The sequence below is a fragment of the Hyla sarda genome, chromosome 5 (assembly GCF_029499605.1).
Source record: "Hyla sarda isolate aHylSar1 chromosome 5, aHylSar1.hap1, whole genome shotgun sequence".
Taxonomy (NCBI): domain Eukaryota; kingdom Metazoa; phylum Chordata; class Amphibia; order Anura; family Hylidae; genus Hyla; species Hyla sarda.
Window position 1 is genome coordinate 248933275 of NC_079193.1, and position 1153433 is coordinate 250086707.

Consider the following 1153433-nt stretch of genomic DNA (forward strand, 5'->3'; position numbering starts at 1 on the left):
CTGGGAGTTGTTGTTTTGCAACAGCTGGATGCTCCGTGTATGAAACTTCCTTATGAGACGTTTTTCTTTTTAATTGGGGAGGGGGACGTGTAAGGGTATGTATGTAGTGTTTTACTTTTTATTTTGTGTAGTGTAGTGTTTTTAGGGTACATTCACACATTCGGGGGTTCACGGTAAGTTTTCAGCTGGGGGTTTGAGCTGCGGCAGAAAATTTGCAGCAGCTCAAACTTGTAGAAGGAAACCCACTGTAAACCCGCCCGTGCAAAACAACAACTTAACACCTTTAATCAGTATTTCTCTTCTGTCCACGCCCATGGAGATTAGCTACAGTGACAAGGGTTGCAAACTGCTTGATAATGTTGCGCACTGTGGACAAAGGCAAATCTAGATCTCTGGAGATGGATTTGTAACCTTGAGATTGTTGATATTTTTCCACAATTTTGGTTCTCAAGTCCTTAGACAGTTCGCTTCTCTTTCTGTTGTCCATGCTTAGTGTGGCACACACAGACACACAATGCAAAGACTAAGTGAACTTTTCTCCTTTTTATCTGCTTCCAGGTGTGATTTTATATTGGGCACACCTGTTACTTGCCCCAGGTGAGTTTAAAGGCACATCACATGCTTGAAACAATCTTATTTTTCCACAATTTTGAAAGGGTGCCCATAATTTTGTCCAGCTCATTTTTGGAGTTTTGTGTGACACTGTCCAATTTGCTTTTTTCCCTCCCTTTTTTGGTTTAGTTCCAATACACACAAAGGGAATAAACATGTGTACAGCAAAACATGTATTACTGCAATCCTTTTCTGTAAGAAATACTTAATTTTATCGAAAAATGACAATTGGATAGGCTGAGCCCACTGTCATGTAAGAAGCCAGCTTCTTACATGACAGTGGGCTCAGCCTACCACTGGCCGGGACGGGACATCGCTGCGGCCAGTGATAGGCTGGCGGCTCTCAGACGTTCCAGTACAGCGTGAGGCCGACGTAGGTAAGTTAAAGTTTATTTTGTTTATCTTTTGCAGCCCGGGCATAGGGATACAGCGTACAGCAGTGGTCTCCAACCTGTGGATCTCCAGCTGTTACAAAACTACAACTCCCAGCATGCCAGGACAGCCGTTGGCTTTCCAGGCATGCTGGGAGTTGTAGTTTTGCAACATCTGGAGGTCCACAGTATACCAGCGCCCCGCAACAAAGAGGAGGAGGGCAGTGCTTGCAGGTGACATATGGGAGTAGTACCCCGCTGGGCTGATAATTAATTGGGGGGGGGGGGAGCAGAACAGCGCTGGTGGGTAGCATGATTTGGGGGGGGGGGTGAAAGAAATACTGTTGTATACCGTGGAACCGCCATAAGTTACAAAAATACCGTGATACACATATTTGGTCATACCGCCCAGCTCTAACTGTATCTATGTTGTTTTAAATGTGTCATGCACTTAGTACCTTATTCGCACTTTTCTTCTTTGTTCCGTTCCCTCATTCCCTGGTTTTACCTTCCCTGGTGGATATAAATAGAAAAAAGCAAAGGTGCTCCATAGTGGAGAATCACTGGTATAATCATAAACCAGGGGTGAGCTGCCACTTACTGCTACAAGTTGTGTACCTGCATACACAACAATGGATAACATTTGTATATGCATGATGTCCCGTCTTCAGCCTTCCTTGTAGGTAGATACGATCTAGAAGGATTTTCAAAATGGCACAGGAATACCTTGGTGCTGATCGGGATGAATGGAGCAGTAGTTGCAATACTTGAAACAAAGACTTTATTTGGACCAGGGTGCAACGTGTTTCGCTGCGCATGCGCAGCTTCTTAAGGCATGGCAGGTAGGGGAAACACTCTAGTATATATACCAGAGGGTATTAACCCATACAGCTTATGTTAACAATTAAACTCCCAGTAAACACTTAACAGTATTAATAGAAAAGTCTATATAAATACATTGCACATACACATATCGCCAAATGAACATACAATATATTGCACTGAATTAACATATCACAAATACAATTACACACAACATAAAAACGCTAGCCCTTGTTCAAATTATACAGTCTAGAAATTACATAAAAATTACATAAAAAATACAGAAGTACAAAAAATAACATTCCTAAAAATCAAAAACACAGAGAATAGTAATAACAATAACCTCATTGAACATTTACAATGGTTTCATTTAAACTGCGGAACCGACGTCAACTTGTGAATCCAAAAGGATTCACTGTTAATTTAGACGTTTGTATCGGTTCGGCACATCCACAGGAATGGATTTCAAAATAGTTTTAAGGAATCCATAGAATTATGATGGGTTACTGTAAAGTGTCTTGAAACACTAAGGCTCATGAAACTATGTTTGATGTTCCATCTGTGTTTATTAATACAGGATTGCACTGTCTGTACCCGTATTGACCCACGTATTGTAAATTGCAATCCCAAGATAACAAATAGATCGCATAATTAGTCTCACTGGTCAAGTTACCTTTCACTTCCTAGTTCTTTTTTGTCTGGGATGATGAAAAGCCTGATGTCGTCGTAATCAAAGTACAACAAAGACACAGATTTTTATACCACGGGGCACAACTAGGGACAGTCTGAACAGCAGCCTCAAGGGTGTTCTCTTTTTTCAACCTACTAGGTGCAATCATATTTTTGAGATTTTTCTGACACCTAAAGGTGACATTAGGTGTATGCGGTATCATATCTTTTAGTATAGGGTCACTTAAAATTATAAACCAATTTTTCTGTAGAATTTTTTTAAATATTCATAGCCTCCCTATTAGTTTGTTACAAAGTTAAATCTGAAACTATTGGTTTCTCCTTGGATATTTATTTTAATTTTATTGTGAATACTAGATCTCATTGTTTTTATTTTTTACTCTTTTATAAGCCTCTATCAAGATAGGGACAGATTTGTAAAAAAAAAAAAAAAAAAAGGTTATCCGAAATCTAAGGACAGCTGCCTGTGCATCAAAATTGCAATCAGAGGGGAAATTCTTGTGGATGTGCAGGTACTGCCTGTAGGGTACCCCCTTAGCCAACTGGGGTAATGTGCACTATTAGAAGCTATTGACGTTGATCTGCTTGAAAAAAGTCTTGGTTGCTATCTGCCCTGTAATGGTTTTAAAAGTTTCCAGATCCAAAAATTGTATAGAACTACTCGAATAGTGTTCTAAAATGAATAAAATGGCCTTTATCAAAACATGTAATTGTTCCTTGTCAAGGCTACAGTCTTCATACAGACAATCACGAATAGCAGCAACTCCTAAAGTGGTTTCAATATTGGAGTAGAGGGAGCACACGTCTAGCATCAAACAAGAAAAACATGAGGGTAAACTAATATCACTAATTTCCTGTATAAGTTGGGCAGAATCTCTCAAGTATGATTGTAATTGTAAAACATAAGGTTGTAAAAAAAAAAAAAAAAAAAAAAAAGGTCAATAAAGAGGAAAAGATCAGCAGTCATGGACCCAACACCTGAAATAACAGGACGGTCAGGGGGTTTATTAAGCTTTTATGTAACTTGGGTAAATAATAAAAAATTGGGTAAATTATCATTATTGATAGAAATATGTGCTCCCTCTTATCCAATAAGGACATATCCAATGCTTTTTTGATTAAAGTGCCATAAAGTTCAAAATATTCTACTGAGGGGTCATTTTTTAGGGCCACATAGTAATTAGTATCTAACAAAATCCGTATCACTTCAGTTATGTATGCAGTGCGATCAAGTAAGTCTACGCCACCCCCCTTGTCAGCAGGGCGGACTACAATAGAGGTATAATTTTGTAAGGTTTTAATTGCATTTCTCTCTAGGTGTGTTAAATTATCTTTTTCTTTTAAAGAAATTGATTTTTCACTAAGTCTATTAAACTTCTTTACAACTACTGTATAGAATGTTTCCAAATGGCAATCCCTATGGTGAATAGGGTAAAAGGAGGATGGTAGTTTAACTTCCACATGTCTAATCCCATTGTCAGCCAGATGTGTCACTAAAGGTACATACTCCTCATTACTAGGCACCAGAGAACCAGTATTTTTCATTCTTTCTATTATTGAAAAGTGCCGACTGAGGCTCTTTTCACACTACAAAATTACTCCGTTTTAAATATCCGTTTGAAATTCCGTCAGAAAAGGTTCAAAAAATGATGTTATACATCCATTACAAAATATCATTAAAGTCTATGGGATTGTTTTATTATCCGTAAAGATCCGTAATAGTCCGTTATGACTAATGGACGTTAGTTTTTTCGGAACATGTGACGGGTCTTGCACTAATTTTTATTCCGTTTCAAGTAACGGATATATAAACGTCCGTCATATTTTAACATTGAAGTCTATGGCGGACGGACGTTAGTAAATTTATCCGTAAATGTCCGTTATTGAAACGGACGTTCATTTTACTGAGCATGCTCAGTAAAGCCTTCTGGAGCCTGGTCACATGGTTTTGCTCACGCCCCCTCCCTCTCTCTACTTCCTTGATCCTGCAGGAGGCAGCAGCTGCATCAGCAGGATCCTACGTAATCTACGTACCCATTCCTAATTTGCTGAAATTTTATCACCCCACACTGAAGGTGAGTACATGTTTTGCTATATTTTTTCATTTTTTTTTTACTTTTTCAGTGTATTTGGGAATATGTGCTTGTAGCTGCCTGCATTTTTGTCCGCAGTTTGTATGGGTTAATGAATGTTTGGTAGTGAAGTTTGCATTATCGTTTTGGACCGTGTGGTGCCACTCTGTGCCATTTTTATGTCCGCCATGTGCTTGCATTTTTGCAGGACATGTGCATTTTTGCATGCAGTTTGTGTGTAGTATTGAATGCTTTGGGTAGGGAAGTTTGCATTATCGTTTTGGACCGTGTGGTGCCACTCTGCACCATTTTTATGTCCGCCATGTGCTTTCATTTTTGCAGGACGTGCATTCTTGCATGCAGTTTTGATGGGGGCTTGAATGATGTTGCTAGTAGTGTGCTGATTGTTTTTTGACCTTGTGGCGCAACTTTGCCTTTTGTGTGTATATATATATATATATATATATATATATATATATATTTGATTTATTCCCCCTTTTTTTTTTATTTATAGAAAAAAATGCCAAAGAAAAATGTGAAATCGAAACACGTTGAAAAAAATAAAAAAAATTCCTGATGACACCTCCTCAGAAGACGATTCAGAATCTGGTAGCAAGAAGTCCTCAAGCTCCAGTGTGAGTATTTTTAGATTTTTTGAAAAATTATATATCAATTTATTTGCATGTTTAATATTTCATTAAACATAATTTATTTTTTCTAGCATCATCATATTCCTTATCCGAAAAAACATAAAACTTCTAGGTGGTCATCTATGAAAAAGGTGAATTTTCTCTCCTTTTTGACTGTTTGTTTATCATGACAAATTCTTTATTTTTTACTATTTTTCTCTCCCTCACCCCCCCCCTGCCCCCCCCCCACCAGAAGCACAAAATTCCAAAAAGTTCTTCTTCAGAATCAGACTCTACACAAGAAAGTACCTCAAGTGTGAGTATTTTCCCATTTGAGTAATTTTTTTTTCCATGGTTTTACAGCATGAAAATGTTCCTGCACAGGAGATTTCTGCCCAGGAATCCGAGGAGAGTGTCCCTCAAGTGTCGGCCCCCCAGGACTCCCAGGATAGGCCTTCCAAAGAGCCCGAACCAGTATGTATAGTACCAATTTTTGCATTTTGTTGTACATCTTTTAAAACGTAGATTACATTTTTTTTTTAATATATATAGCGTCCCACGCCTCGGCTCACGCCCACAAGAGGCAGACCCAGTATTCGTGGCAGAGGACGTGGTCGCGTGAGTATTTTATAAATTGTGATTTCTTGCATAGTCAAATGAATAAAGTATAGTTTTTGAAAAACTAATCACATGAATCTTTATATTTTCAGGGTGGCGCTCGGCCTGGGCGGGCTGACGAAGGGCAGGGCGGGCCTCATGTGATCATAGATGACACCCTACTGATCGCAATGATCGCGGCTCGTCCAGCTCTTTGGGATAAGTCCGACCAGAATCACGCCAAGCATGAGTACTGCCGGGCTCTTTGGATGGAGATATACAGAGCAATCTGTAACACCTGGGAGGACCTGTTCACACATGAGCAATGGATTGTCGATAAATATTTTTTAAATTTTTTTCATTGTTTTTAGATGACTTTTATTGTTTTTATTAATAAACATATTTTCTTTCTAGGTGATGGAATAAAAAATCACTGGCACTCCATCAGGGCCTGGCACATGAGGGACTTAAAGGAGGAGAAACAAAGGCCCAGTGGTTCTGGGGCCTCCGACAAAACACCATATGTCCACCGCCCACTCCTCGGATTCCTGCAAAAATGCCATGAAATGCGGAAGTACGTCATATCTATTTTATTCTCCATTTGTAAATTTAAATATTTTGGAAAAATAGACTAATTATGTCTTTCAATCTTTCTCTTTCAGAACACAATCCAGTGTCAACATGGCTCCATTGCCACCACCTGGACCCCCCTCCCCCACCTCCCAACCCCTCCCTGGCCCATCCCCCGACACTGCTGATCAGGGGCAAGAAGCTTCTCCCCTACCAGCTTCCTCAGCGTCCCGACCAAGTCGCCAGAGGATAGAAGTATCCTTTGGAGATTTGGTCCGGCCTTTGGGGACTGGTAGGAAACAGCAAGTGATCCTGGACAATCTCATAAAGCTCACAAGTGAGAGCTTTATGAAATTGGATGATAGAGTGGAAGCCTTAAGGGAGGAGTTTTGCCAGTCACGGCAGGCGGGGGCAGGGCCGTCAACTGGTCCCCCTTCGGATATTCTACTCCATCTCCAGAGCCCGGCTCACTTGGTAGAGAAAATGCCCTTTGACAAGCAGTGTCAGTTCCGCAAGGAGTCAACAGACCTTGTGCTTAGACTGTGCTGCCCCACTCCAGACACTCCCGCCCCCCCCCCCCCCCCCCCAGAACTCCACCAAACCTCCCGACCCCCCCCCCACCTTATCACTCCCCATATTTACACATGTCCCCTACCCCAAGTTCACCAGGCCGTCACCGTTTCCGCCACCGTTTCCCAGCCCGTAACCGTTCCCCAGACCGTCACCGCTCCCGCCCCAGCCACCGCTCCCCTTCCCACCGCTACAGGACCCACACCCTGCCCCACTCCCTGGGAACTCCACAGCATTTGGGCCTTACATCCACACCCTCCAATAGATGGTCCAAATGCTGTCCCAGGGAGAACCCTCTTTTTCAACCCCATCCTTCATACCTCTTCCCAATTTTCCTCTGCCACCCAATATTCCCACCCCTGTCACTCCTTTTCAACAATATTCCTTTACCCATCAGCATTCCTATTCCCTGGAAACGCCCAGAGTCAACCCACAAGGTAGAGTTGACACCTTGCGGCCCCTGGAGGACCCTAGTTTCCAATACCCTTCCCAAGTCCTTCCCCAGCCCTCTTTCACAGACCTATGATTATCTACCTGTGACCTACCTACTTATGACAAGGCTGTGGGGATATTGTTTTGGCACTAAAGCCATGTTAAAAAAAAAAAAAAAAAATATATATATATATATATATATATATATATATATATAGTTAAATTATTATTTATTTTAAAAAAAAACATAATAAAAGTGTTTTTATTTTAAAAAGATTTATTGACTGTCTATTTTTTACCCAAATCAAGGTTTTGCTTTCACGATATTAAAGGTCTTTTACCAGACAGTGTTTCATTCACAATGTTGTGGTAGAAGGTACAACTCTACTATCTTGAAATCAAAATGGGGATAAGCACAATGCTAGCATGATGTTGGAGGGTGTACATTCTATGCTCCAGTGTAGACATGACACTGGGTCGTAGAATGTATACCTTCCAACATCATGCAATCAGTGTGTACAAACACAACATGATATAAGCACATTGCTAGCATGATGTTGGAGGGTGTACATTCTATGCCCCAGTGTAGACATGACACTGGGCCGTAGAATGTATACCTTCCAACATCATGCAAGCAATCAAACACACAATGATATATACATAAGCAAGATCTTTATTGCCCCAAAAAAATTAAGAATTCCAACAAAGTTCACAACATACGATCCTGCCAAGACACCATGCCAGCTTCTGTCAGGAAATACTGTGAAAAATCGTCTCTGAGACGCATGATGGCCTGGGTAGCTCTTCTGGATGTCTGCTGTAGTCCAGGCAGAGCCGATTCAACTTCTTCTGGATCACTGGGGAAAGGCTCCTTGGTTAGGATGAAGTTGTGTAGAACAACAGCTGCCTTCACAACCTGATCAACCACGTCTGGGTGCAATTGGATTGGCTGTGTGAAGATCCGCCATTTGCCAACAAAAATTCCAAAGGCACACTCCACATAGCGTCTTGCACGTGACAGTCTGTAATTGAAGATCTGCTTGTGTTGGTCTAGTCCTCGGCTGGAGTAGGGCTTCAGCAAGTTGCCACACATCTGGAAAGCCTCATAACCAATAAAAACAAAAGGCATTGGCGGTCCATCGGTCCCAGGAAAGGCCCTTGGTTCAGGAAGTCCCATCTTACCAGAGTAGATCCTCCTCCCCATGACAGAGTTCTTGAACACACGCGAGTCATGACCCAATGTCCACTGCTATGAATCTGTACTGCGCATCCGCAATGGCCATAAGTATAGTGGAGAAGAACTTCTTGTAGTTGAAGTACTCGGACCCCGTGTGTGCTGGCTTCTGGATCCTGATGTGCTTCCCATCGATTGCACCTACACAGTTTGGAAACTGTGATACTTCGTGGAACTTCTCTGCAGTTTGAAGCCAAAGTTCTGGAGAAGGTTGTGGGAGAAATACTTCTAGAAGGCAATCCCACAGGGCATTGCAGGTGGTCTGGACAATCCCAGAGATGGTGGAAATTCCCAGGCGAAACTGGAAGTGGAGCGACGAAAAACTCACCAGATGCCAGGAACCTTAAAAAAGATAATAAAAAGTGGGTTTAGTATTTTGTAGAACAGAATGAATGAAAAAAATTAAATAAAATATTAAATACCTGAGGGTTACCTTCTCAGGTGGGTGTCTTGCCGACGTATCCGTTCACTGATGCGTGCTAGAAGGTCATCGAATGTTGATACAGACATCCGTACGTAGCCTGCAAACTTGTCAGGGTGCTGCCGCAGCTCCACATACAAAGTGCTGTGAACCCCATGGGTCATCCGTGCCGCAGTGATGGGATGGATCCAATATCTTCAACGGCGTTGGCGGCGTCTTTCAGCATCTCGTATCCTTCTTCTCATTGGGAACGCCACAGCAGAACAGGGTAACTGTAGTAAAGGTAGGTGGGAAACATGTTGAAATTAAAATATGGTCTAGTCTGTACTCACCTCAGTGCTGAAATTCAGATTGCTAGAAGATCATTGAAGCACCCTTTTTATACCCTACCCTTTGAATAGGAGGCGTAGCTTCTATTGTGTCAAGGTGTGAACAGGTAGGAGAGTTCAAGAAAGGGTGAAAGGTTTTTACTAACGGACGTTAGATAGGAATGCTATAACGGATATTTACGGATAAACCTTTATCCGTTACAATAACGGAAGAATGGGAAAATATTTATCCGTCAGTTAATCCGTTCATAAACGTCCGTTAATACCGTATTTTTCGCCGTATAAGACGCACTTTTTCTTCCCCAAAACGTGGGGGGGAAAGTTGGTGCGTCTTATACGGCAAATATACGCCCGAGGCTGCTGCGGGCGAGAGCGGGAAGTCAGCGGTAAGTACAGAGGCTGCGGCGGTGTGGTACAGCGCTGACTACCCGCTCCCCACCCGCAGCAGCCTCATGACCGCCGGTGAATTTTTCACCTCACACCGGCTATGTTTATTGCCCTAGGACTGGAACTTACAGTTCCGGGCGCCGGGCAGGGGAATTACTAATAACTGTATACTAAAAACCAGGGTGCCTCCAGCTGTTCTGAAACTACTACTCCCAGCATGCCCGGACCGGCAAAGGCTGTCTGGGCTTGCTGGTAGTTGTAGTTTCACAACAGCTGGAGGCACCCTGGTTTGTAGTATACATGAATTCGTTTTTACCTACTCTGGCCGGCCCCCGCCTGCAGCCGCACACAGGAGCCGGCCCGGGCAGATAATCATAGGTTTTCCTATGCCGGACATCCCTATGTCCCGAAAAATCTTTTCGGGACATAAGGATGTCCGCGGGTCACTAACCATTCCCCGGCCGATGCGCGCCCTCCTCCGGTCCTCCTGCGGTCTTCCTGCGATCCTCCGCCTCTCTATGGTTGTACGCACCGGACGTCAGTGACGTCCCGTGCGTACAACCATAGAGGCGCCGGAGGAAGACGCGCACCGACCGGGGCTTGGTGAGTGACCGGCGGCGCGTAATCTTCAGTGTTCCAGTCACCGCTCCTCCGGTCCCGGCACCTACTGCTATGGTCCATAGCAGTAGATTGTGACACCGGGCCAGAGGAGCGGTGACCGGAACACTGTGGGGTAAGCAGTACAGACATACAGCCTCCAGCCGTACACTGTATATGGCTGGAAGCTGTATGTCTGTGGGGGGAGCTGCCTACCATTGTGGGGGAACTATACTGCCAACTATTGTGGGGGGGGGGAGCTGCCTACCATTATGGGGGAACTATACTGCCAACCATTGTGGGGGATCTATACTGCTAACCATTGTGGGGGAACTATACTGCCAACCATTGTGGGGGAACTATACTGCCAACCATTGTGGGGGAACTATACTGCCAACCATTGTGGAGGGGGGGGAGCTGCCTACCATTGTGGAGGGGGGGGGAGCTGCCAACCATTATGGGGGAACTATACTGCCAACCATTGTGGGGGAACTATACTGCCAACTATTGTGGGGGAGCTGCCAGTGCCTACCATTGTGGGGGAACTATACTGCCAACCATTGTGGGGGGGGAGGGGGGAGGAGCTGCCTACCATTGTGGGGGGAACTATACTGCCAACCATTGTGGGGGGGAGGGGGGAGGAGCTGCCTACCATTGTGGGGGAACTATACTGCCAACTATTGTGGGGGGAACTATACAGCCAACTATTGTGAGGGAACTATACTGATATAAAATATTTTACTACAGTATTTGGTTCAGAATCTTTTTTTTCTAGATTTTCCTCCTTTAAAATTGGGTGCGTCTTATATGCCGGAGCGTCTTATATGGTGAAAAATACGGGTAGGTTTAAAAATAGTAGCAACGGATATTTAAAAATGGAAAAACAGTCAATAGTGTGAAAGAAGCCTGAGTGTAAGCTTACACACACATTGGTTCAAGTCCAGGAATAACTGAAAGTCATTTGGACGGGCAGTTGGACAAAAAGACAATCCCTTTGGCAATAGATTAGTTTCACCACTGTCAGATAAAATATAACTAGATACATTTAAATGATTTTATTCTTTCTTTTTTATCTCCTGGGAATTCTGCAGGGAATACTGGATTTTTTTTCTGATTTTACATCTCCCTCCTCTACAACATCTGGATTTTCTTTTTCCTGACCTCTTGAGGTGGAAGAGACCGGGGGGGGGGGGGGGGGAGGGGGGAGGGGGGATAATGAGTTATCGGGTGGTGTTGGGCATTCACATGAGTGACTAATGGCATTCTGCTGGCAATGACATGTTGGCAATCTAAAAAAGAAATTGATTCTGGTGTCTGTAAATCTGAATGAGTGAACTGAGGAGCAGAAGGTGGCAATGATAGGGTAAGAGAATTATCATGTATTGTGAGAAATGAAGTGTCTGAATTTATCTGTATTACTAGTATCTATATGGATGGAAGACTGAGTCACAGGCAAAAAAGAAACAGGTGAAGTGGCTTGATCATGTGTCATCATTAATTTATTCACCAAGTGGTGGTAGCAGTGGACAAACCATATCAGGTGCAGGTTTTTCTAGAGGATTGTGAGGACTAAGATTGTACCACATTATTCCCTAGAGAGGGGTCAGCTTTATTTGTATGGTGATGTTCCATGGTTACTTGTGGAGATACTTGTGAAGGTACTTTGGATTTATCTATATTCAGTATATTACCTCTAGGAGTATGTAATCTCCGTATATTCCTGTATGTACCAAAGGTGGATTTCGTGATTCGGTGGAGTGCGTCCCTGGTCAGTGTGTCGTGAATACATAGGGGGAGCAATTTTCGCCACATCAGAATTTGTTCTATTTTTGGGTCTGGTAGAACTATTCACACCAGGTACTGGTGCGGATAGCTCAGAAGTCCGAATATCATTATTTGTTATATGATTATATATCTAATATAGACCCATCTAACTTGCGATACTCAGAATACTGAGAAAATCTAGACAATGAGTTTAAGTTCCCCAGCCTTTTGTTTAACTGTATTAGCCACAGATTTCCTTTTTAAAATCAATCTGCTCATGAGACCCCGCGAGCGTTGCCTCTGTACAATCATCCCATTCTTTGGTAAAAATAGGATCATCTGGGAAGGATGTTTCAAATGGCAATCTCAAGCCACTGATATCTGACATATATCTCTGTAGAAATAGTACATCTAAACTGTTGTAATTCAGTTTCACAGTAGTTTTCATAATCGTGGGAATAAATCCATCATCATTTTACAGTCACTATCAGTAAGGTTGTAAAGATCATAATTTCTGTTCGGGATAATCACCTGACCAGTAGAGCCTATAAGCTAGTGAACTAAATTAAAAGTGTAATAAAAAAAATATATATATAAAGGTGCTAGACACATAAAAATTAGATATACATGGCAAGGATTAGGTAGTGTGATATATTTAAAAAAAAATAGTTTTTGTTGGATCTGACGGGTATACTTTAATGAATTTCAACAATTCTTCCAGGAGCAGCACTTTCACATTCTGGAACTCGAACTGAAGCAGTGTCCGTGAAAATCTATAGAAAAAAGCAAAGGGGCTCCATAGTGGAGTATCACTGGTATAATGATAAACCAGGGGTGGGGGAGGTACCTGCATACACAACAATGGATAACGTTTGTATTGGCACGATGTACCATCTGCAGCCTTCCTGGTAGGTAGATATGATCTAGAAGGAGCTTCAAAGTGGCACATGAATACCTTGGCGCTGATCAGGATGAATGGAGCACTATCACGAATTCCACCTTTGGTACATACAGGAATATACGGAGATTACATACTCCTAGAGGTAATATACTGAAAATAGATAAATCCAAAGTACCTTCACAAGTATCTCCACAAGTAACCATGGGACATCACCATACAAATACAGCTGACCCCTCTCTAGGGAAATAATGTGGTACAATCTTTCAGTCCTCACAATCCTCTAGAAGAACCTGCACCTGATATGGTTTGTCCACTGCTACCACCACTTACCTTGGTGAATAAATTCATGATGACACATAATCAAGCCACTTCATCTGTTTCTACTTCGCCTGTATCTCAGTCTTCCATCCATATAGATACTAATAATACAGATAAATCAGATATTTCTTTAGACACTTCATTTCTCACAATACATCATAATTCACCTACCCTATCTTTGCCACCTTCTGCTCCTCAGTCCACTTATTCTGATTTACAGACACCAGAATCTATTTTTTTTTTTAGATTGCCAACATGTCATTGCCAGCAGAATGCCATTAGTCACTCATGTGAATGCCCAACACCACCCGATAACTCACTATTCCCCCCGTCTCTTCCCCCCTTTAAGAGGTCAGGAAAAGAAATGAAAATCCAGGTGTTGTAGAGGAGGGAGATGTAAATAAATAAAAAAAAACGTATTCTCTTGCCTGCAGAATTCCCAGGACAAAAAAAAATAAAATATAACTAGATAAATTAAATATTTTTATCTGATAATATAAGGGATTGTCTTTTTGCACAACTGCGCATCCGAATGACTTTGTCATTCCTGGACTTGAACCAATGTGTGTATAAGCTTACACTCAGTTGGCACTTTTCAATAATAGAAAGAATGAAAAATACTGGTTCTCTGGTGCCCAGTAATGAGGAGAATGTACCTTTAGTGACAAATCTGGCTGACAATGGGATTAGACATGTGGAAGTTAAACTCATAGGGATTGCCATTTGGATACATTCTATACAGTAGATGTAAAGGAGTTTAATGGACAGTGAAAAATCAATTTCTTAAAAAAAAAAAATAATAATAATAAGTTAACACATCTAGAGAGAAATGCAATTAAAACCTTACAAAATTATACCTCTATTAGGGTATGTTCACACTACGGAATTCCGTGGTGTGAATTTAACATTAGTGTGAATGGATCTCCGCGAGACCCGTTCACACTGTGGAATTTCAGCGGCAGACAATTCCGCCGCTGAAATTGTTCCGCGCAAAGAAAGAACAAGTTCATTCTTTGCGCGGAAGTCCGCGAGTACTGCATAGCCGTCAATGGTGATGGCGCAGTGCCGCAGGATTCTACCGCCGTTGGCTGCCAGGCTGAATCTCCGCTTGTGGAATTCTGCGAGCGGAGATTCCGTTCACACTCCGTAGTGTGAACATACCCTTATAGTCCACCCTGCTGACAAGGGCGGTGGCGTAGCCTTACTTGATCGCACTGCATACGTAACTGAAGCAATGCGCATTTTGTCAGATACTAATTACTATGTGGCCCTATAAAAATAACCCCTCAGTGGAATATTTTGAACTTTATTGCACTTTAATCAAAAAAGCATTGGATATGCCCTTACTGGATGAGAGGGAAAACCAGTTTCTATCTATTAAAAACTATAATATACCCAATTTTTTATGTACCCAAGTTACATAAAAGCTTAATAAACAGGTCGTCCTGATATTTCAGGTGTTGGGTCCATGACTTCTAATCTTTCCCACTTTATTGACCTTTTTTTTTTTTTTTTTTTTTACAACCTTATGTTTTACAATTACAATCGTACTTGAGAGATTCTGCCCAACTTATACAGGAAATTAGTGATATTAGTTTATCCTCATGTTTTTCTTTTTTGACACCAGACGTGTGCTCCCTCTACTCCAATATTGATACCACTTCAGGAGTTGCTGCTATTCGTGATTGTCTGTATGAAGACTGTAGCCTTGGCAAGGAACAATCAGATTTTTTGATAGGGGCCATTTTATTCATTTTAGAACACTATTTTTTCTTTAAATTAAGTATTATATAGACAGACCAAGGGCTGCGCCATGGGGACTCGTTTCGCCCAAGTTATGCAAATTTATTCATGGAGCGATTCACGTCTCAATACATGGCGCAGTCCCCATTTTTTAACATTTTTTTTTTTTTTGCTGATTTATAGATTTGCTTTTTCATATGGTGTGGCACTGAGGCTCAGGCAGAACAATTTGTAGAGGAATTAAATCATAACTCATGGGGTCTGCAGTTTACTATGCACTATTCGAGTAGTTCAATACAAATTTTGGATCTGTAAATTTTTAAAACCATTACAGGGCAGATAGCAGCCAAGACTTTTTTCAAGCAGGTTGACATCAATAGCTTCTTAAATGTTAATAGTGCACATTACCCCAGTTGGCTAAAGGGGGTACCCTACGGGCAGTACCTGTGCATCCGCAAGAATTTCACCTCCAATTGTGATTTTGATGCACAGGCAGCTGTCCTTAGGGACAGATTTGTAGAAAAAGGTTATCCGAAATCTATCTTGATAGATGCTTACAAAAGAGTAAAAAATAAAAACAATCAGATCTAGTAATCACAAAAAATGAAAAATACACAAGGAGAAACCAATAGATTCAGATTTAATTTTGTAACAAACTATAACAGCTAGGCTATGAATATCAAAACAATTCTACAGAAAAATTGGTTTATAATTTTAAGTGACCCTATGCTAAAAGATTTGATACCGCATACCCCTAATGTCACCTTTAGGTATCCAAAAAATCTCAAAAATATGATTGCACCTAGTAAGTTTAAAAAAGAGAACACCCTTGAGGCTGCTGATCAGACTGTCCTAGTTGTGCCCCGTGTTTAAAAAATCTGTGTCTTTGTTGTACTTTGATTAAGAAGACATCGGGTTTTCATCATTCCAGACAAAAAAGAACTAGGAAGTGAAAGGTAACTTGACCTGTGAGACTAATTATGCAATCTATTTGTTATCTTGTGATTACAATTTGCACAACGTGGGTAGCACCATACAGTTGTGATCCCGTATCCCGTGGGTGCGATCCTATATTAATAAACACAGATAGAACATCATAGTTTCATGAGCCATAGTGTCACAAGACACTATACAGTAACCCATCATAATTCTATGATTCCTTAAATGTTACTATTTTGGTATCCATTCCTGTGGATGTCCAACAGATACCAATGTCTAATTAACCGTGAATCCTTTTGGATTCACAAGTTGTTGACCTTGGTTCCGCACGGTTTAAATGAAACCATTGAAAATGTTTGCTGATGTACTATTGTTATTACTATTCTCTGTGTTTTTTCTTATTTTTAGGAATGTTATTATTTGTACTTCTGTATTTTTTTGAATGTGAACAAGGACTAGCGTTTTTGATGCGTTTTTATGTTGTGTGTAATTGTATTTGTGATCCGTTAATTCAGTGCAATATATTGTATGTTCTTTTGGCGATATGTGTATGTGCAATGTATTTATATAGACTTTTCTACTAAGGTTGTAAAGTGTTTACTTTTTTTTAAGACCGAATACGAGTACCGATACTTAAATTCTAGTACTCGCCGATACCAAGTACGAGTACTTTTATTTCAAAGGGAATCTGACAGCAGGGTGACGGTGTCTCTGGAGCTGTTTACCATGCTGATATGTGGGTCCTTGTTGTGTACAATGGAGGCGGCTGCTGTAATATGAGCCAAGATTTCTCTCTTCTCCATTGGACAGAGCAGGGAATTTGCATTGGCGGAGAGGACGATGATCACATGGTGAGCAGCAGTAGAAACCGGGTCACCTGCACTATCTACCCATAAATCCAAGTTAGTGCAGGTGACTCTGCTGTAAGATGGTCTGTAATAGTAGGTAGTATCCCACTGCAGACATTAGTAGCAGCCCCCCCTTGTAGACAGCAGCCCCCCCCCCATAGAATGCAGGCCCCTCTTTTAGACTGCAGGCCCCCCTTTTAGACTGCAGCCCCTCCTTGTAGACAGCGCCCCCCCCCCTTGTAGACAGTGGGCCCCGTTTAGACAGCAGCAGCAGGGCCCCCCTTTAGACAGCAGCAGCAGGGCCCCCCTTTAGACAGCAGCAGCAGGGCCCCCCTTTAGACAGCAGCAGCAGGGCCCCCCTTTAGACAGCAGCAGCAGGGCCCCCCTTTAGACAGCAGCAGCAGGGCCCCCCTTTAGACAGCAGCAGCAGGGCCCCCCTTTAGACAGCAGCAGCAGGGCCCCCCTTTAGACAGCAGCAGCAGGGCCCCCCTTTAGACAGCAGCAGCAGGGCCCCCCTTTAGACAGCAGCAGCAGGGCCCCCCTTTAGACAGCAGCAGCAGGGCCCCCCTTTAGGCAGCAGGGCCCCCCTTTAGACAGCAGCAGCAGGGCCCCCCTTTAGACATTGGTTGCAGCACACAGCTCACCTGCGGCTGTCCTCCGTCGTGTGCTACCGATCTGCTACCCCGTTCTTCCGTCCTCCCGGTCCGCATCATGGCGTCCTATGGAGGAGCATGTGACACATGCATCACTCCGCTTCCTCCGTAGTGTTACACCGGGCGCAGGGGAGGAGGCGGAGTGACGTGTGTGTCACATGCTCCTCCATGGATCACTATTAAGCAGACGGGAGGACCGGAGAACGGGGCAGCAGAGCGGCACCAGGTATCAGACATGGTATCGGGGACATTAAACGAGTCCCCGATACCATGTAAATGGCTAGTATCGTCCCCGATACCAGTATCGGTATTGGGACATCCCTAGTTAATACCCTTTGGTATATACTACAGGGTTTGCCCTACTTTCCTTGCCTGAAGAAGCTACGCATGCGCAGCGAAACGCGTTGCATCCTGGTCCAAATGAAGTCTTTGTTTCAAGTGCTCCATTCATCCCAATTAGCACAAAGGTATTCCTGTGCCACTTTGAAGCTCCTTCTAGATCTGGTGTATATAAGGATACTTACCACAGTAGGTAGGCATGTACCTGTGCCAGAAGAAGCGTCTCCATGACGTGAAACTCGTAGCCGTCTGTGGTATTCCCTCATGTCTGAGAGTGTCCCCTCTCCCTCCCCGCATGTGCTTTACTGTACATCTGCACGCATGCTTTGAATAAAACATTAAAACTGAACTTCACTACAATTGGGTGACTTATTTCTTTCTAATTGAAGTTAGACTACTTATTTAAACCTGGTCTGCACGCTCGAGGAGGTTCCTCCTGTGTATCCAGTGTATAGGGAGTTTAACCCTTTGGCTAGCGGAGCGCAGCAGTGCCATATTGCCTTTACTTCTACATCATTGTAAATAAGATGCAGTGAGTGTAATGATTAAATCTGTACAGGATCTACAAAGGTAATGCTTAAAGTGGTAACCTAATAATGACACTCTAGTGGATCACTAGGTGTCACATAGCTCATTATGACAGATAAGTATCAATACATATCATCACTGTGTGTGTGTGTGTGTGTGTGTATATATATATATATATATATATATATATATATATATATATATATATATACACACACACAAAGAAGCAGAAGCGGCACTCCAAAGTCACAACAAATCGTGGTTTATTCACTCATCTGTGAAAGCGACGTTTCGGCTTATCAATAATGCCTTTCTTATGCTATAAGGAAGCTGATTCAAGCCATACCACATATGTTAGATCCATATGCTGTACACTTTATCTCTATACGATAGAAAAAACAACATGCACCTTTATAACAAGTAACCAAAGTACAATCATGTGCTATATCAGATATACTGGTTTATGCAGTACAATACATAATAGGCACAGATACAATGTAGTATCCAGGAAACAATGCAATGTGATGCAATGAATATCATTGTTCATGAGAGGCAGAGCCTAATGCCCCAAGAGTGTAGTGCAGTGCACCAATAATATCAGAATATCCCCAAAGAGAAGAAGAGAGAGGGCACCCGTGCGTGTATTGACAATATACTCATCTGGTCACTGACTGGTCAGAAAATACTGTTCCAATGCGTTTCAAGCCCCCCCAGCTCATCAGGGGGCTGCATTATGGAAAAAAAGACAATCCAATAATGGCCGATATGGAACAGCATAGATGGAAACTTCTGCATGACCAATCAGATCGCTTCTTTCATTTTTCAGAGGCCTTTTCAAAAATGAAAAAGCAATCTGATTGGTTGCTATGGGCTTTGTGCAATGGAGGCGGGTCCAAGCATAGATGAAGGTATATGCGGGGTAGGCCGGGTCCTGCCTCCATTGCTCAAAGCTGGCTAATAACTGATCTATTTTGGAACCAGACCATGGATCTGGATAAGGGTGCATTCACACCATGTTTTACCCATCCACCAAGAGGAAGTGGCCTAATTTTGGATAGGACCCTAACACACTCATTCCCATCACCTCTGCTGGGCAAATAGCCTCTGACGTGCAGGATCCACTATCAAGTTTAAAAAAAACTGAAAAAACGAAAAATAGTTAGCACAACTACCTAATACATGGGTGCAAGCTTCTGTGGCAAATGCAAAGTATACAAAAAGATTGCATAACCACACTTGGTAAAAATGTGGAGGCTCTTAGCACACTTTTTGATTAAAACATGTCCCCCCATCCACCACGCGGAGGTGGCCTCACTTCGAATGGGACCCTAACACGCTCATTCCACTCGCCTCTGCTGGGCATATGACTGGGTGACATGCAGGATCCACTATGAATTGCTGATGAAATCTTCTCTTTGTATACTTTGTATTTGCCAAAGCAGCGTCCAACTGTGTATTAGGTAGTTGTGCTGGCAGTTTTCTTTTCTTTTCTTTAGCATTGATATTGCAACTGGTATGTTTTTTTTAAGTCAAATAAAGAGGAAATATAAAAAATAAAAATACTGCTTAGGGGTTAGCTGTGGTCACTTGCATATAAAGAATATTTTCTGATTATTTATTTAGTTTCACTTTTCTTGCCATGAATGTTGCTCCTATGTCGGTCTGTACAGTTTGGGAGATATCTAGACTGACTAATCCCCCATATACCTTCTCAGTTATGCCCTGTTGCCCTTGGTTATGACCATCATTCATGCTCAGTTCAACTGCATATTGATTGTTCTCTTTATTGTGTATGCAGGCATGTGGGAAAGTGAGTGTGCCGTTGCATAGCAACCACAGGGTCAGAGTTCAAAGAGAAACCAGGAACTGATCAGATCCATGTGGGAGCAGAACAGTACAGGATGTTACCCACTTCCTAAAAAAAAAAGCCAGAACATTTGTCTTCCTTTACCTACATGTATGTGCTACACAGCTGATTGTACTTAGCTTTGTGGGAAAACCCCCATTGGCGTAAGTTCACATTAGCTGATTTTGTTTCAAACTTGCAGCGTGTTTCCTGCTGCGAGTTGGAAAGGGTGCTGTCTCCGGCTCTCCGCATGCGGTCAGCAGCAGATTTTCGGCAGCAGAAAATCCACCACTGACCCCATTGTTGTCAAGTCAGTTACAAGGAATACCATCAAAAAAATCTGAACCACCTTTAATAAATGTCAAATAGCACATGTAAAACATTTGACAGAGTGATTGTAATGGTTCTTTTTTGTGGGGAAAACATGATGGATTTCTGCTTTCTTACCCTACTACACTAAGTAAGTCTTTCTTCATGCAGAGGATCTGATATACCAGTGGTCTCCAACCTGCGGACCTCCAGATGTTGAAAAACTACAACTCCCAGCATGCCCGGACAGCCAACGGCTGTCCGGGCATGCTGGAAGTTGTAGTTTTGCTACATCTGGAGGTCCGCAGGTTGGAGACCACTGTGATATACCGTATGTGTGCATTCAACATCTTGTTGCCACTCAAGTTAGACTGAGGCTGCATTTCACACACGCATGATTTTGAACAGATTGGGGGAGATTTATCAAAACCTGTCCATAGGAAAAGTTGACCAGTTGCCCATAGCAACCAATCAGATCGCTTCTTTCATTTTTCACAGGCCTCTGCAAAATGAAAGAAGTGATCTGATTGGTTGCTATGGGCAACTGGGCAACTTTTCCTATGGACAGGTTTTGATAAATCTCCCCCATTGTTACCAAATCCCCAGGAGCAGAACTAATACAGATAAAAAGTGACAGGGACCAATTTGAGAGAGAAGTTCTGTACAGTTCTGCAGAAAATGCTGGCACTATATAAATAAAGAATCTGCAAACATATCAATTAAAGATATTTGCACCTTTTTTTTTAATTTTTTTGTCTGTTTTGGACCAATTCCTTGTTTGGGCTAAAATATTGACCAAAATGAGCACCAAGGGGGAGATTTATCAAAACCTGTGCAGTGGAAAAGTTGCTGAGTTTCCCCTAGCAACCAATCAGATCGCTTCTTTCATTTTTAACAAGGCCTCTGCAAAGTGAAAGAAGCGATCTGATTGGTTGCTATGGGCAACTAAGCAACTTTTCCACTGCACAGGTTTTGATAAATCTCCTGTAGAGATGAGCGAATTTACAGTAAATTCGATTCGTCATGAACTTCTCGGCTCAGCAGTTGATGACTTTTCCTGCATAAATTATTTCAGCTTTCAGGTGCTCCCGTGGGCTGGAAAAGGTGGATACAGTCCTAGGAGACTCTTTCCTAGGAATGTATCCACCTTTTCCAGCCCACCGGAGCACCTGAAAGCTGAACTAATTTACGCAGGATAAGTCATCAACTACCGAGCCGAGAAGTTCGTGACGAATCTAATTTACTGTTCGCTCATCTCTAATCTCCTGCTAAATATTTACCAAAATTGGTGCAAACACAGACTTATTCTGCTGCGGTTTTCATTACTGTAGTTTATATTGTCAACAAGGGCAGCGGTGAATGTGGCCATAATCCGGTTTTAACGCTGCACCTTGAACATCATCAATAAGTGGCGTAAAATAGCAAAAGTATGTTAAAAAAGAAAAAGTATCCAAAATCGGCACGGTTTGGGTTTGTTTTTGTTTTAGATACATTTCTGAGACCACTTAGCAGCTTCATCCTGCCCCAAGCCTCTCTGCGTCTTCATCTCAGTTTATTCTGGGAGCCATCAGGAAATGATGTTGCGGTGCACAAGTCATATGCTGTCATTACTTTCCTCTTTCTTTAGAAGTGTAAAGATCCCCAACTTAAGAAGATGAAAACGATAGTCGGTCTGCTCTTCCTGTACACAGTTCAAAGTAAGGTCTTGTTTATTCATGATTTCATTACAATGTTATATGAACTATACAGTGTAGATTTGTGTCTAACTTTTGCGTTCTTGTTTTTCTAGCTATTCATCTTGAAGAAATAGTGGATACCACTTTAGTACTCAGAAGTACAATAACTTTGGACTGCAGCTATTCAGGCAATGCAACCGCTATACAGTTTCACTGGTCGAAGGTCAATGGAACGTTTGAAGAAACAATATGTACTAGGCATCAAAGTTATGGAAAATACATTTCAGAAAAGTACATGAGTAGACTGTCATTTGTAGTTGAAAATTCCGCATCAGATGTATCTATAATATTGAAAGAGACCTCAGAAGCAGATATTGGGATCTACATCTGTTATGTTGCCCTTTTTCCAACCGGAACAGTGAAAAAAGTAATAGCAGTGCAAGCAGGTAAGATTGTGTTTTTTAGTACCATATTTTGCCATGATACCTGCCTACAGTAATAGAGGACCCTGTGAGCACCTACACAATAGTAAATAACCAACATTACTTTTTCATGTCATGAATGTAAATGTTATTAACCTCTTAAGGATGTAGTCTCAAATGTACTTATATCCCATATCCAAGGGATCAAGGAATGGGTGTCTGGTCATGGGCCGCTGCGACTCCCCACGATCTTTTGCGCGATGCCTCAGCTGTCTTTGTGCACGCAGAGTGGGGGTCAACTCCCCCTCCATACGCCTTCAAAAAAGTGAGACTACCCCTTAAGGACTCTTTTTTTTTAAGCATTAATAACTGAGATGCTTTTACTTATCATACTGATTTTGAGAGTTTTTTTTTGTGACATATTCTACTTTGTTACTAGTAAATTTTCATCAATACTTGTATCATTTCTATGTGAAAAATTCCAAGAAAATGTAGCTTTTTGAAACTGCTTGTAAGGGAAATGGACAAGCCAAATAAATTATATATTAACCCCTGAAGGACCAGGCCATTTTACACCTTAGGACCAGAGCGTTTTTTGCACATCTGACCACTGTCACTTTAAGCATTAATAACTCTAAGATGCTTTTACCGAATATTCTGATTCTGAGATTGTATTTTCTTGACATATTCTACTTTATTTTGGTGGTAAATTTTCGGCGTTAGTTGCATCCCGGGACCAGAGACGCGGTGGGCGGAGCACCGAAGCTGACGTGCCGCTGGTAAATTACCATGCTAGCCAGCGCGCGTCCTCCTCCTCAATGCTCCGCTCCTATGGGCGCACGCACGGGATATCAGTGATGTCCCTGCGTGCGCTACCTCCCTGCGCTCCCTGCGTGTTTTTAAAGTTAATGCGGGACAGTGAGTGCATCCTTGTGTCCCGAAAAGATCTTTTGGGACACAAGGGATGTCATTAAAAATAATCTGGGGGAGAGGGGGCAATTTCCCCGTTAACCCCCTCCCCCCCCCCCATGGATCCGCCATTGGTCCTCATGTGTCAGATTGCTGCTCATCCAATGTTTAGTAAAGTTTCCATTCATGACATGGTAAGCCAAGTTTTGTAGGTTATATAGCCTGCCATGAATAACCACAGCATAATAGCAACATCAATGTTTTTCTGCTGTATATGTTTCCTTTTTGTATGGAACTTTTTGGGAAGGAAATAGATAGCATATCAATTTGTGACTAGATGTATCTACAGCACATGCACAAGACACCAATGGTTTAAGACAATTTCCTGTGTATTATAATTTACCTGTAAAGACCGCCGTGAGCATGTCTTACAGTATTAGGGTATGTTCACACAGGCGTAAAATGTCCACACCAATAACAGTACCGCTCGGAAATGCACCGTCACATAGACAGCAATGAATTTATTTGCTGCCAAAACATGTTCAATGTTTTTGCTGACGCCTGAATCAGGATTTCTGCATCAGAAACATCTGGCAAGGAAATTTTGCTGTGGGCACAGTGCAGCAGAATCCCACTGAAATCAATGGGACTCTGCTGCTAGGAAATTCTGCGGGGAAATCCTGCCGTGTGAACATACCCTTAGTCTCAGTAAGTTGTCACTGGTGATAAGATGTGGCACAGGTGAGAATAAATAGTGCAGTGCTGCAACAGTTGATTAACATTTTTGTTTTCCAATAAACTTGCACACCCTACCCTTGTGGTGCCCTAGGCAGATGCCTACCTCTACCACCTCTATTCACCTTTGAATAGGCCTATCAAAAAAAATATGCAGGACCTCTAATTCTCTGATTTCCATCAATTACCAGTTTCTGTCTTATTCCACATGGATAAGGCTGAAAACAAAGCCTTGGCATGTTCCAGCAAATCCTTATTTACACACGTAGTCCTCCCTAATAGCATTGTTAGACGACAGACGCTGCAGGAAAAATGTTATATAGGGCCATGTGCACAGTTTTAGGCAAAAACTTCTGATAGTTTGTTTTTGTGCCTTTTTTTATGTTTTTAAGTAGTTACTTGCATTTTTAAAATGTTCTTCTGACTTCAATGTCCGTTTTTTTTCCCCAAAGCAAATGCTATTATACAATTTGCAAACCAGCCATTTATTAGATGAAAAGGTTCCAGAAAAGTACAGCTGTAAAATGTTCTATGTGAATTACCAGCAGATTTCTCTTTTCCATTAAGTTCAATTATTTTTTTTTTCATTCTACTACTATTTTAGTTAGATTTTAATGTACAAAATGTAAAGAGTCCTGGGCTGTACCAGAATAGGAGAGTGCCATGTTCTTTTATACTGCACATCATAAGGAGTAGGATGCTACTTGTACACCACAAGACCCAGGAGCGCTGTATTGTTTTTCTACTATCTGAGCTTTTTCATACATGGGACTGAACTGGGTCATATAATGACTAGGAACAGGATAAAAGCATCTGCATTGTTTACATGGCATAGTGGCTGGAGGCAAACCTAAAGCATTACAGATAACATTTTATTCCTCCATTTGGAAGATGTCTAATGGAGTTGCTAATAATAAATGGTCAGTTCAAACACACACTGACACAAAAGGTTAAAAGGTTAAGAGAAAAACATGTTTGAAAGAAGAAAAAGTCAAGCTGTGCTGCAGCAGATAAAAGTCACTTAAAGGGTTACTCCACTGAAAATTTTTTTTTTAAATCAACTGGTGCCAGAAAGTTAAACAGATTTGTAAATTACTTCTATTAAAAAATCTTAACCCTTCTAGTACTTATCAGCTGCTCTATGTTCCAGAGGAAGTTCTTTTCTTTTTGAATTTCCTTACTGTCTGACCACAGTGCTCTCTGCTGACACCTCTGTCCATTTTAGGAAGTGTCCAGAGTAGGAGCAAATCTCCATAGCAAACCTCTCCTGCTCTGGACAGTTCCAAAAATGGACAGAGGTATAAGCAGAGAGCACTGTGGTCAGACAGAAATGAAGTTGAAAAAGAAAAGAACTTCCTGTGGAGCATATAGTAGCTGATAAGTACTGGAAGGATTAAGATTTTTAAATAGAAGTAATTTACAAATCTGTTTAACTTTCTGGCACCAGTTGATTAAAAAAAAAAAATGTTAACCAGGGGAGTACCCCTTTAACTATGATGCTTGTGGCAATAACAGCAGCTGGAGTGCGCTTACTTGCATATATAGAATGAGCCCACATTGTAAGACATTTAAAGCCCTGTTTTCATTTAAAACTATATGGGTTTTTTAAAATAGTAAAATATTTAGCATGCAGTAAACACACCAGGTGAAATGGGTGTCTGGGGGAACCCTATTGTCCCAATAGATGGCACTCCCTCAACAGACCCAGCTGATGGTATGGACTCCAACAGAGCAGTTTTTTTTTTTTTTTTCTTTTTTATGTTTTTAAACTGCCACTGCTTAATCCACAAATTGCATTAAAAGGTATAGGAAAAAAAATTGAGAGAGAACTTTGCTTCATTCACTCCAATGGAACTGAGCTTCAATACCACACACAACAGAGGACAGAGGAGGTGGTACAGTTTTTTTTGAAGAAATCACTTATGTTTTTCTAATCCCAGACAACCCCCTTCAACCTTATGGATCGACTTCTGGCTTTGGCTTGAAAACTGCCATGACAGTATTCTAAAGAAAAACCTGCCAAGGATAACTCCATGCAAAAGTATATGGAAAGTCCAGCTCACCCACTTGCTCCTGTGCTCAGATCCACACCCAGGCTCCGTGTGTCCAATGGCAAAAGAAAACGAAGTGAAGCAGCACTTGGAAAACAGCAGACTTTATTTTTCAAATCCTCTTAAAATAGTACAAGACTGTGGCACTTCCATGTTCTGAGGTTTCTTGATGCGTTTCGAGCGCATGCGCTCGAAATGCGTCAAGAAACCTCAGAACATGTGAAGTGCCACAGTTTTGGAAAACAGCAGACTTTATTTTTCAATTCCTCTTAAAATAGTACAAGACTGTAGCACTTCACATGTTCTGAGGTTTCTTGATGCGTTTTGAGTGCATGCGCTCGAAACGCGTCAAGAAACCTCAGAACATGTGAAGTGCCACAGTCTTGTACTATTTTAAGAGGATTTGAAAAATAAAGTCTGCTGTTTTCCAAGTGCTGCTTCACTTCGTTTTCTTTTGCCAAGGATAACTCCAGCCTGAATGCCTCAGATAGGGTGTGCCCCTTAAATTTTTGAGCAGTGGTATAGCATTTCCTACTATAAACATAGGATGAGGAGTTACTATAGGGTTACCTGAAAGGGGGACTTTGTATGGAAACTGCAGTTTTTTTTCTAATTTCACCCCACAAATATTTTTTGTTTTGCAGTACACTGTATGGTAAAATAAAAGGGGTCGCCACAAAGTACAATTGGTCATGCAAGTAATAAGCCCTTATATGGCTTTGTAGATAGAAAAATATTATGGGTCTTATAACACAAAAACTAATATTAAAGGAGTACTATTGTGCAGGACAACGTATTCTCCTATCTAGATCCCATCTCCTGCATGGAACCCCAGCTCTCCCCAGGGAATGGGGCATGTCAACCCCCGCACGAAGCGGCATCTGACATGTCCCCTCCATGTATCTCTATGGGAGAGCTGGAGATACAGGGTTTGGGTATCTCTGGCTCTCCCATGGAGATACATGGAGGGGGCATTTCAGCCGGCGCTTCGTGCGGGGGTCGACATTCTCCGCTCCTAGTCGTACCCCCTGCGATCAGACACTTATCCCCTATCGTTTAAATAATACACCTTTAACTGAGTTTTTTAAAGAGAAAATAATACAAAACAATAATTTTGTGTTTACTTTTTATACACATTACCCTTCATACAACAAATAAATAACTATAAAAGGTATTAAAATGAAATCTAACTGTTCCTTTTATTTATCCAAACCACTAACTCTCCTTCCTCACCACTTGCAGTAAATAACAACCAAACCTGTCATTCCTTCAACCTTCTTCCTTATAAAGAATTCTATACTCCTATGTAGCCCATCAGTGGTGTAGCTATAGAGGTCGCCATGGCGACTGGGCCCCCACGCTATATTTACAAAAAAAAAAAAAAACTTCTGCTCCCCGGGAGACCCCCTTCTCTGTTGGTGCTGAAGGGGGGCCTCATTTAGTCCGGTACCCCGGCCCCAAGTAAAGTCGGCTGGGGGAAGGGACACTGCCGCTTTAAGAGCAGCAGACGTCGGAAGCACGCACCTGACGTCACGGTCCCTGCCCCAGCTGCGCAGGAGGACGAGGACATCCCGCCACCGCCTAGAAATGCTGCATCCTCCCTGCAAGGTGAGGAGGTGGACGAGGCTGGAAAACAATGACTGAGGGTCAGAGGTGAGAGTGGCGGGGGTGGGTTTGCTGGCTAGAAGAGCATGGAGCAGTGTTTCCCAACCAGGGTGCCTTCAGCTGTGGCCAAACTACAACTCCCAGCGTGCCTGGATAGCCAAAGGCTGTCTGGGCATGCTGGGAGTTGTAGTTTGGCCACAGCTGGAGGCACCCTGTTTGGGAAACACTGGCGTGGAGTATGACAGGGGGGGGGGGGGGGGTTGGAAAAAGGAACAAGGAGCAGTACTGGGAGGGAAGCACGAATAAGCCCCCCTCTGACCTCCTTTTCCAATACACTGGGGTTAGAAAAGGAGCATGGAGAAGGGGAGGGTGTTGGAAAAAGTAGCATGGAGGAGGACAGGGGTTAGAAAAGGAGCATGAAGGAGGACGGGGTGGCGGGGGGGGGGGGGGAGTTTAGAAAAAGGGGCATGCAGTGCCGTTCATTTACAGCATGGCTATAAAGTTAGCGCAGTGACATCCTCTGACCTCAGAAGCCAGTGTTTTCCAACCATGGTGCCTCCAGCTGTTGTAAAACTACAACTCTCAGTGTGCCTGGACAGCCAAAAGCTGTCTGGGCATGCTTGGAGTTGTGGTTTTGCAACAGCTGGAGGTGCCATGGTTAGAAAACACTGGCTCACAGTAAATATCTTAAAGGAGTACTCCAGGATGCAAAAATTTTCATTCAGACTGCCGGCAGTAAAATAATAAATATATACACGCACCAGGGTAGCGGCCTTCGCCGCGATCCTTTTCCTGGTTACAACAGCAATCTGCCACTAACAAGCACCAACACAGGGACCTGCGAGTCACCGTGGGCACATGCAGTGTACTCTGAGACATTGTGTAACGGCAGATTGCTGCTGCAAGCAGGACATGGGGGAAAACAGCTGGAGGCACACTATAGGGTCAAGTCATTGATGGATCAGCAGAGTAACATACACTATTGATCTGTTACATGTGACCCAACCCTAAGGGTGCATTCATGTGTGCATTTGTTTGGTGCAGATTTGCTTCAGCAGATTTTGCTGATGTGTGTGCATGTATGATGTGTGTATGTATGATGTATGAATGTATGAATGATGTGTATGCATGTACTGTATGTATGATGTATGAATGTATGAATGATGTGTGTGTATGTACTGTATGTATGATGTATGAATGAAATCCTGTTCAGAGGAAAAGTTGCCGAGTTGCCCATAGCAACCAATCAGATCCCTTCTTTCATTTTGCAGAGACCTTGTTAAAAATTAAAGAAGCGATCTGATTGGTTGCTATGGGCAACTCAGCAACTTTTCCTCTGGACAGGTTTTGATAAATCTCCCCCGATGTGTGTGTATGTACTGTATGTATGATGTATGTATGAATGATGTGTGTGTATGAATGATAGATGTGTGTAAGCAAGATGTATATATGATGTGTGGAGATGTATTCTGTGGGGGGGGGGGTCTGGAGGCGGCGGGTGTATGTATATGTGTGTGGATGATGTGTGTGTATGTATGAATGATGTGTGTGTATGAAGGACAGATGTGTGTAAACAAGATGTATGTATGATGTGTGGAGATGTATTCTGTGGGGGGGATCTGGAGGCGGCGAGTGTATGTATGATATGTGTGTATGTACTGTATGTATGATATATGAATGATGTGTGTGTATGAATGATAGATGTGTGTTAACAAGATGTATGTATGATGTGTGGAGATGTATTCTGTGGGGGGGGGGGATCTGGAGGCGGCGGGTGTATGTTTGATATGTGTGTGTATGATGTGTGTGTATGTACTGTATGAATGATGTGTGTGTATGTACTGTATGTGGCAGTATTATATTCAGGGGTACAGTAGGAGGCAGTATTATATTCAGGGGTACAGTAGGTGGAAATATTATATTCAGGGGTACAGTAGGTGGCAATATTATATTCAGGGGTTACAGTGTGTGGCAGTATTATATTCAGGGGGTACAGTAAGTGACAGTATTATATTCAGGGGATACAGTGTGTGGCAGTATTATATTCAGAGGGTACAGAAGGTGGCAGTATTATATTTAGGGGTACAGTGTGTGGCAGTATTATATTCAGGGGGGTACAGTATGTGGCAGTATTATATTTAGGGGTACAGTGTGTGGCAGTATTATATTCAGGGGGGTACAGTATGTGGCAGTATTATATTCAGGGTACAGTGTGTGGCAGTATTATATTCAGAGGGTACAGTGTGTGGAAGTATTTTATTTAGGGGTACAGTGTGTGGCAGTATTATATGCAGGAGGTACAGTAGGGGATACAGTGTGTGGCAGGATTTTATTCAGGGGGTACAGTATTTAGCAGAATAATAATGATTACTGTCTTCATACAGAGGATGAGGATCTACTGACAAAGTGAGAACCAATGATGTTCGGGTGTCAGACTCTGCAGAGAAGATGGAGCTGGAAGACGTCCTGACGTCTGGACCAGATGAAGAAGAAAAGAAAAGACAACAGAGAAGATGTCACTCAGGTCACTGATATCATTGTGTTTTCTCCTGACTGTCCCATCAGAGCTGTAATCACTTGTAAGTTCTGCAGTGATGATGGGTGATGCTTTACCCTAAGCTGTGGCTCTACAGCTGTTGCAAAACTACAACTCCTATAATGCCTGAGGTACTCCAGACATGATGGGAGTTATAGCTTTATAACAGCTGGAGAGCAACTGGAACCAAGGTGATTGGTGGGGGTCCCAGTAGTTGGACTCCCTCCATAAATATGGGCTGCTTATTGTTCAATGTCTGTTTTGTCTGTCTGGCCCTGCCTGTTAGTCACTTCTATAGTTGTGTATACTCCTGACTGTGTCCCCTCAGTGCTGTAGTCACTGATTTCTTTGTGCGGCTGAGTAAGGGGTCGTCCGGGATTGGGGAAGCGGGTCGTCAGGTGGTAGGGGGGCCCAAGGCAATTTTTCGCACCGGGGCCCTGTGGTTTCTAGCTACGCCCCTGGCGCGCGCAATTAGTGATGTCATCGCATCAGCAGAGCAGGACGCTGGGACGCTGACTTCCTGCACGGCGCATGTGATGACGTCAACTGACGCGCGCATCCCTGCAAAGAAGGGTTGTTATAGGCTGCAGCAGGGAGATGTAAGTGCTGTAGCTGTGAAACTTAACTTAACTTGCCTAATAAGGGAGGAGCTGCTTATCACCAGGGGCTAACCTATCTTCTTAGGGGGTGTAATTGTTTAAATAAGAGCCCTACCTGCCGGGGGAAATATTTATCTGGGGGCCTGTACACCTATTGTGAACCCCTATCTATCATCAGGTAGGGCTGCCCAGTAGGTAGACAGGCCCCCAGATAGATATTACCCCCATCAGTGATGGGATCATATCTATCTGGGGCCTCTATACCTACTTGGGAACACTATCTGATGGGGATCATATCTATCTGGGGCCTGTATACCTACTGGGGAGCCCTACCTGATGGGGGTCATATCTATATGGAGGCCTGTGTACCTACTGGGGAGCCTTACCAGATGGGGATCATATCTATATGGAGGCCTGTGTACCTACTGGGGAGCCCTACCTGATGGGGGGTCATATCTATCTGGGGGCATGATGGGGGCATTATATGTGAGGGGCACATGATGGGGGCATTATATGTGATGGGCGCATGCGGCCCAGCCTCACCCAGCCTCTACCTTCAGTGGCCCCCAGATAGTTTGAGTTTGAGACCCCTGCAGTAAATATATATACTGGGTACCCCACAAAAAGTTTATTAGAACTGCTGAGCAGCTCTACTCAACTATTTCCTTGCCGAGCTGGTGCATAATGCTCAAAAAAAAGCAGCGATATACACATCACTGTTATACTGTATATACTTGCGGGGCATTAGATATATATGATGTATATGTATATCTACTGCTCAACATCAGCTGTGCTCGTAGCCGTACAGCAGCAGGCACAGCTCAGTCCCGATCTCTGCAGGGACAGTATACAGCACTGCACTATGCAGCACTGTATATTGTGTGGTGGCAGAGGTAGTAGTGATGCTATGTATCACTACGTCCCTCTGAGGATGATGAAACTATGGTGGTTTTGTTAAAAAAAAAAACAATCTCAGGATGCTGTGATTTGGGTCAGAGCAACAAAAAAAAAAAATCTTAAAATGCTAAGTGGTTTTGGCATTATGCGATTCCCTATGGACTCCCTGCTAACATCTTGCCACAGTGATTATCCTGCAGAAAAATGCTGTGGGGCAGTTTGGGTGTGTTTTACCCCACAAAAACCAAGTGGATCACTAGTAATTTGAGAAATGTTGACATCAGCGGTCTAATCCATTTTGGATTTACCGTATATTTTCAGATAAGTTCTATAATAAAATCTCCCCCTGTAGAGGTATTGGGTTTAATACTAAGCCGTCATTATGTTACTATATTACTTTTAAAGGGGTACTCCGCTGCTCAGCGTTTGGAACAAACTGTATCGAACCGGCGCCGGGAGCTCATGACGTCATAAACCCACCCCCTCATGATGTCACATTCTGCCCCCTCAATGTAAGTCTATGGGAGGGGGCGTGATGTTGTCACGCCCCCTCCCATAAACTTGCATTGAGGGAGCAGGGCATGACGCCATGAGGGGACGGTCTATGACGTCACAAGCTCCCAGCGCCAACTCCAGCGTTCGGTACAGTTTGTTCTAAATGCTGAGCAGCGGAGTACCCCTTTAAATTCAAGAAGGATAGAAGGGACAGATGGACCATGGTTGGGTAATACTGCGGGACACTATGAAGGCCTAAGGAGCTGCAGGAACACACAGGTTAATCACATAGGATTATACCAAATATAATACATGAAAAGTAAAAAAAAAATATATATATAATAAACTACAATGACACAAGGATATGTTTTATGGGGAATTTATTTTTTTTATTTTTTTATTTTATATATTTTTTTTTTATTTTTTTTTATTGCAGACAAGGTAAGGAAATGTATAGGGATGAGGGGGAGGTAGGAGCGGGGATTGAGGAGGGGGTGTGAATTGGGGAAGGGTAAGAACAGGGATGGTGGGGTGGGCAATGGAATACATTTTTTTTCTTCCAGTCTAGAATCCCAGAATTTTTTTTATCTTTTCCACTTTGGTCTCCGGCCATTCCAGCTCCATAGTTCTCTGATTATACAGAACGTGGACCTTCTGCTCTGGTTTTGAATCTGTGGCTGTAAAATGACAATAGTAATAAACCGATTAAATACATCTCAGCTGATAGATATTGTGCATTCTCCATCCCCATCCATCTCCCCATCATGTCCTCCAGCTGTACAACTCTACTGCTATGGTGTTTGCTTCTCTCCCCCCAGACTGGGTGTGTGGTTACTATGTACTATGAGAATTGTCTTATTCTTACCCGGCAGGAAAACCTCTACTTCCTCCAAGTCTCCTCCTTGCTCCTTTTTCCTATTTTCCCTTTTCATTCTAAAATGGTGAAATAGTAAAAGATTAGTGTAATAATAGGGTATAGAAGATGATGCAGAAGTGTAAGGAGGGGAGAAGATGGAGATCTCTGTTCTGTAAGGAGGGGAGAAGGTGGAGATCTCTGTTCTGTAAGGAGGGGAGAAGGTGGAGATCTCTGTTCTGTAAGGAGGGGAGAAGGTGGAGATCTCTGTTCTGTAAGGAGGGGAGAAGGTGGAGATCCCTGTTCTGTAAGTAGGGGAGAAGGTGGAGATCCCTGTTCTGTAAGGAGGGGAGAAGGTGGAGATCTCTGTTCTGTAGACCCTCTGCTGCTTCTACTACAGATGGGGAGGAAAGTGTTTGTAGGACAATATTGTGTCGTGTGTAGAACATTCACTTACTTTATATAATGGTACACGCCATATCCAATTCCCCCGGTGATAACCAACATCACAAGAACAACAGTAATGATAATTTTCACATTCACTGAAACTGCAGAAGAAAAAGAATCTGTATAAATGATCAGATTTTTAAGGGGAAATGGAGCATCTAGAAAACGATCATGGAAATAATAATGGTCTGTACCATTAGATATACATTACAGGGGGGGGGGGGGGGAGGGGGAACCAAAAGGACCAGGAATAAACCCGTCTTTCTGTGACATTGGTTCTGGATTGGTTCTAGGATTTCCCGCCGGGTCAGAGAAGGAAGAAGGAGGACATAGTGCGGAAGCCTGAGCGGAAAATACAGCGACCGCCATCTTCCCCGAACAGAAGAAGAGAAATAGAAGTATAAATTCTAAGACTTACGGACGCCCATCCTTCCTCTTCGCCTTTACTCTCTATCAAAGGGATTTTTCCCCTGATCGGCCTTTACAGGACATACACAGCATTGTGACATCACTTCTGTGTACAAACATGACATCATCACTCTTGTGTATTCAGATCCCCAGTATTATACATTGGAGAGATTAATGGAGCAAAATGCCCCAAACATGTTGCTTTTTAGTTTTTTTTTTTTTTATATAGAATTGAAAGGGAATTAGAATAAAATACAGAGTGATCCCATTATACGGGTTCATGTCAAATCATAACGAATGTCACCTCATCTCTGGGAAACAAGTTCTTCTGATCCCTCCATGTTTAGGACATATTAGAGTGTACAGATACACCCTGGTACTTAAGGACCAAGTATGCAGAATATGAAAAAAAGGAAGCAGATATTCGAGGCGCAACAATGTGCCGTTACCCTTAGCAACCAACTTGTTTGTAAGAGATAACGGTCTTGCTCACCTTTTGGTGTTGTACTTTGAGAACAGTTTAAGTGACTTTAAAGCAAGACACTCACTGCTAATGATGGGCAGCTGTAGAATCATTCAATCCCTTAAAGGGGTATTCCACCCCTTAACATCTTATCTTCTATCTTGGACCGCCACGATCTCCGGGCCGCCACAGTGAACTTACTGAACAAGGAAGCTTGGGGCCTCTGTGTTCATGACTAGTGATGAGCGGCATAGGCCACATTCGAATTAGCGATATTTCGCTAATATATGGATGAATATTCGTCATATATTTGCGAAATTCGCATATTCGTTATATTCACTTTTTAATGCGCATGTGCGAAAATTTATGCGCACATGCAAAAATATATGCACATATTTGCGAATATATTGATCCCTCCCTTCTTTAATGGTATAGCGAACTAATGGGCTAGTGCAGTGGTCTCCAACCTGTGGACCTCCAGATGTTGAAAAACTACAACTCCCAGGATGCCCGGACAGCCGTTGGCTGTCCGTGCATGCTGGAGTTGTAGTTTTGCAACATCTGGAGGTCCGCAGGTTGAAGACCACTGCACTAGTGCATTAACTCTGTGATTTTTTTGCCCATTGAAACCAGGGGCGGATCCAGAGTCGAGTCTCGGGAGGGGCACTATTAGAGTATTTTGTGTTGGCGGACAGAAAATAAGATTACGGAACTTACAATATTATTAAATGTATCATACAGTCCTAACCTTGTTTAAGACTCTTAGACCGTGCTCATATGTCAGAATAATAATCAAATATACCAATTGCCACAGAATGGGAAAGTGCTAAAGAGGTTTTTACCATTTTAAAACTACAGCTCCCAGTATGACCTAAGCAGTGGTAAGGGGATGCTGGGAGTTGTTGTTTCACCCATCATTACTGCAGAACGTACAAGTGACTCCAGCTCTGATAGGACACAGTAAGGAGAATACACAATGATATCAGTGATTACAGGTGACGTCTTCTCTATAGTCTTTCCTTATCTAATTCAGATGCTACATACCACCAGGACTTGTTCCAGCTAAATGTTCTCCCTGCAGAACTTGACGCCCAGATGGCTCCTCACTATGTCAGCCGATTCTGATCCTCTATATGAAAACAATAATTATTATAATACTGCTAAACACTGTATTGTTCTAATACAATACCGCCACACACCCTCTGAATATAATTCTGACACACGGTACCTCCTGAATTTACAACACACTGTACCCTCTGAATATAATACCGCCACACACCATACCCTCTGAATATAATACTACCACACACTGCACCCTCTGAATATAATACTACCACACACTGCACCCTCTGAATATAATACTACCACACACTGTGCCCTCTAAATATAATGCTACCACACACTGTGCCCTCTAAATATAATGCTACCACACACTGTGCCCTCTAAATATAATGCTATAACACACTGCGCTCTCTGAATATACTACAACACACTGCGCTCTCTGAATATACTACCATACACTGCACTCTCTGAATATAATACTATCACACACTGCACTCTCTGAAAATAATACTACCACACACCGTACCCTCTGTATATAATACTATCACACACTGCACTCTCTGAATATAATACTACCACACACCGTACCCTCTGTATATAATACTATCACACACTGCACTCTCTGAATATAATACTGCCACACACTGTACCCTCTGTATATAATACTACCACACACTGCACTCTCTGAATATAATACTACCACACACTGCACCCTCTGAATATAATACTACCACACACCGTACCCTCTGTATATAATACTATCACACACTGCACTCTCTGAATATAATACTACCACACACTGCACTCTCTGAATATAATGCTACCACATACTGCACTCTCTGAATATAATACTACCACACACCGTACCCTCTGTATATAATACTATCACACACTGCACTCTCTGAATATAATACTACCACACACCGTACCCTCTGTATATAATACTATCACACACTGCACTCTCTGAATATAATACTACCACACACCGTACCCTCTGTATATAATACTATCACACACTGCACTCTCTGAATATAATACTGCCACACACTGTACCCTCTGTATATAATACTACCACACACTGCACTCTCTGAATATAATACTACCACACACTGCACCCTCTGAATATAATACTACCACACACCGTACCCTCTGTATATAATACTATCACACACTGCACTCTCTGAATATAATACTACCACACACTGCACTCTCTGAATATAATGCTACCACATACTGCACTCTCTGAATATAATACTACCACACACCGTACCCTCTGTATATAATACTATCACACACTGCACTCTCTGAATATAATACTGCCACACACTGTACCCTCTGTATATAATACTACCACACACTGGACTCTCTGAATATAATACTATCACACACTGCCCTCTCTGAATATAATACTACCACACACTGCACTCTCTGAATATAATACTACAACACACCGTACCCTCTGTATATAATACTATCACACACTGCACTCTCTGAATAGAATACTACCACACACTGTACCCTCTAAATTTAATACTACCACACACACTGCACTCTCTGAATATAACTTGCTGTGCAGTGCACCCTCTGAATAAAATACCCAAATGTTTTGTGGCCCATAAAAAACGTACCACCCCAGAAATTCCTCATAATTTACAATATACTTCTGAAATACAAAACACTCTGTGCCTTCACATATAGTAATAATGCCCCATCGTGTGCCCCTACATATAATGATTATGACCCGTCCTATTCCCCCCACATAATAATAATGCCCTGTGCCCCTAACATATATTGCCCCCTGTGGTGTGCCCTTCACATATAATGCCCCCGTTCTTTGCCCTTCACATATAATGCCCCCATCATGCGCCCCTCACATATAATGCCCCCTGTGCTGTGCCCCTCACATATAATGCCCCCTGTGCTGTGCCCCTCACATATAATGCCCCCATCCTGTCCCCTCAGGGGGCATTATATGTTAAGAGCACTGACCCCTGTCATGTGTCTCTCACATATAATGCCCCCTGTGCTGTGCCCCTTACACATATTGTGCCCCTTACATATAATGCCCCCCTGTGGGGCTGGACTGGGGGCATTATATGTGTGGGGCACAGCACAGGTGGCATGATATGTGAGGGGCACAGCACAGAAGGCATTATTTCATATAATGCCCCCTATGCTGTGCTCCACACATATAATGCCACCTGTGCTGTGCCCCACACATATAATGCCCCGTGCTTTGCCCCACACATATAATGCCCCCTGTGCTGTGCTCCACACATAATGTCACCTGTGTTGTGCCCCACACATATAATGTCCCCTGTGCTGTGCTCCACACATATGCCACCTATGCTGTGCCCCACACATATAATGCCCCGTGCTTTGCCCCACTCATATAATGTCCCCTGTGCTGTGCCCCTCACATATAATGCCCCCTGTGCTGTGCCCATCATATATAATGCCCCCATCATGCACCCCTCATATATAATGCCCCCATCATGCGCCCCTCATATATAATTCCCCCATCATGCGCCCCTCATATATAATGCCCCCATCATGCGCCCTTCACATATAATGCCCCCGTCATGCGCCCCTCACATATAATGCCCCCTGTGCTGTGCCCCTCACAAATAATGCTCCTGTCATGTGCCCCAAACATAAAATGCCCCCTGTGCTGTGCCCCTCACAAATAATGCTCCTGTCAAAAAAGCGAATATTCATTCGTAATTGCGAATATATAGTGCCATATTCGCAATATTTGCGAATTCGCGAATATGTGATATTCACTATTAAAATTCGAATTGCGAATATTCACGAGCAACACTATTCATGATGTCATGCAGCGCCCCTTCCATTCAAGTCTATGGGAGGGGGCGTGACAGTGCTAGTACACGGCTGTCGCGCCCTCTATGATTGACATGAATGGAGGGGGCATGACAGCTGTGGTCACCTGCATCAGATTACAGGGTGCCGCGCAAAATTTCCGCTATGCAGTAAAAATGATGTTATTTGTATTCTGTGGGTCGGTACAATTATGGCGAGGCCCAATCTATATCGTTTTTTTTTTATCTTCTTTTAACTTTTCACAAAATCCTTTTTTATCCCTTTTTTGTGTTGCCATGTTCTGACAGCCATAACTTTTATATTTTCCGTCCAACGCCATTGTGTGAGGGATTATTTTGTGCGATACGAGCTGTACTATTTATTGGTACTATTTTTGCGATACATGTTACCCTGCGAACTGCTTTTTGTGTTTGTTGTTTTTTTTATTTTTTATTTTATTTATATTTTTTATTTATTGGGGTGATAATACAGGGCTTTTTTGGGAAAGGGACATTTTTTTTTTTTTTTTTACACCTATTATTTATTGATAAACCTTTTATTTTATACATAATGTTATAATATACTGTACATCTGTACTGCAGCACAGGATAACAGTCACTACAAGCCTATAGCTGGACCTCAGAGGCTTCCGTACTAGTGTGTCACCTCAGCAGTAGGAAGATTACAAGAGGAGGAGGTTTGGTACAGTGTGTCACCCTAGTAGTAATGAGATTACATGAGGAGGAGGTTTGTTACAGTGTGTCACCCAGTAGTAAGGAGATTACATGAGGAGGAGGTTTGTTACAGTGTGTCACCCCAGTAGTAAGGAGATTACATGAGGAGGAGAAGGTTTGTTACAGTGTGTCACCCTAGTAGTAAGGAGATTACATGAGGAGGAGGTTTGTTACAGTGTGTCACCCAGTAGTAAGGAGATAACATGAGGAGTAGGAGGTTTGTTACAGTGTGTCACCCCAGTAGTAAGGAGATTACACGAGGAGGAGTTTTGTGTCACCCCAGTAGTAAGGAGATTACATGAGGAGGAGGTTTTGTTGCAGTGTGTCACCCCAGTAGTGAGTTAATTATATAAGAAGGAGGTGTGTTACAGTGTGTCACCCTATTGGTAAGGTAATTACATGAGGTTTGTTACAGTGTGTCACCCCAGTAGTAAGGAGATTACATGAGGAGAAGGTTTGTTACAATGTGTCACCCAGTAGTAAGGTAATTACATGAGGAGGAGCTTTGTTACAGTGTATCACCCCAGTAGTAAGGAGATTACATGAGGAGGAGGTTTGTTACAATGTGTCACCCAGTAATAAGGTAATTACATGAGGAGGAGGTTTGTTACAGTGTGTCACCCCGGTAGTAAGGTGGGGCATATCAAAGGGCAGAGCCAATGGGAGGAATCAAGGGGTGGCAAAATTAGCTTTCGCCAATTCCCTATTAAGTGTCTGAACCCTGGGACCCCCCCCCCCCCCCCGTGATCACCTGCATGGCATTCCAGCTATCCCCAGGAACGGAGCTTGTCGACCCCCTCACGAAGCAGCTGCTGACACATCCCCTCTATGTATCTCCAAGGGAGAGTCGGAGATCCAGCATTCGGGTAACCCCAGCTTTCATATAGAGATACATGGAGGGGGACTTGTTGGCCGCAGCTTCATGTGGGGGCTGACACGCTCCTGGGGAGAGCCGGGCCCTGTGCAGGAGATTTCGGAAGGGGGTGGGGTCCTGCATGATTGTACTCCTTTAAAGGAGTACTCCACTGCACCAGTAGTCGGAATATTTTGTTCTAATCGCTGGGTGCGGGCTGCGGGGGTTGTGATGTCATGGCCATGGCCCTCATCACGCCCCCTCAATGCAAGTCTATGGGAGGGGGTGTGGTGGCAGCCAAGCCCCTCCCATAGATTTGCATTGAGGGGGCGTGGCATGATGTAACGACGGGTGTGGCCATGATGGCACAACTGGGTCTGTGGAATGCCCCTTTAAACAAATTCATCCATATTATTAACTAAAGTATAAGCAATGGCCTCATGCTGCTCAATACAATCTCTTTGAGAAGACCACGCAAAATTGCACCGAAAACTGGTCTTCTGGGGCAGTTGGTCTTCTAAAAGAAAATGGTCACTTTTCCTAATTTATGGTGGACTGAAAATGTATTTGCTGATATCTGGTCTGGATAAGGACAGGGGTGTAGCTATAGAGGGTGAAGAGGTAGCAGTCACACTGGGGGCCTTAAAGCACATCTGCCCCATAAGAGACCAGTATTATAATTGGCACATGGGGTCCTTTTGCAGATTTTGCATTGGGGCCCAGAAGTCACAAGTTACGCCTATGTAGCCCATGAAACACTGCAGATCTTAACCCTTTAAGGACCAGGCCCATTTTGGCCTTAAGGACCAGGCCAATTTTAATTTTGCATTAACATTTTTTCCTCCTCGCCTTCTAAAAATCATAACTCTTTTATATTTCCCTCCACAGACCCATATGAGGGCTTTTTTTTGCGTCACCAATTTCACTTTTTAATGACCGCTTATTTACCATAAAATGTACAACTCAAAAAATATTGTTTATGTGGGAAAATTTAAAAGAAAAATGCAATTTAGCAAATTTTGGAAGGTTTTGTTTTCACGGTGTACACTTTAATCGTATTGACCCACAGAATAAAGAAAACATGTCATTTTTACCATAAAGTGATACCCATGATATATGCTTTTCTATAATTGTACCGCTTAAAAAAATCTCAAACTATTTCAACAAAATTAGTATGTTTGAAAAATTGCCCTATTTTGACCACCTATAACTTTCTAATTTTTCCGTAAACAGGGCGGTATGAGGGCTCCTTTTTTGCGCCGTGATCTGTAGTGTTTATCGGTACCATGTTTGCTTAGGTTTTACGTTTTATAAATTTTTTGTAAAAAATTTTGGGAATACAATGTGACAAAAAAACTGGAATTTTGGATTTGTTATATTTTTTTACGTTTACGCCATTCACCATATGGGATGATTAACAATATATTTTAATAGTTCAGACTTTTATGCACACGGCAATACCAAATATGTTTATTAATTATTTTTAACGCTTTTTGGGGGGTAAAATGGGAAAAACTGATTTTTAAACATTTTTTTTACATTAATTTTGTTACACTTTAATAGTACCCATAGGGGACTATTTATAGCAACTATTTGATTGCTGCTACTGTTCAGTGCAATGCATAGGGCATAGCACTGATCAGTGTTATCGGCTATCTTCTGCTCTGGTCTGCTCGATCTCAGACCAGAGCAGAAGACCCCTGGAGACTGATAAAGGCAGGTTAGGGGACCTCTGTCCACCATTATGGATGATCGGATCCTCACAGTAGCGCTGCGGGCGATCCGATCATCCATTTAAAGTACCGCACTGCCGCAGATGCCATGATCTGTATTGATCACGGCATCCGAGGGTTGAATGGCGGACATCCGCGCAATCGTGGATGTCCGCCATTACTGGCGGGTCCCTGGCTGCTGATAGCAGCCGGGACCTGCCACGCATGGATGCATTACGGTCATGGCAGAGCGTAAATGTACGTCACTGTGCGTTAAGTACCACGGCACCATGACGTACATTTACATCCATTGTCGTTAAGGGGTTAAAGAGTACCTGTCATCAAACCATATTTTTTAAACTATCTCAGATTATATTCCCTAACTACTCCTAACACTCCTCCTGTCCTTAAAATTTTCTTTCCAAGCTTTAAAAAACTCTATCAGAACTTTCCCCTTTCTCACATTGTGTGAACTCCCAGCAGGAGAAAGTGGGCGTTCCTTAGCAGGCGCAACATCACATAAGCCTGCGAGAGCTGTGCCTTGCCATGCTCCGCATGCACTTCCTGAGTTTGGTCTCCTGTCAGGTCAGAAGGAGACCAAACTGACTGTTTGAATAGAACAAAGCCACCTAGCAGCTGTTTTTTTATAATCACATTTAAAACCTATGGAGGTCTTGTACTCTTAAAATAGTACAAGACTGTAGCACTTCACATGTTCTGAGGTTTCTTGATGCGTTTTGAGTGCATGCGCTCGAAACGCGTTAAGAAACCTCAGAACATGTGAAGTGCCACAGTCTTGTACTATTTTAAGAGGATTTGAAAAATAAAGTCTGCTGTTTTCCAAGTGCTGGATCACTTCGTTTTCTTTTGCCAAGGATAACTCCAGCCTGAATGCCTCAGATAGGGTGTGCCCCTTAAGTTTTTGAGCAGTGGTATAGCATTTTCTACTATAAACATAGGATGAGCAGTTACTATAGGGTTACCTGAAAGGGGGACTTTGTATGGAAACTGCATTTTTTTTTCTAATTTCACCCCACAAATATTTTTTGTTTTGCAGTATACTGTATGGTAAAATAAAAGGGGTCACCACAAAGTACAATTGGTCATGCAAGTAATAAGCCCTTATATGGCTTTGTAGATAGAAAAATATTATGGGTCTTATAACACAAAAACTAATATTAAAGGAGTACTATCGTGCAGGACAACGTATTCTCTATCTAGATCCCATCTCCTGCATGGAACCCCAGCTCTCCCCAGGGAATGGGGCATGTCAACCCCCGCACGAAGCGGCATCTGACATGTCCCCTCCATGTATCTCTATGGGAGAGCTGGAGATACAGGGTTTGGGTATCTCTGGCTCTCCCATAGAGATACATGGAGGGGGCATTTCAGCCGGCGCTTCGTGCGGGGGTCGACATTCTCCGCTCCTGGTCGTACCCCCTGCGATCAGACACTTAATTCCTTATCGTTTAAATAATACACCTTTAACTGAGTTTTTTACAGAGAAAATAATACAAAACAATAATTTTGTGTTTACTTTTTATACACATTACCCTTCATACAACAAATAAATAACTATAAAAGGTATTAAAATGAAATCTAACTGTTCCTTTTATTTATCCAAACCACTAACTCTCCTTCCTCACCACTTGCAGTAAATAACAACCAAACCTGTCATTCCTTCAACCTTCTTCCTTATAAAGAATTCTATACTCCTATGTAGCCCATCAGTAGTGTAGCTATAGATTTCGCAACGGTCGCCATGGAGACCGGGCCCCTTGCTATATTTACAAAAAAAAAAAAAAAAAAAACTCCCTGGCAGTTCTGCTCCCCGGGAGACCCCCTTCTCTGTTGGTGCTGAAGGGGGGCCTCATTTAGTTCGGTCCCCCGGCCCCAAGTAAAGTCGGCTGGGGGAAGGGACACTGCCGCTTTAAGAGCAGCAGACGTCGGAAGCACGCACCTGACGTCACGGTCCCTGCCCCAGCTGCGCAGGAGGACGAGGACATCCCGCCACCGCCTAGAAATGCTGCATCCTCCCTGCAAGGTGAGGAGGTGGACGAGGCTGGAAAACAATGACGGAGGGTCAGAGGTGAGAGTGGCAGGGGAGGGTTTGCTGGCTAGAAGAGCATGGAGCAGTGTTTCCCAACCAGGGTGCCTTCAGCTGTGGCCAAACTACAACTCCCAGCCAAAGGCTGTCTGGGCATGCTGGGAGTTGTAGTTTGGCCACAGATGGAGGCACCCTGTTTGGGAAACACTGGCATGGAGTATGACGGGGGGGGGGGGGGGTTGGAAAAAGGAACAAGGAGCAGGACAAGGGGGGGGGAGCATGAATAAGCCCCCCTCTGACCTCCTTTTCCAATACACTGGGGTTAGAAAAGGATAATGGAGAAGGGGAGGGTGTTGGAAAAAGTAGCATGGAGGAGGACAGGGGTTAGAAAAGGAGCACAAAGGAGGACGGGGGGTGCTTAGAAAAAGGGGCATGCAGTGCCGTTCATTTACAGCATGGCTATAAAGTTAGCGCAGGATCTCCTGCACTCACTTCATAGTAGTTGCGCATAGTGACATCCTCTGACCTCAGAAGCCAGTGTTTTCCAACCATGGTGCCTCCAGCAGTTGTAAAACTACAACTCTGTGTGCCTGGACAGCCAAAGGCTGTCTGGGCATGCTGGGAGTTGTAGTTTTACAACTGCTGGAGGCACCATGGTTGGAAAACACTGGCTCACAGTAAATATCTTAAAGGAGAACTCCAGGATGCAAAAATTTTCATTCAGACTGCCGGCAGTAAAATAATAAGTATACATACCTGCTGTCGCTCCCCAGGTGCCTCGAGGGGAGCGGCCTCCGCCGCGATCCTTTTCCTGGTTGCCGGTGGTTGGTGAGGCATACTGACACTCACCATCCGCAGCGAAGTCCTGCTTCGGCCGGTGATAGGCTGAGCGGCGGTGTGACTCACCGACCACCGGCAACCAGGAAAAGGATCGCGGTGGAGGCCGCTCCCCTGGTGCGTGCATATATTTATTATTTTACTGCCGGCAGTCTGAATGAAAATGTTTTCATCCTGGAGTACTCCTTTAAGTTAGAGAAAAAAAGTATATATTGTGGAAACCTCTCATCATAAATCATCCTTTACAGATTAACATTAGGGTAGGGTTACATGTCTGCGGATCCATCGATGTCTTGACTCTATTGAGTGCCTACTGCTGTTTCCCCCCTGTGTGCTGCTCACAACAGCAATCTGCCACTAACAAGCACCAACACAGGGACCTGCGAGTCACCGTGGGCACATGCAGTGTACTCTGAGACATTGTGTAACTGCAGATTGCTGCTGCAAGCAGGACATGGGGGAAAACGGCTGGAGGCACACTATAGGGTCAAGTCATTGATGGATCAGCAGAGTAACATACACTATTGATCTGTTAGATGTGACCCTACCCGAAGGGTGCGTTCACGTGTGCATTTGTTTGGTGCAGATTTGCTTCAGCAGATTTTGCTGATGTTTGTGCATGTATGATGTGTGTATGTACTGTATGTATTATATATGAATGATGTGTATGCATGTACTGTATGTATGATGTATGAATGATGTGTGTGTATGTACTGTATGTATGATGTATGAATGATGTGTGTATATGTACTGTATGTATGATATATGAATGATGTGTATGCATGTACTGTATGTATGATGTATGAATGATGTGTGTGTGTGTGTGTATGGACTGTATGTATGATGTATGAATGATGGGGGAGATTTATCAAAACCTGTCCAGAGGAAAGGTGGCTGAGTTGCCCATAGCAACCAATCAGATCCCTTTTTTCATTTTGCAGAGACCTTGTTAAAAATTAAAGAAGCGATCTGATTGGTTGCTATGGGCAACTCAGCAACTTTTCCTCTGGACAGGTTTTGATAAATCTCCCCCGATGTGTGTGTATGTATGATGTATGAATGATGTGTGTGTATGAAGGATAGATGTGTGTAAACAAATGTATGTATGATGTGTGGAGATGTATTCTGTAGGGGGGGGGGGGATCTGGAGGCGGCGGGTGTATGTATTATATGTGTGTGTATGTACTGTATGTATGATATATGAATGATGTGTGTATGTACTGTATGTGGCAGTATTATATTCAGGGGGTACAGTAGGATGCAGTATTATATTCAGGGGTACAGTAGGTGGAAGTATTATATTCAGGGGGTACAGTAGGTGGCAGTATTTTATGCAGGGGATACAGTGTGTGGAAGTATTATATTCAGGGGTAAAGTAGGTGGCAATATAATATTCAGGGGGTACTGTAGGAGGCAGTATTATATTCAGGGGTACAGTGTGTGGCAGTATTATATGCAGGGGATACAGTGTGTGGAAGTATTATATTCAGGGGTACAGTAGGTGGCAGTATTATATTCAGGGGGTACAGTAGGTGACAGTATTATATGCAGGGGATATAGTGTGTGGCAGTATCATATTCAGAGGGTACATTGTTTGAAAGTATTATATTTAGGGGTACAGTGCGTGGCAGTATTATATTCAGGGGGTACAGTAGGTGGCAGTATTATATTTAGGATTACAGTGTGTGGCAGTATTATATTCAGGGGGTACAGTAGGTGGCAGTAGTATATTTAGGGGTACAGTTTGTGGCAGTATTATATTTAGGGGTGCAGTGTGTGGCAGTATTATATTCAGGGGTACAGTAGGTGGCAGTAGTATATTCAGGGGATACAGTGTGTGGCAGTATTATATTTAGGGGTACAGTGTGTGGCAGTATTATATTTAGGGGTACAGTGTGTGGCAGTATTATATTCAGGGGGTACAATATGTGGTAGTATTATATTCAGGGTACAGTGTGTGGCAGTATTATATTCAGAGGGTACAGTGTGTGGAAGTATTTTATTTAGGGGTACAGTGTGTGGCAGGATTTTATTCAGGGGGTACAGTATTTAGCAGAATAATAATGATTACTGTCTTCATACAGAGGATGAGGATCTACTGACAAAGTGAGAACCAATGATGTCCGGGTGTCAGACTCTGCAGAGAAGATGAAGCTGGAAGACGTCCTGACGTCTGGACCAGATGAAGAAGAAAAGACAACAGAGAAGACGTCACTGATATCATTGTGTTTTCTCCTGACTGTCCCATCAGAGCTATTATCACTTGTAAGTTCTGCAGTGATGATGGGTGATGCTATACCCTAATCTGTGGCTCTCCAGCTGTTGCAAAACTACAACTCCTATAATGCCTGAGGTTCTCCAGACAAGATGGGAGTTATAGCTTTATAACAGCTGGAGAGCAATGGAACCAAGGTGATTGGTGGGGGTCCCAGTAGTTGGACTCCCTCCATAAATATGGGCTGCTTATTGTTCAATGTCTGTTTTGTCTGTCTGGCCCTGCCCGTTAGTCAGGAGTATACACAACAATATAAGTGACTGTGTCCCATCAGTGCTGTAGTCGCTGATTTCTTTGTGCGGCTTATTAAGGGGTCGTCCGGGATTGGGGAAGCGGGTCGTCAGGTGGTAGGGGGGGGGGGCCCAAGGCAATTTTTCGCATCGGGGCCCCGTGGTTTCTAGCTACGCTCCTGGCGCGCGCGATTGGTGATGTCATCGCATCAGCAGAGCAGGACGCCGGGACGCTGACTTCCTGCACGGCGCATGTGATGACGTCAACTGACGCGTGCATCCCTGCAAAGAAGGCTTGTTATAGGCTGCAGCAGGGAGATGTAAGTGCTGTAGCTGTGAAACATAAGCAGCTCCTCCCTTATTAGTCAAGTTAAGTTATCACCAAGGGCTAACCTATCTTCTTAGGGGGTGTAATTGTTTAAATAGGAGCCCTACCTGCCGGGGGAAATATCTATCTGGGGGCCTGTACACCTATTGTGAACCCCTATCTATCATCAGGTAGGGCTCCCCAGTAGGTAGACAGGCCCCCAGATAGATATTACCCCCATTAGTGATGGGATCATATCTATCTGGGGCCTCTGTACCTACTTGGGAGCCCTATCTGATGGGGATCATATCTATTTGGGGCCTGTATACCTACTGGGGAGCCCTACCTGATGGGGGTCATATCTATATGGAGGCCTGTGTACCTACTGGGGAGCTCTACCAGATGGGGGTCATATCTATATGGGGGCCTATGTACCTACTGGGGAGCCTTATCAGATGGGGATCATATCTATATGGGGGCCTGTGTACCTACTGGGGAGCCCTACCTGATGGGGGGTCATATCTATCTGGGGGCATGATGGGGGCATTATATGTGAGGGGCGCATGATGGGGGCATTATATGTGATGGGCGCATGCGGCCCAGCCTCACCCAGCCTCTACCTCCAGTGGTCCCCAGATAGTTTGAGTTTGAGACCCCTGCAGTACATATATATACACTGGGTACCCCACAAAAAGTTTATTAGAACTGCTGAGCAGCGCTACTCAACTATTTCCTTGCCGAGCTGGTGCATAATGCTAAAAAAAAAAAGCAGGGATATACACATCACTGTTATACTGTATATACTTGCGGGGCATTAGGTATATATGATGTATATGTATATCTACTGCTCAACATCAGCTGTGCTCGTAGCCGTACAGCAGCAGGCACAGCTCAGTCTCGATCTCTGCAGGTACAGTATATAGCACTGCACTATGCAGCACTGTATATTGTGTGGTGGCAGAGGTAGTAGTGATGCTATGTATCACTACGTCCCTCTGAGGATGATAAAACTGGTGGTTTTGTTAAAAAAAAAAAAAATAACATAGTCTCAGGATGCTGCGATTTGGGTCAGAGCAAAAAAAACAAAAACCTAAAAATGCTAAGTGGTTTTGGCATTATGCGATTCCCAATGGACTCCTTGCTAACCTCTTCCCACAGTGATTATCCTGCAAAAAACGCTGTGGGGCAGTTTGGGTGTTTTTTACCCGCCAAAAACCAAAAGTGGATAACTAGTAATTTGAGAGATGTTGACATTAGCGGTCTAAACCATTTGGGATTTACCGTATATTTTAAGATAAGTTCTATAATAAAATCTCCCCCTGTAGAGGTATTGGGTTTAATACTAAGCCGTCATTATGTTATTATATTACTATTAAAGGGGTACTCCGCTGCTCAGCGTTTGGAACAAACTGTATTGAACGCTGGAGCCGGCGCCGGAAGCTCATGATGTCATAAACCCACCCCCTCATGATGTCGGGGCGTGACGCCATGAGGGGACGGTCTACGACGTCACGAGCTCCCAGCGCCGACTCCAGCGTTCGGTACAGTTTGTTCTAAATGCTGAGCAGCAGAGTACCCCTTTAAATTCAAGAAGGATAGAAGGGACAGATGGACCATGGTTGGGTAATACTGCGGGGCAGTATGAAGGCCTAAGGAGCTGCAGGAACACACAGGTTAATCACATAGGATTATACCAAATATAATACATGAAAAGTAAAAAAAAAAATATATAATAAACTACAATGACACAATGATATGTTTTATGGGGAATTTATTTTTTTTATTTTTTTATTTTATATATTTTTTTTTATTTTTTTTATTGCAGACAAGGTAAGGAAATGTATAGGGATGAGGGGGAGGTAGGAGCGGGGATTGAGGACGGGGTGTGAATTGGGGAAGGGTAAGAACAGGGATGGTGGGGTGGGCAATGGAATACATTTTTTTTCTTCCAGTCTAGAATCCCAGAATTTTTTTTATCTTTTCCACTTTGGTCTCCGGCCATTCCAGCTCCATAGTTCTCTGATTATACAGAACGTGGACCTTCTGCTCTGGTTTTGAATCTGTGGCTGTAAAATGACAATAGTAATAAACCGATTAAATACATCTCAGCTGATAGATATTGTGCATTCTCCATCCCCATCCATCTCCCCATCATGTCCTCCAGCTGTACAACTCTACTGCTATGGTGTTTGCTTCTCTCCTTCCAGACTGGGTGTGTGGTTACTATGTACTATGAGAATTGTCTTATTCTTACCCGGCAGGAAAACCTCTACTTCCTCCAAGTCTCCTCCTTGCTCCTTTTTCCTATTTTCCCTTTTCATTCTAAAATGGTGAAATAGTAAAAGATTAGTGTAATAATAGGGTATAGAAGATGATGCAGAAGTGTAAGGAGGGGAGAAGGTGGAGATCTCTGTTCTGTAAGGAGGGGAGAAGGTGGAGATCTCTGTTCTGTAAGGAGGGGAGAAGGTGGAGATCTCTGTTCTGTAAGGAGGGGAGAAGGTGGAGATCTCTGTTCTGTAAGGAGGGGAGAAGGTGGAGATCCCTGTTCTGTAAGGAGGGGAGAAGGTGGAGATCTCTGTTCTGTAGACCCTCTGCTGCTTCTACTACAGATGGGGAGGAAAGTGTTTGTAGGACAATATTGTGTCGTGTGTAGAACATTCACTTACTTTATATAATGGTACACGCCATATCCAATTCCCCCGGTGATAACCAACATCACAAGAACAACAGTAATGATAATTTTCACATTCACTGAAACTGCAGAAGAAAAAGAATCTGTATAAATGATCAGATTTTTAAGGGGAAATGGAGCATCTAGAAAACGATCATGGAAATAATACTGGTCTGTACCATTAGATATACATTACAGGGGGGGGGGGGGGGGGAGGGGGAACCAAAAGGACCAGGAATAAACCCGTCTTTCTGTGACATTGGTTCTGGATTGGTTCTAGGATTTCCCGCCGGGTCAGAGAAGGAAGAAGGAGGACATAGTGCGGAAGCCTGAGCGGAAAATACAGCTACCGCCATCTTCCCCGAACAGAAGAAGAGAAATAGAAGTATAAATTCTAAGACTTACGGACGCCCATCCTTCCTCTTCGCCTTTACTCTCTATCAACGGGATTTTTCCCCTGATCGGCCTTTACAGGACATACACAGCATTGTGACATCACTTCTGTGTACAAACATGACATCATCACTCCTGTGTATTCAGATCCCCAGTATTATACATTGGAGAGATTAATGGAGCAAAATGCCCCAAACTTGTAGTGTTCTTTTTTTTTTTTTTTTTTTTTTTTTTATATAGAATTGAAAGGGAATTAGAATAAAATACAGAGTGATCCCATTATACGGGTTCATGTCAAATCATAACGAATGTCACCTCATCTCTGGGAAACAAGTTCTTCTGATCCCTCCATGTTTAGGACATATTAGAGCGTACAGATACACCCTGGTACTTAAGGACCAAGTATGCAGAATATGAAAAAAAGGAAGCAGATATTCGAGGCGCAACAATGTGCCGTTACCCTTAGCAACCAACTTGTTTGTAAGAGATAACGGTCTTGCTCACCTTTTGGTTTTGTACTTTGAGAACAGTTTAAGTGACTTTAAAGCAAGACACTCACTGCTAATGATGGGCAGCTGTAGAATCATTCAATCCCTTAAAGGGGTATTCCACCCCTTAACATCTTATCTTCTATCTTGGACCGCCACGATCTCCGGGCCGCCACAGTGAACTTACTGAACAAGGAAGCTTGGGGCCTCTGTGTTCATGACTAGTGATGAGCGGCATAGGCCACATTCGAATTAGCGATATTTCGCTAATATATGGATGAATATTCGTCATATATTTGCGAAATTCGCATATTCGTTATATTCACTTTTTAATGCGCATGTGCGAAAATTTATGCGCACATGCAAAAATATATGCACATATTTGCGAATATATTGATCCCTCCCTTCTTTAATGGTATAGCGAACTAATGGGCTAGTGCAGTGGTCTCCAACCTGTGGACCTCCAGATGTTGAAAAACTACAACTCCCAGGATGCCCGGACAGCCGTTGGCTGTCCGTGCATGCTGGAGTTGTAGTTTTGCAACATCTGGAGGTCCGCAGGTTGAAGACCACTGCACTAGTGCATTAACTCTGTGATTTTTTGCCCATTGAAACCAGGGGCGGATCCAGAGTCGAGTCTCGGGAGGGGTACTATTAGAGTATTTTGTGTTGGCGGACAGAAAATAAGATTACGGAACTTACAATATTATTAAATGTATCATACAGTCCTAACCTTGTTTAAGACTCTTAGACCGTGCTCATATGTCAGAATAATAATCAAATATACCAATTGCCACAGAATGGGAAAGTGCTAAAGAGGTTTTTACCATTTTAAAACTACAGCTTCCAGTATGACCTAAGCAGTGGTAAGGGGATGCTGGGAGTTGTTGTTTCACCCATCATTACTGCAGAACGTACAAGTGACTCCAGCTCTGATAGGACACAGTAAGGAGAATACACAATGATATCAGTGATTACAGGTGACGTCTTCTCTATAGTCTTTCCTTATCTAATTCAGATGCTACATACCACCAGGACTTGTTCCAGCTAAATGTTCTCCCTGCAGAACTTGACGCCCAGATGGCTCCTCACTATGTCAGCCGATTCTGATCCTCTATATGAAAACAATAATTATTATAATACTGCTAAACACTGTATTGTTCTAATACAATACCGCCACACACCCTCTGAATATAATTCTGACACACGGTACCTCCTGAATTTACAACACACTGTACCCTCTGAATATAATACCGCCATACACCATACCCTCTGAATATAATACTACCACACACTGCACCCTCTGAATATAATACTACCACACACTGCACCCTCTGAATATAATACTACCACACACTGTGCCCTCTAAATATAATGCTACCACACACTGTGCCCTCTAAATATAATGCTACCACACACTGTGCCCTCTAAATATAATGCTATAACACACTGCGCTCTCTGAATATACTACAACACACTGCGCTCTCTGAATATACTACCATACACTGCACTCTCTGAATATAATACTATCACACACTGCACTCTCTGAATATAATACTACCACACACCGTACCCTCTGTATATAATACTATCACACACTGCACTCTCTGAATATAATACTAACACACACCGTACCCTCTGTATATAATACTATCACACACTGCACTCTCTGAATATAATACTGCCACACACTGTACCCTCTGTATATAATACTACCACACACTGCACTCTCTGAATATAATACTACCACACACTGCACCCTCTGAATATAATACTACCACACACCGTACCCTCTGTATATAATACTATCACACACTGCACTCTCTGAATATAATACTACCACACACTGCACTCTCTGAATATAATGCTACCACATACTGCACTCTCTGAATATAATACTACCACACACCGTACCCTCTGTATATAATACTATCACACACTGCACTCTCTGAATATAATACTACCACACACCGTACCCTCTGTATATAATACTATCACACACTGCACTCTCTGAATATAATACTGCCACACACTGTACCCTCTGTATATAATACTACCACACACTGCACTCTCTGAATATAATACTATCACACACTGCCCTCTCTGAATATAATACTACCACACACTGCACTCTCTGAATATAATACTACAACACACCGTACCCTCTGTATATAATACTATCACACACTGCACTCTCTGAATAGAATACTACCACACACTGTACCCTCTAAATTTAATACTACCACACACACTGCACTCTCTGAATATAACTTGCTGTGCAGTGCACCCTCTGAATAAAATACCCAAATGTTTTGTGGCCCATAAAAAACGTACCACCCCAGAAATTCCTCATAATTTACAATATACTTCTGAAATACAAAACACTCTGTGCCTTCACATATAGTAATAATGCCCCATCGTGTGCCCCTACATATAATGATTATGACCCGTCCTATTCCCCCCACATAATAATAATGCCTGTGCCCCTAACATATATTGCCCCCTGTGGTGTGCCCTTCACATATAATGCCCCCGTTCTTTGCCCTTCACATATAATGCCCCCATCATGCGCCCCTCACATATAATGCCCCCTGTGCTGTGCCCCTCACATATAATGCCCCCTGTGCTGTGCCCCTCACATATAATGCCCCCTGTCATGTGTCTCTCACATATAATGCCCCCTGTGCTGTGCCCCTTACACATATTGTGCCCCTTACATATAATGCCCCCCTGTGGGGCTGGACTGGGGGCATTATATGTGTGGGGCACAGCACAGGTGGCATGATATGTGAGGGGCACAGCACAGAAGGCATTATTTCATATAATGCCCCCTATGCTGTGCTCCACACATATAATGCCACCTGTGCTGTGCCCCACACATATAATGCCCCGTGCTTTGCCCCACACATATAATGCCCCCTGTGCTGTGCTCCACACATAATGTCACCTGTGCTGTGCCCCACACATATAATGTCCCCTGTGCTGTGCTCCACACATATGCCACCTGTGCTTTGCCCCACACATATAATGTCCCCTGTGCTGTGCTCCACACATATGCCACCTATGCTGTGCCCCACACATATAATGCCCCGTGCTTTGCCCCACTCATATAATGTCCCCTGTGCTGTGCCCCTCACATATAATGCCCCCTGTGCTGTGCCCATCATATATAATGCCCCCATCATGCACCCCTCATATATAATGCCCCCATCATGCGCCCCTCATATATAATTCCTCCATCATGCGCTCCTCATATATAATGCCCCCATCATGCGCCCTTCACATATAATGCCCCCGTCATGCGCCCCTCACATATAATGCCCCCTGTGCTGTGCCCCTCACAAATAATGCTCCTGTCATGTGCCCCAAACATAAAATGCCCCCTGTGCTGTGCCCCTCACAAATAATGCTCCTGTCAAAAAAGCGAATATTCATTCGTAATTGCGAATATATAGTGCCCATATTCGCAATATTTGCGAATTCGCGAATATGTGATATTCACTATTAAAATTCGAATTGCGAATATTCACGAGCAACACTATTCATGATGTCATGCAGCGCCCCTTCCATTCAAGTCTATGGGAGGGGGCGTGACAGTGCTAGTACACGGCTGTCGCGCCCTCTATGATTGACATGAATGGGGGGCATGACAGCTGTGGTCGCCTGCATCAGATTACAGGGTGCCGCGTAAAATTTCCGCTATGCAGTAAAAATGATGTTATTTGTATTCTGTGGGTCGGTACAATTATGGCGAGGCCCAATCTATATCGTTTTTTTTTTATCTTCTTTTACCTTTTCACAAAATCCTTTTTTATCCCTTTTTTGTGTTGCCATGTTCTGACAGCCATAACTTTTATATTTTCCGTCCAACGCCATTGTGTGAGGGATTATTTTGTGCGATACGAGCTGTACTATTTATTGGTACTATTTTTGCGATACATGTTACCCTGCGAACTGCTTTTTGTGTTTGTTGTTTTTTTTATTTTTTATTTTATTTATATTTTTTATTTATTGGGGTGATAATACAGGGCTTTTTTGGGAAAGGGACATTTTTTTTTTTTTTTACACCTATTATTTATTGATAAACCTTTTATTTTATACATAATGTTATAATATGCTGTACATCTGTACTGCAGCACAGGATAACAGTCACTACAAGCCTATAGCTGGACCTCAGAGGCTTCCGTACTAGTGTGTCACCTCAGCAGTAGGAAGATTACAAGAGGAGGAGGTTTGGTACAGTGTGTCACCCTAGTAGTAAGGAGATTACATGAGGAGGAGGTTTGTTACAGTGTGTCACCCCAGTAGTAAGGAGATTACATGAGGAGGAGGAGGTTTGTTACAGTGTGTCACCCTAGTAGTAAGGAGATTACATGAGGAGGAGGTTTGTTACAGTGTGTCACCCAGTAGTAAGGAGATAACATGAGGAGTAGGAGGTTTGTTAGTGTGTCACCCCAGTAGTAAGGAGATTACACGAGGAGGAGTTTTTTTTTAAAGTGTGTCACCCCAGTAGTAAGGAGATTACATGAGGAGGAGGTTTTGTTGCAGTGTGTCACCCCAGTAGTGAGTTAATTATATAAGAAGGAGGTGTGTTACAGTGTGTCACCCTATTGGTAAGGTAATTACATGAGGTTTGTTACAGTGTGTCACCCCAGTAGTAAGGAGATTACATGAGGAGAAGGTTTGTTACAATGTGTCACCCAGTAGTAAGGTAATTACATGAGGAGGAGCTTTGTTACAGTGTATCACCCCAGTAGTAAGGAGATTACATGAGGAGGAGGTTTGTTACAATGTGTCACCCAGTAATAAGGTAATTACATGAGGAGGAGGTTTGTTACAGTGTGTCACCCCGGTAGTAAGGTGGGGCATATCAAAGGGCAGAGCCAATGGGAGGAATCAAGGGGTGGCAAAATTAGCTTTCGCCAATTCCCTATTAAGTGTCTGAACCCTGGGACCCCCCCCCCCCCCCCCGTGATCACCTGCATGGCATTCCAGCTATCCCCAGGAACGGAGCTTGTCGACCCCCTCACGAAGCAGCTGCTGACACATCCCCTCTATGTATCTCCAAGGGAGAGTCGGAGATCCAGCATTCGGGTAACCCCAGCTTTCATATAGAGATACATGGAGGGGGACTTGTTGGCCGCAGCTTCATGTGGGGGCTGACACGCTCCTGGGGAGAGCCGGGCCCTGTGCAGGAGATTTCGGAAGGGGGGTGGGGTCCTGCATGATTGTACTCCTTTAAAGGAGTACTCCACTGCACCAGTAGTCGGAATATTTTGTTCTAATCGCTGGGTGCGGGCTGCGGGGGTTGTGATGTCATGGCCATGGCCCTCATCACGCCCCCTCAATGCAAGTCTATGGGAGGGGGTGTGGTGGCAGCCAAGCCCCTCCCATAGATTTGCATTGAGGGGGCGTGGCATGATGTAACGACGGGTGTGGCCATGATGGCACAACTGGGTCTGTGGAATGCCCCTTTAAACAAATTCATCCATATTATTAACTAAAGTATAAGCAATGGCCTCATGCTGCTCAATACAATCTCTTTGAGAAGACCACGCAAAATTGCACCGAAAACTGGTCTTCTGGGGCAGTTGGTCTTCTAAAAGAAAATGGTCACTTTTCCTAATTTATGGTGGACTGAAAATGTATTTGCTGATATCTGGTCTGGATAAGGACAGGGGTGTAGCTATAGAGGGTGAAGAGGTAGCAGTCACACTGGGGGCCTTAAAGCACATCTGCCCCATAAGAGACCAGTATTATAATTGGCACATGGGGTCCTTTTGCAGATTTTGCATTGGGGCCCAGAAGTCACAAGTTACGCCTATGTAGCCCATGAAACACTGCAGATCTTAACCCTTTAAGGACCAGGCCCATTTTGGCCTTAAGGACCAGGCCAATTTTAATTTTGCATTAACATTTTTTCCTCCTCGCCTTCTAAAAATCATAACTCTTTTATATTTCCCTCCACAGACCCATATGAGGGCTTTTTTTTGCGTCACCAATTTCACTTTTTAATGACCGCTTATTTACCATAAAATGTACAACTCAAAAAATATTGTTTATGTGGGAAAATTTAAAAGAAAAATGCAATTTAGCAAATTTTGGAAGGTTTTGTTTTCACGGTGTACACTTTAATCGTATTGACCCACAGAATAAAGAAAACATGTCATTTTTACCATAAAGTGATACCCATGATATATGCTTTTCTATAATTGTACCGCTTAAAAAAATCTCAAACTATTTCAACAAAATTAGTATGTTTGAAAAATTGCCCTATTTTGACCACCTATAACTTTCTAATTTTTCCGTAAACAGGGCGGTATGAGGGCTCCTTTTTTGCGCCGTGATCTGTAGTGTTTATCGGTACCATGTTTGCTTAGGTTTTACGTTTTATAAATTTTTTGTAAAAAATTTTGGGAATACAATGTGACAAAAAAACTGGAATTTTGGATTTGTTATATTTTTTTACGTTTACGCCATTCACCATATGGGATGATTAACAATATATTTTAATAGTTCAGACTTTTATGCACACGGCAATACCAAATATGTTTATTAATTATTTTTAACGCTTTTTGGGGGGTAAAATGGGAAAAACTGATTTTTAAACATTTTTTTTACATTAATTTTGTTACACTTTAATAGTACCCATAGGGGACTATTTATAGCAACTATTTGATTGCTGCTACTGTTCAGTGCAATGCATAGGGCATAGCACTGATCAGTGTTATCGGCTATCTTCTGCTCTGGTCTGCTCGATCTCAGACCAGAGCAGAAGACCCCTGGAGACTGATAAAGGCAGGTTAGGGGACCTCTGTCCACCATTATGGATGATCGGATCCTCACAGTAGCGCTGCGGGCGATCCGATCATCCATTTAAAGTACCGCACTGCCGCAGATGCCATGATCTGTATTGATCACGGCATCCGAGGGTTGAATGGCGGACATCCGCGCAATCGTGGATGTCCGCCATTACTGGCGGGTCCCTGGCTGCTGATAGCAGCCGGGACCTGCCACGCATGGATGCATTACGGTCATGGCAGAGCGTAAATGTACGTCACTGTGCGTTAAGTACCACGGCACCATGACGTACATTTACATCCATTGTCGTTAAGGGGTTAAAGAGTACCTGTCATCAAACCATATTTTTTAAACTATCTCAGATTATATTCCCTAACTACTCCTAACACTCCTCCTGTCCTTAAAATTTTCTTTCCAAGCTTTAAAAAACTCTATCAGAACTTTCCCCTTTCTCACATTGTGTGAACTCCCAGCAGGAGAAAGTGGGCGTTCCTTAGCAGGCGCAACATCACATAAGCCTGCGAGAGCTGTGCCTTGCCATGCTCCGCATGCACTTCCTGAGTTTGGTCTCCTGTCAGGTCAGAAGGAGACCAAACTGACTGTTTGAATAGAACAGAGCCACCTAGCAGCTGTTTTTTTTAATCACATTAAAAACCTATGGAGGTCTTGTACTCTTAAAATAGTACAAGACTGTAGCACTTCACATGTTCTGAGGTTTCTTGATGCGTTTTGAGTGCATGCGCTCGAAACGCGTTAAGAAACCTCAGAACATGTGAAGTGCCACAGTCTTGTACTATTTTAAGAGGATTTGAAAAATAAAGTCTGCTGTTTTCCAAGTGCTGGATCACTTCGTTTTCTTTTGCCAAGGATAACTCCAGCCTGAATGCCTCAGATAGGGTGTGCCCCTTAAGTTTTTGAGCAGTGGTATAGCATTTTCTACTATAAACATAGGATGAGCAGTTACTATAGGGTTACCTGAAAGGGGGACTTTGTATGGAAACTGCATTTTTTTTTCTAATTTCACCCCACAAATATTTTTTGTTTTGCAGTACACTGTATGGTAAAATAAAAGGGGTCACCACAAAGTACAATTGGTCATGCAAGTAATAAGCCCTTATATGGCTTTGTAGATAGAAAAATATTATGGGTCTTATAACACAAAAACTAATATTAAAGGAGTACTATCGTGCAGGACAACGTATTCTCTATCTAGATCCCATCTCCTGCATGGAACCCCAGCTCTCCCCAGGGAATGGGGCATGTCAACCCCCGCACGAAGCGGCATCTGACATGTCCCCTCCATGTATCTCTATGGGAGAGCTGGAGATACAGGGTTTGGGTATCTCTGGCTCTCCCATAGAGATACATGGAGGGGGCATTTCAGCCGGCGCTTCGTGCGGGGGTCGACATTCTCCGCTCCTGGTCGTACCCCCTGCGATCAGACACTTAATTCCTTATCGTTTAAATAATACACCTTTAACTGAGTTTTTTACAGAGAAAATAATACAAAACAATAATTTTGTGTTTACTTTTTATACACATTACCCTTCATACAACAAATAAATAACTATAAAAGGTATTAAAATGAAATCTAACTGTTCCTTTTATTTATCCAAACCACTAACTCTCCTTCCTCACCACTTGCAGTAAATAACAACCAAACCTGTCATTCCTTCAACCTTCTTCCTTATAAAGAATTCTATACTCCTATGTAGCCCATCAGTAGTGTAGCTATAGATTTCGCAACGGTCGCCATGGAGACCGGGCCCCTTGCTATATTTACAAAAAAAAAAAAAAAAAAAACTTCCTGGCAGTTCTGCTCCCCGGGAGACCCCCTTCTCTGTTGGTGCTGAAGGGGGGCCTCATTTAGTTCGGTCCCCCGGCCCCAAGTAAAGTCGGCTGGGGGAAGGGACACTGCCGCTTTAAGAGCAGCAGACGTCGGAAGCACGCACCTGACGTCACGGTCCCTGCCCCAGCTGCGCAGGAGGACGAGGACATCCCGCCACCGCCTAGAAATGCTGCATCCTCCCTGCAAGGTGAGGAGGTGGACGAGGCTGGAAAACAATGACGGAGGGTCAGAGGTGAGAGTGGCAGGGGAGGGTTTGCTGGCTAGAAGAGCATGGAGCAGTGCTTCCCAACCAGGGTGCCTTCAGCTGTGGCCAAACTACAACTCCCAGCCAAAGGCTGTCTGGGCATGCTGGGAGTTGTAGTTTGGCCACAGATGGAGGCACCCTGTTTGGGAAACACTGGCATGGAGTATGACGGGGGGGGGGGGGGGGGGGGGGGTTGGAAAAAGGAACAAGGAGCAGGACAAGGGGGGGGGGGGAGCATGAATAAGCCCCCCTCTGACCTCCTTTTCCAATACACTGGGGTTAGAAAAGGATAATGGAGAAGGGGAGGGTGTTGGAAAAAGTAGCATGGAGGAGGACAGGGGTTAGAAAAGGAGCACAAAGGAGGACGGGGGGTGCTTAGAAAAAGGGGCATGCAGTGCCGTTCATTTACAGCATGGCTATAAAGTTAGCGCAGGATCTCCTGCACTCACTTCATAGTAGTTGCGCATAGTGACATCCTCTGACCTCAGAAGCCAGTGTTTTCCAACCATGGTGCCTCCAGCAGTTGTAAAACTACAACTCTCAGTGTGCCTGGACAGCCAAAGGCTGTCTGGGCATGCTGGGAGTTGTAGTTTTACAACTGCTGGAGGCACCATGGTTGGAAAACACTGGCTCACAGTAAATATCTTAAAGGAGAACTCCAGGATGCAAAAATTTTCATTCAGACTGCCGGCAGTAAAATAATAAGTATACATACCTGCTGTCTCTCCCCAGGTGCCTCGAGGGGAGCGGCCTCCGCCGCGATCCTTTTCCTGGTTGCCGGTGGTTGGTGAGGCATACTGACAATCACCATCGGCAGCGAAGTCCTGCTTCGGCCGGTGATAGGCTGAGCGGCGGTGTGACTCACCGACCACCGGCAACCAGGAAAAGGATCGCGGCGGAGGCCGCTCCCCTGGTGCGTGTATATATTTATTATTTTACTGCCGGCAGTCTGAATGAAAATGTTTTCATCCTGGAGTACTCCTTTAAGTTAGAGAAAAAAAGTATATATTGTGGAAACCTCTCATCATAAATCATCCTTTACAGATTAACATTAGGGTAGGGTTACATGTCTGCGGATCCATCGATGACTTGACTCTATTGAGTGCCTACTGCTGTTTCCCCCCTGTGTGCTGCTCACAACAGCAATCTGCCACTAACAAGCACCAACACAGGGACCTGCGAGTCACCGTGGGCACATGCAGTGTACTCTGAGACATTGTGTAACTGCAGATTGCTGCTGCAAGCAGGACATGGGGGAAAACGGCTGGAGGCACACTATAGGGTCAAGTCATTGATGGATCAGCAGAGTAACATACACTATTGATCTGTTACATGTGACCCTACCCGAAGGGTGCGTTCACGTGTGCATTTGTTTGGTGCAGATTTGCTTCAGCAGATTTTGCTGATGTTTGTGCATGTATGATGTGTGTATGTACTGTATGTATTATATATGAATGATGTGTATGCATGTACTGTATGTATGATGTATGAATGATGTGTGTGTATATGTACTGTATGTATGATATATGAATGATGTGTATGCATGTACTGTATGTATGATGTATGAATGATGTGTGTGTGTGTGTGTATGGACTGTATGTATGATGTATGAATGATGGGGGAGATTTATCAAAACCTGTCCAGAGGAAAGGTGGCTGAGTTGCCCATAGCAACCAATCAGATCCCTTTTTTCATTTTGCAGAGACCTTGTTAAAAATTAAAGAAGCGATCTGATTGGTTGCTATGGGCAACTCAGCAACTTTTCCTCTGGACAGGTTTTGATAAATCTCCCCCGATGTGTGTGTATGTATGATGTATGAATGATGTGTGTGTATGAAGGATAGATGTGTGTAAACAAATGTATGTATGATGTGTGGAGATGTATTCTGTAGGGGGGGGGATCTGGAGGCGGCGGGTGTATGTATTATATGTGTGTGTATGTACTGTATGTATGATATATGAATGATGTGTGTGTATGTACTGTATGTGGCAGTATTATATTCAGGGGGTACAGTAGGATGCAGTATTATATTCAGGGGTACAGTAGGTGGAAGTATTATATTCAGGGGGTACAGTAGGTGGCAGTATTTTATGCAGGGGATACAGTGTGTGGAAGTATTATATTCAGGGGTAAAGTAGGTGGCAATATAATATTCAGGGGGTACTGTAGGAGGCAGTATTATATTCAGGGGTACAGTGTGTGGCAGTATTATATGCAGGGGATACAGTGTGTGGAAGTATTATATTCAGGGGTACAGTAGGTGGCAGTATTATATTCAGGGGGTACAGTAGGTGACAGTATTATATGCAGGGGATATAGTGTGTGGCAGTATCATATTCAGAGGGTACATTGTTTGAAAGTATTATATTTAGGGGTACAGTGCGTGGCAGTATTATATTCAGGGGGTACAGTAGGTGGCAGTATTATATTTAGGATTACAGTGTGTGGCAGTATTATATTCAGGGGGTACAGTAGGTGGCAGTAGTATATTTAGGGGTACAGTTTGTGGCAGTATTATATTTAGGGGTGCAGTGTGTGGCAGTATTATATTCAGGGGTACAGTAGGTGGCAGTAGTATATTCAGGGGATACAGTGTGTGGCAGTATTATATTTAGGGGTACAGTGTGTGGCAGTATTATATTTAGGGGTACAGTGTGTGGCAGTATTATATTCAGGGGGTACAATATGTGGTAGTATTATATTCAGGGTACAGTGTGTGGCAGTATTATATTCAGAGGGTACAGTGTGTGGAAGTATTTTATTTAGGGGTACAGTGTGTGGCAGTATTATATGCAGGAGGTACAGTAGGGGATACAGTGTGTGGCAGGATTTTATTCAGGGGGTACAGTATTTAGCAGAATAATAATGATTACTGTCTTCATACAGAGGATGAGGATCTACTGACAAAGTGAGAACCAATGATGTCCGGGTGTCAGACTCTGCAGAGAAGATGAAGCTGGAAGACGTCCTGACGTCTGGACCAGATGAAGAAGAAAAGACAACAGAGAAGACGTCACTGATATCATTGTGTTTTCTCCTGACTGTCCCATCAGAGCTGTTATCACTTGTAAGTTCTGCAGTGATGATGGGTGATGCTATACCCTAATCTGTGGCTCTCCAGCTGTTGCAAAACTACAACTCCTATAATGCCTGAGGTTCTCCAGACAAGATGGGAGTTATAGCTTTATAACAGCTGGAGAGCAATGGAACCAAGGTGATTGGTGGGGGTCCCAGTAGTTGGACTCCCTCCATAAATATGGGCTGCTTATTGTTCAATGTCTGTTTTGTCTGTCTGGCCCTGCCCGTTAGTCAGGAGTATACACAACAATATAAGTGACTGTGTCCCATCAGTGCTGTAGTCGCTGATTTCTTTGTGCGGCTTATTAAGGGGTCGTCCGGGATTGGGGAAGCGGGTCGTCAGGTGGTAGGGGGGGGGGGCCCAAGGCAATTTTTCGCATCGGGGCCCCGTGGTTTCTAGCTACGCTCCTGGCGCGCGCGATTGGTGATGTCATCGCATCAGCAGAGCAGGACGCCGGGACGCTGACTTCCTGCACGGCGCATGTGATGACGTCAACTGACGCGTGCATCCCTGCAAAGAAGGCTTGTTATAGGCTGCAGCAGGGAGATGTAAGTGCTGTAGCTGTGAAACATAAGCAGCTCCTCCCTTATTAGTCAAGTTAAGTTATCACCAAGGGCTAACCTATCTTCTTAGGGGGTGTAATTGTTTAAATAGGAGCCCTACCTGCCGGGGGAAATATCTATCTGGGGGCCTGTACACCTATTGTGAACCCCTATCTATCATCAGGTAGGGCTCCCCAGTAGGTAGACAGGCCCCCAGATAGATATTACCCCCATCAGTGATGGGATCATATCTATCTGGGGCCTCTGTACCTACTTGGGAGCCCTATCTGATGGGGATCATATCTATTTGGGGCCTGTATACCTACTGGGGAGCCCTACCTGATGGGGGTCATATCTATATGGAGGCCTGTGTACCTACTGGGGAGCTCTACCAGATGGGGGTCATATCTATATGGGGGCCTATGTACCTACTGGGGAGCCTTATCAGATGGGGATCATATCTATATGGGGGCCTGTGTACCTACTGGGGAGCCCTACCTGATGGGGGGTCATATCTATCTGGGGGCATGATGGGGGCATTATATGTGAGGGGCGCATGATGGGGGCATTATATGTGATGGGCGCATGCGGCCCAGCCTCACCCAGCCTCTACCTCCAGTGGTCCCCAGATAGTTTGAGTTTGAGACCCCTGCAGTACATATATATACACTGGGTACCCCACAAAAAGTTTATTAGAACTGCTGAGCAGCGCTACTCAACTATTTCCTTGCCGAGCTGGTGCATAATGCTAAAAAAAAAGCAGGGATATACACATCACTGTTATACTGTATATACTTGCGGGGCATTAGGTATATATGATGTATATGTATATCTACTGCTCAACATCAGCTGTGCTCGTAGCCGTACAGCAGCAGGCACAGCTCAGTCCCGATCTCTGCAGGTACAGTATATAGCACTGCACTATGCAGCACTGTATATTGTGTGGTGGCAGAGGTAGTAGTGATGCTATGTATCACTACGTCCCTCTGAGGATGATAAAACTGGTGGTTTTGTTAAAAAAAAAAAAAATAACATAGTCTCAGGATGCTGCGATTTGGGTCAGACCAAAAAAAACAAAAACCTAAAAATGCTAAGTGGTTTTGGCATTATGCGATTCCCAATGGACTCCTTGCTAACATCTTCCCACAGTGATTATCCTGCAAAAAACGCTGTGGGGCAGTTTGGGTGTTTTTTACCCGCCAAAAACCTAAAGTGGATAACTAGTAATTTGAGAGATGTTGACATTAGCGGTCTAAACCATTTGGGATTTACCGTATATTTTAAGATAAGTTCTATAATAAAATCTCCCCCTGTAGAGGTATTGGGTTTAATACTAAGCCGTCATTATGTTATTATATTACTATTAAAGGGGTACTCCGCTGCTCAGCGTTTGGAACAAACTGTATTGAACGCTGGAGCCGGCGCCGGAAGCTCATGATGTCATAAACCCACCCCCTCATGATGTCGGGGCGTGACGCCATGAGGGGACGGTCTACGACGTCACGAGCTCCCAGCGCCGACTCCAGCGTTCGGTACAGTTTGTTCTAAATGCTGAGCAGCAGAGTACCCTTTTAAATTCAAGAAGGATAGAAGGGACAGATGGACCATGGTTGGGTAATACTGCGGGGCAGTATGAAGGCCTAAGGAGCTGCAGGAACACACAGGTTAATCACATAGGATTATACCAAATATAATACATGAAAAGTAAAAAAAAAAATATATAATAAACTACAATGACACAATGATATGTTTTATGGGGAATTTATTTTTTTTATTTTTTTATTTTATATATATTTTTTTTTTTTTTTTTTTTTTTTATTGCAGACAAGGTAAGGAAATGTATAGGGATGAGGGGGAGGTAGGAGCGGGGATTGAGGACGGGGTGTGAATTGGGGAAGGGTAAGAACAGGGATGGTGGGGTGGGCAATGGAATACATTTTTTTTCTTCCAGTCTAGAATCCCAGAATTTTTTTTATCTTTTCCACTTTGGTCTCCGGCCATTCCAGCTCCATAGTTCTCTGATTATACAGAACGTGGACCTTCTGCTCTGGTTTTGAATCTGTGGCTGTAAAATGACAATAGTAATAAACCGATTAAATACATCTCAGCTGATAGATATTGTGCATTCTCCATCCCCATCCATCTCCCCATCATGTCCTCCAGCTGTACAACTCTACTACTATGGTGTTTGCTTCTCTCCTTCCAGACTGGGTGTGTGGTTACTATGTACTATGAGAATTGTCTTATTCTTACCCGGCAGGAAAACCTCTACTTCCTCCAAGTCTCCTCCTTGCTCCTTTTTCCTATTTTCCCTTTTCATTCTAAAATAGTGAAATAGTAAAAGATTAGTGTAATAATAGGGTATAGAAGATGATGCAGAAGTGTAAGAAGGGGAGAAGGTGGAGATCTCTGTTCTGTAAGGAGGGGAGAAGGTGGAGATCTCTGTTCTGTAAGGAGGGGAGAAGGTGGAGATCTCTGTTCTGTAAGGAGGGGAGAAGGTGGAGATCCCTGTTCTGTAAGGAGGGGAGAAGGTGGAGATCTCTGTTCTGTAAGGAGGGGAGAAGGTGGAGATCCCTGTTCTGTAAGGAGGGGAGAAGGTGGAGATCTCTGTTCTGTAAGGAGGGGAGAAGGTGGAGATCTCTGTTCTGTAAGGAGGGGAGAAGGTGGAGATCTCTGTTCTGTAAGGAGGGGAGAAGGTGGAGATCTCTGTTCTGTAGACCCTCTGCTGCTTCTACTACAGATGGGGAGGAAAGTGTTTGTAGGACAATATTGTGTCGTGTGTAGAACATTCACTTACTTTATATAATGGTACACGCCATATCCAATCCCCCCGGTGATAACCAACATCACAAGAACAACAGTAATGATAATTTTCACATTCACTGAAACTGCAGAAGAAAAATAATCTGTATAAATGATCAGATTTTTAAGGGAAATGGAGCATCTTGAAAACGATCATGGAAATAATAATGGTCTGTACCATTAGATATACATTACAGGGGGGGGGGGGAACCAAAAGGACCAGAAATAAACCCATCTTTCTGTGACATTGGTTCTGGATTGGTTCTAGGATTTCCCGCCGGGTCAGAGAAGGAAGAAGGAGGACATAGTGCGGAAGCCTGAGCGGAAAATACAGCGACCGTCATCTTCCCCGAACAGAAGAAGAGAAATAGAAGTATAAATTCTAAGACTTACGGACGCCCATCCTTCCTCTTCGCCTTTACTCTCTATCAAAGGGATTTTTCCCCTGATCGGCCTTTACAGGACATACACAGCATTGTGACATCACTTCTGTGTACAAACATGACATCATCACTCTTGTGTATTCAGATCCCCAGTATTATACATTGGAGAGATTAATGGAGCAAAATGCCCCAAACATGTTGCTTTTTAGTTTTTTTTTTGTTTTTTTAGAATTGAAAGGGAATTAGAATAAAATACAGAGTGATCCCATTATACGGGTTCATGTCAAATCATAACGAATGTCACCTCATCTCTGGGAAACAAGTTCTTCTGATCCCTCCATGTTTAGGACATATTAGAGTGTACAGATACACCCTGGTACTTAAGGACCAAGTATGCAGAATATGAAAAAAAGGAAGCAGATATTCGAGGCGCAACAATGTGCCGTTACCCTTAGCAACCAACTTGTTTGTAAGAGATAACGGTCTTGCTCACCTTTTGGTTTTGTACTTTTAAGCAAGACTTTAAAGCAAGACACTCACTGCTAATGATGGGCAGCTGTAGAATCATTCAATCCCTTAAAGGGGTATTCCACCCCTTAACATCTTATCTTCTATCTTGGACCGCCACGATCTCCGGGCCGCCACAGTGAACTTACTGAACAAGGAAGCTTGGGGCCTCTGTGTTCATGACTAGTGATGAGCGGCATAGGCCATATTCGAATTAGCGATATTTCGCTAATATATGGATGAATATTCGTCATATATTTGTGAAATTCGCATATTCGTTATATTCACTTTTTAATGCGCATGTGCGAAAATTTATGCGCACATGCAAAAATATATGCACATATTCGCGAATATATTGAGCCCTCCCTTCTTTAATGGTATAGCGAACTAATGGGCTAGTGCAGTGGTCTCCAACCTGTGGACCTCCAGATGTTGAAAAACTACAACTCCCAGCATGCCCGGACAGCTGTTGGCTGTCCGTGCATGCTGGAGTTGTAGTTTTGCAATATCTGGAGGTCCGCAGGTTGGAGACCACTGCACTAGTGCATTAACTCTGTGATTTTTTGCCCATTGAAACCAATAGACCCATTGTGGTCTATGGCGATCTCACAGTATGTAAAACTTTAATATAAGCAGGAGGGTCTTTGCAGTACAGTGAATGGGAGACCCTCGTGGTGGTTCGAGTCCCACGGATGGAGTGTTACAGTGTTGTGGTTAAACTTTTCTTTCCTGGAAAAGCTGCTGAGTTGCCCATAGCAACTTTCATTTTGCAGAGGCCTTGTGAAAAATGAAAGAAGCGATCTGATTGGTTGCTATGGGCAACTCAGCAGCTTTTCCAGGAAAAGCTGTTGAGTTGCCCATGGCAACCTATCAGATCGCTTCTTTCATTTTTCACAAGGCCTCTGTAAAATGAAAGAAGCAATCTGATTGGTTTCTATGGGCAACTGGACAACTTTTCCTTTGCACAGGTTTTGATAAATCTCCCCCTATGGGGGAGAGCTATCAAAACCTGTCCAGAGGAAAAGATTCTAAATTGCCCATAGCAACCAATCAGATTGCTTCTTTCATTTTTAACAAAGCCTTTGAAAAATGAAAGAAGCAATCTGATTGGTTACTATGGGCAACTGGGCAACCTTTACTCTGCACAGGTATTGATAAATATCCCATGATGTTCCTTAACCTCCCATTCATTCATTCATACCCAGCCTTACACATAACATCCAGTTTCAATTAACCCCAATACCCATATTTGGTACACCATTAACCTAGTTCCCACAGTTCTAAGGCTTTCTTAATTACCAATTGACCTACATTTGTCAATCATGAGTAAAAAAGTTGACTCACAACACTGTATTACTCCGTCCCACCCCAGGACTTGAACCACTGCAGTCTCCCATCCACTGTACTGCCAAGACCATCCTGCTTATCTTACAGTTTTATATACCATGAGATCCCCATAGACCACAATGGGCCTATTGGTTTCACCAGGCGAAAAGTTACAGAGTTAATGCACTAGTGCAGCGGTCTCCAACCTGCGGACCTCCAGATGTTGCAAAACTACAACTCCCAGCATGCATGGACAGTCAACAGCTGTTGCTCAATATTCGCAAATATGCGCATATGCGAAGAGCAGAGAGGGATGCAGTGATCACTGTGATGTGTACTGTGAACAAAAAAAAAAGCAACCATTCATTCGTAATTGCGAATATATAGTGCCATATTCGCAATATTTGCAAATTCGCGAATATGAGATATTCACTATTAAAATTCGAATTGCGAATATTCACGAGCAACACTATTCATGACGTCATGCAGCGCCCCTTCCATTCAAGTCTATGGGAGGGGGCGTGACAATGCTAGTACACGGCTGTTGCGCCCTCTATGAGTGACATGAATGGAGGGGGCATGACAGCTGTGGTCGCCTGCATCAGATTACAGGGTGCCGCGCAAAATTTCCGCTATGCAGTAAAAATGATGTTATTTGTATTCTGTGGGTCGGTACAATTATGGCGAGGCCCAATCTATATCGTTTTTTTTTTATCTTCTTTTACCTTTTCACAAAATCCTTTTTATCCCTTTTTTGTGTTGCCATGTCTGACAGCCATAACTTTTATATTTTCCGTCCAACGCCATTGTGTGAGGGATTATTTTGTGCGATACGAGCTGTACTATTTATTGGTACTATTTTTGCGATACATGTTACCCTGCGAACTGCTTTTTGTGTTTGTTGTTTTTTTTATTTAATTTTTTTATTTATATTTTTTATTTATTAAGGTGATAATACAGGGCTTTTTTGGAAAAGGGACATTTCTTTTTATTTTACACCTATTATTTATTGCTGGACCTCAAAGGCTTCCGTACTAGTGTGTCACCTCAGCAGTAGGAAGATTACAAGAGGAGGAGGTTTGGTACAATGTGTCACCCTAGTAGTAAGGAGATTACATGAGGAGGAGGTTTGTTATAGTGTGTCACCCAGTAGTAAGGAGATTACATGAGGGGGAGGTTTGTTGCAGTTTGTCACCCTAGTAGTAAGGAGATTACACAAGGAGGAGTTTTTTTTTTTTTAAGTGTGTCACCCCAGTAGTAAGGAGATTACATGAGGAGGAGGTTTTGCTACAGTGTGTCACCCCAGTAGTGAGTTAATTATATAAGAAGGAGGTGTGTTACAGTATGTCACCCTATTGGTAAGGTAATTACATGAGGTTTGTTACAGTGTGTCACCCCAGTAGTAAGGAGATTACATGGGGAGGAGGTTTGTTACAGTGTGTCACCCCAGTAGTAAGGTGGGTTCATGAGGAGGAGGTTTGTTCCAGTGTGTCACCCCAGTAGTAAGGAGATTACATGAGGAGAAGGTTTGTTACAATGTGTCACCCAGTAGTAAGGTAATTACATGAGGAGGAGGAGGTTTGTTACAGTGTATCACCCCAGTTGTAAGGAGATTACATGAGGAGGAGGTTTGTTACAGTGTGTCACCCCAGTAGTAAGGAGATTACATGAGGAGGAGGTTTGTTACAGTGTGTCACCCCAGTAGTAAGGAGATTACATGAGGAGGAGGTTTGTTACAGTGTGTCAGCCAATGGGAGGAATCAAGGGGTGGCAAAATTAGCTTTCGCCAATTCCCTATTAAGTGTCTGAACCCCGGGACCCCCCCCCGTGATCACCTGCATGGCACCCCAGCTATCCCCAGGAACAGAGCTTGTCGACCTCCTCACGAAGCAGCTGCTGACATATCCCCTCTATGTATCTCCATGGGAGAGTCGGAGATCCGGCATTTGGGTAACCCCAGATTTCCTATAGAGATACATGGAGGGGACTTGTTGGCCGCAGCTTCATGTGGGGGTCGACACGCTCCTGGGGAGAGCCGGGCCCTGTGCAGGAGATTTCGGAGGTGGGGGGGTCCTGCATGATTGTACTCCTTTAAAGGAGTACTCCACTGCACCAGTAGTCGGAATATTTTGTTCTAATTGCTGGGTGCGGGCTGCGGGGGTTGTGATGTCATGGCCATGGCCCCTCATCACGCCACACCCTCTCAATGCAAGTCTATGGGAGGGGGTGTGGTGGCAGCAAAGCCCCTCCCATAGATTTGCATTGAGGGGGCGTGGCATGATGTAACGAGGGGTGTGGCCATGATGGCACAACTGGGTCTGTGGAGTGCCCCTTTACAAATACATCCATATTATTAACTAAAGTATAAGCAATGGCCTCATGCTGCTCAATACAATCTCTTTGAGAAGACCACGCAAAATTGCACCGAAAACTGGTCTTCTGGGGCAGTTGGTCTTCTAAAAGAAAATTGTCACTTTTCCTAATTTATGGTGGATTGAAAATGTATTTACTGATATCTGGTCTGGATAAGGACAGGGGTGTAGCTATAGAGGGTGAAGAGGTAGCAGTCACACTGGGGGCCTTAAAGCACATCTGCCCCATAAGAGACCAGTATTATAATTGGCACATGGGGTCCTTTTGCAGATTTTGCATTGCGGCCCAGAAGTCACAAGTTACGCCTATGTAGCCCATGCAACACTGCAGATCTTAACCCTTTAAGGACCAGGCCCATTTTGGCCTTAAGGACCAGGAAAATTTTATTTTTGCATTTACATTTTTTCCTCCTCGCCTTCTAAAAATCATAACTCTTTTATATTTCCATCCACAGACCCATATAAGGGCTTTTTTTGCGTCACCAATTTCACTTTTTAATAACATTGCTTATTTTACCATAAAATGTAGAGCGCAACTCAAAAAATATTGTTTATGTGGGAACATTTAAAAGAAAAACGCAATTTAGCAAATTTTGGAAGGTTTTGTTTTCACGGTGTACACTTTATGGTAAAAATGACATGTTTTCTTTATTCTGTGGGTCAATACGATTAAAGTGATACCCATGATATATGCTTTCTATAATTGTACTGCTTAAAAAACATCTCAAACTATTTCAACAAAATTAGTATGTTTGAAAAATTGCCCTATTTTGACCACCTATAACTTTCTAATTTTTCCGTAAACAGGGCGGTATGAGGGCTCCTTTTTTGCGCCGTGACCTGTAGTGTTTATCGGTACCATGTTTGCTTAGGTTTTACGTTTTATTAATTTTTTGTAAAAAATTTTGGGAATACAATGTGACAAAAAAACTGGAATTTTGGATTTGTTATATTTTTTTACATTTACGCCTTTCACCATATGGAATAATTAACAATATATTTTGATAGTTCAGACTTTTACGCAAACGGCAATAGCAAATATGGTAATGTTCTTTTTTTACGTTTATTTTTTTACACTTTAATAGTACCCATAGGGGACTATTTATAGCAACTATTTGATTGCTGATACTGTTCAGTGCTATGCATAGGGCTAGAGATGAACGAACTTACAGTAAATTCGATTTGTCACAAACTTCTTGGCTCGGCAGTTGATGACTTTTCCTGCATAGATTAGTTCAGCTTTCAGGTGCTACGGTGGGCTGGAAAAGGGGATACAGTCCTAGGAAAGAGTCTCCTAGGACTGTATCCACCTTTTCCAGCCCACGGGAGCACCTGAAAGCAGAACTAATTTATGCAAGTAAAGTCATCAACTGCCGAGCCGAGAAGTTCGTGACGAATCGAATTTACTGTAAGTTCGCTCATCTCTACATAGAGCATAGCACTGATCAGTGTTATCGGCTATCTTCTGCTCTGGTCTGCTCGATCTCAGACCAGAGCAGAAGACCCCTGGAGACTGATGGAGGCAGGTAAGGGGACCTCTGTCCACTATTATTGATGATCGGATCCCCACAGTAGCGCTGCTGGCGATCCGATCATCCCTTTTGAGTACCGCACTGCCGCAGATGCCATGATCTGTATTGATCACGGCATCCGAGGGTTAAATAGCGGACATCCGTGCGATTGTGGATTTCCGCCATTACTGGCGGGTCCCTGGCTGCTGATAGCAGCCGGGACCTGCCATGCATGGATCGGTGCTCGCGGTCATGGCAGAGTGCAAATGTACGTCACTGTGCGTTAAGTACCACGGCCCCATGACGTACATTTACATCCATTGTCGTTAAGGGGTTAAAGAGTACCTGTCATCAAACCATATTTTTTAAACTATCTCAGATTATATTCCCTAACTACTCCTAACACTCCTCCTGTCCTTAAAAAAAAAAATTTCCAAGCTTTAAAAAACTCAGAACTTTCCCCTTTCTCACATTGTGTGAACTTCCAGCAGGAGAAAGTGGGCGTTCCTTAGCAGGCGCAACATCACATAAGCCTGCGAGAGCTGTGCCTCGCCATGCCCCGCATGCACTTCCTGAGTTTGGTCTCCTGCCATGTCAGAAGGAGACCAAACTAACTGTTTGAATAGAACAGAGCCACCTAGTAGCTGTTTTTTTTAACCCCTTAAGGACCAAGGACGTATCGGTACGTCCTTGGTCCTGCTCTTCTGATATAACGCGGGGTTACACAGTAACCCCGCGTCATATCACGGCGGGCCCGGCGTCATAGTGAAGCCGGGACCCGCCTCTAATAGCGCGCAGCGCCGATCGCGGCGCCGCACGCTATTAACCCTTTAGCCGCGCGCTCAGAGCTGAGCCGCGCGGCTAAAAGTGAAAATGAAAGTTCCCGGCTAGCTCAGTTGGGCTGTTCGGGATAGCCGCGGCTAATCGTGGCATCCCGAACAGCTGACAGGACAGCAGGAGGGCCCCTTCCTGCCTCCTCGCTGTCCGATCGCCGAATGACTGCTCAGTGCCTGAGATCCAGGCATGAGCAGTCATGCGGCAGAATCGTTGATCACTGGTTTCTTATGAGAAACCAGTGATCAGCATAGGAGATCAGTGTGTGCAGTGTTATAGGTCCCTATGGGACCTATAACACTGCAAAAAAAAAGTGAAAAAAAAAAGTGAATAAAGATCATTTAACTCCTCCCCTATTAAAAGTTTGAAGCACCCCCCTTTTCCAATAAAAAAAAAAACAGTGTAAATAAAAATAAAATTAAACATATGTGGTATCACCGCGTGCGGAAATGTCCGAATTATAAAAATATATAATTAATTAAACCGCTCGGTCAATGGCGTGCGCGCAAAAAAATTCCAAAGTCCAAAATAGTGCATTTTTGGTCACTTTTTATATAATTTAAGTCCTATCCGATCAATAAGTCCTATCAATGCAAAAATGGTACCGTTAAAAACTTCAGATCACGGCGCAAAAAATGAGCCCTCATACCGCCCCATACACGGAAAAATAAAAAAGTTATGGGGGTCAGAAGATGACAATTTTAAACGTATTAATTTTCCTGCATGCAGTTATGATTTTTTCCAGAAGTCCGACAAAATCAAACCTATATAAGTAGGGTATCATTTTAATCATATGGACCTACAGAATAAATATCAGGGGTCATTTTTACCGAAAAATGTACTACGTAGAAACGGAAGCCCCCAAAAGTTACAAAACAGCGTTTTTTTTTTCAATTTTGTCGCACAATGATTTTTTTCCCGTTTCACCGTAGACTTTTGGGCAAAATGACTGACGTCATTACAAAGTAGAATTGGTGGCACAAAAAATAAGCCATCATATGGATTTTTAGGTGCAAAATTTAAAGAGTTATGATTTTTTAAAGGCAAGGAGCAAAAAACGAAAATGCAAAAACAGAAAAACCCCCGGTCCTTAAGTTGTTAATCGCATTAAAAACCTATAAAGGTTGAGAATTTTAACAGCAAGTAAATAGCAAAGAGTCTCATAATTACATAATAGAACAAAATATTAAAAGTTTAGTTTGGTGACAGGTACTCTTTAACCCCTTCCCAACCTATGACATACCGGTATGTCATGGATAGGGTGAGGGGAATATGACACAGGCCCGCAGGTCGGGTCTGCTTCATAACCAGCAGATCCCCACTGCCATCACTGCCAGTAATGACGGACATTGGAGCTGGCTCCAATGTTCCTCATTGAAATGGTTAAATGCTATGATCAATATCAATCACAGCATTTAAACATTAAATGCCGGTAATCCCAGGGGGCTAGGGGACCCATCTGCAGCTCTGCCATGTAAGCGCGGGCTTAAGATAGGTTGTCAGGGAAGAACAGGGACCTGTCTGTCCTTCCTGGTCCTTGGTGGATCAATGATTTCTTCACCCCTTAACAACGCAGGATGTAAATGTACGTCCTGGTGCGATGGTACTTAACGCACCAGGACATACATTTATGTCCTGTAAATGACCGGCGGGTCCTTGGCGGACATGAGCGATCGCGTTTATGTCCGCCATTAACCCCTCAGATGCCGTGACCAATACAGATAACGGCATCTGCGGCAGTGCGGTCAGAAAAATGGATGATCGGATCACCGGTAGGGCTGCTGCGGGGATCCGGTCATCCATAATGGCAGAAGGAGGTCCTCTCGTCTGCCTCCGTCCGTCCGTCTCCTGGGTTCTTCTGCTCTGGTCTCAGATTGAGCAGACTAGAGCAGAAGATCACCAATAACACTGATCAGTGCTATGCCCTATGCATAGCACTGAATAGTATTAGCAATCAAATTATTGCTATAGATAGTCCTCTATGGGGACATAAAAAGTGTAAAAAATAAAATAAAATACGTTAAAAAATTTGAAAAATCCCCTCCCCCAATAAAAATGTGTATTTACCCCCAAAAAAGTGTACAAAAAAAAATTAACAAACATATTTGGTATCACCACGTGCATAAATGTCCGAGCTATCAAAATATGTTAATGATCCTGAACGGTGAACAGCGTAAACATTATATAAAAAAAAAAAGTCCAAAAGATTTCTTGTCACATCATATTCCCCAAAAATTATTAAAAATGTATTAAAAGTTTTATATACGGGACCCCCGCAAGATATTCTTTGGATAGGGGATAAGATGTCTTAGGGCCCGAGTACCCCTTTAAGGATGCCTTTGGCAGTCCACAGCAATCGAGTGCTGAAAAGATAGGTGCAATAGCATTACACTGATCTATGTAAGCCTTCTATTGATGGCTTTTCATAGGCCCATAGGGGAGCCAAAAATATAGATATTTTTTTAAATATAAAAAATTCCTCCCCCTAATAAAAGTACAAATCATCCCCCTTTTCTCATGGTTCAAATAAAACACTGTAAAAAAATGATAAACATATTTGATATTGCTGCAAGGGTAATTGTCCGAACTTTTAAATTATGATGTTCCTGATGCTGAACAGTAAAAGGCGTGAACGCAAAAAAATTCTGAACGCCAAAGTTGCAGATTTTTGGTCACTTAATGTCCCAGAAAAAAATGTAATTCAAAATGATCATAAAGTCATAGATACGCAAAAGTACTGTTAAAAAACTTCAGCTCATGGCACTAAAAATAAACATTAAAATCGCTCCATAGGTGGCAAAATAAAAAAATAAAGTTATAGGGGTCAGAACATGGCGTTAAACAACCTTTTTTTTTTTTTTTAGGTTTTCGATTTTTTTTTTATCTTAAAACTAAACAAGAATTACCCATGTTTGGTATCATTGGAATCATGCTGACCCATAGAATAAAGATAGATTTACCATATTTTGAACCCTGAAAACATTATTGCCCCTCAAAATTGCGCAATTTCATATTTTTTTCAATTTTGCCTTACATATATATTTTTTTCTGGCTCCGTAATACATTATATGATCAAATAAAGTGTGCCAATTAGAAGTAAAACTTGTCCTACCAAAAAGAAGCCCTAATGCAACTTTGTCAGTAGAAAAATAAAAAAGTTATAGGTCTTAGAATATGGGGAGCAAAATAAAAAACGTGATCCAAAAATAAAAAATCACTGGGTCATGAAGGGGTTAAAGCAGAAGTAATGTAGAAGCTTCAAAAGAAACTATCTGTGCTTTGATTTCAGAATGTAAAATGGGTGGTTTTCAAAGTTTGCGGGTTTCTTTTTAGGATATTCACCATGTGGTAAAGCTGGCATGTTGTTTTTCTCCTTTAGGTCAGCATAGTTACAATAATGGACAGTTTTTATAGTTTTTGTTATGCTTTACTACTTTAAAAAATGTACTTAAAAAATGTTTAAAATTGCCATATTCTACCCCTATAAACTTTTACATTTTGTAACTAAAGAGGTACATGAAGGCTAATTTGTACACTGTAATCTGTAGTTATTGGTGTTAATCTTAGTTCTTGAGAATTTATTATTTTTCATCACTTTATTTCTGGGATGTGATGTGACCAAAAAGAACCCTACAGTTTGGCATTTGGTATGTTTTTAGTTTTTTGTTTATGGCATTCACCTGGAATCAGTAAGGTTGTACTGGTAATTGATTTAAAGGGGTACTCCACTGGCCAGGCTTCCAGCTGTGTTCGGAACTAATTTTCTGAACGCTATGCATGTGCTGCGGCGTTCAGCCACGCCCCCTTGTGGCATCAGACATGACATCACATGGGGGCGTGGTCGACCCCCGCAGCGCACGCGCAGCATTTGGAACTAAATGCTGTGGAGTACCCCTTTAATGATGATCTTGGGGAGGTGGTCACTGGGCATCAGGAGAAGGCAGAGCTACTGAATGGGTTCTTTAGTTCTGTATATACAAAAGAAGAGGGAGGAGCTGACGCAGGCCGGGCCAGTCCTGGTGAGACACCAAGGTTTCTCAAGTGGTACGGGACCTAACACTAAACCTATCTGGCTGGATAAATAAAGCCAGGAACCAAATTACGGCAGCCTTAGGTCCGACTTGCAGACTGCTCCCCAGTTACCTCCAGTGTGGGCTAAGCACACATACAATGGGAGGGGGGAGACAGGCTACAAGCCCCACCCTGGTTGGTTAATTTATAGCAGGCCTCACAGGTGAAACCCTAATGCTACCCAGTAAGATAAAAGGGTGCATTAGTATAAGCCTTAAACAAAAGAATACCGGCTTATAGTTACATGCAGGTGGTTGTAGCAGGAAACTCTAAACCCCAAGTGCAGTTGTCCACCTTTGCTGGGGTGAAGGTCCTGCACTTGTGATGCGTTGCTATGGGCGATCCCCAGCAAAAAATGCATACATTGGAGGCTGCCTGCAAACGGTCACAAGTACCACAGTGGCATCCTGACACCAGATAAATGTGTATGTGGATGCGTAATGCATGATTCACACTAAACAATTACATACACGTGGTCTGAGGTGATAGGAGGTGCTCAACCCAAAGTGCAGTTGTGCACCTACGTTGGAGTGGAGGACCTGCACTTGTGGACCACAGTATGGTTTCACTCCTGTGGTAAATGTAAACAATGACATTAGCTAACCCTCACAATTGATGTAAAATTGAGACATTAGCCAGTATATTCTTATATGAAAGACATACCTGAGGTTTCTCAAGTGGTACGGGACCTAACACTAAACCTACCTGGCCGGATAAATAAATCCAGGAACCAGGACTAATGACACCCAAGAGTTCTTAGGGAACTCAGTTCAGTAATTTTTGTACCCTGGTTCAATATATTTAGAAAATCTATGGTGCCTGGTATTGTGCCAAGGGACTGGCGCAAGACGAATGTGGTACCAATCTTCAAAAAGGGCTCTAGGTCTTCCCCAGGTAATTATAGACCAGTAAACTTAACATCCATTGTGGGAAAATTGTTTGAGGGGCTCATAAGGGACTACATACAGGAATACATAGGGAAGAATAGTAATATAATAGTCCTGGTAGGTAGAGACAGCTGATCGGCACTGCTCTATCCCTCTCTGTATAGGTGGGAAGTACTTCGCAAGGGGAACTGCGTGTGGAGGTGCTCAACTACTTAGAAATGCAGACTGTCCAACATCGTACAGGTAAAGAAAAAAGCGTAGTGGCACTCACCAGGTTCGTTACTTCATAGATTGCTTTATTCCATTAAAAGGTGCAGTGACATTGGCGGCATCACATCCAGCCGGACCGGGACGCCAGTGCGTTCGCTTGTTGGGTTACAATTGTTTCACGCTTGCGCGCTTCAACAGACCCTCCCTCTCACCGCTTCCCTCACCTGTATATCACTACCTACAACAGGTGACGTCAGAGGCGGGAGGGATTACAACAAGCATAAGTTTAAAACCAGTTACAAAAGAAACTAAATTTAAAACCAAAGTACAGTTACAAGAAAGTGCCCAAATCTATTCTATCATTAAGACCTACATTGTCCTGTTCCCGTGTTTTTAAAATCCAGCGGGCCTCTACTTCACGTAACTCTTTAACTATATTCACTCCTTTCCGCGGGGTTAACCGTTTAATCCCTGTGAATTTTAATACGTTTGTGTTTCCATCGTGGTCTTTATTCACATGCTCAATAAGGCGCAGGGACCCTTTACCTGAATTAACAGACCAAACGTGCTCTCTGAACCGAGTGTTCATGGCACGTATGGAACTTACCGCAAGTACATATGATTGCATAAACCACATGGCTAGTTCTGCAACACATGTACTCGGTTACCTCTTTGGTTACCCTGCCCACTGTCACATTTTTCCCGGATGAGAACTGAGGACACCATTTACATCTCTTACATTGAAAATTGCCTTTAACTGACATTTTCTTCAACCAATTTTCCGAACTCACTTCTTTAAACTTGCTGCTGACTAATTCATCTTTTAGATTCTTAGTTCTTTTAAACATCACTAGAGGTCTTTGTAATCTGACGGCTCCTAACTGCGGGTCTCTTTCGATCAAGCTCCAATTTTTTGGGATCGAACTTCTAATTAAATCAGAAAGGGGGCTATATTTAAATGAAAAACAGAACTTCTCACTAGTTTTATCAGTATTACCCCCTCTATAGTTTTTCTTCTTGCTACCTTTTAGCAGATCACTTCTGGTTACTTTTTTTGCTCTAAAGCGTCGCAGAGGACTTCCCTCGGTTATCCTCTTAGCGACAATCTCTGCATCAGCTCCTCAAAAGCCTCTGGGGAGCTGTTAATCCGTTTCAAACGCAACAATTGCCCATATGGAATAGCTTTTCTGGTGTGAACGGGGTGCTAGCTGTCAAAATGTAATATTGAATTGGTTGCAGTTTCTTTTCTATAACCTTTAGTAACCAATTGACAGTTTTCTACCACCACCTTCACATCCAAGAACTCAAGTTCAGTGTCACTACATTTAGATGTAAATCGCATATTCATGTCATTGCGATTTAGACATGTCACGAATCCTTCGAAGTCAGACTGTGTACCCTCCCACAGCACAAAAATGTCATCTACGAACCGTAGATAACATCGGATGTGTTTTAAATATTTGTTTTGTGTGGAGAATACAAATCTGTCCTCGAAATGAGCCAGGAACAAATTAGCGAATGTACGCGCTACTGGCGTGCCCATTGCTACTCCCCGTTTTTGTGCGAATCATTGCTCGCCAAATTTAAATACATTGTTCCCTAGAACAAATGTAAGTGCTTCACAGACAAAGTTGATATACTTATCACTCTTGTCTGTGTTCTCCAAGATTTTTCGGATGCACTGGGTTCCATCCCCCTGCGCTATACGAGTGTAAAGGGACTCCACGTCTATAGATGTTAACAGGATAGTATAATAGTATAAGTAATAGCCAGCATGAGTTTACCAAGGATAGAAGTTGTCAAACTAACCAAATTTGCTTTATGAAGATGTTAGTAGAAGCCTTGACAGAGGGGTGCTGTGGATATAGGGGGAGATTTATCAAACCTGTGCAAAGAAAAAGTTGCCCATAGCAACCAATGATATTTTCTTTCATTTTGCAGAAGCCTTGTTAAAAATGAAAGACGCAATTTGATTGGTTGCTATGGGCAACTGGACAACTTTTCCTCTGCACAGGTTTTGATAATTCTTTCTTATAGTGTTTTTGGATTTTGCAAAGGTGTTTGACACTGGCTTAAAGGGTTTCTCCGGCACTAAGACATCTTATCCCCTATCCAAAGTATAGGGGATAAGATGCCTGATGGCACGGGTCCCGCCGCTGGGGACCCCCGTGATCTTACACGCATCACCCCATTAGAATCAGTCCCCATTGAGGGGGCGGAGCGCGTCATCACACAGGGGCGGGGCCATGACATCACAATGCTCCGGCCCCCGTGATCACCAGTAATCAGACTGGAGCAAACGTGCTTCGGGGACTGATTGTAACAGGGTGCTGCATGCAAGATCATGGGGACCCCCGTGATCAGGCATCTTATCCCCTATCCTTTGGATAGCGGATAAGATGTCTTAGTGCCGGAGTACCCCTTTAAGGATCGTACCCAGAGAGTGGTGGTCAATGATTCGTACTCTGATTGGTCTCCAGTTATTAGTGGTGTACCCCAAGGTTCAGTACTGGGCCCGCTCTTGTTTAACTTATTTATTAATGACCTAGAGGATGGGATTAACAGCCCAATTTTTTATCTTTGCAGATGACATCAAGCTTTGTAGTATGGTACAGTCTATATAGGATGTGCATAAGTTACAAGATGACTTGGACACACTGAGTGTCTGGGCATCCACTTTGCAGGTGAGGTTCAATGTGGATAAATATAAAGTTATGCATCTGGGTACTAAAAACCTGCATGCGTCGTATGTCTTAGAGGGGTTAAACTGGGAGAGTCACTGGTAGAGAAGGATCTGGGTGTACTTGTAGATCATAGACAACAGAATAGCATGCAATGTCAGGCAGCTGCTTCTAAGGCCAGCAGGATATTGTCCTGTATCAAAATAGGCATATACTCAAGGGACAAGGACATAATACTACCCCTTTATATAGCATTGGTGCGGCCTCACCTGGAATTTACTATTTAGTTTTGGACACTGATTCATAAAAGGGACGTTATAAAGCAGAGACACGCAACTAAACTAATAAGAGGCATGGAACATCTTGGCTATGAGGAAAAATGTAAGGAATTAAATGTGTTTAGTCTTGAGAAGAAAAGTTTAGGAGGGAATGTGATAATCTTAAGTATATAAATGGCCCATGCAAAAAATATGTTACAGGTACAAAAAATATGTAAAAAAAAAAAAAAAATGTTCCAGTTAAACCCTTCAAAGAACAAGGGGGCACGCCGTTTGTTCGAAGAAAAAGATTTAGTCTACAGGGGTGACAAGTCTTCTTTACCCTAAGAAGTGTGAATTTATGGAACAGTCTAACTTAGGAACTGGTCACAGCAGGAGCAGTTGAAAGCTTCAAAACAGGGTTAAATACATTCCTAGAACAAAATAACATTAAAGCTTACGCAAAAAATATAGAATCCCTTCCCCTTCATTCACTCATACCCTTTCCCTTCACCCCCTTGTTTGAACTCGATGGACATATGTCTTTTTTCAACCGTACTAACTATGTAACTATATTATAACCCTTCACGAACTTTAAACATAAATGCATGTCCTGGTGCTCTGGTACGTAACACATTAGGATGTACATTTATGTCCTGAGTTTTGGTCCAGCTATAAAGCTAGTGCCGGAGCTGTGCTCACTTCTTCAACTGTAATTAAGGGCTGCTATCATCAGCCATGCACTCCTAGTCAATGACAGAGAAAAGCCAACTCATTTTTATCCATCATTAACCATCATTTTTACCGTAAAGTGCACTGCATAAAAAACGAAACCTCTAAACGTGTTAAATTAGGCCAAAATAGACTGTGTCCAAAAGGAATTAATAGTTAAATAGGCTATGTCATTTGAACATATTTTGCATAGATCAATAGCACAAATGAGTACAAGAAACTTTGATAACAGTAGACAGAAGTGTTTTTGTCTTATAAAATATAATACAAACCTCTACCCTCCCCCCCACCATAGACCATAGGGCTATGACGTAATGAGCTCCCGGCGCCGGCTCCAGCATTTGGAACAGTTTTTTCCAAACGCTGAGCAGCAGAGTACCCCTTTAAGGAGACCTCTTCAGTTGTGAAGGCAGGTACAGTATCTGATTCCAAAATAATGTGTTGTATAATGAGCACATTATGATGTCTTTCCAAAATGTTGAACTAGCCTTTGGTGTCAATTTTTACAAAAGCAAAAAATATTGTTTCGACTCGATATAGTAGGTGAGAACAATAAAACATATTATGCACCACTTTACCTCTGTTCCTTGGAAATGTATCTCAAAAGTTAAGCCTCATTAAAACATGTTGGAACTATCCTTTTGGGCTGGATTCTCACAGACTGTTTTGGTCTCTTTTTAACCAAAACCAAGAGTGAAACCGGGAACAAAGAAAAAACTATAGTGGAGAGATTTTTCCTGTTTTTGGAACCACTTCAGGTTTTGGCTAGAATACTGACCAAAATACAGAATAAATACATATAGAATAAAGGTGGTCACTGGTAGGTACTATATTACTTGGGTGGTTTTATTTCTTCATTCAAATACACTGTAAAATGGCTGCACAGCTAAAAGTAGATTTGCCTTTTATTTTTGTGCATTTTCTGATATATTTTTATTGCCTAAACCCTAGGACATTGTATGTTTGTGAAAATAATAGTAATTTCTTCAAAAAAAATCATAAGAACTGTAATATCTGGCATTAGCTCTAAATCATGTCACGGTAAGAAGCAATACATTTATAGGAACTGTTGTTCTTTTTTTTTAATGCAAAATATAGTTTAAGATAAAGTAGTTTGAACAGAATAATTGAATCCAGGTCTACAAAGAAATTGAATTTCTGAGGAAATTTATCAAGAATGATTTAGGAGGTGTGGTGTAAATTTTATGAGCTACGGAATTTCAAAAGCAAAAGGGATTGTTTAATTATAAAAATAAATACATTTCTATGTTAATTTTTCTGAGCTTCTAGTATTTGCTTGTAAATAGTTTTCTGTAAAAAGGGATTCATTTTTGCCGAGAGAGAATATTTTTTAATATTCAGCATTTTACTTGCACAGTATACGGCAACCTAAAGGGGCTGTATGAGATAGATCTGAGAGAGATCTGCATTTCTATGTTTTCTCAGAAACAGCGCCTCTTTTCTGTATAAGCTTTGTGTGGTATTACAGGTCATTTGAATGAGACTGATCTGCAAGAACATATTTTTATCAACTGAGGCAGGAGTGCAGTGAAAGGTAGCACCTGCTATAAAGCTGTAGGTTGATAGCACAGGATTGGCCACTGACAATAGGAGCTGGTCAAATTTCCCTGTACACTGGGTTTAGGAAACCACAGCACCCAAATCCAAATGTTGAATTATGCATATACTGTATATTTATTATTAATTGAAGTTTTGACATCAGCAGGTAGATGAATTTAGAAAGCCGAATTAGTCATAAATGCCACATATGATAGATAAACTTTGACAAACATTTAACCCTCTTGGGCCTTGCTTGAGCGGGATATGTGGGTAGCAATATAAATACTAGAATTTTCATAAGCTGTGTACACATCCAAATTTTTTTCCTTAAATAAAATATAAATACCAATATAATACAACTTTTACATATAAGACAAATAAACCAAATAGATACTATGTTAAAGGAGAACTCTGGGATGTACCAACTTATCTCCTATCTTAAGGATAGGGGATAAGTGTTAGATCGTGGGGTGTCTGACTGCTGGTCCGCCCCTGCCGCGATCCCCCGCATGGAGCCCCGACTCCTTTCATGAATCGAGCCTTTTTGACCACAGCACGAAGCTGCGGCCAACACACCCTCTTCATGCAGTTCTATGGCAGAGCTGGAGATTGCCAAAAGCAGTGCTCCGGCTCTCCTCTAAAGATGCATGGAGGGGGCATGACGGCCGCTACTTCGTGCGGTGGTCGACACGCCCCATTCATGCTGAGCACCGGGGCGCCAATCAGGAGATCACAGGGGGCCCCAGAGGTCGGACCCCCCCCCCCCGTGATCTAACACTTATCCCCCATCCTTAAAGGGGTATTCCAGGCCAAAACTTTTTTATACATCAACTGGCTCCAGAAAGTTAAACAGATTTGTAAATTTCTTCTATTAAAAAATCTTAATCCTTCCAATAGTTATTAGCTTCTGAAGTTGAGTTGTTGTTTTCTGTCTAACTGCTCAATGATGATGTCACGTCCCGGGAGCTGTGCAGTTCCTATGGGGATATTCTTGCACAGCTCCCAGGACGTGACATCATCATTGAGCAGTTAGACCGAAAACTTCAGAAGCTAATAACTATTGGAAGGATTAACAGCAACAGAAGAATGCAGCAGCACACTGCCAGCACAAGGATATAGGTGAAACATGAAAATGCAGTTAAAACATGGAGAGCTATACAGCTATGGTGTAATAGATGCAAATGTGAAACTATGAAATAGTGAGGCACTTAGCTCGCAAATTTGTCTCCGCCGGCGGTCATATTGGAAGGATTAAGATTTTTTTAATAGAAGTAATTTACAAATCTGTTTAACTTTCCGGAGCCCGTTGATATATAAAAAAAAGTTTTTGCCTGGAATGACCGCCGCTTCTAAAGTGAAAGTGAAACTATCCCGGCTAGTCAGTCGGGCTGTTCGGGACCGCCGCGGTGAAATCGCGGCATCCCGAACAGCTTCCAGGACACCGGGAGGGCCCTTACCTGCCTCCTCTGTGTCCGATCGACGAATGACTGCTCCGTGCCTGAGATCCAGGCAGGAGCAGTCAAGCGCCGATAACACTGATCACAGGCGTGTTAATACACGCCAGTGATCAGCATGAGAGATCAGTGTGTGCAGTGTTATAGGTCCCTATGGGACCTATAACACTGCAAAAAAAATGTAAAAAAAAAAAGTGTTAATAAAGGTCATTTAACCCCTTCCCTAATAAAAGTTTGAATCACCCCCTTTTCCCATAAAAAAAATAAAACAGTGTAAATAGAAAAAAATAATCATATGTTGTATCGCCGCGTGCGTAAATGTCCGAACTATAAAAATATATCATTAATTAAGCCACATGGTCAATGGTGTACGGGGAAAAAAAATTCCAAAGGCCAAAAAAGCGTATTTTTGGTCAGTTTTTATACCATTAAAAAATGAATAAAAAGTGATCAAAAAGTCCGATCAAGTACCTATAAAAACTTCAGATCACGGCGCAAAAAATTAGTCCTCATACTGCGCTGTACGTGGAAAATAAAAAAGTTATATGGGTCAGAAGATTACATTTTTAAATGTGTAAATGTTCCTGCATGTAGTTATGATTTTTTTCAGAAGTACAACAATATCAAACCTATATAAGTAGGGTATCATTTTAAACGTATGGACCTACAGACTGATGATAAGGTGTAATTTTTACCGAAATATGCACTGCGTAGAAACGGAAGCCCCCAAAAGTTACAAAATGGCGTTTTTTCTTCAATTTTGTCGCACAATGATTTTTTTCCCTGTTTTAACGTGAATTTTTGGGTAAAAGGACTAATGTCACTGCAAAGTAGAATTGGTGACGCAAAAATTAAGCCATAATATGGATTTTTAGGTGGAAAATTGAAAGGGTTATGATTTTTAAAATGTAACGAGGAAAAAGCGAAAGTGCAAAAACTGAAAAACCCTGAGTCCTTAAGGGGTTAAGCTAGGGGATAAGTTGTTACATTCCAGAGTTCTCCTTTAATATGATCATATCCGGCATAGTTATCTATGTTATATTGGCATCAGTCATCAGATAAAAAATTCTAATAGGGGAAGATTTATCAAACTTTATGGAAAGGCACAGTGGTACAGTTACCCATAGCAACCAATCAGATTCCAGTTTTTCTGTTTCAAAGGCCTATAAAAAAATATAAAAGAAATAACCAAAGTAAAAAACGCCATAACTGGGCCATCCATATGTCGTATTAAACAAATCCGCAAAGTGAATAAGAATAATACCAAGATACTGTATTGAAATCATGGAGGCTGAGCATAATAACCTTCTGTAATGGCACCATACTAAGAACACAGGCAAGTTAAATAGTAAGTGGGTGTAAGGCAAGGGGACGACATGAACTTGTGATATAATCACATCAATACAGCTGAGCTCTCAGCATATCGTAATCTCTGAGGCAGCCCACACCGATGCACTGACCCAGAGACCAGCGGAGGCTGTCAGAATCATCTGGACAAATAAAATCAGGAAAATAGAAGAGAAATTAATATCAGTATGGAAAAAAGAAAAGTAAACAAGAAGGAAAAATAGTAAATAGAAAATATACATGAATGGAGAGAATAGGGAGTAGAAAATGAGTGAATAAAGAGAGAACATGTAGAAAAAGGAGAATACATATGAATGAATGGAGAAAAAGAAAGAAGAGAACTTAGATAAGTAAAATAGAGATGAAATGGCTGCATTGTTGTCCCATATTAGCCAATGATTGGTTGAGCGGGAAAGTCCTGCTTCGAACTCTCATCTAAGAAACAAGCAGAAAAGACGATTGATAGGGAATTGAAAGGGGCCAATTGGGATCTGGGAAGGGACCAGGGGTTCCTGGCTTTCTTTTTCCTTCTACTTTTATATGGCCCCAGCAATATTTTTTTTTTTTTTTAAATGTCTGAGTACCCCTTTAAATGTTGTCATAGGGAAACTGAAATCCTAGTGTTTGTGTCTGAGAAATGAAAATTAGGTTGGGAGCCCCACTGGAGGTTATAACTAGTTTTAATGTTGACCATCTCTGGACACTGTCAGTACTATATAAGTAACAGAAATAAATAAGATAAGGAAGGTTTCAGTAACATGTAAAGGTGTCTAAATTCTGCTAAGAGTGGCTCAATTAAGATAACTGCCACCTTAACAATGGATATAACAGCAATTAATATGTCAATATCTGGTTGTAACTGGCAATTCTGTTTTTTTTTTAACTCTTTAACTTTGTGTGCATTCAAGTAGGGAAAATACACTTTTTAGAATCAATAATGCAATAAAAACAATTGGCCTGTCACTTAATCTACCCTAAAAGGTATCCCTATAGAAAAAGGGGTTAACACATTGGGGATTCTTTGAGAAAGAACCATAAATAAACAGCATTTTCTAGGATATGAATGTTTTTTTAACCAGATATTAGATGTGTATTTTTTTTAATGTTTTACCTAGATTTTCTTTCCTGAAACATGTGATTTTTTTTACTGATTCTATCTTCTGTTTGAAATTTTTGATCCTTTTTTAGGTCATTATATCTTGCCTGATCTACATTTGACTGGATTTAGAGATATGCTTTACAGTAAGCCCATGGACATAGACACAAAAGACTATTTACCTCTATTTGAGAGACTTGCAGACATGTTCTTTGACCTTTGCAGAGGTGGAGAGTAGGGGGATTTGGGGTCATCTGAGCTCTCACTAGGACTATTGTGAATAATCTGATCCCATCTTATCTATGTGCTGGTGTCAACTTTTACTATGCATGTAGACATCAGAAAAAATGAAAGTCGGCACTCACTACTTCTTCAGAGTATCTTCTTTTTATTAAATACTCACATATTAATACAGGAAGGGGCGAAACATAGAGGGGAGGGGGTACCACAAGGCGACAGCACTGTTTCGCACTCTTGCGTGCTTCAACTGAGGCCAGTTGAAGCATGCAAGAGTGCGAAACAGTGCTGCCGCCTTGTCGTACCCCCCTCCCCTCTATTTGTCATCCCATTCTGTAGGAATATGTGAATATTTAATAAAAACAAGATACTCTGAAGACGTGGTGAGTGCCGACTTTTATTTTTTCTGATGTCTATATGCAAAGTTTAAAGTCTTCAGTCAGAGCACCACAATATGCTTCTTACTTATATAGGCAGACTGTCCAGTGTTGACGCACAAAGAGTCCAAGTGTTATAGCAGTGCCGGACTTCATCTCTTTTTTGCTCAACTTTTACTATGCTCCTGTTTGTGATGATAATGTTGAAGGCACTAGATAGTAAAATAGAAAATTTGAAAAACCGCCACTGAGGTTTAACGTGTAAACTTGTTTCAAACAATAGATCCTTTTCTGTTGATAAATTGCCTTATATTAAAAGCAAACTGTAACGTTCCTGAAGCCTAATGGCGGTTGCCAAACTTCTAAAATCTTTTATTTCTCTGGTAAGTGTCAAGTAGACGGAGTCAAGTTTCTTAAATGTCATAGCCTGACACACCTCTTTGCTCACCCATACCTCCCTGTACATCTAACAAGGAGGGTCTGGGAGGTGGGGTAAGTGTGGAGGTGTGGCAGACTGTAGCACTTGAGCAGCGTGGCTCCACCACAAATTTTTTTTTTCAGTAAAAAAAAAGAGAGAAATATTGTTACAAAAAATGTTTGCTGTTGTATTATTTCTATATGCAAAAATGTCTTAATTTTATCATAATATATATTATTTATCATCATATATATTTATTTGGTTATTCCTTTACAGATGATTTTGGTCATATTGAGCCTTCATCACACCAGTCCTTTAAAGAAAACGCTAGCATTACTTTGAACTTCCTATACACCTTATTGGGAGATGTGAAGCAAGTGACTGTACAAAAATTTACAAGTGGGAAGATTGACTTAGTTGCATCCTGTGCACATGTAAGGAATGGAAGAACACGCCTGTCATATGGTTTTGATTTTATTCATCACAGCTTTGTGAACTGTTCAAACCTTCAAAATATTACTTTAATAATCCATAAAGCATGCGTCACCGATGATGGACTCTATCAGTGCCTTTTTTGGTCAGATGTCAAGACTCAAACCATCTCCAAAAGGGTGTACTTGCAGAAAAAGGGTAAGGGCAATTATTTTATTTTTTTTATACATTTTTAATCTTTGAGAACACTTAAATGGGTGCTGTCATTTGCAAAAACGTTTTCTGTAAAATAGATAATTACATTATACTGTATGTATATTTGTATTATTCAGTGATTTAAAATGTTTTTGTGGTGAAAAATGTTATCTTGTCTCTGCGGCTATTGCCTGTGTGTCTCTGTGCAGAGACATAATACAGGAAGTGTTGTCGGGACAAGCAGAGCTCTGTGTAGTGAAGGTAAGCAGGTCTCTGTACACTGAGGACAAGCAGGGCTCTGTGCATTGGAGACAAGCAGGGCTCTGTACACTGAGGACAAGCAGGGCTCTGTACACTGAGGACAAGCAGGGCTCTGTGCACTGAGGACAAGCAGGGCTCTGTACATTGAGGACAAGCAGGGCTGTGTGCACTGAGGACAAGCAGGGCTGTGTGCACTGAGGACAAGCAGGGCTCTGTACACTGAGGACAAGCAGGGCTCTGTGCAGTGAGGACAAGCAGAGCTCTGTGTAGTTAGGACAAGCAGGGCTTGCTGCACTGAGGACAAGCAGGGCTCGGTGCACTGAGGACAAGCAGGGCTCTGTACACTGAAGACAAGCAGGGCTCTGTGCACTGAGGACAAGCAGGGCTCTGTGCATTGAGGGTCTATGACACTCCCCCTGCTCTAACAGCAGGTTGATTGACAGGCCAGGGGCCAGCACAGAGCCCTACTTGTCTGCCACACTACCTGTACACACAGTAATGCAGCACACTCACAGAGGTGTCCGGCTAAAGCGCATGCCAGGAAAATGTAATAAAAAAAAACAACAAAAAAAAAACCAACAACACATTTAAACATAAATAATTTAAATGGGAGATGGGATATCTTTTTGATGATAGATTATATAACAGGACTTGCCTATTTCCCTTATTACATTACTTATAAAACTTTTTAAAACATTTTTTTTTAGTGGGTCTTCTTCTTTTTCTAAAACATGCTATTTTTGTCCATGGACTCTTCTGACATTGTAGCTGTTTCAGTTTTAATCCTTTTTTACAGAACCACTTTAGGTCTTCATGGTCACCCCTTGGGCCATGTCTCAAAGATGATTTCATTAAAAAATCCCTTAATATATGGAAGGATCTTCATGCTACTTATAACCAGATTTTTCCAATAAATAGATTGTAACATAGTGACATTCAGTTGCTGGGTTCTTTACTAGTCAGGATACAGAGGCGGACCCTGAGTCTAGTCTCGGGAGTATAATGCGGTGGTTGACACGCCCCCTCCATTAGACTTGCATTTAGGGGGCGTGGTGTGATGTCACAATGGGCATGGCTGTGATGTCACAATGGGCATGGCTGTGACGTTACAACCCCTGCAGCCCACACCCAGATTTTGGAACAGAATGGGGCAGTGGAGTACCCCTTTAAGTACACAGCATAGTTCCCCCACACTAGGTAGGCAGCATTGTTCCCCCACACTAGGTTGTCAGCATAGTTCCCCCCCACATTAGGTTGTCAGTATAGTTCCTCCACATTAGGTTGTCAGCATAGTTCCCCGCACATTAGGTTATCAGCATAGTTCCCCCACATTAGGTTGTCAGCATGGTTCCCCCACATTAGGTTGTCAGCAAAGTTCCCCCCACATTAGGTTGTCAGTATAGTTCCTCCACATTAGGTTGTCAGCATAGTTCCCCCCACATTAGGTTATCAGCATAGTTCCCCCACATTAGGTTGTCAGCATGGTTCCCCCACATTAGGTTGTCAGCAGAGTTCCTCCCCCACATTAGGTTGTCAGCATAGTTCCCCCCCACATTAGGTTGTCAGCATAGTTCCCCCCCACATTAGGTTGTCAGCATAGTTCCCCCCGCATTTGGTTGGCAATATAGTTACCCCATATTAGGTTGGCAGTATAGTTCCCCCCCTCCCCCACAGTAGGTTGGCAGTATAGTTACCCTCCACATTAGGTTGTAGTTCCCCCACATTAGGTTGGCAGTATAGATCCCCCACATTAGGTTGATAGTATAGTTCCCCCCACATTAGACTGGCAGTATAGTTCCCCCCACATTAAGTTGTCAGCATAGTTCCCCCACATTGGGTTGTCAGCATAGTTCCCCCCCACATTAGGTTGTCAGCATAGTTCCCCCTACATTAGGTTGTCAGCATAGTTCCCCCCACATTAGGTTGGCAGTATAGTTCCCCCCCCCCGCATTAAGTTGGCAGTATAGTTCCCCTCCGCATTAGGTTGGCAGTATAGTTCCCCCCACATTAGGTTGTAGTTTAGTTCCCCCACATTAGGTTGGCAGTATAGTTCCCCCACATTAGGTTGGCAGTATAGTTCCTCCCACAGTAGGTTGGTAGTATAGTTCTCCCACATTAGGTTGGCAGTATAGTTCCCCTACAGTAGGTTGGCCATATAGTTGCCCCCACATTAGGTTGGCAGTATAGTTCCCCCCACATTAGACTGGCAGTATAGTTCCCCCACATTAGGTTGTCAACATAGTTCCCCCAGATTAGGTTGTCAGCATAGTTACCCCTACATTAGGTTGTCAGCATAGTTCCCCCCTACATTAGGTTTGCAGTGTAGCTCCCCCAACATTAGGTTGGCAGTACAGTTCCTCCCCACATTAGGTTGGCAGTATAGTTCCCCCCACATTAGGCTGGCAGATTAGTTCCCCCCACATTAGGTTGTAGTTCTCCCACATTAGGTTGTCAGCATAGTTCCCCCACATTAGGTTGTCAGCATAGTTCCCCCCACATAAGGTTGGCAGTATAGTTCACCCCGACATAAGGTTGGCAGTATAGTTCCCCCTACATTAGGTTGGCAGCGTAGCTCCCCCAACATTAGGTTGGCAGTATAGTTCCCCCACATTAGGTTGGCAGTATTGTTCCTCCCACAGTAGGATGGCAGTATAGTTCCCCCACATTAGGTTGTAGTTCCCCCACATTAGGTTGGCATTATAGCCCCCTACAGTAGGTTGGCTGTATAGTTCCCCCCACAGTAGATTGGCAGCATAGTTCCCCCCACATTAGGTTGGCAGTATAGTTCCCCCCTACATTAGGTTGGCAGTGTAGCTCCCCCAACATTAGGTTGGCAGTACAGTTCCCCCCCACACTAGGTTGGCAGTATAGTTCCCCCCACATTAGGCTGGCAGTATTGTTCCCCCCACATTAGGTTGTAGTTCCCCCACATTAGGTTGTCAGCATAGTTCCCTCACATTAGGTTGTCAGCATAGTTCCCCCCACATTAGGTTGGCAGTATAGTTCCCCCCGACATAAGGTTGGCAGTATAGTTCCCCCTACATTAGGTTGGCAGCGTAGCTCCCCCAACATTAGGTTGGCAGTATAGTTCCCCCCACATTAGGTTGCAGTTCCCCCAAATTAGGTTGGCAGTATAGTTCCCCCACATTAGGTTGGCAGTATTGTTCCTCCCACAGTAGGATGGCAGTATAGTTCCCCCACATTAGGTTGTAGTTCCCCCACATTAGGTTGGCATTATAGCCCCCTACAGTAGGTTGGCTGTATAGTTCCCCCCACAGTAGGTTGGCAGCATAGTTCCCCCCACATTAGGTTGGCAGTATAGTTCCCCCCTACATTAGGTTGGCAGTGTAGTTCCCCCCTACATTAGGTTGGCAGTACAGTTCCCCCCCACACTAGGTTGGCAGTATAGTTCCCCCCACATTAGGCTGGCAGATTAGTTCCCCCCACATTAGGTTGTAGTTCCCCCACATTAGGTTGTTAGCATAGGTCCCCCACATTAGGTTGTCAGCATGGTTCCCCCCCACATAAGATTGGCAGTATAGTTCCCCCCTACATTAGGTTGGCAGTGTAGCTCCCCCAACATTAGGTTGGCAGTATAGTTCCCCCCACATTTGGTAGGCAGTGGCCCTCACAGACATACAGCCTTCAGCCATATACAGTGTATGGCTGGAGGCTGTGTGTCTTTGTACTGCCCCACTTCAGTGCTCCGACCACCGCTCCTCTGGTCATGATGTACGGTTATGGCCTATAGACCGGAGGAGATGGCGCTGGTTAACTTACCATGAGATGGCGCTGGATAACTTACCATACCAATTGCCCCTTTGTCCCCTCCCGGATCCACCACTGCCAGGATAATAGATGTTTTAAAAGTTAGTGAGCAGACGGATTTAAAAAAAAATAAAAAACACTTTGTTTGTCTCTATTGTTTTCTAAAGGCACTTTTCTTGTACCTTGATCTTGAGAATTATGAATGATCACTTTTTATGCCTGAACTTTAATAACAAGAATCTACAATACATTAGCCCACAAGATTTTAACAAAATGTCTATCTTTATTAAACTGTAACAACAGGTAGAAAAAAGCACCCATAAAATGACCCACCCTTAAAATACCCCCAACAAAAAGCCAAGCAGAACACCCCCGGGATGTATGAAAAGGGATCACAGTATTTGCCAATAGTACAAAAAATGTTCAGTATAAGTAAAACCAGCACGCGTGTTTCGGGCAATCCCTTTCTCAAGAGGCGCCTCTTGAGAAAGGGATTGCCCAAAATACATGTCGAGGTAGCGGGACAACATCTAGGGATCAGTCAGCATGTCACAATCAGGTAAAGTATTGGTTTAAGATAGTGTAATAGCGTGCTGGTTTTACTTATACTGAACATTTTTTGTACTATTGGCAAATATTTTAATCCCTTTTCCCTGTTCTGCTTGGCTTTTTGTTGGGGGTATTTTAAGGGTGGGTCATTTTATGGGTGTTTTTTTCTACCTGTTGTTACAGTTTAATAAAGATTGATATTTTGTTAAAAACTTGTGGGCTAATGTATTGTAGGTTCTTGTAGTGGATATCATTAGCCTTTTGGGCTTGTAGGTAATATATGAACTTTAATAACCCCTGTTTTATAATATCAGACTTTGAGTCTTATTTTATTTTTCCATTGGAACCTATTAAGTGCTGTAAATTCATCTCTGGTTATACACAGCTGAATGAAAATATATATGTTGAAATCTTTAGTTTATACAAAAGAACCGTCCAGTGTGTCGTATAGAATGGCTTTAAAAACACTTGAGAAAATGTAATAAAATAAAAAAATATGTTTCTATTGGAAAAACAGCTACAGGTTTTGTTTTATTGAATTTAACACATTGTTCTACAATGATAAAATATTGCCATTTTCAGTTCATTGTTATTTTTTTTGCTACTTGAAATAGTTTAGCAGCACTAATCAATATCTTACACTGCATAGTAATAAATCTGCAAGTACACTGAATAAACAGTGCTTACCCTTGTCCATGGATAAGCACTTGCATATTTTTTATTGGTTCCAAATGATAAGCTATCAGTCCAAGATGGGTCCATGATTTGCGGCAAAAGCTTTGTTGTATCCATTAAGATATGGATCATTTGATGGATATTTTATGTTTGGGTTTATCAGGGCTAATAATATCCAATGAATCTAAGTATAGCAGTTTTTATATATTCAAATATATCTGCTCAGACTTTATAGATATCTTCATGAGCACAAAGCTGGTTTTCAGTATTCATAAGACGCTGGCTCTTTGAGATTCCTGTCCAGTGAAAGCTGTTTTGGGTCTGTAATAAAATATATTTTTGTGTTGGCACTTTACTTATTAAACACTGTGTAGTCAAACGTATGTGAATCCTAATTTAGATATTCAATTTAGATGATTTAGCCACACCCATTACAAAAAGAGGTACAGAATGAGGCACACTATGGGCTTCATTTACTAAGAGTACCGGGTTTTTACTAGTGGGAAAAATTGTTTCAGACTTGCAGGATTCCTCTATATTTACTATTGGGAAAAGTCGGGAACATTTTCTGGCCAGCTTTTACCCACAGGATTTTCTGTGAACTCAATAGTAAATCGGTTGGATTGTGAAACCACGCCCCCTTTCCAACCGCCCGCGCCCCTTTGTGACAGACCACGCCCTTTTTTGCAGCTTTTCACAGTGCAATGTCGGGTTTGTTGGATTTTCCAGGCGCACACTGTCGCAGACTGGCGCAGTCATTTCTCAGACACTCTTTGCCAAAATAACCAGACAAAAACTGGTCGTTTTCAGCTTAGTAAATGAAACCCAATATTACTGGTGCTATAAGTAAGGCTGCCTTTAACCCCTTAACCCCTTCCCGACCTATGACATACCTGTACGTCATGGGTGGCAAGGTGTTCTCGACCCATGACATACAGGTACGTCATGGACATTACTGCCGCTACTCACGGCATCCCGCAGCGCCCGGAAAGATGGTGGCTATCACTGATAGCCAGCCATCTTACCGTGCGACCATGGGGGGTTTCATCCCCCACCCCCCCCAGCGATCGCTGCTATCAGCTGGTCAAATCTGACTAGCTGATAGCAGCGCGGTGTGTGAGTTCCGATCACGGGGATCGGGACACACACCGCTCTGCTAAGTGTCCCTGACCCGTCCCCCGGCGTCACTTACCCGTCGGAGCGGTGTCCCGAGCGGTCCCGGCGTCCTCCGTGCGGTCCCGGCGTCCTCCGTGCGGTCCCGGCTGCGCTGCGTCCCGGAGGTGAGTTTCCGGCAGCAGTGCGGCATCTTCATTGGCAGCAGTGAGATCGCCGTAAAGCGATCTCACTGCTGCCTCTGAGAGTTTCAAAACTGCAACTCCCAGCATGCCCAGACAGCCTTTGGCTTTCTGGGCATGCTGGGATTTGTAGTTTTGCAACATCTGGAGGTCCACAGTTTGGAGACCACTGTATAATGGTCTCCAATCTGTGCTCTTCCAGATGTTGCAAAAGTACAAATCTCAGCATGCTCAGTCTGTCCAGGCATGCTGGGAGTTGTAGTTCTCTAACATCTGGAAGAGCACAGATTGGAGACCATTATACAGTGGTCTCCAAACTGTGGACCTCCAGATGTTGCAAAACTACAACTCCCAGCATGCCCAGACTGCCCAAGCATGCTGGAAGTTGTAGTTCGGCAACATCTGATCCTTCAGATATTGCCGAACTACAACTTCCAGCATGCCTTGGCAGTCTGGGCATGCTGGGAGTTGTAGTTTTGCAACAACTGGAGGCACACTAGTTGGGAAACATTGTCCGTTTCCTACCTCAGTGCCTCCAGCTGTTGCAATTGTTGCAAAACTATAACTCCCAGCATGCACTGACAGACCATGCATGCTGGGAGTTGTAGTTTTGCAACAGCTGGAGGCACACTGGTTTGGAAACACTAAGTTTGGTTGCAAAACACTTGAAAGTTTATTACTTAACTTAGTGTTTCCAAACCAGTGTTCCTCCAGCTGTTGCAAAACTACAACTCCCAGCATGCACGGACAGCCAAAGGGCATGCTCGGAGTTTGCAACAGCTGGATGTTTGCCCCCTCCCCCCAATGTGAATGTACAGGGTACACTCACATGGGCGGAGGTTTTTTTTTTTTTTGCAATATATTTTTATTCAACATTTTCAGAATAACACAAAAACATATCAGAAATATCACGATCCCCATCTGGGAAAAACAACGGACCGCGATCCAACATACAATACAATAACTGTCTTAAATGGGCGGAGGTTTACAGTGAGTGCTGCAAGTTTGAGATGGCGCAAATTTTGCGCTGCAGCTCAAACTTCCAGCGGCAAACTTGCTGTGAACCTCTGCCCATGTGACTGTACCCTAAAAACACTACACTACACTGACACTAACCTAAAATAAAAAGTAAAAAACACTACATATACACATACCCCTACACAGCCCCCCTCCCCCCAAAAAATGAAAAACGTCTGGTACGCTACTGTTTCCAAAACGGAGCCTCCAGCTGTTGCAAAATAATAACTCCCAGTATTGCCGGACAGCCATTGACTGTCCAGGCATGCTGGGAGTTTTGCAACAGCTGGAGGCACCCTGTTAGGGGTATTCTACGCCAGTGATTCCCAATGTCCACCCCTATGCAAATCCCTAATTCAGGCCTCAAATGCGCATGGCGCTCTCTCACTTTGGAGCCCTGTCGTATTTCAGGGCAACGGTTTTGGGACACATATGGGGTATCGCCGTACTCGGGAGATATTGCCTTACAAATTTTGGGGGGCTTTTTCTTCTTTAACCCCTTATGAAAAGGTGAAGTTGGGGTCTACACCAGCATGTTAGTGTAAAAAAATTAATTTTTTACACTGACATGCTGGTGTTGCCCTATACTTTTCATTTTCACAAGAGGTAAAAGGGAAAAAAGACCCTCTAAATTTGTAACGCAATTTCTCCTGAGTACGGAGATACCCCATATGTGGGCGCAAAGTGCTCTGGGGGCGCACAACAAGGCCCAGAAGGGAGAGTGCACCATGTACATTTGAGGCGATTTGCACAGGGGTGGCTGATTGTTACAGCAGTTCTGACAAACGCAAAACAATAAATATCCACATGTGACCCCATTTTGGAAACTACACCCCTCACGGAATGTAATAAGGGGTGCAGTGAGCATTTACACCCCACTGGTGTATGACAGATTTTTGGAACAGTGGTCTGTGAAAATGAAAAATAAAATTTTTGATTTGCACAGTCCACTGTTTCAAATATCTGTCAAACGCCAGTGGGGTGTAAATGCTCACTGCACCCCTTATTAAATTCCATGAGGGGTATAGTTTCCAAAATGGGGTCACATGTGGGGGGGGGGGGGGGGGTCCACTGTTCTGGCACCATAGGGGCTTCCTAAATGGGACATGCCCCCCAAAAACCCTTTCAGAAAAACTCACTCTCCAAAATCCCATTGTCGCTCCTTCCCTTCTGAGCCCTCTACTGCGCCCGCCGAACACTTTACATACGCATATGAGGTATTTCCTTACTCAAGAGAAATTGGGTTACCAATTTTAGGGTGATTTCTCTCCTTTTACCCCTTGTAAAAATTCAAAAATTGGGTCTACAAGAAAACGCGAGTGTAAAAAATGAAGATTTTGAATTTTCTCCTTCACTTTGCTGCTATTCCTGTGAAACACCTAAAGGGTTAAAACACTTACTGAATGTCATTTTGAATACTTTGGGGGGTGCAGTTTTTATAATGGGGTCATTTATGGGGTATTTCTAATATGAAGATCCTTAAAATCCACTTCCAACCTGAACTGGGCCCTGAAAAATTACGATTTTGAAAATCTTGAGAAAAATTGGAAAATTGCTGCGGAACTTTGAAGCCCTCTGGTGTCTTCCAAAAGTAAAAACTTGTCAATTTTTTAATGCAATCACAAAGTAGACATATTGTATATGTGAATCAATATGTAATTTATTTGGAATATCCATTTTCCTTTCAAGCAGAGACTTTCAAAGTTAGAAAAATGCAAAATTTTCAAAATTTTCATGACATTTTTAGATTTTTTACCAAGAAAGGATACAAATATCAGTGAAATTTTACCGATAACATAAAGTAGAATATGTGACGAAAAAACAATCTCGGAATCAGAATGATAAGTAAAAGCATTCCAGAGTTATTAATGTTTAAAGTGACAGTGGTCAGATTTTCAAAAAATGCCCAGGTCATGAAGGTGAAAATGGGCTGGGTCATGAAGGGATTAAGGACCAAGGGCGTACAGGTACGCCCTTGGTCCTGCTCTCCTGATATAACGCATGGTTACACAGTAACCCCGCGTCATATCACGGCGGGCCCGGCGTCATAGTGAAGCCGGGACCCGCCTCTAGTAGCGTGCAGCGCCGATCGCGGCACCGCGCGCTATTAACCCTTTAGCCGCGCGCTCAGAGCTGAGCCACGCGGCTAAAAGCGAAACCTAAAGTGGCCGGCTAGCCCAGTCGGGCTGTTCGGGATAGCCGCGGCTAATAGCGGCATCCCGAACAGCTGGCAGGACAGCGGGAGGGCCCCTACCTGCCTCCTCGCTGTCCGATCACCGAATGACTGCTCAGTGCCTGAGATCCAGGCATGAGCAGTCATGCGGCAGAATCGTTGATCACTGGTTTCCTATGAGAAACCAGTGATCAATGATGAAGATCAGTGTGTGCAGTGTTATAGGTCCCTATGGGACCTATAACACTGCAAAAAAAAAGTGAAAAAAAAAGTGAATAAAGATCATTTAACTCCTCCCCTATTAAAAGTTTGAATCACCCCCCTTTTCCAATAAAAAAAAACATTGTAACAGTGTAAATAAAAATAAACATATATGGTATCACCGCATGCGTAAATGTCCGAATTATAAAAATATATCATTAATTAAACCGCTCGGGCAATGGCGTGCGCGCCAAAAAATTCCAAAGTCCAAAATAGTGCATTTTTGGTCACTTTTTAAATCTTTTAAATAAAAAGCGAACAATAAGTCCTTTCAATGCAAAAATGGTACCGTTAAAAACTTCAGATCACGGCGCAAAAAATGAGCCCTCATACCGCCCCATACACGGAAAAATAAAAAAGTTATAGGGGTCAGAAGATGACAATTTTAAACGTATTAATTTTCCTGCATGTAGTTATGATTTTTTCCAGAAGTCCGACAAAATCAAACCTATATAAGTAGGGTATCATTTTAATCATATGGACCTACAGAATAAAGATAAGGTGTCATTTTTACCGAAACATTTATTACGTAGAAACGGAAGCCCCCAAAATTACAAAACGGCTTTTTTTTTTTCAATTTTGTCGCACATTGATTTTTTTTCCCGTTTCTCCGTAGATTTTTGGGCAAAATGACTGATGTCATTACAAAGTAGAATTGGTGGTGCAAAAAATAAGCCATCATATGGATTTTTAGGTGCAAAATTGAAAGAGTTATGATTTTTTAAAGGCAAGGAGCAAAAAACAAAAATGCAAAAACGGAAAACCCCCCGGTCCTTAAGGGGTTAAAATGGGGCAAAAGAGGTTGGCTCAAGCAGCTTCCCATTGAGCCTGTTTTGTTACCCAGCCTGAACTAAAGGGTCCATACAGCTACATGCAGCACTACAGTCTTCCACCACCAGGGGGAGCTCTGCCTGTACTCAGCGGCTTTAGCCCTCTGTCATTTGTCTTCTGAATCTTGTCTAGCCTGAGGCAGTGCCCACACACAATAAGCCACTCAGTCTTCTGTTGTCTATCTCTATGATTGTTACACATGGTGACTGAGGTTCCCGTGTGTGAGTATAGACTGTATATGGATTAAGTTCACTGTATTTTTCCAGCACTACTATTGGTGAGAATACACAAATTATTTTGTGAGGCTTTGGCTACTAAACTACAGACTTGTAGCTGTATAATGATGCCCTTACATTAGGTAGCATATTGAGATTGCAGATCGGTTTTAAATTTGGCACTTTCATAGGATGCCACCTTTGTAGTCAACTGTGTTGTTATTATTAAGTTGAAGTGTCTAGGAGTAACAGCTTGTAACCTTTGCAGTCAACAGCTACTGGCATTCTGTCTCTTATCTCCGCTGCCAGGTCCTATTCTGTACCTTGCTCCCTGCTCCCAACTGCTGCAATTCTATTGTTTCTTTCTTTCCTGAAGCTTCACCTCTGGTACATGCTTTTGGTTTGGTTATTTGAAGAGATAATACATGCATACAATACATACAAAACCTGTCCTCCTCCTATCCCAGCTTACCGTATTTTTCGCTCCATAAGACGCACCTGACCATAAGACGCACCAAGTATTTAGAGGAGTAGAACAAGAAAAAAAATAGGGCCCAGTAATGAAGAGTGTTGTAAGTAGAAAATTGCTTCTACACAGTGAAGAAACACACCTGGCACCGCTCTAGGGTGATTGATAAGTTTGTAATGCTGTCAGTAGGTTAGGCGCTTGTTCGCATCAGCTGGTGTGTTAGTGGTGCTCACGCTAGCAGATACAGTAAGGCAATCATCCAAAATAGCAGTAAGGAACAAAGCGGATCACTCACCACAAATTCAATGCTGTGCACTTTATTTAGAGATGATGACAGTGGCTATACATAGACAGATGGAACGGCAGGGAAGTAGGTGTTGTGGAGCCTCTTCCGGAGCGACGGTGCCGTTTCACGCTCTCTGGGCGTTTCCTCAGGCCCGCAATTGACATCACAGGTAATGCCTCCTTCATACAGACCATGTATTTCATAGCAATCAATGTAATAACAGATAAAATTTGTCTAATACATATAGACTATATAAAAACAGGAGAGCCGAACCTGGAACTTTAAAGAAAAGCTGAGAACTCATTCCGTTTATTTAGACCTATTGCACCTGTACCATCTAGCTCCGCTATCCAGCGGGCATCCTTTTGCAGCAGTGTTCTATGTCTATCTCCTCCTTTTTCAATAGGATCTACCTTCTCCAGACCGGCAAATTTTATGTGTTTAAAATTCCCTTCATGGGCTTCTTTTATGTGTGTAATTAATCTGGGCACCCCTTTCCCGGTTATTACCGACCTTGCATGTTCTCTTATCTTTCAAATAACCTCCTCTTCGTTTTTCCTATATAGAAAAATCTGCAGGGACATGTCAGGCAATATATTACATAAGTGGCTTTACAGGTTATTAATTGTTTGATGTCTATTATTTATGGACCTAACCTGAAAGTGCACTCAATAAGGTTAAATTCACACATGGAGCAATGTCCATATTAAAAAATTCCCTGTGGTTTTCTGTCAGCCATTATGTTTTTTTTATTTTTTGGCTATGTTTTTTATGTAGTCCCCTATTGTTCTATTTCATTTAAATGTGATGATCGGTCTGTTCGCTGCTGTTTCTTTTATATCCTGATCTTGTTCCAAAATGTACCAGTTACGATGAATAATGTCTAAGAGTGTTTGATTCATTGGGGAGTTGCAAAAAGAGAAAACGAATTTCTCTTTTCTTTTTTTCTTTTTATTTTCCTGTTCTTATACATTAACTCACTCCTTGGTTTTTGTTCTGCTCTTTAAAAAGCTTTATTCACCACCTTCGTAGGGTACCCTCTAACATGAAACCTATTTTTTTATTCCTCTGACTACTGTAAAATCCATCTTTTTTTTAGTTTATTCGTTTTAGTCTGATAAATTGACTATATGGCATGCTATCTTTCATTTTTCTCGGGTGGGAGCTGGAGTAATGTAGTAGGGCATTTTTTTGCTATACCCTTCCTGAAACCTTTTGTTTGTAATTTCTCCATTCTCAATGAATATCTCAATGTCCAAAAATTCGAGGGACAAATTACCGTACAGGTGTGTAAATGTCATGTTCACTTGGTTGGCATCATTGAGAGATCCCACGAATTCATTAAATGTGTCCACAAAACGTTTGAATAATTTGATGTTCCTTATGTATGGGTTTTTGGTGGTGAGTACTACTTCTTTCTCCAGTACAGACAGAAACAGGTTGGCAAATGCACAGGAGACCGGAGTCCCCATTGCTGTACCCTGTCTCTGTCTGTACCAGATGCCCTTATATTGGAAAGCGTTATATTCCAGGATGAATCTTAAAGATTCATCTATAAAATCAATAAATTCTTCTGATTTTTCCTGTCCAGCCAATAACTCTTGGGTCGCCTGTACACCTGCATCATGTGGGACACATCTATAGAAAATGGCTTATGCTCTGTTGCATCACTTCCATACACTGAATGGCCAATGGAGATGACGTCAGAACAAGTACAATACAGTGAGCTAAATGTTCAGCCTAGTGAGAGTTTTCAAAGATACTGAAAACTTTGTCATGTCGTTTTGGGAATTCAGATATTTATTTTGCACCAATATTCCCTTTCTGGACTATGGTAGGGAAGTTACACTGATGACCACCTCCTCATTTGGATGGGTTAGATGGTCTTCTGTGCCACCACATGCAGAGTACATCAACAACAATCCATTCCGGCTGAGGTTCACCCATCAAGTGGAAGGATCACAAGTTTCATTGGAATGTCACACTGCAGTCAGCGTATCACCGGCCACAGCGATGTCCCGGTCATGTAAGGAGCCCAGGCAGCAGGGGGAAAACAGGGTCCTTACATGACAGTGTAATCCCCGGCCGGGGCGGAACATTGCTGTGGCCGGCGATACACTGACTGCAGTTTGATGTTACGAGCCTAAGAAGCGGGGAGCCGAGCAGCGCCGAAGGACCGGGATGCCAATATCAGCACAACGGGGGAACGTAGGAAGGTGAGTTAAAGTTTTTAGTTTTTTGGTTTTTTTTGCAGCCCGGACACAAGGGAAGGGAAAGGTTTTGCACTGCAATTCTCCTTTAAAAAGTAATTCTAAATCGCTCCCCACCCTGGTTTTGCAATATTGACCTCAGTTCACACACAAAAAAAGACATTGTTCAGCGGTTTTTACCCATTCTTTATTCTTTACTCCATTAAAAAACAATTTTTTCTAAATCAACTGATGCCAGAAAGTTAAACAAATTTGTGAATTACTTCTATTTAAAAATCGTAACCCTTCCAGTACTTAGCTGCTGTATGCTCCACAGAATGTTATTTTCTTTTTAAATTTCTTTTCTGCCTGATCATAGTTCTTTTCTGCTGACACCTCTGACTGTCTCAAGGACTGTCAAGAGCAGGATAGGTTTGCTATGGGGATTTGCTCCTGCTCTTGTCAGTTCCTGAGACAAACAGAGGTGTCAGTAGATAGCAATGTGGTCAGACAGAAAATAAATTTATAAAGAAAAGGACTTTCTGTGGAGTATACAGCAGCTGATAAATACCTGAAGGGTTAATATTTTTTTTAAATGGAAATAATTTACAAAACTGTTTAATGTTCTGTCACCAGTTAATAAAAATTTTTTTTTTACACCAGAGTACCCCTTTAACCCCTTAACCCCTTAAAGACCAAGGACGTACCGGTATGTCCTTGGTCCTGCTCCCGTGATATAACACGGGGTTACACGGTAACCCCGCATCATATCACGGCGGGCCTGGCATCATAGTGAAGCTGGGACCCGCTGCTAATAGCGCGCAATTAACCCTTTAGCCGCGCGCTCAAAGTGAAAGTAAAAGTAAAAACTGCCGGTTAGCTCAGTGGGCTGTTCGGGATAGCCGCGGCGAAATCGCGGCATCCCGAACAGCTTACAGGACAGCAGGAGGGTCCCTACCTGCCTCCTTGCTGTCCTATCGCCAAATGACTGCTCAGTGCCTGAGATCCAGGCATGAGCAGTCAAACGGCAGAATCATCGATCACTGGTTTCCTATGAGAAACCAGTGATCAATGATAAAGATCAGTGTGTGCAGTGTTATAGGTCCCTATGGGAGCTATAACACTGCAAAAAAAAGTGAAAAAAAAAGTGAATAAAGAGCATTTAACCCCTCCCCTATAAAAAGTTTGAATCACCCCCCTTTTCCCATAAAAAAAAACAGTGTAAATAAAAATAAAAATAAACATATATGGTATCACCGCGTGCGGAAATGTCCGAATTATAAAAAATATATAGTTAATTAAACCGCTCGGTCAATGGCGTACGCGCAAAAAAATTGATAAGTCCTATCAATGCAAAAATAGTACCGTTAAAAACTTCAGATCATGGCGCAAAAAATGAGCCCTCAAACCACCCCATACACGGAAAAATAAAAAAGTTATAGGGGTCAGAAGATGACAATTTTAAACGTATAAATTTTCCTGCATGTAGTTATGATTTTTTCCAGAAGTACGACAAAATCAAACCTATATAAGTAGGGTATCATTTTAATTGTATGGACCTACAGAATAAAGATAAGGTGTCACTTTTACCGAAAAATTTACTACGTAGAAACGGAAGCCCCCAAAATTTACAAAACAGCGGGTTTTTTTTTCAATTTTGTTGCACAATGATTTTTTTTCCATTTCACCGTAGATTTTTGGGCAAAATGACTGATGTCATTACAAAGTAGAATTGGTGGTGCAAATAATAAGCCATCATATGGATTTTTAGGTGCAAAATTGAAAGAGTTATGATTTTTTAAAGGCAAGGTGCAAAAATACGAAAATGCAAAAACGGAAAAAACCCCAGTCCTTAAGGGGTTAAGGACTCAGCCCATTTGGACCTTAAGGACTCAGACAATTTTATTTGTATGTTTTCGTTTTTTTCCTCCTCCCCTTCAAAAAATCATAACTCTTTTATATTTTCATCCACAGACTAGTATGAGGGCTTGTTTTTTGCGCGACCAGTTGTCCGTTGTAATGCCATCACTCACTTTATCATAAAATGTATGGTGCAATCAAAAAAATACTATTTGTGTGGGGAAATTAAAAAGAAAACCACAATTTTGCAAATTTTGGAAGGTTTTGTTTTCACGCCGTACAAGTTATGGTAAAAATGATGTGTTTTTTACTCTCTGGGTCAATACGATTAAAATGATACCCATGATTATACACTTTTCTATTACTGTTACGCTTAAAAAAAATCGCAAACTTTTTAACCAAATTAGTACGTTTAAAATCCCCCTATTTTGAAGACCTATAACTTTTTCATTTTTCCGTATAAGCGGTGGTATGAGGGCTCATTTTTTGCGCCATGATCTGTACTTTTTTATTAATACCATATTTGCTTATACAAAACTTTTATTATAAAAAGCAGCTATTTTGGACTTTTTTTTATTTTACGTTCACGCCGTTCACCGTACGGGATGATTTACATTTTATTTTAATATTTCTGATATTTACGCATGCGGCGATACCAAATATGTATATACACTTTTTGGGGGTAAAATAGGGAAAATGGGACAATTTACGTTTTTATTGGGGGAGGGGGTTTTTCACATTTTTTTTAACTAAATTTTTTTACTTTTTTTACTTTTATTTTTACACTTTAATAGTCTCCATAGGGGACTACTTAAAGCAAGCACTCGATTGCTAATCCTGTTCAGTGCTATGTATAGGACACAGCACTGATCAGGGTTATCGGTCATCTTCTGCTCCGGTCTGCGGGAAGGCAGATCAGAGCAGAAGACGCCGGGAAGGCAACGGAGGCAGGTGAGGGGACCTTCGTCTGCTGTGCAGGATAATTGGATCGCCGCGGCAGCGCTGCGGGCGATCCGATCATCCTGTTAAGTGACCGCGATGCTGCAGATGCTGTGATCGGTATTGATCACGGCATCTGAGGGGTTAATGGCGGACATCCTCGGGATCGCGGGTGTCCGCCATTACCGGCGGGTCCCTGGCTGCGATCCACAGCCGGGACCTGCCGCGCATGATGCCGGCATCGCTCCGATGCCCGCGGTTATGCTCAGGACGTAAATATACGTCCTGGTGTGTTAAGTACCACGTCACCAGGATGTACATTTACGTCCTGCTTCGTTAAGGGGTTAACATTTCTGACATAAAATTTCAGTAACATGTTGGTAGCCTCCCTGAAAGCATAGGCCATTAAAAAAGGTCACAGCAGACAAGGGGAGATTTGGCAAAAAAAACTTAGAGATCATGAAGTATTTTGGATGTACCAATTGGATACCACTACCCCGAATGGTTAAAATCTTAAGAGAGATTTAATGTTCTACTATTTATTCACTTTATCTTAGGGGTGGTGTGCTACCCAATTGTCTATGCTAATAGCAATAATTATAAAACCAATGCCTAGATCATAGGGTACGGGAAAAAAAACTGTTCAGCATTTATCTATCGTAAATATACTGTAAATATGCGAACATAGAAATTAAAGTATATAGGCCATATACTGTCTATGTATATATAGATGTATATATAAATGCAAAGCAGCTCATCACACCACCTTCTCAGGTTTCATGCCCAAAGATCAGCGTTAGCTCCAGTTACGAAGTCTCAGAAACTGATTGGGATTTATGCCAATCTCACCACAGCCAAGCCAGAACACCCTGCTCTGTACTGACGAGGGGCAAGCACCCCGAAACAGCTGTCTGCAGATGGGTCTTCTTTCCTTGCAGGGAGAATTCTGGCTTGGCATAAATCTCAATCAGTTTCTGAGACTTCGTAACTGGAGCAAGAGCTGATCTTAGGGCATGCTACTTGAGAAGGTGGTGTGATGAGTTGCTTTGTATATTCCTTTACCCAGAAAGCCCACGGAGTTCTAATGGCCTCTTTGAATCTTCGTTCACGTCGGAAGCGGTGCTCCTCCCTAAGGAGAATACTTATCCCTTTTAGCTAACATATACATCAAAAGTACATGTATGTAAATAGGATCTGTTATGTTGCAACATTTTAGCATGATATATAGTCTATAAAGGATCAGGGCTGCCATCAGAAATTTTGGGGCCCCTTACACAGCTTGTAGTCTGGGAAGCCCCCCGAACCCCGCTCACTGTGGCACATGCTAAATTTTATCTTGGTATCGGGTCTTAAAAACATAAAATAATATGGCAACTCCATATTAGTTCTAGAGTGACTAAATAATACCACCATACTGTAAGGAAATAAAAGCCACTATACACAGACCAGTATCACTAACACCACCACAATACAAGGGATGTATAATTCACACCATGACCACTACCATCACCACTGACTAACACTGCTTTATTGTTATTGAATAAAAAACAAATAAAATAAAATCCTTTTCAAAGGATTCTGACTGATTGACTGATTGTATGTAGTCATTCAATCAATCAGCAAGCAGTGTACAGTGGCGGGCCCCCAGTGGTCAGTGAGTGACAGACACAGTCACTCACTGACAAGCTAAAAAAAAAAAAAAAGGACAGAGCCGGCCGGGCCCCCCTGAAGCTCATGGCCCCTTACAGGAGTAGGGGTTTTACCCCCCTGATGGTGGCCCTGTAAAGGCAAATTCCTCTAAGATGTTAGGTTACAGTGCACACTATACATCAAATGCAGCTAGGAAGTGAGGTAGTTTGAGCGATCTCTGATAGTATATGTTTTATACTTCTAATGTTTTTTGCTAATTTTTATTGAGCGTTTGAGACCACAACATAATCGAATATATACCAAGTCTGGGTGTTGGCTTGTCACACTTCACCTGAGGCATGAGGTGTGTCTTTCCCTCCGATTATGAGCACCTATAAATACCTGGTCTCAGTTGTGCCATCCATGACAAAGTATGTCAGAAACGCATTTGGTCTGAACACAGTGCCAAGTGCTGTACTGCAAATTTTATGGAACAAACAATAAAGGCTAATGTTTCAAAACTCACATAGGGCTGGACATTTCCCTCATTCTTCAAGTCTTTTGAGGGCTGGAACCGAGCCCTGTCCATGCCGAGGAAAGAGAGAGAACCTGAGAGGTGAGCTGGTGTTTCGGTGCCGCAATGCATGCTTGTTTGTATACCTTCACAATAGTACTGCAGCATTGTCCCATTGAAGTGAATGGGGCAACACCACAATACCTTGTATCATCATAGCTAATAGTAACTTGCCATGGTCACTCCAAATAGCTGATCAATAGAGGTGCCAGGAATAAGACCCCCTCTTATGTAATATTCATAGCCAATCCACTTTAAATGTAAATCTGGAATTAAAAGAAATATACAAAATTAAAGATAAGCAAATATTTGCTGCTACCATATGCCATGTTCATTCCCATTTATTTATCTTAATATGTTTTACCTTTTTACATTTTAATTTTATGCAGATTATGAATGTACAAATTGAAAATCTCACTTTGCATAGAATCACTTAGCTACCGATTTAATCTTCAAATTCCACTGATTTCTTTTCTCTTAATATGCCTCATAGACAACACGCATAAAAGCAGTATAATAAAGTGCAACAAATACTAAAAGAGAAGAATAGAGGGCATAAAATTCCTTCACAGTTTGCTAATTTTTTTGTTGTCACATAATGGTATGTTTTGGATCAAAGCTTTATTTTCCATTTCTCATATGTAATCACTAATTTCCATGTTGAGAGATTAAGTGGAAATAATGACAGATTATTTTCAGATGCCATATATATAATGAATGTGACTAATGATAATTGCTTTATCAGGCTTTGTATGAAAGGTTAGAGCATTGAAAAAGGTTAGACACTTGAGAAATGTTAGACGTTTGATTAAAAGCAAAACCTACCATGACCTATTATCCTTCTCTTATCCTTCTATTATCCTATAAATTTATCAGATTGTTTATCAGCACCACATGGTAAAGTACAATCAGGGGTTAAGCTATAGAGGGTGCAGAGGCGTTAATAAACTCAGGCCAAGGTGCTTAATGTGTATCCCACACAAAAAAATAAAATATATATATATCTCAGTAATGTACACATGTACATATAATTTTTATGCATCAAGCGCCTGGGTCTCTCCATCCAATCATTGCAGGCTCCTCTGTAACCCCCTTCTTGCTTTTTTTGTATGCTGCAGTCTGATAGGACAGGAGTGAGCACAGAGGAGTGCTAGATAGGATTATGTCCTGGATGTTATGGGTTGTTTTTATAAGCCCTGATTTTATAAGCCATGTTTTCTATAAAAAGGAAATACAATTTTCCTAGGAAGTATATAAGAAAGGTTAATGTTTTGCCAAGATGTACAACATAGAAAAAGTTTTTGAATCTGACAATTAGCCCACAACTCCTCTTTCATGTAAGATGACACTATATTAGATAGGTTAGGGTCTTACAGATTTAGCATTTGGGCACAGAAACTTTAAGCTACATTCCTGCTACAAAGTAAATTATATACCGTATTTATCAGTGCTTAACACGCATTGTTTAGGCAAAACATTTTTGCCTAAAGTCTATCTGCGTGTTGTACGCCGATAAGCCGCTGCAGTTCAATGATTTAAAGTGGGCGTTTTAAATCAATGAACTGCAGCGGCTTTTGCGGGGCCAGAGACCTGCCATCGCTGCCCGCTTTTCTGCCCCTGCCTATCCTGGGGTCCAGAGACCGCCGCCACCACTGCCCCATTGCCTCCCCATCCCCTGTTTTATAATTACAGTACCTGTTCCTGGGGTCCGCGCTGCTTCTGGCTCCGGCGGTGTCCTGCGATGTTGCTATGCGTTTCGCTGTGCAATGACTATTGATGTCTTCAACGCAATGTCACAGTCAGTGGCCCGGCACACAGTGAAAGCTAAGGATGCCTCGGGAGCCAGAAGCAGCGTGGACCTCGGGAACAGGTTATTATACAACTGGGGATGGGGGAGGTAATGGGGCAGCGGCGGCAGCAGTCTCTGGATAGCCAGGTGGAGGGAAGCGGAGGCAGCAGCAGGACTCTAGACCCCAGGAAAGGCAAGGGGAGAGAAGCAGGCAGCGATGGCGGTCTCTGACCCTGCAAAAGCCGTGCTTCTGCGGGGTCAGAAACAGTCTAACAGGGTATACACATACACACACGCACTCTCATTTTACCAAGGATATTGGGGTGAAAAACTTTTTTTACCCCAATATCCTTGGAAAAATGAGGGTGCGTGGTATACCCCGATAAATACGGTAGGTAAATCCACTTTTCACTTTTAAAACTTTTCTTTATAAAATGATATGCTTATTCCCTTACTGTCTCCGTTAAAGGACAAATCAAATACCCATTAAATGAAATGTCTCTTTCTTTCCGATAAAGGATTGTCAACCTTAATTTTAATTCTTTTTGCGTTTTCGAATTTACTTCACATATTACTTTGCAATATACACTGGCAATTACACCAAATAACATAGGCTTAAATTGTTTTACTATTAATAAAGAAATAAATTAATCTGAGATGATTTTCGTGTATTTACTGGACTGTAAATAATAACAAACAAATTGTGAGTATCAAACTTAAAAACTGTTATACATTTTTTCCATCAATAAACAAGTTAACCATTTTTATTTTTTTCATGCTTACACCAACAGTCAAATATCAAACATGAGGTTAAAATATGAGTAAACTTGCATATTATTTATCCAATTGAGGCTGATGTTTTTGAGGCATGAGTTAGCATACCCCACTGTTTTATTGTGCATTGCTTCCATGCAAGAGGAAATTATGCTTCCTAACACCAGCAAAACATATTCAGGATTTAAGTAGAAAATAATCTGAAACTTTGACAATAGTATGTGGCCAAATTAAAAGCATATTTCAGGATTTTTTTTATTTGACGATTCAACAGGGGCTGTAAAGTTAGTTTTGTTATTATTATTATTATTTTTGCCCCAATGTTTATTTTTAACAGCATACAAAATTAGTGTTGTCTCAGGTTTTCCCAAGTTGCAGTGCAGCCCAAGATGTTACATCACTAGTCAGGTGATGATAGGGAGCGTGTCTGCTTCAATGGGTGGAGTGACCGCTGGGTGGGAGAGAGATCATTCTGCAGTGAACTGTAGTTTTGCAACCGCTGTAGGAACCCTGGTCAGAAAACACTGATCTGTTGCATGGAAAGGATCACAGGTGTGTTTCAATGGGTGGGGTGGCTGATTTAGGGAGGGAAAGAAACGACCTTACACTTACGGAACACCGCCATTTAACCCCAAGACAAGCACAGATCTTACCTAAGCATGTCCATTACTGTCTGGAAGGTAAGTACTAAAATTAGCTTATGGTGAATAACCCCTTTAATCCCCAGACATACATTTAGAGTACCTCCAATAAAATAAAATAAAAATAAAAAAAGCAACAAAAATTTGCAATGCTTTCAAATCCTTATGTAAATTGCCTAAGTAAAGCCTTTTCTCTGTGGATTAGTAAAAGTATCCAGAAGAAAAGGAATTATTGGTTTTCTGATCTGCTAAATAAGTGCATTAATATTGATCCATCTATAATCAAACTGCCTTTTTAACAGACAGTTACATATTATACCTTATCCATGTATATTCTTTAAAAAATAAATAACAAAAGAACTAGTGAATGGGTCTAATTAGTGAATTAAAATAAGCTTAGTGTCCAGCATGTAATTTAATAAGACTGAGGAATCACACGTTGGTATACCATGTGTTGGTGCCAGATGCAGACCTCAATGAATTTCCCTCTTATGTCCAGAACTGTGTTAAAGGGATATTCCAGGATTTTTTTTTATTTGACTATGTTACAGGGGCTGTAAAGTTAGAGTAGTTCATAATATAGTGTCTGTACCCGTGTGGGATGGTTTTCTCACAATTCTTATGTGATTTTCACTCCAATATTTATTTTTAACAGCATACAAAATGACTGTTGTCTCAGATATTTCCCAGGTTACAATGCGGCCGAGACCTGACTCACTAGTCAGGTGATGACAGGGAGCTTGTCTGCTTCAATGGGTGGAGCGATCGTTTGGTGGGAGAGAGATCAATCTGCAACTAATGCAACAGCTGTAGGCACCCTGATTGAAAACCACAGGTCTTTTGAATGGATGCAGCTCATTTATGTTTCAATGGGAGGGTTGGCTGATGTGTGGGAGGGAGGAAAATGGAATTGTGGCATTTGTAGTCAAAACAAGAAAAGTCAAACAGGAAATGCCAGTTCAAAAAAAGCTAGCCACAATGTTATGGTAATCTCACACCATAGCCATTTATCCCCAAGACAAGTGCAGATCCTTTCTAAGCATGTCCATTACTGCCTGCCAGGTATGTACTAAAATCACCTTATGGTGGAGAACCCCTTTAAGGATGTGGTAAACTGCAATTATTATACATTAGATTTTAAGAAATCCGTACTCCTAATTCCCCTTATTGGGAATTTAAAGGGGTTCTCCGGTGCTTAGACATCTTATCCCCTATCCAAAGGATAGGGGATAAGATGCCTGATCGCGGGAGTCCCGCCGCTGGGGACCCCCGTGATCTTGCATGCGTGTTCGCTCCAGGTCTGATTACCGGCGACCACAGGGCCGACGGCGTGTGACATCACGCCTCCGCCCCCCGTGTGACATCACGCTCTGCCCCTCAATGAAAGCCTATGGGAGGGGGCATGATTGCTGTCACGCCCCCTCCCATAGGCTTGCATTGAGGGGCAGAGCGTGACATCACACGGGGGCAGAGGCGTGACGTCACACGCCGTCGGCCCTGTGTTTTAATATATTTTTATAATCTTATATGGTACATGAACATTGATGGACTGTCACCGATTTAAACAAGTGATCATCCTATTTTCCAGTAAGAGTACCACCCAAGCCCATGGACTTTGCCTGATATTGCAGCTCAGCTCTATTCCTATGAATAGGAATAGGCTGCTATTGCAGACAAATCTCAAGGGCAATGTGTGTTTCTGTTTCTGCGAAATTACATATTTAAAATATTCTAATCTGGGACAACTGCTTTGAAATCACATTGATTACCAATTGCTAAAAAGGTCACTTTTTATATGTTTTGTCACCCATTCCTGTACTACTGTTTCTCAGTATTTTGTGTTTTTTTTAGGTACCACTTCATTTAGCATGTTGGCCTTAATATGTGGAGCATCTTCCCTTGTTATTGTTGTGATCTTCACGATAGCAGCTTTATGTCTTGTAAGGTGAGTGTTATGTATGCTTACTTGGGCAGCTAAAGCTCTTTCAGGTATGATATGTAAAATATATTTTGTCTCAAATTAAAAAAAAAACTATTTTTATCAATTTTATGTAGGTTTAGCTTTATTTAAGGAATCTTGAAATCTGCAGAACTTTAAATATTTTGTTGTTTTTTGAATCCATAGTCCCCTCATACTGGTTTTATATTTAACTATCCCATTCTCGATGGTTACTCGTTTCTGAATGCAAACTAAATTTTAATTACATGTATTATGGTCATTAGTGATGTCGCGAACATAAAATTTTCGGTTCGCGAATGGCGAACGCGAACTTCCGCAAATGTTCCGCAAACCGGGCGAACCGCCATTGACTTCAATGGGCAGGTGAATTTTAAAACCCACAGGGACTCTTTCTGGACACAATAGTGATTTAAAAGTTGTTTCTAGGGAACTAATACCTGGACTGTGGTGTGCTGGAGGGGGATCCATGGCAAAACTCCCATGGAAAATTACATAGTTGATGCAGAGTCTGGTTTTAATCCATAAAGGGCATAAATCACCTATTATTCCTAAAATTCTTTGGAATAACGTGCTTTAGCCCCTTTTAGGCAGCACACAGTTAGATCCCCCCTTTAGGCAGCACATAGATTCCCCCATATTAGGCAGCACATAGTTAGAGCCCCCTTTAGGCAGCACATAGATTCCCCCATATTAGGCAGCACATAGTTAGAGCCCCCTTTAGGCAGCACATAGTTAGATCCCCCCTTTAGGCAGCACATAGATTACCCCATATTAGGCAGCACATAGTTAGAGCCCCCCTTTAGGCAGCACATAGTGGGACTTGAACAAGGCTGACCCTCCACTTCCTAAGCCTGCAGCATGCTGAATGAGGGTAAAATGGCGTCCGTGCAAGAGGTAGGAGGGTCTGGAAGGGAGGGACTGCTGCTGATTGGCTGTAATGTGTCTGGTGACTCTTACTCACAGGGTCAAAGTTTACTGCAATGTTAAAGTATAGGGGGCGGATCGAACTTCACATATGTTCGCCCGGCGATGCGAACGCGAACATGCTAAATTCGCAGGGAACTGTTCGCCGGCGAACAATTCGCGACATCTCTAATGGTCATATGCTATGTTTGATTTTGCTTTAGGATAGAGAAATGGAAGGCACCCCATTAGACAATTGGTCCGTGGCAGATTCTTTTATTGAATCGGTGCAGACAACTTACAAATTTGGAATGCCAGACTGACAGAGACAGATATGATTGACAGCCATTTTGCACCATTCCAAGGCGCTTCGATGGACGAAATGGTGTGAAAAGGTTGTCAATCATACCTGTGAGTCAGGCGTTCCACATTTGTAAGTTGTCTGCACTGATTCAATAAAATAATCTGCCACGGATCGATTGTCTAACAGTGAGTCCCTTCCATTTCTCTCTCTAACGCTTTTAATTGGACTGTGTCTTTATGGGAATAGAGTAACTCTGTGATCGGGGGAGTGGATCCCATGCTGTAATGTACATTGCTAAGCTTACTCTGGGCTCTGCAGGCTTAAAGAGATATAATTGTGAGCAGTGCCGGCTGCTGTGTCTTTAAGATTGTTTGCTATGTTGGATTTGTAAAACTAAGAAAGCTTGCCAAGTTACTTTGTTAACTCTTTAGGAGATAAATTAAAGGACATAATAATTATTATGCCCCATCGGATGGCATACTACCTGGAGGGACATCTTCGACCTCCCATAAAGTTCTGAACACCTGTCTTTTGTTTAAAAACTTGTGTTCCAACTACTTAAATGTTATCTCCCACTCTTTTAGTCTGCAGGATTATCATCTTCAGCAGCAGCAGTTCAGTTCTTAGCAGTACCCCTTCCTTGGTTTGCCGGTTCTGTTTGTTTCCTTTCTGCTCACATCGAACCTTGCCAAGCCAATCCATCAGCAACCCCTTTCTCCTCTATACTGTTCAGTCCAATGCAATTTTATCAGCACTCTTGCATGGCATTGCAGAGTGGAGTAGGTTCTGTCCTGTGAGTGGCCAATGAAGTAAAGGAAAGGATGTCTAGGTGTGAATGCTGCTGGAAAACCCAGCCAAGAATGATAAATAGCTGTGCACTATGGAGGGGACTCTGAGGAGCTTCATAACAGCAGTGGGAGGATTAAAACCATAACCCATCATTTGAAAGTCCATTTGCTTTAATATTTTAAGGATGAAGGGTGTACAGGTACTCCCTTGCATCCTGGTGCTTAAAGGAGAACTACGGCATCATTTTTTTAAGTCCCCCTGTGCCCTGGCTGCAAAAATATAAAAAACAAACTTTAACTAACCTTCCTACCTTCCCTTGTTGCGGAGATATAATATAAACACAAAGGGGGACATTTATCATTAGGTGTCTATTGTAGACACAGATCTACCCCTTTACACTGCTTGTCTAAGTTACGTTCTTGCTCAAAATTTACAAAAGTTGGGCACGTCCTTACATACATTTTGTGCTAATATAGAAATGCCACCATACCATGCACTCCTTCTCTACCTCACACTTAACAGAGCTGTGGCATTTTCCCCGGTACACTCCTCACATAGCTAGAAGTGCTGGAGCAGCAGTGTGTGCCGAACAAAACTCTCCAAAATGGTAAAATCATAAATCTTTATAAAGTACACAGAATGTCTGGGTTTAAAAAATATGTAATTTTGCTGAACAATCTGTCCCCTTACCTCTATTTCAGTGTTTACCAACGAGAATGCCACCAAGTGTTGCAAACCTTGGCATGCTCGGAGTTGCAGTTTTGCAAAAGCTGGAGGCACCCTGGTAGGTAAACACTGTGTACATGTACCAGAACTGAGTGTGTGTGATTATGTACATGTAGCAGAAATGAGTGTGTGACATGTGTATGGAGCAGATCTGAATGTCTGATTATGTGTAAGCATGACCACGCACACACTCAACTCTGCTACATACACCTGATCACACACTCAGCTCTGCGGCATACACAATCACACACTCAGCTGTGCTGCATACACACAATCACACACTCAGCTCTGCTGCATGCACAATCACACACTCAGCTCTGCTGCATACACACAATCACACACTCAGCTGTGCTGCATACACAATCACACACTCAGCTGTGCTGCATACGCAATCACACACTCAGCTGTGCTGCAGACACAATCACACACTCAGCTCTGCTGCATTTACAATCACACACTCAGCTCTGCTGCATACATATGATCACACATATACATAGACCTAATAGGGCTCGTTCACATGGCCCTCTGCATCCGTTAATAAATGCCCTTTCTGCAATCCATATGATATTTGAACAGCTGTAAAATGATCCCATTGATGTCAATGGGATTTTTTTTACAATCCTTTATCACCCGTTTGCACACGTTTGCTTCCTGGTATGTTTTTCTTTGAAGGGAGAAAAGATGGAGCATGCAGTATTTTTTCTCCTGTCAAAAATAACGGAAAAAAACACATATTATAAATTTAACATTGAAGTCTATGGCAAACGGATGAACCTTTAATGTCATCAGTTTGCCCCCAGTTTATAATATCTGTTTCTGAACTGTTATTACTTCTGAGCATGATCAGAAGAGGTGACATCAGCAGACTCCTGCAGTGCTGAGGGACCACTACTATTCCCATCATGAAACAGACTCATTTCCATGATGGAAGTAGTAGTTCCCCCAGCTGGGGAGGCTACATTAGTGTTTGTACTACTACCCCCAGTCATGGAACAGAGTCTGTTCCATGTTAGTGGTAGTAGTACAGGGGATAAGGGATTGATCATACTGGGTCTCACTTCTGAGACCCGATGCAATCAGCAGTTATAAAGCAGGGTAGCAGGCGGAATGCTGTGCTCCCCTGTGATGTATTTACTACTGTGTAAACTTTAATTTTGAAATCCTCAGCCGGGAGCCCTGAATGGCCAGCACCGAGGAGCCATTCAGGGCTCCTGGTAGGGTTTTTAAACTACTACTTTGACCCCCCAAATGTAGGCCCCCATGCATATGTATAATAATTAATTGGCCCCAGTGTGTTTATAATAATTCATTGGCCCCAGTGTGTTTATAATAATTCATTGACCTTAGTGTGCTTATCCTTATCCACCCTCCCCCCCAGTGTCCTTATTTCCCATCCCACTGCCTGCTCCTCATCTTCTTGGAGCAGGGCAGCAGCGGGACATGTCGGGAACCGTCGGCGGTGAATGAATGGATGAAGCCGGCATGTTCTGCATGTAGGCTTCATTCACCATTATTATAAACACACTGGGGCCAATGAATTATTATAAACACACTGGGGCCAATTAATTATTATAAACACACTAGGGCCAATGAATTATTATAAATATGCATGGGGGCATACATTTGGTGGACAAAGTAGTAGTTTAAAAACCCCGCCGGGAGCCCTGAATGGCACCTTGGTGCCGGCCATTCAGGGCTTTCGGGCAGGGGATTTCAAAATGAAAATTTACACAGTAGTATATACATCACAGGGGAGAGCAGCATGCCGCCCACTCCTCTGCTTTAAAACATGGAACATACTCTGTTCCATGATGGGGGTAGTAGTACAAACGCTACTTCCATCATGAAAAGGAGTTTGTTCCGTGATGAGAGGAGTAGAAGTCTGGCTGCAGGAGTCTGCAGGCGGCTAGTACATGTGCTATATTTGTGTTAAAAAAGTCGGCAATGGGCAAAGTTTGACAGTGTAAACAAACCTTGCGCAGGTAATAAATTATTGTCCACTGTATTTTTCGCTCCATGGTGCACAAACAATAGACAACATCTGAAATGTTCCATCAAAAAAGACGCACACTGCTCAAAATATAAACATCAAAAAGGGGTCAAATAATTGATAAATGTCTCCCAAAGAGTAAGTCCTGCCAGTGTTAACAATGTGAAATGTGCAATCCCACTAGGGAGTTCCACCTCTCCCTTTTAGACATGTGACCACATGCAAAGAACTCATCTGCAAGGTATTCTGGTAATTATTATAGATATATAAGGATGCATGAACGCTGTATTAGCGTCAAGTCCAACAGCCAACACAGGTAAGTCACACGGTGCATGGGTCCAAACTCTTAGCAGAAATCAAGAAATTCAGGATAATCACCAAATAGCTTACTTTTCAACTACAAGGAAAGAAAGATGTCCAGCGCACGCACGTGTAAGAGGAGCTTCTTTATTCAGTTGCCATAGGATACATCAGGCACTCCGGTAACGTGACGCGTTTCGGCCCGCATGGCCTTAGCCATGACTAAGGCCCTGTGGGCCGAAACATGTCACGTTACCTGAGTGCCTGATGTATCCTATGGCAACTGAATAAAGAAGCTCCTCTTACACGTGCGTGCACTGGACATCTTTCTTTCCTTGTATGTACTCTGACTAGCCCTGGTCCTGTCCATGCGCACTATCCTGGGGTGAGCTGGATCTACTTGTATGCACCTACTTTTCAACTAGGATGAAAGTCTAGTACATATTAGTCCCCCTAGATAGATATAAACAATCGGATCTAGTCAAGGGATGACATGATTACGTAGGGAGACTGAATGTGTTATAAAGATTTTATTACTAAAATATGATGCAAAAATTATGTTACATGTAAATTCATGTGAACAGAAAGCCATAGGGGAAGAAAGAAAAAGACACATAGAAAGACACATAAAGAGACAAATAAAAATAGAATTGAAGTTGAAGACATAACACATGGGCCCTCATTTACTAAGAGTGGAGTGCCGGTTTGTGTTTTTGCAAGTCCTTTACTCCTTTTTTTTCTGATGCTATTTACTAATCTGTCGCCCAATTTCCCTTTCTTTCTGTTGCAGGTTTTTTTTCTGTTGCACAAAATGTATTCTGTTCCATGCTGGGGGTAGCAGGATTCACTCAGTTTTTAGGAATTTACCGACAGCTCTGAGCAGTCGGTTTTCTGTGAAGCAAAAGTGTTTCTGTGAAGTGTTTTTTCTCTTTTTGTCGGGAACACGCCCCTTTTGTTGGGAAAAACGCACTTTTTTTTCACTCTGAGTGATTTTGATTTTGTCGGGTTGTGCGCCAGATTCTGGTGCAAATTCGGACACAGACAGAATTCTGGCGCAAAATCCGACAAAAAGTGTCAGGATCCTGTTAGTAAATGAGGGCCATTGTGTGTAAAGGAACACACAGATAAAGATGAGAAAATGAATGCGTGAATAGTATATAAATAAATAAATAGAAGAATAGATGCATGAATAAATAATTAAATCATTACACACAAAGGTGAATTTGCTGGTGCAAGTGAGCTGAAAAATGATAAATATAGTGGTGTTAAGGGGGTGAATATACCATCATGATAAGTGAAACAATTAATCAGGAATAAGTCTTCCATGTTGTCATGAATAGGGGGTTTAGGTAGAATAAAACACACACACAGAAGAGATGGAAAAGGGGAAAGAGAAAAGGAAAATAGAGAAAACATTAACCCCAGATAGATGGTATAACAGAAAAATGTATATATGATATTCAACTTACCAGCCCAAAAAGCTTTTCGGATATATTCCTCCATGGGTCACTAATATCCTGGGCATAGTATGCTGCTCAAAAAATAAAGGGAACACCAAGATAACACATCCTAAATCTGAATGAATGAACTAATCGTATGAAATACTTTCCTCTTTACATAGACGAATGTGCTGACAACAAAATCACACAAAAATGTCAATGAAAATCAAATTTATCAACCCATGGAGGTCGGGATATGGAGTCACACTCAAAATCAAAGTGGAAAACCACACTACAAGCTGATCCAACTTTGATGTAATGTCCTTAAAACAAGTCAGAATGAGGCTCAGTATTGTGTGTGACCTCCAAGTGCCCGTATGACCTCCCTACAACACCTGGGCATACTCCTGATGAGGCGGTGGACAGTCTGTGGTGCAACGTGGCGTTGGTGGATGGAGTGAGACATGATGTCCCAGATGTGCTCAACTGGATTCAGGTCTGGGGAATGGGCGGGTCAGTCTATAGCATCAATGCCTTCCTCTTGCAGGAACTGCTGACACACTCCAGCCACTTGGAGGAACCCAAGGACCCAGGGCCAACCGCAACAGCATATGGTCTCACAAGGGGTCTGAGAATCTCCTCTTGGTACCTAATGGCAGTCAGGCTATCCTTTGCAAGCACATGGAGGGCTGTGCGGCCCCCCAAAGAAATGCCATCCCACAACATCACTGACCCACTGCCAAACCGGTCATGCTGAGACTGTTGCAGGCAGCAGAACGTTTTCCATGGCATCTCCAGACTCTGTCACGTCTGTTACATATGCTCACTGTGAATCTGCTTTAATCTGTGAAGAGCACAGGGTGCAAGTGGCGAATTTGCCAATCTTGGTGTTCTCTGGCAAATGCCAAACATCCTGCACGGTGTTGGGCTGTAAGCACAATCCCCACTTGTGGACGTCGGCCCTCATACCACCCTCATGGAGTCTGTTTCTGACCGTTTGAGTGGACACATGCACATTTGTGGCCTGCTGGAGGTCATATTTTGCAGGGCTCCGGCAGTACTCCTCCTGCTCCTCCTTGCACAAAGGTGGAGGTAGCGGTCCTGCTGCTGGGTTGTTTCCCTCCTATGGCCTCCTCCACATCTCCTAATGTACTAGCCTGTCTCCTGGTAGCGCCTCCATGCTCTGGACACTACGCTGACAGACATAGCAAACCTTGCCACAGCTCGCATTGATGTGCCATCCTGGATGAGCTGCACTACCTGAGCCACTTGTGTGGGTTGTAGACTCTGTCTCATGCTACCACTAGAATGAAAGCACCGCCAGCATTCAAAAGTGACCAAAACATCAGCCAGGAAGCATAGGAACTGAGAAGTGGTCTGTGGTCACCACCTGCAGAACCACTCCTTTATTGGGGTGTCTTGCTAATTGCCTATAATTTAAAACACCTGTTGTCTGTTCCATTTGCACAGCAGCATGTGAAATAGATTGTTAATCAATGTTTCTTCCCGAGTGGACAGTATGATTGCACAGAAGTGTGATTGACTTGGAGTTACGTTGTGTTGTTTAAAGGGGTACTCCGGTGGTTAAGATGTTTGGCTATATTTCATCTTTTTAATGTTCATGTTTTTTGCAATTGACATGTATTATATGTTTGTGTAGCATGTGTCTTTTTTTCTTACCTGTTTGTGGGCCAGGAAGTTCTGTAGTTCTGTGTTGGATCTCTGACTGTTGTCCACAGGTTAGGATTAGGCTGTGGACAAGATGTCAGAGCTTTTTTTTTCTCTGTTCTTTCAAAACTGCATGACAGAGATAGGCCACGCCCCCTCATCTCCCCTCCAGGTGGTCACAGGTGTGCATGAGAGCAAGAAGCTCCTACACATCTCCTCATCTCCCCTCCCCCATGCTTAGTCTTGTGAGGACGAAGGTCTGCACTGAAAGAAGACAGAGAAGATGTATGTGAAGGGATAACAAAGTGCACAGGCTGGGGATGTATAGACTGCAGGGGAATAAATCTCGGACTGGAGATGATTTCTATGTGTAAAGGAGGGGGTGGGGACTCCTGAATGACACATGCTGGGAGTTGTAGTCCCTGTTATGTGTGTGTATGCTAGTGTTTACAAACCAGTCTGCCTCCAGCTGTATCAAAACTACAACTCCCAGCATGCCTGGACAGACTTTAGGCATGCTAGGAGTTGTAGTTTTGCAACAGCTGGAGGCACACTGGTTGGGAAACACTGGTGTATGCCCTATAGAGGTGAGGTGAACTACAACCCCCAGGAGACTACAGAGGCAGCATGCTGGTGTTATCCCACAGACTGAAGACTCCTGAAGGACACATGCTGGGAGTTGTAGTCCCTATTGTGTGTGTATGACAGTGTATCCCAACCAAGGCTGATTATATTAGTGAGCTGTGTATAAGGGGGCCGACCCGGCAAAATAGTAGGGTGGTAAAGGGCGGAACAAACAAACAAAAAAAAAGGAGTCGTCCCAAACCAGCAAGGCATGTGGCATGCTGAGATCTGTAGTTTTCAGCACAGCAAGAAACAGGAAATGGAAGCAAAGATAGGAAAACATAGTGGATGATAAAAAGACAACAAAGAACGGAAATAGAGTAGGCTAAACAACAAGAATAGAAATGAAACAAAACAAATAGGGTTAGTGAAAAACACGTTGACCACCCCTTTAAGTGTTCCCTTTATTTTTTGGAGCAGTGTATATGACATCCGATATCTTCTGACTACTAGATATAAAAACACTTACCATAAACACCACAACAAACAAAAATATATAGTCCTACTAACCCTTGCTCTCACCCCTAGAATTCATCTATTTTACTCTATAACTCACCTAAGAAACCAGTAAAGAGGAGCTCCTCATCAACCTATCCGGAAATACAGACTTTAGGTTGAAGAGGTATCTGGCCTCAATCTGCAATAAGCTGTTGGAGACGAAACCTTCACAAATATCTGTTCTAACACTTTCCAAACCACAAATCCATAAGCCCCAGGGTCTTCCCTGGTGGTACCATAGAAAATGATCTGCAACTGAAGTCAGAGTCCTATCACGTCCAGTATCTCGTTGTCCAGGGAGATCGTGGCAAGTGTTTCTGTATTCTTTTTCGTAGCTGTTGACTTGTTTGTCTGACACAGACCTTATTACATGGACATACAATTGCATATATAGTATTTACTGTTTTGCAATTAATATAGCTCCTAACAGGATATTCCTTTCCGTCCGCTGGATTCACAAATATGCGTGTTGGACACATGTATTGGCAGACATTGCAGTTTCCACACAGAAAAGATCCTTGGTATTTTTGTCCCCTCTGTAATCTGTTGGCTGGCCTTTGGAAGTAGCTATGTGATAAAAGGTCTCTCAAATTGGGAGCCCTTCTGGATATGATTGCAGGTCTCATGGGTATCAGTTCCTGAATGTGGTTATCCATAGAGAAAATATTCCAGTGTCTCTGTAAGATGTTCTGAAGTATATCCCATTGGCTGTTATAAGTTGAGATAAATCGAAGTTCATCTGTTTGAGCTCGTTTTGTGGTCCCCCAGAAGTTCGGTTCCATTTTTAACTCTTGCCCATTAGGAGGCTCTGAATATTATTCTTCTTGAATATCCGCGTTCTTCAAACTGGTCCGAAAGTTCAGCTGATTGCTTTCGAAAGTCCTGTTCATTGCTACAATTTCTCCGTACTCTTGAGAATTGTCCTACAGGGATGCCCCGAAGCCTATGTCCTGGGTGAAATGGTGAGTAGTGCAAAAGGCTATTTGTAGCCATTTTATTTTTCCCGATAGAGGGTTGTCTCCACTCGACTCCCACTGCAGGATAGTTTCAAATCGAGAAATTCTACAGAGGAAGGTGAGATGGAACATGTCAAAACAATATTTGAGATCATTATGGTTGAGGAAGGAGATGAACTCAATACACTCCTCCCTCAAACCTTGCCAGAAAAACAAAATGTCATCAATAAAATGGTACCAATGTAAAACCTTCTGGAAAAGCCACGATGTGTACACATGTGTCTTCTCCCAATGCCCCAAAAAGAGGTGTGCATAGGAGGGGCATTACCAGAAATCTGCAAAAAAAAAAACTGTCGCTCAAAAACAAAATAATAATGGTGTAACACAAACCTAAGCAAATCAATCAGAAAGGAGTCAATTTTCCAGTGGAATGTCCTGAATGTCCAGAAAGTGCATGGTGGCCGTAATTCCATCTTCATGAGAAATATTAGAATACAGAGATTCCACATCGCAAGTTACAAGTAGGGTATTCTACGGTACAGTAAGATCTTCCAAATTTTGGATCAAGTGGATGGAGCCTCTGATATAGGAGGGTAAAGAGGTAACCAAGAATTGTAAAATGTAATGCAAAAAGTTACAAGCTTTTTCGCAGAGACTCATGATTCCCTATATAATCGAGCATCCGGGTGGGCACTGTAAATTTTTGTGGACCTTAGGCAACATATAAAAGTTAGCAATCCTTGGATTATTTACCTGCATGTATTTCTTCTTTTTCTTCGTAATAGCCCCATGCTCTGCGGCCGAATCCAATAGATGCAATATTTTTTTCTTAAAGACAGAAGTGGGATCAGAGGGAAGTCTGTAATTGTAGTTGGTGTTTGTAAGTTGTCTCTCTGCCTCCAACATGTATTGTTCAACTGGCCATAATACAAAATTGCCACCTACATCTGCCTCCTTAATAAGGAATTATTTTTTTCATTAGATCCCTAAGGGCTTTCTGCTCTTGGCCCGTTAAATTCTTTCCTGTAATTGTGTAAGGGGGCAGTTGTTTGATATTTTCCTTAACCATATTGAAAAATATGTGAATAGCAGGAAACAGAGATAGCGGATGAGTTGTTTTAGAAGGGAAATAACACGGAAGTCTATTCACAGCTTCACCCACCTTGTTCTGACCCTGATGAGGGTATCCATGTTTCTGAATCCTTATGAGGTCTGATCAATAATATATACTATTATAATATATTAGTGTTGGCTGCCAGTAAACATTCACCTCCATATCTGCTACTACTCAATGGCGTTGGTCACGTTCAGGGTAAAGCGATGAATGAGATTGTGCTTTTAATAACCTTTGTAATACTCCTTTATTAACAGTATTTAATAAAAGCAGAGTTTAATTTCAATTTGTGAAACATGATATAGAAGGTATTATTAACCCCTCAGGGTTGTTTGTTGGATGAAAAAGATACTGTTCATGATTCACAGCAGACTGTCTCATCTGTCGAGCATGGTGAAGATAACATTGAGTATATGTGACCGCCAATGGGACAGATTCCTTTGTCTTTATTGATGTTGTGACTGCTGACAAAAGCAGCAGGAAGGATTCTGAGGTTCAGATTCAACAACAATAACCAAACATCTAAGGCATACAGTGAAAGCGCCATAAGTAGGATGATGTGCAATAGCCAAGTTAATCACCTGATCTCAATCCAATCGAGGATGCATTTCACTTGCTAAAGGCAAAGCAAAGCTTAAAATGCTTCAAGAACAGGCAGGAGCTGGAGACAACTACAGTAAAAGCCTGACAGAGCATCACTAGGGAAACAAACTAAGCTTCTGGTAATTTCCCTAAAGTTCCACACTTCAAGCAGTCTTTGACTGCAAAGGATTTGTAATTATGTTCTACAAATGGCAATTTAAAGGATTGTGTTGGTTTGTCCAATTACATTAGTGCCAGTCAAATGCATGGGGGGAGGGGGGCATTGTCTAAAAAGAGTAGTAATTCCTATAAACTTATAATAAAGTTGAAATTTTAACTCCAATGTGCTGTGTAAGGCAGCAGTAATGACATTACCTTAGTCAATATTGAACTATTCACTGATTTTACGGACTGTATTAATCTACTGTATCCAAATTCAGATTTACCACTTTTTTATATCCCAATGAGGTGTGATATTCCAAGTAACAAACTCTCCTATGTAACGTAAAGCTCGTCTTAATCGGCATTGCAATTTAGTCATTTTAATTTCGTTTTCTTTTTATTATTATTAATTGTTCCTTAATTAGATTTTTCATCCATAATGGCAGTTCAAACCTTCCAAGCATTATGAGAGTAAGATAACCCCTTTTGTGAGGAGTACACTAACTAGACTTTAGATATGATATTACAGTAAAGAATAGCAGCTGTGCAGGGTCAGGGAGTCAAGAATAGACTTCAGTAGTCAAGGAGACAGCTTAAGCTCTTCATTGTGAGGACCCCGCAAACATCTCTCACTCTCCATATCTCAGCTTCCCAAACCTCTGTATGTGTGACATGGGTGGTAGAAGGTTACGTAACTGCAGTTTTGAGTGGAATTAAGTAGGAAGTAATATACAGTATGTATTTCAATTGATGAGTTGAAGTATCAGAAAAAAAAGCTTAAAGAGGCACTGTCATTGTGAAAAACTTTTGATATATTATAGATATACCGTAATCATAAGATGCCTTTCTACAATATAAATGTATTTAAAAAAATGAAAAATTCTCCAAGAATTTAAAACTAAAAATAGCCGCCACTAGGGGTTGTCTGTCTTTATCCAGACAGACTGGTCTTGATTTTGCTACATACTGGATACTGGCCGTAAAGCGTGCCGGTATCTAGTATAGGCGATCCCCACGGTATGAGATACAGTCTATGTGCGGGCACACACTGCCTGGGAACGAGCACAGGGAGCGCACACACACAGGCATTGTGCAGTAATCCCACAGTGTAAACCTTGTATCGCTATGAGGCACAGAGGAGTCTGCAGCCAAGCAATAGAGCTGAAACTTCCCTTGTGAAGCATAGAGCTCTGTATAGTTAGGATTAGCAGTAATTAGGTGACAAGGTAGACCTCCAGGGACTGCAGACATTGTCTCCCCTACTTAGGACACTGACACAGCTGCAGAACTACAACTCCCAGCATGCTGGGAGTTGTAGTTTTGCTAATGCTAGGAGAGATGTAACCATCTGCCTGCTCACATCTCCCCTAGCATTAGCAGAACTACAACTCCCAGCATGCCCTGACATTGAGGACAAGCTGGGAGTTGTAGTTTTGCTTATGCTAGGGGAGATGTGAGCAGACAGCATACAGAGGGAGGGGGCGGAGACCTGCACAGTGAGGCCACGCCCACTCCTTTGGAGAGCAATTCAAGCAAGTGAGCAACAATGAAAGTGTAATAAGAAAAAAAATAAAGGTGCTAGACACATAAAATTTAGATGCACATGGTCGGGATTAGGTACTGAGTAATATCTCCCTGTTTTTTTTTTGCACTATGACAGGTATGCTTAAGTTATTTATAAGTAACCTTATAACAAAGAACTTAAGGAACAGTTTTAACAGTTTTCTTTTGGTCAACTTTCTCTGTAAACTATAAGTTTCTGTGACCTTGCCTAGCCCACTATTAGAGTTTCTTGTCATCTTTTTCCAAAATAAACCTCTTGATGCGTGTACAAATACTTGCCTGTTCCATAAAATATTTAACAAACCATTAGTCTGAAGAAACAATTATACTGAATTAGAAGTGGTCATGAAGCATAAGAGACGCTGCCTTCTTCAGATATGTACTATGTGACCTTCAGCATTAAAAATAGAATATAGGAATATTCAGCAGCCAGTCATATGAACAAAATAAAACAGAACATGTTTGATAATCAAAGTACCTGCTTCTTGCCTCATGTCGGATACATTTGTGGCTATTTTATTGTTGAATTTATTTTGACAATTTTAATTCAACTTTTACCTTTGTGTCTAGTTTGTGGATGTCACATTACCTAAATCTTTCATCAGCTCGCCCCTCTCCCCTTTGTTTCAACATTCTCATTATAGGGTATTAAGTGTACTGTAGGATAGATAATAGGTAGTGAGTGCACAGCCTGTAGAACAGTGTTTAATGTTGTGTACCCTCGAAATAATTCAACCCACCGCCATTTATGTCTAAACCTTGGCAACAAAAGTGAGTACACCCTAAGTGGAAATGCCCAAAGTGTCAATATTTTGTGTAGCCACCATAATTTTTCAGCATTGCTTTAACCCTCTTGAGCATGGAGTTCACCGGAGCTTTACAGGTTACCACTGGAGTCCTCTCCCACTTCTCCATGACAACATCACAGGGCTGGTGACTGTTAGAGACCTTCTGTCCCCCACCTTCTGTTTGAGGATGCCCCGCAGATACTCAATAGTGTTTAGGTCTTGAGACTTGCTTGGCCAGTCCATCACCTTTACCCTCAGCTTCTATAGCAAGGCAGTACATGTCTTGGAGAAGTGTTTGGGGTTGGTATTGTCTTGGAATACTGCCCTGTGATCCAGTCTCCAATGAGAGGGGCACAGCGCAGAATACGAAGAACCCAAAATTTACAAAATTACTTTTCCCTCCCCTAATTTTGCCCCACAAATATTCTTTCTCTGCGTTCGCTGTAAATTTTGTGATGAAATTATTGATGTCATTACACAGTAAAATCGGTGGAACAAAAAATAAGCCCTCATATGAGGGCGAAAGTGGGAAAAAAAACGTGGTCCTTAAGGGGTTAAACACCCCTGAAAAATTTAATCTAGAATCTGATTGGTTCTTCTGGGAAACAGCTTTACTGCTCCCTTGCATAAGTTTAAAAAAAAATCTCTGTCACATAAGCAAAAACAGAGATGAAGTAGCTCCACCTCTATGTAATATTACATTCAATGTGCTTTCAAGTCCTTGCAATGTTAGGCCTCGACCTCCTGGCCCCAAGACGCATGCAAAAATAAGAAACATACCACAGCACCCCTTTCATGGTCTTAGAAAGCTCCATCTGGCTTTTATTGGTCGCCAAAAATATCGACGGTCGACAGAACCATACTACATTCATGAAGTAGTGGACGTGTTTTGAGTGCGATTGCACTTTTTATCACAGATGATGCCCCTGTCCAAGTGGTCTCCTTACATACTTACCTATAAATACCTAGGGGAGGGACATCATGATGTCATTATGGATGCAAAAGATTAAATGTGAAAACAGTTAAAAAAAAATTACATTATAATAATGAACTAATATGATGGTATAATCAAAAAAATAAAATATTTTAAATTGTATTACATTGACAAATGGAATCTACTAGTGGAATGGCTATGAAATTTTGAAAAATGTACAGAGGCATCCAATTTATTTCTGCGGTTGGCATTGTTCACATCACCGATATGCTCCACGGCTCTGACTTTTAATTTATGGGTTGAGCACCCTACATATTTTTTATTGTAGTCCGAGCGCTGGATGTAGACAAGGCTACTTGAACCATAGTTCAGGAATTGTTTGATAGGATGGTTCTAATTGTTTGAAGATCACTAAAAGTGTAATAATTTTTTAAATTTTTGCAAGTTTTACAAGGAGTTCTGCCACATCTATGAAAACCATTGCCGTGCAGCCATGTACATATAGATGGGGGATTGGAAAAGAAAGTAAGTCTTTTTAGTGTATTGGCTTTTTTTTTTTTTTTAGAATGGCACAGTCATTGCTTAGAATTTGTGACAATATCTACAAATGCTTATTTAGAATTTGATTGACCCTGTTGAAGTGTGGATTGTAGGTGAGGGCCACACCCGGTTTGTTTAAGGCCTTAGATTTTGTGGGTGTATGCAAGAGTAAGTTTTTTTTTTTACAAGTTTTTTTTGGCTACTATCCATATCCAATAATATATGAGGATAGCCCCTTTCACTGAGTCTATGTGTTAATTCACATGCTTGATTGGTGTAGGTATTTGGGTCACTACAATTATGTTTAAAGGGGTACTCCGGCGATGTTGTGTTTTTGCATTCCGTTTTGTATTATATTTGGCCTAACCTATATGCTGTGCGAGTCGTGTTGTTGCCATTTGTTTTCTGTGCAATTTTAACTTTTTTCCTCGGCGGAAGTATGGTATTTTCTTGGTAGTTGCGGAGCTCACGACCACTTTCATATCTCCGTTCGGCGCCCATCTTGCGTTCATGACATCACAGTTTTCCTCTCTGTGTTTCCTTCTGGCCGATCCCCTTCTTTGAATATTCATTGTGTTCTTCTTAGTTCCGCCTTCTTGGGTCGCGCCCTTCTCCGTTCCCAATCATATCATTGGCGGTTTCTTGGCCAATCATTCTTTTTGTTTGGGTCATGTGATTGCTGTGTGCTCTCCTCCTTTGGTGTTTCACTGTCATTGTGAGGTTTGGTTGCACTACAGCGCTGGTGCCGTATTTTAGTCAATTTGCGCATGCGTTTATTATGTGGCTGTCATATCAGTAATTTTCATAGTTGCCTTCAGCTGTTTATGCATCTGTTTTTTCAGTAGCGTGTTATCATTGCTATGTAGGGAAGCTTAGCATCAGGTGCCTTCGCCAGCATGTTAGGCTACACCAAAGGTCCCACACACTTGTACGCCGGCCGAAAAAAAAAAAGGACGGGGACATGCAAACCAGGAAGGAGAGGCGGAAACATATACAAAGTGAGGGAAGGCAAATAAGGAAAATAAACGCCCAACAGACGTCATCACCACACCCACCAAAGCCAAAAAACCACATGATGTCCCCGCAACAGCTCATGGGAAAATAAGTTTGCAGACCGGAAGTCGGGAAAAAAAAACAACCGAACGCGGAACGCGAACAGAAACACTTTGGACCCACGAACACAGCGCAACACGTCAGGCAACTATTTGGTGAGTAAGACATGGGGGAGAGTGGTGAATGGGTGGAAAAAAAAAACAGCGCCGGAGTACCCCTTTAAGTCGGATCATGTCTCCAATTGGGATGGCACGAATGGTGTGTTTGGGATAACTATTTGCCCTATCCGGCAGATAGTTATCCCAGAGATGCATTGTCGGGGAATGTCTACCACCACTTCATGTGGTGGTTAACAAAGCTCCATGCACAGAGTGGTGCCCGCTTAGTGCATGGGGAGAGTTAGCGCACCGGGCAGGAGATTGCGGGAGGTCCCAACGGTCGGAGCCCCATAATCAGACACTTATCCCGGAGTACCCCTTTGAGATGAATTGATTGAAATTTAAATAATTGACAAACAGTTGTACGGAAGACATGACTCCCTCCTCCATATCACTCACTCAACTTCTGTGTTCTTCCTTTCCTAGTAGGGTTATGCCTAATATGGTGTAGATGGTACTATCACTCAATTACTCTTGACTGCAGAAGGTAGAAGTATGTGTTTCTAAGATATGTAATTGTTGTAGAACAAGAAAAGTTTGTTGTTCTTTAAAACATATACTCCTATAGTCGGTAATGATGTCTAATGCAAGGGTACCTGCGTTACATGTTTTTTTTTTAGACAAGTTTATTACCCCTATGGCTCATTGGCCTAGTTTCTGGCTTTCCGTGTTTTCACTCATTTTTGTTTGTGTTCTTGGCCACCTCAAACAATATTTTCTCTTTTTGTTAGTTTTTTTTGAGATTTGCAATTGTATGTTTTTTTAACCGGATGCTACGGAGCTCTCTGATTCAGTGCTGTCTCCTTTATCTGTGTCTTGCTCTGATGAACTGAACGTGATTTTCGGTTTCTGATGGATGTTTTTTTTTTTAGTTGTAGAAATATATAGAAAAACAAGTGCCCTGTAAACCACCAGTTCAGGTGTGTGTTCAGTTTATTCTGTAACTAGTCTGATTTGACTGCTGTGGTAGAGGGAGCATGTATAAGCCAAAAACAGTTAACTCTATTACTAATAATTGATTCCTTTTATCAATGTAATACAATTTTAGATATTTTCTTTTTTTGTATTATGCCAGCATATTAGTTTTTTGTTAGTATGCTATTTTTTTTAACTGTTTTCACATTTAATCTTTTACACACATAATGATGTTATGCCGCCCCTCTCTTGGGTCTAAGTTTTTAAGAAGACCACATGGACAGGGGTGTCATCTGTCATAAAAAGTGCAAACACATTCGAAACACGTAAGCACTAAGGCTAAGTTTCCACTTGTTTTTCTTTTTTCTGGCAGTTTTTGGAATACTGCCACTGCAGTTTTTGAGCCAAAGTCAGAAGTGGATCCATAAGGGAGGAGAAGTGTAAGTCCTTCCTTTATATGTCCTATTCCTTTTGAATACATTTCTGGCTTTAGCTCAAAATCTGCAGTGGCAGTATTCCAAAAACTGCCAGAAAAAAAACTTAGCCTTATGGTGTGTTGTATCCTTTCAAAACAACCAAATAAAGCTAAAGTATTATGCCAAGTGCCAAGTAACTCAGTCAGTATAGATCTGGGCACCAAAGACTACACGAAGGTGAGCTGAATTTACTTCTCATTTATCTGAGCTGGTACTTAGACACATGGCACCAAGATTTAAAGGAGTTTTCCCTCAAAGCAAAGTTGGTAAAATCAGATATTTGCCACATGTGTAATGTAAAGGAGTAAAAATGTGCTACATTAGTCTACATCACTGTACTCCTCCATGGATCTTATCACTAGTGTTGAGCGGCATAGGCCATATTCGAATTCGCGAATATTCGCGAATATATGGACGAATATTCGTCATATATTCGCGAATATTCGCATATTCGTTATATTCTCGTTTTATTTTCGCATATGCGATAATTCGCGTATGCGAAAATTAACATATGTGAAAATTTGCATATACAAAAGTAACATACGTGAAAATTCGCATATGCGAAAATTAGCATATGCTAATTTTCGCATATGCGAATTTGTGCACGCCACTCTCACACAGTAGTATTACAGCCTTCTTTACACCACGGAAGTTGGAAGCAGAGAGGGATGATCACTGTGATGTGTACTGCGAAGAAAGAAAGAAAAAAAAAAAAAAAAAAGAAAAAAAAAAAACGAATATTCGTAATTACGAATATATAGCGCTATATTCGCGAAATTCGCGAATATGCGATATTCGCGAATAATATTCGAATTGCGAATATTCGCGAGCAACACTACTTATCACCTACTGGTTTCTTCTCTGAATTGGAGCTGTCGCGGTGTTAGTCTTTATGCTTTCCCACAATCCCTCTTGCTTGCATGCACTGTGCAGACCAGCTGCCAATACTTTCAGTACATACCTGGAGATTGCTGTTGAACTGAGCATGTGTGACTACCTTGGTGAAAGCCATAAATTAGTTGTAACCAAGGACAACAGTTATCAAACCAAACCAGGCATGTGGAGGATTGGTAAGTATATATCTCTCAAGCTGGACATTTTCAGAAATGCTTTTCATGCATTATATTTTTAATTGAACATAATGCATCTATATAGACCTACTAATGGTAATAAGTAATTCCCTGCTTAAACTTAATGCAAGTTGCCATGGCCTCCTGGTGTTTCTTAAAGGAAGGAGGAGGTGGGAAGAGATGCCATCAGTTACCATAGTGATTTTCCATACTTAGCAGGAAAAGAGTGCTACACTGAAAAGAGTTGAATGCATTCAATGTATACAATTCATAAAAAAAGAAAAAAAAAAAAAAGAAAAAAAAAAACGGCATTGCAGTGGTTGATTTTCCTAAGATTTTCCATACATAATGTTTCTAATCTTATCCTGTAATAGCATAATACATTATAACAGATTTTGATTTAGATTGTTTATGACATTTTTGTACTTTTAAATTTAGGAAAAAGAAAAACAAGAAAATCCAGGCAAAACAAGTAAATGTCAGCTTCAATTCAACATATCCTCAGGTAAAATGACTAGTAATCAATAGGATAATCAATATGGATACGGAGTGGAGAGAAGTAAGGCCTGAAGCCCATCACTGTCATCTTGAAATGTATTGGCTTCTTAAAAGAAAAGATATGTGTACGCTCCCATCGCAGATCCCCAAATACAGAGTTTTATTTCTTATTTTAAGATAGAGAAAGGAACGGACTGATTCGATTGTCTTCACCCACTGTCCTAAAATGATATATAACTTATTTGCTTTTTGGATTTGTGATAATGCACAAGTATAGCTGGTGTTTTCATAAACTTAGATTTAAAAAGGAATTACCTGATTTTTGGTTCTGTGAATGTAAGAAAGGGACAGCAAAGTTAGTCCAGTTACTAATATACTTCACATACCTGTTTTTGGTGGCTGGTATCAAATTATTTGTCTTTTTTCCTGAGAAGTTCATTTTTTGTAGCCTATGAAATCAGTGTTGTCTCAGACCTTTCCCAGCTTCCTGTGCTGCCCGAGACAATACATCACAAGTCAGGTGCTGCAAGGGGGGTTGGCTTCTTCATCTGTTGTGTGTGAAGCCAGCCCCCTGATGACATTACTGGCACATGTGTGTGCATTCATCGTCACACAGATCCACAGATTGTGGGTCAGGTGATGTCAGGAAAATAATGTGATCAAAGGGAGCATGGCTGTGCTGTAATGGGTGGGGAAAATTACATGTGGGAGGGAAATAAGTCCCCTCCCAACTTGAAATAAAGAATCTTGGGGATTGTAGTCTGAGGGAGGCCACAGAAACAAGCCAGCAACATGATCGGGGACACAGGACACGGCCATTTACCACAAGCACAGATCCTTGGAAAGCATATCCATTACGGTATGGCACTTAATTTCTAAAGTCAACTAATGTTGAATACCCCTTTCATTCAGACTTATATCCCTGTCCTCCCTTTGATTTCATGTCACTAAACCATAATTTTGGTTGTTCATGATATCTACTTTGTACATGACTGTTTCTTTACATAGCTTGGAAAATTCCAGAAAATGATCTAATAAAAAGAGGCTAACTGATTGGTGCAAAAAAATGTAAATAAATCAAAGAACAGCAACAAATGGCCTCCTTGTGAAGATGCTGAAGGAAATAGGTACAAAAATATATATAATTATAATAAATGATGTCATATATTGATGTGACCTCAAGGCTACTCAGCAAGTAAGAAGCCACTGTTCCAAAGACGCCATAAGAAATACAGGTTACAATTTATAACTGCACATGAGGGCAAATATTTTACAATGTGGAATAATGTCCTTTGATCTGATAAAACAAAAATGAAACTGTGTGGCCATGCAGACCATTGTCTTGTGTGTAGGAATATGAAGCATACTAGCAAACTAAAGAACATTATCCCAACTGTGAAGCACAGAGATGGCAGCATCATGTTATGGGGGTACTTTGCTGCAGATAGGACTTGTGTAGTTCACAAAATGAATGGCATTTTGAGGAAAATTATGTGAAGGGAAAGGTAGTGAAGTGGCCATCACAAAGGCCTGAGCTTAGTCTCAGATAAAATTTATAGACGGAACTGAAAAAAATTCTGGGAGCAAGAAGACCTACGAATTTGAGGTCTGTGTTCAGGTCCAGAGCACTCCAGATCAGGATTCATTTAAATAACTCTGCTTTATTCAGCTTTTTCAACTTAAAATAACTTTGGTTTATTCTGCGTTCCCTCAATATTGAATAGTCTACCTGTCCCAAGGCTAAAAACACCCCACAGCATAATGCTGCCACCACCATCCTTCAATATAGGGACGATATTGGGCAGGTAATTTGCACATGATGCTTAGAATTGAGGCCAAAAAGTTCAATCATGGTTTCATCAGACTAGGCAATCTGGTCTTTTTAGGTGATTTTTTTTCTTATACTTTTCAGGCAGGCTTTCATTTTTTCTTTTACTGTTTATCATTCTTACCAAGGCCCTTCTCCCTGATTACTTACTTCTCCAGCTCTGTGCCTTTACAATAATCAAAAGAAAAAGGAGGCACAGGAGCTAAATTTCCAGTGTCACTGAAAAGGCTCTGAATACTTGTGTCCATAAAATTCTATTGAATTTCAATGAAAAATTTAGTTTTTTGCACAAGGCCTAAAAATAACAAAATGTGAAAAAAGTGAAAGAATCTGGCAGGCTTTACAAGTAGATCACTGATATTATTGATCAGTACTATGTCAACAAATGACTGCTTTTAATAGTCCCCTTTAGGGAACTTAAAGGGGTTATCCACCATGAGGTGATTTTAGTACGTACCTGGCAGACAGTAATGGACATGCTTAGGAAGCATCTGCGCTTGTCTTGGGGCTAAATGGCTATGTCATGAGATTACCATAACACTGTGGCTAGCTTTTTGTGAACTTGTATTTCCTGTTTGACTTATGTGTTTTTGACTACAAATCCCACTATGCCATTTTCCTTCCTCTCGCACATCAGCCACCCCACCCATTGAAACAAAAGACCTGTGGTTTCCCACAAAGCGATCCCTCCACCCATTGAACCAGACAGGCTCCCTGTCATCAGCTGACTAGTGAGTCAGGTCTCGGCCGCATTGGAAGCTGGGAAAAACCTGACACAACAGTAATTTTGTATGCTGGTAAAAATAAATAGTGGGGTGAAAATCACAGAAGAATTGTGAGAAAACCGTCACACACAGGTACAGACACTATATTATGAACTAGACTAACTTCACAGCCCCTGTAGCATAGTAAAAAAAAAAAAAAATCCTGGAATTCCCCTTTAAAGAGAATCCTTCATAAGTGTCACCCACACTAACCTGTTGGTTCAGACTTGTAGTGCGGGTGACACTGATGAAAATAATACTTCCCATGGGTATATCCGTGGTCCCGTTCACCCTTTATCCCCCTCATTCAGACAGCAGGCTTGGTCAACAGGCTGCGATCCAGAAGCATGCTAATGTCTCCCGGGTGCTGCTTCCTCAAGCCTGCCTGTAGTCCGGTGGAATGAGGGAACAGCAGTGACCTCAGCGTGCTCCAGGAGCGTCTTCCGTGCACCAAGCCTGCCATCAAAGTAAGGAGAATAATGGCCAGCCCATGGTGAGTATTATTTTTATCAGTGTAACCCCTACTACAAGCCTGTACTAACAGGTTAGTGTGGATAATAGTGATAATAGATTATTTTTTTTATTTTATTTAAAGAATAAGATATGTTTTTAACCCCTTAAGGACCAGGCCATTTTACACCTTAGGACCGGAGCGTTTTTTGAACATCTGACCACTGTCACTTTAAACATTAATAACTCTGGAATGCTTTTACCTTTCATTCTGATTCCTAGATTGTTTTTTCGTGACATATTCTACTTTATGTTATTGGTAAAATTTTATCGATACTTGCATCGTTTCTTAGTGAAAAATTTCAAAATTTGCTGAAAAAATTGAAAATTTTGCATTTTTCTAAATTTGAAGCTCTCTGCTTGTAAGGAAAATGGATATTTCAAATAAAAAAAAAATTATTCACAAATACAATATGTCTACTTTATGTTTGCATCATAAAATTGACGTGTTTTTACTTTTGGAAGACACCAGAGGGCTTCAAAGTTCAGCAGCAATTTTCCAATTTTTCACAAAATTTTCAAACTCACTATTTTTCAGGGACCAGTTCAGGTTTGAAGTGGATTTGAAGGGTCTTCATATTAGAAATACCCCACAAATGACCCCATTATAATGACCCCAGTATTCAAAATGACATTCAGTCAGCGTTTTAACCCTTTAGGTGTTTCACAGGAATAGCAGCAAAGTGAAGGAGAAAATTCACCATCTTCATTTTTTACACTCGCATGTTATTGTAGACCCAACTTTTGAATTTTTACAAGGGGTAAAAAGAGAAAATTTATACGGATGTTTGTAGCCCAATTTCTCTCGAGTAAGCACATACCTCATATGTCTATGTAAAGTGTTCAGCGGGCGCAGTAGAGGGCTCAGAAGCGAAGGAGCGACAAGGGAATTTTGGAGAGTACGTTTTTGTGAAATGGTTTTTGGGGGGCATGTTGCATTTAGGAAGCCCCTATGGTACCAGAACAGCAAAAAATCCCCACATGGCATACCATTTTGGAAACTAGACCCCTTGGGGAACGTAACAAGTGGTAAAGTGAGCCTTAATACCCCACAGGGGTTTCACGACTTTTGCATATGTAAAAAAATATATATATATTTTCACTAAAATGTGTGTTTCCCCCCCAAATTTCACATTTTTGCCAGGGTTAATAGCAGAAAATACCCCCCAAAATTTGTAACCCCATCTCTTCTGAGTATGAAGGTACCTCATAAGTGGACCTGAAGTGCACTACGGGCGAACTACAATGCTCAGAAGAGAAGGAGTCATATTTGGCTTTTGGAGAGCAAATTTTGCTCGGGGGGCATGTCGCATTTAGGAAGCCCCTATGGTGCCAGGACAGCAAAATAACCCCCACATGGCATACCATTTTGGAAACTAGACCCCTTGAGGAACATAACAAGGGGTACAATGAGCATTTACCCCCCACTGGTGTCTGTCAGAACTTTGGAACAGTGGGCTGTACAAAATTTTTAATTTGCACAGCCCACTGTTCCAAACATCTGTCAGACACCAGTGGGGGGTAAATTCTCACTGCACCCCTCATTACATTCCGTGAGGGGTGTAGTTTCCGAAATGGGGTCACATGTGTTTTTTTTTTTTTTTTTTTGCGTTTGTCAAAACCGCTGTAACAATCAGCCACCCCTGTGCAAATCACCTCAAATGTACATGGTGCACTCTCCCTTCTGGGCCTTGTTGTGCGCCCCCAGAGAACTTTGCGCCCACTTATGGGGTATCTCCGTAGTCGGGAGAAATTGCATTACAAATTTTGGGGGGCGTTTTTCCCTTTTACCTCTTGTCAAAATGAACAGTATAGGGCAACACCAGCGTGTTAGTGTAAAAAAATTATTTTTTTTACACTAACATGCTGTTGTAGACCCCAACTTCACCTTTTCATAAGGGGTTAAAGGAGAAAAAGCCCCCCAAAATTTGTAACACAATTTCTCCAGAGTACGGCGATACCCCATATGTGACCCTATTATGCTGCCTTGAAATACGACAGGGCTCCAAAGTAAGAGCGCCATGCGTATTTGAGGCCTGAATTAGGGATTTGCATAGGGGTGGACATAGGGGTATTCTACGCCAGTGATTCCCAAACAGGGTGCCTCCAGCAATACTGGGAGTTGTTGTTTTGCAACAGCTGGAGGCTCCATTTTGGAAACAGTGGCGTACCGGACGTTTTTCATTTTTATTGGGAGGGGGGCTGTGTAGGGGTATGTGTATATGTAGTGTTTTTTACTTTTTATTTTATTTTGTGGTAGTGTAGTGTAGTGTTTTTAGGGTACAGTCACACGGGCTGGGGGATTACAGCGAGTTCCCGCTGCGAGTTTGAGCTGCCGCGCAAAATTTGCTGCATCGCAAACTTGCAGCCTGATACTCACTGCAAGCCCCCTGCCCTGCGGACTTCAAGGGGCCGGGCAGGACGGGAGGAAGTAACCGCCCCCCCCCTTGCGATTGGTTGGTTAGTTAACCGACGGATCGCAGGGGATCGGAGGAGGTGGCAGGCTTGCCACCTTGCTCCTAGTCTTCAGCATGGTCCTGGCTGTCTGTGACAGCCGGGATCATGCGAAATTACCGGGCGGTCGGGTCCCAGAGACCCGATCAGCCCGGTATCGCCGCAGATCGCAAGGGCGATTTCCCTTGCGATTTGCGGCGATCGCCGACATGGGGGGCCTACATGGCCCCCCTCGGCGTTTGCCCTGGATGCCTGCTGAAGGATTTCAGCAGGCATCCAGTTCCGATCTCTGCCCGGCGAGCGTCAGAGACCGGAAATACAACAGGACGTTCTCTAACGTCCTTGGGCATTAAAGCCCAGGTAGTGAGGACGTTAGAGAATGTCCTATGTCCTTCCCCAATAAAATGTAAATCGCCCCCTTTCCCCGTTTACAAAAAAATGGGGAAACTCCCCCCCAAACATACGTATATACATATATAAAAACACAGATCACAGCACAAAAAATTAGCCCTCATGCAGCCCCATATACAGAAAAATAAGCAATTTATAGGGGTCACAATAGTTATTTACTTATTTTCCTTTCTTCCTTTTTTTCTTCTTCTTTTATTAAGTAGCACAATAGAAAAGCATGTATTCATTTAATCGTATTGACCCACAGAATAAAGCAAACACGTCAGTTCTACCATAAAGTGAAAACTAAACCCCCCCAAAATTTGCTAAATTGCGGTTTTCTTTTTAATTCCCCCCCCCCACATACACACAAATAAAAAAAATTTGGACTCGTCCTAAATTTTTATGGTCAAATGAAAGGTGTCATTTCAAAGTACAAGAACAAAAACAAAAGAGTAATGTCTCCTAAAAAAAGAGAAGGAAAAAAAACATAACACAAAAATGAAAAGTGTCCTCAAGGGGTTAAGAATGAGTTTAGGCTACTAAATAGAATGTCAGAGAGTCCACACTTTTCTGCTTGATCTGAGCAAATGTTTTTCATGTGCTTTTTTTTCCCTAACACTTTTTTTTTTTTCTTCAGCTTCAACTAGACACTGGTGATGGAGAGCACGTGTATGCCAATTTTGTATCCAATACATCATTCTCAAGATCATGGACTTAGAAGTGGAGCCTATAAATTAGGATCATGTAATGGGAGGCAACAAGACAGCTATAAACAAAATTCCTACTTTATAGGAAGATGACTTATTATTGTATCTATGATTAGAAGGAATGTTTAAAATATTGGAAAAACATTTTTAGAGTTTGGGATTGTGATAAAAAATGAACCTATACTCTGTATACTCCAATACCTGTTTTAGCCCTCACTGCGCCCAGTGCTGCGGCCTTGGTTCTATCTTTTGGCTAGGTTTACTATATGCTTTTTTACCCATGTCACCACTGAAGCCAATCAGTGGGCTCAGTGGTATTTGGCTGCTTCAGTACAGTATGCTTATGTTTTGCATAAACAATGTAACCTAGGGGTGGGTGGGCATCTAGTTAGTAAACCATACATATGTTCAAAAGGTTTTGTGGTCTCCAAATGGTTCCTGATCATGCACTCCTTAATATTTATATTTCAACACCAAGAAGGAAATGTTGTGGAATTAGGTAAAACACAGGATCAGAGATATGTTTAAGGACACCTCCAGAGATGCAGTCCCACACTCTCATCACAGTTTGGCATGGAGAAATGGCGGTCAGGTTTCTATGGCAACTGTACAACACCCAGTGAGTTTGGTGCATTAGTAGACTCTTCCATGGAACTTCTTGGGCATTATACAGTACCTTGCCAACCCAACTGGCCAGTGTCAGCTTTGTCTCTCCACGCTGAACTGTGCAGAGCGCTTGGGACCTTGTCTCTAGGGTTATGCTTTAGCTATATGCAAATGCTGAAAAAATAAAAACAAGATACTAAAAACATCTCAATTTTTTCAGTAGATTATGATCGTAGCACAAAAATTCCAGCACATACACACCCTGGAATGTTATCAGTGAGGGAATTAATGGTTGTACGAGGAATGTTCTACCATGCTCAATGCTCTTGGATATGCGAATCATCACCACCTGCAGACTTGTCTCCCATCTAGCACATCTCGAGGAAGTTAAATGAAATGGAAGCTGGATATTTTCCTGCAACTTCCTCAAAGAACAACACGAAAGCTAGTCAGTGTGGGAAGCCGCAGAAACAAATTCTATCTACTTTGGTCGCTTTTAATGTGTTGTGCCTATACTCGCACAACACAGTCACGTGAGTGTGTTTTCCACATATTGTTAAAGCCCCCTCCTGATACCAGGATTCCACACAAGGGAGTGCTCCTCTGATTTTTGCTTGTATCTAGCACATCTGGGACGCCATTGGTCGGAAATCATGGAGCTGGCAGAGGTGAACCTTAATGATTTGCATTCCCAAGTGCAGCATTGCAGAACATTTCACAGACAACCATTTCTAACCTCATTGATAGCATGCTATGGTGTTGTAATGCATGCACTTCTGAATGAGGTGCTCATTCTCAGTACTGAGATGTTTTGTATATTTTGTTTCCTTTTTTTTAATCATTTGCATATCAATGTTTAGTAATGTACAGTAGCTTTGGCTTATTTTTTGGTTGACCAACAACCCCCAAACATGTGAAATGAACACTTAGGCTTGACATCATGTTTTGGTATGAATGTATTTGTGACCATCTGATTCCCACTTTGCTTCCACGTACTGTATGTACTGGGGCAAATATTAAAGATAAACCTGGCAGGTCCCTGGGCTTCTCCCTTCACCAAGGCTGTTAATCAGGCCAGTCTGGACGGGAGGGCATGGCAAGTTTGACTGTGAGATGCTGCATCCTCTCTACTGTAACTGGTCATGTCATACCCCATTTTTTTTTTAAGCTCTTTGCTGCATCCAACAGAGCTGAGGAAAACAGATTAGGAACTGCCCTCCTCACATGCAAGGTCCTGGGATCAACGAGTGTCCCTGGGGACTTGACTGTTTCTGTTTAACTTTTTTTCTCTTTGGATGTATTTTCTTTTGGAATATGCTCTATATGGAGGAGATTTATCATTGTTATCTTTAGAAAGTCATTTATTTTTCCTTTGGATTTCCTTATGTGCAACATATATATGATACTATGGTGGGGTTTGATAAATTTGGACAAACAACAATAAATCACTTCAGAACACCATTTTGCATGATTCCTCCTCAACTTTTTGAAAGTGCTCTCTAAAGCCAGTTATGCAAGTCAGGTCTGGACTGGTGTAGATTTGCAGTGTTTTGGAGGGCTTTGCGACTTTTTGTGCAACATTTGTACTTGAGAAATCCATTACTACTTCAAAGTGAAAACAGAAATTGACTTTAAATTGAATTTCTTACTGTGCAAAGTCACAAAAAAAAAAAAAGTGCTTTGGCGCACATGTGACATTTCATGCACCAAATATAAGCAAGAAAAAAAAGCTCTAAAAGACCGATAAATGTTCCCCTATATATCTACTTTATGTCTGCAGTCAAAAGTTTTTGTTAATTTATAAGCCACCTTGGAAGCTGGGTCACTTTGATACTTTTTTATATTTCATGTATGTCCTTTTTTAAATTTCATAATAATAATTACTACACATCCATCCTAAGTACTTTGTTTTCTCTTTTTTGGTTTTTAATATCATTGTATGTGCCGGGCATTGTTTAACTTTTCTGATTGGTTGATTTTACTTTATATGCATGACAACCCTTTATTTATGACAATATACATTCTATACCAAGGCAGGCTAATATATCACTGATGGCCTGGAGAAAGCTGACCAACCTCCTTTTTGGGCACTGATGGGCATTGTACTGGTTTTCATTTAAAGGGGTACTCCGCTGCCCTGTGTCGGAAGCTCTGCTCGCAGCGTCCGGAAGTTTATTATTCCGAACGCTGTGTGCGGGCTTCCGTGTTCAAGGCCGCCCCTCGTGACGCCACGCCCGCCCCCTCAGCGAAAGTCTATGGGAAGTGGGCGTGACGGCCATCGCGCCCCCTTCCCATAGACTTTCGCTGAGGGGGCAGGCGTTACGTCACGAGGGGCGGCCCTGAACACGGAAGCCCGCACACAGCGTTCGGAACAATAAACTTCCGGACGCTGCGAGCGGAGCTTCCGACACAGAGCAGCGGAGTACCCCTTTTAAGGGAATTCTTAAAACTCTTTGGAGAAGATAGCACGTTAAATTATATTTAACATACATGTGCCTTTAGGTGCTATATGGTGGTCACAATTTCTGTTCCATTGCAGCTTAATCTATTACTTTTCTGTTGTAAATTCTATGGGGGACATTTATCAATGTTTGCTTATGTATTCCTTTTTTTAGCAATTTTTTTTCTTACAAATTTTTTTTGCTTATGTGCAATTTATTTATCAACTGGTTTCCGCCTGTTGATACATTTCTTTCACGTAAGCAAATTTTTTTTTTGCTTTGGTAGAGGCTTTTTCTGCTCCATGTCTGAGCTGGAGTAAATTTAGTAGGTTTTTTCATGCAATGTGACTTTTTTGCGACTTTCGCACTTGATAAATCTCTGACCACTCCAAGTCAAAAATCCCTTTTTGCTTTGGTAAGCAAGTTTCCTTTTTTTTGCTTAGGGCACTGAACAATCAAAAAGTCACACAAAAAATAGAGCAGCCGCACTTACGACTTTTTTGTGACAATTTTAGGCAAAAAAAAAAAACTACTAAATGCTTTGATAAATGTCCCCCAATAATGATTTGTGCAATGAATGCTACTCATGGTTGGAGACCTACTTCCTATAACCTGCTTCTTTAAAGAAGTTCCTGAATCCTGAATAGTCTGGATCTTGCAAAGTTTTTTGCAAGATCCAGACTATTCACCTAAATTTCTCATGAGAAGCACCACTAGACAACTCAGTGGTATAGAGAGAGGACACATATAATGCAATAGGTTTAAGGGTTGATTTGTATGTTTTGGCTTGGCTAAGTTAGAGAAAAACAGACAGCAGGGTCCCAAGAACTAAACTGAATATAAAGGTAGATGGTACTGGTGACTCTTTTTATAAAACTTCTTACTAGGTCAAAAGGGGTTCAACCGTTCAGTAGATATTCATGTTGCAAATATGGTAATTTGGGGTAATGGAGGCGGCTTCGGCTATATGTTCAATACTTTGCCCCGCCCACTTCTGTGATAATTCCACCTCATTCTGACTAACTCTGCTCTCTCTATAAATTTTCATCCTGTCTTCTTCAGCATGTCTGTAAAGGGCGCAGAGTTATCAGCAGAAGGGGCAGAGTTATTGTCAATCATAACCTATGTTACACTGAGCGCTCCGGGTCCCCGCTCCTCCCCGGAGCGCTCACGGCGTTCTCCTGTTCGCAGCGCCCCGGTCAGACCCGCTGACCGGGTGCGCTGCGATAATGTCCCCAGCCGGGATGCGATTCGCGATGCGGGATGCGTCCGCTCGCGGTGCGCATCCCGACCCGCTTACCAGACTCGTTCCCCGTCTGTGCTGTCCCGGCGCGCGCGGCCCCGCTCCCTAGGGCGCGTGTGCGCCGGGTCTTTGCGATTTAAAGGGCCGGTGCACCACTGATTGGCGCATGGGTTTTAATTAGTGTCTTCACCTGTGCACTTCCCTATAATACCTCACTTCCCCTGCACTTCCTTGCCGGATCTTGTTGCCATTGTGCCAGTGAAAGCGTTCCTTGTGTGTTCCTAGCCTGTGTTCCAGACCTCTTGCCGTTGCTCCTGACTACGATCCTTGCTGCCTGCCCTGACCTTCTGCTATGTCCGACCCTGCTCTTGTCTAATCCCTTGTACTGCGCCTATCTCAGCAGTCAGAGAGGTTGAGCCGTTGCCGGTGGATGCGACCTGGTTGCTACCGCCGCTGCAAGTCCATCCCGCTTTGCGGCGGGTCTGGCGAATACCAGTAGCAACTTAGAACCGGTCCACCGACACGGTCCACGCCAATCCCTCTCTGACACAGAGGATCCACCTCCAGCCTGCCGAATCCTGACAACCTATACAGCCACCGCCTCTTTTGTACATTAAAAAAAATACAGTGTTCCCTCAAGTTACAATATTAATTGGTTCCAGGATGACCATTGTATGTTGAGACCATAACTCTATGGAAACCTGGTAATTGGTTTTGAAGCCACCAATATGTCATCCAAAAATAGCAAAAAGTGAAAAATAAGTTGATAACTAATATAGATAAAGCAAATCCTTACATATAAAAGTAAAATAGAGCTGCTGGATACAGTAAATCACTGTCTATGTAAAGGACAGAAGCTTCTTCAGGGTCCTGTTCAGTACACGCAATGTCCTAAAAACGTAACACTGAGTCGCCCTCACCTGTTGTCTAAAGGAGCAGCTAACTGTGGTATAGGTTAAGAGAAGTACAGAACATGTAGTATGACCCTGTACTGTAGGGAGGCGCTACCAGACAGGAATTCAGTTTATACACTTCAGTAATACAGGTGTTTTACCAGTGAATGCCCATTCTTATTGGTCAGATCTTTCAGCCATTGACACATTTCGCAGATCTGGACTGTCCGTAGCATTGTATGTTGAGTCTGTTTTCAAGTTACAATGGTCCAGAAAAGACCATTGTATGTGGAAACTATTGTATGTTGAGGCCATTGTAAGTTGATGGATCGCTGTACCATACTAGCAACAAGATGGATATCTACTGAATGGCTGCACAGATTTTCACCTGGTAAGAAGCATTAGAAACAGGGTCACCCACACTAAATATATTTACAGTAGTTCAGTATAGATGACCCTGCTGTGAGTTTTCCTTTGAGGAGCGAACTATTGTTTGGAAATTCCTAAAGTCTAAGCATTTAATATGATAAGTTCCACACTTGTATTAAGTAGCTTTACATGGTTGTTCGGACATTATTGATTTTTAAATTTGCTCTAGAGAAATAAAAGCTGAAACATTTGGTAAAACCGGTTTATGCATGAGATCCCTGGTGTGTATATTGTGCTCAGCTTTTGCTCCTTTCATTGATCTGTGTATGTAACTTTTGTACACATTTACATTATCTAACTTTACTCTTTAATATCCGTACATGACTTTTAAACTCCCAAAACACAATGACTATGTAAGGCAATGATAATAGACACGAGTCTGAGACCCAGAATCATCACATATTTAATCTGTCTGCAGTTCTGAGACTCATTAATGACATTCAGCTCATGAACATTTCTGACTATAAAAGATTACGAATTATAGCTCATAGGTCTCTTTCTTCTATGATGAAGAAGATGGTTCTTAGATTACTGCTTAGTTTTAATGAGTTCTGTGGTGGCATCTGGTATTGAAATGAGACAGAATGTGGGAAATATAAAACTCTCTCATTGCATTATTTGGCAAGTACTGATTGCTCCTGCTGTGTTAAAATCAGCTAATCCCTTTGTTCCAGATGTCTTCTTGATTTTTGCAAAAATCAAAACAATAAGAAATTACTTTGCATTCGTATTTTGCATGCCTGTGCATACATCTGCATTGGTTAATAAAGTTGGCGTTTTACATGACGTTATGCAGTATTTGTTTTTGTTTTTTATTTCCTGTTTTTGTATTTTATTTGCATATGCCTTCCTTTTTTTAAGTGGAATGTTTCATATTTATTCTGAATCTTTAATAATGAGAGCCATTTTTCCCCTGGTTATGTAGTAAAACAGTTAGGGTATGTTCACATTGAGTATTGTGAACGAAATCTCGGCTCGCAGAATTCAGGAAGTGGAGATTCCATCTGGCAGCCACCGCTAAAATAGTTCAGCGGTAGGACCATGCGGCCCTGCGCCATCACCATTGACGGTCCATGCAAAGAATGAACAGGTTCAGTGTTTGTGCTGATCAATTTCAGCAGGGGAATTTTCCGCGGTTAAAATTTTGCAGTGTTAATGGGTCTGCGGAAGACCCATTGACACAAAAGGTAATGTTCGCAGCACAAATTTACGACGCGCAATTCTGTGCGAGGAAATTCCGCTCAAATTACCCAGTGTGAATATATCCTTATTCAGATTCTATTTGGTAAAGTGTAATGGACGCTAATTACAACAGGGGAAAAAAAGGATTTAGTCAGCCACCAATTGTGCAAGTTCTCTCACTTAATAAGATGAGAGAGGCCTGTAATTTTCATCATAGGTAAACCTCAACTATGAGAGACATAATGAGAAAAAAATCCATAAAATCTAATTGTCTGATTTTTAAAGAATTTATTTGCAAATTATGGTGGAAACTAAGTATTTGGTCAATAACAAAAGTTCATCTCAATACTTTGTTATATACCCTTTGTTGGCAATGACAGAGGTTAAACATTTCCTGTAAGCCTTCACAAGGTTTTCACACACTATTACTGGTATTTTGGTCCATTCCTCCATGGATATATCCCCTAGAGCTGTGATGTTTATGGGCTGTCGCTAGGCAACACGGACTTTCAACTCCTGCCAAAGGTTTTCTATGGGGTTGAGATCATGAGACTGGCTAGGCCACTCCAGGACCTTGAAATGCTTCTTACGAAGCCACTCAATTATTGCCTGGGATCATTGTCATGCTGAAAGACCCAGCCATGTTTCATCTTCAATGCCTTTGCTGATGGAAGGAGATTTTCATTGAAAATTTCAGGATACATGGCCCCATTCATTCTTTACTTTACATGGATCATTCGTCCTGGTCCCTTAGCCGAAAAACAGCCCCAAACATGACGTTTCCACTCCCATGCTTCACAGTAGGTATGGTGTTCTTTGGAGGCAACTCAGCATTCTTACTCCTCCAAACACGACGAGTTGAGTTTAGACCAAAAAGTTCTATTTTGGTTTCATCTGACCATATGACATTCTCCCAATACTCTTCTGGATCATCCAAGTGCTCTCTAGCAAACTTCAGATGGGCCCGGACATGTATTGGCTTAAGCAGGGGAACACATCTGGCACTGCATGATTTGAGCCCCTGGCGGTGTAGTGTTTTACTGATGGTAGCCTTTGTTACATTGGTCCCAGCTCTCTGCAGGTCATTCGCTAGGTCTCCGTTCTGGGATTTTTGCTCACCGTTCCTGTGATCATTTTGACACCACAGGCTGAGATATTGCATGGAGCCCCAGATCGAGGGAGTATATCAGTGGTTTTGTATGTTTTACATTTTCTAATAATTGCTCCCACAGTTTGAATCTGCAACAGACAAGCTGCTTGGTGTGAAGAAATAGTCTTCCCAGGCCTACAATTTTGTTTCTGGTGTCCTTTGACATCTCTTTGGTCTTAGCCATAGTGGAGTTTGGAGTGTGACTGTTTGAGGTTGTGGACGGGTGTCTTTTATACTGATAACAAGTTCAAACAGGTGCCATTAATACAGGTGAGGAGAGAGGATACTCTTAAAGAAGAGGTTAAAGGTCTGTGAGAGCCAAGAGAACTTGCACAATTGGTGGCTGACAAAATACTTGTTTTTGTCCCACTGTATAATGATACATGTGGGAGATTTATCATTGCATTTTGAGCTGTTTTGTTGTCTATATTCGGCACAGTTTAGGTGCAGTGGTTATTTTTTTTCCCTACAACTTTTCAAATAGAAATTCTTCACAATGTTGTCTTGCAGTACACCATTTGGGGAAGATTTATCAAAACCTGTCCAGAGAAAAAGTGTCTGAGTTGCTTCAGATCGCTTCTTTCATTTTTGAAAAAGCCTCTGAAAAATAAAAGAAGCAATCTGATTGGTTGCTATGTGCAAATCAGGTGCTTTTCCTCTGGATAGATTTTGATAAATCTCCCCATTTATCCTTTTCACTATGCAGTGGTCACGTATTTATAGAGACTTTCGTAAAGAGTCGCAAATTATAGCGCAAAGAGGAACATCGGGGCACAAATCTACACCATCCAAAAGAAGGTGTGAGAAAAACCTTTAAACAAATAAAATATACAAAGTACTGGTAACGCATCAAATTTATCATTGTCCTTGTGACTTTTTGATAAATTTGTTGGATGCAAGTCAAAACCACCATCAAAAAAAGGGTGGAGAAAAACATCTGCACTAGGACATCCTTTGATAATTGTCAGCCCATATTCTTATATACTGTGTTCCAGACACAGTATATTTTCTTTACTCTAGTGCTAGTGATATTTTAGATGAGTTAAAGGAAAACTGTCACCCTGATCACCCGCACTAAACCCAATACACAGGGTTATACTGTGGGTGACCAGGAGTGCAACGAGGTGTCACTTACCAAATTCCATCCAGTGATATTGCCCGACAAAAGTCCCGTGCTCAATTCGGTTACCTGTGCGCAGGAGGCAGGGCCTCAATGGCTGTCCGCCCCCTGCTTCTTTCTGCCTCATGAAACACTCTACCTCTATTAGTATATTCAAATTCTGCACTGCGCTCTGAGGCAGGAGCGCAAGCGCAGTTAGTTTACATACTAGTGACGTGAATTACATGTCACGTAAGAGCTGCCCTCTGAGGTCGGAGCACATGCATTCTGGCACAGGAGCAGAGCGCTCTGGCAAGAAGAGGTCTCGCGTCACTAAGATGTGAGAGCTGTTTGTAAACTAACTGCACTTGTGCTCCTGTCTCAGAGTGCAAGCGTATTTAGAATTTGAATATACTAATAGAGGCAGATTGTTTCAGGATGCAGAAAGAAGCAGGGGGCGGGCAGCCATCGGGGCCCCGCCTCCTGCGCAGATAACCAATTTGAGCACGGGACTTTCGTCAGGCAATATCACAGGAGCTACTGGATGGAATTTGGTAAGTGACACCTTGTTGCACTCCTGGTAACTCACACTATAACTCTGAGCATTGGATTTAGTGTGGGTGATCAGGGGGACAGTTTTCCTTTAAAACCATGTTTCCATTTACAATGCATTTAAAATAAAAATGTAATTAAATTAATCTTAACTTGTTATATCCTACCATTTTGTGTCAGAAGTTCACGTACACAAAATCCCAATTTATTACTTAAAGGGGTTATCTAGAAAAAAAACTTTTTTTTTTTTTAATCAACTGGCTCCAGAAAGTTAAACAGATTTGTAAATTACTTCCATTAAAAAATCTTAATCCTTTCAGTACTTATGAGCTTCTGAAGTTAAGGTTGTTCTTTTCTGTCTAAGTGCTCTCTGATTACACATGTCTCGGGAACCGCCCAGTTTAGAAGCAAATTCCCATAGCAAACCTCTTCTAAACTGGGCGGTTCCCGAGACACGTGTCATCAGAGAGCACTTAGACAGAAAAGAACAACCTTAACTTCAGAAGCTCATAAGTACTGAAAGGATTAAGATTTTTTTAATAGAAGTAATTTACAAATCTGTTTAACTTTCTGGAACCAGTTGATATATATATAAAAAAGTTTTTTTCCTGGAATACCCCTTTAAATATGTTCCATTATCTAAACATGTTAAATTGGATGGAAACACTGGTGGTGTCCGCACTGACCAATGAACCTGTGCTTGAACTGTGAAATTTTAAGCCTAGATCTATCTGTTATAGAATATAATATATATCCCCCTTTGGAACCATGATGTCTAGGTTTTGCCATTTCTTCATTGCCCAGTGTATGGGATCTTGAAACATCTAAGTCACCTTCCTGTCATAAATAAAACCTGTGTAGTATTTTTCACTTAAACATGATTAAGAAGCCCCATAGACGTGTAATGCATATTCATAAAATGCAAACTAAAAGTCCGACAGGTGGGGACTCACTACTGGGACCCCCTTCCATTAAAATAAAGCAGGTCACTTGCGAATGGAATGTCAATGCGAATGCAGCGTGACAGTCATGTAAAATGGAAAAGAAGGAGAAAACTGGTCAACCATGACATCTCCAATATTTTAGCAAATCTCATGATATTTACTGTAGTCAGTAAGTATTGTTCTACACACTCAAACATTAATCTTCATATGAAAAGTCTTACCACTGTAAGGCAAACATGTATTAGAGATTAAGGAATGTATTGGGCATATCACACAGAAATCCACTGACTATTACCAGTACTATTGATATGGCATTTCTTATATGGATTAAACAAAATAACTAGAAAATCTCTTTTTTTACTTAGTGAAGCTGAACTCTTACTGACACACCTGCCATCAGCCATGTAGCCTTTATTGCTACTGATAACATTTTAACTTCTACTGTTCTAAAAATATGTTTGGTTTAGGGACATGATATGTCAGGCCTGACAGAATTGCCTGACAGAATTCCAAAAGGGGAATGATTATTGGTGTGTGCACAGTAGGGGCACCTGTGACCTGAGTTAGAGTTGATGGGTGTGTTAAGGTCTACAGTTCCTCAGTAAGCAAAGACAAGCAAAACATCTGCAGAAAGAAGTAGCTATGGTTGAAAGCCAAAGCTTGACATAAGGGACAGAAAAAAAACGAAAACAAAAAAAAACTTATTGAATTGCAGCCAAGAACACATTTTGTTGTAAATCTGTTTTTATAAACAAGTAAGCACTGATGTTACAATATGAAAATAAGCAATATTTGCTTTAGAAGAATTCTTACAATAGGATACATAAAATGGCATGAAAAAAGCAAAGGCTATTCAGCAGGTTATTATTAGAAGAAGAACCAAACCAATAACAATAAGGCAGCAATAAGGTGGTAATTACATTACTACTACTCCATGCTTCACTAGGAAATAAATGACCATTAAATATAATAATCGCAATGTATCTTGCATAACTAATAGATCAAGCCAGGTATGTACTTGCTGACGGTTTGTACAGATGCTGGTGCCCTTCAAATCACATTTAACTCTGCAGTAATATGAGTGGCTGAAGGTTTTTTTGTGCGCTTCTGTCCCTTGTGTCAAGATTAATTTTTTCGTCCAAACCCTATATATATATATATATATATATATATATATATATATATAATATATATATAATTTATTTTCATAACTGTTAATCTTAATATTTTTACATATTTTAGATGTCTTTATGAACAAAACCAGTATTTCTAATACCATATGTTAGATATTTCAGAGTACACCAGGGGAATAAGATGACATAACATGTATTTGTTTTTTTTGAAGCTATTATTATTGTTTTACTTTCTGTTGGGTTCAGATGTACAGGAGAGATTCTATCCATGTCTCTCCTGGCTCATACAATCTGCAGATCACTGCCAATAGGCTTGAATTAATAATGCTATTATAATGAGCTATTCCAGTTATTGCTCAATTGGTGAATTGACACATATTCCCATTTTTACACAATGCCCACAATGCTGTGCCTACAGGGCTCCTTGTAGGAAATTTAGATAAATGAACTGACACCTGCTCAAAGTGAAACAACTGTTACCAGAGCCTCTTCCTCCCATCTGCTAATAGCTGACATCCTGACTGCTCGGTAATAGATGGCGTGCTGTATATCGCTTCTTACTGTTACAGTCCTTTTTTGGCTTAATTTTTCTAAGCCCTCAAAAGCACTCAAGTGAAAGAATAACAAGGTCAGGGTGACATGAAAAATATATCACATGCCAACATTTCTTATCAGCTGTCAGATGGGACAGATCGTCATTCAGTAAATTGAAGAAAGATTTATGCAAAATGATTGTTAAATAATTTTGTTGCAGCCACATAACCAAAAATCTATACATACGTCTGAAAGAAGATCAAAAACAGTTGCCGAAAAAGTATTAAACCTGACAAGAAGGTAAGTCACTTTGTAATACCGTCACCTAGATACTGGGCTCTGTGCGCTTCTATTTTTTATGCTTTAGTTTCTATGCAGGAACAGTATTGTGCTTAGCTATCTATTAGATCCAGTGCATCAATTCTTTATTTCCAAGCTGTAAACAAAACCTCATGTTACCACAGACAGTTTCATTCTTAGTGTTTTATTCATACGGGAAATAACTTTGTGTATTGTTCTGCCATATTCTTTGTATTCACCACATGTTGTATCAACTGCTCTACCACTCATGGGTAATTCGTGGAAACGAAAGTTCTGCTTTGCTCTCTTGTACACATCATAACCCCCTTATTTGTAAAGGATGGGGCTCTGATGTGAAACATTTATAAGAGTCTTCAAGACCTTTCGAAAATGAAAGATGTTCATAACAGGTGAGATTAGTAGACAGTAACTGTGGGAGTTTAATGTGTTCCATACCTTGCTTTAGGCTTTGTGACTTTGCACTAAGCTCTATCCTTATGCCACACTGCATAGACCAGATGATCAATACAAGTTTGTGATGCTGTCCTTTAAAATTATTTTCTTTTGGCCAGATTTTACACTGCATTAAGCAGTGTCCATCCTAATCCATATAATGTAATTGCCATGTGTTGTACAGATTCATCGACCCTCCACATACTTGATGGAGGCCAGAAATGGGCCAATTTGGCCTCCATTCAGGACGTATGTAGCAGGGTCTGGTTAATGGAATAGCATGGAACTCTGCACTATTTTGCTGAAGACGTATTCTACACAAAATACCTTTTTTACTTTTATTTCACAATGGGACCTTATGTATAATGGGTACCACTAAGTGGTATAGGTCGGGGATTCCTTCAATTGTATGCATCTGACAGACACTGAGTGTGAAACCGCTCATAGACAAGACCAGAAATGTCTGCCTTTTTCTATCCTGTTCTAGTCAGTTATGAGACAGTATGGTTTAGCAAGTAATATATTTAAGTTTGTCAAATGCACATGCCTATAAGAAGACAGATTAAGGGAGAACCTGTCAGCCGCAATTCTCATTCTAAACTGCTTGCACTGTTAGATAGCTACCTTTCATATATCTGTCTGACGATAAAAACAAGCAATCTCCAGGTAGCAGAGCGGGATCAATGGAAGCGCTGAGACCAGATAAGAAGTTAAAAGGATTTATTTCCCATGATGCAACGCGTTTCACGGTCACCCGCTTCCTCAGGCATGCCTGAGGAAGCGGGTGACCGTGAAACGTGTTGCATTATGGGAAATAAATCCTTTTAACTTCTTATCTGGTCTCAGCGCTTCCATTGATCCCGCTCTGCTACCTGGAGATTGCTTGTTTTTATCGTGATTCTATTTCAGCGGGACGAAGCTGCAGAGACCCTTTGATGATACACCCTGTTCCATTGTTGTACTTGGTTGGAGTACAACTTCATGTGGTAAGCGCAATTCACACTTAGCGTAACCAACTCATCTTTGGTGTTACACTACGGAGCGCATCCGTTTGTGCTTTTTTTAATTTCATATATCTGTCTGGGCATCCATAACATAGAAATATGCTTTTATTCATTGATGTAATAAAGAGGTGTTCCCAAGCCCTTGAAGTGCTGAGGGTTGTAATGTGTCTTTGCTCCTCCTCTCCCCCCCCCATCACTGCTTGAGTGACAGTCAGCTGGAAGCCAAGTAGCTTCCAAATCTCAAACCTGCACACAATTTGAATGCAAGGTGCTGGTATGAGCTTTAGAAACAGGGCCCAACTTTCAGCTGACTGTCAATCAAGTAGGAATAGGGAGGGTAGAGGGAGCAAGGAGGTATTTCAGCCCTTAGCACTTCAAGGGCTTGTGAACTCCTCTTTGACCCTTGGCACAGCAAAAAGAAAAACAAACATATTTATATGTTATGAAAGCACAGACAGATAGTGAGGAGTGCATGTCATCTACCAGTAGACAGTACGTGCTCCATTCATTTCTATGGGAGCACCCATAATGCCCAGGTGCTGTACTTGGGACTTTTCGCACTCCTTAAGAAATGAATAGCGGCGACCCCCCAAGAACAGCTACTTACTTAAATGGGCACTGTCAGATTCAAAAACTTTTTCTATGTGGTACATCTTGGCAAAACATTAACTTTCCTAATTTACTTCATAAGAACATTTTTTGGAACATGGCTTTGTCTAAGCTTAAGCACCGGTATGGACAAAGCCCAGTAATGAGGGTGGGCAAGTACTCTGTGCTCTGTCTTATAGGTCTGAAGAGAGCATAGAGGAGTGCTACAAGAAAGGAGAGAGCACAGAGGAGTACTATCAGACAGGAGAGAGCACAGAGGAGTCCTATCAGACAGGAGAGAGCACAGAAAAGTCCTATCAGACAGGAGAGAGTACAGAGGAGTACTATCAGACAGGAGAGAGCACAGGGGAGTGCTATCTGATAGTACTCCTCTGTGCTCTCTCCTGTCTGATAGCACTCCTCTGTGATCTCTCCTGTCTGATAGTACTCCTCTGTGCTCTCTCCTGTCTGATAGCAACATATTTGAAGGGGTTATCCAGGAATAGAAAAACACAGCTAATTTCAAAAACACCCAAGCAGGAGACAGACGGGGAGTTGTTTTTGAAAGAAAGTAGCCCTGTTCTTCTAATCCTGAATAACCCCTTCAAGTTAATTTTGGCTGGAGTTCTTCTTTAATCTGTGATGTTAATCAATTACCTTTTAGGGTTACGACCCGTAGTCCAGCTTCATCTTGCTGGTCACATTGCTCAGTACCAACGATGAACTAATATGAGATACTCAGCAATATGGGAGCACAATATAAAGTGCACAAGAAGGTTGAGACTCATGCTTCAGCAGCCAGGGTGTAGATGTCAGCAATGCATCATGGGAATTGTAGTCTGTAACCCACAGTGGATGCTGTTGAAGCGCTGTCAACTTTTGCTGTACAGAAGAAGAGCACACAGGAAGCCACAGTGTGACAAAAAAAGGTGATTGTACATATTTAGGGTTAATGTTATTCTGCTGCTTTTTGTGTACTATCCCTGTATATTTTTGTCCAAAATCTGGAGTACCTCTTTAAGTTGGAAACAGATGGAGGATAGTGACTGTAGAGATATTCCTATCAGCCCAATCACGGCAATGTAAAAGTTTTACTGTATTTTACACTTTACTGAACAATGTGACAAAACACATTAAACAATTAGGTTCTTATTTGAGAAGATAAAATCAATATAAAATAAAAAGAGAAATAACTCAGACTTTGAGAAATCATTTCTATAACTTGATGTACTGTTCCAATAACCTGCTGACACATGGCAAACAATAAACCATGTACTGTAGCTGGTGGGGAAAAAAAGCAAATATCTGTAACGATAACACAAAACTCCTGAGACTCAAAGACAGACAAACAATAAAAAGTGAAAGCAGAAAAGGCTGCAAGAACAGAAGGCTGCGGTGCTCAATATAACCCCTGGAATTATGGGTTTGATGCTATTGTTCTGCACAAGTAAATGATGTTTTCTGGTTTTTATATTTGTGTGGCAGTGTGTATATCAAGGGGGTAGCTCATTATTTCCACATATACCTTTAACCTTAACTAGTGATAAAAACGGTCTCCATTCTCTCTTTCTCTCTGTATATATATATATATATATATATCAGTATAATCCACTTTATAGATATTCTTGTGAATACAAAGGATGTTCATGAGTTACGTGTTGTCCACAGAGATACATTTTACAACTAAGTGCTTGTAGGCCACATTTCTTTTTAAGGTAGATAACACGTAGAGTGCATGACTGGCATTGGATTCAGTCCTAGCATTTCAAAGCACATAGGCCTACTTGGTGTGTGGTGAGAAATATGTTTGTGCACTTGTAGGTTATGTATAATGGGGGTGGAGTATAAATCACATTTACAGCATGTAGGAGTTACTGTAAAAATAATGTATTTCTAAGTTTCCCCAACACTATTACCTCTCTCACGTGTGATTTCAATCTCTCTACAGGGGTCTAAGGTTTTGCTAGAGAAGATAAAGATCAGGGGCAGAAGGCATATGTTTTCCCCTTCCCCATGTGACCACATATTACCACTGCATAGTGACAATTAAATGTTTCACACAGTAGACCACCAATTATTACTCTCTGTGCCTTAAAGGGGTACTCCAGTGGAAACCTTTTTTTCTTTTAAATCAACTGTTAGTTAAACAGCTTTGTAAATTACTTCTATTAAAAAATCTTAATCCTTCCAGTACTTTTTAGTTGCTGAATACTACAGAAGAAATTATTTTCTTTTTGGAACACAGAGCTCTGTGCTGACATCATGACCACAGTGATCTCTGCTGACACCTCTGTCCATTTTAAGAACTGTCCAGAGTAGGGGAAAATCCCCATAGCAAACATATATGCTACTCTGGTCAGTTCCTAAAATGGACAAAGATGTCAGCAGAGAGTACTGTGCTCGTGATTCAGCAGAGAGTACTGTGTTCAGTAAAGAAAAGAATTTCCCCTGTAGTATTCAGCAGCTAATTAGTACTGGCAGGATTAAGATTTTTTTTAATATAAGTAATCTGTTTAACTTTCTGGCACCAGTTGATTTAAAAAAAAGAAAAGGTTTCCATCGGAGTACCCCTTTAAGGATACTGTGCTTAGTTGTTTTATTTTTAATTTTTATTTTTTTAACCTCCCAGACCTCAAGTTTAGCTTAATATATGCTCACTCTCTTCATTGTCCTATTCCCTTTGATGACTGGATTCCTCTTGGTTTAGTTCTAGGTTTGGCCAATAATCAACCCATGAAATAGGGCCCCTAATAGGGCCCCTAAACACATGAGAAGAGAGAAGTCTGCTCACAAGGAAGCTCTGAGTATTTACTCCCCCTCCCTTTATTATTCTTACTCTCCTCCAGCCCGAAATAACCCCCTTCCTGTGGAACCTATCTATATCCCTTAGTAATGAGCTGTGGTCCAGTGGAAATGGCAAGGAAATTTTCCTCACAGAAATCCTCTTTCTGCTTCATGGTAAAATAGAGAAAAAATTAAGTGGAATTAGTGTGGAAATCCAATTGACTTCATAGGATTTTACTCACAGATAAACATGTCCAGTCTTAGGACAGAATTCAGATCAGCATCAGAAGTTTTAGTGCAGAAATCCCAGAGTCTCCGTTATCTCAGTAAAATGAATGGGAGTCTGATTCCAGTGTGGGATTTACCACAGAATCTCACTATGCCCACCGGTTCCCAAGAAATCGGGTTTTTCCATTTTGGCTGACTGTCTCTACATAATGTAGCTGAATAGTTCAATCAGCTGCAAAGACTAATCTGCTTATGTTGATTTCTTTGTAGACAATATCATTCATTCTGGATCTAGCTTATGTCACTGTTCCTTCCGTGGACCTGTCATTTTGTAGTTAAAGGAATACTGTAGTGGAATAGGACTTATCCTCTGTACAGGGTAGTGTTAGTCCACAGGAATCGCTTTGCTGACCCCGCCGGAAGCCGCGGCAGACACGTCCCCTCCATGTATCTCTATGGGATACATGGAGGGGGCATGTCGGCCGCTGCATCATGTGGGAGACGGAACGCCCCCTTTCTGCGGACTGCCCAGGCCCTGTACAGGGGTTTGCGATCTCTAAATTATCCCCTATCCTTTGGATAGAGGATAAGTTATATTCCACTACAGTATTCCTTTAAAGGTAAAGTGTTAAAGTGTACAGTTAAAAATGTAACTGAACCCTTTAGAATAACCTGGATCTCTGCAATTATAACTAATAAAATGTGTTATGATTGTTGTAGGCAGGCAAACACAAACAATCCCAAAAAATAGCACACAAACAAATGTATTATACGTGTTTTTTGTTGAGTACATTAAAGCATACCTTTACAGTTTTAGGCACTTAAATATTCGACACCGGCATACCTTCACAAACATCCCTTTTACACCCCTCTCTGTCTCCATAGAATCCATCTTCTGTGCAAGAACCAGGATAATGTCATTTTATGGTGCTGGGTCTCCTGCTGAAGACAGAATTGGGAGCATCAGGGATTGGGACTGCTTTGCTGCCTTAGTGCCTGGGCGCCTTGTGATCATTAAAGGGGTACTCTGGTGAAAAACAATTTTTTTTTTATTAACTGGTGCCAGAAAGTTAAACAGATTTTGAAATTACTTAAAACATCTTAATCCTTTCAGTACTTATTAGCTGCTGAATACTACAGAGGAAATTCTTTTCTTTTTGGAACACAGAGCTCTCTGCTGACATCAAAAGCACAGTGCTCTCTGCTGACATCTCTTTCCATTTTAAGAACTTTCCAGAGTAGGATAAAATCCCCATAGCAAACATATGCTGCTCTAAAATGGACAGAGATGTCAGCAGAGAGCACTGTGCTCGTGATTCAGCAGAGAGCACTGTGTTCCAAAAAGAAAATAATTTCCTCTGTAGTATTCAGCAGCTAATAAGTACTGGAAGGATTAAAATTTTTTAATAGAAGTAATTTACAAATATGTTTAACTTTCTGCCACCAGTAGATTTAAAAATAAATAAATAAATAAATAAAAATTTCCACCATCATACCCATTTAACCCCTTAAGGACTCATGACGTACTGCTATGTCATGAGTCCGCTCCCTATCTATAACGCGGGGCCACGGTGTGGGCCTCTAACAACAGCCGGGACCCGTGGCTAATAGTGCGCGGCACTGATCGCAGTCCGGCGCGCTATTAACCCTTCAGATGCGGCGATCAAACTTGATTGCTGCGTCTGAAAACGAAAGTAAACCGTTCCCGGCAGCTCAGTCGGGCTGATCGGGACATCGCGATAAAATCGTGATGTTCCGATCAGCTGGGACGCAGGCGGAGATCTCACCTCTCTCCGCGGCGTCCGATCGTCGATTGATTGCTCCAAGCCTGAGCTACAGGCTTGAGCAATCGACCGCCTATCTGACTGATCCCTGAAAAGCTATGGCTTTGCAGGGATCAGCATAGGAGATCAGTGTGTGCAGTGTTATAGGTCCCTATGGGAGCTATAACACTGCAAAAAAAATGTGAAAAAAAAAAGTTAACAAAGGTCATTTAACCCCTTCCCTATGAAAAGTTTGAATCACCCCCCTTTTCCCATAAAAAAAAAAAATGGGTAAATAAAAATAAACATATGTGGTATCGCCGTGTGCGAAAATGTCCGAACTATAAAAATATATCATTAATTAAATCGCATGGTCAATGGCGTGTGCGCAGAAAAATTCCAAAGTCCAAAATAGTGTATTTTTGGTAACTTTTTATATCATGAAAAAATGAATAAAAAGCGATAAAAAAGTCCGATCAATACAAAAATGGTACCGATAAAAACTTCAGAACACGGCGCAAAAAATAAGTCCTCATACCAGACTGTACGTGGAAAAAAAAAAAAGTTATAGGAGTTATAAGACGAGAATTTTTAACATATAAATTTTCCTGCATGTAGTTATGATTTTTTTCCCGAAGTACGACAATATCCAACCTATACAAGTAGGGTATCATTTTAACCATATGGCCCTACAGAATAAAGATAAGGTGTTATTTTTACCGAAAAAAGCACTGCGTAGAAACGGAAATTGAAATTTTTTCTTCAATTTTGTCGCACAATGATTTTTTTTCCATTTTGCCGTGGATTTTTACATAAAATGACAGATGTCACTGCAAAGTAGAATTGGTGGTGCAAAAAAATAAGCCATAATATGGAATTTTATGTGCAAAATTGATAGCGTTATGATTTTTGGAAGGTGATGAGGAAAAAATGAAAATGCAAAAACGGAAAAACGCTGAGTCCTTAAGGGGTTAAGGAAACAATGGTTTGTAGTCCATGACATCCAGCTAAAGAGATTTTGAGTGATGCCCAACAAGACAATGACTCAAAGCACACAAGTAAATCAACTAAATAATGGTTGGAAAAAAGATTTACAATGAGGAATGGTCCAACATTATGCAAAATGTATTTGCAACAACAGGAGATGTTTGTTGAAGGTAACTCCTGATTTAAAGGTTATTACATTTAATGGGTAGACAAAAGGAGGAGGATATCCGGCTCCCAAGACTGGATAAAAATTATGACTTTATTGATGCATATTAAAATCCAAAGTAGAAAATGAAGTAGGCTAAAAGCACAAACGAAACGCACCTAGGTGCGTTTCGTTTGTGCTTTTAGCCTACTTCATTTTCTACTTTGGATTTTAATATGCATTAATAAAGTCATCATTTTTATCCAGTCTTGGGAGTCGGATATCCTCCTCCTTTTGTCTACCTGTTGCGCCTGGGAACACGGCCCCTGTCTTCACTCCGAAGCTTCCACTGGAGGGTGTGCTGAATGCTGAATATTACCACGATTTGGGTCTGCATGCTGCAAACGGTGAGCTGAACCTTATTATACCTACTTGGAACCTATTAATGGGTTACTCCGGTGGAAAACTTTTTTTCTTAAATGAACTGGTGCCAGAAAGTTAAACAGATTTGTAAATTACTTGTATTAAAAAATCATTATCCTTCCAGTACTTATTAGCAGCTGTATGTTACAAAGGAAATTCTTTGCTTTGTGAATTTCTTTTTTTTTTTTTTATCTTGTCCACAGTGCTCTCTGCTGACACCTCTGTCCGTGTCAGGAACTGTCCAGAGTAGCAAAGGTTTGCTATGAGGATTTTCTCCTGCTCTGGATAGTTCCTGATACAGGCATCAGGTCTCAGCAGAGAGAACTGTGAACAAGACAATAAAGAAATTCAAAAAGCATTCAGTTGCTAAAAAGTACTGGAAGGATAAATATTTTTTTAATAGAAGTAATTTACAAATCTTAAAAAAAGGAGATGTGCAGCTCACAAAAAATGAGTCTAGATGTATTTATGGTATAGTACTTGCACCAAAAAAGTACAAATAGGATTTAAAAAAGAACAAAAAATGTAAACCATCACCTCAAGACTAATATCAGATAAACCGATACATGATTATTTTATTCAAGAAAGAGGAACCGTGCTTCAAATTGATGATGATAACAGAATACATATATTAAAATATATCAAAAGGAATTCATATAAAGATTGTATTATACTATATATATATATATATATATATATATATATATATATATACATATACATATACAATCTTTATATGAATTCCTTTTGATATATTTTAATAAATGTATTCTGTTATTATCATCAATTTAAAGGGGTACTCCAGGGTTTACACATGTTATCCCCTATCCAAAGGATAGATGCCTGATCGCGGGAGTCCCGCCGCTGGGGACGCCCGCGATCATGCACGCGGCACCCCTAAGTAATCAGTCCCCGGAGAGTGTTCGCTCCGAGTCTGATTAAGGTCGACCGCAGGGCCGGAGGCGTATGACGTCACACCCCCGCCCCTGTGGGACGTCACGCTCTGCCCCTCAATGCAAGCCTACGGGAGGAGGCGTGATAGCTATCACGCCCCCTCCCGTAGGCTTGCATTGAGGGGCGGAGCGTGACGTCACACATAGCTATCACGCCCCCTCCCGTATGCTTACATTGAGGGGCGGAGCGTGACATCACACGGGGGCGGGGGCGTGACGTCACACGCCGCCGGCCCTGCGGTCGACCTTAATCAGACGGTGTTCGCTCCGGGGACTGATTACTAACGGGGTACCGCGTGCATGATCGCGGGCGTCCCAAACTGTGGGACTCCAGCGATCAGGCATCTTATCCCCTATCCTTTGGATAGGGGATAAGATGTGTAAGCACCGGAGTACCCCTTTTATGCACGGTTCCTCTTTCTTATATAAAATCATCATGTATCGGTTTATCTGAAATTAGTCTTGAGGTAATGGTGTAAATTTTTTGTTCTAATTTGCAAATCTGTTTAACTTTATGGCACCACTTGATTTTCCACCGGAGTATTCCTTTAAGCTCATGGGGACCAAGGGCATACGGGTATGCCCTGGAGCTTAAGGGCGGGCAGGCATAATTTAGCAGGCATCCCGTGACAATGCCTGGGGGGTCCTGAGACCCCCCCATGTCAGCGATCGCTGAAAGTCGCCGTTCAATTCAGATTGGTGATTTGCGGTGATTCCGGGCTGATCGAGTCTCTGGTGACCCGATAACCCAGAAAATAGGAATGATCGGAGTTGTCAGAGACAGCCTCAATCATCCTAAAGGATAGGAGCGAGGTGGCAGGGGTGCCACTTCCTCCTATCCCCTGCCATTGGTCGTTGGGGTTGGGGCCGGGGGAGTAAACTTAATTTCCCCCACTCTGCCCGGCCCTGGAAGCCAGGACAGAGCGGGGGAAGATGGTGGCAGGTACCTGCGGCAGGCGGGGACTGAGGAACGGCGAGTGGAGCAGGGGAGGACGGGCAGGCAAGTGGAGGCAGCTGCAGCATCAGAGGCAGCAGTGAAGATCGCTGTAAAGTGATCTTCACTGCTGCTTCTAGGAGTGTCACAACTACAACTCCCCTGTGCAGTGGTCTCCAAACTGTGTCCTTCAGATGTAGCAAAACTACAACTCTCAGCATGCCCAGACAGTCCAGGCATGCTGGGAGTTGTAGTTCTGTAACATCTGGCCCTTCAGATGTTGCAGAACTACAACTCCCAGCATGCCTGGACAGTCTCAGCATGCTGGGAGTTGTAGTTTTGCAACATCTGGAAGGGCACTGTTTGGAGACCACTATACAGTGTTGTATAGTACTGTAGCACTCCAGATGTCAATTCAAAGCATGCTGAGACTGTCCAGGCATGCCGGGAGTTGTAGTTCGGCAACATCTGGCCCTTCAGATGTTGCTGAACTACAACTCCCAGCATGCCTGGGCAGTCGGAGCTTCTTGGAGTTGAAGTTTTGCAACATCTGGAGGGCTACAGTTTGGAGACCACTACACAGTGGTCTCCAAACTGTTCTCCTCCAGTTGTTGCATAACTACAACTCCCAACGTGTCCTTCGGCTGTCTGGGCATGCTGTGAGTTATACTATTGCAACAACTGGAGGCACAGTGGTTGGGAAACACTGTCTGTTTCCTAACTCAGTGTTTCCCAACCCGTGTGTCTCCTGCGGTTGCAAAACTATAACTTCCAGCATGCACTGACAGACCATGCATGCTGGGAGTTGTAGTTTTGCAACAGCTGGAGGCACATGGGTTGGGAAACACTGAGTTAGGAAACAGACAGTGGTGCGGAAACACTGCGGTAGTCTGTTACCTAACTCAGTGTTTCCCAATCCCAACCAGTGTGCCTCTATCTGTGGCATAACTACAACTCCCAGCATGCATGGTCTGTCAGTGCATGCTGGGATTTGTAGTTTTGCCCCCCCCCCCCCCCACGTGAACGTACAGGGTACATTCACATGGGAGGGGGTTTACAGAAAGTTTCCCGCTTCAAGTTTGAGATGCAGCTAATTTTTCGGGAAACTCACTGTTAACCCCCGCCCATGTGAATGTACCCTAAAAACACTACACTACACTAACCCTAAATAAAGAGTAAAACACTAGATATACACTACACCCTTACACTGTGCCCACCCCCAATAAAAATAAAAACATCTTGTACGTCAGTTTTTCCAAAAAGGAGCCCCCAGCTGTTGCAAAATAACAACTACCAGTATTGCTGGACAGCCATTGACTGTCCAAGCATGTTGGGAGTTTTGCAACAGCTGGAGGCAGGGGGAAAACTCATGCACAGTGTTTTTGGTGGAGGAGGCAAGTGTAACACTTTTTTTTACACTAACATGCTGGTGTTGCCCCATACTTTTCATTTCCATAAGAGGTAAAAGGAAAAGAAGACCACCAAAATTTGTAACACAATTTCTCCCCAAGTACGGAAATACCCCATATGTGGGTGTAAAATGCTCTGTGGGTGCACAACAAGGCTCAGGAGTGAGAGCGCACTATGTACATTTGAGGCCTAAACTGGTGATTTGAACAAGCTTGGCTGCTGGTTACAGCGGTTCTGACATAAACGCTAAAAAATATATGTGACCCCATTTCGGAAACTACACCCCTCACGGAACAAACAAGGGTACAGTGAGCATTTACATGGCCCCTGACTTCTGTTCCAACCAAATACTCTCTCCATAATTCTATTGTCGCTCCTTCCCTTCTGAGCCCTCTAGTGCACCCACAGAGCACTTTACATCTACATATGAGATATTTCCTTACTCGAGAGAAATGGGGTTACAAATTTTGGGGGACATTTTCACCTACTACCCCTTGTAAAAAATGAAGAATTTGGGGAAACAGCAAAATTTATCAACGAAAATTTACCACTAACATAAAGTAGAAAATGCCACGAAAAAGTATCTTGGAATAAAATTCATAAGTACAAGCATCCCAGAGTTATTAATGCTTAAAGTGACAGTGGTCAGAATTGCAAAAAATGCTCTGGTCCTTAAGGTCAAAATGGGCTTGGTCCCCAAGGGGTCAAGGATTCACTTTTTCTCCCTGCACTGTGGATGTTTACTAAAATACTTAGTAAAATAAATGAACTGTGCAACTGTGCATTACTAGTTAGTATGTATCTATAATTGTGACTTAACCCCTTAAGGACCAGGGTTTTTTCCGTTTTTACACTTTTTTCCTCATCACCTTTTAAAAAATCATAACACTTTCAATTTTGCACCTACAGACTTATATAAGGGCTTGTTTTTTGCACCACCAATTGTACTTTGTAATGACATCAATCATTTCACCACAAAATTTATGGTGAACCAAGAAAAAAAAATGTGTGGGGCAACATTGGAAAAAAAAACACCATTTTGTAATTTTGGGGGGCTTCCGATTCTACCCAGTGCACTTTTCATAAAAATGACACCATATCTTTATTCTGTAGGTTCATACAGTTACAATGATACCCAATTTATATAGGTTTTCTTTATTTTACTACTTTAAAAAAATTATAACTACATGAACCAAAATTAGTATGTATAAAATTGTCCTCTTCTGACCCCTATAACTTTTTTATTTTTCTGCATATGGGGCGGTATGAGGGCTCATTCGTGATCGGAAGTGGATTGTCCCCAGCGATCTTGCTGCAGGGGTGTGATCCACCCCACTGGACCCCTAGGGAGCAGTTAAAAGGTGCCTGTAGACTCCGCTGTCAGCTTTGACAACAGTGATCTAAAGAGTTAAAAGCCGGCCATGGTGTTCGCCACATGTTGGCAATTAACGCAGGCCCTCAGCTACAAGAATCAGCTGGGGGCCGCCCGGTATGACGCGGGCTCGAGTCCGGAGTCCGCGCCATACTGCTTTAACGGCACAAGGACATGTATACACGTCTTTGGATGTTAACCAGTTAAATTTTTAAGTTAAATATTTAATTAACAGTTAATGTAGAAATATAGGTAATTCAAAAGGAAAAAGTGACATTTACTTGCAATTGTAAATTACTTAATTTTCCTACTCTTTGTCACCTATCTGTACAGTATACTGTATGTAGAACCTATTTTAAGATGTATACAAAGAAAAAATGTTGTAATCCGCTCACCATTCCACAATACAATCCAATAGTCCTGAACTGGCCAGGTGCACGGGGCATGATTGCCGCAATCACGGTGAAGAATAAAAAGAGGCAGCTCCCTTGGGGAGAAAACCAGCACTCCCATTTCAAGATGTACCCAATAAAAACCCAATGACAAACACAGGAAACTTTTGATGCAAAAGAAACCAAGCTGAAGTATTCAAAGCCTTTTATTCCAACATAGTAGGCATTACGGCATACAGACCAGGACTTCAAATAAAATAAAGAATTTAAGTAAACCAGTTTAGATTATCTTTAATGAAGTCTTTAATTTTACCTCCATTATAATAGGGCATTAATATAGCTCATTTAACATTTAATGATGATAAAGAGCTGACAAGAACAAGAGTTTCATGTGACAAGGATGAAGTCAACAAAATTGGGCTAAGTTTTGAATTCTTGAGAAGAAAGTTCCTTTCTTTTATGTGGAGTAATAATTAAAGGGGTACTCCGGCACTAGACATCTTATCCCCTATCCAAATAGCCATCATGCCCGCTCCCATAGACATGAATGGAGTTGGCGTAATGTGATGTCACAAACAGGGAAGCCCCAAACTTTTGTGTTCAGAATGCTGCGGTGCCAGTCCAGAAATCACAGGGGACCCAGTGGCGGGACCCCTCAGAAATCTAATGCCCTATCATTTAGATAAGGCATAAGATGTCTAGGGACGGAGTACCCTCTATTTTAAAATGTAGTCCTACCAGATGATAAAACTTTAAAATATTTTTCCTTATCTTATAGACTTTATCAAAAGACAACATCTCAAGTACTGTAAAAATGAGCCATGAAATACAACAGCTTAATCCTTGATATGAATACAGTGACCCCCCCGACCTACGACGGCCCTGACATACGATAATTTCAACATATGATGGCCTCTCAGAGGCCATCGCATGTTGAAGACAGCATCAACATGTGATGCTTTTGTATGTCGGGGCCATCGCATAAACAGCGCAGACTGCTTCAGCAGCCACGCCATTTAAGGTGCCCCGTGTGATCCGTTTATGATCACTCACCTGTCCCCTGCACTCTGGACCGTTCTCTTCAGGATCCCCTGCATCGCCATTGCTCTTCTTCGTCGTCATCACGTCGCCGCGCTCATCGTTCCAACATCCAATAGGAACGGCGTGCACAGCGACGTGATGACGGTGATGAAGAGCGATGATCCCAGCCAGCAGAGACGGTCCGGAGCGGCGGGGACACCCCGGGGATGCGGCAACAGCGATGGAGGGCGACATCCAGGGCAACGGTGATGGTCCGGAGCGGTGGGAACAGGCGAGTATAACTTCCTATACTTTTCCTTGCACGGATCCCACAACATACGATGGTTTTATCTAACGATGGTTCATTTGGAATTAATTACCATCGTATGTTGAGGGACCACTGTATATAGAAGATAGAATAATGCTGGCAATTACTAATAAACTATCAAAGGGCTTCTAGATAGCCACTGCTTTGAATGCAGCGGCCATCAAGCATGTGTGCTACTGCTCCATTCAATCTTTATAAGACACAGGTAGATTGTCCATTACAGGGTTATGAATGTAATACACAAAGCTGGTCAGCTATTTTACTTCCATACAGCTTATTTTTCTGGTCAACCTCTCCCTTAGCTGCATATAGATTTACCCATGCAGTTCCCTGCCTTCTTGTCTTGTCACTATTCAATGTGTGGCATTCTTATGTACGTTCCATAGTTTATTTAAAGGGTTAGACACATTAAATGTGAAAAGGGGCCCGGTCTGAAGGGGGCCCTTCGACTTTCTTAATTGTACCTAGCAGCATCCTTCTATCAGATTACATGTAAAGAATAAGGTTAATGTATTTCATAGCTCAGAAATACTTGTGGGTAGTTTGAAAATTATAAGAAGTATACTTTATGATAAGGGGCCCCGTTGACTATTTTTGTGCTGCCTACATGTATCAGTACATAAGCAGAAGGCACGCCTACTGTAAATTGAGGTAGCAACAAATGTGATAGCTCACATGCACTCTGATCTTCTCGCTCCTCTTCTTATAGTCTCCCTGCATTTCAATGAAGGACACCATGATACACAACTCTCTAAATGGAAATACCCTTTAAATCTGTTGTTAGCTCGGACATTGCAAACCATCTAATAGCCACCAAAAAGCAGTTTCAATATCAGATATCAAGCTGTCAGATTAAGTTATTCAATTCTAATTTTCTTCTCTGATTCGGCTTTACTTTCATCTTGGAAAAACGCTGTTTTCCTATAAAAATAATAAGTCATGCTCATGATAAAAATCTATTTTCTTGAGATACCATCACTGTGCATCCAGCTAATTATATCATCGAGGAATACAGAGAAGTTAACCCTTAAAGTGGGCAAAAATAACTAAATGGATGGAAAACTTAAAACCTAACATGCAAATCTTCAGGTCAGGAAATGTTATCCAGCTTCTAGCTCTTGGAATTGTTGTTACACTGATCTAAGTGGTATCTAGTGGAAACCAAGGAATGAAGCATTCTAAGTCTTTACCTGTAGTTTTGCATTTTGCTCTTACTTGTGACTTAGATGCAGTTTTTTTTACATATTCTATTTGTGTCTCTGAGAAATAGGGTGCGCAAATGTTTTTGTGTTTTCATCAATTTACCTGGACTCATACAGAGCAATATTCAGAGACATATGATAGGGATAGTGGGGGAGATTTATCAAAACCTTTTTAAAAATTAGACACAATCTGGTCACTATGGGCAATTGCTGCATTTTCCCCTGCACAGGTTTTGATAAATCTCCCCAAATATCAAGATTATTATTGTTTGCGTGGGATTCATTAATAGGTTAATTTTTACAGTTCATAAAAAAAAGCACTAAAGATCCATACACGTAGCTGATGCCTTACTATTTTAGCTGGACCATATATATATATATATATATTTTTTTTTTATGTGTCAAAAAAATTATGCTCTCAAATCTTTTATCCTGTTTTTATCCCGTTTTCTGTGTTAACATGTTGATTATTTAGTGTTTTGGTTCCCTACTTACTTTATACTTTTAGGTTACATAGTTGCATAGTCACAATATCAAATTTTACCATATGGTGTCCCTACTATTTTGTCAAAGATGAAGCAAAATAACTAGTGTGTTGGCATTTTTATTTTTTTTTGCTTCCGTTCAATTATTATATGCACCTCACCAGCATTAGTGTAAAATTGGATGGATTTGTTCGTAGCATGTATTTAAAGGAAGATGATGTGTGATAGTTTTTTCAGATACAGAGTGTCTGCTAAGGTCTATTTATTTATTGTTTTTACCACTTGTCTTTACCCATTTGTGTGTGTTGGAAAGTGATAATATTCTTAGGCTTGTACACATTTTAAATTTAAAGGAGTTGTCCTATTTTAGAAGCCAAATCTAATTTGGAGTTTATAGATCCTCAAACGTTTGCTCTAGGGCAGTGTTTCACAAGCACACTCCTTAAGTACCCCCAAACAGGTCATGTTTTTAGGAGGTGATATAATAGTGGCGATGCCTGATGCACTGACCACAATTATATCACCTGTGAAAGACTAACGAAATTCTGAAAATGTTACCTGTTGTGGGTACAAGAGGAACATTCTTGGGAAAATCTACTCTAGGGGGCCCAGTGATTACTGTACATTCATTGCAGACAGCTCATTGATTTTAAAGGGTACCATGTAATGCTAAATATTTCCATGTGATGGCACTTTAGGGGGAGTGAACACTTTCTTTAAAGGTTCCCTCACAGATCAGAACTGCTTTCTACAAGGAGAACAACTTATGATCAGCTTATTTCTGGTTGAGCCATCTAACGAAAAGTGATTGTGACATACAGATTTAACTATTTATAAATAGCAGCCTGAACAATGCTGTATACACTAAAAGAGATCCATATTGGGTAATGTATAAAGTGAATGTATCACGGCCATTACATTGTCAGATTTCAGCTTAAATGTAATGTCATTTTGATGTTGTTATATTACAGGTAGAGATGAGCGAACTTACAGTAAATTCGATTCGTCACAAACTTCTCGGCTTGGCAGTTGATGACTTTTCCTGCATAAATAAGTTCAGCTTTCAGGTGCTCCCGTGGGCTGGAAAAGATGGATACAGTCCTAGGAGACTCTTTCCTAGGACTGTATCCACCTTTTCCAGCCCACCGGAGCACCTGAAGGCTGAACTAATTTACGCAGGATAAGTCATCAACTGCCGAGCCGAGAAGTTTGTGACAAATCGAATTTACTGTAAATTCGCTCATCTCTAATTACAGGATATATGTCTTCAAATAAATCCCTATGTATAATAAAGTGTAATAGTAGATACCAGCTTTCTATTGTATCCTAACGATTTGCAGTTTAAAGAGCTCAGTATCTTTTCTTCAACAAATTCATTTGAATATCTTGCTCGGAATATCAATTTATTCAGATTTTCAGATCCTGATAATTGTGTTACTTTTAATCCCAACATGAGGAAGTTTAAAATGGCCTAAAATCCGAGTGAATAACACTGTAAATGAGATTGGCCAGAATTTAGTCACAATCTAATCACTACCCTACTGAGATAACTGGCTTCCACATTGACACCGACTTGTGATTCAATCATCTCTGTGAGGATATTGCATTTATACCAAAAGCTTATGTCTGAACTTCAAGGGAAAGTCTACAAAAAAAAAACTGAGTGTCACTAATATACTATATAGGGCAAAAGGTTTTTGAACACCTGACTGTCACACCTACATATGTATTCACCCTTTTTATGAATTCAGTTAAAGGGGTTGTCCAGCGAAAGAAACAACCTGTGTATGGTTTCAATAAGTGCAATAAAGCAACTTACTAATATGTTATTGGCCACACTGCACAGATCTTTTATTTTCAGCTGAGCGTTCTTGCTTGTAGATGTAACATCACATCACAGTCTCAGAAAGCAGTCTGCTCCCCTCCTGTCTTCTCGGGACTAGACCAATGATGTGAAGAGGGGTCATTATTATTGCCAAATACTTATTTTTACTGTCTAGGTGGCACCATGGGGCTTTATGACTTTGTTAGGGGTCCAAAGTTCGGAGAGATGCTGTCTGTGGGGCACTTTTTTTAGAGGATTTACAGTAATAGGGAAAAGTAGGGTAGCAACAGGCACAGAATTGGGGATAGCAGCAGAATGAGGTGTATGTAGATATTGGAAATAGGTAGGAAGTGTACTGGAAAAGAGAGAAGCCAAAGATGTCTGGGCTGGGAACACAAATTTTGATCGCAAGGTCTTAATGGTGGTCAGGGCCAGTTGGAAAGGATGGGAAAAGCAAATGACTGCCATCAGAGAAGTCACTAACTGGGAGTCATTGAGTTTACCAGTGATTTATTGTATTCACTAATATAATCTGCAGAGTCTCTGTGTAGATCTGATATCTTACCACTATATGGGCATTATATTGATTCTGAATAAAGTTGATTATTCTGTAATAGCATGGTAAGGTTATTGAGTATAGCGGTACAGTTTGTGATTGTATAGCAGTATCATTGATCATATTGGTTTTTGTATAGTTCATTTTGTTTAGTACGTGGATGTAATATTTGGTCCTGGTGGAGTGGTATTATTTTAATAAATATATACAGTGGGGAAAACAAAGTATTTGATACACTGCTGATTTTGCAGGTTTTCCTACTTACAAAGCATGTAGAGGTGTATAATTTGTATCATAGGTACTCTTCAACTGTGAGAGACGGAATCTCAAACAAAATTCCAGAAAATCACATTGTAGGATTAAAAAAAAATGATTTGCATTTTATTGCATGACATAAGTATTTGATACATCAGAAAAGCATAACTTAATATTTGGTATATTTAGAAACCTTTGTTTGCAAATACAGAGATCAAACATTTCCTGTAGTTCTTGCCCAAGTTTGCACAAACTGCAGTAGGGATTTTAGCCCACTCTTCCATAGAGACCTTCTCCAGATCCTTCGGGTTTCGGGGTTGTCACTGAGCAATATGGACTTACAGCCCCTTTCAAAAATGTTCTATTGGGTTCAGGTCAGGAGACTGGCTAGGCCACTCCAGGACCTTGAGATGCTTCTTACAGAGCCACTCCTTAGTTGCCCTGGCTGTGTATTTCGGGTCGTTGTCATGCTGGAAGACCCAACCACGACCCATCGTCAATGCTCTTACTGAGGGAAGGAGGTTGTTGGCCAAGATCTCGTGATACATGGCCCCATCCATCCTCCTCTTAATATGATGCAGTCATTCTGTCCCCTTTCCAGAAAAGAAGCCCAAAAGAATGATGTTTCCACCTCCAGGCTTCATAGTTGGGATGGTGTTCTTGGGGTTTTACCTATCCTTCTTGCTCGAAACATGGCGAGTGGAGTTTTGACCAAAAAACAATTTTTTTTTGTCTCATCAGACCACATGACCTTCTCCCATTCCTCCTCTGGATCATCCAGATGGTCGTTGACAAACTTCAGATGGGTCTGGACATGCGCTGACTTGAGCAGGGGGGTCCAGTTAATACAGGTAATGAGTGGAGAACAGGATGGCTTCTTAAAAAAAAAATAACAGGTCTGTGAGAGCCGAAATTCTGACTGCTTGGTAGGTGATCAAATACTTATGTCATGCAATAAAATGCTAATATATATTTTTTTTTAAATCATACAATGTGATTTTCTGGATTTTTGTTTTATATTCCGCCTTTCACAGTAGAAGAGTACCTATGATAAAAAAATACAGACCTTTACGGGCTTTGAAAGTAGGAAAACCTGCAAAATCGGCAGTGTATCAAATACTTGTTCTCCCCACTGTATGTATATTAATCATTTTATATGTGTGTATGGAGAGATATACTCTGGGTCTTGAGCCTTAGTTTGTTAGTGCTCTACTTTCTGTAGTGTCAGCATCTGTTGGATAGTAATAATAATAACAATCAGAATTATTTATCCTGGCTTCATGGTCAACTGAAAGTTTGCTTTGAAATACAATAAGAAAAAAACAAAACAAAAAAAACACCAGTCTGGATACGAGTGGAATCAGGTCATGCATTATTCCCAGGAGAGCACGGATGGCTTGGAACTGAGTGGGACAGTTTCTATGTGGGAATATTTCAAATCCCAAACATAAAGGGTTGGTCCCAGTCACAAGCTTCCTATAAAAAATAACTTATTATAGATCCATGCAAATTTAAAAAAAAACATATGGGGAGAAAAAGAAAAAAATTGAAACGTTTAGTTTTATTATTTTTATTCCCATGGGTATTTTTGCAAATGTTAAAGAATCTATAATAAAAAGTTATAGGAAACTGGTGACTGGGACCAACCCTCTTTGTTAGATTTCAAATACAATGTCTGGCTTAAAATAGGGCTCTATCTACCTTAGTATAATATAATAGAAAAAGACAAATAGAGAAATGGTGTGCAGATCATCAAAAGGATACCGATGGTGAAAAGGTGCAATGGTTGGCACCTTACCCAGCAGTGTTATGCTAAAAGCATAACGTCCCAGAATGCGAATAACATAAAACAGGTTTGTAGCCTACAGGTGTTCTGGAAGTTGATCACCGGTGATAGATCCACATGGAGCAGTACTATGTACCAAGAAAATGGGACATCTAACAGGGCGCTGAACCCTGGACTGTGAATGAACTTTAGAGCAGAAGAAGGAAGATTTTTGTCGAGTTCAGCGCCCTGTTAAATGTCCCATTTTCCTGGTACATAGTACTGCTCCATGTGTGCTCCATAGGAAAAGCTTTATGTTTATCTTGCAAACCAAATATAGACAAAACTGGTGGACCTGATAAATTCACTATTTAAGTTGGTGTAGCTAGATCCATAAGATATGATATTAGACTACTTTAACCAATGACAAAACACACCAAAAATCTGCACATCATTTGGAGAAGTGAAATAGCTCCAGCAAACTACTCCAAGGTTCCATTGTAATAAGTTATTCGAAGGTTCCAATTTGAATGCTCTCTTGGCCCCAAGTCTGTCTACAAACTGGTATTGACAGTAATTATAAGACCTTTAACAGAAAAAAGTGGAATAAAAAAAAACAATAAATAAATAAATAACTGAAAATACACTTAATCTTCTACAGGGATTTCTTAGTTTTCCATTTGGAATCCTCGATCTCTGCCATCATTGTAATTCATCTTTCGTGAGTGCCCAGGGTGAAGATGACTTGATGACCCAACTTTCAAATTCCAGTTTACATTGTCTCTGTAGTCAATAGCCTTCTGAATGTCACTAGAGGATGCACGAGCAGTAGATGGAGTCATAGCCACTAAACACCGACAAGGGCTGCTGGTACTTCTTGCACGGCTCAGAGGAGTAGCTGGAAAACGTCTGTGCACGAGACATCTTTGTTGTACTGAAACGGTTACCTAAAGTGATCAGAGTAGATAACATAGTTTACAAGACAATTTCTAAGCAAGCAAATCAATACATATGTTGTTATTCGTCAATTTATTTTCTTGTGTTGTCAGGACTACCAGGAATGCAACAGAGTAGCTGATATGACATTCTTGTGATATGACCTCTCGTTATCAGTAGAGATTCTATTAGTCAGACCCAACTGATCAGCTGGTTATTCCTTATGCTATAGGGTTATATGATAGGGGATACCTGGGATAACCCCTTGAATAGAATTACTTATAGATGTGTCTATCTTTTGCACCTAATAACTTTGTAAATTAATACAAGAGGTAGAGTGAATATTAGTGCATTTTGGAGTGACCCTGCCAGATCCATATTTACATAGCATGATTGTTTCAATTCAACATACTAACATACTAGGTGGATCCAATATACCCATTTATTATTAGCAAGCAGAGCATATTGTTCATTTTAATGAAATATAAAAAAGCTATTGAATATAGGAAGCAATTGTTTTCATTAAAGGGGTACTCCAGTGGAAAATATTTTTTTTAAATCAACTGGTGCCAGAAAGTGAAACGGATTTGTAAATTGCTTCTATTTAAAAATCTTAATTCTTTCAGTACTTATCAGCTGCAGTATGCTCCAAAGGAAGTTGTATAGTTTTTATTCAGTCTGACTACAGTTCTTCTCTGCTGAAACATCTCTCCTGTGTCAGGAAGTGTCCAGAGCAGGAGAGGTTTGCTATGGGGATTTAAAAGTACCCTGGACAGTTCCTGACAAGGACAGAGGTGTCAGCAGAGAGCAGACTGAAAAGCACAAGAGGTTACAGCATGAGCAGCTACAGAGTCCAGTGATGTGAAAGGGGGAGATGGTGTTACCACTCATTAATTTCTGTCAGAATGGGCTTCCTGCTGCTCTAATCTAATGAGTCATAAAGGCAATGAGCAGTAACACCAGCTCCTCCTTTCACATCATTGGTCTTGTCACATGCTGACAGGAGGGGGGGGGGGGGAAGGAAAGACAAACTGCTTTCAGAGCCTGTTATCTGACATCACAGCTTACAAGGGAGAGACCACTTGTAAAATGGAAGAGCTGTGTGCACTATGGCTAAAAACATATAAGCAAGTTGCTTTATTATACTTTTTGACACCATAGTTTTTTTTTCTTTTGCCAGTAAACCTCTTTAAAACATCTCATAATGACAATTTTCCTTTTTTAAGAACACATAGGTGTTGCGAACAACATAAAATCAGCCGTGTGTGTGTGTGTGTATATATATATATATATATATATATATATATACATATACATATACATACATATATGCTTAGTACTACTGTATATGTCTAAATTGATTTATGATGCCGTCTTCAATACCATCCTGTATTATACTTGCTACCATTCTATGCTTCTCAAATTTTATATAACATTAGTTAATCTTGAGTCTATGTTCATACATTGTAAAAATGAAAAGCAAAAGACTTCCGTATTAAAAAATGTTTTAAAATAACATCAGTAATTCTGTTTCAATCACAGAAGCATGTTTGGTCAGTGTGTGCCACTTTTCCTTAGACTTTCATTTTGTACATTATTAGATAAAAAATGCGGATCTATTTTATTCCTATATAATACATGTATTTTGCTGTTCATTTTACATGTGTTAACATACAGTAGCCTCACATTTGAAGGAAAATGAAGGGTTAAATAATAAAATTAATAACCTTGTTCCACTCAGACACTGCCTCAGCAATTCTAGACAAATCTAATACTTTGAAGAGGTTGGAAGTTTGCAAATTGTTTTTATATGGATTTAATAAAATTGGAAATTTCCCATTCAGTTAGGCACTTTCTGCTTTGTTTCACTGATTTCAAGTACTCTTCAGGACCTTAGGAGCACATATACAATATTATTGATTTATATTACAAGTTCAGCATGCTCACTGGAGGATGTCATTTATACAGCATAGAATTATAATAGCCAGATAATCTGCACGTAGCACCGAATATTTCCTAATTTTAAAGCCCTATGTGGGATAGATTGGTTGCTATTGCCTATAATACATTTATACACCTAATAATATGAATGCTATTTTATAAATATGATATGTTTTCTCAATATGTGGGAACAATGTAGCAAAAAATGGGCAATAGCAACTAAAAATAACATCTTCTTTGTGAAAGGCTGATACTCTGATCACTGTTTGGCAATTTTTTTTTTAAATCTGCCCACATGTTTTATGTAGCAGCAAAAAATATTATTCCTCTGCAACACATCTGTAACACAACAGTAAGTTTAAAAAAGCCAATATTTCAGCCAGGGGGTTTCAGATATATATTCTACTTTATTATTGTAGTATAAAATCCATATATCCAGCAACTAGAGGTAACATAAATGCTGGATCTGACGTGTTTTGGACACGTGGATCTTAGTCATAGATCTATGATGAATCTATGACTAAGGTCCGCGTGACAAAACGTGTCAGATCCAGTGTTCAAGTTACCTCTAGTTGCCTGATATGTGCATTATATACTACAATAATAAATCTGAAGTTACATCCGGAACCCCCTAGCTGGAAAATTGGCTTTTTGCAACTGGTGTTTGTTTGGCTTTACTCCAAGCTATCCATGCTGGACGTTGCATCAAGAATAAAAGGTGAGAGCTGGCTGTTGTGTGCAATTGTACATTCTTGAACTTGTACAACTGTGTAGGACTACACAGAGATTTTGGCTGACATTGGTCTCATGGCCAAAAACACTGCAGGGATTGTGCTGCACTGTAGATAAGACAACTGAATGGGTTTGTGTTGCGACCCACAAATGGCCCTAATGACACCCGAGAGTGGCACAAAATTAATCTCTTATGGATTTATTGCAACTTTCAGATTACAGTTGAGGCCAAAACTTATGGGTGGGTCACAACATATCCCAATGTAGTACAATCCTTGAAGAGTGATCTAATGATTTTGGCAATTTATTGCAACCAAATTAACTATGTAGCTCTAGCCTAATGGAAGTAAGCACCTGCACCAATAATTTAGCAACAGTTGGGCTGTCTAAACGGTATTTTATCAAGGGTCGTTAACTTGTAGATAGTTGATTGGCACTGATTACCGGCGACTACAGGGCGGGCGGCGAGTGACGTCACGCCTGCGCCGGCGTGTGACGTCACGCTCCGCCCCTCAATGCAAGCCTACAGGATAGCTATCACGCCCCCTCCCGTAGGCTTGCATTGCAGAGCATGACGTCACACGCTGTCGCAGGCATGATGTTACACGCCGCCCGCCCTGTAGTCGCGGGTAATCAGTCCCGGAGCGAACACGCTCCGGGGACTGATTACAAACGGGGTGCCGCGTGCATGATCCCGGGGGTCCCCAGCGGCGGGATTCCCGCGATCAGGCATCTTATCCCCTATCCTTTGGATAGGGGATAAGATGTTTAAGCACTGGAGAACCCCTTTAAGGGGTTAATGTAAATAAAAAAGCCAATAGATAAAAGTAAATATCCACAGCAGAAACAGATATGAACAGATTCCTTCAGGTTGGAACAGACTGTCCTGTGTCCTTTATAGAACACACTAGAATAAAGTTTCATCACAGCAGTACAAATAAATAGTAACCGTGTGATGTAAAAATAAATCAAATTCTCATAGACATAAGTAGTGATAGGCTGTGCACTTGAAATTATTGTTTTGATTAGCAGGATAGCGATGGAGCCCTAGGGAGAGATATTTGGTGTACAATATTCTTAGATAACAGCGGAATAAACTATATGGAACACTGAAGCACTGGAGCAGCTGTGCCTTTTAAACACCCCCATTTCCTAGTCTAATGCATACATCTGGGTCAAAGTGGCACAATCTCCAGAACTCACAGGTCTGACTGAGCAGAGTGAGTTGCTTGCGTGCTGAGTTATATTTTAGCTTATATGAGACTTAGGAACTAAACAACACTGACTCTGCCCTCCACATCCCAAATAAGCTTGTATGAGACTTAGGAACCAAACAACTCTGACTCTGCCCTCCACATCCCAAATTAGGGCTTACTGCCCGGGTTTAGATAGTAGACTGATAGACTGGAGTTGCCCAAGACTTTGTATCTCCTGTAATCCTCTTCTTTGCTAATGGGGTCCCTGGGCTCTCATGGATCTTCTCCCCACTGCAGACTTGCTTCTGACTTGCTGAATGACCTGCTCGGCGGGATCCTGTGAAGGGTGCTGTCGCTCTGAACAGATTTGTGCTGCAACTGGATTTTCTTAGGCCTGTCCTCATGTAGTATGGTACAGGTCCACAGCAGAGGTCTAGAGGTGACCTCCACTCTCTTCTCCAGCAGCAAGCCCTGAATGGCTGAGACAGGCATGGGATCCATTTAGCATCCTCCTGCACAGAGTTAACCTCTTAGGGCACAATAAAGCATAAAAGTGCATTCACAGTATATTACAAAATAAAATAAATTGTATATTTAAACCTGAGTAGTGGGCCTGGAGCAGACACAGTAGGTGACATCCACCTGACAGGTCAGGAAGACAGGTGTGTTCCACACCAGGACAACACAATATTAGTATTATTTCATGGTTGTACTTTCTGTTTGAGCAGTTGCTCATTACATTACTACAATTCCTATAAAATATTGCTTTCCAACAGCTCTTCATCACAGCCCTCCCATCCTGCCTACTTCCTTCCCACAGCACCCCTGCCAGGTCCCTGCCCAAAGCTGTTGCAGAACATCTTATTTCACAGCAGACTATGGCTCAATCAGTGAAGTTTCAGAAGAAGAAACACCCACATACATGTACACCACAAATTCATGAAAAAAGCATCGAGGGATTTTGAAAGGGTGAAAAAGCACCAAAAATTAGAAGGCCATGTAGGCATTTCATATTTCCCCCATTGACTCCCAGCTACATTTGGCCGCTGTGTTTTTGGCCCAAAAAAGCCATTAGGGGAGTATGGATTTTTCGTGCATTTTTGGACAAAAAACAAAACAAAAAAACTGTGTTCTTGTTTCCAGTTTTTCTGAACATAAGGGGATGTAAGTAATCTTCTATTAGAAAGCTTTGCTATGTTAAACTGTGGTGACCCACGGTGTATGGCGGGACCACTGGTGTAGCGGTGTAGGTGGTTGGGCAAGATGTTGTAAACCCCTAGGGTTCGTGACGCCAGAGTGGTTTTCGGGTACCGGAACCACACGAACGGTATCTCCGCTATTCCAATGGCTAGTTAGTGAAAGGAGAGTCCACAACCAGTTATGGTTTAACAGAGGGCTTACTGAGTTAAGACAGATGGAATTATCTTCACAGCTAGGCCAGATTCCCAGAGAGGTAGCCAGGAACCCAGAAGGACCTTGCCGCTTGCTGGGACCAATTAGACTTGTAATAGACTTTAGAGATTAACTATAGGCTGGACTTGACTATGGGTAGTGACAGCAGACATAGACTTTTGACTTACTGGAATGACTGTAGCTTTGTGGTCTTTCAGATGCTGGTCACTAGCACTGAGACATCTGTACTGGCTGGTTCTCAGTAAAGGAAGAGAGAGAATTATAATAGCCACGCCTTTATATAGTGGGGGGCTGAACCAAAGCCCTTTGGTCAAGCTGCGGGTCATAGGTTAATCTGGTGTTCTCTGGGTAATATCATGTGACAACATAACATAACATGTGACATTCCACAGGTCCTTTAGACATCTCACAGCACCTCAGGTCCTTCAGACTAGCTATAAATTAGGACACTGACTAGAATCCTATGACAATAAATGACACTTATAATAACAGCAGGGGAGACACTGCAGGAGAGCCCCCAGGTCACTGAAGGACTCAACCTGACAGGGCCTAAGTGTAGTGCAGGACCATGTCCCATACTGGGATATTACAAACCCCCCCCACTTAACATTAGCCTCCCTCGACGCAGGTTCTGTCAGAGTTTAGGGTCGAGCTGTCACGCCCCCTCCCATAGGCTTGCATTGAGGGGCGGAGCATGAAGTCACATGGGGGCGGAGGTGTGACGTCACGTGCCACCTGCCCCGTGGTCACCGGTAATCAGACCCAGAGCGAACATGCTCCGGGGACTGATTTTAACTGGGGTGCTGCGTGCAAGATCATGGGGGTCCCCAGCGGCGGGACCCCCGCGATCAGACATCTTATCCCCTATCCTTTGGATAGGGCAATAAGATGTCTTAGAGCCGGAGTACCCCTTTAACCCCTTAACGACCAAGAATGTATATTTACGTCCTTGGCCGGCTCCCGTGATATAACGCGGGGTCACGCGGTGATAAGATAGGGGATAAGATGTCTAAGCGCCGGAGTACCCTTTTAAAGTTTTTTCTGGTCGATCAAATCCCTCCTCTGAAAAGAGGAGGGGACCGCACTGCAGTGCTTATGCGCAGAGAACTGCAATGGATCTTTGATCTCCAGACTCTTCCGCCATTGGGCCTTAATGCTGAATTTGTGATACCAAACCATTAATTATGCCATTGTCCCAACATGCCTGCTGAATTCTGTAGATTGTCTACCTCTGTATGTGCAAGGTAATTTTTAATGCCGGTTGGACGGTCCCTGCATGCAAAACTCAACTTAAAATCCATAGTGGCGGGATGACCCCTCACCCTGAATATTTTATAATCTCTCTTTGTGTTTTCGTATTGGCCTTATGTACGCCGTCATTTAATTTTTATTTACTCTTATTTTTATTTTTTCTTAATTTCCCCACAGGTCCAGTGAATGTGCTATGTGAGAATTTGGACACATCTGATATTGGGATTGCTTTGTCCCACCCCCAATGAGTTGGTCCCTAGTTTGGTGTCTCCTACACGCTCCAGTCTTGGAAATGTGCTTTGAGATACCATAATAATCTCCCCTAGGATATCTATGATGTCTTAAAGTGGAGAATTTAAGACCAGAGGGGTTTCAGATTGCTGTGTCCTTTGTGCATATGTTCTGTTTGCATGTTTGGACCTTAAAGGGATGGCAAGTCCCTTATGATCTAATTGGGACCGCTGCCTCCCATATGTGCTGCCATTTATGCTGTAATTTTTTTTATCATTACATCAGTTCTGACATACATTCCCATCTCATATATGGCCCCCATTACTTCGCAACTCTTGTGCGCATGCGCATCTCATTACAGACATGCGCACTGCGAGATTTCAATCTAAGCGCCCATTCTCGATGTGCACTTGCGCATACTTGCTGCGTTTTCACTGGTGCCTTCCAGACCTGCGTGTCATCCCGGTCACTTCCTGTCGGCGGTTGATGCACACGGACCATGCCACCACTGCCGACATGTTTGTTTACAACTGCATGCAGTGCCCGCCCATACCCCCGCCTCTGTAAGTGATCTTTTAAAGATTTTTTTATCACTTTACACCTGCGCATATCACTATATATACACTGTAATTGTATATGATGTATGTAATTAGGTCCAGTGCCATTACTGCATTGATGTTCACTTTGATCACTGTTATACATATATGTTATGATGTATATGTAGATTTGTTTATTTGCATAATCAATTGATGACATCACTTCCTATGCCTTATAAAATGTATCTCTTGCACTATGTACTTTGCTTGAGAAAGGCTGCATTGTAGCAGCTGATACGTTGTCATGTGTTTCTGGATGGAATAAACGCTACCCACTTGAATCATTACTTTGGAGTGCCGCAGTTATCTTTGTGTGTTTGTGTCCAGCTATGGAGGCCTGTGGCCAGGGGTCCCTACTCTGACGTGCACCCAGCATCTATTCACATTCAGGAGAGCTGCTACCCTTTTTTTGCTTTAGGTCCTTTAGACTAGCTATAAATTAGGACACTGACTAGAATCCTATGACAATAAATGACACTCATAATAACAGCAGGGGAGACCCTGCAGGAGAGCCCCCAGGTCACTGAAGGACTCAACCTGACAGGGCCTAAGTGTAGTGCAGGACCATGTCCTGTACTGGGATATTACAAAACAATTACACTAATATGTAATTTTCTATCATTCTGGTTCTCCTTCTCCAATATCCTGTGTTGTTCCAGATCTGAAAGAATTACTTGTGACCTATAAGGTTTAATAGGGGACCTCTACTCATGGCAACATAACAGAAGCCTTACAGATAGGAGTCCAGGTATGACCGCTGCCCATCATTATGTAACACATAGAAAGGAAGCAGTTAACAGAAAGCCTGGTACAAATCCCTTGGACTTGGCAGACTTTATTTTCACTTAACAGATTGCTTACTTGCTTTGGATATTATCCCCCCCCCCCCTATCTCTCATCTGCTGTAGTAACATCTATGGGAAATGCAAACAGAACTCTCCAGGTCATCAATGAGATTTTTGTGCCAGTACAGTGGCTTACTGCAGGCAGCAAAACCATTCTTCTACAATATGAAGCAGATTTATTTCTAGGGCATCTCTTTTCATCATTTTAACAATTAACTCTGTAATCCTGTTAAATGACCCTTGGTGAACATTTCCGATGTAACACGTATAATCCATTTCTATCCGTGGATTTTAGAAATCTTTAATACCTATCAAATAATATCTTGACCAAAATAGCTTTATTTTAGATCTCTCTATAGTTTAGCTCTATCTATCTATCTATCTATCAATCAATCATCGTATTGTGTGACTACTGATATGTTGTCTGCTTGCACTATGGAATAAATCACTGTTCTTAATTTTCATTCAACCGTGGTGTCCTGAATCAATCCTTCTGCTATCTATCTACCTACCTACCTACCTACCTATCTATCTAGATACCTACCTATCTACCTACCTATCTATCTCATATCTATCTCATATCTATCTATATATATCTATCTATTTATCTATCATCTCAGTCAAACCATGTGCTTATATGCTGATAAATGCAAATGAGAGTGACTGCAGATGGTTACTATTGACTTATGTGCCCGATGCTAACTTGGCTATATTAATAGACATTGGGATGCTGGACAAGAAAGAATTGCTTATTCCAGGCAAAATAACAAAATTCAGTTAATGTTTCTTATCCTAAGTGGCAGATTGTTACTGAATGGAAAGGATACAAATATACAAATGATTGGAAACAGGAACTAAGGAAAATAAATTATAACAGTAGCCCCTAAATTATCATGGTAAAACCAGACTAATGTTTTTTTAAATGCTTTCATGACGCCTGATGAAGCGAAGGCCATTTGTAGGATATTTACAATTCTAGCAGTCTATTTCGAGAACATGGCACATATACAATGCTGTAAATATTGATTCAGTGATTCATAGGACAGTGGTTAAGTGTAATAAACATTGATAAACACATAGCAGAGTTCTTGTAACGTCACCAGTATTCACAGTGTATTGGTAAACATGGTCATTACCCCCACACAGTCCAAATCTCCCATATAATTATAGTCATTGCACAAATGCTGCATGAAGAGATCATTACATTTAGTCTGCCTGGCGGGAGCATTGAACTGGCCAGAAGAATACCAATGCAACCTAGTGCGATTTGTGGAATGCATTAAAATGAAATGCAATCAATATAGAGGAGATTGCACATTCTTTCTTTCTCTTGTAGATGGTGCAGAGTTTTTTATTTTGGTAAATGAAATGTTTCATACTGCACATTATAGAAAGTAATTTGGAATTATTTGTGGAGAAGATTAACCGCGCCACTATGTTATATCACCCGTTAGGTTCAAATTGTTCTTCTATTACCATTTGGTTCCAGTAGCATTTTGTTTTAGCTTGTGCTGATCAAAGACACTTTGTTAGATAATTCAAAGTGGTCTTAACTCTCTGGCAACCGTGTAAATAACTAAGCTATTGGTATCTTGGTATATGAGGCAATTGAGTTGACCACTCTAGCAGCTAGCAATTCTTAATGCAAAGGTAGGTGATATCACTAGTGTCAGATAGCTGGTACTTTCACATGTGATCAGGTCATTGAACTGTTAAGAATGAGGCCCCTTACCAGAATGGTTCAACTCAAACAGCCATGACCACAAGGATACAGCATCTCAACTATTTTTTAACATGAAGGATTGCAGTGATCACCAAACTATACACTGACTCTAAAAATTGCCACAATACCTCTGAATTATACCACTAAAATATCTGTTGTTAATTTAGGGTAAGTACATGGGCAGGGTTGGGGAGATAGGAAGTTAGGCTACATTCACATCATGATTTTGCCATACTGTTTTGAATCAGTTTTTGTTTTGCAAAACTTATCCCTCATAAACTGACAAAATGTTTGTATGCAATCGTATGCTAATTACAGTTTCCATTGACCATAATGTTATAAAAACCACATAAATTTTTTTTTTAGAACCGACACATAACCCTTTGTAAACAGAAAAAAATGTCAGAACCGTTCACAAAAACCCTGGTTAACTATGGTTTTGTGCACAGCAAAAAAAACACACAAAACCTTACAAAAACATACACAACCGGATACATCTTGTTAATAATGTTTGTGTACGGGAGGTCAATGTATGCAGTTTGCCATACGGTTGTGTATGGTTTTTAAATACCAAACCATATACAGCAACTGTACAGCAAAACCATGATGTGAATGGACCATTAAAGGGGTTCTCTGGGGAACCAAAACGTGTCTCCTATTCTGTGGATAGGGTATAACACAGTTATAAACCAGGCTGAACACAGTTGTAAACCAGGCGTTAGTGCACACAAACAATATTTTTATAACCCTAAAAGATTAATTGACATGCTCATTTTAGGCCAACTATTTTTTTTCTTTCTAGCCATTAAGAAAACAAGTGTTTTTCATGCAAAACAGACAATTTGTTGAGGCAGATTTTTCATGAAAAACTATTTTATTTACCGCTGAAAAACCCATAAACATTGTGTGAACATAAGGTTAGATGGAAGTTCAGTGGGAGAGATCATCGAAAACTGATGGTAAAATTGACTTTTTTGTCCAGAGCAACCAGTCACAGCTCACCTTTAATTTTAGCTTGTTAAGATATGAAAGCTGAGCTTTTATTGGTCACTATGGACAACAAAGAATGTTTTATTATTAGACCATTTTTGATTACCTCCACCTGTATCTAGAGTGTGCAGAAATGGTCAATCATAAATAACTTAATTTCAAAATTCATTCAGAGTTTACACTTTATTAACTATCAAGACCAGGGTTACAAAACTGCTTTGTTTTCATTGGAAACTAACTGATCAATGTGACTACAAAAGACATTACAAACATTTTAAGGGATATTCCCATCTCCATGATCAGTTTTTAAATTGTATCATTTTCAAACGTATCTCCTTTTCATCTTACTGCTTCTTTTCTCTGTTCCTTGTTTACTGCTGTTCTCAGGGTTACAGACCACCTCTTTGCTCTGGAAGCAATGGCCAGGCTGCTGATGTCACTCCCTCTATCTGCACATAGCAGGAAAGGGCAGAAATCCCATACATACATACTTACTCCCCTGCCACCTAATCTGCTGGGAACCTAATCTTTATGTAAACATCATCGCTGAAACTCCAGACACCTGAATTTTGCTGCTTGTGTTCAATGTTTACTATGTCAGTGAGTCAGGCAAATTGCTAGTAGCTTGCACACAACTAGCTAATCATCTGTGTCTGAAGTGTCAATCCCAGAACAAGTGCCCTCCCTGCTGAAAAAAGGAAGTGGACAGAGGCTTGGCTAGATGAAAGAGGAAGATGAGAAAACCATTTTTACCTCGTAAAGACACAGTTCTTTTGGGTCTTAATAATAATTATAATGTAATAATCACATAAAGTCACTCAAATGCTGTGGTTGTTGTTGTTTTTTTGGCCTTTGCCACCCCAGAGTAAATGTATGGCTCTGCACAGGAACAAGTTAAAGACGACAAAAGCAGCCATTTGACAAATCACATTTTAAGGACTGGTTCCATTCCTTTCCATATGACCTGCTAGGGCGACTGTAGCTGCATCCTTATCCTCCAGGTCATCTGTTTACTGTTTTACAAAAGATGGATCAATTGGTGAGTAAGCAGGTTTGTGAACAGGCAGGGAAAGCAAATCTACATGCTACTTAGAAATTACGGATATGTGAATAAGATATATTACTAAGTGTCATGTATTGTCATGTTATGTGTACTACTGATCTTCTATAGTAAAGACTATTTTGTAAACCCAATTTAATCCTTTTTTAAGTAAAATGTATCCTTGGGTTGCATTTATACAATCTTCCATTTTGGTTGTGTACATCTCTAGTTGTGAAGTCGTTGTAAACTGTCCAGACTACAATTGGAAATAATGATAATGTTATCTTTTAAATATTTAAGTAAAAATCCTAATGTGTTAAATGTTGCTCTTCAGTTCATGAAGATCCTTAGTTTGCCAAAGCAATAGTTTACTAATATTTCATATAATGGAGATTAAGAGTATCTGATGTCAGCTCTTAAAGCTTTTAGCCTTCATGTGCTACTTTAAGAAGGTTGCTTAGTGACACTTCTGGGCTTACAGCCAAGTATGTAACCTCAATTTATCACCAAGCAGGCGGTTGACAAAGCATGACTGCTTACTTGGAGGTTTGGGGTATAGGATACATTGTTTTATTTAACTTTTTTTTTTCTTGTAACCACATATGAATTATCTAATGTTTTTTACCCAAAAATTTTTTAAATACCAATGTTAAAGTTTACACTAATCTTTGTAATGTTACACTATGGCCCTCATTTATTATATTTGCATTTTTATGCCAGTCTAAGGCTAGGTTCACCTCAGTGCTCGGAGCTCTGTTTGCTGATTCCATTACTGTATTATGACAGTACTTATAAACTCCTGCATGTCAGTTTTTTCTCTCTGCTAAATTCATGCAAAATCACGGGCATATAACAAAACCCCTACAGACCCCATTCAAAGTAAATGGGACCTGTCGGCTTCCGTTGATGCCTGCTGTCACAACCTCAGTCCCAGACCCATTTTTAGCTGTTGCAATGGAGCTCGTAAGGAAGCTCCACAATGCTGATGTGAACCTAGACTAAGAAAAAATCTAGGAATCATTTAAAATGCCATTTTTCAGCATTGATTGAATCCTTAAATTGTGGTGCACGTGGGGATCGGGTGTTATCAAGGTAACATTTTTTTTTTTTTAAAACAGCAAAAGTTGCTTATTTCATTACAATTACAAAATGTTTGCATAATTAAGCAACTTTTCTCTGCTGCCCTTGCCAAATAGGTGGGGCTTATGTCAGAAAGGATGTGGTTATGCCAGAAGCAGGCATGGCCACCCCTGCTCAGCGAATTTAATACAGATTACACTTGCTTTGCTAGCAAGTGTAAACTGTAGTTAAAATCTCTTCCAGCTCTATGATTTCAGGATGGGCTCATAGGCAGCCTTCAATAGGTAGGGATTTATGTAGAGGCATGCACCTCTACGTAACTCCAGTGAGCCTGTGCACTGGCAGGGGATTCATTTTATAGGCATTGAAGGTTTGGTGTTCACGTTTTTGAATGAATGATTAACTTAAAAGCCATAAAGTAGTACAAATTATAGATCAGATTAAGAATTTTATTGTAGAGTTTTGTAATTCAATTAGGTATTTATGGGTAAGGTATGAGTAGTTTTGTCAAGGCTAGGAGGAAACAAAATAGCTTCCCCAATGTTTTCCTCTCTACCTTGGACTATATGTTATGTACTATTAAGATAGGGCTGTGCCTTCAATAGTATTACGCAGTAAGGCATAGGGAAGTGTCTACTATATAGATGTGTTCGACTTCATCCTTGTGAGGAGCCATATCTGAAGGAATGTATGGTATGTGTTAGGCTTCACAGCTGTGAGCAACCATAGCTGTGTTGGCACAGAATTTGTTTGACTTAAGCTCGGTGGGAAGCCATATTCAGAAAAGTGTGGGCCAAGCGGGACTGCAGTCCTATGAGGAGTCAAAGCTGGGTCAGCGTGGGCTCTGTGAAATGTCAGCCATAAGTGGGTGAGTAAATGGTTAGAGTAAAGGGACAGTTTGGCTGAACTGTGACCTGGAAAGTGGCCTTTAGTTCTATTCATTAAAGAAAAAAAACATTAGACTGGTGGGAATATGAAGGAGTGTTAGCCCAAAACGCTCTTGGAAGAAAGTCAAATGTATAAAGAATGTACCTGATCCTGTGTAAAAAGAAAATTTTAATTGGTGCTTGTTGCACTGCAAGTTAAGGTTAACATGTGTAAAGTTAAAGTGATCTAGGGAAGACTGCATTGACTTGTGTGAAGGTAAACTTAGTGTATTACTACTGTACTGTTGCCATTGCAAGTTAGGTGAGTTGAATCTTATTTACTAACAAGGACTTGAACTGAAACTATATAACTACTTGGTGGTCTGAGGCCATACTCCTGCTGGACAGAGAATTGCGTGATTGGCATGTTTGCATGCTAACATAAAAGAATAAATAGGAATACATTTTGTGAAAAGTACTGACCTACCAGTAATTATTATTATTAATTTTTATAACATCCTTGGTTCTTGGACACTTTACATTTAATAAAGAGTGTAAATATATGACACAAACTCAGATATAGTAAACATGAAACATAGTAAATATAGACAGATATAGAGGAAAAGAGAGCCATGCCTGTACAATCTACAAAGGGAGGAAAGAAAAATGGTAGGAGGACAGCTGGTCATCCATAAGAATATTAGTAGCCTTTTTCAGGTCAGAGACAGCACATCATAGGCTTGTAGAGATAGGTCTTCAGGTTGCTTATGAAGTTCTGATGGTAAATAAGAGGTAGATGTGTTGAAGCAGCATGTTCCAGTATATGGGGAAGCACAGGAGAAGTCTTGGAGATGGTTGTGTGAGGTGGGGGAAGAGCACAGGTGGAGGTGTAGAGAGGATCAAAGATTACATGAGAGGTGGTATTGGGAGATCAGATTAGAGATGCATGGGGGGGGGGGGGACAAATCGTGGATGGCCTTGTATATCATGGTAAACAATTCAAACTGAATTTGTAAGGAAACGGGCACAGGAGAGAAGCAGAGGAAAAGAGAGGTGATAGGTGGATTAGTCGGGCATCAGAATTGAGGATGGATTGAGGGGAGCAAGAGTGTTTGATTGAGGCCACGGAGGAGGATGTTGCAATAGTCCAAGAGGGAGATGATGAGGGCATGTACCAGTAGTTTAGTTGAGTCAAAGTTGGTGAAGGAGCGGATTTAAGAAATGTTTTTGAGGTGAAGGCAGCAGGCGGTGGTAATGGTCTGGATGCGTGGTTTCAAAGACAGCACGGAGTCAAATGTGTGGGACTGAGGAGAGAGTGGAACCACTGATTGTCATGGATAGGTCAGCTGAGAAGAGAGATGGGGGAAAATGATGAATTCCATTTTCTTCATGTTAAGTATGAGAAAGCAAGAGTAGAAGAAGGAAATAAAGAGAAGTGACGTCTGGACCAGAGAGATTGAATTGAGCATCATTGGCGTAGAAGTGGTACCTAAAACCTAAAGCCATGCAATGCAATTGTATAATCTGTCCCAGGCTCAGTGTGGATAGAGAAGAGTAGGGGCCCCAGGACTAAGCCTTTGGGGGACTCCAACACGGAGAAGGGGCAGGGAAGTCAGGCAGATGTGTATGAGGTTTGAATGGTTGTGTGGTGTTAAGAGTGCTGGACAGTGACAGGAGGGCAATATGATGGATGGAATTTGGTAAAGGGGTCCAGGGTTAGGAGAGATGTCACCAGTGGTAAGGAGAAGCAGGGACAGGGAGTGTGGTACTGGGGGGAGGTCAGTAACTTTGGTGCCTAGGGAGGAGATAATAATGGGCCAAATAAATCTTCTGGAATAGGAGAGTGTGAGAGAAAGGATGGTATGGTATAGTTCCCTTAGGTTGCCTTCCTTTTGGTATAAATTCTGCTGGACACTTAGAAGCCAGCACTTAGATGCAGGCCCGGCGCTTGCATTAGGCAGACCAAGCGGTCGCTTAAGGGCGCAAGGACCAGGGGGCGGAAAAATCAAGGACTTTTTTTTTAATGCTTTGTTGCGCCGCCCGCTGTGTTATTCGTGCCATGTGTCCAAAAGCACCCCCTCCTTCAGCTGCCACCCACCCCTATCCCGTAGCACCCCCGAACCCCCTGTCATCCAATGCGCCCGCTCCTGTCCTGTAGCACCCCCGAACCCTCCCCCCAATTTGATGCGCCCGCTCCTGTCCCGTAGCACCACTGTAACACACCCCCTCCCCGTCTGATGCGCCCGCTCCAATAGCGCTCCATTAAATCCTCACAGTTGCGGCGGCAGCCCGGGCCTGCTGAGAGAGTGTAATTGTTTTAATGATTTCCAGATAGGTTATACTGCAGATACCACAAATCCCTATCTGCCATCAATTTTGACTCACTTATTTCTGGGTATTTATTTTAATAGTCACCAATAAAAGTACATTTTTAGGGGTTATTCATTAGTGGTGTTTGTCCCCGTGTGTGTGTGTGAGGGTGGGGGGTGGGGTGTCAGTGTGTGCATGTGTGTGTGTGTGTGTGTGTGTGTGGGGGGGGGGCAGTGTGTGTGGGTGTGTGAGTCTGTGTGTGTGTGTGTGTGGGGGGGGGTAACTATGCTACCGTGCTGAACCTGCTACTTAATGTGGGGAAGCCAAATGTGGGGAACCTGCGACTTAATGTGGGGAACCTATTACTTAATGTGGGGAAGCCTAATGTGGGGAACCTGCGACTTAATATGGGGAAGCCTAATGTGGGGAACCTGCTACTTAATGGGGGGAAACCTAATGTGGGGAACCTGTGACCTTATGTGGGGAACCTGCTACTTGATGTGGTGAACCTGCTACCTAATGACCAAATGTGGGGATACCTAATGTGGGGAACCTGCAACCTTATGTGGAAAACCTGCTACTTAATGTGGGGAACCTGATACCTAATGACCCAATATGGGGAAACTGCTTCCTAATGTGGTGAAATTATACTAATTTGTGTGTGGAAACTGGGGTTGTGGGGCAGTAGCACCGTTATCATCCACCAGCAACACCACAATTCCCCCCCCCCTCCCGTAGTAATGGCAGCTTATGGGATATATGGGGTGCTGCTGCGGTTGTGGTATTGTATTTAGAGGACTCACTGTATGGCAAGGTTATATTCAGAGGGCGCAGTGTGTGGTAGTATTATATTCAGAGAGCAGAGTGTATAGTAGTATTGTATTTAGAGGGTAGGTGTGTGGCAGGTTATATTCAGAGGGTGCAGTGTGTGTTGGTATTATATTTAGAGGATACAGTATATTGACAGTATTATATTCAGAGTGTACGGTGTGTGGCAGATTTATATTCAGAGAGTACAGTGTGTGGCAGATTTATATTCAGGGGTACAGTATGTGGCGGATTTATATTCAGGGGTACAGTATGTGGCAGATTTATATTCAGGGGTACAGTATGTGGCAGATTAATATTCAGGGGTACAGTATGTGGCAGATTTATATTCAGAGGGTAAAGTGTGTGTGGAAGGTTTATATTCAAAGAGTGCAGTGTATAGTAGTATTATATTTAGTGTCTGTCAGGTTTATAATAATTATTGTTTTTATATAGAGGATGAGAATGCGCTGACATAGTGGGGAGCCATCTGGGCATCACATTCTGCAGAGAGAAGATTCAGCTGGAACAAGTCCTGGTGGTATCTACATCTGAATTAGATAAGGGAAGACTATAGAGAAGACGTCACCTGTTGTCAATGATATTATTGTGTATTCTCCTCACTATGTCCTATCAGAGCTGTAGTCACTTGTACGTTCTACAGTTATGATGAGTGAAACTACAACTCCCAGCATGACCTCACTGGAAAGGGCATGCTGGGAGTTGTAGATATGCAACAGCGGGCGGGTGGCATTTTTATGCCAGGGTTCCCCCAGCATTTGCTAAAAGACATCTCCCATCATTCAGTGTGGAGCATTAGGTGGGATTTTGTTGGAATAGGAGCAGGGCAATGGTGTGACCAAGGGCAGGAGTCTTGCTTCTTTTTTTTTTTTTTTTGTCCAGGTGCCGTGAGAGTTGTCAGCATTGTTATAAAATGATATTAAAAAATACAGAATTTTGTAGGAGCTTCTATGGCGGCTGTAGTTTTTCATTGTACTTCATTGGGGGGGGGGGGGGGGGGGGCAGCATTTTACTCTTGGACCCAGGCAGCACAATGCCTTTAGGCCAGCCCTGCTCAGGAGCAACGGAGCGTCACATAATTAAGGTACAAAATAAATAAAAGAAGACTAAGGAAGAAGTTTGGGAGGGGAGGCTGGGGAGAGCAAAAATACAAAGATGGGGTGCAGGGGGGGAAGCTACCGGAAGGTTGGGGGTTGAGGAGACTGAGGAGGGGGAGGTGTTGTATATGTATGATTGATAAGGGGGGGGGGGGCGCTGGGGATTGTTACAGAGTTATCACTGTGTTATCTTAGGTGTTACATAGGACTGCAGGTCACATTTACTACATTATCTGTACTCAGAGAGTTATCACTGTGTTATCTGTGGTGTTACATAGGACTGCAGGACACATCTACTACATTATCTGTAGTCAGAGAGTTATCACTGTGTTATCTGTGGTGTTACATAGGACTGCAGGACACATCTACTACATTATCTGTAGTCAGAGAGTTATCACTGTGTTATCTGTGGTGTTACATAGGACTGCAGGTAACATCTGCTACATTATCTGTACTCACGTGTGGGAGTTCTGGTGGCCGGGGGTGGGGGGTGGGGGTCGACTAGGGGGGGGGGGGGAAATGGAGTTTCGCTTGTGTTGGCAGAATTCCTTGCACCAGCCCTGCTTAGATGTTCCAGTGCAAATGGCACTTGGAGATGCAGTGCAAATTTATATGAAGTGGCTGCTATTGCTTAACTAAAAATGCCTAGGTGGGGCAGGCTGTGGCAGGTTAGCTGTCCAAAAACCCAAAGTGGCCTTGTACGACAGGTAAAAACTTCAGGTGCAGCCTGATTCTCGTCGACCTGTATGTAATGGTCCCAGATGAAAAATAGTTTAAATTTGTTAGGATCTACAACTTTTAGGGGGACATTTATCAATCTTTGCTTATGTATTTCTTTATTTAGTTATTTTTTTCTTACAATTTTTTTGCTTATGTGCAACTTAATTTATCAACTGGTTTCAGCCTGTTGATAAATTTCTTTCACATAAGCAATTTTTTTTTTTGCTTTGGTAGAGGCTTTTTCTTCCCCAAAAAAGCGTAGCTCCCACCATCCTTTTTTTTTTTGCTAGCCCGTTCCCCCCCCCCACTACGGCACTAGCCCATTCCCTCCTCGCCCCCCCAACCCTCATACCCCGTTCCCTCATTACACTTGCAGTTACTGCAGTGTCCGGCAGCGGACGTGCAGGGACAGCGGCGGCAACGAGGCGGCGGCGGTGATGTGCGGGAGGAGTGGCCTCCCAGCCAGTGGCCGGGGAGCCAATGCGCTTGCTCCCGCCTGTCTGATTGACAGACAGGGAGCGAGTGCAGCCTAACTGAAAAAGGACTGATTGCCACTCCAAAATCAGTCCTTTTTCAGTAGCCAGTTTTTAAATGTAAATTAAACCTTTTTAATGAAAAAAAAATAATAAAAGTATATTAGAGATATGTTGTAGTACATAAGTACTACAACATATCAAAAAATGAAGTTGGTGACAGTGCCCATTTAAGTCCTTGTACACCTTTTGTCTTTCAAAGCAAGCAGTTTTGCCAGTCTGCTTAGGACATCAAGATGCAGGTTTTGCAAGGCTGTCCGGAACATATTATGTAACGTACCTCTGTTTATTTCATATCATAAATATTATGTTCTCATTCATCAGCAACATGTCTAATAGATCCAATGTAGTCATTTTATAGAATGTTATTATGTAACAGTCATGGGTGAAGCTATGCTTATGTAATACCTTGGAAATTATATCAATTCTGCTTTACCATCTATAGGTTATAGCTGTGTTTGCTGCTTGCTGATGCTACAGTGCTCTTCTTCTATGTTTTCCTTTTTTTATTACCCTAGTTCATGCCGCTGTACTGCCGAAGGGCCTGTTCATTATTTTATGCTCTGAATCTCAATTGCTGCTCTTATATGAGTTTAAGTATTACACATCAAACATACTCATTGCAAGACAAGGAAAAGATCTCTGAAAGTTTAAAGAGGTATTTGAAGGCTTTTACTTTGGCCATATTGGGTTTTTACTTAATTTCCTTTGGGAAGTATGAGAAAGACTTTTATTGCCGTGGTACAGACGGGGTGAATAAATATATTGTTACCGCTGGAATGAACTAAGGTACTCTTATGATCCTTAGGGTATAAAGAAAAAAACAACAATTGGAAATAAGTTTAAAAAGAGTTTACGCAAAATGTATGCACTGTAGCTTTATACATTACCAAAGGATACATACAAAGCATTAGGTAAGTTTTCAGACCCTTTACTTATGTTAAGGCTTTGTGCTAAAATTAAGGGCCATAAAAAAAGAAATAAAATAAATCTAGTTCCTAGTTATCCCCTATCATTCTATACTCAGTACCCATTAAGGACAAGTTGAGAATAGAATTTCAGAACATTTTGCACATTAACCCCTTAAGGACTGAGCATTTTCCATTTTTGTACTTTCGTTTTTTTCCTCCTCACCGTTTAAAAATCATAACTCTTTCAATTTTGCACCTAAAAATCCATATGATAGCTTATTTTTTTGCATTACCAATTTTACTTTGTAATGAAATCATTCTTTTAACCCAAAAATCTATGGTGAAACCAAAAAAATAATAATAATTGTGCGACAAAATTGAAGAAAAAACACAATTTTGTAGATTTTGAGGGATTCTATTTCTACGCAGCAATTTTTTTTTTGGAAAAAAGGACACCTTCTCTTTATTCTGTAGGTCCATATGATTAAAATGATACCCTACTTATATAGGTTTAATTTTGTCTTACTTCTGGAAAAAAATCATAACTATATGCACGAAAATTAAAATGTTTAAAATTGTCATCTTCTGACCCTTATAACTTTTTTATTTTTCTGCGTACGGACGGTATGTCATTTTTTGTGCCGTGATCTGAAGTTTAAAGTGGTACCATTTTTGTGTTGATTGGACTATTTGATCACTTTTTATTCTTTTTTTTCATGATATAAAAAGTGACCAAAATACGCTATATTGGACTTTTGATTTTTTTTTTGCGCATACGCCATTGACCGCGCGGTTTAATTAATGATATATTTTTATAGTTTGGATGTTTATGCACGCAGCAATACCCCATATGTTTATTTTTATTATGGTTACATATTTTTTTATATGGAATCTGGGAAAAGGGGGGTGATTTAAACTTTTAATAAGGAAGGGGTTAATGGGTGTTTTTTTTTTAACTTCTAATTCAACTTTTTTTTTTTTTTTTTTTTTTACACCTTTAGTCCCCTTAGGGGACTTTTAGGAGGAATCATTAGATTCCTCACACAGATCAATGTGGTTTCATAGAACCACATTGATCTATGTGCTCTGCGATCGATTGATAAAGCCGGCATTCACAGCACAGCAGCCGGCATAGGACGTGAGGTAAACCCTCCAGCTACCTCAGCAGTGGATCAACATTGACAGTGGCGATCTAAAGGGTTAATAGCCAGCCACGACGGTCGCCGAATGTTGGTTATTAATGCCGGCCCCCAGCTACAGGAATCAGCTGGGGGCCGGCTGGTATGGCGCAGGCTCGAGTCGGGAGCCCGCGCCATACAACGATTGCCGTCTCAGGACGGGCCGGCTCATCCTTAGACGGCAACTGTTTAATTAAAAAGGAAAAAACTAAGTTTTACATAAAGTTTTGAGACTCTTTGCTATGCCACTTGATATTTAAAGAGTAAATACAGAGATATTCTTAATGGAAACCTGATCTAAAGTTCTCTGTGCCAAAGGATCACCTTTCAACAAGACAATAACTCTAAGAAAACAGAACAACACAGTAGGGTCCAGCCATTTTTGGAGATAACTGATGGTCTACTGTTAAAGCTCAAAAGGATCTGCAGAGAAGAATGGCAGAAATTGCTCAAATCCATATGTGCAAACGTTGTGGCATCAACTCCAAGAAGACTGGAGACTGTAATCTCTGCCTAAGGTTCTTCAACTAAGTGCTGAGTAAAAGATCTGAATACTTATCTTAAAGCAATATTTTGTACTTTTCAATAAATTAGGAACGATTTCTAACACTAGGGGGATTTATCATTGACATTTTATTGGCTGAAACGTGCAAAATTTTTGCACAGTTAGTTCTTATACCAATAATGTGTGCAATTTTAAAATATACAATGTTGGCAATGGTGACTGTGAAATGCAATCCCTTCTTCTTGACTATGCAGTGGATGAGATTTATTAACTGCATCTTTTTTTTTAAACTGCACAAAAATAATGTGCAAATGATCAAATAAAAATAAAAAATGCAAATTTGTACAACCTCTGCCTTACCTTAGAATTTGCTGTAGGATGTAAATTTTTCTCAGGTGATTTTTTATTTGTGCTAAATTTATCAAAGTCTGCGCACCGTTTTGCTGAATGTGGCGCAAATAAGCCAAAAACGCAGCAAAAAAACCCAAAACAAAACATGATAACATTAGTTGTTTTAAGGATCTAAAAGCGGCCAAGAAGTTGTATATGGCTATTTTCTGTCTAAAGGAAAGCTATTTTGCATATTGATCACCTTGTGGCAATGGTACCTGTCAAGGGGTAAGATATATTAAGCAGCAATGAATAGTCAGTTCTTAAATTCTAAGTGTTGGAAACATATCTGACTGACTCATAGATTCTACAAATCAGCAGTTCTTGTGGAGTTGTTACGCCGAGCGCTCCGGGTCCCCGCTCCTCCCCGGAGCGCTCGCTTCACTCTCGCTACTGCAGCGCTCCGGTCAGTTCCACTGACCCGGTGCGCTGCGATACCGTCTCCAGCCGGGATGCGATTCGCGATGCGGGTGGCGCCCGCTCGCGATGCGCATCCCGGCTCCCGTACCTGACTCGCTCTCCGTCTGTCCTGTCCCGGCGCGCGGCCCCGCTCCCTAGGGCGCGCGCGCGCCGGGTCTCTGCGATTTAAAGGGCCACTGCGCCGCTGATTGGCGCAGTGGTTCCAATTAGTGTGTTCACCTGTGCACTCCCTATTTATACCTCACTTCCCCTGCACTCCCTCGCCGGATCTTGTTGCCATTGTGCCAGTGAAAGCGTTTCCTTGTGTGTTCCTAGCCTGTGTTCCAGACCTCCTGCCGTTGCCCCTGACTACGATCCTTGCTGCCTGCCCCGACCTTCTGCTACGTCCGACCTTGCTTCTGTCTACTCCCTTGTACCGCGCCTATCTTCAGCAGCCAGAGAGGTTGAGCCGTTGCTAGTGGATACGACCTGGTCACTACCGCCGCAGCAAGACCATCCCGCTTTGCGGCGGGCTCTGGTGAAAACCAGTAGTGACTTAGAACCGGTCCACTAGCACGGTCCACGCCAATCCCTCTCTGGCACAGAGGATCCACCTCCTGCCAGCCGGCATCGTGACAGGAGTTAGTGCCAACCAAGAGTGATCAGAGGAAGGACAAAAGACGGACAAGCAACAGGATCATGAGTTCCCAAGACTCACTGATGCTTATGGGAAGCAAATTTTAGCCCAACTTGGAGCAGTCCACAGAAGTACTACTACAGCACAAATTGCTGAAAAAGTTAATGCTGTGGCTTATTTAAATGTAATATATGTTGTGGCAGTGCTCTGTTGCCCTTATAGGGCATGGTTTCCTGATAAATGGAAATAAGCATTCCCAGAATGAGCTTTCATGCATTTAAATAAAACCTCCTTTTGGGATAAACATTTACTAAGTGGCGCAGAACTTCTCTAACAGCAAACTTCTTCCTGTATTCATGTGTCTTGAAGCTATCTGACTTAAAGTCGGCAGCTTAGTGAAGGAGCAGCAGGTAGCTCATTTAAGGATAATCCAACAAGTGTTCATTAGGGTGGTGTCCTAATATCATGACCCTCCCAGATGAGCACCTTTCTTGATGTGACTGCTCAGACCTGTCACTTGACAGTCAGGATTAACCCTATGTGGTGCACTGTGCTTTTGTTTAAGATCACAGAGTGCAGCTGATTGCTGATTTATTTTATACTCTTTTTTTAGTCTCCACAGGGGACTATTTATTGCAATCTTTAGAGTAAAAATACTGATAAGTGCTATGAATAGGCATATCACTGATCAGTGTTATCTGCAATCTACTTCTCTGTTCTGCTAGAAGGCAGACCAGAGAAAAAGACAGAAGGAGCTGGCTGGGAGCTGGTAGGTGGAACACCAATGGCCATTTTTACTGATCGGGCCACCGTAGTGTCACCGCGGGCGGTCTGATCAGTCCTCTGCCCTCTAGAGGTTACTCTTATGGCTGATCTGTGTATAGATATATGTGAAACAAAGAAAGATAACCTAATACTCATGAAACATAGTATGCTTTTTGGAACCTCTGACTTCATTCAGTTTTTTACACGAAACACAGTATGCAATCCACAAGTAGTGACTTAGGATTGTAGACAAATGTTCATCAGACAAATGTACCTCTTGCTACAGCCTGATTCTTACAATGTTTCTATATGTCTATATGTCCCGTTCAGTTAATAATTGGCTGGTGTAAAAGGCCCTTAAGGCGCACACAGCTAAAGAATGCACTTCTGTAATTGCCTAAAATGTTCTACTATGCTTCATTGTTTTGTATAATTTAGTGTGAAAAAATGCTTAGGGATATTATATTACTCATGAATTAATAAAAAAATGAGTAAAATGTATTTTATTAACAAAAGTATACGATGTGAGTGAAGGTATGTTCGCACCTACCACCATTACGTTGTCATAGTTTTTTAAGATCACAAGACATAAAGTAAATTAAAATATATTTTTGAATATTTCAATGAGACTCCATTGTGAAAAATAAATAAATAAAAAAAAAGCATCAATCGTTCTTTGTTGTGGTAATGAACATTACTTATGGGGACAGAAAAACTCTGCATATGTTGTATGGATGTGATTGAACTGATGGAAAAGGAAGTTTTTTTAGCTTCCATCTACCTCTTGACTTAAAGAAACATTGGATAGAAAAAATTTGTCCCAAAGACAGCAATAATTAAAACAGATGTTTTTCAAGTTGATGATGGTAATGGGATGATGGTAAGAAAAACTAATGCAGTGGAAAGCAAAAGTTTTGCATCTATTTGTCTAGACAAACTATTTTTTGTTACATAGTTACATGGTTTATTTGGTAGAAAAAAAGACAAATGTCCATCAACTTCAACAGAGCAATTGAACTCAAAGACAACTGAGTTAGAACCCTCAATGCAATTGTCAACAGGCAGACTAAAGCAAATTACCTTAAAGGTGTTTTCCAGAGAGCAGACAAAGTATTAACTTTCCTCACTCCCCAATGTTCCATTTCCACATTGGTTTAACTTCCAAAATGGGGGAAGAAAGGGGTCCATTACTCTATCATTATCATTACATGTGGGAAAAAGCATTTCCCCCTGGCTGATCGTGATTTTGAGTACCCACTTCTCCATCTTGGTAGTTATACTGGGACTGAGACAGGACTAAGGTAGAAGTGAAGTGCCGGGGAGCAAGGAAAGGTTGTAGCTTTACTCTCTGAATAACCCCTTTAAATATGACAGATCGTGAGCTAATATATATTATAGTATTTTCCGGCATATAAGACGACTTTTTAACCTGGGAAAATGTTCCAAAAAGTTGGGGGTCGTCTTATACACCGGGTGCTGCAGTCAGCCGGGACTGCTGACTGCAGTACCTGCCCCATTGCCCCCCCCCCCAGATTAATTTCCCCTGTCACATTGGGGACATCCCTGTGTCCCAAAATGTCTTTTCGGGACACAAGGATGTCCCCGTTACCTTTCAGTGGCCCCGCGTTAACTTTAAAAAATCAGATGCCACCGGGAGGTAGCACACGCAGAGATGTCACTGACGTCCCATGCGTGCACCCATAGAAACAGCAGAGCGGAGCCGAGCAGCGAGGAAGCATGCATAGTAAATTACCAGCGGCATCTTATCTTTGGTCCTCTGGTCCCGGGACCCACTGCTATGGCCTATAGGCCATGGCAGTAGATCATGACCCCGGACTGGAGGAGCAGTGGTCGGGGCACTGAAGTGGGGCAGTACACAGACATACAGCCTCCAGTCATACACTGTATATGGCTCAAGACTGTATGTTTGTGGGACCCACTGCCTACCATATGTGGGGGGGGGAACTATACTGCCAACCTAATGTGGGGGAACTATACTGCAAACCTAATGTGGGGAAACTATGCTGACAACCTAATGTGGGGGGAACTATGCTGACAACCTAATGTGGGCGAACTATGCTGACAACCTAGTGTGGTGGAACTATGCTGACAACCTAATGTGGAGGAACTATGCTGACAACCTAATGTGGGGGGAACTATGCTCACAACCTAATGTGGGGGAACTATGCTGACAACCTAGTGTGGGGGAACTATGCTGACAACCTAATGTGGAGGAACTATGCTGACAACCTTATGTGGGGGAACTATGCTCACAAACTAGTGTGGGGGAACTATACTGCCAACCTAATGTGGGGGGAACTATACTGGCAACCTAGTGTGGGTAGTACCTATAGGGGTAGTCTTATACGGCGAGTATATCCTAAACTAATTTTAACTGTAAAAGTTGGGGGCTTTCTTATACGAAGTAAAATACGGTATGTTTTTTTTTTTTTTTTTTTTTTTGTCTATGGTTATAGGTTTATTACATATCTCCTCTGTTGGATGTGTCTACTGTGCTAAGGTCATCACTCATAAGTTCAGAACAAGTCTGATCCTTTTGGACTATCTTCAAACATATTCCTTGAATCTTCAAGATATCTGGAAACCTGGAGCTTGCTTTCAGTGATAAATCAACTGTTTTAAAATTGCTGAATATGTATTAAAGGGAACAGCAGAGTTTAAAAAAAAAAAAAAAAAGATGTGATTTAATAAAAGGATCTGATGAATTATGATTTGTGATGAAGCAAGTATATTATGTTCTAAACTGAGAATATGTTTATCTATATTTATATATATATTAAGTAATTTTACTCACAATGACCAATCAGAGCCCAGCTTTTACTTTACCAGAGCTTGTTAAGAAATGAAAGCTGAGCTGTGATTGGTTGTTATGGGCAGAATCTCTCCAGCTTTCCTCTCACACATTTTGATAAATCAGGGTCATTATGTTCTCATTCCATGTTATAAATATTTACACCGTTTCCCTGTCATTCAATTTTAATACATTTCAGATGTCAGAAACCCAATTAACATTCAGGTTCCATATCATTGCTGTCATTACTATGTGATTATGACTGTTCATTTAGTTCTGTAAATAGAAACATCATTTTTGTTTTATTTGTCTTCACCAGATTGACTCATACATTTTCTGAAGGTTTATTGGTGGCGGGACAATTATCTTAGGTAATACAGTTCTTGGCACAATCAACACCATGAATATTTTATGGTAAGAGTGTATATGCTAGTTAAGCAAAGAGTAATTCATATAATGGAGGACACAAATATTTTGTTACTTTTCTTCAGAGTTCATTACTAGTAAGCTTCTTAAGAAGGATTTTTAATTTTCTGTAAAGTTTGATTCTACAACTTTCTACTATGCTTCAAGGAGGAGAGGGGCTATTAAGGTGTTACTCCCATTTTTCAGGTGTACAAAAGTCGCACATTTTTGTGCTAGCACTATTTTGTATAAACATTTTTAAAATGCTGTCCTGGGTGGAATTTAGGAGGGGACATGACCTCCCATGGCACTGTGGATTTACCCCACAGGAACCAAAAAGAAGCAGAGAGTATCAGAGGGTGAGTGCCATCAAAGCAACAGCAGACCAGGATAGAGGCAGATGAGTTTTTTTTTTAAAGGGGTACTCTGCCCCTTGACCTCTTATGCTCTATCCAAAGGTCCTTTGGGACCCCCCGCGAGCTCCGTGCAGTACCCAATGTTCTGAAAATTTTGTTCATGAACATCATATTCAGAAAGCTTGGTGCAGGCGGCCGTGGTCGCGACATCACACCACGCCCCACCATGACATCACGTGACGCCCCCTCCATTCATGTCTATGGTAGGGGGCATGTTGTGATAACACGCGGCACCGACTCCATTCATGTCTATGGGAGGGTGCATGACATCACGACCATGGCAAGAAAACTTGTGTGCCTACAACAGCCTCTTTAACTTATAGCATATTGCTTGAACTGGAATACAGCTGTATAAACTTGTTGTACTGAGAGCAAGCATGTAGAACACAAGTTTTCAGCCTCTGTATGTAACCAACTCATGTAATTATTCACTCACAGTAACAGTACTTTCAAAATAGTGAGACATTGAAACAATGAAATTTGTAGACCTTTTCATTCCTACAGTAAATATTAATATTAACCTAAAACTGTGAGGTGCCTCAAGGGTATAGATACAAACTGTATTGTACAGATAAATGTATGTACATGTGTAGGGTATTACAATGGCACCCGCAAATGTTTATACTCTTAAAGTGTCTCTGTCTTTTCAGAAAGCTTTTGGCATGACTGTAAAGTAATCTGTGTTATGTTATATGAGTATTTTAAAATCCAAACAACATGACCTCGTGGATTCTTGATAAAATCTGATTTTGGCTTGACCTCTCTCAGGGTTTTTGTACTTTCGTTTTTTCCTCCTTATCTTTTAAAAATCATAACCCTTTCAATTTTGCACCTAAAATTCCATATTATGGCTTATATTTTACCAAAAAATCCACGACAAAATGGAAAAAAAATTCATTGTGCACCAAAATAAAAAAATAAAAAATAAAAAACATTTTGTTAATTTTGGGGGCTTCTGTTTCTGCGCAGTGCATTTTCTGGTAAAAATAACACATTTTCTTTATTCTGTAGGTCCATAGGATTAAAATTATACCCAACCTATATAGGTTTGATTTTGTCTTACTTCTGGAAAAAATCATAACTAATTGCACGAAAATGAATACGTTTAAAATTGTCATCTTCTGACCCCTATAACTTTTTTATTTTTCCATGTACGGGGTGGTATGAGGGCTCATTTTTTGTGCCGTGATATGAAGTATTTAGTGGTACCATTTTTGTATTGAGCAGACTTTTTGATTGCTTTTTATTAATTTATTCATGATATAAAAAGTGATCAGAAATACGCTATTTTGGACTTTGGAATTTTATTGCGCATAAGCCATTGACCGTGCGGTTTAATTAACGATATATATTTTTATAGTTCAGACATTTCCACACTTGGCAATACCACATGTTTATTTTTATTTAAACAGTTTTTTTTTTATGGGAAAAGGGGGGGGGGGTGATTCTTACTTTTATTACGGAAGGGGTTAAATTATCTTTATTAACTTTTTTTTTTTACACTTTTTTTTGAAGTGTTATAGCCCCCTCTAGTGGCTATAGCACTGCACACACTGATCTGCTACACAGATTATTGCCATGCATTACCAAGGCAATGATCAGTGTTATCAGCGGTCGATTGTTCAAGCCTGGATTTAAGGCTTGGAGTAATCAATCACCGATCGGATGCGATTTCACTGCAATGGTCCTGATCAGCCCGACTGAGCTGCTGGGAGTGTATTTTTGTTACATTAGACATTGGCGTCTAAAGGGTTAATAGTGCTTGGCACAATGATCGGTGCAGCACGCTATCAGCCCAGGGTCCTGGCTTTCATTAGCTGCCGGGACCGACCCATTATAGACTGGGTGCAGGGCGTACAGGTACGCCCTGCGTCCTTTAGAGGTTAATGCCCAAGCAATTTTTTTTCCATTGTCTTAACTTTTTTATTTTTACGTCGACAAAGCTACATGAGAGCTTGTTTTTGCAGGACAACTTGTACATTTTAATGCCAATTTGGACTACACATTACTTTTTAATCATTTTCTATTCTGTTTGTTGGGTGGAATAACCCCTTAAGGACTCCTTTTCACCTTAAGGACTCAAACATTTTTCATTTTTTACTCCTCACCTTCTAAAAATCATAACTCGTTCAATTTTACAATTACAGACCAACATAAGGTTTTTTTTTCGCGTCACCAATTTTACTTTATAATGATAACAATCAGCGGCAAAACAAAAAAAATATTTGTGGGGTGAAATGGAGAAAAAATACATAATTTTGCTACTTTTGTTTAGGTCTTCCGGATCTACGCAGTGCACTTTTCGGTATAAATGAAGGTCCCTATGCTCCTTTATGTAGGTTTTATTTATTTTACTACTTTAAAAAATGATAACTACATTCAACAAAATTATTATGTATAAAATTGCCATCTTCTGACCCCTATAACTTTTTTTCCACGTACAGGGCTATATGAGGGCTCATTTTTTTCTGTAGTTTGTATCACTACCATTTTTGTTTTGATGTGACTTTTGATTGCCTTTTATTAATATTTTTATGGTATATGAAGTGACCAAAAATGCACAATTTTGGACTTTGGTATTTTTTTTATGTGTACTCCATCGACCGTGCGGTTTAGCTAACCTTATATTATAATAGTTCGGACATTTACGCACGTGCCGGTACCACATATGATTTTTGTTTTATTGCATTATTTTATTAAAAAAATAAGAAAAAGGGGGTGATTCAAACTTTTATTAGGGGGGGGGGGGAGCTTGGAGCAGTAGATCACCAATCAGACAACAAGGAGGCAGTTGAGGACCCTCCTGTCGTCCAGTAAGCTGATAGGGACATCGCGATTCTGTCACGTAAGTCAAGACCAGCTCCGCTGAGCTGCCAGGATAGTTTTACTTTCACTTTAGATGCTGCGATCAATTTTAATTGCAGCATCTAAAAGGTTAGTGCCAGGCATCAGCCCGATCAGCGGTGCCTGGCATTAACCCTGGGTCCTGGCTGCTGATAGCATTTGGGACAAGCTTATAGGGGACATCGCGATTCTGTGGCGATAGTCCTGACCAGCTATGCTAAGCTGCCGGGATAGTTTTACTTTCACTTTAGATGCTTTGATCAACTTTGATTGTAGTGCCTAAAGGGTTAATGCCAGGCATCAGCCTGATCGACGGTGCCCGGCATTAACCCTGGGTCCTGGCTGCTCGGCTTGTGAGAACGCTTTAACCCAGTAATGGGACTCAGGACGTAAAGGTACGCCCTGAGTCCTTAAGTACCAGGACGTCAGGGCATACCTGTATGCCCTGCATCTTTTATTTATTTTTATTTTTTTTATTACCACCACATATTAAAAAAAATAATAATAATACAATATTTAATAAAAAAAATTTTAACCCTCCTCCCACCCATCCCCCACACCCTATCCCCCCTAGAGGAAGAAGAAGAAAAGAGAAAAAAATAAGAAAAAAAAAATTTACATTTTTTTTTTTACAAATTAACAAAAATTTTTTTACACAGTGATCAATTTGCGGGATAAATAATAAAATAATTTTATTGTTCAGGTTGTTATGGATGTGGAAATAACATATATATAAAAAAAAAAAATATATATATATATATATATATATATATATATATATAGTGGGCGCACCAGGTAAAAATTTGTATTAATGTGCATAAAGAAGCCAAGGAAAGATGGAAAAATCTCCAAAAGGCATCAAATTACAGATTAGACATTCTTTTAATATGTCAACAAAAGTTAGATTTTATTTCCATCATTCAGACTTTCAAAATAACGGAAAACAAAAAAATGGCGTCTGCAAAAGTTTGGGCACCCTGCAGAGTTAATATCTTGTACTGCCCCCTTTGGCAAGTATCAAAGCTTGTAAACGCTTTTTGTAGCCAGCCAAGAGACTTTCAATTATTGTTTGAGGTATCTTTGCCCATTCTTCCTTACAAAAGTCTTCCAGTTCTTTGAGATTTCTGGGCTGTCTGTCACGCACTGCTCTTTTAAGGTCTATCCATAGATTTTCAATTATATTGAGGTCAGGAGATTGTGAAGGTCATGGCAAAACCTTCAGTTTACGTCTCTTGATGTAGTCCCCCGTGGATTTCGAGGTGTGTTAAGAATCATTATCCATTTGTAGAAGCCATCCTCTCTTTAACTTCAGCTTTTTCACAGATGGCATCAAGTTAGCATCCAAAATTTGCTGAAATTTTATTGAATCCATTCATCCTTTTACTCGTGAGATGTTCCCTGTGCCACTGGCTGCAATTCAACCCCAAAGCATGATTGATCCACCCCATGCTTAACAGTTGGACAGAGGTTCTTTTCATTAAATTCTGTTCCCCTTCTTCTCCAAACATAGCTTTGCTCATTCCTGCCAAAAAGTTCAATTTTAACCTCATCGGTCCACAGAACTTGTTTCCAAAATGCATCAGGCTTGTCTATATGTTCATTTGCAAAGTTCAAACGCTGATTTATGTGGTGAGGATGTAGAAGAGGTTTTCTTCTGATGACTCTTCCATGAAGACCATATTTGTACAAGTATCTCTTTATAGTGGAATAGTGTACCACAACTCCAGTGTCTGCCAGATCTTTTTGGAGGATTGTGCAGTTAAATGTGGGTTTTGAATAGATTTTCACAGAATCCTGCAAACTTTTCTGTCTGATATTTTTCTTGTTCTTCCAGATTTTGCTTTAACTTCCACTGTTCCTGGTGACTGCCATTTCTTAATTACATTCCGAACAGAGGATATTGACATCTGAAAACGTTTTGCTATCTTCTTATAGCCATCTCCAGCTTTGTGAGGGTCAACTATTTTCAGTTTCAGATTTCTAGACAACTGCTTAGAAGAACCCATGGTGCTGATTGTTGGGGCAAGGTCAGATGAGTCTGGGCATTTAAAACCTTTGAGATTGACATCACCTGGTCTTCCCAGATGATGATTGAGAACAATCCATGACCTGCAGGTCTCAGCTTTGCAAAGGGGTCAGTGCATGCTATAAATACTGCAGGGTGCTCAAACTTTTGCAGACACCATTTTTTTGTTTTCTGTTATTTTGAAAGTGTAAATGATGGAAATAAAATCTAACTTTTGTTCACATATTATAAGAATATACAAGTGTGTGTGTATATATATATATTTATTTATTTATTTGGTTTTTCTTTTTATTTATTTATTTTATGTTTTATGTATAGAAAGGTAAATAAAGGGAAAACATATTTTCTTTTTGGGAGGGGGGGGGGGGGGGTTCATTTATTTTATGTTAATGTTTACCTTTCACTAGTCCCACAAGGGTACTGATAGCGATCACCAGATCACTGGTATGATACACTGCATTAGTTCTTGCTGCACAGCAGGGCTGGTTACAAAGGCAACCATGGCAGGCCTGGGGGCCTTCACAACATACCTGGCTACCATGGAAATATAAGAATAGGATCGGAGGACCCAGGGATCGCAGGGGCTGATGCCAAAGGTAAGTTGCATTCTCCACATGAACGAGTCATGATTTCATTGTAGCATGTGAAGGATTAAGCTGCCTGAAGCATAGTTATCTCCAAACCTGGTAATTACAGCAAGAGCCTGACTATCATATTGATGCCTAAGCTCTGCCCTTTTTTTCCCCCCTCATAGCACTGCTGTTTTCACTGCGGGCTAGAATAAGCACACAATAATGATCAATGTAATGAGATGTATCAGCGGTCATCAAGAGGTTAAAATTAATTTTAAAGTCATTTCCAGTATTAAACTAGGGCTCACATAGCACAACAAGGTAAGGGGTGAACAAAAGGAATTACAGTACAAAATTTCACAATAAAAAATTACCAGGTTAAAGGGCAGAGAATAAGCAAAGTAACAGCATCATAAATCCAGAGAGGTTAAGAGAAAATTAAATATGAAATATTGAATTCCTATAACTACAAATGAATTAAAAATCCATTACAAAAAGTTACAGTAAATGCTTTTGTTTAATGAAATGAGATCTAATAAACCTTTAATTCCTGTGCATTGCTAGGTCAATAACATTTGTTCAAACACTTTTCATTCTCTACCCAAATTCAGTGCTCATTGGGCCATGTTAGCCACCAGTTTGTAAATATAGGAAGAGGAGGGGCCCTATATGTGAAAGACAGCATAAAATCTAACCTAATACAAGTTAGTGAGGCCAACATAGAGTCAGTTTGGGTTACATTGCAGTTTGGTAATCATACAGTAACTTGTGTTGGTGTGAAATATTGACCACCTGGCCAAGTTAAAGAATTAGATGATCTACTAGTTGAAGAAATTGCTAAAATGACACTGAAAGGAGAAGTTATCATTATGGGAGACTTCAATCTTCCGGATATAAACTGGAAAACCAAAATAGCTAATTCTGCCAGGAGAACAGATATTCTTAATTCCCTACTGGGATTATATTTACAACAAGTGGCTGAGGAGCCACCCCGGGGGGAGGCAATTTTGGATTTGGTATTCACAAATGGGGATTTGGTATATGATGTTATTGTAGGCAAAAGCTTGGGATCTCGTGATCATCAGTCAGTGTGGTTCAATATAAGAACAGTGAAGGAGTCAAACCACACAAAAACAAAAGTTTTAGATTTTAGAAAAACAGACTTTTCAAAAATGAGATTAATCATAAATGAGTCCCTATCAGACTGGAACAGATTACATGGAGTCCAAGAGAAGTGGGACTACTTAAAAGATGCATTATTCAAGGCAACAGAAAATTGCATTAGACTTGTCAGTAAAAGCAGAAAAAGGTAGAGACCACTGTGGTACTCAGCTGAAGTGGCCAAAATCATAAAAAACAAAAAGCTAGCATTTAGTAATTATAAAACAACCCAGAGCAATGAAGAAATCTACAAAATTAGGCAGAAAGAGGCCAAGCAAGTTAAAAGAACTTCTAAAGCGCAGGCAGAAGAAAAATTAGCTCAGTCTGTGAAAAATGGAGATAAGACATTCTTCAGATATGTAAATGAAAAAAGTAAATTAAAACAAGGAATAACTATATTAAAAACAAAGGAAGGAAGGTATGTAGACAAGAATAAAGGGCTAGCGGGCTGCCTTAATGAATACTTCTTTTCAATTTTTAACAGAAGAAAAAGAAGGAAAAGGATATCAATTAGGGAGGAATACTAATGAATCATTTGATGCATGTGTCTTTACAGAGCAAGAGGTTCTATGTTTGCTGTCTAAAGTGAAGACAAATAATCACAGGGGCCTGATGGGGTACACCCAAAATTATTAAAAGAGCTTAGTGGTGTGTTAGCAAAACCGTTAACAGATTTATTTAGCCAATCACTGGTAACAGGAGTCGTCCAGGAAGATCGGAAATTAGCAAATGTCGTGGCCATTCACAAGAAAGGTAGTAGGGAGGAATCAAGCAACTATAGACCAGTAAGTCTGACATCAATAGTGGGGAAATTAATGGAAACCCTACTAAAGGATAAGATTGTGGAACATCTAAAATCCCATGTATTGCAAGATGAAAAACAACATGGGTTTAGTTCAGGGAGATCATGTCAAACAAATCTTATTGATTTTTTTTTACTGGGTGACTAAAATAATAGATGGCGGAGGGGCAGTAGACATCGCATATCTAGATTTTAGTAAGCCTTTTGACACTGTCCCACATAGAAGACTCATCAATAAACTACAGTCATTGAGCATGGACTCCCATATTGTTGAGTGGATTAGGCAGTGGCTGAGTGACAGACAACAGAGGGTTGTAGTCAATGGAGTATATTCAGAGCAAGGTCTTGTTACCAGTGGGGTACCTCAGGGATCTGTACTGGGACCAATTTTGTTTAATATCTTCATTAGTGATATCGCAAAAGGCCTCGATGGTAAGGTGTGTCTTTTTGCTGATGACACAAAGATATGTAACAGGGTTGATGTTCCTGGAGGGATACGCAAAATGGAAAAGGATTTAGGCAAACTAGAAGAATGGTCAGAACTCTGGCAACTGAAATTTAATGTGGAGAAGTGTAAGATAATGCACCTGGGCATAAAAACACTCGGGCAGAATATAGAATATGTGATACAGTTCTGACCTCAGTATCTGAGGAGAGGGATTTAGGAGTAATTATTTCAGAAGACTTAAAGGTAGGAAGACAATCTAATAGAGCAGCAGGAAATGCTAGCAGAATTCTTTGATGTATAGGGAAATGTATAAGCAGTAGAGAGAAGTTCTCATGCTGCTGTACAGAACACTGGTGAGACCTTACTTGGAATATTGTGCACAGTACTGGAGGCTGAATCTCCAAAAGGTTATAGATCCTCTAGAGAGAGTTCAGAGTAGAGCTACTAAACTAGTACATGGATTGCAGGATAAAATGTATAAGGAAAGGTTAAAGGACCTTAACATGTATAGCTTGAAAGAAAGAAGAGACAGAGGGGATATGATAGAGACTTTTAAATACATAAAGGGAATCAACACGGTAAAGGAGTAGAGCATACTTAAAAGAAGAAAAACTACCACAAGAGGACATACTTTTAAATCTTTACCCCTCTAATTTAAAACTAATATCAGGAATTATTACTTTACTAAGAGAGTAGTGGATGCATGGAATAGCCTTCCTGCAGAAGTGGTCGCTGCAAATACAGTGAATGAGTTTAAACACGCATGGGATAAGCTTAAGGCTATCCTTGATATATCCTTCAAGATAGGGCCAGGGACTATTGATAGGATTCAGATTATTGGGCAGACTAGATAGGCCAAATGGTTCTTATCTGGCGACACATTCTATGTTTCTATTTTAATTAAAGAGTACCTGTCATCATCTAAACTTTCCCTGATCCCCCTTCCCATCTGTCCCTTTCTCTAACTATGCCTATCCCTGTGTTTATTGAGGTTTAAAACGCTGTGGAAATACCTTTTTTTTATTCCTCTTCATTAGCTCAGGAGCACTGTCTTTCTGAGGGGTGGAAGGAGGCGGGTCCCGACAGGCATGATGTCACATGAAGCCTGGCCGGGACTCTGCTTCTGCCAGTCTTCCTGTATGCTGCTCTCCCTCTGCAGCAGTGTTTCCCAACCAGGGCACATCCAGCTGTTGCAAAACTACAACTCCCAGCATGCCCAGGCAGCCAACAGCTGTCCGGGCATGCTGGGAGTTGTAGTTTTGCAACAGCTGCAGGCACCCTGGTTGGGAAACACTGCTCTGCAGTGTGCATACAGACTAAGTACAGGGAAGGGACGGCAGCCTGTCTCTATCTCCTGTGTCTCTCTGCACTAAAAAGTCAATGCTGAGAACCAGGGGCGGTGGGAGCAATTACAGAGGCAGTAATTAAGATGAATGTCGGGGGGGGGGCACAGAGCAGGGGGTGCAGTGAGATAATACAATGTATAAGATAACGTGTGGTGAGGGGCAGGGAGAACACAGAGCAGGGGGGAGGGGGAGGTGACTGGCTGTTATATGAGAGGCATGTGCAGGCTTGTAGCTCACAGTACTGAACTTTCGGTGGAAGGACCAGAGCCCTTCAGCATTAGTCCTAAAAGCTGTACACTTACTATGAAAAGCATAGGATGCTGCTTGCAGACCAGGCATAGAAGAGTGACCCCCTAGTGGCCAAAAGTATAAAATGAAAAAACTGGTATAAATATTAATATTTTTTAATGAAGATATATTACAATATCTCTTCATTAATTATTATGAACAACATATTAAAAGTTTTTGTTGATGACAGGTACTCTTTAAAGTAAACAACTACAGTTAATTAAACCTTATAAAAAAAAACTGAACTTTAATAAATTAAACCATTTATAAATATAAGTTGCTTCTCTTTTGGGGGTTCTGTCTAAATCCTTATTCAAACTTTTTGTCTATTTCTGTTCTACTTTTGTGTTAACTGTTAATGGAAACCAAAAGAAAAGAGTCAGATGTTGATCAAGGCAAATTATGGAGAGAGAAATAGACTATATTTACATAGTTACATAAGGAGAGATTTGTCAAAACCTTTGTAAAGGTAGAGTGTTGCAGTTATCCATAGCAACCAATGAGATTGCGTCTTTCATTTTTCACAGGCCTCTTAAAAAATGAAAGAAGTAATCTGATTTGTTGCTCTGGGCAACTCCACCGCTCTTCCTCTGCATAGGTATTGATGAATCTCCCCCATAGTTCTTAAGGTTGAAAAAATGACCAGAATCCATCAAGGTCAACCTATAACCTTATTTTGTCTCTGCTGTGTTGATCCAGAAGAAGTAAAAAATAATGAGGCTGATGCCAATTACATTATACCATGGGAAAAAAATTCCTTTCCGACTCCAAATATTGCAATCAGACTAAATACCTGGATCAACGTTCTGTTCCTATAGACTATGCTATTGAAGGTCTAAGGGTCCTGTTTCACGTTAATGGTTAAAAAGGCTGATATTTTCCTTTGGAACTCTCACATGCAATAATCCAAAACAACGATCCAAAGAATCTCTGGATCATTTTTTTTTATTATGGAATTTGAGAGTTCAAGTGGAAATTGCATCCCTGCTGGAAGAAATTCATGAAAGCACTAGGTGAGCTGATTTACTGAATACTATGGTATTTTCCTGTGTAATAGGGCCAGCAATCGGCAAACAAACAAACGCTCCTTCGTGGTTCTGATCCATCACAAAATCATCGGCCATTGACCAGACATTCCAATTCCACCGAAACGCCACAACAAAAGCCAATCCAGGCTCTCTAAATGAGCACAGATCTATGAGATTAGCATTTATTTACTTTATGGGGTCTAGCCATCTAATAGGGCTCTAAAGGAAAAGTCTAAGAGGACATAATGAAGACCATAATCTATTTCTTGAACTCACTCTCTAAAGTTCATTTCCAAAATTTGGGGCCCCTGTTTACATTAATTAAAATGCAATAGAATTACACAGAGAGAAGCCATCTCTGGGCCAGAGGACATCAATCTTTCATGGTCTAATCTTTGGCCACAGCATTCCATTGAGTGGTACATCTCATTTATTGTCTACAACAGATCAGCAATACATTCATACTGGCAGCTGTTCCTGATACTGTATGTTATTCCTCCTTTCCACCCAATAAAGGTTGATAAGATGTCTTAAGGATAAGCCAACAATGTTTAGGTCCAAGAATTAGTTTTTTAAAGTGTGCTTTACAAAATGAGAGTTGATCACATGACTGCAGGGCCAATAGATTCTGTTTGCGTTAAAAAACTAAGAGATAAATAATAACGCATATAAACTGTATACACAAACAGTCACATACTTTTGATCAACACTACTATGTAAAGTTTTACTTCAGATCATAGTACAAGAAGAAAGATGAGGAGGCACTCACTTCTTTTGGTGCGGCAGGTTTCTATATTTGCAGGGCAAACTGAAGCGGAGCAGCATCAGCAGGTCCCGCTGATGCTGCTTCGCTTCAGTTTGCACTGCAAATAAAGAAAATTGCCACACCAAAAAAAAATGTGAGGGCCTCCTCATCTTTCTTCTTGTACTATGGACTATGCATGTTTCGCTCTGGAGGATGAAGCACCCCATTTGGTACAGTCAGGAACCTGCTTCCCTGCAGTGCTGTGTTTTGTGGCTGATTGCCAGAGCCTGCTAGAGATTGCCTACATCTGAGACATCAGTGCCGGTGTCTGTGTCTTTACCTGTTTATTTAAGATGTATTTGTGCTCAGGGCTTCCACTCGTGTTCGTGTCACAAACCTGTTACGTATCTGCATGGAAAACCTAAACCTAAAAAACAGTGGTTGAACTGTGCCCATAACCGCAGCTGAGGGCAGGCTTTTAGAGGACAGGCTTTTAGAGGGCAGGCTTTTAGAGGGCATACCCTATAATAAATTAATGAAAATGAAAATAATATAGGGAGGGTTGGGAGGGATCTGCAAAAATGTCACACATGCCCCGCTAGTGAGAGCAGGGGGAGTTATATACACCTGTCCCCACCCACAACCCCTATATGCCCCGCCTAGTAGTTTAGTGGTGGCTTACACTTGTGCTCAGGACTTTGTGTCACAAATGTTTTATGTATCTGCATAGAAAACATTAAACCTAAAAAACAGCAGTTGAACTGTGCTCATAACCTTGGCCGAGGGCAGGCCTTTAGAGGGCAAAAGACATAACCCAGTAGGTTAATTAATAGAATGCATAAACCTCATAAACAATGCCACACCCTAACTACACTGACCCTCACAACCCTAATTCAGATCTTATAACAGTAGAATCTACTAACTGGTTATGAACAAAGGCTCTACCTGGTAATGAATAGCTATGACCACTTTGAAGAATAAGCCAGCACTGACTCAAGACCAGGCTAGCATACTAGCTAAACATACTGACCTGTGTCATTAAGCCAAGGGAAACTGATAGCTGCCTGTCAGGCCTAACACTGCGCTATCCAATCCCTATTTTTTTAGAGGCTAAAAACACAAACTGTTAGCCAACTGAGCCACAAGTTACCTGACCCCATGACAAACCTTGACCATGATCTGCATATTTACCTGTAATCAGAACTAAGCTCGAGAAACTTACCTGAAGACTACCCGAACTGTACCGACAGCCATACCATAAATTACCCACCAACTCGACTCTGAAGAAATGGATTGTTGCGGGTAATCAATCCTTGCATAACCATCGTGCCTGCAGACAAGCCAAGACTATGCATAGACCATATGCCTACCTGTCTACCTGAGAGGTCTTATGTACCATCGATTACACTTGAATAACCCCTTCCTGGACACTAAACCCAACCTTAAACCTACGAACTACTGCCTCAAAACTGAACTCCTGGGGGATGTCCTGCCACGAGTGACAGATAACTTAATTTCCGCCGTGCCTGTAAACATGACAGTCTCTTGCATAACCCTCGTACTTGTAGGTCTATTCGAGAACCACCATGCCTGAAACTTCACCAGGTCTTTTTTGTAACCATAGTGCCTTTACGAGACAGGTCTTTTTGTATTCATCGTACCTGTAGATGTGATAGGTCTTTGCGTAACCCTTGTGCCTGTATGTGGGACAGGCCTGGCATAACCATCATTTTTTAGTTTTTTTTTTAATACCAACTATGTGTCATGAAACTTTAACTCAAAAAGCATGTCAGTAACAATAACTTTGCAGTGCATCCTACTTCAAGTATGGCAGGTATGAAGGGAATACGACCCCTATGTGCCATGATGTTGTTGCTCTGAAACCGTGTTAGTAACAACAACTGCACAGTGCATCCTCCTACAGACGTGTTAGGTATAAAGAGTATACAGCCACCTATTTGTCGTGATTTTGTTGCCCTGAAGACTTGTCAGTGACAACAACTACGCAGTGTATTCCCTTGCACACGTGATAGTTATGATGGGTATACCACCGTCTATGTGTCGTGATGTTGTGGCTCTGAAAGCGTGTTGGTAACAACAACTATGCAGTGTATCTCCTGCAGACATGGCAGGTATGATGGGTATACCATCACCTATGTGTCATGATTTTATTGTTCTGAAGATATGTCCGTAACAACAACTGCGCAGTGAATTCCCCTGCAGACGTGTTGCGTGTGATTTGTATACAACCACCTATGTGTGGTGATGTTGTCGCTCTGAAAACATGTCAGTAACAACTACTATGCAATGTATCCTCCTGCAGACATGGCAGGTATAATGGGTATACCACAGCCTATGTGTTGTGATGTTGTCACTCTGAAGACGTGTCAGTAACAACAACTGTGCAGTGCATCCCCCTGCAGACATGGCAGGTACAAAGTATATACAACCACCTATGTGTCCTGATGTTGTTGCTCTGAAAACGTGCCAGGAACAACTACTATGCAATGTATCCCCCTGCAGACATGGCAGGTACAATGGGTATACCACCGCCTATGTGTCGTGATGTTGTCGCTCTTAAGACATGTCAGTAACAGCAATTGCTCAGTGCATCTCCCTGTAGAGGTGGCAGGTACGAAGGATAAACAACCACCTATGTGTCGTGATGCTGTTGCTCTGAAAAACATGTCAGTAAGGACAACCACTCTTTGTATCGCCCTGCAGACGTGGCAGGTATGAAAGGGTATACAACCACCTATATATCGTGATATTATTGCTGTGCAGACATGTCATTAACAACAACTACGCAGTGCAACCCCCTGCAGACATAGCAGGTATGATTGGAAAACAACCACAGTGAGCGTAAAGAACTGTATAAATGCCCTGCGTAATATAAATACCCTGAGTGCCTGAACCAATACACAAGCACATGCGCAGCACAAAACACCAAGGGTACACGCGAAGTATGAATGTATGAACAACGAGAGTGTGTGAACCGTATGAATGCCATGAACGTGAATAGTAGTGATTCCATAAGTGTCTGACCATTATAATTACTAAGAGTGTGTGAACAATAAAGATACCACAATCGTGTGAACCGTATAGGTGCCATGAGCGTATGACAGTATGAGTGCCGTGAGTGTTTGATCAGTAATTGCCAAGAGCATAAGGACAGCATAAATGCCACAAGCATATGGACGGTGAAAAGCCATCAATGAATAAACAGTATGAATACTATGAGAATATGAAACCACATCATATCATAAGAATCGTGTAAACACTATACGTGTATGAACAATATAAATGCCATGAGCATAAACACAGCATCAATTCCACGAGCATATGATTACAAATGCCATGAGCATGTGAACAGTATAAATACTGTGGCTAATGAACAGTATAGAGTCCAATAGCATATGATAAGAATAAATGCCATGAGCGAATCATGGGCCAATGAAAAGTATAAACCACCACTAGCGTGTGAACAGTATGGCCACCAGCGAATGAACAGAATAAATATTATGAGTGTATAAACAGTCTTTTCATATTTAGAACACGTATGCATGTTCTAAATACCCTGAGCGTATGAATAGTATAAATGCCATAAACGTGTGAACAGCATAAATACTAAGAGCGTGGACAGTATAACTGCTATGAGAGTATAACCGTATACCTGCCCTGAGCATATGAATATTATAGTGCCATGAACCCACAAGCGTGTGAGGTATAAATGCCATGAGTATATGAATAATCTAAACACTATGATGAACAGTATAATGCCATGAGCGTATGTACAAAAAGAATGCCATGGGCGTATCAAATGTATCGCTGCCATGGTTGTGTCAACAGTGTAGATGTCTAGCGTGTATGAAGAGTATAAATGCCACTAGGGCATGGCAATAAATGCTATGACATAATACAGAAAAACTACAAAATATAAATATTATCACCTACACATTATGAAATCGCTAATATGTGTGCTTATTGTGAACTCAACATGTATACCCACTGAAATTGCTATGCAGATTACACATTACACATACTCACTGAGCACAACAGATGTGTAATTAATAATGCAAAGAACGTATGCATCCCAAATGCTATGAACATATACGCACTGCAGGCACTCTAATAAGTCTACAACAGGTTTATGCACAGTAAACACCCACCCACCACAACCCTTATATGCCCCACCTAATAATTTAGAGGTGGATTTCTCCAGCCCCTTGCACAAATACAGCCTGATAGGCTTACACTAAAGCAAGTTTTGTACCCGTATATGGGAGCTACTTTTTTTTTAATTAATGGTCTGCTCAGGTAAATGAACCAGAAAGATTGCCTTGATACACCCATATATCAACAATAGAGAAATGCTATATCAGACTTCATTAGCTTCACCTCTTCCTTCAGGTAATAGTAGAAGAATGTGTTTCCAGCTACTTCTATAGGATTTATAGTGTGTGACAATGATGGTGTAGACCGTGGATATTAACATCTTGGAAGTGATATTTGTATACAGAGTGCTGGGATATTTTTGTATGTGAATGAATATTTCAAATACCATATTATCTGTAAACAGAAGATCTTCTGCCAGCACAATGGTCATGATACTGCTGCAGAATAAGCAAAAGGAATAGAGATAAACTGATTTAGAGGGGATAATGTTGATAGTTCAGAGCAGCTAGAAAATAACTACTTGGAGCCATCTATTGCATGGCCTTTATAGTGACAACAATCATTACAATTTAGTTCATTCAGCAGAAATCTGTTGCCAAGCTGGCAGGATCACTTTATTTACTTGATGCAAAAGATCTTTAATGACACAAGCCCAGAAAACGGTCCCTGACTTTCCACTTAATTCAAAGAGATAATTGTCTCATCATGTGATGGGATTGTATGAGCGCTGCACCTCCGTCTGCCCAGATTGTCCTATACTTCAATTAACTTTAATAGCTTTAACGTGACAAGTAAATGCATAGATAACACGTCTTCTGCAATCTATGAATCCCTTCACTCCTTTCATTTTAAGGAACAGCTAGCTCTTATCCCTGGCAATGAAAAGTCTGGATGGATTTACTCTTCTAAGGTGCTAATCTTATTAAAGTGCATTGAGAGTACTATTATTCAAATGTATGGCCATGTCAACTACCCTGCTTCTCTGTTTATGTACTATAGTACATCAGAAAGGTAAGCAGTCACATTTAATAAATGCTGTCGGCAATTTTCAGGAAATTGGTACTAAAATATCAGCTAAACCAAACATGATGGAACATTTAGGGCTTAAACAAATGCACTAAGAAAAGTTTCAGGGACTTGTGTGTACTTAGAGTTTGACAATAAAATCAGGAAATATTACCACTGAAATACCATTAGCTAAGCTAGTATAAGAAAAATTGGAAAATTTGTCAATAATGTCTTAAAGGACTTTGAGTCAACACAAAGGGAAGTCTTACAAGAGTTAAGACAGCAACTTTTTAAGTGGAAAACATTTGAACATAGGAAGGTGTATAGTTCTTTTGAGTCTGACCACAGTGCTCTCTGCTGACACCTCTGTCAATGTCAGGAACTGTTCAGAGCAGGAGAGGTTTGCTATGGGGATTCGCTTCTACTCTTGACAGTTCCTAACACGACCAGAGGTGTCAGCAGAGAGCACTGTGGTCAGACAGAAAAGAACAACTCAACTTCCTGTGGATCATACAGCACCTGATAAGTACTGGAAGGATTAAGATGTTTTAATAGAAGTAATTTACAAATCTGTATACATTTTTGGAACCCGTTGATTTGAAAAAATATATAAACATTTTTTTCACCGGGGTACCCCTTTAAGCTATAATAGTATGCAGTGGTTTTGTTTGCAGCCTTTTAATTCTTAGGCAAACACTTTTTGTCCGAATTCGTGAACATTTCCGTTCGTTTAGAACTGGTCACGGTGCTCCTAAATTAATTTCCCACATTTAAGATGTACATAGCAATGACCCCTCCTGCTTAAAATTTGCTGCCTTGGAGAGAGTTGATCCATCTAAATACAGAGAGAGGTGCGTTGGATCGTTCACCTGGATGCAACTGGCAGTCTAGATTTGAACGACCGCAACAAATTGCTTTCATTCCTGACTTAGCATACCATATCCACAATTTCTGCGGTTACAAAAAGAATAAACAGCAAATTTTAAATATTTCAACAACAAGCTGAAGAATTAAAACAGCGCCTCATCGAACGACAATACCCTCTAACTGTCAGAGAAGATAGTCTGAATAAAGTACAAAAAATTGATAGATCTGAACTATTAAAAATGAAATCCAGACTTAGTACCAAACAAAAACGAATTGCTTCCATTCCTGACTTAAAACAAATAACATTCTTATTTTAAATAATTGGTGCCTTAGACACGACTGCAATATATACATTACCTGTATGTACCTTTTTTCTTGTATAGCGATCCTTTGTTTATGTGTTCCCATAACAACCTTGATGACGTGTTCAATGCCCGTAAGTTCAGTGCGTGCGTCCACGCCAATGTATCAAGTCGTGGATGCGCAGGTGAAGCGCAAAGCAGTGCTGTCAGGATACCCCCATCCTCTACACCCTGCCCACTGTGTGTCTGAATATGCATTGTATCATCTAATAAAGAGACCCCTGGATGGTGAGTGCTGACTACTGTTCTTCTTATATACGAACACCTACTGCTATTTATAGCACTGTGCACTACCGCAACCAGGGGAGGTGTGGATTTTTCTGGCTATCCATTCAGGGATTAGTGGGAAGACTAGTAGTGGAGCTGCCAGCGTAATCTCGTCTCATTGGACTTTACATTGCTGTTATTCTTACACATCTGAGCACCCACTAGAGAATTCGTTCAGTTACCCATATGGAAATGGAAAGCAATACTGCCAGTTCGGCTTCAGAAACGACACTACAAGCGGGCAGGGCAGAGGCAGGGGATTATTTCTTATCATGCAACACTATGGATCCACTCACCGTTCTTGGTGTAAGAGCCTTAGACCAAAAAATCATTTCCATTGCAGACAAGTAGTGTCGTCTTTTTTGGACGTAAACTCCCTCCAAGCATATGAAAGCAGCTCTAGAACCCTGAGAGGCCTCAGAATCTACAAATATCCATCCCAATTCACCGTTGACAATGTATTCATGTATGAATGGGAACAAGCCCACCGGGAACGTGCTGCAAGATTGACTAACATTGTTCTCCGCAAAAACCAAAAAGAATATGATAACATTGCAGTTGATGTATGCCGCACAAAAACAGAATATCGTACCAGAGTTAGTGAAACAACAGCGGCTGCGTTTTTCAAAAAACTTGAGAAGAAAATGACTGTGACTCAGGCTGAAATTAAGGAAAAAAAGAGAGAAAATTTGTTAGGGACAAATCGGACTATGACTCTCGCCAGGTTTTTACTTGGAATGCTAAAAAACCACCCATGAGACGCAACCGCAGAGGTCAAATATATAAAAAATTGAATAATTCAAGAAGATCATCGTTTGATCGATGGACGACGGACTCTGACACCACACAGTCGGATGAATCCACATATCGTGCAACATCGAATCCCACTCCATTCAACTCAGGTTCTGTCCCTTTAGGCAAAAAACTAGGAGGGGCCGAGGGAGGAAAAGAAGGCACGATAGCATTAAAGAGAAAAGGGGTGTCATGGAAGGACTAATCCCGTCATCAGAGACTGACCCCAATACAATCGATTTACCATCTACTATCACGAAGGACAATGTCATCAATATTACAGATGTCCCCCTATCTAAGGACTGTATCTCACTCCTATCGAAGGGCCTCAATTTCGGACTGTGCGAGGCCTTCGACTTCGCACAGTTTGAAATCGATATGTAATCAAACTCGTAAAATAAATTTACACAAAATATTCAGAAATACAGAAACGTCTGCTATTCGTGATCAACCTAAAGAAGGAGAGACCCCGGTTATTATAGGCCCATTGGGTTTTTCACCTATTAATGCCCTAAACTTGGAAGATAGGGAGTGTTTGGATTTATTGTGCAACCTATCAGAGGTAGAACCCATTTATCCTAGTGTTAGTGAGGTTGAGGTACTCTCGTATAAAGGCGGCAATCCATCCAAATTTTCTCCCCCTATCCAAGCGGGCAGCCCTTTAGATTTATTTAATAGAGCTGTCCGACAAGAGTTAGAAGCATTATTATACCCAAAACCAATTAATAACCTAACTGCTAGTGAGGAGAGAGCTCTTAGGTGGCTGGCCTCCAGATCAGACCTGAAGGTTTCAAGAGCCGACAAAGACGGCAGAACAGTTGTTATGACTGGACAATATTATTTAGAAGAAACCCAGCGCCTACTGGGAAACAGGACCACCTAAGAGCCACTGTCCTCGAACCCAACCCCTAAAACTTTAACATCTTTACGTTCATTTTTGAGATCTCAATGTGAGAAAGGTCTCTTTCACAATGTATTGCTGAAAAATTACTACCTAGTTGCCCAAAATTTGCTAAATGGTACTTCTTAGCAAAGGTCCACAAGTCACAGAGCCGACCCCAGGAAGACCTATTGTTGCGGGGGTATATGCTGTTCACCAGTGTATATGGTGGGAATGAATTCGATTTTCTAGATTTTAAATTAATAATTGAAAACAACTCATTAGTTACTATGCAAACCTATAGCCCGTAATTCATTACTCCACTATAATAGCTCCCACCCATTACACATAAAGAACAGCATACCATATTCACAATTTCTGCAGTTAAAAAGAATAAACAGCAAATTTGAGATATTTCAACAAGCTGAAGAATTAAAACAGCGCCACATCGAACGACAATACCCTCTAACTGTCAGAGAAGATAGTCTAAATAAAGTACAAAAAATTTATAGATCTGAACTATTAAAAACGAAATCCAGACTTAGTACCAAACAAAAACGAATTGCTTCCATTCCTGACTTAAAACAATATAACATTCTTATTTTAAATAATTGGTGCCTTAGACACGACTGCAATATATACATTACCTGTATGTACCTTTCTTCTTGTATAACGATCCTTTGTTTATGTGTTCCCATGACAACCTTGATGACGTGTTCCACGCCCTTAAGTTCAGTGCGTGCGTCCACGCCAACATATCGAATCATGGAAGCGCAGGTGAAGTGCGAAACAGTGCTGTCCTGATGCCCCCATCCTCTACACCCTGCCCGCTGTGTGTCTGAATATGCACCGTATCATCTAATAAAGAGACCCCTGGATGGTGAGTGATGGCTACTGTTCTTCTTCTTATATACGAACAGCTATAAACTGACCCTGATACTCACCTTTAGGGCAATTGCAGATAAGGTGGTTTCTTCACCTATTTGGAGTAATACAGTGGATATACGTATATATATATATATATATATATATATATATATATATCTTTCTAATCTATATATATATATATATATATATATATATATATATGTACCAAAAATGATTTGCAGCACTACTTGCCAATCCCATATAGATGTGTGTGGAAATTTTCTTTGTGGTCAGATATAACAGCATCTATAAAATAAAAATGACATTTAGAATAGATTTGTCCTGGTTAGTTGTTGATTCTGGGTTTTGTCCCGGAGTAGCACCTGGAATTCATAAATCTCTACTAGCCCTAATATGCACCATAATTGTTGCTGAGTTTCCTTCTGTTAGTTACATTTTACATTTTTCTTTGGTTTTATACTGAGCAGCTGGACCGGCAACTTGTAAGAGAACCTGTCAACATGATTTATCATCCTTTGATTGGAGACTACATAAAAATTACTGTCATGTCTTGCTTCTATTAATTATACAAATGCAGAATTTTACTGCTTATTTATATTTTCTTACCTGCAGCATACACTATTGAATTAATATTTGAACCACTGTGCTGCTGCATTAAAGTGTACCAATAAGGCTGGTTTAATAGTGTTAAGCAGTGTCTACTGGATGTGCATGTCCATGTTCCAAAATGTATAGTGTGAAGTATACATTTTTAAATGGATCCCGCCCAATGGACTAGCATGGGCAACTCTGCTAGGCAGATAAGGGGGGTAACGTAGTGATAATGACAAAAGCTTACTATATAGCCGAAGCCGCTAGACAATTAAGTAACAATGAAGGGTACAAAAAAAAAATACCAAAAATTGCCTTCTAAATTAAGGTCTTTTCTGAGGTGTTATTCTGAGAAAGGTGTCATTTCAGAAGAAACAGCACTAAAATTTCTCCCGACCACCCCACGTGCCCCCCAATGGTACTTTCTTCCTGACGGCCCCTCCCAGATGCCCTATTGTTTCTGAATGGGGTCCGTCACTGAGCCTCTTTCCAATCTCTTTGGATTGGTTCTTGCGCCCTTTGACCAGGGAAATTCTTTCCCTGGTAAAGGATACAGCAGATGTCAGCAGAGAGCACTCTGCTCGTGATATCAGCAGAGAGCTCTGTGTTCCAAAAAGAAAAGAATTTCCTTTGTAGTATTAAGCAACTAATAAGTACTGAAAGGATTAAGATTTTTTAATAGAAGTAATTGACAAATCTGTTTAACTTTCTGTTGATGTAAAAAATAAATAAATAAATAAATAAAGGTTTTCCACCGGAGTACCCCTTTACATAAAGCTGAAGCACAATATGCGGTGAGTGGCCTCTTGTTATTCTCTTTAAACATATTGGGGGACATTTATCAAAGCATGTGGGAGCGCACCCTAAAAGGTTTGCTTCACTGAAATTTCCCAAGAGCACAATAGCTTCAGTAATTCTTAAATGGAAAAAGTTTGGAACAACCAGAATTCTTCCAAGAGCTGGTCACCCCACCAAGCTAAGTAATTGGGAAAAGAGCCTTGGTAAGAGGTGCCCAGGAACCCATTCTGGTTAAGCTCCAAAGATTTTGTGCAGAAACTTCAAAAAGATCAACAACAAAAAAAAGGGCAATTCACTGTGTATTGAAGAAAAACTGTCACCCTGATCACCCAGGAACTGGGAGTGGTGGGGGAACATTCATATGCTAGTTCTGAGTATTTAGATATCTATGTGTAATGAGCATTGAAGTAATTATGTTATTAAGCCAATAAAAACAAAAATGAAGCCCAAAAAGATCCATCAACAGCAACTATCCTGGTTACTAGTTCTTCTCAAGCAGGAATGACGCACAAAAAATAAACAAATAAATAAATGTGTGTATATATATATATATATATATATATATATAGATAGATAGAGAGATAGATAGATAGATAGATATAGATATAGATATAGATATATGTATATATATATATATATATATATATATATATATATATATATTTTTTTTTTTTTTAAGAACAGGCTGTTCATGTGCATGTCTTTTATACCAGTGACATTTTACAGAAGTAAAGCTAATTTTATTGAATGTTTAACTTTTACAATTTTGAACTTGTATCTCTCTGTACATATTAGCTTTCCCTGCTTTTCACTGATTGAATTTATTTGTAACACTTATTGAATTTGTTATGCTTTTTTTAACAGAACACTGTGTTCCGAAACTTGTTTATCTTGTTTTTCTATCTAAGTTGCTAACGGCAACACATTTGCCTTTCTCTGCAGGCTGAAGTGCAGTTGTTATACTTTTAGCTTTTACAAATTCAGTTTATTTTGTCCTACATGAAAATGTGTTTTCTGCATCTGAATTGCCAGATTGGTTTGATTTTTTTAAACCTATTTTAACCTTTTAGTTAGGCTTTTTTTTATTTTTTTATTAAAGAGAACATGTTAGCTCCCTGATGGCATGTAAGCTGTCCCCTATACCAGACAGACGCAGGGCACTGTGTTTAGACTTTATAAACAGTATGTTTTCCCTGACGTCACACTTTAACGAATACTCCGGTGGAAAACTTTTTTTTTTTTAAATCAACTGGTGCCAGAAAGTTAAGTAGATTTGTAAATTTTCTTAAATCTGAAGGGATTTTTTAAATATGGGCAAACTATATGTTTTGTTTGTGAACATGCGGTTAAAATTTCTTCAATAGCCATGAATGATCTTAAACCCATTGCTATTCAACAGTTCATCAATTGCCAGTCCAAGAACACCTGAGAGGGGTGAATAGTACGTCTTATACTAATGCCTCGAATGTGTCAAAACATTTCAGAATGGTACACTCAGGTGACGTGTCTGAGTTTTATGATATTGAAATAGTCCAGCAATCAGAAAGAGGTGGTGACCGTATAAAATCTTTGCATAATAGAGAAGTTTTCTGGATTTACTCACTACACACATTTCAGCAATATGGTCTTAATTTAAGGTCTGATGTTATTTTGCATTACTAAATGTTTTTTTTTTTTTTCTTGTATTATATACGAAGGTTTTTTCGCAAGTAGAATTTGTATTGTTTGATTCTGTTCGAAAACTATATGTCATGTTTGATATCATGATTTGTAGTGGCGAGGTATTTGGGACTCGGAACTTATATATTTTTCCACCTCCCCACTACCCATCATGGATCTGATGAAGGATCACATGACCTGAAATGCGTCATGCTCAACGTTTCCTGAGTTTTATTCTACTGTCATTGTTGCCTGAGACGAATCCATGTCAATGTTTTAATCTGGAGGAAAATAAAGGTGAAGTTAATTTTAGCACTGGCTTTTGCTGTTCTATATCAGATTTGTAAATTATTACAGTACTTATTAGCTGCTGAATACTACAAAGCAAATTATTTTCTTTTTGGAACACAGAGCTCTCTGCTGACATCATGAGCACAGTGCTCTCTGCTGACATCTCTGTCCATTTTCAGAACTGTTCAGAGTAGGAGAAAATCCCCATAGCAAACATATACTGCTCTGGACAGTTCCTAAAATGGAAAATGTCAGCAGAGAGCACTGTGCTCATGATGTCAGCAGAGATCTCTGTGTTCCAAAAAGAAAATAATTTCCTCTGTAGTATTCAGCAGCTAATAAGTACTGGAAGGATTAAGATTTTTTTATAGAAGTAATTTACAAATCTGTTTAGCTTTCTTGCACCAGTTGATAAAAAAAAAAGTTTTACACCAGAGTACCTCTTTAAGTAAAAACAACTTTAATAATCAGTTCAGGCACCTTGCAAGTAGACTTGGAGACAGAGCTGAAGCAACATATACAAACACTGCCTATACCCTCCTCCAACCCACTCAAGCTTGATTGACACCCAGAATTCTGGGGCTTCATACAAAACCCACCACTCCCGATTTCAATTGAGGTATATTTTTAATATCTTTAGACCTTAGACCAGCCCGTAAATTTATTTAGACCCCTTACCCACACCCTTAAAGTAGTCAGATAACAGAACAGACCACTGAAGTAAAAAGACCCAAGATCAGATCCTTAAATTAATCAGACCGATAGACTACACAGTATTGCAGTTTTGTGCCGTTGTTTTACATTCTTCATCAACATATTTTCTTTTTTTGGAGGCTATTTTTGCCACAGAAAAAAATTTTACACAAAAAATTGCATGTGAAGGAGGCCTTGAAGGGGTACTCCAGTACATTAAAAGGTATTCCTTATTCATTGGATAGAGGATGAGTGTCTGATTGCAGAGGTTCTCTACACTGTGTGAATCACGGGGCCACATGGGCTACATAAATTATCTGTTCTCAGGTATTTCTGGCGCTCCCATAGACAAAGAATGGAACATGTGTCAACACATTACTCCGGGTGGGCCTAACTACTATATGGGGGCACAGAGATGGGTACAAAGTGGGCACTATTACAGTGTGGGACAATGCAGATGGAAAGTTTGTACAGAGTTGGGGAGGATTCTGGATTCAAGGAGCCTAAAATGTTTATAATTAACAATAAACAGAGCAGTCCTACTAGGCTAGGGGAAAAAAGGTTATAGAAATCAGAAGAATTGAAATAGGAGAGAAAAAAGGTTTGTGTCAAATATTGGACATTTATTTAAAATAACAATGATACTCTTAATGACTTAATGGTGATGTCCTTGGCAGGGCCCTTGCTTTGGACAACACACAATATAATACAAATGATATATAAAATGTAAAATACATAAAAACACAATTGCTAGCTAAAGTTGCACAAATGAGGTGGCTAGTAAGCACAGTGGGACAGTCTGGAAATTGCAAATGTCCTATTTGTTATAGGTGATGATTGGTGTGAATTGTAGTCTCAGTGAGGGTATTTAGTGCAAATAGCGCTGAAAGATTAAATCCACAGTGTTGGCTGTAGTTGCAGCGCTCGACAGCACTGGAGACTCCCAGTGCTGAGCCCACTCTCCATGTCTGCGCAGGGCTGTCTGTAGAATAGGCAGATGCGCGTGGTAGCGCTGAAGCTTCACCAAGTTTCACACAGTATCACGAAGTTACTCCTTCTATACCCCGACGGCACGGGGACAGGTTAAAGAAGGTGATAAAGGATAGGCACTAGGTACCTCTTACGGGCTCTTCAAATGCTCGGTGTTCTGCGTGTATCTGCGTTGGAAGTCCTCCGGGCTCTGCCTTCTATACCCCAGCGGCACGGGGAGAATAAGCAAGAAGGACAGAGCTCCAAGGCTGAATGGCGGTGCTAGCTGCGGCTAGTTAGTAATGCAAGTCTCAGACTCTGCTGGGGTAACCGAGTGTCATCCTCTGCTGGGGTAGCGGAGCGTCCCTGTTAAGTCCCATCTCTGTGCAGCGAAACAGTCTACGACCAGACGCGTTTCGGGGAGCCATGTCCCCTTTTTCAATGGTTAGGGTAAGAAGACTACGGCCAACACTGTGGATTTAATCTTTCAGCACTATTTGCGTTAAATACTCTCACTGAGACTACAATTCACACCAATCATACCCTATAACAAATAGGACATTTCCAGACTGTCCCACTGTGCTTACTATAGCACAGACCCCGTGTCCCAGCCACCTCATTTGTGCAACTTTAGCTAGCAATTGTGTTTTTATGTATTTTACATTTTTTACATCATTTGTATCATATCGTGTGTCGTCCAAAGCAAGGGCCCTGCCAAGGACATCACCATTAAGTCATCAAGAGTATCATTGTTAATTTAAATAAATGTCCAATATTTGACACAAACCTTTTTTTCTCTCCTATTTCAATTCTTCTGATAACCTTTTTTTCCCCCTAGCCTAGTAGGACTGCTCCGTTTATTGTTAATTATTAGTATCTATAAGCACATCGGGTGTGTGCAACGCAGTATCCTCGGCCTGGGTCCTCTTTTTAAGTATTTTATGTAGAGCTCCCATCTTTGCATCTTCCAATTAGCCTAAAATGTTTGCCTGGCAGACTCTGTAAAGACAATATACAGTATATATATAAGAAAAAATGCAGCAGCACTCCGTGGTGAATGAAAAAAAAAGGATTTAGGCTTTAATCATCAAGTGTAGTACACAACGTTTCGACCGTCTCACACGGTATATATATACATATATATATATATATATAGAAGTATATGGCACTCTCCTTGATGGTGCACAATGGGATTCCAATCTATTAGTAATTAGTAAAGAAAAACGTGGCACTCAATTGTTTGAGATTCTTGAGTATTTTATTAAAGCAATCCAATAATACAGAAATGATCTGACGTTTCGGTCCAAGTGAGGACCTTCCTCTGAAATTAGGATAACTGTGGAGGCAGGGAATGGTGGTAGAGTCAGCCTGGAGCCAGGAGTGGTGCAAATAGTAATGAGACAGAACACATTATTATTTGCAGCACTCCCCGACTTACAAACTCTGTAAAGACAAGTTGGCAAGGAGAAGTCAACATTTATCCTATTTATCTGCATTAGGGAGGCTGTGCTAAGCAGGGGAACCAGTGCTGTGTGCTTTTCCCCAGGGCCAGCCCCTGGCACGTCTCCTTACTTGCAGTTTTTTTCCTGTTCACAAACTGGGCCCTCATACAAGCCAACATAATGAAGCTGTGTGCGAGACTACAAATAGGACAGACAAGCTACTCAAAAGTCATGCTCACTGCTCTCTGGACCCTTTTGCAGGGCCATGTCAGTATTTTATTTTTTTAAAAGGGGTTCACATCCATATAATTAAAACAATTGGTCACATTATGTCTTGTCAATTGATTTGCTAAATTGCTCAGATCGATGAGGTACAGAGACAGAACAGATGTCACTTGAGCTTGGATGCTCTCTCTTTTACACAATGACCAAACAACATTTTACTGGCATCCCAGAGGCAACTGTATGTATCTCACAATTATATAAAAAAATATATATACCAATCACAACAATATGAACAAGCCCCTTGAAATTCTATAAAAATCATAGACAGTATTATCCAAAAGTTTACTTTTATGTTATGCACAAGAATGTAGCAAGGTCAGTTATTGAGGAATCAGTACAATACAAAAAGTTACTGTTTCTATCATTTTGCTAAAGTGACAATAAGATGGCATTGAAAGAATTCTAAATGGCATTTAGCAAATCTTATTAGGATGCACTGATTTTCCCAGCATGCACCTCCACCAAGCAGTCCAGCTCTGATCAATTTTGTAATTTACCATAGGTTATACTGCTTCCTCAGTGTACATGACAGGTTATTCACTGCTGAAATAAGTAGAACTTGCTTTGTCATGCTTTTTATTACAGTTATAACTATGACCAATATTCAATTTTACTAAACTTTTTTTTGGAAAATGTTGGCATAACAGCAAGCAAAGCAAGCAACTAAGATGAGATCTGTGTAATTCAATCACTGGGAAGGAAGCCATAATCTTAGTCAGCTTTCTTCACACTTTCTACAGCCAAATAATTGGTGTGACATTTCATTTCTCCTTATTGTGAATAATTCCCTGTGAGAAACTTCACTATTTACCAAAGCCCTTTCTAAGCAACAACAGTCATATGGCTTTTGTTTTATGTACCAAGTCAGATGTATCCTTAATGGTTTTAAATTGTACAGTGGGGATCAAAAGTTTGGGCACCCCAGGTAAAAATGTGTATTAATGTGCATAAAGAAGCCAAGGAAAGATGGAAAAATCTCCAAAAGGCATCAAATTACAGATTAGACATTCTTATAGTATGTAAAAAAAAGTTAGATTTTATTTACATCATTTACACTTTCAAAATAACAGAAAACAAAAAAATGGTGTCTGCAAAAGTTTGGGCACCCTGCAGAGTTAACATCTTGTACTGCCCCCTTTGGCAAGTATCACAGCTTGTAAACGCTTTTTGTAGCCAGCCAAGAGTCTTTCAATTCTTGTTTGAGGTATCTTTGCCCATTCTTCCTTACAAAAGTCTTCTAGTTCTTTGAGATTTCTGGGCTATCTTTCATGCACTGCTCTTTTAAGGTCTATCCATATAGTGTTGAGCGGCATAGGCCATATTCGAATTCGCGAATATTCGCGAATATATGTATGAATATTCGTCATATATTCGCGAATATTCGCATACTCGTTATATTCTCGTTTTATTTTCGCATATGCGAATATTCGCGTATGCGAAAATTTACATATGTGAATATTAGCATATACAAAATTAGCATATGCGAACATTCGCATATGCGAAAATTAACATATGCTAATTTTCGCATATGCGAAGTTTCGCACGCCAGTCTCACACAGTAGTATTAGATCCTTCTTTACACCACACAAGCTGGAAGCAGAGAGGGGTGATCACTGTGATGTGTACTGAAAAGAAAAAAAAAAAAAAAAAAAAACGAATATTCGTAATTACGAATATATAGCGCTATATTCGCGAAATTCGCGAATTCGCGAATATGCGATATTCGCGAATAATATTCGAATTGCGAATATTCGCGAGCAACACTATATCCATAGATTTTCAATTATGTTGAGGTCAGGAGATTGTGAAGGCCATGGCAAAACCTTCAGTTTACGCCTCTTGATGAAATCCTCCGTAGATTTCGAGGTGTGTTTAGGATCATTACCCATTTGTAGAAGCCATCCTCTCTTTAACTTCAGATTTTTCACAGATGGCATCAAGTTAGCATCCAAAATTAGCACAAATGTTATTGAATCAATTTTTCCTTCTACTCGTGAGATGTTCCCTGTGCCACTGTCAGCAATACAACCCCAAAGCATGATTGATCCACCCCCATGCTTAACAGTTGAACAGAGGTTATTTTCATTAAATTCTGTTCCCCTTCTTCTCCAAACGTACCTTTGCTCATTCTGGCCAAAAAGTTCAATTTTAACCTCATCGGTCCACAGAACTTGTTTCCAAAATGGATCAGGCTTGTCTATATGTTAATTTGCAAAGTTCAAATGCTGATTTTTGTGGTGAGGATGTAGAAGAGGTTTTCTTCTGATGATTCTTCCATGAAGACCATATTTGTACAAGTATCTGTTTATAGTAGAATAGTGTAACACAACTCCAGTGTCTGCCAGATCTTTCTGGAGGGATTGTGCAGTCAAATGTGGGTTTTGAATAGTTTTTCTCACAATCCTGCGAGCTGTTCTGTCTGATATTTTTCTTCGTCTTCCAGATCTTGCTTTAACTTCCACTGTTCCTGATGACTGCCATTTCTTATTACATTCTGAACAGAGGATATTGACATCTGAAAATGTTTAGCTATCTTCTTAAAACCTTCTTCAGCTTTGTGAGCATCAACTATTTTCAGTTTCAAATTTCTAGACAGCTGCTTAGAAGAAACCACCTTTGAGATTGACATCATCTGGTCTTCACACTGGCAGGTCTCAGCTTTGCAAAGGAGGCAGTGCATACTATAAATACTGCAGGGTGCCCAAACTTTTGCAGATGCCATTTTTTTTTTGTTTTCTGTTATGTTGAAAGTGTAAATGATGGAAATAAAATCTAACTTTTGTTGACATATTATAAGAATGTCTAATCTGTAATTTGATGCCTTTTGGAGATTTTTCCATCTTTCCTTGGCTTCTTTATGCACATTGATACAAATTTGTACCTGGGGTGCCCACACTTTTGATCCCCACTGTAAAATTGTGGCATCAATTTTCTTTATCAGTACACAATCTTATATTTTTTTTGTACTGAATATATTAATAAAATTTTTTAATGGAAAGTCTGTGGTCAGCTGTAAGCAGACTGACCAACAAGTGGAGGCTGACAAATCGTTTGGTGATTTGCCCACTTTCTCAAAGACTGACCGCTGACCATATACTCTCTGCCCAGAAGCATGCTTTAATCTAAGCATCAATAAAGATTCGACATTTTAACCAGGTGAATGCCACTTGCTTTTCTCTTGTATATTTTTTTCCTTTGATGTATGCTATGTACCTAAAGTCTGCACTCCGGATAACTTCTATAACTCCCTGCTGCTTCCACCTTATGACTATTATGCCTACTCTCTTTAAGTAAATCTGCTGCAAAGGTCCCTAGCCTGTTTGGGAAATTTGGCATCCGTGGAACAATTGTGTCGTACCTATGGGTTCTGTTTTTCAGGTATACCTCCATGTAGGGGTGGGGGATGAAAACTAATCAATAAAAGCAGATTATTAGTAGCAGTAGGTTTACAAAAAAAGTGTATTAACAGTTTATCACCCTATTTAGAGATCTTCAGAGCCAAAAAGTTATTAGAATTAGAATGAATTTTGGATGTATTAATATTAATATTTGATATGTCCAGGCGGGATGCACGTTCCCACAACAGGATGAGTATACCTGTCCAACGATCTTGTGGGTACTGGCCAGTGTACCCACGAGATTGCAGCAGGGTCTCAGCTGTAACACACAACCGGGAGACTGCCGGGACTGAAGTAAACTTTGGTCCTGGCAGTTTAGCCCTTACAGCCGCAGTTGGAAGCGACTGCTAGCTGTAAGGAGATTGATAGAGGGAGGGGGCTCCCTCTGTGTCTCTCCATGTGGCCATGCATCCAAATATGGCCAAAGCTGGGGTACTCCCTAACATGGGACAAGCAGCATAATAAAATGTGTAGTGGATTTCATTCATTTCAGAAGCTATTTTAAAAAAATGTATCCCACAAATGATGCATAAGGGGAAAAAAAAGCGATTTTAAATATTTTACATTGACTTATGCTAATACCATCAATACAAAAAGGCCTTAAAGAACTACTAACCTAATTGAATACTTTAGGGGGTGTATTTTTTTTTGCGCACCCAATTCTACTTTGCAGTGAAATTTGTAATTTTACCAAAATATCCACAGCGAAATGGAAAAAAAATTCATTGTGCAACAAAATTGAAGAAAAAATGCCATTTTGTAACTTTTGGGGGCTTCTGTTTCTATGAAGTGCATTTTTTGGTAAAAATTACACATTATTTTTATTCTGTAGGTTCATACGGTTAAAATGATACCCTACTTATATAGGTTTGATTTTGTATTACTTCTAAAAAAAATCATAACTACATGTAGGAAAATTTCTACGTTTATAATTGTCATCTTCTGACCCCTATAACTTTTTTATTTTTCCACATACTGGCCGGTATAAGGGTTCATTGTTTGCGCCATGATCTGAAGTTTTTATCGTTATAATTTTTATATTGATCGGAATTTTTGATCGCTTTTTATTCATTTTTTCATGATATAAAAAGTGACCCAAAAAATGCTATTTTGGACTTTGGAATTTTTTTGCACGTACGCCATTGACCGTGTGGTTTAATTAACAATATATTTTTATAGTTTGGACATTTCCGCATGTGGCAATTTCACATATGTTTATTTTTATTTACACAGGTTTTTTTTAAATGGGAAAAGGGGGGATTCTTTCTTTTCTTACGGAATGAGGTTAAATGATATTTATTAACTTTTTTTTACACCTTTTGTTTGCAGTGTTATAGGTGGCTATTTCACTACACATACCGATCTCATACACAGATCATTGCCGTGCATTGACACGGCAAAGATCAGTGTAATCGGCGGTCAATTGCTCAAGCCTGGATTTCAGGCTTGGAGCAATCAGACGCCGATCGGACACGACGGAGGCAGGTGAGGGGACCTCCGCTCGCGTTCTAGCTGATCAAGACATCACGATTTCACCGCGATGGTTCCAATCAGCCCGACTGAGCTTTACTTTAATTTTAGATGCGGCGATCAACTTTGAACGCCGCGTCTAAAGGTTTAAAAGCACGCGGCACAATGATCGGTGCCGCACGCTATTAGCCCAGGGTCCTGGCTGTCATTAGCCGCCGTGCGCAGAGCATACAGGTATTCCCTGCGTCCTCAAGAGGTTAAGTAAAATTTTAAATGTTAATTAAAAATAAATAAATGTTTTCAAAATTTAGTCTATGGTCTAGTTTTGCTTAGTAAGACAGTGAAAAGCAATATGTTGGACCCATGTCTCTTCAAAGACCCGATAAGTGGAAATCCGAAACTTAAAGTTTATTTGTAAAATAACAAAAACAATGCATTTCAGGGATGGAAACATGTTGTTTTTTGCTTTTACTTTAAGATCTGGATTACCCCTTATATGTTCTTCTGGGCTGAAGAGTAGCTCAGCGAGAAAGATCCAACCTATTACCATGCATTATTACATTGCCTTGCACTCTTTGTCATTTTAATGTTGTGTCATATTCTCTACTTATAATGCAATACCATGTGTTCATGACTACTGTTTTTGATCACATGGTATTTTAAAAATCTTCACCTCTGTTTCACTGTTGTGTGAATATTTTAGTTTGAAGGATTTGATTATTGTAAAAATTCAACCTAAAAAAAGCACACTAAGGGGCAGTTTTCAACTGAAACCCCAAGCATGTCTCTTTGCATTCTAGGATTTAAGTAAAAAAAAAAGAAAAAAGTAAGACCTTTATGTAAGCATCATGAAATGTTAATGTTTACAACCAAGTTGTAAATAAATTATTCACTGGGAAAAGTCCGCTTTTATTAACACTCAATAAAATGTGCTAACTTGTATCTAAACCAGGCTGTTATAGATACAGTATGCACATATATGAGCTGTTAATGTAAGCCATTTACTAAATGGAGTCAATAGTTTCATAGAAAATGGACACTATAAAGACACAATTTTTTAAACACTTGCAGACCAAAAGAAAGGATGTAATAGTTTCAAGAATGGCTATGATCATGTACATTTCATGGTTATAATCCTGTTCATATGAATCAAGTGTTTATCATAAAAAAATAACAACAAATATACATATTTTCATGTTATACTTTCAAAGTTTATATATATATATATATATATATATATATATATATATATATAAAAAATAATAGGACTCATTATGAATAGTAGTTACCATTAGGGAATGAGGCTAATGAATTATAATTTACCCTCCAGCCATGCTGCATGGTGGTGAGTAAAATCAGTGGACCATACCAGCCAGTTTGTCTAGAAGAAAAGCCATTTTTTGAGAATACCCTTTATAACATCCTAAAAGGGGATATGGATTGACGATATAAAGGCTAGACCACCCTTACAAGTATCTTACAGCCTATGAATATTTGCAGTGATATAGCCATAGAAGATTAAGCCACACATGGAATTGGATGTTGATGTTTTTCTTACAAAAAGTTATAATTTTTAAAAGTAGTTCAATAAAACCAAACCTATACAAATTTAGAATAGTTGTAATCATAAAGAGCCACAGATGTAATATAACTTGTCAATTTAACTGTAAAGTACAATATGTAAAAGAAAATCTCCCTCGACAAAAAAAGCTAATTTGCACCACAAATTACTATTATTATATATTTTGGGGTAAAATAAGTGATGTTACAAAGTACAATTAGTTCCGCATAAAACAAGCCATCATATTACCATGTAGGTGAAAAATGTAAGTTGTGGATTTTAAATGGCAAGAAGGAAAAAAACAAAACACAAACATAAAAATTGGCCCAGGTGGTATTAATCCCCTCCTGCTTGTGTATTAAGCCTTCTTAAGCATTTTTAGTGTTTGTATCAGTTGTAATGTTTTACAAAATTGTTATGCTTGATGTATTACTCTAATGTTTTCCTTTCTTTCTGTTTGATTATAATATATTGAGCCCCAGCACAAGGAAGAAGGCCAGGGCTTAATGAGTCACACTGCTGCTCAGCCAAAGGCTGGGCAACTTAGAGGTTAAGGTGGCCATACATTTTCACTAACTGTTGGCCGAAAGTTCTATTGGACAACAGTTATCTCTCCCAACCTCTACATACACATGAATGTTCAGCATGGCCAAATGTTCCTGTCATCTCTATGGGGAAGAAAGGGGAGAGGTAAGTGGCATTCTGACAGCTTTGGTGTTGTCTTATCCCTCCCAGAACAATGGAGCGGGGCATAAGAAATCCAACATGTCTCACCCTTCTCTCCACTGATATTATCTGACATTTACATTTTAGACAGTCATCTTTGGCCAACTTAAGTGTAAGGTGTGTAGACATCTTTAGTCTCATTCCCTTCCAACAGCTAGTTGGTTGGGATCCTGCAGGTAAGACTTCTATACTATATATCACACATCAATGGCCAACATATTTAATGCATATAATTCTATTTGAAATAATTTTAAAGTCAGTATTTTTTAGCACTTGAGGAGGTTGGGACTAGTGTGTAAAATTTAAGGTGCAAAAAACTTTTTAAAAAGCAAGGACATATTCTCTATGGAGCACACTGGATGATTTACTGTATTTAAAAAAAAATTGCATTAGGGTATCATCATTTTTGGCCTAATTTTAGAATCTACGATTGTTGTTAGGTGCATAAAGATAGCTAACTTTTTTCTCCCATTTATAAAGTAGAGTTTTGTCTTTCATTTTGCATATTTTCCATAGGTTTGTTCTTTGTTATTTTGGCTGTCTATTCTCATATTGTTATTTGATAATGTAATTCTAATCCACAGCCCATTTTACAGAAAATATCCTTTATTCTCTGTTTATTATGCAATATAACATTGACAAATTCACAACAGATGCAGACCGTAGAGTTACACTGCAGTTCCCTATGACTATACAGACCAAGATTCCACCAAGGTCATCATTCATAGGATTATTCATTATAAGAATAATTGGGCAATCATTGGCAGCTCAATTATTAATGATGAATGTTGTATCCATTTTTAGGCATCTCATTTTACTTCCAAGAAGTTGGCTCGCCAAGCAAAATCTGCTGTTTTGACACTAATGTTAATGTTTTTCTAGTCAGATTGAGAAATGAGTTCTACACTGAGCCATCTATTGACATCCACATTACTGTGTTACTGTAATCTACTTTGTCAGTTACCTTAAAAACATAACAGCATTGATACTGAAGATGTGTGAAGTACTGAAGTATGCCCCTGACATCAATAATTTAGACTGTTTTATGTGTGCAGGTAAAGTTTTCTTTGTTCATTTAATTGTACAGAATAAAAGCACATTGAGACTTGTTTATCCAATTTATGACTAACTTTATTGTATCTACCACGGAGTAGTCTGCAGTTTACTGAGAGATGATAATGGTGGGAATACGTTTTGCGAACATGGTGTACCATATAAATTATATTGGAACTGCCTTTGTTTATCTCTTCTTTGGACACATTTTTACAGTGTTGAGTAAGGTAAATTTTTGTTACTGGTTTTTAGATGATGCAAACCAAAGGTTTAAATGTAGTGGACATTTACTTTTTTTTTTTTTATTAACTTTGATGATCTTTACCAACAGAGGGTAAGGACAGAAAGTTTGGTTACTTGGATACATTTACAGAACTTCTGCGTAAAAACAGAGTGCATTTTAAAAGCCACTCTTATTTTAATTGTCTCAAGCTTTCTATGTATTAAAAAGGCAGACAGGCACTTAAATGACCACCGTATAACACTTCCGCTGCAGTAATTTGTGCCAGATTGCGTGAACAAGTGCCATGAGGTACATTTTCTAATTTATTTCAGCTTTTTTTTATGTGTGTGGATATTCTTTAAATGGGCTCAGAAAAGGGCTCCTAAGGGATTGGGACTTAACACAAAAAAAAAAAAAAAAAAATCTGACACAATCTTAGACTTCCTTGAGAGAGAGAGAGAGAGAGAGAGAGAGAGAGAGAGAGAGAGAGAGAGAGAGAGACTGAACTCTTACAATCACCTATTGTAAATTGGCTGATGCCATGTAATTTACTTTTAGGTAAGACTTTTCATGGTACTTCTTCCTTTGATGATAGTGAGGAGACTCTTATAAAGGGATCTCTACAGAACAGGAAGAGTCAGCTTAATATTAGGATAACTTATTATTAGGCAAGATTTGAGATTAGTTTATAATATAGATCATAAAACCAAAAAATGTAAACAATTGCCCAAAATTCCTAAAAAAAATATGTCTTGCATTAAAAACTTGATTGAAACAATAAGTTCATTTCTGATGGTGCAATCCCTTTAGGTAAAACACAAAGTACACTGGCTTCAAAAAAAAGGTTCAAATCTGTAGGAACCTATTAAATTCCCAAATTCTTAGATGCCCCAAATTCCAAATGATATGTTTTGCATAATTTTGCAGACAATTTGCAATAATCTGTATTTTCTTTTTATTTAAATCAAATCCTCAAATTTTTTAGGGATGCTCAAATATGATTTTAGACTGTAACTATACAATTAAATCAGACATTTATTTCCAATGGATTGCTAGTCATGTAAGCTTCCTTTTAAACAATGGTCCTATTGTTTACATAAAATCAGAACAATTCATTATAGATAAGTACCTGCATCCCTGGCTTGATGTCATCAGTTCTTGACCAAGAAACCAAGAAATCTGAAGAATCTCCCATCAGACATCCTAATGGCAGCAAATAAAATTGTTTTATGAATTGTTCAGACATTGCAGTTGTCTATACATTACTACTGGTTCTTTATATGAAGTTATAGGATTTGTAAAAATAAATTGATTCTTGTTATTACATATAATAGTTGCTTTTGGGTCTTTTTATATTTTATTCCCTCAGCATAGCTTATGAGCAAATTTTTTCTATTCATTATTGTAATATTCATGAAACATTCCTCAAACAAATGAAAGAAAATAAAAGATATTTTAAGTAATAGAAGATGTTTTTCAAAGTCAAGTAGGGTAACAAATTGTGCAATCAACAAAATTATCTGAATTAGCACCGTGTTGCTCCTCTTTGGGCATTTGTGATGGCATGAATTCTTTAAGGCATGAATTTCATTAATAATAAATATTAAACATCAAGCGAGTTTCTCGAAGACGGGTTGACAGATCACCTTTGCAGGATAAAGACTTGTCATGAAGCAGTTTTCTTTTCATTTCAACCTTAATTTTCAACTGGATTGAAATCTGTATGTCTTGAAGAAAAAGCTTAAAGCATACATGTTGTTTTACAAGATTTCTAATCACCTTGGTGACAAGGTGATTTTAGTGCTCTCACTGCTGTTATTGAGCCCCTGAGAGCCCCCTTCTATGATGCACAACTATTTCTCATTCTCTTTATGTTAGAGGGCAGGACCAGAGCTGGACGTTTGCGGTAGTACACACAGTTGTATTTCGTTTTAGTTGTCTGACCAATCAAAGCACAGCATCCACTTCTTAGAGAAGAAGGATTTTGCGTGGTATGGTATCCCTGTTTTCCAGTTCAAGCCTGCTTTGAAGCAAATAACAAAGCCTCAACTCCTTTTTACAGAGTGAACTTTAATTCCTGTTGCAAAAGATAACATGAGTCAGCTCTGTGTCGGTCACTGTTTTTTATGGCACAGTGTGGCATGTCAAGAGGTTTTAACCAAAACTATCTCCAATCCACATCAAGTCAGAGTTGGTGCCAAGTTACTAACAGTCATCATCGTCTATCTTATGCCCTGCCACAGGAAACTGTAATACCTGCAACAGTGAGTACAAGTCTTCTCAACCTGTGTAGACCCTTCAAGATAGAGATAAATTTTCATCAGACTGTGTATCCTTTAACCCGTTAACGACGCAGGATGTATATTTATGTCCTGCGCTGGCTCCTGTGATATAACGCATCATATCTGGTCGTTGTTGGTCGCCGAGACCCCCGACTAATACCGGATATCACCGATCGCGGTGATGCCCGGTTTTAACCCTTCAGACACGGAGACCAAAGTTGATCGCCGTGTCTGAAGTGAAGCCGAAACATTCCCGGCAGCTCAGTGGCGTTGTTTGGGACCGTCGCGTTGAAGTCAGGGCATCCTGAACAGCTTGCAGGACGCAAGAAGAATCCCTACCTTCCTTCTGCTCATCTGATTGCCGAATGACTGCTCCATGTGAAAATAAAGTGTTAATAAATGTGATTTAACCCCTTCCCTAATAAAAGTCTGAATCATTAATAAATATTGTTAATTAAATCACACGGTCAATGGCGTACACGTAAAAAAATTCCAAAGTCCAAAATAGCGTATTTTTGGTCACTTTTTACACCATAAAAAAATGAATAAATAGCTATAAAAAAGTACGATCAAAACAAAAATGATACAGATAAAAACTTCAGATCATGGTGCAAAAAATGAGCCCTAATACCGGCCAGTACGCAGAAAAAAAAAAATAATTATAGGTTTTAAACGTATACATTTTCCAGCATGTAGTTATGATTTTGACAAAATCAAATCTATATGAGTAGGGTATCATTTTAATCGCATGGACCTACAGAATAAAGAAAAGGTGTAATTTTTACCGACTGTGAAGTACTGCGTAGAAATGGAAGCCCCCAAAAGTTACAAAATGTTTTTTTTTCTATTTTGTAGCACAATGATTTTTTTTTGTTTGGCCACAGATTTTTGGGTAAAATGACTGATGTTATAACAAAGTAGAATTGGTGACACAAAAAAAAAGCCATCATATGGATTTTTAGGTGGAAAATTGTAAGGGTTAAGATTTTTAAAAGGTAAGGATGAAAAAATGAAAATGCAAAAACTGAAAAATGCTGAGTCCTTAAAGGGGTACTCCACTGGAAAACATTTTCTTTTAAATCAATTGGTGCAAGAAAGTTAAACAGATTTGTACATTTTTTCTATCAAAAATCTTAATCATTCCAGTTCTTTTATGATCATCAGCTGCTTTTATGATCCACAGGAAGTTCTTTTCTTTTTTAATTTCCTTTCTGCCTGACCACAGTGCTCTCTGCTGACACCTCTGTCCATTTAAGGAGCTGTCCAAAGTAGGAGCAAATCTCCATAGAAAATATATACTGCTCTGGACAGTTGCTGACATGGACAGAGGTGTCAGCAGAGAGCACTGTGGTCATAATAGCAGCTGATAAGTACTGGAATGATTAAGATGTTTTAATAGAAGTAATTTACAAATCTGTTGAACTTTCTGGCACCAGTTGATTAAAAAAAATATTTTCCAATGCAGTACCCCTTTAAGGGAGTTAACATTCATCAGCAACACTAAAGTAATTTTAGCATTACCAAAGCCTTTTCTTGTCAGTATTTCTGTTAGCAAAGCACCTAAAGGAAACAGTGACGAATTTTCATGCATCCACTCAAAGTAATATTACATTGCAACCCTGTCCTGTGAGGAATACATTGTCTGAATTGTGCACAGTAGACTTAAGTAAAGTTCAATCTGTGTCTGGAGCATTCCTTATGCACGCACCATCACTAATACCACCCCCCAAACACCTCATCTAAGTGTACCCCAGGGTCAAGGAATACCGCCTATTGTGCAGACTTTCAGTTATTTAAACTCGGAAGAGCTAACAGGGGGAGCATCAGAGTGAGCCACACATGACCACAGTAAAGACTTTCCCTGTGGGACTATTACCCTCAGCTGCCCTCAACTACCCCCATCTTCCTTCCGGGCACCTTGCTATACCATGATATCATAATGCTGGTGAAAGTGCACTAAACTGAACAGGCTAACATTGTGCTGGGGGATGATTTACAGTACACTACTATATATGGCATGTGGAGGGAGAATGAGTTACTGATGCATTGGCTTTACAAGGTGCTTTGTGAGCAGAAAGGAACTAAACAGCAAAAGCACACTAAGCTCTAAACAGTAGCTGCTGGTAATGATGACAAGGAAGGGAAGCAGTTATTTACCTTTCAGATACAGCAGGCATCATCTGGAGAAGGCAGACAAGCTCAGCTTGCATTCACACAGTCAAGACTTTCTCGTGGCAAAGCAAAAGCTAAGCTTCACCACCGATTCCAGTGTTTTGTCTTGGTGTGGACTGAGAAATGCGGAGGAGACAGAGTTGTGTGGAGGTGAGGAGAGACCCGGCAGTCAAATGCGTTCGCATCACGGGATGCAAACCACAGCGGCGCCGGTAGCAGAGACAGGGATGCGCTTGCAGTCAGCAAGTCTGACCACAGCACTGACTGTAACAGTGCCCCCCATAGGTCTCCCCCTCTTTTTGGGCCGCAGGAACCGATGAATTAGACCTTGGTCCAGTATGTTCTTTTTAGGTTCCCAAGATCTTTCTTCAGGCCTGAACCTCTACCAATCCACCAAGAAGAAGAATTTTCCTCTAACGATCTTGGTGGCCAAAATCTCTTTAACTTCAAAGATGTCAGAGGAACCAGAGAAAGGAATGGAAGAGACATCCCATTTAGAAAAACGATTAAAAATAACGGGTTTGAGGAGAGAGACGTGAAAAGAGTTCTGAATTTGTAGAGATGGAGGTATATGGAGTTTGTAAGATACAGGATTAATGTGTTGCATGACCCAATTTGTAGCTGGGAATCTTGAAATTAATATTCTTGCCGGATAACCAGATTTTGTCCCCAGGTGAAAAGATCGGAGGAGGTCTTCTCTTTTTGTCTGCCTGCAATTTCATGTGGGTGGATGCAAGAATTAAATAGCGCAGAGTTTCTTGCCAAATAGAAGAAAAGTCCTGTTACAGAATATTCACTGTAGATACTTCAGAAGGAACAGGTAGAGGAAGAGGAGGATGAGGGTGATGGCCGTAGACAATGTAGAACGGGGAAGTTTTAGTAGCTTCAGAGTCCCGGTGGTTATATGAAAACTCTGCTCAGGGAAGCAGGTTGGCCCAATTGTCTTGTCGAGCAGAAACAAAATGACGTAGATATTCTCCGAGAATTTGATTCACCCTCTCTACCTGACTGTTGGACTGGGGGTGGTATGCAGAAGAGAAGTCAAGCTTGATCTTGAGACAAAAGCAGAGAATTTGGAAACAAACTGAACCCCACGATCAGAGACAATGTGAGATGGTAGGCCATGCAAACAAAAGATATGTTAAAGGAATTGATCCGCCAGTTGTGGAGCAGAAGGAAGTCCAGGGAGGGACACAAATTGAGCCATCTTGGAAAAATGATCAACGACCACACAAATTACTGTTTTGTCCATAGCAATGTGAGACCAAGGGCACTCCGGGATAGGCAAAGGAAGTAAAAGACCCGCACGCTTGAGCAGAGGAGTCTTGTCACGGGCACAGATCGTACAGGAACGTACAAAATCAGTGACATCACGCTCCAGGTTCGGCCACCAGTAATGTAGGGTGATCACTTGAATGGACTTCCATACTCTAGCATGCCTGGCTAGTAAAGAATGATGACCCCAATACAACACTTTGCGTCTCTGATGAGGAGGCACAAAAGACTTCGCTGGAGGGACTTGCTGAAGAACAACAGGCACTACCGTAATCATGCATTCAGGAGGAACAATATGCCGAGGAGTAGAGTCCAGACCTTTTACGTCAGAAGCTCTAGAAAAAGCATCAGCTCTTACATTCTTGTCCGCAGGTCGAAAATGAATAAAGAAATTAAACTGGGAAAAGAAAAGAGACCATCTGGCCTGCTGGAAGTTCAGACGCTGTGCGAACTGAAGATATAAAAGATTTTTAAGGTCCATGTAGATACTGACAGGACGAGTTGATCCTTCCAATAAGTGACGCCACTCTACTAAGGCAAGATTAATGGCTAAGAGTTCCTGATCTCCAATAGAATAGTTTCTCTCAGCAGGCGAGAACGTCTTAGTAAAGAATCCACAAGTCACCATTTTACCTCTGTAGGACTTTTGAGTTAAGATGGTGCTGGCTCCTACTGAAGAGGTATCTACTTCAAGAAAGAACAGCTTTTCTGGGTGGGGTCTAGACTGAACAAGTGCAGATATGAAGGCACATTTCAAATGGGTAAAAGACTCTTCTGCTTCTGGGGACAAGGACCTGGGATTACTGTTTTTCTTGGTGAGAGCCACAATCGGAGGAATCAAGGAGGAGAAATGTGGAATGAACTGTCTATAAGAAGGTCGTGGCCAATTGAGTACCGAAGACAACTTGACTGGATACATCTGGAGGCCTTGGCTAGAGACAATGTAACCCAGGAACGGAAGACTGATCTTCTCAAAGAGGCATTTCTCGAGTTTGGCATAAAGATGATTATTCCGCAGGCAACGTAAGACCTGGCGCACATGCACCTCCAAGTTGGGAGAGAAGATCAAGATATCATCTAAATAGACCACGACACAAGTGTAAAGAAGGTCCCAAAAGATGTCATTAACAAAATTTTTGGAAGACAACCGGGGCGTTACAGAGTCCAAATGGCATAACTAAGTACTCAAAGTGCCCATCATGTGCATTAAAAGCCTTCTTCCATTCGTCTCCTTCTCGAATCCTGATTAAATTATATGCTCCTCGTAGATTCAATTTGGTGAAGACCTTGGCGAAGAGCTCAGAAATAAGAGGTAAAGGATACTGATTCTTGATGGTAATTTTATTGAGACCAAAGTAGTCAATGCAAGGGCGAAGAGAGCCATCCTTTTTCTCCATGAAAAAGAATCCAGCACTGGCAGGAGAGGAGGATTTCTGGATAAAACCCTTCTGGATATTTTCCTAATAATACTGAGACATGGCGGTGTCTTCCCCAGGGAGGTGTAGTACCAGGCAGAAGCTCAATAGGACAATCAGGGGGTCAATGTGGATGAAGACTTTTGGCCTGTTTCTTGCAAAAAAACATCAGCAAAGTCCTGATAAGGAGAGGGAAGACCGGGCAGAGAAGAAGGAGAAGGAAGAGAGTGCTTCAATTGCGGTGCCAACAGGCAGAGATTTTGACAACCTTGACCCCAGCGAGAGACTTCCCAAGTTTGCCAATTGAGAACCAATGTTTGAAGTTGCAATCAAGGTAAACCCAAGAGAATTGCAGAAGTACAAAAAGGAAGCACATAGAACATGATCTTCTCTTTGTGTAAAACTCCCACGTGCATCGTCACAGGATCCGTGTTGTATTGTACCGCAAGGTTCAAAATTTCACCATTGATGGAGGAGATGTATAGGGGTTTGATGAGCCGTATCACCAGAAGTCGATGCTTGTGGACAAGGGATGCATTGATTAAATTCCCTGCTGAACTAGAGTGCAAAAAAGCAGAGGCATGAAACGAAGTCCCGGAAGAGGTGAATATTTGGACCTGCATAGACAAATGAGGACAGGAGATATTCTCACCTAGGGACGCCTCTCCAACGGGCCCTAGGTGCATGCGTTCCCGGACAAGGAGGACGAAGAGGACAATCTTTTAGGAAATGTTCCGGATTGGCACAATAGAGGCAAAGATTTTCCTCACGTCGGTGAGACCTATCATGCTGTGACAGGTGAGCCCGGTCCACTTGCATAGCTTCTTCAGCAGGAGGTAAGGCAGGTGACAGAGGAGTCCGCTGGAACACCAGAGCCAGTCGAGGGAAACGACAAGTACGAGCAGGTTCACGCTCGAGATTGAAACATAGAGGCCCTCATTTACTTCGAAAATCGGGTTGTAAGTCTATCTTGCTTTCTTACCCGACTGCTTTTTTCCCCTGGTATTTATTATTATGTCGCATCTTGTTTGTCGCACGTGCGTTTTGTTGGTTTTGTTTTCCAACTCCTCTGAGCTGTCGGGAAAAAATCCACAACAATTCAACAAATTCGGGTTGGAAACCTTTATAAATACGTGGGAAAGCTCAGAAATGTCGGGTTACGCCCCTTTTTCGGGTTTGGGAGAATCCACATCGGGTCCGTCGGGAAAAAATGTTGCATCGTGTCGCAGACTGGCGCACCATGTCTGCGACATGGCGCAGACAAAGATGCGACAAAAAAACCTGACAAAAGAAGTCGGGTTTAGAATAGTAAATGAGGGCCAGAATGTGTTTGCAGATAATAACCATTTGGCCCATCTAGTCTGCCCAATAATCTGAATCCTATCAATAGTCCCTGGCCCTATCGTATATGAAGGATAGCCTTATGCTTATCCCATGCATGTTTAAACTCCTTCACTGTATTTGCAGCGACCACTTCTGCAGGAAGGCAATTTCATGCATCCACTACTCTCTCAGTAAAGTAATACTTCCTGATATTACTTTTAAACCTTTGCCCCTCTAATTTAAAACTATGTCCTCTTGTGCTATTTTTTCTTCTTTTAAGTATGCTATCCTCATTTACCGTGTTGATTCCCTTTAAGTATTTAAAAGTCTCTATCATATCCCCTCTGTCTCTTCTTTCTTCCAATCTATACATGTTAAGGTGCTTCAACCTTTCCTGGTGAGTTTTATCCTGCAATCCATGTACTAGTTTAGTAGCTCTTCTCTGAACTCTCTCTAGAGTATCTATTTCCTTTTGGAGATACGGCCTCCAGTACTGTGCACAGTACTCCAAGTGAGGCCTCACCAGTGTTCTGTACAGCGGCAAGAGAATCCAAGCATTCTGCTAGCGTTTCCTGCTGCTCTATTACATTGTCTTCCTACCTTTAAGTCTTCTGAAATAATTACTCCTAAATCCCTTTCGTCAGATACTGAGCTCAGGACTGTATCACATATTCTATATTCTGCCCAAGGGTTTTTACGCCCCAGGTGCATTATCTTGCACTTACCCACATTCAATTTCAGTTGCCAGAGTTCTGACTAGTTTTCCTAAATCCTTTTCCATTTGGCGTATCCCTCCAGGAACATCAACCCTGTTACATATCTTTGTGTCATCAGCAAAAAAGACATACCTTACCATCGAGACCTTTTGGGATATCACTAATGAAGATATTAAACAAAATTGGTCCCAGAACAGATCCCTGAGGTACCCCACTGGTAACAAGACCTTGCTCTGAATATTCTCCATTGACTACAACCCTCTGTTGTCTGTCATTCAGCCACTGCCTAATCCACTCAACAATATGGGAGTCAAAGTTCAATGACTGTAGTTTATTGATAAGTCTTCTATGTGGGACAGTGTCAAAAGCCATACTAAAATCTAGATATGTGATGTCTACTGCCCTTCCCTCATCTATTATTTTAGTCACCCAGTCAAAAGTGGGGTGAATTTCCTCTTGCCTCTCGGCGAAGCGCACATCAATACGAGTGGAAAGGAGAATGAGTTCACTCAAGGTAGAAGGAAGATCCCGTGCGGCCAAAGCATCTTTGGAAAGGCCGTTTTTAAAGGTGACACAAAGGGCTGCATTTTTTCAGCCAAGTTCAGTAGCCAGGGTGCAAAATTTGACCGCATACTCGTCAATAGAAGAATCCCCTTGATGGAGGTTCAGAAGTGCAGTTTCTGCAGAGGAAGACCGAGCAGGCTCTTCAAAGACACTACAGAATTCTGAGAGGAAAGCTTGCAGATTTATAGTCACTGGGTCGCTTCTGTCCCAGAGAGGAGTGGCCCAGGCCAGAGCCTTACCAGAGAGCAGACTTACCATGAAGGCCGACAGTTCGACACGAATCCCCTGCAAAATTTAGGGTCTCCTTCATACTTCGTTGACAGGGATAAATGAAGTTTGGGATCAACGGTTGCTGCAGACACTGGTGGAACCACTGGAGCACGTTGCGGCTGTTGTTGCTGCTGCTTGACATTGAGGAGCTGCTGCACTTGTTGTTCAATTTGCTGGGACTGCTGGGCCACAATAAAAATGAGGTCAGAAACATCCGGCATAGGCACCTCAGTGGGATCCATGGCCGGATCTTACTGTTACGGCTGTGGGGAGATGGATCCACTGACCTGTGAGGATGACGTTGTGGGCCGTACCAGGGAGCAGAGTCTAAGGTGCTGCTGATTTTCAGAAGATAGGGATGGACTTGCTGCGGCACGCAGCACCCAGGTCGCTACCCCTGATACGGCTCGTCCCCACAGGCAGCCAAGGTATAACATGGCACAAGGCTGGCGGAAATGATGCAAGGTCATGTAGCAAGAGGTCAGAAGGCAGGCGGCACAGGAGCAAGGTCAGGATACGTAGCAAGGGGTCAGATAGACGGCAAGGCAAGACACAAGTAAACACTTTCTCTTAGGCAATAAAGGCACAAAGACCCGGCAAGGATTAAAGGAAGTGCGGGGCTATATAGGGTCAAAAGAGACTAGCACCAATCAATGGTGCACTAGACCTTTAAATTTTAAAGAGGCGGCGCATGCGCCCAAGGAGGCGGGGACGCGCACGCCAGCAGACACGGAGAGCGGAGGAGACAGAGTGGCGAGGAGGTGAGGAGAGACCCGGCGGTCGCATGCGTTCGCATTGTGGGATGCGAACCACAGCGCCGCCGGAAGCAGAGACAGGGATGCGCTTGCGGTCAGCAAGTCTGACCGCAGCGCTGACTGTAACAAAATCACTTTTGTTGTTGGTGTGCTGTGATAAATTCTTTGCAAGTCCACCAAAACTAACAAAATAACTTCAAAACACTATCTCTGACTTTAAAAAGCACGTTTCTGGAGAAGCACTAAGATGGTTTATGTTTGAAGGTTTTTCTCAACCATTGTGTTGTAATTTTGCATATTTTTATATATTTTTTAAAGACAACTGATAAATTAATGACCAGCCTGTCTAGAGATGTCTTAAGAAATCAATTATATTCTAAGTTTTTTTTTTTTAAGTGCCAAAAATATGCAAATCCCCAAATTTACAAAAAACAACATCATGCAAATTAGACCAAAAAACAAGTTATAAAAGGCTCATAAATCTCCCCCTGTATAGCTAGCCTAAAATTACAAAAACTCTAGGGAAAACCCAATACACTGTTAGTATTCAGAAAGGACATGACTGCTATCTTTAAATACATTTTGAGGAGCTATAGTGGTGCATGAAATGCATTATTCTTTCTCATCTTCACTTTTTTCTTCATTTTAAAGACAATCCTATCTAAATAGTCAGTTCTATCTCTTGATTTAATCTATCCCTTGAGATTTTTAACAAGAAATAGAGAGTGCCCCCATGCTGTTCTGTGTTTTTCCCTATTTCTATTGTTACTGGAGAAATAGATATGACATCACTTGGGGAGGTTCATCTCTACTATCATGGAATTAATACATTTAAAAAGTGGAGCCAATTTTACCTAATTGAAACATGTAGTATATATTTGGGTGCTAGAAACATTATACACAGGTATCTTCCTTGTTTTACTTTATAGCCAGCATTCAATCACATCAATATTTTACACCAAAGAGTGGAATATGCCTTTAACCCCTCAGAGTTGCAGCAAAAATGTAACATTTTTTGCTATTGTCTACCCTTATCTTACAAAAGCCAAATCTATTTTATTTTCCTGTCAGCACAGTCATATGAGACCTTCATAACTATGAGGCAAACTATTCAGTTTACTATAAAACACACTAAGAAACTTTATTAGTTGTGATACAGTATGGAAAAATGAAAATAAAAGTCTAAAGAAATGTATTAGGTTTTGTTTGTATAGTGTTTATTATGTTATACGAGTTACATATCAGTATAGCAAGTTTAAATGTCTCTGAACGCTGGCTACCATGTATTACATCTATTTTATAAATCCCTATAAAAGCATTGTAATTTTATTACATCTTTTCATTCCCATAAATCATTTACAACTTTACTATACACAAAAAATAGTTAATGGAATAAAATAAGTGAAGCCTTATAAATGTCAAATACAGCATTAACTGTAAGAACCCGTAGGGTTAATCTGCACTGAGGTCTTTTGTTATTCTGGTTACTGTGCAAACACCCTGTTCTCTGGATGGTCAGCTGACCTCGTTGGCTTTTCACCTGCTTAGCTCCCTATTTAAACCCTTAGTATTCATCAGCCCTTGCCTGCCAAAGAACTCATGCTTGTAGCTAACGTTTGTACTTTATATTGTATTTCTGGCATATTTGACCCATTGGCTCCGCTCTCTGATTCCTCTCCTGTTTCTGCTATTTGGCTTTTTCTGTTATCTCTTGGTACTGACTCAGCTTGTGGACTGTGACATATTGTGTGTCTGTTAAGTTATATTAGTTAGTGTGTGTGATTGCAAACAGTGTCCCGACCTTCATCTGTATTGTAAGTTTATTTTGTTGACGTTTTACTCCCTGCACTTATGCAGGCAGGGACTGTCACCGTGGTTGTGGACCTGTCGCCTAGGGCGGGTACGCAAGTAAGCAGGGCAAGTGGAAGCGGGTGAGTTCAGAGCTTCACAATTCCTTGCCCATGCATGACATTAAACCCTTCTTTACCAGGCCCATTTTAGCCTTAAAACTATTTTGTAAGTTGAGTTGTTCTTTTCTGTCTGATCACAGTGCTCTCTGCTGTCACCTCTGTCCATGTCAGGTACTGTCCAGAGTGGGAGAAAATCCCCATAGCAAACCTTTCCGGCTCCAGACAGTTCCTCACATGGACAAAGGTGTCAGCAGAGAGCACTGTGGTCAGACTGAGAAGAAAACTCAACTTCCTCTGTAGTATATAGCAGCTGATAAGTACTGGAAGGATTAAGACTTTTTAATAGAAATCATTTACAAATCTGTTCAACTTTCTGGCATCAGTTAATATGAAAAAATTTCCACCAGAGTACCCCTTTAAGGATCGGATAGATTATAATTTTTGTCTTTTTAATTTTTCCTTCCTTTTAAGAGGCAGAACTCTTATTTTTCTATTCACAGATCACATGAGAACTTGTTTTTTTGCGTTAACAATTGTACTTTGTAATGACACCTTTCATTTTACCAGAAAATGTATGGTAAATTCTAAACTTATACTTCTTTGTTCTGCTGCATCCATTTCTGCCTTCTGATCTGCTAAAAAGGCTTTAAATGACTGTTAATAACATACATCCTCTCCTTAGTGATTTGGGGAGGGACCAGTAGCTCCATTCAGATTGGTCAGTACAGCCCTTTTCTGTCCATGAGCTCAGATCTTCAAAGTACTGTCTATAATCATTGCCTGTGAAAAAGTTTTACCTGTACCTGCAAGGTGGCAACTCTATTCCTTCCACAGCAAGACCTCCCTCTTCTGGGTCCTGCACCCCAAAGCTTCAGAAGAAAAGGTACACTCTGAATACGATTTTTTATACATCATATGACCATGAACTAGTGTTTGGAATAAAGGTGATGTTTAGACCATCCTAAGTGCAGGGGCATTCTCCTTTGAAATAAGGATTCTGTCTACCGATGACCAGCAGAACCTGCTTAGCACTTGAAACCAAGGGTAAGTGTTATGAACACTGCTTGTTTTTTAGAAACAATGAAACACCTTTGAACAAAACAAGCACCTGGTAACTATATTGCTTAAGAGTCATGGGGGATTGGTCACTGGGTAGTCTGGTGTGAAACATGATTGTCAGAGGAAGAATGGTTTTGGTGTGTGCAGGGATTTAACATATACATGTAATAAAGGCAGTCTCAAAGGTTCCAACCAGGAAGCAGCTACACTAAGCAGCATGCAGCGTAGGAAGGCTTGAAGACACTCAAGTACAGAGGGCAAGAGGAGATCAACAGTTCAATCCCATTCCATGAAATTGGGATACACTGCAATGAAAAATAGGTATGCTTAGTCTTTAACAGTTTTTTTTTTTTTTTTATTCATGAAGAGTATTTGTGGAGAGATGCCTTGTCTCTGATCTTAAGCCCTGCCCCCAGAGTAGTCCTCACCACTCATCGGCCCTACAGCACCATCTCCTTTAAAGGGTTAAAGAACGGGGAGGCAGGTAAGCAATGCTATTTGTTTCTACAGAATTTATAGGCCTTTTTTTTTTACACTACATTGAAATACTCCTTTAATAACATATTTTAAATGCATTACATGTTCTTAAGTAAAAATATTAATAGTCTAGATTTGTGAACGCAATAATATAATTGTTCATATACTTCTGTGACCGATTCCTTTACTTTATGGTATGTGACACAGAGAGGGGGCATTATTTATTCTAATGTCATTAATTGCACATACTGGACCTTTTTTTTTTTTAGATTGTTTTCTCCCCTGATATTTGCTGCCAGTCTACACTACTTTTATTAATGAAGCTGCCAACCTAACTTTTCAGTCTACAAGGAACAGATTAAACTTGCCGGCAGCACTGAACGGATGGAAAGGATTGATTATTAGATTTCAGTTCACATTATAATACTATTAAAAAGTAATTTATGCTTTATATGATTTAAATAAAATGTGAAAATAACACAAATAATTTACATTACTTATTAGGCTAGAATTCTACTGAGGTTTTTCATGCAAAAATGTTGCCGCACTGCATTTTTTCTGTGAAAAAACACTGTGGCCAGATGTTTGCTGCAAGTCAATAGTGAACTGCAAAATGCAAGATCCACTTGGCGTTTTTCATTTTGTTGTTTTATTAATCCTTTGGTTGTTTTTCAGCTCTTTTGGGCTCAGAGGCTGGTTTTCAAAAATGTTCTCAAATTCAGAGTATGGCTTTTTTTTGGGAAAATCTTGGCATTTTCCTCCCATAGAAGTCTATGGAGGTGAGAAAAACGCCAAGAAAAACACCATATGGGTTTTAACTTTGGCGTTTTTGCAGGTGTTTTTTATTCCTTTTTTGGACTTTTTTGGGGCCTTTTTTTTGCTAAATTTCGTAGGGTACCATTGAAAAAATAAAATAAGATACAGTAGTGATGGAAAAAATTGTATTTAATGAAATTTATATTTTTTAGAACAAAATTGTTATTAATTTTTAAACAGGGTCTGAAGAAGCGTTAATGCGCACGCGCAACAGCTGTCACCCAGTTTTACTCTGATTAGCTGAGTCCTTGGAAACGTCCGTGCACCGTGTCTGTTTTTGCACCTTAAAGAAATAAAGAATTATTAGCACAGTACCCCGGTGAGTGACGTCCCTGCTTTCTACACATGTTTTGGTATTTTAATTATGTGTTTAATAAAATGTGTGTTTTTACTTTTTTAACTATTTTTTTTTAGATTGTTTAGGTAGTACTACTATTCCCAGCATGGAACAGAATGTTCCATGATCGGAGTAGTAGTACCTGTACTAATAGACAGATCGCAGTGGGCGTCACTTCTGACACCGGCTGCCATCCTCTGGTATAAGCTATAGAAGCCGGTGGCCGGCCACACTTCTCCGCTCCATTGCCCGGCACTATACTCTGCTGTGATGTGAAATTCTTTTCACTTCACAGATTCATATTTCAAGAACTGCACAGAGTAGAAAAGTTTTGCTATGGGGATTTGCTTCTATTCTGGACAGTTCCTGACACAGGCGTCATCAGTGAGCACTTAGACAGAAAAGAACAACTCAACTTCAGCAACTCATAAGGACTGAAAGGATTATGATTTTTTAATAGATGTAATTTACAAATCTGTTTAACTTTCTGGAGCCAGTTGATCTATATATAAAAAGTTTTTTCCTTGATAACCCCTTTAACTGCAGGTACTACTGCTCCCAACATGGAGCTGTAGTACCTGCATTAATAGACAGATTGCAATGGGTGTCAGAAGTGACACCCGGCCAATCTGTCTATTAGTACAGATACTACTGCTCCCAGCATGGAGCAGAGTGTGCTCCATATTGGGAGCAGTATTACCTGCAGTAAGGGACAGATCACAGCAAGTTTCACTCTTGACCCCTGTTGCGATCCTCTTGATGTGAATTTTGTGACTCAGTTGTTTCTACAGGGCCGGGAGAACAGCTGATGCTGAGCAGTAGATATACATCGTATATCTACTTTCCACCAAGAAATTACAGTGAGCCTGCAATGTGTATACAGTATACATATTGCTGGCTCACTTAATCCCTTGCTGAGCTGTGCGCTATGTGCCAGCCTAGCAAGAAAATAGTTAACTTACACTGCTGGACAGTGTAGGCTAACCCTTTGGGCGGTACACACTATATACAGTTATCTATAGATAGCTGTATATAGTGTAAACAGAAGACAAAGAAGTACCCTTACCTCCCTCCAGTCCAGGTTGGGTCTCTGTAGCTCTGCCCCTGGTGATTACATCATTATGGGCGGAGCTACATACGGGAGCCAGGCTGATAAGGGTGTGAGGGTGTGACAGGGAGATTCCAGCTGTTGCTAAAGGCTGTCTGGGCATGCTGGGAGTTGTAGTTTTGCAACAATTGGAGGCTCCCTGTTTGGGAAGACATTACATTATGGTCGCTCTCCCCAATGGAAAGCGGCAAAAATGTCCTAACCAATCTTTTGTGTTTCTTTTTTCTTCTCATTTCAGATCAGTGTATGCAGAGGATTATGGCGGATTAGGAGGACTACTGCGGATGAGTTGGATTTTTTTTTCCTTTTAATAAAATGGCTAATGAGGGCTTTAGGGGAGTCTTTTTTTTAAATAAAATAATTTTTCCAATGTGTCGTGTTTTTCTTTTTTATTGAATTTTCACACTTAGTAGTGGAAGCCTTCTTGTAGACAGAATCCATTACTAAGCTGGGGCTTAACATTAGCCCCAAAAACAGCTAGTGCTAACCCCCAATTATTACCCCGATACCCACTGCCACAGGGGTGCCAGAAAGAGCCAGTATCAACAGGCCTGGAGTGTAAAAAATGGCGCTCCTGGGCCTAGGCGGTAACAGGCTGGCGTTATTTAGGCTGGGGAGGGGCCAGTAATAATGTTCCTCGCCCACCCTGGTAATGTCAGGCTGTTGCATATTGCAATGTCTTCCCAAACAGGGAGCCTCCAATTGTTGCAAAACTTCAACTCCCAGCTTTTGGCTGTCTGGACATGCTGGGAGTTGTAGTTTAGCAACAGCTGGAGTCTCCCTGTCTGGGAGGACACTGTCAGAAGGGTCTGTTCACATTATACAAAATGTAAAATGTGAACAGAGCCTCACACCCATGCCAGCCTGGCTCCCATATGTAGCTCCACCCCTAATGATGTTATCACTAGGGGGCAGAGCTACACGGACCCAACGGGGACAAGGAACGAGGGACGTAAGGGATTCTCCTCTTCTGTATACACTATATACAGCTTTCTATAGATAGCTGAATATAGTGTATACCGCTCAAAGGGGCTATAGGAGCAGGGAGTCCTGTCAGTCTGGTGACAGTATTCCAGGCTTCTGTATAGTATACACGGGTACACTATGCCCCACTGTATACTATATGGACGGGGGAGGTAAGTTGTGATGCTATACATCACTACTCACCTCCTTACACTCTGTGGACCGGGCACTCAGCATCCAACCCACAGAGTGGTAACTGAAGACAGTGAAAAAACTGCCACAGGGGGCGGAGCCTAGCCGCGGATAGAGATGGACGCGTGAGCTCTCGGCTCTCCCGTCTGACCAGGGAATCAGCACCCTAAACTCTCTTGTCTTACACGAAATATGGTCAAATACGGCAAGTCAGCTCCAGGAGATCCTGGGGATTCACCAAGACCCGGGAGGAGCCAGGCTGACATGGCAAAATTCTTCAAGAAGAAGGGAGGCCTCTCTCCCGCTCGCCTGCACAAGATGGCGCAGAACACGCTTCCACTAATAGACTCTGGAGATGAAGGTGAGCGAGAGAGCGAAACTGAAGAAGGGGCTCCGGCGCAGCTCACCCAGCAGTTTTTAAAATCTTTCATGAAGAAAGCCCTGACTCAGGCTATCAAGCCGGTCCTAACGGAGCTGGCGGAAATTAAGTCAGATGTCCAGGCCATTGGCTACCACACGGAAGCGCTGGAGTCTGCCTGCGCAGCGCTGTCTACCCACTCCTCTGCTATGATGGACCGGGCTACACTCGTGGAGTCCCATCTGAACTCGGTATATGCGCAAATTGAAGACCAAGAAAATCGCAGCCGGCGCAAGAACGTTCGTTTCAAAGGACTCCCAGAGTCTTGGGCAAATGAAGCGCTGCCCGGGATTGCCGCTGAAATCTTTGCGGGCTTACTGGGCACTGACCGAGCTTCTAAAGTAGTCATTGAAAGGATCCACAGGGCCCTTAGGCCGAAGCCTAAGCCCACCGAACCACCGAGGGATGTCATTTGTGGGCTGCTATCTTTTGTTGACACAGCGGAGATCCTTCGAGCAGCAAGAGAGCAAAGAGCCATCTGCTATGGAGATGCCCAAATTGCACTCTATCAAGATATAGCCCCCTCTACCTTGGCAAAAAGGCGTCTCCTGAAACCCTTTCTGGGAAAACTAAGAGAAAAAGGCCTAATGTATGCCTGGCCTTATCCTTTCGGCCTATCGGTCTCCTGTAACGGGCGCAGAATTACCATCAGAACCCCTGCAGATCTCGACAAGGCCTGGTCAGCTCTGGATCTTCCCCCGATGGAGGTCCCCTCCTGGCTCCCGATCTCAGACTTGGCCCCCCTCCCCCCGCTGCCGAAACTGGACGATTGGAGAATAGCCTCCCGCACGAAGCCTGGCAAGGCCAAGAAGGCCGCTGGTAAAGAAAATCCCCCGCAGCGCTGAAGTGAGGGGTGCTGAAGTTTTTCACTCTGCTGGAACCGGAGACTCAACAAGCTGACGGCTGTTTTATACCCTCACCTGATGCGACCAGGCGCTTCTGAGAGCCTAGGTATGACTTACTGCCCAGGCGGACTCTCCTGGAAGGAAGGTACTGTACGAAGTCCCTGTCCCCATCCTCCCTCTCCTCCCTGGCCTTAGTTATGGCCCGTCTTCGTCCCATCTTCTTGACCTCGCAGCAAACCCACGAACTTTCCCAAGCCCTCACCTCCTCCCTACAAGAACTGCAGTTCCCTGCACGCAACAGGATGGACACTCGGAGCCCGGGCTTACCCCATTGATTCTCCCTTAACCCTCACGGCCCTAGGGTCTCTCTCCCATATCTTCCAGCCTCAGCAATCGACAGTTGACACCTTGTTTTGTATCAGAACCTATTCACTCCTGGTCCCCTGGAAGATACAGGCTTCACTCACCTCCCCCTTCCCCCCCCCCTATCCAGTAGGAGGATTGCTGATCAGGACTGTTAGTTGCTGGCCCCCGGTCCACATGCAGGCCATTAAGCACTGAACTCATAAGACTCAGCCTTGAAACAACTATAATGTGGTGCTATTACTTGAAGGGTCTAGGGGGGACCACCTCAGGGGTCCTTTGTGGGTGCTGTAACGCGCCTGAGTTTTCTATCATTGCCTGCGGTGCACTTCCATGTACTCACCTCTTATATACCTGAAGCATCTCCCCCCCCCCTCCTTTTTCCCCTGCACTCCCTCTACCTCCACTCCTCCCCTTTCTTCACTTACCTCTCTTCAAGCAGCCTACTGTCCCACCGTCCCCTCCTCCCCCCTCCCCCCCCTCTATTCCACTCCCATATTCTTCCCTTCCTTTCCCCTTTTCTTCTCTCCCCTCCCCTCCCTCATCATGCCCCCTCTATGCCTCCCCATCCCCACCCCTGATTCTCCCTTTCTCCTCCTCCCTTTTCTGCCCTATTCCCCTGCCCTTTCTTCCCTTCCTCCCATCCCCCTTCCCATCCCCTGATTTCCCCGCATTTCCTCTATCCTTCCTTCAACTTCCCTTCCCTTTCTCTTCTCCCACTACTGTTTTTGCTAAACATTATTTACTCTCTCCCGCTTTTCCTTCCTTCCTCGACGGACCGCTATTATCCTGTTTGCAGGCCTGGGTTTGTCTCATCGTTCTGGCTTCTCTGCCGGACTAGGCCTGGTTGCTTATTGTTATGCTTGTTGATATGTGCTACTTGCTATGTTATTATCTAGGTTGATCTGTATACGTATATACTAGTAGGGTGCTGTACCCTGGTGCACTCAGACTAGGTTCTGTACTTTGTACACCCCCCCCCCCGCTCGAATTGGTACACTGTGAGAGTTACCCTTTATTGAGCTACTCACTAACCATCCTCCCGCCTATCCTTACCCCCCCTCCTTGATACACTCCCTATTCCCGCTTTAACCCTCTCACCGAATTTTCTTTCCGCACCCTATCTCCTTTTCTTTCCTTCCCCTCCCCCCCTCTACTGGTTTTCTAATTAGCTCTGCCAAAAGCCGGCTATGTCGGACGTGCATTTTGCCTCTTTTAATGTTAGAGGGCTCAATACCCCCGAAAAAAGACACCATGTGGTTGATCATCTCAAGAGTCTCGGAGTCTCTGTGGCTTTTCTACAAGAGACGCATTTTAAGAGAGATAAGATACCTAAAATGCCGATTAAACATTTTCCACATTGGTTTCACTCATGCCATGGCTCCTCGGCATCGAAGGGGGTTTCTATAGCCTTTAGCTCATCCCTACCGGTTGAAGTATTGAACCAATATGAAGATTCCGAAGGTAGGGCATTGTTTCTGCGTGTTCGCCTATTTAACTACACCTACACCCTGGCAAATATTTATGCCCCGAATCACGCCCAGGTGCCATGGCTCATCAATACACTCTCCGCCCTGAAAGCTTTCTCGGAGGGACCCATCATCCTGGGCGCAGACTTGAATGTTACCTTAAACCCCTGCCTAGACTCCACATCTATGCATGTCGGCGTTTCACAGAAACAAATTGCTAAACTTCACTCTAAACTTGCAGACTCCTGGCGGTTCCGGAACCCCTCCGTTCGAGATTACTCCTACTTCTCATCCTCGCACAAAACCTATCAGCGGATTGACTACATCCTAATTCACGCCTCCCTGCTACCACTGGTGAGTGATGCCCGTATTGGGGTGATTGCGATCTCAGATCACGCTCCTGTTTCTCTGTCTCTGTCCCTTTCCTCTCCCCCACCTCTGCTCCCACATGGAAGCTGAATGAATCTATACTAGAAAATCTCGCTGCTCTAGCTGACCTAACGTCCCACCTCAAGCTGTACTTTGACGCTAATTGCACACCTGACTCCCCCCCTCCCCCCCCCTCTAATCTGGGAAGCCCATAAAGCTTACATTAGAGGCATCTTCATTTCCTGGGGAACTAGGTTAAAGAAAGTTTACAGAGAAAAAACTGACCGCCTGCTAGCCGCTATCTCGGATCTTGAGAGGACACACAAGAGATCTCTGGTAGAGGCTACTTTAGTGGAACTTAAGGCACTTAGGGAGCAACTGCTTTCCCACTTGCACGATAGATCCTCCAAAGCTTACCTGCATCACCAGCAAAAAATATATTCACATGGAGACAAGGGAGGGAGGCTAATGTCTTCTCTCTTGAAAAAAAGGAGGGCCAAACAGAGAATACATCAGATTAAGGATGGGACTGGTAGGGCACTTACGGACACCTCCCACATAACTACAGCTTTCCATCAGTTCTACACAGACCTCTACAATCTTCCTTCACCCCAGATTTGCACCTCTCACCCAACCCTGCCCTCGGCCCAGGAGGCCTTTCTTGAAGACCTACAGCTTCCTCAACTAGACTCGTCCATGGCCTCTGCCCTACTCTCCCCGATTACGGAACTGGAGGTCACTAAAGTCATACAATCCTTCCCCCCCGGGAAAAGCCCGGGACCTGACGGTCTACCCCTTCGTTACTATACTAAATTCCTGGACTTACTGGTCCCTCATCTTACTAACTCTTTTAATCATCTACTGAAGGGAGGTACTCTACCTCGACAGGCCTTGGAGGCCTATGTGACCCTCATTGCCAAGGAGGGGAAAGACCCTACGGAGTGTGGAAGTTATAGGCCCATCTCCTTACTGAATTTTGATCTTAATGTATGGGCCAAACTTCTCCCACAGCGCCTCAAACCATTGCTGCCTCACCTGATAGCACCTGACCAATCTGGTTTTGTTCCGGGCAGGGAGGGTAAGACCAATACGATCAAGCTACTTTCATGTGTACACTACGCACACTCTTGTAACCGGCCCTTAGTCCTTCTCGGTGTAGACGCCGAGAAGGCCTTCGATAGAGTCAGCTGGCCTTACATGAAAGCAGTCCTCCTCAAGTTCGGTCTCCCTCCTGCTTTCATAGACGCAATATTTTCCCTGTGCTCGGACCCTTATGCCTCCATACGCATAAATGATTCATTGTCCCCTCCGTTCTCGATAGCGAATGGCACCCGGCAGGGATGTCCCTTATCCCCCTCCTTGTTCATCCTGGTGATGGAGACCTCCTCCAAAAAATCAGGCAGACACCAGAGATCAGGGGGTTTGAAACTCCGGAGGGGAGCTCAAGACACTAGCATTCGCTGACGACTTGCTCTTCCTTCTGCCGGACCCCTTAAACGGGCTTCCCTGTCTGGTGTCACTATTCTCAGAATTCAGCATTGTTTCAAATTTTAAAGTTAATGTTCACAAATCAGAACTTCTAAATGTTACGCTGCCCCCTCGAAGTATTGCCACTTTGCAAAATAACACCCCTTTCCCATGGGCCCGCTCCTCCTTAAAGTACTTGGGAGTTCATATAACACCATCTATTGCTCAACTTTATAAAGCTAATTTCAAACCACTCCTCACAGAGATCCAGCAGCTTTTGGCTGAATACGACAATCCCTTAATCTCATGGATAGGTAGACGCAATGTTTTGCAGACATACGTGGTTCCAAAAATAACATACAAGCTAAATATGCTGCCCATAGCACTTCCTACATCTTTCTTCCTCTCCCTACGCAGAGCGTTTTCACGCTATTTATGGAAGAACAAAAGACCCCGCCTGGCGAGATCCCTGCTAGCTAGGCCCACTGACAGAGGAGGTTTGGGAATGCCAGAGATCCATGATCACTATAGAGCCATACAGCTGAGAAGATGGATCTCCTGTCATAGGTCATCTCACTCCTCTCCCACTACGCAGCAATTTAGGGAGGCACTGTGGTCTCAATGGGCGTATGGCCCGGATTTCGTACATCATCTCTGGGTTCCTAAACGACGAGTGTTCTCACATTCCCACCCCCACCTTCTCTTCCTAGGTATCTTCACGGTCTGGGCTTCTCTAGCTTCTGTCCTGTCTCCTACGACCTCCCCTCTTCTACCTGCCTCTCTCATACCGGTGATTCTGGATCGCATGACCCCCACATACCGCTCTCTCTGGTCTAAATTGGAGGGTTTCACAATCAGCCAGATTTTCGACAACGGGAGGGTTCCGGATACGGGGGAAATCACCTCGCTGCTGCCAACGGTGAGGTTGTCTTTTCTCCAGGTGGCCCATCTCAGATCCTGTTTTGAGGTGTTCTGGAAGGGAGTGGCTCAGCTGAGAGCGTTGACTGCTTTTGAGACCGAATTAGTGTCACCGCCGAGAAGATGGTTTAAACTCTCGCACTCAAGGAAGTGGTGTGCCTCATGTGGCTCATCCCCAACCCCTGGCTACCTTTCTTCTTGGGCGAAGGAGTTGAATATAGTTCTCTCAGATAATGATGTAGAATACATCCTAAGGCACTCACAGGGGTTTTCTAGATGCATAAGATTGAGGGAAATGCACTTTAAACTTTTGTCCAGATGGTACAGGACTCTGGAATTCCTGCATGCGCATGGTCTGTCCCCTTGTAAATTGTGTTGGAGATGCAGCACGCATACTGGCAATCACACGCACATCTGGTGGACCTGCCCAGGCCTGACCCCTTTCTGGACGGAGATAGAATCAAAGATAAATGAGATACTTTCCACTAATCTTAAACTTCGGCCGGAGATGGTGCTGATTGGCAAACCTTCACCCTCTTATCAGTCCCACAAAACCAAACTTCTCTCACACCTCATATCCGCTGCTAAATCATTAATACCCTTAAAGTGGCTTACTCCCACACCGCCTACGATCCCTGAGTGGGAGTCGAAGGTCCACCAGATCTGCAATGCTCTCCCCCCCCCCCCCCAGGGGGTTTTCATGTGGCCGCCCACGATACCCCCCCCCTTCTTCACTTCTACCTTTTCTTTCCACCCCCCCTCCCTCTGGTCCCTCCCCCACTCCTTAACCCCCCTCCTTATCTTCCCCCCCTCTCCCACATCCCCAGACTGCGCTTCGGTGCAGACCCTTATCATAACTGTTAGATTATTTGTTTATACTGCTAGAAAATTTGTTCTCTTGTAACTTCCTTATGATAAGCTCTGTTATGTTTATGGATGTTTGTGTTGGAAAACCAATAAACATTTATTTGAGAAAAGAAAAGAATGCCACAGGGTAAAAATTTTGCTGTTTTCACACACCAGGAAAACACCAGAAAAAACTGACAAAACGCTAGAAAAAGCTGTCGTTTTTCTGGCAGTTTTTCCAGGCATTTTTGCCTGTGGTAAAAAACCTCAGTGGAATCATAGCCTTAGTCTTTTTTTAGCTAGCCTGACTAAGTATTAGAAAAAGGTATTGCAATGGCGTGTATAATAAAGAAGCACAATAGCAAAGACTAAAGTCTGCTATTATGCAGTTAGACTTTGACATTCAAAATAAGGAGCCTCCCCATGCTTTTTATGACCTTCACATGAATTACCCAACCCATAATTTGCAAAGACTGCAGTTTCATGGGGGAGGTTAGTTCTGTGCAGACTCTATGACATGACCCTATATTATATTTTTAAAAAAGTGAAAATTTAAACTGCACTTAAAAGGTCGACCCCCCCCACCCCCCCCCCCCCCCCCGCTTAACGGGGCTGCTCACCTTGGAGTGCTTTGCTTAGGGCACAACACCTTTTTGTGCTTTGACTAAAATTAAGCTACTGCTGCTGCCATCATTGGAGTAGAAAATATACAGTTTCAAAAATTAACAAGTTATTTAATGCAACTCCTTTGATGCACTTTGAGACCATGCCAGACTCTTCATTAGGATACTCATCATTATTAATAATGTGTTGTGTATTTAAATGGTATTTTTATGATGACTCCATTGCGTAACCTGAGTGACACACCCAGAAAATGGTACTATGAGGGTCTAGTCAAACGGGTAAAATTTCGCCACAAATGAGAAGCCCAATAGACTTCTATGTGAGAAGCCCAATAGACTTCTATGGGATTCCACACTTCTGAATTTACGCATGCAGAATCTCCGCACCAATTCCACACTAATTCCACACAAAATCCGCACAAGCCAGAAACCACCCAAGGTAGCTGAAGCGGAATTGGTGCAGAAATTCCGCCCGTATGAATAGACCCTAACAGTACCAGACCAAGTGTATGATGCTTTAGAAATGTGTCAGCTGTTTTGCTGTTTTTCTATGGATAAGTAAATTTGATTTTTAATCTTCTTTGTAGATACATGATTTTAAATTTATAGTGGTGCATTAGTATAATATACCATAAGGAGTGACAAACAGAAATACAAAAATACTCAAAGCAACAAAGTAGGAAGCATTTGTCCTCATATTCTGACCCCATATCCCAACCTCACATCTTGTCCTTATATCCCATCTTCATATCCGGTCATTATATCCCATCCTCATATCCCGACCCCATATCCCCCCTCATATACCAATCTCATATCCCATCCTCATATCCCATCCTGATATGTAGTCCTTATATCCCGACCTCATGTCCCATCCTTACATCCCGCCCTCATATGCCAAACTCAAATCCGACCTCTTATCCTGTCTTCATGTCCTGTCCTCATATCCCATCCTTATATGGGGCTGAGTTGTGATGAAGATACTGTAAGCCTAAAATAGAGAGGGGCATGGCTTTGTGGGAGTGGGTGGTGTATGCATTTTCTATGCTTCTTTTTATAAATTACTGCACAATTAGAAAATTTAGGCTGGTGGACCATGATCAATTTTGGGGAACATGTATTGAAAATAATACATTTCGGTAAAATTCTATTGGGTCATTCTTAAAGGGGTATTCCAGGAAAAAACTTTTTTTTATATCAATCAATATCTCGGGAAATGCCCAGTTTAGAAGCAAATCAACATAGCAAACCTCTTCTAAACTGGGCGTTTCCCGAGACAGGTGTCATCAGAGAGGACTTAGACAGAAAAGAACAACCTTAACTTCAGAAGGTCATAAGTACTGAAAGGATTAAGATTTTTTAATAGAAGTAATTTACAAATCTGTTTAACTTTTTGGAGCCAGTTGATATATATAAAAATGTTTTTTTTCCTGGAATACCCCTTTAATACTGATAACATTATAATATCTAGAATCAAATTTGCACATTTTGCTCATTGTAATGTCTTCAAAAAGTTTCACCAGTAAATGCTTATATCTGCTTTTCCAGTCACCTCAAAATGCTTTGAACAGTCTCAGACATAAAGGTCACTGCATAAGATGATTTCAATGAGCTCATACTTTACAAGAAGGTGACATGTTAATCTGGGTTGTTAGGTGCTGAATGCCATTTCATGTCTCAGCGATGACCTATGGTCATTCTTTTTTTTTATTTTTTATAACAAAATGGATAAAATAAACATTAAACTAAAATCTTAGGATATAATAAAATAACAGATATGATGAATAATATATACATGTATATATATATATATATATATATATATATATATATGTGTATATATATATATATATATATATATATATATATATATTACAGATGAGCGAATCAAAGTCAAATTGGTTACGAATTTTAGGAAATATTCTATTCGATTCACAACGAATGCGAATATCACTTTGATTCTATCACGCAAATTGCTTCATTAAACTCCTTTTTACAACGTTACAGGCTCCAGGGCATCTAAAATGGCAGATCCACATGTCAGTACATGGGGCAAGGGACGCTGGGAAGGCGGGAAGGCAAGCCGGGAAGAGAAGTTGGCGATATGACCCTGAATCGCATGCAGGATGCAGCCTATCAGCAGCCAGTCACCCCAGTGATGTCACAGCCCTATACAATCGGCAGCCATATTGTGGCCAGCCACATCATTCATTACACTGCAGAGACATAGGACGGACACTCTGTGTGTGTGTTACAGCAGAGAAGAGCGCATTCCAGCAGCATTTAATATCTTCCTAGTCATCAGCATTCTTGTTGACGGAGAGCATTGTTTTTTTTCACTGAAAAGGATTTTATTTTTATGGTAGCACTAGCAAACATACATGCTCAATAGAGATTTCAACATTGATCTTTTAATATTAGAGGTTGTAAAGCCCTCTTATGTACACATCCTGCCGCCTGATCCAGGCTGTGTGTTTCAGGAACTACTTGGCTTACTGATGCTGCTGGGCCTGTGCCTACATTTTTTGGATGTTAGCACCAGCTAACATACATCTTTTATACAGATTTAAATATTCACCTTTTGATGTTAGGGGTTATTAGGCCCCTTGTGTACTTCTGCTGCTGCCTGATCCAGGCTGTGTGTTTCAGCAACTATATGGTTTAGTGATGCATCTGGGCCTGTGCCTAAAATTTATTGATGTTAGCACTAGCTAACATACATCTTCTATATAGATTTCAACATTAACATTTTAATGTTATGGGTTGCGAAGCCCTCTTGTAAACTCATGCTGCTGTCTGCTCCAGGTTGTGTGTTTCAGGAACTACTGTGCTTAGTGATGTTGCTGGGCTTGGGCCTTAAATTCTTTGATGACAGCACAAGGTAACACCTCGTAAATATTTCAACATTGATCTTTCAATCTAAGGGGTTATGAAACCCTCTTGTGTACTGCTGATGCCTGCTCCTGACTGTGTGCTTCAGGAACTTCTTGACGTACTGATGCTGCTGGGCTTGGGCCTTAATTTTTGGATGTTAGCACTAGCTTACATACATGCTTCATTGAGATTTCAACATTGATCTTTCTGTTACGCCTAGCGCTCCGGGTCCCCGCTCCTCCCCGGAGCGCTCACGGCGTCTTTCTCCCTGCAGCGCCCCGGTCAGTTCCGCTGACCGGGAGCGCTGCACTGTTTTGGCCGTTGGGGATGCGATTCGCACAGCGGGACGCGCCCGCTCGCGAATCGCATCCCAGGTCACTTACCCGTCCCGGTCCCCTGCTGTCATGTGCTGGCGCGCGCGGCTCCGCTCTCTAGGGCGCGCGCGCGCCAGCTCTCTGAGACTTAAAGGGCCAGTGCACCAATGATTGGTGCCTGGCCCAATTAGCTTAATTGGCTCCCACCTGCTCCCTGCCTTTATCTAGTCTCCTCCCTTGCACTCCCTTGCCGGATCTTGTTGCCTTGTGCCAGTGAAAGCGTTTAGTGTGTCCAAAGCCTGTGTACCTGAACTTCTGCTACCCATCCTGACTACGAACCTTGCCGCCTGCCCCCGACCTTCTGCTACGTCTGACCTTGCTTCTGCCTACTCCCTTGTACCGCGCCTATCTTCAGCAGCCAGAGAGGTGAGCCGTTGCTAGTGGATACGACCTGGTCACTACCGCCGCAGCAAGACCATCCCGCTTTGCGGCGGGCTCTGGTGAAAACCAGTAGTGGCTTAGAACCGGTCCACTAGCACGGTCCACGCCAATCCCTCTCTGGCACAGAGGATCCACTACCTGGAAGCCGAATCGTGACAGTAGATCCGGCCATGGATCCCGCTGAGGTGCCGCTGCCAAGTCTCGCTGATCTTCCCACGGTGGTCGCTCAGCAATCGCAGCAGATTGCCCAACAAGGACAGCAGCTGTCGCAGTTGACCGCCATGTTACAGCAAATTCTGCCTCTGCTACAGCAGCAACCATCTCCTCCGCCAGCTCCTGCACCTCCTCCGCAGCGAGTGGCCGCTCCTAACCTCCGCTTGTCCCTGCCGGACAAATTTGATGGGGACTCCAGACTCTGCCGTGGATTTTTGTCTCAGTGTTCCCTGCATATGGAGATGTTGTCAGACTTGTTTCCTACTGAACGGTCTAAGGTGGCATTCGTAGTAAGTCTTCTTTCAGGAAAGGCCTTGTCTTGGGCCACACCGCTCTGGGACCGCAATGATCCTGCCACAGCCACAGTCCAGTCCTTCTTTGCTGAAGTCCGAAGTGTCTTTGAGGAACCTGCCCGAGCCTCTTCTGCTGAGACTGCCTTGCTGAACCTGGTCCAGGGTAATTCTTCCGTTGGCGAGTACGCCATACAATTCCGTACTTTTGCTTCTGAACTATCCTGGAATAATGAGGCTCTCTGCGCGACCTTTAAAAAAGGCCTATCCAGTCGCATCAAGGATGTGCTGGCCGCACGAGAGATTCCTGCCAACCTCCAAGAACTCATCCATTTGGCTACCCGCATTGACATGCGTTTTTCTGAGCGACACCAAGAGCTCCGCCAGGAAAAAGACTTAGATCTCTGGGCACCTCTCCCACAGCATCCTTTGCAGTCTTCGCCTGGGCCTCCCGCCGAGGAGGCCATGCAAGTGGATCGGTCTCGCCTGACCCAGGAAGAGAGGAATCGCCGTAGAGAAGAAAATCTCTGTCTGTACTGTGCCAGTACTGAGCATTTCTTGGTGGATTGCCCTATCCGTCCTCCACGCCTGGGAAACGCACGCACGCACCCAGCTCACGTGGGTGTGGCATCTTTTGCTTCTAAGTCTTCTTCTCCACGTCTCACGGTGCCCGTGCGGATTTCCTCTACAGCCAACTCCTCCATCTCAGCCGTGGCCTGCTTGGACTCTGGTGCCTCCGGGAATTTTATGTTGGAGTCCTTTGTTAATAGATTCAGCATCCCGGTGACCCGTCTCGTCAAACCGCTCTACATTTCCGCGGTCAACGGAGCCAGATTGGACTGCACCGTGCGTTACCGCACAGAACCCCTCCTGATGTCTATCGGACCCCACCACGAAAGGATTGAGTTCTTCATTCTCCCCAACTGTACCTCTGAGGTCCTCCTCGGTCTGCCTTGGCTCCGGCTTCATTCCCCCACCATTGATTGGACCACCGGGGAGATCAGGAACTGGGACTCTGCCTGCCACAGGAAGTGTCTCTCCCCCCCTCCCAGTCCCATCAGGCAAGCCTCTGTGCCTCCCCATGGCCCCCGTCCTGGTGTCACACTGCCCCGTGCCAGGCCTCGCCCTCTGCCCTCCCTCCCCATTCCCACTCCTGCTGTACTGCCTGCCGTTGAGGAAACCCTCCATTCTTTCCCGGTGTCCTCATCCCAGGGGAGGCAGTTACCGGACAAAGAGAAGGGGAGACCTAAGGGGGGGGGTACTGTTACGCCTAGCGCTCCGGGTCCCCGCTCCTCCCCGGAGCGCTCACGGCGTCTTTCTCCCTGCAGCGCCCCGGTCAGTTCCGCTGACCGGGAGCGCTGCACTGTTTTGGCCGTTGGGGATGCGATTCGCACAGCGGGACGCGCCCGCTCGCGAATCGCATCCCAGGTCACTTACCCGTCCCGGTCCCCTGCTGTCATGTGCTGGCGCGCGCGGCTCCGCTCTCTAGGGCGCGCGCGCGCCAGCTCTCTGAGACTTAAAGGGCCAGTGCACCAATGATTGGTGCCTGGCCCAATTAGCTTAATTGGCTCCCACCTGCTCCCTGCCTTTATCTAGTCTCCTCCCTTGCACTCCCTTGCCGGATCTTGTTGCCTTGTGCCAGTGAAAGCGTTTAGTGTGTCCAAAGCCTGTGTACCTGAACTTCTGCTACCCATCCTGACTACGAACCTTGCCGCCTGCCCCCGACCTTCTGCTACGTCTGACCTTGCTTCTGCCTACTCCCTTGTACCGCGCCTATCTTCAGCAGCCAGAGAGGTGAGCCGTTGCTAGTGGATACGACCTGGTCACTACCGCCGCAGCAAGACCATCCCGCTTTGCGGCGGGCTCTGGTGAAAACCAGTAGTGGCTTAGAACCGGTCCACTAGCACGGTCCACGCCAATCCCTCTCTGGCACAGAGGATCCACTACCTGGAAGCCGAATCGTGACACTTTCAATGTAAGGGGTTATGAAACCCTCTCGTGTACTGCTGATGCCTGCTCCTGACTGTGTGTTTCAGGAACTACTTGGGTTACTGATGCTGCTGGGCTTTTACCTTACATTTTTAGATGTTATCACTAGCTTACATACATTCTTCATTGAGATTTCAACATTGTTCTTTCAATGTAAGGGGTTATGAAACCCTCTTGTGTACTGCTGATGCCTGCTCCTGACTGTGTGTTTCAGGAACTACTTGGCTTACAGATGCTGCTGGGCTTGGGTCTTACATTTTTGGATTTTTGGATTTCAACATTTATCTTTCAATCTTAGGGGTTATGGAACCCTCTTGTGTACTCCTGCTGCTGACTGCACCTGTCTGTGTCATTCAACAACTACATGGTTTAGTGATGCTGCTGGGCTTGGGCCTTACATTTTTGGATGGTATCCTTGAGTTACTCTCCCAGCATTATTGCCATGTTGATACCAGACCAGTAATAAAAGGAATATTCCCAAGGACTAGCAGAAACAGGGAACTGTGGATAATTACCACAGGCTGTTGGAATTGACTGACAATCCCAGGTGGTAGATTTACCATTTTGAAGTTCCTCAGTTCCAGTAGGCTTTAAGTTGTTCTTTCTTTGTTGTGGTTCTTCAGTTGCAGAATTAAGTTGTATCATCTTTTCTGTTCCTCCAATGAGGTAATGTTACTGGAACACACAATACTCATATTGTCATCTAATGAAGGATCCTTTGCTTCAGAGAACATATCTATCATTTTATTATTTTGAATGTCAGGTAGTATTCTGACAATTTCTGATTATAAAGGAATTTTGTAATCTGGGACATATTTTTAAGTGCACGGTAGCACATTTTTCTGCCCTCATAAGTGCATACCACATACCTACATCTAAGTATTGTACTATTTTGTATCTGTTAATCTGTCAAGGGACTATATACTGTGAAAGGACAGCCAATAAGTACACACCTGCTGCTGTTCTAGACAAATACTGTTTTAAGCGAAGTGAAGCATATTGTACTCCACTCATTTACGCAATAAGTATATCAGGCAGAGTGGTGAAATTTGAATTACAAAATCCATAATATCAATTTCAAAATCTTAAATTTAAATTTAAAAATCATAAATTTCAATGGTCTCGTCATGCTGCTGCCAAATCCAGACTGTGCCATTCAGCCAATATACGGTTTACTGATGATGCTGGGCCTGGGAATAACATTTTTTGTTATGGTGGCACTAGCTACCCAAAATCTTCAGTTTAAATTTCAAACTTCGTCTTTTTTTCTCAGGGATTTTGAAGCCCTGGGGTCTCCTCATGCTTCAGCCAACTCCAGGCTGTGTCATTCAGGCAATATATGGTTTACTGATGCTGCTTGGCCTGGGCATAACATTTTTTGTTATAGTAACACTAGCTACCGAAAATCTTCAGTTTAAATTTCAAACTTCGTCTTCTTTTCTTAGGGATTGTGAAGCCCTGGCGTCTCCTTATGCTTCAGCCAACTCCAGGCTGTGCCATTCAGGCAATATATGGTCTCCTCCTACTGATGCCACCGACAGGCTCTGTCATTGTGCTGCCATGTGACATGTGACTCCTTGTTAGATTAGGTCCTTGGTACCCACACGTCGGGGCCTGAGGCACTAAAACTTGGGAGTTAAAAGTTCCATTTCAAAATCCTCAATTTCAAAATCTTATATTTCTATTTAAACGTCTTATATTTCAATGGTCTCCTCATGCTTTTGCCAACTCCGGGCTGTGTCATTCAGGCAATATATGGTTTACTGATGCTGCTGGGACTGGGTCTGGGAATAAAAATGTTGTTATGGTATTACTAGCTTCCCAAAATCTTCGGTTTAAATTTCAGAATTCATCTTGTAATCTTATGGATTGTGAAGGCCTAGTGTCTACTCATGCTTCTGCCAACTCCAGGCTGTGCCATTCAGGCAATATATGGTTTACTGATGCTGCTGGGACTGGGAATAAAAATGTTGCTATGGTAGCACTAGCTACCCAAAATCTTCGCTTTAAAATTCAAACTTCATCTTTTTTTCTTAGGGGTTGTGCCATTCAGGCAATATATGGTGTACTGATGCTGCTGGGACTGGGTCTGGGAATAAAAATTTTGTTATGGTAGCACTAGCTACCCAAAATCTTTGGTTTAAATTTCAGATATCATCTTGTAATCTTAGGGATTGTGAAGGCCTAGTGTCTACTCATGCTTCTGCCAACTCCTGGCTGTGCCATTCAGACACTATATGGTCTCCTCATACTTCAGCCAACTCCAGGCTGCGCCATTCAGGCAATATATGGTTTACTGATGCTGCTGGGACTGGGTCAGGGAATAAAAATGTTGCTATGGTAGCACTAGCTACCCAAAATCTTTGCTTTAAAATTCAAACTTCCTCTTTTTTTCTTAGCGGTTGTGAAGTATATCAGGCAGAGTGGTGAAATTTTAATTACAAAATCCATAATATTAATTTCAAAATCTTAAATTGAAATTTAAAAATCATAAATTTCAATGGTCTCGTCATGCTGCTGCCAAATCCAGGCTGTGTCATTCAGCCAATATACGGTTTACTGATGATGTTGGGCCTGGGAATAACATTTTTTGTTATGGTTGCACTAGCTACCCAAAATCTTCAGTTTAAATTTCAAACTTCGTCTTTTTTTCTCAGGGATTTTGAAGCCCTGGGGTCTCCTCATGCTGCTGCCAACTCCAGGCTGTGCCATTAAGGCAATATATGGTTTATTGATGCTGCTGAGACTGGGAATAAAAATGTTGTTATGGTAGCACTTGCTACCCAAAGTCTTCGGTTTAAAATTCAAACTTTGTCTTTTTTTCTTAGTAATTGGGAAGCCCTAGGGTCTCATGCTTCAGCCTACTCCAGGCTGTGCCATTCAGACACTATATGGTCTCCTCCTACTGATGCCACCTCCAGGCTCTGTCATTGTGCTGCCATGTGACTCCTTATTAGATTAAGTCCTTTGTACCCACATGCCGGGGCCCGGAATACTTGGGAGTTAAAAGTTCCATTTCAAAATCCTCAATTTCAATTTCAAAATCTTAGATTTCAATTTCAATGGTCTCCTCATGCTTTTGCCAACTTAAGGCTATGTAGTTCAGGCAATATATGGTTTACTGATACTGCTGGGCCTGAGTCTGGGAATAAACATTTGTTATGGTAGCACTAGCTACCCAAAATTTTTGGTTTAAATTTCAAAGTTCGTCTTTTTTTCTTAGGGATTGTGAAGCCCTGGTGTCTACTCATGCTGCTGCCAACTCCAGGCTGTGCCATTCAGGCAATATATCTTTTACTGATGCTGCTGGGAATAGGTCTGTGAATAAAAATGTTGCTATGGTAGCACTAGCTACCCAAAATCTTCGGTTTAAATTTCAGAATTCGTTTTGTAATCTTAGGGATTGTGAAGGCCTAGTGTCTACTCATGCTGCTGGCAACTCCTGGCTGTTCCATTCAGACGCACCTTATGTCTCCTTATGCTGCCAACACCTCCACACTGTGTCATTCAGCCACTATATGGTCTCCTCATGCTGCCAACACCTCCACGCTGTGTCACTCAGTCAATGTATGGTCTCCTCATGCTGCTAACACCTCCATGCTGTGTCATTTAGCCACTATATGGTCTCCTCATGCTTCAGCCTCATCCAAGCTGTGTCATCCAGCCACTATATGGTCTCCTCATGCTGCCAACACCTCCACACTGTGTCATTCAGCCACTATATGGTCTCCTTATGCTGCCAACACCTCTGCACTGTGTCATTCAGCCACTATATGGTCTCCTCATGCTGCCAACACCTCCACGCTGTGTCATTCAGCAGCTATATGGTCTTCTCATGCTTCAGCGTCATCCAAGCTGTGTCATTCAGCCACTATATGGTCTCCTCATGTTGCCAAAACCTCCACGCTGTGTCATTCAGCCACTATATGATCTACTCATGCTGCCAACACCTCCAGGCTGTGTCACTCAGCCACTATATTGTCTCCTCATGATGCCAACACCTCCATGCTGTGTCATTCAGACGCTATATGGTCTTCTCATGCTGCCAACACCTCCATGCTCTGTCATTTAGCCACTATATGGTCTCCTCATACTGCCAACACCTCAACACTGTGTCATTCAGCCACTATATGGTCTCCTCATGCTGCCAAAACCGCCACACTGTGTTATTCAGCAGCTATATGGTCTCCTCATGCTGCCAACACCTCCACATTGTGTCATTCAGCCACTATATGGTCTCCTCATACTGACGCCACCTCCAGGCTCCGTCGTTGTGCCGCTCTGCGGCAGTGATTCTAAAAGTGATGCTGGAAATCTGCATGTCATTCTGAATAACAGTATTATTTCACTACCCCAGCACACTCCATATGCATGTTAGAACACAGGAAAGGGTTCTATACCCCTATTGAGGCTCTCTGTAGGCCAGAAATAGACATTTTTAACCCCTTAAGGACCAGGCCATTTTATACCTTAAGGACCGGAGCGTTTTTTGCAATTCTGACCACTGTCACTTTAAACATTAATAACTCTGGAATGCTTTTACTTATCATTCTGATTCCGAGATAGTTTTTTCGTGACATATTCTACTTTAACTTAGTGGTAAAATTTTATCGTAACTTGCATCCTTTCTTGGTGAAAAATCCCAAAATTTGATGAAAAAAATGAAAATTTAGCATTTTTCTAACTTTGAAGCTCTCTGCTTGTAAGGAAAATGGATATTCAAAATATATATTTTTTGGGTTCACATATACAATATGTCTACTTTATGTTTGCATCATAAAATGTATGAGTTTTTACTTTTGGAAGACACCAGAGGGCTTCAAAATTCAGCAGCAATTTTGAAATTTTTCACAAAATTGAAGTGGATTTGAAGGGTCTTGATATTAGAAATACCCCATAAAAGACCCCATTATAAAAACTACACCCCCCAAAGTATTCAAAATGACATTCAGTAAGTGTATTAACCCTTTAGGTGTTTCACAGGAATAGCAGCAAAGTGAAGGAGAAAATTCTAAATCTTAATTTTTTACACTCGCATGTTCTTGTAGACCCAATTTTTGAATTTTTACAAGAGGTAAAAAGGAGAAAATTTTTACTTGTATTTGAAACCCAATTTCTCTCGAGTAAGCACATACCTCATATGTCTATGTTAATTGTTCAGCGGGCGCAGTAGAGGGCTCAGAAGGGAAGGAGCGACAAATGGTTTTTGGGGGGCATGCCGCATTTAGGAAGCCCCTATGGTGCCAGGACAGCAAAAAAAAAACACATGGCATACCATTTTGGAAACTAGACCCCTCAGGGAACGTAACAAGGGGTAAAGTGAACCTTAATACCCTACAGGTGATTCACGACTTTTGCATATGTAAAAAACATATATATATTTTTTACCTAAAATGCTTGGTTTCCCAAAAATTTTACATTTTTAAAAAGGGTAATAGCGGAAAATACCCCCCAAAATTTGAAGCCCAATTTCTCCCGATTCAGAAAACACCCCATATGGGGGTGAAAAGTGCTCTGCTGGCGCACTACAGGTCTCAGAAGAGAAGGAGTCACATTTGGCTTTTTGAAAGCAAATTTTGCTCTGGGGGCATGCCGCATTTAGGAAGCCCCTATGGTGCCAGAACAGCAAAAAAAACACATGGCATACCATTTTGGAAACTAGACCCCTCGGGGAACGTAACAAGGGGTAATGTGAACCTTAATACCCTACAGGTGTTTCACGACTTTTGCATATGTAAAAAAATATATATTTTTTTTACCTAAAATGCTTGTTTTCCCAAAAATTTTACATTTTTAAAAAGGGTAATAGCAGAAAATACCCCCCAAAATTTGTTAGGCAATTTCTCCCGAGTGCGGCGATACCCCATATGTGGCCCTAAACTGTTGCCTTGAAATACGACAGGGCTCCAAAGTGAGAGCGCCATGCGCATTTGAGGCCTATATTAGGGACTTGCATAGGGGTGGACATAGGGGTATTCTACGCCAGTGATTCCCAAACAGGGTGCCTCCAGCTGTTGTAAAACTCCCAGCATGCCTAGACAGTCAATGGCTATCTGGCAATACTGGGAGTAGTTGTTTTGCAACAGCTGGAGGCTCCGTTTTGGAAACAGTGGCGTACCAGACGTTTTTCATTTTTATTGGGGAGGGGGGCTGTGTAGGGGTATGTGTATATGTAGTGTTTTTTACTTTTTATTTTATTGTGTGTTAGTGTAGTGTAGTGTTTTTAGGGTACAGTCGCACGGGCGGGGGGTTCACAGTAGTTTCTCGCTGGCAGTTTGAGCTGCGGCAGAAATTTGCCGCACCTCAAACTTGCAGCCGGATACTTACTGTAATCCTCCGCCCATGTGAGTGTACCCTGTACGTTCACATTGGGGAGGGGGGAACATCCAGCTGTTGCAAAACTACAACTCCCAGCATGTACGGTCTATCAGTGCATGCTGGGAGTTGTAGTTTTGCAACAGCTGGAGGCACACTGGTTGCGAAACACCGAGTTTGGTAACAAACTCAGTGTTTTGCAACCAGTGTGCCTTCAGCTGTTGCAAAAGCTACAACCCCCAGCATGTACGGACAGCGGAAGGGCATGCTGGGTGTTGTAGTTATGCAACAGCTGGAGGCATACTACTTTGGCTGGGGATGCTGGGGATTGTAGTTATGCAACAGCTGGAGACACACTGGTTTGCTACTTAACTCAGTGTGCCTTCAGCTGTTGCAAAACTACAACTCTCAGCAGTCACCGACAGCCAACGGGCATGCTGGGAGTTGTAGTTATGCAACCACCAGATGCACCACTACAACTCCCAGCATGCACTTTAGCTGATTGTGCAAGCTGGGAGTTGTAGTTATATAACAGCTGAAGGTACACTTTTCCATAGAAAGAATGTGCCTCCAGCTGTTGCAAAACTACAATTCCCAGCGTGCCCATAAGGGAATGCTGGGAGTTGTGGTAGTCTGCCTCCTGCTGTTGCATAACTACAGCTCCCAGCATGCCCTTTTTGCATGCTGGGAGCTGTTGCTAAGCAACAGCAGGAGGCTGTCACTCACCTCCAACGATCCTCGCCGCACAGGTCAGTCCCTCGTCATCGCCGCCGCCACCGCTGCTCCTGGGGCCCCGATCCCAACATTCACACCGGGGATCGGGGTCCCCAGCACCCGGGGTGCAAGTCCCGCACCCGCTCACGTCCTCCGGAAGATGGGCGGAGCAGGGTTGCGGGAGTGACACCCGCAGCAGGCGCCCTGATTGGTCGGCCGGTAATCCGGCCGACGAATCAGGGCGAACGTGAGGTGGCAGCAGTGCCACCTCACCCCTGCTGGGTCTGGCTGTTCGGGGCCATCTCTGACGGCCCCGATCAGCCAGTAATTCCGGGTCATCGGGTCACTGGAGACCCGATTGACCCGGAATCCGCCGCAGATCGCTGGACTGAATTGTCTAGCGATCTGCGGCCATCGCCGACATGGGGGGTCATAATGACCCCCCTGGGCGATATGCCCCGATGCCTGCTGAACGATTTCAGCAGGCATCGGGCACCGGCTCCGCTCCAGATGACTGGTGACCATGTGACCCAGAAAATAAGAGGGATGGGGGGATCGGGAGTGCCACCCCTCCTATCCTTGCTATTGGTCGTCCGGAGCGACCATAGCAGACCGTGGGAGGGGGTTAAAGTTTGGTTCCCCCGCTTTGCCCACCTATCGGTGTCCGGGCAAAATGGGGGAACTGTCCAGGGACTGGTGCCGAAGGTCCCTTACCTGGATCCCGGATCCCGGAGCGCTATCCTCAATGCGGGGATCCCCCACGTACGGCGGCAGCAATTCATCCGGGTCCTGCCAGGTGAGTTGTTGCCTAGCAACATCCGGAGGGCCACAGTTTACAGTGGTCCCTAAACCGTGGCCCTCCAGATGTTGCAAAAACTACAACTCCCAGCATGCCCAGACAGCTGTTTGCCAACCATTGTGCCTCCAGCTGTTTCAAAACTACAACTCCCAGTATGCATGGTCTGTCAGTGCATGCTGGGAGTTGAATAAAGAGTAAAACACTACATATACACATGTACACTGCCCCCCCCCTACCACCCCTCTTCCCCAATAAAAATGAAAAACGTATTGTACGGCAGTGTTTCTAAGATGGAGCCTCCAGCTGTTGCAAAACAAAAACTCCCAGCATTTCTGGACAGCAATTGACTGTCCAAGCATGCTGGGAGTTTTACAACAGCTGGAGGCACCCTGTTTTGGAATCACTGGCATAGAATACCCCTATATCCACCCCTATGCAAGTTCCTAATTCAGGCCTTAAATGCGCATGGCTCTCTCTCACTTCAGAGCCCTGTCATATTTCAAGGCAACAGTTTAGGGCCACATATGGGGTATTTCCGTACTCGGGAGAAATTGCCTAACAAATTTTAGGGGGCTTTTTCATTTTCACAAGAGGTAAAAGGGAAAAACGCCCCCCAAAATTTGTAATGCAATTTCTCGCGAGTACGGAGATACCCCATATGTGGGCGCAAAGTGCTCTGGGGGCGCACAACAAGGCCCACAAGGGAGAGTGCGCCATGTACATTTGAGGTGATTTGCACAGGGGTGGCTGATTGTTACAGCGGTTCTGACAAACGCAAAAAAAAAAACACACCCACATGTGACCCCATTTTGGAAACTACACCCCTCATTGTAATAAGGGGTGCAGTGAGAATTTACACCCCACAGATGGATCTTTGAACATTTTGCACAGCCCACTGTTCCAAAGATCTGTCAGACACCAGTGGGGGGTAAATGCTCACTGTTCCCCTCATTACATTCTGTGAGGGGTCTAGTTTCCAAAATGGTATGCCATGTGTTTTTTCTTTTTTTTGCTGTCCTGGCACCATAGGGGCTTCCTAAATGTGACATGCCCCCCGAGCAAAATTTGCTCTCAAAAAATCAAATAGGACGCCTTCTCTTCTAAGCATTGTATTTCTCCTGCAGTGCCCTTCAGGTACACTTATGGGGTACTTCCATACTCAGAAGAGATGGGGTTACAAATTTTGAGGGCTCTTTTCTGCTATTAACCCTTGCAAAAATGTGAAATTTGGGGGGAAACCCACATTTTAGTGAATTTTTTATTTTTTTTTTACATATGCAAAAGTCGTGAAACACCTGTGGGGTATTAAGGATCACTTTATCCCTTGTTACGTTCCTCAAGGGGTCTAGTTTCCAAAATGGTATGCCATGTGTTTTTTTTGTTGTTTTCCTGGCACCATAGGGGCCTCCTAAATGCAACATGCCCCCCGAGCAAAATTTGCTCTCAGAAAGCCAAATATGACTCATTCTCTTCTGAGCATTGTCGTTTGTCCGCAATTCACTTCAGGTCCACTTATGGGGTACTTCCATACTCAGAAGAGATGGGGTTACTAATTTTGGGGGGTCTTTTCTGCTATTAACCGTTTAAAAAATTTGAAATTTGGGGGAAAACCAACATTTTAGGGAAAAAACAACCAAATTTTTTTTACATATCCAATAGTCGTGAAACACCTGTGGGGTATTAAGGCTCACTTAATTTCTTGTTATGTTCCTCAAGGGGTCTAGTTTCCAAAATGGTATGCCATGTGTTTTTTTTTTTTTGCTGTTCTGGCACCATAGGGGCTTCCTAAAGGCGACATGCCCCCCAAAAACCATTTCAGAAAAACGTACTCTCCAAAATCTCCTTGTCGCTCCTTCACTTTTGAGCCTTCTACTGTGCCCGCCGAACACTTTACATAGACATATGAGGTATGTGCTTACTCAAGAGAAATTGGGTTACACATACAAGTATACATTTTCTCCTTTTATCCCTTGTAAAAATTCAAAAATTGGGTCTACAAGAACATGCGAGTGTAAAAAATGAAGATTTTGAATTTTCTCCTTCACTTTGCTGCTTTTCCTGTGAAACACCTAAAAGGTTAAAACACTTACTGAATGTCATTTTGAATACTTTGGGGGTGCAGTTTTTTTAATGGTGTCATTTATGGGGTATTTCTAATATGAAGACCCTTCAAATCCACTTCAAACCTGAACTGGTCCCTGAAAAATTGCGAGTTTGAAAATTTTGTGATAAATTGGAAAATTGCTGCTGAACTTTGAAGCCCTCTGATGTCTTCCAAAAGTAAAAACTCATCAATTTTATGATGCAATCATAAAGTAGACATATTGTATATGTGAATCCGGAAAAAAAAATTGGAAATATCCATTTTCCTTACAAGCAGAGAGCTTCAAAGTTAGAAAAATGCTAAATTTTAATTTTTTTCCTCAAATTTGGGGATTTTTCACCAAGAAAGGATGCAAGTTACCACAAAAATTTACCACTATGTTAAAGTAGAATATGTCATGAAAAAAATAACTCAGAATCAGAATGATAAGTAAAAGCATTCCAGAGTTATTAATGTTTAAAGTTACAGTGGTCAGATTTGCAAAAAAGGGCTTCGTCCTAGAGGTGAAAATGGGCTGCGTCCTTAAGGGGTTAATGCTCAAAAGTTCACAGTGATTTATGTAAAGATATGTCGGAAGGGTCACATTTTAACATTTGCTGTATAGCTCAGCTTAGTATTTGCCCATATACTGAAGTTCTTTTATAATACCCTATTTTCCATGTTGTAGTCTACCCTCTTGGTTTTGTTCGAAATCACAACAAATCTGTTTCCAATTGAAAACTTTCAATTGGAATAATAATTTAAAACAAAGATTGTTGAAGCCTCTACAATTCCCAGTTGAGCAGGAGGTCACACATTAAAGGAGGAGAGTATATTTAAAAGAAGAAAAACTACCAACAAGAGGACATAATTTTACATTAGAATGGCAAATGTTTATGCAGTAATATCAGAGAGTAGTGGATGCATAAAATAGCCTACAGTGAAGAAGTTTAAAGGGGTTATCCAGTGGAATTAGGTAATTTCTTGTTGTTCCCAGGCTGCCTACAAAAAAAAAAAACACTTTAACTAACTTTCCGCCACTCCCTCATAGCTGCGATGTAAAGTGCTGCATCCATGGCAGGTGCCTCTGCTTTCCCCCGAGCCGCAGAGCATAGCGCATACTGCTAGGGAAACTGACAATGCTGCTGAGCTACAAGGGAGCTGCGGAAGGTGAGTTAAAGTGTTTATTATTTTTGTAGGCAGCCTTGGGACAAAAGGACGTTATCTAATTCTACTGGATTACCCCTTTAAGCATGCATGGGATAGGCATAAGGCTATCCTTCAAATAAGATAGGACCAGTTCTATTGACAGTATTTAGAATATTGGGAAGATTAGATGGGCCAAAAGGTTCTTATCTTCCGACTCATTCTATGTTTTTATGGAGGACCAAAGGCAGTTGCTCCTTTTGCCACTCTTACATTGTTTTTCTGTGTTCAAATAATCAGTATGCTCTCTCAGAACCCAGGGACAGGGATTGACCAAAACTGTCATCCCATTGTGCCTCAAAAACATTTTCTACCCTAGAAATGGATGGGAACTGCCTGGAGTAGTGTAAAGTTTAGGCACACTAACTATTGTTCTTTTCACTTGTAAATAGGTCGGCAGAGGATAAAAACAGGAAAGTCAATAATCATAAACAAGTGCAGTTGCTTTCAACAGCATGAATGATTCCAGAAAAAAATGTGACAAAACAAGTGGATTTTGTTCTTACTGGTAAAATGCATTTTCTCAAATCAATATGACTAAAAACAGGTAGAATACATTTAGGATTTTTTAAAACAACTTTAACATTTAAATGTGATCATGCTTCTGCATATGTATTATTATTAATGTTGTTATTATTATTATCTTGCTAATCTGATTTAGTGTTTAGGATTAAAGGGGTACTCTGCTGGAAAACATTATTATTTTTTTTTAAATCAACTGATGACAGAAAGTTAAACACATTGTCACATGTTGCTCTCCGGCCGCTGACTCCGGCCGTAAGCGCAGCGTCCCCGGCTCCCGGCGGGGCTGGGATTCGCATCGCGGAACGCACCTGCATGCGAATCCTGGCCCGTCCATTACCTCGTTCCGCTCCTGCTCCTTCCTCTCAGCCCCGGTGCGCGCGTCCCCATTCCTTAGGGCACGCACGCTGGGGCTTTGAAATTTAAAGGGCCCCATAATTAGTAAATGCACCTGCCCCTATGTTATAAGTTGTTTGCACCTCCCACACTTCCCTGCCGGATCTTCAGTGCTCATTGCCTAAGAGAAAGCATTCCTATTGCCTGTTTTGCCTACCCGTGTATCCAGACCTTTCTGCTATGTGTTTTGACTCCGAACCTTTGCCACCTGCCTAGACCTTCTGCTACGTTGACTACGCCTCTGTCTCATCCTCAGGTACCTTGCTTTGCCCAGTTACCTGTGTGGTCGACCCATATTTGGGGTAGCGACCTGGGTGTCGCCTGCCGCAGCAAATCCATCCTGCTTTGCGGCAGGCTCTCGTGAAGTACACCTTAAACTCTGCTCCCCGATACGGTCAGAGTCATCAGCCACACAGGTAGAAGATCCACATCCAGCTCCGTGACAGCCCGCATTCAGGGGCGTGACACAGATTTGTAAATTACATCTATTAAAACATCTTAATCCTTCTAGCACGTATAAGCTTCTGTATGCTCCACAGAAAGTTCTTTTCTTTTTGAATCTCCTTTCTGTCTGACCACAGTCAGACAGAAAGGAGATTTGGAACTGTCCAAAGAAGAATAGGTTTGCTATGGGGATTTGCTCCTGCTCTGGACAGTTCCTGACATGGACAGAGGTGTCAGCAGACACATACCTGTATCAATGTTGTATTGTAACCAAGGAAGGTGTCAGTGACCAGATGACTTGTGGGTGACCTATAAGACCTCTACAGGGTCTCCCCCATATATATATATATATATATATATATAAAATGTATTTGCTGCTGGCGCTTTTCCACAGACATAAAGGCAATACATTTTTAGATTTGTCTAAAACTACCTCTTTTTATATTTATTTTACTGCAGTTTTTTTACACTGTGTGAACCCAGCCATAATCTCATAATCAAATAGGAGAGAATGTAAGGAAAAAATATAAAGGTTTATTCTTAATGTTTTTATAAATGGTACACTTATAGTTCAAATAAATAACGAACTCCTGTATAGTACCAACAGAGTGGGGAGTGACTGTTAAAACATACCTTTTACTACTTTTAACAGTCACTCCCCACTCTGTTGGTACTATACAGGAGTTGTCATTTCTTTGTTGTCTCTGGGAGTTTGGGTTTGCTGCTAGACCCATTATTTCTGTTTTCAGCTTACAGTTCTTGTACACAAATACAGAAAAGTGGCCGGTTCTTGATGCATAAAGAAAAAAAAAAAAAAAAAAGATATACTATCATTTTTGTCCTTCGAATAGTTTATTCATTAGATCTCCAATGCATGACATATTCTATGCAAAGTTCCTTTTTAGTCAGTCAGACATTAGCAGAAGTTCTTAAATATGCACATGTCAATTCTGGTTGTTCTGGACAAAATCTCTCAGCTGTGAACGGAAAAAAATAAAAATTACTTTTTCCACCCATGTGAAAACGTAAATGTGTGTTCATTTGTCCATGGTATTTGTCTTGTTCTCCCTCATAAGACATTGTAGACAGAACATTATGTTTGAATCTCTTTTTAGAACATGTATTAGAGATGAGCGAATTTTTGAAAAATTTGATTTGGACGATTCGCCGAATTTTCCCCAAAAATGTAGTTCGGTCTGAATTTATTCACAGCAAATCGCTATTAAAAACATCTATTTCTGGGCTACAGAGAGCCTCAATAGGGGAGTAGAAAACTTTGCCTTGCCATAACACACATAGGGAGTGTGCTGTGTTAGTGAAATAATTCAGTATGACATGCAGATTACAGGCATCGCTATTAGAATCACTGCCACAGAGCGTCTGGATGTGGCACCAGGGTCGGGAAACCATATTGCGTCAAAATTGAAGAGATTAAAGAGATTTTTTTAATGTAATTTTTATTTTATTTTATTTGAATTTATTTGAACTCATTTTTGAGGACCCATTCTGGTGAGCATCGAGCTGGCGGTCCGCCGCGAGGTGAGCTACCACAGCCCCTGCCTCTCAGAGCCCACGCCCCCGACTGTCTTACACTGTGTGGAACTGCAAATGTTTAATTTAATCAGTTATGGTTCATTGTTTTCGCTCCAACCTGGTTCATTGGATTCTTGTGATAATTGCAGAGGTAATATATGACGATGACTAGAGAGGAGTGAATTTAAATATTAGATTTGTCCAATTTGATTCGCTCATCTCTATTGAGTAACAATTTGAGGGCCATTCCAGCTTCAACAGTGTATAATTGCTTCAGTGTATAATTTTCTGTACACAAAAAGCTCGTAATTGTATCTTAAAATCAAGCTGGTGGTCCGCAGCGAGCCCAGCTACCACCTGTCCCAGCCCCTGCCTCTCAGCGCATCCCCGTGCTCTGAGTGTCCACTGGAAAAGTGGGTGCATAAAGCTAGAAGTGGCTGCAGTGAAAAAGCTCGTACTTGGTCCTTTGCCAAATGAGCTACGACATGTTCCAGCCCCTGCCTCTTAGCAGCCCCCGACTGTGGAAGTGCCAATGTTTCATTTAAACAGTTATGGTTCATTGTTATTGCTCCAACCTGTTTCATTGGATTCTTGTGGTAATTCCACAGGTAATATATGAAGTCGGTGACCATAGGGCCTCAGTCTTGAAAAGATGACATCGATTTTTTTCAATGTAAGATTTTGATTAGACTCCCAAGTTTAACCCTTTAACGACCACAGCAGCAGCCGGGGACCCATGTCCCATTGATGTCCGCCATTAACCCCTCAGATGCCGTGATCAACACAGATCGCGGCATCTGCGGCAGTGCAGTACTTTGAATGGATGATCGGATCGCCCGCTGCAATCCAATCGTCCAGCATGGTGGCTGGAGGTCCTCTCACCTGGCTCTGGCCATCTCTCAGGGTCTTCTGCTCTGGTCTGAGATCGAGCAGACCAGAGCAGAAGCTCACCGATAATGCTGATCGGTGCTTTGTCCTATGCAGAGCACTGAACAGTAATAGCAATCAAATGATAGTCCCCTATGGGGACATAAAAAGTGTAAAAAAAAAGTTGAAAAATGTAAAAATAAAAAGTAAAAAAAAGTGAAAAATCCCCAATAAAAATTTTAATTGTCTGTTTTGCCCATGTTACCCCCAAAAAGCGTAATTTTTTTATAAACATATTTGGTATCGCCGCATGCATAAATGTCCGAAATATCAAAATATAATGTTAATGATGCCGTACGGTGAATGGCGCAAATGTAAAAAATAAAACAAGTCCAAAAAAAAAAACAAGTCCAAAAAAACAAGTCCAAAAAAAATGAATGGAAAATTATCTAAAAGTTTTATATATGCAACTGTGGTATCGATAAAAAGTACAGATGACGGTGCAAAAAATGAGCCCTCACACCTCCCTATATACGGAAAAATGAAAAAGTTATAGGTGATCAAAATAGGCCGATATTAGATTACTGTTACGCCTAGCGCTCCGGGCCCCCGCTCCTCCCCGGAGCGCTCACGGCGTCTTTCTCCCTGCAGCTCCCCGGTCAGTCCCGCTGACCGGGAGCGCTGCTCTGTCATGACCGTTGGGGATGCGATTCGCACAGCGGGACGCGCCCGCTCGCGAATCGCATCCCAGGTCACTTACCCGTTCCCGTCCCCTGCTGTCATGTGCTGGCGCGCGCGGCTCCGCTCTCTAGGGCGCGCGCGCCAGCTCCCTGAGACTTAAAGGGCCAGTGCACCAATGATTGGTGCCTGGCCCAATTAGCTTAATTGGCTTCCACCTGGTCCCTGACTATATCTATCCTCCTCCCATGCACTTCCTTGCCGGATCTTGTTGCCCTTGTGCCTAGTGAAAGCGTTTTGTGTGTTTAAAGCCTGTGTACCAGAACTTCTGCTATCTCCCCTGACTACGAACCTTGCCGCCTGCCCCCGACCTTCTGCTACGTCCGACTTTGCTTCTGCCTACTCCCTTGTACCTCGCCTATCTTCAGCAGTCAGAGAGGTGAGCCGTTGCTAGTGGATACGACCTGGTCACTACCGCCGCAGCAAGACCATCCCGCCTTGCGGCGGGCTCTGGTGAAAACCTGTAGTGGCTTAGAACCGGTCCACTAGCGCGGCCCTCGCCATCCCTCTCTGGCACAGAGGATCCACTACCTGCCAGCCGGCATCGTGACAGTAGATCCGGCCATGGATCCCGCTGAAGTTCCTCTGCCAGTTGTCGCTGACCTCCCTACGCTGGTCGCCCAGCAAGCTCGTCAGATCGCCCAACAAGATCACCAGCTGTCGTACTTGACCACCATGACACAGCAACTCCAGTCACAACTACAGCAAGTACAGTCACAGCTACAGCAGCAACAACCATCTCCTCCGCCAGCTCCTGCACCCCTTCCGCAGCGAGTGGCCACTCCTAGCCTCCGCCTGTCCTTGCCGGACAAATTTAATGGGGACTCTAAGTTTTGCCGTGGCTTTCTTTCGCAATGTTCCCTGCACTTGGAGATGATGTCGGACCAGTTTCCTACTGAAAGGTCTAAGGTGGCTTTCGTAGTCAGCCTTCTGTCTGGAAAAGCTCTGTCATGGGCCACACCGCTCTGGGACCGCAATGACCCCGTCACTGCCTCTGTACACTCCTTCTTCTCGGAAATTCGAAGTGTCTTTGAGGAACCTGCCCGAGCCTCTTCTGCTGAGACTGCCCTGCTGAACCTGGTCCAGGGTAATTCCTCCGTTGGCGAGTACGCCATACAATTCCGTACTCTTGCTTCTGAACTATCCTGGAATAATGAGGCTCTCTGCGCGACCTTTAAAAAAGGCCTATCCAGCAACATTAAAGATGTTCTGGCCGCACGAGAGACTCCTGCTAACCTGCATGAACTCATTCATCTAGCCACTCGCATTGACATGCGTTTTTCTGAGAGGCATCAAGAGCTCCGCCAGGAAAAAGACTTAGATCTCTGGACACCTCTCCCACAGTCTCCACTGCAATCTGCGCCTAGGCCTCCCGCCGAGGAGGCCATGCAAGTGGATCGGTCTCGCCTGACCCTGGAAGAGAGGAATCGCCGTAAGGAAGAGAATCTTTGTCTGTACTGTGCCAGTACTGAACATTTTTTGGTGGATTGCCCAATCCGTCCTCCACGTCTGGGAAACGCACGCTCGCACCCAGCTCTCGTGGGTGTGGCGTCTCTTGATGCTAAGTCGGCTTCTCCACGTCTCACGGTGCCTGTTCGGATTTCTACTTCAGCCAGCTCTCCCCTCTCAGCCGTGGCCTGCCTGGACTCTGGAGCTTCTGGGAATTTTATTCGGGAGTCCTTAGTGAATAAATTCCGCATTCCGGTGACCCGTCTTGTCAAGCCACTCCACATTTCCGCGGTCAACGGAGCCAGGTTGGATTGCACCGTGCGTTACCGCACGGAGCCCCTCCTAATGTGCATCGGACCTCATCACGAGGAAATTGTATTTTTTGTCCTTCCTAATTGCACTTCTGAAGTTCTCCTTGGACTACCCTGGCTTCAACACCATTCCCCAACCCTGGATTGGTCCACTGGGGAGATCAAGAGTTGGGGTCCCTCTTGTTCCAAGGACTGCCTTCAACCGGTTCCCAGTACTCCCTGCCGTGACCCTGTGGTTCCTCCTGTATCCGGTCCCCCTAAGGTCATTAAGGACTCTGCCTGCCACAGGAAATGCCTCTCCCCCCCTCCCAGTCCCATCAGGCAAGCCCCTGTGTCCCCTCATGGCCCTCGTCCTGGTGTCACACTGCCCCGTGCCAGGTCTCGCCCTCTGCCCTCTCTCCCCATTCCTACTCCTGCTGTTCTGCCTGCCGTTGAGGAATCCCTCCATCCTTTCCCGGTGTCCTCATCCCAGGGGAGGCAGTTACCGGATAAAGAGAAGGGGAGACCTAAGGGGGGGGGGGTACTGTTACGCCTAGCGCTCCGGGCCCCCGCTCCTCCCCGGAGCGCTCACGGCGTCTTTCTCCCTGCAGCTCCCCGGTCAGTCCCGCTGACCGGGAGCGCTGCTCTGTCATGGCCGTTGGGGATGCGATTCGCACAGCGGGACGCGCCCGCTTGCGAATCGCATCCCAGGTCACTTACCCGTTCCCGTCCCCTGCTGTCATGTGCTGGCGCGCGCGGCTCCGCTCTCTAGGGCGCGCGCGCGCCAGCTCCCTGAGACTTAAAGGGCCAGTGCACCAATGATTGGTGCCTGGCCCAATTAGCTTAATTGGCTTCCACCTGGTCCCTGACTATATCTATCCTCCTCCCATGCACTTCCTTGCCGGATCTTGTTGCCCTTGTGCCTAGTGAAAGCGTTTTGTGTGTTTAAAGCCTGTGTACCAGAACTTCTGCTATCTCCCCTGACTACGAACCTTGCCGCCTGCCCCCGACCTTCTGCTATGTCCGACTTTGCTTCTGCCTACTCCCTTGTACCTCGCCTATCTTCAGCAGTCAGAGAGGTGAGCCGTTGCTAGTGGATACGACCTGGTCACTACCGCCGCAGCAAGACCATCCCGCCTTGCGGCGGGCTCTGGTGAAAACCTGTAGTGGCTTAGAACCGGTCCACTAGCGCGGCCCTCGCCATCCCTCTCTGGCACAGAGGATCCACTACCTGCCAGCCGGCATCGTGACAATTACTGATTTTGTACAAAAAGTTTTAGGTTTTTTTAAGCGGTACAAAAATATAAAAGTATCTAGCCATGGGTAACATTTTAATCGTATTGACCCACAGAATAAAGAACACATGTCATTTTTACCATAAAGTATACAGTGTGAAAACAAAACCTCCAAAATGTGCAAAATTGTGGTTTTCATAAAAATTTCCTCCCTAAATTTTTTTTTAGGGGTTTGCCGTATGGTAAAATGAGAGGTTTCATTTCAAAATACAATTGGTCAAGCTGAAAAGCAAAAAACAAGCCCTTATATGGGTCTGTAGATGGAAATATAAAAGAGTTATGGATTTTAGAAGGCAAAGAGGAAAAAACAAAAACGCAAAAATAAAATTGGCCTGGTTTTTAAGGTGAAAATGGGCTTGGTCCTTAACGGGTTAATGTCCCGGGTGCTTGAAGCAATTACTTTAAGCTAATACTGTATAACCACAAAACCCAATATAAGAAGGAGTCACATGGTGGCACAATGACAGAGCCTATAGGTGGCCGCAGCCCAATGAGACCATGGGGCCTCACAATAGAAAATTAAAGATATTTAGTAAAATTTTAATTGAAGATTTTATATAGATTAAAATTTTAAAAGTTTAATTTAAGGTGCCAATAGCATGAGGAGACATGGTGGCACAATGACACAACTTGGAGGTGGCAATGTCAAGGATCGACCGAGAAGAGGCATTAAAATGTGAGTGACGGCTGCTGCATATGGCTGAGGGCCGGCACAAGAGATTCACACCGGACAGGCTGTTGGTGTAATATCTCCTTTCTCTCAGCATACTCACTAAGGAGCTGCCTCAAGGAGTTCTGATTTAATCCAGGAAGTACAGTTGGTTTTTACATTGTACAAAGAAGGAGGTTTAGCTTTGACATCAAAATTAGCATGTTACATTTTGATTGGTTGTTCGATTATTGTCCGTATATATTAGCATATCTTGTGTCCATTAATTTCTTCCTTGGCCAAAGTTCATTTAAGCAGCCCTCTCGCTCTAATACTGGAAAATTCCAGTTCTTTGCCCTTCTTATACAATCTGCATCTTCCTCAAATGTTTTAACTTCCAACATCTCATTTTGGGCCTTCTGGCGTTGTTCCAAAGTTACTTAGTCACGAGCTGTTTGCAAGCTCAGGAACATGGTGCATAGTTTGAGTAGGTAACATAGCTTTTTTCAGCATTAGAAATGACATATAAATATATAAGTATTAATAAATATATATATATATATATATATATATATATATATATATATATATATATATATTGATCGGCAGTCAGAATCATTTTAATCAACTTTACAGCAGCAGCATGAGGAGACCATAATGTGGCCCAATGACACAGCCTGGAATTGGTGGAAGCAAGAGGAGACCATATAGTGACAAACCGACCCAGCCTGGAGGTGGCAACAGCCTAACAAGACCATAGGGCCTTTCAATTGAAAAAATTAAAGACATATTTTAAAATTTAAATTGAAGATTTTCAATAGATTAACATAATTTTTATGTAATGTACCAGCAGCATGAGGAGACCACATGGCGGCAGAATGACACAGCCTGGAGGTGGCAGGAGCATAGGGAGACTATATAGTGGCAAATTGACCAAGCCTGAAGGTGGCAGCAGCAAGAGGAGACCATAGGGCCTCACAATTGAAAAGATTAAAGATATATTTTAAAATTTAAATAGAAGATTTTAAATAGATTAACATAAAAAAAAATTAAGAATGTTCCAGCAGCATGAAGAGACCACATGGCGGCAGAATGACACAGCCTGGAGGTGGCAGGAGCATAAGGAGACCATAATGTGGCAGAATGACCAAGCCTGGAGGTGGCAGCAGCAAGAGGAGACCATAGGGCCTCACAATTGAAAAGATTAAAGATATATTTTAAAATGTAAATTGAAGATTTTAAATAGATCAACATAAAAAATGTTATGTAATGTGCCAGCAGTATGAGGAGACCACATGGTGGCTCAATGACACAGCCTTAAGGTGGCACCAGCATGAGGAGACCAAAATGTGGCAGAATGATCAAGCCTGGAGATGGCAACAACAAGCGGAGACCATATGGTGACAGCCTGGAGGTGGAGGGAGCCTAAAGAGACCATAGCGCCTCACAATTAAAAAGATTAAAGATATTTTTTTTAAACTGCCACACCACAGAGCAGCTGATTTTCCCCCCAACAATCCGCACTGACTTACTGCTACTGCCATCTACTCCAGGGACCCTTGTTACACTACCTCCCGGGCAGGTAGGCTGCCACGAAGCAGGAGATCTACCCGGGCACGCTTGGCTCCAGATTTTCCACTGCTGCCATCATGCTGACTCCCAACCATGCTACCACCTTGGCTCAACTGCTGCCTCACGGGCAACCTGCCACCCTCTTCTCCTGATGATGATGAAGCCCCTTCTGCAACCGGCTCCCAAGTGAAATCAGCTTCATCATCATCGAGTTGTGTCTGCACGTCACTGATGTCCTCCTCAGGTTCCTCAACAGTGTATGCTTCAGGAGCCTAAACGCTCCTAACACCACCTACCATGCCACTCTCATCATCACTACTTGCCTGCCTAGCGAAGGAAGTGAGGGATATCTCCTCCACTTCTTGGCCGAGCAGTAGCTGCTGACTGTCCTCTAGTAGATCGTCCTGACTAAAAAGTGGAGCTGAACCCATAGCATAGGATACTTCTATGGGGGAGGGAACAGCATTGGCAATTGGAGGACAGGGACTGCTACCGGGCCATGCCAACTGAGGGTTATGTCTGAGGAACCCACCGACTGTTGAATGGGGGTGTCAGATGTCACTTGTCATGAAGTGGATGACCGAGTTAACCAGTCAATGACAGCAGATGGGTTGCTGGTCGAGACACGAATGCTAGCTGATACTAGGAGCTAAGGCCTCTCGCTGCATCTCCTGTTGCCACTCGCCCCTAGTCTGCTGCGACCTCTGCCTGCCTCTGATGAATTTAGGCCTCTACCACTCCTCTATGCACACCCTGGCACTTCTCTGCCTGACATACTTAGTGCGTATATAAGGGGAGGACAATACGCTTCACTACGCTTGAAACAGTATTTGTCTAGAACAGCAGCAGGTGTGTACTTTTTTCTGGCCTTTCACATTAACTAGGCGCTTAAGACTTTATCAAGAACAAAATGGTACACTACGTAGATGTACATACGTGGTATGCACTTATTAGAGATGAGTGAATCGAAGCGGACGAACCCAAATTCTTTACAAATTTCAGGAAATATTCGATTTGCAACTAATGCAAATATCGCCATGATTCTATCGCACGAATCGCTTCATTAAACTCCATTTTACAGCGTTCCAGGCTCCAGGGCATCAAAAATGGTGGATCCACATGTGAGTACATGGGGCAAGGGACGCTGGGAAGGTGGGAAGGTAAGTAGGAGGTATGACCCTGAATCACATGCAGGATGCAGCCTTTCAGCAGCCAGTCACCCCTGTGATGTCACAGCCCTATATAATCGGCAGCCATATTGCGGTCAGCCACTTCATTCATTACACTGCAGAGGCATAGGACGGACAGCCTGTGTGTGTGCGTTACAGCAGAGAAAAGCGCATTCCAGCAGCATGTAACATCCTCCTAGTCACATCAGCATTCTCGTTGATGGAGAGCATTGTTTTTTCCACTGAAAAGGATTTTTATTGCAGCTGCAGACATTAACCTCCCAGTCATTTTCTTCGACATAGTATTACAGAGAGGGGCAGATAGCTGTGTGTTGCCTCATACATTTCAACAAGCTGCATCAACTTCATAAACCTTAGCAGAGGAGGCTGGAATAATTTTTCAGCGCAATTCAGAGTCTTAGTTTCACAAAAAATCATCTACTGGTTATATTAGTTGGTATATCGTGTAATAACCAGCAGTCCATTCCTAATAGTCTGTCACAGAGTGCAATTTTGTGTTTATTATACAGCCTTTTTTGGCTGCAGCACTGTTGTGTACTGCTGGTGTTTTACAAAAATATATATTTTTTAAGGGTTCTGTAGCACATTTTTCTGCCCTCATCAGTGCATACCGCATCCGTACATCTAAGTAGTGCTCTATTTTGTACCTGTGAATCTGTTAAGAGCCTACATACTGTAAAAAGACAGCCAAAAATAATCACTGGCTGGTGATTTAAAAAAAAAAAAAATTACAGAGTTTTTAGGCGCATTGTAGCGCATTTTTCTGCCCTCATAAGTGCATACCGCATATGTACATCTAAGTAGAGTACTATTTTGTTCCTGTTAATCTGTCAAGGGCCTAGATACTGTGAAAGGACAACCAAAAGTGCACACCTGCTGCTGTTCTAGACTAATAATGTTTTAAGCCTATTGAAGCGTATTGTACTCCCCTCATATATGCACTAGACTTGTGCACTAGAAAAATTTTTGTTTAATTTTGTTTCGTTTTTTCGTTTTGGAAAAAAATTTCGGTTCGGCAATATTTTCGGTTTAGATTTTTCGGATACATTCGGTATTCGGTTATTCGTGTTGTTTTTTCGGATACATTCGGTATTCGGGTACATTTTTTTGTCTTTTTTGGGACTTTAGCGATCCTAATAAATAATGGAGATACCTTTTTTATTAAAATTTCGCAGGGTATCATAAAAAAATCATAATAAAAAAGATACAGTGGTGATGGAAAAAATTGTATCTAATGAAATGTATCTTTTTTATTATGAAATGTTTATTCATTTTTAAACAGGGATCAATTTATGTGAGCGGGTAAAGCACAAAAAATGGAGCCGACAATAATAAAAATGTAGTGTGTGCGTGTTTTTCACTTTTTTTTAAAACATTTTTTAGGTAGTACTACTACTCCCAGCATGGAACACACTCTTCCATGATGGGAGTAGTAGTTACCTGTACTAATTGACAGATCGCAGGGTCCCTTGCGATCCTATTGTATAATGTATAGATGCGGCGGCTGCTCTTCTATGGTCCCCTGCACTCACGTATATATACACATATTCATATTTCCCGCAGAGCTGTGATTGGCCAGATTGTTCCAGCCAATCACAGCTCTCTGTGAGAAATAGGAACATGTGTATACATACGGCTGTGCAGGGGACCATAGAAGAGCGGCCGCCGCATTCATACATTATACAGGAGGTTCGCAGCGGGTGTCAGGAGTGATACCCGCAGTGATCTTTCCTTTACTACAAGTACTACCACTCCCAACAAGGAGTACACTCTGCTCCATGCTGGGAGCTGTAGTACCTGCATTAATAGACAGATCGCAGCGGGTGTCAGAAGTTACACTCGCTGCCATATGTCTATTAATGCAGGTACTACAGCTCCCAGCATGGAGCAGAGTGTGCTCCATGTTGGGAGTATTAGTACCTGCAGTAAGGGACAGATCCCAGGGATGTCACTTCTCCTGACACCCGCTGCGATCCTCCTGATGTGAATGTCGGGATCAGCTGTTCTCAGGGCTACAGAGCCGGGAGAACAGCTGACGCTGAGCCGTAGGTATACATCGTATATCTACTGCCCAGCAAGAACTTACAGTGAACCTGCAATGTGTATATACAGTATACACATTGCTGGCTCACTTAACCCCTTGCTGAGCTGTGCGCAATGCGCAAGCCCAGCAAGGGAAGAGTTAACTTACACTGCTGGACAGTGTAGGCTAACCCTTTGGGCGGTATACACTTTATACAGCTATCTATAGATAGCTGTATACAGTGTATACAGAAGACGAAGTCCAGCTTACTTCCCTCGAGTCCCGGGCTGGGTTCGTGTAGCTCCGCCCCTAGTGATGGCGTCATTAGGGGCGGAGCTACAGAAGGGAACAAGGCTAGTTAATCTGAAGCTCTGTTCACATTGTACGTTTTGTATAATGTGAACAGACCCTTCTGGCAGTGTCTACCCAGACAGGGAGACTCCAGCTGTTGCTAAACTACAACTCCCAGCATGCCCAGAGAGCCAAAGGCTGTCTGGGCATGCTGGGAGTTGTAGTTTTGCACCAATTGGTTGCTCCCTGTTTGGGTAGACATTGCATCATGGGTGCTCTCCCCAGCGGACAGCGTCAAAAATGTCATAACCAATTTTTTGTGTTTTTTTTCTTCTCTTTTCAGATCCGTGTATGCAGAGGATTACTGCGGATTCGATGGATTACGGCGGATTATTTATTTTTTCCTTTAATAAAATGGTTAACGAGGGCTGTGGGGGAGTGTTTTTTTAAATAAAATAATTTTTCCAATGTGTTGTGTTTTTTTTTATTTTTATTGAATTTTCAGGGCTAGTAGCGGAAGCTGTCTTATTGACGGAATCCATTACTAGGCCAGGGCTTAGTGCTAGCCCCAAAAACAGCTAGCGCTAACCTCCAATTATTACCCCGGTACCCACCGCCACAGGGGTGCCGGGAAGAGCCGGTACCAACAGGCCCGGAGCGTCAAAAATGGCGCTCCTGGACCTAGGCGGTAACAAGCTGGCGTTATTTAGGCTGGGGAGGGCCAGTAACAATGGTCCTCGCCCACCCTGGTAACGTCAGGCTGTTGCTGTTTGGTTGGTATTGTGCTGAGAATGAAAATACGGGGAACCCTATGCGTTTTTTTTTTTATTTAAATAAAAATTAAAAAAAAAAAACGCATAGGGTTCCCCGTATTTTCATTCTCAGCACAATACCAACCAAACAGCAACAGCCTGACGTTACCAGGGTGGGCGAGGACCATTGTTACTGGCCATCCCCAGCCTAAATAACGCCAGCCTGTTACCGCCTAGGCCCAGGAGCGCCATTTTGACGCTCCGGGCCTGTTGGTACCGGCTCTTATAATGGGTCCGAATGCACGAAAACGGTAAAATTCGTTAATTTAGACATTCGTGCCGAACCGAATTGCACATGTCTAATATGCACTAAGTATGTCAGGCAGAGAAATGCCAGGACGTGCACAGAGGAGAGGCAGAGGCCTAAATCCTTTAGGCAGAGGTCGCAGCAGACTAGGGGCGAGTGGCCTGAGCTCCCGTTATCAGCTAGCGGTTGTGTCTTGATCAGCAACCCATCTGCCGTCGTTGATTGGTTAACACGGTCATCCACTTCATCACAAGTAACATCTGACACCCCCAGTCAACAGTCGATGGGTTGCTCAGACACAACCCTCAGTTGGCATGGCCCTGGAGCAGTCCCTGTCCTCCCATTGCCTCTGTCCTACAGTATGCTGTTCCCTCTCCTACAGAAGTATATTATGCTGTGGGTTCGGCTCCTCTATTCACTGAGGTCAGTCAGAAGCTACTGCCCAGCCAAGAAGTGGAGGAGACATCTGCCGCTTCCTCCGCTAGGTGGGCATGTAGTGAGGAGGAGAGTGACGTGGGAGGCGGTGTTGCCAGTGTTCAGGGTCCTGAATCAGACATTATTTAGGAACCTGAGGAGGACATCAGGGACGTGCAGACACTTGTTGATGATGATGAAGCCGATCACAATTGGGAGCCAGGTGCAGATGGGGCTTCATCATCATCAGGAGAAGAGAGTTGCAGGTTGCCCGTGAGGCAGTAGCTGAGCTAGCAAGGTGGTAGCATGGTTGGCAGTCAATGTGATGGCAGAAGTTGAAATCTGGAGCCAAATGTGCCCGGGGGAAACCGCCTGCTTTGTGGCAGCCTACCTTCCCGGGAGGTAGTGGAACAGGGGTTCCTGGAGACGTCGGCAGTAGCAGTCAATTAGTGCGGACTGTTGGTGGGAAAATCAGCTACTCGGCAGTGTGGCAGTTTTTCATCAAGCATCAGGAGGAGGTTCACATAGTCACATGCAAGATATGTCGGCAGCAGATGAAGTGTGGCCAGGTTCCCTATGTTGGCACCACGGCCCTGCATCAACATATGCTTCGCCACCATAAAGTGGCCTGGGAGAACTGTGGCTCCAATGTAGTGGTCCAGCCTGCTGCATCAACCAGTGGCACGGGGCTCCCTCTTTCCACAACCACAGCTGAAGGGTTCTATGTGTCATACCCTCCTTCTGTCGCTACAGATGCTCCTGCTTCTCCCACTTTTAGTCAACCATTCCACCAACAATCCATCCACGAAGCCATGTCCAAGAGACAACAGTAAGCGCCCACTCAACCAATGGCGCAGAAGCTGAATGTGCTTCTGTCTAAGTTGCTGGTGCTGCAGTCCCTCCCTTTTCAAGTGGTGGACTCTACACTTTTCAGAGAACTGTTGGCTTGTGCCCTCATTTCTTTGCAAAGAAGGCACCTGCCCTCCACAATTTTGTGCAAGAGAAAGTGGGCCATTCCTTGAGCCTGTCGGTGTGTACCAAAGTACACGGCAGCGCCAACGTCTGGAGCTGTAACTATGGTTAGGGACAATACATGTCATTTATGGCTCACTGGGTTAATGTGGTTCCTGAACAGCCACAACCCCAACTTGGACAGGTCATGCCGCTTCCTCCTCCACGCTGTCAGCCCGTTGGTCCTGTGACAGTGTGCGACTCTGCCTCCTCATCCTCCAACGTGTCCTCAGTCTCCACTGCCCGGACAAATCTCAGTGGTCCTTCAGCATACCATGTGTGCAGGGCAAAACGGTGTCACGCTGTTCTTCATATGGTTTGCCTTGGCAAAAAGAGTCAAACAGGGGTGGAACTGATAAAAGTAATTTGTAAAGAAATTGGTGCATGGCTTACTCCACAAAAACTGGAAATGTGACCCATGGTAACCGAAAACGGAAACAACATCTTGGCCGCGCTGTGACAAGGAAAGGTGAGCCATGCTCCCTGCATGGTACATGTGTTAAATCTGGTTGTCAAGCAGTTCCTGAAGTGTTCCCCATTTCCAAGACATCCTAACAATGGGAAGGAAACTTACTTTGCATGCACTTCAGCCACTCGTACACTGCAAAGCACACCCTCAGCTGCAGCATCAGAATGGTATCCCCCAACATAGTCTGATTTGCGATGTTGCCACACATTGGAATTCCACCCTCCATATTTTGGAGCGACTGTACGAACAGAGAAAAGCCATCACCGATTTCTTGACGATCCAAGTGGATAGGAGTACTCTCCTGTGTAACTTCAATGTGAACCAGTCGCAGCTCATACGTGACACCTGCCGTTTGCTCAGGACCTTCGAGGAAGCCACATTATACGTAAGTTACCAGGATTACGGAATGAACAACGTTGCGCCTATATCTAACGGCCACATGAGCCCTGTGAGGGCTGAACTGGAGGAGGAGGATGAGGGGCACAGTTGAGCACAGTTTAGGCTTCATGAGATTGGCGGTATTTCTAGTCATCTGACAGGAGAGGAGGAGCATGATCAACTAGAGGAGCTAGGTGGTTATGAGGAAGGCGAGACACAGGACCCAAACACACCGTGGCAGTATGCAATGGAGATGGAGACATCGAGTCCCTCAAAGTCACTTGCACAAAGGGCACGATGCATGCTCAGTTGCTTGCGTAGTGACTGCCGAATTGTCAACATTCGGCAGTGGGATGACTTCTGGCTCTCCACCTTATTGGACCCTCGCTACTGGCACAAAATGGGGGCCTTTTTTACACCCACTGAGAAGGAGGACAAACTGACCTAATACAATGAGATCCTACATAGTCAGTCATTGGCACCATTGTTCATCCACTAGCAAGTCTTACTCATGAGGCCCTCTGCGCTCACCTTCCACTGCCATGGCTGCTGGGGTGGCAGGAGCAGTACCAGCTCCATCAGCAGCAGCCTGAGTCTACAGTCGCTGATGAGTACCTTTCTTCACCCGCATAGTGAAGCAACTCATCAGCGGCAGGTAAACATGGAGCAGGACCTGAAGCAGCAGGTGGTGGCATACCTTGACATGGCCATGCCAACAAACCTTGAAGATCCGCTGGACTTCTGGGCAGCTGAACTTGATTTATGGCCGCAACTAGCAGAGTTTTCCCTGGAAAAGCTGTCCTGCTCGGCCAGTTGTGTGCCATCAGAGCGGGTGTTTAGTGCGGCGGGGGCCATAGTCACCCCAAGGAGAACTCGTCTGTCCACGAAAAATGTGGAGAGACTGACCTTTATGAAGATGAATCAGGCATGGATCAGCCAGAATTTCCACCCACCAATGCCAGATGCATCAGAGTAGATTGACCATGGTGCTACACCAACACTTCACATATATGTACAGTGCCAAACAGATTTAAGGCACTGCTCCCAAGTTACAAACATTCCAGCCACCTTCATCATCGGGTACTGGTATTGCCACCCACCGCATCACTCTGTCACCGGGTCACTTTCAGGACTCCTGATGCTGCTGCTGCCACCTCCAGGCTGTTTCATTCAGCCACTATGTTGTCTCCTCATGCTTCGGCCACCTGTGCCTACCTTTTTTTTAATGTTAGCACTAGCTAACATACATCTTCTATACAGATTTCAACATTGACATTTTAATGTTAGGGGTTGTGAAGCCCTCTTGTATACTCATGCTGCTGCCTGCTCCAGGCTGTGTGTTTCAGGAACTACAGTGATTAGTGATGTTGCTGGGCTTGGGCCTTAAATTCTTTGATGATAGCACAAGGTAACATACCTCTCTAATAGAGATGTCAACATTGATCTTTCAATCTTAGGGGTTATGAAACCCTCTTGAGTACTGCTGCTGCCTGCTCCTGACTGTGTCTTTCAGGAACTACTTGGCTTACTGATGCTGCTGGGCTTAGACCTTAAATTTTGGGATGTTAACACTAGCTTACATACATGCTTAATTGAGATTTCAACATTGATCTTTCAATCTTGGGGGTTATGAAACCCTCTTGTGTACTCCTGCTGCTGACTGCTCCTGTCTGTGTCATTCAGAAACTACATGGTTTAGTGATGCTGCTGGGCTTGGGCCTTGGTAGCACTAGGTACCATACATCTTCAATAGAAATTTTAAAATTCATCTTTTATTCTTAGAGATTGTGAGGCCCTATTGTCTCATCTGCTGCCAACTCCAAGCTGTGCCATTCAGACACTACATGGTCTCCTCATGCTTCAGCCAACTCCAGGCTGTGCCATTCAGCCACTAAATGGTCTTCTCCTATTGATGCCACCTAAAGGCTTTGTCATTTTGCTGCCATGTGACATGTGGCTTCTTGTTAGATTTGGTCCTTTGTACTCACATGCCGGGGCCCGGACACATAAACGTGGGACTTAAAAGTTCCATTTCAAAATCCTCAATTTCAATTTCAAAATCTTACATTTCTATTTAAAATTCTTATATTTCAATCATCTCCTCATGCTTTTGCCAACTCCAGGCTGTGTCATTCAGGCAATGTATATTTTACTGATGCTGCTGGGCCTGGGTCTGGAAATAAAATCTTTTGTTAATGTAGCACTAGCTACCCAAAATCTTCAGTTTAAATTTCAAACTTCGTCTTTTTTTTTTTTTTAGGGATTGTGAAGCCCTGGGGTCTGCTCATGGTTTAGCCAACTCCAGGCTGTGTCATTCAGCCAATATATGGTTTACTGATGCTGCTGGGCCTGGGTCTGTGAATAAAAACTTCTGTTATCTTAGCACTAGCTACCCAAAATCTTCGGTTTAAATTTCAGAATTAATTTTATAATCTTAGGGATTGTGAAGGCCTAGTGTCTACTCATGCTGCTGCCAACTCTTGGCTGTGCCATTCAGCCACTATATGGTCTCCTCATGCTGCCAACACCTCCACACTGTGTCATTCAGCCATTTTATGGTCTTCTAATGCTGCTAACACCTCCACACTGTCATTCAGCCACTATATGGTCTCCTCATGCTTCAGCCTCATCCAAGCTGTGTCATTCAGCCACTATATGGTCTCCTCATGCTTGATCCTCATCCTCACTGTGTCATTCAGCAACTATATGGTCTCCTCATGCTGCTAACACCTCCACGCTGTGTCATTCAGCCACTATATGGTCTCCTCATGCTGCCAACACCTCCACGCTGTGTCATTTAGTCACAATATGGTCTCCTCATGAGCCAACACCTCCACACTCATACTGATACCACCTCTAGGCTCTGTCATTGTGCCACTCTGCGGTAGTGATACTAAAAGCGATGCCGGTAATCTGCATGTCATTCTGAATAACAGTATTATTTTACTACCCCAGCACATTCCATATTCGTGTTAGAACACAGTAAAGTGTTCTACACCTCTATTGAGGCTCTCTGCAGGCCAGATATAGCCGTTTTCAATACAGATTCGCCGCAAATAAATTTGGATCGAAACAAATCTTTTTTTTAAAAATCGGCCGAATCGAATTTTTCAAAAGTTCGCTCATCTCTAGCACTTATGAGAGGAGTACAATACACTCGACTACACTTAAAACAGTATTTGTCAACAACAACAGCAGGTGTGCACTTGGCTGGCCTTTCACAGTAACTAGGCCCTTAGGACTATAACAGGAACAAAATGGTACACCACGTAGATGTACATACATGGTGTGCATTTTTGAGGGGAGTACAATACGCTCCACTACACTCAAAATAGTATTTGTCTAGTACAGCAGCAGGTATGTACTTTTGGCTGTCCTTTCACAGTAACTAGGCCCTTGAGACTTTAACAGGAACAAAATGGTACACCACCTATGTACACACAGGTTACACTTAATAGAGGACAATACGCTCCCCTATGCAACCTGTTTTAGGCACTAATAGCAGGTGATTATTGCTTCAAGTGCTCTGCTCACCCTAACTGGCTGGCTACTATTAGCTTTTCAGTTGTTGTACACACCAGTGCTGCAGCACGCAATCGCTGTGTACAACACCCAAAATTGCATTTTCTCTCTCAATCTCTCTCCCTTCCCTTTCAGTGCTTCTAGGCTGGATTTGGGCTTGAGGTGAATCACTGCTGTAAAAATGCTTTTCTGTGCAACACATACTGCTCTTTGTCCCCCTCTCTCTCTCTCTCTCTCTCTCTCCAATAGAATGCTGGAATGGCTGGCTGCAAGATAGCTGCCAATTACATAGGGCTGTGACATCACAGGGGGTGGCTGGCTGCTGATAGGCTGCATGCTGCAAGTGATTCAGGGTCATGCCACCTTTCTGTGTTCCCGCCTTCCCTGTATTCCTTGCCCCATGTCCTGACATGTGGTGCCGCCATCTTAGATGCCCTGGAGCTTGGACCGCACTAAATGGAGTTTAATGAAGCGATTTGTGAGATCGAATCGCGGCGATATTCTGATTCATGCAAAGCAAATGTTTCCTAAAATTCGTAACGCATTCAATATTCGTCAGATTCGATTCGCTCATCCCTAACATGTATATTTGACAGCTGCTTTGAGGAAAATATGCTTATGAACTTTTTGGGACATGAAACAGAATTTAACCAGGGCAATATCTGGATTGGGGGTTTATGTTCTACCTGCATTTTATTTGGTACTTGCTACATCATGAAATAATGGGCAATAAATAATGAAATAAAACCGGAAAGTAAATAGTGGTAATATAGCTGTTGATTAACCACTTTCCTGATTATACAGAAAGTATGCCCTATAGCCTTAACTTAACAGCAAAGCAAAATAGGAAGAGAAAAGTAATTATAAAGTAGTACTTGTAATTATATTTGTACAGCGCCAGACTTTCTAACTTCTAGCTTGCTTCTCTAAGGACTGGTTATCAGTGATTAAGAATCCCGAGCATTCCCACATTCCCTCATCTTCATTGGTTTTACTGGCTATTGGCTAACCTAGCAGGCATTATTAATACATTTGGTGATATTACAGACATTGCATTAATATATGGAGATGCTCAGTAAGCATCCTTGAGGAATGTTCAATAATGGGAAAAAGATTCACAAAGCCATGTTCTCACACAGCTATTGGGGCCATTTTACAGTTCAAACATGGCTCTAAACACAACTTTTAATTATTATTGTTAATCTAAACACAACTTTTAATTATTATTGTTATTAATAATATAATTATTATTATAAATAATATATAAGTACAAATGGACATTTTTTTTTAACATATATACATTTTACAACCATCATTTTTATGGCCCTTAAAGAAGCTGTCCAGCAAAAAAAAAAAAAAAATCCCCTATCTGTAGGAACCCCCACGATCTCCTGGCTCTGCTCAAGAAAATGACGTTTCGCACTGAGCACATCAACTGGTCTAAACACGTCCCTACTGTTCATCTCTATGGAAGAGGCGGACACACAGCATTCGTGTGCCTCTGGCCCCGTACGGAAGATCGCGTGGGGTCCCAGCAGTCCAATTCGCCATGATCAGACACTTATCCCCTATGCTGCAGAAAAGTGATAATTCTTTTTTTCACTGGACATCTTCTTTAAATTAAGTATAGAACCTTTTTTGGGGCACTTTACAGCCCAATACATGTCAGATTTTTGTTCCAAATAAAAATATATAGCTTTAGCTACAACCCAAAAAAGCCTAAATATCTGGTTGAAAAAATGTCTGCAGAATAGTGAAAGAATGGGAAAAATATCCCAAAAGCAAAAGAAAAAAAAAACACAAAAGAAAAAAAAAAAAAAACCTTAATTAATAATTTCTGGCATTTATTGGAACTGTAAAATTACGGTTCAAGAAATGGAGTATGAACATACCTTAATATATTTATTTTAGTTTATGTGCACAATTCTGTTGATCCTAGTTTGTGCGGATGCCATTGGTTTTGATGGGAAAAGTAGTGATACACTAGACATCTTGGCAGAACCTGATGAAATCTATTATAAAACAATGGGTTCCATAAGGTACCATTGTTGTGTAATGAAACGGCAGATTGTATTGGCTTCTGTTATGAATAGAAATGAGAATGCAGAGTCTAATAGAATTACCGCAAGAAAAAGCCTCCACATTAGTAAGGAACACAAAACATTTGGAAACTTTGTACATATAATTGATGCGTACTATCTGTATTATCTTTTGTTATACGTTATTCTAGAATATTCTCATGTTACAATGCCCATTTTTATATAATCAAACAAGTATTTCTTTGCAACACAAAATTGTATGGAAAGCTATTATAAATGTTTTCACCCAATAAAGAGAAACAGAAAGAATATAGAATCTTTACAAAATAGTTGTGACCTGATACAGACTTCTCAAACTTTCTTTATTTGTGCCGTAAAAGGTAAAACATAAGAAGGTAAGCTAGATAAATGATTTTTTAGCTAATGATAACTTCTGTATAAATCTGCTGCCCAAGCTGCAGCTCAACAACAATTCACCCCCTCATGATTTCAGTCATGGATGAAAAAACTAAAACAGTGGTCCATTAAAAAGTGTAAAAACTTCTCTGGAAATATGCAGCAGAGCTGAAATAGTACAGTTTTTAAAGCATAACTCTGATATTGGCCCAGCAGAAGGATACCACTTTACATTTCCTCTCAACCTGCGACTTGCATGCTGCTAAAGACATCAGGATAAGGGTTTGCTGGAAGTTTTTTTTACAATTCTATGTATATGGGACTTCCAACAAATCTGTTTCATGATCACTTTAGCCTCTGGCAAGTCTCAGGCTTTAATCCCTTAAGGGCCAATCCAGTTTTGAACTTTAACCCCTTAAGGACCAAGCCCATTTTGGCCTTAAGGACCAGAGCATTTTTTTAACATCTGACCACTGTCACTTTAAACATTAATAACTCTGGAATGCTTTTATCTATCATTCTGATTCCAATAATGTTTTTTCGTGACATATTCTACTTTAACATAGTGGTAAAATTTTGTGGTAACATGCATCCTTTCTTGGTGAAAAATCCCAAAATGTCATGAAAAAATTGAAAATTTTACATTTTTCAAACTTTGAAGCTCTCTGCTTGTAAGGAAAATGGATATTCCAATTTTTTTTATTATTCACATATACAATATGTCCACTTTATGTTTGCATAATAAAATTGATGAGTTTTTACTTTTGGAAGACATCAGAGAGCTTCATAGTTCCGCAGCAATTTTCCAATTTTTCAAAAAAATTTCAAACTCGCTTTTTTTCATGGACCCGTTCAGTTTTGAAGTGGATTTGAAGGGTCTTCATATTAGAAATACCCCACAAATGACCTCATTATAAAAACTGCACCCCCCCAAAGTATTCAAAATGACATTCAGTCAGTGCTTTAACCCTTTAGGTGTTTCACAGGAATAACACTAATACTTAACTTTTAATAATTTGCGCTAAAAATCTGGGGACTGCAACCCCGAGGCCAAAAAATCTATCTAAAAAGAAATTATATCTTACTATGAAGTGGCAATAGAGACCCAATAAAGGTCAAAGTCAGCTCATAGATGAACACAATATATTACTATCAACAGCCACAATCGGTCAATAATTGGAGTATAGACCACAATTCCTAAAATAAAGGAGGGGATATAGGTGGGGGTAGATGGGGAAAGGACCTAGGAAGGTAAAGGCCGATGGAGATGATGGGCCGCTACCTATCACTCTCCCTATAAATCCCCTACTCTATACCTAATCCTAGGCGGAGTAGACGCCCTGATAAGGGCGGCCCCGCACCGGAACCTAACCTGTTAAGTCACCTAGATGCCCTACAATAAGAACAATTAGGAAAAAACTCTCTGTCTCACTGGGGTGCCCTACATAGCTAGAGGGACAGGGATAGATGCCCCTATCTAGATATATTACCAGTCTGATAATGTGAGACTTCACCCTTGGGTGAAAAATATAGATTAGTTGTATCAATCTTATAACAGACTAGGTATAGTATTGGAAATTGTGATTTCCATAAAAAGTTGGATGCCCTGATGAACAAACAGCGATATCTCCAACTGAGACCCTATCTGACCCAAAAATCACACTCCTGCCTTCTCATTAGAGGAAACAGATTATGGTACTGGAAAAATAGTGTGAACAATACAAAAAAATATTGCACATTAACAAGGTGTTACTGGCAATCAAGATCAATTACAAACTGACAGGTACCGTCTGGGCCAGTAATAGATAAAACAGCTTAAAGGCCCAGATACCCAAATCACATAGGTCTCAAAAAACAGAAGATAAAGTCCATAAAGGAAACCCAATAAGTAGATGTAAATATATGGAGAATCACAATTGAATATAAATATAGGTCAAGGTTGTACTTATCCGATGTGGATGTTGATTAGAGATGTCCCAACGCGTTTCACGCCCCCCCCGTTCTTCAGGGGACAATTGGGGGCTATATACATAATCAAAGATGATGGCCGATAGAGGAGCAGTATAGATGGTAACTGCAGAAGGACCATCCTTGACCTATATTTATACAGAATAATGATAAGGTGTAATTTTTACCGAAATATGCACTGCGTAGAAACGGAAGCCCCCAAAAGTTACAAAATGGCATTTTTTCTTCGATTTTGTCGCACAATGATTTTTTTTTCCGTTTCGCCGTGCATTTTTGGGTAAAATGACTAATCTCACTGCAAAGTAGAATTGGCGACACAAAAAATAAGCCATAATATGGATTTTTAGATGGAAAATTGAAAGGGTTATGATTTTTAAAAGGTAAGGAGGAAAAAACGAAAGTGCAAAAACGGAAAAACCCTGAGTCCTTAAGGGGTTAATGTATGAGAATGGCAGAGCTTCCTAATGGTTTTTGTTTATAGTGGGACCAATGAGAGAGTATGAAAATATCTAAAGATTTTACACTTTAGATATTTATATAAAATATGTTGGCCAGCACTCAACATCCCTGCGGACAGTTTGGGGAATATCCTGTTGTAGCCTTGACTAATGTATTATGAGCAGGAGTCTAGTACCACCTGGTGAGATTCCTCTAGTTGGTTTCCAGATATTAAACAATCTCATGTGCAAGATGTCCAGATGTGTGGCCATTCTACTTCTATTAATTCTTTACCGGTCTGCTTTCTTCCTATGAACTTACGGCAAGAAATGAAAGGGCATGACTTATAAATTGTATCAATGCCAAAGATGTGGGGCCATGTTTGAATACAGATCAAAGAAAAGACTTAGGGCCATTTTAATTGGCAGCACTAAATGAGGGCCAATCTAGGTGATCGGTGCTCAATTACAGAGCCTTAACAAGGCTTGAATCAGTTGTGCATCAGTTGTGTCGTCATTATCTGCTGCACATTTCTTGTTTACACAGGGTGATGTGTGATTTTATTGGCTGCACAAACGATGTGATCAGCAGAGTTGTTTGTCAGCTGATTGCTGGCCTTTTTTAGGCTGGGTTCACATATGTCCGGTATAAGCGATCTCAGCCTAGATCACAATGCAACTGATTTCATAACTGATGGCAACGTGCATCAGTTGTGATCAGCTGTATGGCATTCGGCGTCCATTGTTTCTGGACGCCAGACAGGGGAATGTAACAAGCTGCGTTCCCCTGTCCAGTGCCATCCAATGTGTCCAACCATCCGGTGTCAAAATTGAGATGCTGGTTGATTGTGAACTGTCCCATTCAAATGAGGCATGCATGCCAGAGGGAAACTATGCCGGATGCAGGCCATATGTGAACCCAGCTTAAAGGGGTACTTCAGTGGAAAACTTTTTTTTAATCAACTGGTGCCAGAAAGTTAAACAGATTTGTAAATTATTTCTATAAAAAAATCTTAATCCTTCAAGTACTTATTAGCTGCTGAACACTACAGTGGAAATTCTTTTCTTTTTGGACCACAGTTCTCTCTGCTGACATCTTTGTCCATTTTAGCAACTGTACAGAGCAGCATATGTTTTCTATGGGGATTATCTACTACTCACCACCAATTCTACTTTGTAATGACATCAGTCATTTTACCCAAAAAATCTACAGCAAAATGGAAAAAAATCATTGTGCGACAAAATTTAAGAAAAAACACCATTTTGTAAATTTTGGGGGCTTCTGTTTCTACGCCGTACATTTTTCAGTAAAAATGACACTTTATCTTTATTCTGTAGGTCAATATGATAAAAATGATACCCTACTTATATAGGTTTGATTTTGTCGTACTTTTGGAAAAAATAATAACTACATGCACCAAAATTAATACATTTAAAATTGTCCTCTTCTGACCCCTATAACTTTTTTATTTTTCAGCATACGAGGTGGTATGAGGGATAATTTTTTGTGCCATGATCTGAAGTTTTTATCGGTACCATTTTTGTTTTGATCGGACCTTTTGATTTCTTTTAATTCCTTTTATTCCAACTGCTATTTTGGACTTTGGAATTTTTTTTGCATGTACGCCATTGACCGTGCGGTTTAATTTACAATATATTTTTATAGTTCGGACATTTACACATGCGGCAATACCACATATGTTTATTTTAATTATGTTTATATATTTTTTATATGGAATTTGGGAAAAGGGGGGTGATTTGCACTTTTATTAAGGAAGGGGTTAATATGTATGTTTTTAAACTTTTTTAAACTTTTTTTTACACTTTTAGTCCCCTTAGGGAACTTCTAGGAGGAATCATTTGATTCCCCATACAGATCAGTGTGATTACATACAATCCCATTGATCTGTGTGCTCTGTGCTCCATTGATAAAGCCTGGCCCTGCCCGGCTTTTTCATTCTAAGCACGGGAACCGGCATGAAAGGAGAGGTAAGCCCTCAGGCTACCTCAGTAGGGGAACCCCCCTCCCACGATCGCGCTGCGGGGGGTGATCCATCCCACTGGACCACCAGGGACTGGATACAGGCACCTTTAGATGTCGTTGTCAACTTTGACAGCGGCGATCTAAAGGGTTAATAACCGGCCGCGGTGATCGCCGCATGTCGGCTATTAACGCCGGCCCCCAGCTACAGGAATCAGTTGGGGGCCGGCCGGTATGATGCGGGCTCAAGTCAGGCGCTCGTGTCATACCCCGTTAATGGCCATTGGACGAGCATATACGTCCATGGTCGTTATCGGGTTAAAATGGACAGAGGTGTCAGCAGAGAGCATTGTGGTCATGATGTCAGCAGAGAGCTCTGTGTTCCAAAAAGAAAATAATTTCCTCTGTAGTATTCAGCAGCTAATAAGTACTGGAAGGATTAAGATTTTTTAAGAGTAGTAATTTACAAATATGTTTAACTTTAATTATGGCACCAGTTGATTAAAAAAAAAAGTTTGCCACCGGAGTACACCTTTACCACAACCTTACTATTGGGAATGAGCATTTCTTGTCAAAGGGTCTATAATTTGTAAATACCAGAAAAGTTCTGTACGGAGAAAGAAAAACTCTTTTGAAAATCAGAGAAAACGGTAATCCTGCTACCGATCAGGCCTGAAACAAATCCAATCACAGGCAGAAGAGTGCATTGCTATATATAAATTCATTTGGAAAGTCTTTAGAACATTTCATTTTTTCACATTTGGATGGGCTGAGACCTTGTGCTAAAAAAGCATGTTTTCCTCCATCGATTTGCACTCAATAGTGAGAATTTGAAAACAGAATTTTAAAAGTTTTTGCAAAATATATTAACCCCTTAACCCCTTAAGGACACATGACGTTCTCATACGTCTCCATTTCCGAGTCCTTAAGGACACATGACGTATTTTACCGCCCCCCCGCAACCATCTGGAGCGGAGTCGGTGCCCGATGCCTCCTGAAATCGTTCAGCAGGCATCGGGGCATATCGCCCAGGGGGGTCATGATGACCCCCCCATGTCGGCGATGGCCGCAGATCGCTGGACAATTCATTCCAGCGATCTGCGGTGGATTACGAGTCAATCGGGTCTCCAGTGACCCGGTGACCCGGAATTATTGGCTGATCGGGGCCGTCAGAGACGGCCCCGAACAGCCAGAGCCAGAAGGGGTGAGGTGGCACTGGTGCCACCTCACGATCGCCCTGATTCGTCGGCCGGATTACGCGCCGACCAATCAGGGCGCCTGCTGCGGGTGTCACTCCCGCAACCCGCTCCGCCCCTCTTCCGGAGGACGTGAGCGGGTGCGGGATGTGCACCCCGGGTGCTGGGGACCCCGATCCCCGGCGCCCCTGTTGGGATCGGGGCCCCAGGAGCAGCGGCGGCGGCGACGACGAGGGACTGACCTGTGCGGCGAGGATCGTTGGAGGTGAGTGACAGCCTCCTGCTGTTGCTTAGCAACAGCTCCCAGCATGCAAAAAGGGTATGCTGGGAGCTGTAGTTATGCAACAGCAGGAGGCAGACCACCACAACTCCCAGCATTCCCTTATGGGCATGCTGGGACTTGTAGTTTTGCAACAGCTGGAGGCACATTCTTTCTATGGAAAAGTGTACCTTCAGCTGTTGTGTAACTACAACTCCCAGCTTGCACAATCAGCTAAAGTGCATGCTGGGAGTTGTAGTGGTGCATCTGGTGGTTGCATAACTACAACTCCCAGCATGCCCGTTGGCTGTCGGTGACTGCTGAGAGTTGTAGTTTTGCAACAGCTGAAGGCACACTGAGTTAAGTAGCAAACCAGTGTGTCTCCAGCTGTTGCATAACTACAATCCCCAGCATCCCCAGCCAAAGTAGTATGCCTCCAGCTGTTGCATAACTACAAGACTCAGCATGCCCTTCCGCTGTCCGTACATGCTGGGGGTTGTAGCTTTTGCAACAGCTGAAGGCACACTGGTTGCAAAACACTGAGTTTGTTACCAAACTCGGTGTTTCACAACCAGTGTGCCTCCAGCTGTTGCAAAACTACAACTCCATGCATGCACTGATAGACCATACATGCTGGGAGTTGTAGTTTTGCAACAGCTGGATGTCCCCCCCCCCCCAATGTGAATGTACAGGGTACACTCACATGGGCGGAGGATTACAGTAAGTATCCGGCTGCAAGTTTGAGGTGCGGCAAAATTTCTGCCGCAGCTCAAACTTCCAGCGAGAAACTACTGTGAACCCCCGCCCATGTGACTGTACCCTAAAAACACTACACTACACTAACACACAATAAAATAAAAAGTAAAAAACACTACATATACACATACCCCTACACAGCCCCCCTCCCCAATAAAAATGAAAAACGTCTGGTGCGCCACTGTTTCCAAAACGGAGCCTCCAGCGGTTGCAAAACTACAACTCCCAGCATGCACTGATAGACCGTACATGCTGGGAGTTGTAGTTTTGCAACAGCTGGATGTCCCCCCCCCCCAATGTGAACGTACAGGGTACACTCACATGGGCGGAGGATTACAGTAAGTATCCGGCTGCAAGTTTGAGCTGCGTCAAATTTTCTGCCGCAGCTCAAACTGCCAGCGAGAAACTACTGTGAACCCCCGCCCGTGTGACTGTACCCTAAAAACACTACACTACACTAACACAAAATAAAATAAAAAGTAAAAAACACTACATATACACATACCCCTACACAGCCCCCCTCCCCTCCCCAATAAAAATGAAAAACGTCTGGTACGCCACTGTTTCCAAAACGGAGCCTCCAGCTGTTGCAAAACAACTACTCCCAGTATTGCCAGATAGCCGTTGACTGTCTAGGCATGCTGGGAGTTTTACAACAGCTGGAGGCACCCTGTTTGGGAATCACTGGCGTAGAATACCCCTATGTCCACCCCTATGCAAGTCCCTAATTTAGGCCTCAAATGCGCATGGCGCTCTCACTTTGGAGCCCTGTCGTATTTCAAGGCAACAGTTTAGGGTCACATATGGGGTATCGCCGTACTCGGGAGAAATTGCCTAACAAATTTTGGGGGGTATTTTCTGCTATTACCCTTTTTAAAAATGTAAAATTTTTGGGAAAACAAGCATTTTAGGTAAAAAAAATATATATTTTTTTACATATGCAAAAGTCGTGAAACACCTGTAGGGTATTAAGGTTCAAACTACCCCTTGTTACGTTCCCCGAGGGGTCTAGTTTCCAAAATGGTATGCCATGTGGTTTTTTTTTTGCTGTCCTGGCACCATAGGGGCTTCCTAAATGCGGCATGCCCCCAGAGCAAAATTCGCTTTCAAAAAGCCAAATGTGACTCCTTCTCTTCTGAGACCTGTAGTGCGCCAGCAGAGCACTTTTAACCCCCATATGGGGTGTTTTCTGAATTGGGAGAAATTGGGCTTAAATTTTGGGGGGTATTTTCCGCTATTACCCTTTTTAAAAATGTAAACATTTTGGGAAAACAAGCATTTTAGGTAAAAAAAATTTTTTTTTTTACATATGCAAAAGTCGTGAAACACCTGTAGGGCATTAAGGTTCACATTACCCCTTGTTACGTTCCCCGAGGGGTCTAGTTTCCAAAGTGGTATGCCATTTGTTTTTTTTTGCTGTTCTGGCACCATAGGGGCTTCCTAAATGCGGCATGCCCCCAGAGCAAAATTTCCTTCAAAAAAGCCAAATGTGACTCCTTCTCTTCTGAAACCTGTAGTGCGCCAGCAGAGCACTTTTCACCCCCATGCGAGGTGTTTTCTGTATCGGGAGAAATTGGGCTTCAAATTTTTTTCTGCTATTACCCTTTTTAAAAATGTAAAATTTTTGGGAAACCAAGCATTTTAGGTAAAAAATATATATATTTTTTTTACATATGCAAAAGTCGTGAATCACCTGTAGGGTATTAAGGTTCACTTTACCCCTTGTTACGTTCCCTGAGGGGTCTACTTTCCAAAATGGTATGCCATGTATTTTTTTTTTGCTGTCCTGGCACCATAGGGGCTTCCTAAATGCGGCATGCTCCCCAAAAACCATTTGTCGCTCCTTCCCTTCTGAGCGCTCTACTGCGCCCGCTGAAAAATTAACATAGACATATGAGGTATTTCCTTACTCGAGAGAAATTGGGTTTCAAATACAAGTAAACATTTTCTCCTTTTTACCCCTTGCAAAAATGCAAAAATTGGGTCTACAAGAACATGCGAGTGTAAAAAATGAAGATTTTGAATTTTCTCCTTCACTTTGCTGCTATTCCTGTGAAACACCTAAAGGGTTAACACACTTACTGAATGTCATTTTGAATACTTTGGGGGGTGTAGTTTTTATAATGGGGTCTTTTATGGGGTATTTCTAATATGAAGACCCTTCAAATCCACTTCAAATCTGAACTGGTCCATGAAAAATAGCAAGTTTGAAAATTTTGTGAAAAATTTCAAAATTGCTGCTGAACTTTGAAGCCCTCTGGTGTCTTCCAAAAGTAAAAACTCATAAATTTTATGATGCAAACATAAAGTAGACATATTGTATATGTGAACCCAAAAAAAATATATTTTGAATATCCATTTTCCTTACAAGCAGAGAGCTTCAAAGTTAGAAAAATGCAAAATTTTCATTTTTTTCATCAAATTTTGGGATTTTTCACCAAGAAAGGATGCAAGTTACCATCAAATTTTACCACTAAGTTAAAGTAGAATATGTCACAAAAAACAATCTCGGAATCAGAATGATAACTAAAAGCATTCCAGAGTTATTAATGTTTAAAGTGACAGTGGTCAGAATTGCAAAAAACGCTCCAGTCCTTAAGGTGTTAAATGTCCTGGTCCTTAAGGGGTTAAGGACCCAGCTATTTTACACCTTAGGACCCGGCCATTTTTTGCACATCTGATCACTGTCACTTTAAACATTAATAACTCTGGAATGCTTTTACTTATCAATCTGATTCCGAGATTGTTTTTTCGTGACATATTCTACTTTTACATAGTGAAAAATTTTGTGGTATCTTGCATCCTTTCTTGGTGAAAAATCCCAAAATTTTATGAAAAAATTGAAAATGTTGCATTTTTCTAACTTTGAAGCTTTTAAGGAAAATGGATATTCCAAACAATTTTTTTTTATTCACATTTCCAATATGTCCACTTTATGTTTGCATCATAAAATTTACGTGTTTTTACTTTTGGAAGACACCAGAGGGCTTCAAAGTTCAGCAGCAATTTTCCACAAAATTTCCAAACTCACAATTTTTCAGGGACAAGTTCAGGGACTAATTAAAAAAAATTACATTCAGTCAGCGTTTTAACCCTTTAGGTGTTTCACAGGAATAGCAGCAAAGTGAAGGAGAAAATTCACAATCTCCATTTTTTACACTCGCATGTTCTTGTAGACCCAATTTTTGAATTTTTACAAGGGGTAAAAGGAGAAAATTTTTACTTATATACTATTATAAGCACATACCTCATATGTCTATGTAAAGTGTTCGTTGGGCGCAGTAGAGGGCTCAGAAGCAAAGGAGCGACAAGGGGATTTTGGAGAGTATGTTTTTCTCAAATGGTTTTTGGGGGGCATGCTGCATTTAGGAAGCCCCTATGGTGCCAGAACAGCAAAAAAACCACATGGCATACCATTTTTGAAACTAGACCCCTCGAGGTACGTAACAAGGAATAAAGTGAGCCTTAATACCCCATAGGTGTTTCCCGACTTTTGCATACGTAAAAAAAAAAAAATAGCAGAATATACCCCCAAAATTCGTAACCCCATCTCTTCTGAATATGGAGGTACCCCATAAGTTGACCTGATGTGCACTACGGGCGAACTACAATGCTCAGAAGAGAAGGAGTCATATTTGGCTTTTTGAGAGCAAATTTTGCTCGGGGAGCATGTCGCATTTAGGAAGCCTCTATGGTGCCAGGACAGCAAAATAACCCCCATATGGCATACCATTTTGGAAACTAGACCGCAAGAGGAACGTAACAAGGCGTAAAGTGAGCATTTACCCCCCACTGGTGTCTGTCAGATCTTTGGAACAGTGGGCTGTACAAAATTTTTAATTTGCACAGCCCACTGTTCCAAAGATCTGTCATACACCAGTGGGGTGTACATTCTCACTGCACCCCTCATTACATTCCGTGAGGGGTGTAGTTTCCGAAATGGCGTCACATGTGTTTTTTTTTTTTTTTTTGCGTTTGTCAAAACCGCTGTAACAATCAGCCACCCCTGTGCAAATCACCTCAAATGTACATGGCGCACTCTCCCTTCTGGGCCTTGTTGTGTGCCCCCAGAGCACTTTGCGCCCACATATGGGGTATCTCCGTAGTCGGGAGAAATTGCATTACAAATTTTGGGAGGCTTTTTTCCCTTTTACCTCTTGTAAAAATGAAAAGTATAGGGCAACACCAGCATGTTAGTGTAAAAAATTTATTTACACGCTGGTGTAGACCCCAACTTCACCTTTTCATAAGGGGTGAAAGGAGAAAAAGCCCCCAAAATTTGTTAGGCAATTTCTCCCGAGTATGGCGATACCCCATATGTGACCCTAAACTATTGCCTTGAAATACGACAGGGCTTCGAAGTGAGAGCGCCATGTGCATTTGAGGCCTGAATTAGGGATTTGCAAAGGGGTGGACATAGGGGTATTCTACGCCAGTGATTCCCAAACAGGGTGCCTCCAACTGTTGCAAAACTACCAGCATGCTTGGACAGTCAACGGCTGTCCGGCAATACTGGGAGTTGTTGTTTTGCAACAGCTGGAGGCTCCATTTTGGAAAGAGTGGCGTACCAGACATTTTTCATTTTTATTGGGGAGGGGGGCTGTGTATATGTAGTGTTTTTAACTTTTTATTTTATTTTGTGTTAGTGTAGTGTAGTGTTTTTAGGGTACAGTCACACGGGCGGTGGATTACAGCGAGTTTCCCGCTGCGAGTTTGAGCTGCCGCGCAAAATTTGCTTCTTTGCAAACTTGCAGCCTGATACTTACTGTAAGCCCCCTGCCCATGTGAATGTACCTTGTACATTCACAGGGAGGGACCTCCAGCTGTTGCAAAACTACAACTTCCAGCATGCACAGTCTATCAGTGCATGCTGGTAGTTATAGTTTTGCAACAGCTGGAGGCACACGGGTTGGGAAACACTGAGTTAGGAAACAGACAATGTTTCCCAACCAGTGTGCCTCCAGTTGTTGCAAAGCCACAACTCCCAAACATTCTCAGGCATGCTGGAAGTAATAGTTCGGCAACATCTTTAGAGCCAGAAGTTGCCGAACTACAACTCCCAGTATGCTTGGAGTTGTAATTTTGCAGACCACTACAGTTTGCAGACCACTAATACAGTGGTTTCCAATCTGTGCCCTTCCAGATGTTGCAAAACTACAACTCCCAGTATGCCAAAACTGTCCAGGCATGCTGGGAGATGTAGTTCTGCAACATCTGAAGGGCCAGATGTTACAGAACTACAACTCCCAGCTTGCCTGGACAATAAGGGCATGCTGAGGATGTGTAGTTTTGCAACATCTGGAAGGGCACAGTGGTTCCAAAACTGTGGACCTCCAGAAGTTGCAAAACTGCAACTCCCAGCATGCCCAGACGTCAAGGGCTGTCTGGGCATGCTGGGAGTTGTAGTATACAGGGTCCCATTACAGCAATGCATGTCGCTTTACGGCGACGTGCATTGCTGTAAAGGGCCCGACCGTGGCTGAAGAGGAACTCACTTGTCGTCGCCGCCGCCACCGTCTTCATCGCCGGGATCCGGGTCTTTAGGGACGAGGTAAGTGCCGGGGCTGGTCCCCAGCACTCCCCCGCCCCCTGCCGCGTCCTCCGGTCTTCCTCTCGTCCTCTCCGGACTTCAAGGGGCCAGGCATGGCGGGAGGAAGTAACCACCCCCCCCTGCGATTGGTCGGCAGGCTTGCCACCTCGCTCCTAGCCTCCAGCATGGTCCTGGCTGTTTGTGACAGCCGGGATCATGCAAAATTACCGGGCGGTCGGGTCCCAGAGACCCGATCAGCCCGGTATCGCCGCAGATCTCAAGGGCGATTTCCCTCGCGATTTGCTACATGGCCCCCCTCGGCGTTTGCCCTGGATGCCTGCTGAAGCCTTTTAGCAGGCATCCGCTTCCGACCTCTGCCCGGCGCGGCAGGGACTGGAAAACGCCACGACGTACGGGGACGTCCTGGGTCCTTAAAGCCCAGGGTGCGGGGACGTCCCCGTACGTCCTGGGTCCTTAAGAGGTTAAAAATGAAAAACTACAATTTGAAATAGACTTATAAGGGTACTCTGGTGGAAAAAAATTTTTTTTTTTAATCAACTGGTGCCAGAAAGTTAAACATATTTGTAAGTGACTTCTATTTAAAAATCTTTACCCTTCTAGTACTTTTTAGTGACTGGAAATTATTTTCTTTTTGAATTTACTTTTTTGTCTTGTCCACAGTGCTCTCTGCTGACACTGCTATCCCTGTCAGGAACTTTCCAGAGCAGTATAGGTTTGCAATGGGGATTTTCTCTTGCTCTGGACAGTTCCTGATACAGGCATCAGGTATCAGCAGAGAGCACTGTGGACAAGACAAAAAAGAAATTCAAAGAATTTCCTTTGCACACCTTTTGATTAATCTCCCTAAATGTGTTGCATTTTTTATTTTGGGGGCTCTTCTATATGGTCTACCCAAATATACAAATTGTATAACGTTCCAATTTTGTTAATATTTGCACCATACATACACACCCTGCTGGCACAGGAGCAACCACCATCTTTTGCCACTGTACCACTGTTGTGCTAAATTTTAATAAACTTCTTAAAGCATTTTCAAGATGTCAATTGTTTCAATTAGCATGCCTTATTTGGGCCATAAAAGCCAAAATTTCCTCCAACGTAGCGACGGGATTGACAGGTGCTGGACACACAGACTAAAAGGATTTCAAGTTGAGGTCCCTTTAGTCTGTGTGTCCAGCGCCTCTCAATCCCGTCGCTACATTGGAGGAAATTTAGGCTTTTATGTTTGAGGTTGTACCTGGAGCGGCTGCAGGCACTCAAATTGCTACTATGTTCTATAGTGACACTTGGTGGAGTGTAACTCTATGTGGTAAGCACCACTTTTACTATACCAATCCTGGTCTTAAACGGTATCACACTACGGAGCGCTGTCTGTGTCTTCTTTTAGTTTAATTGAGCCTTGTAAGTTCCAGAGCTGTTAGATCTCTTAAGCACATTCCCTTTTAACTGCAAAATAATTAGCATTTTTAGACTTGCTCCGGGGTTAGTTTTACAAATATAAAATTACATGGCATGGTCACATTTTTTTCACAACATTAAATGAGAGCAAACTGTTTCCCTCTACATGATGGTAAAACTGATGCCAACAAATAAAATTATTTATGATATTATAATGTTCAGCAAATAAACAATGGCCCAAATTTATGAAAACAAACTAATTCATAGACTACTTTGACAAAGAATTCTCCAGAATTATCACAGTGGCTCTGACGGCTTCACAAATCTATTTATCGTATTTCTCGTCGTATAAGAATACACACCTATCGGGTCGGTGCCTGCGGCCATCAACGGCCGGGACCCGCGGCAAATACAGGACATCACCGATTGCGGTGATGCCCTGTATTAACCCTTCAAACGCGGCGATCAAAGTTGACTGCCGCGTCTGAAGCGAAAGTCACAGTAGCCCGGCTGCTCAGTCGGGCTCTTCGGGACCGCCGCGGTGAAATCGCGGCGTCCCGAACAGCTTACAGGACACTGGGAGGGACCTTGCCTGCCTCCTCGGTGTCTGCTCCGTGCCGGGATCCCCTGCATGGCGGCGCATTCCTTCGACGTCATCATGTCGTTGCGCATGCCGTCCCGTCATTCAATTGGAGCAGCGTGCGTAGCGACGTGATGACGGCGACGCGATGACGGCGACGGAGAGCGTGGATCACGGGGAAGAAGACGTCCGGAGCGTCAGGGACACGGCATGACGGGTCCGGAGCGGCGAGGACACGTGAGTACTACCTCCTATACCAGTGGTCTTCAACCTGCGGACCTCCAGATGTTGCAAAACTATAACTCCCAGCATGCCCGGACAGCCATTGGCTGTCCGGGCATGCTGGGAGTTGTAGTTTTGCAACATCTGGAGGTCCGCAGGTTGAAGATCACTGTTGGGTGCAGAATCTTTTTTTACTAGATTTTGCACCTTTAAAATTGGGTGCGTCTTATATGCCGGTGCGTCCTATAGGGCGAAAAATACGGTATGTGATAAACATAGGTTCCATAAAATGGTTCACATTAATAATTGTGTACTAGGCATACATCCAGTATAAAATGAGGCACATGTGGATCATTTAGATAAAGCACGCTAAGAATAGGAATTTAATCAGACACTTGTTACATGGCTTGTAAGAGCGAAAACAGAATTGTTGCATGCCATTAGGAGCAGAGATCCTACAAGTAAGCATTAAATTACGTTTGTCCACTTTATGAAAACCAGAATATCTTGTTTTAAAACATCAAAAGATCTCATCAGGGGCCACGGGATAAAAGCATGATATAAACAGATATTCTGATGATAGCAATTTGCATTGCAAAGTTCAGAAAGTCACCTCTGAATTGCCGAAGCTGCGTACACAGTGATTTGCCATCACTTACTAAAATAATAACAAAAATGTCAATTTTGAGAATCAGAGTTCCCATTGAGGTTTATGACAACTGATAAATTGCAAAGAAAGGGAGACTGGCAACCCAAAGAAAAAAAGCAATTTGAACGAGTCTTTCTCAGCATGAAATAACCTAAAAGCACAATGATATCTTTTTTTCCCAACCACTTGCCTTGTAAGCTGTAAATTTCCCCAACGCTATTTTGTCTGGTGATATGATGCCAGTACGCGCTCCGAGGAAGGGATATGGACTTGGACAATGTCATTGGTTCTGTCAAATTAGTCTGCAGCTGAAAGCAAAGCACAATAGAAATTATTTGTTACTTTTATATAAAATTAAATACAGGACTTTACCGGTTAATAACAACAAATAAACTAGGCAAACATATATCAGTATAACGTGTACGGCAGCAGATGTCATCCCTGAACATTTACTTACCAGGCCGGTTAAATAATAGTTTTTTCCCTCTCTTAGTAGAGGCTGATTTCTCAAAACCCTGTGCACAGTCATTACTATTCCATATTTTAAATGCAAATGAATATAATCCTTCATCTCTCTCGAGTCACAAGTCTTTAAGTAACAGAATCCGGAGACATTAAGTCAACTTTTGGTATATCTGAGGGATAGCCGTGTTCTATTTTGGAAAAGTGGCTTAAAAAGGCTTTAAAGGAAGAGTGCATAATTATCTGCTGACAGTTCTTATATAGTGGAATAACCAAGACAATAACAAGATGCAGAGCACAATATATAGCAAATAAACATATTATTCAGATTTTTAGTGCGAAAGGCAATGCTCCTGCTACTGCAGGCATATTTTATTTTAATACAAAGATATATAGCTGAGATATTGTTAACCAATGTTTAAAGGATTTTTACAGCACTGACAGGTTCCCTAATTGCTGCAGGGTCTAAGACCACTTCATCCTTTCATCCGCATTACAGAAGAATGTGCATGTTCTCATTCTCACGGAGGATTTCTTTTTGCGCCTTCTAACCAGGTGCAGGCATAATGCACTAGAGGTGGAACATGATTATTTTTAATAGATGGTAACCAAGGGAAGGACACGGGTTGCACCTTTTAGGAAAAGTTTAAGGAATGAATGGAGAGTGTACTTGGCTTCAGGTTTTCTTTCATGTTTTGTCTAAGCTTTATCAAAAAATCACTATATTTACAAACAACAAAATAGTCTTACATCTGAATATATGATAAATGTATGATCTGTGAAAGTTGGTTTGTAAATCCTGGATGTAGAAGCTTTTTATATGAAGTCTGTATGTCTTTGTCGGGTATATAGTGAAGAGTCGGCTTAAAGATATAAATATTTACACATACAGTGGTTCCTCGAGTTACGATGGCGCCAACATACATTTTTTTTTACATATGATGGCCTCTCAGAGGCCATCGTATGTTGAAGTAAGTATCGACATACGATACTTTTTTGCGGGGCCATCACTATGATTTTACCTACCGGTGCGGGCTGTGGGGTGCCTTGGTGCGGGTTGCCATGGTGCTGGGTGCCATTGTGAGGGTTGCCGGGGTGCCGTGCTGCGGGGTGCCGTTGCGCCGGAGTCCTCCACTTGATGCTGATTGGCCAATCCGCAGTCATGTGATGACGGCGGAAGTCGCCAGCCTGCGTCTATGCCACCATTTGAGGAGCGCCGCCCATGAGGAGAAGACGTGAGGAGCTGGTGAGTATGACTTAGTAGCTCACTCACGTGGCGGAGTTGTTAATCCCTCACCCCACGGCAGCGTTAATGCTGCTGCGGGGTGAGGGTTTAACGCTACCGCTGCCATGGGGTGAGGGGTTAACTTTACCCCTCACCCCATGGTAGTGTTAGCGTTAACCCCTCACCCCGCAGCAGCGTTATTGCTGCCGCAGGGTGAGGGGTTAATGCTACTGGTGCCATGGGGTGAGGGGTTAACTTAACCCCTCACCCAATGGCAGCGGCAGCGATAACCCCCTCTCCCCAGGACATAACAGCAGAGACCCCAGGCCTGGGCACAAGGCCCCCCAGGCCTGGGCAAAGGACCCCCAGGCCTGGGCAAAGGACCCCTAGGCCTGGGCAAAAGACCCCCAGGCCTGGGCAAAAGACCCCCAAGCCTGGGCAAAAGACTCCCAGGCCTGGGCACAAAGCCCCCCAGGCCTGGGACAAAAAACCCCAGGCCAGGGCACAAATCCCCCCCACCCCAGGCCTGGGCACAAATCCCCCCACCCCAGGCCTGGGCACAAATCCCCCTCACCTCAGGCCTAGGCACAAAGCCCACCACCATTTCATGGACTCAGGGACCAATTACCAGTTTTCCATAGAGATCAACATATGATGGTCTTGGAGCTCCAGAACCAATTACCAGTTTTCCATAGACATATGTACTCAACATATGATGGAGCCAATTACCATCATATGTTGAGGGACCACTGTATTATATTTAATATACATCAAATGTCTAGGTTGAATCTAGACAGGATGAAGCACAGTGCTTTGTGTAGAGAAAATATGATGGAGATTTATCAAAACCTGTGTAGAGTAAGAGTGGTGCAATTGCCCTTAGCAACCAATATGAAAGTAACAATTTGATTAGTTGCTATGGGCAACTGCACCACTCTTCCTCTACACAGATAAATCTCCCCCAATATTCTTAACCCCTTAAGGACGCAATTTTTTATTTTTACATTTTCATGTTTTCCTCCTGGCCTTCTAATAGTCAACACTTTCCACCTACACACCAATATGAGGACTTGTTTTTTGCTCCATTGTAATTTGTAATGACATCACTAATTTTATCACCAAATGTATGATGAAACATAAAATAAATTAAAAAATTAAAAAACGCACATTTTGCTATACACATGTTTATTCCCTTTGTGTGTATTGGAACTAAACCAAAAAGGGAGGAAAAAAAGGAAATTGGACATAAAGTCACACCAAACTCCAAAAATGGGCTGGACAAAATTATTGGCACCCTTAACTTAATATTTAGCTGCACATCCTTTGCAAAAAATAACTGAAATCAGTTGCTTCTTATAACCATCAATAAGCTTCTTACACCTCTTAGCCAGAATGTTGGACCACTCTTCCTTTGCAAGCTGCTCCAGGTCTCTCTTATTGGAAGGGCGCCTTTTCCCAGCAGCAATTTTAAGATCTCTCCACAGTTGTTCAATGGGATTTAGATCTGGACTCATTGCTGGTCACTTCAGAACTCTCCAGCACTTTGTTGCCATCCATTTCTGGATGCTTTTTGACGTATGTTTGGGGTCATAGTCCTGCTGGAAGAACCAAGATCTTGGACGCAAACCCAACTTTCTGACACTGGGCTGTACAGTGCGACCCAAAATCCGCTGGTAATCTTCAGATTTCATGATGCCTTGCACATATTCAAGGCACCCAGTGCCAGAGGCAGCATAACAACCCCAAAACATCATTGAACCTCCACCATATTTCACTGTAAGTACTGTGTTCTTTGTAGGCCTCATTCCGTTTTCGGTAAACAGTAGAATGATGTCTCATCTTGGTCTCATCTGTCCACAAGACGTTTTCCCAGAAGGATTTTGGCTTACTCAAGTTCATTTTGGCAAAATGTAGTCTTGTTTTTTTTTTATGTCTTTGTGTCAGCAGTGGGGTCCTCCTGGGTCTCCTGCCATAGCGTTTCATTTAATTTAAATGTCGACAGATAGTTTGCGCTGACACTGATGCTCCCTGAGCTTGCAGGACAGCTTGAATATCTTTTGGAACTTGCTTGGGGCTGCTTATCAACCATCCTGTTGACACCTTTCATCAATTTTTCTCTTCCGTTCACGCCCATAGAGATTACCTACAGTGCCATGGGTTGTAAACTTCTTGATAATGTTGCGCACTGTGGACAAAGGCAAATCTAGATCTCTGGAGATGGACTTGTAACCTTATGATTGTTGATATTTTTCCACAATTTCGGTTCTCAAGTCCTCAGACAGTTCTCTTCTCCTCTTTCTGTTGTCCATGCTTAGTGTGGCACACACAGACACACAATGCAAAGACTGAGTGACCGTCTCTCCTTTTTACCTGTTTTCAGGTGGGATTTTTATATTACCCACACCTATTACCTGCCCCAGGTGAGTTTAAAGGAGCATCACATGCTTGAAAAGATCTTATTTTTCCACAATTTTGAAAGGGTGCCAATAATTTTTTTCCAGCCCATTTTTGGAGTTTGGTGTGACATTATGTCCAAATTGCTTTTTTTCCTCCCTTTTTTGGTTTAGTTCCAATACACACAAAGGGAGTAAACATGTGTATAGCAAAACATGTGTTACTGCAATCCTTTTCTGGGAGAAATACTTCATTTTCTAGAAAAATTTCAGGGGTACAAACATTAACGCACATGACTGTATATGTCGATCATATACATGATTTAAAATATATTGACCAGGAGAAGTATACATGAAATATATTATCTAGTTATTAGAGTACTATTATAGAAACGCTAAAGAACAAAAAATGGCAAGTAAAACTTGATAGAAAACAAAAGAGCTGCCAATTCTAAAACAAAATTCTTTGGATAAATAAATCCAAGATAGCCTTGTGCCTTAAGGATTGGAAGAAAAGAACATGCTTAGAGAAGAATAAAAATATAGTGTCTCAAGGAGCTCAAATTAACACTGCACGCAATTTGGGGGTGAGTGCTAAAAAATCCACAGGTTTATTGTCACGATGCCGGCTGGCAGGTAGTGGATCCTCTGTGCCGGAGAGGGATTGGCGTGGACCGTGCTAGTGGATCGGTTCTAAGTCACTACTGGTTTTCACCAGAGCCCGCCGCAAAGCGGGATGGTCTTGCTGCGGCGGTAGTGACCAGGTCGTATCCACTAGCAACGGCTCACCTCTCTGGCTGCTGAAGATAGGCGCGGTACAAGGGAGTAGACAGAAGCAAGGTCGGACGTAGCAGAAGGTCGGGGCAGGCAGCAAGGATCGTAGTCAGGGGCAACGGCAGGAGGTCTGGAACACAGGCTAGGAACACACAAGGAAACGCTTTCACTGGCACAATGGCAACAAGATCCGGCAAGGAAGTGCAAGGGAAGTGAGGTGATATAGGGAAGTGCACAGGTGATCAGACTAATTGGAACCACTGCGCCAATCAGCGGCGCAGTGGCCCTTTAAATCGCAAAGACCCGGCGCTCGCGCGCCCTAAGGAGCGGGGCCGCGCGCGCCGGGACAGGACCGACGGAGAGCGAGTCAGGTACGGGAGCCGGGGTGCGCATCGCGAGCGGGCGCTACCCGCATCGCGAATCGCACCCCGGCTGGAGGCAGTATCGCAGCGCCCCGGGTCAGTGGATCTGACCGGAGCGCTGCAGTGAGGAGAGTGTAGCGAGCGCTCCGGGGAGGAGCGGGGACCCGCAGCGCTCGGCGTAACAGTACCCCCCCCCCTTGGGTCTCCCCCTCTTCTTAGAACCTGAGAACCTGAGGAGCAGACTTTTGTCTAGGATATTGTCCTCAGGTTCCCAGGATCTCTCTTCTGGACCACAACCCTCCCAATCCACTAAAAAAAAGGTTTTCCCTCTGACCTTTTTTGATGCCAGAACCTCTTTGACGGAGAAGATGTCCGAGGAGCCGGAAACAGGAGTGGGAGGAACAGATTTGGGAGAGAAACGGTTGATGATGAGTGGTTTATTGAGTGGCATTAGGAATACGAAGAGAAGGAGGAAGAAGAAGTTTGTAAGAGACAGGATTAATCTGGCACAAAATTTTGAAAGGACCAAGATAGCGTGGTCCCAACTTGTAGCTAGGGACACGGAAGCGGACATATTTAGCGGAGAGCCATACCTTGTCTCCAGGGGAAAAAATGGGAGGAGCTCTTCTTTTCTTATCCGCGAACTTCTTCATGCGTGATGAAGCCTGTAAGAGAGAATTTTGGGTCTCTCTCCATATGATGGAAAGGTCACGAGAAATTTCATCCACAGCGGGCAGACCAGAGGGCAAGGGGGTAGGGAGGGGGGGAAGAGGGTGACGGCCGTACACCACGAAAAATGGGGATTTGGAGGAAGATTCAGAGACTCTGAAGTTATACGAGAATTCGGCCCATGGATGGAGATCTGCCCAGTCATCCTGGCGGGAGGAAACAAAATGTCGTAAATAATCACCCAAGACCTGGTTAATTCTTTCTACTTGTCCATTGGATTGGGGATGATATGCAGAAGAAAAATTTAATTTAATCTTGAGTTGTTTACAGAGAGCCCTCCAGAATTTAGACACGAATTGGACGCCTCTATCCGAGACGATCTGCGTAGGCAACCCGTGAAGACGAAAAATGTGTACAAAAAATTGTTTAGCCAACTGAGGCGCAGAAGGAAGACCAGGAAGAGGGATGAAATGTGCCATTTTGGAGAATCGATCAACGACCACCCAAATAACAGTGTTGCCACGGGAAGGGGGTAAATCAGTAATAAAATCCATACCAATCAGAGACCAAGGCTGTTCGGGGACAGGCAGGGGATGAAGAAAACCAGCGGGCTTCTGGCGAGGAGTCTTATCCCGGGCACAGATAGTGCAGGCTCGCACAAAGTCCACAACATCCGTCTCCAGAGTCGGCCACCAATAGAAGCGGGAGATGAGTTGCACAGATTTCTTGATGCCCACATGACCTGCGAGATGGGAGGAGTGACCCCATTTGAGGATTCCGAGGCGTTGGCGTGGAGAAACAAAGGTCTTTCCTGGAGGAGTTTGCCTGATGGAGGCTGGAGAAGTGGAAATCAGGCAGTCAGGAGGAATGATGTGTTGCGGAGAGAGTTCAACTTCCGAAGCATCCGAGGAACGAGAGAGAGCATCGGCCCTAATGTTCTTATCGGCAGGCCGAAAGTGAATTTCAAAATTAAATCGGGCAAAGAACAGAGACCACCGGGCCTGGCGAGGATTCAGCCGTTGGGCAGACTGGAGGTAGGAGAGGTTCTTGTGATCGGTGTAAATAATAACTGGAAATCTTGATCCCTCCAGCAGATGCCTCCATTCCTCAAGTGCTAATTTGATGGCTAGAAGCTCTCGATCCCCGATGGAGTAGTTCCTCTCCGCCGGAGAGAAGGTCCTAGAAAAAAAAACCACAAGTGACAGCATGCCCGGAAGAATTTTTTTGTAGAAGAACAGCTCCAGCTCCCACTGAGGAGGCATCAACCTCCAATAGGAAGGGTTTGGAAGGGTCAGGTCTGGAGAGCACGGGAGCCGAAGAAAAGGCAGACTTGAGTCGTTTAAAGGCGTCTTCCGCTTGAGGAGGCCAAGACTTGGGATCGGCATTTTTTTTGGTTAAAGCCACGATAGGGGCCACAACGGTAGAAAAATGTGGAATAAATTGCCTGTAATAATTGGCGAACCCCAAAAAGCGTTGGATAGCACGGAGTCCGGAGGGGCGTGGCCAATCTAAGACGGCCGAGAGTTTGTCTGGATCCATTTGTAGTCCCTGGCCAGAGACCAAGTATCCTAGAAAAGGAAGAGATTGGCATTCAAACAGACATTTCTCAATTTTGGCATAGAGTTGATTGTCACGAAGTCTCTGAAGAACCATACGGACATGCTGGCGGTGTTCTTCTAGATTGGCAGAAAAAATCAGGATATCGTCCAGATATACAACAACACAGGAGTATAAAAGATCACGAAAAATTTCATTAACAAAGTCTTGGAAGACGGCAGGGGCGTTGCACAGGCCAAAGGGCATGACCAGATACTCAAAGTGTCCATCTCTGGTGTTAAATGCCGTTTTCCATTCATCCCCCTCTCTGATGCGGATGAGATTATAAGCACCTCTTAAGTCCAGTTTAGTAAAGATGTGGGCACCTTGGAGGCGATCAAAGAGTTCAGAGATGAGGGGTAGGGGGTAGCGGTTCTTAACCGTGATTTTATTAAGACCGCGGTAGTCAATGCAAGGACGTAGGGAGCCATCTTTTTTGGACACAAAGAAAAATCCGGCTCCGGCAGGAGAGGAGGATTTACGGATAAAGCCCTTTTTCAAATTTTCCTGGACGTATTCAGACATGGCAAGAGTCTCTGGGGCGGACAGAGGATAAATTCTGCCCCGGGGTGGAGTAGTGCCCGGGAGGAGGTCGATAGGACAATCATAAGGCCTGTGAGGAGGTAGAGTCTCAGCTTGTTTTTTGCAAAAAACATCCGCAAAGTCCATATAGGCCTTAGGGAGACCGGTTACTGGAGGAACCACAGAGTCACGGCAAGGGTTACTGGGAACCGGTTTTAGACAGTCCTTGGAACAAGAGGGCCCCCAACTCTTGATCTCCCCAGTGGACCAATCCAGGGTTGGGGAATGAAGTTGAAGCCAGGGAAGTCCAAGGAGAATTTCAGAAGTGCAATTGGGGAGGACCAAAAGTTCAATCCTCTCGTGATGAGATCCGATGCTCATTAGAAGGGGCTCCGTGCGGAAACGTATGGTACAGTCCAATCTTTCATTGTTTACACAATTGATGTAAAGGGGTCTGGCGAGACTGGTCACTGGGATGTTGAACCTGTTGACGAGAGAGGCCAAAATAAAATTTCCTGCAGATCCAGAGTCCAAGAAGGCCATAGTAGAGAAGGAGAAGGCAGAGGCAGACATCCGCACAGGCACAGTAAGACGTGGAGAAGCAGAGTAGACATCAAGGACTGTCTCACCTTTGTGCGGAGTCAGCGTACGTCTTTCCAGGCGGGGAGGACGGATAGGACAATCCCTCAGGAAGTGTTCGGTACTAGCACAGTACAGGCAGAGGTTCTCCATGCGGCGTCGTGTCCTCTCTTGAGGTGTCAGGCGAGACCGGTCGACCTGCATAGCCTCCACGGCGGGAGGCACAGGAACGGATTGCAGGGGACCAGAGGAGAGAAGAGCCGAGGAGAAGAAACGCCTCGTGCGAACAGAGTCCATATCTTGGCGGAGCTCCTGACGCCTTTCGGAAAAACGCATGTCAATGCGAGTGGCTAGGTGAATGAGTTCATGTAGATTAGCAGGGATTTCTCGTGCGGCCAGAACATCTTTAATGTTGCTGGATAGGCCTTTTTTAAAGGTCGCGCAGAGGGCCTCATTATTCCAGGATAATTCTGAAGCAAGAGTACGGAATTGTACGGCATACTCGCCAACGGAAGAATTACCCTGGACCAGGTTCAACAGGGCAGTCTCAGCAGAAGAGGCTCGGGCAGGTTCCTCAAAGACACTTCGGATTTCCGAGAAGAAGGAGTGTACAGAGGCAGTGACGGGGTCATTGCGGTCCCAGAGCGGTGTGGCCCAAGACAGGGCTTTTCCAGACAGAAGGCTGACTACGAAAGTCACCTTAGACCTTTCAGTGGGAAACTGGTCCGACATCATCTCCAGATGCAGGGAACATTGGGAAAGAAAGCCACGGCAAAACTTAGAGTCCCCATCAAATTTATCCGGCAAGGATAGGCGTAGGCCAGGAGCGGCCACTCGCTGCGGAGGAGGTGCAGGAGCTGGCGGAGGAGATGACTGCTGAAGCTGTGGTAGTAACTGCTGTAGCATGACGGTCAGTTGAGACAGCTGTTGGCCTTGTTGCGCTATCTGTTGTGACTGCTGGGCGACCACCGTGGTGAGGTCAGCGACAACTGGCAGAGGAACTTCAGCGGGATCCATGGCCGGATCTACTGTCACGATGCCGGCTGGCAGGTAGTGGATCCTCTGTGCCGGAGAGGGATTGGCGTGGACCGTGCTAGTGGATCGGTTCTAAGTCACTACTGGTTTTCACCAGAGCCCGCCGCAAAGCGGGATGGTCTTGCTGCGGCGGTAGTGACCAGGTCGTATCCACTAGCAACGGCTCACCTCTCTGGCTGCTGAAGATAGGCGCGGTACAAGGGAGTAGACAGAAGCAAGGTCGGACGTAGCAGAAGGTCGGGGCAGGCAGCAAGGATCGTAGTCAGGGGCAACGGCAGGAGGTCTGGAACACAGGCTAGGAACACACAAGGAAACGCTTTCACTGGCACAATGGCAACAAGATCCGGCAAGGAAGTGCAAGGGAAGTGAGGTGATATAGGGAAGTGCACAGGTGATCAGACTAATTGGAACCACTGCGCCAATCAGCGGCGCAGTGGCCCTTTAAATCGCAAAGACCCGGCGCGCGCGCGCCCTAAGGAGCGGGGCCGCGCGCGCCGGGACAGGACCGACGGAGAGCGAGTCAGGTACGGGAGCCGGGGTGCGCATCGCGAGCGGGCGCTACCCGCATCGCGAATCGCACCCCGGCTGGAGGCAGTATCGCAGCGCCCCGGGTCAGTGGATCTGACCGGAGCGCTGCAGTGAGGAGAGTGTAGCGAGCGCTCCGGGGAGGAGCGGGGACCCGGAGCGCTCGGCGTAACATTTATTAAGTCCACATAAGCGCGTTTTCGGAGGCAATCCTCCTTCCTCAGATAACAGACAAAACATGAGCTCACAAAATAAAATAAAAAATACACACACATACATTTGATGACCGGTGCCAGAGATCTTAACTCATAGTGACATATAGTGGGCGTGCTAGATATAACCATCAATAAGAAAAAGACACATAGGAATAAACATTAACAACATCATATCTCACCAATACGTGTAATCTGTGGAGTGGCTGGCTACACATCTTGCAGTCAGAGTGTGCCATGGTGCCATGGTGCGCTGCAAGCTCCTGGACGAGGGACACCAGAAATGACTTTCCGCCCAGTCAGGAGCTGCGTCACAAGCCGCAGCCTTGAAACGCAGCGCGGGACGCAGACCACTGAGGCCGCGATGTTCCAATCCAAAGAGTCTGTCATAATACATAGTACTGATGGATATACAATCTGAAATACACTAATGGGCTGAAAATAAAAATGAACTAACCTAATTATTATTTATTCATCCCTCTCATAATGAAAATAGAGTATCACAAATAAATATATTGGCATACTCTAAATAAATAGTAAAAAACTGATGTAAAAATGAATCATGTCTATTTGGAACATCAGCTGAGATATGTTCAATGGAAGTAATCAAAAAGACAGTAAAATCACAATTGAGATGGAGACTTGCGTGCCTGGACACGCTATGTAGGTCGTACCCTCTGAAGACATTATAACAGCGGTTATTGATTCTTGACCTTAAATTCTGAGAGGTGCGATCCACATACTGTAAGTGACCGGTGAATTCCAAACCGTAAATAACAAATGATGTACCACAATTTATAAAGTGCCTAATGTTAAACATTTCACCTGTAGTGTTACTTACAAAAGATTCACAACATTTACACCTGGTAATGTTGCATCAATAGGAACCGCACATCGTAGCTAGGGCTCTAGGACTAGATCTGCTAGGCTTTAATTGACTTGGAGCTATAATACTGTTAATATTTTTTTGCTCTAAATTACTATTTTTTGGGGGTAGCTTTTTCCCCATAAATGGGTCATTCAATAATATGGACCAATCTCGAATGAGTAGTTCTTGAATATTTCTATAAGAAGGATTAAAAGTAGTGACTAGAGACGAGCGAATCAAATCTTACGAACCCAAATTCATTACGAATTTCAGGAAAAATTCAATTCTGATCGAATACGAACTTCGCCACAATTCGATTGCACGAATCGCTTTATTAAACTCCATTTTCCTGCGTTCTAGGCTGTTTTAGACCTAAGATGGCGGCTCCACATGTCAGTACATGGGGCAAGGCACCATGGGAGGGCGGGAAGCTGACGCGGGAATCAAGGTAGGCGGGCTGACCCTGAATCACATGTGAGATACAGCCTATCAGTGTTCACTGACCCCTGTGATGTCACAGCCCTATATAATCGGCGGCCATCTTCCCTCTGGTCATTTCTTCTATGCACGAGATAGGGAAAGGAAGTGACTGCACGTCTGTGTGCTGATCGCATACAACGGTGTTCTACAGCATCCGACCGCTACGAGTAGCGGTGACATCAGCATTAGGGAAAGACACAGGGCACAGTGTTTCTGCTGTTCTGACCGAGAACGATTCTTGCAAAACCTCGTATTCTTGTTACTCAATATAGCAGGCAGAGAGGTGCTGCATAGCAGTCACCTGCGTCATAGATCTCACAGCTGTTTTACCTGTATGGAGCATCTAATCTCCTCTTTTTTCAGCCCAATTGAGTTTTTTCTGTTGCTCCACAAATCTGATTCTCACAATTGTGTGACAGAGTTCAATTTAGGGTTTAATCCCTGTAAAAAAAAAAAAAAATCTGTGGTGCTGCCCAGTTGGGTCCTGCTGCTGTTCAGAAATAAGTCATATTAGTGTGGACTTTAGTGCCTTTTTACCATTTTTCACCTGTTAATCTGTCTCTGTGCTAAATTCAGTGTTATACCACACGTTATACACCTGCTGGTGTATGAAAGAAAAAAAAAGATTTTTCTGCATATAAATATGCTTAACAGTGCCCTTATCATTGCAAAAGGCCTACATACAATCAAATAGTGTACCATATACTACCTTTTTTTCTGTCTCTGTGCTAAATTCAGTGCTATACCACACAGTATACACCTGCTGGTGTATGAAAAAAAAAAAAAGTTTTTTCTGCGTATAAATACGCTTAACAGTGCGCTCATCATTGCAAAGGACATACATAGAAACAAGTAGTGTACTATTTACTACCTGTTATTCTGTCTCTGTGCTAAATTCAGTGCTATTCCACACATTAGTATACACCTGCTGGTGTATTAAACAAAAAAAGTGTTTTTTCTGCGTACAAATACGCATACCAGTGCGCTCAACATTGCAAAGGGCATACATACAATAAAGGAGTGTACTATTTAGTAACTGTTATTCTGTCTAGGGCCTACATACTGTGAAAGGACAGCCGTAAGTAATCGCCTGCTGCTGTTCTAGACAAATACTGTTTAAAGAGTAGTGTGGCGTATTGTAATACCCTCATAAACGCACTAAGTATGTCAGGCAGGGAAGTGCCAGGACATGCACAGAGAAGGGGCAGAGGCCTACATACGTCAGGCAGAGTTGGCAGCAGACTTGGGGCAAGTGGCAGCAGGAGTCGCAGCAATAGGCCTGAGCTCCCGTTAACACCCAGCGGTCGTGTCGTCGAACCATCTCTCCTCGTCAATTGGTTTGCACACTCATCCCCATCATAACAAGCGACATGTGACAACCCCAGTCAAGAGTCGGTGGGTTCCTCAGACACAACCCTCAGTTGGCATGGCCCGGGAACAGTCCCTGTAATCCCATTGCCTTTGTCCTATGCTGTTCCCTCTCCCAAAGAAGTATCTCATGCTTTGGGTTCAGCTCCACTATTTAGTGAGGACAATGTAATAGAGGACAGTTAGCAGCTAATGGGCAGCCAAGAATGTGAGGAGACATGCGTCGCTTGCTCCGTAAGGTGGCCAAGTAGTGATGCGGAGCGTGACGTGGGAGGCGGTGTTGCAATTGTTCAGGGTCCTGAAGCAGACACTGTTGTGGAACCTGAGGAGGACATCAGTGACGTGCACACATCTTTTGATGATGATGAAGCCGATCGCAATTGGGAGCCGGGTGCAGAAGCCGGGGCTTCATCATCATCAGGAGAAGAGATTTGCTCTTTGTCTATGAGGCAGCAAGGCGGTAGCACGGTTGGCATCAGCGTGGTGGTGGCAGTAGTGGAAATTCAGGAGCCAAAAGTGCCAGGGAGAGACCACCTGCTTCGTGGCAAGCTACCATTCTGGGAGGTAGTGGAACAGGGGTTCCTGGAGACAGAGCCAATAGCAGTCAAATAGTGCGGACTGCGGGTGGGAAAATCAGCTACTCTGCAGTGTGGTTGTTCTTCATAAAGAATCTGGAGGACCTTAGCATAGCCACATGCAAAATCTGTCGGCAGAAAGTGAAGCGTGGCAAGGGTCCCAATCTCGGCACCACGGCCCTGCGTCAACACATGATTCGCCACCATAAAGCAGCCTGGGATAACCGTGGCTCTGATGTAGTGGTCCAGCCTGCTGCATAACCCAGTGGCCATCCGCTCCCTCCGTCACCCAGCCAAGGCTCCACCACCTCAGCCAAAGGGAGCATTGTGTCAAACCCTCCTTCTGGCGCTCCTGATTCTTCTGCTTTTAGTCAGCCATTCTGCCAACAATCGATAGGCTAAGCCATGTCCAAGAGACAACAGTATGCGCCCACTCATCCAACTGTGCAGAAGTTGAATGTGCTCCTGTCCAAGTTGCTGGTGTTGCAGTCCCTCCCTTTCCAACTGGTGGACTCTGCAGCTTTCAGGGAATTGATGGCTTGTGCCGAGCCCAGGTGGAGAGTCCCAAGCCGTCATTTCTTTGAGAAGAAGGCAGTACCAGCCCTGCATAAGTTTGTACAAGAGAAGGTGGGCCAGTCCTTGGGCCTGTCGGTGTGTTCAAAAGTGCACGGCAGCGCCAACTTGTGGAGCTGTAACTACGGGCAGGGACAATACATGTCTTTTACGGCCCACTGGGTAAATGTTGTTCCTGCACAGCCACAACAGCAACTTGGACAGGTCACACTGCTTCCTCCTCCACGCTCTCGCTCCCAGGCAGTTGTTCCTTTTAAGGTGTGCGCCTCCTCCTCCTCCCCCGTGTCCTCGGCCTCCACTGCACGTCCAAATCTCGGTGGCCCTTCATCGTACCATGTGTAGGGCACAGCGGTGTCAAGCCGTCCTTCACATGGTTTGCCTTGGCGAATGGAGTCACACAGGGGAGGAACTGCTAAAGTTCATTCGTGAAGAAATCCGAGTATGGCTTACTCCACGAAATCTGGAAATGGGAACCATGGTGACCGACAATGGGAAGAACATCGTGGCTGTGCTGCGACAAGGAAGTGTGAACCATTCGCCCTGCATGGCACACGTGTTGAATCTGGTTGTCAAGAAGTTCATCAAGTCTTCACCCCATTTGCAAGACATCCTGACAATGGCAAGGAAACTGTGCATGCACTTCAGCCACTCGTACACCGCCAAGCACACTTTGCTTGAGCTGCAGTGTCAGAACGGTATCCCACAACATAGTCTCATTTGTGACGTTGCCACACGTTGGAACTCCACCCTCCATAAGTTGGACAGACTATACGAACAAAGAAAAGCCATCACCGATTTTTTGATGATCCAAGCAGATAGGAGTATTCCCCTGTGTAACTTCAATGTGAAAGAGTGGCAGCTCATACGTGACACCTGCCGCTTGCTGAGGCCCTGTGAGGAAGCCACATTTTTTGTTAGTCACTCGAATTACGCCATAAACGACGTAATTCCACTCCTACATTTACTCCAAAAAATGACTGAAAACATGGCTGGTCACTGCAATGGAGACGTTGTGCCTACATCAGAAGGCTACATGAGTCCTGTGGGGGATGTACTGGAGGAGGATGATGAGGAGCAGAGCAGAGCACAGTTTTCGGTGGATGAGATGGCCGGTGTTTCTAGTCATTGGACAGGAGAGGAGGAGCAGGTGCAGCCAGAGGAGCTGGAGGGTTATTACGAGGGAGGCGAGACAGAGGACCCAGACACACCGTGGCAGTATGCAGTGGAGATGGAGGCAGGTAGTCCCAGCGAGTCACTGTCACAAATGGCACGATGCATGCTGAGTAGTGCGTAGTGACCCCCGAATTGTCAAAATTCGTCAGCGCGATGACTTCTGGATCTCCACCTTATTAGACCCTCGCTACCGGCCCAGAATGGGGGCCTTTTTTACACCCACTGAGAGGGAGGACAAACTGACCTACTACAGAGAGCTTCTACGTAGTCGGTTGGCCGATGCCTATCGGCCACATGGTCCATCCACTTGCAGGTCTGACTCGGGGGCCCTCTGCGCTCACCTTCCACTGCCACGGCTGCTGGGGAGGGGAGGGGTGGCAGGAGCAGTACCAGCTCAATCAGCAGCAGCCTGAGTCTACAGTCGCTGATGAGTAGCTTCCTTCAGCCGCATAGTGAAGCTACTCATCAGCAGCAGGTGGACATGGAGCAGGACCTGAACCAGCAGGTGGTGGCATACCTCGACATGACCGTGCCAACAACCGTTGAAGATCCGGGTTACTGATGCAGCAGAGGTGGGGCCTGGGTCTAGGAATTAAAAAAAAATAAATTGTGTGGTTCATTATTTTTGAGAAGAAAGTCTTTGGGTGGTCCACCGTCCTGCCTTATGGAGTCTTCTGAAATTTTGGATATGCTCTTGTTCTTACACAAAGGTATACATTTAAAAAAAAAATTATACAATTTTGTTGATTTTGGTGCGGATTGTGAAACCCTGTGTGTATTGGTGCATCAGCCAACTCCAGGCTGTGTCCTTCAGGCAATAAATGGGTTCCTGATGCCGCAGAGGTGGGGCCTGGGTCTGGGAATTTAAAATTTTTGAATAGCGGGTGCTACCTATGAGAAATCTTTGTCAAATATTTCTCATATTGTGTTGTTTTTTTGGGGGGATTGTGAAGCCCTGGTGTGTAGTGTACTCGTGCAACAGCCAACTCCACGCTATGCCATTCAGCCACTATATGGTGTCCTCATGCTGCCAACACCTCCACACTGTGCCATTCAGCCACTAGTTCGCTCATCTCTAGAAGTGACAAAACTTAAATAAAAATCATTACAAGTAAAGTCATTGCTAGTAGAGATGAGCAAATTTTTGAAAAATTTGATTTGGCCGATTCACCTAATGTTTCAAAAAATTTTGATTTGATCTAAATAAATTTGCCGCAAATTTTTATTAGTAATGTATTTTAATAATGTGTTTAATAAAGCGTGCGTGTGTTTCACCTGTTGTGATCTTTCTATAAATGCAGGTACTACAGCTCCTAGCATGGAGCAGACTGTGCTCCATATAGGGAGCAGTAGTACTAGCAGGTAAGGAAAAATCACAGTGGGTGTCACTCCTGACACCCGCTGTGATCATCCTTTATAATGTACAGATGCCGGCTGCTCTTCTCTTGTCCAACTGTAGTATGAGTATATGCCATATAGATACCTATTATTTATATTTCCCACAGAGATCTGTGATCGGTTGGAACCATCTGGCCAATCACAGCTCTCTGCAGGAAATATGAAAAAGTGATGTAAATTCTATTCACATCACTGGCCAGCCAGAGTATAGTGCAGAGATGCGAGCACCGGAGAATGCTGCTCCATCTCTGCAATAGGACAATCGCATCAGGTGTCAGGAGTGACATTCAATTTTTGGGAGCGGGCAGGGACCAGACAATTCAGCGCTCAATATTAAAAATGAATGAGGAGCGCATTTCATAATTTTTTTTTCTAGTTTTCGTTCTAGATCATAATTATTTTTTATTTTTTTTTAGCCCCATTTATTTTATTTTATTATTTCAGGCATTTAGATGTACTGTCATGAATAATTGCGAAGGTCAGAGATGAGCCAAGGACAGGGACATCATTAATAATAATTTGTGTGGGCAAAGTGTGGGTTTTATCTTTAAATAATTGCATTCTTTTTCGGTGAGTACACCTTCCATGTATGCCAATTCAACAATGTATCAAGGGTTTGGATCACTGTTCACTTTACTATTACTACCAAGACTTCCCCCCTCCCCCTTTGTCTGCTCCTTTAATAATAATAAATCCATTCTCTGTGAGGGATTTAAGGACCATTCTCTCTTTACTAGTTAAATTATCGAATGTATTACAATTAGAATTGACATTTCTGAATTCCGCAGCTACCATATTGAAAAAAGTATCTACATGAGGTCCTTTCGAATTAAGAGGGTAAAATAAGAAGCATGGTTTTAAGGTCATAGTAATGGGAGGTGGATTGATGGTTGCCGCAAATTCAGACCCAGTTTTGACATTTGGTAAACCATTGGCATCTTTTAGAGATGAGGGAACTTACAGTAAATTCGATTCGTCACGAACTTCTCGGCTCGGTAGTTGCTGACTTTAGCCTGCATAAATTAGTTCAGCTTTCAGGTGCTCCGGTGAGCTGGAAAAGGTGGATACGGTCTTAGGAAAGAGTCTCCTAGGTCTGTATCCACCTTTTCCAGCCCACCGGAGCACCTGAAAGCTGAACTAATTTATGCAGGCTAAAGTCAAGCCGAGAAGTTTGTGACGAATCGAATTTACTGTAAGTTCGCTCATCTCTAGCCTCTTTCATAGAAAAAAAAAATCTCCTTACTGTAAGATTTTGGTTACATTCGTTTAAATTGAGAAATAAAATGAACTCATCGATTTTTGAGCTTGGACAGAACGACAGCCCTTTGCCAAGGAATGCCTATTCTGCATCATTAAAGGAAAACTGTCACATATTTTCTCCCGCACTATCCACATGTACTGGTGGATAGTGCGGGAGACGCTGATTAAAACGAGCCCTACCTTGGTCTGATCCGCGCCGCCATTCGCCCGCAATTGTAGTTTTAATCTCTGTGTATATCCGGCTGTAACTGGCAAAAGCGGGGCTTCTGTGGGCCGCTCATGAATATTCATCCCTCCCTCTGGTTAGGAGCGGCGAAGAGAGGGAGAACAGGAGGGATGAATATTCATGAGCGGCGCGGACGTCAGTGTCAGTTAGCCCGCAGAAGCCCCGCCTTTGCCAGTTACAGCCGGATATACACAGAGATTAAAACTACAATTGCGGATGAACGGCGGCACGGATCAGACCAAGGTAGGGCTTGTTTTAATCAGCGTCTCCCGCACTATCACCAGTGGCACCAATACCAGTGGATAGTGCAGGAGAAAATATGTGACAGTTTTCCTTGAAGTGAATATTGGGACAGATTGAATATTTTTATAATTTTTTTTTTTTTTTGGTGAGGCGCCTCCCACCGCGCCCTCCTTGCCTTCCTTGTATGGTCTTCTCTTTGAGACTATTTGTCTCACAGGGAACAGACTGAAGTACTCTGTTATGCAGTTCTTCTGCAAAGGCTCTTTTGTGTGAAGAACTGTAGTTGGGGTAGGAGGATGTAGAGTTCTCCTTGCCGGAGTCAAGAAAGGAGGAAGATCTAAAAAAGAGACCAAGGAGGATTCTATAGAATGGTCAGCTGTCTCGATAGATGAAATATTGGACATGATGGGGAGGGTTGGATTGAGATGAGTGACATTTGTAGGAGCTGTGGGGGTATTGTATACAGTAATGAGTGAATCATCAAGATCCACGGAGGACAATCTATCCAAATGGATTAATATATCTACTTCAATAATAAAGGCCAAGGAGGCCAAGGAGGATAATGGATGAGATGAGATAGCTATCCCAACAGACTGCATATTATCAATAACAGTACCGGATGTAGAAACAATCATCTGTAGGGGGAATGCAGAAAAAATGGGTGAGGATGACAAATTGTTAGAAGTATGGATGCAATAGGTGGCACTGTGTGGTCATTGGTGTGTTTTGACTTAATGTTGGAAGGTGTGCCCATATTGCTAAGATTACTTCTATTAAAAGTTATTTTTTGTGGAGACAATTCTGGATCCAAAGAAGTATCATGGTAACTCCTATTTGGATAGTTTTTATTATTGTGGTGTGGTTTATCATAATGACATGGTGTAGTGTTATTTTTATGATGAGTAGTGAAATATATTCTCTCTTTTGTTCTGTTTTTCCAAATGGCACCACCAGAGGGGTCTAACTTCTGATTGGAGACAATAGGATGAGTAGTCACATTAAGGGGCTTGTGTGATTTATCTGTCAAGGGAATGTTTGTTTTAATTGGTTTCAACCAAAATGTTATGTTATCTGTATCGTAATCAAAGCGATCACGTTTTAATTTGCCACATTTCTTATCTAGGATCTCTTTTTCATATCCCTTTGTCCGCATCGTTAATAAACATTCACATTGTGTGAAGAGGAAAGGATGAGCACACCACATCATCTATTAAATATTGTGTTATGGCATATATATGGCAGTATATATGGAAGTGGGTGTTTATTGATGATATTACTGCAAATATATGTATCAGAATGAACTCTGAAGTGTACATGGAATATATTTCAATGGCTAATTGAGTCAAATGACCACCACTTGATTGAGCATGATTTTGACTTACTGAAGACAAAACTCAACACAGAAACTCACAAATAAGCAATAACTACAGGCGGATGCAGTAAAAATCTGGCAAAGCATCTTGAAGGGGTACTCCCGTGGAAAACTTTTTTTGATAATCAACTGGTGCCAGAAAATTAAACAGATTTATAAATAACTTCTATAAAAAAAATCTTAATCCTTACAGTTCTTTTTAGCTGCTGAATACTACAGAGGAAATGGTTTTCTTTTTGGAACACAGTGCCCTCTGCTGATATCATGACCACAGTTCTCTCTGCTGACATCTCTGTCCATTTAAGAACTGTCCAGAGTAGGAGAAAATCCCCATAGCAAACATATGCTGCTCTGGACAGTTCCTAAAATGGACAGAGATGTCAGCAGAGAGCACTGTGGTCATGATGTCAGCAGAGAGCTCTGTGTTCCAAAAAGAAAACAATTTCCTCTGTAGTATTCAGCGGCTAAAAAGTACTGGAAGGATTTATTAGTAGAAGTCATTTGCAAATCTGTTTAACTTTCTGGCACCAGTTGATAAAAAAAAAAAATGTAAACATAATTTAAACATAATTCTTATGTTTATAACTTTGAAATAAAATAATATTAATAGTAATAATAATAATTATAACAATTATATAGCTTCAAGTTTGTAAAAGAATGAGTGAACCGGCACTTGCACAACTGAAGTTCATAATTAAACGCTGACCACAGAGAACCTCGCCTGATCCTGATGTCCGGGGTGCATACTCTTATTGAAACAATCACAAGGTAATGAAAGGAAAAAAAGGAGACTGCACTCACCATCCAGTGATCATAATTTTACTTAAGTCAGTAAGGCATATACAGTACGTGCAGAACAGGCAGGAGAAAATTGGAGGCAGAGGTGATGATGGGACAGTCCTGTTTTGCACACTAAGCGTGCTTCCACTAGCCGACACCACACAATTATATAGCTTCAACAAATTCCTCAGCAATTTTCATGTTAGTTTGTCTAATTGCTTTTGAGCCCGTGATTTTTGGCCAGGGGGTTTTGGAGGGTTGGGTGCAACTTAAAATTACACAAGCCATTCACTGAGCAGTGTAGGGGCCTGGACACTATGTGGGAGTGCAAGCTCTGGAAGCTAGTCAATAGGTAACAAAGATTTTGGTTAGAAGATGAAGGTGTAAAACACCTTTCCAAAATAACTGAATGGGCCGCAATCCACAAACACCGCCAACTCTAGACTGCATTTTAAGACTCCTCAGAACTTTAAAAAACACAAGTAAAAAAAATCTTTACGCTATATTTTTTTCTCCTTGTGACGCATCACAAAATTAACTATAATCCTTAAGTTAATATCTATGTTGTATTATGTGATTAGGTGGTCAGTATACTGCAGTTTCTTTAAGGGAATATTGCTTCATTTGTGTTGACGCCAAAAACATGCTTATAGAAAAAGGGCAAAAAAACATTAAGTGCAGTAAAAGAACTAATTTACATAAGCAAACACAAGCAATAAAATCACGGCACAATGTTTTTCCTGATTTGGGGATTTTATTTTTTATTTCCAGAAAGTTTGTTTTTATGGAACAGTTTTTACAATCTTTTATAACAGAGAATAGAAGCATCTGGCATGCTGCATTAACAGCGCAGAATGTGTTCTAAACCCTATATTTGGCCTGAATTCACTCGATTTCTTTTTAGTGAAAAATGTTCCTGTTCATTTAATGCTTTTATATTTCTAAAACATTTGGGATAGATACTGCCTCACTAAGCACATAGACTATGAAGAAGACAAAAGCCAGAATAATTGGGTCATTTTAATACTAAAAAGACCATGGGTTTACTTTTTATGATGCATGACCCCAAAAAAATCTCCCAAAATGAAAGTAAGATAATGTTAAATTGTACTTTATTTTCCAGCTGCTTGAAGAGTTTTAAATGTTATCTCATTAAGCTTTAGAAACCCTTGAAGGTGTATTCCAGATTTATTTATTCCTTTATAGAATAGAAAATCATACAATCTTCTATTATACATGGATTTAAAATTCTGCTCACTTACCTTTTAAATACCAATGCAGTAGACTCTCTGCACTGTAGAATGTCATATTCCACAGATAAGTCCCATGTAATACATCAACTAAATTGGACTAAATATGATGTTGGATCCTTATAAACAGATCTCTTGACCACTAGACAGTTTAACCGCATGGCACTGGAGTAACTGTTTTATTGTTTTTTATCGCCATGTTCCAAGACCTATAGGGAGTTACATTTAAAATTTTTGGGTTAAATATATATAGAGATGAGCAAACTCTGGTCAAACCTTGCAAACTGGCAATGAACTAAGCTAGCGGATTTTGTATGCTTATAAAAACTAAAATTAAGCTGCATAAGTATATCCTTGGTTGTTGGCAGATGCCTGCAGGTGTTAAAATGCACATGGGATTATGGAAAAACGCAGTGGCTTTTTTCAATATTTAAATAATGATCCCTTTTTGGGAGTTGAAACAGAATTGGTGTCCCAAATGAGTGAAGAACAATTAGCTTTTGTATAAAAACTTAAATAATTAGCCTGTTTGGAAGTAGCAGCAGTAAAGGTGATGGCTGAATGGTCATAGTTTCCAACGTACAGCAGGAAGTGGCCAACTTGTGTACTGTAGTAACCAGGGTACAGCAGGGGGTGGTGGACTGGTGGAACTTGTAGTGGTCAGCCGACAGCACAAGTGGTGTTTGTAATGTCTATTCTGTGGCATCTGGCATAAGAGGCTTAAATTCTATTCTGAGCCATACCTGAGTGTTTCCATGTTGCTGCCAGACAATCTTTTTCATTTATGGTATGATGATGCTATTTGCTGTGCTGAACACTCTCTCTGATGCCACATTGGGGGGTTAAGAAGTGGTTTATAAAATTTTAAAAAAGAGGTTCAGGAAATGTTTCCAGACCTGGCTGGGATTAGCAGCAGGAAGAGTGATGGTGGACTTGTGGTGCTAGTAGTAGCCGGCATACAGTAGGAGGAGGTGAACTGGTAAGAGTTGTATTAGTCCTGATTACATAGAGGACTTAGATCCTGGCTATGCCTTGCTTTCTCTATACAGAACCTTCATCTGACTTCCTGCATCTGGTAACATAGTAAAGTAATTCCACACAGAAAGATACCATAAAGTGTTAGGTACACCACAACCTGACTGTGCCCCTCCTTTGGACTTCTGATGTCTGATCGTGGGGTCCTTGTTTCCCCATAGCATATTCACCATGTTGTCTTATTGTGCAGTGATCCCTCACCTTACAAGGGCTTCAACATACAAAATTTTCAACATACAATGGTCTTTTCTGGACCATTGTAACTTGAAACCAGACTTAACATACAATGCTACACAGTCAAGATTTGCAAAATGTGTCAATGGCTGGAAGAACCGACCAATCAGAATATACATTTCACTGGTAACACCCCCTGTATTCCTAAAGTGCATGCACAGACTGGCTGTCTGGAAGCGCCCCCTACAGTCCAGGGATGTACTACATGTTCTGTACTACTCTTTACCTGTGCCAGGGATAGCTTCTCCAGGTGGGGGCATCTCCATTCTACATTGTTTGTGTGTACTTTACAGGACCCTGAAGAAGCTCCTGTTCTCAGCATAGACAGTAATTTACTTACTTTTTTATGTAAGGACTTGCTTTATCTGTATTAGTTATCTAAATACTTTTCTTTAATCCTCCCTTTTTCCTATTTTTGGATGACATTTCAGAACCAATTACCAGATTTCCATAATGTTATAGTCTCACATACAATGGTTTCAACATACAATGGTCATCCTGGAACCGATTAATATTGTAACTTGAGGGACCACTGTATTTCAAAACACCTACCACCACCAGTCCCACTAGTGCTATGGTCGGCTGCATCCCCCTCCACCATCTCAGCAACACGCTTCAAAGGCTGACCATGACACAACTCCTCCTCATGGCAGATGGTCTAGGATGGACATTTTCACCATGCCATGTAACTGTAGACAATGAGGAATCCACTGACAGCTGGCTCACCATCATATTGTAAGTCTCTTCTTTCTCCTCCTGAGAAGACCTTGAATAAGCTAACAAGTCCACAATGGCCATACTATCCTTTGAAAGCACACAACCCCTGTAAGACATGGATTGCTACTACGGCCCCCATTTACCTGGCTGCTGCTGCTACCTGTACTAGTGAACTAGCAGCTGTGTTTTCTTTCGTTTATTGTAAAAGATGTTAAGGTTATTTTGATCTCTTTGGGACAAGTTTTTATTAACCAACTAGTCAACTTTAAAGGAAATCTGTCACCAGTATCACCTGCACTAAACCTATCACTACCGACAGCTAGTTCAGGTGACACTAATGAGAATGATACTTACCTTGTCCTGTTCTGTGGCAGGGTTCTTCTGTAATCTCCTGGACAGGCTTGGGGCACGGGCGGAGCTTAATGACGTAACTGCTGCTGTTCCCAGGACCCGGGACCCAGCAGAGAGGGTCTTGGGTGCTGGGAACAGCAGCCGTTACGTCATTAAGCTCTGCCTGTGCCCCAAGCAGGGTGCTGGAGCGAAGATACCAGAGAAGATTACAGGAGAACCCCGCCACAGAACGGGACAAAGTGAGTACTGTTGTCATCAGTGTCACCTGCACTACCTGTCGGTAGATTTCCTTAACCTCTCAATGCTTTGAACTGTGTTGTTATCTCACAACCAGGTAGAAATAATTTGTGTGCAGATAAACTCAGAAAATATATGCCAATAGTTGTTCATTGTACTCACTTTCAATCTTACAACCAGGTAGGTATTAGGGATTGACCGATTATCGGTATGGCCGATATTATTGGCCGATAATCACGTTTTTGGGCATTATCGGTATCGGCAATTACCTTGCCGATAAGTCGATAATGACCAGCCCCCACCGCACAGCGACCGCCCCCCCCCCCCCCCCAGACCCACCGCACTGCGACCGACCCCCCCGACCCGACGCACCTCGTCGCACCCCCCACCGCACCGCCCCCATTGCCTCCCCCATCCCCGGATTTATAATTACCTGTTCCCAGAGCCCGCGCCAGTTCTTGCTCCTGCTGCGTCCTGCGTTATGCTGTGCGCAATGACGAGTGATGTGACGTGCGCGACGTGATGTGACGTCACCGTCAGTGCGCACAGTGACAGTTCAGGAGGACGCCACCGGAGCCAGATGTGGAGTGGACCCCGGGAACAGGTAATTATAAAACTGGGGATGGGGGAGGCAATAGGGCCGGTGCGGTGCGGGGGGGGGGGGTCAGTCGCGGTGCGGCGGGTCGGGGGGGGGCAGTCGCGGGTGCGGCGGCGGTCGCGGTGCGGTGGTGGGGGGAGTGGTGGCGGTGATAGGTCTCAGGACCCCCGGACAGGCAGGGGGAGAGAAGCGGGTGGCGGCGGCGGCCTATGGCGCCGCATAAGCCACAGCAGTGCATTGATTTAAAGCGCCCGCTTTAAATCAATGATCTGCAGCGGTGTCGCGGGGGGATAAATAGCCGATAACTTATACTGGAATATCGGTATAAGTTATCGGCTATCGGCCCTAACCTCCACCGATTATCGTATCGGCCCTAAAAAAACGATATCGGTCGATCCCTAGTAGGTATACTGTGTGTGCAAAAAAAAAGACAATATAAATAAAGGCATTTAAATGGCTAAGGCCTGTTCAATGTACACACTTTTTATTGCGCTATTTGTTATCTTGCAACCAGTTAGGTATACTGTGTGTGCAATTAAACTAAGAGTATATACATGCAGGCGCTCATCCTATTTCAATGTACCCGCTTTAAACTGTTATCTTACAACCAGGTAGGTATACTACATGTGTAAATAATTTACAACAATCAAACACATGTAAAGCTACACACCCCGGGAGATAAAAATAATAACCACCTATATAAGGCAACATATTGTCACGATGCGGCTGGCAAGAGGTGGATCCTCTGTGCCAGAGAGGGATTGGCGTGGACCGTGCTAGTGGACCGGTTCTAAGTTACTACTGGTTTTCACCAGAGCCCGCCGCAAAGCGGGATGGTCTTGCAGCGGCGGTAGTAACCAGGTCGTATCCACTAGCAACGGCTCAACCTCTCTGACTGCTGAAGATAGGCGCGGTACAAGGGAGTAGGCAAGAGCAAGGTCGGACGTAGCAGAAGGTCGGGGCAGGCAGCAAGGATCGTAGTCAGGGGCAACGGCAGGAGGTCTGGAACACAGGCTAGGAACACACAAGGAAACGCTTTCACTGGCACGATGGCAACAAGATCCGGCGAGGGAGTGCAGGGGAAGTGAGGTATACATAGGGAGTGCACAGGTGAACACACTAATTAGAACAACTGCGCCAATCAGGGGCGCAGTGGCCCTTTAAATCGCAGAGACCCGGCGCGCGCGCCCTAGGGAGCGGGGCCGCGCGCGCCGGGACAGGACCGACGGAGAGCGAGTCAGGTACGGGAGCCGGGGTGCGCATCGCGAGCGGGCGCCACCCGCATCGCGAATCGCATCCCGGCAGGAGGCGGTATCGCAGCGCACCCGGTCAGTGGATCTGACCGGGGCGCTGCAGTAGCGAGGATGTTGCGAGCGCTCCGGGGAGGAGCGGGGACCCGGAGCGCTCGGCGTAACAGTACCCCCCCCCTTGGGTCTCCCCCTCTTCTTGGAGCCTGAGAACCTGAGGACCAGACTTTTGTCTAGGATATTGTCCTCAGGTTCCCAGGATCTCTCTTCAGGACCACAGCCCTCCCAATAAACCAAAAAAAAAGTTTTCCCTCTGACCTTCTTGGAGGCCAGTATCTCCTTTACGGAGAAGATGTCAGAGGAGCCGGAAACAGGAGTGGGAGAAACAAGTTTGGGAGAGAAACGGTTGATGATGAGTGGTTTAAGAAGAGAGACATGAAAGGCATTAGGAATACGAAGAGAAGGAGGAAGAAGAAGTTTGTAAGAGACAGGATTAATTTGGCACAAGATTTTGAAAGGACCAAGATAGCGTGGTCCCAATTTGTAGCTGGGGACACGGAAACGGACATATTTAGCGGAGAGCCATACCTTGTCTCCGGGAGAAATAATGGGGGGAGCTCTTCTTTTCTTATCGGCAAACTTTTTCATGCGAGATGAAGCCTGTAAGAGAGAATTTTGGGTCTCTTTCCATATGGTGGAAAGATCACGAGTTACTTCATCCACAGCGGGCAAACCAGAGGGCAAGGGAGTAGGGAGGGGGGGAAGAGGGTGACGGCCGTACACCACGAAAAATGGGGATTTGGAAGAAGATTCAGAGACTCTGAAGTTGTACGAGAATTCGGCCCATGGAAGAAGATCTGCCCAGTCATCCTGGCGGGAGGAAACAAAATGCCGTAAATAGTCACCCAGGACCTGATTAATTCTTTCTACTTGCCCATTGGATTGAGGATGAGAAGCAGAAGAGAAGTTTAATTTAATCTTGAGTTGTTTACAGAGAGCCCTCCAGAATTTTGACACGAATTGGACGCCTCTATCCGAGACGATCTGCGTGGGCAAACCGTCAAGACGAAAAATGTGTACAAAAAATTGTTTTGCCAACTGAGGCGCTGAAGGAAGACCAGGAAGAGGAATAAAATGTGCCATCTTGGAAAATCGATCAACGACCACCCAAACAACAGTGTTGCCACGGGATGGGGGTAAGTCTGTAATAAAGTCCATACCAATCAGAGACCAAGGCTGTTCGGGGACATGCAGAGGATGAAGAAGACCAGCGGGCTTCTGGCGAGGAGTCTTATCCCGGGCACAGATAGTGCAGGCCCGCACAAAATCAACAACATCCGTCTCCAGAGTCGGCCACCAATAGAAACGAGAGATGAGTTGCAAGGACTTTTTGATGCCCGCATGGCCAGCGAGATGGGAGGAGTGACCCCATTTGAGGATTCCGAGGCGTTGGCGTGGAGAAACGAAGGTCTTCCCTGGAGGAGTTTGCCTGATGGAGGCTGGAGAAGTGGAGATCAGGCAGTCAGGAGGAATGATGTGTTGCGGAGAGAGCTCTTCTTCCGAGGCATCCGAGGAACGAGAGAGAGCATCGGCCCTAATGTTCTTGTCGGCAGGGCGAAAATGAATTTCAAAATTAAAACGGGCAAAGAACAGAGACCACCTGGCCTGGCGAGGATTCAGCCGTTGGGCAGACTGGAGATAGGAGAGATTCTTGTGATCGGTGTAAATGATAACTGGAAATTTTGATCCCTCCAGCAGATGCCTCCATTCCTCCAGTGCTAATTTAATGGCCAGTAGCTCTCGATCCCCGATGGAGTAGTTCCTCTCCGCCGGAGAGAAGGTCCTAGAAAAAAAACCACAAGTAACAGCATGCCCGGAGGAACTTTTTTGTAGAAGGACCGCTCCAGCTCCCACTGAGGAGGCATCAACCTCCAATAGGAAGGGTTTAGATGGGTCAGGTCTGGAGAGCACGGGAGCAGAAGAAAAGGCAGACTTGAGCCGTTTAAATGCGTCTTCCGCTTGAGGAGGCCAGGACTTAGGATTGGCATTCTTCTTGGTTAAAGCCACGATAGGAGCCACAATAGTGGAAAAATGTGGAATAAATTGTCTGTAATAATTGGCGAACCCCAAAAAACGTTGGATAGCACGAAGTCCGGAGGGGCGTGGCCAATCTAAGACGGCAGAGAGTTTATCAGGATCCGTTTGTAGTCCCTGGCCAGAGACCAAGTATCCTAGGAAAGGAAGAGATTGACATTCAAACAGACATTTCTCCATTTTGGCATAAAGTTGATTGTCACGAAGTCTCTGAAGAACCATGCGGACATGCTGGCGGTGTTCTTCTAGGTTGGCAGAAAAAATCAGAATATCGTCCAGATACACAACAACACAGGAATATAAGAGATCATGAAAAATTTCATTAACAAAGTCTTGGAAGACGGCAGGGGCGTTGCACAGGCCAAAGGGCATGACCAGATACTCAAAGTGTCCATCTCTAGTGTTAAATGCAGTTTTCCATTCGTCCCCCTCCCTGATGCGGATGAGATTATAAGCACCTCTTAAGTCCAGTTTGGTAAAGATGTGGGCACCGGTTTAAGACAGTCCTTGAAGCAAGAGGTACCCCAGCTCTTGATCTCTCCTGTGGACCAATCAAGGGTTGGGGAATGGCGTTGAAGCCATGGTAGTCCAAGGAGAATTTCGGAAGTGCAATTGGAGAGGACCAAAAACTCAATTTTTTCGTGATGAGGTCCGATGCACATTAGGAGGGGCTCCGTGCGGTAACGTACGGTACAGTCCAATCTTTCATTGTTAACACAATTGATGTAGAGGGGTCTGGCGAGACTGGTCACCGGGATGTTGAACCTGTTGATGAGAGAGGCCAAAAAAAATTTCCTGCAGATCCGGAATCCAAGAAGGCCATAGTAGAGAAGGAGAAGGTAGAGGCAGATATCCGCACAGGCACAGTAAGGCGTGGAGAAGCAGAGTTGACATCAAGAACTGTGTCACCTTTGTGCGGAGTCAGCGTACGTCTTTCCAGGCGGGGAGGACGGATAGGACAATCCTTCAGGAAGTGTTCGGTACCGGCACAGTACAGGCAAAGATTCTCCATGCGGCGTCGTGTCCTCTCTTGAGGTGTCAAGCGAGACCGGTCAACTTGCATAGCCTCCACGGCGGGAGGCACAGGAACGGATTGCAGAGGACCAGAGGAGAGAGGAGCCGGGGAGAAAAAACGCCTTGTGCGAACAAAGTCCATATCCTGGCGGAGCTCCTGACGCCTTTCGGAAAAACGCATGTCAATGCGAGTGGCTAGATGAATGAGTTCATGCAGGTTAGCAGGAATTTCTCGTGCGGCCCGAACATCTTTAATGTTGCTGGATAGGCCTTTTTTAAAGGTCGCGCAGAGGGCCTCATTATTCCAGGATAGTTCAGAAGCAAGAGTACGGAATTGTATGGCGTACTCGCCAACGGAAGAATTACCCTGGACCAGGTTCAGCAGGGCAGTCTCAGCAGAAGAGGCTCGGGCAGGTTCCTCAAAGACACTTCGAATTTCCGAGAAGAAGGAGTGTACAGAGGCAGTGACGGGGTCATTGCGGTCCCAGAGCGGTGTGGCCCATGACAGAGCTTTCCCAGACAGAAGGCTGACTACGAAAGCCACCTTAGACCTTTCAGTAGGAAACTGGTCCGACATCATCTCCAAGTGCAGGGAACATTGTGAAAGAAAGCCACGGCAAAACTTAGAGTCCCCATCAAATTTATCCGGCAAGGATAGTCGTAGGCCGGAAGCGGCCACTCGCTGCGGAGGAGGTGCAGGAGCTGGGGGAGGAGATGATTGCTGAAGCTGTGGTAGTAGCTGCTGTAGCATCACGGTCAGTTGAGACAGCTGATGGCCTTGTTGCGCTATCTGTTGTGACTGCTGGGCGACCACCGTGGTGAGGTCGGCGACAACTGGCAGTGGAACTTCAGCGGGATCCATGGCCGGATCTACTGTCACGATGCGGCTGGCAAGAGGTGGATCCTCTGTGCCAGAGAGGGATTGGCGTGGACCGTGCTAGTGGACCGGTTCTAAGTTACTACTGGTTTTCACCAGAGCCCGCCGCAAAGCGGGATGGTCTTGCAGCGGCGGTAGTAACCAGATCGTATCCACTAGCAACGGCTCAACCTCTCTGACTGCTGAAGATAGGCGCGGTACAAGGGAGTAGGCAAGAGCAAGGTCGGACGTAGCAGAAGGTCGGGGCAGGCAGCAAGGATCGTAGTCAGGGGCAACGGCAGGAGGTCTGGAACACAGGCTAGGAACACACAAGGAAACGCTTTCACTGGCACGATGGCAACAAGATCCGGCGAGGGAGTGCAGGGGAAGTGAGGTATACATAGGGAGTGCACAGGTGAACACACTAATTAGAACAACTGCGCCAATCAGGGGCGCAGTGGCCCTTTAAATCGCAGAGACCCGGCGCGCGCGCGCCCTAGGGAGCGGGGCCGCGCGCGCCGGGACAGGACCGACGGAGAGCAAGTCAGGTACGGGAGCCGGGGTGCGCATCGCGAGCGGGCGCCACCCGCATCGCGAATCGCATCCCGGCTGGAGGCGGTATCGCAGCGCACCCGGTCAGTGGATCTGACCGGGGCGCTGCAGTAGCGAGGATGTTGCGAGCGCTCCGGGGAGGAGCGGGGACCCGGAGCGCTCGGCGTAACACATATGGTGGCTACCCCTGTATAGAAGGTAAAAAAACCAAAAGTGGTCTGGCCAAAATAATTCTCCCAAATATGTGTACAAAAAGCCTAAATATAGACTTCAATTGAATGATAATACCCAAGAAAATATTGAGCTATTCACAAAAGTAATAACTTGAAAAGTTTATTGGTACAACAGTGTAACATATAATAAAAACATATTTAAAATCAAGGAGGAATTCAAGTAACAGAAAGGCGGCAGCCTAGGACATGTATAAATCATGACCATAAGTGCAAAATGGATAAAGAAGGCAGTATGAATGAAAAAATGGTAATAGTATGAGCTGTGCCAATGCAAAAAGTCAAAATCTACCATGCAATAGCAGTTATATAGGAAAAATGGTCATAAAGGATTATGAATGGCTAAATTTGCTGAATATAAATAGAGAATTGCATGCCGTATGTAAACAGGGCATGGAAAGTGCTAGTGACCAATTGATTTAGTGAAACCCAGCAAAATGGAGATGGCAACAGCCCAAGAGAGATAATACTGACCACACTGCTGAAAGTACTCTAAATCCCAGGATGCCGCCACCCCAAGTGTGCACCCTATGTGTGCAAATAAAAAAAAAAATTATAAGGCACTTTAATTGGATAATGCCTGTTCAATTTGCACACTTATTATTGTGCTGTTATTTTACAACCAAGTAAATATACAGTGTGTGTGTTTAATATATATATACACGCAAAGATGCTATAGATGGCTAATGCGTCTTCAATGTACAAACCTTAAACTACCTTATCTTACAACCAGGAAGTTTTATTGAGTGTGCGATTAAACAAAGAAAATATATGTAAAGGTCCTTTAGATGGGTAATGTGTTTTCAATGCACACACTTTTTATTGTGCAAGTATCTTACAACCAGGTAGGTATTCTGTGTGTGATTTAACCAAGAATATAAACCTACAGGCACTATAGATGGCTATGCCTGTTCAATGTATACCCTTTGTACTGTGTTATCCTACATTCAGGTAAGTATTCTGTGTGTGCAATTAAACAAAGAAAATATACATAAAGGTGCTTTAGATGGCTAATGCCTGTTTAAAGTACACACTTATTAATGCGCTATCTTACAACTAGTACCAGTGTTCAATGAACACGCTTTAAACTGTGTTATCTTACAACCGGTAAGAAAACTGTGTAGGTTATTAAACCCTGAAAATATATGTAAAGGCGCTTTAAATGGCTATGCTGCATTCATGTTGCTTTAAATATGTATTGCTATCATACAGGTCAGCCCACAGATTTGTTCAGTTGTACAGATATTTGTATGTGATACTATTTATGACCTGGAACAATGCTGGCTGGGATTTGTAGTGCACAATGAGACTTCTGCAGGTAGGGACAGGAGGTCCCATAGATAATCCCACAGATCAAGGCTGTGCTCAATTGTATAGATTAGGGTTTGTGCTCAGCCTGCTGTGGAGGTTACAATATGAGGAGGCTTTTTGGCTTTTGCAGGCTTTCTTTGTCTTCAACTCATACTGTCTCTGTCTTTTCAGAATGCTTGCAGCAGCGCAGCAGTACATTACTTTAAAGATGTTGATGAGACCCTACCCCCTTGCTGTCTCCTTTTGTTCTGGGAGCTGATTGTCACATAAGCCAGAAAATCAGCTGGGGTCATCATGTCATATTTGCAAGGAGTGCTGGTCAACCTGCCATCATTTCATTGCACCAGTGCATTTCCTAGTTCACACAAGCTGTGGCCACCCCGAAATTCAGGTCGAATCCAGGTTTGTAGGGCTCAGCTCGCTCATCTCTAAACATAATGTATAAAAAAAATTGTACTCAGTGAAAGGAATAACAGAATATATTGAAATGTTATCTATTAATTTATTTTACTGCATTCATTGTGCTATATGAAGACATGTAACTTAAAACTGAAGACTTTTGTGTTTCCATATTCTGACACGCTTTTTTTTATTTTTACATCGATTGAGTGTTATGAGGACATTTTGTAGGATGAGCTGTCATTAGTATATGTTTGTGGTACTTATACCGTCTTGATCATTGACATTTTGATTAGTGTTTGTACCTTTGAATATAAGATTTTGATTAATATAAACAAAATGTTTTTGCAGTGCTACATTCAAAGCTCTATAACATTTTATTTTCTCCATCGACAGAGCTGTACGAAGACATGTTTTTTTGCAATACAAGCAGCAAATTTTCTTGGGGTTTGGACATGACTGTGATAGCTTTGCTTCTTTGGCAAGTTTCACATTTTTTCTCTCTCTCAATTTTTCTTTTCTTTTATAATTGCACTACTTTATAGTATTATATGTCTTTACAGACATGGCAATAACAAACTCCAGTATGTGGTTGCTCTACTGCTTCTATAATATTGTGTAGTAATTCAGTATTTCAGCATATTATGTGTGTCAGTTTAGTGGCTATACAAAATAAAGGGAGAAATAAGCAGATATACTAAAATGCAGTAAAATCTTAATCTTTATTTGCAAAAGATATACAAAAATACATGGATCCAAAAAAAAAAAATACAGTACAATTAAAGCAATTAAAATTGCTCTAACCAGAGCAACCCCCAAAAAAACATGAGGGATGGATATAACCAACCTCAAGAGCTCTGTGGGGGGGGCACATGCTGTCTGCCATTTGATCCCCTGTCTGGTATACTGCACTAGTTTGCATGTTTTACTTTTGAATTCATTGCTATATTTACGCTCTGTAGGATAGCAAGTTCATTCTGTGTATAAAGTATAGGGCAGCATTACTTTGCATTGATTTTATACTGTGTAATTTGATTCTCTACGCTAGGTATTGTTTTTTTCTGCCACATATATGGTTTACACATGAGGTTAGGGCTCTAGACAGACTGAGCAGTATTATCTGTCTATCATTTATATACATGTGCCCTCTTGAGCTTGGTTATGTCCTTCCCTCGTGTTTTTGTAGGAGGTTGCTCTAGTTAGACACACTTTCACACTGCTGGTATGCTCCGGCAAATTCGGATGTCAAATTACCTTTTTTTTTTTTGCAGTTTGCCGGCCGTAATTTTTAAGGAGCATACCAGCAAATAACGGGTCCCGATGGACCCCATTGAATTCTATTTTTGGAGTAAAAAAGGCAAAGAAAAAGACGGTGCAAGCACTAATTTTTCTCTGGCTTTTCGCAATCCTAAAATAATGGGCTTCTCACTGTTGGAGACAGCTGACAGTGTGAACGTAGACTTAGAGTAATTTTAATTATTTTTAAATTTAATGTGTCTTTTGTATATCTTTTGATAATAAAGATAAATATCTAATACAGAATATTGCTGTTATTGATAAGTGTGCACTGCATTTTAGTATGAACTCTGATATAGAGGTTGAGCCCCCGTGTTTTTGTGTTTGGTTAGTTTAATGCCTATGGCAAGGAAGTATAAAATATTGCAACCCACTGGCACTCTATCATGCCATCACAGTAAGAGAGGTGACAAGGGGAATGAGCATTGTCCAAAGTATCTAGGGGTGACAAAACTGGGATCAAACCTACGCTATATGGACAAAAGTATTGAAACACAACTACTGTTGTAAGATGCCCTGTACTTCCAAATCTGTTCATGAAATTTCTTCCCTCCTAGATCCCTTCTCATGATTTACTGTGAGTAGTAGTATTTAAAGTAAGACTGACTCAATAACCATGGCAACTTACCTAACCAGAAAGTGGAGACCACATTACATTACAGACTAGGGTCACTAAGTGCTGAGACACATAGTGCATAAAAGTTGTCAACACTCTCATGGCTTTAATAACTAAACCTCACATGACATTACAATCAGGAATTTGGAAGGATTCTCAATTGACAACTCAATTTTCTTCCTTTCAATTAGTCAAGTCCCAGAGCTGGTAAGGCCTGTAAGAGTTTTCCCTTTTAATTGCAAAGTAATTAGGATAATTTTTTAGACTTATTCTGGTATTTGCTTTCAAAATGCAAAATTATAAAGTAATTCCATATTAAATTTTTCGCAACAGTGAGTGATTCCATAACTTCTACCTTTACATAATCTTGAAAAACATGTATCATGAAGTAATGTTTGAGGAAGCTAGAAGGTTTAGCTATAAACCTCTTCCCCACCTGACATATTTAGATGTTTTGCTCATATATTGTTTTTCCTCCTTCTCTTTGAAACCTGTCAGGCTAGGTTACCACTTGTTTTATTTTTGCATAAACAACAATAACAAAAAACCCCACCTATTATGCACAGCGTTTTTTCCTTAAAAAGGTTGCGGACAGATGCTAATGTCAATAGGAAACAGCAAAATGCCATATCCACTTGCCTTTTTCCAGTTTGGTGTTTGTTTTCATCAATTTTTTGGGGCAATTTTGGGCCTGGCCTCATGTTGAGACTTTGGTGTTTTTTTTTGGGAAAATCTTGGTGTTTTTCTACCATAGAAGTCTATGGGAGTGAAAAAATACCCCCCCAAAAAATTAAAAAAAGCCATAAGGGTTTTACCATTGGCGTTTATTGCGGGCGGTTTTTATATATTTTTTTATGATACAAAAAAGGGATGGAGTTAGCTTTTTTTTATAATTTTTTTTTGGTTCACATAAAAAATTTCAAAAAAGATACAGTAGGGATGAAAAAATTAGCAGGGAATTAAATTTATATATTTTTAGAACAAAATTGTTATTAATTTTCAATCAGGGACCAATTTATGTGAGCGGGCAGGGACATAAAAATGTAGCTGGCAATATTAAAAATGGATAAAGGGGCCAGACATGTAATTGTAAATATAACATTTACAACATAGCCGTTTAGTCCAAGACAAGTGCAGATCCTTCCTAAGCATGTCTATTACTGTCTGCCAGGTATGTACTAAAATCACCTTATGGTGGATAACCTCTTTAATTTTGTGAAACTTTTTATTAATTATGTATTTTAATAATGTGTTTCATTTTTACTACTTTTCAACTTTATTTTCTTTATTTTCAATATTATTTAGGTACTACTACTATTCCCAGCATGGAACAGACATCACAGATTCATATTTGGCATTGAGAGTTGTGTTTGACCAGATAGTGCCGGTTAATTACAACTCTCAGCAGTATATATATATATATATATATATATATATATATATATATATATTGTGAAGATCATGTGAAGAGAACTTCAGATCACAGCACAGTACAGTGCCAGGCAGGGGACTAGAGAAATGTGGCCCATTTCTCCAGATTATAAAGGATGATCGCAACGGGTGTAAGGAGTGACACCCACTGTGATCTGTCTATTATTGCAGGTACTATAGCTCCCTGCATGGAGAAGAGTGAGCTCCATGTTGGGAGCAGTAGTATCTGCGGTAAGGGATAGATCACAGCTGGTGTCAGTCTTGACACCCGTTGCGATCGTCCGTTATATTCTTGAGATGTGAAGCGGATTTCTGCAGCTCTCCGCATCTTTGCTCTGTACTCCAGCGAGTGATGTGAATAGAAGTTCACATCACTGATTCATATATGATGCCCAGAGCGGTGATTGACTGGCACCATCTGGATAATCACAGCTCTGAACGGCAAATATGAATCAGTGATGTGAATTTCTATTCACATCACTGGCTGGCCCTGAGTTCATAGCAGATATGCGAAACTCTGCAGAGTTCCACTCCTCTTCTCAGGAATATAAAGGATGATCGCAACGGGTGTCAGGAGTGACACCTGGGGCGATCTGTGTTTAGTACAGGTACTACAGCTCCCAGCATGGAACAGTCTGTTCCATACTGGGAGTAGTAGTACCTAAATTGGGTCAAAAATAGAGAAAATAAAGTTAAAAAGTAGTAAAAATAAAACATACTTTATAAAACATTATTAAAATACATTACTTTTACATTGTCGGCTACATTTTCATGTCCCTTCCCTTTTACATAAATAGGTCCCCGATTAGAAATTTATGAAAATTTTGTTCAAAAAAATTACAATGTTTTCCATCCCTACTGCATAATTGTTTTTTTGATACCCAACCAAATTCTAAAAAAGCACCTGCAGGGAAAGTATAGGATAGTTAATTTAACCCTTAACTATCCCCATTTGTGAGGGTCAGGGATTTTGTTTAACCCCTTAACGACGCAGGACGTATATTTACGTCCTGCGCCGGCTCCCGCGATATGAAGCGGGATCGCGCCGCGATCCCGCATCATATCGCGTCGGTCCCGGCGCTAATCAACGGCCGGGACCCGCGGCTAATACCACACATCGCCGATCGCGGCGATGTGCGGTATTAACCCTTTAGAAGCGGCGGTCAAAGCTGACCGCCGCTTCTAAAGTGAAAGTGAAAGTGTCCCGGCTGCTCAGTCGGGCTGTTCGGGACCGCCGCGGTGAAATCGCGGCGTCCCGAACAGCTGATCGGACACCGGGAGGGCTCTTACCTGCCTCCCCGGTGTCCGATCGACGAATGACTGCTCCGTGCCTGAGATCCAGGCAGGAGCAGTCAAGTGCCGATAATGCTGATCACAGGCGTGTTAATGCACGCCAGTGATCAGCATTAGAGATCAGTGTGTGCAGTGTTATAGGTCCCTATGGGACCTATAACACTGCCAAAAAAATGTTAAAAAAAAAGTGTTAATAAAGGTCATTTAACCCCTTCCCTAATAAAAGTTTGAATCACCCCCCTTTTCCCATAACAAAAATAAAACAGTGTAAAAAAAATAAAAAATAAACATATGTGGTATCGCCGCGTGCGTAAATGTCCGAACTATAAAAATATATCATTAATTAAGCCGTACGGTCAATGGCGTACGCGCCAAAAAATTCCAAAGTCCAAAAAAGCGTATTTTGGTCACTTTTTATATCATTAAAAAATGAATAAAAAGTGATCAAAAAGTCCGATCAAAACAAAAATCATATCGATAAAAACTTCAGATCACGGCGCAAAAAATGAGTCCTCATACCACCCCATACGTGGAAAAATAAAAAAGTTATAGGGGTCAGAAGATGACATTTTTAAACGTATAAATTTTCCTGCATGTAGTTATGATTTTTTCCAGAAGTGCGACAAAATCAAACCTATATAAGTAGGGTATCATTTTAACCGTATGGACCTACAGAATAATGATAAGGTGTAATTTTTACCGAAATATGCACTGCGTAGAAACGAAAGCCCCCAAAATTTACAAAATGGCGTTTTTTTTTTCGATTTTGTCGCACAATGATTTTTTTTTCCGTTTCGCCGTGCATTTTTGGGTAAAATGACTAATGTCACTGCAAAGTAGAATTGGCGACACAAAAAATAAGCCATAATATGGATTTTTAGGTGGAAAATTGAAAGGGTTATGATTTTTAAAAGGTAAGGAGGAAAAAACCAAAGTGCAAAAACGGAAAAACCCTGAGTCCTTAAGGGGTTAAAGTCCCATGCAAATCAATGGGAAATGTATGTTCCCACATAACTTCCGTACGGCTGCAGATGTTTCAATACCTGGTACACATATTACGGGTCGGGATATAAGATTGGGATAGGGGGTCGGGATAGGCGGTCGAGATAGGAGGTTGAGATAGGAGGACGGGATAAGAGGTCGAGATAGGAGGTTGAGATAGGAGGTCGAGAAAGGAGGACGGAATAGGATGTTGAGATAGGAGGATGGGATAGGAGGATGGGATAGGAGGATGGGGTAGGAGGTCGGGATAGGAGGTCGGGATAGGAGGTCGGCATAGGAGGTCAAGATAGGAGGACAGGATAGGAGAACAGGATAGGAGGACAGGATAGGAGGTCGGGATAGGAGGTCAAGAAAGGAGGTCGGGATAGGAGGACCTGAAAGGAGGACGGGATAGGAGGACGGGATGGGAGGTCAGGATAGGAGGTCGGGATAGGAGGACGGGACATGAGGACGGGATATGAGGACGGGATATGAGGACAGGATATGGGGTTGGGATATGACAACAATATATGAGGATGAGATATGAAGTCAAAAGCTTCCCTGTTGATTTTCCTCCACAACAAGGACTAGGAAGGAAAAACCAGGCAATGCCGGGCACTCAGCTAGTACAACAATAAAAGTCAGGCAATTTTTTGTTTATTTTTATCAATAATCAACAACAATAATAATATTGTTTTTCTTAGTTTGAAAAACTGATAAAGGAGTGATATTTCAATTTTATTGAGATTTTTAAATATTTGCAATAATTATGTTTTATTTTTTTACACTCAAGGTTCAGTTACTCATTCATTTTAGTGCAATCCTGTGCTCTACTAGTAGTCTGTGCCAGGCTGTATTAGCAGATCTGTCACCAGCAACAGGAGCCTTCAAAAGGCCCTAGGCTACCATAACACCTGATTAGCAACCTTGACGGCATTGCCAGGTGCTGAATGGACAAGAATGGCATGTGTCGAACAATTGAATAGATGCAATAATTGCTATTAAGAGAGGGCAGTAAAATCTGATGTGATACACCTTCTCCATGGTGTTTACATGTAAAATATGATCATATTTTCTATGCATTGTGGACATCCCTAGTTTTTCCCAGTCTGCTGGAAGGGAGCATATGTTAAAGTGAGCTTAGTGATCTGTTCACATTGGTGTGGGGCTGTGTAGGGGTCATTGTTTCTGTGGTGCTGAGTCTGTGGGGTGGTGTGACTAAGAGCTAGGGGGCATGGTCTAGCAGCAGTGGGGTTGTTGGGCCACTGGGTTTTACTTCAAGGGGCACTAGTGTTGTGGCGATGGTGTTGCCACCCAGGGTCACAGTCAAGCCATTCCAGTTAGGGACCTTTTTTAATCAGGAGGCCACAAAGAGGCAAGGGGGCCTATACAGTTTGATCAAAAAGTATACTAACTTCCCGATGTTAGATATTGTGAAATTGTGCTGAGAAGAATTTGACCAACATATAACAAGTGGATGTGCGGCCATGTCTTTTTCTCTAAATTTGTGATAAATCCATTTTGTGTTGATGTGAACAAATTCGAAATACAAGGAAATGGTAAAGAAAACATCTAACATTTTTATTTTTTCTGCTGCACTATTACTGTTTGTCTTTGAGAGTTTGTTAATGAATGCTGTCTAGTGTTCCATTCCATAGATCAATAGAATGCAGTTTTCCCTCCAGAGCACAAAGTATCTGCCATGTTGAGAACAAATGTCAACATTCATTTGATACGTCATGTTGTGCTCCGGTAACATGTTCAGTTCCTGTTGGTTTGTGGAAGTAGACGTTGGACAACAAGCTGTTCTATCTATTGCACATGCAGCCGGTAACACTGCACTAATTAGGTAAATATTTCAGCAATCAACAAAAAACCCAGACTGAACCCAAGCATTAAATTGCTCATTATCTTCTAAACTGCAGAGGACTTTTCTCATTCCTTTCTTTTAACAGAATAACATATGGTATGTAAGATAAGTCATCCATAACAAATAAATACTGAGAATAATGTGCATTAACTTATCCTTTCATGGGTATTGATACAAAAGAAGATCAAGTGAGATTTATGTTGAGATCCTTCAGTTTACAATACTGTATAATTTTATTCTAAGGCTAAATTTGAAAAACAACATATCATTTTGAAGGCGATAACTCTATTGATAAGTAGTTTGTTGTTAAAGTTATACCTAAAGTGAAAAAAAATATATTTTATTAAGTAAAATACTCAAACTTCACAAATAAACTGCAATTAATGCTTTAGGGCAAATTTGTTATGTTTTTTAAAATATCATTTTTCACACTAGTCAGATATCTTACACAGATCATTTAGCATAGTGTAATAAAGAATCAAGAATAGCTGGGGTCGGGCCAGCCTTCCCTTCCTTCTAGTGCAGTAGTTCTCAACCTTTTTTGCAACTGTACCCCCAAAGAGTGAAAGTATATTATAATAAGTCATAAAAGTACTCAATTTCATAATGGCGTGTGCTTACCTTTCTAATGCGATACTTAATCCCCTTGTGCCATTATTCCCCCCTCCATCTTAATCCCCTTGTGCTCTTATTCCCCCCTCCGATCCCCCTGGGCCAATATATGAGACACATACAATAACACCCTTCCATACTGCCATGTTTCACTTAGTTTAACTTGCTTACCAGGCCAGAGTCTATCTCGTTCGGAAGGAGTCGGAGGGCCGAACTGACAGGTGACGTTCTTCTGCACTGTGTCGGCACCTCCGCGCAACGTCAAGGATGTCACACTTCAGGCTAGGAGGCCACTGCAGCTCACATAAAGCGGCCACGGTACAGTATAGTGAGCTGCCATGGCAACCGCTGTGTCTAAAACCTGCTCTGCGCTTACAAATACTGGCCAGTGCATGGCCGGTATTTGTCAATGAACTGCCGTACCCCCACATAACCCTCGGCGTACCCCTAGGGGTATGCATACCCCTGTTCTAGTGGAGGGTTTCTGAATATTTCTCAGGCTGGGTTTACACCACATTTTTGCCATACTGTTTTCAATCAGTTTTTCTAAAGAAAACCATATGGCAAAAAAAGGATGGAACCGTATGGGAAAAAGTAAACAGTATGCGTGTTTAAACCGTATACTGTTTTTAAAAGTGCATACGGTGGTTCCGTCCATTGTTAAATATGCATACCCCCTTTCATGGAAAGTATGACTGACACACGATAATGCCGTCTCACCTATCTAACAGAGTGGCAAGACTGTCAGAGTGAATACCAAGCCCTATATTTCTGGAACAGGGGGAGGGGTGGGATTTTGTGGTCTTTTATGGCCCAATAACAAGCTCAGCATTAATATCTGAAAAAATATTAATGCTGAGCTTGTTACCTAAGAACATACCTGCCTAGTTAGAGGGGCTTCCTAAGAATATACCTGCCTACTATGGGGGAGGGAGGCACTAACTGTGGACATACTTTTCTATTTGGAAAAACTGCATACCTGCCTACTAGGAGGAGGAAAACCACCTACATAGGGATGTCTTACCTAATAAGGGAACTATCTAACTATGGTGGGGAATATACATATCAAATGGGAGAACTACACGCCTACTGTGGAAGATATAACTCAACAAAAGAGAAACAGAACATGGCTGCTTATCCATAGTGATGAGCAGCAGGGGCCATATTCGAATTCACGATATTTCACGAATATATTGATGATTATTTGTCCTATGTTCGCAAAATTTGCATATTCGCTATGTTCATTCACCTTTTTTCCATGCGCAAGTTTGCATGTGAAAAAAACAAACAAAAAAACAAAACAAATATTCATCATTACGAATATATAGCACTATATTCTAAATACTCACAAAATCGCTAAGTGCCGATGTTCGCAATTAAAATTCGCATTGCGAATATTCGTGCTCAACACTACTTATCCAAAACAAGTACTAACTGCTTCTCAACATAATTTAAAAAACTAACAAGTTGGGGACAAGTCATGGCGGTTTGAGCCAATGAAGAAGAAAACGAAATAGGACAGCTTTGATCAGAGAAGAAGTCACCTGTGAGTCACTGGATGAAACTATAATTACTTATATGGTCTGCACTTATACAGAGTGTAGAGTTTGTATGTACCTCTTAATGGGCACTGTATAGGGGGAATACTGGGCTATGTACAGTGGTTTTATTTAGTAAAAGTATGGTGTATTAGTCAGTTGCTGTGTGTTGGTAATGTCACTTCCTAGTGTATTGCTGTTAATTGTCCCTTGTATTATTGGTAATATTGGTCTGTGCATAGTGTTTCATACCCAGCAACAGCTTGGTGATATTATCCAATCATTTTGTGATGGTAATGGTAGTGATCATAGTGTGGTGGTATTATTTTCCCCTTATATACTAGTATTAATGATAACATTGATATACTGGTTGGTTAATAACACTTTGATGGTAATATGTATGGTGATAGCTGCTCCTTGTTTACTGGTTTTATTGAATAATAACTTTATGACTGTTATTTAGCAGTATACAATATTACCATGTATAGATACTTAGACCGATATTAGAGATTTATATTGGTCTATATGAAACCTATGTGGTTTATCATATAATTAATGCCAGTAAAATTAGGTGCAGTATATAAATGATATTTATATCGTATTGAACCAAAATAATCCATTATTGAATAATAACTTTATGACTGTTCTTTAGCAGTATACAATATTACCATGTATAGATACTTGTCTTATGTTGTCTTGGAGATATATATGTATTATATGTATTATTTTTCTGTGTTATTTATTTAACACTAAGGCTACATAAACATTGTTTATGAATCATAAAACATGGTTATGTAGCCAATAAAAAATTTCCTAGGCACAATCCTTATAACATTCTACTGAGTTTTATATTTAATTTCACTTAAATGGAGGTCTGAAATAAATTTGGTCAACAAAAGGGCGCTACAAGGGCGCTACCATGTAGCATTACAACATAGGACCCCAGGGGGTCCAAAAGAATTATTCTCATCATATGTCTATAATAAATGAATAAACTTTATTTCAATTCAGTAAAATTGTATAAGGTGATTTCTAAATAAAGTATTAAAACTACAGTCCTTATTTGGTTTTGTCTCTTTATTATATCGAATATTGTGAAAGGGTGCAATCACTAGTACGACATTTGCTGCTACTTATTATATTTTAAGCTTTGGTATCCTCTATGGGTATACAATTTTATTAGAGATTTATATCGGTCTATATGAAACCTATGTGGTTTATCATATAATTAACTCCTTGGGGACGGAGCCCATTATAACCCTAAGGACGGGAGCATTTTTTGCAATTCTGACCACTGTCACTTTAAGCATTAATAACTCTAAGATGCTTTTACTTTTCATTCTGATTCCAAGATTGTTTTTTCATGACATATTCTACTTTATGTTAGTGGTAAATTTTTGTCGATACTTGCATCAATTCTTGGTGAAAAATTCAAAAATGTTATGAAAAAATTGAAAATGTTGCATTTTTCTAACTTTGAAGCTCTCTGCTTGAAAGGAAAACAGACATTCCAAATAAATTATATATTGATTCACAAATACAATACGTTTACTTTATGTTTGCATCATAAAGTTGACATGTTTTTACTTTTGGAAAACATCAGAGGGCTTCGAAGTTCAGAAGCAATTTTCCAATTTTTCACAACATTTTCAAAATCTGAATTTTTCAGGGGCCAGTTCAGTTTTGAAGTGGATTTGAAGGGCCTTCATATTAGAAATACCCCATAAATTACCCCAATATGAAAACTGCACCCCTCAAAGTATTCAAAATGACATTCAGCAAGTTTGTTAACCCTTTAGGTGTTTCACAGGAATAGCAGCAAAGTGAAGGAGAAAATTCAAAATCTTCATTTTTTACACTCGCATGTTCTTGTAGACCCAGTTTTTGAAATTTAACAAGGGGTAATAGGAGAAAAAGCCCTACACGTGTATGTGTAGTGTTTTACTTTTTATAATTTGTTAGTGTAGTGTAGTGTAGTGTTTTTAGGGTACATTCACACAGGCAAGGGTTCACAGTAAGGTTCCTTGAAGGAAACCCACTGTAAACCCATCCGTGTGAGTGTACCCTGTACATTCACATGGGGGGGGGGGCACCCCAAACCTTCAGCTGTGGCAAAATGACAACTCCCAGAATGCACTGACAGACCGTACATGCTGGGAGTTGTAGTATTACAACAGCTGTAGGCACACTGGTGGGGAACCACTGAGTTAGAAAACTGACTCTAGCTCAGTTATTCCAACCCGTGTGCCTCCAGCTGTTGCAAGACTACAACTTCCAGCATGTACGGTCTGTCAGTGCACTCTGGGAGTTGTAGTTTTGCAACAGCTGGAGGCACACGGGTGTGAATCACTGAGTTAGGAAACAAGACTCTAGCTCAGTGTTTCCCAACCAGTGTGCCTACAGCTGCTGCAAAACTACAATTCCCAGCACGGCCAGACAGTCAGGGATGCTGGGCGTGTAGTTCTGCAATATCTGGCCCTTCAGATGTTGCAGAACTACAACTCCCAGCATGCCTGGACAGTCTGGACATGCTGGGGAAGAACAGTTTGGAGACCGCTAAGTAGTGGCCTCCAAACTGTAGCCCTCCAGATGTTGCAAAACTACAACTCCAAGCATGCCCAGACTGTCCAGGCATGCTGGGAGTTGTAGTTCTGCAACATCTGAAGGGCCAGATTACAGAACTACACGCCCAGCATCCCTGACTGTCTGGCCGTGCTGGGAATTGTAGTTTTGCAACATCTGGAGGGCTACAGTTTGGAGACCACCATATAGTGGTCTCCAAACTGTGCCACTTCAGATGTTGCAAAACTACAACTCCCAGCATGCCCAGACAGTCAGTGCATGCTGAAAGTTGTAGCTTTGCAACATCTGGAGGACCACAGTTTAGAGACCACTACACAGTTGTAGTTTTGCAGCTTTTAGAAGGCCACAGTGAAGATAATTTAGCGCGATCTTCACTGCAGCCTTTTCCGCCGCACTTTCCGGCCACCGCTCCTGCTGCAGCCGCTGCTTCGTGGATGCCGCCGGTGCCGCCTCCGAAGGTCTGGATAAGCCGGGCCATGCTCCCCCCTCTCCGCCCATGTTCCCCCGCTCTGTACCGACTTCCAAACGGTGGCCAGAGCGGGGGAAATGAACTCTAAACCCCCGCCCCCCTCCTGCCATTGGTGGTCAACCTGCAACACTGCCACCTCGCTCCTATCCTTTAGGCTGGTCGGAGCTGGCTCTGACAGCTCCGATCAGTCTTATTTTCCGGGCGATAGGGTCACCAGTGACCAGATTTGAATTGACCTGCGATTTGCTGCGATAGCCGACATGGGGGGTCTCAGGACCCCCCTAGGCATTGCCACGGGATGCCTGCTGATATCAGCAGTCATCCCGGTCTGATCAACGCCCGGCGAGCGGCAGTGATCGGAAATGCCGAGGGTGTATGGATATGCCCTCCGTCCTTAAGTGACGGGACTCGAGGGTGTATGCATACGCCCTTCGTCCCCAAGGAGTTAATGGCAGTAAAATTAGGTGCAGTATATAAATGATATTTATATCGTATTGAACCAAAATAATCCATTAGCCTGTTGTGCACCACAAGCTGTGGATATGAGTGTGGCCACTGCCACAAACTCGGTTGTACATTCATTATCTATTTATTTTTGAAGGACTAGAGACCAAGGGAATTGATGCTAAAAAACTGAATCTGTCTACTTCTAAGTGTAGCTTTCTCAAGGAGGTCACTGACACCAATTTCATTTTATTTGATAATAACTTTGTGACTGTTATTTAGCGGTATACAGTATTATCATGTATAGATAATTGTCTTATGTTGTTTTGTTTTTGTCTTGGAGATATATATGTAAGACATACGTATTTTTTTTTAACCCAATGCTGTACATCTCATAGCCTGGGGCTATGATATTTGTAAAAGTAGCATTGTATTTTCTGTGTAATTTATTTAACCCTAAGGCTATGTTAACATTGGCTATGAATCATATAACATGGTTATATAGCCAATGAAAAATGTTGTAGGCACAATCCTAATAACTAGAGATGAGCAAACTTGTAAAAAATTCGATTCGTCCGATTCGCCGAATTTTCTGAAAAAGTTCGGTTCAGTCCGAATCTATATTAAAAACGGCTATTTCTGGCCTACAGAATATATATTTCATTAGGGGTGTAGAATAGTTTGCTTTGTTCGAACACGCATAGGAAGTGTGCTGGGGTAGTGAAATAATACTGTTATTCAGTATGAAATGCAAATTACAGGCATCACTATTAGAATCACTGTGGCAGAGCATCTGAATGTGGCAGCAGGGAGACCATATGGTGTCAATAGTGGCTGAATGGCAAAGCCTGAAGTTGGCGGCAGCATGAGTAGAACATATAGTGGCTGAATGGCACAGCCTGGGGTTTGTGGCAGCATGAAGAGACCATATAGTGTCTGATTGGCACAGCCTGGAGGTGGCTGAAGCATTAGGAGACAATATAGTGGCTGAATGGCACAGCCTGGAGGTGGGGAAGAATGAGGAGACCATATAGTGGCTGAATGGCACAGCCTCGAGGTGGTGAAGCATGAGGAGACCATACAGTGGCTGAATTGCACAGCCTGGAGGTGGCTGAAGCATGAGGAGACCATATAGTGGCTAAATGGCACAGCCTGGAGGTGGGGAAGAATGAGGAGACCATATAGTGGCTGAATGGCACAGCCTCGAGGTGGTGAAACATGAGGAGACCATACAGTGGCTGAATTGCACAGCCTGGAGGTGGCTGAAGCATGAGGAGACCATGTAGGGGCTGAATGGCACAGCCAGGAGGTGGCTGAAGCATGAGGAGACCATGTAGGGGCTGAATGGCACAGCCAGGAGGTGGCTGAAGCATGAGGAGACCATATAGTGGCTGAATGGCACAGCCTGGAGGTGGCTGAAGCATGGAGACCATATAGTGGCTGAATGAGACAGCCTGGAGGTGGCAGCAGCAGCATCAGGAGTCCTGAAAGTGACCCGGTGACAGAGTGGGGCGGTGGGTGGCAATAACAATACCCAGTGACGAAGGTGGGTGAAAGAAGGAGAACTTGGCAAAAGATGTGTGGCATCAGGTGGGTGAAAGGATCAAAATAGTAGCTGAGGCAGGTAGGCAGAAGAAAATGGTCTTTTTTGTCAAAGTATTGGTGTGCACAAGTAAGTATTGAGGATGTGCATTACGTAAAACTTAACTTTTCTTAGGATAAAATATATAGACCCCAATTTTTTTTAAATCTAACAAAAGGAAAGGTGTGCAAAAAACATTATGTGCCACCAAGGGAAGGGAACAATGTATGGTCCATTGTAACAGGTGTGGGTAAAAACTTCCCCTGTAAGGCCCTAGTCTCGCACTATTAATTTGCACTATGAAATCGGCTGTGCCTTACATTAGCCGTGGGTCCTGGCTGCCGTAGCAACCGGGACCCACCAGGTTTAACCCGTTCTCAGCTGGTGAGAACGGTTTAAACCCATTAAACTGGACCAGGGCATACAGGTATGCCCTGAGTCCTTAAGGATATGGGATGCAGGGTGTACACGTATGCCCTGTGTCCCCAAGAGGTTAAAGGGGTACTCCACTGAAAAACATTTTTTTTAATCAACTGGTGCCAGAAAGTTAAACAGATTTGTAAGTTACTTTTATTTAAAAATATGAATCCTTCCAGTACTTATCAGCTGCTGTATGTCTGACCACAGTGCTCTCTACTGACACCTCTGTCCATTTTAGGAACAGTCCAGAGTAGGAGCAAATCCCCATAGAAAACCTATCCTGCTCTGTACAGTTCCTAAAATGGACAGAGGTGTCAGCAGAGAGTACTGTGGTCAGACAGAAAGGAAATTCAAAAAAGAAAAGAACTTCTTGTGGATCATAACAACAGCTGATAAGTACTGGAAGGATTACATTTTTTTAATAGAAGCAATTTACAAATCTGTTTTACTGTCTGGCACCAGTTGATTTACATTTTTTTTCCCAGTGGAGCACCCCTTTAATGTTAATGAATTGATCTTGTTCTCCTACCATACAGGTAAAAACATGTTGTTTTAAGTTAGTATTTTTTTTTCTCATTTTACGCAATGACAGCGGAAAGGCAGTGGAACCTTAAAGGTACTATTATCATGGCATCTATGAGTCTTCTATTTTTCTCACATATCAAATGATCTCACTACATTTGTACTGGTGGAAAACAGATGAAATATAGGGAAACAGGAAGGGCGGTAACTGGGCCAGGGGAAATGGGGGTGGTGGAGGGAGGGGGAGGAACAGTAAAGAAAAGGGAAGCATGGGTGGAGAGGAAGGGGAGGGGGGAGAAAACAGATCATAAATAAGTAAAAACCACATACCTGAGCACCATCAGTCAACTCGTCCATGGTGAAGGCCTTTGTCCATCGCTACAGGAAAGCTAGTAGTGAGGTTGGAGAAGAGGTGTCATGGATAGAAAGGAGCCTAGGCTGTACGATAGAGAAGAGTTTCAGTGAAGGCAAACCATGGTCACCAGATCGCAGTATACCTATCAGTAGCACCAGAGGAGTCTGCCATCAGCTCCTCCATGCAATTGACGAAAATAACCTATTTATACCAGTCAGAGATTGTTGGAGGGCTGGCATCCTTCCAGCGTCTAGGTATCACAGTCCTAGCCGCCATCAAAATGAAGTGGGCCAAAGCTTTGAAAGGGGATTTCCTAGTCATCGGCAGAATTGACAGGAGGAGCACTTTCGGGTCATTGGAATTGGATACTCCAGCGATGGTTTGGATGCCTGACAATACGGTGGTCCAGAAAGGACTCAGGGAAGGGGAGGACCACCAAAAGTGGGACATGGTTCCTCGAGCTCGAGCCCCCCCCCCCCCCCCCCACACATCACCAACACAAATAAGAGACGTCGGGATACATTATGTGGACCACCTAGACATTATTTCATAGTTTGTCTCTTGTGCCCCATAGGAAATAGACAGTTTATGACACATCCGGAAGGCTGCAGACCAATCTGTCAGGGCAAAGGTTGTGCCCAGTTCCTCCTCCCAGGCCGTCACAAACTTTGGAGGGCTCTGTTCAGCCTTATCAAGAAGGAGGCCATAGACCAGACCTCCTAAGTGACCAGGGAGGAGGAAGTACACATCTCTTCAAAGGGAAGGAGGGGCCTGTCCAGTCTCAGGTCCCGGACCACGGTTGTCACAATGTGGCGGAGCTGCAAATATTGCATGTACTTGGTTGGCATGCGGAGGATGATCCAGCACCAGGTCTTTTTAAGGGTGAAGCAGGATACCAGCTAGTAGACCTCTGAGGGAGAGGGTCGGAGGATCTGTCATACCCATGAAAGAGGAACAGACATCTCCGGGGGGGGGGGGGGGGGGAGCACGGGCTTCGCAGGATAGGATCTTAGTGTTGATCAAGTATGCAGTTCCCTGGACACCCAAGGTAGGGTAGCATGGGCTGTAGGCAAGAGTGTTCCCAGGGGTAACCAAAGGAGAGATAGGACCTCAAATCTAGTACCAGAGAGTTCCACCCCAACCATAGTTTGGTGGAGCGGCCGTAAAAGAAGTCCAGAAACCTGGCCAGTGTATTTGCAATGTAGTAGGCCTTGCAGTCCGGGACCGCAAGCCTATCCATATGTTTCCGTCTAGTCAAGATCTTTCTGGAGATTCTCGATGGCCGCCCTGCCCAAACAAACGTTCTGATTAGCTTATTGAGTTTGCAAAAGTATGAGGGGAGGAATGGCTACAGGAACCATCAGAAAGAGGTACAACAGTCTGGGGAGTACATACATTTTGAGTATGTCGGCCCTACCCACCCAGGAAAATGTGCCAGCAGACCACTTTGATAGGTACTTCTCCAATGTCACCTTCGGGAGAAGAAAATTAAGAGAAAAGGCATCAAGTGTATCAGCTGGAACCTGAACACTTAGATACTTGATAGACCTCGGAGCCCAATGGAAGGGATGTTCCCGTTTAAGACAGGAGACGTTAGTAACATTCAAGGCCATGCTCTTTGTCATGTTAATTTTGTGGTTGCCAAAATGTGAGTAGAGTTGGAGGGTACAGGAGACTGCAGGCAGGGAAGTGTGGGGGGAGAGCAGTCTGTTGTATGTAGTCGGACAAGGAGATGTGTGGCAATGGGGTTGGAGGGGTGGGTCAGTGTTGATGGAGGGAGGTTGTAAAGGTCAGTGTAGTAGTGTTTGAATGTCTTCAAAATGTCAGAAGTAAGGAATGATTTCCCACCCCCCGGTTTGCTAATGGATGGGATGTACTGAGACATGCACTGGTCCACCAAAGCCCTGGCTAGGGACTTTCCTGGTCTGTTGCCCCACTCATAGAAGGTCTTGGAGCATCTCTGCCTGAACTGTTTGTACTTATCATTCAGGAGAGCACAGATATCGTGGCGCGTCTTAATGAGCTCTCTCAAAGTGGAGTGTTGTTGAGACCGTTTGTGCTGGGCTTCCAATACACTCAGCTTCTCAAGGAGTTTCCTCAATTTAGTCCCCTTTGCTTTTTTAAGGCGGGAGCCATGGCTAATCAGGGCCCCACGCAGTACGCACTTTAGGGCTTCCCACTGCACAGGTAGGGGGGTCAGGTCAGTCGCGTGGTCAGATTGAAAGTTGGCAATTGTAGTTTTCAAATCCGACAAGCAGAGTGCATTGAGGAGGATGGACTCATTAAGTCACCACGAGAGCTCTGGGGTGCTTAAGAAGGGGATCTTGATCGTGCAGTGGACCGGGACATGATCAGAAAGGAAGAGGTTCCCTATCTGTGAGGAAGAAAGACAGGGCAAGTAATGATGGGTCATAAACATGTAATCTAGTCTGCTGTAAGTTCCATGGGGGCTAGAGTAGTAGGTGTAGTCCCGATCCCCCAGAATGCTGGAGGCGCCACACATCACACAGCTGGAGGGAGTGTAGTTGGCGTCTAAGGTGGCTCAGCTGGCGGTAGGAAATAGCTGATTGCTGTGTGGACGCATCCAGCAAAGGCTGGAGGGGGAGGTTGAAGTCGCTAGTTAAAAGCACCATACCCTGGGAAAACCTGCTAGATCTTCTAGAGTGCAGATGAGGAAGGAGACCTGAGTACAGTTGGGGGTGTAAATAGTCGCCACTGTCACCACCTAGTCCAGAATCATGCCTCTCAAAAATAGAAATCGAGCCTCTCGGTCAGCTCGTACCTCTTGTACACAGAAGGGCAGAGATCTGTGAAAACCAAAAGATACCCCCTTCGAGCGAGAATCCAGATTGGGGCTATGGAACGAGGTGGGAAAGTAGTGGAACAGAAGCTAAGGGACAGTGAGTGGCATCGTCAACCTCCAGGGGTGGTGCCAGGAGGAAGCTCAACAATGTGGACCTTAAGCAATATTGCAATGTCTGATGCTTCCTCAGTCCCAGCCAGGTCTCGTGTGGATATGTACTGACGCCAAAAGAAGGCATTCAGCAGCAGCAGTCACCGAGGGTCGATAAACAGGGTTCCAAAAGGTCTTAGTCCTTCAGCAGGTAAGTCAGGGTTCAACCACTGTTGTATGCAAATTGTTTGAGTGTTTTCTAAGGGATGTTATTTTGGAGTTTCTTGATAAAAATAAATGTATGACTCCATATCAGCATGGCTTTATGAAGGATCGGTCCTGTCAAACTAACCTGATCAGCTTTTAGGAAGAGGTGAGCTCCAGACTGGACCTGGGGGAATCGCTGGATGTCTTATATCTGGATTTTTCCAAAGCATTTGATACGGTTCCACATAAAAGGTTGGTGCATAAAATGAGAAGGATTGGGCTGGGGGAGAATGTGTGTAAGTGGGTAAGTAACTGGCTCAGTGATAGGAAACAGGATGGTTATTAATGGTACTTATTCTGATTGGGTGACTATTATTAGTGGGGTGCCACAGGGGTCCGTCTTGGGTCCTGTTCTATTTAATATATTAATTAATGACCTTGTACAGGGGTTGAATAGTAAAGTAGCAATATTTGCAGATGATACTAAACTCTGTAAAGCGATAAACACTATAGAGGACAGTGCACTGTTACAAATGGATCTGGGTGGGTTGGAGGTTTGGGCTGGGAAGTGGCAGATGAGGCTCAACACTGATAAATGTAAGGTTATGCACATGGGGGAAAAAAATCCGGCCTGGGATTATGTATTAAATAGGAGAACACTTGGGACCACTGACGTGGAAAAGCACTTTGGAGTCTTAGTTAACAGTAAATTTAGCTGTAGTGACCAGTGTCGGGCAGCTGCTGCCAAGGCAAATAAAATCATGGGGTGCATCAATAGGGGCATAGATGCCCACGACAATGAAATAATTCTGCCGTTGTACAAATCACTAGTCAGACCACACATAGAACACTGTGTACAGTACTGTGCACCAGTGTATAATAAAGATATAGTGGAGCTAGAGAGGGTTCAAAGACGGGCAACCAGAGTACTACGCAGAATGGGAGGACTACAGTACCCAGAAAGATTATCAGAATTAGGGTTATTTAGATTAGAAAAAAGAAGGCTTAAGGGTGACCTAATAACTATGTATAAATATATCAGGGGATCGTATAGAGATCTCTCTCATTATCTTTTTTTTACCCAGGACTGTATCTATAACAAGGGGGCATCCTCTACGTCTAGAGGAAAGAAGGTTTCTACACCAGCACAGACTTTACTGTAAGAACAGTGAAACTGTGGAATTCTATGCCTGAGGTGGTGGTCATGGTGAACTCTGTAAAAGAGTTCAAAAAGGGGCTCGATGCATTTTTGGAGAATAATAACCTCACTGGTTATGTATAATAGATTTGTAGGGACAGAACGGTTATCCAGGGATTTATACTGACTGCCATATTTGGAGTGGGGAAGAAATTTTTACCTCCTAGTATGAGGGTTTTTTGCCTTCCTCTGGATCAACTCAGTAGGGACTCATCAGGGTTATAGGTTGAACTTGATGGACTTTGGTCTTTTTTCAACCTTATGAACTATGTTACTGTCACGATGCCGGCTGGCAGGTAGTGGATCCTCTGTGCCAGAGAGGGATTGGCGAGGACCGCGCTAGTGGACCGGTTCTAAGTCACTACTGGTTTTCACCAGAGCCCGCCGCAAAGCGGGATGGTCTTGCTGCGGCGGTAGTGACCAGGTCGTATCCACTAGCAACGGCTCACCTCTCTGACTGCTGATGATAGGCGAGGTACAAGGGAGTAGACAGAAGCAAGGTCGGACGTAGCAGAAGGTCGGGGGCAGGCGGCAAGGTTCGTAGTCAGGGTGGATAGCAGAAGTTCTGGTACACAGGCTTTAGACACACAAAACGCTTTCACTAGGCACAAGGGCAACAAGATCCGGCAAGGGAGTGCATGGGAGGAGGTTAGATATAGTCAGGGAGCAGATGGAAGCCAATTAAGCTAATTGGGCCAGGCACCAATCATTGGTGCACTGGCCCTTTAAGTCTCAGGGAGCTGGCGCGCGCGCGCCCTAGAGAGCGGAGCCGCGCGCGCCAGCACATGACAGCAGGGGACGGGAACGGGTAAGTGACCTGGGATGCGATTCGCGAGCGGGCGCGTCCCGCTGTGCGAATCGCATCCCCAACGGCCATGACAGTGCAGCGCTCCCGGTCAGCGGGACTGACCGGGGAGCTGCAGGGAGAAAGACGCCGTGAGCGCTCCGGGGAGGAGCGGGGACCCGGAGCGCTAGGCGTAACAGTTACTATGTTGAGGAAGTGGACCGACCTTGTCCTGTTGTCTCTTGTGCGACCGCTGGGAGGCTCTGGGTGCCGGCAAAGGAGCATAGGGATCATTCAGGAAAGCCAGCCAGTCCAGTAGCAAAAATGGGGGGAGGTTAAGAGCAGCAAGGAAGGGTGGTAAGTCTGCGTGAGCACGGATTCCACCGTGGCACCAGCTGTGACATGGAGGGCGAATGGGGAAACCCCATCTGTAAAACATGTTGTGGTCTTCAAGTAAGCTTAGGAGGGGTCTCAGTAACGCTCGCTGACGAAGAGTGCGCCTCGACAAGTCTGGATAGATTTGAAGAGTCGCCCTGTCGAAGTCAATGTCACCCCGCTGCCTCACTGACTGCATAATCTGTTCTTTCAGCATGTAGCAGTGGATTCGGCATATTACATCTCTCGAATGAGCAGGGTCAGAGCTTTGCGCTCTCAGAGCTCGATGAACTTGGTCAATTTCAATATGGGTGTCAGGGGGTTGGTTAAGGAGCATGTTAAAGATCCCTGTGACAGTAGATAGGAGGTCAGGGGTTCGGGTGGCCTCGGGGAGCCCGTGGATGCAGACATTATTCCGGTGACTACTGTTCTCAATATCATCTAAATGGTTCGCCAGTGCTTGATTCTTGGAGTCTTGTGAGCGTAGGGTCGCCTACATGTCTCTCATAGAGGCCAGGACCGTCACTTGGAAGTCTTCCAGAGCTATCACCCTCCCTTGGAGTTCAGATACGTTCTGTTTGACCAGTTGCAAGCCCTGTCTTCAGGCATACTTCAAGTCAGATGCTAAGGCAGACATGTCTGACTTGGTGGGTAGGAGGGCCAAGAGTGCCTGAAATTCTGGGTGACCCTTAAATAGGGCAACCGCTTGAGCAGGTGGTGGTAGTGAAGATGAGAGCATATCACTTCCGCGGTCGGGTGAGTTCTGAGTTCGAATAGATTGGTGTAAAAGCATAGGTTTCTGTTGCAACGGGCTAAGGGCCTCAATGCCCAGGCTTCTGGGGTTTGTGTGTGTAGCAGGGGCCAGGTTCTGAGAGGGAGAGGGCAGCTTCTTGACCTCCATCACCTCCAGACGGTCACTACACTGTGGCAGACAGTCCATGTCCTCAGTCATATCCCCCGTTACATGGTCTCCCTCAGAGTAAGACATTAGCTGGCTGTGGGAGGGGGAGCATGCCAAGCTTCTGAATATGGAGGGGATTCTCTGGGAGATGGAGGGAGCCCCTACTGAGAGACCCGCTGGAGAGGAGGGCATGTGGAATGGCTGTGGCTGTTGCAGGCCCAACACTACCCCTCACTACACGCACCTCCTGCCTCTCACGGCTCTGTGCGAACGGGGCAGGTTGTCTCTCCGGAGTAGCAGGGGGAGACTGCTCAAGTCGCTTACTACCAGCTTCTTCTGCACCACCCGGTGCTTCTTCAACCGAGTAGGTGAGGAGCATGGCAGGGGGGATCCGACAGCTTCCTTCACTGCGTGGGCAAGGTGAAGGGACACTCCCGTCGGTGGGTGACAAGGTAAGTCCAGCAGGGCCACCATGCGTCCGCTGAGTTGTGGAGCGGCAGCGCCGACCATGCTTCTTCTTGTAACTGGCAGGGATGGGGCGGGAGCTGATTAAGCTGGCGGCCCCCGCACAATCTTGGAGTGCCCTGGCATTGGGTCCGAGATACAGGGAGCCCCTGCAGGGGGGGCAAAATAGTTAGAAATAAGGACCACTGCAGACTGGGACATCTTCAGTGGTTTGCAGTTCCTCCACGACCTTCTGGATCCCATCTAGGCGACGATTATTCCCCAATAAATGGCTGTGGACACAGAGCTCAGGCAGTATGCGACTGTCTCCTCACATGGCTAGCCACGCCCCCCCCGTAAGGTTAGTATTTTATAGGGGTCAATGAATAGTTATGATATGGTAAAATTGGTTTAATCTGTGAATATTTGCTAAGGTGATAAGTAGATTTCCTATTTTAGATAGAAACTGGGCTGAAGGTTACAGGTTGTTGCCTACTGCTTGTAAAAGTAACACCTAGAGATGGGAAATAAAAATCAGTATGCTATGCTCACCTTGTTCTCAATCTTCCCTTACTGGGAGTACCTTAACTTGGCTTAAAAACCCCCTTTGTCTCTCTTATCAACTAGGATATGTAATGTTATGTGGGGTATTTACTAGCTGTGACACAGTATGAAACTATGTGAATAATAGAAAAAAAGACAAGGGACCAGAGACAGTGCTATATACTGTAGGGCAGTTATTTCAGGTGGATAACCATAATTACAGTAGATGGATGAATCTGCTCACCTTGGAGTATTGCACTCAGGCACAACACTGTGAAGCGCTTTAGATGGACAGATGTTGGGAGGCAACCGGCCATCGATACCGTTGTCACAACGGTGCGGGATACAGGTAAACAATCTGGATAAGCATGACCTGGTAGGGTTCCCCTTTTGCCATAAACAAAATCAACTTATGGCTTGCGGCGCATCACTGGAGGACACAATGGTGGTGAGAACAGTGTGTCTTTTATTAGGAAAGTATAAAAGACAGCTTCGTGGACAACGCGTTTCACGGAACTGAAGAAGAAGGAAGAGTCCTTAGAAACACGTTGTCCACAAAGCTGTCTTGTAAACTTACCTAATAAAAGACACACTGTCCTCACCACCATTTTGTCCTCGGGTGATGCGCCGCAAGCCATAAGTCACATTTTTTATGGAAAAAGGGGAACCTTGCCAGGTCATCCTTATCCAGAATGTCTACCTGTATGAAACAAGGAGCATATGCAAATTGAGTATCAGGAGTTCTAAAAATGATTGAAAGTAACATATGTAACAAAGTATGAAAGCCACAAATGATTGCCATTCTTAGTCTTTGTTTTAGTTGTGGTGTTTTCTTTCCCTTAATAATAGAATCACAGAACTTTTTACTATTGAACTCCAATGTTTGCTAATTATTATAAATAGCTTTTATAGCAATTTTCTGACTTCTGCAGACTACTTTAAACTGTTACCGGCAGTCTGCATTTGGCAAGAAATAGGCAGCCATAATATTGTTAAGTGCTACAGCTGCCAGCTCATTAGTATCAGATAGTGTTGTTACTGGAGAAGCATATTGGCTCTTACAGGTGTATTAGGATTTGTATGCATCACAGTACCAAAACCAAAATGCATGCAGTGGTGGCAGATATGAAAATGTTTTGTTAATAAGAGAGATCATTGAAAAATGACTATATTAGTTTTAGATGAATCAAAGGTAAAAGAAATCCAGAAAACCATGCATTGCAAGAGTACTATGCTATTTACAAGCAAAGCAAACCTGACATTAATGGGTACACCAGGGGACCACATTTGATTCTACTCCATTTATACAAAGGCAGAAGTGGTAAAGACTGGCCAAAGTGGGGAGTTAAAGCTCAAAACATTGTATATTGATCTGTTTCTCCATATATCCAGTCTGCCTTTTGCTTACAGTTCAGGACAGCTTTTCTGCATTAGTATGAATGATATTTACATAAATTAAATTTGGTTTCCTTAACCCCTTAAGGACTCAGGGTTTTTCCGTTTTTGCACTTTCGTTTTATCCTCCTTACCTTTTAAAAATCATAACCCTTTCAATTTTCCACCTAAAAATCCATATTATGGCTTATTTTTTGCATCACCAATTCTACTTTGCAGTGACATCAGTCATTTTACCCAAAAATTCACGACAAAACGGGAAACAAAATCATTGTGCGACAAAATCGAAGAAAAAACGCCATTTTGTAAATTTTGGGGGCTTCCGTTTCTACGCAGTGCATATTTCGGAAAAATGACACCTTATCATTATTCTGTAGGTCCATACGGCTAAAATGATACCCTACTTATATAGGTTTGATTTTGTCGTACTTCTGGAAAAAATCATAACTACATGCAGGAAAATTTATGCGTTTAAAAATGTCCTCTTCTGACCCCTATAACTTTTTTATTTTTCCACGTACAGGGCGGTATGAGGGGCCATTTTTTGCGCCGTGATCTGAAATTTTTATCGGTACAATTTTTGTCTTGATTGGACTTTTTGATCACTTTTTATTCATTTTTTAATGGTATAAAAAGTGACCAAAATACGCTTTTTTGGACTTTGGAATTTTTTTGTGCGTACACCATTGACCCTGCGGTTTAATTAATGATATATTTTTATAGTTCGGACATTTACGCACGCGGCGATACCACATATGTTTATTTTTATTTACACTGTTTTATTTTTTTATGGAAAAAGGGGGGTGATTCAAACTTTTATTAGGGAAGGGGTTAAATGACCTTTATTAACACTTTATTTTTTTTGCAGCATTATAGGTCCCATAGGGACCTATAACACTGCACACACTGATCTCTCATCCTGATCACAGGCGTGTATCTCTGTTGACACCTCTGTCCATGTCAGGAACTGTCCAGAGCAGGAGAGGTTTGCTATGGGGATTTGCTCCTGCTCTGGACAGTTCCTGACATGGACAGAGGTGTCAGCAAAGAGCATTATTGTCAGACAGAAAAGAACAACTCAACTTCCTCTGTAGTATACAGCAGCTGATAAGTACTCAAAGGATTTAGATGTTTTAATAGAAGTAATTTACAAATCTGTTTAACTTTCTGGCACCAGTTGATTTGAACTGGGTGCCCCTTTAATAGAGATGAGCAAATCTGCAGAAATCTGTTTAGGGTGGAGTTGCTCAAATTGGAAATAATTCACTATTCCACGTGCAGAGTGCAAATGTACTATTGTACTATCATCATTGCTTACCTCTGGGCAGCTGTTTACATTCACTGGGCATGGCCCTTTGTGCCTGCCCCAGTGGTTGTTAACTGGGTGGTGAGACATTCAATGCATGTATTGTCTTTCAGTGTACAGGAGCACAGATGACTGGAATCCCTCCTCCCATTCACCTTAATCAACCCCCCCCCCCCCCCCCAAAAAAAAAAGAAAAAAAAATGAGTTACCTATAATTCAGGAACCTGCATTAACTAGGTGATGCCATGTTGTCAGCATCAACCAGAATCTTTCAGCATCTTATGAAGTCAACACCACAAATAATTCAGGTCAGGCTGTTGTAAGGACAATAGGAAGAAGGAAACTGTACAGATGTGCCCTTCCATACCTTTCCTTGTGGCGCAACATAAGCATGATAAAAAAAAACTCAACGCATAATTTTACGATCATTTGGGATGTATATGCTATGTGTGGCCACCCCCAGTGGTTGTGATGTAAATTGCAGCTTGTTGAGGCTTTTACTAACATGTCAGAATATTGTATTACATTTGTATCATAAGAAATCGGAATCCTTAACATAAATCAAGAAAAGGTAAGAAAAGGACATAGCTTTATCTAATAAAGTGGCCCTGGCCAGTTTAGATAAAAAAATTACTTAACCCCTTAAGGACCAGGCCATTTTACACCTTAAGGACCGGAGCCTTTTTTGCAATTCTGACCACTGTCACTTTAAACATTAATAACTCTGGGATGCTTTTAGTTATCATTCTGATTCCGAGATAGTTTTTTTGTGACATATTCTACTTTAACTTAGTGGTAAAATTTTATGGTAACTTGCATCCTTTCTTGGTGAAAAATCCCAAAATTTGATGAAAAAAATGAAAATTTAGCATTTTTCTAACTTTGAAGCTCTCTGCTTGTAAGGAAAATGGATATTCAAAATATATATTTTTTTGGGTTCACATATACAATATGTCTACTTTATGTTTGCATCATAAAATTTATGAGTTTTTACTTTTGGAAGACACCAGAGGGCTTCAAAGTTCAGCAGCAATTTTCCGATTTTTCACAAAATTTTCAAACTCGCTATTTTTCAGGGACCAGTTCAGGTTTGAAGTGGATTTGAAGGGTCTTCATATTAGAAATACCCCATAAAAGACCCAATTTTAAAAACTACACCCCCCAAAGTATTCAAAATGACATTCAATAAGTGTTTTAACCCTTTATGTGTTTCACAGGAATAGCAGCAAAGTGAAGGAGAAAATTCAAAATCTTCATTTTTTACACTCGCATGTTCTTGTAGACCCAATTTTTGAATTTTTGCAAGGGGTAAAAAGGAGAAAATTTTTACTTGTATTTGAAACCCAATTTCTCTCGAGTAAGCACATACCTCATATGTCTATGTTAATTGTTCGGCGGGCGCAGTAGAGGGCTCAGAAGGGAAGGAGCGACAAATGGTTTTTGGGGGGCATGCCGCATTTAGGAAGCCCCTATGGTGCCAGGACAGCAAAAAAAAACACATGGCATACCATTTTGGAAACTAGACCCCTCAGGGAACGTAACAAGTGGTAAAGTGAACCTTAATACCCTACAGGTGATTCACGACTTTTGCATATGTAAAAAAAATATATATATTTTTTACCTAAAATGCTTGGTTTCCCAAAAAATGTACATTTTTAAAAAGGGTAATAGCAGAAAATACCCCCCAAAATTTGAAGCCCAATTTCTCCTGATACAGAAAACACGTCGCATGGGGGTGAAAAGTGCTCTGCTGGCGCACTACAGGTCTCAAAAGAGAAGGAGTCACATTTGGCTTTTTTGAAGGAAATTTTGCTCTGGGGGCATGCCGCATTTAGGAAGCCCCTATGGTGCCAGAACAGCAAAAAAAAAAACACATGGCATACCATTTTGGAAACTAAACCCCTCGGGGAACGTAACAAGGGGTAATGTGAACCTTAATGCCCTACAGGTGTTTCACGACTTTTGCATATGTAAAAAAATAAAAAAATTTTACCTAAAATGCTTGTTTTCCCAAATGTTTACATTTTTAAAAAGGGTAATAGCAGAAAAAAAACCCCAAAATTTGAAGCCCAATTTCTCCAGATTCAGAAAACACCCCATATGGGGGTGAAAAGTGCTCTGCTGGCGCACTACAGGTCTCAGAAGAGAAGGAGTCACATTTGGCTTTTTGAAAGCGAATTTTGCTCTGGGGGCATGCCGCATTTAGGAAGCCCCTATGGTGCCAGGACAGCAAAAAAAAACACATGGCATACCATTTTGGAAACTAGACCCCTCGGGGAATGTAACAAGGGGTAGTTTGAACCTTAATACCCTACAGGTGTTTCACGACACATGTAAAAAAATATATATATTTTTTAGCTAAAGTGCTTGTTTTCCCAAAAATTTAAAATTTTTAAAAAGCGTTATAGCAGAAAATACCCCCCAAAATTTGTTAGGGAATTTCTCCCGAGTACGGCGATACCCCATATGTGACCCTAAACTGTTGCCTTGAAATACGACAGGGCTCCAAAGTGAGAGCGCCATGCGCATTTGAGGCCTAAATTAGGGACTTGCATAGGGGTGGACATAGGGGTGTTATACGCCAGTGATTCCCAAACAGGGTGCCTCCAGCTGTTGTAAAACTCCCAGCATGCCTAGACAGTCAACGGCTATCTGGCAATACTGGGAGTAGTTATTTTGCAACAGCTGGAGGCTCCGTTTTGGAAACAGTGGCGTACCAGACGTTTTTCATTTTTATTGGGGAGGGGAGGGGGGCTGTGTAGGGGTATGTGTATATGTAGTATTTTTTACTTTTTATTTTATTTTGTGTTAGTGTAGTGTTTTTAGGGTACAGTCGCACGGGCGGGGGGTTCACAGTAGTTTCTCGCTGGCAGTTTGAGCTGCGGCAGAAATTTTGCCGCACCTCAAACTTGCAGCCGGATACTTACTGTAATCCTCCGCCCATGTGAGTGTACCCTGTACATTCACATTGGGGGGGGGGGGCATCCAGATGTTGCAAAACTACAACTCCCAGCATGTACGGTCTATCAGTGCATGCTGGGAGTTGTAGTTTTGCAACAGCTGGAGGCACACTGGTTGTGAAACACCGAGTTTGGTAACAAACTCAGTGTTTTGCAACCAGTGTGCCTTCAGCTGTTGCAAAAGCTACAACCCCCAGCATGTATGGACAGCGGAAGGGCATGCTGGGTCTTGTAGTTATGCAACAGCTGGAGGCATACTACTTTGGCTGGGGATGCTGGGGATTGTAGTTATGCAACAGCTGGAGACACACTGGTTTGCTACTTAACTCAGTGTGCCTTCAGCTGTTGCAAAACTACAACTCTCAGCAGTCACCGACAGCCAACGGGCATGGCTGGGAGTTGTAGTTATGCAACCACCAGATACACCACTACAACTCCCAGCATGCACTTTAGCTGATTGTGCAAGCTGGGAGTTGTAGTTACACAACAGCTGAAGGTACACTTTTCCATAGAAAGAATGTGCCTCCAGCTGTTGCAAAACTACAAGTCCCAGCATGCCCATGAGGGGATGCTGGGAGTTGTGGTGGTCTGCCTCCTGCTGTTGCATAACTACAGCTCCTCAGCATGCCCTTTTTGCATGCTGGGAGCTGTTGCTAAGCAACAGCAGGAGGCTGTCACTCACCTCCAACGATCCTCGCCGCACAGGTCAGTCCCTCGTCGTCTCCGCCGCCGCCGCTGCTCCTGGGGCCCCGATCCCAACAGGGGCGCCGGGGATCAGGGTCCCCAGCACCCGGGGTGCACGTCCCGCACCCGCTTACGTACTCCGGAAGAGGGGCAGAGCGGGTTGCGGGAGTGACACCCGCAGCAGGCGCCCTGATTGGTCGGCCGGTAATCCGGCCAACGAATCAGGGCGATCGTGAGGTGGCACCAGTGCCACCTCACCCCTGCTGGCTCTGGCTGTTCGGGGCCGTCTCTGACGGCCCCGATCAGCCAATAATTCCGGGTCACCGGGTCACTGGAGACCCGATTGACCCGGAATCTGCCGCAGATCGCTGGACTGAATTGTCCAGCGATCTGCGGCCATCGCCGACATGGGGGGTCATCATGACCCCCCTGGGCAATATGCCCCGATGCCTGCTGAACGATTTCAGCAGGCATCGGGCACCGGCTCCGCTCCAGATGGTTGCGGGGGGCCGGTAAAACACATAACGTTCTCATACGTCATGTGTCCTTAAGGACTCTGAAATGTAGACGTATGAGAACGTCATGTGTCCTTAAGGGGTTAAAGGGGTACTCCGCTCTAAACATCTTATTAGTTGTAAGATGTTAGATCGTGGGGTTCCCGCCACTGGAGATCCCGCCACTGGGGATCTCGCCACTGGGGATCTCGCCACTGGGGACCCCCCCGCAATCTCCAGGTCGGCAGTGGTGGCGTCCGGAACACGGAATCATGCAGCTTCCACATTTGTGATGTCACGGCATGCCCCCTCCATTCATGTCTATGGGAGGCGACGTGACATAGCCATCAGGCCTCCTTCCATACATGTGAATAGAGAGGGCGTGGTGGCTGGCATCGCCAGGGGTGTCACAGCAGAGATCACGGAGGTCCCCAGCGGTGGGGCCCCTACGATCTAACATCTTATCCCCTATGCTTTGGATAGGGAATAAGATGTTTACAGCGGAGTACCCCTTTAACTTCACTGTTTCTGTCATATTCTAAGACAATAAAATATCCATTAACAATTGCAGTCAATTCAATCACTATTTGCTTTTTAACGCAGGATGACTAAAGCTCCAGTAATTGCATTTTCTGAAACCTGAGTCATGGTTATTATTTCAGGCCTAAAGACATATTATGGAAAGACATGAAACAGTTTACATGACAGCTGGAAATATCACTGATGCAGTGATATATAGTGAATTGGGTAAAATCATTTCTAATACCTTAGACTTAGAAATGAAAACGTAAGCATGACTCATTTGGCCAAAATAATAGTTGTTAAAGCCTTGTATTTACCGTATTTTTCGCCGTATAAGACGCACTTTTTCTTCCCCAAAACTGGGGGAAAAAAGTCGGTGCGTCTTATACGGCGAATACACCCCTATTGCGCGCGGTCCCTGCGGCCATCAATGGCCGGGACCAGCGGCTAATACAGGACATCACCGATTGCGGTGATGCCCTGTATTAACCCTTCAGACGCGGCGATCAAAGCTGACAGCCGCGTCAAAAGGAAAAGTGACACTAACCCGTCTGTACAGTCGGGCTGTTCGGGACCGCCGCGATTTCACCGTGGCGGTCCCGAACAGCCCGACTGAATAGCCGGGTTAGTGCTTACAGGACACCGGGAGGGACCTTACCTGCCTCCTCGGTGCCTTCTCCATTCAAGGATCCCCTGTATGGCCGGCGCTCTCCTTCCTCGTCATCACGTCATCGCATACGTGCTCCGGCGTGCGTAACAACGTGATGGCGGCGACGGAGAGCAAGGATGCCGGCAGCACAGACGTTCTGGAGCGACGGGGACACGGCGACTGCAATGGAGCGACATCCAGGGCAGCGGTGACAGGTCCGGAGCGGCGGGGACACGTGAGTATTATCTCCTATGCAGTGGTCTTCAATCTGCGGACCTCCAGATTTTGCAAAACTAGTTTTGCAACATCTGAAGGTCCGCAGGTTGAAGACCACTATTGGGTTCCAAATCTTTATTCTTTTAGATTTTGCACCTATAAATTGGGTGCGTCTTATACGCCGGTGCATTCTATAGGACGAAAAATACGGTATATTCCAATGAAAAGATTTTCATTTACATTAATGCAGCTGTTAACATTGTAGAGTAGAGCTAAGATTTTTTTGTCAAGCTGCTCTTACTATTTCATGTTTGTGAAAAGTAAAGTCTATACATTTACTGAACTGTACTCGGCACGTTAATGTTATTGATAATTAATGGGGTCTGTGCTATGACAGTAGAGGGTAGTCATGGTCCCTGGACTTCCCAGTTTGGACAAGTGAATTATTACAAGTAATATGCTGAAATTCTAGCTGCAACTTTAATTTCAGACAAAGGAACGTCAATAGCACTTTGTTGAAACAATGGGATTCCTATCATAATATATATATATATATATATATATATATATATATATATATATATAGACAAAGAATAAGTCAGCCAGCACTTTAGTTCATTCCAAACTATTATATGGACCTGGCCTACAGGTGCACGCTACTAGGCTAGATATACAGCAACAGAAGAATTCAGCAGCACACTGCCAGCACAAGGATATAGATGAAACATGAATATGCAGTTAAAACATGGAGAGCTATACAGCTATGGTGTAATAGATGCAAATGTGAAACTATGAAATAGTGAGGCACTTAGCTCGCAAATTTGTCTCCGCCGGCGGTCAAATAGCTTGGACCGTCCCACCGCGATAAGGTGGCCTCATTGGGATGGACCCTACACTGTGAATATGCCTCTGTGTGAACAGTTCAGTAAGCATGGCAGGGTCTGGAACATCCAAGACACCTTATATACACACCTGATAGAGGTGGGTGGGGTGCAAGGCCAACATGGAGGTAGCCACTCCCCCATATGTGCAATACAGACAAAGAATAAGTCAGCCAGCACTTTAGTTGATACCAAACTATTATATGGACCTGGCCTACAGGTGCACGCTACTAGGCTAGATATACAGCAACAGAAGAATGCAGCAGCACACTGCCAGAACAAGGATATAGATGAAACATAAATATGCAGTTAAAACATGGAGAGCTATACAGCTATGGTGTAATAGATGCAAATGTGAAACTATGAAATAGTGAGGCACTTAGCTCGCAGATTTGTCTCCGCCGGCGGTCAAATTTGCGAGCTAAGTGCCTCACTATTTCATAGTTTCACATTTGCATCTATTACACCATAGCTGTATAGCTCTCCATGTTTTAACTGCATATTCATGTTTCATCTATATCATTGTGCTGGCAGTGTGCTGCTGCATTCTTCTGTTGCTGTATATCTAGCCTAGTAGCGTGCACCTGTAGGCCAGGTCCATATAATAGTTTGGTATCAACTAAAGTGCTGGCTGACTTATTCTTTGTCTGTATTGCACATACGGGGGAGTGGCTACCTCCATGTTGGCCTTGCACCCCACCCACCTCCCTCAGGTGTGTATATAAGGTGTCTTGGATGTTCCAGACCCTGTCATGCTTACTGAACTGTTCACACAGAGGCATATTCACAGTGTAGGGTCCGTCCCAATGAGGCCACCTTATCGCGGTGGGACGGTCCAAGCTATTTGACCGCCGGCGGAGACAAATTTGCGAGCTAAGTGCCTCACTATTTCATAGTTTCACATTTGCATCTATTACACCATAGCTGTATAGCTCTCCATGTTTTAACTGCATATTCATGTTTCATCTATATCCTTGTGCTGGCAGTGTGCTGCTGCATTCTTCTGTTGCTGTATATCTATCCTAGTAGCGTGCACCTGTAGGCCAGGTCCATATAATAGTTTGGAATGAACTAAAGTGCTGGCTGACTTATTCTTTGTCTGTATTGCACATACGGGGGAGTGGCTACCTCCATGTTGGCCTTGCACCCCACCCACCTCTATCAGGTGTGTATATAAGGTGTCTTGGATGTTCCAGACCCTGCCATGCTTACTGAACTGTTCACACAGAGGCATATTCACAGTGTAGGGTCCGTCCCAATGAGGCCACCTTATCGCGGTGGGACGGTTCAAGCTATTTGACCGCCGGCGGAGACAAATTTGCGAGCTAAGTGCCTCACTATTTCATAGTTTCACATTTGCATCTATTACACCATAGCTGTATGGCTCTCCATGTTTTAACTGCATATTCATGTTTCATCTATATCCTTGTGCTGGCAGTGTGCTGGTGCATTCTTCTGTTGCTGTATATATATATATATATATATATATATATATATATATATATATATTAGGCAATCTAAACAGTTCATGATGTTTTGGTCCTGGCACTAGACAGCATCAAAATTCAGTATGACATAGTCTGGAACTAAAAATTAATAGGTAGAGTAACTAGCAGTAAGTGCTAAAGAAGGGTCTACATTCTTTGTACACAAATGAACACCAAGTGAAGCTTCTTCACATGTCTACCTTTCCTCTAATCATCTTCTAAACTGTACAGGGTGGGCCATTTATATGGATACACCTTAATAAAATGGGAATGGTTGATGATCTTAACTTCCTGTTTGTGGCACATTAGTATATGTGAGGGGGGAAACTTTTTAAGATGGGTGGTGACCATGGCGGCCATTTTGAAGTCAGCCATTTTGAATCCAACTTTTGTTTTTTCAATAGGAAGAGGGTCATGTGACACATCAAACTTATTGGGAATTTCACAAGAAAAACAATGACGTGCTTGGTTTTAACGTAACGTTATTCTTTCATGAGTTATTTACAAGTTTCTGACCACTTATGAAATGTGTTTAATGTGCTGCCCATTGTGTTGGATTGCCAATGCAACCCTCTTCTCCCACTCTTCACACACTGATAGCAACACCACAGGAGAAATGCTAGCACAGGTTTCCAGTATCCGTAGTTTCAGGTGCTGCACATCTCGTATCTTTACAGCATAGACAATTGCCTTCAGATGACCCCAAAGATAAAAGTCTAAGGGGGTCAGATCGGGAGACCTTTGGGGCCATTCAACTGGCCCACGATGACCAATCCACTTTCCAGGAAACTGTTCGTCTAGAAATGCTCGGACCTGAGACCCATAATGTGGTGGTGCACCATCTTGCTGGAAAAACTCAGGGAACGTGCCAGCTTCAGTACATAAAGAGGGAAACACCTCATCATGTAGCAATTTTGCATATCCAGTGGCCTTGAGGTTTCCTTTGATGAAGAATGGCCCCACTATCTTTGTACCCCATATACCACACCATTCCATCAATTTTTGTGTTCCAACAGTCTTGGATGGATCTATCCAATGTGGGTTAGTGTCAGACCAATAGCGGTGGTTTTGTTTGTTAACTTCACCATTCATATAAAAGTTTGCCTCATCACTGAACAAAATCTTCTGCGTAAACTGAGGGTCCTGTTCCAATTTTAGTTTTGCCCATTCTGCAGCACCTGAAACTACGGATACTGAAAGCCTGTGCTAGCATTTCTCCTGCAGTGTTGCTATCAGTGTGTGAAGACTGGGAGAAGAGGGTTGCATTGACAATCCAACACAATGGGCAGCACATTGAACACATTTTATAAATGGTCAGAAACTTGTAAATAACTCATGAAAGAATAAAGTTACATTAAAACCAAGCACATCATTGTTTTTCTTGTGAAATTCCCAATAAGTTTGATGTGTCACAAGACCCTCTTCCTATTGAAAAAACAAAAGTTGGAATCAAAATGGCCGACTTCAAAATGGCCGCCATGGTCACCACCCATCTTGAAAAGTTTCCCCCCTCACATCTACTAATGTGCCACAAACAGGAAGTTAATATCACTAACCATTCCCATTTTATTAAGGTGTATCCACATAAATGGCCTACCCTGTATTTTCTGGTATAGACTTATTTTTTGTGTTCTTGTGTCATGTTTTTGCTGATGATTTGTTTGTGTATGGTGGGGGAGGGAAGCAATGGAAAGTTCCATACAGACCTCCATTTAACCTAAGGCCATCCCAAGGCATGGTGGCCTTGAAGTTTCCATTGAGGAGTAACCCAGCTTGACAGAATAGACTCATCATCAACATTTCAATAAGGATTTATGGAAACAGAATCTGTTTTGCTGAAGAATGATTACTGACTAATGCATGGCCTGTAGACATTTCAAAGATTGCTTATTTATCAGCAGTCTAAATTTAGAATTACTGTACTATTTTGCATTCAACATAAATCCTTATAGAGTGAAGTGTTGCTTTATTGTATAGACATTTCACATGCCAGTGAATTCATACACTGGAAATATGTAGTGCACGTATGAGAACTACAGGTGATTTATTGCTGGTTTACTGCCTGAAACAGAGATGGATTGCTACATACAAATTATTGGATAAACATTCTCACTTTGTATGTATCAAAGTAATAGAACCTGTCTTGAAATAATTATTTTATTGTTATTGGTACTTGAAAACATAGATGACAATCTAGTCAACAAGGAGTGTAAAACTCATACACCCCCCCCCCCCCTTATGTAAAATTCTGTTCATATATTGTTTTGAGAAAGTTTCTATTGGTATAGTATTATCGTCATGTTTGTGCTGTACTGGAGTGTGTTGTACTTTACTGTTATCTACCCTATTTAAATAGAGTTCTATGTTATGTACTGTAGCATTTGCAAATGTCACTAGATATCACTGCTGAAGTAAAAACTGTAGTTACCACAGGAATGTGTGGTAGAAGCCACATGCAGTGCCTAGAGTAGTGCTTAGATCTGTTTAGGAGTGGTTTTATCGCTAAGCGTAGTAGGTGTGTTTAGACGGTGGGGGGAAATCATGTTGTTGGTATACCTGATGAGGAACATGTGGAGATGGTCCATAGTGGGTCAACTAAGGTTCAATAGGTAAGAGATGTCATTGGAATATCACCAAGTAAGCTCTGGAGAACGTTACAGAGAACGTAACATGAGCTGACTGAGAATATCGTTGTCATTTTAGACTTGTGGGCTGGGATGGCCCAACTACGGGAAAGACAATGTGTTTAAGGTGGTCTGTTTCTGAAGCAGCATAAGCTATAATTTGGAGGCTTTCTGTAGAGTTTATAATATATTAGATATATTACCCTTGTGGGGAGCCAAGGAAGTTTGAGTTGTGTGAGACCTCAATCCTATACCCAGGCTATAACTGGGATTGCTAGAGGCTGTGTGCAATGAATTGTATTTAAAGTTAATGTTTATCTTTGTCAAGCTGTGGAGGTCTGTGTAAAAAGAATACTAAACTAAGATCTTTGTAGACCTGCCTAAAGTTAATCTGTTTAAATGTTTTTAAATAATGTTTAAGATAATGTTCAAGTGTTCTGTGTCCCCAGGAGTGTCCAAAGCCATCAAGTGTTAGTTGCACTCCCCCTGGATTGTACCACAAAATTCATTTGAGCTTCTAACTTAAGTATACTGTACCACTGTTGTCTGAAAAAAAAAAACTTTTGTTTTTTCTAAGGTCCAGATATTGATAGTAGAAAAAAATGAGAAAATAGAGTACAGATTCTTCTAAAAAAATTTAGCATATTGTGCTAAAGTTCATTATTTTCCATAATGTAATGATAAAAATGAAACTTTCATATATTTTAGATTCATTGCACACCAGCTGAAATATTTCAGGTCTTTTATTGTTTTAATACTGATGACTTTGGAATACAGCTCATGAAAACCCAAAATTCCTATCTCAAAAAATTAGCATATTTCATTCGACCAATAAAAGAAAAGTGTTTTTAATACAAAAAAAGTCAACCTTCAAATAAGTATGTTCAGTTATGCACTCAATACTTGGTCGGCAATTCTTTTGCAGAAATGACTGCTTCAATGCGGCGTGGCATGGAGGCAATCAGCCTGTGGCACTGCTGAGGTGTTATGGAGGCCCAGGATGCTTCAATAGCGGCCTTAAGCTCATCCAGAGTGTTGGATCTTCCGTCTCTCAACTTTCTCTTCACAATATCCCACAGATTCTCTATGGGGTTCAGGTCAGGAGAGTTGACAGGCCAATTGAGCACAGTAATACCATGGTCAGTAAACCATTTACCAGTGGTTTTGGCACTGTGAGCAGGTGCCAGGTCGTGCTGAAAAATGAAATCTTCATCTCTATAAAGCTTTTCAGCAGATGGAAGCATGAAGTGCTCCAAAATCTCCTGATAGCTAGCTGCATTGACCCTGCCCTTGAAAAAACACAGTGGACCAACACCAGCAGCTGACATGGCACCCCAGACCATCACTGACTGTGGGTACTTGACACTGGATTTCAGGCATTTTGGCACTTCCTTCTCCCCAGTCTTCCTCCAGTCTCTGGCACCTTGATTTCCGAATGACATGCAAAATTTGGACTTTGGACCACTGAGCAACAGTCCAGTGCTGCTTCTCTGTAGCCCAGGTCAGGTGCTTCTGCTGCTGTTTCTGGTTCAAAAGTGGCTTGACCTGGGGAATGCGGCACCTGTAGCCCATTTCCTGCACACGCCTGTGCACTGTGGCTCTGGATGTTTCTACTCCAGACTCAGTCCACTGCTTCCGCAGGTCCCCCAAGGTCTGGAATTGGTCCTTCTCCACAATCTTCCTCACGGTCCGGTCACCTCTTCTCGTTGTGGAGTGTTTTCTGCCACATTTTTTCCTTCCCACATACTTCCCACTGAGGTGCCTTGATACAGCACTCTGGGAACAGCCTATTTGTTCAGACATTTCTTTCTGTATCTTACCCTCTTGCTTGAGGGTGTCAATGATGGCCTTCTGGACAGCAGTCAGGTCGGCAGTCTTACCCATGATTGCGGTTTTGAGTAATGAACCAGGCTGGGAGTTTTTAAAAGCCTCAGGAATCTTTTTCAGGTGTTTAGAGTTAATTAGTTGATTCAGATGATTAGGTTAATAGCTTGTTTAGAGAGGCTTTTCATGATATGCTAACTTTTTGAGATAGGAATTTTGGGTTTTCATGAGCTGTATGCCAAAATCATCAGTATTAAAACAATAAAAGACCTGAAATATTTCAGTTGGTGTACAATGAATCTAAAATATATGAAAGTTTAATTTTTGTCATTACATTATGGAAAATAACTAACTTTAGCACAATATGCTAATTTTTTTTTTAGAAGAACCTACCTTTTTAGAAGCTATGAAGCTTTTCTGGGTGGCTTCTGTTATAAAAAAAATATTGACTATTCTATACAGGATCATAGTAAAAGGGTGGGAAGATGAGTCTTATGTTGAGATAAAATGAATAAATAAATACATAATAGCAATAATAATAGCTCTTAGCCATCCAAAGCTTATTTTGATTGTGGTACATAGCAGAAGCAAGTCTTAAGTATGAAAAGGTAAATGTATGTATCTGTGCATTGACTATTTAAACAAGCTTTGACAGTATACAGGATATTTTTATTATATATCTTTTGACTTTCCATGCTGACTAGTGAAAGCACTGCGGATGCTCTGAAATGAGAATCCTGAATAGCTTTATGTGTGATCTAAACTAATTGGCAGACCCAATGTCTTTGTGATTCAGTAAATTAACTTTGCTTTTACATTACGTAACAGAACATATTTTATATAATGGAACCAAAATCAAAACCTTTTGAGACAGGTTTTGTTTTGTTCCTGGCTGCCAAAAGGCGTGAGTTCACTGATCTGGCTTAATACATTCACAGATGTTTTAAAAGCCTGGCAAAGACTGAAATGCTGTAATGCCAATGCCAAAAAGCACATACAGCTTTCATAAACATATTGACATGTTTATCAAGACTCAAAAGGGAAAAACTGTAATGGAACAAGTCACCTCATATTTCTTTGGGACAAAATAATTGCAGAAATGAATTAAAAATGAAAGGTTAGAACAATAATACAGATTACTTTTGTGTACAAAACAAAAATGTAATGGTCTTTATCTGCATGCAATGGTTAGAGTTAAAGGAGAAGTCTGCCCCCAGACATCTTATCCCCGACCGTGGGGGTCGGGCTGCTGGGACCCCCGTCATCTTCGGCCTGGCACCCCGGATGCTAAACATTTATGTTTACACTGATTTTGGGCAGTTATGTCCTTGACATCTCGCCCCCTTCATGCCCCCTCCATTACTATTTGTTGGAGTGGGCATGACGAGGTGCTGGACAGGAGATCACAGGGGGGTCCAGCAGCCAAACCCCCATGATCAGACATCTTATTAATTATCCTTGGATTGGAGATAAGATATGTAGGGGCAGAGAACCCCCTTTAAGTATAGAACACAATATATAGGATTCTTCAAAGCTGAAGAGCAAATTAATCTGGACCACTGGAGGACATCATAATAAGAAAACATCTAAATTCTCAGTAATGAATGCACATTTTACATTAAATAAAAATGCCCATTTATTTCTGGAAATAGAACTGCTATAAGCAGCCTCAGTCTCTTCCAGCATATGGTCACTGTCATTTTAACCAACTTTGCATTAATCAATAGTGAATACTATATAAGAGACTTTGCAATGTGTAATACAAAAAAAAATGCTTATTCATCCTTTAATTGGGCTCCTTTTCTGCCCCTCCCCCTCTTAAACTTATGATTTACGCTGTAAAACAGCTCAAATCTATCCTGAGAGGAAATATGAGCTAGAAGATCACAGAGATTAGGCCCATAGAAGTCTACAGAAAAACGAGCAGGACGGGTGAGAAGTGGTTGGAAAGAGAAAGTGCCAAAAAAATAGACTACAGAGAAACTATATGAGTTTATAGTAAATATTTTAACACATATATTTTAGGACTTGATTTACAGCATAGACTGCTTAGTAATGTCTATAATGTCAGCTCTATAATGTCATCCATGCTGCTGCTACTTTGAGTATAGTGTAATGTGATCATTTGTGTGATACACTGCAATACTTCTGGTTTTCATTCATCAGCATAACACTAACAGTCAGCCTATTAAGCCATGTGTCTGTTGTGCTAAAATGGCAGACCTGGGAGCCTTTCATGACCATGATAACACGTTGGCACCCTGAAATAACATAATGAGGGGTCTGAGGGTCTGAGAAAGAAACACTTTTCCTCTGTCTAAGCATTTTAAGACTACAGTTGCTACTGTTGCAGCAGGAGCCTGGCTATGTGTATTATCTGGCTATGCCAGTTGCCACTGATCTCATGAGTACAGTGGTCAGAACCTATGAGATCAGTGTGACCTATATTTCTATTATAGCGTGCAAAGGAACCCTAACTCTTGACAGATATATGCATCATAGAACACCAAGGGGCTATATAATAATTGCTTTACAGGTTTTATAAACCTTTATTTATATACTGTATACCCATATATGCCCCAAATTGTAATGATTAGTATTCATTTATAATGATATGGTTTCCTCCTTGTGAAAAGGAATAGATTTTCACTTATATTAATAGTAGAAAACATGCTTAGTATTTAATTCCAGTAAGGATTAACTCTAATCCAATTGGATTGTGTTTAATAAATAATAGGGCACTCATGAATAATCAGACGGAGAATCATGGATAAATCTGTCCAATTAATTAACATTATGATTCATGGGAAGAAATTATTTCTAACACATTTACAGGTTTTTCATTTGTTTGCAGTCACAGCGGGTGATTTTTTTTTAGTGTTTACTGTTCGACAGGTCAAGGGATTTCATTGTATTGGTTTATTTCTTACTTGCCAAAACTCTTTGCTGTTGTATATCTAGGGACTGATGTAGAGACTTTATTTATGCAAATATTTGGTGTTGGTTTATTTAAAAACAACAATAACATGATGTAATATTTATATCTTATATCATTAAAATACATAAATGGTTTGTGTGTTTATAGTTGAAAATATTTGAAATAAAAAGGTTTATCTGAGATTTACCATTCATTTCAGTTACATGTGAAAGGAAACACAACTTAGAGAAAATATACATATAAGTTTTAAATATCCCAGCAATTTATCTTTAATCCCCTTTCCATCATATTTAATTGTACACTGCTGGCGATGAAAATATATATGAAGTATTCCTCTCCATGTATCACTAGAGATCAGCTTCCTTTTTTCTTTTTATAATCTATGTCTGGCTCTAAGGCAATTGGCTGCAGAAGTATTCCTCCCCCACAGCTGTGTGTGCTATAGGAAATCAGGAATATTAAACCTTTCACTTTGGCTAAGACATAGTTGTCTGTCAGAAAAAGGGAAGATATCCGAAGGAAATCAGCATCTGTGTTCATGGTGGCATAAATACTAGAGGAGAGACCTGACAGTTGTTATTATAGCCAAAAACTAGTAGTATCCATGTCCATACAGAGGTAGGTATCAATTAGTCAATACTATAGATGATGGATAAGGTCAGGAACTTACTTCTGCTGTGTGCATTAGCCCTCTACTACATTTTACTGTATTATGACTAGAGATGTCGCGAATTGTTCGCCGGCGAACAGTTCCCGGCGAACTTAGCATGTTCACGTTCGCATCGCCGGGCGAACATATGTGAAGTTCGATTCGCCCCCTATACTTTAACATTGCGGTAAACTTTGAACCTGTGAGTCAGCAGACACATTACAGCCAATCAGCAGCAGTCCCTCCCTTCCAGACCCTCCTACCTCCTGCACGGACACCATTTTACCTTCATTCGGCATGCTGCAGGCTTAGAAAGTGGAGGGACAGAGAAGCTGCTCCTGCAGTAATAGGGAAAGCGATAGCTAGGTTGCTACTAGGTGGAGTATTCAGGGTCCACTTTACTCCTAAAGCACTAGTCTAACATGTTCTTTAAGGACAGCACCCAAAAAAGCCCTTTTTAGGGCTCAAATATCAGTCTGTGTGTCTTGCAACAGCTGGAGGCACCCTGGTTGGGAGGGAACCGCTGGTTAAAAGGGGTACTCCAGTGTAAAACTTAAGCTCCTTCAAGCAACTAACTACAGTATTAAAAGGGCTATAAGTTCAGTCCGTGTGTTTTGCAACAGCTGGAGGCACCCTGGATGGGAGGGAACCGCTGGTCAAAAGGGGTACTCTGGTGTAAAACTTCATTTCCTTCAAGCAACTAACTACAGTAACTGCTGGAGGCACCGTGGTTGGGGACCTCTGCTTAAAAGGGGAACTCCGCTGGCAACCTTTTTTGCTCATTGTCTCACTAGTGCAAATCACATTTGGTGTGACAGTTGTTCAAATTTAAAAAAAATACCTTTTTTGGCTGTGAAATAAAACCAGTGCTGCCTAAAGGGGGGCTCTAACTATGTGCTGCCTAATATGGGGGAATCTATGTGCTGCCTAAAGGGGGGATTTAAATATGTGCTGCCTAAAGGGAGGCTCTAACTATGTGCTACCTAATATGGGGGAATCTATGTGCTGCCTAAAGGGAGGCTCTATGTGCTGCCTAAAGGGGGGCTCTAACTATGTGCTGCCTAATATGGGGGAATCTATGTGCTGCCTAAAGGGGGGATCTAACTATGTGCTGCCTAAAGGGGGCACCATGTGCTGCCTAAAGGAAGGCTTTACCTATGTGCTGCCTAAAGGGGGGCTCTAACTATGTGCTGCCTAATATGGGGGAATCTATGTGCTGCCTAAAGGGGGGATCTAACTATGTGCTGCCTAAAGGGGTGCTCTATGTGCTGCCTAAAGGGGGCTAAAGCACGTTATTCTAAAGAATTTAGGAATAATAGGTGATTTATGCCCTTTATGGATTAAAACCAGACTCTGCATCAACTATGTAATTTTCCATGGGAGTTTTGCCATAGATCCCCCTCCAGCACACCACAGTCCAGATATTAGTCCCCTTGAAACAACTTTTAAATCACTATTGTGGCCAGAAAGAGTCCCTGTGGGTTTTAAAATTCGTCTGCCCATTGAAGTCAATGGCAGTTCGCCCGGTTCACTGGTTCGCGAACATTTGCCGAAAATTTTATGTTCGCGACATCACTAATTATGACATCACTACATGATCAAGGCTCCTTTTACATATGTCCGGCATCCAGCACAGTTTCCCTCCGGAGTGCACCAGAGGGAAAATTATGCTAGAACTGATCCCATTCACTTGAATGGGACAGTTCACCATCATCCAGCATCTCAATTTTGACGCCGGACAGATGGACTCGCCAGAAGGCACCGGAGAGGGGAACACAGCTTGCTGCATTCCACTGTCAGGCGTCCAGGAACCATGGACGCCGGATGCCATACAACTGATGACAACTGATGCATGTTGTCATCAGTTGTGGCATTAGTTGCTTCAAAATCTAGGCTAGGTTAACCTATGCCGGATGCCGGACATAGGTGAACCCAGCCTTACTCATTGTTTTATGACATTATTGCATGCACTGCACACTGTACCTTTGCTTTGACACCGTATGACTTTTTGGAATCTTACATGACCATGTGCAGTATTCCAGTATTGTGACATCATAATGGGTGAGTATTATCTCTGTAGCAACGTATCATCCTTTTGTTATAATTGCACTGGACATATGGTTTCCCTGTTGCAACTTTATTAAGCTAAGTATTTTTTTTATTGTAGCATAGTTATATGAATTTGCAGTGTCCCACTACATGAGTTTCCAGTGTTCTATCTGAGTTGTAGGGCATGAAACTCCAATACAAACAACTCAAGGGTGATTTTATCTCCCTTAAAATCCTGTTCTTGCACTTAGTATTGCACTGCTTGCTATCTATACTTGCATATGTAAGTAAATAGCATGCATTCCTTGTACCTTGGTGACATCTCATGGAGTGCACTGCAGAAGAGAGGTAGTGAGAGCCTGTTACCAAGCCTTGGGTCACATTGACCTACTGTCAAGGAAATAGAACCAGATAGCCAGGTTGCCAGTCCTTTCTAATGGGGTTACTACAGCTAAGTGTTCAGTTAAATGTTTTAGTGTACTGGTCAGAAGGACAGAAGACAGTCTAGACAGCAAGGATCGAAGAATATAAGAGCATTGTGACAACCAGCACTCAAAAACTTCCTGAAAGGCCTGGTCAAATTAAGAGTGGCTAGTGAGGCTACAAAAAAGATCTACACCCCGCAGGTGGAAATGGTAGAAGTACAGAGAAACTACAACTAACAGGAATATTGCTTCTGGAGCCAACCTGCAATGCAGCCTGCTATACAGGGGACTTTGAGTGACTTTAACATTTTATCTGGCTGAGTAAATAGACTAGTAAATATAAGGAAATAAGGAGACCGCAAAATACTCTACAAGTTAGTAAACTAGGAGAACACTTGCACTGGTCAGGTATATCTATATACTATGTTAGAAGTCTACTACCATGATAAAATCTACATTGGGAAGAAAACTGTATTGCTGTATTGGAAGAAGTTGAAAGCAAAGAAGGAACTGTTATGGTTGTTAATCACATGTTGTCTGCAGTTATTTGACCTCTGTCCTCCACCTCTACACCTGGTAATTTTCCTGCATACTGCAGAAGAACTGCTACAAAAACCTTGTGCCTTGTGACAAAATCATTGAGAAAACTATGGGAAAGCTGTAGAACAGCAAAGCCCAGTCTTCCCAAGGATGCGTAATTCCCATAGTGCCCACCACTAATGGTGTCCTATCTGGCTGTTAGTCGATCCTGTCCGATCAAGTGTTGCAAATTATTTGTGCACAATGAGAAGATGGAACAAACTGTACATTGTGCACAATGAGATATGGAACAAACTGTAGACCAAGTGAAACGCTTTTCAACTTCTGAACTTGCTGGCTATAGTGGGGTTTTGCCCAATATCTAGCTTTTACTATACCTCTCTATTCTCCGTAATAATTCTGTAAGAGTCTTGTAGTGATATGCTATATATTCTGAAACCAAACAAAACATTCTCTTATGTTTTTCTTTTGTTACTTTAATAATGAGTGTCCCAATATGAATTTTCTTTAATGGGATGCCCATCCTTTTCTTACATTAAGTTGGTCAGGATAATTACTCTATGGTTTTAGGATCCCTTGTGTTTGAGAACCACATTCTAATTGTTATTTCCATCTTCTTAACAGCCTTTGCACTGTATTTTATTGTCTAAGTTATGAAAATCTATCACTACTGCTCTAGGGCCCGAATGTGACTAAAACAACAGCAAGGGTATGTTCACACATGGCAAATTTGTTTCTGTGTAGTCTCTGCTGCACGAACATGATGTTTTAAACCACTTTTGGAAATATGGGACAGTAGCACACATTTCTGCCACAAATCTCCCATGTGCGAAAACATCCTTGCAGTTCAAGTGAAAGGACTCACACCAGTGTTAATTTTTTCTGTATATATATAAAAAAAAAATATAATAATAATCCTATACACATGGATGGAATATGGCTCAGTTTATCCTTTACTGCATGGAGCCATAATCCAGCACCTTCATATTTCTATGGGGTCCTAAAGTACCTTCTTATATTTCCGATTTCATATTAAAAGTTAATAAAACATTTTACTGTCTGATTCAGTATAAAAGTTTATACTATAATTTATAGTGTTAAAACAGTACTTCAGTAAAACTAAAATATACAAGACAAGCTTAGTGCCAGCTTATGTTCTTATTTTTAACCAAAAAGCATTTCTGAGACATGAAAAAAGTGAAAAGCTAATTTAACAACTGCAAAAAGAAAAGTTAATATAATGATACAGATAAAATAGTTCTACTAATAAATAAGAAGTGTCTAAGGAAAAGATATGCCAATAACCATAACATATGTTCAATAAACCCTACAATGTTCTGCATGTTACCAGCACAGAATTCTGTATCCTTCTGGCTGACCTTTTTGTGTTCTTTTATAAGCTATCATCCATTCTTTATTATGATCTCACACTAATCAGCCATTACTTTAAGACCACAGAGAGGTAGATTGTATAACATTGTTATCTCTTGGCAAATGCACCTGTCAAAGTTTGGGATATATTAGGCAGGAAGTGAACTGACAATGTTTAAAGTTATAGCTTTGGAATCAGGGCAAGTGCACAGATCTGAGCAACTTTGACAAGGACCCATCTGGTTTGGTCCCACAGAAGAAATACTGTGGCAAAAATTGCTGAAAAAGTTCATGCTAGAGCAAAAGGTATCAACAAAGTTGTAGGTTTTGACTTGGCCTCAAAAATTCCCCAGATCTCAATCTGATCCAGCATGTGTTGGATGTGATAAAAGAAAAAAAAAAAAACAAGCCCAATCCATAAAGGCCCCACCTCCCAATTTCCATGACTTAAAGGATTTGCTTATAATATTTTTGTGCTAGATACACCAAAGCACCTGCAGAGGTCTTTTAAAAAATAAAAATAAATTACATTCTGTATTGGATGGCTCTGTCTCAGCAGCAAATAAAGATATTTCCAGCATATCGACCTGACAGAGGCCAGAAGGACACACTTTTTTTATCTCAACTGGGTGGTAGGGAGCCTATGGGTACATCTGCAGAATATGCCAGGAGCACCAGGGATCACTCTGGCTTATCAGGAAACAAGGTGTAGATAGACAAGGATCAGAAAATAACCAATCACAGACAGTTAGATAAATACATAAGGAGGGCAGACGCATATCAAAACCAAATCAAATCTAAAGCACGTAGATACCTTACATGCTAGTAATCTCTATTGGGGATAAAGCAAATAAAGCATGGAGGCGAAACTATGGGTGGAAGCGATACACTTCTTGCACCCCTAGAGACAATAAATTGTCGACACAGTTGGGTCACTCACGGCACCAAAGGTCCTGGCCCCCACATGTGATGGCTGCACTAGAAGTATCCTGCAAAGGTATAAATATACTGACCAGAGCTGAAAAAAGATCTAAAAATTATCCTGAGGTATTGGAAAATGCAATGTCTTTTTCCAAGCGGTCCAAAAACAACCTGGTGATTTAAGAAGTAATAGATTTTTACAAACCGTCAAAAAATTGTCACATTTTAGGGGAATAGCTTCCAAATACCACAAATAAAAACTGTTAAGCTTAAATTTGAAATGACTGTTACATTTGCAATGTTTGCCTGTGTGCAAAACTAACACAAAATGGCCCTTATTTACTAAGCTCAAACCAACTAGTGTCTGCGCCAATGTGCAACTGTGTGCGCCAGAAAATTCTGACAAATCCGACAATGCATTGTTAAAAGCAGAAAAGGGGTGTGGTCTGTCGCAAAGGAGCATGCTCTTCCACAAAAGGGGCATCGTTTGACAACCCAACCTATTAACTATTGAATTCACAGAAAATCCTGTGGCTGGAAATTTCCCAACTTGTAAATCTGTGAATACCTATGGTAAAAAGAGTGGAATCCTGCTAGTCGGAAACAACATTTCACACTAGTAAAAACCCAACACTGATAGTAAATAAGGGCCGTTATGTACTGCTATTTGCCAACAATCAATGTACCACAAAAAAACTGGCACACTTGATATCCAACAAAACAGATTTTGCTATTGATACTGCTATCTGTGTTTTTCACTGTCCCTCTCAGAGATCCTCTCCTAACAACTGCTATCGCTAAAATGGCTGAAGCTATGTAGATATGCTTTTATATTAGCTCTGATATCAATCTCCTAATTTGATAGGAGAGCTCTTTGCAAATCTTATGGGCTACCCTGAGATCATTTAAATGTTCCCCTTCCTGATGCTATTTTAGCAGAATTGGTTGTAAAGAGCCACCCAAGGATAGAGTTTGCGTCATACTGAACTTTTAGCAAAGTTCTGACTGAACCCGATGGATCTAGTTGACTCATCTCTATTTGTCAATTAGCTGTTGAATGGGAGTGGAAAACAATGTTTCTCTGTGTTATGGCCCTGTTTAGAGTATTTAAGAATGCACTAACCTACACCTACAGGAAGATAGATATTATAGCAAAAGCAATTGACATATAATTCCACGTTGAGCTCTGAGCATATTCTCATGTAGCCCTAACCAATTGAAAAACTGGACCTGAAACAAAAACATGGCAATGGAAACAACCTATAGGTAAAAAGTTTAGAGTAGGTTTTCTCTATAGGTGCTTACCCTAATGATGATGTATGCCACATAATACTATAATTCAGTATGGGAATGGACGGCCATCATTTTAAATGAAAAAAGTATTATTTCTGGTCTGTGAATTACACAATTACACTGAATTTATTTTTACGAGCAGAGCTTCACCACCAATACTAATAACTTTGCTAGCTTAGCATGTACTAGTGAGGTTAGTTAAAGGGGTACTCCACTGGAAAACATCTCCTTTTAAATCAACTGATGGCAGAAAGTTAAACAGATTTGTAAATAACTTCTATAAAAAAATCTTAATCCTTTCAGTACTTATCAGCTGCTATATGCTCCACAGGAAGTTCTTTTCTTTTTGAATTTCCTTTCTGTCTGACCACAGTGCTCTCTGCTGACACCTCTGTCCATTTTAGGAACTGTCCAGAGTAGGAGCAAATCCCCATAGCAAACCTCCCGGCTCGGGACAGTTCCTAAAATGGACAGTGGTGTCAGCAGAGAGCACTGTGGTCAGACAGGAAGGAAATTTAAAAAAAGAAAATAACTTCCTGTGGAGCATTTAGCAGCTGATAAGTACTGGAAGGATTAAGATTTTTTTAACAGAAGTATTTTACAAATTTGTATAACTTTCTGCCACCAGTTGATTTAAAAAGAAATGTTTTCCAGTGGAGTACCCCTTTAAGTATATCTGCTACCGTTCTTGTGCAATATATCAATTACTTTGAAATGTTTATACCTAAAAATTTCTTTGTATAAACATACACTTCCGATAATAAATTTCAAGACAAAACTAAAACTAGCATATCAGGAATATCTGGTACACATGGGGGGATTCCCACTGTGCTACCTGCAGTGGTTGGTACGACTGCAGAGAAATAATGTAAAAACTGAATTTTCTCATACTCAACTGATAAATCTATTCTGTAACCATGTCTACATGTCATTTCAGATATTAAGGTTTAAATCTGAAGTCTTGCCAAAGCCTTTATTAAAAATTTGAAAACAAGACTTGAATTTTTGACAATATAATATTGGAACAAAACAAAGGATTTTATATGCTGCAATCTATCCACTACAGTGCAAATAATACTGTTATTTTAACTATACAAAATATGCCAGCAAATGCAATATAAGTTTATCTATGTCTGTACATCAGTATTATCATTAGCCTATTGTATTTGTAAGTTTAGTGCCATGGTATATGATCAAAGCCACCAATAAATTCTACTTGTTTAACTGGCTGTGTTCCATTTTTGCAAGGGTACAGAGAAGCTCAGTGTTCACAAAGGAGTCCTCAAACACTGAACTTCGACAAAGACTTTGATTCACACTAAGGCCCACTAAGAGTTGAGTTGTAAAAATTAGGCTGGGTTCACATATGTCTGGCATCCAGCCTAGATCTTGACGCAACTGATTCCATAACTGATGACCACGTGCATCAGTTGGCATCAGTTGTATGTCATCCGTCATCCATTGTTTCTTGACGGCAGACAGGGGAATGCAGCAAGCTGCATTCCCCTGTCCGGTGCCCTCCGGCATGTCCAACCATCCGGCGTCAAAACTGAGACACTGGATGATTGTGAACTGTCCTATTCAAATAAATGGGATCAGTTCTAGCATCAGTTTCCCTCCGGTGCACGCCGGAAGGAAACTATGCCCGATGCCTGATATATGTGAACCCAGCTTAAGGAGGGCTAACAGATGAACATGCATTTGAATGTTCGGTATTTGCTTTATTATTATTATTTGTTATTGCATTATTATAAAATTGCTATTTGATATGAACAGGAGCTATCTGGTAACAGTAGGTCATCAGACACCTATGCCCTGAGCATCTGTCTGCAATTTAACTTAAAAAGGCATGGACCTGTTAAAACACGCGGGGGGGGGGGGGCATGTTTTTGTAGCAGCAAAGAGGCACTTCCCTGGATGCAGTGTGTTGATGTGCCTTATTGTTGTGCCTTTTTGATATATGCCCTTTTTAAAAACTGACTGTGAAATCCCGGTGTGGGCACTTTCCGAAGTGGTGGAAGTTTATTATTTGCACCTTTTGGCAAAAGCCACAAGCCACAAACTCATTCCATACCTTTTCATTGTGGCTGGAGTGCATACAATTTATAGTAAATTTGATGCACGGCAGACAAAATAAACTCAACAAATTCTGTCAGGAAAAACGGCATCGTAAAGGCAACATTAATAAATGTCCCCCAGGAACTTTGAGTTCATCTTCTTTGCTCTGTACTTGGATTTAAAGTAGTGAATCAGATAAATATTTTTGACTGAAACCAATAGAACTACAGTTACAAATAGGAAGTATCAGATCCAGATTGTAGTCAAGATAAAAGGAACAGTCACTAAGTCCATAGTCTAGTAAAGTCCAATCCTACAATGGGTCCACAGAGAAATGTCAAAACAGTCAAAAGTAGATGCAACAGTGACAGCGACTATGGCTTTTTTTTTATCATTATTAAAAAAAAAATCACTTTTGTTGAACATGATTATATTGCACAGCACTGAATATACTCACGGTTATGTTCTCCATATATTTAAGTATGTTATCTATCCTTATACCCATACGTATATTGCTTGCTTGCTGTCATGGTGGGCCCCAGTATGGTAATTGCGCCTTGGATAGGTCTATATATGTACATCATCTATATGCGCATGCATACTTTATCTGTTTATAGAATTATAGGAGGATAGTAGGTGGGTGTGTCACAGAAGGTCACACACATCGCCAGGTCATGTGGGCGTCTCACTGATCAGGTGATACGCACCGTTCGTCGGTGTGTGCGTTCCATTATGTTTATGCGCTTGCTATGCCATCATCACGTTCCATGCGCACACTTAGTATGTGGTGCGAAAGGGAAGTGACGTACACTCAGAGTCTGGAAGTGACTCCAGGCGTCTCACCACCGCCACCACATGCCATTACATGACTTCCATCTGCAAGGTATGTCTTATTAATTAGGGTACATAAACTCTGGAGCGCTATGTAGAAGCACAACACCCCTGAGGAAGTTGCCAGGTGGCAACGTAACACGTGGAGTCCTCTGTGGCCCAGTCCCTATCTTCACCACCACCACCATCCCTCAACTTACAATGGCCTCAACATACAACAATAGTTTCAACATACAATGGTCTTTTCTAGACCATTGTAACTTAAAATCAGACTAAACATACAATGCTACAGACAGTCCAGATCTGTGAAACGTGTCAATGGCTGGAAGAACCGACCAATCAGAATGGGCATTTTACTGGTAAAATCCCTGTATTACTGAAGTGCATGCACTGACTGGCTGTCTGGTAGTGCCTCCCTTCAGTACAGGGGGGTACTACATTTTCTTTACTACTCTTTACTGTTGCCACAGTAAGCTGCTCCTTTGGACACCAGGTAAGGATGGCTACATTTTACTTTTTTAGGTCATTGGGTGTACTGTACAGGACCTTGAAGAAGCTCCTGTCCTCTACATAGACAGTGATTTACAGCTTCCAGCAGATCTATCTTACTTTTACATGTAAGAATTTGCTTTATCTGTATAAGTTATCTACTTATTTTTCTTTAATCCTCAATTTTTCCTATTTCTGGATGACATTTTGGTGGCTTCAGAGCCAATTACCAGGTTGGCATAGAGTTAGGGTCTCAACATACAATGGACCATTATACAATGGTTGTCCTGGAACCGATTAATATTGTAACTTGAGGGACCACTGTATAGCAATCATAGCAGCTGTAATAGGGTGTAGGAATGTCCTTACTTTACAGTAAAGGTATTGTACACTGATGGATTTCACCTGTATGTATGTTCTCCTTTGTATAGAAGATCTCATGCAAGAAATTACCATTTACCCCTTAAATTGGTGCTCAACTGAAATTATCTGCTGTCACTACAGACCAATGTTCTATTGACACTGTGATAGGGGTCCTTCCTTGTCTCAAGGGCTGTAATCACACCTATTGAGGCGTGATTGACAGCGCAGGTTAGTTTGACAACATCACTTTATTGTCAGAAGCAGCATTGTGCTTGGGCATGCAGATCTGTAACCCTCTAGGCTCCTCTCACTTCTAGGCCACTGCACGTGTCCAGAAATAATGGCTCTTCCGGGTATACACAAGATTCCGGCAATGGAGCGATGATATGCCGTAACCAGATGGCAGTTAGAAGTCTATAGTAAAAAATGAAATTGTGTACATACAGCTTTCTCTAAATACGTATTATGTTAATGCTTTTCTCCATAGGTTTCTCAATGGAATGTCACAAATGCCTGATAAAATGCCCTTTACAAGACAACACAAAATAAAAATGTCTCTAAAAATGGTAAAACCACCATTAAATAAACATGTACATGCATTTTAATATACAAAAACACAGTATTACAGTGTAAGGGTTCATTGTAAAGGTGTCATGGAAGCCAACCAGGTCATGGAGTATATAACAGGAGCATACTTATCGGGATCTGCCATAATACACCAGGTGTACCATGCCGATGCACATTTAAATTTAGCTGTTTTTTTTTTAACCCTTACAAAGAAGTATATTGGTGACTGTTAGTTTTTAAAGAGGACCTGTGGCCCCGACATGTCGTTTTTTGCAAACACTCTGAAACATTTTTTCTTATAGCTCTGTGTTGTGCTGTTCCTTTGCAATACATAGAACTTTATGACTAAATAGCCAACTGGGTGTTACCAGCTGAAGCATGTCCCTGCAATGTCTGGCCCTGTCAGTATTGACTGGTCTCAGAAAGTGTAGGGAGACGCCCACAACTGGTAACACCCAGCTGACTATTTAGTCATATATTTTTATTATTTTATTGGGAAGAATGTACTGAAATAAGCATATCAGGAAAGGCCACAGGTACTACCCAACTGTGTATAATTCATAATGCAGCTCCAATCTGGAGCTCTAAAATAAACCTACATTGAAGCAATGAACAAGTTTAACATTCAAAATTCAAGTCTATTTTTGAAATATTGATAAGAATTGCACTATAGTATTATATTATACTTACTCTTGCTTTTTTCTCCAGTTCTAACATAAGCCTTTCATGTTGCTCTGCTATCGCCAGTGTTGCAGAATGGACTTTCTGATAGATCATCTCTCCTTCTCTTGTTTGAAATGTAAATAGCCCTTCACCCGTGTCACACATTCTATAAATGGAAAAATACATCTATATCAACAAATTGTGTTTAACAAAAAATAACAAGTCTTTCAATATATACAGTAAAATAACTGCATAAAATCATTGCGTTATTAAGAATATAAGATTTGTTTCACTTATTTAATGAATTTTACACGGATAAATTAATTGCAGATCAATTCCTTATTTCACTATATATATATATATATATTTTTGTTTATATCAGACTATTAACCATTTCCACATGTTTATCTGTATGAGTGTTAATAGGAGATTGTGTTAAGTGGTTAAGTGTGATCACAATTTAAATGATGAATACAGATTGCTGCAAAAATTTTAAAGGATGCTTTAATATTAACAAAAACTCATTGATTTTCTTGACATACATTGATAAACATCCAATGATTGTAAACATTATTGTTACTATCATCCTTTCATCTCTTATCATATGAAGACTTAAAGGGTCTACACACAGTAAAAAAAAAAATCTGTATGTCAATATTTCCTCTAGCTTATAAAACAAACAAACAAACAGTCTATTTGAAATACAGAATGGTTCCTCTTCCTGTTTGGGTGAATGTTAAAAGTATATCTTAAGAACAATGGATTAGTCTTATCTGGTATTCATTTTATTGATGCAGCCTAAATGCTAATCCTTTTCTTACGCCTACTGCCCACCTGAATGTAGCATTGGAACAGATGGGTAAAGGAGGTTGAGACAAAGTAAATGCTTCAGGGAAATACATACTAGAATTACTTGTGTCCTAATCTTTAGATTACACTAAGGCTATGCTCACACGGCAGAATTTTCTTATTGCATTTCCTAAATTTCCTCTACATCATATCCAAAAACCATGGCACACAAGTAATTTACAGCAAATTTCAAGAAAAATCTGAAGGTCCTGACAAGCAAGAGGAATTTACTTGTCAATTCTTGACACAGAAAATATTATTTGTCAGGATCTTTCATTTACATCAATTATACTTTGACTAAAAAGGTAGAGATGAGCGAACTTTTGAAAAATTCAATTCGGCCAATTCGCCAAATTTTTCGAAAAAATTTAGTTCGATCCGAATTTATTTGCGGTGAATCTATATTAAAAACTGCTATTTCTGGACTACAGAGAGCCTCAATAGGGGTGCAGACCACTTTACATTGTTCTAACACGCATGTGGAGTGTGCTGGGGTAGTGAAATAATACTGACATTCAGAATGACATACAGATTACAAGTATTGCTTTTAGAATCACTGCCATAGAGTGGCACAATGACAGAGCCTAGAGGTGGCATCAGTATGAGGAGACCACATAGTGGCTGAATGACACAGCGTGGAGGTGTTGGCAGCATAAGGAGACCATATAGTGGCTGAATGATGCAGTGTGGAGATGTTAGCAGCATGAGGAGACCACTGGTTGCTGAATGACACAGCTTTGAGATGGCTGCAGCATGAGTAGACACTAGGGCTTCACAATCCCTAAGATTAAAAGATGAATTTTGAAATTTTAATTTAAGATTTAGGGTAGCTAGTGCTACAATAAAAAATTTTAGGCCCAGGCTCAGATCCATCAATAAACCATATATTGGCTGAATGACACAGCCTGGAGTTGACTGAAGCATGAGGAGACCATATAGTGTCTGAATGACACAGCCTGGAGTTGGCAGCAGCATGAGTAGACACTAGGGCTTCACAATCCCTAAGATTAAAGATGAATTTTGAAATTTAAATTACAGATTTAGGGTAGCTAGTGCTACCATAAAAAAAATTTAGGCCCAGGCCCAGCAGCTTCAGTAAACCATACATTGGCTGAATGACACAGCCTGGAGTTGGCTGAAGCATGAGGAGACCATATAGTGTCTGAATGGCAGAGCCTGGAGTTGGCAGCAGAATGAGTAGACACTTGGGCTTCACAATCCCTGAGATTAAAAGATGAATTTTGAAATTTTAATTTAAGATTTAGGGAAGCTAGTGCTACCATAAAAAATGTTTAGGCCAATGCCCAGCAGCATCAGTAAACCATATATTGGCTGACTGACACAGCCTGGAGTTGGCTGAAGCATGAGGAGACCATATAGTGTCTGAATGGCACAGCCTGGAGTTGGCAGCAGCATGAGTAGACACTAGGGCTTCACAATCCCTGAGATTAAAAGATGATAACTGATATTTAAACCAAAGATTTTGGGTAGCTAGTGCTACCATAACAAAATTTCTATTCCCAGACCCAGTCCCAGCAGCATCAGTACACAATATATTGCCTGAATGGCACAGCCTGGAGTTGGCAGCAGCATGAGTAGACACTAGCACTTCACAATCCCTAAGGAAAAAAGATGAAGTTTGAATTTTAAACCAAAGATTTTGGGTAGCTAGTGCTACCATAACAACATTTTTATTCCCAGACCCAGGCCCAGCAGCATCAGTAAACCATATATTGCCTGAATGACACAGCCTGGAGTTGGCTGAAGCATGAGGAGACCATATAGTGTCTGAATGGCAGAGCCTGGAGTTGGCAGCAGCATGAGTAGACACTTGGGTTTCACAATCCCTGAGATTAAAAGATGAATTTTGAAATTTTAATTTAAGATTTAGGGAAGCTAGTGCTACCATAAAAAATGTTTAGGCCAATGCCCAGCAGCATCAGTAAACCATATATTGGCTGACTGACACAGCCTGGAGTTGGCTGAAGCATGAGGAGACCATATAGTGTCTGAATGGCACAGCCTGGAGTTGGCAGCAGCATGAGTAGACACTAGGGCTTCACAATCCCTGAGATTAAAAGATGATAACTGATATTTAAACCGAAGATTTTGGGTAGCTAGTGCTACCATAACAAAATTTCTATTCCCAGACCCAGTCCCAGCAGCATCAGTACACAATATATTGCCTGAATGGCACAGCCTGGAGTTGGCAGCAGCATGAGTAGACACTAGCACTTCACAATCCCTAAGGAAAAAAGATGAAGTTTGAATTTTAAACCAAAGATTTTGGGTAGCTAGTGCTACCATAACAACATTTTTATTCCCAGACCCAGGCCCAGCAGCATCAGTAAACCATATATTGCCTGAATGACACAGCCTGGAGTTGGCAGAAGCATGAGGAGACCATTGAAATTGAAGATTTTTAAATGGAACTTTAAACTTCCAAGTTTTAGTGTCCCGGGCCCTGGCGTGTGGGTACAAAAATCCAAATCTAACAAGGAATCACATGGCAGCACAATGACAGAGCCTGGAGGTGGCATCAATAGGAGGAGACCATGTAGTTGGTGAATGACACAGCCTGGAGTTTGTGGTAGCATGAGGAGACCATATAGTGTCTGAATGGCACAGCCTTGAGGTAGCTGAGGCATAAGGAGACAGATTAACAGATTAACAGGTACAAAATAGTACCTGACTTAGATGTAGGTATGTGGTATGAAATCATGAGGGCAGAAAAATGCACTACAGTACAGTTAAAAAAGTACTTGAGTACAACACCAGCCGGTGAGTACTTTTGCCTGGACTATCACAGTTAGAGATGAGCAAACTTACAGTAAATTCGATTCGTCACGAACTTCTCGGCTCGGCAGTTGATGGCTTATCCTGCATAAATTAGTTCAGCTTTCAGGTGCTCCGGTGGACTGGAAAAGGTGGATACAGTCCTAGGAAAGAGTCTCTTGGACTGTATCCACCTTTTCCAGCCCACGGGAGCACCTGAAAGCTGAACTCATTTATGCAGGAAAAGTCATCAACTGCCGAGCCGAGAAGTTCGTGACGAATCGAATTTACTGTAAGTTCGCTCATCTCTAATCACAGTATGTAGGCCCTTGACAGATTAACAGGTACAAAATAGTACACTACTTACATGTAGGTATGTGGTGTCAGGTATGCACTAATGAGGGCAGAAAAATGCGGTACAGTGCGCTGAAAAAAACATATTTTAGTAAAACACCAGACGGTGATTACTTTTGCCTGGACTTTCACAGTATGTAGGCCCACGACAGATTAACAGGTACAAAATAGTACACTATTTAGATGTACAAATGTGGTATGCACTCATGAGGGCCGAAAAATGTGGTACAGTATTGTTAAAAAAACTTATTTTAGTAAAACACGTACCTTTGCCACCTGCCTTGACCTCCTGATAAGTTTGACTACACATCTGCCTCATCCTCTAGTACCTCATCTTGCCCAGCTACCTGTGTGGTCGAGCCGCGACGGGGGTAGCGACCTGAGTGCCACCTGCCGCAGCAAGCCCATTCTGCCTTGCGGCGGGCTCTTGGTGAAGACCAGTGGCACCTTAGACTCCGCTCCCCGATACGGTCCAAGTCATCACCACACAGGTTAGTAGGCCCCACATCCAGCATCATAACGTCACGATACGGCCATGGATCCCGCTGGGGTTCCTCTGCCAGATAATCTGGATCTTGCTTCTATCATGGCGCTCCAGTCACAGCAGTTGGCCCAGCAGGCACAGCAGTTTAGTCAGTTTTCCGCCATGATGCAGCAATTGCTAACTGCTTACCAACAGCTGCAAAAGCCACAGCCTTCTCCTACTCCAGTGCTGACTCTGCTTGTCTCTTCCAGAGAAATATGAGATGGATCCCAAGTCCTGTCGTGGTTTGAACTTATGGCGGAACAGTTCCCTACGGAACTAGCAAAGGTGGCCTTCGTCATCAGTCTCCTAACTGGAAGGGCAACTTCGCTTTGGGACCGCAGTGATGCTCTCACAACCAATCTCCAGGTTTCCTGATGGAATTTCGGGATGTTTTTGAAGAACCAGCCCGAGCCTCCTTCACTGAGACAGCACTGTTTAGTCTTTCGCAGGGCAACTCCTCTGTGGGCGAGTACGACATTCAATTTCGTACCCTGGCATCTGAATTATCTTGAAACAATGAAGCTCTATGTGCCACTTTTAAGAGAGGACTTTCTAGCCATATCAAGGATGTCTTTGCCACCTGGGAATTGCTCACTACCCTGAATGAACTCATACAGTTGGCGTCTCGGATAGATTTCAGCTTCTCTGAACGACGTGAGGAACTTCGCCGAGACAGGGAGTCTGCAGGTCATGTGGCAGCATGACGTAATGCTGTCAGCTCCGGGCCTTCGGACCATCCCTCCGACCGCCTGATGAAGCTAGGGAAGAATCCTTGCTAGCTCTCCCCGGCTCTCCCCCCCCCCCCCCCGGCAAAAGAACCATCGCTAGCGGAAGCGTCCTTACCGGAGTCTAGGGCTGTCTTATGATCCGGATATGAAACGCTCGGGCACGGCCAAGCCAGCTCAGGCTCGTGGATGGGGGCCTGGCAGCTTCACGGTGAGTGGCTAGGTGAGCCCATGTGACTGGGACACACGTTATCTATCCCCGGAGCGTTCCCGGAAGATGCCGAGGCACGCTGAGGAACACTGGGGTGAAGAGCCAGGACTATGCCTGGCTGGAGGAACATTGGAGACGTGGCTGTTAAAAAGAACTGTAAGTGGACTCACCATAATCCGCGATATGGCTGGCACAATACTAACTGTCATGATGAGCGGGAGCAGTGCAGTGAAAGGGAACGTACTTAGTAATGGCCACATTGCATCTGAGTTGCGGTAATGCCCTGGTTGAGGGGAAGGGCTGGAGTCATGATGTGTGGCTTGTGGGGGCTTTGGGATGCTATGGGGCCTTCTCCTTGCAGGAGTGCTGGGTTGGGTTTGCTATTGAGATGCTGTGCCTTGTCAGACTTTGCTGTTCCGCTATCCCTCATGCGAATAAATGAGGGGGATCCAGATACAGTATATTTTGGACTATTTGCTCCTTCTCAGAGGCTGGAAAATGTGCTACATTATACTTTCTTATCTACCTGTTTCTCCCTCAGCAAAGTGAGAGGCGGTGACCTACACTCAAATTCTGACTTGGAGCAAAACACACCACTGAAATATTGCTAGCAACAAGTGGGGTGGGGTGGGGTGGGGTGGGGGGGAGTGATGCCCCATATAATACAAGAATGGATACATTTTTGAAGTCCCCACTTGATAATATTAAAACCAGGAATCAGAAACAAGCGGGACAAGAACAAGAATCGCATAACACCATGAGCGGATTGAGATTCGCTATACTACAGTCAGGGGAGGATGATTTAGAAAGTGAAAGAGGGAACCTAGACTCACATGTTCTGAATACAAGGCACTGGAGGATCTAACAACGCAGGTGGGAGCTTTAAGTGCAGAAGTCTCCTTTATAAGAGAGGATACTAATAAAATTAAGGACAGAATTAAGCAAATAGAAAAAGCGGTACCACGTATGGAGAATTTGCTGGGTGAGATGAGATAAGAACGGGAAGATATGAAAGAAGATAATAAATACCTTAAAGAAAAGGTGACAGATTTAGAGGATAGATCACAACGTAATAATGTACGGATTGTGGGGATTCTGGAGGGTGAAGAAGGGGAAAACCATATATTTTTTATTGAAAAATGGCTGAAGGAGGTTGCTGGGGACTTTCTGCTTACCAACTTATTTCATGTTGAGAGGGCCCACAGGATCCCCACGAAGAAGCCCGCTCCGGGACTTGCCCCAAGAACGCTTTTGGTTAAGTTACTATGTTCTCAGGACAGAGACAGCTTACTAAAGATCTCAAGAGAAAAGGGAGCAATATCATTTGGGAACTCTAAAGTGTATTTGTACCCGGATTTCTCAAGGGACACACAGCGTAGAAGAATGGCCTATAATCCTGTTAAAAAGAGACTGCATGCCGCCGGCATTCAATTTTCTCTATTGTTTCCAGCTAGGTTGAGGATAATATTTAAAGAAAGGGTGTATTTTTTTGTTTCAGATGAAGAGATTAGTAAATGGTGGGGAGCAGAAGATATATAGAAGGTGGTTGGGGGGTAAGTGGCATAGTGTAGTTTAGAGATTCGTGGGATTGGCATGAATCAGGAGGGGTGAGGAGTGGGGGTCGGGGGTGGGGTGGTTAAGGGGTGGGTAGGGGAAGGGGGGATGGGAAGGGTTGGGGAACTACCAGCTGGGATGCGCCCCATAGTTAGAGGGGGAGCCCATCGGTTACAAAAGAAAGAACTGGGAAATTTTTATGCTAATGGGTAATGGTAATAAAATTCTTATTTGGAATGTTAGAGGGTTAAAAAATAAGAGTAAACGGGTAGCAATATTTGATAGAATAAATAGACATCTTCCTGCAATTGTATGCCTTTTAGAGACCCACCTGACTAAGGAGTCTCTGACCATTCTGAGTAAGGGATGGGCAAAAGAAGTTTTCCACTCTACCTTCTCAAAATACTCATCAGGGGTGTCGGTTTTAATCCATAGGGCAATAAATATTCAAGTGCTAAACTCCCAAATTGATTATAGAGGTAGATTTGTATTTCTCTATGTCAAATGGGAGGGCAGGTTATCGATTTTAGCATTTACATATATTCTACCTCCTTTTTCAATAGAAGTGCTTCAGGTGCTAATGGATTTCCAAAAGGATAAAGAGTTCACTGACCTGTGGGTAATGGGTGACATGAATTGCGTCATGAATAAGGAGATGGATTGGCAGGGTAGAATTCTGGGAAATAACAATACCCTTTTGTATAATTGGTGTCAAGAGGTGGGATGGGAGGATGCTTGGCGAAGTCTATACCCGTATAAGAGGAAATTTTCCTGTTATAATGCCACTCACAAAACAGCTTCTAGAATTGACAAGTTTTGGTTAATAGTGCAGGCATAATATTTACTCATAAAATAGTGTACGAACCCTGGTGTATATCGGCTCATGCAATGTTAGTCTGTTATATAAAAAAAGGAGATGAAGAAACAAGAAGCAATAAGGAGTATGTATATAAATCCCCACTGGTTAAAAATTGAGGATGTAACAAAGGGGGTAAGCACTGAGATCAGAGAATTCTGGGAAATAAATAAAGAGACAGCAGATACCCTAGTAGTCTGGGATACATTAAAAGATTTTCTGAGGGGGCTACTCATTAGGAATATCGCTAGGTTTAAAAGGAAATGTAAGGAGAAGGGTATAATGGGAAAAATAGCTGTAGCCGAGTGTGTATATGAGAACAACCCTACTGAAGAGAATTGGGGTCAAGTAAAACAGGCGCAAGACATGTACAGTAAAATTGCCTTAGAAAAGGCCCAACATGCTATCTTCTTTAGGAAACAAAGACAATAAAGACACTTATTTGGGGATTATTAACCAGAAAGGGAAAAAAAACGATTGTAGGTATAAAAGACAAAGTAGGAAGGGAATGTACGAAACAGGAGGAAATAACAAATGTAGCAACTCAATTCTATCAGGACTTATATTCTAGGGAAAGCCATGTGTCAGATGGGGAAATTGATACATTTTTTGACAAGATAGGGCTTTCTCGTATTAATGAGGAAGAAAAGTATAAGATAGGGGAAAGGATTAGCGTTGCAGAAGTGGAATCTGCCCTGAAGTCGTTTTCACATAATTCTGCCCCGGGGTTGGACGGTCTGGTCTTTGAAGTGTATAAAAGTTTTAGCGATCTGCTATTGCCATACCTTTCAGAGGTTTATAATGAATCCTTGAGTAGGGGGAGTTATCCCCAACTATGGCTGAAGCCATTATTGTATTGGTTCCCAAGAAAGGAAGGGAAAGCGGTGTAATGGATGATTTTAGGCCAATTTCGCTCTTAAATAGAGACGAGAAAATATTAGCTAAAATATGGGCCAGGCGCTTGCAACAAGTGATTGATAAGTTAATAGGGAAGGAACAAAAAGGATTCATGCAGGGGAGAAATATTTACAATAACATCAGAAGGTGTTTGACAGGGTGGAGTGTGGCTTCCTCTTCAAGATAGTGGAACACATGAATCTTGTAGAATATTTTTAACAAGGGTTTGAGGTCCTTATACAAATTCCCTAAAGCCAAAATTAATATCAATAACATAATTTCCCGGGAGGTGGTGTCGCTAAAGAGAGGAACTAGGCTGCCCCCTGTCACCGCTCCTCTTCTCCCTTTTCATTGAACCACTAGCGCATCTGATTAGGGGCTCTAGGCTGTTTGATGGGTTTGGTGTTGAGGGAGAGGAGGAGAACATACTTCTTTACGCGGATGACGTGGTACTATTTGTAACAGACCCTAGAAGAAAATTATCTAGTATTATTGAGTTAATTAAGGATTTTGGTAAATATTCTGGCTTTCAGATTAACTGGAAGAAATCGGGGCTATTGATGTTGTCAGGAGACAGCCAGGGTTTTCAGGGAGAGATACATGTGTTGCAAGAAAATGAGGACCTAGATTATTTAGGAATCAAAATATCTAGAACTATAGAAGATTTTGTTCAGCTGAATATTGTTCCATTGAGACAAGTAAGAAATAAAATTCAAATATGGAAAAAACTGCGCATGAATATGGCTGAAAGGATTATTCTGTTAAAAATGATAATTTTTCCTATGGTCCTGCATGTGGTAAGAGCAGCACCTTTATGGTTAGGGGAACATCCCTTTAATAAAATACAGAGTGAGATTAATGGTTTTTTATGGGATGGGAAACAGACACGTATGAAACACACATTTTTGAGTCCTCCCTTGATTAGTGGAGGCTTTGGTATACCAAATATGCAATTGTATTATATAGCGGCACAAATTGAATACATGATTAAGGAAGATGACGTTTGAAAAGTCTTTTTTTCTAAACTGGGTAGTAAGGGAGGTAGCACAGTGGAGCTAATTGAAGGTGGAAGATGTATGCACACCGATTGGGGAAGAATTCCTATCTGTAATATGTTTAATAAAGTATGGAGATTTACGAGATGCTTATTAGGGATTATGGGGAGTATGCACTATACACTATTGTGGGGTAATGGATATTTTCCAGAAATGTTGAAACTGAAAGAGTGTGTAGACTGGGAAAAAAATGGGGTTATTAGAGTCAAAGACTTAGTGATAGAGAACACGTTAAAAGAGTGGAGAACACTTAACTGGGAATTTAATATTAATCAGAATAATTATTTTTCATACTTACAAATTAAAAGCGCATTTTAGAAGGAGAAAAATAATCCCAGATGGGTAATAAATAGACACGAGTTAATGGATCATATATTTGGGCTTTGCTCCTCTTCTATAAAGGTACTGGGTAATGTATATAAGGGATTGGTTAGATCTTCCCTGGAAAAATCTCCTCCAAAAATTAGGGATAAATGGAAGCAAGAGGTGGGTCAGATAGAAGGGGAAGAATGGAGGGAAGTGTTTAGCAATATTGCACACTCATCCTTTAATACGAATCATAAAATCTTAATGATAAAATTAATACATAGGATTCCGTATACACCTGGGTTTTTACATAGAATAGGAAAAAGAGTGGATTCAAAATGCCCAAAATGCTACTTGGAAGGAGCAGACTTGTCACACATGGTGTGGGGCTGCCCAAAACTGCACTCGTTTTGGATGGAGGTATATAAAATCGTAGAGATGAAACTGGGAATAAAGATAATGTTCAATATTAAAACTGCCATTCTAGGGATAGGATTAAGGGAGAAGGATAAGAACAGTGTCATAATTAAGGTCTTTGGAATGGCTAGAATAATCATGGTTTGCACCTGAGGGTCCATACTGCCATGAGTGGCAGAAAAAAATAGAACAAATGAGAAGATTTGAGGCTATCTATTATCGTGTGGAAAAAGATGGGTCGAAAAATTTAGATTGAGTGGAAGAAGTGGGGAGGCATCCTAGCTGGTAGTGGGGTGGGGTAGGGATCCCGGTGGGACGGCGATTATTGGGGAAAATGTTTATATGTGACTGTATTTTTGTAATTTTGATATCATGAAATAAAAAAAGGACAAAAAAACAAACAAACAAAAAAAAGACAAAAAAAAAAAAAGACGGAGTTTGCACGACCTCGGCGCTTTTCTCGTCTGCCACCCGTCTTCCAGCAATCGGTGGTCTCGCCTGACCCTGCAAGAAAGAACCTGCCGACGAGCTGAGAACCTCTGCCTATACTGCACCAGTGCAGATAATTTCCTCAGAGATTGTGCTCTGCGTCCACAGTCACAGGGAAACGCTCGCACCTAGAGTTTGTAGGAGAGGCCTCCCTAGGTGTGAATACCTCGTCTCCACAACGGTCCAGCTGTCTCTACACTCCAAAGAGACTATCTCAGTTCTGGCCTTCTTGGACTCTGGTTCTGCAGGGAACTTTATCGATGCCTCATGAGTGCATAGGTATCATCTGCCAGTAACACACCTTCTGAAGCCTTTGTACATCTCTTCGGTCAACAGAGAAAATCTGGACTGTACTATCATATTCAGAACCCTTGTCTATGCAAGTTGGAGTTCTGCATAAGGAAAAATTGTCCTTCTATGTACTTCCACATTGTACCTCCACTCTTCTACTAGGCCTTCCCTGGTTACAACTACATGCCCCGCATCTTGACTGGAAGAATGGAGAAGTACTTCATTGGGGAACTTACTGCTATAACAACTTTTTCCATACCTTTCTGTCCAAGTTGGTGTCTAATTCCACCCCTCCGCTCGGTCTGCCGTCTTTTCTTCAGGATTTTGCTGACGTCTTCAGCGAGAAACAAGCTGAAGTTTTACCTCCACATTGTCCTTACGATTGTCCTATCAACTTATTGCCTGGAACCACACCTCCTCGGGGAAGAATTTACCCCTTGTCTGTTCCAGAAACTCAGGCCATGTCTAACTATATATACAAGAAAATCTAAAAAAAGGTTTTATCAGAAAGTCATCCTCTCCTGCTGGAGCCAGATTCTTCTTCATGGAGAAAAAAGACAGATCCTTGCGACCTTGCATCGACTACCATAAAAAACTGCTATCCACTTCCATTGATCTCTGAGTTATTTGATCATCTACGTGGTGCTAGGATCTCCTCCAAACTCAACCTACGAGGGGCCTATAATTTGATTCACATCCGTGAAGGGGATGAATGGAAGACTGCCTTCAATACTCATGATGGACATTTTGAGTATCTTGTGATGCCATTCGGGCTTTGTAATACTCCAGCAGTCTTCCAGGAGTTCGTCACTGACATTTTTCATGACCTTCTATACTCATGTGTCATTTTCTACTTGGGCGACATACTCATCTATTCGCACAATGTCCAGTCTCATCGCCTTCATCTCCGCCAAGTATTACAGCGTCTCCGAGAAAATCATCTCTATGCTAAACTTGAGAAGTGTATATTGTCACCAGTCAAGGTCTTCAAATGGATCCCAACAAGTTGTCCGTAGTTCTGGATTGGCCACGCCCCACTGGTTTGAAAGCTATTCAGCGCTTCCTTGGCTTTTCTAATTACTATCCGCAGTTTATTCCTCACTATTCCACCTTGGTTGCTCCCATCGTTTCGCTTACCAAAAAGACTGCTAATCCTTGTGTCTGGAATCCAGAGGCTGAAGAAGCTTTCAAACAGTTAAAGTGCGCCTTCCCTTCTGCTCCTGTTTTATCTAGACCCGATCCCAGCAAGCCATTCACCTGAAGCTCCTAAAAGATTAACAGGCACAAAAAAGTACACCATTTAGATGTAGGTATGTGGTATGCACTTATGAGGGCAGAAAAATGCGGTACTATAGGTTTACAAAAACTTATTTTAGTAAAACACCAGCCGGTGATTACTTTTGCCTGGACTTTCATAGTATCTTGGCCCTTGACAGATTAACAAGTACAAAATAGTACACTACTTAATGTATGTATGCGGTATGCACTGATGAGGGCAGAAAAATGCCGTACAGTACGCTTAACAAAAACTTATTTTTGCACAAAACCAGCAGTACACAACAGTGCTGCAGCACAAACAACATGTGTATTAAACACAAAACGTCACTCTGTCAAAGACTATTAGGGATGGACTGCTGGGTATTATACCGTCTACAGACTAGTATAACGAGCAGATGATTTGTTGTGGAACAAAGGCACAGAATTGCGCTGAAAAATTATTCCTGCCTCCTCTGCTAAGGTTTATAAAGTTGAGGCAGCTTGTTGAAATGTATGAGGCAACGAACAGCTATCTGCCCCTCTCTGTCATATAATGCTGATGAAAGTAACTGGAAGGTTAATGGCTGCAGTAAAAATCCTTTTCAGTGAAAAAAAAACTGCTCTCTGTCTGCCAGAACGCTGATGTAACAAGGATGTGAAACACTGCTGGAATAAGCTTTTCTGCTGTAACACACACAGCGATGTCCGTCCTATCTCTATGCAGTGTAATGAATGATATGAAGGAAATGGCTGCCGAACACAGTATATAGGGCTGTGACATCACAGGGGTGACTAGCTGATAGGCTGCATCCTGCTTGTGATTTAGGGTTATCCCGCCTAGTTCCCTTCCCCCCTTGCCTTTCCGCCTTCCCAGCATTCCTTGCCCCATGTACTGACATGTGGATCCGCCATTTTAGATGCCCTAGTGCCTGGTCCACAGTAAATGGAGTTTAATGAAGTGATTCACACGATAGAATCATGGCGATATTCACATCCGTTGCAAATCAAATATTTCATGAAATTCGTAAGGAATTTTGGTTCCTCAGCTTCGATTCGCTCATCTCTAATTACAGGCAGAATTTCCACATGAAAATTCTTAGGCGGGGTTCACACAGAATTTCTGACCAGAGAAAATCTGTGTGGAAATCTCCCAGAACATTGAACAAGTTTAATGTTCTGGCATCATTTTTTGAGTGGATTTTTTAGCCTGAAAATCCTCCTAGAAAATTCTGCGTGTGCACTGTGCAGTGGAATCCCATTGCCAGCTGCACCAGAATTTCCGAGCAGAACTTCAAAACCAAATCCTGGATGGAAATTCCGTAGTGTGAACCCGGCCTTATTGGAATCTGCTGCAAATTACTTGTGTGCCATGGTTCTTGCATTAGAAGTAGAGTAAACTCAGTGAGAAAATTCTGCCCTGTGAACATAGCCATACAGGGTTATTTTGACAAACCATTCTTTGAGATTAATTTTAAAGGCCAAAAATTCCTGAAAGTTTAATGTTTTTTAACCTTCATTTTGCATTCGAGAAATTTTTGACTCTTTTTTTTCTTCTTCTTTTTTTAAAATAAATTTTATAAAGCAAAAGCTATAGCTCAAAAAGGGCCCATAACAATTTAGTATGAACATAGCCTAAAACAGAAAGAAAGGAGGAGGGCAGAGGAGGATAAGGCTAGGTTCAGATATATTGGCACTATTTCCCTCCAGCGTGCACCAAAGAGAAACTGATGCTAGGACTAAGGCTGGGTCCACACTACGTTTTGTCCCATACGGGAGCGCATACGGCAGGAGGGAGCTAAAACCTCGCGCTCCCGTATGTGACCGTATGCGCTCCCGTATGTCATTCACTTCAATGAGCCGACCGGAGTGAAACGTTCGGTCCGGTCGGCTCATTTTTGCGCCGTATGCGCTTTTACAACCGGACCTAAAACCGTGGTCAACCACGGCTTTAGGTCCGGTTGTAAAAGCGCATACGGCGCAAAAATGAGCCGACCGGACCGAACGTTTCACTCCGGTCGGCTCATTGAAGTGAATGACATACGGGAGCGCATACGGTCACATACGGGAGCGCGAGGTTTTAGCTCCCTCCTGCCGTATGCGCTCCCGTATGGGACAAAACGTAGTGTGGACCCAGCCTAATTCAATTCATTTGAATGGGACAGTTCACAATCATCCAGTGTCCAAATTTTGAGGCCGGATGGTTAGACACGCAGGAAGGCACCAGACAGGGGAAAAGAAGCTTGCTGCATCCCATTGTCTGGTGCCAGAAACAATGGATGCCAGTTGCCACACAACTGGTGACAACTGATGCACATTGTCATCAATTGCAGCATAAGTTGTGTCAAGATCTAGGCTCAGTTCCCCTATGCCGGATGCCGGACATGTGAACCCAGTCTTATTATTATTATTTTTTAAGGTTTTACTTTAACATGGATGTCTGTGAAATCTTCTGAATCATTCTGCCAAATAAAGAGTTGTATTTTATTAGCTAAAACCTTGAAGTAAGGTTATGATCACACAGCTGTTATGCTCTAACCCATTCAGGGTCGATTAGGCACTTTTGTTTGGTACCAAATGAACCTTGAATGGGTCAGAGCACAATAAGGGAAAGTAGGCAGGGTGGAAGGGCTGTGAGAAAAAGATGAGGGAAAGCAACACATTCTGGGAATTAAAGTACTGAGCAACTATTCAACCAGAAAATAGTGAGAGGACATGGTAAGAGAGAAAACTACAAGCCCACAAAACAATTGGATTTTTAGTGGTTTTAGGACAGGTAAGCAATGCTTTATGCATCTGCAGCATTTCTATGTTTTTTTAAAATTTTTTACCTGACATCAGTTCCCCTTTATTCCTAACCCCTGGAGAAAAAAAGAGCATAACTACAATGTGGCTTATCTATTGTTAATTAAAGGGGTACTCCGCCCCTAGACATCTTATCCCCTGTTTAAAGGATAGGGGATAGGATGTCTCATCGCGGGGGTCCCGCCGCTGGGGACCCCTACGATCTCTCCTGTAGAACCCCTGTTTCTCAGCTGCACAGAGTGAGGATCACTATGTGGCTGATGACAGGCGATGCAGAAAACGGAGTATCGTGATGTCATGGCTCCGCCCCCTCATGATGTCATTAGGGATGAGCGAATTGAATCTGACGAATCCAAATTTGTTGCGAATTTCAGGAAAAAATTTATTCACAACGAATGTAAATATCGCTGCAATTCGACTGCGTGAATCGCTTCATTAATCTCCATTTAGTGCGGTCCAGGGCATCTAAAATTGCAGATCCACATGGGAGGACATGGGGCAAGGAATCCTGGGAAGGCGGGAACAAGGGCAGGAGGGATGACCCTGAATCACATGCAGCATGCAGCCTATCAGCAGCCAGTCATCCCTGTGATGTTGCAGCCCTATATAATTGGCAGCCATCTTGCGGCCAGTCACTTCAGCCTTTTACTGCAGAGAGAAAGAAAGGGACAGACAGTGCTGTGTGTTGCACAAACAAGCAATTTTCCATCAGCGATTCACCTCCCAGTCACATCAGCGTTCTGTTGCCCAGAGAGAGGGACAGAGATCAGTGTTTGTTGCACAGAAAAGCATTTTTACAGAGAGATTCATCTCCCAATCACTACAGCGAGCAGTGTGTAGCACAGAACAGCAGCGATTCGCCTTAAGCCTAAATCCAGCCTAGAAACACTGATAGGAAAGGGAGTGAGATTGAGAGAGAAAGTACAATTTTGGGTGTAATACACAGCAACTGTGTGCTGCAGCACTGGTGTCTACCGCTGGTGTTGTACACAAATGCTTTTTTAAGTGTACTCGAGCGCATTGTGCTCCCCTCATAAGTGCATACCACATACATACATCTAAGTGGTGTACTATTTTGTTCCTGTTAAAGTCTAAAGGGCCTAGATACTGTGAAAGGCCAGCCAAAAGTACACACCTACTGGTGTTGTACACAAATACTGTTTTAAGCGCAGTGGAGCATATTGTACTCCCCTCATATACACACTAACCATGTCACACAGAGAAGTGCCAGGACGTGCACAGAGGAGTGGCAGAGGCCTAAATTCATATGGCAGGGGTCGCAGCAGACTAGGGGCGAGTGGCAGCAGGAGTCACAGCAAGAGGCCTGGGCTCCCGGTATCAGCTAGCGGTCGTGTCTCTACTAGCAACCCATCTTCTGTCATCGATTGGTTAACACGGTCATCCACTTCATAACAAGTGACATATGACACCCCCCAGTCAACAGTCCCTGTGTTCCTCAGACACAACCCTCAGTTGGCATGGCCCAGGAGCAGTCCCTGTCCTCCCATTGCCTCTGTCCTATGCTGTTCCCTCCTCCACAAAAGTATCTTGTGCTGTGGGTTCAGCTACCCTATTTAGTGAGGACAATCTAGAGGACAGTCAGCAGCCAACTGTTACTGCCCAGCCAAGAAGTGGAGGAGACATCCGCCGCTTCCTCTGAGAGGCAGGCAAGTAGTGATGAGGAGAGTGGCTTGGGAGGTGGTGTTGCGAGCATTATGGCTCCTGAAGCAGACACTGTTGAGGAACCTGAGGAGGACATCAGTGACATGCAGACACAACTTAATGATGATGAAGCCAATCGCACTTGGTAGCCGGGTGCAGAAGGGGCTTCATCATCATCAGGAGAAGAGGGTTGCAGGTGCCCATGAGGCAGCAGCTGAGCAAGCAAGGTGGTAGCATGGTTGGCAGTAAGCATGTGGCAGAAGTTTAAGTCTGGAGCCAAATCTTACCGGGGTAGATCACCTGCTTCGCGGCAGCCTACCTTCCCGGGAGGTAGTGAAACGGCCCTGCGTCAACATATGCAGCATCACCATAAAGTGGCCTGTGAGAACCGTGGCTCCGATGTGGTGCATCACTCAGTGACATGCCACTCCCTGTTTCCGCCAGCCAAGGCTCCACCACCTCAGCCGAGGGGAACCGTGTGTCATACCCATCTTCCGTCGCGCCAGATGCTCCTGCTCCTCCTACTTCGAGTCAGTCATTCTGCCAGTAATCCATCGGTGAAGCAATGTACAAGAGACAACAGTATGCACCCACTCATCCAACGGCACAGAAGCTGAATGTGCTCCTGTCCAAGTTGCTGGTGCTGCAGTCCCTCCCTTTTCAAGTGATGGACACTGCACCCTTCAGAGAACTAATGGCTTGTGCCGAGCCGAGGTGGAGAGTCCCAAGAGGTCATTTCTTTGCGAAGAAGGCAATACCAGCCCTGCACAGTTTTGTGAAACAGAAAGTGGGACACTCCTTGAGCCTGTCGATGTGTACCAAAGTGCATGGCAGCGCCAACGCGTGGAGCTGTAACTAATGTCAGGGATAATACATGTCCTTTATGGTCCACTGGGTGAATGTGGTTCCTGCACAGCCACAACAGCAGCTTGGACAGGTCATGCTGCTTCCTCCTCCATGCTCTCAGGCCGTTGGTCCTGTGACTTTGTGTGACTCCGCCTCCTCATCCTCCACCGTGTCCTCAGCCTCCTCTGCATGGACAAGTCTCAATGCCCCTCCAGCATGCCATGTGTGTAGGCCACGGCGGTGTCACGCTGTTCTTCACATGGTTTGCCTTGGCGAACGGAGTCACACAGGGGAGGAACTGTTCAAAGTCATTCATGAAGAAATCGAATCATGGCTTACTCCACGAAAAATGGAAATGGAACATCTTGTCTGCGCTGCGACAAGGGAGCCTGAGCCATGCGCCCTGCATGCCACATGTGTTCAATCTGGTTGTCAAAATGAAAAACGCCAAGTGGATCTGGTATTTTGCAATTCACTATTGACTTGCAGCTAACATCTGGCTGTGGCATTTTTTTTACAGAAAAAAACGCTGTGCGGCAAAATGGGCATTTTTTATTGACATTTTTGCATGAAAAACCTCAGTGGAATTCTAGCCTAAGGGTATGTTCACACAAGCGGTTTCTCGCAGCATATTTCGCTGCAGATCCACTGGTGAAGGCCCGCTCTATGCTGTCTTTACATGCGCCTGCACGTAAAGGCAATACGCCGCTACTAGCAGACACACTACGATGTGCGAGTCACAGTATACTCGCACATAGCAGGAGCTTTCTGCCTAGCTCAGAGCAGCGAGAGTGGTCGCGATGTGCGAGTACGCCGCGCACATCGCTGCAATGTGTCTGCTCATCGCGCCATATTGCCGCTACGAGCAGGCACATGTAAAAACAGCATAGAGCGGGCCTTCACCAGCCGATTCGTAGCATAAAATACGCCACGAAAAACCTTGTGTGAACGTACCCTTAGCGTATGTTCAGACGAGCGGATCACCAGCATATTTTACGATGCAGATCCGCCAGCGAAGGACACCCTGTAGATGTGGGTGCTCAGAGCGGCAATACGCCGCTACGAGCAGACACACTGCTGCAATGTGAGAGTCGCCGTGCATGCACGGTGTACGATTATACTGCGCATGCGCACGGCGAATCGCACATCGCAGTGTGTCTGCTTGTAGCGGCGGATTACCACTCCGAGCAGGCACCTGTAAAGGCAGCATACAGTGGTCCTTCAGCTGCGGATCCGCAGCGCAATATGCAGTGGATCCTCCACTGAAGGACCGCTGTATGCTACCTTTACAGATACCTGCTGGGAGCGGCAGCAATGCGCCGCTACGAGCAGACACACTGTGATGTGTGATTTGCATCGCGCAAGCACAGTATACTGGCTCATCACGCGGAGAGCAGGGGGAATGCCGCGATGTGTGTGAGTACACCACGCATGCACAGCGGCTTGCACATCGGTTCAGTGTGTCTGCCTGTAGCGGCATATTGCCTCTCCAAGCAGGCACCTGTAAAGGCAGCATACAGAGGTCCTTCAGCGGTTGATCCGCAGCATAATACGCGCTGGGGATCCGCTCATGTGAACGTACCCTTAAAGTGGAGCAATCAGCATTTTTTTCACATAAGCAAATAAGCAGCATGTGCCCTCAGGGCAGCGTTGATTGCCTCAAGTGCCCAGAGTTTCCATCCCCCAACAGCACACAGCACAGAGGCTGTAAATCAAAGAAAGGACAAGGAGGACAGCATTAGTAGGGGATGGAAATACTGAGCACTTAAGGTGAAGGTGCTTTGAATCACTATCTGGCACTGAAATTACTTGCTCTTTTCCATTTGCAGAAAACATGCCACTGCTATACAAACTGATCAAAAATAAACAAGTGAGCTGATCTGCCATTCAAAAGGTTGATATATCTGTGAATTATACTGTTTTGTTCGCCTGCCTTCAATTTTCCAGTAATATTTTGTTTCCCTTTTGAACATAGTAAATGCCTCCAGGCTAAAACATGCACTATTTCTGCAGTAAGCATAACACATTTTGGACAGTTGTTTTTATCTATAAACCTACAATACAGGCTGTGTTCTAACCGTAGTATATATTGAGGGGGATATAAATAAAAACTGGGAAAACAAAAATTGTCTGGTGGTGCCCATAGCAACCAACCACAGCACATGGTTTATTTGTTTTGTTTTTCACAGTTTTTATTGTTAACCTCAGTATGTTACACAAATAGTACATAAATATATATTACAAATATTTAGAGTACTACATATATTTCATGTATTGCATTTCTTACACAAAAGTTAGTATATTACCCATATTTTATTGTAGTATTATCCATATTTTATTGTACTTTATTAAGGTATTTTATGTATATATTAAGAGTATTTACAGTAGAACATGTCTTACAAAATACTTCTAGTAGCAAATATATAACCCATATATTACGGACATCCTTTTTAAAACGCATTATATTATGAATGCATATGTAGCAAAAATAACAAAAAGGGAAAAAAAGGAGGTAGAAAAATAACATATACATTGTACACAACATGAATGACATTGTCACGAACAGCGATCAAGGTTAGAGGCACAAATTATAGTATACAATACCTATTTGAAATGCAGTTGGAGAGGCAATGTGTGTCAAGGATTTACAATCCATAGAAAAACAAAAAATAGGTCACTAATAATATAGGAGACACAGTAGTAATACAAGGCAAAAAATTTCTGCTTGTGAAAAGGGAGGAAAATAATTTAAAGGGGTATTCCGGGCAAAAACATGTCTGATCGCGGGGGGCCGGCTGCTGAGAACCCCCGTGATCTCCCTGCAGCCCCCGCATTCTATGCGGGTACTGAATCTCCAGTTTTGGAAACCTCCAGGTTTCCGGGACTGTGGACGTGACGTCACGCCACGCCCCCTCCATTCATGTCTATTTCTGATGCGGGTGCTGCAGGGAGATCGTGGGGGGTCTCAGCAGCGGGGCCCCCGCGATCAGAAATCTTATCTCCTATCCTTTGGATAGGGGATAAAATGTTTTTGCCCGGAATACCCCTTTAAGTAGAAGGTTGTAATTACAAATGACTGGGGCAGGGGGAGGCCAACACAACCAAATCAGTGAATTAGGTAATAACTTTACATAAGTAAGGCTATGTTCACACTCAATTTTGTGATCCCTACATTTAGCCTTATTTTAAGCTGTGTTTTTTTGCATTAGGCTATCTTTCTGTAATACCACCTGCATAATGTAACATAAGAGGTGCTATGTGCCATTAGGTGACGCTACAGGCCTTAGACTGTCTGAAATCTATAATATTTAGTCATTATCTGTAGATAAAGATAATCCACCATTCTCTTCCATGTGGAAAAACTTTGTGGTCTACCACCAATTCATTTATTTCAATGGTTTTCCTGATCAAAAACAGCGGCACAGTTGTATTACACATTTGCCACAATTTTGGCTCAATGTGCACCAAAAAAATGTATTGGATTTCAGCTACATTAACTCTTGAAACATTTTTGGACCCTTTTTCTGGCTGGTCTGAAAAAGGTACCGTATATACTCGAGTATAAGCCGACCCGAGTATAAGCCGAGACCCCTAATTTCAGCCCAAAATCCCAGGAAAAGTTATTGACTTGAGTATAAGCCTAGGGTGGGAAATACATCATCCCCCCCTGTCATCATCCAGACCCGTCATTAACATCTTCATCATCATCACCGCCTTTCATCATCCAGACCCTCATCATCATCACCTGTCATCATCCCCTTGTCATCATCCCACACATCCCCCCTTCATCATCCCCTTGTCATCATCCCACACATCCCCCCTTCATCATCCCCTTGTCATCATCCCACACATCCCCCCTTCATCATCCCCTTGTCATCATCCCCACCCCCCTTCATCATCCCCTTGTCATCATCCCACCCCCCCCCCCCTTCATCATCCTCTTCTCATCATCCGCCCTCAGTGGTCTTCAACCTGCGGACCTCCAGAGGTTTCAAAACTACAACTCCCAGCAAGCCCGGGCAGCCATCGGCTGTCCGGGCTTGCTGGGAGTTGTAGTTTTGAAACCTCCGGAGGTCCGCAGGTTGAAGATCACTGCGGCCTTCAACATCATCCAGCCCCCTCTCACCCCCTTTAGTTCTGAGTACTCACCTCCGCTCGGCGCTGGTCCGGTCCTGCAGGGCTGTTCGGAGAGGAGGTGGTCCGGTGGGATAGTGGTTCCGGGCTGCCATCTTCACCGGGGGCGCCTCTTCTCCGCGCTTCCGGCCCGGAATAGAGGCGTTGCCTTGACAACGACGGAGAAGTACGTTGGCAATGAACGCACCTCTGCGTCATTGTCAAGGCAACGTGACTATTCTGAGGCCGGGCCCGAAGCGCTTAGAAGAGGCCTCCCCGGTGAAGATAGCAGCCCGGAACCACTATCGCACCGGACCACCTCCTCTCCGGACAGCCCTGCAGCACCGGACCAGAGCCGAGCGGAGGTGAGTACTGTACAGAACTAAAGGGGGGTGAGAGGGGGCTGGATGATGTCGAAGGCCTCAGTGGTCTTCAACCTGCGGACCTCCGGAGGTTTCAAAACTACAACTCCCAGCAAGCCCGGACAGCCGATGGCCACTGCGGGTGGAGAGTTCACTCGAGTATAAGCCGAGGGGGGTGTTTTCAGCACGAAAAATCGTGCTGAAAAACTCGGCTTATACTCGAGTATATACGGTATGTGGTCTTGGTAAAAGGGGGACATAGCTAAAAGGGATGTATGCTTTCCCAATTAATTTACTTGAAATGGGTGCAATTTCTAGCATAATTTCTGGTGCATGCTACACAAAAAAACAGAAACATAAATGAACATGCATTTTTCATCTGGACAAGGATGTACTCATCAACAGGTACCAAAATAATAAATACCACAAAGCTCCGACAATACAGTCAACATGTTGGATCCTCAGCAAATTTACCTCAATGTTTCTCATGTATTTGTGAATGATTATTCCATCAGTGTACACATTGTTCAATAACAAAGAACCAGAATTGATCAGTGTTATCGGCGGTCGATTGCTCAAGCCTGCATCTCAGGCTTGGAGCAATCAATCGCAGAAGGGACGCGCCGGAGGAAGGTAAGAGGACCTCCGCTCATGTCCCAGCTGATAGGGACACCGCATTTTCACTGCGGTTGTCCCGACCAGCCCCACTGAGCAGCTGGGCAGCTTTCACTTTCGTTTTAGACCCGGCGTTCAACTTTGAACGCCGCATCTAAAGGGTTAATAGCACGCAGCACCGCGATCGCTGCCGCGCGCTATTAGCCCCGGGTCCCGGCTTCAGAAACATGTCGGGACCACCCCGATATGATGCGGGGTCAACGCAGTTATTTTATGCCTATTTTTTTTTCTTTCATTTTACAATGTGTGAACCCAGCCTTAAAATTTTCTGCATTACAAGGAATTGGAGAACTCACAACAGATGATGCCAAATGTGTCACTTCCTCTCAGAATACATGAGTTATTGGGCAGACCCACACAATGTGCCAAGTAGCCCTTGTACCAGAGTGGAGTTTCAACTGGAATATTTGTTGTAGGAGGTTACAGACCATACTAGTCATTTGGTGGATAGGTAGATGCTGATATTGTTTCTGCCTGTGGTGATCCTGGATAGGCTACAACACTTTGGTTCATTAGTTTATGAAATGCATTTCAGGTTGGAGGGAGGGATTGGCTGACACCACTGGTATGAGTATTTGAGTCAGCCTTCTAAATAGTGGAGGTAAGGCAGAGCCAATCCAGTAAAGTCTATGGGCACTGTATTAAATCACCAGCTGAGCAACACCAGTGAAAGAGCTGCCTAAAATATAACTTTATTCCTAGATTTCTTTGAAAAATTTACAAAGCAAAAATATGTGTTTTTAGTGCTTGTATACTGGTTTTGGATAACAAGAAAAAGAGCTGCTAAGATAAAGTAGATCCAATTAGGAGTGCTATATTGTTCACACAAAAGCACATCCAAGATAGATATGAACGTTATAGTACGTTCTAAAAAATCCATTTCTGGTGACCAGTTCACCCAACGCGTTTCTGTCACCTTCTTCAGCGACGTTTAAGGGGAGTATTCAGAACATAAGGGGTAATCTCTAATATTAAGAGATTCGCAGTGTACAATAGTGCATATATCATGCATTCATCAAACAGTCACAATTTGCCATTTAATGTATATAGTACTGTCAGATGCGTTTGTATATAGTACTGTCAGATGCGCTCTTAATCAAGAAATGTGTTAAATGAAAATTAAACTGTATGGGTATATCTCATTTCATGAAGTCTTGTGCCAGCGGGGGTCTGCCCTGTAGAAAAAAATGGAACAAAAAGACAGACAGCGCTCCGTAGTGTGATACCGTTGTTGCACGAAAGTGACTATGGTGGACATCACACTTACCACAAAGGGTTGCACTCCACCAAGTGCAACAATGGATCAAGGTGTAGAAATCAAAGAAAATGAGGTGTCCGCAGCCACTCCACGTCTCGTAAGGTACAGATACAACAGGGGTGGAAACTCCAAGGTGTAGATGGGATACAGGGTGCTCGACAACCAGGTAGCTAGACCAAACATTTATTCACCCATAATGCAACACATTTCACAGCACAACTGCTTCATCAGACATCATGCCTGATGAAGCAGCTGTGCTGTGAAACGCAAAGCTGCCGAAGGAGTGATGTTAAAGTGGTGGACAGGAAAATGTCTTGGCACACAGAGTTTACGTAAAGGGAATATGCAGAATCAGCAAAACAGCTTATTTACTAAAAACAAAATAAAAAAAAACAGCACATTGTTTGTCTGCAGTCCTATTGAAGTGAATGGAGCCAAGTTGTAAAACCGCACACAACATAGAAACAGGTGTAATGCTGTTTTTGAAAAGAAATTAAAGGGTTACTACTACAGCCAGAAATAATTTATCCCCTATCCACAGGATAGAGGATAAGTAGCTGATTGTGGAGGTTCGACCACTGGGCCCCACACCACCCCCCCACCCCCCGCGATCTCCTGAACGGGACCCTGCCCCGCTAAGTCGACGGCACATGCTCTATCGAAATGAATAGAGCGTGTTCCATCTAGAGATAGACGATACACGCTCCGGACTGAGCGGGGCGGGGTCCTGTTCAGGAGAAAGTGGGCGCCCCGTTCAAAGGAACGGGAACAATTGTAATGTTTATTATATTTTTTTCATTCACAATTTTCTGCACAAGAGGTGAAATAATTTTAGGCGTACACCTGTTAAATCAGTGGTGAGTTACAAGCTCCTGTCATATGTCACTGTTGTATGCTTAGGATCGGGTTGTATGCATAGAATTTGGTAGAGCAATTTAAGTTGTTATACTTGTCTGCTCTAACCTAATTTCGGGAGAGATTGTACATCACGGATGTGCGTCGGCCTGTCTATCCTGGGGGACCGACGTATGACTCCGTACTCACCACATATGGTCTCTATTAAGTAGCCCATTGGTCAGGACTGACTTTGGACTATTATGGTCACTTACAGGTGTTGTGGTATTTTGGTTAATGCATGCCACATAATTATAGTCACAATCTAATAAGTTATTAATTTTAAAGCATATCAATAAAATGTATAAGTTTTAGCTATATCTATTATTAGGGTCCAAAAGGGCTGCAAAACTATTTTTGATTGACCTTAATGGTTATCTTGTTGATTCTGTTGTCTTGAGAGCGCACTGGTCAACATGCATAAACTTTATTCAGCAGCAAATGCATCTTGAAAGAGGAGGATGCCAACATACACTGGAGAGGACCAGGAGAATGCCAACAGAAAGAGAATGCCAACAGAAGGACATCGGTGAGAAATGAATCAATTGAACAAGGAGCAGCAGTGGAGAGTCCATGGAGGATAAATAACAATGACAGATAGACTAGTGCCAATATCCTCTACTTAGGATTTAATCACAATCTACTTCTGACTTTAAGGTATCTTTACTTTTTTAGTAAAACCCAATACTACATTAAAGGGGTACTCCGGTGCTTACACATCTTATCCCCTATCCAAAGGATAGGGGATAAGATGCCTGATCGCGGGAGTCCCACAGCTGGGGGCCCCCATGATCATGCATGCGGCACCCCGATTGTAATCAGTCCCCGGAGCGTGTTTGCTCTGGGTCTGATTACGGTCGACCGCTGGGTCGGCGGCGTGTGACGTCACGCCTCTGCCCCCGTGTGACGTCACGCTCCGCCCCTCAATGCAAGCCTACGGGAGGGGGCTTGATAGCTGTCACGCCCCCTCCCGTAGGCTTGCATTGAGGGGCGGAGCATGACGTCACATGGGGGCGGGAGCGTGATGTCACACGCCGCCGGCCCTGCGGTCGCCAGTAATCAGTCCCGGAGCGAACATGCTCCGTGGACTGATTACAAACGGGGTGCTGCGTGCATGATCACGGGCATCCCCAGCTGCGGGACTCCCGCGATCAGGCATCTTATCCCCTATCCTTTGGATAGGGGATAAGATGTGTAAGCACCGGAGTACCCCTTTAAGGTTTAGGGACAGGATTTCTATCTGAATTAGAAATGACAAACAAGTGATACTTATCTACCCGGTCCCCCATAGCTCCCATGCCATATACTTCAGACCCTGCAGTAAGCAGTAAGCAGCTAGGGTCTGGAATACTTTCTGAATGCATTGTATTCCAGGTAATAGATATAGATAAGCAAAAATACAGTATATAGAAATAATACATATAGATGTAATATAACAAATAGGTACAAATTATAGCATTTGAAAGGGGTTCTTCATGAGTACATATGGAGAATACAAGTAACAAAAGTAACAATATAAAATATGAATTTCTATTAACAATATGAAACGTTCCTAATTTCCTTCTATAAAATATTTATAACAGTGAATCACAAGAGATTACCTAATGGTCAAGGGTTGAATCTACAACTTATTTATGTCTTGTGAATAGATAAGGGGAGGATAATGCAAAGTAGACTTTTTTTTTACTTTCTGACATTTGTACTATGTTGAGGCTTCTGTTTTGTATGCAAGAGTAAACTTTTGATGACTCTATAATCCTTCAGCTCTTTCTTCATGCCAGATGTTTCATTTAAAATCCATATTGTAACGATGTCTGGCAGTTAAAATTGATGCAAAGATGTTACTTTTCTATGACAATGAACTGTCACTTAAAAATTCCTAAACTGCACTAACCTCATTAAGGCTGCATTCACACTTTGTTTTTACATTACAGGTGCCGGATCTGGCTGGGGGAGGGGCAAACCGGGCTCTCCCGTACCCCAGCCAGACCAGTGCTGAACTCCAATTACTTTAATAAGCCGACCGAAGTCAAACGGTGACTCCGGTATACTACGGTTATAGGTCCGGTAAGAAAACCGGATACGGGTCAAAAATGAGCTGACCGGAGTCACCGTTTGACTCCGGTCGGCTCATTAAAGTAAATGGAGTTCAGCGCTGGCTGGGGTACAGGAGAGCCCGGTTTTCCCCTCCCCAGCCAGATCCGGCACCCTCTGTTGCCTCCAAGAGTTCTCATTATTGTCATTTCACATATAACAATTGCACTGTAAGCAGCTTAAGATTTATTTAGGCCATTAAAGTAAAATAATATGACAATATTTTCCTCGGTATAAGCTCTATAGATAACAAAATAATAGTATATTACTCACAAAATAAAATAAAAAAATTCCCCGGAACAATACAAACCACTATTAAAACTTATTAGCCTCCTTTATCCCCACTCTGCAGCTTTGCACTCTTTACTATTCCTGTATTTCCCAATACATTGCAGTCTGGCCCTGCTCCCTAGTTACCAGAACTCTCTTCTTCTGTCTTCCTCCACTGACCTGCACAGAAAGTAATCCCTTACACACAGCCCCAGAGATCTCACTAATAATGTTCTTCTCCACTTTCCCCAACAATTTAAACTTTTTATTTACCATTTGTACTTCATATGCTTAACTCTACAAGACATTTCTATGAACTTATGTGCAGTACTAGTTCTCTCTTATTATGTGTAATGTCTACCAATGTATGCTACAAAAAGTGAACACAGAAATCGGCAGAACAAGGAAAAGCAGGGGTGATATTACTGGCATCAATGTAAGTGTCACGATGCCGGCTGGCAGGTAGTGGACCCTCTGTGCCAGAGAGGGATTGGCGTGGACCGTGCTAGTGGACCGGTTCTAAGCCACTACTGGTTTTCACCAGAGCCCGCCGCAAAGCGGGATGGTCTTGCTGCGGCGGTAGTGACCAGGTCGTATCCACTAGCAACGGCTCACCTCTCTGGCTGCTGAAGATAGACGCGGTACAAGGGAGTAGGCAGAAGCAAGGTCGGACGTAGCAGAAGGTCGGGGCAGGCAGCAAGGATCGTAGTCAGGGGCAACGGCAGAAGGTCTGGAACACAGGCTAGGAACACACAAGGAACGCTTTCACTGGCACAATGGCAACAAGATCCGGCAAGGGAGTGCAGGGGAAGTGAGGTGATATAGGAAATGCACAGGTGAACACACTAATTGGAACCACTGCGCCAATCAGCGGCGCAGTGGCCCTTTAAATCGCAGAGACCCGGCGCGCGCGCGCCCTAGGGAGCGGGGCCGCGCGCGCCGGGACAGAACAGACGGAGAGCGAGTCAGGTACGGGAGCCGGGGTGCGCATCGCGAGCGGGCGCTACCCGCATCGCGAATCGCATCCCGGCTGGCAGCGGAATCGCAGCGCCCCGGGTCAGAGGATGTGACCGGAGCGCTGCAGCGGGGAGAGTGAAGCGAGCGCTCCGGGGAGGAGCGGGAACCCGGAGCGCTCGGCGTAACAGTACCCCCCCCCTTGGGTCTCCCCCTCTTCTTAGAGCCTGAGAACCTGAGGAGCAGACTTTTGTCTAGGATGTTGTCCTCAGGTTCCCAGGATCTCTCTTCAGGACCACAACCCTCCCAGTCCACTAAAAAAAAAGTTTTCCCTCTGACCTTTTTGGAAGCTAAGATCTCTTTGACAGAGAAGATGTCCGAGGAGCCGGAAACAGGAGTGGGAGGAACAGATTTGGGAGAAAAACGGTTGAGGATGAGTGGTTTGAGAAGAGAGACGTGAAAGGCATTAGGGATACGAAGAGAAGGAGGAAGAAGAAGTTTATAAGAGACAGGATTAATTTGACATAAAATTTTGAAAGGACCAAGATAGCGTGGTCCCAACTTGTAGCTAGGGACACGGAAGCGGACATATTTAGCGGAGAGCCATACCTTGTCTCCAGGGGAAAAAACGGGAGGAGCTCTTCTTTTCTTATCCGCGAACTTCTTCATGCATGATGAAGCCTGTAGGAGAGAATTTTGGGTCTCTCTCCATATGATGGAAAGGTCACGAGAAATTTCATCCACAGCGGGCAGACCAGAGGGCAAGGGAGTAGGGAGGGGGGGAAGAGGGTGACGGCCGTACACCACGAAAAATGGGGATTTGGAGGAAGATTCAGAGACCCTGAAATTATACGAGAATTCGGCCCATGGGAGGAGATCTGCCCAGTCATCCTGGCGGGAGGAAACAAAATGTCGCAAATAATCACCCAAGATCTGGTTAATTCTTTCTACTTGTCCATTGGACTGGGGATGATATGCAGAAGAAAAATTTAATTTAATCTTGAGTTGTTTACAGAGAGCCCTCCAGAATTTAGACACGAATTGGACGCCTCTATCCGAGACAATCTGCGTAGGCAACCCGTGAAGACGAAAAATGTGTACAAAAAATTGTTTAGCCAACTGAGGCGCAGAAGGAAGACCAGGAAGAGGGATGAAATGTGCCATTTTGGAGAATCGATCAACGACCACCCAAATAACAGTGTTGCCACGGGAAGGGGGTAAATCAGTAATAAAATCCATACCAATCAGAGACCAAGGCTGTTCGGGGACAGGCAGAGGATGAAGAAAACCAGCGGGCTTCTGGCGAGGAGTCTTATCCCGGGCACAGATAGTGCAGGCTCGCACAAAGTCCACAACATCCGTCTCCAGAGTCGGCCACCAATAGAAGCGGGAGATGAGTTGCACAGATTTCTTGATGCCCGCATGACCTGCGAGATGGGAGGAGTGACCCCATTTGAGGATTCCGAGGCGTTGGCGTGGAGAAACAAAGGTCTTTCCTGGAGGAGTCTGCCTGATGGAGGCAGGAGAAGTGGAGATCAGGCAGTCAGGTGGAATGATGTGTTGCGGAGAGAGCTCAACTTCTGAGGCATCCGAGGAACGAGAGAGAGCATCGGCCCTAATGTTCTTATCGGCAGGACGAAAGTGAATCTCAAAATTAAATCGGGCAAAGAACAGAGACCACCGGGCCTGGCGAGGATTCAGCCGTTGGGCAGACTGGAGGTAGGAGAGGTTCTTGTGGTCGGTGTAGATAATAACAGGAAAACTTGATCCCTCCAGCAGATGCCTCCATTCCTCAAGTGCTAATTTAATGGCTAGAAGCTCTCGATCCCCGATGGAGTAGTTCCTCTCCGCTGGAGAGAAGGTCCTAGAGAAAAAACCACAAGTGACAGCATGCCCGGAAGAATTTTTTTGTAGAAGAACAGCTCCAGCTCCCACTGAGGAGGCATCAACCTCCAATAGGAAGGGTTTGGAAGGGTCAGGTCTGGAGAGGACGGGAGCCGAAGAAAAGGCAGACTTGAGTCGTTTAAAGGCGTCTTCTGCTTGAGGAGACCAGGACTTGGGATCAGCATTTTTTTTGGTTAAAGCCACGATAGGAGCCACAATGGTAGAAAAATGTGGAATAAATTGCCTGTAATAATTGGCGAACCCCAAAAAGCGTTGGATAGTACGGAGTCCGGAGGGGCGTGGCCAATCTAAGACGGCAGAGAGTTTGTCTGGATCCATCTGTAGTCCCTGGCCAGAGACCAAATATCCTAGAAAAGGAAGAGATTGGCATTCAAACAGACATTTCTCAATTTTGGCATAGAGTTGATTGTCACGAAGTCTCTGAAGAACCATACGGACATGCTGGCGGTGTTCTTCTAGATTGGCAGAAAAAATTAGGATATCGTCCAGATATACAACAACACAGGAGTATAACAAATCACGAAAAATTTCATTGACAAAGTCTTGGAAGACGGCAGGGGCGTTGCACAGACCAAAGGGCATGACCAGATACTCAAAGTGTCCATCTCTGGTGTTAAATGCCGTTTTCCACTCATCCCCCTCTCTGATGCGGATGAGGTTATAGGCGCCTCTTAAGTCCAATTTAGTAAAGATGCGGGCACCTTGGAGGCGATCAAAGAGTTCAGAGATGAGGGGTAAGGGGTAGCGGTTCTTAACCGTGATTTTATTAAGACCGCGGTAGTCAATGCAAGGACGTAGGGAGCCATCTTTTTTGGACACAAAGAAAAATCCGGCTCCGGCAGGAGAGGAGGATTTACGGATAAAGCCCTTTTTTAGATTCTCCTGGACGTATTCAGACATGGCAAGAGTCTCTGGGGCAGAGAGAGGATAAATTCTGCCCCGGGGTGGAGTAGTACCCGGGAGGAGGTCGATAGGACAATCATAAGGCCTGTGAGGAGGTAGAGTCTCAGCTTGTTTTTTGCAGAAAACATCCGCGAAGTCCATATAGGCCTTAGGGAGACCGGTTACTGGAGGAACCACAGAGTTACGGCAAGGGTTACTGGGAACCGGTTTTAGACAGTTCTTGGAACAAGAGGACCCCCAACTCTTGATCTCCCCAGTGGACCAATCCAGGATTGGGGAATGAAGTTGAAGCCAGGGAAGTCCAAGGAGAATTTCCGAGGTGCAATTGGGGAGGACCAAAAGTTCAATCCTCTCGTGATGAGATCCGATGCTCATAAGAAGGGGCTCCGTGCGGAAACGTATGGTACAGTCCAATCTTTCATTATTTACACAATTGATGTAGAGGGGTCTGGCGAGACTGGTCACCGGGATGTTGAACCTGTTGACGAGAGAGGCCAAAATAAAATTTCCTGCAGATCCAGAGTCCAAGAAGGCCACAGTAGAGAAGGAGAAGGCAGAGGCAGACATCCGCACAGGCACAGTAAGACGTGGAGAAGCAGAGTAGACATCAAGGACTGTCTCACCTTTGTGCGGAGTCAGGGTACGTCTTTCCAGGCGGGGAGGACGGATAGGACAATCCCTCAGGAAGTGTTCGGTACTAGCACAGTACAGGCAGAGGTTCTCCATACGGCGTCGTGTCCTCTCTTGAGGTGTCAGGCGAGACCGGTCGACCTGCATAGCCTCCACGGCGGGAGGCACAGGAACAGATTGCAGGGGACCAGAGGAGAGAGGAGCCGAGGAGAAGAAACGCCTCGTGCGAACAGAGTCCATATCTTGGCGGAGTTCCTGACGCCTTTCGGAAAAACGCATGTCAATGCGAGTGGCTAGGTGAATAAGTTCATGTAGATTAGCAGGAATTTCTCGTGCGGCCAGAACATCTTTAATGTTGCTGGATAGGCCTTTTTTGAAGGTCGCGCAGAGGGCCTCATTATTCCAGGACAATTCTGAAGCAAGAGTACGGAATTGTACGGCATACTCGCCAACGGAAGAATTACCCTGGACCAGGTTCAACAGGGCAGTCTCAGCAGAAGAGGCTCGGGCAGGTTCCTCAAAGACACTTCAGATTTCCGAGAAGAAGGAGTGTACAGAGGCAGTGACGGGGTCATTGCGGTCCCAGAGCGGTGTGGCCCATGACAGGGCTTTTCCGGACAGAAGACTGACTACGAAAGCCACCTTAGACCTTTCAGTGGGAAACAGGTCCGACATCATCTCCAGATGCAGGGAACATTGGGAAAGAAAGCCACGGCAAAACTTAGAGTCCCCATCAAATTTATCCGGCAAGGATAGGCGTAGCCCAGGAGCGGCCACTCGCTGCAGAGGAGGTGCAGGAGCTGGCGGAGGAGATGACTGCTGAAGCTGTGGTAGTAGCTGTTGTAGCATAACGGTCAGTTGAGACAGCTGTTGGCCTTGTTGCGCTATCTGTTGTGACTGCTGGGCGACCACCGTGGTGAGGTCAGCGACAACTGGCAGAGGAACTTCAGCGGGATCCATGGCCGGATCTACTGTCACGATGCCGGCTGGCAGGTAGTGGACCCTCTGTGCCAGAGAGGGATTGGCGTGGACCGTGCTAGTGGACCGGTTCTAAGCCACTACTGGTTTTCACCAGAGCCCGCCGCAAAGCGGGATGGTCTTGCTGCGGCGGTAGTGACCAGGTCGTATCCACTAGCAACGGCTCACCTCTCTGGCTGCTGAAGATAGACGCGGTACAAGGGAGTAGGCAGAAGCAAGGTCGGACGTAGCAGAAGGTCGGGGCAGGCAGCAAGGATCGTAGTCAGGGGCAACGGCAGAAGGTCTGGAACACAGGCTAGGAACACACAAGGAACGCTTTCACTGGCACAATGGCAACAAGATCCGGCAAGGGAGTGCAGGGGAAGTGAGGTGATATAGGAAGTGCACAGGTGAACACACTAATTGGAACCACTGCGCCAATCAGCGGCGCAGTGGCCCTTTAAATCGCAGAGACCCGGCGCGCGCGCGCCCTAGGGAGCGGGGCCGCGCGCGCCGGGACAGAACAGACGGAGAGCGAGTCAGGTACGGGAGCCGGGGTGCGCATCGCGAGCGGGCGCTACCCGCATCGCGAATCGCATCCCGGCTGGCAGCGGAATCGCAGCGCCCCGGGTCAGAGGATGTGACCGGAGCGCTGCAGCGGGGAGAGTGAAGCGAGCGCTCCGGGGAGGAGCGGGAACCCGGAGCGCTCGGCGTAACAGTAAGATATGTAACAGAATAATTTTTTTATCAATTGCTATAGATAAAATGTTTATTTCCCTTCATACTGTGGAAATAACCACATTTTTCATAGAATAACTCTTTAAGATGATTTGAAAATATATTTTAGATATAAGGTGAAAAAACAAAGATGCTAAAGTTTTTATTGTTTTTATTGCTCTTTTAGCGTATGTTCCCATCTGCATCTGTCTGGGGCCTTCTCAGTTAAACTGAAGTCATACCTATCAGGTAAATGGGTCTGATAGAGCCACATTGGCATACACTAACTTCCCTTGACACAATAAATATATTCATAGACATATTCATAGGGTTTAGCACTCTGAAAAATTAAAAAGGCCTTGGGGTCAAATTACCTTCCTAGCCAAACACTCTTCCATCCTATCACCAATTTTATCTACCGTGTTTCTCCGAAAATAAGCCCGGGTTTTATATTAATTTTAGTCCCAACAAACACACTAGGGCTTATTTTCAGGGTAGGGCTTATTTATTTATGGGGGGGCTGCAGGAGTGTGGAGGATGGGGGGCTGTAGCAGTGTGGAGGATGGGGGGCTGTAGCAGTGTGGAGGAAGGGGGGCTGCTACAGCCCCCCATCCTCCCACAGCCCCCCATCCTCCACACTGCTACAGCCCCCCATCCTCCACACTGCTACAGCCCCCCCATCCTCGGGTCGGGTCTGCGGGCATTACTGGCGGCCACGGTCCGGATCTGGACCGCGGTCCGCCAGTTGATTACCCCTGGCCTAGGTCTTATTTTTGGGGTAGGGCTTATATTGCAGCCCACCCTGATAATACTGCTAGGGCTTACTTTCGGGGTAGGGTTTATTTTCGGGGAAACACAGTAATATCTTCATCAAATCAGCCATACTAGGTTCATTTTCTCCAGAAACAATACTAGCAGCTGGTGAGTCCTAGATTGGAGATTACTGTTGTAATCTACAAGACAAGAATATTCAGAAAGTTACACAGCTTTCTAAATAGCTTACACACAACATGCATGTTATATTGCTGAGTGTAGGAGACAGACACTGCATAGAAAGAGCCCAAAAGGGTTTCTTTAGAAAAATAAAAAGGATAAAATTAAATAAGTAAATAAGCATAAAATGGCAGTGCAACTGTCATCACAGTAAATTTAGATTGGCCCCATTCAGCTGTTAGCTGGCCCATTTTTTTAAAACTCATGACAGCAGTTAACACACCGAGTCTGACTGTTCACTCTTCCACGTCTGTAGCTGCCATATAACACCACTATATATAGAATTAATGTTATCACCATACTGTTAACCAGGTAGCCAAGGTCAATATTACCTATAATACCACTTTACAACAGCAAAATAATACAACATGATCAAATATTACTGCCTCATGACTGAATAGTACCACCATAATGTCACAAAACAATGACTATTACTCTAAGACCAATATTACTTCCATAAAGAGGTCATACAGTGGCAAATACCAAGCACTCTGCAAGTTGTCTATCTACAGTTATCTATATATATATATAAAACTCAATGTGTGTGTGAGCATGTGTGTGTGTGTGTGTGTGTGTGTATGTGTTCCAGCATCACATCCAAACAGCTAAAGATATTAACATGGAACTTGGCACACATGTTACTTATATGTCAACAACAAACATAGGATAGGTTATTTAACCCTTACTCACCCCTATTTGCCAGGGTTGGGTTTTTGGTTTAAAGTCCCATACAAGTCTATGGGAAATATATGTTACTGCATAATTTCCAAACGGCTGGAGATATTTCGATAATACTTGGTCACATGTTACTTATATGTCCACTTAAAATATAGGATAGTTAATTTAACCCTTACCTACGCCCATTTATGAGGGTTGGGGTTTTTGTTTAAAGTCCAATGCAAATCAACGGGAAATGTATGTTCCCACATAACTTCCGTGCAGCTGGAGATATTTCGATAATACCTGGTACACATATTATTTATATGTTAAATAAAAAGATATGATAGTTAAATTAACCCTTACCTACACCCTTACATAAAAGATAGGTTTTTGTTTCAAGTCCCATGAGAGTATATGGGATTTCCTGTACCTTACTCCACAAGCTCCGCTCTGCATCTCCTGGGGAATGTGTCAATCCGGCTTGCAAGCCACACCCCATCTCACAAAGAGAGGAAGTCAGGATAGGAGGTCGAGATATGAGGATGGGATATGAGGTCGGGATGTGAGAACGGGATATGAGGTCAAGATAGGAGGATGGGATAGGAGGTCAGGATACGATGGGATAGGAGGTCGGGATAGGAGGTAGAGATATGAGGTCAGGATATGAGGACAGGATATGAGGTTGAGATAGGAGGACAGGATAGGAGGTAGGGATATGATGACAGGATATGAGGTCAGGATATGAGGTCGGGATATCAGGACGGGATATGAGGACGGAATATGAGGACGGGATAGGAGGACGACATAGGAGGACGAGATATGAGGACGGGATATGAGAACAAGATAGGAGGTCAGGATAGGATGTCGAGATATGAGGTTGAGATTGGGGGTGTAAGAAAAAATCGATTCACTCGATTATCGCGATTTTTCATTTGCGATACTGTATCGATTCAAAATATTTTTGAATCGATCCTTTTAGGGATATGGAATTCGTATATCCCCACGCCCGGGACCTGCAGTTCCGGGCACTGGGCAGGTGAATTTTTCTGGCTCGTGTAAGCAGGGCCGGACCTGACAAACGTGGCGGTGCTCTGGGTGTATGGAGCGGGCTCCCGACTCGTGCTCACTCTGTACTCTGCAGCCCCCGGCTGATTTCAGTAGCCGGGGGCCGCCGCTAATAGCCAGCATGCGGCGATCACCGCGGCTGGCTATTAACCCTTTAGATCGCCGCTGTCAAAGCTGACAGCGGCGTCTAAAGGGACCTGTAGTCCCTGGTGGGCTAGTGGGGTGGATCGCAACCCCCTGCCCCCCGCAGCACGATCGCAGGCAGGGGATCCACTGTGGAGGTAGACGGAGTGCTTACCTCTACTTCCTGCTGTCCCGTGGCTCTGTCATTGATAGAGCCTGGCTGGACTAGGCTCTATCAATGAATCACAGAGCAATGGAGTTCAATAGAACTCTATTCATCTGTCTGAGGAATCTAATGATTCCTCCTAAAAGTCTAATAAAGTGTATAAAAAAATGTTTTAATAAAAGTGTAAAAGACACACATTAACCCCTTCCATATTAAAAGTTCAAATCACCCCCTATTCCTATATAAAAACATGTAAACATAATAAAAATAAACATCTTTGGTATCGCTATGTATTGTTTTTGAGACAGAATCGGGAAATATCGCGATATATTGTCTCGTAAACAGAATCAGGATATATTGCGAAATATCGTATCGTCATACGTGTATCGCGATACGTATCGTATCGCCAAATTCTTGCCGATTCACACCCCTAGTTGAGATATGAGGTCAAGCAGCTTCTGTTACGTATGGGCAAGGAAGAGTGAGGCGCTGAACTCGCCCGCTCCCACTTGCCCTGCCTACTGCATACCAGCCCTAACAAACGGTCCACCACCATGGTAACAGTCCCTGCCTAAAACGTCAACAAAATAAACTTACAATACAGACAGAGGTCGGGAAACTGTATGGATAACATACACTAACAGAAATAATAACTAAACATACACACACAATAGCCCATATTTATCAATGAGCCTGAACCCATAATTGTCCTGTTTTCTCCATAGCAACCAATAACAGCTCACCTTTCACTTTACCAGAGCTCGTTAAGATATGAAAGTTGAGCTGTGATTGGTTTCTGTGGGAAAAACCAGACAATTAGGGTTTCATGGCGTGGCATGGCATCACAAATACGGAAGCTCCAAGCTTCCGTGTTCAGAAAGCAGCGGCGCCAGCTTGTAGATTGCAGGGTCCCAGCTTGTAGATCAGATGTCTTATTCCCTATCCTTTGATTACAGGATAAGATAAATCTGCGCAGAGTACCTCTTTAATGGCTATCTTGAGCATAGGCCATACTCACAGACTCAAAAAATCTATTAAAAAATTTACATCTATATAAACACAAATACATATTTGTGTAATTTCACTAAATGCAATGTGACTACTAATAAAAACTTGAAATATTTACTAATTTCCTATGAAAACTTCTTAGCAATGATTATATTAGCTGTACAATAGAAAAGAGGAATAAGTAAACAATTGTAAGGATTCCTCCTTGGGGATTAGCTCTGGGATCGTCCTGGACACTGCCACGGGACATGTTTCCACTCAATAAACCCGCAGACAACAGTTATTCATGCATGCCTGGCACCTTGCCAGCTTTATTTAGACAGGTTGCAGGTAAAACAAAACATAACTCAGGAACAAACCAAAGTCCTAGACCGTCTGGTCACTGACTACACATATCAGCATGCCCTGACTACTATCTGGTGAGCTACCCTCAGCCAGCATAAAACATGTGCTCCTGCAACCTGTTACTCACAGTTCACACCACTTCTTCACTTCTTGGACCGCTCACAGTTCGCTGTGTGTTTCCTCAACAGGGTCCGTGTGTCTCCCCCTACAGCGACATGCTGTTAACCAGGGAGAGCCCCAACTATTCTGTTTCTTTTCCTTTTAAACACACTTTCCCTTCCTGATACCTCATTAATCAGGCCACAGGTGGAGCATTCTGCAGAGATAGCAAGGGAAATACACCCTTTCCTTGCCACACTGCCACACATTGTACTATGGATGTTGAATACTATTAATTGGTCACAGTTCATTTTTAATCCTTCAAACATATCTGCAAGTATGTTCTATCGGCTATGTAACAAAAGCAGTGTGCAGCTGTCAACAGGATGGTAGGTGCTTGCTGTGGGAATTTTTATTCCTTGGTTCAATAACAGACATTATGCTTTAACAAGGCCCATTAAGTAATTGGCTCATTGGAACACGAAACATATGGATTTCCATATGACATGCACAGCCATAAGAAACATGTTTGTGTTAATACAGAAAAAAAACAAGCCACATATAGAATTGTCTGCTAGTGACATTCAAATGACTCATGTATTAGAAGGATGAACCAGAGGAAATAGTTTATTTTTTCACTATATAGGTTAATTGACTGCGACATCTCTCACCACCACCAAGCTGGCCTGTGGAAGAATGGCAGACAAATGAAAGATATTTGTCAGATGTACTGCCTGCAGCAAAGGTTGCACTTCAGCTTCAAATAACCCTGGCATCTGTGTATCTTCTATTGAGAAAATTAATATATCAACCTTGGGTCACATAAAAAAGGAGAGAATTTCCAAAGAACTGTGCCTCAGTATTTATTCCAAAGTCAGCAATCTTCATGGTTCAATAAACAGCACGGGTAATGCGTTCTCATCCATACAAATGGATTCTAGGGAGAGAAAGCCGTTTACAATGACATGTTTAATTATAGTATTCCAGAAGAAGAAAAGAAAAAGTAGGAATTTTTTTTTTTTCCTTTCTGATTATTTGTTTGTTATTATAGCCTCTTTGCCTCTGTGGAATGTATATACTTTGATATAATGCGCACATCCTTCAAAGAGCAACATCTGTCAGCACACAAAGTTGAAATGTGTGTAAGGAAATTGACTCCATGACTAGACTGCTGAATTAAAGTCTCAATGGACATAAAATATTGCGTGTTTGCCCTGCTTTTCTATAGATACAATTGAAATTCATATGAAGGTAGTTTTATATGTGCCCAATCTTATGGGCCCACTGGGGAATTTATATACTTAGATTTTTATAGTAGACACTCAAGATAATATTGTTTGTTGTTCGTAGGATTGTTATTCAGAAATACAAAGTGTTCAAAGGTAAAAGAACTGTATATTGCTTATTAAGCATATCTATTTCCAAAGGGAAAGTACCTGAACCTTGTGGGAGGGGAAAAGCAATGCAGTCCTTTCATTTTTGTTGCCTCTAATTGATTGCACTTGGCCTATGACTTTGAATATCTGTCTGGTAAAGCAGCCATAGAGCTTTTCCAGTCTCCTGAAGCCCCAGCAGTGAAAGGCTACTTGTCCTCTATGCACTCCTTACTGCAACAACAATGCCATGTCCTCTCCCTACCCTCGCACTAATGTATTTTCTCCCCTCTCACTCCCCGTCACAACCCCGTCCCCTTTCAATGCCCCCACACTAACCATTTTCTGCACCTGCCTGTCAGACAGTCAAAGGGGTACTCCGGTGAAAACCTTTTTTTCTTTTAAATCAACTGGTGGCAGAAAGTTAAACATATTTGTAAATTACTTCTATTAAAAAATCTTAATCCTTCCTGTACTTATTAGCTGCTGAATACTACAGAGGACATTCTTTTCTTTTTGGAATGCTCTCTGATGACATCACGACCACAGTTCTCTCTGCTGACGTTATTATAATAAAAATAATAATGCTTTAGTTATTGTTGTCCTTAGTGGGATTTGAACCCAAGTCCCCAGCACTGCAAGGCAGCAGTGCTAACCACTGCGCCACCATGCTTCCCTTAGCATACATCTGCTATGCATGGTTGCTAAAATGGACAGAGATGTAATTTACAAATATGTTTAACTTTCTGCCACCGTTGATTTAAAAGAAAAAAGGTTTTCACCGGAGTACCCCTTTAAATCAAACTATATAACATTGGTCCAGCAGCAGGATGTTTGAAACTCCAAGGCAATCTCTGAGTCAGAATTTTCTTGTGGAAGTTCACTTGGAATGTCTGACCGGAAATTCGGCTGCAGGAGAGTGCCGTTGAATTCAATGGGATTCTTCTGCGCAGTGCACACGGTGGAATTTCCGTGCCAGATGTTTCCAGCATGCAAATTCAGTTTTCTGTGTCCGCAGAAAGACTGTAGCTGTTCATTCTCTCTGCAGACTCAGCACGGAATGCATAACCGTCTCTGAGACACCCTCACTCTTCAGAATGTCCGCACAAAAATTTTCCGTGTTAGCATTCTGATGTGTGAACATAGCCTAAGAGTAACACCATCAGGAAATGTACCTGTGATGATAAAGTATGACTTACTCTCAGGCTGTGGAGATTGACAATATATAAGAACGTTTTTAAACTCTACTACAGTCAAGGAAGTTTATATAAATAAATTACAAGTTACTTAAATTTTACATGAAAAAACAATAAATTATACTGAATAGTTTGTTACAAAGCTAAATATATATCTGCTTAGCTCCTCCTGCTCTGCTGTATTTCTCTAATAGACTGTGTGTAACAGAATCACTTTAAAGGGGTACTCTGGCCCCAAGACATGCAGCACCCACCTGTTAGCACTGCTGGAAGCGCTGGAGGCTTTCAGTGTTATGCATCCCGACCACGGGGACGGAGTATCGTGACGTCACGACTCCGCCCCGTGTGACGTCATACCCCACCCCCTCAATGCAAGTCTATGACAGGGGGCCAAGGTGACCAACAATAGAATTGGAGCATTGACAACATAGAATGCTCTTTTGAAGGTTTAAGTTTCACCGTTTGAAGATACTATGCTTGCTTTACTATTTACCTTGAAGCAAACAATGATCAAGTTTATAGCATCATACATTCAGAAGGGATGACCGTCATTGCACACAGTGGATAAGGGTTCTATCATAAAGCTATTTTATAATAATATTTTTCATTGTGTATAAAATAGTTAAAATAATCTTTGTTTCTATTACTTGTATGTGGTCCCTCTGGGCACATAGGGGGAGATTTATCAGAACCTGTGCAGAGGAAAAGTTGACTAGTTGTCCATAGCAACAAATCAGATCACTTCTCTCACTTTTCAGAGGCCCTTTTAAAAATGAAAGAAGCGATCTGATTGGTTGCTATGGGCAACTCAGCAACCTTTCCTCTACACAGATTTTGATAAATCTCCTCCATAGTGTTGACCTTTTTCCACAGAACATTGCTGACTACATTTAAAAGGTCACTATTAAATTAAAACTCCTCCCTAAAGTATTTCTCTTTATCTAGTCTACTAAAATGTAATTGGCATTAATACTCCTTTAGGCTATGCGCGCACACAGATTTTGGGAAGTTTTTAGGGAGGTTAAATGGCTTCAATATAGCCGTTTTATTTCTTTTTAATAAAAAAGAAGCCCAAAATTCAGCATTTTTTTTTATTATTATCATCGAGTGAACTGTTAGTTCATTCAATGCTTTATTTTAAAGCTGTAACTGTTTTGGCCATAAAATAAGGTGTTGGGAACTTTTTTATTCAGCTGATTAAGCTCCCAACAGCATCTGTAAATGTCTTATTTCTAAAAGGACATCTTAAAATACATCCCAAAAAACTGCTATAAAAACTGTAAAAAAGATTTCAAAAAAAACAAAAAGAATCTGGAAGTTTTTGAAGTTTTCACAGGAGAAAGAGTAAAATACAGCAAATAGTTAAAAGATCCTTTCAAAGGGGCCGATTATTGGGCAAATAAGGGTTTGTGTAAATGGGCCAGCCATCAGCGGCTGATCTCATCTTTTGTGTGGTTATTCAAACCATCATCAGTTTCACATGGTCCTGTGTAAATAGGTAAGGTACAGTAGCCAATGATACAGTTAAAGGGCCGCATGAATGATCCAGCAATTGTGGGGAATGCAATTGATAGAGCCAATCAGGGCTTGTTGTTGTGTTCTGTCAACCTGTGTAAAGAGGCCTTAAAGGGGTACTCCGCTGGAAAACATTTTTATTTAAATCATCTGGTGCCAGAAAATTTTTAATTTTAATTTCCTTTCTGTCTGACCACAGTGTTCTCTGCTGACACCTCTGTCCATTTTAGGAACTGCCCAGTAGTGTTGAGCAGCATAGGCCATATTCGAATTCGCGATATTCCGCGAATATATGGACGAATATTCGTCATATATTCGCTAAATTCACATATTTGTAATATTCACGTTTTATTTTCGCATATGCAAAAATACGCGTATGCAAAAATTAGCATATGCGAAAATTAGCATATACAAAAAAAATTTGCATAAGCGAAAATTCTCATATGCGAAAATTCGTATATGCTAATTTACGCATATGCGAAAATTCGCACACCAGTCTCACACAGTAGTATTAAAGCCTTCTTTACACCACACAAGCTGGAAGCAGAAAGGGGTGATCACTGTGATGTGTACTGTGGGGAAAAAAAAAAAAAAGAATATTCGTAATTACGAATATATAGTGCTATATTTGCTAATATTCGCGAGCAACACTACTGCTCAGATTAGGAGCAAATCTCCATAGCAAACCTCTCCTGCTATGGACAGTTCCTAAAATGGACAGAGGTGTAAGCAGAGAACACTGTGATGAGACAGAAAGAAAATTCTAAAAGAAAACAACTCAGTTGATCAGTTGATTTAAAAAAACATTTTTGTCCAGTGGAATACCCCTTTAAGTCCTACACGTGGACGTGTTTTAGTAACAATCTGTTTAACATATAAAAAAGTTGACTGGGCGTTCATCTTCTGTACATGACAATATCTGCCTCTCTGTGTTGTGACTGCAGTAATATATAGATTAGAGTCCTGTTAAATGGGCACTGTCACCAACTTTATTTTTTGATATGTAGTAGTACTTATGTACTACAACATATCTCTAATATACTTTATTATTATTTTTTTTCATTAAAAAGGTTTAATTTACATTTAAAAACTGGCTACTGAAAAAGGACTGATTTTGGAGTGGCAATCAGTCCTTTTTCAGTTAGGCTGCACTCGCTCCCTGTCTGTCAATCAGACAGGCGGGAGCGAGAGCATTGGCTCCCCGGCCACTGGCTGGGAGGCCACTCCTCCCGCACATTGCCGCCGCCGCCTCGTTGCCGCCGCTGTCCCTGCACGCCCGCTGCCGGACTCTACAGTAACTGCAAGTATAATGAGGGAACAGGGTATGCGGGGTGGGGGTGGGGGGCGAAGAGGGAACGGGCTAGTGCCGTAGCGGTGGGGGGGGGGGGGGGAATGGGCTAGCAAAAAAAAAAAATTTGGAATGTGGGAGCTACCCTTTAAGTGGCACAATTTTAAGTCAATCAAGTATTTTAGGACAACTAGGAGGTGTTCAGGATTTTAAAGGCTGTGTATCCTATTCCAGGCATATCACTATATTTGAAGACAGCAATTCTGCTCATTGCCCATGAACAAGCCTAGCACCATAATAATAGCATGCTTTTTATATATATCTGAAACAGGTAAGGGATGCAGTTCAGATAGGATTTGTATCCTCACTGCATATATATTAAGGAATAAAGCTAGTTGTTTCAAATATGATGTCTACTTGTATGGCAAGTTCCTCAAAGAGTACTACTCACTCACTCAGCAGTTCTTAGCTGACCAGTGGGCTATATGGAGAAACAATCCATTCATTCAGAAACTTGCTCTGATAAAAGGCTGGACTAGACCATAACATGGGCTTTATGCAATTCTAAGAATCACACACTATCTATCGAGAAGATTCAGTATGACTCCGAAACAGTAGGAAGCTGTAGCCCTCCTCCAATGTAAAACCAACAGGTCTCACGTCTCACTGTTGCCACTGTGGCTCTGGTTAAGATATAACTACGTTAGTAGTGCTTCCAGGACATAAGTTATCTTACATAGATTACATCTATGTTGGAATTTAAAAATGGTGTTCAAAGATGGAATTTTTAAGTGAGGGAGGTGGTTTTAATAAATAAAAGTAGTTTTTTGCATTATTCCAAGGTCCAGAAGTTAGTGGATGATAAAACATTAAAAAACAGATTTTGTTTTAAATATACTCCATGATAAGTAGTATGTTCCTAAAGCTGTCAATATTGGCAAGAGGACCTCGGCCCTTCTAATAGCTGTCAATGGTGTAAATTTTATTCTTGTGTTAAATATTAGAGATGGGCAAATCGAAGCTGACGAAGGGGAATTTGTTTCGAATTTCATAAAAAATTTGAACGTATCCAAATTTCCTCGCGCTTCGTGGTAACGAATCGCTTCATTCACTATGTTTTGTGCGGGCCAGGGGCTAAAATGGCAGCTACACGTGTGAGGACATGGGGCAAGGAAGTCTGAGAAGGCGGGAAGGCAGGTAGGCGGGATCAACCTGAATCACATGGCAGCATGTAGCCTATCAGCAGTCAGCCAGCCCTCTGATGTCACAGCCCTATATATTTGGCAGCCATTTCCCGGATGTTTTACTAAGAGAGCAGAGGCTGTGTGTGTGCATTAATCACTGTTACTGACAATACAGATCTTTACAGAGTTGAATCCATTCAACTCAAGCCCGCATTCATTCTGGCTACAGAGGGAGAGAGCAGACACTGTGTGGTCGCTAATCAGCGTTACTGACAATACAGATCAGCACAGGGGAAATCCATTGTCCTTAAGCCCGCATCACTGCAGGCAAGTAGGGAGAGTTTAGAAGTCGTTTCATAGTCTGCCAATTGAGATCATCAAAGGAAGCACTCCCCATTCAAAGACTGCAAGCAACCATAGTGCAGGCAGGGAAAGTTCAGAGAGAGAGAGAGGGAATGCTTTTTTCTGTTGCAACTGTACTGGGGTGTTCTACATTTTTCTGGTTAAAGCTAATAGGGGGCAGTAAGTGTAAAAGCACTAAAAGACTTACACACTAGATTGTTACGCTTATTTCTGGTACATCCGTACTGGGGCATATTATTCTGGAAATTTTTTTTTAATATATACGCACTCCGCTGTTGTATGTGTAGTGGCCTGTTGGTGTAAAAGGATATTTATACACACACATCGAATGTTCCGCAAGTTTCTGTTGCAGCCATATAGGGGCATATTGCTCTATAAAAAGAAAAATATATACGAACACCACTGTTCTACATGTCAGGCAGAGAAGTGTATGTCAGGCAGAGAAGTGCCAGGCCATGCACAGAGAAGTGGTAGAGGCCTAAATTTATCAGGCGCAGGCAGAGGTTGCAACAGAGCAGGGGCACGTGGCAGCAGGAGTCACAGCGAGAGGCCTGAGCTCCCAATGTCAGCTAGCGGTTGTGTCTCGACCAGCAACCCAACAGCCATCATTGATTGGTTAACTCGATTGTGCACTTCATCCTAAGTGACATTCGACACCCCCAGTCAACAGTCAATGGGTTCCTCAGACTCATCCCTCAGTTGGCATGGTCCGGAAGCAGTCCCTGTCCTCCAACTGCCTCTGTCCTATGCTGTTTCCTCATGCAGAGAAGTATTGTATGCTATGGGCTCAGCTCCACTGTACAGTGAGGACGATCAACTAGAGAAAATATATTAATATATGTCACCTGTTCACACTTGGGCGGTTGTCCTGCGTTTTATAAGTGAGGGCTCCCAACTCACTGAAAATCCAAGTACAAAATGAAAAACGCCACCCACAACTTTGTTTTTTTATGAGTTGCTTTTAGTGAAAATTTTAAAATTCACAATAATTTAGACAAATTCTTTGCAAAAAAGGTAGATGTTACAAAATTTCAATTCACCCAAAGTGAACCTTCTACGGACGCGCTCGACACTCTCCAAGCTGTAGGAAGTCTTCACCCCATACCTGGGTTTCCTTCAGTGCATTGACCTTCCTCTCATGAATGGGAACAGACTGGAGCTTGCGTCGACACCTTACGACGTTTCGGAGACCACACCTCCTTTCACAAGTATCCCTAACTTGCCAAACATTTTGTTGAACAGAATCATAGGATCAGTGAATTGAGGTGGATGATAATTGAAGAAATACAAGGTACCACTGAAAGTGAAATAAAGAAGCGATTACTACAACGTGAAGTCTATTGGATCGAGACACTTAATTCATTGAGTCCAAATGGATGAATGAATCATGTAATTTTGGAGTATACCTGTGAGAGGTATGCTGTCCGTAGTTCCATCTATTTTCTTGATGTCAGCTTTTTAGTATGGGATTTTAATCCTATTATTCTCATTTGTAGAGATAAGGTCTTGCGAGATTGACATGCCTATGTAATGTGGTGATGGTGTGCACGTTAGGTATACTTGAGAAAGGAGGCGTGGTCTCCGAAACGTCGTAAGGTGTCAACGCAAGCTCCGCGCAGTGCATAGCAACGACGCAGGGAACACACACCGGAGGCCTGAAGCAGCGCGGACCTGACCCCGGCAACAGGTAATTATACAACTGGGGATGGGGGAGGCAATGGGGCAGCGGCGCCGGCAATGGGTGCCGCTGCCCCTTCTCTCCCCCTGGCTATCGGCGCCGCTGCCCCATTGCCGGTGCCGCTTCTCTCCCCCTGGCTATTGGCGCCGGCAATGGGGCGCCGGCACCAATAGTCAGGGGGAGAGAACGGGCAGCGGCGCAGATAGCCAGCGGGAGAGAAGCGGCGGCAACAGGGCTCTAGACCCCAGGAAACGCAGGGGGAGAGAAGCGGGCAGCGACGGCCTCTCTCCCCCTGCCTTTCCTGGGGGTGTATCGGGGTATACGCATGCACACACACGCACCCTCATTTTACCAAGGATATTTGGGTAAAAAAACTTTTTTTACCCAAATATCCTTGGTAAAATGAGGGTGCGTGTTATAGGCCGGTGCGTGGTATACCCCGATAAATACGGTAGTTAGATTTCAGAAAAATCTAAGCAAAAATAACATTGGATTTTTTTCCTTCTCCCATTCAGCAAGAAGGCAAGGTTGGGTAGGCAGGCTTGGTGTAATTTATTTTCTTTTTTTGTAATATTGAAGACAATGATATATTGTAATCTTTGGTATTTAAAATAAAGTATTGACTTGGCATGAAATCCAAATCACTTTTTGAAACTCAGTAGCTGGAGTGAAAACTTATTTTTAGGAAAAGATACCTAAAAAGGTGGTGGGATTGAGCTGTTTTGTCCTTTTTTTTTAGGTGAAAGGGGTAAGATTTCTCCTGTGGAGAAATCTTACCCCTTTCACCTAAAAAAAAAAGTGTTTAAGGGTAGGGTCACACATTGGGTATATGCAGCATATTTCACGATGTGCAAAATCTGCTGTACAGCAGGAAATACACTGTGTATTCTCCTTTGATCACATAGGGCTTCCCCGCAGCAGCCCTGTGTGCACAGTGAGGTTTGGAGGCAGGCCATGTGACTGTGATGCGCTGGGCCTCCAAACCTCACTACACACACAGGGCTGCCGTGGGGAAGTCCTGTGTGTCTGATCATAGGAAAAAATTTCCAACTGCACAATGGATTTTTGCACAGCATGAAATACACTGTGTATACGTAACGTGTGACCTTACCCTAAAAAGAAAAAAAAAAAAAAAAGAATAGACAATCCATACACTGTGATAGCATTCAGAGACAAACATTGTAGTTCAAAACATTGCACATTCTGACTGTCTGTCATCCTGAGGGCCACACCAGAAGGTCCCATAGGTCAAATGTTTTAGATTGATGACCTGAGTAATTAAGAATGATATGCAGTCTATGGTATAGACCCTTAAAGATGTTAGTGTTAATTTCCCTTTTTTCACCTGTTCTTTTTATCTTCAGTTTTATTATTTATAAAATTCAACTTAAAATAGCATTTAACTACTGTGTAAGGCGTAGTATCAAAATAAAATAAATTCATAGTAAAATATGCTCATTTAATCGTATTATCGCCACATATTCCAGATGAACCTCCAGTGAATTTTGAATCATTGGATAGAATTATGACAGGAAACAATTAGCCTGCCCACCAATCGATAGGAGAGCGAAACAAACCTGCCATGTGTCATTGAAAAGTAAAATATGATCAAAATAGGCACTTTCAATTTATGCACACATTTTAAGGAAGGAACACTTATCCTCTAATTCATGTCTCCTGTTTTGCCATGTAATCATACAGAGCTGGGGCACTAGCCAGGGATTTTGAGTAATGACACGGAAACGCGTACTCATTGGTTCATTTGCATTTCATTATCCGACATCCCTGTCTTCAGTAGAAGCAGTGGCCTGAATTAAGCGAGGATCCAAGATTGTCTGAACAGTGCTGCAATGTGCCATCCGCTAGGAAAAATTTTGTCCTAGAATTGATCATTTATAGCTAGACCTTAATGCAAAGATAATATTCTAAGGATACAAAACCAGGACTTAATCTGCATCTGAAATGGCCATGAGAAAAGATTTTAATTTGATTTTACAGTTTTTTTAATTCTTCATTGTGCTGAGTGCAATTAATAAACCGGAAAAAAGTATCCAATAATATTTTTCATCAAGACTTATAATACTGCATATCACTTTATGGCTAGGTTCAAATACCATAAAAGTTAAAGCAAAATACGGATGTAAAATCTGCATAAAAAAAGACGGACATGTTTTTTTTTGATAACTGTTTTTTTTTAAATTAGTTTAAAAAAAAGAAAATAACATTCACATTTTTGCATTTGTACAAAATCATAAGGAAAAAAATGAAAAGGAAATAGAAACAAAACATCAATATAGAAGGGATACAAAGGTGAAATAGTGATCTCAATAAATGTCTCTTAGGGTACCATCACATATGTGCAGCTATCCGACTCCGTTTCCCTCAGGTGATTTTATACAAACTGATTGTTAAACTGAGCCTATTCATTTGAATGGGACAATTCAGATTAATTCAGCATCTCAAATAAAAAGCCAAATCGCAGGAAACGCAGGACAGGGGAACACATCATGTATCTTGTTCCCCTGTCCAGCCTGCAGAAATGACTGGGTGCTGGACTATGCAACAACTAATGCACTTTGCCATCAGTTGTGGCCGATGATCTGGCTCAGTACTATCCAATGATTAAGAGGTTGTACCATTACTTTTGTGAATACTGACTAATTGGGGCACTTTCTATTGTCTTAAATGCAGCTGTATTGTGCTGGCTCAACTCCTGTGCCTCCTTCATACACGTACTTCAAATGCCAGGAAGGGGTTAAGTAAACAAATCTGATCTCACAAGCTAAATAGTTGTAATAACACTGCGAATGTGCTGATGACCATTTTCTCTCAGACCATTTACTGCCATCAGAAATGTTGGGGCCCCTTACACAGCTCAAGGCCTGGGCCCCCTTTATAGTTGGCGGTCACCCCTCTGTTAAAGGTAACCAATAGCAAAACATTTTATAGCTGTACATAAGTGTTTCTACCATGTTTCTATGTCTTGGAATGATAACTGTATTCTTGAGAAAACAAGCTTCATAAATGTCCTGCATTGTATGTATCAAGTAGTCCCCTGGGCGGTGCAGCGTTACTTTGTTCCCAGCCTCGACACGGTGGAATTCCAAGCCATACCCAAGTGCACCAGATCTCCTTTTTCATATATTCAATATTTTCCCACTGCTGTTTATAATACATTGGTCAAGTGCAGCCAACACATTATTTATTGTTTATAGGGCAATGCCTCTGTCTATTGAGAATAAATGGAGGGCTGATCCACTCCCTTTATTTTAAGGGACATTTTATCTCCATTCTGATAATTGGCGGGGTCCCAGCAATGAGACCGCCACAGATCACCTAGTTATTTAAAATTGTGGGAAAACCCCTTCAGGGTGTATTCACACGTGCGGCAGTATCCTGCACATATTTTATGCTGCATATGTAAACTAAATGCCTGTACACAGCTTGGAATCTGCAACATGAAATATGCACAGAGTACTGTACATGTGAATAGGACCTCCTACACTGATAAACTGACAACAACCACTATCATTACAACAACAGACCTTATAAGTTATTACAGTACATTTATATCCAGTGATACCCCTATATGCCTAAATACAGAGTACAGTCAGTAACTGTATGTTTGTATAGTGACAGCTAGTAGCAAGTGTTGTGTCTGGCCCACCAGCGGGCCCTCCTGGGGTCCAGGCCCCTTACTGGAGAACCAGTTGTACCCCTCTGATGGCGGCCTAGACTCCCAGACATTGTGGCATCTCTGGGCCTAACTTAGGGGGCAGGGGGAGCGACTGCGATTGTTGTTCAGAGAACAACAGGAAAAATGTTGGTGCATGACCCAAGGGGACAATTTTACCAAAGAGTGTGCACCAATTTAGTGAAAATACATATTGTGTGTCTGAAACACCGCCCATGGTGAATCTAACAGTATTGGTAAATCCCCCCACCCCCACTGTTGTGAGCTGGGCTTGCTTAGGGGTGGTGGTATAATTTACTGGAGTTTTTCTTTTAAGCTAACCATCTATGTTCTGAATAAAAATGATATATTTGATGTTCATTGCAGGAGAAAACAAATAAAGATCACCACAGTCCTAGAGCTGCTTTTATTTCAATGTTTACAATGTTTGGTATGGCAGTTTGACAATTCTAGATGTGGTTTGGCCTAACTTATTGATAAAGAAGAGGAATCAAGCAAACCAGTCTAAATAATAGAAATTACATTTTTCATTTAATTTATCAATTCATCTATTCATCAATATGTCCAAGTAAAGAAAAACAGATGTGTCTAGCTAAGCATTTTAATATTTTTTACATTTTATTCTCCATTAACTGGAATAGTTTATGAATTGTTTATGAAAGTTTCATTAATCAGAACTGCCATTGGGTTAGAGAAGATAATACTAAATAATAAGTCACAGAGTGACCGATTCCCTTTTCAGTAAACAAGGCATTTGCTTACCTTCCTGATTCAAAGGTAAACCAAGTGGAGTCTCTTCCATATCTTCTTAAAGAGCTAAGCGGCCACATAACCAACTTCACTTTTGCATTGTGAATATCCCACAGATAGATGTTTTCATGTGTGATCTGCATTGTGCATTCTCCATAGATGTCTAAATTTGGTGTTGGCATAAGATATACATTGAACCTTTCTAAATAAATTTAGAGAAAAAAGGAAGAAGTAAGTACTAATATGCATATAGGATTTTACATTTATTAAAACTGTACACAAAAAGATCAGAAGGAAAATTTGGTAGACTTATTTTTGCATATTAAGAAACCACATTTACATAAATTCTTCACACATATCTACTTGCAAGTGTATGACATTATGAGAAATAGCATTTAAATAATTGTGAAAGTAAACAAAAGGAAAATCCCATCCCAGTGCTGATAATTTGCTAAATAAAATATAAACCAGCATTTAGAGCACCTGATGGGCCATTATATAATGATCTGGCCCTGGACAGTAAATAGCACAGACACAGCTTGGCTGCTCTTTCTCTTTGCTAGGTCACATGAGGAGAAAAGTTTTTAGACCTAGCCAATTTCCTGTTCTGTTTGCTGCAAATGGACCATGATGAACATGGTTCCATGTGTTGTTTAGGACAGTTTCACCCAAGGCTATCCCAAGGTCAAAGCTGAGAGGGCATTCATCTCCAAAATCCTGTTTCTTGCTCCTTACAGCATGGCTATCACATTCATAATCAACTAGCTGAATTACTTGCATATGCCCTGCCTACTGCACATAACCATGAGTAAAGTCTTTCGAGTATCTGCACCAAGGTAACCAGTCTGTGGAGGCCCTTGACAGTAAAGAATTACCTTATTGGTAATGTAGTGTGCCAGTAAAGGTGTTCCAGCTGCTACCCACCACAGAGTTGTCGAGATGTTGAATGTATAAATGTTTGCTGGATGGAGAATCTTGCAAATGTATGTCTTTGGATTGTACTTAATTTATAGTATACACTGAGGTCTTACAGAGTGCTAAGGGTTAATTTATATTACATTTCTGGATCTAATGTACATAGCTAAATGGTAATTTGGTCACATGTTACCTCCTAACCAAAAATGGCAGGAGAAAGTCCCTAGTCCAACCTTCCTCTCCTTGGGAAATGGGAGAAACCAAACCTGTCAGTGAGTAGTCTGGCTCTGGGTTTAGCCAATGCCATGTGTTTCCCTTTGACCCATAGGGGGACCCACCAGGTTAGCAAAACCACCCAGTCATTTGTTACTATAGACTTTGCCTGAGTTACTACTACCCTCAAAGGGCCCTGGACCACTCCAACAATCCTGCTCATGTGCACCACAGATGTGCATGGATTGATAAATCCATGATCTTTTACTGGCAGGTCTTAACTTAAAAACGGTATGAAATGCTGGTCCTATTTAACCCCTTAAGGAATCAGCCCATTTTGGCCTTAAGGACTCAGACAATTTAATTTTTACGTTTTCATTTTTTCCTCCTCGCCTTCTAAAAATCATAACTCTTTTATATTTTCATCCACAGACTAGTATGAGGGCTTGTTTTTTGCGCGACCAGTTGTCTTTTGTAATGACATCACTCATTATATCATAAAATGTATGGCGCAACCAAAAAACACTATTTTTGTGGGGAAATTAAAACGAAAAACGCAATTTTGCTAATTTTGGAAGGTTTCGTTTTCACGCCGTACAATTTATGGTAAAAATGACATGTGTTCTTTATTCTGAGGGTCAATATGATTAAAATGATACACATTATTACAAACTTTTATATTATTGTTGCGCTTAAAAAAAAATCACAAACTTTTTAACCAAATTAGTACGTTTATAATCCCTTAATTTTGATGACCTCTAACTTTTTTATTTTTCCGTATAAGCGGCGGTATAGGGGCTCATTTTTTGCGCCATGATCTGTACTTTTTTTTGATAGCACATTTGCATATAAAAAACGTTGAATACATTTTTTTATAATTTTTTTTAAATAAAATGTATTAAAAAAGTAGGAATTTTGGACTTTTTTTTTTTTCATTCATGCCGTTCACCGAACGGGATCATTAACATTTTATTTTAATAGTTCCGACATTTACGCACGCGACGATACCAAATATGTCTATAAAACAAAAATTTTACGCTTTTTGGGGGTAAAATAGGAAAAAACGGACGTTTTACTTTTTTATTGGGGGAGGGGATTTTTCACTTTTTTTTTACTTTTACTTTTACATTTTTTTACATTTTTTTTTACACTTGAATAGTCCCCATAGGGGACTATTCATAGCAATACCATGATTACTAATACTGATCTGTTCTATGTATAGGACATAGAACAGATCAGTGTTTTCGGTGATCTTCTGCTCTGGTCTGCTCGATCACAGACCAGAGCAGGAGACGCCGGGAGCCGGACGGAGGAAGGAGAGGGGACCTCCGTGCGGCGTTATGAATGATCAGATCCCCGCAGCAGCGCTGCGGGCGATCCGATCATTCATTCAAATCGCGCACTGCCGCAGATGCCGGGATCTGTATTGATCCCAGCACCTGAGGGGTTAATGGCCGACGCCCGCGAGATCGCGGGCGTCGGCCATTGCCGGCGGGTCCTTGGCTGCGATCAGCAGCCGGGATCAGCCGCGCATGACACGGGCATCGCTCCGATGCCCGCGGTTATGCACAGGACGTAAATGTACGTCCTGGTGCATTAAGTACCACCTCACCAGGACGTACATTTACGTTCTGCGTCCTTAAGGGGTTAAAGGGGTACTTCCCTGGAAAATATTTTTTTTTTAAACAAATTCAACTGGTACCAGAAAGTTAAACAGATTTGTAAATTACTTCTATTTGAAAATCTTAATCCTTTCAGTACTTATCAGCTGTTGTATTGTACGTTCTTTTCTTTTTGAATTTCCTTTCTGTCTGACCACAGTGCTCTCTGCTGACACCACTGTCCATTTTAGGAACTGTCCGGAGCAGAATAGGTTTGCTATGGGGATTGGCTCCTACTCTGGACAGTTACTAAAATGGACAGAGGTGTCAGCAGAGAGCACTGTGGTCAGACTGAAAGGAAATTCAAAAAGAATAGAATTTCCTCTGGAACATACAGCAACTGGAAGGATTAAGATTTTTAAATAGAAGTATTTTACAAATCTGTTAAACTTTCTGGCACCAGTGGATAAAAAAAAAAATCCAATATGTAAAAAGGGCTGAATTTGCACTCACCGACCACGTAGTTCACTTTTTCACAGGACCTCCGTGCGGCAAGGAGGCAAAGATGAGAGCGCTCAGAGGTTAACAGCCGTTTTCGCATACAGCTGTGAGCTTTTTCCGACCTGAGGAAGGCCGGAAGAAGCACACAGCTGTGTGTGAAAACGGCTGTTAGGCTCTGAGCGCTCTCATCTTTAGTCTCCCTGCCGCACGGAGGTCCAGTGAAAAAGTGAACCACGTGGTTGGTGAGTGCAAGTTCACCCCTTTTTACATATTGGATTGCATTTCTATTTCTTTGACACTTAGCACCCCGCCAGTTCAATTATGATTGTCAGCTTCTGTCCCTGAACACGAAAAAGACTGTGCTATATAATAGTCCTACAGGTGTGCAATTCTTTGACTGTGCCCTCTGTTCTCCATTATATTTTGGATAAAAAAAAAAAAAAATGTTTCTCAGTAGAGTACCCCTTTAAACCCCCCCTCCCATCCAATGACAATTGTACTTGTTTGCCACTTTACTCTCATGGCCTTTAGCTGTCTTTTTTCCTACTCACCTATACTCCTAGGGTAAGCACATTCCTTTACCCTCTGTGTTCTACCCATTGCACGTGCAGTTTTTGGAGAGGTCTTTAGACCAGGTCCGTTCATGGAATCGAGTGGTGTCCCTGCGATCCAAGGCCCACACAATAATTTTCTCAGAGAGGGGACAGTCATCTCAGCAGTCTACAGCTTTGTTTCCTCAGTCTCTCATGACCCAGCAATTGCTCTTGTTTGCTGCAGTCTCTACTGCTCTGCACAGCTTCTTTTGTCTAGCACTAGTTTTAAACATACTGCTCAGGTGGGAGCCTTGCCCATTTATGCAAACATGGGGACTCTTCCACATATGGAGACTTACTCACTCATGCACAAATAAGCATGGTGAACAGCACCATGGAACACGATTGGAATTCCATGGTGCAAAGTAAATTACCTGCACAGAAACCACAACAAATAACGCATGGCAATTTCATGTTTACATATTTTATATACAAAGGGGCCTAATACATTGATAATTGTGGAACATCAAAGAATTCTACATACATAAATGTTAGTGTTTCCTAATTTCTGCAAAATAAGAAATTACACTTTTAGTTGATATTCCATATTATTGTGGGTTTTGTGCAATTATAATACTTTATGCCCAAAAAAGCAGAAGATTGATAATAATATGTCTTAACATTAATGGTTAATTATGTCCCAAAAGCTGCAATCTAATGATAATGAAACAGACACCAAAGGAAATGGCTTTTAGGAATTATTAGTGAGATCAATAGAAGCACATGAAAAATGTGACTGTTAAATGGCTTTAGGCTTGTCATTGGTTATATCATTCATTCAGCTGACAAGTCTGTTCCAAGTGCAGAAAAACCTACAAACACTATAAAATTAAATATTCAACAAGCTTCTATATACTGTAAGTCTGCAAAGCTGTGGGGTCTGAATTGCCAATAATACAAAATCTCAAAAATGTTTATACTGAAAAGAATTATGTCAGAATAAATTATTTATTTGTGTTATTTAGCATAATGTTAAATTTGCATAGTGTTAAATATTCATTCAATTAATGTAATCTTGTTATTAAACAATTATCTTTTGGTGTATAAAAAACTTTATATATAATTGTTTATTCAATTTATTTAGTTTAATCAATTTATATTGAGGATTTAAAAAAACAATGCAATTTTTGCATTTTTAGAGGAATAGAAAGAAAAAACAAATAAAACATACAGTCTTAAAGGTTTTATATGTTTAAAAAAAATTAAAATAGAAAAAAACATTTCAATTTAAGAATTTAAGGTTAAAACTTTAGGGCTAGAACCCTTTTATCTTAGCCACGGTAAGGCTAGGTTCACACTACAGAATCTCTGGGCAGAATTTCTGCCGGAGATTTAACCGGTGGCACTAGGAAAGCACGGACTGCATTGCCGTCCTCATAGATGGCAATGCATTTCTGGGTAGATCTTTTGGGAGATCTGCTCAGAAATGCATTGAAATCTATGGGGGCGGCAATACAGTCCGCACGGTCCTAGTGCCGCCGGCTTGGTCTCCGGCAGAAATTCTGCCCAGAAATTCCACAATGTGAACCCAGCCTAAGGGTCCATATCCATCGATCCCAATCACCTTATGGAGGCCAAAAGTGTCATGGGGGTTTTTATTAGGGGTTTCACAGTGGCTCCCATCATGACTTTGCGCTAGAGGTGTCCATTAGGGAGTCCTCCACTCCAACTTATACCTGGACTGGATGCTACATAAATGTGGTATGAAAAAATGTTTAAAGGTAGGATTAGGATTCTATTGTACTAAATATATGCTGAAAGTGCATATGTTGGGGAGCTTCCTTCACTTTCCCTCTATTTTTGCTGGATAAGGAAGCACAGTCCTCCATACTTTCCGACCAAATACATATTGAATTTCTATGTAAAATATAGGGTGATGGAAAGTGCTGGACACCAATTTTTTTCTGGTTTTTATGTGTTCATTTAATTAAGCTCCTCTCTTATACATTTATTTTATTTGCTACATGGAAAGAGAAGAAAACAAATATCTATTTTTGGTGGAGCAAAACAAGAACATAATCCAGAAAATAGAGAAAGCAGGCAAACTCACCGCATCTGGTACGTAACGTGACAGTCAGGAGGGACGGGGAGGAATCGAGAGGTGCTATGGAGCACCTCCCGATGCCTCCCCATCCCTCCTGACCATAGTGTTAACTGCCTGATGCAGTGAGTTTGCCTGCCTTCTCTATTTTCTGGATTATTGAGTTGCATATGTCTTTTCTAATGAGCGGAGCACCCCGTAGGCACTATTGATTTGTGGTCAGCGCTGAGTCCTACTATTTATGCCATGGACAGGTATAGGTATAGCCTAGCATGTAGTGCTCTCCTGTTTTTCTCCCTCTGCTACAGTTTGTTTTTGCTTATTGGATCTAAGAATATGTTTTTGGCCTGATAAAGCAGGTTCTTTTGACTTTTGTGGGGAAATTGATGTAGCTGTATTTTCAAGAGAGGTAAGAAAGCTAGCAGTTCTGGTTTATTTATGAGGGAAAGAGTGGTTTAACAGCTTATTCTCCTTGGCTGAAATACAACCAGAAAAGAGGGGAAAAACAAGCTTAGGTATGATGGAAGACCTCACAGTGACTTTGAAGATTATTCAGTTTTGTGCGATTAATGATTATTTCTTTCTTGCTACATTGTGTGAATGGCCACTATAGGCTGTAATATCTAATATATGGGTTTATTTAAAGAGTACCTGTCACCAAATAAAACTTTTAATATAGTGTTCCTTGTGTAATTATCAGACACTTTCCTGAGGGAATGAAATGGCGCCGTCGCTCCGGGCGGGCTCCTTACCACATTCTGCCCTGCCGTTACATCTGTTTATGTGTAGCCACCTTTGTATTCAAGAATAAAGAGCACAGCATTGGAAGTTGGTGAGTGATCTGTGTCTTTTCTTTTTCCTCTCTTACATGAACCCTTTCCCATTCACTTGCTTTTAAAATTATACACAAATATGTTTAAAATGCAATAGAAAAAATGGCCACTAGGTGGCTCTGTTCTGTTCCCAGCCACAATTAATACAGTGTGTTTGTTTTCCTCCCGACTTGGCAGGAGACCAAACTCAGGAAGTGCTTCTCTGCACTGAGCTTTATTGACAGCTGCACAGAGCCTCACTGAAAGCTGCAAAGAGCCTCATTGAAAGCTGCAAAGAGCATTACTGATACATGTATGGACCCTCACTGAAACGTGCACAGAGCTTGAGGTCTTCTATTCATCACAGTGCTGCAACCATGTGAGGGCGGAAGTGGTCCCCCAGCAGGCTTCAGTAATGTCATGCCATCTGAAAAACACCCACTTTCTCCTGCTGGGAGATTGCACTATGTGAGTAGGAATAAAGGTATGATACAGAGCTTTTTAAAGCTTGAATTTTTTTTTAAGGGTGGAAGGAGTGTTAAGAGTTGTTAGGGAACATAGCCTGAGTTAGTTGAAAAAAGTTTATTTGGTGACAGGTACTTTTTAACTTATCTGTAATGTAAGGACATTTTATTTCTAAGTAAAATATTGTGTGATTTATTATAAACCTTATTTTGAATCTATAAAGGTTTTTTTTTTCAAAATTCTGGAAAAAGTTGGTGTACAGTTCTTGTGAGTATTTAGGCATGTCATCACTGTAGCCGAGTAAAAAACAAAAGACAGGGAATACCCAAAAAGGAATGGAGGGGATATATCAGGTTTGGGCTTTTTAAGTTATTTCCCCCCCTTGAGCCAATCCTTTTCAGTACTTCCCATATAATATTTTGCTCAGTATTTTTAACCAAAAGCCGAAGTGGTACCAACACAGAGAAATGCTACATTGGTGCCACTCATGGCTTTGGTTAAAAATACTGATCAAAATAAAGTGTGAACATTAAATAAAAAATGTAATAATTTTTTATGAGGTTTGTTTCTTATGATTAATATTAAAAGAAACTAAATCTAGACATGAATAAGAAATCTAGATAGAAAAATAAACATATTTAGTCAATCTGAAAGGCATTCAGCATAAATTTTGTTACAAACATTTTGCATCTAAAAAGAAAAAAAATACAAAAGGCTGCCTCCGATTATCCCTTTTTATAAATTATGATTAGTAGAGATGGGCAAATTTTTCAAAAATTTGATTCTGCCGATTCAACGAATTTTCCCAAAAAATTTGGTACGATCCGAATATATTTGCAGCAAATAGCTATTTAAAACGGCTATTTCCTGGCTACAGAGAGCCTCAATAGGTGTGTAGACCATTTTGCCTTGCCGTTACATGCATAGGGAGTATGCTGTGGTAGTAAAATAATACTGTTATTCAGTATGTAGAAAGAAGGCTTGCAGCAAAGCTCTTTCCTTTAGAACATAGACTTTATTGAAGTAATTACATGACACACAGGAAAGGGAAGACGGTCGTGACGCGTTTCGGTCTGATCACCGGACCTCAGTCATACAAGTGGAAGTTTAAAATCCAGAGTCTTATAAGGAAGGGTGGAGATGACGGAACTCCCACACCTGTGGAGCTCCGGCATCTTAACCCTTTACATACAAAATATTAAATACCTTAAATGCATACAATAATAATAAATGACAATACTGGGGTATTGCTCGCTCGTCCAAGGCAATAATATAGAATGATAGTACTCTAAATAATCAAAACATGAGATACCTGGGATGGGTTGTAGGAGAGGACGCCTAGAAAACCGTATGAACTGGGGTAAATGTAAACAGGGTCATACATAGTAAATAAGTAAAATTGATGCACTCTAAATACAATAGAATGTATAATTCAAAATAAGATACACGCAGAATATACAGAATTGCATCAATACATATGTAAAGAGTATGAAACCAACTCAGAACATAAAACGACAGGAACCATACTTAATTAGTAATGAATGACTGTGTTCAGTCGTTTATTTAACCTGTGGAGGACACGGCTCCCCAGCTTCAAAATCCCAAAAATCTCTCGATCCAACAGTTTATGCTTGATGCTGCCCCCTCTAATAGGGGGGAGTGACATGTTCCCAACCCTGCAATATTAGGGTTGATAAATAACCTCCATGGCACAATGCCTGGAGATCATGGAGACGTGTCTGTTATTAAAGTTGGCTAAATCGGATAAGTGTTTCCGTATTCGTACCTTGAGGGGATTTGTTGTGCAGCCCACATACTGGAGTTGACATTCCTGGCAGGTGAGCACATAAACAACATATGCTGTGTTGCAATTGATGAACTGTTTGATTGTATATTGTTGGTTGTCAAAACAAGATTTGATTGTAGTAGAGCTTTTCATTACTCCGCAGCATATGCACCTATTGTGCCCACAGCGATATGAGCCCTGTTGTTTTAACCAGGTAGGTTTATTCCCCCTGTCTTCTACAAAGAGGCTAGGGGCCAATTTTTGTCCAATAGTTGGAGTCCTTCTAGAGCTACATCAGTAGCCATATCTGAGAGCCTCTTTGTATGTAACATCAGAGACAATGAGCCGGTGTACTTATGAATGATTCCACAAATGTCCCTGAACTCTTCACTGTAAGTAATGACAAATGTAATTGGTGAGACAGATTTATTACTAATTTTGCTAGAATTCTTTTAAGTAGCAATAAGATCTGACCGGGCTTTCTGAGGAGCAATCCTGATGCCCCTATCTATGTTCCACGGTGCAAACCACGGTTGTGTAACCGTGTAGAGGTTTGTTCAGACTCACATGGGAAATCGCTCTGGAGAGAGCAGTTCCTGCGGACACGTATCATTTCTCCCACTGGGAGATTATGGACCACATGTGGGGGGTGGCAAGATATTGGATGCAAAATTGCATTGACCGCAGTGCTTTATCTGTACGTACTTGTGTGTATTAAATGTTGGTCCTGATCACCCCCTATGTGTAGATCCAGAAAATGCCCTTCTACCCCTGTGTGTGTAACCATGAAGGACAGATTGCATGAGTTACTATTTAGGTAGTTGGTAAAGTCCGGTATGGCAACCACATCCGATCCCCATATAAATATGAGGTCATCTATGTAGCGGCCATATCAGAGGATGGAAGAGCAAAACAGGTTATGGGGTTTGAAAAGTGTCCCCTTTCCCACCAACACATAAATATGTTAGCAAGAGAGCGGGAAAATGTTGCCCCCATAGATGCTCCGGTTGTCTGCAAGAAAAAAAATCCTGGTTAAACATGAAAAAATTTTGGCTCAAAAGAAATAAAATAAAATATTCACAAAAACTGTTGGAATACCTTGCATAGGTGTTCAAGAACCAGGACAAAGCTTGTAATGTTAGATGATGGGATATTACAGAGTAGAGGGAAGATACATCTGCTGTTATCCAACTGTAGGAACTTTGCTAGTCAACTTTATCCACAATGTTGTGAATGTGCTTGGTATCCTTGAGGTACCCTGGCATCAAAAGGTATCCAAGGTTGAAGCATAGCATCTACCCAGGAGCAGATTCTTTCATTTAGGGAAGAAATCCCAGCCACGATTGGCCTCATGGGTGGAGGAAAGACCTACTTGTGAACTTTTCAGAGCGAGTGGAATATTGGAATAATAGGACTATCCAAGATCATATAGTCAGCTTGTTTTCTGTCCAAAACACCACTCCCTCACAAATCCACAAGCACCTGTAACTCCCGTTTGAATGACAGGGTGAAATCTCTGGACAAGGGCCTGTACGTATTGGCATCCTGTAGCATAATCATATTTAGATTACAGTACAGCTCCTTGTCCAGGATCACCACTGCTCCCCCCTTATCAGCCTGTCTTATTATAATATCAGGCATCTCACTCAGCTGTTTAAGTGCCCGTTGTTGTTTAAACGATAGGTTGTTTCTCTTTCTCTTGTTCAAGTTGCCTGACAGGTACTCTAATTCCTTCTCCACCGCATTCTGGAATTGATCTTATATAGGCATACAAGATGAAATGGGGTGAAAATCAGGATTGGCAGTGGAGAAGTCTGGAATATCAATAGAATGAGGTGGATCATAAAGCTCCTGTAAGTCGAACACGACCATCTACTCCTGGAATTTAATCGCAGACGCCGTGTCCGACACAGGAGCTCCATGTAGCTCCATATCATATTCGATATTATCAGAAACTGACACATTTGAGGCAAGATCTACATGCTGGGAATCATTTATCAAAAAATCTACTGAAATATCATCATTAGCTTAAGCACCCTGCTTTATTACATCAAAATGTTTTCTGATAGTGCTATTCCGAACAAATCGATTAACATCAAGCAGTGTCTTAAACAAATCAAAGTGGCAGGATGGGGAGAAAGATAGTCCCTTGGACATGACATCAAGTTGCTCACTTGAGAAAACCTTGGCTGACAAGTTAAACATGGGGACTTCTGCTACTTCTTGTTGAGCTGGGTGTTGCTTATGGTGGGGACAGTGTTTCCTCTCTGCCCGGCGTTTTTTGACCTCATGGCAGGTGGAGTAGCCCGAGGGCCGGTGGCTACTGGGGAAGCAGCAGCACTCGGTGCAGAGAGGAAGTGGTGTACAGGGGGGTCCCCAGAGTCCAAACCCAATTCTATAGAATCAACATCAGAGATAATGAAACTGACCTAGAGTAGATATGTTTTTATCCGTGTCTGGCCATTGGAAAACAGAGTCCGGTTTATAGTCCTGCAGATCCCGAACAAACTTACTCTGTTTCACCTCCGCTATAGACTCCTCCAATTTGGCAAGGTTTTCCATGATCTTTTCATCATACTCTGCGAATGAAGGGTGATTCTCGAACTGTAGGAGATTGTTCTGTAGGTCTGTGATTTCACTGCTGGCATGACAGAGTGCTTCCTCCTCATATGTTATGATTAGTTGCATGAACTTCATTGAGGACACTGCCAGCAGCTGATCCCAGTCCTTGCTAAATTGATCCGAAAAGATTGTGGTAAGGAACTTTCTCAGACAAAGGCCTTTACGTAGCATGTTATTTTCAGCATATTTTTTCAATGTAGAAACATCCAACCACGTCTTTGTTTCGTTGAGACTAATGTGTCCTCCAGTTTCCACAGCGCCCTGTGTGTCGGTATTTTTAGTTTTAAAAATGTGCAGCGTACCTTCAATTTGGGACGGGCGTTCTTTGACAAGTTGAAGGCATAGACTGGGAGCCATATTGTAGCATCCCTGACAGGATTACAGGAGCAACAGCAAGATCCAAAAGTTCATATATCAGGTGTGAGTAGTCAGCTCACCTTGCCGCCGGGCAGTGCGCGGAATGGTGTGGATGCACCCATAGATATTGTAGAAAGAAGACTTCCAATATGTAGAATTTATTGAAATAATTACATGACACATAGGACAGGGAACACAGTGGTGATGCGTTTCAGTCCGATCACCAGTCCTTAGTCATACAAGTGCAAGTTTAAAATACAAGAGTTTTATAAAGGAAGGGTGGAGATGATAGAACTCTCACACCTGTGGAGCTCTGGAATCTTAACCCTTTGAATGCAAAATCTAAAATACCTTAAATGTATACAATAATAATAAATGACAAGACTGGGGTATTGCTTGCTCGTCCAAGGCAATAATATAGACTGTTAGTCGTGTAAATAATCAAAACATGAGATACCTGGGACGGGTAGCAGGCGATGATACATAGAAAACCGCATGAACTGTGGTAAATGTAAACAGGAAGTAGAGAAATGGCGAGGTTCTCAAGGACTGTGGGTTGGTTTATGTAGGTGAAATGAATCTATGTATAGTGTGTGAGAATTAGTACATAGTATGTGGACAGAGGTGTCAGCAGAGAGCACTGTGGTCAGACTGAAAAGAACTATACAACTTCCTCTAGAGTATACAGCAGCTGATAAGTACTGAAAGGATTAAAAATTTTAAATAGAAGTAATTTAAAAATCTGTTCAGCTTTCTGGCACGGATGATTAAAAAAAAATGTTTTACACTGGAGTACCCCTTTAACCCCTTAAGGACGCAGGACGTAAATGTACGTCCTGGTGAGGTGGTACTTAACGCACCAGGACGTACATTTACGTCCTGTGCATAACCGCGGGCATCGGAGCGATGCCCGTGTCATGCGCGGCTGATCCCGGCTGCTGATCGCAGCCAGGGACCCGCCGGCAATGGCCGACGCCCGCGATCTCGCGGGCATCCGCCATTAACCCCTCAGGTGCCGGGATCAATACAGATCCCGGCATCTGCGGCAGTTCGCGATTTAAATGAACGATCGGATCGCCCGCAGCGCTGCTGCAGGGATCCGATCATTCAGAACGCCGGACGGAGGTCCCCTCTCCTTCCTCCGTCCGGCTCCCGGCGTCTCCTGCTCTGGTCTGTGATCGAGCAGACCAGAGCAGAAGATGACCGATAACACTGATCTGTTCTATGTCCTATACATAGAACAGATCAGTATTAGCAATCATGGTATTGCTATGAATAGTCCCCTATGGGGACTATTCAAGTGTAAAAAAAAATGTAAAAAAATGTAAAAGTAAAAGTAAAAAAAAGTGAAAAATCCCCTCCCCCAATAAAAAAGTAAAACGTCCGTTTTTTCCTATTTTACCCCCAAAAAGCGTAAAAAACATTTTTTATAGACATATTTGGTATCGCCGCGTGCGTAAATGTCCGAACTATTAAAATAAAATGTTAATGATCCCGTATGGTGAACGGCGTGAACGAAAAAAAAAAAGTCCAAAATTCCTACTTTTTAATACATTTTATTAAAAAAAAAACTATAAAAAATGTATTAAAAGTTTTTTATGTGCAAATGTGGTATCAAAAAAAAGTACAGATCATGGCGCAAAAAATGAGCCCCCATATCACCACTTATACGGAAAAATAAAAAGTTAGAGGTCATCAAAATAAAGGGATTATAAACGTACTAATTTGGTTAAAAAGTTTGTGATTTTTTTTAAGCGCAACAATAATATAAAAATATACAATAATGGGTATCATTTTAATCGTATTGACCCTCAGAATAAAGAACACATGTCATTTTTACCATAAATTGTACGGCGTGAAAACAAAACCTTCCAAAATTAGCAAAATTGCGTTTTTCGTTTTAATTTCCCCACAAAAATAGTGTTTTTTGGTTGCGCCATACATTTTATGATATAATGAGTGATGTCATTACAAAGGAAAACTGGTCTCGCAAAAATAAGCCCTCATACTAGTCTGTGGATGAAAATATAAAAGAGTTATGATTTTTAGAAGGCGAGGAGGAGAAAAGGAAAACGTAAAAATTAAATTGTCTGAGTCCTTAAGGCCAAAATGGGCTGAGTCCTTAAGGGGTTAAGAACTAAGGTAGTATCGTTGTTATAGATGTATAAGAAAGTGAAATATTCAACTGTATGAAATCAGCTTCTGCCGCCTGTTCTCTTAACAAAGCCTCTCCCAGGCCTGTGTCACCAAACTTTTCATAGGTCCAAAACGGTTTCAAACTTCCCCATGTGGCAACTTTCTCCCTCTTTCAAATACAAAACTGTGGTGCTCTGACCTCAATTAATGTTCCTGCTAAATTACAGTAGGCTTCCTCTCTCTCTACTGGTGTCAGTAGGTCTCACCAATGCTTGCCTCCAGATGTACTCATAATACTATCAAGTTGGAGGATTGTTTTGTTCAATCTCACTCTATTCCAGGAACCCCACTTCATTATCCCTCTTAATATCTCCAATCCCTGGCCTACAATCCTGGCTCTATGACCTAGGCCACTATTTAGCACTCCAGGGCAGAATACAGGGCAACCAAATATGATGGCCCTCCCTGCTCATGACAACCCTTCTTGCTAGTGACCACTCTCCTATCACAGACATGTGTGGAATATCTAATAAATTATATATTACTACTGCTAGCAGCCTTGGCTGATGGCTTTCCTTTAACCTGTACGTGCAAATAATAGTTAATATATTCTACTTGTAAAAGTGCATAATACCTCTAGTATGAAGTCATAATTTTTAAGACACATATATAAGGGCAACCTGAATGCAAGGGTATCTGTAACCATTTGCTTGGTAGTAAGATATTTATATAGGAAATGCTAGTTGTAGACAAAGTCATAATTCCTCTTATTTCTGTAGAACCAGAGCTCCACATAGCCATATTGTAGAGATTAATTGGTGTGACACCAGACGGTAAAACAAAAGTACATGGCCTGTATTTTATAATCTAGAATGATTTATTGTTTTGGGTCATAAAAGTACAAGCGGAAATTATTGAACTACTTTTAGTTCCCAAAAGTCATTGTACGGCAATGATGGATTTAGCCCATGATCATTTATTCACTGGGCACCTTGAGTTCACACATGTCTAAAAGTAGAATCTGGAGGCATGCTATTCGTGTAATCTGTTATAGGAGAAAAAAGTTTTTTTTCTGGCTCTTTTAACATATCATGGGTTTTATTGTATTATCTGTGCAGAATAAAAAATGTTAATAGGAACTAGAAACAAATAATGGTTAAATAATTGAGAATTTTTTTTACTTCACTACTTACAACCCAGATGTACATGCTAATATTATGGACATGTTGATGGTGGTGGATCTTCATTTATGTTACCTTATGTGATCTAACTGCTGCTTGGTAGGTACTAGAACAGCAGTATTATCTAGGATAACACTGAACCAGGAAAATGTAATGGGAAAGTCATAGAGGTGAACATGTATCATAATGATAATGTGTGCAGGTATGAAGGTAACTAGTAGATATGGGGGGGGGGGGGGGGGGGGATTGTCACCATAAATTCAGCCAGAAGTGCTCTGCAATTTTATAGTTTGTATGTTAAGGACTAATGTAATTCATTTATTAGCTGACAAATACAGTTAAAGAGACTAGGGAAGGATATATAACAATAGGATGGATTCTGTATAATGTTCAAGCATACATAACTACTGCTTTCGAGAATATCATTCCTTCCTTGGTGATCAGCATTTCCCTGCTGCCCTAAAACTCTCTTTAGGTACATCATTTGCAGCAGAACTCTCTTCTACCTCTTCTACTTTTCTAAACAGAAAATATTGTATATTTTCTTGGCATTCAAGGTATGTATCCTGGTAACTGGAGTTCCAATTGAACATATAGGAATTGTACTGTACAATGCCATTTGGACAAGGTGTGCCGCTAACTTATTAATTTATTAATAAATATTTTGTTTTCCAGTATATGGCATGTTGCAGTTCCAGCAGTCGATCTGAAAGACTCCTCTCATAAATACAAATACAGATTTTGGCATGGAGGGTGAGGTGCCATAAACTGGAACAAGGAAGCTGCCTGTATGATGGCTTGATGTCAGCATGAGAACTTTTTTCATTCCCAAATTTAAAATAGGAGAGAACCCCTTTCTGTGTAATATATTACTCTTCTAACACAAAAGAGTTGTCATATTAAATGGGGAACTCTGACCCTAAGACATCTTAACCCCTATCCAAAGGATATGTTTATTTTTATTTACACAGGTTTTTTTTTTTTTATGGAAAAGGGGGGGTGATTCTTACTTTTATTAGGGAAGGGGTTAAATGATCTTTATTAACTTTTTTTTCACATGTTTTTTTTTGATCGCCGCATCTAAAATGAAAATGAAAGCTTCCCGGCATCTCGGTCGGGCTGATCGGGACCGTCGCGTCCGATCTGTGCAATGATCTGTGTATGAGATCAGTATGTGCAGTGTAATAGTCACTGGGGGGGGGGGGGGGGGGGGGGGGAGGCTATAACACTGCAAAAAAAAAGGGTGAAAAAAAAGTTAAAGGGGTGTTCCAGGCAAAACCTTTTCTAATATATATCAACTGGCTCCGGAAAGTTAAATAGATTTGTAAATTACTTCTATTAATAAATCTTAATCCTTCCAATAGTTATTAGCTTCTGAAGTTTTCTGGGACATGAATCATCAGAGAGTAGTTAGACAGAAAACAACAACTCAACTTCAGAAGCTAATAATTATTGGAAGGATTAAGATTTTTAAATAGAAGTAATTTACAAATCTGTAAAAAGGAAAAGAATGTGTGCAGCTCACAAATCTACCATCCGAGGATATAGTTGGTTATATGCCGAAACCCCAAACGGACAGAAATAAATAATATGAAGAGAGAAAATATATAACCAATCCTTCTAGGATTTTTCCCCGAAGGGTACACAATGAATCCAAATATAGTATGGAGAAATTTCAATTGATATAAATTTTATTAAACATGTATAAAACAATTGATAAAATTGTATAAAATTAATCTAATCCTGGCACAGATATATAAAGGTGAGCAATCCACTGGGCCCTAGTGGTATTGATCACAAAAATGAAAAGACTTGATTCTAACAATCATATATGGTGGAAAAAATTATTAAAAAAAAAATATATGTGTAAAAAAAAAAATTATTAAAAAATATATACCGGTCTGGAAAAAGGGGATTGAGTCCTTTTCTGGTGCAGCTGATGAAATATCTTAGTGATGAATAAATGGACCAGTAGTGTATACACTTGTACAATTGATTTTATCAGTCTATTGACTAGTACAGGCTTACTGGTCTGTGTTAGATGCTGCTGTCACAGTGTGTCTCACTCGCTCCTGGCGCTTGTTGTTGTCTCCGTCCACCATACGCCGGCTGCTCTGGCACAGGGCTGTCACTCGTGCAAAGTTCGGATTATGCAGGGGTACGTTTGGCACAACGTCCCCAGTTGCCTCCGTGCTGCTCCTGTAGTGGTCTTGCAGGGCGGGCGCAGCGCTGGCGTCCCTCGTGGATGATGATGATGGAGAATATTTTTTTCTCAGGGCGGGTGGAGGATGGATATTTCCCAGCAGATTTAGGTTAGTAAGAAATCGTGGTATGAGTCCAGGTCGGACTACAGCTGCAGTGGTGGATATTTCCAATGTGTAGCAAGTCTCTGTGCCAGGTTCACACCAACGATGTGTAACAAGGTGCGGCAATTTAACCTAGACGCGTTTTAGGGTTCTTTTGCTGAATAGCATGACCCTTTCTTCAGTAGGAAAAATACAGAATATATTGAAGCTTCTCATATGGATCATTTATATATGGTGGTTCACATTTGGAGCTAATTTGTGAACAGAACAGAAATAATATCTGGCCTGGATTACACAACTGAGTCTAGTAACTATTAGTCCAAGTTCAGACTAAATGATAGCGTTTTTATTCACATATATATGTGTTATAAAGCAGGAGAGGAGTTAAACAGCAACATGAATCTTACTACTATAAACACAAGGATAACCTATAAAATCGCATCCAACTTATTGGATGCAGAAAAGAACTAATATCTTAACAATAAAACAATATTATCTATAAATACATATTACTTGAAGACATATTCATATAATGTTAAGATAAAATAAAGAACAATATAATTGAAAGTGCATAGAATGAAATAAAAAATAAAATAAAAATGATAAATAAATAAAATAAAAATAAATATAAATAAAAATAAATATGAAAATAAAAATAAAAATAAATATAAATAATAATACATAAAAATAAAATGAAAATGAAAATAATAATGACAATAAATAAAAATGAAAATAAAAATAATGATAATCATAATAAATATAAGTAATAATAATAATAATGGTAATGAAAATAAAAATTAAAATAAATAAAAATTAAAATAATGATAAATATAAAAATAAAAATAAATAATAATGATAAAAAAGTAAAAAATAAATAAAAATAAAAATAAAAAATACAAACAAAATACAATAAAAATAATAATAAAATTATTTTTAAAAACGGAATAGCAAAATGGACATTGTATATCATATTGGGGATGGAGATGACATTCTTGATGAGGTCGAGGGGGTTTGTATCATCTCCAGTGGGCACCTCCTATTGATTAAATAGAGGCGCACAATGGTAGAGGAGCAAACCCCCTCAAAGGAAACCGAATAGTTCCAGACTTGAATTGAGACCATTGGGTTCCAAAGTACCGAACTCAAATATCTTTTTACTTTCAGCTTTACACCCCCTATCATTACATTTCACTAAGTTTCACAAAAAAGATCCATCAAGTCTCACTTTCAAAGGTTTTCAAATTGTTAGGCCAAACTGGAGGGGTGGAAGTTATATGATCCAGATGTCAAAAGCTGAAAGTAAAAAGATATTTGAGTTCGGTACTTTGGAACCCAATGGTCTCAATTCAAGTCTGGAACTATTCAGTTTCCTTTGAGGGGGTTTGCTCCTCTACCATTGTGCGCCTCTATTTAATCAATAGGAGGCGCCCACTGGAGATGATACAAACCCCCTCGACCTCATCAAGAATGTCATCTCCATTCCCAATATGATATACAATGTCCATTTTGCTATTCCGTTAATAATTTCATTATTATTTTTATTGTATTTTGTTTGTATTTTTTATTTTTATTTTTATTTATTTTTTACTTTTTTATCATTATTATTTATTTTTATATTTATCATTATTTTCATTTTTATTTATTTTATTTTTTATTTTCATTACCATTATTATTATTACTTATATTTATTATGATTATCATTATTTTTATTTTCATTTTCATTTTTATTTATTGTCATTATTATTTTCATTTTCATTTTATTTTTATTTATTATTATTTATATTTATTTTTATTTTTATTTTCATATTTATTTTTATTTATATTTATTTTTATTTTTATTTTATTTTTATTTTTATTTTTATTTTATTTATTATTATTTATCATTTTTATTTTATTTTATTTTTTATTTCATTCTATGCACTTTCAATTATATTGTTCTTTATTTTATGTTAACATTATATGAATATGTCTTCAAGTAATATGTATTTATAGATAATATTGTTTTATTGTAAAGATATTAGTTCTTTTCTGCATCCAATAAGTTGGATGCGATTTTATAGGTTATCCTTGTGTTTATAGTAGTATTCATGTTGCTGTTTAACGCCTCTCCTGCATTATAACACATATATATGTGAATAAAAACGCTATCATTTAGTCTGAACTTGGACTAATAGTTACTAGACTCAGTTGTGTAATCCAGGCCAGATATTATTTCTGTTCTGTTCACAAATTAGCTCCAAATGTGAACCACCATATATAAATGATCCATATGAGAAGCTTCAATATATTCTGTATTTTTCCTACTGAAGAAAGGGTCATGCTATTCAGCAAAAGAACCCTAAAACGCGTCTAGGTTAAATTGCCGCACCTTGTTACACATCGTTGGTGTGAACCTGGCACAGAGACTTGCTACACATTGGAAATATCCACCACTGCAGCTGTAGTCCGACCTGGACTCATACCACGATTTCTTACTAACCTGAATCTGCTGGGAAATATCCATCCTCCACCCGCCCTGAGAAAAAAACATTCTTCATCATCATCCACCACGAGGGACACCAGCGCTGCGCCCGCCCTGCAATACCACCACAGGAGCAGCACGGAGGCCACTGAGGACGTTGTGCCAAACGTACCCCTGCATAATCCAAACTTTGCACGAGTGACAGCCCTGTGCCAGCGCAGCCGGCGTATGGTGGACGGAGACAACAACAAGCGCCAGGAGCGGGTGAGACACACTGTGACAGCAGCATCTAACACAGACCAGTAAGCCTGTACTAGTCAATAGACTGATAAAATCAATTGTACAAGTGTATACACTACTGGTCCATTTATTCATCACTAAGATATTTCATCAGCTGCACCAGAAAAGGACTCAATCCCCTTTTTCCAGACCGGTATATATTTTTTAATAATTTTTTTTTTTACACGCATATATATATATATATATATATATATTTTTTTTTTTTTTACTAATTTTTTCCACCATATATGATTGTTAGAATCAAGTCTTTTCATTTTTGTGATCAATACCACTTTTTATCAATTGTTTTATACATGTTTAATAAAATTTATATCAATTGAAATTTCTCCATACTATACTTGCATTCATTGTGTACCCTTCGGGGTAAAATCCTAGAAGGATTGGTTATATATTTTCTCTCTTCAAATAATTTACAAATCTGTTTAACTTTCCGGAGCCAGTTGATATATTAAAAAAAAGTTTTGGCCTGGAATACCCCTTTAACCCTTTAAGGACCTAGGGCGTATGGATACGCCCTGGCTTTCTGGTACTTAAGGACCCAGGACGTATCCATACGCCCGTGGGAATTTCAGTCCCTGCCGCGCGCCGGGCGGGGACCGGATCGGGATGCCTGCTGATATTGTTCAGCAGGCATCCCGTGCAAATGCCGAGGGGGGTCATCAGACCCCCCCCCCCCCGTGTCGGCGATCGTGGCAGATCGTTAGTGAATTCACACTAACGATCTGCCGGGATTCGGGTCATACGGGTCACGTGTGAGCCGATGACCCGGAGATACAAGGTGATCGGGGGTGTACAATACACCCCCTATCACCCACTGTATCTATGGGGAGGTGGCGATTTAGTCACCCTCCCAGGAGCGCTGCTATTGGCTGGACGATCGTCCATCCAATAGCAGCCGGCAGGGGAGGGGTTAACTGCATCTTCTTGCAGCTCTGCCCGTTAACTGAGTTCAGTCAGCGGGCAAAGATGCTCGAAGGTGCCAGGGACCCCCCCTCTGTGCGATCAGAGCCCCCTCAGGGAAGAAGATCTGCAGGGACAGAGCAGGGAAAGAATACACTCCAGAGCAAGGTAGGAGTGAGTGTAAAAAAAAGTAAAAAAAAAAGTAAAACTCCCTAATAGGTCCCCAAGGGTCCACCACAAATTTTTCAGTGTGATCCGGGCCCTATTAGGCGTTCAGGGTGCTGCATTTGCCCCCCCATTTTTATTTTGTCCACAATTTTTTTTCCTCCCTTATATAACGGTGTGTGATTTCTAATCACACACCGTTATATCTAATAGTTACACCAAGCACTCACTACATACATCCCCCCCCACACAGACACACCCTCCCCCCCGCCACCAAACCCCCCTGCCAAAAAAAAGGCGATGGCTCGCCAGGCATTTTCGGCAGGGGAGGCATACGCTTTTCTTGCCTCCGACTCCGAATCTGTCAGTGAGGACAAAGAAGATCCAACATTCCTGTGTTCTTCATCATCCTCCTCATCATCTAGTAATGATGACGAGCCCCCTGCACGGCGGCGGAGACGCCGCCAGGCAAGGCCACGCACCCCCCATGAAAGTGGCCCAGTGGCCGGCACTAGTACGAGTGACAATGCCACTCGTACTAGGAGTCCGACCCCCCAGGCGATTTTACCGGAGCCCCCTTCCGGTGAACCTGTCTGGAGACCCCCAGAAGGTTATCAGCCACGGGTTCTGGAGTTTGTTGGCAACTCCGGAATCCGGATTGACACGGCTGGGTTCACTGAATTTGACTATTTCAGTTATTTTTTTCAGTGACAGCCTGGTCAATCTAATGGTGGAGCAGACGAATCTGTATGCCAGGCAGTTCATCGCCCACCACCCTAATTCTTTTTTAGCCAGGTCCAATGAATGGTACGCCGTCAGTGCAGCCGAAATGAGGACATTTTGGAGCCTCGTGCTGCACATGGGCCTGGTCAAAAAGCCTAGCGTCAGGCAGTACTGGAGCGGGGACATCCTATACCAGACCCCGCTGTACAGTATGGCCATGGCACGGAAGCGGTTCGAGGCCATTCGGAAATGCCTTAATTATGCAGATAATGAGGCATGTCCACCCCGAGGTGATCCCGCCTATGACCGGCTTTACAAAGTGAGGCCGGTCATCGATCACTTTGGGGCCCAATTTTTGGAGGCCTACGTACCGCTTAGGGAGCTCTCTGTAGATTAGTCTCTTATCACTTTTAAGGGGAGACTCATATTCCGCCAGTATATTCCCTAGAAGTGGGCGCGGTATGGCGTGAAGCTTTATAAACTTTGTGAGAGTACCTCCGGGTATACTTACAAGCTTAGGGTGTATGAGGGACGAGATTCCCGTATTGAACCCCCAGATTGTTCCCCCACTCTGGGTGTTAGCGGGAAAATCGTTTGTGACCTTATGTACCCATTGCTGGATAAGGGTTACCACGTGTATGTGGACAACTTTTATACCAGCATCCCTCTCTTCACATCCCTCCCAGATCCACGTCCGCTTGTGGGACCGTGCGGAAGAATCAGAGAGACCTCCCTCTAAATTTTCTGCAGACACCTATGTCCAAGGGTGAGTCCCGTGCCCTTGCCCATGAAAACCTGTTGCTGGTCAGGTATAAGGATAAGAGGGATGTCCTTATGCTGACCACAATTCATGACAACGGCAGCTCACCTGTCCCTGTGCGAGGTACCACAACAACGGTCCTCAAGCCCGATTTTATTCTGGACTACAATCGGTATATGGGGGGAGTTGATCTTTCTGATCAAACCCTGAAGCCATATAACGCCATGCGGAAAACACGTGTATGGTACAAGAAAGTTGCCTTCTACTTGGTACAGGTTGCCATGTACAACTCTTTTGTACTGTACCAGAACGCTGGCAGCACAGGGACATTCCTCCAGTTCCAAGAAGAAGTCCTAAAGGCCATGATCTTTGCTGACCGGGAAAGAGCAGGCCGGAGTTCAGAAGGAACTGAAGTAATAGGTGCCAGGATCGTCCCAGGCCAACACTTTCCAGGTGAGATCCCCCACACTGGAAAGAAGCGACGAACCCAGAAAAAATGCAGAGTGTGCCACAGGAGGGGGATACGGAAGAATACCACCTATCAATGTGACACTTGCCCCAATCATCCGGGCCTCTGCATTAAAAACTGCTTCAGGGAGTATCACACTTCAATGCGGTACAAAATTTTCCCTTTTCATTTTAATTTTCCATAATTTGACCCCAATGTACCAAGTCCAGAGTACATTCCAAATTTTAACCCCATACAACCACTAAATTGCCCCAAAAAAAAATTCAGAAAAAAAAGAAATTAAGTAAAAATAAACTGATAAGACCTCTGGGGGTATTTAAAAAAAAAAAAAAAAACGGGTCCTGGGTCACTGAGTCACTATCATCGGGGACTTTTTATGTTGCCTGAAATGCGCATTTGAGGCAACAGGTTAGGGACGGCCACACACATCACATTCCCAGAATAATGATTCAGAGTATAGGGTTTGGGTTGGGCATATTCTTTAGTTTTGGCTATGCTCTGGGTCATCATTCTGGGAACATAACCTGTTTTATAATTTTTTGTCCCACTGTACCCCATTTTAGTAACTTACCCCATGTAACGTTTATTAATTACCCCATGTAATGCCCCTTGAGGGGGGGTCCCACTGTTCTGGCTCCACAGGCAGCGATTTCAAAGCTCAAGGCCCCTGACTGCACTCCTGTTCTTCTGTGACAAGTCCAGATATGAGGTATGTCCTTATGCCAAAGAAATGTATTTACAAATAAATTTTTTTTTTTTGCTGTTCTGGCACTAAATGCGACATGCCCCCCCCCATTTCAGCAAAATTTGCAAATGTGACTCCTTCTCTTCTGAGCATTGTAGTGCGCCCGCAGTGCACTTAACGTCCACACATGGGGCATTACCATACTCAGAAGATATGGGGTTACACATTTTGGGGGGCATTTTCTCCTATTACCCCTTCTAAAAATCAAAATTTTGGGGAAAAAACTGTATTTTAGTAAAAAAAAAAAAAAAAAAAATTAAAATAATTTACACATCCAAAGGCTCACTGTTACGTTCCTTGAGGGGTGTAGTTTCCAAAATAGTATGCCATGTGTTTTTCTTTTTTTTTTTTTGCTGTTCTGGCACCATAGGGGCTTCCTAAATGCGACATGCCCCCCAAAAAACATTTCTGCAAAATGTGCTTTCCAAAAGCCAAATGTGACTCCTCTTCTGAGCATTGTAGTGCGCTCACAGTGCACTTGACATCCACACATGGGGTATTACCATACTCAGAAGAGATCGGGTTGCAAATTTTGGGGGGCATTTTCTCCTTTTACCCCTTGTAAAAATGTAAAATTTAGGGGGAAAACCAGCATTTTTGTGAAAAATATATATTTTTTTCATTTACACATCCAACTTTAACGAAAAGTCGTCAAACACCTGTGGGGTGTTAAGGCTCACTGTACCCCTTGTTACGTTCCTTGAGGGGTGTAGTTTCCAAAATAGTAGGCCATGTTTTTTTCTTAACTGTTCTGGCACCATAGGGGCTTCCTAAATGCGACATGCCCTAGAAAAACCATTTCAGCAAAATGTGCTTTCCAAAAGCCAAATGTGACTCCTTCTCTTCTGAGCATTGTAGTGCGCCCGCAGTGCACTTGACGTACACACATGGGGTATTAACATACTCAGAAGAGATGGGGTTACAAATTTTGGGGGGCATTTTCTCCTATTACTCCTTGTAAAAATGTTAAATTTGGGGGAAAACTAGCATTTTAGTGAACAAAAAATGTATTAACACATCCAACTTTGACATAAAGTCGTGAAGCACCTGTGGGGTGTGAAGGCTCACTGTACCCCTTGTTACGTTCCTTGAGGGGTGTAGTTTCCAAAATAGTATGCCATGTGTTTTTTTTGTTGCTGTTCTGGAACCATAGGGGCTTCTTAAATGTGACATGCTATCCAAAAACCATTTCAGAAAAACACACTCTTCAAAATCCCATTGTCGCTCCTTCCCTTCTGAGCCCCCTACTGTGCCCACCGAACACTTGACATACACATATGAGGTATTTCCTTACTCGAGAGAAATTGGGTTACACATTTTAGGAAGATTTATCTCCTTTTACCTATTGTAAAAATTCAAAAACTGGGTTTCCAAGAACATGCGAATGTAAAAAATGAAGATTTTGAATTTTCTCCTTCACTTTGCTGCTATTCCTGTGAAACACCTAAAGGGTTAACACACTTACTGAATGTCATTTTGGATACTTTGAGGGGTCCAGTTTTTATAATTGGGTCATTTGTGGGGTAATTCTAATATGTAGGCCCTTTAAATCCACTTCAAAACTGAACTGGTCCCTGAAAAATTCCAATTTTGAAAATTTTGTGAAAAATTGGAAAATTGCTGCTGAGCTTTGAAGCCCTCTGATGTCTTCCAAAAGTAAAAACATGTCAACTTTATGATGCAAACATAAAGTAGACATATTGTGTATGTGGATAATTGTATAATTTATGTGGAATGTCTATTTTTCTTATACGCAGAGAGCTTCAAAGTAAAAAAAATGCAAAATTTTCAATTTTTTCATCAAATTTTGGAATTTTTCACCAAGAAATGAAACAAGTATCGACAACATTTTTCCACTAACATAAAGTAGAATATGTCACGAAAAAACAATCTCGGAATCAAAATGAAAGGTAAAAGCATCCCAGAGTTATTAATGCTTGAAATGACAGTGGTCAGATGTTAAAAAAATGGCCGGGTCCTTAAGGTATATTTGGGCTGGGTCCTTAAGGGGTTAATAAAGATCATTTAACCTCTTCCCTAATAAAAGTAAGAATCACCCCCTTTTCCCATTTAAAAAAAAAAAACTGTGTAAATAAAAATAAACATATGTGGTATTGTCTCGTGTGGAAATGTCCAAACTATAAAAATATATCATTAATTAAACTTCCAAAGTCCAAAATAGCGTATTTTGTCTAACTTTTTATATCATGAAAAAAATGAATAAAAAGCGATCAAAAAGTCAGTTCATTACAAATATCCTACCAATAAAAACTTCAGATCACAGCACAAAAAATGAGCCCTCATACTGGCCCGTATGTGGAAAAATAAAAAAATTAAGATGACAATTTTAAACGTATACATTTTCCTGCATGTAGTTATGATTTTTTTCAGAAGTACAACAAAATCAAATCTATATAAATTGGGTATCATTTTAACTGTATGGTTATACAGAATAAATTCTTTATACAGAATAAAATTAACGTGCAATTTTTACTGAAAAATGCACTGTGTAGAAACGAAAGCCCCCAAAAGATACAAAATTGCATTTTTTCTTCAATTTTGTAGCACACTGATTTTTTCTTTGTTTCGCTGTAGATTTTGGGGTAAAATTACTGATGTCATTACAAAGTAGAATTGGTGGCTCAAAAAATAAGCCATCATATGGATTTTTAGGTGCAAAATTTAAAGAATTATGATTTTTTAAAGGTAAGGAGGAGAAAATTAAAATGCAAAAATGGAAAAAACCTGTGTCCTTAAGGGGTTAAGGGGTTAAACTGAGCAATAAGGCCAAATTGGCTTAATAACTAAGGGTACTATGCAGTGCCACTAATGGCCCTGCAGACTAGGTTTATACATATTAGTGCTTTTATGAACATAACAATTATATCTATAAACTATTATTATAAGGCATAAGGTTTCAATATGTGATAAAGATTTTTTTTTTTTATTAAAAGGTTATTAACTGCACTTTGTTGTCTCGAGTGCTCACTAACATACCCTCACTAATATACCTGAGGTATAGTTAATATGTAATCTACCAGCTGCACTCAACATATACCATTACCATTTATGGTAACTCCTCGTAGAACCTACCAATTACTTCTACTGTTGTCTACTTATGTTTAGAAACTGCTCAATGAACACTTTTTATTTGTTATTTATATTAATTAATTTAGTTATAGATAATTTAGAGATAATTTTGTTCATGGAAAATTGGCAAAATAAGAAAGTATATTAAACGTAAAGGGTTTATACTGAATATACCCTTTGATAGTAGACATGCAAATGGGCTGCTCCATTGCCCATTTATTGCTAATAGGTTGGAGTGCTGAGGCGTCAGACCCCCCTTATCAATGGGAATTTCCATAAAACCACTATATTTTGAATTGTTTTGTTATCGAAGTATGTTACAATGCATTCATCACATATTCTTGACTTATAAGCCGATACTGACCAAATGAGAGGTTTTCCATGTTTGTACAGCATTGTAGGAGTGTTACATTGATACTGATATAAAATCAATTACTCACCATTCTGTTCTCTTTGCACCCCAGCAGCCAGCAGATCTGGTTCACCAAGGCTTATATCATTAAGTCTTGTTCCTAAACACTCCATGCATAGGGACTTGCACCACTCCTCTGCTTCCAGCTCTGGAAAGAATGACATATCAAATATAGGAGAAAATATTATATATAAAACTGTTTACAACATCAGTGTACTATGAGTATATGCCTACTTTGCCTCTTATATACAGATTTTTACAGGAACCACAGTTAAATAAAAATGCCTATTATGCATAACACCAGTGGCTATATTTAAACAATTATATTCACTTAAAGGGGTACTCCGCTGCTAGACTTCTTATCCTCTATCCAAAGGATTGGGGATAAGATGTCTGATCATGGGGGTCCTGCTGCTGGGGCCTGCACTAACTGTGTACCTGCACCAAATTTATTACATGGTGCAGGGCATGTGATAAATATGGTGCTGATCACATTTCTTACTTCAAGGAAATCTGTTTACAACTATGAAGACGTGGTTTCAGATGGCAGGAGGTGCTCAACCCAAAATTCAGATGTGCATTTATGCTGGGGGGGGGGGGGGGGGGGTAAATCCTGCACTTGCAGTCTAAAGGTATACAGGGCAGTTAAGGGGTATACAGAGGCAGTCTTGGGATATAAAGGAGATGTCTGGGGTATAAAGTAGCAGTCTAGAGGTATACAAAGGCAGCCTAGGGGCTACAGATGGAGCCTCAGGTATACAGGAGTTGTCTGGGGATATGTAGGGGTAAAAAAGGGCTGAAGGGGATGTCTGGGGGTATACAAGGGCATTCTAAGGGTTTATTGTGGCAGTCTATGGGTATACAGAGGATGTCAGGGAGTGGGGGGTATACAGAGGTGGTCTAGAGATGTATACATATGGATGTAGATGTACTCCATGAGGATAAACAGATTTATACTCATAGAGGACATCTACATCCAGCGCGTCTGGACAGGTGAGTGTTACTATACGCTGAACTTTGATACACACTGAGTGAACTTCCCAAATACGGCTATCACAGTGGAACTTATGTAAAGGGGGAGGCTGCCAATACTAATTTGCATCTTTAGTCACTATCCACTTCTATTTGTCAATCTGTTCGGATTTTATTACTACAAAGACTTTGTCCTTTTTTATTTCTGTTAGGTGGTCCATATGTTATTTATTCATAGTACTTATGTATATTCACAATTGTATGCACTAATTATTTTAAGGTGACCGGAGCAGTACACAAGGGCCCTGTGGGCCGCACGTCATTTTATTAATTGATTTATTTGAATACATATATTTTTTTATACTATTGTTTGCTAAATATTTAAATAAATATATGATATTTTAGGAGGTGCTTGTCAATGAATTAAAGTGACCATAAACAGATAAATAAATAAAAGTAATTCCAACTTTACAATTTAATTGAAAGCATCAGTAATTTATGCCTAGTAGAAGTATAAAAAAATGTAAGAAATTATACTTACCTACCCCAAGCCCCACAGCTGCCATGCCGCTAATTCCTGTCCCCCCGTCCCCCTCCCCTGTCACCCCTACTTCCTGGTTCCTTTTAAACCATTATCCCTGCAAGAAGTTCCCCGCTAAACCAATCACTGACTAAGGTGAGACACAGCTGGAGCCACTGATTTGCTAAGCTAAGTAGGGCAGTTCCTACAGGAATGACATGTCACCAGGAACCAGAGATGAGCAGGAACCAGGATCAGCAGTGCGGCCTCTTTAGTGGCTCAGGGTAGGTGAGTATTGCCTTTTTATTTATTTTACGTGACAAGGCTTATATTAAAAATGTTTACCCCCAGAAAACCCCTTAAAAATGTCTTAACCTATCAAATCATCAGGCTACAGATCTGTCCATCCCTATTTCTTACATGGCAACCTTGTCTGCTTAGATTTGCTTCTAGATATAAACCCAGTCCAAACACAAAAACATAAAATCAGTGCATGGAAGCTGATTTTTATGCAGTGCATAGTGAAAGTATTCGGCCCTCTTGAACTTTTCGACCTTTTGCCACATTTCAGGCTTCAAACATGAAGATATAAAACTGTAATTTTTTGTGAAGAATCAACAACAAGTGGGACAGAATCATGAAGTGGAACAAAATGTATTGGATATTTCAAACTTTTTTAACAAAAAAATACTGAAAAATTGGGCGTGCAAAATTATTCAGCCCTCTTAAGTTAATACTTTGTAGCGCCACCTTTTGCTGCAATTGCAGCTGTAAGTTGCTTGGGGTACGTCTCTATCAGTTTTGCACATCGAGAGGCTGAAATTTATGCCCATTCCTCCTTGCAAAACAGCTTGAGCTCAGTGAGGTTGGATGGAGAGCGTTTGTGAACAGCAGTTTTCAGTTCTTTCCACAGATTCTCGATTGGATTCAGGTCTGGACTTTGACTTGGCCATTCTAACACCTGGATATGTTTATTTGTGAACCATTCCATTGTAGATTTTGCTTCATGTTTTGTATCATTGTCTTGTTGGAAGACAAATCTCCGTCCCAGTCTCAGGTCTTTTGCAGACTCCATCAGGTTTTCTTCCAGAATGGTCATGTATTTGGCTCCATCCATCTTCCCATCAATTTTAACTATCTTCCCTGTCCCTGCTGAAGAAAAGCAGGCCCAAACCATGATACTGCCACCACCATGTTTGACAGTGGGGATGGCGTGTTCAGGGTGATGAGCTGTGTTGCTTTTACGCCAAACATAACGTTTTGCATTGTTGTCAAAAAGTTTGATTTTGGATTCATCTGACCAGAGCACCTTATTTCACATGTTTGGTGTGTCTCCCAGGTGGCTTGTGGCAAACTTTAAACAACACTTTTTATAGATATCTTAAAGAAATGGCTTTCTTCTTGCCACTCTTCCATAAAGGCCAGATTTGTGCAGTATACAACTGATAGTTGTCCTATGGACAGAGTCTCCCACCTCAGCTGTAGATCTCTGCAGTTCATCCAGAGAGATTATGGGCCTCTTTGCTGCATCTCCGATCAGTCTTCTCCTTGTAAGAGCTGAAATTTTAGAGGGACGGCCAGGTCTTCGTAGATTTGCAGTGGTCTCCTTCCATTTTAATATTATCGCTTGCACAGTGCTCCTTGGGATGTTTAAAGCTTGGGAAATCTTTTTGTATCCAAATCTGGCTTAAAACTTCTCCACAACAGTATCTCGGACCTGCCTGGTGTGTTCCTTGTTCTTCATAATGCTCTCTCCGCATTTATACGGAGACTTGATTACACACAGGTGGATTCTATTTATCATCATTAGTCATTTAGGTCAACATTGGATCATTCAGAGATCCTCACTGAAATTCTGGAGAAAGTTTGCTGCACTGAAAGTAAAGGGCTGAATAATTTTGCACGCCCAATTTTTCAGTTTTTATTTGTTAACAAAGTTTGAAATATCCAATAAATTTTGTTCCACTTCATGATTGGGTCCCACTTGTTGATTCTTCCCAAAAAATTACAGTTTTATATCTTTATGTTTGAAGCCTGAAATGTGGCAAAAGGTCGAAAAGTTCAAGGGGGCCGAATACTTTCACTATGCACTGTATTATGACATAAGCCCCTCACATTCAACATTGACTTCTGAGCACCCAAAACATCTACATTTTAATAGATTTTATTATACAGAGTGCAAAACCCTGATAAGTCTTCAGCTTTCAAAATGTGATTGATCTGTGAATGACACTAAATGACTCTTCATTAACTGTAAGCCAAAATAAAAAAATAAAAAAAACGCACACAACTGAAGCATAAAATACACAAACCCAAATTAAACATTTCACTAAATTAATGGACTGGTTCTGATTTGGCTTTGAGAATACAAGGCCCTCAGGAACAGGTTTGTGACAGCTTCTTTAATTGAAAGACTTGTTTGTGACTAGGAAGCATAACATTCTGTTCAATATTTTAACAAAATAAAATTAATCTGTTCTTGTAAACAGATGTATTTGGAGACTGCAGCCATTTCCATTTTAATATAAAGCCAGAGCTGTCTAATGTGATTAATGACATCATTTACAGATGCAAATACCGTATGAATGCCACTAAGTACCTACAGCACAAAACTTTGTTTTCCTAGTCAAAACTACCAGGAAATTACAGATTACAAACATGCACTTCTAGTTCCTATTTCTTTTCTATTCCAGTGCCAAAAGATTTAAATTATAACTTGATGTTGTAGATGGAGAACAGAATTAGTATACTGGTATAAGGTTGCTACATATTTTTTAAAGAGTACCCGTCATGATCTTATTACATTTTATAATCTTCCCAGTTCGCTGCCCCCATCATGATAACCCCCCACTGCCTTTATTATTATTATTATTATTATTATATTTTAGTTTTCTACCTTGATATTGCCCTGTTCTTTTTGCTCAGTCTCAGTCAGATTCACAGACTGGGAAGGGGCGTTCCCCAACAGACATGACATCATCTGAAGCCACACAGGGGAGAACTTCCTCCCTAACTCTGCTACACACAGCCCAGAACAGTTCAGGGTGTGCAGCATTGGGTGTGTCCCTTTTTGAGCACCTCCAGACTTCCAGAGGCAAAGCAGAGCAGGTGTTCCATCAGCCTTTCCCAGGAGTGTGGCTGCCTCCTGGGAAGGGTCTTCCTGCATGGAGCCCTGGGAGTCTCGGGCCTCCACTTCCCGTTCTTCCAGGCTGGCAGGGGGTGGAGAGCAAACAGTGACAGCCATTATTCTGGCAAGAGGGAGAAGATTTAGCAGAGTTTGCAGCAATGCAGGCTCTGCTCTCCAGGAGACAGGTGCCAGCCAGAGATCTGGTGGAAGGAAGGCGAGGAGGAAAAGTGTTGAGTTGTGGGCTCAAAGAGGACCCAAAGAGTCCAGCGCGACATACTGCTCCTGCATCGACGCTTGGTTTGCAGAGTAAAGCCAGTGCGGCAAGGAGCTGTGGATGGCCAGAGAGGATCTGGGTGTGGCTCAGAATCTGGTGAACATGGGGTCCAAAAAGAACAGTCCAGAACTAAAGAAGAGGATCACAGCGCTGAAAAGCGAGACTGTGAAGCTGGAGGAGGGGAGGGCAGAAATCCTGGAGGGGAGTGGTCTCTTCCGGGAGAAGCTGATGAATGTAGTCTCTCCCTTCTTCCAAGACCAGCACTCCGCTCCACCCATTTGGCCCAGGCGTTTTTAATTAGCAGGAAACTGCATAAGGGTTTCCTCCTACCATTCTCCCAGCCCTCTGGCAGTGGTAGGTTTCATACTGGTGTGGTTCTCTGTGGCGGCCGTTGTTTCTGTGATGCTTTGTCTGTGGGGTGGAGTGGCCCAGAGCCATGGGCTTGGTCAGCCAGTAGTGGGACTGCCTGGCCACTGGGTCGCTCCCCCCCATTGGGCATGGGGTCTCGGAGGCAGTGGTCGCCGCCGGGGGCTACGCCAGTGTCAGGTTAGGGACCCACTCTAACGAGGTGGCCTTGACGTGGCGAGTGGGCTTGTACTTTTTGATCAAAATGTATACTAGCAACCTGTTAGTTTTCGAAATTATGCTGAGAAGCAAGTAGATCAAATTACAAATGGTGGATGTGCGGCTGTGTTTCTCTTTATGTGTTGCATGAGGATGATGTATTGCCTTTCCCTACTCCCTGTGACACCCAGACCACCAAGACCCAGGACAGCTACATCGAGTCTGCTTAGGTGGCACTACCGCTAAGTGATAGCAAGAAGAATGATATGGAGAGTGAGGCTGGGGGATTGTTGAGGGCTATAGTGATGCAGGAGTCCCCAGCCCACCTCCAGAATTTTACATTCGGTGATGACCAGGGAGAGGATGTATTAATAAAGAGAAAAGCAAAAAAACAGAAGACCCAGGATACTGTGCATTATGGGTTCCATCCTTTCTAGAAGTCTGGGCCAGCTGCAAAGCTGGTTCAGGCTGCTGGGCCCCCCAGTCTGCCAGACCCCACTTTTATAATGGAACGGGGCCAGCATGGGGGGTATAGCAAGGCGTCAAAGATGGCTGCGGACGCAATAGATGTGAAGTCCACTTATCCTGTGGGCAGGGTAGGGCAGGATGGGCTCATGGTGGGCAGCTCTGGCTCTGCAGGACCGCCCCAGGGTGATAGGGGGCATGTCCGAGCACCAGAGGCAATTTATGCTGCCGTGTGCTCGGGGACAGTGCTCCGAGTGCTGTGGGCATTACCGACACTGCAGGGCACTCCCATGTGAGGGGGGGGGAGTGTCCGGGCGCCGGTGGCAGAGAGCGGTGGGTCCATGTGCTCGGGGGGGGGGGGGTTCCCCAAGTACTGTGTGTTCTGTGGGTGCTGCGGGGCACTCCTTTGTCAGGGCGGGGAGTGTCCGGGTGCCGGGATCAGAGCCCATGCGGCAATGCAAACGCTAGCATTGTGGCAGGAGCTAAGGTGCGCTCTGAGGGGCAGCCCCAGACTCGGGAAGTAACATTGCCCATAGAGTGAAGAGGGAAAATCATCAGCATCGACCCCAGCAGCAGTTAAGCCGGCACAAAAGATCATACTCAAACCGGCAGTACTATACTACAAGTCCCAGTCATCCCAGAATGTGTTATGCAAGATACTAAGGGTGTACTATTTAGTTTTCCCCCAAGTGGATTTAACTGTGAATTTTAAGATACTAAGGGTGCAAGATTGGAGTGGATGTGGGAGTGCCAGCGGGGTGAATGTTGGTGGGAGTAGTAGTGGTATGAATGGGAAGTCCGTTATGGATGGAGAAAAGGATAATGGGAGTAGTCGTGTGAATGGCGGCTCTGGGTCTGGTCCGGCTGATCCTCCCCCCCCCGGTAGTGACTGCTCTTAGGAGCTATGCCAATGTCGCTGCAGGGGGGGGGGTTTGGGGGGGTCTCCTGCTCTGTCCGGCTCTGCAGGCCAGTTGCAAAAGCGCCTCCTGGAGGCTCTGTGTAGGGGCGACAGGTCGATCCAGGTATAGGGAAGAGGTGAGGTTGATCTGTCTTTCTGGACAGAGAGGCATGGTTTGGGGGCGTTCCGAGAGCAGAATGGGTAGGTGGTCTGGTCCCTCCCGACAATCAGGCAGGACAATAATCATAGGAATGTGGTCCATCTGATTTGGAGGGGCGAGGATGCGTGCCCACCTCACGCTCAAGTGGTTGAGCTCCTCCTTCAGATGGAATTCAGGGCGAGTGACATCTCCCCTATGGTTCATCTGAGTTTGATGTGAGTTTCGTTCAGCCAGAGGGTCTTGAACTCTTCTGGTCAAACTACGAAGTGGCGAAGAATGAGCCAGTCTGGCAGGATTTTGCCGTAAAGGCAATTTCCTGTCAGAACTTGGTCAAGAAAATGACCATTTTGACCCGTTACGAGTCACTTTCTTGACCTGACTCAGATGGTATGGGGATGTGACGGACATGCCTAAGAAAAACTTGGATGAGCACGAGATCTGGTCTGGGGCCTGGACGTTTGACGTCAAACTCAAGCGTTCAGGGAGTACGGTTGCCCACATTCCGTCAGCTGCCTTCCTTGGATGTGATAGGATCCAGGTCTTCTACCAGGGGCAGCCTAAGGTCGGTCACAGGTGTGGCAGCCCCACCCATTTTAGCACAGCCTGTACTGTGCAGGTCTGCGCTTTGTGTGGTGGGGTGGCTCATCTGGCAGCATCCTGTAGGCAGATCCGGTGCCACCTGTGTGGTGTCCTTGGACACCCTTTTAGCAATTACCTAGCGCCATTGCCTGTACAGCGGCCACTCCGGCTGAGGAGAGCTGTGAAGTTGCCTCGGCTAGGGAGGGTACAGGCAGGGATGGGGGCACAACAGGGCTAGTGAGGAGGAAAAAGGGCCTCGCCAAACTAAGGCAGAAGGAAAATCATAAGAGAAGTAGGGAGCTGGAGAGTGCCCAGGTGATGGGGATAGCTCCGGCCCCTACTCCTGAAGCTGGCCCTGTAACCGCTGAAGCCCTGGAGGAGAATGTGCTGGATGAGGAGATCAGGATGCTTCACAGTGAGGAAGACAATTTAGCCGACCCTTCCGATTTTTCCCACTATGAAAGTGTGGATGAGGAGAGTGGGGAGAGGGCCAAAAAGAAAGACAAGGGCAAAAGAAAAGGGAGAAAGAAGAGGTCTTAGCCCTCTGTTCCTTGTACTACGGGCCTGGCCCAAAACGGAAGCCCCCCTCTGATTGACCTGTCAAACCGGTACCTCGTCCTCAATACCATCTCCTCCCCCTCCTTGGAGGGGGAAGGTGAGGGCGAGGTGCCTAGGGAGAAGGAGCCTCTGGGGGGAACTGGGCACTGTCCTGTCGAGGCACCTTCCTTGGAAGGCAGGGCTAGACCGGGGCCAGACGGAGACGAAAGGCAAGCAAAGGTAAAGGGTGTGGCCGTCTGATTTAATCACCCTGTATGGTGGCACTAACCCCATTGACGCTGGCATCTATTAATTGAGCCAGCATAAAGTCAGATACGGCATGATTTGCAGTCTTTGATTTTCTCGTCCATGTTGACGCCAACATTTTCTTTTTACAGGAGACCAGGTTGTCAGATCTAGCCTCTCTGGTTAAAGCCAGAAAAGAGTGGACACCCTACCACTGGTCTCTTGCGGCTGAGCCGTATGGTGGGGTGGCGGTGCTTTTTACCGCTCCTGTTGAATGCTGACGGGTTATTGAATTAGAAATGGGGAGGTGCCTGATCTTATATGTCTTCATGAAAGGGACAAGAGCTCCGGCTCATTAACATCTATGCCCCACAAACCAGGTTGGTCCATAAGGATCTCTTTATGAAGATTGAGCCCTTTCGATTTACGAGTCGGCAAGTGATTTTTGGAGGGGACTTCAATAATGTCATGAGGTCCCAAGATAGGAAAGGTTCCAATAATCAGCTGACTTATAACTGTGTGGCCCTCAATAATATAGTTAGGGAAGCTTGCCTAGAAGATGCCCAAATCCGGAGTTTCCCCTTTCATCGAGGTAGCTGCAGGTCTAGGTTTTATTTGAAGGAGGAAGCTGTCTCCTCTGCAGTGTCCGTGGTTGAGGTGGAGTTCTCTGATCACTGTATGATTTTGTTTTCCCTGAATGTTTCAGAGACCCCCCCCCCCCCCCGGATGGGTAAAGGTTGTTGGAAGCTGAATTTGTCCCTCCTGTAGGAAGCGGAGGTAAGACGGTCCTTTGAGGATTTTCTTCAGAGTCAGGTACCTTTACTGGACCTATGTAGTAGTAAGTCAGAGTGGTGGGAGATATTCAAGAAGCGGGTTGCAGGGTTCTTCCGCCAGCTCTCGAGCCTCAGGTCCCTGAATAGGTATCACATGAATCAGGGTCTGAGGAGGAAACTTGAACTTCTGAAGTCTTTGGTTTTTGAGAGGGATTAAGGGAGGTACCGCTCGCCCGACCCTTACAGAAACTGCAAGATGTCAGTGAGTAGTAAAGTCATTTCCAGACTGTTTGATAGTACAGGATCTTTGAATTGGTCCAGATCAAGGATCTTGGAGGTCATCAGATCTTTCTACTCGCAATTATTGGGAAGGAAGGATCTAGATCAGGATGTGATGTTGGGTTTCCTGGCTGAAGCTGTTCCTGAGCCAGTGGTAGACCCCTGTCTTGACGTTTTGGCAGATGGGATCAGGGAAGAGGAAGAGAGACTGGCGATCAAGTGGATTGCCCTAAGAAGTCACCAAGTCTAGATGGCTTAACATCCGAGTGGTACAGGACCTTTATTGAGTCTTTAGCTCCCCTCTTGACTGAGGTATTCAATGAGTGTCTCCCCTCGGGCACTCTGCTGAAGTCAATGAGGAGGTCAGCCCTGATTCTTCTGTCAAAGGGGAAAGATCCTAGCCGGATTGAGAATTAGAGGCCCCTAGCCCTTCTCAATATGAACAGGAAGCTTCTGGCCAAGATAGTGTTTAATCAGCTGGTGAAGTTTGCACCCCTGTTCCTTTCGGAGGCCCATCACTGCACTGTTCCAGTCCAAAGCACCTTAAGTGCTGTCCTTAGTGACAGAGAGGCAGTGGAGCGGAGTAGTGCAGGTATCTGGAATGGGTACTTGCTAATCTTGGATCAGGCCAAAGCATTTGATCAGGTGAACCACGAGTACCTCTGGTCCATCCTCCTGAGATATGGCTTACCGAGTACTTTTGTTAATTGGCTTAAGATCTTGTATGCAGGGACAGAGAGTTTCCCACTGGTGAATGGGTGGTCTGGCCACTCTTTTGAGTTGGGGTCCGGAGTCAGTCAGGGTTGTCCTTTGAGCCCGCTCTTATGTGTTCACAATCGGTCCCTTCCTTAGGAGGGTGAGTCGCGGACCATTGACAGTGTCACTCAGAGAGTGGTGGCGTATGTTGGCGATGTCGCTATTTTTGTCTCCTCGAGAGAGGAGGTCGATGTGGTGATGTCGGAGGTGGACTGCTACTCAGAGGCCTCCGGGTGTAAGATCAACTGGGATAAGTGTAAAAGTCTCTGGCTGGGAGGGGGAGATGCCATGTTTGATCTCCCAGACACCCTTCCAGGGCCTCAAGAGTCAGCAAAAGTCTTAGGCATCACATTTGTACAGGATGATTATCCCACCAAAAACTGGGATGGTAAGCTCCAGGATGCCACTCAGAGGGTAAACCTGTGGAAGGGTTGGTCTTTGATGCTCAGGGAAAGGGTACACCTGATCAAATTGCACCTGCTCCCCTTGTTTTTCTATCTGGGCAGCGTATGTATTTTGCCAGAGGCTTGTTACACTAGGATCTACAGCCTGTTTTTCCAGCTGTTATGGGGGAACAGGATAAACCTAGTTAAGAGAGAGGTTACATACCGCACGAGGAGACTAGGGGGTTTATCTATGGTAAACCCCTTGGTGTTCTTAACGAACACCTTCTTGAAAGCTAACATCTGGAAAGAGAGGGCTCCTCCGTGGGTAATCTCCTGCAGGGAATGGTTTCAGCCTTTCTTCCAGGAATGGGAGAGAGGAGGGCGAGTGAAGGACCTCCTTACGCCCATGGATATCATCCGGCTTACGCTACTCTGACTCTGAAGGCGGTATGTCAGGGGGGTTTGGGAGTGTGGGAGATCAGGACCCAGTCAAGACAGTTCCTTGACAAAGGGGTTCTGTTGACCCACTTCCAGGAGCCTCTGGTGCTCATGGACTGCCCAGGTCAGGATCTGAGGATCTGAGAGTGGGGTTGTACCTTTTAAACATGAAAAGGATCCCCCAGAAATTTTGGGACTTGGCCTGGCGCTGCTTTCAGGGGAAGCTATATGTAAGGGGCAACCTGAAATACAGGAACTCTGATGACAGGGGATGCCCCCAAGAAGAGTGCAGGGACACGCTGGAAAGCATGGAAATAAGTATTTTTTGTTTCAATGCAGATTATGTTCTAAAATAAGTGATGGCATTACAAATACAATTGGTGATGCAAAAACAAGCCGTTATATGGGTCTGTAGGTGCAAAATTGAAAGTGTTATGATTTTTAGAAAGGGAGCAGGAAAAAACGAAAGTGCAAAAACAAAAATTGGCCTGGTACTTAAATTCAAAATGGGCTTGGGCCCAAAGGAGTTAAATACACAGAATTTTAGAAAAGCTGGCCATCACCAGAACTAGTGAAGTAGAGACCGGACGTTCGGGAAACCATCAGTGGCGGCGGATGGGCCAGGTAAGTATACTACTTTGTTTTTTAAGCACAACCCAGGTGGAAAACACCCCTTTCCGGAAAACCTCTTTAAGTGTATTCAGCCACATTTACTGTATTATATGTGACTTTTTAAAAAGTAGCTAAATTTTTGTGCAACTTCATTCTACTCAACAGGTAGTATGAAAATCCACAAGAAAACAGTAAAGGCATGCATCAAACATTGCACAACAATATGATAACTTTTTAGAAACTGGCATAAGGGACAAACTGCAATCTTAAATATTGTAATGAAAAAGTCACAAATAATATTTTTTTTTTACCATTGTACTTTATCTTAGTGGTAATTTTTGGAGTATACATACTACTTTTTACCTCCATGTAACTGCAAGTCATGCAAAGGTGCATTCACACCACATTTTGTGTCTCCGAGGGCTGGAGCCGGTGGGAAAATTTCAAAACTGCCTGCTGCCCTAACCCTGCCAGACCTGTGCTGTACCCCTATTCAATTCAGTACCTGCCAAAATCCGAATATTGTCTGAAAATGACCCTACCAGAGTCAATATCTGACTCCGTTCATCTCAATGGATGAAATGAGCTATGGCATGGGTTTGACAGAGATACAGCAACTTGCTGTTTTGAAATTCTTTCACCAGATATGGCCCACTGAGTAATAGATAATCTGCCCCACTAAATAAATAAAAAAATTAAAAAAACTGCAAAAAAAAAAAAACATTAAAAAAGCACATACTGCTGCTTTTTAGGTACAGTTTCAACACAAACAGCTTTTTGTAGCAGTTTAGTGTCAGTTTTTCATAACATTTTTTGACCAAAAGCCAAAAGCGAATTCACAAGTAAAAGGAAATATTACATCTACTTTCAAGACTGGCTTTATGATTTAATAAACCAAAAGCAAAACACCTTCACCAATTCAAAATGCAACAAATTAAATAAATGTCACAACATTAAGTACATTTATCCATTTACTCTAAAAAATGACACTAAAGACATTTAAACAGATATGAAATACAGTAGATACATGAGGGCCTGTGATCGTAACATTTACCACTAATGGCCGGGATAAATTTAATGGCATTAACTTTGTTCTGACTGACAGATTTCCAGCACTTACAATAATAAATCATTTTTAGTAGTCTTCTATATAGTTCGGGAAGGGAACTACAACTGTGCTGCTGTTAATAATTCATTACCTAACAATTAATTAACATGAGCAATATTTAAAAGGAAATAAATAAGAATAAATGGTGTTTGACTGATATAGTGGAACAAAGCTTATTTCCTGCTTGTCATGTTACAATGACTGAGGATCATTTTAGATTTTTGTATTATTAATATTTAGTGGAAAATCAATCTAAACTCATACATCACTAAATGCATAATTGTATTTCTCCTGCGTGGACAACAACAGAGTATAAATTTAATTTCTGCAGTGCGATCTCTCCTTATAAATTCGATTTCGAGTAATACTTCATAATACAAATTAAACACAACAGCACAGCAGTGACTCACCATCATTTTACATAATTAAAAATATTTATCTTGCTATTCCTTTAATTATACATTTGTCTCTGCTGGAGTATAGCAATGGACTGTCTACTGTACACTAGAATACGTTCCCACAGTGCTGTCTGGGAGCATATTAAGAAGAATTCATTAAAAGGACATATTATCAAGCAGCTGATGTGCATTACCACTAAAGTAATACCCCATTCAGCAATATTTTAATGACCAGGGAAATTTATCATTCAGTTATGATTTAATGAACTGATTTTTTTTCTACCACTCTGTAGATTTTCTTTTTTATGTAACTGTACCTTTGGAGATACATGAAATTATCAGCTTTACGTTACCTGTACTGGATTCTACACAACAGTTTATATTTGTAATATTAATTTCTATTGCTTATATTGAGCTATCATATTCAGTAGTTTTGTACAAAACGTTTTATCATTTACCTTAATCCCAGCCTTAAAGGGGTATTCTGGGATTTTTTTTATTTATTTAACTTTGCTACAGGGGCTGTAAAGTTTGTGTAGTTCATAATATAGTGTCTGCACCTGTATTTGTTGGCTGGCCTCGCAATTCTTATGTGATCTTTGCCTCAAGTTTTATTTTTAACAGCATACAAAATTAGTGTCTCAGCTTTTCCCAGGTTGTAGAGTGGCCCAAGACATTACATCACTAGTCAGGTGTTCAAAGGGAGCCTGTCTGTTTCTGGGTGGAGCAACCGCTGGGTGGGGGCCGAGATCATACTGTGTCTCAGACATATGTTACCTTACCAGAATGCTTTTGGAGTGTGAAATGCTACCAGAGTACCCAGATGAAACCCACAAAATCTAAACAGTGTATGTAAAATGTAATATATTAATAGACTGGCCTAATAGACTACCCAAATTAGCATTTTATGTCTTCAACAATTACAAGGAAAACTGCTGCAAAGTGCATGTGCATTACAAGTGCTTATAAAGACAAGACAAACAGGAATGTGTTCAATAATAAACATGTGGATCAGAATATGTATACAATTATATAATAGTCTTTCACATGTATCAATGTTTTATTGAAAGAATGACCAGTTTTTATGTTCAAATAAGATTAGAAATATCCAATAAACAAGAGAAGACAAAGGCACTCACCCGTACAGTGAACTTCTTGCTTTATTTTCAATAGTCTATACAGACATAGGGCTGCGGCGTGCATCTATAGCAGGTGGAAGACGCCAGTGCGCACTGATTGGTGACAGCTGTTTCTTTCCTTCCTGAACTTCAACAGACCCAGGGTCTGTTGAAGTTCAGGAAGGAAAGAAACAGCTGTCACCAATCAGTGCGCACTGGCGTCTTCCACCTGCTATAGATGCACGCCGCAGCCCTATGTCTGTATAGACTATTGAAAATAAAGCAAGAAGTTCACTGTACGGGTGAGTGCCTTTGTCTTCTCTTGTTTATTGGATTTGCACACTATGTCTGGATTCTTCCACAAATGAACACCGCCGTACGTACAGTGTCCCGCTGCCCTGCCGCCACCATTTGCATGAACTGTGTCCGATCATTTTAGCTAGTCCAGCAGTGCCTACACCTACCTGTATCTCTATTTTGAAGATTAGAAATATGTCTACAAGTCAACAAACACTGACATGAAGTATAAGCTCTGTCAATATCAACCTGCTCTTGGAAGCTACTGGTTGGATTGATGATCTTACCGCTAGGGCTGCCTTTGGTTAGCTGACACCCTGTGTGGGATTCTACAAACCGCATAGAAGTAAAACAAAAAAGTTTTTTTCAGTGCTTTTAAAATTAAAAACTATCCATACCTATGTGTCAGAATGCTTAAAGACTAAAGGAGTTCCTCACAAGTTGAACATTTTAGTTTTCCCTCTGCCACCTATATCTACCTAATCTACCAAATGTAAATCATCTCTTGCCCACAGTATGATCTAAGGATCATTTCTCCTGCTTCTAAATATTATTTAATAATATCCGTTCCAAATTGTCTCCTTGTCACCTTTTTTTCCAGTGAATTTTTTTTTTCATATCAACTGGCTCCAGAAAGTTAAACAGATTTGTAAATTACTTCTATTAAAAAATCTTAATCCTACCAGTGCTTATCAGCTGCTGAAGTTGAGTTGTTCTGTCTGACAGCAGTGCTCTCTGCTGACACATCTGTCTGTCTCAGGAACCGTCCAGAGTAGGAGCAAATCCCCATAGCAAATGTCTCCTGCTCCATACAGTTCCTGAGACAGACAGAGGTGTCAGCAGAGAGCACTGTTGTTAGACAGAAAAGAACAACTCAACTTCAGCAGCCAATAAGTACTAGTAGGCTTAAGATTTTTTTATATAACTAATTTACAAATCTGCTTAACTTTCTGGTCAAAGTTGATTGCAGCATCTGTCTGTCAATAACATACATCAGCCCGATCGGCGATGTCCAGTATTAGCCGCACGTCCTGGTTGCTGATAGCAACCGGGACCTGCCGGGTATGGAGCTGAGCACGCTTCACATATGGGGAGCCAACCACAGGTGTAAATATACGTCCGTGGTCATTAAGGGGTTAATGAACTAACAGTATTTTGTAGTGACAAGCTTTCAGGAGGCCTCCCGAAAGCTTGTTACTACAAAATACTGTTAGTCCAAAAAAAAAAAGGTATTACAAGATTCTGCAATATTCTATGATTTTACAAATTAATTGAATGGATAGTTTATTGGGTAGATAATGGCGATGACAAATACCTAGCGGTGTTGCAGAAATTGCAAAGTTAGAAGTAGATTATAGATCTTCAAATGTAATTCTGCATTTACATGATTAAATATTGTGCAGAACCACTGAGGCCACCAATTGGCTTAAAGGGGTACTCCGGTGGAAAACAACGTTTTTTAAATCAAAGGTGCCAAACAGTTAAACAGATTTGTAAATTACTTCAGTTTCAAAATCTTAACCCTTATCAGCTGCTTAATGCTACAGAGGAAGTCGTATAGTTCTGTCTGATCACAGTGCTCTCTGCTAACATCTCTGTGTCAGGAACTGTCCAGAGCAGGAACAAATCCCCACAGCAAACCTCTCCAGCATTGGACAGTTCCTGACATGGACAGAGGTGTCAGCAGAGAGCACTGTGGTCACATTATTATTATTTTTTTCTAGGTTTGTACCATGTTTATATATTCTGGCCCCTCATTTACTGATGTTAGCACTTCACTCATTTGGCCTAGATGGTCTTTTTTTTTTTTTTTTTTTTTTTAGAAGGAGAATGCATAGGAGTATCGAACTATTTGTCCTAAATTGTCTGAGCCCACTACAAAAGGTGATCGGTACACTTTGTCTGTGGGGGAGTATGGTTCAAAGCTAAGGTAGCTTAGATTGGCAGCATGTTTGCTATTGGACTGATGGGTCACTACCCCTGTAGGTGCTGTGCTAAGGAATCAGAATTTGATGTCCAATGCTACACCTAAAAGAGCCAGGACCTACTCAAAAGAGATCACTATCACTGAGTGGCAAGGACTTATGTGGGGAGATTTATTAAATGCTGTATAGACGAAGAGTGGAACAGTTTTTTTTTTTTTTTTTCTTTGTTTTTCATTGTAAAAATAATGCACCCACAAAATCGTAGAGAAATTGCATCCGTATTTTAAACATTATTGGGAGATTTATCAAAGCCTGTCCAAAAGAAAAGTTGCTGAGTGGCCCATAGTTGCCAATCAGGTCGCTTCTTTCATATTTCACAGGCCTTTTCAAAAATGAGAAGCGATCTGATTGGTTGCTATGGGCAACTCAGCAACTTTTCTTTTGGACAGGTTTTGATAAATCTCCCTCTATGTCTAGGTGTTACTCAATAGGAAAGAGGTTGTTTTCAGGATATTTTGCAAACAATTTTTATTTAATTTTTTTACAATAAAATATGCTTGAAATACACTGTGTGAACCTTGTATAAGCCTGACAGTACACAATGTGCTGTAAAAGAGCAGGGCATACATTACTTTCCTTTTAATTTCAAAATCCTGCTTTTTTATTGCACAGTAATTGTTGTCAAAAAGCTGTGAATACAGAGTTTGGTGTGGTTTTTTTAACCCGTTCCGGGAGTTACATTTCCTTTCTTTCTGATCACACTGCTCTCTGCTGACACCTCTGTTCATTTTAGGAACTGTCCGGAGTAGGAGCAAATCCCCATAGCAAACCTCTCCTGCTCTGGACAATTCCTAAAATTTACAGAGGTGTCAGCAGAGAGCACTGTGGTCAGACAGAAAGGAAATTAAAAAAGAAAAGAATTCCCTGTGGAGCAAATAGCAGCTGATAAGTACTGGAAGGATTAAGCTTTTTAAATAGAAGTAATTTCCAAATCTGTTTAACTTTCTGGCACCAGTTGATTTAAAAAAAATGTTTTCCAGTGGAGTAATCCTTTAAGGATCGAGGGCATACCTGTACACCCTGGTCCCGTTACCTGAGTTGGAAACATGCTCATGAGCGGAGCACGCTTCAAATCCGGTAGGTCCCGGTTGCTTTGAGCAGCCAGGACTAACGGTTAATGCTGGCCATCGCAGATTGAGCAAATTCCCGGCATTAACCCTTTAGATGCTACACTCAAAGTTGATTGCAGCATCTAAAGTGTGAGGTTAACAGTGTGAGTTAGCTCAGGGCAGCTGATCAGGATATCCCGGCAAAATCATAGGTCCCGATCAGTGGACGACGAAAGGGCCCTTACCTGCCTCCTTGCCGTCTAATCGATGCTCCAAGGCTCTGGCCAGTGATGGCAGGCTAGAGCAGCAAAGCATCGATAAAACATTGATCAGTGCTATGCTATGACACATCATTGAACAGTGTATGCAAGCTACAGACTGCATGTTATAGCCCCCTATGGGGACAAAAAAAAGTGTAAAAAAAAAAGTTTATTCAAATGAATTAACCCCTTCCCTAATAAAAGTTTGAATCACCCCCCTTTTCTCATTTTTTTTAAAATTAAAATATTATAATTAGAAATAAGTGTAATCATATGTGGTATCGCCACATGTGTAAATGTCCAAACTATAAAAATATAATGTTAATTAAACCACACAGTCAATGGTGTTTACGTAAAAAAATACCAGGACCCGTGGCTAATACCGGAAATCAGGAAACACCAAACCCAGTGATGCCCAGCATTAACCCCTTAACCCCTATTAAAGTTGGACACGGCATCTAAAATAAAAATAAAATAGTCCCGGCAGCTCAGCGTAGCTGATCGGGACCACCACAGTAAAACCAGGGTGTCCCAATGAGCTTAGAGGATGGCAAAAGGGCCCTTACCTGCCTCCCTGCGATCTGATTGTTGCGCTGATCCTCCAATCAGCTATGGCAGGCTGGAGCAATGGAGTACCGATAACAATGATCTATGCTATGGCAATCAGAAGATTGCATGTTATGTTCCTCTATGGGGACTAAAATAATGTAAAATAAAAGTAAATAAATGTCAATTAACCCCTTCCCTAATAAAAGTTTGAATCACCCCCTTTTCCCATTTTATGAATAAAATAATGTATATAATCAAAAATAAATATAATCATATGTGGTATCGCTGCATGCGTAAATGTCCAAACTATAAAAATTATAATGTTAGTTAGACCATATGGTCAATGGCTTTGTCCAAAATTTTTTTTTTTTTTTTGTGTCTCTTTGTATACCTATAAAAAATTATAAAAAGTGATCAAAAAGTCCCATCAAAATGTTACTGATAAAACTACAGATCATGGCGCCAAAAAATTAGCCCTCACTCATCTTGGAATACAGAAAAATAAAAAAGTTATAGAGGTCAGAAGAGGACATTTTAAATGTACAAATTTTTGTGCAAAAAGTTATAATAGTTTTAACAGAAGTAAAACAAAATCAAGCCTATATAAGTTTTGTATCAATTTAATCGTATTGACCTACAACATAAAGTTAAGGTGTAATTTTTACCGACAAGTGCAATGCGTAGAATCGGAAGCCCACAAAATTACAAAATGGCGTTTTCCCCCAATTTGCCCCACAAATAGTTAAATAGTTAAACAGATTTGTAAATGACTCCTATTAAAAAATATTTACCCTTCCAGTACTTTTTAGCAGCTGTATGCTGCAGAGGAAATTCTTTTCTTTTTGAATTTCTTTTTCTGTCTTGTCCACAGTGCTCTCTGCTGACACCTGGTGCCAGGAACTGTCCGGAGCAAGAGAAAATCCCCCTTTCAAACCTATGCTGCTTTGGACAGTTCCTGACACGGACAGAGGGAGCACTGTGGACAAGACAAAAAATAAATTCAAAAATAAAAGAATTTCCTTGTTGCATACACCTGCTAAAAAGTACTGGAAGGGTAAAGATTTTCTATTATAAGTAATTTACAAATCTGTTTAACTTTCTGGTGCAAATAAATTTTTAAAAAATGTTTTCCACCGGAGTACCCCTTTACGGTCAAACTGGGCTGAGTCCTTTTTTTTTAATCAACTGGTGCTAGAAAGTTAAACAGATTTGTAAATCACTTCTATTAAAAAAAAATTATCCTTCCAGTACTTTTTAGGGGCTGTATACTAAAGAGAAATCCAAAAAAGAAATGCATTTCCTGTGATGTCCTGATCACAGTGCTCTCTGCCGTCCATTTTAGGAACTGGAGAAAATCCCCATAGCAAACATATGCTTCTCTGGAAAGTTCCTAAAATGGACAGCAGAGGCCAGCAGAGAGCACTGTGGTCAGGACATCACAGGAAATGCATTTCTTTTTGGATTTCTCTTTAGTATACAGCCCCTAAAAAGTACTGGAAGGATTAAAGGGGTATTCCAGGCCAAAACTTTTTTTTATATATCAACTGGCTCCGGAAAGTTAAACAGATTTGTAAATTACTTCTATTAAAAAATCTTAATCCTTCCAATAGTTATTAGCTTCTGAAGTTGAGTTGTTGTTTTCTGTCTAACTGCTCTAGACAGAAAACTTCAGAAGCTAATTACTATTGGAAGGATTAAGATTTTTTAATAGAAGTAATTTACAAATCTGTTTAACTTTCCGGAGCCAGTTGATTATATATATATATATATATATATATATATATATATATATATATATATATATATAGGTTTTGCCTGGAATAGCCCTTTAAATTTTTTTAATAGAAGTGATTTACAAATCTATACTGTAGCGTATAGATGAGTAGTTCGGCACTGCTAACTTCTGTACCTGAAGGCGGGTGGACACTAAGTCGCTGTAGCGGAGTGAGGATACGGTGGTGCTCAGACTCACGTAGAATATACCATCAGTGCATAAGGAAACAAAGAAAAGTTGGCACTCACCGGATTTCCAATTCAGCAGATTTTATTGCACATTACTCACAGCCGTAGTACAATTCTCGTGGAGACGACGGATGGTACAAGGGGGGTACCACAGAGAGGCGACACCTGTGTTTCGCACTTAGTAGTGCTTCAACGGGCCTACTGAAACAGTAGGCCCGTTGAAGCACTACTAAGTGCGAAACACAGGTGTCGCCTCTCTGTGGTACCCCCCTTGTACCATCCGTCGTCTCCCCGAGAATTATACTACGGCTGTGAGTAATGTGCAATAAAATCTACTGAATTGGAAATCCGGTGAGTGCCAAATTTTCTTTGTTTCCTTATGCATTGATGATTTACAAATCTGTTTAACTTTCTGGCACCAGTTGATTTAAAAAAAAAAAAAAGTTTTCCACGGTAGTACCCCTTTAAGGGGTAAAGCACATTCAAAAATTTTGCAAGCATGCCAGTTTTTTTTGAATTTGGTGTTACTTTTGCAGACATTTACCTTATTCACAAACACACACAAAATTGCCATTTTGTCTCGTACAGTAAATGTTGGAAAAAAGCTGAAAATAATTAATACAGAGTTGGGTGTCACTTTTACGCACAGTCAAATAAATTACAAAGTGTGCCAGCTTTTTTTATTTTTTATTTTTTTGCAGTAAACTAATTGTTGTCAAACATTCGTGGATAGGGGATTTGATGTCACTTTTACACACAATCAATTTAATCACGTGTGCCTTTCTGTCTATTACAGAACAGTAATTGTGGTCAAAAAGCTGCAAATACAGAGTTTGGTGTGACTTTGGCAAACAGTCAAATTAGTTGCAATCTCAATTTTTTTTTGTAGTCCAGTACTTAGTATCACGTTTGTGCAAATTCAATTGTGCCAGTTTTTTATTTGGTGATACAGTAATTCATATATATATATATATATATATATATATATATATATATATATATATATGTATATATATATATATATATATATATATATATATATATATATATATAAAAGTCACAGTCAAATTAAAGGAGTACTCCAGTTTAGAACCTTTTTGTGTCATCATCCTGATGGCATTGAGCCCCAACACCAAGAAGACCAGTTTCGGGGCTCAATGCATTACACTGCAAGTCAGCCTATTGCTGGCTGAGGTGGGACATCGCTGAGACAGGCAAATAGCTCATCAGCAGTGTGATGTGTCGACCACCGGCAAGCAGGAAGGAGGAGACAGAATCGAAGGACTGGAGCGGAGAGACCGGTCACTGAGGTAGTGGAGGTAGGTAAGTCTAGTTTGTAGTTTTATATGCTGGCAGCCGGGGGATGATGGTACAAAGCAGTTCTAAGCCAGAGTACTCCTTTAATTTGACTGTGTGCAAAAGTTACCCAAAATATTTATGGCTTTTTTATATGAATTAATGTACCACATAAAAAAATTGGCACAATTGAATTTGTAATGAATTTAAATGTACATAAAAGTGAGAGAAAAAAATCCTATTCAAGGCTTTAATAACAAGTACTGTACTATAAAAAAAAAAAAACTGTTGGGCTTGAATTTGCAATTAATTTGACTATTTGCAAAAGTTACACCAAACTCTGAATTCCCAGCATTGTGACAATAATTACTGTACTGTACCAGTCAAAAAGGCTTACTTAAAAGTGTAATTAAATTAAAAAAAACTAATTCTTCACTTTTGATTTAACTTTGACTTCAATTTTCCCCTCTTCAGACATAACTTCCAAAGTATTAACTCATTAGACATGATTAATGAATAATATAAAAGTGTCAATGAGCTACTTCACAGATGGAGCGTTTTACCACTATCTACAAAAGATTACATTTTTTATTGTACACAAAGTTATTCTGCTTAGACAATTCTATTTTATATACTTTAGGTAAAGATTTTGATTTTGCCTTATTAACTTATTTATGAATGATATTTTAGGAAATGTCAAATGGAAAAAAAAATCACAAAAACACACAAAAATTTTGAGGGGATGGGCTCCAGTTACAAAGACTCTGAACATGGAATTAATTATACAAAACAATAAAGGATTTCTTTGTCCAAAGTTAACACTCTTAGGGTGCGTTCACACGGAGTCAATGAAGAGTAATTCACGCTGAAAAATTTACCGACGTAAAAAAGATTTTTTTTTTCACACGAAATTCGCAGGAAATTCGCACGCAATTTGCGCGGAATTGCGCACGGACATGGGGGAGAAGAAGTGAAGGGTGTTTCAGCCATTTCCGTGCAAATTGTGCGCAAATTCCGCACAAATTGTGCGCAAATTGCCCGCAAATTGCGTGCAAATTCCGCACGAAAAGGATGTCGAGTGGAATTTATTTTTTACCATTGACTTCAATTGATTTCTGTTAGCGGATTCCGCTTGAAGAATGAACATGTTCTTTCTTCAAGCGGAACGGAATTCAGCGTCGGAATTCTGCTAGCAGAATTTCCGCAGTGTGAACAGGACAGCAGAAATAACATTAGAGTCAATGGGCAGAGGAGATGTCCATTAGTTTGTAGCGGAGAATCCAAGAGGAATTAGGTTAAATAGGTTGGAGGTTTAGACTGGGAAGTGGCAATGTAAGGTTATGCACATGGGGAGGAAAAATCCATGCTGGGAATATGTATTAAATGGTAAAACACTGGGAACAACTGACATGGAAGAGGTGTTTTAGTTAACAGTAAATTTACCTGTAGTGACCAGTGTCAGGCAGCTGCTGCCCCACAGAATACTGTGTACAGTACTGGGCACCAGTGTACAAGAAATATATAGTGGAGCTGGAGAGGGTTCAAAGACGGGCAACCAGGGTAACACGGGCAATGGGAGGACTACAGTACCAGGATAGACTATCAGATTTAGGGTTATTTAGTTTAGAAAAAAGAAAGCTCAGGGGCTACCTAATAACTATGTATAAATATATCAGGGACAACAAACACATTTCTCCCATGATCTATTTATACCCAGAACTGTATCTATAATAAGGGGCACCTCTACATCTAAAGGAAAGAAGGTTTCTACACCAACACAGATGGGGGTTCTTTACTGTAAGAGCAGTGAGACTATGGAACTCTCTCCTAGAGGAAGCGGTCATGGTGAACACAATAAAAGAGGTCAAAAGATGCATTTCTGAAAAGTAATAACATTACAGGTTATGGATAATACATTTTATAGGGACAGAACATTGATCCAGGGATTTATTCTGATGCCATATTTGGAGTCAGGAAGGATTTTTTTTCACTAGTATGCTGCAATTGGCATGAGGGTTTTTTGCCTTCTTCTGGATAATCACAGTAGGGACAAAATAAGGTTATAGGTTAAACTTGATGGACTTTTTTTCAACCTTAAAAACTTTAACTTTGACTCATGTTACTTCCTGAATGCTGGGTCTTTCCATCCAATCACTGCAGGCTGCTTTGTAACCTCCTCCTCCCTTTTTTTACAGGAGTGAACACAGATGAGTGCTAGTCCCACCCTTTCTTACTGACATTTGTCCATGCCTGTGCTTCAGCTTGGACAAAGATGATTATATTAAAATTTTTTTATAAGCCATGATTTCTATAAAAGGAAATAATAATTTCTTATGAAATATATTAGAAAAGGTTAATATTTTGCCAAGATGTACATCATATAAAAACTTCTTGAATATGACAGTGCTTATTTAGGCTCCGAGTAGTTAAAAAATCCAGGTAATACAATCACTTTAAGGCATGTTCTAAATTCGGTTCACATTATTGAGTAAATGTACAGAAATATCAGAGAAACAAGCAAAAAAAAAAAGACCCTCCAGAGTGTTGGATCACCAAGGAAACAATAGCAGTACATTCCATCTCAAATGTTATTCTTCACTATTGTCCTGATATTTCACTGGTAACAAAACAAAAATGAAAAATACTCACTCAACAGTTTGAGATGTTGGTGTAAAAGATATGAAAATATCCCTAATAAATGTGTTGTTTTACTTGAGAAATCCCAAGCTGTAATTTAACGAAGTGAATTGTTGAAAAATGATATTTATAATATTAATGATATTCATTAGAGATGAGCGAACTTACAGTAAATTTGATTCATCACAAACTTCTCGGCTCGGCAGTTGATGCCTTTTCCTGCATAAATTAGTTCAGCTTTCAGGTGCTCCGGTGGGCTGGAAAAGGTGGATACAGTCCTAGGAGAGAGTCTCCTAGGACTGTATCCACCTTTTCCAGCCCACCGGAGCACCTTAAAGCTGAACTAATTTATGCAGGAAAAGGCATCAACTGCCGAGCCGAGAAGTTCGTGAGGAATCAAATTTACTGTAAGTTCGGTCATCTCTAATATTCATTAATATTCCACTTTTACTATATGGACAGATGTGCAATATGCACGTGCATCTGTGAGGCTGAACTGGAGCATTGTAAAAAGAGGGGGTCGCTAAAACCTTAAAGGGCATCTATCACCTAAATTTTATTAGTCTACACCAAATACTGATACAGATTTAACAACCACCAACCAGAATGTGATGGAACACTAAATAGTTACTTTATCACGGCTCCGTACAGAGATGCCAGGCTTTGACAGAGCTGGCTTGCTATTCTATTGGTGCAGCTTGCTCCAAGCCAAAACTGTACTGTGTCAGTTGTCTATTTGGTGGCATCTATACATATTGGGGTTAATTTACTAAGAGTGGAGTGGAGTTTTCTTTGTGGGTTTTGATTTCCGACAGGTATTTCCCCAAGGTATTTACAGTACTAAGATTTCCCTACGTTTTGCACTTTTCCCTACGTTTTGTGTTTTGTTCTGATCTGTAGGGTTTTTCCCAGCTCAAATCCACCACACTTTCTGTGGAAACCTTAGTAAATGTGTTGGGATTTTTCAAAACTGTTGGGGACACACCTTTTTTCAGGGGTTTATTTGGTCGCAAATTGTGTCGCATGGAACGTGCAACACAATTCGGGCGTAAAACCCGACAAAAAAGAGTCAGGATCACGTTAGTAAATAAACCCCATTGTGTTTTCAAATTTTTTCATACAGTATATTCTAATTCTTCAAAAGTCTGTGTAAACAGCTTTTAACAGCATTTATAGATGTGCTTTACAGCAGCCACATAGACTATAGGGATGATCTAGGCATGCTCTGGAACCTGGGTAGAAGTCACTGTGCATAGGTCAGGGAGAGGTGATATGTGACCATCACTTATTGTAAATAGTGTGATCTAAATATTGTTTTTTTGGTGTCATGTTTCATTGAAATACTGCCTGCAATGATAATGAGGAGACTTCCTAAAAATGGCAATATTTCATTTAAAAAAGAGAATAGTGACATGCAAAGATAAAAAAAATAAAAATTCACTAATGGTTCTTAAAAATACATTTAAGATAATAAAATTTCAAAAACACCTCTCAGCTCTCTTCACATGGGTGTTATCAGTCGAGGTGTGTACCTGCCAAGTCTGACTTTGTCCAATGAGTGCTGTCAGCATAAGGAAGGGTTCACATTTAAAGGGGTACTCCGCCCCTAGACATCTTATCTCCTATCCAAAGGATAGGGGATAAGATGTCAGATCGCGGGGGTCCCGCTGCTGGGACAGCTGGCTGTCACGCCCCCTCCCATAGACTTGCATTGAGGGGCGGGGCATGACGTCACACGGGGGCAGAGTCGTGACGTCACGCTCTTCCGCTCGCGTGGTCGGGATCCAAAGCCTCCAGCGTTGCTGGAAGCCGTTGAGGTTGGTGCTGCAGCCGAGATCCCGGGGTCCCCAGCAGCGGGACCCCCACGATCTGACATCTTATCCCCTATCCTTTGGATAGGGGATAAGATGTCTAGGGGCGGAGTACCCCTTTAATTGCCCACAATTATCAAAATGTGTCTGTTTTTTTTTTGTCTGAGACATATAGCAACCAATCAAAGCTCTTTCATTTTACCAGAGCAGTTTGAGAAATGAAGGCTGTGCTATGATTGGTTGCTATCTAATTGAGACAAAAAACAGGCAAATGTATGCTGAGCAATAGTATAAATCAGGGCAATAGTATGTTGGTCAAAATCAGCATGTGTACATAAACGAAAGGGAGCCCTACAGCAAAGTCCCTCTGGACCAAAAGGTCTGGTTTTTATTTTCCATTGCATTTAAAGGGGTACTCCCCTGGACAACATTTTTTTTTTACATCAACTGGTGCCAGAAAGTTAAACAGATTTGTAAATGACTTCTATTTAAAAATCTTAATCCTTCCAGTACTTATCAGCTGCTGTATGCTGCGGAGGAAGTTCTTTTCTTTTTGAATTTCCTTTCTGTCTGACCACAGTGCTCTCTGCTTACACCTCTCTCCATTTTAGCAACTGTCCTAGTAGGAGCAAATCCCCATAACAAACCTATCCTGCTCTGGACTGTTCCTAAAGTTGACAGAGGTGTCAGCAGAGAGCACTGTGGTCAGACAGAAAGGAAATTCAAAAAGAAAATAATTTCCTGTGGAGCATATAGCAGCTGATAAGTACTGGAGGGATTAAGATATTTAAATAGAAGTAATTTACAAATCTGTATAACTTTCTGGCACCAGTTGATTAAAAATAATGTTTTCCAGAGGAGTACCACTTTACCCAGTAGTCAATATCTCCAACATTTTAAATGCAGATTCCAATGGAGAGGAGTGACTGAGGTTGACTGATAAATATGGTGTAGCTCTACCTACGGCTATGTTAGCACAGTAAAATTTAGTGGTGTGTTTTATTTTACACACACATAAAATGCACACATTATATAAAATGTGCCACTAAAATTTATACTGTGAACACCGACTAAGTTTTCACTTCAGTTCTAAGTTTAGACTGTTTCTTTTCTTACTTTAGATTAAGGCTAGGTTTCCCCTTGTTGTTTTTTTGACAAAAACGCCAATAAAAACGCCAAGCCCATACTGCCGCATGGATTTTTTTTGGTGAAAAAACGCTGCGGCCAGATGTTAGCTGCAAGTCAATAGTAAACTGCAAAATGCCAAATCCACTTGGCGTTTTTCAGTTTGCTGTTTTTTTTAATCCTTTGGCATTTTTGGGCTCCTTGGCAGTTTTTAAAAAATTACCTCTTGGTGAAATTTTGGCGTTTTTTCTGGAAACTCTGGGCGTTTTTCTCCCATAGAAGGCTATGGGAGTGAAAAAACGCCAGGAAAAACTCCATGTGGGTTTTAACTTTGGCGTTTTTTCAGGCTGTTTTTATTCTTTTTTGCACTTTAGCGATCCCCAAAAGTTGGAGATACCTTTTTTTACTAACATTTCGTAGGGTATCATTAAAAAAAAATTATAAGAAAGATATAGTAGTGATGGAAAAAATTGTATTTAATGAAATTTATATTTTTAGAACAAAATTTTAATTAATTTTTAAACAGGGAACAATTTATGTGGGCGGGTGGGGACCTAAAAATGTAGCCTACAATAATATAAATGTAGTGTGTGTGTGTTTTTAACTTTATTTTTCCATTTTTTAGGTAGTACTACTACTCCCAGCACACTGTTCCATGATGGGAGTAGTAGTAACTGTACTAATTGACAGATCGCCCCTTTGCGATCCTCTTGTATAATGTATAGATGCAGGTGGCTGCTCTTCCATGGTCTCCTGCACTGCCCTATATATACACCTATTCATATATCCCGCAGAGCTGTGATTGGTCAGATGGTTCCAGCCAATCACAACTCTGTGGTATATACGAATTTGTGTATATATACATCAGTACGGGGGCCATAGAAGAGCAGCCACATCTATACATTATACAGGAGGATCACAGCGGATGTCAGGAGTTACACTCGCTGCGATCTGTCCATTAATGCAGGTACTACAGCTCCCAGCAGAGTGTGCTCCATGTTGGGAGAAGTAGTACCTGCAGTAAGGGACAGATCACAGCGATGTCACTCCTCCTGACACCCGCTGAGATCTTCCTGATGTGACTGTCGGGATCAGCTGTTCTCAAGGCTACAGAGCCGAGAGAACAGCTGATGCTGAGCCGTAAATATACATCGTATATCTACTGCCCAGCAAGAAATTACAGTGAGCCTGCAATGTTTATACAGTATTCACATTTCTTGCTCACTTAACCCCTTGCTGAGCTATGCGCTATGCACAAGCCCGGCAAGGAAAGAGTTAACTTACACTGCTGGACAGTGTAGGTTAACCCTTTGGGTGGTATACAGTATATACAGCTATGTATAGATAGCTGTATATAGTGTATACAGAAGACGAAGAAGTCCCCTTACCTCCCTCCAGTCCCGCGGGTCCGTGTAGCTCCTCCCCCTAGTGATGACACCATTAGGGGCGGATCTACAGACAGGATCCAGGCTGGGCTCTGTTCACATTGTCCGTTTTGGATAATGTGAACAGACCCTTCTGCCAGTGTCAGCCAAAGGCTGTCTGGGCATGCTGGGAGTTGTAGTTTTGCACCAATTGGAGGCTCCCTGTTTGGGAAGACAATGCATTATGGGCGCTCTCCCCTGCGGAGAGCGCAAAAAATGTCCTAACCGATTTTTTGTGTTTTTTTTTCTTCTCCTTTCAGATCCGTGTATGCAGAGGATTACGGCGGATTCAATGGATTACAATGGATGAACTGGATTTTTTTTATTTTAATAAAATGGTTAACGAGGGCTGTGGGGGAGTGTTTTTTAAAATAAAATTTTTCCAATGTGTTGTGTTATTTTTTTTTTATTGAATTTTCAGGCTTAGCAGTGGAAGCCGCTCTTAATGACGGATTCCATTACTAAGCCAGGGCTAAGCGTTAGCCCCAAAAACAGCTAGCGCTTACCCCCAATTATCACCCCAATACTCACCACCACAGGGGTGCCAGGAAGAGCAGGTACCTAAAGGCCTGGAGTATCATATGGTAAAATGGTGCTCCTGGGCCTAGGCGGTAACAGGCTGACGTTATTTAGGCTGGGGAGGGCCAGTAACAATGGTCCTCACCCACCCTGGTAACGTCAGGCTGTTGCTGCTTGGTTGGTATTGTGCTGAGAATGAAAATACGGGGAACCCTATGCGTTTTTTTAAAATTATAAATAACTAAATAAAAAGACGCATAGGGTTCCCCGTATTTTCATTCTCAGCACAATACCAACCAAACAGCAACAGCCTGACATTACCAGGGTGGGCTAGGACCATTGTTACTGGCCCTCCCCAGCCTAAATAACGATAGCCTGTTACAGTCTAGGCCCAGAAGCGCCATTTTTGATGCTCCGGGCTCTTCCCGGCACCCCTTTGGCGGTGGGTACCGGGGTAATAATTGGGGGTTAGTGCTAGCTGTTTTTGGGGCTAAAGCTAAGCCCCAGCTTAGTAATGGATTCCGTCTATTAGACAGCCTCCATTACTAAGCCTGAGAATTCAATAAAAAAAACACAACACATTGGAAAAATTATTTTATTTAAAAAAAAAAACTCCCCCACAGACCTCGTGAACCATTTTATTAAAATTAAAAAAATCCAGTTTATCCATCCTAATCCATCGAATCCACCATAATCCTCTGCATACACGGATCTGAAACGAGAAGAAAAAAACACACAAAATATAGGTTAGTATATTTTTGTCACTGTCCGCTGGGTAGAGCGCCCATATTGCAATGTCTTCCCAAACAGGGAGCCTCCAATTGTTGCAAAATTACAACTCCCAGCATTCCCAGACAGCCAAAGGCTGTCTGGGCATGCTGGGAGTTGTAGTTTAGCAACAGCTGGAGTCTCCCTATCTGGTAAGACACTGCCAGAAGGGTCTGTTCACATTATACAAAATGGACAATGTGAACAGAGCCTTACAGAGCCTTACTAACCTGACTCTCGTCTGTAGCTCCGCCCCTAATGATGTCATAAATAGGGGTAGAGCTACACGATCCCGACGGGGACAGGGAGCGAGGAAGATAAGTGGACCTCCTGTTCTATATACACTATATACAGCTATCTGTAGATAGCTGTATATTCTGTATACCGCACAAAGGGGCTATAGGAGCAGGAAGTCCTGTCAGTCTGGTGACAGGATTCCCGGGTCCTGTATAGTATACACGGGTACACTATGCCCCCCTGTATACTATACGGCAGGGGGAGGTGAGTAGTGATTCTATACATCACTCCTCATCTCTTTTCACTCTGTGGACCAGGCGCTCAGCATCCAACCCACAGTTGGAGTGGTACCTGAGGCAGTGAGAAAACTGTCACAGGGTACAAATTTGGCTGTTTCCACACACCAGGGAAAATGCCAGAAAAAACCTGTGGCAGTTTTTCTACCGTTTTTTTTTAGGTGTGGAACCAAGTGGAAACCTAGCCTAAAACAGTTCACCATTTTGGTACATTTGTAGCAAAAGTGATCATAATTGAAGTCATGTTCCCATGTCAAATGAGATGCAGTTTCTGTTCTTTTTGATGCACTTTAGTAAATGTCTTATTTGCTGTTCGTCACAATTCTGGAACAATTGAAGTCAAAAGGCGCAATAGCCTTAATAAATCTAAGCCAGTGTGTTCTGACACTGTAGTGTAACCCTAGATCATATTGACGTACAGTATCCTCCATCCTAATCGCTTTTAACTTCTTTGAGAAAGGATCTTTTCTTTAAGTATGAAATGTAATAGATGGTACTGAGGGGACTGAATAACCATCAGAAATGGTCTCCATGGTGACCTTTTCTTAGATGCGCTGACAGAATCACATTTTAGCATAAAAATATTTTACTTGTATAACTACAACTGACACTATCTACAAACAACTACAGCCAACATCATGGTTATTTGTTTTTTTATCACCAATTCTTTATTTCTTAACAATTTATCATAATATGTACTATGAAAAAAATAAAGCTTATGATTCCAGCTGAGACGAACTTCATATTCATCCAGGGCTCAAGTCCTGCAGGAACGCAGCAGAAACACTGTTCCAGCAGGAATCCTGCAGAACCAACCCTTGAGTGGAAATCTTGGGAGAGTTTCAACAATTTTTTTCCTAGGACTTGACCCCTCTAATCATTCTATCTGCTTATGAACCATCTCTGGGTTTACATTGAAGCACTGCACAGAAATAATTGATCACTTACACATATAGACTGCCATTAGATCTCTTGGTTGCACTATATATACACATTACGTACATGGACCAGCCTGGCCTCTGTAGTATTTGACAATGCTTTGCAACGTTTTCAGTACACAGAAGTGAGATGCAAACCAAACACCTTGATGTTCTAAAATATCCAGTTTGGATTCCTTTACAGTTCCCATTTTCTGACAGTTGTGTGGACCTGCATATCTCACCAACACTACATTATTTATCCTCTTTACATTACCACCATTTTATCGATAACACCATATGAAATGCATATTACGTTTCTCTACAGTATTAAAGGGTACCTCTCATCAAATAAACTTTTGATATATTTTAGATTAATGAATGTTGAATAACTTTCCAATAGCATGTTAATGAAAAATATGCTTCTTTCTATTGTATTTTTCCCGATCAGTTCTGTCAGCAAGCATTTCTGACTCATGCTGGAGTCCTAAACACTCAGAGCTGCCAGCCTGCTTTGTTCACAGCCAAACAGGCTGTGAACAAAGCAGGCTGGCAGCTCTGAGTGTTCTCCTTTGTGAACAAAGCAGACTGGCAGCTCGTAGTGTTTAGGACTCCAGCATGAGTCTGAAATGCTTGCTGCCAGGACTGGTAGGGAGACCCCTAGTGGTCATTTCTTCAAAGTGGAAAATTAAATAGAAAGAAGCATATTTTTTAATAACATGCAATTGTAAAGTTATTCTGCATACATTAATCTATAATATATCAAAAGTTTTTTTGATGAGAGGTACCCTTTAAGGTATAAATGTCATAAATCACTCAACAGAAGAATTCATTGCAACATTTAATTTGTCCTTTGACCTCTCATTCAATACAAGAAAGGACAATTGAATAACTACTGTATAACTAAACAGACTGGAATTCATACATTAACATTCTTATGTTGCATAATATATGATATAATGGCAAATGTCTAAATGTTGCATGGTTCCACGATTTTTATGTAAATAAAATAATTTAATAATGCTTTACACTATTGTATTGAAACAAGCTTAGGTTCCTTGTACAGCAAATATAGTAGTAATTGCTTACCTGACTCACAGGCAAATGTCTTTGAAGTCTCATCATGAAAGATAATTGCTACCGCATGTTTCTTGGTCTCTCGAGGCAGTCGTGTTATAGTTTTGATGTTGTGTAGCTCTGTTACCTTGAACAAGAAAGACTTATGTTTGTTTTCCATAAAGTATAAACCCTTCCATGCTAATGGCTTTTGATAAAAATAATATAAAAGTATTATAACCTATTACACTTGTTTGTTACATTATTGCTTGACGATTTTAAGGCTAATTGTTGCCTTTTTATTTCTAATAACACCTAATTAAACATTTACTTTTAAAAGAAAGATCATTAAAGAGAATGTGTCATCGCATTTTAGGGCCCTAAAATACCACAATGCGGTGACACATAATATTAGTACTAAAGATATCCCTGATTAAACTCTCTGTTTCAGTAATACATTTATACAATAGTGTTTTCTGTATGGTAAATAATATTGAAGACTTATATTGGTGGTCCCAGTCTACTAAAGAGTGAGGTAGTCCAGGTTTGACTGATGTCCCACAAGCAGAGATAAATTAAGACAGTTCTGGTAGCATTTGGTGAATGCATATTGTGAAGCCAAGGCCAGTATAACTCGCTTCAGTGCACATGTTCTACAGTGGGGCAAAAAAGTATTTAGTCAGCCACCAACTGTGCACGTTCTCCCACTTAAAAAAGATGAGAGGTCTGTCATTTTCATCATAGGTTATACCTCAACTATGAGAGACAGAAAAAAAAATCCATAAAATCATATTTTCTGTTATATACCCTTTGTTGGCAGATGTCCTCTAGAGCAGTGATGTTTTGGGGCTGTCATTGGGCAACACAGACTTTCAACTCCCTCCAAAGATTTTCTATCGGGTTGAGATCTGGAGACTGGTTAGGCCACTCCAGCACCTTGAAATGCTTCTTACGAAGCCACTCCTTCGTTCCCTGGGCGGTGTGTTTGGGATCATTGACATGCTGAAAGACCCAGCCACGTTTCATCATCAATGCCCTTGCTTATGGTATGAGGTTTTCACTCAAAATCTCACTATACATGGCCCCATTCATTCTTTTTTATACACGGATCAGTTGTCCTAGTCCCTTAGCAGAAAAACAGCCCCAAAGCATGATGTTTCCACCCCCATGCTTCACAGTAGGTATGGTGTTCTTTGGATGCATTCTTTCTCCCCCAAACACTACAAGTTGAGTTTTTACCAAAAAGTTCTACTTTGGTTTCCTCTGACCATATGACATTCTCCCAATACTCTTCTAGATCATCCAAATGCTCTCTAGCAAACTTCAGACGGGCCCTGACGTGTACTCCGCCCCTAGACATCTTATCCCCTATCCAAAGGATCGCCCCCGGGATCGCCATTGCGGTACTGCGCTATCATTACTGCACAGAGCGAGTTCGCTCTGTGCGTGATGACGGGCGATACAGGGGACGGAGCAGCGTGATGTCATGGCTCCGCCCCTTGTGACATCACGGCCCGTCCCCTTAATTCAAGACTATGGCAGGGGGCGTGACGACCGCCATGCCCCCTGCCATAGACTTGTATTGAAAGGGGCGGACCGTGACGTCACAAGGGACGGGACCATCACGTAACGATGCTCCGGCCCCTGTATTGCCTGTCATTACGTGCAGAGCGAACTCGCGAATCCCGGTGATCCCTGTACGCCCTGAGCCCGGTCCCGGTGTGAAAAACGGGGTCACGCCGTGACCCCGCATCACACCGGGTCGGTCCCGGCTGCTAACGATGGCCGAGACCCTGGGCTAACAGCGTGCGGCACTGATCGTTGTGCCGCGTGCGGTTAACCCTTCAGATGCGGTGATCAAAGTTGATCGCCGCGTCTGAAAACGAAAGTAAACGCTTCCCGGCAGCTCAGTCGGGCTGATTGAGACATCGCGATAAAATCACGATGTTCCGATCAGCTGGGACACAGGCAGAGGTCTCCTTACCTCTCTCTGCAGCATCCGATCGGGGTTTGATTGCTCCAAGCCTGAGCTACAGGCTTGAGCAATCGAGCCCCTATCTCGCTGATCCGTGCAAAGCTATGGCTTTGCAGGGATCAGCATAAGAGATCAGTGTATGCAGTGCTATAGCTCCCTATGGGAGCTATAGCACTGCAAAAAAAAGGTCATTTAACCCCTTCCCTAATAAAAGTTTGAATCACCCCCCTTTTCCCATAAAAAAAACTGTGTAAATAAAAATAAAAATTAACATATGTGGTATCTCCGTGTGCATAAATGTCCGAACTATAAAATTATATCATTAATTAAACCGGATGGTCAATGTTGTACACGCAAAAAAATGTCAAAGTCCAAAATAGCGTATTTTTGGTAACTTTTTATATCATAAAAAAATGAATAAAAAGCGATCAAAAAGTCTGATCAACACAAAAATGGTACTGATAAAATCTTCAGAAGACGGCACAAACAATGAGCCCTCATAACAGCCCGTACGCGGAAAAATAAAAAGTTACAGGGGTCAGAAGATGACAATTTTAAACGTATACATTTTTCCTGCATGTAGTTATGATTTTTTTTAGAAGTGCGACAATATCCAACCTATATAAGTAGGGTATCATTTTAATCGTATAGACCTACTGAATAAAGATAAGGTGTAATTTTGACCAAAAATGCACTGCGTAGAAACGGAAGCCCCCAAAAGTTACAAAATGAATTTTTTTCTTCAATTTTGTCGCACAATGATTTTTTTACCATTTCGCCGTGGATTTTTTGGTAAAATGACTAATGTCACTGCAAAGTAGAATTGGTGGCGCAAAAAATAAGCCATCATATGGATTTTTAGGTGCAAAATTGAAAGCATTATGATTTTTAGAATGTGATGAGGAAAAAATGAAAATGCAAAATGGAAAAACGTTGAGTCCTTAAGGGGTTAAGCAGGGGGACATGTCTGGCACTGCATGATTTGAGTCTCTGGCGGTGTAGTGCATTACTGATGGTAGCCTTTGTTACTATGGACCCAGCTCTCTGCAGGTCATTCAATAGGTCCCCCCCCCCCCGTGTGGTTCTGGCATTATTGCTTGCCATTCTTGTGATAATTTTGACACTACTGGATGAGATCTTGTGTGGAGCCCCATATGGAGGAAGTTTATCAGTGTCCATTTTCTAATAATTGCTCCCACAGTTGACTTCTTCACACCAAGCTGCTTACCTATTGCAGATTCAGTCTTCTCAGCCTGGTGCAGGTCTACAATTTTGTTTCTGGTGTCCTTTGACAGCTCTTTGTTCTTGGCCATAGTGGAGTTTGGAGTGTGACTGTTTGAGGTTGTGATATAAGTTCAAACAGGTACCATTAATACAGGCAACGAGTGGAGGACAGAGAAGAATTTTAAAGAAGAAGTTACAGGTCTGTGAGAGACAGAAATCTTGATTGTTTGTAGGTGACCAAATACTTATTTTCCATCATAATTTTCAAATGAATTCTTTAAAAATCAGTGTGATCATGTGATTTTATGCATTTTTTTTTCTCATTCGGTCTCTCATAGTTGAGGTATACCAATAATGAAAATTACAGGCCTCTCCCATCTTTTTAAGTGGGAGAACTTTTTTGCCCCACTGCATATGTCACTTTACCTTGCTTTTTTTTTTTTTTATGTCCCAGCACCAAAGGCTGTCCTGCAGCACAGGTGTTGGGCCCACTGTCTACTGTATTTCAAATGTTCAAGCACTTTATCATATATTCTATGATGTTTCTCATCTACACTGTATTATATGTTATTTATGTGTGTTGTACCTTTAAAGGGGTACTCCGGTGAAAATTATTATTTTTTTTTTTTAAATCAACTGGTGCCAGAAAGTTAATCAGATTTGTAAACTGCTTCTATTAAAAATCTTAATCCTTCCTGAACTTATTAGCTGCTGAATACTACAGCAGAAATGATTTTCTTTTTGAAACAGAACTGTCTGCTGACATCATGAGCACAGTGCTCTCTGCTGACATCTCTGTCCATTTTAGGAACTGTCCAGAACAGCATATGTTTGCTATGGGGATTTCCTTTTACTCTGGACAGTTCGTAAAATGGACAGAGATGTCAGCAGAGAGCACTGTGCTCATGATGTCAGCAGAGAGCTCTGTGCTTCAAACGGAAAATAATTTCCACTGTAGTATGTAGTATTCAGCAGATAATAAGTACAGAAAGGATTAAGATTTTTTAATAGAAGTAATTTACAAATCTGTTTAACTTTCTGGCACCAGTTGATTTAAAAAAAATGTTTTTTTCATGAGATGCAGACTATGCAAAAACTTCTCTTATTAGTTATTCCAGTGACAAACAACATTTATATAGGATATGTTAATATTCCTAAACATCTACAGTATAATACATTTGTGGTGGTTTAGAAGCAGAAAAAAGTAATTAAAAGTATGAAATGATAGTTTAAAAATGCTTTTTTAAGCACGTGATATTCACAAATTTCTTAAATGGGCAATGTTGTTTCAACAACTTTGTGCATACTAAAAGCAAATGTAAGAAACATTTGGATTTTTTTTATCGGAGAAAAAAGTCTTCCTTTTTCTCTTATCTAGCGCCTTTCCTGCCCCCCCCCCCCCCCCCCCACACTATCTTTGATTTATGTTGTAAAACCTCTGAATTCTACCTTGTCTTTACATTGAGAGATTAAGTTACAGTCTACAATAAGGACAGTGAATGAAGAGAGCCAGAAGCAGAGACTGCAAAGAGAGAACACACGTTTAATGTGAACATTAAAGCACCAGTGCTTGTTTCACAGCTTAGAACACCAGTGCTTGATTCACAGCTTAGAACACCAGTGCATGATTCACAGCTTAGAACACCATTGCTTGATTCACAGCTTAGAACACCATTGTTTGATTCACAGCTTAGAACACCAGTGCTTGATTCACAGCTTAGAACACCAGTGATTGATTCAAAGCTTAGAACCAGTGCTTGATTCACAGCTTAGAACACCAGTGATTGATTCACAGCTTAGAACACCAGTGCTTGATTCACAGCTTAGAACAACAGTGCTTGATTCATAGCTTAGAACACCAGTGCTTGATTCACAGCTTAGAACACCAGTGCTTGATTCACAGCTTAGAACACCAGTGCTTGATTCACAGCTTAGAACACCAGTGCTTGATTCATAGCTTAGAACACCAGTGCTTGATTCACAGCTTAGAACACCAGTGCTTGATTCACAGCTTAGAACACCAGTGCTTGATTCACAGCTTAGAACACCAGTGCTTGATTCACAGCTTAGAACACCAGTGCTTGGTTCACAGCTTAGAACACCAGTGCTTGATTCACAGCTTAGAACACCAGTGCTTGATTCACAGCTTAGAACACCAGTGCTTGATTCACAGCTTAGAGCACCAGTGCTTGATTCACAGCTTTTCCAGTTTAGACTGATCTGTGCTGTTCGATAATGTCCTCTATGCTGCAGATGCTTCTTATTGTATAATATAAAAAGATATTGCATAGTTGTCTGTTATAAAAAAAAAAAAACTGTACATACCTTCCACACTACCCAGCTGTCTTCGATAATGCTGCTCCTGATATTCAGTGCTCTGTTTTTATAGATGCTGGGGCTCATAGGTCAATTGGCTGCAGTGTCCTGCCCACCAGGACACCACTGGTTGCATCCATGCTCTTCTTCCTGGTTCTGGGGCCCAATTAATAAAAGCACCACTCAGCCAGCCACTGGCTGAGGCAGACACCACTACAGCCAGTGGTTGGCTGAGACGCAATTGACATATTGGGCCTTAGCACCCTGAGGAGAGAGCACTCGAGACCAGTGTTATTGGAGGCAGTGGTAGAGGTATGCACAGGTTTATTTATTTATTTATTTATATAACAGCCTGGGTATTCAAATAAAAACAAAATATTATATAAACCTTCTGCCAGACAACCTCGTTAGGCTTCACTCAGGGACAGGTAAAAACTAGAGATGGAGCTAGCAGAACAGGAATCTGATTAAAAATGTCATGTACAAGTTACACTGCTAAAAATTTGCTCAAAATGTGCTTGTGTCCACTGCTCAAAAAAAATAAAGGGAACACTTAAACAACACAATGTAACTCCAAGTCAATCACATTTTTTATCAGATTCCTGTTCTTTAAATAGAGATTTTCCTAGCTTGTGACGGAAAATATAAGTTATATGAAGACAGGAGGCGAGTATCTTATGCATTAATCTTTCTTTATTAATGCCCATAGCAGAATATTCACTATTCAATTAAATGTAAATGAACAGAAAAAAACTTTAAAAACTACATATCCCAGCAGTCCTTGGGGCACAATAGCCACTCCTAATCCAGCAGCCCCTTTATAAGGACTGCCCCCACATATAACTTCCTCTTTCTTCATGCGACAACACCGCCGCACCGGAACTAGGGATGTCCCCCGGTTAGCACCTCAATCTTCCGACACCGCAGCCAGCCGGCCCGATGTCTTGGGAATCGGAGACCCACCGTGCCAACCACGTCTCAACGGGGACCCTAGGAAAGAAAAAATATCTTCGACCAACAGGTCAACCGGACACCGGACACCAACAGCGATCGGCCACCAGATCTGACTGCCGCACAGGAACCGGACTCATCTTCCGACCGGCCCTCCGGCTCACAGGACGCCACTTCGCTCCAACGGGAGCTGAAGAACTCCAATCTCTGGGAACAGATGTCGACCCAACGGGGATCAAGAAACCCGAACCTTAGTTCAAACATGTCAACCGCCAACCTGGCTCCAACACCTTCGTTCAGTAACCTTAGAATAGAACAAAAGACACGTAATAGGGTGGGCAGGGAGGGAAGATACTCGCCTCCTGTCTTCATATAACTTATATTTTCCGTCACAAGCTAGGAAAATCTCTATTTATATATCAGACAGGAGGCTCATATCTTATGCAAGTTCAAAGCTGATAATCTAGCAATGTAACATGCAACAATCTAATCTACAATTATCCTAATACAGACATGGAGACATGCTCCTCTGGTCTGAAATAGAAATGGCGAAAAGTGGTCTCGGAAGACCAATCGACCACCATTAATAAATCAGACAGGGAACCCCCTGAGGTGACCACCTTAGTAGCCATAGCACCCCTGGATGAATGAGCACCAAACAGGGATATGTCAATGCCCGCCATCTCCATGGCCGACCGCACCCAGCGCGCTAGGGTAGCGGAAGTAACCAGGAAATGTGGTTTAACATAAGAAACCAGAAGCTGGGAGAAATCCCTAGAGCGCAAATCAGCAGTTCGCGATTCGTATGCCTGCAGGCAACGGACAACGCATATCTGTGGATGTGCAGGGAAAAACGGGTAAAAAACCGATTGGATACCCGTCTTCGTCCTACGGACCACCGAGAACTTGACCTCCTGAGGCGAGAATTGCCGCCGAGAGATGTCCAATGCTCTCACGTCCAAGACACGCTTGATGGAAACCAAGCATAAAAGGACAGTCAATTTATACGAGAGCAGTTTCAAGGGAAGGGCGTTATTGTCTTCCCACGAAGTAAACATGGTAAGCAACCTGGAGACATCCCAGGTCGCCTGGTACCTAGGCCACGGAGGACGTTTAAATTTAATGCCGCGCAAAAGCCTACAGACTAGCGGATGTTTGCCGACCGGCAAAGAGTCCACTGGGCAATGATAAGCAGAAATAGCTGACCGGTACACATTGATGGAACTAAAGGATTTGCCAGACTCAAAAGAATCTGCCAAGTAGTTCACCACTATAGATACAGGAGCACATACGGGATCAACCTGCCGTCGATCACACCAACAAACCCAGAGTCTCCAGGCTGATCGATATGCCAATCTAGTCCCAGGGGCCCAGGCCAAGGCGAGGAGATCCCTAGCCGATCTTGAAAGGTCGCTATCCTCGTCTGGGACCCCGAAACCAACCACGCCAGGAGAGGTAGGTGACCCTCCACTACCATCGGGTGGAGCCCCTTGGACGGATTGGTGAGGAGCTGCGGGAAGTGTGGCAGCAGCCTGGGGTAATCCACGGCCATCCCCAGGAGGAGAGGGAACCATGGTTGCGTCGGCCACCAGGGTGTGATCAGGACAACCGTCGTCCTTAGGTTCGCAGAATGTAGGAGAACCCGGGAGATCATCGGGAGATCATTTCCCCCATTCCCCCAGGGAATGGGGGAAATGCATAATGTATTCCCTCCGGCCAAATTTGGCGAAGAGCGTCTACCGTAGACACTTCCGGATCCGGTCTCCAGCTGAAAAATTGTGGTAGCTGGTGATTGAGGCGAGAAGCGAAGAGGTCCACGTGTAATGGACTGCCTCAGTTGAAGGAAAATGGAACGATCCAACCGCCAATCCCTGGAATCTAGGAGATAACGGGAATTCCAATCGGCTACTGAATTGGAAACCCCCGGGATATACTCCGCTATCGGAATAATGTTGCGGGCTAGGCAGAAATGCCAAAATTCCTTCGCGAGATCCGCAAGGATTCTGGATTTGGTGCCCCCTAGGCGGTTGATGTACTGAACCGCCTCCACATTGTCCATGCGTAATAATACACAGCAATTGGACGTATGAGGTAGAAAACTCCTGACGGCAAAGAATGCCGCTAGAAGCTCTAAGGCATTGATATGTAGGGAAGCTTCTGTGACGGACCACGTCCCTCCTGTGGAATCTGTGCCACAACGAGCTCCCCAGCCCCGACGACTCGCGTCCGACTCTATGATGATATCTGGACTGGAGTTGAAAATGGCTCTGCCGTTCCACTCGACGGCATGACGAAGCCACCAGTGTAACTCTTCGGTGGCCGCCTGACAGAGAGGTACTCCGTCCGCATATCTGAGACCTTGTCGCAGGTGCATGATCTTGAGTCTCTGCAGGGCTCTGTAGTGCAATGGGGCTGGAAAAATAGCCTGGATGGAGGCTGCCAAAAGACCCACTAGGCGCGCTAGGACCCACAAGGATAAGCAACCTTTGCGGAGGACCGCCCTGATTTCTTTGCGGATCAGGGCTAGTTTTGATTTGGGAAGGCGAAGGACGGCTCGATTGGTGTCCACCAGAAAACCCAGAAATTCCATCTCCTGGGCCGGGATCAGAACCGACTTGTCTCGGTTGACTATAAATCCCAGGTCCTGCAATAGCGACAATGTCCACTCCATGTGAAGAGAGGCCAGTGTTTTGGAATGGGCCATGATAAGGAGGTCGTCCAGATAAATGATCAGACGTACCCCTCTGCTCCTCAACGACGCCACCACTGGTTTCATGAGTTTGGTGAAACACCATGGGGCGGACGATAGGCCGAACGGAAGGCAAGTAAACTGCCACATACGGTCTTTCCAGAGAAAACGGAGAAAAGGTTGGGACTCGGGATGGATAGGGACGGTGAGATAGGCGTCCTTCAAATCCACCTTCACAAGCCAATCTCCTGGCTGTAGGAGATCCCGGAGGAAAAGAATTCCTTCCATTTTGAAATGTCGATAGGTGACATGTTGGTTGAGATCTCGAAGGTTGATCACTGGCCGGTAACCACCCCCTTTTTTCTTCACTAAGAAAAGATTGCTCACAAAACCTGGGGAGGACCAGTCTACCTCTCGAATGGCGTGTTTGGCCAGGAGATCTCTTATCTCGTTGTCGATGAGAGCGACATTCTGGTTTGAAAACCTGATAGGGGCTGGAATCAAGCCCATGGTCAGCAAGGATTGGAGTTCTATGACGAACCCTGTTATCGTATTCAGGATCCACGCGTCTGCCGTAATCGCAGACCAGGCGTGGGTAAAATATCTCAGACGTCCCCCCATTGGAACAGGAGACTGTGGAATATAGAGAGTACTCACCGGTATGGGGTCTGGATCTGGGGTATCCACGTCCACCACGTCGGCGCCAGGGTCTGCCATGGGGTGGGAAAAATGGTGCCGGTTGTGCCACCGGCATGGTGTAGGAGGGAGGAGCCTATTGATATTGGAACTGAACAGATTGTCTGCTCTGTGGCCTGTATATTGAAGTACGGCCGGCAGATCGGCCTTTACCTCTGCCGGCCCTGGCAAAAATTTTATTGGTCCCTGCTTTTTTAAGGGACGTCTGGGCTTTATCTAAGCTAGTGAACAGCCCGACAAATTTGTTTATGTCCTTTATTAGACTATCGCCAAACAGCATCCACTCCGCCGTCGGACCAGGCTCGGTCTCGGCTAAATGAGATAATTGTGGGTCGAGGCGCATAAGGTTTGAGCGCCTCCTCTCAATCGAACAGGTAGTGTTAGCGCTTCCCGCCAGGCAAATAGCCCTCTGGGCCCATCCGTGGAGTTGACGTAGATCAACAGGTTGATCCGTCGCGGCCGCCTGCTCAGAGAGGTTTAAAATCTTTGTGAGGGGACCAATCAAGTCCAGAACACGTTCTTGTATTGTCCGAAACGAGTGTTCAATTCCCTTTTTGGGGGATTTGCCCGACTTCAGGAGATATTTAGAAAGGATCGGGTCCACTTCCGGTGTATTGACCACTTTATGTGGTATAAAGGGCCTGGGGCACTCTGCCCTTAATTTATTGCGGCTCGTTCTGTCCAAAGACTTACGTGCCCAAAATTCCACGTATTGTGATACGTGAGGGAGTGGGGTCCAGTCACCAGACCGCGGGTGGGAGATCGTCTAGGATGATTTTGTCCTGCGTAGCAGGGATTGCGTCTGTGTCAAACGCAGTGTCCCCAACATCCTCATCTATATTTACAGACTCATCATCGTCAGCTTCATCGGAATGAGCGGATGAATCCTCATCCGAAGAATCTACAAATGAGTTAGGTTTGGACCGTCGAGCGGACCTCTGCCTCTTCTCTTTTAACTCCCGAGGCCCAGGGGTCGATTTGAGTCTGAGGGATGTTGGGGTTGGCAGGTCGGGGTAGGAGCTGCCTGAAACATATTGTTATCTTCCCCTGTCGGGGAGTCGGATACCGCCAGAACATGCTTCCTTTTCTGGGAAGCTTTGCCTTTTTTGATCGGCGGTTCGCCACCCTGAGGTGGCGGGGCTGACATCATGGGGTGAGAGGCCTGAGACCCAGAAGGTATAATGGCAGAAGCTAGGGCTGCTTGCACTGACTTGTTAATTAGGTCTTGGATCTGGCCTGCAGTCATAAACTGTGCAGATTCCATAGGAAAACTATCCCCTCTAGGGGGACCAGATGTGGGCTCCTCAGCCATGATACAGATATCAGGGTACTAGAACTAAGGGTAATTAACAATTGTATGGCCAGGAAACAGAATAAATTCTGTTTCAGGGGAAAAAAGAGAGATTTTACACAGACCGTATGCTACAGGCTCCGTCCTCCACACCGCTAGCGCTGTACTGGCGCTGCGCTGTGAGGAGAGATCAGGAGCCCTAGTCCTCAGGGACGAAGTCTCACAAGACTAGGTCTCTCAGGGCTCCGATTGGAGGGCGCAGGAGCGCCCTCTGGTGACGAGAATCAGGCACGCCCCCTCTCCAAGCATCGGCCGTGAGGAGAGTGGAACGGCCCGCACCCCAGGACCCGCCCCCCCTTTGCCCGCGCGCGCGAACGAAAGAAAAGTGATGAAGGAAGGCGCAGTAATGGCGGCGCCAGGTAAAATGGCGACCGTCCAAGAAAAGGGGGGGGGGGGGGAAAGGGAAAAGGGGGAAAGAACCAGCGGAGTGTAAACAAATAGAAACCGAAACAACCGGTATGAAGAATAGGGTAGAAATAGCTAGCAAGCTATAGAAGAAGATATACTACTAAAGTAAGAGCAATATGAGAATACTATATAGTATAACAGCGTACTAGTCGCTATCTACGCTGAAAAGAGAAAATATACCAGTAATAAAACAAGCACTTATCTGTATGCTGCTATGAGCAGAAAGAAAGAGGAAGTTATATGTGGGGGCAGTCCTTATATAGGGGCTGCTGGATTAGGAGTGGCTATTGTGCCCCAAGGACTGCTGGGATATGTAGTTTTTAACATTTAATTGAATAGTGAATATTCTGCTATGGGCATTAATAAAGAAAGATTAATGCATAAGATATGAGCCTCCTGTCTGATATATAACTCCAAGTCAATCCCACTTCTGTGAAATCACACTGTCCACTCAGGAAGCAACACTGATTGACAATTTCACATGCTGTTGTGCAAATGGAACAGACAAGTGGAAATTATAGGCAATTAGCAAGACACCCCCAATAAAAGAGTGATTCTGCAGGTAGTGACCACAGACAACTTCTCAGTTCCTATGCTTCCTGGCTGATGTTTTGGTCCCTTTTGAATGCTGGCGGTGCTTTCACTCTAGTGGTAGCATAAGATGGAGTCTACAACCCACACAAGTGGCTCAGGTAGTGCAGCTCATCCAGGATGGCACATCATTGCGAGCTGTGGAAAGAAGGTTTGCTGTGTCTGCCAGTGTAGTGTCCAGAGCATGGAGGCTCTGCCAGGAGACAGGCCAGTACATCAGGAGATGTGGAGGAGGCCGTAGGAGGGCAACAACCCTGCAGCAGTACCGCTACCTCCGCCTTTGTACAAGGAGGAGCAGGAGGAGCACTGCCAAAGCCCTGCAAAATGACCTCCAGCAGGCCACAAATGTGCTTGTGTCCACTCAAACGGTCAGAAACAGACTCCATGAGGGTGGTTTGAGTGTCCAACGTCCACAGGTGGCTTACAGCTCAACACTGTGCAGGATATTTGGCATTTGCCAGAGAACATCAAAATTGGCAAATTCGCCACTGGCACCCTGTGCTCTTCTCAGATGAAAGCAGGTTCACACTGAGCACATGTGACAGACATGACAGAGTCTGGAGACCCCGTGGAGAACATTCTGCTGCCTGCATGTCCTCCAGTATGTCCGCTATGGCGGTGGGGCAGTAATGGTGTGGAATGGCATTTCTTTGGGGGGGCTGCACAGCCCTCCATGTGCTTGCCAGAAGCAGCCTGACTGCCATTAGGTGCCGAGATCCTCAGACCCCTTGTGAGACCTTATGCTGGTGCGGTTGGCCCTGGGTTCCTCCTAATGCAAGACAATGCTAGACCTCATGTGGCTGGAGTGTGTCAGCAGTTCCTGCAAGAGGAAGGCATTAATGCTATGGACTGGCCTGCCCATTCCCCAGACCTTAATACGATTGAGCACATCTGGGGCATCCTGTCTCGCTCCATCCACCAATGCCACATTGCCCCACAGACTGTCGAGGAGTTGGCATCATCAGGAGCATGCCAAGGCATTGTAGGGAGGTCATATGGGCACGTGGAGGCCACACACACTACTGAGTCTCATTTTGGCTTGTTTTAAGGACATTACATCAAAGTTGGATCAGCCTGTAGTGTGGTTTTCCACTTTGATTTTGAATGTGACTCCATATCCAGACCTCCATGGGTTGATAAATTTGATTTCCATAGATCATTTTTCTGTGATTTTGTTGTCAGCACATTCAACTACATAAAGACGAAAGTATTTCATATGATTAGGTCATTCAATCAGATCTAGGATGTGTTATGTTAGTGTTCCCTTTATTTGACTAGTGTATATAATGAGCAGAAATAGTGCTACACAACAACTGTTACGAAAAAGTTATCTCACACATTAGGAACACTTAAATGTAAAATTTTTTATAGTTTTGTTAAAAAAAATAACAATGTGCTAAAATATTACCTATGTTAATGTTTGTCATACAATGTTTTAAAAAATCCCATTGACCTATCGCAAAGTTTAGTTTTTAGCCTAGTTGGTGAACATTTAAAGCAACACCTCATTCTAATTATTATTCTGATATACTGCTATAATTTAAACATAACAATGGTTCTCTATGTTTTCGTCATGTGCATCTGTGCCTCTTTTAATACATGTCATGAATTTTGAAGAGTGACTTATACTGTAAATATGCCAATCAATTGTGCAGAATTCCATTATCTTTAATCACTTTAGTATAATAAGTGCAGTATAACAACTATGACTAACAAAATGAATTACCATCTGTATCCTTGGATATGAGCACAGTTCATCTCAAATACTAAATATTTATTAATGCAAACTATATTTCACGTGGTTTTTTTTTCTACATCTTCCTGTATTAAGAAATGTCAAACAAGTCATGTAATTACAGTTGAATAAGTAAAAGTAAACAATGTTCATAAGAAAGAAAGCGGATTGGCACTGCTATGCAATATCAACATACTTTTCAGCTACACATCTTAATTCCCAGCTCCACTATTATTCTTGTAGTGCTCAATCACAGAATCAAGTGTCCAATAATCAAGCTTTTATTCCAAAGTCAGGTCAGTATGCAGGCTGGCTAGCCTGCATACTGACCTGACTTTGGAATGAAAGCTTGAATACTGAATATATGTGAGTGCCATCTTTACCTTGGTATTATTATAAGTCAAATAAAAGTCAAAGTTAAGTCAAGTAAAAGTCAAATACGCTGCAAAATACAGCACAGGTGGCCCTACCCTAAAGGGATACAACCCTTTAACCCCTTAAGGACCACGGGTTTTTCCGTTTTTGCACTTTCGTTTTTTCCTCTTCACCTTTTAAAAATCATAACCCTTTCAATTTTGCACCTAAAAATCCATATGATGGCTTATTTTTTGCGCCACCAATTCTACTTTGCAGTGAGAGCAGTAATTGTACCCAAAAATCTACGACAAAATGTAAAAAAATTAATTGTGCAGCGAAATTGAAGAAAAAACGCCATTTTGTAATTTTTGGCGTCTTCTGTTTCTACGCAGTAAATTTTTCGGTAAAAATTACACCTTATCTTTATTCTGTAGGTCCAAACGATTAAAATGATACCCTACTTGGCAGTTAGCCCAGCTGCCCAGGCAACAATTACTAGGAGCGCCTTATTTCAGTGTCCCCCCCCCCCCCCCAACAAATTTGGACCTTTGTAATCAGCCATCCCAAATAAAAAATTCTGTGTTTAATAATAATGACTCGATGGCTGTAGGAGACAAGGAGGTAGCGTTGCCTTTGACAGAATCCTCTATGAGGCAGATGCTGTCAGAACTTCAGATCTCTTTCTCAGATATTTAGCAAAGTGCAGTGACAAGCATCCATTCTGAAATACAAATATTAGGCTCCCGTACCTCTCATGTTGAGGAGAAGCTGGATTAAGTAATTACAGCCCATAAAACTGTTGCTAATGAAGTGGGAAAGCTAAAAGCAGAATTAAATGTCTTAAAAACCAAACTGATTACTATGGAGGACCGCTCAAGGAGAAACAATCTCCGCCTGCATGGCATCCCAGAAACAATAAAAAATTGAGATCTGTATACTTACCTGACAGAATATTTTTCTATACTTTTGCCGCAATGTTCAAACTTGGATTTAACAATTGATAGAGCTCATAGAGTACCGAAGCCCAAAACAATTTCCCCATCGCAACCTAGAGACGTAATTATGTGGGTTGATTTTTTCCGAACTAAGGAAAAAATATTGGCAGCAGTGAGAAAATTACCCCAACTACCGTAAATTTTTTGCAAGATTCAAATTTTTCCAGATTTATCTGCAGCCACTTTGTCTAAAAGAAGGGACTTTATACAAGGAATTTGTTCTCTTCGAGCAAACAGCATTCTATATAAGTGGGAATTTCTTGTAAAAATAATTGTTTCCTTTAAAGAGAATAGATATGTGGCAGCTTCCCCTCAGGAATTGTTGACATTTTGCCAAGACTGAGGGCTACGGATTGATGATAGGCAGCTCCCCAAGCACAAAAAGAGTAATCAAACCAGCTATTACCAGACTGGGCTATTGTTAACCACGAAGGATAATATTTTGCATATCTATAGACGCATATATCCAATTTATGTTATATAAATTTATGCCGGTTTAGCCATTTAGAACCTGATGGAATTATCAGATCAATCCCCTTATTGGGTTCATAAGAAATGCACCCAACACCGCCTTATGACCTTGGCAGCCATATTAGTTTATAAAAATTTTTGGTGTCTATGTTTATCCTTTCTAACTTTTACCTAAGTAACTCTATAAACACAGACTTAGTCTTGGGAGAGTTAGTAAATCTTGTTTTTTTGCCTACGAAAAATAAATTCATTTTGGAAATACCCAGTCCAGTTGATATTGGAGCTTTAATATTTTGCAGCATAATTGTGATTTATCATTTAAATAAATGGTACTGAAATTCCTATCAATGAATATTAAATGCCTGAACTCCCCATATAAAATTTAAACAACACAATACAGATATCTGCTGTATACAAGAAATGCACTTGAACAATAAAGACCTACCTAGATTAATAAATAAATATTTTCCCTCATTATTTCCTCTCCTGCAGCACTCATGAAGGGTGGGGTCTCAATATTAATTAGAAATTCAGTAACTACAAATATCTTAAATACATGGGTAGACCCCGACGGCCTCTACGTTATAGTTCTCTGCATAATCAATAACCTACTATATACTATAGTGTCACTGTATAGCCCAAATATTAAACAGCACAAATTTCAAAAAATAAAATGACATGGCCAATTAAGAAAGGTTTCTTAGTTATTAACGGGGACTTTAATAAAGCACAATGGCCCACTATGAATTCTGCTAGCCCCTGTCATGAAAATGAGCCAACCCCATACGCCAAAACTTTACAATCTTGGCAACTATATGATCTTTGGAGAACCCAACACCAGGGTGAGAGAGATTTTACTTTTTTTTTTCTTTATCATGAAATGTGTTCTAGAATCAATTTTTTTTGGGTGAAAAAAAATGTCTACATTTAGTAGAAACAAGAGAAATCGGATCAATTTATTTTACTTTCTATAAAAGAGCAAGCACCATACTCACAAGATTCATTATGGAGACTAAATTCATTTATATTGCATCACCCTACTTATGTGCAACCTACTGCTGAAGCTATTACTAGAGATGAGCGAATCGAAGTTGACGAACCCGAATTTGTTACGAATTTCATGAAAAATTTGATTCGCAATGAATATGAATATCACCGCAATTCTATCGCACAAAACGCTTCATTAACCCGATAACGACCATGGACGAGTATAGACGTCCAGGTTGGCGGGCGTTCCCGCACCTGGACGTCTATACTCGTCCATTCTTCTCGTGGGTGCTGCCCAGTGCACCCACGAGATCGCGGAAGGGACTCGGCTGCATCACACAGCCGGGACCCTGCTGCACTGCCAGGACCAAAGTAAACTTCGGTCCCGGCAGTTTTAACCCTTACAGCCGCGGTCGGAAGTGACCGCAGGCTGTAAGAGTTATGACAGAGGAAGGGGGCTCCCTCTGTCTCCTCTGCAGCACCCCGCATCGCGATCGCGGGGTGCTGCGTGTAATACGCGGCTGGCCGGGGCCTGCCGCACTGCTGGGAGTGAAGTTCACTTCACTCCCGGCAGTGACCGCGCGCTGTAAGGAGTTCTGACAGAGGGAGGGGGCTCCCTCTGTCTCTCCTGCAGCACCCCGCTGCGCGATCGCGGGGTGCTGCTGCATACCTGGGCTGCCGGGGGTCCTACAAAGACCCCCAGGTCTGCCCTGGGTATTGCCTGCCAGTGAAATATGCTGCCTGCTAGTGAAAACTGGCAGGCAGCATATAACTGCAATGCTTTGGAATACTAAGTATTCCAAAGCATTAAAAAGTGTAAAAATAAATAAATAAATAAATAAAATAAAAGTGTAAAAATAAATAAAAATGTAATAAAAGTGTAAAAAAATATATATATATTAAAAATACATTTATTAAATGAATCTAATAAAAAAAAAAGCATAATGTGTAGGATCGCATTGGTGGACATCCGCAGCATGTAATATGCTGCTGATGTCCGCCACGTGATCCTACACATTATGCAGCAGTCACGGTAATAAGCTCGCTGCTGCGGCTGTGTAGCTTTGTGCGTCCACTCATAGCGGCGGATTTTCCGCCAGCAGTCATGAGCGGACACACTGAGCTACCCAGCCGCAGCAGTAATGGATATATTCGCCATGAGCGGGTGCTTATTCCCACAACATGGCGGATATATCCATCAGGAGCCTTAACTGTCACAGACAGACGCGTTATACTGCCAGCCAACCAGCCAATAATTTGTAGGGGTGCGGTATATAAATGGGGTCACTTGTGGGGGTGGGGGTACTGTTCTGCCCTGAAAGCCAAATGGCGCTCCTCTCCTTCTGAGTCCTACCACGCGGCCAAGGAACCATATATGGCCAAAGCGGGGGTATTTCCGAACATGGGACAAGCAGCTAAATAAAATATAGGGTGCATTTCTTTCAATATCAGAAGTGATGTACAAAAAATATGCCCCCCAAATGATGCACTTGTGAAAAATTGCAATTTTCGAATTTTTAACACTGACTTTGTAATAATTCCTGCCAAAAAACTATGGTGTTAAAATACTCACTGTACCCCCTAGCGAATACCTTGAGGGGTCTAGTTTTTAAAATGGGGTCATTTGGGGGGTTGTTCCTATGTTCTACTACCTTTTAATTTCTGCAAACCTTGCATAGCACATAAAAAAAGATGTACTTTTCAAATTTTCACAATTTTCAAAATTTCAAGTTAAATTGTTAGGGTTCTAACTAATTTAAAATGTTAATTAAAAACTAAAAAATGACGTCAAAATAAAGTAGACATCTGAAAGTATAAGTTTCATGAACTATTTGGTCAGTAAGTATAAATATATGCAACCAATTAGTGTTAAAATAGCAAAAAATCGTAATTTTTTGTAAAAATTTCATGATTTTTTGCATTGTAAAAAAAACTACAAATGATATCGGCTTACTTTTACTATGTACATGAAGGACAACTTGTGACAAAAAAACAATGTCAGAATTATCGTGATTGGCAAAATGTTACCAGAGTTATTCTCTAATAAAGACAGACATCCCCAATTTGAAAAAACAGGCCTGGTCTTTCAGGGGCGTACAGGTTTATTTGCATTGGTCCTTAAGGGGTTAAAACTCCATTTTACAGCGTTCCAGGCTATTGGGGACCTAAGATGGCGGATCCACATGTGAGTACATGGGGCAGGGGATTATGGGAGGGCGGGAAACAGCGGCGGGAATAAAGGTAGGCGGGCTGACCCTGAATCACATGTGAGATGCAGCCTATCAGTGTTCACTGACCTCTGTGATGTCACAGCCCCTATATAATCGGCGGCCATCTTGCCTCTCTTCATTTCATCTATGCACTCAGATGGAGAGGACGGGACTGTGTGTGTGTGAATAGCTCATACCACAGCGTTACACTGCAACTGCTAGTCACATCAGCATTAGGGAAAGGCAGGAGTGCAGAGTGCTGTGCTGTTACTCTGAGAAGGATCATTGATAGCTAAAACCTCCTATTCACGTTATTGAGCATTGCAGCAGAGAGGGGCAATAGCTGTCAGCTGCCTCATACAGATCTCCAAGCTGCCTGAACTTTGTGAAGCATATTATCTCCTCATTGTTCAGCCCAATTGAGTTTATTTTTATTTGCTCCACAAAACTTCTGCTGCTCAGAATTGTGTGACAGAGTGAGGGTTTAATTCCTGGATTTTTTTTTTGTGGTGCTGCACTGTTGGGTCCTGCTGCTGTTCATAAATACGTGATTGTTCAGTGGACTGTAGTGCATTTGCACCATTTTGTACCTGTTAATCTGTCAAGGGGCTGGCTACATACTGTGCAAGTCCAAAAAATACTATTCACCGGCTGTTTTTTTTTTTTAAACAGTTTTTTCTGCGTATAGTTACGCATATATAACTGCCCTCATCAGTGCATACCGTATAGGTACATCCAAGTATTGTACCATTTAGTACCTGTTAAGCTGTCAAGGTGCTCCATACCGTCAAAGTCCAAACAATAGTATCCACCGGCTGGTGTTTTACAAAATTATAGAGTGTTTTCTGCTAATAGTTAGGCATATTACTGCCCTCATCAGTGCATACCGCATAGGTGCATTCCAAGTATTGTACCATTTAGTACCTGTTAAGCTGTCAAGGTGCTCCATACCGTAAGTAATCACCTGCTGCTGTTCTAGACAAATACTGTTTAAAGAGTAGTGTAGCGTATTGTAAAACCCTAATAAACGCACTAAGTATGTCAGGCAGAGAAGTGCCAGGTCGTGCACAGAGGAGTGGCAGAGGCCTAAATACTTCAGGCAGAGTTGGCAGCAGACTAGGGGCGAGTGGCAGCAGGAGTCGCAGCGAGAGGCCTGAGCTCCCGTTATCAGCCAGAGGTCGTGTCTCCACCAGCAACCCATCTGCCGTCGTCGATTGGTTAACACGCTCATCCACATCATCACAAGTGACATCTGACACCCCCCAGTCAACAGTCGGTAGGTTCCTCAGACACAACCCTCAGTTGGCATGGCCCGTGAGCAGTCCGTGTCCTCCCATTGCCTTTGTCCTATGCTGTTCCCTCTCCTAAAGAAGTATCTTATGCTGTGGGTTCAGCTCCACTATTTACTGAGGACGATCCAATAGAGGACAGTCAGCAGCTACTGAACAGCCAAGAAGGGGAGGAGACATGCGCCGCTTGCTCCGCTAGGCGGCCAAGTAGTGATGCGGAGAGTGACGTGGGAGGCGGTGTTGCAAGTGTTCAGGGTCCTGAAGCAGACACTGTTGGGGAACCTGAGGAGGACATCAGTGACGTTCACACAACTGTTGATGATGATGAAGCCGATCGCAATTGGGAGCTGGGTGCAGAAGGGGCTTCAACATCATCAGGAGAAGAGAGTTGCAGGTTGCCTTTGAGGCAGCAAGGCGGTAGCACGGTTGGCAGTCAGCGTGGTGGCAGTAGTGGAAATTCAGGAGCCAAACGTGCCCGGGGAAGACCACCTGCTTCGCGGCAGCCTACCTTTCCGGGGGTGGTGGAACAGGGGTTCCTGGAGACGGCGCCAGTAGCAGTCAATTAGTGCGGACTGCGGGTGGGAAAATCAGCTACTTGGCAGTGTGGAAGTTTTTCATAAGGCATCTGGAGGAGGTTCACGTAGCCACATGCCAGATCTGTCAGCAGAAGGTAAAGCGTGGCCAGGGTCACAATGTCGGCACCACGGCCCTGCATCAACACATGCTTTGCCACCATAAAGCGGCCTGGGAGAACCGTGGCTCCGATGTAGTGGTCCAGCCTGCTGCATCACCCAGTGGCCATCCGCTCCCTCCTTCATCCAGCCAAGGCTCCACCACCTCAGCCGAAGGAAGCTGTGTGTCAAACCCTCCTTCTGTCGCTCCTGCTTCTCCCGCTTTTAGTCAGCCATTCTGCCAACAATGCATCGGTGAAGCCATGTCCAAGAGACAACAGTATGCGCCCATTCATCCAACGGCGCAGAAGTTGAATGTGCTCCTGTCCAAGTTGCTGGTGTTGCAGTCCCTCCCTTTTCAAGTGGTGGACTCTGCACCTTTCAGAGAATTGATGGCTTGTGTTGAGCCGAGGTGGAGAGTCCCAAGCCGTCATTTCTTTGCGAAGAAGGCCGTACCAGCCCTGCATAAGTTTGTACAAGAGAAGGTGGGCCAGTCCTTGAGCCTGTCGGTGTGTTCAAAAGTGCACGGCAGCGCTGACATGTGGAGCTGTAACTACGGTCAGGGAAAATACATGTCTTTTACGGCTCACTGGGTAAATGTGGTTCCTGCACAGCCACAACAGCAAATTGGACAGGTCACACCGCTTCTTCCTCCACGCTCTCGCTCCCAGGCAGTTGGTCCTGTTACAGTGTGCGACGCCGCCTCCTCATGCTCCACCGTGTCCTCGGCCTCCACTGCACGTCCAAATCTCAGTGGCCATTCATCGTACCATGTGTTTAGGGCACGGCGGAGTTAACCTGTTCTTCACATGGTTTGCCTTGGTGAACGGAGTCACACAGGGGAGGAACTACTAAAGTTAATTCGTAAAGAAATCCGAGTATGGCTTACTCCACGAAATCTGGAAATGGGAACCATGGTGACAGACAATGGGAAGAACATTGTGTCCGCACTGCGACAAGGAAGTGTAAAACATGCGCCCTGCATGGCACACGTGTTGAATCTAGTTGTCAAGCACTTCCTCAAGTCTTCAACCCATTTGCAAAACATCCTGAAAATGGCAAGGAAACTGTGCATGCACTTCAGCCACTCGTACACCGCCAAGCACACCTTCCTTGAGCTGCAGCGTCAGAACGGTATCCGCCAACATAATCTTATTTGTGACGTTGCCACACATTGGAATTCCACCCTCCATTTGTTGGACAGACTATACGAACAAAGAAAAGCCATCACTGATTTCTTGATGATCCAAGCAGATAGGAGTACTCCCCTGTGTAACTACAATGTGATCCAGTGGCAGCTCATACGTGACACGTGCCGTTTGCTGAGGCCCTTTGAGGAAGCCACATTATTTGTGAGTCGCCTGGATTACGCCATGAACGACGTGATTCCACTCCTACATTTCCTACAACAAATGATTGAAACCATGGCTGGTCACGGAAATGGAGACGTTGCGCCTACATCTCAAGGCTACATGAGCCCTGTGAGGGCTGAACTGGAGGAGGAGGATGATGAGGGGCAGAGCGGAGCACAGTTTAGGTTGGATGAGATGGCCGGTGTTTCTAGTCTTCTGACAGGAGTGGAGGAGCAGGAGCAGCCAGAGGAGCTGGAGGGTTATGAGGAAGTTGAGACAGAGGACCCAGACACACCGTGGCAGTATGCAGTGGAGATGGAGGCAGATAGTCCCTCCAAGTCACTGGCGCCAATGGCACAATGCATGCTCAGTTGCTTGCGTAGTGACCCAGGAATTTTCAAAATTCGTCAGCGGGATGACTTCTGGATCTCCACCTTATTAGACCCTCGCTACCGTCCCAAAATGGGGGCCTTTTTTACACCCACTGAGAGGGAGGACAAACTGACCTACTACAGAGAGATTCTATGTAGTCAGTTGGCTGATGCCTATCGGCCACATGGTCCATCCACTCCCAGGTCTGACTTGGGGGGCCCTCTGCGCTCACCTTCCACTGCCATGGCTGCTGGGGAGGGGAGGGGCCGGAGGAGCAGTACCGGCTCAATCAGCAGCAGCCTGAGTCTACAGTCGCTGATGAGTAGCTTTCTTCACCCGCATAGTGAAGCAACTCATCAGCAGCAGGTAGACATGGAGCAGGACCTGAACCAGCAGGTGGTGGCATACCTTGACATTGCCATGCCAACAACCATTGAAGATCCGCTGGACTTCTGGGCAGCCAAACTTGATTTATGGCCACAACTAGCAGAATATGCCCTGGAAAAGCTGTCCTGCCCGGCCAGTAGTGTGCCATCAGAGCGGGTGTTTAGTGCGGCCGGGCCATAGTCACCCCAAGGCGAACTCGTCTGTCCACTAAAAATGTGGAGAGACTGACGTTTGTCAAGATAAATCAGGGATGGATGAGCCAGAATTTCCAGCCACCAATGCCAGATACCTCAGAGTAGATTGACCAAGCTGCTACACCAACATTTCCCAATTATGGTTGGTTATGGAACCCTTTTTGGTACTGCGATTGCCTGCTCCTGGCTCATCCTCTGTCTTTAAGGAACTACTTGCCTTACTGATGCTTCTGGCCTTGGGCCTTTAATTATTGGATGTTTAGCAGTAGCTAAATACATGCTTAATGCAAATTTCAACATTCATCTTTAAATGTAAGAGGTTGGTTAGGAAACCCTCTTGGGTACTGCAATTGCCTGCTCCTGGCTCATCCTGTCTCTTTCAGGAACTACTTGCCTCACTGATGCTTCTGGCCTTGGGCCTTTAATTTTTGGATGTTTAGCAGTAGCTAAATATATGCTTAATGCAAATGTCAACATTGATCTTTAAATGTAAGGGGTTATGAAACCCTCTTGGGTACTGCGAATGCCTGCTCCATACTCATTCTGTGTCTTTCAGGAACTACTTGCCTCCCTGCCCTCAGGCCTTGGGCCTTCAATTTTTGGATGTTTAGCAGTAGCTAAATACATGCTTAGTGCAAATTTCAACATTGACTTTTAAATGTAAGGGGATGGTTATGAAATCCTCTTGGGTACTGCGAATTACTGCTCCTGACTCATTCTGTGTCTTTCGGGAACTACTTGCCTCCCTGATGCCTCAGGCCTTGGGCCTTGAATTTTTGGATGTTTTGCAGTAGCTAAATACATGCTTAATGCAAATTTCAACATTGATCTTTAAATGTAAGGGGTTGGTTATGAAACCCTCTTGGGTACTGCGAATGACTGCTTTTGACTCATTCTGTGTCTTTCAGGAAATAATTGCCTCCCTGATGCCTCAGGCCTTGGGCCTTACATTTTTGGAAGCTTAGCAGTAGCTAATACATGCTTAATGCTAATTTCAACAATGATCTTTAAATTGTCGGCGCTCTGCTAGGGCCTTCTCCTACCCCGCCGGGGCCGATCCGAGGACCTCACTAAACCATCCAATCGGTAGTAGAGACATGCGGTGTGTACAAAGGGCAGGGACTTAATGAACCCGAGCTTATGACCGGCGCTTAGTTGTGATTCTTCTTTCCTGGCAAATAAGTGCAATCCCTGATCCCTCTCGCAAAGGAGGTTCAGTGGGTTACCCGCACCTGTCGGTGAAAGATAGACACACGCTGGTCCGTTCAGTGTAGCACGCATGCAGCCCCGGACATCTGAGGGCATAACACACCTGTTATTGCTCGATCTCGCGAGTGATCGTGCAATGTAAGGGGCTATTAAAGCCTCTTGGGGACTGCTGATGCCTACTCCTGACTGTTCCTGTGTCTTTCAGGAAGTACTTGACTTCCTGATGCTTCTGGGCTTGGGCCTTTAATTTTAGGTACTGTATATTCAAAGAATGAACGAAGCACTGCCCAGATGCGTTGCATTTAAAATCTTCAGGCTTTATTTCAAAGGTCTTCCGAAGATAAATCAGGTCAGACTCGGACAGTACAGGAGAGCTGGAGGGTGGAATGGCGTGGGGGGATGGGCAACGGACCGTATCGAGCTGTGACGCGCTTCGTCAGGCCCCCTCGTCAGGGGGCCTGACGAAGCGCGTCACAGCGCGATACGTTCCGTTGCCCATCTCCCCATGCCATTCCACCCTCCAGCTCTCCAGCACTGTCTGTGTCCGACCTGATTTATCTTCGGAAGACCTTTGAAATAAAGCCTGAAGATTTTAAACGCAATGCATCTGGTGAGTGCTTTGTTCATTCTTTAAATATACAGTACTTTTGCAACTATATTTTCTATGTGAGCACCCCAGAATTGTTGCATATTACTATTGGACATTGGGACACTGCATCAGACACTAATACCTATCCAGTGGGCTAATTGACAGGTGATAGAGGGCGGTGCCTAGGACACTACATTTCTTCTTGATACACGTTTAATTTTAGGATTTTTGAAATACATACATACATGCTTAATTAAAATTTCAACATTTATGGTGCAATGTATGGGGTTTTTAAACACTCTTGGGTAGTGTTTTTTTCAAATTTTCTGATAATTATCACAGTAATAAACTTGAATTTTCCACAATAATAACCATTACACCATTGAACGATTGTTGCGTGTGATTTTTTAACTAAAATTTTCAAAAAAAATACACAGAGGGATGAACTCTGCTTCTTTATCTCATAAAAAATTATTTTATAGAAGAATGTCTTTTGGTGGTCCACCGTCCTGCATTATAGAGTCTTCTGGACTCTTGGATATGTGCTTGTTCTTAAACAAAGGTACAAAAACCAAAAATGGCCAGTCAGGGCTATGGAGACGTTGCGCCTACATCTTACGGGCACATAAGCCCTGTGGGTGCTTGTGAGACTAGGTCCTTTGTACCCACACGGCTGGTTCCGGGACACAAATTTTGATTCAAATTTCAAATAAAAAAAATCACACATTTCAATGGTCTCCTCATGCTGAAGCCAACTCCAGGCTGCGTCATTCTGGTAATATATAGAGAGCACTTGCTGTCCTAAATTTTCGTTAACATTTTTCATCAAAAATGCATCAGCCAACTCCAGCCTGTGTCATTTAGGCAATATATGGTTTACTGATGGCGCTGCTGAGACTGGGTCTGGGACTTTCAAATTTTCTCATAGGTAGCACCCGCTATCCATAAGTCTTCTTCATAAATTTCTACAATTGTTGTGTTGTTTTTGAGGGATTGTGAAGCCCTAGTGTGTACTCATGCATCAGCCAACTCCAGGGTGTGTCATTCATGCAACATATAGGTAGCACCCTCTGTCCTAAATATTCTTAAAATTATTTTAAAAATGGTTGTTTTTTCTTTGGGATTCTGAAGCCCTGGTGTGTACTCAATGCTGCTTCCTGCTACACTCTGTCAGCCCGTTGGTCCTGAGACAATGTGCTACTCCGCCTCCACATCCTCCTCTGTGTCTTAAGCCTCCACTGCCCGGAAAAGTCTCAGTGGCCCTTCCATGTGTGCAGGTCACGCTGTTCTTCACATGGTTTGCCTTGGCGAGAAGTCTTGGAAACAATGGCCGGTCAGGGCAATGGAGACGTTTCGCCTAAATCTCACGGCCACAAGAGCCCTGTGGGGGCTTGTTGGATTTGGTCCTTCGTACCCACACGCTGGGGTCCAGGACACGCAAAGGTTGTTTTAAATTTCAAATAAAAAAATGATGGCACTGCTGGGCCTGGGTCTGTTAATTTCAAATTTTCTCATGGGTAGCACCCGCTATCCAAAATCTTTTTCAAAAATTTCTAAAATTGTGGTGTTTTTTGAGGGGGATTGTGAAGCCCTGGTGTGAACTCGTGCATCAGCCAACTCCAGGCTGTTTCATTTAGGCAATATATGTGTTACTGATGCCGCTGTGGGCCTGGGTCTGTTAATTTAAAATTTTCTCATAGGTAGCAGCCGCTTTCCAAAATCTTTTTCAAAAATTTCTAAAATTGTGGGTTTTTTTTTTTGGGGGGGGGGGGGGGGGATTGTGAAGCCCTGGTGTGAATTCGTGCATCAGCCAACTCCAGACTGTGTCGTCCAGGCAATATATGGGTTGCTGATGCCGCTGTGGGGCCTGGGTCTGGTAATTTCAAATTTTCTCATAGGTAGCACCCGCTATCCAAAATCATCTGTTTAAATTTCTTAATTCATCTTTTAATCTTAGGGATTGTGAAGACCTAGTGCCTACTCATGCTGCTGGCAACTCTGGGCTGTGCCATTCATCCACTATATGGTCTCCTCATGCTGCCAACACCTCCATGCTGTGTCATTCAGCCACTATATGGTGTCCACATGCTTCAGCCTCATCCAAGCTGTGTCATTCAGCCACTATATGGTGTCCTCATGCTGACAACATGTACATGCTGTGTCATTCAGCCACTATATGGTGTCCTCATGCTGCCAACATGTCCATGCTGTGTCATTAAGCCACTATATTGTTTCCTCATGCTGACAACACCTCCATGCTGTGTCATTCAGCCACTATATGGTGTCCTCATGCTTCAGCTTCATCCAAGCTGTGTCATTCAGCCACTATATGGTCTCCTCATGCTGTCAACACCTTCACACTGTCATTCAGTCACTGTATGGTCTCCTGACACTGATGCCACCACCAGGCTCTGTCATTGTGCTGCTGTGCGGCAGTGATTCTAAAAGCGATGCCGGTAATCTGCATGTTATTCTGAATAACACCTGCCAACACCTCAACGCTGTGCCATTCAGCCACTAAATGGTCTCCTCATGCTGTCAACACCTCCACACTGTCATTCAGTCACTGTATGGTCTCCTGACACTGATGCCACCACCAGGCTCTGTCATTGTGCTGCTGTGCGGCAGTGATTCTAAAAGCGATGCCGGTAATCTGCATGTTATTGTGAATAACAGTATTATTTCACTAACCCAGCACACTCCATATGTGTTTTAGAACACAGCAAAGTGTTCTATACCCATATAGAGGCTGTATGTAGGCTAGAAATAGCCTTTTTTAATATAGATTTGCCGCGAAAAAATTTGGATCAAAACAAACTTTTCCGGAAAATTCGGCGAATTGGCCGAATCGAATTTTTGAAAGTTCGCTCATCTCTAGCTATTACCCAATATTTTTCCGACAATGATACCAAAGTCGTTTCAGATATTATGCTCTGGTGTGCTCAGAAAGCAACTATTAGGGGCCAATTTATCAAACAGGGCTCACATTTAAAAAAACAAAAAAAACAAGAGATACTAAATATTAAGACCAAATTAGCAATTCTCCATAGGCAAAATAAGTTCAGTTATGACTTAAAAAGAGCCCAAGAAATATCTAGTCTCATTGCCCAACTGCACCACCTACGTTCCTTTAAATCTGATCTTAAATTACAGCAACTTAAACTATCTCATTACTGGCACGGTAATAAACCAGGGGCTCATCACGCAAAACAATTAAACAGTCAATACTCTAAACCACGTATCACATACTTCTATAATTCATGCAGAGAGAAGGTTATTGATCCTAGAGGCATAACAAATGTATTTGCTAAATATTAGAAGGCCCTACATAACCTTAAAGAAGACTCTGAGATTCCTCAACCAGATTCGCTTTTTATTTCATCCTTTTTGGAAAAAGTAAATCTCCCACAACTTTCTTCTGACCAATTGGCTAAACTTTCTTTCCCTATCTCAGAAACAGAGGTAATGAAGGCAATTCAATCCTTAAAATCCCAGAAGTCCCTGGGACCAGATGGCCTCTCAAATGATTATTATAGGTTGCATGGCCAGTTTTAGTTCTATACTTGACCAGATTGTTTAATGAGGCAATAACATCTGCTCGATTCCCTTCTGAACTACTCAAAGCTCAGATTGTAACAATCCCTAAATTAGGGAAATCTATGGACGATGCAAGCAATTTTAGACCAATTGCTCTATTGAACACAGATCTTAAGCTGTACGCGTCCATCTTAGCCACTAGATTTAATAACATTCACCCTTCTCTTATAATGAATGACCAGGTCGGCTTCGTCAGGGGCAGACAAACGCTGGATGGTACCCGTAGATTTATCAATATCATATCTATTCTGGAGCGGCGTTGAGTGCCTTCTCTGCTCCTAGCACTGGACACGGAGAAGGCATTCGACCATGCCATTGGGGTTACTTGGAGGGAGTGCTACTCAAATTTGGTTTTGCTGGCCCATTTTTTAATGCAGTTAATGCCCTTTATAGTACACCATCACCAAGGGTATACCACTGGGGGATTATCGGAAGAATTTTTTATTTCTAATGGTACTAGTGTTATGATTCAGCTAGCTGGATGTGGATCCTCTGTGTCAGCGAGGGATTGGCGTGGACCGTGTCGGTGGACCGGTTCTAGGGTTGCTACCGGTTTTCACCAGAGCCCGCCGCAAAGCGGGACGGTCTTGCTGCGGCGGTAGCAACCAGGTCATATCCACCGGCAACGGCTCAACCTCGCTGACTGCTGAGAAGGTGTGGGACAGAAGACTAGGCAGAAGCAATGTCAGACGTAGCAGAAGGTCGGGGCAGGCGGCAAGGTTCGTAGTCAATAGTAATAGCAGGAGGTCAGGAACACAGTAATGGTAAACACAGTAGTAGCTTTCTCTAGGCACAAAGGCAACAAGATCCGGCAAGGAAGTGCAGGGGAAGTGAGGTTAAATGGACAGGGAGCAGGTGGAAGCTAATTAGACTGATTGGGCCAGGCACCAATCACTGGTGCACTGGCCCTTTAAATGTTAGAGAGCTGGCGCGCACGCGCCCTAGAGAGCGGAGCCGCGCACGCCAGAACATGACAGCCGGGGACCGGGACGGGTAAGTGGCTTGGGATGCGATTCACGAGCGGGCGCGTCCCGCTATGCGAATCGCATCCCCATCATAAATGTCAGTGCAGCGCTCCCGGTCAGCGGGGCCAACCGGGGCGCTGCATAGAGGAGAACGCCGTGAGCGCTCCGGGGAAGAGCAGGGACCCGGAGCGCTCGGCGTAACAACTAGGCAGGGCTGCCCCCTATCTCCATTAATTTTCACCCTTGTCATGGAACCTCTCGCCCAAATGATCAGATCTTCAGACTTGATTAACGGTCTACAGGTAGGGAACAAAGATCATAAAATAGGTCTTTTTGCAGACGATGTGATATTGTCTATTGCATCCCCTGAACAATCTTTAATAAAAATAATGGACATACTCCAAAAATCTTGTAAAGCTAGTTACTATAAAATTAACGCAGCAAAGTCACTAGTTTTGGGGCTAGCTATTCCACCAGATATGAAGGACAAATTACAAAAAGAGTTCCCTTTTAAATGGACAGGGGGACAAATGCCCTATTAGGGATTTTACTAACTGTTCCATCTGCTAATTTGGTGGCTCATAACTGTGATATATTAATCTCTTCCCTTAAACGAGATGCAGAAAGATATACGAAGCAGCCTCTCTCTTGGCTAGGCAGAATCTGTAATAAAAATGATACTCCTGCCTAAAATTTTATATTTCTTTCGAAACCTTCCAATTCAGCTACCACAATTAAGAATTCGTAGCTTACAAAGACTGTTGCTATAGTACATTTGGAAGGGAAAAAAACCCAGAGTATCATCTAAACTATTACCAGGCCGCCATACTGGACCAGACTCATAACTTGTGGATAGATGATAAGTTAAAACAGTGGGTTGATATTGAGACTGCTGAAAATTCTACAGGTTCATTTAAAAACATGTGTAATAAAATCAAGGGCAGTGCAGCTCAATCAATAAATAGCCTGAGGTTAACTGGTAAGGTCTGATTACCCCAAGACCAAGAAATATGTAGATAAATATAATGAAGAAATTATATGACCAGTCCTCAAGGATATTGAAAAGAGTGAAAAAGAGAAAGAATAGAAAGGAAGAAGCAAAAAGATGGAGATAAAAGATGTGGACAAATTGACAGATAGTAGATCACAAATAAAAGTATGGAAATTAAACTGATGCTGACTACAGTAATCCTATCTTGATTACAGTGATAATAAAAATACCTGCAAAATAAACTTAAACGATCATGTACATTTATTAAGTGAAAATAATAATAAAATAATATTAAAACACCTGGGCGGGACCCTTGCCCAGGTATTAGAGATATGCTTAAAAAAATTAACTTATAACATTTCTTGTAAATGATAGATTATAAAAATAATTGTTTATAAAATATTGTATATAAGATAGCAGCCAATGACCAAAGTCAATGTGATAGTTCTAGTCTATTTTAGCAGCCACAGTAGTTGGGATTGTTCATCTTATGAAGCCAATGTACTGTATTGGTAACAAAATGGATACAAAGTGTCCGTTAAATATAGCAGATGAGATGAGCGATACATTTATGCCTCCCACTTTACTTCAAAGAACGATCACAGTATAGGACATTCAGAGTGGTACCTTATTTGTAGTCTTCACCGTGTTGCACGGCAGCTGACTGTCTCCGGAGCGGCAGACTCCTGGAGACTGGGATGAATCAGCGCCCGCAGGGACTAAAACGAGGGCAACCACCAACCTGGCATAGGTGCAGGGGTTCCTCCGGGAAGGCGTATGTGAAGGCACGTTGGTCCCAAATGATGCGCTGTTGTTCTCTGTGATGTATAGAGCCGGCATCCAATATGAAGCAGTGGGTGAATGGAGTTATGTTGGGCACTATTCGCCCGTCGGCCTAAGGAGTAGCGATCGGCTGTGAGCCGGCGTCCTCGTGGCGTGAATAGCGCGCTATTCAGTAGTGGGCCACGAGTCTGGGTACTGCAGCGCTGGCAAGGTGGTATTGGCTGACTTGGTGGCTGATATAAACAAAAGATGGTTGTGGCAATACTTCAAGATTGAGGCTAAACGCGTCTCACCACAATTGTGGTATTCCTCAGTAGCCTTAATATATTAGAAGCTTTCTAATATATTAAGGCTACTGAGGAATACCACAATCTTTTGTTTATATCAGCCACCAAGTCAGCCAATACCGTCTTGCCAGCGCTGCAGTACCCAGACTCGTGGCCCACTACTGAATAGCGCGCTATTCACACCACGAGGACGCCGGCTCACAGCCGATCGCTACTCCTTAGGCTGACGGGCGAATAGTGCCCAGCATAACTCCATTCACCCACTGCTTCATATTGGATGCCAGCTCTATACATCACAGAGAACAACAGCGCATCATTTGGGACCAACGTACCTTCACATACGCCTTCCCGGAGGGACCCCTGCACCTATGCCAGGTTGGTGGTTGCCCTCGTTTTAGTCCGTGCGGGCGCTGATTCATCCCAGTCTCCAGGAGTCTGCCGCTCCGGAGACAGTCAGCTGCCGTGCAACATGGTGGAGACTACAAATAAGGTACCGCTCTGAATGTCCTAAATTGTAATCGTTCTTTGAAGTAAAGTGGGAGGCATAACTGTATCGCTCATCTCATCTGCTATATTTAACGGACACTTTGTATCCATTTTGTTACCAATACAGTACATTGGCTTCATGAGATGAACAATCCCAACTACTGTGGCCGCTAAAATAGACTAGAACTATCACATTGACTTTGGTCATTGGCTGCTATCTTATATACAATATTTTATAAACAATTATTTTTATAAGAAGGTTGGCAATCTATCATTTACAAGAAATTTTATAAGTTAATTTTTTTAAGCATATCTCTAATACCTGGGCAAGGGCCCTGCCCAGGTGTTTTAATATTATTTTATTATTATTTTCACTTAATAAATGTACATGATTGTTTAAGTTTATTTTGCAGGTATTTTTATTATCACTGTAATCAAGATAGAATTACTGTAGTCAGCATCAGTTTAATTTCCATACTTTTATTTGTGATCTACTATCTGTCAATTTGTCCACATCTTTTATGTCCATCTTTTTGCTTCTTCCTTTCTATTCTTTCTCTTTTTCACTCTTTTCAATATCCTTGAGGACTGGTCATATAATTTCTTCATTATATTTATCTACTCATTTAAAAACATACTTTGGACTAGTCATCTTTCCACTCTACATACTTCTTCTATTCAACTCCCTACAGTTAGAGCAGCAATACAAGTAAGATCTCTTCCAAAAGTAGCTCAACTGCTACTGCCACTATCTTTGGGAGACCTCCCACTTGATGTTATACAGAAACAAATCTCTGATATAAGTCTCCTAAGGTGGCAGGGTAGTGGTATCTTTAAACTCTCAGATATATCTGATTCTTCAGGTCTGTTATCCTTTTCCACTATTGTAGACAAGTATTATCTCCCAAACACTGAATTCTATAAGTACCTGCAATTCAGACACTATATAAATTCTATCAAACCATTTCGGAAGACTACATGTCCCTCCTATAATTCTTGTTTTTTTCCCCCCACATATATTGCAAAAGGGCATCTCACGAGGATACGCAGCACTTTCTCCCAGTTCTCACATCCTTCAATGTTGTCATAAATCGGAGAAAGATCTTGGAAGGACTTTCTCTCTGGCTCAGTGGGAAAGAGTGTATAGATTGACTACAGATATATTTCACTGTATCTCTCACTTAGAGATAGGGAGGAAACTGTTATATTGCTGGTATATTACTCCATATAAACTTTCACAGCTGCTCAAATCTGTGTTGGAGATGCAACCAGAAAGTAGGCACCCTCTTGCATATATGGTGGGAGTGCAAAGTCATTAAACCCCTATGGGATCAGATCTGTATATTGTTACGCACAATTACAAATGCACCATTTCAATGGGGACCAGAAACAGCTCTGTTGCACATGGGTATAGGAGATGAGGACATACCAATTAAATACATATTAGTGCACCTTTTGTCTGTAACAAAATAAAAAATAACAGCCAAGTGGAAAACGAAAGAACTCCCCAACGAAACCCACTCCAATTGTTTAATGAGAGATCAATTGCCATAGGAAATAACCGTGTAAATTACTTTAATCTTGCCTGGTGTAAATGGCTTATGTTTAAGTTCATAAAAGCAAACCCCGAACCAGTCTCGCTCCTGGAAGATAGGAAGAAACAAACCAGGAGAAAAGGCCTAAAATTCAAACCACTAAAAACTGGACAAGTGAACTGATTGATTAATTGATAAAACAAATGGCAATTTTTGATAAAGAATAGTTAGATTGTTAGATCCCGAGAGATTTTCCCTTTGTTGTTGTCTCCCCCTTTTTTTTCTTCTTCTTCTTTACTTTGCTTTTTTGTTGTGTTATTGTTGTGTTTTTTTCTCTTCCTTTATAATGTACAAAAGTTAATAACATTTTTGAAAAAAATAAAAAAATTATACCCTACTTAAATAGGTTTGATTTTGTCGTACTTCTGGAAAAAAATCATAAATTGCAGGAAAATGTATATGCTTAACCCCTTAAGGACAATGGACGTACTCATATGCCCCCGTTTTAGAGTCCTTAAGGACTGAGGACGTATGAGTATGTCCTGTCCATTCCCGGCCGCTAGCCGGAGGTGAGCCGGTGCCCGATACCTGCTGATATCAATTAGCAGGCATCGCGGCATATCGCCCAGGGGGGTCATGATGACCCCCCATGTCGGTGATGGCCGCAGATCGCTGAACAATTCAGCAAAAAGGGCATGCTGGGAGCTATAGTTATGCAACAGCAGGAGGCAGACCACCACAACTCCCAGCATTCCCTTATGGGCATGCTGGGACTTATAATTTTGCAACAGCTGGAGGCACTTTTTTTCTATGGAAAAGTGTACCTTCAGCTGTTGTATAACTACAACTCCCAGCTTGCACAATCAGCTAAAGTGCATGCTGGGCTTTGTAGTGGTGCATCTGCTGGTTGCATAACTACAACTCCCAGCATGCCGTTGGCTGTCGGTGACTGCTGAGAGTTGTAGTTTTGCAACAGCTAAAGGCACACTGGTTGTGAAACACTGAGTTAAGTAGCAAACCAGTGTGTCTCCAGCTGTTGCATAACTACAATCCCCAGCAAAGTAGTATGCCTCCAGCTGTTGTATAACTACAAGTCCCAGCATGCCCTTCAGCTGTCCGTACATGCTGGGGGTTGTAGCTTTTTCAACAGTTGAAGGCACACTGGTTGCAAAACACTGAGTTTGTTACCAAACTCGGTTTTTCACAACCAGTGTGCCTTAAGCTGTTGCAAAACTACAACTCCCAGCATGCACTGATACATGCTGGGAGTTGTAGTTTTGCAACAGCTGGATGTTTCTCTCTCTCCCCCCCCCCCCCAATGTGAATGTAGTGGGTACACTCACATGGGCAGAGGTTTACAGTAAGTATCCAGCTGCAAGTTTGAGCCGCAGCTCAAACTGCCAGCGAGAAACTACTGTGAACCCCCGCCCGTGTGACTGTACCCTAAAAACACTACACTACACTAACACACAATAAAATAAAAAGTAAAAAAACACTACATATACCCCTACACAGCCCCCCTCCCCTCCCCAATAAAAATGAAAAATGTCTGGTACGCCACTGTTTTCAAAACGGAGCCTCCAGCTGTTGCAAAACAACTACTCCCAGTATTGCCAGATAGCCACTGACTGTCCAGGCATGCTGGGAGTTTTACAACAGCTGGAGGCACCCTGTTTGGGAATCACTGGCGTAGAATACCCCTATGTCCACCCCTATGCAAATCCCTAATTTGGAGCCCTGTCGTATTTCAAGGCAACAGTTTAGGGTCACATTTGGGGTATCGCCGTACTCGGGAGAAATTGTGTTACAAATTTTGGGGGGGGGGGGTATTTTCTGCTATTACCCTTTTTAAAAATGTAAAATTTTTGGGAAACCAAGCATTTTAGGGGGTATTGGGGTATTAAGGTTCACAGTACCCCTTGTCACGTTCCACGAGGGGTCTAGTTTCCAAAATGGTATGCCGTGTGTTTTTTTTTTTTTTTTGCTGTTCAGGCACCATAGGGGCTTCCTAAATGCGGCATGACCCCAGCGTGAAATTTGCTTTCAGAAAGCCATGTGACTCCTTCTCTTCTGAGACCTGTAGTGCTCCAGCAGAGCACTTTTCACCCCCATATGTGATGTTTTCTGAATCGGGAGAAATTGGACTTCAAATTTTGGGGGATATTTTCTGCTATTACCCTTTTTAAAAATGTAAAATTTTTGGGGAACCAAGCATTTTAGGTAAAAAAATTTTTTTTTTTTTTTTTACATATGCAAAAGTCATGAATCACCTGTGGGGTATTAAGGTTCACTTTACCCCTTGTTATGTTTCCCAAGGGGTCTAGTTTATTTTTTTGCTGTTCTGGCACCATAGGGGCTTCCTAAAGGTGACATGCCCCCCAAAAACCATTTGTCGCTCCTTCCCTTCTGAGCCCTCTACTGCGCCCGCCGAACACTTTACATAGACATATGAGGTATGTCCTTACTCGAGAGAAATTGGGTTTCAAATACAAGTAAACATTTTCTTGGAACAGGACCCTCAGTTTACGCAGAAGATTTTGTTCAGTGATGAGGCAAACTTTTATGTGAATGGTGAAGTTAACAAACAAAACCACCACTATTGGTCTGACACTAAGCCACATTGGACAGATCCCTCCAAGACTGTTGGAACACAAAAATTGATGGTATGGTGTGGTACATGGGGTACAAAGATAGTGGGGCCATTCTTCATCAATGGAAACCTCAAGGCCACTGGATATGCAAAATTGCTATGTGTTGATGTGTTTCCCTCTTTATGCACTGAAGCTGGCACGTTCCCTGAGTTTTTCCAGCAAGATGGTGCACCACCACATTATGTGTGTCAGGTCCAAGCATTCCTAGATGAATAGTTTCCTGGAAAGTGGATTGGTCATCGTGGCCCACAAGGTCTCCCGATTTGACACCCTTAGACTTTTATCTTTGATGTCATCTGAAGGCAATTGTCTATGCTGTGAAGGTACGAGATTTGCAGCACCTGAAACTATGGATACTGGAAGTCTGTGCTAGCAATTCTCCTGGGATGTTTCTATCAGTGTGTGAAGAGTGGGAGAAGAGGGTTGCATTGACAATCCAACACAATGGGCAGCACATTGAGCACATTTTATAAGTGGTCAGAAACTTGTAAATAACTCATGAAAGAATAAAGTTACATTAAAACCAAGCACATCATTGTCTTTCTTGTGAAATTCCCAATAAGTTTGATGTGTCACATGACCCTCTTCCTATTGAAAAAACAAAAGCTGGATTCAAAATGGCCGACTTCAAAATGGCCCCCATGGTGACCACCCATCTTGAAAAGTTTCCCCCTTTACATATACTAATGTGCCACAAACAGGAAGTTAATATCACCAACCATTCCCATTTTATTAAGGTGTATCAGTATAAATATTGCATATCTCTGGTGGCTCAGGCATTACTACATTCATACTTTGCATGCAAGATGTGAAAGTGAAGGTTTGCATTTTTGATACAGCGGATGTTGGAAAAATCGTTGAGATAGCATCTTTTTTGCGATAACGCCGAGATTCTTCATAGATATATGTGTCATGATGAAAATGACATGAACACATCCGATGTGTGTCATTGATTTTTCTGTCCAATACTTTTTGGACCATCTCGTCTAAATTGTTTGAGTATTGTCCAGTTTGCATCAACCATATTTGAATGCGTTGTCGATCCCAAGGGAAACAATGTAGGATTACAATGGAATCCAGATTGTGCCACTTTGTTTCACTTTGGACAACACAACTTGGCAAGCTGTAAGTTGAAAAAATTTAAAAAGATATTCAGGTTTTCACAAAATATAAAAAGGCACCTATATGCCCCTTATACCTTCAAACACAGTTTTTTTTTGTAAAATATGTGTCAGCGTGTGTGGACAGGTAGTGGTAGTGTTGCATTTCTTCTACAAATCAGCACTGTACTTACCAAATTGGGAAGTGTGCATTCACACTCCGTTTTACATATAAAGGGACAGGATCCGGCAGTGGGATGCAAAAAAGGTTGCTCACGTATCACAGCTGGGCTTTCCCCCATTCGGTTTTTGAACTGGACTGAAAACCGTTGTATACTGAGGTTTGCAGTCAATCTGAAAACCAGATAGGACTTCAAAAAGAACAGACCGGAGTCACTGTTTGACTCCGGAAGGATGATTCAAAGGAATGAAAAGGGGCCCAGGTCCGGCTGGGATATGGACCCTGTGAATGCACCCTAGGCTATATTCCCAACACACTTATTTTTTTGTTTAGAAATTATTCCTGAAAACTGGACTAAACTGTATCAAAACGTATTTTAAATGATGTTCGGTTGCATACTTTTTTAGCAAAAAAAAAAAAGGAAACATTTTAAAATCTTCACTTCATTTGGTGTGCACTGCACATGTGCAAACACAAAAACCGTATTGTGCAAACCGGAGGGAATTGTACGCACATACGGTTCTCTACAGTTTGTATTGATTCCCATGTAGAAAAAAACCATACACTGTTTTAATATGGTTTTTCACCTGGACACAAACCCCTAGTAGGCTAGGGTTTTGGATACGGGTAAAAAAAAACATTAAAAAACGGACAAGACGCAAAAAGTACACAACCAGATGCATCGTTGGCCATATGGTTTTTAATGGAAAGTCAATGCATACGGTTTGAAATACGGTTCCATATGGTTTAATAGTAGAAAACTTATGCTGGAACAGTATGGCAAAAACAAGGTGTGAATGCAGCTGACCCTGGATGATTGACAACTGTCCCATTCTAATGAATGTGTTCATTTCCAGCATGATTTTACCAACAGGACACACTGGAGGAAAACTAGGCCTGATACCACACATACTGTATGTGAACCCAGGCTTAGAACAAAAGTGGCCCATGACTCCACAGGTCATGTGCAAAGAACTTCCTTGTGCATTGAACTGCCAAGTACAACCATCATTGTAAACAGTGTGGCCCATGATGGGAGGAATGGTAGCCTACGCAGTGCGGAGGGACACCTCTTGCATATTTAACAGCTCATGACCATTTTTAATACTCTTTGAACTACAAGTCCCATCATGGCCAAACTATGTCCATGATATGAGGTAACAGATTGCAGTGGATTGCACTCCTCAGACCCACAAGATCAACTGTTAGGAACTTTAATAGCTGGCACCATGGCTCTATCCAGAAAAACACAAAGACTACCAGCATGGAACATCCAGCTAACTCAGCAATGTCAATTCATCAACCTCAGATTGTCTGGAGCCTATTCTACAAGCCAAGCTCTCAGCAGGGATTCTGAAATACCATGCCATGATCCATACATGCATCTTGTATTTCGGAATGGACTGCAGGCAATCTCATCTCAAAAATTGTTTTCAAAATTGACGGAAACAAGATCTGCAAGGCAACATGTGGCATGCTAGTACTGTTTGAAAATGTGGATTTTAGCGTGGCTCAGAATTGTGTGACCCACTGCAATCTGCCCCCAGACCCTGTAGTGTAAAGGAAAATATGCTAATTGTGGAAGATTTAAAAAAAAAAAAAAAAAATTTAAAACTGTGCAAATTAAAAGTTCCCAGTTGGCCATAGCAAACAATCATTGCTTTTTTCATTTGGATGAGGCCTGGTTAAAATTGAAAGAAGCCATCTGATAGGTTGCTATGGGCAACTGGCCAACTTTTACTCTAGACATGTTTTTAGAAATCGACCACAGAGTCTGTACCTTATGGGAGTAGTATTGACATTTTCCATAAACATTAGCGGATATTTATCAAAACCTGTGTAGAGTAAGAGTGGTGCAGTTGCCCATAGCAACCAATCAGGCTGCTTGTTTAATTTTCAAAGAGGTCTGTGAAAAATGAAAGAAGCAATATGATTGGTTGCTATGGGCAACTGCACCACTCTTCCTCTACACTGGTTTGCAAAAATCTCCCCCATTATTACTTCCAGGGTAGGTGCATAAACCCTCAATGCTGCCTGTACTACAACTACAGCCATCATGGGACCAACTCTGGACCATGATGGGTGAAGTGGTATATTAGCAGGGGAAACAAGGAATGCCTCATTGCACATTCCCAGGGCAGTCCCGGAAAGCTGGGTAGCAATGTTGCCAAACAGTATTGGCTTATTTCCCAAACAAAGTCAGAACACAGTTAGTTGGGCAATAACACCCCCCCCCCCCCCCCCCCCCCGCATGCACAAAAAAAGTATATATGTGTATATATAGTAAGAAGGCACCCTTACATTATTGACATAACTACCTAGATGTGTGGGTTGGAAACATACGTTCAAAGAAATCATAATCCCAAAAATATTACGCAAAAACATATTAATTACCTGTAACAACACTTGAGACACTATAGGTACCCGGAAGGACAAGTCACAGAGTTATATGCTGAAATAAATACCAATACAACATAGATGCTGACATAATATATTTTATTTCTAGCTTTCTTTTATAAACACAACATAATGAAGACATTAAATACACCAGGACACACAGAATGGCATGCAAGAAATGTGGAGTCCAGGCAGGATAGAAAAATAAAAACCTGCTGCTGTCTTCCATTATTCAACTGCAACTTCTTCCAGGGTGCAAAGTCAGGCCAGGTGTTTGACAGCAAGGCTCTGACAATCCAACAAAGAAAAACGTCAAGTTAGGGCGGAACTAAGGCTAAAAATAAATATGTATGACGCCCCCTTACATCACATGACTATCACGGGATCACATGACAAATAGTGATCACATGACTAATGTCATGATGCCATGACGCCCATGAGCGTCAATAACGTCAGCTTGGGGCAGTCTGCAAAGGGAGAATACACAGCAGCCAAGTACACTTAGATCACATGACATCAGACAAATCATGTGACATGGTTGTGGCGTGATGATGCACTCACACACGTGACCAAAATAAACGTCATCAGGGGGCAGAAGAGAAAGCAGCACAGCCCACTAATTATACTGAAACTGTGAGGTCACGTCTCACAATGCAAAGAGAGATGGGAAAAAAGCAAGACCACAGTCATCAGAAGGATCTTCCGCTAAAAAGGAACTTCCGCCCAAAAAAGTATGCACACATATTTACACATTACTTAAACAGGACAGGCACTTTACTGTACTACAAAAAAATACTTTGCCCGGAATACCCCTTTAACTTTTTATCTTATTTTGTTTATTCAAGGGAAGCTGTAGAAAACCTATATACCATAAATACTCAAGTATAAGCCAACCCGAATATAAGCCGAGGCCCCTAATTTCACCCCAAAAACCCAGGAAAAGTTATTGACTCGACTATAAGCCTAGGGTGGGAAATACATCATCCCCCTATCATCATCCAGACCCCATCATCATCCAGATCCCCGTCATTAACACCCTCATCATCATCACCCTGTCATCATCCCCCCTTCATCATCACCGCCTGTCATCATCCCCCCCCTGTCATCATCCCACCCCCCCTTCATCATCACCGCCTGTCATCATCCCCTTATCATCCCACACACCCCCTTCATCATCCCCTTGTCATTATCCCACCCCCCCTTCATCATCCCCTTATCATCCCACACCCCCCCTTCATCATCCCCTTGTCATTATCCCACCCCCCCTTCATCATCCCCTTGTCATCATCCCACACCCCCTTCATCATCCCCTTGTCATCATCACACCCCCCTTCATCATCATCACATGTCATCACCGCTTGTCAATGTCTGATACAGTGGTGTTCAACCTGCGGACCTCCAGATATTTCAAAACTACAACTCCCAGCAAGCCCGGGCAGCCATCGGCTGTCCGGGCTTCATGGGAGTTGTAGTTTTGAAACATCTGGAGGTCCGCAGGTTGAAGACCACTGCGGCCTTCGACATCATCCAACCCCCCCCTCACCCCCTTTAGTTCTGCACTCACCTCCGCTCGGCGGGACATTAGGGTGCACTGGTCCGGGCCATCTGTGCTGCAGGGACCGTCCAGAGCGGAGGAATAGTCGTTCCGGGCTGTCCATCTTCACCGGGGGGCCTCTTCTCCGCGCTTCGGGCCCGGAATAGAGACATTGCCTTGACGACGATGCACATGGACGTTACTCATGAACGTCCCTGTGAGTCATCGTCAAGGCAACGTGACTATTCCAGGGCCGGGCCCGAAGCGCGGAGAAGAGGCCCCCCCCCCGGTGAAGATGGACAGCCCGGAACAACTATCCCTCCGCACTGGACTGTCCCGTTAGCACAGATGGCCCGGACCAGCGCACCCTAATGTCCCGCCAAGCGGAGGTGAGTACAGAACTAAAGGGGGTGAAAGGGGGGGCGGCTGGATGATGTCAAAGGCCGCAGTGGTCTTCAACCTGCGGACCTCCAGAGGTTTCAAAACTACAACTCCCAGCAAGCCTGGACAGCAGATGGCTGCCCGGGCTTGCTGGGAGTTGTAGTTTTGAAACCTCTGGAGGTCCGCAGGTTGAAGACCACTGAGGGCGGAGAGTTCACTCGAGTATAAGCCGAGGGGGGTGTTTTCAGCACGAAAAATCGTGCTGAAAAACTTGGCTTACACTCGAGTATATACGGTAAGAAGATTGCCAGTCACATTTATTTATGGAAAAAGGAGTTTCCATGTCTCAAATATGGCAATTGGTATAATTCCCTGGATCAAAAACCAATCTTAGGGTGCATTCACACCAGGGGCGGATCCAGAGTGGAGTCTTGGGAGGGGCACTATTAGAGTATTTTGTGTTGGCGGACAGAAAACAAGATGTTGCTCACGGAACTTACAATATTATTAAATGTATCATACAGTCCTAACCTTGTTTAAGACTCTTAGACCGTGCTCATATGTCAGAATAATTATCAAATATACCAATTGCCACAGAAAGGGAAAGTGCTAAAGAGGTTTTTACCATTTAAAACTACAGCTCCCAGTATGACCTAAGTAGTGGTGAGGGGATGCTGGGAGTTGTTGTTTCACCCATAATTACTGCAGAACTTACAAGTGACTACAGCTCTGATGGGACACACACAGGAGGATACAGAATGATATCAGTGACTACAGGTGACGTCTTCTCTATAGTGAGGAGAATACACAATGATATCAGTGACTACAGGTGACGTCTTCTCTATAGTGAGGAGGATACAGAATGATATCAGTGACTACAGGTGACATCTTCTCTATAGTGAGGAGAATACACAATGATATCAGTGCCTACAGGTGACGTCTTCTCTATAGTGAGGAGAATACACAATGATATCAGTGACTACAGGTGACGTCTTCTCTATAGTGAGGAGGATACAGAATGATATCAGTGACTACAGGTGACATCTTCTCTATAGTGAGGAGAATACAGAATGATATCAGTGACTACAGGTGACGTCTTCTCTATAGTCTTTCCTTATCTAATTCAGATGTAGATACCACCAGGAATTGTTCCAGCTATATTTTCTCTCAGCAGAACTTGACGCCCAGATGGTTTCTATGTCAGCGGATTCTGATCCTCTATATGAAATCAATAATTATTATAATACTGCCAAACACTGTATTCTTCTAATACAGTACCGCCACACACCCTCTGAATATAATTCTACACTGTACCTCCTGAATATACAACACACTGTACCCTCTGAATGTAATACCGCCACACACCGTACCCTCTGTATATAATACTATCACACACTGCACCCTCTGAATATAATACTACCACACACTGTGTTCTCTAAATTTAATGCTACCAAACACTGCACTCTCTGAATATAACTTGCTGTGCATTACACCTTCTGAATAAAATACCCAAATGTTTTGTGGCCCATAAAAAAACTACCACCCCAGAAATTCCTCATCATATACACTATACTTCTGAAATGCAGAACACTCTGTGCCTTCACATATAGTAATAATGCCCCATCTTGTGCCCCTACATATAATAATTATGACCCGTCTTGTCCCCCCCCACATAATAATAATGCCCTCTGTCCTGTGCCCCTAACATATATTGCCCCCTGTGCTGTGCCCTTCACATATAATGCCCCCGTTCTTTGCCCCTCACATATAATGCCCCCATCATGCGCCCCTCACATATAATGCCCCGTGCTGTGCCCTTCACATTTAATGCCCCTGTTCTTTGCCCCTCATATATAATGCCCCCATCATGCGCCCCTCAGGGGGCATTATATGTGAGGGGGACAGCACAGGGGGCATTTTATGTTTGGGGCACATGAAAGGAGCATTATTTGTGAGGGGCACAGCACAGGGGGCATTATATGTGAGGGGCACATGACGGGGGCATTATATGTGAGGGGCGCATGACAGGGGCATTATATGTGAAGGGCGCATGATGGGGGCATTATATATGAGGGGTGCATGATGGGGGCATTATATGTGAGGGGTACGTGATGGGGGCATTATATGTGAGGGGTGCATTATGGGGCATTATATGTGATGTGCACAGCACAGGGGGCATTATATGTGTGGGGCAAAGCACGGGGCATTATATGTGTGGGTCACAGCATAGGTGGCATTATATGTGTGGAGCACACCACAGGGGGCATTATATGAAATAATGCCTCCTGTGCTGTGCCCCTCACATATAATGCCCCCTGTGCTGTGCCCCACACATATAATTTATATGTGTGGGGCACAGCACAGGGGGCATTATATGTTAGGAGCACAGCACAGGGGGCATTATATGAAATAATGCCTCCTGTGCTGTGCCCCTCACATATAATGCCCCCTGTGCTGTGCCCCTCACATATAATGCCCCCTGTGCCCCACACATATAATTTATATGTGTGGGGCACAGCACAGGGGGCATTATATGTGTGGGGCATAGCACAGGGCATTATATGTGTGGGGCACAGCACAGGTGGCATTATATGTGTGGAGTACAGCACAGGGGGCATTATATGAAATAATGCCTCCTGTGCTGTGCCCCTCACATATAATGGCCCCTGCGCTGTGCCCCTCACATTTAATGCCCCCTGTGCTGTGTCCCACACATATAATTTATATGTGTGGGGCACAGCACAGGGGGCATTATATGTGTGGAGCACAGCACAGGGGGCATTATATGAAATATAATGCCCCCTGTGCTATGCCCCTCACATATAATGCCCCCTGTGCTGTGTCCCACACATATAAATTATATATGTGGGGCACAGGGGGCATTGTATGTGAGGGGCACAGCACAGGAGGCATTATATGTGAGGGGCATAGCACAGGGGGCATTATATGAAATAATGCCTCCTGTGCTGTGCCCCTCACATATAATGCCCCCTGTGCTATGCCCCTCACATATAATGCCCCCTGTGCTATGCCCCTCACATATAATGCCCCATGTGCTGTGCCCCAAACATATAAATTATATGTGTGGGACACAGCACAGGGTGCATTATATGTGAGGGGCACAGGGGGGGCTGCCATGTGCTCTTCCCATATAATGCCCCCTGTGCTTTTCCCTACACATTAAATATTACCTTTTTCCAAGTTTTTAAATCCCCCTCCCCCTCCTCCTGTATATAGTTTCCCCAAATCCCCTGGCCCCTGAGCATACTCTTCACTACTTACAGTATGCGGGCTGCGGGGACAGGATCTCCGGGCGCCGGCGCGATGATGTGACGTCATCGCGCCGGCCTCTAGTGGATCGCGTCCCCGCAGCTCACACACTGTGTAATCACAGCGTGTGAAAGTTCAGTGAATGGTGGAGCTGGAGCTTACAGCTTCGGCTCCACCATGCAAGGTGGTGGGGCGGGTGCTGCGTGCGGCAATCTCGGGGGGGGGGGGGGCAATTTCCCCGTTGCCCCCCCCCCGAATCCGCCACTGATTCACACCACGTTTTGAGACTATGGGAACCAGACCTGGCCCGCATCTCATTCATTTTAATGAGCTAGCCCGTATCAATGAGCCCGGCCCGTATCTCATACATTTCATCCATTTCCTGCTGCACCTCCATACATCAGCAGCCTGGAGCTACGTTTGCTCTGTGGCTGATGACAAGCAATACAGGGGATGGGATATTGTGACATAATGGCCACACCCCTTCAATGCAAGTCTATGGGAGGGGGTGTGGTGGCTGGCATGCTCCCTTCCATTGGCTTGCATTGAGGGGGCGAGGCGTGACGTCATGAGGGGTGGCACAGTGACGTCACAATACCCCGTCTCCTGTATCACCCGTCATCAGCCATGGTGCAAACATAGCTCCAGGCTGCTTATGTACGGAGGTGCAGCGGGAGAGATTGTGGAGGTCCCTAGCGGCGGGAGCCCCCGCGATCAGACATCTTATCTCTTATCATTTGGATAGGGGATAAGATGTCTAGGGGTGGAGTACCCCTTTGAGTACCACAGCCTATCCAGGCACATTTTCACGCTCGCCCTCACCTCCCAGGTCCTCTTTTGAGTGACAAACAGGACTTGGTACTGTACATCAGTCAAGAAGGGGCTAGAATGAGTGGGTGAGAAGGAGGCATGCATGGTTGTGGAACTTGAATAGCTAGGGTCCGTTTCCTCGATTCTTGGTTGAGAAATAAAAAAAAATGATTTTATAAGTTTGGCAACCAAAAATATGTACTTTTCATAACCTTTCTCTGTTTTTTATCACTGAGCCCAGTACTTACCCACCAACGCACATTTTCCCCAGCCCAAGCGGTCTTATTTTATATCCCAACCTTTTATGGAACTAATTATCAAATACTCATGCTGATATGGAGGTAAATACCGTATTTTTCACCCTATAGGACGCACCGGCATATAAGACACACCCAATTTTAAAGGTGCAAAATCTAGAAAAAAAAGATTCTCAGCCCAACAGTGATCTTCAACCTGCGGACCTCCAGATGTTGCAAAACTACAACTCCCAGCAGTTGGCTGTCCGGGCATGCTGGAAGTTGTAGTTTTGCAACATCTGGAGGTAATACTCATATAGGAGGTAATACTCACATGTCCCCGCCACTCCCCGTGGTGTCCCCGACGCTCCGGATGTCTTCTTCCCGGGAACCACGCTTTCCGTCGCTGTCATCACGTCGCTGTCATCACGTCGCTACGCACGCCGCTCCTATTGGATGACGGGACGGCGCGACGACGTGATGACATTGAAGGAGAGCGCCGGCCCTGCAGGGGATCCCGCCACGGAGCAGACACCGAGGAGGCAGGCAAGGTCCCTCCCGGTGTCCTGTAAGCTGTTCGGGATGCTGCAATTTCACCGCGGCGGTCCCGAACAGCCCAACTGAGCAGCCGGGTTAGTGTCACTTTCGCTTCAGATGCGGCGATCAAAGCTGACCGCCGCGTCTGAAGGATTAATACAGGGCATCACCGCGATCGGTGATGTCCTGTATTAGTCGCGGGTCCCGGCCGTTGATGACCGCAGGGACCGCCGCGATAGGTGTGTATTCGCCGTATAAGATGCACCAACTTCCCCCCCCCCCAGTTTTGGGGAAGAAAAAGTGCGTCTTATACGGCAAAAAATACGGTACTTATTTTCATTGAGATACTCCAGAATAGCATCTTTAAGAAACTGTCATTTTAACTGTTATAGAGGATAAGCTTACCTGCTTATAGCTTCTGGTCTTACTTTTTGACACAATTTTATTATGGGCACCACTATGTGCTCTTTCATATGTGCTCTAGTCCTTTGGAACAGTACTTGTCATGGTAGAATCTAAAAAAAAGAAACTGACTAGTATATATATTCTTTTGAATGCAAGTTTTATGCCTTCTGGACCTAATAATTTCATTATTTTATTATTTAAGCAAGCTTCTGCACTTCTTCTTGAGTTAATTTTATCCTTCTGCATTTCATCTAAAAAAAAAAGTGGAGAAAAAAGAATTCTCCTTTTAGGGATACTTTTATTCTTTTTGGCAATAACTTTCTCTGTCTCCAGTTTTCCTGTCTTTAACAATTTTTTAGTGTTTCTTCACTGCCTTCCTGTTTTAGTATTGGAAATGATTTCTTTATTTATTCACATTGGATTTCTCCTATGTCTCACTCTTTAATTCTCCAATAAAGTATGTAAGTCTTACAATAAATATTTAATATCCTTATAGAATATTTCATTTCATATCTGTACTGTTATTTTTTAAGACATTGTCTCTGCCAATGAGGTTAAGGGCATCTTAAGCTGATTAAACTTCACCTTTCTTAGGTTCTGTGCTTTTGTATCTTCTTAACCAGACCTCCTGCTAAAACTGATAAGAGGCAATTCATTATGTTATCGTGACCATTTCCAAAATCCCTCCCTCCATTCCACTTCTAGTCTCATTATTAAATTCCCATGTTTTACCTACAATATCCTGCCATCTAGCGACCTATTTATTTTGCCCAAGCACGGCTGCTCTGATTCAGGTGCAGCCCTTAAATACTGAAGAGCCAGTAGCCATCAAAGAAGTCAACCTAGTTTTCCGAGAATTCAAATACCTCCTTCCTGTTGAGCCCTTCCTAATCTACATCTGTGTCTCTGATGTGGCATATGATACAGTGATACATTAATAATTTGAGATCCTTGCCTTTAAACAAAAACCGTGACCCTCGCAAATGAGGATAGGTTAAGGTTAAATTACCTATCCTATATTTTAAGTGGACATATAAGTAACATGTGACCGAGTATTATCAAAATATATCCAGCTGTTTGGAAGTTATGCGGTAGACTTGTATGAGACTTTAAACAAAAACCCTGACCCTTGCAAATGGGGGTGGGTAAGGGTCAAATTATCTATCCTATGTTTGTTGTTGACATATAAGTAACATGTGCACCACGTTTCAGCTGTTTGGAAGTGATGCTGGAACATACAGACATACATACACATATACACACATCAAGTTTTATATATATACTAGCTGATTACCCGGCGTTGCCCGGTTTTTCCTTCCTAATCCTTGTTGGGAAGGAAAATAAACAAAGGAGGAAGCTTTTGACTTCATATCCTGTCCTCATATATTGTTGTCATATCCCAACCAACTATCCTGTCCTCCTATCCCAACCTCCTATCCCGACCTCCTATCCCGTCGTCCCATCCCATCGTCCTATCCCGTCCTCCTATCCCGTCCTCCTATTTCGACCTCCTATGCTGACCTCCTATCCCGTCCTCCTATCCCGACCTCCTATCTCGACCTTCTATCCAGACCTCCTATCCAGACCTCCAATCCATCTATCCCAACCTCCTATCTTGACCTCCTATCCTGACCTCCTATCCCAATCTCCTATCCCAATTTCCTATCCCGTCCTCCTATCCAGTCCATCTATCCCAACCTCATATCCAAACCTCCTATCCCGACCTCCTATCCTGACCTCCTATCCCGACCTCCTATCCCGACCTCCTATCCCGACCTCCTATCCCGTCCTCCTATCCCGTTCTCCTATCCCGACCTCCTATCTTGACCTCCTATCCCGACCCGTAATATGTGCACCAGTTATTGAAATATCTCCAGCAATACGGAAGTTATGTGGGAACATACATTTCCCATTGATTTGCATGGGACTTTAAACAAAAGCCCTGACCCTCACAAATGCGGGTAGTTAAGGGTTAAATTAACTATCCTATATCGACCTCCTATCCCGACCTCCCATCCCGACCTCCTATCCCGTTCTCCTATCCCGTCCTCCTATCCCGTCCTCCTATCCCGTCCCCCTATCTCAACCTCCTATCCCGACCTCCTATCCAGACCTCCTATCCCGACCTCCTATCCCGACCTCCTATCCTGTCCTCCTATCCAGTCCTCCTATCCAGTCCATCTAACAAAACCTACTATCCCATCCTCCTATCACGACCTCCTATCCCGACCTCCTATCCCATCCTCCTATCTTGACCTCCTATCACAACCTCCTATCCTATCCTCCTAACTCGACCTCCTATCTCGACCTCCTATCCCAACCTCCTATCCCGACCTCCTATCCTGACCTCCTATCCCATCCTCCTATCCAGTCCATATTTCCCGACCTCCTATCCCATCCTCCAATCCTGTCCTCCTATCGGGTCCTCCTATCCTGTCCTCATATCCCGTCCTCCTATCCCGTCCTCCTATCCCATCCTGCTATCCCGACCTCCTATCCCGACCTCCTATGTCGACCTCCTATCCCGACCCATAATATGTGTACCAGTTACTGAAATATCTCCAGCCGTACGGAAGTTATGTGGGAGCATACATTTCCCATTGATTTGCGTGGGACTTTAAACAAAAACCCCGACCCTCACAAATGGGGTTAGTTAAGGGTTAAATTAACTATCCTATATTTTAAGTGGACATATAAGTAGCATGTGATCAAGTATTATCAAAATATCTCCAGCCGTTTGGAAGTTATGCAGTAACATATATTTCCCATTGACTTGTATGGGACTTTAAACATAAACCCCACCTCTGGAAAATGGGGGTGAGTAAGGGTTAAATCACCTACCCTATGTTTGTTGTTGACATATAAGTAACATGTGTGCCAAGTTTCAAGTTGATATCTTTAGCCGTTTGGACGTGATGCTGGAACATACACACACACATACATATATACTAGCTGAGTACTGGTTTTTCCTTCCTCATCCTTGTTGGGGAGGAAAATCAACAAAGGAGGAAGCTTTTGACTTCATATCCCGTCCTCATATATTGTTGTCATATCCCGACCTCCTATCCCGTCCTCCTATCTCCACCTCATATCCCGACCTCCTAACTTGACCTCCTATCCCACCCTCCTATCCCCTCCTCCTATCTCGACCTCCTATCCTGGCCTCCTATCCCAACCTCCTATCCCGTCCTCATATCCCGACCTCCTATCTCGTCCTCCTATCTCCACCTCCTATCTCGACCGCCTATCCTGTCCTCTTATCCCGTCCTCATATCCCGACCTCCTAACTCAACCTCCTATCCCGACCTCCTATCCCGTCCTCCTATCTCGATCTCCTATCCCGTCCACCTATCCCGACCTCCTATCCCGACCTCCTATCCCGACCTCCTATCCCGTCCTCCTATCTCCCCCTCCTATCCCGTCCTCATATCCTGACCTCCTAACTCGACCTCCTATCCACCCTCCTATCCCGACCTCCTATCTCGACCTCCTATCTCGACCTCCTGTCCCGTCCTCATATCCCGTCCTCCTATCCCGTCCTCCTATCCCTATCCCGAACTCCTATTCTGACCGCCTATCCCATCCTCATATCCCAACCTCCTAACTCGACCTCCTACCCCGTAATATGTGCACCAGGTATTGAAATATCTCCAGCCGTACGGAAGTTATGTGAGAACATACATTTCCCATTGATTTTCATGGGACCTTAAACAAAAATCCCAACCCTCACAAATGGGGGTAGTTAAGGGTTAAATTAACTATCCTATATTTTAAGTGGACATATAAGTAACATGTGACCAAGTGTTATCAAAATATCTCCAGCCGTTTTGAAGTTATGCAGTAACATATATTTCCCATAGAGTTGTATGGGACTTTAAACATAAACCATGTCCCTGGCAAATGAGGGTGAGTAAGGGTTAAATTACCTATCCTATGTTTGTAGTTGACATATAAGTAACATGTGTGCCAAGTTTCATGTTAATATCTTTAGCCGTTTGGACGTTTTTGTGGAACATACACACATACACACACACACACATTGAGTTTTATATATATAGATGTAGATGGATGACATTATAGCAGCTAGTCTCAACCCACTATGTCATGTACAAACTAAAGATGGAGCCTGCAGAAGGGGAAACACACACATATATATGTATGTATATATGTTATGTAATAGCCAGAAATTTTTTATTTTTGATGTACTTATAAATGAAAGCTTTTCCTGAAAAGGTATCTGAAAGTTCAGGTGTAATTTAAATTTACTAATGTGCATTAAAATTCACATTCATGTGATTTTATTGTTATGATATGATGAATCACTGTTAACATTGTTGTTTTGTAGTACTGGGGTCACATAGTACAATCTAATCAGACATTTGGATTGTTATTGAATTGCTATGTACCATATGAGGCATGTGTAGATTTTATATCTTTATATATACATCTGAAGTTAACAAAGACATAAAAATAAATATGTATAAAATCTATGTACTGTAATTATTTCTAGAATATTCTAGTGAATATTGATAAAAGGTCAAGGTGAGGGATACATATTGCAGTGCTTCCCAGTGGATAGGCTATGACAGTAAAATTTATTTTGATATTTTTGAGTAAGCCTCTGCCCTTTTCCAATACCATAATATACATCATTAAGTTTATGAAATGAATATCAAGGGCCTTACATTTACAGTCAGGTTTAGATTTATAGAATCTGTAAATACTCTCATATTTTTAAACCACTTACATTTTTCATATCATAGTATAATATGTACTTTGTGCCAGAAAACACTAAAATGTCAACATTGTAAATTATTTTTCTTACACTGTAGCTCTTGAAACTTTCTGTTATTGAAAATGTCAAAAAATATCTGTAATGTAAGTCTACTTATATTTTAGGTTTAATAGAACTTTGAATGGAAGTATTTTGAAATATCATATTTATTGCATTCAGTAAAAAAATGTATCGTATGTATAGTATTTTAATTGGAATGCATAGTTGCTCATTTGATGCCTAATCCTAATATCAAACCTATAGACAATGATTTACATTGTTCTAAATTATATATCCATGGAACTGATTTTATATGCAAAGTATATTTATTAAAGTAAAAAAATATATATACATTTAAAATCTTAGCCTGGGTCCACACATCATAAAATGATGTACAGCCTGTTACGCCTAGCGCTCCGGGTCCCCGCTCCTCCCCGGAGCGCTCACGGCGTCTTTCTCCCTGCAGCGCCCCGGTCAGTCCCGCTGACCGGGAGCGCTGCACTGTTTTGGCCGTTGGGGATGCGATTCGCACAGCGGGACGCGCCCGCTCGCGAATCGCATCCCAGGTCACTTACCCGTCCCGGTCCCCTGCTGTCATGTGCTGGCGCGCGCGGCTCCGCTCTCTAGGGCGCGCGCGCGCCAGCTCTCTGAGACTTAAAGGGCCAGTGCACCAATGATTGGTGCCTGGCCCAATTAGCTTAATTGGCTCCCACCTGCTCCCTGCCTTTATCTAGTCTCCTCCCTTGCACTCCCTTGCCGGATCTTGTTGCCTTAGTGCCAGTGAAAGCGTTCCTTGTGTGTTCCTTGCCTGTGTTTCCAGACCTTCTGCCGTTGCCCCTGACTACGATCCTTGCTGCCTGCCCCGACCTTCTGCTACGTCCGACCTTGCTTCTGCCTACTCCCTTGTACCGCGCCTATCTTCAGCAGCCAGAGAGGTGAGCCGTTGCTAGTGGATACGACCTGGTCACTACCGCCGCAGCAAGACCATCCCGCTTTGCGGCGGGCTCTGGTGAAAACCAGTAGCCTCTTAGAACCGGTCCACTAGCACGGTCCACGCCAATCCCTCGCTGACACAGAGGATCCACTACCCTGAAGCCGAATCGTGACAGTAGATCCGGCCATGGATCCCGCTGAGGTGCCGCTGCCAAGTCTCGCTGATCTTCCCACGGTGGTCGCTCAGCAATCGCAGCAGATTGCCCAACAAGGACAGCAGCTGTCGCAGTTGACCGCCATGTTACAGCAAATTCTGCCTCTGCTACAGCAGCAACCATCTCCTCCGCCAGCTCCTGCACCTCCTCCGCAGCGAGTGGCCGCTCCTAACCTCCGCTTGTCCCTGCCGGACAAATTTGATGGGGACTCCAGACTCTGCCGTGGATTTTTGTCTCAGTGTTCCCTGCATATGGAGATGTTGTCAGACTTGTTTCCTACAGAACGGTCTAAGGTGGCGTTCGTAGTAAGTCTTCTTTCAGGAAAGGCCTTGTCTTGGGCCACACCGCTCTGGGACCGCAATGATCCTGCCACAGCCACAGTCCAGTCCTTCTTTGCTGAAATCCGAAGTGTCTTTGAGGAACCTGCCCGAGCCTCTTCTGCTGAGACTGCCTTGCTGAACCTGGTCCAGGGTAATTCTTCCGTTGGCGAGTACGCCATACAATTCCGTACTTTTGCTTCTGAACTATCCTGGAATAATGAGGCTCTCTGCGCGACCTTTAAAAAAGGCCTATCCAGTCGCATCAAGGATGTGCTGGCCGCACGAGAGATTCCTGCCAACCTCCAAGAACTCATCCATTTGGCTACCCGCATTGACATGCGTTTTTCTGAGCGACACCAAGAGCTCCGCCAGGAAAAAGACTTAGATCTCTGGGCACCTCTCCCACAGCATCCTTTGCAGTCTTCGCCTGGGCCTCCCGCCGAGGAGGCCATGCAAGTGGATCGGTCTCGCCTGACCCAGGAAGAGAGGAATCGCCGTAGAGAAGAAAATCTCTGTCTGTACTGTGCCAGTACTGAGCATTTCTTGGTGGATTGCCCTATCCGTCCTCCACGCCTGGGAAACGCACGCACGCACCCAGCTCACGTGGGTGTGGCATCTTTTGCTTCTAAGTCTTCTTCTCCACGTCTCACGGTGCCCGTGCGGATTTCCCCTACAGCCAACTCCTCCATCTCAGCCGTGGCCTGCTTGGACTCTGGTGCCTCCGGGAATTTTATGTTGGAGTCCTTTGTTAATAGATTCAGCATCCCGGTGACCCGTCTCGTCAAACCGCTCTACATTTCCGCGGTCAACGGAGCCAGATTGGACTGCACCGTGCGTTACCGCACAGAACCCCTCCTGATGTCTATCGGACCCCACCACGAAAGGATTGAGTTCTTCATTCTCCCCAACTGTACCTCTGAGGTCCTCCTCGGTCTGCCTTGGCTCCGGCTTCATTCCCCCACCATTGATTGGACCACCGGGGAGATCAGGAACTGGGACTCTGCCTGCCACAGGAAGTGCCTCTCCCCCCCTCCCAGTCCCATCAGGCAAGCCTCTGTGCCTCCCCATGGCCCCCGTCCTGGTGTCACACTGCCCCGTGCCAGGCCTCGCCCTCTGCCCTCCCTCCCCATTCCCACTCCTGCTGTACTGCCTGCCGTTGAGGAAACCCTCCATTCTTTCCCGGTGTCCTCATCCCAGGGGAGGCAGTTACCGGACAAAGAGAAGGGGAGACCTAAGGGGGGGGGGTACTGTTACGCCTAGCGCTCCGGGTCCCCGCTCCTCCCCGGAGCGCTCACGGCGTCTTTCTCCCTGCAGCGCCCCGGTCAGTCCCGCTGACCGGGAGCGCTGCACTGTTTTGGCCGTTGGGGATGCGATTCGCACAGCGGGACGCGCCCGCTCGCGAATCGCATCCCAGGTCACTTACCCGTCCCGGTCCCCTGCTGTCATGTGCTGGCGCGCGCGGCTCCGCTCTCTAGGGCGCGCGCGCGCCAGCTCTCTGAGACTTAAAGGGCCAGTGCACCAATGATTGGTGCCTGGCCCAATTAGCTTAATTGGCTCCCACCTGCTCCCTGCCTTTATCTAGTCTCCTCCCTTGCACTCCCTTGCCGGATCTTGTTGCCTTAGTGCCAGTGAAAGCGTTCCTTGTGTGTTCCTTGCCTGTGTTTCCAGACCTTCTGCCGTTGCCCCTGACTACGATCCTTGCTGCCTGCCCCGACCTTCTGCTACGTCCGACCTTGCTTCTGCCTACTCCCTTGTACCGCGCCTATCTTCAGCAGCCAGAGAGGTGAGCCGTTGCTAGTGGATACGACCTGGTCACTACCGCCGCAGCAAGACCATCCCGCTTTGCGGCGGGCTCTGGTGAAAACCAGTAGTGGCTTAGAACCGGTCCACTAGCACGGTCCACGCCAATCCCTCTCTGGCACAGAGGGTCCACTACCTGCCAGCCGGCATCGTGACACAGCCATACTTAAACAGCCATTTTTGACGACCTTGGAGATCAGTGATTGGACATATAGTCAGTTATATAACAGATGCCTTGCCTGTCAGGAATTGCATTGCATGTGTGACGCTTGGTGGTCATCCAAGGCCTTCTAAAGGCAAGCTATACCAGTAGAGTGCCAACTTTAAAATTCATAACAAAACACAAGTGGGGAAAAATAAACCCTATAAATAGACCTCAATCTTAAAGGAGTTATCCACCATAAGGTGACTTTAGTACTTACCTGGCAGGCAGTAATGGACATGCTTAGGAAGGATATGCGCTTGTCTTGGGGCTAAATGGCTATGTTGTGAGATTACCAGAACACTGTGACTAGCTTTCTCTGAACTTGTATTTCCTGTTTTCAGTTTTCTTGTTTGCCTACAAATCCCATGATACCATTTTCCTCCTTCCCACACATCAGCTACCCCACCCATTGAAACATAAATGAGCTGCAGACCTGTGGTTTTCAATCAGAGTGCCTCCAGCTGTTGCATTACTTGCAGATTGCTCTCTCCACCCATTGAAGCAGACAGGCTCCCTATCATCAGCTGACTAGTGAGTCAGGTCTTGGCCGCATTGCAAGCTGGGAAAACTCCGAGACAGCAGTCATTTTGTATGCTGATAAAAATAAATATTGGGAGGAAAATCACAGAAGAATTGTGAGAAAACCGTCACACACAGGTACAGACACTATATTATGAACTACACTAACTTTACAGCCCCTGTAGCATAGTCAAATAAAAAAATTCCAGGAATACCCATTTAAAACTTTACCTTTACTGTATTAGTTAAAAATATATGGGTCAAAAGTTAAATTACTAATATTACCAAAACGAAATCTCAGTTATTTATATATAGAGCAGTGTTAAAGGGGTATTCTAGGGAAAAACTTTTTATATACAGTACAGACCAAAAGTTTGGACACACCTTCTCATTCAGAGTTTTCTTTATTATCATGACTATGAAAATTGTAGATTCACATTGAAGGCATCAAAACTATGAATTAACACATGTGGAATTATATATATAGCAAAAAAGTGTGAAACAACTGAAAATATGTCATATTTTAGGTCCTTCAAAGTAGCCACCTTTTGCTCTGATTACTGCTTTGCACACTCTTGGAATTCCCTTGTTGAGATTCAAGAGGTAGTCACCTGAAATGGTTTTCACTACACAGGTGTGCTGGTGTGGAGGAGGAGGTGTGATGGTGTGGGGGTGCTTTGCTGGTGACATTGTTGGGGATTTATTCAAAATTGAAGGCATACTGAACCAGCATGGCCACCACAGCATCTTGCAGCGGCATGCTATTCCATCCGGTTTGCGTTTAGTTGGACCATCATTTATTTTTCAACAGGACAATGACCCCAAACACACCTCCAGGCTGTGTAAGGGCTATTTGACCAAGAAGGAGAGTGATGGGGTGCTGTGCCAGACGACCTGGCCTCCACAGTCACCGGATCTGAACCCAATCGAGATGGTTTGGGGTGAGCTGGACCACAGAGTGAAGGCGAAAAGGGCCAACAAGTGCTAAGCATCTGTGGGAACTCCTTCAAGACTGTTGGAAGACCATTTCAGGTGACTACCTCTTGAAGCTCATCAAGAGAATGCCAAGAGTGTGCAAAGCAGTAATCAAAGCAAAAGGTGGCTAGAACCTAGAATATGACATATTTTCACACTTTTTTGTTATGTATATAACTCCACATGTGTTAATTCATAGTTTTGATTAGTGTTGCTCGCGAATATTCGCAATGCAAATTTTATTCGCGAATATTGCATATTCGCGAATATATCACTATATATTCATAATTACGAATATTCGTTTTTTTTTTTTTATTATCACAGCACACATCACAGTGATTATCCCTCTCTGCTTCCAGCTTGTGTGGTGTAAAGAAGGCTCTAATACTACTGTGTGAGACTAGTGTGCGAATTTTCGCATATGCGAAAATTTGCATATGCGAATTTTCGTATATGCGAATTTTCGCTTATGCTAATTTTGTATATGCTAATTTTTGCATGTGTTAATTTTCGCATGCCCAAATATTTCGCATATGCGAAAATAAGACGAGAATATTACGAATATGCGAATATTCGCGAATATCTGACGAATATTCGTCCATATATTCGCGAATATTCGCGAATTCGAATATGGCCTATGCGGCTCAACACTAATGCTCTCTACTGACATCTCTTCTTGTCTCGGGAACTGCACAGAGTAGAAGAGGTTTGCTATGGGGATTTGCTTCTACTCTGGACAGTTTCAGAGACACGTGTCATCAGAGAGCACTTAGACAGAAAAGAACAACTCAACTTCAGCAGCTCATAAGTACTGAAAGGATTAATATTTTTTAATAGAAGTAATTTACAAATCTGTTTAACTTTCTGGAGCCAGTTGATATATAAAAATATTTTTTTTCCTGGAATTCCCCTTTATTGCTTTGAATTTGCTGTGCAAATTTAACATCCCAAATCAGGGATAGCACTGTCATTACTGTCACAGTACCAATATGTAACTAGGGGCAGCAGTCCTCCAGTTTATAGGGCATTTTGGCAACACTAAATTTTAAATACATCCTTTGTTATAATGTAATATAATAAGCATAAATTGTACATATGTCAAATTTATGAGCTCTTAATAAAAAATAAAATAATTTTATGGACTCTATTTAACATAACATGATGCTAAAAATGAGGCCCACACAAAAGGGTCAAGAACACATGCATTTTCAGCATAAAAGGTTTATTTATTTAAAAAATAATAATAAAATAAAATACATACAAATTGGGTATCAAGGTAATCATTACTGACCTGAAGCATCAAGATAAGATGTAAGTTTGAACACATGGTGAACAGCATTTTTTTAAATTTCATCTATTTCATCAATTTTTTCAGTTGCACAGCATTTTATAGAAAAAAAATGAAGGGAGTCATTACAAAGTAAGATTGGTCCCACAAAAAACAAGCCCTTATATGGGTAGATGAAAAATGTAAGAATTATGGCTTTTAAAATGCAAGGTGGAAAAAATAATAATGCAAAAATGAAAAATCGCCTGCGTCCCGAAGGGGTTGTATCTATTGTAGACATATGTATAAGGTACATGAAACTGCTGTTCATGTGTCACATTTAAGCAGGAATTATATTCAGTCGAAAACGTGCAATACTTATGCATAAGTTGCCAGGATATAGGTAGAATGACTCTTTTTTGATATTTTATAGTACAGTGGTCCCTCAAGTTACAATATTAATTGGTTCCAGGATGACCATTGTATGTTGAAACCATTGTATGTTGAGACCATAACTCTATGGAAACCTGGTAATTGGTTCTGAAGCCACCAAAATGTCATCCAAAAATAGGAAAAAGTGAGGATTAAAGAAAAATAAGTAGATAACTAATATAGATAAAGCAAATCCTTCCATATAAAAGTAAGAAAGAGCTGCTGGGAGCTGTAAATCACTGTCTATGTCAGTGTTTCCCAACTAGAGTGCCTCCAGCTGTTGCAAAACTACAACTCCCAGCATGCCCGGACAGCCAAAGGCTGTCCGGGCATGCTGGGAGTTGTAGTTTTGCAACAGCTAGAGGCACCCTGGTTGGGAAACACTGGTCTATGTAAAGGACAGGAGCTTCTTCAGGGTCCTGTGCAGTACATGCAATGTCCTAAAAATGTAAAATGGAGCCGCCCTCACCTGGTGTCTAAAGGAGCAGCTAACCCTGGAACAGGTAAAGAGTACAGAACATGTAATACCTCCCTGTACTGTAGGGGGTGCTACCAGACACCAGTCAGTGCATGCACTTCAGTAATACAGGGGTTTTACCAGTAAATGCCCATTCTAATTGGTCGGTTCTTCCGGCCATTGACAGGTATCACAGATCTGGACTGTCTGTAGCATTGTATGTTGAGTCTGGTTTCAAGTTACAATGGTCCAGAAAAGACCATTGTATGTTGAAACTATTGTATGTTGAGGCCATTGTAAGTTGAGGGATCACTGTACATAAAGCAGGTCAAGGAGTGTTGTTATTATTTAATCACACTAGAAACTTATGTCAAGTGAACTTGATTTATTTCTATCTTATAAAGCAGCCATATGAGGAATGGATTCTTACAGTGACTCAAGGGTCACATACATTTTAAAGTCTGATGAACAATTTAGTAACAATTTGTTCTCATTGATCCCACAAGACTGACACAATGGCAGATCTGAATGAATCATTATTGAGATTTTAGATGAAACTATATTAACTGTAAAAAAAAAATGAAATATAAAAAAAAATGTAATTTAGGAGAACAAGCTTAACAGGCACTTTATAATTTGAAAATAGTTACCTTAATGGTTTTTTGTTTTTTGTGTTTTAATAATATAGATAAGTAAATATTAAAGGGGTATTCCAGGCAAAAACTTTTTTTTATATATCAACTGGCTCCGGAAAGCTAAATAGATTTGTAAATTACTTCTATTAAAAAATCTTAATCCTTCCAATAGTTATTAGCTTCTGAAGTTTTCTGTCTAACTGCTCATTGATGATGTCACATCCCGGGAGCTGTGCATGATGGGAGAATATCCCCATAGGAGCTGCACAGCTCCCGGGACGTGAGTCATCAGAGAGCAGTTAGACAGAAAACAACAACTCAACTTCAGAAGCTAATAACTATTGGAAGGATTAAGATTTGTTAATCGAAGTCATTTACAAATCTGTTTAACTTTCCGGAGCCAGTTGATATATAAAAAAAAAGTTTTGGCCTGGAATACCCCTTTAATTCTCATGTAAAATGTAACAAAGCTGTTAAAATTTAAAAAACTTACATTTAATAATATAAAAGGGAAAATATTAATACAATCAGGACTAAAAAAGATGTGTCTCTCATCGTTAAATAAATCAGATTTAGGGTACATTCACACATGCAGGATCTGCTGTATGTTTTCCTTGCATATTTTGTGCAGCTGATTTTGCTCCCGTTAACTTCAATGGGCAGCAAAATCAGCTGCACAAAATATACAGCAGCTCCAGTACATGTAAACGTACCCTAAGGGTATGTTCACTTGTGCATTTATTTGCTGCAGATCTGCTGCAAATTTTCTGCGGCAGATTTTACTGCCCATTGAATTCAATGGATAGCAAAATGTGCTACAGCAGATCTGCAGCCAAAAAAATGCATGAGTAAATGTACTCTAAATCAAGATTAAAATAATCAAGGTTAAATAAAGGGCCAGTGCCCTTCTGTGCCAATGCGAGCCACCAAATTGGCCGACATAATTGTTGACTGGTTAAGTGCAGAGACTGAAAAATACCTGTACATAGCAATGTTTAGTTGGCCAGTTCAGCCAACTAAAAAAATAAATAAAATAAAAAAGTATTTACTGTCTTTAAACCTTTTCAGCTTTTAGGCTATGTTTATTTTCTGCCATATTTTATTTAAAAATTTTGAAATATTTGTGTCCATTTTTTCTAAATGATTGCGTTCTATGTACGTTTCTAGGAAAGTGGTTGTCTGCGCAATATAAGGACATGCATATAAAAAAAATGCATGTCAGTTGTTTTTACAGATGTAAAAAAATAATGCCCATTTTTTGTATACTGTGTGCACAGACAACCAATTTCCAAAGAGCAGATTTTGTACAAACAGATGCACATTGTCCACATTTATTTATTTATTTATTTATTTATTTAATTAAATAAGCCTAAAAGTACACTCTGTGAATTATCCCTACTCTGTGAATTATCCCTAGAATTTAACTGTAAAATGACATCTCTAAACCTGCAGCGGAGCAGATAACTGATACCACAATTTATATAGTATTGAAGCCACCAACAGACTTTCTATATGAATACTTTAAATATTCTGAAGAAAAAGTGAGAATCTGTACAAAAAGATTTTCACAGAGTACTTGTCGTTCATAGAAAATGCTCAAATATAAAGCCATTGTTGGAGACACAAAATCACATAATAGCCAACTTTCACTAAGAGGCAATAAAGTCCTCTTCAAGTGAAGAGAAAGCTATTGGACTATGTCAGTTTGTTCTCCAGAAATGGAGCACTGGAAAGTCAGGATGGTAATACATTTTTACATTCCTGGACAATCCCTTTAAGTTGAACAAATATAATAAATTATATAAAAAATATAAAATAATTTAGCAAATAACAGAGAAAACATTGTTAACACTAGAGGAAACTCTGCTGCCATTGAGTACACATAAAACCAAGCTCTGAAAAGTATAATATAAATAATGAAGCTAAAATTCTTAAACCATGAAGAGGCCAAGTCAAGACCTGAATCCAATAAACAGTAATAATTGTGACTGGATTTAGATTACATACAGTGTGCATGTCAGCTGACATATCATTATCAATTTTGAGAAGAAAATTGTGGACAACTACTGAGTCCAAATCATCAACAAAGACTAAAACATGATAATACTGTCATATGTGCCTCTAGTAACCCAGCTGGACATGATGAATAATTATTAATAATTATTAACATGCAGATAACAATTCATTTCTAAAGTGTTTATCTAAGAATTAATGTCAATTAAAGGGGTACTCCAGTGGAAAACATTTTTTTTTTAATCAACTGGTGCCAGAAAGTTAGATAGATTTGTAAATGACTTCTATTAAAAAATATTTGTCCTTCCAGTACATATTAGCAGCTGTAGGCTACAGAGGAAATTATTTTCTTTTTGAATTTCTTTTTTGTCTTGTCCACAGTGCTCTCTGCTGACACCTCTGGTCATGTCAGGAACTGTCCAGAGCAGCATAGGTTTGCTATAGTGATTTTCTCCTGCTCCGGACAGTTCCTGATACGGCACCAGGTGTCAGTAGAGAGCACTGTGGACAAGACAAAAAAGAAATGAAAAAAGAAAATAATTTCCTCTGTAGCATACAGCTGCTAAGAAGTACTGGAAGGACAACATTTTTAATAGAAATAATTTACAAATCTGTTTAACTTTCTGGCACCAGTTGATTTAAAAAAATGTTTTCCCCCGGAGCACCTCTTTAATCCTAACTAAATCTATAATGTTAAACCAGAATAACACAATAAGCACTTGCATGCCAAGCTATGGTCACACAGTGTATTTTCAGGCATATTATGAAAATGTCTCCATAAAATACTGAATATTTTACAACCTATTTTTTTTTTTTACATTATTGTGCTCTATGTAAGTCTATGGCATATTGGTTGTTTGTGAAGGGAATATGTGTATATATATATATATATATATATATATATATATATATATATATTTCATAGGTGGCATGGCCTGCTATGTGCTGAACCAGTCACACATTAACTTAGCTACATCCCTAACTGCTGCCTCAAGGGGGATTTTTCTCCACTGAATGCCAAATAACCCAAGATGCCTTCTTAGAGGCAGGAGCCTTTCCATTGCATCTCTCCACTCCAGCTGATCCTGCGTGTGTCATGGGGACTGTGGTCCTTGCCTCACCCCCTTAAGAGACTCCTGTGCCTCCTCCTAAAGAGATATTCCCCTCACGTGCATTATTGGACAACCAGGATAGCCCTCTCTCACCCCCTTAGGTGCTGAGACCCCCTGACTCCCCTCTGTAGTCTTTATGCACCTCTCCAGTTTTCTGGGACTTCTCCAGCTATACATCATGGCCTCTGGATGTGGTAATCGCCCTGCACAAGCAGTCTGCAAGTCACACCCATGTGCGGACCTTCTGTTAGGCCATCTAAAGCTGCCCTGCGTCCCCTTCCTGGGGAGCAAAACTTCAACAAGTGTAAGCTGCATATGTTCTACAGGCTCACCCTGAGAAAAAGAGCTCCTAACGTTTCTTAAAACTAAAGAAGATCTTTCCTCTCTAGCTTCTGACCTTAAGGATGCCTGAGACCAGGACCACTAAGTTGTGAAAACTGACAATGAAGTGTTCATTGATCAAGTTTAGAACTTAGAAATTTACCATTATTCTATTCAACAAACAGTATCCGACCAGCAGGAAACAGTGACTCAACAAACAAAGCAGCAGCGTCTTATTTCTCACTTTGATGATTTGGAAATTTGTTGTTATTGGAACAATATTAGAATTAGAGGACTGCCAGAAGCCACTCATCCTCCAGATTTGCTGCCGACCTTGCTAGACATCCTTAATCCTATTCAGAGTAGGTTGGCCAAATAACCTAATGGAATTGATCAAGCCTATAGAGCCCTACAGCCCCCTAGTGCTTTTGTATGCCTTTTTGGTAAGCCATGTTAAAGGGCTACTCCGGCGCTAAGACATCTTATCCCCTATCCAAAGGATAGGGGATAAGATGCCTGATCACGGGGGTCCCGCCGCTGGGGACCCCCGTGATCTTGCACACAGCACCCCGTTAGGACCCCCGCAATCAGGCATCTTATCCCCTATCCTTTGGATAGGGATTAAGATGTCTTAGCGCCGGAGTACCCCTTTAAGTTTGGTATAGTTGTGAGACTTGTATTTGTGTTACCTTTGTATGCCTTTTTGGTAAGCCATGTTTGACTTGGTGTAGTTGTGCGACTTCTACTGGTGTATTTGTGCAACAAATATAGACTTTTTGCATTGAAAAGTACATACAAAAGATAGTTTCTAAAAAAAAATGCTTTCCATTTGGAACCATCAAAAGTTGCCCACTTCGACAAAATTTTCCTAATAAATTTTCCCTACAATTTACATTGTTCTACACTAAGAAAATGCGTTAAATGGACAGCCTCGCTTACCATATAATGTATAATAATGTCATGTAAAACACATCCAAAATCACATACAGTAATAAGTTGTGTGAATAACACTTGCTGGATGTGTTTTGAAAACTTGTTTGTCATTATTTAGTCCACCCTATTTAGAACTGTCACATTAATTGTAACAGAAAAAATATAGGTAACAGATAACATATAGGTATAGTAAAATCTAGTTTAAACTATTGGTACATTAGTAATATGATTAGGAATCAAAGCACAGTTTTACTCTACATTTCAACTCTTATATGCAAGAAATGTATTATGTACAGCAAAAATTACTTTTATGTCAGCAGAAACTTACTTTATGAAATGTCCTAAAGTAGGCGGCTTTTTCATCTGGGAATTTTTCTAGCCTTCTCGGTCCTTTACTTGAAGCTTTCTTAAAAACTAACCAGCAGCGTCTATAAATCTAAGAATAAAAGTATAAATAAATACATTTTGATTTTATATTAACAAAAATACAATACTCTCAGTTCTAGATCATGCTCAGAGTTTAAGTTACAAGGAGGCATTGCTGAGTCCCAGCATGCGTGCCTCCTCCCTCCTCCACCCCTCCCTGCCGAGCAAGATTGATTTGCAGGGTTTGGTTTCTAGCACTGAGTCCTGACCAACAATCTGTCAAGGTAGGGAGGGGTGAGGAAAGGAGGAGGTTTGTATGCTGAGACTCAGCAATGCATCCTTGACACTTGAGTTCTGAACATCAAGAAGATAACAAAAATATTAACTATAAAATAGCATGAGTGGATCATTTTTGGGTTATAGGAACCTTATAATAATTCATTGGCCTCACTCACTGTGCTTTTGTGACCATACAACAGAATGTTAACATTCATATACAATGTTGTTTTAAGCATACTTCTTTCTGCTGAATTTCACTATTCACCCAACATTACTAGACGACAAGGGCTTTTTTGGGGTAAAAATTTACAAAATGCCACAACATATATTTATGGAAATGCCTATTGTGCTTACATTTTAAGCACAATCTATGCATACATATTTGCACATCCTGCAAGACTTTGTAGGAGAAACAAAGGGCGTACCTAGGTGCATACAATGGTGGATGTTCTGTAGAATTGTTGACACTGCCATATTGTAAGCTGACATGAATACATGGATACTGAGTCACCCTGATGGTCTAAGTGTAAAGTGCTGCATTAGAGACACGTTTGTTCCTATAATTTATTTTCTTTTTGTACTACTGTGCTAGTGTTTACACTTTATTTTGTAACATTTTATAAGCGCTAGAGGAACCTTAAGCTAGGGATGGGTTCCAGTGGGACATGGGTCACTCTTTTTAGTGCAAGTCCCCCAGCTACATGCCACAAAGCCAGGGTGGACCCAGCTTAAGGCAGCATAAATAAATGTTGCACGGTCTGTTTCATAGGGTCCTGTTAATTAGGGCAGGGACAGGGAGGGCCACTGTACCTTCATACAGATCTACCATCTGATAACTGTGAACTAAGCCTGACCAGACTTCATACTATATGTCTATGGATTTTCTACAGCATGTGCAAATCTATATGCATACATTGTACCCCACACAATTGTGACTTCCAAGATAAATTATAGCATAGCTTTTATTAAATCTCAGTACTTCTGGTTTGGATTTAATTATTGCTTTCTTTATAAATGTATCATATCTAAGAACAGGACTTGGTAAAACACACATACTGACCCAGCTTTACTAAGATAGTATGACTTTCAAAATTCCTACGCATTACTTTATTTTGCTTTTATACTAAATACACAATAGAAAACAGTGTCGGAGCAATCGCCTCAAAAACATAAGCTTGAAAAATAAAGCGTCTTTATTGAGCTTGCAACTTGACATCTAGCAGGGAGGTGGGTAGATGGAATGTAGGATGGGTGGGTTCAGCCGGTGGGTGACGGTCTGTCTTGCGCTCCTCGCGCTTCGTCCCCCACCAGCTGAACCCACCCATCCTATGTTCCTTCTACCCACCTCCCTGCTAGATGTCAAGTTGCAAGCTCCATAAAGACGCTTTATTGTTCAAGCTTATGTGTATGAGGTGAGTGCTCTGATGCTGTTTTCTATTGTGTATTTATGCTGATCCTTTGCTTAGTCTGTGAGCCCCATACAACGCACATACAAAGGCTACGTACCGTGAATACGGCTCATGCTAGTCCTGCAAATACAGGATTGCCATAGTGGCTTATAAAGTCTGGACTGTGCAGGTTCTACATTCGCTTTGGATATTTGCATCCTTTTTTTATACTCTTTTAAATTTTTTATGTTGACTTCTTGGTTAGCATATTTGGTTGGTTTTCCCTGAAAATTGACTAAAATTAAGTTGGTCAGCTCTGTGCAAAGTAGCTGCACCAGTTTGCGTCAAATTGCAACAAAACTGTAGGTAAACCCTTAGTTAATATCTCAAAACATGTGAGAATACATACCCCTTTCAGGGTTACTGAGCTGCTTTGCTAGTCTTAGTGCAAAATCAGGAAAAACCCGACAGAAATACTTTGTCTGAAAAACTCAAGACACATTAGGAATGCAAAAAAATAACTCTAGAAAAAGTGTTAACTTTCTGGTTATTAAATCTGGGCCAGTTACTGTATTTTTTGCCAAATTTGAAAAGCCGTTGTTGAATCATACAGAACATATTTTTGTTATAATCGGTTTTACGTAACACAGCACTTTCTTTAACAGGCATTCTGCTTTTGTTGTATCTCAGAAGAATTATCACTATTTGTTCAAATGGTAATGTAGTTCGAAATTCTACTACAATAAATATGCTCAACATCCCAGAATTCTAATTATCAGTATTTTCTCCAGTCTACAAAATTGACAGGAAATGTTCTCATTATTCTTATTATGTCATTCCAACAATGTTGTCTGGAAATATTACATCTGAGCAAATCCCACAGTAGAAAAATTTATTTTTTAGATTCCTGGATTCTTCAAAGACTGATTCATTGTACAGTAGACAAGAAGCAACTGTATGCACAGCTTACGGCTGTGTTCACATCAGCGTTAGGCAAATCCATTAGGAAATGTTTGTTATTGTCATCTAAAGGAGGTAATTATCAACAGATATGAAACTGATGTTACCAGAAGTCAAAGATTTTTGTTAAAAATTAAATATAAAATAACAGTCAATTAACATCTATTATTATTTGTTAAAACATAATTTAACACAATAATGTCAGTTATTTCTTAACCATTTCTATTCTGTTTTTCTCTGAGCATGCTCAGTAGTAGGGATGAGCATATCGAATCGGACAAATCCGAATTTGTTACGAATTTTAGGAAACATTTACTTAGCAACAAATCCGAATATCGCGGCGATACGATCGCACAAACCGCTTCAATAAACCCCATTTAGTGCGGTCCAGGCTTCAGGGCATCTAAAATGGTGGATCCATATATAAGGACATGGGGCAAGGAACTCTGGGAAGGCGGCAAGGCGGGTAGGCTGGTTGACATTGAATCACATGCAGCATGTGGCCTATCAGCAGCCAGCCACCCCTGTGATGTCACAGCCCTATATAATCTGCAGCCATCTTGCGGCCAGTCACATCAGCGTTTTATTTCAGAGAAAGGGTCTCACTGCAGGGAGAGAAAGAGCATTGTGTGCGTTGCACAGAAAAACAGCTTCACAGCAGTGATTCACCACAAGCCCAAATCATTGCATGAAAGCACTGACAGAGAAAGAGCGAAAGTACACTTTTGGGTGTAATACGCAGCAACTTCACTGCTGCAGTGGGGTGTACAGCAACTCTAAAGCTTAAAGGGGCAAATTAGGCAGAGCAGTAAAAGCCATTGTCACCTGCTATTAGTGCCTAATAGTACTGTACTGGGCTCTACTACACAGCGTTTCTGTACTGCTGCAGTTGGTTGTACAACAACTGTAAAGCTAACGGGCCAATTAGGGTGAGCAAGAAAAGCCATAGTCACCTTATTACAGTGCCTAATACAGGTTGCTTAGCGGAGCTTATAGTCCTCTCATATCTGTAACCTGTGCGTACATAGGTGGTTCACGTTTTATTTTTTCCTGAAAAACAAATTTTGGCCTAGTTACTGTGAAAGGCCAGGCAAAGCTACACCCTTGTTTCTGTAGCCTTATACTGTTTTAAGCTGATCGTATTGTCCAGCTCTCATAAGAGTGTAGGTACACCTACATGGTGTACATTTTTTCCTAAAAAACTACCCTGCTCAAAAAAATAAAGGGAACACTTAAACAACACAATGTAACTCCAAGTCAATCACACTTCTGTGAAATCACACTGTCCACTCAGGAAGCAACACTGATTGACAATCAATTTCACATGCTGTTGTGCAAATGGAACAGACAACATGTGGAAATTATAGACAATTAGCAAGACACCCCCAATAAAGGAGTGGTTCTGCAGGTGATGACCACATACCACTTCTCAGTTTCTATGCTTCCTGGCTGATGTTTTAGTCACTTATGAATGCTGGCGGTGCTTTCACTCTAGTGGTAGCAGGAGACGAAGTCTACAAACCAAGTGGCTCAGGTAGTGCAGCTCATCCAGGATGGAATATCAATGCGAGCTGTGGCAAGAATGTTTGCTGTGTCTGTTAGCGTAGTGTCCAGAGCATGGAGGCGCTACCAGGAGACAGGCCAGTACATCAGGAGATGTGAAGGAGTCCGTAGGAGGCCAACAACCCAGCAGCAGGACCACTACCTCTCCCTTTGTGCAAGAAGGAGCACTGCCAGAGCCCTACAAAATTACCTCCAGCAGGCCACAAATGTGCATGTGACCACTCAAACGGTTAGAAACAGACTCCATGAGGGTGGTATGAGGGCCCAACGTCCACAGGTGGGGGTTATGTTTACAGCCCAACACTGTGCAGGACGTTTGGCATTTGCCAGAGAACACCAAGATTGGCAAAGTCGCCACTGGTGCCCTGTGCTCTTCACAGATTAAAGCGGGTTCACACTGAGCACATGTGACAGACCTGACAGTCTGGAGATGCTGTGGAGAATGTTCTGCTGCCTGCATCCTCCAGCATGACCGGTTTGGCGGTGGGTCAATAATGGTGTGGGGTGGCATTCCTTTTGGGGGGGCCGCACAGCCCTCCATCTACTTGCCAGAGGTAGCCTGACTCCCATTAGATACCAAGATGAGATCCTCAGACCCCTTCTGAGACCATATGATGGTGCGGTTGGCCCTGGGTTCCTCCTAATGCAAGACAATGCTAGACCTCATGTTGCTGGAGTGTGTCAGCAGTTCCTGCAAGAGGAAGGAGCACATCTGGGACATCATGTCTCACTCCATCCACCAATGCCACTTTGCACCACAGACTGTCTAGGAGTTAGGGGATGCTTTAGTCCAGGTCTTGGAGGATATCCCTCAGGAGACCATCCGCCACCTCATTAGGAGCATGCTCAGGCGTTTTAGGGAGGTCATATGGGCACGGGAAGGCCACACACACTGCTGAGCCTCATTTTTACTTGTTTTAAGGACATTACATCAAAGTTGGATCAGACTTTTCATCTTTGATTTTTAGTGTGACTCCGTATCTAGACCTCCATGAGTTGATAAATTTGATTTCCATTGATGATTTTTGTGAGATTTTGTTGTCAGCACATTCAACTATGTAACAACAAAAGGTGGAATGGAGCAACGTATGGTTCATTCTAATAGGTGGGAGTAAAAACTTCCCCTATAAGGCCCTACTCTAGCATTATTAATTCCCTTCTTTGCAAGTGTTACTCGTCCAAAAAAGGGCGGCCCCACACAGGAACCTCTCCCTATTTCCAACTAAAAACCTTGGGAAATAACAGTGTTTTTAGGTGGAAATAGGGAAAGGTTCCTGTGTGGGGTCGCCCTTTTTAAGACGAGTAACACTTGCCAAGAAGGGAATTAATAGTGCGAGAGTAGGGCCTTACAGGGAAAGCTTTTACCCCCACCGGTTACAATGGACCATATGTTGTTCCCTTCCACCATTTAGAGGTCTTTGCATCACATCAATACTTGGTGGTGTAGGTGGCAAATGGTATTTTTTACCCACCTTTCCTTTTGTTAGATTTAAAAAAATGTTTGGGTCCATATATTTTATCCTAAGAAAAGTTACCTTTTAGCTAATACGTATCCTCAACACTTACTTGTGCACACCAACACTTTGTCAAAAGAGACCGTTTTCTTCTGCCTACCTGTCTCAACTACTATTCTGATACTGCCACCTGCCTGATGCCACACATCTGAGGCCAAGTTCTCCTTCTTTCACCCACCTTCGTCACTGGGTATAGGTATTAACAACCACCACCCCACTCTACCAAAGTGTACCAAAGTGCACAGCAGCGTCGACGTGTGGAGCTGTAACTATGATCAGGGACAATACATGTCCTTTACGGCCCTCTGGGTGAATGCGGTTCCTGCACAGCCACAACAGCAACTTGGACAGGTCCACTTCCTCCTCCATGCTCTCAGGCCGTTGGTCCTGCAACAGTGTGCGACTCCGCCTCCTCATCCTCCACCATGTCCTCAGCCTCCACTGCACGGACACGTCTTAGTGCCCCCCCAGCATACCATGGTGTCACGCTATCCTTCACATGCTTTGCCTTGGTGAACGGAGTCACAAAGGAGAGGAACTGCTAAAAGTAATTCATGAAGAAAAAGAATCATGACTTACTCCAAGAAAACTGGAAATGGAAACCATGGTGACTGACAACGGGAAGAACATCTTGTCTGCGCTGCGTCAAGGAAGCCTGAACCATGCGCCCTGCATGGCACATGTGTTCAGTCTGGTTGTTAAGCGGTTCCTGAAGTGTTTCCCCATCTGCAAGACATCCTAACAATGGGAAAAAAACTTTGCATGCACTTCAGCCAGTCGTACACCGCAAAGCCCACCCTCCTTGAGCTGCAGCATCAGAACGGCATCCCCCAACGTAGTCTGATTTGCGCCTTTTCGACACTTTGGAATTCCACCCTCCAAATGTTGGACCAACTATATGAACAGAGAAAAGCCATCACTGATTTCTTGATGATCCAAGCAGATAGGGGGACTCGCCTGTGTAACTTCAATGTGAACCAATGGCAGCTCATACGTGATACCTGCCGTTTGCTCAGGCCTTTTGAGGAAGCCACATTATTAGTCAGTCACCAGGATTACGGGATGGACAACGTCATTTCACTGCTTGATCTACTAAAACAGATGTTGGAAACAATGGCTTTGTCAGGGCACTGGAGATGTGGCGCCTACATCTCGAGGCCACCTGAGCCCTGTGGGGGCTGAACTGGAGGTGGAGGGAGACATTGGATCACAGGAAAGGTTTTGCAAAATGTTTTCTTATAGAGCTGCAGCAAGTTTTCGGCCACAGCGCAAACTCCTAGCGGGAAACTCACCGTAAACCCCCGCCAGTGCGAATGTACCCCAAAAACACTACACTGCACTACACTAACACAAAAGAAAGGGTAAAACACTACATATATACACACACAGGTACACTGACCCCCCCCCCCCCCCCATTAAAAATGAAAATCATCTCGTACGCAGTGTTTCCAAAATGTAGCCTGCAGCTGTTGCAAAACAACAACTCCCAGCATTTCCGGACAGCCAGGCATGCTGGGGGTGTAGCAACAGCCGGAGGCACCCTGTTTGGGAATCACTGGCGTAGAATATTTTTGATATCGGAGGCAATTGTACAGCTTGCATCAAATGCACATGGCGTTCTCCCACTTCAGAGCCCTGTCATATTTCAAAGAAACTGTTTAGGGCCACATATAGGGTATTTCTGTACTCAGGAGCAATTGCGTTAAAAATTTGGGGGCGGGGAGGGGGGCTTTTTCTCTTTTTACTCCTTATGAAAAGGAAAAGTTGGGGTCAACACCAACTTGTTAGTGTAAACAAATAAAAAATGTTACACTAACATGCTGGTGTTGCCCCATACTTTTCATTTTCACTAGAGGTAGAAGAAAAAAAAGGGTAAAGTGAGCCTTAACACCCCACAGGTGTTTGACGAATTTTGTTGAAGTTGGGTGAGAAAATGAAAAAAACATTCATTTATTTTTTACTAAAATGCTGGTGTTACCCAAAATTTTTCATTTTCACAAGGGAAAATAGGAAAAAAAAAAGCCCTCAAAATTTGTAACCCCATTGCTTCTGAGTAAGAACATACCCCATGTGTGGATGTAAAGTGCTCTGCGGGGCGCACTATAATGCTCAGAAGAGAAGGAGCGCCATTGGACTTTTGGAGAGAAAATTTGTATGGAATTGAAGGCCATGTGTGTTTAAAAAAGCCCCATGGTGCCAGAACAACCCCCAACACATGTGACCCCATATTGGAAACTACACCCTTCACGTAATGTAATAAGGGGTACAGTAAGTATTTACACCCCACAGGTGTCTGACAGATTTTTGGAACAGTGGTCCATGAAAATGAAAAATGTAATTTTTCATTTGCACAGCCCACTTTTCCAAAGATCTGTCAAATGCCAGAGGGGTGTAAATGCTCACTGCACCCCTTACTAAATTCTGTGAGGGGTGTATTTTTCAAAATGGGGTCACATGTGGGGGGGGGTCCACTGTTATGGCACCATAGGGGCTTTGTAAACGCACATGGACCCCAACGTCCATTCCAAACAAATTCTCTCTCCAAAAGCTCAATGGTACTCCTTCTCTTCTTAGCATTGTAGTTCGCTCGTAGAGCACTTTACATCCACATATGGGGTATTTCCATACTCAGAAGAAATGGTGTTACAAATTTTGGTGGGTTTCTCTCCTATTACCCCTTGTAAAAATGTAAAATTTGGGGAAAAGCCAGCATTTTTGTGAATTTGTTTTTTCATTTACACATCAGGCTTTAACAAAAAGTCGTCAAACACCTGTGGGGTGTAAAGGCTCACTGTACACCTTGTTAAGTTCTTTGAGGGGTGTAGCTTCCATATTATTATGCCATGGGGGGTTTAATTTGCTGTTCTGGCACCATAGGGGCTTCCTAAATGTGTCATGCCCCCCAAAAACCATTTCAGCAAAATTTTCTTTCCAAAAGCCAAATGTGACTCATTTTCTTCTGAGCATTGTATTTTGCCCTCAGAGCATTTTATGTCCACACATGGGGTATTTCCTTACTCCAACAATATGGGGTTACACATTTTGGAGGACATTTTCTCACATTACCCTTTGTAAAAACTTAGTTTTTGGGGAAAAAAATGCATTTTAGTGAAAAAAAAACTTCATTTACACATCCCACTTTAACGAAAAGTCGTCAAACACCTGTGGGGTGTTAAAGCTCACTGGACCCCTTGTTACATGCCTTCAGGAGTGTAGTTTCTAAAATAGCATGCCATGTGTTTTTTTTTTTTTTGGCACCCTAGGGGCTTTGTAAATGCGACATGCCCCCCAAAAACCAGTTCAGCAAAACTCACTCTCCAAAATCCCATTGTCGCTCCTTTCCTTCTGAGCCCTTTAGTGCACCCACAGAGCACTTTACATCCACTTATGATGTATTTCCTTAAATTGAGTTAAAAATTTTAGGGGGCTTTTTCTCCTATTACCCCTTGTAAAAATTCAAAAACTGGATCTACAAGAACATGCGAGTGTAAAAAAATGAAGATTTTGAATTTTCTGTGAAAGACCTAAAGGGTTAACAAACTTTCTGAATGCCATTTTGAATACTTTGAGGGGTGCAGTTTCTATAATGGGGTAATTTATGGGGAATTTATAATTTGAAGTCCCTTCAAATGCACTTCAAAACTGAACTGGTCCTTGAAAATATCCGATTTTGAAAATTTCATGAAAAAATTTGAAAATTGTTGTTGATCTTTGAAGCCGTCTGATGTCTTCCAAAAGTAAAAACATGTCAACTTTATGATGCCAACATAAAGTAGACATATTGTATGTGTAAATCAATATAACATTTGGAATGTCTATTTTCCTTACACGCAGAGAGCTTCAAAGTTAGAAAAATGCTACATTTTCAAATTTTTCATGAATTTTTTGAATTTTTCCCCAAGAAAGGATGCAAGTATCGGCACAAATCTACCACTGACAAAGCAGAATATGTCACGAAAATCGGATCCGGAAAAGCATCCCAGAGTTATTAATGCTTAAAGTGGCAGTGGTAAAATGTGCAAAAAATGCTCTGGTCCTTAAGTTCATAATGGGCTGTGTCCTTAAAGGGGTTCTCCAGTGCTTTAACATCTTATCCCCTATCCAAAGGTCTGATTACGGTCTACCGCAGGGACGACGGCGTGTGACGTCACGCCTCCGCCCCCGTGTGACGTCATGCTCCACCCCTCAATGCAAGCCTACGGGAGGGGGCGTGACACCTATTGTCTTGTCAGGCTGTTGCCACCTCAAGGCTGAATCATTCTGCCTCCATATGTTCTCCTCTTGCTGCCGCCAATTCCAGGCTGTGTCATTCTGCCACATTATGGTCTCCTCATGCTGCTGCCACCTCCAGGCTGTGTCATTGTTCCACCACATGGTCTACTCATGCTGTTGGCACCTTAAATTAAACTTTTAAAATTTTAATCTAATTTAAATCTTCAATTAAAATTTTACAAAATATATTTAATCTTTTCTATTGTGAGGCCCTATGGTCTCGACGAGCTTCTGCCACCTCTAGGCTCTGTCATTGTGCCGCCATGTGACTCCTTGTTATATTGGGTTTTATGGTTATACAGCATTAGTTTAAACTATACGCTTCGGGCACCCAGGACATTAAACTTGTGAATCTAATCAAAATCTTAAATTTAAATAAAAAAAATCAATGTCATCTTTTCAAGACTGAGGCCCTATGGTCGTCAACGTCATAAATTACCTGTGGAATTACCACAATAATCCTATGAAACAGGTTGGAGCGATAACAATGAACCATAACTGATTAAATGAAACATTCGCACTTTCACAGTCGGGGCAGGGGTTGGGGCAGTGATGCACGATGTGAGTTGACTGGCCTTTTATAGCACTGTAGATGCCCCTGTTTGCCTCACCCAGAAATTGCTATGCAAATGAAGCAGCTTTAGTAGTTATAATGAAATGTTGAATTGGGTTATTATTAATTATGCTGAATTGGATTCATGAGAAACTGTAAACCTTAACTGAACTAAAGAAAAGAACTGCCATAACTCTAGCTATTGAAGATGTATGGCCATCTAAATATGGAATCTTAGAAAAACTAAAATAAAACAGAACACAGTATAAATACTGCTGAAACAATGGACATATTATTGAACCATGTCTTCAACTATCAGTAAAGCCTGGTAGAACTTTAAAGAAATACAGAATAGTAAATAATAAATAATCACATACGAATTACATTATATGATGGAAAAGAACCATTTTAGGTTTTGCTAGGATGCACAGCTTGCCTTTGAATTTTTCTCATTTTTGTTGTCATGGAAAGTTGTCAAGTACATTTTACAAATTCCAGGTGTGAATAAGCAAACATTTACAGAAATTGCAGAGTTTTGTTACAAAATCATTTTTATTTACTTTACAATAAAATGTAAAATCACATACTTCCTATTCACACAATTTACACAATGACTGGCAGTAGAAAACATCCCAGCTGCGAAATGGAACAGAAAACAATTTCTTCTTTTCACAAAGGACACAGAAGACGAAAACATAATGATATCCAGGTGCTCCCACTTCATATATGCTCTTCATCTTACAGTTCTTTTTACATTCTGTTTTATTAGAATATTCACAACATACAAAATCTCACTAGAAAATGCAGATAGTGGCAGGTCACCAGAATATTGTCACGATTCGGCTTACAGGTTGTGGATCCTCTGTGTCAGCGAGGGATTGGCGTGGACCGTGCTGGTGGACCGGTTCTAAGAGGCTACTGGTGTTCACCAGAGCCCGCCACAAAGCGGCATGGTCTTGCTGCGGCAGTAGCAACCAGGTCGTATCCACTAGCAACGGCTCAACCTCGCTGACTGCTGAGAAGGCGTGGGACAGAAGGACTAGGCAGAGGCAAGGTCAGACGTAGCAGAAGGTCGGGGCAGGCGGCAAGGTTCGTAGTCAAGATGGATAGCAGAAGTTCAGGTAACACAGGCTTTGGACAACACTAAACGCTTTCACTGGCACAAGGCAACAAGATCCGGCAAGGGAGTGCAGGGGAAGTGATGTGATATAGCCAGGGAGCAAGTGGAAGCCAATTAAGCTAATTGGGCCAGGCACCAATCATTGGTGCACTGGCCCTTTAAGTCTCAGAGAGCCGGCGCGCGCGCGCCCTAGAGAGCAGAGCCACGCGCGCCAGCACATGACAGCAGGGGACCGGGACGGGTAAGTGACTTGGGATGCAATTCGCGAGCGGGTGCGTCCCGCTGTGCGAATCGCATCCCCGACGGCCATGTCAGTGCAGCGCTCCCGGTCAGCGGGACCGACCGGGGCGCTGCAGGGAGAGAGACGCCGTGAGCGCTCCGGGGAGGAGCAGGGACCCGGAGCGCTCGGCGTAACAAATATGAATCATCTTAGTTGCAAACTTACATAAACATAATACAAAACACATTTTACTATCCATCAATTGTATTAAGCACACAATCATGAATATTAAAAGGGTATTCGGCACTTGCACAGTTATCTCCTATCCACAGGAAAGGGACAACAAGATGATCGGACACAGCTGATGGGATTCCCCACTGGTTACAAAGATGGAGGAAAACTGTCCTTCTAATGAATTGAGCACGTGTGTAAGTGCTCCAACCAGGAAAGCTGGCTACATCTTAATGCTGTGCTAGTGGACAATAATAAAAATCCAGAAACAGACAGTAAAATAATAAAAAGTGTAGTTTATTTCATAAAACACATGTGGATTAACAACGGACTATGTGTTTCAAGGGGGGAATCCTCTCTTCATCAGGTGTTTTTTTTTTTTTTTTTTAAGGACGTGATTAAGAGTGGAGTTCCCCCCGTTAAACACATAGTCTGTTAATTCACATGTGTTTTAGAAAATACATTTTTGTTTATTATTTTAATGACATATGCAGTGTTTTTTATTATAGTCAACTAGCACAGAGCCAAGAAGTATTCAGCTTTCCTGTGGAGCATCATAGCACCTGTCTTCATTCCCTGAAATGTACAATAATAATTTAATCGACTACATGTCATTACTCAGTATATAGAAAAACAGTCATTACAGTGAAACAATGGCTGCTGGAAATGTTAATATCACCAGACATATAAAAATGGTTCTTGTTAAAGGGGTACTTCAGTGCTTAGACATCTTATCCCCTATCCAAAGATACAAAGATAGGGGATAAGATGCCTGATTGCGGGAGTCCCGCTGCTGGGGACCCCCGTGATCTTGCACGCGGCACCCCGTTTATAATCAGTCCCCGGAGCATGTTCGCTCCAGGTCTGATTACCGGCGATCACAGGGCTGACGGTGTGTGACGTCACGCCTCCGCCCCTGTGTGACATCATGCTCTGCCCCTCAATGCAAGCCTATGGGAGGGGGCATGATAGCGGTCATCGGTAATCAGACCCGGAGCGAACACGCTCCGGGGACTGATTATAAACGGGGTGCCGCGTGCAAGATCATGGGGGTCCCCAGCAGCGAGACTCCCGCATTCAGGCATCTTATCCCCTATCCTTTGGATAGGGGATAAGATGTCTAAGCACCGGAGAACCCCTTTAATACTAGTTCAGGATCAAAGTTTCAGTACCATGGAGAGCAACAATGAAATGGTAGAAACCTAAAGGGTTTGTATGGTAATATCCAGTTTATCTATAATGAAAAGTTGTACCATGTTTCAGGATACTTTCTATATTAATTCCTCAAGGTTTTTAAGGTCTGTGTTTGTGGTCATTCAATAGGAATTTCAGTGTTTAGTCCCAAGGAATAAAAACCAGTATCATGTAATGCACAGGTTAATGCTACTTCTTCTAGAATATGGTCAACACACTGAACCAGGAGCTTTGTCAGGGTCCTAAAACATTTGAAGAATGGGCCCTGTGTGATGCATTTTGCTCAATAAAGCTAAATTCACATCTGAAAAGTATATATATATATATATATATATATATATATATATATATATATATATTTATATGTCCTATGCTCAACAAAATACAAAACTAGATTAAAATTAAAGGAAAAAATGTGCCTTCAATGCAGCATTTCACAATGAGGGAGATTGAGTATCCAAGTGTTTTTTTTTATTTTTTTTATTAATATTTTATTCAATTTCCATCTCATGAACACAATTCCATACACAAACATATTATAAAATTACAATTAAACTATAATATATCCCCCCACCCTTCTCCCCATCCTCCCCACAGACAGAGGGGGAAAAATCACATTGAGAAAGAGGTATTAAACCTTGAAATGCGTTTGTTTATATTGGTGAATAAAGTATATTGTCACGATTCGGCTTACAGGTAGTGGATCCTCTGTGTCAGCGAGGGATTGGCGTGGACCCTGCTGGTGGACCGGTTCTAAGAGGCTACTGGTGTTCACCAGAGCCCGCCACAAAGCGGGATGGTCTTGCTGCGGCAGTAGCAACCAGGTCGTATCCACTAGCAATGGCTCAACCTCGCTGACTGCTGAGAAGGCGTGGGACAGAAGGACTAGGCAGAGGCAAGGTCAGACGTAGCAGAAGGTCGGGGCAGGCGGCAAGGTTCGTAGTCAAGATGGATAGCAGGAGTTCAGGTAACACAGGCTTTGGACAACACTAAACGCTTTCACTGGCACAAGGCAACAAGATCCGGCAAGGTAGTGCAGGGGAAGTGATGTGATATAGCCAGGGAGCAGGTGGAAGCCAATTAAGCTAATTGGGACAGGCACCAATCTTTGGTGCACTGCCCCTTTAAGTCTCAGAGAGCTGGCGCGCGCGCGCCCTAGAGAGCGGAGCCGCGCGCGCCAGCACATGACAGCAGGGGACCGGGACGGGTAAGTGACTTGGGATGCGATTCGCGAGCGGGCGCGTCCCGCTGTGCGAATCGCATACCCGACGGCCATATCAGTGCAGCGCTCCCGGTCAGCGGGACCGACCGGGGCGCTGCAGGGAGAGAGACGCCGTGAGCGCTCCGGGGAGGAGCAGGGACCCGGAGCGCTCGGCGTAACATATATCTTGTTACTTCATTTGTTATAACGTTATAACATTTGTTATCGGTTGGATTGCACCCGACAGAACCCGGCGTTTTCCTCTTCAAGCATTCATGTTTTTATAGTGGCATTCATTGAGAAGGTAATAACTAACTATCGGTGCTTCTGCCATTATTTGCACCAAGGCATGTCCTGGTACTTCACCCAGAAGTTAGTGGCCTGTTACGGAGACAGACCTGCAATTGACCTGCCTTCTGGTTGCTCCCCCTAAACAATATACAGACACCACAGGAAAATAATCCCCTTGGCCACTCTGTCATAGTCATGTGGCTGGTGACAGCCTGATCCACACCCTAACCTTAGAGGACTTGACTCTGAAGGTTGTGTCTACTTGTCATGAGGACAAATAGCACATCCTCCCGGCTGATTCATCTGTCCAGCTCCACAACACTGGGATCAGCACTCAGTTACTGAGCTGGCTAAGAGTAAGATCCCAGTGTTTAGAACCTGGGCTCTCTGTACTTAGTGCAGCAATTCATTACACTTACTGAGCATATAGTGTCGAAATTCCTCCATTGGGTGGATTTGTGGTCTAAGCACAACTATATCTGGTAGGTGTCCATCTTACCAGCTTTGCAATTTTGCCTTTATCTGGCAGGCTTCAAAAGGTGCCTGTTTTTCTATTTCTTTTATAGTGCCATTTGGGGGATCAGCACTCGTACCCACTGTAGCCTCTCGAAACCCTCTCAGGGGAAGTCGTTTTAGAATAAAAACAGCATGATCTACTTGCATATAGAGAATGCTTAGCCAGCCTTGGCCTACTGTCAAATCTTAACACTTTAAAGAGGTTTGGTGCACCATCGTTCTTTACACCCCAAATAGTGACATACATGAATTATTATACCACAGAATGTCTCACAGAAGGTCTCACAGCTGATAAGGCATAGCAGAGGCATGAGATATAAATAGATTCAAGAAGAAATAGGCCTACCAGCAATGTTCCTAGAGCCCCCCCCCCCCCCCCCCCAAACTAACTAATCTTGCAAAAAAAAAAAAAAAAAAAAACACCTAAAGCACTCTTAGACTGTGAGAATTAAGAGTCTCTGGTGCAAGGAAGCCCAAATTTAATGTTTGTCCTAAATTCTAAGCATCTTTTCTGGAAGAAACAAGTCAAGTCTGGAGGAAACCAGGCACTGCTCATCGCCTGCCAAACTACAAGCTTTGGGGTGTTTTTCAGTGCCTGAGATAGGGAGACTGGTTAGGGTTCAGGGAAAGCTGAATAGAGCAAAGTACAGAGGGATTCTTAATGAAAACCCGATCCAGAGTGCTCTGGTCTTCAGACAGAGCCATAGATTTACCAATGCACACAGCCAAGACAGCACATCCTTAAGAGGCCCAGCCAGAACCCTGACTTGAACACAGTCAAACATCACTGAAGAGACCTGAAAATGGTTGTCCACCAACAAGCGCCATCCAACCTGGCAGAGTTTGAGAGGACCTGCAGAGAAGAATGGCAAAATCCCCTATGCAAACCTTGTGGCATCATACTCAAGAAGACTGGAGGCAGTAATCACTGCCGAAGATGCTTCAACTAAGTCCTGTATAGCAACAGTGTTACTAGCATATGTTTGATATGTCTTTGTGCGTCAATTCATGAAAGTGTTAATCCACAATAAAACAATAATTATACTTGTAATAATAGTATTTTTTTTTTTTTTTGCAATTCAGCCTTGCTAGCATGGGGTTGTGACACAACACTGCATACTTGTATTTTGCTTCCCTCAAGCATATGAATAATTATGCAAATGACATAAAAGTATGTACTGTAGCTATTTGAACATAATAATTCACAACTGTTCAGTTAGCATGCTAGAATAACATCTTTATAAGCAGCCCAGAGTAATAACATATTTTTATTGCTTCATGTCAACAATGACCTCCTGAAATGATTACAATTACCATTTAGAATGAGAGGAAAGAGACCTAGTTCAGCAACCTTTACAGGCATATTAGTCACACTATAAATCAAGCTTACATATCACAAATAGTATGAATTAAAATAAGTCAAGAGTTCAATCGGCCAATGATACTCCTGTAAATATAACACATAATGGCCTTGTGGTGTACCACATTATAACTTTCTTCTTTTAGGATGCTGCTACAGAATAACTGACCCTGAGTGTTTTGCCAGTGTATTTACTAAGGCTTTTAAAGCTACATTATACAACTCTGGTAAAAGATGGTAAAAATTTGGGCAGCCCACCTCCACTCTTAGTTACTGTATTTACTGTATTTGTTTTTACTCTTAAAGGTCACAGCCCACTTTGGCCTTAAAGGTGGACTCCACTGGAAAAACTTTTTTTTCATATTACCGTAACTTGTGCCAGAAAGCAAGAGAGGATGAATAGTGACTATTGGCTGTAGTTATCAGCCAAAGCGAGCGGAAGAAGCATTGGAAATAGCATAAAGAACACGTCCATTGCACAGAAAGGCTGATTAGCATTTTCCTTTTTGAACAATTACAACAGAATGACTGCACAACTTTTTATAATGTAAAGTGCATTTCAAGCAGCATTGCACTATGAACCTGTATATTCAGGTTAGTGCAGGCGATGCTGCTGTCAGATCCCCTTTAAGGCCCCAAATATGTCCTAAAATATTAAGTTAGGGATCATTTTGTCAAAACAAAGCATCAAAAATTACTATTTAATTTTATTTAATACAAAAAAATCTTAGAAGACACAATGAGAGTTATTTACTAACGTGTTCATGATGGTTTTTCTCGGGTTTGTGGCTGAATTTCGGCGCATATTGTTTCACCACTTTTCTCAGAAAACCCAAAGAGGGGGCGTGTCCTCCTGGGAAAAGGGGCTATTTGTACTTTAGCATGTTTCCCACGATGCTTCCTTAGGGGGTATGGTCAATAATGCGTTCTGCCAAGTTTAAAGCATATCTGTTACTCACTAGGTCATGCAGATTCTTTACATTTTTTTATGTGTCTAGCCTCTGTATTTGGCTTACAAATGTTCTGCTTCTCAATCATTCTGACATGGACTGCTCAGGAAGGGATGTGCCTGTCCAAGGTAAGCACTGAGCCTGCCCTCACTCATCATACAGTCATGGCCGTAAATGTTGGCAACCCTGAAATTTTTCAAGAAAATGAAGCATTTCTCACAGAAAAGGATTGCAGTAACACATGTTTTGCTAGACACATGTTTATTCCCTTTGTGTGTATTGGAGCTAAACCAAAAAAAGGAGGGAAGAAAAGCTAATTGGACATAATGTCACACCAAACTCCAAAAATGGGCTGGACAAAATTATTGGCACCCTTAACTTAAAGGGGTACTCCGGGGAAAACCTTTTTTCTTTTAAATCAACTGGTGGCAGAAAGTTAAACATATTTGTAAATTACTTCTATTAAAAAATCTTAATCCTTCCAGTACTTATTAGCTGCTGAATGCTACAGAGGAAATTACTTTCTTTTTGGAACACTGATGACATCACGAACACAGTGCTGACATCTCTGTCCATTTTAGCAACCATGCATAGCAGATGCATAGCAGATGTATGCTAAGAGCAGCATGGTGGCTCAGTGGTTAGCACAGCTGCCTTGCAGTGTTGGGGACTTGGGTTCAAATCCCACTAAGGACAACAATAAATAAAGCGTTATTATTATTTTAATAACGTCAGCAGAGAGAACTGTGTTCGTGATGTCATCAGAGAGCATTCCAAAAAGAAAAGAATTTCCTCTGTAGTATTCAGCAGCTAATAAGTACAGGAAGGATTAAGATTTTTTAATAGAAGTAATTTACAAATATGTTTAACTTTCTGCCACGAGTTCATTTAAAAGAAAAAAGGTTTTCACCGTAGTACCCCTTTAATATTTGGTTGCACACCCTTTCGAAAAAAATAACTGAAATCAATCACTTCCTATAACCATTAAAAAGCTTCTTACACCTCTCAGCCGAAATGTTGGACCACTCTTCCTTTGCAAACTGCTCCAGGTCTCTCTTATTGGAAGGGCACATTTTCCCAGCAGCAATTTCAAGATCTCTCCACAGGTGTTCAATGAGATTTAGATCTGGACTCATTGCTGGCCACTTCAGAACTCTCCAGTGCTTTGTTGCCATCCATTTCTGGGTGATTTTTGATGTATGTTTGGGGTCATTGTCCTGATGGAAGACCCAAGATCTCAGACGCAAACCCAGCTTTCTGACACTGGGCTGTACAGTGCGACCCAAAATCCTTTGGTAATCATATTTCATGATCCCTTGCACACAATCAAGGCACCCAGTGCCAGTGGCAGCAAAACAACCCCCGAAACATCATTGAACCTCCACCATTTTTCACTGTAGGTACTGTGTTATTTTCTTTGTAGGCCTCATTCCATTTCCGGTAAACAGTAGAATGATGTGCTTTACCAAAAAGCTCTATCTTGGTCTCATCTGTCCACAATATTTTTTCCCAGAAGGATTTTGGCTTACTCAAGTTCATTTTGGCAAAATGTAGTCTTGCTTTTTTATGTCTCTGTGTCAGCAGTGGGCTCCTTCTGGGTCTCTTGCCATATCGTTTCATTTCATTTAAATGTCAACGGATAGTTTGCGCTGACAGTGATGTTCCCTAAGCCTGCAGGAAAGCTTGACTATCTTTGGAACTTGTTTGGGGCTGCTTATCCACCATCCGGACTATCCTGCGTTGACACTTTTCATCAATTTTTCTCTTCTGCCAACGCCCAGGGAGATTAGCTACAGTGTCATGGGTTGCAAACTTCTTGATAATGTTGCGCACTGTGGACAAAGGCAAATCTAGATCTCTGGAGATGGACTTGTAACCTATAGATTGTTAACATTTTTCCACAATTCTGGTTCCCAAGTCCTCAGACAGTTCTCTTCTCCTCTTTCTGTTGTCCATGCTTAGTGTGGCACACACAGACACACAATGCAAAGACTAAGTGAACTTCTCTCCTTTTTATATGCTTTCAGGTGTGATTTTCAAATTGCCGACATCTGTTACTTGCTCCAGGTGAGTTTAAAGGAGCATCACATGCTTGAAACAATCTTCTTTTTCCACAATTTTGAAAGGGTGCCAATAATTTGGTCCAGACCATTTTTGGAGCTTGGTGTGACATTATGTCTAATTTGGTTTATTTTCCCTCTCTTTTTGGTTTAGTTCCAATACACACAAAGGGAATAAACATGTGTATAGCAAAACATGTGTTACTGTAATCTTTTTGTGTGAGAAATACTTCATTTTCTGGAAAAATTTCAGGGGTACCAACATTTACGCCCATGACTGTACATTCACTTCCTCCCTGAGTCTGCTGATCCTTCGTTTGGGATCCAAGACCAAGGAAAACGTATCCGTTTCTGAAATTTATTGTAATATTTATAAGGTCATAGTTCATAGTGTTATCAAACTACCCCTTAAGGACTCAGACCATTTTCACCTTAAAGGGGTACTCCACTGGCCAGCTTCTTGGCTGAGTTCATAACACTTAGTTCCGAATGCTGTGCGCTTGCTGCGGGGTCGACCACGCCCCTTGTGATGTAAGGCCACGCCCCTAATACACATTTTTGGGGAGGTGGCGTAACAACCACCACCCCCCTTCCAAAGACTTGCATTGAGGGGTGTGGCCTGATGTCACAAGGGGGTGTGGCCGACCCCCACAGCGTGTGAACAGCGTTCAGAACATTAGTTCCGAATGCAGCTGGAAGGCTGACCAGTGGAGTACCCCTTTAAGGACTCAAAACTATTTTTGTTTTTGCACTTTATTTTTTTCCTCCTCCTCGTCTAAAAATCATAACAGGTTCAATTTTGCACCTACAGACCCATATAAGGGCTTATTGTACTTTGTAATAATATAATCTGTGGCGAAACATAAAAAAAACATTTGTGGGATGAAATTTAAAAAAAAGCCTTCTGTTTCTACACAGTGCACTTTTTGGTAAAAATGACACCTTATCTTTATTTTGTAGAACCATATGGATTCAAGGATACCAAATTTACGTAGGTTTTATTATATTTAGCTACTTAAAATTGTAACCTTCTAACACTATAACTTTTTTATTTTTCCGCATACAGGGCTATATGAGGGCTCATTTTTTGCACCGCGGTCTGTAGTTTTTATCGGTACTATTTGACTTAAATTTTTCGCCATCAACCGTGCGGTTTAGCTAACCTTATATTTTAATAGTTCGGACATTTAAGCATGCGGCGGTACCAAATATGATTTTTTTATTTTTATTACATTATTTTTATTAAAAAAATGGGAAATAGGGGGTGATTTAAACTTTTGAAAGGGAAGGGGTTAATTTACTTTTATTAACTTTTTTTTACACATTTTTTTAGCCTCTACAACATGCAATCTTTTGATATCATACACTGATCAGTAGCATTGATCAGTGTTCTTGGCGCTCTGCTGCTCTAGCCTGACGAGCAGGCTTGGAGCAGCAGATCGCCAATCGGATGACAAGGAGACAGGTGAGGACCCTTCTGTCATCTAATAAACTGATCGGGACATCACGATTATGTCATGATAATCCAGATCAGCTCTGCTGGGCTGCCGGGATACTTTTGGTTTCATTTTAGATGCTGCAATCAATTTTTATCGCAGCGTCTAAAGGGTTAATGCCGGGCATTGGCCCGATCGGCCGTATCCGGCATTGACCCTGGCCCTGGCTGATAATAGCAGTCTGGACCCATGGGGTTTAAAGCATTCTCTGGTTGTGAGAACGGTTTAAACCCCCTTAACGGGCCCAGGGCATACAGGTGCACCCTGTGTCCTCAAGGATTTGGAAACGGGGGAGTATGCGTATGCCCTGTGTCCCCAAGGTGTTAAAATATAAATAGTATTTGGCAAACAAGAGACCAGAGAACATTTTCTTTGTGTATTGTGTATTGTTTATATAAAATATTTATATTTTTGAATATGCATACTCATCATGTTATTTTAATCCTACTATTACTTTTTCTTAGGCTGGGTTCACATATATCAGTTGTCTGGCACAGTTTCCCTCCGGCATGCATCGGAGGGAAACTGATGCTAGATGTTATGAATGATCCCATTTCAATGGGTCAGTTCACAATCATTCAGCATCACAATTTTGACGCAGGATGGTTGGACACCGGGTAGGGGAACCGGGTAGGGGAACGCCGCTTGCTGCGCTCCCCGGTCTGCCATCCAAAAACAAAGGACGCCGAATGCCATACAGCTGATGACAACTTGTCATCAATTGTGGCATCAGTTGCATAGAAATATAGGTTAAGTTCCCCTATGTTGGATGCTGGACATATGTGAACCCCGCCTTACTTAGTAAGGGTACGTTCACACGTGTATGTTTTCTGCTACAGAATTGCTTCAGCAGATTTGGCTGCCTATTAAAATCAATGGCCAGCAAACTCTGCAGCAGATCTGCAAAAAAGATACGCACATGTGAATTACATGTGAAGTACACAATTTGCTATGTACAGAAGGCTATTTTTACACAGATGGTATCATTTTCTAGTACAAATTCAAGGCACACCAATCAATAAAAAAAATTTAAAAAAATTTGCCCCACTTAAAAAACATGTTTAGAGCTAAATGCAACAAAAGTGTGTGTGTGTATATATATATATATATATATATATATATATATATATATATATATATATATATATAATGTTTTAATTTATTTATTTATTTCTTGTAGGCTTAGGGGGGACTTGAAAACTATGTATAAATATATCAGGGGGCAGTACCGAGATCTTTCCCATGACCTATTTATACCCAGAACTGTATCTATAACAAGAGGGCATCCTCTACGTTTAGAGGAAAGAAGGTTTCTGTACCAGCACAGATGGGGGTTCTTTACTGTAAGAGCAGTGAGACTGTGGAACTCTCTGCCTGAGGCGGTGGTCATGGGGAACTCTGTAAGAGTTCACAAGGGGCTGGATGCATTTTTGGAGAATAACATCGCTGGTTATGTATACTAGATTTATAGGGACAGAACGTTGGTCTAGGGATTTATTCTGACTGCCATATTTGGAGTCGGGAAGGAATTTTTACCTCAAGTATGAGTTTTTTTTTGCCTTCCTCTGGATCAACTCAGTAGGGACTCAAGAGTAATATAAGTAGAACTTGATGGACTCTGGTCCTTATTCAACCTTATGAACTATGTTACTATGTATTTTCGCATTAAACTGATTAAATCACCAGATATTCTTGGAATTACCGTATTTATCGGGGTATACCACGCACCGGCATATAACACGCACCCTCATTTTACCAAGGATATTTGTGTAAAAAAAGTTAAATGAGGGTGCGTGTGTGCGCGTGTATACCCCGATACACCCCCAGGAAAGGCGGGGGAGAGAGGCCGTCGCTGCCCGCTTCTCTCCCCCTGCCTTTCCTGGGGTCTAGAGCCCTGCTGCTGGCCCTTCTCTCCCCCTGGCTATCGGTGCCGCTGCCCGTTCTGTCCCCCTGACTATCGGTGCCGGCGCCGACAACCAGGGGGAGAGAAGGGGCAGCGGCATTCGCCCATTGCTGGCGCCGCTGCCCCTGACGTCATGCGCCGCACCGTGCAGCGCATAGCAACGACGCAGGGGATGCACGCCGGAGGCCTGCAGCAACGCGGACCCGACCCCGGCAATCATGCCACCGGGGATGGGGGGAGGCAACGGGGCAGCGGCGCCGTCAATGGGTGCCGCTGCCCCTTCACTCCCCCTGGCTGTCAGCGCCGCTTCTCTCCCCCTGGCTATCGGCGCCGGCAATGGGGCGCCGGCACCGATAGTCAGGGGGACAGAACGGGCAGCAACGCCGATAGCCAGGGGGAGAGAAGGGCCGGCAGCAGGGCTCTAGCCCCCAGGAAAGGCAGGGGGAGAGAAACGGGCAGCAACGGCCTCTCTCCCCCTGCCTTTCCTGGGAGTGTATCGGCGTATAACACGCACATAGACTTTAGGCTAAAAATTTTAGCCTAAAAAGTGTGTGTTATACGCCGATAAATGCGGTATGTTAGTCCCAACATCTGTTCTTTTTAATAACTTGGTAGGTAGAGGCTTTTATATGCGTTATATAGGTGAACATACAGCGGTGTTTATGCCACTATTTTCTGTATGGAAATTATTTTGTGACCAGAGCCTCTCTCATAACACTGTACATGTATATTGTGTACAGAGAGTGTATTGTCTGACAAAAGGCCGAAAATCTGTTCCTACGTTCTTCATATTATACATTATTATTCTCATCCTTGTGTAGACTCCCACAAGCAGCTGCTCTCCCCACCCCATCTCTTATCATTGTACAAGGCTAAATTATATACAATCTGACAGGAGGTATCTATTCTACAGTTTGTAACTTCAAGCAATGGTTTTGTGTAAAACTTATAATTACAACAATCTTCTGTAAAGATGACATAATTTTACGTTAAAGTAGCAATCTTTTCAAAGTCCTGGACCTAGCTTTAGTATGGGACTACATGACTTATATTACACAAGCACAACCTGGCTATCATATAGACCAGTGATATTTTATGCGGAAAAAAAATTTAATCATGAAAAGCAATTTCAAATTTCTTCACACGTTTACATGAATTTTCTTAAAGAAGCACTCTGGAACTTTTTTTATTTTAAATATTATTTTTTTTCAATTTTTGCCTATATAGTGCAGAACAAGCTACTATTAGAGAATGTAGAAATTCTTGTGTATACCTTGTGCTTACCAGTTTTAGCTGATGTAGCAGGCATAGATTTTTAGCCACGCTGATTTCTATTTCCACTCTGAAATCATTTTTCAATGCTATCGAAGAGGGCAGAAAAGCAAGGGCCTCCGGCTGCTCCAGAAGATAGTGATGAAAAAGTGGACGCGTTTCGAGCCGTAGCTGGATCTTATTAGTTGCAGTGTGTTTGCGGGCAGATGCCCCTTATATAGTATGTACTTCCAATGAACCCAGCAGAAGCCAGCAATTTCTGGGACCGGAGGCGGAATGACGTGTAACCCACCATGCTTCGCTTGAAACCAAGTATGGTAGCTGGAGCATAATGGGAACTATAACATAGAAAGTCAAACTTATAAGGGAGAAGGATAAGGAATAAGACAAACGTAACCAGTGTATATAAAAATGCATGTGCATGTCTTAGACCTCCTCCCATATCAATATTGCACTAATATTGATATAAATGTTTCCACAATTAGCAGCTGCATCAATATGTTCTATAAATACATATTACAAAAACATAATCACCAAAATCTGAACAATAAATGAAGACATATATGGTTGAACTATCAAAAAATAATAGTAGAAAATAATACTGGACATATATCACCAAACAGGTTATGCCTATGTCACTATGTTTCAAGGAAGAAAGACTCCACTAATCATATTGGGGGAGATTTATCAAAACCTGTCCAGAGGAAAAGTTGCCCAGTTGCCCATAGCAACCAATCAGATTTCTTCTTTCGTTTTGCTGAGTCCTTGTTAAAAATGAAAGAATCAAGCTGATTGGTTGCTATGGGCAACTGGGTAACTTTTCCTTTGTACAGGTTTTGATAAATCTCCCTCATTGTCCATACACAACTATTTCGCAAACCTAGTGCTGGCAATAATATACTAGATGTAAAAAGCAATCATCCTGCACATACCATTTGCAATCTACCCATTGGTGAATTTATACGTGCTAAGAGAGCCTCCTCTACTCCGTCTGCATACCATAAAACTTTCTACAATATCAAAAATCGCCTCAAGAAACGAGGATATAATAATTCTCTATTGAATAGAGAACAATGCATTGCAGACTCATAGAACAGAGAAGCATATTTATGTGAACCCTCTTCCACATAAAATGCCACCACTAAGCCACCTACGGCTCGAAACGCGTCAGTGTTTCGTGCGTGTTCTTTTATTCTCCATGGATATCCTTTGGTTTTAACATAATTAATTAAAAATGAAGTTTTAATCCATTTTTCCATCACTATCTTCTGGAGCAGTTGGAGGCCCCTGCTTTTCTGCCCACTTCGATATCTTTCTCCAGGAAACTGCCCGTTGCTTGCCTACCCTGCTCTCCATACCTGAAGTGAATTGCCAGTCCTCTACTCTGCTATAGTGGTGAGCTGAATCTTATCTTTTTTCTCTTTTTATATTTTAATGCTGCCTTCATTTCTCATTAATCCTTTGTAGAGTCTCATCACTGCAGGTCCCCTAATAAGATAACCTGGGGATCTAATAAACTAGACTCCAGCAGCCTACACAGCTAAGCTGGGGTCAGTTCACATTATCTGCAGTTTTAATGTGTTTTCATATTCAAATAAATATTGCCATGAAGCAAAAATTACTTGACCATTATAATCACAATTAAGGTGTTTTATAAATTATTGAGGATATATCCACATGTGGCATTTTTCCACATGTTTTTGCTGTTATTTTTTTAAATTAAGGTAAAACTACATGTATTTACAGTGATTTGTGCAATGACAGTAAAATAATAATATTTCCCACAATAAAAAAATAAAATAAAAATTACAACAAAAATGCAACCTGTGAGCAAAGCCTTAGGCGAAGTGTATAACTACTATATATATTCTTCCTCCATGGAGAGCGAAGCAGCAATATATAGATCTGGGCAGGGAGAGGAGGGGTCTGTTGGCTGAAAGGATGGATCTAATAGGTGATGATGTCATCCTGTAGGTCACAGGAAGTCAGCTGACCCAGGACAGACCCCACTGTGATTTTCTGTGGGTCATATGAAAAACAAACATAAATGTGTCCCCGAGTGTCTCAGGGTAATTCAATACTAATCAACCTTTAAGGGGTTGCCCCCTCTCGGGGATAAGCCCTTACTAGATACCCTCCCCTAAAAACAAACGTTTATTGAATTTATGTTAAAATTCTTTTTGACACCTTCACACGTTTTAAAATTATCAGCGATGCAGTACTGTGCTTGCAGTGGGGATATTATATTAACCCGCTACTGCGTTAGGTATCACTGGAGCTATGGTGCCTAAATTGTATGTATGATTGGTGTGCTACAATATCTGCAACACATAACCATAGACTGCCAGTCCTATTATTATTTCAGGGTCTGCCGTTGGTTAAAACACAGACAAAAGCCTCCCCGACGTTTCGCGGATGAATCCGCTTTGTCAAGGGTTGCGAGGCTACCCTTGACGCGTTTAGGGGTATGGCAAATTAACACCCCTTCTTCAGTGGTGTAGAAGGGGTGTTAATTTGCCATACCCCGAAACGCGTCTGGTGTTGTATTTGGAAGCCGGATCCCACTGAACCATATTCACACTTAGCACCTATCCTGGTGCGTTTTTTACCCGCTAATATCTATGAGGACTTATTGTTATTGATACCTCAGGAATGAAAGAATTGCCTTATAGCCACCTGGGATTACTGACCATATGCTGATCGTCTGCTGAATATTACTATTGGAAAAGTTAAAAGACTTTAATATCTGCTCAAACCAAACGTCCATCACAAAACAGTCAGCTGACCTGCAATCAGCTGGCTGCTGACGTAAGACGCCGCCGAGACACACGCTGACCGGCCAAGCACCGCTATCCTCGCAGCTCGCTGAGGGAGACGTGGCCATACATCGCCACCCCAGCTTGAGCGTTACACAGTCAACTAGATCGTAGGAGCGGTGAGTGGCAGGAAAGTGCCGACAATTCATTCACAGCTATTACGCTTTATACCAATATAGCAGCAATACAGCAATCTTAGAGAGTACAGCATACGGAAACATTGATACAGTTTACCATCCTTAAGTGGATACAATTGGCAAAAAAGAAAGACTGCTTCATTATATGCGGGACATATGAAAGTGGCCACTATTCACACAGGACTATATTAGGACTGCGATATATTCATTTACAGGACAGAATATATGGTTATCACTGGAAACCACAGTTGTTTGATACCATCAGCATCATATTTTGTATTTATTTGTATTTCATTTGCAGGATTCACATTGTATTTATTTGTACTTTATTTGCAGGTTTTACAGTATATTTACATTTGTATTTGTAGGCTGTATTTTTATTTACAGGTTGTTCCTTGCATTGTAGGACAATTCACCCCGTTATAGGGGATACAATTTTTTCTAGGCTCCATTTGAGCCATTGTGCGTTTTTTCTATCCCTGGTGTGAATAGTGACCATATTTACATATTGGTTTTACCAAGTTATATGGTGGTATCCATTTAGCATATTTAGGTGCCAACGTGGGGCCCCACGTTTGGCACATTATTAACACTAATATTTTAAAAATTATATTTTAATCGTCATCTGACAATCATATCTTAGGCAACAGTGCTCTCTGCTGACATATCTGCTAGTCTCGGGAACTGCACAGAGTAGAAGAGGTATGTATGGGGATTTGCTTCTACTCTGAACAGTTCCCGAGACATGTGTCAACAGAGAGCACTTAGACAGAAAAGATCAACTCAACTTCAGTAGCTCATAAGTACTGAAAGGATTAAGATTTTTAATAGAAGTAATTTACATATCTGTTTAACTTTCTGGAGCCAGTTGATATATAAAAAAAAAGTTTTTCCCTGGATAACCCCTTTAATGACATTTTATTATTATTTTTTTTTTTTTGGACTGTGCCCAAAAACACAGCAATTTTGAACTTTAAATTTTTTTTTTTTTTTTTTACATTTACACCATTCACCATACAGGATAATTATGCATGAGGAGATACTAAATATGTTACATTTTTTTTTTTTTACGCTTTTAGGAGGGGAAATGGGAAAAAGGGTTGATTTACATTTTTATTGAGGGAGGGGATTTTTCAAATTTTTTAAACTTTTTTCTTTTTCTCATGATCATCAATCAGAACGCCTGCATTGCCGCAGATGCCATGATCTGTATTGATCATGGCATCTGAGGGGTCAATGGCAGAAATCAGTGCAATCTCTGATGTCCGTCATTATCGGTGGGTCCTTGGCTGCTCATAGCAGCCGGGACCTGCCATATCATGTACAGGACATAAATGTACATCCTGGTGCGTTAGGTACCACTGCATCAGGACGTACATTAACATCCATTGTCCTTAAGGGGTTAAAGGAAGTGCTATTGTTACGCCGAGCGCTCCGGGTTCCCGCTCCTCCCCGGAGCGCTCGCTACACTCTCGCTCACGCAGCGCCCCGGTCAGATCCACTGACCGGGTGCGCTGCGATACCGCCTCCAGCCGGGATGCGATTCGCGATGCGGGTGGCGCCCGCTCGCGATGCGCACCCCGGCTCCCGTACCTGACTCGCTCTCCGTCGGTCCTGTCCCGGCGCGCGCGGCCCCGCTCCCTAGGGCGCGCGCGCGCCGGGTCTCTGCGATTTAAAGGGCCACTGCGCCGCTGATTGGCGCAGTGGTTCTAATCAGTGTGTTCACCTGTGCACTCCCTATGTATACCTCACTTCCCCTGCACTCCCTCGCCGGATCTTGTTGCCATTGTGCCAGTGAAAGCGTTCCCTTGTGTGTTCCTAGCCTGTGTTCCAGACCTCCTGCCGTTGCCCCTGACTACGATCCTTGCTGCCTGCCCCGACCTTCTGCTACGTCCGACCTTGCTTCTGTCTACTCCCTTGTACCGCGCCTATCTTCAGCAGTCAGAGAGGTTGAGCCGTTGCTAGTGGATACGACCTGGTCACTACCGCCGCAGCAAGACCATCCCGCTTTGCGGCGGGCTCTGGTGAATACCAGTAGTGACTTAGAACCGGTCCACTAGCACGGTCCACGCCAATCCCTCTCTGGCACAGAGGATCCACCTCCTGCCAGCCGGCATCGTGACAGTAGATCCGGCCATGGATCCCGCTGAAGTTCCTCTGCCAGTTGTCGCCGACCTCACCACGGTGGTCGCCCAGCAGTCACAACAGATAGCGCAACAAGGCCACCAGCTGTCTCAACTGACCGTGATGCTACAGCAGCTACTACCACAGCTTCAGCAATCATCTCCTCCGCCAGCTCCTGCACCTCCTCAGCAGCGAGTGGCCGCCTCAGGCCTACGACTATCCTTGCCGGATAAATTTGATGGGGACTCTAAGTTTTGCCGTGGCTTTCTTTCACAATGTTCCCTGCACTTGGAGATGATGTCGGACCAGTTTCCTACTGAAAGGTCTAAGGTGGCTTTCGTAGTCAGCCTTCTGTCTGGAAAAGCTCTGTCATGGGCCACACCGCTCTGGGACCGCAATGACCCCGTCACTGCCTCTGTACACTCCTTCTTCTCGGAAATTCGAAGTGTCTTTGAGGAACCTGCCCGAGCCTCTTCTGCTGAGACTGCCCTGCTGAACCTGGTCCAGGGTAATTCTTCCGTTGGCGAGTACGCCGTGCAATTCCGTACTCTTGCTTCAGAACTTTCCTGGAATAATGAGGCCCTCTGCGCGACCTTTAAAAAAGGCCTATCCAGCAACATTAAAGATGTTCTGGCCGCACGAGAAATTCCTGCTAACCTACATGAACTCATTCATCTAGCCACTCGCATTGACATGCGTTTTTCCGAAAGGCGTCAGGAGCTCCGCCAGGATATGGACTTTGTTCGCACGAGGCGTTTTTTCTCCCCGGCTCCTCTCTCCTCTGGTCCTCTGCAATCCGTTCCTGTGCCTTCCGCCGTGGAGGCTATGCAAGTTGACCGGTCTCGCCTGACACCTCAAGAGAGGACACGACGCCGCATGGAGAATCTCTGCCTGTACTGTGCCGGTACCGAACACTTCCTGAAGGATTGTCCTATCCGTCCTCCCCGCCTGGAAAGACGTACGCTGACTCCGCACAAAGGTGAAACAGTCCTTGATGTCAACTCTGCTTCTCCACGTCTTACTGTGCCTGTGCAGATATCTGCCTCTACCTTCTCCTTCTCCACTAAGGCCTTCTTGGACTCCGGATCTGCAGGAAACTTTATTTTGGCCTCTCTCATCAACAGGTTCAACATCCCAGTGACCAGTCTCGCCAGACCTCTCTACATCAATTGCGTTAACAATGAAAGATTGGACTGTGCCGTGCGTTACCGCACGGAACCCCTCCTAATGTGCATCGGACCTCACCACGAAAAAATTGAGTTTTTGGTCCTCTCCAATTGCACTTCCGAAATTCTCCTTGGACTACCCTGGCTTCAACACCATTCCCCAACCCTGGATTGGTCCACAGGGGAGATCAAGAGTTGGGGTCCCTCTTGTTTCAAGGACTGCCTTAAACCGGTTACCAGTACTCCTTGCCGTGACCCTGTGGTTCCCCCTGTAACCGGTCTCCCTAAGGCCTATATGGACTTTGCGGATGTTTTTTGCAAAAAACAAGCTGAGACTCTACCTCCTCACAGGCCTTATGACTGTCCTATTGACCTCCTCCCGGGCACTACTCCACCCCGGGGCAGAATTTATCCTCTCTCTGCCCCAGAGACTCTTGCTATGTCTGAGTACATCCAGGAAAATTTAAAAAAGGGCTTTATCCGCAAATCCTCCTCTCCTGCCGGAGCCGGATTTTTCTTTGTGTCCAAAAAAGATGGCTCCCTACGTCCTTGCATTGACTACCGCGGTCTTAATAAAATCACGGTAAAGAACCGCTACCCTCTACCTCTCATCTCTGAACTCTTTGATCGCCTCCAAGGTGCCCACATCTTTACCAAACTGGACTTAAGAGGTGCTTATAATCTCATCCGCATCAGAGAGGGGGATGAATGGAAAATGGCATTTAACACTAGAGATGGACACTTTGAGTATCTGGTCATGCCCTTTGGCCTGTGCAACGCCCCTGCCGTCTTCCAAGACTTTGTTAATGACATTTTTCGTGATCTCTTATATTCCTGTGTTGTTGTGTATCTGGACGATATCCTGATTTTTTCTGCCAACCTAGAAGAACATCGCCAGCATGTCCGCATGGTTCTTCAGAGACTTCGTGACAATCAACTTTATGCCAAAATTGAGAAATGTCTGTTTGAATGTCAATCTCTTCCTTTCCTAGGATACTTGGTCTCTGGTCAGGGACTACAAATGGATCCAGACAAACTCTCTGCCGTCTTAGATTGGCCACGCCCCTCCGGACTCCGTGCTATCCAACGTTTTTTGGGGTTCGCCAATTATTACAGACAATTTATTCCACATTTTTCCACCATTGTGGCTCCTATCGTGGCTTTAACCAAAAAGAATGCCAATCCTAAGTCATGGCCTCCTCAAGCGGAAGACGCCTTTAAACAGCTCAAGTCTGCCTTTTCTTCAGCTCCCGTGCTCTCCAGACCTGACCCATCTAAACCCTTCCTATTGGAGGTTGATGCCTCCTCAGTAGGAGCTGGAGCGGTCCTTCTACAAAAAAATTCTTCCGGGCATGCTGTTACTTGTGTTTTTTTTTCTAAGACCTTCTCTCCGGCGGAGAGGAACTACTCCATCGGGGATCGAGAGCTACTAGCCATTAAATTAGCACTTGAGGAATGGAGGCATCTGCTGGAGGGATCAAGATTTCCAGTTATTATTTACACCGATCACAAGAACCTCTCCTATCTCCAGTCTGCCCAACGGCTGAATCCTCGCCAGGCCAGGTGGTCTCTGTTCTTTGCCCGATTTAATTTTGAAATTCACTTTCGGCCTGCCGATAAGAACATTAGGGCCGATGCTCTCTCTCGTTCCTCGGATGCCTCGGAAGTAGAGCTCTCTCCGCAACACATCATTCCTCCTGACTGCCTGATCTCCACTTCTCCAGCCTCCATCAGGCAAACTCCTCCAGGGAAGACCTTCGTCTCCCCACGCCAACGCCTCGGAATCCTCAAATGGGGTCACTCCTCCCATCTCGCAGGTCATGCGGGCATCAAGAAATCCGTGCAACTCATCTCTCGTTTCTATTGGTGGCCGACTCTGGAGACGGATGTTGTGGATTTTGTGCGAGCCTGCACTGTCTGTGCCCGGGATAAGACTCCTCGCCAGAAGCCCGCTGGTCTTCTTCATCCTCTGCCTGTTCCCGAACAGCCTTGGTCTCTGATTGGTATGGACTTTATTACAGACTTACCCTCATCCCGTGGCAACACTGTTGTTTGGGTGGTCGTTGATCGATTCTCCAAGATGGCACATTTCATCCCTCTTCCTGGTCTTCCTTCTGCGCCTCAGTTGGCAAAACAATTTTTTGTACACATTTTTCGTCTTCACGGGTTGCCCACGCAGATCGTCTCGGATAGAGGCGTCCAATTCGTGTCTAAATTCTGGAGGGCTCTCTGTAAACAACTCAAGATTAAATTAAACTTTTCTTCTGCTTATCATCCTCAATCCAATGGGCAAGTAGAAAGAATTAACCAGGTCCTGGGTGATTATTTACGGCATTTTGTTTCCTCCCGCCAGGATGACTGGGCAGATCTTCTACCATGGGCCGAATTCTCGTATAACTTCAGAGTTTCTGAATCTTCTTCCAAATCCCCATTTTTCGTGGTGTACGGCCGTCACCCTCTTCCCCCCCTCCCTACTCCCTTGCCCTCTGGTGTACCCGCTGTGGATGAAATATCTCGTGATCTTTCCACCATATGGAAAGAGACCCAAAATTCTCTCTTACAGGCTTCATCTCGCATGAAGAAGTTTGCTGATAAGAAAAGAAGAGCTCCCCCCATTTTTTCTCTCGGAGACAAGGTATGGCTCTCCGCTAAATATGTCCGCTTCCGTGTTCCCAGCTACAAATTGGGACCACTCTATCTTGGTCCTTTCAAAATTTTGTGCCAGATTAATCCTGTCTCTTATAAACTTCTTCTCCCTCCTTCTCTTCGTATTCCTAATGCCTTTCACGTTTCTCTTCTTAAACCACTCATCATCAACCGTTTCTCTCCTAAACTTCTCTCTCCCACTCCTGTCTCCGGTTCTTCAGACATCTTTCCCGTAAAGGAGATACTGGCCTCCAAAAAGGTCAGAGGAAAAACCTTCTTTTTGGTTGACTGGGAGGGCTGTGGTCCTGAAGAGAGATCCTGGGAACCTGAGGACAATATCCTAGATAAAAATCTGGTCCTCAGGTTCTCAGGCTCCAAGAAGAGGGGGAGACCCAAGGGGGGGGGGTACTGTTACGCCAAGCGCTCCGGGTTCCCGCTCCTCCCCGGAGCGCTCGCTACACTCTCGCTCCCACAGCGCCCCGGTCAGATCCACTGACCGGGTGCGCTGCGATACCGCCTCCAGCCGGGATGCGATTCGCGATGCGGGTGGCGCCCGCTCGCGATGCGCACCCCGGCTCCCGTACCTGACTCGCTCTCCGTCGGTCCTGTCCCGGCGCGCGCGGCCCCGCTCCCTAGGGCGCGCGCGCGCCGGGTCTCTGCGATTTAAAGGGCCACTGCGCCGCTGATTGGCGCAGTGGTTCTAATCAGTGTGTTCACCTGTGCACTCCCTATGTATACCTCACTTCCCCTGCACTCCCTCGCCGGATCTTGTTGCCATTGTGCCAGTGAAAGCGTTCCCTTGTGTGTTCCTAGCCTGTGTTCCAGACCTCCTGCTGTTGCCCCTGACTACGATCCTTGCTGCCTGCCCCGACCTTCTGCTACGTCCGACCTTGCTTCTGTCTACTCCCTTGTACCGCGCCTATCTTCAGCAGTCAGAGAGGTTGAGCCGTTGCTAGTGGATACGACCTGGTCACTACCGCCGCAGCAAGACCATCCCGCTTTGCGGCAGGCTCTGGTGAATACCAGTAGTGACTTAGAACCGGTCCACTAGCACGGTCCACGCCAATCCCTCTCTGGCACAGAGGATCCACCTCCTGCCAGCCGGCATCGTGACAGCTATCTATAAGCTTTAGATAGCGGGGGGTCCGACCACTGGGACCCCCCCCCCCCCCCCCCCCCCCGTGATCTCTTGCATGGGCCCTCTACTCTCCCTGGTATGGGGCGTGCCGACCCCCACATGAAGCGGTATCTGACATGCTCTCTCCATAAATTTCTATGGGAGAGATGTTCGGCTATCTCTGGCATTCCCATAAAGATATATGGAGGGGTCGTGATGCTCCATTCTGAAGGGCCTGTGCATGAGATTACAGGGGTTCCAGTAGTACAACTCCCCCCCCCCCCGAAAAGTTTAAACTTACCCCCTATCCTGCAGATAGGGAAAAGTTTTGTGCATGATACTTCTCCTTTTTCAAGCAATAGAGAGAAGTGTTCCCACTAAGTTTCAGTCTTCCGCAATACTGAGCTGAATCACCAGCCACAACTGATGACAAAGTGCAGCCCCAAGACAAGGGAGCACCGCATGATGCGTTCCCCCATCCAGCATGTCTGGCGAGCCGGCATCCCAACCATTAATCTGAACAGTGTCTTTCAAATGAATGAGATCAGCTTAATGATCAGTTTACCTTTGACACTTTTCTACAGTGCTGGAGGAAAACTAAACTGGATCACCAGACAAATGTGACAGCACCCTATGCGTACCTGAAAAAAAAAAATGCCCTGGTCTTACTTGGTTGATGTTTTTTGTGTCATTGGAGCCATATATTTACACAATTATGTTTTTATTTTCTTAGCTTTCACCCCCAATTCTGGTTGTGTTCTTTTCTGCCAGCAGTGCTCTAGGTCATACGCCCTGCCTTCACTTTCTATAAAGATCACCAGATGCAGCCCATCCCATGAATTCTCCCATTATTGTCTACACTAATAACTGGCATAAATTATAGTGGAAATCTACTCAAACATAGATCTGGTGTAGACTTTTAAGTCTGTAAAATGGTAAGCCATGGATCAGCCAGATTTATTTAGAGGCCAGCGCTTCATAACAAATCCGGCACTGCTGACAGGGGTGTGATTATACATAAGACTAGCATGTGAAATGAAGGTCTTAGTGAACCCCTCCAGAGTTGTTTAGTTATGAAAACCCTTTATAACACATATACTGAGATGTAACAGCACAACATGAGTATAGATAAATGTAACTAAGCAAGAAGATATTTGACCATAATAAAGGAGCTGCATAGATTCTGTAGTCTGGAGCTGGGACACTGGCTGTATAAGGTGGGCTTCATATATGTCCGGCATCTGGCATAGGTTAACTCAGCCTAGATCTGATGACAAGTTGTTATTAGTTGTATGGCATCCGGCATCCAATGTTTCTGGGCTTTCTGCCTTCCCGGACCGGTGTGTTCCGGCATTTCAAACCAACCCTGTGTCAAAATTGAAATGCTGAGTGATTGTGAACTGTCCTATTCAAATAGGTTCAGTTCTAGCATCAGTCTCCCTCCAGTGCACACCTTATGGAACCTATGCCCTATGCCAAACGCTTGATATATGTGAACCCAGCTTAAGCAGCCTGAGATTACCATTACCTAACTTTCACCTGCAGCCTGTCTTGTCACCTCTGTTTCTAGAGATAGATTGAACTAATGGACAGTGAACAACAAATTTAGTGTAAGTGAAACCCCTATAAAGTTAAAAAGGTATTTCCAGGATATAAAACATCTTGCCATGGATCAAAAACTGTTAAAGTACTTCTTTAGGAAAAGGTCAGCAAAAAGTCTGAATCTAATGGAAAATTGACATAGCTCCATTCTGCAAATATATACCTAAAAAGAATATGGCAATAAGGAATTACCATCCCCACTCACCATGCTGCGGATGCCGGTGTAGAGGGGATTGTTTCAGACGGCCTGTAGTTCAGAGTGGCTGGCAGCACTGCATTTCATTGTCCTTTGACTCAGAAATCTAATCTTCCTCTGTTCTTCACTCATTAATCTAAGCAATCAAATACTACAAAGCCAATTAGAACTTTTTCAGTGGAAACATCTTTGCATGTAATGAAGTAACATAATACAATTTCCACATCTAAATTATATCATAAATTGCGAGCCCCTAAGATTAAAACTTCAAATCAATATAATAAACAAAAATACTGAGAAAATGGGAAAAAAAAGTATTGAATCCTAAGTGCCTCTATTTTTCTGTTTAAATTAATTGACATGCAGAGATTTTGTGCATTCCCATTGTAATAGTAATAGTGTTCTCGGGCAGAATGATGAATGGGCAGTTACACTGGGCTTATTGAATAAATGCATTAGACCAAGAAATAAAATGGGATTCATGGCTTATTTTTACAGTAATATGATCACATGCATCTATTTAACGCATTTTAACTGTAACAGTTCATTTCTTTGCTGTATGTGTAGTAACCTTATGAAGTTAAAACTTATATTCAGAAGGCAAAATGTTTAGCTGTTCTTTACATAGGCTAAGTGTTACTGCAGACTTTTCAGCAAGAAATATGGCGCACAACAAACATACCAGGTTCCACGGCATTGCACTGCTGTAATGAGCTGAAGGCATGGCTCAGCAGTGAAGGAATATTCTACTGCTATAATGTCTTCCGTTACTAGCTCAGAGAAAAACACATTATAACTTGATTATAAAACTTTACAACAGATGTATTACAGAAGGCAGTGAAATAGCAAGAATTCTTGAAGAATAGATTCACCTTTAAACCTTCTAAAAATGACTACCACAACAGGAAACCATCTATTGAAATTGAAAAATAAGGCTTGGCATCTGATATTACTTTTGCATTTACATCAAGTAAACACCGGAGAAGCGCTAGCTGCTTGCTTGATCAGCCACTGGTGAAAACAATGTTATGAGCTTTGTCAATCGTGGCGGGTGTTAGCGCAGAAAAACAGGTTTCTGGAAAAGAAAAATAATAAAGAAGGGCAACAATAAAAGTGCCAGGAATCAAACGAACACCTCCAGGGGGATCTCAGGATCAAGCAAGGCGCATGGATCACTTCAAAGGTGTGAAAGTTTAATACCCATAATGCAACGCGTTTCATGGAAAACCGCTTCATAAGGCTTTATGAAGTTGTTTTCCGCGAAAAGCATTGCTTCATGGGTATTAAACTTTCACACCTTTGAAGAGATCCATGCGCCTTGCTTGATCCTGAGATTCCCCCTGGAGGTGTTCATTTGATTGCGGTATATTGTCTCAGGAGCAACTGCACGTTTTCATCTGCCTATATTTCACACACGGTTACCATTGTTGTACTTGGCGCAGTACAATCCCCACTGGTGAGCACCAGGTATTCTGGTTTTATTCATATTTTGCCCTCACACTACGGAACGCTTTCCTTTTGTTCTAGTAAATGTGCCAGGGGCATTGTATGTGTACCCCTTCAGAACTCATAAATGCAGTTGTTTTTACTGTTCACCAAACAAATGCATCAGTTTTATAATATTTACATAGTGCCAACATGCTCAGCAACACTTTATATTGAGGAAGCAATAAACAAGTATAATAACAAGTAATCAAAACAAATGAACAAAAAAAAGTAAACACAACATGGAGGATTTATAAAAATAGCATATAACAACAAAGACAATCCTGCACTCACCGCCCAGGTACTGTATGTTCAGCTCATCTCAAAACGGACGGCATCCGACTGGAAGGCTAGCTTGGCGTGGGGCGCTCAGAGGCCTCTGAGCGCCCCACGCCAAGCTAGCCTGCCAGTTGGATGCCATCCATTTTGAGATGAGCTGTACATACAGTACCTGGGCGGTGAGTGCAGGATTGTCAATGTTGTTATATGCTGCTTTGTTCTGACACTTGTTTCGTTGGTCCTAGCACAACCGCAGGACGAGGTTCCTAGGTCTGAATACCCGCCTATTGTATCCTTTTCAGTTCCGTTTGTTAATCAAGTATACCTGTCGTGAATTATTAGTGGTGCCACTCGAGCTTCATTACCTTTTCTATTGGATTTATAAAAATAACAGCTTACAATTATAAGATAGGTGGAGTAACATGGTACGAACAAGGTGCCTATTTTAGGGAAATATAAGGTAGACATTTTATATAGGCATGGTGATAGGTAATAATATATTTAGCATAAAATTGGCATAAAAGGTTGAAATATATAGGCACTGATATGGCACATAGTAAATATACACTGAAATGGCTGGTTGTGTACCAAGGTTAGTATTATTGATATATTAGTGACCAATGAAGGTGTATGGAGGGACTTGGTACTTGAGCCTGCTATGTATTCGGCAGTGTACTCTAGAATAGAATCTATCAAGACATCATGATTATAGGGCAGTAGTCCTAATAGTACATATTGACTGTGCAGGGACACAGCACAAATACTATACCTCACTCATATATATAAATATAACCAATGATATTCCTGGCAGTGGTGCACCTGACAACTACAGTCTAGCTGTGATTTTAATCACTTATTTGGTTACAAGAACTATACGGAGTCCATTAAAGTTAACATTTTGGGGTCTTTAGTTTAGGGTTTCCCTCAGTTTGTTTAAAATGTATCATTTAACCTGGGCTGTTGTCGACAGATGGCCCCGAGTGGTTTCTGCTGCTGACTATTTTAACCCTTTAGAGAGAAAGCCAATATCGGCCTTATTACCCAAGCAGTTTTCTTCACTTTTTTTAAATGACAAATGCGAAGAGCTATAATGGTTTTATTTTTTTCGGCAACATAGCCACATCATGGCTTTTTTTTGTGGGGTCAGTTGAACTTTCTAATAGCACAATTTTGTGATTTATATAACTACTAGATTTTATAAATTTATTAGAAGCTATTAATGTTTTGGGGGAGTTTTATAATTCTGCATAAGCATTAATGTTATTTTGTTCCAGGAATGTATCTAACCCTGATTTAAAGCTGTTAATTGTTCCTGCAGTGACCAGTTCCTGAGGTAGACCGTTCCATAAATTCACAGTCCTCACGGTAAAGAAGGCGTGTCGCCCCTTTAGACTAAACCTTTTTTTCTCCAGACGGAGGAAGTGCCCCCTCGTCCTTTGGGGGGGTTTAACCTGGAACAGTTTTTCTCCATATTTTTTGTTCATACGTGACTCCAAAAAACTTCAGAGTAGACAGTTATCCATAAAAAGTAGGAGTCATGGCAATTCTTTTGTGTTTACACTGTTTTTTTAGCTGTTTTTTTGTCTTTGGTTTTTTAGCTGTTTACATCTGCAAGCTGCATTCTCCTGTCCGGTGGATGATTGTGAACTGTCCCATTCAAATGAATGAGATCAGTTCTAGCATCAGTTTCCCTTCAGTGCACGCCTGAGGGAATCCATGTTTGATGCCTGATGTATGTGAACCCAGCCTAAATGAGGCTCACAAACTGTGTGAACATAGGGGGGAATTAATCAAAACCTGTGCAGAGAAAAAGTGGAGCAGTTGCCCATAGCCACCAATCAGATCAATAAAATTAAGGAAGCAATCTGATAGGTTGCAATGGGTGACTGGTCAACTTCTCCCCTGTTTTGATAAATCTCCCCCATCACCTAACACAAATATTCTTAAATAATGTTGTCAGTTACATTGTTTTATACCAAAAGTAAAATAGAAAAATTGGAATGAAAAAGAAACTTAAATTTGTTCTTTATTCGGGTTGCTCACTCGTGTGCATGATAATGTGCAGAGTTGGAAATCTTGAAGATAAAAAAGCATTCCCTTCCTTTTCTCCAATCCCATGAAAGGTGACACCTAATTCAATAATGGAATTGCTTTTACACATGAATAATAGATGTGCATATTGCCACAGATAAGCTCAAGTAACTTAAAGGGGTACTCCGCTGGAAAACAATTTTTTAAAATCAACTGGTACCAGAAAGTAGAACAGATTTATAAATTACTGCTATTTAAAAATCTTAATGCTTCCAGTACTTAATAGCTGCTATATGCTCCACAGGAAGTTCTTCTTCTTTAGAATTTCCTTTCTGTCTGACCACAGTGCTCTCTGCTGAGACCTCTGTCCATTTTAGGAACTGTCTAGAGCAGGAACAAATCCCCATAGCAAACCTATCCTACTCTGGACAGTTCCTGACATGGTCAGAGAGCACTGTGGTCAGACAGAAAGGAAATTAAACTGTTAAGGACCAAGGGCGTACCTGTACGCCCTGAGTCCGTTCCCTTTCTATAACCCGGGGCCACAAACAACGTCCGGGACCCGTGGCTAATAGTGTGCGACACTAATCGCGGTGCTACGCGCTATTAACTCTTTAGATGCGGCGTTCAAAGTTGATCGCCGCATCTAAAGTGAAGCTAAACTACCCCCAGCTAGCTCAGGTGGCTGTCCGGGACCGCCGTGGTGAAATTGCTGCATCCTGAACAGCTGTAGGATACGAGGAGGGTCCCCTTACCTGCTTCCTGGGGTACGATCGCCGAATGACTGCTCAGTGCCTGAGATCCAGGCATGAGCTGTCAAGCGGCAGAATCATCAATCAATGGTTTCCTATGAGAAACCATTGATCAATGTAAAAGATCAGTGTGTGCAGTGTTATAGCCCCCTATGAGGGCTATAACATTGCAAAAAAAAAAAAGTGGAAAAGAAGTTAAAGATCATTTAACCCCCTCCCTAAGAAAAGTTTGAATCACCCCCCTTTTCCTGTTAAAAAAAACTGTGTAAATAAAAATAAACATATGTGGTATCACTGCCTACTGCCTACCTACTCAGGTAGGGAATCTTCGGTGGGGGGGAAAAATGAAAGTGAAAGTAATGTGATCTTTACTGTGGCAACCACTAGGAAGGCCGGACTGCAACTCCCAGCATGCCCAGACAGCCAAAGGCTCTCTGGGCATGCTGGGAGTTGTAGTTTTGCAACATCTGGAGGGTCACAGTTTGGTGACCACTGTTACAGTGGTGCCCAAACGGTAGCCCTCCAGATGTTGCCAAACTAAACCCCTCAGCATACCTAGACCACCCAGGCATGCTGGGAGTTGTAGTTCTGTAACATCTGTCCCTTCCGATTTTGCAATTTTCATGACATTTTTGAAAATTGCTGCTCTACTATGAAGCCCTCTAATTTTTTCAAAAAGTAAAAATATGTCAATTTTATGATGCCAGCACAAAGTGGACATATTCTATTTGTCAATAAAAATAAAATGTATTTGGAATATCCATTTTCCTTACAAGTAGAGAGCTTCAAAGCTAGAAAAATGCAAAATTTTCCAAATTTTCATGAAATTTGGGGAATTTTCACCAAGAAAGGATGCAAGTAACGCCGAAAATTTACCACCAAAATAAAGTAGAATATGTGACGAAAAAATAATCTCAGAATCAGAATATTCGGTAAAAGCATTTTAGAGTTATTAACGCTTAAAGTGACAGTGGTCAGAATTGCGAAAAAGGGCTCAGTCCTTAAGGTGAAAATGGGCTGAATCCTTAAGGGGTTAAAGTGGGAAAAAAACTGGTCCTTAAGGGGTTAAAAAAAAGAACTTCCTTTGGAGCATACAGCAGCTAAGCACTGGAAGGATTAACCCCTTAAGGACTCAGCCCATTTGGACCTTATTTTTACGCTTTCGTATTTTCCTCCTCCCCTTCAAAAAATCATAACTCTTTTATATTTTCATCCACAGACTAGTATGATGGCTTGTTTTTTGTGCGACCAGTTGTCCGTTGTAATGCCATCACTCACTTTACCATAAAATGTATGGTGCAACCAAAAAAAATACTATTTGTGTGGGGAAATTAAAAAGAACATTTTGCAAATTTTGGAAGGTTTCTTTTTCACGCCGTACAATTTATGGTAAAAATGACATGTGTTTTTTATTCTCTGGGTCAATATGATTAAAATGATACCCATGATTATACACTTTTCTATTACTGTTGCGCTTAAAAAAAAAATCGCAAACTTTTTAACCAAATTAGTATCCCCCTTGAATCCCCCTATTTTGAAGACCTATAACTTTTTCATTTTTCCATATAAGCGGTGTTATGAGGGCTCATTTTTTGCGCCGTGATCTGTACTTTTTATTAATACCATATTTGTTAATACAAAACTTTTATTACATTTTTTATAATTTTTTTGGGAATAAAATGTTATAAAAAAGCAGCTATTTTGGCTTTTTTTTTATGTTCACCATACGGGATCATTTACATTTTATTTTAATAGTACGGATATTTACGCATGTGGCGATAATTTACGTTTTTATTGGGGGAGGGGGTTTTTCACTTTTTTTTTACTTAATTTTTTTTACTTTTTTTACTTTTATTTTTACACTTTAATAGTCCCCATAGGGGACTATTTATAGCAACCATTCGATTGCTAATCCTATTCAGTGCTATGTATAGGACACAGCACTGATCAGGGTTATCGGTGATCTTCTGCTCTGGTCTGTGGGAAGGCAGATCAGAGCAGAAGACTCCCTGAAGACAGCTGAGGCAGGTGAGGGGACCTCCATCTGCCGTGCAGGAGGATCGGATCGCCGCGGCAGCGCTGCGGGCGATCCGATCATCCTGTTAAGTGATTGCGATGCTGCAGGTGCCGTGATCTGTATTGATCACGGCATCTGAGGGGTTAATGGCGGACATCACCGGGATCGCGGGTGTCCGCCATTACCGGCGGGTCCCGGGCTGTGATCCACAGCCGGGACCTGCCGCGCATGATGCCGGCATCGCTCCGATGCCCGTGGTTATGCTCAGGACATAAATGTACGTCCTGGTGCATTAAGTACCACATCACCAGGACGTACATTTACGTCCTGCGTCGTTAAGGGGTTAAGCTTTTTTAATAGAAGTAATTTATAAATCTGTTTAACTTGCAAGCACCAGTTGATTAAAAAATAATGTTTTCCAGTGGAGTACCCCTTTAAGGCCTCCGCCAGCCAAACCAGACAGTTTGGGTTTCAGACCGAATGTGGGCTAGTGTGTTTTTACTGTTTTTTTACTTTTTTAATTTTTAATTTAATACAAGTCATCAGTTGCGACATCAGTTGTGTCAAGATTTAGGCTGAGTTCACCTATGCCGGACATATGTGAACCCAGCATGTGTGACAGCATTATAAAAAAAAAAAGTTGCACATTTTTTGTGCAATTGGTTAAAAAGTTAGAGAAAAGGTAAGAGGAGAGAAACCATATAAAGTGTTGTGGTGAAGTGTAAAAAAAATGTACTAGCACCATAGTTATCGTATGCCCTTTAGCCGTTTAATAAATTTGGAGCACAAATACATTGCCACCACACAAATTAAGAGAGAAAACGTTCACCTACACTACCCTTGATAAATGTCTTATAAGACTTTGTTTAATTTTGCAGAATTCCGCAGTGAAATTCCTTTGAAGTCAACAGAGCTTTGAATTTCTACAGAATTCTGTGTTTTGAGCGCACAGAAATTCAGTCCAAATCCTGCATAACTGCGAAAAATGCGCAGTTTGCTTTTTGAGGGACATTTGAGAGGAATAGTATAAATGCTGTCTTTTAAACATAGCCTAATAGTATTAGTATCCAGGGCCAGAGAAAGACTGCCTGGAAGATGGAGCACTTCAGTATGATGGGGCCCTCAAACAATCCCCCCAAGATAGTCCCCCTCCCACTGAGGCTTGTTGCCGGCTGGCAGGGGTGGACTGACAACTCATGGGGCCCCCCAGGCACCCGCACCCATATAGATGCCCTGCCCACATACAATAAATACATTTTTAAATTTATAAAGAAAATATAGCAAAATAACTCAATTTTGGAAAGTTATTGGGGGTGTGAGTTTGTTTCTACGCAATACATTTTACGGTCAAAATTAGTGAGTAATAGTGAGTACAGCTCTGGAGTATAATACAGGATATATAACTCAGGATCAGTACATGGCAAGGCCCCTTTCACACTGCCGGTATGCTCTGGCAAATTCAGATGTCAAACTCCCTCTTAATTTTATTTTTTGCATTTAGCCTGCCTTAATTTTGCCGAAGCATACCGGTAAATAACGGGTCCTGATGGACCCCATTGTATTCAATAGCAGCCGTTATTGGAGACAGCCGGCAGTGTGAACATAGCCTAAGTAATGTATGTACACAGTGACTTCACCAGCAGAATAGTGAGAACAGCTCTTGAGTATAATACAGGATAAAACTCAGGATCAATACATGGTAAGTACTGTATGTACACAGTGACCTCACCAGCCTCCAGGCTTTGGCTGTCATGGCATGCTGGGAGTTGTAGTTTTGCAACACTTGGAGGGACCCTGGTTGGGAAACACTGATGTACACAGTGACCCCACCAGCAGAATAGTGAGTACAGCTCTGGAGCTCACATGTATATACTTTATATTAGTGTCTTCCAACCAGGGTGCCTATAGCATGCTGGGAGTTGTAGTTTTTCAAAAGCTGGAGGTTAGGAAACACTGCTGTAAACAGTAACTTCCCATCAACAGATTGCAGGAAGAACTCACCACGCTATTCTCCTGGCTGCTTCGGGAACTTTAGCTCTGCCCCCAAGTCACATGATTGTGAAATCACCACAGGTCCTCAAAGCAATCCTCCTCTCTAGCATTCAGAAGGTACAAAGCAGGTCCTGATAGGGCAGTCACTGCCATTATGTTCTGTGTGGTGATCCCTGTGTTTTAGTGACTGCTGACCATGACCTGCATGATGCAGAGGGAGCGTGGCCCCCTTTCTTGCCTGACCATGTGGGGTCTGGAGCAGGAGCTCCAAGAGCTCTAATGATAATCCATCTGGCCCTGTTAGTATCACAGACAATTGTAGACTGTTTGGAGACTTTGTAGACCAGAACACATTATACATTTATATTGACTGATAAACAAGACCCCATTCCATCAACCCCTATTCTTAGGGTATGTTCACACTACGTAATTCCGGCGTAATTCCGTGAGCGGAATTCCACGAATGGAATTACGTGCTATGAACATAATCAGTGTGAATGGGTTTCCGCGAGACCCGTTCACACTGCGGAATTTCAATGGCGGACAATTCTTTATTCATTCTTTGTGTGGAAGTCCGCAAACACTGCATAGTACCAAAAGCACTACCAATACCCCTCCTAATATTTTAACCCCTTGCATGCAGCAATGAAATCTGGACCACTGCATGTAAGGAATCCTTGTGAGCCTTCACCTCATTGTCTTCCTGGTGACTAGACTGCCGTATGTTTCCATGGCAGCCTGACCTGTAAGCTTACGTTATGTTCACATTATGGAATTTCTGAGCAGAATTCCAGTGAAATATTTAGTTTGTAAATTCTGCTGCAGCAGAGTCCCATTGATTTGAATAGGATTCTGCTGCACTGTGCCCTCTGTGCTTTCGGCGTTTGCAGAATCATTGAACCTGTTCAATGTTTCTGTGAATTCCGCACAGAAATGCACTACTGTCTGAGGAGACGACACATTTCCGAGTGGTCCTAGCGCCGCCGAAACAAGCAAATTTGTGAATATAGCATAATGCTGATAAGTAGAATACACTGCACCAGAGTACTAGTATATTGTATTATACCAGTCATCTGCTGATCAGTTCTTAAAGTTCCCTTGCAAAAAATGCATTACAATTTCCCTTTGCATTACATTCCTTTTTTTTTTACATAAAATAAATGCTTATATTTGGTTTTGCCATGTCTGTAACAATTCATAAAATATTTTTTTTTCATTATTTATACAAGTTAAACCACAGTGAATGATGCTGGGGAGTTAGGCTGGGTTCACACTACGTTTTGTACTTACGGTTCGGCCATATGCGTTTTCGGCCGTATGCGGTTTCCTGACCGTAGGCAAAAACGCGGTCGACCACGTTTTTGCCTGCGGTCGGGAAACCGCATATGGCCGAAAACGCAGCCGACCGGAGGCTGCGGTTCACTCCGGTCGGCTCATAGACATGCACAATTAAGCCTTGCCCCCCTCCTCCCAGCCGTATACGGGAACCATAAGTACAAAACGTAGTGTGAACCCAGCCTTAGAGACAACACTGAAAATTTAAGAACTACACAACTTCCTATCATTGGTAAATCAAGCAAAAGCATGCTGATGCCAATACAATTTGTGACAACACTATATTAGCATGTTTTATATCTTGGCATAAAAGTTTCATTTAAAACAATGTTCTGATATCCGAATACCCTTCACTATTGTCAATCTGTCACAAACAATGAGGTTGTAAGTGTGTTTTTCAATTGGTATTTGGGGGTTTTACCTACATATGAGCCCGGTAGTATTATAAATTGCACTTGATAGACCTGTATCTGTTTCTGTATACAACTAACTTTGTGCTTTTGTGACTATGAAGGTTTGATACATAAATAATAATAACAAAAAGCCCCCAATAAGCTGGCATAATAGTCATTTCACTTCAGACATTCCAAGGTGGAAAATTCATAGCCTGAACAACCATGCGGAATCATTATTGAAACCAATACACAATGCAATACATCTAAAATTTAGTGTGGCATTTCGTGTAGAACGTCTGTTGTGTGAACGTTCCCTGTGACTACAGTAATGGACTACAGATAATAGAAAGTCTTCGGTGCATTTTAACAGTCAGGAAGCAGCATCATCATCATCACAAAGGATGCTTTCTCTGTAACCTGAGAAAGGTGGAAAGTAGTCCCTGAAATGCATTGTTAGAAGCAAAATAAATAATCTTGGAGTATTTAAATCTTGGACGTTTGTCTGCATGGAGTGGCCTTCCCTCTGTGCAACATGATTGTGCACAGCAATGATAACTGTAGCCAGAGGACAGCAGATAATGATGAGGTACGGTTAGCTGTAGCCACCGAACAGCAGGCATTGGTGGACTAGGTGTACTTCTAACCAGGCTTTGTGATGCCTCTCCATGTGCTGACGTACATTTGATCCATGCCTGTGCCTCACTTTCTCTCTGCAGATACGACACTGTGCCTGCTTTCCTGCATTTGGTATCATACGGTATCCTCACTATGCCACCAGTCCTACTTGTGCTATGCTTGGCCTCTGATTCCACCTCCACCACCTCAGCAACACACTCCAAAGCTTGACACTCCTTCTGACACAACTCCTCCCCATGGCTAACGCTATCCTTCTGCATAGCAGTAGGTGTGAGAGGCAAAGATGGAGGTGAGGAAACACAGGGTATTGGACACACAGTTCCACTGCAATATGTGACTGTAGATGCGGAGGAAACCACTGACAGGTCGCTCACCATAACATTGTCAGAATCCTCTGCCCCCTTTTTTAATACACATGTAGTCTAGAAAAGTTTGATCAACTGAAACAGAATAGCCTCTGGCAGGCAGAGAGAACCTTGGACGGCTGCTAATACTACCACCAGGCACCTGTCTGCTGTTGCCTCTTCCGGTACCGGTGCTGTTACTGGATTTAACATTCTTACTCCCAGAGGACATGGCAGGGTCTTCTGACCTCTACTTTACCAAACATAGTTTTGGCAGATAGTAGGTTAGTTGAATTTGTAGGTTAGCAGGTAAGTATAATGCAAGTTTGATTTAGCCCAAAAAAATGTTAAGGTGCTACTATGTCACAAACAGGAAGATGTAACTGGTGTTTGCCGAACAAGGCGCTATACTGTGTTTAGGGCACTTTGCATGTGTATTGCTATCATACAGGTCTGGAAAAGCACAGCTTTGCTCAGGTCACTGTTTGTTCTGGTTTTCTTTTGTATAGGCTTGCTGGACTTTGTTGTACATGATGAGGCCAATGTATGAATGGACATGAGGTCCCTCTATGATCAGCCCACACACGCAGGCTGGGGATGATCACTTCTTTGCTGTGAATCCTTGTATAGCCCCTATAGGTTTTGTGGATTGTGTATGTAATAAAGCAGAAATGGATCCTACCTCCTTGATGACAATTCTGGCTCCTGTTTACACACACACACACACACACTGTTTGCTATCTCTGTCCTATTTCTATTTCTATAGCTCTCTCTCTCTCTGCCTGCCTGTCTTTCTCTCTCTGTTTCATCAGACTGAGTGCAGGGTGTGGTGTGTATGACCTTATGACTGTGTAAAATAGCCCGCCCCATTGCTTACTCTTATTGGCCCTTTGGGCTGATTAACACATAAAAGCAGCAAATCATATGATAACCTGGGGTCACCTGACGTGATGCCAGCACCCCCTGGTCCTCCCGCTACCTCAGCATGCCAAAACGCTATGCTTTTTACATATTTTTCGCACTTTTACCAGTTTGCACAAACCAAACCAGTAGAAGTTCAAGAGTACTGCAAGCCGAGCAATGCGCAAAGTTCAGGTTGAATCCGTGCCTGCCACGGTCTGCTCGCTCATCTCTAATGCCTTGCAATCATTGAAAAAATAGATCAAAACATTTTACAGAGGAATAATAGTTCAGCAGTCCAGATATTCAAGAAGTTTGGGTGGAGCAACAAGATATTAATCCAAGACACACACAAAAAAAAATCAACTAAAGAATGGTTTCTCCATGCACTGTCAACATTTTTCATAATTATAATTTAGACAACAGACCTCATTTTATGTCATGTGACACCTTTTTTATGCCTTGACAAAGCATCACATGAAACTTGCACTTGTCAGTGTTCTGATCGATCAACCGGTTGTACCCTGGTATGGACGAGTGTCTATATACATTTATCTTTATGTTTCTACTGAGCATCGAGGAATATGCAACGTTTACACCCTGTTCCAAATTATTATTAAAGCATTATTTTTTTTCATTTTCCTAAATAATTGATGTAAATAACAGTCAGAATGATTGTCATGTTATCAACTATTAAGAGTACAATTAAAATTTTATTGAACAAACCTCCTAATGATAACAGTATTTTTTTTAAAACAAAAAACCTACAATGCACTGTTCCAAATTATTACGCACAGTGGGGGAGATTTATCAAAACCTGTCCAGAGGAAGAGTTGCTGAGTTGCCCATAGCAACCAATCAGATCACTTCTTTCATTTTTCAGAGGCCTTTTCAAAAATGAAAGAAGCGATCTGATTGGTTGCTATAGGCAACTCAGCAACTTTTCCTCTGGACAGGTTTTGATAAATCTCCCCCGTGTTTCAAAACACTTTATAGGTTGTAAAGAACTGAAAATTGTCATTTGTTGTGTTTGCAGCACATTTACTGAAATCAAAAGCTATTTCAATCAAACTTTTAACAACATTTTAACTTTTAAAACATGTTAACAGAGTACGTTAAGCTTCACAAGTCTTGCATCCATTGAACTTGTGAGTTTTTGGACAATTTCTGCATGTATTTGTTTGCAAGATGTCAGAATAGTCTCCCAGAGCTTCCGTTTGGATGTAAACTGCCTCCCAACCTCATAGATCTTTTGCTTGAGGATGCTCCAAAGGCTCTCAATAGGATTGAGGTTAGGATGGAGGCCACACCACGACTTTCTCTCCTTTTATCCCCATTGCAGAGGTATTTTTTGCAGCATGAGATGGTGCATTGTCATGCATGAATATGATTTTATTACTGAAAGCAAAGTTCTTCCTTCAGTACCAGGAAAGAAAGTGGTCAGTCAGAAACTCCACATACTTTGCAGAGTTCATCTTCACACCTTCGGGGACCCTAAAGGGGCCGACCAGCTCTCTTCCTATCATTCCGGCCCAAAACATCACTCCACCACCACCTTGCTGATGTTGCAGCCTTGTTGGAACAGCAACCATCCACTACTCCATCCATCTGTACCATTCAGGGTTGCATGGCACTCATTAGTCAACAGGACTATTTGAAAGTTCGTCTTCATGTATTTTTCTGCCCAATGCAGCCATTTCTGCTTGTGAGCATTGGTTAGCGGTGGCTGAATAGAAGGTTTATGAACAGTTGCAAGACTCTGGAGGACGCTACACCTTGATGTCCGTGGGACTCCAGAGGCATCAGCAGCTTCAAATATCTGTTTGCTGCTATGTAATGGTATTTTAGCAGCTGCTTTCTTGATCCGATGCATGGATCTTGCAGAAATCTTCCTCAATGTGCCTTTATCTGCACAAACCCATCTGTGCTCTGAATAAGCCATAAATCTCTTAATAGTGCGATAATCATGCTTAAGTTTTCATGAAAAATCTAATGTTTTCATACCTCACCCAAGGCATTGAACTATTTCACTCTTTTTGGCAGCAGGGAGATCCTTTTTCTTCCCCATATTGCTTAAAAATGGTGCTCTGCTTAATCATGTGGAACACCCACCTTTAGTAGTTTATGGCTATTAGAAGATGAGGAGGGAAAAACAAAACCTCAGTCAAAACAGTCATTACTAGTACATACCTAAGAAAATAAAAGAGAATAAGTAACATTGTAATCTGAGTAGTGGGATCCAGGAAAATTACCCCATATTATGTGTATATGGAGAAATTTATTTTTCTCCCATGAGATAAAACTGTTGATTATTACCACAGGTCTGATACATTTCCTGAATGATTAAATGGTTCACTTGTTTATATCTGGTTCTATCTCCATTGGAACAAAACAGTCACTATGAGAAATGATCATTTCATACGAATCATGATAACTATCTACAATTTGCATATATCCAATACATCTCCTGTTCATAACACTGTAAATGGTAGTCACTTTAAACTTTGAGCATCTATAATTTTCTGTTATCCATGTTTGTCCACGTTGACATTAAAGAAGAATCTGGTCAAATTCTTTAATGTGTCTCCTGTTTTACCGCTAACATATAGTGTCAGTTCCTTCGAACTATGAACGCATTACAAGTTTGAGAAGATCTGTATTTTACAATTATATGATCTGTCATATGGCAGAGCGCTCAGATGAACAGTGCACAGAGTTATGCTAAATAGTTTGTTAATCTGAATTGTGAAATGAAGCATTCTGTGATAGGATGAGACACGTTTTCCAGGAACTATTACGTTTACATCTTATTGATGGAGAAACTACAAAGCAGTCTGAAATGTGACTAAGCAATTTTGGATAAGATTATTTAAATAGTTAGTAGCTACACATCTAAAAAGTTTTTATCTAAAATACAATAGAAATAACCCAAATGTGTTTAGACAATTTAAGTATTAAATTATTAGGAGATTTGAGGCCAGATAACATTTTTAAATCGAGAATGTTATATTATTGGGTAAGAAAGAGAAATTCTTACAGAAAATTGGGACGGTTATATTGAACTGTAGTTATTTTTTTTCTATAGCAAGGTTTAACCTTTGTTCTACATAGCATTATAAAAGCTTTTCCTTGTCCCCTTTTTTTTTTTTTTTAGATAAAAGTGTACATTTCTCCAAGGCTAGTGTGTTCTGACCCTAAGAGTTCATGCATAGGACCATGTTACGGCTCTGTAACAAGATCATACAGCTGGTGATATATTGTTATGATTCGGCTAGCTGGATGTGGATTCTCTGTGTCAGCGAGGGATTGGCATGGACCGAGTCGGTGGACCGGTTATAGGGTTGCTACTGGTATTCACCAGAGCCCGCCGCAAAGCGGGATGGTCTTGCTGCGGCGGTATCAACCAGGACGTATCCACCGGCAACGGCTCAACCTCGCTGACTGCTGAGAAGGCGTGGGACAGAAGGACTAGACAGAGGCAAGGTCAGACATAGCAGAAGGTCGGGGCAGGCGGCAAGGTTCGTAGTCAATGACGATAGCAGAAGATCTGGAACACAGGCTTTGGAACCACTAAACGCTTTCTCTGGCACAAGGCAACAAGATCCGGCAAGGAAGGGAAGGGGAAGTGAGGTTATATAGACAGGGAGCAGGTGGAAGCTAGTAGACTGATTGGGCCAGGCACCAATCACTGGTGCACTGGCCCTTTAAATCTAGAGAGCGGAGCCGCGCGAGCCAGAACGTGACAGCCGGGGACCGGGACGGGTAAGTGGCTTGGGATGCGATTCGCGAGCGGGCGAGTCCCGCTATGCGAATCGCATCCCCATCGTGAATGTCAGTGCAGCGCTCCCGGTCAGCGGGTCTGACCGGGGGGCGGCAGAGAGGAGAACGCCGCAAGCGCTCCGGGGAGGAGCAGGGACCTGGAGCGCTCGGCGTAACAGTACCCCCCCTTAGGTCTCCCCCTCTTTTTGTCTCCTTGTCCCTTCAAATGAGACGAGAACATAGGGGACGCCTCTTGAGTTTCCTTCTGGAACAAAAAGAAGTCCTGAGTAGCTACATCAGCGGCCGGTAAACCAGAAGAAGTGGGAATGGGGAGGGGGGGCAGAGTGTCACCAGGACGGGAGCTATGAGGAAGCACGGCACAGTCCTGATAGGCCTTGGGGAGACCAGGCACAGGAGGAGACACTGAGGCCCGACAGATGGGACTGGGAGCAGACGTGAGGCATTTCTTGTGGCAAGCAGGACCCCAATTCTTGATCTCCCCGGTGGTCCAGTCAAGGGTGGAGCCATGGCAGACGGAGGAGGACTTCAGAGGTGCAGTTGGGCAGGACAAAAAATTCTATTTTCTCGTGATGCAGTCCAATGCTCATAAGCAAGGGCTCTGTGCGGCAACGCACAGTGCAGTCCAACTTCACTCCATTGACCGAAGAAATGTAGAGCGGCTTGACGAGACGGGTCACCGGGATGCAGAACCTATTAACCAAAGAGGCCAGAATAAAATTTCCAGAAGAACCAGAGTCCAAGAAGGCCACGGCTGAGAAGGAGGAGCTGGCAGAAGAAGAAATCTGCACGGGCACAGTGAGACATGGAGAAGCAGAATTCATACCAAGAGACGCCACACCCACATGAGCTGGGTGCGTGCGTTTCCCAGATGTGGAGGACGAATAGGGCAATCCACCAAGAAATGTTCGGTACTAGCGCAGTACAGACATAAATTTTTATCCCTACGGCGAGTCCTCTCTTCATGGGTCAGGCGAGACCGATCCACTTGCATAGCCTCCTCGGCGGGAGGCACAGGGGTAGATTGCAAAGGATACTGTGAGAGAGGTGCCCAGAGATCAAGGTCTTTTTCCTGGCAGAGCTCCTGGTGTCTTTCAGAAAAACGCATGTCAATGCGGGTGGCCAAATGGATAAGTTCATGCAGGTTGGCAGGAATCTCTCGTGCGGCCAGCATATCCTTGATGTTACTGGATAGGCCTTTTTTAAAGGTCGCGCAGAGGGCCTCGTTATTCCAAGATAATTCTGAGGCGAGAGTACGAAATTGGATGGCGTACTCGCCTACTGAAGAATTACCCTGGACCAGGTTCAGCAGGGCAGTCTCGGCAGAAGAAGCTCGGGCTGGTTCCTCGAAGACACTACGGACTTCAGCAAAGAAGGACTGGACTGTGGCTGTGGCAGGATCATTGCGGTCCCAGAGCGGTGTGGCCCAAGACAAGGCCTTTCCAGACAGAAGACTAACTACGAACGCCACCTTAGACCGTTCTGTAGGAAATTGGTCCGACAACATCTCCATATGTAGGGAACATTGAGACAGGAAGCCACGGCAGAGTCTAGAGTCACCATCAAATTTGTCCGTCAGGGACAAGTGGAAGCTAGGAGCGGCCACTCACTGCGGAGGAGGTGCAGGAGCTGCTGGCGGAGGAGATGGTTGCTGCTGTAGCAGTGGAAAAAGTTGCTGTTACATGGCGGTCAACTGCGACAGCTGCTGTCCTTGTTATGCAATTTGCTGCGATTGCTGGGCGACCACCGTGGGTAGGTCAGCGAGACTTGGCAGCGGCACCTCAGCGGGATCCATGGCCGGATCTACTGTTATGATTCGGCTAGCTGGATGTGGATCTTCTGAGTTAGCGAGGGACTGGCGTGGACCGTGTCGGTGGACCGGTTCTAGGGTTGCTACTGGTATTCACCAGAGCCCGCCGCAAAGCGGGATGGTCTTGCTGCGCCGGTAGCAACCAGGTCGTATCCACCGGCAACGGCTCAACCTCGCTGACTGCTGAGGAAGGCATGGCACAGAAGGACTAGACAGAGGCAAGGTCAAACGTAGCGGAAGGTGGGGGCAGGCGGCAAGGTTCGTAGTCAATGGCGATAGCAGAAGATCTGGAACACAGGCTTTGGACAACACTAAACGCTTTCTCTGGCACAAGGCAACAAGATCCGGCAAGGAAGGTAAGGGGAAGTGAGGTTATATAGACAGGGAGCAGGTGGAAGCTAGTAGACTGATTGGGCCAGGCACCAATCACTGGTGCACTGGCCCTTTAAATCTTAGAGAGCTGGCGCGCGCACGCCCTAGAGAGCGGAGCCGCGCGCACCAGAACGTGACAGGCGGGGACCGGGACGGGTAAGTGGCTTGGGATGCGATTCGTGAGCGGGCGCGTCCCGCTATGCGAATCGCATCCCCATGGTGAATGTCAGTGCAGCGCTCCCGGTCAGTGGGTCTGACCGGGGAGCTGCAGAGAGGAGAACGCCGCGAGAGCTCCGGGGAGGAGCAGGGACCTGGAGCGCTCGGCGTAACATATATATTGAACACGGTACAATTCTCTCACTAAATACATTGTCAAAGGTGCTACTGGCATCACCAGATGCTGGTAGGAACCAAATAATCTACACATAGAAAGGAACCAAAATGAATAAGCTGAGAAAAGTTAAGCGTAATAATGTGGAATGACATGGGGAAAAAGTATTGAACACATGGAAAAAGGGGAAGCCAAGACAACAGGACACAAGAAAAATGCTGAAGAAATAAAGGGTGGCTCTGGGAAAAGACAGTATGGTGGTTTCAAGGGGCACAATATGATGATACTTAAATACAAAAAGTAGCATTAACTACACTAATGCCACAAAAAATGTCACAAAGAAAGCTTCTGGCAAACTGTAATTTGGAGTGACAAGACCAAAATAGAGCTTTATGGTCACAACAACCAAGGGCTATGTTTGGAGAGGAATCAACAATACCTATAGCGAATAGAATCCCACCCCCACTGTGATAGCAAAATAAATGCAGCATGTTTTCAAAAAATACTGGCAGACAATTTTCATTCTTCTGCAGGAAAGCTTTGGATGGCACACTCTTGGACTCTCCAGCACAACAATGACCCTAAGGCCAAGTTGACCAGTCAGTGGTTAAAGCAGAAAAAGGTAAAGGTTCTGGAGCGGCCACGACAGTCTCCTGACAATATCTGGGGTGATCTAAAACGTTTTATTCATGACGTCCAAGACTTTGGACGTCATGAGATATTTTACCAAGACTAAAGAGCAGTTATACCATCTGCAAGAATTTGGTGCCTCATAGGCTACTCTTAGAAAAGACTTCATGCTGCAATTGATACTAAAGGGGATAATATACAATATTAAGAAGTAAGGTATGCTGACTTTTTCATTTTTATATTTGTTGCCATGTTTTGTTTTAAAACTGTGCCATTTTGTTATAACCTACAGTTGAATATGGGTCCCATGAGAAAGAAAAGGAATTTCTTTGTTTGAAAAATGGTACATCACCAATTCTCCAAGAGTATGCAAACTTTTGAGCGCAAATGTAATTGCTCACATAAGGGGGATTTATCAAATGCATCTAAAAGAAAAACTATTTGTTGCCCAGAGCAACCAATCACAGAACAACTTTCACTTTTTAAACTCTTCTGCCCATATAAAAATTAAGATTTGTTGCCATGGCCAACAAAGACCTTCTGTTACACATTTTCAATAGATATACCCCATTATGTGTCCAAAAAATTCATAACTCCAAAATCAATTTTCAGTGGAAGGAATTGAGGAGGAGTTTTGCGGAATGCAAACAAAAAATTTCCATAAAATAAAGTGTGTCGCTAAATTTTACCCTGTGTTTTCATAGCCTTATCATGATGCTTAGGACCACAATGGCACTCGACTGGATTAAAAGATGGAAGTGTTCATTCAAACATTTATGAGGGAATTGAAGGAATAATACTAATAATAATGTATAGAATAATGCTCCACAGTTAATATATATATAAAAAATATAACAATAATAATATTTAATATTTAAATATTACATTCAATTTAAATATTGTGTTGAAAAGTCCTAAATTTTTTTTTTCTGTTACCAAAAAGTCACCATTTATCCATCTGTTTCTGGATACTACTGATTAGAGAAAGGTCATGATTGACATTTCAGATTACCTGCACATTAGGAAAGAAGTAGCATTACTAAACCATGTTTCATTCATTTCTCTTCAATGGGAACTCATGCAGAGAATTGACTGCCATAGAAGCTGTATGTTTGAAGGTCAGTGGGATGTAATGTCAATGCTGATTTGAGAAACAAGTGAAGCCATCATTTGCAGAATGTCATGGCCAAGTGACAAGTGGATATGTCAAAATGAAATAATAGATAAGGCAAAGCATAAGATAAAGATGAATTTTCAAGAAGACATTCTAGGTATTTTCACTATCTTATGTAATGGCTTTAACTTAAAACTATCTCCTACACAGACCATTCTTATTTTACTCTCAATGTTTAAGAGCTACTAAAATATAGGATATTTTCAATATGCTCGGGAGAAGACTTTGCCTGAAGCTGTCATGCTTCTAGAATATGGCATTAGCAACATCTGTCAATCTTGCCCAGTGGTATTTATGGATATATGCACCGATTATTATGGAAACAAGAGCCAAAGCAAGTTTGTTTGTTTAAAAACAGAAGATGAGTACGGAAACACCATTATGGATATCCTAAATGAAAAGAACCTAAAATATCTCTATGTGGCTGGCTCTTATAACAAGCCAATTTATGATATCAATTATCGCTATATAAATGGAAAGCAATAGGAAACAAGTAAATGAAAAGAAGATAGTGTGGTGGAAAGAGAACACAGAAAATCAATACAGAAAAAATCAATAAGAGCAGAAGCTATATATTAAAGGCAAGTTGGGGTGATACTATGTCATTATCACTTATGTTAACACCTGTGCAACATGTTTCTCATGGCTTCACCTCTCCGGTGTTCCATGCTGTTTACTGTTTGATATGCTGTGCTATGTTTTGGGATATTATTCTTTCCACTTGTAGGGAAAAAAAAGAAAATAAAGAAACCAACAACACAAAAATTACTACAAATAATGCATGCTTGACTGCACAACACCATTCATGGGACAGTCAGGAAAAAATGAAATATTCTAATACAACAATGTAACAAGATAGATCATAGTCTTTGCCCTGGATTAGGATTTCTGTAAAACCTTAATCCTTACTGTATTTTGATATCATAACACTGAACATTAGAAATATTCGTTTTATAAAGTAGTAAAGGAAACGTACAGTGACCCCTCGACCTACGATGGCCCCGACATAGATCATTTCAACATTTTTTATGTCGGGGCCATCGCATAAACGGCTATCCGGCAGCGCAGACTGCTTCAGCTGCCACCGGATAGCCGTTTGCTGTGGTCCGCTGACGATCACTTACCTGTCCTCGGGGGTCCGGCGCGTCCTCTTCAGGATCGTCGGCACTCTCCATCATCGTCATCACGTCGCTGCGCACGCCATCCCGTCATCCAATAGGAGCGGCGTGCCTAGGGACGTGATGGCGGCGACGGAGAGCGTGGATGCCAGGGAAGCAGAGGCCTTGCCAGAGCGTTGGGGACGCGGCGACAGCGATGGACGGCGACATCCAGGGCAACGGTGACGAGTGGTGATGGTCCGGAGCGGCGGGGACAGGTGAGTACAACTTCCTCTAACAGTGGTCTACAACCTGCGGACCTCCAGATGTGGCAAAACTACAACACCCAGCATGCCCGAACAGCCAGCGGCTGTCCGGGCATGCTGGGTGTTGTAGTTTTGCAACATCTGGAGGTCCGCAGGTTGTAGAGCACTGTCCTATACTTTACATTGCACGGATCCCTCAACATGCGATGGTTTCAACAAACGATGGTCCATTTGGAATGGATTACCATCATATGTTGAGGGACCACTGTATCAGTGTGCCATTCTTTTATGGTACTGTGATACTACTGCCCAATTTGATAGTTAATGACTATTGGCAAACATCTTTTAAAGGGTTCAAGCGCTTATAAAACGTCTGTAAAATAGGAATTAAATATATCTGTATTTTTAATCTAATGTGCACAAGGAAAGTCTATGGAAACACTGTATAAAAAAATGTCTGTAATTCCATCATTGGTTTCTGTAGACAGCGTGTGCACTGGCAGCCACTTTTCCCATAGACTTTCATTGTGCTGAAGATTAAAAAACAAAAAAACTAAAAAAAATGTATATTATTTTATTTTACAATTCATAGCAAATAATGGAAACAAAAAGAAAAAATCATATCAGCTGTGAGGAAATATTTATGCCATAGTTCCTTTATGCAGATGAGATGAGAGTCTCCATCTCAACGAGAAAGACTAATCTGTACCTTTATGTGCCTGACCTAGTAGAGAAGTATCATTTTTGAATACAAATATTTTGGGGAGATATTTAAGTTCAGCCAGTTACATCCAAACATATATACAATTCTAGATGTGGACAGAATATAAAACAAAATGAAACAACACTTATACCCATACATTTCAACTCAGCTTTACTTTACTTTATGTGGTTAATTAGAAATATACAGACATCAAAATATAGGTGCAACCCAAAATGGGGAAGAAAATAGTAAAGAAAGAAGAAAAAAAACCTCTAAAAGAAATAACACCTATTAATGAAAAATGCTGCTAAACTCCCATAATCCAATGAAAAACCACAAGAAAAATGGAGCCGTTCAAAAAAATTAATATACAAAAATACTTTATTAAGGAAATACACTGAATCATTAAAATGAGGACTCACACCACAGATGGGGACAAAAACCGCAAGGGTGACCCCCCAGAACCCAAAGGGAGCTAATAAAACAGGGCATGAATAGCTATGGTAGCATAATACATTGTAATATACATATACAGTAACCCCCCGCCATGCGATGGCCCCGACATATGATAAAATCGACATACGATGGCATCTCAGAGGCCATCGTATGTCGATGTCAGCACCGACATACGATGCTTTTATATGTCGGGGCCAACGCATTAACTGCTATCCGACAGCGCAAAATGCTTAAGCTGCTGTCGGATAGCAGTTTAAGCATCCCTGGCAGGTTCACTTACCTATTCCCGCTGCTCCAGGTCCACTTCGCGATCCTCCGGCGTCTTCCGCATCTTCTCCAGGGTCCGGGCCTCGCTTTCCGGCGACGTTATTACATCACTACACAGGCCGCGCCGACGCAGCAGCGTAATAACGTCACCAGAAAGCGAGGCACGGACCCTGCAGAAGATGCGGAAGAAGCCGGAGGATCCCGAAGAAGACACCGGAGCAGCAGGACAACATCGGGAGCCCCTGGGACAGCATCGAGAGCGATGAGGACCTGGTCCGGCGCAGCGGGGACAGGTGAGTACAGCTTCCTATACTTTACATTGCACGGATCCGTCAACATACGATGGATTCGACAAACGATGGGTCGTTTGGAACGAATTACCATCGTATGATGAGGGACCACTGTAGATGGAGTACAATAGTGTCCCACTAGGACTACAAAAACTACACAAGGCAAAGTTATAACAGACACATACTTATGCAATGCTCCACGAGGGCCTTGGAGGGCACCACCCCAAAGCTGCGTTTCGGGACCGAAGCCTTTCTCAAGGGGTCCCCTGCTGTTTTGTCCCCCATCTGTGGTGTGAGTCCTCATTTTTATGATTCAGTGAATTTCCTTAATAAAGTATTTTTGCATAATCATTTTTTGAACGGCTCCATTTTTCTCGTTGTTTTTCATTTATGTGGTTAATGTAATATATACAAATGGTACCTCCAATGTTGATAATAATCATGTCTTCCACCACAAGTTTTAATCTGATGATAGGAAAAGAGGCCAGCGGAATAGCTGCTACTGCTGCCAAGCATTACAGGAAAAGTTCCAACACTATACTGATGCTTTGGCAGCAGTACTGTCCATCTGGTACCTGCAGTCAAATGTATACTTCTGGCAGGAGAAACAGACATGAAGCAATATTATTATATACTGTACATGAAGGAATATTGGATGGATGTACCATTTAAATGCAATGTTTAATTCTTTTAATTCTGTTTTAGTCTATATTATATATCTTTATATTTTATTTGTTTCTTTTCTTTCTATGATTGACATGGTTTAAGGCCGTGTTCAAATGTTATAACTTATTAGTGTTACCACAACTAATTGCACCATGCATTTTTGCCCAAATGACCGAAATTGCGGTAAAACTGGTGCATTTTACCATGATTTGCATCATTTGCATAATCGCTATAAAATGTGCCCTTTTTTAACACGATTTTGATTATTCACTAAAAAAAAACATGCTCAGTAATTACAGTAGTTGTGGTATGGCTACTTAGCAGCAACGTAAAGTAGTAAATACATTCAAGACCGTCCCTAAAAATTATAATAGCGACCAACCATAGCAGGTTATTAAGGGAGCAGAAAAGGAGCATACACTTCTTTAAAAATACACAGATTTACCGTGAAAATGGGACTGTTGTATAAAAAAACATGTCCGCAAAATCAAGCGTAAAATAAAATACGCACTGAAAGCTTTACATGGAGTGAAGGCAACTTAAATGGGCACTGTCACCAACTTTTTTTTTGATATGTTGTAGTACTTATGTACTATAACATATCTCTAATATACTTTCATAATTTTTTTTAATTAACATGGTGTATTTTACATTTGAAAACCGGCCACTAGTGGTCTCTCTCCTAGCGGCCGGCTGCAGCCTGGTGTGACGTCACGCCTGAATTCAGACTGATGCTGGCCGGGCAATCAGTCCTAATTGATTCAGGCTGTGCTCCCTGCCTGTCAGACAGACGGGAGTGAGCGCTGTGAACACCGGGGCTGTGCTCATTAGCTGCCTGGCCTCGCAGCTGCCTCATTGGCTGCCTGCCCCCGGCATATCAAGGACTGTACATGTCTGGTACGGGTAAGTGAGATCTTATTTCACTTACCCATACTTTGTTGCGGTCCCGAGTCTCGGCGGTTAGCATCGCAGGTGAGCGATGCTCCTATACTCCTCCTCCCTGGATAATACTACACTGCTAAACAGGGAGGAGGAGACCCTGGAGCAGCCTTCCGTGTGATTCACTGATCATCTATGCGCACTCCCAATCAGAGCGCAGCATAGATGAAGTGAGGGCGGAAGTCGGCGCCCAGCAGGCGTCAGTGATGTTGCACCTGCTGGGTAAGTTGGCTTCTGGCAGAGCTAGGGAGAGGAGCAGAAGATCAGCTATTTATAAGGTAGCAAAAATTTTTTAAAAGGGGTTTAAGGATAGTTTAGCAATAGGTAGGGACAGAAAAAAATACAGATGATGGGAGCTACGCTTTAAGGGTATGTTCACTCACAGTATTTTTGCCTTCCTTTTGTTCGTTGTTTTGTTCTTAGTTTTTTCCCTTTATTCTGGTTATGGTAAAAAAAATACTGAGCAAAATACCAATCAAAATAAGGACAGATATACTGTGTATTAACATAGCCTTATAGTCTTTTTTAAATAATAGAGCAGCACTGAGCATTAAGGGGCCCAGAAAATTTACTATAAATCATACTCGAAAACTGCATAAATTATAGCTGAAATGTAATTCAGCTCTAGCCACAGATCCAACAGATTTAAAAGAAGGAATGTACCTCTTAATAAATTTGTAGCAACTTTTAGCTAAAGACGGGTGTGTAATGCTGGTCTTTGGTAAATCTGCCCCATTATTTTGTAATGCAAATTTGCTCTCCACTGAAATAAATAGGCATTAAAAAGACTTCTTCTAGAGTCATTACTATGAACTAGGTTTAAAAATACAACAGTCCCCTCTACAGTGTTATAAATCATACTGACGTTTCGAGATCAGGAGAAAAAACTGACTAATGATTTAATAAGTAACATAAATCTATTAAAACAAACTATGTACAAACAAATACGAACCACATATGCTCAGAATTTAACATGAGCCGTTTCCAAATACAGTACATGCAATTTCATAACATTGTGATGAGAGATGAGCAAACTTTTCAAAAGTTTGGTCCTGCCGCTTTGCCAAACTTTGGCAAAAAGTTCTGAGTCTGACCAAACTAGTTCTGTCCAAACCTATACTTCACCAACAAAAATGTTTTAATAACACACGAGCCCTGAAATATCTGTATAACACTGTTTGGTCACATAGAAGTATATTGATGAAGTTCTAAGCAGTTTTTAACCCCTTAAGGACCAGGCCCATTTTGGCCTTAAGGACCAGGCCAATTTTATTTTTGCATTTTCATTTTCTCGCCTTCTAAAAATAAACTCTTTTATATTTCCATTCCCAGACCAATATCAGGGCTTGTTTTTCGCATCACCAATTTTACTTCGGAATGACATCACTTATTTTAACATAAAATGTACAGCGCAACCAAAACAATATTATTTATGTGGAAAAATTGAAAAGAAAACCGCAATTTAGCAAATGTTGGAAGGTTTTGTTTTCACACTGTACCCTTTACAGTAAAAATGCCATGTTTTATTTATTCTGTGGGTCAAAATGATGAAACTGATTTATATGCTGATTTATATTTATACCCATATTATATGCTTTTCTATAATTGTACCACTTAAAAAAAATATCAAACTATTATTTTATACGGCGGTATGAGGACTCATTTTTTGTGCCGTGATCTGTAGTTTTTATTGGTACCACTTTTGCTTAGGTTTCGCTTTTTATAAATTTTTTATAAATTTTTTGGGGAATAAAATGTGACAAAAAAGCAGTAATTTTGAACTTTTAAATTTGTTTTACGTTTACGCCATTCACCGTACTGGATGAATAACAATATATTTTGATAGTTCAGACTTTTAAACATGCGGCAATACCAAATATGTTTATTATTTTTTTATGCTTTTTTGGGGATAGAATGGGAAAAATGGATGATTTTCATTTTTATTGGGGAGGAGATTTTACAATTTTTTTTACTTTTTTAAAAAACTTTAATAGTCCCCATAGGGGACTATTTATAGCAATCATCTGATTGCTAATACTGTTCAGTGCTATGCATAAGGCATAGCACTGATCAGTGATCAGTTATATCGGCTATCTTCTGCTCTGGTCTGCTCGATCAGCAGAAGACCCCTGGAGAAGGTCGGAGGCAAGTGAGGGCCATGCTGGATGATCGAATCACTGCAGCAGCGCTGATCTGATCATCCATTCAAAGTATCAAACTGCCACAGATGCCATGATCTGTATTGGTCACGGGATCTGAGGGGTTAATGGCGGACATCCGTTAATGGCGGACATCCGCGCAGATAGCAGCCGGGACCTGTCCGGTGCTCGCGGTCATGGCGGAGTGTAAATGTACATCATGGTGCGTTAAGTACCACGGCACCATGACATACATTTACGTCAATTGTCGTTAAGGGGTTAAAGAGTACCTGTCACCACAAAAACTTTTTATATTTTGTTAATCAATGTATTAGAAACAACTTTCTAATTACATGTGATTAACAAAAATGTATCTTTATATCTTTTTTTTTTACTTTTAAAAAACAACCTCTAAGGGCCTTCCTACATGTCCAGGTGCATAGAGTTCGGACTCTAAAGAGCACAGCACAGCTCCCTGCCTGTGAATCAGACAGATGAGAGCAAGCGCTGTGCCCTCAGCATGGGCGCTCCTGACATTGGCAGCTGCATCATCACGCTGCTCCCCTTGCAAGGAGAGCTGACGCACGCTGGCCAAATGTCAGTGTAGCGCAGGGCGGCCTCTCCTGAGTCTGATCGAGGTTTTAATCTGATAGTGGTCTTCCTAAGAAAGCAGGGAGCAGCAAGGTTAGATTTTTCAATGGGCATTAATATATATATATATATATATATATATATATATATATATATATATACATATATCTCCTTCCCCACTCATGGCAGGAGCCTGAGCAGCCACAGGGGATGTAAAAGAGGTATTTATATGCTGTTTTAGGTCAAAATAAACACAGGGATAGAGTCAGTGAGAGTCAGGGACAGAGGGGGGGGGGGGGGGGGCTTAAAGTACTCTTTAAGCCAAAATTAATTAAAAAGTTACCAGTGGTAACTAATAGGTGTAATAAAAACACACTGCACTAATGGATTTTTATGCTGCCTGTTTATGTCTATATGCAAAAACAGACAAAGTATCCCTTTTTTTCCCCTCGTGCCTGGAAAGTAAAGGAGCAGTGGCTTTTTACAAGCTATGAAAAATTCTTACTCTTATTTTGTAATGTAGCAACAGAATTGTAATCCCAGAAAGTGAACAACAGTGACACAAAACCCTCTAAGCAACCCTTTGGTGCACTCAACTTCCAATCTGGCGCTTTAGTACAAATATTATATAATAATACATGTGTGGTCCTACTCTAATCGGCTTACTGTCCCTTGCAGAGATCTTAACCTAACACAGGTACAAAAATATTATATTGTGCTATAGGTGGTATCAACAGAAGAGTCATCGACATGCTCTAAAGGGCATTACATGGTTATTTATTTCAACAATCATTTTTTACTTAGAATTGCTTACCATAATTTTCGCCGTAAAGGACACACTTTTTCTTCTGGGGGGGAGTTGGGGCGTCTTATACGGCGAATACACACCTATCGCGGCGGTCCCTTCGGCCATCAACAGCCAGGACCCGCGGCTAATACAGGACATCACCGATCACGGTGATGCCCCGTATTAACCCTTCAGACACGGTGATCAAAGCTGACCGCCGTGTCTGAAGCGAAGGTGACACTAACCCGGCTGCATCGGGAGGGACCTTACCTGCCTCCTCGGTGTCTGCTCCGTGCCGGGATCCCCTGCATGGCCGGGTGCTCTCCTTCGTCGTCATCACTTCGTCGCGCACGTAGCCCCGTCATGCAATAGGAGCGGCGTGCGTAGCGACATGATGGCGACGACAGAGAGCGAGGATACCGGGCAGCAGAGACGTTCCGGGGTGACGGGGACAGCCCAGGGATGCCGCGACAGCGATGGAGGGTGACATCCAGGGCAGCGGTGACGAGCGGTGATGGGTCTGGAGCGGCGGGGACACGTGAGTATTACCTCCTATACCAGTGGTCTTCAACCTGCGGACCTCCAGATGTTGCAAAACTACAACTCCTGGCATGACCGGACAGCCAACGGCTGTCCGGGCATACTGGGAGTTGTAGTTTTGCAACATCTGGAGGTCCTCTGGTTGAAGATCACTGTGACCTATACTTTACATTGTATTCTAGATTTTCCTCATTTAAAATTGGGTGCGACTTATATGCTGGAGTGTCCTATAGGGCAAAAAATACAGTATTTATTAATACTAAATACTATTGAATAATATATATATATATATATATATATATATATATATATATATATTATATTTATATATATCAAATTAAGTATGTAAAAAAAAAAAAGAAGCGTTAGTAAAAGTTTTTCTATTATCACTGGTGTCTTGTTTAATGCATAGGTGGTCTTTAAATAATGAATGCACAGGATCAATTTAATGTTCAGTTAGAAAGCTAAATACAGAGATAACAGAGATAAATAAGGCTGGGTTCACTTATGGCATAGTTGAACTAAGCCTAAATCTCGACGCAACTGATGCCACAACTGATGACAACGTGCATTAGTTGTCATCAGTTGTATGGCATCTGCCGTCCATTGTTACTGGCACAGGACAGGAGAACACAGCAAGCTGTGTTCCCCTTTCTGGTGCTGTCTGTCTTGTCCAACCATCCGGCGTCAAAATTGGGACGCTGGATGATTTTGAACTGTCTCATTCAAATGAATGGAATCAGTTCTATCATCAGTTTCCCTCGGGGGCACAACGGAGGGAAACTATGCCGGACGCCCCACATATGTGAACATCCTAACTGGCATAATGCACAAATCAATGACTGCTCTGTCAAAATATTGGCTCCAAATCTGGCAGTAATGTAGTGCACAACAATTGCACCACAATAATTGTGAAAAGTACATAGTAAATAATGTATCTTGCTAACAAAAGGGCATGGCAATGGCAGAAAGGGGCATGGCTTAAGATGTGATACCACGTGCCAAAAATAAGCAGAAATGTCAACCAGAATGAGTAAAGTCTATATCATGGCCTAATTCTTCCTACTCGTACAAAGCAATCTGTCAGCAACATATAGTGCACCAATGTATCTGCCTTCTCATCACACCATTTGATGCTTAATGTCAGTAGTGCATAAGGAGGAGGGATGAAAACCTGCACTATATCACAAATGTTCTGTTGATCACAGTCACCTAACATCTTAGAAAAATGTATTGCTATTGCTCATTTGAATAATTATTTGGTCTGACATATGCTTGCTGACTTTTTGTTTTGAATGTTTAAATGGAACAAAGCCAATATATACAGGGTAGGGCAGTAGAGCAGTAGGTTCTACAGTACAATTTAGGGTAAGCAGGGAATCTTTTTTTGGGTAGTTAATGAATGTGAAATTACATTCTATCTCCTATTTCCATAAATGTTTTTATTTACCATATATACTCGAGTATAAGCCGAGTTTTTCAGCACGATTTTTCGTGCTGAAAACACCCCCCTCGGCTTATACTCGAGTGAACTCCCCCACTCGCAGTGGTCTTCAACCTGCGGACTTCCAGAGGTTTCAAAACTACAACTCCCAGCAAGCCAGGGCAGCCATCGGCTGTCCGGGCTTGCTGGGAGTTGTAGTTTTGAAACCTCCGGAGGTCCGCAGGTTGAAGACCACTGCGGCCTTCAACATCATCCAGCCCCCTCTCACCCCCTTTAGTTCTGAGTACTCACCTCCGCTCGGCGCTGGTCCGGTCCTGCAGGGCTGTCCGGTGAGGAGGTCGTCCGGTGGGATAGTGGTTCCGGGCTGCTATCTTCACCGGGGAGGCCTCTTCTAAGCGCTTCGGGCCCGGCCTCAGAATAGTCACGTTGCCTTGACAACGACGCAGATGCGTCGTTGTCAAGGCAACGGCTCTATTCCGGGCCGGAAGCGCGGAGAAGAGGCGCCCCCGGTGAAGATAGCAGCCCGGACCACCTCCTCACCGGACCACCTCCTCACCGGACCACCTCCTTACCGGACAGCCCTGCAGGACCGGACCAGCGCCGAGCGGAGGTGAGTACTCAGAACTAAAGGGGGTGAGAGGGGGCTGGATGATGTTGAAGGCCGCAGTGGTCTTCAACCTGCGGACCTCCGGAGGTTTCAAAACTACAACTCCCAGCAAGCCCGGACAGCCGATGGCTGCCCGGGCTTGCTGGGAGTTGTAGTTTTGAAACCTCTGGAGGTCTGCAGGTTGAAGACCACTGAGGGCGAATGATGAGAAGAGGATGATGAAGGGGGGGGGGGGGTGTGGGGATGATGAAGGGGGGTGGGGATGATGAAGGGGGGGGGTTGTGGGATGATTACAAGGGGATGATGAAGGGGGGATGTGTGGGATGATAAGGGGATGTGTGGGATGATGACAAGGGGATGATGAAGGGGGGATGTGTGGGATGATGACAAGGGGATGATGAAGGGGGGATGTGTGGGATAAGGGGATGTGTGGGATGATGACAAGGGGATGATGAAGGGGGGATGTGTGGGATGATGACAAGGGGATGATGAAGGGGGGATGTGTGGGATGATAAGGGGATGTGTGGGATGATGACAAGGGGATGATGAAGGGGGGATGTGTGGGATGATAAGGGGATGTGTGGGATGATGACAAGGGGATGATGAAGGGGGGATGTGTGGGATGATGACAAGGGGATGATGAGGATGTTAATGACGGGTCTGGATGATGACAGGGGGGGATGAGGTATTTCCCACCCTAGGCTTATACTCGAGTCAATAACTTTTCCTGGGATTTTGGGTTGAAATTAGGGGTCTCGGCTTATACTCGGGTCGGCTTATACTCGAGTATATACGGTAGTAATATTTTTTTATTTTAGTCTATTGTTTAGCTACTTATTTAATCTTAAAAGAAAATGATACGATTGGAGGCAGAAAAACATCATTATCAGAATGGCACCTTAAATGGTAACCAATCTTACCTCCTACTTGATTGACTTGATGCTTCTGCTGGTTCCTGAAATAGAGAAAATGGAGTATGATAAGAACCATAGGGCACTTAGAATTAGACTAAGGTTAGTAATTGCCCTATTTCAATTACTGATAAGGTTCCTGAATGGAATTCAGTGGAATTGCCTATGTAGTAATTTAGCCAAAAATCTAAGAAGAAAAACAACAAATGCAAAATTACTAATAGGTCACAAAATTGATTTAATCTAATTGATCAGAAAAGGTAAAAAGGGTCATATAAAGTGCAAACCGGAATATTTGCCTTGGTGTGATTTTTTATTTATTTTTTACATACTGAACAGTTCGTTTGTTAAGAAAACGAAATCAATGTATTAAATTATAAATGTATAACTGATTGATGAATATCCTGTTATTCTATTACACAAAGTACCGAGAGGTTTATGACACTTTAGTAAAAAGCTTACATTTACAGAACTGGTATTATACCAGGCAAAAAGAATACTGTATAATTAGTGTGTAGTTGTTAAGACCAAAACTATCACTAAATATAATTTATAATAAGAGCTTTTATATGATTTCTGGCTTTGTTTTCAGATAAAATCACTATTCTAATTTTGGTATTTCATATAGAGGATTTATGTGTTTCTGTGTTCTATATATTGTAGTGCAATATATATTTTAGAACAATTCCACCACATTTATTATACATTTTGACACATTGGTTAACTCTTTTCTACCAGGTCTGAAAAAGACATGTGGCTTCAGTATCAAATGGGCATAGATTTCAGTACACCAAAAATTGGATTACATTCTGGTACATACTACTGGAACACGTTTGGGTCAAAAAATTTTGGCCTAGACCAGGGCTCAAGTCCTGCAGGAACACGTGGTAACTGAGTTCCTGCACTTTTTCCACAGCAGGAACACTGTTCCCGTTAGCAGGAGTCCTGCAAGACCAGTCCTTGAGTGGAAATCTTGGTTGAGTTCCCACACTTTTCCCAGGACGTGACCCCTGGCCTAGACTTAAACCAAACAGTCTTTAGATGCATCGCATTTATCACATTTATTATTAGTCTCATACATTGAGGTAAGGCTAGGCTTTCACACAGGTTTATTTTCTGTAGTTTTTTTTTGGAAAACTACCACTTTAGTTTTTGAGCCAAGGTCAGAAATTAACCCATGACGAAGGAGAAGTATAAGTCCTTCCTTTATATTTTTCATTCCTGTTTAATGAACTTATACGTTTGGCTCAAAAACTGCAGTGGCAGTTTAAAAAAAAATGCCAGAAATAAAACCTGTGTGGAAACCTAGCCTTAGTATGGCATATTTAGGGTCTATTCACATGTACAGTTTTCTGTGTAGATTTGATGCGTAGATATGATGCACAGGATTTCAAGTCATTCAGTTTACATTGAAATCTGCAGCAGAAAATCCTGCACATCAAATCTGCGCAGAATACTGTACGTGTGAATAGACCCTTAAAGTAGTCTGCCTAAGTTTCAGTAAATTTGAGCCAGTGCATCTCAATCAAAAAGCTCTATCCTTTCCTGCATCACAGATGTATTTGAAAGGGAAGGTCCCAAAATGATTCAAATCCAATGTTTTATTCAATCATTTTAAAATGCAAAAATTGACATTTCTAATGGATTTTAAATTGATTGAATAAAACTAGATTTGTATTCTTTTGGTGCCAGAATACTTTGAACTTTCATCTTTCATTGCTTTCCAACAAATGATCCGTGTACCTGCCTACATAGAGCACAAGGCTGTTATAATGGCATCTGGTGATATGTACCAATATTTTTTTACTGTTGTTGACATTGTGCAGAGCAATTTTTCCTAAGGTGGCGATGGAGTCAAATTGAAAACCTACTACCAAATTACGGTATCTGACAGAGTGGAGCTTATTGTTGGGGGTCCCAGTAGGGGGACACTTTTTTCAGTATATTAAAGCATACCTGTCAGATTCCACAAAAAAAAATACTGTATATACTTGAGTATACGCCGTTCCGAATAAAAGCCGAGGCCCCTAATTTCACCCCAAAAACCTAGGAAAAGTTATTGACTCGACTTTAGCCTAGGGTGGGAAATACATCATCCCCCCATGTCATCATCCAGACCCCCGTCATTATCACCCCCATCATTAACACCCCCGTCATTAACACCCCTGTCATCATCACCCTTCATCATCACCCTTCATCATCACCCCTTCATAATCACCCCTTCATCATCAGCCCGTCATCATCACCCCGTCATCATCACCCTGTCATCATCACCCCGTCATCATCACCCGTCATTATCATCCTGTCATTATCACCCTCGTCATCATCACTCTCGTCATCATCCTTCATCATCATCCTTCATCATCACCGCCTGTCAATCCCTTCGTCATCATCCTGACCCCCCTTTTGTTTTCTACTCACCTCCCCAGTTGTTGCTTTCTCGGTGGGGAGGAAGGATGAGCTGGTCCGGGCCATCCATCTTCACCGGGAAGCCCTCTTCTCTGCTCCAGGTGGCCACAGACTAGTGACGTTGCATTGACGACGATGCACAGGGATGTCCGTGCGCAGCAGACGTCCGTGACGTCCGGGGCATCCCTGCACATGAACGTCCCTGTGCGGTGGCGTCACTAGTTCGGGCCGGCCCGGAGCAGAGAAGAGGGCCTCCAGGTGAAGACGGACAGCCCGTAAAGACTAACCCTCCCCACCGGACGGTCCCTACAGTATAGATGGCCGAAGATGGATGGCCTGGCCCATCCCCTCACAGCTATGCCAGAAGCTTTTTTTTTTTTTTGTTTATTTTTGTTCACTCGAGTATAAACTGAGGGGGGCGTTTTCAGCCTTGAGACTCTTGTTTAATTTCCTCTTATTTAAAATGTAGTTTTCTTATTTTATAACTAATATGAGAGAAAATAAAATTAAATCAAAATTACTCAATAAAGAAGACCTGTTGTGGTCATTTGACCTCTTAAGGACCCAGGGCATACCTGTACGCCCTGAGTCCACTCCTATTCTATAACGAGGGGCCACGACTTGGCCCTGCATCATAGCGGGTCGGGCCCGGCCGCTAACAACGGCCGGGACCCGTGGCTAATAGTGTGTGGCACTAATTGCGGTGCCATGCACTATTAACCCTTTAGATGCGGCACTCAGAGTTGATCGTCGCATCTTAAGTGAAAGTAAATGAATGCCAGTTAGCTCAGGGGGCTGTATGGGACTGCTGCAGGGAAATTGTGGCATCCAGAATAGCTGTAGAACACGAGGAGGGTCCCCTTACCTGCCTCCTGGTGTCTGGTCGCCGAATGACTGCTCAGTGCCTGAGATCCAGACATGAGCAGTCAAGCGGCAGAATCATCGATCAATGGTTTCCTATGATAAACCATTGATCAATGTAAAAGATCAGTGTGTGCAGTGTTATATTCCCCTATGGGAGCTATAACATTGATAAAAAAAAGTGAATAGAGATCATTTAACCCCTTCCCTAATAAAAGTTTTAATCATCCCCCCTTTTCCCAAAAACAATTGTATGGACCTACAGAATAAAGAGAAGGTGTCATTCTTACCGAAAAATTTACTGTATAGAAACATAAGCCCCCAAAATTTATAAAATGGCGTTTTTTCCTCATTTTTGTCCCACAATTATTTTGTTTTCTGTTTCGCCGCAGATTTTTGAGTAAAATGACTCATGTGATTACAAAGTACAATTGATGGTGCAAAAAATAAGCCATCATATGGATTTTTAGGTGCAAAATTTAAAGAAATATGATTTTTTAAAGGTAAGGAGGAAAAAAACAAAGTGCAAAAATGGAAAACCCCCGGGTCCTTAAGGGGTTATAAAAGTTTTATATAATCTTGCAGCCTCTGGTGCTGATTTAACCCCTTAACGACCAAGGACGTATATTTTCGTCCTTGGCCGCCTCCCGCGATATAACGCAGGGTCATGCAGTGACCCCGCATCATATCGGGTCGGTCCTAGCATGTATCTGATGCCGGGACCCGCGGCTAATAGCACGCGGCAGCGATTGTGGTGCAGCGCGCTATTAACCCTTTAGACGCGGCGTTCAAAGTTGAACTGAGCGTCTAAACCGAAAGTGAAAGCTGCCCAACTACTCAGCGGGGCTGATCGGGACTACCGCAGTGAAAATGCAGTGTCCCGATCAGCTGGGACACGAGCGGAGGTCCTCCTACCTGCCTTCGGCATGTCCCCTCTGCGATTGATTGCTCCAAGCCTGAGATGCAGGCTTGAGCAATCGACCGCCGATAACGCTGATCATTGCAAAGCTATGGCTTTGCAGTGAACAGTGCTGGCAATCAGAGTGTGCAGTGTTATAGGTCCCTATGGGGGCTATAACACTGCAAAAAAAAGTGTAAAAAAAAGTTAATAAATGTGATTTAACCCTTTCCTTAATAAAAGTTCAAATCACCCCCCTTTTCCCATAAAAAAACACCATGTAAATAAAAATAAATATAAACATATGTGGTATCGCCGTGTGTGTAAATGTCCGAATTATCAAAATATATCATTAATTAAACCACTCGGTCAATGGCGTACGCGCAAAAAATTCCAAAGTCCAGAATAACGTATTTTTGGTCACTTTTTATATCATGAAAAAATGAATAAAAAGCGATCAAAAAGTTCTATCAATACAAAAATGGTACCGCTAAAACTTCAGATCACGGCACAAAAAATTAGCCCTCATACCACTCCATATGCAGAAAAATAAAAAAAATTATAGGGGTCAGAAGATGAGAATTTTCAACGTATACATTTTTCTGCATGTAGTTATGATTTTTTACAGAAGTACAACAAAATCAAACCTATATAAGTAGGGTATCATTTTATTTGTATGAACCTACAGAATAAAGATCAGGTGTCATTTTTACCAAAAAATTAACTGCGTAGAAACAGAAGCCCCCAAAAGTTAAAAAATTGAGTTTTTTCTTCAATTTCGTCGCACAATGATTTTTTTTTTAGTTTTGCCGTAGATTTTTGGGTAAAATGACTGATGTTACTGCAAATTAGAATTGGTGGTGCAAAAAATAAGCCATCATATGGATTTTTAGGTGAAAATTTAAAGCATTATGATTTTTAGAAGGTGAAAGGAAAAAATGAAAATGCAAAAATGGAAAAACGCTGAGTCCTTAAGGTGTTGACCCCTTAACAATGCAGGACGTAAATGTACATCATGGTTCAGTGGTATTTAACGCACCAGGATGTACATTTACGTCATGTACATGACCGCGAGCATTGGAGTGATGCTCGGGTCATGCGCGGTAATTCCCGGCTGTGATAGCAGCCAGGAACCCGTGGATAATGGCCGACATCCACGATCGTGCGGATGTCTGCCAATAACCCCTCAGATGCCGTGATCAATACAGATCATGGCATCTGCTGGTGTATGGTCAGATAAAAGCATGATCGGAATGCCCGCATCGCTGCCGTGGCAATCCAATTATCTGTAATGGTGGATGGAGGTCCCCTCACCTGCCTTCGTCCGTCTCCTGGCATCTTCTGCTCTGGTCTGAGATCGAACAGACCAGAGCAGAAGATAGCAGATAACACTGATCAGTGCTATGCCCTCTGCATAGCACAGAAAAGTATTAGCAATCAAATGATTGCTATAAATAGTCCCCTATGGGGACTATTAAAGTGTAAAAATAAAAGTAAAAAGAGTTTTAAAAAAAGGTAAAAAAAATTAGAAAAATCCCCTCCATCAATAAAAATGTAAATTGTTCCTTTTTCCACATTTTACCCCCAAAAATTGTAAAAAAAAAATTCTTTACAAACATATTACGTATTGCCGGATGCGTAAATATCCGAACTATTACAATATAATGTTAATTATCCCGTAGAGTAAAAAAAAAGTCCAAAATTGCTTTTTTATAGCATTTAATTAAAAAAAATGATAAAAATGTGTTAAAAGTAAAGTTTTATATATGCAAATAGGTATAAAAAAAAGTACAGATCACGGTGCAAAAATTTAAGATTTTCCTTAACCCCTTAAGGACATAGTGCGTATCCATACGCCCCCGTTTCCAAGTCCTTAAGGACCGAGGGCGTATGGATACGCCCTGAGCATTTCCGGCCCCCACCGCTAGCCGGAGGGGAGCCGGAGCCGGATGCCTGCTGAAATCGTTCAGCAGGCATCCCGGCATATCGGCCAGGGGGGTCATTATGTCCCCCCATGTCGGCGATTGCCGCAGATCGCTGGACAATTCAGTCCAGAGATCTGCGGCGGATTCCGGGTCAATCGGGTCTCCAGTGACCCGATGACCCGGAATTACTGGCTGATCGGGGCCGTCAGAGACGGCCCCGAACAGCCAGAGCCTGCAGGAGTGAGGTGGCACTGGTGCCACCTCACGATAGCCCTGATTCGTCGGCCGGATTACCGGCCGACCAATCAGGGCGCCTGCTGCAGGTGTCACTCCCGCAACCCGCTCCGCCCCTCTTCCGGAGGACGTGAGCGGGTGCGGGAAGACGACCCCGGGTGCTGGGGACCCCGATCCCCGGCGTCCCTGTTGGGATCGGGGCCCCAGGAGCGGCGGCGGCGGCGAGGGACAGTCCTGTGTGGATCGTTGGAGGTGAGTGACAGCCTCCTGCTGTTGCTTAGCAACAGCTCCCAGCATGCAACAAGGGCATGCTGGGAGCTGTAGTTATGCAACAGCAGGAGGCAGACCACCACAACTCCCAGCATGCCCTTATGGGCATGCTGGGACTTGTAGTTTTGCAACAGCTGGAGGCACATTCTTTCTATGGAAAAGTGTACCTTCAGCTGTTGTGTAACTACAACTCCCAGCTTGCACAATCAGCTAAAGTGCATGCTGGGAGTTGTAGTGGTGCATCTGGTGGTTGCATAACTACAATTCCCAGCATGCCCGTTGGCTGTCGGTGACTGCTGAGAGTTGTAGTTTTGCAACAGCTGAAGGCACACTGAGTTAAGTAGTAAACCAGTGTGTCTCCAGCTGTTGCATAACTACAATCCCCAGCATCCCCAGCCAATGTAGTATGCCTCCGGCTGGTGCATAACTACAAGACCCAGCATGCCCTTCCGCTGTCCGTACATGCTGGGGGTTGTAGCTTTTGCAACAGCTGAAGGCACACTGGTTGCAAAACATTGAGTTTGTTACCAAACTCGGTGTTTCACAACCTGTGTGTCTCCAGCTGTTGCAAAACTACAACTCCCAGCATGCATTGATAGACCGTCCATGCTGGGAGTTGTAGTTTTGCAACAGCTGGATGTTTCTCCCCCCCAATGTGAATGTACAGGGTACACTCACATGGGCGGAGGATTACAGTAAGTATCCGGCTGCAAGTTTGAGCTGCAGCAAATTTTCTGCCGCTGCTCAAACTGCCAGCGAGAAACTACTGTGAACCCCCGCCCGTGTGACTGTACCCTAAAAACACTACACTACACTAAATAAAATAAAAAGTAAAATACACTACATATACACATACCCCTACACAGCCCCCCTCCCCTCCTAAATAAAAATGAAAAACGTCTGGTACGCCACTGTTTCCAGAACGGAGCCTCCAGCTGTTGCAAAACAACTACTCCCAGTATTGCCAGATAGCCACTGACTGTCCAGGCATGCTGGGAGTTTTACAACAGCTGGAGGCACCCTGTTTGGAAATCACTGGCGTAGAATACCCCTATGTCCACCCCTATGCAAGTCCCTAATTTAGGCCTCAAATGCGCATGGCGCTCTCACTTTGGAGCCCTGTCGTTTTTCAAGGCAACAGTTTAGGGACACATATGGGGTATCGCCGTACTCGGGAGAAATTGGGCTTCAAATTTTGGCGGATATTTTCTGCTTTTACCCTTTTTAAAAATGTAAACTTTTTTGGGAAAACAAGCATTTTAGGTACAAAAAGATTTTTTTTTTTACATATACAAAAGTCATGAAACACCTGTGGGGTATAAAGGTTCACTTAACCCCTTGTTACGTTCCCCGAGGGGTCTAGTTTCCAAAATGGTATGCCATGTGTTTTTTTTTTTTGCTGTCCTGGCACCATAGGGGCTTCCTAAATGTGGCATGCTCTCATAGCAAAATTTTCTTTCAAAAAGCCAAATGTGACTCCTTCTCTTCTGAGACCTGTAGTGCGCCAGCAGAGCACTTTTCACCCCCATATGGGGTGTTTTCTGAATCGGGAGATATTGGGCTTCAAATTTTGGGGGGTACTTTCTGCTATTACCCTTTTTAAAAATGTAAAATTTTTGGGAAACCAAGCATTTTAGGTAAAAAAAAAATTTTTTTTACATATGCAAAAGTCGTGAAACACCTGTGGGGTATTAAGGTTCACTTTACCCCTTGTTACGTTCCCCGAGGGGTCTAGTTTCCAAAAAGGTATGCCATGTGTGTATTTTTGCTGTCCTGGCACCATAGGGGCTTCCTAAATGCGGCATGCCCCCAGAGCAAAATTTTCTTTCAAAAAGCCAAATGTGACTCCTTCTCTTCTGAGACCTGTAGTGCGCCAGCAGAGCAATTTTCACCCCCATATGGGGTGTTTTCTGAATCGGGAGAAATTGGGCTTCAAATTTTGGGGGGTACTTTCTGCTTTTACCCTTTTTAAAAATGTAAAATTTTTGGGAAACCAAGCATTTTAGGTAAAAAAAAAATTTTTTTTTACATATGCAAAAGTCTTGAAACACCTGTGGGGTATTAAGGTTCACTTTACCCCTTGTTACGTTCCCTGAGGGGTCTAGTTTCCAAAACGGTATGCCATGTGTGTATTTTTGCTGTCCTGGCACCATAGGGGCTTCCTAAATGCGGCATGCCCCCAGAGCAAAATTTGCTTTCAAAAAGCCAAATGTGACTCCTTCTCTTCTGAGACCTGTAGTGCGCCAGCAGAGCAATTTTCACCCCCATATGGGGTGTTTTCTGAATCGGGAGAAATTGGGCTTCAAATTTTGGGGGGTATTTTCTGCTATTACACTTTTTAAAAATGTAAAATTTTTGGGAAATCAAGCATTTTAGGTAAAAAAAATATTTATTTTTTTTACATATGCAAAAGTCGTGAAACACCTGTGGGGTATTAAGGTTCACTTTACCCCTTGTTACGTTCCCTGAGGGGTCTAGTTTCCAAAATGGTATGCCATGTGTGTTTTTTTGCTGTCCTGGCACCATAGGGGCTTCCTAAAGGTGACATGCCCCCCAAAAACCATTTGTCGCTCCTTCCCTTCTGAGCCCTCTACTGCGCCCGCCGAACAATTAACATAGACATATGAGGTATGTGCTTACTCGAGATAAATTGGGTTTCAAATCCAAGTAAAAATGTTCTCCTTTTTACCCCTTGCAAAAATTCTAAAATTGGGTCTACAAGAACATGCGAGTGTAAAAAATGAAGATTTAGAATTTTCTCCTTCACTTTGCTGCTATTCCTGTGAAACACCTAAAGGGTTAATACACTTACTGAATGTCATTTTGAATACTTTGGGGGGTGTAGTTTTTATAATGGGGTCTTTTATGGGGTATTTCTAATATGAAGACCCTTCAAATCCACTTCAAACCTGAACTGGTCCATGAAAAATAGCGAGTTTGAAAATTTTGTGAAAAATTTCAAAATTGCTGCTGAACTTTGAAGTCCTCTGGTGTCTTCCAAAAGTAAAAACTCATAAATTTTATGATGCAAACATAAAGTAGACATATTGCATATGTGAACCCCCAAAAAAATTATTTTGAATATCCATTTTCCTTACAAGCAGAGAGCTTCAAAGTTCGAAAAATGCTAAATTTTCATTTTTTTCATCAAATTTGGGGATTTTTCACCAAGAAAGGATGCAAGTTACCATAAAATTTTACCACTAAGTTAAAGTAGAATATGTCACAAAAAAACAATCTCGGAATCAGAATGATAACTAAAAGCATTCCAGAGTTATTAATGTTTAAAGTGACAGTGGTCAGAATTGCAAAAAACGCTCCGGTCCTTAAGGTGAAAAAGGGCTCGGTCCTTAAGGGGTTAAAGGGGTATTCCAGGATTTTTTTTTTATTTGACTATGCTACAGGGGCTGTAAAGTTAGTCTAGTTCATAATATAGTGTCTGTACCTGTGTGTGACGGTTTTCTCACAATTCTTCTGTGATTTTCACTCCAATATTTATTTTTATCAGCATACAAAATGACTGCTGTCTCAGATTTTTCCCAGCTTGCAATGTGGCCGAGACCTGACTCACTAGTCAGCTGATGACAGGGAGCCTGTCTGCTTCAATGGGTGGAGGGATCAATCTGCAACTAATGCAACAGCTGGAGGCACCCTGGTTGAAAACCACAGGTCTTTTGATGGATGCAGCTCATTTATGTTTCAATGGGTGGGGTGGCTGATGTGTGGGAGGGAGGAAAGTGGAATTATGGGATTTGTAGTCAAAAAAAGAAAAGTCAAACAGGAAATATCAGTTCACAACTAGTCACAGTGTTATGGTCATCTCACAACATCGCCATTTAGCCCCAAGACAACCGCAGATCCTTCCTAAGCATGCCCATTACTGTCTGCCAGGTATGTACTAAAATCACCTTATGGTGGATAACCCCTTTAACAAACAGCAATGGGAGTGAAAAAACTGCCAAGAAAAACGCCATGAAAAACGCCATATGGATTTTAACTTTGGCATTTTTGCCGGCGTTTTTTATTCTTTTTTGGACTTTAGCGATCCAAAAAAAGTGATGGAGATGGAACACACTGTTCCATGATGGAAGTAGTAGTACCTTTACTTATTGACAGATCGCCCCGGGTCCGTTGCCATCCTTCTGTATCATTTATAGATGCGGCTGGCCGCTCTTATATGGTCCTCTGCACTGCCGTATATATACACCTATTCATATTTCTCACAAAGGGTTGTGATTGGCCAGATGGTTTCAGCCAATCACAACTCTGTGTGGAAAATAGGAATATGTGTATATATACGGCAGTGCAGGGGACCATAGAAGAGCAGCCGCCGTATCTATACATTATACAGGAGGATCACAGCGGGTGTCAGGAGTGACATCCGCTGTAATCTGTCTATTAATGCAGGTACTACAGCTCCCAGCATGGAGCAGAGTGTGCTCCATGTTGGGAGTAGTAGTGCCTGCAGTTAAGGACAGATCACAGCGGGTGTCACTCCTGACACCCGATGCGATCGTCCTATCTATTGCAGAGATGCGGAGTGGCTCTATACAGCGCTCACATCTCTGCACTATACTCCGGCCGGCCAGTGATATGAATAGAATTCACATCACTAACTCATTCATATTTCCCTCTGAGAGCGGGGATTGGCTGCAACCATCCAGACAATCCCCACTCTGGGAAAAAATGAATGAGTGAGGTGAATATCTATTCACATCACTGGCTGGCCAGAGAACAGAGATGCGAGCACTGTATAGAGCCGCTCTGCATCTCTGCAATAGATAGGACGATCACAGGAGTGACACCTGGGGGGATCTTTCTATTAGTACAGGCACTACTACCACTCCCATCATGGAACAGTCTGTTCCATGCTGGGAGTAGTAGTACTACCTAAAAAAATTTTACAAATAAATAGAGAAAAAAAAGTGAATCACACACACACACACTTTATTAAAAATATATTACAATTTCGCTATAAAAATAAAAATGTTGTTAAATAAATTTTTTCCCCATCCCTACTGCATATTTATTTATTTTTGGTACCCAGCAAATTTAGAAAAAAAAACACCAAAGGAGCCAAAAATGCAATTTACACTCAAATGCAAAAATGCCAGAAAACACACCAGAAAACCTGCCAAAACATAGGAAAAACATGTTTTTCCGGCTTTTTCACTGGCGTTTTTTAAATGTAAAAAAAAAAAAAAAACAAGTGAAAACCTAGCCTTTCTGTGATTTCTACACTATCAAAAGCTGGTGTGAAATTTTTGATGTAAACTGGACTCTCACGCCTTTGAAAATATCATGTTAAGCATACAATATACGTGGACATGCCCAATTTTACAAAACTGATGTGACCAGTGTAAACCGCAGCACAAAACAAAAAAAATTTTTGGCCCCAAGATTCCTTGTGTATTACACAGTTCTACACAATTACAACCTTTATTCAGGTAAAACCATTATTGACTAGTTTCCAGTGTGCTGCAGAAGTTGTTAATCCTATTTACAGACTTCTTGGGCTATGATCATACACTGTTATTGAGCCTCGTTTTTGAGCTGTAAATGGCTATTTACAAAAATAAAAAAAGGAAACTCAGTATAGCTGAAAATGTGTACACATAGATGAATTTACTGTAGTTTTACACAGATACAGAACAAGAGATCAGGTCAAGAAAAGCAGTAAATAATCACTTCGGACCCCTTGATCTTTCTGTACTCAGAGCTGATACAATAGTATGGCCCTATAGCAGTGTTTCCCAAACAGGGTGCCTCCAGATGTTGCAAAACTACAACTCCCAGCATGCCTGGACAGCCTTTGGCTGCCCAGACATTCTGTTTTTTTGGGTTTTTTAATGCAACACCTTGAGGCACCCCAGTTAGGAAACACTGCCCTATAGTATGATTGCTTATTATTCAAATAAACAAATATTTTATATAATATATATATATATATATATATATATATATATATATATATATATAGATGCAAATCATAAAATGTTGCAGTATCTTGTCATACCTTTTTTATTGGACTAACAGTATTTTGTAGAGACAAGCTTTCCGGATTCCTCCCTTTATCAAGTCCCTTTATTCCTCCCTTTATCAAGATTTGCATCTGCATCACTGGACTAACACGGCTACTCAAATTTACTATATATATATATATATATATATATATATTTGCTGTCACCATGTGTTGAAGTGTCAGAACTATTACGATATATTACCATAAATGTCACATCACGTCCCATAAAAAATATGTAATAATAAAAAAAATATATAAAATGCCCTATTGACCCTAAAATGGTATCAATACGATTAACACATCTAGGTGGGAAAAAGAGCCATAATACAGCTTAGACAAAAACATTTTTTTTTTTAAATGTATAGGGTTCAGAATATGTTTTTTATTTTTTTAAAGTAGTAAAACATAGCAATTATCAGTAATGGTACATTCATAGTTATTTCTTTAATCAAGGACATGAAATCAGTGGATTGAAACAATGGTCAGGAAGTAGTTAGCTCTCCTCAGAAGAATAGGATCGTTGCATAGAAATGAATCAGAAAAGCGTGTTTCATAAATGTACTGTTCTAAGAAAAATGTATGGGATCTGTCACTTAAAAAAACACTTGAAATGTTGAAGAGACGTGAAAGGTTTTGATCAGATGGGGTCTGAGTGTTCAGACTGTGACCAATTGCTAGAACTAGCTGGAAGAAGAGCGTGCTAAGAAAAACAATGCAAACCTACAGGGTTGTTTTGGTCAGTTGAACTTTTCTTATGCCCTGTTCTAACAATTGATCGGGGACTGACCATACAGACCTCAACTGGTAAAAACATTTGATATGTCTTTAGAACATGTCCAAAGTTTTAAACATGATAGGTACACTTTGGGTAAAACATTTTAAATTACATGGTTTTCTTCAAATATTACTAATAAATGAGCTCTGAATAACAATTACATAAAGGGGGAGATTTATCAAAACCTGTGTAGAGGAGGAGTGGTGCAGTTGCCCATAGCAACCAATCAGATCGCTTCTTTCATTTTTTACAGGCCTCTTTAAAAATGAAAGAAACAATCTGATTGGTTGCTATGGGCAACTGCACCACTCCTCCTCTACACAGGTTTTGATAAATCTCCCCCAAAATGTAGGAAATTACTCAATATTTACAGTGACTCTTTTTATTTAAGACTTCTACTTTTAGCCCTGACATGATATCAGGATATCAGCTTCTGGGCCAAATCCTGACTGATTATTGCCATTATTGTATGGCCAGTATTTGAAGTTTTTCACAACGTATGTTCTTTTGTTTGTTTACTTGCTTTTTGAGAATTGACCACAGGTTCTCAATGGGATTGAGATCTGGGGAGTTTCCTAGCCATTGACCCAAAATTTCAATGTTTTGCTCTCGGTGCCACTTAGTTATCACTTTTGCTTTATGGCATGATATTCCATCTTGTTGGAAAAACTTAGTTTTTACCAAATTGCACCTGAATTGTTGGGAAAAGTTGCTCTTGGAGGAGGTTTAGATACCATTCTATATTCTTGGCACAATTGTGAGTGAGTCCACTCGCATGGTTGAAAAGCAACCTCTACACATGAATGGCCTTATGATACGTTACTGTTGTCCTGAGACATCTTTTCATCTCTGGACAATTGTTGTTCTAGATGCCCCAAACAGTCTGAATGGGAGCTTCATTAGAGAAAATAACTTTACTCCTGTACAGGGATTGCACAGGACTGGGGTAATTCTATTTTTTTCTGACGTAATGTTGTAATGTAATGATAGCAAAAAATAGTTTTACTTCTGTGCAAATCACTATTCAGACTACCCATGAGATATTGGCCTAGACATATCAATCTAAGAATAAATATGTCTGAGTTTTGTCTCAGACAGATATCAACCAATCAAAATACTAGTAGTAATATCCCCATCTTCACATACAAGGATTCTCTACTGTAAGAACAGTGAGACTATGAAACCTTCTGCCACATGATGCCTGATGGATGGTTGAACAAGGGTTGTCTAGATGTTTTCTTTTAAAATATCATACTACAAGTTATGGGTACTGGATTTTGGAGGTGGGACTACACTAGGGGCTTATCTTGATTTCCATATTTATAGTAAGAAAGTATCCTTTTGGTTATAGAAAGAATAAATGCTACTTTCAGTGACCCTGTCATATCTAGTCTGGAAGTTTTTTTTACAATGAATATTTCATAGTTCTATCTTGTAAGTTTATTATAAACAATTAAAAAAAAACATCTTATTTCTTCAGACATACTGTAGTAGGGCTGTAAAACATTTCTTTGAAAGAGTAGAAATCATTCCAACAATTTCACAGCTCACTGCATTTCACATGGATTGACATTAACAATAATGTAAAAAAAACTCATTGTTTGTCATGTACATATCACATTCAAATAATGAAAATTCTAGTATAGTGTTTATGCAGTGTAAGTGACTTACAATCCGAAATCGAGTGGCTGGAGCTCATTAAAGTCTTCTCTACACAGTAGTTGCTTAGTAACTGGCTATGAACTTGTTGTCCAAAACACAGATTCAAGAATATAACATTTCTAAATTATCTACTCTTTCTTTATAACTCAAGAAAAGTGAAATGTATTGAAGATATGTCATTGTGTCATATAGTAGACCATTATGGCAGAAATATAAACCCCTTGTAAAAAAAAATCAACACCACTGAAGATTCCTAATGTTAGTTATATGCATGACAAATAATTAAACACATCTATGAGCAGCCAGGACAGATAATGCCTAATTATTTTTCTGCGGATGTCAATTTCTTTAATACATGGAGACCATTTTTGGTCATCTAGAGCAATTCCCATCCAAAATATCTTGTCATTTCCTAACACAGTCTACGAAACAAGTATTAGATAATAATACAGATCTCAATTAATCAGGTCTTGTTAAAACTCCACAGAAAATAGACTAAGAATATAAATATAGATCACAAGGAATTTTTAATAGCTTATTCAAGAACTAAAAGTTGTCTTAGATAATTTGGAGGTAGTAGGAAGTACAGTCGATAGGGGTATAAAGTATAGCCGATTTACTAAGACTAGTGTTTCACACACCAGCTTCAATAGAGTACCAGTGGGCGTAACATTTGGCCTATTCATTAAGAGGCTACGGTCTCTTTATAAATAAGGTGTTTCTGCTCCTGTCCTGTTCGCCAACCCTTGAAATCTGTCCCAGCTCTGAGCTAGTGTAGATTTCAAGCAAAATATACGCCAGCTTGCTGGCATATATTATAATAAAGTAGACATTGGAGATATATGTAGTGGAGTTACCTCACATAGGAAAGGAACCTGGGAGAAATATACCTGCCTTCTACCACCAAACCTGTATGAGTGTCACTATATATATATATATATATATATATATATATATATATATATATATACATTTTTTTTCTTTTTGATTACAAGATATTGTAAAATGTATATGTGTATTTAATAAAAAAGAAAAAAAAAAAAGACTTGTATGCAACCGGGATTTTAGCCAGGCCAACATCTTCACAATAGTAAGAACCTTTAAAGAGATTCTGAGTTTGCTAAAATCTCCAGTCATTGTTTCACATTTTTAACATATATATAGTATCAAGCACTAACTCTCATTTGTATAAAAATAATCACTAACAAGCATTAAGCAAGTCTGGTCATAGGAGACCCAGAAGTATCTTGTTCCACCTGTTATTACATGTAACTATGCATCAGCAATCATGTCAAGACAATAGCTACTTTACATGCTAAAACAATGCATCAAGTGTGAAAGCGACTTACATGAGTTATCAGGGGAATCAATTAAAGGGACAGGGCCCATATTCAGTGCTGATACCAAGCCAGTTGTGCCTAGTTCACCAGAATCGGCTATTAAAATGAAAAATTTTAAGTTTTAAAAACTGTGGAGAAGCATTGGCCTGATCCAGTCCAGTAATAGCAGCATACTGACCCCACCCTACCAATTTTGAGAGGAGAAAGCAAATAGGATGTAACTCATGTGTCTAAATTTTTTATTGCCACTGTAATGGAATCCACAATATTACTGGCACAGCATCTTCAAGACTACCTTCAGTGGACTTCTATTGGATGGCAAATTATGCTATCATAAGCTGCCAGCCAAGGGCAGATAAGGGATAAGGAGAATAATGTTCATTGTAAGGAGCACCATATGTGGCATGAGTATTTTCATTAAATCACCCATATGTATCAAAGCACAAATGTGCAGTTTGCACTGTGATTTGCTTTGATACATATGGATGATTCTCTCACCTGGTTGCGGACATCACCTATGAGACACTAAATACCATTGTGTTAAATAACATCAATGGTAACAGTGGCATATCAGCTTCTTTCCCACTGTTATACTGTATGTTACTTTATGGAAATCAACAAATCTATGAGTGCACACTTTTCCTGTTCTTCAAGTGTCTATGCTATTTCACAGAGAGTATTCATTAAAGCATCACCTGAAGGTAGACATATATGTATTGACTGTGATTAGAGCGCAAATCGAGAAATGAGCGAAATCATAAAATGAGAGATGAGGAACACATGGCCTTTTGATACCAAGAGGAGGCAGGAAGTACAGGGTATGTACATTGAACATGCATTAGCCTTCTAAAGCTCCTTTACATTTATATTCTTGTTTTAATCAATCACTCAGTATATTTTCCTGGTTATAAGCTAACAGCGCAAAAAAAAGGGTGTACATTGAACACGCCTTAACATTCTAAAGTGCCTATACATTTATATTCTTGGTTTACTCAAACACACAGTATATTTTCCTGGTTGTAAGCTAACAGCACAATAAAAAGCTCATACATTGAACACGCATTAGCCAATCAAAGTTCTCACTGTCCTTCAGGGGTTATGTCATTTAACAGGATATGTCTCTTGTGGACTGATGCAGTGGCTGAGCATAACACTACTGGGGCTTGTGGTAGTAAATGTGGTGGGGATAATGTAAGGCATCATGGTGGATGTCTTTAGGGGGAACAAGTAGCCTATGATCAGACATCAGAAGTTCATACTGAGAGGAGTGGTGGGAATGATGAAGAGGAGTTTAAGGGTGATGATGTCAGCAGGCCTGTGGGTCAGAGCAGTTCAGGAGCAGGTGATGGCAATGCTGTATCTGAAAGCTTGGTAAACAAACTCACGTTATCCTGACATGTGGAAATTATTTACTATCTTACCAGATGCTGAAAGCCAGGGACAGTGTTGTCTTTGCAGAGAGAAAGTAAGGCATAGCCAAGGTTCGACTTTAGGATTCAGGCATCTACGTAAGGCATCAGAAGCCCTGACTACAAGTATCCCTAGTCCACCAATGTCTGCTCTCCGGTGGCTACAACTAACAGTACTGTGCCACTGCCTACTGTTCACTGGCTACAGCTACCACTAGTCCTCGGTGTGCACAATTATGTGGCAGAGAGGGTGGCCCACTCTATGCAGTTGTCAGTGTGTAGCATAGTGCATGCAGTGCAAAAAAAAAATACTTTTATAAACCTTCTGCTGTACGTTGGATAGTATCAGACCCTCTATTCGCCATTACCCTTGCTGCTGCTACTTCCAGCCAGGCCTTGAAAATTTTGAAAACCCCCCTGCTGTACGCTGGGTACTACACCTCTTACCAGTCTGCCTCCTCCTGCTGTAAGCTGGATACTATAAGGACTTCTGGTCCGCCATTATCCTTGCTGCTGCTACCTTAAACCTGGCCTTTAAGAATTAAAAAAATCTTATTTTTGAAACATTTGAAAAAACTCAGTTTTTAAACCTCCGGCTGTATACTGGATACTGTCTGCCATCAACCTTGCTTCTGCTACTACACATACACAACCCATAATCCCAAAAAAAGGGATACTTTTTCAGCTTTTTATATAAAGGATAATTCTTCTTCACTATTTTGAGACACTTATCCTGTTTTAACTTCCACAAAAGGATGGAAAAAGCCACTGTGTCTTCTGATAACTCTGTGTGCATTTTAATACCGATAGGCATTTACCAAGAATCAGGAACATTTTATGCAGCTTTATTTTTAGTGTTTAATTTAATCTAATTTAATTTAATCTCCATGTAGAACTAAATTACAAAATCAGTTCAACTCCTCTTATATATTTTCATACCATGTTGAAACTTTATAAAAGTTTGCTTATCTCTAGCTGTCATCCATTTTAACAATGCTAGTAAAGTGGATCAGGTGCAGCATTTCTAAGCAATGCCAAGTTTGTTCCTCTATATACGGATAATGTAATTACCTATGTGTGAAACAACAATCAGCACACCCTTAAAATGATCTAGGTCATGCAATTTCAACATAGTACAAACATACATAACAGAAGTTGAACTGACTTTGTAATTCAGATCTACATGGAAATTAGTTCTGATAAAGAATTTACATAATTACTTTTCTGATACTGTATCTGTATACTGAGCTTGGTCCTGGTACTTATAATTTTGGATAATTTCTAACAAAAGATTTTTATACACAAAAGTATTTATTACATTTTTTGCATATATTTATTTAATGTTTTGCATGTTCAAGCCTTTTACAGCAAAATATCACAAATATAAATAAAATGACATCTCATTATAAACCATACAAGATTGCGGTCAATGTCTAAGGAGTTAATGCCCGGCATTACCGGGATTGGTGACGTCCAGTATTAGCCAAAGGTCCCGGCGGCTGATAGCCATTGGGACCACCCCGCTATGAATATGAATATGCGGGGTCAGGTTGTGACCTCACCTCATAGAAGGGGACCGGGACGATATGTACAGTTACGCCCTTTGTCCTTAACAAGTTGAAATTTCCTTCTTATATAATTACCTATAGTAGTTCAGAATTACCTGTTCAATCTCTTTTGTGTGAACCAATTTTCCCAACCTTTCCCTTAACGTCTTTATATTCTTATTTTCTTTCAGATTGTTGATAATACCTGTGATCCATTTGTTTACTTTCCCACTTTCCGTGTACTGCTTTTGTCCATAAAAAACAAAGAGTGCTGTGCTTTCTCTAATATGTAATTTTTAAATGTATCCTGTGCAGTGACCAACCTTTTCTTTTCCTTGTTATTTATGGAGAATTTTTTTTCTTCTAACTTAACCCCTTAACGACATAGGACGTAAAAGTATATCCTTGTGCCCTGGTACTTAACGCACCAGGACATACATTTTCATCCTATACATGGCTGTGAGTACCGGAGCGGTGCTCGTGTCATGTGTGGCTGCAATCAATAGCTAGGGACCCTCTTTAATGGTCTTTCTTATATAGTAGATTCTCTTTTGTCCTGTTTTACTCTTATATGGCTTTTATACTTCCATGTGCAATGTTCCGTACAGTTTACATTTTGATATTGATTTTAAAAATATGAGTGTATACACTGGGCTTGGTACTATGCTATTATACACCCACTGCTGCTGTCAATTGATAAGATGGAATCCAGATATTGAAATTGAATGCCAGAAGTATAGTATAGCAATCAATAGCACAAAAGGGTGATAAAATACAGTGTGTCAGAGAGATGTGGTAGTACAACCCACACAAGCACACATGAATGTATGCTTAATCCACCTGAGTGTGTATATCACAATATGTATAGCTATGTGCCTAAAAAGGAAAAAATATACACCAAATACACTTCTGTCTGCTTTAGTAAAGACAGGCTAGTAATCAGAGAAGTAGTACGTGTAACACTCACGTTTCTGAAGACAGGAACTCCGGTGTATGTGGATCCACTGGACCTGTGTGGCAGATGACTCGGACTGTACCAGGGAGCGGAGTCTAAGGTGCCGCTGGTCTTCTCCAGAGCCCGCCGCAAAGCAGGATGGGCTTGCAGCTGCAGGTGACACCCAGGTCGCTACCCCTGGCACGGCTCGACTACACAGGCGGCTAAGGAGATGCGAGGCACAGGAGGGATGAGGCAACTAGTCTGGATAGCAGTAGGTCAGGGCAGGCGGCACAGTAGCATAGTCAAGACGTAGAAGGAGTTCAGTAGGCAGGGGGCAGAGGAGCAAGGTCAAGTAACGAGCAGGAGATCTGGTACACGGCAAGGCAATAAAATGGACCGCTTTCTCTAGGGCACAAGGCAGCAAAGATCCGGAAGAGAACTGAGGAGGGTAGAGGAATTTATAAACAAGCCACAGGTGGTTACACTAATGAGCGTACTGGCCCTTTAAATCTTAAAGCTCCGGTGCACGCATGCCCTAAGGGACAGGGACAGAGCAGAGGGCTCGCATGCGGGTGTGTCCCGCGATGCGAGTCCTAGCCCCGTCGGCAGCAGAAGGTAAGGGGACCATGCGCTCACGGCCAGTGTGTGAGGCTGGAGCGTATAGTGTAACAGTACGTAAATGTTACATATTAAAATGTAAAAACTATTACACAAGAACAGACTGTTAGCGCGCATCAATTTTAACTATGCAAGGAATAGGTTAACAAACATCTAACTGCAATTATTTTGGAGTGCTATGTCAATGATAGCGAACCATGCTTGGGTATTATTGTAATGATATTGAAATAGATATGTCAGTTTTACCATAAAGTCCCCCAAAAGTTGCAAAATTGTGTTGTTTTTATTTCTCCGCCACCTTTTTTTTTTCTGTTTCGCAATACATTTTATGGTAAAATAAAAGATGTCAACACAAAATACAATTGGTCACACAAAACACAAGTTCTCATATGGTTTTAGAACCCGAGGAGGAAAAAGCCAAACATGGGGAAAAAATTCACAAAAAGAATAGACAAGATTGTTCTTTCTGCAGATGCTGCAGCTAGGACTAAAGAGGCTTTACTGTATATGTTGCTTTATTTCTTTCCATCTCACTTCTCCCAGTGATAGCATCCAACACGGGGGGTTGTGTACACATATAGATTTCACAATGGATAGATCTGTTCTTATATAAGGGTCCTATGTTTGCTGCACCTGAACACTGGCATATTGACACATACTGCTGTGCCTTTACATTCAGCAATCGATGTCATGTATATTTGTACTGGCCATGGTGATATACAACAACCATTTTGGTTACATTCAATGTACATCATTGTGAAGGCTCTTCACTTATTAATGGATTTCAAGTGTCTTAAGTGTTTGTATATCTTTTAGGGATCTTAATAAAATTATCTTGTAGTTGACTTCCGAGAAATTCTTTATTTTAGAGATTTAGATATTGATTTTGTGTATTTTAGTAGCCTTATGATGTCCTTTTATGTATACTATAACATATATCGGAGCCCTTTTTGTTCTAGGTTTATTAAATATAAACTATATCAATCTATAATAATCAATTCAGAAAACATTTAAAAACTGTGCTATGCTGTTCTTCAGTTTTCTTTTGTCTAAAATTACATTTTATTTAAAGATCAAACAAACTATAAGAAATAAAATCTGTTAGTGGCAAATGCTGTTGCACAGCACCATAAAAGCCTAGTTTTTTGTTTCCCTCCTTAAATTATTGTATACCATTAGCCATACACTGGCACTATAGAACAGTCCTGGCTGAAATAGAATCAATTACAGACCTCCTTTTCTTTAGCATACATTAATGGATATCAGCTAGGCTAAAGCCTTTATTATCTTTTATTTTTTCTATTTTTTTTTTTTTATTACCAAGCCTTGCTTGACACTCACAATATAAAATGAAATGGCAAATGAAAAAGTAACTCTAGAGAATTTTGAAAAGTGATAGTTCATCGATTACCCGCCCTGAGCTCGCATGAAGTGTAAATAGAAATTCATCATTATTTTATTTTTAAGAAATGTAATATGGAATACTTGGTAAAATCAGAGTATAGTTTCAAAACAGACTGTAAAAAAACCCAAATGTCTATATTATATTTATATCAACTTAAATACTGATATATATATATATATATATATATATATATATATATATATATATATACATATATACACATACACAACACTGTGGCCCTCATTTACTAAAGTCCAACCAACTCTTTTTCTCGGTTATTGCGCCTAAATTTTAGTCGCAACGTCTGTGCAACTAATTATGCAACAAAAATTTAGTCGCACAACTGACATCTTAGAAAACACTCAGAGTGTGTTTTTTTTAAACTCTGAAATGGGTGTGTTTTATGCAAAAATGGGCATTTTACCGACAAAAACCAAATATTACTCGGAGTACTTAGAAAATCACTCGAGAAAAAGTGAGTTTGCCTCACACAATAACCGACAGCCAAGAGGCCGAGTGGAATTCCAAAAATGGAGTGATTTCTAACAAGGGACTGTTTACCATTGTGTTTTGTGTGAAAGTATCTTGGTTTATAACCTGAAAACATTTTGTACAGTTCAACACTTTTATGAATAAAATATTGAATGCTTTTGTGATAGTTAATGTTTATACCGTATCTATCGGCGTATAACACGCACTTTTTAGGCTAAAATTTTTAGCCTAAAGTCTATGTGCGTGTTATACGCCGATACACCCCCAGGAAAGGCAGGGGGAGAGAGGCCGTCGCTGCCCGCTTCTCTCCCCCTGCCTTTCCTGGGGTCTAGAGCCCTGCTGCTGGCCCTTCTCTCCCCCTAGCTATCGGCGCCGCTGCCCGTTCTCTCCCCCTGACTATTGGTGCCGGCGCCCCATTGCCCGGTGGCATAATTACCTGGGTCGGGTCCGCGCTGCTGCAGGCCTCCGGCGTGCGTCCCCTGCGTCGTTGCTATGCACGGCGCGGCGCACTGACGTCATGCACCGCGCAGCGCATAGCAACGACGCAGGGGATGCACGCCGGAGACCTGCAGCAGCGCGGACCCGACCCAGGTAATTATGCCACTGGGGATGGGGGGAGGCAACGGGGCAGCGGCGCTGGCAATGGGTGCCGCTGCCCCTTCTCTCCCCCTGGCTGTCGGCGCCGCTTCTCTCCCCCTGGCTATCGGCGCCGGCAATGGGGGCGCCGGCACCGATAGTCAGGGGGACAGAACGGGAAGCGGCGCCGATAGCCAGCGGGAGAGAAGGGCTGGCAGCAGGGCTCTAGACCCCAGGAAAGGCAAGGGGAGAGAAGCAGACAGCAAAGGCCTCTCTCCCCCTGCCTTTCCTGGGGGTATATCGGGGTATACACGCGCACACGCACCCTCATTTTACCATGGATATTTGGGTAAAAAACTTTTTTTACCCAAATATCCTTGGTAAAATGAGGGTGCGTGTTATAGGCCGGTGCGTGGTATACCCCGATAAATATGGTATATATTTTTTCTTTTTAACACATTTGCAATATTAGGTTTAAATCAATTTAACACCCAAGCTGATAAACAAGAATAATTGTTGTAATGTTTGAAAAATTATAACACATGGATACTTTTGATTCATGGAAACATTTTTAAGCAAACAAGTCTAAACCACTTTGACTCACACAACTAATTTCTTTAGCTCGGAGTTTGTGTGACACAATTGACCAGTGCGACACAAAAAAAACGTGCAACAGAAAAATAACCAACATGTGCGACAGAATAGTAAATAAGCCTGAAAAAAAAAGACGAGTGATATTGAAACACTCCAGAATAAACCACTCCACTCTTAGTAAATCAGGGCCTGTATTTGTATATACACGCCCCCTCCCATACACGCCCCCTCCCTTAGACTTGCATTGAGGGGGCGGGGCATGATGTCACAAGTGGGCGGAGTCGTGACGTCACTATCTTCCGTCCCCGTTGTCAGGAGGAATTAGCCAGAGAACCTCCAGCGCTTCCGGAAGCAGTTACAGGTGGGTGCTGCTTGCTATATTGCGGGGGTCCCCAGCGGTGGTATCCAGGCGATCTAACATCTTATCCTCTATCCTTTGGATAGGGGATAAGATTTCTAGGGGCGGAGTACCCCTTTAAAGTTACAGGTCTGTGAGAGCCATAAATGTTGCTTGTTTGTAGGTGACCACATACTTATTTTACACCATAATTTGTAAATAAAATCTTTAAAAATCAGACAATGTGATTTTATGGATTGTTTTTTCTCATTATGTCTCTCATAGTTGAGGTGTACCTATGAGGAAAATTACAGCCTCTCTCATCTTTTTAAGTGGGAAAACTTGCACAATTGTGGCTGACTAAATACTTTTTTGCCCCACTGTACATATCAATCTAAAAGTATATACAATAAAACTAAATATTAAAAATACCACGTAAAATAGCTCTAAGATCCTGAAACCTTAAACTGAATTGCTTATATTGTCCTAAACTTCATGTAAACCCAGTGGTGTGAGTGTGGGTAATATTTAGATCCAGTAAGTACCTCTTTTTACTCAATGCCAAATCTATTGTATGCTGATGCTGGTATTTGTTTAATGGCTGTAAGATAAAAATTTGTGAAATTATTATTGTGTACAATGGCTGCGTGTTGAGATACTTTGCTTCAAAAAACCACGGTTAACATTACGCCAATGTTTTTCATTTGGCTTCTCAGCTGATGCATTGTTCGGCCGATATATTGTAATTTGCACCCGCATTCCAAAAGGTAAATGACATATGACAAAGTAAAGTCAATACACCTGTAGTTTGGCTGGAAAAGAATACTAACACCATTATTGATGTTAAATGATGTTAATGACTTCAATGACAAAATCTCAATCTTTCCAGTACTTATCAGCTGCTATATACTACAGAGGAAGTTCTTTTCTTTTTTAATGTATTTTGTCTGACCACAGTGCTCTCTGCTGACACCTCTGTCCATGTCAGGAACTGTCCAGAGCAGGAGAGGTTTGCTATGGGGATTTGCTCCTGCTCAGTACAGTTCCTGACATGGACGGTGGTGTCAGCAGAGAGCACTGTGGTCAGACAGAAAAGAACAACTCAACTTCCCCTATAGTATACAGCAGCTGATTAGGATTTTTTAATAGAAGTAATTTACAAATCTGTTTAACTTTCTGTTGATGTTGTAACTATAACACTTCTTACTTTCAGGTATGTTTTCTGAATAAGAGATATTATCCCTTACAGTGACGGTACCCATTCAAGATTGTGCTTGCAACCCCCCCCCCCCCCCCCCCCCCCCCCCGAAATGGGCACTGTCAGATTCAATGTTGTACATCTTGGTATAACATTACCCTTTTCTAATATATTTCCTAAGTAAATTTTATTTCCTTTTTAAAGAAATCATGGCTTATAAAATCATGGCTTTGTCCAAACTGAAGCACAGGCATGGCTTGTCCAGTAAGTGAGGGTGGGCTATTACTCCTCTATGCTCTCTTCTGTCTGATAGTACTCCTCCGTGCTCTCTCCTGTCTGATAGTACTCCTCTGTGCTCTCTCCTGTCTGATAGTACTCCTCTATGCTCTCTCCTGTCTGATAGGACTCCCCTGTGCTCTCTCCTGTCTGATAGTACTCCTCTGTGCTCTCTCCTGTCTGAAAGCACTCCTCTGTGCTCTCTCCTGTCTGATAGTACTCCTCTGTGCTCTCTCCTGTCTGATAGTACTCCTCTGTGCTCACTCCTGTCTGATAATACTCCTCTGTGCTCTCTCCTGTCTGATAGTAATCCTCTGTACTCTCTCCTGTCTGACAGCACTCCTCTGTGCTCTCTCCTGTCTGATAGTACTCCTCTGTGCTCGCTCCTGTCTGATAGGACTTATCTGTAGTCTCTCCTGTTCTATCAGACAGAGGAGTGCTAGCCCACCCTCACTGGAATTAGCTGCTCTGAATTTTGTGTTTTGTGTGTGTATATATATATATATATATATATATGTATATATATATATATATATATATATATATATATATATATATATAAAATTTTGTCTGCTTAGGAAAGTGCGCCAACAATCACTACTCATGGGATGGCCTTGGAGGATACAAGTTACTAAGAGCCAACACTTACTGTAGCTTTTGTTAGGGTGCCATCACATATGTCCTGTATTCCAGCTAAGTTTCTCTCAGGCACTGTAGGCACTGAAAAGTGCTGGAAGGGAACTGATCAATGGATTGATCCCATTCATTTAAAGGGGTATTTCATTTTTTTACTGTGCTACAGGGGCTGTAAAGTTAGTGCAGTTCATAATATGTGTCTGTGTTTGATGACTGGTCTCACAATTCTTATGTGATCTTTGCCACAGACATTCATTTTTAGCAGCATACAAAATAAGTGTTGTCACAGACCATTCCCAGGTTACAGTGTGACCCAAGACAATGTATCAGGTGCTGAAAGGGAGCGTGTTGTGCTTCAATACGTGGAGCGACCACTGGATGGGAGGGAGATCATTCTCCCTAGGGCTGGAGTGAATTGTAGTTTCAAGCACAGCACACATGGAAGGGAGCCCAGCTATGTTGCAATGGGTGGAGTGGTTAATGTGTAGGAGAGAAATAAGTAACTTTCCACCTAGAAAGGATTGGGATGCCAGATTGCTTGACAAGCTGGACAGGGAAACCCAAACACATGTGACGGGATCACTGGGTATATGTGATGGCCCCCTTAATCAGATAAGCATTAAATATTGTGTAGAAGTAAAGTGTACAACAGTGGGTAAGCTATTTATTTTCCTTGGTGGATAACAAAAACATCTTCTCCTCTCCCTATATAGTATAAATAAAGTTTTGGATTGAGCTTTATTATAAAATTTCCCCTTTGAGAATGTAGATTCTGAAAGTATTGTATTTATTTTTATTTTATAACTTTTTTTATTATCTGTGGAAAATATATTTTTAAACATTTGCATCATCTCTTTAGGCTCTACATTAAGGTAATTTGTTCAATTAACAATATTTACTCCACAAATTCAACCTATAAATTGTTCCATTCATAGCGATGCCAAATTGGTGTGCTGAGGACAGTTTTAGACATTGTTGATCAATCTGCCACATTGGGGGAGAAAATCAAAACTGTCTGAAAGAAAACCTGTCTTTCTTGCCTATTGCAAGGTTTTGCCTTTGCCCCTTGAGAAAGTTGGATGTACCAGTGAAACATCAGGGTGGCAATAACATGATTTCAATAATCTCAGTCTATGTACCTATACATATTGTAACACTAACTGAGGAGGAAGAGGGACAATGTAAACCATGTAGAAAAGGAAGGGTAAATAAGGTTACATTCACATCACCATTTTGCCAGACTGTTTTGCATCAGTTTTTTTGTATAATTTATGCCTTTAAAACTGTAAAAAAATTATGAAAATGTGCTATAAATTTAAATTGCATACCTTTCATAACCGTAAGCATTTTAAAGGGGTTATCCACCATAAGGAGATATTTTTTTAAAATATTTATTTTCCAATTGCACATAAAATTACAAAACAAGATAATCATCAAATTCTCTTATCAATTACAATTTACTTCCCTATATAAATGACTTTAAATGACTTCAAACCATTAACCCCAATAATGTGTCCAATTTCCCTAATTCCTCTAGCCTCCCAAAACACTGGGTCGGGAACAGTCAAAAACTCACTCAACCTTGGGTTATGCCAAATAGGCGTAAATTTCATACTCCCTTTTATCTTACAGATTTTCCTTTTAAGATATTTACACCCCTTGATCAACATATTAGCGTAGGAAAATGATAGTAAAAGGGCTGTTACGCCGAGCGCTCCGGGTCCCCGCTCCTCCCCGGAGCGCTCGCTACACTTCCCTCACTGCAGCGCCCCGGTCGGTTCCACGGACCCGGGGCGCTGCGTTACCACCTCCGGCCGGGATGCGATTCGCGATGCGGGTAGAGCCCGCTCGCGATGCGCACCCCGGCTCCCGTACCTTACTCGCTCCCCGTCAGTTCTGTCCCGGCGCGCGCGGCCCCGCTCCCTAGGGCGCGCGCGCGCCGGGTCTTTGCGATTTAAAGGGCCACTGCACCGCTGATTGGTGCAGTGGTTCCAATTAGTGTTTACACCTGTGCACTTCCCTATATCACCTCACTTCCCCTTCACTCCCTCGCCGGATCTTGTTGCCCTAGTGCCAGTGAAAGCGTTCCTTGTGTGTTCCTTGCCTGTGATTCCAGACCTTCTGCCGTTGCCCCTGACTACGATCCTTGCTGCCTGCCCCGACCTTCTGCTACGTCCGACCTTGCTTCTGTCTACTCCCTTGTACCGCGCCTATCTTCAGCAGCCAGAGAGGTTGAGCCGTTGCTAGGGGATACGACCTGGTCACTACCGCCGCAGCAAGACCATCCCGCCTTGCGGCGGGCTCTGGTGAAAACCAGTAGTGACTTAGAACCGATCCTCTAGCACGGTCCACGCCAATCCCTCTCTGGCACAGAGGATCCACCACCTGCCAGCCGGCATCGTGACAGTAGATCCGGCCATGGATCCCGCTGAAGTTCCTCTGCCAGTTGTCGCTGACCTCACCACGGTGGTCGCCCAGCAGTCACAACAGATTGCGCAACAAGGCCAACAGCTGTCTCAACTGACTGTTATGCTACAACAGTTACTACCACAGCTCCAGCAATCATCTCCTCCGCCAGCTCCTGTACCTCCTCCGCAGCGAGTGGCCGCTTCTGGAATACGACTATCCTTGCCGGATAAATTTGATGGGGACTCTAAGTTTTGCCGTGGCTTTCTTTCCCAATGTTCATTACACTTGGAGATGATGTCGGACCAGTTCCCCACTGAAAGGTCTAAGGTGGCTTTCGTAGTCAGCCTGCTGTCTGGAAAAGCCCTGGCTTGGGCCACACCGCTCTGGGACCGCAATGACCCCGTCACTGCCTCTGTACACTCCTTCTTCTCGGAAATTCGAAGTGTCTTTGAGGAACCTGCCCGAGCCTCTTCTGCTGAGACTGCCCTGTTGAACCTGGTCCAGGGTAATTCTTCCGTTGGCGAGTATGCCGTACAGTTCCGTACCCTTGCTTCAGAATTATCCTGGAATAATGAGGCACTCTGCGCGACCTTTAAAAAAGGCCTATCCAGCAACATTAAAGATGTTCTGGCCGCACGAGAAATCCCTGCTAACCTACATGAACTCATCCATCTTGCCACTCGCATTGACATGCGTTTTTCCGAACGGCGTCAGGAGCTCCGCCAGGATATGGACTCTGTTCGCACGAGGCGTTTCTTCTCCCCGGCTCCTCTCTCCTCTGGTCCCCTGCAATCTGTTCCTGTGCCTTCCGCCGTGGAGGCTATGCAGGTCGACCGGTCTCGCCTGACACCCCAAGAGAGGACACGACGCCGCATGGAGAATCTCTGCCTGTACTGTGCTAGTACCGAACACTTCCTGAAGGATTGTCCTATCCGTCCTCCCCGCCTGGAAAGACGTCCGCTGACTCCGCACAAAGGTGAGACAGTCCTTGATGTCTACTCTGCTTCTCCACGTCTTACTGTGCCTGTGCGGATGTCTGCCTCTGCCTTCTCCTTCTCTGCTGTGGCCTTCTTGGACTCTGGATCTGCAGGAAATTTTATCTTAGCCTCTCTCGTCAACAGGTTCAACATCCCGGTGACCAGTCTCGCCAGACCCCTCTACATCAATTGTGTAAACAATGAAAGATTGGACTGTACTATACGTTTCCGCACGGAGCCCCTTCTAATGTGCATCGGATCTCATCACGAGAGGATTGAACTGTTGGTCCTCCCCAATTGCACTTCTGAAATCCTTCTTGGACTTCCCTGGCTTCAACTCCATTCCCCAATCCTGGATTGGTCCACTGGGGAGATCAAGAGTTGGGGGCCCTCTTGTTCCAAGGACTGCTTAAAACCGGTTCCCAGTAAACCTTGCCGTGTCCCTGTGCTTCCTCATGTAACCGGTCTCCCTAAGGCCTATATGGACTTTGCGGACGTTTTTTGCAAAAAACAAGCTGAGACTCTACCTCCTCACAGGCCTTATGATTGTCCCATTGACCTCCTCCCGGGCACTACTCCACCCCGGGGCAGAATCTATCCTCTGTCCGTCCCAGAGACTCTTGCCATGTCTGAATACGTCCAAGAAAATTTAAAAAAGGGCTTTATCCGTAAATCCTCCTCTCCTGCCGGAGCCGGATTTTTCTTTGTGTCCAAAAAAGATGGCTCTCTACGTCCTTGCATTGACTACCGCGGTCTTAATAAAATCACGGTTAAGAACCGCTACCCCCTACCCCTCATCTCTGAACTCTTTGATCGTCTCCAAGGTGCCCATATTTTTACCAAACTGGACTTAAGAGGTGCTTATAATCTCATCCGCATCAGAGAGGGGGATGAATGGAAAACGGCATTTAACACCAGAGATGGACACTTTGAGTATCTGGTTATGCCCTTTGGTCTATGCAACGCCCCTGCCGTCTTCCAAGACTTTGTTAATGAAATTTTTCGTGATCTCCTATACTCCTGTGTTGTTGTATATCTGGACGATATCCTGATTTTTTCTGCCAATCTTGAAGAACACCGCCAGCATGTCCGTATGGTTCTTCAGAGACTTCGTGATAATCAACTCTATGCCAAAATAGAGAAATGTCTGTTTGAATGCCAATCTCTTCCTTTTCTAGGATACTTGGTCTCTGGCCAGGGACTACAAATGGACCCAGATAAACTCTCTGCCGTCTTAGATTGGCCACGCCCCTCCGGACTCCGTGCCATCCAACGTTTTTTGGGGTTCGCCAATTATTACAGGCAATTTATTCCACATTTTTCTACCATTGTGGCTCCTATTGTGGCTTTAACAAAAAAAAATGCCGATCCCAAGTCTTGGCCTCCTCAAGCGGAAGACGCCTTTAAACGACTCAAGTCTGCCTTTTCTTCGGCTCCCGTGCTCTCCAGACCTGACCCATCTAAACCCTTCCTATTGGAGGTTGATGCCTCCTCAGTGGGAGCTGGAGCTGTCCTTCTACAAAAAAACTCTTCCGGGCATGCTGTTACTTGTGGTTTTTTTTCCAGGACCTTCTCTCCGGCGGAGAGGAACTACTCCATCGGGGATCGAGAGCTTCTAGCCATTAAATTAGCACTTGAGGAATGGAGGCATCTGCTGGAGGGATCAAGATTTCCAGTTATTATTTACACCGATCACAAGAACCTCTCCTACCTCCAGTCTGCCCAACGGCTGAATCCTCGTCAGGCCAGGTGGTCTCTGTTCTTTGCCCGATTTAATTTTGAAATTCACTTTCGGCCTGCTGATAAGAACATTAGGGCCGATGCTCTCTCTCGTTCCTCAGATGCCTCTGAAATTGAACTCTCTCCTCAACACATCATTCCTCCTGACTGCCTGATTTCCACTTCTCCAGCCTCCATCAGGCAAACTCCTCCAGGAAAGACCTTTGTTTCTCCACGCCAACGCCTTGGGATCCTCAAATGGGGTCACTCCTCCCATCTCGCAGGTCATGCGGGCATCAAGAAATCTGTGCAACTCATCTCTCGCTTCTATTGGTGGCCGACTCTAGAGACTGATGTGGTGGACTTTGTGCGAGCCTGCACTATCTGTGCCCGGGATAAGACTCCTCGCCAGAAGCCCGCTGGTTTTCTTCATCCTCTACCTGTCCCCGAACAACCTTGGTCTCTGATTGGTATGGATTTTATTACTGACTTACCCCCATCCCATGGCAACACTGTTATTTGGGTGGTCGTTGATCGATTCTCCAAAATGGCACATTTCATCCCTCTTCCTGGTCTTCCTTCAGCGCCTCAGTTGGCTAAACAATTTTTTGTACACATTTTTCGTCTTCACGGGTTGCCTACACAGATCGTCTCGGATAGAGGCGTCCAATTTGTGTCTAAATTCTGGAGGGCTCTCTGTAAACAACTCAAGATTAAATTAAATTTTTCTTCTGCATACCATCCTCAATCCAATGGACAAGTAGAGAGAATTAACCAGATCTTGGGGGACTATTTACGACATTTTGTTTCCTCCCGCCAGGATGACTGGGCAGATCTTCTACCTTGGGCCGAATTCTCGTATAATTTCAGAATCTCTGAATCTTCCTCCAAATCTCCGTTTTTCGTGGTGTACGGCCGTCACCCTCTTCCCCCCCTCCCTACCCCCTTGCCCTCTGGTCTGCCCGCTGTGGATGAAATTTCTCGTGATCTTTCCACCATATGGAAAGAGACCCAAAATTCTCTCTTACAGGCTTCTTCTCGCATGAAGAGATTCGCAGATAAGAAAAGAAGAGCTCCTCCCATTTTTTCCCCTGGAGACAAGGTATGGCTCTCCGCTAAATATGTCCGTTTCCGTGTCCCGAGCTATAAGTTGGGACCACGCTATCTTGGTCCTTTTAAAGTTTTGTGTCAAATTAATCCTGTCTCTTACAAACTTCTTCTTCCTCCTTCTCTTCGTATCCCTAATGCCTTTCACGTCTCTCTTCTTAAACCTCTCATCCTCAACCGTTTTTCTCCTAAATCTGTTCCTCCCACTCCTGTTTCCGGCTCCTCGGACATCTTCTCTGTCAAAGAGATCTTGGCCTCTAAAAAGGTCAGGGGAAGAACTTTTTTTTTAGTGGATTGGGAGGGTTGTGGTCCAGAAGAGAGGTCCTGGGAACCTGAGGACAATATCCTGGACAAAAGTCTGATCCTCAGGTTCTCAGGCCCCAAGAAGAGGGGGAGACCCAAGGGGGGGGGTACTGTTACGCCGAGCGCTCCGGGTCCCCGCTCCTCCCCGGAGCGCTCGCTACACTTCCCTCACTGCAGCGCCCCGGTCGGTTCCACGGACCCGGGGCGCTGCGTTACCACCTCCGGCCGGGATGCGATTCGCGATGCGGGTAGAGCCCGCTCGCGATGCGCACCCCGGCTCCCGTACCTTACTCGCTCCCCGTCAGTTCTGTCCCGGCGCGCGCGGCCCCGCTCCCTAGGGCGCGCGCGCGCCGGGTCTTTGCGATTTAAAGGGCCACTGCACCGCTGATTGGTGCAGTGGTTCCAATTAGTGTTTACACCTGTGCACTTCCCTATATCACCTCACTTCCCCTTCACTCCCTCGCCGGATCTTGTTGCCCTAGTGCCAGTGAAAGCGTTCCTTGTGTGTTCCTTGCCTGTGATTCCAGACCTTCTGCCGTTGCCCCTGACTACGATCCTTGCTGCCTGCCCCGACCTTCTGCTACGTCCGACCTTGCTTCTGTCTACTCCCTTGTACCGCGCCTATCTTCAGCAGCCAGAGAGGTTGAGCCGTTGCTAGGGGATACGACCTGGTCACTACCGCCGCAGCAAGACCATCCCGCCTTGCGGCGGGCTCTGGTGAAAACCAGTAGTGACTTAGAACCGATCCTCTAGCACGGTCCACGCCAATCCCTCTCTGGCACAGAGGATCCACCACCTGCCAGCCGGCATCGTGACAAGGGCATTGGATTCCAAAAACATTCCTAGAGCCCCCTCTATATCTTTATTTATTAATTTGGTTTCCCTGCCCATTCCCATTTCCTCTGTTTTATAGCAGATAATATTCAGGCTATAAAATATAGCCAAAAGGATGGCAAGGCACAACCCCCTTCCTTGTTAGGGGTTACCAATTCAAATGGGGGAAGCATTCAAAAAGAAGAGAACTTGGGGCAAAACCACCATCTTCAATACCGCTATCCGATCGGCCATATTCAATGGCAGCTTGTTCCAAATTTCCAATTTGTTTTCCAATTTATTCAGCAAGGTTTTCAAAATTCTCCTTAACCCGTACAGCACCCAGGGCATATGGATACGCCTTCTGTACCTGGGTCTTAAGGACCCAGGGCGTACAGGTATGCCCGTGGGAATTCAGGTCCCTGCCGTGCGCCGGGCGGGGACCGGACCGGGGTGACTGCTGATATCGATCATCAGGCATCCCGCGCAAATGCCCCCCTGGTCAACAGCCTCCCCCCATGTCGGCGATCGCGGCAAATCGCAAGTGAATTCACACTTGCGATTTGCGCGATTCTGGGTCATTACGGGTCTATGGTGACCCGGAATATAAGGGGATCGCGGTTGTCCAAAACACCGACGATCCCCCTGAAGGAATGGGAGTGCCAACCCTCCTATCCCTGCTATTGGTCGAATAGACATGACGGCCAATAGCAGATCGGGGGCAGGGGGGGTTTCTTTTGGTTTCCCCGTTCTGCCCACCCACAATAGGCGGGTCAGGACGGGGAAACCGACAGGACCCGGCACCGAAGGTCACTTATCGATCAGCGGAGGCTGCGGGCGACGGTGATCGGCGGGCGGCGATGTCGTGCAGCTGGCTCCCTGGATGCCTAGCAACATTTGAAGGACTAAAGTCTGAGACCACTATACAGTGGTCTCTAAACTATAGCCCTCCAGATGTTGCAAAACTACAACTACCAGCATGCCCAGACAGCTGTTTGGGCATGCTGAGAGTTGTAGTTTTGCAACAGCTGGAGGTCTACAATTTAGAGACCACTGCACAGTGATCTCCAAACTGTAGCCTTCTAGAGCTTGCAAAACTACAACTCCTAGCATGCGCACACAGCAATTTTCTGTCTGTGCATGCTGGTGTTGCCCCATACTTTTTGTTTTCGGAAATACGGAAATACCCCATATGTGGGCGTAAAATGCTCTACGGGCGCACAACAAGGCTCAGGAGTAAGAGTGCACTATGTACGGTACATTTGAGGCCAAAATTGGTGATTTGCACAGGGGTGGCTGATTTTATAGCGGTTCTGACATAAACGCAAAAAAATTAAATACCCACATGTGACCCCATTTTGGAACCTACACCCCTCACGGAACGTAGCAAGGGGTATAGTGAGCCTTAACACCCCACAGGTGTTTGACGAATTTTCATTAAAGTTGGATGGGAAAATGAAAAAAAAAATGTTTTCACTAACATGCTGTGTTACCCAAAATTTTCGCAAGAGAAAATAGGAAAAAAGCCCCCCAAAATTTGTAACCCCATTTCTTCTGAGTAAGAACATACCCCATATGTGGATGTAAAGTGCTCTGCGGGCGAACTACAATGCTCAGAAGAGAAGGAGCACCATTGGGATTTTGAAGAGAAAATTTGTTCGGAATTGAAGGCCACGTGTGTTTACAAAGCCCCCATAGTGCCAGAACAATGGACCCCTACCACATGTGACCCCATTTTGGAAACTACACCCCTCACGGAATGTAATAAGGGGTACAGTGAGCATTTATGCCCCACTGGTGTATGACAGATTTTTGCAACAGTCATCCGCGAAAATGAAAAATGTAAATTTTCATTTGCACAGCCCTTTGTTCCAAAGATTTGTCAAACGCCAGTGGGGTGTAAATACTCACTGCACCCCTTATTAAATTCTGTGAGGGGTATAGTTTCCAAAATGGTGTCACATGTGGGGGGGGGGTCCACTGTTCTGGCACCACGGGGGGCTTTGTAAACGCACATGGCCCCCGACTTCCATTCCAAACAAATTCTCTTTCAAAAAGCTCAATGGGTCTCCTTCTCTTCTGAGCATTGTAGTTCGCCAGCAGAGCACTTGACGTCCACACATTGGGTATTTTCATACTCATTAGAAATGGGGTTACAAATTTTGGGGGACATTTTGTTCTATTATCCCTTTAAAAAATTAATTTGAGGGAAAACTAGCATTTTAGTGAAAAAAAATAAAAATAATTTACACATCCAACTTTAACGAAAAGCCATCAAACACCTGTGGGGTGTTAAGGCTCACTGGACCCCTTGTTACGTGCCTTGAGGGGTGTAGTTTCCAAATAGTATGCCATGTGTTTTTTTTGCTGTTCTGGCACCATAGGGGCTTCTTAAATGTGACATGCCTCCTAAAACCATTTCAGCAAAATTTGCTTTTCAAAAGCCAAATGTGACTCCTTCTCTTCTGAGCATTGTAGTGTGCCAGCAGAACAATTGACGTCCACATATGGGGTATTTCCATACTCAGAACAGATGGGGTTACAAATTTTGGGAAGAATTTTGTCCTATTATCCCTTGTAAAAATTTAAAATTTGAGGGAAAACTAGCATTTTAGTGAAAACAAATTAAAAATCATTTACACCTCAAACTTTAACGAAACGTCATCAAACACCTGCTGGGTGTTAAGGCTCACTCGACCCCTTGTTATGTGCCTTGAGGAGTTTCCAAAATAGTATGCCATGTGGGGTGTTTTTTTTTTTTGCTGTTCTGGTACCATAGGGGCTTCCTAAATGAGATATTTCTGAAAAACTCACTCTCCAAAATCCCACTGTCGCTCCTTCCCTTCTGAGCCCTCTACTGTACCCGCCGAACACTTGACATACAGATATGAGGTATTTTCTTACTCAAGAGAAATCGGGTTACACATTTTAGGAAGATTTCTCTCTTTTTACCCCTTGTAAAAATTCAATAACTGGGTCTACAAGAACATACCAGTGTAAAAAATGAAGATTTAGAATTTTCTCCTTCAATTTGCTGCTATTCCTGTTAAACACCTAAAGGGTTAACAAACCTTTTGAATGTCATTTTGAATACTTTGAGGGGTGCAGTTTTTATAATGGGGTAATTTATGGGGTATTTCTAATATGAAAGCCCTTCACATGCACTTCAAAACTGAAAAATTTCGATTTTGAAAATGTTGTGAAAAATTGGAAAATTGTTGCTATTTTGAAGCCCTCTGATGTCTTCCAAAAGTAAAAACATGTCAACTTTATGATGCAAACATAAAGTAGACATATTGTATATGTGAATCAATATATAATTTATTGGGAATATTCATTTTCCTTATTAGCAGAGAGCTTCAAAGTTAAAAAAGGGCACAAATTTCAATTTTTTCATAAAATTTTGGAAATTTTCACCAAGAAATGATGCAAGTATTGACAAAATGTTACCACTAACATAAAGTAGAATATGTCATGAAAAAACTATCTCGGAATTAGAATGAAAGGTAAGAGCATCCCAGAGTTATTAATGCTTAAAGTGATAGTGGTCAGATGTGCAAAAAATGACCGGGTCCTACAGTAAAAATTGGCTGGATCCTTAAATATTCGAGGGATCCAAGTTCTCCCACCACTTGCATTCCCACCTCTGATTGATCTACACTATAGTCTATAGGAAGCACATATGATTTCATCCAGTTTATTTATAATCCTGACCTACCACTAAACTCTTGAAAAACTTGTTTCAACCTTGGAACGACTCTATCCGGATCCTGCACATATAAAAGCAAATCATCAGCATATAATGCAATCTTGTCCTTCTTCCCCCTGGGGCTTCAAACCCCCTAAATTCCAACATGTCTCTTAAATTCACAGCGAGTGGCTCAATATAGAGGGAGATGAGGAGAGGGGAGAGAGGACATCCCTGCTGGGTACCTCTAAAAAGCTCAAAGGACATCGTTAAATCCTTCCCCAGCAACAGTCTAGTACAGGGATGAGAGTACAGCAACTTAATCATGTCGACATACCCTGGACCAAACACAAATTTCCTAAGCAGAACCCAGGGGAACCTCCACTTCACCCTGTCAAACGCCTTTGTGGCATCCAATGACAGGACAGAGCAGAGGTCCCCCGTACCGGACTGTATATTAGTAATAGTACGTTCAAGATTGTCAAAAAGTGGACCTATAAGATGCCCCAGCAGATCTATCCAGCTCTACATTCATTACTGAATTAAAATCTCTCATAAGGAATAACGGTAGCTCATGTCTTGCATCGATAAACTCCGGAAGTGCAATAAGGACATCCGGGGTAAAAGGAGGGGGATGTAAACATGTAAATGTATGAAAATGTATCTACCAAACTGATCTATTTGCTTCCTCCCTAATACAAATGAAAATTTTCTATGGATATACAGTGAGACCCCCCTTGAATGTGAAGAGTATAGCGTGTGCAGTAGCAGGCTAGCCCATTTCTTCTTTTGCAATCCGCTAGACTCCTTAGAGAAATGCGTCTCGGTGATCCCCACTATCACTGGTAAATGTCTGGATATCTGTTGGAATACTGCAAATCTCTTGACCCTATCCCCAAGCCCCTCACATTCCAAGAAACCAATTTAATCTAGCTAGTGAGAGAGAAAGAAAGAGAGAGAGAGAAGAAAAAAGAAACACAAACCCCCTCCAAAACCACCACCCCTTCTGATTGTCAGATGTCCTCCCCTCAACCCCTCTCCCCTTCCTGTCTCTGACCTAGCACCCCTATCTCCAAGACTCTTAACCATTTCTCCAATCCACTCCTCACCCCCTCCCAACCCCCCCCCACATCCCACCCCCCCTACAAATACATAACTGAAATAGATTACATATATAAAATGACTGACTAGCACACAGAGGGCAAAGTGACCCTATAAAATTAATCTATTCCCTGTTGGTCTAACCCTTGTGCAGCTGAGGCGCTATCATAGAAAAATTCTATCTTATCTTTAAATACCACCCTAAGTTTAGTGGGGAACAAAAGTGAAAACTTAATATTTGCTTCATGCAATCACTTCTTAACACTTCTGAATCCCGCCTGCTTTATTTGAGTATCTCCAAAACAAGGAGATTTTGGAACTGTTACAGTTAAGGTCAGGCACAGATCTTGCTCCTCTTAGGACTTGCTCCTCTTAGGACTTTATCAGATGATAGGAGCACTTTTATTAAGGATGTTCGAGGGGGGCCTGCGGAAGGAGAGGCTTTCCTGAAATCTAATGTGCCCTCTCTATGGCAAAAATTGCCGATAGTCCTAGATGGTTGAACTTCCAGCAGCCATTTCCTCAGTGTCTTCTGGAAGGCCTAGAATACAAATATTTGACCTCCTTGATCGATCCTCTGATTCTATCAGCTTCTACTTTAGAAAAGACATTTCCTGCTTAGCTTCCGTCACCTCATGTTTAAGTTTAGTCAGGTCTTGGTTAATATCGGGGATCGCTTTCTCTGTCTCCCCCACTCTGGCATACAAGGTACTCATATCCGCCCTAATAAACATAATGGCCCTTATTTACTAAAAGTGTTGTGTAGGTTTCTTTGTGGGTTTTAATTCCCTACAATTTATTTTCCATGGTATTTAGTAAGGTTTCCCTACATTTTCCACTTTCCCTACACTTTGCTTTTTTTTTTTTTTAAACATGCTCTGTTCTGTGGGGTTTTTCTGAGCTCAAATCCACCACATTTCATTTGGAAACCTTATGAAATATGTAGTTTTTTTGTGAAAATGTCGGATACACGCCACTTTTCGGTAACGCCCCCTTTTCGGGTTTTCTTAGCAAAATGGAGAGTTAGTCAGGGTTTTTTTCAATTCTGGTGCAAATTCTGGCGCAGAATCTGGTGCAGACATGTCGGGTTTGCAATAGTAAATGAGGACAAATGTCCGTAGAGAGGCCACCAACTTGATTGTTAATTCCTTCAATCCCGCATTGCAGAGCTGTGTCTCTTTCAGTATATGAGCTAGAATATAATCAAAAGGGAAGCTTCGTTTGGAGCAGGATAGTGGCGCTGACCTCTCTTTTTTTTTTCAGTATATGAGCTAGGATATTTTTATTTTTTTCCGCCTCCGCTGGCTCCTCCTCCCCAAACCATACTATATCTGCAACTCCTGAAAGTCTCTTAGAATCTGTGAAGGAAGGATCTTTCTTTTCCATACTATTCTTGGGCTTTACTCCACTCCCTGGCGAGCCAATGTATTTATCAATTTTACCCTCCATTGATTTATCTTTGTGGGACGAGGACATTGCAATTTTTTTTTTGGCCCCATTCTGCTTATAGTGCTGCTTACCCAATTTGATCTATATTAATTTGGACAGATACGAAAAATTTGTTTCCCAGTCGGCAAGATTGAAATCACAGTTTTATGCACAGCATGGAAGCCAGCCGAAGCCAAGTATATTCCACTCCAATCTCCAATATAGATGTACATATCGGCTTTAAGAAAAGGGGATTACAGTTGAGTATGATTGCCCAGTCTTAGTGCATCTCTGGTCGAAAAATAGGGTGGAAGGCAGACAGAAAATCATAGCGTCATATCTGCCGGTTATCCTGCAAGCTCCAACAGTGCCCATCTTCCCAAAAGAAACAAGGGGGGTGGAATGGAAAAAGGAGGGGGGACTCTGGACCCGACTTGTTCTGTCCTCAGCTTCAGCGTAGCTGCTCTATCTTCCCCCCTCCTCTCAGCGACTGGCAGTGTTCTCAATAAGGCCTTATATTGAGAGGAGGGGGAAGGGAGGGGGGAGAGCCGCGGCATTAACCCCTTGGATATCTGCTTCTTGGATCCACAAAACCAAATCAAGTCCAGTCCTTGCCGTCCCCATCCCAGGTAAGTACCAGATCGTCACACACAAACCCCTGGGGGGAGCTGCGGCATTAATCCCACAGATGGTTACCTCTCAGCTCCACAGTCCCCAGTCCTGGCTGGCTACATCCAAGAGCACATCCGCAGGCTGGGAGCCCTGTCAAGCCCACGACTCCCCCTCACCCCCTTACTTATACATACGTGTCCCAGTCATTACTCCGCACCTTCTGGGCGTTTAGTAAACCCTCCGACACCCACCAACCTGCCCGCAGCTCTGCTCCCTGCTCCTTCATAATTGTCCTTTCACACCCGTTTCGCCGGCAGCCCCAGGGGCCGGGCAGATCCCATCATCAGCGTGTGCCAGATAATCCATCCCTTGCTCCTGCTGGTAGGAGCGGCATTCACACGGCGCTTCCCCAGGGAGGGAGGCAGAGGAGGAGCCTGGGAGGGGCCGGAGCGGTGCGGCTCACATCATGCCGCACGGAGAGCCCCGCCCCCACCTGATATCACCATAAGGTGATTTTAGTACATACCTGCCAGACAGTAATAGACTTGCTTAGGAAGGATCTGCGTTTGGGGCTGGAATTTCCTTTTTGAGTTTTCTTCTTTGCCTACAATTCCCATAATTCCATTTTCCTCCCTTCCCCACATAAGCCACCCCACCCATCGAAACATAAATTAGCTGCATCCATTCAAAAGACTTCTAGTTTTCAATCAGGGTGCCTACAGCTGTTGCATTAGTTGCAGATTGATCTCTCTCCCACCAAGCGATTGCTCCACCCATTGAGGCAGACAGGCTCCCTTTCATCAGCTGACTAGTTAGTCAGGTCTCGGCCGCATTGCAATCTGGAAAAAATCTGAGAAAACAGTCATTTTGTATAGTGTTAAAAATAAATATTGGCATGAAAATCACAGAAGAATTGTGAGAAAACCATCACACACAGGTATAGACACTATATTATGAACTACACTAACGTTACAGCCCCTGTAGCATAGTTAAATAAAAAAATAATAATCATGGAATGCCCCTTTAAATTTATTTGTCCAGTTGCATAAGTTTTTTGGGAAAAAAAAAAAAATATATATATATATATATATATATATATATATATTTATATATATATACATACATACTTTTTTTGATGAACATTTTCTTGCAATAAAGTTCATTGTTTTATTGAAATTCCAAGTAGGTGTGGTTTGCCATGTGCAAGAAAAAAAAGCATCCCAAAAACCGTATGCCACCGTAGACCAATCAGATTTCCATTGACTTCAATGTTAAAAAAAAGTATACGGTTTGTATATGGTTTTTAAACAGGACACAAAACCGTAGTAGACTGTGGTTTTGTCAACGGTAAAAAAACACACACAAAACAATACACAATCAAAAACGTACATAACTGGATACGTTTTGCCTGGGAGGTCTATCCATATGATTTTCTATACAGTTGTATATGGTTTTCCTTATCAAAACCCTGTACGGGAACCGTATAGCAAAATCGTGATGTGATTGCACCCTAACAGTGCGAGACTGAAGGATGGATCGCAACTTTCCCAGCAGTGAGATCACACTAAAAAAGCATATAGCAAATTCCAGTGTTGCTCCCTGCACCGATCAAAACCACTACACCTACGCACGGACACGCTGGTCCCGCCCTCGGCTGAATGCAACAGTCGAAGAAAAGGATTGTCCAGCGCTGGGCTTGCGGATAAAAGCTTGTTCTTTATAGGAAAATTCACAGAAATCACTTGACAGAGGCCAATGACTGACTCGTTTCACACATAAGTGCTTAATTGTAGACTAACCAGTTAGTCTACGATTAAGCACTCATGTGTGAAACGCATATAAAAAAGCATATACTTGTATAACACCTAGTCAATGTCATAAGTATCTATAACAGCAATTTGGTATCTGAATTTTAACTAACTTGGATACATAGAATCATATAAGGTGCTGTCTAATTGAGAATATGTATTGAGCAGAGAACACATTTTCTATGGTAGTTCTATACAGATGTATTACTGATAACAGTGAAATAAGGTAACAACACATTAGATCACTGTTACCAGTGATTTGTATGTTGAAACATCTTTTATTAATGTCACAGGGCTTCCCTGGGTAGTGTTGGCATAGAGATATGCAGAGAAGACACAGATCACAACTTCTGTGCATTTCTCTGAGACCACTTTACCCAGGGAATAGCTGTGGTGACGTCTAATGCATTTGCGAACCCAGCAATCAATTTACGATTATTTTAGTTTCCTGTCACATCATAGGATTGTTCTGTCAGTGTAACAGCCAGTCTTGCTAATGTCATTATATCCAGGAGCATACCTTGCTATTAAACCCAACAGATGATTGGGCTTTTGGGACATGGACCAGTCTATCTTGCTGGGTCAGAAACTCAGTGTTGCTGAAAAATAATCTATCCTACTGGTAAATTTGTGGTATTAAAAAATTAACCCACAGAGGATGCAGGTTATAATTGTACACAACACGATTGTGGGGGTCCAATGTGCCACAATGTCAATTGGAGCTCTACTTACCTGCTCCACGACTGCTTCAGGGATTTTTTTTTGTATGGTCTGCCTTCTGGCAGACTATAGAAATAGCTCACCGATATCACTGATCAGTGTTGTGCCTCTGTATAGCACTAAACAGTAATAGCAATCCATAAATTGCTATTAACAGTATTCTTTGGGGATTAGAAAATAAAAAAAATTAATAAAAAGTTGTTTTTGTGAATAAGCCCCCCCCCCCCCCCCCCAAAAAAAAAAAATAATAAATAAATATATTTGGTTTCACCACATATAGAAATGTTGAAACTATAATGATAATGATCCTTACGGTGAACAGCGTAAACGTTTAAAAAAAAATTCCAAATTCCAAAATTGTTGATTGTTGGTCACATCACATCCAAAGAAAAAATTCAATAAAAAGTGGTAAAAAGTTCACATATACCTAAAAGTAGTAATCATAAGCCCTCAGTGCAAAAAATAAGCCATCACATGGCCACATATACAGAGAAAAAAATGTTAAATGGGGACTGTCAGATTCAAAAACATTTTATATGTTGTACATCATGGCAAAACATTAACCTTTCTAATCAGGGGAAAGCACAGAGGAGTACTAGCCCACCCTCACTTATAGGTCTTTGTCCATGCCTGTGCTTCAGCTTGGATAAAGCCATGATTTTATAAGCCATGATTTCTATAAAAAGGAAATAACATTACCTTATGAAGTATATTACAAAAGGTTAATGTTTTGCCAAGATGTATAACATATAAAAAGTTTTTGTATCTGACAATTCACATTTTTTATCCCCTTAAGGACACAGCCCATTTTGGTCTTAAAGGGGTTCTACGGTGCTTAGACATCTTATCCCCTATTTTCGCTCCGGGTCTGATTACCGGCGACCACTGGGCCAGCGGCGTGTGATGTCACGCCTCCGCCCCCGTGTGACGTCACGCTCCGCCCCTCAATGCAAGCCTATGGGAGGGGGCATGATAGCTGTCACTCCCCCTCCCGTAGGCTTGCATTGAGGGGGGGAGCATGATGTCACACGGGGGCGGAGGCGTGACATCACACGCCGCCGGCCCAGTGGTCGCCGGTAATCAGACCGGGAGAGAGCACGCTCCGGGGACTGATTACAAACGGGGTGCCGCGTGCAAGATCCCGGGGGTCCCCAGCGGCGGGACTCCCATGATCAGGCATCTTATCCGCTATCCTCTGGATAGGGGATAAGATGTCTACGCACAGGAGAACCCCTTTAAGGACATAGGACATTTTTTTTTAGCATTTTCGTTTTTTCCTCATCGCATTCTAAAAATCATAACTCTTTTATATTTCCATTCACAGACCCATATAAGGGCTTATTTTTGAGTGACTAATTGTAATTTCTAATGACATCTTTTAAATGAAATTTTTTTTTTCAAATTTTGGAAGGTTTGGTTTTCACCTTGTAAACTTTACGGTAGAAATGACATGTTTTCCTTATTCTTTGGGTTTACATGATTAAAATGATACCCATGGTCAAATACTTTTCTTATATTATACTGCCTTTAAAAAAAATGAAAACTATTTTTCTTTACAAAATAAGTATGTTTAAAATTGCCCTATTTTGACCACCTATAACTTTCTAAATCTTTCGTATACAGGGATGAATGAGGGCTCATTTTTTTGTGCCATGATCTGTAGGTTTTATGGGTACCACAATTGCGTATATGTGATATATTGTTAGTTTTTTATAAAAAAAATGGACAAAAAAGTAATTTTTGATTTTTTTTTTAATGTTTACGCCATTCACCACATGGGATCATTATTATTATATTTTGATAGTTCGGACATTTACGCACGCAGCAGAACCAAATATGTTTTTACGCTTTTTAGGGTAAAATGAGAAAAATGGGCCATTTAATTCTTTATTGGGGGAGGGGCTTTTTCAAAATTTTTGTAACTTTTTTTACCTTTCTTTTTTTTTTACACTTTTATGTCCCCACTGGGTACAATTTTTTCAATCTTTAGATTGTAGATACTGATCAGTTATCATTGTAGATACTGATCATGCTTGCGTCATGTATAGGACGTAAATGTACGTCCTGGTGCATTAAGTCGTTAGGAGGTTAAAGGAGGTCAGAATATTTTTATTTTTTTTTTAATAAAAGCAGTACAGTAATAGAAAAGCATGTAAACATTGGTATCATTTTAATCATGTTGACATGCGGAATAAAGTCATGTCAGTTTTGCCATAAAGTGCCCTACATAAAAACAAAACCCCCCAAAACTTAAAAAATTGTGATTGTCTTTTCAATTTCCTGACATAAATAATATTTTTTGGTTGCGTCATATATATTTTATGGCCAAAGGAAAGTTGTCATTGCAAAGTAAAACAAGCACTCATATGGGTCTGTAGGGGGGGGGGGGGGGGGGATAAAGGATTTATAGCTTTTAGAATACAAGGAGGAAAAAACTAAAATGGGATGTGTCTACAAGAGGTTAAGGATTTATGATAATATGTTGATGTCTATGAAGATTTCTGAAACCTCACCATCCTCATACAGACTTTTACAAATTCCCAATGGTATTGTATTTACTTGCAGAGATTTATTTGAAGATAATATATTTTCTACCTTCTCATCCACTTCTTTCAAATTATTCACTCAACCCATTCAAAGACTTAATATATTTCTGTATTCTATAACCATGATTCAACCTTGTCTAACAACCAGACACAGTTTATTTTCAGATGAGAAGCAAAACCTGGGTTTGGCAGCATTGGAAAAAACTATGAATTGGAAGACGATTGATCTCTGGAAGAAGTCAGATAAGTTGATGACTGCATTGGTACCTTATAAGTAAATCCCTATCTAAGCTAATTTGAGTGCAGTCAGACACTTGTTAGAGAAGGTCACAAAAGAAAGATACAGTAATACCTCTCCAAAAGACATTTCCTTATCTAGACCAGATTCCATGTGACAGATTTTCAGTCCACCATATATTATGCATAACAGCCATCTTCTTTGAAAAGAACACCCCCATAGAAGACCAATTTTTAATTTTGGGTGGTCTACTCAAAGAGTTTTTAGTGTTCCTACTCTACTTGCATAGTAAAATTTTCTCACTTTCTTGTAGGTCTGTCTTCTCATATGTCAGAGTGAGGGTGTATTCACACCATGATTGTTCAATATGGGGACCGGATCCGGCAAGGAGATGTTAAAACCGGGCGCTCCCACATCTCATTCATTTGAACCATAGTATACTACGGTTTTCAGTCTGATCACAAAACTGGATATGGGCGAAAAAGGAGGCGACTGGGGCAGGAGTATTATGATGTCATGACTACACTCCGTGTGCCATCACGATACTCCAGCCCCATGGTCGTCACGCTACACACTAGAAGCCTCCAGCACTCTGGAGACTTCACAAAGGGGGGTGCGCAATGACAGATTGTGGGGGTCCCCAGCGGCGGGACCCTCGCGATCATACATCTTATGTATTCTGAAGTTAACATTAACACATTTAGTCTAGAAAATTTAGCAAATGCAAGCAAAATGTTCCATTTTTATTTTGTGTACAAAATATATAGTATACAGATTTTCTGCAGGCAGAATCTTTTATTACTGTGACATAATGTAATTATTACTTGCTTGATAGGAATAGTGGAAACAAGTGAACCATTTTTATAGGAATTCATATCAAGCAAGAAGCATGATAATCTAGTTTAGTTATATCATATTTCTTTTGGATACATTTAACTGAACTCACTGCACAGAAGCATTGCTAAAGGCATGGAATGCATGCTAGAAAGCCATTATTTTAAGTATAGTAAATATGTTATCCCAGAAGAATTACATTAGCAAATATTAAATGGTCAATACGAGTTTAAAACTAATAGAGGAGAGGATTTTTTACTATGTTCATTTCTACTTATTTCCTCTACCAATACAAATGTGCATGTTATCTATACTGAAACGTGACAAACATGAAACTTTGCTTTGCATAAACACAACAAACCTAAAGTACAGGTTTCTATTAAATACATTTGCCACCATAACTTATTATTAAAATAATAGGATAACTAAATATAGTGATAGTGTCTAAACCCATTAAAGGGGTGTTCCGCACATAGACATGTTATTCCCTATCCAAAGGATAGGGAATAACATGTCTGATCAAAGGGGGTCTGACTGCTAAGACCCCTGAGATATCCAGGTCGGCACTTGCAGTGTTCCGATCACGGAAGCCTGGGGCTTGCCACACTCCCACACGGAAGCCTGATGTCATGCCACACCCCCTTTATTCATGTCTATGGGAGGGGGTGTGATAGCTAGTAGACAGCCATCACATCCCCTCCCATAGACAAGAATGGAGGGGCATGTTGTGATGCGATCTCTGGGCCGGCACTTGCGTTGTTCCAAACACGGAAGCCTGGGACTTCTGAGTACTAGCCATCACACCACCTCCCATAGACATGAATGGAGAGGGTGTGCCGTGATGTCACAAACATGGGAGGCCCAGGCTTCTGTGTTCAAAATGCTTCAAGTGCCGGCCTGGAGATCACGGGGGATCTCAGCAGCTTGACCCCCCCCCCATGATCAGAAATGTTATCCCTTTCCCTTTGGATATGGTATAACATGTCTAGGGGCAGAGTACCCCTTTAACGACATAGCCCATTTGGGCCTTGAGGAAACAGCCAACTTTCGTTTTTGGGTTTTCGCCTTTCCTCCTTGGCTTTTAGGAAGCCTGATTATTTTTAATTTTCAATCCATAGAGCCAAACAACAATAAAATACAAAAGACAAGAGCGCTCTCTGGTGTGACACCTTCAACACAAAATGAGCCGAGGACCAACTCACATAAAACGGTTGTGCAAATTCCAGCACAACACGCATAAGCACTTTCTTTAAGTCATTTAAGGCTTCTGAACATTCCTTCTCATGCTCCAAGCGTGAACAATAGACTCCAATAAAACTCCAACCTCCACGGAGTGGTATTGGAGTGGTATTGGAGTGGTAGGTTGGAGTGGTATTGGAGTCCACAGAGCCAAACCAGGGCTTGTTTTTTTTGAAGGACCAATTGTTCTTTGTAATGACACCTTATATTTTACTATAAAATGTACAGCAAAGCAAGAATAATATTTTTCCGGGGAGGAAGGGAGGTATTGAAAGAAAACCTCTCTAATTTGCTACTATTGATGGTTTTCATTATAACATACTGAAATTTACAGTAAAATTAACATGTAATACTTATTCTGTGTGCCAATACAATTCAAACAATGCCCATGTTTAGATGCTTGTCATTTAATGTACTGCTTTTTAAAACTTAAGTAACAAAATTGTACTATTCTGATGCCTGTAACTTGTTTATTTTTACATTCACAGACCTATATACAAAAATCAGCAATTCTGGTGTTTTTTATTTTTTTGTACATTTATGAGGTTCACCATGCAAGATCATAAACATAATATTTTAATAGTTCGGGCAATATGGGAAAAGGTAGGGGGGAGTTACATTTTTAATATAAAGGGGTGGGGTGGACTTAATAAAGTTCAGTACTCTTTGAGTGGCAATGCTAAAGCCTTTGAGTATTTAATAAGGAAATAGGGTGATATACCTCTATATCCAAAGGATTCTTGTACTTTTTTAGAATCAGGATAATAATGCCTTTCCTAATGGACAACTGCAGAGAGCCCCAATACAGCATTTATTAAGAACCTCTATCAAAATTGGCAAAAGGATGTGTGGTAGCCCTTGGGGGATGTTGGTAATGGGGGTATTGTTTCGGTAAATGAGGGGTTAATGTTAACCCTATTGTTCGTGACGCCAGGCTGAGGGCTAGTATGCTGAGGTAATTCTCCGGCCTATCGCCGCCCTTCCCAGTAACGATAGGTGCATGTAATAAAATGACTGAAGATCCACAAAGTAGTTGAACTTTAACTTGAAGAACTTTAATTAGATGACTATGGTACATCCAATGAACAATAACAGTCTCAGGCAAACAGTCTTTATATCTCTCAATGACTGACAATTGTTGCGGACCTTGAATGAAATTAAAGTCTCTGAATTTAGGGTAATTATTGCAGATCTATCCGGATTTAGGGGATAGATAAGGTCCGGTGATCCTGCAGAGTGCTTAGGGATTGAGACACTCGCGATCCTAGATATATAAGCCGTTGCCGCAAGGCTCAGGCCTAACTCACTGCTATAGACAGCTGTGCAGATCCTGCTCGTTTGACAGCCCGGGAACAAGAGAGCAAACAATGGCCACCGCTCCCTTATATGGGCAGGGGGCGGAGCGAATCTGATTGGTCCGAACATCTGTCATTCACTGTTACACAGTGTGATGGGATTGACTACGTCACAAGAACCTCCAAAGGTCCTCAAGCAGAAATACCATAAAGTTCACCTAATCACATTACCCGCAGGTCCTGCTACGCTATAGACAGGTAATTAACTATTTATAGGCATTGATGTAATATTTACATGCTTCCTAAGTAAGCTATGAGTGCAATAACTATCTGGATGAGAGGTGACCAGGGGTGAACTAGACAATGGGGACCCGACGTCCTAGGGACTCTGGCTAAGGGGACCCACACACGCAGGTTCCGGATAGAATACGGTACCGGGGCACCACAGATGTCTAACAATCACAATTCCAGACAATATTTGTGAAGGGGAGAAGACCAATTCCTCAATGATCTTGTATTCCTGGACTACTTGTATTCCTAGGAATACTTTTGTCTAACAAATTCAGCAAGACAAGTCAAACCATCTAGATAGAAGGGGGAGGGGGATATGTACAAAGGCAAAATTGCTTAACTTTTATTTAAAAATTAAAACATTAAACATAAAAAAAATAAACATTAAAAACTAGAGACTCCAGAATGGAACTTTAGCCCCAAAGGGTAGAGAGCAAAAAAATTTATAAAAATAAAATCACCGCGCTCGTTGGGCCACCACCCCCCTCACCACTCCCTCATGATGACTGGTGAACATTGTTCAGCAGACTTTCCACTAGTACCATACAGGTCTCAGCAAGTCTTTGAAAAATCCGCTCACCTCAAGTTCCAGGAGGCTTTACGCAAGTATCTTATATCTTCCTGTAAGTGTAACAGATGCAAATCAAAAAATGTTGCAGTGTCTTGTAATACCTTTTTTATTGGACTAACAATGTCTGTTAGTCCAATAAAAAAAAGTATTACAAGCTACTGCAAAATTTTTTGATTTGCATCTGCATCACTGGACTAATACGGCTACTCAAATTTACTACATGTAAGTGTAACAGAAATTATGTGCAAAGTACCACTGGTCACAGCAAGTCTTTACAAAATCATCTCAAGTTCCATAATGCTTTATGCAAGTTTTATTTTATGCCTTCCTTCAGATGAGATGGGATCTCTAGATATTAGAAACACAGGCTGGATCAGATTCACTGACAGCCATTTTATGTTATTATCCACAATTCAGCCAAGCACAATGTAGCACATGGTCTTTTAGAGCTCTCACACAGAAATACAGGGATAAAGTACCACAGGTCACAGCAAGCCTTTGCAAAATCCAGCAACAGTTTTTAGAAGATCAATGTAGCAACAGTGCATCATTGCAAAACAATAGTTTTTCTAATATACTTAGATAATTAAAAAAAAAAAATTAATTTTATTAAAGAAAACTGCCTTTGTAAATCCCATCACTAGGGGTCGCAATACCTCCTGGACACTGATGAGTCTTGCATGAGCGTGTCCAAGAGTCATGGACATGAGATGGACACGAGACAAGGCTGCAGGAGGAACACAGCTAGCAGCAACACTGCTGTAACACAGAGTTTTACCAGCTGTTGCAAAACTACAATTCCAAGCATGCGTGGACAGTCAAAGGATGTTGTAGTTTTGCAAAAACTGTAGGCACACAGATAAAGGCAACACTGCTGCAAAAAAAGCGTTATCTAAACATAATACCTCCAACTATTCCAAAACTATAAGTCCCAGCATTACAGGACTACCAAAAGGATGACACACATATTTGACATAGGAATATAAAATACAGATAGAAAATGTCTGCATAAAAAACTACTGTACTTTTAGCACTAAACCTTTGCACTAATTTAAGAAGCTCTAAATTATACACTCATCATTTTGTCTTTGGTGGTAGAGTACAGGCAATCTCCAATAATCATTCCTCCTCTCTGTGTAACATGTACAGCATAAAACCACAGAGGAAAGGGTTACAGAGCAGGGCTGCCAGGGTTGCTCCCAAGAGCCATAAGTCAGCAGAGTGAGAGAGAAAGGTGAGTAATCCACAGAAAGGGACACACCTCCACCACAAGAGAGAATGGAAAAGACATTGAGCAGCTGTAATATGCCATTTTTTGTGAAATAACAATTATGGGGGAGATTTGTCAAAACCTGTCCAGAGGAAAAGTTTCTGACTTGCCCATAGCAACCAAACAGATTGCTTCTTTCATTTTTTAAAAGGCCTCTGCAAAATGAAAGAAGCGATCTGATTGGATGCTATGGGCAACTCAGAAACTTTTCCTCTGGACAGGTTTTGATAAATCTCCCTTTATATATGTACATGATCAGTATTAGGCACTAAGTAACATATAACAGTTTTTGTTTTTTGTGGGATCTGACAGGTATGCTTAAAATACATTAAAATTAAAAGGCTGTATACAATGCCCACTTATAATGTGTGGAGGGTCCCCCTTTATCCAGCTGTAAATGGTTTAAATAAGTACTGTGGTGATAAAAACAGCACAGTTTTACTTTCCATTTAGTGTATGTAATGACTCAGTAACAAGTGCCATGTAGATGAACTGAACAGTGCAGCATGACTCACACTCTACAGGAAATCAATGCGCCACTTCTAACAGATGCTATAAAGCAATTGAAGAGAACTGATAAGGCTAAAACTCCAAACCATGGAATATTTGCATACAAATATTGTAAAACTTTGCAATTTTATATGTCATGTCATGTTCAGTTACAAACTACCAAGTATTAAAACAAAGTCCTAATCCAGGAATCTGTCTTATTATAAATCAGATATAGTCACATTTGTGGTGTAAAAGTAATATCAACACACGTTGATGACAATTAACCCCTTAAGGACTCAGGGTTTTTCCGTTTTTGCACTTTCGTTTTTTCCTCCTTACCTTTAAAAAATCATAACCCTTTCAATTTTCCACCTAAAAATCCATATTATGGCTTATTTCTTGCGTCGCCAATTCTATTTTGTAGTGACATTAGTCATTTTACCCAAAAATGCACGACGAAACGGAAAAAAAAAATCATTGTGCGACAAAATCGAAAAAAAAAACGCCATTTTTTAACTTTTGGGGGCTTCCGTTTCTACACAGTGCATATTTCGGTAAAAATTACACCTTATCATTATTCTGTAGGTCCATACGGTTAAAATGATACCCTACTTATATAGGTTTGATTTTGTCGCACTTCTGGAAAAAATCATAACTACATGCAGGAAAATTTATGCGTTTAAAAATGTCATCTTCTGACCCCTATAACTTTTTTATTTTTCCACGTACGGGGTGGTATGAGGACTCATTTTTTGCGCCGTGATCTGAAGTTTTTATTGGTATGATTTGTTTTGATCTGACTTTTTGATCACTTTTTATTCATTTTTTAATGTTATAAAAAGTTACCAAAATACGCTTTTTTGGACTTTGGAATTTTTTTGCGCGTACGCCATTGACCGTACGGCTTAATTAATTATATATTTTTATAGTTCGGACATTTACGCACGCGGCGATACCACATATGTTTATTTTTATTTTTTTTTACACTGTGTTATTTTTCTTATGGGAAAAGGGGGGTGATTCAAACTTTTATTAGGGAAGGGGTTAAATGACCTTTATTAACACTTTTTTTTTTTTTTTGCAGTGTTATAGGTCCCATAGGGACCTATTATACTGCACACACTGATCTCCTATACTGATCATTGTTAGCCCATAGGGACCTATAACACTGCACACACTGATCTCTCATCCTGATCACAGGCGTGTATTAACACGCCTGTGATCAGCATTATCGACGCTTGACTGCTCCTGCCTGGATCTCAGGCACGGAGCAGTCATTCGTCGATCGGACACCGAGGAGGCAGGTAAGAGCCCTCCCGGTGTCCAATCAGCTGTTCGGGACGCCGCGATTTCACCGCGGCGGTCCCGAACAGCCCGACTGAGCAGCCGGGATACTTTCAGTTTCACTTTAGAAGCGGCGGTCAGCTTTGACCGGCGCTTCTAAAGGGTTAATACCGCACATCGCCGCGATCGGCGATGTGTGGTATTAGCCGCGAGTCCCGGCCGTTGATTAGCGCTGGGACCCACGCGATATGATGCGGGATCGCGGCGCGATCCCGCTTCATATCGCGGGAGCCGGCGCAGGACGTAAATATACGTCCTGCGTCATTAAGGGGTTAAAAAGGGATAATTTGCTAATATAGAGGGAGATTTATCAAAACATGTGCAGAGGCCTTTTTAAAAAAAATTAAAGAAGAAATCTGCAAAATTTTAGATAAATCTCTACCATAATAGTTTCCATCATGCTTCTGAACATGCGGTAGGGTACAAGTTGCTTCTCTCTACAGGAAAGTGTAGACAACCCATTCCATTCTTGCTAATATAGTAAAACAGCAGAGGAGAAGTTGAACCTGTAGAAAAACCTTTCGGCAGGACAGAATGGAGATTAAAGGAAATCTGTCATCAGTGACACCGTCACTTACCTGTCGGTACAGACAGGTAGTGCAGATGACACGGATGACAATGGTACTTACCTTGTCTTATTCCGTGCTGTGGTTTCTTCAGCTCCGGGCCCAGCTTGGAGCATGGGCGGAGCTTAGTGATATCACTGCTGCTCTTTACTAGCAGTGGGACCCAGAAGAGAACAGCAGCGGTGATGTCACTAAGCTCCGCCCCTGCTCCTAGTAAGGCCAGGAGCTGAAGATACCAAAGAGGATTGCTGGAGAACCACAGCATGGAATGGGACCAGGTAGGTACAGTTGTTATCAGTGTCACCTGCACTGTCTGTCTGTACCAACAGGTTAGTGCAGATGACACTGATGACAGATTTCCTTTAATTGTCTCCTGGTGAATATAGTATATAATGCAGGATGGTAGTGTAAGCAGGAACTAGTCTCATTTCATTCCAGAGGTGCTCATATAGTGGCTTCACAATTTCTCGCACATAGTAATGAACGTTCTCAGGCAAACAACATCTCTGAATTGGAAACACACTGCCATAGACCAGGGGTCAAGTCCTGGGAAAAAAAAGTGTGGGAATACACCCAAGATTTCCACTCAGGAGCTGGTCCTGCAGGACTTCTGCTAATGGGAACTTTGTTCCTGGAATGGAAAAAGTGCTGGAACTCAGTTCCCACAGGTTTCTGCAGGACTTGAGCCCTGCCATAGACAGTATGCATCATGACATCAAAGTGCCACACTACCACTAGTCTATAAAGACCAGCTTATAGAGAGGCCCTCTGTCCATGTCAGGAACTGTCCAGAGCAGCAAAAAGGTTTGCTATGGGGACTAGTTCCTGCTCTGGACAGTTCCTGACAAGGACAGAAGTGTCAGAAGAGAGTACTGTGGTCAGACAGAAAATAACTATACAACTTTCTATGGAGTATACAGCAGCTGATAAATACTGGAAGGATTAAGATTTTTAAATAGAAGTAATTTACAAATCTGTTTACCTTTTTGGCACCACTTGATTAAAAAGAAAATTGACTGGGGTACCCCTTTAAGTAAAAAAAAATAACAATAATAATCTAGATTTTTCCCATCATTCTGTACTTACTATGCCACATGGCAAAGTAAAAACAAAATGTTAGAATATTTGGCAAATTTATTAAAAATAAAAAAGTTACATTTCTTATGGGCATACAGTAAGTATTCAGACCCTTTGCTTTGACACTTAAAATTTTGCTCTGGCGGTTTTCCATTTTTCCTGACCATCTGTGAGATGTTTGAACACCTTGTCTGGAGTCACCTGTGGTAAATTCAGTTCATTGGACATAATATGGAAAGAAACAGCCCTGTCTATATAAGGTTTCAGAGCTGACAAAGAGCAAAATTCATGAGGGATAAAGAGCTGCCTGTAGAAGTCAGAGATAGAATTGTGTACAAGCACAGATCTGGTTAACGGTAAAAAAATAAATAAAAAAAATAAATAAAAAAATTCTTCTGCACCGAAAGTTCATAAGAACACAGTGGCTGCCATAATTGTTAAATGAAAGATGTTTGGTAAAACCGGAACACTACCTGGAGTTGGCAACCCCACCAAACTAAGAAATCGGAGTAGATGGACCATAATAAGAGAAGTGATCAAGAACCCAATGGCTCCAAATGGGAGAAACTTCAACCATCACTGCAGTACTCCACCAATCTGGACCTTACGGCAGAGTGGCCAGAAATATGCCTCTTCTCAGTAAAAGGCAATTGAAAGCCTACCTGGAGTTTGCAAAAAGCACCTAAAGTACTCTTTGATTGTGAAAAACATGTTTCTCTGTTCTGATGAAACTAAGATTGAACTTTTTAGCCTAAATTCTAAGCGTAATGTCTGAAGGAAACCAATCACTGCTCATTACCTACACTATTTTATTCTTACATTGAAGCATGGTGGTGGCAGCATCATGCTGTAAAGATGTTTTTTCAGCAACTGCGATAGGGAGACTGGTCAGGGTTGAGGGAAAGCTGTCCTTGAGTGGCCCAGGAAGAACCCGATCATACCCTGATGGAAAATATTTCGTGCTAGTTAAACTCCCCTGTGAAGGGGTCAATGTCACTAACTTTAGTGGTCCAAATGAAATACTGGAAAGGATGCGATAGGGCAAAAGTTAATGCCACCAGACCTCTGGGTACCTGTTATTAGTCCCCGTAAGTCAGTACATTAACCCTTGTGTAAACATTTTCCACCTGAGCTTCCATTTAGAAAGGTGAGCCTGATATTTAGAGCAAAGACAAGAGCTGATTGATTAAATTAAATCTGAATGGTATACAAAAATACAGAAACAAATGGCACACAGGTTACAAAAAGATAATAAGGAGTGCAACAAGACAGTTCAGGAAACTAAATGGGACAAACCTTAAAAAATTGCCTTGCTTTATTCCAACACCTATAACTTCTTAATTCTTTCAGCTGTAGCTACGTGGGGTTAGATTTTTGTGACCTGATCTGCAATTTTTATATGAACCACTTTAGACTAGATGAGACTTTTGTATAGTTTTTTTCTGGGCTTTGAGTTGACCAAAAACAGCATTTTTTTTTATTCATAGGATACATGAGGTAAGATCAATAAAATTAAATGACAATATTTTATTTATGGCATACATAATGTAAGAGCAATAGTAACATAGTAACAATAATATAATGTCAATTATTTCTGCAGGCCGGAAAGGGAAATTTGCAAAATGCGTTCCCTCGTGTGGTGTGTCTGGCGATTCTAGTTGAGCTGACAGATTATTCTGAACTATTCCATTCAAATAAATACGATCAGTTTGATCATCAGTTTCACTCCGGCACTTTTCCTCAGCACTGGAGGGTAACATAGCCCAGTCACCCGATATATGTGACAGAACCCTTAGTCATAGTGATGCAAGGTAATGCAATATTGCCCCAACCACTTGAATGGAACCAGTGGCGTTGCTAGGTATCCAAAAGACTGGGGGTTAGAGCCCACAGCACGACTCTGCCCATAATCACACCCTCAAACATGCCCCTAACCCCGCCTAGCCTCCTCCTTTAACCCCTTAAGGACCAAGCCCATTTTGGCCTTATGGACCAGGCCAATTTTCGTTTTTGCATTCTCGTTTTTTCCTCTTCCCCTTCTAAAAATTATACTGCTTGCAATTTTGCAATTTTGCCTCACCAATTATACTTTGTAATGATATCAATCATTTACTAAGTAAATCTACTGCAAAATAAAAAATATATATATTTGTGTGCTTAAATAAAAACGCCATTTTATAACTTTTGGGGGCTTCTGTTTAAACACAGTGCAATTTTCGGTAAAAATGACACCATATCTTTATTCTGTAGGTCCATTTGGTCACAAGGATACCTAATTTATGTAGGTTTTGTTTTATTTTACCACTTTAAAAAAATTATAACTACATGCACCAAAATTAGTATGTTTAACCCCTTAAGCGTTTTTTCGTTTTTGCATTTTCATTTTTTCCTCATCACCTTCTGAAAATCATGACGCTTTCAATTTTGCACATAAAATTCCATATGATGGCTTATTGTTTGTGCCACTAATTCTACTTTGCAGTGATATTAGTCATTTTACCCAAAAATCCACGGTGAAACGGAAAAATAATTAATTGTGCGACAAAATTGAAGAAAAAATGTAATTTTGTAATTTTGGGGGCTTCCGTTTCCACACAGTGCATTTTTCGGTAAAAATGACACCTTATCTTTATTCTGCAGGTCCATACGGTTAAAATGATACCCTACTTATATAGGTTTGATTTTGTCGCACTTCTGGAAAAAAACAAAACTACATGCAGGAAAATGTATACGTTTAAAATTGTCATCTTCTGACCACTATAACTTTGTTTTTTTCTGCGTATGGGGCGGAATGAGGGCTCATTTTTTTTTGCACCGTGATCTAAAGGTTTTAGAGGTATCATTTTTGTATTGATCAGACTTATTGATCGCTTTTTATTCATTTTTCATGATGTAAAAAGTGACCAAAAATATGCTATTTTTTTGTGCGTACGCCATTGACCGTGCGGTTAAATTAATGATACTTTTTTTATAATTTGGACATTTCCGCACTTGGCGATACCACATATGTTTAATTTTATTTTTATTTACACAGTTTTTTTTTTTTAAATGAGAAAAGGGGGGTGATTCAAACTTTTATTAGGGAAGGGGTTAAATGAACTTTATTCACTTTTTTTTTTGCAATGTTATAGCTCCCATAGGGGGCTATAACACTGAACACACTGGCCTTTTACACTGATCACTAGTTTCTCATAGGAAACCATTGATCAATGATTCTGCGACTTGACTGCTCATGCATGGATCTCAAGGAACTGAGCAGTCATTCGGCGATCGGACACCAGGAGGCAAGTAAGGGGACCCTCCTCGTGTCCTATTGCTGTTCAGGATGCCGCAATTTCACTGAGACGATCTCGAACAGCCCCCTGAGCTAACCAGCATTAGTTTAGTTTCACCTTAGACGCGGCGATCAACTTTGAACACAGTGTCTAAAGGGTTTATAGCGTGCTGCACCGCGATCAGTGCTGCACGCTATTATCCATGGGTCCCGGCTATTGCTAGGTGCTGGGCATGACCCGTTATAAAACCGGAGTGGGCTCATGACATACCGGTACGCCATGGCGCCTAAAGAGGTTAAAGGGGTATTCCAGGATTTTTTTTATTTGACTATGCTACAGGGGCTGTAAAGTCTGTAACTGTGTGACGTTTTCTCCCAATTTCTCCCAATTCTTATGTGATTTTCACCCCAATATTTATTTTTAACAGCATACAAAATGACTGTTGTCTCCCAGCTTGCAATGCGGCTGAGACCTGACTCACTAGTCAGCTGATGACAGGCAGCCTGTCTGCTTCAATGGGTGGAGGGATTGCTTTGTGGGAGAGAGATCAATCTGCAACTAATGCAACAGCTGTAGGCACCCTAATTGAAAACCACAGGTCTTTTAAATGGATGCAGCTCATTTATGTTTCAATGGATGGGGTGCCTGATGTGTGGGAGGGAGGAAAATTAAATTATGGTATTTTTAGGCAAAAGAAGAAAACTCAAACAGGAAATACCAGTTCACAAAAAGCTAGCCACAGTGTTATGGTAATCTCACAACATAGCCATTTAGCTCCAAGGCAAGCGCAGATCCTTCCTAAGCATGTCCATTACTGTCTGCCAGGTACGTACTAAAATCCCCTTATGCTGGATAACCCCTCTAAAATATGATGGGACAACTGAAGATTGGATATGGAGCCTGAAGAGCAAATATCTGGTGAAAAATACTATGTATTAGTTATATGATGACCAGAAATAGTGCTGCCCCTTATATATACACATGCAGAAGCAACCGCTACCTGAAACGACCATTACCTTTAATTGTTTGACTCAAAACAAATCTAAAAAAAAAAAAAAAAGATGAAAACATTCAAAGGATCCTTTATATTTCCATAGTTCTGTTAATATAACTTAGGTTTCTGTCAGTTTCCTCTTTACCTTGTACAAAAAGTCATACATTGCTTGCTTCCTTGTTGAGAATGAAAAGAGCATTGGATGACAAAAGCTTTATGGTACATAATGTCCTTTAAATGGAGGCCCATGCTCAGTAATTATTTCCTACTTTACACACTCTGGCGTTTTATATGATGTAATTAACAATCTCCGCTCTGTATTGATGTTTCTTGGGTTGCAAAGTTTTTTCTTAATTAGTCTTGGTAATATTTATTTTATCTCACTAAGAGACTTACAGTTAATCATTTTACACTCTGGTGGAATGTAACATCTAGAAGGAGAAAGTATCTTGTCTTACACATTAGCCTAATTGAAAATGATAATGAGAGATCTAGTCAATTCCATTTACATGTACTCTATATACATGTACTCATTTACACGTACACTACATCTATGATGCATTTTTTCCCTCTTAGTATATAGCCTTGTGGAAATACCGTATGTAAGTGACAGCTCTACTGTAAAACAGGTAGAAACAAATGTTTGCATACTGTAATAACTTTCCCTGTAGCTATTAAATTCCCATTTGAAGGGTTTTTAACCATTGCAAGATAACATTACTGTTATGACCATGGCATCTAGTGCTTCCTCTGACAGCTTAGTTGCCTTTAGCAAAGTAATATAACTCTTTGCTTTGTGTGACAATTGCATTTAAAAGCTTTTTCTAGGTTTGGGCAAGTACTATAATTGATTCAAGTCAATGTAATTACTTATGTATTGTTTTTTTAAGGATTGCCATATTCATAGTTAATGGGGTACTTAGAGAGCTGAAGAAATAAAAGAAGGACACTGGGAAAGATATGAAGCATGCTATTAGTACTAGATGCATGCTATTAGTACTAGATGATACTTCCCTTAGGTTCCAACATAAAAATACTTATCAAGCACTAAACTATTTCTAGTGACACCTACTACAGGAGGAGGTAGGGGCCTGGTGTAGTTTATATTGTCATATTACTTTTGATAAATCCAGCATGATAATACATCTGCAAGAGTTTCCTTGTACATTGCATTCTCCTACATTATTTGCTAATCGAATATTTTCTCAGAAGCACAATAAAACATCTAGGTGGTCTGTAGCAAATTTGAGATAAGCCGCAATGTTTCTCTAGGATACGAGTAGTTTCTTTTGTTTTGTCCACTCTAGTTTAGTTTTTTTTTCTAGTAGTGGACACGTTTTAACAGGATCTCCATTCCTGTCACTCCGCACTATTTCCTTAGTCTTAGTCTTGTCTTCAGTAAACTGTTTGCACGCTTTCTTGTGCTGCATCTTTAGAAGAGGCTTCCTTCTGGGACCAAAATCATGCAGACCAATTTGATGTAGTGTGCGTCAAATGGTCTAAAACAGGTTGAACATCTTAATTTTCTGCAACAATGCTGGCAGCACTCATTTGACTACTTCCTAAATACAACCGCTGGATATGACACTGGGCATGTGCACTCAATGTGTTTGGTCAACCATGGCGAGGCCTGCTCTGGATGGAACCTGTCCTGTGAAGCCGCAGTATGACAATTAGAGATGTGCGAAGTTACAGTGATTCGATTCGTCACAAACTTCTCGGCTCGGCGGTTGCTGACTTTAGCTTTCAGGTGCTCCGGTGGGCTGGAAAAGGTGGACAAAGTCCTAGGAGACTCTCTTCTAGGACTGTATCCACTTTTTCTAGCTCACTGGAGCACCTGAAAGCTGAACTAATTTATGCAGGCTAAAGTCAGCAACTGCCGAGCCGAGAAGTTTGTGATCAAACCACTGTAACTTCGCTCATCTCTAATGACAATGAATGTCTAATTTTTATGCATCTACTACCTATATTTATTATAAAATACCTCTTTTTCATTAGCTCACAGTGTTGGAAATCCTCAAAGGGGAAGAGGACATATCCCTCCTTGTCGTGGTGGGAGGTGATTGTTGTGACTGCTCATATAGCCTTGTTCATGAGTCCTCTCTTGTCCATGATACATGGACAAGCTGATGCTGCTGCAGGACTGGTTAGTGTTACAGTAGGTATGAAGACCCCTAGTGGTGGAATTTTTAGGGGCCATTTTCTTTATTAAATATTCAACATTTTATAGACCACGATATTACCAAAAGGTCTTCAATTTTCTTCAGTAACAGCATATAAAAGGCTGTGCACTCACTACTTAACATTATAGTAGTGCCATTTCTTTAGTATTGTTACAAGAAAAGATTTAATAAAATATTTACAAAACTGAGAGGGGTGTACTCACTTATGTGATAGCAGCACAAAGAAGAAAAAAGAGATTGCTGCAAAAAGTGCACACCCAATTAAAATTTCATAAATGTACAGGAAATATCTTTATTAAGTACAAAAACAGAGATATAAATAAATGGGACCGCATAGACATCTAAAAACAATTAAAATGCTCAAGGAATGAGCAAAGCCACAACTTGGGAAGGGGCCATGAACTCCCTCCCCAACCCGTCCTGCAAAGATGACAGATAATAAGACTGCTACTCCAGGTTGCACAACATCAAATTCTGCAGATATACCAAAAGGTAATATAAATAAATATCCAAGTGCATAGAAAAAACAACATAATAAACAATAATAATAATGGCAAACCACAGACGGAGGAGGAGTTAGGTATGGGTGCAGGGCAGGACAGCCAGGACCCCACGCGTTCCGTCACTCCGTGGTGACTTCCTCACACACACAAACAGGTAAACTAATGTCTACAATCGTATTGCAATTGGTTACTGCACACTGTAACATTTGCTTTAGAATTCTTGGATTGGTAGCAGAAAATTATGGCAATAACAACATGCATATTAAACACACAAATATAATCCTTAATGCCATTATCTATTGTTTAGAAAAAACAACTGGTAATCATATTTTATAGGTCTCAGCTTGATACATGGTTAATCACTAAAGTAACATGTTGCATAGCCAAATGTGGTTTCAGAGACATCTGATCAATCTATAGCAATTTTAAGGTGTATTCACATGGAGCTGTAATGGCTCAACATTACCACAAAAAGACAAGACTGTATGTACTTTTCTGCTGCAGTCTCCTATCAAATACCATTTACAGCATAAATCAGCTGCAGAAATCTACCTGTTTAGCTAAAGCTAGCCATACAAGTATTATGTGGGGTTTATTGCCCCCTCACCTCCAGGTGGGGCTATGTAACTCCCCCTGTGCCTGTAGGCAGGGCGTACGGTTTTTGTGGTACTGGAACATAGAGGGTGGTGGTGGTGTGCTGTGCTGTGTTTAAGTCTCCTACCAGGATATATAGTACGTATACATCCATAGGGTTTATAGTGTGTATACATCCATAGGGTTTATAATGTGTATACATCCAAAGGGTTTATAATGTGTATACATCCATAGGGTTTATAATGTGTATACATCCATAGGGTTTATAATGTGTATACATCCATAGGGTTTATAGTGCGTATACATCCATAGGGTTTATAGTGCGTATACATCCATAGGGTTTATAATGTGTATACATCCATAGGGTTTATAGTGTGTATACATCCATAGGGTTTATAGTGTGTATACATCCATAGGGTTTATAGTGTGTATACATCCATAGGGTTTATAGTGTGTATACATCCATAGGGTTTATAATGTGTATACATGCACAGGGTTTATAGTGTGTATACATCCATAGGGTTTATAGTGTGTATACATCCATAGGGTTTATAGTGTGTATACATGCACAGGGTTTATAGTGTGTATACTATACATGCACAGGGTGTATAGTGTGTATACATGCACAGGGTTTATAGTGTGTATACTGTACATGCACAGAGTGTATAGTGTGTATACATGCACAGGGTTTATAGTGTTCATAATGTGTATACATCTGTAAGTTTTTATCGTAAAGTGTACAGTGTAAAAACGAAACCCTCCAAAATTAGCAAAATTGTGCTCTTCATTTAAATTTCCTACCTAAAACATTTTTTTGGGGGATTCACCATACATTTTATGGAAAAATGAGAGGTGTCATTACAAAGGACAATTGGTCACGCCAAAAAAAGCTCTTAAAATGGTCTGTAGATGGAAATGGAAAAACTATGGATTTTAGAAGGCAAGAAGGAAAAAACGAAAACACAAAAAGAAAATTGGCCTGGCCCTTAGGGTGAAAATGGGCTTGGTCCTTAAGGGAATACGTTGTGATTGTTTTTTTTCCATAACTTTATGACACATAGGTAGTTGTATACCTGTCACACCTGCCACATCTGCAAGGTAATGCACTACTCCAGTTATTGTTTGCTGAAATGTATTTCTGGGCAATAACCTCGTTTGACACATAGGCGGTGTATACCCGTCATACCTGCCAATACTGCAGGGGGGTGCACTGCGTAGCTATTGTTACTGGCACACATTTCGCTTTCAGAGCAATAACATTGACATATAGGTAGATGTATATACAGTCACACCTGCCACATCTGCAGGGGGATGCACTACTCGAGTTATTGTTTGCTGACACGGCTTCAGAGCAATAACATCTCGGCACATAGGCGATTGTATACCCGTCATTTGCAGGGGGATGCACTGCACAGTTTATTGTTACTGATACATTTTTCCAAAGCAATAACATCACGGCACACAGGTGGTTGTAAGTAGCACAGCGGTTACACAGTCCTGTCACACCTACAGGCATGATGGTTACGCTAAGGTATGTCACCTATACAGGCATGATGATTACGTATAAGACCTATTTAGTGTATGGCGTGGCAGTTACGTAGGATCTGTCATGTTTACAGGTGGATTGTCCGTGTAATGTATAATTATAGTTTCGTTCGGCGTGGTTTTACATATATATAATTGTTTTGCTGCTTGTGTTTGTTTTTCCTTCGTTTAGTTCTGCGTATTTTTAGTGATATCCACAGGTTGAATGCCATCGATGTTATTTATTGGATTGTAGGATTTCATTTTTAGGTCCTTATGCATTTTCTATAGCATTTGTATTTTTGCCCTTTATTGCAAAGTACCGGTGATGTTATGCCTGTGTCTGACAGACATTCGGTTCCTCTTCTACTGAGCTTGCCACTGGTAAGTTTGTCTAATTATGTTGATATGTCAGTTAGGAGGTCACTTCGCGATTCTAGTGTTTCGATCCTTTTGGTTAATGCGGCTCAAACTTGGAGCAGGAAACCCACTGTAAACCTGCACCTTTAAAAGTGTATTGAGGCCTCCAAACTTTGCCTATACAGTGAGTTGGATTTCACCATGGTCAATCCTTTGTTCCAATTGTTCCAAAAATGGGTTTTTTTTTCCCAGTGAAAATATAATACATACTTATTTGAACATGACAAACATTACATAATATCAATATAAAATAATAGGATTTTGTTGGAACAGGATTATGATAATAGTAATTATGTTCACAAGTATACGAGCTGATGAACAAAATCTTTGGATGTAAAAACATTAAATGGGTACTCCAGAGGAAAAAAATATTTTCTTATCAACTGGTGCCAATTTTTTTTTTACAGATTTGTAAATTACTTCTCTTCAAAAATCTTAATACTTCCAGTACTTATCAGCTGCTGTATACTACAGAGGAAGTTGCGTAGTTATTGTCTTCTGTCTGACCAAAGTGCTCTCTGCTGACACCTCTGTCCATGTCAGGAACTGTCAAGAGAAGGATGGGTTTGCTATGGGGATTTGCTTCTGCTTTGAATTTTTATTTTTTTACTCCGGAGTACCCCTTTAAGTCTCATATATCCATGTAATTCCCAAATAACAAATATATAATTTACTAATTTGGGTATCTATTTTGTCATAAGGTTATTTAAAAGTGTGAATACTTTGTTTAGTTTGGCACTAATCTTCAAATCCCATGTTATTATCAGTAAAATGACAGTAAGTTATTGGAAAACAAGGTTTTATTTTGTGTGTTCTTTTCACCTTGCATAGTTGTGGCAAGTACGCAGCATAGTTTAAAAGACTGCGGCAAGACGCTGGTGCTATAATAATCCTCCGGGGATAATGTGTTCACCAGCCAAACGTCGCCTCATTATACTCTTAATCACACTGGACTAATGCACAGGAAGATTCTAGCTTGAAACAAGGCCATTATCTTGAAAATCCCTACAGACAAGATCTTTACTAAGTACATCACTTTAAGAAATGTAACCTTAACTGGGTGGCTATATTTGCATATCCTCATAATTAACACTATAATGGCATTGCTAGTGAATAGCAATATAGTGGAAAAATACCATGAGATGTTATTCATTAGATACAGACAAAATGAAGAATACTGAATAGATGTAAGATTTACTCAGGTATATAATCTACATAATTTTGATCTTCACCAGCTTTATTTTGGATTAATAGAGGTCGTGGCATTTATTTAAAATAATTACCATTCAATGGTCTTTATAAATGCTGTACAGCACAAAGAGCAGGAAGTAGTTAATTTTCTAAATGTATTTCACACACAGAGTAATAAAACTTAAATATCCTTATGGGTATTCATTTTATAATAGTTTGCATAGTATTTCAGAGCTACTTTGCCTACTTTCACTGAGGATGTTGCGAGTATAGGCAACCATTAGGGCTTATTCATACTGAGGAATTTCAGGTGCAATCTGCTCTGAATTTGACACAGAATCTGCGCTAAAGTTCTGCATTATTTCTGCCCTAAGGGGACGTTCACACGCGCTGATTTTTTAGCAGGTTTTCCGCTGCGTATTTGAAAGTGGGCTCTTCTTGGCTGTCCGCAGCAGATTTTCCGCAGCGGAATTTATGCTGCGGAAAATCCGCCACAGTCCCTAATGACTTCAATGGGGCTTGCGGCGGATTTTCCACAGAGTAGATTCCGCCGCGGAAAATCTGCTGCGGACAGCCAAGAAGAGCCCGCCCACTTTCAAATACGCAGCGGAAAACCCGCTAAAAAATCAGCGCGTGTGAATGTGGCCTTAAGGACTCAGATAATTTAATTTTTATGTTTTCATTTTTTCCTCCTCGCCTTCTAAAAATCATAACTCTTTTATGTTTTCATCCACAGACTAGTATGGGGGCTTGTTTTTTGTGCGACCAGTTGTCCTTTGTAATGACATAACTCATTATATCATAAAATGTATGGCGCAACCAAAAAACACTATTTTTGTGGGGAAATTAAAACGAAAAACGCAATTTTGCTAATTTTGGAAGGTTTCGTTTTCACGCCGTACAATTTATGGTAAAAATGACGTGTGTTCTTTATTCTGAGGGTCAATACGATTAAAATGATACCCATTATTAAATACTTTTATATTATTGTTGCGCTTAAAAAAAATCACAAACTTTTTAACCAAATTAGTACATTTATAATTCCTTTATTTTGATGACCTCTAACTTTTTTATTTTTCCGTATAAGCGGCAGTATGGGGGCTCATTTTTTGCGCCATGATCTGTACTTTATTTGATTCCACATTTGCATATAAAAAACTTTTAATAAATGTTTATATATTTTTTTTTAATAAAATGTATTTAAAAAGTAGCAATTTTGGACTTTTTTTTTTTTTCGTTCACGCCGTTCACTGTACGGGATCATTAACATTTTATTTTAATAGTTCGGACATTTATGCACGCGGCGATACCAAATATGTCTATAATATTTATTTTTTACGCTTTTTGGGGGTAAAATAGGAAAAAACGGACGTTTTACTTTTTTATTGGGGGAGGGGATTTTTCACTTTTTTTTTACTTTTACTTTTACATTTTTTTACATTTTTTTTACACTTGAATAGTCCCCATAGGGGACTATTCATAGCAATACCATGATTTCTAATACTGATCTGTTCTATGTATAGGACATAGAACAGATCAGTGTTATCTGCTATCTTCTGCTCTGGTCTGCTCGATCACAGACCAGAGCAGGAGACGCCGGGAGCCGGACGGAGGAAGTAGAGGGGACCTCTGTGCGGCGTTCTGAAAGATCGGATCCCCGCAGCAGCGCTGCGGACAATCCGATCATTCATTCAAATCGCGCACTGCCGCAGATGCCGGGATCTGTATTGATCCCGGCACCTGAAGGGTTAATGGCGGACGCCCGCGAGATCGCGGGCGTCGGCTATTGCCTGCGGGTCCCTGGCTGTGATCAGCAGCCGGGATCAGCCGCGCATGACACGGGCATCACTCCGATGCCCGCGGTTATGCACAGGACGTAAATGTACGTCCTGGTGCGTTAAGTACCACCTCACCAGGACGTACATTTACGTCCTGCGTCCTTAAGGGGTTAAAAAGGTACTCCAATGGAAAACATTATTTTTTTCACATCAACTGGTACCAGAAAGTAAAACAGATTTGTAAATTAGAAAGAACTCCGTCCGGCACCAAGGTATGAGGTAAAAAAGGCTTGTCTTTATTTATTCCACTCCAGGATACATACAGATAAAGACATCTTTATCTGTATGTATCCTGCAGTGGAATAAATAAAGACAAGCCTTTTTTACCTCATACCTTGGTGCCGGACGGAGTTCTTTCTAGCATAAGGAGTTGCCGGAGGCGGTGCAGGCAGTCCGCAGCACAGGTGCAAGAGGTGTCCGGAGCTGGTGAGAGCGGTATCCATATCCCCTATATTTGTAAATTACTTCTATTTAAAAATCTTAATCCTTCCAGTATTTATCAGCTGCTGTATGAAAAAATGTGCCTCCAACTGTTGCATAACTACCACTCCCAGCTAGCACAGACAGCCAAAGGGCATGCTGGGAGCTGTAGTTGTACTTTCAGCTGTTGAATAACTACAACTGCCAGCATGCCCTTCAGCTGTGAATGCTGGGAGTTGTAATTATGCAATGGCTGGAGGCACACTGGTTGCGAAACACTTGGTTAGGGTCTGTTACCTAGCTCAGTGTTGCGCAACCAGTGGATGCTGGGAGTTTTGCAACAGCTGGAGGTACACTGATGTGGAAACACTGCAGTAGCCTGTTACCTAACTCAGTGTTTCCCAACCAGTGTGCCTGCAGCTGTTACATAACTACTACTCCCAGCATTCACGGTCTGTCAGTGCATGCTGGAAGTTGTAGTTTTGCAACAGCTGGAGGTTCCTCCCCCCCCCCTCGAACCCATGTGAATGTACATGGTACATTCACACGGCGGGGTTTACAGCTAGTCACAGCTGTAATTTTCCGCTGCAGCTCAAACTCCCAGTGGGAAACTCGTTGTGAACCCCTGCCCATGCAAAACAATAACTCCCAGTATTGCCGGTGTAGTGCCGTAGGATGTGCTTTGCCATAGAATGTGAGATGGTGACTCAGCACTTTCAGTGCTTGAGCATCACAGCCCCATCACATTCAATTGGCTGACACCCGCACACCCCCAACCCCTACCACTGGTTACGGCAGGGGTTGGGGGGGGTGGGTGTGCACATGACATATATATTCATCCCAAACACCGTTCATTGCAGTGTGACTTCAGCTACCACAGCAAGAGGATGTCTCGCTGTGATAGCAAAAGCTTCTTCGGGGGCTCGTGCTCGCTTCACGCTTGCGGGGACAAGTTGTCAGCGAGAGGATGGATGTCTCCTCCCGCTGTCAGGCCTGCGCCCTAGGTTCACATTACAAGATGTCATTGGTAGGATGGATGTCTCCTCCTGCTGTCAGCCCTGCGCCCGCGGCTCACAGTACAAGATGACAGCGGGAGGATGGACGTCTCCTCCTGCTGTCAGCCCTGCGCCCACGGCTCACAGTGTATTGAATACCCTGCATCAGCGCTGCGGCTGACATGTAAGCTGACACAGCGCCCTCAGGAATATCAGTGTATAAGCGCAGAATCTGATAGTTAACCTGTTCCCTGCCATGGACTGTGCGCCCGTGGGGGGAATCACGATACTGCTGCAGCAGACATGTTACTAAAACCCCCGCCATGGGGACTGTGCACCCACAGGGGGAATCAGTGCATCAGCGCAGTGGGGTGTAAATGCTCTCTGCACCCCTTATTACATTCCATAATGGGGTCATATGTGGGGTGTCCACTATTTTGGCCGCACGGGGGCTTTGTAAAAGCACATGGCCCCCAACTTCCATTCCAATCAAATTCTGTCTCCAAAAGCCCAATGGCACTCCTTCTCTTCTCAGAAATGTAGCACTTTACATCCATAAATGGGGTATTTCCATACTCACTGTACCCCTTGTCACGTTCCATGAGGGGTGTAGTTTCCAAAATAGTTTGCCATGTGTTTTCAGGCACTATGGGGGCTTACTAAATGCAAGATCCCCCCCCCCCCCCCCCAAAAAAAAAAAAACTATTTCAGCAAAATTCGCTCTCCATAAACCCAATGTCGTTCCTTCCCTTCTGATCCCTCTAGTGCACCAACAGAGCACTTTACATCCACATATGAGGTGTTTTCTTACTCGAGAGAAATGTAGTTACAAATAATTTTAGGGGAAATTTTCTACTATTACCCCTTGTGAGATGAAAAATTTGGAGTAACACCAGCATTTTAGTGAAACATATAAAATTTTTCATTTTTATGTCTCAATTTAACAAAAATTAATCAATGACCTGTAGGGTGTTAAGGCTCACTGTACCCCTTGTTATGTTCCTTGAGGGGTATAGTTTCCAAAATTTTGTGTTATATATGGTTTATTTTGTTTGCTGTTCTGGCACCATGGGGGCTTCCTAAATGTGACATGTCCCCAAAAACCATTACAGTAAGATTCATTTTCCAAAATCCCATTGTCGCTCCTTCCCTTCTGAGCCCTGTAGTGCGCTTGCAGAGCACTTTACATCCACATATGAGGTATTTCCTTACTCGAGAGAAATTGGGTTACAAATTTAGGGGGCCTTTTCTTCTTTTACCCTTGTAAAAATGGGGGGAAAAAGGATCTACAAGAACATGTTAGTGCAAAAATTAAGATTTTGAATTTTCTCCTCCATATTGCTGCTTTTTCCTGTGAAACACCTAAAGGGTTAACAAACTTTCTGAATGTCATTTTGAATACTTTTAAAGGGTACAATTTTCAGAATGGGGTCCATTTTGGGGATTTCTAGCATAAAGACCCTCAAATTCACTTCAAAACTAAACTGGTCCCTGAAAACTTCAGATATAGAAATTTACGTGAAAAATTGTAAAATTTCTGCTGAACTTTGAAGCCCTCTGATGTCTTCAAAAAGTAAAAACATGTCAACTTTATGATGCAAACATAAATTAGACATATTGTATATGTGAATCAATATATAATTTATTTGACATGTCTATTTACCTTACAAGCAGAGAGTTTCAAAGTTAGAAAAATGCTACATTTTAAAAGTTTTCATGAAACTTTTACAATTTTTAAGTGAAATGATGCAAGTATCGACAAAAAATTTCCACTAACATAAAGTAGAATATGTCATGAAAAAATAATCTCAAAATCAAGTAAAAGCACCCCAGAGTTATTAATGCACAAAATTACAGTTTTCAGATGTGCAAAAAATGCTCTGGTCCTTAAAGGGGTATTCAAGTGGAAAACTTTTTTTTCAATTTAAATCAACTGGTGCCAAAAAGTTAAAAAGATTTGTATATTACTTCTATTAAAAAATCTTATTCCTTCCAGTACTTATTAGCTGCTGAATACCACAGTTCTTTTTGGATTTCTTTCTTTGTCTGTCCACAGTCCTTTCTGCTGACACCTCTGTCCATTTCAGGAACCGTCCAGAGCAGGAGAAAACCCTTATAGCAAACATATGCTGCTCTGGACAGTTCCTTACATGGACAGAGGTGTCAGCAGAGAGCACTGTGGACAGGCAAAGGCAAAAAAAAAAGTAATCCAAAAAGAAAAGATTTTCCTCTGTAGTATTCAGCAGCTAATAAGTGCTGGAAGGATAAATATGTTTTAATAGAAGTAATTTACAAATCTGTTTAACTTTTTGGCAATATTTGATTACATTTTTTTCCCCACCGGATTACCCCTTTAAGGTCATAAATAATGGGCTTGGTCCTTAACCAATTAAGGACCCATGACATACCGGTACGTCATGAGTCCGCTCCCGTTCTATAACGCAGGGCCACGGCCTCTGACAACAGCTGGGACCCGTGGCTAATATTGTGCGGCACTGATCGAGGTGCCGCACGCTATTAACCCTTTAGATGTGGCATTCAATGTTGATCGCCACGTTTAAAGGGAAACTAAACTAATGCCGGTTAGGTCAGGGGGCTGTTCGGGATAGCCGTGGTGAAATTGCGGCATCCCAAACAGCTATAGGACACGAGGAGGGTCCCCTTACCTGCCTCCTGGTGTCCCATCGCTGACTGACTGCTCAGTGCCTGAGATCCAGGCATGAGCAGTCAAGCAGCAGAATCATCAATCAATGGCTTCCTATGAGAAACCACTGATCATTGTAAAAGATCAATGTGTGCAGTGTTATAGCCCCCTATGGGAGCTATAATATTACAAAAAAAAAGTGCAAAAAAAAGTTAATAAAGATCATTTAACCCCTTCCCTAATAAAAGTTTGAATCAGCCTCCTTTTCTCATAAAAAAAAAAAACCCAGTGTAAATAAAAATAAAATTAAACATTTGTGGTAACGCCGCAGGTGGAAATGTCCAAATGATAAAAATATATAATTAATTTAACCGCACGGTCAATGGCGTACGCGCAAAAAAAAATCCAAAATACCGTATTTTTAAGTCCAATCAATACAAAAATGGTACCGCTAAAAACTTCAGATCATGGCGCAAAAAATGAGCCCTCATACCGCCCCTTACACGGAATAATAAAAAGTTATAGGGGTCAGAATAGGAAAATTTTAAACATATACATTTTCCTGCATGTAGTTATGATTTTTTTCAGAAGTACGACAAAATCAAACCTACATAAATAGGATATAATTTTAATTGTATGGACCTACAGAATAAAGAGAAGGTGTAATTTTTACCCACCCAGGAAACCCTCTATATACACCTAAAAACCCTGGAAAATTGCAGTGTATGTAGGTGGAAATAGGGAGAAGCTCCTGTGTGTGGCCGCCCTTTTTAGGATGAGTAACAATTGCCAAGAAGGGAATTAATAATGCGGGAGTAGGGCCTTACAGGGGAAATTTTTACCTCCACCGGTTACAATGGACCATACGTTGTTCCTTTGCACCTTTTAGAGGTCTTTGCATCACATGAATACTTGATGGTGTAGGTGGCACATGGTGTTTTTGCACACTTTTTCCTTTCGTTTGATAAAAAAAAAAAAATTGGAGTCCATATATTTTATTCTAAGCATATTATTAATAGTTAAGTTTTAGCTGATGCATATCCTCAATACTTACTTGTGGTCTGATGCGGAGGAATGTCTGTAACTGGGGAGCAGTGCCTTAAATATGTTTAGAACTATCCGTATTTGTGAAGTGTTGGTGTGGCACCAAACATAAAGTAGACATATTGTGTTTGTGAATCAAAATTGTAGGACTCTGGTATGTACTGTACATATCTCCAAATCATTCTGAAACCAGCAAGACAATCCTGATTTCAATTAACTATCCCACTGTCCCTTGAGGTCTCTCTATCCCCTGCTTGTGAGTGGCTTTGGTGGGCTGAAGGCTTTAGGAGGACAGGGCCTTTCATTGAGGGATAGTTCAAGAGGGGCTGCTCTAGCCTAACAACCAGGATTCTAGGGTTCCAATAAAGAAATGGAGGGCATGTCCCACACGGCCCTGCCTCTTATCTGTGTCCTAAGTCCCTAGAACTTACAGAATACAGATAACTTACAAAACAATAATGGCAATATCAAATAATCAGTTTACTTATATAGAATAAATGCTGATAAAATCTCTGAAGCATGTCGTTTCCACGTTCACTTAATTTCTTAAACCTTCTCATATAACAAGGTGAACTATAAGGTTTCATAACCATTAAACACCCTCAATTCTTCCACATTATGGAAATCTCTTTTGATAGATCCATTTCTAGTAGTAATAAGAATAAGCTTGAGTATCCATTACTCCTTAATAAGGAAACAAATAAGAGTCACCTCACAATTGAATCTGCAGCCAAGATTAAAATATCACAGTGTTACCAGAGGAAAAACTCCCAATACATTGGATTTATTTTGGAAACAGGCACATTGCAATTTGCATGTTTTGTCCCTTACAAGTTGTCATAGTAGTAGATATACAAGACATCATTACATGTCAAATATTAGCTAATTCATTAGGACTAAACTGGATTAGACTACATAGCACTGCCATAAACAATCTCCCTGGACAGAGTTCTAATGGTTCCCAGGTCTCTGTGAAGCATGGCATTATGGAAGTATTCTCCCTTGGAAGAAAAATATCTTCACAATATAGCATCTGATGAAACATGGCATATTATTTTTTATCAGATTTCATATGAATCCAAGAAAAGAGACCTTAATTTAAAATTGTACAGAGCCATTATACTGTGGCCCCAATCTACCACTGTTTAATTCTTAGACAGTGTAAATTCAGACTTGTCAATATAGAGGTACATTCACATTATGGAACCTGCTTCGGGCACTGACTGCATGGCCGCTAGGACCTCTCGAATATGTGCCGCCTCCATAGACAGCAGGGAATATCCGACCAGATTCTGATGAAAGAATGAACCTGATATTCCTGGTATTTTAATTTTCTCAGTGGAATTTTACACCGAGAAAAATTCAGCCCTTCTCTTCCATTCCTATAACTGACATACTCAATCAAAGCCAATCAAAGACCAATGGAGGCCAGGGGTACAGGAGTGCGGGATTACATTCATAGGTTACTTTTTATTAGGTCCTGAAAACCTCTTTAACTCAGATGTACAAAAATAAAATTACAAATCATGTCTTATACTTTTAACAGCATGAAGTACTAGAAAATAATGTATAATGTTTGCAATTATTACATCCAAAATAACATGTTTTAACTGCCCGTCATCTGAGTAATTCATTGTTCTCGATTTGTATATAACACTGCGGGTTATCGGAACCAACACAAATACTATGTTGTCAAGGTCACAATAGTGTTACCATGTAACAAAACAAAATGACTTGAATTAAACTATCAATATCTTTCAACAAGTAAATTGCACATTTTGTACAGGTGGTATAATAAGGTACAACAGCAAAACTAACTTAAAACTGTATCGAAAAAAAAACCCCGATGCCTAGAGCCTAAAAGTGCAGCATATTTTTATTATGTTATCAAGTTTTATTTATCCTTTGGATAGGGGATAAGATGTCTAGGGGTGGAGTACCCCTTTAACTGTATCACAAGAACATTGGGGTTCTCTTGAAACTGATTCTGTAATACTCAACACTGACTTTCTGAAGAGTCGGATCCCTAAAACACTGATTCATTCCTGGACAGTATGAGGCTGTAAAACATTTAGGTACATGGTTATACTGGAAGCCTTGGGGAATTTTAAATGATGGGACTGTAAAGTATTCTGCTACGTAAGCAGTTTTAAACCTGCGAAGAACCATTTACCAACCAAGGGAAGAGAGTATACTTTAAATTATGGGACGAAGTCCAACACCGTATATAAGGTGGTGCACATCATACATATGGTCACTACACTATGAAACCTTGACGGTGAAACCATCATATATAAGGTGTAGAGTATTTATGCACATGTGACCATCCCCTGGATTATGTGGCAAAGATCCAAAAACAATTGAATAAATTAATTTGTAACCTAGCAGATATTAGAAACTAGAGGAATATTATAGTCGCCCAACATTTATAGGAACAGTATGGAGGAGCCCCTTTGGTGTTGAAGTTTTTTGTCATGAAAGTAGTGCGACCATCTAGAAAGGAAGACTAGGCCAAAATAATTTTACTGAAAACCGTGTGACCCGATAACCTGGATAAGGATGATGATTGGTGGTGTAATATACACCACCAATCATCATCCGTACAGTACTGGGAGGTGGCACTGTTGCCACCCCCCAGTACAGCTGTCATTGGGCGGCCGTAGTGACCGCACCAATCACGGCAGTATGGGGAGGTGGAGGTGGGTGAAGGAGCATGTTGCTCCGTTCTGTCCACCCTTTCTGAGAGATCTGGTGTGCAGGATGGAGCCCTGTGATGCCATCAGTGTTAAAAAGTGCCCCCTTGCCCCCTTTCTTTGGCCCCTTGGCACAGAAAGCAATCAGGGACAGTTTAGATTAAGTAGGAACCTTTTTTTTGAGGTTAAGGCGCTTTTTCGGAGATTAAAGCGTCTTTTTTTTCCCACCTCCGTGCCTCCAGTAGCAGGCCTGTGCTGTGTGGACGGACCGTAGCTGAGTGTGTGCAGCCTGCCCCACCGCTGTCAGTGATTTATCATTGTTCAGTGTTTTTTTGGAGTTCAGGCAGGTTCTTTTTTTCGGGTTTTAATTTTTTATTTATTTATTTTTTTGTGTGGGGGTCTGTGTACGTGCCACTGTTCTGGGCTGAGTGGCCAGACCGCCCCACTGACTTCTGTGCCCCCTGCTGCCACCAAGCACTAATCAGTGTGCACACCACTGATTAGGTAAACGTTTTTTTTTGTGCAGGGTTTTTTGCGCTAGAAGTCTTTATTTTCTTTTTTTTTTTTTTTGTTTAGTTTTATTTTATATTTTTGTTCTAAGGGTGAGTTAGTTAGGTTAGTGCGGGTTAGGGTAGAAAGTCTTGCACCACACCACATGCAGCACACACACCAATAAAGTTTTCCCCCCACATACAGTATATACACTTCACCCCCCATTAGAGTAGGGAAATGGCGCGCAGGGCGTTTTCAGTGGAGAAGGCATATGCCTTACTTGCCTCTGACTCTGAAAGCCCCACAGAGGATGAGGAAGACACCACCTTCCTTATTTCCTCATCCTCCTCATCATCTTCTGATGATGAGCCACCAACACTGCCATGCGAGGCCGCAAACTTCCTCTGCTCCTGACCCTGTGCCCCATGCTAGTTCGAGTCCCCCTGGCGCTCATACTAGTCAAGCCCCCCAGCCAAGTTTATTGGTGCCCCGTACCGGCGAACTTGTCTGGACTCAGCCAGCAGACCACGAGCCTGTGATTCCTGAGTTTGTTGGCGACTCAGGAATCAACATTGACATTGTCGGGTTTACTGGTCAATATGATGGTTGACCAGACGGACCTGTAGGCCCAACAGTTTGTCGCCGCAAACCCGGGCTCATTTTTTAGCTAGACCCAATGAGTGGTACCCATTCAATGCACCCGAAATGAGGACCTTTTGGGGCCTCGTGCTGCATATGGGTCTAGTAAAAAAAAAAACAGTGTCAGACAATACTGGAGTGGGGACGTCCTCTACCAGACCCCGCTCTACAGTATGGCCATGGCATGTCCCTGGTTCGAGGCCCTTCGTAAATGTTTGCATTATGCTGATAATGCGGCATGTCCCCCCCCCCCCCCCCCCCCAAATGATCCTGTGTATGACCGCCTGTATAAAATCAGGCCGGTCATCAATCACTTTGGCGACAAATTTTGGGAGGCCTATGTCTCTTTGCGGGAGGTCGCTATTGATGAGTCTCTCATCAGCTTTAAGGGGAGACTCAGCTTCCGGAAATACATCCTAACCAAGCGAGCGTGGTATGGCGTGAAGATGTATAACCTTTGGGAGATTACCTCAGGGTACACTTGCAAGTTTATGGTGTATGAGGGATGAGATTCCCGTATTAAACCCCCAGAATGTCTACTCACTCTGGGTGTTAGCTGGAAAATCGTTTGGGTCCTTTTGCACCCATCCCATTTCTAGATAAAGGTTACCACCTTTACGTGGATAACTTTTATACTAGTAACCCTCTCTTCACATCCCTCGCTACCAGATCCATGGTCGCTTGTGGGACAGTCCAGAAGAATCAAAGAGGCCTTACACCCCATCCCCTACATGCTCCTATCCACCGGGGTGAGTCCCATGCCTTTTCCCATGAAAACCTGTTGCTATAAGGTATAAGGACAAGAGGCATGTCCTTATGCTCACCACAATTCATGAGACGGCAGCACCCCTGTCCCTGTGTGAGGTATTGCGGGACCGGTCCTCAAGCCCGATTGTATTCTTGACTACAATAAGTATATGGGGGGAGTTGATCTTTGATCTGATCAAGTCCTCAAGCCATATGATGCCATGCGGAAAACACGGACATGGTACAAAAAAAAGTTACGGTCTACTTGGTACAGGTTGTCATGTATAACTCTTTGTAATGTTCCAGCACGCTGGCCACACCGGTACATTCCTGCAGTTTCAAGAGGAAGTTCTAAAGGCCCTCATCTTTGGTGGCCGCCAAGGAGCGGGTCAGACCCCATCTGGAACTGTGGGATCTTCCCCATCCAACACTTTCCAGGTGAGGTCCCCCACACTAGAAAGAAGGGACGATGCCAGAAATAATGCAGGGTGTGTCACAGGAGGGGGATTCGGAAGGACACCATCACTCAATGTGACACTTGCCCCGATCATCTGGGCCTCTGCATTAAAAACTGCTTCAGGGAGTATCACACTTCCGTGGAGCACTACATTTTTTTTAATCATTTTCTTTAATTTTAATTCCCCAGAATTATACTCCAATATACCAGTCCAGAGTACATTGACTTCCAACCCCCCCTCCCCCCCCCAAAAAAAAAACATTCCCAATACCTGTGATAATATCTTCCCCCCCCCCATAAAAGGGGTCATGGGACACAGTCAACAGCATTGGGGGTTTGCAGTTGTCTCAAATGCGCAGCGATCTATCCCCACCTCAGCGGGGTGCGCAATTAAGAAAACAGGTTAGGGATGGCCACACACATCACATTCCCAGAGTGATGATTCAGAGCATAGGGTGTGGGGCGGGCATCATTTTTACTTTAGGCTATACTCTTGGTCATCACTCTGGGAATTGGCATTTCAGTATTAAACTGCAACTTCCATTCAATTCCTGGAAAATAAATGTAGGGAACACCCATCTGTTGCAAATCTCCACTTCACCCCTATACACCTTCCCTAGGGGGTGTACTGTTTGTAATAGGCTCACATGTCGGTGTTCCTTTCTTGTATTTTCCTCTGAATGTATGTAAATGTTAGGTCCGTAAGAAACATCGGCCTCAAATTCGAAGAGTTCTAGCTCAAGAGCTCTGTCGTATTTCCAAGTCACATGTTAGTGGTTCCCAGAAAGATGAAGCAGAGCATAGGCTGAAAATTGCAATTTTTTGAAAGCTACCCTTCATCCATTCATGGAAAATAAATTTAAGAAACACCTGTGCATTCAAAATGTCCTCTTTACCCCTATACCCATTCCTCAGAGTGGGTACTTTCTGTAATGGTGTCACATGTTGGTGGTTCATTTTTGTATTTTCCTCTGAATGTATTTGACATATCAGTAGCTGACGGTTAAATACATTCAGAGGAAAATACAAAAATGAAAAGAACAACTCCACTTCTTCTGGAGCCTACAGCAGCTAATAAGTACTGGAAGAATGAAACAATTTTTATTGGAAGTAACTTAAAAATCTTTTCAACTTTCTGGGGCCAGTTGATTTGAATTTTTTTTTAACGACCACAATACCCCTTGGCATTGAGGCAAGTGGGAGGGAGGTTGTGCCAAGAACGTGACATGCCTCAGCAGCGAGCCTCCCAGTTTCTTAAAGGGACCATGTCTCTCAGACAAATACAGCCAAAAATGTTTTATCTTAAAGGAGTACTCCACTGGAAAACATTTTCTTTTAAATCAACTGGTGCCAGAAAGATAAACAGATTTGTAAATTACTTTTTATTAGTAACATAGTTCATAATGTCGAAAAAAGACCAGAGTCCATCAAGTTCAACCTATAACCCTATGAGTCCCTACTGAGTTGATATAGATCTAGAATCCATAACCTGCAATGTTATTATTATCCAAAAAAAATGCATCCAGACCCCTCTTAAATTATTTTACAGAGCTTACCATGACCACCTCCTCTGGCAGAGAATTCCACAGTCTCACTGCTCTTACAGTAAAGAACCCCTGTCTGTGCTAGTGTAAAAACCTTCTTTCCTCCAGTGGTAGAGGAGGCCCCATTGTTATAGATACAGTCCTGGGTATAAATAGATCATGGGAGCGATCTCTGTATGGTCCCCTGATTTATTTATACATAGTTATTAGGTCTCCCCTAAGCGTTCTTTTTTCTAAACTAAATAACTCTAATTCTGATAATCTTTCTGGGTGCTGTAGTCCTCCCATTCCCCATATTACTTTGGTTGCCAGTCTTTGAACCCTCTCCAGCTCCCCTAAATCTTTCTGTACACTGATGCCCAGTACTGTACACAGTATTCTATGTGTGGTCTGACTAGTGATTTGTACAGCGGTAGTATTATTTTCTTGTCGAGGGCATCTATGCCCCTATTGATGCACCCCATGATTTTATTTGCCTTGGCAGCAGCTGCCTGACACTGGTCACTACAGCTAAATTTACTATTAACTAAGACTCCCAAGTCCTTTTCCATGTCAGTCGTCCTAAGTGTGTTCCCATTTAATACATAATCCCAGCCCGGATTTTTCTTCCCCATGTGCATTACCTTACATTTATCAGTGTTGAACCTCATCTGCCACTTCCCAGCCCAAACCTCCAACCTATCCAGATCTATTTGTAACAGTACACTGTCCTCTATAGTGTTTACCGCTTTACAGAGTTTAGTGTCATCTGCAAAGATTGCTACTTTACTATTCAACCCCTTTACAAGGTCATTAATAAATATATTAAATAGAACAGGACCCAAGACTGACCCCTGTGGTACCCCACTAGTAACAGTCACCCAATCAGAATAAGTACCATTAATAACCACCCTCTGTTTCCTATTACTGAGCCAGTTACTTGCCCACTTGCACACATTTTCCCCCAGTCCAAGCATTCTCATTTTATGCACAACCTTTTATGTGGCACCGTATCAAATGCTTTGGAAATATCCAGATATACGACATCCAGCGATTGCCCTTGGTCCAGTCTGGAGCTCACCTCCTCATAAAAGCTGATCATGTTAGTATGACAGGACCGATCTCTCATAAAGCCATGCTGATATGGAGTCATACATTTATTTTTATCAAGATACTCCAAAATAGCATCCCTTAGAAAACCCTGTAACAATTTACATACAACGGAGGTCAAACTAACAGGCCCATAATTCATGGGGTCACCTTTTGACCCCTTTTTAAATATTGGCACCACATTTGCCATGCGCCAGTCCTGGGGAACAGTCCCTGAATGTTAACCCCGTAAGGACCAAGCCCATTTTGGCCTTAAGGACCAGACCAATTTTATTTTAGCATTTTCGTTTTTTCCTCCTCGCCTTCTAAAAATCATAACTCTCTTAAATTTCCATCCACAGACCCATATGAGGGCTTGTTTTTTGCGCCACCAATTGTACTTTGTAATGACATCACTTATTTTACCATAAAATGTATGGCACAACCAAACAAATATTATTTATGTGGGAAAATTGAAAAGAAAAACGCAATTTAGCAAATTTTGGAAGGTTTCGTTTTCACGCTGTACACTTTCCGGTAAACATGACATGTTTTCTTTATTCTGTGGGTCAATATGATAAAAATGATACCCATGATTATATGCTTTTATATAATTGTACCGCTTAAAAAAAATCTCAAACCATTTTAACAAAATTAGTATGTTTGAAAATGCCCTATTTTGATCATCTATAACTTTCTCATTTTTCCGTATATGGGGCGATATGAGGGATCATTTTTTGCGCCATGATCTTTAGTTTTTATCAGTACCATTTTTGCTTAGGTTTTACTTTTTATAATTTTTTTTTTTTTTTTTTATAAAAGGTGACAAAAAAGCAGCAATTTTTGAGTTTTTAAATTTTTTTTACGTTTACGCCGTTCACCGTACAATATATTTTAATAGTTCATACTTTTACGCACACGGCGATACCAAATATGTGTATTAATTATTTTTGTTTACGCTTTTTTGGGGCTAAAATGGGCAAAAACTAACGTTTTACTTTTTATTGGGGGAGGGGATTTTTCAAATTTTCTTACTTTTTATTTTACATTTTTTTACTTTATTTTTTTTACACATTTTATGTTCCCATAGGGGACTATTCATTGCAATAAGTTGATTGCTAATACTGTGCAGTGCTATGTATAGGACACAGCACTGCTCAGCATTATCGGTGATCTTCTGCTCTGGTCTGCTCGATCTCAGACCAGAGCAGAAGACCCCGGGAGATGGCCGGAGCCAGGTGAGGGGACCTCCGGCCCCATGCTGGATGATCGGATCCCCGCGGCGATCCGATCATCCTTTCAAACTACCGCAATGCCGCAGATGCCGTGATCTGTATTGATCACGGCATCGGAGGGGTTAATGGCGGACATCCGCGCAATCGCTGATGTCCGCCATTACCGGCGGGTCCCTGGCTGCTGATATCAGCCGGGACCTGCCGGGCATGACGCGAGCACCGCTCCGGTGCTCGTGATCATGTCGGCGCGTAAATGTACGTTATGGTGCGCTAAGTACCACGTCATCATGACGTACATTTATGTCCATTGTCGTTAAGGGGTTAAAAATAGGGGTCTGTCTATTATATTACTTAATTTCTTTAGAACATGGGGGTGAATGCCATCTGGACCTGGCAATTTGTCTATTTTGATTTTTTGTAGGCGGCACCGTACTTCTTCCTGGGTTAGACAGGTGACCTGTACTGGGGAGTTTACCATATCTCGCTGTATTTCACCTGGCATTTCAATTTCCTCGGTGAATACAGTGGATAAGAATTGGTTTAATATATTTGCTTTTTCCTGATCCCCGTTTATAATTTCTTCCTCATCATTTTTTAAATGGCCAGCATTTTCATTTTTAACCTTTTTGCTATTTATATAGTTAAAAAAACATTTTGGGGTTAGTTTTACTCTCTTTGGCAATATGTCTTGCTGTCTCTATTTTTTGCAGCATTTATCTGTTTTTTTTACATATTTTACATTTTCTCTATAGCTTTTTAATGCTTCTTCACTGCCATCCTGTTTTAGTAGTTTAAATGCTTTATTTTTGTCATTTATTGCCCCCTTAAAGGGGTACTCTGGTGGAAAAACATTTTTTTTTCTTTTTTAAATCAACTGGTGCCAGAAAGTTAAACATATTTGTAAATTACTTCTATTAAAAATTTTAATCCTTCCTGTACTTATTAGCTGCTGAATGCTACAGAGGAAATTCCTTTCTTTTTGTAACACTGATGACATCACAACCACAGTGCTCTCTGCTGACATCTCTGTCCATTTTAGCAACCGTGCATAGCAGATGTGTGCTAAGGGCAGCATGGTGGCTTAGTGGTTAGCACTGCTGCCTTGCAGTGCTGGGGCCTTGGGTTCAAATCCCACTAGGGACAACAATAAATAAAGAATTATTATTATTATAATAACGTCAGCAGAGAGCAGTGTGTTCGTGATGTCATCAGAGAGCATTCCAAAAAGAAAATAATTTCCTCTGTAGTATTCAGCAGCTACAGGAAGGATTAAGATTGTTTAATAGAAGTAATTTACAAATATGTTTAACTTTCTGGCACCAGTTGATTTAAAAAAGAAAAAATAATTGTATTTCCACCGGAGTACCCCTTTAACATTTTCATTCATCCATAATGGTTTTCTTTTATTTCTGACCCTTTTATTCCCATAAGGTATATACATCTTACAGTAAGAATTTAAGATATTTTAAAAATCTCCCATTTAGTGTCAGTTTTCTTGTTTTTGAGGACATTATCCCAATTTATATTGTTAAGGGCTTCTCTGAGTTGATCAAACTTTGCCTTCCTAAAGTTTGTTGTTTTTGAGACCCCTCGAGAGATTCCCTTATTGAAGAACAAGCAATAATGTATTATATTATGATCACTATTTCCTAGGTGTCCTTCTACTTGCACATTAGTTACTCTGTCAGGTCTGTTGGATAATATTAAGTCTAGTAGGGTGCTCCCTCTGGTCGGGCCCTGCACCATTTGGGACAGATAATTGTCTTTAGCTATAGTCAGAAACCAGTTTCCTAATGAGATTCACGGGTCTCAGTCTCACAGTTTATATCAGGCTAATGAAACCAACAAAGAAAATAACCACTCTAAAGCGGACCAAATTAAAATATATATCAAGCTATATACAATTATCGATTTAAAGTACTGCACTGCCACAGATGCCGTGATCTGTATTGATCACGGCATCTGAGGGGTTAATGACAGACATCCTTGCGATCGCGGATGAATGCCATTACCGGCAGGTCCCTGGCTGCTGAAAGCAATCTGAGACCTGCCGCACATGACGCAAGAACCGTTCCGGTGCTCTAGGTCATGGCGGAGTGTGAATGTACGTCATGGTGTGTTAAGTACCACTGCACTATGATGTACATTTACGTCCATTGTCGTTAAGGGGTTAAGGACTAAGCCCATTTCTGCCTTAACCTCTTAAGGACGCAGGGCATACCTGTACGCCCTCTGCCCAGTCCCGGTGTTTAAAACGGGGTCACGCCATGACCCCGCATCACACTGGGTTGGTCCCGGCTGCTAATGATAGCTGGGACCCTGGGCTAAGAGCGCGCACCACAGATTGTTCTGCCGCACACTATTAACCCTTTGATTGCCGCATCCAAAACGATAGTAAAAGCTTCCAGGCAGCTCAGTCGGGCTGATTGGGACTATTGCGATAAAATCACCATGTCCCGATCAGCTAGGACACGAGCAGAGATCCCCTCACCTGTCTCCGTCGCATCTGATCGGCGTTTGATTGCTCCAAGCCTGAGCTACAGGCTTGAGCAATCGAGCCCCTAGAACGCAGATCCATGCAAAGCTATGGCTTTTCAGAAATCAGGGTAAAAGGTCAGTGTGCGCAGTGTTATAGCCCCCTATGAAAATCGCCGTGTGCGTAAATGTCCCAAATATAAAAATATATTGTTAATTAAACCACATGGTCAATGGCGTACACGCAAAAAATTCCAAAGCAAAAACGGTACCGATAAAAACTTCAGAACACGGCGCAAAAATCGAGCCCTCGTATAGGACCATACGCGGAAAAATAAAAAAGTTATAGGGGTCAGAAGATGACAATTTTAAATGTATACATTTTCCTGCATGTAGTTATGATTTGTTTCAGAAGTACGACAAAATCCAACCCATATAAGGCTGGGTTCATACCACGTTTTCTTAAATACGGTTCCCGTATACGGTTTGGAGGAGGGGGGCGGGGCTTAATCGCGGTGCCCGCACTCAGCCGTATTCGGGAACCGTATTTAATGCAAGTCTATGAGCCGACCGGAGTGAACCGCAGCCTCCGGTCGGCTTCGTTTTCGGCCGTATGCGGTTTCCCAACCGCAGGCAAAAACGGGGTCGACCACGTTTTTGCCTGCGGTCGGGAAACCGCATATGGCCGAAAACGAAGCCGACCGGAGGCTGCGGTTCACTCCGGTCGGCTCATAGACTTGCATTAAATATGGTTCCCGAATACGGCTGAGTGCGGGCGCCGCGATTAAGCCCCGCCCCCCTCCTCCAAACCGTATACGGGAACCGTATTTAAGAAAACGTGGTGTGAACCCAGCCTAAGTAGGGTATTATTTTAATCATATTGTTACGCCTAGCGCTCCGGGTCCCCGCTCCTCCCCGGAGCGCTCACGGCGTCTTTCTCCCTGCAGCGCCCCGGTCAGTCCCGCTGACCGGGAGCGCTGCACTGTCATGGCCGTCGGGGATGCGATTCGCACAGCGGGACGCGCCCGCTCGCGAATCGCATCCCAGGTCACTTACCCGTCCCGGTCCCCTGCTGTCATGTGCTGGCGCGCGCGGCTCCGCTCTCTAGGGCGCGCGCGCGCCAGCTCTCTGAGACTTAAAGGGCCAGTGCACCAATGATTGGTGCCTGGCCCAATTAGCTTAATTGGCTTCCACCTGCTCCCTGGCTTTATCTGATCTCCTCCCTTGCACTCCCTTGCCGGATCTTGTTGCCTTGTGCCAGTGAAAGCGTTTAGTGTGTCCAAAGCCTGTGTTACCTGAACTTCTGCTATCCATCCTGACTACGAACCTTGCCGCCTGCCCCCGACCTTCTGCTACGTCTGACCTTGCCTCTGCCTAGTCCCTCTGTCCCACGCCTTCTCAGCAGTCAGCGAGGTTGAGCCGTTGCTAGTGGATACGACCTGGTTGCTACTGCCGCAGCAAGACCATCCCGCTTTGCGGCGGGCTCTGGTGAAAACCAGTAGCCTCTTAGAACCGGTCCACTAGCACGGTCCACGCCAATCCCTCGCTGACACAGCGGATCCACAACCCGTAAGCCGAATCGTGACAGTAGATCCGGCCATGGATCCCGCTGAGGTGCCGCTGCCAAGTCTCGCTGACCTTCCCACGGTGGTCGCTCAGCAATCGCAGCAAATTGCCCAACAAGGACAGCAGCTGTCGCAGTTGACCGCCACGTTACAGCAACTTCTGCCTCTGCTACAGCAGCAACCATCTCCTCCGCCAGCTCCTGCACCTCCTCCGCAGCGAGTGGCCGCTCCTAGCCTCCGCTTGTCCCTACCGGACAAATTTGATGGGGACTCTAAACTCTGCCGTGGATTTTTGTCTCAGTGTTCCCTGCATATGGAGATGTTGTCGGACTTGTTTCCTACAGAACGGTCTAAGGTGGCGTTCGTAGTAAGCCTTCTTTCAGGAAAGGCCTTGTCTTGGGCCACACCGCTCTGGGACCGCAATGATCCTGCCACAGCCACAGTCCAGTCCTTCTTCGCTGAAGTCCGGAGTGTCTTCGAGGAGCCAGCCCGAGCTTCTTCTGCCGAGACTGCCCTGTTGAACCTGGTCCAGGGTATCTCTTCAGTGGGCGAGTACGCCATCCAATTTCGTACTCTTGCTTCCGAGTTATCATGGAATAACGAGGCTCTCTGCGCGACCTTTAAAAAAGGCCTATCCAGTCGCATCAAGGATGTGCTGGCCGCACGAGAGATTCCTGCCAACTTCCAAGAACTCATCCATTTGGCTACCCGCATTGACATGCGTTTTTCTGAGCGACACCAAGAGCTCCGCCAGGAAAAAGACTTAGATCTCTGGGCACCTCTCCCACAGCATCCTTTGCAGTCTACGCCTGGGCCTCCCGCCGAGGAGGCCATGCAAGTGGATCGGTCTCGCCTGACCCAGGAAGAGAGGAATCGCCGTAGAGAAGAAAATCTCTGTCTGTACTGTGCCAGTACCGAGCATTTCTTGGTGGATTGCCCTATCCGTCCTCCACGTCTGGGAAACGCACGCACGCACCCAGCTCACGTGGGTGTGGCGTCTCTTGGTTCTAAGTCTGCTTCTCCACGTCTCACGGTGCCCGTGCGGATTTCTCCTTCAGCCAACTCCTCCCTCTCAGCCGTGGCCTGCTTGGACTCTGGAGCCTCTGGGAATTTTATTTTGGAGTCCGTTGTGAATAAATTCCGCATCCCGGTGATCCGTCTCGTCAAGCCGCTCTACATTTCCGCGGTCAACGGAGTCAGATTGGATTGCACCGTGCGTTACCGCACAGAACCCCTCCTGATGTCTATTGGACCCCACCACGAAAGGATTGAGCTCTTCGTTCTCCCCAACTGTACCTTTGAGGTCCTCCTCGGTCTGCCATGGCTCCGGCTTCATTCTCCCACCCTTGATTGGACCACCGGGGAGATCAAGAACTGGGACTCTGCCTGCCACAGGAAGTGCCTCTCCCCCCCTCCCAGTCCCGTCAGGCAAGCCTCTGTGCCTCCTCATGGCTCCCGTCCTTGTGTCTCCCTGCCCCGTGCCAAGCTTCACCCTCTGCCCTCCCTCCCCATTCCAACTCCTGCTGTACTGCCTGCCGTTGAGGAAAACCTCCATTCTTTCCCGGTGTCCTCATCCCAGGGGAGGCAGTTACCGGACAAAAAAAAGGGGAGACCTAAGGGGGGGGGGTACTGTTACGCCTAGCGCTCCGGGTCCCCGCTCCTCCCCGGAGCGCTCACGGCGTCTTTCTCCCTGCAGCGCCCCGGTCAGTCCCGCTGACCGGGAGCGCTGCACTGTCATGGCCGTCGGGGATGCGATTCGCACAGCGGGACGCGCCCGCTCGCGAATCGCATCCCAGGTCACTTACCCGTCCCGGTCCCCTGCTGTCATGTGCTGGCGCGCGCGGCTCCGCTCTCTAGGGCGCGCGCGCGCCAGCTCTCTGAGACTTAAAGGGCCAGTGCACCAATGATTGGTGCCTGGCCCAATTAGCTTAATTGGCTTCCACCTGCTCCCTGGCTTTATCTGATCTCCTCCCTTGCACTCCCTTGCCGGATCTTGTTGCCTTGTGCCAGTGAAAGCGTTTAGTGTGTCCAAAGCCTGTGTTACCTGAACTTCTGCTATCCATCCTGACTACGAACCTTGCCGCCTGCCCCCGACCTTCTGCTACGTCTGACCTTGCCTCTGCCTAGTCCCTCTGTCCCACGCCTTCTCAGCAGTCAGCGAGGTTGAGCCGTTGCTAGTGGATACGACCTGGTTGCTACTGCTGCAGCAAGACCATCCCGCTTTGCGGCGGGCTCTGGTGAAAACCAGTAGCCTCTTAGAACCGGTCCACTAGCACGGTCCACGCCAATCCCTCGCTGACACAGCGGATCCACAACCCGTAAGCCGAATCGTGACACATATGGACCTACAGAATAAAGATAAAATGTAATTTTTACCGAAAAATGCACTACGTAGAAACAGAAGCCCCCATAAGTTACAAAATGACATTTTTTCTTCAAATTTGTTGCACAATAAAAAAAATTTCCGTTTCGCCGTGGATTTTTCTGTAAAATGACTAATGTCACTGCAAAGTAGAATTGGTGGCGCAAAAAATAAGCCATAATATGGAATCTTATGTGCAAAATTGAAAGCGTTATGATTTTTAGAAGGTGAGGAGGAAAAAATTAAAATCCAAAAACGGAAAAACATTGAGTCCTTAAGGAGTTAAGGACTCAGCAAATTTTAATTTTACATTTTCATTTTTTCCTCCACGCCTTCTAAAAATCATAAGTCTTTTATGTAAAACCACACAAAGAAAAAAGATGCAGAGCACTCACCAATCCATGTGTAGGCAGACGAGATTTCTCAATCCAAAGACCGCATTGGTCTGTGCTGGGAGGTAGCAGATGGATCCGGGCAAAGTTCAGATGTCAGGCCATGGACCATATCACGCCACTAGGTGCTTTGTCAGGCCACTGAAGGACGTCATCACGTATACTCCACGCTTTAAACTTCTTCCCAGGTAGCGTCATGCAAGTGAAGAAAACACAGGTAAGTATTAACCCCTAATGTGCTAGTGCTTATGATAGAAAAAAAATGTTTAATAACAAAACATTATGGAATAACTTCTTACATGTAAGTCTAGGATGAGACTCAGGGGGATTACAGTAAGGCATCTAATTTGTTTTTTGTCATTAAGACCTAAGGGTCCTGTTGCGTTCAACCTTAGGATCCATCTGGATTCCTTCTGCAGCAGTAGTTGGTGCTTATCTTTTCCCCTACTTCCCCTTTCCCCTACTTTTCCCCAAACTCTATCTATTCAATAGCCCCAAATTTCAGGCTTGTTGTTTTACTGTCATGACAGGAAATCATATGGTTAATGAACCGTTGTGACCCCTTTCAAGTTTTTATAGACCACACGTGCTCCCTAATTCCATGAAAAATTAGGTACCTTACTGTAATCCCAGAGTCTCATCCGAGACTTACATGTAAGAAGTTATTCCATAATGTTTTGTTTTTAAACTTTTTTTTCTATCATAAGCGCTAGCACATTAAGTGTTAATACCTGTGTTTTCTTCACTTCCATGACGCTACCTGGGAAGAAGTTTAAAGCGTGGTGTATACGTGATGACATCCTTCAGCGGCCTGACGAAGCGCCTATAAGCGGGATAAGGTCTGTGGCCTGATGTCTGCACTCTGCCCCGGATCCATCTGTCACCTTCCTGCACAGACCAATGCAGTCTTTGGATTGAGAAATCCTGTTTGCCTGCACATGGATTGGTGAGCGCTCCGCATCTTTTTTCTTTGTGTGGTTTTACATTGTATGCGCTGTCTCTTTATGCATGTAGCGCCACCACTGATGCCGCTGCTGATACACCTGTGACCATGATAGAGGGCATATACTGGTTGCCAGGGCGACGAGAACACCAGGAGGGTAGGGGACCTTGTTGACGTGATTAATCGGAGGTCTCAACAGGAGCTCATACTTAGCCTTGATGCCGAAAAGGCTTTTGATAGACTGGGATGGCTGTTTCTTTTTGCCACCCTTCAGAAGTTTGGTATTATGGGGAGTTTTTTAACTGCACTGCGGGGTCTCTACTCCTCTCCCACTGCTTCTCTGAAACTCCCTCACGTTCCTCCTCTGATCTTTCCTCTGTTCAATGGGACCCGTCAGGGCTGTCCGTTGTCCTCCCTGATTTTATTGAGCATCTGGCTGCCATGATTAGGGGGAACCCGGACATCACTGGTATTCCTTTACATGACAGAGATTTCAAGATCTGCCTATTTGCTGATGATGTCCTTCTTACTCTCACTTGTCCTTTACGTTCTCTTCCTAGCCTTTATAGAGCTTTTCATACTTACGGTGACGTTTCTGGCTATAAAGTGAATCTCTCTAGATCTGAGGCGCTTTCCCTCAATCTCCCCCTGTCTCTTTCCTCTCTCCTTCACTCCAATTACTCTTTTAAGTGGTCTCCGTCTGCTATTAAATGTTTGGGGATCTATATCACTTCTACTTACTCCTCGCTTTATTCTACCAACTATCTCCCCCTTTTTCAGGAACTCGCAGTGTGTATCTTTTTTCGGGCGCATCGCGGTGGTGAAAATGACTATACTACCGAAACTGTTGTATTTTTTTGAAACGTTGCCGATCCGCGTGCCGCTGTCTGTCCTGCGCTCATTCCGAACGGCTATCTTTAAATTAATTTCGGATAAGAAGAGACACCAGCTCCCTATGTCGGTAATGATGGCCGGTAGGGCGTTTGGGGGTCTTGCTGTCCCAGACGTAGTTAAGTACTATTGGGCCGACCATCTGCGCCATCGCGTGGCGTGGTCATCCTACCATGCATATAGTCGCTGGATGGAGCTGGAAAAGCTTTGGTTAGCCCCCCTGCACCCCAATATGCTTCTTTGGTCCCCTCCTGCATCTACTGTTTCTTTGTATCCTCTATTGAGCCCTATTGCATTTTCTAAATATGTCTGGGGATACTGTTCTGTGAAATTCAAGCTGTTCTCTCCTCACTCCTCCCTCCGCTCATTCCTCTATCCTCCTGACTTTCCCTCTGGCCGGTCTGCAGTCATGGTAAGGGAGTGGGGGTCCAGAGGCCTCTTCTGTTGGGCAGATGTTGTGGATACTCTATCTTGCTCACTACTTTCCTTTGCTCAAATACAATCTCGTTGGGATCTCCCCTCGTCTGAGTGCTTTCATTACCTACAGTTACAGCATTTTCTGTCCACTACCACTGGCTCCTTAGTGGTCTCTCCTGCCGTGGTGGGCCTCAGATTAGGGGTCTCCTCTCCGACATCTACTCTTTGCTCCTTCAACCTCCTGCAGATGCTCCAATATCACACCGTTATATGGGTCGTTGGGAGGACGCACTCAATACTGCCATTACTGTTCCTAAGTGGAGGGTCATTTTGGAAAAGGCTTTCGAAGGCGTCCATCTGTATGGCCTATAAGGAAACCCAATACAAATTGATTATGGGTTGGTATCATACTCCTGAGTTGTTAAATAGATTAAACCCAGGCATTCCTCCTCAGAGGCTGTTATCTGAGGTACAGGGAGTTTTGGTTCCCCATGACCCTCTTGTTTACCTTCTTCAACTCTCTCATCCTGCTCTATCTAGGAAGATGTTTAGGCTTTTTATGCACATTGTTTTAGCCACAAAAAACCTTATTGCTAAGTGCTAGAAGAGGACCCTCCCCCCTCCAAGACTGACCTGTTATCTCGCATACGTGAGATTCGTTCTATGGAATCTTTAACGGCTTTCTTAAATAATTCTATCCCTTCCTTCCTTTCTGTCTGGGAACCCTGGGATTCTTTCTCTTCCCTGTTTTTAATGTTTGCTTCCCTATGTGTAATAATATCATTATTGTGGGTTTTCGTGCTTCCCCCAGTTTTTATTCCCTTCCCTGTTTTCCCCTTAACCTTGAGCCTGGGCCTTTTGCCTAACCTGCTGGTGAATCGGCATTTGTTTGCTTATTGGTTTTATTATATCTATGTGCTGATTGCAGTTTAGTCATGGACCTTCATTTTGGTTCCGGGGGCCGGTGAAGCGATTTCAGTTGCTGTATTAGGCTGTCCTGGCCCTGTCATTTGCTACATTTTTGGTTTATTTTGCACTGATTGTTCATGAGCCCTGGCCCCTATATCTATGCTTTTCTGTTTGGATTGTACTTATGAAAATTATTTAATAAAAATTACTGTTAAAAAGAAAAGGGCTTACACTGGATATATGGAATTGAAATACAAATTTACAAATTTTGGAAGGTTTTGTTTTCACGCTGTACAATTTAGGGTAAAAATGACATGTGTTCTTTATTTCTTGGGTCAATACGATTAAAATTAAACCCATAATTACATACTTTTCAATTTTTGTACCGCTTTTAAAAAATCGCTAACTTTTTAACCAAATTAGTACGTTTAAAATCCCTCTATTTTGCTGACCTATAACTTTTTAATTTTTTCGTGTAAGCAAAGGTATGAGGGCTTATTATCTTGATATCACATTTGCATATATAAAACTTTTAAAACATTTTTTTACAATTTTTTTAAAATAAAACGTTACAAAAAAGCAGCAATTTTTGCATTTTTCTTTTACATTCACACCGTTCACATTATATTTTAATAGTTTGGATATTTACGCACGCTGCAATCCAAATATGTTTATTAACTTTATTTTTTTTACACTTTTTGGGGGTAAAATGGGAAAAAGAGACAATTTAAATTTTTATTGGGGGAGGGGATTTTTCAAATTTTTTAACTTTTTTAACTTTTATTTATACACTTTAATAGTCCCCATACGGGGACTATTCACTTGATAACTGCACATGGCATAGCACTGATCAGTGTTATCGGTCATTTTCTGCTCTGGTTTGCTCGATCTCAGACCAGAGCAGAAGACCCCTGGAGACGGCCGGAGGCAAGCGAGGGGACCTCTGGCCACCATGCTGTATGATTGGATCCCCACGGCAGCACTGCAAGCGATCCGATCCTCCATTTTAGTGCCCGCATTACTGCAGATGCCGTGATCTGTATTGATCACGGCATCTGAGGTGTTAATGGCACACATCAGAGCAATCGCCATTACCGGTGGGTCCCTGGCTGCTGATAGCAATTGGGACCTGCCGAGCATTACCCCAGCATCAATCTAATGCTCGGGGTCATGAACAAGATGTAAATGTACATCCTGGTGAGTTAAGTACGAAGTACCGCGGTTTATTCAGCATATGGCCGAAGTGCATAATAGTGACCCGGCTTGCTTCCAATTTACCGCATTAGAAAAGGTAGAGTGTATTCACACTGGAGGGGATGGCAATGCAATACTCCTCAAAAAGGAAGCAAGATGGATATTAAGACTAGAGGCCATGGGGCTATATAGTGTACTATTATAAGTTTTTTGTACATTATCCTTTTGTATTGCATGTTGTTTTTAAATGTTTTTAATCACTACCTATGCACTAATTGAATGTTTACTGTTGTCATAGAGACATCTTACTTGGCGCTATATACGTGCTGTCTGATGTCATGATGCTAGGCCTGTTGAAGCGCTTCGGCGCAAAATGGTACTATTGCCTGTCTGAGTTCACCTGCTGAACCCGTCCGTTCTGTCTTTGTTTGTTCCACGCTGCACTTTTTTGCTATGAATAAATCGATGTGATTCATCAGACCTTGGGTGAGTGCCCTCTACTTTTTCATATCTTCCATGAAGTCTTGTACATGAAATGTTACCCATAAGAGTGAGCACCACAGGCGGATAGTGGTTTCGTTGGAAGGAGCGGTGTAGCGCAAGCTGCGCTGTAGAGTGGGACTAATTGCAGGAGGCTACAGCTGTTGCCCGAAGTTGTATTTCTCTTTGCTATCTCTGCTATATTATGGACGATCTCATCGGGTGTCAGACTGACACCCGGGGCGATATGTCTATTATAACAAGTACTACTACTCCCATCATGGAACAGTCTGTTCCATGCTGGGAGTAGTAGTACTACCTAAAAAAATTGAAAAATAGAGAGAAAAAAGTAAAAAAAAAAATTCCATCACTGCTGCATCCTTTTTTTTTTTTTTTTTTTTTTTTTTGGTACCCAACAAATTTAGCAATTCCCACACAAATGAAAAAACGCCAGACATAACGCCAGATGCAGGACATTGCACTGGCGTTTTTTTCAGGCGTTTTTTTCTATCCAAAAAACGCAGCACAATAAAACAAGTAGAAACTTAGCCTTACAGGGGTTAATACTTGTGGTCATGGTTAATTACAAACTGTATTTCCATACCTACCTGCCTATCCTAAAGCAGCACGATTTGTGCTCTAAATGCTGTAAAGGTGGAAAATGCCTACATATGCCGCCCCTGTCCGGAATTAATGATCTGATATTGACAAAGAATTATAACCAAACTTAGATACCAATATGTTTAACCAACTGGGTCATGGTCAAGGCTGACTCTTTAAATGACAATGATGGACTTTCGGAAGCAATACACCTCTCTCAGCAGTCTTAGCATATAAGAGAGCATGACTTGACCTGAGCTTGAGGTCTTGGTATACTGTAATGTGAGAACATAATTGTCTGACCTTCAAAGTAACTGATGCAACGTAAGAAAGCTAGTTTTCCCTGATGATTTAGTACACTTGTCTGGTCTCAAAAACCTGTAAGACCCCAAATACATAGCTGTCTATAACTATACTAAGGAGATGTCCGAAGGGGTTCTGATCCACGATGCAAAATAACTGTCGAAACAATTTCTCAGTAACAGGCAATCTGCTATGTCTAACACATTTTTGTATGCTTTTTAGTGCAGCTTTTTAGATGCATCAAAAATTGTGACATTTTCTCTAGATTCTCAAGCAAGAGAAAATGTTGAATTGTTGCAGGTAATTCAATAGTATTGTGGGACAGGCATAGGTAAGAGGGTCAAAAGCCATAAAATGCTAGAATGTTCTCAGTAAGCCCAGAACTATCCTGAGGATATTTCATCTGAAATCTCTGAAATGTTTTCCAGGCTGTTTTCCAGGTGTTGTAAGCCTAAGATGTCCTAGAAGATGGGGATTTCCCAATACGTCCCTTGGCAAAGCAAAGGTGATAGCTCAATCCAGGACATGACAATGATGAGGGGGCATTTATGTCCCTAATCTGTTTGCTTCTGGCATAACTTGAAAGTAGAGTGGAAAGTTTGCAAGAGATAATGCGTCTGCTACAGTGTTATGAATAGAAAATTATGTTGTTATGGAAGCAATACCAATCTTCTTGCAAAAGATAAGACTTTGCTAGACTTAAAACTCCCCTTTGTAATAATATCAATTGTAGTGGTGTCGTCAGTGACAAACAAGACCAAGGTATCTGAACACTGTGCACCTCAGGACTGAGCCACCACTAGTGAGTATAACGCAAGCAATGTGGGATTCTGTCTAAGCCTTAAAATCTGTTCTATTTCACCAAGCCAAGGACCCAACAACCAATGTGACCCAAAGATAGCAGCAAATCCTAAGGATGATGATGCTGATCTGTGAAGATACAAGGTGACTTACTGCCAGTGCTAGGGCTGAAAAACGAAATCCTTTTCCAAATCTTCTAATGCTTATCCGTCCAATCTGACAGGGCTATTCTGTTGGGGGCGTTGGAAGGAGCTCAAGTAGGTGTGAGATGAAGGTTCCACCCTGTGGTATTATTCGCATAGCAACATTTTACATGCCTAATAATGACCTAAATCTGTTCTAGTAGAGACCTGTGTGGGCTTTAGGGTACTTAGATCCTGCGTATGTGTTACGCCGAGCGCTCCGGGTCCCTGCTCCTCCCCGGAGCGCTCGCGGCGTTCTCCCTTCTGCATCGCCCCGGTCAGACCCGCTGACTGGGAGCGCTGCACTGACATTCGCGATGGGGATGCGATTCGCATAGCGGGACGCGCCCGTTCGCAAATCGCGTCCCAAGCCACTTACCCGTCCCAGTCCCCGGCTGTCATGTTCTGGCGCGCGTGGCTCCGCTCACTAGGGCGCGCGCGCGCCAGCGCTCTAAAATTTGAAGGGCCAGTGCACCAGTGATTGTTGCCTGGCCCAATCAGTCTATTAGCTTCCACCTGCTCCCTGTGTATATTACCTCACTTCCCCTGCACTTCCTGGCCGGATCTTGTTGCCATTGTGCCAGTGAAAGCGTTCCCTGTGTGTTCCTTGCCTGTGTTCCAGACCTCTTGCCGTTGCCCCTGACTACGATCCTTGCTGCCTGCCCTGACCTTCTGCTACGTCTGACCCTGCTCTTGTCTAATCCCTTGTACCGCGCCTATCTCAGCAGTCAGAGAGGTTGAGCCGTTGCCGGTGGATATGAACTGGTTGCTACCGCCGCTGCAAGTCCATCCCGCTTTGCGGCGGGCTCTGGTGAAAACCAGTAGCAACTTAGAACCGGTCCACCAACACGGTCCACGCCAATCCCTCTCTGACACAGAGGATCCACCTCCAGCCTGCCGAATCCTAACAGTATGTTTATTACAAGGTTCCATTGACAGAAAATCATTCTGGTAATGAATGACATAGTTACAACGGTACTTGATCTCTAGAAACCAGTGGAGGGCTACAGCAAATTGGTCAAACAGCCAGGGGGTGCTTTTAGATCCAAAAGTTTATTGAAAAAATAAACTTTATGGCACCAATTAATCCCATGCCACTTCCAGATAGTTGGAAGCAGTTTCAAAAAGCGTCTAAAATCCCGACCTTGAATAGATGATAACGGCGAATCAAGAAGTTTAAACTAGGAATTTCGGGAAAATTGAGGGTCATAGAGGTAATAAATTAATAGTTTTTTTATTATGAAATTTGCCCCTTACCACCCCTATGGGGTTCACCCTTTAACAATCAAACGGTGAGACATCAAATGGTCCTATAAGAAAGCACTTCACACCGAATATGTGACATGCTTCCACAGCAAACCTCATGGTGTCTTAAAGGCACCATGCCCATCCCCAAAATACAGCCTTAACTTTTTAGCCTTAACACTTATCGCTAAGCACTTAGTTGTTACCTAAAATGTGGATGAAAGGATTTCCTCTATTGTATCTAGCTTAATAATGAAGTGCACATTATGTACACCTCTAGCCCTTTTAAGTATTTGACTATACCATCCCCCTTTTTTGACCAACATCTAACCTTAGTATTCATAATACAACCAAAGGATAAATTGGCCAGCACTATTGATCCAAACTATTGTAAAAAACTGGCTTGCAGGTGCAGGCTGCTGGGCTAAATATACAGCAACAGGAGAATACAGCAGCACACTGCTAGCACAAAGATATAGATGAAACATGAGTATATAGATAAAACATGAGTATATAGATAGAACATGAAAAGCTCCTGTTGCTTAGTATTCATAAGCTAGGTGTAGATACCTACAGATGTCTATGTATTATTTAGACATTTTATCATAAAGGTATGCAAGAATTCCATTTTACTGGATGATACATATACAGATATTGTCCTTGAATGCATTCACCCAAACTAACCTTTGAATTAGGCCTCAATAGGTTTGCATTGTGTTTTCTTTTTGGGTTGCCTAGCAACACCACAGCTCAACTTTGGCATATAAGGTGATCTTAAACCTGTAAAATACCAAGAGCTATCAGGCTTGGAGAAATGATTATATATATATATATATATATATATATATATATATATTGTCACGATGCCGGCTGGCAGGTAGTGGATCCTCTGTGCCAGAGAGGGATGGCGAGGACCGCGCTAGTGGACCGGTTCTAAGCCACTACAGGTTTTCACCAGAGCCCGCCGCAAAGCGGGATGGTCTTGCTGCGGCGGTAGTGACCAGGTCGTATCCACTAGCAACGGCTCACCTCTCTGACTGCTGAAGATATGCGAGGTACAAGGGAGTAGGCAGAAGCAAAGTCGGACGTAGCAGAAGGTCGGGGGCAGGCGGCAAGGTTTCGTAGTCAGGGGAGATAGCAGAAGTTCTGGTACACAGGCTTTAAACACACAAAACGCTTTCACTAGGCACAAGGGCAACAAGATCCGGCAAGGAAGTGCATGGGAGGAGGTTAGATATAGTCAGGGACCAGGTGGAAGCCAATTAAGCTAATTGGGCCAGGCACCAATCATTGGCGCACTGGCCCTTTAAGTCTCAGGGAGCTGGCGCGCGCGCGCCCTAGAGAGCGGAGCCGCGCGCGCCAGCACATGACAGCAGGGGACGGGAACGGGTAAGTGACATGGGATGCGATTCGCGAGCGGGCGCGTCCCGCTGTGCGAATCGCATCCCCAACGGCCATGACAGAGCAGCGCTCCCGGTCAGCGGGACTGACCGGGGAGCTGCAGGGAGAAAGACGCCGTGAGCGCTCCGGGGAGGAGCGGGGGCCCGGAGCGCTAGGCGTAACAGTACCCCCCCCTTAGGTCTCCCCTTCTCTTTGTCCGGTAACTGCCTCCCCTGGGATGAGGACACCGGGAAAGGATGGAGGGATTCCTCAACGGCAGGCAGAACAGCAGGAGTAGGAATGGGGAGAGAGGGCAGAGGGCGAGACCTGGCACGGGGCAGTGTGACACCAGGACGAGGGCCATGAGGGGACACAGAGGCTTGCCTGATGGGACTGGGAGGGGGGGAGAGGCATTTCCTGTGGCAGGCAGAGTCCTTAATGACCTTAGGGGGACCGGATACAGAAGGAACCACAGGGTCACGGCAGGGAGTACTGGGAACCGGTTGAAGGCAGTCCTTGGAACAAGAGGGACCCCAACTCTTGATCTCCCCAGTGGACCAATCCAGGGTTGGGGAATGGTGTTGAAGCCAGGGTAGTCCAAGGAGAACTTCAGAAGTGCAATTAGGAAGGACAAAAAATACAATTTCCTCGTGATGAGGTCCGATGCACATTAGGAGGGGCTCCGTGCGGTAACGCACGGTGCAATCCAACCTGGCTCCGTTGACCGCGGAAATGTGGAGTGGCTTGACAAGACGGGTCACCGGAATGCGGAATTTATTCACTAAGGACTCCCGAATAAAATTCCCAGAAGCTCCAGAGTCCAGGCAGGCCACGGCTGAGAGGGGAGAGCTGGCTGAAGTAGAAATCCGAACAGGCACCGTGAGACGTGGAGAAGCCGACTTAGCATCAAGAGACGCCACACCCACGAGAGCTGGGTGCGAGCGTGCGTTTCCCAGACGTGGAGGACGGATTGGGCAATCCACCAAAAAATGTTCAGTACTGGCACAGTACAGACAAAGATTCTCTTCCTTACGGCGATTCCTCTCTTCCAGGGTCAGGCGAGACCGATCCACTTGCATGGCCTCCTCGGCGGGAGGCCTAGGCGCAGATTGCAGTGGAGACTGTGGGAGAGGTGTCCAGAGATCTAAGTCTTTTTCCTGGCGGAGCTCTTGATGCCTCTCAGAAAAACGCATGTCAATGCGAGTGGCTAGATGAATGAGTTCATGCAGGTTAGCAGGAGTCTCTCGTGCGGCCAGAACATCTTTAATGTTGCTGGATAGGCCTTTTTTAAAGGTCGCGCAGAGAGCCTCATTATTCCAGGATAGTTCAGAAGCAAGAGTACGGAATTGTATGGCGTACTCGCCAACGGAGGAATTACCCTGGACCAGGTTCAGCAGGGCAGTCTCAGCAGAAGAGGCTCGGGCAGGTTCCTCAAAGACACTTCGAATTTCCGAGAAGAAGGAGTGTACAGAGGCAGTGACGGGGTCATTGCGGTCCCAGAGCGGTGTGGCCCATGACAGGGCTTTTCCAGACAGAAGGCTGACTACGAAAGCCACCTTAGACCTTTCAGTAGGAAACTGGTCCGACATCATCTCCAAGTGCAGGGAACATTGCGAAAGAAAGCCACGGCAAAACTTAGAGTCCCCATTAAATTTGTCCGGCAAGGACAGGCGGAGGCTAGGAGTGGCCACTCGCTGCGGAAGGGGTGCAGGAGCTGGCGGAGAAGATGGTTGTTGCTGCTGTAGCTGTGACTGTACTTGCTGTAGTTGTGACTGGAGTTGCTGTGTCATGGTGGTCAAGTACGACAGCTGGTGATCTTGTTGGGCGATCTGACGAGCTTGCTGGGCGACCAGCGTAGGGAGGTCAGCGACAACTGGCAGAGGAACTTCAGCGGGATCCATGGCCGGATCTACTGTCACGATGCCGGCTGGCAGGTAGTGGATCCTCTGTGCCAGAGAGGGATGGCGAGGACCGCGCTAGTGGACCGGTTCTAAGCCACTACAGGTTTTCACCAGAGCCCGCCGCAAAGCGGGATGGTCTTGCTGCGGCGGTAGTGACCAGGTCGTATCCACTAGCAACGGCTCACCTCTCTGACTGCTGAAGATATGCGAGGTACAAGGGAGTAGGCAGAAGCAAAGTCGGACGTAGCAGAAGGTCGGGGGCAGGCGGCAAGGTTTCGTAGTCAGGGGAGATAGCAGAAGTTCTGGTACACAGGCTTTAAACACACAAAACGCTTTCACTAGGCACAAGGGCAACAAGATCCGGCAAGGAAGTGCATGGGAGGAGGTTAGATATAGTCAGGGACCAGGTGGAAGCCAATTAAGCTAATTGGGCCAGGCACCAATCATTGGCGCACTGGCCCTTTAAGTCTCAGGGAGCTGGCGCGCGCGCGCCCTAGAGAGCGGAGCCGCGCGCGCCAGCACATGACAGCAGGGGACGGGAACGGGTAAGTGACCTGGGATGCGATTCGCGAGCGGGCGCGTCCCGCTGTGCGAATCGCATCCCCAACGGCCATGACAGAGCAGCGCTCCCGGTCAGCGGGACTGACCGGGGAGCTGCAGGGAGAAAGACGCCGTGAGCGCTCCGGGGAGGAGCGGGGGCCCGGAGCGCTAGGCGTAACATATATATATATAGTTTCACCCAGAGACTTAAAGTGTTTACACTAGCAAATGTCTCCCTAAATTGCTTACATTGTTTCCAAGCAACAGCAAATCTCAACATGATTATGCATCATTGTGATTGTGCACACAGAGCCAGCAGGCACAGAGCATGACGTAATACCGCTCTTGTGTAGTAGCATCAAGTGTACTCCATGAGTAATGGTGCCTAGTGATGGGGTGATTGCTTAAGAGCAGGTGTTTGCATGTCTGTAATGGTGATGGAATGTATAGAAGCATAGGCACAAGAGCAATTATGTTGCCTGTTACAAGCAGTATCTAAAGCAGCATCCCTTAAAAACTGCTATGTACTATTGTCACAAGCCAAGCCCACCCTATTTGAATTATGCATATGACTTATTATGTGACTTATTTGGATGGTAGGAGGATCTAAAATTACTATTTTTCTGCACAGGAAGCAATGATAAAAATTCTCACTTTTTCTAAACTCAATAAGGCTTCCACCAATCTAAACATGGATGCACACTTACAACTCCGAGTTTATTCTACTGCTCCTAAGTAGCTTAAAAAAAGGAAAAATTAGCCCAACATTTAGGAAAATTCAGCATATATATTTTCAGAAAAATTTGGTCCTTATACTAGACAAAGGCATGAACTTAACCCCTTAAGGACCAGTTTTTTTTTCCATTTTTTGCACTTTCATTTTTTCCTCCTTACCTTTAAAAATCATAACTCTTTCAATTTTGCACGTAAAAATCCATATTGTGGCTTATTTTTTGCACCACCAATTCTTCTTTGTAAAGACATCAGTCATGTTACCCAAAAATCTACGGCGAAATGGAAAAAAAAATCATTGTGCGACAACATTGAAAAAATTGCCATTTTGTAACTTTTGAGGGCTTTTGTTTCTACACCCTAAATTTTTCGGTAAAAATGACACCTTCCCTTTATTCTGTAGATCCATACGGTTAAAATGATACCCTACTTTTACAGGTTTGATTTTGTCCTACTTCTGAAAAAAATCGTAACTACATGTAGGAAAATTTGTACGTTTAAAATTGTCATCTTCTGACCCCTATAACTTTTTTATTTTTCCGCGTATGGGGTGCTATGAGAGCTAATTTTTTGCACTGTGATCTGAAATTTTCAGTGGTACCATGTTTGTATTGATCGGGCTTTTTGATCGCTTCTTATTCATTTTTTCATGATATAAAAGCGACCAAAAATACGCTATCTTGGAATTTTGCATTTTTTTGCGCGTATGCCACTGACCGTGCGGTTTAATTAAAGATATATTTTTATAATTCGGACATTTCTGCACACGGTGGTACCACATATGTTTTTATTTTATTATTTACACCGTTTTTTTTTTTTAATGGGAAAAAAAGGGGTGATTCAAACTTTTAGAGAATGCGTTAAATGATCTTTATTCACTTTTTTGTTCACTTTTTTTTGCAAAGTTATAGCTCCCATAGGGGGCTATAACACTGCACACACTGATCTTTTACATTGTTCAATGGTTTCTCATAGGAAACCATTGATCAATGATTCTGCCACTTGACAGCTTATGCCTGGGTCTCAGGCACTGAGCAGTCATTCGGTGATCGGACACCAGGAGGCAAGGTAAGGGCCCCTCCTGCTGTGTCTCAGTTGTTCGGGGTACCGCGATTTCGCCGCGGACATCCCGAACGCCCCCCTGAGCTAGCCAGCAACGTTTTAGTTTCACTGTAGACGCGGCGTTCAACTTTGAACACCGCGTCCAAAGGGTTAATAGCGTGCCGTGGCCCCACGTTATAGAATGGGAGCAGACTCCGGATGTACCAGTACGTCCTTGGTCCTTAAGAGGTTAAAGGTTTTCTCTAGCAAAAAAAAAGCTCATGCTGTCTGGTAAAATAAAAAAGCCTTTTTATACCGGTCTTGCATCCCACAGTCTTAGTTAATTAGGTGCCTAATGTACCCCACAATACACTTCTTGGAACTGCTAACAATATGCCACATGCCGCTCAGCCAATCACTGGCTAAGGAGGGACACCACTGTGAACAGTAATTCTGCTTCACCTACCCTTAAGAAATATTGGGGGAGATTTATCAAAACCTGTCCAGAGGAAAAGTTGCCCAGTTGCCCATAGCAACCAATCAGATTGCTTCTTTCATTTTGCAGAGACCTTGTTAAAAATGAAAGAAGCGAGCTGATTGGTTGCTGTGGGCAACTGGGCAACTTTTCCTCTGGACAGGTTTTGATAAATCTCCCCCATTGTATCTGGCCCGGATTGGTGACCACACCTTTGAAAGTTATCAAGATTGTTGTCACCTGGCTGTACCTGAGCCCACTCATCTCTGCTACTCTACCCCCACCCACAGTGTCAACCTGCCACTCCTGCCTGTTCCTCTTGCGGTAGGGACCTGGTATATCCCTTGCAGCAGAAGTTCAGCTTCTGCATCCAGAAGAGGAATAGAGGTTGAAAAACAAAGTAATACTTAGACTCCACTCCCACATTTGGCCCACAGTAAAACAGGTAGGTGATCTATCCCAGCATCCGTGGAATTGCAGGGCTCAGTGCTGTAAACTGAGCCCTGAATCTCTTTTAAATAGTAAGAGGGCAGGCATTCAATTAGGTGTTGTGGCTCTAGGACACTGCAGCATTATGTCACTCCTACTTGACACTAGCATGGTCGGATAAAATAGCATGTCTGGTAGAAACAAAGACAAAATTAATGTTTCTACTGAGAACTATGGTACAGTGGAAGCAGTTTAGAAGCAAATTTGTAGTGACAGATTTGCTCTGTCTGTGCTATTAAAAAAATTAAAAATAATCTGCCTAGCTTTGTTAGAACCTACAGAATAATGATAAGGTGATTTTTGGGCTCTCACTATTCTTATTTAGCTTCTGAGAGTCCTCTTGATGTACAGATGTTTTTATTATCCATTCACAGCAGGCTGGACCAAAGCTAGGTTGTTTGCCAGCTCACACATGGACTTATTTTTCCTTAAAGGAGAACTCCAGAATACAAAAATTGTCCCCCAAAATGCCGGCAGTAAAAAAATAAAGATGTACTTAGCTTCCTTCGCTCCCCCGGGGCCTCCGGTAACCGTCTCCAGTCTCCGCCGCGATCCTCTTCCTGGTTGCTTGTGGTCGGTGAGTCATACTGCACTCAGCCAATCACCGGCCGCAGCGAAGTCCCGACTCTGCCGGCGATAGGCTGAACGGCAGTGTGCTGTTTTCGGCCCTGGCAGCAGGTGCCGGTGTAGTGAAGAATTTTGTGTCTTGAAGCGTTCTCACACTGCCGCTCAGCCTATCACCGGCCGAGTCGGGACTTCACTGCAGCCAGTGATTGGCTGAGCGCAGAATGACTCGCCGACCACCGGCACCCAGGAAGAGGATCACAGTGGAGACCAGAGCCGGTTAACGGAGGCCCCGGGGGAGCGAAGGAAGGTATGTACATCTTTATTTTTTTTCTGCCGGCAGTATGAAGGACAATTGTTATATTCTGGAGTTCTCCTTTAATTATTTGGCCAAATACAGGACAGCATCTACTCTCTGCTAGACATAGTCCTGGAAAAATCACACTGGCATGAACAGGCTGACATTGTTCTAGGGGGTGATTTACACATTATACTACTATAGAAGTTTTTTTTATGCACTCACTTTGCAAGGTGCTATGTGAGCAGAACGGATGACAGCATGAGGATCCCAACAAGTAAGGGGTTACATGACAATAGAATCTCTAGTCTAAGCAATGTACTGCTAATAATGATGAAGACGACAATCTAAACGGAGTGAAGGGACAGATATTTCATTCAGGAAGCAGCTTCGTGTAGATAGTATATAGTAATGAATATTTACATAAGGGACAGTAACTCAGAAATTAATGGATGAAGGCACAAGAAGGAATCATTGATTTACCTTTTAGGCATAGTGTGGAATCTCTGATGCACAGTAAGGAGTCATTTTTGGTAAATTCATTGATTTACATGTATGTTAGAAAAAATTTAGGCTATCACATGATATGATTTATATTTTATTTTTTTATGACAGTGACCATTTGCCTAGGGGTTTAGAGGGGGTACATGATGAATTGATATTCTATGAAAGAGAAAGAAGTAATGGATATAAAAGTATTATGCACATTTCATTTTGATAATATAAAAAAAAAGCATCTGTTTCATTAATTTAGTATATTTCAACAATGCTTTAACCCCTTAAGGACACAGCCCATTTTGTCCGTAACCGTTCATGACCTAGCTAGTTTTGGCCTTTATGACCCAGACCGTTTTTTCAAATTTGACATGTGTCTCGTTAAGTGGTAATAACTTTGGACTGCTTTTACCTGGCAAAGTAATTTTTTTTTTTATGATACATGAATCGATTTTTGTGAAAAACTCTAAAATATTGTGAAAAATTGGAAAAATTAGCATGCCAAATAAATTTAGTTATTAATTCACATCCACAACATGTCTACTTTATGCTGAAATCATTTGTTAAGCATTATTGTACTTTTTAGGATATTAGAAGGCTTATAATATTACGAGAATTTTTTTCTAATTTTCTAAGAAAGGTCAAAATCAAGTTTTTTTAGGGATCATTTGAATTCTGAATATATGTGTGTGTATTAGGGATAAGCTAATCGAATCTGACGATTTTGGGTGTACAACACAGCAACTGTGTGCTGCAGCACTGGTGTGTACAACAACTGAAAAGCTAATAGTAGCCATCCAGTTAGGGTGAACAGAGCACTAAAAGCCATAATCACCTGCTATTAGTGCCTAATACAGGTTGAATGGTGGAGCATATTGTGCTCTACTGTTTTAAATTCACAAATACTGTTTTAAGTGTAGTGTAGCGTATTGTACTCCCTCATAAGTGCATACCACATATGTACATCTACGTGGTGTACCATTTTGTTCCTGTTAAAGTTTTAAGGGCCTACTTACTGTGAAAGGCCAGCCAAAAGTACACACCTGCTGTTGATGTAGACAAATACTGTTTTAAGTGTAGTGGGACGTATTGTACCCCCCTCATAAGTGCATACCACATACGTACATATATGTGGTGTACCATTTTGTTCCTGTTAAAGTCTTAAGGGCCTAGTTACTGTGAAAGGCAAGCCAAAAGTGCACACCTGCTGCTGTTGTAGACAAATACTGTTTTCAATGTAGTGGAGCTTATTGTCCTCCCCTCATATACACACTAATCATGTCAGGCAGAGAAGTGCCAGGACGTGGACAGAAGAGTGGCAGAGGCCTAAATTCATCAGGCAAAGGTCGCAGCAGACAGGGGACATGTGGCAGCAGGAGTCGCAGCGAGAGGCCCGAGCTCCCGGTACCAGCTAGCTGTTGTGTCTCGACCAGCAACCCATCTAACATCATTGATTGGTTAACTCCACTTCATCACAAGTGACATCTGACACCCCCAGTCAACAGTCGGGTGGTTCCTCAGACACAACCCTCAGTTGGCATAGCCTGTCCTCTGATTGCCTCTGTCCTATGCTGTTCCCTGCCTCACAGAAGTATCTTATGCTGTGGGTTCAGCTCCACTATTTAGTGAGAACTATCTACTAGGGGACAGTGAGCAGCTACTGCCCAGCCAAGAAGTGAAGGAGACATCCACCGCTTCCTCTGCTAGGCGGGCAAGTAGTTATAAGGAGAGTGGCGTGGGAGGTGGTGATGCAAGCATTCAGGCTCCTGAAGCAGACACTGTTGAGCAATGTGAGGAGGACATCAGTGACGTGCAGACAAAACTTGATGATGATGAAGCCGATCGCACTTAGGAGCCGGGTGCAGAAGGGGCTTCATCATCATCAGGAGAAGAGGGTTGCAGGTTGCCCGTGAGGCAGCAGCTGAGACCGCAAGGTGGTAGCATAGTTGGCAGTCAGCATGGTGGCAGAAGTGAGAAGTCTGGAGCCAAATGTGCCCAGGGTAGGCCACCTGCTTAGCGGCAGCCTACCTTCCCGGGAGGTAGTGGAACAGGGGTTCCTGTAGTCGGCGGCAGTAGCAGTCAATCAGTGCAGGTTGTTGTGGAAAAATCAGCTACTCGGTGGTGTGGCAGTTTTTCATCAAGCATCTGAAGGATGTTAACCTGGCCACATGCAAGATGTTTAGGCAAAAGGTGGAGCGTGGTCAAGGTCCCAATGTTGGCACCATGGCCCTGTGTCAACATATGCAGCATCACCATAAAGCAGCCTGGGAGAACCGAGGCTCCAATGTGATAGTCCAGCCTGCTGCATCTCCGCTCCTTCTTTCAGCCAGCCAAGGCTCCACCACCTCAGCCGAAGGGAGCTGTCTGTCATACCCATCTTCTGTCGCTCCAGATGCTCCTGCTCCTCCTACTTCGAGTCAGTCATTCCACCAGCAATCCATCGGCGAAGCCATGTCCAAGAGACAATAGTATGCGCCCACTCATCCAATGGCGCAGAAGCTGGATGTGCTCTAGTCCAAGTTGCTGGTGCTGCAGTCCCTCCCTTTTCAAGTGGTGGACTCTGCACCTTTCAGAGAACTGATGGCTTGTGCCGAGCTGAGGTGGAGCGTCCCAAACCGTCATTTCTATGCGAAAAATGCAGTACCAGCCCTGCACAATTTTGTGGAACAGAAAGTGGGCCAGTCCTTGAGCCTGTCAGTGTGTAACAAAGTGCACTGCAGCGTCGACATGTGGAGCTGTAACTACGGTCAGGGACAATACATGTCCTTTATGGCCGAATGGGTGAATGTGGTTCCTGCACAGCCACAACAGCAACTTGGACAGGTCACGCCGCTTCCGCCTCCATGCTCTCAGGCCGTTGGTCCTGTGACAGTGTGTGACTCAGCCTCCCCATCCACCCCCGTGTCCTCAGCCTTCACTGCACGGACAAGTCTCAGTGCCCCCCCAGCATACCATGTGTGCACGGCACGGCGGTGTCACGCTGTTCTTCACATGGTCTGCCTTGGTGAACGAAGTCACACAGGTGAGGAGCCATTCATCAAGAAATCAAATCATGACTTACTCCACAAAAACTGGAAATGGGAACCATGGTGACCAACAATGGGAAGATCATCTTGTCTGCGCTGGGACAAGGAAGCCTGAGCCATGCGCAATGCATGGCACACGTGTTCAATCTGGTTGTCAAGCGGTTCCTGAAGTGTTCCCCCATCTCCAAAAGCCACTTGTACACCGCAAAGCACACCCTCCTTTAGCTGCAGCATCAGAACGGTATCTTCCAATATAGTCTGATTTGCAACGTTTCCACGTTGGAATTCCACCCTCATATGTTGCACCAACTGTGCGAACAGAGAAAAGCCATCACTGATTTCTTGATGATCCAAGCAGATAGGGGGACCCCCTGTGTAACTTCAATGTCAACCAGTGGCAGCTCATATGTGACACCTGCCATTTGCTTAGGCCCTTTGAGGAAGCCACATTATTAGTCAGTCGCCAGGATTACGGGATGAGCAACGTCATTCCACTGCTTCATTTCCTTCAATACGTGTTGGAAACAATGGTTTGTCAGGGCACTGGAGACGTGGCACCTACATCTCACAGCCACATGAGCCCCGTGGGGGCTGAACTGGAAGAGGAGTGGGACAGTGGAGCACAGTTTAGGTTTCACGAAATGGGCAGTTTTTATAGTCATCTGACAGGTGAGGAGGAGCAGGAGCAGCCAGAGGAGCTAGAGGTTTATGACTAAGATGAGACAGAGGATCCAGACACACCGTGGCAGTATGCAGTGGAGATGGAGGCAGGGAGTCCCTCCAAGTCACTTGCACAATTTGCACGATGCATGCTCATTTGCTTTCGTAGTGACCGCCGAATTGTCACCATTCGGCAACAGGATGACTTCTGGATCTCCACCTTATTGGACCCTCGCTACCGGCACAAAATGTGTTCCTTTTTTACATCCATTGAGAGGGAGGACAAACCAGTTACAGAGACATCCTACACTGTCAGTTGGTCGATGCCTATCTGCGCCATCATCCATCCTCTCGCAGGTATTACTCGGGGGCCCTCTGCACTCACCTTCCACTGCCATGGCTGCTGGGGAGGGGTGGGGTGGCAGGAGCAGCAGCCTGAGTCTACAGTCGCTGATGAGTACCTTTCCTCACCCGCATAGTGAAGCAACTCCTCAGCAGCAGGTAGACATGGAGCAGGACCTGAACCAGCAGGTGGTGGCATACCTTGACATTACAATGCCAACACATTTTGAAGATCCTCTGGACTTCTGAGCAGCCAAATTTGAGTGTGGCCGCAATTAGCAGAGTTTTCCCTGGAAAATCTGTCCTGCCCGGCCAGTAGTGTGCCATCAGAGCAGGTGTTTAGTGTGGCGGGGGCCAAAGTAACCACAAGGAGAACTCGTCTGTCCACAAAAAATGTGGAGAGACTGACCTTTGTGAAGATGAATCAAGCATGGATCAGCCAGGATTTCCACCCACCAATGCCTGATGCATCTGAGTAGATTGACCATGGTGCCACACCAACACTTCACAAATATGGATAGTGCAAAACCTATTTAAGGTGCGCCTCCCCAGTTACAGAAATTCCTCTGCATCAGACCACAAATAATTGTTGAGGATATGCATTAGCTAAAATGTAACATATAATATATGGACCCCGATTTTTGTTGTTCCCTTCTTCCTTTTTGAGGAAAGTTTTACTCATCTTAAAAAGGGCTGCCCCACACAGGAACTTCTCCCTATTTCCACCTAAAAACCCTGGAAAATGGCAGTGTTTGTTGCTGGAAATAGGGAGAGATTCCTGTGTGGGGCCGCCCTTTTTAGTAACACTTGCCAAGAAGGGAATTAATAATGCTAGAGTAGGGCCTTACAGGCATAGTTTTTGCCCCCACTGGTTACAATAGATCATACATTTTTCCCTTCCACCTTTTAGAGGTCTTTGCATAACATCAATACTTGGTGGTGTAGGTGGCACAAGGTGTTTTTTGCACACCTTTCCTTTTGTTTAATTTCCCCAAAAATTTGGATACATACATTTTATCTTAAATATGTTATTAAAAGTTACGTTTTAAGTATTGCATATCCTCAATACTTATTTGTGCATGCTAACACATTTACAAAAGAGAAGACTGTTTTTGCTACTGTCGCGAACTCCAGGCTGTGTCATTCAGCCACTATATGGTCTACTCATGCTGCCACCAACTCCAGGCTGTGTCATTCTGCCAGACTATGGTCTCCTCATGCTGCTGACACCTCCAGGCTGTGTCACTGTGCCGCCATGTGGTCTCCTCATGCAGCTGGCACATTAAATACATTTTTTTAGGTTAATCTATTTGAAATCTTCTATTTAAATGTTAAAAAATATCTTTAATCTTTTCAATTGTGAGGCCCTATGGTTTCGTCAGGCTGTAGCCTCCTCCAGGCTGGGTCATTCAGGCACTATATGGTCTCCTCATGCTTCCGCATCCCTCCAAGCTGTCTCATACTGCCACCATATGTTCTCCTCATGCTGCACCCACCTCCAGTCTGTGTCATTCAGCCACTATATGGTCTCCTCATACTGATGCCACCTCCAGGCTCTGTCATTGTGCCACTCTGCGACAGTGATTCTAATAGTGATGCCTCTAATCTACATGTCATACTGAATAACAGTATTATTTCACTAACACCGCACACTCCCTATGAGTGTTATGACAAGGCAAAGTGTTCTACACTCCTACTGAGGCTCTCTGTAGCCCAGAAATACCCGTTTTTAATAGTGATTCGCTGTGAATGAATTCGGACCGAACCAAATTTTGTAAAAATTTGCTCATCTTCAGTGTGTATATATATATATATATATATATATATATATATATACACACACTGATATATATATATATATATATATATATATATATATGTATATATCTATATACACACATATATATATATATATATGCACACACACATATATATATATATATATATATATATATATATATATATATACGTGTATGTGTGTTTATATATATATATATTTATTAATATATATATATATTACTGCACTGCGTTTCACCCAGAAGTGAAGCATGCAGGAGGGCACAGCTGCGGGAGCTCAGGACGGGTAAGGGACATCGGGGAAGGGGGGCAGGACACTGGGGACACTTAGCAGAGCATTGTATGTGTCCCATTCCCCGTGATCGGGACACACACTGCTCTGCACAGGATTTTCATATGCGAAAACCTGCCATCAGCTAGTCAGATTTGACTAGTAGCGATCACGGTGAGGGGGAAGGGCAAGGAAACCCCCCTAAGTCCTGAGGCAAGATGGCTGGCTATTAGTGATAGCCACCATCTTACCGGGCGCGGCAGGATACCACGAGCAGCATCCAGTATCTGATGGATGTACATGTACGTCATAGGTAAGGAAAACCTTCCCAGCCATGACGAACATGTATATCATAAGGACACAGACAATTTTATTTTTGCGTTTTTACTTTTTCATCTTTGTCTTCTAAATTTCGTTTCACAGACCCATATGAGGGCTTGTTTTTTGCGTGACTAGTTGTACTAGTTGTACTTTGCTTTACTCATTTTACCTAAAATGTATGGTAAACCCCAAAAATAATTTTTTGTGTAAGGAAATTTTAATGAAAATCACAATTTAGCAAATTTAAGTTTAGTTTTCACGCTGTACACTTTACGGTAAAAATTACATGTTTTCTTTATTCTCTGGGTCAATATGATTAAAATGATACCCATGGTTACATACATTTCCATTATTGTACTGCTTTAAAAATACTTATTTTTACAAAATCAGTACATTTAAAATTGCTCTGATTTGACCGCCTCAAACTTTCAATTTTTTTCGTATTTAGCCATGTGTAAGGGCTCATTTTTTGCACCATGATCTGTAGTTTGTTTTAGTACTTTAGTACTTTTGCATATATGTGACTTATTGATCGCTTTTTATTAATTTATTTTGCAGTGTGATATGACGAAAAAGCTGAAATTTGGGACTTTTTTTTTTTTTAAGTTTACGATGTTCACCATATGGAATCATTAACATTACATTTTTATAGTTCAGACAATTACGAACGTGACAATACCAAATATGTTCATTATTTATAGTTTTTTACGCTTATTTTATTAAATTGGGGAAAAGGGGTGATTTAAAACACATTTTTTTAAACTTTTTTTTACATTTATTTTACACTTTTTTTTATTCCCCTAGGGGACTATTTATTGTAATCATTAGATTGCTAATACTGTTGAGTGTTATGCTTAGGCATAGCACTGATCAGTATTATCGGTAATCTTCTGCTCTGGTTTGCAGGAAAGCTGATCAGTGCAGAAGACCCCGGGAGATGGACAGAGGCAGGTGAGGGGACCTCTGTCTGCCGTCTTGGCTGATCCCCGCAGCAGTGCCGTGGGCGATCAGATCAGCCATTTTAATTGCCGCACTGCCTCAGATGCCATGATCTGTATTGATCACAGCATCTGAGGGGTTAATGGCGGGCATCAGCTCAATAGCTGATGTCTGTCATTACCGGCGGGTCCGCAGCTCCTGCGCTTGCTTCACAGGCACGCCGTAAATGTATGGCGCTGTGTGCAAAGTATCTCTCTCCAGCGCCGTACATTTACGGCGTGTGTCCTTAAAGGGTTAAAGAATGAAGCCATAATAAACTATTAGCAAACAAGTCTAATAATCTGAATAAATAATTATTTACTCAACTGAAGATAACATAAATAATGTCAAGTATTGGGGCTCATGTACATACTGTATTATAGCTCTATACAATCGTTCAGTAATAAAAACTATACCGTCATTTTTCATTTCTGTATACATCTAAATTCAACTGAACCATGTTTCATCCGATTCTGTTTTACAAATTTATCCTCCCCTAGAAGCACTGTATGAAGATACACAATGGACATGTAGCTATGCAGCATACTACATGGTATAGCGATTTTTTTAGATGCACTATTATTAAAGTTATTTTTTTGTAAGTAAATTATTTTATTCAATCATGTTCCTTCCCTCGGCTCCGTTCTATTAAACAAAATATTACTGAGAATTAGGTATAAACAGTGATGTGTGAATCAGCATACTGGGAATAATTCAAGAGGAAACTGTGAAACCTGCCCAGGCATGCTGAAAGTTGTAGTTTTGTAACAGCTTGAGAGCCACAGTTTGGGGAACACTGGTCTGACCCAATATGGAACACCATCCTGTAAACATGATGTAGAGATCGCACACAGTGTGTAAGAGAATGGGTAAGAGTGGATCATATAAAATCAATCAACTTGAAGACTTTTGGGATCTGGGGATTGGAAACTTGGCAACTTATATCTATTACTGTTATAAAACATTAGGAAATATAATCAAAAGTAAATACATTTAATACCTTATGCACTGCAGAACGTTCTGGTGCCATAGCTAAGAATAACAAATTTAAACACTTGCTCTATAACTCAAGACCAGAAACTCAGTACTTATCCTTATCTAATCTTATCTTATATTTCAAAAGTGGATTTATTATCTATATAGCATATCAGAATATGATGTCAATACGTAAATAACAAGAAAAAATAAATATAATTTCCATTTATAGAAGTCTCACTGCAGCAGGAGAAGCATCGCCAATTTTACAGGCATAAATATAGAATGTTCAATGTAGTTTAATATTCACTCTATATTAAAGGAGTAGTATACTGCAAAGTATCTTCAGTCCGTTGTGCCCAGGTTGCGCTGCAAAAGGATAAGAAAACAAACTTTAACTCATCTTCCTCCTTTCCCCCATAGTGCCACTACAGCTGTTCCGTCCTCCAATCTGGGCTGCTTCCTTGTTCCGTGTGCACAGATTGTCACACTGCACTCAGCCTATCAACGGCTGCAGAAATGTCCCACTTTGGCTGGGGATAGGCTGAGTGTAGTGTGATGATCCGTGTACACGGAAGAAGAAAGGACCGGAGTACCGAACAGCTGTAGAGGTGCTTCGGGGTAACAGAGGAAGGTGAGTTAAAGTTTTTTGTTTTTTTTGCAGCCCGGGCACAACGGGCTGAAGATACTTTTCAATAGACTACTCCTTTCATTTTGAAGTTAGATGATGTGATGCATTTTTTGTTTCTAAATGGATCATCATGTCTTCCCTACTGTAACACTGTTAAAAACGCCATATTTTAACTTTTGGGACTTTCATTTCTGCGCAGTGCACTTTTCGGTAAAAATTACACCTTTGCAGTTTCTTGACACCAGGTCCGGCATTCCCCTCATAGTAGCAGGAGATCTTAATGCTGTAGTGGATACACAGAAGGATAAGGTTGGGAGATCGTCCCTTTCTATGAATAAAATGATGGGGGATGGCTAGACCTGTGGAGAGCACTTTATGGAGGATGTACTAGATATACGTGTTATAGTACCTCTTTTCAAGCTGCCTCTCGTATTGATTTATATTTGGGAAATCATGAAGTTAGAGGTAGAGTTAAAAAGATTCTTTGACATCCGTGCTCTATCTCGGATCATACCCCTTTGGAGTTGATCCTGGATAGAGGACAGGGAAGTGAAACTAGAATGCCCCTAAGAATCAATACGCACTGGCTCACGGTCCTTGGGAAGGATGAATCTTTGGAGGAAGAGATCAAGGCCTTTTAGCAAATTAACAGAAACTGCAGATATTAGGGTAGTGTGGGATGCATTTAAAGCCTTTTTCAGGGGGCTCCAATTTGGGGAGATTACGAAGAAAAAAAGATATTTAGGAAAAGCGAAGAACTAATAAATATAGTTAAAAAAGCAGAAAATGCATTCTCTGCATCAAATAGTATCTCTAATTTAAATAAATTAAAAAGGCCCAAAGGGAGTTAGGTGTGTGGCAAAGGGAGAAAGCTCAGAACAAGGTTTTTTATTGCTGGCCAAAAGTATTTCTGTGAGGGAGGGAAGCCCAATCCTATACTGGCCCGCCTAGTAAATTCCCAGAGTTCCAGTCAGACAGGTGGGTCTATATACAATAAAGAGGATGGTGGAGGATTATGAGAAGGTAGTTGAGGTATTTAAGGATTTCTTTAGTAAGTTATATAACTCTCAGGTGGGGGAGTCTGAAACCAGGGACTACTTGCAAGAGGTGAACTTACCCAGAGTTGCATCACAGGAGGGCTTGGTTTTAGACTCCCCCAGTAGTTTGAGCGAGGTGAGAGAAGTTATTTTGGCCTCCCCAGAGAAATCTGCTCCTGGGACAGACGGGTTTCCATTTGACATTTACAAGAAATTTAATATTAGACATTATTAAGGAATCCTGTAAGGGGGTCTCTCCCCAAATCTATGTTGGAAGCTCACATTTTGCTGATTCCAAAGAAAAATAAAAACATGTTATATGTGGAATCATATAGACCAATGTCCTTACTGAATGCGGACGCAAAGATCCTGTCTAAGATTTTGGCCAACAGATTCAGTCATTGGTAGTTTGATTAGTAAGGACCAAACAAGTTTCATTCCGCAGAGAAGTTTGTTCTCTAATATTGAAAGGATGTATGGCAACATTCAAAGGGGGGAGGGTAGGCTCCGCTCCATCCTATCTCTGGACACAAGTAAGGCGTTTGATAGGGTGGAGTGGAGCTTTATGTGGGAGGTGTTAAGGACATATGGGGTTGGGGCAAAATTTATAAATTGGATTAAGCTCCTTTATGTGCAGCCAACCGCAAGAAAAATATGTGGTAAAACCCTATCTAAAGGATTTGTGTTGAGAAGAGGGACCCCTCAAGGGTGCCCCCTCTCACCCCTCCTTTTTGCATTATATATAGAGCCTTTAGCTAATATGATTAGGATGCTCTCTAAGGTGGAAGGGCTTCTTATGAAGAGCATAGAGTCTCCCTTTATGCGGATGGCTTCCTTCTCTTCGTCCAGGACCCGGTAGCTGCATTGCCAGAGATCACTGGGGTTTTCTCAAGGTTTGAGAGATATTCAGGGTTGGAGATCAATTGGCAGAAGTCATATATAATGCCCATTGGGTTCTGTTTGGAAGAGAGGGAGGTCCCACTTAAAATAGTGAAAGATGAGCAGGAGTGTGAATATTTGGGAGTTAAGGTTACAATTGATCTCTATAGATTTATGGAAGTTAATTTGAATCCCTTAATAAAGAAAATAGAAAAAAAGATGCAGGTTTGGGGGAAATTTCCCCTTTCCATGACCGATAGAGTGGCTTTGATAAAGATGATAATATTGCCCCAGGTTCCTTTCCTACTGAATGCCGCTCCAGTATGGATACCGGAATTTTGGTTTGATCAATTCCATAGGAAATTAAATCGCTTCATATGGGGTAGGAAAAGGCTGAGACTTAAATACAAGGTTTTGTGCGCCAAGCCCGATGAGGGGGGTTCCACGACTCCGAACTTAAAATTGTATTTTCTCTCCTGAATAATCAAATATATATTGGGACAGGACAATTGGTCTTGCCTGCAACAATGTAGTTTGATTAAGGGGTGGGATGGATTTGAGGTATTGGAAAGTTTAGAGGCAAAACAAATAGGTTTCTCTTATTGAGACGCGCATTTCCCAGTATGGAAAATAAAAGTGAAGTATTAATCCAGAATCACGTTGCGTTAGAATTAATTAAGAAAAATGAACAAGGGAAGAAATTTATGGTCACATTAAACGGGTTATTGGTGAAGGAAGGTATGAAGGGATTTAATACGAAGTATAGATCAATCTGGGCAAAGTGGCTGGGGGAAATATCAGAAACACAATGGCAGTGTATAACACATATTTGGCTCCAACACAGCTTGCTAGAATGGGCTCTCAAGTTGGTCCTTTATGTCCTAGATGTGCATTGAGTGAAGCAGATTTCGTTTATGTGATCTGGGGATGTCGGAAGATCTCGGCCGGGTGGAAGTCAGGAATAATATTAATCGGAAATTAGGGGTAAAAATAGAATTTACAGGTAGACAAGTAATTTTGAGGAACCTTCTCAATGTGGTAAACATATACAGTTAATCAATAAAGTTTTGTTTTGCACTAAACTGTTAATCTTAAGAATATGGCTATCTGTGCAAGTCCCAAGTGTTGAAGAATGGCTGAATTTAGTATATAAAATTTAAAAAAATATGAATGCTTGAAGGCACAACCGTCAATTAAACAAATGCAGAGATGTAAAAGGATATGGGAACAGTGGTAGACCGCAGAAGGCTATTAAAATGAGTTGAAAACTGGGTAATGTACATATTTATTTATGTTATTTTTTCTTCTCTCTATTGCTCCAAGACAGGGAGGGGGGGTCGGGTATGGGTTGTTTGTTTGATGTGTTGGTTCTCTGTCCGTTTTGTGGTCTTTCTGTGTATATCTGGATATACGGGTTCCCTCGATGGAGACCGTGCATGTATTATATATGTATTGTATCATGGTACTTGATTTGTTATTAAAAATAAAAATTAAGAAAAAAAATGACACCTTATCTTTATTCTATAGGTCCTTACAGTTGCAAGGATATGTGATTTATGTAGGTTTTATTTTATTGCTTTAAAAAATTATAACTAAATGCACCAAAATTTGTATGTTTAAAATTGTCATCTTCTGACCCCTATAACTTTTTTATTTTCCCACATATGGGGCTATATGAGGGCTCATATCTTGCACCGTCATCTGTAGTTTTTATTGGCGCCATTTTTGTTTTGATGAGACTTTTTGATCGCTTTTACAATTATTTTTTTAAATAGTAAATGTTTATTCAGATTTGCAATACAAAAAACATCAAGTCACGAAGACAAGGTAAACAAGCCAAAGAATTTGCTGTAAACAAATGGCAGAGAACAGTCAACAGATAAAGGTTGCCTGATTACCAAAGTAAAGGGCTATGTGCACCAACCTACAGTGTGGTCATCATATACCAGGGAATAACAGGCGAATGAATGGGGTCAGCTATAACAAAATATTTAGGTGATCGTGTGTAAATATACAACCACAGAGGGTGCAAATAAGTAATCTATAAAATAATTGCATATCACAAGGCAAGGTGGACAAAGGAAGGTTTACAATTTTTTTTAAGGTATTTGAAGTGACCAAAAATGCACAGTTTTGGACTTTGCCATTTTTTTTACGTTTATGCCATTGACCGTGCGGTTTAACTAATCTTCTATTTTAACAGTTCGGACATTTATGCACTAGGCAATACCACATATGTTTATGTTTATTTTTTAATACATTATTTTATTTAAAAAAAATGGGAAAAGGGGGGTGTGATTCAAACTTTTATTAAGGGAGGGGCTTATTCACATTTATTAACTTTTTAAACACTTTTTACTTTTATTTTTTAGTCCCCATAGGGGAGCTATACCTTCCAATTGCATACACTGTTCATCAGTGCTCTGCTGATCCAGCCTGCCATGGCTGGCTGGGAGAATTAGATCACTGATCGGATGACGAGGAGGCAGGTAAGGGCCCTCCTGCCGTCCTTTCAGCTGATCAGGACATCGCAATTTCACCACAATGGTCCCGATTAGCTCCACTAAGCTGCCGGGATGGTCTTCTTTACATTTCAGACACCACAATCAACTGTGTAGTAAATGAAAAAGCTAAATAACTGGCAATAAAAGAAAAAGAAAGAAAGAGCGCTATTCAGTTCCACTCATTCTATTACACATAGCCAGTGAGTGTACACAGGAGTGATCTCCAGCATTTACGATGCTGAGCTCAGACACATTGTCAGCTCCTCCACCGCCCTCCCATTGGTCTTACTAGACCACGTAATTTCTCCACTTAGCGGCGCATCCCAGCAACGGCATTACAGGTTTGTAGACAGTCTCCGGCTCCGCCTTTGGACCAGTGCCTGCGCATTACAGATATGTTCTACAATACTAAAACACTTATCAAGCATATCTGGCTGCTTTTCATCTGTATTTATATTGTTATATTTTACCCTAATTGTAAATACGATTGCATCTACTGTATAATGTTTTTGTGTCTATACCTTTGTCTTCTTTGGCACCATTTCTCGCTTCATATATACCTGTACTGTACAATTGTATGTATGATGATCTGAAGAAGGAGGGGTTTACATCCGAAACACGTTATCCCTGTATATCTCTCGCTTTTAAACATTGTTGGATTTTAATAAAACCTTTTGGTTTATCAATATCCACATTGTTAGGACTGGATTCTATTCCTCTGATGCTACAGGTACGCCCTGTGTCCTTAAGTACCAGGATGCAAGGCCATACCCATACACCCTGCATCCTTAACTAGTTAATGTGTATATAAGGTGAGCACACCCTTCACATTTTTGTAAATATTTTATTATATCTTTTTATGTGACAACTCTAAAGAAATGACCCTCTGCTACAATGTAATGTAGTGAGTGCACAGCCTGTGTAACAGTGTTTAATGTTGCTGTTCCCGCAAAATAACTAAACACAGAGCTAAAAATGTGTAAACCTTGAAAACAAAAATTAGTGCACTCCTAAGTGGAAATGTCCAAACTGGGCTGAAATAATTAATATTTTGTCTGGCCACTATTATTTTCTAGCAATGCCTTTAAGCTTTCTGAGCATGGAGTTCACTAGCGATTCACAGGTTGCCACTGGAGTCCTCTTCCACTTCCCCATGACAACTTCACAGAGCTGGTGGATGTTAGAGACCATGCCCCACCTTCTGTCTTAGAATGCCTAGCCAGTCCATCATCTTTACCCTTACTTTTTTAGCAAAGCAGTGGTTGTCTTGGAGGTGTGTTTGGGATTGTTATCATGTTGGACTACAGGACATAATTCAAGTAGTCCATGTCTAATCTGCTTGTCTTTAACAAACTGTTTGCAGGCTTTCTTGTGCATCATCTTTAGAAGAGGCTTCCTCCTGGGATGACAGCTATGCAGACCAATTTGATGCAGTGGGCAAAGTATGGTCTGAGCACTGACAGGTTGATCCTTTAACCTCTGCAGCAATGCTGGCTGCACTCATACCTCTATTTGCTAAAGACAACCTCTATATATGAAACTAAGCACATGCACTTAACTTCTTTGGTTGACCATGGCTAGGCCTATTCTGAGTGGAAGCTGTCTTGTAAAAACCACTGTATAGTCTTACCCACCGTGCTATAGCTCAATTTCAGGGTGTTGGCTTCCTATAGCCTAGAGCCTCCTTATGTAAAGCAACAATTCTTTCAGATCCTCAAAGAATTCTTTGCAATGAGGTGTCATGTAAAACTTCCAGTGACCAGTATTAGAGAGCGATAACACTAAATTTAAGACACCTGCTCCCCATTCACACCTGAAACTTCATAACACTAATAAATCGCATGACACTATGGAGGGGAAATGGAAAATTGGGTCCTGTTTTGACATTTCTGCTTAGGGGTGTAAAAAAAAAGCAGTGATCCTCAACTTTCCATATTCCCCACAGCTCTTGTTTCTTAGCTCAATTTTGGGAAAGGGATTTCTGATGGTTCATGTAGACACTGTTTGATGCTTTAAAACCCCTTAAGGACCAAGGACGTATGAGTACGTCCTTGGTCCCGCTCTCGTGATATAACGCAGGGTCCCACGGTGACCCCGCATCATATCGTCATAGTGAAGCCGGGAGCCGCCTCTAATAGCGTGCGGCACTGATCGCGGTGCAGTGCGCTATTAACCCTTTAGCCGCTCAAAGCTGAGCCACGCGGCTAAAAGTGAAAGTAAAAAGTGCCGGTTTGCTCAGGGAGCTGTTCAGGATCACCACGGTGAAATCGCGGCATCCCGAACAGCTGCACTTCAGGAGGAAGGTCTCTTACCTTCCTTCCTGCAGTCCAATCGCCGATTGATTGCTTCAAGCCAGAGATCCAGGCTTGAGCAATCAATCGCCGAAAACCCTGATCAATGCATTGAACACAGTAAAAGATCAGTAAATGCAATGTTATAGCCCCCTATGGGGGCTATAATATTGCAAAAGATCATTAACAAATTAACATATTGCAAAAAATCATTAACCCTTTGAATTATCCCTTCCCCTAATAAAAGTTTGAATCACTCGGCATTTCCAATAATAATAAAAAAACAGTGTAAATAAAAACAAAAATAAACATATGTGATATTGCCGTGTGCGGAAATGTCCGATTTAAAAAAATATACCACTAATTAAACCGCACGGTCAATGGCGTACACGCAAAAGAATTCCAAAGTCCAAAATAGCGTATTTTTGGTCACTTTTTATATCATGAAAAGATTAATAAAAAGCGATCAAAAAGTCAGATCAATGCAAAAATGGCACTGACAAAAACTTCAGATCATGGCGCAAAAAATGAACCCTCATAGCGCCCTGAACACGGAAAAATAAAGTTATAGGGGTCAGAAGATGACAATTTTAAACGTATACATTTTCCTGCATGTAGTTATGATTTTTTTCTGTAGCAATACAAAATCAAACCTATACAGGTAGGGTATCATTTTAACCGTATGGACCTAGAGAATAAAGATAAGGTGTCATTTAAACCGAAAAATGTACTACGTAGAAACGGAAGCCCCCAAAATTTACAAAATGGCTGTATTTTTTCAATTTTGTCGCACAATGATTTTTTTTCCCGGTTCGCCGTAGATTTTCGGTAAAATGACTGATATCATTACAAAGTAGAATTAGTGGCACAAAAAATAAGCCATAATACAGATTTTTAGGTGCAAAATTTTAAGAGTTATGATTTTTTAAAGGTAAGGAGGAAAAAACGAAAGAGCAAAATCCGAAAAACGCCCGGTCATTAAGGGGTTAAGCTTGGTACGTGACTTCCAGTTGAACTCACAGCACAAAATGGATCACTAGGCGCCATTATAGTAGCCTGATGATCCGTCTGTGCAGAGGTTTATCTATGTGCACCTGTAACTGTCATTTTAGTGTGTCATTGGTCTCCAAACTACGGGGGGGGGGGGATACTTTTGATCTTGTTGTATACCATTAAAGCCCCTCCCACATAACACAGACTGGTGCTTGAAAATGTCATAATTTGCAGATCTTAGTAACACACACTACTTCCTCCATTTATCCTTCTTGGTGTTACAATTTCAATGCTGAGGAATGTATATAGAACTAAGGGTGAAGTATGGCGTTAAATACAGGCATACAGTATTATAGATTGTATTGTCAGTATTTATGTCTATATTAATGTTTATATTGTGCCCTTATTGTGTGTCATATTGATTTTTTTTCAAGCTCTATGGTATCACAGTTTTGTTTTTCTAGCTGTATTTTAGCTATTTCTTTTGCCAGCTGTAAATATTGATCAAATGTGTATATAAATATGGAAACAGATATAAATAAAGAGGTTTCTATAATTGTTCAGGCGCCAATAATTTCTAAAGAGAATATAAGGTACTGATGCAAAATGACACAACAATATGGCTGCATATTTACGTATACTGGACTAGATTTGTAAGAACTAATATCAACATAAAAACAATGCATGTTTAGAACACAAGATACAAAGATGTCAGATAATAATGATGCATTAGAAAAAGCATTAGAATTTGCAATTCTAAATATAATCCCAAGCTGGTGGGTTCCTTGACCTTTTGCTGCAGTGACCTGAGGTCTGAAAGTTACTAGTGGAGCATAAATGTATCTTCTACACTTAAAAATACAGATTGTGGTCCAACAGTGCATATTTACCAATAACAACTGGCCATTAACAAAGGAAACTGGAAACATGTATCATAAAATTATCTATAGGAACATCAATCCATCTTTCAGCAAGGGTATGCAGAAGCAGCACTGCTCTGGAACCCATGGGAAAAGGAGATCAGCTTAAAGGGGTATTCCAGGAAAAAACTTTATTTTTTATATCAACTGGCTCCAGAAAGTTAAACAGATTTATAAATTACTTCTATTAAAAAAATCTTAATCTTTCCAATAATTATCAGCTGCTGAAGTTGAGTTGTTGTTTTCTGTCTGGCAACAGTGCTCTCTGCTGACATCTCTGCTTGTCTCGGGAACTGCACAGAGTAGAAAAGGTTTTCTATGGGGATTTGCTTCTAATCTGGACAGTTCCCGAGACAGGTGTGATCAGAGAGCACAGAAAATAACTACTCAACTTCAGCAGCTCATAAGTACTGAAAGGATTAAGATTTTTTAATAGAAGTAATTTACAAATCTGTTTAACTTTCTGGAGCCAGTTGATATATATATATAAAAAAAAGTTTTTTCCTGGATAACCCCTTTAAATGGACACTGTCATTTAGAAAACTTTTGACATGTCAAAAGTTTCGATCAGTCTGGGTTTCAGTGCTGACTTATAATGGGGCAGCAAGACAAATATATCCCCTGAAAGTGAAAAGCATATCTATGTAATTCTCTGGTGTTGTCCTCCTGATCAGTATGGATCTCAGCACTGAGACCAAGACTTACTGATCAAACTTTTGACGTATCCTTTTGACATGTTGAAAGTTTTTCTAAGTGATAGTGACACTTTAAGTAATCCCTACCCCTTTACTTAAAAGAAGGTACATTTTTTTCATATCAAGTGGCTCTATAAAGTTATACAAATTTGTAATTTACTTCTGTTAAAAAAACGTAATCCTTCCAGTACTTATCAGCTACTGTATACTACAGAGGAAGTTGAGTTTTTCTTTTCTTTCTGACTACAGTGCTCTCTGCTGCCGCCTCTATCTATGTCATGAACTGTCCGGAGTAGGAGCAAATCCCCATAGAGAACTTCTCCTGGTCCAGACAGTTCCTGACATGGACAGAGGTGTCAGCAGAGAGCACTGTGGTCAGACAGAAAATAACAACTCATAACGCTTTGTAGTATACAGCAGCTGATAAGTGCTGGAAGAATTAAGATTTTTTTTATAGAAGTCATTTACAAATCTGTTAAACTTTTTGGCACAAGTTGATTTGAAAAAGAAAAAATGTTTTCCATCGGAGTACTCCCTTCAGACTGTATAAAACATCTACCATTGTAGCAATGTAGGAAAAAAATTGATAAATCAATAGCAAAGCGGTAATACCTCTCTATACTCCAAAATATGATGGAAAAGGATACTTTCACTTTATACTACCGAAACATATGCCCACTAACGTTAGCCAGATGAAATACTACTTTCAATAAAGATCATTTAATGAATATTATTCATACCGCAAGTAAACATACCTTGCCTAACTGTTGCAGATGTGAACAGCCTTTCAGGACCCAGGCTGTCTGTAGGTATTACTTTCTGTAGTCTTTCAAAGTCTAATGTAATATGCCCCAGTGTTGGTGGAATTGACAAACAGCCCAGCCTTTTTTTAAGTGGATTCTTAGGTTTCCCACTGATTTGAACCCCAGGTGTATCTATTATACATCCTGTGACCATTTGAGCCAACTATAAAAGACTGTCACTTACAGACATCTCAGATATCTGAATGTTTTCTATTTTTATGGTAATTTGTAAGTTGTTCAACAACAACGTGAAAGACTAAAACAAAATTGCTTGTAACTTTTGCTACTTTAAGTGGTCCATCCATTTAAGGCAAACTAACTAAAACTAACTAAACACATAAAAAATGACAAAACCCCAGCATGTCCTCCCTTTATTTCCTCCTTTCTTTTGGTTGTAGTTTAACTGGTATTGTAGTTACAACAAAAAATATACAAAAACTTATGTGTGTTTCCCAGTAGATCAACTACGTCTTTCCTGTCTGATAGCACTCCTCTGTACTCTCTCCTGTCCTATCAGATACAGGAGGAGTGCTATCCCACCCTCACTTACTGAACTTTGTCCATGCCTGATTTTATAAGCCTTGATTTCTATAAAAAGGAAACAAAATGTTCCTATGAAGTATATTGGAAACGTTAATGTTTTGCCAAGATGTACAACATATAAAAAGTTTTTGAATCCGACAATGCCCTTTTAAGGAAGATTTGACAAGGATTTACTCAATCCCTGGGGAAATTTAACTTGTTCAGTGTGAACATACCCTTAGTGCTCTTTATGGAAAAAAGATGACTTTGTACATTTGGATACATGAGTGCTAAATCATTGTTTCTCACATAAATGCTGATATAATTCAAAAATAGTGTTAACAAATTTATTAAGACTAATTTTCTCTCATTTTACTGTTTAAAGACTGGTTACCGTTCAATGAGACAAATCTGCAATAGTTTTAAATACCTTTTCAGCGTATGGAACATTTCAGTGTTTAATTCACCAGGTGCTCTTTACTGCTAATTGTAAAGTTTATACTGGTAATTCCAGTGTTAGTTCGTTCCAATGACCTAATGGTAATACATACATTTAAGATGTGAAAATGTGAGTCCACAGACTTTAACAGGGCACACAATAGCAATATACTATTGACCGCCATTTCTCTCTCTGCCAAGGCCCCCTGTAGGTTAAATGTAGTATTACATGGCAGCCATTCAGATAAATAGAACTGTTTTGCAGTGGCTTTTCGCTCTGGTTCATAGAAGAGAGTCCCAAAATGTACAGATATATGCCCTACTGTCCTGACAGAATAACTCCTTTAAAAAGCAAAAAGGATCCACACTTTTATTATTTATTTATATATAGCTTGAGAAGCTTGAAAATGGCTCCATAGAGAGTAGAAACGTTGCTTGCTGACTTGATATGAAGGAATAAATACACGTTTTTATTGGATCCTTGGAGTGCTGCGTCTTTTGGGTGGATATTCAGGATAAACCTTGATCTGGTTTTCTGGATGCTATAAATATATATATATATATATTTTTTTTTTTTTGGGGGGGGGGGGTTATGCTGGTTTGTTTTTTAATTGTACCCTAAATGGTACAAATAATTTGCAAGGAACAAAACCAATAAAAAAGGTAACACAGCATGTACCATTAAGCTTACACGTGTAGCACTGTAGCGTCCTGGTGCTAACCCCATTTTTTTTGGTGACCTGGGTAATCTTTTTTTCTTAATAAAGAAGACATAAAGAGAAAAAGATTTATCCTGCTAACAATAAAGTCTGTGAGTCATTGATTGTCACAGCAGAAGAAATAATGCACTTCTCTCGTCATCAGCTCATCCTTGAGTGTACTCTACAGTTGATTTTACAGCACTGAATCCAGTAATGTAGTTTCAATCTAACATGTTACAATAGGTCAGTATATCTCCAGCTTCCATTGCTCACAGGCACACAGAAAAAAAAATAAAAGTGCACATGCCTCTCAATGGAGGAATATCTGTCTGGGGCTAATTAAAAGCCTTCAGCTTATAGGACTTTTTATTGCCCCGCTGACATTTAAAATGTCGTTAGCCACCTCCATTCCTTGGTATGACACAGCATCAATTCTTCTGCTTACAGCAGCTTGTCTTAAAAATTAATCTCTTGAATAATAAAAAATAAAGACACATCCCGTTATTGTGGCATTATTTGTACTGTTAATATTTTACTGTTTAAGCTTTGAGATGGCTAATTACATTTTGCGTGTTTTCCTAGTGTGAAAAAATGTTTTCTTCAACTGACCTTTTTCTGAAAATATTTTAAAAAACGTATAAGGAACACAATGACAAAATGCAGCCAGGCACTTTGCATATTGGTAAAACAGGTTCTGTGCCTTCATTAAGTCTAGAAAACGAATCCATAGTGGACCAAAATTTGAGTATCAATGTAAACTTAATAAACAATTTCTAGCGCCATTTATTGGTTTTTTATTGTGGATGAGACCACTAATGCTATTACTTGAACGTAATAGAGGTTAAAAAACAATTTACACATTAACACAAGTTTTTAATACCATTTGCTTATTTCCTTTGCTGATTCAAATTTTTTATTGAAGAGAGTGGCGGTAAGATCCAGTATGTTATAAAAGCACACCATGATAAATCTCTGAAAGTGGAAAAAAAGTCTATTCAGTCTTTACTTAGCATTAACTCTTTTTCCAGTACATTTTCCACCATTATGTAATACATAAAAAATAACAACACAATATATTATTATTTTTCCTTACACAATAGATGGAGCAAAAGAACATCATGCTGCAAAGATGTAAAATGCTTAAGAATCGTGCTTCGATAATTGTAAAAAGTTAAAGTTTTAGACAGGTTATCTATACAGGACAAAGGTCAAACATAGGGAATATTTTGCAGCTTGCTGAGCTGTTTTACTAAAAGATACAGCTAAACAATCAAGACAGGGAAAAGGTAGTAAGTAAAATCAGACTAAACAGACATATATTTGCAAAAGCATTTAAAAAAAATATTGGTTGTGTCCATACACTTAAGAAGGTATCTGATGATCAACAAATTGAACTGGCACAAGCTGACACATCCTATAAACTACCTGAACGCCCACATTGATGAGTAAACATGGTTCTATCTCCAACCGCTTTCCCGATTTATATGACTTTATTTCAGATACAGATGGAAAATTTTAATAAAAAAAAGAAAAACTTCACAGTAGCTGCATTTAAATACAGATCACATTGATTCAACATGGCTGCAATGAGGGTTTATATTGTTTATGTTTAACCTGCAATATAGTGTCAAGCACTTTGTTGGTTAGTGTACAAATGTGTAAATCTGTGAACAGACAACATAAGCAGCTAAGGCGATATAGCAGATCCAAATAAACGCAACCAAACACCAACCAAGGCAATTTGTGCAGTATGACAAGTCCCCCTGTCACTGCTAAAATCATTAATTTTAGTGATAAGAGATCCGGTTAAGATCCGAGCTACTTGAGGAATTTTCATTTTTTGAGTGACTCTGGCTTATCTGACACAGTTTGGGGAAGCGGTTCATTATTTGACAGGAGTTCTCCAGATAACACAGGTGCTAGACTATGCCTCCAGCCTGCTGTTGCCTGTCTGTTGGCATCATACAGTCCAACTCTGATGTTTAATCATTCAGCCATGTGCCCAAGATAAGATAACCATCACAGCATTAGTGTCTACCTTTTCAGTTCGGCAAAACATGTTCATCCTTCATCCATTGTTTATGGGCTTGCTTAAAGCCAATGACTATAATAGAAACAGACTGGTCGAACACAATTCTCGTTCATTAGAACAACACTTCAAAAACCTAACCCACTGCTAAGTAGGAAAACAAGTATAGCTTCACCAGTGAGATATATTACTTTTTAGTCTTAGTCGAATATATCTCAAGGATATAAATCTTTAGTGTAATTTTAATAGTCGGCAGCCTTTATACTGTTTACAGTGCTAATCCACTCTTTTTTTATCAGTTAATCCTCATAATGCAATACAACAAAAAGCAGGCTGTTATCCACTGTACAAAACTCCCATGTGGGTCCATTCCTCAGACTATGGTTAATCCACTCAGGAGCTGACGTCCACAGCAACACAGTGCAAAGCTTAGAAGTGTCTGGCAAGGTTATTCCCCTTGAATCCAAACCGGATCACTAGCCTGTTGTCTTTGACATTAGGGTGCAATATAAGACTTAGGGGCAGCGTACAGTGATCCATGCATAGCAAACGGAGGCAGATATGCATTCACAACAAGAGCTGATCCTCTTCTTTTCTGCCCTCATGAATATCAGAGCAATTGCTGTATAAATGCAGATGATCTCAATACTGCTGTACACAAATCATCCACTCCTTCTCATTCCTCCCCATGGAATATACAGTGTACATTGGAGTAGCTAAAGATAGTACAGTAGCTGCCTGTCACACAAAACTGTACCGCACAATCTAGTAAAACAAGCAAGATAAAAAGAAGCAAGAAAGCGTATAGTGTGAAATAGTGACTTACCCCAAGCTTTTTGCTTCTGATTTTTACATAGCCTTGCTTTACAATATCATTGAAGTTGGATGCCATAGTGAACAGTATGCTTCCTCTAAGTACCCTGGTTTGCTCAGTCTCTTTTGCTGTATTACAGATTGTCTCATACACCCTCCCCAAGCTTCTGCAAGTGTTTGACAAGGCAGCAACAACAGCTGTAGCAATAGATGACAGGATGGTTGTGTTAAAGAGTCCAGCCTTAGACTAGCTGAGCTGTCTCTGTGCCTATGATTCCACCAGAATCTCTAGCTGACTGGCTGAGCTGTCTCTGTGTCTATGCCCAACAGCAGGAGCTCACTGCAAAAGCAGCCACTCAGTGTCAGTGCTCAGCCCCCTCCTTTTCCCCAAGCATGCTTTACTGAATATCTAAATTGCAAAAAAACAAGGCAATGTAAAATAGGTGATTATCTAGAAAAGGCAAGAAAAGCCTATTGTGAGTATTGCGAGGCATTTTTTTTAATTGACTGCGAATAAGATATTTTCTTACAAACTTCCATTATATTTTTTTTGCTTTCATTGTTCCAGGGCTGGCAATTTAAGCAAGTCAAAAATGATTTGTAATATAGAATAATCTGCTCTATTATAATGAAGCCTAGATTACCCTGGCAGCTTTCACAGTTATTCACATACTGCTCATAATATTATTTTCTTTATAAAAGCAGAGTAAAAAAACAGACAAAAACAAAACACAAATAAAAATAAAACATACAGTGATGGCTCAGAATAGTTATTATTCAAATATTTTTATATATTTGTATCTATGTTCATTACGTACCATAAAATGTGACCTTTGTTATTACAGACTCCTGTGATTCAACCCAGTCTTTAAAGTGTACCCGTCAGATCCAGCAAAAAAATTTTTTTATATATCACTCAGTACCTAATCCTGACCATGTACATCTAGCACTTTTATTTATTTTTTTATTACACTTTTAATTTAGCTCACTAGTCTGAATTCATCTTAAAGGGAGGGGGCGTGGCCTCACTGTTCAGGTCTCCTCCCCCTCCCTCAGTATGCTTTCTGCTCACATCTCCCCTAGCATTAGCAAAACTACAACTCCCAGCTTGTCCTCACTGACAGTAGCGGGACACAAGCTGACAGTGGGAGGATTTTTCCTCCAGCTATGAGCCCTGCACTCACAGCTGTCAATCAAGGAGTTGTGTCCATGACATAGGTGATGATGCATGGACACAGCAGGACTAGTATGTGTCCAAGCAGCCTGGGGGTGCAGGTGTTTGACTGGCTTTTTCAGTAGGAAATACTGAAAATTTTCCAATGTGTTATGATTCGGCTAGCTGGATGTGGATCCTCTGTGTCAGCGAGGGATTGGCGTGGACCATCTCGGTGGACCGGTTCTAGGGTTGCTACTGGTTTTCACCAGAGCCCGCCGCAAAGCGGGATGGTCTTGCTGTGGCAGTAGCAACCAGGTCATATCCACCGGTAACGGCTCAACCTCGCTGACTGCTGAGAAGGCGTGGGACAGAAGGACTAGGCAGAAGCAAGGTCAGACGTAGCAGAAGGTCGGGGCAGGCGGCAAGGTTCATAGTCAATAGTAATAGCAGTAAGTCAAGAACACAGTAAGGGTAAACACAGTAAGCTTTCTCTAGGCACAAGGAAACAAGATCCGGCAAGGAAGTGCAGGGGAAGTGAGGTTATATGGACAGGGAGCAGGTGGAAGCTAATCAGACTGATTGGGCCAGGCACCAATCACTGGTGCACTGGCCCTTTAAATCTTAGAGAGCTGGCGCGCGCGCGCCCTATAGAGCGGAGCCGCGCGCGCCAGAACATGATAGCCGGGGACCGGGACGGATAAGTGGCTTGGGATGTGATTCGCGAGCGGGCGCGTCCCGCTATACGAATCGCATCCCCATCGTGAATGTCAGTGCAGTGCTCCCGGTCAGCGTGTCCGACCGGGACGCTGCATAGAGGAGAACGCCGCAAGCACTCCGGGGAGGAGCAGGGACCCGGAGCGCTCGGCGTAACAGTACCCCCCCCTTAGGTCTCCCCCTCTTTTTGTCTCCTTGTCCCTTCAAAAGAGACGAGAACATAGGGGACGCCTCCTGAGTCTCCTTCTGGAAAAAGAAGTCCTGGGTAGCTACACCAGCGGCAGGTAGTTCAGAAGGAATGGGGAGGGGGGGCAGAGGGAGAAGCATGTCACAGGGCAGAGTGTCACCAGGACGGGGGCTATGAGGAGGCACGGCACAGTCCTGATAGGTCTTGGGGAGACCAGGCACAGGAGGAGACACTGAGGCCCGACAGACGGGGCTGGGAGCAGACGTGAGGCATTTCTTGCGACAAGCAGGACCCCAATTCTTGATCTCCCCGGTGGTCCAGTCAAGGGTGGGAGAATGATGCTGGAGCCATGGCAGACCGAGGAGGACTTCAGAGGTGCAGTTGGGCAGGACAAAAATTCAATTTTCTCGTGATGCAGTCCAATGCTCATAAGCATGGGCTCTGTGCGGTAACGCACAGTGCAGTGCAACTTCACTCCGTTGACCAAAGAAATGTAGAGCGGCTTGACGAGACGGGTCACCGGGATGCAGTACCTATCAAGCAAAGAGGCCAGAATAAAATTTCCAGAAGAATCAGAGTCCAAGACGGCCACGGCTGAGAAGGATGAGTTGGCAGAAGGAGAAATCCGCACGGGCACAGTGAGACATGGAGAAGCAGACTTCGTACCAAGAGACGCCACACCCACGTGAGCTGGGTGCGTGCGTGCGTTTCCCAGACGTGGAGGACGAATAGGGCAATCCACCAAGAAATGTTCGGTACTAACGCAGTACAAACATAAATTTTTATCCTTACGGCGAGACCTCTCTTCAAGGGTCAGGCGAGACCGATCCACTTGCATAGCCTCCTCGCAGGAGGCACAGGGGTAGATTGCAAAGGATACTGTGAGAGAGGTGCCCAGAGCAGTGTGGCCCATGACAGAGCCTTCCCAGACAGGAGACTAACCACGAAAGCCACCTTCGACCGTTCTGTAGGAAATTGTTCCGACAACATCTCCAAATGTAGGGAACATTGTGACAGGAAACCACGGCAGAGTCTAGAGTCCCCATCAAATTTGTCCGGCAGGGACAAACGGAGGTTAGGAGCGGCCACTCGCTGCGGAGGAGGTGCAGGAGCCAGCGGAGGAGATGGTTGCTGCTGTAGCAGCTGCTGTAGCTGTGACTGAAGTTGCTGTAACATGGTGGTCAAGTGCAACAGCTGGTGACCTTGTTGGGCGATCAGTCGGGATTGCTGGGCGACCACTGTGGATATGTCAGCGATACTTGGCAGCGGCACGTCAGCGGGATCCATGGCCGGATCTACGGTTATGATTCAGCTAGCTGGATGTGGATCCTCTGTGTCAGCAAGGGATTGGCGTGGACCGTGTCGGTGGGCCGGTTCTAGGGTTGCTACTGGTTTTCACCAGAGCCCGCTGCAAAGCGGGATGGTATTGCTGCGGCGGTAGCAACCAGGTCGTATCCACCGGCAACGGCTCAACCTCGCTGACTGCTGAGAAGGCGTTGGGACAGAAGGACTAGGCAGAAGCAAGGTCAGACGTAGCAGAAGGTCGGGGCAGGCGGCAAGGTTCGTAGTCAATAGTAATAGCAGTAGGTCAAGAACACAGTAAGGGTAAACACAGTAAGCTTTCTCTAGGCACAAGGCAACAAGATCCGGCAAGGAAGTGCAGGGGAAGTGAGGTTATATGGACAGGGAGCAGGTGGAAGCTAATCAGACTGATTGGGCCAGGCACCAATCACTGGTGCACTGGCCCTTTAAAACTTAGAGAACTGGCTCGCGCGCGCCCTAGAGAGCGGAGCCGTGCGCGCCAGAACATGATAGCCGGGGACCAGGACGGGTAAGTGGCTTGGGATGCGATTCGCGAGCGGGCGCGTCCCACTATGCGAATCGCATCCCCATCGTGAATGTCAGTGCAGCGCTCCTGGTCAGCGGGTCCGACCGGGGCGCTGCATAGAGGAGAACGCCGCGAGCGCTCTGGGGAGGAGCAGGGACATGGAGCGCTCAGCGTAACACAATGAAAGCAATTGCAAAACCTATTGGTTTTGCATGCTTTACAGACTATTAAATGTTTTTGCATCTAACAGTGCCCATTTAAGTTATATAACTCCTTAAAGAACTAATGCATTTTTTCCAGACATTATTAATATTGTACATATAAATATGCTAAAAAAAAAAAAGTAAATACATGTGCTCTATAACAATAACTAGAATGTCCATGTCCTTTCTGTTAGTTAGTAGATTGGGGCTTAAAGGGTACCTCTCATCAAATAAACTTTTGATATATTTTAGATTAATGAATGTTGAATAACTTTCCAATAGCATGTTAATGAAAAATATGCTTCTTTCTATTGTATTTTTCCCGATCAGTCTTGTCAGCAAGCATTTATGACTCATGCTGGAGTCCTAAACACTCAGAGCTGCCAGCCTGCTTTGTTCACAGCCAAACAGACTGTGAACAAAGCAGGCTGGCAGCTCTGAGTGTTCTCCTTTGTGAACAAAGCAGACTGGCAGCTCGTAGTGTTTAGGACTCCAGCATGAGTCTGAAATGCTTGCTGCCAGGACTGGTAGGGAGACCCCTAGTGGTCATTTCTTCAAAGTGGAAAATAAAATAGAAAGAAGCATATTTTTTAATAACATGCAATTGTAAAGTTATTCTGCATACATTAATCTATAATATATCAAAAGTTTTTTTGATGAGAGGTACCCTTTAAAGATAAGATCAGGACCCAATCTGATTTGTTCCTGTCCTAATAATGTGTGATCACTATAGGAAACCATTTCTAGCAAATCAGCTATAATTCTTAGTAAAATTTAAACATAGGGCTCAGCTGCTCTCCCATACCCGCCTTTCCTCTTAGTTTTACTTATATAAGAGGAGCAAAAAGAACGTCAAAAGAAACCAGGAATTTAGACGGTGCTGGACAGGAACAGGACTTCCTCCGAGATAAAGTGACGTGTACCTTTATTGACCAACATGCAATGCATTTTGCTGCGCATGTGCAGCTTCATCAGCATGACAAGCATTCAAAAGGTAAGAACTATATAACAAAACATTAACTCTTTTAGAGCACTTATTAACCCATGAAGGTCTAATACCAGAAAACAGGACACATATAAAACTACAAAAAACTATCTTATATCTATATATATAAAACTCAATGGGGGACATGTATCATTATTTGTGTATGGTAGAAGCAGTTTACCCCTTTTCCCGAATTCTAAATTATGCGCAGAAGCGCAAAATTTATCAATCAAGCGCAATGAGCTTCATAAATTGCGGGTAAATATAGTAATCTCCTCAATCCACTCTTTGGAAAATAGAATAAATGATTTAGAGCATCTTGCTACGTTAAGTCCAAGATGGCTTATATTTGCGCAAAAAAAACAGCTCTTGCGGCAAAATTTTTGGTGTAAAAAAAAGTACGCAGTTAATAAATCCATGTGTACTATAGATGTCACTCCAAGGTACCCTGATTCGGCCACATCTGGAGGACATGCTCTACCAAAACGTGCGCAAAAAAATGCGCAAAAAAAGGGCTTGCGCAAAACTTTGCGCAAAAAAATACACACAAAACAGGGGTAAAATCTTTGATACATGTCCCCCATTGTGTGCATGTATGTGTGTATGTTCCAACATCACATCCAAACAGCTAAAGATTTTAACGTGAAACTTGGCACACATTACTAATATGGTTACTAATATGTCAACAACAAACATAGGATAGGTAATTTAACCCTTACCCACCCCCATTTGCCAGTGTCCGGGTTTTTGCTTAAAGTCCCATACAAGTCTATGGGAAATATATGTTACTGCATAACTTCCAAACGCCTGGAGATATTTCGATAATACTTGGTCACATGTAACTTATAAGTCCACTTAAAATATAGGATATTTAATCTAACCCTTGACTACCCCCCATTTGTGAGGGTCAGGGTTTTTGTTTAACCCCTTATGGACGCAGGGTTTTTCAGTTTTTGCACTTTCGTTTTTTCCTCCTTACCTTTTAAAAATCATAACCCTTTCAATTTTCCACCTAAAAATCCATATTATGGCTTATTGTTTGCATCACTAATTCTACTTTGCAGTTACATTAGTTATTTTACCCAAAAATTCATTGCGAAACGGAACTTTTGACACCTTTTCATTATTCTGTAGGACCATATGGTTAAAATGGTACCCTACTTATATAGATTTCATTTTGTCGTACTTCTGGAAAAAATCATAACTACATGCAGGAAAATTTAAAAATATCCTCTTCTGACCCCTATAACTTTTTTATTTTTCCACGTACAGGACGGTATGAGGGCTAATTTTTTGCGCCGTGATCTGAAGTTTTTATCGATACCATTTTTGTTTTGATCTGACTTTTTGATCACTTTTTATTCATTTTTTAATGGTTTAAAAAGTGACCAAAAATACGCTTTTTTGGACTTTGGAATTTTTTTTACGTGTACGCCATTGACCGTGCGGTTTAATTAACTATATATTTTTATAGTTCGGACATTTACGCATGCGGCAATACCACATATGTTTATTTTTATCTTTATTTACACAGTTTTATTTCTTTTATGGGAAAAGGTAGGTGATTCAAACTTTTCTTAGGGAAGGGGTTAAATTACCTTTATTAACATTTTTTTTTACTTTTTTTTGCAGTGTTATAGCTCCCATAGTGGCTATAACACTGCACACACTGATCTTTTACGTCTTTGATCGCCACGTCTGAAGGGTTAATACAGGGCATCACCGCGATCGGTGATATCCTGTATTAGCCGCCGGGACCGACCCGATCACTGCGTGACCCCGCGGCATATCGCAGGTGCTGGTGGAGGAAGTAAATATACGTCCTTCGTCGTTAAGGGGTTAAAGTCCCATGCAAATCAATGGGAAATGTATGTTCCCACATAACTTCCGTACGGCTGGAGATATTTCAATAATACCTGGTACACATATTACTTATATGCCAAATAAAAATATATGATGTTTAAATTAATCCTTACATATACCCTTATATAAAAGATGGTTTTTTTTTCAAGTCCCAAGCAAGTATATGGGACTACCAGTACCTTACTCCACAAGCTCCGCTCTGCATCTCCTGGTGAATGTGTCAGTCCAGCTTGCAAGCCACACCCCATCTCACAAAGACATGCCCATATTTTAAGCCCCACCCCTTTTATTATCTACCTTTTTTGTGCAACGGTCTTGCTTGAAAATCACACCCAGTCCCACAAAGCCACATCCCCTTCTATTTTCAGCTTACAATATCTTCATCATAAATCAGTCATACCTGAGGACAGGATGTGAGGATGGGACATAAGGAGGGGATATGAGGTCGGGACATGAGGTCGGTATATGAGGTCGGGATATGAGGTCAAGATAAGAGGTCAGGATATGAGGTCGAGATATGAGGACGGGATATGAGGTTGAGATATGATGACGAGATATGAGGACGGGATATAGGGTTGGGATATGACAAAAATATATGAAGACGGAATAAGAAGTCAAAAGCTTCCTCCTTTGTTGATTTTCCTCTCTAACAAGGATTAGGAAGGACAAACCGGGCAACGCCGGGTACTCAGCTAGTAAATACATAAAAACAGTAATGTAAAAACCTATGTATATAAAAAAAATATATATACAGAAAATATATGCAAAAAATGTGCAATCAAAATAGACTTAAACATTCTCAATATTTTCATTCAATCCTTGCAGTGTCAAAGTGACTAGTTTGCAAATCCAAAAATATTCACGATTAATGGACCGCTTGATTAATCGGAATCTTTTTGGATTTAAAAACTAGTCATTTTGACTTCATAAGGATTGAATGAAAATATTTTTTGCATATATTTTCTGTATATATTTTGTTGTATATAGTTAGGTTTTTACATTACTGGTTTTATGTATTTATGTACGATTATTTTTGTAGTTTTATATATGTTCTGTTTTTCAGGTATTAGTCCTTCAGGGGTTAATAAGTGCTCTGAAAGGGTTAATGTTTGCTACATAGTTCTTACCTTTCGCAAGCTTGTCATGCTCGATGGAGCTGCGCATGCGCAGCGAAATGCTTTGCATGTTGGTCAATAAAGGTATACATCCCTTTTATCTCGGTGAAAGTCCTGTTCCTGTCCAGCGCCGTCTAAATTTCTGGTTTCTTCTGAAGTTCTTTTGCTGCTATATGTCTAGTTGCAGGAAGGCTGCAGACGGAATTTTATATTCACACACATGCCTTCCATTGTTGTGTGTTCCATGTGGTTACACAACTGAATTAGGTAAGCAGTTTTCATCTCTGCCCTTATCCGTTGTACTGGTTTTCCTTCACTATGGAGCACCTTTGTTTTCTCCTATTAGAAAAGAGATATGTGCTGTGCTAAGAGAGCTGTGGAAAAATTATACACGGTGTCAATCAAGTAAAAATGAATACATTAAATATATTATGCTACTTGTACAGCAGATTCAGATACTTAGGCTTAGATAAGGGATATACTTAGGTTTAGAATTAGAGTGGGTTGGGTAAGGAAGTTTAGCTCCACATATAGCGGGTGCTAGCTACAGCTGACATAGTCGATAGTTGGCAAAAGATATTAGAATAATGACAGCCATCATTAGTGACATCTGATCAGTTATGTGACAGGTTTCACAACTGCCAGAGTGCCAGTCAGCACCCACACGTTGCAGTGACAGGGTAATGACTAGCCATCATGGCCACAAATGGCCGTAAATGTGTGGGTAGTGGTAGACAGCGGGAGCCGGCTGCTGCATTTTGCCAGGCACTCGCCACAACTGTTAGGAGCAGAGCTGCACTTCAATCATGACAGTTAATCCCTTTGATCCTGCGGTCAATGTAACCGCAACATTGATCAGAACTTTAATGTACTTTGTATCTATCTTTACTGAAGAAGGAGCCTATGGAGACTCCAAAACACTATCTTTACTGAAGAAGGAGCCTATGGAGACTCCAAAACACATCTAAATAGAAATACAATTTCATTTATGACTTCCATACCTATCGTACTTTTACCCTAAGATCTCATCTTCCAAAATCAGTACCTGAATATCTAAGGAACTGCCCTTGGCTCAAAACTCCTCCATGAGGTAGACTCCAGTAAGCACATACCGTTGCTCTGCTGACCAATCCTTGGCTACTCACATTACTCTCTCCTCCGGATTCAGCGAGAACTCCTACTACTAAACACATCTAGGTCTGCACATAGAGACGGCTCGCAGCAACCCCACTGACAGCTTACCACAGTGCAAGAATATAGGAGGCCTCGCTACACAGGACTGGTTAAGACGTAAACTGTACCCTTCAATCTTTACTTGTAGGACTTAGCGTGAACTCGTATTGCCACATATATCGAGGTCCACACACGGAAATGGCTTGGGGCAATCCCATTGGTAGCTTCTCACAGTGCAAGAACCAGGGAGGACTCACTACACAGAACAGGTGAGCAGCACTTGTACCATCCACTTTTCATATTGCTGTTATTTGATTAAATTTCAAACATTCTCTTATTTTTAATTGTGCACTCACAAGGGCCCTGTGGGTGTCCAGTTCGAGTATTTTATATTTATAAAATGTATTTTATATGCTGCCTATCTTAAACTATTGAATAAATAAATCATATTAACTACATTATTAGTGTACACATATCTGAAAGACGTTTAGCGCCAGGGGTATAGGTGCAAAACTTGGCAGCTCGGTCTTATTAATTGGACTACACATGGTGAGCAATCCCTATTCTTGTATTTATAGCTATTCAGATTGCCATATTGCAGTCGAGAAGGAATTTTTCCTCTGTCATGGGACAATTGGCATCAGCCTCATGGGGGTTAATGCATTCCTCTGGATCAACATAGTAGGGTTCTAGGTTGAAGTCGACGAAATCTTGTCTTTTTCCAACCTTGTAAACTATGTTACTAGTGTAACACTGACAAGCATAGTACATTAAAGTACAGATCTGTACTGAAATGTACAATGTGTGTTATAAATGAGACATTTTTAATTATATTTTTAGCCCCCAAAAATTATATACACATATTTGGTACCGTCACATCCATAACAACCTAAAAGGGGTATTCCAGTTTTTTTTTTATTTGACTATGCTACAGGGGCTGTAAAGTTAGTGTAGTTCATAATATAGTGTCTGTACCTGTGTGTGATGGTTTTCTCACAATTCTTCTGTGATTTTCACCCCAATCTTTATGTTTAACAGCATACAAAATGACTGTTGTCTCAGATTTTTCCCAGGTTGCAATGTGGCCGAAACCTGACTCACTAATCAGCTGATGACAGGGAACCTGTCTGCTTCAATGGGTGGACCGATCGCTTGGTGGGAGAGAGATCAATCTGCAACTAATGCAACAGCTGTAGGCACCCTGATTGAAAACCACAGGTCTTTTGAATGGATGCAGCTCATTTATGTTTCAATGGGTGGGGTGGCTGATGTGTGGGAGGAAATAGGAAATACCAGTTCACAAAAAGCTAACTACAGTATTATAGTAATCTCACAACATATCCATTTAGCCCCAAGACAAGTGCAGATCCTTCCCAAGCATGTCCATTACTGCCTGCCAGGTACGCACAAAAATCACCTTATGGTGGATAAACCCTTTAATATTCACATAAAAAATCACATTATTTAACCTGCACAATGAACGCTGTTAAAAAATGCATTAAAAAAACTTGCTAAATTTACTGCTTTATGTTTATGCCACTTTTGTAAAACTAAATAAAAAAGTGATACAAATGTCACATGTACCCCAAAATGGTAACAAAAACAGCAATTTATCTTGGAAATAATTTGCTCTAAGGAAATGGCTCTCAGGAAATGGCGATGCATAAACATGATTTTTTTAAATCAGAAATATCTTTTTATAGTGTAAATATAAGAAAGCATAAAATAAAGTATCTCATATATCAAAATAAAATAAAGTATCTCATATATCAAAATAAAGTATGTATTGTACCGACCTGCAAAATAAAATTGCCATATCAGTTACACCGCACAGTGAACATCGTAAAAAACTAAAATGAAGAAACTTGCCAAAAAATTACTGCTTTTTGGTAACCCTTCCTCAGTAAAAATGTAATAAGAAGTGATCAAAATATCAGACATACCCCAAAATAGTACAATCGAAAACCACAACTTATCCTGTAAAACCCACACTGTCACAAAGCTCCATTAGTGAAAAAATATTAAAGTTACAGCTCTCAAAAAATGTGATAAACCATAAAAAACATTCTTAAAGTAGGTATCACCATAAAAAACATCAATAAATATTTTGGGACCAAAGCCTCTGCATCTTGCTATGATACCTACAAATAAAAGGAGTGTTTGGTTCGAAAAAATTCCTCCAGACTCGGTGCTTATCCCAATAAAAATGTTACATATATTGTTTTAGATTGTGCACACTACTGTATGAATGGAAATCTGAAACAATAAATGTAACGTTTTTATTGGGAGAAGATTTTTTCTAACCAAACACTGCTGGTTTTCTGCTGAAATCCGGGGGAAACCGGGTGCTCTAGGGCTGCTGACCCGCCCCCTTTTACAAACGCCATACCAGATGTTATGCTCTGAGCATAACCTACATCGGTGAGCATAAGTGAACGTCACTTTATTTTGCATCTACACCACCTGGTATAATGCACTAGGATTGCACTCCAATTTATATTTTAGTTTTTAGTTGGATTGTTACAAATAAAAGGAAGACCCAATTACCATATTTTCCGGCATATAAAACGACTGGGCGTATAAGACAACCCCCAACTTTTACAGTTAAAAAAAAGAGTTTGGGATATACTCGCCGTATAAGACTACCCCTCTACCATGATGTACGGTACCTTACCATTGTTCCCCCACACTAGGTAGGCAGCATAGTTCCCTCACATTAGGTAGGCAGCATAGTTCCCCCTATATTAGGTTGTCAGCATAGTTCCCCCCACATTAGGTTGTCAGCATAGTTCCCCCACATTAGGTTGGCAGCATGTTACCCCCACATAAGGTTGTCAGTATAGTTTCCCTACATTAGGTTCGCAGTATTGTTCCCCCCACATAAGGCAGTCAGCATAGTTCCCCCTACATTAGGTTGTCAGCATAATTCCCCACATTAGGTTGTCAGCATAGTTCCCCCACATTACGTTGTCAGCTTAGTTCCCCCACATTAGGTAGGCAGTATAGTTCCCCCACATAAGGTTGGCAGTATAGTTCCCCCACATTAGGCTGTAGTTCCCCCACATTAGGTTGGCAGTATAGTTCCCCCAAATTAGGTTGTAGTTCCCCCACATTAGGTAGGCAGTGGCCCCCCACAGACATACAGCCTTCAGCCATACACAGTGTATGGCTGGATGCTGTATGCCTGAGTACTGCCTCACCTCAGTGCTCCGACTACGGCTCCTCCGGTCCGGGGTCCTGATCTACTGCTATGGACTCTAGGTTATAGCAGTAGGTCCTTGGTACCGGAGGAGCGGTGGTCAGAGTACAGAAGATGACATGCCGCTGGTAACTTACCATGCGCGCGTGTCCTCAATGCTCTGCTCTGCCATTTCTATTGGCGCACGCAACAATATCATAATCAGCTGATAAGTCAAACCATCCCAAAGTTATAAAAACGTCATGTTTGCATATTTTAATTGGATGTGCAGTACCACAAATCCTAAGGATATACTTTTCTACACAGTGATTTTAAGGGGATTTTATTAACCCCTTAAGGACGCACTTTAATTTTTTCCTCCTCACCTTCTAATAATCATAACGCTTTCAGTTTTCCACCTACATACCTATATAAGGGGTTGCTTTTTGCACCACCAATTTTACTTTGTAACAAAATCAATCATTTTCCCATAAAACGTACGGCGTAACAAAAATAAATTATTTGTGGGACAAATAAAAAAAATTAAAAAAAATACGCCATTTTGTAACTTTTGGGGGCTTCTGCTTCTACACCGTGCACCTTTGGATACATTTTTTTTTTATTCTACCTTTTTATCTGAAAACTAGTTCATTTAACATTGCCCTTTATTTTTCCATATATAGGGATGTGTGAGGGCAAATTTTTTTCCCTGTTGTTTTTAATGGAAAATTGTCATCCTGTTCACCCACACTAAACCCAATACACCAGGTTATAGTGTGGGTGAACAGGAGACCGATGCGGGGTCTGTAATTAATATACATACCTTCAGTCTGGCGCTCGGTCCCTATGAAGATCAGCTTCTATCTTCGCTGAACTACGTGCTGGAGGCAGGCCTGCCGGGTGAATTTGAATATTTATGATCGTTGGTCACGTGCCTACTTAGCGCTCACGTGACCAGCGAACATGAATATTCAAATTCAGCCGACAAACATTTGCAGCGGACAGCCAGTCCCCTTTTATGCTCACTGCAGGAATCACACTGCAATTTGTTGATAGGGTCCACTTATTACCCATTGAATTTATACCAGTAGCAAATACTCACAAGTGCACAATAATAAGCATAGATCAATGAAATCTATGAGATAACTAAAATGCACTACGGAGACATGTGCTTTCTTTAAACAAGTCATAAATAATAATAAAAAAAACAGTCTTACAATGTGTTATCCAAGTACAGTATTTCCATACATTGATATGTAAACCCATTGCAATTTTATTGTGCACAAAATAAAAGGCTAAATTACTAATTCATGTGAATATGTTAGATAAATATCTAAATAAATGTCCATTTCTTTTTACACAAAAAAAACCCCCAAAACATGTAGAATAAATATACGATAAAGAACTGCAATTGTAAGCTTGAAGCATTACTTTATGGAAATGTTACTATAAAATTGTCTGCCAAGTAATACTTGGAAATTATTGGAATACATATAAATGGGGTTTGGCTGACCTATCAACCTTTTCTTTTCTCTCTTAGGAGATCTTCATCCATAATCATCAAGTGCTGCGACCAAGTTTGCTAGATGTACAATTTTTGAAATGAATATCCTCAGTAACATCCTGCACTTGTTCCAGGCTGTAATGATTTAGATCTTACCTAGTTTGCTTCATTCTTATCTTTAAAAATACTTAGCCTCCAAAATTTGGCCTCCAAATTTCTTTAAAGTTGTTGTCCAGCAGAGCGGTCAATTTCTCAATTACGACCAAGACCCCAGAATGGCTGTGCAGCGGCTCTATGGGAATTGCAGCACTGGGGGAAAGTATAGGAATTAATTTTTCTTTTTATCCCCTACCTGAGCAGAATTATACCCCTTATGTCCACTGCAATGTGTTACGCCTAGCGCTCCGGGTCCCCGCTCCTCCCCGGAGCGCTCACAGCGTCTCTCTCCCTGCAGCGCCCCGGTCAGTCCCGCTGACTGGGAGCGCTGCACTGTCATGGCCGTCGGGGATGCGATTCGCACAGCGGGACGCCAATCCCTCGCTGACACAGCGGATCCACAACCCGTAAGCCGAATCGTGACAGTAGATCCGGCCATGGATCCCGCTGAGGTGCCGCTGCCAAGTCTCGCTGACCTTCCCACGGTGGTCGCTCAGCAATCGCAGCAGATTGCCCAACAAGGACAGCAGCTGTCGCAGTTGACCGCCATGTTACAGCAACTTCTGCCTCTGCTACAGCAGCAACCATCTCCTCCGCCAGCTCCTGCACCTCCTCCGCAGCGAGTGGCCGCTCCTAGCCTCCGCCTGTCCCTGCCGGACAAATTTGATGGGGACTCTAAACTCTGCCGTGGATTTTTGTCTCAGTGTTCCCTGCATATGGAGATGTTGTCGGACTTGTTTCCTACAGAACGGTCTAAGGTGGCGTTCGTAGTAAGCCTTCTTTCAGGAAAGGCCTTGTCTTGGGCCACACCGCTCTGGGACCGCAATGATCCTGCCACAGCCACAGTCCAGTCCTTCTTCGCTGAAGTCCGGAGTGTCTTCGAGGAGCCAGCCCGAGCTTCTTCTGCCGAGACTGCCCTGTTGAACCTGGTCCAGGGTAATTCTTCAGTGGGCGAGTACGCCATCCAATTTCGTACTCTTGCTTCCGAGTTATCATGGAATAACGAGGCTCTCTGCGCGACCTTTAAAAAAGGCCTATCCAGTCGCATCAATGATGTGCTGGCCGCACGAGAGATTCCTGCCAACCTGCAAGAACTCATCCATTTGGCTACCCGCATTGACATGCGTTTTTCTGAGCGACACCAAGAGCTCCGCCAGGAAAAAGACTTAGATCTCTGGGCACCTCTCCCACAGCATCCTTTGCAGTCTACGCCTGGGCCTCCCGCCGAGGAGGCCATGCAAGTGGATCGGTCTCGCCTGACCCAGGAAGAGAGGAATCGCCGTAGGGAAGAAAATCTCTGTCTGTACTGTGCCAGTACCGAGCATTTCTTGGTGGATTGCCCTATCCGTCCTCCACGTCTGGGAAACGCACGCACGCACCCAGCTCACGTGGGTGTGGCGTCTCTTGGTTCTAAGTCTGCTTCTCCACGTCTCACGGTGCCCGTGCGGATTTCTCCTTCAGCCAACTCCTCCCTCTCAGCCATGGCCTGCTTGGACTCTGGTGCCTCTGGGAATTTTATTTTGGAGTCTTTTGTGAATAAATTCCGCATCCCGGTGACCCGTCTCGTCAAGCCGCTCTACATTTCCGCGGTCAATGGAGTCAGACTGGATTGCACCGTGCGTTACCGCACAGAACCCCTCCTGATGTGTATTGGACCCTGCCCCGTGCCAAGCTTCACCCTCTGCCCTCCCTCCCCATTCCAACTCCTGCTGTACTGCCTGCCGTTGAGGAAACCCTCCCGGTGTCCTCATCCCAGGGGAGGCAGTTACCGGACAAAAAAAAGGGGAGACCTAAGGGGGGGGGTACTGTTACGCCTAGCGCTCCGGGTCCCCGCTCCTCCCCGGAGCGCTCACGGCGTCTCTCTCCCTGCAGCGCCCCGGTCAGTCCCGCTGACTGGAAGCGCTGCACTGTCATGGCCGTCGGGGATGCGATTCGCACAGCGGGACGCGCCCGCTCGCGAATCACATCCCAGGTCACTTACCCGTCCCGGTCCCCTGCTGTCATGTGCTGGCGCGCGCGGCTCCGCTCTCTAGGGCGCGCGCGCGCCAGCTCTCTGAGACTTAAAGGGCCAGTGCACCAATGATTGGTGCCTGGCCCAATTAGCTTAATTGGCTTCCACCTGCTCCCTGGCTATATCTGATCTCCTCCCTTGCACTCCCTTGCCGGATCTTGTTGCCTTGTGCCAGTGAAAGCGTTTAGTGTGTCCAAAGCCTGTGTTACCTGAACTTCTGCTATCCATCCTGACTACGAACCTTGCCGCCTGCCCCCGACCTTCTGCTACGTCTGACCTTGCCTCTGCCTAGTCCTTCTGTCCCACGCCTTCTCAGCAGTCAGCGAGGTTGAGCCGTTGCTAGTGGATACGACCTGGTTGCTACTGCCGCAGCAAGACCATCCCGCTTTGCGGCGGGCTCTGGTGAAAACCAGTAGCCTCTTAGAACCGGTCCACTAGCACGGTCCACGCCAATCCCTCGCTGACACAGCGGATCCACAACCCGTAAGCCGAATCGTGACACAATGTATATAATGGAAGTGGCTATTGGGGCAAGAAATTTTTTTCAGTCTGGGGGTGCTTTTTTTAGGTTAAGTGACATGAGAGAGAAAGCTCTTTTCCTTCTAGAGAACTTCTCTGCGTATTCTCTGCTTGTAAGGGCCCTATAACATAACCCAAACTGAACAGTAAAGGAGTAACATTCTTGTAGCTCATAACTACATTACAGAGCCTTTATGTGACTCAAGAGTTGGGCAGGGAGGGCTGCCCATGCATGTTTTTGGCTTCATCGGCTGCAAACTAAGTGTCTGGGCATCCACTTGGCAAATGAGATTCAATGTGGATAAATGTAAAGTTATGCATCTGGGTACTAATAACCTGCATGCGTCGTATGTATTAGGGGGAATTAAACTGGCAGAGTCACTGGTAGAGAAGGATCTGGGTGTACTTGTAGATCACAGACTACAGAATAGCATGCAATGTCAGGCTGCTGCTTCCAAAGCCGTCAGGATATTGTCATGTATCAAAAGAGGCATGGACTCAAGGGACAGGGACATAATACTCCCCCTTTATAAAGCATTGGTATGGTCTCACCTGGAATATGCTGTTCAGTTTTGGTCACCTGTCCATAAAAGGGACACTGTGGAGCTGGAAAGGGTGCAGAGGCGCGTAACTAAACTAATATGGGGAATGGAACATCTTAGCTGTGAGGAGCGATTAATGGAGTTACAATTGTTTAGTCTTGAGAAGAGACGTTTAAGGGGGATATGATAAACGTATATAAGTATATTAATGGCCAATACAAAAAATATGGAGAAAAACTGTTCCAGGTTAAACCCCCCCAAAGGACGAGGGGGCACTCCCTCCGTCTGGAGAAGAAAAAGTTTAGTCTCAAGGGGTGACACGCCTTCTTTACCATGAGGACTGTGAACTTATGGAACAGTCTACCTCAGGAACTGGTCACAGCAGGAAAAATTTACAGCTTTAAAACAGGATTAGATACATTCCTGGAACAAAATAACATTAATGCTTATGAAGAAATATAAAATCCCATCCCTTCCCCAATATTGCGCCACACCCCTACCCTTCAATTCCCTGGTTGAACTTGATGGACATATGTCTTTTTTCGACTGTACTAACTATGTAACTATGCCCTATTTCACAAGATTTGGAACCAATGTGCAATGTATTTTTTTTTTTTATCAGGTTAAAGCGACCTGATCAGCCAACAAACTAGTGTTTGCTTGTTCGCTGGCACTACCACACAGGTTGACATAAGCCTGTAAAGCTAATAATTACCTTTTTTAGTAGGGCACTGAGTCTCTCCATACCTTTTACTACTCTTTTCAAGGAGAAACATTATAGGTAACACACGTGTATAGGGCAATTAGACAAGGCTGCAAGCCAACTAAGCTTTACCGAAAAAGCTGCGGTAAAGCTTAGTTGGCGTGCAGCCTTGTCTAATTGCCCTATACACGTGTGTTACCTATAGTGCATAGTGGAGTTTTGTGGAGCTCTGAAAGTACAGGCACAGATCCATATCTGAAAGCCATAGGAACTCAATTGTAATTTATATTTAAAGGAGAAACATTATACCTTCAAGTAAATAAGATGCTATGTCTTCCATATATAATAGGTTATGTGATGCCTCTAGACTTGAATAATACTTATGGAATAAGTCTTTATAGAACATCCCTAGAATTCATGCTTATTCATTATCTTTGTGCCTACTCTCAGGAAAGGTTCTCCTTTTATCTCCTCTTTCCTTCAAATCTACTGTGTACAGCAGAAAAAAGGGCTGTGTTGTGTTGGCCAGAAAAATCAATAGGAAGGTAAATACTTTAGAGTCAAAATACACAAAAATATATTAGGAGGGATAACTTTATTGACTAAGAATGATATGAAAATGCTTTCATAACATGCCCTTCATCAGGCAGATTTACAACAGAATACCTAAAAGACTAAGACAACATTTATAAAATGTTTCACCAAGATGAGAGGGGATACATTATTACTATAAGCCATTGTTGTATTGGGTCATAAATCTAGGTCCTTGTGTCAATGACTGCAATCAGTTGGAATTCCTAGATTTTTCTCTCTCACTTATTCTTAAAACTACTTCTTAGAATTGTGACATTTTAATCTGTTTTACTGTGTCCTTGTCAAGAGAAATGTTTACCCACAGGTGTATCTAGATTCCTTTTTATTGTATGTTTGTCTTTAGTGCATTCTGGGCTAAAACATATGTGAGGAAAAAGATCTTGTGGAGCAGAGGCTTGCCCAGACATTTTGGAGGGCCAGGGTTTAAATGAAAAAAGGACACTTCTCCAGTGATGTAACAATTCATTTGGGAGCCTCCATTCGAGACTTTATGAGTGGACCCCTAAGCTTTTCCCCCACAAGGTATGCAATTCCGATACCAATATACGGCACCTATACCAAATTACTCCGACTGTATTAGTATGCTCCGTCCACAGCCATTTTCTACAGTATGCTCAGCCATTTTCTACAGTATGCTCAGCCATTTTCGACAGTATGCTAAGCCATTTTCTACAGTATGCTCAGCCATTTTGCTACACCCACTGCCACCCCTCACTAACACTATGCCCCAAATATACACTGTCACCCTCCTCAAATATTGTCACCCTCCCCACACTATGTCATCTCCTACTCACAACATCACCCCCCCCCCTTTACACAGCCACACTAACATTATTGTAAACTATGCCCATTCTGCAGTACATTAAAAAAAAACTCTTCTCAACTGCAGCACTCCCACTCGGGTGTTCTGTTATGGTGCCTGGTGCAATCCTCTCTGGCTACAGTGATATCTAGTCAAGGCCAGTGGTTGGCTAAACAGCAATATGACACATCGGGCCAGGCACCAGGAAGAAGTCCCAGGCCCTGGGCCAAAAGTGTCATACTGCCCATCAGCCAATCACTGTCCAAATCCGGACAGCACTTTGGCCAACCATTCGTTGAGCTGCAGTGTTACATATTAGGCCTCGGAAGCAAGAGTACCTTGCTAATCTTGTCATTCCCATGCCCCCCAATAACACCACACTCTCCTTTGTTATCTCTGCCACACTCATCCTCTCATATTAATCTCCTATCTTTTTGAATTTACCTTCTCTCACATCACACTCTTCCTCTATTATTCTGTTACATTCATCGGCACCTCACCCTGTCAAATTAACCCATAAACACAGACCACTATACACAGACCAGTATTTCCTTCATACAGCGACCATATAATCGCATACAGCTACATAAAGTGACTCACAGTTGACATCTTACCTGATCTAAGTTGTACCCTTAACCTTTTCTGCTCCATTCACCCTGGACCATCATGATAGCTTTCCTTGAGTCTGTCTTCAGCCACACATTTTTGGAACCACAGTAAGTGTATGCAAAAGGGATGGGGGGGTGGGGGTAGTCAGCAGGGATAGGGAGATGTCTAGTAGGAAAGGAAAAGCAAAGACAGGGGGGGGGATTTGTGAGGCCAATAGGCACAATATAGCAGCAGTCAGAGGCACTTGGTGGTAGGGTGCCGCAGGAAGAATATTGCTCCTGATGAAAGGTAGCTGAAATGGTGAATCCTCTGACAAGGGGGGGGGGGGCATAAAAGCATCTGACAGGAGGGGGGAAGCAAAGCATCTGACAGGAGGGGCAGAAAAGCATCTGACAGAAGTCGGGCAGTGCAGAATCTGACAGGAGGGGGGCAACAAAGCATCTGACAGAATGGGGAAGTGAGGCATTTGCCAGAAGGTGGGAAGTGAGGTAACTGACAGGAGGGGAGATGACAGTGAGGCATCTTATACATAGTGATGTCGCGAACATAAAATTTTCTGTTCGCGAACGGCGAACGCGAACTTCCGCAAATGTTCGCGAACCGGCGAAACCGGGCGAACCGCCATTGACTTCAATGGGCAGGCGAATTTTAAAACCCACAGGGACTCTTTCTGGCCACAATAGTGATTTAAAAGTTGTTTCAATGGGACTAATACCTGGACTGTGGCATGCTGGAGGGGGATCCATGGCAAAACTCCCATGGAAAATTACATAGTTGATGCAGAGTCTGGTTTTAATCCATAAAGGGCATAAATCCCCTATTATTCCTAAATTCTTTTGAATAACGTGCTTTAGCCCCCTTTAGGCAGCACATAGATCCCCCTTTAGGCAGCACATAGATTCCCCCATATTAGGTAGCACATAGTTAGAGCCCCCCTTTAGGCAGCACACAGGTAGAGCCTCCCTTTAGGCAGCACATAGAGCCCCCTTTAGGCAGCACATAGTTAGACCCCCCTTTAGGCATCACATAGCTGGAAGTTGGATCCCCCTTTAGGCAGCACATAGATTCCCCCATGTTGGGCAGCATATAGTTAGAGCCCCCCTTTAGGCAGCACATATAGCCCCCCTTTAGGCAGCACATAGATTCCCCCATATTAGGCAGCACACAGTTGGAGCCTCCCTTTAGGCAGCACTTAGAACCCCCTTTAGGCAGCACATATTTAGATCCTATTTAGATAGTTAGAGCCCCCATTTAGGCAGCACTGGTTTTATTTCACAGCCAAAAAAGGTATTTTTTTTTTATTTGAACAACTGTCACACCGAATGTGATTTGCACTAGTGTGACAATGAGCAAAAAAGGTTGCCAGCGGAGTTCCCCTTTTAAGCATAGGTCCCCAACCAGGGTGCCTCCAGCAGTTGCAAGACACACTGACTGAACTTATAGACCTTTTAATACTGTAGTTAGTTGCTTGAAGGAACTTAAGTATTACACTGGAGTACCCCTTTTAACCAGCGGTCCCCTCCCAACCAGGGTGCCTCCAGCTGTTGCAAGACACACGGACTGATATTTGAGCCCTAAAAAGGGCTTTTTTGGGTGCTGTCCTTAAAGCAGATGTTAGACTAGTGCTTTAGGAGTAAAGTGGACCCTGAATACACCATCTAGCAACAACCTAGCTATCGCTTTCCCTATTACAGCAGGAGAAGCTTCTCTGTCCCTCCACTTTCTAAGCCTGCAGCATGCCGAATGAAGGTAAAATGGCGTACATGCAGGAGGTAGGAGGTTCTGGAAGGGAGGGACTGCTGCTGATTGGCTGTAATGTGTCTGCTGACTCTGACTCACAGGGTCAAAGTTTACCGCAATGTTAAAGTATAGGGGGCGAATCGAACTTCACATATGTTCGCCCGGCGATGCGAACGCAAACATGCTAAGTTCTCCGGGAACTGTTCGCCGGCGAACTATTTATGACATCTCTACTTATACAAGGGGGGAGAGTGAGGTATCGTACAGGAGGAGGGACAGTGAGGCATCTTACAGGAGGGGGGACAGAAAGCCATCTGACAAAAAGGGGGATCAAGCTGCAGAAAAAATTTTCTAAAAAATAAATTTGATAACAAACAAAATTGGAAAAAAATTGAAATGGAGTGAACTATTGCCAAAAAAAGTATAACTCAAAAATATTGTTCACCTACATAAATAATAAGAGACTCAAACTGAAAATGTTTACCCTTTGAGAAATACTCTGGGTGTAATGGTGGAGAAGGATGAGAAAAAGGCCAATCTACTAAAAGCCTTCTTCTCTAATGTATTTACACGAAAAAATTCAATGTCAGATAACATTAAGGGATAATGTAAATTCTCCAATAAATCTTAACTGCTTAAACAAACAAAAAGTGCGTTGCCGCCTTATTTAATATTAAACCCTACAAATCACCGGGCCCGGATGGCATCCATCCCAAAGTTGTGCAAGAATTAATTACTATGCTAGACAGATCCTTATTCCTATGTAAATGGTTTAGCAACTGGCTCATCGATAGAAAGCAGAGGGTGGGGATCAATGGAACTTACTCTTGTTGGGTCACAGTAACCACAGAGGAAGATAACATTATACTATGTAGGAAACTGGGGAAGCTAGAGGCCTGGGCACAGACAAGGCAAATAAAGTTTAATGTGGATAATTGTAATGTTATGCACTTGGGCTGTAAAAACAAAATGTACAATTATTTGCTAAATCATAAAATGTTAGGTAAAACTACCAAAAAGGACGTGTGGGTATTGGTGGACAGAAAGGTCAACTTTAGTGACCAGTGCCAGGAAGTGACTGCCGAGTCATGAGCTGCATCAATAGAGGCATAGAGACTCTTTATAAGAACATAGTGTTGCCTCTGCATAAATCAGTAGTCAGACCACATATGAAGTAGTGTTTCCAATTTTGGGCACCTGTACAAAAGAAGGACATGGCTGAACTGGAGAGAGTGCTGAGGAGGGCGACAAGGATAATTGATGGTATGGAAGGAATAAAGTACCAAGACAGGTTATCAAGCTTTGGGTTATTTAGTTTGGAGCAAAGACCTTTTAGGGGCAATTTGATCACAATGTACAAATATATGAATGGATAGTACAGAGATCTTTCTAGTGATCTTTTGATACCTAGGAAACCATGACCATACGTCTAGAGGAAAGAAGGTTTCACCATCACCACAGATGGAATTCTTCGCACAGAACAGTGAGACTTGGGAACTCTCTGCCACATAATGTTGTGATGTCTAATTTAATAAACAAGTTCAAGGGGGGCTGGGTGCTTTTCTGAAAAAATTTAAATTATAGGTTAAAGATACTAGACTTATGTGGATAGAGCTTTGATCCAGGGATTTATTCAGATTGCCATATTGGAGTCGGGAAGGAACATTTTCTCTATTATGAGGCTAATGGCATCAGCCTCATAGGTGGAGGGGTTAGCTGCAGTAGGGTTTAAAGTTGAACTTGATGGACTCTCCACTTTTTTATGTATTTATTTTCAACTAAAATGTAATCTTTAGATTCAATAATCTATATATCCATGTAGACTTATTCTGGATTGTAGCTTCTGTTCATTTTTTATTCAAAGAAGATTCCTGCAGTGCACCTTGTAAATCGCATCATGTATAACACATTTGAGGATGCACATGAGAAAGTGTCTTAAAATTTGTAGGGCTGAACATATATAGCGAATGTCCATGGTGTCCTGGTTAAGCGGCAAAACTAAGTAAAAGAATATAATCAATATAGAAATTTAGGCAAACATGTAAGCATGTCATGAGAAATACTGAAGAATAAGTAAAATGCTTTCATCAAGAGATATAATAAAACTAATAAAAAAGAGAAATAACATAAGGGGTTTAGTAGGGAGCAGCTTGTTGGCTTGTTCTTGCCATCTATGGTAAATGGAACAGAAAGGTTTTTAGTGGTAAAATAACAGATTTACCAAACTCTAAAAACCAAAGCAAGAATAAAAAAGTAGCATTTGTTATACTGTAGAGAAAGCCATGGTGGCCCTAGTTTCTGTTGCCAGCCAAGAACTCAGTAAATAGAAATAAACAGTGTAGAAGTGGAAAGAGCCTTTTTACCAACTATCAACTTAAATAAAACATGCTCAATTTTGGTCCTGATCTTATGTAGTGCAGATTTACCACATAATTTCAAAAACGTACAATTAAGATTTATGTTTTACCGTACCCTTCTTTCTAGGAACATGGTTCTATTTTCAATCATATATTAACTATTTATCATCTTAAAAAGTCTGGTCTTTTTGCCATGATTTTTTTTGTTATATTAAGTTGGCCTATATTTTAGCTGCTTATCTTCCACAGGCTAAAGCCTTTGTTTTCTCATGAGTTAATAAAAGGGAATAAATAAAGTGATTTCTGACATGAACGCTGTAAAAAAAAAAAAAAAGTGATTTTTCATTATGAAATCTATAAAAAGTTTTCACCAACTTACTAGCACATTACTAATTTACTCGATTGTTAAAGAGTAGCTTCCACCATCCTTTATTTTTTTATTTTGCCTATTGCCCAACTATCCCTAACCCCCTCCCCATCTATTGGCTGTCAGGGCATGCTGGGAGTTGTAGTAGTGAAAGAACTGGAGGCACCCTGTGCAAATCCCCCCCCCCCCCGAACCCTGCCACGCAACCCGCTCCTCCCCAAAGTAGACATACCAAAGTACAAACACCGGCAGCAGCTACGCATATATGCAGAGAGGCGGGACCGGCGTGCGAGGCCAGGGAGCCAATGCGCATCTTCTGTTCTCAGAGCTCGCTCCCACTTTTCTGATTGACAGGCAGGGAGTGAGCACAACCTGAATGAATTAGGACCGATTGCTCGGCCGGCATCGGTCCAAATTCAGGCTTGACGTCATGCCAGGCTGCAGCCGGCCACTAGGAGGGAGACCCCTAGTGGCCGGTTTTCAGATGTAAAATACACACTGTTAATAAAAAAATAAAAATAATGAAACTGTATTAGAGATATGTTGTAGTATATAAGTACTACAACATATGAAAAAAAGTTGGACACAGTGCCCATTTAATCAAAAGGGGGCATGGTCTCATACATGAAAAACTTATATGAGTCATATACAAACACACCACCTTTTTTGGCATATTTTTTTGCGAACATTGCACCTTAAATGAAATGGTTTAATAGTGAGGTATTGCATGTACTTTCATGACAAGTACATATAAAATATGCCACATCTACACGAAAATGTATGTGCTGTGTGTCATTTTTCATTTCCAGCTGCTCGGTCTCCATGATGCATAACCACCTTTTATTTATCAGTGACTTATAATAAGGGGAAAGCATTTACTTTAAATACTAACAGATTCAAATTTGTTTCTTTATCCCCCCCCCCATGTGAAATAGTCAGATTTATTATTCAGTCATAGTCACCTTAACTTTGTTACTATGTTTGCTTCCAAGTCTTTAGAAGCTGTCATATTCATAACATAAATTTTCAGTAGATACAGTCATATTTCATGTTAATGAATCCTGTGATTAAAATAGATGCAAATACTTCCTATGATTTGTATAAATGTTTAATTTATATCAAATGCTTGTTTTGTTTACAAAATAAGACTATAAAAGCTAAGCAAACATTTTGTGAATAATTTTGTCTCACCAGTGAAGTGTGGGATTAAACATTCGATAAAAGTTCTGCTTAATGTTCAATATACTGTATAATGACTAATTACCATATGCTTATTGGTTAGACTTTTAGGCCATATTTGTATTTAGATATGAAATATTGAATACCAGCATTCTTAATATTCTAATTCCTACTTTACTTAAAATATTTATAACTTTATCCATATAAAGATGTATATAATAATAAGATGTAATAAAGGTCTCCTGTTAAAATAAGTAATTTTCTGATGTTTCCATGAAACTGATCAGGTAGTGTGTCTTCCAGAGAAGATTACCACACTGGTGTATCAATTCTTATAGGCCATGCAATGCTCCATGGAAAAAGTATGCTAACTAGTTTGCTCCTCGCTGCCACCTATTGTAAGTAGCATCCATTAAAATCATTTTTTAACCATTAAAGGGCCTTGGAACATGACTAGGGATTATAAACCAAGCCAGAATTTGTCCCAGATGTGCGAGTTGGATTGAACATTTATTTGAAAGAATGCTACCTACAGTATGTGACAGTAACAATTATGAATATTTAATCTTCACCACAAACTTTACTATTATTTTTAACAATTCAATCAGACTCTTATATAGTGTAGACAATAAATCTGCTGATTATGAAGAAAAGTAGACATATTCTAAACCTAATTCCGAAAGCCAATCCTGCTCTACATGACCTCTCTATTATCAACCATTGTGATTTTTTTTTAACAACCTCTTTTGTGTAAACTAGTGCTCTTACATTTATGTGTTTATAATTGCCCATGCTTTTTCCGCATTTCAATGTTCATTCTCGGTAGACTAGGATCTTGGTAAATGGTTAATTAGAATGTTTCTTATATAGGTCCATAAAATTAGTTGTTGCTTGTTGTCTACATTTCCTGGTGACTTCATACAGTTGCTATTGGTTTGGTGACTTTATACAGTAGCTATGTTTTTGTACAGCAGGCAGTAGAGGTGGAAGACAGCACTGAACTCATCCATTATACAAGTTACCATCTGAATAGCCAATCCGGAAAGCCATACATTAAGTAAAGTCCAAGGTGACAGCACCAAGCAGAGACTGGATCTGATCAAAGTTGTATTTTATTGATATATCAATATATGTATTAAAGCTAACATGTTAGCCTGTATTTGTGGGAGGGGGGTATTGATTATAAGAACCCACGGCTCATTCAAGGGTCACTAGCAGGGATCACATGACATTGAGGATCACCCTGCAGTCAGCTGACCGGAAGCTGCAGCATGAGTGCATGGTCGGGTAAGCTATGTGGCCCTATGTCCATTTGTTGGGGTCCGAACCTCTTCTTTCCTGTCTATCAGTAGGCAGATTGCGGGAGGGGAGTTAAAAGACTGGCTTGCAGCCTCTGGCAAACTTCAGCACAGGTCACAGTCATATAGCGGGCGCAGATGATCAAAGTGTGAGGTCTTAGTAGTGGTATCTGCTAGTCTAGGTGTGTATTACTAGGTGTCAGGGCCTGTCTGTTATCATATGTAGGGAGTGATTGATGGGCATGTCATGGCCCTCGAGTGCTCGGGGTTAGATGTCATTTGGCGATGGTTATAGCTTGTATATTACTGGTTCGGCTTTTTTCTCTGTCACCACATTTTTCTGTTGGGCGATAAACGCATGATATAGTACTAGTCGGGCCATCAACATGTATGTGGCTTCTATTAGTATTGTTTTGGAGCTGCAAATTTGTCAGCATATATACCAAATAAGCAATATTGGGGGATTATCTGTAAGTGGTAGATAACTTTCTCCTTAACCCCAGTTTTTGACATAATCATTTATTCTGTAGGTTCTACTGTTAATATAGGGGTTAAAGATACTTTTGTTAAGCTAACTGGTGAGAGCAATGCATCATGAACTTTTTACATACATCTGCATGTTTCATTTGTGTTGGTTGTGTAATTGTAAATGGGTTATTTGCAGTTGGTATGCAGGTGCTACTGGTTAGCAATTGTTAGCAGCATAATCTTATAATAGACGTTTTCACTTGCCATGCAGTTCTGGTTCAGTTGAGGGCAGGGGTAGAACGAGTAAGTATCCCACTTGCAATCAAAATTTTTGTATCTCTGCAGATGATTTTGCCAGTCAATAAAAATTGTTCAGTATGGGATTCATTAGCAGTAAGCAAGCACTGTGAGAATGCTGTCGTTAGCAATTAGTATTAATTTAATATCGTTGTTTGTTGATTTTGATGAGCGTTGTACCCATCACGTCTTTGGGGTGCAATTTACAATTCACACAAATTCACTGTAAGTTGCAATGTACTTGGTGAGGGGTACTGGATGTAAATGTAAGAAAATATGTTTTACCAATTTTCATTAATTTCTAGCACATGCTTTCCACTTGTATCCTTTATCTTTGTAATAATGGACCTGTCACATCTTCAAGTTGCTTTGGTTGTGTATTGCTTTTAGCCGTCATGTCATCAGCTAGTTGTGTTTCATGTACATGTTTCATTATTAGTTATAGGTTCATCCACAGGTAAGTTAATATTATAGGTGAGTATGCTTTTGGACAGTCTACTGGGGTAATTGGCATAGTCATCTGTCTGGTGATGGGTGGCTAGTGTAGTTAGGTTGGTAGGTATCTTAGTTATATGTGCTAGGATTCGGCAGGCTGGATGTGGATCCTCTGTGTCAGCGAGGGATTGGCGTTGACCATACCGCTGGACCGGTTCTAGGTTGCTACTGGTTTTCACCAGAGCCCGCCGCGAAGCGGGATGGTCTTGCTGCGGCGGTAGCAACCAGGTCGTATCCACCGGCAACGGCTCAATCTCGCTGATTCCTGAGAGGGCGTAGGACAGAAGGACTAGACAGAGGCGAGGTCAGACGTAGCAGAAGGTCAAGGCAGGCGGCAAGGTTCATAGTCAATGGTGATAGCAAGAGGTCTGGAACACTGGTATGGTAAACACAGTAAACACTTTCTCTAGGCACAAGGGCAACAAGATCTGGCAAAGAAGGGAAGGGGAATTTAGGTTATATGGACGTGGAGCAGGTGGTAGCTAATTAGACTGATTGGGCCAGGCACTAATCATTGGTGCACTGGCCCTTTAAATCTTAGAGAGCTGGTGCGCACGCCCTAAGGAGCGGAGCCGCGCACGCCAGGACGTGACAGCTGGGGACCGGGACAGGTAAGTGGATTGGGATGCGATCCGCGAGCGGGCGCGTCCCGCTATGCGAATCGCATCCCCATCGGCAGTGTCAGTGCAGTGCTCCCGGTCAGCAGGTCTGACCGGGGCGCTGAAGAGAGGAGAACGCTGCGAGCGCTCCGGGGAGGAGCAGGGACCCGGAGCGCTCGGCGTAACAATATGTCTGTGTTTCCGGTTTGGGGTATTTTACAGAAATGTTGCATGCTTCTGACATAGAAGATTCTGTCTCTGTTTTGGATAACATGGCTAGAACATCTGAGCATGCTAGCATCCCTTCGTTAAGAAGCTTACAGCGGAACTTGTGAGGAAAAGCATACCCTTCCTGGCTACAGACACAAAAGGCGAACTGTACTTGTTGTTAATGTCCGATGCTGCTGGACCTAGCAATGAAGAGCTGTCCATGCAGACATTGCACACATCACTGACACAGATTCACGCTCTAATCAATACCATCTCTTTATCTATGTCTGACATGCAAACTAGGCTAGAAGCAGAAAAGAATTGAACACAGTTGTCAATTCCTGCGTAGTCAGTACCAGCCCCAGCTCAAGTCAATCCTTTAGGTATTCAGTCAGCCATACCTAACATAACTCTGGCAAAGTTCCTACCCGCTGTCAGGATCAGGAGTGGTATGCGGGTTAGACACAGGTAGTGGATCCCCTATGTCAGTGAGGTGATGGCGTGGGCCGTACCAGGGGAACGGAATCTAAGGGGTTACTGGTTTTCACCAGAGCCCGCCGCAAAGCGGAATGGACTTGTAGCGGCAGGTAACCCCCAGGTCGTTCCACCCGATAGCGACTCAACCTCACTGACTGCTGAGTTAGATGCGGTACAGAAGGACTAGACTAAAGGCAAGGTCAGACGTAGCAGAAGGTCAGGGAAGGCAGTAACGGTTCGTAGTCAAGGGCAACGGCAAGGGTCTGGATACATAGGCAAAGGACACACGGGAACGCTTTCACTGGCAAAAGGCAACAGAATCCGGCAGGGACAGGAAGGGGAAGTGGGTTTATACAGTGTTGGGTGTGTTAGGAACTAATTGGGCCAGGCACCAATTAATGGTGCACTGGCCCTTTAAATCTGAGAGACCCGGCGCGCACGCCCTAGAGAGTGGGGCCGCGCGCGCCGGGACTGAGCAGGAGGATGGGGCTGGTGAGAGACATGGGACGCGATCCGAGAGTGGGCATGTCCCGTGCCTCGGATCGCGCCCCCTCCGGTGACAAGGGAGCAGTGCTCGCGGTCAGCGGTGCCGACCGGAGCGCTGCATGTAGAAGCACACCGTGAGCGCTCCGGGGAGGCAGCGAGACCCGGAGCGTGACAGTACCTCCCCCCTTGGGTCTCCCCCTCTTTTTAGAACCGAGGAATCTGTGGATGAGATCTTTGTCTAAAATATTGGCCTCGGGTTCCCATGATCTCTCCTCAGGGCCACAATTCTCCCAATCTACCCAAAAAATTATTTTACCTCGGACGATCTTGGAGGCAAGGATTTCTTTGACGGAAAAGACATCAGAGGAGCCGGAAATAGGAGCAGGAACAGAGACCTTGGGAGAAAAGCGATTAAGTACAAGAGGTTTGAGAAGAGACACATGGAAAGAGTTAGGAATGCGAAGAAAAGAGGGAAGATGAAGCTTATAAGAGCGGAATTGATTTGATTCTTAATTTTAAAAGGCCCGAGGTAATGAGGACCCAACTTGTAGCTAGGGACACGAAACCGTATGTATTTGGCAGAGAGCAACACTTTGTCACCAGGGACAAAGACAGGAGGAGTTCTTCTCTTTTTATCTGCATGTTTCTTCATCCGAGAAGAGGCCAGTAAGAGCGACTTTTGAGTCTCCTTCCAGATAGCGGAGAAGTCCTGGGTTACTTCATCCACGGCAGGAACTCCAGAAGAAGTGGGAATGAGGAGGGGGGGCAGCGGGTGACGGCCGTACACCACAAAAAATGGAGATTTGGCGGAAGACTCAGAATTTTTGAAATTGTACGAGAATTCAGCCCAGGGCAGAAGGTCGACCCAATCACCTTGGCGGGAGGAAACAAAATGTCGCAAGTAGTCACCAAGAATCTGATTCACTCTTTCCACTTGTCCATTGAATTGGGGGTGATAGGAGGATGAGAAATTTAATTAGATCTTTAATTGATTACAGAGAGCTCTCCAAAATTTTGACACAAATTGAACGCCTCTATCCGAGACGATATGCGTGGGAAGACCGTGAAGATGAAAAATCTGCAGAAAAAATTGCTTCGCCAACTGTGGCGCAGAAGGAAGACCAGGAGGGACAGGCACCAGAGAAGCAGGGGCAGAAGAGATCAGACACTCAGAGGGAATGATGTGCTGGGGAAGGGTCTCGGCTTCAGAGGCATCGGTGGTGCGAGATAGGGCATCAGTCCTGACATTCTTGTCTGCAGGACAAAAATAGATTTGAAAGTTGAAACGGGCAAAAAACATGACCATCTAGCCTGGCGAGGATTTAGCCGCTGGGCGGATTGAAGATAAGACAGATTTTTGTGATCTGTATAGATGGTGATGGGATGAAGGGATCCTTCCAGAAGATGTCTCCACTCCTCAAGGGCCAACTTAATAGCCAATAGTTCACGGTCTCCAATGGCATAGTTTTTTTCTGGAGGAGAAAAGGTTTTGGAGAAAAATCCGCAAGTGACATATTTTCCTTTAGCGGATTTTTGTAGGAGAACAGCTCCGGCTCCAACGGAGGAGGCGTCCACCTCGAGGAAGAAGGGCTTCAGAGGACCAGGTCTGGACAATGCTGGAGCAGAGGAGAAGGCGGCTTTGAGGTGGTTAAAGGCTTCCTCCCCCTGTGGCGGCCAGGATTTCGGATTGGCATTTTTCTTAGTCAGTGCTACAATAGGAGCAACGATGGTGGAGAAGTGGGGAATAAATTGACAATAATAATTTGCAAATCCGAGAAATCTTTGGATAGCTCGTAGGCCAGTGGGACGAGGCCAATCCAATACCGCAGAAAGTAAATCAGGGTCCATTTGAAGCCCTTGACCGGACACAATGTATCCCAGGAAGGGAAGACTGCTGCGTTCGAACAGACACTTCTCAATTTTGGCGTAAAGTTGATTTTGGCGTAGTCGATGGAGCACTTGACGGACATGAAGGCGATGTTCCTCAAGGTTGGGGGAAAAAATGAGGATGTCGTCAAGATAGACTACCACACAGGAGTGCAGCATGTCCCGAAAAATCTAATTAACAAAGTCCTGAAAGACTGCTGGGGCGTTGCATAGACCAAAAGGCATAACTAGGTATTCAAAGTGACCATCTCTGGTATTGAAGGCGGTTTTCCATTCATCACCTGCTCGAATACGGATGAGGTTATATGCGCCCCTTAGATCCAGTTTGGGGAAAATCTTAGCTCCACGCAGTCGGTCGAAGAGCTCGGAGATGAGAGGCAGAGGATAACGATTTTTTACAGTAATTTTATTGAGACCGCGGTGGTCGATGCAGGGGCGTAGAGATCCATCTTTCTTTGCAACAAAGAAAAATCCAGCTCCAGCTGGAGAAGAAGATTTCCGGATAAAACCTCTTTTGAGGTTTTCCTGTATGTACTCAGACATAGCTTGTGTTTCCGGGGCAGAAAGTGGGTAAATCCTACCACGGGGTGGTGTGGTACCAGGGAGCAGGTGAATAGGGCAGTCATAAGGTCTATGTGGAGGTAAGACCTCTGCTTGTTTTTTACAGAAGTCCGAAAAGTCCTTGTCACGCCGAGCGCGCCGGGTCCCGCTGCCTCCCCGGAGCGCTCACGGCGTGCTGCTGTCTGCAGCGCTCCAGTCGGCATTGCTGACCGCGAGCGCTGCTCCCTGGTGCCCGCCCTCGGATCGCGCCCCATGTCACTCACCTCTCGCCCCCGTCTGCTTCCTCCCGGCGAGCGCGGCCCCGCTCCCTAGGGCGCGCGTGCGCCGGCTTGCTAAAATTTAAAGGGCCAGTGCACCACTTATTGGTGCCTGGCCCAATAACTTCCTATCACTCCCTAACATATAAAACCCACTTCCCCTTCCTCTCCTTGCCGGATCTTGTTGCCTTGTGCCCTGAGAAAGCGTTATAGTATGTTCCAAGCCTGTGTACCCAGACCTTCTGCTGTTGCCCTTGACTACGAACCTCGCTGCCTGCCCTGACCTTCTGCTACGTCTGACCTCGCCTCTGTCTAGTCCTTGTGTACCGCGCCAGTCTCAGCTGCCAGAGAGGTTGAGTCGCTACTGGGGAACACGACCTGGTAGTTACTGCCGCAGCAAGTCCATCCTGCTTTGCGGCGGGCTCTGGTGAACACCAGTAACTTCCCCAGTACGGCCCGCGTCATCGCCTCTCTGGCACAGAGGATCCACCTCCAGTGTCTTCACCAGCCGCTAGTCTGGACCCTGACAGTCCTGATAGGCCTTAGGAAGACCTGGCAATGGAGTAGCCATGGAGACCTGGCAGGAGGAAACTGGGTGGAGACATCGCTTGTGGCAAGAAGTTCCCCAACTCTTAATGTTCCCGGTGACCCAGTTGATGCTAGGCGTGTGACGTTGGAGCCAGGGCAAGCCCAGAAGAATTTTAGAAGTGCAGTTGGGTAGCACAAAAATTCAATGGGGGACATTTACTAATCTAGTCTATTCTGGGTATGCTTATAGACCAGCATATGTGGAAGTCTCCTGTCTATTGTGCTCCTAATTTATCAAAGGTCTCACAGCCCTTGATAAATTCTGTGCTCAGACTTCAGGGTCTACAGCTTAAACTGCATTTAGACCTGCTCCAACATGGTCTGACATTTCAGCGTATTTTGGGCAGATGCGACTTGTCGCACAAAAGTCGCACTTGATAAATTCAGCACCAATGCATTTTCCAATGCATTTCTGTCTAAAATAGACTTGCATGCATCATGTTCTAAAAATCCTCTACAGCAAAAGTCGCAGAAAAGTTGCACATATTTAGACTGCGACTTTCTGTGCGACAAATTTAGACAGGAAAAAAACAGTCTAAATCCTTTGATAAATCTCCCCCAATATGTTCATGATGGTGAACTCCAACACTCATAAGTAGCGGTTGAGTGCGGTAACACACGGTGCAGACCAGTATTAGCGGATATAGCAATCCGCACAGGTATAGTCAGTCGTGGAGAGGAAGAATTCACACCTAGCAACGCCTCTCCTACGTTAACTAGGTGCGAGCGTTTCCCTGATGCGGAGGACGAATAGGACAGTCTTTTAGGAAATGTTCGGTGCTAGGACAGTACAGTCACAGGTTTTCGTTCCTACGGCGAATCCTCTCCTGTTGGGTCAGGCGAGACTGATCCACTTGCATAGCCTCCTCGGCGGAAGGCACAGGAACAGATTGCAAAGGACGCTGGAAGAGAGGTGCCAGGGGAGGAAACCGCCTGGTGCGAACATGATCCTTTTCCTGACGAAGCTCCTGGCATCTTTCGGTGAAACGCATGTCGATTCGGGTGGCCAATTGGATGAGTTCAGACAGGGTTGTAGTCATCTCTCGTGTGGCCAGAACATCTTTCATGTGACTGGATAACCTTTTTTGAAGGTCGTGCAGAGGGCCTCATTATTCCAGGATAGCTCAGAGGCAAGGGTGCGGAACTGAATGGCGTATTCGCCCACCGAAGAACTCCCTTGGACTAGATTCAATAGGGCTGTCTCGGCTGAGGAAGCCTGGGCTGGCTCCTCAAAGACACTGCGTACTTCCGAGAAGAAGGACTGGACGGTAGCAGTGGCAGGATCGTTGCGGTCCCAAAGCGGTGTGGCCCAGGACAAGGCCTTTGCAGACAGGAGGCTGACCACGAACTCCACCTTAGACCGTTCTGTAGGAAATTGGTCTGACATCATCTCCAGGTGTAGGGAACACAGGGACAGGAATCCACGGCACAGTTTAGAGTCCCCATCAAACTTGTCTGGTAGAGAAAGGCGGAATCTGGGAGCGGCCACTCGCTGCGGAGGAGATGCAGGAGCTGGCGGAGGCGATGGTTGCTGTTGTTGCGGCAGAAGCTGTTGCAGCATAGTGGTCAACTGAGTCAGCTGCTGTCCTTGTAGCGCTATCTGCTGCGATTGCTGGGCGACCACAGAGGTTAGGTCAGCGACACTGGGCAGCGGGACCTCAGCGGGATCCATGGCCGGATCTACTGTCAGGATCCGGAGTGGTATGCGGGTTAGACACAGGTAGTGGATCCCCTATGTCAGTGAGGTGATGGCGTGGGCCGTACCAGGGGAACGGAATCTAAGGGGTTACTGGTTTTCACCAGAGCCCGCCGCAAAGCTGGATGGACTTGCAGCGGCAGGTAACCCCCAGGTCGTTCCACCCGATAGCGACTTAACCTCACTGACTGCTGAGTTAGATGCGGTACAGAAGGACTAGACTAAAGGCAAGGTCAGACGTAGCAGAAGGTCAGGGCAGGCAGCAACGGTTCGTAGTCAAGGGCAACGGCAAGGGTCTGGATACACAGGCAAAGGACACACGGGAACGCTTTCACTGGCACAAGGCAACAGAATCCGGCAGGGACAGGAAGCGGAAGTGGGTTTATATAGTGTTGGGTGTGTTAGGAACTAATTGGGCCAGGCACCAATTAATGGTGCACTGGCCCTTTAAATCTGAGAGACCCGGCGCGCGTGCGCGCCCTAGGGAGCAGGGCCGCGCGCGCCGGGACTGAGCAGGAGGACGGGGCAGGTGGGAGACATGGGACGCAATCCGATAGCGGGCACCTCCTGTGCCTCGGATCGCATCCCCTCCAGTGACAAGGGAGCAGCGCTCGCGGTCAGCGGTGCCAATCAGAGCGCTGCATCTAGAAGCACGCTGTGAGCGCTTCGGGGAGGCAGCGGGACCTGGAGCGCTCGGCGTGACACCCGCTCACATTAGGAAGGATATCTTCGATGGTAAAAACATCAGTTTGGCTTCCTTGTTGATCGTTAAGCACAATTTAAAGGCAAATAAAACAATAGGGTGTGGAGAAGTGTCAGTAGTACTGAAGTAAAAAAATGTTCGTCTAAATAGGAAGTCGTCCTTATCTGAATTTGTGATGGCTGTAAGCATTTATTGTGATATTATTTGAACTGCAAAGCCAGAAAGGAGGGAGAACCTTGACCATTATCTTTTCAAAGTCACTGAGATATGTCACAAGTATGGAGGGAACATATTATATGACTATAATAGATCATTCTCCAGTAAGTCAGCCACATCTTTAAAGGGTACTCTGGTGGAAAACTTTTTTTTTTAAATCAACTTGTGGTGGCTCAGTACAGGAGTTATTCCCCTGTACCCTTGCTGCCCTGTCAGGCAGCCTCCCTGCAGTGTCTCCTGGGCCACCGACACCTGTCCCCTTATGTATATATATTTTCTGCCATGTGTTATAATGTAAAATGTATATAAGAGTGTTATTGCTTTAAGAAATGTTAACATATGATCACCAGTTGTCATGTGAGTTGTCATGTGAGTGTAACCCTGTGAGGTATCAGTGACCATGTGACCTAAGGGTGACCTATGGGATTCCTCCTAGTCTCCCCCATATAAGCCCTAGGTGGAGCTAGCTCTCTCTCTTATGCTCTTGATTTCCAGTTAAGTCTTTGCTGAGATCCAGTGCCGTCAAATCCTAGAGTGTGTTTGGAGTCCATAGGAGGCCTCAAGTCCGTCCTGCAGCCACAAGTCTTCAAGTCTACAAGTAAGCTAGTCAGTCTCAAGTCAAGTCAGTCACAGTCATCTATTGTCAAGTCAGAGTGGCCTGCACTAAAATTGTTCAAATCTACTGAAAGTCCCAGGAAGCCCTTAAGGTCTCTGAAGTCACAGGTCAACTCCGTGGGCCTGGCTGAACTGTGTAGACTGTTCCATCTGTCACTCAGTAAAACTACTGTTGTCCGTAACTTGGCATCAGAGTCATTATTGCCCCTGTGCCTAGCCCAGGATCCAGCTGTATACCTTCGGGTGGTATTGAGGATAAACTATGCCCTGGCATCATGAACACAAGGGGTTAATGCCATCTGCCCCTAGGGCAATTCCATCTGCCCTCATCACACCTCTACTACAACTTTTGGCGTCCTACGAACAGGATATGGGTGTGCACCTTATGCCTCAAGTACCCCCCCAGTCTGAACTGTGCCCAGTATTCTCAGAAAATCGCATGCCGATGCGAATAAAATTTGCGCCAGAAAGTGTATGTGACTTTGTCAGTGAAAAGTGTTTAACCCAAGGCACTGGTGAAATAGAGGGGGGAGGTAAAGAAAGAACTGTTATTTGCCATTGTGAACTGTAGAGAGTCGGTACCTGAAATGGTTAACTTGGTCTGGTGTTTCCCGAAGCAGTCGCAGATCCGCACCATCAGTCCCCAGCGGTGACGCCTCTTCAGTACAGAGAGGAGGAACCAAAAGGGTGCCCTGTGTTGCACTGGGGAAGATTTTGCCGACCGGACCAAAACTGGAAGTTCCCTGGGTGCAGCCATATTGGAAGCTTCAGCTGCTGCGCTCGTCTCTGCTGTTATCTGTCAAGCACTTGCTGCAGCGCAGACTCTGCAAGCATTAACGATTGTCAGTATTAAGTCTCCGGTGCCAGTAGCTGCCAGTATTAACCCAGTAGTGCCCGCAAGTCCAGTCGCCCGGGTACCTGCAAAATAGAGGGGAAGCATCCATTACAGTACCCCCATTAGTCAAGTCAAAGCCGCTACAGCTCTACAGTAAAGCGTCTTAAAGGAGAATGCACCTTATTTCTCTTAAAGCAACAGCACACTCAAAAATCAACAGGATGTCAGAACCCAGCTCCCCAGGTCAACCAGACGACAGTGCCCCTTCATCTCTGGCAGCGAGGTAATCACCTGCCCCAGTAGTCGGGACCTTGCCCGCCTTTCCTGAAGTCAACATCAACAGTCCTGGTGTTCCAGCATCTGCATCAGTATTCATGGGGAACGCTGTCCTCCCTACCTACAATGGAGACCCCTTCACCTTGAGGGATTTCAAAGAGAGGATCCAGAGTTTGTTTGTCTTTTACTCTTTCCCTCCTAATCACAGGACAACTACAAGGACAAATGTTAGAGGAAGTCCGCACCTGGCCAGCCTCCGAGAAGGTCACTGTAGAGCAGTTGATCGCCGCATCTAAAGTGAAAGCTAATCAGTGCTGGTTAGCTCATTGGGCTGTTCGGGGCTTCTGTGGTAATATTGCGGCGTCCTGAACAGCTGGAGGACACGAGGAGGGTGCCTCATCTTCCTCCTCCGTGTCCGATCGCCGAATGAGATCCAGGCATGAGCAGTCAAGCAGCAGAAACACTGAACAATGCTATGCTATGGCATAGCATTGAACAATATGAAAGATCAATTTACTGCATGTTATAGTCCCCTATGAGGGCTATAAAATAGGGATCAAAAAGTCCAATAAATACAAAAATGGTACTGTTAAAAACTTCAGATCACGGTGCAAGCGGGAAAATTAAAAAGTTATAAGGGTTAGAAGATGACGGTTTTAAACATATACATTGTACTGCATGTAGTTATGATTTTTGAAGTACGACAAAATCAAACCTATATAAGTAGGGTCTGATTTTAATCGTATGGACCTACATAATAAAGAGAAGGTGTCATTTTTAATGAAAAATGTACTGCATAGAAACGAAAACCCACAAAATTACAAAATTGTGTTTTTTCTTCAATTTTGTTGCACAATGATTTTTTTTTTCGTTTTGACGTAGATTTTTGGGTAACAATAAGTCATCATATGGATTTTTAGGTGCGGAATTTAAAGAGTTAGGATTTTTTAAAGGTAAGGAGGAAAAAACTAAAGTGCTAAAATGTAAAAACCCTGGGTCATGAAGGGGTTAAAGGACTGTACCAGGTATTCGAGTCACATTCTCCATCAGAGGTACATCTCCGGCTGTATGAAAGGCAGCAAAAGCCAGGTGAGACCTTGAGAGCATATGCCGTAGCCCTGCAGAATGCCCAAGGGACTGTCCAAAAATTAGATGATATAACCCCCGAGCAGGGCAACAAGGTGTCAATGGACAGATTTATTGATGGGGCACTTTAAAAATCGGACAAAGCCCAGTTGAGAATGTTAACAGTCCAAAACCCTAATATGTCATTCCCCGCTTTCAAAAAGACTGGCTATCCAAGTGATTGAGTCCGGGACTGGGTTAAAGGAAGTTTGTGCACCCCTTACACCACTAGGGGTGGTAGCCAGACCTATACCACCACCATTATCTGTCCCCATCCCAGTGCAATCTACTTTGCCAGTCTCTGCAGCTTCAGACTTACAGACTGTTAGGCAGGACATTGAACAACTGACCAAGGCTGTAAAGGAGCTGGCCACCAGGCCTGCTCCCCCTGACCGTGAACCAACCCTGCCTAGAAAACCTACCCCTGCTCCTACCCCCCGCAATCCCAACTACTGCAATCCTCCACCCAATAGACCCTCGGGGACTCAAAGATCCTTTTTCACTTACTGTAATAAGTCAAGACATTGGAAAATGCAGTGCTGGGATTTAAATGGATTTTCCCTGAAGTCAAGGACCGACCCTCAGGAAAACAGTCATCAGGTCCAATCCCGAATGACCTAAGTCAGGACTCTCACTTTATGTCGCCTCTTGCCCCTATGTTAAAGTTATTGTAGAAGGTGTACCGTTGGAGGCGTTGAAAGATACAGGGTCACAAGTGTTTACTATATCTAAAAATGTTTTCTATCATTATTGGGATGCTAGTTTATTGTGTGAGCCTAATGATGTTAACTTCAGAGTAGTTGTGGCAAACAGGTGTCCAGTCCCCAGACATGGATACTGGGAGCCAACCATTCAGTTGGGAGAGCATGTACTTACCAGGTAGGGAGTCATTGTAACTAATGTGACAGATAAGGGGTCTGCTGAGTTTATATTGGGGATGACCATTATGAAGAATTGTTTCATTGAAGTGTTAGATGCCTTGCATGCCTCTCTTTCCCATATGTCCCCTTCAGGCCAGCGGGAACCCTGTCCTCCCTACCTACAATGGAGACCCCCTTCACCTTGAGGGATTTTAAAGAAATGATCCAGAGTTTGTTTTTCTTTTACTCTTTCCCTCTTAATCAACAGGTGCAATTGTTCACAGGACAACTACAGACTGGGTTAGAGGAAGTTTGTGCACCCCTTACACCACTAGGGGCGGTAGCCAGACCCATACCACCACTGTCATCTGTCCCATCTGTTTCGCTGAAGTGTGAGATGCCTTGTATTCCTCTCTTCCCCATATGTCCCCTTCAGGCCAGCGGGCTGCATAGCACCACTTGAAAGTTCTACAGGCGGAGCAGAAGTTTGCCAACAAGCAAGGTGAAATCTGCAGAGTATGAGTTCAAGACATCAGGTGACCTTACAACCCAACACAGAGACTATCATCTGGTGTCGTGCACATCCCAGAGTCAAGAATAGGGACTATCAGGCCCTGCTGGAAAGTATGCAACTAGAAAATCATCCTCTTGTCCGAAGCCTTGTCACTGTCACCAACGGGAGAGTCTCGGTGCGGTTAGTCAACCTGTCTGATGCTGCTACTGTCTTACCCAAATACACCCCTGTAGCCCAGTTGTACCTCATAGAGTCGAAGGACATTTTGACAGAATGTCTGGTGGCCCGACAGCTTGCACCCCAAGTGGCCAAAGGATCCAGTGCGTGTCCTCCAGAGCCTGGTGGGTGCAACTCCAGGTTGAAGATGACACTACCCCAAGGGACCAAGTCAATGGAGTCATCAATGTCACCAAAAGGTACCATGAGGCTTTTAGCAAACACCCTACAGAGTTTGGGCATACGTCCATGATCCAGCGCAGAATCCTCACCTATCAAGGAAAGGCACCATCCAGTCGCACCAGGCATGTACCAGACTGTCATGAAAATGCTGGCCGACATGGAAGAGGCAGGCTGATCCAAGAAAGTCAGAGTCCCTGGGTGGCGCAACTTGTCCTGGTCAAGAAAAAAGAACGAACCATCCGCTTCTGTATAAACTGAACAACGTTACACATAAAGACGCTTATCCTTTGTCAAGGATCGAGGAGTCACTCACAGCCCTCGGGTCTGCTGCTTACTTCTCCACCCTGGACTTAACCAGCCGATACTGGCAAGTGCCCATGGCCATGGAGGACTGGGAAAAGACTGTCTTTGTGACACCGATGGGGCTGTTCGAGTTTAAAAGTATGCCGTTTGGGCTGTGCAATGCCCCTGCTACGTTCCAGCGTCTGATGGAAAGGTGCCTGGGCCACCTGAATTTTCAGTCTCTTTATATTCCTGGACGATGTCATTGTGTATCCTAAGTCTTATCAGAAATACCTCAGTCATTTGTCAGACGTCTTCCAAGTCCTGCTTAAGCATGGGCTGAAGATTAAACCGTCCCAGTGTCACCTGCTCAAACCACAGGTCCATTACTTGGGTCATGTCGTCAGCGCAGAGGGAGTCCAGCCCAATCCTGAAAAGGTAGAATCTGTCAAGGACTGGCCTACCCCACGCACGGTGAAAGATGTCAGGAGCTTCCTGGGATTTTACGGCTACTACTGCTGCTTCATTCAACACTTTGTCCAGATTGCAGAACCCCTCACAGCTCTCCTACGGGGTACGGCAAATGAGAATTATAATGGAAGACTACCCATTGAATGGGTCGAAGAGCAAGAGACAGCTTTCCGAGCTTTTAAACATCTGTTGACAGAATCACCCATCCTGGCGTATCCAGACTACAGTCAGCCATTCCGGCTATACACTGATGTCAGTTTTGAAGGTCTGGGAGCTGTCCTGTCCCAATTCCAGGATGGACAAGAGCGAGTAATTGCTTATGCCAGTCGTGACCTGTGAGGAGCAGAGAATAACGATACCAACTACAGCTCATTTAAATTGGAACTGCTCGCCCTGGTGTGGGCTGTGACTAAAAAGTTCAAAGACTATTTGGCTGGCACCCCCTTTACTGTCTACACGGATAACAACCCATTGGCCCACCTGAACACTTCCAAGTTGGGTGCCATTGAGCAGCAATGGGCTTCAAGACTGGCCAATTACAATTTCACTATCAAGTACAGAAGCGGCAAGTCAAACGTCAATGCCGATGTGCTGTCTCAGATGACCCCAGGCAAAGAACCACCTGTCAAAGACGTAGGGGAAGACGTGGAGATGCCCCCTTTTATCAACGGTTTGTGTACCAGAATGTTGTGATCGTCCTGATGGATGGTGAACCCAGGTGCAAAAAGGTTAAAGAAGACCTGTATACCTGGAAGACTCTTCCAAAGTCGAGTCATGGGAGATCTGTTGGACTACCTTCTGGAAAAAAAGGTACCAACCCCTCTGCGCAGGGCCCGGTGTGATTATGACTTGAAATGTCTGTGGCGACAAAGGAAGCAACTGTTTGTGCACAAAGGACTGCTGTACCGAAATTCTTTGGATCCAGTCTCTGGTGATCGACTTCATCAGATTCTGGTTTCCCCGAAGAGACGTGACAATGGTTCTCAAGGCATATCATGACCAGTCAGGACACTATTGAGTCCATAAGACCGAAGCTACTGTCAGGCGAAGATCCTATTGGATCGAAATGCGGAGTGACATTGAGAAATGGTGCAGTGAATGTGCAGTCTGTAACATTACCAAGAATGTGCGCAAGGACGCAAGAGCACCCTTCAGCACCATCCAGAGTGAAAGGCCCAACCAGTTGGTTGCACCAGACCATGTCAAATTGTCTCCTACCTGGTCCGGGTATACTTATGCTCTTACCATGGTGGTTCATTACTCCAAATGGGCTGTCGTTGTACCCATCAAAGATCTCACAGCCAAGACAGCGGACCAGATGTTTTACTCCAATTGGGTGCAAACCCTTGGGTGTCCAGAGTCTGTCCTAACGGACCGAGGAACGGCCTTCAAGGCCCAACTCTTCCAAGAGTTATGTCAGTTCCATGCCTGCAAGAAACTCCAGACTACCGCTTACCACCCGCAGGGGAACGGGATCTGTGAGCGCATCAAGTCTTTATCCACATGTTGCCAGCAGCTTCTGTGTCAAGACAAAAAGAGTGGCCCTGACTGCTGCTCGAACTACTGGAGATATATAACAATACGGTCCATTGTTCTACGGGGTATACCCCTTTCTACTTGATGATGGGGCGACATGGGCAGCTGCCTAAAGATCGGCCATTTGGGCTCCAGGCCCTGTTCAACAACTCTCCGCAAGCCTCCCTGGAATGGGTCTCTGACCACCAGAGAAGGATTCAAGAAGCAAAAGAAATTGTCAGCAAGAAGATGGGCGAGGCTCAACAGAGACAACAAGAGGACTATAACCATCATGCCTCCGCCAAACCACTCCAACTAGGTGATAAAGTCTGGCTACGAAAGTTTCCAAGGACCAACAAGTCAGACTCTATATGGGAGATAGAACTATACACGGTGACGGCCATACCCCATCCTGAGTCCGATGTATACGAAGTGCATAAACCTGAGTATGAGCTGCAAGTCGTTCACCGGCATCAAATCAAGTTATGTCTCAAAGAAGATCTACCAGTGCTCCCAGCATCTCCTCCTCCAGCTGTCAGACCTGCGAGAGAGTACACCCTGGTGAGGGAATCCACCCATCTAAGGATTTCCCCATGTTTTCTCCAAATCAGCATGCGATCTACTGTGCCTCTGTTACGCCGAGCGCTCCGGGTCCCCGCTCCTCCCCGGAGCGCTCGCTTCTCTCTCGCTACCGCAGCGCTCCGGGCAGCTCCACTGACCCGGTGCGCTGCGATACCGTCTCCAGCCGGGATGCGATTCGCGATGCGGGTAGCGCCCGCTCGCGATGCGCACCCCGGCTCCCGTACCTGACTCGCTCTCCGTCTGTCCTGTCCCGGCGCGCGCGGCCCCGCTCCCTAGGGCGCGCGCGCGCCGGGTCTCTGCGATTTAAAGGGCCACTGCGCCGCTGATTGGCGCAGTGGTTCCAATTAGTGTGTTCACCTGTGCACTCCCTATTTATACTTCACTTCCCCTTCACTCCCTCGCCGGATCTTGTTGCCATTGTGCCAGTGAAAGCGTTTCCTTGTGTGTTCCTAGCCTGTGTTCCAGACCTCCTGCCGTTGCCCCCGACTACGATCCTTGCTGCCTGCCCCGACCTTCTGCTACGTCCGACCTTGCTTCTGTCTACTCCCTTGTACCGCGCCTATCTTCAGCAGTCAGAGAGGTTGAGCCGTTGCTAGTGGATACGACCTGGTCACTACCGCCGCAGCAAGACCATCCCGCTTTGCGGCGGGCTCTGGTGAAAACCAGTAGTGACTTAGAACCGATCCACTAGCACGGTCCACGCCAATCCCTCTCTGGCACAGAGGATCCACTACCTGCCAGCCGGCATCGTGACAGTAGATCCGGCCATGGATCCCGCTGAAGTTCCTCTGCCAGTTGTCGCCGACCTCACCACGGTGGTCGCCCAGCAGTCACAACAGATAGCGCAACAAGGCCAACAGCTGTCTCAACTGACCGTGATGCTACAGCAGCTACTACCACAGCTTCAGCAATCATCTCCTCCGCCAGCTCCTGCACCTCCTCCACAGCGAGTGGCCGCTTCTGGTCTACGACTATCCTTGCCGGATAAATTTGATGGGGACTCTAAATTCTGCCGTGGCTTTCTTTCCCAATGTTCCCTGCACTTGGAGATGATGTCGGACCAGTTTCCTACTGAAAGGTCTAAGGTGGCTTTTGTAGTCAGCCTTCTGTCTGGAAAAGCTCTGTCATGGGCCACACCGCTCTGGGACCGCAATGACCCCGTCACTGCCTCTATACACTCCTTCTTCTCGGAAATTCGAAGTGTCTTTGAGGAACCTGCCCGAGCCTCTTCTGCTGAGACTGCCCTGTTGAACCTGGTCCAGGGTAATTCTTCCGTTGGCGAGTACGCCGTACAATTCCGTACTCTTGCTTCAGAATTATCCTGGAATAATGAGGCCCTCTGCGCGACCTTTAAAAAAGGCCTATCCAGCAACATTAAAGATGTTCTGGCCGCACGAGAAATCCCTGCTAACCTACATGAACTCATCCATCTTGCCACTCGCATTGACATGCGTTTTTCCGAAAGGCGTCAGGAGCTCCGCCAGGATATGGACTTTGTTCGCACAAGGCGTTTTTTCTCCCCGGCTCCTCTCTCCTCTGGTCCCCTGCAATCCGTTCCTGTGCCTCCCGCCGTGGAGGCTATGCAGGTCGACCGGTCTCGCCTGACACCTCAAGAGAGGACACGACGCCGCATGGAGAATCTCTGCCTGTACTGTGCCAGTACCGAACACTTCCTGAAGGATTGTCCTATCCGTCCTCCCCGCCTGGAAAGACGTACGCTGACTCCGCACAAAGGTGAGACAGTCCTTGATGTCTACTCTGCTTCTCCACGTCTTACTGTGCCTGTGCGGATATCTGCCTCTGCCTTATCCTTCTCTACTATGGCCTTCTTGGATTCCGGATCTGCAGGAAATTTTATTTTGGCCTCTCTCGTCAATAGGTTCAACATCCCAGTGACCAGTCTCGCCAGACCCCTCTACATCAATTGTGTAAACAATGAAAGATTGGACTGTACCATACGTTTCCGCACGGAGCCCCTTCTAATGTGCATCGGACCTCATCACGAGAAGATTGAATTTTTGGTCCTCCCCAATTGCACTTCCGAAATCCTCCTTGGACTACCCTGGCTTCAACTCCATTCCCCAACCCTGGATTGGTCCACTGGGGAGATCAAGAGTTGGGGGCCCTCTTGTTTCAAGGACTGCCTAAAGCCGGTTCCCAGTACCCCTTGCCGTGACTCTGTGGTTCCCCCTGTAACCGGTCTCCCTAAGGCCTATATGGACTTTGCGGATGTTTTTTGCAAAAAACAAGCTGAGACTCTACCTCCTCACAGGCCTTATGATTGTCCTATTGACCTCCTCCCGGGCACTACTCCACCCCGGGGCAGAATCTATCCTCTGTCCGCCCCAGAGACTCTTGCTATGTCGGAGTACATCCAGGAAAATTTAAAAAAAGGCTTTATCCGTAAATCCTCCTCTCCTGCCGGAGCCGGATTTTTCTTTGTGTCCAAAAAAGATGGCTCTCTACGTCCTTGCATTGACTACCGCGGTCTTAATAAAATCACGGTAAAGAACCGCTACCCCCTACCCCTCATCTCTGAACTCTTTGATCGCCTCCAAGGTGCCCACATCTTTACTAAACTGGACTTAAGAGGTGCTTATAATCTCATCCGCATCAGAGAGGGGGATGAATGGAAAACGGCATTTAACACTAGAGATGGACACTTTGAGTATCTGGTTATGCCCTTTGGCCTGTGCAACGCCCCTGCCGTCTTCCAAGACTTTGTTAATGAAATTTTTCGTGATCTCTTATACTCCTGTGTTGTTGTATATCTGGACGATATCCTGATTTTTTCTGCCAATCTAGAAGAACACCGCCAGCATGTCCGTATGGTTCTTCAGAGACTTCGTGACAATCAACTTTATGCCAAGATAGAGAAATGTCTGTTTGAATGCCAATCTCTTCCTTTCCTAGGATACTTGGTCTCTGGCCAGGGACTACAAATGGATCCAGACAAACTCTCTGCCGTCTTAGATTGGCCACGCCCCTCCGGACTCCGTGCTATCCAACGTTTTTTGGGGTTCGCCAATTATTACAGGCAATTTATTCCACATTTTTCTACCGTTGTGGCCCCTATCGTGGCTTTAACCAAAAAAAATGCCAATCCCAAGTCTTGGCCTCCTCAAGCGGAAGACGCCTTTAAACGGCTCAAGTCTGCCTTTTCTTCGGCTCCCGTGCTCTCCAGACCTGATCCTTCTAAACCCTTCCTATTGGAGGTTGATGCCTCCTCTGTAGGAGCTGGAGCGGTCCTTCTACAAAAAAATTCTTCCGGGCATGCTGTTACTTGTGGTTTTTTTTCTAGGACCTTCTCTCCGGCGGAGAGAAACTACTCCATCGGGGATCGAGAGCTTCTAGCCATTAAATTAGCACTTGAGGAATGGAGGCATCTGCTGGAGGGATCAAGATTTCCAGTTATTATTTACACCGATCACAAGAACCTCTCCTATCTCCAGTCTGCCCAACGGCTGAATCCTCGCCAGGCCAGGTGGTCTCTGTTCTTTGCCCGATTTAATTTTGAAATTCACTTTCGGCCTGCCGATAAGAACATTAGGGCCGATGCTCTCTCTCGTTCCTCGGATGCCTCGGAAGTTGAACTCTCTCCGCAACACATCATTCCTCCTGACTGCCTGATTTCCACTTCTCCAGTCTCCATCAGGCAAACTCCTCCAGGAAAGACCTTCGTCTCTCCACGCCAACGCCTCGGAATCCTCAAATGGGGTCACTCCTCCCATCTCGCAGGTCATGTAGGCATCAAGAAATCTGTGCAACTCTTCTCTCGCTTCTATTGGTGGCCGACTCTGGAGACGGATGTCGTGGACTTTGTGCGAGCCTGCACTGTCTGTGCCCGGGATAAGACTCCTCGCCAGAAGCCCGCTGGTTTTCTTCATCCTCTGCCTGTCCCCGAACAGCCTTGGTCTCTGATTGGTATGGATTTTATTACAGACCTACCCCCATCCCGTGGCAACACTGTTGTTTGGGTGGTCGTTGATCGATTCTCCAAGATGGCACATTTCATCCCTCTTCCTGGTCTTCCTTCTGCGCCTCAGTTGGCTAAACAATTTTTTGTACATATTTTTCGTCTTCACGGGTTGCCCACACAGATAGTCTCGGATAGAGGCGTCCAATTCGTGTCAAAATTCTGGAGGGCTCTCTGTAAACAACTCAAGATTAAATTAAACTTTTCTTCTGCATATCATCCTCAATCCAATGGACAAGTGGAAAGAATTAACCAGGTCTTGGGTGATTATTTACGACATTTTGTTTCCTCCCGCCAGGATGATTGGGCAGATCTTCTACCATGGGCCGAATTCTCGTATAACTTTAGAGTCTCTGAATCTTCCTCCAAATCCCCATTTTTCGTGGTGTACGGCCGTCACCCTCTTCCCCCCCTCCCTACTCCCTTGCCCTCTGGTTTGCCCGCTGTAGATGAAGTGACTCGTGATCTTTCCATCATATGGAAAGAGACCCAAGATTCTCTTTTACAGGCTTCATCTCGCATGAAAAAGTTTGCCGATAAGAAAAGAAGAGCTCCCCCCATTTTTGCTCCCGGAGACAAGGTATGGCCCTCCGCTAAATATGTCCGCTTTCGTGTCCCCAGTTACAAACTGGGTCCACGCTATCTTGGTCCTTTCAAAGTCTTGTGCCAAATTAATCCTGTCTCTTACAAACTTCTTCTTCCTCCTTCTCTCCGTATTCCTAATGCCTTTCATGTCTCTCTTCTTAAACCACTCATCATCAACCGTTTCTCTCCCAAGTTAGTTTCTCCCACTCCTGTCTCCGGTTCTTCTGACGTCTTCTCGGTGAAAGAGATACTGGCCTCCAAGACGATCAGAGGAAAAAAGTTCTTTTTGGTGGATTGGGAGGGCTGTGGACCTGAAGAGAGATCCTGGGAACCTGAGGACAACATCCTAGACAAAAGTCTGCTCCTCAGGTTCTCAGGCTCTAAGAAGAGGGGGAGACCCAAGGGGGGGGGTACTGTTACGCCGAGCGCTCCGGGTCCCCGCTCCTCCCCGGAGCGCTCGCTTCTCTCTCGCTACCGCAGCGCTCCGGGCAGCTCCACTGACCCGGTGCGCTGCAATACCGTCTCCAGCCGGGATGCGATTCGCGATGCGGGTAGCGCCCGCTCGCGATGCGCACCCCGGCTCCCGTACCTGACTCGCTCTCCGTCTGTCCTGTCCCGGCGCGCGCGGCCCCGCTCCCTAGGGCGCGCGCGCGCCGGGTCTCTGCGATTTAAAAGGGCCACTGCGCCGCTGATTGGCGCAGTGGTTCCAATTAGTGTGTTCACCTGTGCACTCCCTATTTATACTTCACTTCCCCTTCACTCCCTCGCCGGATCTTGTTGCCATTGTGCCAGTGAAAGCGTTTCCTTGTGTGTTCCTAGCCTGTGTTCCAGACCTCCTGCCGTTGCCCCCGACTACGATCCTTGCTGCCTGCCCCGACCTTCTGCTACGTCCGACCTTGCTTCTGTCTACTCCCTTGTACCGCGCCTATCTTCAGCAGTCAGAGAGGTTGAGCCGTTGGTAGTGGATACGACCTGGTCACTACCGCCGCAGCAAGACCATCCCGCTTTGCGGCGGGCTCTGGTGAAAACCAGTAGTGACTTAGAACCGATCCACTAGCACGGTCCACGCCAATCCCTCTCTGGCACAGAGGATCCACTACCTGCCAGCCGGCATCGTGACAGCCTCACCAACCCTGGGGCTGGTTCAACCCACACTAGTCAGTCTAGCATAGTCAAATGCTAATGTCATGTAAATAAGTGTATTGTGTATAAACTAGCCCAGTATAATAGCTAGTTAGGACTGTAGCCAGGAGCTACATTACCAGTCCACAATTGTCTAATGTACACATGTCTAATCATTTTTCCTGTGCACGTGTACAGGGCGCTCTACTGGCCAGAGGGTTCCCCTGAGATATGAGTAAGGCACACATAGTGACAGAGTTGCTGTATATAAAGGTAACAGTGATATGTTGTATAAAAACATGTATAGAGTTCTGGGGAGACGTAGCTAGTGCGAATGGGCCCCAGCAGCTAAGGCATTGCGTAGAGAGCCTCCGGCAGCCCAATCCGCACCAGATGTGTTTAAATATGCTTAATTGTATTGAGTCTGCAGTTGCAAAGTTTATATATTCCTATATGGTTACAAATTTATTCCCAAAGGAGCATGTATGGAGATTTTAACAAAGTGCCACATGAACTCGTCCCTTGTTTTTGTTACTCATATTCAGACCTGTGAAGGACATTCTACAATAATGCCCCAGGAACTGTTGTCATCACCAGGCCTCAGTGGCCACTTCCCGTCATCCACTCTACAGGACTGGGCACTGAGAACGGCTGTGTTTAAGAGGGGGAATTTTTGGTGGCCCAGTATCCTTACTGCCCTGTCAGGCAGCCTCCCGGCAGTATCCCCTGGGCCCCCAACACCTGTCCCCTTATGAATATATAATATATATATGCGGAGTGACATTGAGAAATGGTGCAGTGAATGTGCAGTCTGTAACATTACCAAGAATGTGCGCAAGGACGCAAGAGCACCCTTCAGCACCATCCAGAGTGAAAGGCCCAACCAGTTGGTTGCACCAGACCATGTCAAATTGTCTCCTACCTGGTCCGGGTATACTTATGCTCTCACCATGGTGGTTCATTACTCCAAATGGGCTGTCGTTGTACCCATCAAAGATTTCACAGCCAAGACAGCGGACCAGATGTTTTATTCCAATTGGGTGCAAACCCTTGGGTGTCCAGAGTCTGTCCTAACGGACCGAGGAACGGCCTTTAAGGCCCAACTCTTCCAAGAGTTATGTCAGTTCCATGCCTGCAAGAAACTCCAGACTACCGCTTACCACCCGCAGGGGAACGGGATCTGTGAGCGCATCAAGTCTTTATCCACATGTTGCCAGCAGCTTCTGTGTCAAGACAAAAAGAGTGGCCCTGACTGCTGCTCGAACTACTGGAGATATATAACAATACGGTCCATTGTTCTACGGGGTATACCCCTTTCTACTTGATGATGGGGCGACAAGGGCAGCTGCCTAAAGATCGGCCATTTGGGCTCCAGGCCCTGTTCAACAACTCTCCGCAAGCCTCCCTGGAATGGGTCTCTGACCACCAGAGAAGGATTCAAGAAGCAAAAGAAATTGTCAGCAAGAAGATGGGCGAGGCTCAACAGAGACAACAAGAGGACTATAACCATCATGCCTCCGCCAAACCACTCCAACTAGGTGATAAAGTCTGGCTACGAAAGTTTCCAAGGACCAACAAGTCAGACTCTATATGGGAGATAGAACTATACACGGTGACGGCCATACCCCATCCTGAGTCCGATGTATACGAAGTGCATAAACCTGAGTATGAGCTGCAAGTCGTTCACCGGCATCAAATCAAGTTATGTCTCAAAGAAGATCTACCAGTGCTCCCAGCATCTCCTCCTCCAGCTGTCAGACCTGCGAGAGAGTACACCCTGGTGAGGGAATCCACCCATCTAAGGATTTCCCCATGTTGTCTCCAAATCAGCATGCGATCTATTGTGCCTCACCAACCCTGGGGCTGGTTCAACCCACACTAGTCTCCATGCCAGTCCCAGTCTTGTCACATTGGCTCTGGCCTATACACCAGTCTCCAGACTGCCAAACCTGTCTCCAGCCTCTCCAGCAAAGATGCCAGTGACTCTGGGTCCAGCAAGTCCTGAACTAATACCATCTCCTGAGTTCGCTGAGGAAGAGCCAGCTGCAGCTCCAGAAGTCCCAAGAGCTCCAGAAATCTCAAGAGTTCCAGACTCTCCAGAGGTGGTGTTGTGCAGATACCAAAGGTCAACACAAGGACAAATACCAGCTAGGTACCGTGAATAATAGTACCCTATGAAAGTTGTCAGTATAGTATGTCATCTATTTCAGTCAGTCTAGCATAGTCAAATGCTAATGTCATGTAAATAAGTGTATTGTGTATAAACTAGCCCAGTATAATAGCTAGTTAGGACTGTAGCCAGGAGCTACATTACCAGTCCACAATTGTCTAATGTACACATGTCTAATCATTTTTCCTGTGCACGTGTACAGGGCGCTCTACTGGCCAGAGGGTTCCCCTGAGATATGAGTAAGGCACACATAGTGACAGAGTTGCTGTATATAAAGGTAACAGTGATATGTTGTATAAAAACATGTATAGAGTTCTGGGGAGACGTAGCTAGTGCGAATGGGCCCCAGCAGCTAAGGCATTGCGTAGAGAGCCTCCGGCAGCCCAATCCGCACCAAATGTGTTTAAATATGCTTTGCAGTTGCAAAGTTTATATATTCCTATATGGTTACAAATTTATTCCCAAAGGAGCATGTATGGAGATTTTAACAAAGTGCCACATGGACTCGTCCCTTGTTTTTGTTACTCATATTCAGACCTGTGAAGGACATTCTACAATAATGCCCCAGGAACTGTTGTCATCACCAGGCCTCAGTGGCCACTTCCCGTCATCCACTCTACAGGACTGGGCACTGAGAACGGCTGTGTTTAAGAGGGGGAATTTTTGGTGGCCCAGTATCCTTACTGCCCTGTCAGGCAGCCTCCCTGCAGTGTCCCCTGGGCCCCCAACACCTGTCCCCTTATGAATATATATTTTCTGCCATGTGTTATACTGTAAAAAGTATATAAGAAGTGTTATTGCTTTAAGAAATGTTAACATGTGATCACCAGTTGTCATGTGAGTTGTCATGTGAGTGTAACCATGTGAGGTATCAGTGACCATGTGACCTAAGGGTGACCTATTGGACCCCTCCTAGTCTCCCCCATATAAGCCCTGGCTGGAACAAGCTCTCTCTCTCTCTTATGCTCTTGATTTCCAGTTAAGTCTTTGCTGAGGTCCAGTGCAGTAAAGTCCTAGAGTATGTCTGGAGTCCATAGGAGGCCTCAAGACCATCCTGCAGCCACAAGCCTTCAAGTCCTACAAGTAAGCTACAGTCACAGCTTAGTTAGTCTCAAGTCAAGTCAGTCACAGTCATCTATTGTCAAGTCAGAATGGCCTGCACTAAAATTGTCCAAATCTACTGCAAGTCCCAGCAAGTGCTTAAGGTCTCTGAAGTCACTGGTCACCTCCGTGGGCTTGGCTGAACTGTAAAGACTGTTCCATCTGTCACTCAGTAAAGCTACCGTTGTCCGTAACTTGGCGTCAGAGTCATTATTGCCCCTGTGCCTAGCCCAGGATCCAGTGGTATACCTTCGGGTTGTATTGAGGATAAACCACACCCTGGCATCATGAACACAAGGGGTTAATGCCATCTGCCCTCATCCCACCCTTTACCACAAAATGATGCCAGAAAGTTAAACAGATTTGTAAATTACTTATATTAAAAAATCTTAATCCTTCCAGTACTTATCAGCTGCTGTATAATACAGAGGAAGTTCTTTTCTTTTTGAATTTATTTTCTGTCTGTCCATCGTGCTCTCTGCTGACACATATGTCCATGACAGGAACTGTCAAGAGCAGGAGAAATTTGCTATGGGGAATTGTTCCTGTTCTGGACAGTTCCTGACATGGACAGAGGTGTCAGCAGAGAGCACCGTGGACAGACAGAAAAGAAATTCAAAAAGAAATGAATTTCTTTTCTGTCTGTCCACGGTGCTCTCTGCTGACACCTCTGTCCATGTCAGGAACTGTCCAGAACAGGAACAATTCCCCATAGCAAATTTCTCCTGCTCTTGACAGTTCCTGTCATGGACATATGTGTCAGCAGAGAGCACGATGGACAGACAGAAAATAAATTCAAAAAGAAAAGAACTTCCTCTGTATTATACAGCAGCTGATAAGTACTGGAAGGATTAAGATTTTTTAATATAAGTAATTTACAAATCTATTTAACTTACTGGCAGTTGATTTAAAAAAAAATGTTTCCCACTGAAGTACCCCTTTAAGCCAGTTCAACTATGTCATTGGGCCACCATAGACACTGATAATTTCTATAATCACTTCCCTGGATTGAATGCCCCCGTCTGTGCTAAGTGCAAATCCATCAGTCTCACCACAGAATGGTGCAGCTCTGTGAATTCAGAGACAGCAACGAGTCAGCCTAGCACTTCGGGTTCTTCTCAATCCAAAGGGCAGAAACCCACAGGCATGATAGATAATCTGGGGAGACCTATTTGTTATTTGTGAAAATCGCAAATCTGCAATAACTACAATCATACTGATTGCAATTATAATCAGTATAGATTATTGCATGTGTGTTCTGTTTATTTTAGGTCACTTCCAAAGACAGCCTGTCCCCAAAAGGGGGAAAAAAAAACATGACTAGGCATGCTGGACACTGCTTTTCTGGGTCTATTTTTGGAGGACCATCCAGAACAATGTTTTGTCCAATTCTTGGTCACTGGGTTTCCATGTTGGTCTGGTGACCGGAATCCACCTATGAATGTAGGAACCTACTTTCAATGCAGGCAGATCCAGTGTTATACACAGATTGTAGGACTCTTAGTGTTCTAAACATGTTTTTGGCCTATTGGTGAAGTACAGAGAGAGAGTTTAAACAGAATAAGTTACAGCAGAACCGAATGTTTGAAAAGTTTGTTCATCTCTACGGCTTATGAAAAAATGATTGAATAACCTTTTTTTGAGACAACTAAAATACACTTGTAAACTCATAACATGACAGACATCATGTTACTACCAGCAGTTTATTACAAATTACTACGGTTTACTTAGCAGAAAAAAAAGTCATTAAAGAGTACCTTTCATCAAAAAAAAACTTTTGATATATTATAGATTAATGTATGCAGAAAAACTTTCCAATTGAATATTATTAAAAAATATGCTTCTTTCTATTTAATTTTCCACTTTGAAAAAATGACCACTAGGGGTCTCCCTACCAGTCCTTTTTAAAGAACTGGTAGGGAGACCCCTAGTGGTCATTTTTTAAAGTGGAAAATTAAATATAAAAAAGCATATTTACTAACTTTATTGTAAAATATCTGTGGTGTATGATTTTTTTTTCTATTCCCCGACAAAATGCTGAGATAGCTCATATGATGCTTAAACTGCTGGATAAACAATTGGTTTTCCATAAATCTCAATTATATTGTTTATTGATTTGAAGTGGTTCTTTTGTATAAACAAAATTTCAATATTAGCCCTTGTCAATGAAAATGAATTGTGTATTTCATCATATTTTTGGGATAAAGTCATAAAATGTTTCCAGTACTGTGGGAACATACTAATAATAATAAAACATGAATTGCAATACTTATTTTCATGATTAAGACTTAAATGTGAAATCAAAGGGGTTACTTATTGGCTTAAGGAGGGGGGGGGGGGTCAATAGTATGCTCGCTCTGTGGTATATAACAAAACAAACCTTATAGGGGTGCTCCAGTGGCGAAAAAAAATTCAAATCAACTGGTGCCAGAAAGTTAAGCAGATTTGTAAATTACTTCTAGTTAAATATCTTAATCCTTCCAGTACTTATCAGCTGCTGTATGCTACAGAGGAAGTTATTTTCTTTTTGCATTTATTTTCTGTCAGAGCACAGTGCTTTCTGCTGACACCTCTGTCCATGTCAGGAACTGTCCAGATTAGTTTGCTATGGGGATTTGCTCCTGCTGAGGTCAGACAGAAAGGAAATGTCAAATACAGAAGCTGATAAGTACTGGAAGGATTAATATTTTTAAATTGAAGTAATTTACAAATCTGTTTAACTTTCTGGCACCAGTTGATTAAATAAAAAATTCCACCGGAGTACCCCTTTAACTTACCTCCAGAGATGCCTCCAATGTCCTGCACCGGGCCCCGCAGCGGTTGTCTTTTTGAGTAGCATCCTGACGTGTTGGACCTGGGAAGCACCTGGGTCCAGTGTGTGACACTGCTGCCTCTGTCAGCGATTTGCTTTGCAGCAATTTGACAGGCTGGGACTGGCAGTCATGCTGTGGCGCAGATAAAGGATCGCTGTTGGGCCCCGAGCAGGACACCGGAGGCATCATGGGAGCACAGGAGGTGAGTACAGGATTGCTTTGTTATATACTACAGAACAGACATACTTTTGAAAAAAAAAAAAACAGCCACTTTACTACCTTAGTATTTTTAGTTTTGTGACTATTTTAATAACAGTGCACAATGTATATGAATGGAGCCTAATTGTCACCATAGACTCACTGGAGCTCCATAGACCATAGACTCTAAAATCCCTAGAGCTGTACAGATTTCATGCATAAGGCTCTGCTGTGTGTATAAGAGTGTATAAGACCTAAGGTTTCTAGTGTAACTCTGTGTGTAGATTAAAGTGAGGAATATGTTTAGCTTAACTCCATCACGACCCATGACATACATGTACATCATGACTGGGAAGGTTTTCCCGACCTATGACGTACATGTATTTCATGCAGATACTGGCCGCTACTCGCGGCATACCGCTGCGCCCGGTAAGATGGTGGCTATCACTAATAGCCAGTCATCTTGCCTCGGGACCTAAGGGGGTTTTCGTCCCCTCACATCGATCGCTCCTATCAGCTAGTCAAATCTGACTAGCTGATGGCAGCGTTTCACACATAAAAAAATCCTGAGCAGCGGCATGTGTGTCCGTCCCGATTACGGGGATCAGGACACACACACTGCTCTGATAGGAGACCCCAGGGTCCCTTATCTGTCTCCCTTCCCCTGGTGGGTGACCAGAAGTAAAAAAAAATATAAAATAAATATATATAAAAAATTGATTTTGAACTTTTGTAGAAAATTTAAAAAAATGCTCATAATAATATAAGCCTTCTAATGTCATAAAAAAGTAAAAGAATGTTTACTAAATGGTGCCAACATATAGTAGACATTTTGTGAATGTGAATTAATAACTAGATTTATTTGGCATGACTATTTCTCTTACAAATAGAGGGTTTCAAACATAGAGAAATTAAAATTTTTCCAATTGTTGAGTTTTTCACAAAAATCGCTTCATGTATCAACAAAAATTTACCACTAATATAAAGTACAATATCTCTCAAAAAAACAATCTCTGAATCACTTTGCCAAGTAAAAGCAGTTCAAAATTATTACCACTTAAAGAGACACACGTCAGATTTGAAAAAATGGACTACGTCATGAAGGCCAAAACTAGCTGGGTCATGAAGGGTTTAAAAGAAATGTATCATATAAATGTATTTTTAATTTTTTCTACTGATTATAACCAGATATAATTGTTTCTTATTGTACATTTTTATTCAATTTTTTGTTAAATAATATGGGAACAGAACTCTTGTTTGAGCTATCTTTAAAAGCTTTTCAATATATACTTTACAGCAGATGCATGGAAATAGGTATCAATAGTCTGGAGCTGACCCATTGAAATAAATAGGAGTGTACCCATTTACATACATAGGAGTGTTTTCTAGGAATGTCCTGAAAGGAGGGGAGGGGTCTGACCTCTCAGCAACAGCTATTGTGAATACTGTAATCTATTCACTTATGTCACCTTTTACTGTAACCCAGCTTGTGATAATAAGAAAGTTATGTCTGGAAAGTGATCTGTCCAAAACAGGAAGCTTAGTTTTAAGCTTAGTGGTTAGAGTTAAAATGCCAAAAATATTTTAAAGTATAAATAGTAACACAGAAAATGAAAAGAAAAAGTAACAAAAATTCTTAAAAAATATGTTTAACATAAACATTTGGTTTAAACAATAGGTCGTTTTCTGGTAAAATATTCCTTTTCCCTTCCTTACATTCTTCAAAGAGTACCTGTCACGAAATAAAACTTTTAATATAGTGTTCCATGTGTAATTAACAGACACTTTCCCATTCACTTGCTTTTAAAATTATCAACATAAATATGTTTAAAATGTAATATAATATGTTATAATGTTATAATGTTATAACATAATAATGTTCTGGTCCCTGCTGCAATTAATACAGTTTGGTCTCCTCCTGGCCTCAAAGGAGACCAAACTCAGGAAGTGCATTTGGCTGCACTGAGCTTGATTGACAGCTGCACAGAGCCTGATGTTTTCTATTCATCACAGCTCTGCAAAGATGTGAGGGTGGAAGTGGTTCCCCAGCAGGCTTCAGTGAAGTCAAGCCTGCTGGGGAGCACCCACTTTCTCCTGCTGGGAGATTGCACTATGTGAGCAAGAAGAACAGTAAGATATACATAGTAACATAGTTCATAAGGTTGAAAAAAGATCAGAGCCCATCAAGTTCAACCTATAAACCTAATGAATCCCTACTGAGTCGATCCAGAGTAAGGCAAAAAGCCCTCATACTAGAGGTAAAAATTCTAAATATGGCAATCAGAATTGATCCCTGGATCAACCTATAGATCTAGACTCCATAACCTGTAATGTTATTATTCTCCAAAAATGCATCTGGACCCCTTTTTAACTCTTTTACAGAGTTCACCATGACCACCTCCTCAGGCAGAGAATGCCACAATCTCACGGCTCTTACAGTAAAGAATCCCTGTCTGTGCTGGTGTAAAATCCTTCTTTCTTCTAGACGTAGAGGATGCCCCCTTGTTATTGATATAGTCCTGGTTATAAATAGATCATGGGAGAGATATCTGTACGCCCCCTGATATATTTATACATAGTTATTAGGTCTGCCCTAAGCCTTCTTTTTTCTAAACTAAATAACCCTAATTCTGATAATCTTTCTGGGTACTGTAGTCCTCCCATTCCCCGTATTACTCTGGTTGCCCGTCTTTGAACCCTCTCCAGCTCCACTATATCTTTCTTGTACACTGGTGCCCAGTACTGTACACAGTCACCCAATACACAAAAATGGGGCTTAGAAAAAAGTAATGGTTCCAATACATTTGTGGAGACTAATGGATATGTCATAGCAGGAAATACCACTAAACTTAAGGGATTACTACATAAGAGAACTCGAGTGCGGTGGAACAGGGCGTTCCTAGAGAAATACCTAGTGAAAGGATTAATCCCTAGAGGACTTAGAGTCCAAGTCTGTCCCTCGTTCTCCATTATAGAGGAGCAATTTAAAAATAAGTGGGAGGAGTATGCAAACAATTGCTCCAAAGGTTTCATGCAATTACTTATTGAAAACAACTCCCAAACCCTTCAGACCATAGAACGAGAAATTGAAGTAATTCAAAATGAGATAAAAAGCAATCTCCCTAACACTGAGTTGGAAAGATTGAATACTAAGCTGAAGTCCTTGTTTAATAAATGGGGTAAAGAAATCCGAGAAACTAAGACAAGAAAATTCCAAAGAGACAACTTGGACTTTACATCTAATGAAGTATACAGATGTAGATCAAGGGCTCGATCAACCTCAATTACCTCAAGCACCTCAGGAGAGGACTTCCAGCGATTGAGAGAGACAAGAGTGCAGAATTATTTTCAAGAAAGTGATGCAGGTGTGTCGAGGGGAGCCCGAGGAAGATCGGCTCAGAAATGCAAAAAATCACCAGTACAAAATAGAGATAAGAAAACATGCAATAGTATGGAGCAATAAAAAATCTTCATCTATACTCCCACAAACTTCTATTGAAAAAAACTACACGCCAAAAAAGAAAATCCGGACTTTACACCATCTGAGAGGGAAGCACTGCAAGCATTAGAAGAACTGTTACAGGAACAGACAGAAATTGAACCAGCTTTACCATGGCAAATTTTCTGGACATCTCAATACAGTGACAACCGGACAGACATCTTGCAACTGACATTTATAGAAAGAGACCGCAACAAACTCATTATTGCATGCAAGCTCTTCACATATGCCATCAACTATCAATACAGTACCTATCGGTCAGTATTTAGGTTTGAAGTGCACTTGCTCCACTATGGAGAAATTTGAAGAACAGAGTAGAGAGTTAAGTAGAAGGTTTGAAGAGCGTGGTTATAGTAAAAGATGTATTAAGAGAGGGTACAGAAGAACCAAACACACCCATAGGGAAGAATTATTAACCACTAAAAAACAAATGCATGAGGCATCAGGTAGTGAGGAAACAAGATTTATCTCAACATATAACTGCGAATGGGAAACTATGCAGGAGGCCATTCAGAAACATATAGGAATCCTTAAAATGGATCCCGTTTTAGCAACTAAAATGTCAGGATTCCCATGACAGTGAGACAGAGTCACAATCTGTTAAAAGACAGTCTGTTAAAAGACTTTATGTACCAAAAATTTCTCACCCATTCACAGAAGCAGCTCCAAGGATAGGGTGTTATCCATGTGGAGAGTGCCTGGCTTGCGCCAATATGATCAGAGCTAAAACATTTTCCTCGGCAGGAGGATTGTGGAAGTATACCATCCAACAATATATCTCGCGCAGCAGTACACACGTGGTATATTATGCCACGTGTGACTGCTTCAAAATATATATTGGTCTCACCTCTAGACAACTCCGTATTAGAGTGCGTGAGCATGCATGAGATATTTTTTCGGCTCAAAATTATACAAATATTGTTACCTTAAAAACCCTGCCGTGACATTTTAAAGAAAGATATGAATGTGATCCAAGAAGTCTCAAAGTCAGGGGCATAGAGAAAATTCAATCTGGGATGCGAGGAGGTAACCTTAAACGAATATTGGTGCAAAGAAGTGCCGGTGGATCATTGTGTTAAACACAATGATACCGAATGGTCTAAATGAGCAGCTTAGTTTCTCCTCCTTCTTATAGTTGGAAGGCAACAATCATTATCCCAACGTCTCAACCCTGTTCCCTTGCTCTCCTCCTTAATCCTTTTAGTTTTCCTCTTGGTGAAACTTCTTCCTGTCTTCCAGTTCATAATTATGGTCTTAGGGTTTCCTGTGTTAGTGTAGTATACAATACAGGCAGAAAAGCATTAGACATAAACAGTCCATTAGTCTCCTGGTTTTAAGTATTTGTCATGTGAGTGTATTTTTTAACAGTTTTATGTTATAAGTGTAATATTATGTTTGTCTCATTTCTTTAAGGACTTAGACTCATGTGTTTTCAATTGTATTGTCACTCGCCAGTATATTTCATGTTTGGAACAACAGCGAGAACATTTGGGAAATCAGAAAACAGCTCAGCTTAAGACATAGATATGTTTTGTATGGCATAATTTTTTTTTTTTTTGGGGGGGGGGGGGTATATACAATCTGCAGTATGCAATTCTAATGACATTATTGTACTGTACACAATTTACCGTATTTTTCGCCCTATAGGACGCACCGGTGTATAAGACGCACCCAATTTATAGGTGCAAAATCTAAAAAAATAAAGATTTTGAACCCAATAGTGGTCTTCAACCTGCGAACCTCCAGATGTTGCAAAACTACAACTCCCAGCATGCCCGGACAGCCGTTGGCTGTCCGGGCATGCTGGGAGTTGTAGTTTTGCAACATCTGGAGGTCCGCAGATTGAAGACCACTGCATAGGAAGTAATACTCACGTGTCCCCGCCGCTCCGGACCCGTCACCGCTGCCCTGGATGTCACTCCATCGCTGTCACCGTGTCCCCGTCGCTCCGGAACGTCTCTGCTGCCGGCTGGGTATCCTCGCTCTCCGTCACCGCCATCACGTAGTTACGCACGACGACGCACGTACGCGACGACGTGATGACGAGGAAGGAGAGCGCCGGCCATACAGGGGATCCCTGAACGGAGAAGACACCGAGGAGGCAGGTAAGGTCCCTCCCGGTGTCCTGTAAGCACTAACCCAGCTATTCAGTCGGGGTGTTCGGGACCACCGTGATTTCACTGCGGCGGTCCCGAACACCCCGACTGAATAGCCTGGTTAGTGTCACTTTCCCTTCAGACCCGGCGGTAAGCTTTGATCGCCGCGTCTGAAGGGTTAATACAGGGCATCACCGCGATCGGTGATGTCCTGTATTGGCCGCGGGTCCTGGCCGTTGATGACCGCAGGGACCGCCACGATAGCGGTGTATTCACCGTATAAGAAACACCGACTTTTTCCCCCCAGTTTTGGGGAAGAAAAAGTGCGTCTTATACGGCGAAAAATACGGTATGTAGCTTTCTTTCTTGATATTATTTTATCATATATATGTATAATATATGGTGTACGAAAAAGTTTTTTCAAAAAATGGTATATCAAATGGTACAAGATATACTAAATGTGGTGTTATAATTATCTTTTCTTTGCCCTTTATATATTTTCCCCAGTATAATGCACTGTATAGCATTTCTGTTGGTATCACAGAAATAGTTCTGTATATTTACTCTGGATATTTATATTATATATTTTTTACATTATGTTGGGAATCCACATTAATTTTTAAAAGTTACAATGTTACACGTGTTTTTGTACACCTTTGCACAATATGCACTTTGATTATAATTATATGTCATTAGCTTGCTGTACTGACAGACCTAGTGCCGCATATGTAGAATCGGGAAAATGTGGATGTACTTACCTATAGTAACAGCACTGTCTTTTCTGTGCGCTTGCGCTCTGCACACCGCCTGTGACGCGGCTCTCTGATGCAACTAAGTTCCTGATGCACACCCTCAGAAACATGTTGTTCTTGGGCATGCGCACTAGGACAGAGACGCCAGAAGTGGGGCTGGCTGTTAGTTCCAACGTGGCAATGCGCAAGTGCCGCAATGAACACACACTGCTGTAAGTATTTTGAAAAGATTAGTATGCTATTTAAACCCTGTGAGTGACCACTAATTCAGGACCTCTTGAAAAAGGGAAAATTAGACGATCGTAGGGGTCTGGGCTCCGGATGCTATCCTACATGGGTAAGATTATTTGGGTGTATGATGTATCTTTACACTATCTATATATATGATCTTTTTATATCCACATTTCCTTGATATTAATGCATTGTTTTATGAGAACCTGCATGATACTTTGCACATATATATGCTCCATGAGACTTTTACTCAAGCACAATTGTGAGTCATAAAGGAGGATATATACTAGAGATGAGCGAACTTAGAGTAAATTCGATTCGTCACGAACTTCTCGGCTCGGCAGTTGCTGACTTTAGCCTGCATAAATTAGTTCAGCTTTCAGGTGCACCGGTGGGCTGGAAAAGGTGGATACAGTCCTAGGAGACTCTTTCATAGGACTGTATCCACTTTTTCCAGCCCACCGGAGCACCTGAAAGCCGAACTAATATATGCAGGCTAAAGTCAGCAACTGTCGTGCCGAGAAGTTCGTGACGAATTGAATTTACTGTAAGTTCGCTCATCTCTAATATATACATATACATTTTGGCATATGTCACTTTAGAGTGTTTTTCCACATGTGTATTTAGCTTGTATGCCATACAGTTACTATAGGCACTTAATCTACAGGGTGGGCCATTTACATGGATACACCATAATAAAATGGGAATGGTTGGTGATATTAACTTCATGTTTGTGGCACATTAGTATATGTGAGGGGGGGGAACTTTTCAAGATGGGTGGTGACCATGGTTGCCATTTTGAATCCAACTTTTGTTTTTTCAATAAGAAGAGGGTCATGTGACACATCAAATTTATTGGGAATTTCACAAGAAAAACAATGATGTGCTTGGTTTTAACGTAACTGTATTCTTTCATGAGTTATTTACAAGTTTCTGACCACTTATAAAATGTGTTCAATGTGCTGCCCATTGTGTTGGATTGTCAATGCAACCCTCTTCTCCCACTTTTCACACACTGATAGCAACACCGCAGGAGAAATGCTAGCACAGGCTTCCAGTATCCGTAGTTTCAGGTGCTGCACATCTCGTATCTTTACAGCATAGACAATTGTCTTCAGATGACCCCAAAGATAAAAGTCTAAGGGGGTCAGATCGGGAGACCTTGGGGGCCATTCAACTGGCCCACGATGGCCAATCCACTTTCCAGGAAACTGTTCATCTAGGAATGCTCGGACCTGACACCCATATTGTGGTGGTGTACCATCTTGCTGGAAAAACTCAGGGAACGTGCCAGCTTCAGTGCATAAAGAGGGAAACACCTCATCATGTAGCAATTTCGCATATCCAGTGGCCTTGAGGTTTCCATTGATGAAGAATGGCCCCACTATCTTTGTACCCCATATACCACACCATGCCATCAATGTTTGTGTTCCAACAGTCTTGGAGGGATCTGTCCAATGTGGGTTAGTGTCAGACCAATAGCGGTGGTTTTGTTTGTTAACTTCACCATTCACATAAAAGTTTTCCTCATCACTGAACAAAATCTTCTGCGTAAACTGAGGGTCCTGTTCCAATTTTTGTTTTGCCCATTCTGCAGCACCTGAAACTACGGATACTGGAAGCCTGTGCTAGCATTTCTCCTGTGGTGTTGCTATCAGTGTGTGAAGAGTGGGAGAAGAGGGTTGCATTGACAATCCAACACAATGAGCAACACATTGAACACATTTTATAAGTGGTCAGAAACTTGTAAATAACTCATGAAAGAATAAAGTTATGTTAAAACCAAGCACACCAGTGTTTTTCTTGTGAAATTCCCAATAAGTTTGATGTGTCACATGACCCTCTTTCTATTGAAAAAACAAAAGTTGGATTCAAAATGGCCGACTTAAAAATGGCCACCATGGTCACCACCCATCTTGAAAAGTTTCCCCCCTCACATATACTAATGTGCCACAAACAGGAAGTTAATATCGCCAACCATTCCCATTTTATTAAGGTGTATCCGTATAAATGGCCCACCCTGTATTTTGGATGTAATTGTTTACAGAGAGATTATTATCATTGCAAATGCCTCTGATGTATTGTACTGCCTGATTGGATAGCTTTTTAGCCACTACATTATGGCAACCCTCTTTTTTCTAAGCCCCATTTTTGTGCAATGGGTGACCATTACAGTACTTCTAAATTTTTTCATATACTGTTTATTTTTTATTTTTTTTATTGTTATTTCAATAAAAATACTGGACTAGATTTATCAAACTGTGTGAAAGAAAAAACAGAGTGATTTTCCAACAGCAACCAATCACAGCTCAGGTAACGAGCTGAGGTAAAGGGAAAGCTGAACTGGTTCATATTTGGTTGGTTCATGTTGAAAAATCTCTATATTTTTTCTCCCACATAGTTTGATAAATCTGGGCCACTGTTTTTTAATTTGACATCAGGTGTTGTCTGAACTCTTTTTCAATATGTATAATATTTCATTTGTCTGAGTTCCCCTGTAACATACAGGATTACATGCATGCCCTTAACCCCTTAGGGACTCAGCCTATTTTCACCTTAAGGACTCAGCATTTTTCTGTTTTTGCTTTTTAATTTTTTCCTCATCACCTTCTAAAAATCATAACACTTTCAATTTTGCACATAAAATTCCATATGAGGGCTTATTTTTTGTGCCACCAATTCTAATTTGCAGTGACATTAGTAATTTTACCCAAAAATCCACGGCAAAATGGAAAAAAAAATTAATTGTGCGACAACATTGAAGAAAAAGTTTCATTTTGTAACTTTTGGGGGCTTCCGTTTCTACGCAGTGCATTTTTCGGTAAAAATAACACTTTATTCTGTAAGTCCATACAGTAAAATTGATATCCTACTTATATAGGTTGGATATTGTCGTACTTCCGAAAAAAATCATAACTACATGCAGTAAAATTTCTATGTTAAAAATTCTCATCTTCTAACCCCTATAACTTTTTTTAATTTTCTGCATACGGGCCGGTATGAGGATTAATTTTTTGCGCTGTGTTCTGATGTTTTTATTGGTACCCTTTTTGTATTGATCGGACGTTTTGATAGCTTTTTATTAATTTTTTTCATGATATAAAAAGTGACCAAAAATACGCTTTTTTGGACTTTGGAATTTTTTGGCGCGTACACGCCATTGACCGTGCAATTTAATTAACAATATATTTTTATAGTTCGGACATTTTCGCACATGGCGATACGACAAATGTTTATTTTTATTTACACAGTTTTTTTTATGGGAAAAGGGGGTGATTAAAACTTTTATTAGGGAAGGGGTTAAATGACCTTTGTTAACTTTTTTTTCCACTTTTTTTTTGCAGTGCTATAGTTCCCAAAGGGACCTATACCACTGCACACACTGATCTCTTATGCTGATCCCTGCAAATCCATAGCTTTGCATGGATCAGCGAGATAGGGGCTCGATTGCTCAAGCCTCTAGCTCCGGCTTGGAGCAATCAAACCGAGATCGGACGCAGCGGAGACAGGTAAGGGGACCTTCGCTCGCGTCTTAGCTGATTGGGACATCACGATTTTATCGCGATGTCCCGATCAGCCCGACTGAGCTGCCGGGAAGCGTTTACTTTCACTTTCAGACGCGGCTGTCAACTTTGATCGTCTGAAAGGTTAATAGTGGGCGGCACAACGATCGGTGCCGCACACTGTTAGCCCAGGGTCCCGGCTATGAATAGCAGCCAGGACCGACCCGGTGTGATGCGGGGTCATGGCGTGACCATGTTTTAAACACCGGGACCGGGCGTAGGGCGTACAGGTACGCCCTACATCCGTAAGAGGTTAAAATGCTTTCCTGCTTGTATTTATGCCTATTGTGTAAGAAGAACTACTGTACTTTTAGTGTACTTTTTGTTATAAATTATTTTTTAAGGGCTCCTCATGGGTTCCAGAAACTTACCACCTCTAACATTATTTGTAAGAGGTCTAACAATGCAGTCTGACTTTTTTCAGATTTTGTTCTGTTGCGGCCTTGTTGTAACTCCTTAAAGACCACAGTTTTTTTTTAATTTTTGCACTTTAGTTTTTTCCTCCTCACCTTCTTAAAATCATAATACTTTCAATTTTCCACCTACAGGCCCATATGAGGGCTTGTTTTTTGCGTCACCAATTTTACTTTGTAATACCATCAATCCTTTCACCACAAAATCTACGGCGAAATCAGAAAAAAACTTTGCTGGGCATAATAGAAAAAACAAAAACACGCCATTTGGTAACTTTTGGGGGCTTTCGATTTTACGCTGTGCACGTTTTGGTAATAATGACCTTAATAATCCCCTTATCTTTATTCTGTTGGTTAATACAATTTAATTGATACCCAACTTACATAGGTTTGAATTTATTTTACATCTTTTAAACATATTATAACTTTTTGCACCAAAATTAGTACATTTAAAAATGTCCTCTTCTGACCACTATACGTTTTTTATATTTCCGTATATGTGGATGTGTGAGAGCTTAATTTTTTGCGCCGTGACCTGTAGTTTTTATCAGTAACATTTTTGCTTTGATGGGGCTTATTGATCGCTTTTTATAAAAAAAATTTTAAGGGTATACAATTTTAGAATTTTTTTTTTTTTTTACATAAACACTATTGACCGTGTGGTTTAATTAACAATATATTTTTATAGCTTGGACTTTTACGCATACGGCAATACCACATATGATTATGTTTATTTTTGTTCAAACTTTTATTATAGAAGGGGTTAATTCACATTCATTAACTTTTTTACTTTTTTTACACTATTTCTTAGTCCCCATAGGGGACTATTACATGCAATCTTCTGACTGCATAAACTGTTCAATGCAATGCCATAGCATAGTCAATGATCAGTGATCAGTGTTATCGGTGCTCTGCTGCTCCAGCCTGCCATGGCTGACTGGAGCTTCAGAGCAATGATCTGACAGCAAGGGAGAAGGTAAGGGCCCTCCTGCCATCCTCTAAGCTGATCGGGACACTGGGGTTTTACCGAGGTGGTCCCTATCAGCTCCGCCGAGCTGCCGGCGTGAGCTCCTAAACCGCATCATAGAAGGGAAGCGGGACGAGGTCATGCAGGTATGCCATTCGCCCTTAACCACTTAAGGACTCAGGGCTTGGCTGTACGCTCCATGTCCACTCCCTATCTATAATGCGGGGCCGAGTCATATCGGGTCAGGCCCGGCCGAGACAACGGCCGGGACCCGTGGCCAATAGCGCGCGGCATTGATCGCGGTGCCACGCGCTATTAACCCTTTAGACGCGGCGTTCGAAGTTAAATTGAAAGTAAACTACTAACGGCTAGCTCAGTGGGCTGTTCGGGACCGCCGTGGTGAAATTGTGTCGTCCCGAACGGCTGGCAGACACAAGGAGGGTCCCTACCTTCCTCCTGCATCACTGATTGCCGAATGACTGCTCAGTGCCTGAGATCCAGGTATGAGCAGTCAAGCAGCAGAATCATCGATCAATGTTATCCTATGAGATACAAATGATCAATGTAAAAGATCAGTTAGTCCAGTACTATAGCCACTAGAGGGGGCTATAACACTGCAAAAAAAGTTAAAAAAAAGTTAATAAAGATAATTTAACCCCTTGGCTAATAAAAGTTTAAATCACTCCCCTTTTCCCATTTAAAAAAAAAAACTGTTTAAATAAAAATAAACATATGTGGTATTGCCTTATGCGGAAATGTCGAATTATACAAATATATCATTAATTAAACCACACAGTCAACGGCGTATTTGCAAAAAAAATTTCAAAGTCTAAAATAGCGTATTTTTGGTCATTTTTTAAATCATGAAAAAATGTATAAAAAGCGATCAAAATGTCTGATCAATACAAAAATGGTACCGCTAAAAAATTCAAATTATGGCATCAAATCATGGAAAAATATAAAAGTTATAGGGGTCAGAAGATGACAATTTTAAACGCATAAATTTTCTTGCATGTAGTTATGATTTTTTCCAGAAGTACGACAAAATAATTTTAATCGTATGGACCTACAGAATAAAGAGAAAGTGTCATTTTTAAAGAAAAATGTACTGCGTAGAAACGGACGCCCCCAAAAGTCACAAAAATGGCGTTTTCTCTTCAATTTTGTCGCACAATGATTTTTTTTTTCATTTTACCATAGATTTTTTGGGTAAAATTACTGATGTCATTACAAAGTAGAATTGGGGGCGCAAAAAAAAAAAAAAAAAAGCCATCATATGATTTTTAGGTGCAACATTGAAACAATTATGATTTTTTAAAGGTAAGGAGGAAAAAACTAAAGTGCAAAAATGGAAAAAACCTGAGTCCTTAAAGGGGTTATCCAGGCAAAAACTTATATATATATATATATATATATATATATATATATATATATATATATATATATATATATATATATATTTATATATATATATATATATATATATATATATATATATATATATATATATATATATACATACATATAGACTGGCTCCAGAAAGTTAAACAGATTTGCAAATTACTTCTATTAAAAAATCTTCATCCTTTCAGTACTTATGAGCTTCTGAAGTTGAGTTGTTCTTTTCTGTTCTGATGACATGTGTTTAGAAGCAAATCCCCATAGCAAACCTCTTCTACTCTGTGCAGTTCCCGAGACAAACAGAGATGTCAGAAGAGAGCACTGTTGCCAGACAGAAAACAACAACTCAACTTCAGCAGCTGATAATTATTGAAAGGATTAAGATTTTTTAATAGAAGTAATTTACAAATCTGCTTAACTTCCTAGAGCCAGTTGATATACAAAAAAAAGTTTTTTCCTGGAATACCCCTTTAACCCCTTAACGACCAAGGACGTATATTATGTCCTTGGCCGTCTCCCGCGATATAACGCGGGGTCACGCGGTGACCCCGTGTCATATTGGGTCGTTCCCAGTATGTAACTGAAGCCGGTACCTGGGGCTAATAGCACGCGGCAGCGGTCACTGTGCCGCATGCTATTAACTCTTTAGACGCTGCGTTCAAAGTTGAACGCCGCGTCTAAAACGAAAGTAAAAGCTTCCTGGCTGCTCAGTGGGTCTGATTGGGACCACTGCAGTGAAAATACCGTGTCCCGATTAGCTAGGACGCGAGCGGAGGTCCTCTTACCTTCCTCTGGCGCGTCCGTTCAGCGATTGATTGCTCCAAGCCTGAGATGCAGGCTTGAGCAATCGACCGCTGATAACACCGATCAATGCAAAGCTATGGCTTTGCAGTGATCAGTGTAGAAGATCAGTGTGTGCAGTGTTATAGGTCCCTATGGGAGCTATAGCACTGCAAAAAAAAGTTAATAAATGTGATTTAGCCCTTTCCCTGATAAAAGTCCAAATCACTCCCCTTTTCCCATAAAAAAAAAAAACATGTAAATAAAAATAAATATAAACATATGTGGTATCACCGCATGCGTAAATGTCCGAAATATAAAAACATATCGTTAATTAAACTGCACGGTCAATGGCGTACGCGCAAAAAATTCCAAAGTCCAAAATCACGTATTTTGGGTCACTTTTTATATCATGAAAAAATGAATAAAAAGCGATAAAAAAAGTCTGATCAATACAAAAATGGTACAGCTAAAAACTTCAGATAACGGCGCAAAAAATTAGCCCTCATACCGCCCCCATAGCCGGTAAAATAAAAAAGTTATAGGGGTCAGAAGATGACAATTTTAAAAAGTACAACAAAATCAAACCTATATAAGTAGGGTATCATTTTCATTTTATGGATCTACAGAATAAAGATAAGGTGTAATTTTTACCGAAAAATATACTGCGTAGAAACGGAAGCCCCAAAAATTTACAAAATGGCGTTTTTCCTCAATTTCGTTGCACAATGATTTTTTTTTCTGTTTCGCTGTAGATTTTTGGGTAAAATGACTGATGTTACTGCAAAGAAGAATTGGTGGTGCAAAAAATAAGCCATCATATGGCTTTTTAGGTGCAATATTGAATGGGTTATGATTTTTAAAAGATGAGGAGGAAAAAATGAAAGTGCAAAAACAGAAAAACCCGTGGTCCTTAACCCCTTAAGGACGCAGGACGTAAATGTACGTCCTGGTGCGGTGGTACTTAACGCACCAGGACGTACATTTACATCCTAAGCATAACCGCGGGCATCGGAGCGATGCCCGTGTCATGCGCGGCTGATCCCGGCTGCTGATCGAATTTTTATTGTGAATATCGCATATATGCTGTTATATGCGTGTATGAGAAAATCTATGAGCATATGCGCATATTCGCGAATATTGAGCCCACCCTTATTTAATGATATAGGGAACTATGACTGGTGCATTTTTTGCCCATGGAAATCAATAGGCCCATTGCGGTCTATGTGGATCTCATGGCATGTTAAACAGTAAGCTAAGCAGGACCGTCTCAGCAGCACAGTGGATGGGAGACCACCACAGGTTTAAGTCCCGGGGTGGGACAGAGTTTTATAGTGTTGTGGTTAAACTTTACTTTACTGGAAACGCTGCTGACTTTCTCATAGCAACCAATCAGATCGCTTCTTTCATTATGCAGAGGCCTTGTGAAAAATGAAAGAAGCGATCTAATTGGTTGCTATGGGCAACTCAGAAACTTTTCCTGGAAAAGTTTCTGAGTTGCCCATAGCAACCAGATTGCTTCCTTCATTTTTCAGAGGCCTTTTCAAAAATGAAGGAAGCAATCTGATTGGTTGCTATGGGCAACTGCACAACTCTTCCTCTACACTGGTTTTGATGAATCTTCCCCATAGAGGGAGATTAATCAAAACCTGTCCAGAGGAAAAGTTTCTGAGTTGCCCATAGCAACCAATCAGATCGCTTCTTTCATTTTTCACAAGGCCTCTGCAAAATGAAAGAAGCAACCTGCTTATCCAGGAAAGTAAAGTTAAAAAACCACAACACTGTGTCCCACCCCAGGACTTGAACCAGTGGTGGTCTCCCATCCACTGTGCTGCCAAGACATTCCTGCTCAGCTCACTGTTTTGCATGCCGAAAGATCCCCATAAACCACAATGAGCCTATTGGTTTCAAGAGACAAAAAATCACACAGTTAATGAACCTGTCATAGTTCCCTATACCATTAAAGAAGGGAGGACTCAATATTCCCGAATATGCGAATATGCGGAAAAACAGTGTAGAGGAAGAGTTGTGCAGTTGCCCATAGCAACCAATCAGATTGCTTCCTTCATTTTTTAAAAGGCCTCTGAAAAATTAAAGAAGCGATCTGATTGGTTGCTATGGGCAACTCAGAAACTTTTCCTCTGGACAGGTTTTTATAAATCTCCCTCTATGGGGGAGATTCATCAAAACCAGTGTAGAGAAAGAGTTGTGCAGTTGCCCATAGCAACCAATCAGATTGCTTCCTTCATTTTTGAAAAGGCCTCTGAAAAATGAAGGAAGCAATCTCGTTGCTATGGGCAACTCAAAAACTTTTCCAGGAAAAGTTTCTGAGTTGCCCATAGCAGCCAATTAGATTGCTTCTTTCATTTTGCAGAGGCCTTGTGAAAAATGAAAGAAGCAATCTGATTGGTTGCTATGGGCAACTCAGCAGCGTTTCCAGTAAAGTAAAGTTTAACCACAACACTGAAAAACTCTGTCCCACCCTGGGACTCAAACCTGTGGTGGTCTCCCATCCACTGTGCTGCAGAGACAGTCCTGCTTAGCTTACTGTTTTACATGCCGTGAGATGCCCATAGACCACAACAGGCCTATTGGTTCTAATGGGCAAAAAATCACAGAGTTAATGCACCACTCATAGTTCCCTATACCATTAAAGAAGGGAGGGCTCAATATTCGCAAATATGCGCAAAAAACCCGAATATAACGAATATGCGAATTTCGCGAATATATGACGAATATTCGTCCATATATTCGCGAAATATCGCAAATTCGCATATATGGCCTATGCCGCTCATCACTAGTCCTTAAGGGGTTAAGGTTTAAAATATATAATTTAAATCTAAATATATATATATCTAATTTATATTTTTTTCTCATCAATCTGCACTTAATAACCCATGATGAGAAAGTGAACATAGAATTTCACACATTTTTGCAAATTTATTAAACAAAAATAAAAAATAGATAGGCATAAGTAGATACAGTTCTAAGACACTTGGAAAGTATCTCTTGGGGGGGGGCTCCTATTTCTCTTGATCACCTTTGAGATGTTTCTACAGAGATCAGAGACAAAGTCATGAGGTTAAAAAGAGGGATAGAAAAAATTGCTGCTGCACTAAAAGTTCCCAAGAAAACAGCCTCTAAAAGTGGCCCCTAAGGGGGAGATTTATCAAAACCTGTCCAGAGGAAAAGTTGCTGAGTTGCCCATAGAAACCAATCAGATTGCTTCTCTCCTTTTATCAGAGGCCGTTTCAAAAATGAAAGGAGCGATCTGATTGGTTGCTATGGGCAACTCAGCAACTTTTCCTCTGCACAGGTTTTAATATATCTCCCCCCAAAATTCTTAAATGGAAGAAGACTGGAATAAGGACTCTTCATAGAACAGGCTGCCCCACCAAATTTAGTTATCTGTGGAGAAGGGCCTTAACACGAGAGATGGCCAAGTACCTATTGTCAATCTGGCTGTGCTTGCAAAATCATGTGTGCTGTTTGGAGAAATTTTCAGACTTTCAACCATCACTGTAGCACTCCACAATCTGGACCTTATGGCAAAGTGGCCTGGAAAAAGATTCTCTTCAGTAGAAGACACTTGAAAGCCCATGTGAAGTTTGTAAAAAAAAAAAGTGCCAAAAGGACTTTAATACTGTGAGAAGCAAGCTTATTTAAAGAGTACTTGTCATCAACAAACAATTTTAATATGTTGTTCATAATCATTAATGAAGACATATTGTAATATATCTTCATTAAAAAATATTAATATTTATACCAGTTTTTTCATTTTATACTTTTGGCCACTAGGGGTCTCTCTTCTATGCCTGGTCTGCAGGCAGCTTCCTATGCTTTTCATAGTAAGTGTACAGCTTTTAGGACTGATGCTGAAAGGGCTCTGGTCCTTCCACAGGAAGTTCAGTACTGTGAGCTACAAGCCTGCACATGCCTCTCATATAACAGCCAGTCACCTCCCCCTCCCCCCTGCTCTGTGTTCTCCCTGCCCCTCACCACACGTTATCTTATACATTGTATTATCTCACTGCACTCCCTGCTCTGTAAACCCATCACCCCCCACCCCCCGACATTCATCTTAATTACTGCCTCTGTAATTGCTCCCACCGCCCCTGGTTCTCAGCATTGACTTTTTAGTGCAGAGAGACACAGGAGAGAGAGAGACAGGGGCTGCTGTCCCTCCCCTGTACTTAGTCTGTTGGCTGTCTGGGTATGCTGGGATTTGTAGTTTTGCAACAGCTGGAGGTACCCTGGTTGGGAAACACTGCTGCAGAGGGAGAGTAGCATACAGGAAGACTGGCAGAAGCAGAGTCCCGGCCAGGTTTCATGTGACATCATGCCTGCCTTGACCCGCCTCCTTCCACCCCTCAGAAAGACAGTGCTCCTGAGCTAATGAAGAGGGATAAAAAAAGGTATTTCCACAGCGTTTTAAACCTCAATAAACACAGGGATAGGCATAGTTAGAGTAAGGGACAGATGGGGAGGGGGATCAGGGAAAGTTTAGTTGGTGACAGGTACTCTTTAATCTAATGAAACCAAGATTTAAAGTGGTAGTCCGTTTCAGAAAGTTTTTGTGCCGTCATCCCTGTGCTGACAGCATATAAAACAGACCGGACTCACTTACCGCATCTCCCTAGCTGCCCCAGTATTGCTGCTTCAGTCCTCCGTTAGGTGCCATATGTACTGATATATATTTATTGGTACAATAAGGCAAGATTACACCCACTTTCCAGTAAGCCATAGCCTTGGTGAAGTTTCGACAAAGCACCTAAAGCACATAAAAAATTGTGCTGAAGTCAAGTGAGCAAGACACAAAATTGTACCAGATTTTTGCTACAGCTAGTTTTGATTATCTCCCCCAGTATGCCTCCATAGAAATAGAAAGCACATGTACCTCCATTGACACAGCAGATCCAGATCATGCAACCTAGTGCAACCTTATAATGATTAAAAAAAATTGCCATAATATGGTAATGTATGTGAGCCCTTACATTTATCTATATATGTACCGGTATTTATTTATAAAAATTATTATATCATTTTATTTTTTGCAAGATTGGACAGCTCTGAGCAGCAGGTTTTAGCATATTTGGTACCACATTATTTGTTAGTTTATAACCCAGGGGTCAAGTCCTGGGAAAAAAAGTGTGGGAACTCAACCAAGATTTTCACTTAAGGGGTACTCCTCCCCAGACATTTTATCCCTTATCCAAGACCCCCGCGTTCTCCCTGCTGTACCCGGCGTTCGTTTAGAGTGTTGGGTGACGCGCCGAAGGCTCGTGACATCACGGCCACGGCCCCTCAATGCAAGTCTATAGGATGGGGCGTGATGGCCGTCACGCCTCCCTCCCATAGACTTGCATTGAGGGGGCATGGCAGTGACATCAGGAGCCTCTGCCCCCCTTCGTCAGTCATTCAGCACTGAGCGAAGTACGCTCTGTGCACCGAATGTCTGGGGTGCCGCAGCCGAGATCGCGGGGGTGGAGTACCCCTTTAGGGGCTGGTCCTGCAGGACTCCTACTAATAGGAACTGCGTTCCTGCTGTGGAAAAAGTGCAGGAACTCCGTTCCCATGAGTTCCTGCAGGACTTGAGCCCTGTTATAACCCATTAGGAGAAAATCTAAGAATTAAAGAACAAATACTGTAGTAAGTTTTGTAAGAATTTTGGGTGTTTTTAATGTACACATTTAATCACAGTACTTTAAACAAGCATTTGTTATGGATAGGTCATCCATATGCATAGGGTTCATAAAATATGACTTTTGTGCTGGTAAGGGACAGAAACATCAGGCAGTGTTTGTGATAATTCGTTTTGTGGTTATTTTTCACTTCTTACTCCTTTTTTATCCTTAGGAACAACTATTGCCTCCAGGACAGATGAACACTAGTTCCCCATGCAAGGCTTGCAGAGATTTTCAATTTAGTAGATTGTGACCTTCATGCGGTGAAATACTAGATAACGGTAACTGCAGACACCTAGAAACATTAACTTCACACAGTTTGATTACATATGTACTTTCAAGCAGACAGTATTTATATCTGTTCATCAAAAAGAGGCATTTTTGCATTGATTGAAAACTGCTTGATAATATATACAATCAGGATATCCAGACTTCGTGAAATGTTTAAAGGGAATAAATGGAAAATATTTTATTGAAGTAGGCGCACACAATATTTATTTATTTATTTATTTATTTAATGTTATTTTTATTTTGGTTTAATGAGACCAGAGAAATTCTGGAAGACAAAAAATGAGCCCCAAAAAGGGTGAAACTAGAATAAAATATAAAGCAAGGCATAAATCACTGCAATATTGTAACATATTCAAATATACTCATCAAACATAATGCTAACAAGCTGTATGCAAACTGTACATAGTACTATTTATTATGCTGTCCTGACATTTATTGTATCTATTTAATATGTATCACATTGATCTAGAAGCTACTCAGCCATAACTCTTGGTTTATACTAAACAGATAAATTATAATATTTTCTCTCTTCACCATCTTGACATATTTATCACACGTTTCCTAAAAAACTTTAATAGGTTTTCTGAATGCCTAAATAAACTTCATTTGTGGATGTAAGGTTGGGTGGTATCATTACATTGTCAAAATCACGTATTGGCTGATTAATTCATATAAAAGCTGTACAAACTGAACTTTAAAGTGGTGCTCCGCCCCTGGACACCTTATTCAAAGGATAGGGGATAAGATGTCTGATAACTGGGGATCCAGCCACTGGGACCCCCCCATAATCTCTGGGTGCCACCCCGGTACTCTGAACATTTTTGTTCAGAACACTGGGTTTGGGCGGCCGTGGTTGCGACGTCACAACACACCCATCCATTCATGTCTATGGCAGGGGGCATGATCAGCGATGACAGCCATCATGCCCCCTCTCATAGACATGAATGGAGGGGGTGTGATGTAAAAAATGTTCAGAACACCGGGGTGTCGGTGTGTGGGGGGGTCCCAGCGGCCCTTTGGATAGGGGATGAGATGTCCAGGGGTGGAGTATCCCTTTAAAGTCTAACAATATACCTGTTGTTTCCGGTGACTTTTCAGGATAAGCTGCCCTGTGTGTACTTGAGGAACAGTGTGATTTCTGGGCATAACATAACTTGTATATGGCATTTTTCACCAAATGTTTGCTCTGCAAGATATATCTAAGTTTCAGATGTCAATAAAATACACAATAAACACACACAGAGGAGGAAATCCTGCTCATCTGTGTCACCAAAAGAAGCAGAATCATTGTAGGCATTATAGAGCAGTTGTGAAAATTCTAAGCTGTGAATAAAGCCCTGTGGTGTGATTTTATACTTACAATTAGCTTGTGTATTCTCTTAGCAGTCTCTCTCTCTCTCTCTCTTTCTCTCTCTCTCTCTTTCTCTCTCTCTCCCTCTCTCCCTCTCTCCCTCTCTCTCTCTCTCTCTCTCTCTCTCTGCCTCTGCTCTCTGTACTTGCTCCTCCTCCTATCTCAGTCTTTACCCCTTTAGGCTAAGTCTCCACTTGTTTTTTGGTTTTTTTTGCAAAACGCAAAGAAAAACGCCAATTCTGCCGCATGGCATTTTTTTGGTCAAAAAACACTGCGGCCAGATGTTAGCTGTAAGTCAATGAGAAATCGCACATTTCGAATTCCACTTTGCGTGGGCGATCTGTCTATTAGTACAGGTAGTACTACTCCCATCATGGAACAGTGTGTTCCATGCTGGGAGTAGTAGTACTAACTAAAAAAAATGTAAAAAATAAAGCAAAAAAGTGAAAAACACACACACAATACATTTTTATAATTGTCGGCTACATTTTTATTTCCCCGCACACATAAATTGATCCCTGTTTAAAAAGTAATAGTTTTTTTAAATTTTAATACTACTACTCCCAGCATGGAACACACTGTTCCATGATGGGAGTAGTACTACCTGTACTAATAGACAGATCTCCCGCTGCGATCTTTCTGTATAAAATATAGATGCGGCGGCCGCTCTTCTATGGTCCCCTGCCCTGACGTATATTTACACTTATTCATATTTCCCGCAGGGCTGTGATTGGCCAGATGGTTCCAGCCAATCACAGCTCTCTGTGAGAAATAGGAACATGTGTATATATACGGCCGTGCAGGGGACCATAGGAGAGCGGCCGCTGCATCTATACATTATACAAGAGCATCAAAGCTGGTGTCAGGAGTGATACCCGCAGTGATCTTTCCATAACTGCAGGTAATACTACTCCCAACATGGAGCACACTCTGCCTCATGCTGGGAGCTGTAGTACCTGCATTAATAGACAGATCGAAGCGGGTGTCAGAAGTTACACTCGCTGTGATCTGTCTATTAATACAGGTACTACAGCTCCCAGCATGGAGCACAGTGGATGTCACTACTGACACCCTCCGGGATCGTCCTGTCTGTAGCAGAGATGGAGCGGCTGTATACATTGCTCGCATCCCTGCTCTGCACTATACTCCGGGCCGGCCACTCATTCATTCATCTTTTCCTCCTGGGTGGGAAATATGAATTTCTGTTGACATCAGTGACCGGAGTATAGTGCAGAGAGGCGAGCGATGTATAGACCCGCTCGCTTCTCTGCTAAATTATGGACAATATATGTCTATAGTACAGGTACTATCACTCCCAGCATGGAACAGTCTGTTCCATGCTGGGAGTAGTAGTACTACATAAAAAATGTTAAAAATGTATTTAAAAAAAGTGACACACACTTTATTAAAAAATAATAAAAATCGGGTTATAAATTATATACATTGCGTTTAATAAAAAAATTCCCATCACTGCTGCATCCTTTTTTTTTTTGGTACCCAAGAAATTTTGGGTACCAAAAAAAAAACGCCAAGGTGCAATTTCCACACAAATGAAAAAAACGCCGGAAGAAAAAACGCATGATGATGTCACTTGCACTGGTGATTTTTCAGGCGTTTTTTTAATCCCTAAAAACGCAGTGCAAAAAACCAAGTGGAGACTTAGCTTCACTCTCCATAGACATGTATTGGCAGCATTCAATCTAGTTACTTACAAGAGCCATAAAAAAACCTTATTACAGATGGCTGTTCAGGGACCACAAATTATTGGGACAAAGAGGCCTAAGTGTTAGTATGACAATATATTAACCATTTGGGCATGCCAGAGTTGCGTTATGGGAAAGGAGAGAAGAGTAGTTAATTACTGCCCATTGAGGCCAAAGCTCAAAAGAGGGTCTTTACAAGTTAAAAAAGCAAAGAAAATCATTGGCAGTTTCATGATCATGTGACAGGCAGGGACTACTAAAGCAACTCTTTAGTGTAAGAACAATACAGAAGAGTCTTTAAAATGTCAGCCTCATTGCACGTAAATGGGTTCATTTGAATAATGAGGTCAAAAGTTAATAATGAGTTCAAAAGGTTAATATGCAGCTCAAAAGTCATTAAATGACATAAAAACATGTCCAATCCCACAGCGATCCAATGCAAAAACTTGGGTGGGCCGTTCCTGTCTCTGTTTACTAGCATCTGACACATGACCACTGCAGCCATTTAGAATCCTCAGTAGTCATGCAGTCATGTGTCATACTACTGGCATGATGGGAGCAACGGTGTAAGAAATACAACACATAACCACTGGGGCCACAGCCGGTAATAAACAGAGACTAGGGCGCCCACCAGAGCTTCTGCGCTGGATTACTGAGGGACTGAGGATTCAAGTAGTGTTTTTTTGTGAAGTTGTTTTATTTTTATTTTTCGACCATTTGTTATAAAATGAGAGGAATGTAATATTAAATGTCAGGGAAAAAAGCACAGATGTCTTGAATACAGATCGTGATTCTGCACAAATTTATATCAGCATTCCATAAAATAAGCACTGCTGACAGAGATAATGATGGTTTTACATTTGTAACATCTTCAATTATGCATTTGTTGAGCAAAAGCAATTCAGGTGAGCTGCTATTTACTACCATCATGCATATCAAAGCTAAATAACATATTTGTGCTTGGGGCTTCACACCCGTGGTCGTGTCACAAACATTACACACACCTGAATGGAAAACATTAAACCTTAACAAAAGCGGTTGATCTGTGCCCATAACCGTGTCCGAGGGCACGCCTTAAGTGGGCAAAACACACAACCCGGTAGGGTAAGTAGCAGGATGCATACACCTCATAAACAATACCACACCCTAAGCACACTGACCATCACAACACCCTAATTCAGACCCTACCCTAAGAGACAGAGTTGAATCAACCAACTAGTTATCAATGAAGGCAGTACCTGGTACTGAGGAGCTATGGCCACTATGCCTACTTTGAAGAACGAACCGGCACTGAATCAGGACCAGGTTGGCATAATAGCTCAACATACTCACCTGTGCCATTATGGCAAGGGAAATGGATAGATGCCGGTGTGGTGTCCCGGTACCGCATCCTATACGGTACCTGTGTAGAAGTCCCCATAGCCAGAGTCCCTACGACATTGGGGTCCTTCTTATCTAGTCCACCCCTTGTCACCTCTCATCTAGGTATTACTTATCTAGCAGTTATTTAGGATTTATATACTTACTAGCTGAATACCCGGTGTTGCCCGGTTTTTCCTTCCTCATCCTTGTTGGGGAGGAAAATCAACAATGGAGGAAGCTTTTGACTTCATATCCCGTCCTCATTTTTGTTGTCATATCCCAACCTCATATCCAGTCCTCATACCCCAACCTCCTATCCCGACCTCCTATCCCGTCCTCCTATCCGGTGCTCCTATCCCGTCCTCCTAGCCCGACCTCCTATCCTGACCTCCTATCCTGTCCTCCTATCCCGTCCTCCTTTCTCGTCCTCCTTTCCCATCCACCTATCCCATGGTCCTTTCTCATCCTCGTATTCCGACCTCCTATCCCGTCCTCCTATCCCGTCCTCCTATCCAGTCCTCCTTTCTCGTCCTCCTATCCCTACCTCCTATCCCGACCTCCTATCCCGTCCTCCTATCCCGACCTCCTATCCTGTCCCCCTATCCCGTCCTCCTTTCTCATCCTCCTATCCCATCCTCCTATCCCATGGTCCTTTCTCATCCTCGTATTCCGACCTCCTATCCCGTCCTGCTATCCCGTCCTCCTATCCAGTCCTCCTTTCTCGTCCTCATATCCCGACCTCCTATCCCGACCTCCTATCCTGTCCTCCTATCCCGTCCTCCTTTCTCGTCCTCCTATCCCATCCTCCTATCCCATGGTCCTTTCTCATCCTTGTATCGTATTCTGACCTCCTATCCCGTCCTCCTATCCAGTCCTCCTTTCTCGTCCTCATATCCCAACCTCCTATCCCGACCTCCTATCCCGTACTCCTATCTCATCCTCCTTTCTCGTCCTCATATCCCGACCTCCTATCCTGACCTCCTATCCCATCCACCTATCCCTTACTCCTATCCCTTACTCCTATCCCATCCTCCTATCCCGTCCTCCTATCCCGTCCTCCTATCCCGTCCTCCTATCCCTTCCTCCTATCCCATCCTCCTATCCAGACCTCCTATCCCGACCATCCAGTCCTCCTATCTCGTCCTCCTTTCTCGTCCTCATATCCAGTCCTCCTATCCTGTCCTCCTATCTGAACCTCCTATCTCGACCTCCTATCCCGACCATCCCGTCCTCCTATCTCGACCTCCTATCTCGACCTCCCATCCTGTCCTCATATCCCGACCTGTAATATGTGTACCAGGTATTGAAATATCTCTAGCCGTATGGATATTATGTGAGAACATACATTTCTCATTGATTTGCATGGGACGTTAAACAAAAACCCAGACCCTCACAAATGGTGGTAGTTAAGGGTTAAATTAACTATACTATATTTTAAGTGGACATATAAGTAACATGTGACCAAGTATTATCGAAATATCTCCAGCCGTTATGGAAGTTATGCAGTTACATATATTTCTCATAGACTTGTATGGGACTTTAAACATAAACCCTGCCCCTGGCAAATGGGGGTGAATAAGGGTTAAATCACCTATCCTATGTTTGTTGTTGACATATAAGTAACATGTGTGCCAAGTTTCATGTTAATATCTTTAGCCATTTGGAAGTTTTTGTGGAACATACATACATACATACATACACACACACTTTGAGTTTTATATATATAGATAATTGTACAAATGTATATAAATGGTTAATTACCTGTACGGAGTGTAGCAGGACCTGCGGGTCACGTGATCAGGTAAACTCTATGGTATTAATGCTTAAGGACCTTTGGAGGTCCCTGTGACGTATTTCACCCATCACTCCCTGTGACGGTGAGTGACAGTTGCTTGGACCAGTAAAAGTGGCCCTGCCCCTGCCCATATAAGGGAGCGGCGGACATTACTCTCTCTCTTGTTCCCGGGCTGTCGAACGAGCAGCATCTGCGCAGCTGTCTTCCGCAGTGAGTTAGGCCCGAGCCTTGCGGCAACGGCTGATCTATTCAGAATCGTGAGTGTATCAATCCCTAAGCACTCTGCAAGATCACCGGACCTTATCTATCCCCTAAATCCGGATGGATCTTCGCAAATTACCCTAAATTCTCAGACTATATCAGAAGTCAAGGTCTGCAACAACTGTCAGTCATTGAACTATATAGAGACGGTATTCCTGAGACTGTTACTGTTCATTGGATGTACCGTAAGCATTTAAGTAAAGTTATCCAAGTTCAAGTTCAACTACCTCGTGGACCTTCAGTCATTTTATGCATGCACCTATCGTTACTGGGAAGGGTGGCGATAGGCCGGAGAATTAACTCAGCATACTAGCCCTCAGCCTGGCGTCACGTCACTATAGGGTTAACCTTAACCCCTCATCTACCGAAACAACACCCCCACTACCATGCACCCCCCCCCCCCCAAGGGCTACCACAAAGCCTTTTTGGTGTTGCACGAACAGGATTCGGGTGTGTGCCTACTACAGTCGCCACTAGTGAAAGTGTACTTCCCCCCAGAAAACGAACTTTATTCATGTGCTGTAAACCGTGTTGCTGTGTACCAGAGTGGTGTCTGTGGTGCACCATACAAGGGGGCCATGAGAAAAGTAAGAGGGGAGGCGAAGATTTATCTACAACTGAAATGTGTAAACTGCGCAATGAGTTCATGCTGCGATTCTCTGGTCCGGTCGGCACAGGCGGAGCCGAACTGCTGCCGGAAAAGCGTGCGAAGAAAGCCCGCGCTGTGCCATGCCCCGCCCCTGGGCGTGGCCACCGAGTTGCAGTGTCGCAGCCGAAAGGGAAATCAGAGATACAGGAGTCGTCTCAGGAGGGACAGGAAGTCGGGGCTGCACCAATAACGTCCTTCCTGCCGGGCGCCATTCTGGAGAAGCCAACTATAAAAGACGTCACGCACAGCGACCTCTTCAGCCTGCACGGAGAGCCGGAGAGTACAGACGTGGCGGAGAGCAGCGTTCCACGTGGTGAAGTTGGTAAAATGGCGCCGGAAAAGCGGAAAGTTGTGGCAGTCGCAGCCCGACTTTTCCAAGAACTTGCTGACCGTCTGCAGCGGTTGTCATTAGACGAAGAGGTGGCCTGCAATCTTCCCCCACTGCCTGATGATGACGACGATTGGCCAGAGACACCTCCAGCGGAGAGTGCAGGGACACCTGGAGGTGCATCACCGGTGAGATTGTCCCCACAGAACCTGGGGCTCGTGGGCCGAGATCCCATCGGAGTCTGCAGTGAGTACCCCGCCAGAGGCGGCCTATTTTTCCTCCTCCAGCCCTGAGGTCATACCTCGATCAAGCTTGCCAAGTGCACGACCGTGCTCACCAAAATTGCCGCAATGGGTGTTCGGAGATGAGCCGGAGCTGATCGAGTCCTTGCACAGAGTACTTCAACCATTACCTGGGAAGCCACTCCCACCAATCTCAACTGCAGAAAAAGAAAGGGCCCATCAAGAAGCCGAGCTGGCCGAATTGCTGGAAAAGTTAAAGGACCGACACAAAGAACTCTATGCCCCCAAGCACGTGCATTTGCCCCATGAAGAGAAAGTACGGTAGCAAGAAAACACCAAAGAAATGGAAGCATTGTACATTCGTAAATGGGACCACCCCCGAGAAGGGGAGGAGCCATTAGAAAGAACAAGAGCAACTGTGGCCAAGTTCGACAAGGTCAGAGGTTATGGGACACTCCTTGACTGCCACACTGGGCAGACCATCCTCGTAAACCAGCGAGCAGTGCAAAGGCCATATCTCCATAAGAAGTTCTACACCTTGGAGGTGGGTGAAATTGTAGAGTTCACCCCCGTCCAGAGCCTTCGTGGAGAATGGGCTGCAGCCGTCACCAGACCAACAGCCCCAACACAGCATCGCTTCATCTTGAGGCCGAAGAGGTCTGCTCCTAAAGCCTCCACCAGCGTACCCAAGGAGGAGGAGCCTCAACAGCCAAGTTCATCATCTTCTATGTACAGCAAAGAGTCAAGTTCATCATCTTCTGTGTGCATTCGGTTAGAAGAAACAGACATGGTGCACATCTACAATCTTGTATAATGATCTGATTGCTTCTCAGCATAATATCAAAAACTAACAGGTTGTTAGTATACATTTTTGAGCAAAAAGTACAAGCCCACTCGCCACGTCAAGGCCACCTATTTAGAGTGGGTCCCTAACGTCCCTAGCATAAAATGGCGTAGCACCGGGCGGCGACCACCACCGCCGCGACACCAGTGCCCACGGGGGGGAACGACCCACTGGCAGAGCGGCCCCAATGCCACTCAAACCAGTCTATGGGTCGCACCTCCCCAAAGACACGGCGCCACAGCAGCAATGGATGCCGCACAGCACCACACCAGTGTGAACAAGGTGTAAGAGCACACTTACCAAACTCTCCCAGTCAGACTGGGAGGCTGCTAGGAAAGAAATGGCCCGTGTGTAGCTAACTACTACTTATATAGGGTTGGGCTTAGGGGGTGGGGAAGAGTGCAGACACGTAAAAAAAAAAAAAAAAAAAGAGGGGATAGAAAACAGTGTGAATTTGGTTAGAACAAACATACATGGTGCACATCTACAATCTTATATAATGATCTGATTGCTTCTCAGCATAATATCAAAAACTAACACGTTGTTAGTATACATTTTTGATCAAAAAGTACAAGCCCACTCGCCACGTCAAGGCCACCTATTTAGAGTGGGTCCCTAACGTCCCTAGCATAAAATGGCGTAGCACCAGGCGGCGACCACCACCGCCGTGACACCAGTGCCCACAGGGGGGGAACGCCCCACTGGCAGAGTGGCCCCAATGCCACTCAAACCAGTCTATGGGTAGCACCTCCCCACAGACACGGCGCCACGGCAGCAACGGACGCCGAACAGCACCACACCAGTGTGAACAAGGTGTAACAGCACACTTACCATGCTCTCCCAGTCAGACTGTGTACAGCAGAGAGTCAAGTTCTTCATTTTCTACATAACGTTGAGAGTCAAGTCCTGCTCAAGTTCAGGAAAGTAAGCCCAAGTTGCGGGCACCAAAGACCGTACCTAGGCCCTCTCGGAGCAATGAGAGTTTGCCTCCTGCACAGGTACCAACGTATGTACCAAGGCCCTCTTCTGACATGGAGAGTTTGCCTGCTTCCAGGGTACCGACGAAAGAGTCATGGGTCCATCCTAGTTTGGAGATGGTACTCAAGCCCTAATGCCCCACTTTGATCCCGGCTAGAAAGCCTGTGTCCCCTTCTAATGCTGCTTTCCACCACTCCATCCTTACCAATGTGGTGTGGCAAACCTATGTCAATTCCAATCCTGCCCCTGATGTTGGAAGGTACAGAGGAACCAAGAGTAGCACAACAAGAGTAAAGAAGAATGTTCTTTAAAGAGACTCTAAAGTAATGTCAGATTGTTTCATGTGTTAACCACATTTGTTTTGCAGCAACCAAGTTCAAGAATTGTGCCTAGCAGGACTGTGCTAAGATTGTTCCAGTTCAAAGTTCAGCAACGTAACCACTAAGCTTGTGCCTGACTATTAAGTCAAGAGACTCCTAGCCTGTAGGAGATTAATTAAGGACTGTAGCCGGCTGAGTTGTGGTTAAGACCGTGTTTACCTTTCCCTTTAATTGAACTCTTAGTGTAGGTGGACTGCTGATCCTTACACGCCACTTTGTATATTTCCCTTTAATTGGACTCTTAGTGTAGGTGGACTGCTGATCCTTACACGTCTGTTTTATGTATATACCAACAGCTTCATAAGAATTCCTATGCTAAATGTTGCACTTATCAGGTGAATGAGCCTGAACCATGTTGGAGTGTTGATAAATGTATAGTAAAAAGGTATATGGTACTTGTACACAGGAAGATATCCTCGTGTCTGTAAACATTAAAAAATAGGTAAGGTTTGTACATAGAAAAATAGTCTAATGTCTATGAACATAAAAAGTGAGTCAGAGCTGTACACAGAAAAATGTCAATGTGTTGCATGTGTAGACTCAACATTAGAAACGTAAATAATTCTTGTACATACAAATGTATATAATGCTAAAGGTGTTTAGTAGGTAACTTAACAGGTGACACATCGGCTCCTCGGTGGGTAGTATCATTGCTGTTGCCCATCGCTAGCACTTAGGGAAGATAGGGCAGATTGCCCTTAAAATAGTACTTATACACATAGTACTTTAACTTACTGACTTAAATATACTACTCCAAGTTTCTCTAGTACATACATCAAAGTAAATATCTCACTTAAGAAAACACTTTAGGGATTGTAGCCTATTGAAATCCAATTTCTGCCACTGTTAGGTACACTTCTTCTTCTCCTTCTTTGCGTGTGTGAGGTGCTCTACCTGGCCAGTAGGTGCTCTTGAGAATAAAGAATTAAACATGTAATTCTTCAAGTAACCTAGGTAGGTTATGTGAAGTGCTCTAGAGGTAAGTAGCATGTAGCCAATAGACCCTAGCAGCCAAGATAGTGTCTAGATAGCACCAATGTCTAGATAGATTTCTATTGTCTAGTCCAGATACTAATAAGGATATCAGAGAATGTAAATGTGTTCAATGTATACTTAGAATGTATAGCAGAATTAACAGGTATCATCCGGGTTTAGTCCTAGTCCCTCTGCCTTAGGGGATAGGCGTCGAGGTCGACTTATCTTAAGTAAGGGGGTTTGTAGTGTCCCGGTAACGCATTCTATAAGGTACCTGTGTAGAAGTCCCCATAGCCAGAGTCCCTAGGACGTCGGGGTCCTTCTTATCTAGTCCACCCCTTGTCACCTCTCATCTAGGTATTACTTATCTAGCAGTTATTTAGGATTTATATACATATAATTGTACAAATGTATATAAATGGTTAATTACCTGTACGGAGTGTAGCAGGACCTGCACGTCACGTGATCAGGTAAACTCTATGGTTTTTATGCTTAAGGACCTTTGGAGGTCCCTGTGACGTATTTCACCCATCACTCCCTGTGACGGTGAGTGACAGTTGCTTGGACCAGTAAAAGCGGCCCTGTCCCTGCCCATATAAGGGAGCGGCGGCCATTACTCTCTCTCTTGTTCCCGGGCTGTCAAACAAGCAGGATCTGCGCAGCTGTCTTCCGCAGTGAGTTAGGCCCGAGCCTTGCGGCAACGGCTGATCTATTCAGAATCGTGAGTGTATCAATCCCTAAGCACTCTGCAAGATCACCAGACCTTATCTATCCCCTAAATCCGGACGGATCTTCGCAAATTACCCTAAATTCTCAGACTATATCAGAACTCAAAGTCCGCAACAACTGTCAGTCATTGAACTATATAGAGACTGTATTCCTGAGACTGTTACTGTTCATTGGATGTACCGCAAGCATTTAAGTGAAGTTATCCAAGTTCAAGTTCAACTACCTTGTGGACCTTCAGTAATTTTATGCATGCACCTATCGTTACTGGGAAGGGTGGCGATAGGCCGGAGAATTACCTCAGCATACTAGCCCACAGCCTGGCGTCACGAACTATAGGTTTAACCTTAACCCCTCATCTACCGAAACAACGCCCCCACTACCGTACACCCCCCCAAGGGCTACCACACCTGTCAAGCCTAACACTAAGTTATCCAAGTCCCTATGATTAAGAGGCCAAAAAACACAAACTGTTAGCCAACTGACACACAAGTAACCGGACCACATGACAGACCTTGACTATGATCTCCAAAATACCTGTAACTAGAACTAGGCTCGAGAAACTACCCGAGAAAATGCCGGCTCACCGCTGTGAATGACAAGTAAGCTATTAGGACCGTCACGGCAGCGCGAGCCTCCCTGCACTGCTTTATGTTGTCATTCATTGCGGTGAGCCGGCCCTTGTATATGTATGATGTGAGGGTCAGACATATATCCATATGTCTGACCCCCACAGCATGATATGCAGCTGCTGCCCGTTATGAATGACAAACTCTTAGCAGCGTGAGCGGGCAGCAGCCTTCCGCTCCGCCGCTAATAGAGTTTTCATTCATCGGCAGCCAGGGGAGGGAGAGCATGAATATTAATATGTGCAGCTGGGGGGGGGGGGGGTCAGTATATATATATAAATATGCGCAGCGGGGGTCAGTATAGATATATATAATAGCGCTGGTGGGGGCAGTACATTTATTGAAGCGCAGCGGGCACTAAGTTTGATATAGCGCAGCAGGGGTAAAGATATATAGAATTGCTGGAGGGGCCAGATATATACCCCCCCAGCGATTCTATACATCTTTGCACATCAGCGCTTCTGTATTAAAACTCTGCCAGGAGCCCTGATTGGCTCCTCGGTCCCGGACATTCAGGGCTCCTGGTGGACTGGTGGGAATTTAAAAATGAAAGTTTACTGTACATTGCAGGGGATCGGAACATGCCGCCCGCTCCCCTGCTTAATAACATCTGATCGGGTCTCAGAAGACCCAGTGCAATCAATCCCTCAGCCCCTCTACTACTACCCCCAACATGGAACAGACCCCGTTCCATGCTGGGGGTAGCAGGATTCACTCCGTTTTGAGGAATTTACCGACAGCTCTGAGCTGTCGGTTTTCTGTGAAGCAAAGCTCACAGGTTTTCCTGTGAGTTTTCTTCACACTCGGAGTGTTTATTTTATTTTTTGTCGGGAACACGCCCCTTTTGTCTGGAAAAACGCCCCTTTTGTCGTTTTTTTTTTTTTTAAACTCTGAGTGATTTTGATTTTGTCGGGTTGTGCGCCAGATTCTGGCGCAAATTCTGGTGCAAATTCTGGCGCAGACAGAAATCTGGCGCAAAACCCGACAAAAAGTGTCGGGATCCTGTTAGTAAATGAGGGCCATGGTCCCTGACTTCTTTTCCAATCAAATTATCTCTCCAAAAGTTCGATGGCGCTCCTTCTCTTCTAAGCATTTTAGTTTGCCCGCAGAGCACTTTACATCCACATATGGGGTATTTCCATACTCAGAAGAAATGGGGTTAAAAAATTTGGGAAGCTTTTTCTCCTATTACCCCTTGTCAAAATGAAAAATTTGGGGTAACACCAGCATTTTAGTGAAAAAAATCCAATTTTTCATTTTCACATTCAACTTTAGCGGAAATTTGTCAAACACCTATACCCCTTGTTACATTCCTTGTGGGGTGTAGTTTCAAAATAGTATGCCATGTGTTTTTTTTGTTGCTGTTCTTGCACCATAGGGGCTTGTTAAATGTGACATGCCCCCCAAAAACCATTTCAGAAAAACTCACTCTCCAAAATCCTCCTTCCCTTCTGAGCCCTCTAGTGCACCCACAGAGCATTTGACATACACATACGAGGTATTTCTTTACTCGAGAGAATTTGGGTTACACATTTTAGGAAGATTTCTCCCCTTTTACCCCTTGTAAAAATGCAAAAACTGGGTCTACAAGAACATGCCAGTGTAAAAATGAAGATTTTGAATTTTCTCCTTCAATTTGCTGCTATTCCTGTGAAACACCTAAAGGGTTAACAACCTTTTTGAATGTCATTTTGAATACTATGAGGGGTGCAGTTTTTATAATGGGGTCATTTATGGGGTATTTCTAATAAGAAGGTCCTTCAAATACACTTCAAAACTGAACTGGTCCCTGAAAAATTGGAAACTTGCTGCTGAACTTTGAAGCCCTCTGATGTCTTCCAAAAGTAAAAACATATAAGCAGTATGTAAAATACTGTATAGACCTACAAGGGGTCAATTTGCCTCCCAGCATAAACAATATGAAAAAAACCTCTAAATAAATATAAGGTGTGAGGGAAGTGCTATTTAAGACATAACTTTTAATATATGCTTACTAAAACACACCAATAAGTGCCAAGTGATTATACCCACATAAGAATAAAATCATGCGACACAGGATCTGTTAGGACCACCACCCATCTGGTGGATTTACCATGAATCTAATGTGTAGATACACATATTCAGATATGCATCTCTAATAGAAAATATAATTCTCAACGCGTTTCTACTCCAATAAAGAGTGTCCTCAGGAGAATATCAGAATAATAGAGATAATAAAAGTATCACATTTAAATAAACATAGTATTACTGAGTGACCCACGATACGGGGTATCACTGAGAGGGTGTGATCTTTCCAGCTGAAACAGGAGAATGCCGGCACGACCTAAAAAGAAAACCAATAGTACAGTCAGCCCAATATACAGACTTGCACTAAATGTAGTTTTTGTAGGGCTGAAAGACTCACAGTCCTTGCCGTGGTTCCGGACACCTATAAATAAAATAATACATTCCTATCAATAAACAAGGTTCCGCTGTACCTGTAATATAAATCTAGCATATCGCCGCTAGTGTGCTGTACTCACTGTCAGCTGGTCTAGGTGCCGATCACAGGATCCCGGGAGGTGCGCAACCCGCAGTGGCGGGGAGCCGGAATGATTCTAACCGGCTGCGATGCGCTCACCTTCCGGGTTCCTCGGCGTCTGGCGTCATATCCTGGCGCCTACGTGTGACGTCGGCAGTGCCCGCCCCGCTCTGACGCCCACAGGGGGCGGGCAGAATGCCGAACTTACTACTATAATTCAGGGCCGGATTCAGGTATGTATGGGAGTGATTTATTGCTAGTAATAGAGTATACTAACTCTTGTGTGACTGGTTAAATATTATTGAATGAACCAATGGGAGTAGTAACAATAATTGGTGTTGAAACACTAAAATTGCAAAGAATTCCTAAGTAGGGGTATATAAACAATGATGATCGTGAGCATACCGCAGTGTAAACGTGCCATTTAGAAATGAAATAGGCACATGGTCCCTAAAGATAAGGGTACACATGCCGAATGATCACGACCGGATATACCCCAAATAAAGACCACATATTGCATGATTAAAATGCCCTAATTGGTCATATCTGATATAAATAAATTAATCCCAAAGGTTAAATTAGGATAACCCCCAACCAAGAACAGCCCATATACTCCTATATTGTACTTCTTATTATATGTATTTACATGTATATGAAATCAGCAGACGGATGTAGGGGACAACGCCCGAGAGAGAATATATATATAAAAATATATAATTATTGGTCCCCCTTCCGACACAGGAGTGGTCCCCCTGGGATTCTAACAGAAAATGCGGAGGGATAAGGGTAGTGATAGGGGCCTAGGGATCCTAAACTTACCCTACACTAACTCAGGCCCTATGTCCTAGGCGGTGTTATCGCCCTAATAAGGGCGGCCCCGCTCACGTACCTCCTACTTGGCCTAACTCTTACTAAGTAAGTAAGGTGTTAGAATCCCAGGGGGACCACTCCTGTGTCGGAAGGGGGACCAATAATTATATATTTTTATATATATATTCTCTCTCGGGCGTTGTCCCCTACATCCGTCTGCTGATTTCATATACATGTAAATACATATAATAAGAAGTACAATATAGGAGTATATGGGCTGTTCTTGGTTGGGGGTTATCCTAATTTAACCTTTGGGATTAATTTATTTATATCAGATATGACCAATTAGGGCATTTTAATCATGCAATATGTGGTCTTTATTTGGGGTATATCCGGTCGTGATCATTCGGCATGTGTACCCTTATCTTTAGGGACCATGTGCCTATTTCATTTCTAAATGGCACGTTTACACTGCGGTATGCTCACGATCATCATTGTTTATATACCCCTACTTAGGAATTCTTTGCAATTTTAGTGTTTCAACACCAATTATTGTTACTACTCCCATTGGTTCATTCAATAATATTTAACCAGTCACACAAGAGTTAGTATACTCTATTACTAGCAATAAATCACTCCCATACATACCTGAATCCGGCCCTGAATTATAGTAGTAAGTTCGGCATTCTGCCCGCCCCCTGTGGGCGTCAGAGCGGGGCGGGCACTGCCGACATCACACGTAGGCGCCAGGATATGACGCCAGACGCCGAGGGACCCGGAAGGTGAGCGCATCGCAGCCGGTTAGAATCATTCCGGCTCCCCGCCACTGCGGGTTGCGCACCTCCCGGGATCCTGTGATCGGCACCTAGACCAGCTGACAGTGAGTACAGCACACTAGCGGCGATATGCTAGATTTATATTACAGGTACAGCGGAACCTTGTTTATTGATAGGAATGTATTATTTTATTTATAGGTGTCCGGAACCACGGCAAGGACTGTGAGTCTTTCAGCCCTACAAAAACTACATTTAGTGCAAGTCTGTATATTGGGCTGACTGTACTATTGGTTTTCTTTTTAGGTCGTGCCGGCATTCTCCTGTTTCAGCTGGAAAGATCACACCCTCTCAGTGATACCCCGTATCGTGGGTCACTCAGTAATACTATGTTTATTTAAATGTGATACTTTTATTATCTCTATTATTCTGATATTCTCCTGAGGACACTCTTGATTGGAGTAGAAACGCGTTGAGAATTATATTTTCTATTAGAGATGCATATCTGAATATGTGTATCTACACATTAGATTCATGATAAATCCACCAGATGGGTGGTGGTCCTAACAGATCCTGTGTCGCATGATTTTATTCTTATGTGGGTATAATCACTTGGCACTTATTGGTGTGTTTTAGTAAGCATATATTAAAAGTTATGTCTTAAATAGCACTTCCCTCACACCTTATATTTATTTAGAGGTTTTTTTCATATTGTTTATGCTGGGAGGCAAATTGACCCCTTGTAGGTCTATACAGTATTTTACATACTGCTTATATTATTTAATTCTGGATTGTGATGGCTAGTTTGGTGACTGGTTCACCTAATTTGGCAGACTGGTTATCGGAGGCCAAGGAGGTATTCTCGGAGCGTGTGTACTCGCAGCCTAAGTACACGCCCTCCCTGAAAATTGCTCTTAGAGATCTTGTTACCTGTTATAAGGATTACGCTATTTCCTTCTGGGAAATCCAGACTTTTGAAAGTTATCTCAGACATAATATTGTTCCAAGAGGTCTCAGAATCCCAATTTTACCAGCACCCAGACTTAGGACTACAGCAGTCCTTAAAAAGTGGGAGTCTGAGGCTACGGCCACCTCACTCAAGTTCATTCAGATTTTGCTTGAGGAAGAGAAAAGTAGATTAACAATAGCAGAAAGCAAACTGAATGAACAGCGAGAAACAGTACTTAGATTCAAGGACGATCCAGAATTTAACAACAAAGAGACACACACAAAAAATATATTACAACGCTTCCAATATCAGCTAAAAGAAAGGAAACACATACAGTTCATTAGAGATTTACAAGAATTCAGAGACAACAGAGCTTATTCTGTGTTATCCAGAGTTCCCACACCCCGTGAGTCAGAGACTGATATTTCTTCTTCAGATACCGAGCTAGGTGAAGGGGATAGAGGAACAGGGCGAGGTAATCGAGGAGGTAACACCAATCGTGCACGAGGAGGTCGAGGTAATCCACGCGGACGGGGAAAATATAAAAAGAAATATAATAACTCAGAATGGTCAGATACGGGCTCTGTTCCCTCATCCTCCTCTGGGCATTTTTTAGGTGGGGAACAGAGGGATCACAGTCGAGATCCCTACCCCACCAGAGCCAGAGAACTCAGGATGTAAGTGACTCCAATGAATCAGTCTCTCTTCAGGTAATTAATCTGTCACAACAAAATTTGACTCCTGAACAGGTGGCGGTCCTTTCACGAGGACTTTCATTCGTTCCCACTGTCCAATTTGATCTTTTCAACTGGGTGAGGGACCTCCACCTGTTTGGGCGTAAACTCAAATGGAAGAAATTCTTTAAGATGAGTGACAGAAAGGAGTGTATGGAACTAGGCATAGGTCTAAATGAATTGCCTGCGGCTAGAGACCTAGCATCATTACTGGAAGACTATCAAAGACCCGGAGGAGTAGGACCATTTACTTCTTGTAAACTTAAAAGTAAAGTGTTTCCACCAGTGGGAGAGACTTCCTGCGTGGATGTGTTCTTAGATCTGGTGATACGAGATATTGAGAGCCTTGAAATTCCCCCCTTGCCTGCGGGTAGAACCAACTTCTCATATAAAGAAAAATTGGCGATTAAACAACTTCAGCAGAATGAGCAGTTGGTTATTAAGTCAGCAGACAAGGGGGGAAATATTGTGGTTATGGACCGTACGTGTCACGATGCCGGCTGGCAGGTAGTGGATCCTCTGTGCCAGAGAGGGATTGGCGTGGACCGTGCTAGTGGATCGGTTCTAAGTCACTACTGGTTTTCACCAGAGCCCGCCGCAAAGCGGGATGGACTTGCTGCGGCGGTAGTGACCAGGTCGTATCCACTAGCAACGGCTCAACCTCTCTGACTGCTGAAGATAGGCGCGGTACAAGGGAGTAGGCAGAAGCAAGGTCGGACGTAGCAGAAGGTCGGGGCAGGCAGCAAGGATCGTAGTCAGGGGCAACGGCAGGAGGTCTGGAACACAGGCTAGGAACACACAAGGAAACGCTTTCACTGGCACGATGGCAACAAGATCCGGCGAGGGAGTGCAGGGGAAGTGAGGTGATATAGGGAAGTGCACAGGTGATCAGGCTAATTGGAACCACTGCGCCAATCAGCGGCGCAGTGGCCCTTTAAATCGCAAAGACCCGGCGCGCGCGCGCCCTAAGGAGCGGGGCCGCGCGCGCCGGGACAGGACCGACGGAGAGCGAGTCAGGTACGGGAGCCGGGGTGCGCATCGCGAGCGGGCGCTACCCGCATCGCGAATCGCATCCCGGCTGGAGGCAGTATCGCAGCGCCCCGGGTCAGTGGATCTGACCGGAGCGCTGCAGTGAGGAGAGTGTAGCGAGCGCTCCGGGGAGGAGCGGGGACCCGGAGCGCTCGGCGTAACAGTACCCCCCCCCTTGGGTCTCCCCCTCTTCTTAGAGCCTGAGAACCTGAGGAGCAGACTTTTGTCTAGGATATTGTCCTCAGGTTCCCAGGATCTCTCTTCTGGACCACAACCCTCCCAATCCACTAAAAAAAAGGTTTTCCCTCTGACCTTTTTTGATGCCAGAATCTCTTTGACGGAGAAGATGTCCGAGGAGCCGGAAACAGGAGTGGGAGGAACAGATTTGGGAGAGAAACGGTTGATGATGAGTGGTTTAAGAAGAGAAACGTGAAAGGCATTAGGAATACGAAGAGAAGGAGGAAGAAGAAGTTTGTAAGAGACAGGATTAATCTGACACAAAATTTTGAAAGGACCAAGATAGCGTGGTCCCAACTTGCAGCTAGGGACACGGAAGCGGACATATTTAGCGGAGAGCCATACCTTGTCTCCAGGGGAAAAAATGGGAGGAGCTCTTCTTTTCTTATCCGCGAACTTCTTCATGCGTGATGAAGCCTGTAAGAGAGAATTTTGGGTCTCTCTCCATATGATGGAAAGGTCACGAGAAATTTCATCCACAGCGGGCAGACCAGAGGGCAAGGGGGTAGGGAGGGGGGGAAGAGGGTGACGGCCGTACACCACGAAAAATGGGGATTTGGAGGAAGATTCAGAGACTCTGAAGTTATACGAGAATTCGGCCCATGGAAGGAGATCTGCCCAGTCATCCTGGCGGGAGGAAACAAAATGTCGTAAATAATCACCCAGGACCTGGTTAATTCTTTCTACTTGTCCATTGGATTGGGGATGATATGCAGAAGAAAAATTTAGTTTAATCTTGAGTTGTTTACAGAGAGCCCTCCAGAATTTAGACACGAATTGGACGCCTCTATCCGAGACGATCTGCGTAGGCAACCCGTGAAGACGAAAAATGTGTACAAAAAATTGTTTAGCCAACTGAGGCGCTGAAGGAAGACCAGGAAGAGGGATGAAATGTGCCATTTTGGAGAATCGATCAACGACCACCCAAATAACAGTGTTGCCACGGGAAGGGGGTAAATCAGTAATAAAATCCATACCAATCAGAGACCAAGGCTGTTCGGGGACAGGCAGGGGATGAAGAAAACCAGCGGGCTTCTGGCGAGGAGTCTTATCCCGGGCACAGATAGTGCAGGCTCGCACAAAGTCCACAACATCCGTCTCCAGAGTCGGCCACCAATAGAAGCGGGAGATGAGTTGCACAGATTTCTTGATGCCCACATGACCTGCGAGATGGGAGGAGTGACCCCATTTGAGGATTCCGAGGCGTTGGCGTGGAGAAACAAAGGTCTTTCCTGGAGGAGTTTGCCTGATGGAGGCTGGAGAAGTGGAAATCAGGCAGTCAGGAGGAATGATGTGTTGCGGAGAGAGTTCAACTTCCGAAGCATCCGAGGAACGAGAGAGAGCATCGGCCCTAATGTTCTTATCGGCAGGCCGAAAGTGAATTTCAAAATTAAATCGGGCAAAGAACAGAGACCACCGGGCCTGGCGAGGATTCAGCCGTTGGGCAGACTGGAGGTAGGAGAGGTTCTTGTGATCGGTGTAAATAATAACTGGAAATCTTGATCCCTCCAGCAGATGCCTCCATTCCTCAAGTGCTAATTTGATGGCTAGAAGCTCTCGATCCCCGATGGAGTAGTTCCTCTCCGCCGGAGAGAAGGTCCTAGAAAAAAAACCACAAGTGACAGCATGCCCGGAAGAATTTTTTTGTAGAAGAACAGCTCCAGCTCCCACTGAGGAGGCATCAACCTCCAATAGGAAGGGTTTGGAAGGGTCAGGTCTGGAGAGCACGGGAGCCGAAGAAAAGGCAGACTTGAGTCGTTTAAAGGCGTCTTCCGCTTGAGGAGGCCAAGACTTGGGATCGGCATTTTTTTTGGTTAAAGCCACGATAGGAGCCACAACGGTAGAAAAATGTGGAATAAATTGCCTGTAATAATTGGCGAACCCCAAAAAGCGTTGGATAGCACGGAGTCCGGAGGGGCGTGGCCAATCTAAGACGGCAGAGAGTTTGTCTGGATCCATTTGTAGTCCCTGGCCAGAGACCAAGTATCCTAGAAAAGGAAGAGATTGGCATTCAAACAGACATTTCTCAATTTTGGCATAGAGTTGATTGTCACGAAGTCTCTGAAGAACCATACGGACATGCTGGCGGTGTTCTTCTAGATTGGCAGAAAAAATCAGGATATCGTCCAGATATACAACAACACAGGAGTATAAAAGATCACGAAAAATTTCATTAACAAAGTCTTGGAAGACGGCAGGGGCGTTGCACAGGCCAAAGGGCATGACCAGATACTCAAAGTGTCCATCTCTGGTGTTAAATGCCGTTTTCCATTCATCCCCCTCTCTGATGCGGATGAGATTATAAGCACCTCTTAAGTCCAGTTTAGTAAAGATGTGGGCACCTTGGAGGCGATCAAAGAGTTCAGAGATGAGGGGTAGGGGGTAGCGGTTCTTAACCGTGATTTTATTAAGACCGCGGTAGTCAATGCAAGGACGTAGGGAGCCATCTTTTTTGGACACAAAGAAAAATCCGGCTCCGGCAGGAGAGGAGGATTTACGGATAAAGCCCTTTTTTAAATTTTCCTGGACGTATTCAGACATGGCAAGAGTCTCTGGGGCGGACAGAGGATAAATTCTGCCCCGGGGTGGAGTAGTGCCCGGGAGGAGGTCGATAGGACAATCATAAGGCCTGTGAGGAGGTAGAGTCTCAGCTTGTTTTTTGCAAAAAACATTCGCAAAGTCCATATAGGCCTTAGGGAGACCGGTTACTGGAGGAACCACAGAGTCACGGCAAGGGTTACTGGGAACCGGTTTTAGACAGTCCTTGGAACAAGAGGGCCCCCAACTCTTGATCTCCCCAGTGGACCAATCCAGGGTTGGGGAATGAAGTTGAAGCCAGGGAAGTCCAAGGAGAATTTCAGAAGTGCAATTGGGGAGGACCAAAAGTTCAATCCTCTCGTGATGAGATCCGATGCACATTAGAAGGGGCTCCGTGCGGAAACGTATGGTACAGTCCAATCTTTCATTGTTTACACAATTGATGTAAAGGGGTCTGGCGAGACTGGTCACTGGGATGTTGAACCTGTTGACGAGAGAGGCCAAAATAAAATTTCCTGCAGATCCAGAGTCCAAGAAGGCCATAGTAGAGAAGGAGAAGGCAGAGGCAGACATCCGCACAGGCACAGTAAGACGTGGAGAAGCAGAGTAGACATCAAGGACTGTCTCACCTTTGTGCGGAGTCAGCGTACGTTTTTCCAGGCGGGGAGGACGGATAGGACAATCCCTCAGGAAGTGTTCGGTACTAGCACAGTACAGGCAGAGATTCTCCATGCGGCGTCGTGTCCTCTCTTGAGGTGTCAGGCGAGACCGGTCAACCTGCATAGCCTCCACGGCGGGAGGCACAGGAACGGATTGCAGGGGACCAGAGGAGAGAGGAGCCGAGGAGAAGAAACGCCTCGTGCGAACAGAGTCCATATCTTGGCGGAGCTCCTGACGCCTTTCGGAAAAACGCATGTCAATGCGAGTGGCTAGGTGAATGAGTTCATGTAGATTAGCAGGGATTTCTCGTGCGGCCAGAACATCTTTAATGTTGCTGGATAGGCCTTTTTTAAAGGTCGCGCAGAGGGCCTCATTATTCCAGGATAATTCTGAAGCAAGAGTACGGAATTGTACGGCATACTCGCCAACGGAAGAATTACCCTGGACCAGGTTCAACAGGGCAGTCTCAGCAGAAGAGGCTCGGGCAGGTTCCTCAAAGACACTTCGGATTTCCGAGAAGAAGGAGTGTACAGAGGCAGTGACGGGATCATTGCGGTCCCAGAGCGGTGTGGCCCAAGACAGGGCTTTTCCAGACAGAAGGCTGACTACGAAAGCCACCTTAGACCTTTCAGTGGGAAACTGGTCCGACATCATCTCCAGGTGCAGGGAACATTGGGAAAGAAAGCCACGGCAAAACTTAGAGTCCCCATCAAATTTATCCGGCAAGGATAGGCGTAGACCAGAAGCGGCCACTCGCTGCGGAGGAGGTGCAGGAGCTGGCGGAGGAGATGATTGCTGAAGCTGTGGTAGTAACTGCTGTAGCATAACGGTCAGTTGAGACAGCTGTTGGCCTTGTTGCGCTATCTGTTGTGACTGCTGGGCGACCACCGTGGTGAGGTCAGCGACAACTGGCAGAGGAACTTCAGCGGGATCCATGGCCGGATCTACTGTCACGATGCCGGCTGGCAGGTAGTGGATCCTCTGTGCCAGAGAGGGATTGGCGTGGACCGTGCTAGTGGATCGGTTCTAAGTCACTACTGGTTTTCACCAGAGCCCGCCGCAAAGCGGGATGGACTTGCTGCGGCGGTAGTGACCAGGTCGTATCCACTAGCAACGGCTCAACCTCTCTGACTGCTGAAGATAGGCGCGGTACAAGGGAGTAGGCAGAAGCAAGGTCGGACGTAGCAGAAGGTCGGGGCAGGCAGCAAGGATCGTAGTCAGGGGCAACGGCAGGAGGTCTGGAACACAGGCTAGGAACACACAAGGAAACGCTTTCACTGGCACGATGGCAACAAGATCCGGCGAGGGAGTGCAGGGGAAGTGAGGTGATATAGGGAAGTGCACAGGTGATCAGGCTAATTGGAACCACTGCGCCAATCAGCGGCGCAGTGGCCCTTTAAATCGCAAAGACCCGGCGCGCGCGCGCCCTAAGGAGCGGGGCCGCGCGCGCCGGGACAGGACCGACGGAGAGCGAGTCAGGTACGGGAGCCGGGGTGCGCATCGCGAGCGGGCGCTACCCGCATCACGAATCGCATCCCGGCTGGAGGCAGTATCGCAGCGCCCCGGGTCAGTGGATCTGACCGGAGCGCTGCAGTGAGGAGAGTGTAGCGAGCGCTCCGGGGAGGAGCGGGGACCCGGAGCGCTCGGCGTAACAGTACGCAATATATTGGTATGTGTAATCGATTACTGAATGATAGATCTATGTATGAAGTTATACCCTCTGATCCGACGGCTAAATATAAAATTGAGCTAAACAAGATTCTTAAAGTTGCAAGAGAGAATAAACTCATTAATGATGCAGAATTTAATTTTTTGTCTCCAAAAACTGTCACTGTCCCCACCTTCTATGCCCTCCCAAAAGTCCATAAGGGGACGAATCCCCTTAAGGGCAGACCTATAGTGGCGGGCATAGGGGGTCTAGGACAGAATCTTGGTGTATATGTGGACCAGATACTGAGAGAGTTTGTATTAACTCTACCGTCTTACACACGTGATACAATGGATCTCCTCAACAAAATTGAGGGGGTGCAGGTTGAGACTGGTGTACTATTGTCAAGTATAGACGTGGAAGCACTATATTCTTCTATTCCACATGACATCGGCTTGGCAGCAGTCTCGTATTTTTTATCACAGAGAGGTATACAGCTGAGACCTCATAACGAGTTTGTTTTGGAACTTTTGCGCTTTATATTGACACACAACTATTTCCTCTTCGACAGAAAATACTTCCACCAGCTCAGAGGGACCGCTATGGGGAGCCCTAGTGCCCCCAGCTATGCAAATCTCACTCTGGGCTGGTGGGAGGCCACCCAGGTTTTTGTCGAGGAGAGGGAATGGTTCAGTGAACGTGCCCTTATCTGGGCACGATTCATCGATGATATTTTCATCTTGTGGCAGGGCTCTGCCAATGAATTCGAGGAGTTCTTGAGATTGCTCAACCGGAATAATTTAGGATTATCATTTACACATGAGTACCATGAGGCACATATTCCTTTCTTGGATATTTCTATTCATAAGACAACTGGAGGTAACTTACGTACCACTATTCATAGGAAGAGTACGTCCACGAACAGCCTCCTGAGGTGGGAGAGCTGCCACCCGGGACCCCTAAAAAGGGGTGTCCCGCGGGGGCAGTATCTCCGCCTCAGGAGGAACTGTTCTGACAGACAGGACTTCCTACGAGAAGCACAAGACCTAAGAAAGAGATTTAGAAACAGGGGATACCCTGATCACATATTAAGATCAGCCTATCAACATGCTTTGCATACTCCTAGGGAAAGTTTATTGACACCGAAGCAGACGGATGAGGGGGCACAGCCCTTAAGAGTTATTGCTACATTTGATCATGCAGCCCCGTTAATACGGAGCATTCTCGTAAAACATTGGAGGATCCTACATATGGACCCTGATTTGAGTGATTCTATACCACTTGGACCACAGATCACCTATCGGAGGGGGCGAAATATAGGTGATCTGGTCACACACAGCTACTTATCACCGACTAGCACTGGAGGAAACACCTGGTTTGACAGGGCGAATTTGAAGGGTACTTATGCTTGTGGACGATGTAAGGCCTGTCCTAACATTTTGAGAGTTAGGGAGATTCTCAATGAGAGAACAGGAAAGATGCACAAGATTAGTGACTTCATTAATTGTAATACTAGTGGTGTTATCTACCTAGTTATTTGTCCATGTCATATGAGATACATTGGGAAAACGTTTCGTCCTTTTAAAAAACGGATATTGGAACATCTTGGCGATGTCAAACATAAGAGGGACACATCCCTGGCCCGCCACATGAATTTGGTCCATAGTGGTTGTTGCACACAACTCAAGTTCCTAGGACTGGAGCTCATTCGTCCGTCCCCGAGAGGGGGTAACTTTGATAGACTCCTCCTTCAAAGGGAGAGTAGATGGATTTTTGAGATGGGTACATTGAACCCTAGAGGTCTCAATGACCAATTAAGTTTTGCTCCCTTTTTGTGATGTCCCCTTACAGCAAGTGATGTGGTCCCCCTTATTGGTGACGAATAGGTAGTTAGGTGAGACCCTAGTGGGTCTTCTAGTTAGTGTCACCTTACTTACTTAGTAAGAGCTAGGCCAAGTAGGAGGTACGTGAGCGGGGCCGCCCTTATTAGGGCGAAAACACCGCCTAGGACATAGGGCCTGAGTTAGTGTAGGGTAAGTTTAGGATCCCTAGGCCCCTATCACTACCCTTATCCCTCCGCATTTTCTGTTAGAATCCCAGGGGGACCACTCCTGTGTCGGAAGGGGGACCAATAATTATATATTTTTATATATATATTCTCTCTCGGGCGTTGTCCCCTACATCCGTCTGCTGATTTCATATACATGTAAATACATATAATAAGAAGTACAATATAGGAGTATATGGGATGTTCTTGGTTGGGGGTTATCCTAATTTAACCTTTGGGATTAATTTATTTATATCAGATATGACCAATTAGGGCATTTTAATCATGCAATATGTGGTCTTTATTTGGGGTATATCGGGTCGTGATCATTCGGCATGTGTACCCTTATCTTTAGGGACCATGTGCCTATTTCATTTCTAAATGGCACGTTTACACTGCGGTATGCTCACGATCATCATTGTTTATATACCCCTACTTAGGAATTCTTTGCAATTTTAGTGTTTCAACACCAATTATTGTTACTACTCCCATTGGTTCATTCAATAATATTTAACCAGTCACACAAGAGTTAGTATACTCTATTACTAGCAATAAATCACTCCCATACATACCTGAATCCGGCCCTGAATTATAGTAGTAAGTTCGGCATTCTGCCCGCCCCCTGTGGGCGTCAGAGCGGGGCGGGCACTGCCGACGTCACACGTAGGCGCCAGGATATGACGCCAGACGCCGAGGGACCCGGAAGGTGAGCGCATCGCAGCCGGTTAGAATCATTCCGGCTCCCCGCCACTGCGGGTTGCGCACCTCCCGGGATCCTGTGATCGGCACCTAGACCAGCTGACAGTGAGTACAGCACACTAGCGGCGATATGCTAGATTTATATTACAGGTACAGCGGAACCTTGTTTATTGATAGGAATGTATTATTTTATTTATAGGTGTCCGGAACCACGGCAAGGACTGTGAGTCTTTCAGCCCTACAAAAACTACATTTAGTGCAAGTCTGTATATTGGGCTGACTGTACTATTGGTTTTCTTTTTAGGTCGTGCCGGCATTCTCCTGTTTCAGCTGGAAAGATCACACCCTCTCAGTGATACCCCGTATCGTGGGTCACTCAGTAATACTATGTTTATTTAAATGTGATACTTTTATTATCTCTATTATTCTGATATTCTCCTGAGGACACTCTTGATTGGAGTAGAAACGCGTTGAGAATTATATTTTCTATTAGAGATGCATATCTGAATATGTGTATCTACACATTAGATTCATGATAAATCCACCAGATGGGTGGTGGTCCTAACAGATCCTGTGTCGCATGATTTTATTCTTATGTGGGTATAATCACTTGGCACTTATTGGTGTGTTTTAGTAAGCATATATTAAAAGTTATGTCTTAAATAGCACTTCCCTCACACCTTATATTTATTTAGAGGTTTTTTTCAAAAGTAAAAACATGTTAACTTCATGATGCAAACATAAAGTAGACATATTGTATATGTTAATCAATATATAATTTATTTGGAATATCCATTTTCCTTATAAGCTTCAAAGTAAAAAATAAATGCCAAATTTTCAATTTTTTTTATAACATGTCGGAATTTTTCATCAAGAAATTATGCAAGTATCGACAAAATTTTACCACTAACATAAAGTAGAATATGTAATGGAAAAATAATCTCGGAATCAGAATGAAAGGTAAAAGCATCCCAGAGTTATTAATGCTTAAAGTGACAGATGTGCAAAAAATGGCCGGGTCCTTAAGGTGGAAATAGGCTGGGTCCTTAAGGGGTTAAATGGCCCAGCTTCCGACTCAAAACTGGTCTCAGGGGTGACGTCCCACTGCAAGTAACAGATACCTTCCTTGCCATCGTGCCTGTGGACAGGACAGTTCATTGTGTAACCTGTAGGTCTTTTCTAGAACCACCGTGCCTGTAGACAGGCCAGGTCTTTTCATAACCATCGTGCCTGTAGAGGTGACAGGACTTGCATAACCATCGTTTATTTTTATTTTTTTGCAACCACCTATGTGTCTTGAAAGTATTTCAGTCAGTAACAATAACTATGCAGTGCATCCCACTGCAGGCGTGGCAGATATTATGGGAACACAACCACCTGTTTGCCATTATGCTATTGCTCTGAAGGCATGTCAGAAACAACAACTGCTCAGTATATCCCCCTGCAGACGTGGCAGGTATGAAGGGTATGCAAACGCCTATGTGTCGTGATGTTGTTGCTTTAAAGACGTGTCTGTAACCCCAACTATGCAGTGTATCCCCCTGCAGACATGGCAGGTATGAAGGGTATATAACCACCTATGTGTCGTGATGCTGTTGCACTGAAAATGTGCCAGTAACAACAACTATACAGTGGAACCCCCTGCAGACGTGGCAGGTATGATGGGAAAACAACCGCAATACTATGAGCGTATAAAACAGTATAAATGCCATGCGCAATATAAATGCCCTGAGTGCCTTAACCCAATGCACAAGCGCAGCACAAAACACCAAGAGTGCACGTGCAGCATGAATTCTATGACTGTATGAACAACGAAAGCGTATGAACAGTGTGAATACCATGATCATATGAACAGTATGACTACCATGAACGTGAACAGTATAAATGCCCTGATTGTCTGACCAGTATAAATGTTAAGAGTGTATGAACAGTATTGATGCCACGAGCGTGTGAATAATATAGATGCCAAGAGCATATGACAGTATGAGTGCCATGAGCGTATGGTCAGTATAATTGCCATGAGCATAAGGACAGTTTAAATGCCACGAGTGTATGGACAGTGAAAGGCCTAAATGTATAAACAGTAAGGATACTATGAGCATATGAAACCGCATAATATCATGAGCCCATGAATTGTGTAAATATCATAAGTGCATGAACAATATAAATGCCATGAGCATATAAACAGTATCTATGCCACGAGCATATGATATGCACTTATAAGAAGAATAAATGCCATGAGCATATAAAATGTATAAATGCCATGAGCCTATGCAATGTATAAACCACCACAAGCGTGCAAACAGTATAGAGGCCATGAGCGAATGAATAGTATAAATACTATTAGCGTATGAACAGTATAAATATTATGAATGTATGAATAGTATAAATACCATGAGCATATGAATAGTATAAATGCCATAAACATGTGAACAGTATGAATACTAAGAGCGTATGGACAGTATAAATGCTATAACAGTATGAACCATAAACCCGCCCTGAGCGTATGAATATCATAAGTGCCATAAACGTGTGAAAGCATAAAAACATGACAAGTGTGTGAACAGTATAAATGCCATGAGTGTATGAACAGTATAAACACTATTGAGGTTATTTATCAATAATGGTCTTGGCTAGTTGTTTTTTGTGGTTTGTCTAGAAGCGTTTTTTTTTTGGCAGTGCTACTCCAAATTTATCATATTGTTGCAGTGACCATGATAAATTTTGTGCAGATCTGCACCTAGATCATTTTCTACCCGGCTTTCAGATCACGTCTATCCTGCTTCTAAGGCTAGGTTTCCAATTTTTTTCCCGCCATTTTTTTCACTGAAAAAACGGCAGAAAAAATGCCAGTTAAAAAAAAGGATGCAGTAGGGATGGGAAAGAATGTACCGTATTTAGCGGCGCATAACACACATTGGCATATAACACGCACCTTCATTTTCACAGGGAAATTTGAGAAAAAATAAATAAATGTAAAATAAATGACTTGGAAGCTCTGAACTATATGCCTTATCATTCCCACAACTTTGATTCCCCCTGCTCCTCAGTGTGCCCCCCCCCCCAATTCCCACATCATTACTCCCCTTTTATGAGCCCCTGTGCCACATTTACCTACCCCCCCATCCCCTGTGTGCCTTATTTCCCCTGTGATTCCCCCTGCCTCATTATTCCCTCTTGCCCCTTATCCCCCTGCTCATTATTTCCCCCTGCTCATTATCCACCCTGCTCATTATTCCCCCCTACTTATTATTTCCCCCTGCTTGTTATCCCCCCTGCTCATTATCCCCCTGCTCATTATTTCCCCCTGCTTGTTATCCACACTGCTCATTATCCCCCCTGCTCATCATTTCCCCCTGCTCGTTATCCCCCCTGCTCATTCCCCCCCCCTCTGCTCGTTATCCCCTTCCTGTTCATTATCCCCCCTGCTTTTTATGTCTTTTATACTCCATTACCTGGCCGCGCTCCAGCAGGCTCAGGTCGGCGGCAGGTCTTGTGAGGCTGTATGGCAGGTAATGTCGAGGACGAGTGATGTCCCTACCGGCTCCACTGCACGGTGTCAGGGACATCACACCTCATTCCCTACAGCCACCGCTGGCGGCTGTTCTAAAGTGGCTGTTGCCGGGCTGTTGAACTTTAACAAGCAACCGGCGCTGAGTCCACAATGACCACAAGAAATTTTTTTCATCACTACTGTATCTTTTTTATTAGTTTTTTTTAATGTACACTATGAAATTTTAATAAAAAAAGGTATCTCCATTTTTTTGGGATCGCTAAATTATCTATCTCCCTCTCTTTCACTTTGGCTGATGTTTTTTGATTTTTGCCAAACAGACAGGAGTAGTGATTTTTTTTTTTTAAACCTGGTGAGGAGGTGGTCTAGATTTGCAGATTTTTTGCACCATTTGCGGGAATTTTGAGACAAAATTAAAAACATGCAGATAATAAATATGTTACCACTGCATCCGTCACTTTAAAAACTGGTCTAGCAAAACAAAAAGGTCAAAATGACGGAATTTAGAAGTTGAAAAAAATACAGCAAAAAAACACAGCAATTTGCATGAAAATAAAGAAAAGACTAAAAACAAGAGTAGAACACAATGATAAATCTCCCAATATAAGAGTGTAAACAGTATAAATGCCATGGGGGCCATTTACTAATCTAGTCTATTCTGGGTATGCTCCTAATTTATCAAAGGTCTCACAGCCCTTGATAAATTCTGTGCTAAGACTTCAGGGTCTACAGCTTAAACTGCATTTAGACCTGCTCCAATATGGTCTGACATTTCAGCGTATTTTGGGCAGATGCGACTTGTCGCACAAAAGTCGCACTTGATAAATTCAGCACCAATGCATTTTCCAATGCATTTCCGTCTAAAATAGACTTCCATGCATCATGTTCTAAAAATCCTCTAAAGCAAAAGTCGCAGAAAAGTCGCACATATTTAGACTGCGACTTTCTGTGCGACAAATTTAGACAGGAAAAAACAGTCTAAATCGTTTGATAAATCTTCCCCCATGAGCGTATGCACAATATGAATGCCATGCTTGTATCAACAGTATAGCTGCCATGAGCGTATAAACTGTATAGATGTCAAGAGTGTAAGAACATATACGCTATGACATAATACAGTAAAAGCTCTGAAACAAAAAAACGTTATCACCTACACATTATGAACCACTATCGTGTGTACCTACTGTAAAGTCAACACCTTTACCCACTGAAAACTTTATCAAGATTACAAACAACAAATGCTATGAACCGCATATACTGTGAACGTATACGCACTGCAGACACTATAATGTGTCTACAAAGGAATATGCACTGTAAACACTATAACATATGAAAACTAAATTAAATGAACGCTTATGCACTGTAAATGCTACCATGAAAATGTATACACCTTATAAATGCTATGAAAGCTATGCTACATATAGATAAATACATATAAATAACCATATGTACTGTAACTAAATAAATATGAAACCACATGCACTGCATATAACACAATAACCGTATGAACTGCATATAACAATATGCATATGTACTGTATACAACACTATAACTGTATGCCCTGCATGTAACACTGTGAATGTGTGTACTGTATAGACTATAACTGTATGCCCTGCATGTAACACTAATAACGTGTGTACTGTATACAACAATATAACTGTACACCCTGCATTTAACACTATGAGAGTATGTACTGTATACAACACTGTAACTGTACGCACTGCACATAATACTGTGCAAATATGTACTGTATACAACACTAACTTTACACGCTGCATATAACACTATGAGCGTATGTACTGTTTACAACAATATAACTGTACGCACTGCATATAACACTATGAGAATATGAACTATATATAACACTATAACTGTACACACTGCATATAACACTGAGTGTATGTACTGTATATAACACTAAAAACTGTACGCACTGCATATAACATTGTGAGAGTATGAACTGTATACAACACTATAACTGTACGCGCTGCATGTAACACAATGAGCATGTGTACTATATACAACACTATAACTGTACGAACTGCATGTAACACTATGAGCGTATGTACTGTATACAACACTATAACTGTATGCACTGCATGTAACACTATGAGTATGTGTACTATATACAACACTATAACTGTACGCGCTGCATGTAACACTACGAGCATGTGTACTATATACAACACTATAACTGTACGAACTGCATGTAACACTATGAGCGTAGAGATGTAGCGAATTGTTCGCCGGCGAACAGTTCCCGGCGAATTTAGCATATTCGCGTTCGCCTCGCCGGGCGAACATATGTGAAGTTTGATCCGCTCCCTATACTTTAACATTGCTGTAAACTTTGACCCTGTGAGTCAGAGTCAGCAGACACATTACAGCCAATCAGCAGCAGTCCCTCCCTTCCAGACCCTCCTACCTCTTGCACAGACGCCATTTTGCCCTCATTTGGCATGCTGCAGGCTTAGGAAGTGGAGGGTCAGAGAAGCTGCTCCTGCTGTATAGGGAAAGCGATAGCTAGGTTGCTGCTAGGTGGTGTATTCAGGGTCCAGTTTACTCCTAAAGCACTAGTGTAACATCTGCTTTAAGGACAGCACCCAAAAAAGCCCTTTTTAGGGCTCAAATATCAGTTCGCGTGTCTTGCAACAGCTGGAGGCACCATGGTTGGGAGGGAACCGCTGGTTAAAAGGGGTACTCCAGAATAAAACTTAAGTTCCTTCAAGCAACTAACTACTACAGTATTCAAAGGCCTGAAAGATATCAGTCCGTGTGTCTTGCAACAGCTGGAGGCACCCTGGTTGGGAGGGAACCGTTGGTTTAAAGGGTACTCCAGTATAAAACTTAAGTTCCTTCAAGCAACTAACTACTACAGTATTCAAAGGGCTGAAAGATATCAGTCCGTGTGTTTTGCAACAGCTGGAGGCACCCTGGTTGGGGACCACTGCTTAAAATGGGAACTCCGCTGGCAAGCTTTTTTTCTTTAAAGCAACTAACTACTACAGTATTCAAAGGGCTGAAATATATCAGTTCGTGTGTTTTGCAACAGCTGGAGGCACCCTGGTTGGGGACCACTGCTTAAAAGGGGAACTCCGCTGGCAAGCTTTTTTTCTTTAAAGCAACTAACTACTACAGTATTCAAAGGGCTGAAAGATATCAGTCCGTGTGTTTTGCAACAGCCGGATGCACCCTGGTTGGGGACCACTGCTTAAAAGGGGAACTCCGCTGGCAAGCTTTTTTGCTCATTGTCACACTAGTGCAAATCATATTTGGTGTGACAGTTGTGCAAATTAAAAAAAAAAAATATATATATATATATATATATATATATATATATATCTTTTTTGGCTGTTAAATAAAACCAGTCACTGTCAGTTCACGTCACAGTTGCCAGTTTTTTTGCCTGCAGGGCAAATTGTGTCACCCTAGTGCAAATCACACTTGGTGTGACACTTGTGCAAAAAAAAAAAATACCTTTTTTGGCTGTGAAATAAAATCAGTCACTTCACTTCACACTTGGGAGTCTATTGGCCCTTAGGGCTCATTGTCACACTAGTGCAAAGCATCTTTGGGGTGACCAACCATAGTGTAAATTTGAAAAAAAAAATACCTTTTTTGGCTGTGAAATAAAATCAGTCAGTTCCCTTCACAATTGGGAGTTTTTGGGCCTGCTGTGCTCATTGTCACACTAGTGCAAATCATATTTGGTGTGACCGTAGTGTAAATTTGAAAAAAAAAATACCTTTTGTGGCTGTGAAATAAAATCAGTCAGTTCACTTCACACTTGGGAGTTTTTGGGCCTGCTGGGCTCATTGTCACACTAGTGCAAATCATATGTGGTGTGACCGTAGTGTAAATTTGAAAAAAAAAAATAATTTTTTTGGCTGTAAAATAAAATCAGTCAGTTCCCTTCACACTTGGGAGTTTTTGGGCCTGCTGGGCTCATTGTCACACTAGTGCAAATCATATGTGGTGTGACCGTAGTGTAAATTTGAAAAAAAAAATAATTTTTTTGGCTGTAAAATAAAATCAGTCAGTTCCCTTCACACTTGGGAGTTTTTGGGCCTGCTGGGCTCATTGTCACACTAGTGCAAATCATATGTGGTGTGACAGTTGTGTAAATTTAACAAAAAAATACAATTTTGACTGTAATAGATAGTGTTGCTCGCGAATATTCGCAACGCAAATTTTATTCGCGAATATTGCATATTCGTGAATTCGCGAATATTCGCGAATATAGCACTATATATTCGTAATTACGAATATTCGTTTTTTAAATGTTTTTATTTTTTCACAGTACACATCACAGTGATCACCCCTCTCTGCTTCCAGCTTGTGTGGTGTAAAGAAGACTCTAATACTACTGCGTGAGACTGGCTAATTCCCGCATATGCGAATTTTCGCTTATGCTAATTTTTGTATATGCAAATTTTTGCTTATGTTAATTTTTCGCATATGCGAAAATAAAACGAGAATATTACGAATATGTGAATTTAGCGAATATATGACGAATATTCGTCCATATATTCGCGAATATTCGCAAATTCGAATATGGCCTATGCCGCTCAACACTAGTAATAGATTGAATAGCAGTTAGTTGTCTGCAAGCGTGTGTGTCAGGCCTACAGCATCTATTCTACGTCTACATCTGTCAAGGACATGTTTGAGCGTAAGATGCCAATGTCACAAGATCACCCCCTAGCCCGGCATCTGACAGCTGGCTTGTCTGAACTCATGGCCCGCCAGCTTTTTAAAAATGTATTTTATTTTTTAAATTAGGTTAAAGACGTATAATTCCTCTTTGGGGGATTCCTAGAGGCATCAGCGGCAAATCTTTTTTGAAGAATTCGACCAATCGCTGCTGGGCAGGTCTGGGCGGCGACCAATCAGGGATGAGACATGTATTTCCTCTTTGGAGGATTCCAAGAGGCATCGGCGGCAACTCTTTTTTGAAGAATCCGACCAATCACTTTCCGTCTGAGTAAGGTGGCAACCAAGGATGACTTGCATGACGGATCCGCCACCAACTATGGTTCAAGCCGCAATGTTTTAGGGCACTTTCTGGCTGGGAAACAAACAGAAATTTTTCTGGCTGCTGCTACAGCAGCGGCTGCAACAATACCAAATTTTTCAGCCATGTGTACATGCCTAATTTTTCTGGTACTCTCTGCTGACATCTCTGTCCATCATGCCAGTGAGGCGCTTGATTTGCGACAGCCCAACACGTTGGAATTCAACACTTCTAATGTTCGACCACCTGCTCCAACAAGAAAAAACCGTTAACGAATATTTGTTATGACATCATCTGCGGAGCTGGGAATTTTTTTGCCACGTTACTGGATGCTCATGCGCAATGCCTGTAAGGTCATGCATCCTTTTGAGGAGGTGACAAACCTAGTCAGTCGCACCGAAGGCACCATCAGCGACATCATACCGTTTGTTTTCCTCCTGGAGCGTGCCCTGTGAAGAGTGCTGGATCAGGCAGTAGATGAGCGTGAAGAGGAATAGTTGTGGTCACCATCACCACCAGAAACAGCCTCATCAGCATCGCTTGCTGGACCTACAGCAACGCTGGAAGAGGATTGTGAGGAAGAGGAGTCAGAGGAGGAATGTGGCTTTGAAGAGGAGGAGGAAGACCAACCACAACAGGCATCCCAGGGTGCTCATTATCACCTATCTGGCTCCCGTGGTGTTGTACGTGGCTGGGGGGGAAGAAGATGATACCTTCCCTGACATCACTGAGGACGAGGAACAGGACATGAGTAGCTCGGCATCCAACCTTGAGCAAATGGGGTCTTTCATGCTGTCGTGCCTGTTGAGGGACCCTTTTATTTTGAAAAGGATTTATTTGTGTTTTTCACCGTCCTGCATTATAGAGTCTTCTGGACTTTATGATAATTTAAACTTGAATTTTCAAGAGTACTAACCATTACACAAAGGAACGCTTGTTGCGTGTGATTTTTTTAACTTAAATTTTACAAAATGCTTACAAAAGTAAAATACAGAGAGGGAAGAACTCTCTTTATTTGATAAAAAATGTTATTTAGAAAATAATTTATTTGTGTGGTTCTCCGTCCTGCATTATAGAGTCTTCTGGACCCTTGGATATGCGCTTGTTCTTATTTTTCAGCCATGTGTACATGCCTAATTTTTCTGGCCTCTGGTACTGCACTTTTTCTGCTGCTGCAATTTTTCTGGCCGCTGCAACAATACCAACTTTTTGAGCCATGTGTACATGCCTAATTTGTCTGGTACTCTATGCTGACATCTCTGTCTATTTTAGCAACCGTGCATTAGATGTATGCTAAGCGCAGCATGGTGGCTCAGAGGTTAGCACTGCTGCCTTGCAGCGCTCGGGCCTTCAAATTGGGTTCAAATCCCACTATGTGCTACCTAAAGGGGGATCTAACTATGTGGTGCCTAAAGGGGGGCTCTATGTGCTGGCTAAAGCACATTATTCCAAAGAATTTAAGAATGTTAGGTGATTTATGCCCTTTATGGATTAAAACCAAACTCTGCATCAACTATGTAATTTTCCATGGGAGTTTTGCCATGAATCCCCCTCCAGCATGCCACAGTCCAGGTATTAGTCCCCTTGAAACAACTTTTAAATCACTATTGTGGCCAGAAAGAGTCCCTGTGGGTTTTAAAATTTGCCTGCCCATTGAAGTCAAAAATTTTATGGGTTTCCGAGACTGGAGAAGTGAATAATCCGGGTAATTCATCTGTTGTTCTTTTTTTAAGGGGTATGAAGATAGAGACCCTGGTGGAGTTGGTAGATGGGGTCATTCTGGGGGTAGGGGGTTAGGAGCCACAAGCAGGGGAGGGTGTGTTTTTTTATTGTTTTTACTCACTTTCTACATTTCTACGAGGGGAATGTCGGACAGGGTTAAAAGGTGTGCTATCTTTGACCAGGTCTCCAGAAGCTTCCCAGCTGTTGTGGTGCTGTTGGAGACCCACTTGATGTATGAATCCTATTGGAAGGCAGCCAGAAAGTGGGCTGGGAAGCAGTTTAATTTGGTCTATTCCAATTTTTAATAAAAGTATTAATTTTCAATTGATATCAAAACTAATAGATAAAAGGGGTTGATTTTTTTTTACATGGTTTGATTTTAGCATTTGTTTACATTCCCTCACCCCCCCCCCCCTTTTCCTTGGAGGTATAGCATCATTATTAAAGTTTATTGGACCCGGAACTGACATTCCCATCATAGTGGCTGGAGATGGTCAGCTGGACAGAACAGGGCACTTGGCTCTAAGAGTGAGACGGTCACTGTTGAGTAAATTTTTGTCAAGAGTTGAATGGTGGGGCCTTTGGAGGGAGCTGTGTGGGGATCGTATAGTGTATAGCTGTTACAGCTGAACACATCAATCGGCTTCCCGTATTGACCTTTTTGTAGGGAACTATGTGGTTAAAAGTCGATATAAGAATATTGTATGTCAGGCCAGATCAATTTTGGATCATTCCCCAATTGTTATGCAAGTGGATATTGGTTTGGGTTGTGGGACCTCCTCTCCATTGTTCAGGATTAATACACACTGGCTTTCTATCTTAGATAAAGATTCTTATTTTAGGGAAGAGATTGACACTTTCTGGGAGATTAACAGGGGCTCAGTGAGTGTGAATGTGATATGGGACTCGTTAAAGGCATTCTTTAGGGGGCTTCTCTTCAGTGAGCTTGTTAAAAAAAAGAGACAATTTAGGGGAGAGGAAGAATTACTCAGAAAAGCAGAAGAACATGCAGAGCATACCTTTTCACAGACTAGAGAGCCCAAGGCTTTCAAGGAATTGAGCCAAGCACAAGAGGCTCTGGGAGCCTGGCAGAGGGAGAAAGCCAATAATAAGCTTTTTTTCGCAGGTCCTAAATATTTCTGCAAAGGGGGAAAGCCTAACAACTTGCTGGCGAACTTTGGGGCTAAATGGCTTTTTGTGAACTGGTATTTCCTGTTTAATTTTTCTTTTTTTGACTACAAATCCCATAATTCCATTTTCCTCCCTCCCACACATCAGCCACGCACCCCACTGAAACATAAATGAGCTGCATCCATTCAAAAGACCTGTGATTTTCAATCAGGGTGCCTACAGCTGTTGCATTAGTTGCAGATTGATCTCTCTCCCACCAATCAATCCCTCCCTTTCATCAGCTGACTAGTGAGTCAGGTCTCGGCCGCATTGCAACCTGGGAAAAATCTGAGACAACAGTAATTTTGTATGCTGTTAAACATAAATATTGGGGTGAAAATCACAGAAGAATTGTGAGAAAACTGTCACACACAGGTACAGACACTATATTATGAACTACACTAACTTTACAGCTCCTGTAGCATAGTCAAGTAAAAAAAATTCCTGGAATACCCCTTTAATACTGTAGATGTGACATGGTTATGTTGTATAGACTATGTTTTTTTTTAAATCTTTGATGAGAATTGTATTTGTGTTAAAATTAAAAAAAAAGATGAAAAAAAACCAAAACATTATATTTTAATAGATCGGACATTTACATATGTGGCGATACCAGATATGTAGTGTTTATATAAGAAAAAAATTCCCAAATTTGATTTACAACAGGGAACAATGACTATGTTTTCATTGTGCTTGATAGTCCAGCATAACACACACTAACACCCTTTACATCCCATGATGAGGGGAACAGTGCAGACCATATGCCTCTTCTGGCCACTGGCCTGTACCAAAAGTGAAACAGTGCAGGCAGGCATGATCACAGCATGACTCCATTCTGGATCAAGTCTTGTAGACAGCCTACAGCCTATAAGAGTTAAATTGGCCCAGAGAGCTGATGGCTCATTGTATTTATAGTTTTGCTGTTTTTACATCAAATCATCATCAAAAAAAATCATTTTAAATGTCTATCTCAGCATAGCTTTAGGCAAAACACAGCTTAGGGTACATTTACATTACATTTTTTTACACACGGTTGCCGTATATGGTTTTCAATGTGAAAACTGTATGCATCTGTATGAAAAAAGTTATTCATTGACATCCTATTCAAAACCGTACACAACTAGATGTATCCGGTTGTGTACAGTTTTGTTCTTGTACATTTTCCCCCTGTGCGCAAAACTGTGGTCTACTACGGTTTTGGGCATGGGACTGTCCAGTTTCATGATCGTTCATGATGTTAAAAAAACGTATATGTGTTTTATAATATTGCACTTAATGAAAAACGCATTAAACATTAACCCCTTAAGGACCAAGCGTTTTTCCGTTTTTGCACTGTTTTCCTCCTTACCTTTTAAAAATCATAATCCTTTAAATTTTGCACCTAAAAATCCATATAATGGCTTATTTTTTGGGCCACCAATTCTACTTTGTAATGACATCCCTCATTTTACCCAAAAATCTACGGCAAAAGTAAAAAAAATAAGAATAATCATTGTGCGACAAAATTGAAGAAAAAAAGGGCCTTGTCTTTTGAAAAAAATCATAACACACAAAAATGTATACGTTTAAAATTGTCATCTTCTGACCCCTATAACCTTTTTATTTTTCTGCATACATGGCAGTGTGAGGGCTCATTTTTTGCGCCGTGATCTTAAGTTTTTATCCGTATCATTTTTATTCTGATTGGACTTTTTGATCGCTTTTTCATTCATTTTTTTATGGTATAAAAAGTTACCATAAATATGCTATTTTGGACTTTGGAATTTGGACTTTGGAATTGACCATGCAGTTTAATTAATGATATATTTTTATAGATCGGGCATTTACACACGCGGCGATACCATATATGTTTATTTTTATTTACACAGTTTTATTTTTAAATGGGAAAAGGTGGGTGATTAAGACTTTTATTAGGGAAGGGGTTAAATAATGTTTATTAACATTTTTTTTTTTGCAATGTTATAGCTCATATAGGGGACTATAGCATGCAGTACATTGATTCAATACATTGATCACTGCCATTGCATTGCATTGCATTGATCAATGTTTCCGGCGGTCGATTGTGCAAGCCTGGATTTCAGGCTTGAAGCAATCGCCGATCGGATGCGCAAGAGGCAGGTAAGGTACCCTCCTGAGGCGTCCTAGCTGATCGTGACATCACATTTTTACCACGATGGTTCCGATCAGCACGACTGAGCTGTCGAGAAGCTTTCACTTTAGACAAACATCAGACAAAGGAAGAAAGATATTGTTGTAGGGCTAGGTATCCACACAGGTTTTTTTCTGGTATTTTTTTAAAAACTGTCACTGCAGTTTTTGAGTCAAAGCCAGAAGTGGATTTAAAAGGAATGGTAAATATAAAGAGGGACTTATACTTCTCCTTCCTGCTGGATCCACTTCTGACTTTGGCTCAAAAATTGGAGTGGCTATTTTCCCAAAAAACAAAAACTTCTGTGGAAACCTAGTCTAAAACAGACCTTTTTTTTTTTAATAAGGAGTCACACTATTATGAATACTTAAATGCATCTGTACTGGTTCCTGCCACTACTTAGACGAGATTATGATATTGGTATTTTTAGGAGAGTTTTTCTACTTTGCAGTTTAATTCTTACAGAAGGCACATGTTAAAATACAACATTTACCAGTCTCTTTTCTACCATTGCGAGCCATGCCATCAGAAGCTCTGAGCATTATCACATTGCCAATGGGGTCTTTGAAAATTATTCACTGTTTTATCAGAAGTTATTTTTACCTAACGTTTCGTTTCTCAGACAGGATTTTGTATCTGAGAATCACTTTACTGAAACTAACAGTCAACAAATTGAAGTGAACTTGAGAAGAAACGTCTATCCACATATAGCTGAATTCCCCAAGTTATAATTCACAGAATAACAGCGTTTACCAGTTGATGCTCTGCTGAACCGTAATATGTCTTGTGCTGTCATGCTAGACACTCTGAGTTTTCTTTACAACAATATAAGCGTTCCTGTGCTTCTAATAGATGTGAGGGAAATACAAATTGATAACAGTACTTTATGAAGCATACATGAATACTTAACAAGCTACCGCTCAAAACAATCTCTTCCTTCTAAAATATTTATTGTATGAACTGTTTGGAGGAAAAAAGTAACGAAAAGGACAATGGCTAGGTAAAATAAATGTAATACAAAACTTTAAAATAAAATAAAAGTAAATTATAAAGCAACAAATCTAGACTCATACAAAATTCTACCAAATTTATTTTTATTTTTTATGTTTGTTATTTTTATGGTTATGCCTTTTATGTTACAATTATTCGTATTTTTGGTGTGTATTTAACACATAAACAATATCATAATATTCTGTACACAGTAAGGTTTGATTCGTAGGAAGTAAAAACAAGGTAGTTAAAAGAATGCGGAGTGTTATCAACATCCTGACAGATAATTCAATCAATAAATAACTAATAATATATCTTAATTGACAATAATTGTAGCATAGTGAAAATGAATAACTAAGAAAATTAAAGGATTGTCTGCTAAAAAAAACAAAGTCTGTGTCTGAAACAGGCTATAAATAAAAATAAAACAAATCTTTTTCTTGTCTGCCCCGATACTCTGCAGTCAGTGATTGAGTGCAAGCTTCCTGTGTCTTGAAAGGAAAGCAGGAAGACATGTTCAGCAAGAAGCAGAGGATCTGGGCAGCATCACAGATTTTTTTTGTCTCACCAACATCACACTGATTTAGGCCATTAAACTATTAAATGCCTCTGAAGGAAAGGGTCACATGTAGCATATACACTGCGAATTTCAGTGCTAACAAAGTCTACGAGTGTTCATAATTACTCCCATAGATTTTGCCAGCAAAGAAATATACAGCGTCAAATATGCAGCATCAAATACTCAGCATATGCACTACGTTACCCTACCCTTAAAGGGGTATTCCAGGAAAAAAACTTTTTCTTTTATATCAACTGGCTCCAAAAAGTTAAACAGATTTGTAAATTACTTCTATTAAAAAATCTTAATCCTTTTAATAATTATCAGCTGCTGAAGTTAAGTTGTTGTTTTCTGTCTGGCAACAGTGCTCTCTGCTGACATCTCTGCTTGTCTCGGGATCTGCACAGAGTAGAATAGGTTTGCTATCGGGATTTGCTTCTAAACTGGGCGGTTCCCAAGACACGTGTCATCAGAGACAACTTAGACAGAAAAGAGCAACTCAACTTAAGAAGCTCATAAGTACTGAAAGGATGAAGATTTTTTAATAGAAGTAATTTACAAATCTGTTTAACTTTCTGGAGCCAGTTGATTATATATATATATATATATATATATATATATATATATATATATATATATATATATATATATATATATATAAAGTTTTTTCCTGGATAACCCCTTTAACCCCTTAAGGACCAGGCCATTTTACACCTTAGGACCAGAGCGTTTTTTGAACATCTGACCACTGTCACTTTAAACATTAATACCTCTGTAATGTTTTTAGTTATCATTCCGATTCCGAGAATATTTTTTCGTGACATATTCTACTTTAACATGGTTGTAATTTTTTGTGGTAACTTGCATCCTTTCTTGGAGAAAAATCCCCAAATTTGATGAAAAATTAGAAAATTCAGCATTTTTCTAACTTTGAAGCTCTCTGCTCGTAAGGAAAATGGATATTCCAAATAATTAAAATATACAATATGTCTACTTCATGTTTGCATCATACAATTGACAAGTTTTTACTTTTGGAAGACACCAGAGGGCTTCAAAGTTGAGCAGCAATTTTCCAATTTTTTAAAATTTTTCAAACTCACTATTTATCAGGGACCCGTTCAGGTTTGAAGTGGATTTGAAGGGTCTTCATATTAGAAATATCCCATAAAAGACCCCATTATAAAAACTGCACCACCCAAAGTATTCAAAATGACATTCAGTCAGCATTTTAACCCTTTAGGTGTTTCACAGGAATAGCAGCAAAGTGAAGGAGAAAATTCACAATCTTCATTTTTTACACTTGCATGTTCTTGTAGACCCAGTTTTTGAATTTTTACAAGGGGTAAAAGGAGAAAATGTATACTTGTCTTTGTAGCCCAATTTCTCTCGAGTAAGCACATACCTCATATGTCTATGTAAAGTGTTTGGCGAGTGCAGTAGAGGGCTCAGAAGCGAAGGAGCGACAAGGGGATTTTGGAGAGTACGTTTTTCTGAAATGGTTTTTGGGGGGCATGTTGCATTTAGGAAGCCCCTAAATGTAACATGTAAAAAAAATTTTTTTTTCACTAAAATGTGTTTCCCCCCAAATTTCACATTTTTGCAAGGGTTAATAGCAGAAAATACCCCCAAAATGTGTAACCCCATCTCTTCTGAGTATGGAGGTACCCCATAAGTTGACCTGAAATATACTACGGGCAAACTACAATGCTCAGAAGAGAAGGAGTCATATTTGGCTTTTTGAGAGCAAATTTTGCTCAGGGGGAATGTCGCATTTAGGAAGCCCTTATGGTGCCAGAACAGCAAAAAAAAAAAAAACACATGAGCCTTAATACCCCACAGGGGTTTCACGACTTTTGCATATGTAAAAAAAAAAAAAAAATTCACTAAAATGTGTGTTTCCCCCAAATTCCACATTACTACAAGGGTTAATAGCAGAAAATACCCCCCAAAATTTGTAACCCCATCTCTGTGATGACAATGATGACAATGTCACCTGTACAATTGGCACTTTTTACAATGTGATTACTATTATTACTATTTAATTATTTATTTATTTTTTGAATTGGCAGAGGTTTTCTAAAGGCCTCTATGCCTGCCTCAGGCAGACTCTATTAGCAGAACATCAATAAAATGGAGAAATGCTATGCAATTGCATATCATTGTTGAATATAAGCCAGTGATTCCAAAACGTTTTCGGTTCATGACTTCCTTGATGTCTCAAATCCATGAGCGTGGCTCCCCTCTGACATATAGCACTGGTATAGTATCATGGGGGTGGTAGTAGTAGTATGACCGACACATATAGCACTTGTATAGTTTAATAAGAAAGGTAGTAGTAATATGACCGACACATTTAATACTAGTATAGTATAATCTGGGTGATAGTAGTAATATGACCAACGAATAGAGCACTAGTACAGTATAATGCAGGTTAAAGTAGTAATAGTATAACCAACACATATAGCACTAGTATAGTATAATGGGATGACAGTAGTACCAGGACCGGCCTTAGGTGTTCAGGCGCCCTGTGCGAGCTAACCTTGCGCTGCCCCCCCCCCCCCCCCCACCCTATTACCCCATAAACATACACAAAGAGGAAAAAAAATCTTTGTGAAGGCAGTACCAAGAGATCAAGGCCGAGATGTATGGAGGGAACAGGTTGTAGGTTGTAGAACTGAATTTGTTGGGTAACGGGATACAAGTGAAAAGATTAGCACATGGGAGAGGCAGAGGAGAAGCGAGGTTGATTAGTCACCCAGCAGAGTTGAGGATACATTGGAGGGGAGCAAGAGGGTCTGATGGAAGGCCACAGAGGAGAATGTTGCAGTAGTCTAGGCAGGAGATTATGAGGACATAGACCAATAGTATGGTTGGTCCAGAAAGCCTTGTTAATTAATTCTTTATAGGATATATACATTTTTAAATATTTTTAAATGCATTTTATTTATTACTTCAACATAATTTGTTGTAAAAGAAATCACTCCATAGGTCACTAGTAAATATTTTGCTTAGTTTCTCTTCTGCAGCCTTCATGTTTTCTCGGTGCATACTGCTGTGTCTGGTTTAAAGTGAGATCTGTCAGAAGAGCTACACATCTCTGTCTGGTGTTCCTTTCTCTCTTGAGCAATCTTCTAAGCTGATTAATGTCCAGGCCATTCGAAAGGTGATCAACATGTAGGGTAGAGACCTTGAAAGCATGACATATGAAGAAAGATGAAACCCCTCTAGTAGGGACCTTTAAGACAGATGTTTTAATCCCTTAAGGATTAATCCCATTTTGGCCTTAAGCACCAAGCCAATTTTCATTTTTACACTTTCGTTTTTTCCTCCTCCCCTGCTAAAAATCACAAAATGCAATCAATTTTGCACCTACAGACCCAGATAAGGCTTGTTTTTTGTGTCACCAATTGTACTTTGTAAAGCCATCAATCATTTCCTAACAAAATCTACAGCAAAACAAAAATAATATTTGTGGGGGGGGAGGGGGGGGGAATGGAAAAAAAATTGCCATTTTGTAACTTTTGGGGCTTCCGTTTCTATGCAGTGTACTTTTCCTAAAAATTACACGTTATATATATATTCTGTAGGTCCATACGGTTACAAGGATATCCAATTCATGAAGGTTTTATTTTATTTTACTACTTTAAAAAAAATTAGAACTACATGCACCAAAATTTGTATGTTTAAACTTGTCATTTTCTAACCCCTACAACTTTTTTTATTTTTCCGCATACGGGCTATATGAGGGCTCATTTTCATTATTTTGATCGCTTTTTATTCATATTTTTTTGGGGTATATGAAGCAATCCAAAATGTGCAGTTTTGGACTGTGTTTTTTTATTTTATTTTTACGTCATTGACAGTGTGGCTAAACAAAACTTATATTTTAATAGTTCACACATTTACGCATGCAGCGGTATACCACATATAATTATGTTTATTTTTTATTTAATATAAGTTTTATTTTAAAAAAATGGGAAAAGGGGGTGATTCAACCTTTTATTAGGGAAATGGTTAATTTGCTTTTATTAACTTTTTATATACACTTTTTTTTTTTTTGTCCCCCATAGGGGCTATAAAATGCAATCAGTGTTATCGGTGCTCTGCTGCTCTAGCCTTCAATAGCTGGCCAGAGCCTCAGATCACCAATTGGACGGCAAGGAGGCAGGTAACGGCCCTCCTGCCGTCCACTCCGCTGATTGGGACCCGCGATTTAGCCACTGATCTCCCGATCAGCAGCCCTGAGCTAACCGTCCGTGTTAACCATGAACATCAGACGCTGCAATCAACTTTGATTGCGGCATCTAAAGGGTTAATGCTGTGCATCGGCCTAAACGGCAATGCCCAGCATTAACCTTGGGTCCTGGGTGCTCATTGCAACCAGGACCCACTAGTTAAGTAGTTTGCTCAGCTCATGAGCACAGTTAAAACCCCGGTAATGGAACCAGGGCATACAGATATGCCCTTGGTCCTTAAATACCAGGATGCTGGGGCGACCCTTGTCCTTGAGGGGTTAAAAGACTTACATGGGCATTGTCATAAAAAAAATATATTTTTGCTATTGCACTCCATATGTAAAATAAAAAATCTTTCTAATACACTCTGAATAAAAAATTACATTTTCTATGCTTTTATTGCTTTAACCCCTTAAGGACCAAGCCCATTTTGGCCTTAAAGACCAGAGCATTTTTTGCACATCTGACCACTGTCACTTTAAACATTAATAACTCTGGAATGCTTTTAGTTATCATTCTGATTCCGAGATTGTTTTTTCGTGACATAATCTACTTTAACATAGTAAATTTTTGTGGTAACTTGCATCCTTTCTTGGTGAAAAATCCGTAAATTTGATGAAAAATTAGAAAATTTTGCATTTTTCTAACTTTGAAGCTTTCTGCTTGTAAGGAAAATGTATATTACGAATATATTTTTTAAATTCACATATACAGTATGTCTACTTTATGTTTGCATCATAAAATTGACATGTTTTTACTTTTGGAAGACACCAGAGGGCTTTAAAGTTCAGCAGCAATTTTCCAATTTTTCACAAAATTTTCAAACTAGATATTTTTCAGGGACCAGTTCAGTTTTGAAGTGGATTTGAAGGGTCTTCATATTAGAAATACCCCATAAATGACCCCATTATAAAAACTACACCCCCCCAAAGTATTCAAAATGACATTCAGTCAGTGTTTTAACCCTTTAGGTGTTTCACAGGAATAGCAGAAAACTGAAGGAGAAAATTCAAAATCTTCATTTTTTACACTCATATGTTCTTGTAGACCCAATTTTTGCAAGTGGTAAAAGGAGAAAATTTTTGCTTGTATTTGTAGCCCAATTTCTCTGGAGTAAGCACATACCTCATATGTCTATGTAAAGTGTTCGGCGGGCGCAGTAGAGGGCTCAGAAGGGAAGGAGCAACAAGGGGATTTTGGAGAGAACATTTTTCTGAAATGGTTTTTGGGGCGCATGTTGCATTTAGTAAGCCCCTATGGTGCCAGAACAGCAAAAAAAACAAAACACATGGCATACCATTTTGGAAACTAGACCCCCTTTGGCATAAAGTGAGCCATAATACCCCACAGGTGTTTCACGACTTTTGCATATGTAAAAAAAACAATAATAATTTTTACCTAAAATGCTTGTTTTCCCAAAAATTTTACATTTTTAAAAAGGGTAAAAGCAGAAAATAGCCCCCAAAATGTGTAACACAATTTCTCCCGAGTACGGCGATACCCCATTTGTGACCCTAAACTGTTGCCTTGAAATACGACAGGGCTCCAAAGTGAGAGCGCCATGCGCATTTGAGGCCTAAATTAGGGACTTGCGTAGGGGTGAACATAGGGAAATTCTACACTAGTGATTCCCAAACAGGGTGCCTCCAGCTGTTGTAAAACTCCCAGCATGCCTGGACAGTCAATGGCTGTCTGGTAATACTGGGAGTAGTTGTTTTGTAACAGCTGGAGGCTCCGTTTTAGAAACAGTGGCGTACCAGACGTTTTTCATTTTTATTGGGGAGGGGAGGGGGGCATGGGGAGGGGTATGTGTATATGTAGTGTTTTTTAATTTTTATTTTATTTTGTGTTAGTGTAGTGTAGTGTTTTTAGGGTACAGTCACACGGGCGGGGGTTCACAGTAGTTTCTCGCTGGCAGTTTGAGCTGCGGCAGAAAATTTGCAGCCGGATACTTGCTGTAAACCTCAGCCCATGTGAGTGTACCCCTACAACTCCCAGCATGCGCTGACAGACTGTACATGCTGAGAGTTTTAGTTTTGCAACAGCTGTAGGCACACTGGTTATGTATCACTGACTGTGACCTAACTCAGTGTTTCACAACCAGTGTGCCTCCAGCTGTTGCAAAACGACAACTCCCAGCATGTACGGTGCATGGTGTACGGTGACTATTGAGAGTTGTAGTTTGCAACAGCTGGAGGCACACCGGTCGTGAAACACTGAGATAGGTATAAAAAACTCTGAGTTTCACAACCATTGTGCCTTCAGCTGTTGCTAAATTACAACTCTCAGCAGTCACCGACAGCCAACGGGCATGCTGGGAGTTGTAGTAATGCAACCAGCAGATGCACCACTACAACTCCCAGCATGCACTATAGCTGTTTGTGCAAGCTGGGAGTTGTAGTTATACAACAGCTGAAGGTACACTTTTCCATAGAAAAAATGTGCTTCCAGCTGTTGCAAAACTATAAGTCCCAGCATGCCCATAAGGGAATGCTGGGAGTTGTGGTGGTCTGCCTCCTGCTGTTGCATAACTACAGCTCCCAGCATGCCCTTTTTGCATTCTGGGAGCTGTTGCTAAGCAACAGCAGGAGGCTGTCACTCACCTCCTGCTGCTGCCGGGACACAGGTCGGTCCCGCGCCACCGCCGCTGCTCCTGGGGCCCCGATCCCAACATTGACGCCGGGGATCGGGGTCCCCAGCTCCCGGGGTCTTCTTCCCGCACACGCTCACGTCCTCCGGAAGAGGGGCGGAGGGGGTTTCGGGAGTGACACTCGCAGCAAGTGCCCTGATTGGTCGGCTGGTAAACCGGCCGGTGAATCAGGGCGATCGTGAGGTGGCACCAGTGCCACCTCACTCTGCTGGCTATGGCTGTTCGGGGCCGTCAGAGTCACTGGAGACCCGATTGACCCGAAATCGCTGCAGATCGCTGGGCTGAATTGTCCAGCGATCTGCGGCCATTGCCGACATGGGGGGGCATAATAACCCCCCCTGGGCGATATGCCGCGATGCCTGCTGAACGATTTCAGCAGGCATCCGGCTCCGGTCCCCAATCGGCTAGCGGTGGGGAACGGAATTCCCACGGGTGTATGGATACGCCCTCGGTCCTTAAGGACTCGGAATGCAGGGCGTATCCATACGCCCTATGTCCTGAAGTGGTTAAGGAATCATGACGTACCGCTACGTCATGAGTCCGCTCCCGATCTATAACGCGGGGCCACGGCGTGGCCCCGCATCATAGCGGGTCAGGCCCGGCCTCTAACAACAGCTGGGACCTGTGGCTAATAGTGCGCGGCACTGATTGCAGTGCGGCGCGCTATTAACCCTTCAGACGCGGCGATCAAAGTTGATCGCCGGGTCTGAAAACGAAAGTAAACCGTTCCTGGCAGCTCAGTCGGGCTGATCGGGACATCACTATAAAATCGCGATGTTCCGATCAGCTGGGACGCAGGCGGAGGTCTCCTTACCTCTCTCCGCGGCGTCCTATCGTCGATGGATTGCTCCAAGCCTGAGCTACAGGCTTGAGCAATTGACCGCCTATCTGACTGATCCCTGAAAAGCTATGGCTTTGCAGGAATCAGCATAGGAGATCAGTGTGTGCAGTGTTATAGATCCCTATGGGAGCTATAACACTGCAAAAAAAAAGTTAACAAAGGTCATTTAACCCCTTCCCTATTAAAAGTTTGAATCACCCCCCTTTTCCCATAAAAAAAACAGTGTAAATAAAAAAAAAAATAAACATATGTGGTATCGCCGCATGCGAAAATGTCCAAACTTTAAAATTATATCGTTAATTAAATTGGCGTGTGCGCAAAAAAATTCCAGAGTCCAAAATAGTGTATTTTTGGTCACTTTTTATATCATGAAAAAATGAATAAAAAGCGATCAAAAAGTCCGATCAATACAAAAATGGTATTGATAAAAACTTCAGAACAAGGTGCAAATAATGAGTCCTCATACCGGCCCGTACGCGGAAAAAAAAGAGTTATAGGGGTTAGAAGATGAGAATTTTTAACATAGAAATTTTCCTGCATGTAGTTATGATTTTTTTCAGAAGTACGACAATATCCAACCTATATAAGTAGGGTATCATTTTCACCGTAGAGACCTACAGAATAAAGTTAAGGTGTTATTTTTACAGAGAAATGCACTGCATAGAAACGGAAGCCCCGAAAGTTACAAAATGAAATTTTTTCTTCAATTTTGTCACACAATGATTTTTTTTCCCGTTTTGACGTGGATTTTTAGGTAAAATGACTGATGTCACTGCAAAGTAGAATTGGTGGCGCAAAAAATAAGCCATAATATGGATTTATAGGTGCAAAATTGAAAGCGTTATGATTTTTGGAAGGTGATGAGGAAAAAATTAAAATGCAAAAACGGAAAAACGCTGAATCCTTAAGGGGTTAAAAAAGCAGCCAGTAGGTGTCTCCCTACTTGCCCAGATCGCATTCCCTGCTCTGGTCTTGCTTACGTACAACAACATATTTATCATAATATCAAGGAGGGTTGATAAATTTGGCGCATGTAAACAAATAAACAAAAATTAGTTTAACATTATCACTTTTTTGAAAGATTCCTCCTCTCTTTTGCGACTTTTCTGCACAAAAAAAGTTACATATATTTTTTTTCACACTTACTTTTTCATTTCTTACATACATTTTTTTCACATTTATTTATTTAAAATGTTTTCATTTTTTAACCCCTTAAGGACTCAGCCCATTTTCACCTTAAGGACTCAAAATAATCTTTGTTTTTGCACTTTAGTTTTTTCCTCCTCATTTTCTAAAAATCATAACACATAACATTTTGCACCTACAGACCCATATAAGGGCAAATTTTTGCCTCACCAATTGTACTTTGTAATACATTACTTATTTTATAACATAATCTGCAGTGAAATGCAAAAAAAAAAACACAGCATTTTGCAAATTTTTAGGGCTTCTGTTTCTGTGCAGTGCACTTTTTGGTAAAAATGACACATTATCTTTATTCTGTATGTCCATACGGTTACAGGGATACCCAATTAATGTAGTTTACCGTATTTATCGGCGTATAACACGCACTTTTTAGGCTAAAATTTTTAGCCTAAAGTCTATGTGCGTGTTATACGCCGATACCGCCCCAGGAAAGGCAGGGGGAGAGAGGCCGTCGCTGCCCGCTTCTCTCCCCCTGCCTTCCCTGGGGTCTAGAGCCCTGCTGCCGGCCCTTCTCACCCCCTGGCTATCGGCGCCGCTGCCCGTTCTGTCCCCCTGACTATCGGTACCCGCGCCGATAGCCAGGGGGAGAGAAGGGGCAGCGGCACCCATTGCCGGCGCCGCTGCCCCATTGCCTTCCCCCATCCCCGGTGGCATAATTACCTGGGTCGGGTCCGCGCTGCTGCAGGCCTCCGGCGTGCATCCCCTTCGTCGTTGCTATGCGCTGCACGGCGCGGCGCATGACGTCAGTGCGCCGCGCCGTGCATAGCAACGACGCAGGGGACGCACGCCGGAGGCCTGCAGCAGCGCGCACCCGACCCAGGTAATTATGCCACCGGGGATGGGGGGAGGCAACGGGGCATCAGCGCCGGCAATGGGTGCCGCTGCCCCTCCTCTTCCCCTGGCTGTCGACGCTGCTTCTCTCCCCCTGGCTATCGGCGCCGGCAATGGGGCGCCGGCACCGATAGTCAGGGGGACAGAACGGGCAGCGGCGCTGATAACCAGGGGGAGAGAAGGGCCGGCAGCACGGATCTAGACCCCAGGAAAGGCAGGGGGAGAGAAGCGGGCAGCGACGGCCTCTCTCCCGCTGCCTTTCCTGGGGATGTATCGGGGTATACACGCGCACACACGCACCCTCATTTTACCATGGATATTTGGGTAAAAAACTTTTTTTACCCAAATATCCTTGGCAAAATGAGGGTGCGTGTTATAGGCCGGTGCGTGGTATACCCCGATAAATACGGTATTTTTATTTTACTACTTTATTAAAATTATAACTACATGCACCAAAATGCGTATGTTTCAAATTGGAATCTTCTGACCCCTATAATTTTTTTATTTTACAGCGTATGGAGCTATTTGAGGGCTCATTTTTTGCGCCGTGGTCTGTAAATTTTTGTTTTCATGGGACTTTTTGATCGCTTTTTATTAATATTTTTATGGTATATGAAGTAACCAAAAATTGAAAATTTTTGACTGGATTTTTTACGTGTACGCAATCAACCATGTGGTTAAGCTAACCTTATATTTTAATATCTTGGACATTTACGCATGCGGCGGTACCACATATGATTATTTTTTATATTACATTATTTTATAAAAAAAATAGGAAAAGAGGGGTGAATCTAACTTTTATTAAGGGGGGGCTTATTCACATTTAACATACTTATTTTTTTTACCACTTTTTACTATTTTTTTGGCCCACTTAGGAGGCTATACCCTGCAATCTTTAGATTGCATACACTGTTCAATGCTATGCCATAGCATATCATTGATCAGTGTTACCTGCGCTCTGCTGCTCAGGCATGGAGCAGTAGATCGCCAATCGGATGACGAGGAGGCAGGTGAGGACCCTCCCATCATACAGTAAGTTGGCTGATTGGGATTCTGTCGCGATATTCCCGATCAGCTCCGCTGAGCTTCCAGGATAAGTTTACTTTCAGTTTAGAGGCCGCGATCAACTTTGATTGCGGCGTCTAAAGGGTTAATTACGGGCATCGGCCTGATCGGCAGTGCCTGGGATTAGCCACGAGTCCTGGCTGCCCGTAGCAACTAAGACCCACGGGGCTTAACCTGTTCTCCGCTCGTGAGAACGGTTTAAACCTCATTAGCGGAATCAGGGTGTACAGGTACTCCCTTTGTCTTTAAGGACTAGGGAACAGGGGCGTACCCATACGCCCTGCATCCTTAATGCATGTCTGTACTGCACTTTATTATGTCTATGCCTGTCAGAGTTACACTGGCAGGCATAATACAGGTGATCAGACCTTGCACTGAGTCTGATTGGCTTCTGTAGCCATGACAATGGAGGCCATGGACATCAGTGTCTCGTGTTTGCTTTGCAGGGCGCCGATGAGGAGCAGAGGGGCACTCTGTTGCAGCATCGGCCACACTGACCGTAGCATTTAGAGCACCTGCTCTGCAGTACTAGGATTGGAAGGGCAGAGCCAGTGTCATGATTTCATATTTCCCTCCAGAGCCACAATTCGTCAGTCATTGCTGACCATCATGCTCCCGGCAGAGAACATGAAATCACGATATCGGTAATTTTATATTCCTTTCTGGGAGCTATAATTGGTCGGTAGGCCCTGACCATTCACGGCTCCAGACAGCACCAATCACCAACCTTATCTTCCAGGTCACCAAAGTCACCGGAGGCCAGATTGGCACTGAAGGGCAATGAGTTGCAGGTTGGAATTATCCAGCAAATCACGGTGATAAAGGAACAGGGCCATCTGTGACTGTTTAGCTCCAGGACGAGCTGGCTTATCCTAATGTGGGAAGTACTAACTAATTCGGATGAGGTGGCTTGTTCTGCAATGGCAACCAGTTAAACATGCTCTCCAAAGGCAGTTTTGTACGCTAGGTCTGGGCTGGTCTTGATTTGCAGTGTTTTGAAGGGGTTTGCGACTTTTTGTGCGACATTCACACTTGATAAATCCGTTCCCACTGCAAATTGAAATTTACTTTTGTAACATCATTTGTAGCTTTTTGGGGGAAGGGACCGGCCCGGGATGCCTGCTGAAATCATTCAGCAGGCACCCCATGCAAACCCCTGGGGGGGGGGTCCTGAGACCCCCTCATGTCGGCGATCAATTCAGATTGGTGATTTGCGGCGATTCTGGGTCAATCGGGTCCCCGGTGACCTGGAAAAAAAGGGTGATAGTGCCATCCAAGACAGCACCTATCACCCTTTAGCAGCAGGAGTGAAGTGGCACTGGTGCCACCTCACGATTGTCCTGATTCATCGGCCATTACCGGATGATGAATCAGGTCTCCTGCTGTGGGGGTGTCCCTAACGACATCCACCCCGCCCATATTCCCGGAGGGTGAGAGTGGGTGCCGGGAGTCCTCGCCTGGACCTGGGGCCCCTGATCCCCGACATCAGAGGTGGGATCGGGGCCCCAAGAGCTGAGACGGCGGTGGCAGGCAGGATCCGGCAGAGCAGCATCAGGAAGTAAGGCCGTGCCTCCTGCTATTGCATAGCAACAACTCCCAGCATGCAAAAAAGGGCATGCTGGGAGTTGTTATGCAACAGCAGAAGGCACTACAACTCCCAGCATGCCCTTTGGTAGTTTGTACATGCTAGGGTTGTAGTTATGCAAGTGTGCCTCTAGCTGTTGCATAACTACAACCTCCAGCATGCACTGACAGCAAAAGGGCATGCTGGAAGTTGTAGTAGTATGCCTCCAGCTGTTGCATAACTACAAGTCCCAGCATGCACTTCAACTGTCACTGCATGCTTAGAGTTGTAGTTTTTGCAACAGCTGAACGTGCACTGGTTGCTAAACAGAGAGTTTGTTTCCTAACTCAGTGTTTCACAACCAGCGTGCCTCCAGCTGTTGCAAAATGCAACTCCCAGCATGCACTGATAGACCGTACATGCTGGGAGTTTTAGGCTTGCAACAACTGGAGGCACACTGTGAATCACTGAGTTAAGTAACAAACTCTCAGTGTTTTGCAACCAGTGTGCCTTCAGCTGTTGCATAACTACAACTCCCAGCATGCACAGACAGCTGAAGGATTGCCCTCCCCCCCCCACAGTGAATATATAGGGTACATTCACATGGGCGGGGGTTTACATCGAGTTTCTTGCTGCAAGTTTGAGATGCAGCAAATTTTCCGCTGCAGCTCAAACTCCCAGCAGGAAATTTGCTGTAAACCCCCGCCTGTGTGAATGTACCCTAAAAACACTACACTACACTACACCTACACAAAACATATACACACACCCTTACACAGATCCCCCCCCCCCCCACCAATAAAAATGAAAAGCGTCTGGTATGACACTGTTTCCAAAACGGAGCCTCCAGCTATTGCAAAACAACAATTCCCAGCCATTGACTGTCCAGGCATGCTGGGAGTTTTGCAACAGCTGGAGGCACCCTGTTTGGGAAACACTGTCACAGGGTAATTTTAGTATTGGAGGCAAGTGTCATTCTTGCATCTGGGTCCGTTCCTATGCAAATCCCCAATTTAGGCCTCAAATGCGCATGGCACTCTCTCGCTTTAGAGCCCTGTCGTATTTCAAGGCAACAGTTCAGGGTCACATATGGGGTATTTCCGTACTCAGGAGAAATTGCCTAACACATTTTGGTGGGCTTTTTCTCCTTTTACCCCTTGTGAAAAGGCAAAATTGGGGTCTATGCCAGCATATTGTTGTAAAAAAAGTTTTTTCATTTTCATAAGAGGTAAAAGGAAAAAAAGACCACCAAAATTTGTAACGCAATTTCTCGTAAGTACAGAAATACCCCATATGTGGATGTAAAATGGTCTGGGGGCGCACAACAAGGCTCAGGAGTGAGAGCGTATCATGTACATTTGAGGTGATTTTCACAGGGGTGGCTGATCGTTATAGCGGTTCTGACATAAACAGAGAAAAAAAACACCCACATATGGCCGCATTTTGGAAACTGCACCCCTCATGGAACATAACAAGGGGTATAGTGAGCCTTAACACCCCACAGAAATTTTCGTTAAAGTTGGACGTGAAAATGTAAATTTTTTTTTTTTCACTAAAATGCTGGTGTTATCACAAATTTTTCATTTTCACAAGGGGTAATAGGAAAAAAGCCCCCCCATAATTTGTAACACTATTTCTTCTGAGTGAATAAATACCCCATGTGTGGATGTAAAGTGCTCTGTTGGCGCACTACAGGGGTCAGAAGAGAAGGTGCGCAATTGGGCTTTTGGAGAGAGAATTTGGCTGGAAATGAAGGCCATGTGCATTTACAAAGCCCCCATGGTGCCAGAACAGTGGACCTCCCCCAAATGTGACCCCATTTTGGAAACTACACCCCTCAAGGAATGTAATAAGGAGTTCAGTGAGCATTTACACCGCACTGGTGTCTGACAGATTTTTTGAACAGTGGTCCATGAAAATGAAAAATCCAAAATTTTGTAAAACGCCAGTGGGGTGTAACTGCTCATTGCACCTCTTATTACATTCCGTGAGGGGTGTTGTTTCCGAGATAGGGTCACATGTGGGGGGGGGGGGTGCGGGTCCACTGTTCTGACACCATGGGGGCTTTGTAAACGCACATGGCCCTGACTTCCATTCCAAACAAATTCTCTCTCCAAAAGCTCAATAGCGCTCCTTCTCTTCTGAGCATACTCAGAAGAAATTAGGTTACATATTGTGGGGGGCTTTGTCTTCTATTTTCTCCTGTGAAAATGGTAAATTTGGGGGGGGAAACTGCATTTTAGTGAGAAAAAAATAATAATTTACACATCCGACTTTAACGAAAAGTCGTCAAACACCTATGGGGTGTTAAGGCTCACTGGTCCCCTTGTTACGTGCCTTGAGGAGTGTAGTTTCCAAAAAAGTATGCCATGTGGGTTTTTTTTTTGTTGCTAATATGGCACTCAGAAGAAATGGGGTTACAACTTTTGGGGAGCATTTTCTCCTATTACCTCTTGTAAAAATTGTAAATAGTATGCCATATGTTTTTTTTATTTTTTATTTTTTTTGCTGTTATGGCACTATAAGGACTTCCTAAATGTGACATGCCCCCAAAAAATATTTCAACAAAATTCACTATTCAAAATCCCATTGTCGCTCCTTCACTTCTGAGCCCTCTAGTGCACCCACAGAGCACTTAACGTTCACATATGAGGTATTTCCTTACTCGAAAGAAATTGGGTTACACATTTTGTGGGGCTTTTTCCCCTTTTACTCCTTGTAATAATTCAAAAACTGGATCTACAAGAACATGTTTGTGTAAAAAAAATTGAGATTTTGAATTTTCTCCTTCACTTTGCTGCTATTCCTGTGAAACACCTAAAGGGTTAACAAATATCTGAATATCATTTTGAATACTTTTAGGGGTGCAGTTTTTATAATGGGGTCATTTATGGGGTATTTCTAATATGAAAGCCCTTGAAATCCACTTCAAAACTGAACTGGTCCCTGAAAAATTCCTAAAGTTGTTGCTATACTTTGAAGCCCTCTGACGTCTTCCAAAAGTAAAAACATGTCAACTTTATGATGCAAACATAAAATAAACATATTGTATATGTGAATCAATATATCATTTATTTGGAATGTCTATTTTCCTATTGTAAGCAGAGAGTTTCAAAGTAAAAAAAAATGCAAAATTTTCAAAGTGTTCATCAAATTTTGGAATTTTTCACCAAGAAATGATGCAAGTATTGACAAAAATTTACCACTAACATAAAGTAGAATATGTCACGAAAAAACTATCTCGGAATCAGAATGAAAAGTGAAAGCATCCCAGAGTTATTAATGCTTAAAGTGACAGTGGTCAGACTTGCAAAAAATGCTCGGGTCATTAAGGTGAAAATCGGCTGGGTCCTAAGGACAGGGGATAAGATGTCTGATCGCGGGGGCTATTACAACCCCTCCCATTGATATGAATAGAGGGGGCGTGGCGCTATGTCACGAGGGGGCTTGGCGTTAAGTCATGTCTCCAGTCCTGGAAAGTCCCAGAGTTTTCCAAAACTGGAGATGCAGCCCTGCACAGAATGTGGGTGCTGCAGGGGGATCGCAGAGGGTCCCAGCGACGGCCCCCCATGATCATACATGTTATCCCCTATCCTTTCTTCTTCCAGGTGCTTAAACTAAGTACTGCATAATATTTTTATGCAATATTTTAGTTTTTCCTTTTCAATTAGTTACCAGAGATTTGAAACATTTTGTTTCAACATTATTATTATGGGCTATTGAGTGCAGAATGATGGGAGGAAACTTTAATTTTAGAAAAAAGCCTCAACAGGACTTAATATGAAAAAGGTAAAGGAGTCTGAAAACTTTCTGAATGCACTTTATATCTGACAAAGAGACGTACAGGCACATCAGTCCAAAGTGCTTCAAATGAACAGATTCCACTTTCACAAATATGAGCATGCTTGTAGATAAGTAACTTGATGGAAGAAGATGATTTATCTGTGAAGGTTTGTGGCAGTCATTATGAAACTATACTACCGTATATACTCGAGTATAAGCCGACCCGAGTATAAGCCGAGGCCCCTAATTTCAACCCAAAATCCCAGGAAAAGTTATTGACTCGAGTATAAGCCTAGGGTGGGAAATACATCATCCCCCCCTGTCATCATCCAGACCCCCGTCATTAACATCCTCATCATCATCACCCTGTCATCATCCAGACCCTCATCATCATCACCTGTCATCATCCCCTTGTCATCATCCCACACACCCCTTCATCATCCCCTTGTCATCATCCCCACCCCCCTTCATCATCCCCTTGTCATCATCCCACACCCCCCCTTCATCATCCCCTTGTCATCATCCCCACCCCCCTTCATCATCCCCTTATCATCCCACACCCCCCCTTCATCATCCCCTTGTCATCATCCCCACCCCCCCTTCATCATCCCCTTGTCATCATCCCACACCCCCCCTTCATCATCCTCTTGTCATCATTCGCCCTCAGTGGTCTTCAACCTGCGGACCTCCAGAGGTTTCAAAACTACAACTCCCAGCAAGCCCGGGCAGCCATCGGCTGTCCGGGCTTGCTGGGAGTTGCAGTTTTGAAACCTCTGGAGGTCCGCAGGTTGAAGACCACTGCGGCCTTCAACATCATCCAGCCCCCTCTCACCCCCTTTAATTCTGTACAGTACTCGCCTCCGGTCGGCGCTGGTCCGGTGCTGCAGGGCTGTCCGGTGAGGAGGTCGTCCGGTGGGATAGTGGTTCCGGGCTGCTATCTTCACCGGGGGCGCCTCTTCTCCGCGCTTCGGGCCCAGAATAGAGGCGTTGCCTTGACGATGACGCAGAAGTACGTTGGTAATGAACGTACCTCTGCGTCGTCGTCAAGGCAATGTGACTATTCTGGGGGCGGGCCCGAAGCGCTTAGAAGAGGCCTCCCCGGTGAAGATAGCAGCCCGGAACCACTATCCCACCAGACAACCTACCCACTGGACAGTCCTGCAGCACCGGACCAGCGCCGAGCGGAGGCGAGTACTGTACAGAACTAAAGGGGGTGAGAGGGGGCTGGATGATGTCGAAGGCCGCAGTGGTCTTCAACCTGCGGACCTCCGGAGGTTTCAAAACTACAACTCCCAGCAAGCCCGGACAGCCCGGGCTTGCTGGGAGTTGTAGTTTTGAAACCTCTGGAGGTCCGCAGGTTGAAGACCACTGCGGGTGGAGAGTTCACTCGAGTATAAGCCGAGGAGGGTGTTTTCAGCACGAAAAATCGTGCTGAAAAACTGGGCTTATACTCGAGTATACACGGTAGTAATGCTTTTTTTTAGAAGTAATACAAAATCAAACCTATATAAGTAGGGTATCATTTTAACCGTATGGAAAAAATGGAAAAACCCTGCATCCTTAAGGGGGTAAGAAAAACTAAAGCTACATGACAGCTGTAAGAACCCCAAACTTATCATACATGACTTTACCCCTTTACCCCTGTATCTTTTGGTTTGAGAATTTGTAGCCCACAAACGGTTATATTCCTAGGGGTGAGTTTTCTGTTAATAAAATACCAGAGCATACATAGCCATATGTGGAATGATCTTAAAAGACCACTCCTGGTAAACTCTATTTTTCATGTTGCATCTAAATTACAATTAACCAAATTTGTAATGTGCTTGTGGCTAGAGATTAGCGAATTTTAGAAAAATTGGATTTGGCTGATTCGAAGAATTTTCCGAAAAAATTTGGTTCATTACGAATTTATTTGCTATTAAAAATGGCTATTTCTGGGCAAAAGAGAGCCTCAATAGGGGTGTAGAGCACTTTGCCTTGCCGTAACACGCATAGGGAGTGTGCTGTGTTAGTTGAATGATACTGTTATTCAGTATGACATGCAGGTTAGAGGTGTCGCAGAGCGGCACAATGACAGAGCCTGGAGGTGGCATCAGTATGAGAAAACCATATAGTGGCTGACTGATACAGCGTGGAAGGGGCGGAAGCATGAGACTACCATATAGTAGCTGAATGACCCAGCTTGGAGGTGGCAACAGCCTGACGAGACAATAGGGCCTCACAATTGAAAAGATTAAAGATATGTTTTAACATTTAAATTAAGCATTTCGAATAGATGAACCTAAAAAGTTTTAATTAATGTGCTAGCAGCATGAGGAGACCACATGGCGGCACAGTAACACAGCCTGGAGGTGGCAGCAGCAAGAGGAGACCATATAGTGGCTGAATGACACAGCCTGGAGTTGGCTGCAGCAAGGGGAGACCATATAGTGGCTGAATGACACAGCCTGGAGGTGGCGGGCAGCAGGAGGAGACCATATATTGGGGATTTTAATCCGCCACAAAAATACCCCATGGCAGTGTCCGGCAATACTGGGAGTTGTAGTCTTTCAACAGCTGGAGGCTCTGTTTTGGAAACAGTGCCGTACAAGACGTTTTTTTTTTATTGGGGGGGGGGGGTGGGACTGTGTTGGGGTATGTGTATATGTAGTGTTTTACTTTTTATTTCATGTAGTGTAGTGTTTTTAGGATACATTCACACGGTTGGGTTTACAGTGAGTTTGAGCTGGGAGTTTGAGCTGCGGCGGAAAATTTGCCGCATTTCAAACTTGCAGCAGAAAACTTGCTGTAAACCTGCCCGTGTGAATGTACCCTGTCCATTCACATGGGGGGGCAAACCTCCAGCTGTGGCAAAATCACAACTCCCAGCATGCACTGACAGACCATACATGCTGGGAGTTGTAGTTACGCAAAAGCTGGAGGCACATTGGTTGCGAAACACTGAGCATTTGTTATTTAACATTTGTGTTTCGCAACCAGTGTGCATCCAGCTGTTGCAAAACTATAACTCCCAGAATTTACAGTCTCTCAGTGCATGCTGGCAGTTGTAGGTTTGCAACAGCTGGAGGCACACTGGTTTTGAAACACTGAGATAGGTAACAAACTCGGTTTCACAACCAATGTGTCTCCAGCTGTTGCAAAATTGCAACAATGAGCATGCATTGACAGTCGAAAGGCATGCTGAGAGTTGTAGTTTCGCAACAGCTGGAGGCACACTGCTACAACTCCCAGCATGCCCTTTTGTAGTCTGTGCATGCTGGGAGGTGTAGTTATGCAACAGTGAATCCACACTTTTTCATGAAAAAGGGGCCTCCAACTGTTGCAAAACTACAACCCCCCAGCATGTACAGACTACCAAAGGGCATGCTGGGAGTTGTAGTTGGAACTCCAGCTGTTGCAATACTACAACTCCCAGCATTCCCTTTGGCTTTGCATGCTGCGAGTTGTTGCTAGGCAACAGTAGGAGGTGAACGGGCCTCACCTCCCGCTGTATCCTGCCACCGCTGTATCCTGCCGCCGGGACCGATCCTGCTGCTCCTGTCGCGGCCACCGATCCTGTGGGGCCCCCTGCCGGACCAGGGAAAGGTAGGAGACCCCTGACGGCGCCGATCTCCGCTCTGATTGCATCCCGATCACCGCCCAGCAGGTCCGTGATTGGTCGGTCATTCGGACCGATCAGTCACGTGATCGTGAGGCGGCACCCGTGCCACCTCACTCCTGCTGGGTATGGGCGAATGGGGCTGTCTCTAACAACGGCCGGGACCCGTGGCTAATAGCACGCAGCACTGATCGCGGTGCCGCGCGCCATTACGCGTTTAAAGTTGCACGCCGCGTCAAAAGTGAAAGTAAAACATTGCCGGTTAGCTCAGGGAGCTGTTCGGATCACCGCGGCGAAATTGCGGCATCCCGAACAGTTGTAAGACACGAGGAGGGTCTCCTACCTTGCCTCCGGGTGTCCGATCGCCGAATGAATGCTCAGTGCCTGAGATCCAGGCATGAGCAGTCAAGCGGCAGAATCAACGATCGGTGGTTTCTTATGAGAAACCACTGATTAATGTAAAAGATCAGTGTGTGCAGTGATAAAGTCCCCTATTGGAGCTATAACATTGCAAAAAAAAAGTGAAAAAAAAAAGTGAAAAAAAAAAAAAAGTGAATAAAGATCATTTAACACCTTCCCTAATAAAAGTTAAAATCACCCCCTTTTCCCATAAAAAAAACTGTAAATAAAAATAAGCATATGTGGTATCGCCGTGTGAAAACCGAAATGTCTGAATTATAAAAATATATTGTTAATTAAACCGCACGGTCAATGGCGTACGCACAAAAAAAATTCAGAAGTCCAAAATAGTGCATTTTTGGTCACTTTTTATATCATGAAAAAATGAATAAAAAGTCCTATTAATGCAAAAAGGGTACCGCTAAAAACTTCAGATCACAGCGCAAAAAATTAGCCATCATACCACCCCATACGCGTTATAGGGGTCAGAAGATGACAATTTTAAACGTATACATTTTCCTGCATGTAGTTATGATTTTTTCCAGCAGTACGACAAAATCAAACCGATATAAGTAGGGTATCTTTTAATCATATGGACCTACAGAATAAAGAGAAGGTTTAATTTTTACCTAAAAATGTACTGTGTAGAAACGGAAGCCCCCAAAAGTTACAAAATGGCATTTTTTTTTTCAATTTTGTCTCACAATGATTTTTTTTTCCGTATAGATTTTTTCAGTAAAATAACTGATGTCATTCCAAAGTAGAATTGGTGGTGCAAAAAATAAGCCATCATATGGATTTTTAGGTGCAAAATTTAAAGAGTTATGATTTTTTAAAAGTAAGGAGGAAAAAACGAAAATGCAAAAACGGAAAAACCCCGGGTCCTTAAGGGGTTAAATCAGCAATCGTTGTTAGTGTTAAATAAATCTATGCCTGAGTTTAATATCAAGTTGACTCTTAAAGTACAACAAAACAATTTATACTATAAAGGACAGTGCACGTGTTGGTCGGATTAATGAGAGATGCTACGTGTATGCAAACTCCATTGTAATATTGCCCAATTAATTAATGATGATTCTTTTTAATTTGGTCCAGCTGTTTCACATTGTCTTTATCTTCCACAGTAGGTAAGGGGACCCTCATGTCGCGGGGGTTCGTTGAGCTCCACTGAGCTACCGGCAACTTCCCCTTTCACGCCATGATTGTGTGTCTGGGCAATTTGCAGACACACAGCGCTTTCCCCGCCACACTGAGGTGTGAAGTGAGGTTCAGAGGTGGCCCGCACATTGACATAACTGTGACGTGTGGCCCGTCTCCAAACCTTATATGCTGCCCGGTAGATTTTTCGCAGTGACAAATATGCGGCATATGGCTGTGTGTGTCACCCAAATAGAAAGGAGAGAAGTCATATTAATATGCAGAATTAAAGGTAGCTTTAAGAAGAAAAGGAAATATTTTACAAGATATGCCTTTCTTGTAGATTTTCCTGAGCATTAGCATATTTTTGTATCCTTTTGTAGTAGCATAGTTGAAAATAAAAGCTTGGCAACATTACTAAATCACAGAAAATAGTTCAAACTTAGAGAGATGACAAAAAGTGTTTTAGACAAGTGATTTGAGTAATTATTACATTAATTGAAACGCAATTCAGTTGAGGCTTCTGCCCTTGAGCCTTCCCAACTTTAAAGACTTGAAGGATAGAGTATGCTGAAACGCTTTTTATCACTTAATTCTCTTCCCTGACACCACTTAATTAATCAAAGATACAAGTTCACAATGGCGCTTTAGTTGTTTGGTTTTATGCAGTGAATTTCAAAATTAGAGCACATCGTATAGTGTATTTATTGCACTATATTCCTATCACCCAGTATCGTAATGTGTTTTCATTACCTTCCCTATTCAGAAAATGTCAAAATGAGTAATTTCCCCAGAAATGTTCTCAATATCCCTTTTTTCTATTACAACATATGGAGAATGACAATACATTAGGGAAATGATTCTGACTGGGATGAAAATTCCCTTCTATCACACAGTTGAAATTTCATCTTGCTCTGTGTGGCTACATTCTTCCTAGAAGATTATATCAGCCACATTTGTCAGAGACCAATATCTCTCATTTTGTTGTGATAATCTTTGATTCGCCAACTCTTGTAATTTAGTCAATAAAAATAAGTGATTTTTTGTGAGCACATGAAAATGAACAACCCTGTATAGCAAGTAAACACATAAAATATAGATTTTTCACATTGTAGGCAAAACCACATAGATAACATGCTCAGTATAAATATATGAGATACTATTACCTTATTTGTTATAAGTATTAATGGTAAGAGTTCAGTAACGGCTTTAAAGAGAATGTATCGTCTACATTTTTCATCACAGATAAAAAGGGGTGTCCTTATTTAAAGGGGTTACCCAGAATTTTTTTTTAAGTAAGCTGATTTCTTTTAAAAACAGCACCACACCTGTCCTCAGTTTATGTGTGGTATTGCAGCTCAGCCCCATCAAAATGAATGGAACCAGGTTACAATACCACACTTTTTTCTATTTTTTTCTATTCCTCGTTAACCCTTTTGAAATTAGGCCTAGTGGCCAGACTGGAAATGGCAAGATTTTGAGATTATTTTAAAATATAGATGGTAAAATGGAACTTTGAAAAAAACATCACAAATGTTCTTAATTTTTTATTTTTATTTTTTATTTTTTTTACATATAAATGTAATTAAAAATATAGGACATTTCCTCAGGAACCAACCAATGGCAATTTTGAAGTAAAAATCACACAATCCATTTTATAGCTTTTTACTTAAAAAAAATAAAATGAACAACAACAAATGACCCTGTTCTTTTATATATTCATATCTTTTCATGAATGTTTGAGGAATATAAATAGTGCCAATGCATTTGGTGGTACCTGTTTTTATTTTTGAGTAATATTTCCTGGAGATAAAGTTTGGCTGTCTATGCAAGTCTTGAAGGGAAACTGACAGGCGATTCACCTGCACAAAACCCAATACACTGGCATTTTGCTGCAATTTGCCAGTTTTGCCAAATCGAAGCATGCTGAGACTATGGTATTTTTTAAGCAAAGATGCCATAGTTTCAGCATCCTTGGCGGCAAGTAGTGATCAAAATTATCATTACTTTTCTCTGCATCTGTACAGTTTTCAGCACTGCATAGCGCTGTACTGGAAAATGTCCCTGTGGAGATCGGGACTCAGCTGCACCCACCGCATTGAGCACAGCTGATGCTGAGCAGTAGATAAATGTCATAGATCTCCTGCCCAGCAAGAATATACAGGAAACATAGCGCTCAGCCCAGCAAGGGATTACAGTAATGCAGTGATGGAAGCACATCACTGTTTTACTATAAACGCTGAGCAGGAGGTATATGATGTATATATTCTGCTCAGCATAATTTGTGCCAGGAACAGCTCAGCCCCGTTAGAAGGCGGACCCCTGTCAGTATAGTGACGGGTGTACCATCTCCTGTATAGTATGCAGAAGCACTTGGAGGCAGTGTGCATACTGGAGGGTTCCAGATGAAATGGATGAAAGTGATTTTGATGGATACCTGTGCAGAGAGTCTGAAAATAACATGACCATAGGGAAGAGCAGTGGTGGTTGTGATAAAAGGTGTGTGTGTGTGTATATTCTCATTTGTTTATTCAAACAGGTTACTGAGTGCAGGGCTGGCTTCCCAGGAGCCTAAGATAAAATGTATCTGTTCAGGCATGCTTTGTGCAGTAGGCACTAAGACAGAGCAGAAAAAGAAGTAAAACAAGATATTTAGATATTTTCAATATATTTATGTTTGGTTAAAGACTTTGTGCAATCTAATATGTCACCTATTGGGTAGAGTACTGAAGAGCTTAACTTCTTAAGGACCCAGGACGTATGGGTACGTCCTGGGTCCCGGTCCTGCGATATAACGCGGGGTCACACGGTGACCCCGCATCATATCGTGGCGGGCCCGACATCATAGTTAAGCCGGGACCCGCCTCTAATAGCGTGCGGCACTGATCGCTGAGCCGCGCTATTAACCCTTTAAAACTAAAGTAAAAGTGCCCGGCTAGCTCAGGGAGCTGTTCGGGATCGCCGCGGTATAATCGCGGCATCCCGAACAGCTGTAGCACAGGAGGAGGTCTTTTTACCTTCTCCTGTGCTGTCCGATCGCCGAATGAATGCTTCAAGCCTGAGATCCAGGCTTGAGCATTCAATCGCTGAAAACACTGATTGATCCATTCCTATGGAGATGGATCAATCAGTGTAAAAGATCAGTTAATGCAATGTTATAGCCCCCTATAGGAGCTATAATATTCATAAGAAAAGTGTAAAAAAAATCATTAACCCTTTCAATTATCCCTTCCCCTAATAACAGTTTGAATCACCCGGCATTTCCAAAAATAAAAAAAACATTATGTAAATAATAATAAAAATAAACATATGTAGTATTGCCGCGTGCGGAAATGTCCGAGTTATAAAAATATACAACTTTTTAAACCGCTCATTCAATGGCGTACGCGCAAAAAAATTCAAAAGTCCAAAATAGCGCATTTTTGATCACTTTTTATACCACAAAAAAGTGAATAAAAAGTGATCAATAAGTCTGATCAGAACAAAAATGGTACCGCTAAAAACTTCAGATGACGGCGCAAAAAATGAGTCTTCAAAGCGCCCTGAACACAGAAAAATAAAAAAGTTATAGGGGTCAAAAGATGACCATTTTAAACGTATAAATTTTCCTGCATGTATTCATGATTTTTTTCGGAAGTGATACAAAATCAAACCTATACTAGTAGGGTATCATTTTAACCGTATTGACCTACAGAATAAAGATAAGGTATCATTTTTGACAAAAAATGTAGTGCGTAAAAACAGAAGCCCCCAAAACTTACAAAATAGTGTTTTTTCATCAATTTTGTCGCACATTGATTTTTTTTCCCGTTTCACCGTAGATTTTTGGGTAAAATGACTAATGTCATTACAAAGTAGAATTAGTGACACAAAAATTAAGCCATTATATATAATTTTAGGTGAACATTTTTAAGAGTTATGATTTTTTAAAGTTAAGGAGGAAAAATTGAAAATGAAAAAACGGAAAAAGCCCGGGTCCTTAAGGGGTTAAGCAAGCTATATCTCATTAGAACCTCAGACAGAGGGCTATAGAATTTGAGTGCCGAGAGTCATATCTTGGGGGAGTTGGATCCCTCCTCATTGAAAGAGGAAGACTCCTACTCTTATCTTTTCTTTATGAAAAAAAAGGAAAAGGTTTCTAAAGTCTATTAGGTCGGGGGACCATGATGTTGTCAGAGGAAATGCTTCAGACTATGCCTCTAAAGGGCCCAGAGCCTTTAAAGTACTCATCTCCTTGAGGAAAACACAGTGGAAGAAGCCAGAGAACGGGACAATTTTAACCAAAAGGTTAAAATCAATTTTCTCTAATCAGCTATCATCTTGGAGGCCTGTCCAGAAAGTGGACATGGCCATCTCTAAGTTGTCCAAGAAGACGGTGGTTTCTGCGGATGATGGCAGCAGTCTACAGGACAACATGTATAGAAGAGCCAACTGCACCTTTAGACAAGGAGATTAGGTAGCAAATTTTTTTTGAAATACTGTCTGCCACAGATTCAGACACACATAGATGGTGGGGTCTCACAGGATGATAACCTTTCATCCTTTAAAACAGCCAATCTGTCTACGGAATCTCCGCTCGCTGAATTCCGCGAGCGGAGATTCCGCCTGGCGGCCACCGCCGATAGTTTTTCGGCGCTAGGGCCGTGGGGCACTGAGCCGTCACCATTGACGGCTATGCAGTGCTCGCAGAATCCGCGCAAAGAATGAACATGTTCTTTCTTTGCGCTGAACAATTGCAGCGGCGAAATTGTCCAGCGCGAAAATTCCGCAGTGTGAACGGGTCTCGTGGAGACCCATTCGCGCTAATGTTAAGTTCACACCGTGGAATTCCGCGAGAATTCCATAGTGTGAACTCACCCTAATGATTTTTGGCTTCTTGGCATCTCAGTTTCAAATGATCCTGTACAACATCTCCAGATGGAAAAAGTGCTAATTTTACAATCTTCGACTGTAAAATTCCTAGGCTTCATTATAGACTCTGTCCAGATGACTCTTCATCTATCCCCCAAAAATTCTGTCTTCTAGATTCAGCTCAGTCTCTGCTTCCATCCAATGTTGGGACTAATGTAGAAATCTATGTCCCCTTCAGTTAGAAATGTTAGCCAAGTGGGATCACAGTCCCTTAGGGCTAAACACCCTCTGCTCCCTGTTTTGTCAGACCCGGTACTCCCTGAGATGTTGGTGCCATTTTCATGACGGCAAGTCCCTGATCCAGCCTTTTGGATATTCACTACAGATGCATCCCTTGAGACCTGATGAGCGCACCTGCTGGACAAAATAGTTCAAGGATCTTGGTCTCCTCTGGAGAGACCATTTTCCTCAAATCTCTGTGAGATCAGGGCTATAACGTTAGCCCTTTTACATTTTGCTCCCCTCATTCAAGGAAGAGCGGTAAGAATACAGTCAGATAATATGACTACAGTACTGTACATCAACAAACAGGGAAGTACGAGATCTCAATTTCTCCTCAGAGAAATAGGATTGATCCTGTATTGGGCAGGGGAGAACCTCACCATCTATCGACTGTCCACATCCTGGACATCTCAACGTAATAGCCTATTGCCTGAGCCGAGCACGTCCCACATCGAAATGGTCCCTTCACCCAGAAGTGTTTTGAAAGATTACGTTCAGGTGTAGTGTGCCAGAGATCTATCTGATGGCAACCAGGTTCAATAGAAAGGTGGAAAGATTTTGTTCCCATTACAGTAAAGACAATCCATTTGCGATAGATGCTCTGTCAATCCCCTGGAGGTTAAGGCTGGCCTATCTTCCCTCCAATTGTCTTGATTCCGAGGGTCTTGATGAAAACCAGGCAAGACCAAGCATTAGTAATAGCTATTATTCCATTTTGGCCAAAATGAGCTTGGTTCACACAATTTATTCAGATGAGTCAGGGTCATTATTGGAGACTCCCCCCAGAGCAAGTACTAGTGTCAGGGGACACTCAGATCTGCTTGGACATCCAATCGTTCAACCTCACAGCCTCGAGTTTGATCAGTCCCTTCTACGATTAAAAGGGCTTTTAGGGGCTCTTGAGAACTTTGTCGCACTAGGGGGCTCATTCTAAAAGATCTCAAGCCAGAATTTGGAAGATTTTTTCTGGTTGGTGTGCAAGACACCAAGTTTTAGTTTGTGACTTTAGTTTGTGTCAAGGGCTTAGTGCTCTCAATTTTTAGAGTGCAGCCATTTCTGCCTACTTAAACAAGTAAAACTCCCAAGACTGTCAAGACTAAAGCCTACAATCCTACAACTGATCCCAGCTTGGGATATATTGGTTGTGCTCAAGGGGTTGCCATTTCCCCCTTTAAGCCACTGGAGGAGGTGGACCTAAAGTTCGTGACCTGGAAAATCACCTTTTTAATGGCAAGAACATAGGCAAAAAGAGTCGAGGAGCTTCAAGCATTTTCATTGTTTAAACTATTTACTAAGTTCATGCTGGACTGGGTGCTTCTGAAGTTTCTTCCATCCTTCATCCTTAACCCCTTAAGGACCAGACCCATTTTGGCCTTAAGGACCAGAGCGTTTTTTGCACATCTGACCATTGTCACTTTAAGCATTAATAACTCTGGGATGCTTTTACCTTGCATTCTGATTCCGAGATTGTTTTTTCGTGACATATTCTACTTTATGTTGGTGATAAAATTTCATTGATACTTGCATCATTTCTTGGTGAAAAATTCCAAAATTTCATGAAAAGATTGAAAATTTTGCATTTTTATAATTTTGAAGCTGTCTGCTTATCAGGAAAATACCTGAAAAGAAACAAAAGAGACCAATGCGCCTTGTGCATTACCACAATAACAATCAGTAAGGATGTGACAGAAGGTGTCACTAGGCACGGGGTACCCATAAGTAGTGGACACTTACCAGAAGCGAATAGGGCATTCGCTTATCAACCCACACTGGGGTTTCACAAAAAGTGGAGAGCCAGATGCAGAGCCCAGGTCACAGGAGGCGGGAATGATGGCGCTTTTGATGGCGCTGCTGGTTTAATTACGGAGTAGATCCAATAAGGAATAGATCCAAGCCAGGCGTATTATAAAACACTGTAGTGGTTTATTGAAATAAAAGAAAATGATAAAACATGCAAGGATGACGCATTTCGGGGGAGCCACCCCCTTCCTCAGATCAGTCTGGGGACATCAGGTACATACAGAGTTTAAATAGAAGGACAATTGGCGCCAAAAACTAAAAAAAGGTGCAGAGCCTAAGCCCCACATCATAGGTAATGTTCACAGTCATAGGTAACATACAGAATTATAACTTAAAACTACAAAAATATATCAAGGTATATAAACAGCATGGCAACTGCATAGAAGTACATTTAATAAATGCAATCAGAGCAAAACTTTAATGAGTGACAGGTAGCGATGTGTAACTGTGGACCGGTCTCTGGCATCCGGTCTCTAGATGTCAACATCCTGCCAGATGATGTTGACAGCGCTGGAGTCGGTGTGAGGGGCACGTCACTGGGGTGAGAGACCATGTAATGGAAAGTGATCTCCAAACTGTAGCCCTCCAGCTGTTGCAAAACTACAACTCCCAGCATGCCCAAACAGCTGTCTGGGCATACTGGGAGTTGTAGTTTTGCAACATCTGGAGGGCTACAGTATAGAGACCACTGTATAGTGGTCTTAGACTGTAGTCCTCCAGATGTTGCTAGGCAACTCACCAGCTTCTGTAGGATCCAGGGAGCCGCATAGCCGTCCTCTTCTGCCACCTGCTGCCACCACCGATCGCCGCCCGCTGCCATCGCTGATGGGTAAGTGGACTTCGATGCCGGTCCTCTGTCGTTTCCCCATTCTGCCCCGCCTATTGTGGGTGGGCAGGACGGGGAAAGCGAAAGTTAACCCCCCTGCCCCCGATCTGCTATTGGTCGTCGTGTCTTGATGCCTAATAGCAGGGATAGGAGGGGTGGCACCCCTGCCACCTCACTCCTATCCCTTCAGGGGGATCGTGGGTTTCCTAGACAACTGCGATCCCCCTTATATTCCGGGTCACTTTAGACCCGTATGACCTGGAATAGGCGCAAATCGCAAGTGTGAATTCACTTGCGATTTGCGCCGATCACCGACATGAGGGGGTCTGATGACTCCCCTGGCCATTTGCGCGGGGTGCCTGCTGATCGATATCAGCAGGCATCCCGGTCCAATCCCCGCCGAGCGCGCGGCGGGAACCGACATTCTCCATGACGTATGCGTACATCCTTGGTCCTTAACAGGTTAAAGTGCCATCGTTTGAGCTCATTCTAATAGAGCTGTTGCAACATCCTGCACAGAAAGGAGTCTTTTGCCTCTGAAGCTCATATGCAAATCCGTCTCCTGGTGTGCTCACATAACTTTTATCTCTCACTAAAAAGTAGATTTTAGGATTTCTAATGTTTCCTTCTATGGGCTGACAATATTATCATCCGGCAGGCATTTAAACCCCCGCCCCCCCCCCCCCTCCCCATGGGGCATTCTGCTTCCTAATTCCCCCTCTGTGCTACTGGGAAGATGTAAGGGAATTGTCAATTTCTAATAATAATTTGTTTTCCCTTAGTCTTCACATTAGCACAAAAATATCCCTCCCAAGGTAATGTATGCACATTTATTTCTTCTTGTTAATTTCACAATGATCTCAGGGTGATCTCCCCGGGGGTGGGTTTATCTGTGTTTAATAAATCCTACTTTAGTTATATCATTAATATTCCATAGGTTCTACCAGTTTGCGGGGGGGGGGGGGTTGTGGAATAAATTTCAAATTATCATTAGAAGTTAACAATTCTTACCCTTTACCTTTGTATGGTTTATTAATTTCACCTCAGCTCTATAAGTAATATAGTGGGAGATTTATCAAAACCTGTGCAGAGGAAGAGTGGTGCAGTTGCCCATAGCAACCAATCAGATTGCTTCTTTCATTTTCCACAGGCCTCTAAAGAGGCCTGTGGAAAATGAAAGAAGCAATCTGATTGGTTGCTATGGGCAACTGGACAACTCTTCCTCTGCACAGGTTTTGATAAATATCCCCAATAGTGTATAAATTGGACGGCACTTCCATCAGGGGTGGTGCATGTGGTGGATTAGGTCCATAAACAGTGTAAATAAAGTCCCAACACTCACCAAGTATATTAACCACCGTGTGGTTCTGGGATTTTTGCTCACCGTTTTTGTGATCATTTTGACACCACAGGGTGAGGTCTTGCATGGAGCCCCAGATCGAGGGGGATCAGTCTTGTTAGCCTGGTGCAGGTCTATAATTTTGTTTCTGGTGTCCTTCAACAGCTCTTTGGTCTTGGCCATGGTGGAGTTTGGAGTGTGACTATTTGAGGTTGTGGACAGGTGTCTTTTATACTGATAACGAGTTCAAACAGGTGCCATTAATACAGGTAACGAGTGGAGGACAGAGGAGATTCTTAAAAAAGAAATTACAGGTCTGTGAGAGAGAAATCTTGCTTGTTTGGAGGTGACCAAATACTTATTTTCCACCATAATTTGCAAATAAATTCTTTAAAAAATCAGATAATGTGATTTTATGAATTTTTTTTCTCATTATGTCTCTCGTAGATGAGGTATACCTATAATGAAAATTAGAGGCCTCTCTCATCTTTTTAAGTGAGAAAACTTGCACAATTGGTGGCTGACTAAATATTTTTTGCTTCACTGTATAGAGCATTCTACACTAGAATTACTCACTAATCTATGGTACAGTATAGCAGTATACTATCATAGTATACTATCAAGAATGGCTCATGCTAGGAGCGTCCGCTGTCCCCACTGTTTTATATATTACACAGGACTATATCAGTTTTCCTGACTTCAAGATAACATGTGATCTTTATGTATTTTTGTGTGCTGAATCCAAAAATCACATCCATTTCCTTCAGTCACATCTGTTGTTTCTGCAAAACGCTTTTTACTAATAAACTGTTACAGTAACAATGTAAAATTATATCTACAGTGACCTACGATGGCCCCGACATATGATCAAATCGACATACGATGGCCTCTCAGAGGCCATCGCATGTCGATGTCAGCATCGACATACGATGCTTTTTTTATGTCGGGGCCATCGCATTAAGTGCTATCTGGCAGCGCAAAATGCTTAAGCTGCTGCCGGATAGCAGCTTAATGTTCCCCGTGTGGTGCGGTAAGTATTACTTACCCCTGCACGATGCTCCGGGGTGCCTGGTTTTCCTGGTTTTCCGGTGTCTTCTCGACCCTCTCCGGTGACGTCAATACGCTGCTGCGCACGTCATCCAATAGGAATGGCATACGCAGCGGCGTAATGACGTCGCTACGCAGGCCCAGTAAGGCCTTGCGGAAGACAGCGGAGGACCGGAGAAGACAGCGGAGGACCGGAGAAGACCAGGAGAGACCAGCAGAGGACCGGAGATGACCAGGAGAGCCCAGCGGAGGCCTGGGGTCACCATCGGGAGCGGCGGGGACAGGTGAATACAGCTTCCTATACTTTACATTGCACAAATCCCTCAACATACGATGGATTTGACAAACGATGGCTCGTTTGGAACGAATTACCATCATATGTTGAGTGATCTCTGTATTGTGTATATATATATATATATATATATATATATATATATATATATATGCTTAACTGCTTAACACCTTCACGACGAGCGACGTACATGTACGGCGCCGCAAAGTGTCACTTGGCGCGCGGCGACGTACATGTACGTCGTGGGGTTTCGGGAGCGCTGCGTCACCGGTAGCGGTGATCGGGCCGGGATGAGTGCTGTTATCTAACAGCAGGCATCCCGGCACATCACAGAGGGGGGTCCTGAGACCTCCCCATGACCGCGATGGGCGCAAATCGCAGGTCAATTTAGACCTGCGATCTCCGCGATTCCGGGTCATACGGGTCACTGGTGACCCAGAAAATAAGAGGGATCGGGGGTGTCCGAGACACCCTCGATCCCACTGAAGGGATAGGAGTTTGGTGGCAGGGATGCCACCCCTCCTATCCCTGCTATTGGTCGGCCGACCGACCGACCGATAGCAGACCGGGGGAGGGGGGGTTAAAGTTCGGTTCCCCCACTTTGCCCACCTATCAGTGTCCGGGCAAAATGGGGGAACTGTCCAGGGAAGGTCGGCGCCGAAGGTCCCTTTCCTAGTTCCTGGATCCCCGAGCGCGTTCCTCCCCCACGTGCGGCGGCGGAGGCAGCAATACTTCCGGGTCCTGCTAGGTGAGTTGTTGCCTAGCAACATCCGGAGGGCCACAGTTTACAGTGGTCTCTAAACTGTGGCCCTCCAGATGTTGCAAAACTACAACTCCCAGCATGCCCAGACAGCTGTTTGCTGTGTGGGCATGCTGGGACTTGTAGTTTTGCAATATTTAGAGGGGTTCAGGTTGTAGATCACTAAGTGGTCTCAAACTGTAGCCCTTCAGATGTTGCAAAACTACAACTCTCAGCATGCCCAGACAGCAGTTTGCCATAAACATCTGGAGGGTTACATTTTTACGACCACTGGACAGTGATTTACAACCTGAATCCCTCTAAATCTTGCAAAACTACAACTCCCAGCATTCAGGAACAGCATAAGGCTGTCTTGGCATGCTGGGAGTTGTACTTGCGTGCCTCCAGCATAACTACATCTCCAAGCATGCCTACATTGCATAACTACATCTCCAAGCATGCCCTTCCGCGATCAGTACATGCTGGGAGTTGTAGTTTTGCAACAGCTGGAGGCACACTGGTTGGAAAATACTGAGTTAGGTCATAGAAGCTAACTCAAGGTTTTCTAACCAGTGTGCCTCCAGCTGTTGCAAAACTACAACTCCCAGCATGCATGGTCTGTCAGTGCATGCTGGGAGTTGTAGTTTTGACCCCCTCTCATGTGAATGTACAGGCTACATTCACACTTGCGGCAGATTACAGTGAGTTCCCCGCTTCAAATTTGAGCTGCGTCAAATCTTCCACCGCAGCTCAAACTCCTAGTGGGAGACTCAGTGTAATCTGCCGCCACTGTGAATGTAACTTAAAAACACTACACTAACATAAAATAAAGAGTAAAACACTACATATACACACGTACACTGCCCCCCCCCCCCCCCACCCTTCCCCAATAAAAATGAAAAACGTATTGTACGGCAGTGTTTCTAAGATGGAGCCTCCAGCTGTTGCAAAACAAAAACTCCCAGCATTTCTGGACAGCAATTGACTGTCCAAGCATGCTGGGAGTTTTACAACAACTGGAGGCACCCGGTTTGGGAATCACTGGCATAAAATACCCCTATGTCCACCCCTATGCAAGTCCCTAATTCAGGTCTCAAATGTGCATGGTGCTCTCACTTTGGAGCCCTGTCGTATTTCAAGGTAACAGAATAGGGTCCCATATGGGGTATCGCTGTACTCGGGAGAAATTGCCTAACAAATTTTGGGGGGCTTTTTCTCCTTTTACCCCTTATGAAAAGGAACAGTTGGGGTCTACACCAGCATGCTAGTGTAAAAAAATAAACATTTTTACACTAACATGCTGGTGTTGTCCTATACTTTTCATTTTCACAAAATGTAAAAGGGAAAAACGCCCCCCAAAATTTGTAACAAAATTTCTCCCAAGTACGGAGATACGGAGATGTGGGCGCAGACGGCTCTAGGGGCGCACAACAAGGCCCAGAAGGGAGAGTGCGCCATGTACATTTGAGATGATTTGAACAGGGGTGGCTGATTCTTACAGCGGTTCTGACAAACGCAAACAAAAAACACACCCACATGTGACCCCATTTTGGAAACTACACCCCTCACGGAATGTAATAAGGGGTGCAGTGAGAATTTACACCCCACAGGTGTCTGACGGATCTTTGGAACAGTGGTCCGTGAAAATAAAAAAATTTACACAGCCCACTGTTCCAAAGAACTGTCAGACACCAGTGGAGGGTAAATGCTCACTGTACCCCTCATTACATTCTGTGAGGGGTCTAGTTTCCAAAATGGTATGCCATGTGTTTTTTTTTTTTGCTGTCCTGGCACCATAGGGGCTTCCTAAATGCGACATGCCCCCCGAGCAAAATTTGCTCTCAAAAAGCCAAATATGACGCCTTCTCTTCTGAGCATTGTAGTTCGCCCGCAGTGCACTTCAGGTCCACTTATGGGGTACCTCCATACTCAGAAGAGATGGGGTTACAAATTTTGGGGGGTCGTTTCTGCTATTAACCCTTTAAAAATGTGAAATTTGGGGGAAAACCAACATTTTAGTGATTTTTTTTAAACATTTTTTACATATGCAAAAGTCGTGAAACACCTGTTGGGTATTAAGGCTCACTTTATTCCTTGTTATGTTCCTCAAGGGGTCTAGTTTCCAAAATGGTATGCCATGTTTTTTTTTTGCTGTTCTGGCACCATAGGGGCTTCCTAAATGCGACATGCCCCCCAAAAACCATTTCAGAAAAACGTACTCTCCAAAATCCCCTTGTCACTCCTTTGCTTCTGAGCCCTCTACTGCGCCCGCTGAACACTTTACATAGACATATGAGGTATGTGCTTACTCGAGAGAAATTGGGTTACACATACAATATATCTTTACCCCTTGTAAACTCTTTTTACTCCTTGTAAAAATTCAAAAATTGGGTCTACAAGAACATGCGAGTGTGAAAAATGAAGATTTAGAATTTTCTCCTTCACTTTGCTGCTTTTTCTGTGAAACACCCAAAGGGTTAAAACATTTACTGAATGTCATTTTGAATACTTTGGGGTCATTTAATGGGGTCATTTATGGGGTATTTCTAATATGAAGACCCTTCAAATCCACTTTAAACCTGAACTGGTCCCTGAAAAATTGTGAGTTTGAAAATTTTGTGGTTGATGACAGAATATGCCAGCCATTCACTCAGGCTGAGTTGAATGACCTGGTTAGAGATCTTGATCTGCCAAAGTTGTCAGCAGAGTTACTTGGTTCAAGGCTAAAAGGAGAAGAACCTCTTGGTTACCGGTACTCCATTTATGTATCACATCAGAGAGAAAGATCTTCTGAAATATTTCCTTATGGACAAGGAGCTTGTATACTGCACTGACGTCAGAGGACTTATTGAGTCAATGGGATGTGATAGTTATCTAGCTGCAGAATAGGCCATTCCTATTGCTCACTTATGAATCCATGAGAACCTTTCTCCAAAAAATCAATTATAATGATCATTGCTGGGTTTTATGTGGTGACCTGAAAGTTATATCGATTCTTCTAGGACAACAAAGTGAATACACTAAATTTCCTTGCTTCTTGTGCCTTTGGGATAGCCGAGCAAAGGCAGAACATTATACAAGGACAGAATGGCCAGCTAGAGAGAATTTTATGATTGGTGAAAAGAATATCAAGATGAACCACTTGTTAATCCACAAAAAGTGTTGCTTCCCCCACTGCATATAAAACTTATGAAACAGTTTGTTAGAGCTTTGGATTGAGATGCTTCAAGTACATCTGTACTAAATTCCCTGCCCTTTCACACGAAAAGTTGAAAGCTGGCATATTTGATGGCAAGCAAATAAAGCTTCTAATCATAGACAGAGAACACCATGTAAACCATAGAAAAGGATGCTTGGTCTGCTTTTTCTGACTTGGTTACAGATTTCCTTGGCAACTTTAGGGCCAAAAATTATAACCTTATAGTTCTACATTTATTGATTGCTTTCCAAAGATAAGGAGCAAACATGAGTGTCAAATTGCATTTCCTTCATATCCACCTCAACTACTTCCCCTCAAACCTTGGATCTATGAGTGAGGAACAAGGAGAACGCTTTCACCAAGACATCAAAATCATGGAACATAGATATAAAGGCAGATGGAACACAAACGTGATGGCAGACTACTGCTGGTGTTTACAGCCTGATAACCCTGGACATAACTATTCCAGAGCATCCAAAAAGAGAACATTTCTCCCTAAGGATTACAATTTACACAACTATTGTCTTGTTTAACCCCTTAAGGACTCAGGGTATATGGGTACGCCCTGGCTCCCTGGTTTTTAAGGACCCAGGGCGTACCTGTACGCCCCCGTGGGAATTTCGGTCCCCGACGCATGCCGGGCGGAGACCGGACTGGGATAACTGCTGATATCTATCAGCAGGCATCCTATGCAAATGCCCAGGGGGGTCCTGAGACCCCTCCATGTAAGCGATCACAGCAAATCGCCAGTCAATTCAGACCGGCGATATGCGGCAATTCTGGGTTAATAGGGTCTCTGGTGACCCTGAGAAAAGGGTCAATGGGGCTGTCTGAGACAGCCCCATTCCCCCTTACCCAGCAGGAACAACTGATCAACCACTGCCCTGCTGGGCGGCGATCGGGTCGGAGATTGGGGCCAGCGGGGGTCTCCTACCTTTCCCTGGTCCGGCGGCGGTCGGTCCCGGTGGCAGGAGCGGTGGCAGCAGCGGCGGCGATGGTCCTGGCGGTGCAGGCGGCAGGATATAGCAAGAGGTGAGGCCTGTTCACCTCCTGCTGTTGCTCAGCAACAACTCTAAGCATGCACAGCCAAAGGGCATGCTAGGAGTTGTAGTTTTGCAACAGCTGGAGTTCCAACTACAACTCCCAGCATGTCCTTTGGTAGTCTGTGCATGCTGGGGTTGTAGTTATGCAACAGCTGGAGGCACATTTTTTCAATGTTGCATGCACAGACTACCAAAGGGCATGCTGGGAGTTGTAGCAGTGTGCCTCCAGCTGTTGAAAAGCTAATACTCTCAGCATGCCCTTCGACTGTCAATGCATGAAGGAAATGCAATTTGACACTCATGTTTGCTCCCTATCTTTGAAAAGCAATCAACAGCTTTGCAACAGGTGGGGACACATTGGTTGTGAAACAGAGTTCGTATCCTAACTCAGCGTTTCGCAACCAGTGTGCCTCCAGCTGTGTCAAAAACTGCAACTCCCAGCATGCACTGAGCAACTGTACATGCCGGGGGTTCTAGTTTTGCAACAGCTGGAGGCACACTGGTTGCAAAACACACTGGAGTTAAGTAACAAACTCTCAGTGTTGCGCAACCAATGTGCCTCCAGCTGTTGCATAACAACAACTCCCAGCATTTATGGCCTGTCAGTGCATGCTGGGATTTTGCAACAGCTTGCCCCCCCCCCCATGTGAATGTACAGGCGGGTTTACAGTGAGTTTACTGCTGCAAGTTTGAGATGCAGCAAATTTTCCACCACAGCTCAAACTCCCAGCGAGAAACTCGCTGTAAACCCAACCGTGTGAATGTACCCTAAAAACACTACACTACACAAAATAAAAAGTAAAACACTACATATACATATATCCCTACACAGTCCTCCCCCCCAAAGAAAAAAAAAAAACGTCTTGTACTGCACTGTTTCAAAAATGGAGCCTCCAGCTGTTGAAAAACAACAACTCCCAGTGTTGCCGAACAGCCACTGACTGTCAAGGCATGCTGGGAGTTTTGCAGCAGCTGGAGACACCCTGCTTGGGAAACACTGCTGTAGGGTATTTTGGTGGCGGATGCAAATCCCCACAATAGGCCTCAAATGCGCACATGGTGCTCTCTCGCTTTGGATCCCTGTCGTATTTCAAGGAAATAGTTTAGGGCCACATATGGGGTATTTTCGTACTCGGGAGAAATTGCGTTACAAATTTTGGGGGGCTTTTTCTCCTTTTAACCCTTTTGAGAAGGCAAAGTTGGGGTCTACACCAACATGTTAGTGTAAAAAAAAAATCATTTTTTACGCTAACATGCTGGTGTTGCCCCATACTTTTAATTTTCACAAGGGGTAAAAGGAAAAAAAGACCCCCAAAATTTGTAACTCAATTTCTCCTTAGTATGGAAATACCCCATATGTGGGTGTAAAGTGATCTGTGGGCGCACAACAAGGCTCAGGAGTGAGAGCGCACTATGTACATTTGAGGTCTAAATTGGTGATTTGCACAGGGGTGGCTGATTTTACAGTGGTTCTGACATAAATGCAAAACAAAAAATCCCCACATGTGACCCCATTTTGGAAACTACACCCCTCACGGAATGTAACAGGGGTATAGTGAGCCTTAACACCCCACAGGTGTTTGACGAATTTTCGTTAAAGTTGGATGTGAAAATGAAAAAAAATAAATTCACTAAAATGCTGGTGTTACCCTAAATTTTCATTTTCACAAGGGAGAAAAGGAAAAAAGCCCCCCAAAATTTGCAACCCCATTTCTTCTGGGTAAGAACTTACCCCATATGTGGATGTAAAGTGCTCTGCGGGCGCACTACAATGCTCAGAAAAGAAGGCGCGCCATTGGGAATTTGGAGAGAGAATGTGTCCGAAATTTTGTTTGCACAGCCCACTGTTCCAAAGATCTGTCAAAGGCCAGTGGGGTGTAAATGCTTACTGCACCCCTTATTAAATTCAGTGAGGGGTGTAGTTTCCAAAGTGGGGTCACATGTGAGGGTCCACTGTCCTGGCACCATGGGGGGCTTTGTAAATGCACATGGCCCACGACTTCTATTCCAATCAAATTCTCTCTCCAAAAGTTCAATGGCGCTCCTTCTCTTCTGAGCATTGTAGTTCGCCCGCAGAGCACTTTCCATCCACATATGGGGTATTTCCATACTCAGAAGAAATGGGGTTACAAATTTTGGGAGGCTTTTTCTCCTATTACCCCTTGTGAAAATGAAAAATTAGGGGTAACACCAGCATATTAGTGAAAAAAAATCAAATTTTTCATTTTCACGTCCAAATTTAGCGGACATTTTTCAAACACCTGTAGGGTTTTAAGGCTCACGGTACCCCTTGTTAAGTTCCTTGAGGGGTGTAGTTTCCAAAATAGTATGCCATGTGTTTTTTTTTCTGTTCTGGCACCATAGGGGCTTCCCAAATGCAACATGCCCCCCCCCCCAAAAAAACCATTTCAGCAAAATTTGCTTTCCAAAAGCCAAAGGTGACTCCTTCTCTTCTGAGCATTGTAGTGCGCCAGCAGACCACTTGACGTCCACAATGGGGTATTTCCATACTCATAAGAGATAGGGTTACAAATTTTGGGGGGCATTTTCTCCTATTACCACTTGTAAAAATGTAAAATGTGGAGGAAAACCAGCATTTTAGTGAAAAAAAAATTATAATTTACACGAAATTTAACGAAAAGTCTTCAAACACCTGTGGGGTGTTGAGGCTCACTGTACCCCTTGTTATGTTCCTTGGGGGGTGTAGTTTCTAAAATAGTATGCCATATGGGGGGGGGTGCTGTTCTGGCACCATAGGGGCTTCTTAAAAGTGACATGCCCTCCAAAAACAATTTCTAAAAAACTCACTCTCCAAATTCCCACTGTCGCTCTTTCCCTTCTGAGCCCTCTAGTGCACCCACAGAGCACTTGACATATGAGATATTTCCTTACTCGAGAGAATTTGGGTTACACATTTTAGGAAGATTTCTCTCCTTTTACCCCTTGTAAAAATTCAAAAACTGGGTCTACAAGAACATGCCAGTGTAAAAAAGGAAGATTTAGAATTTTCTCCTTTAATTTGCTGCTATTCCTGTAAAACACCTAAAGGGTTAACAAACTTTTTGAATGTCATTTTGAATACATTGAGGGGTGCAGTTTTTATAATGGGGTCATTTATGGGGTATTTCTAATAAGAAGGCCCTTCAAATCCACTTCAGTACTGAACTGGCCCCTGGTCGATTTTGAAAATTCTGTGAAAAATTTGAAAATTGCTGCTGAACTTTGAAGTCCTCTGATGTCTTCCAAAAGTAAAAACATGTCAACTTTATGATGCAGACATAAAGTAGACATATTGTATATGTGAATAAATATATAATTTATTTGGAATATCAATTTTCCTTATAAGCAGAGAGCTTCAAAGTAAAAAAAAAAAAGCAAAATGTTCAATTTTTGTCATCAAATTTTGGAATTTTTCACCAAGAAATGATGCAAGTATCGATGAAATTTTACCACTAACATAAAGTAGAACATGTCACGAAAAAACAATCTCGGAATCAGAATGAAAGGTAAAAGCATCCTAGAGTTATTAATGCTGGAAATGACAGTGGTCAGATGTGCAAAAAATGGCAAGGTCCTAAGGTGAAAATGGGCGGGGTCCTTAAGGGGTTAAAGAAAAAGTATTTTCACTATTTGCTTTAAACAAATATATTACATGCCATCACTTCAGCAAAACTTTTTATTATCCATGATATTGGACTTTATAACCTCTAATCATATAGGGGTAGATTTAAAAAAAAAAAATTTTTATTTCAATAATTTTTAGTGAAGATTTGTTTTGTAAATAAAACAGAACAACACAAAAACATCTGAGTTATACAGTGAAGTACACCAGGAAAAGGTACAATAATTATTAGCAGTCAGACTTTTACAATCAAAGGTGTGCAACACTGCTCATCGTAACATGAACACGGTCTCTATACAGCCTGCTTGTGAGCAGAAGCAAAATAGAACCCTTATGGTTCTGAACACGGGAACCATAGAGAACAATATAGAACAAATGAAAGGTTCGAGTATACAGAAAATACTGATTATCCTGACCACAAGGCCATCTTTTAGGAAATTCAGTCTGGGTCGACTTGTGGACAGTGGGGGCTCGATATCCAGGATTTCCAGTGTTTAAGATATGATTGGAATTGGGAGTGGGCCAATGCATATATTTTTTCATAGCTACAAGATAGGTTGACCATATTAATCAGTTCCATTAAGTCTGGCACTTTGACCGACTTCCATCGCCTGGTAAGCATCAGTTTGGTGGACATCAGGATGTGTGCAGTGACCGTACGTGCATGCATAGGTATATTCTCCAGACCCAACAACAGGATGGCTAAACTAGGTTTAAGTTTAAAGTCTACACCCAAGAACCTTTTCAGTAGACAAGCGACGCCTGCCCACAGAGAAGAAAGTTTAGGACACCCCCACAAGATATGTAGGAGAGTCCCCTCTTCACCACAATTTCTCCAGCATAGTTTGGAGCAGTCAGGGTTAAACTTATGGAGTTTACTGGGAGTGTAATATCAGCGGTAGATGGATTTAAGAACTGCTTCTCTATGATTAGTGGAGAGAAATGAGGATTTAAATAGCCTAAGGGCAGTCAGCCATTGATCTGTCGTGAATGTAACCCCCAAGTCTGTCTCCCACTTATCCATGAATGGTAGCCTACTCGGTTCCGTCTTGTCGTTCAGTAGGTTGTAGAAAAGTGTGATACTTTTCTTGCTAGGAGAGGGCATTTGGAGAAAGGCCAAAATCCGGGATGGAACCTTAAAGCTACGTGTAAATTTGTCTGTCATGAGACTCCTAATCTGTAAACATTTATAGAAGTCAGTGCGAGGGAGATTATATCTGGTCTGCAGGTATGGAAAATGGATCGTGTCGTTGGAATCATAGAGATCTCCTACTGTTTGGACACCTCTCTATCTTGCCAAGTATGGAGGGAGAGATCTGGGATATAGTACGATAGAAAGTCCAGTGGAAAGTATTTCATCAAGCAACTACGTTGAGGGATAGGTTGTGCTAGGAACTGCTTCCAGATTAGATCAGAAAGGTTAATAGAGGTCAGGATAGTGGAGGGAAGAGCGGAAGAAGACCCTGTGGGAATTAACAACCTAGACCTTAGGGAGAGAGGCGCAGAGCATTCCCTCTCAATGCCTACCCAGTACTTATTGGGATTATCTGTCCACCAATACTGCAGCTGGTCCAATATACAAGCCCTATGATAGTCCTCGATATGTGGGAGGCTGAGGCCTCCAGCATCAGGGTGCAAAGTCATGAGTTTACGGGCCACTCTAGGTTTCCCATTTGCCCAGATGAACCTGGAAATGTCCCTGTTCAGGGAGGCAAAAAAGGACTTAGGAATAGTAACTGGTAGGGTCCTGAAAAGGTACAGGAGCTTCGGGAGAAGAAGCATTTTAAAGGCCGCCAGGCGACCCAGCCATGAGATTATTTGTTTAGAGTAGGACAGTAAAGATGTTGATATAGAAGCGGCTAAGGGAGGAAAGTTAGTGTGGAAGACAAGCTTGGAAGGGGAGGTCAGTTTGATATCTAGATATGTTATTGCTTCTGTCTGCCAGTCGAGCTCAAACGCATGTTTAAGAGATCCTACTTCACCTTGTGATAAGTTGAACAGTAAGATCTGTGATTTCGAGGAATTAAGCTTATAGAAGGATACCTTACTGAACTCTTCCAGCAGAGAGAATAGAGAGGGCAGGGAAGTAGGGACATCAGTCAATGTCAAGATGATGTCATCAGCAAATAGCGCTAGTTTGTTTTCCCTGTCTCCCACCCGTATCCCACAAATGTCAGTCTGTTCTCTTATCCTTTGAGCTAGAGGTTCGACTGTGAGAATAAAGAGAAGGGGAGAGAAAGGGCATCCCTGCCTGGTGCCATTCGACAGAGTGAACCGGCTGGATAGGGCTCCATTTGCAAACACCATGGCTGCTGGAGCGGAGTATAATGCTTTAAAGGCACTTAAGATGGCTTCGGAAAAGCCAAAGGTCTCCAGGACAGAGAAAGCGTATTGCCAGTTCACCCTGTCGAACGCTTTTTCAGCATCAAGGGTTAAAAAAGCTGCAGGGGAATTGCGACTCTCACAATATTGGATCAAGGACAATATCCTTCTAGTGTTATCTGGACCTTGTCGACCTGAGATAAAGCCCACCTGGTCCGCATTAATCAAGGTAGGCAGGATAGGCATCAATCTAGAAGCTAGAATTTTTGCGTATACTTTTATGTCTCCGTTTAACAGGGAGATCGGTCTGTAGTTTGAAGCCACGTCTGGGGATTTACCTGGTTTGGGTATAGTAGTAATCAGAGCAGTCAACGTTTCCTGCGGGAGGGAGCCCGTGGTCATAGCTGCATTAAAGACGGTCAGTAAATGTGGTGCTAATATCCCGCTATATCTCTTAAAGTATTCGTTAGGTAGTCCGTCAGGGCCGGGAGCTTTATGTGAGGGTAGTGACTTTATGGCAGTTAGCACTTCCTGTAAGGAGATAGGAGAATTGAGAGACTGCAAAGAAGAAGTAGATAGATGGGGAAGTTTCAAAGAGTGGAGAAAGGTGTCAATAGAAGATTGTGTTGGCTGTGGCGTTTGGGGGTCCTCTCGCAAGTTATACAGGTCCCTGTAGTATATCTGGAATGCGTTCGCGATTTCTCGTGGGGAGAGAACTGTCTTACCTGATTTAGGGTGGGTCATGGCAGCAATTCTACTCTTGGCCAGAGATGGTTTAAGCCTTCTCGCTAGCATGGTGCCTGGTTTATTATCTTGGGTATAAAAACGATATTTAGATTTACGCAAGTCCCTATCAAACTGGTAGAGAAGGATTTGTCTCAGCTGAGTTCTAGCTTGCATTAGGATAGAGAGGGTGTCTGGGAGGGGATTAGTTTTGTGTAGGGACTCCAACACTGCCACCCTGTCCAATGCCTCCCGTAACTCTCGCATGCGTTGCTTCTTAAGGGTGGAGCCAAGGCGGATAAAATCCCCCCTTACTACCAACTTATGAGCTAGCCACAGAGTCGTTGGGGAGACATCTGGGGTTTGGTTAAGGTGGAAATATTCAGTTAACGCTTTTTCTATTGTAGAGCTATGCTGGGAGTGCGCAATAATATGAGAGTTTGCACGCCACACAAAGTCACTGTGGGTAGGCCTAGCATCAGTCAAAGTAAGCAGTGTAGGCGCGTGGTCCGACCACGTAAGCTCACCTATATCTGTCCCACCAACCCTCTCTATCAGCCCCCTAGAGATGAGAGTCAGATCAATTCTTGAATATGTGTGAAACCGTGGAGAAAAATAGGTAAAGTCACGTTCTGAAGCGTGGAATAGATGCCATGCGTCAAATAGATCATTTTCTTTTAGGATCCCATCTAAGCAATAAGAACGCTTCCCATCAACTCTAGATAGATCAAGGGCTGTATTAGGCACAGAATTAAAATCGCCACACACGATCACCTCACCCTCCCTGTTGTCAGCTATCAATTTGAAAACTTTCTTCAGAAAGCGACTTTGTCTGTGATTTGGGGCATACACATTCACTAATGTATATGGCACATTGTTGATAGTACAGATCAGGATTATGTATCTACTTTGCGAATCTATGAGCTGCTTTGAGATGGAGACTGCCAGGTCGTCCCTAAGAGCAATTAGGATCCCCCTTTTCTTCTTTGCAAAAGTAGATGTTACAAGTACAGGGAACCTTATATGACGCAAGGTGGGAGGGTTGGTGGAAGAAATGTGGGTCTCCTGCAGACAGATTATTGAGGCATTGCGCCTTTCCACCTCGCGCCACACAAAGTGCCGTTTTTGAGGGCTGTTGAGCCCGTTTACATTCAAGGACATCAGGCTCAGACTCATGTCTACCACAAAGAAAGAAAAAAAAAAAAAAGGCAATATAATGGGGAAGGGAAGAGTTAAAAACTTGACTGGCCACCTAGTGATACAGACAAGGATTTCACACACTAACCTCAATGTTCCTATGATGGCTGACACACTCTGGGCATTGCTGGATACGAATTAAAAACCCGACTTGGCTCCTTAGAGCCACAGACGGGGATGTCACACAGTAAGGCAAACTATAAGTATATAGAAACAGTTAGTAAAGCGTAAACACTTTCAGTATGGTGAGAAAGAGGAACAAGTAACACATTAAAGAACATGCACTTCAGCAAGAAAATGACACTTAGCAAACGGTGGAATAGGCTCTCAATTTTACACCGTAACGGTGGGTGTGGGGAGAAAAAGTCACTTAAAGGTCAAATATGTTGCTTTGAGCCATATCACCGGGTCACACTAACAATGATATTGGGGAAACAGCACAAGGTTAAATCAATACAATATTATTCTCACTCCGGATTGCTCATGTGAGGCGGGGTAGAGCTAGGAGGTGTTGGATCTCCACCATCAGGTAACATGCCCCAGTCCTTCAGGATAGACAGTCCCATGTCAGCATTCTGCAAGGCATACATTTTTCCCTGCCTGTTTATAAGGATTTTTGCAGGGAAGCCCCACCGGTAGGGGACTCCGAGGTTTCTAAGAGCTTCAGTCAGGGGACCAAAACTGCGTCGAGCTTGGAGCGTAGCTGCGGATAGATCAGCAAACAACTTTATGTCTCTGTAGGGTTCTGGAAGGCTAGGGTGTCTGCGGGAGTATTGTAGCAACAAATCTTTGGTTTGAAAAAACGTGAATCTCGCCAAGACATCCCTAGGAAGATCTTCGGGTATAGAGTGCGGCCTTGCCACTCGATGGGCTCTGTCTACACTGTACTCATAAGCCTCCAGATCAGGAAGTAGGTGTTTGGCTAGTTGTTTTACATATGTGATCAACTGAGACCCAGGTATGTCCTCCGGTATTCCCCTAAACTTCACATTATTTCGCCTATTGCGATCCTCAGAGTCTGCCATCTTTACATGCAATGCATCAACTTTTCCATCTAAAGCATTGTGGGCTTCCTGAAGCTCATTATGGGCCCTGGCAAACATGACCAGCTTGGTTTCCGTATGGCACACTTTCTGTTCTAACAGTTCAGCTGAAGCCCGTATAGGCTTCAATAAGTTGCTAAAATCAGCCTGGAGTGAGCTGCGCAGTATTTGCAGCATTTGTTTTAACATGGTGTCGGATACTGCAGTGTCTTTGGTTTGTAGTGATGATAACAAGTCAGGGTCAGATGAAGGGCCATAGTCCCGATCTAATGCGGAGTCCTCGTCTGGGGCAGTCAGATGGGGCTTTTGTTTCTGTGGACTGACCTGTGGAGAAGCTGGTGTCTCCGCTGCATCAGGGTTCCCCTCTCTGGTCGCATCTGCTGGCGCGTCTGTGAGGCCCTCGATATCAGGCTCCCTCTCTCCTCTACCCTCGTGAGGCCAGTCCGAGGCTGTCGGGGAGCTCCAGTGAGACGGCACTTCAAAGGATAGGGTTTGATTTACCCGAGTAGAAGGTAAGGAGTGGTACGGGCTGGGCTAAGCGAGGGTACTTCACCGCCGCCTCTGTTGCGCCGGTTCGGCTTGCTTCTTCCCGCCGTGGCTTGAGAAGGGCGCACAGCGGCGCCATCTTGGGAAAACTTGCGGGCCGAGTCTCCGGGGTGAAAATAGTCCGTTAAACTCTGGTAACCCCATTTTTTGTAGTCTCTCTTCCTGCCTTGTGTCGCCATGGTGTCAGATGCAGCTTAGGGTATAAGCTGAAAGTCGCTGGCAGAGAGAAAAGTACGTTTTGCCCGGCTCTACAGCAGGAGCTCTGGGTTCACACAGCCATTCAGTTCGGCGACCAAGCCACGCCCCCGATTTTTTAAAATTTGTACAGAGGAAAAGTTGCCCTGTTGCCCATAGCAACCAATCAGATAGCTTCTTTCATTTGTGAAAACATTTGATGTATGGCATATTTTTGGAGTTCATATCTGGAATCAGCACCTTTCATTTCGGTAGAATCAGCAAAAATACTTAGGTCAGCGGAACATTTTTTTTTCCAAATGTAGACCTGTGTTATCTACGGACCTCCTAGCACAAACTCTTTGAATGGAGCATTGGACAACCAAAGGCACAGTAGCAGATAAATACTATGTTAAAGTTATCTAAATCCCGGACCAACCCCTTCCTTTCCTTTCCCAAGGTAATGGATAACATTCTTTTCTTTTTGGGAAGATCTCTTATTACTACCTTAATGATCTAAAGCACAAGCTCTTTGCTACAACTTATCCCCTACCATAGTTGCCTCCTTTAGGACCATGTATTTCTTTGATTCGCAGACTTCTGGTCTCCACTACATGGGAACACGTTTGTCTTATCCCCATGATCTGCTGTACATCACTATTCCCGAACAATGAACCCTTATTAGCAGACTTGGCAGCTGAAACCAGAAAATTAACCAAGGCAGACATCTTGTGGGTGGGCAGGATTGCCACATTGAAAATGTTTCTGTTGCCCATACTTTTATAAGTCTTCTGGACCCTCCCCTCCTCTCTACCCTCCTTCTTTACCCAAAAATTCTACTTTCACATGGTCAGCCAAAAAATAAAATAGATGATCTGCGCAAATTATTTTGTAAAAAGAGGCTGGTGGCCTCGTGCACCAGATATCAAAGAGTACTATATTGAATTGGTTTCATCATTAAAAAGTTATGACCCAGATGATTTCCTGTGGGTTCACATTGAAAACCATTTTTTAAATGACATCTGTCACATTATTTGCTTTTCCTTTCGGCAATTTAAAAGACCTGTCCTCTCCAACCCCATGATGCGAGCTTCCTATTCTGCCTGGTTATATTTTTCATGCAGTCAACCTCGACCACTGAAGCCAAAATTGCTGACTTACCACCTACCTTTATTGAAGCTTTATGTCCACCATCTATATAACATGCACCATCTAAAATAATTTCAACTGGCTCCAAAAAGTTTAACAGATTTCAATACTTATGAGCTGCTGAAGTTGAGTTGTTATTTTCTGTCTAAGTGCTCTCTGATGACAACTGTCTCGGGAACGGTCCGGAGTAGAAGCAAATCCCCATAGCAAACCTCTTCTACACTGTGCAATTCCTAAGACAAGCAGAGATGTCAGCAGAGAGCCCTGTTGCCAGACAGAAAAGAACAACTCAACTTCAGCAGCTGGTAATTATTGGAAGGATTAAGATTTTTTTATAGAAGTAATTTACATATCTGTTTAACTTTCTGGAGCAAGTGGATATTAAAAAAAAATTCCTGGAATACCCCTTTAACCCCTTAACTCCTTAGGGACAGAGCCCATTATAACCCTAAGGACGGGAGCATTTTTTCAATTCTGACCACTGTCTGACCACTGTTTAGCATTAATAACTCTGGGATGCTTTTACTCTTCATTCTGATTCCGAGATAGTTTTTCCGTGACATATTCCACTTCCTGTTAGTGGTAAATTTTGATACTTGCATCATTTCTTGGTGAAGAAATCCGAAATTTGATGAAAAAATTGAAAAAGTAGCATTTTTGTAACTTTGAAGCTCTCTGTTTGTAAGGAAAACAGACATTGCAAATAAATGATATATTGATTCACAAATACAATATGTCTACTTTATATTTTCATCATAAAGTTGACATGTTTTTACTTTTGGAAAACATCAGAGGGCTTCAAAGTTCAGCAGCAATTTTCCAATTTTTTCACAGAATTTTCAAAATCTGAATTTTTCAGCGACCAGTTCAATTTTGAAGTGGATTTGAAGGGCCTTCATATTAGAAGTACCCCATAAATGACCCCATTTGAAAAACTGCACCCCTCAAAGTATTCAAAATGACTTTCAGAAAGTTTGTTAACCCTTTAGGTGTTTCCCAGTAATAGCAGCAAAGTGAAGGAGAAAATTCAAAATCTTCATTTTTTACACTCGCATGTTCTTGTAGACCCAGTTTTTGAATTTTTACAAGGGGTAAATGGAAAAAAGTCATCTAGTAATTTGTAACCAAACTTCTTTCGAGTAAGGAAATACCTCATATGTGTATGTCAAGTGCTCGGCGGGCGCAGTAAAGGGCTCAGAATGGAAGGAGTGACAATGGGATTTTGGAGAGTGAGTTTTTCTGAAATGGTTTTTGGGTGCATGTCAAATTTAGGAAGCCCCTATGGTGCCAGGACAGCAAACCTCCCCCCACACATGGCAAATTATTTTGGAAACTACATCCCTCAAGGAACATAACAAGGGGTACAGTGAGCCTTAAAACCCCACAGGTGTTTGACAACTTTTCGTTAAAGTTGGATGTGTAAATTAATTTTTTTTTCACTAAAATGCTGGTTTTCCCCCAAATTTTACTTTTTTTTTTACAAGGGGTAATAGGAGAAAATGCCCCCAAAAATGTATATCCCCATCTCTTCTGAGTATGGAAATACCCCATGTGTGGACGTCAAGCGCACTGCGGGCGCACTACAATGCTCAGAAGAGAAGGAGTCACATTTGGCTTTTGAAAAGCAAATTTTGCTGAAATGGTTTTTGGGGGGCATGCCACATTTAAGAAGCCCCTATGGTGCCAGAACAGCAACCCCCCCCCCACATGGCATACTATTTTGGAAACTACACCCCTCAAGGATCGTAACAAGGGGTACAGTGAGCTTTAACACCCCACAGGTGTTTGACAACTTTTCATTAAAGTTGGATGTGTAAATTATTATTTTTTTCCCTAAAATGCTGGTTTCCCCCAAATGTTACTTTTTTACAAGGGTTTATAGGAGAAATTGCCCCTAAAAATGTGTAACCCCATCTCTTCTGAGTATGGAAATATCCCATGTGTGGACGTCAAGTGCACTGCTGGTGCACTACAATGCTCAGAAGAGGAGTCACATTTGGCTTTTGGAAAGCAAATTTAGCTGAAATGGTTTTTGGATGGCATGTCACATTTAGGAAGCCCCTATGGTGCCAGGACATAAAAAAAAAAAAAAAAACACATGGCATACTATTTTGGAAACTACACCCCTCCAGGAATGTAACATGGAGAGATTTAAAAATGAACATTGTGACTAGCAGGGGCCATATGTATATTAAAAGCGCTGTGGGGGCCTATATATCTAGCCCCCCAGCAGCACATTAGATATAACCCCCGCAGGCGCATTAATAAATGTATACCCCCCGTCGGCACATTAAATATATACCCCCGCCGGCACATTAAATATATACCCCGCCGCAGCACATGTATAATGTAGCCTCGCAGCACTTCTATATACCAATGCCACTGCAGCGCTATATGTGAAAAGCATTCTAGCAGCAGCATCGGACGCCCGATGCTGCTGATAGAAATACTTTTCATACATAGCGCAGTGCTGGCATATGTATAGAAGTGCTGTGGGGGGCAGATAACGCTATATGTCTGCCCCCCAGCGCTTCTATATACATATATCCCTGCAGCGCTATTAATGAAAAGTATTTCTATTAGCAGCGCATAGTGTCGGCAGCCGTCTCCTTGCACTATGCGCTCCTTATAGAAATACTTTTCTTTCATAGCGCTGCAGCGACATATGTATATAGCGCTGCAGTGGCATATGTCTGCTGATGTCACCTCTTCTGAGCATGCTCAGTAAAAATAACGTCCGTTATAATACCGGGCATTAACGGGTGTATATACTAACGTCCATTGGCCATAGACTTCAATGTTAAAAATAACGTCTGTTAATTTTACCCGTTTCTTGTGACGGATGAAAAATTAGTGCATGTCACGTTATTTTTCCCATCACAACTAACGTCCGTTAGTCATGATGGCCTATAACAGGTGATAACGAGTAAACAAAAAAAAACATTGACTTCAATGGGGTTGTTTAACTTAACAAATTTATCTGGAACATCTAGGACTGTAACAAGCAATTTGCAATTGTAACATACAGATATGTCCATTTGTAGGAAGAGGTTAAACAGGACAAGACATTTTTCTGTCGTGTTGCGGTGGATATACAGTGCAAAAGTTCGGCTGTGGATGTCACATGTTCACCATGCTCCATTCGAGGAAAGAGCCAGGGCCCCGTACAGGAGATCACGGCAGGTCCCAGTGGTCGGACTTCCCACAATATCAAACTTATAACCTATCTGCAAAATAAATTTTGGGCATGATATATCTCCTTTAACCCCTTAAGGACCAAGGACGTACAGGTACATCCTTGGTCCTGCTCCCGTGATATAACGCGGGTGTTACGCCTAGCGCTCCGGGCCCCCGCTCCTCCCCGGAGCGCTCACGGCGTCTTTCTCCCTGCAGCTCCCCGGTCAGTCCCGCTGACCGGGAGCGCTGCTCTGTCATGGCCGTTGGGGATGCGATTCGCACAGCGGGACGCGCCCGCTCGCGAATCGCATCCCAGGTCACTTACCCGTTCCCGTCCCCTGCTGTCATGTGCTGGCGCGCGCGGCTCCGCTCTCTAGGGCGCGCGCGCGCCAGCTCCCTGAGACTTAAAGGGCCAGTGCACCAATGATTGGTGCCTGGCCCAATTAGCTTAATTGGCTTCCACCTGGTCCCTGACTATATCTAACCTCCTCCCATGCACTTCCTGGCCGGATCTTGTTGCCCTTGTGCCTAGTGAAAGCGTTTTGTGTGTTTAAGCCTGTGTACCAGAACTTCTGCTATCTCCCCTGACTACGAACCTTGCCGCCTGCCCCCGACCTTCTGCAACGTCCGACTTTGCTTCTGCCTACTCCCTTGTACCTCGCCTATCTTCAGCAGCCAGAGAGGTGAGCCGTTGCTAGTGGATACGACCTGGTCACTACCGCCGCAGCAAGACCATCCCGCTTTGCGGCGGGCTCTGGTGAAAACCAGTAGTGACTTAGAACCGGTCCACTAGCACGGTCCACGCAATCCCTCTCAGGCACAGAGGATCCACCTCCTGCCAGCCGGCATCGTGACAGTAGATCCGGCCATGGATCCCGCTGAAGTTCCTCTGCCAGTTGTCACCGACCTCCCTACACTGGTCGCCCAGCAAGCCCTAAAGATCGCCCAACGAAATCAACAGCTGGCATACTTGACCTCCGTGACACTGCAACTCCAGTCACAATTACAGCAAGTACAGTCACAGCTACAGCAGCAACAACCATCTCCTCCGCCAGCTCCTGCACCCCTTCCGCAGCGAGTGGCCACTCCTAGCCTCCGCCTGTCCTTGCCGGACAAATTTAATGGGGACTCTAAGTTTTGCCGTGGCTTTCTTTCCCAATGCTCCCTGCACTTGGAGATGATGTCGGACCTGTTTCCCACTGAAAGGTCTAAGGTGGCTTTCGTAGTCAGCCTTCTGTTTGGAAAAGCCCTGTCTTGGGCCACACCGCTCTGGGACCGCAATGACCCCGTCACTGCCTCTGTACACTCCTTCTTCTCGGAAATCCGAAGTGTCTTTGAGGAACCTGCCCGAGCCTCTTCTGCTGAGACTGCCCTGTTGAACCTGGTCCAGGGTAATTCTTCCGTTGGCGAGTATGCCGTACAATTCCGTACTCTTGCTTCAGAATTATCCTGGAATAATGAGGCCCTCTGCGCGACCTTTAAAAAAGGCCTATCCAGCAACATTAAAGATGTTCTGGCCGCACGAGAGACTCCTGCTAACCTGCATGAACTCATTCATCTAGCCACTCGCATTGACATGCGTTTTTCTGAGAGGCATCAAGAGCTCCGCCAGGAAAAAGACTTAGATCTCTGGACACCTCTCCCACAGTCTCCACTGCAATCTGCGCCTAGGCCTCCCGCCGAGGAGGCCATGCAAGTGGATCGGTCTCGCCTGACCCTGGAAGAGAGGAATCGCCGTAAGGAAGAGAATCTTTGTCTGTACTGTGCCAGTACTGAACATTTTTTGGTGGATTGCCCAATCCGTCCTCCACGTCTGGGAAACGCACGCTCGCACCCAGCTCTCGTGGGTGTGGCGTCTCTTGATGCTAAGTCGGCTTCTCCACGTCTCACGGTGCCTATTCGGATTTCTACTTCAGCCAGCTCTCCCCTCTCAGCCGTGGCCTGCCTGGACTCTGGAGCTTCTGGGAATTTTATTCGGGAGTCCTTAGTGAATAAATTCCGCATTCCGGTGACCCGTCTTGTCAAGCCACTCCACATTTCCGCAGTCAACGGAGCCAGGTTGGACTGCACCGTGCGTTACCGCACGGAGCCCCTCCTAATGTGCATCGGACCTCATCACGAGGAAATTGTATTTTTTGTCCTTCCTAATTGCACTTCTGAAGTTCTCCTTGGACTACCCTGGCTTCAACACCATTCCCCAACCCTGGATTGGTCCACTGGGGAGATCAAGAGTTGGGGTCCCTCTTGTTCCAAGGACTGCCTTCAACCGGTTCCCAGTACTCCCTGCCGTGACCCTGTGGTTCCTCCTGTATCCGGTCCCCCTAAGGTCATTAAGGACTCTGCCTTCCACAGGAAATGCCTCTCCCCCCCTCCCAGTCCCATCAGGCAAGCCTCTGTGTCCCCTCATGGCCCTCGTCCTGGTGTCACACTGCCCCGTGCCAGGTCTCGCCCTCTGCCCTCTCTCCCCATTCCTACTCCTGCTGTTCTGCCTGCCGTTGAGGAATCCCTCCATCCTTTCCCGGTGTCCTCATCCCAGGGGAGGCAGTTACCGGACAAAGAGAAGGGGAGACCTAAGGGGGGGGGTACTGTTACGCCTAGCGCTCCGGGCCCCCGCTCCTCCCCGGAGCGCTCACGGCGTCTTTCTCCCTGCAGCTCCCCGGTCAGTCCCGCTGACCGGGAGCGCTGCTCTGTCATGGCCGTTGGGGATGCGATTCGCACAGCGGGACGCGCCCGCTCGCGAATCGCATCCCAGGTCACTTACACTTATCTAACCTCCTCCCATGCACTTCCTGGCCGGATCTTGTTGCCCTTGTGCCTAGTGAAAGCGTTTTGTGTGTTTAAGCCTGTGTACCAGAACTTCTGCTATCTCCCCTGACTACGAACCTTGCCGCCTGCCCCCGACCTTCTGCTACGTCCGACTTTGCTTCTGCCTACTCCCTTGTACCTCGCCTATCTTCAGCAGCCAGAGAGGTGAGCCGTTGCTAGTGGATACGACCTGGTCACTACCGCCGCAGCAAGACCATCCCGCTTTGCGGCGGGCTCTGGTGAAAACCAGTAGTGACTTAGAACCGGTCCACTAGCACGGTCCACGCAATCCCTCTCTGGCACAGAGGATCCACCTCCTGCCAGCCGGCATCGTGACAGCGGGGTTACACAGTAACCCCGCATCATATCACGGCGGGCCCGGCGTCATAGTGAAGCCGGGACCCGCCGATAATAGCGCGCAGTGCCGATCGCGGCGCCGCGCACTATTAACCCTTTAGCCGCGCGCTCAGAGCTGAGCCACGCCGCTAAAAGTGAAAGTAAAAACTGCCGGTTAACTCAGTGGGCTGTTCGGGATAGCCGCGGCGAAATCGCGGCATCCCGAACAGCTTACAGGACAGCGGGAGGATCCCTACCTGCCTCCTCGCTGTCCGATCGCCGAATGACTGCTCAGTGCCTGAGATCCAGGCATGAGCAGTCAAGCGGCAGAATCATCGATCACTGGTTTCCTATGAGAAACCAGTCATCAATGATAAAGATCAGTGTGTGCAGTGTTATAGGTCCCTATGGGAGCTATAACCCTGCAAAAAAAAAGTGAATAAAAAAAGTGAATAAAGATCATTTAACCCCTCCCCTATTAAAAGTTTGAATCACCCCCCTTTTCCCATAAAAAAAACCCAGTGTAAATAAAGATAAAAATAAACATATATGGTATCACCGCGTGCGGAAATGTCCGAATTATAAAAATATATTGTTAATTAAACCGCTCGGTCAATGGCGTACGCGCAAAAAAATTCCAAAGTCCAAAATAGTGCATTTTTGGTAACTTTTTATATAATTTAAAAATGAATAAAAAGCGATTAATAAGTCCTATCAATGCAAAAATGGTACCGTTAAAAACTTCAGATCATGGTGCAAAAAATTAGCCCTTATACCGCCCCATACACGGAAAAATAAAAAAGTTATAGGGGTCAGAAGATGACAATTTTAAACGTATTAATTTTCCTGCATGTAGTTATTTTTTCCAGAAGTATGACAAAATCAAACCTATATAAGTAGGGTATCATTTTAATTGTATGGACCTACAGAATAAAGATAAGGTGTCAATTTTACCGAAAAATTTACTACGTAGAAACGGAAGCCCCCAAACGTTTCACCGTAGATTTTTGGGCAAAATGACTGAAGTCATTACAAAGTAGAATTGGTGGCGCAAAACATAAGCAATCATATGGATTTTTAGGTGCAAAATTGAAAGAGTTATGATTTTTTAAAGGCTAGGAGCAAAAAACGAAAATGCAAAAACGGAAAAAAAACCCGGTCCTTAAGGGGTTAAGGATCAGATCGACAGCATAAAGATTATAAGGATAATCCAATTGAAATCAGTGTACTAAAAATCTAAATAAATGGACTTCAATTCAAGGTTACAAAATAAAACCTGAAAAATATACAAGGGGAGCTTTCATTTATTTTAGAGATAGTAGTCACTTCATCAAGTTTAAAATTTCCAGAGATAAAAGTTAGCATTTTGGAGAATCAATGGCTAATTTATCTTGAATAGTGAGCATAAAATAACAAATATTGAAAAAAATAATAATTGTTGGTGACTTTTCCTGCTTGTTTCCTTTTATTAACAGGTTTTTTTTTATTCATGTTTTATGGGAAAGCAGCTACATATTGAAGATTAGGTATGCTTAAGAATTGTAATTTTGTAATTTTGATTAAAAATATGAACATTAAATGCTGGTAGAATTCTTTGCACATTCAGTAGTTTTTGAGCACCACCTGGTGGATATTTTTGTGAATACATAACCTATACTATTACTAATGTCTTTTTATTTATGTTCTTAACCTCTTAAGGATAATTGGGCATAGAGGTACATCCTTGATGTCCAGGACTTACCACACCATGGCATAAATGTACAGTCACTCACCGCTAATGATGGGGAGTGGCAATCCTGTTGCTATCCATCATTAATCATTTAATGTCATGATCTATGCTGATCACGGTGTCTAAATTACTAAGTCGTAGATACAGGCTAGCTCAGGGACTCATCAGAACATTTCAAGGAGATCCCATGAGCTAAAAGGGCAGCAGAGGGTCCCCTTACCTGCCTCCATCTGTCAAATCGCCGATTAACTGATGTAGCCTGGCTTAGTGGAGCACCAATCTCACTGTACAATGCTATACACTTAAAAAGTGTGAAATAAACATAAATAAATAAATTAATTAAATAATAATATAAAAAAGTTAAAGGGGTCAGAAAAGGATCATTTTAGGCATACAGATTTTGTTCCAATTTTTTTTTTACTTTTTAGAGGCATCACCAGGGGTGCACTCTGTTCCCTGCTCTCTTCGCTTTGGTCATGGAACACCTGCTGACCCTACTAAGAATTTATCCACATGTGAGAGCCGTTACTGTGGGCCCTATTGAATATAAGCTTAGCCTCTTTGCTGATGACTGATAGAGTTGATTATTGGCTTCCAGAAACCTTTCACTGGCATTTATTTTATTGTTGTTTATTTAAGGCCATATGTGCCAATCTTTAGGCAAGGAATCTTTCCTACATTTTATGGATTGGACGGGTACACGTGGTCAAAATGGTGGATTTGCCCCATTTACTTTTTCGCACCCTTCTGGTCCTTGTGATTGGGGGTGATTTAAAGGCTCTTGAGGTTGACCTATTTCACTTTATTTTGAGTGAGAAGCATCCTTGTATTCCCCCACGAAATTATGTACTGCCAAAAAGCGCTTGGGGGGGCCTATCGGTCCTGACTCTGTGAAAGTATTATTATGCTGTTAAGATTGCTCAACTTACTCTGGTTAATGCTTCTGCCATTTTTTTCTTGGTGGGTAGCTCAACGCCACTCTGTCAGACTTCTTGGTTGATAAGAAATTCATGTCTATGGAAACCTTTGTAGACCGTTACCATCCTCCTCAATCCGAACTCCTCAGCTCCCTTACAGGTTCTTTGACGGTTTCATCCACAATGTTGGAAACTACTGCTTGTTACTTCCCTCTCTGTAAAAGTGGGTTCTCTCATCTCTATGCACTCCTGAATGCCCCTCCTAAAAACCAAAAACTAAAGTTTATGTTACAGTGGAAGAATGACTTCTGCTTCACTATGGGGGACATAGACATGCTTATGTATGTTTTTTATAAGTTGTTTCATTTTGCTTAATGTTTTGCTTATGTGCAACAAATGCATTAGCAAGTCACACGGCCTTTATAAATTTGTCACACTTAAGCAAATCAGCTTTGTCAGGCTTTTTGGTACCGATATAATCAAATGTTCTGATATGAAAGATGTATGAACCAAAATGATTCAATTCAAAGAATTTTCACCAATTTAGGAAGTTTGAAAAAAACACAGAGTGGAATGTGTGAAGTAATCAAAATGAATTACTCAAGACAATACCCGTGATGTTTGACATGTCTCCACGGAAAGTCCTAGACAATGAAACTCATTGTTTGTTATTTTGACTCCAATGGGGGGGGGGGTCTTCTCAGTACACCAGGATGCAGGTGTGTGTGGGCCTTTAACAATGGGCTGTATTTGCATTCAATTTATCTGTATCTCTGGCCATCTATTTTCCTTTCAGGTATTTACCAACCAGAGCTCCATTCCAGCCTATAGCGAGGCACATACATATAGGACACATAGAAAGGAGATCGTGTTTAGTGTTGGGCACGAATATTCGCATTTCAAATTTTTATTGCGAATATCGCAAATTTGCAAATATATTCGCTATATATTCGAAATTGCGAATATTCGCTTTTTCCCCGCCTATGCGCATATTCGCATGTGTGAATATTCGCATATGCGCATATTCGCTTATGTGAATATTCGCATGTGCGCGTATATGCATGTGTGTATATTTGCATATTCCTTCTTTTCACTTGTGGGCCAATTAGAATGTTGCAAATACACTTGTCTGAGGTTATCAACAACATCCCTAGCAACCAATAGTAAAGTTGCCCACCCCCTCACTGTTTTCTTCCTCGAATACATAAATATGCGAATATTTGCATATGAGAATATGCGAATATAACAAATGCGCAAAATTTGCAAATATAGGACAAATATTCGCCTATATATTCGCAAAATATCGCAAATTCGAATATGGGCAATGCCGCTCATCACTTTTGCTGTTATCAAGGTTTGGAAGGTTCTGTGTGAACAGAAATGCATAAATAAGCATGAATGAAGAGGTACAGCTGCTGCTGAGAAGTTAAAGGGAGGGAGAGATAACACTGGAGCAGTGTGGACATACACAGCCACGTACCCTGGTATTTACACAAGAGAAAGCTGCTGAGATCTTTAAATGGGTGATCAGAGATGAGAGGGAATCCCTGATTTACCTTTGTAGATCATCTTCAGCAGATAGACTGGCTCAGCTTGCAGGGACACAGCCCAGGCTTTCTCAGGCTCTCTCCTCTACCCTGCACATGGTAGCTTCTGAGCCGCGCCCCACTTCTTGTATTTTGTGTTGGGTTACTCTGTTACTAGAAACAAAAATACCCTGAAAACCGTCAGTGGACAGCAAATTGTAAGGAGGGAGACACCTAATGGCCAAGATTCATGGGCTGTTTTTCAGGCATAAAGAGTCATTTTTTAGTAAATGAAATAATTTAGAAATGACATTTTCTATCAAATGGAGGGAAGTTGTTTAAAACAAAAGTGCCCATTTAATGTGACATCTGAAAGGGTAGGATGCATCTCTTGCAGTCTCCCAGGACTTTAAGGTTATCCCCACTCAGTTACACTCCAGAGACACCCCAAAATTCTTTAACACACACAGTGAGGATCATTTTGATGAGTTCATTGCTGGTTTCTATTATTGTAGCACACCTAAGGCTTCCCGTAACCCCTTAAGGACTCAGCCCATTTTGGCCTTAAGGACTCAGAAAATTTAATTTTTATGTTTTCATTTTTCCTCCTCGCCTTCTAAAAATCATAACTCTTTTATATTTTCATCCACAGACTAGTTTGAGGGCTTGTTTCTTGGGCGACCAGTTGTCCTTTGTAATGACATAACTCATTATATCATAAAATGTATGGCGCAACAAAAAAACACTATTTTTGTGGGGAAATTAAAAAGAAAAACGCAATTTTGCTAATTTTGGAAGGTTTCGTTTTCACGACGTACAATTTACGGTAAAAATTACGTGTGTTCTTTATTCTGAGGGTCAATACGATTAAAATGATACCCATTATTACATACTTTTCCATTATTGTTGTGCTTAAAAATCACAAACTTTTTAACCAACTTTTTATTTTGATGACCTCTAACCTTTTTATTTTTCCGTATATGCGGCGGTATGAGGGCTCATTTTTTGCGCCATGATCTGTACTTTTTTTTGATACCACATTTGCATATAAAAAACTTTTAATACATTTTTTATAATTTTTTTTTAATAAAATGTATGAAAAAAGTAGCAATTTTGGACTTTTTTTTATTTTTTTACGTTTACGCCGTTCACCGTACGGGATCATTAACATTTTATTTTAATAGTTCAGACATTTACGCACGCGGCGATACCAAATATGTCTATTCAATTTATTTTTTACGCTTTTTGGGGTTAAAATAGGAAAAAAACTGACGTTTTACTTTTTTATTGGGGGAGGGGATTTTTCACTTTTTTTTTGTTTTACTTTTACATTTTTTTACATTTTTTTTTACACTTGAATAGTCCCCATAGGGGACTATTCATAGCAATACCATGATTGCTAATACTGATCTGTTCTATGTATAGGACATAGAACAGATCAGTGTTATCGGTCATCTTCTGCTCTGGTCTGCTTGATCTCAGACCAGAGCAGAAGACGCCGGGAGCCGGAAGGAAGAAGGTGAGGGGACCTCCGTGCGGTGTTCTGAATGATCGAATCGCCGCAGCAGCGCTGCGGGCGATCCGATCATTCATTGAAATCGCGCACTGCCGCAGATGCCGGGATCTGTATTGATCCCGGCACCTGAGGGGTTAATGGCGGACGCCCGCGAGATCGCGGGCGTCGGCCATTGCCGGCGGGTCCCTGGCTGCGATCAGCAGCCGGGATCAGCCACGCATGACACGGGCATCGCTCCGATGCCCGCGGTTATGCACAGGATGTAAATGTACGTCCTGGTGCGTTAAGTACCACCTCACCAGGACGTACATTTACATCCTGCGTCCTTAAGGGGTTAATGCCACATGCTGTGCCTCCAGCTAAGGACTGGGAATCTCCATCTCTCCCTCAGTGAGTGGTGCTGTTCTAGCCCTTTTTACCCTCTACTAACTGAAATTGACATTGCTGAGCAGTACATAGGGTGAAGAAAGGAGCACCAGCCATGTTACTCTTGCCAGCTGGCAGTGCACACTGCTATCATTCCATAGGGCTGTGTGGCAGTATCGAACATATCTTTCAGGCTCCCCGCTTCTTTCTACCTACAGGTGCTGTGCCTTTGCCATGCCACCCAGACTTACACCTCCTGGGCACATTTGTCTGGACTTGCAAGATTCAAGACCCTGATGTTTTGTCTGTTAGACAACCATTGGTGATACTGAGCTTTTCTGCGATGTCAGTACTGAGGGGCTCAGTGCTCAATCTGAGATTTCATACTGGAGGTAGAGGCATGAATACAGGGGTGAGTGACCCCACTACTCTATTGCTCACACAAAGTACAATCCAACTGAATTCTCTCCAGATTCTTGTTAAAAAGCCTGTAAGAGATATATAATGTGATATTACTTTTAAACCTTTGCTCCTCTAAATTAACACTATGGCCCTCATTTACTATTGCAAACCCGACATGTTTTGTTGGGTTGTGCGCCAGATTCTGCCGCATTGCGCCAGAAATTCTGTCTGCGCCAGAAATGAAAAAACCCTGATTAACTCTCCATTTTGCTAAGATAACACAAAAAAGGGGTGTGGCCGCCGGGAAAAGGGGGCATGGTCTCCAAAAAGGGGCATGTTCACGACATTTTTACAAAAAACAAACATATTTACTAAGGTTTCAACATAAAATGTGGTGGATTTGAGCTGAGGAAAAACAGACAGATCAGAGCATGTGTAAAAAACTAAAAGCAAAGTGTAGGGAAACCCACAAAGAAACCTACAATCCACTCTTAGTAAATGAGGGCCTGTGTCTTCTTGTGGTAGTTTACCTTATTTTAGATATCCTCTTCTCCATTATAGTGTTGATTCCCTTTATGTATTTAAAAGTATCCCCTCGATCTTGTCTTTCTTCAAAGCTATGCATGTTAAGGACCTTTAACATTGCATGGTAAGTTTTATCCTGCAACCCATGTACTGGTTAATTAGTTTTCTTATCCATTTTGTTAGCACCTATGTACTTTCATATTCTTGTAAGTTATATTCTCTGCAGAATTTCTACGATTACAGAAACTGGCAGTACTGGTCATGCTGATTTCTCAGTTCACAATGTTCTAGTGTACAATCTCACCATTGCAGCTGTTTTTGTCTTCTTTGTCATAAAAAACATATATATATATATATATATATATATATATATATCCCAAGGAGAGCAGCACAACCTCGAATGATTCCTATGTCTGGTGCATGCTGTACGGGTGCCTGGGTTAGGGCTCCACTTGTAGTAACAGTCCAGAAAACAGCAGCACACAAAAATTGGGTGAAGAAAAACTTGTGAATTTATTCCATTATTCCAGTGCAAAAATCAGGAGAACCACGTTTCCGCGGCCTCTTGTAGACATTATCAAGCTCAACTCATGGGAACTCAGTGCTTACTTATATATGGTTAGTGATTACAACAGTGGGTGTTAACATCAATTAAGTATTTAACATAAAGTATGCAAAATCTAAATATATACAAAAGTACAGTGCAGATCGGAGCATATACATGCAATACATATAGTGTGCCGTGATCATCTTCATGTGCAGGTAGTGTTCACTTAGTGATCGTGCAGCGATATGCTTGATAATCACACCAGAGTTACAATGCAGTAGTGTACAAATTATTAATAATCAGGCACTTACCCAGCAGAGCCACATGTATACTACGGAGCGTGGGTACTTCCTTACTGCGCAGCTGGGCCGGGTTGACCAAAGAGGAGCACGTCTAACCGGGAACTGGCAGCCAATGTGTGTGTGAAGCGTCACGCAACTCAAAATGCTAGGGCGCATGCGTGATGGACAGTCAGAGCGTGGCGGCGCCATTTTGACTGAGGGCAAATCAGCCCAAAGTGTCAGAGTTGTATATATACTAGCGAGGGTCCCGTGTTCCGAGGCAGGGGTATATGCAGTGAGCTGGCATGGCTCCCCTGATAATGCAGATCAGTATGTGGGTCATGGGTGCACACGGGAGAAGCCCCCTTGCATAGCGCGTGGGAACTCCTGCGGGATTCCAGATTGACAGGCACCTGTCAAAGACAGGAACATGCGTCTATTTCCTTGCACCTACCACTCCAGCTGCATAGGGAAAACTGCACGCTAGGGAGCAAATTAGACCCCTCATGTATAGAGTAAAATTCACATTTAATAAAGTTGATTAATGTTCCGTAGATCTACAAAGGAGTACAATGGCTCTGCTGGTGGCAATACAGGTTTTTCCGAATTCCATCTGTAATATAAAAGAGAACAAGTATCAGACATATGGTTCCCATAAAAACATACAGAACACAGTGACAATGTTACAGAAATCAGGGCTACATCAGAGAGAGACTACTTAGTCATTTTTGATGTGGTTTTGAACTCGACATTGAGGCCCCTGCGTCTCATGATGTTTAAGGTGAAAATCCACTTTAATTCACATTTTTTGAGGGCTGTCACCCTATACCCACTCATTTTGAGTGGTGCAATGTGGTCCAGGAGCACGAACCTCAGGTCCTTTTCTTTATGTTTTGCCTCAAAGAAGTGTTTTGAGACTGGTAAGTCTTGCTTTTGTTTGCGTATTGAATATCTATGTTGGTTGAGGCGAGCTTTAACATCCTAGCTCGTCTCACCAACCTAGAGCATGTTGCAAGGACACCAAAGAACATAAATTACAAAATCGAGTTGCAAGTCAGATAATGTTTTATGTCGTATACGTGTCCAGTTTGTGGATGAACAAATTTGGGTCCTTTATGCATATAACTACAGTTGACACAATTTCTGCCTGTACTTTTATTGCTCAAATATTTCTGTCTACTTGTAGTCGTGGATACATCTGTTTTCACGATCTTGTCTTTTAAATTAGGGGCGCGGCGAAATGACATGAGGGGAGGTAGTTCAAATTCAGTAACTTGTGTATGACCATCACGTATCAGATGCCAATATTTGCGAATTATTAATGACATTAAATGAGAATTCTCGCTATATGTACTGATGAAGGGAATTTGAATCACATTGGCTCTACTCTTGTCATTAGAGTCAGTGTTATGTCTCTGTTCCTGTTTATTGTGTCTCCACTGTATGATGAGTGCTTCATGTGTATCAATCAATTTTTTGGGGTATCTCCTGTTGAGAAATTCAGAGCTAATTTTCGACAGTGCCACCTCCAGTTTAGCATCCGTGTCAGTAATACGTTCTGCACGGAGCATCTGACTATGTGGTAATGCTCTCACTAATGCTCTGGGGTGTGCGCTGTCGAATCTGAGAAGAGTGTTTGTATCAGTCGGCTTGTTGTATAAGTCTGTAGTGATTTTATCTCCATTTATACCAACCATTACATCCAAAAAGTTGACACATTCAGTAGAGTGAGTCAATGTAAGTTTTATGTCGGCCTCAATATTGTTCAAGAACTCATGAAAGCAGACCAACTCACGTTCAGTACCTGTCCACAGGACAAAAATGTCATCTATATAGCAAAGCCATTTTTGTACATGTTAAAAGTGGGGCGACACATAAATTGATTCTACCTCGATCTGGGCCATGAATAGGTTGGCATAGGTGGGTGCCACATTACTACCCATCGCGGTCCCCCCCATTTGCATAAAATATGCATTGTTGAATACAAAATAATTGCATTCAAGTACCAGTTTGCGTAAAGACACGATAAAATCAATCTTCTCTGTAGGGATATCTGCCAAAATGAGAGTGTTTTCTACTGCGTGTATGCCCCTCTCATGGTTGATGGATGTATATAGGCTCGTAATGTCAAAAGTGACGAGGATGGCTTGTGTTGGCATGGGAATATCTTGAATTTTAGCGAGAAAATCCGCGGTGTCCTTAATATATGACCGCGTGTTCATGACATATTGGCGTAACTATTTATCCAAAAATATGGAGATATGTGATGTGATTGAATCTCTGCCAGACACAATTGGTCTGCCTGATGGATTTATGCGATCTTTGTGGATCTTTGGCAGTAAGTACAGCATAGGTGTTATCGGAAAATCGACAATTAGATATTTTTTGAGTTTGTGATCAATTAAGCCATCCTCGACACCTCTCGTGATTGTTTGTGATATGCGAGCTGCTATTATGTTTTTAGGGTCTCTGTCTAGAGGTGTATAAACAGTTGTATCACTCAATTGTTTCTCTGCCTCTTGTATATATTGGAGCTTGTCCATGACCTCTATAGCACCGCTTTTGTCTGCTGGTTTTATGACCAGGTGGTGGTCATGGACAAGCACCTTGATGGCTTCCAACTCATCATGTGTTATGTTCGGATGGAGAAGACGTTTTTCACGTGCCATCAATGCCCTGAGGTCGCGGATACCGCACTCCCCAAAGGCACTGATAGCATGAGACTCAATGGGTGGTTGGAATTCGCTGGGTAGTGAAAGATCAAACTGTTTCAATGTCATAGTAGAGGAAGAATCAGTACTTTCTGTGGGGTCTGTATCAGTCTTATTATGCAATGAAAACCATAATTTGAGTTTAAGTTTGCAAATAAACTGAATCACATCTAATTTAAGATCAAACCAGTTGGTGTAAGCACCAGGACAGAAACTTAAACCTTTAGATAAAACATTTAACTGTGATTGTGTCAATTCAATGGATGAGATTTACCACATTTTGCACAGAAATCATTTCTTCTTGCGATTCCGGTTGTTCGTGGAGTCTTTTGGTGGAGGCTATGCCTTGTGTTGATGTTGATTCCTTGTCTTTACGCCATCTATGATGGTTTCTGCCTCCCCGCCTGTGTCATTTGGTGACAGTCCTGTAGCCCCTAAAAAAGGCTCCTGTGCAGGCGCATCCATTTTCTGCTTGGAAAAAGAATTAGTGTCATTAGAAAAATACCTCTGTCGTCGGTTCATGTTAAATTTCCTGGTGGAAGAAAAAGGATTAGTCCATTGGTACACTTTTTGAGTGACATAGTCCTGTGTATCCCTATCCATTTATGCCGTTTCGTCTCCTCCAGGGACGATCTAACTTTGGTCAAAAAATTCAGTTGTTTCTCAAAAAGACTTTTACACTCATCTGCTGTAAGGTTGTGTTTCAATGAATCTTCCAATTCTGTTATCTTGGCTTTAGTGGTTTCCAGGTCCTTCTGCAAAAACTCCAACTGTAGAAGAATAAGTTCCAATGAGTACTGGTTAGTAATTTTTTCAAAACTATTTCTATATTTGGCATCATTAGAATAGGCACAGTCCTTAGAATGTATTCTCATTCCTCTAGGTATATGAGATGACTTATAATATTCCCTAAGGGTCATATAATGCAATTGTAGATTTAAAATTTTTTTTGTCTCAGCCTCAGAAATGCGTCTAGCCCTGTACCTACTTCACACAGACCACCTCTGGAACTATTACCCACTACCAACATTGGGAACAGCTGGAACCCCCCATTGCTGGGACCACTGTTCAGGACGTGCACACGCTGCTGCGCATACAATCATCACCTGCATCCACTCACCAACCTGATTGTTTTCCGTGATTCCATCCGTAAGACCGAGCAGTCATCTGTGCACCACCAGAGGAGGTTTGGGACACACCGTGCAGACACATCTATTGTGCCGGCTGCCCAGCCGAGCCAGCCTGCGACGAGGAGCCCAGCACACCAGGGGCTACCATCTTGACCCAAACGGAGTGGTGAGTGGTGGAGTAGCACCAACAATCATTACTTGCTACAGTATCTCTGGATCCATACTTGTTACAATATTTGCTGGATTACAACACCTATTGCTACTGTTATTCTAATTGCTACTGTTATTCTAAGACTGCCGATAATTGCTACTGTCATTCTAAGACTGCCGATAATACAAATCAGATAACAGAAATGGCTGGACTTGTCCAAATATAATCCAAGTTACACAGAGGTGGCTGCTATAAACTATTATTTTATTTTATCTTACATAATTGCTTTAATATTATTTTGTTTTTTAATACTGGTCTCTAGCAAGGGCCCTACTGAGACCATTTTTGTAACTATTTATTTTAACTATTTAATCAATAAACATTTTTTGGTTATCTATACAACTAGTCGGCACATTCTATTCCATTACACATATATCGCATTTTATCCACTATAAACTTTTATTAAAAACCAAGTTATCCATTCCACATATAGTAAGTTCTTCTTTTCTTCTAAGCAGTTGTCTAGAAATCTGAAACTGAAAATAGTTGATGCTCACAAAGCTGGAGAAGGCTATAAGAAGATAGCAACACGTTTTCAGATGTCAATATTCTCTGTTCTGAATGTAATTAAGAAATGGCAGTCATCAGGAACAGTGGAAGTTAAAGCAAGATCTGGAAGACCAAGAAAAATATCAGACAGAACAGCTCGCAGGATTGTGAGAAAAACTATTCAAAACCCACGTTTCACTGCACAATCCCTCCAGAAAGATCTGGCAAACACTGGAGTTGTGGTACACTATTCCACTATAAAGAGATACTTGTACAAATATGGTCTTCATGGAAGAGTCATCAGAACAAAACCTCTTTTAAGTCCTCACCACAAAAATCACCACAAAGGAACATTAGTGATGTCGCGAACATAACATTTTCAGTTCGCGAACGGCGAACGCGAACTTCCGCAAATGTTCGCAAACCGGCGAACCGGGCGAACCGCCATTGACTTCAATGGGCAGGCGAATTTTAAAACCCACAGGGACTCTTTCTGGCCACAATAGTGATTCAAAAGTTGTTTCAAGGGGACTAATACCTGGACTGTGGGTGCTGGAGGGGGATCCATGGCAAAACTCCCATGGAAAATTACATAGTTGATGCAGAGTCTGGTTTTAATCCATAAAGGGCATAAATCACCTATTATTCCTAAATTCTTTGGAATAGCGTGCTTTAGCCCGCTTTAGGCAGCACATAGAGCCCCCCCCCCCCCCCTTTAGGCATCACATAGTTAGATCCCCCTTTAGGCAGCACATAGATTCCCCCATATAAGGCAGCACATAGTTAGAGCCCCCTTTTAGGCAGCACATAGGTAGTGCCTCCCTTTAGGCAGCACATAGAGCCCCCTTTAGGCAGCACATAGTTAGATCCCCCTTTAGGCATCACATAGTTAGAACCCCCCTTTAGGCAGCACATAGATTCCCCCATTTTAGGCAGCACATAGTTAGAGCCCCCCTTTAGGCAGCACATAGAGCCCCCTTTTAGACAGCACATAGATTCCTCCATATTAGGCAGCACATAGTTAGAGCCTCCCTTTAGGCAGCTCATAGAGCCCACTTTAGGCAGCACATATTTAGATCCCCCCTTTAGGCAGCACATAGATTCCCCATATTAGGCAGCACATAGTTAGAGCTCCCCTTTAGGCAGCACTGGTTTTATTTCACAGCCAAAAAAGGTACTTTTTTTTAATTTGAACAACTGTCACACCAAATGTGATTTGCACTAGTGTGACAATAAGCAAAAAAGGTTGCCAGCGGAGTTCCCCTTTTAAGCAGAGGTCCCAACCAGGGTGCCTCCACCAGTTGCATGAAACACGGACTGAACTTATAGCCCTTTTAATACTGTAGTTAGTTGCTTGAAGGAACTTAAGTTTTACACTGGAGTACCAATTTTAACCAGCGGTTCCCTCCCAACCAGGGTGCCTCCAGCTGTTGCAAGACACATGGACTGATATTTGAGCACTAAAAAGGGCTTTTTTGGGTGTTGTCCTTAAAGCAGATGTTAGACTAGTGCTTTAGGAGTAAAGTGGACCCTGAGTACACCACCTAGCAGCAACCTAGCTATCGCTTTCCCTATTACAGCAGGAGCAGCTTCTCTGTCCCTCCACTTTCTAAGCCTGCAGCATGCCGAATGAAGGTGAAATGGCGTCTGTGCAGGAGGTAGGAGGGTCTGGAAGGGAGGGACTGCTGCTGATTGGCTGTTATGTGTCTGCTGACTCTGAATCACAGGGTCAAAGTTTACCGCAATGTTAAAGTATAGGGGATGAATCGAACTTCACATATGTTTGCCCGGCGATGCGAACGTGAACATGCTAAGTTGGACGGGAACTGTTCGCCGGTGAACAATTCGCGACATCTCTAATGAACATATTGACAAGCCTGATGCTTTTTGGAAACAAGTTCTGTGGACCGATGAGGTTAAATTTAACTTTTTGGCCGGAACAAGCAAAGGTACGTTTGGAGAAGAAGGGGAACATAATTTAATGAAAAGAACCTCTGTTCAACTGTTAAGCATGGGGGTGGATCAATCATGCTTTGAGGTTGTATTGCAGCCAGTAGCACAGGGAACATCTAATGAGTAGACGAAAAAATGGATTCAATAAAATTTCAGCAAATTTTGGACGCAAACTTGATGCCATCTGTGAAAAAGCTGAAGTTAAAGGGGTTATCCAGGAAAAAACTTTTTTTTATATATATATATCAACTGGCTCCAGAAAGTTAAACAGATTTGTAAATTACTTCTATTAAAAAATCGTAATCCTTTCAGTACTTATGAGCTGCTGAAGTAGAGTTGTTCTTTTCTGTCTAAGTGCTCTCTGATGACACGTGTCTCGGGAACCGCCCATTTTAGAAGCAATTCCCCATAGCAAACCTCTTCTACTCTGTGCAGTTCCCGAGACAAGCAGAGATGTCAGCAGAGAGCACTGTTGCCAGACAGAAAACAACAACTCAACTTCAGCAGCTGATAATTATTGAAAGGATTACGATTTTTTAATAGAAGTAATTTACAAATCTGTTTAACTTTCTGGAGACAGTTGATATAAAAAAAAGTTTTTTCCTGGAATACCGCTTTAACCTCTTCAGGACATAGGGCGTATGGATACGCCCTGCATTCCGAGTCCTTAAGGACCGAGGGCGTATCCATACGCCCGTGGGAATTCCGGTCCCCACCGCTAGCCGATTGGGGACTGGAGCCGGATGCCTGCTGAAATCGTTCAGCAGGCATCCCGGCATATCGCAGAGGGGGGTCATTATGCCCCCCCATGTCGGCGATGGCCGCAGATCGCTGGACAATTCAGTCCAGCGATCTGCCGCGATTCCGGGTCAATCGGGTCTCCAGTGACCCGGAATTACTGGCTGATCGGGGCCGTCTCTGATGGCCCCGAACAGCCATAGGCTGCAGGGGTGAGGTGGCACTGGTGCCACCTCACGATCGCCCTGAATCGTCGGCCGGTTTCCCAGCCGACCAATCAGGGCGCCTGCTGCGGGTGTCACTCCTGCAACCCGCTCCGCCCCTCTTCCGGAGGACGTGAGCGGGTGCGGGAAGAAGACCCCGGGAGCTGGGGACCCCGATCCCCGGCGTCAATGTTGGGATCGGGGCCCCAGGAGCAGTGGCGGCGGCGAGGGACTGACCTGTGCCCGGAGCAGCAGCATGAGGTGAGTGACAGCCTCCTGCTGTTGCTTAGCAACAGCTCCCAGCATGCAAAAAGGGAATGCTGGGAGCTGTAGTTATGCAACAGCAGGAGGCAGACCACCACAACTCCCAGCATTCCCTTTTGGGCATGCTGGGACTTATAGTTTTGCAACAGCTGGAGGCACATTTTTTCTATGGAAAAGTGTACCTTCAGCTGTTGTATAACTACAACTCCCAGCTTGCACAAACAGCTAAAGAGCATGCTGGGAGTTGTAGTGGTGCATCTGCTGGTTGCATAACTACAACTCCCAGCATGCCCGTTGGCTGTCGGTGACTGCTGAGAGTTGTAGTTTTGCAACAGCTGAAGGCACAATGGTTGTGAAACTCAGAGTTTTTTTTTTTACCTAACTCAGTGTTTCACGACCTGTGTGCCTCCAGCTGTTGCAAACTACAACTCTCAGCAGTCACCGTACACCATGCACCGTACATGCTGGGAGTTGTAGTTTTGCAACAGCTGGATGCACACTGGTTGTGAAACACTGAGTTAGGTCACAAACTCAGTGATACATAACAAGTGTGCCTACAGCTGTTGCAAAACTAGAACTCTCAGCATGTACAGTCTGTGAGCGCATGCTGGAAGTTGTAGTTTTGCAACAGCTGGATGTCCCCCCCCCCCCCCCAATGTGAACGTACAGGGTACACTCACATGGGCGGAGGTTTACAGTAAGTATCCGGCTGCAAGTTTGAGCTGCGACAAATTTTCTGCCGCAGCTCAAACTGCCAGCGAGAAACTACTGTGAACCCCCGTCCGTGTGACTGTACCCTAAAAACACTACACTACACTAACAAAAAATAAAATAAAAAGTAAAAAAAAACACTACATATACACATACCCCTACACAGCCCCCCTCCTCAATAAAAATGAAAAACATCTGGTACGCCACTGTTTCCAAAGCAGAGCCTCCAGCTGTTGCAACACAACAACTCACAGTATTGTCGGACAGCCGTTGACTGTCCAGGCATGCTGGGAGTTTTGCAACAGCTGGAGGCACCCTGTTTGGTAATCACTGGCGTAGGATTCCCCTATGTCCACCCCTATGCAAGTCCCTAATTCAGGCCTCAAATGCGCATGGCGCTCTCACTTTGGAGCCCTGTCGTATTTCAAGGCAACAGTTTAGGGTCACATATGGGGTATCGCCGTACTCGGGAGAAATTGTGTTACAAATTTTGGGGGGTATTTTCTGCTTTTACCCTTTTTAAAAATGTAAAATTTTGGGGAAAACAAGCATTTTAGGTAAAAAAAAAAATTTTTTTTTTACATATGCAAAAGTTGTGAAACACCTGTGGGGTATAAAGGTTCACTTAACCCCTTGTTACGTTCCCCGAGGAGTCTAGTTTCCAAAATGGTATGCAATGTGTTTTTTTTTTTGCTGTCCTGGCACCATAGGGGCTTCCTAAATGCGAAATGCCCCCAGAGCAAAATTTGCTTTCAAAAAGCCAAATGTGACTACTCCTCTTCTGAGACCTGTAGTGCGCCATCGGGAGAAATTGGGAGAAATTGGGCTTCAAATTTTGAGGGGTATTTTCTGCTATCACCCTTTATAAAAATGTAAAATTTTGGGGAAAACAAGCATTTCAGGTAAAAATTATTATTATTTTTTTACATTTGCAAAAGTCATGAAACACCTGTGGGGTATTAAGGCTCACTTTATCCCATGTTACATTCCCCGAGGGGTCTAGTTTCCAAAATGGTATGCCATGTGTTTTTTTTTGCTGTTCTGGCACCATAGGGGCTTCCTAAATGCAACATGCCCCCCAAAAACCATTTCAGAAAAACATACTCTCCAAAATCCTCTTGTCGCTCCTTCCCTTCTGAGCCCTCTACTGCGCCCACCGAACACTTTACATAGACATATGACGTATGTGCTTACTCGAGAGAAATTGTGCTACAAATACTAGTAAAAATTTTCTCCTTTTACCACTTGCAAAAATTCAAAAATTGGGTCTACAAGAATATGTGAGTGTAAAAAATGAAGATTTTGAATTTTCTTCACTTTGCTGCTATTCCTGTGAAACACCTAAAGGGTTAAAACACTGACTGAATCTCATTTTGAATACTTTGGGGGGTGCAGTTTTTATAATAGGGTCATTTATGGGGTATTTCTAATATGAAGACCCTTCAAATCCACTTCAAAACTGAACTGGTCCCTGAAAAATATCGAGTTTGAAATAGTTGTGAAAAATTGGAAAATTGCTGCTGAACTTTGAAGCCCTCTGGTGTCTTCCAAAAGTAAAAACATCTCAACTTTATGATGCAAACATAAAGTAGACATATTGTATATGTGAATAAAAAAAAATATATTCATAATATCCATTTTCCTTACAAGCAGAAGGCTTCAAAGTTAGAAAAATGCTAAATTTTCTAATTTTTCATCAAATTTACGGATTTTTCCCCAAGAAAGGATACAAGTTACTACAAAAATTTACCACTATGTTAAAGTAGAATATGTCACGAAAAAACAATCTCGGAATCAGAATGATAACTAAAAGCATTCCAGAGTTATTAATGTTTAAAGTGAAAGTGGTCAGATGTGCAAAAAACGCTCTGGTCCTTAAGGCCAAAATGGGCTTGGTCCTGAAGGGGTTAAAGAGAGGATGGCTTCTACAAATAGATAATGATCCTAAACACACCTCAAAATCCACAGAGGATTACATCAAGAGGTGTAAACTGAAGCTTTTGCCATGGCCTTCACAATCTCCTGACCTCAACATAATTGAAAATCTATGGATAGACCTTAAAAGAGCAGTGCGTAACAGACAGCCCAGAAATCTCAAAGAACTGGAAGACTTTTGTAAGGAAGAATGGGCACAGATACCTCAAACAAGAATTGAAAGACTCTTGGCTGGCTACAAAAAGCATTTACAAGCTGTGATACTTGCCAAAGGGGGCAGTACTAGATATTAACTCTGCAGGGTGCCCAAACTTTTGCAGATGCCATTTTTATGTTTTCTGTTATTTTGAAAGTGTAAATGATGGAAATAAAATCTAACTTTTGTTGACATATTATAAGAATGTCTAATCTGTAATTTGATGCCTTTTGGAGATTTTTCCATCTTTCCTTGGCTTCTTTATGCACATTAATACAAATTTTTATCTGGGTGCCCAAACTTTTGATCCCCTCTGTAGATCTCTTACTTTTTATACATTTGGGCTATTGAGATCAACTAAAAGAAGTGATGTCTGGATTAAAAAAATAAACTACACAATAAAGAGGTGTAGTGGTGTAATGAGGTGGACCGGGTTTGGTATACCCCCTTGTTATAGATACAGTCCTGAGTATAAATAGATCATGGGAGAGATCTCTGTACTGTTCCCTGATATCTATCTATATATATATATATATATATATATATATATATATATATATATAGCAACAGAAGAATACAGCAGCACACTGCTAGCACAAAGATATAGATAAAACATGAGTATATAGATACAACATGAAAAACTATACAGCTATGGTGTTATTAATAAATGGAAATATAAAATTATGAAATTATGAAATAGTGAGGTACTTAGCTTGCAATTTGGCAGCCAAATAGCTTGAACCATCCCACCGCGATAAGGTGACCTCATATGGGACGGACCCTACACTATGAATATGCCTCTGTGTGATCAGTTCAGCAGGCATTGCAGGATCTGAAACCACCAGACACCTTATATACACCTGATGGTGGGTGGGGTGCAAGAGCCAACATGGAGGTAGCCACTCCCCCGTATGTACAATACAGACAAAAGTATATGTCAGCCAGCACTATTGATTCCAAACTATTATATGAACCTGGCTTACAGGTGCAAGCTGCTGGGCTAAATATACAGCAACAGAAGAATACAGCAGCACACTGCTAGCACAAATATATAGATAAATAGATATAAATGCTCTTGCACCCCACCCACCTCTATCAGGTATATATAAGGTGTCTGGGATGTTTCAGATCCTGCAATGCCTGCTGAACTGATCACACAGAGGCATATTCATAGTGTAGGGTCAGTCCCATATGAGGTCACCTTATCGCGGTGGGACGGTCCAAGCTATTTGGCCGCCGCATTGCAAGCTAAGTACCACACTATTTCATAACTTCATAATTTTAGATTTCCATTTATTACACGATAGCTGTATAGCTTTTCATGTTGTATCTATATACTCATGTTATATCTATATCTTTGTGCTAGCAGTGTGCTGCTGTATCCTTCTGTTGCTGTATATTTAGCCCAGCAGCTTGCACCTGTTAGCCAGGTCCATATAATAGTTTGGAATCAATAGTGCTGGCTGACGTATCCTTTTGTCTGTTATATATATATATATATATATATATATATATATATATATATATATATATATAAATATATAAATGTATACATAGTTATTAGGTCACCCCTAACCTGTCTTTTTTCTAAACTACGGTAAATAACCCTAATTCTGATAATCTTTCTGGGTACTGTAGTCCTCCCATACCCATATTACCCTGGTTGCCTGTCTTTGAACCCTCTCCAGCTCCACTATTATGGACATTTATCAACGGGTTTAGTCAGGTTTTCTTTACTATAATTGTCGCAAAATTGTCGCAACTGCGACTACACGATTTTTCGTGCGACATTTTGACTGGAAAGCGAGAAAAGCAAGTTTTCCTAAAATTTACTATGTAGTAATAATTTTAAAATGGACTACGGGTAGTCAGGTATTTATTAACTGCGACAGTCGCAACTGCGCAAAAAAAAGTCGCAACAGCGTTAAAAATTGACTAAATTTACTCCAGCTCAAACATGGAGCAGAAAAAGCTACTACCAAAGTAAAAAAGGAAAAATTGCTTACGTGAAAGAAAATTATCAACAGGCTGAAACCAGATGATAAATAAGTCACACATAAGCAAAAAAAAAGTAAGGAAAAAATTACTAAAAAAAAGAATACATAAGCAAACATTGATAAATGTCCCTCTATATCTTTCTTGTACACTGGTGCCCAGTACTGTACACAGTATTCTATGTGTGGTCTAGTGATTTGAACAGCAGTAGAATTATTTCCTTGTCGTGGACATCTATGCCCTTATTGATGCATCCCATGATTTTATTTGCCTTGGCAGCAGCTGCCCGACACTGGTCACTACAGCTAAATTTACTGTTAAAGGGGTTATCCACCATAAGGTGATTTTAGTATGTACCTGGCAGACAATAATGGACATGCTTAGGAAGGATCTGCGCTTGTCTTGGGGCTACATGGCTATGTCATGAGATTGCCATAACACTGTGGCTAGCTTTTTGTGAACTGGTATTTCCTGTTTGACTTTTTTTTTTATACTACAAATCCCACAATTCCATTTCCCTCAATCACACACATCAGCCAACCCACCCACTGATACATAAATGAGCTGCATCCATTCAAAAGACCGGTGGTTTTCAATCAGGGTGCCTACAGCTGTTTTATTAGTTGCAGATTGATCTTTCTCCCACCAAGTGATCCCTCCACCCATTGAAGTAGACAGGCTTCCTGTCATCAGCTGACTAGTGAGTCAGGTCTCGGCTGCATTGCAACCTGGGAAAAATCGGAGACAACAGTCATTTTGTATGCTGTTAAAAATAAATATTGGAGTGAAAATCCCAGAAGAATTGTGAGAAAACCGTCACACATTGTACAGACACTATATTATGAACTACACTAACTTTACAGCCCCTATAGCATAGTCAAATAAAAAAAAGTCCCGGAATACCGCATTTAACTAAGACTCCTAAGTCCTTTTCCAAGTCTTCCCAAGTGTTCCCCCATTTAATACATAATCCCAGCCTGGATTTTTCCTCCCCATGTGCAGTACCTTACATTTATAAGTATTGAACCTCATCTGCCATTTCCCATCCCAAACCTCCAACCTTTCCAGATCCATTTGTAACAGTGCACTGTTCTCTATTGTGTTAACCACTTTACAGAGTTTAGTATCATCTGCAAAGATTGCTTCTTTACTATTCAATTCCTCTACAAGGTCATTAATAAATATATTAAATAGAACTGGACCCAAGACTGACCCCTTTGGTACCCCACTAGTCACCCAATCAGAATAAGTACCATTAATAACCACCCTCTGTTTCCTATCACTGAACCAGTTACCTTCCCACTCCCCCTGAACAATCCCTCTCATGTTATGCACCAAACTTTTATGTGGCACCGTATCAAATGCTTTGAAAAAATCCAGATATTCAACATCCAGCGATTCCCCCTGGTCCAGTCTGAAGCTCCCCTCCTCATAAAAGCTAATCAGGTTAGTTAGACAGGACCAATCCCTCATAAAGCCATGCTGATATGGAGTCATACATTTATTTTTATCGAGATACTCCAAAATAGCATCCCTTAGAAAACCCTCAAATAATTTACAAACAACAGAGGTTAAACTAAGAGGACTATAATTCCCAGGGTCACCTTTTGAACCCTTTTTAAATATTGGCACCACATTTGCTATGCATCAGTCATGAGCAACAGACCCAGTCACTATAGAGTCCTTGAATATTAAAAATAGGGGTCTATCTATTACATTGCTTAATTCCTTTAGTACACAGGGGTGAATGCCATCTGGACCTGGTTATTTGTCTATTTTGATTTTTTGTAGGCGCCACTGTACTTCTTCCTGGGTTTGACAGGTGACCTGTACTGGAGAGTTTACCTTATCTCGCTGTATTTCACCTGGCATTTCATTTTCCTCTATGAATACAGTGGAGAAAAATTTGTTTACTATATTTGCTTTTTCCTTTTAACCTTTTTGCTATTTATATAGTTAAAGAACAGTGTTTTCTAAGGCTGGATTTCAATCTGGTTTCTCACTGTCTTACATTTTGGCACTATTTTATAGTAATTTTTGATTTTGACACAGCTATTTGACTATTCTAGTTCTGGGTGTTTGTTAACCTCTTAAGGACGCCGGGCGTATCCATATGTCCCCGTTCAAAGTCCTTAAGGACTGAGGACGTATGGGACCGGACTGGGTTGACTGCTGATATCTATCAGCAAGCAAACTGTGCAAACCCCTAGGGGGGTCCTGAGACCCCCCATGTCGGCGATCACCGTAAATCAACGGTCAATTCAGATCAGCGATTTGTGGCTATTCCGGTTCAATTGGGTCTCTGGTGACACGGTGACCCGGAAAAAAAGGGTAAATGGGGCTGTCAGAGACAGCCCCATTCACCCTTACCCAGCAGGAGTGAGGTGGCACGGGTGCCGCCTCACGATCACGTGATTGATCGACCGACCAATAATGGACCTGCTGGGCGGTGATCGGGAAGGCGATCAGAGCAGAGATCGGGGCCGGCGGGGGTCTCCTACCTTGCGTCTGGCGGGGGTCCCCTCTGGTGCGGTGGCGGGGACAGGAGCAGCAGGAACGGTGGCAGCAGCGGTGGCGCTCCCGGCGGCAGGATACAGCAGGAGGTCTGATCACCTACTGCTGTTGCTTAGCAACAACTCTCGGCATGCAAAGCCAAAGGGCATGCCGGTAGTTGTAGTTATGCAACAGCTGGAGTTCCAACTACAACTCCCAGCATTCCCTTTGGTAGTCTGTGCATGCTGGGGGTTGTAGTTATGCAACAGCTGGAGGCACAATTTTTTTTTATGAAAAAGCATGCATCCAAATGTTGCATAACTACAACTCCCAACATGCGCAGACTACCAAAGGGCATGCTGGAAGTTGTAGCAGTGTGCCTCCAGCTGTTGCAAAACTACAACTCTCAGCATGCCCTTCAACTGTCAATGCATGCTGATTGTTGCAGTTTTGCAACAGCTGGAGACACATTGGTTGTGAAACCGAGTTTGTTACCTAACTCAATGTTTTGCAACCAGTGTGCCTCCAGCTGTTGCAAAAATACAACCCCTAGCATGCACTGAGAGACTGTACATGCTGGGAGTTCTAGTTTTGCAACAGCTGGAGGCACACTGGTTGCGAAACACTGAGTTCAGTAACAAACTCTTTGTGATTCGCAACCAATGTGCCTCCAGCTGTTGCATAACTATAACTGCATAACTGCATGCTGGGAGTTGTAGTTTTGCAACAGCTGGAGGTTTGCCCCCCATGGAATGTACAGGGTACGATCACACGGGTGGGTTTACAGTAAGTTTTCTGCGGCAAGTTTGAGATGCAGCAAATTTTCCGCCGCAGCTCAAACTCCCAGCGAGCAACTCACTGTAAACCCGCCTGTGTGAATGTACCCTAAAAACACTACACCTACACAAAATAAAAAGTAAAACACTACATATACTTATACACTTACACAGTTCCCCCTCCCCCAATACAACAAAAAAAATGCTTGTACGGCACTGTTTCCAAAACAGAGCCTCCAGCTGTTGAAAAAAATCCCAGTATTGCCAGACAGTCACTGACTATCAAGGCATCCTGAGAGTTTTGCAACAGCTGGAGACACTCTGTTTGGGAAACACTGCCGTAGGGTATTTTTGTGGCAGATTCAAATCCCCAATTTAGGCCTCAAATGCGCATGGTGCTCTTTCACTTCGGAGCCCTGTCGTATTTCAAGGCAACAGTTTGGGACCGCATATGGGGTATTTCCGTACTCGGGAGAAAATGCGTTTCCAATTTTGGGGGGATTTTTCTCCTTTTACCCCTTATGAAAAGGTAAAGTTGGGGTCTACACCAGCATGTTAGAGTGAAAAAAATGCTGGTGTTGCCCCATACTTTTAATTTTCACAAACGTTAAAAGGAAAAAAAAAGACCCCCAAAATTTGCAACACTATTTTTCCTGAGTACAGGACTACCCCATATGTGGACGTAAAATGCTCTGCGGGCGCACTACATGGCTCAGGAGTGAGAGCGTGCCATGTACATTTGAGGTCTAAATTGGTGATTTGCACAGGGGTGGCTGATTTTACAATGGTTCTGCCATAAACGCAAAACAATAAATACCCAGATGTGACCCCATTTTGAAAAACTACACCCCTCATGGAATGTAACAAGGGGTATAGTGAGCCTTAACACCCCACAGGTGTTGGACACATTTTCGTTAAAGTTGGATATGAAAATGAAAAAAATAAATTTTTTAACTAAAATGCTGGTGTTACCCTACATTTTTCGTTTTCACAAGGGAGAATAGGAAAAAAGCCCCCCAAAATTTGCAGCCTCATTTCTTCTGAGTAAGAACCTACCCCATATGTGGATGTAAAATGCTCTGCAGGTGAACTACAATGCTCAGAAGAAGGAGCGCCATTGTGCTTTTGGCAAGAGAATGTGTCCGAAATTGAAGGCCATGTGTGTTTACAAAGCCCTCATAGTGCCAGGACAGGGCACCCCCCACATGTGACCCCATTTTGGAAACTAAACCTCTCACGTAATGTTATAAGGGGTACAGTGACCATTTACACCACACAGGTGTCTGACAGATTTTTTGAACAGTGGTCCGTGAAAATGAAAAATTTTATTTTGCATTTGCACAGCCCACTGTTCCAAAGATCTGTCAAACGCCAGTGGGGTGTAAATGTTTACTGCACCCCTTATTAAATTCTGTGAGGGGTTTAGTTTCCAAAATGGAGTCACATATTGGGGGGGGGTCCACTGTTCTGGCACCATGGGGGGGCTTTGTATATGCACATGGCCTCCCACTTCTATTCCTACCAAATTCTCTCACCAAAAGCTCAATGGCACTCCTTCTCTTCTAAGCATTGTAGTTCACCCGCAGAGCACTTTACATGCACATATGGGTGGTATTTCCATACTCAGAAGAAATGGGGTTACAAATTTTGGGAGGCTTTCTCTCCAATTACCCCTTTGTAGCCCCACCCCATATGTGGATGTAAAATGCTCTGCGGGCAAACTACAATGCTCAGAAGGGAAGGAGCACCATTGTGCTTTTGGCAAGAGAATGTGTCTGAAATTGAAGGCCATGTGTGTTTACAAAGCCCCCATAGTGCCAGGACAGGGGACCCTTGCTGCTATTCCTGTGAAACACCTAAAGGGTTAACACACTTTCTGAATGTAATTTTGAATACTTTGGGGGGGGGTGCAGTTTTTATAATGGGGTCATCTATGGGGTATTTCTAATATGAAGACGCCTCAAATCCACTTCAAAACTGAACCGGCCCTTTAAAAAATTCCGATTTTGAAAATTTTGTGAAAAATTCGAAAATTGATGCTGGACTTTGAAGCCCTCTGATGTCTTCCAAAAGTAAAAACATGTCAACTTTGTGATGCAAATATAAAGTAGACATTGTTTATATGAATCAATATATAATTTATTTGGAATATCTATTTTCCTTACAAGCAGAGAGTTTCAAACTTAGAAAAACATTTTCTATATATTCATGAAATTTTGTGATTTTTCACCAAGAAAGGATGCAAGTAATGACAAAAATTTACCACTGTGTTAAAGTAGAATATGTCACAAAAAAAACATTCTTTGAATCGAATAATCATTAAAAGCATCCCAGAGTTATTAATGCATAAAATGACAGTGGTCAGAATTGCAAAAAAGGGCTCAGTCCTTAAGGTGAAAAATGGCTCAGTCCTTAATGGGTTAAATCCTTGTATTTTGTATTTTTTTCAGTGCACATTAACCATTCGTATCTGACCTTTTTTCTGACCTGTACGACTTTGATGCCTCTGGACATTATACCAGTGCAGGGATTGTTGACTAGTTGTGGGTCCACTCTCTAGGGTGGACAAAACCACAAAAAGAAAAATCATAATTGTTTTATAAATTGTATACATTTTTATTGTTGAACATTACATTAAAATTGGAAGAATTCCACCCAAGGGGGGATAAAAGAAAAGAGGTGCCACTCAGGTGTCACAATCACTGCCTATGTTACATGAGTAGTATCAAAGATAACAGACATATGCATGCCAGAAATAGTTAAAATGTTGAAAGGTGTAAATACAAATAATTACATAGTAGCAATTACTGCAAAAATATACAAGCACAATACTTCACCTTACCAACAATGTCAGAGGGCAGAGGGACACAGGATCGTCACCACCCCAATGCGGCATTTCGACAAACCTCTGTCGAGGGGTGGTGTCCTCCTAGTAGGGTAGTGTATTTATGCCCCCAACATCCAATGATTGGCCAGAGATAACAATTAGAAAACCTCCTCTCACCTGGGTGTGGAGTTCCCTGGCGCACTTGCTGCACATCCGCCCCCAGCGACCCCCCCGGAAGCCACGCCATGAGGCGATCACATGACTGGATCCCATGACGCAGCCTCCGGTAGGTCACAGGACCAGAAGATCGGCGCACACACACTACACCACACTCAGGATCCAGCTGTATTACCTGAGCATGGAATCCTCTGGTGCGCTTGCCGAACATCCGCCCCCAGTAATCCCCCAAGACCACATCACGAAGGCTCCCTGTCATCAGCTGACTAGTCATGTCAGGTCTCGGCCGCATTGCAACCTGAGACATTGAAAACTTGAGACAGCAGTCATGTGAAAATTTTGTGGGGAACAGTCAATTGTTACGCCGAGCGCTCCGGGTCCCCGCTCCTCCCCGGAGCGCTCGCAACATCCTCGCTACGGCAGCGCCCCGGTCAGATCCACTGACCGGGTGCGCTGCGATACCGCCTCCAGCCGGGATGCGATTCGCGATGCGGGTGGCGCCCGCTCGCGATGCGCACCCCGGCTTCCGTACCTGACTCGCTCTCCCTCGGTCCTGTCCCGGAGCGCGCGGCCCCGCTCCCTAGGGCGCGCGCGCGCCGGGTCTCTGCGATTTAAAGGGCCACTGCGCCACTGATTGGCGCAGTGGTTCCAATTAGTGTCTTCACCTGTGCACTCCCTATGTATACCTCACTTCCCCTGCACTCCCTCGCCGGATCTTGTTGCCCTTGTGCCTAGTGAAAGCGTTCCCTTGTGTGTTCCTAGCCTGTGTTCCAGACCTTCTGCCGTTGCCCCTGACTACGATCCTTGCTGCCTGCCCCGACCTTCTGCTACGTCCGACCTTGCTTTTGTCTACTCCCTTGTACCGCGCCTATCTTCAGCAGTCAGAGAGGTTGAGCCGTTGCTAGTGGATACGACCTGGTTACTACCGCCGCAGCAAGACCATCCCGCTTTGCGGCGGGCTCTGGTGAACACCAGTAGTAGCTTAGAACCGGTCCACTAGCACGGTCCACGCCAATCCCTCTCTGGCACAGAGGATCCACCTCCTGCCAGCCGGCATCGTGACATCAATGCAGCTTCAACATACAGCTACATTTTGCTGGTTGTGATGGTAAACCAATAGAGCACAGAAACACAAGTTATTCTATAAACAATGTTTCCAGGAATTTTCAGATAGAAATGAATAACTATATTAGGTTATGCCAGTTAAAAAAAAAGTCACTCTGCTGCAATGGTAGGTAGTGAGTGCACAGCCAGTATAACAGTGTTTAAAGGGGTATTCCAGGAAAAAAAACTTTTTTCTGGCTCCAGAAAGTTAAACAAATTAGTAAATTATTTCTATTAAAAAATATTAATCCTTCCAATAATTATTAGCTGCTGAAGTTGAGTTGCTCTTTTCTGTCTAAGTGCTCTCTGATGACACGTGTCTCAGGAGCTGTCCAGTGTAGAAGCAAATTCCCATAGCAAACCTATTCTGCTCTGTGCAGTTCCTATGGGAATTTGCTTCTACTCTGAACAGCTCCCGAGACAGGTGTCATCAGAGAGCACTTAGACAGAAAAGAACAATTCAACTTCAGCAGCTCATAAGTACTGAAAGGATTAAGATTTTTTAATAGAAGTAATTTACAAATCTGTTTAACTTTCTGGAGCCAGTTGATATATATTAAAAAAAAGTTTTTTCATGGATAAGCCCTTAACCCCTTCATGACCCAGCCCATTTTCACCTTCATGACCTGGGCATTTTTTGAAAATCTGACCACTGTCACTTTAAACATTAATAACTTTGGAATGCTTTTACTTATCATACTGATTCCGAGATTGTTTTTTCGTGACATATTCTACTTTATGTTATTGGTAAAATTTCACTGATATTTGCATCCTTTCTTGGTAAAAAATCTAAAAATGTCATGAAAATTTTGAAAATTTTGCATTTTTCTAAATTTGAAAGTCTCTGCTTGAAAGGAAAATGGATATTCCAAATAAATTACATATTGATTCACATATACAATATGTCTACTTTATGTTTGCATAAAAAAATTGACAAGTTTTTACTTTTGGAAGACACCAGAGGGCTTCAAAGTTCCGCAGCAATTTTCCAATTTTTCTCAAGATTTTCAAAATCTTAATTTTTCAGGGCCCAGTTCAGGTTGGAAGTGGATTTTAAGGGTCTTCATATTAGAAAAACCCCATAAATGACCCCATTATAAAAACTGCACCCCCCAAAGTATTCAAAATGACATTCAGTAAGTGTTTTAACCCTTTAGGTGTTTCACAGGAATAGCAGCAAAGTGAAGGAGAAAATTCTAAATCTTCATTTTTTACACTCGCATTTTCTTGTAGACCCAATTTTTTAATTTTTACAAGGGGTAAAAAGAGAGAAATCACCCTAAAATTTGTAACCCAATTTCTCTCGAGTAAGGAAATACCTCATATGCGTATGTGAAGTGTTCGGCGAGCGCAGTAGAGGGCTCAGAAGGGAAGGAGCGACAATGGGATTTTGGAGAGTGAGTTTTTCTGAAAGGGTTTTTGGGGGGCATGTCCCATTTAGGAAGCCCCTATGGTGCCAGAACAGTGGACCCCCCCCCCCCCACATGTGACCCCATTTTGGAAACTATACCCCTCATGGAATTTAATAAGGGGTGCAGTGAGCATTTACACCCCACTGGCGTTTGACAGATATTTGAAACAGTGGACTGTGCAAATCAAAAATTTTATTTTTCATTTTCACAGACCACTGTTCCAAAAATCTGTCATACACCAGTGGGGTGTAAATGCTCACTGCACCCCTTATTACATTCCGTGAGGGGTGTAGTTTCCAAAATGGGGTCACATATGATATTTATTGTTTTGCGTTTATCAGAACTGCTGTAACAATCAGCCACCCCTGTGCAAATCGCCTCAAATGTACATGGTGCACTCTCCCTTCTGAGCCTTGTTGTGCGCCCCCAGAGCACTTTGCGCCCACATATGGGGTATCTCCGTACTCAGGAGAAATTGCGTTACAAATTTTGAGGGTCTTTTTTCCCTTTTACCTCTTGTGAAAATGAAAAGTATAGGGCAACACCAGCATGTCAGTGTAAAAAGTTTATTTTTTTACACTAACATGCTGGTGTAGACCCCAACTTCACCTTTTCATAAGGGGTTAAAGAAGAAAAAGCCCCCCAAAATTTGTAAGGCAATTTCTCCCAAGTACGGCGATACCCCATATGTGTCCCAAAACTGTTGCCCTGAAATACGACAGGGCTCCAAAGTGAGAGAGCGCCATGCGCATTTGAGGCCTGAATTAGGAATTTGCATAGGGGTGGACATAGGGGTATTCTATGCCAATGATTCCCAAACAGGGTGCCTCCAGCTGTTGCAAAACTCCCAGCATGCCTGGACAGTCAATGGCTGTCCGGCAATACTGGGAGTTATTATTTTGCAACAGCTGGAGGCTCCGTTTTGGAAACAGTAGCGTACCAGACGTTTTTAATTTTTTTGGGGGAGGGGGGCTGTGTAGGGGTATGTGTATATGCAGTGTTTTTTACTTTTTATTTTAGGTTAGTGTTAGTGTAGTGTAGTGTTTTTAGGGTACAGTCACATGGGCAGAGGTTCATAGCAAGTTTGCCGCTGGAAGTTTGAGCTGCAGTGCAAAATTTGCGCCATCTCAAACTTGCAGCACTCACTGTAAACCTCTGCCCATGTGAGTGTACCCTGTACATTCACATTGGGGGGAGGGGGCAAACATCCAGCTGTTGCAAAACTACAACTTCCAGCATGCCCTTTGGCTGTCCGTGCATGCTGGGAGTTGTAGTTTTGCAACAGCTGGAGGAACACTGGTTTGGAAACACTAAGTTAAGTAATAAACTTTCAAGTGTTTTGCAACCAAACTTAGTGTTTCCAAACCAGTGTGCCTCCAGCTGTTGCAAAACTACAACTCCCAGCATGCATGGTCTGTCAGTGCATGCTGGGAGTTATAGTTTTGCAACAATTGCAACAGCTGGAGGCACTGAGGTAGGAAACGGACAATGTTTCCCAACTAGTGTGCCTCCAGTTGTTGCAAAACTACAACTCCTAGCATGCCCAGACTGCCCAGGCATGCTGGAAGTTGTAGTTCGGCAATATCTGAAGGATCAGATGTTGCCGAACTACAACTTCCAGCATGCTTGGGCAGTCTCTCATGCTGGGAGTTGTAGTTTTGCAACATCTGGAGGTCCACAGTTTGGAGACCACTGTATAATGGTCTCCAATCTGTGCTCTTCCAGATGTTAGAGAACTACAACTCCCAGCATGCCTGGACAGACTGAGCATGCTGAGATTTGTAGTTTTGCAACATCTGGAAGAGCACAGATTGGAGACCATTATACAGTGGTCTCCAAACTGTGGGCCTCCAGATGTTGCAAAACTACAACTCCCAGCATGCCCAGATAGCCAAAGGCTGTCTGGGCATGCTGGGAGTTGCAGTTTTGAAACTCTCAGAGGCAGCAGTGAGATCGCTTTACGGCGATCTCACTGCTGCCAATGAAGATGCCGCACTGCTGCCGGAAACTCACCGCCGGGACACAGCGCAGCCGGGACCGCATGGAGGACGCCGGGACCGCTCGGGACACCGCTCGGACGGGTAAGTGACGCCGGGGGATGGGTCAGGGACACTTAGCAGAGCGGTGTGTGTCCCGATCCCCGTGATCGGGACTCACACACCGCGCTGCTAAGTATTTTCATTGCGAAACGCTGCCATCAGCTAGTCAGATTTGACCAGCTGATAGCAGCGATCGCTGGGGGGGGGGGGGTGGGGGATGAAACCCCCCGTGGTCGCATGGTAAGATGGCTAGCTATCAGTGATAGCCACCATCTTTCCGGGCGCTGCGGGATGCCGTGAGTAGCGGCAGTAATGTTCATGACGTACCTGTATGTCATGGGTCGGGAACACCTTGCCACCCATGACGTACAGGTATGTCATAGGTCGGGAAGGGGTTAAACCCCTTAACGACGCAGGGCGTAAATGTATGTCCTGGTGACGTGGTACTTAACGCACCAGGACGTACATTTACATCCTGAGCAAAACTGCGGGCATTGGAGCGAAGCCTGCATCATGCGTGGCAGGTCCTGGCTGTGGATCGCAGCCAGGGACCCGCTGGTAATGGCGGACACCCGCGATCCCGCGGATGTCCGCCATTAACCCCCCAGATGCTGTGATCAATACCGTTCACGGCATCTGCAGCATCGCGGTCACTTAACAGGATGATCGGATCGCCCGCAGCTCTACCGCGGCGATCCGATCATCTTGCACGGCAGACGGAGGTCCCCTCACCTGCCTCTGCTGTCTTCCGGGAGTCTTCTGTACTGATCTGCCTTCCCGCAGACCAGAGCAGGAGATCACTGATAACCATGATCAGTGCTATGTCCTATACATAGCACTGAACAGGATTAGCAATCGAGTGATTGCTTTAAATAGTTCCCTATGGGGACTATTAAAGTGTAAAAATAAAAGTAAAAATAAGTTAAAAAATAAAGAAAAAAAAATGTGAAAAACCCCCTCCTCCCAAAAAACGTAAATTGTCCCATTTTCCCTATTTTACCCCCAAAAAGTGTAAAAAAAATATTTTATATACATATTTGGTATCGCCGCGTGCGTAAATATCCGAACTATTAAAATAAAATGTAAATGATCCCGTACAGTGAACGGCGTGAATGTAAAAAAATAAAATGTCCAAGATAGCTGCTTTTTTATAACATTTTATTCCCCAAAAAAATTATTAAAAATGTAATAAAAGTTTTGTATAAGCAAATATGGTATTAATAAAAAGTACAGATCACGGTGCAAAAAATGAGCCCTCATACCACCGCTTATACGGAAAAATGAAAAAGTTATAGGTCTTCAAAATAGGGGGATTTTAAATGTACTAATTTGGTTAAAAAGTTTGCGATTTTTTTTAAGCACAACAGTAATAGGAAAGGGTATAATCATGGGTATCATTTTAATCGTATTGACCCAGAGAATAAAAAACACATGTCATTTTTAACATAAATTGTACGGCGTGAAAACAAAACCTTCCAAAATTAGCAAAATTGCGGTTTTCTTTTTAATTTCCCCACACAAATAGTATTTTTTGGTTGTGCCATACATTTTATGATAAAGTGAGTGATGACATTACAGCGGACAACTGGTCGCGCAAAAAACAAGCCCTCATACTAGTCTGTGGATGAAAATATAAAAGAGTTGTGATTTTTTGAAGGAGAGGAGGAAAAAACGAAAACGTAAAAATAAAATTGTCTGAGTCCTTAAGTTCCAAATGGGCTGAGTCCTTAAGGGGTTAAAGGGTAAAACATTTTTTTTTTCATCTACTGGTGCCAGAAAGTTAAACAGATTTGTAAATTACATCAATTTAAAAATCCATGTGAGGAACTGTCCAGAGCAGGAGAGGTTTGCTATGGGGATTTGCTTCTACTCTGGACAGTTTCTGACATGGACAGAGATGTCAGCAGAGAGCACTGTGGTCATACTGAAAAGAAATTCAAAAAGAAAAGAACTTCCTCTGTAGCGTACAGCAGATGATAAGTACTGGAAGGATTAACATTTTTAAATAGTAAGTAATTTACAAATCTGTTTAACTTTCTGGCACCAGTTGATTTGAATTTTTTTTTTCCACTGGAGTGCCCCTTTAATATTGTTGTCCCCTCAAAATAACTTATCACAGCTATTAACCCCTTAAGGACTCAGGGTTTTTCTGTTTTTGCACTTTCATTTTTTTCCTCCTCACCTTTTAAAAATCATAAAAAGTCATTTTACCCAAAAATATTTGCGGGACAAAATTGAAAAAAACAAAACCAAAAAAAAAAAACGCCATCTTGTAAATTTTGTGGGCTTCCATTTCTATGGAGTGTGTTTTTCAGTAAAAATGACATCTTATCTTTATTTTTTAGGTCCATACGATTAAAATGATACCCAACTTATAAAGGTTTGATTTTTTTACTACTGTTAAAAAAATTATAACTTTTTGCAAAAAAATTTGTAAAAATGTCCTCTTCTGACCCCCATTAACTTTTTTATTTTTCCACATACAGGGTGGTATGAGAGCTAATTTTTTGCGCCGTGATCTGAAATTTTTATCGGTACCATTTTTGTTTTGATGGGACCACTTCTGATCACTTTTTATAATTTTTTTTATGGTATACAAAGTGTACGCCATTGACCATACGGTTTAATTAACATTATATTTTTATAGTTCGGTCATTTACGCACGTGGCACATGTGGCGATACCACATATGTTTATGTTTATTTTTGTTTACATATTTTTTTTAAGTGGGAAAAGGAGGTGGTTCAAATAACACTAGGGAAGGGGTTAAATCACTTTTATTAACTTTTTTTTTTTTACACATTTATAGCCCCCATAGGGGATTATAACATGCAATATTCTGATTGCAGGCACTGATCAATGCTAGCACTGATCAGTGTTATCGGCGCTCCATTGCTCCAGCCTGGATCTCAGGCATGGAGCAATGGATCGCCGATTGAACAACGAGGAGGAAATTAGGGACTCTCTTTCTGTCCTCTCAGCTGATCGGGACACCGTGGTTTTACCACGGTTATCCCGATCAGTCTGACTAAGCTGCCGGGAAGCATTTTCTTTTATTTTAGACACGGTGATCAACTTTGATTGCCGCATATAAGGGGTTAATACCGGGCATCGCCACGATTGGTGATGTCCGGTATTAGCCATGGGTCCTGGCCAGGACCGACCTGCTATGATGCAGGGTCAGCTTGTGACCCCGCATTACATTACGGGAGCGGTTGCAGGGAGTACAGGTACGCCCTGCGCCTTTAAGAGGTTAATGTCTAAACCTAGGCAACAAAAGTGAGTACACAATTAAAAAAAATACACAATTAAAAAAAAATGTATACTACATTCAATAAATTTTATCATGGATACATATTCTTAATCTTTCAGTCACCTATTCATTCTTATTTGCATTCTCATTCATATATGCATATTTCTAGCTTATTTAATTTTTTTATTTTTACTTCCATTTTCACTTTCATCCTCTACTTTATCAAATAGGTATTTAACACATATTTCTCAGTACACCTAGTAGGACTGTTTATTACTTCGGTGTACAACATTTTGCCATTGTGAACTGCACAATTTCTTTCTTTTTTGCTATGTAAGGCTACATTCACACTGCCGGCAGTGTGAAGCCCATTATTTTAGCATCAAGAAAAGCCAGGGCTTTTCTCTCCGAAACTAACGGTGCCTGAGGGACCCCATTGACTATAATGGGGTCCATCGGGACCCGTAATTGCCCGTTATGACCTGTCAAATTTACGGCCGTCAAACTGCAAAAAAAAAAAGTGAGTTTGCCAGCCGTATTTGACGCGTCATACCGGCAGTGTGAAAGGGGCCTTAGAAGAAGATTTCAAAGAACCTGAAATCAATCTGCAGCACGGTGGCAGAGAACATACAGAGGTTTCAAAGGACAAGTGAAACCTCTGTATGGTCTCATTACACTCTTAATTATGCACCTACAGACTCATATGAAGGCTTATTTTTTGCACCAACAATTGTATTTGTTAATGATACCAATCATTTCACCACAAAAAATACAGTAAACCCAGAAAAAAATATTTGTGGGTCAAAATAAAAAATAAAAAAGCCATTTTGTAACTTTTGGGGGCTTCCGATTCTACGCAGTGCACTTTTCAGTAAAATTAATACCTTATCTTTATTCTGTAGGTTCATTCGGTTACAATGATATCCAATTCATATAGGTTTCAACTTATTTTACTACTTTGAAAAAATTATAACTACATGAACTAAAATTAGTATGTTTAAAATTGTCCTCTTCTGACCCCTATAACTTTTTTTTTTTCCATATATGGGGTGGTATGATCTGAAGTTTCCATTAGTACCTTTTTTGTTTTGATAGGACTTTTTGATTGGATTTTATACATTTTTTTAGGGCATACAAAGTGACCAAAAATACGCAATTTTGGATTTGGTATTTTTTTACATGTATACCATTGACCATGCAGTTTAATTAACATTATATTTTTATAGTTCGGACATTTACGCACGCAACAATACCACATATGTTTATTTTCATTATGTTTTTATATTTTTTATATGGAATTTGGGAAAAGGAGGGTTAATGTTTGTTTTTTAAACTTTTATTAAACTTTTTTTTTTTACATTTTAGCATTAGATTCCTCATACAGATTAATGTGGTTCCATAGAACCACATTAATCTGTGTGCTCTGCGCTCGACTGATAAAGCCTGGTCCTGCCTTATGTGTTTGCAGCCAGCATTGCTGCAGAGGTTGAAGGGGTGGGGGGGTCAGCCTGTCGGTGCCCAGACCATACGCTGCGCACTGCATCAAATTTGTCTGCATCAAATTCGCCCATGATGCACAAAAAATTCTGCGAAGAAGACAAGAAGACTAAGGACATGGATTAGTGAAATAATGTCTGATTAGTGGAATAATGTCTGTGGTCCCTTCAGAGACTGGACCGCAGGGAGTATTCCAACATGATAACAACCCCAAACACACGTCCAAGAAGACCTCTGCTTGTTAAAGAAACTGACGGAAAGGATGTAAAGGTGATGGACTAGCCAAGCATGTCTCCAGACCTAACCTCTTTTGAGAATCTGTGATGTCGTCAAATTTAAATTAATCTAGACAGGAAACATCAACGTTCTACTATAAGAAAGCTAGTAACCTTTCTTGGTAAACTCACAAAGACTTTTGTATCTTGTATACTGTACATTATTATTGATAAAAAAAAGTGTCTTCTCAAATCTTTCCACAGGAGGGCACTGCAATTTAAGGTTTGATTTGCTACAATAGATGTCTAACATCTTCTCAATCATAAAAAAAAGAGATTTAAATGGAAGCACAAAATAAAGCATTTCATTGTAGTCTAAAAAATAAACAAATAATTATATTGTAGACCTAAAAAGAAACATATTCCTTATTCTGAAGCAGTGGGCAAAACTCTTTCAGACCTGATGTTAAGTCACATCCAATGCCTTCCTCAAATTACTTTGTAAAAGAATGTCCAGTTTTGTGTTTTAAGTATTTCTCATGTATATTTTCAAGCATTTTTGGTTGGCATTTTGGGATTCTATAGAGAAGCACACGGGCAAAAGACTAGGAGAAAATGCCATATTGAGTTCATGTTGTTGTGAAAAAATGCCACTGACTACAAAAGTGCAGCAAAAAAAAGCAAAATTTTTTTTTTTAAATAACTGTTATATGCGAGACACTGTGAAAAACACCTATGAAATCATCCAGATCTGACCTTTAGAAGAAAAGTTTGATTTAGCAGCAGGCCAGGGAGTGGAGCACAATGCCGCCTGTCTTTCCAGCTTATATTTTACGATCACAGCGGGTCTCAGGATTGCGACATGATGTGATAAATTGCACATGTTACTGTATGTATCAGTGTAAAGGGGGAAACCTATGGTAGATTCTGAAGGATGGGGGGGATCACACACTACTTAGAATCAGTGTTTGTCAGCACAGTAGAGAGGAGTTCTCTCACTAGAGACTAAGTAAAATGACCTAGGTACCTTTGGATCCTAAATTAAATCTAGGAACAAAATATTTTTTTTCATTGTATGTATATAAAATAACATGATAATACTGAGAAAAATATACCTATCCAGTCTGATATTTGAAGTGTCCCTATTGCTTAAAAAATACTTTTGACATGTTTTGTAGAAAAGTTGCAAAACTGATGATGCCAGATTAATCCATCAGTCATCCCTGCTGACCACTGCATCTCTGCTCCAGGGCATGTTTTTTATTAGAGAGTCATTCGAGATTCACGCTTGATCATTTAAAGGGGTACTCTGGTGGAAAACATTTTTTTAATCAACTTTTTAAATTAAAAAGAAATGAACTTCCTCTGTATTATACAGCAGCTGATAAGTACTGGAAGGATTAAGATTTTTAAATAGACGTAATTTACAAATTTGTTTAACCTTCTGGCACCAGTAGATTTAAAAAAAATAATGTTTTCCACTGGAGTACCCCTTTAATTTTTAGATTATGAGTGAATGATGCTATTTTATCTTTTTGGTGTATGTTCTACTACATTTTGCTCTATTACCATTTCTGTGCACCCCAACATTTTTTGGTTTCCTGTTTGCTTATGATGCTCAGAAATTTAGGGCCTCAGTCTTGAAAAGATTACATCGATTTCTTTAAATTTAAGATTTATATTAGATTTCCAAGGTTAATGACCCGGTGTTTAATTTGAACTAATACTGTATGACCACAAAACCTAATCTAATAATGAGTCACATGGCAGCACAATGACAGAGCCTAGAGGTGGCAGCAGCATGAGGAGACCATAATCTGTCAGAATGACACAGCCTGGAATTGGTGGCAGCACGAGGAGACCATATATTGGCAGAACGACCCAGACTGTAGGTGGCAACAGCCTGACAAGACCATAGGGCCTCACAATAGAGAAGATTAAACATATTTTTGAAAAATTTAATTTAAGATTTATGGTAGCTAATGCAACCATAAAATATTTTTAGGTAATGTACCAGACCCTGCTGCATCAGTAAACCATATAGCGGCTGAATGGCACAGCCTGGAGCTGGTGGCAGCATGAGTAGACAATAGGGCATCACAATTTCTAAGATTAAAAGATGAATTTTAAAATTTAAATTAAAGATTTTTCGTAGCTAGTGCTACCATGACATATTTTAGCTAATGCACCAGGCCCTGCAGCATCAGTAAGACATATAGTGGCTGAATGGCACAGCCTGGAGCTGGCGGAAGCATGAGTAGACAATAGGCCTTCACAATACCTAAAATTAAAAGATACATTTTATTTAAATTTTATATTTTTCTTAGCTAGTGCTTCCATAACATATTTGTTAGGTAATGTACAAGGCCCTGCAACATCAGTAAACCCTATAGTGGCTAAATGGCACAGCCTGGAGCTGGCGGCAGCATGAGTAGACAATAGGGCTTCACAATCCCTAAGATTAAAAGATGCACATGTAACAAAAAAGAAGGGAGGGAGAGACAAGAGGAGGTGCAACCTGTGCCGTTATTTTGGTGAACCACAGTATGGTAAATAAGGTGAGGTTCTGCTAACCTGGTGGTGTAGTACAATGAGTACAACACCTACTCGTGCGTGTCACTCAGTGGTTGGGTATGAAGCCAGGAGCTGCCCGAGGAGATCATGTGTCGGAGAGGTCTCTGACCAGTAAGTATAGCTGAAGATGATTCCGTAGAAGCAGGGGAAAGAAGTCCTCGTTGCGGCGCTCACTCGGTTATGTGCTGGCAGTGGATAATACCTCAGTAACGAAAGAAACCGATGCGGACAGGTAAAATAAAGAAAAATAGGTTAATTCAACAAATAAACGGACTACGCATTGCGAGAGGCAGGACCCCCTCTTGATCAGGTCCAATGAAGAGGGGGTCCTGCCCCTCGCAACGCGTAGTCCCTTATTTTATTTGTTAAATAAACCTATTTTTCTTTATTTTACCTGTCCGCATCGGTTAATTTCATTGCTGAGGTATTATCCACTGTCAGCACATCGCCGAGTGAGCGCCAAAATGAGGACTTCTTTCCCCTGCTTCTACGGAATCATCTTCAGTTAAGATTAAAAGATGAATTTCAAAATTTAAATCAAAGATTTATGGTAGCTAGTGCTACCATAAAATATTTTTAAGTCATGGCCCAGGCTTGGAGGTGGCTCAAGCATGAGGAGACCATATACTGGCTGAATGCCACACCCTGAAGGTGGCTGAAGCATGAGGAGACCATATTGTGGCTGAATGGCACAGCCTGGAGTTGGCTGAAGCATGAGGAGACCATATAATGGCTGCATTCCACAGCCTGTAGGTGGCTGTAGCATGAGGAGACCATATAGTGGCTTAATGGCACAGCCTGGAATTGGCTGAAGCATGAGGAGACCATATAGTGGCTGAATGCCACAGCCTGGAGATGGCTGAAGACCAATAAGTGGCTGAATGGCACAATCTGGAGTTGGCTGAAGCATGAGGAGACCATATAGAGGCTGAATGGCACAGCCTGGAGTTGGCTGAATCATGAGAAGACCATATAGTGGCTGAATGGAACAGTCAGGAGGTGGCTGAAGCATGAGGAGACCATATAGTGGCTGAATGCCACAGCCTGGAGGTGGCTGAAGCATGACGAGACCATATAGTGACTGAATGGCACAGCCTGGAGTTGGCTGAAGCATGAGGAGATCATATAGTGGCTAAATGGCACAGCCTGGAGGTGGCAGCAGCAGCATCAGGAGTCCTGAAAGTGACCCGCTGACAGAGTAGTGCAGTAGGTGGCAATGCCAGTACCTGGTGACGAAGGTGGGTTAAAAAAGGTCTGATGCAGAGGAATGTTGGGAACTTGGGAGCAGAGTCTTAAATCTGTTTGGCACTATCCATATTTGTGAAGTGTTGGTGTGGCACCATGGTCAATCTACTCGGATGCATCAGGCATTGGTGGGTGGAAATACCGGCTGATCCATGCCTGATTCATCTTCACCAAGGTCAGTCACTCCACATTTTCCCTTGGGGTGACTGTGGACCCCGCCGCACTAAAAACCCGCTCTGATGGCACACTACTGGCCGGGCAGGACAGCTTTTCCAGGGCAAACTCTGCTAGTTGCGGCCACAAATTAAGTTTGGCTGCCCAGAAGTCCAGCGGATCTTCAAGGTGTGTTGCTATGGTCATGTCAAGGTATGCCACCACCTGCTGGTTCAGGTCCTGCTCCAGGCCTACCTGCTGCTGATTAGTTGCTTCACTATGTGGGTGAAGAAAGGTACTCCTCAGCGACTGTAGACTCAGCCTGCTGCTGATGAAGCTGGTACTGCTCCTTCCACCCCACCCCTCCTCTGCAGCCATGGCAGGGGAAGGTGAGCGCAAAGGGCCCCCCGAGTAAGACCTGCGAGTGGATGGACAATGGTGCCGAACCAACTGACTATGTAGGATGTCTCTGTAGTCGGTCAGTTTGTCCTCCCTCTCAGTGGGTGTAAAAAAGGACCCCATTTTGTGGTGGTAGTGAGGGTCCAATAAAGGTGGAGAGCCAGAAGTCATCCCGCTGCCGAATGGAGACAATTCGGTCCCTATGCAAGCAAGTGAGCATGCATCCTGCCATTTGTGTAAGTGACTCGGAGGGAATCTCTGCCTCCATCTCCACCTCTGTCTCGCCTTACTCATAACCCTCTATCTCCTCTGGCTGCCCATGCTCCTCCTCTCCTGTCAGATGAATAGAAAAACCACCCATTTGGTGAAACCTAAACTGTGCTCCACCTTGCTATTCCTCCTCCAGTTAAGCCCCCACAGGGCTCATGTGGCCGTGAAATGTAGGCACCATGTCTCTATTGCCCTGACCAGCCATCGTTTCCAGCATGTGTTGTAGGAAATGAAGCAGTGGAAGGATGTGGTTCATCCTGTAATTCTGGCAACTTACTAATAATGTGGCTTCCTCAAAGGGCCTGAACAAACGGCAGGTGTCACGTATGAGCTGCCACTGGTTCACATTGAAGTTACACAGGGGAGTACCCCTATCCGCTTGGATCATCAAGAAATCGGTGATGGCTTTTCCCTGTTCGTATAGTTGGTCCAACATATGGAGGGTGGAATTCCAACATGTGGCAACATCACAAATCATACTATGTTGGGGGATACCATTCTGACGCTGCAGCTCAAGGAGGGTGTGCTTTGCGGTGTACAAGAGGCTGAAGTGCATGCAAAGTCACCTTCCCATTGTTAGGATTTCTTGCAAGTGAGGGGGGGACACTTCAGGAACCACTTGGCAACCAGATTGAACTTGTGTGCCATGCAGGGTGCATGGCTCAGCCTTCCCTGTCGCAGTGCACTCTCCAACTCGGCTCGGCACAAGCCATCAGTCCTCTGAAAGGTGCAGATCAACCACTTGAAAAGGGAGGGACTGCAGCACCAGCAACTTGGACAGGAGCATACTGTTGTCTCTTGGACATGGCTTTCCCGATGGAATGTTGGCGGAATGACAGACTAAAAATAGGAGGAGTGGGAGCATCTGGAGCAACGGAAGGGGGGTATGACACACAGCTCGCTATGGTGGTGGAGCCTTGGCTGGTTGAAAGAAGGAGCGACGTGCCACTGGGTGATGCAGCAGGCTGGACCATTACATCGGAGCCACGGTTCTCTCAGGCCACTTTATAGTGGTGCAGCATATGTTGACGCAGCGCCATGGTGCCAACATTGGGACTTTGGTCACGCTTCACCTTCTGCCGACATATCCTGCATCTGGCTATGCTAACCTCCTCCGGATGCTTGATGAAAAACTGCTGAGTAGCTGATTTTCCCACCAACAGTCCGCTCTAATTGACTGCTACTGCCGCTGTCTCCAGGAACCCCTGCTCTACTACCTCCCAGGAAGGTAGGCTGCCGCGAAGCAGTCTGTCTCCACCGAGCACGTGGTGTCCCCCGTGGCTCCAGAATTTCCATTTCTGCCACCATGCTGACTGCCAACCATGCTACCACCTTGTTGGCTCAGCTGCTGCCTCACAGGCAACCTGCAAACCTCTTCTCCTAATGATGATGAAGCCCCTTCTGCACCTGGCTCATCATCATCAACAAGTGTCTGCACGTCACTGATGTCCTCCTTTGGTTCTTCAACAGTGTCTGCTTCAGGACCCTGAACGCTGGCAAGACCCCCTCCCACGTCACTCTCCTCATCACTACTTGCCCGCCTAGCGGAGGAAGCAGCAGATGTCTCCTCCACTTCTTGGCTGGGCAGTAGCTGCTGACTGTTCTCTATTAGGTTGTCCTCACTGAATAGTGGAGCTGAACCCACAGCATAAGATACTTTTTTAGGGGAGGGAACAGCATAGGACAGAGGCAATGGGAGGACAGGGATTGCTCCCGGGTTGTACCTATTCAGAAAAGGAAAGAAAAAACACACAGGGAGGACAGCACCTCGTGTATTACCCAGGATACAGGGATGCCTACAGAGGACAGGACAAGGTGGGCTCTATAAAATGGCCGCTCACCTTTTCAGGGAGAAAATGCGCATATCACCCCAAAGGGGTATAAGGTAGCCAAACACAGTACTCCACCTTCTGTATTTGGCTTCCTTGTTCACTGTATATAAAGCCCCTTTGATGGGAGGTTGTATGCCAGTCTGAGGAAGGAGGTTTTAATCCTCCAAAACACGTCTCTTGGTATTTCAATAAACATAGTGCTTCCCAGCACTTTAACCCTATCCTGGCTTCCATCTTTGATGCTTCTGAAATATTGAGCAGCGCCCACTGATAAGGTCTGAATTTTTCTACAAGTTTGCAACACTGAGGGTTGTGTCTGAGGAACCCACCCACTGTTGACTGGGGACATCATATGTCATTTGTGATGAAGTGGTTGACCGCATTAACCAATCAATGACGGCAGATGGGTTGCTGGTCGAGACACGACCGCTAGCCGATACCGGGAGCTCAGGCCTCTCGCTGCGACTCCTGCTGCCACTCACCCCTAGACTGCTACGACCTCTGCCTGCGCATGATGAATTTCGGCCTCTGCCACTCCTCTGAGCATGTCCTGGAACTTCTCTGCCTGACATACTTAGTGCGTATATGAGGGGAGTACAATAGGCTTCACTATGCTTAAAACAGTATTTGTCTAAAACAGCAACAGGTGAGTACTTTTGCCTGGACTTTCACAGTATGTTGGCCCATAATAGATTAACAAGTACAAAATAGTACACTACTTAGATGTAGGTATGTGGTATGCACTTATGAGGGCAGAAAAATGTGCTACAGTACGCTTTAAAAAAAAAGGTATTGGAGTAAAACACTAGCCGGTGATAACTTTTGCCTGGACTTTCACAGTATGTAGGCCATTGACAGAATAACAGGTACAAAATTGCACACTACTTAGATGTACATATGTGGTATGCACTTATGAGGGCAGAAAAATGTGCTACATTACGCTTTACAAAAAAGGTATTGTAGTAAAACACCAGCCAGTGATTACTTTTGCCTGGACATTCACAGTATGTAGGCCCTTGACAGATTAACAGGTACAAAATTGTACACTACTTACATGTACGTATGTGGTATGCATTAAAACCTGAAGGGGACATGAAGGTCCTAAAAGAAAGCAGAGACCAAGCTGTTGCAGAACTGGACAAAGAGAAATCTGCAGTTGGGAGGCTTAAAGTGCAGATTGCTCAATTGTAACATAGTAACATAGTAAAATAGTTCATAAGGTTGAAAAAAGACCAGAGTCCATCAAGTTCAACCTATAACCCTAATGAGTCCCTACTAAGTTGATCCAGAGGAAGGCAAAGAACACTCATACTAGAGATAAAAAATTCCTTCCCGACTTCAATATGGCAGTCAGAATAAATCCCTGGATCAACGTTCTGTCCCTACAAATCTAGTATACATACCAAGCAATGTTATTACTCTCCAAAAATGTGTCCAGACCTGTTTTGAACTCTTTTACAGAGTTCACCATGACCACCTCCTCCGGAAGAGAATTCCACAGTCTCACTGCTCTTACAGTAAAGAACCCCCTCTGTGCTGGTGTAGAAACCTTCTTTCCTCTAAACGTAGAGGATGCCCCCTTGTTATAGATACAGTCCTGGGTATAAATAGATCATGGGAGAAATCTCAGTACTGTCCCCTGATATATTTATTCATAGTTATTAGGTGTCCCCTAAGCCTTCTTTTTTCTAAACTAAGTAACTGCAATTCTGATAATCTTTCTGGGTACTGTAGTCCTCCCATTCCCCGTATTACCCTGGTTGCCCGTCTTTGAACCCTCTCCAGCTCCACTATATCTTTCTTGTACACTGGTGCCCAGTACTGTACACAGTATTCTATGTGTGGCCTGACTAGTGATTTGTACAGCGATATAATTATTTCCTTGTCATGGGCATCTATGCCCCATATATGCACCCCATGATTTTATTTGCCTTGGCAGCAGCTGTCCGACACTGGTAACTACAGCTAAATTGACTGTTAACTAAGACTCCCAAGTCCTTTTCCATGTCAGTCGTCCCAAGTGTTCTCCCATTTAATATATAATCCCAGCTCGGATTTTTCTTACCCATGTGCATTACCTTACATTTATCAGTGTTGAACCTCATCTGCAACTTCCCAGCCCAAACCTCCAACCTATCCAGATCCATTTGTAACAGTGCACTGTCCTCTATTGTGCTTACTGCTTTACAGAGTTCAGTGTCATCTGCAAAGATTGCTACTTTACTACACAACCCCTCTTCAAGGTCATTAATGAATATATTAAATAGGGCAGGACCTAAGACTGACCCCTGTGGTAACCACCCTCTGTTTCCTATCACTGAGCCAGTTACTTACCCACTACTCACATTGTCTCCAAGCCCAATCCTTCTCCTTTTATGCACCAACTTTTCATGTGAAACCATATCAAATGCTTTGGAAAAATCCAGATATACGACATCCAGGGGGGTCCATTTAGGAGCTCACCTCCTCATAAAAGCTGATCAGGTTAGTTTGACAGGACCGATCCCTCATAAAGCCATGCTGATATGGAGTCATACATTTATTTTTATCAAGATACTACAAAATATCCTCCTTAGAAAACCCTCAAACAATTTACATACAACAGAGGTTAAACTAACAGGTCTATAATTCCCGGGGTCACCTTTTGACCCCTTTTTAAATATTGGCACCACATTTGCATTGCGCCAGTCCTGGGGAACAGTCCCTGTCACTATAGAGTCCCTGAATATTAAAAATAGGGGTCTGTCTATTACTTAATTCCTTTAGAATACGGGGGTGAATGCCATCTGGACCTGGTGATTTGTCTATTTTGATTTTTTGTAGGCGGCACTGTACTTCTTCCTGGGTTAGACAGGTGACTTGTAGTGGGGAGTTTTCCATATCTCGCTGAATTTCACGTGGCATTTCATTTTCTTCAGTGAATACAGTGGATAAGAATTTGTTTAATATATTAGCTTTTTCCTGATCCCCCGTTTATAATTTCTTCCTCATAATCTTTTTAAGGGCCTAGACTTTCATTTTGGGGTTAGTTTTACTCTCTTTGGCAATGAGTCTTTCTGTCTCTATTTTTGAAGCTTTTATGTTTTTTTACATATTTTACATTTTTCTCTATAGCTTTTTAATGCTTCTTCACTGCCGTCTGGTTTTAGTAGTTTAAATGCTTTATTTTTGTAATTTATTTACCCCGTAACAATTTTATTTATCCATATTGGTTTTCTTTTATTTCTGACCCATTTATTCCCATAAGGTATATACATCTTACAGTGAGAATTTAATATATTTTTAAAAGTCTCCCATTTAGTGTCAGTATTCTTGCTTTTGGGGACACTATTCAATTTTATATTGTTAAAGGGTAACTCTCATTAAAATTTATTTTTGCTATTGCATTTATGGTAAATAAAAAATATTTCAAATATACTTTGTTTAAAAAAATGATGTTTTCTATGTTTTATTTGTGCTTAAAAAAGCTCAAGAGCACATTTTCCCCCATCTTATACCCAGACTTGGGATCAAGGTCCAAACACAGAAAGTGCAGCCTGAAGTGCTGGGGGGGGGGGGGGGGGGGGGTGTCCAGCCTCATTCAATCATGGCTCCTCTAACACCTAACTGCCATATGCTGTAGGTTGGACACACACCCCTCAGCACTCCAGGCTGTACTTTCTGTGTTTGGACCTCGGTCCTAAGTCTGTGTATGAGATGGGGGAAAATATGCTCTTGAGCTTTTTTAAGCACAAATAAAACATAGAAAACTTCATTTTTTTAACCAAAGTATATTATAAATCTTTTTTATTTACCATAAGGAGTGCAATAGAAAAAAATGAGATTTAATGAGAGTGCCCATTTAAGGACTTCTCTGAGTTGATCAAACTTTGCCTTCCTAAAGTTCATTGTTTTTGTGGCCCCTCGAGAGATTCCCTTATTGAAGAAAAAGTTATAATGTATTATATCATGATCACTATTTCCTAGGTATCCTTCTACTTGCACATTAGTTACTCTGTCAGGTCTGTTGGTTAGTATTAAGTCTAGTAGGGCGCCCACTCTTGTCAGGCCCTGCACCATTTGGGACAGATAATTGTCTTTAAAGGGGTTATCCAGGAAAAAACTTTTTTTTATATATCAACTGGCTCCAGAAAGTTAAACAGATTTGTAAATTACTTCTATTGAAAAATCTTAATCCTTTCAGTACTTATGAGCTTCTGAAGTTTAGGTTGTTCTTTTCTCTCTAAGTAATCTCTGATGACACGTGTCTCGGGACCCGCCCAGTTTAGAAGAGGTTTGCTATGGGGATTTGCTTCTAAACTGGGCGTTTCCTGAGACACATGTCATCAGAGATTACTTAGACAGAAAATAACAACCTTAACCTCAGAAGCTCATAAGTACTGAAAGGATTAAGATTTTTTAATAGAAGTAATTTCTGGAACCAGTTGATATATAAAAAAAACGTTTTTTCCTGGAATACCCCTTTAACTATAGTCAGAAGCCTGTTTCCTTTATGAGATTCATAGGTCTCAGTCTCCCAGTTTATATCAGAATAGTTAAAGTCCCCCATTATTATCACATCATTTTGATTTGCTGCCTTGTTTATTTGCTTCAGTAATTGATCTTCCGCCTCTTCCTTTATGTTTGGTGGCTTATAGCAAACCCCTATCAGAATTCTTTTATTCTTATCTCCATATATTTCTACCCATAATGACTCCACATTATCCTTTCCCTCCCAAATATCCTCCCGTAGTGCGGCCTTCAGACTGGACTTTACATAAAGACAAACTCCTCCCCCTTTCCATTTTGTCCGATCCTTCCTGAATAGACTATAACCCTTTATGTTGACTGCCCAGTCACAGCTATCGTCCAACCAAGTCTCTGTTATACCCACTATGTCATAATCCTCTTCAGACATTTTTAACTCCAGTTGGTCAGTTTTATTAGTCAGACTTCTTGCATTAGTCAACATGCAATTCAATGGTGCATGTCCCTATTAACTATTCTAACCCCTCCCTCTCTTACATTATTAAGTCCCCCCTCTCTATATACACTACCTTTCTCCTCTATGTTTTAGGTTCCCTCCCCCCAGTCCCTAGTTGAAACACTCCTCCACCCTTCTAGCTATCTTCTCCCCAAGCACAGCTTCACCCTCCCTACGGTAGAGCCGTTATCCGACAGCAAAGTCGGCCCATTTCTCCATGGACCCAAACCTCTCCTTCCTACACCAGCTTCTGAGCCACTTGTTTACCTCACTAATCTCCCGCTGCCTCTCTGGTGTGGCTCATGTATGTGTGGCTCATATACACTTAATATATCAGAAAATATTACCTTATAGGTCCTTGCATTAAGCTTGTGGCTTAAGTCCCTGAAAAAATTTTTAAGGACACTCAACCTATCTCTTACTTTGTCATTGGTGCCAATATGTACCATGACTGCATGGTCCTCTCCAGCCCCACCCAGCAACCTTTCAACCCGCTCCGCAATGTGCCAAACTCGAGCGCCAGGAAAACAACACACTGTTCGGCGATCCTGGTCTTTGAGACAGATTGCCCTGTCTGTCCCCCTAATAATTGAGTCCCCCCACTATCAGTACCTGTCTGGCCTGCCCTGCACTCTTACCTCCCTCCTTAATGGAGCAGACTCCCCCCTGGCGGTCAGAGGCAGAGTCCTGCTACAGTATTGCTAGCTCTGAAATGGCATCCTCCTCATCTGCCAACCAGGCAAACTTGTTGAGGTGTGCCAGTTCAGGACTAGCCTCCCTGACACTTTTCCCTCTACGTAAATGAAGAAAGGTAGTCCAGCAGTCCCTTAAAACGTAGATCCTTTATTTCACTTTTCTTTAAAAATACAGAGCACACACCATCCACCTTCACCTGGTCAGCAAACAACTCCTATGTTTCATAAGAGTTGTTTGCTGACCAGGTGAAGGTGGATGGTGTGTGCTCTGTATTTTTAAAGAAAAGTGAAATAAAGGATCAACGTTTTAAGGGACTGCTGGACTACCTTTCTTCATTTACCTACAAGTCTCAAGCCTGGCCGGGCTCAAGTCCTTGCAGACCGTGGAGGAGGTGAGCTGAGAGAACTTTATTTCTTATTCACTTTTCCCTCTACCCCATTTTCTTACTGTAACCCATCTAACTGCCTGACTGTCCTGCACCTCCGTCCCACTATCCTCCCCCACCTCTAGCCCCGAGAGTACTCACTTAGTGAGCAGGAGACTCCTCTCCAGGTTGTCAATGCGTCTGTGTTGCCAGTTGCTCCTCTTGATCCAGGATCTGGGCTTCCAAATGGACAACTCGCAGACATCTCGCACAACAATACACACCCTCAAACTGCTGTTCAAGGATTGCATACATTGTGCAAGATGTACACTGGACTGCCTTTTCCAACATGGCCATACAAGATTTGGGGATTGCAAAAATTAACAGTAAAAAAAAAAAAAACAATATTTCAATTAAACTCCCTGAATTGAAAGTCCCTTAATTTTCCCTCTCCCTTTTATACTTACACTCACCTGTATACTTCACACTCTTGTATACAGATGCACAATCACTAGCTCAACAATCGCTTAGTATACTTGCTTATATATTTACCACAGTCCACCTCTCTCTTCCACTGCCTGGAAGTGAATGCAAATGGCTAGCTGGCTGCAAGCAGCTGCAATTTATCAGCTGCTAATTATTTAACTATTCCACCCTCTCTCCACCTGTATTCCTCCCAGACAGAGATAGAGAGAATAAAAAACAATACACTCAACAATGCTCACAATAGTTCTTACAGTATTCCCTTAATTTTAAGTCCCTCTCACTTTTATACTTAAACTCAGTTGTATACTTCATACTCTTGTATACAGACACACAATCACTAGCTCAACAATCGCTTAGTGTACTTGCTTTTACATTTATCACAGTCCACTTCTCTCTTCCACTGCCTGGAAGTGAATGCAAAAAAAAGAGGATGGGAGAGATAAAAAGAGAGATAGGGAGCGTATATCGACTTGGTGTGATCCCTCCCCAGCAACTAAGTGATATACTCACCTTTTGGTGATGTTGTTTTAGTCCCACGACTGTGGTTGGCCATGGTATTCGAGGTGCAATAGGGTGAATAGAATATGAGCTGCTGCACTCTGACCGATACTGGGTTCCCAGCAAGGGACCAGCTTGGAAATGGGTGAGAGAAAGGAAAAGGCGGTCTATGAGGTGTTGCTCAAAGTAGCTCACAGAAAGACAGACGCAGGCCGGCACAAGACAATAAATATTTTTATTGAGAATTACAGACAACGCGTTTTGGCACTCTAGTGTGCCTTCCTCAGGTCCAATTTGGCAGTACACTTTGTAGGATGGGTACCATATGAGAGTGTTTTGGTAGGGATCCTGCTTCTGTGTGCTGGCGCCACACACTCACTGCAAATTGGACCTGAGGAAGGCACCCTATAGTGCCAAAACGCGTTTTCCGTAATTCTCAATAAAAATATTTATTGTCCTGTGCCGGCCTGCATCAGTTTTTCTGTGAGCTAATTTCAACAGCGACTCATAGACTGCCTTTTCCTACCAATCACTCAAAAAAAAAGGAAAAAAATACTTAGACGGTCAGGCCCAGCAAAGCTCACACTACGGTCCAGCCATGGGTGAGAGAAGGCAGAGGCCTGGAAGGACCATCTTTTGGCAGCCAGTGTCCAGGGCCTTGCCCCGAACAACCAGGGGGAAGGTGAGAGGCTCCAAGGGAGTCTTTGAAACACAAGTTGCCAGAAACCCTCTCTATAAAGGAAAGCTGAAAGTTCCTGAAGACTTACGGCAGATGTGCACAAAGGAATCTACTCATAAAGACTTTACAAAAGCAGTGGGGGCCTATTTGATGGATTATGAATCAGAGAATGCCCAGCTGGTCATTTTATCTGACAATTAAAAGTTACCATTAAGAGGGTGAACATGTTGAGTAGCATACATTTCCGAAGTGTCGGACAAAATTGTCTGTAATATTTAGAATAAAAGAAGCCAAAAAGCATCTGGAAGGCTTATGTCCTTCAGTGTCTAGATTCCATGTGCAATTTGATATACGAGAAGACTGGATGGGTTTAGTAATCAGCACTCGCGGCACAAATATACAACAAGCAAGGAGGATCCCTAGGATGACGGCTGTTGGTCTTGATAAAGATACATGTACATGTCATGTGTATGGTGATAACCAAGATGCCGTAAAGAAGGCAAAAGGTTACCTGGAGTTTGCTGAAGAGGTAATCTGGGTTCCCTGAAGCTTGGTGGGAAAAGTAATTGGGAAGAAAGGAAGGCATATTAAGAAGATTGTCGACCAGTCAACCGTTATTAGAGTTAGAGTTGCGAGTGAGAAGAGTTCCCAAGACAAGGGAGTGGTCCCCTTTTGTATTCCCGGGCACAAAGGAAAGTTTCACTATGGCAACCATTCTGCTGGACTATCACCTCAACTGTTTGAAGAAAGTGAACAAACTTCAGCCGGGTTGACTGAAGAGGAAGACAGATGCATGGTCATGACAAGTGCTCACCCCCGGTGGCCTGAGCAGAGGGGGGGGGGGGATATGTGACAGTTTGGCAAGGAATGGGTGTATTTCCCTAGCTGATCCTGGAGGAACCTCCACCTGGGGCTTAATCAATGAGGCAGCCGAGATGGGAAGTATGTTTAAAAGGAAGTCAGACAGTGTAGTCTGGGCTCTCCCCAGAAGACAGCAAGGTGGCTTTGGGGGGAGTTAGGGGTCCTTTTGAGGAGCACATAGCCAAGGCTGTGAATGACACCCACAACAGTGAAGTGGACAGTCTAGGATTTTGGTTTGTTCCTGTCTTATGTTTTTATTTATCCTGCAACCTGTATTATAAAGCTGGTGAGGAGCAAGACTTGCAGAAAGGACATGCTGTTTGGCGGTTTATTGTGAAGAAACATGTACTGAGGCTGTGTCAAGGACAATCCCAGAGCTATCCCCAGGGTTAAATCCTTACACTACATCTAAGTTAACCTGTCCAAGGCCTACATACTGTGAAAGTCAAGGCAAAAGTAATCAATGGCTGGTGTTTTGCTCCAATACGTTTTTTTTTATGGCATACCATAGCGCATTTTTCTGCCCTCATAAGGGCATACCACATACATACATCTAAGTAGTGTACGAATTTAGTACCTGTTAATCTGTCAAGGGCCTACATACTGTGAAAGTCCAGGCAAAAGTAATCACTGGCTGATGTTTTACTCCAATAAATGTTTTTAAGCGTACTGTAGCGCATTTTTCTGCCCTCATAAGTGCATACCACATACTTACATCTAAGTGGTGTACTATTTTGCACTTGTTAATCTGTTAAGGGCCAACATACTGTGAAAGTCCATGCAAAAGTACTCACCTGCTGCTGTTCTAGACAAATACTGTTTTAGGCATAGTGAAGCGTATTGTGCTCCCATCATAAACGCACTAAGTATGTCAGGCAGGGAAGTTCCAGGACATTCCAGAGGAGTGGCAGAGGCCTAAATTCATCAGGCGCAAGCAGAGGTCATAGCAGACTAGGGGCAAATGGCAGCAGGAGTCGCAGCGAGAGGCTTGAGCTCCCGGCATCGGCTAGCGGTCGTGTCTCAACCTGGATCCCATCTGCCGTCATCGATTAGTTAACACGGTGATCCACTTAATCACAAGTGACATCTGATACCCCCAGTCAACAGTCGGTGGGTTCCTCAGACACAACCCTCAGTTGGCATGGCCCGGGAGCAGTTTCTGTCCTCCCATTGACTCTGGTCTATGCTGTTCACTCCCCTAAAGAAGTATCTTATGCTGTGAGTTCAGCTCCACTATTCAGTGAGGATGATCTAATAGAGGAAAGTCAGCAGCTACTGCCCAGCCAAGAAGTGGAGGAGACATCCGCCGCTTCCTCCTCTAGGCGAGCAAGTAGTGATGAGGAGAGTGACGTGGGAGGGGGTGTTACCAGCGTTCAGGGTCCTGAAGCAGACACTGTTGAGGAATCTGACATCAGTGACGTGCAGACACTTGCTAATCGTGATGAAGCGGATCACAATTGGGAGCCGGGCGTAGAAGGGGCTTCATTATCATCAGGAGAAGAGGATTGCAGGTTCCCAGTGAGGCAGCAGCTGAGCCAGTAAGGTGGTAGCATAGTTGGCAGTAAGCATGGTGGCAGAAATGGAAATTCTGGAGCCAAACGTGCCCGGGGGAGACCACCTGCTTCACGGCAGCCTACCTTCCCGAGAACTATGGAAAAGAAAAAAGGGGAGAGGGCTGCACCTCGTGTATTACCCAGGGTTTCTGTGTCCCAATCAGGGACTAAGGGAGCCGCAAATCTACAAAATGGTTGTTCACCATAAGTATGTAGAAATAGGCATATCACCCCTTAAGGTTACTCAGCATGTGGAAGCAAACTGCACGGCCCAGGGTCCAACAGGTGAGGATGACATATTCTCCCGTATGATCAAGAAGAAATGAAGTGAGAAAAAAACAGAAACTTGTCTAGGCACTGTTCACAGTTCCAGGTTAATGAAACACGAATATGAATGGAAAGTAAAGTGCCCGGAGGCACTGCATTTATTAATAGAGCTTCCAATGACGCGTTTCGAAGGGTATTTCCTCCTTCCTCAGACTGGCAATTGCCAATCTGAGGAAGGAGGAAATACCCTCCGAAACGCGTCATTGGAAGCTCTATTAATAAACGCAGTGCCTCCGGGCACTTTACTTTCCATACATATTCGTGTTTCATTAACCTGGATCTGTGAACAGCGTCTAGACAAGGTTCTGTTTTTTTCTCTCTACCTTCCCGAGAGGTAGTGGAACAGGAGTTCCTGGAGACGGCAGCAGTAGCAGTCAATTAGTGCGGACTGTTGGTGGGAAAATGAGCTACTTGGCGGTGTGGCAGTTTTTGATTAAGCATCCGGAGGAGGTTAACATAGCCAGATGCAGGATATGTCGGCAGAAGTTGAAGTGTAGCCAGGGTCCAATTTTGTCACCACGGCCCTTTATCAACATATGCTGTGCCACCATAAAGAGGCCTGGGAGAACCATGGCTCCGATGTAGTTGTCCAGGCTGCTGAAACACCCAGTGGCACGCCGCTACCTCTTTCAGCCAGCCAAAGTTTCACCACCTCAGCCGAAGGGAGCTGTGTCATGCTCCCCTTCTGTCACACCAGATGCTCCCGCTCCTCCTACTTTTAGTCAGTCATTCTGCTAACAATCCATTGGCGAAGCCATGTCCAAGTGACAACAGTATGCGCCCATTCATCCAACGTCGCAGAAGCGGAATGTGCTCCTTTCAAAGTTGCTGGTGCTGCAGTCCCTCCCTTTTCAAGTGGTGGACTCTGCACCTTTCAGAGAACTGATGGCTTGCGCCGAGCCGAGGTAGAGAGTGCCAAGACTTCATTTATTTGTAAAGAAGGCAGTACCAGCCCTGCACAATTTTGTAGAAGAGAAGGTGGGCCAGTCCTAGAGCCTGTCGGTGTGTACCAAAGCGCACGGCAGCGCTGACATCTGGAGCTGTAACTATGGTCAGGGACAATACATGTTCTTTACGGTTCACTGGGTGAATGTGGTTCCTGCACAGCCATAACACCAACTTGAACAGGTCCCGCCACTTCCTCCTCCACACTCTCAGGCTGTTGGTCCTGTGGCAGTGTGCAACTCCGCCTCCTCATCCTCCACCTTGTCCTCATCCGCCACTGCCCAGACAAGTGTCAGTGCCCCTTCAGCATACCATGTGTGCAGGGCATGGTGGTGTCACGCTGTTCTTCACATGGTTTGTCTTGGCGAACGGAGTAACACAGGGGAGGAACTGCTAAAAGTCATTCATAAAGAAATCGGAGCATGGCTTACTCCACGAAAACTGGAAATGGGAACCATGGTGACTGACAACGGGAAGAACATCTTGTCTGCGTTGCGACAGGGAAGGCTGAGCCATGAACCCTGCATGGCACACGTCTTCAATCTGGCTGTCAAGCGGCTCCTGAAGTGATCCCCCCTATTTGCAAGACATCCTAACAATGGGAAGGAAACTTTGCATGCACTTCAGCCACTCATACACCGCAAAACACACCCTTTTTGAGCTGCAGTGTCAGAATGGTATCCCCCAATATAGTCTGATTTGTGATGTTGCCACACGTGTGAATTCCACCCTCCATATGTTGGACTGACTATGCGAACAGAGAAAAGCCATCACCGATTTCTTGATAATCCAAGCGGATAGGGGTACTCCCCTGTGTAACTTCAATGTGAATCAGTGGCAGCTCATACGTGACACCTGCCGTTTGCTCAGGCCTTTTGAGGAAGCCACATCATTAGTAAGTCGCCAGGACTATGGGATGAACACCGTCATTCCACTGCTTCATTTCCTACAACACGTGTTGGAAACGATGGCTAGTCAGGGTAATGGAGACGAGGTGCCTACCTCTCAGGGCCCTGTGGGGGCTGAACTTGAGGAGGAGGGGCACAGTGGAGCACAGTTTTGGTTTTGCCAAATGGGCAGTTTTTCTAGTCATCTGACAGGAGAATAGGAGCAGGAGCAGCCAGAGGAGATAGAGGGTTATGAGGAAGGCGAGGCAGATGACCCAGACACACCATGGCAGTATGCAGTGGAGATGGAGGCAGAGAGACCCTCCAAGTCACTTGCACAAATGGCACGATGCATGCACACTTGATTGCGTAGTGACCGCCAAATTGTCACCATTCGGCACCGGATGACTTCTGGCTCTCCAACTTATTGTTCCCTCGCTACCGCCACAAAATGGGGGCCTTTTTTACACCCACTGAGAGGGAGGACAAACTGACCTACTACAGAGAAATCCAATGTAGTCTGTTGGCCGATGCCTATCGGCACCATCGTCCGTCCACTCGCAGGTCTGGCTCGGGGGGCCCTCTGCGCTCACCTTCCACTGCCACGGCTGCTGGGGAGGGGTGGGGTGGAAGGAGTAGTACCAGCTCATTCAGCAGCAGCCTGAGTCTACAGTTGCTGATGAGTACCTTTCTTCACCCGCATAGTGAAGCAACTCATTAGCAGCAGGTAGACCTGGAGCAGGAACTGAACCAGCAGGTAATGCAGCCAAACTTGATTTGTTGCCGCAACTAGCAGAGTTTGTCCTGGAAAAGCTTTCCTGCCCGGCCAGTAGAGTGCCATCAGAGCGGGTGTTTAGTGCGGTGGGAGCCATAGTCACCCCAAGGAAAACTCGTCTGTCCACAAAAAATGTGGAATGCTTAAGCTCATACCCCTAACGTGTTACTTTTACCATATGTTATGCTGATTGCATGTTTGTTACTTTGTTTTACTTGAAAATGGAATAAACATCTTAATCTGAACAAAAAAAAAAATGTGGAATGACCTTTGTGAAGATCAGCCAGGATTTCCACCCACCAATGCCTGATGCATCAGAGTATAGATTGACCATGGTGCCACACCAACACTTATGGACACATATGGAAAGTGCCAAACAGATTTAAGGTGCTGCTCCCCAGTTACAAACATTCCTCTGCATCATACCTTTTTTCACCCACCTTCGTCACCAGTTACTGGTATTGCCGCCCACCGCACCACTCTGTCACCATGTCACTTTCAGGACTTCTGATGCTGCTGCTGCCACAACCAGGCTGTGCCATTCAGCCACTATATGATCTCCTCATGCTTCAGCCAATTCCAGGCTGTGCCATTCAGCCACTATATGGTCTCCTCATGCTTCAGCCACCTCCAGGCTGTGTTATTTAGCCACTATATTGTTTACTGATGCTGCAGGGCCTCGTACATCACCTAAAATATAGGACTGTATCCTCCTTTTCCAGCCCACTGAAGCACCTGAAAGCTGAACTAAATTATGCAGGCTAAAGTCAGCAACTGCCGAGCCGAGAAGTTTGTGACAAATCGAATCACTGTAACTTTGCTCATCTCTAGCCACAAGGCGTTTCCTGTTTTATGATTATTATTTATTTTATCTTAGATCTTACAGATAATAACTAATGTAATCATGTAATAGAATCCAAACTGTATCAGGAATCCTCCCTAGGGTGAAACCAGCCAGGCAGGTCTATCTTCCTAGTTCACTATCATTGCTTTCAGTCTGGATTAGACGCTGCTTATTTCCAAAATGACTGTTCATGCCTACATTGGATACTATTAGTATTATTTGTACCCTGGTTTGCAGCCTCTGACTGTTCCTTTTACTGAAAACAAATTGTGAAGTAATGAACAGAAAGTTCAAGAGTCACCAAGCAAAACATATCAGAATTCTGTTGCAAATTGTGAAGAAAGAAAAATGCATGACATGCACCAAACTTACAGTATTATGGGTGGGATTTACTACACCTAGTATACCTGTAGGCTTCTTTTTGTAGCAATAGAACTCTATTCCTGGAGTACCTAGAGTGTGAAGGGACACAACCTCTTGACTGGGAATTCGACTCCCACTACATTTATTTTTTTATTTATTTTTTACAAAAAAATAGGCAATGCACCATCCAAGGTATTTCTTTGGAAGAACACTCTGTATGAAACCATTCTATATTATACCTGTCAGATACCTTGCCCGCCATGGAAATATGAATTACGTTAATTAGATCCTTGGCCACTATGGAGACCTATATTACACCTGTCTGATACCCGGCCATTGTGCAGACTAGAGATGAGCGAAGGTACAGTAATTTGATTAGTCACGTACTTCTAGGCTTGGCAGCAGGATTGTCTTGCTGCGGCAGGGGGCACCTAGGTCGCTACCCCTGGCACGAACTGACCACACAGGCGGCTGAGGTGATTCGAGGCACAGAAGGGATTTAGAAACTCATGGTCTGGATAGCAGAAGGTCAGGGCAGGCGGCAGAGGGGCGTAGTCGGGAACGTAGCTGGAGGTCAGTAGGCAGGCGCCACAGAAGCAAGGTCAGGTCACAGAACAAGGGGTCAGAAACAGGGCAAGGCAAATCACAGTAACGCTTTCTCAATGGCACGAGGCAACAAAGATCCGGCAGGGAAGTGTGGGAGGAGCAGGAATTTATAAGTGAGTAACAGGTGCAAAACTAATTATGGTCACACTGGCCCTTTAAATCTTAAAGCTCCGGTGCGCGCACACCCTAGGAGATGGGGACATGCGCGCTGGAGCTGAGAAGCAGGAGAGGAGCGAGGTGAGTGACTCGCATGCGGCCACGTCCCACAATGCGAATCCCTGCCTCGCCATCGGGTGGAGGGAGCAGGGCAATGCACTCATGGCGGGCGTGAGCGGCCAGAGCGCGGAACATGACAGCCCTCTGATGCCTGGCCACTGTGGAGACCAATCGTCTGAACGATAAGTGGTGCAGTGCACCATCCTTTTCCACTACAGGAGTGGAAATTCCTCTTTCATTGGAGAGGACATTCTTTTTAACACAGCAGTGTAAATGTCTTTTTCCATTGGAGCAAACCTTTTTTCTACATATGAGTGAACATCTTTCTTTCCATTGGAACATTATATGCTAAACACTTGTTTGATAAACAAAGCAAAGTGTTACGATCTGTTTTGCAAAGTGTTACATCTATTTGACTAAGTTTCCCATAGAAAGTGTTGCAACATATGTTCTTTCTTTCAGCTAACACAGGATTATATATATATATATATCAGCAAAGAAGATAGTCCGGCACAGAACTGTTATTTGCAGTTAAGAACTCTGAACTTTTTTTCAGTATAACGCAGTACACAGGATAACCTGACGCGTTTCGCACCGGAGTGCTTAGTCGTAGGTAACAAGTAACCACAATGAACGTCTTAAAATACACAAAATTGCGGTCACATGACCACACACGTCATAGTAAAATCGTTCTAATACAAGACATGGTGCTGGAGTATCGGATTGGGAAACAAAAATTTGGGCCATGTTCATACCTGGGAATACCCAAACGCATTTATAATAGACTTTCTCCAAATACAGTAGGAACATTTATATCTCAGATTAATAGCATATTTTGAGTATAGCCAGGTAAGAACAACCATCTGCAAGAATAGTAACCTAAATATTATATTTTATTTGTATATGTACCATCCTCGGTTGTATTATTCATACATTTAAACATATATATCTATCAGCAAAGAAGATAGTCCGGCACAGAACTGTTATTTGCAGTTAAGAACTCTGAACTTTTTTTCAGTATAACGCAGTACACAGGATAACCTGACGCTTTTCGCAACGGAGTGCTTAGTCGTAGGTAACAAGTAACCACAATGAACGTCTTAAAATACACAAAATTGCGGTCACATGACCACACACGTCATAGTAAAATCGTTCTAATACAAGACATGGTGCTGGAGTATCGGATTGGGAAACAAAAATTTGGGCCATGTTCATACCTGGGAATACCCAAACGCATTTATAATAGACTTTCTCCAAATACAATAGGAACATTTATATCTCAGATTAATAGCATATTTTGAGTATAGCCAGGTAAGAACAACCATCTGCAAGAATAGTAACCTAAATATTATATTTTATTTGTATATGTACCATCCTCGGTTGTATTATTCATACATTTAAACAAGAAAAAAAGTGAAGTGATAGTAGGATGTCCCTAGACTCGTATAATTTAATACGTATATGGAACAATATACCATATCCGTGCATGGAGATACACACGCGTATGGTACACAGCTCCCAACTACCTTTTGGGGTCTAAGGGCAAGTGAGTGCTAGATCTAATCTTTTATTTAGTCCGAGGGGGTGCCTCGTACCAAGGAGGAATATCCAGTATGCCTCCCTGTTATAAAGCCTATTCCTAAGGTCTCCTCCCCTCGGACCCAAAATAACCCTTTCCACCCCAGATACCTGTAGACCCGTCACATCTCCTCTATGTACCTCCCTAAAATGACGGGATAACATCGAGATGCCTGCAACATTACTTTTAACATCTGAAACATGTTTTCTAAATCTCATTTTCAAAGAATTGCTAGAACAACCTACATACTGTATCTTGCAGATGGTGCAGGTGGCTACATAAACAATAGACTTTGTGTTACAATTTGTATAGTCCCGTAGTTTATAAATATTTCCTGAGGAGCAAGCGGGCGGAGGCATGGACGCAAGAAGATATCCACTGCGTTCGCTCCTGACGCCTCGCTGAGCCCTGTCATGAACTTGTCTGCATGCATCCTATCCTCTGCCCAGATAGACCTCCTAAGCAAAGGTTTGAATTTTGTACCCACCTGTAAGTTCAACCTTTTTGATACAATATTAGTCAATAAGCTTGCTCGGGGACTTACGTTAAAGAAACATTTTTTCAACATGGACAGTGATCTTGATGTGGGGGAGGGGACACCTGGGAATATTAGTGAGGATTTGTATGTAACAACAGACAGCTCAGACTACAGAGCAAATACAGTATGTAGTAGTTTTCAAGATCAGAACCTTTTATTGCATTTATCTAGCATGCGTCTGGAAAGTGGAATTGATGATGATACTCTTGAAAAATCTTACCGCTCTGCCAACCCTGGTTTCTATCCTGTAGCCTCCCGTGTGGAGGCTCTGGATAGATTCCAGGAGTTGGTAGAGCGGGATTTAGTGAAATCAAGAGATAAGACATCCTCTGTTTAAACTTATGATAACCTTAATAAATGTGAACGTAAAGCATTGAAATATATTATGGATAATACGTCCATTGTTATACGCAATGCTGATAAAGGCGGAAACGTTATTGTTTTGGACGCAGGTCTTTATAAAAAACTTAATACAGAGGTCCTATCCGATACAGACACTTACCTGAAACTTAGAGGCGACCCCACTAAATCATTTCAAACAGAACTTAAAAGAACGCTAAAGAAGGGTGTAGCTTTGGGGGCTATAGATGAGAAACTGGAGGAATACCTTTTTGTAGCAAATCCTATTACACCAGTGTTTCACTCACTCCCCAAGGTACACAAAGGGGTTTTTCCACCTCCCTTGAGACCCAATTGGCGCCGGCATTGGGTCCCTTGTGGAGCGCCTTGGGGAGTGGGTGGACCACTATGTCCAACCTCTAACAAAAATTACCCCCACCTTTATCCAGGACACGAAACATGTCATCAACATCTTGGATAAAGTACAATGGAATCAGGGGCTATCATTGGCAACGTGCAATGTTATTGGTTTGTATCCATCCATCCCTTGGAATAAGGGATTGGAGGCGTTATCTGTACACATGGAAAGGTTTAGTACATACTCCCCTGGTCTGAGGGAATTTATCGCCATCGCCACAGAATTTTTGCTTAGGCATAATTACTTCGTGTTTGATGGTGATTTCTACCTTCAGACCAGGGGAGCTTCAATGGGGGCGAAATACTCCCCCTCCTTTGCGAACATCTTTATGTTCCAGTGGGAACAGATGTTCGTTTTCAATAATGACAACCCTTTCAGTACTCACATACATTGGATCGGACGATTCATAGACGATCTCCTTATAATTTGGGGAGGGTCAGAGGAACAGTTCAAACAATTTGTGCAATATATAGGAAAAAATGAACTTAACCTTAGATTCACCTACCATTTTGATAAAAAGGAGATTAATTTCCTGGATATCACAGTGGTGGGTGAAGGAGACCATATAGAAATACTCCCGTACAGAAAGGAGACAGCTGTGAACTCGATACTGCTGGCCTCATCCTGCCACCCTAAACATGTCCTGGATAACATTCCCTTTGGGGAATTGTGTAGAGTGAAATGGAATTGCTTCAGTGACAGTAAATTTAAGGTGGCAGCATCAGAATTACACACTAGATTTAAAAATAGAGGGCACAGCGAGCATACCATTGACTTAGCCCAAGAAAAAGTTAATACTATCACCAGAAAGGAGTTAGTCACCTATTCTAGGAGAAAACAACAAAGGAGAGGAGGATACAATACGGAGGGAATGGTAGGTAGAAATAAAAATAAAAGTGTTACCAAACCCTACTTCGTAACGCCATATAGTGTAAATTTTGGTCAAATTAAGGGTATCATCAAAAAATACATACCAGTATTGGAATCCGACCCGATACTAAAAGAAATAGTATCGGAGGGCATAGAAATAGTATCCAGAAAGGGCCCTTCAATAGGCTCTAAGATATCGCCCAGCTTGTTCCAGAGTAATAAATCGTGTAGCAGCAAACATAATTGGTTAAAAACTGTGGGAAATAGAAAATGTGGACACACAAGATGTCTCACGTGTGACCACATGAAAAACACAGACACGGTGACATCTTGCTCCTCAGGAAATATTTATAAACTACGGGACTATACAAATTGTAACACAAAGTCTATTGTTTATGTAGCCACCTGCACCATCTGCAAGATACAGTACGTAGGTTGTTCTAGCAATTCTTTGAAAATGAGATTTAGAAAACATGTTTCAGATGTTAAAAGTAATGTTGCAGGCATCTCAATGTTATCCCGTCATTTTAGGGAGGTACATAGAGGAGATGTGACGGGTCTACAGGTATCTGGGGTGGAAAGGATTTTTTGGGTCCGAGGGGAGGAGACCTTAGGAATAGGCTTTATAACAGGGAGGCATACTGGATATTCCTCCTTGGTACGAGGCACCCCCTCGGACTAAATAAAAGATTAGATCTAGCACTCACTTGCCCTTAGACCCCAAAAGGTAGTTGGGAGCTGTGTACCATACGCGTGTGTATCTCCATGCGCGGATATGGTATATTGTTCCATATACGTATTAAATTATACGAGTCTAGGGACATCCTACTATCACTTCACTTTTTTTCTTGTTTAAATGTATGAATAATACAACCGAGGATGGTACATTTACAAATAAAATATAATATTTAGGTTACTATTCTTGCAGATGGTTGTTCTTACCTGGCTATACTCAAAATATGCTATTAATCTGAGATATAAATGTTCCTATTGTATTTGGAGAAAGTCTATTATAAATGCGTTTGGGTATTCCCAGGTATGAACATGGCCCAAATTTTTGTTTCCCAATCCGATACTCCAGCACCATGTCTTGTATTAGAACGATTTTACTATGACGTGTGTGGTCAAGGTTTTCCTGCGTACAAATACGCTTAACAGTGGCCTTATCGTTGCAAAGGGCCTAAATACAAGCAAATAGCATACCATATACCACCTTTTTTTCTGTCTCTGTGCTAAATTCAGTGTTATACCACACGTTATACACCTGCCGGTGTATTAAAGAAAAAAAAAGGTTTTCCTGCATACAAATACGCTTAACAGTGGCCTTATTATTGCAAAGGGACTAAATATAAGCAAGTAGCGTACCATATGCTACCTTTTTTCTGTCTCTGTGCTAAATGAAGTGTTATACCACACGTTATACACCTGCCGGTGTATTAAAGAAAAAAAAAGTTTTTCCTGCGTACAAATACGCTTAACAGTGGCCTTATCATTGCAAAGGGCCTAAATATAAGCAAGTAGCGTACCATATACTACCTTTTTTTCTGTCTCTGTGCTAAATGAAGTGATATACCACACGTTATACACCTGCCGGTGTATGAAAGAAAAAAAAAGGTTTTCCTGCGTACAAATATGCTTAACAGTGTCCTTATCATTGCAAAGGGCCTACATACAAGCAAATAGCGTACTATACACTACCTTTTTTTCTGTCTCTGTGCTAAATTCAGTGTTATACCACACAATATAAACCTGCCGGTGTATGAAAGAAAAAAAAAGTTTTTCCTGCGTACAAATACGCTTTTTCAGTGGCTTTATCATTGCAAAGGGCCTACATACAAGCAAATAGCGTACCATATACTACCTTTTTTTCTGTCTCTCTGCTAAATTAAGTGTTATACCACACCTTATACACCTGCCGGTGTATGAAAGAAAAAAAAAGTTTTTCCTGCGTACAAATACGCTTAACAGTGCGCTCATCATTGCAAAGGGCATACATACAACCAAGTAGTGTACTATTTAGTACCTGTATTTCTGTCTCTGTGCTAAATTCAGTGCTATTCCACACATTAGTATACACCGGCTGGTGTATACAACAAAAAAAAGAGTTTTTTTCTGCGTATAAATACCCTTAACAGTGCGCTCATCATTGCAAAGGGCATACATAGAACCAAGTAGTGTACTATTTACTACCTGTTATTCTGTTTCTGTGCTAAATTCAGTGCTATTCCACACATTAGTATACACCTGCTGGTGTATTTATAAAAAAAAAGTGTTTTTTTTCTGCGTAGAAATACGCATACCAGTGACGTGCACACATCTTTTGATGATGATGAAGCCGATCGCAATTGGGAGCCGGGTGCAGAAGCTGGGGCTTCATCATCATTAGGAGAAGAGATTTACTCTTTGTCTATGAGGCAGCATGGTGGTAGCACGGTTGGCAATCAGCGTGGTGGTGGCAGTAGTGGAAATTCAGGAGCCAAACGTGCCAGGGGGAGAACACCTGCTTCGCGGCAAGCTACCATTCAGGGAGGTAGTGGAACAGGGGTTCCTGGAGACGGCGCCAATAGCAGTGAAATAGTGCGGACTGCGGGTGGGAAAATCAGCTACTCTGCGGTGTGGTTGTTCTTCATAAAGAATCCGGAGGACCTTAGCGTAGTCACATGCAAAATCTGTCGGCAGAAAGTGAAGCGTGGCCAGGGTCCCAATCTCTGCACCATGGCCCTGCATCAACACCATAAAGCAGCCTGGGATAACCGTGGCTCCGATGTAGTGGTCCAATCTGCTGCATCACCCAGTGGCCATCCACTCCCTCTGTCATCCAGCCAAGGCTCCACCACCTCAGCCGAAGGGAGCATTGTGTCAAACCCTCCTTCTTGCACTCCTGCTTCTTCCGCTTGTAGTCAGCCATTCCGCCAACAATCGATCGGCGAAGCCATGTCCAAGAGACAACAGTATGCGCCCACTCATCCAATGGCGCAGAAGTTGAATGTGCTCCTGTCCAAGTTGCTGGTGTTGCAGTCCCTCCCTTTCCAACTGGTGGACTCTGCAGCTTTCAGGGAATTGATGGCTTGTGCCGAGCCGAGGTGGAGAGTCTCAAGCCGTCATTTCTTTGCGAAGAAGGCAGTACCAGCCCTGCATAAGTTTGTACAAGAGAAGGTGGGCCAGTCCTTGAGCCTGTTGATGTGTTCAAAAGTGCACGGCAGCACCGACGTGTGGAGTGGTAACTACGGGTAGGGACAATACATGTATTTTACGGCCCACTGGGTAAATGTTGTTCCTGCACAGCCACAACAGCAATTTAGACAGGTCACACCACTTCCTCCTCCACGCTCTCACTCCCAGGCAGTTGGTCCTTTTACAGTGTGTGCCTCCTCCTCCTCCTCCCCCGTGTCCTCGGCCTCCACTGCACGTCCAAATCTCGGTGGCTCTTCATCGTACCACGTGTGTAAGGCACAGCGGTGTCAAGCTGTCCTTCAAATGGTTTGCCTAGGCGAACGGAGTCACACAGGGGAGGAACTGCTAAAGCTCATTAGCGAAGAAATCCGAGTATGGCTTACTCCACGAAATCTGGAAATGGGAACCATGGTGACCGACAATGGGAAGAACATTGTGGCTGCGCTGTGACAAGGAAGTGTGAACCATTCGCCCTGCATGGCACACGTGTTGAATCTGGTTGTCAAAAAGTTCATCAAGTCTTCACCCCATTTGCAAGACGTCCTGACAATGGCAAGGAAACTGTGCATGCACTTCAGCCACTCGTACACCGCCAAGCCCACTTTGCTTGAGCTGCAGCGTCAAAACGGTATCCCACAACATAGTCTCATTTGTGACGTTGCCACACGTTGGAATTCCACCCTCCATATGTTGGACAGACTATACGAACAAAGAAAAGCCATCACAGATTTTTTGATGATAGGAGTACTCCCCTGTGTAACTTCAATGTGAACGAGTGTCAGCTCATACGTGACACCTGCCGTTTGCTGAGGCCCTTTGAGGAAGCCACATTTTTTCTTAGTCGCTCGAATTACGCCATGAACGACGTAATTCCACTCCTACATTTACTCCAAAAAATGATTGAAAACATGGCTGGTCACGGCAATGGAGACGTTGCGCCTACATCAGAAGGCTACATGAGTCCTGTGGGGGATGAACGGAAGGAGGATGATGAGGGGCAGAGCGGAGCACAGTTTACGATGGATGAGATGGCCGGTGTTTCTGTTCATTGGACAGGAGAGGAGAAGCAGGAGCAGCCAGAGGAGCTGGAGGGTTATTACGAGGGAGGCGAGACAGAGGACCCAGACACACCGTGGCAGTATGCAGTGGAGATGGAGGCAGGTAGTCCCAGCGAATCACTGTCACAAATGGCACAATGCATGCTGAGTTGCTTGTGTAGTGACCCCCGAATTGTCAAAATTCGTCAGCGCGATGACTTCTGGATCTCCACCTTATTAGACCCTCGCTACCGGCCCAGAATGGGGGCCTTTTTTACACCCACTGAGAGGGAGGACAAACTGACCTACTTCAGGGAGCTTCTACGTAGTCGGTTGGCCGATGCCTATCGGCCACATGGTCCATTCACTCGCAGGTCTGACTTGGGGGGCCCTCTGCACTCACCTTCCACTGCCACGGCTGCTGGGGAGGGGAGGGGTGGCAGGAGCATTACCGGCTCAAATCAGCAGCAGCCTGAGTCTACAGTTGCTGTTGAGTAGCTTCCTTCAGCCGCATAGTGAAGCAACTCATCAGCCGCAGGTGGACATGGAGCAGGACCTGAACCAGCAGGAGGTGGCTTACCTCGACATGACCCTGCCAACAACCGTTGAAGATCCGCTGGACTTCTGGGCAGCCAAACTTGATTTATGGCCGCAACTAGCGGAGTTTGCCCTGGAAAAGCTGTCCTGCCCGGCCAATAGTGTGCCATCAGAGCGGGTGTTTAGTGCGGCCGGGGCCATAGTCACCCCAAGGCGAACTCGTCTGTCCACTAAAAATGTGGAGAGACTGACGTTTGTCAAGATGAATCAGGGATGGATCAGCCAGGATTTCCAACAACCAATGACAGATGGGTCTGAGTAGATTGACCATGCTCCTACAACAAAATTTTCTCTATTGTGGTTGGTTATGAAACCCATTGGGGCAGACCTGGGCATTGTATGGCCCACTTGCCCCATACGGCCCTTTGATTGGCTCTGACCGGCCCGCGCTGATTGGGGGACAATTTTGCTGCATAATCTGGGGGACAACTATGCTCCTAATCTGGGTGACATCTATGCTTAACAAATGAATAGGAAATAAAGTTCTCTCAGCTCACCTCCTCCACGGTCTGCAAGGACTTGAGCCTGGCCAGGCTTGGAACTTGTAGGTAAATGAAGAAAAGTAGTCCAGCAGTCCCTTAAAACGTAGATCCTTTATTGCACTTTTCTTTAAAAATACAGAGCACACACCATCCACCTTCACCTGGTCAGCAAACAACTCCTATGGACGCGTTTTGAACGCATGCGCGTTCTTGATCACCACACCACCTGTGTGCTCCCCACCTCTTATATACCAAGTTCAAGAGGGAGGAGCACTTGCTTCAAGAAGACTTATATAAAACACCCTTTGTGTACCTTAAAACTTCTTACAAAAACAGGTAACTTTTAAAACTTACTATTGCATGAAAAAAGAAGAAAATGGAAGAAAATCTTTGTTGTCTGTTTCTGCTCGGTGTGTTTGTGAATCAAACTGTAAGGTTATACATGTTCTACACCGACAGCAAAATCAGCAACAATCGCATTATGTGTACTGGTTCTGAGAAATCAATGTGATTACATTCTTAAAAATTCCACAGAAAAATGTTTTCAATAGTGTAACATTAATTCCATCCGTATGTTCAAACCGTGCGGTATTCTGGTACGCAGAGTGTACTGCCAGAAGGCTTCACGGTTGAACAATTTTCTTTGTATGTCACCACCTCTTATGGGTTTCTTCACTTTCTCAATGCCATATGCTATATATATATTTTTTTTTTTAAAGTACTACTGCATGATTTGGAAAAATATACCAGTAAAGTTATTTATAAAATATAAATTATTCTTATACATGCGCAGTAAACTTTAAATTGTATCAAGAAATCATATGTATTATGCCCCTCTGATACCGCTGTGGAGATATGTATTATGCCCCTCTGATACCGCTGTGGAGATATGTATTATGCCCCTCTGATACAGCTGTGGAGATATGTATTATGCCCCTCTGATACCGCTGTGGAGATATGTATTATGCCCCTCTGATACCGCTGTGGAGATATGTATTATGCCCCTCTGATACAGCTGTGGAGATATGTATTATGCCCCTCTGATACCGCTGTGGAGATATGTATTATGCCCCTCTGATACAGCTGTGGAGATATGTATTATGCCCCTCTGATACAGCTGTGGAGATATGTATTATGCCCCTCTGATACAGCTGTGGAGATATGTATTATGCCCCTCTGATACAGCTGTGGAGATATGTATTATGCCCCTCTGATACAGCTGTGGAGATATGTATTAAGCCCCTCTGATACCGCTGTGGAGATATGTATTATGCCCCTCTGATACAGCTGTGGAGATATGTATTATGCCCCTCTGATACAGCTGTGGAGATATGTATTATGCCCCTCTGATACAGCTGTGGAGATATGTAGTATGCCCCTCTGATACAGCTATGGAGATATGTATTATGCCCCTCTGATACAGCTGTGGAGATATGTATTATGCCCCTCTGATACAGCTGTGGAGATATGTATTATGCCCCTCTGATACAGCTGTGGAGATATGTATTATGCCCCTCTGATACAGCTGTGGAGATATGTATTATGCCCCTCTGATACAGCTGTGGAGATATGTATTATGCCCCTCTGATACAGCTGTGGAGATATGTATTATGCCCCTCTATTACAGCTGTGGAGATATGTATTATGCCCCTCTGATACCGCTGTGGAGATATGTATTATGTCCCTCTGATACAGCTGTGGAGATATGTATTATGCCCCTCTGATACAGCTGTGGAGATATGTATTATGCCCCTCTGATACAGCTGTGGAGATATGTATTATGCCCCTCTGATACAGCTGTGGAGATATGTATTATGCCCCTCTGATACAGCTGTGGAGATATGTATTATGCCCCTCTGATACAGCTGTGGAGATATGTATTATGCCAATCTGATATAGCTGTGGAGATATGTATTATGCCCCTCTGTAACAGGTGTGGAGATATGTATTATGCCCCTCTGATACCGCTGTGGAGATATGTATTATGCCCCTCTGATACAGCTGTGGAGATATGTATTATGCCCCTCTGATACCGCTGTGGAGATATGTATTATGCCCCTCTATTACAGCTGTGGAGATATGTATTATGCCCCTCTGATACCGCTGTGGAGATATGTATTATGCCCCTCTGATACCGCTGTGGAGATATGTATTATGCCCCTCTGATACCGCTGTGGAGATATGTATTATGCCCCTCTGATACAGCTGTGGAGATATGTATTATGCCCCTCTGATACAGCTGTGGAGATATGTATTATGCCCCTCTGATACCGCTGTGGAGATATGTATTATGCCCCTCTGATACAGCTGTGGTGATATGTATTATGCCCCTCTGATACCGCTGTGGAGATATGTATTATGCCCCTCTGATACCGCTGTGGAGATATGTATTATGTCCCTCTGATACCGCTGTGGAGATATGTATTATGTCCCTCTGATACCGCTGTGGAGATATGTATTATGCCCCTCTGATACCGCTGTGGAGATATGTATTATGCCCCTCTGATACAGCTGTGGAGATATGTATTATGCCCCTCTGATAAAGCTGTGGAGATATGTTTTATGCCCCTCTGATACAGCTGTGGAGATATGTTTTATGCCCCTCTGATACAGCTGTGGAGATATGTATTATGCCCCTCTGATACAGCTGTGGAGATATGTATTATGCCCCTCTGATACAGCTGTGGAGATATGTATTATGCCCCTCTGATACCGCTGTGGAGATATGTATTATGCCCCTCTGATACCGCTGTGGAGATATGTATTATGCCCCTCTGATACCGCTGTGGAGATATGTATTATGCCCCTCTGATACAGCTGTGGAGATATGTATTATGCCCCTCTGATACAGCTGTGGAGATATGTATTATGCCCCTCTATTACAGCTGTGGAGATATGTATTATGCCCCTCTGATACCGCTGTGGAAATATGTATTATGCCCCTCTGATACCGCTGTGGAGATCTGTATTATGCCCCTCTGATACCGCTGTGGAGATATGTATTATGCCCCTCTGATACCGCTGTGGAGATATGTATTATGCCCCTCTGATACAGCTGTGGAGATATGTATTATGCCCCTCTGATACGGCTGTGGAGATATGTATTATGCCCCTCTGATACCGCTGTGGAGATATGTATTATGCCCCTCTGATACAGGTGTGGAGATATGTATTATGCCCCTCTGATACCGCTGTGGAGATATGTATTATGCCCCTCTGATACAGCTGTGGAGATATGTATTATGCCCCTCTGATACCGCTGTGGAGATATGTATTATGCCCCTCTGATACAGCTGTGGAGATATGTATTATGCCCCTCTGATACAGCTGTGGAGATATGTATTATGCCCCTCTGATACCGCTGTGGAGATATGTATTATGCCCCTCTGATACCGCTGTGGAGATATGTATTATGCCCCTCTGATACCGCTGTGGAGATATGTATTATGCCCCTCTGATACCGCTGTGGAGATATGTATTATGCCCCTCTGATACAGCTGTGGAGATATGTATTATGCCCCTCTGATACCGCTGTGGAGATATGTATTATGCCCCTCTGATACAGCTGTGGAGATATGTATTATGCCCCTCTGATACAGCTGTGGAGATATGTATTATGCCCCTCTGATACAGCTGTGGAGATATGTATTATGCCCCTCTGATACAGCTGTGGAGATATGTATTATGCCCCTCTGATACCGCTGTGGAGATATGTATTATGCCCCTCTGATACAGCTGTGGAGATATGTATTATGCCCCTCTGATACCGCTGTGGAGATATGTATTATGCCCCTCTGATACCGCTGTGGAGATATGTATTATGCCCCTCTGATACCGCTGTGGAGATATGTATTATGCCCCTCTGATACAGCTGTGGAGATATGTATTATGCCCCTCTGATACAGCTGTGGAGATATGTATTATGCCCCTCTGATACAGCTGTGGAGATATGTATTATGCCCCTCTGATACAGCTGTGGAGATATGTATTATGCCCCTCTGATACAGCTGTGGAGATATGTATTATGCCCCTCTGATACCGCTGTGGAGATATGTATTATGCCCCTCTGATACAGCTGTGGAGATATGTATTATGCCCCTCTGATACCGCTGTGGAGATATGTATTATGCCCCTCTGATACCGCTGTGGAGATATGTATTATGCCCCTCTGATACCGCTGTGGAGATATGTATTATGCCCCTCTGATACAGCTGTGGAGATATGTATTATGCCCCTCTGATACCGCTGTGGAGATATGTATTATGCCCCTCTGATACAGCTGTGGAGATATGTATTATGCCCCTCTGATACAGCTGTGGAGATATGTATTATGCCCCTCTGATACAGCTGTGGAGATATGTATTATGCCCCTCTGATACAGCTGTGGAGATATGTATTATGCCCCTCTGATACAGCTGTGGAGATATGTATTATGCCCCTCTGATACAGCTGTGGAGATATGTATTATGCCCCTCTGATACCGCTGTGGAGATATGTATTATGCCCCTCTGATACAGCTGTGGAGATATGTATTATGCCCCTCTGATACCGCTGTGGAGATATGTATTATGCCCCTCTGATACCGCTGTGGAGATATGTATTATGCCCCTCTGATACCGCTGTGGAGATATGTATTATGCCCCTCTGATACAGCTGTGGAGATATGTATTATGCCCCTCTGATACCGCTGTGGAGATATGTATTATGCCCCTCTGATACAGCTGTGGAGATATGTATTATGCCCCTCTGATACAGCTGTGGAGATATGTATTATGCCCCTCTGATACAGCTGTGGAGATATATATTATGCCCCTCTGATACAGCTGTGGAGATATGTATTATGCCCCTCTGATACAGCTGTGGAGATATGTATTATGCCCCTCTGATACCGCTGTGGAGATATGTATTATGCCCCTCTGATACCGCTGTGGAGATATGTATTATGCCCCTCTGATACAGCTGTGGAGATATGTATTATGCCCCTCTGATACCGCTGTGGAGATATGTATTATGCCCCTCTGATACCGCTGTGGAGATATGTATTATGCCCCTCTGATACCGCTGTGGAGATATGTATTATGCCCTCTGATACAGCTGTGGAGATATGTATTATGCCCCTCTGATACCGCTGTGGAGATATGTATTATGCCCCTCTGATACAGCTGTGGAGATATGTATTATGCCCCTCTGATACAGCTGTGGAGATATGTATTATGCCCCTCTGATACAGCTGTGGAGATATGTATTATGCCCCTCTGATACAGCTGTGGAGATATGTATTATGCCCCTCTGATACAGCTGTGGAGATATGTATTATGCCCCTCTGATACAGCTGTGGAGATATGTATTATGCCCCTCTGATACCGCTGTGGAGATATGTATTATGCCCCTCTGATACCGCTGTGGAGATATGTATTATGCCCCTCTGATACAGCTGTGGAGATATGTATTATGCCCCTTTGATACAGCTGTGGAGATATGTATTATGCCCCTCTGATACAGCTGTGGAGATATGTATTATGCCCCTCTATTACAGCTGTGGAGATATGTATTATGCCCCTCTGATACCGCTGTGGAGATATGTATTATGCCCCTCTGATACAGCTGTGGAGATATGTATTATGCCCCTTTGATACAGCTGTGGAGATATGTATTATGCCCCTCTGATACCGCTGTGGAGATATGTATTATGCCCCTCTGATACCGCTGTGGAGATATGTATTATGCCCCTCTGATAAAGCTGTGGAGATATGTTTTATGCCCCTCTGATACAGCTGTGGAGATATGTTTTATGCCCCTCTGATACAGCTGTGGAGATATGTATTATGCCCCTCTGATACAGCTGTGGAGATATGTATTATGCCCCTCTGATACCGCTGTGGAGATATGTATTATGCCCCTCTGATACAGCTGTGGAGATATGTATTATGCCCCTCTGATAAAGCTGTGGAGATATGTTTTATGCCCCTCTGATACAGCTGTGGAGATATGTTTTATGCCCCTCTGATACAGCTGTGGAGATATGTATTATGCCCCTCTGATACAGCTGTGGAGATATGTATTATGCCCCTCTGATACCGCTGTGGAGATATGTATTATGCCCCTCTGATACAGCTGTGGAGATATGTATTATGCCCCTCTGATACCGCTGTGGAGATATGTATTATGCCCCTCTGATATCGCTGTGGAGATATGTATTATGCCCCTCTGATACAGCTGTGGAGATATGTATTATGCCCCTCTGATACCGCTGTGGAGATATGTATTATGCCCCTCTGATACAGCTGTGGAGATATGTATTATGCCCCTCTGATACCGCTGTGGAGATATGTATTATGCCCCTCTGATATCGCTGTGGAGATATGTATTATGCCCCTCTGATACAGCTGTGGAGATATGTATTATGCCCCTCTGATACCGCTGTGGAGATATGTATTATGCCCCTCTGATACAGCTGTGGAGATATGTATTATGCCCCTCTGATACAGCTGTGGAGATATGTATTATGCCCCTCTGATATCGCTGTGGAGATATGTATTATGCCCCTCTGATACCGCTGTGGAGATATATATTATGCCCCTCTGATACAGCTGTGGAGATATGTATTATGCCCCTCTGATATCGCTGTGGAGATATGTATTATGCCCCTCTGATACCGCTGTGGAGATATATATTATGCCCCGCTGATACCTCCGATTTTTGAAAATGGCGATGTGAGATCACTGAAACGTTCTCTCTCCTATATGGAATAAACTTAAAGAATTCTTGATTTCACTAAAGTTGGAGTGCTGCCTACTATCAATTATTTATATATATATATATATATATATATATAGCATATATCATGTTTGTAGATTACTTTAGGTTTTTGGCCCATACTACACAATCATACATACAATATCCACACTGTATCCCTCATAACTTCTATTGTGCCTATATTGGGCAGTGTTTTGTGGGTACTTGGTGGCGTTATTTGGGGAGTGTATGGTAGTATAAATATTTGGCCATACATAACGTAACAATATGAATAAAAATGTCAAAACAACGAAAAATAAACGCTCAGTGTGAACGGGATATCAGGAGGGGCGGCGGGGCACATGCACTGTGTACAGCCAGCTCTAGGACCCTCATCCTGCATTGTGAGCCCAGAGAAGTCCCGCCGCCCACTCTCACAGGAGAGTGGGCGGCGGGACTTCTCTGGGCTCACAATGCAGCATCCTCCGGGCTCGGCCTATCACACGGAGGAGGAGGAAGGCTCTGTCTGCTAAGCTCTGTTTCCTTCCGGTATCACATCCTCTCAACATGGCAGCTTTCGGGTTCTGCACCTTCCTAGCAACAGGTAATGACAGAAGCCATGTCTGTGTCTCTCCTCTTCCCTGCTTGGTGCCAGGAGCCTAGGGCACGGCTGCTTCCTCCCGGGTGGTTGGGTGGGTTGCCCATACTGAAACGAGGGCTGTTGAGGGTGTCATCTCCTCCTCACCCGCTGGCATAGAGCTGGGTATAAGAGGGGCACAGTACATCAGTGACACATGTATACTGCACATATGTATAGTGTCCATTCATATACATCATCTGCTTCATCTATACATCTTCACAATACAATCACATACAGTGTGTAGGAGATCAGATTTGTGCAAATGTATAGGAAGCACAGGTATATATTGTATACTGTACAGACAATCTATGGCAGTGGTCTCCAACCTGCGGACCTCCAGATGTTGCAAAACTACAACTCCCAGCGTGCCCGGACAGCCAACGGCTGTCCGGGCACGCTGGGAGTTGTAGTTTTGCAACATCTGGAGGTCCGCAGGTTGAAGACCACTGATCTATGGTCTTCTGTATACTGCACAGATGTATAGTGCCCATTCATATACATCATCTGGTTTTCATATACATCTTCACAATTGTATACTATTCAATCGTATACAGATCATAGGATATATATATATATATATATATATTCAGATACGTAAACATGTAATAGAAGACCAGGTAGATAATGTATACTGTACAGTCACATCTATGGTCTCCTGTATATTTGCACAGTGGTATAGTGCCCATTCATATACATCATCTGCTTTTTCTGTCCATTTTTAACAGTTGTATACTATTCTATCACTTACAGTATATAGGAGGTGCAGATTATATACAGAGGCAGTAAGTGTCACATGACATTGGATCTGTCAAGGTTAAGTTGGCTGCATTATGGTCTGTACTGTGTTAAAGGGGTGACCCCAAAATAATACCATCTCACCCATACACGGGGAAGGTGACATGTATGGATGAGGGTCCGACTGCTGAGACCCAAACCAGTCAGTAGAAGGGGAGTCTTGATCACAGCTCCATTCACTCTCTATGGCAGTTTTTCCCCATCCTTGGTGTCTCCAGTTATTGCAAAACTACAACTCCCAGCATGCCTTGGCTGTACAGGGATGCTGGGAGTTGGGACCCTGGTTGGGAATCACTGATCTATTACTGATTGAGATAGTCAAGATAAAGATTGCTGCATCTTTGTGTGTGACTGGATAGTATACAACTATGAGTATATGTGAGACGTATAGATCATATATGTGAATGTAAAGTATAGGGTTGTGAACATTGATGATAGAGTTTGAAGATGTATTCCAGGATTTTTTTTTATTTGTCTAGGCTACAGGGGCCAAAAAGTTAGTGTAGTTTATAATCTAGTGTCTTTACTTATATATAATGCCGGTCTCTCTATTCTTCTGTGATTTTTGCCACCAAGTTGATTTTTAGCAGCATATAAAATGTGTCGTCTCAGGTTGCAGTGTGGCCCGAGTCATTACATCACTAGTCAGCTGATGACAGGGAGCCTGTCTTTGCTTTAATGGTTGAAGCGACCACTAGGTGGGATGGTGATTATTCTGCAATTAATTGTATTTTTGCAACAGCTGTAGGCACCCTGATCAATAAACACTAGTTTTTTTTTTTTTGTGGAATGCAGCTCTTTTGTGTTTAAATGGGTGGGGTGGCTGATGTGAGGGAGGGAGAAAACTGACCTCACACTTATAAACAAGGAATTCTGGGACTTTTAGTTAAAGAAGGAAACTCCAACAGAGAAATACCCATTTCACGATAGCCACAGCTTAATGGTAATCTCACAACATAGCCATTTAGCCCCAATACAAGTGCGTATCCTTCATAATCATGTCCATTACTGTCTGCCAGGTACGTACTTAAAGAGTAGCTATCACTAAATTACATTTCCCTATTCCCCCTCCTAATCTGTCCCTGGCACTAAATACATCTATCCCCGTATTTATTTTTTGCCAAATCTCCATAAAAATACCTTTTGTTGCACAGCTGCAGGAGCTCAGAGTTGAGCTCTCTGGTGAGGGCAGGAAGTGGGCAGCCCCAGCAGGCACGACGTCATCTGAAGCCTGGCCGGGGCTTGCTTCCGCCCGTCTCCTCTCTCTCCTGCAGCTCTCGCCCTGCCATGAATGAGGAGAGGGAGATGCAGGGGGCGGGGATATTAAAATTTTGCGTGCCGCGCGCACGAGCGCTGTGCTCACTCTCTGCCTGTATAGGAAACAAGCAGAGAGCGAGCACAGCGCTCGTGCGTGTGCGGCACGCAAAATTTAAATACCCCTGCCTCTCCCTCTCCTCATTCATTGCAGCGCGCATTCCGGACCACGCTGTGCCACGCTGCCCGGCAGGCGTTGGTCCGAAAGTGGTCAACGTTAGGGGGGGGGGGGGAAGTAATCCTGAGCCATATAGGGTGACACCTAGTGGCCAGGTTTTCTAATGTATAAAAAACACAAATAACATGATTTAATAGAATATATGAGAAACATTTTTGTTTTTACATAATCTATTTAATAACTTTTTTTTTTTTCACCTTGTAGCGAATAACACCTTTAAGCATACCCATGCATTATTCTTTCCTTGTGTTTTGTTGCAGCCTTATTCCTATTGGCCACATCCTCTGCATTTGTAGAGGACCTGGATGAGACGTAAGTAGGCTACTAATATATTTTTTTAATATTTGGTGTATATACTGATCAGTCATAAAAATAAAACCACTGGGGCAGTGAATAACATTGAGTTGTGACAGTGGAATCCGTCATGGGTTGACATATAGCCGATAGCTAGTGAACAGATCGTAAACTGTAACACCAACCTTGCTTTCTTGAGCAAAGCTTATCTTGGAGAGACGCTGCACATGCTGGGTGGTTGGGTTTCCAAGGCAACCATATGACACCCAGTGAGTTCTGTGCACATATCCTTTTCTAATTATTGGGACTTATGCACAGAACTGGTTAGGCAACGTACGTACTTTGCAACCTGACTGGCCAGTGCATGCAGCGCCTCTCTAAGCCAAACTTTGAAGAACAGATGGGAGAGCAGTGCTGGATTTATATTTAAAGTTCACGTATTGATAGCAGGAAATATGGGCAAGTGTAAAGATGAAAGTGATTTTATCAAGGGTCAAATTGTGGGGGCTAGATGACTGGGTCAGAGAATCCCCAAAACAGCAGATCTTGTGGGGTGTTCCCAGTATCCAGCGGTTCGTACAGTACCTACCAGAAGTGGAGAACAGTTGGTAAAGTAACAATGGTTGTGGAGGCCAATGTTGCATGACAGGAGTGAAGGCTAGCCTGCCTTGTCTTAGGGCTGGGCGGTATACCGGTTCATACCGAATACCGACATTTTTGTGCTGCACGATATGAATTTTAACCCATACCGCAATACCGGTTGGGCCCCTCCCCCTCGGGAATAAATGAATTAGCCCAGCGCTGCGCTGTCCCCACATCGGGGAACTAATGATATGTTTCCCGCGAGCACTGTTCTGCCCCCCAATTACCGTATTTATCGGGGTATACCACGCACCGGCCTATACCACGCACCCTCATTTTACCAAGGATATTTGGGTAAAAAAAGTTTTTTACCCAAATATCCTTGGTAAAATGAGGGTGCGTGTGAGTGCATGGGTATACCCCGATACACCCCCAGGAAAGGCAGGGGGAGAGAGGCCGTCGCTGCCCGCTTCTCTCCCCCTGTCTTTCCTGGGGTCTAGAGCCCTGCTGCCGCCGCTTCTTTCCCGCTGGCTATCTGCGCCGCTGCCCGTTCTCTCCCCCTGATGATCGGCACCGATAGCCAGGGGGAGAGAAGCGGCGCCGGCAATGGGGCAGCGGCGCCGATAGCCAGGGGGAGAGAAGGGGCAGCGGCACCCATTGCCGGCGCCGCTGCCCTGTTGCCTCCCCCATCCCCGGTTGTATAATTACCTGTTGCCAGGGTCGGGTCCACGCTGCTACAGGCCTCCGGTGTGCGTCCCCTGCGTCGTTGCTATGCATTGCACGGCGCGGCGCAATGACGTTTTGCGCCGTGCAGTGCATAGCAACGACGCGTGGGACGCACTCTCACCCTGGCTATCAGCGCCGACAATGGGGCAGCGGCGTCGATAGCCAGGGGGAGAGAACGGGCAGCGGCACCGATAGCCGGGGGAGAGAAGGGCCGGCAGCAGGGCTCTAGAGCCCAGGACAGGCAGGGGCAGAGAAGCCGGCAGCGACGGCAGGTCTCTGCACCTGCAAAGCCGCTGTAGTTCATTGATTTAAAGTGCCCGCTTTAAATCATTGAACTGCAGCGACTTATTGGCGTATAACACGCCTAAAAAGTGTGTGTTATACGCCGATAAATACGGTAATTATCAACCTAGCTCTGTCCCCATCCTCCTGTTTGTTGCGGCCGCCGGCGCTTACACTCTATACCAGTGGTCTTCAACCTGCGGACCCCCAGATGTTGCAAAACTACAACTCTCAGCATGCATGCTGGGAGTTGTAGTTTTGCAGCATCTGGAGGTCGGCAGGTTGAAGACCACTGCTCTATACTGTGCGGTATCCCTATGCCCGGGCTGCAAAAAATTAACAAAATAAACTTTATCTTACCTCCGTTGGTCAGGTACTGGCCTCATCTGCTTCCTAGGGAATGGAACGTCGGACAGCTGTCAGCCTATCACCAGCCGCAGCGATGTGCCGCCTCGGCCAGTGATAGGCTGAGCCCACTTGCAAGTAAGAACCGGCCAGAGCTCCTTACATGACAGTGGGCTCAGCCTATCAGCGGCCGAGGCGGAACATCGCTGCGGCCGGTGATAGGCTGACGGCTGTCCCACGTTCCCATCCCTAGCGTAAGGCCGACGTCGAAACATGCGTTAGTTTATTTTGTTTACCTTGTGTCAGTGCCGGCGGCCGCAACAAACAACACGAGGAGGGAAGCGCTAGCGGGTGACATGTGAGTATTTACCCTGATGGGGACAGCGCTGGGCTGATAATTAATTAATTGGGGGGGGGGGGGGGCAGAACAGCGCAGCGCTGATAATTAATTTTTTTGGAGAGGAGGAGGAGGAAATACCGTTATATACCGTGGAACCGCCAAAAGTTACAAAAATACCGTGATACACACATTTAGTCATACCGCCCAACCCTACCTGGTCTCATTCCACAGATTTGGCCTATAATAGGGAGTTGTAGGGACACACAGATTTTGTGGCCACAGTTTATTAAGAGTGCTCATACTGACCCCATTCATTGCAGAAAGTAACCAAAATGGGAGCATCGGGACTGGACCATGGAGGAATGGTTGAAGTAGCCTGGTCTGATGAATTGGTTTGTTACATTTAGTAAATGGCCAGTCATGTGTACTGGGTAAGAAATGGCATCCAGATGCGCTGTGGGAAGAAGTCAAGACAGTGTGATGCTTTGGGCAATGTTCTGCTGGGAAATCTTGGGCCCTGGTATTCTTGTGGATGTTACTTTGATATATACCATCTACTATACATTGTTGCAGACCACGTACATCCCTTCATGTCAATGATATTCTTCCTGCCACACTTGATATAATGTCCAGGATTAGTTAGAGGAACATTACTAATTTGTCCTCCAGTTTGCCCACATCTCAGTCTAACTGGGAATCTGTGGTATGTGCTGGGAGAATAAGTCCAATCCATAGAGCTTTCATGTCATAACATACAGGATCTGCCGAGAACATCTTAGTAGGCAGCTGATTTTATTATGGCTGGTGGATATGTGCTTGTGTGTGTTCACAAGTAGTGGCAGAGAGATGTGTCCTGGAAGGTAAATTATATTCTAAAATAAAATGTTTGCAGTTTCCACTGTTTGACAGATTTGCTGCACACTGACTGATAGTGGCCATGTCCCTCATGAAGTAATGGCCACGCCTCCTCAATGAATGTCTATGGAAAAGGGCATGATGACAATCATGCCCCCTCCCATAGACTTGCATTGGGGGCATGGCAGTGACACCACGAGGGGCGTGGCCGACCACTGCAGCGTGAAATCAGCGTGCGGAACATTTAGTTCTGAACGCTGGCCAGTGGAGTACCCCTTTAAAGTAGTTGTTCATGCATACTAGGCATCACAATTGGTGAGTATCATGCACCAGTCCCAATTATCCAATCTCTAGTAAGTATTGTGCACTCGACCTATGCACAATACTTGCTGGGTGTAGGTCAGTTATCCCAGCAATCATCCTAGTATAAGTTGTGTCTCTTTACAACTTTATGACAGATCGGCACGGGGTATTATCTGGCAACCTCCTTTAGGCTGTGTTCACACATGCATTTTTGTCGCAAGTAACCAAAACTGCAGATAAATGGGGCATTTTACTGCGATTATGCAATTTGTTGTCAAATGTGCCCTTTTTTTTTTCGTACCCCAATTTAGGTTATTCATGGCAAAAAAAAAAAACACGCATAAGCGGTACACCTTATTTGATGCAGCGTCTAAACACGGCCTTAAAGAGGTTATCCAGGAGTAGAAAAACAGAGCTAATTTCTTTTCTTCTTTTTTTTAAGCACTCCCTGTCTATCTCCAGGTTGGGTGTGGTTCTGCATTTCAGTTCCAATGAAGTGAATGGAGCCAAGTTGTAATACCAGACCCAACCTGGAGACAGAATAAAAAATAAACAGTTTCCTTCTGTATTCCACGCAGCGGAAAAAAAACGGAAATTCTGCAGCAGAATTTTTAAGCGAGAATTCCTCGCCAATTCCTCAGTGTGAACATACCCTAATAGTGTATGATGATTTCAAATAGAAGTTGAAATAAATGGTCAGTTGTCTGAACCCACTGTTTTGGCAGACTTGGCATGCTAGCATGCTGGCAGCCCAACTGTCCTGATGTTAGACGCTGGGGAAAAGAAGGATTCTTTGGATTTCATCCTGCCTGAATCTTTGTTCCTGCTGGAGATATGTTGCTTTCAGAGCTTTTTCCACCTTCAGCTGAACTTTTATCTAGAAGTTGGGCGAAATATCTATCGACTATTCGGCCAACTCCTGTCTAAATTGTGTGACCATTTACATACAGAATGTGATTATACACCCTGCCTTTCAGGTATAACCACTGCCAACATCTTATCTATCTCTGCTTTAGTTATGTACAGTGTCCTTGATACAATTATTGCCTATTGTGTACCCACTTCTGCTTTATTAGGCACAATATCTACTCCTTTTGAGTTATGTACGCTGCCTTTTTCAGCCTCTGCTTAAGACCTAACTCTGTTGTTATGTACACTTCCTGCTTATTGGGGTCCTCTGTCCCTAGACATCTTATCCCCTATCCAAAGTATAGGGGATAAGATGTCTGATCGCGGGGGTCCCGCAGCTGGGACCCCACCAATCTCTGTGCAGCACCCAGCGTTCATTTAGAATGCTGGGTGCCGGGGGCAGGGGGTCGTGACGTCACACCACGCCCCCCTCAATGCAAGTCTATGGGAGGGGGCGTGGTGACTGCCACACCACCTCCCATTAAGGGGGCCTGGTGTGATGTCATGAGGGGCGTGACGTCACTACCCTGCCGCCCGCTCCAAGCGTTCAGAACAAAATGTTCTGAACGGAGGGGCAGCTTGATACCCCTTTTAAGTGTCAGACCTATGATGGAGTATTAAGTCTATTGTTAACACTTATGTAGACTTGAGACCATTATTTGCATACATGTTTTTGTGTAACATGTACATGACTCATTGTCTTCTTTACACTTAATCCAGTGTCTGACATAGGTCCTCCTATTCCGGACCAAAATGTTACACAGTTTGGATTGCATAAAGGAAAACACTTAGGATTGCAAAATACAAAGAGGTGTGGAGTTCTGGTCAATGAAATAAGACATATGTTTTCCAACACTTCTCAAGCATGCATGCTGTACGTTAGGTTCACAGATGGTCCGAGGAAGCAACAATATTATGTGCTGTGTAAATTACTTTTGTTTAAAAAAATCTTAACTCTTTTAGTACTTATCAGCTGCGGTATGCTCCACAGGAAGTTCTTTTCTTTTTGAATTCCCTTTCTCTCTGACCACTGTGCTGACACCTTTGTCCATTTTAGGAACTGTCCAGAGCAGGATAGATTTGCTATGGGGATTTGCTTGTCCTAAAACTGACAGAGGTGTCAGCAGAGAGCACTGGGGTCAGACAGAAAGGGAATAAAAAAAAGCACTTCCTGTGGAGCATACAGCAGCTGGTAAGTACTGGAAGGATTAATATTTTTAAATAAAAGGAATCTACAAATCTGTATAACTTTCTGGTACCAGCTGGGGAGTACCCCTTTAAGAGCACCCAACACACCATAAAAACTTTTAAGAGGGCCTGTTGTGGTTTGGATGAAGTCTAGTGCTGCGTGCTGAATGAGCCTCCAGCTTGTGTGAACAGAGCCTCCATGTAGTGACATCTTCATAGTATATCTAGACCACCTAACTAAATTGCTGATGAGTGGACTATGTTGAATACTACAGCTCGAGTGCTGGCAGTCTATTCATGGTGGGATTTGTTAGTGTGCGGTTCACTGAGTAGTTATGGGATAATGGATTCTGTGGAGTGGATAGTGCATTGCTGTATGTACTGGAAAGCCATGTGCTTCAATGAGGCATAAGCATAATGTGAACTGAAAACCATGTAGGATTTACTTTTGTGCCAATGATGCAATCTTCTCTTTATAGATGACGAAACTGTGTGTCATAATGAAAACAAGTAGGATTGGTTATGGCAGCAGCAGCTGAGGGAATGCTTGAGAAAACCTCTGGGGACATGATGCTGCAATAATACTGATGGGTTTCAGGCAGCTTTTACTGCATTGCATTATGGCAAACAATATGCAGTAACGGCACAAGTCAGTTATTATTATATATACAAAGCACCATAGATATATAGAAAATTGTCATTACAAGTGCAGTTTGTTGTGTATAAAAAAATAAAGTGTATACCATAGTTTTCTCAATAACTGGAAAAAGACAGAGTGTTAACATAGCCTTCAGGGATATTCTGATGTGCGTTTTGGCTGTCCAGGTTGTATTGGGGAAGCAATTGGGAGCTTTATCTGTACAAGCCATTTTTGGGATACCATAACATGACGCAAAAGAAAATATCCTGTAGTTACCGTAAAGTTTTAGACTGAATGCTCCTACTTGGACAATACCGGAGGATCGGCTCCCAGAACCTCCGTGGGGCGACTGCCAGTGGTTTCGTGCAAACACAATAAAAGTCAGAAAAATAACCGGTATCATGTTCTCACCCTTTTTCCTAATAAAAAAAAGCCTCTAGTGCAGGACCATTGGGTGCCTCTTAATGATGTCATACAGGTCACACATTGAGCCTTACAGCCAATGTGGCTGATTTGCATCATTCAGAGACGTGGCAGTACTGCACTTGTGGCTCAGTATAAAGAAGTGCAAACGTGTGCATATTTTACCACTCCTACTGAGCTGTCAGCAATGTCCTGTTTTATGCATAACAATAGGCATAAGAGTGTTTGATGCCAGTAGACATTTTATTGCAAAAGTACTTTTTTTTTATTTATTACTATACTACTGAATAGAAGAGCCTAAAGCAAATATATGGTCCAAATAAAAAATTAGGAGATTTAAAGGTATGTTTTCATGTGCCCTTTTCTGCTCAGAACAGAGCATTCTCTCTCTTTCTGCTTTCAGCATGGAGGGCTCTTATTCTGTGTATAAACGTTAGAAACACAGGGTTTGCTGGTTTTGTGCAATCTGCTAGCACTTTGCATGGCTCACTTACACAGTACACATTACACACAAGCAGCTGTAACATATAAGAAGTAAGTTGGAAAATGTTATGTATTTACAAAAGTCTATAACTTTACATGCCCTACAATTTAAAAAACGATTATGAAGATGTTAATACCTCTTTAACTTACTGTCTTTTGTTTTTGTTGTGTAGTTTCAAAGACACCAGACAAGAGGATGTTTGGCTTGTTGACGTAAGTCTTGATCACTTTTAATCTTGTGTCCTTTCTTGGTGAGGTATAAATGTTATGTTTAACTTACAAATTATCCATAATAACTTGTCATCCTGCCTGAAAATAAAGCTGTCTAATGTCCATTACAACCTGCTCAGATTTCATGTTTTCTAGAGATTAAGAAATGATAGCTGAACTGTGATTGGTTGCTGTGGAAAAACCAATAAAGCTGATCATGTATATACATGTGCATGTTGGCTTCATTTTAATCAAACAATGTTTCTTTATACAGTATGCATTAGGGTTGTGAATCGCCAAGAATTTGGCAACACGATTCAAATCGCGATACCATGTCTTTTACACTTTTATTAAAACTATTTTTTTTTTTTTTTTTATACACTTTATTAGACTTTTAGGAGGAATCATTAGATTCCTCAGACAGATGAATAGAGTTCTATTGAACTCCATTGATCTGCGATCCATTGATAGAGCCTGATCCACCCCATTCAGTATCGCCAAGTGAAAAATTGCTATAATCGCGCAAATCGATTTTTTTCTTACATCCCTAGTATGCATAGTGAGCAATTACATGTTGTTGTCTTGTACTACTCATATATCTGGTTGTTAAACGACTGGCAACTTCAGGGTATTATTAAATATTAAAGTAGAGGCTCTTGTGTATTCCTTGCATGTACCAATTTTAGCTGATGTGGTATAAATGGGTGGTTTGCCATCTCGATTCCTATTTCCCCAATGATATGGTTTCCTCCAGCTTTGCAGAGATAAGGTGTAGAGTCTCATAACTGCATTTGATGTGAGTATTATCTAGGTGCAGTAAGTGATCGGTAATATAGAAATTCTTTCCCCTAAAGGAGACTAGAACAGTATACTGTATGTGATAAAGCTACATCCTGTCTTCTTTTCTTGTGGTTAATGTACCTCTTGCACACAGTGGAGCAGTTTCAGGTTGCATCACACAAAAAAACTTAATAATCTGCTAACTGCACACAGCAGCCAGAGCCAGAGGTAGCAGCCAGAGGTATCCAGCATGATCAGGGGAGGTGAATAACTGCATCTTATTACTATATGGGACCCGCCTGCTGCTGTATATCCTGGTCTCATAGAGATAACAGCAGCATTGTATAGATGGAGAGACATACAGACAGAACTGGGTGGGGGGGATTTTATAGGTGATAATGTATTATGTAGTTCACAGGAAGTCAGCTGACCCAGAATAGACTACTTCCTGTAACACATTAAATAACTGAAATGCATAGATTCTGCAGATGGCACTGTAGAAGTAGTTGTGGTGAGTGAGAATTATATGGGGCAAAACCTGGAGTACTTCTTTGAAAATGGACACCTATTTTAAGTCAACTTAAAGGGAGAGATCTGGCCAAAAGTGGTAAAAATTACTTAAATAAGTCATTTGCTCAACATGACTTCACAAGGCATCCCAGATGATTTGTTTAAAAATTGGACCACCGTAGGCCTCATAAACAGCCTTTGAAAATGTAGGTACTTCCTGGTTTGTGCAGGGAACTGTGAGCTGCAAAAAATAACTACACAGCGCTTGTTTCCTGTGATAGGCCCCTTTTACACAGTAAAGTTGCTCCGTTAAAAGACCCGTTATAAACTTCCGTTAGAAAAGCCTTAAAAACGGATGTTAAACTGCTGTTACAAAATCCCATTAAAGTCTATGGGATTTTTTGATTATTCATTATGACCCATTATGGTCCATCATGAATAACAGACGTTATTTGTGACAGAAGAAAAAACGGCACATGCACAAATTTTTCTTCCGTTACAAGAAACGGGTAAATTAACGGCCGTTATTTTTAACATTGAAGTCTATGACAAACGGATGAGCCTTTATGTCATCCGTTTGCACCTGGTTTATAATATCCGTTATTACTTCTGAGCATGCTCCTGCAGTGCTGAGTGACTACTACTACTACCATCATGGAAGAGACTTGTTTCCATGATGGGAGTAGTAATTCCCCGGCTGCGGGAGTCTGCCGGTGGCTCGGGAGGCAACATTAGTGTTTGTACTACAACCCGGGGGTTGTAGCACATGGGTCCAGGTCGATGGCACCAGGTCGCACTTCTGAGACCCGATGCGTTTAGAAGTCCCCTGCGATGTACAATTTATTTTACTTTCATTTTTAAATTCCCCGCCGGGAGCCCTGACTGGCTGGTACTGAGGAGTCATTCAGGGCTTCTGGCGGGGTTTTTAAACATCAGTGTTCCTTACCGTATATTCATTTCATTCCCCCATGTGTATATGTATGATTCCCCGCCCCCCCCCCCCCCGCCTGTTGACCGGTCATCTTCTAGCGCTATCACAGCGCACAGCAGGGACATGCCAGTCCATTCCCGTCTGCTCATCTCCGTATCTGAGAGAGAGGAACAGTGGAGAATGGAGGGACCTGTCCCCCCTGTGTGCTGTTATAGCACTCCATTCCCCACCGCCGGTACCTGACCTGTACCCCCAATGCGCTGCCTCATTCATATATTCCCCACCACCGCCCGACATGTCCCCGCTGCTGTTCTGCTCAAAGTGCAATCGGAGTGCACAGCGGGAACGTGTCAGTCTATTCCCCACTGCTCATCTCTGTACTCCCATCATGGAAACAAGTCTGTTCCATAATGGGAGTAGTAGTCCCGGCTGTGGAAGTCTGTAGGCAGAGGTGTTAAAACATCCGTACGTGACAGATGTTATAACTGGTCTTAACAGATGAATATGCCCGTTATTTTGACAGACGTTATTCAGCCGTTAGCACCCGTTATTTTATCCGTTATTATACATCCATTTTTACTCAGAAAATGGATGTTTAATAACAGATGAATACTTATAGTGTGAAAGTAGCCTAACCTGCCGAGGAGCGAAGCTGTTGCTCACGATCGCAGTGGGTCTCAGGACTGAGACCAAATGCAACCTAAACTTTTTACATGTCTGGACCACATGTCAAAAGTTAAGTTTAATGACACTTACGCTTAAACATGTATTTCTCTTTTAATTTAATTTGTGCCAAAAGAGAAAATCTGGGGAATGTAGAGCTTGCTATTTTAGGGACTAAAATACTTTAATGTTCTAATTCTTTAAAGGGGTACTCCGGCCCTAATACATCTTTTCCCCTATCCAAAGAATAGGGGATAAGATGTCTGATCGCAGGGGTCCCGCCGCTGGGGATCCCCGCAATCTATCATTCAGCACCCAGCCCGTGGTCGTCACGCTGCATACTCGGAGCCTCCGGCGCTGCAAAGAGCTCGCAAAGGTGGTTGCTGAATAACAGATTGCAGGGGTCACCCCCGCAATCAGACATCTTATCCCCTAGCCTTTTGATTGGGGATTAGATGTATTAGGGCCGGAGTACCCCTTTAAAGGGGTTTCTGGCGATAAATCATTTTTATATATGACTAAAGGTGGTGTAAAAAAAAAAAAAAAAAAAAAAAGATACTCACCTACCCTGATCCTCTGCAGTTGCCCTTCTGATGGCTCCTAGTCTCCCTTTCTTCCTGGTTTCAATGACTTGTCATCCCTGCAGAAACTGCCCTGCTCAGCCAATCACTGTCTAATGCTTGTGTTAGTGGTACTATGTGCGGCACCCTGGACAACCCCTTTAAAAAATCCTTCAGCCTCCATAATAAATAACTTTATCTGTGCTGTATGCTATGGGGCTTCATGCAATGGAAGCAATAGACTTCTCAACAGTAATAGTTCTTCTTTTATTATCCTCTACTATTGGGCTGTGTTTTTTTTTTGTTGTTTTTTTTTTTTGTTTTTTTAACATGCATGAAACACATGAAACCATTTTTTTTCTAGTTTTATGCACCTTGGTGTGGCCACTGCAAAAAACTTGAACCTGTTTGGAATGAGGTTGGCACTGAGATGAGGACAAGTGGTTCCCCTGTAAGAGTTGGAAAGATGGATGCGACAGTCCACTCAAGTAAGTGTCTACATTATGAATAGTTTTGTTAATTTTTGAAGTTGCAGTTACATTTTAGCAAGGCTGTACACTGCCACTTCCTGATCACAATATGAAAGCAGAAGTCACATCTCCACATTTCTTTTTATCAGCCGTTTATTATGTAATCCATGTAATGCAAAAGATTTCCTCTCCTGTCTCACATAGATTTAACATGGCATCCTTAGTTAGCAGTGCAACTGTGCCTCTCCCCTTTCTATAGGGATGGAATGGGGTGTAGTTTGGGTGGATACAACTGCAAGCCTATACCAGCCCTTGTTGTGTCAAGCATTAAGAAAAGCTTTTGTTTTATTATTCCTTTTATTTTTTATTTTCAACAAGATTAATAGTGAGAATTGTGTTTGGGGCTTTGCTGATCTTTAAAAAGCTCTTACCTGTAAATGTTAATGAAGATTTTTCATTCTTTGTCAAAAAGTCAGTGAAAACAACATCAATTTTTTTCAGGACCCTTAAGTTTACTTATTACTAGGATCTATTGATTAATGAGCATTCTACTCCATGGACAACCACAGTCCTGAAAATAAAGAGGCTAAAGTGCTAGTTAAAGAAAGTCCCAAAATACTTATCCACAGTGTCTGATCACTGGGGGGTGCAACCCCTGGGACCCCCCCCCCCCCCCCCCATGGCCTCCAGAACAGGGATCACTCTCCCCGCTGCATAGAGCAGTGGGTCGGCATGGGCTCCATTCATTGTCTATGGGAGTGCATTTTACTCTCCAGCACTGCCATAGACTATGTATAGAGTGCATGCAGACTCCATGCAGCAGGGAGAGTCAGAGGCACGTTCTGGAGACTATGGGGGTCCCAGAGAAAATATTTGTTTTCCCTGGATAACCCCATTTAAGATAAAGACAACCTTTTTCTAAATACTAGCTGTATGTTCTAGCTACACAGTAAATGTTACTCCATTTGTCACAATATTGCTGTCATGTCCATCCTTCAAACAGTACCAGGGAGAATACTACGCTTGTATTATATTTGTAAAAGAAGGCGGATGGTATTTATGTAGTAAGATATTTTAGGGAAATGGGCTGGTTTTTAATACATTTTCTTCATATGCTTGGCATTTCTGTCAGTATTTTTTAAACAGGTGGATGAAATAACATTTCCACCTCATCTACTAATGTGTTGATGCTTTGGAATCTAAGTGAACTCGTCTCTATCCACATCTCCCATTTCTTCTAAAGCGGTATGCTTTCTAGAAATGTCACCATCTGCTTCTATTTATCAGCATGCGTGAGCAAAACCTGCCAAGAGAAACTGAGAAACGTGGAGGATATAATCACAATGTAAACCACAGTTAACCCTTGCAGTGTTACATTTTGATAATAGGCATATGTCCCCTTTGCCCAATTTATTTAAATGGGCACTGTCAGCTATAAAAACATTTTATATGTTGTACATCTTGGCAAAACAGTATTTTTTTTTATTTTTTTATATATATATACTTCTTTAAAAAAAAAAAAAATATCATATTTATTAAAGAAAACTGCCTTTCAAAATCCCACCACTAGGGGTCCCCATACCTCCTGGGACACTGAGTCCCACAGCAGCACGAGCGTGTCCAAGGGTCATGGACATAAGATGGCTGATTACAAGGCTGCAGGAGAAACACAGCTTGCAGCAACATTGCTGTAACACATAGTTTTACCAAACATGTGCCTCCAGCTGTTGCAAAACTGCCAAAGGATTTCTGGGCATGCTGGGAGTTTTGCAAAAGCTGTAGGAACACAGCAGAGGGCAACACTGCTGTAAAAAGGAGTTATGCAAATACTGCACCTCCTGCCCCAGCATTACAGGACTGCCTAAGGATGACACACATGAATGGAGACATAAAAATTACATGTACATGATCAGGATGAGGCACTGAGTAACTTATAACAGTTTTTTTTTTTTTTCTTTTTTTGTGAGATCTGACAGGTACGCTTTAAGAAGAAAAGTATGCATGGTACGGAGCCTATAGAGGCTGTATACTTTATACTATGCTTATTCTTCTATAACAAATCACCTTTTCAATCCCACATCCTGGTGCTGGACACTCCTTCTTTCAACCGTCTTGGATATGAGTGAGAACATGACCTGCTAGTCTGTGCACAGATGTGACTAGTAGATATATGGGTGGGAACAGGGCCTGCTAGTCTGTGCACAGATGTGACTAGGGGATAAATGGGTGGGAACAGGGCCTGCTAGCTCATGTACAGATGTGACTAGTGGATATATCAGTGGGAACAGGGCCTGCTAGCCTGTGCACAGATGTGACTAGTGGATATATGAGTGGGAACATGACCTGCTAGCCTGTGCACAGATGTGACTAGTGGATATATGGGTGGGAACAGGGGCTGCTAGTCTGTGCACAGATGTGACTAGTGGATATATGGGTGGGAACAGGACCTGCTAGCCCATGTACAGATGTGACTAGTGGATATATCAGTGGCAACAGGGCCTTCTTGCCTATGCACAGATGTGACTAGTGGATATATGGGTTGGAACAGGACCTGCTAGCCTGTGCACAGATGTGACTAGTGGATATATGGGTGGGAACAGGGCTTTCTAGCCTTTGCACATATGTGACTAGTGGATATATGGGTGGGAACAGGGCCGGCTAGCCTGTGCACAGATGTGACTAGTGGATATATGGGTGGGAACGGGCTGCTAGTCTGTGCACAGATGTGACTAGTGGATATATGGGTGGGAACAGGGCCTGCTAACCTGTGCACAGATGTGACTAGTGGATATATGGGTGGGAACAGGGCCTGCTAGCCTGTGCACAGATGTGACTAGTGGATATATGGGTGGGAACAGGGCCTGCTAGCCTGTGCACAGATGTGACTAGTGGATATATGGGTGGGAACAGGGCCTGCTAGCCTGTGCACAGATGTGACTAGTGGATATATGGGTGGGAACACGGCCTGCTAACCTGTGCACAGATGTGACTAGGGGATATATGGGTGGGAACAGGGCCTGCTAACCTGTGCACAGATGTGACTAGTGGATATATGGGTGGGAACAGGACCTGCTAGCTCATGTACAGATGTGACTAGTGGATATATCAGTGGGAACAGGGCCTTCTTGCCTATGCACAGATGTGACTAGTGGATATATGGGTTGGAACAGGGCTTTCTAGCCTTTGCACAGATGTGCCTAGTGGATATATGGGTGGGAACAGGGCCTGCTAGCCTGTGCACAGATGTGACTAGTGGATATGAGTGGGAACAGGGCCTGCTAGTCTGTGCAAAGATGTGACTAGTGGATATATGGGTGGGAACAGGGCCTGCTAACCTGTGCACAGATGTGACTAGTGGATATATGGGTGAGAACAGGGCCAGCTAGCCTGTGCACAGATGTGACTAGTGAATATATGGGTGGAAACAGGGCCTGCTAGTCTGTGCACAGATGTGACTAGTGGATATATGAGTGGGAACAGGGCCTGCTAACCTGTGCACAGATGTGACTAGTGGATATATGGGTGGGAACATGACCTGCTAGCCCATGTACAGATGTGACTAGTGGATATGAGTGGGAACAGGGCCTGCTAGCCTGGGCACAGATGTGACTAGGGGATAAATGGGTGGGAACAGGACCTTCTTGCCTGTGCACAGATGTGACTAATGGATATATTGGTGGGAACAGGGCCTTCTTGCCTGTGCACAGATGTGACTAGTGGATATATGGGTGTGAACATGACCTGCTAGCCTGTGCACAGATGTGACTAATGGATATATTGGTGGGAACAGGGCCTTCTTGCCTGTGCACAGATGTGACTAGTGGATAAATGAGTGGGAACAGGACCTGCTAGCCCGTTTACAGATGTGACTAGTGGATATATGGGTGGGAACAGGGCCTGCTAGCATGGGCACAGATGTGACTAATGGATATATGGGTGGGAACAGGGCCTTCTTGCCTGTGCACAGATGTGACTAGTGGATATATGGGTGTGAACATGACCTGCTAGCCCATGTACAGATGTGACTAGTGGATATATGAGTGGAACATGACCTGCTAACCCATGTACAGATGGAGATGGCACCTGTCTAAATTCCTCTTTGCCCAATTTCTTGAGTATGAAAAAAACTAATTCAATTTGTACTATGGTCTAGTCTTGATGGTTGGTAAGAAAAGTAACCAGATAACCTTATTGTTCCAATAGAGAACATAGTTTTTGTAATTCTGCTCAAACAGCCAGTGCCTTGTGTAATAGGTACAATATAGGCATCCATATTAGCCTTGACAACAGACAAGCAAGGGAGAGTTTTTAGTCTTTGGTTCAATTACTACTTTTTCCGTTAAAGTCTATTTATGGTTAGAAGATGGCAGAACAGCTATGGTTACTTGTTGTCTTCAGACTATATTGCATTTCTTGCTTCAAGCTTATATGTCAGATGGTGTCACCTAGTAGAACTAATCACAGTTCCAGGTAGGGGTTCAAAGACTCTCTGCTTTTCGATTTTCAAACCTTTCCTGTTAACTGAGCATTTAGCATTTTTTTCATATATGCAAATAACTTTTTCATATATGCAAGAACTTCACAGATCAAAATGCATGCCAAGGAAGGTTCTTTCAATACATCTATGTGGTGCTGTGAAACCATCTTACAAATCCCCTAGAAGTGATGGGGTAGTATTTATGTGGATGTGCAAGACTAAAATGATCTTCTCAGGTAACGTGAATCTTTACCAGACAAATGTAGTATTTAAAGGGGTACTCCACTGGCCAGCGTGGTACTAAATTTCCTGAATGTTGTTTTTGCGCTGTGGGGGTCGACCACACCCCCTCGTGAAGTCATGGTTACACCCCTGAATGCAAGTCTATGGGAGGGGGCATGGCGGCCGACACGCCCTCTCCCATAGACTTGCATTCAGGGGGCGTGACCGTGACATCACGAGGGAGCGTGGCTGACCCCTGCAGTGCGAAAACAGCGTTAGGAACATTTTGTTCCACGCTGGAGAGTGGAGTACCCCTTTTAATAAAGGAATATTTATCATGAACAAACAATAGTTACAAAAAAGAACAGATGGCAAAACAGATTATTTATTTTATTTATTTACACCATTCTGGCTCCATGGGTGGTAGAAGCAGGGGCAGATGTACTTATAGAACAATGTGTTGGGCACAAATAACAGAAATTGCTTGTACCTTTTCTTGGTACTTGTCAAATAAATAATTATTGTATATATCTCCTTTTTTAACAATTTATGGAATCCATAACTATATAGCATTTACTTACAACTTAGTATCTCAGACTATTTATGGTTTGTGGTAGCCTAGCCATGTTTGTAGTTTTTCTGTAGCGTATGCTTTCTCCATTCTGAATGTCATAAATGATGAAGGAATATGAACCTGTTGGTTATTATTCATGTTTCTTTGGGATATGCCCGGGAAATCAATTGTCTCTTTACTGCTGTGGGTCATTTAGCATATCAAATAGTATGCAGTGTCCAGCCGTATGGCAGATAAATACACTGCTCAAAAAAATAAAGGGAACTCTTAAAGGAATAGTCCGGTGCGCACTTTTTTCATTTGATCCCGTCCGGGCTGCAAAATAAAAGAAAACACACTTTCTATTACCTGCCAACGAGCCCCCGGAGCTCCGGTACACTCCGGTACAAGTGTTCGCCCGGCACGCCAAAGGAGCTTCAGCCTATCACTGGCCGAGGCGGGACATCGCTGCAGCTGGTGATAGGCTGAAGCTCCGTGTGACGTACCGGGCTAACAGGAAGTAAGAAGAATACAGCCCAGGGACCGAACACCTGTACCGGAGCTCCGGGGGCTCGTTGGCAGGTAAGAGAAAGTGTGAAATTATAGGCAATTAGTAAGATACCCCTAATAAAGAAGTGGTTCTGCAGGTGGTGACCACAGACCACTTCTCAGTTCCTATGCTTCCTGGCTGATGTTTTGGTCACTTTTGAATAATGGTGGTGCTTTCACTCTAGTGGTAGCATGAGACTACAACCCACACAAGTGGCTCAGGTAGTGCAGCTCATCCAGGATGACACATCAATGCAATATGTGGCAAGAAGGTTTGCTGTGTCTGTCAGCGTAGTGTCCAGAGCATGAAGGCGCTACCAGGAGACAGGCCAGTACATCAGGAGATGTGGAGGAGCAACAACCCAGCAGCAGGACCACTACCTCTGCCTTTGTGCAAGGAGGAGCAGGAGGAGCACTGCCTGAGCCCTGCAAAAGGACATCCTGCAGGCTACAAATGTGCATGTGTCCACTCAAACAGTCAGAAACGGACTCCATGAAGGTGGTATGAGGGCCCAATGTCCACAGGTGGGGGATGTGCATACAGCCCAACACTGTGCAGGACATTTTGCATTTTCCAGAGAACACCAAGATTGGCAAATTCGCCACTGGCACCCTGTGCTCTTCACAGATTAAAGCAGGTTCACACTGAGCAAATGTGACACATGTCAGAGTAAACATCCTCCAGCATGACCGGTTCGGCGGTGGATCAGCAATGGTGTGGGGTGGCATTTGTTTGGGGGGCCGCACAGCCCTCTATGTGCTTGCCAGAGATAGCCTGACTGTCATTAGGTACCGAGATGAGATCCTCAGACCCCTTGTGAGACCATATGCTGGTGCAGTTGGCCCTGGGTTCCTCCTAATGCAAGACAATGCTAGACCTCATGTGGCTGGAGTGTGTCAGCAGTTCCTGCAAGAGGAAGGCATTGATGCTATGGACTGGCCCGCCCGTTCCCCAGACCTGAATCCGATTGAGCACATCTGGGACATTATGTCTCGCTCCATCCACCAAACACCACTTTGCACCACAGACTGTCTAGGAATTGGCGGATGCTTTAGTCCAGTTCTGGGAGGACATCCATCAGGAGACCATCTGCCACCTCATCAGGAGCATGCCCAGGCATTGTAGGGAGGTCATACAGCCACGTGGAGGCCACACACACTACTGAGCCTCGTTTTTACTTGTTTTAAGGACATTACGTCAAAGTTGGATAAACCTGTAGTGTGGATTTCCACTTTGATTTTGAGTGAGACTCCATATCCAGACCTCCATGGGTTGATAAATTTGATTTCCATTGATCATTTTTGTGTGATTTTGTTGTCAGCACATTCAACCAAAGTGTTTCACATGATTAGCTCATTCATTCATATGTAGGATGTGTTATCTTAGTGTTCCCTTTATTATTTTGAGCAGTGTATTTGGCTGCCTTAAAGTCCAGACTTATAGGCAACTCATCTCACACCTTGTGGACGTTTTTATACCTGGCAAAGGGATGTCAATTTTTCTCTCTCATGCTGATATGGGCCTTTTATTAGGTAGAAGATCCATGTATACACAATACAGATCACATTAAATAGTGATCTTTTATAGTATAAGAATGAATTATGTTCCTTGGTGTCAAAGTAGACAGGCTTGCTTTTAAAGGGGTACTCCGGTGGAAAACTTTCTTTTTTAAATCAACTGGTGCCAGAAAGTTAAGCAGATTTGTAAATTACTTCTATTAAAAAATCTTAATCCTTCTAGTATTTATTAGCTACTGAATACTATGGAGGAATTATTTTCTTTTTGGAACACAGTGCTCTCTGCTGACATCATGACCACAGAGCTCTCTGCTGACATCTCTGTCCATTTTAAGAACTGTCCAGAGTTGAAGAAAATCCCCATAGCAAACATATGCTGCTCTGGACAGTTCCTAAAATGGACAGAGGTGTCAGTAGAGAGCACTGTGGTCATGATGTCAGCAAAGAGCTCTGTGTTCCAAAAAGAAAATATTTTCCTCTGTAGTATTCAGCAGCTAATAGGTACTGGAAAGATTAAGATTTTTTAATAGATGTAATTTACAAATCTGTTTAACTTTCTGGCACCAGTTGATAAAAAAAAATAAAAAGTTTTCCACCGGAGTACGCCTTTAAGTTAGAACTGCCTGCCACTAATGATTATTCTCATAATCGATTAGTTGGACGATTAGTGTTTCGATTAATCAACTAATCGGATAAAAATAACCATGGTGAAGAAGAAGATAATTTGTGAGTTAGATTAGGGAGGGATGAGGGAAGGGGATCGGACTGAGGTCTTCTGTGTGCTTTAGGTAAGGGATGCATTGTGTGTAGAGAGAGTTTGTGGGGTTGGCTAGATGCCTAAAGGAGTAGCTTTTTATTATCTTTAAATACATATAATAGTTCTGACCAATTAATCAACCAACCGATTAATCAATTATGAAAATGGTTGACAACTATTTTCATAATCGATTGGTTGCCGATTAATCGATTCTTTTTTTCAGCCCTATTTTAAGTTCAACAAAATTATGGTATATTCTCGACTGAGAGGGTAAAGTTTCTTCTGGGTAGAGCGCCAAAAACACGTGGAGTTTTATAGGCCATGCAGTGCTCCCCACTGGGGAAAAGTTTCCTTTCCTTCATTTAGTAAGAAATAGGCTTGCTCTCTGCTTCCACTTATTGGAGATATTGGCCCAGATTTAGAGCTTTTAGAAACATACTTATGAATATATCTCAATGATATTAGTGTCTATTATTAGAAGATTTATGTCTGAAAGCTTTGTGCTATATAAACCAACAATGGTTAGTCCATCTGATCCGAGAAGATACTTTCTTTAAATCCAGACTACCCAGCGAACTGAAATAAATTTGTATACAGACATATCTGTTTTAATGTCTTTCTTTCAATGAAGTAAAGTTGTTTCATATACTGTATATGTGTTATACTTTACACAAGCGGCTCAAGGTCAAGTACTGTATGCTATACTACTGTAAAACTGTAGTGTTTTCTATGTTTGTAGCCTTGAATAACACAGGATATGTGTCAGTCTGAGAGTGGCAGATGTTACATGAGGATAAATATTTCTTCTTTGGGGATTAATCTCTACTAATATCGGTATAACAGAGATTAGTATTGCTATAATGTGTTGGCAGCAAATCTCTTAGTGTCCAGCTGCTGTAAGGTCCCACCATGCAATCTTTAAAGATAAGTCGTAAGATTTTGCTGCCCTATGTAAGGACAGTAAAGTATGAGGACAGGTCTACTCTCCCAATAGCCAAAATGGCACATAATATATATTGCTGTTGGTTACAGGAGCCATCGGAGAATACAGAAAAACCTAGCTTGTATATGTCTGATGTATTCTATGATCGTTCTATAAGCCAAATGGTAATATATATATATATTTTTTGTGCTATTTTGGCTAATAGGAGAGTGGGCCTTCCCCCGTACTATACTTCCTCTACATTTTCTTACACAGATCTCTAATAACTGTTCTGCCAGTCTGTTGTCTGTACCATTATAGCGTGAAAAATATTGATGCCCTTTAACAAGTATAAGTTTGTCTAGCTTGCCTCCAGAACAAATATTAGCAAGATCTGCATGGTATCTGAATACCTAGACCATAGTTTTAGTGTCTCCAGAAAAAAAAAATCTTAACAATACATCAATATAAGCTATATATGCAGTAAATACTGTAGTGACTATGGTGAATGCTGGGGTCACTGCAGGGAATTTGTAGCACTACATGCAAGCTGTTCACAAGATTGGGAGTACATGTTATTTATTGATGCACTGGATTGGCCAAAGCGGCAGCAGGTCCTAAAGGATTGCTTTCTTTTCTGGCGCATACATGGGGTCATCTTCTTGGATCAGGTTATCTACTTGAAGAACAAACACAAATTTTCTCATCTATCTGGCAACTTAGAGAACTGACAAAATTGTCCAGTCCATGAGAACTCATGGCTTTTTGAAACCATCTGTACTTTTGTCCCGGCCATGTTTGGAAGCGCCATAGAGAGCAAATAGAGCAGTGACAAAGCATGTGCTCTGCCACTTCATTCACTTGATTAACTAGGGACCCTCATTCCCGTGATCGCTGAAGGTCAGACTGCTCATCATAGGGTAACTCTTATGTTAAAAATGTTTTTGTATAAGGCTATCAAAAGTAAGAACTTGTTTAAATCTGTAATGTTCATCTTCATGTCCATATAAACCTATCATACATTCTAATTTTACACAACCTTTCCATATGCAGGCATTGCGTCTGAATTTGGGGTCCGTGGATTTCCAACTATAAAATTGTAAGTATTGCATTTTATGCCCTGCAAATCTTCACATGTAACACTGAAAAATAAGTGTGGTGTAGGGATATACAAAGATAAATAGGTATATTCCAAAATCGGTGTTTGACCAATATTCTGTTAAAATAATGAATGGTGTGTGCCGTGGTTTGGTATACAGTAGCATAAATATAAGTGATTTACTTTTCAGCGCATATGGTAAAATCTCCGGTAGCCATGGCCGTGCCATAACTGGTTAACAGAAGTATTAGGGCTCATGCGCACTACAGATATGGAGCTCAAAATTCATTTCTGAGCGGAATCCACTTACAGCAGAATCCCATTGATCTCAATAAGATTCTGCGGCTCAGTGGACACTACTGAAGTTCTGCAGCAAAACTTCTGGCTCGGATTCTGCTGAAAGAATAAACATGCTCATTCTTTTGGTGGAATCCTCCCGGAAAAGCCGATTGGTCAATGGGACTTTTAGTTCCTTTATTTATTTATATGGTAAAATTCTAAGCAAAATAAGAGCTGATTCCTGGATGGTTCTGATTCAGTGAGAAAAATCAGCAAGGAAATTTGTTGCTGAATTTCCATAGTGTGCATATGCCTTTATATACGTCTGGCATAGAAAGTGATGAAACCACTTGGCTTTGCAATATATATTATTATATAAATTGTAAAGAATAAGAACAAATAACCTTTTACAATGTAAACTGATTATTATGACCCTAGATGAGGTAGAAATAAATACTTTCCAAAAACACAACTGGTTCCAGACTTCATATACCGTATTTTTCGCCATATAAGACGCACTTTTTCTTCCCCAAAACTGGGGGGGGAAAAGTCGGTGCGTCTTATACGGCGAATACACCCCCTATCGCGGCGGTCCCTGCGGCCATCAACGGCCGGGACCCGCGGCTAATACAGGACATCACCGATCGTGGTGATGCCCTGTATTAACCCTTCAGACGCGGCGATCAAAGCTGACCGCCGCGTCTGAAGGGAAAGTGACACTAACCCGGCTGTTCAGTCGGGCTGTTCGGGACCGCCGCGATTTCACCGCGGCGGTCCCGAACAGCCCGACTGAATAGCCGGGTTAGTGCTTACAGGACACCGGGAGGGACCTTACCTGCCTCCTCGGTGTCTTCTCCGTTCAGGGATCCCCTGTATGCCGGCGCTCTCCTTCCTCGTCATCACGTCGTCGCGTACGTGCGTCGGCGTGCGTAACGACACGATGGCGGTGACGGAGAGCGAGGATACCCGTCCGGCAGCAGAGACGTTCCAGAGCGACGGGGACATGGCGACAGCGATGGAGCGACATCCAGGGAAGTGGTGACGGGTCCGGAGCGGCAGGGACACGTGAGTATTACCTCCTATGCAGTGGTCTTCAATCTGTGGACCTCCAGATGTTGCAAAACTACAACTCCCAGCATGCCCGGACAGCCAACGGCTGTCCGGGCATGCTGGGAGTTGTAGTTTTGCAACATCTGGAGGTCCGCAGGTGGAAGACCACTATTGGGTTCAAAATCTTTATTTTTTAAAATTTTGCCCCTAAAAATTGGGTGCGTTTTATACGCCGGTGCGTCCTATAGGACGAAAAATGCAGTACATATTGAGACCATATTTATGTGGTCATATTTTTGCTATGCTTTCCTTTTTTAATTTCATTTGGGATATGTGATTTCATTACTGGGTTTAAACGTATTTGTTTTTTAAGATATTGTGTCTTTTCAATAAATGCACAGGCTAAAAGGTGAAATGGCCTACAACTATCGTGGTCCGAGAACTAAGGAAGATATTATTGAATTTGCAAATAGAGTTGCTGGGTAAGTAAGTGATTTTTTTGTGTTTTCTATATTAGTGATCAGATTATATTTTTTTTAAATGAAAGAATGGTGACAGGCATTTTTTTTTATATATTTAGTTTTTTATAACAAAATAGGGTTGTGAAATAACATTGAGACAGAAAATGAAGTGCAAAAATGTGTATAATCTTTATTGAGAGTGACTGTAGCTTAAAATCAAGATTAAAAAGGAACGACAGCAGACAGACTACTACGGCGTCTGAACAAGGGACTCTTGAACTTCATGTAAATTGCATAGTTCTAATATACTTTTTCAATTCCTCTTGCGACTTACCTGTGAACGGAAACATTCTTGTTTACATCAGAACAACAATACAGGCTAATCCGGCTTCCATTCGTAGTGGATGCCCATACATATTAAGAATGTATCAAAACAAGGGAGAGGTCTCTTCTGTTGATGTGTTTAGCAAACAGAAGGTTGCTTATATTGTATACAATTGTATGAACCACTCAACTGTGATCAGGGCTTGGTCTGTACTACTTCTCAGCCTGTGGATGTAAGCAAAAGTGGTTCAATTCACTGACCACAAATAAGGTGCAGAACTTCCCTTTATGCAATAATTCTACTTTATTTAGATAACATGGAGAAAAATCTTAAAAAAAAAAAAAAAAACACAATAAAAGAAGAATATTAATTGGATTCTGATTGTGCTGGACGTTTCTCTTTTCCTAAAAATCTTTAGGGTTACATACCTAAGAACAAATGCAAAATATAAACAGAGAAATTTGGTCTAAACAGTCCTGTTTTAAAACTTCAGTTTATTTGGTCTGTGAAGTTCTCCTTATATGTCTATTTCTTGTAGCCTATTTTATATTAGCTTGTTATTTTATAGAGTTAAATGTGTCTTGCCCAATTTTTTACATTTATTTTACATTATACCTTTATCTGTTTAAAGGCCATTAATACGACAGCTCCCAAGCGAACAGATGTTTGAGCATGTGCAAAAACGCCATCGTGTGCTGTTTGTGTATGTTGGTGTTGAATCAACCCTGAAGGTAAAGCATTGCGTTTTATAAATTGTAAGTAATAGGAGAATAAAACCAAAATACATTTAGTTCTGTTTAATCTGCATAGGGTGTAGTGATTATATAATATATATCTGTCATCAGTATCACCCGTACTTACTTGCTGATTCAGAGTAATGTAAGTGACACTGATTTGAACACACATTCCCAATTTACCTTCAAAAATTAGAATATACAATAAAGTATTTCATTACACTGAGGGCGTTTCCAGTCCCTTTGTGCGCTCTTCTTACTGCTGGACTCCTATCTTATGATCATCTTCATCATCCTTGGTCCTTCAGCCACATTTTCTTTTATCCCCACACGTACTGGGTACATGATCGTGACATCATCACAGGTCCTACACCTTCAGCATCTAGCAGGTACAGAGCAGGTCCTGGTTGGGCAGTCACTGCTGTTGTGTTGTGTGGTGACTGTCTGACCAGACCCTGCATTGTATCTGCTAGATACAGTATATGTGGGCGCAGAGCTCATTATTGCAGGATAGGAGAGGATTATGCTAAAGGCCCTGTGATGATGATCATGCAGTGACAGGAGTGGGCAGAGCTGATCTAGGGAAAAAAAATAAGTGGAGACCACATGTTCCCTCACTGGAATTATTACATTACTGGCATTGTTACTCTGTACTGTCAAGTTAGTATGGGTGATGCTGGTGACAGATTCCCTTTAAACATTTCTTCCTATAGTAATCTAGGTGTACAATCATTTAAAGATTCTTCCAGCTTTTATGCTTTGTGTAAACATATCATTACAAACATGAAATGTGCAATGTAGGCTTCCGCACTATGATGCACAGAACACCACCTCCGCCGCAGCTACCCCGTTATTGCACCCTGCTACGTGCACTTGCCCTTCTTGGAAGGTACTTGCCACCCCCCTGAGTGTGAGGAGTCTCTCATGGAGAGATATTTGCTCAGAAAGGATCACCGCAAACACTCTCAGGGCTCTCGACAGACCCCCAAGCGAAAGGCCGGCTCTGACAGCATGGCAGACTCCCGGGCCTCAAGCCGCGCTCCCTCCCCTAACTTTTCTAACCGTGAGTGCTCAGACTGAGGTGATGATCAAGACTTATTCTCCTTGGGCTATGATAGATTGGCAGCTGCTGTGGCTAGCAGGATCGCCCCGAGTGTTCAGGCTGCTCTCACCGCCACTTAGCAGTCCACACTACAGCAGTTGCAGGCGGATGCGCAAAAGCAGGGCCAGACGGTAGCAGAACATGGTGGCAGGATTCATTCCCTGGAGGAGACCTCAGGTGCGGTTAACCCCCGCATGGCGGCTCTTGAAGCTGATAAAAAAACGTCTCTGGGATAAAGTGTAGGATCTCGAGAACAGATCCCGCAGAAACAACTTGCGGGTCGTTAGGGTCCTTGAATCGATCCCGACACGAGACCTCCACAGGCTGTGCGAACAGATTCTTCTTCAACTACTCGGCCTCCCCCATCGCTGCCTGGTTGAATGAGGTCCGGACCTCCGTCCCATGCCAGAACCTGGAACGCCACCTGCCCTGATGACCCTCACTAGACCTAGGCAAGTTATTGTAAAATACCTGGACTTTACAGATAAAGTTGCCCTAGTACGGGCTTTCCGCCAAAAGAAAAATGGCCTTATGTTTGAAGGTGGACGCTTACTTATTTTTGGGGACTTTTCATCCGAAGTGTCTCGCCACCGCAAGCTGTTTTCCCCGATCTGCACTACCTTACATTGGAAACAGATACTGTATATACTCGAGTATAAGCCGAGTTTTTCAACACAATTTTTCTTGCTGTAAACACCCCCCTCGGCCTATACTCGAGTGAACTCTCCGCTCTCAGCGGTCTTCAACCTGCGGACCTCCAGATGTTTCAAAACTACAACTCCCTGCAAGCCCGGGCAGCCGTCGGCTGTCCGGGCTTGCTGGGAGTTGTAGTTTTGAAACATCTGGAGGTCCGCAGGTTGAAGACCACTGCAGCCTTCGACATCATCCAGCCCCCCCCCCCTCTCACCCCCTTTAGTTCTGTACTCACCTCGCGGGACATTAGGGTGCGCTGGTCCGGGTCATCTGTGCTGCAGGGACCGTCCTGTGCGGAGGGATAGTCGTTTCGGGCTGTCCATCTTCACCGGGGGGGCCTCTTCTCCGCGCTTCGGGCCCGGCCCTGGAATAGTCATGTTGCCTTAACGACGACGCACAGGGAAGTTTATGAGTAAAGTCCCTGTGCGTCGTCGTTAAGGCAACTTCTCTATTCCGTGCGTGGAGAAGAGGCCCCCCCGGTGGATATGAACAGCCCGGAACGACTGTCCCTGCAGCACAGATGGCCCGGACCAGCCCACCCTAACGTCCCGCCGAGCGGAGGAGAGTACAGAACTAAAGGGGGTGAGAGGGGAGGGGGCTGGATGATGTCGAAGGCCGCAGTGGTCTTCAACCTGCGGACCTACAGATGTTTCAAAACTACAACTCCCAGCAAGCCCGGACAGCCGATGGCAGCCCGGGCTTGCTGGGAGTTGTAGTTTTGAAACATCTGGAGGTCCGCAGGTTGAAGACCACTGTATAAGACATTGACAAGCGGTGATGATGAAGGGGTTGGGGGGGGGCTGATGACATGTGGTGATGATGAAGGGGGGGTGTGGGATGATGACAAGGGGATGATGAAGGGGGGTGTGGGATGATGACAAGGGGATGATGATGGGGGGGTGTGGGATGATGACAAGGGGATGATGAAGGGGGGTGGGATGATGACAGGCAGTGATGATGAAGGGGGGTGTGGGATGATGAAGGGGGGTGGGATAATGACAAGGGGATGATGAAGGGGGGGTGTGGGATGATAAGGGGATGATGAAGGGGGGGTGTGGGATGATAAGGGGATGATGACAGGCAGTGATGATGAAGGGGGGGTGGGATGATGACAGGCGGTGATGATGAAGGGGGGATGATGACAGGGTGATGATGATGAGGGTGTTAATGACGGGGGTCTGGATGATGACAGGGGGGATGATGTATTTCCCACCCTAGGCTTATAGTCGAGTCAATAACTTTACCTGGGTTTTGGGGGTGAAATTAGGGGCCTCGGCTTATATTCGGGTCGGCTTATTCTCGAGTATATACGGTACGTTTTGCCCTGGTGTATCCTGCTATACTTAGGGTCAACCATCCTGATGGCTCTATGTCCACATTCTCATCGCCGGAGGAAGCGCAATACTATCCCACGGCACTTCATTCTTCCCGCACAGTTCCTTATGAGGTGACTCGTTCCCCTTTGCGGAGCACCACACAGCCACAATCTTCCACCTCAGGACTTGGAGATACGTACCTGGATTTTGGCCGCTCCGAAGGAACAACGGCAAAGCTCCATCTTGCCACCGGATGATTGATGGTCCTCAGAGACTCTATCCTGTTGAATGTTTCATCCTACTCATCTCTCTCCGGTTCCTGGGGCCCTGCTACTGGGGCCTAGCCCGTTGCTTCCTAGGGCCTTGAGGATGCTCTCCAGTGACATTAGCAGGACTTGAGCTCTCTGCGAGACTTTAATGCACTGTTCCGTGTTCGGAGGTTTGATAGTTGGGAGTCCTATTTACCTGGGGACGAGGAGTAGTATAGCCTATTCTTTATTAGCCTGGGGTTATGTTTTCTTGGCGGGTGGGTTGGTGCGGATGGAGGGGCTTAGCTATTGAGGGATTTCTCTTTGTTATGAGGAGGTGTGGGGGTGGGTGGGAGTAGTGTTATCTAAACAAACCAGGGGAATATAAACAAATACAAATACCAAAAAAAAAAAGCTAAGTTACTTATCCTTTCGTCTAATTGATGTTACATTATGCATTTTTTTTCATCCTGTCTTTTTTGTGCACTTTGGTGACCCTGATCTTCTGGTAACTGTTGTTGCGGGGGAACTGGCATCTGTTTATTGCAAAGGTCTTTTCCAGTTGAGTGACCGAGGTCCTTGGGATATCCTGTCTTTTGCAGTGGTGGGGGATTATTGTTCTGTCTCTGTAGTTTTATTAGTCCTGTATTTTCATTTCTGATAAGGGTAGCTGGAGGAGGGCTGTTTCCTTTTCTATGAGTTGTTGTCCTTTTTCTATGGATGAGTTCTCACAGCATTGGGAAGAGGTGAAGTTGAAATGAGATATTCTCCCCACTGGTGGTCTCTATTTTGTGGGGGATCTCTGGGGATTCAGTTCGGGGAAGGTCTTTTTTGTGTTGGAGAGGAGGGAATAGGGGAAAGGGATGTTTTCTGTTTTTTCCTTATTAGCTCTGCTCGCTTTGGTCCTGTGCCTCTATTTCTTATTACTGGCCATCTTACTTTTCCCACCTGATGTACATTAAGTATGCAGCTTATCTCGTGGAATGTAAAGGGTCTTAGGTCATCTCACAAACTTAATATAATTATTTGTCACCTGAAACGGTTCTCTCCAGATGTAGTGATGCTACAGCAGATGAACCTTGATGCTACTGATTTTGTTAGAATGAGAAAGTGGTAGATAAAGGATGTCTATGGCTCTCCTGCAGTGCACCTCAATGCTGGAGTTCTAATCCTGGTGGGTAAACAATGTGTGGGGGAGGTGGTCTCTCTGTAAAATTGTGATGAATTTTGCGTCAGAATCTATTATTCTCTTCTCTGCTTATGGCCCGAACAATAACAATTCTTTTTTTGACTCCTTGGCTGTTCAGGTCCAGAACTCTGGCTTCTGCCATGATAGTTTGTGGAGATTTCAATGCAGTTATGTGCCCGGATGAGGATCGCAGACTTAACAAAATTTGCTCTACTCTACCCAAAAGGCGTGATCTTCGTCTGGCTCATTGGGCCACGCAGGTCGGTCTGGTGGATTCGTGGAGGCTATTGCACCCTGACTCTAGAGAGTACTCTTTGTTCCCACTCTCAGGACTCATGGTCCAGGATAGACTACTACTTTACTTCTCCCCCTTTATCGGGATGTATCTCTCATGACTGTATTGAAGATCTTGTGATTTCCAATCATGCCCCCATAGTTTTATGGCTTAATGACATGGTCAATACAGGAATATGGGTGCACTACTGTGGTAGATGTATACAATGACATTGGCTATCCCTCAACACTGATGTTAAAATTGAGTCATTCGCCAGTGTATCCTTATATGAAGGACACACCAGAGCCCGCACACCAATGCCATGGTTTCTCAAAATGGCGCGGGACCTATGCTAATCCTACCTGTGCGTGATAAGCAAAACAGGGGCCAGTGGGCAATTACGGCAGCATTCGGTCGACTCACAACCTCCTCCCAGATACCCTCCAGCGTGACTGAGCACACATGCAATGGGAGGAGGGAGGCAAGCTGCAAGCCCCACCTGAGTTGGCTAATATGGGTGCATAGCCTCACAAGTGCTACCTTAATGCTGCCTTGAAGATATTCAAGGCACATTAATTTTGGAGTTTACACACCTCCAATTTTATACTTGGAGGTGTGTAAACTCCAAAATTAATGCGCCTTGAATATCTTCAAGGCAGCATTAAGGTAGCACCTGTGAGGCTATGCACCCATATTAGCCAACTCAGGTGGGGCTTGCAACTTGCCTCCCTCCTCCCATGGCATGTGTGCTCAGTCACACTGGAGGGTATCTGGGAGGAAGTTGTGAGTCAACCGAATGCTGCCTAATTGCCCACTGGCCCCTGTTTTGCTTATCACGCACATGTAGGATTAGCATAGGTCCCGCGCCATTTTGAGAAACCTTGGTGTTGGTGTGCGGGCTCTGGTGTGTCCTTCATATAAGGATACACTGGCGAATGTCTCAATTTTAACATCAGTGTTGAGGGATAGCCAATGTCATTGTATACATCTACCACAATAGTGCACCCATATTCCTGTATTGTATTATTCTAATTGTTACACATCCACACCGTTTATCTGGTGTAGGATTCTATTGTGGCACTTGTAGTCCGCTGCAGGCATCCTCCATTTTATGCATTTTTATGCTGGGGATTGCCCTTAGCAATGGACTACAAGGGCAGGATCTGCTCCCCCAATATAAATGCACAATCGCATTTGGGGTTGAGCACCTCCAGCCATTTGAGACCACGTTTTTTGTTATTTGTTTAATGACATGGTCCCCAAGGGTTCTGACTATATATGGAGGCTCCCAATGGGACTGGCTAGAGAGTAGAAGTTAAGGGATTTACTCAGAGGGTGGTGGATAGAGTATGCTTCCAAAAACTCTGATCATGCTCAGAACCCCTCTTTATATTGGGAGGTGGCCAAGGCAGTACTTAGGGGCCGAATTATGGCTTATGTCTCCTCTTCCAAATGCATTGCATTGTTTGTCTGAAAAAAGGGGATCAATTGAGGAAGGCCTATTCCCTGTTTCTATCTAATCCTTCTGAGATCTCAAGGGCTGGATGGAAACAGGCAAGGATTGATTATGAGGCCTGCCTGGAGAGGATGGCGAATGTACATAAATCACACTTTGATGCCTTACTATTTCCTTATGATAATAAATCTGGTTAGGTTCGCAAAGGGGCCCTTTCCCCCTACCTATATAGCTATAATGAAAGATCTCTCCGGAGTGGATCATTCTCATCCTCATAAGATTGTTGACATCCTGCGTGACTACTTTTCCTCTCTACTCTCCCTCAACCCCATATGTTCCCTCCTCTATTGATTGGTTATCTGCAGTAGATCTACCTATTTTATCAGATGATGACTTTTGTGGCCTTAATGCAGACATTACAACTGAGGAACTGAGTGGGGCTATCAAGAACCTCTCCTCAGGGAAAGCGACGGGGGCCTAATGGCTTCTCCGGCAACTTTTACAAGCTATTATTACCCTACATTGTCCCTACTTTACTGGTATTGTATAATTCCTTTCTTTCAGGAACATGTGGAGGGAGTCCCAATTTAACATATTACACCATTCTCTGTATGGTTTTACAGGCCTGACCGTATAGAGGTCTGCCCGAATTGCAATCTACCCCGAACTGACTTGTTACATGTTCTAGTTTTGGGTCTCCCTCTTCACTTTTCTGAATGATAAACTGAGGGTCTCTCTACTAGCGGATCCATTGTTAATCCTGTTTCACATCCCGGTGAGTGGTCTCCCCCTATCTTTCCTACTTTAGGTTTTCTTACTTGTAGCTAAGTGTTGTTTACTGGCACATTGATTGGTTGGTCTCTGACCTACCGAAGAAAGAAGAGGTGCTCCAACAGGTGAAACATTATTTACTTGTAAATCAACTGGAACTAGGGAGATCTGCAGAAAAATTGGCTAAATCCTTTTTTTTTCAAATGGAAGTCCTTTATCTCTATATTCTTGAGGACAAGGAAATCAGAAGGGTCATGACTCCGTTTGTTGATTCTACATGGTACCTTAGAAATAGTATTGCAGGATCCTAGGGAAGGCTTTGTATAACTTGACTTACCTACCCTGTGAATATCTTTTAACTTGGGTTTTGACCCCTATTTGTGTTTGTGAGGTGACCTAACTCTTCTCTAGTTTTTGCCCTATGAAGACTATGTGGGGCTGGAAAGCGAGCAGTGGTGGTTGGGGTGGGGGGGGGGGGGGGGGGGGTTTATGCCTGAAAATGTTTTTGAGACAAGTAGCTGTATTTCTGCCTTGTCTGTATTATCAAGTTTACTGACTGGGGTGATGTCCCCGATTACTATTGTTGCGTATATGAAAAAAATTTTAATAAAAATTATACTGAAAAAGAAAAAAAAAAGTGCAATGTATACACTGAGTGTGAACATACCCTTGAACCTGTGCACAGATTCCTTGGGATGAGCACATCCCTAGCTTGCTGTTTAGTTAGTGGAGCTGGGATTACTAATATCTCTGCTCCACATACAGAGATTCTGTAACATTGGTGGCATAGCGGTGACACAGAAACTACTGTGTAAGTGACTGTTGATGTGTTGATGGATGTGATTTGTCAAATACACAGCTGTCTGGCATGTTTGGACTAAATATGTGCTGAGCAACAGCACAACCTGACCATGTCTTGAACCCCTATAGCATAATGGGGGGGAAAAAAAGAAAATGTATTTTCTCTGATTTATGCTTTAAATGTTATGCTACAGAGCAGTGATCCCATACGTGTGACCCTCCAGCTGTTGCAAAAAATACAACTCCCAGCATGCCTGGCCTTACTGTTTCACTCCCCATTTTAGAGTGACATGTTACTTGCCACTTTTTGTGGCTTCCTTTTTACATTTTAATATGGACGATTAAGTTTTATGGATCTTTTTTTTTTCACTTCGGGAGCTGGATTCTTTCTTCCTTGATTTTTCCTCATTTTCTACAGGGAGTGGCGGCTCCCTGCATCCGCGCTCCGGGACTTATATTTCTGAGGCGTGCTACTAATGAAGAGTGGGTGAGCTGATGTGTCTTTGTACTTTTTTGCTTACAACTTAGGGATCACTGCTATAGAGGTTCAAGTCATGATGGTTATGCTGTGTTAAAATATATATATATATATATATATATATATATATATATATATATATATACAGTATATGCACCTTGTTCTCATTATTTGTTAGCGCAAAATGCTGGTGAATATGTTGTATGTGTATTTGTCTGTCTATCTGCACATCCAATCTATTTACCAGCCTTTTCCCTTTACAAGTACCATGAGAACAAGTTATCTGCAATTTACTTATAATGTCTGCTCAGTGGTCAGCTAAGGAGGCTGCTGGATGAGCAGAAGAGTGAGAGGCCAGCTCGTTTTATAGTCCCTGCCCTGTACTCTCATGCTTTACAGTCTGTACACAGCATTCCTGGCAATAGTGAGGAACTGCTTCTGGCAGCTTGTGGGGTACCTTTCTCAAGTTATTAAATTCAGTGGAATGTTCTTTTGTCAAATGTTGTCATATGAGAAATTTGGATATTTTTTTCTTGTTTACCATCATTTGAAAATATTTCCTTCCACAGGAAAAATTCATTGAAGTTGCGTCTGAACTTATTGTGTATACATACTTCTTTTCTGCTTCAGAAGACGTCTTACCCAAGGTAACAATCTACTTGAGTGGTTTATAAGAAGTATTAACTAGTAAATTATAGATGAAACTATAGCAATAGCAAAGTTTAAACAGAACGGGTGCATTCAAGCTCAGCGGATCCGCTTTGGGTTTGAAGTAAAATGTGAATTCTACTAGGCAGATCTAATTTTTTTTGATTGGCATGTCAGTAAAGTGGCTGCCTTGTAAAATCCTTAAAGGGGTTATACCATGAAGATATATGTAGTGTGTGAATTTAAACATGCCCTTGAACACCACCATCTTAGGACATTCAGTAAGATCGTCAGCCATACTCAGTTCAGCTCTGTATTGCTTGTTAGTCTCTGCTGTGCTGTGTAAACAAGCAAGGAGAATAGTAGAGAAGTGTGTTCTGTTGCCTGGCAACATCAAGGTCACGGTGGGGAGAAGAATCCTTACCGGGGAAAAAAGTGTACATTTTTTTTATTCCTTTACATATATGTATGTGGTACAAATCTAGTTTTACTAATTTTGCTATGTTGAAAAACCCCTTTAACCTGTAGACAACACTTTTTAAGGAATAGATGTACGCCCTGAAGTGTTTAGGACCAGAAGGCCAGGGCATACATGCATGCCCTGGCCTTCTGGTCCTAAACACTTCATGGCTTGTATTCCTTGGAGTGTTTAATGTCTATGGAGCAAGTGTAGGAGCTGTTCTCACTTCATAGAATGCAAGTGACAGCGCTTTTAGCAGCTGAGCGCTCACAGTCAATGACGGACATCGGCAGTCCTGCCAACATTCATCCTTAAGTGCCTTGATAAATAGCGATTGGCCCCTGTCTGATCGAGGGTTCAAACAGTTTACATGCCCACCGGTCTTGCACTTGCTCTGTGCTGTCCTGGGGCTTTCTGCTAATCGTGTCTGCCTCAGACACTTTTAGTAGATTGGCGATCACACTGAGCAATCCTATGCAATATCATAGCATTATTCAATGTTAGCAATCTAATTATTGCTTATAAAAGTCAACTAAATTAATAGAATGTTTTTAATAAAATGGCTTTTTTTTTATAATATATGAAAAAAGCTCCCCCCCTAATAAAATTTTAGTTGCCCTCCTTTTCCTATTTTCAAAATAAATTAAGAGAACATACACATATTTGGTATTGCTGTGTGCGGAAATATCCAACCTTAAAAATATAATGCTTATGATCCCATGTGGTGAATGGCGTAGACGTAAATAAAAAACTACTAACCTCTTGGGGACGTAGGGCGTACCTGGACGCCCTGTGTCTATGATATAACGCAGGGTCTCCATACGGGGTCGGTTCTGGCGACTAGACGAGTCCCAGCTACCGTTAGTCGCTGGGACCAACCCCGTATGGTGACCCTGCGTTATATCGCGGACACAGGGCGTCTAGGTACGCCCTGCGTCCCCAAGAGGTTAGTAGTTTTTTTTATTTACGTTTACACCATTCACCACATGGGATCATAAGTCTAAAATGTAAAAAAAAATACATCCCTGCAGCTCAGTTGGGCTGATCGGGACTACAGCATTGTACCAATCAGCTGAGGACATACAAGGTGGGTCCCTACCTTCCTCCTCGGCGTTCGATGGGTGATTGATTGCCCCAAGCCTGAGATCCAGGATTGAGCAATTGACCGCTGATAACACTGATCAATGCAATGCTATGGCATAGCATTGATCAGTGCTGGCAATCAGTGTAATGCATTTTATAGTTCCCTATGGGGGCTAGAACATTGAATCACCCCCCTTTTCCCTTTTAAAAAAATAAACTGTGTAAATAAATATAAATATATGTGGTATCAACGCGTGCGTAAATGTCCGAACTATAAAAATATATAGTTAATTAAACAGCATGATCAATGGCGTACATGTAAAAAAAATTCCAAAGTCCAAAATAGCATATTTATGGTCACTTTTTATACCATAAAAAATGAATAAGAAGCGATCAAAACAAAAATGGTACCAATAACTTCAGATCACGGAGCAAAAAATCAGCTCTCGTACATCCCCGCATGCAGAAAAATAAAAAAGTTATAGGGGTCAGAAGATGTCATTTTTAAACGTATTAATTTTTGTGTATGTAGTTATGAATTTTTTCCAGAAGTTTTCCAAATCAAACCTATATAAGTAGGGTATCATTTAAATCGTATGGACCTACAGAATAAAGAGAAGGTGTAATTTTTACTGAAAAATGTACTGCGTAGAAACGCAAGCCCCCAAAATTACAGAATGGTGGGTTTTTTTCTTCAATTTTGTCACAAATTGATTTTATTTTTATTTTTTTTGTTTTCGCCATAGATTTTTGGGTAAAATGACTGATGTCATTACAAAGTAGATTTGGTGAAGCAAAAAATAGCCCTCATATGAGTCTGTAGGTGCAAAATTGAAAGGGTTATGATTTTTAAAAGGTGAGGAGGAAAAAACGAAAGTGCAAAAACTGAAAAATCCTGAGTCCCCAAGGGGTTAAACAAAATTGCTGATTTTGGTCACATAATATATATAAAAATTTATAAAAAGTGATCAAAAAGTTTCCTCTGAGAAAAAATTGTACTGTATAAAACAGATCATGGCACAATAAAATTAGCCTTCATACAGCAACAGTTCAGAATAGAGCAATTCTTATCTAAACCCCTAAATGTTTCCAATGACACCTTTCATTTTACCATAAAATGTGTAGCAAAAAACAAGCCTCATATGACTCAGTGGTTGGAAAAATAAGAGTTATGTCTATCTCAGGTTTAAAATTGCCTTCTGCTTCTTTCTCCCCTTAAGCACCCCCAGCAAAAATGTTATCGTGTCACCCAGCTCCATGGTGCACATGGTACTATACTTACTAGTCGTTTATTGGCTCTTTTCTAGACCTGCCCTGGACCACATGACCGTCATGCTGGCTAAAACTTGCTGTGGGTTATGTTTGCGTTTTTCTGTTCTGTTCAATCACCGATTTGGTTCTCATTGAAGGGATTTAGAGACTGTTGAACACAAAGTTTTCTATAGATTACAGCGAGTCTGTTCACTGATCTATGGAAGGATATGTCTAGCATGTACCCATGTCAGACATGTTGATGTCTTCAGTATTTTTACTTTAAATATTTTTTTAAATATTCAGACTTAAGTATTCTCATGAAGTAAGGATGTGGTATAATACTTAGGGATTTGCAAGCCATAAAAAGTGTATTCCTGGATTAAGTCACTTGTCATTTTCTTTTAGTATGTCACCCTGAATGAGGTCCCTGCTGTCTTGGTGTTCAAAGACTCAACGTATTTTGTTTATGATGGTGAGATCTTTGTTTGCTTTACGTTTTATATCAGTTTCTGTTGAACACTTAGATATCCCATATATCTTTGAGGACACTACAGTATGTAAAATGGGGAGGTTTTTGTACACTCCTTAATATTGAAATTTCAACAGCAAAAAAGTTAAGTTGACGAAGTTGCAGGTGTCACAAAGATCTACAAATTTATCATTTGTTAAAGCACCAATCTGTGGAATATGAGGGCGCCTTCATTGTTACAGAAGCCAGATCCAAATTTTTTTTCAACCACCTGAAACCTCAGATATCAGATCAAGTCAGTACAGTAAGATTGTGTGATGTCTCCTGTTTGTCGACTTGCCAGTTATCACCATTTGTTGCAGACTGAGAGGGACAGATTCCTTAAATGGAGAGACCTTGCTTTATCACTGCGAGTAGACCAAGGTGCCAGCCCTGTTCAACGCTGTGTGTCCCAGTGGTTGAGAGACGCTTGTTGAACTATGACAGCAGGTGGTGCACAGAGGCAAATATCTACATGGACAGATGGTCATATTAGAAAAATGGTGCATAGTGATCATTTCTGTATTGTGAGTGAATTTGGACATCACATACCAAGTCTAGTGCATGAAACAATGTACAAAAATCATCAATAGGTGCTTGCACAACTTTGGATCTTGAGCCAGACACAGCTGCTTAAACCACTGCTTAAAGGCTATCACCGTGCAAAGCAAGATGGTAATGGAGGCTGGAATGAACGTCTTTTCTCAATCAGTAAGTTCTGCTTTTTGTCTCGGATGCAATGATAGCTGAATAATAATCTGGAGACCACATGGCAGTGCCATGAGGAGGCCTTTACGGGGGAACATAACATCAATCCTACACCTGGGATTATGGTATGTGGTGACATAATAAACAGTAGCTGGACACCTCTTGTATTTATTCCAGGTAAACTTGCAGCTCAGTGTTATATTGATTTGGTCAAGGAACCAGTGGTATGACCATTTCTCCAAAGTGTCCCAGGAGAAGTTTTTTACCCAAAAACATCAGACTTATGTTGCTTGTGCTACTATGAGCAGCCTGTGTGACCTGAATGCTACCATGGCTTGCAGCATCTCCAAAGTTGTCTCCCATTGTGCACAACTGGGATATCATGTTTTGGTTATTACAAAGTAAGCTGGCAACAGCTAATCTTTCTCATTTGCGTGCTTAAGTAAATTTACATTTAAGGTGGCAAAACATTACTCATTTATAGCATACCAAGATACCTAAGGGCATGTATTTCTACGGGTGGCCTTTATACTAAATAAATAAATAAAGATGTTTTTGAGTATTTTAGTTCTTTTTTTATGACTTAAAGGGGTACTCTGGGGAACTAAACCCATAGCCCATCCTTTTCCTCTCACCAACCTATTTATTTGTCTAAATAAATGATTCGCTATATAGAGCAGTTTCCCTTACTCAGCTAATTCATCTAGTCTTTGTGCAAAGCCCTCACTAAATGTAGCCCCCACCCTCCTGGAAGACAAACACAAAGTGGTTTCTGTCTTGTCTAGGGCTCTGGTTTCACAGCCACACCTCCCCTCCCCCTCTCCTCCCTATGTGAGGATCTTGCCAGCAGAGAAACTACAGGGGACACACAACGGGTATTGTGGTGGCTTTGGTGCATTTTAATTTTTCCTAAATTCCCTGGAGCACCCCTTTAAAGGGGTACTCGGGTGAAAAAACTTTTTTTTTTAATCAACTGGTGCCAGAACGTTAAACAGTTGTGTAAACTACTTCTATTAAAAATTCTTAATCCTTCCAGGATTTATCAGCTGCTGTATGCTCCAGAGGAAGTTGAGTTGTTCTTTTCTGTCTCACCACAGCGCTCTCTGCTGACACCTCTGTCTGCCTTAGGAACTGTCAAGATCCGGTTTGCTATGGGGATTTGCTCCTGCTCCGGACAGTTCCTGAGACTGACAGAGGTGTCAACAGAGAGTTCAGAGCACAGGTCGGACAGAAATAAATTTAAAAAGAAAAGAACTTCCTGTGGAGCATACCACAGCTCATATGTCCTGGAAGGATTAAGATTTTTTAATAGAAGTAGTTTACAAATCTGTTTAACATTCTGTTGATTAAAAAATAAAAATAAAAATACTCCTTTTAACCCTAAATAATTGCTGGAACATCCTTATATGTAAATATGAGAGTTTTTGCTATAGCGTATAGAATAAGCTGATCATACACAGCGAGAAAGTTTGCAAAGTCAGTTTTGTTATTTCATACTATAAGGAACGTGAAAGCTATTTTAATGCCATTGGTCTGCTCCAGTCAACGTACTGCACTTCTTGGCAGGCCAATTTGTCGGGTTACCTTTTCTCTTCTCAGTCTGGGCCATGCTCTATCCATTACCATGCTGCTTCTGTTGCTGCTGTTTATGGCTCAGCCAGAAGGCTGTATGCTCACCCCCGTTTTGCAATTTGGAGGGCACATATAGGTCCTTTCTCCACCATTCCTCTTCTATCTGCAGGTATATCTGTCAGCTCTGCCATTCCCAACTTGCATTATCAAAAAAGTTCAGGCATGCTAATTTCTGCAAAGATGTTCCTGTGTATACAGTTCCATTACTGTGTGTGACCCTGGCTTGTTTCCTGATTCACCTGTGCCAGTTCTTCTATATTCATGTTTGACCTCTACTTGGTTCTGAAAACCTGTGCTGCCCACCTTGACCTGTTGGTTGAACTTTGACCATGAGCAAACTCTACCAGCCCAGACCTTGGCTTGTTCCCTAATGCCACTACTGCCTGACTCTTCGGTGCTTCACATCAGCTACCTCCTATACCCGGGTCACTCCTAGAGGTCTGGATGTGGAAGTGCAGATTCATATTAATTGCTTAAAGGGTAAAAACTAGGGGATCACTTAGATTACATCTTTAGGAGTGTCCCAAAGTCAAACTTGTTAGGTGGCACACTGGTTGACTGCTATCTTAGAATCTGTTCATGAACTACAGTCACTTTGTTCTGAGGGTAATAAGAGATTATGGAGAAATCTACATTCCACTGATCCATTTTAGATCTTTTTCTAAATTGCAAATTTGTGCAGTTGTCCTCCTTTCTGGGTTATTAATATGCTATTTGGTCTTGACAATCCTATTAATTTTTATGTACACTATATCACAGAATCCGAATTTTTTTAACAATAGAAATGTTAACACTTAAACTATACATAGTTCATATAGTTTATAGTTGTATAGCATTTCATGTCACATTGATATACTGTACATATATTTGTAGAAAAACATCCAAGTATTCCTAAAGAGAATAAAAAATGACAAATGTTCCTTTGAATTAAACACAGTTCTTAGTTTTTTTCATTAACCTAGCAATTTATTTTTTATTTTTTCATTTCTATGTAGAATATGAAGATGGTGATTTATCAAGCTGGGTTAATAAGGAGAGATTCGAAGGTTACCTTCATGTCGATGGATTTACATTGTACGAGCTGGGTGACACAGGTAATAAACCCAGCCTTTTTAAAAAAGCAAGCTACTCATAACTTAAATGTGTGTGTGTTTAGCATTTGTTAAAGCGTACCCGTCAGATCCAACAAATTATTTTTTCAATATATGACTCGGTACCAAATCCTGACCATGTACATCTAATTTGTATGTGTCTAGCACCTTTATTAATTTTTTTATTTCACTTTAATTTAGCACACTAGTCTGAATTCCTCTCAAAGGGAGGGGGCGTGGCCTCACTGTGCAGGTCTCCGCCCTTTCCCTCAGTATGCTGTCTGCTCACATCTCCCCTAGCATTAGCAAAACTTTCCTCACTGACAGTAGATGGACACAAGCTGACAGAGGGAGGATTTTTCCTCCAGCTGTGAGCCCTGCGCTCACAGCTGTCAATCAAGGAAGTGTGTCCATGACATAGGTGATGATGTATGGACACAGCAGGACTAGTATGTGTCCAAACTGAAAACTTTGATAAACAAATGACATTTGCATTTTAACTTTTTTATTAATAAGTCTTTCAAACAACCTTCAAAGTACTTTCAAGAATAGTGACAATGCTGGATGGCCAGATACTTTTAGAGAGGTTACAATCAGTAAAAGGTGATACATAGTCATATGCATGATAATCTCTAAAATAGAGGCTGTTGTGTATATCTGTGTAAGCTGATGGGGCAGGCATGCGTTTTCTGCCATATTGATTCCTTAATCTTCTATAATATGGTTTCCTAGTGTAGAGAGCAGTGTATGAGATAGGGGATAAGTTTTCCTGTGCCACAGTACACCTTTAAGCTATGTAATTTTCTGGTTGTCAGGCTGGTGATCACATGACCCAACTGCAGTGATGATTTGTTAAGCTGCAGTGGAACAAGGATGAAAGAGATGGCACTTCAGGAATACTGATGAGGATTGTGCATTACATGGGCAAATAGGCTGCTCCCTATAAGATAAGCCACATGTGAATTTTGTGAATTCAGGATGCTGCTGCTTTAAGTAGCTCACATGTATAAGCACAACTCTATTCCTATCCTATTTGTCATTCTGCAGCCCATGGGGAGGGGGATCCTCTCTTCTTTGAGTTGACACTGATGCCTACGATTGAGTAATTCACCCCCTTCGACACGTGCAGTGTTTGCCTTGGGTTTTTTGCCTGTCTATTTACACAGCTTATGTGATTTACCATCTCCTCCTGCAGATAGCCCTGTGTGGTGTGATCCTCTTTCCTCTCACTTTGTGTACACCCTGCTGCTCTCTCTAACACAGAGATAAGGGGGGCGTAGAGCAAAGAGAGCTAATACAGCCAGGAGCACTATGCCCTTGGATCCAGTATATTCAGACCCCTATTGATTGTTAGATAAACCAGTGATAAGCACTTCACTCCCTGGCTTTGTACTTTTTTCCATCTCACTGCAGGAGACAGACTATGAAACCTGTCTCCTGCAGTGAGGCAGATATCCCAACAAGCCAGAGGGAGATGCACTAAGTCGAGAAGAACTCTAATCGGTGGGGGTCTAAACACCTTGACCCCAACCACTTTAGGGACACTAAAGCATATAGGGACACTTTAATTTAGAAGGCAAATGAAGGATTAAAACCAAAAATCAGTGCATAGATGTCAATAACATTTAACATTAAGTACTTTTTTCCCCCTAAAACATTTGTAAAGCATCTCTTTAAAAGAAGGTAACTCCTGTAAACTTTTTGGGCACATCTGCAAGGCTGATGGGATCCCCACTTTAAAGGAAAGCAATTTTAGGATCCATATTCATGCTAAAAGTAAACCATGAACATTGTTTATTTATTTTCTTAAAATGTACCATAATGGGGGTTTCCAGGTTATTTTAGAAAGTTTTCCACAATCCTAAACACATTGGGAAATGACCCAGAAAACCCCTTTTAGGGTGTGTTCACACAAAGCATATATACATTGCAGATTTTATGCAAGGAAACCTCAATCATTGAGCTTTAACAATCACTTTATTCTTCTTTCAATCATTGGACACAGCATAAAATATGCAAGAAATCCTCAACATCAAGTCCACAGCATCGGGTGCAGATTTTCCACAGAGAAACTCTCAGATTACAAGTTACAGATTTCCTTGTGTGAAATCTGCAACACATATGTTGTGTGGTAACTTGCCTTTTAATAGGTGTTCTCTTTCCTCAGGAAAGCTTGTGGCTGTCGCAGTTATTGATGATAAGAACAGTTCAGTTGAACATGCACGGTAAGAACATTCAGTTACTATTAGCTTCTAATAAGCATCATTCTCTGTTTGATACTCCTTTTCCCCTGTAAGGCTGCATCCACACCTCGTTTTCAGCCTACAGTTGCCGGATCCAGCTTGGGGGAGGGGAAAACCGTGTTCTCCTGTACCCCAGCCGGAACGGCGCTGAAATCCATTTACTCTAATGAACCAACTGGAGTCAACGGTGACTCCGGTCGGCTCATTTTTGACCCCTATCCGGTTTTGTGACTAGACCTAAAACCGTAGTGTACTATGGTTTTAGGTCCGGTCAGGAAACCACATACGGGACAAAAATGAGCAGACCGTAGTCACCATTTGACTCCGGATTGAAAATGGATTTCAGCACTGATCCGGCTAAGGTACGGGAGCACCCAGTTTTCCCTCCCCAGCTGGATCCGGCAACCGTAGGCTGAAAACAAGGTGTGAATGCAGCCTAAAGAAGATAAAAATAATTTTGGTTTTCAAATATTTTCAGTCTATTTGGAGTGGGCTAGCTACTGCTTTCTGGTTTATTGTTTTCACTTTTCATTGTGATTTGCATAGTTTAATATACCCTGCTAGTTATCTCCAGAACACATCAAAATCCCAATATTATGATGTGCTACTGGCTGCTATGTGGCTTAAATGGTCATGTGAGTTCCAGAGTGTATTGAGGGGTTCATGAACCAAACAAAACCCTATCCAGTTTACTGTAGAAGACCACTCAGAGGGAGACATTTAGCAATGTTGGTGTGAGGTAGGGATCGACCGATATTGTTTTTTTAGGGCCGATACCGATAATCGGTGGAGGTTAGGGCCGATAGCCGATAACATAAGTTATCGGCTATTTATCCCCCCCCGCGACACCGCTGCAGATCATTGATTTAAAGCGGTCGCTTTAAATCAATGTACTGCAGTGGCTTTTGCGGTGCCATAGGCCGCCGCCACCACCCGCTTCTCTCCCCCTATCACCGCCACCGACCCACCGCACCGCACCCCCGACCCGCACCGGCCCCATTGCCTCCCCCATCCCCGGTTTTATAATTACCTGTTCCCTGGGTCCACTCCACATCTGGCTCCGGTGGCGTCCTCCTGAACTGTCACTGTGCGCACTGACGGTGACGTCACGTCGCACACGTCACGTCACTCGTCATTGCGCACAGCGTAACGCAGGACGCAGCAGGAGCAAGAAGTAGCGTGGGCTCCGGGAACAGGTAATTATAAAACCGGGGATGGGGGAGGCAATGGGGCCGGGGCGGTGGGGGGTGCGACGCGGCGGGTCGGGGGGGCGGGGCATTATGTGAGGTAGTAGAGATTTTACCCGTTTGCTTGGTGTATTGTTTGCACAGTTACTCAGAATTTACCAAAAAGTTGCACAGGACTTGATAAATTTTGTGCAATTATAGAAACCAGTGAGCTGCAGAGATTGGTTTAAGCTTTGTGCTCTGGCATCTGACACACTTTTGTACGTGTCCTATTAGGTGGTGTAGGTTTGCGCAAAAAACGTAGGCTGTGCATAAAAAAAAAAACTTCAAAATTTAATTTACGCAAATAATAAATACAGCCCCACTGCAAAAAGTGGTGTATGGGGCACCAAACAGTAGACAACTTTGAAAGATGTTCTACTTAAAATTGCGCAAAAAAATGTGCAAAAAATTTAATTGTGCAAAATTTGCAGGGACATTTAGAACATTGAAGTGGTGTAAAGTCAAAGATAAATGTCCACCAGGGTACTTAATAGAAATACAGATCTATCAACCACAAGTTAGAGGACCTGTCAGCTTAAATAAAATCAAGTCTGTTTCTGTAGGGTTTTTTTACTATATGGTTGGCTATCTACGCTTTGCCCAAAATAGTCCGGATAACAATTTAATTTCAGGATCAGTTGGTGTGAATATGAGGCTCAGGGGGTGTGACTCAGGTTTAGTCCTGTGGTTTTGCTTCTTTTTTTGTTGATATACAGTCATGGTCATAAATGTTGGCACCCCTGAAAAAAGTATTTCTCACAGAAAAGGATTGCAGTAACACATGTTTTGCTATACATATGTTTACTCCCTTTGTGTGTGTTGGAACTAAACCAAAAAAAAGGAGGAAATAAACAAATTGAACATAATGTCACACCAAACTCCAAAAATGGGCTGGACAAAATGATTGGCACCCTTTCAAAATTGTGGAAAAATACGATTGTTTCAAGCATGAGATGCTCCTTTAACCCCTTAAGGACCGGGGGTTTTTCCGTTTTTGCATTTTCGTTTTTTGCTCCTTGCCTTTAAAAAATCATAACTCTTTCAATTTTGCACCTAAAAATCCATATGATGGCTTATTTTTTGCACCACCAATTCTACTTTGTAATGACGTCAGTCATTGTGCCCAAAAATCTACGGTGAAACGGGAAAAAAAATCATTGTGAGACAAAATTGAAAAAAAAAACGCCATTTTGTAACTTTTGGGGGCTTCCGTTTCTACGTAGTACATTTTTCGGTAAAAATGACACCTTACCTTTATTCTGTAGGTCCATATGATTAAAATGATACCCTACTTATACAGGTTTGAATTTGTCGCACTTCTGGAAAAAATCATAACTTCATGCAGAAAAATGTATACGTTTAAAATTGTCATCTTCTGACCCCTATAACTTTTTTATTTTTCCGTGTATGGGGCGGTATGAGGGCTCATTTTTTGCGCCGTGATCTGAAGTTTTTAATGGTATCATTTTTGCATTGATAGGACTTATTGATCGCTTTTTATTCATTTTTTCATGATATAAAAAGTGACCAAAAATGCACTATTTTGGACTTTGGAATTTTTTTGCGCGCACGCCATTGACCGTGCGGTTTAATTAACGATATATTTTTATAATTCAGACAGTTCCGCACGCGGCGATACCATTTATGTTTATTTTTATTTTTATTTACACTGTGTTTTTTCTTTTATGGGAAAAGGGGGGTGATTCAAACTTTTAATAGGGAAGGGGTTAAATGATGTTTATTCACTTTTTTTTTGCACTTTTTTTTTGCAGTGTTATAGGTCCCATAGGGACCTATAACACTGCACACACTGATCTTTTACATTGATCACTGGTTTCTCATAAGAAACCAGTGATCGATGATTCTGCCGCATGACTGCTCATGCCTGGATCTCAGGCACTGAGCAGTCATTCGGCGATCGGACAGCGAGGAGGCAGGTAGGTGCCCTCCCGCTGTCCTGTCAGCTGTTCGGGATGCCGCGATTTCACCGCGGCTATCCCGAACAGCCCACTGAGCTAGCCGGCATGCTTTCGGTTTCACTTTAGACGCGGCGTTCAACTTTGAACGCCGCGTCTAAAGGGTTAATAGCGCGCGGCACAGCGATCAATGCCGCGCGCTATTAGCCACGGGTCCCGGCCGTTGTTAGAGGCCGGGCCCGAACCGCTATGACGCGGGGCCACGCCGTGGCCCCGCGTTATAGATCGGGAGTGGACACATGACGTTCCAGTACGTCATGTGTCCTTAAGGGGTTAAACTCACCAGGGGCAAGTAACAGGTGTGGGCAATATAAAAATCACACCTGAAAGCAGCTAAAAATGAGAGAAGTTCACTTAGTCTTTGCATTGTGTGTCTGTGTGTGCATGAACAACAGAAAGAGGAGAAGAGGACTGTCTGTTGATATTTTTCCACAATTTTGGTTCTCAAGTCCTCAATCTCAAGGCTACAAGTCCATCTCCAGAGATCTAGACTTGCCTTTGTCCACAGTGCGCAACATTATCAACAAGTTTGCAACCTGTGGCACTGTAGCTAATCTCCCTGGGCGTGGTTGGAAGATAAAAATTTATGAAAGGTGTCAACGCAGGATTGTACGGTTGGTGGATAAGCAGCTCCAAACAAGTTCCAAAGATATTCAAGCTGTCCTGTAGGCTCAGGGATTATCAGTGTCAGTGAGAACTATCCGTAGACATTTAAATGAAATTAAACGCTATGGCAGGAGACCCAGGTGGACCACACTGCTGACACAGAGACATAAAAAAGCAAGACTACATTTTGCAAAAATGAACTTGAGTAAGCCAAAATCCTTCTGGGAAAACATCCTGTGGACAGATGAGACCAAGATAGAGCTTTTTGGTAAAGCACATCATTCTACTGTTTGCCGAAAACAGAATGAGGCCTACAAAGAAAAGAACACAGTACCTACAGTGAAATATGGGGGATGTTCAATGATGTTTTGGGGTTGTTTTGCTGCCTCTGGCACTGGGTGCTTTGAATGTGTGCAAGGCACCATGAAATCTGAGCATTACCAACGGATTTTGGGTCAAAAAGCTGGGTTTGCGTCCGAGATCTTGGGTCTTCCAGCAGGACAGTGACCCCAAACATATGTGAAAAAGCACCAAGAAATGGAGCTGGAGATTTCTGAAGTGGCCAGCAATGAGTCCAGATCTAAATCCAATTGAACACCTGTGGAGAGATCTTAATCACTTAAAGACCCAGGGCGTACCTGTACATCCTTAGTCCGCTCCCGTTCTATAACACAGTGTGGCCCCGCTTCATAGCGGGTTGGGCCCGGCCTCTAACAACGGCTGGGACCCGTGGCTAATAGCGCGTGGCACTGATCACTGTGCCGCGCGCTATTAAACCTTTAGACGCGACGTTCAAAGTTGATCGCCATGTCTAAAGTGAAACTAAACTAATGCCGGTTAGCTCAGAGGGCTGTTCAGGACTGCCGCAGTGAAATTGCGGTGTCCCCAACAGCTGTAGGACACGAGGAGAGTCCCATTAGCTGCTTCCTGGTGTCCGATCGCTGAATGCCTGCTCAGTGCCTGAGATCCAGGCATGAGCAGTCAACCGGCAGAACCATTGATCAATGGTTTCCTATGAGAAACCATTGATCAATGTAAAAGATCAGTGTGTGCAGTGTTATAGCCCCCTATGGGAGCTATAACATTGCAAAAAAAAGTGGAAAAATAAGTTTTTCCCCTAATAAAGGTTTGAATAACCCCCCTTTTCCCATAAAAAAAAAACTGTGTAAATAAAAATAAACATGTGGTATCGCCGCGTGCGGAAATGTCTGAGTTATTAAAATATATTGTTAATTAAACCGCACAGTCAATGGCGTACGTGCAAAAAAAATCCAAAGTCCAAAATAGCATATTTTTGGTCACTTTTTATATCCTGAAAAAATGAATAAAAAGCAATCAATAAGTCCAATACAAAAATGGTACCGCTAAAAACATCAGATCACGGTGCAAAAAATGAGCCCTTAGACTGCCCCATACGTGGAAAAAAAAAAAAGTTATAGGGGTCAGAAGATGAGAATTTTAATCATATACATTTTCCTGCATGTAGTTTATAATTCTTTTCAGAACTACAAAAAAATCAAACCTTTATAAGTAGGGTATCCTTTTAAACGCATGGACCTACAGAATAAAAATAAGGTGTAATTTTTACCGAAAATTTTTCAAAATTGCATTTTTTTTTTGTCACACAATTATTATTTTTTTCCATTTTGCTGTAGATTTTTGGGTAAAATGACTGATGTCATTACAAAGTAGAATTGGTGGCGCAAACAATATGCCATCATATGGATTTTTAGGTCCAAAATGTAATTAATTATGATTTTTTACACGTAAGGAGGAAAAAACTAAAGTGCAAAAACTGAAAAACCCAGGTCCTTAAGGGGTTAAAATTGCTTTTGGGAAAAGGCTCCCTTCCAATAAGAGAGACCTGGAGCAGTTTGTAAAGGAAGAGTGGTCCAACATTCCGGCTGAGAGGTGTAAGAAGCTTATTGATAGTTATAGGAAGTGACTGATTTCAGTTATTTTATTCCAAAGGGCGTGCAACCAAATATTAAGGGTGCCAATAATTTTGTCCAGACCATTTTTGAAGTTTGGTGTGACAATATGTACAATTAGCTTTTTTTCCTCCCTTTTTTGGTTTAGTTCTAATACACACAAAGGGAATAAACGTGTGTGTGTGTATAGCAAAACATGTGTTACTGCAATCCTTTTCTGTGAGAAATACTTCATTTTCTTGAAAAATTTGAGGGATGCCAAAATCCATAACTCTTTTATATTTCCATCTACAGACCCATTTAAGGGCTTGTTTTTTGTGTGACCAATTGTACTTTGTAATAAAACCTCTAATTTTACCATAAAATGTACGGCGTACCCCAAATTTTTTTTTTTTACGGAGGAAATTTAAATGAAAACCAAAATTTTGCACATTTTGGAGGGGTTCGTATTCACACTGTACAATTTACGGTAAAAATGATATGTGTTCTTTATTCTGTGGGTCAATACGATTAAAATGATACCCATGGCTAGATGCTTTTATATTTTTGTACCGCTTAAAAAAAAAAATCTAAAACTTTTTGTACAAAATCAGTAATCTAAAATCGCCCTATTTTGACCACCTATAACTTTTTAATTTTTCCGTATATATGGCGGTATGAGGGCTCATTTTTTGCGCTGTCATCTGTACTTTTTTTTAGATACCACATTTGCATATATGAACTTTTAGATAATTTTTTATAAAAAATTTTTTAATAAAATGTGACAAAAAAGCTGCATTTTTGGACTTTTCTTTATTTTTTACGTTTACGCCATTCACCGTATGGGATCAATAACATTATATTTTGATAGTTCGGACATTTACACACACGGCGATACCAAATATGTTTATTAAAAAAAATATTTTACGCTTTTTGGGGGTAAAATGGGAAAAACTGACAATTTTTATTTTTATTGGGGGAGGGGATTTTTCACTTTTTTTTACTTTTTTTTTTTTTTTTAAATTTTTCAACTTTTTTTTTTTACACTTTTTATGTCCCCCTAGGGGACTATCTATAGCAATCCTTTGATTGCTAATACTGTGCAGTGCTATGTATAGGACACAGCACTGCTCAGTATTATCGGTGATCTTCTGCTCTGGTCTGCTCGATCGCAGACCAGAGCAGAAGACCCCGGGAGACGGCCGGAGCCAGGTGAGGGGACCTCCGGTCGCCATGCTGGATGATCGGATCCCTGCGGCAGCGCTGCGGGCGATCCGATCATCCAATCAAAGTACCGCAATGCCGCAGATGCAGTGATGTGTATTGATCACAGCATCTGAGGGGTTAATGGTGGACAGCCGCACGATCGCGGATGCCGGCCATTACGGGCGGGTCCCCAGCTGCTGCTAGCAGCCAGAACCTGCCGTGTATGACGCGAGCACCGTTCCGATGCTTGCTGTCATACACAGGTCGTAAATGTACGTTCTGGTGCGGGAAGTCCCGCCAAGCCAGGATGTACATTTATGTCCGTGGTCGTGAAGGGGTTAAACAAAAAGTACAGTTGATTTAAATACCATGTGGTTCAGACTAAACTGCACGGAATTTGGAAATTTGTTGCATTCTGAACTTTTGGACTCTCTCCATCTAACATGCCAAAGGATTAGTGGAAATTACCTTGTACATTTATTTAAAGGGAATCTGTCTGTATGTTTATGTCCTGCCTGAGGGCAGCATTAACTAGTAAGAGAGATGCTAAACAGAACGATGTATTAATTACAGGAGAATAGGCACCGTAACGTGTGTCCCTCTGCCCACCAGCCGTTGATTAACAGCTGATGGTCTATACAAAAGCAGACCGCTGCTAATCAGTGTCAGGTGGATGCAGCAGGTCCTCATAAATATTGAGAACTACTGAGCAGATTTACATAATGTAGAGGACTGGTGTGCAACCTTTCATGACCTTAATATTTGTGAGGTTATCTTCGAAACAGCTGCACGGAATTTTGTGAGTTATACATCATTCTGTACAGCATCTCTGTCACTATTTTTTGCTGCCCTCAGGTGAGACAGCATACACCTGGTGACAGAGTCCTCTAGGTTCAGAATTAAAGGGGTATTCCAGGGAACTAAACCCATAGCCCATCCTTTCCCTCTCTCCAACCTATTTGTCTAAATATCATTCATTAGCTATATACAGCAGTTTTCCTCTTTCAGCTGTCACTTACATGCTGGTAGTGTTAGGAAAACATCCAGCCAACTACTGTGTCCTGACAGGAGGGTGGGGGCTAGGTCAGTGAGGGGTTTACACAGAGACAAGCACCACGTGATTCCTGGCTTCACAGCCACAGCTCCCCTCTCCTCTCTGTGTTGTGAGAGAAGCTGAGTGTAGATTGCTGTATATCTTATCACTAACTGCTGCCATTCAAAGCAGAACATGAATAATTTCTGAAGGAAGGATGAAAAGACCTGTACAATGTGTGAGCTGCAGTGTGAACATGCACACAGATAGTGAAAGCAATTGGCTGGAAGCCATTACGCAGATCTGCACTGACTTCTGGGAGTTGTAGTCTGTGCTGCAAACAAGGAAAAAAACTATTTAGGAGACAACAGGGGCCACAGGAGCTGCCAAAACAACATGCATAGCTACAGGGGACACAGAACAGGTATTGTGGTGGCTTTGGTGCATTTTTATTTTTCTTAACTACCCCGGATTACCCCTTTAACTGGGAGACTTATATATTAATATTACTTAGGGTAGAGATGCTCCAGAACAACAAGTAACATAGTAGAAATAGGCATAAAGCTCAAAATACATTGATTGTGTTATAAAAAAGATCCAGTACAATATGCACAGCTTACGTTGTATTTTAATGAGATGACCAGGCTATCTACACCTATTCCTCTGCCTATGGTTTTTATAACTTCTTTGTTATCTTATCTATGTATGGCTGATTAAAAAAATATTTGTCTCCTTAATAAAAATGTTAAATGTATTCTGAGGCATTATGGCTGACATTTATCATTGTAGGTGTAAGTGAAGCATTTTTCTACACCTTTTTTTGTATGCTGGTAATTTGTAGGAACACCAAATTTATTAAATGGTCACAGTAGGGGTGTAAGAAAAAATCGATTCACTCGATTATCACGATTTTTCATTTGACGATAATGTATCAATTAAAAATATTTTTGAATCTATCTTTCTAGGGATGTGGAATTCGTATCTCCCGATGCCCGGGACATGCAGTTCCGGGCGCCGGGCAGGTGAATTTTTTCGGCTCGTGCAAGCAGGGCCGGACTTGACAAGTGCGGCGGCGCTCAGCAGTCTGTATGGAGCAGGCTCACAACTCGTGCCTGCTCCATACTCTGCAGCCCCCGGCCGCCGCTAATAGCCAGCATGCCGTGATCGCTGGGCTGACAGCGGCATCTAAAGGGACCGGTGACTGCACCCTGGTGTGTTACTGGGGTGGATCGCTATAGATGTAGCTGGAGGGCTTACCTCTGCTTCCCTGGTGTCCCGTGGCTCTGTCATTGATAGAGCCTGGTTGGACTAGGCTCTCTCAATGGATCACAGAGCACACAGATCAATGGAGTTCAATAGAGCTCTATTCATCTGTATGAGGAATCTAATGATTCCACCTAAAAGTAAGAGACTAATAAAGTGTAAAAAAAAAAAAAATATATATATATATATGTGTGTGTGTGTTTTAATAAAAGTTTAAAAGACACACATAAACCCCTTCCATATTAAAACTTCAAATCACCCCTTATTCCTATATAAAAACACGTAAACATAACAAAAATAAACATATTTGGTATCACTGCGTGCGTAAAAATCGCAATATATCGTCTTTGAGACAGAATCAGGATATATCATATCGTATCGCCAGATTCTTGCCAATTCACACCCCTAGGTCACAGAGCATTTGATAAATTTTGTGCAGGTCACACATTTTCTGAAATTTCTCTCTTAACATACACCAAAAAGCTAAGCTAAGTCTGGGCTGGTGTAGTTTTAGAGACTATTCAGTGGCTTTGCACCTTTTTTGCAGTTGATAAAACCCTTCCATATCATGTGTATTGCCAAAATTAGTGGATTACAACTCAAAATCAGCAGAAATGTGTAAACCAAAAGGTGCAAAAAAGGCGCAAATAAACCCTGCTTGCACCTTATTTGCACCTTTTGTAGACACAAAAAACAATCTAAAGACAATGATAAATGTCAGCCTATGTATCCAAAACTAAAATAAAAGCTGAATCAAAACTGTGCCTACAAGACTCACCTAGTGTCCTGTCCTGTCTGCAGTTCATTGTACCAGCTTCTATTTTTGTGCTATAGTAGGTTATAGATCTGTGTTTCATATACATGCCTACATTATTCCCACTCTTGTTTTCCAGGCTTTTACATAATATGTTTTACTTGTTTCTATGCACAAAATACCTATCCCTTGTCACTTTTCCCAAGCATACCCTTGTTCGCCTATTAGAAGGATAATACAACTTCCTTTTCAAACTTTATTTCAAAATAGGAGCTAAGTTATTCTGAGTGAAGAAAGCATGTTACATTGCAGACTATACAGGGTTTTTGCAACTCTAAAAGTGCTAATTTAATGCAAAATATATACAGGATCTAATATTGTACAGTACATGGAAGACAAGTAGTAAAAACAAGCTCTATTTTAATCATTGACACATTAAGAATGCATGGGTAGCTGTCACTTATACAATAGTATATTATATGTTATATATTATGTTATCAAATTATTGTTACATATGTGAGTGATGCAGTGATAACCTATGGGACTTTAGGAAATTTGAATTACGACGCTAGATTAATGTTGTCCTCACCAGAATAGAGGTGACATTTACTGTAACCTAAATTTTTAGTTAGTACCAGAGAGGACTTTCTAAAAACACAATGTTCCTCTACAGGAAATTACTCAGTATGAGGAGAATACTATTAAAGGGGTATTCCAGTATTTTTTATTTTTTTATTTCACTATGCTACAGGGGCTGTAAATTAGTGTAGTTCATAATATAGTGTCTTTACGTGTGTGTGTGTGACGGTGGTCTCGCAATTCTTCTGTGATTTTTGCCCCAATATTTTTAACAGCATACAAAATTACTCAGGTCTCGGGTTTTCCCAGGTTGCAGTGCATCGAGATGTGACATCACTAGTCAGGTGATGACAGGGAGTCTGTCCTGCTTCAATTGGTGGAGCGACCGCTGAGTGGGAGAGAGATCATTTTGCAACAGCTGTGGGCACCCTGGTTAGAAAACACTGGTCTTTTGAATGGAATGCAGCTCATTGTATTTCAATGGGTGGGGTGGCTGATGTGTAGGAGGAAGGAAACTGACCTCAAACTTACATGCATGGAACTATGGAATGTGTAGTTTGAGAACAAAATCCAACAGGAAATACCCAGTTCACCAAAAGCTAGACACAGTGTTATGGTAATCTCACAACATAGCCATTTAGCCCCAAGACTAGGGCAGATCCTTTCTAAGCATGTCCATTACTGTCTGGCAGGTACTGTATATACTCGAGTATAAGCCGAGTTTTTCCGCATGATTTTTCGTGCTGAAAACACCCCCCTCGGCTTATACTCGAGGGAACTCTCCGCCTGGCAATCCCTTTCTGTTGTCTTCAACCTGCGGACCTCCGGATGTTGCAAAACTACAACTCCCAGCATGCCCGGACAGCCATCGGCAGTCCGGGCATGCTGGGAGTTGTAGTTTTGAAACATCTGGAACTCCGCAGGTTGAAGACCACTGCGGCCTTTGTCATCATCCAGACCCCCCCCCCCCCCTTTAGTTTTCTATTCTCCTCCCCTCGGTGGGAAGGAAGGGTGATCTGGTTCGGGCCATCTATGCTGCAGGGACCCTCCAGTGGGGAGGGTTAGTTGTTCCGGGCTGTCCATCTTCACCGGGAGGCCTTGACGACGACGCACAGGGACCTCCCTGCGCATGAACGTCCCTGTGCGTCGTCGTCAAGGCAACGTCACTAGTCCGGGGCCGGAGCGGTGAAGATGAACAGCCCGGAACGACTAACCCTCCCCACCGAAGGGTCCCTGCAGCATAGATAGCCCGGACCAGCTCACCCTTCCTTCCCACTGAGGGGAGGTGAGTAGAAAACTAAAGGTGGGGGTCTGGAGGATGACTAAGGCCCGGCAGTGGTCTGTCTGGCTGTCCGGGCATGCTGGGAGTTGTAGTTTTGCAACATCTGGAGGTCCGCAGGTTGGAGACCACTGATTGAAGGGATTGCCAGGCGGTGATGATGAAGAGGGGGGGTCTGGATGATGACGAGGGTCTGGATGATGACGGGGGTCTGGATGATGACAGGGGGATGATGACGGGGGTCTGGATGATGACAGGGTGATGATGACGGGGGTCTGGATGATGACAGGTTGATGATGACGGGGGTCTGGATGATGACAGGTTGATGATGACGGGGGTCTGGATGATGACAGGGTGATGATGACGGGGGTCTGGATGATGACAGGGTGATGATGACGGGGGTCTGGATGATGACAGGGTGATGATGACGGGGGTCTGGATGATGACAGGGTGATGATGACGGGGGTCTGGATGATGACAGGGTGATGATGACGGGGGTCTGGATGATGACAGGGTGATGATGACGGGGGTCTGGATGATGACAGGTTGATGACGGGGGTCTGGATGATGACAGGGTGATGATGATGACAGGTTGATGATGACGGGGGTCTGGATGATGACAGGGTGATGATGACGGCGGTCTGGATGATGACAGGGTGATGATGGGGGTCTGGATGATGACAGGGTGATGATGACGGGGGTCTGGATGATGACAGGGTGATGATGACGGGGGTCTGGATGATGACAGGGTGATGATGACGGGGGTCTGGATGATGACAGGTTGATGATGACGGGGGTCTGGATGATGACAGGGTGATGATGACGGGGGTCTGGATGAGGACAGGGTGATGATGACGGGGGTGTTAATGATGGGGGTCTGGATGATGACAGTGGGGGATGATGACTTGGGGGGATGATGTATTTCCCACCCTAGGCTTATAGTCGAGTCAATAACTTTTCCTGGGTTTTTGGGGTGAAATTAGGGGCCTCGGCTTATATTCGGGTCGGCTTATACTTTAATATATACGGTATGTACTAAAATCACCTTATGGTGAATAACCCCTTTAAGTATCTGTTAGTTTTATGTGGAAGTGAGCAGTTTCCTTCCAAAATGATTGTGTTCTAGTCTGTAGTTTTAACCTGCTTAGTGTTTCTCGTAGCTCTACAATATCACATGTGGTAGTTAGATGGCCAAACAAATTCTTCTGAAGTGTCAATGAAAAGAATGTCTTCTTTGGATTGATTTGGTTAGTGTTGACCTATAAGAATTACAATGTAATTTCAGCATGATTACTTTTATATTTCTTCCTTTTATAGATTGAAATCTATTGTTCAAGAAGTAGCAAGAGACTACAGGGATCAATTTCACCGGTATGCCCTCATTTTGTTTATGTTCACATCCTGTGGTTGTCCAGTTAGGATCTATTTGGTCATTGTTCAAAAGCTCCGAATCCAATGTCTAATCTGTATGGGGAAGAATTGTGCCAATAGTCACGATATAAAGAATGGGTTTAAGAATTCTCTGATTGTTTGTCATATTCTACTTTTACATTCTGATCAGTCATAAGATTAAAACTACCGACAGGTGAAGAGGAATAATGTAAATAATTGTATTATCATGGCACCTGCGTCAAAGGTGGGATATGCTAGGCAGCAATGAAACAGTCAGTTTTTTAAGAGTGAAGCAGGTAAAATGATAGTGATAACTAGATGACTATATCAGGGCATCCGAAATAATTGGATCTTACTGTGTTTCTGGCGTGCAGCGGTTTGTAGCCCTTACTCCTTGATGCACGTTGGGAGCACAAGATAATCTTTCTGGCCAGTTCCACAGAAGAATTCACACGTTGTTGATAATGATGATTGAACACATAGAGGGAGATTTATCAACAGAGATTTGTCCAGAGGAAAAGTTGCTGAGTTGCCCATAGCAACCAATCTGATTGCTGTGAAAAATGAAAGAAGAGATCTGATTGGTTGCTATGGGCAACTCAGCAACTTTTCCTCTGGACTAGGGCTGCAGCTAACGATTATTTTAATAATCGATTAGTTGTCGATTATTTAATCGGAAAAAATACCAATAAGGGTACGTTCACACGTGTGGATTTTCACAGCGTATTTAGCTGCGGATCCGCTGGTGAAGGCCCCGCTCTATGCTGGCTTTACATGTGTCTGCTGGTAGCGGCAATAAGCCGCTACCAGCAGACACAGTGCAGCGATGTGCGCGGCTTACTCGCACATCACGGCCGCTCTCCCTGCTCTGAGCTAGGCAGAGAGCTCCCGCGATGTGCGAGTATACTGTGTCTCGCACATCGCAGTGTGTCTGCTGGTAGTGGTGTATTTCCGCTACCAGCAGGCACATGTAATGCCAGCATAGAGCGGGCCTTCACCAGCGGATTTGCAGCGTAAAATACTCTGTAAATCCGCGCGTGTGAACATACCCTAAAAAGGGGTTCAGCTGATGTTGCTCGATAAATTATGTACTATGGCCATATTAAAAATTTCTAGCATATGATGTGACCAAACAGCAGCAATTTAAGATATTTTTTTTATTTTTACATTTACGCCGGTTGCTGTACAGGATCATTATTAATGATCCCGTACAGACACAAGCGTAAATTTGATACTGCAGCATAGCTAACTGTCTGAGCTATTAAAATAAAGTGTTAATGATTCACTAATATTTTATTAGTTCAGACAGTTAGCCATGCGGCAGTATCAAATATGAAAAAAAAATATAAAAATATATATATATATATATATATATATATATATATATATATATATTTTTTTTTATTGGGGTAGCAGTAAAAAAATTTTTTATTATTTCTTTTTATTTTTTTAAAACTTTTTTTATATAGCACTTTTATACATATGGGGGTATGTGCAGACTGCAGATCATTGCACCCGACCCATGTCTGTAGTACAGACTCTGTAGTACTTCAGATCCTAGGGTGTAAATTCTCTGTACACACCCCCATGTGTATAGCAGTGTATATGTACTACATACACACCGCTAGGTGCAAGGGTGCAATACTCTGCATATACTTCTATACACGTAAGGGTATATGCAGAGCATGGTACCCTTGTGTCTGTAGTACTGACACTAGGATGCAATGCTTTGCACATACCCCCATGTGTATAGCAGTGTGTGTGTACGTACTACATACACACTGCTATACAAATGGTAGTATGTGCAGAGCATTGCATCCTAGTGTCTACTACAGACACAAGGGTGCAAGGCTCTGCATATACCTCTATGTGTATAGAAGTGTGTGCAGAACATTGCACCCTTGTGTCTGTAGATTACACTAGACTGTAATGCTCTGCAGATACACTGGAGTGTATACATATTTACACAACTAATTCCCCCCCCCCCCCCCCCCCCCCCAACCCCTCACATACAGGGCCACTGATGCACTTACAGGGAGCTGTCTTGCCAAGTGCCTGGAGGAAGCCTTGCGCGCGGAAACATAGTGGCGGGACGGAACTGTAGGGAGGCGGCGGGACAGTGTTTACTGTGTTCCACTAACACAGTGCAGGGAGTGGGAAGGGGTTCGGATGGGGAGGGATGATTGCTTACACTGTGGGACTGGGGGGGGGCAATGTGGCCAATGCTGGAGCGCTCCGTGTCCTGGGGGGGGGGGGGTGTTGGGTGCTCCTTGCAGTGTGAGCGGTTTGCGGGCCTGTGACTGCGCATCTGAGGGGGGGGGGGGGGCGCGTTTGTTTAGCGATCGCAATTGCCACCTTTTATGAAAAGTGAAGAACCGGCCCTGCACGTGTGATTGGTAAGCAGTGGATCAGCAGAGAGTGGGACAGGGACTTGATGAACAGAGGCTGCGGCGGTGCGGCCTAGCATCTGACTGCCCATTTTCTCATGACAAGTTTTGATAAATCTCCCCCAATGTCTTCTGGTCTCTGAGAAGTCATCAGCATAGACCTGCAGGTCAGCTGGAAAAGCAGAAGCCTGTAAGATTATTAGGAACTATGGTCTGTGCAGTATGGCTCCTCACATATTTAGGTCTTGTTGGTCATCAGCTTTTATAGGAGAATCGTAATGCTCAGAAGGTAATCTTGTACGCAGCTACAGTGTATTGAAGTTCAGTTGTTTTCCACTTGGCAATGTCTTAATACACTTTTGTTTCATTTTTCTCAGGGACTTCCAGTTTGGACATATGGATGGCAGCGATTACATGAATAGTCTACTCATGGAGTAAGTCTTTTCCGACCCTTCCTAAGCTTGTCATATGCGGAAGATAACAGTCTGCAGAATTTTTCATATTTCGGTGGACCATCATCTTTAAATTACATGCAAATGATTATTTGTTGTCTGTCAAAGTAGTGATCAGCTTAAAAAAATAAGTGAACAGCATGATCATCCGAATTCTGCAGATCATTTACTATTTTGTCCCACAGACAATTGATCAGCCACATTGTACTGTGTGTACAGCCAACTCTAAAGTAAACAATTACATATCAAAAACATCAAAGGCTAAGGTAATGTTCACACTATTTAGAGTCATAGAGGGAGATTTATCAAAACCTGTCCAGAGGAAGAGATGCTGAGTTGCCCATAGCAACCAATCAGATCGCTTCATTTATTTTTCAAAGGTCTTTTCAAAAATGAAAGAAGCGATCTGGTTGGTTGCTATGGGCAACTCAGCAACTCTTCCTCTGGACAGGTTTTGATAAATTTCCCCCATAGTCTCCATCAGCAGTCCTGTCAAATGAGACACTGTTGTGATCAGTCGTATGAAGGATCCGGAGAAGCATAGTGGCTCCCAGTATGAATAGAAGCCATAACATGAATACAAACATAGCCTCGCTGTAAACTGCTCTGGACTAAATATAAGAAACTGTCAAATTACATTGCAGTTCTTGACAATCTAGGGGCCTGCTTTTCTCATCAGCTGTTCAGTCAATAAGTCAATACTAAAGATGTATCAAATAACATCACAGCTCACAGTATACAGTATGGCCTGTATAACCCCTCCCCTACTTCCAGAAACCATCATTATACAGGTGAAACTCGAAAAATTAGAATATCGTGCAAAAGTCCATTGAATTTCTTTAATGCAACTTAAAACAAAAGGAAGCATGAATTGCTCCAAAATCTCCTAATAGACTGATGCGTTGTCCCTGGACTTAATGAAGCACAGTGGACCAACACCAGCAGATGACATGGCTCCCCAAATCCTAGTAGTTGGGGGGAAGGGTGGGGGGGCTTTGGGGTTTTCATGAGCTGTAAGCCAGAATCATCACAATTATGACAAATCACAAAATGAACTATCTTTGCATGTAATGAGTCTCCCTCATATATTTAGTGTCACCTTTTAAGTTGCATTACTGAATGAAATGAACTTTGGATGTTATTCAAATTTTTGGAGTTTTTCCTGTATACTTGTAGCCTATTTATAACCGTAGTCAGCATCTTTATGGCCTGAGGCTGTTTTTTGTGACACACGATCCTACTGATATCACTAGTAGCATGAAAATGACTTTTATGTTTTGTCTGTGTCCATTTGCAGTGAAGTCCAGGTGCCCACTATTGTTGTACTCAATACATCCAACCAACAGTATTTTATTCCAAATAAGAACATTGAAAATACTGAAGACCTGATTCAGTTCATTAACAGTATTTTGGATGGGACAGCAGAGGTAAGCTAGCTCACATAGTTCTCTCTCATTACTTCAAGTTCTTCTAAAAGTGAATTTCAAAAAGGATATCCCCAAACCTGTGTACTTTTAAAGGGTATATTTTGTACCATCGTATACTGAGATAAATGTACATGCAAAGCGATACAATTTGCAGTAAATTAAAATCATATAAAAATATGGTGGTATGTGTATTGGGATTGTCATTTGTGCTATCAAATGCACTGTGTAAAAATATAGTTTCTTTCACTTACCTATTAGTATACTACTGTAGTTTTTTCTTTTTTCCTTTTAAGGCTCAGGGTGGTGATGGAATTCTACAGCGCATCAAAAGAATCGCCTATGATGCAAAGTCTACTGTTGTAGTAAGTAAAATGTAAACTGTTTTTTTTTAACTTGATGTAGTTGGGGCAATTTATTTATTAGAACTGGGAAATATTAGAATTGCAATTTTCAATATGGAATGTTTAACTCATGTGTAAGAAGCCACACTGCTGGGAGAAAAAGTAAGTAACGTTGATGATAAAAGAATGGAGTGTAAACATGCTTCCGGAAGATACCCAAGTTGTGAACCCCAGATGAGACAGATTTATGGAAAGGAATAGAGCCTAGGTTCATTACTAGTAAAGCAAACAAGATGTGACAAGCCAAGGAATAAGACAGGAGTAAAATTAGAAATAAGAAGGAATAAGACATGAGTTAACTAGGAGGAAGGACCAGGAATGGCACTAAACGTATCAGGAACATGACAGAGGTCAGGATTAATAGTAATCGCAATTCAAGTGCACAAGAACAGAACTAAGACTGATGTGCCTTAAAGGGGTTATCCAGGAAAATCCTTTTTTTTTAATCTATCAACTGGCTCCAGAAAGTTAAACAGATTTGTAAATTAAAAAAGAAAAAACTATATAGGTGTGTGCAGCTCACAACTATTACGCACCGAGGTCAAACTGGGCAAGCAACTATACCTTAATTGCTAGAAAGGGAAAAACCAAAAAATACAATGTAGCCCGGACCTTCTAGGTGAGTAAATAAAAATGGATATATGTGGATCGTGCTTCAATAATAATTATCATTTATTATAAAATATAGATAAGATTTCGACACTTCTCACAGGGCCCTTGTGAGAAGAACATACATATTAAAAGGCAACCTAACAATGTATTTAGGCAATAGTAATTAAAACTATAGACCTGGCATAGAATAATAAAAGAGTAAGATCTGTACCATACAAATATATTAAAGAGTTGCTCTTCTGGGTATTTAGGGTAGATATGTCCCTTTTAGATACAGTAGCAATCAGTCTGTAATATTAGAAATTGTTACCGGTCTGTAAATGGTAACTCAGGTGATGGGTATTGCTCCCTCAATGGCTGAGTGTCCGTGGTGTGCACAGTTCTCTGTGCGGTTCTTCCAATTGTGAGCCTGGTCCAGTAGAATCTGAGTGCGGTGGCAGTCACTGTCGGCTGAGGCGCTGGCAGGCGCCGAAGATCGCAGTGGTGTCCGGGGACTGCTGGCGCTGGCGTGCACTGGAGTTGGTATTCCTCACCGCTTTGCTAGTTAGTAGACAGGACCATGTACTGGAGGGCTGGAAGTTCACCTCGTGGTGCCGGCGTCTGACGTCAGAGCCGGGATGGCTGCACCAGGATGGTTGCACCGGAATGGATCTGAACTGCTGAACCGGGTAGGTAGCAGAGTAAGAGTGCTAATGATGGTACAGTTCATAAAAGGTAACTGGCCATAAAATTTAGGCACAGTTCGAGTACTGCTATGCCAGTAGATAACGACTAGACGCGTTTCAGGGTTGTATAATATAACCCTTTCCTCAGTAGTCATTCCGGTGCAACCATCCTGGTGCAGCCATCCCGGCTCTGACGTCAGACGCCGGCAGAACTTCCAGCCCTCCAGTACATGGTCCTGTCTACCAACTAGCAAAGCGGTGAGGAATACCAACTCCAGCGCACGCCAGCACCAGCAGTCCCCGGACACCACTGCGATCTTCGGCGCCTGCCAGCGCCTCAGCCGACAGCGACTGCCACCGCGCTCAGATTCTACTGGACCAGGCTCACAATTGGAAGCACCGCACAGAGAACTGTGCGCACCACGGACACTCAGCCATTGCGGGAGCAATACCCATCGCCTGAGTTACCATTTACAGACCGGTAACAATTTCTAATATTACAGACTGTTTGCTACTGTATCTAAAAGGGACATATCTACCCTAAATACCCAGAAGAGCAACTCTTTAATATATTTGTATGGTACAGATCTTACTCTTTTATTATTCTATGCCAGGTCTATAGTTTTAATTACTATTGCCTAAATACATTGTTAGGTTGCCTTTTAATATGTATGTTCTTCTCACAAGGGCCCTGTGAGAAGTGTCGAAATCTTATCTATATTTTATAATAAATGATGATTATTATTGAAGCACGATCCACGTATATCCATTTTTATTTACTCACCTAGAAGGTCCGGGCTACATTGTATTTTTTAGATTTGTAAATTACTTCTATTAAAACATCTTAATCCATTCAGTACTTATGAGCTGCTGAAGTTGAGTTGTTCTTTTCTGTCTAAGTGCTCTCTGATGACACGTGTCTCGGGAACTGTCCAGAATAGAAGCAAATCCCCATAGCAAACCCCTTCTACTCTGTGCAGTTCCCAAGACAAGCAGTGATGTCAGCAGAGAGCACTGTTGCCAGACAGAAAAGAACAACTCAACTTCAGCTGGCTGATAAATATTGGAAGGATTAAGATTTTTTTTTTATATAATTAATTTACAAATCTGTTTAACTATCTGGAGCCAGTTGATATATATATATATATATATATATATATATATATATATATATATATATATATAAAAAAAGTTTTTTCCTGGAATACCCCTTTAATACCAGGCAACACAAGGAAGGACCATTTCGCAATAAGTAGCCAACCTGTTCTGACATCAGCCTAGGCAGTGGTTGTCTTTGCAAGCTAGCACTGCAATACAGTGAAAGCTAGAGGCTGCATGCCGCAGTGGTAGACAAAGAACAGGTGGCAAAAGCTGCAGCTAAATATTTAGGTATGCATTTCTGTAGAGCTGTTAAGATCTGCTTGTCTGAAAAATCCATTGCAGAGTTGCAGGAGTATACACAATGGCATAAGATATTAAATATTTAGATGCAAGGTTATATTTTTATGTTAAAAAGGCACTCCACCAGACATATAACTAAGCAATTGCATTTTGCATTACCTCATTCCTACTTGCCTCTGAGATCTCTTTAACCCCTTAACGACGCCAGACTTAAATGTACGTCCTGGTGAGCTGGTACTTAATGCACCAGGACGTACATTTATGTCCTATGCATAAACGCAAGCATCGGAGCGATGCTCAGGTCATGCGCGGCAGGTCCCGGCTGCTGATAGCAGCCAGGGACCCGCCGGTAATGATGGACATCCGCGATCGCGCAAATGTCCGACATTAACCCCTCAGATGCCGTGATCAATACAGATCACGGCATCTGCAGCATCGTGGTCACTAAAATGGATGATCGGATCGCCCGCAGTGCTGCCGCGGCGATCCGATCATCCAGACCGGCAGACGGAGGTCCCCTCACCTGCCTCCGCTGCCTTCCACGGGTCTTCTGCTCTGGTCTGCGATCGAGCAGACCAGAGCAGAAGATGACAGAGAACACTGATCAGTGCTATGTCCTATGCATCCCCTATGGGGATTATTAAAGTGTAAAAATAAAAGTAGAAAAGTAAAAAGAAAATGTGAAAAAAAACCTCCCCCAATAAAAATGTAAATTGTCCCATTTTTCCTATTTCACCCCCAAAAAGTGTAAAAAAAAAATATATATTTTATATACATATTTGGTATCGCCGCATGCGTAAATATCTGAACTATTAAAATAAAATGTTAATGAAACCGTACAGTGAATGACGTGAACGTAAAGAAACAAGTCCAAAATAGCTGCTTTTTTATAACCTTTTATTACCCAAAATATGTATTAAAAAATGTATTAAAAGTTTTATATAAGCAAATATGGTCTCAATAAAAAGTACAGATCACAGCGCAAAAAATGAGCCCTCATAGCGCCGTTTATGCGGAAAAATGAAAAAGTTATAGGTCTTCAGAATAGGGGGATTTTAAACATACTAATTTGGTTAAAAAGTTAGCATTTTTTTTTAAGCGCAACAGTAATAGAAAAGTATATTATCATGGGTATCATTTTAAAGGACAACTGTAGTGGAACACTTTTATATATTCCCGTGCCCAGGCCTCAAAAAGAAACAAAATAAACTCATACATACCTTCATACGAGCCCCCGTTGGTCCGGCACAGGCCTCACGGTCCGGCAGTGCTGACCTCATTCCACTTCCTGGGGACGCCGCAGAGCCGTCGGCTTATCACCCGCCGCAGCGATGGCCCGGCCTGTGATAGGCTGAGCCCACTGTCATGTAAGGAGCTCTTGCCGGCTGTGCAGCATCCCCGTTCCAAGGAAGTGGAATGAAGTCAGCACTACCGGAACAACGGGGGCTCGTAGAAAGGTATGTATACGTTTATTTTGTTTATTTTTGAGGCCCGGGAATATATAAAAGTGTTCCACTACAGTTGTCCTTTAATCGTATAGACCCAAAGAATAAAGAACACATGTCATTTTTACCGTAAATTGTACGGCGTGAAAACGAAACCTTCCAAAATTTGCAAAATTGCGGTTTTCTTTTTCATTTCCTCACACAAACAGTATTTTTTTGGTTGTGCCATACATTTTATGGTAAAGTGAGTGATGGCATTACAACAGACAACTGGTCGGGCAAAAAACAAGCCCTCATACTAGTCTGTAGATGAAAATATAAAAGAGTTATGATTTTTTGAAGGCGAGGAGGAAAAAACGAAAAAGTAAAAATAAAATTGTCTGAGTCCTTAAGGCCCAAATGGGCTGAGTCCTTAAGGGGTTAAAGGGGTTATCCAGAAATAGAAAAATAGAGCAAATTTTTTTTTTTCTAAAACAGATCCACATCTGTCCCCAGTTTGGGTGGGGTATTACAACTTGGCTCCATTCACTTCAATGGAACTGAGCTGCAGAACCACACCCAACCTGGAGACAGATGGGGAGTGGTTTTAAAGAAATTAGCTCTGTTTTTCTTTTCTTGGATAACCCCTTTAATTCTACTGGTGGCAGCCATCTTGGGACCTTGGGCTTCTTCATCAATGTATGGACTCCTGAGGCGCTCTCCCCACTTCAGAAAGGCCTATGACATGGTATAGGTATTTGGAAGCTTTAGTCAGCAAGGAGGGGTGTGTGATCTGGGGAATCATTGGGGCCGATGGTAACTCCTAGCTCCTAAAGAAACCACTGTAAATCACATGGTCACCTTGACACTGTGTCATAGAGAATAGGCACACCGTTTCATATAGAAAGAAAGAAGCATTTAAAAAGGTTAACTACAGATCTATATTACTGGACATAATACAAGTCTTAAACATTTTTACCAGAGTGCTTCTTCACTGTTATGGTATGAGTATGAACTGCTTTCACTTCTTTGACTACTTATTGAAAAATATTACAGATTTGTAAAATGTTCTTGTACCCTCTAAAAACGTTTCCTGTTTCCATTGGAAATCATTGCGTATACATTATTTACACAAAAAATGAAAAGTAACTGGACAGATTTATTTGCCATGTCTGATTCTATCTGTTACTGCCATAAACTAAAACTGTTGTCATATTTGATATTTACTCTAATTTTAAAATATTGCTTGTGAAGCTGTTATGACCACTCTCTTGTTTAACACATCTGTAATCCTTTTCTGTTTCTCCAGTCTGTATTTAAGAGTTCACCCCTGCTTGGATGCTTCCTCTTCGGTCTACCACTGGGTGTCATCAGCATTATGTGTTATGGAATCTGCACAGCTGACTCAGATGATGGCTCGGAGGAAATGACCAGAAAAGATGTCATTGATCCAAATGCGTCGGATGAGGGCAGCGACGAAGAACAAGATGAGGACAAGACTAGAGAGAACTCTTCAGAGGTGACGGATGAAGACCAAGAAGAAAAAGATATTATCGAAAAGAAGAAAGATTAACTTTTATGAAAATTGGATTAACTAGGATTCCAAAAGAAACTTATTTATTAAATTCAACCACTGACACAGCTTTATTAAAAAAAAATATATAGAAAATAAAAAAGACGTGACTGCTTCACTGATTTTCGGCATGCAACTACATTTTTAAGGCATCAAGACCATTTCTCATACATTCTGGAATTTAATAAAAAAAAGGCTTTGAAAATAGAAGACAAAAAAGGAGCTTTTGTTTTATTATGGCCTTGTCCTTAAAATTGTTAATTCCTTTTAAATTCTGCTCAAAATCTAGAATGTTTATTCATGCATCCAGGAGTCTGGATAAGGATTGATTCACTTTGTTTTACTTTTATGCTACTGAGATTAAGCAGTATACATTTTTTTTTATGTGAAAATGTGAAGTTATGTATTTAGTTTAAAACGTTGAAGCAGTAATAAATATTACATATTTAATATGTATCTCTGTTACAACTTTGTAGTTCGCCTCAGGCGTGTTGAATTGGTGACTTAAAAACCACATAGCCTACTCTAGGTTTTCTTTTAATATAGTAAATTACTTGAAAATATTAAATCTACCGTTTCTACTGTATATGTTAATTTCATTTAGCTATAGCTTATCTGCATTATATCAATACCTACCCAACCTTCAGGGTAAGGTAAGGTAATGATGGCATTCATCACAAGCTATAATGGCATCTGTTTAACAGATTTGTCATGATGAATTTCACAATGTATTTGGTAAACAGGTTAAATATTACTCTATGGAGGACTGATGTCACGGTTTGGCTTCTTTCACAGTCTCCATTTAACATATACGGCATGAACGGAAGCCAAAAACACAGTGTGAACCCAACCTAAGAAGCAAGAATGTTTCTCACTTTTTTACAGGTGCTTATTTTATAGGATCTGATGACCTCTAATATGATTTTACTTTCAATTCTGAATTTTCTTTGTGCAAATGACCATTCATTTGCTATTGTAACTTCAAATACTGTAACCTTAAATGCCTATTGTTAAAATGTTGTTCATCAGGATACAGGCCAATTGATATATTCCTCACCTTCCACCAACCTATAGTCCCCATGTTCAGGTCTTTATGTTCTGTTATGTTTAAAAGCTCCATCTCTCACTAAAGCATTATCTATATTGAAACAGATATTGGACACGGAGGAGGGGTGAGGAGTAGGAAGCTGCAGGAGGATCTCCTTTTCAGTGTCGGTGTGCTGTAAATGTACAGGTTACATGGCCAGGTTTGTTTTCTAAATATATATCCATTATATATGGACACCTGATGGCCGAAGCATGCCAAAGGGGTGGATAGGGCATACGGCTTATTTCCCCAGAGTGCCCCTCTGAGGAGAACTCTGCTTGCAGACTCGCGGAATCAGCTCCATCTTGAATCTGAGCTTATTTTGCACTGAATTTTACCTCTGATTTAGGCATTGGGATTCAGCTGTGGAAGTTAGAAGTTTTCCCCAATCCACAAAATATGAGATAACTGAATTGTTGGGGGGGGGGGGGGGGGCACAATCTCATAATTGAGAAGCACCATTCCATTCATTCTCTATGGGAGCCCCTAGTGATAGCCAAGCACTGTACTTGGACTGTCTCTGGCAGCTCCCATAGAGAATGAATGTAGTGATGGTGCACACCCTTTTGAACACTGTTCTATTCTGACAGAAGATTCGAGGTCCCCATTGTCCAGTGTCCCAGGATTCAGATTCCCTGCGATCAGACAGTAAGTTATCACATCTTGCAGATAAGAGGTCATATTTAATAGCGGAGTAACCCATTTAATGCTCCCTTCATATTGCAGAAGATAATTTACTTTTCTCAAACAGATTTTAAACAGATTTAAATCCCTTCTAGCTGTGGCATAATATATATGTCGTAAACTTGCTAAATGTTTTATATGAAGAAAAGTATTACATCGTGTTTTATATCTGTGGATTGATCGGTGACATACTTGACTCTTTTCATTCTTTTTGTGTTTATTCTAAACCTTGTTATTTTAGAATCTTCGTTAGGTTCTTTTAAAAAAGAAACAAAAAAAATCACTGTAGCTTTAAATATGCAAATAAAACGTGTAGATCTCTATTTCATGATTATTGTCCATATTTTGACAGACTCTAGGGGCAGTATTACCTTTTCCCTAGCTTAGAAGAAAGCTGCTTTGATCAAGAGGCTAGTATTTCTTTATTTTCTGGTTTCGTTTTTTTTTTTTTTTTTTTTTATCATATGAATGTGCAAATTTTTTTAGAGAAAATTGTAGTATGTAGAATTACTTATGTTTATTATTTTGTTACTTTATTTTGTCATTTTTGATGTGATCAAAGTGAATGTGTTTAAAAGAAAGAAGACTACCCATAATAAATTATAAAAAGAGCCATAATAACCTTCTTCATTTTTATTTCCACACCACTAAAATATCTGAGTGAATGCCAAATAAGACGAGTTGATATTATAGTTAGCTTCACATGCTTTCTTCAGTTTCCTGTTTTTCTATTGTAAAAGCAGCAAGCTTCATGTGTTCCCAGCAAGCCCTATTTCTGATAGCTTTAATCGTGACTCTGCAGAGTCTGTATACAGAGTCTCATGGGACAAGTCAGAGTAAGCTTCTCGGATTCCATAGTGATTGCCATAGTAACTAAATATACACTGAGTTGTTTTTAAGTTTGTTTGATCTGCTGTTTTATTCTGATCTTTAACCATTTAATTTAGGAAGCAAAGGAAAATGTCCTCGCCAACTCTTTGCCAAATGTTGCACTTTATTAATTGAAACCTTGGTATTTATTAATAAATACCTGTGTCCATACTTACTGTGTACCGAGGTTTCAATTAATAAAGTGCAATGTTTTGCAAGGGGTTGGCGCTGGACATTTTCCTTTGCTTGCTTATACTACATTGGTGGAGTCTGCAACAGTCCGTGCGCAAGGAAACAATGGGGTGAGCTGGAACTTTGTATATCTTTTACATTTAATTTAGGATACAAAATCCAAGTTTTTCTATAATATGTTCTTTTTTACATTTCTGTAACAAAATTAACAAAATTCTGTTAAAAAAATCTATTCTGATGTTATCACCTTCACGCCTTGTATTGCACATCCACTATACTTAGTAATCTGAAGAACATTTGGGAATATATTTACACCAGTCACTAAAAGCAACAAGTTAACGGCAAATTGTGAAGCCAAATTCAGGTGTATAAAATGTGGGTTAATTGGCTCTCTAAACATTACTTCTTGGCATATACTGATCAGCCATAACATTACAACCACTGACAGATAAACATTCTTTATTTCATGACAATATCAGCTGTGAAGGGGTGAGATATATTAGATGGCAAATGAACAGTCCGTTCTTGAACTAGAGCTTGCATAACCTCCAACTGGTCACTGACCCTAATTTACCACCATGGGCTCATAACCATCTGATTTGTTCCTTGGAACAATGGAAGGAGGTGGTCTCGGCTGATGAATTATATTTACTTTTACATTATGTGGATGGATGGCATATGTTCTGCTTGCATGGGTAAGAAATTACACTATTGGAGCAAAGCAAGCCAGCGAAAGTAGTGTGATGCTAGCCATTGTTCTGCGTGAAAACTTTAGTTCCTGACATTCACATCAAATTTACAAACGCCATATACAAATGTTGCGCCTGTCAACTTTTACTTAATCATAACTCAACAGTAAGGATGAATTGGATTGGTTAGCACTATAATAATAAATAAAGATCTGCTGCTAGTGTCATGGTGTCAGATACCACATGTCTCCTTCAGCGTCCATACCTTGATAACTCAAACTGTTCTGGCTCCATAGGAGGGACCTATACAGTACCACACAGTTGGTTTTAATATTATGGCTGATCAATGTATGTCCTATTAAGGGTGTGAGGGGGTAGCATAATCTTATGCCAATTGTATTTTTACATTTAATCTATAAGGCTACTGTGAATAAGCTAAATAATTTGCTTCCTTCCCTAAGCCACCAACCTTTAATAAAGTATATTTGATTAATTGTGAGCATGTGTAGTGCTGTTATCGTTTCTTTTTTTTTGATGGGGTTTAAAAAACCATTAAAGGGTACCTCTCATCAAATAAACTTTTGATATATTTTAGATTAATGAATGTTGAATAACTTTCCAATAGCATGTTAATGAAAAATATGCTTCTTTCTAATGTATTTTTCCCGATCAGTCCTGTCAGCAAGCATTTCTGACTCATGCTGGAGTCCTAAACACTCAGAGCTGCCAGCCTGCTTTGTTCACAGCCAAACAGGCTGTGAACAAAGCAGGCTGGCAGCTCTAAGTGTTCTCCTTTGTGAACAAAGCAGACTGGCAGCTCGTAGTGTTTAGGACTCCAGCATGAGTCTGAAATGCTTGCTGCCAGGACTGGTAGGGAGACCCCTAGTGGTAATTTCTTCAGTGGAAGTGGAAAATTAAATAGAAAGAAGCATATTTTTTAATAGCATGCAATTGTAAAGTTATTCTGCATACATTAATCTATAATATATCAAAAGTTTTTTTGATGAGAGGTACCCTTTAAAGGGGTTATTCAGTGGAATTTAATATTTTCGTATTGTTTCCCAGCCGGCCTAACTCCTCTCCTGGATTTGGCTCTTGATGTGAAATCCATGCAGTTTTTACCTTAAAAACCATCTCATCTCAAGGGGTTATCCACCAAAAGGGGACTTTAGTACTTACCTGCCAGACGGTAATGGAAACATTTAGGAAGGATTGTGCTTGTCTTGGGGCTAAATGGCTGTGTTGTGTTGTACTAAAAGTCCCAAGATCCCGTGTTTGTAAGTGTGAGTTAACTTTTCTCCCTCCCTCCCTTTGCAGCACACATGAGCTATAATTACCTACAGCCCTGTGGAGAATGATCTTGAAATAGACAGGCATTCAACATCTTAGTAATCCAATCCGTTCCACTTTGAAGCATCCAATGAAATCAGTGGGAAAATCCACATCAAAATGTCATTAATGGCATCCCACACATTTAAGAGGGTATAGGCTTATTTTTTAAAATGCCTTTAAAACCTCATTGTATTTAGGGATTTTTTTTCTCTTCGGAGTTGTCACAGGGTCGTCTTGTTGAAAGGTGAACCTTGAACCCAGTATGAGGTTCAGAACGCTCTAGATCAGGTTTTTATTAAGAATATCTATAGTTTGCTCCATTCAGTTTTCCTCAACCCTGATCTGTCTCCCTGTTCCAGCCAATGAAAAACACCTACAATAGGATGGTGCCACCACCATCCTTCACTGTATGGATGGTATTGGGCAGGTGATTAGCTGTGCCTGTTTTCCTCCGGACATGATACTTAGAATTAAGACCAAAAGATTCTGTCTTGGTTTAACAAGACCATGGAATATTGTTTCTCCCAGTCTCAAGTTTTTTAGGTGCTTTTTTTATGCAAACTCCAGATGGGATTTCATGGTTCTTTTACCGAGAAGAGGCTTCTTGCTGGCCATTCTGGTATAAAGCCCAGACTTGTGGAATTCTGCAGTGATAGTTCACTTTCTGGTAGTTTGGTGAGGCAGCCAGCTGATGAAAAAGGTTCTGGTTGTTCCCTAGCTTCTGTTATCAGTCCTTCAGATTCTCTGATCTGCTTTTCATTAGCCTTTCCTATCCTAAAGGGGCTTCTTAGGTCGTTTATGACCACATCAAAGTCGATCTGGTCATACATCCGCTTAGGAGAGAAGGGAATGGTTCATAAGAATGGCTTTTCTGAAGGACGGCAGGCTTTACTGACGAGAATCTCTAGAACACACTAAACTTTTTTTCATGTAAGTAAAGACCTATGGAGAAAGGGTCTTTTTGTGTGTTTTTTGCAACATAAGTGGAAACAAGAATTGACAAAAATGCTTTTAAAGGTGTCCATAGCCTACAATTATTGCCATCATTGCCAGTTACCCTTATACAGTAAGCAGTCCTGCATAGAACATTGCTGTTTACAGTAGAGAAGCAGGGGCTGTCAAAATAGTCCCTCTTCTCCTTGTAGTATTCATGATGTTCTATGCTAGGGCACCATGGAAGCAATAATGATTCATTAAAGGGGTACTCCGGTGGAAAACTTTTTATTTATTTATTTATTTATTTTTAAATCAACTGGTGCCGGAAAGTTAAACAGATTTGTAAATTACTTCTATTAAAAAAATCTTATCCCTTACAGTACTTATTAGCGGCTGTATACTACAGAGAAAATGATTTTCTATTTGGATTTCTCTTCTGTCATGACCACAGTGCTCTCTGTTGACCTCTGCTGTCCATTTTAGGAACTGTCCAGAGCAGGAGAAAATCCCCATAGCAAACAAATGCTGCCCTGGACAGTTCCTAAAATGGACAGCAGAGGTCAGCAGAGAGCAGTGTGGTCATGACAGAAGAGAAATCCAAAAAGAAAAGCATTTCCTCTGTAGTATACAGCCCCTAATAAGCACTGGAAGGATCAAGATAATTTTTTTTTTATAGAAGTAATTTACAAATCTGTTTAACTTTCTGGCATCAGTTGATTCCACCGGAGTACCCCTTTAAGCTACTACAATATATGCCAGTTTGTTGCCAAATATTGTAAGAAATTAGAAGCAGGGTTAGGCCAATTTTATATCAGTCCATGGGCATAGCACTGATCAGTTTATTGGCTATCTTCTGCTCTGGTCTGCTCAATATAAGACCAGAGCAGAAGCTGGATGATCGGATCCCCGCAGCAGCCCTGTGGGCGATCCGATCATCTATTTTAAAGGGGTACTCCACTGGAAAACTTATTACATTTTTTTTAAATCAACTGGTGCCAGAAAGTTAAACAGATTTGTAAATTACTTATATTATAAAAATATTAATCCTTCCTGTACTTATCAGCTGCTGTATGTTTGAGGAAGTTCTTTTATTTTTGAATTTCCTTTCTGTCTGACCACAGTGCTCTCTGCTAACACCCATTTTCATCTTATCCCCTCAAGGACCAAGCCCTTTTCGGCCTTAGCCCCTTGGGGACGGAGGGTTTTCCAGTTTTTGCATTTTTGTTTTTTCCTCCTTACCTTTTAAAAATCATAACCCTTTCAATTTTGCAGCTAAAAATCCATATAATGGGTTATTTTTTGCGCCAACAATTCTACTTTGTAATGATAGCAGTCATTTTACCCAAATATCTACGGAGAAAAGGGAAAAAAAATCATTGTACGACAAAATTGAAGAAAAATGCAATTTTGTAACTTTTTGGGGCTTCAGTTTCTACGCAGTGCATTTTTTGGATAAAAATGACACATTGGCCCTCATTTACTGGAGTGTCAGTTTGTGTTTAGTGGAGTGTCGGTTTGTTTTTTTGCAAGTCCTTTACTCCTTTTTTTTCTGAGGCGATTTACTAATCTGTCGCCCAATTTCCCTTTCTGTCGCAGGTTTTTTTTCTGTCTCTGTATTCTGTACGACAGAAAAAAGTCTCTGCAAATTCTGACTACATTAGTGCTTGTACTACTACCCCCATCATGGAACAGGGTCTTTTCCATGTTGGGGGTGTAGTAGAGGGGCTGAGGGATTGATCGCATCGGGTCTCACTTCTGAGACCCGATCAGATGTTATTAAGCAGGGAAGCGGGCGGCATGTTCCAATCCCCTGCAATGTACAGTAAACTTTCATTTTTAAATTGCCCACCGAGGAGCCAATCAGGGCTCCTGTCAGGGTTTTAATATAGAAGCGCTGTGGTGGGCAAAGATGTATAGAATCGCTGGGGGGGTATATATCTGGCCCCTCCAGCATTTCTATATATCTTTCCCCCTGCTGCTCTATATCAAACTTAGTGCCTGCTGCGCTATATGAAATATATAACAGCTGTCACGCCCCCTCCCATAGACTTGCATTGAGGGGTGGGGTGTGACATCACATGGGGGCGGAGTCGTGATGTCACGATCTTCCGTCCCGGTGGTCGAGATGGACTCAGCCTGAGGACCTCCAGCAGTTTCGGAAGCCGCTACAGGTGGGTGCCGTATGGTAGATCCAGGCGGTCCCCAGCAGCGGGACCCTGGCGATCTGACATCTTATACCCTACCCTTTGGAGATCATATTACTGCTGATTATTATGACTGATTAGAAAAGGCAGCAGAGTAGTTTTTCGTCAGAACAGGCTCACTGCTGCCTTATCTAATGAGTGATAAATCTAATGAGCAGTTATACAAGCTCCCCTTTTAAATCACTAGTGGGGAGGGCAGGACAGGATATTTGCTTTAAAGAGTGTAAAGTAATGTCACAGTTACAAGCCATACATATCAGCTGATGATGGAAGATCTGCACACTATAGCTAATAACATCATATAATTAAGTTGCTTTATAATACTTTTTGACACCAGATTGTTTATTTCATTGGACATCCCCTTTAACATATGAGGTTCAGATAATGAATTGAGTAATTAAGAATTATTAAGTTTCTTTGGTGTATTATGGAAATCTGGTACTCAAAATGTTTTAAGAGTGTACAAACTGAGGAAATGAAAAACCAGTAATGGTGCTGTATTTAGATACTACAAACATGTATGGGATGTATATAAACATAAGGTTTTTTTTTTTTTTTTTTAAATCCCAATTTTCCATCTGACAATTCTTCAGTGGTTCCACGTGTTGAATAATTTAAAGATGAAGTAGCACAACAGACTGGTGCAAACAATATAAAGACAAAAAAAAACTGAGAACATTTTGAAGATGATAAAAGATAATTCAAGGAGGTGTAGACTGAGAAGCTGTAAAGCTAGACTTTACTACATACATACGGTGAGTACAAATGTGGTGTTCATGGGGTGTTAGTAAGAATACCTGATCACTTAGTGATGCCAGGGCACCGTTATCCTATACATGGTCCGAGGCTGGGGACAGCTTCTCCTGGGCCAGACATGGAGAGTAAATGAACACACCGATGTCAGCTTCTGGATAACTGTCTTTACTGAGCTGGATGCAGACGGTAATACAATTACAGCTGGCGTTTGGTGAGAGAGTGCAATGTAACCTTGAAAGCCCTGTTGACTGTTGCTGGGACATGTGGTGCTTACACCAAACATAATAATACTGACTTGTGAAACAAAAGATTGAATCCTGGTGGCTAGGGTCCTGCCAAGGTACTGAAAACTTGACCACAGGGGCATACATTTCCTCATTGCAAGTAATCCTTGCAGGATGACCAGTTGAGAGATTAGATTTGAAGTAGGCCTCTCCTCAGAGCACATGACACACAGCACACCTGAGCTAAGCTGTTGCTCAGGAGCCACACTAGGGTGAACTTAATAATTCCTCCTCTGCACTACACTATACAGGGGAGACTTTAGGGGTTCCAATTGGTAGGCAGGGTCACATGGGGTTTACTGCTCTCATTTAAAGGGGTACTCCGGTGGTTAATTTTTTTGACTATATGGCATCTTCTTGGTAAGTTTAGTTTTTTTGCAAGATACATGTGTTATATGTTTTGGCAGTATGTGTGTTTGCTTACCTGTTTGTTGGGCAGGAAGTTCTCTAGTTCAGAGGATTTTCTTTTGCTATCATACACCATGTTCTGAATCTTCTGAATCTCTTGTGGACAAGATGTCAGAGCTTGAGAGGAATAAGCCACGCCCCCTCATCTCCCCCCTCCCGGAGTTCTGCATGAGAAGCCATAGTACACAGCTCCTTATCTCCTCTCCCCTCCCCCCTGCTCTGCTCCTGAGGACGCAGGTCTGCACAGGAGAACGGAACACAGAAGACAAATGTGTTATCTGAAGGGAAGGATTACAAGGTGCACGGGCCGGGGATGTACAGACTGCAGGGGAAGAAATCTCATACTGGATTTCTATATGTGAAGGGGTAGGGGGACTCCTGAATGACACATGCTGGGAGTTGTAGATTGTAGTCCCTGTTATGTGTGTGTATGCTAGTGTTTCCAAACCAGTGTGCCTCCAGCTGTTTCAACTTTCAGCATGCCCTGACAGACTTTGGGCATGCTGGTAGTTGTACATTTGTAACAGCTGGAGGCACACTAGTTGGGAAACACTGTTCTAGCCTATTCAGCATACACATCATGTTACACCAGTGCTTCCCAACCAGTGGGCCTCCAGCTGTTGCAAAACTACAACTCCTAGCATGCCCAAAGGCTGTCAGGGCATGCTGGGAGTTGTAGTTTTGCAACACCTAAAGGCACCCTGGTTGGGAAACACTGGTGTATGCCCTATAGAGGTGTGGTAAACTACAACCCCCAGGAGACTACAGAGGCAGCATGCTGGTGTTATACCAAAGACTGAAGACTCCTGAATGGCACATGCTGGGAGTTGTAGTCCCTTTTGTGTGTGTATGCCAGTGTTTCCCAGCCAGGACTGATTATATTAGTGTGTTGTGTATAAGGAGGCCGACCCGGGAAAATAGTAGGATGGGTAAAGGGCGGAAGAAACAAACAAAAAAAAAAAGGAGCCGGCCCAAACCAGCAAGGCATGTGGCATGCTGGAATTTGTAGTTTTCAGCACAGCAAGAAACAGGAAATAGAAGCAAAGATAGGAAAACAAAGTGGGGATAAAAAGACAACAAAGAACGGAAGTAGAGTAGGCTAAACAACAAGAATAGAAATGAAACAAAAGAAATAGGGTAAGTCAAAAACGGAAAAACACGTTGACCACCGGAGTACCCCTTTAAGGATACAGTAACATATAAAACATAAATACACATTACTATAATAGAACTTCAGTAACTTAGGAAAATATATTATATGACATTACAATATACACATAATTGATTTAACTGTGAAATTCTGGTGGGCCCAACACCTTGTGCTGCCAAGCTGCATGAGACGGTCCAAACCCACAGGACAGCTATTTGTACACCACACAAGCTTCCAATAAAACAAGCATAGCATTAATTTCCCATTTCAGGACTGTTTCTTATTAGTGTTAATTGGACAATTTGGGATTCCTACATTTTTCCATTTTGATTGATACCGCTTATTTAAAAGCTTTCAATTTCCCTTTCAAATAATGAGCTTTCCAATGTCTTCTTCCTAGTATCAAAGCAGTTCTCACTGGAAGTCAGGACCATGTAAATGAATGTAAATTACTATACAGTGTTGCTAAGGCAACTTACCTCATCATGAGATAACAAATGCTATTTTCTGATATGTTAAAGTGCTATGTGTCATGACGAAAGCTAAATTCATAAATAATTATCAGGTAGCTGAGCATTGCAGCTCAGCTTCGTTAAAGTAAATATTATTAACATAACCAGATATAACCCATGGACAAGTGTGGTGCTATTGGAAGAAAGAAAAACCCATTTAAAACGGTTAAACAGACTGCAATATTTTTGCTCGAGTCACGGAGGTTTAAAAAATAAATAAATAAATAAATCAACATTGACTTTCTTTGGCGCTTTCAGGTATAGGGATGTGATGTCATAAGCCAGCATAGCCAGTCAATGTGCACAGCAGTGTCAGGACTGAGGGGGCTATGATGTCACTTCCCCAAACCTGAAAGCACTGTGCAGCAATGGAAGCTCTATGATATGCGAGGGTAGCAAAGAAGATAATTGTATGTTTTGTTTTGTTTGTTTTTGCATTTTTTTTTTATTTTATTTACCACTTCCCTGACCCTAATTATAAAAAAATCTTGCTGCCAGGAGTCATATTGAAAGAACAACCCAGAATGAGCCCCTTTTATTACCATTACAAAATGTAATTTATAACAGTGAGTTGTTATGAGTAGAGTCATGTATTATGTCCTGAAGGACATATTCAGTGCACTGAAAGTAAACATTTCTCTAGTTTACTGAGGTCAAACTAAATTGAATATGTTTTCAGCAATTACAGGCTTTGGAGGAGATTTATAAAATTGTGGCAGCGGTTACTTTTCTTTTAGTCTGCCTTACTTCTAGAAAGCCTTAAGTATCTTGTGGTTGATAAACAGGTTTATATAATGTGGAACTGCATAATGTATTAAACTGCATAACATTGAATTCCCAAAAGTTGTAGGTGGAGTTATCTTTGGAGGTCCATAGGTTAACAGTAAACTGCTGATGAACTTTTATGAAATTTGATTTCCCCATTTATTTTACTCTGAGGTGGGGTTCAGACTATGGAATTTCCAGGCGTAATCCCGCTTATAAATTATGCTTGGAAATTCAGTTGCTGTCGATGTAATTCCGCTACACAGTGCACACTATGAAATTTCCATCACCGAAAGAATAATCTTGCTCATTCTTTTAGGGGAACACCGGACAGAATACATTAGGATCAGCAATGTCCACATGCTCCTAGCGCCTACTGATTCAACTGTCGCTGATTCTGCAATGTCTGTTTATTTGTTTTTGCATTTTTCCGTTCCGGTGTGTATTCACACACTAGTTTGTTCAGAGCAGTTGGCTATTCCACCTGGATAGGGAATGGTTAATGCTCTGGACGAATGGTAACTATGGGGGAGATTTATCAAAGGATTTAGACTGTTTTTTCTTGTCTAAATTTGTCGCACAGAAAGTTGCAGTCTAAATATGTGTGACTTTTCTGTGACTTTTGCTCTAGAGGATTTTTAGAACATGATGCATGCTAGTCTATTTTAGACTGAAATGCATTGAAAAATGCATTGGTGCGGAATTTATCAAAAGCGACTTTTCAGCGACAAGTCGCATAGGCTGAAAGTACGCCGAAATGTCAGACCATGTTGGAGCAGGTTTAAATATAGACTAAAGCATAGATCATGCAGTCTGTGCACAGAATTTATCAAGAGCTGTGCACCATTTGATAAATTAGGCGCACAATAGACCAGACTAACCCTCTGTAGTTTGGTCTATATTGATGCGGGACATAGACAACTTTGATAAATATCCCCCTATGTGTCTATTTTAAGCCAGACTTCTCTGCAGTTTGGGCTGGTTATTGAATACCTCAGTCTAGAATGTCTGTGGGGGAGATTTATCAAAGGATTTAGACTGTTTTTTCTTGTCTAAATTTGTCGCACAGAAAGTCGCAGTCTAAATATGTGCGACTTTTCTGCGACTTTTGCTCTAGAGGATTTTTAGAACATGATGCATGCAAGTCTATTTTAGACTGAAATGCATTGAAAAATGCATTGGTGCTGAATTTATCAATAGCGACTTTTCAGTGACAAGTCGCATAGGCTGAAAGTACGCCGAAATGTCAGACCATGTTGGAGCAGGTTTAAATACAGTCTAAAGCATAGATCATGCAGTCTGTGCACAGAATTTATCAAGAGCCGTGCACCATTTGATAAATTAGGCGCACAATAGACCAGACTAACCCTCTGTAGTTTGGTCTATATTGATGCGGGACATAGACAACTTTGATAAATCTCCCCCTGTGTGTGCAATACACTTCCAAGTCTGCTTGAGCTAGCACCTTGTATTTATCTGAGTTTTAGCAATGGTTAAATAGTCTTGTTTATTGTAGATTTTAGTCTGTGTTATATCAGTCGGTTTTAGTATTATGTCTGTTCAGCTTTGTCGGTGTTCACACTATGTCTGAGTCTTGCTTGTTACCTGTGCTTTGCATTTTATATTCCTGTTTGTAATCCTGGTTCTGTGTCCCAGTGTGAACAGTGGATTATATTTACATCCTGTTTGGTTGATCTGATCCTTTGTACTTGTAAGGCTAAGTTTCCACTTGTTTTTTTTTTCTGGCAGTTTTTGGAATACTGCCACTGCAGTTTTTGAGCCAAAGCCAGAAGTGTATTCAAAAGGAATAGGACATATAAAGGAAGGACTTACACTTCTCCTCCCTTATGGATCCACTTCTGACTTTGGCTCAAAAACTACAGTGGCAGTTTTCCAAAAACTGCCAGAGAAAATAACAAAGTGGAAACTTAGCCTTACTGCTTGTGATAGTTCTTAGTAACTTACCTGTTGAGTTTAGTGTTTTGGCTCTCAGTTCTTCCGCTATCCCCTTCATCTCCTGGATTCTGCTGTATACTCCTATCATGCCTGCTCTTGTTCATTTTATCATGTCTGCCGTTTATCTGATATCTGGTTTAGTGAACTGTTTGTTAATGCACCATATTATGTTCTATTTGTGAGTTTATATTCTGCCCTGTTAGTATTTGTATTGTCTAGTAGGTTTCTGTTTCTGGCCTGTGACCGACTATGTTTATTATTTGTTTTTACACCATTGCACTTTAGCGCACGAAGGGACCGGCTCCCAGTTGTCAACTCCCCGTTTAGGGTGAGTGGGCAAGTAGGCAGGGAGAGATGTTTTAGGGTCAGTTTAGGGCTCACTCTCCCTGTCCCCCGGTCGGTCCCTGACAGATTGCCCTCAGAATCTCCTCCCGAAATATTTCTGGCTGGAGATTCCTCATTCTGAGTCTAGCCTAATTGCTACTAAATAGATGCAAAGATTTTTTTTCAGATCCTACAACCTTGTTACCGCAAGATACTGTATACACATCATGTGTACCATCTACTTTCTGCATAATCAAATGTATTAAACTTTTTCATATATCTCAAGGAAATTTCATCTTATCTCCTGGCACCCTGTAGCTCCTCTTCTGATTTTAGATAAGTGACCAGATAAATGACCAGAAACCTTCACGTAGAAGATACTCTGCAGATTTTATGCAGACTTTCCTATTTAACTAAAATAAGAAAGTCAAAACTTGCTATAAATCTGCAGCAAATCCATAACCAATCTGCAGCAAAGCCTGGCTTGCCTCCTCTCTTACCTGTTAGGAGGGCCAATGAGGTAAAGGCAAGGACGGAGATTTGCCAGACTGTGGCACTTTAGCAGTTGACTTTGCCTCCTTGACTCTTGGCTGAGAAAAAAAAAGTGATTTTATAAGTTTAAGAACCACCTTCAGCTCTAGGAAAGGTATGGATTGCTCTAATATCCTAACAACTATTCAACTGTAAGATTCCCTTTAAATAAACAACTACGGTATGGAAAATAACTAAAATACGCAGTTTGCATGACATGACTAAATGACTAAATACAACAATCTAATCTACACAGTTCTCTCTATTTTTCTGATGCATCTGATTATAGGATGCAACTAAGAAAAACATACGGTATATAATACTTATAAGGATATGGTGAAATTGCTTCAAGAGTTATAAAGTTATCTGATACCTTAAAGGCTTGGTGAGTGCAACCATTATGATGGTTTTAGTGTAACCCACAATATCATTATTCAAGTTGAACACCACTAGTTTATTATTTTTTTTTATTTCTTCTGTACATTTTACCAGATTTGAGGGTGCTATTTTGGTCTAAATAGTTTTTTTAAAAGGATTTTTTCAAGTCAAGTTTTAATTAAAACAGTGCACTCGGGCTAGGGAACTCCCTGAGTGTCCCAAGAATACTCATTTGCATAATCACATATTTTCAGGAAACAATGGATGCAGGGATTACAAGTCCATTGTAGTGCATCCCCTGTACCAGCAGGTTAGTGCGGATAATGCTATATTTTTTCTGACAAGCAAAAAAAAGCCAAAATTATATAAAATCTCATTTTTTATTTCAAATAGTTTTAAAAAAAGTTTTCTTAAAGTGATATTAAAAAAAAAAGTATTTTTTGCTGGAATACCTCTTTAACTCCTTCCTGACCCATGGCATACATGTGCGTCATGGGTCGGGTGGACGGACATGACGGATCCACGTCATGACCTCGAGATGTCCGCTGTGATAAGCAGCTGACATCTGCCGGTAATGACGGACATCGGAGATCGCTCAGATGTCCGTCATTTAACTGTTTAAAGACTGTGATCTATACAGATCACAACATTTAAACATTAAGTACCGCTATATTCCCTGGTGTCTATGGTGTCTAGTGGTCCCATCGCCCATGGGGGGGGGGGGGGGGGGGCTATGGGTTGCTAGGGAAGCCTGAGGTCTTACCTGGTCCACGGCGTCTTCCCTGGCTCTGAGATTGCTTAGGGCTCCCTTTGGCAGCCCTTAGCAATGGAGCAAAGATTTTATGATTTTATGGATCATTTTAATGCAATAGCATTACATTGATCTATGTAAGCCATCTGATGTTGGCTTATGATAGGCCCCCAGGAGGGCCAAACAGTGTGTATAAAAATTGTAAAAAAATGTTAAAAAATATAGATATAATACATCTAATACATATAATACAATTGCAGATTTTTTTGTTACATTACATCCCATAAAATCGTAATAAAAAATTATCAAGAAGACACAACTACACAAAAGAGGTACCATTAAAAACTAAAACTCATGGCGCCAAAAACAAACCCTAACACACATCCATGGGTGGAAAAATAAAAAAGTTATAGGGGTGAGAACATGGTAATGGAAAAAGTTTAATTGTTTTTTTTCAAGGTTTAATTTTTTTTTTTAACCATAGAACAAAACTAAAATTATTCAAGTTTGGTATAATTGGAATCTTATTGACTCATAGAATAATGATGGAATGTCAGATTTACCGTATTTTGAACTCTGAAAAAATTATTGCCCTACAAAATTGTGCAATTCCATATTTTTTTTTATTTTGCCCTGCGTATAAATTTTTTCTGGCTTTGTAATACATTGATACATTGTATGAGAAAAAAATGGAATCATTGGAAAGTCCAACTCATCATGCAGAAAATAGGCCCTAATACAACTTAAACAAAACAAAATAAAAAAGTTATGAATCTAAGAATGTAAGGAGGAAAAAAATGTGGGGCAGAAAAAAAATAGCTGGGTCATGAAGGGTTTGATAAGAAATGAAATTTTTTTCTTACATTTTGTGAATTCAATTGCTGCGATGTTATCTTGAAATGCATTATGTCACAAAATATCAACTTTAATTGTTAAGAAAAAATGTCACCACTTTTATTTGAAATCCTTGAAAAATAAAGATGCCAAAATGAATGCCATATTAAGTACATATTATTAATACGAGATGAAATGCTTTGTGAACAAGACATAAACATGTTGTATGAGAATCTTTGACCTTAATTCACCTCTTTTTTTTTCAATATGGCTCGAGCTTTATGGTCTAAAGGGGTTATCCAGGAATAGAAAAATACAGCTAATGTCTTTCAAAAACAGCTCCACATCTGTCTCCAGGGTGGGTGTGGTTTTACAACTTGGCTCCATTCACTTCAATGGAACTGAGCTGCAGAACCACACCCAACCTGGATACAGACGGGAGCATTTTTCATTTTTTGATAAAAAAAAAAAAGTAGCTCTGTTTTTTTTAAATTCCTGGATAACCACTTTAAATAAAATATAATGTTTTTTATTTATTTATTTATTTATTTTTTTTTTTAAGGTGGTTTGATGAATGATACTTCTGTGCTGGATTCAGTTCCCAAAGTTTAAAATGATTTATGTAGTTCTATTCTAGAAATTATTATTTAAATTAAACTCTAGCAGGTGGAACCCAATGACAAATACAAGAGCATCTATAAAGACAGAAATAGAGCCCTGTGTGGATTTGCCCTAAGAGAATATAAAAAGGAATAGATGTACAGTTTAATATGAGATGAAAGGGTTAATTAATTAAGCAAGACCGTTTACTAGTAGTTAACGTCCCAATAGGTTGGATCATTCTTAGTTTTATGAGGCAGTGTAATTGCTCTAATAGGATTTCTCATTTAAAAAAAATATATTAAAAAGTAAGTGGGAGTTCAGGTAGGACTTTTATGAACCCATAGTCCCCTCTCTAATTTTAAAATAGCAATTTTTTTTTTTTTTTTAATCAGTAGGGTTCCAGCTACCTAAACCCACATGATCATAAAAAGCCCATAGTTTCTCATGTGCTGCCTTGGACCATAAACTTAAAATCCCCAAATTGGTTGTTAACACAAAGGAAGAGATAAACACAATCCTGTAACTACAAAAAAATAAAAACCAGAACAAAACAAAATTGTATTTTATTAATTCAGTATAAATACTAACTTTATGTATTCTGCACTGCTGATGTATATTACCAGTAGAGACAATGGAAATCTTTATTGTGCTGTTTATAATACAGTATTATCATTTGGTGCTATGAGACAGTCAGCTCCTCTGATGCCAGCTTATGGAACTTGGCTGCATTGGAAGATACTGTAAACACCCAATCCAGCTGGCCTAAGACCCATATAGGGCTTCACAGGCTTTACAGATACACAGAATGTGTCGGCAGATAAGAACCATTCGGCCCATCTACACTGCCCAATATTCTGAATCCTATGAACAGTCCCTGGCTCTTTCTTTTATCAAGGATAGCCTTATGGCTATCCTATGCATTCCTACTAAATAGGCACTGTCAGAATGAAAAAAATTTTTGTTTGTTGGACATTAACCCCTTAAGGACCAATGACGTACCGGTACGTCATTGGTCCTGCTCTTCTGATATAACGCGGGGTTACACAGTAACCCCGCGTCATATCATGGCGGGCCCGGCGTCATAGTGAAGCCGGGACCCGCCTCTAATAGCGCGCAGCGCCGATCGCGGCGCCGCGCGCTATTAACCCTTTAGCCGCGCGCTCAAAGCTGAGCCGCGCGGCTAAAAGTGAAAGTGAAAGTTCCCGGCTAGCTCAGTCGGGCTGTTCGGGATAGCCGCGGCTAATCGCGGCATCCCGAACAGCTGACAGGACAGCGGGAGGGCCCCTACCTGCCTCCTCGCTGTCCGATCGCCGAATGACTGCTCAGTGCCTGAGATCCAGGCATGAGCAGTCATGCGGCAGAATCGTTGATCACTGGTTTCTTATGAGAAACCAGTGATCAACATAGAAGATCAGTGTGTGCAGTGTTATAGGTCCCTATGGGACCTATAACACTGCAAAAAAAAAGTGAAAAAAAAAAGTGAATAAAGATCATTTAACTCCTCCCCTATTAAAAGTTTGAATCACCCCCCTTTTCCAAAAAAAAAAAAAACACAGTGTAAATAAAAATAAAAATAAACATATGTGGTATCACCGCGTGCGGAAATGTCCGAATTATAAAAATATATCATTAATTAAACCGCTCGGTCAATGGCGTGCGCGCAAAAAAATTCCAAAGTCCAAAATGGTGCATTTTTGGTCACTTTTTATATCATTTAAAAATGAATAAAAAGTGATCAATAAGTCCTATCAATGCAAAAATGGTACCGTTAAAAACTTCAGATCACGGCGCAAAAAATGAGCCCTCATACCGCCCCATACACGGAAAAATAAAAAAGTTATAGGGGTCAGAAGATGACAATTTTAAACGTATTAATTTTCCTGCATGTAGTTATGATTTTTTCCAAAAGTCCGACAAAATCAAACCTATATAAGTAGGGTATCATTTTAATCGTATGGACCTACAGAATACATATCAGGTGTCATTTTTACCGAAAAATGTACTACGTAGAAACGGAAGCCCCCAAAAGTTACAAAACAGCGTTTTTTTTCAATTTTGTCGCACAATGATTTTTTTTCCCGTTTCACCATAGATTTTTGGGCAAAATGACTGACGTCATTACAAAGTAGAATTGGTGGCGCAAAAAATAAGCCATCATATGGATTTTTAGGTGTAAATTTGAAAGAGTTATGATTTTTTAAAGGCAAGGAGCAAAAAACGAAAATGCAAAAACGGAAAAACCTCCGGTCCTTAAGGGGTTAAAAGAAAATCTCCCTTTTATACAAATCATGTCTTATAAAAAAAAACACAAGGGGTCCTCGTACCATCCAGAACATAGTTTGGCAGGCCGGGACAAAGTCTAGGAAGGACAGAACTAGCACTCCTCCGTGCTCACTCTTGTCCTGTCTGAAAACAGAGAGGAGGAGGTTACAGAGCAGCCTGCAGTCACTGGATGAAGAGAACTACCACAGCAGACACAGGAAGGATGGAAATGCATGGTGAGTGAGGGCGGGCTCATTGCTTGCATCGGTCACGCCCCTTCTGGAGCAGTGGATGTCAGAATGAGTAAACAGCAGTACAGATGGATTTGTAAGCCAAATACAGAATCTAAACATACGAAAAACACATGTAAGGAATCTGCATTACCTAGTGAGTAACATATATAAGCATTATTTTTTTTTTTAAACTAAAGTGCTGCCGGTTAGCTCAGGGGACTGTTTGGGACTGCTGCAGTGAAATCGTGGCATCCCGAAAAGCTGTAGGACACGAGGATGATCTCCTTACCCACCTCCTGGTGTCCGATCGCCGAATGACTGCTCAGTGCCTGAGATCCAGGCATGAGCAGTCAAGCGGCAGAATCATTGATCAATGCTTTCCTGTGAAAAATCAATGATCAATGTAAAAGATCAGTGTGTGCAGTGTTATAGTTCCCTAATAAAAGTTTGAATCACCCCCCTTTTCCCTTAAAAAAAACTGTGTAAATAAAAATAAACATATGTGGTATCGCCGCATGCAGAAATGTCCGAATTATAAAAATATATCATTAATTAAACCGCACGGTCAATGGAAATTCCAAAATAGCATATTTTTGGTCACGTTTTATATCATGAAAAAATGTATAAAAAGCGATCAATAAGTCCAATCAATACAAAAATGGTACCGCTAAAAACTTCAGATCATGGCGCAAAAAATGAGCCCTCATACTGCCCCATACACAGAACAATAAAAAAGTTATTGGGGTCATAATATGACAATTTTAAAAGTATACATTTTCCTGCATGTAGTTATGATTTAATCTATATAAGTAGGGTATCATTTTAATCGTATGGACCTACAGAATTAAGAGAAGGTGTCATTTATACCGAAAAATGTACTGTGTAGAAAAGGAAGCACCCAAAGTTATAAAATGTAGTTTTTTTCTTCAATTTTGTGGCACAATTATTTTTTTTCCCGTTTTGCCATAGATTTTTGGTTAAAATGACTGACGAAGAATTGGATGCGCAAAAAAATAAGCCATCTAATGGATTTTTAGGTGCAAAATTGAAAGGTTATGATTTTTAAAAGGTAAGGAGGAAAAAACGAAAGTGCAAAAACGGAAAAAATCAGTCATTAAGGGGTTAAACACAACTTCTGTTATTCCATGCATCCACTACTTTTTCAGTAAAGTGAGAAGTCTGACCACAGTGATCTCTGCTGACACCTCTGTCCATGTCAGGAACTGTCCAAAGCAGGAGAGGTTTGCTATGGGGATTTGCTCCTAATCCATACGCCCGTGGGAATTTCGGTCCCCGCTGCTCGCCGGGCGGGGACCGGACCGACTGCTGATATCTATCAGCGGGCACCCCGTGCAAATGCCCAGGGGGGTCATTAGGCCCCCCCCCATGTCGGCGATCGGCGCAAATCGCAAGTGAATTCACACTTGCGATTTGCGCCGATTCCGGGTCACTACGGGTTTATTGTGACCCGAAATATAAGGGGGATCGCGGTTGTCTAAGACACCCACGATCCCCCTGAAGCGATAGGAGTGAGGTGGCAGGGGTGCCACCCCTCCTATCCCTGCTATTGGTGGTTTAGACGCGACCACCAATAGCAGATCGGAGGCGGGGGGGGCTTTACTTTTGTTTTCCCAGTCCTGCCCACACACAATAGGCGGGGCAGAACGGGGAAAACGAAGAGGACCGGGCGCCGACGTCCACTTACCCGTCAGGAGGCTGCGGGCGACGGTGATCGGCGGGCGGCGACGGAGATCTGCTAGCGGCGTGTGGCAGAAGAGGACGGCTCTCTGGATGCGACAGAAGCCGGTAAGTTGCCTAGCAACATCTAGAGGGCTACAGTCTGAGACCACTATAGTGGTCTCTAGACTGTAGCCCTCCAGATGTTGCAAAACTACAACTCCCAGTATGCCCAGACAACTGTTTGCTGTGTGGGCATGCTGGGATTTGTAGTTTTGCAACAGCTGGAGGTCTACAGTTTAGCGACCACTGCACAGTGATCTCTATACTGCCCTCCAGATATTGCAAAACTACAACTCCTAGCATGCCCACACAGCTGTTTGCTGTCTGGGCATGCTGGGAGTTGTAGTTTTGCAACATGTGGAGGTTCACAGTTTGGAGATCACTGTTCAGTGGTCTCTAAATTGTAGCACTCCCGATGTTGCAAAACTGCAAACAGCTGTCTCGGCATGCTGGGAGTTGTAGTTGTGTACCTCCAGCTGTTGCATAACTACATCTCCCAGCATGCCCTTCTGTGATCAGTACATGCTGGGAATTTTAGTTTTGCAACAGCTGGAGGCACACTGGTTGGAAAATACTGAGTTAGGTAACAGACCCTAACTGAAGGTTTTCCAACCAATGTGCCTCCATGTGTTGCAAAACTACAACTCCCAGCATGCACGGTCTGTCAGTACATGCTGGGGTTTGTAGTTTTGAAACAGCTGGAGGTTTGCCCTCCCCCATGTGAACGTACAGGGTACATTCACACGGGCAGGTTTACAGTAAGTTTCCTGCTTCAAGTATGAGCTACGGCAAATTTTTTGCCGCAGCGTAAATTCCTAGCGGGAAACTCACCGTAACCTGCCAGTGTGAATGTACCCTAAAAACACTACACTACACTAACACGTAATAAAGAGTAAAACACTACATATACACCCCCTTACACTGTCCCCCCCCAAATAAAAAGGAAAAACGTATTGTACGGCAGTGTTTCCAAAACGGAGCCTCCAGCTGTTGCAAAACAACAACTCCACGCATTTCTGGACAGCCACTGACTGTCCAGGCATGCTGGGAGTTTAGCAATAGCTGGAGGCACCCTGTTTGGGAATCACTGGCGTAGAATACCCCTATGTCCACCCCTATGTCCACCCCTATGCAATCCCTAATTCAGTCCTCAAATGCGCATGGCGCTCTCTCACTTCGGAGCCCTGTCATATTTCAAGGAAACAGTTTAGGGTCACATATGGGGTATTTCCATACTCGGGAGAAGTTGCACTACAAATTTTGGGGGGCTTTTTCTCCTTTTACCCCTTATGAAAAGGAAAAGTTGGGCTCTACACCAGCCTGTTTAAAAAAAAAAAAAAAAGGAAAAAGGAAAAAAAAGACCCCCAAAATTTGTAACGCGATTTCTCCTGAGTACAGAAATACCCCATATGTGGGCGTAAAATGCTCTGCGGGCGCATAACAAGGCTCAGGAGTGAGAGCGCACTATGTACATTTGAGGCCTAAATTGGTGATTTGCACAGGGGTGGCTGATTTTACAGCGGTTCTGACATAAACGCAAAAAAATAAATACCCACATGTGACCCCATTTTGGAAACTACACCCCTCACGTAATATAATAAGGGGTACAGTGAGCATTTACGCCCCACAGGGGTCTGACAGATTTTTGGAACAGAGGTCAGTGAAAATGAAAAATGTTATTTTTTTGTTTGCACAGCCCACTGTTCCAAAGATCTGTCAAACGCCAGTAGGGTGTAAATGCTCACTGTACCCCTTATTACATTACGTGAGGGGTGTAGTTTCCAAAATGGGGTCACATGTGGGGGGGTCCATTGTTCTGGCACCACAGAGGGCTTTGTAAATGCACATGGCCCCCGACTTCCATTCCAAACAAATTATCTCTCCAAAAGCTCAATGGCGCTCCTTCTCATCTGAGCGTTGTAGTTCGCTCGCAGTGCACTTGACATCCAAACATGGGGTATTTCCATACTCAGAAGAATTGGGGATACAAATTTTGGGGGGTATTTTCTCCTATTACCCCTTGTAAAAAAGTAACATTTGGGGAAAAACCAGCATTTTAGTGAAAAAATTATTTTTTTCATTTACACATACAACTTTAACAAAAAGTTGTCAAACACCTGTGGGGTGTTAAGGCTCACTGTACCACTTGTTACGTTCCTTGAGGGGTGTAGTTTCCATAATAGTGTGCGATGTGCGGGGGGGGGGGGTTGCTGTCCTGACACCATAAGGGCTTTCTAAATGTGACATACCCCCCAAAAACCATTTCAGAAAAACTCACTCTCCAAAATCCCATTGTTGCTCCTTCCCTTCTGAGCCCTCTTCTGCGCCCACCGAACACTTGACATACACATATGAGGTATTTTCTTACTCGAGAGAAATTGGGTTACAAATTTTGAGAGGATTTTTTCTTTTTACTCCTTGTAAAAATTCAAAAACTGGGTCTACAAGATCATGCGAGTGTAAAAAATGAAGATTTGGAATTTTCTCCTTCACTTTGCTGCTATTCCTGTGAAACACCTAAAGGGTTAACACACTTACTGAATGTCATTTTGAATACTTTGAGGGGTGCAGTTTTTATAATGGGGTCATTTATGGGGTATTCCTAATATGACCTTTCAAATCCACTTCAAACCTGAAGTGGTCCCTGAAAAATTCCGATTTTGAAAACTTTGCGAAAAATTGGAAAATTGTTGCTGAACTTTGAAGCCCTCTGATGTTTTCCAAAAGTAAAAACATGTTAACTTTATGATGCAAATATAAATGTTTATGTGAATCAATATATCATTTATTTGGAATGTCTATTTTCCTTACAAGCAGAGAGCTTCAAAGTTAGAAAAATAGAAAATTTTCAAATTTTTCATCAAATTTTTAAATTTTTCACCAAGAAATGATGAAAGTATCGACGAAAATTTACCACTAACATGAAGTAGAATATGTCACGAAAAAACAATCTCGGAATCAAATTTATAAGTAAAAGCATCCCAGAGTTATTAATGCTTAAAGTGACAGTGGTAAGATTTGCAAAAAAATGCTCCCGTGCTTAGGGTCATAATGGGCTCCGTCCCCAAAGGGTTAAGATAGACGTGAAATTAAAAAACACCTATATTGTCACGGTCTTGAAGGATTCATAAATAGACACAGTGTGGAAAATATTAGGAAACTTATTTAGCACCCAATACTAGAACCAATGCCTCCAACACTGTGATATATTATTATAGCCCAAGGCTGCAGTCCATTGGGCTGTGATCCGTGACAACACTAAAATTTTAAAAGCAGACAGACACTGCCACCTAACTACCGGCGACAGGTAAAATTCTCAATGTGACTGTTTTCAATGCTTATGCTTTTGCGAGGGGAGGGGGGTAGTGGGTAGAGCGGCGCAGCGGGGCCAGGGGGGTTGCGGGCTATACAGTATGCCTCCAGTTGTTTCCCCACAACAACACCCAGCATGCCCTGACAGCCAATAGATGTCAGGGCAAGCTGGGAGTTGTAGTGGGGAAACAGCTGGATGGACAATGAATAGGTGAACCTTGGGGGGGGGGGTTGCGGGCTGCGCGGCGGGGAGTGGAATGTGCTGCCATCACAGTGTTCACCTATACAGTATGCCTCCAGTTGTTTCCCCACTACAACTACCAGCATGCCCTGGCAGCCAATAGATGTCAGGGCAAGCTGGGAGTTGCAGTAGAGAAACAGCTGGAGGCGCCCTGTATAGGTGAACTGCGGGCAGAAGTGTCAGCCCCAGCAGGCATCAGTGACCTGGTGCCTGCTGGAGAAGTCTGCCTGGTAGTGAGCACCGCCACGCCCCCTTCCCATATACTTGTATTGATGGGGGCGGGCTGTGACGTCACGAGGGGCGGAGCTGTGATGTAACGATGCTCCGGCCCCTGTATTGCCCGTCATTACGTGCAGAGCGATCTCGCTCTGCGCAGTAATGATAGCGGGGTGCTGCAGCAGCGATCCCCGGATCTGACATCTTAACCCCTATCCTTTGAAAAGGGGATAAGATGTCTAGGGGCGGAATACCCCTTTAAGTTTTACTATTAGGGGTAACAGGCTCTTTGTGCCTTTTTGGCACTGGTGTTCTGAAGTTGATTGCCTTCCCTAATAAGGGTATCGGTGGTGTGTTTTTTTTTAGTATACAGCAGCTGATAAGAACTGAAAGGATTAAGATTTTTTTTTATACAAGTAATTTACAAATCTGTTTCACTTTCTCGAGCCAATTGATATGAATTATTTTTTTCCAACAGAGTACCCCCATTTTTCTTTTGCTGCAAGAGCAGAATATGGAATATTTAATCATTTCAGAAGACTTTAAGGATAAAACTTATTATGAAAGGTTAACCCCTTAAGGACTCAGCCCATTTTGGCCTCAAGGACTCAGACAATAAAATTTTTACGTTTTCATTTTTTCCTCCTCGTCTTCTAAAAATCATAACTCTTTTATATTTTCATCCACAGACTAGTATGAGTTGTCCTTTGTAATGACATCACTCATTATATCATAAAATGTATGGCGCAACCAAAAAACACTATTTTTGTGGGGAAATTAAAAAGAAAAACGCAATTTTGCTAATTTTGGAAGGTTTCGTTTTCACGCTGTACAATTTACGGTAAAAATTATGTGTGTTCTTTATTTTGAGGGTCAATGCGATTAAAATGATACCCATTATTACATACTTTTCTATTATTGTTGCGCTTAAAAAAAATCACAAACTTTTTAACCAATTTAGTACATTTATAATCGCTTTATTTTGATGACCTCTAACTTTATTTTTCCGTATAAGCGGCGGTATGAGGGCTCATTTTTTGCGCCATGATCTGTACTTTTTTTTGATACCACATGTGCATATAAAAAACTTTTAATACATTTTTTATAATTTTTTTTTTAATAAAATGTATTAAAAAAGTAGCAATTTTGGATTTTTTTTTTTACGTTCTTGCCGTTCACCGTACGGGATCATTAACATTTTATTTTAATAGTTCGGACATTTACGCATGCAACGATACCAAATATGTCTATTAAATTAATTTTTTACGCTTTTTGGGGGTAAAATAGGAAAAAAATGACGTTTTACTTTTTATTGGGGGAGGGGATTTTTCACTTTTTTTTACTTTTACTTTTACATTTTTTTTACATTTTTTTTTACACTTGAATAGTCCCCATAGGGGACTATTCATAGAAATACCATGATTGCTAATACTGATCTGTTCTATGTATAGGACATAGAACAGATCAGTGTTATCGGTCATCTTCTGCTCTGGTCTGCTCGATCTCAGACCAGAGCAGGAGACGCCGGGAGCCGGAAGGAGGCAGGTGAGGGGACCTCCGTGCGGCGTTCTGAATAATCAGACCCCCGCAGCAGCGCTGCGGGCGATCCGATCATTCATTGAAATTGCGGCACCTGAGGGGTTAATGGCGGACACCCGCGAGATTGTGGGCGTCGGCCATTGCCGGCGGGTCCCTGGCTGCGATCAGCAGCCGGGATCAGCCGCGCATGACACGGGCATCGCTCCGATGCCCGCGGTTATGCACAGGACGTAAATGTATGTCCTGGTGCGTTAAGTACCACCGCACCAGGACGTACATTTACGTCCTGCGTGCTTAAGGGGTTAAAGGACCTTAAAGGGGTATTCCAGGCCAAAACTTTTTTATATATATAAACTGGCTCCGGAAAGTTAAACAGATTTGTAAATTACTTCTATTAAAAAATCTTAATCCTTCCAATAGTTATTAGCTTCTGAAGTTGAGTTGTTGTTTTCTGTCTAACTGCTCTCTGATGACTCATGTCCCAGGAGCTGTGCAGTTCCTATGGGGATATTCTCCCATCATGCACAGCTCCTGGGACGTGACATCAGCATTGAGCAGTTAGACAGAAAACTTCAGAAGCTAATAACTATTGGAAGGATTAAGATTTTTTAATAGAAGTAATTTACAAATCTGTTTAACTTTCCGGAGCCAGTTGATATATATAAAAAAAAGGTTTTGCCTGGAATACTCCTTTAAGGTCCTTTAACCTTTCATAATAAGTTTTATCCTTAAAGTCTTCTGAAATGATTAAATATTCCATATTCTGCTCTTGCAGCAAAAGAAAAATGGATCAGTGGAATGGACTCCTGTAAAACTTGTTATATATTGAAGAACTATTTTCTTTTGCTGCTGTATTGTTTGGACCTATGCTTCAGGTTGACTGTGCAGACAGCTGCTTATGAATGGTGAGAGCTGGTTATACTTATATTAATAGGGACGAGCGAATCGAATCTGACAAATCCAAATTCAAATGCTTTGCAACAAATCAGAATATCTCTGCGATTCGATCTCTTGAATCGCTTCATTAAACTCCATTTAGTGGGGTCCAGGCTCCAGGGCATATAAAATGGCGGATCCACATGTGAGGACATGGGGCAAGAAACTCTGGGAAGGTGAGTAGGCGGGATTACCCTGAATCACATGCAGCATGCAGCCTATCAGCAGCCAGCCACCCCTGTGACGTCACAGCCCTATATATAATCGGCAGCCATCTTGCAGCCAGTCACTCCAGAGTTTTATTTCAGAGAAAGCGTTTCATTGCAAGGAGAGATAGAGCATTGTGTGCTTTGCACAGAAAAACTGCTTCACAGCAGCGATTCACCACAAGCCCAAATTGCTGCATTAAAGCACTGACAGAGAAAGTACACTTTTGGGTGTAATACACAGCGACTCCACTGCTGCAGTGGGGTGTACAGCAATTCTAAAGCTTAAAGGGGCCAGTTGAGCAGAGCACTAAAAGCCATTGTCCCCTGCCATTATTGCCTAATAATACTGTACTGGGCTCTACTACATAGCGATTCTGTATGCCGCAGTTGGGAGTACAACAACTGTAAAGCTAACAGGGGCCAGTTAGGGTGAGCACGAAAAGTCATAGTCACCTTATTACAGTGCCTAATACAGATTGCGTAGCGGAGCTTATTGTCCTATCATAAGTGTAACCTGTGCGTATGTAGGTGGTGTACCTTTTTTTTTTTACCTGAAAAATGAATTTTGGCCTAGTTACTGTGAAAGGCCAGCCAAAGCTACACCCATGTTTCTGTAGCCTTATACAGTTTTTAGCGGAAAGTATTGTCCAGCTCTCATAAGTGTAAACTGTAGGTACACCTACGTGGTGTACATTTATTTTTCCTGAAAAACTAATTTTGGCCTAGTTACTGTGAAAGGCCAGCCAAAGCTACACCCTTGTTTCTGTAGCCTTATACAGTTTTAAGCGGAGCGTATTGTCCAGCTCTCATATGTGTAAACTGTAGGTACACCTACGTGGTATACATTTTTTTTTCCTGAAAAACTAATTTGGGCCTACTTACTGTGAAAGACCAGCCAAAGCTACACACTTGTTTTTGTAGCCTTATACAGTTTGTAGTGGAACGTATTGTCCACCTCTCACAAGTGTAAACTGTACATACACCTATGTAGTGTCCTTTATACAGTGGTCCCTCAACATACGATGGAAATTCGTTCCAAATGAACCATCGTTTGTTGAAACCATCATATGTTGAGAGATCCGTGCAATGTTAAATATAGGAAGGTATACTCACCTGTCCCCGTCGCTCTGGACTGTCACCGCTGCCCTGGATGTTGCTGTCCATCGCTGTCGCCGCGTCCCCATGGTGTCCCGCTCTCCAGACCGTCTCCGCTGCCCGGGATTGTCGTTCCTTATCGTCGTCATCACGGTGCTACGCACGCCGCTCCTATGGAGAGCGACGACGATGCAGGGGATCCCGAAGAGGACGGTCCGGAGTGCCGGGGACATGTAAGTGATCGTCACTGGACCACACGGGGCACCTTAAACGGCTATTCAGCGGCAGCTGAAGCAGTCTGCGCTGCCGAATAGCTGTTTATGTGGTGGCCCCAACATACAAAAGCATTGTATGTTGATGCTGCCTTCAACATGTGATGGCCTCTGAGAGGCCATTGTATGTTGAAATTATCATATGTCGGGGCCATCTTTGCTCGGGGGGTCAATGTATATTTTCCTGTTAAACTAATTTGGGCCTAGTTACTGTGAAAGCCCAGCCAAAGCTACACACTTGTTTCTGTAGTCTAATACAGTTTTAAGGGTAGTGGAGCGTATTGTCCTCTCACAAGTGTAACATATATGTGCTCAGCTGGTGTATAAGTATGTCAGGCAGAGAAGTGCTAGGACATGCACAGGTGAGTGGCAGAGGCCTAATTTCATCAGGAAGAGGTCGCAGCAGACTAGGAGTGAGTGGCAACAGGAGTTGCAGCGAGAAGCCTGAGCTCTCGGTATTAGCTAGCGCTCGTGTATCGACCAGCAACCCATCTGCCGTCATCGATTGGTTAACTCGGTCATCCACTTTAATCACAAGTTACATCTGACACCCCCAGTCAACAGTCGGTGGGTTGACATGGCCTGGGAGCGGTCCCTGTTGTCCCATTGCCTCTGTCCTATGCTGTACCATACCCTACAGAAGTATCGTATGCTGTGGGTTCAGCTCCACTAATTAGTGAGATCGATCTACTCGACATCCACAGCTTCCTCCGCTAGGCAGGCAAGTAGTGAAAAGGAGAGTGGTGTGGGAGGTGGTGTTGCGAGCGTTCAGGCTCCTGAAGCAGACACTGTTGAGGAACCTGAAGAGGACATCAGTGATGTGCAGACACAACTCGATGATGATGAAGCCGATCACACTTGGGAGCCGGGTGCAGAAGGGGATTCAACATCAGGAGAAGAGGGTTGCAGGTTGCCTGTGAGGCAGCAGCTGAGCCAGAAAGCTGGTAGCATGGTTGGCAGTCAGCATGGTGGCAGAAGTGGAAAGTCTGGAGCCAAACGTGCCCGGGATAGACCACCTGCTTTGCGGCAGTCTACCTTCCTGGGAGGTAGTGAAACAAGGGTTCCTGGAGTCGGTGGCAGTAGCAGTAAAACAGTGCCTACTGTTGGAGGGAAAATCAGCTACTCGGCGGTGTGGAAGTTTTTCATCAAGCATCCGGAGGATGTAAACTTGGCGACATGCAAGATGTGTAGGTGGAAGGGCCCTGCGTCTATATATGCAGCGTCACCATAAATCGGCCTGGGAGAACCGTGGCTCCGATGTGGTGGTCCAGCCTGCTGCATCACCCAGTGGCACGCCGCTCCTTGTTTCAGCCTGCCAAGGCTCCTCCATCTCATCTGAGACAACAGTATGCACCCACTCATCCAACCCCGCAGAAGTTGAATGTGCTCTCTTCCAAGTTGCTGGTGCTGCAGTCCCTCCCTTTTTAGGTGGTAGATTCTGAACCTTTCAGAGAACTGATGGCTTGTGCTGAGCCGAGGTGGAGAGTCCCAAGCCATACTTTCTTTGTGAAAAAAGCAGTACCAGCCCTGCACAATTTTGTGGAACAGAAGGTAGGCCAGGCCTTGAGCCTGTCGGTGTGTACAAAAGTTCACGGCAGCGCCAACGTGTAGAGCTGTCCCTATGGTCAGGGACAATACATGACCTTTATGGCCCACTGGGTAAATGTGGTTCCTGCACAGCCACAACAGCAACTTGGACAGGTCACGCCACTTCCACCTCCACGCTCTCAGGCCATTGGTCCTGTGACAGTATGCAACTCCGCCTCCTCTTCTTCTTCTGTGTCCTCAGCCTCCACTGCACGGACAAGTCTCAGTGCCCCTCCAGCATACCATGTGTGCAGGGCACGCCGGTGTCATGCTGTTCTTCACATGGTTGTCTTGGCGAATGGAGTCTCACAGGGGAGGAACTGCTAATAGTCAGTCATCAAGAAATTAAATCATGGCTTACTCCATGAAAACTGGAAATGGGAACCATGGTGACAGGCAATTTAGAAGAACATCTTGTCTGCGCTGCAACAAGGACGCCTGAGCCATGTGCCCTGCATGGGACACATGTTCAATCTGGTTGTCAAGCAGTTCCTGAAGTGTCCCCCCCCCCCCATTTGCAAGACATTCCAACAATGGGAAGGAAACGTTGCATGCACTTCAGCCACTCGTACACCTCAAAGTGCACCCTCCTTGAGCTGCAGCGTCAGAATGGCATCCCCCCCAAATAGTCTGATTTGCAATGTTTCCACATGTTGGAATTTCACCCTCCATATGTTGGAGCCATGATACGAACAGAGAAGAGCCATCACTGATTTCTTGATGATCCAAGCGGATAGGGGGACTCCCCTGTGTAACTTCAATGTCAACTAGTGGCAGCTCATACATCACACCTGCGTTTGGTCAGGCCCTTTGACTAAGCCACCTTATTAGTCAGTTGCCAGGATTACGGGATGAACAACGTAATTCCACTGCTTCATTTCCTACATGTGTTTGAAACGATGGCTGGTCAGAGGGCACTGGAGACATGGTGTCTACATCTCATGGCCACTGGATGAGGAGGGGGGAGGGGGACAGTAGGTTTCGCAAAATGGGTGTTTTTTAGTTTTAGTCATCTGACAAGAGAGGAGGAGCAGGAGGAGCCAGGGGAGCTAGAGGGTTATGAGGAAGATGAGACAGAGGACCCAGACACACCGTGGCAGTATGCAGTGGAGATGGAGGCAGGGAGTCCCTCCGAGTCAATTGCACCATGCATCAGGATGCCAAGTTCTCCTTCTTTCACCCACCTTCATCACCTGGTACTGGTACTGCCACCCACTGCCCCACTCTGTCACTGGGTCATTTTATGGACTCCTAATGCTGCTGATGACACCTTCTGGCTGTCTCATTCTGCCATCATATGTTCTCCTCATGCTGATGCCAGCTCCAGGCTATCTCATTTTGCCACCATATTTTCTCCTCATGCTGATGTCAGCTCCAGGCTGTCTCATTCTGCCATCATATGGTCTCCTCATGCTGATGCCAGCTTCAGGCTGTCTCATTCTGCCACCATATGTCCTCCTCATGCTGATGCCGGCTCTAGGCTGTCTCATTCTGCCACCATATCGTCTTTCCCCAAAAATTAGACATCCCCCGAAAATAAGGCCTATTGTGCCTTTTGAATCAAGGCTATATATAAGCCTCCCCCCCCCCCCCTGGAAAATTAGGCTTCCCCCCCCAAAAAAAACATTTTAAAATTCAGTACCGGGATGCGTTGGAATTTTCTGTAGTGTAGCGGCAGGTGCCGCTGCGCAGATCAGAGATTTCCGGCAGTGATCTTTGGCCGCAGCGAGTGTCCGCAGTGAGCTGCGGCCACTGCAAACACCTGCAGAGAGCTGCGGCCGCAGTGTGTTTCATTAGTGAGCTTCCACCGCTATGAGAGTCAGGAGTCAGCTGTGGCCGGCTCTCTCTGGATGACGAGTGACGTCCTTGACGTTGCGCAGGGGGATGTCACTTGTCATCACAGCTGCTACCGCCACACAAGTGAATGCTGCTGTCTGCTGCTCGCTCTGTGAGAGTAAGTTAGGGTGAGTAGCGGCAGCAGGCATCACTTAAATGGCACGGGGGGGGGGAGGGTCAGAGGGGGGAATCAATAAAAATTTCACAGGAGGATTAGACACCCTTTAAAAATAAGACCTAGTGCATCTTTGGGAGCAAAAATTTATATAAGACATTGTCTTCTTTTCGGGGAAACTGGGTATGTTCTCCTAATGCTGATGCCACCTCCAGGCTGTCTCATTCTGCCACCATATGTTCTACTCATGCTGATGCCAGATCCAGGCTGTCTCATTCTGCCACCATATGGTCTCCTCATGCTTCTGCCACCTCCAGGCTGTGTCATTCAGCCACTATATGGTCTCCTCATGCTGCCCCCACCTCCATGCTGTGTCATTAAGCCACTATATGGTCTCCTCTTGCTGCTGCCAACTCCAGGCTGTGTCATTCAGCCACTATAGGGTCTCCTCATGCTTCTTCCACCTCCAGGCTGTGTCATTCCGCCCCTATATGGTCTCCTCATGCTATCTCCACCTCTGCGCCATGTCATTCAGCCACTATATGGTCTCCTCTTGCTTCTGCCAACTCCAGGCTGTGTCATTCAGCCACTATATGGTCTCCTCATGCTGCCGTCACCTCCAGGCTATGTCTTTCAGCCACTATATGGTCTCCTTCTGCTGCTGCCAACTTCAGGCTGTGTCATTTTGCCAGATTATGGTCTCCTCATGCTGCTGCCACCTCCAGGCTGTGTCACTATGCTGCCATGTGGTCTGCTCATGCTGCTGGAACATTGAATTAAACCTTTTAGGTTAATCTATTTGAAATCTTCAAATTAAATGTTAAAAAAATATTTTTAATCTTTTCAATTGTGAGGCCCTATGGTCTTGTCCGGCTGTTGCCACCTCCATGCTGAGTCATTCAGCCACTATATGGTGTCCTGATGCTGCCAACACCTCCACGCTGTGTCATTCAGCCACTATATGGTCTCCTCATGCTGCCAACACCTCCGCACTGTGTCATTCAGCCACTATATGGTCTCCTCATGCTGCCGCCACCTCCAGGCTGTGTCATTCTGCCGTCATATGGTCTCCTCATACTGATGCCACCTCCAGGCTCTATCTTTGTGCCACTCAGTGACAGTGATTGCGCCTTTAATCTGCATGTCATACAGAATCACACTATTATTTCACTAACACAGCACACTCCTCATACATGCTATGACAAGGCAAAGTGTTCTACACTCCTTTTGAGGCTCTCTGTAGCCCAAAAATAGACGTTTTTAATAGCAATTTGCCACAAATAAATTAGGATCGAACCAAATTTTTGGGGAAAATTTGGCAAATCGGGCGAATCAAATTTTTCAAAAATTCACTCATTTCCACTGATTGATATTTTCCTCTGGGGTTTTTATACGCAAGGTGCATTATTTTGCTTTTATGCATATTACATGTCAGTTCCCAGAGTTCATACTAATATTCTTGTTTACCTATATTATTTTCCATGTGGCGTATCCCTCCAGGAACATTAACCCTGTAACAAATCTTTGTGTCATTAGCAAAAAGACATGCCTTCTGCAATATTACTGATATAGATATTTAACAAAATTGGCCCCAGTACAGATCGCAGAGGTACCACACTGGTAACAATACCTTGCTCTGAATATCTCTTATTGAGTACACCCCTCTGTTGTCTGGCACTCCTAATCCATTTAACAATATTACGATCCAAACTCAAAAATTGCAGTTAATAAAGCAACGTGGCCTTCTAGCTTAAAGCCCTGTAGTGGCTGCTGTAAAAAGGTGTATTGACAGTTACTTAGCAGTTAAAAATATTAATGTTTCCTATATATGTTTTATAAGAAAACTCAATATTGAGTCCGAAAAACAGGCAGGAAATAAAACAGTTACATACATATACTTAACCCCTTAACGACCATGGACGTGCATACACGTCCATGTGCCATTAAGCAGGTATGGCGCGGGCTCCCGACTCGAGCCCGCACCATACCGGCCGGCCCTCAGCTGATTCTTGTAGCAATTCTTGAGGGCCGGCATTAATAGCCGACATGCGACAATCGCTGCATGCAGCTATTAACCCTTTAGATTGCCGCTGTCAAAGCTGACAATGGCATCTAAAGCTACCTTTAACTGCTCCCTAGTGGTCCAATGGGGTGGATCGCCCTCCCCTGCAGCGTGGTCATGGGGGGTGTGAATCCACTGCTGAGGTAGCCGGAGGGTTTACCTCACATCCTGTGCTGGCTGTGGCTCTGAAAGTGATAAAGCCTGGCAGAACCAGGCTTTATCAATCGAGCGCAGAGCACATAGATCAATGTGGTTCTATGGAATCATGTTGATCTGTAGGAGGAATCAAATGATTCCTCCTTAAAGTCCCCTAAGGGAACTAAAAGTGTAAAAAAAAAGTTTAAAACACACATTAACCTCTTTCTTAGTAAAAGTTCAAGTCACCCCCCTTTTCCCACATTCCATATAAAAAATATATAAACATAAAAAAATAAACATATGAACATATATGGTGTAACCGCGTTCGTAAATGTCAAAACTATAAAAATATAAGGTTAATTAACCCGTACCGTCAATGGCGTACACGTAAAAAAATTCCAAAGTCCAAAATTGCATATTTTTGGTCACTTTGTATACCCTAAAATGTATAAAAAGTGATCAAAAACTCAGATCAAAACAATCATGGTACCAAGAAAAACTTCAGATCATGGCACGAAAAATTAGCCCTCATACCACCTCATATACCGAAAAATAAAAAAGTTATAGGGGTCAGAAAAGGACAATTTTAAACATACTAATTTAGTTTTTTTAGGTAGTAAAATAAAGAAAACTTATATAATTTGGGTATCATTATAACCGTATGGACCTACAAAATAAATATTTGGTGTCCTTTTGCTTAAACTTGTACTGCGTAGAATCGAAAGCCCCCAAAAGTTACAAAATGGCATTTTTTTTCCAATTTTGTCCAACAAATATTTTTTTTCTGGGTTTACCGTAAATTTTTTGGTGAAATGATTGATGTAATTACAAAGTACAATTGGTGGCGCAAAAAATAAGCCCTCATATGAGTCTGTAGGTGCAAAATTGAAAGCGTTATGATTTTTAGGAGGTGATGAGGAAAAAGTGAAAGGCAGAAACAGAAAAACCCATGGTCCTTAAGGGTTAATAGACTCATTTATTAAATAACCAATTTTATAGAACAATGATTGATTTGAATAGCAAGGATTCACTATAACTAATTCCCAAAATCACCTGTTTATGTTGTTCCCATGGTAACCCTAATTGCTAAAAGCAATCTGGTTTATAGTCTGAAGTAAACATAGCACATAAAGCCAAGTATTAATTTATTTGCCGTTGTGTGGTGAAAACACATATCTATTTGTTCTGGCTTAATGACAGACATTATCGTCACAGTAAGATATATGCAATACTGTATACTATCAGCATGTAGATAGATTAAAATGGAATAACAGCATGAAAAAGCATTGCATGATGATGAAGTGACTGGCTGCTATTTGCATTCCACTGACGGCTTCTGCATCACACCAACAGTACCAATTATATTCATTTTAATGCACTTAAATCAGATACTTCAAAAATTATGCTTTTATTTCCTGGTCTTTTCAAATAAGCGCTGAATGCAAACATAAATGCAGTATCATTTACCTTGGAGACTTTTTTTGTGGATTAAGATGTCAGAAAATTCTCATTTATTTGACCGTCAAATGTTTACCTGAACAGAATACAATGATGATATGTTTGATCGTGTGCCAATAACTATATGAGTTTTCTGTTTAAAGGGACAGTTTTTGAGCAAACCCCTTCTAATGTGAAAAAGTAAGGACATGTAACATGTGGTACAGTATAATACCACTTAATCTTTATTACAGTTTGGATAAAGAGTGCCTTATAGTTTTTACGCAAATTCTATTATAACTTATAAGGTGCCAGTTTTATAGGCCAAAAAGGTGTTCTCTTAGCTTAAATATAGGCAACCCTTAGCCACGTCACTTTTGGGGTATACAAATGAAAAAGTGTCAATTTTGTTGCATGTTACTATTCTTTTTGGGCAAGTTTTGAGCATTTTAGTGTATGTGATGCCACAACACTGGCACATGAAGCATAGTAAATGTGGACCACTGTTTGAACCCTTTTAAATTTCATTTATGGACAGTTGTCATAAGGCCCACCAACAGGTGGTGCAAATCCCCTTAGTTGCTATGGATTTGGCATTCACTAGACTATGAAATGGAGTCTAAGGAGCCCCCTTCTCTTTACCTTTTAGGTACTGTACAGGAATTTGAACTTTGAAGTAGGGGACCTACAAGGTAACTACCATTAGAGTAGACTCCTAAAAATTGCTGATTTTTTTATGCAGGAGCTATACAAATGGAACCGACAGTAGGCAAAGCCAAGGTCAGGGAAGGCAGAGTTAAATAGTTATGGTACATATAGTGGGCAGAGGATCAGGACAGGCAGCAGACAAAAGGAATGGTCCCATGAATACCTGGCCAAAAACATTGAAAGCACAGAAAATAAATATATTTGAAAAGGAAATTTTTGCTCAGGCACTTAGCGGTAAGGAAGAGATCCTTAGGTAGGTAAACTGCAACTGATGAGTGTTATCCACAGCATAGCAGTTCTGGAGAGTTCAGAATAGCCACACTGAATAGTCAGCATTGCATGGCATGGTGATCATGACAGTCCATGTCCATGACATCATCATTGCTTCCCCAGGGATGCTGGGTAGTTTGGCTCTTCAGTCTTCTCCTCCTCCTGAGCTTCCTGCAGGATGATAGTACTGCTGACAGCAGCCCGACACATAGTGGCAGCATGACTGCTCTCACGGAGGATCAGGTGGAGGAGAAGAGCTACCTCCAGGTCAGTGGTGTTACAGACAACAACCCAAAATACAATTTGCATAAAAAATCAGTCAAACGACATTCAGTGGTACCGCAACTTTGCAAGGGCCTCAAGAGGAGAAGAGAAAGGAATCTTTGGAAGCTCCAGTGATAAATTGACAATGAAGTCAATAAAGCATCCTGAGATATCTGTATTGGATCTCATATTTGTTATCAATTACCCATAGGATAATATTGTGTCCTTTAACAGATACATTTTTAAAGGATTACCTTGGATTAAACATTATAGTCAATTTTCAATTGCATGCATCATGTTTTGTGGCATACTGACACTGTTTTGGCTTGTCAATGGAAGCTTGGACATGTTTGGCATGTACACCAGGAGATTTTCTGAGATACGCACAGATAAACATATGGCACAAACATAGTTTTAGCCTAGCCCAAAAGAGAGAAAAAAGTGAAAAATTTATCAAAATGGTGGTATCCATAGATCCCTGGAATGTGTAATACTGTGGAATAGAAGCATATTTGTTGGTAAGAAAAAGGATAATCAGATCAGATAGTGAATGAGTTAAAGGTAAAGTCAACAAGCTATATGATATGAAAAGCTTTAAATGATCAGCAAGGCAACAGTTAACCCATATGTTGCAGCAAGGCAACAGTTAACCCATCCTTTATGTGTGTTCCTCCAGGCTGCATCAGGTTTTGCTATAAAGACCAGCCTCTTTCCATGGGATCTTGCATGTGCGTCTGAACAGTTTTGACAATGTTCTGGTCACTTCCAGAATCAGTTTGCTGTCTGCCCTGTGTCATCATGGATTCATCCCTGCTGTGTCCAGTTACCTCCTGGTTGTCCAGTGGTAGTTGAATGCTACCTGTCATTAGTTATAAAAAAAAAATGAATGTGTTATAGATTAGCCTATTTGAATAACCTTTCAAATATATTTCTTAATAACATTTTGTAACTTCAGGTATTAAATTAACTCCTAAAAGTTTGGCCACAAGGGGTCCTACTTCTAGTCCTGCCTGCAGGATTGTCTCCTCAGGAAATGCAGGTGGTACCCCAGCTCAGCACAGTGTATAGAGCTAAATATTTTAGCTCCCTTTCCCTTTGAGCAGAGTCATGATGCCTTCAGTGCATAGTGCTGAAGATTGAACTAAATATTTCTGCTCCCTTTCCCCCTTTCCTTTAGTGTATAGAGCTTAATAGTGCTGAATATTGTGCAAAATATTTCTGCTTCCTTTCCTTACTTTCCTTTAATGTATAAAGCTAAATATTTCAGCTACCTTTGGAAACCGCTGGGCAGAGGTGAGCACACTGTAGAGTTCACTCCCGTCAGTGCCGAGAGATAAGAGACCTTGTATTGACTACCATGGGTTAAATAAAATTACTATAAAAAAACACTATCCATTACCTCTAATCTCGGAATTATTTGATCGCCTGAGAGGTGCCAAAATCTTCTCAAAACTTGATCTGCGTGGGGCATATAATTTGATTTGCATCCGTAAAGGGGACAAATGGAAGACCGCGTTTAATACCCGTGGTGGATATTTTGAGTATCTTGTCATGCCATTTGGACTCTAATGCTCCGGCAGTCTTTCAGGAGTTCATAAACAGTATTTTTTGAGATCTTCTATACACCTGTGTCTTAGTCTATTTGGACGACATACTCATCTATTCGTCCAATCCTCAATCTCATCGCTCTCATCTCCGCCAAGTCTTACAGCGTCTCCGGGAAAATCGTCTCTATTCCCAACTGGAGAAATACACTTTTGAAAAAAAACAGTCTTCCGTTCTTGGGCTATATTGTTACAAGTGAAGGTCTCCAGATGGATCAATTTATACCACATTACTCTGCTCTAGTAGCTCCCATCGTCTCCCTTACCAAGAAGACGGCTAATCCAAGTGTGTGGACACCAGAAGCTGAAGAAGATTTCTAACAGTTGAAGTCCGCCTTTGCTTCTGCTCCTGTTTTATTCAGACCTGATCCTAACAAGCCATTCTTCTTGGAAGTGAATGCTTCCTCAGTAGAAGAAGGGGCAGTTTTAACACAAAAGTCTGCTAAAGGCAGAACTTTAGCCTGCAGCTTTTTTCTCTAAAAACTTCACCCCTGCAGAGAGAAACTATACTATTGGAGATCGTGAGCTCCTAGCCATCAAACATGCCTTAGAAGAGTGGCATCACCTCTTGGAAGGTTCGGAACTTCCTGTCACAATTTCTTCAGATCACAAGAATCTGCTTAATCTCCATTTAGCCCATCGTCTCAACCCACGACAGGCCCGATGGTCTGCATTTTTTCCCAGATTCCACTTCATCCACTTCCGCCCTGCAGAAAAGAATGTCTGTGCTGACACTCTCTCCAGGTCTTCAGATGTGCACGACGGTGAATCTCTTCCACAGCATATTATCCCGCCAGAGCGTCTAATTTCTACAGCACCAGCAAGTCTCCAACATCTGCCTCCTGGAAAAACTTACATATCACGTATGAAACTCCGAGTCTTGAAATGGGGGCATTCTTCTCTTCTGGCTGGCCATCCTGGTATTCGTAAGACCCTACAGCTCATCTCAAGAAATTACTGGTGGACAACTTTGAAAAAGGATGTCTTTGATTTTGTTCGGTCCTGCCCAGTCTGTGCCCGGGACAAGACTCCCTGTTCCAAGCCAGCAGGTCTGCTTCAACACTTGCCAGTTCCTGATCTACCTTGGTCTGACATTATCATGGATTTAATTACAGATCTTCCTTCTTCCCAAGATAATACTGTCATATGGGTGGTAGTAGATCGTTTTTCTAAAATGGCTCATTTTGTACCGCTACCTGGTCTCCCATCAGCACCACAACTTGCCAAGCTTTTTCTCCATCATACCTTTCGTTTGCATGGACTTCCTTCCCATATTGTCTCCGACTGAGGAGTTCAGTTTGTCTCTAAATTCTGGCGGGCCCTGTGTTCGCGTCTACAAATCAAGTTGGATTTCTCATTGGCTTACCATCCTCAATCCAATGGACAGGTCAAGAGGGTGAATGAGGTGTTGGGAGACTATCTATGCCATTTTATTTCTGCGTGTCAAGATGATTGGGTCGATCTGCTACCATGGGCTGAATTTTCCTACAACCACAAAGATTCCGATTTCTCAGGTGCTTCTCCCTTCTTTGTGGTCTATGGACTTCACCCTTGTCCTCCTCTTCCTTTGTCTTCCTCAGGAGTTCCTGCCGTTGATGGACAATTACGGAATTTTTCTTCCATCTGGCAAAAGACACGTCTTTCACTTTTACAGGCTACTTCTCGCATGAAAGTTCAGGCAGAGAAGAAGAGACGTCCTCCTCCTGAATATTTTTCTGGTGACAAAGTCTGGCTATCCACTAAATATATCCGTTTCAAGATACCCAGTTATAAACTTGGTCCTCCTTATTTGGGTCCCTATAAAGTCAAGAAACGGCTCAATCCTGTGACTTATTCCCTTCATCTTCCCTGCTCTCTCCGAATCTCGAACTCCTTCCATGTTTCTCTCCTGAAACCAGCCATCTTCAACCATTTTTCTCCAAGGGACATCTCTCCTGCTCCCATCTCTGGTACCTCAGATGTGTATGTTGTAAAGGAAATCTTGGACTCTAAGTTCGTCAGAGGAAAATGCTTTTTCTGGTTGATTGGGACGGTTTCGGTCTGGAGGAGAGGTCTTGGGAACCGCAGGACAATATTCTGGACAAAGACCTGTTCAAGAAATTCCTTAGCCGCAAAAGGAGGGGGGAGACCAAAAGGGGGGAGGGGTACTTTTAGAACCTCCGCTCCGGCCGCACATTTCAGCCGTGAGCGCACTGTCCCTGCTCCCGGTGGGGCCGGGATTCGCATCGTGGGATGCACCTGTTTGCCAGTCCAGGCCCTTCACTTACCTCGTTCCTCTGCTGCCTCCTCCACTGTGTCTCAGCTCCAGCGTGCGTGTCCCCATCTCCTAGGGCACGCGCACGATGGTGCTCTGAGATTTAAAGGGCCAGTAAGCCCATAATTAGTAATGCACCTGAACAGTACATTATAAAGTTGTTGCACCTCCCACACACCCCTGCCGGATCTTCATTTCTCATTGCCTAAGAGAAAGCGTTCCCATAGCCTGTTTTGCCTACCCGTGTTTCCAGACCCTCCTGCTACGTTTATTGACTCCGAACCTTTGCCACCTGCCTTGACCTTCTGCTACGTTGACTACGCCTCTGTCTCATCCTCTGGTACCTCGCTTTGCCTAGTTACCTGTGTGGTTGAGCCGCGTCGGGGGTAGCCACCTGGGTGTTGCCTGCCGCAGCAAATCCATCCTGCTTTGCAGCAGGCTTTGGCACCTTAGACTCCGCTCCCCGATATGGTCTGAGTCATCAGCCACACAGGTAGAGGATCCACTACCAGCTCTGTGACAGCCTGCTATCAGGTGCGTGACAGTAGGTAGGAAACAATTTTATGGAATTTTGCGAAAAGAAGCACCAATTTTATGTCCTTAAAACAACTGTCACTCATAATGTTCTAGCTGTCATTTTAGAAACCAAGTGACTATAGTTATTTTTTTATCCCGGTTGGCAAGCACAAGGTCTGCTGTAGTAGAAGCCATTGTTATTCATCTGAAAGCTCATGCTTCTATATAGTTCCATAATTTATACCCTGATGTCTCACAAAACGCACCTTTATTCAAAAAAGGAAACATGGTGTATCTTTGACCCTAGCACAATAACATCAAACTTTGCAAATGACCAGTAAAGTCAGATAGCAGGTTACCTACCTTACTGTCCTAAACTTTTTCTTCCCAAGATGTCCTCAACTGAGTTTAACCCATTAAACCGGGTGAAATTGTAGGATGTTGGTTCACACAGTTTTTTGTAATAACTAAATGTATTCATTTTATGTAATTTTTTCCTATTAAATTGCTGAAATGTAGCTTTCTTTCCAGTTATAAAATAATTAGGAATGAGCGAATCAAATCTGATGAATCCGAATTCATTACAAATTTCAGGAAAAATTTGATACACAGTGAATGCGCGGAGAGAAGGACAGAGAGCAGTGTGTGTTGCACAGAAAATAATTCTTACTGCAGCGATTCACCTCCTAGTCATTGTTTACAGCTTCTATTACAGAGATGGACAAAGAGCAATGTGTTGCACAGTGTGTTGCACAGAACAGCAGCGATTCAGCTCAAGCACAAATCCTGCCTAGAAGCAATGATAGGGAAGGGAGTGAGATTGAGAGAGAAAGTGCAATTTTGGGTGTACACAGTGACTTTGTGCTGCAGCACTTGTGTGTACTGCTGGTGTTGTGCACAAATTCTTTTTTAAGTGTAGTGTAGCGCATTGCCCTCCCCTCATAAGTGCATACCACATACATTCATATATGTGGTGTACTATTTTGTTCCTTTTAAAGTCTCAAGGGCCTTTATACTGTGAAAGGCGAGGCAAAAGTACTAACCAACTGGTGTTGTACACATACTTTTTTAAGCGTACTGTAGCGCATCATACTCCTCTCAAAAGTGCATACCATATACGTACATCTAAGTGGTGTACTATTTTGTACCTGCTAAAGTTTCAAGGGCCTAGACACTTTGAGAGGCCAGGCAAAAGTTCTCACCGGCTGGTGTTGTACACAACTACTTTTCTAAGTGTACTGTAGCGCAGTTTCCTCCCCTCATAAGTGCATACAACATACATACATCTAAGTGGTGTACTATTTTGTACCTGTTAATGTCTAAAGGGCCTAGATACTGTGAAAGGCCAGGCAAAAGTACTAACCGGCTGTTGTTCTACACAAATACTTCTTTTTAATGTACTGGAGCACATTGTCCTCCCCTCATAAGTGCATACCACATATGTACATCTAAGTTGTGTGCTATTTTGTACCTGTTAAAGTCTCAAGGGCCTAGATACTGTGAAAGGCTAGACAAAAGTACTCACCAACCTGTGTTGTCACCAATACTTTTTTAAGCGTACTGTAGCACATTGTCCTCCCCTCAAAAGTGCATATCACATGTGTACATCTAAGTGGTGTACTATTTTGTTCCTGTAAAAGTCTCAAGGGCCTAGATACTGTGAAAGGCCAGGCAAAAGTACTCACCGGCTGGTGTTGTACACAAATACTTTTTTAAACGAAGTGGAGTGTATTTTACTCCCCTCATATACGCACTAAGTATGTCAGGATGTTTACAGAGGAGCGGCAGAGACCTAAATTAATCAGGCAGAGGTTGCAGCAGCCTAGGGGCGAGTGGCAGCAGGAGTCGCAGCGAGAGGCCAGAACTCCTGGTATCAGCTAGCCATACGGTCTCCCTGCTGCCACATCCAGCTGCTCTGTGGCAGTGAGTCTAATAGCGATGCTTGAAATCTGCATGTCATACTGAAAAACTGTATTATTTCACTAACACAGAACACTCCCTATGCGTGTTAGAACAATGCAAAGTTCACCTCAAATTTTTTTAATTCAGCGAATCGGCCAAATCAAATTTCTCTAAAATTAATGCATGACACCTATATTGAACATAATGGGGGAGATTTATCAAAATCTGTCCTGAGGAAAAGTTGCCTAGTTGCCCACAGCAGCCAATCAGATCGCTTCTTTCATTTTTAAAAGGGCCTTTGCAAAATAAAAGCAGCGTTCTGATTGGCTGCTGTGGGCAACTAGGCAACTTTACCTCAGGACAGATTTTGATAAATCTCCCCAATATGGCATAAAAAAAGGTTGTTTTGCACATTTCTCATGTTTGTGCTGCTGTGTGTTTTTGTTGTCATACAAAAACTGCTTCAAACACTTAAAATTGAAACCAAAGACATGATTGCATAACAAAGCAATAAAACATGCCACAAAGACCAATAAATGCTCCATAAAATAAAAATAAAGCATAGAAATGCTCCATAACAAAAACAAAACAAAAAGCACTAAAAATAAAGGCATTATTTTGCCCCCTTAGTTTACCTGCTAAGGATTTGACAGATTGACAGCTAGCTTGAAGCTGAGCCCTGTTTTGAAATCTCACACATGTGCACAATTTGTATGCACAGTGCAGGAACAAGATTTAAAAACAGAGCTCAATATTCAATAGACTGTCAATCAAAGAGAGACAGGAATGAGAGGGGAAGCAGGCAGATATTCCAGACCTCAGCACTTCAGGAAGTAAAGTATAAATAAAGTACAAATATTTTTCCAATGGAAGCACAAACAGATAAATGAAAGGTACCATATGTCACATTGCCCGTAAAGCTATCTACTCATGAGTAATATGAATAGTTGTTAAGTCTGACACCGTGGTGAGGTTGAAAGCTTTTGGCAACTCCTGCTTGATTTCACTGCTTGATTTCATTTCATAACCTACAATATTATGTAATGCTTTGACACAAATATGTCTGACCTTCTGCTAATACATTTGCTATTAATGGGAGATACCTTTATCTATTATGACACACACTATTACTAGAGATGAGCGTAGTTACAGTCATTTGATTCGTCATGAACTTCTCGGCTCGGCAGTTGCTGACTTTAGCCTGCATAAATTAGTTCAGCTTTCAGGTACTCCGGTGGGCTGGAAAAGGTGGAGACAGTCCTAGGAGAGAGTCTTCTAAGACTGTATCCACCTTTTCGAGCCCACCAGAGCACCTGAAAGCTGAACTAATTTATGCAGGCTAAAGTCAGCAACTGCCGAGCCGAGAAGTTTGTGACGAATTGAATCACTAACTATTACTCTAACTCTAACTATTACTACAATTATTTCTGTATATTGCTAATGTTTTCTCCCTTTTATTCCCTTTTCATAAATAGGTAGTTTTTTCTGTGAGGGGTCATTCTGAATTTGCTTTTGTACTTACGTATTCATGTTTTACTCACTGTAATCATGCTTTATTTTCAAAATGAATAAAAGCCTTCACATTTTCAAATTATAATGTTACATTGGCCCGTCTTTTATTGTTTTCATGTTTATTCACATGCAGGCAGGAGTAGAATAATAAAATGCCAAAATCATGGCACAAGCCCCAGATTGAAAATGTTGACTAATAACTTGCCAAAATACTGTTAACATTTTGAAAGTCTTAGCAACATAATTGCTCATAAAATCTTTCAAATCTTTGAAACCAGGCACTTACTGTCTTCTTTATTGTCAAATTCTGTATTTTAACAAAAGTTCCTTTCACATTTAAATGACGACTACCTTACATCTGTGTTAATGGATACTCTAATAGGATAAAAAGGAAATGTTTGGGAGTTTGAGCCAATATACATTTACATATATGCAGATTTAGTGAAGAGGGAAAATATCTGCACTGTGCAACCTCTGAAGACAGAGCGACATGTTGCCAAAATAATAGAACAACTACTGGAATTTGGCTTATATACAAAAAGTTATTGGCTGTTTCAGCATCTCTAGCAGTTCTGGTAAACAGTAAAAGTTGAGTTTTAGAAGAGTATACTAGCATACCAGAAAACAAACAAAGCAAAAAAAAAATAAAAATGTTTTTACAAATACATTCTGTCTACATAATAAAATTAACTCATGATGTTTCTGTTCTAGTATTCCCAGTGCTTTTCTTCATGTTAATCATAAAAATAAAAAAAAATGTTTCTCTGTCCACGTGACATACTTGGCTACATTCATGTTCTTCTCCCAGATTTCGAACCATAGCATTATGAACCCAGATTCGATCAGAACTTCATCTTGACAGAAGCTAGCCGAACCTTGCCCAATTTGGCTTGTGCAAACTTGGCAATGTGCACAATAATAGCAAAAGGGATAAAAAAAATAAATAAAAAAAAACGTGGCATTTAGCACCTACATGAAAGGAGCATACTTTGCAGCTATCACATGATGATTTGCTAGCATTTATGTGTCATTCAGTTTCCAGGCCAATAGGACACAGCACAGGGGTGGGTTCTGTCTAGTGTTGCTCGCGAATATTCGCAATTCGAATATTATTCGCGAATATCGCATATTCGCGAATTCGCGAATTTCGCGAATATAGCGCTATATATTCGTAATTACGAATATTCGTTTTTTTTTTTTGTTTTTTTTTTTTTTTTCTTCACAGTACACATCACAGTGATCATCCCTCTACGCTTCCAGCTTGTGTGGTGTAAAGAAGGCTGTAATACTACTGTGTGAGACTGCCATGCAAAAATTTGCATATGCGAAAATTAGCGTATGCTAATTTTCGCATATACGAATTTTCGCAAATGTAAATTTTGTATATGCTAATTTTCACATGATAATTTTCGCATACGCGAATGTTCGCATATGCGAAAATAAAACGGAAATATAACGAATATGCGAATATTCGCGAATATATGACGAATATTCGTCCATATATTCGCGAATATTCACGAATTCGAATATGGCCTATGCCGCTCAACACTAGTTCTGTCACTCCTGTCACTACCTGCTGTAGTCTGTACAGTTGCTGCACTACAAATCCCAGCCAGCAGTGAACCAGCCCATAAAAGCTATATCATTACAAGCAGAGCAAAGCATTGTTCAATGGGCTGACTTCAGACAGAGACCTCCTGTCACCCGCTGCAATACAGTTGGTGTACTACAAATCCCAGCCAGCAGAGAATTAGCCCATAAAATCTATTCCATTTCAAATACTTAGTAAACTGAAGAAACCATATGGCAGCACACTGACCTTTAGAGACTATGTGTGCCACTGTACAAGATACATGCACAGTGCTTTTACTTACTTAATCTTTATAGCAGTTGGAACCTTTTTTCTGGTACAGATCTCTAAATCCTGTCTGGAAACACCATTAATGGCAGTTTAGGAGCTTACTGCATACTATGTTTTTATTAATTTTAACATATAAACAGTATGCAGAAATCTTCTAAAATCTCTTTAGCTGTGACTGCAGGCAGTGAGAACATTACTCAACTCTGCAGTTAAGCAAGGGATTTAGCATTTTATGCCACAAAAAGGAAACTACTTAGCATAGAATTGTGGACCAATTTAGATTTTAAAAATTATGTTTAATAGAGGACATTTTATTTTAGTTTAAGAATCTGCAGATTGTAATATATATATATATATATATATATATATATATATATATATATATATGGCATATTTTAGTTTTCTGCCTTTAGAATGGTGAATTTCTGTTTCCCATAAATATTTAAATATTACAATCTGGATTTTCTACCGTATGGGATTCCAAGCTCTGAAATTGTTTTGCATGTTTGGATCATTAAACTATAATTTCCTTGGCGCATCACTAAAAATGAGAAGATTTACATTACATGATCACTTAGGCTATGTCACAACATCTCAACATCTCTGTAATTCTGTGATTATACAAATCATTTTATTCACCTTTATCACTGGCCGTAGAATGAAAACGAAAAAAGAAAAGAAAAACCATTTATCTAATTATTCAGTTTATTTTGGCTTCTTTATTTATGATCAGACTGCTGATTAACAAAACATTACAGTGGTTCCAATTGGTTCTTGTATATAACCATTGTATGTTGAGACCATAACCGAATGGAAAACTGGTCATTGGTTCCAAAGCCACTGGAATGTCAACACATGATAAAAAAAAACATGAAGAATAAATAAAAATAAGCCCAAAAATAGTACAGATAAACCATGTCCTTAACCCCATAAGGACCAACCGTTTTTTCATTTTTGAGTTTTCATATTTTCCTCCTTACCTTTTAAAAATCATAACCCTTTCAATTCTGCACCTAAAAATCCATATGATGGCTTTTTTTGCACCACCAATTCTACTTTGTAATGACATCAGTCATTTTACCCAAAATTCAATGCCAAAACAGGAAAAAAGAAATTGGAGAAAAAATTGGAGAAAAAATGCAATTTTTAACTTTTGGGGGCTTCTGTTTCTATGCAGTACATTTTTTTCGGTAAAAATGACACCTTATATTTATTCTGTAGGTCCTTATGATTGAAATGATACCCTACTTATATAGATTTGATTTTGTTGTACTTCTGGAAAAAAACATAGCTACATGCACAAAAGTTAATACGTTTAAACATGTCCTTTTCTGACCCCTATAACTTTTTACATTTACTGCATATGGGGCGGTATGAGGGCTCATATTTTGCACCATTATCTGAAGTTTTTATCGGTACTATTTTTGTCTTCATTGGACTTTTTGATCGCTTATTATTCATTTTTTATGGTATAAAAAGTTACCAAAAATATGCTATTTTGTACTTTGGAATTTTTTTTGTGCATACACCATTGACCGTGCGGTTTAATTAATGATATATTTTCATAGTTCGGACATTTACGCACGTGGAGATACCACATGTTTACTTATTTATTTTTATAAGTGGGAAAAGGGGGGGGGGTGATACAAACTTTTATTAGGGAAGGGGTTAAATCCCATTTATTAACTCTTTTTTTTAAATGTTATAGCCCCCATAGGGCATGCATTACACAGATTGCAGGCACTGATCAATGCTATGCCATAGCATAGCATTGATCTGTGTTATCTGCGCTTGATTGCTCAAGCCTGGATCTCAGGCTTGGAGCAATCAAACGCTGATCAGACAGCATGGAGCCAGGCAGGGAGCCTCCCGCTGTTTTCTCAGCTATTCTGGATGCCGTGATTTCATCGCGTCGGTCCCAAACAGCTCCGCTGAGCTAATCGGCAGCATATCCTCCCGTTTTAGATGCCACAATCAACTTTGATTGCGGCGTCTAAAGGGTTAATACCAGACATCAGCCCAATTGGGGATTTTCAGAATTAGCCCTGGGTCCCAGTTGCTGATAGCAACCGGGACCCCTCAGATACGAAGTGCACTCAGCTTCTGATCGCGCTTCATAGATCGGGTGCCGACCACGGACATAAATATACATCCGTGGTTGTTAAGGCGTTAATTTACTTAATGAACAGAGTAATTATAAAAAGTTTTTTCACTTTATTGGGGGAAGTGATGGGCAAAGTGAGTGGAAGGCAAAAAGGAGCCTTAAAAAGAATAACAGGGGCTGTTGGGAGACCCAAAGCACACAGTGTTGTTTTTTCAATAGAGGATAAGATGTCTAGGGGCATATCTTTAAAGGGGTATTCCAGGCAAAAACTTTTTTATATATATCAACTGGCTCCGGAAAGTTAAACAGATTTGTAAATTACTTCTATTAAAAAATCTTAATCCTTCCAATAGTTATTAGCTTCTGAAGTTTTCTGTCTAACTGCTCAATGATGATGTCACGTCACGGGAGCTGTGCATGATGGGAGAATATCCCTTGCATGATGGGAGAATATCCCCATAGGAGCTGGACAGCTCCCGGGACGCGAGTCATCAGAAAGCAGTTAGACAGAAAACAGCAACTCAACTTCAGAAGCTAATAACTATTGGAAGGATTTTTTAATAGAAGTAGTTTACAAATCTGTTTAATTTTCCGGAGCCAGTTGATATATATAAAAAAGTTTTTGCCTGGAATACCCCTTTAAGGTCCAAGGCTATTTTAGAAACTCTTTGCACCTCCTCCTGTGCCCCATTGGCAACAATCAGCAGATTGTGAGATTTTACAAAGTCCACAATCTTGTTTTTAATAGGATTTGTCCTGAAAGTAAGATACAATATCTTTTCTCAGATAGTTTATAGCTTGTTTGAAGTTGAACTATAAGATTCTCTGAAAGAGTTGAATAGGTGGTTTCTGAGGCACCACATAGGTTTTATTACTCCAATGAGTCCACCTAAAAGTAGGGTTTTGGCGAGGTAGGAGGTTGTCAAGTTGTCCTATAGCGACTCTGAAGATAAGGTTTCAAAGGATTGGGACAGCTTTTTTTTTCTAATTTCCTTTATTTTTATTCAGTTTTCTTGTAAAAAAGTCTCAAAACTCAAAACCAATATTACATTTACAAATATGCCTGAATTACCCTGACCTCGACCAACCCCCTGTGCAGGAAAAAATTTAAAATTAAAATAATGACAGAAGAAATAAACAAAACCATTCACTACAAATCAAGAATAAAGACTCTCGGAAAACCTTCTTACTGGGCTATACGATTTCTTCCATCTATAAACCCTCCAGTTCTACCTAGTTACTACAGGCCCCACAATTTATCAAATTATTTTAATTTGTTTCTCAAATGAAATTCTTATTTTTTTCTTGAATAGTCTATTCTAAACTAACTCTTAAACTTCCCAATCAGCACAAGCCACTGCTCTAATTTTTGGGGGCGTAGGGTCAAACAAATCAGTTGTTTACCAGTCATCACTACTTTCAGAATAATATCATTCAATCTTCCAAAATGTACAATTTCTCCCAATATGGCAGATCTAATATCCAAGATTATTTTAGTGTTACATTTTTTCCCCAGACATTGTTATATGTCGGCCCAGATCCCCCTCACTCTCCTACAGTTCCATAACAAATGTGTAAAATATGCATTATCCTCTGAGCACTTAGGGCATAACGACTCCTTTGTACAACATCTTTTTTCTAAGAAACTGGGAGTATAATATAGTCTGTGAATAATTCTTAATTGTGAATATTGAAACTTTATTCGTAGAGCAGGATATTACAATGTTTAAAATTCTGTCCCATGTGGGGTCGTCCCAATGACCTCTCTCATTTTCCCATTTAGTTTTAATTTGATCTTGAAATGTTACTGGAGTCTCATTAATTAAACTCTTATATATACTTCTTAGAGACTTACGGGTATCTTGTGCGTCCATAATAAATGTGAATAATTTATGTGTAACTATATAATACTTATTCCTATGTCTCTATAAACTTCTAACAATTAAAAATAATATATATTTTTTTTTTTAGGTCAATCTGAAATTCCAAACTTAATATCTCAAATGAAACTAATTTCCCTTGGTGATAAAGCTGGGGAACAAATGCAATCTCCATTTTTGACCAGAATTGCCTCTCCAGGCCTTTATCAAATTCTGTGAACCTAAAATTGCCCCATATCCTAGTATAGTCAAAACTATAATTCATTTCACAAATTTTTTTAATTTCATTCCAGAATTTATAATAAAGTTCCAGAATAGAGAAGTGCTGAAGTGCGTGGTCTCTTGGTTGTGCTTCTAAAACTTCCAAAATAGTCTGTAATCTCCCGATAGAGAGTTAACTATAAAATCCAAAAATACTGTTGTTACTACCTTAATATCCTGGGCCTTGGCTGCTAACAGATAAAACTTAAAATCGGGAGTGCCCACCCTCCTCTTCCTTCCGGGAGCATTAGAGATGAGTATTTTATTCTGACTCTTCCTCGACCCCAGATAATTTTTTTTTTTTAAACTGCTTCTATACCCCTAAACCAATAGTCTGGGATCCATACAGGTGTGGCCCTGATAACATACAGAATTTGAGGCAAGAACACCACTTCTAGAGCTATGATTCGGTCAGCTTGTGAAAGCAGTCATTTATACCATAAACTAATTTGGAGGCCAGCTTAGTAGGTTTGGTTTTGGGTCCCTTTTTTGATGTGCCACCTATTGCTATAATAATAGAAGACACTCAGAGTACTGAGGGCAGTACAAAACCAGGGGATAAGGGGATACTTTTTCTTGCTGGATAACCCCTTTAACCCTTTTAAGGACCAGGCCAATTTTCACTGTAGGACCAGAGCGTTTTTTTTGCACATCTAACCACTTTCACTTTAAGCATTAATAACTCTGGGATGCTTTTACCTATCATTCTGATTCCGAGATTGTTTTTTCGTCACATATTCTACTTTATGTTATTGGTAAAAGCGGGCGCTGTAGAGGGCTCAGAAGGGAGGGAGCGACAATGGGATTTTGGAGAGTGAGTTTTTCTGAAATGGTTTTTGGGGGGCATGTCACATTTAGGAAGCCCCTATGGTACCAGAACAGCAACAAAAAAAAAAACACATGGCATACTATTTTGGAAACTACACCCCTCAAGGAATGTAACAAGGGGTCCAGTGAGCCTTAACACCTCACAGGTATTTATTTTATTATTTAAATTTCTCTTTATTGAGCCACAATTCTTCATTTTATACATACAGTATACAGTATTTGTAATTTTCTGACAAACAACACCCTCTCATAATAAAACAAAATGGTGCAACAATATCCTTATTGTCTACCCACACAAATCTCAATATAATCCCCCAAATAGTCCCTAAATGCCTCGAAGGGGGGACAAGCAAAAAAATAAAAAACAGCCGAGTGCGGCCCTATCCACTCCCCTCCCCCCAATCATCTCTCAAACAGCATTTAGGCAGCCAGTCCCTAAGACCTTCAATCATTCAGGCTCTTACTCAAATTTATTATAAAAAAAAAAAAAAAAATTACTGAGTTTTTATTTTATTCGGATCTTATCAGAATATTTTAATCACAAGAAAGAAAATGTATTTTACATTTATTTTATAAAAATTTTATTTTTTTAAATTCAAGTATAAGTAGCCCGGCTAGACAAATAAAAGGGGATATTTACTTTTATTTAATCTTAATTTATCAAAATATTTGATGGGGACTGGCTGACACACCTCTCCTATGCCTACCACCCCTCTCCCTCCCTCTCTCTCTATTCAGGACACCTATTCACCCAACATGACCAAATTTGATTAAATTTCCCAAGATTACTTATTTTACTATATATAGCTCTTTTCCATTCAACTACCTGGTCTGTTTTATCAATAAAATCCTTTAAAGTTGGTACGGATGTTAGCTTTCATTTCCTGGCGATCAGAATCCTTGCATTAAATAGCATCCTTCCAACTGATTTTTCAAGATAAGTATCCAGACCCATATTCCCCAAATATCCAAGGATACATATTTTCAAATCTTGGTGTATAGTTTTCGCAATTATAGTTCCTATATACTTTAAAATTAGATCCCAGTATCTCTGTAAAGGCTCACATTCCCATAACATATGCTGAATATTTGCATCCAGCATGCCACATCGCCAACATTTCAAATCTTGTACTGCCCTAATCTTAGCTAAGGAGAGTGGGGTCCAGTATGCTTGATATATGATATATAATTGAGACAGTCTGGGTACCTCCCCCAGAACTTCACAGATGAAGCAAAATCAATACCCTGCTAGAAATATTGGTTCACAGAAGGGGTAAAGACATATAAAACATAACGTTTAATCGTGCTATTTAAAACAACAGAATCCCCACTGACATACAAACAACAAGGAGATAGGTCAAAGAGGCCCAGAGGCCACAACTAGCGATGATAGTTGGAGTCAAACAGTTCAGTGGCCTGAGTAGAGACAACAAGTGGGGTGACCGGGAAAATTGTAAAGACCAGGTGGGGTGGGACTAGGACCCTAGTATACCCTGCCAGGGGAGATGTTGTGCCCACTATCCCTGCTCGCTCAGGGAGCTGTCGGGGCACTCGTCCTTGAAAGGACGACCCCTGCCCCGGTCTATCCCTTGGTCAGCCCCTAAACTAGAACAGATGTATAGCCCGCCCAACTCGTTTCCCCCAAGTTAATGGGTTCATCAGGGGCTCCAGGGCAAACAAAAAGTTAGGTCAGTACTGCGTTACCAAATGTAAACAATAATACATAAGGTGCAATAAAAATAAGGTGCAAGCAAAAAATTCATAGGCCAGCAACGTGCAACAATAGTAATAATACAGTGCACTAATTAGAACCAACACGTGAACATAGTCCACAAAAGTAAACACAATTCCCTTAGAGCATAACCAAGGGAGAAGGTGAAGTAGGTGTGCTGGTTACCCAGAGCAGAGCCCTGCTACTGGGTTTGACTCACGTGACCACAATGGCGGTCGGCGAGACCGGGGGTCGCGTAACTAGTTAGCATGGAGGAGTCTTGTTCGTTATCGGAATTAACCAGACAAATCGCTCCACCAACTAAGAACGGCCATGCACCACCACCCACAGAATCGAGAAAGAGCTATCAATCTGTCAATCCTTTCCGTGTCCGGGCCGGGTGAGGTTTCCCGTGTTACGCGACCCCCGGTCTCGCCGACCGCCATTGTGGTCACGTGAGTCAAACCCAGTATTAGGGCTCTGCTCTGGGTAACCAGCACACCTACTTCACCTTCTCCCTTGGTTATGCTCTAAGGGAATTGTGTTTACTTTTGTGGACTATGTTCACGTGTTGGTTCTAATTAGTGCACTGTATTATTACTATTGTTGCACATTGCTGGCCTATGAATTTTTTGCTTGCACCTTATTTTTATTGCACCTTATGTATTATTGTTTACATTTGGTAACGCAGTACTGACCTAACTTTTTGTTTGCCCTGGAGCCCCTGATGAACCCATTAACTTGGGGGAAACGCGTTGGGCGGGCTATACATCTGTTCTAGTTTAGGGGCTGACCAAGGGATAGACCGGGGCAGGGGTCGTCCTTTCAAGGACGAGTGCCCCGACAGCTCCCTGAGCGAGCAGGGCTAGTGGGCACAACATCTCCCCTGGCAGGGTATACTAGGGTCCTAGTCCCACCCCACCTGGTCTTTACAATTTTCCCGGTCACCCCACTTGTTGTCTCTACTCAGGCCACTGAACTGTTTGACTCCAACTATCATCGCTAGTTGTGGCCTCTGGGCCTCTTTGACCTATCTCCTTGTTGTTTGTATGTCAGTGGGGATTCTGTTGTTTTAAATAGCACGATTAAACGTTATGTTTTATATGTCTTTACCCCTTCTGTGAACCGGTACCTCCCCCAGAGACTGATCAGAAATAGCATCCAGGGCTGACCTCCACTCTACTCCATCCACCTCTCAAAGGCAGGGACGGTTTGGTTATGTGACAAATGAGAAAGCAATACATTGTATATCATGGATGTGGTTCTCTTTCTACCATTTCAACTCATAATTAATTCCAATATAGGCTCTTTATTTATCGAGAAAGATATTAGTCTATTCTGCTTCTGTATCGCGTGCCTTAACTGAAAGAACTGAAATAAAGAATGTTGGGGCAGTTGGAAGTCAGCTCTAAGAACCTCAAATGACCTAAAATTCCCATTTTTAAACTGGTCCTTCATCCATTTTACCCCTGCCCTCTTCCAATTTGAAAACCCTTGTAGTTTGCTCAGCTCTTTGAGTTTATAATTTCCCCATATTGGTGTGTATTGATATATTTCCCCTATCCCAGCCAGCTGTTTAGTTTTGCTCCACAGCTTCTCTATCAAATTTAGTGTTGGATGGGATATGTTAAAGTTTCTAAACTTCCCACATTCCAATGAGCCTAATAAAGCTCGGGAAGATAGAATCCATGCTAAAATGCCCTATGAGCTGTTTTCAGAGCACTGCCTATCCCAACCAACTAAATGTTTACACTGCGCAGCAAGAAAGTACCACATAGGATTGGGCAAAGCTTTTCCACCTTCCCGTTTGGGACGCTGTAGATTCTCAAGTTCAAGCTTAGGCTTCCTTCCATTTCATATCAGTTCCCTGAACTGGGAATTTATTTGTTGGAACATCATGGGAGGAAGCCAGATAGGAGAATTCAATAATATATATAAAAGCTGTGGCATAAAAATCATTTTTATCAGATTTATTCTCCCTACTGGTGTTAGGGGTAGTTTTTTCCAGGCATTGCTTTTATTTTTAAATTTATTTATTAAAGGAGTGACATTCAGACTGATAAACTCTTGTACGTTTATGGTTACGTCCAGACCTAAATAACTGATCTGTCGAACACATTTAATACTGTTTTTGCCTTTTACCTGCACCTCGGTTACTGACCGATCTAACAACATAAGGAAAGATTTTTGCCAATTTATTTCGATACCCGACAGCCTCCCGTACCGTGTTAATAATTTCATCGCCTCCTCCAATGATATTTCTGTATGATTAAGATATAATAGAGCGTCGTCCGCATATAGAGAGATCTTACTACTATAATTACCATATTGGAACCCAACTATTTTCTGATTAGCGCGAACATGCTCAGCCAACGGCTCCATGACAATGGCAAATAATAATGGCGACAGGGGGCAGCCCTGCCTTGTTCCACGGAATAACGGGAAGCTGTCGGATAATTTGCCGCTAACTTTTATACGGACCATGGGGGATTTATGCATTAACTGTATCCACGATATAAACTTGGGGCCAAATCCCATTACCTCAAGAGTCTCCCAGAGAAAGGGCCATTCCACAGAGTCAAACGCTTTCTGTGCATCCAATGAGAATATGGCCTGGGAGAGTCCGGAGGAATCTGTAAACTCAGAAAAAGACATCTTATATTAATAGAGGTAGACCTAGTAGGAATAAATCCTGTTTGATCAGGATGTATTAATTTCAATATTATTTTATTTAGACAGAGAGCAAGTACTTTAGCAAGTATTTTGATATCACTATAGGTATTTCACGACTTTTTGTTAAAAAAAATTTTTTCACTAAAATGCAGTTTTTTCCCCAAATTTTACATTTTTACAAGGGGTAATTGGAGAAATTACCCACAAAATTTGTAACCCCATTTCTTCTGAGTATGCAAATACCCCATGTGTGGACGTCAAGTGCTCTGCTGGCGCACTACAATGCTCAGAAGAGAAGGAGCCCCATTAAGCTTTTGAAAAGGGAATTTGTTTGGAATGGAAGTCAGGGGCCATGTGTGTTTACAAAGCCCCCCGTGGTGCCAGAACAGTGGACCCCCCCCCACATGTGACCCCATTTTGGAAACTAAACCCCTCACAGAATTTAATAAGGGATGCAGTGAGCATTTACACCCCCTGGTGTTTGACAGATCTTGGGAACAGTGGGCTGTGCAAATGAAAAATTACAATTTTCATTTTCACGGACCACTGTTCCAAAAATCTGTCAGACCCCTGTGGGGCGTAAATGCTCACTGTACCCCTTATTACATTACATGAGGGGTGTAGTTTCCAAAATGGGGTCACATGTGGGTATTTAATTTTTTTGCGTTTATGTCAACTGCTGTAAAATCAGCCACCCCTGTGCAAATCACCAATTTAGGCCTCAAATGTACATAGTGCACTCACTCCTGAGCCTTGTTGTGCCCCCGCCGAGCATTTTACGCCCACATATGGGGTATTTCCGTACTCAGGAGAAATTGCGTTACAAATTTTGGGGGTCTTTTTTTCCTTTTACCTCTTGTGAAAATAAAAAGTAAAGGACAACACCAGCATGTTAGTGTAAATTTTTTTTTTACACTAACATGCTGGTGTAGACCCCAACTTTTATTTTTCATAAGGGGTAAAAGGAGAAAAAGACCCCCAAAATTTGTAGTGCAATTTCTCCCGAGTACGGAAATACCCCATATGTGGCCCTAAACTGTTTCCTTGAAATACGACAGGGCTCCGAAGTGAGAGAGCGCCATGCGCATTAGAGGACTAAATTACGGATTGCATAGGGGTGGACATAGGGGTATTCTACGCCAGTGATTCCCAAACAGGGTGCCTCCAGCTATTGCTAAACTCCCAGCATGCCTGGACAGTCAGTGGCTGTCCGGAAATGCAGGGAGTTGTTGTTTTGCAACAGCTGGAGGCTCCGTTTTGGAAACACTGCCGTGCTATACGTTTTTCATTTTTATTAGGGGGGGGGGGACAGTGTAAGGGGTGTATATGTAGTGTTTTACCCTTTATTTTGTGTTAGTGTAGTGTAGTGTAGTGTTTTTAGGGTACATTCGCACTGGTGGCGGTTTACAGTGAGCTTACCGCTAGGAGTATGCGCTGCGGCGAAAAATTTGCCGCAGCTCATACTTGAAGCAGGAAACTTACTGTAAACCTGCCCGTGTGAATGTACCCTGTACATTCACATGGGGGGGGGGAACCTCCAACTGTTTCAAAATTACAACTCCCAGCATGCACTGACAGACAGTGCATGCTCTGGGAGTTGTACTTTTGCAACTGCTGGAGGCACACTGGTTGGAAAACCTTCAGTTAGGTTCTGTTACCTTACTCAGTATTTACCAACCAGTGTGCCTCCAGCTGTTGCGAAACTACAAGAGGAGATGTAGTTATGCAACAGCTGGAGGTACACAACTACAACTCCCAGCATGCCGAGACAGCTGTTTGCTGTTTGGGCATGCTGGGATTTGCAGTTTTGCAACATCTGTAGAGCTACAATTTAGAGATCTCCAAACTGTGGACCTCCAGCTGTTGCAAAACTACAAATCCCAGCATGCCCAGACAGCTGTCTGGGCATGCTGGGAGTTGTAGTTTTGCAACATCTGGAGGGTTACAGTTTAGAGACCACTGTATAGTGGTCTCAAACTGTACCCTCCAGATGTTGCTAGGCAACTTACTGGCTTCCGTCGGATCCAGGGAGCAAGCCGCACGACATCGCCGGACTCCGATCTCCTCCATCAATGGTCGCCCACAGCCTCGCCCGTGGGGTAAGTGGATGTCGGCGCCGGTCCTCTGTCGGTTCCCCATTCTGCCCTGCCTATTGTGGGTGGGCAGAACGGGGAAACCGAAAGTAAAGCCCCCGCCCCCGATCTGCTATTGGTGGTCGCGTCTAGACCACCAATAGCAGGGATAGGAGGTGTGGCACCCCTGCCACCTCCCTCCTATCTCTTCAGGGGAATCGTGGGTGTCAACCGTGATCCCCCTTATATTCTGGGTCACCGGGTCACCATAGACCCGTATGACCTGGAATAGCCGCAAATCGCAAGTGTGAATTCACTTGCGATTAGCGGCGATCGCCGACATGGGGGGGGTCTGATGACCCCCTGGGCATTTGCGCGGGGTGCTTGCTGATAGATATCAGCAGTCACCCCCGTCCGGTCCCCGCCCGGCGCGCGGCAGGGGCCTAAATTCCCACGGGCGTACAGGTACGCCCTTGGTCCTTAAGCACCAGGGAGCAAAGGCGTACCTGTACGCCCTTGGTCCTTAAGGGGTTAAGGGACATTCTCATGGCCATTTATATGGATACACCTTAATAAAATGGGAATGGTTGGTGATATTAACTTACTGTTTGTGGCACATTAGTATATGTGAGGGGGAAACTTTTCAAGATGGGTGGTGACCATGATGGCCATTTTGAAGTCGGCCATTTTGAATCCAACTTTTTTTCTGAGAGTCCTGTTCCAATTTTTGTCTTGCCCATTCTGCAGCACCTGAAACTACGGATACTGGAAGCCTGTGCTAGCATTTCTCCTGCGGTGTTGCTATCAGTGTGTGAAGAGTGGGAGAAGAGGGTTGCATTGGCAATCCAACACAATGGGCAGCACATTGAACACATTTTATAAGTGGTCAGAAACTTGTAAATAACTCATGAAAGAATAAAGTTATGTTAAAAACAAAGCACATCATTGTTTTTCTTGTGAAATTCCCAATAAGTTTGATGTGTCACATGACCCTCTTCCTATTGAAAAAACAAAAGTTGGATTCAAAATGGTCGACTTCAAAATGGCCACCATGGTCACCACCCATCTTGAAAAGTTTCCCCCCTCACATATACTAATGTGCCACAAACAGGAAGTTAATATCACCAACCTTTTCCATTTTAATAAGGTGTATCCATATAAATGGCCTACCCTGTATTTTAATCAACATTCACAATAATCTAGGTCATATTTGACAAATATAGAATTCATATATTCCAAAAATAATAGAACAATCAATAAAGGAAAAATTATGTTACATACTGTAACCATCATCAATACATAAAATACAGATATATCAAAATAATGAACATGATTAAAAACATCTGTAATACATATTCAAACAAATGCCTACAGGGAACTGTACTACAAGTGTAGATAAAGATGAGACTGAACCGGATCAATGGAGCACAAAAGAGAACTGAAGACTGTCAATTATTTCATTGTCCTACAATTGCTCTCTGTAATAATTTCAAGGTTAAATGTTGATTTTAATGTACATTGTCAAATTACTATTCTTTTATCAGGGATTCAGTTAAAAGCACTACAAAAGAAAAATAAACAATCATCTATTTATTCATAATACAACTAAAAAGGACAAATAAGACAGCACTAAGTATGCAGAGGATAAAGCAAGATAATAGAATAGGGGTCAGTAGAGTGCAAGATAGATCGAAGAGGTAAGTCGAAGAGGTACTATGAAAGCTTCAATTAGACTTGGTAACTGTGAAGATAAAGAAACAGTCTGCTTTAGTTAAATCAATTGAGGAAAGAAGTCTCAGTTCCGTATGTAACCAAGAAAAAGCCCTGAACAAAAATAGTGCATGTCAGTCCAAAGCAAAAAAAACTAAACAAAAAAACAAAACAGAATAGATTGTATTGGGTACATATTTGCAGTTTAAAAAAAGGAACAACAAACAAGCCATTCTTATATGAGGGCAGTTGCCTGCTGGATGAAACATTCTTCCATTTTTTTTGCAACTGCCGCTCAATCTGCAAGTATAATATGGCTAACATTATCTTAAAGGGGTGCTCCAGATGGGGGGGATTTTTTTAAATCAACTTGAAAATTACTTCTGTATAAATATTCTAATACTTACAGTACCTAAAAAAATCTTAATCCTCCAGAAGAAGCTGTGAAGTTCTTTCCAGTCTTACGACAGTGCTCTCTGCTGACACCTCTGTCCGTGTCAAGAACAGTCCAGAGCAGGAGCAAATCTCCATTGCAAACCTCTCCTGCTCTGGACAGTTTCTGAAATGGAGTGAGGTGGCAGCAGAGAGCACTGTCATCAGAATGGAAAGAACTTCACAACTTGCTCTGGAGCATACAGCAGCTGATAAATACTAGAAGAGTTAAGATTTTTATATAGAAGTAATTTAAAAAGCTGTATAACTTTCTGGAAATCGCTAATTAGAAAAAAAAATTTTTTCCCTTCAGAGAACCCCTTTAAGATCTCTTAGCAAATCAGACCTTATAGATTATGAATGAAGAGATCACTTGTTTACTATGTTATATAATGTAAGATGCAGCATGCCACCAAGATATTCTTTATAAAAAGCGAAAAGGGCTAAACAAGCAGTATCTCCTAAGTTTCCTACCATACCCTAAGGGTTAATGTAATGGTACTTTATACAAACAGGGCTAGTACCACTACATGCACCCCTATGGTATAGTAGGGAACATTGTAGGGGATACAGTTTTTTTTTTCCATAGCTATTTTGGCTTTTTGTACAGAATTTTAGTGGTACCAAACACGATGGAGACATCACAACAAAGAACAATGCAGGATCCGGTGAGATAATTATTCTTGTACATCATATACCATATACAATGGTGAAACATCTATCACACCATTACAGGCCTTGACAAAACACCAGGCTTTAGGTGTATTTTCACACATTGTGCAGGACAAATTGATACAACGGTTCTTGGTCGAGGTTGTGGAGCATTACCAGGCTCAGTAGCCCTGCAAGTATTTTTATAAAACAACTTTTAATAAACAGGCGAACAGAAAATAAATGGAACAAAATGATAAAGTGTAACAAGATGCATAAGAACATAAGCAGTAAACAAGGCATCACAAAAAGTGCAAAGAGTGGATGTAACATCTGTACTCATGGAACCCCCCCCCCCCCCCCCAGACAAAAAGAAGAAGAGAATTGAGTCTCTCAAGCGTCCATGAAAAGTGCATTAAGGTATCTCTAGAGAATGTGCTTTCGGTCTCCATGAAGCGAGTAGCTGGTATGAAATGGGCGTCGTTGATGGGAAGACAGAGATACAGTATGACTTCCTTGGCCCCAAACCATACAGACAAACATGGAGTGCAGCCTCCTCAGGGGTAAATAATGGCTGGCTGCTGGTCACTCACCATAGAAACTGATTGAGGCTGTGCTGCCTTAGGATATGCCGAGACAGAAGCTGAGGCTGTTTGGAGTGTAGATATAGTGAGGGGCGCCACAGCTGGGGGACCCGCACGTTGGGACCCTTTGTTTAGGTTGTGGTCCATAAGCAGCTGGATTAGGGGACCCAGATGGAAGCTCTCTGCAGCTATAGGAGTGATGGGGAAAGTCCCTGGCTCTGTCAGCAGCTCTGGGGAAGTAATGTACTTTGCATAGTTCTGTTTAGGGGTAAACATGGAGACAGCTGCAGGGACGGCACCTAAGGTGGCCTCACAGAGGAGTTGCTTGTCCCTCTATGTAGTGTGGCAGGAGCGCAGTATGACAGAAGAGGCCGCCCCTTATCAATTCTGGGGTTTCCTAGTGGAGGGTAGACAGTTACTGCCCCTATACCTGGCTCCACTGTGTGCCTGGATAGTGGCTGTGGCAGTTGGGAGAACTGCTGCAGCTGCTGCTGTGTCCCACCGCACTGAAGAAAATGGCGTCTCCTTCAGTGAAGCAGCTCGTACCTGCCGGAATTTCGTGGCTCCTGCTGCGAGCATCGGAGATGCTGCAGAATCCCTGTGCTCCCCGAGGGCTCCGGATCCCCTGAATGACTGGTTAGTGGGGACGAACCCCTCCTTCAGTGAAGCAGCTCGTGCCTGCCGGAATTCCGTGGCTCCTGCTGCGAGCATCGGAGATGCTGCAGACTCCCCGTGCTCCCCGAGGGCTCCGGATCCCCTGAAGGACTGGTTAGTGGGGACGAACCCCTCCTGGCTGTTGGTATGGCATGGTCTGGGATGTGGGAGCTCCGGCCCTGCACTCCTCACATGCCGATGCCGGGACCGGAAGTCAAAGTTAAGTTTTTATTATAAACCCTGTGAATTTTTATTCACACAAAACCCCAAGGGGTACATACAGGACAGCAAGAGCACACTGTATACCCTGTGTGCCGTTCATTGTACTTCTTATGGTTGTGTTCTCAACTTGCTAAATGAGCCGAGAAACATGTAAGGAGGCTTATGCTGGAGTCCTGCACTCAGGTAAAGGAGAGATTTGGGGGTATATAAGAGAGGCAGTGCCAGCTAGTATCTCTATATGCAGGGTTAATCCACTCCTTATGTCTGCTTCATTTCCCATGTTCTCAGGTTGTGGTATTGTCGCAGTAGCATGGTGGTTTTAGCTGTGGTTTTTAAAATGAAGACAAAAATGCTGTAGTTCTGCTGGGATTTGAGAAAATAGCTGCAAAAACGCAATGTTTCAGGAAACAATAACAATGTGGGAACACAACCTAAATAATGAGAAAAAAAGGCTCTGAGGTGGAACTGAAACATTGCACTGACGTGAATGAATGAATAAATCACACGTTTAACTGGATCTAGTGAGAGTGCCAGACTTATCAGTCCTAAAAGAAATTTAAATATGATTTTATGTTTCTATAGGGAGATTACAAAAGGATGTCGTAAAATGAAAAGCCCCAGTAATTAACCCCTTAAGGACCGACCCATTTTTTACCTCTATGACCAGGCTCTTTTTTTTTTTATTTGACAAGTATCTCTTTAAATAGTAATAACTTTAGAACGCTTCTTCTGAGCAGAGCGATTCTGAGATAGTTTTTTCGTGACATATTGCACTTTATATAACTGGTGCATTTTTGTTGACACATAAAGCATTTTTTGTGAAAAACGTCAAAATATTGTGAAAAACTGGAAAATGTTTATTTTATTTTTTTATGGTGTACACTGTGTGGTAAAAGTGGGCTTATTTTTTGCAGGATGAGCTGTACTTTTTATTGGTATCATTTTTGTGCTATGTGCTACCTTTTGATCTTTTTTATTTCGCTATTTGTACCAAAATTGGTGAATTTTGCGCTTTTTTTGTTTTTTTTTTACGCCGTTAACCGTGCGGGATAATTTACATTATAGTTTTATAGTATACGTCATTACGACATGGCAATTCCTATTATGTATATGATTTATGTTTTTGATCTTTTTTGGTGATAATACAGTTCATACTTTTGATAACACACTTCATACTTTTATTGAAGAACTTTTTATAAAATTTTTTATACTTTTTACAGGTTATACTATGCTGCAATACATTTTTACTGCAGCACGGTAGAACCTGATGAGCTGCAGACACTACAGCCTGTGCGATCCAGCCTCTGGCTGGATCTCACAGGCTTCCGTTGCAGACATACAGGAGGTCAGGATTTGACCTCCTGCTGCCATAGCAACCAACAGCGACCCGCGATTGTATCGCGCCGCCGCCGTTGGAGAACAGGGGGAGAGCACTTCCCCTGTCAACACCATAGATGCCGTGATCAGGATTGATCACAGCATCTATGGGGTTAATGCTGCCGGGAACGGCGCAATCACAGCTCTGGCAGCTGCGGCGGGACTCCGGCTGTGATTGACAGCCGGGTCCCGTTGCCGATCTCCTGCGCTACCCGCGGCAGTGCCGGAGATTGCTATGACGTATGCATACGTCCAATTGTGCGAACGTGTCGGATGATTGGACGTATGCATATGTCCAATAGCGGGTAGGGGTTAATGGGGTATTCCAGGAAAAAAGTTTTTATTTTTTTTTTATTTTTTTTTATATCAACTGGCTCCAGAAAGTTAAACAGATTTGTAAATTACTTCTATTAACCTCTTAAGGACCCAGCCATTTTACACCTTAGGACCCGGCCATTTTTTGAACATCTGACCACTGTCACTTTAAACATTAATAACTCTGGAATGCTTTTAGTTATCATTCTGATTCCGAGATTGTTTTATTCGTGACATACTCTACTTTAACATAGTGGTTAAAAAAAATTGTAACTTGCATCCTTTCTTGGTGAAAAATTAGAAAATTTTATGAAAAATTTGAAAATTTTGCATTTTTCTAACTTTGAAGCTCTCTGTT

The 1153433-nt window shown here is 42.6% G+C and overlaps 4 protein-coding genes and 1 pseudogene across 16 annotated transcripts; 4 read left to right on the top strand and 1 right to left on the bottom strand.

The window, feature by feature from the left end:
* Positions 1–5798: 5798 nt before the first annotated feature.
* On the top strand, positions 5799–7374 carry LOC130274561 (uncharacterized). Its single transcript, XM_056522999.1, has 4 exons — positions 5799–5814; positions 5907–6367; positions 6456–6910; positions 7331–7374. Exons 2-4 carry the CDS (start codon positions 6165–6167, stop codon positions 7372–7374), a joined length of 702 nt encoding a protein of 233 aa, XP_056378974.1. The 5' UTR covers positions 5799–5814; positions 5907–6164.
* A 12382-nt stretch (positions 7375–19756) lies between these two features.
* Positions 19757–142398, top strand: LOC130273931 (CD226 antigen-like). 9 transcript variants are annotated; one of them, XM_056521471.1, is made up of 8 exons: positions 19945–20376; positions 22149–22218; positions 22311–22643; positions 88901–89254; positions 113298–113391; positions 116104–116186; positions 133397–133463; positions 140043–142398. In XM_056521471.1, the coding sequence occupies exons 2-7, from the start codon at positions 22176–22178 to the stop codon at positions 133432–133434; spliced, it is 945 nt and encodes a 314-aa protein (XP_056377446.1). In that variant the 5' UTR covers positions 19945–20376; positions 22149–22175; the 3' UTR covers positions 133435–133463; positions 140043–142398. The 9 variants fall into 9 exon arrangements, with proteins under 9 accessions (XP_056377442.1, XP_056377446.1, XP_056377438.1 ...); XM_056521467.1 differs by lacking the exons at positions 19945–20376; positions 116104–116186 and adding an exon at positions 19757–19826; XM_056521463.1 differs by lacking the exon at positions 116104–116186.
* Positions 142399–172791: 30393 nt separating this feature from the next.
* On the bottom strand, positions 172792–775554 carry DOK6 (docking protein 6). 3 transcript variants are annotated; one of them, XM_056521474.1, is made up of 9 exons: positions 775269–775554; positions 579440–579547; positions 515069–515183; positions 482666–482785; positions 455096–455285; positions 404007–404145; positions 317819–317936; positions 239027–239100; positions 172792–174437 (listed from the first exon to the last, which is right to left on the bottom strand). In XM_056521474.1, the coding sequence occupies exons 1-9, from the start codon at positions 775332–775334 to the stop codon at positions 174159–174161; spliced, it is 1209 nt and encodes a 402-aa protein (XP_056377449.1). In that variant the 5' UTR covers positions 775335–775554; the 3' UTR covers positions 172792–174158. The 3 variants fall into 3 exon arrangements, with proteins under 3 accessions (XP_056377449.1, XP_056377450.1, XP_056377451.1); XM_056521475.1 differs by lacking the exon at positions 579440–579547; XM_056521476.1 differs by lacking the exon at positions 239027–239100 and having other exon boundaries at positions 174168–174437.
* Positions 775555–996116: 220562 nt separating this feature from the next.
* LOC130274562 (fragile X messenger ribonucleoprotein 1 homolog) lies at positions 996117–996970 on the top strand (annotated as a pseudogene).
* A 22841-nt stretch (positions 996971–1019811) lies between these two features.
* Positions 1019812–1092248, top strand: TMX3 (thioredoxin related transmembrane protein 3). Of its 3 annotated transcripts, XM_056521477.1 has the most exons (16): positions 1019812–1019947; positions 1022531–1022582; positions 1029814–1029853; positions 1033659–1033782; positions 1043816–1043861; positions 1045592–1045672; positions 1046608–1046707; positions 1055608–1055685; positions 1058889–1058955; positions 1062327–1062425; positions 1064590–1064647; positions 1077818–1077871; positions 1080657–1080713; positions 1082029–1082158; positions 1082452–1082520; positions 1087971–1092247. In XM_056521477.1, the coding sequence occupies exons 1-16, from the start codon at positions 1019911–1019913 to the stop codon at positions 1088232–1088234; spliced, it is 1356 nt and encodes a 451-aa protein (XP_056377452.1). In that variant the 5' UTR covers positions 1019812–1019910; the 3' UTR covers positions 1088235–1092247. The 3 variants fall into 3 exon arrangements, with proteins under 3 accessions (XP_056377452.1, XP_056377455.1, XP_056377453.1); XM_056521480.1 differs by lacking the exon at positions 1033659–1033782 and having other exon boundaries at positions 1019930–1019947; positions 1087971–1092248; XM_056521478.1 differs by lacking the exons at positions 1019812–1019947; positions 1022531–1022582; positions 1029814–1029853 and adding an exon at positions 1031058–1031141 and having other exon boundaries at positions 1087971–1092248.
* Positions 1092249–1153433: the final 61185 nt, after the last annotated feature.

Bases quoted from the DNA above. Each gene is read 5' to 3' on its own strand.
- DOK6 (XM_056521474.1), bottom strand. From the start codon at position 775,334: ATGGCATCCAACTTCAATGATATTGTAAAGCAAGGCTATGTAAAAATC. The intron at 404,146-455,095 runs GTAAGCAAATGC...TTCCATTTATAG, and splicing joins TTTACCTTTGAATCAGGAAG to AATGTGTGACACGGGTGAAG. The intron at 239,101-317,818 runs GCAAGTGGTTGG...TGCTGCCATTAG, and splicing joins GGAAATTTACAGCTTACAAG to GATGTCTGATGGGAGATTCT.
- TMX3 (XM_056521477.1), top strand. From the start codon at position 1,019,911: ATGGCAGCTTTCGGGTTCTGCACCTTCCTAGCAACAG. The intron at 1,058,956-1,062,326 runs GTGAGATCTTTG...ATTTCTATGTAG, and splicing joins AACGTATTTTGTTTATGATG to AATATGAAGATGGTGATTTA. The intron at 1,077,872-1,080,656 runs GTATGCCCTCAT...CATTTTTCTCAG, and splicing joins TACAGGGATCAATTTCACCG to GGACTTCCAGTTTGGACATA.
- LOC130273931 (XM_056521467.1), top strand. From the start codon at position 22,176: ATGAAAACGATAGTCGGTCTGCTCTTCCTGTACACAGTTCAAA. The intron at 22,219-22,310 runs GTAAGGTCTTGT...TTGTTTTTCTAG, and splicing joins CTTCCTGTACACAGTTCAAA to CTATTCATCTTGAAGAAATA. The intron at 133,464-140,042 runs GTAAAATGACTA...TTTTTTCTTCAG, and splicing joins TCAATTCAACATATCCTCAG to CTTCAACTAGACACTGGTGA.
- LOC130274561 (XM_056522999.1), top strand. From the start codon at position 6,165: ATGACTTTTATTGTTTTTATTAATAAACATATTTTCTTTCTAGGTGAT. The intron at 6,368-6,455 runs GTACGTCATATC...TTTCTCTTTCAG, and splicing joins AAATGCCATGAAATGCGGAA to AACACAATCCAGTGTCAACA. The intron at 6,911-7,330 runs GCCCCACTCCAG...TTTACCCATCAG, and splicing joins CCTTGTGCTTAGACTGTGCT to CATTCCTATTCCCTGGAAAC.